This window comes from Bos javanicus, chromosome 26 (genome assembly GCF_032452875.1).
Source record: "Bos javanicus breed banteng chromosome 26, ARS-OSU_banteng_1.0, whole genome shotgun sequence".
In the NCBI taxonomy this organism is placed as follows: domain Eukaryota; kingdom Metazoa; phylum Chordata; class Mammalia; order Artiodactyla; family Bovidae; genus Bos; species Bos javanicus.
Genome location: NC_083893.1, coordinates 26,843,773 through 27,997,205, shown reverse-complemented (window position 1 = coordinate 27,997,205; position 1,153,433 = coordinate 26,843,773). Strand labels below are relative to the sequence as shown.

The window sequence follows — 1,153,433 nt, the reverse complement described above, 5'->3', positions numbered from 1 at the left end:
TTTTCACTTTCATGCATTGGAGAAGGAAATGGCAACCCACTCCAGTGTTCTTGCCTGGAGAATCCCAGGGACGGTGGAGCCTGGTGAGCTGCCATCTGGGGGGTTGCACAGAGTCAGACATGACTGCAGTGATTTAGCAGCATTTAGCAGCAGCAAGGTAACTCTTTAACATTATGAGAAATTGCCCTTTCTTTTACAACATGATTCACCATTTATATTATGACCAGAAATGTATGTGCTTCAATTTCTCAAAATTCTCATTACTGTACGTTTTTAGATTTTAGTACTAATAATGGATGTGAAGTGGTATCTCATTGTAGTTTTGATTTGCATCCTACTTATGGCTAACAATATGATCATTTCTTTGTGATTATTTTCCATTTGTATATAATCTTTAAAAATGTCTATTCAAAATTTTACCCATTTTTATTATTAATTTATAAGAATTCTTTATACATTTTGGATGCTTTCCTCTGATCACGTTCTTGATTTACAAATATTTTCATCCATTCCATGTATTTTCCTTTTAGTTTCTTAATAAGTGTTCATTAAAACATAAAAGGGTTTTATTTTGATGAAGTCCATTTAATCTTTTTTTTTTTCCTTTTGTTGAATATGCTTTTGGTGACACATCTAAGAAATGTTGTTTAATGCAATATCAGTAAGATTTGGGCCTGTATTTTCTTCTGAAGTTTTCATAATTTTAGAGCTTTCAATTAGGATATTGATTCATTTAAAACAAAGGTTTATATGGTGTGATGTTGGAGTTCAACATTAATGTTTTGCTTATGGACATTCAATTTTCCACTTGTAGGAAAGGACTGTTGAATTTTTTAGCACTCCTGTCAATAATCAGTTGACTAAAAATACATGGATTTATTTGGAACTCTTATTTTTATATCTTTATCTATCATTATGCTAATATGACAGTCTTGATTACTATGAATCTATTAAATTTGAAATCAGAAAGTGTGTGTCCTACAACTTTGTTCCTCTATTTCACTATTCTGTTGGGTATTCTTCCCCTTGCATGTCTACATGAATTTTAAGATTATCTTCTTAATTTCTAGGGAAAATTAAAGACTTTTAGGATTTTGATAAGCATCACATAAATCTGTAGATAACTTCGGAGACTACTACCATCTTAACAACATTGTCTTCTAATTTATGAACTTGATATGTCTTTTCATTTATTTATGTCTTTAATTTCTTTTTACAAAGTTTTGTACACTTCAGAATATACGTCTTACAGTTTGGGTACATTGTGTCTTTCTGGGAGTTTTTCCATGTCCCTTAGTTTAACTAATTTGGAATATTCAATTGTTGAGGATATTCCTTTTTAATTGTTTTACTACATGTAAGGTTAGTAGCAAAGGTTCCTCTTTCATTGCTGATTTTACTAATTTGACTCTTTTCTATTTTTTATTCCTTCATCAAGTTAAGGGTTTATCAACTTTATTGATCTCTTCAAAGAGCGAACTTTTTGTTTCAATAATTTCCTATATGTATTTCTATTCTTTATTTTATTTCAGTTCAGTTCAGTTCAGTTGCTCAGTCGTGTCTGACTCTTTCTGACCCCATGAACTGCAGCACACCAGGCCTCCCTGTCCATCACCAAATTCTGGAGTTTACTCAGACTCATGTTCATCGAGTCAGTGATGCCATCCAGCCATCTCATCCTCTGTCGTCCCCTTCCCCTCCTGCCCCCAATACCTCCCAGCATCAGAGTCTTTTCCAATTAGTCAACTCTTCGCATGAGGTGGCCAAAGTATTGGAGTTTCAGCTTTAGCATCAGTCCTTCCAAAGAACACCCAGGACTGATCTCCTTTAGAATGGAGTGGTTAGATATCCTTGCAGTCCAAGGGACTCTCAAGAGTCTTCTCCAACAACAAGTTCAAAAGCATCAATTCTTCAGCGCTCAGCTTTCTTCACAGTCCAACTCTCACATCCATACATGGCCACTGGAAAAACCATAGCCTTGACTAGACAGACCTTTGTTTGCCAAGTAATGTCTCTGCTTTTGAATATGCTATCTAGGTTGGTCATAACTTTCCTTCAAGGAGTAAGCATCTTTTAATTTCATGGCTGCAGTCACCATCTGCAGTGATTTTGGAGCCCAGAAAACTAAACTCTGACACTGTTTCTACTGTTTCCCAATCTATTTCCCATGAAGTGATGGGACCAGATGCCATGATCTTAATTTTCTGAATGTTGAGCTTTAAGCCAACTTTTTCACTCTCCTCTTTCACTTGCATCAAGAGGCTTTTGAGTTCCTCTTCACTTTCTGCCATAAGGGTGGTGTCATCTGCATCTGAGGTTATTGATATTTCTCCCGGCAATCTTGATTCCAGCTTGTGCTTCTTCCATCCCAGCGTTTCTCATGATGTACTCTGCATAGAAGTTAAATAAGCAGGGTGACAATATACAGCCTTGACGTACTCCTTTTCCTATTTGGAACCGGTCTGTTGTTCCATGTCCAGTTCTAACTGCTGCTTCCTGACCTGCATATAGATTTCTCAAGACGCAGGTCAGGTGGTCTGGTATTCCCATCACTCGAAGAATTTTCCGCAGTTTATTGTGATCCACACAGTCAAAAGCTTTGGCATAGTCAATAAAGCAGAAATAGATGTTTTTCTGGAACTCTCTTGCTTTTCCCATGATCCAGCAGATGTTGGCAATTTGATCTCTGGTTCCTCTGTCTTTTCTAAAACCAGCTTGAACATCAGGAAGTTCACGGTTCACATATTGCTGAAGCCTGGCTTGGAGAATTTTGAGCATTACTTTACTAGTGTGTGAGATGAGTGCAATTGTGTGGTAGTTTTAACATTCTTTGGCATTGCCTTTCTTTGGGATTGGAATGAAAACTGACCTTTTCCAGTCCTGTGGCCACTGCTGAGTTTTCCAAATTTGCTGGCATATTGAGTACAGCAGTTTCACAGCATCATCTTCCAGTATTTGGAATAGCTCAACTGGAATTCCATCACCTCCACTAGCTTTGTTCATAGAGATGCTTTCTAAGGCCCAGTTGACTTCACATTCCAGAATGTCTGGCTCTAGGTGAGTGATCATACCATCATGATTATCTTTGTCGTGAAGATCTTTTTTGTACATTTCTTCTGTGTATTCTTGCCACCTCTTCTTACTGTTTTCTGCTTCTGTTAGGTCCATAACATTTCTGTCCTTTATTGAGGCCATCTTTGAATGAAATGTTCCCTTGCTGCTGCTGCTGCTGCTGCTAAGTCGCTTCAGTTGTGTCCGACTCTGTGCGACCCCATAGACAGCAGCCCACTGGACTCCTCTGTCACTGAGATTCTCCAGGCAAGAACACTGGAGTGGGTTGCCATTTCCTTCTCCAATGCATGAAAGTGAAAAGTGAAAGTGAAGTCGCTCAGTCATGCCTGACTCTTAGCGACTCCATGGACTACAGCCTACCAGGCTCCTCCATCCATGGGATTTTCCAGGGAAGAGTACTGGAGTGGGTTGCCATTGGCTTGGTATCTCTAATTTTCTTGACGAGATCTCTAGTCTTTCCCATTCTGTTGTTTTCCTTTATTTCTTTACATCGATCACTGAGGAAGGTTTTCCTATCTCTCCTTGCTATTCTTGGGAACTCCTTCCTCTCTAATATTTATTATTGCTTTTCTTTCAGTTTTTTTTTTTTTTTGGTTTAGTATACTGTTCTTTTTCTGTTTCTTAAGGTACAAGTAAAGAATTGATTTTAATTATTTTATTATTTTTAATGTATACATGTATAGCTATAAATTTATTTCTAAGCACCACGTTTGCTATATCAAAAATTTTGCTATATTGTATCTTTGCTTATGTTTATCTCAAAGTATTCTGATTCCCTTTTGATTCACTTTTTAAATCTTTGGTTACAGAGCAGTGTGTTGTTTGATTTCTTCATATTTGTGAATTTTTCATATTCCCCTTTGTTTTTGTTTCTTAATTACATTTCAGTGTGATTAGAGAACATGCTACATATTTTTTCCAGCATTTTAAATTTACTGAGATTTGTTTTACTGCCCAATATATGGCTTATCCTGGAGAATCCTGCTGTTGTTTAATAAAGGTGTCCCTTAGATCTAGTTGGTCTAAAATGGGTTTTAGAATTCAACACTGATGTACGGAAATATCACACTCAAACTGTGATCTTCAAAATATTGCTAGCCAGGACAATTTTAAGACTGACATTTGTTGCTTTCCCATCTGTCAGAGAACATAGTTTTACATTGCCTCCTTGTCAATATCGGAAAACAGTCATTTCACATGTTTGTTTCTACTTTTTTATTGTTAAAAGTAAGAAGATAAGTCCAGTTCCAGTTACAGAATCAGTTGGAATCAAGAGGTCCCATCCCTCCTAGTGATTTTTAATTCCTTGTATTTTCCCTAAATACTTCATGTAATGAGAAATTTTAAAATGCACCGAAAGATTTATTACCAATAGTAATAGCAAAAACATCGGTCTCTTGCTTAACCTTTCCCCCTCATCTTATCAAGCCTTCCAAAAGCACTTTTCTCTGTTTCATCTGTTTCTTAAAAGAGATTATCCATCAGTTCCCTGGCCTTTCTTTCCAGTATTGACACTGATTTGTTGCTTTTGTTAAGAAAAATTTCTTCTGTGTATTAATAACCAAATATTATTCTCTATACATTAATGCTACCATTTTCGAGGATAAAACATGAAGCTAATTAATCACTTTAGCATGTACCAAACCCTGTGCATCAGAGTTTAGAAATGCTTTTAGATGAGTGGTGATATACAATTATGGTTAAAGATCCAAACTCTAGATTTAGAAAGACAGCTCTGTCTCTCACATTTGCAAACATTTTAGCATTCTGCAAGTTGCAGAACCCTTTAATTTTCATTTGGATAATGGATATAGTGGTTACAGTAATACCTACTTCACAGTAATTTTTCTGAGCAATAAATGAGATATCAGTAAAGTGCTTAGTCTCATATATGCTGTATTTAGTACATGGTGCACATTTACATTTTATCAGTGTATTAGAGAAGTAGAAGAAGGAGGTGGGGAAGAGAGGAGTAGGCAGAGAAACAATAGAAAGGAAAAGAAAGGAAAAGGAAGAAGTCATGAAGTGTTAAAAACCCTCAAGGTGTATTATATGAAGTCTTAGGTGGACTCTTGCAAGTGAAGTGCAAGTCACTCAATTGTGTCCAACTCTTTGTGACCCCATGGGCTTCAGCCTACCAGGATCCTCTGTCCATAGGACTTTCCAGGCCAGAATACTGGAGTGGGTAGACATTCCCTTCTCCAAGGGATTTTCCTGACCCAGGGATTGAACTTGGGTCTTCCTCATCGCAGGTAAATTCTTTACCATCTGAGCTACCAGGTAATCTTACAACTTAATTTTTAGTAAGTGTTTCTCTCTGTCATTGCAATGTACATTTATTCAGCCGATTGCTATTGAGCTGTATAATTTTATGTTTCCACCAGAAAAAAAATTTAATCTGCTAATTGCATCAGTTAAATACCTGGAAGGGTGGAAGGAGTAATCTGTTGGGGGTACTATCTGCCATGCCATTCTGACATCTTTGCGTGGATAGAGTTAATAATAGCCTCATTAAAAATTTTAATCACATGTCAATATATACTGTGGTCCCTGAGACTCCAACCAAAATTAAACCTCAGGAAAATGATAGTACATAAGGGAAATGAATGCTTTCAATAACTCCTTTAAAAATAATCTTCAGGGAGTACAATCAGAAAGTTTTCCAAACCAGACTGAAATTCATATTCAACATATGAATGTCAAACTGGTCTAAATAGTCTGTAAAAGAGCATAACAACCAGGCTTATTTCACCAACCCCCAACATATTCCTAGCTAAACACCATGCCACCATATGATGTCCTAGAAAGAGTGGCTCCTTTCACAATAGCTGTATAAAATTTACTTGGGGAAAAAACTGTTGTAAATAAAAAAAAAAAACCGTGTAGAAATGATATTATAACTATTTCTCTGTATTTCCTACTGAGAAAAACTGGCCTGCTGCATTATGCCTGTACAATCTAGAGTTATTTACTTACATTTAGGCTTCCCAAGTGGCTCAGATGGTAAAGAATCCTGCCAGTTCAGAAGACCCGGGTTCAATCCCTGGGTCAGGAAGATCCCCTGGAGAAGGGAATGGCAACTAGTATTCTTACCTAGAGAATTTCATGAGCAGAGGAGCCTGGTGGACTACCATCCATGGGGTTGCAAAGAGTCAGACATGACTGAGCAGTTGACTAAGCATGCATGCTCTTACACAAAATCAGCATGCTAGCTTTTGGGACATTATCATAACCAGCTAATTTACTTTGCTTTTCAAATCACATGCACACATATATGCACACATGTGTGTATGTGTATATGTATATATGACTATGCGTATGTGCATATATACTTATATAGAGAGAATATATACATATATATGGGCTTCCCCTGTTGCTTAGGGGTAAAGAATCCACCTGCGATACAGGAGTTACAGGAGACACATGTTCAATCCCTAGGTTGGGAAGGTCCCCTGGAGGAGGGCATGGCAATCCACTCCAGTATTCTTACCTGGAGAATCCCATGGGCAGAGGAGCTTGCTGGATATGTATAGTCCATGGGGTTGCAACGAGTCGGATAAGACTGAAGTAACTTAGTACACATGCATGCATGTGTATATACATATATAGACTATAAACTTACGTATACATAGGCAAAGTAAAATGCAGCATAAGCAAAAAACTAGACAGAAGCCAAATTTTATTTGGAGCTAGTGTTTTATTAACACATGTGCATAACTTCTATATGATATTCAGATAAGGCAATATTCATTCCAGACAGTATCTCTTAAGACTGGATCTATTCTTAAAGACAATGTCCTGTGAGTAATGTATTTTTTTTATTCAGTAAATCTGTGTTGTCAGCATATGCCTCATTGACATCACCAACAGCAAAAGATACTTATGAAGAATTACATTTAAAACATGTGCTTGGGGCACAGAACACAGTTGCTAAATGAAGAGGTAGCCAGGGTCTATTTACTGTTTGTGTCAGGAATTTTTCATTTATTCTTATGCAAACACTGAAACATAGTTTACTTTATGAGTTAAGAGAGGAAGTCTCAAAGACATTAAATAAATTGTCTCTGGATACACAGCTTGTGTCTTACACAGCAGAGATACCTACCAGTTTTCTATTCAACATTCTTCCATACTCTGTTATATCAAAATGCAAATTCTGAAAGACCTGGGAGGAGACATCTCGGGTCATCTGTGTTTGCTAGCTGGCTTTACCCAAAGGGACAGTAAGCTTTCTCATATCTTCATGACAAAAGAGACAGTTATACTACTTAGGGGTGAGGCACTCCAGGGGAAGTTTGTCTCCTACCTTGCCACAGAAACTAGGAACTAGGGCACTCTCTTCATCAATGATGACATTTCAAACGGATAGCTCCCAGGTCCTTGAGAAAGACACTTTAGATTGTAAACTAGCAAAAATCATTTCTAAAAGATTTACATCAAAGGGGTGGACAAATGATTTATAGTTTTCCATAGGAAATGCTCTAAGAAAAGGAAAACTATGAGCCGAGAGGCAGGAAAAACATCCTGTCCAAAATAGTATAGTTGAGGGAACTGCTAAGGTACTCCTGGCCAGTAGAAATATATCTGTGCCTAGTTTCTTGTGTCTTTTCCTTAACCTGTTGTACCTTTATCCATCTCCTTAGTTTTTGTCTTTATGTACCTATCATCTCACCATTGGTAAAGGATACCATGAAAGAGAAATATGACGCATGCACATATGAACACTTATAAGAGCTCAGTGTTTCTGCCGATCACCGATGGCACTAATGCTTCTGAAGGCCTCCTCTCCAGGTATCGCTTCTGCCTTACATCCCCTAAAACTGTTCCTTTCAGTGACACCTCATGTCCTCCAAGGCATGAATTGTCTAAAGAATATTATTGCCTTTGTTACCTTTCACTTGTCTTTAGATTTGCCACTGTTATATTTCATTGTCTTTTACTGCAAGTGTTCACAGACTTAGATTTGAATGCATGTGTGCTGTGTGTGTGGATTTATTTTTAGGTGTGCATCTTGCTTTCTTAACTGGAGAGTTGTGGTAAAAATGAAAGAGTTGCTTGGAAAAATGATAGTCTTGCGTGTTCTACAGGCATTCCTTTTCATCAAGGGAGCTTCTCCCATTTTCCTTATCTTTCACTCTCTCTCTCTCTGTTTTTCTTTATAGCTCCAAACTGTGGTACAACTTGTCTGAATTCTTTCTCAGGTCATGATGAACTCACAGATCTTACACGAAAGAAAGCAAAATGGAAACTGACTAAGCTGGGCAGGCTGCAGCTTTTGAAACATCACACTGTTTCTGCTAATGAAATAATTCCTCTGAGTAAATGCTATTCTCCTGAAAATATAATCTTAGAAGAGTGGATATTTGAAAAATGAGCATTCTTGAAGCACATGAGCAGTGAAATGAACTTTAGATATAACAGAAAATTAGAAGGAAGAATAAACATGTCAGTAGCAGAGGATACTAGGTTGCTATCTATCAAGGTATAGTGTTATCCATCCTAGTGCACTAATCAGGAATCTAAATACTGAAATATTCATGAAGAGGATGGAAGCAAGGAAGATGACTCGGACCCTAGAGCTCCATTTGGTGAAAGCTATGCTGTCAGGATCGGAGAAGGCAATGGCAACCCACTCCAGTACTCTTGCCTGGAAAACCCCATTGACGGAGGAGCCTGGTAGGCTGCAGTCCATGGGGTCACTAAGAGTCCAACATGACTGAGCGACTTCACTTTCACTTTTCACTTTCATGCATTGGAGAAGGAAATGGCAACCTACTCCAGTATTCTTGCCTGGAAAATCCCAGGGACAGAGGAGCCTAGTGGGCTGCTGTCTATGGGGTCGCACAGAGTCGGACACAACTGAAGTGACTTAGCAGCAGCAGCAGCATGCTGCCAAGATAAGGAGAGAGGAAAAAATTGTCACAAACAAAGGTCATGAAATCCATCTTCATTTTTTCCCCTTTTAATTTCTGTAACACTCACAAAATGAGAATATCAGAAAATATAAGTAAAAACACACATGCTTTGTATTGTTAAAAACAAAAGTTCAACCATGTAAAATTTAAACATCTTATTAGCTTTACAGAGCTATCTATGAATCAGGCAACATCCCAGAAAGTAGAGAGGAGTTCCAAAGGGCTACAGAAGGGGAAAGGATTTTGAAATCAAGACAAAAAATAATAAACAAAAAATTATATTGGCTTCAATAATCTATCTATGGGGTATAAAAGGGGTCTGTGTGACAGATTACCTCTTTGGTGTTGGGCAGAAAATTCTTGATTTACTGGTTAAAACTACATTTCTGGGGGAGGGTGAAGCTTTAGTTAGGTGAGGTATTAAGCCCCCATTTGGTAGCCTAACCAAGCATAAATGACTCCATTTGGGGCCTGCCATTATCTTTTTAAAGATATAGCACATCAAAACTTTCTATAGGCTGGAAAGAGAGTAGGTCTTTCTGGAATATCTGTCTTCCAGGAATATTTCAATATATTAATAATTTTTGCAAAAATCAATGTGATATAAACTCAGTGAGGAATGGGTTACATTCTCAGTACAGCCCCATTGTTTAATGCCAGGATTCAGTTATCATCACTACACTTAGATTATATTTTCCCAATGGAATGAGAGTAGCTGAGACACTTCACTCACACAAGATGAGACAACAGGCCAGGGGAAAGAATGATGAGTACCAGTCTACAATGTCCACAGTAATATGTCTTTTTGCTTATCAATATCTCAGTGACCCTTTACATTTTTACTACTGCTAACACTCAACTAAAGAGATTAGCTCTTATTCTTTCCCTTAAAACGCATTTCTAGAATGCAAGCAGAGAAAATAGTGACTATATAGGAAATAATGAACACCCTGATTAAGTTTCCAAGAAATCCAACCAACAATTCTGTCAAATGCTTCATTATAAAGATATATGTAAAGGGCAACAAATTGTGCTTGAATATAAAAATTGTCTGGAGTGCTAAAAATGCTAATTAAGCACTTACTTAATAAAAGTATAGAAGACATGCAAACTGTTTTTCATTAGATATATTTTGTTTCTGTATTCTAAAATAGGACAACTTGAGTAACTTTCCACTTTTATTCAGTAACAGATAAATCAACTCATATATATTTTGATGTCACAAAGTATTGAAGCTTAAGATAAAACTCTGTCCAGTACTTATAGTCAAAAATAGTTGGTAAATAAATGAGTTTGGGTAAAAAGAAAAGTTCAGCAAATTAATGAAGTAGGGGTCTGCTTATGTTTCTAATGTGAAAGGTAATTCAATTTTCATTTGGTCAGAGTTAATCATAAAAACAGAACTTAAGGGAAGTCCTAAAGTAAGCTAACAAAATATATCAAGTTAAAACACAAGTAAGCAGAGAAAAAACATATTAATGGCCACTCATGACAATCAGGATAGACCATCACACTGTTAACAAATTATTATTCTTGATGGATAGAAATGTGCCTAATAAACTTGGCCATTATATTTCTTTGCTCCATGCTTGAGATAGTTATTGATTTCTGCCTATGACACATATTTATGATGCCTTTGTCACCAGTCTTTGTGTAGCTTAAGAGGCTGGTGGTCTTGACTCATTGTTTCTACGCTATTCTTATGTAAGTGTTCTTCAGAAGTGCTATTTGAAAGTCTGTGGTTTTAGCTGATTTGATGCATGGGTTCTACTTGGCTGAAGGCATTTGCTCAGAATCAACTCCCCTTTACCACTTAATTTCGTATTAAACATGCCTGCCTATTGCTACATGTTCTCATTTGTCTCCTGCTCTGCTTCTACTTTATCATGCAGATTCAGGATGCATGTAAAGTGTCTCACTCTTTTTGCCCACGCTGCAGCTCTTTGTCTCTAGATGGACTAGATTTTAAAACATAGTACCTTATTCTACTGGAGATTACAAAGATCACCAGTTTTTCTCACTATACTCACTACAGGAACTCAGAGTATAACTTTATGCCACATTTACAAGCATGCCGACTTTACTTTAGTCGCTTTGGGGATAATATTTTTAATTAAGGAAAGCGAGGAATAAAAAGAGAGATGGAGTGAAGGAAAGAAGGAAACAAGGAAACAAGAAAGGGAGGAAAGAAGAAGAGGTTTATGTTTTTCTATTTTTTATGCCTCCTAGCACAGCTCATGAGCAATATGCCCTTCTCACATCACTCTCAGCTAACCAACAAACCAAGAAGACTAAAAAGGGTACGTATGAATCTTGTGATTTATTTACTCTGTAGAAAGTTCTTATTTTAAAGTTGAAATTAGAAAATAGATCATTTAAATGGTTGAACATAGGTGTCATTGCTGCTTTTCCAGCTTTCTGGGAAAGCTGCAAGATGACTGATATACCAGCTGTGGCTGAGAGGCAAGAAATCTTCCCCTTCACTCTTTACCCACCGTTTATAATCATTGTGACTTTTTGTGATCATTTTCCCTGATTTTGTGAGCTGTTGGTTTTCCATGAAGATGGACATGCTTGATTGCCTCCAAGAGTTCTGTGTTCCAGCATTGTTTGCTGGACTTGCTCTAAATAGTGTAATCCAAAAAAAGATTCAGAGGGCTTCCCAGGTGCTGCTGGTGGTAAAGAATCCACCTGCCAATGCAGGAGAATTAAGAGACGTGAGTTCAATCCCTGAGTTGGGAAGATCCTTCGGAGGAAGAAATGGCACCCCACTCCAGTGATCTTGCCTATCAATCCCATGGACAAAGGAGCCTGGTGGGCTACAGTCCATGGGGCTGCAGAAATTCACGTATGACTGAGCACATAAAAAAAGATTCTAGGTGGGAGGTCCATAGGTAGTGTGGTATGCTAAGGTAGCCAATTTGATTTTTATGGAGGTTTAATCCTAATCACTGAGCTATATCGGATTGCTGATCAAACTTTATGATAGAGGTTCTCATCTATATTCTGTGCTGCTCATTGGTAGGCATAAGGGACCATTATAAGGAATGAAGGTACCTGCCCTTTGGGACAATAAAATAGTTGCCTCTGTTGATTTAAAACAAATAGAGTGTCAGATATTTCTTAAGAAAAAATGGATTTATTGGGGGTCTGCCAAATATGGTAAACCATGTTTAAGTGCCCACATAACAAGAGAAGAAAAATGCTTTTACCAAGGGTGAAAGGAAGTCAGGCGAGCTATAATAAACAAAAATCCCATAACTTTTCATTGGCTGAGTCCTTGCCAGGAAAAAAAAAAAAGTGTGCTTTTTCTTCCCTTTGGCCTCTGAAATTGACAAAGGGTGTGAGAGTTTCCCTTTCTTCTCTGTGACCTCTATTTAATTAAGGTTCCTATTAATTAATTTTATACATTTCTCCTTTTAGATCAAGATCTTTCTCTGAAAACATCACTCATCAAGAGTCAGGTTTTCTAGTTTCTAGAAACCTTGGGGAAATTGTCTCATCTAGTATTATTTGCTTCAATTTAAGGAAATTTTACTTTCAGTTTGCCAGATAATGTGCAGGTTGGGTCAGGTGTTTGGCAATTCCTTTAGATATGTCACATGAATCCAAGAATCTATTCCTTGGAGTTTTGTAGCGCAAGAATCAGTTAGCAGCACCTGATAGGCAACTTCCCAGTGAGACTGAAGAGAGTTCTTCTGGAGGTGTCTTTCCCAATAGATGAAATCTCCATCTGATATAAGTCAGAGAAACCAGGTTGATAGGTTTGGATGACCATATTAAGTTCCTCAGCTACTCTGTGAGGTTATTCACTTAGTTTGGAAAAATCTTTGCTCCTTGCAGTTCAGCTTTAGTCCAGGGGATATAAGAAATTAAGGATTTAACTTTTGGATTGTAATAAGACTCAATTTTCAAGGGATAGTTTCTGATAAATTCAGGGGAAAAGGAAATGGGGAGAGTTTCCGAGGAAAAAAGAAGTACCAAGAGAGAACTAGTTTGGGGGAACTGTGAGTATGGAAGCGTTGAAGAATAAAAGGGAAGGAGGAAGATGACACCGGAGATGGAGCCTGAATGCGAGGACCTTAGGGAGAAAAACAAGCCGGTGTCAAGGCAGTCTGAGGCAAGAAACTAAGGAATAAGAACCTGAGGCTCCTGGAGCCATTTTATCTCTTTAACTGATTATTTTGGTTAGTCTTAAAAGTCTTAGTTTGCAGAGAGGTGATTTTAGGTTACTGATAATGAAGAGAAGCCTCAGAGTATCAATCAAAATAGGCATTCCATTCAGTTAAAGAATTTTCTGAGTTATTGTAATCCAGTTTGGTTCTAAGAAAGTTGAATTTGGGTATTTGAATTTCCCCATAATGGCCAATGATAATCTAAATTGCCTTCGTTCAGGTAGGTCTATTTAGTTAAAACTGTATGTGGGGAAGGACCATAGTTTTTAAACATAAAATAAGCTGGTGTCTCTGTGCAGGGTCACCTTCAAAATATTTAGATAACTGGGGTCCATTTCTGAGAGGTTATTTTTATAGAGTAAAAGAACGATTTTTAAACAGCTTATAGCGCAAACAACTCAAATCAAACAAATTGCTATAGATACAGTCTGCAGGTCTAACACCAGCCAGTTCTTAGGAAACAGCTTGGTCCCAGAGAAGCCCAAGCCACAAGCTTCTCATTCAGTTTCCAATTCTAAGGGAATGGGCTGACAGCTGAATTTGCATTATTCAGTGAAGAAGAACCTGCTCCTGAAGGAATAGGCTGAGAGCATCTCAACCAGCTTTGTTTGAAACACTCTGATCTCAAAATCATATCAAAGTGCCTTAACCAGAAGGAACACAACCTTAAAATATACCCCAAATAAAGCCTGGAGAGTTTCAAATGCAAAGGGTGTGAGGGCAAATCAAAGAGAAATGCTCGAATTCCAAAGTTTGTGAGAAAAACAGTGAGCTCAGTGGGCTCAATTTGTGGGCACCACATCTTTTTGCTCAGCAGCATTGGAGCCTTTGCAGGGGCAGGGAGGGATATTCTTTGGTCTCTGTATAAGCCATCACAATGTTGATCATAAACAACAGACCATAAGATATTTCTCCAGCAAAAATGGGTTTATTCAGCATTAAATTGCAATTCAGGTTATGCAACCGTGGCAAACTACGTGGAAGAGCATGTAGAGCAAGAGAAAGAGAACACTTTAATAGAGAAATAAAGAAAATTGGAAGGGTTACAGAAATAAACAGTTCAGGGTTGTTTATTGGCCAAGTTCTTTCAGGATAAAAGAGGGGTCTTTCTTCTTTCTGTTGGGTTCTGCTATTATTGCAGAGTGTAACAGTTTCCCCTTCTGGTATACTGATTTTATTTCATTAAGGTTTCTGTTTATTAATTTTGTATAACCCAAACTCATTGCTCTCTTTTCTAAAATACCATTAATCTGAAATCCAAGATTATAAAGAAACTGAGATTCCAATTAGAGAGATTTCCTAGTGTGAACAAGGCAATTATTAAAAATTGTTTTACAGCCTCCAAAACCGGATAGTTCAGAGCAAGTTCTGTGAAAAACACAATGTCTTCATTTGTCTGTCTTTCTCCCCTTTCCTGTCTCCACTGTGTCCCTCTTCTTATTCTAACTGTGATCTTTCCAAATTTTGTGTAACCAGCATGACCCCTCCCCAATGCTTTGTCTCTTCTGTGAAGTATGTAACACTGCTATTAGGAGAATTTGATTGTTTGGAGTCTTAAAAGAGCATCTCTACTTGGTATTTCTAACTGTCACCTATTCCTCTTCAGCAGACAGTTCATTAGCTTCTAGAATCATCATGTCCTCCCCAGAACTCCTCTTCTTCAAACAATCTTCACTTTCAATATTCATCATCCCAGTAAACGATATCACTATCTCATTTGCAATCCAAGATATTTTTCCATTTTCTACTTTCTCAAACTTAGATCTAATTGTTACCAGTAGTTGTTGACTTTGCATTCAGTGCTATTTCCCAAACTGTCAACACCTTGCCAACTACAGAATTTCCCAGTGTATTTTTTCCAGCTGAATTACTGCAAGATTCACAAAGCTGTTGACTCTAGTTTTTGTCCCTTATCATCCGTATCCCCACTGTCACCAGCACAATTTTACTACTATACAAATGGGATGTTGTTTCTTCCTTGTTTAAAATTCCGTGATGGTTTCCTACATCTCAGAGTGTAAAGCTCAACCTCCTTAGTTAAAATTACATGCCAGCCTCTTCAAGATCTGTCAGCTTTCTCGTATTATATGCTAGTCTTTCCCACTCATACCCTTCGGCTCTGTGCATATTTGAAGGATCATGCTTCCAAATGACTCTGCACCAGTGCACACACTATTTCTTCTCAAAATGCTTCACTTACCCTTCTTTCCCTAGAGAATCAGAACTGAGACCTCAAAACAATGCTAAAATATTACCTTGTTCCCTTTCCAAATTGTGAACCAACTAGTAACTTTCCCTTTGCATTTTAATTTTTATTCTTTAGTCTTACACTGTTTTCTAATTCAATATGTTCTGATGTTTCCACAGAACTGTGAATTTAGAATGTCATGGACTATTTAGAATTGATGAAATCATTCAAAAATAATAGAGAATACTTTTACTTCTAGCCAAGAAGAGGTAACCAGGGCTAAATTTACCTCACTACACAAAATAACTAAAAACTGGAAAATAAAATATAAGAAACAACAGTTTTTAAGACATTGTAAACCTGAGGTCAGTGATCTCTGAAAATGGACAAGGTTGACTGTGATTAACAGCTTACTGCCTGGAGAGCATACCTGGGTCATAACACAGTGAGGGGAATCCCCAGGGAGAGCCTGGTGGTTTTCTTGAGTTGAGGAGATGAAGCTAGGGGTCTTTTAATTTCATGGCTGCAGTCACTGTCCACAGCGATTTTGGAGCCCAAGAAAATAAAGTCGGTCACTGCTTCCATTGTTTCCCCATCTATTTTACAATATATGAGTTAAACTTTTATCACAAGGATATTTTCCCATATATCCACATATTATCTGTAGTTCAATAAAGGAAAATATATAAATCTACTGTATATAAAATCTAGTGTAATATGAGGGCTTCCCTCATGGCTTAGTTGGTAAAGAATCCACCTGCAATGCAGGAGACCCCGGTTACCCACTCCAGTATTCTGGCCTTGCAAAGAGTAAGACACGACTGAGCAACTTTCACTTTTGTTTCAGTGTAATATTATGTAACTCATTATCTTGGTAGGTGAATGACAAAGGGCACAGATAGACATTTGATTCCATACCCAGATTATAAATTCCTCAAAGCAAAGCTTATGTTACATACTTTAAAAATATTAATCAGGATTTCTTAATTTTGGCACTGCTGATCTTTGGGGGCTGATAATTCTTGGTTGTGAGATGCTGTCCTATGCATTATAGTATGTTGAGCCACATGCTTGGTTTCTAGTCAGTAGATGCTAGTAGCATCTCTCCTTCACAGCTGTGACAACCAAAAATGTCTCCAGTTCAGTTCAGTTCAGTTCAGTTCAGTCGCTCAGTCGTGTCCGACTCTTTGCAACCCCATGAATCGCAGCATGCCAGGCCTCCCTGTCCATCACCAACTCCCGGAGTTCACTCAGACTCACGTCCATCGAGTCAGTGATGCCATCCAGCCATCTCATCCTCTGTTGTCCCCTTCTCCTCCTGCCCCCAATCCCTCCCAGCATCAGGGTCTTTTCCAATGAGTCAACTCTTCGCATGAGGTGGCCAAAGTATTGGAGTTTCAACTTTAGCATCATTCCTTCCAAAGAAATCCCAGGGCTGATCTCCTTCAGAATGGACTGGTTGGATCTCCTTGCAGTCCAAGGGACTCTCAAGAGTCTTCTCCAACACCACAGTTCAAAAGCATCAATTCTTCGGTGCTCAGCCTTCACAGTCCAACTCTCACATCCATACATGACCACAGGAAAAACCATAGCCTTGACTAGACGAACTTTGTTGGCAGAGTAACGTCTCTGCTTTTGAATATGCTATCTAGGTTGATCATAACTTTCCTTCCAAGGAATAAGCATCTTTTAATTTCATGGCTGCAATCACCATCTGCAGTGATTTTGGAGCCCCCCAAAATAAAGTCTGACACTGTTTCCACTGTTTTCCCATCTATTTCCCATGAAGTGATGGGACCAGATGCCATGATCTTCGTTTTCTGAATGTTGAGCTTTAAGCCAACTTTTTCACTCTACACTTTCACTTTCATCAAGAGGCTTTTTAGTTCCTCTTCACTTTCTGCCATAAGGGTGGTGTCATCTGCATATCTGAGGTTATTGATATTTCTCCCGGCAATCTTGATTCCAGCTTGTGTTTCTTCCAGCCCAGCGTTTCTCATGATGTACTCTGCATAGACGTTAAATCAGCAGGGTGACAATATACAGCCTTGATGTACTCCTTTTCCTATTTGGCACCAGTCTGTTGTTCCATGTCCAGTTCTAACTGTTGCTTCCTGACCTGCATACAAATTTCTCAAGAGGCAGATCAGGTAGTCTGGTATTCCCATCTCTTTTAGAATTTTCCACAGTTGATTGTGATCCACACAGTCAAAGGCTTTGGCATAGTCAATAAAGCAGAAATAAATGTTTTTCTGGAACTCTCTTGCTTTTTCCATGTCTCCAGACACTGCCAAATATCCTGTAAGGGCCAAATTTTCCCTGTGCTAAGAAAGACTAATGTAAATAAAAGTTTAGCATAGTTCTTCAGTAGTATTTTAAACAGAAAATGGAGAGATATTTGGATGAGCATTCTTCCATGAGAGCAATGGCAGATGCAAGACTGGTTGGCAGGACAGCGTGAAGGAGGAAATTGTATTTACATTCTGATGGGGTTCAGAGTATGTCACCTTGTCATATTGAATATTTTAAGCTGAAGGAGTCTGAGAAAATGGCAGAAGCAAGGAGGTCTCTCTGACCTTTCTCTCTGCCACTCTCCCCTAAAGCAGGTCTTGAGACCCTCATGTGATGGGTGCCTTCCTTGTACTAGAAGAGGGAAGAAACATCCTGATCTCCAAGACTGAGGGACTCCAAGAAGAACTCACAGAACAGACACTTCAATTTCTCTCACTTTACAATCCTTAGTTCATACTCTGTCCTATCACATTTCTCCACAACTGTCCGCTCTCCATCAAACTGAGCACAAAACACTCCACTGTAACCATTTCTTCAGGTCTGTGTTTCCTTATGAAGGCTCCTATGTCACTCAAAACTTCCATTACATAAATGTATATGCTTTTCTCCTGTTATTCTGTCTTCTTCAGTTTAATTTTCCAACCCAGACAGGGGCCATGAGAGGGTCAAGGAAAACTTTTTATTCTTCTACATATCTTTTTTTATATTTATTGGAGTATAGTTGCTTTACAATGTGGTATTAGTTTACTCCTCTACATTTCTTATCTGTTATAACCCCAGAGCTGAAAATCCCCACATGCTCAAGATCAGAAATTGACTTATGGATTAATGAATTAGGAAATGAATGTCAATGAAAAATTTTAACTTGCAAATTGGACTTGCTAGTTATTTTCAAATTCCTTATGGATATGTTCAATGGGAGAAAAAAAAAAATATTTGTTGTGTTTGATGTTAAGAGTGTTATCCCAGATCAGTACATTTGATTTGACTCAGGAGAGTACATTTCCAAATAAGGTAAAATGCTATGTTGTCTTTGCTGATTCAATTTTATTTCTCAATATATTCTTGCCTCTCTAGGGTAGGAATCACATATCCCTTGATCACTGTTATGTTTCCCTTGCTAGCTGAGTGACAGCTAAGTAGTATACATTATTGAAAATTACATATACTCATATGTGAAAAAGTTTAGAAATTTTCAAATATAAAAGTAGAGAGTTCCCCATCACTGGAGATATTGCCCAAATAATTACATTTCCCAAATGATTACATAGTGTGGATCTTATAAAAGAAAGCTAGCATCAGATAGAAGTTGAACTATATGATCGGTAAGACTTTTTGCCTATTCTGTCCATTATATTGTAGAGTTCCATTAACTTTATGACTGTAATTTGACTATTTTTCATACAAGTGTCCTACTGTCTGTGAAGCATTTCTCAAAAGATGAAGTTCCTTGACATGTGAGATGAGAGAGCTGAACCTCTTGTCATGGGGCCATAAGATGAACCTTTTAAGGTTCTTAAAAACACCTAAAAAGTCCTTCTCTTTCTTCTTCTTCCATATCATCTCATCCTGTTACATAATTTTCATATATAATTTCATACATAAATTTCAGAATTTTTAGGTTTCCCAGAACTGTGGTAAGAGGGTTGCTTACCCTTGCTAGAGGCTAACTTAATAAATTTTTCCTCCTAAATGGTGGCTGATGATGGGGTTTCTGTCAGGGAATACACCACAGAAGTCAAGCTACTGTCAATAAAACTTATGTTATTAAATGTTCCTCAAGTGCTGCTCCAAAGTGCCATACGAATGTTACACACTGAGATGTGTGTGCGTTCCCTTCCTTGCAGAAGTATTAAGAGAGTAAACAGAGAGCAGTAACAGCAGTCTTTAGGGCCTCCTAGCCCCTGAAGTACCTTTTTCTGGGGACAAAATCACATTGGTTGAAATTCCTTTTCTGATGGAAATATTCTTTATTGGAAGACATCCCCAGAGCAGCATGGTCTGTTGCCACAGAAGAGCATCTTAGTTTTAAAAATAACACCTTCTGAGGTTTTCTTAATCTGTCTGGAAATGATTATATGCCATTTGGGCATTTGCCAGCTTATTTCATTTCCCATGCACATATTGTGTGATAGAAATATAATTTATTATTTTCATTTCTTAATTTTAAAAAAGCATCAGCATTTGAGAGTGAATAAAAACAATAATTAGTAATAAATAATGGCTTCAGAATGCTGAAAAATCTGCAAAAGGGACTGCAGTAGATTATGAAAATGGTCATAATACTTTGTAATACTTCTGATTTAAAGATGAGGTTTCAGTCCCTACCTGTTCTGCTGTGTTGTGGTATTTTAACTTGTCTGTGGCAAAGATGACCTTGTGCAAGTTCACAGTCAAGGCTTCAGGATAGCTTGCAGCCCCAGCTGTTGGTGCTTTTGTATTGTTACACCCCTGTGTGAAGAAATTGAGGCTTATAGACTCCCACTTTTGCCAAAGTTGACAACCTGCCAAACGCAGGTTGGAAGTGAACATGTTCTTCCTCACCCAACTGCTACCTATTGCCAACTGACTACAGACTTCTCTTCCAGTAGTGTATATATCAGAGAAGGCAACGGCACCCCACTCCAGTACTCTTGCCTGGAAAATCCGATGGATGGAGGAGCCTGGTAGGCTGCAGCCCATGGGGTCGCTAAGAGTCAGACATGACTGAGAGACTTCCCTTTCACTTTTCACTTTCATGCATTGAAGAAGGAAATGGCAACCCACTCCAGTGTTCTTGCTTGGAGAATCCCAGGGATGGGGGAGCCTGGTAGGCTGCCGTCCATGGGGTCACACAGAGTCGGACAGACTGAAGCAACTTAGTAGCAGCAGCAGCAGCAGCAGCAGCAGTGTATATATGTTAATCCCAAATTCTCAATTCATGTCCCCTTCTTTTCCCTTTAGTTAGACATGTTTGTTTTCTATGTCTATGAATCTATTTCTGTTTTATAAATAAGTTCAGTTGCACAATTTTTTTTCAAGAGTCCACATATAAGTGACATCACATATTTGTCTTTCTATGTCTGATTTACTTAGTATGATAACCTCTATGTCTATCCATGCTGCTGCAAATGGCACCTTTTTCATTGGTTTTATGGCTGAGTATTATTCCATAGTGTATTTATGTGTGTGTACATGTGTTCTTTATGTATGCATCTGTCAATGGACATTTAGGTGGCTTACATGCTTGACAACTGTAAATAGGGCTGCAATGAACATGGAGGTGCATGTATCTTTTCAAATTAGAGTTTTCTCCAAAGTGGGAATGCTGGATCATATAGTAGCTATATTTTTAGTTTTTTAAGGACCCTCTATACTGTTCTCCATAATTGATGTACCAGTTTACCATTCCCAACAACCAGTATAGGAGGGTTCCCTTTTCTCCACACGCTCTCCAGCGTACATTATTTGTTGACATTTTGATAATAGCCATTCTGACTGATGTGATGTATTACTTCATTGTAGTTTTGATTCACGTTTCTCTAATAATTAGCAGTGTTAGGCAGTGTTTCATGTGTTGTTGGCCATCTGTATGTCTTCTCTGGAGAAATATCTATTTAAGTCTTCTACCCATTTTTTGATTGGGTTGTTTGCTCTTTTGATGTTGGATTATACAAACTGTTTGTGTGTTTTGGAAATCAATCCCTTGTCAGTAGCATTGTTGTTAATGTTTTCTCTCATTCTGTGAACTGGCTTTTTGTTTTGCTTATGATTTCCTTTGTTATGCAAAAACTTTTAAGTTTACTTTGGTCTCATTTGTTTATTTTTCTTTTATTTCCATTACCCTAGGATACAGGTCCAAAAAGATATTGCTGCAGTTTATGTCAAATAGTGTACTGCCTATGTCTTCCTCTAGGATTTGTATACTATCTGATCTTACATTTAATTATTTAATCCATTTGAGTTTATTTTTATACAGTACTAGAGAATGTTCTCGGAGAAGGCAATGGCACCTCACTCCAGTACTCTTGCCTGGAAAATCCCATGGATGGAGGAGCCCGGTAGGCTGTAGTCCATGGGGTCGCTAAGAGTCGGACACGACTGAGCGACTTCCCTTTCACTTTTCACTTTCATGCATTGGAGAAGGAAATGGCAACCCGCTCCAGTGTTCTTGCCTGGAGAATCCCAGGGACAGGGGAGCCTGGTGGGCTTCCATCTATGGGGTTGCACAGAGTCAGACACGACTGAAGCAGCAGCAGCAGAGAATGTGCTAATTTCATTCTTTTGCATGTAGTTGTTCAATTTTCTCAGCACCACTTATTGAAAAGGCTGCATTTTCTTCATTGTATATTCTTACTTCTTTTGTAGTAGATTAATTGACCCTAAGTATGCAGCTTTATTTCTGGGCTTTCCATCCTGTTCTATTGATCTTCGTATCTATTTTTATGTCACTAACATACTGCTTTGATTACTGTAGCTTTGTAGTATAATCTGAAGTCAGGAAGCATGATTCCTCCAGTTTCATTCTTCTTTCTCAATATTATTTTTGCTATTCAGGAGCTTTTTTGTTTCCATACAAATTTTAAAAGATTTTTCTTCTAGTTCTATCAAAAAATGCCTTTGGTAATTTGATAGGAATTTCACTGAATCTGTAGCTTGTCTGGTGTAGTATGGCATTTTAACAATACTGATTCTTCCAATCTAAGACCACAGTATATCTTTACATGTGTTAAATATTGAAACAATCACATTTGGTAAATGTGATTTTTTTCTTAGACTACACTTATAGTAAATTCAGCTTAAATCAATCAAAGAACTCCCAACTGACTCCCCCATTATTGTGAACTAAAAAAAAAAAAAAATGGTGATTGTTGTAAGCTAATGAATTTTAGTATAATTTATTACATGGCAAAAAAATATCTGAAAAGTAAATTGCTCCATAGGAATGAGGTAATGTGGTAACAGATTTCAATCATATGTCTGTTTTTAATTTCTCTTCTAGAATGCAGACTTATCAAAGCAGAAAACTCATTTTTCTTGCTTGTGGCTATATGGCCAGTAACCAATACAGTAAACAAGGAAGAGTTAATGAATCCAATTTAGTGGCAAATACTTTCAATGTGACACTGTATTAATTTTACACTATTCTGTCCTGCTTTATACTCTAAGAAAACTGCTATCAAGGGGCAACCTCTGTCCAAGTCAAACTAAGAGGTCTCATGAGTGTAGATTGAATTTTCCTCTTATCTTGAGATACAACATCACACAAAGATCTATAGTAAGTAGTCTCTCTCTATCCTCACCTCTTCTTTTTGTCTATAAAGTAGAATTTAACATACAGCATGCCTTGCCTCAATAGTCCAACAATTAATCAGTCACAGGCACCTTGTTACAACTGGTTTTAGAGCTGTATTACTGTCAACTGTAATATCTAAAGATACTTGTCTTTGGAGAAAATCACTTTACCTACAGTTAGACTGTGATAATGATATAAGAGACACAGCTCAGTTGTAGTCTGAAATAACTATTCATGAACAAGAACTTCATGCCCACTTTGGGGAATAAACTGATCTTGAGTGGACCATGATTTGCGAGAACAGAAAAGCTAGAGATTATATTTCCTTGATTAGGTGTAGAAGATTAGCAAAATATTGCCCTGACACATTCACAAAAGGCAACAGCAGTCTTATAAATTTTATAAACACAGACAAACCTGACAAGTCTTAAGCTAATATCAGATGGCTAATGTCAATGTGTACTCAGGGAAAATAAATGAACAAAAACAAAGACAACCTACTATTTCAATCGGTAGTGGAAAGAGTCAATGTTATAACTTAAATTTTAATAAATGCTGAACTTCATATTTGATGGTTACTAACTGCAGGCCACAGTTGACTAATTTATATTATTCATATCATAATAAGTTTATGTAAAATAAATGAATATATATTACATAAAAGAAAGGAAATACAATGTTTATCTTTTACTTAGTTAATAAATTGATGTGGGGAAATGATAGGATTGGTCAGCTAACGTCTATCAGTTTCCTACAAAAATTTTAAATTTCAAAATGTTGCTGATTAATAAACAGCAAGAAAATCTAATATTCTGTTATTAGAATATTCTAATAACAATCTAATATTCTGATTGGTAAATGCTATCCCTATGCCCCACCCCTCTAATGTGGATTCTTAGATCAGCAGCCACTAGAGACGAAGGATTTAAAATTAAAACATTATTTTACTACTGCAGCAAAGGCATATATATATATATAAATATATGGTTAAAAACAGATAACCACCTTTTGAAAATATTTTAGTTTTTTGGCATATAGTTGATTCAGATAATCACTTTTAGCCTGTTCATCTAGCATCCCTTTGATTAAATGACTGATGCCCTTTAATCATGGTAAGGATGACAGGAGTAAGATAGAACAACTAAGGAAGCAGAATAAAGAAGCTTAAATTAATCCCCCTTTCCTTTTCTCTGTGTTATTCAACACTGGCTGGCATCTAAGTATAGGTTTATATATGTACACAAATAAGTATACATATATAACTAGTTCTCCAGTTTTACTAGTCACATTTCAAGGGCTTGGTACCCACGTGTGACTACTGCTTGGCATTTTAGGCAATACAATATAGAAAATTTTCATCATTTCAGAGAAGTCTGTTAGAGAGCACTGTACTAGCGTATGATTTAATCAGTTTCGAATCCCACTCAAAAGCTATATACCACAGCCAAGTATGGGTGAAATTTTATTTTAGATAAAAACTTTAATTCATATTATTGTTTTAAATTGAAATATAGTTGGTTTGCAATATTGTGTTAGTTATAGGTACACAGCAAAGTGATTCCATTATATGTATACCTATTTTTCAGATTTTTGTGTATTATATGTTTTTATAATATATTGCATATAGTTCCTGTGCTCTACAAAAAATATTTCTTCTTTATTTTATACATAGTGGTGTTATCTGCTAATCCCACATTCCTAATTTATTTATGCCCCACATTGAATAATCATGTTTTTTTTTGTCTGTGAATCTATTTATGTATTATAAATAAGTTTGTTTGTATTATTAATACTCTCTAGTTTTCCTCTAAGTTAAAAATGCATGTAGCAAGACTTCTCATTGAATTTAAAATGTCTGCTTAAAATGATGGCTCTTTAAGAGAAAGTATAATATATGCATTGATTTCTAAAGTTATTTAACCTAAGAAACCTATTTTTAAAGTTTTTCACTGGGCTGTTCTTATTAAGAACTCACAGCTCTATTGGCAACATTCAGTTTGCTTTATCAAAATGTACCAGCTAGCAATACATAAATTATAGCAACCCTCCTCAAAAAGCCTCAGATTTTCTCGGCACCAGGGAAAGTTGCTCATCCAAGAAAAGTGTATGTTAATGGCAGAGCCTGCATATCTTCTCAATTTTTTTCTTATCCTATAGATGTAGTAGGTTATTAAAACTAAACATTCACTCACTGAATTTTAATAACTCAAAGAATACTGGTGTGGGTAGCCTATTCCCTTCTCCAGTGGATCTTCCCAATCAGGGAATCAAACTGGGGTCTCTTATATTGCAGGCGGATTCTTTACCAATTGAGCTATCAGGGAAACCCAAACATCACAGCAATAGACAAGATTTCTTCAATCATTCTAACCTAAATAAGGGTAAAGTGAGTTACTAAGATTCACTATCTTAATAACTTTTGTGATCTATCAATCACTAAAGTGTTTACATCAGTCCTTAAAACTCATGAAGAAGAGAAAGAGTGACGGAAATTCAAATAACAAGATAGGTCTTGTTATTCCCCTTTCAGTTAGCAACCAAGGCTCAAGTGTGTTTCTCTAACATAGAATTGGTAAGTGGTGGAGCTGAGATGGAAAAAACAGACTTCTAATTCCAAAAAACCTTTTCCTCCTTCTTCAACCAAAATTCTACCAATGCAAATGGACCTTCTTGATGGGAAGAAAGGGAATTTTAGACTCACACAAAGAATAAGAGCTGAAATAGGTTATCCTGTTAAAAAAGAGTGCAATGAGAGGCAAAGAGCAGTCATTAGACCATAGGGATTCAGAAATCTGGCTGGAAACATATTTGTTCCTTGACTAGGTTTCAGTTCCACCACTTGAGAATGATTTTTTGAAACTCTTGGGTCTGCCTTCTCACTTCCTGGTTCTATTCTCTGAATCTTTTTTCCTTTAATTGCAATTCTCTTAAAATGTTCACGGGGTTCTTAATGTTTTGGTGTTCAGTTTATTAGAAGAAATCACACCTGCAAATCTTTATAAGACAGATTCCTCTCTGCTTAGGCTGAGAACCAGAATGCAGAAGCCAATACTCTTTAAAAGCCTCTTTATCTTGTTAGCAGCGCCTATGAAGCATGGCTTTAAATTATTTCAAAATCTTAACAAAACACTTTGGTTTTAAAACTTTTTGATGTTATTTATCCTGTTGACAATTTACACTTTGAGAGAGGAATCTGGCTTTTGGATAGCATGGTAATGATAAAATAGGTTTATTTTTAAATCTATCAAAGCCAAACTTATCTACGTTTCATATAAATGTTGCCCACAATCAGAATAGTTATGTATCCACATTCAAGATAGAAAGATAGATAGATAGATGTCCATATTTTTCACCAGTCATCAAAAGAGACCAGATGGCACTTTCAATGATTTGCCTAGTGATCATCTTAGCCAAACCACCAGTTCATTACATGTATTTTATGTTTTCCACTTTACCCCAGGTGACGAAGTTGTTGCCAAGCTTTTTGCCACCATATTACAAGGGTGATTTTTATCCACACTCTAATACTAATTTCTTCTCTGTCTTTCCAGCCTTCACCATAAGTCTGCCTGAACTTTTTTTTTTAACATGTCTACCACCCAGTCCAGTTTAAATGCTACATTTCATAAAGTTTTTTTTTTTTACAGCACCCTAATACTAGCTACCAAATTCTATTCCAATAAGCTATTGTTTTATAAAACACTACTGGAAAACCTAGTGGCTTAAATGATAACATTGTAGTTCAGGGCTTTGGACAAGGCTTGGGCAATACTTCTGTTCACGTGGAATGAATGTAGGCCAGTGGAATGCATTTGTCTGCAGCATGAGCTGGTCTGGAGGGTCCAAATTGGCTTCATTCACATCCCTTTAACTCAGTGTGGACATTATGGAGATTTTGGGTTTGGATTTCTTATTCATTGGCTCAACACCCTCAGAGAGTTTTTTAAAGACAGCATGGGAGCTACATGCTTTTAATGACCTAGCATCAGATACCTCAAAACATTACTTCTCCATATATATTTGGTCAAGCAAGTTTACCAGGTTCAATAGCAGGAAATTATATATCTTCTAGGTACTAGGCAAAGTAGCAAATAATTTTTCAGTCACCTTTAATCATGAAAGTTGGTTTTTCATGGGACTGTGAAGTGTAGATTCACACTGGATACAAATAAAAATTCCAGATAATTTTTTGTTCTCCAGAGGGTTTTTTCTTCTCTACCAGTTTTTTTCCCCCTCTGAAACCTTAGTGTTGTCTAGTTTATGCATTTGTTCAATAATCAGATTCTTTATGTTATAAATGACTGAAAATCTGACTGAAATAAGATATACAGATACACTTTTTTTTTTTTTTAAGTCTTGGTCCAAAGAATAAATTTTCTAACCCAAGTAACAGAATAGACCATGGTGGCTGACTTCAGATGATGTTTAAACCAGGGGACCAGATTATGCCATCAGGTCTCAATATCTCCATTTTATGACTCTAAGCTGATTCAGTCTTAGGTCTATGCAATGGCAAATTTTCTATAAGATTTTTTAGGCCTGAATATTCCCATGTTCAAATCCAGTGACAAAGAAGCTTATATTTTCAGTAATTAGAAAAAAGTTCCAGGATGAGTTCCGATTGGATTTGAAGCAATGATTATGAACAGGAAAATGTAAATAGTGGGCCAAGATCACGTGCCTGGGAACACATTCACTCCTGGAGCAAGGCTGTGTGTGAAATCATCTGGATTCCAAAAGCATGAAAGTGGGACGCATGCTTCCATAGAAACAACTTATTTTTACTAAGAAAATAGAGCCCTGATGCCAAGAGGCAGATGCAACAACTTTCTATCACACTTAGGCTCTTACTTCATACGAAGAACTGGCCCCCAGCAACTGCAGCTATAGAATCCATCCAAACCTTGCAGGTCTGTCTACAACACCAGTTCCTCTATGAAGCTGGCTTTGACTCATTCACCCATCCTCTTTTCTGCACTGGATGCCCTTCACAATTTAGGTCAAGTTAAATGTAAACATTTTCATTTGGATTTATATAATAAGCCTTTCCTGTAGTTGTTCTTGCACTTATTTTAGATCCTTCACAAATGTGTACCATTCTTAGAAGGAGAAGCTGTGTGTTAGTCATCTTTGATACCTTTGCAGACCTAGTCTGATAGCCTATGCTTAGCAAATATATTGTAAAGATCTGTTGAGTTAAATGAGCTTAGTGGACATGGAACAACAGACTGGTTCCAAATAGGGAAAGGAGTACATCAAGGCTGTATATTATTTATTTAACTTAAATGCTTATTTAACTTATATGCAGAGTACATCATGAGAAATGGTGGGTTGGATGAAGCACAAGCTGGAAATCAAGATTGCCAGCAGAAATATCAGTAACCTCAGATATGCCAATAACACCACCCTTATGGCAGAAAGTGAAGAAGAACTAAAGAGCCTATTGATGAAAGTGAAAGAGGAAAGTGAAAAAGTTGGCTTAAACCTCAACATTCAGAATACTAAAATCATGGCATCTGGTCCCATCACTCCATAGCATATAGATGGGGAAACAATGGAAACAGTGACAGACTTTATTTTTGAGGGCTCCAAAATCACTGCAGATGGTGACTGCAGCCATAAAATTAAAAGACGCTTACTCCTTGGAAGGAAAGTTACGACCAACCTAGAAGCATATTAAAAAACAGAGACATTACTTTGCCAACAAAGGTTTGTCTAGTCAAGGCTATGGTTTTTCCAGTAGTCATGTGTGGATGTGAGAGTTGGACTATAAAGAAAGCTGAGCACCAAAGAATTGATGCTTTTGAAATGTGATGTTGGAGAATACTCTTGAGAGTCCCTTGGACTGCAAGGAGATCCAACCAGTCCATCCTAAAGAAAATCAGTCCTGAATATTCATTGAAAGGACTGATGCTGAAGCTGAAACTCCAATACTTTGGCCAACTGATGCAAAGAACTGTCTCATTAGAAAAGACCCTGATGCTGGAAGAGATTGAAGGTGAGAGGAGAAGGGGACCACAGAGGATGAGATGGTTGGATGGCGTCACTGACTCAATGGATATGAGTTTGAGTATACTCCAGGAGTTGGTGATGGATAGCGAGGCTTGGCGTGCTGCAGTCCATGAGGTTGCAAAGAGTCAGACAGGACTGAGCGACTGAACTGGACTGAGCGACTGAACTGAACTGAATGACCCCATGATTATAAGATAGTAACTAAGGTTTCATTATATATTTTTAAAATTTAACAATATTCTTTTAATTGCTTCTTTCTTTCTTTTTTTTAATTTTTCTGCTGTGAATAGTTAAAGGTGATCCATGCAACTGATTCGAAAAGTATGAGAAGGGCCTTTCCTGGTGGTCCAGTGGTTAAGACTTTGCCTTCCAGTGCAGGGGGGATGGGTTCAACCCCTAATACAGGAACTAAGATCCCAAATGCCTCACACCCAAAAGAACAACCCAAATAAAACAGAAGCAATATTGTAACAAATTCAATGAAGACTTTATAAATGGTCCACATCATTTAAAAAGATGTAAGAAGAGATCTTCTGAAGGGGTCTCTGAGTAAAATGTCTTTAGTCTTGGAAAAAAAAAAGAAGAAGAAGATTTTTCCCATGTCCTTGCTGAGATGTTTCATATTACTGGAACATATATAGCTATAGCAGATAATGTGTGGCCCTTAGTGGAGTTAGCTTGACGGATAAGGCAAACACAATGAGTCTGGAAAAGCATAGATGAAATGAGCACAAGCTGAGATCCTGCTATCAGACTTCTGTCTTCATAATCCACGAATTTCCAAACCCTTCATTTGATAAATGTGTTCATTGTTTAGGCCAGTGGTGTTGGATTTTCTATTATTTGTAGCCAAAAGCATCTCTATTAGCGACCAGAGTCAGGAATGGAATATGGGTTTATTGTTTTCCAACTTAGGGATTTTTCCAAGAGATTTTTATATTTAGTGAGAAAGAAGAACTCTACCTCTAGCTGGGAAATAGTGCGATTTGTGAGTCTGAGCTAAGCTGATGGAGAGTATTGTTTCCCTGGATACCCATTTCAGAGATGTAATGCTTAGGAAATAACATGCTAAAATCTTTAGATAGCCTTGGAATAATAGAGCTGCAATCAGAATATAGTTTCTGTCTTTAACCATGTTTCATTTTTACCTCCTATCTTATCTGAGAACTGACCCTGTCTGACTCAATGAGTTATAGCAGATTTTTCTGCTTGTTGTCTCAGCAATGCTAGGTAGGAGGTATGCTGGCTCTCGGTCACTTGACGTGTACACAGTGATTGGCTGAGTGCGTGACTCCAGAGAAAACAAATCCCAAGAAGCAGAGAGGAAGAATGGGAAACAAAGGATAGAAAGAAAAATTTGGCCAATTCCACCTCTAGGATGAAAACATCATCCTCGTTTTTATTTTGAAATATGACCAGGTCTAGTCTTAGAAATTGGTGGTGACTTACACTTACAGTTCAGAGCTTCCATGTGGATGAATGAGGAATATTTCATAAATCATAAAGCAGAAGCTGTTCCTGATCATTCTTTCCAGCTTGCCATCTTAGCATGGCAATTATTTTGTGTGTATGCCTTGAACAGATATTTAAATCAAGAAGCAGAGAAGGGAGTAGAGACTCATGTGATTGAACAATAGTTATATTCCTTTGTTCAAGTTTTGGCTCCTTTGAGCTGAGGTATGTTTCCTAAATATGGCACAGAATCAATTGTCACATTTTCTTAGAGAGTTGTAGTACCATTAAAACAAAATAAATCGAAAAACTAGTCAGTGCCTTCTTATTTGTTGTGATTTATTTTTCCAGTTTTATAAAATAAGCACCACAGTAAAATCCACCCTGACTTCTAAGTGATGGGCAGATGAAACTGAACTATAATTTAACTTCCACAGTTTTAAAATGTGTTTTATTTCCCAGAGAGAAAATATAGCTCTGGAATTGGTATTTTCTTTCTTTTTCTTATGAGCTGATTGATTAAGACCTTTTCAATCGACATGATTTAATAGACTATCCTTTTATTGTCTGTGTTTACAATGAATTTATTCATTAAATATTTATTGAACATCCACAACGTGCTAGTCTTCCTGCTAGATAGTGCATTAATTTCCTATCACTCATGTAACAAATTGCCACAACCTTAAAACAATACCATTTTTTCTTAAACGTCCAGGAGTCAAAAGTCTGAAATGAGTTTTACAGGGCTAAAATCAAGCTGCCAGCACAGCTAGTTCCTTCTGAAGGCTGCAAGGAAGACTCCGTGTCTTGTTTCTTCTACTTCTAGAGGCTGCTGGCATTGCTTCATCCGTTGCTACATTCCTCCAGTCTGTCCTATCTGTCATCAGACTCCTCTTACTCATTCTGCTGTCCTGCATCCCATTTGTAAGGATTACTATGGTTAAATCAGACCTACCTGGATAATCCAGTGTAATCTCCACATCTCAAGATATTTAACTTAATTGCATCTGCAAAATCCATTTTTCCTTATAAGGTAGTATTTACAGCTTTTGAGGAGTAGGAAGTGAAGATATCTTTTTCTAAAGAGGGCCACTTTATTAACACATTTAATTACAGTGCTTTATAAGAAATCCTTGTGAAATATGACATCAGAAGAGAGAAGAGTTATATACAACTGAGGACACAGTAAATGTTTACTAAAGGGGATGGCTGAGCTGGAATTTGAAGTATGGGGATATTTGGGGCTGAAGTGATGCTAATTGAGATGTTTTTGAATACTTTCTAAGAGACAGGGCACTTTGGTAAGTGCTTTACGAATTCTTTCATTTGTTATAAGTGCCTCATATTGTAGGAATTACTTTTATTCCATTGTGGTTATCAGGGGATAGGGAGATTTGCCCCAATTTACACAGTTCATGAGTGGGCACGCTCTGCTGCAGGCGATCCAGGATGAGGTAATAGGAATGATAAGGGCAAGGACATAGAGGAAAATGGAAAATGACCTTACTTCCTCCACCCCCTACACCCATCACAATGGCTCCATGTAATAAATACAAGTCTCAAGGCCCGTGGGCAGAGAAGTTACCTTGTGCAACAAGAAATGTGGAGATTAGAGACATCAGACATGAATGAGTGACTTCACTTTCACTTTTCACTTTCATGCATTTGAGAAGGAAATGGCAACCCACTCCAGTGTTCTTGCCTGGAGAATCCCAGGGACGGGAGAGCCTGGTGGGCTGCCATCTATGGGGTCGCACAGAGTCGGACATGACTGAAGCGACTTAGCAGCAGTAGCAGCAGCAGAGACATAGGAAAGCTAATGTATCCCGAAACTCTTAAAAAGAACTCTGCTTTTGTTTTTTTTTCAGTTAATAAAAAAAAGCGTCATCTAGAAAACATTCATCTGGCATAACAACCTTTGTACTACAGTGTGACTTTAGTTAGCAATGTTGTGTTGCATACTTGAAATTTGATTAAGAGGGAAATACTTAAGTGTTCTCACAGGAAAGAAAGAGGAAGGAAGAGGGAAAGAAAGAAAAGGAAAATAGTGACTATGATGTGATGGATATTTTAATTAGCTTGATTATGGTGATTATTTCACAATGTATACATATATCAAAATCAAATGATATACCTCGAGCATGTATAATTTTATTTGTCAATCACACTTCAGTAAAACTGGGGAAAAAAAGTGACTTCTAAGATTGGGTAGAATTCCTTTTGCTGAGCCATGAAGCCTCTAACACATGGGTCAAAAGCATCCTCATTTTAGAGGAAAGTCTGGTACCAGTCCTGCTAGTAGATGATTGGAAAGTGATCAGAAGGAAACTGAAACAAACTGAAACAAACACACGGCTGTACCCACAGAATTATAACTAATGGGAATATGGCAGCATAACTTGCAACCTCTAAAATTATGATGTGAATCTTTAGTCAAGGAAAGGTGCAATATCTTGTTAATTGGAAACAATAGGTCACAGTCTCACAGTACTCCAGTTCAGTCCAGTCACTCAGTCGTGTCCGACTGTTTGTGACCCCATGTACTGCAGCATGCTAGGTTTCCCTGTCTATCACAAGCAGCTGGAGCTTCCTCAAACTCATGTCCTTTGAGTTGGTGACGTCATCCAACAATCTCATCCTCTGCCGTCCCCTTCTCCTCCTGCCTTCAGTCTTTCCCAGCATCAGGGTCTTTTCCAAGGAGTCAGTTCTTCACTTCAGGTGGCCACAGTATGAGAGTTTCAGCTTCAGCATCAGTCCTTCCAAAGAATATTCAGGACTGATTTCCTTGAGCATTGACTGGTTGGATCTCCTTGCAGTTCAAGGGATCAAGAGTCTTTTCGAACACCACAGTTCAAAACCACAAATTCTTCGGCATTCAGCTTTCTTTATGGTCCAACTCTCACATCCATACATGACTACTGGAAAAACCATAGCTTTGACTAGACAGATCTTTGTTGGAAAAGTAAAGTCTCTGCTTTTTAATATGCTGTCTAGATTGGTCATAGCTTTTCTTCCAAGGAGGAGCAGGAGCCTTTTAATTTCATGGCTGCAGTCACCATCTTCAGTGATTTTGGAGCCCAAGAAAATAAAGTCTGTCACTGTTTCCATTGTTTCCCCATCTATTTGCCATGAAGTGATGGGATCAGATGCCATGATCTTAGTTTTCTGAATGCTCAGTTTTAAACCAGCTTTTTCACTCTCTTTCACTTTCATCGAGAGGATCTTCAATTCCTCTTCACTTTCTGCCAAAAGAATGGTGTCCTCTGCGTATCTAAGGTTATTGATATTTCTCCCAAAAATCTTGATTCCAGCTTGTGCTTCATCCAGCCCGGCATTTTGCATAATATACTCTGCATATAAGTTAAATAAGCAGGGTGAGAGTATACAGCCTTGATGTACTCCTTTCCCTATTTGGAACCAGTCTGTTGTTCCATGTCCGGTTCTAACTGTTGCTTCTTATAGCAACATAACACTTCAGTTTTGTCTAAAAATATGAATACAGTACATTGGATAAATGCTGAGAGAACAAACAAGCATTAGCTTTGGTTATATTTGCTTGTTGAAAGTTTAGATGATTTCTATTTGTTTTCTGTTTGTTTTCCTTTAGTTCTATCCTTACTGCCCACCCCACCTGAACACAAATTTTATTTGTAGTTAAAAAAGAAAAAAAAAAAGATGTCAATAAAGAACTTTTGAAAGAGAGCTTAACATTCTTATTCCCCTCTACGTCACCCCAAATGTTGAAAATAATTTATTGTATTATCTCAGGGATGTTCCTGGGGCCTCAAAGAAAAAGAAAAGAAAAGAAAGAAAGAAATGAATGTTCCAGAGTGGAGAAGTGTGAACATGCAAATGTTTGAGAAAACAAATTAGGTTTTGCAGCTTTTCCTCACACTGACTTGTTTCTCAGTGGGATGATTACAACAATGATGTAGGAAGAAAAAATAGTTCAATTATACTTAATTAGTTCCAGTGGCTGTTGGCTATTTTAGCCCTCATTTATGAATATTATTAGCAGGCAGACTGAATCTTGTGTTGCAACCTATGTAAAACAGGTTTATTTTCTTTTCTTCACTTGCTTATTTTTTTTTTTTTTATTCTTTGTTTGCTTTCCTTTTCCTTGGCAAACACTGCCAGAGTAATGGATTAAATTACTGTTAAGCCTATTTTATGAGATATTATCTTAGCAGGTCCTATAAGATAGTAATAAAGAGAAAATTCAATAATATTGGCATGATAAAGTGAAAACTATTAATAAGTAGAAAGAGTTCATCATAGTCATTAGATCTGAATGTTGGAAAGAAGCACAGTATGATAGAGGTTGGCAAAATTGCATTACGAAGTCATTTAATTTCTATATGGATTTTTTTTTTAGTAAGTAATTAATATAAATAGTTCTGACTGGTTTTAGAAACCATGGATACTGACAAAAATAAAGGAGTAGATGATGGGAAGCAGATGGATCATTTAATTTATTTCTCAATTACAGTTGACATATCAGGCACAGAAACCTGCAAGTCATCTATTTCTTTATGGCCCATTCTGCAGCTGTGTTTATTGTCATAACAAATAAATACATTATCTCATTAATGGAACGCTGAATATTTTTTATTCCAAAAAGCACATTCAAATACAATGCTTCTTCTACAAAAGGAGCACAAAATGGGGGGAGGGAGAGGGTATTTGCCCAACTGATTGCTGCAGAGGAGTGGGGCCTGTGTGGAGTGAAGGTTTCAGAAAACAAGATGTAGTCACAGCGAAGTGTAACCTGTTCTCATTTAGATATGATCTACTAGTCATTCTCAGAGAGCCATGCTATCAAACAGAGTCACACTTGTAAATCTTTATGCATTTCCTAGTTAATGCATATTGTATCTGAGATGCAGATGGATAATAAACTTTATTACAGTACATTTTAGAGTGTCTTTTCAACTAGAAGTGCCAGAAAGACGGGAGGAAATATCAGAGCCTACTTCTAGTGCTGTATTTAATGTTGTAAAAACAATATACGTTGGATTAGGAACAAATAGGTGCTTTATTCTCAAGTGAACAGATGGACTGTTACAGTCTAATGGTTTCCCCACTAGAATAGTACAGTTTCTGGTGGGTTTTGTTTGGAGTGGTTGCTAAAGATTGACTCTAAGGATCAAAAAGCATACAATTTTTGATTACTTATTGTTTCTTCACTTTGGATTAGGAACTCATCTGGTCTATAAGTATTCAATATTGGTAAGGATTATAAAAAATGGGAATGTAATTATTGAAAACACAATCCTTGGTTTTATTTGAACCTATAACCCATCAATTAACCCCATTCATTAATTCTCTTGATTATATATCCTTTGTTATCTGACCAAATTGGTCACCTTTATTCAACAGTTGTATCCACTAAAAATACATGCAATCCAAATCTTGGGAATATTATATTTAATATACATATTCATAGAGATCTATATACAAATCTAAGTTTTTCACATTTTACTTTTATGACCTTAGATTATTGATCTATTATATTGATGCAAAGGTAAGTGTGATTTTACATTGCTGAAATTTGCCATTTGATATCAGAATACATTCTTAAATAAATGTGGTTATGTTACACTTCATTTTAATGTGCATTTCTTGCTTTATGTATTTTTGCTAGTGACTTATTGTGCTGTGCTGTGCTGTGCTGTGCTTAGTCAGTCAGTCGTGTCAGACTCTCTGAGACCCCATGGACTGTAGCCCACCAGGCTCCTCTGAGCATGGGGATTCTCCAGGCAAGAATACTGGAAAGGGTTGCCCTGCCCTCCTCCAGGGGTGCCCTGCCCTCCTCCAGGGGATCTTCCCAACCCAGGGATCAAATCCAGGTCTCCCGAACTGCAGGGGGATTCTTTACCATCTGAGCCACCTGGGAAACCCAAGAATACTGGAGTAGGTAGCCTATCCCTTCTCCGGGGGATCTTCCCGACCAGGGTCTCCTGCACTGCAGATGGATTCTTTACCAGCTGAGCTACCAGGGAAGCCCAATGACTTATTACTTACTGTTTATTTTATATTTATTTTACACTATAGAAATGATGTTAGACCAAAAGCAAATTTGAGCAGTTTTTTTTTTTTTTTTTATTAACGTTCAGAATGGGTGGTAAAGCAGCAAAGACAACTCTCAATATCATCAATACATTTAGCCCAGGAACTGATTATTAATAAACTTTGCAAAGGAGATGAGAGCCTTGGAGATGATGAGTGTAATGACTGGCCATTGGAAGTTGACAATAATCAACTGAAAGCAATCTTCAAAGCTGATCGTCTAACAACTGCATGAGAAGTTGCTAGAGAACTTAATGTTGACCATTCTGTGGTCATTCAACATTGAAGCAAATAGAAAAGGTGAAAAAGCTCAATAAGTGGTGCCTCATGAACTGACTGAAAACAAAAATCAATCATCCTTTTGAAGTGTCATCTTATTTTACTCCTTGCAACAACAACAATTTCTTATTTCAATTGTGACGTGTGACGAAAAGTGGATTTTATATGACAACTGGCAACGAACAGCTCAGTGGTTGGACCAAGAAGAAGCTATAAAGCATTTCCTAAAGCCAAACTTGCACCAGGAAAAAGGTCATGGTCACTATTTGGCCGTCTGCTGCCAGTCTGATCCATTATGACTTTCTGAATCTTGATGAAACAATTATATATCAGCAAATCAATGAGATGCACTGAAAACTGCAATGCCTGGAGCTGGCATTGGTCAACAGAATGGGCCCAATTCTTCTCTGCAAAAACACCCGACCACACATTGCACAATCAATGCTTCAGAAGTTGAAGAAATTGGGCTACAAAGTTTTGCCTCATCTGCCATATTCACTTGATTTTTCATTGACCAACTACCACTTCTTTAAGCATCTCAACAACTTTTTACAGAGAAAACACTTCCACAGCCAGCAGGAGGCAGAAAGTGCTTTTTAAGAGTTTGTCGAATCCTGAAGTGCAGATTTTCACACCACAGGAATAGACAAAGTCATTTATCACTGGCAAACATGTGTTGGTTGTAATGCTTCCTATTTTGATAATAAAGATGTGTTTGAGCCTAGTCAAACAATAACAAATAATATCATAAATTAATACCTCTGGCCCTCAGTTTTCTAATCTAAAACATAGGGATGATAAGAGTATTTCATTGTCTTGTGACATTAAATGAGAGAATTCCTGTGAAAAATTAGAAAAATGCCTAGCCCAGAGTAGGCACTAAAATTACTGCTTTAATATTATAATATATATGACTACATCATAACATGTTCATATTGTATATTGTTATAATCTTTGGTATATAATGAAAAACATAAAATACTCCACTAAGGTGGGGGAATTTATTATATGTGTTGTGTTTCAGCTTTCTCAGTATGTAAGTTTTGAGCTTTGTGTTGGATGAATTCTTAAAGCAGACTATTTGTATACCAGTTTAGAATATAGAAAAAATGACTCATGTTCCAATAAAGCATGCTAATCCAATAAAACATAACTTCAAATACCTTGCATCTCCATATAAAGCTAAGGTACAAGCCTAATGTACAAACCCTAAAGCTTCAGAAAGATTTCCAATGATTGGGCTAAAATTAAAACTTTGCTCTAATGATAAATTCCCTCAAGTCAATTGAGGGAAGGTGGTTTGGATGCCAGCATATTCGAATATCTGCATATCGATTATACAACCTATCACACATATACACACATGTAGAATTCTGGGGTCTATGCAGTTTTGGAGATTTAGTGTTGCCTGGCTGCAGTGTTCTCATCCCAGAATACTTCCTAATAGTGTGTGTATTTTATCTTTCAATGAGTCTATAAGAGAGAAAAGCTGACTAGAGAAGAGAAAGGAAAAGTTAGCACAGGAGAGAGATTGGGTCTGATTCTGATTTTTAGGGTGCAAATAGAAGTGGAAACAATGGAAACATTGACAGACTTTATTTTCTTGGGCTCCAAAATTACTATGGACAGTGGCTACAGCCATGAAATTAAAAGATGCTTGCTCCTTGGAAGAAAAGCAATGACTAACCTAGACAGTGTATTAAAAAGCAGAAAGATTACTTTGCTTACAAAAGTCTGTGTAGTCCAAGTTTTTCCAATAAGTCATGTTCGAATATGAGAGCTGGACAACAAAAAGGGCTGAGTGCCAAAGAATTGGTGCCTTTGAATTGGTGCTGGAGAAGACTCTTGAGAGTCCCTTGGACAGCAAGGAAATCAAACCAGTCAATCCTAAAGGAAATCAATCCTGAATATTCATTGGAAGGACTGATGCTGAAGCTGAAGCCCCAATTCTTTGGCCACCTAATGCAAAGAGCTGACTCATTGAAAAACACCTGATGCTGGGAAAGATTGAAGACACGAGGAGAAGGGGATGACAGAAGATAAGATGGTTGGGTGGCATCACCAACTCAATGGACATGCATTTGAGCAAACTCTGAGATATGATGAAGGACAGGGAAGCCTTGCATGCTGCAGTCCAAGGGGTCTCAAAGAATCAAACATGACTGAGTGACTGAACAACAACTAAATTTGAAATCATAAGAAGCCTAATTTTGTAAAATTATTAGGTTCTTGGTATTTTAAAAATACAGATATCTTACTTATAAATGGTCTGCTGCTAAGTTGCTTCAGTCATGTCCGACTCTGTGTGACCCCATAGACGGCAGCCCACCAGGCTCCCCCTTCCCTGGGATTCTCCAGGCCAGAACACTGGAGTGGGTTACCATTTCCCTCTCCAATGCGTGAAAGTGAAAAGTGAAAGTCAAGTCACTCAGCCGTGTCCGACTCTTTGCGACCCCATGGACTGTAGCCCACCAGGCTCCTCCATCCATGGGATTTTCCAGGCAAGAGTACTGGAGTGGGGTGCCATTGCCTTCTCCATCAATGTTCTAAAAGAACTATTTTAAAATAGGTAACTATCAACAGATGCGCCTAAGACCAACATTGGTTTGATGCTAAGATATAGAGTAGACATGGAATCTTTTGTGGAACACATGTGTTCTGTTGTTCTGGACAAGCAGGGATCTGTAATTGTGTTGGTTCTATAACATCAACAAGTATCTCACACTAGTTACGACTTTGCAGGCAGCTGTCTACAGAGATTAAACCAATTACATCTCAGAGAAAGGGGCTGGAAACTCCAGCCTTGCCTTTAATTGGCATAATATTGTTTCCAAACATCTTTTCCCAATGCCCCCTAAGTATTTGAGAAACAAAGTAATTTCAGTGAAATGAAACAGGAAGACAAATACAGATACCTCTGTTATACCATCAGTTCAAAATTATTTTCAAATAGTACTTAATTTTATCATTTTCATCTGTACATTCCTACCATTTTAGTTTATTAATTTTATTCTAAACTGTACATGGCTGATAGCCTAGTGCAGTGTCTCCAGGGGAGAATTATTTTGTGAGAGGAAAAACCCAACAATGCTGGGATTATAAGTATACAGCTTCTGTGTTTACTTAAGCATTGGAATGTCATACCAGTGAAACAAAAACAGAAATGGAATCCTTTGTGTGTGTGTAATTGGAGACCTGGATATTGGAGAGACTTGGAAGGGATCACATTTGGCAATCAATGGCTGGGGCTGGTATTTAAAGAAAGTCCACACATTCATTAAAATCACTGAACAAAAATCTCAGCTTCATATGAATAGACATAGTGTTTTTCCTATTTCATTTTTAATATATTTAAGAGAGGAAAAAAAATCTCACTTCATCACTGACAGTTCCATCAAAGCACTTTTGACTTACAATTGGCATGCAAATGCCTGGGTAAATTGTTCTGCAGATTCATTACTATTCAGAGCAAAGGAACATCCCCAGGGAGACACAGCAGAATCACTGACCTGCACCGTATTAAACCCCTATAATCCAGAATTAGAAACTGCCTTGAAATAAAAGATTGGGTGAGGAAGGTGGGGAGAGAGTATAGAGTTTTTGCTATAGATGTGCAAGTGAGGGCCAGTGGCAAACCTTGGCTCTATTTTTGATCTTGGATTCTCCAGATCTGCCCCCAGCCTCTCTTCAGCTCTATGTCTTACCCAAATATTTCTTTAATTCCATTTCAATTTTATAGTAATAATAATGAATTATGGTTTCCTGAAGTATAAATTCTTGTTGTTTCTTACCCATAGCATTCCTTTTGTCGCCACTGTACACATAGATCAGACAAGCCAATAGCTAGTCATACCAGTTACAGCACATTAAGGTCATATTACTCATGTAAACTCATCTTATATAAACTCAGAAAGTCTCCAACCCCTCTATCTGAATGTAGCTATATTGTATTGCATATCCATCAGCTTTTAATATCTTAAGTGGAGCCAGAATTCTCATATCATTTTCATAAGCTTACTCTATGAGATATTTAAGGTTTATACATGTAAAAACCATTCCAAACATCAATCAACAAATACTAATGCTTCCTTCTAAGAGAAAGACATAGTGTTAATCTCCAAAAGACTTAAAAATAGCATCTCTGTTTTCATGGAGCTTACAGAACACAAGGGGTAACAGGACAACCATAACAAACCAGTTCTATCAGTTGGAAAATTAGGAACTAAGAACTCACAGTATCTATTTATATACTGATTCAATGAATATTAATGGTTACCCTGACCTGGCCACTATGCTAGATTCTGCAACTACATTAATGAGTAAAACCCACAAGACTTTGCTTCCTTAAACTGCCAGTGTTTAATGAAGTGGCAAACATTTAATAGTCAATCAAATAAATCATGCAGTATCAAATTCTTTTTAAGGAAGAACTATAAGAACTATGGTACTATAAGTACTATGGTACTATAGGAACTATGATACTATAAGTACTATGGTACTATAAGTACTATGGCACTATAAGTACTATGGTACTATAAGTACTATAGCACTATAAGTACTATGGTACTATAAGAACTATATATATATATATATATATATCTCTCATATAACTATGATACTATAAGTACTATGGTACTATAAGTGCTATGGTACTGTAAGTACTATAGTACTATAAGTACTATGGTATTATGAGTACTATGGTACTATAAGTACTGTGGTACTATAAGTACTTTAGCACTATAAGTACTATGGCACTATAAGTACTATGGTACTATAGTACTATAAGAACTATAAAGGAAAAAAACAAGAGGACTTAATTTATATTGGACTTTCAAGACACCCTGTCTGAAGATGTGAATTTACTTCTGAATATGGGAATAAATGAAGTGAGGTGGAAAGAAATGAATTCAAAATATTAGTTTAAACCCAGGAAAGACATGATATTGGTGCATTTAAAAACAGAATGCAGATGTATCATCCAGAGGAAGATAAATGTGATTAGATTTAAGAAGGTAGGCAGGGTTGTTATGGAAGAGATGAAGCTTCAGTCTTAATGGACTGCTACAGAAAGTATTCTTCCTGTGATGGAGTAAAAGAGTGTGACCCTCTCTATTGAGCAATGGTCGTGGTCCCAACAAATTTCATCAGTTATCATCATCCATACAGAAGTTATTTCCAAAGCCCCTTGGAAAAGCAAAATATGAAGTACAGTAAATCAAAATTTATCTTGACGGTCAGCTATCTGCTTAAATTGTTTCTTTGGTTTCCCACATGAAATAATATGGTTTCTGAGCATTCTTCAGTGCAGTTTTCCAGACATATTTTGGCATTTGGCACCTGGCTAGTTCCTGGATGCTCAGTGATAAAATTGGATTATGGGAAAAGTTTTTTCATAAAAATCCCTCCATGTCTTCCCCATACTGCAATTCTATTTCTCCCCCAATCCCTGTCCCATCCACATCAATATATGTATACCATTCCCTAGAGAGACTGCAGGAATTTGAATGGTTAAAGCTCAGAGATTGTACCATATGAACTGAATGAGTCATGGCTTTTGTCTCTTTGTTCTCTTTATTGCCCATAAAGACTGAAAATTCAGACAATATATTTGATTTCCTAGCCTACTTTGAGGTTAGCTGGTACCTAAAGTAGGTCAATTGGAGAAGGAAATGGCAACCCAATGCAGTATTCTTGCCTGGAGAATCCCATGGACAGAGGAGCCTGGCAGGCTACAGTCCATGGGGTTGCAAGAATTGGACACGACTCAGCAACTAAACTGCCACCACCAAAGTAGGTCAATGGGAGCTAGAATAGGTTAAAGAGTAAACACTAGGAGAGCTCAAATGTGGCAGAAGGTAAGATGGGAGAGGTAAGCAATCAATTTATGGAAGAAATGCATGAGAATATATTTCCCTTGCTCCCACGGAGCATAGACTTATGGGAGCATGCCTATATCAGTAACAGTTAGCTCAGATCCTGGAGGGCACAGACCTGGGGGTTGAAGCCAACAAGCTGAAGATGGCTAAGGAGAAAGATGGGAGCGCTTGGTCATTGATGGTGCCAGTGTGATGCTTAATAAACAAACCCTGGGAAGACCCTCTATTTATTGCTTAGTGACAAAATAGATTTACATATTCTAATTCAATTTTAATTGGACTATTCCATTAATTACAGCTGAAATCTTTCTGATGAGTCCATTATATACTTTGTGGTTTTCTTCACCCTACTGCCTCTTATACCATGTTTAATTTCCAACAATGCTAGAAGGAAGGTGATACATTCTTCTTAATTTCTAAGAGATGGAGGAAATTTTAGGGGTAATAAATGAAGCTGATCTGTGAAAAGTACAAGGAGTGACTAAATTTTGAAACATGTATGAATTATATTTATTCTGAACTTACATAAAACACACAATTTTGCTTAAGGTAGATTTAATATCAAGGAAAATGTGAGCACTAGAAAGGATTGGACAGGAAACTGCATGCCCTCTGAGATGTAAGCATGCTGCTGTTGCTAAGTTGTTGTGTCCGACTCTTTGTCTTCCTATGGACTGCAGCATGCCAGGCTTCCCTGTCCTTCACTATCTCCCAGAGTTTTCTCTATTTTTATGTCCATTGAGTCAGTGGTACTATCTAACTATTTCATCCTCTGCCACTCTCTTCTCCTCCTACCCTCAGTCTATCCCAGCATCAGGGTGTTTTCCAATGAATCAGCTCTTCTCGTACCAGGTAGCCAAAGTATTGGAGCTTCAGCTTCAGTATCAGTCCTCCCAATGAATATTCAGGCTTGATTTCCTTTAGAATTGACTGTTTTGATCTCCCTGCTGTCCAAGGGGCTCTCAAGAGTCTTCTCTAGTACTGCAATTCAAAAGCATCAATTTTTTTAGTGCTCAGCCTTCTTTCTGGTCCAACTATTATATCCATACATGACTACTGGTAAGACCATAGCTCTGACTACAGATATTTGTTGGCAAAGTGATATCTCTACTGTTCAATATGCTGTCTAGGTTTGTCATAGCTTTTCTTTCAAGGAGCAAGCATCTTTTAATTTCATAGCTGCAGTTGCCATCCACAGTAATTTTGGAGGCCAAGAAAATAATTCTGTCACTGTTTCCAATTTTTCCCCTTTTATTTGCCATGAAGTGATGGGATCAGATGCCATGATCTTAGTTTTTTGAATGTTGAGTTTAAACCAATCTTTTCACTCACCTCTTTCATCCTCATCAAGAGGCTCTTTAGTTCCTCTTCATGTTATGCCTTTAGCGTGGTATCATCTGCATATCTCAGGATATAAGGATACCCTATTACAAAATAATAGTCTAGAACCAACTCAAGGCTCTTTCAATTCTGACATTTGAGAAAGGCAGGCTCTAACACCTATAATTGGTCCTCTAGGTGGGCTGCAGTTAATATAAACATGGCTAAATTGGGAAGGGCTATTCATTGTCTCCCGACTCCTGTTAGCAACACTCAGTGGTCTAGGGAGCAACATTAAAACAATAATAGCCACATGACTAAATTGTGACTTTTGTGTTGGTTTAGTTACCTATTTGCCTCCAACTCATCTCCAGTACTCTTGCCTGGAAAATCCCATGGACGGAGGAGCCTGGTAGGCTGTAGTCCATGGGGTCGCTAAGAGTCGGACACGACTGAGCGACTTCACTTTCACTTTTCACTTTCCTGCATTGGAGAAGGAAATGGCAACCCACTAGTGTTCTTGCCTGGAGAATCCCAGGGACGGTGGGCTGCTGTCTATGGGGTCACACAGAGTCGGACACGACTGAAGGGACTTAGCAGCAGCAGCAGCATCTCTTATAAATAGTATTGAGATTAGCTGAAAGAAGGTAATTGCTTCTCCCAATATCCTGTAATAAACAGGTATCTTCCTCAGGGTAAATTCATGCACAGCTCCAGTAATACTTAAGAATTTGGGGAATTTAAAAATGACACATATGTTATCACTTGTTGATTTTTGTTCACTAGAGAACGTTTTTAATTTGTTAAATTATTTTTCAAGTTGGCTTTTGCTTCACACTTACTGACCTCTGGGAATCTTACTGTAATCTATCTATTGGCTGTGGCTGACCATGTTGAATAGAATGATCTAGATTATTAGTTTGATATAAAATACAATGTGTATTGTATTTCTGAGAACATGGGCTGGTTACATGGAAATTACGGGAGTATAGTCAGTAAATTGGTCCCCACAAGAGCACTGTGTCCCCTGGGCTGGACTGCTGTTCTTAGTAGCAGGACTGGTTGCTTAATTGCTTTCCTCAGCATGTCAGGCTGAGGTTGAAAAACAAACAACATGTTTCAAAATGTCTTCTCTTCTAATTAAGTATGACAGAGTAATTTGCTTCAATCTTACACCAAGTCAGAGTTTGACAGTATTTTTTTCTTCTTATAATGTTAAGAAGAGCAAGTTAATAAAAGCATGGAATAAAAATATGTGTCCTTGAACAGTATTTTTTAAATGAGATGTCCAAATGATTTTTACAATTTTGCTGAACTCACTGTTATAAATATTAATTTTTTAAATTGACATCATCCTTATATTATCATTAATGAACTAAGGAAAATGAGGTCTAGATGCTAAAATCATTAGGCAATTATTCAGAGTTAGAGTGTCTTCTCCTAGGAAGAATTACGAAAGGTGAAGTGTCAGTGTTGGATGGAAACATATTTTATACATTCCTCAGTAATTGGGTAATCAGTGGAGTTATTTCTGATATTGGGAGTGCTGAGAATTCTTTACATAGACTATTAAGTAAAAGACTTCAAATCAACAACTAATATTATATCTTGACTGTGTTTTTGGGAATCAGCCCTCCTGCCTTACACACATCAAGCCAATTATAAAATTGAGATTACAGATATTTGCTACTCATGTATAAAAACACCTACCATTTACTGAGGAGAATTAGGTTCAATGCTTGAAATTTGTGATACTCCAAATAATCCTGTAGGAAGTTGAAATACTATCCATTTTGCAACTGTAGAGAATGAGGACCTAGGAATTTACAAATCATGTTCTGGAGGGGATTCAAATAGAGGCTTATTTTGTTATTTCACAACTAAGATTTTAACCCTCTGTGCAACTCAATGTGCACACCTCTGAGCGTGTATGCCTGCACACACACACACACACACACACATATACATACACTCACACGTATATATGCAATTCAAGAAAGGTTGCTGTAGGACTGATGCCAACTACTGTGAATGAATGGAGAAATAATTTACTAATTAAGTAAATTAATAAGAGGCAAAGCCAATTGTTCCATGAAACTTCTCCTACCTTATTATAAAAGGATTTGGTGTCTGTCACAAAGAACAACTATAAGACACGACCGTAGGCTCCAACTTGAAAGCCTGAAAGCAAAATTATGAGGCACGTCCTATGTCCAGATAGAGATGCACTAAAAACTATCTAAAGAAATCCAGTGCAGACATGATCAGAGCATAATCCTATTAATATTTTCTTTAAAATACTTACTTTATAAATGTAGAAAATCATTTTAGATACAAACTTTGTAGTATGCACTTATATACTCATTTCCCAATGAATTTTTAAAATGAATATGGTTCACAGGAAATATCATGCTTAATGATTTTTAACGCAAATATCTAAAACAATATAATCATATTTCATTTTAATGATATTATTAAAAGATACTATAAAGTTGGTTTGGGTAAGGAGTAAATTAAAAAGGACAATTGTAAAAGTAAATATGACAGTAAGAGTAAACAGGACCTGGATGAGCACTTAACACATGGTAGGTGCTAATTAAATATTTGACAGATGACTGAATAGCAATAGCAATAAAATGATAAGCTATTGCCTTGCAGTGTGTGAACATTTGCTATGGTGAAAATTTCACTGGGCATTAGCAAAATGTCAAAGTCTTGAGATTTTATTTAAGAAATAATATACGAAAAGATATTTCTTTATGGGGAAAATAGAAAAACATCTTGCGTTTGAATCACATATAGAAATAATAGTTATTGTAAATAAGATTAAAAAATATCCCCAGTGGCTTGTTTTATTTTAGATTAGGATGTTGAACAAATAATCACTATGAAATTCTTCAAAAATAAGGAGTACCACCTATTCCTCAAAGACGATATACCCAAGGACAGAGAAATGCTTCCTTTTTTTTCCAATGAGTTTTAGATTTTTCATTTCATGAAATTATCTTAGTTAAAATTCCTTTCTTTTACTTCTATGTTCTAAAAATGAAAGCTACCTTTTTGAGTCTAAGACTCTCCTGGTTAAAAGTAATATTAAATTGAACTTTGAAAGACAGTGGGTGTTTTTTTTACACTGATTTTTTTTTCTTTCAAAATATAAAAACAAAGAGCGGTTGGTTGAGACATATTCAGAATCACTATTATCTTAGTGGTGACTGCTCAATGACTTGTATAAAATAATTAGTCTTATTTAGAAGAACAGGAAGCACACAACAGAAAATATAGTTAAGATTTAATTTTAAAGTAAGACAGCATGATTGCCTCTCTGGCAGAATAACAGAAGACAATATTCAGCTCATCCTAGTTAAATTATTAAACTAATTTCCTTTTTACAAAATCATCAAAGTTTGAAGCAGAAAAATGGAAGTGGATATCCAAGTGTAACTTCTCTAGCCAGCAACCTGGTCAAAGAATTAAATTACTTTGGTTTAAATGCATTATATATGCATTGGGCTTATTATAGTCCAAATAAAAGACTTATTTATTTTTTCTGTTAAGAATAAAGTTTAGTATGAAATACAGAACAGAAATTTACTTAACTTTTGTTTAATTTTGTACTATTCTCAAATCTGCAGGATTTTTTTCTTTTTTCTTTTTTAGATGATTCATAATAAGCTAATGAATCTAATTCCTTCCATTTGCATCAATGTTAACAACAGATGTTTGATGGAGTACTGGTTATATGCAAGGCACTATGCGTGCTAGGAATTGGTGCTAGCGGCTGCTGACCTCCCGAAAAAGACTAATTTGAAAGATGCAGTTATTTTCCAACTCCAGCAAAAGCAAAACTCTCTGACTTCTGCGCCAGGAAACTGAGGCTCGTTCACTCGGACAGGATTGGCACTCTTAGATCCACTTAGAAGCTTTTTACCCAAATTAATGTATTAGGGAAATTATTGCTGCCCTTGCCCGAGTATTTACTTTTCAAATTATTCTTGCAAGGTCATTTTGGTTTCTGTGTAGTAGGAAAGGACTGTTTCTAAGTGGTAGGAGTTCAATATTTTTTCCTGGGCTTTTCCCTCAGGAGCAGGTAAGTCAGGTTCAATGCTCACCTCGTATTAGTTCATGTCCATTAGTGTGCCCCATGTCAGCACACACCTGCTAACAGTCCGTTATCATATATCAGCCCACCTCACGGTAAGGTGAGTTCCATTCTAATGTATGTCCTATGAAAGAGAGAATCCTTATTAGTGGATATTAGTGTACTTGTCATATTATCCCTTATTAATGCATACCTCAGATTTGCATAAGTATCATTTCAGTGTGTGTCCATGTTAATGCATGCCCCATGTTAGTTTACATATCAAGTTAGCACACAACCCATATAAACACATACATGCATGCTCAGTCACTCAGTTGTGTTCAACTCTTTGTGACGCCATGGACTGGAATCCACCAGACTGCTCTATCCATGAAGTTTTTCAGGCCATAATACTGGAGTGGGTTGTTGGAGCCTGGTAGGCTACGGTCCATAGGATTGCAAAGAGTCATACACGACTGAGCAACTTCAATGGTTCACTAGGTTGCCAGTTCCTCCTCAAAGGCATCTTCCCTACGTGGGGAATGAACCCACCTCTCTTGTGTCTCATGCATTGGCAGGTGGATTCTTTACCACTCTGCCATTGGCAGGGGGTGGTGGCGGGGGGGCTTCAAAATTACTTTGGATGATGACTGCAGCCATAAAATGAAAAGACACTTGCTCCTTGGAAGAAAGCTATGATGAACCTAGACAGTATATTAAAATGAAACGAGATGCCAGTCCAGGTTCGATGCATGATACTGGATCCAGAACTGGGGTTACTTCTAAGTGATGGCATTTGAGATATAGATTTCTTCTGTCTTTTCTCCTGCTTCTTCTCTCTCTCTTTTTTTTTTTTTTTTGGTAATTTCTATGATCTAGGTCTCAGATGGGCATTCTGGCAGGAAGGGAGATGATTGGAAAGGGGTGGAATCAATAACCTTATTTGTGTCCTTTTGGCCAGCATTGTATTTTTGGCCTTTCTCTACTTACAAGACAGTCGAGGAATCTAGGGTTTTACCTTTTATAGACTCCTCAATAGGAAGAGGTGAGGGGAAAAGTGGGTGAAAAATAGAAATGGTGTGACCAGTGTAGTGCCTGGTAGTGATGAGAATGTGTTAATACAGTTGACCCTTGAGCACCGGGCATAGTGGGATGGTTTAGTGGTGCCAGCACTCTGCAGAGTAGAAAAATTATATTTTAAAAATGTGATCTCTATATATGCTTGATACTTTCCCATCCTCAGATCTTCATCTGACTCAACTAATCATGGATCCTGTAGTCTTAGTATTTACTATTTAAAAAATTTCATGAATAAGTGGACCCATGATGTTCTAACCCATGTTCAAGAATCATCTGGACTCCCATATTTTATATGAAGAAGAGTTATATTAAGAAGTTATATTAAGAGTTTATGTTAAAAAGAGTTATCACTAAAAGCTCTGTGCAAGTTATTTACAACTTCTGGATTTGGGGTTTTTCCAGTAGTCATGTATGGATGTGAGAGTTGGATTATAAAGAAAGCTGAGCACCAAAGAATTGATGCTTTTGAACTATGGTGTTGGAAACAGCTCTTGAGAGTCCCTTGGACTGCAAGGAGATCCAACCAGTCCATCCTAAAGGAAATCAGTCCTGAATATTCATTGGAAGGACTGATGCTGAAGCTGGAACTCCAATACTTTGGCCACCTGATGCAAAGAGCTAACTCATTTGAAAAGACTCTGATGCTGGGAAAGATTGAAGGCGGCGGGAAAAGGGGACGACAGAGGATGAGATGGTTAGATGGCATCACTGACTCAATGGACATGAGTTTTAGTAAACTCCAGGATTTGGTGATGGATAGAGAAGCCTGGCGTGTTGCAGTCCATGGGGTAGCAAAGAATCGGACATGACTAAGCAACTGAACTGAACTGAACTGAACATCTAATGTATTTCTTTTCAACTATGTGGGAGAGATTTTTTAATTAAGAAACTCAAATTATCTGAAAATTATATTGAGTTAGTAAAGCACCAGTAAAAAATCACTACTTATGACATTTACAAGGTAAAAGGATTTGAGGGACCTAGGTTATATCCTTTATTTATTTAAGATTGATTTATTTCATTTTTCTAGGCCTAAAGTTTGATTTAGTCAATTTGGTAAATGCCATTACATTACAGATAACTTTTTGAGATATCCTGGGTTTTCTACATTTCTCCAATGAACTTCCTGAAATCTGTTTCCCTCTCTAATATTTATTCTAGCATCCCTAAATGTCCTGTGTGGTTATACAAGCCTTCCCTGGGCAGACGAGTATGTATTGATGTGAGGCTGACTCTAAGAACTATATCACTCAAGGGAGGTGATTCTTCCATATTTATTAAATCAGCTTCCTGATATAGTTCTATGTTAGCATGGTAGATGTAGGATATTTGTAGTCACCACCTACTTTAACTTGGAGAAGGAGATGGCTACCCACTCCAGTATTCTTGCCTGGAGAATTTAATGGACAGAGGAACCTGGTGGGCTACAGTCCATGGGAATGCAAAGAGTTGGACAGGACTGAGCGACTAACTCTCTATTTTAACTTTCACTTTTCCAAACACCTCACCTTGTGGAGTTTCAGGGACAAATTCAACCCTTAGCACTTCTCATTCTGATGTCTTACCCAGCTCCAGCTTTTGTTTTGTGTTATGTGCTCGTATATATGACCTTTGATTAAAAGTGGATTCTTAATGCTCCCTCCTGTCATCAGTGTGAATATCCACAGGGATCTGAAGGTGTTGAGAAAGTAGCAGTATTAGGGAGTCTTTCACTGGCTTGGCCTTCTGGTATTTTAGACCTCCTTCGTATTGAGGATACTAACACAAAGGAGAACCTCTTTTTACTCTTTAAAAACAGCATTAATAACGTGGAGAAGATTAATGAAAGATCAAAGAATGCACTTAATGTGCATTTAAAGACGTTAAAGTGAAATTGAAATTGTTAATCGCTCAATCATGTCGGACTCTTTTCAACCCCGTGGACTGTAGCCCGTTAGGCTCCTCTGTCCATGGAAACAGTGACAAACTTTAATTTTCTTGCCATTTCCTTCTCCAATGCGTGAAAGTGAAAAGTGAAAGTGAAATCGCTCAGTCGTGTCTGACTCTTCGCGACCCCATGGACTGCAGCCCACCAGGCTCCTCCATCCATGGGATTTTCCAGGCAAAAGTACTGGAGAGGGGTGCCTTTGACTTCTCCGATTGCACACTTTAAACATATACAAATTTATTTGTCAATTATACCTCAGTAAAGCTCCATCATGGAGTATTTTCAAGCTTTAGGAGATCATTTGATTTATTTCAGGACAGAGGATCATTCTTACTCTTTTGGAAATGTTCTCTAACTCTAGAATCTTTAATGTCTTCTATTTCCAAATTAAAAAAATGTCTTTGAATTTTAAAGTTAAAATTCAAACATGAAAAAGCTTAACATCAACATTTCTGTGACATTTCTGTAACACTCTCTCCCCTTTCCAGTTTTGCTCTCCAGAGGAAAGTTCTTTTAAATGATTTAGAGATATTTATGTTGGTACTTCTAAATAATTTATGTACATTGATATGTTTTAATTTTCTTGGTTTGTTGAGCTTCTACATTATCTACTTATGTAGAATTATCACTGTGAAACACACCACTATATCTCATCTTCCCCCTTCTCCTAGTAGAGTTATATCAAATGTTTTATGTCTGTACTCAGTTGCTCAGTTGTGTCCAACTCTTTGTGACCCCATCAACTGTAGCCCACAAGGCTCCTCTGTCCATGAGACTTTCCAGGCAAGAATGCTTGAGTGGGTAGCTATTCCCTTATCCCGGAGATCTTCCCAAACCTGGGATTGAACCTACATCTCCTGTGTTTCCTGCATTGGCAGGCAAATTCTTTTATCACTGAGCCACCTGGGAAGCCCCATCAGATGTTTTATTTAAATGTGCAATCACCATTTAAACTGTTTTATAAATGGCTTATATTATATATCTGTTGCTCAGATATATATCTCAGATATATATAGAGAGATATATTATATATCTGTTGCTCAGATATATAGATGTATAGAATGCCAGGGATGGGGGAGCCTGGTGGGCTGCCGTCTATGGGGTCGCACAGAGTCGGACATGCCTGAAGCAACTTAGCAGCAGCAGTAGCAGTTGCTCATCTGAATTTTTACGTGTCTGTTTTGTTGCATATCATCTGCTCACTAAATAGATGAATAATACCAAATAATCATGGGCTTCTTTGAGGGAATATTTGGGGTTTCCTAGAGTTAATAGTGATTGTTTTTTTGCATGCATAGTCTATAGTGTGCTTAACATCGTTTACTGTTGTCACTAATAATATGTGGAGGTAAGTAGTTTCACTATTGTTAGTTTCATTTTTGCTCCCATTTAACATGGTTAAATCTTTCAGAGAATCTGTAAGTTCTTTTTTTTTTTTTTTAATAATTTCCCTAGAACTTTCCCTCCTGAAGCTTACATTCACCGGCCATCGTATGTGTAACTCTTTTGCCTTACCCCCAGAGTTATTGTTTCCTGAAACTTGTTTTTTCCTTTTATTGGATTTATTCCCCACATTTTGTTGGGAAACAATCTCATTAACTTTTTCAGAAAAAATTCTGGGAGAAAAAAAAAATGAGTCATTGCATATTTTAAAAGGTTTTTGTTCTATCTTCATACTTGCTTGACATTTTGGCTGAACATATAATTCTAGTATACAGTGATTTTCCCTCATAATATTACTGAAGCTATGGATCTGATGCCTTTGACACCTCCAGCTGTTGTTGTGAACCCTGATGGTATTCCGGTCTTTGTACTATTTCAGCCACTGTGGAATATTTTACAGTCTGCTCTTTATATCCCTGGTGTTCTGAAATTCCAAAATATACTCCTAGCTTTGAATTTATTTTTATTCATTGTATTGAAATAATAGGTAACTCTTTCAATCTGGAAATTAGTGTCATTTCATTTTCAGGAATTTGGAAAGTATGGTAAAAGTATTGATTCCCACTATATTCACTGAAAACAAACACATTTGTTCACCCCCTTCTTGCTTCTTTGAGGCTCTGGGAACACTGTCGTTTAACATAAACATGATGATTTCTAAACTCATGCCTCACTCCCCTCCACCTCATACCATGCTCAGTCCAAACTTCATGCATTTTTCAGGCCCTTTCTTTTTCTTCCTTCCACTCATTCAAATTGTATTAGTCAACAGTGCTGAGCCCAAGTCCCAGGAGCTCTAGCAAGACCTCTGACAATTCTAACTTTCATGTGTCTATAGTTTTGAATTTTGTTATCAACATCTCACATTTTAGCACCAAATTAAGTGCATGGCCATAGACATGAGGGACAGTAAAGTTATTAGTTTTCTGTTGTTGTTGTTATTGTTCAGTCACTGAGTTGTATCCAACTTTTTGCGACCCCATGGACTGCATCATAACAGGCCTCCCTGTCCTTCACTATCTCCCAGAGTTTGCTCAAATTTATGTCCTTTGAATCAATGATACCATCTAACCATTTCATCCTCTGTCATCCCCTTCTCCTCCTACCCTCAATCTTTCCCAGCCCCACTGTCTTTTCTAATGAATCAGCTCTTCTCATCTGGTGGCCAAGTATTGGAGCTTCAGCATCTGTCCTTCCCATGAATATTCAGGGTTGATTTCCTTTAGGATTGACTGGTTTGATCTCCTTGCAGTCCAAGGGACTCTCAAAAGTCTCCAGAACCACAATTCAAGAGCATCGTTCTTTAGTGCTCAGCCTTCTTTATGGTCTAACTTTCACATCCATACATGACTACTGGAACAACCATACAGTATTCTATACAGACCTTTGTCAGTAAAATGATGTCTTTGATTTTTGATACTAGCTTTCCTTTCAAGGAGTTTCTTTTTTACCAATTTCTTTCATTTAGTATCTCTCTTATTTTTTCCCTTTACTTTGAGGTCAAAATACTTTAGGTAACTTAAATAGCTTAGTAACTAATTATGATAATGTTGATAATAATTGTAATAGGTTAGAACTTAAGTTTTTAGAGAGAATCTAATATTGTTTCAAACATATTCCCTTGATATCTTCTTCCACCACTTCATCTCCCAAATAAACTATACAAATTCTTTTCAATTTCCCCAATGTTACACCATTGTAAATTACTAGGATATTTTCTTAGAGAAGGCAAAAAAGTTTTCTGAATGCTTTAAAAAAATAAATTTAGAAAGTGAAGCCCTTCCTTTCTCACAGTGTCTGAAATAAAAGCAGGCTCCAATGAAAAGGAACATGAATCAGTTTCCGTGTTCTCAATGCCCACTTTGTTATTTGCCATCTAGTCCATCTAAGCAGGCAGGAAAAAACTACTTCCATTAGATATTTTCACTCAGATGAGACTTTTTAGGTTTCTCTGTTCTACCTAATATGTGCACTTTAATTTATATATATTCTTAGTAAGAGCTTTTCTTAGAAAACTCATCTCACAAAATTACCAATGTGCATTAATTTATATGTAATGACATATTTTAAAAATTCATCCAAATATTTCTTAGTCAAGGTCTTAAATAATCTACTTGTATTATTTTTAAATGTATTCAGTTGCATTTGTAATTATATAGAACATTTTTAGTAGTGGAATACATGATGTGATTGCAAACTTTCCAACTTCCTTTTCCAAGCACATTATCAGAAGAATCCATGACATACCAAAGAGTTTGCCTAAAACAGATACCACCTGGCTTCAAGAAGCCACCTGATGAAAACCTAGGAGAGGAAAAGTTCTGAAGGTTAAGGAAATCAAAGGCAAATGTAACTAGATACCAGAAAGTGAGGTTGTGAGATGGGAAATAAAAGAAATTCTAATTTACATACAGTACTTTGGAGGACATATGTTCTGAGATAAAATGCCAACTGCCTGATTTTCATATTCATAGAAAATCTTCACTTTCAATGGTTTCATTTCAAAGGAATCTGCCAGGGATGAGGAAGGAGGTTAATTTTGACATATGAGTGGTAAAAATGAAATGTCAGATTTCTGGACATACCCTACTAAAAGTAAACTGATTGTTTCCCCCAAGACAGTGCTCACACTGTTTCACTGAGATGCCTACTCTCTGTTGAATCTAAGTAAACAAATAACTTGTATATAATCAATAGAGTGCACCAGAAGGGACACTGCGTGACTCTTAGGTCAAGTGCAGCTTCTACCTGATTTGTTGGAACACCTGTCTTTGTTGCTTGGCTACCACGTAAAGAGTTTACCTACCCCAAAGCATCCATACTTTGAAGAAGCCAAGCCAAATAGAATTATCACATGTAAATTTTAAGGTTGGCAGTACTAATCTTTGAGTCATTCCTGTCGTGTGAATGCATGTGAATTATCCCTTTGATATTCTAGCCTCCAACTATAGCATCACCTCCAATTTCTGAGACTACCCACCATAGGCCCTAGACATCATGAAGAAGAGTAAGGTACCCAACTGAATAATAATCAATTTCCCAACTTGTAGACTCTACCTTAATAATAAAATGGCTATTTTAAGCAAATGAGTTGAAGGGTTGTTAATTTGCCACAAATAAATTTAAACCAGAAAGAAATTTGTGACTTGCAGTTTAGAGCATATAAAAATTATATATGCACCACCATTGGACAAAGAATACAATAATTGGAGTGAAACAGGTGTGATTTCTTACTTACTTTGTGAATTTATAAGTGAGTTTGTTGGAGATAGAGAATGTAAATAATAAACCAAAGAATGTTTGTTTGAACCAGTGTGTACTTTGAGCAGAATTTCACTTTATGTACTATTTCAAAGGCACTTCCCAGGTAGCTCAGTGGTAATGAATCACTGCAGGAGACACAAGAAATGTGAGTTCGACTTATGGGTCAGGAAGATCCCCTGGGGTAGGACGTGGCAACCCATTCCAGTACTCTTGCCTGGAAAATTCCATGGACAGAGGAGCCTGGCAGATTGCAGTCCATGGGGTCACATAGGGATGGACATGACTGAGCATGCATGAATGCACTATTTCAAAAAAGGATATGCAAATACCTTCCTTGATGCCATTTCTCTTTATATTCATCCTGTTAGCATATTTTGCCATTTTGAATCTTAATTTAAAAGTCCAGTTCCCAAGATTTTGTTCCACTTTCCACAGTGTCACAAAGAATGCTGCTGCTGCTGCTGCTAAGTCGCTTCAGTTGTGTCCGACTCTGTGTGACCCCATAGACAAAGAATGTTAGGTTACAGAAATATTGCTAGACTCAGCATCACATGCTTACTGACAATGAATGCCACCCTTTGGAGATGTCCTTAGTAAGAATTAAGATTCCAAATTGTGCTGTTTATGAATTTTGTATTGCCTTTTGTCAGGAGACAGGACCTTTAATTAAACCTTGAGCTTTGACAGCAATGTGTTCTGCACCAGCCTGAATCTTGATCTCCACTGATGTGCTCTATTCTGTTTTACTCCACGTCAGTGGACGGTTTGTAGCTCACTTTTTTACAAGCATGTTTCATTTGAAGTTGGAATGGATGCTTCAAAGTACATGTGACATGGACTGGCATTTTTCCTATTTTTCTAAAGCATCTAACCTTGGAGATAGCGCTGCTTTTCTAAGGTTTCACAGCCAGTTAGTATCTCATTTAGGACTAGAACCCACAGTAAAGAACTTAAGAGGTAATTTAACAAACTTAATGGAGAACCCCTCCAGCACCAAATATTAGGTTAATAAACCAATAAGACATTTTCTTGTTCAAAAAGACTGAAAGCATGCTCCAGAAAAGAGACTTTGCAGTCAGCATGGTAAAAAAATACTGAGGTCTGACCCAAGCACAATGAAATTACAGAGCGGGAAGAAAATAATTTTGAGTTAAAAGGAAAAGCTGGAGTGTTTTTTAAATATTTATTTATTTTTTATTGATTTATGATTGCTTTACAATATTGGTTTGAATTCTGTCACACATCATCCTGAATTAACCATAGGTGTACATATGTGCCCTCCCTCTTGAGTCACCCTCCCACCTCTCACCCATTTCCACCCCTCTAAGTTATTACAGAGCCCCAGTTTGAGTCATATAGCAAATTCCCATTGGCTATCTATTTGCCTGTATTAGTGTATATGCTTCCATGCTACCTTCTCCATTCTAAGTCATTGAGGAGGAAAATTATGGTGTTGGCTATGAGCCAGAGGGGAGCCATGCTCATGCTCAGTCATGCCCAACCTTTGAGACCACATGTTCTGAAGTCTCCCAGGCTTCTCTGTCCATGAAATTTCCCAGGCAAGAATACTGGAGTGAGTGGCCAATTCCTCCTCCAGGGAATCATCCTAACCCAGGGATCAAACCCATGTCTCCTGCATCTTCTGCATTACAGGCACATTCTTTAACACTAAGCCACCAGGAAAGCCCAGAGGGGAACAGAGGAGCATTTAAATGTGTTCCAGTCTCAGGGAAGAGAATGAGCAAGGACTCAAAGTGCCTAGCCTACTGAGGGGGCCAAAGGGCATTGCACATAACTAGAGTGGGGTCCAAAAAATGCCGGTAGGGATACAAGCAGGCTGATATATTGGTGTCCCTCTAGATCATTATAAATAAATAGATATCAGTGTAAGTATATGCACATACACCTGCAAATATTCATTCACTTTTTAAAGGGTGGTTTACTGTCAATTGAGATAAAGATACGGAAAAAGATTATTGTGAAACTGTTTGGTTTCTACTATAGTGAAAAGGTCACCTCTACCCTAATTTTGGACTTCCCTGGTGGCTCAGATGGTAAAGCATCTGCTTACAATGAGGGAGACCTGGGTTCAGTCTCTGGGTCGGGAAGATCCCCTGGAGAAGGAAATGGCGACTCTCTCCAGTATTCTTGCCTGGAGAATCCCATAAACGGAGGAACTTGGTAGGCTACAGTCCATGAGGTTGCAAAGAGTTGGACATGACTGAGCGACTTCACTTCACCCTAATTTCACCTCTGGCTCATCTTTTGTTCCCTGGTTAGTGTCTCAGATTGAATCGTAATGATCAGATGATGAAATTTAGGGCTTGCATTTCAAATGTCTCAATGTGTAACCCAAATTGTCCAGCAAAATGTTACTTAATAGCCAGTATAAAGTTTCCCCAAATGAAATGTAGTCAGTGAAATATTTTCCTTATTGTAACAATTTGTGTACTGGTTTAGTGTGCTGTTTAGTATAGATTAGTGTTCTGAGCAACTAGTTTCCCAGCGTGTCCCTTTGGGCTGAAGCATGGGTGTTGGGGTGGGGGGGGGAATAGAAAGTGACAGAGGGGAAGGCTGAGGGCAAATGGTCTTGCGTGTCTGGTTACAACATTTGAGTAAATTCTTCAGCCCATTGAAAGGCTCAGGGAGGAGGGAGTTCTGTGTGTGTGTGTGTGTGTGTATGTGTGTGTGTGTGCATGTGTGTGTGTGTGCACGCACGTGCCCTTGGGCACATGCTGGACCTCCTCTGGGTCTGGCTCTGATTCCTCCTGTGGAATTAGTTTTTAATGCCAGGAAAACAATCTCACTGCTCTTAGTTAGTCTATAACTTAAGAGATAGTTTAAGCCAGGAAATAACCTAACAGACTGTTTAAAATCTTGATGCCACAAATTAATTGGTTTCCATTTTCTTTCAGCTTCGTTAATAATTTTAGTTACCTTACCTTTAGAACCTTAGTTCCTCCTTCCTAACTCACCCTCTGTATCCTGGTCTCTCTATACTAAGCCCAGGACTCTTTTCATAATACATACAGATTCTAACTTTATTTTGTAATATGGAGACAAAGTTGTCTTTCCCTCATTGTCAATGTGCGTGTGTGCGTGTGTGTGTGTGTGTGTGTGTGTGAGCTCAGTTCAGTTCAGTTCAGTTGCTCAGTCATGTCTGACTCTTCGAGACCCCATGGACCACAGCACGCCAGGCCTCCTGGTCCATCACCAACTCCCAGAGTTTACTCAAACTCATCTCCATTGAGACGGTGATGAAATTTAACCATCTCATCCTCTGTTGTCCCCTCTCCTCCCGCCTTCAATCTTTCCCAGCATCAGGGTCTTTTCCAAGGTGTCAGCTTTTCACATCAGGTGGCCAAAGTATTGGAGTTTCAGCTTCAACATCAGTCCTTCCAATGAACACTCAGGACTCATCTCCTTTAGGATGGACTGGTTGGATCTCCTTGCAGTCCAAGGGACTCTCAAGAGTCTTCTCCAACACCACAGTTCAAAAGCATCCATTCTTCTGCACTCAGCTTTATAATTCAACTCTCACATCTGTACATGACTACTGGAAAAACCATAGCCTCTACAAGACAGACCTTTGTTGGCAAGGTAATGTTTCTGCTTTTTAATATGCTGTCTAGGTTGGTCATAACTTTCCTTCCAAGGAGTAAGTGTAGTCATGCCCTACTGTCTGTGAACCCCATGGACTATAGCCTGCCAGGCTCTTCTGTCCATAGAATTTTCCAGGCAAGAATACTGGAGTGGGTTGTCATTTCCTTCCTAGGGATCTTCCCTACCCAGGGATTGAACTCACGTTTCTTACATCTCCTCCACTGACAAGCAGGTCCTTTACCACATTAAGTCATTAACTTGGCCAAAGTACTGTACTGTCTCAAAACACTTCTTGCGAAATGACCTGAGTGACCTAAAGTGACCATACCTCAAGTTATTGTTGATCTCAGGACATAAGGTACACAGAGAACTAGCACAGTGCACATGCAACAGATGTTCCATAACAGGTGCTAATGAGAAGTTTCATCGGATGAGGTCAGGCAAAGCTGTGTCTCCATGTAGCTCTGCTCCTATTGTGACAAGCTAAAGGGATTTAAGGCCTTCAACAGCGTGAGACTTCATTGAACACTGTTCCCCTATTAGATTTAATAGTTTGCTTTCTTTTGAACTGTTTTTTTTTTTTTCCTGTAGAATACGTAGTGTCATTTCATTCTACCAAAAACTTTGAGCACATGATTTCAGTATTCAGCTGTAAATCTGAGGACAGAGAGTAACTCATGAATTTTGACCCCAGTTGCTTTCTGAGTCTAGAACCCAACATGGAAGCCACAGTGCATTTCACGTGGGCTGCATTTCAAATGGCACAGCGCGTTTCAGTGATACAAAGTGCATATAAGTACAGTGCAGGCCGTGATTATGTAGAACGTGTTCCATAATTTTAACAAAGCCAGGTATTACCTTGGTGTCTACTTTCATGTATATCCATTCTATTTAAGTCAGCTAAAAGAGCAATCAAGTTTCAGTGAATAAAGCTACTGCCTTGGAGAATTGGAAAGTATTTTCTTCTCCGACGGTGCATTACTATATAATTTTCTGAGATATTGTTCATTCTAGGAACAAGATTGCTACATTATACAAGGCTGCTTTCAAATCCAAATAGGTTACGCCTAAGATTTTATGTTAATCACTTCTGTCATGTCCGACTTTTTGTGACCTCATTGACTGTAGCCCACCAGGCTTCTCTGTCCGTGGGATTTCCCAGGGAAGAATACTGGAGTGGGTAGCCATTCACTTCTTCAGGGGATCTTCCAGACCTAGGCATCAAACATAGGTCTCTTGCTTTGCAGGTGGATTCTTTACCATAGAGACATAAGAGATGCTGGTTTGATATCCTGGGTGGGGAAGATCCCCTTGAGGAGGGCATGACAACCCACTCTAGTATTCTTGCCTGAGAAATCCCATGGACATAGGAGCCTGGCAGGCTATAGTCTAAATTGTCACACATAGATGGACACAACTAAAGTGACTTAGCTTGCACATACATAGCAGACTTCATACATTACACAAGGCTGCTTTCAAATCTAAATAGATTACACCTAAGACTACAGGAAACCTGGGAGGTGCCTCTATAGTCTCTCTAAGCCTTGACTGGAAAGGAACTTTGAAATACCTTATTTTCATGATTTCCAACCTTATTTTAGCTGCTGATATTTTTTTTCCTCTCTAAATCAATCTTGGACAATTAATTCAACACAAATAGTACATAAAACCCAAGTCTCTGATTAGAGATCCAGATTTTCAGCTTAGCATTTCCCGTTCCTAAATATGTGAATTTTTTTAAATGTGAAAAGTCACTTAACTTTTCTGAGCCTTATTTTTAATCTTTGAATGGGAAAAATAGTACCTGCCTTAGTTCACAGAGTGGTTGTAAAAATCAAACAGGTAACTTATGTACAAATACCTTTAAATTATCATATGTGTCTAAAATATTATCAAGGCATGAAAATGGAAGCACAATAGTTAGCACATTTTAAAATTAATAAATTGTGGTATAATCCAGGAGTATTCTAAAAATGTAGAGAATGAAATATTCTTGGTAGTTTATGTAATGACTCTTTTCTGGATATTCTTTGCTGAACCCAAGAATTAGGATTTAGCATACTGGGGGCCTGGGGATAAGTATATGCTTTTTGCTGCAAGTAGAACAGAATGCTGTGCGTTTACTCTTTCCTAGATTATCTTCTTTCCACGCTCCTCTTTTGTCTAAGTTCTTCATTCTTTTTCCTTAGTGTTAGGACCCATACTGTTTCTCAGGATACATTGGGTACATTGCTCACAATTGCCCAGTAAGGCTGGGAATCACACAGTCAGGATTTCATTAGCATGGTTTGTGTCTCAGGAGTCAGAACCTTTCTGTTGTGAATTCTGACCCCTCCGGCAGCTGTTTTGTTTCTTCATAGAAAACACTCTACATTACGGCTTCCCTTGTGGCTCAGATGGTAAAGAATACATTATGGCACACTAAATGATCACCTGAAGTGATAAAATCTTACTGGGATCCATATCTCTGGAGACTGACAATTTACTAATAGAACACTGTAAATCTCTCTTCTCCCTTTCTTGCACGTTTTGAATGGAAACCAAGTGTTCTGTGTAGGGAGAGGGAGAGAATCCTGAATGTGTTTAGTAGATACAGGAACATAGAAAGGGCTTATCTGTGAACAGTAGCTGTAACTTCCTGGGCTAAGATGTGTTTATCTGTTTTCAAACCTGGCACACCTTCTTGGCCACTGTGAGGTGGGGCAGGAGGATAAGATACGCAAACCCACAGGCTTCCTTTTCTGATGAGAGTAAACTGTGTGCTCTAGAGGCAGCCCTGCTGCCTCCCGATGTCTCATGTCTCTGTACTGCCTCAAAAATCCAGAGTTTCTTATATGCATGCAGACATTCTGCTGCTCAGAGCAATAACCCAGTTATGCCAAAAGAGGTGGTAACAACAGCATTTCTGTGTCTTGGTCTTGCCCTTCTATTGTGATGGCTCATGAAGATACTGGCCTTCAGTCTATCTTTGGAATCAGCAGAAAACAACCATTTCCCATTCTGAAACAGGCATGATGACTGATTGGAGTAGGTATAAAAATCACTCTCTGCTTTATGATGTGTGGATTAATGAAAGTATTAAACCATTCTAATGATAGATAAGGAAATTATTTCCACTGTAGTTGGAAGAAATAAAACTGTTCAATCTTAAATTAAAGAGGTCTAAAACTTTGCAAGCTCATCAAAAGTGCATGAGCAACAAAGAGGTACAAGTTTATAACCCATTCTGGAGTACCTTAGGTTCTTAACATCCATCATTTTTCTGCTTCATTACTGTTGGTGTGCTTCTCAAAAGCTTCTGGGAAAACTAATTTTTGCAGAAAAGAATAAATAAATGTAGGCCAGGCTAATATGTTTTTTTCATAGGGAAATATAGGGATTTCCCCCCATTTTATTAACGATGCACAGTTAATTTTATTTCATTGACACTGTTGCCTTTGTAACAGCTGGGTCCTAGCTTGAATGGCATAATCTACTACTCAAAGACAAAATCTGAACGTGGACAAAATCCAAACAATGTCATTCTTGAGAAGGTCACAATTTGTGTGCGTACCCCTTAAATTGGTGAGACTGAGTTTTGTTTGTAGAGTCAGCATGGGCTTGCAGAAAATAGGAATATAAAAAGTGGTGTCAGATATATGTATCAAGCATCTCCTGTGTAATACTTCTTCCTGTCAGTCCTTCATCTGATTTCAAAAAGAGTTACAGTCCCCAGTTTAACTCAGACTCTGACCAACTTTGCTCGAATTGCAGATCTGAGGGCACTTACCCTTTGCTTGATGATGCTGTGGCCTAGGAAACTGATGGGAACTTGTTTAGCATTCATGCATGCACAATGAGCAAGTTCAGTCCATTAAGGACCATGGAACTACCTTAGTCACTGGGCGAGGAGCTTAGAAATATACACTTCCCTTTTCATTCCCTGGGCAAGAAATTTAGAGAGCCATTTCACATCTTCTCAAAAGTCATCGTGGGGTCAATCACCCTAACTGTGGCCAAATCAATAACTTGTCCTTGTATTGGCTTCATTTCATTTCCCCTGTGTCTCATACCTGCTCTATGAGGTTACATTAAAAATAAACTACATTCTCAGAAAGTTTTATCTCATGCTCAGCTTTGAGGGGAACCCATACTAAGACAGGGCTTTCCTGATAGCTCAGCTGCTAAAGAATTCATGTGCAATGCAGGAGACCCTTGTTTGATCCCTGGGTTGGGAAGACCCCCTGGTGAGGGCATGGCAACCCACTCCAGTATTCTTGCCTGGAGACTCCCCATGGACAGAGGAACCTGGAGGGCTACTGTCCATGGGGTTGCAAAGAGTCGAACATGACTGAGTGACTAGGCATAGCACACAACACATGCTAAAACAACATTTCTATTCTTTAAAAGATGTTAATGGGTCACATGTGCTGTTCTCACTTCTCTCCTCACCACTAATGAATCACAGAATTCTTCTACATTCAGCCAAGGAATGGCCTTACAAACCCTCTCATTATAAAGTCCAGATTTATCACTCATTTTTATTTGGCACATATTAACCTTCCTTGCCTTATGAGCCCTTCCTCTCTTCCCATGTTAACATGTCCTCTGCCTCTCTTTCCAGAATCAGTTGATTTCTATAAGTGCATGAAGAACTAAGTCCTCCACCTGTCTCTCGTGTGTTTCATTGTAGATAATGTGCAGCAGGCAAGGCTACTTTTTAGCCCATTTCCCTTTCTTACTCAATGTCACTCAGTGGAATTTAGGATTCAATTTTCTGTCTCACAAAGTTTCAATAGTCAGAGCTTTGATTGGGAGAAGGCAATGGCACCCCACTCCAGTACTCTTACCTGGAAAATCCCATGGATGGAGGAGCCTGGTGGGCTGCAGTCCATGGGGTCGCTAAGAGTCAGACACGACTGAGGCGACTTAGCAGGAGCAGCAGCAACAGCAGCAGCAGAGCTTTGATTACAGTAGAAACTTCAAATGTCACCTCTGAAAAGAACATGTTTCTACCATTTAAAACCATTGCCCAAGACCATCTGCCTCCAAACTTAAATTAGGTCCACCTCTACACTAACATTCTCCCAGAGACACTGCATGTTTTAGTTCAAGACATTTTTTTTTTTTAATCTTTGACCTCATTTTTGTCTCCAACTTACAAGCATAGTATCCCAAAGTTTTCCATTTCTGTTTTGCTGAATCAGACGTCTGATGCTAAACATGTTTTGATTTCTTGACTCCAAATTATTTTCCTCTTTCATCTCTGAAACCCTGGAAGTTTGTCCTTTAAACTAAAACGTGTAAAAATTACTTCCAGAGCTAAGAATGAGAAAACAGTATGGACATTCTGATACCTATTTTTCTCCAGTTATTTCAAAGCAGTGTGAAGGTGGCTCGTATCTCTGGATAATTATTATGTCCTCAATATTATCGCACATCAAACACCATAAATAATTGTTGATAGAAATTATTAATGGATAAATCAACAATGGATAATATCCATTAATTAATTAATGGATAAATTGAAAATGGCTGGAGGAAAGTCAATAATCTTGAAGAAATATCTTGACACAGTGAAATGAAGAATCTAGGCAGTAGAGATGAGAGTTGTTCCTTAATCTCACATCCTGTAGGTTATTGTAAGTTTCTGAAATAGACTTTGAGAATTTCAATTAAAAAGAACATAAAGGGAAAAGCACATGTCTGAATGCTCTACACATGGGCGGGAGGAATGCTTTATGGAATATTACCCTTATCCAAACTTGCCACTTCTTGGTCCATGTTTCATTCTGGTTGTTGCTGCACCTACAGGTACAGTTAGGTGTAAGCTGATAGCACTTACGCTGAGCTGCTTGTTTCTATCCCAGACATTGCCACTGACTCTGAATTGGATACCTGTAGAAATCCACTCAACCATTTTGATGCATGTGCAAACCTAAACATCAGTTCAGTTCAGTTCAGTTGCTCAGTTGTGTCTGACTCTTTGTGACCCCATAAATCACAGCACGCCAGGCCTCCCTGTCCATCACAACTCCCGGAGTTCACTCAGACTCTCGTCCATCAAGTCAGTGATGCCATCCAGCCATCTCATCCTCTGTCGTCCCCTTCTCCTCCTGCCCCCAATCCCTCCCAGCATCAGAGTCTTTTCCAATGAGTCAACTCTTCTCATGAGGTGGCCAAAGTACTGGAGTACCTAAACATGGAAGGTATTTAATACCCCAGTGAAAATCCTGCCATCAATGATGAAGGAAACTAATACATAATAGTCCCTCTGTGTCCCTTTGTTGGAAAATCATGGTACTTCAGAAGATTCACAGTGAGGTTTGGTCAGTTACAATAAACTTAATAAATCATACTTGAACTAGTTTTCTTTCCTTCTATTATTCACGCTTCAGTTCAGTTCAGGTCAGCCGCTCAGTCTTAGAAGACCCCATCTCAAATTCCCTGGGATTCCTTCTAAAAACAAACTAAACAATATGCAAGTCTTCATCTGAGGCTTTAGTGGAATCTAATTTAAGATGGTTTGAATGAGAAGTGGCCTAGAAAACAGACCTTCAGGACAGGATTCTGAAACTGGATCATTCACAGTTCAGTGACAAAGGCTCCCAAATGCTGATAATAAGTAGATTGATGACACCATCTGGCATGTGAAATCATCATGATAAACCAGATTGTCACTAGTGCTACATTATAATTAGATGACATAAGAAGGTAAGATACAAACAGAAGATATTAAGAAGAAGTGGCAAGAATACACCAAAGAACTATACAAAAAAGATCTTAAGGAATCAGATAACTGTGATGGTGATCACTCACATACAGCCAGACATCGTGGAATGCAAAGCTAAGTTGGCCTTGGAAAATATCACTATGAACAAAGCTAGTGGAGGTGATGGTATTCCAGTGGAGCTATTTCAAATCCTAAAAGAAGATGCTGTGAAAGTGCTACACTCAATATGCCAGCAAATTTGGAACACTCAGCAGTGGCCACAGGATTGGAAAAGGTCAGTTTTCATTCCAATCCCAAAGAAAGGCAATGCCAAAGAATGCTCTTACTACCACACAATTGCACTCGCCTCACATGCTAGCAGAATAATGCTCAAAATTCTCAAAGTCAGGCTTCAACAGCATGTGAACCATGAACTTCCAGATGTTCAAGCTGGTTTTAGAAAAGGCAGAGGAACCAGAGATCAAAGTGCTAACATCTGTTGGATCATCAGAAAAGCAAGAGAGTTCCAGAAAAACATCTATTTCTGCTTTATTGACTATGCCAAAGCCTTTGACTATGTGGATCACAATATAAACTGTGGAAAATTCTTGAAGAGATAGGCATACCAGACCACCTGACCTACCTCCTGAGAAAACTTTATGCAGGTCAAGAAACAGTTAGAACTGGGCATGGAACAATAAACTGGATCCAAATAGGGAAAGGAGTATGTCAAAACTGTATATTGTCACCCTGCTAATTTAATTTATAGGCAGAGAATATCATGTGAAATTCTAGGCTGGATGAAGCACAAGCTGGAATCAAGATTGCCAGGCAAAATATCAATAACCTCATATATGCTGATGATACCACCTTTATGGCAGAAAGCAAAGAAGAACTAAAGTGCCTCTTGATGAAAATGAACGAGGAGAGTGAAAAAATTGGCTTAAAACTCAACATTCAGAAATTGAAGATGATGGCATCTGGTCCCATCACTTCATGGCAAATAGACAGGGAAATAATGGAAATAGTTTAGTTCAGTTCAGTCACTCAGTCGTGGTCTGACTCTTTGTGACCCATGGACTGGAGCGCACCAGGCCTCCCTGTCCATCACCATCTCCCAGAGTTTACCCAAACTGATGTCCACTCAGTTGGTAATTCAATCCAACCATCTCATCCTTGGTGGTCCCTTTCTCCTCCCACCTGCAATCATTCCTAGCATTAAGGTCTTTTCAAATGAGTCAGTTCTTTGCATCACATGGCCAAAGTATTGGAGTTCAATTTCAGCATCAGTCATTCCAATGAATATTCAGAACTGATTTCCTTTAGGATTGACTGTTTGGATCTCCTTGCAATCCAAGGGATTCTCAAGAGTCTTCTCCAACACCACAGATCAAAAGCATCAGTTCTTCGGCACTCAGCTTTATTATTATTATTATTTTTATTTTTAATTTTATTTTATCTTTAAACTTTACAATATTGTATTAGTTTTGCCCAACATCGAAATGAATCCACCACAGGTATACCCGTGCTCCCCATCCTGAACCCTATATTTTAAATCTCACATCCATACGTGACTACTGTAAAAACCATAGCTTTGACTAGATACACATTTGTTGGCAAAGTAATTTCTCTGCTTTTATGCTGTCAAGGTTGGTCATAACTTTCCTTCCAAGAAGTAAGCATCTTTTAATTTCATGGCTGCAGTCACCATCTGCAGTGATTTTGGAGCTCAAAAAAATAAAGTCCGTCACTATTTACACTGTTTCCCCATCTATTTGCCATGAAGTGATGGAACTGGATGCCATGATCTTAGTTTTCTGAATGTTAAGCTTTAAGCCAACTTTTTCACTCTCCTCTTTCACTTTCATCAAGAGGCTCTTTAGTTCTTCACTTTCTGCCATAAGGGTGGTGTCATCAGCATATCTGAGGTTAATGATATTTCTTCCAATAATCTTGATTCCAGCTTGAGTTTCATCCAGTCAAGCATTTCTCATGATGTATTCAGCATATAAGTTAAATAAACTGGGTGACAATATACAGCCTTAACATACTACTTTCCCTATTTGGAACCAGTCTGTTGTTCCATGTCCAGTTCTAACTGTTTCTTCCTAACCTGCATACAGATTTCCCAAGAGGCACATCAAGTGGTCTGGTATTCCCATCTCTTCAGGAATTTTCCACAGTTTATATTGTGATCCACATAGTCAAAGGCTTTGGCATAGTCAATAAAGCAGAAATAGATGTTTTTCTGGAACTCTCTTGCTTTTCTGATGATCCAACAGATGTTAGCACTTTGATCTCTGGTTCCTCTGCCTTTTCTAAAACCAGCTTGAACATCTGGAAGTTCATGGTTCACATGCTGTTGAAGCCTGACTTTGAGAATTTTGAGCATTATTCTGCTAGCATGTGAGGCGAGTGCAATTGTGTGGTAGTAAGAGCATTCTTTGGCATTGCCTTTCTTTGGGATTGGAATGAAAACTGACCTTTTCCAATCCTGTGGCCACTGCTGAGTGTTCCAAACTTGCTGACATATTGAGTGTAGCACTTTCACAGCATCATCTTTTAGGATTTGAAATAGCTCCACTGGAATACCATCACCTCCACTAGCTTTGTTCGTAGTGATGCTTCCTAAGGACCACTTGACTTCTCATTCCAGGATGTCTGGCTGTATGTGAGTGATCACACCATCACAGTTATCTGGATCATTAAGGTCATTTTTGTACAGTTCTTTGGTGTATTCTTGCCACCTCTTCTTAATATCTTCTGCTTCTGTTAGGTCCATACCATTTCTCTCCTTTATCGAGCCCATCTTGCATGAAATGTTTCCTTGGTATCTCTAATTTTCTTAAATCTCTAGTCTTTCCTATTCTATTGTTTTCCTCTATTTTTTTTTGCACTGATCCCTGAGGAAGGCTTTCTTATCTCTCCTTGCTATTCTTTGGAACTCTGCATTCAAATAAGTATATCTTTCCTTTTCTCCTTTGCTTTTTGCTTCTCTTCTTTTCACAGCTATTGTAAGGCCTCCTCAGACAGCCATTTTGCTTTCGCATTTGTTTTTCTTGGGGATGGTCTTAAACCAATGTCACAAACCTCCGTCCATAGTTCATCAGGCACTCTGCCTATCAGATCTTGGTCCCTTAAATCCATTTCTCACTTCTGCTGTATAATCGTAAGGGATTTGATTTAGGTCATACCTGAATGGTCTAGTGGTTTTCCCTACTTTCTTCAATTTAAGTCTTAACTTGGCAATAAAGAGTTCATGATCTGAGCAACAGTTAGCTCCTGGTCTTGTTTTTGCTGACTGTATGAAGTGAAGTGAAGTCGCTCAGTCGTGTCCAACTCTTTGCGACACCATGGATGGTAGCCTACCAGGCTCCGTGATCCATGGGATTTTCCAGGCAAGAATACTGGAGTGGGCTGACATTTCCTTCTCCAGGGGATCTTCCCAACACAGGGATCAAACCTGGGTCTTCTGCATTGCAGACAGACGCTTTATCATCTGAGCCAGTATAGGGTTTCTCCATCTTTGGCTGCAAATAATGTAATCAATCTGGCTTCGGTGTTGACCATCTGGTGATGTCCATGTGTAGAGTCTTCTCTTGTGTTGTTGGAAGAGGGTGTTTCCTATGACCAGTGCATTCTCTTAGCAAAACTCTATTAGCCTTTGCCTTTCTTCATTCTGTATTCCAAGGCCAAATTTGCCTGTAACTCCAGGTGTTTCTTGACTTCCTACTGTTGTATTCCAGTCCCTTATAATGAAAAGGACATATCTTTTTGGGTGTTAGTTCTAAATGGCCTTGTAGGTCTTCATAGAAGATAAGAAATGGAAACAGTGAGAGGCTTTATTTGGGGGGCTCTGGAATCACTGCAGATGGTGACTGCAGCATGGAATTAAAAGGTGCTTGCTTGACCAACCTATACAGCATATTAAAAAGTAGAGACATTGCTTTGCCAACAAAGGTCCATCTAGTCAAAGCTATGTTTTTTCCAGTAGTCTTGTATGGATGTGAGAGTTGTACTATAAAGAAAGCTAAGCACTGAAGTATTGATGTTTTTGAACTGTGGTGTTAGAGAAGACTCTTGAGAGTCCCTTGGACTGCTAGGAGATCCAACCAGTCAAACCTAAAGGAAAACAGTCCTGAATATTCATTGGAAGGACTGATGTTGAAGCTGAAACTCCAATACTTTGGCCACCTTAAGCGCAGAACTGACTCATTGGAAAAGACCCTGATGCTGTGAAAGATTGAAGGCAGGAGGAGAAGGGAACAACAAAGGATGAGATGGTTGGATTTCATCACTCAATGGACATAAGTTGGACTCAATGGACATGAGTTTGAGCAAGCTCCAGAAGTCGGTGCTGCACGGAAGCCGGCATGGTGCAGTCCTTAGGGTTGCAATAAGTCAGACACGACTGAGTGGACTGAACTGGACTGAACTAAACTGAAGAAGGTAAGGTATTATATTGAATGGTTATATTTAAACAATTATTAAAAGGTGAATCATTCATTTATAAATGTTTTAGAGTTGATCAACAGGTTTAGAAATCTTGAATAATGAATGTGACATGCTCAGAGTTACAACGCTATCAACTCATGGCATGCTATGAGACTTAGAGTGGCTCTACGGTAGTATTTAAATAGATATAGGACTCTGGCAGTGTCAGGGTGAGTGTGCTAAATATTAAGCCCAGGGTTTAGCTTTAAAGCTAGGAGAGCTACAAAGTAGAGTGGCAAAGCCTCAGTAAGTTTGGTACAATATAAACAAAATTATGGGAGGAAACTGAAATCTTTGAAAAAGGCATTTAATAGATCAGTATAAGACCCTGATGCTGGGAGGCCTTGGGGGCAGGAGGAGAAGGAGATGACTGAGGATGAGATGGCTGGATGGCATGCTGTGATTCATGGGGTCACAAAGAGTGACTGAAATGAACTGAACTGATAAGTAAAGTAACGCCTGTATTTTCCCCTAAGTAACATGTCCAGAGGAAGCAGCAATATACTTCACTTAAGAAGTGGCCTTGAGATACAGCCAGTAGTTCCCCTGTGCCAGATGCATAAAAAAAATTGACATCTGCTCTTTTCAGTATTGGCCTCACCTTCCCTTATCACAGTCACACTGATAATATGATTATATTTCAACTCAGCCCAAATAGAGAAATGTAGTGCATATATTAGGAAAACACAGTTTATATCCTCCTCCCCCCACCCATAATGCAATATCTGCCTATTGTTTACTGGAAGAAAATAAGAGGAGCATGTGTTAGGATGAACCTTGAGGATGTTGGACCAATGAGGCTAAACAAAATGCTGGGCAGAAGATAGACATGAGAGCTGGTGAACAGAAGGCTCACTGCAGGTGTCAAAATGAAAAATTATGCTGTCACTGAGTTTTCAAAGAAAAACCAGTTTTCATGGATTGAAAGAAATACTGTGTCCCCTTTAGGAAGGATTCCAATGTCATTACCTGTACATACGATATATAATGCATTCATGCTAAGTCCCTTCAGTCATGACCCTTCAGTCATGACCAACTCTTTGTGATCGTATGGACCATAGCCCACCAAACTCTCCCATCCATGGGATTCTCCAGGCAAGAATACTGGAGTGGATTGCCATGCCCTCCTCCAGAGAACCTTCCCAACCCAGAGACTGAACCCATGTCTCATGTTTCCCTCATTGGCAGGCAGTTTCTGTACCCCTAGCTCCACCTGGGAATCCCATGATATACAGTAGTCTGTTGTTTTCTCTTAGGGATTTGTAGTCATTTACAGAAAACCTGTACTCTAGAGAAAGAATTATGCCCATCATTACTGATTGGCTTTTGGTAAGAAGTCTGAATTAATATTGAAATTAATGCTTTGGTACAACCAAAGTAGAATCCAATACAGTGTGGACTTACAGAAGTCAGATCACAACTGGAGTACTGGTAGGTTTAATGGATTTAAAAACACACCCTAGAACCTGAGTACCTAATTGGGATGTAGCCCTTGGCAAAACCCTACCATTGACTTCTTAGTGGAATACGAATAAGTCCTCCACACCTACTCAATGAGATGACTTCCCAAAGTAAAGTATCCACACAATAGCCCTCCTTTTAGGCTATGCTTTTTGAGGGGACTCTAGTCTGTGACCAATGCCTCAATGCATAAGACAGGTCTCCTTTCTAGATCTTCTGTTAGAAACTGTTGAGAAAGAGAACATCACTTAGTGCTAACCTTGGCACTATTTGCTGCACACTTGTACCTGCTGCACACCTTGCAGGGGATCTGCTCAAAAACAAAGCCATCACAGCATAAAAGCAGAATGGAAATACAGAAAGAAACTGGTTACTAATACAGTTATTTGACCATGGATTCAGACTTCTTTAGGTTTCACATATGGTTTGACCAAAATATTACATTGTGTTCTAAAGCCAATTTGAATTATACTTTTGTCACAAGCAACCCAGGTATTTATTTCTGAGTTGTCTGGGCCAATGGTGACATTCACTTATCAGGCCACAGTTGCTGAAATGTCCTATTTACAGTTAAACTTGGGCATGGAGGTAGCAATGTATATTTCAGCATATTAATGAGTGTCAAACACAGTCTTCTGTATCCACTAATTAAGAAGAGGTGGCAAGAATACACAGAAGAACTGTACAAAAAAGATCTTCATGACCAAGATAATCATGATGGTGTGATCACTCAACAAGAGCCAGACATCCTGGAATGTGAAGTCAAATGGGCTTTAGAAAGCATCACTATGAAGAAAGCTAGTGGAAGTGAAGGAATTTCAGCAGATCTATTTCAAATCCTGAAAGATGACGCTGTGAAAGTGCTGCACTCAATATGCCAGCAAATTCGGAAAACTCAGCAGTGGCCACAGGACTGGAAAAGGTCAGTTTTCATTCCAATCCCAAAGAAAGGCAATGCCAAAGAATGCTCAAACTACTGCACAATTGCACTCATCTCACACGCTAGTAAAGTAATGCTCAAAATTCTCCAAGCCAGGCTTCAGTAATACATTAAGCATGAACTTCCAGATGTTCAAGCTGGTTTTAGAAAAGGCAGAGGAACCAGAGATCAAATTGTCAACATCTGCTGGATCATGGAAAAAGCAAGAGAGTTCCAGAAAAACATCTATTTCTGCTTTATTGACTATGCCAAAGCCTTTGACTGTGTGGATCACAATAAACTGTGGAAAATTCTGAAAGAGATGGGAATACCAGATCACCTGACCTGCCTCTTGAGAAACCTATATGCAGGTCAGAAAGCAATAGTTAGAACTGGACATGGAACAACAGACTGGTTCCAAATAGGAAAAGGAGTACATCAAGGCTGCATACTGTCACCCTGCTTATTTAACTTATATGCAGAGTATATCATGAGAAATGCTGGGCTGGAAGAAGCACAAGCTGGAATCAAGACTGCCAGGAGAAATCTCAATAACCTCAGATATGCGGATGACACCACCCTTATGGCAGAAAGTGAAGAAGAACTCAAAAGCCTCTTGATGAAAGTGAAAGAGGAGAGTGGAAAAGTTGGCTTAAAGCTCAACATTCAAAAAATGAAGATCATGGCATCTGGTCCCATCACTTCATGGGAAATAGATGGGGAAACAGTGGAAACAGTGTCAGACTTTATTTTTGGGGGCTCCAATATCACTGCAGATAGTGATCACAGCCATGAAATTAAAAGATGCTTACTCCTTGGAATGGAAGTTATGACCAACCTAGATAGCATATTGAAAAGCAGAGACATTACTTTGCCAACAAAGGTCCATCTAGTCAAGGCTATGGTTTTTCCTGTGGTCGTGTATGGATGTGAGAGTTGGACTGTGAAGAAGGCTGAGTGCCGAAGAATTGATGCTTTTGAACTGTGGTGTTGGAGAAGACTCTTGAGAGTCCCTTGGACTGCAAGGAGATCCAACCAGTCCATTCTGAAGGAGATCAGCCCTGGGATTTCTTTGGAAGGAATGATGCTAAAGCTAAGACTCCAGTACTTTGGCCACCTCATGCGAAGAGTTGACTCATTGGAAAATACTCTGATGCTGGGAGGGATTGGGGGCAGGAGGAAAAGGGGAAGACAGAGGATGAGATGGCTGGATGGCATCACCGACTCGAGGGACGTGAGTCTGAGTGAACTCCAGGAGTTGGTGATGGACAGGGAGGCCTGGTGTGCTGTGATTCATGGGGTTGCAAGGAGTCAGACACGACTGAGCAACTGAACTGAACTGAATGAAGTAGTACCTATCTTTTGATGATCAGAGTAAATTATCAACACGTCTATGATTTTTTTTGTTCTTTTCCTACTGAGGAGGCAGAAATGACCAAGTGCAACTTTAGGTTTTAAGGTTAGTGGAACTCATGTTACCTAGTTAGGGTGACCTACCATCCCAGTTTGTCTAGGGTTGATGACAATTCTGGGAAGTAGGACTTTCTGTTTAAAACCTGGATGGACCCATGCAAACCAGACAGGTTGGTCACCCTAGCCTTAGTTAAGGTATTTTCTGATCATGACATAAAAGCCTCTATATCCATGGGAACACTATGCAAAAATGCCCCAAGTGGTTCACTGGGAGGGTCAAATCAGGCCAGTCTTATTTTTACCTCATAAATCCCAGACCTGTATATTCTACTTATAGTAACAGTAATACCATGTGATGACTGTTGGTTTAAGTTTAAAAAATATTGCCTAATGCCAAAAGTCAACACAATCTGGTGCCTCACCTGTGCCTTCAGGAGGCAACTATTACTGTAGTTTGTTCCACTAACCTTGGTGTATTATGTCTCTTGAAGAGATTAATGGTTTGTCATAGCTTGAGAGCCTTCTTATGAATTGGTCTTAATGTAAATATTAGTGGATCTGAGCAGTCCAAGGGATGGACTATATTAGGAACTCCCTGTGCCTGTTTAATGGAACACCTGCAGGACCAACTTAGCCATTCCTAATACCTGTGCAAGTCTGAAAATGAAAAGAAGTTAAAACTCAACAAGGCAATCTGTGACCCAGGGTAAATATTCTCCTTTCCTATTCCTTGCACATAAAGTACTGAAGCTCTTTCTACATGGAGTCTCACAACATCCCTTATGGGATCCAGCCCCATTTGCTTCTGCAGTGATAAACTTGACAACACACTGTTGAGTTTGCTCCTCTTTCATCCCTGTTTCACCTCTGTTCCTTGGGAACAGTTACCAGAATAAAATAGCTGCATACAGCCTTGTTTCAGACTATGATTTATAGGGTGTATGGGTGAGTTTCAGATATGATTAGCCTAAAACAAAAACCTTAATATTTTGTCTAAGGCAGAACTCTCCCTTGCAAGTGATAAAACTCTAATCAGAACTGGTTTAAACCCACAAGGTGACTCGTTATACAAATGACTTGTTAACTCAGTGAACCTATGAATCATGCTGTGTAGGGCACCCAAGATGAATGGGTCCTGGTGAAAAGTTCTAACAAAACATGGCTCACTAGAGAAGGGAATGGCAAACCACTTCAGCATTCTTGCCTTGAGAACCCCATGGACAGATGGACAGTATGAAAAGACAAAAATATATGACACTAAAAGATGAACTCCCTAGATCAGTATGTCCCCAATATGCTACTAGAGAAGAGTGAAGAAATAGCTCCAGAAGGAATGAGACGCTTAGCTAGGGGAAACAACACCCAGTTGTGGATGTGTCTGGTGATGAAAGTAAAGTCCGATGCTGTAAAGAACAGCATAGGAACCTGGAATGTTAGGTCCATGAATAAAGATAAATTGGAAGTGGTCGAACATGGCAAGAAGACGGCAAAAGTGAACATCAACATTTTAGGCATCAGTGAATTAAAATGGACCAGAATGGGTGAATTTACTTCAGATTACCATTATATCTACTACATTATATCTCTTAGAAGAAATGGAGTAGCCCTCAGAGTCAAAAAAAGAGTCTGAAATGCAGTACTTGGGTGCAGTCTCAAAAATGACAGAAGGATCTCTGTTCATCTCCAAGGCAAACCATTTAATATCACAGTAATCCAAGTCTATGCCCCAACCAATAAAGCTGAAGAAGCTGAAGTTGAACAGTTCTATGAGGACCTATAAGACCTTCTAGAACTAATACCTAAAAAAGATGTCCTTTTATTCATAGGGGACTGGAATGCAAAAGTAGGAAGTCAAGAGATACCTGGAGTAACAGGCAAATTTGGCCTTGGAGTACAAAATGAAGCAGGGCAAAGGCTAATAGAGTTTTGTGAAGAGAACGCACTGGTCATAGCAAATACCCTCTTCCAACAACACAAGAGACAACTCTACACATGGACATCACCAGATGGTCAACACCGAAATCAGATGATTATATTCTTTGAAGCTGAAGATGGGGAAGCTCTATACGTCAGCAAAAACAAGACCGGGATCTTACTGTGGCTCAGATCATGAACCCCTTAATGCCAAATTCAGACTTAAATTGAAGAAAGTAGGGAAAACCACTAGGGCATTCAGGTATGACCTAAAGCAAATCCTTTACAATAATACAGTGAAAGTGACAAATAGATTCAAGGAATTAGGTCTGATAGAGTGCCAGAAGAACTATGCACAGAGATTTATAACAGGGAACAGGAGGCAGTGATCAAAACCATCCCTAAGTAAAAGAAATGCAAAAAGGCAAAATGGTGTTTTGAGGAGACCTTACAAAGAACTGAGAAAAGAAGGGTAGCAAAAGGCAAAGGAAAAAGGGGAATATATGTCCTACTGAAGGCAGAGATCCAAAGAATAGAAGGACAGGTAAGAAAGCCTTCCTAAGTGAACAGTGCAAAGAAATAGAGAAAAACAATAAAGTAAGAAAGACTATAGATCTCTTCAAGAAAATCAGAGACCCCTAGGGAACATTTCATGCAAAGATGGACATAATAAAGGACAGGAACAGTATGGACCTAGCAGAAGCAGAAGATATTAAGAAGAGGTGGCAAGAATACACAGAACTATACAAAAAAGATCTTAATGACTCAGATAAGTGTGATGGTGTGATCACTAACCTAGAGCCGAGCATCTTGGAGTGCAAAGCTACATGGGCCTTAGGAAGCATCACTATGAACAAATCTAGTGGAGGTGATGGAATTCCAGCTGAGCTATTTCAAATCCTAAAAGATGATGCTGTGAAAGTGCTACACTCAATATGCCAGCAAGTTTGGAAAACTTAGCAGTGGCCACAGGATTGGAAAAGTCAGTTTTCATTCCAGTCCCAAAGAAAGGCAGTGCCAAAGAGTGTTCAAACTACTACATAGTTGCACTCATTTCACACACTAGCAATGTGGTGCTCAACACTAAAGAGCCTCTTGAAGAAAGTGGAAGAGGAGAGTGAAAAAGTTGGCTTAAAATTCAACATTCAAAAAAATGAAGATCATGGCATCCGATCCCATCACTTCATGGCAAATAGATGGAGAAACAATGGAAACAGTGACAAACTTTATTTTCTTGGCCTCCAAAATCACTGCAGATGGTGACAGCAGCCATGCAATTAAAAGACACTTGCTCCTTGGATGAAAAGCTATGACAAACAAAGACAGCATATTAAAAAGCAGAGGCGATACTTTGCCACCAAAAATCTGTATATTCAAAGCTATGGTTTTTCCACTAGTCATGTATGGATGTGAGAGTTCGACCATAAAGAAGGCTAAGCACTGAAGAATTGTTGCTTTTGAACTGTGGTGTTGGAGAAGAATCTTGAGAGTCCCTTGGACTGCAAGGAGATCCAACCAGTCCATCCTAAAGGAAATCAACCCTGAATATTCATTAGATGAACTGATGCTGAAGTTGAATTTCCAATTCTTTGGCCACCTGATGCAAAGAGCTGAGTCGTTGGAAAAGATCCTGATGCTGGGAAAGATTGAAGGCAGGAGGAGAAGGGAAAACAGAGGACACAGTGGTTGGATGACATCACCAATTCAATGGACATGAGCTTGAGTGAGCTCCCAGAGATTGTGAAGGACAGGGATGCCTGGTGCACTGTAGTCCTTGTGGTCTCAAGAAGTCAAACAGTACTGAGAGACTGAACAACAAGCAAGTCTGGGCCCAGGGGCTCATATCATTTTATTAGTGTGTGGTCCTCTTGCATCTTTCTGCTTTGCTTGTTTTGTCTGGTAGCTTCTTTTTAACCTGATTCCCTCTGTCCTCCACTGTCTCCCAGAGTTTGCTCAGATTTGCTTCCATTGAGTTGGTGGTGCTATCCAACCATCTTGTCCTCTGCTGCCTGCTTCTCCTTTTGCCTTCAGTCTTTCCCAGCATCAGGGTCTTTTCAATGAGTCGGCACTTTGCTTCTCTAACCTCTGTCCCTAAACAAAACACTCAGCCCTCCTGCTGGGACTCCAGGTTCTCTTCCACTGCTCTTTCTGGCACACACATTGTGCCTCTAAGGTCAGCTAACACACCTCCAGTGCCCTCTGTGAGATTCTGCCTTTCTTTACACGACCGTCATTCAGGGAAATTCACTCACTCCATCAGTACCGTTTAACATTGTTTACCTTTGTGTGTGAAAGAGCAATCAAGCAGCAAGGGACACCTACCAGGGTCATCAGAATTCGCTGATGCATTTTGTCAAGTACCAGGGAGTCTCCACAATAAAAGAGAAGCAGGCTGAGACATTTTGAGTGGCTCAATTCATCATGGAACTAACAGGACATATGAGGTGGGCTGATGGAAAAATACCAAGGGATCAGGGAGAAATTTATTGCTAAAAAATGCCTAACAGGGCTTCTTTTTTTATGTTTACTTCACAAGGTTAGGACTTGAAAATGAATCTGTTTTTCAGGAGCTCATGCAACAGTTCTATCTTGAATCTCAAGGAAAGTTGCAGTCTCTGCTCTCCCTGCTGCTTGTCAGCTGTGTGGTGGGGAAACAGAGCCATCCTTGATTGGATCAGGGATTTCTCCACCTACTCATGTCAAAAGGACTAAAAAGTATTGCCTATTATAACTATTAAGTTGTCCATGGTTGGTGCTCAGTATAGTCTGTAGTGAAGGATTTGGTTCCTGAATGTCCTAGTTAACTTTAGTGCCTGTCCTTGGGCTGCACCTAAATCTTACTTGTCATTTCGTCAAGTGGCATTATTTTATCACAATATGAATGAAGGGAGAGAGCATATTAGGTCAGTGCGTGATGCCTTAATCTTACTGGAAAAGGGAATCATTGTGTATGATTTATTCATGATAAGGTCAGGAATGTCATTTTCATGATAAAGAACACCCAGCAATGAGAGCATGATTCATGCATTGTCAGGTGGACCAGCTGGCTCTGCTAGATACCGCCCCCCCCCCATCCCTTCTTATACCTACAGAAAGAAGATTAATTCCTAAAAGTCTCAGAGTAGTGTGTTTCTTGATTTCTTCTCTAGCTCAATTTAGGATCTTTATTAAGTAGCTCTATCAGAAACATCATGTGCCATTTTTCAGAGGACACATTATTCCTAAACAAGATTATGTGCACAATGGCCTCACATTTAAATATCACACAGTAAATTTCTACCATAATTCAACATTTAATCTTGTCTTTCCATTGTCTATGGACTACATTCCAAATTTTTGGCTTGTCAAATTAAAATTTCCAGCTTTCTGCCCCAACCTGATATTTCGACCATAGCTAAAATCACACATTGTCCATTTCAAAACTATACTATCTCCACTAATGCCATAATGATGTTACAAACATTTTTCATTCAGTGTGAAATTACCTTCATTTACTTGGGATATTCTATAGCTAGTCAGATATCCAATATCCAAAGATTTATGAGAAATCTTTCTAAATTCAGCAAATGTTAATCCCTCCATCCCTTGTGCCTCTTAAGAAAAAGGGCCTATTTTTATTTTATTAGAATTGTTAGTCATATTTTGCTACCAGATTTAGCTTTTGCTAAATCACTGCTTCACATAATTGGTTTGTAATAAATTTGTTCCTCCCTCTTGACATCTTTTTCCTTTATTCCTTCCTTCTTCCTTTCTTATTTCATTCTTTTTGCCTCTTTATTTAATATATGTGTACTTATACTATTTACAGCTAACTACATGTTCAACACTGAAAAAAAAAAGACAAAGTTCCTGGCCTCGTAGCATTTTCATTTCAGTGGTGTGACCCTGTGTCTCGTGGTGTATGCTGAGGAGTGATAAATTCCTGGCCTCGTAGCATTTCCATTTCAGTGGTATGACCCCTGTGCCTCGTGGTGTATGCTGGGTAGTGATATGTTGTTGTTGTTTAGCTGCTAGTTGTGTCTGACTCTTATGCAACCACATGGACTGTAGCCCACCAGGCTCCTCTGTTCATAGGATTTCCCAGGCAGGAATACTGAAGTGGGTTGCCATTTCCTTCTCCAGAATAGTGATATGGACCATGATATTTATGACAAAAGGTAGTTTTACAACTTGGAGGAAGGCCCTCATGAAAGTTAAGCTCTTAGTCCTCTGCTGCTGCTGCTTGTGGAGAAGGTAATGGCACCCCACTCCAGTACTTTTGCCCGGAAAATCCCATGGACGGAGGAGCCTGGTGGGCTGCAATCCATGGGGTCACTAGAGTCGGACACGACTGAGTGACTTCACTTTCACTTTTCACTTTTATGCATTGGAGAAGGACATGGCAACCCACTCCAGTGTTCTTGCCTGGAGAATCCCAGGGATGGGGGAACCTGGTGGGCTGCCGTCTCTGGGGTCGTACAGAGTCGGACACGACTGAAGCGACATAGCAACAGCAGCAGCAGCAGTAGCAGGGAGGTATGGAAATATGCAAGTCACTTTGGAAAATGCCATAGGCTCGAAAATTGGGGCATTTTGGCACCAAATTAATCAATCAAGTGATTTTCCTACACAAGGACTGTAATTGCCAAAGGCAGAAATACATATATTATTTTGAATCTCTGAAAACCAACACTTACTTCTCTATAATCCGGATTACAGATTTTTTTTAAAATAGCATCTTCTGAAACTTCCTCATAGCTACTAGTGTAGAAAACACTTAGTAATCCATATATTTTAGCAGTCTTGCATTTATTTGGCAATAAGGATTTCATGATCTGAGCCACAGTCAGCTCCCGGTCTTGTTTTTGCTGACTGTATAGAGCTTCTCCATCTTTGGCTGCAAAGAATATAATCAATCTGATTTCAGTGTTGACCATCTGGTGATGTCCATGTGTAGAGTATTCTCTTGTATTGTTGGAAGAGGGTGTTTGCTATGACCAGCGCTTTCTCTTGGCAAAACTCTATTAGCCTTTGCCCTTCTTCATTCCATATTCCAAGGCCAAATTTGCCTGTTACTCCAGGTGTTTCTTGACTTCCTACTTTTGCATTCCAGTCTAAGCCTGACTGTGGCTCAGATCATGAACTCCTTATTGCCAAATTCAGACTTAAATTGAAGAAAGTAGGGAAAACCACTACCACTCAGATATGACCTAAATCAAATCCCTTATGATTATACAGTAGAAGTGGGAAATAGAATTAAGGGCCTATATCTGATAGATAGAGTGCCTGATGAACTATGGACTGAAGTTCGTGACATTGTACAGGAAACAGGGATCAAGACCATCCCCATGGAAAAGAAATGCCAAAAAGCAAAATGGCTGTCTGGGGAGGGCTTACACATAGCTGTGAAAAGAAGAGAAGCGAAAAGCAAAGGAGAAATGGAAAGATATAAGCATCTGAATGCAGAGTTCCAAAGAATAGCAAATAGGGATAAGAAAGCCTTCCTCAGCGATCAATGCAAAGAAATAGAGGAAAACAACAGAATGGGAAAGACTAGAGATCTCATCAAGAAAGTTAGATATACCAAGGGGACATTTCATGCAAAGATGGGCTCAATAAAGGACAGAAATGGTATGGACCTAACAGAAGCAGAAGATATTAAGAAGAGGTGGCAAGAATACACAGAAGAACTGTACAAAAAAGATCTTCACGACCAAGATAATCACAATGGTGTGATCACTTACCTAGAGCCAGACATCCTGGAATGTGAAATCAAGTGGGCCTTAGAAAGCATCACTACGAACAAAGCTACTGGAGGTGATGGAATTCCAGTTGAGCTACTTCAAATCCTGAAAGATGATGCTGTGAAAGTGCTGCACTCAATATGCCAGCAAATTTGGAAAACTCAGCAGTGGCCACAGGATTGGAAAAGGTCAGTTTTCATTCCAATCCCAAAGAAAGGCAATGCCAAAAAGTGCACAATTGCACTCATCTCACACGCTAGTAAAGTAATGCTCAAAATTCTCCAAGCCAGGCTTCAGCAATATGTGAACCGTGAACTTCCAGATGTTCAAGCTAGTTTTAGAAAACTCAGAGGAACCAGAGATCAACTTGCCAACATCCACTGGATCATGGAAAAAGCAAGAGAGTTCCAGGAAAACATCTATTTCTGCTTTATTGACTATGCCAAAGCCTTTGACTGTGGATCACAATAAACTGTGGAAAATTCTGAAAGAGATGGGAATACTAGACCACCTGACCTGCCTCTTGAGAAACCTGTATGCAGGTCAGGAAGCAACAGTTAAAATTGCACATGAAACAACAGACTGGTTCCAAATAGGAAAAGGAGTACGTCAAGGCTGTATATTGTCACCCTGCTTATTTAACTTCTATGCAGAGTACATCATGAGAAACGCTGGGCTGGAAGAAGCACAAGCTGGAATCAAGATTGCTGGGAGAAATATCAATAACCTCAGATATGCAGATGACACCACCCTTATGGCAGAAAGTGAAGAGGAATTCAAAAGCCTCTTGATGCAAGTGAAAGAGGAGAGTGAAAAAGTTGGCTTAAAGCTCAACATTCAGAAAACGAAGATCATGGCATCTGGTCCCATCACTTCATGGGAAATAGATGGGGAAACAATGGAAACAGTGTCAGACTTTATTTTGGGGGGCTCAAAAATCATTGCAGATGGTGACTGCAGCCATGAAATTAAAAGACGCTTACTCCTTGGAAGGAAAGTTATGACCAACCTAGATAGCATATTCAAAAGCAGAGACATTACTTTGCCAACAAAGGTCCGTCTAGTCAAGGCTATGATTTTTCCAATGGTCATGTATGAATGTGAGAGTTGGACTGTGAAGAAAGCTGAGTGCCGAAGAACTGATGCTTTTGAACTGTGATGTTGGAGAAGACTCTTGAGAGTCCCTTGGACTGCAAGGAGATCCAACCAGTGCATTCTAAAGGAAATCAGTCCTGGGTATTCTTTGGAAGAAATGATGCTAAAGCTGAAACTCCAGTACTTTGGCCACCTCATGCGAAGAGTTGACTCAGTGGAAAAGACTCTGATGCTGGGAGGGATTGGGGGCAGGAGGAGAAGGGGACGACAGAGGATGAGATGGCTGGATGGCATCACTGACTCCATGGACCTGAGTCTGAGTGAACTCTGGGAGTTGGTGATGGACAGTGAGGCCTGGCGTGCTGCAATTCATGGGGTCGCAAAGAGTCGGACACGACTGAGCGACTAAACTGAACTGAACTGTATTCATTAATTTAAATTAAAAAAAAAAATGAATATATTCCCTCTGCTCGTAGCCAGCATGTGCAGCTGAGTATTCAACATACTTTTCACAGTGCAGAGAGCCTGCTAACTTGCATATTGCTCCTAAACTTCTATTTTTTCTCTGTGGTTTCTGTCTGTACTCTCTCTGCCTGTGGTATCACACATTCACCCATATTGAATAGATCTCTTGGTTTGGGCTGAAGGTGGAAACTTGTGGGGATATTTAAAGTGACAGAATTCACAGGACTGATTGTCTAGAATCATGCATGCTGGTAACTAAGTCATTCAGTCATGTCCGACTCTGTGCATCCCCATGGATTGTAGCACACCAGACTCACCTGTCCTTCACTCTCTCCCAGAGTTTATTCAAATTCATGTCCATTGAGTTGGTGATGCTATCCAACCATCTCATCCTCTGTCCAACCTTCTTCTCCTGCCCTCGTTCTTTCCCAGCATCAGGGTCTTTTCCAATGAATCAGCTCTTCACATCAGGTGGCCTATGTATTGGAGCTTCAGCTTCAGCATCAGTCCTTCCAATGAATATTCAGGATTGATTTCCTTTAGGTTTGACTGGTTTGCTCTCCTTGCTGTCCAAGGGACTCTCAAGAGTCTTCTCCAGCACCACAGTTCGAAAGCATAAATTCTTTGTTGCTCAGCTTTCTTTATAGTCCAACTCTCACATCCATACATGACTACTGAAAATAGCATAGCTTTGACTATATGAACCTTTGTCAGCAAAGTGATGTCTCTGCTGTTTAATAAGCTGTCTAGGTTTATCTAGGTAACTAAGTTATTGATACTCAATTTGAATACCTGTAAGTAAAAATGTTGAATTTGGGTTTTTCCGGAGAAGGCGATGGCACCCCACTCCAGTACTCTTGCCTGGAAAATCCCATGGATGAAGGAACCTGGTAGGCTGCAGTCCATAGGGTCACGAAGAGTCCAACATGACTGAGCGACTTCACTTTCACTTTTCACTTTCATGCACTGGAGAAGGAAATGGCAACCCACTCCAGTGTTCTTGCCTGGAGAATCCCAGGGACAGGGGAGCCTGATGGGCTGCCATCTATGGGGTTGCACAGAGTTGGACATGACTGAAGCGACTTAGCAGCAGCAGCAGCAAGTAAAAATGCTGGATTTGGGTTTTTCCAGTTTTAGGTTTCCGCACCCCACCCCCTGGAATTTAGTACCTGTAGGCAATTTGTTATGGTACTTTTTGACAGAAACTTTCAGAGAACTTAATAAGCTCCTTTGAAAATCTTTGTGGTGTGTGATATTGCAGGTATGATGTCTAGAATTATTATTGTCATTATTGTTCTCTTTAATTGAGTGTTTTTGATATGTCAGGCATACATTACCTTATTTAGTACCCTCCTCAGAAAATCCCTTAAGAAATGTACTATTATCCTTATTTTACAACTGACATTAAAACTAAACAAAGCAAACAAAATGCTCTGAAACTTGGAGGGAGCTTTCCCAAGTTCCCATAACTAGGAAATTATTAAATCTTTGTTAGGTTTGGGTCTGTGTGATTCAGGACTGCCCCGGTGACTTAGCAGTAAAGAATCTCGCTGCAAATTGGGAACCGCAATACAGGTGGGTTCAATCCCCAGGTCAGGAAGATCCCATGGAGGAGGGCATGGCAATCCACTCCAGTTTTCTTGCCTGGAGAATTCCATGGTCAGTAGAGCCTGGTGTAGGCTACAGTCCATAGGGTCACAAAGAGTCGAACACAACTGAAGCATCTTAGCACGGCATGGCAGAGTATGTGATTCAAAGATCATGTTCTCTTCTGCCAGCTCTGTTCCCCTCTACATGCAGAGTGAGAGCAAGCAACAATTGGGCCTTTTCAGGATTCTTTACAAGGTCCAAAAATATAAGAAGGACAAGTTTTCCATTCTTGATCACTCTTACCCCACTCAATATATTCCCACTATGCTCTTTAAAACCACACCTCTATATCTTACCTTATCCAATGATAGTCTCAAAAACCTGGTAATATTGTTTCCAATGTTTATAGTTTCAAAGTATTTCCCATACATATGTTTCAATTTTAAATCTTTTTCACTAAGAAACTACTGGGTGTGACCTTAATTTCTGTGCTACAAATATGTATAAGTGTATTCTGAATATACCATATATTTACCCTGATTCTGGATTTTCGAAATATGAATACATTTAGTCACAGTAATCCATAAATTAAAAGCCAAAATTCAGAGTAACAGTGTACTGATATTGTCAACCTCTAAACAGACAGTGGAACAAGACCCACAAACATTTTTTTGCCTTGCACTGAACCTTTGAAAGTGGAAGTCAGTCATACTTAGTCCTTTAGTTGCATTGTTTTACAAAAAAAAAAAAAAAATGGAGCTGGTCATTTCCTTAGAGGCACCACTAACAGATGAGGAAAGCAAATAGTTCCACAAACAACTGTACAGGAATCTTAAATTAATCTCCAGAGACTGTGGAACCAGAAGGAAAACTGTTGGGAAGACTGCATATATTGCTTGCCTATGTTTATTTAATGTACATCCAAGTGTTTTCCTGTGACCTTGATTTATATATTTGAAAATCCAATAAAATTTGGATGCTTCTCTTTGTTTTGAGGAATGAAATTCAGAAGTATATTTATAGTGGCCCTCATTCTATATTATCACCGTGAGGAACATGGTAAAGGAGCACAACCTACATATCAGAATCAAGCACTCATATACATACACTGAATGCCAGTGGAGGCCACCTATGAAAAGCCCTGCTCTTGAGTAATTTGTCAAACAACTATGGATGCATATGTGTGTGTAGAATTTATTAGTTGTGTGCATACTAAATAGTAAGTGCTTTAGAGACATCATCTCCCACAAGCCCTAACAGGTTAGTATTATCTCCATGTGGTGGCTAACTAAATGACTGATTCAAAATGTACAATCTTTGAACATATAATCAGGATATATGTGTGTATGTATGCAGTGTGTTAGGCAGAGTGGATGATAAAAACAAAATTTGTGGAATCATTGACAAAATAAGTGTTATATGAAATATCAGTAAATAACACAAAATATACAATTTTATCCCCAGCAGTAAAAGAGTTTCTAGGCAAAGGGAGTTCTTTTAGGGGAGGGCTAATACTCTTGCCTGGAAAATCCCATGGATGGAGGAGCTTGGTGGGCTGCAGTCCACGGGGTCGCTAAGAGTCAGACACGACTGAGCGACTTCACTTTCACTTTTCACTTGCATGCATTGGAGAAGGAAATAGCAACCCACTCCAGTGTTCTTGCCTGGAGAATCCCAGGGACGGGGGAGCCTGGTGGGCTGCCATCTATGGGGTCCCGCAGAGTCGGACACGACTGAAGTGACTCAGCAGCAGCAGCAGCAGTGGAAATAGTATAAGGGAACTTTTCCATGGCAACAACAGCACAAGCAAAGACATTCAGGTGGAGAACTGTAATTTTCTCCACCTGATTTTTTTTATTTATCAAAACAAATATAATTTTTATTAATTATATTTAATAAAATTATTAAATAAATTAAAATTTTATCTAATAAAATAAATTTTATTTATTTTTATTATTATTTTTAATAATAAAATTTCAGTGATTTTTATTATTTATCAATACTAATATTAGGAAGGAGGAGCTAATATTAATTAAAGGTAGGATGGATAATCTGGGAGAATTCTTCAGAAAACGATGTATTATAGACTGTCTCTTTGGAACTTTCCCTTCCCCTCCCTGTGATTCTGCTGTGGCTGCTAACCAAGGGATGTTCCACATTTCTTTCCTAGGAAAAGTTTGCACCGGCTCAGCCAATAGCATCCATTTTGAAGACTGAAGTGAATCGACAGCCTCTGTGGTCATCAGCATTAAGGGCCACCGAGCAGTGCAGCTGCGGGAAGTCAGGGGACTACTACCCTAGAACAGGATCCACCTAAGTCAGAACCCAAGTAGCAGCCACAGCGCTAAGCACCTGACAGAATTATGATGATGTAAAGGCGTCACCAAACACAGCCCTCCCCACAGGTATAATTTCAGCTCCTTCTTTATCTTTCCATGAAGGAGAATTTCATAGTTTTAACCACAAGGGACAGAAAGACTTTGGGATTTCTAAACAAACAGTAAATCAGGAGAACATTAGTATTTATTATAAAACATTCACAATGCATGTTGTTCTACTTTGTCTTATTTAGACATATTAAAGTGTATCAGAAGCTGGGTAAAAATGCATTTTTCAATCACCAAACATCATTTATTTAACTTGCGCTGCTGGTTTATTATTTCTTTCATGGGAGTAATTTCATATTCTGCTGCTTTCAAGAGAGCACTACCTCCCCTTTCTCCACCCGTCTCATCACTTCCATCCCTTTACCAGTAAGTTTATATGACCATTGTTCTTTTTTCCCTTCACTTCTTCATCACTTTCCATCTCAGAAAGAGGATCTAACTCCAAACAGGGTGAGTGTGCTTGGTCACTCAGTTGTGTCTGACTCTTTGTGACCCCCATGGAACTTGCCTGCCAAGTTCCTCTGCTCATGAAATTTTCCAGGCAGAATGGAGTGGGTTGCCATTTCCTACTCCAGGCGATCTTCCTAACCCAGGGATCAAACCCAAGTCACTTATGTCTTCTGCATTGGCAGATGGATTATTTATCACTAGCATTGCCTGGGAAAATGATAAGAAACCTAGAAAATTATCTTCTAAAGGGGATGAGTTATTTTTATTTACCCCCAAATGACATTTTGTATTCCTGACCCACACCAAAACAAAAAGTGGTGACTTGCCTACCTTCACACCTTAAACATAAGTAAGCTTTAGTCATTATATGTGGTTTCTTAGGGTCATGACTTATGCTAATAAAATTTGAAGTAATGGGTAGCATAGAGATAAATTTGAGTTTATAAAGTGCCGGGGTCCAGCCCCCGTGGATCCAGGGAATTCGAAGCTGGGACGGCGTCGGCGAGGATCAGGAAACAATTGCTTAATTAAACGTTAATTAAGGATATAAAGAGTAATAGAATAAGGATAGCTCAGCAGGAAAATTCAGTGGAGAAAAGAGGCTGAATAATTCAACCAGAAGGTGAGAGAAAGAACAACATGGGGAGACCAAGTTTCGGTGAACAAGGCCCGCACTTTATTTTCCAAAGTAGTTTTTATACCTTAAGTTATGCATAGAGGATAATGGGGGAAGGGGTAGATTCATGCAGCAAGCCAGGCTTTCTTCCTGCAAACTTATCATATGCAAAAGTTTAGGTGATTTGCATCATCTTCTGGCCGGAGGCCTGTTAACATTTTAAGACCCTTTCTTCAGAAAACTTATTTTTCTCTAAAGGTGATTATTCTAAAGTCAGGCACCACCCTCCGAAAGCATTAGATAAAGTTGCATTCCTATAGGGCAAAGGTGTGGTGGGCTATAACAAGAAAAAGAATTAACTCAAGGGTCCCAGGTTACAAACATTAAAGCTACTACTTATATTCCTATACACCAATTATATCAATCAATACACTGCCAGGGACACAGTAGGTAAGGGATATGGAAACTTAGCAGCAAACATTGGCCCAAGAAGTGAAAAACCCTTCACCAATACAATTTCTAATCAATCTTTTAACTGCTCAAAGGAATCTGTATTTAGACAGTTTAAACACTCTTGCCTCTCACGGTTGTGAACTAAAACATTCTTGTCATGCCCAGGACAGCCCCCGGTAAAGTCAGAGGTGTAGGTGAGAGCACAAAGTAAAGTAGGCAGACTCTGGTTTTGGGGGTAGATGCTCGAGAATTTCCAGGGAGACTCCTGAGGCTTGATCCCGCTTTTGCGTATGCCGAGCCTCCTTCCTCATGACCTTTGCCACGGGCAGAGCTACTTGTTCCCAATGGATCTTGTGCTCTGAGTAGGCAGTGATTAAATAAGCTTCTCATGATTCATAGAAACATAAATAAGTTTTTCTAGTAACAGATTGCAGTTAGGTTCAGATTAAGCTTGTAATAACTATGTAGGCTTTGTTGACAAGGAGCTATTTCAGACATCATAGGTGAGGAGGTATGTTGAGACTTCCAGCTCAATGGCCGGTTCTGTCTCAAGTGTCCTCAAAAATGTATATATGCAACTGATGAGGCCTATCACAGCTCTTATAAAGCACAAAATAGATCTCTGAAAAAGGCTTCAGATTCAACATGAATTCCTCTTATGTAGAATAAAATGTTCAGTCACTAAACTTAAGAAACACTGATGTCTAAGCAAGAGGGGATGAGCTGGGTTTGCACCTAGAAGGAGTTAAGCTAGGCGATAGTAAAATCATCTGACCAAGTAGATGGAAGACTACCTTTTGGCCTCCATTGAGGCCAAAAGGTGGTAATGGAAGCTACATCTCTCCAGGTCTGGACTGGACAGATTCTCACTCGTGGTTAAAAAAAAAAAAAAAAAGTCCCACAATGTCCTCACAAGATAACTTCTCATTACAAAACTAAATGTTAAGGCATGTGTTTGAGAAAAAGGCATAAGAAGAAATAGATTTGTTCCTTCTCTTTCTGCCCCTAATTCATAGCATAGAGAAGAAAGAGAGAGCAGAGAATGAGGCAGGTGGTGGGAAGAATGAGTGAATGAACATGGGAACATAAGAAGCAAGGAATAGGGAAGCCTGGAAGAAAGCTTAAGGCATATGTGTCAGTCATTTAGTGACCTGCAGGACAGGTGTAATCAGGTTGAAATGACAATCAGTGGTATTCAGAGAATAAGAATAGGAAAGTTACTACAGTGGTGACTTTCAGCATGGGAGCTGGAATTCCTGAAAACCAGAAAAGGGATGTTGCTGCAAACTCAGTCATCCTAGTTTTTTCTCGGTATCAGACCACAACTTAGACCTGGAGGGTTTCTTGTTAATTGCACGAGTCCTTGGTTCTTGTTGTAATCTTTTGGTAGTAGCGCCTTTCTCTTCCTCCCTCTCCCTCTATTCTATTTTCTGTTTCTCTAAATTAGTGCATTAAATACTCTGATCATGAGACAACCACATGGATGGTTCAAATGCCCCAGTTTGATACATGAAAATAATGAAGGGAGGAAAGATCTGAAGTAAATGATGTAGATTCAGAGAGTGGAGAGATAAACCTGGGTGGGATATACTGCATTAAAATGTATAAATATCATAAATACTGCAGCTTTACCAAGTCTGTGAATCTTGTTGAGACTCAGTTTTCTTATCTTTTAAATGTGAGTAAACACATTTATTTTGTGATTGTGATGGAGAATGAAATACAGAAGTGCTTGACATGGTTCTTGCCACTGAATGTCAAAATATTTCATAAAAATGAGGTATACAATCCAAGATTAAATTCTTGATACTAAGGAAGAACAAGAGACAGCATAGGCTTCTAGAAAGAGCTTTGGCTTAGGACATAGTTATTCCAACCCTTTGATGTACCAACACTTTGCATTAGATATGCCATTTTGGTTTCTGAGCTTCAGTTTGTATATCTGCAAATCAAAATGATCTACTTTGTGGCTTTTTAAAAAGGATTATTTATAATGCCCAGGAAAGAACAACTCAGTCATAGAGAGGGATAATTTACGTGAAGAGGATATGGAAAGAGTATGTGTCCTCTTTATGCTGCCTCTTGAATTAGGCTATGGAGATCAAATTAATAATGAGTAGTTCAGGTAAAGATTATCAATCCCTGAATAGAAGATGCAGAAATTGCTTTGACATATTACTTAAAGCTTGAGGAACACCTCTCATTAGCAATGGAATTAGTGTCTAAATGTTGGAAATGGTGGGAAAAAACAGGGTAAACCGGTGAGCATGTTGACAACTACCAGCATGATTTTCCTGTTAAAAAAGGCAAAGAAAACATAAGAAACAAAACTGTCAAATAATCACCTTAGCAAGCAGTGTCTGCCACTGTCAAATTTATTCTGATTTGTCTTCCTGGCTAAACATGCAGCCAGATTTCCAAGAGTTTTCAGATCCCAGAAAATTAACTTCTGGGAACCCAAGACACGGCTATTTACCTTCTCTATATTCCACATTACTACTTCTCCTTTTTCTTTCTCTCTCTCTCCTTCTCACGTTCCTCTTTGCAGGGCCCTTTTGTCTGCTATGGAAGCCATATGATTGAAGAAGATAGCTCCCCTCAACTCCGAAATGTGCATATTGTAATTCCACACAAAAGCAATGACTCACTCTGTCCAAATCATCCCTGAGTCTGCATTCAGAACACCTGTTAGAGAGAAGGCAATGTTTGCTCAACCCATATCAAAGGCCAATTGGTGGTTCAATCTACTGTTCCAGAGGTTCAGGGTCATTCTGTGGTCAAGGGAAACAGTATGAGTTAGTACAGAACATAAATAAGCAAGTCTTGCCTAAAGAGATAGGGCCAGTTTCCCATGCTACCAAGAGCACTTAGTGAGAGACTGTTTTTCTCACTCATTGACTATGTTCATGTGAAGTGATGGGAGGTGGACATATGGAAGAGAAGGAATGCTCAACTGAACCAAGTCAGAAGAGAGAAATTTGATGTCGTTTTCCCCTGCCAGCCAATCAGAATAATAGAGCTAACCAGACTTTTCTACCACCCTTGTCATGTTTGTTTCCCATCGGAATGTATTTATTGCTTAGTTTAAGCTAAGAACTTTCTTGGGGAGTCAGGGTGAGAGAAGTTTATCCTGACTTCCTGTTCAAATAAAGGAGCATAGCTAGAGTGAATGCACCAAATCCCACTAATATAAAAGCATTAGTCCAGTAATTATCTGTATTGATGGTTAATCAACTTTCCTGTTAAGTGAAAGAATAAATTTCATGGTATTTTCCCACTCATTAAGGATACTGCCAGATGACAGTCTCTACATTTTCCCTTCTCTACACCCTAAGTTGCAGAGATAAATTCTACTGTCATTTTTATGGAAGCCTCTATATGAATCTGAAACTTTTATTATGTTAGCATTTGCATTGACAAATTTCCAAAACTAGGTAATTTTAAGGTCTTGTAAATCACCACACTTATAAATCATCATCATCACCACATTAATGAAGAGTGACAGGAGAAGGAGTTGATCAGAAGCTATAGGGGTGTCAGACAGTCTTTGTCCTCTTTCTGAGTATCTTAGTCAGCCCCTACTCCTTCCTCCAGCTCAACTATCTGAGCAGCAGTTCAGAATAATTTCAGCATAGGATTGGAAAGTTGGTTATATCTCAGTTTAATAATGGATTAATAATGCTCTTTAGAATATGTGTTGTAAAGAATTCTGTGTTGTTTCTATATTGTCATTAAATCACTTGGATTATGATTGACAATTGATTCATAGTTATGCTCAACCCGATCTCTCTCTCTCTCTCTCTGTCCACTAACTACTGTATGAAGTAGGTACTATTATCTTTACAGACCAGGCATCTGAGGGAATAGTGAAATTGGGAATCTAGACCAGGAAGTCTGAATTTAGTACTCTTAACCCTTGTGCTATATAGGCTCCAGATTGTAGGGAATTAATGCTGATGGTGGCGCTAGTGGTAAGGAACCCGCCTGCCAATACAGGAGACGATAAGAACCAGGGTTCGATTCCTGGGTTGGGAAGATCCCCTGGAGGAGGGCACGGCAACCCACTTCAGTATTCTTGCCTGGAGAATCCCCAGGGGCAGAGCAGCCTCATGGGCTACAGTCCACAGGTTTACAAAGAGTCAGACATGACTGAAGTGACAACATGCACAGCATGCACGAGACACGGATGCAGGACAGTCAGGTAGAGACTTTCTTGAGCTCTGTTACGTGTGCCTTCACACCCGCCAGCCTCACTGCTAACTTAATTCAGATCCCTCCTTGTCTCTTTGACTTCCACAGTAACCCTGCTGCTGCTAAATCGCTTCAGTCGTGTCCGACTCTGTGTGACCCCATAGACGGCAGCCCACCAGGCTCCCCTGTCCCTGGGAGTCTCCAGGCAAGAACACTGGAGTGGGTTGCCATTTCCTTCTCCAATGCATGAAAGTGAAAAGTGAAAGTGAAGTCGCTCAGTCGTGTCTGACTCATAGCGACCCCATGGACTGCAGCCTACCAGACTCCTCTGTCCACGAGATTTTCCAGGAAGGAGTACTGGAGTGGGGTGCCATTGCCTTCTCTGCCACAGTAACCCTAGGGGATAGTTGTAATTACTCTTAAATATGCACCTTTAGGATGGTTTGAAAACACTCAGGACAGTGACCACTATAACCCTAAATAAGGAGAGCTCCAAGTATATTTTGCTCTTTAGTTAAGATATTGGCATTTGGAGAAGGGTTCCATAGAATCATAAATGCAGATGCATTTGCAAGTCCCTGTTACGTCTCAGCAATGGTATATTTCAATGAAGAAATGTTAAAGGAACAAGTTAAAAAGAATTCTGGTTGCTGTGTTTATGTATATTTATTGTCAAATAGTATCAAATCCACTTTGTTGAAGGTAAATATTTTGTGAACTCATTTGTGTTTATAATTCTTATCTGTCAGTTATTTATGCTTTATTTTGAAAGGCAACAAATTCATAAAAATTATAGTATTAGCAAAAATTTCCATCATCCTCTTTTCATTATTCTATGTAATTTGTGTCTAGAGGATTTGTTTCAGGTTGATTTATTTTTATCAAACCTTTGCTTGGAAACATCTCTTTTCTGCTTATGACCAGTACAAATAAATCTTATTCTCCTCTTTCCCAATCCATTTCCTAGGCAACACACACAGATGGTCAATAGTTCACAAAAGTAGGCAACAGACCATGTAAATAGCCTTGAAATTATTACCAGTGCATCTTGGTAATAAAGCCAAAATTCTGCATAAGAGCTGATTGCATGTGCACACCTCCATATCATTTCCCCTGGGAAAGGCAACACCCAGTCTCCCTAGTACTGTGTGATTTCAGCCTATTATTAGCATGACTGCTTCTCCACATCAGAGAACATCAGAGAAAGAAGCCTCAATTGGCAGGAAAGGGGTTCATTTCTGTAAATTTTTTTTTCAGAATCAGAAAGGTTTATCTATGAGAAATGAGAGGAAAGGGGATCTGTCAATATGCCAAGTGGAAATCCAGAACTGTGCCCACCTACCAGCTAGAAGAGAGGGAACACTCCATGACATAGTGGAATAAACAAGGGCTATTATGCATACAGAGCCAGAATCAATCCTGTATGGATCATTCACCATCTGTGAGACCCTCAAGTAGGTTTCTTAATATTTTAAAGATTACTTCTTCATCTGTGAAGCAGAGATAATGATAGTCCAGATTGTTGTGCTGATTAAGTGAGATAATGTCCACAGTACTCTGGCTAAACGTCTGAATCAACATAGTTGCTCAGCAAAAGCCAGTTCACGACTGTCCAGTAGCTCCCAGCAGGAACTAAGAATTAATTCGAGTCCCAAATCCATCATTTCAGCAAAGGCCTTTGGTTAACTACCAAATGAACCATTCTGTAGGAGAAATATGGCTTCTGTTTTGTTGAATACTAGGCCTTCCCTGGTGGCTCAGAGGTTAAAGTGTCCGCCTGCAATGTGGGAGCCCCAAGTTCGATCCCTGGGTCAGGAAGATCCCCTGGAGAAGGAAATAGCAACCCACTCCAGTATTCTTGCCTGGGAAATCCCATGGACACAGAAGCCTGGTGGCCTACAGTCCACAGGGTCGCAAAGAGTAGACACGACTGAGCGACTTCACTTTCACTTTCAGTGATATCAAGGCTGGTATTTCTCCTTTTCATATGTACATGTATGTGTGTGTGTTGGGTGCTTGAGTAGGTTTGTCCAATAATTTCAAGGTCATTCTTCCTTCGATCCATTTAGCTTCCTCTAATTATTTAACTTGCCCTTTCTGGGTAATTTTACCCTCTGCTCCCCTCCAATGTACAGTTGAGAAATCATCACTTTTCCATACTCCGTTCATTCAGTTTGGGTAAATAGTATATCCCGGTTCTAGGAGTAAGCATATAATTCAGTCTCTTGCCAGTTAATGCTTTTGTTGATCTTTTTATTATAGCAAATTCAAGAAGACCATCTTTTCCTTTAGAGATGGTGGGTCAGAATCTAACATACAAAGAACTTTTCCCCAGAATGTGTCCAACACTGGGATAAGGACAGGAGAACAGATTTTGTTGGCATGATTTGAGCCCTTAGATCCAGCTATATACGGAGAATGTGTAAGCACAGGATGCTAAAGGGTGAGAGACTTCTTTTCCAGACTGAGTTCACGGAGCCAAAGATGTCTTCCCCGAGAGAAGTGTTTGTCCAGGGTTAGCCATGAAAAGAATGTAGGTAACGTGAGTCTTGAAAAAGAAGTACAAGTGCACCACTGCATTAATACGAAAGAGGAGAGAGGTCTTGGCAAAGGGAAGAAATTAAGAAAGACTGGAGGTGATGGGGCAAGTATATGGTGAAACATTTTTGTCATTGGCTTTTTCATATTTTTCTTTTTAACTCATCTCCCCTTAACAGCAAAAGTGAATGATGAAAAAGGTTTTCAACAATTAGTGGAAATATTCGAGACTACATGTTTCTGAGGAAGGAACACTGAATTATCTGGATGATAAAACATTCAACAGTTCAAAGAAATGGGTAGAACCAAATATCAATGGGGAAACAAATGAAAATACTATTTACTACCAGCAAAGTGGTTCTAAATTCCTAGCAGAGACAGAGAGGACTATTTTCTTCATATATATCTGTGCTTAAAGTGGTTTCTCATGCATTATGTAAAATATTCTCTCCTTCTATGCCTTCTCTGTTCCTTCCTTTAATCTATTCCTTTCTACCTCTTCTGGAAGAGCCCAGCAAATTCTTCCCATATAAGCCCAGCCTGCAGTTTACACTGTCTTCCATAGCTATTATTTTGCCACTATATGTACTGAAGTTCAATAAATATGTGTTGAATGAACGAATACATTAATATTAAATGGATGTATTGAATCATTTGTTCATTTATTCAGTAATTAACTATTGATCCCAGATTATTGGAAACTGAGGATTTGGAAGTAAAATCTTCATTCCTTGACCTCAAAGAGCTCACACGTTTGTTTACCAGTGGAGAGTTTCCTGAGAGCAGGATTTGTTTCTTCTAAATATTTCCCAAGATGATATATTTACAGCATGAATACGTTTCAATCAACTTACCTTATTTTGCATTATGAAAAAGGGGTCAAGTAATTTTCATTACTAGAGAGGTAGAGTTGCTCTGAAAGTGGGGTAGAGCTGTGTATTTGGTGAGAAAGGCAATGCCAAAGAATGCTCAAACTACCGCACAATTGCACTCATCTCACACGCTAGTAAAGTAATGCTCAAAATTCTCCAAGCCAGGCTTCAGCAATATGTGAACAGTGAACTTCCTGATGTTCAAGCTAGTTTTAGAAAAGGCAGAGGAACCAGAGATCAAATTGCCAACATCCGCTGGATCATGGAAAAAGCAAGAGAGTTCCAGAAAAACATCTATTTCTGCTTTATTGACTATGCCAAAGCCTTTGACTGTGGATCACAATAAACTGTGGAAAATTCTGAAAGAGATGGGAATACCAGACCACCTGATCTGCCTTTTGAGAAATCTGTATGCAGGTCAGGAAGCAACAGTTAGAACTGGACATGGAACAACAGACTGGTTCCAAATAGGAAAAGGAGTATGTCAAGGCTGTATATTGTCACCCTGTTTATTTAACTTCTATGCAGAGTACATCATGAGAAACGCTGGACTGGAAGAAGCACAAGCTGGAATCAAGATTGCCGGGAGAAATATCAATAACCTCAGATATGCAGATGACACCACCCTTATGGCAGAAAGTGAAGAGGAACTCAAAAGCCTCTTGATGAAAGTGAAAGTGGAGAGTGAAAAAGTTGCCTTAAAGCTCAACATTCAGAAAACGAAGATCATGGCATCCAGTCCCATCACTTCATGGGAAATAGATGGGGAAACAGTGGAAACAGTGTCAGACTTTATTTTTCTGGGCTCCAAAATCACTGCAGATGGTGACTGCAGCCATGAAATTAAAAGACGCTTACTCCTTGGAAGGAAAGTTATGACCAACCTAGATAGCATATTCAAAAGCAGAGACATTACTTTGCCAACAAAGGTTCATCTAGTCAAGGCTATGGTTTTTCCAGTGGTCATGTATGGATGTGAGAGTTGGACTGTGAAGAGGGCTGAGTGCCAAAGAATTGATGCTTTTGAACTGTGGTGTTGGAGAAGACTCTTGAGAGTCCCTTGGACTGCAAGGAGACCCAACCAGTCCATTCTGAAGGAGATCAGCCCTGGGATTTCTTTGGAAGGAATGATGCTCAAGCTGAAACTCCAGTACTTTGGCCACCTCATGCGAAGAGTTCTCATTGGAAAAGACTCTGATGCTGGGAGGGATTGGGGACAGGAGGAGAAGGGGACGACAGAGGATGAGATGGCTGGATGGCATCACTGACTCGATGGACGTGAGTCTGAGTGAACTCTGGGAGTTGGTGATGGACAGGGAGGCCTGGTGTACTGTGATTCATGGTGTCACAAAGAGTCAGATCCGACTGAGCGACTGATCTGATCTGATCTGATCTATCTTCTATGAAAGAGTCAAGAGCATTGTAGGGCTCCAGACGCCCTGGCTTGTTGAAAGCTGAGCACTTTGTGAGCACTCTCAGAACTGAAATCCTGAGGTGGGGTTAGGGTTTACAAGTGAGAGGGTGCCTGGGATTGAGCTATATCATCTATAGTGTGAGCAAATATTGATATCCTCATAAGGTTAATTGTCCCTTTTGGCTGCAATGAGGAATGATGTAAAAGCTGGGAAGAGGGAAGGAGTCTTGCTTTAGTTAAATAAATTTTTAATGCTAAAGTTCTAAATTATCCCAGTGTTAATAGATTTGTTTGAGTCATAATTTATAAGTCAGACTTGATTAACTTTGAATATTTTAACCAGATATGAGCTACCATTATGTATTCATTGTTACATTATAAGATACTTGAACATTAGAATTTTTCTGTTTATGGTGGAATTTTTTGATTTTCTATTTTTTGATAAGGAATATGTAGCACAAAGCGGAAAGCAGATGAAGGAATTTTAGTCTTTCTTATCAACTTTTGATTGGGAAAACTTCCCTAAGTTCTCTGTGCCTCCGTCACCTCATCTAAAAAATGGGGATAATATTCCTGGTTGATTGAGCTGAAAGTTTATTCAGGATTCTGTGAGGACACTGTCATGATCACTCCCTGCTCTCAACCTCCTTCTGAATCATTCTTTTCTTTGTATGTTGAATCCTGAGACAGTTCTTCACATTGCATTTTCTCCCTAGATTGTACAATTATTGAGGCTAAAGATAAGGCCTTATTTGTTATAGTCAAACACAGCATAGGTACCAGTTAGTGTACTTGGGAGAGAAGAAATAGAAGGAGGAAAAATAATATTTATTCATTTACTCATTTAGTAAATATATACAGGAGAAAGTATCATATGAATCCAGGTATTAGTAGTGTTTACATCAGTAAGACAATGTGGTTTCAACCTCAGCTATCCTTGTGCTCCTCTCCTGGGAGAGAAGTTTATGGGTATTATATCCACTTTATCATCTCACAAAACTCTTAAAGACCTAAAGCAGCGGAGCATATCTAAACATCTACTGAATAGATTGGGGAAAGGGAAGATCAAGCTGGAAATAAAATGACTGACTTAAACTTTTCCTAGTGCATTTCTCTGAGTACTAGTTTTCTCCAGCAAATGTGAGCAGGATTCCTCGATGTCTGCGAAAGAGCATTCCCTCTTAGATCAGTCTTCCTTTTGTTCTCTAGAACAAGTGTTTTATATAACACATATATTTTATATATTCGCAAGTAAACATTTATAAACATAGAGTGCAGTTGAAAGAATGTATGCTTTGGAAAGAGTAGATCCTAAGTTCTACCACCACATCTCTACCAGTGACAATCTAGGCCTTAAGAAAAGTTACTTAGCTTCTCTGAACCTCATATTTCTCCTCTTTATATGATATAACAATACATACCTCATGGTGAGTCTTGAAATAATGACTGCCGCTGGCCTGATCTGTATGTAAGATAAGGGATAAGAAATAAAGACTTTAAAATATTTAACATTCCAAGATGCCAAGATTCAGAAATCAGATTTGAATGAAATTCACTATTTAACAAAAATTAGTCTGTTCTGTCATAAACCTAAATATAAAAGTATCTGTCTTTATTTAGTTCTTTGTTGGTGGGGGAGAACCATACTCACTCTAGAATCAAAGTCAAGACTTGACGAACTCCCCAGCAAGAGTCCAGTCTTGGTTGCCCCTTTGGTCCAGGAGCACCTGCTGCTTCCCACTGGATCACACGTTTCTGACGGAAGTGTTCTCTATGGATAGATGACAGGATGTCTCAGGCCATACCCCAAGTCAGGGAGCTGTTTCTAGAGTTAGCATGTTATGTCCTGAGATTTTGTAATCACTCAGCATCCTCTCTTCACAGATTTAATTTCCTTCCAAATGACCTAATGTTGCAGATAAATGCTTCCTGTGGTATGGGAATTTATAATAGGCAGTAATTAATTACAGGTTAAGAAAATAAAATAGGAAATAAGGTAGTGGTTTTAAAGTTCTAAACAGAATCAAGGGTTGAATCTAAACAAATTAGCTTCCTGATGAAGCGTTCCTCCAGGGGCTCTGCACAACCTTCTATTTTAATGAGTATTTGCCAAGACCAGAGGCTTTTGTAGGCTACTGCCACCCAGTTACCATGAAAATAAAAAAGGCTGAAGAGTCTAAACTCTGTAACAGATCCAAGATTGCTGGATTCAAAAGGATATTATACCAAAAAATTACAATACAGTCTGGGATAATTAATTTTTCCTTTCTCCAAGTTGCCACCCAAGGGATCTTATTAGAATGTTATGATTGTGTAGAGTTGAGACTTGGAGTGAATGGGATTTGCTCTGTCAAAAGTCTCTAAATTATAACTGAGGTTTCCTCATCTTCAAATCTGTTCTACTATAGCCCCACTCAGCCAGGGAATTAAGAGACTTCTGTGTTTTTATCAATTATGGAGTGACTTCTGTTTTGATTATTGATATCATAAGTGACCCTTTGATATTCTGAATCCTTGAATTAGCCATTCACAGATGGTCTTCTCTTTTAAGTGCTCATTATAAAGAACCTGCCAAACAGCAGGAGATGTGGGTTTGATTCCTATGTTGAGAAGACCCCCTGGAAATAACCACCCACTACTGGGCTGTATTTCTGGCCTGGGAAATCCCATGGACAGAGGAACCTGATGGGCTAATAGTCCATGCGGTTGCAAAAGAGTCAGACACGACTTAGCGACTAAACAACAACATATCTTTCTACTTAAAATAGGACATGCACATGCAAGACATTACCTTGCACTGTATGCTTTTTAAATAATTGGATAAAGTAGTTCTAATATCACCAGTGGCTGCTGTGATAAGTGAAGATTTCCCAAAAGTGGCAGTTAACCAATATTAAAATAAATAGGACTTTAATGAGTGTCAAAAAATTATGTGGTCATGGTAAATAAAACCTCTATTAATGCAGAATAGAGCATTTATGAAATATTAATATCCTAATATTCTATTAAATATTTTGAAAGCAAAAAAATGTTTGGTGGTATAACATTTTTGGTTTCCCTGGTAGCTCAGTCTATAAAGAATCCACCTGCAATGCAGGAGACCTGGGTTTGATCCCTGAGTTGGTAAGATCCCCTGGAGAAGGAAATGGAAACCCATTCCAGTATTCTTGCCTGGGAAATCCCATGCACAGAGGAGCCTGCCAGGCTACAGTGCATGGGATCACAAGAGTTGAACATGACTTTAGCAACTAAACCACCTAAACTACATAACACATTTACATTTCTACAGGTAGGAGTTGGTGTCTAATTCTACATGCCTTGAATGTATCCTGACCTTGGTGACTTGCTTATAGCAAATAGAGTGTGACAAAATGATGCCTCACAACTTCTTTCAAGGCTAGATCATAAAAATATGTTAAAAGGCTTTGCCTAGCTTTCTCTTTTAGAACCCAAACTACTATGTAGGAAATCTGTCTGCTCTGAAGTTGCTATGCTGGGGAGACCACATGGATAAATTACTAGGGAAGGATGAAAATGCCTGAGGAGATCCAGCTGATTCATCCCCCAGGTCTGGGCCTTCCCAGGACATGTACCAGACTTGTGGATAAAGACGTTTTTGAGGCAGGTTCAGCCCCAGCTGATGCCTGTCTTTAACTGCAAAGGTGCCAAGGAAGGATTGCCTAGCTTAGTTCAGACAGCACCAAGAGCTATGCGAGACAATGATGTTAAAGTCTTGATCTTACCTCTAAGTTTGGTGTATATTATTGCATGGCAATAAATAACTAAAATAGGAGAATAGTGATAGGACCAGCGTGGCTGGAGGAAAAAAATATATATATATTATATATTTATAAATATATTTATAAATATATAATATGTATATTTAAAATTTATATATTTATAAATATATATATATATATTATGCTGGGGGTAAAAGTAAAATAAAACTGGAAAGTATGGTTAGACCAGACTAAGGGAACCTTGAACGTTGGGCTAAAGAGTTCAACATCTTTTCTTTAACAAAAATAAAATACTTGAAATCTTCAGAAGATAATTATGGTAGGATGGTACAGACAACCACTTGGAAAGAGGTGACCAAGTCTGGGCAAGATAATTATTGGAAAGCTCTAAGTAGCACCATGAAAGCCCTAAAAGAGAGAAGTGCTAGAAATGAAGATAAAGAGATTGACTCTAAATTCTTTTTTAAAAATCCCATTTTAACTTGTGCCAGATCAAATACTCCTGACTTATTCTTGTTTTATTATCTGTATAGTGTCTTACACATCCTGAGCATGTGGTAGTCCCACTACATGTATTCATGGGCAAGAAAGTGATCATGGCTTAATAAAAATACTTTGGGATTGATAGAGGGAACTTGGTTCTGTTATTGGCTTCACAACTTATTGATCATGTAAAAATTAAATAAACTCCATGGGACTCATTTTCTTCTGTTGAAAATGCAATAATATTACATGCCTCAAAGGCTTGCTGCAAGCATCTAATCTTCATTTTAAACCTCTCCTTGGCCAATTATATATTACCTCTGCTATGTTGTATAGGCAGACCCTTCTAAACTCAAGTCTGTAACCCCAATCTGTCCCCCTAATTCAGACAATATATACACCTGGCATAGTCTAGCGATAATTCAGAATAGACATCAAAAATAAAATTAGCAATTTCCTTGTTTCAAATCCTCCACTACCACACAGTCTAAAATATGCTGTTTCAAAGCGGCCATGACTTAACTGAAAACTAAATTCCAGTGACAAAATCTGGCCCCAGTGAGAGACTATTAGAGGAAAATTGTTTGATTTGGGAAATTGTATGACACTACTTACATTTTCTATCTCATACCCTGCTATCTCTTCTAATCAAATTTAGATGTACCCAAGTTACCTAGTGAAAGCAGTGACTGATTTTCTTTTCTTGGGCTCCAAAATCACTGTCAGTGGTGACTACAGCCATGAAATTCAAAGATGCTTGTCACTTGGAAGGAAAGCTATGACAAAATTAGACACTGTATTAAAATGCAGAATTTTCACTTTTCTGACAAAGGTCTGTATAGTCAAAGCTACGGCTTTTCCAGTTGTCATGTACGGATATGAGAGTTGGACTATAAAGAAGGATGAGTGCCGAAGAATTGATACTTTTGAACTTTGGTGCTAGATAAGACTCTTGGGAGTCCCTTGGGCTGAGGGGGATCAAACTAGTCAATCCTAAAGGAAATCAACCCTGAATATTCATTGAAAGAACTAATGCTGAAGCTGAAGCTCGAATACTTCAGCCACTTGATGCAAACAGCAGTCTCATTGGAAAAGCCCCTGATACTGGGAAAGATTGAAGGTGAAAAGAGAAGGGGATGGCAGAGGATGAGATAATTAGATGGCATGACTGACACATGGACATGAATTTGAGCAAACTCCAGGAGGTAGTGGAGGGCAAAAGAGCCTGATGTGCTATTGTCTAAAAGGTCACAAAGAGTCAGACACAACCTAGCAACTGAAAGATAAGTTACATCTTGTACTTTCATTTATTGTTTAAATATGAATTAATTAATGAATGGCAAGAGTGATGTACAGTGTAAACATGTGTAACTGATGGATTTAAAAGTCATACGCCCACATTAACATACTTTAGCTCACCTACAGCTAACTCAGCTGCAGTCCGAAGGAAACAACAAAATGTTAAATAAAATATATAACCAGGACACCTGATGATGCCATAAACAGTGTAGGTATCTATGATTATATACCCATTGCCTGTTGTCTCCAGAATATCTTGATTTTCTTTACTTAGAAAGCACAAAGTATCTATGGTGACTGTGGGGATTCTCTGAAATCATAGGATGAAAACTCAAATCATAGTTGATACATGGGATTCTGAACAATATTAATTTGGACTTCTGAATTTGAAGGAAATCAGGTGACACAGTTGAGTCCATATTTTGTAACCGAAGTGTTACAAAATGGATTATAAACAAACCATAAGGAAATAAAGCTGTGATAATTTCCCCTTGCTGATGAAACTTGGAAAGGGATTCTAGACCAAGAACTTCTTTGTACCTCTGGACCTTACTCTGTGATACCTCTTGTCAAGGAAAACTCTAAGCTAGGTTTCAAATCACTCTTAATTAAGATTACAGCTGAGATAAGAACTTGCCTTCTAGTCTGAATAATTGAACTTTTACTCAGTGTAGGCCTGATGCATCATTTTACATAATAAGGATGTGGAATAAATTGTAGCTCTTCATCCTAGAAGCTTCTTATAAGTCAGTGGGATGGAGAGTTTTGAAGAGCTTCTTCTGTTCATTTTCTTAGTGCTGTTTTTTTTTTTTCCCCTTTATTTTTTTTAGCAGCCTGAACTGATTTACATTTTATATTTGGCAGGTTTGGAGGCAGCTGGGGCAGAGCCTAGGTTTACTGAGGGTGACTGAAGAAGCTTAGGCTGATGGAAAAGCACAAGCCAAACTCTAATCTGCATAAAATGCCTGGTTGACACCACCCAATATGTTGCCTATTTTCTGGGCATCCAAACTGGCTTCTGTCTTTCTTTTCAGATGATCATCTACATGAAGGTTCAGCTGTCTCTGATTGCAAGGAATAAGTCATGACTAGCTGGTGGTGCTAGTGGTAAAGAACCCATCTGCCAATGCAGGAGACATGAGAGACAAGGTTGATCACTGTTTTGGGATGATCTCCCAGAGGATGTCTTGGCAAACCCCTTCAGTATTCTTCCTGGAGAATCCCATGGACAGAGGAGTCTGGTGGGCTACAATCCATAGGGTTGCAAAGAGTCAGACACCACTGAAGCGACTTAGTACGGCATGCACAAGGTAATGCTACTTACTTCTGTACCCTAGATATAATAAAAGTGAAGTCATTACTCCTCTCAAAATCCTTAAGAAATCATTCTTTAGGAAATGGTTAAAGGACCTTGCTGCTACTGCTGCTAAGTTGCTTCAGTCATGTCCGACTCTGTGTGACCCCATAGACGGCAGCCCACCAGGCTCCCCTGTCCCTGGGATCCTCCAGGCAAGAACACTGGAGTGGGTTGCCATTTCCTTCTCCAACGCATGAAAGTGAAAAATGAAAGTGAAGTCGCTCAGTCGTGTCTGACTCTTTGCGACCCCATGGACTGCAGCCAACCAGGGATGGCCATGGGATTTTCCAGGCAAGAGTACTGGAGTGGGGTGCCATTGCCTTCATAAGGACCTTACATCATAATAAAAATAAATTAATTTTTTTCAGTAGTCAAAAAAGCTGATACTTATATAAACTAAACTCATTAACACAAAAATATTTCAATGCAATTAGAGGCAATGTTTACCAAATAGAGCTATTTAATAACTATATTTGAAATGTCTTATTCATCTAAAATGCTAAGCATAAGCTATAGTCTCACTTACTCTCAATCCCAGAAATACAAAAGATAATATTTCTAAAAGCATAATGTTTCTTGAATACAATGAAGACAAAGCTAAGTAGATCAGTAACAAAGAAACTTCCTAGTAATAGTAGAAATTAAAAGGGAAAGGGCTGATTCCAGTTTCAGTATCACCAGTGCTTTGTATTATATTAAACTTTCTTAAATAAAAATTTAAAATTCTAGAAAAAAATCATAAAAATACATTTGCAAGTATTATAGAATGAGAAAGAGCAGGCAAAAATGTGAGATTAATTGAGCTTTGAATGAAGGAAAAACATTGTGTGACATCTTTGTTTTATAGATTTTATCCTTGGGAGGTACTGCACATTATCATGACATACTTCTACTTAAGAAAACTATAGGATTATAGGTGTGATGTGGTAGATGACAGAAACTGCAGCTGCCATAGTGACTGGAAATTGAGAGAATAACTCAAAAAAGGAAAGAGCCACAGTTGGGGCAGCTCCAATATTTACATATGAACTAGTCTCCAATCCATAGCCAGCCCCTGAATTTCATATATGCAGGGAAAACTCCAGAAACTCAACAGAAAGCAGTCATGGAAAAACTGAAAGTACTAAGTAGAAATTTTAGCTGCTCACTACAGCAAGGGAGGGCTTCCCTGAAGGCTCAGATGGTAAAGAACCTCCTGCAGTGAAGGAGGCCCTAGTTGAGCTCCTGGGTTGAGAATATCCCTGGAGAAGGGAACGGCTACCAACTCCAGTATTCTTGCCTGGAGAAATCCATGGATAGAGGAGCCTGGTGGGCTATAGTCTATGGGGTCACAAAGAGTCAGAAACGACTGAGGGACTTTCACTCAATCACTCACAACAGGGGAAGATGAATGAAGAGTTTGGAGTTTGAATCCTACAAATTAAACAGGTGTGGTAAAAAATAAATAAATAAATAAACAGGTGTGGTAAAAACAGTGAGGTTTTCATTGAAACATCAGAGAGGCTAAGCCTTATGAATAGAGTCTGGATCACAGGACTAAGAATTCACCATAAGACTAAGGGCAAATCTGAAGGAAAAAAAAAACCAACAAATATAAGCAATGCAAAATTTCAATGTGATGAACTAATAATTTGTTTGCTAAGATAAAATGAACACTTCAAAGGAAGATAGCAGAGGCTAGAGTCTACAGTGTACCATTTAAAATGTCCAATGTACCATCAAAACTTTCAAAAAATGTGAAAAAACAACTATTTTAGCTAGGAGTGAGAGAAAAAGCAGTCAATAGAAAAAGTGTCACTATGACAGAGTTGCCAAATTAGCAGAAAAGAAGTGACCTCAAGGTGAAAAATCAACAGATTAATTCTTGTAAAACAAAGTAAATGGGAATTCTAGGATCTCAGAGTGAAATATTTGAATTGGAAAAATGGACCAATTGTCTTAACAGTCAATTGCAACTGCAAAAGAAAATAGGGTCTGGGATAATGATCAGTAGAAATTACTCAATCTGAGAAGAGTGAAAAATAGATGAACAAAGACGCAATTACCTGTGAGATGAGTACCAGTGACTTGCCATGTATATAATAGAACCCCTAGAAGAAGAGGAGGGAAAAGTAGTGGATTGCTTACTGAGACTTACAATAATTATCATGCATTAAGACTGTGAAAAGAAGAGAAGCAAAAAGCAAAGGAGAAAAGGAGAGATATAAGCATCTGAATACGGAGTTCCAAAGAATAGCAAATAGAGATAAGAAAGCCTTCCTCAATGATCAATGCAAAGAAATAGAGGAAAACAACAGAATGGGAAAGACTAGAGATCTCTTCAAGAAAATTAGAAATACCAAGGGAACATTTCATGCAAAGATGGGCTCGATAAAGGACAGAAATGGTATGGACCTAACAGAAGCAGAAGATATTAAGAAGAGGTGGCAAGAATACACAGAACTGTACAAAAAAGATTTTCACAATCCAGATATTCATGATGGTGTGATCACTCACCTAGAGCCAGACACCCTGGAATGTGAAGTCAAGTGGGCCTTAGAAAGCATCACTACGAACAAAGCTACTGGAGGTGATGGAATTCCAGTTGAGCTATTTCAAATCCTGAAAGATGATGCTGTGAAAGTGCTGCACTCAATATGCCAGCAAATTTGGAAAACTTAGCAGTGGCCACAGGACTAGAAAAGATCAGTTTTCATTCCAGTCCCAAAGAAAGGCCATGCCAAAGAATGCTCAAACTACCACACAATTGCACTCATCTCATACGCTAGTAAAGTAATGCTCAAAATTCTCCAAGCCAGGCTTCAGCAATACGTGAACCGTGAACTTTCAGATGTTTAATCTGGTTTTAGAAAAGGCAGAGGAACCAGAGATCAAATTGCCAACATCCGCTGGATCATGGAAAAAGCAAGAGAGTTCCAGAAAAACATCTATTTCTGCTTTATTGACTATGCCAAAGCCTTTGACTGTGTGGACCACAATCAACTGTGGAAGATTTTTAAAGAGGTGAGAATACCAGACCACCTGACCTGCCTCTTGAGAAATTTGTATGCAGGTCAGGAAGCAACAGTTAGAACTGGACATGGAACAACAGACCGGTTCCAAATAGGAAAAGGAGTACGTCAAGGCTGTATATTGTCACCCTGCTTATTTAACTTCTATGCAGAGTACATCATGAGAAACGCTGGGCTGGAAGAAGCACAAGCTGGAATCAAGATTGCCGGGAGAAATATCAATAACCTCAGATATACAGATGACACCACCCTTATGGCAGAAAGTGAAGAGGAACTCAAAAGCCTCTTGATGCAAGTGAAAGAGGAGAGTGAAAAAGTTGGCTTAAAGCTCCACATTCAGAAAACGAAGAATATGGCATCTGGTCCCATCACTTCATGGGAAATAGATGGGGAAACAGTGGAAACAGTGTCAGAATTTATTTTTCTGGGCTCCAAAATCACTGTAGATGATGATTGCAGCCATGAAATTAAAAGATGCTTACTCCTTAGAAGGAAAGTTATGACCAACATAGATAGCATATTAAAAAGTAGAGACATTACTTTGCCAACAAAGGTCCGTCTATCAAGGCTATGATTTTTCCAGTGGTCATGTATGGATGCGAGAGTTGGACTGTGAAGAAAGCTGAGCACTGAAGAATTGATGCTTTTGAACTGTGGTGTTGGAGAAGACTCTTGAGAGTCCCTTGGACTGCAAGGATATCTAACCACTCCATCCTAAAGGAGATCAGTCCTGGGTGTTCATGGAAGGACTGATGCTAAAGCTGAAACTCCAATACTTTGGCAACCTCATGCAAAGAGTTGACTCATTGGAAAAGACTCTGATGCTGGGAGGGATTGGTGGCAGGAGGAGAAGGGGACGACAGAGGATGAGATGATTGCATGGCATCACCAACTCGATGGACATGAGTTTGAATGAACTCTGGGAGTTGGTGATGGACAGGGAGGCCTGGCGTGCTGCAATTCATGGGGTCGCAAAGAGTCGGACCAACTGAATGACTGAACTGAACTGAACTGAAGAACTTACCATGTTGTAGGCACTAGACTAAAGCCCTTTCATATAGAATGCCACTTTTATTTCTATCAACTCCATGTTTTAGGTATTAGTACACCTGAGTTCTATAGATGTGTAAAATGAGACTCAGAGAATTTAATTGACTCTCCCAGATTCCTACAGTGACAGAGAAATCTAAATGCCACACACAGTTTGAGTCTGACCAACCCCCATGCTTATGCATCTGCCACATATTACCTTCCATTAATGTAAATTTTGTGAATTATTTCAAGTATTCTAAATCTACTGCCAGTGCAGTTTTAATGGAGATATTATTATTCATCCTCTCCTGACAAACTAAGAAGAAAGTGTTCCAGGTATCATCTTGTCATAGCGAGATTTTTCAGTTCGGGGGAAAAAAAAAGTGTAATGTTTGAGAGCCAGTTCTTATGAGCTTGCAGGAGCCAATTATACATATCTTTTTCCAGGTCCATGTTTAGTCGCATCAGGCTGGTAGCTTGAAACTGGCATAGTACAACATTTACAGTGTTCTACCATTGGCAAGTATTATAAACTGGAGCTTTATTTCCACTCCCATACTAGTTCCCCTCCCGCTCTACAGAGCCAGCTATAAACATTTGCCAGCGTACCACTGACATTTAACAATATACCTCTGAGTCCTATCCTAATGACTTGAAATAAAATCTATTTTTCCATAAACATACACACACACACACACACACACAAATCAAACCAAAGATACCATGTACCTTCATGTGCCATATACATCAAGAGGCAAATATTATCAATTTAGATTTCTCCCTATATGTGGGTGCCACTTTCTTCTCTGTATTGACCCCATTTCAAACAGACTCTTACTTTGTGATGAAAGATGGCTAGAGAATTTCCAAAAGAAACAAACAAACATCCCTCTCTTGCTCATTCCAAATACATCCTAAGATTAGTTTTATCAGTTCTAAGTTTGTTCCCTATCTGTGCATCTAATTTTGTGGCTAAGGGAGAGGCTTAATCCTAAATCACATGCCTCTCTCTGGAGCTGGAAGTGGGGTCAGCCCCTCCCAGGGCATGGCACTTGAGATAATAGAAACTACAGTTCCTCCAAGGGAAATGACATTTTTACCAAAGGGGGATTCTAAGATGCATGGCTGAAATAATAATAGACATTCACTGCAGAACACAGCGCATACATGACTATTCTATCTTAAACCATGTGTGGAATAGGAATCAGTATCATTCCTAGGCCAAGGCATGAGAGAAGGCTGATAATACCATTCTAAGATTATGGAGACTTTTGACCACTCTATAACACGCCAGTTTTTTATGCCCACTGGAGGCCTCTCTCACACAACATCTTTCTTGCCAAAGAACTATTTGAATAGGATCTCAATCAAATTAATTAAGAATCTGCCTGCAATGCAGGAGACCTGGTTTCAATACCTGAGTTGGGAGGATCCCCTGGAGAAGGGGAAGGCTACCCACTCCAGTATTCTTGCCTGGATAATTCCACGGACTGTATAGTCCATGGGGGTCACAAAGAGTCGGACGTAATTAAGTGACTTTCACTTTCCTTTTCCTTTCAACCAAATTTCTTAGCAACCCAATCTTGTCCACATCATGCCTTAGTGCAGTCTGGCTACCTAGCACAGTCCCAGAGCAGTGAATGACACTAACCTGGTTAAAGGATAGGGGGAAAAAAAAAAACAAGGAAGAGCAAAAACTTTATTTTTCTAGTGTTACAAGAGTATAAGAAAGAACATGAGTTTAATCTTCCCTGGGTTTTTCAACCACGATCTGGGATTTAGCATAAGAAATATTAAATGCAATCTGAAACCTTGAAACAGAATGTGAATCTATGTTTTAGTCTTATTTAAAATGAATGAGGCTGCCAGTTCCCATTTCAGCAACAATATTTTATAAAGCTCTGCTTTGTAGATTGATCCTGCTGCACACATGGATTACCAGAGAGGTACTGCTCGAGTTTCCAAAGCAGAGGAGTGGTCCTTTGAGACGCAGCTAAAGAATCAAGAAGAGGCAGGTAAATCTCTGGCTATCAACTTATTTTTCCCTTTTTCACATCCGCTTGCTTTTTCAATAGGGTCACATTGCTCTCACAAATGCTTCCTCTACCTTGGATATGTTTACTATCTCCTTTTGCTCAAAATGAAGCTGGCCCACATAATTCCAGACCAGGGTCGAGGTGAGGACAAGAGACTCTGTTGGTCAAATGTGTGGTCAGATTTCACTACTATAAAAAGATGCGTGTGTTCTCTGTTGGATCAAGAGACCACCTTTTCTCAAAAACCAATGCTGTTTGAAATCACTGCATCTCAGATCCTGTGACTGTGACTTTTGGAAGCACTTACACAAATGTGTATGCTCTTCATCTTCAATTGTTGTTGTTTTTTGTCGCTAAGACATGTCCAACTTTATTGAAATCCCATGGCCTGTAGCCCACCAGGTTCCTCTGTCCATGGGATTTCCCAGGCAAGAATACTAGAGTGGGTTGCCATTTCCTTCTCATGGGGATCTTCCCAACCCAGAAATGGAACCCACATCTCCTGCATGGCAGGCAGATTCTTTTTCCCTGAGCCAAATACATCCTTTCAACTCTCCATTAATCTAAACTTTATTACAACTTCAGATTTATTCATACCATTCCTTTTCCTACAGCAATATCTCTTTCTCTTTCATCCATCCAATCTACATCCTGATCACATTTTAAGACCTGCCTCATATCATATCCCCTGCTTCTCTTAGCTTCTATGATAGCTGATGAAAGATACCCTATAGGATTTGTGTTTACAGTGCTCAGTTGTGTCTGAATTCTTTGCAACCCCATGAACTGTAGTCCACCAGGCTCCTCTATCCATGGGATTTCCCAGGCAAGAATACTGGGGTAGGTTGCCATTTCCTCCTTCAGGGAGACTTCCCGACCATCAGCGTGATTCATCATGAATTTTTTTCTTGTGTATTTTTTTTGCTTTTTTGTTTTAGTTTTTACATTTTTAGAGCCAAGGCCACCTCCACACACCTAATGAGCTGGTCTCACAATTTTGTATTCCTCATTATAATAGCATTTGTTGCTGTAGTGATCCCAATTACTTCCTTATACATTATCACATTTCTCTAACTACTGATTTCTTAATTCTCAAATTTGATATACTTCAGTATTATCCAGGGGAATCAAAAAAGAGAAAATGACACATTCCTGAGATTTATTCCTGAGATTTCAGTTCAGAAGATCTTGGACAGATTCAGGTACTGCGCTTTCCTTTTTATAAAATTAACCAAAATTATTCTGAGGCTCATGACTCAAGACTGAACTCTGAAAAAATGTTTATATGAAACTTATAATTTATTCTTTCCAGTGTATTCCTGAGTCATTAGTAAATTGTTGTCCTAAAAAAAAAAAGAGAGAGAGAGAGAACATCCTGCTATCTACACAGCCACACAACCCTCAAAATTTTGAGCATTAAAAAGAGCTAAGCCTTAAAATAGAAGAGATTTATCTTCTGAATGTGAAGTTTAAAGACACCTCTCTGCCTCTGGGCCTGTAGATGCTGAGTGACCCAAATTTCTCTCACAACTGAATTGTCCTGATGGAAGGGTTCACAGAGAAGAGTCATATACTTGGATGGCCAATCAGTTGCACAACACTATCAGAATTTTCAAAGAATATTAGCTGGAATCCCAGGCTATCATTTGCCAAAGAAATCATGTAATATGATTATGAATCAGATTGGATTACTTATCACCATTTAGAAACACAAATCGGGGTGGAGAGTGGGGTCATCTCACAGGTATAGGTTTCTTCATATTTATTTACCTTATGAGAAGCATTGGGGGTCAAGTAGGAAGTTGAGATGTTTCAGTGGCTCATCCAGTGCCCACTAACAGCTCCAGTGAGGTTTTCATTTGTGAAGCTCCAGAGAGTATGGACCAGGGAGGCTCAGGAGAATGGTAGCAGAATGGTTACAGTATCAATGGGCCATGCTGATTCCAAGAGATATGAGTCCTGATGTCCAGTCTCTATAAATTAACAATAGCTATCTTTGTTAGACTCTTTGCTAAAAATTTTTATTGATTTTCTCATTTGAGTTTCCCAACACAATTACTATGGTCCATTTTGCAGCTGAAGAAACCATGTTACAGAAGATTAAATGATTTGCCTAATAGTGCAGAGCTTATAAGTGGTAAAATGGGGATGTAAAGCAGGCAGGTTGACTCAGAGACTACACCAAACTACTAAAATATTGTGTAAATGCTTCACATTTTAGAGATCTCAGATAACTTTATCTATATACACCTATTATATACAGGATACCTATATGCTATATTCTATATATATGCTATATTAGATACAGGTACCTATATTCTGAGTACTGCATAGGACTAACCTATATTTCAAGTAAAACAAATCATGCAAGAAAAGCAAGGTAAAGTTAAATGCCTATAGTGCCCTGACACATAATATGGAGGATATAATTCCAGTTCAAAAGTAAGAAGCATTTACCTTCAACCCATTATGTGGAAATGCTAATCTAAAATTGCAAGATCTCTTAATGTTGTTTTCTGATAAAGTATGTGATATATTTGAATTTTAAATATGAACTAAAAAGACTGATAAATAAAAAATTTTTTTCTCTAGAATACTAGCCTGATTTCTATGCATTACACAAATGTAGCCTTATTCATAGAAGTAGGCTTTGTACTAGAAGAGAGGAGGAAATCTCTTAGCCAACTAGGATCTCTGAGGTCTTGTCCCTATAATAGATCTGAGTGTGAGATATCTTCAATGTATATTTTCTTAACATCTTCAATTCTAGACCATTCTAAATCTTCATATTCTATAGAATATGAGAAATCATAACCTTGATCTTGAGCAACTTACTTTATTGATATGATTGAAGATATGGAAATCACATAAATAAAATTGATAAAATTGATCTGGAATTTCTTTTGCAAAAGCTCACAGAAAGAACATACTCCTACCGGCTAGAAGCAATTGGAAATAAAATATTAGAAAAAAATTAAACCTTCTCAGGCATAATTATAAGAGAACTGTAAGAATAAGGTCACTAAAACTCTACCAGTAGAAATATATTTGAGAAAATTGTTTAAAAAGAAGCTAGTATTCTAGGTAAAGGATTTTGTCAGAATGCATAGCCATTTGGGAGAGGAGACTCAGGAAGTTAAATGTATTCAAATAGCCATAGGTTGTTTTAATGGAGAGAAGATTCAAAATTTTCCTTGATAGATCTAAGGGTGAGAGTTAGTATTGATTCAAAGTCAGCTTTTGCTTCTCAAAAGTATCACATGTAGATGAGTCTGTGCCAAGAAATAGTGAGTTCCTTGTCACTAAAAATATATAAAGCAAGGCTAGAGGAACAAACACTGGGACTGCTGAAGGAGGCATTTGAGCATTAAAAGGTGGGGAGAATGTAGTACTGAAACCTGAGTGCTCATCAGAATCAACAAGACCTTGAAACATGGAATTATAAGAGAGTCTGATTCACTAGGTCTAGAGGGAGCCTAGAGCTTGTAGGAGAAGCAATGGCTTCCATGGTGGCTCAGATGGTAAGGAATCTGCCTCCAATGCAGGAAACTCAGGTTTGATCCCTGGGTTGGGAAGATTCCCTGGAGAAAGGAATGGCTACCCACTCCAGTATTCTTGCCTGGAGAATCTCATGGACAGAGGAACCTGGTGGGCTACAGTTTATGGGGTCACAAAGAGTCGGACACGACTGAGCAGCACAACACAGCACGGTGCAGTGATGGAGTAGGAAAACGACTACATATGCTGCCAAATGCATGTTGCATTGTATTTAAGAAGAAAGTTGCCCCTGGAATTAGGGATTCTGAAATAGCAGAAGGGAGGTGACTCCGGGAAGATAGTAACTTGGTAGCTTTGTGAGCCATGGCTAATGTAAAGTCTTCTGCCTCACCCAGAACAGTCATGATTACCTGTCTCCCAACCCACCCTAGAGCACTCAGAGCCTACCATAGCCTATGAATGAAATTAATTCAAAGGATAAAAATTATGAAGAAGGAAGCTGCAAAAGAAGAATCTTTGGGGGGAAAAAAGATTTTCCAAATGCAATGATATTTATCTGATTAATGCCTTGGCTGCTTGCCTATATCTTCACTAAGAGGCACACAGAATTTTCTGAAAAGGAGCTGATTGAGCAGGAATGTGGTGAATACATAAAGCATACTCAATAACAAACGCAGTCATGGTGACTAGCTTCAGAGGAGGGGCAGTGCTCATGGCATTACAAATTTCCATTTCTGATGCCTCCTCAGCTGTAGAAAGTCAACAAGGGCAACTTATGATGATCAGATGGCTCTGTGAAACTCTTTAGTTTCATTTTCCCTCCAGGAGAGGACAATGGAAATAAGAAAGACTTTTTCTTTTCAGTCTAAAGCAGAACAAATTTTGCTAAATTAAAAATAATTCTGGATAAGTAAAGGTCAGTCAGATCTTACGGCTCTTTCTTCATTAACAACAAACACCAACATCCAGTATTGTTGCTTCAAGCTCTTTGTTTTTTTTCTTGTTTTTTGGAGTTTTTTTAATCAAATGGAGGTTCTGGCAGATGCCATCAGCAGGGCTCAGGTTACATTACCAGAATCATAAATGGTCAGCTTTGAGTGCATGCTCACTCATGTCTGACTATTTGCAGTGCCACGAACTGTAGCCTACTAGGCTCCTCTGTCCATGAAATTTTCCTAGGCAAGAATACTGAAGTATTCTTTACTCTAAAAGGATCTTCCTGACCCAGGGATCAAACCTGCATCTCCTCCACTGGCAAACAGATTCTTTACCACTGAGCCACCTGGAAAGCCAGCCAAGAAAAAAGCCAATTTTATATATGTATGTGACCAACCTAGACAGCATATTAAAAAGCAGAGACATTACTTTGTCAACAAAGGTCCGTCTAGTCAAGGCTATGGTTTTTCCAGTGGTCATGTATGGATATGAGAGTTGGACTATAAAGCAAGCTGAGGGCCGAAGTATTGATGCTTTTGAACTGTGGTGTTGGAGAAGACTCTTGAGAGTCCCTTGGACTGTAAGGAGATCCAACCAGTCCATGCTAAAGGGGATCAGTTGTGGGTGTTCATTGGAAGGACTGATGTTGAAGCTGAAACTCCAGTACTTTAGCCACCTGATGCGAAGAGCTGACTCCTTTGAAAAGACCCTGGTGCTGGGAAAGATTGAGAGCAGGAGGAGAAGGAGACGACAGAGGGTGAGATGGTTGGATGGCATCACCGACTCAATGGACATGAGTTTGGGTAGACTCTGGTAGTTGGTGATGGACAGGGAGGCCTGGCGTGCTGTGATTCTTGGGGTTGCAAAGAGTCGGACATGACTGAGCGACTGAACTGAACTGATGTGTGTGTGTGTGTGTGTGTGTGTGTATGTATGTATGTATATATAGGCTTCCCTGGTGTCTCAGATGGTAAAGAATCTGCCTGCAATGTGAGAGACTCAGGTTCGATCCCTGGGTTGGGAAGATGCACTGGAAAAGGGGAGTACTGATGGCAGTACTCTTGCCTGGAGAATCCACATGGGCAGAGGAGCGTGTCAGGCTACAGTCCATGGGATCACAAAGAGTCAGACTCAGATGCAACTGAGTGACTTACACATACACACACATATATATATACACAGTCATATAATAATACTATAACTATATATATATATATATATATATATATATATACTCACATAATAGCATATCATAGGGCTTCCCAGGTGGTACTAGTGGTAAAGAATCCGCCTGTTAATGCAGAAGATGTAAGAGACATGCATTTGATCCCCGGGTCGGGAAGAGCCCTGGAGAAGGGAATGGTAACCCATGCCGGTACTCTTGCCTGAGAACTTCATGGTCAGAGGGGCCTGGTGGGCTATAGTCCTTGGGATCACGAAAAGTTGGACATGACTGAAGTGACAGCTCAAACACACACATATACTCATATAATAGCATTATAACTATAGTTCAATGTTTTGAATAATACTTTTACAGTAGAGATTGACCTTTCTGAAAATAGCAATGGGACAATTGTACAGTATAGTTTTGCTTACCCAGGTTCGATGTTCTTCAGAAATAAGACTGCAACAACAAAGGAAATCAGAAGGCCTCTGACACATGGTGACAGTTCTCTTTATGAACTGGACCATGTTGACATAATCTTTGAAGTGCAGAGTATCTGTGAGATATCAAGAGAAACTATCTTCAGATCTTGTTAATGAATGTAATCTGGATGGTATAGAAAAAGATTAGATAGAAAACCAAGTTGGAGACCTTTTATAATGATACAGTAAGAGTGTTGTTGAAAAATTACAGCACTGTTTATAATAGCCAGGACATGGAAGCAACCTAGATGTCCATCAGCAGATGAATGTATAAGAAAGCTGTGGTACATATACACAATGGAGTATTACTCAGCCATTAAAAAGAATACATTTGAATCAGTTCTAATGAGGTGGATGAAACTGGAGCCGATTATACAGAGTGAAGTAAGCCAGAAGGAAAAACATAAATACAGTATACTAACGCATATATATGGAATTTAGAAAGATGGTAACGATAACCCTGTATACGAGACAGCAAAAGAGACACTGACGTATAGAACAGTCTTATGGACTTTGTGGGAGAGGGAGAGGGTGGGAAGATTTGGGAGAATGGCATTGAAACATGTAAAATATCATGTATGAAACGAGATGCCAGTCCAGGTTCAATGCACGATACTGGATGCTTGGGGCTAGTGCACTGGGACGACCCAGAGGGATGGTATGGGGAGGGAGGAGGGAGGAGGGTTCAGGATGGGGAGCACATGTATACCTGTGATGGATTCATTTTGATATTTGGCAAAACTAATACAATTATGTAAAGTTTAAAAATAAAATAAAATTAATTTAAAAAATAATAATAAAAAATTTAAAAAAAGAACAAATCCCTTAAAAAAAAAAAAGTTGAATTATAAAAGTTAATTAATAACTCAAAAATGATTCAGGATAGGAAAATGTGTCACCTAGTTCCTTAAAATGTCAAGATTAAATTACACACATTTATTTTATGAAATAAATAATTCTGGCATCATAAAAAAAAAAGAAAAATTAACTGAGGCATATTAAAAATTTTAAGATTTTATTTGAGCAAAAATCTATTTGGATTGGACAGTCCCAAATCAGAAGAGGTTGGAGGTGCTCCATTGACAGGAGCTAGGGGAGAGACTCTATACTCCCTAGAAAAGAGACAAAAGCAAATCAAGGAAATTCTTTGGTTGGTGGTAGCTTAAGCAGTTACTTTATTTGAGAAAGCCTTCTTGGCTGTGATTGGTTGTCTATAGATTTTCATTTCTTCACCTTGAGGTATTACAGACGGGTTTTGGTTTACTTATGTAAGGAAATTGCTGCCTAAAAAAAACTCAAGCAACCTCAGTCTGATGGTTTCCTTGTTTAAATAATATAACAGTGTATCAGTTCAGTTCAGTTCAGTTCAGTCTCTCAGTCCTGTCCGACTCTTTGCGACCCCATGAATCGCAGCATGCCAGGCCTCCCTGTCCATCACCAACTCCCGGAGTTCGCAGTAGATATTTGAAACTTGCTTCAGATAAGATGTGTGCCATGGCATGTAAATAGCATGTACTCAATTAATGTTTGTTAAACTGATTTGAATTTGGAATGTGAGTAGACACAGAAGTTAGAAATGATTACCAGATATAGTGCGTGCATTAGGGGTAGACAAACCACTTCCCAGACGCCAGCTGCCTGTTTTTGTAAATAACATTTCTTTGGGACACAGGCATGCCCCTTTGTTTACATATGGTCTATTGCTGCTTTTGTGCTACAGGGGCAGAGTTTGAGTAGTCATAGCAGAGACCGTATGACCTTCCAGTCTACAAGTCTAAAATGGTTACCCTAGGGGTCTTCATGGGATGTTTGCTGACATTTATTCTGCATATTTGTAATGGTGATGGTAAGAAACACAAGAAGCGGTTTCAAAGTGGGTGAAAGGTAATGAGTTTAATTGGATCAGTTGGCTCTGCAAAAAACTGCTATTGCTGCAAGTAAGAAAAAAAATAGAAAAGACATCATAACAAATAGTGTTGCCAGTGTTATATCAACAGATGATCTTTATATTTAAGAAATATGACATTTTATATTTTTAACATACTGGACTCTTTAGTAAAGTGTGATCTGCAATGTGGTCTGGAAATACAATATAAATAATATCCAGACATTAGGAAGGAAATGAATAATTATTATTATCACTTTTCCCCACATCTCAATACTGTTTTATGAAGAATAAAAAAGAGATCTATCAGAATTGTGTATTAGTCAGAATGCTATCAGGAATTAAAACTCCACTACTTATTTCAACAGTGTGAAATTACTACTAAAGGAGATCAGTCCTGGGTGTTCACTGGAAGGACTGATGTTGAAGCTGAAACTCCAATACTTTGGCCACCTCATGCGAAGAGTTGACTCATTGGAAAAGACTCCGATGCTGGGAGGGATTGGGGGCAGGAGGAGAAGGGGATGACAGAGGATGAGATGGCTGGATGGCATCACTGACTCGATGGATGTGAGTCTGAGTGAACTCCGGGAGTTGGTGATGGACAGGGAGGCCTGGTGTGCTGCGATTCATGGGGTCACAAAGAGTTGGACACGACTGAGCTGCTGAACTGAACTGATTAAGGCAGAGAAAGGGGAGGTTAGCCTCCTTTGATACTGAAAGTCAGGATGCTTATGAAGAGACTCAGAGACTAAGGAAAAAGACTCAACGTTTCACAATTCTTAGCCTCACTCAAATCTATTCACTATTCTCACCAATTTTCATAACCCCTTTCATCTTTAGTAATGCCTTGATTATCACATAACAGACTCTTCAAATGTGTAAATTTAACTTACATTGTAATTCTGAAACTCAAACAAATGTATTTTCAATATAATTATCAGGAGGGTCATCTTTGCAGATAAAGAATTAGAGAATCTTTCAGGAACATCAAACATCCACTCTAATCCCTTGATAATCATTTAAACTAGAGGTTTAAAAGTCAGAGCTTATGATTTTCTCTTTGCGATCTCTCCAGTACAGTCACAGATAGCGTTACTGCTCCTATAGTCCTTAAAGCTACTATTACAACCATAGTAGTGAAGGACTTCACTGACTAGGTCCTTCAAAGTACCTACTTGGTAAACATATCGCATTCAAGCTTACTCTGAACCTCAGTAGACTCAGTTACATTCTGACACAAATATTTTACTCTGTGTGCTTCACCATTTATCACTGTTTACTAATCAGAGTATTAAGTGGACACATACTGCATTTTTATTCAAACCTGTATAAATATTTTGTTTCATTGTTTACATATATGCTATTTTATATATATATATTTAGGGGGCTTCCCAGGTGGTGCTAGTGGTAAATAACCTGTCTTCCAATGCAGGAGATCCAAGAGACATGAGATGGATCCCTGGGTTGGGAAGATCCCAACCTATGGCAACATACTTCAGTATTCTTGCTGGAGAATCCCACGGACAGGGGAGCCAGTGGAGCTGCTGTCTGTAAAGTTGCAAAGAATCAGGTAAGACTGATACGACTTAGCACACATGCACATGCACTTTGATTGTTAGAGATTAATATTACCTTGTGATTTTTATAAATCAATTTGCCTCTTCTAGCAGTTGTTTTGCAAATTTTATAAAATTGTTCATGAAAATTTCAATTCATTTTATTTTATTTTTTATTTCTAATTTATTTTTTATATTATTGATTGTATTTCTGTATCAATGATTTTATTTTTCATGTCAGTGATTGACCTCTAGTATAATGTCACGGCAGCTGTGATGTACCACACACAAGCCCAGCCGAGAGGAGCTACCCCACGCCCAAGGTCACAGGCGACGACCGAAAGTGCCAGGCTGTGACGGCGCAGGAGCGGCCGAGAGGACCTACTCCACGTTCAAGGTCAGCAGGGGCGACCTCATCCAAGGTAAGGAGCAGCGGCTGCACTTTGCTGGAGGAGCCAAGAAGAGATACCCCATGTCCAAGGTAAGACAAACCCATATAAGATGGTATGTGTTACGAGAGGTATCAGAAGGCAGACACATTGAAACCATAATCACAGAAAACTAGCCAATCTAATCACATGGACCACAGCCTTGTCTAACTCAATGAAACCAAGCCATGCCATGTGGGGACACCCAAGATGGACAGGTCATGGTGGAGAGGTCTGACAGAATGTGGCCCACTGGAGAAGGGAATGGAAAACCACTTCAATATTCTTGCCTTGAGAACCACAAGAACAGTATGAAAAGGCAAAATGATAGGATACTGAAAGAGGAACTCCCCAGGTCAGTAAGTGCCCAGTATACTACTGGAGATCAGAAGAGAAATAACTCCAGAAAGAATGAAGGGATGGAGCCAAAGCAAAAACAATACCCAGTTGTGGATGTGACTGGTGATAGAAGCAAAGTCTGATGCTGTAAAGAGCAATATTGCACAGGAACCTGGAATGTCAGGTCCATGAATCAAGGCAAATTGGAAGTGGTCAAACAGGAGATGGCAAGAGTGAACGTCAACATTCTAGGAATCAGCGAACTAAATGGACTGGAATGGGTGAATTTAACTCAGATGACCATTACATATACTACTGTGGGCAGGAATCCCTTAGAAGAAATGGAGTAGCCATCATGGTCCACAAAAGAGTCTGAAATGCAGTACTTGGATGCAATCTCAAAAAGGACAGAACGATCTCTGTTCATTTCCAAGACAATTCAATGATCCAAGCTTATGCCCCAACCAGTAATGCTGAAGAAGCTGAAGCTGAACAGGTCTATGAAGACCTACAAGACCATTTAGAACTAACCACCCAAAAAGAGTCCTTTTCATTATAGGGGACTGGAATGCAAAAGTAGGAAGTCAAGAAACACCTGGAGTAACAGGCAAATTTGGCCTTGGAATATGGAATGAAGCAGGGCAAAGGCTAATACAGTTTTGCCAAGAGAACGCACTGGTCATAGCAAACACCCTCTTCCAACAACACAAGAGAAGACTCTACACATGGACCTCACTAGATGGTCAACACTGAAATCAGATTGATTATATTCTTTGCAGCCAAAGATAGAGAAGCTCTATACAGTCAGCAAAAACAAGACCAGGAGCTGACTGCGGCTCAGATCATGAACTCCTTATTGCCAAATTCAGACTTAAATTGAAGAAAGTAGGGAAACCCACTAGACCATTCAGGTATGACCTAAATCAGATCCCTTATGATTATACTGTGGAAGTGAGAAATAGATTTAAGGGCCTAGATCTGATAGACAGAGTGCCTGATGAACTATGGATGGAGGTTCGTGACATTGTACAGGACAGAGGGATCAAGACTGTCCCCATGGAAAAAAAATGCAAAAAAGCAAAATGACTGTTTGAGGAGGCCTTACAAATAGCTGTGAAAAGAAGAAAAGTGAAAAGCAAAGGAGAAAAGGAAAGATATAAATATCTGAATGCAGAGTGCCAAAGAATAGCAAGGAGAGATAAGAAAGCCTTCCTCAGTGATTAATGCAAGGAAATAGAGGTAAAAAAACAGAATGGGAAAGACTAGAGATCTTTTCAAGAAAATTAGAGATGCCAAGGGAACATTTCAGGCAAAGATGGGCTCGATATAGGGCCGAAATGGTATGGACCTAACAGAAGCAGATGATATTAAGAAGAGGTGGCAAAAATACACAGAACTGTACAAAAAAGATCTTCATGACCAAGATAATCATGATGGTGTGATCACTCACCTAGGGACAGACATCCTGGAATGTGAAGTCAGGTGGGCCTTAGAAAGCATCACTACGAACAAAGCTAGTGGAGGCGATAGAATTCCAGTTGAGCTATTTCAAAACCTCAAAGATGATGCTGTGAAGGTGCTGCACTCAATATGCCAGCAAATTTGGAAAACTCAGCAGTGGCCACAGGACTGGAAAAGGTCAGTTTTCATTCCAATCCCAAAGAAAGGCAATGCCAAAGAATGCTCAAACTACCGCACAATTGCACTCATCTCACACGCTAGTAAAGTAATGCTCAAGATTCTCCAAGCCAGGCTTCAGCAATATGTGAACCATGAACTTCCTGATGTTCAAGCTGGTTTTAGAAAAGGCAGAGGAACCAGAGATCAAATTGCCAACATCCACTGGATCATGGAAAAAGCAAGAGAGTTCCAGAAAAACATCTATTTCTGCTTTATTGACTATGCCAAAGCCTTTGACTGTGTGGATCACAATAAATTTTGGAAAATTTTAAAAGAGATGGGAATACCAGACTACCTGAACTGCCTCTTCAGAAATCTGTATGTAGGTCAGGAAGCAACAGTTAGAACTGGACGTGGAACAACAGACTGGTTCCAAATAGAAAAAGGGGTACGTCAAGGCTGCTTATTGTGACCCTGCTTATGTAACTTATATGCAGAATACATCATGAAAATCATTGGGCTGGAAGAAGCACAAGCTGGAATCAGGATTGCTGGGAGAAATATCAATAACCTCAGATATGCAGATGACACCACCCTTATGGCAGAACGTGAAGAGGGACTAAAAAACCTCTTGATGCAAGTGAAAGAGGAGAGTGAAAAAGTTGGCTTAAAGCTCAACATTCAGAAAACGAAGATCATGATCCCTTCACTTCATGGCTAATAAATGGGGAAACAGTGGAAACAGTGTCAGACTTTATTTCTTGGGGCTCCAAAATCACTGCAGATGGTGATTGCAGCCATGAAATTAAAAGTCGCTTACTCCTTGGAAGGAAAGTTATGACCATTCTAGATAGCATATTCAAAAGCAGAGACATTACTTTACCAACAAAGGTCTGTCTAGACAAGGCTATGGTTTTTCCAGTGGTCATGTATGGATGTGAGATTTGGACTGTGAAGAAAGCTGAGCACCGAAGAATTGATGCTTTTGAACTGTGGTGTTGGACAAGACTCTTGCGAGTCCCTTGGACTGCAAGGAGATCCAACCAGTCCATCCTAGGGGAGATCAGTCCTGGGTGTTCATGGAAGGACTGGTGCTGAAGCTGAAATTCCAATACTTTGGCCACCTCATGCGAAGAGTTGACTCATTGGAAAAGACCCTGATGCTGGGAGGGATTGGGGGCAGGAGGAGAAGGGGACGACAGAGGATGAGATGGTTGGATGGCATTGCCAACTCGATTGACGTGTGTTTGAGTGAACTCTGGGAGTTGGTGTTGGACAGGGAGGCCTGGCATGCTGTGATTCGTGGGTCACAAAGAGTCAGACATGACTGAGTGACTGAACTGAACTGAACTGATAATTTTGAACAGAAGAGGAAAGAGGAAGCATGTGCGTTTGCTTCTCTATCTTAAAGACAAAGCATTCACTATTTCACAATTTGGTGTATCATATAGGTGGGAGTTAAGCCTTAGGAAGGCTTCCCAGGTGGCACTGGTGGTAAAGAAGCCTCTTGCCAATGCAGGAGAGGCAAGAGAAAGGGGTTCGATCCCTGGGTTTATAGAATCACAAGGGTCCATAGTGTCGCAAAGAGTCAGACATGCCTGAAGAGACTTAGCACACATATGGATTTATATATATATATCTGTATCTATTCTTTTTTATTAGATTGAGAAAATTCTCTTCTATTCTTAGCCTCTGAGAATTTGTTTGTTGTATAATGGGTAAAATTTGAGTTTTTCAAATGCACTTGTACAAATATTGAAATGATCATATGGTTGAATAGATTCCTGCCGTATGTCTTATTGCTAAGTTATTCTGACAATTAGTTGTCTTAGGTCTGTTTGTTTGAAAAAGTCTTTACTTGATTTATTTTTTAAAGAATTTTTTTTATAAATTATAACTCTGACCAGATAGTTTTCTGTTCTTTGCTTTATCTCCCTTTCAGTATTTTGAAATATTAAAGATGTGGCTTCTTTGTTTTCTAGTTTGCCCACTTTCTGAAAAGAGAAGTATGGCAATCCATATATTTTTTCCTTTTGTAGTTCATGTTTATTTTCTCTGGCTACATTCAGGATTATTCCTTTATCTTTATATTTCAGAAGTTTCAGTATGATGTGCTAATATGGTGTGCATCTGTTTTAATTTAGTCTTTTTTAAAATTCTCAATAGGATTTCTGAATTTCATGGTTCTATGATTTGTTATCATTTATTAATTTTAGAAAATTATTGACCATTATCACATCAAACAGTTCTTGAGCAAACATTTCTCCTTTCCTTCCATTTAGGACCCAATTCCATAGGTTTGATGTAAGATATTGTCCCATGACAGTTTGCTACTTTCATCACTTTTCTTTCTGCTTTTGTTTTATTTTAGATAATTTATATTAACTTATGTTCAAACGTGCTGATATTCCTGTGCTGTGATTGTATCACTGGAAAAATTTTTGATAGTACTACATATGTTATGTGCATATCTATAATAACCTTATTCACACAGTTCAGTTCAGTCACTCAGTCCTGTCCGATTCTTTGTGACCCCATGAATCGCAGCACGCCAGGCCTCCCTGTTCATCACCAACTCCCAGAGTTCATGACCCCATGAATCGCAGCACGCCAGGCCTCCCTGTCCATCACCAACTCCCAGAGTTCACTCAGACTCACGTCCATCGAGTCAGTGATGCCATCCAGCCATCTCATCCTCTGTCGTCCCTTTCTCCTCCTGCCCCCAATCCCTCCCAGCATCAGTCTTTTCCAATGAGTCAACTCTTTGCATCAGGTGGCCAAAGTACTGGAGTTTCAGCTTGAGCATCATTCCTTCCAAAGAAATCCCAGGGCTGATCTCCTTCAGAATGGACTGGTTGGATCTCCTTGCAGTCCAAGGGACTCTCAAGAGTCTTCTCCAACACCACAGTTCAAAAGCATCAATTCTTCGGCGCTCAGCTTTCTTCACAGTCCAACTCTCACATCCATACGTGACCACTGGAAAAACCATAGCCTTGACTAGACAGATCTTTGTTGGCAAAGTAATGTCTCTGCTTTTGAACATGCTATCTAGATTGGTTATAACTTTTCTTCCAAGGAGTAAGCATCTTTTAATTTCATGGCTGCAATCACCGTCTGCAGTGATTTTGGAGCCCAGAAAAATAAAGTCTGACACTGTTTCTTCTGTTTCCCCATCTATTTGCCATTAAGTGATGGGACCAGATACCATGATCTTCGTTTTCTGAATGTTGAGCTTTAAGCCAACTTTTTCACTCTCCTCTTTCACTTTCATCAAGAGGTTCTTTAGTTCATCATCACTTTCTGCCATAAGGGTGGTGTCATCCGCATATCTGAGGTTATTGATATTTCTCCCGGCAATCTTGATTCCAGCTTGTGCTTCTTCCAGCCCAGCATTTCTCATGACGTACTCTGCATAGAAGTTAAATAGGCAGGATGACAATATACAGCCTTGACGTGCTCCTTTTCCTGTTTGGAACCAGTCTGTTGTTCCATGTCCACTTCTAACTGTTGCTTCCTGACCTTGCATACAGGTTTCTGAAGAGGCAGGTCAGGTGGTCTGGTATTCCTGTCTCTTTCAGAATTGTCCACAATTTATTGTGATTCACACAGTCAAAGGCTTTGGCACAGTCAATAAAGCAGAAATAGATGTTTTTCTGGAACTCTCTTGCTTTTTCCATGATCCAGCGGATGTTGGCAATTTGATCTCTGGTTCCTCTGCCTTTTCTAAAACCAGCTTGAACATCTGGATGTTCACAGTTCATGTATTGCTTAAACCTGGCTTGGAGAATTTTGAGCATTACTAGCATGTGAGATGAGTGCAATTGTGTGGTGGTTTGAGTATTCTTTGGCATTGCCTTTCTTTGGGATTGGAATGAAAACTGACCTTTTCCAGTCCTGTGGCCACTGCTGAGTTTTCCAAATTTGCTGGCATATTGAGTGCAGCACTTTCACAGCATCATCTTTCAGGATTTGAAATAGCTCAGCTGGAATTCTGTCACCTCCACTAGCTTTGTTCATAGTGATGCTTTCTAAGGCCCACCTGACTTCACATTCCAGGATGTCTGGCCCTAGGTGAGTGATCACACCATCGTGATTATCTTGGTCATAAAGATCTTTTTTGTACAGTTCTTCTGTTTAATCTTGACACTTCTTAATATCATCTGCGTCTGTTAGGTCCATATCATTTCTGTCCTTTATCGAGCCCATCTTTGCCTGAAATGTTCCCTTGGTATCTCTAATTTTCTTGAAGAGATCTCTAGTCTTTCCCATTCTGTTGTTTTCCTCTATTTCTTTGCATTGATCGCTGAGGAAGGCTTTCTTATCTCTCCCTGCTATTTTTTGGAACTCTGCATTCAGATGCTTATATCTTTCCTTTTCTCCTTTGCTTTCGCTTCTCTTCTTACATAAGCCCTCCTTAATTCACAAAGCTTCAGTATTATATACACGTTAGGAGAATCCACAGTGTTCAAGTAACTTAAATATAATGTGTCATACTAACCCAAAGAAAGCACGTACAAAAAATATGCATATAAAGTTGTTCACATGTAGGTACTAGACAACCTACATCTTTGTGCTAAAATAGAAAAGGAAAAAAAATAGGTTTATTAACTAGTATTTGAAGCTGACATTGTGCTTGGGTTAAAACACTCTCACACCTAAATTAGCCTCACATGAATATTAAATTATTGCAACATACCCCCCATGTTATAATGGAATGAGGCTCCTGGAGCACAAAATATTTCTTTAAAGTATTCCTAAGTAAACTCCCTTCCTCCTATAGCCTTTCAAGGATAAATGTGTATATATAATAATATTATATACCAAATTTTATAAATATTAGTTAGCTATCTTTGCATCAGCTGGCCAAAGCATTGGAGCTTCACCAGTCCTTCAAATGAATATTCATGGTCGATTTCCTTTAGAATTGACTGGTTTGATCTCCTTGCTGTCCAAGGGACTGTCAAGAGTCTTCTCCACCACCACAGCATGAAAGCATCAGTTCTTTCGCACTTAGCAGTCTTTATGGTCCAACTCTCACATCCATACATGGCTACTGGAAAAACCATAGCTTTGACTCTGTGAGCCTTTTTCTTTGTTGGCAAAATAGTATCTCTGCTTTTTAATATGCTGTCTAGGTTGGTCATAGCTTTTCTTTCAAGGAGCAAGCATCTTTTAATTTCATAGTTGCAGTTACCATCTGTGGTGATTTTGGAGCCCAAGAAAATAAAGTCTGTCACTGTTTCCATTGTTTCCCCATCTATTTGCCATGAAGTGATGGGACCAGATGGCATGATCTTAGATTTTGGAATCCCGAGTTTTAAGCCAGTTTTTTCACTCTCCTCTTTCACCTTCATCAAGAGGCTTTTTAGTACCTCTTCGCTTTCAACATTAGGGGGATGTCATCTGCATTTATGAGGTAATTGATATTTCTCCTGGCAATCTTGATTCCAGCTTACGTTTCATCCAGGCTGACATTTCACATGATATTCATTGGAAAGATTGATGCTGAAGCTGAAGCTCCAATACTTGGCCACCTGATATGAAGAGGTGGCTCATTGGAAAAGGCCCTGATGTTGGGACAGACTGAAGGCAGGAGGAGAAGGGGATGACCAAGGATGAGATGGTTTATGGCATCATTGACTCAATGTACATCAGTTTGAGTAAGCTCTGGGAGATGGTGAAAGACAGGGAAGCCTGATGTGCTGCAGTCCATGGGGTCACAAAGAGTCAGACATGACCGAGCAACTAAACAGTGAGAACTTTGCGTGCAAGTTACATAAGCAGGGTGACAATATACAGACTTGATGTACTCCTTTCCCAATTTGAAACCAGTGCATTGTTCCATATCTGGTTCTAACTCTTGCTTCCTGACCTGCATACAGGTTTCTCAGAAGGCAGGTAAAGTGGTCTGATATTCTGATCTTTTTAAGAGTTTTCCACACTTTGTTGTGATCCACACAGTCAAAAGTTTTAGTGTAGTCAATGAAGCAGAAGCAGAAGCAGATGTTTTTCTGGAACTCCTTTGCTATTCTATCATCCAGCGGATGTTAGCTCTTTGATCTCTGGTTCCTCTGCCTTTTTAAATCCAGCTTATACAACTGGAAGTTCACAGTTCACATACTGTTGATGCCTAGCTTGATTTTGAGCATTACCTTGCTAGCATATGAAATGAGTGCAATTGTATGGTAGTTTGAACATTTTTTGGCATTGCTTTTCTTTGGGATTGGAATGAAAACTGACCTTTTCCAATCCTGTGGCCAACGCTGAATTTTCCAAATTTGCTGGCATATTGAGTGCACAGTTTAACAGCGTCTCCTTTAGGATTTGAAATAGCTCTGCTGGAATTCCATCACTTCCATAACTTTGTTCATAGTATTACTTCCTAAGGCCCACTTGACTTCACATTCCAGGATGTCTGGCTCTAGGTGAGTGATCCCACCATCGTGGTTATCTGGGTCATCAAGACCTTTTTTGTGTAGTTCTTCCCTGGGTCAGGAAGATCCCCTGGAGAAGGAAATGGCAGCCCACTCCAGTACTCTTGCCTGGAAAATCCCATGGATGGAGGAGGCTGGTAGGCTACATTCCATGGGGTCGCAAAGAGTCGGTCACGACTGGACGACTGCACTTCCTTTCTTTCTGTGTATTCTTGCCACCTCTTCTTAATATCTTCTGCTTATTTTAGGTCCATACCATTTCTGTCCTTTATTGTGCCCATCTTTGCGTGAAATGTCCCCTTGGTATCTCTAATTTTCTTGAAGAGATCTCTAGTCATTCCCATTCTATTGTTTTACTCTATTTTTCTGCATTGATCACTGAGGAAGTCTTTCTTATCTCTCCTTGCTATTCTATGGAATGCTGCATTCAGATGGGTAAATCTTTCCTTTTTTCCTTTGCCTTTTGCTTCTCTTCTTTTCTTAGCTATTTGTAAGGCCTCCTCAGGCAACCATTTTACCTTTGCATTTCTTTTTCTTTGGGATAGTTTTGATCATGTCTCCTGTACAATGTTATAAACCCTAGAGTACCAGAACTATGGATGGAGGTCCTTAAAGGCAAATATAGTTGTATATTCTATTGGGTTAACCAAAAACATGGATAACCTTGAACAAACTTTTTGCCCAACCCAACAGTTACATACAGTATGAAGGTAAAATATGTGTCAGTATGGTTTTACTATTCTGTTACCTTAGTTAAGAAAACCTTTATTTGTATGTCTATGCAGAATAGCCCAGGTATATATGTGCATAAGTATTTTCATATTTTCTTCTATTTCATAGTGTTTGGCTTAAATAGTAGGTTAATTTGTAAAGACATTACTCCAAATCAAATAAATTCTCATTCCATTTGTTATAAAATCATTTTGTTAAGTATTATTCAAAATAATTCAATAAATAATTATGTGAGAAGACAAACATAAAACAAAAATATTATTTAACAAGAGGTTTTAGAAATTGCCATTTAAGAGGTCTTCTTTTTCTAAATGGCTTATCTTTCATAGTGAAACAGTACATGGGAACTCAAACGCCATAGTCAAAAGAGTAGAACTATTTTGACTATCCAGTCAAAAAGAGTAGTACCGCTCAAAATTCTCAATTCCTCAAGCTCTGTTGTATTGTTCTTCCTGTATAGTCCACAAAAATATACCAGAGATGATGAAATATTATTCCTTCTAGAGGAAAATAAAGGAGTCAGAAGTGTTTTTGCAATAGTTAAATGTTATATATAAACCATGTTCTTTGGAATAAAGACAAATAGAGAAAATGGGTTGGACTAGAAAGGTTTTAAGACAGATAAATAAGAAGGAAAGGAAAACACTAGATTTGGAAAATCAAACTATAAATTGGCAGACAGAAATTCTGGACTTCTCTCAAGTCTCTGTGTCTACAAATAATTATATTATTAATTGCCAGATAACCCAGAGCAAATAGGAGGAAAAGTCACAGAAATAATTTGGACTCAAAAGCAAGGATTTAGGAAAATGAAACTTATTAGGCTGAAAAATCCAGATAGAAAGTTTGGAAGTGTTTTGTTAAAATCCAGCCCTCTGTGCATTCCCTGATCAATGAGCAAGTTTAGGGGATTTGAATAAGAAACAAAATATGTGGAAAAACAATCTCCTTTGTGAATTCTAAATACTGTCTCAAGGTCAAATAGCATATTCTTAATACCAAAAATGGTGATATTTCTAGAAAGAACAAAGCAGTCAAACTAATAAAGGCTGCTTTGAAAGCCCGTGTGCTTAAAATAGGAAATGGGCCTCATTCTCATGTGTATTGCTCTTGGAAATTTAGAAAATTGGCAGATTTAGCAAAATGTAGATATCATATATGCAGAAGGCGATGGCACCCCACTCCAGTACTCTTGCCTGGAAAATCCCATGGATGGAGCCCGGTAGGCTGCAGTCCATGGGGTCACTAAGAGTCAGACACGACTGAGCAACTTCAGTTTCACTTTTCACTTTCATGCGTTGGAGAAGGAAATGGCAACCCATTCCAGTGTTCTTGCCTGGAGAATCACAGGGATGGGGGAGCCTGGTGGGCTGCCATCTATGGGGTCATATAGAGTCGGACATGACTGAAGTGACTTAGCAGCAGCAGCAGCAGCAGCAGCAGCAGCAGCAGATATCGTATTTCCATCAGATGTTGATGATGATAATTTCCCAACATCTTGATTTCTCAATTCTGATATTTTTCATCATAAATCAACCTATGCATGATTCTTTGACTGTGGGTTTGAAATCAATTGAATGCTTTAGAATCAAAAAGTCAACTGTCTGTTTCTTGAGCCAAGGTTTTGCTGGATCACAATTGTTTTGATACAAGGTTCTTGAGGCAGGCCTGAGTTATCAGCTCTTATGCTAGTCAGTACTCAGGTGCCAGAATATGATCTAGAAGCTGACTGAGTAAATAATTCCACTGAACTAAAAAATTTCAATCCTTTAGCAACTATGGATTCATGCATGACTACACATATTTATTCCAGGTAAAGCTGAACCCTGATATTCCTTAACTTCACAAGAAAAGCTCATATTCATTGAACTAGTCATTGGTACAAGGAACTCAAAGCTAAATGAGGCACAATCCCTCCCCTCATTACACTTACTTATAGCTGTCTGAGAGCTTTGAAGGTTCTATGTTGTATAATACATATTATTATATAGGTATGCCTAGGGTTTGATGATATTACCCAGAAGTGTGATATTAGCCCAAAAAATGATAATAGCCAGAAGGTCAGATTTTCATTTAATTGAATTTATTCCAAGAAAATTGTGAATATTTGAATTAGAGACAGGTGAAAGAGATGGGAATACCAGAGCACATGACCTGCCTCTTGAGAAACCTATATGCAGGTCAGGAAGCAACAGTTAGAACTGGACATGGAACAACAGACTGGTTCCAAATAGGAAAAGGAGTACGTCAAGGCTGCATATTGACTTATATGCAGAGTACATCATGAGAAACTTATATGCAGGGTACATCATGAGAAATGCTGGGCTGGAAGAAGCACAAGCTGGAATCAAGATTGCTGGGAGAAATATCAATAACCTCAGATCTGCAGATGACACCACCCTTGTGGCAGAAAGTAAGGAAGAACTAAAGAGCCTCTTGATGAAAGTGAAAGTGGAGAGTGAAAAAGTTGGCTTAAAGTTCAACATTCAGAAAACTAAGAATATGGCATCTGGTCCCATCACTTCATGGGAAATAGATGGGGAAACAGTGGAAACAGTGTCAGACTTTATTTTTGGGGGCTCCAAACGCAGATGGTGATTGCAGCCATGAAATTAAAAGACGCTTACTCCTTGGAAGGAAAGTTATGACCAACCTACGTAGCATATTTGAAAGCAGAGACATTACTTTGCCAACAAAGGTCCATCTAGTCAAGGCTATGGTTTTTCAAGTGGTCATGTATGGATGTAAGAGTTGGACTGTGAAGAAGGCTGAGTGCCAAAGAATTGATGCTTTTGAACTGTGGTGTTGGAGAAGACTCTTGAGAGTCCCTTGGATTACAAGGAGATCCAACCAGTCCATCCTAAGGGAGATCAGTCCTGGGTGTTCATGGAAGGACTGATGCTAAGGCTGAAACTCCAATACTTTGACCACCTCATGCAAGGAGTTGACTCATTGGAAAAGACCCTGATGCTGGGATGGATTGGGGCAGGAGGAGAAGGGGATGACAGAGGATGAGATGGTTGGATGGCATCGCCGACTTGATGGACGTGAGTTCCATCATGAAGCAGGTGTTGTGGAATGTAGAGGTTAAACAAGAATTCAGTTCAGTTCAGTCATTCAGTCATGTCCTACTTTTGCGACCCCATGAACCAGCATGCCAGGCCTCCCTGTCCATCACCAACTCCCAGAGTTCACCCAAACCTATGTCCATTGAGTTAGTGACGCCATCCAACCATCTCATCCTCTGTTGTCCCCTTATCCTCTTGCCCTCAATCTTTCCCAACATCAGTGTCTTTTCAAATGAGTCAGCTGTTCGCATCAGGTGGCTAAAGTATTGAAGTTTCAGCTTCAACATCAGTCCTACCAATGAACACCCAGGACTGATCTCCTTTAGTCACTTAAAGGTAGAATTATAGGACTTGTGGAACAACTGTGGAGAGAGGTGAGTGAAAGTAGGGATTGTGGATGGTTCCATGGTGTTAGATTTGGGCAACTGGATAATTGTGTCATTCATCAAAATATGGGTTATAGGAAGAAGAGGGACAGCATTAGAAGGAAGCAATGTTTACATTTTTTCCAAGTCAAGAGGAATTTCTGGGTCATCCATGTAAAGATATTTGCAGGAATATATGGGTTTAGAATTCAGTTGTGCAATGACCCAGGATGTATTGAGATTTTTTTACCTTAGGAGAGATTGCCTTAGTGCAGATGTAGAGAAGAAATTTAATCATAAGATGGGTATTTAGGTTAAATGCCACACATATTGACTGATATGTTATAAAGGTTAGGTTGTAGTACTGGAATATTTAGTAATATATCTGCTTACATTAGTACCTAATAATGATAATATCCACTTACCTAATAATGATGATAACATACACAGGATTTTTTAAAAATGGCTCCTATGGTCCTCTCCTCCTGGCATCCCCATCCTTTGATACATTTGTGTCCCTTTGTACCTCCTCCTATTATCATGAGCAGTAGGAGTTCAGTTCAGTTCAGTCACTCAGTCATGTCCAACTCTTTGTGACCCCATGAACTGCAGCACGCTAGGCCTTCCTGTTCATCACCAACTACCAGAGTCTACCCAAACTCATGTCCATTGAGTCGGTGATGCCATCCAACCATCTCATCCTCTGTCATCCCCTTCTCCTCCTGCCCTCAATCTTTCCCAGCATCAGGGTCTTTTCAAATGAGTTAGTTCTTTGCATTAGATGGACAAAGTATTGCAGTAGGAGTACCCAACCTTAAATCTGGGCTAACTGTTCCCTTACTTTGGACGATAGAAGTCATCACAAGTTCTGAATTGAAGTTTCAAGATGTCTTGCATACTTCAACTCTCTGTCTCTTCAAACATCACCACTACCATGATAAGAAATCCAGGCTAATCTGTTGGAGCATGAAAAGTGATGTGGATTAAAGTCCCTGCTGACCCAGACAAGGCCATTCCAAAGCAACTAGCCAGCAGCTGACACACCAACTGCAGCATAACCAAGCCCTGTGGCACTTCCCACTGACCTCTAGTCTCTTCAGCAATAGCAAATGCTTGTTTCAACCCACTATTTTTTAAATATTTTGCTGACTGCTAAAACCTCTTTGAATGTTTAAATCATGGAGTTTTCTAAAGGAATTCTGAAAAAAATATTAATCAGAACATAAGGTCTAAAAAGATTTCAGTGATTAAATAGACATTCAATTACATGAAAAAGTTGCTTTTGTGTTCTGTGATGCATATATGTATGACGTGGTTTTATATTTAGGTTATGAATATTCATATTCACATATTCATACATTAAGCACAGGAACTTTTTTCCTGGTATCTGAATCACTTGTCATTAAGAAATAGTCACTCAAATCCTTGGGATTCAGATCCAAGGCTAAATTCCATCGTGCACACTCATTATTATCACGGCCCAGAGCAGAGGCCCCTTTACTCTTCATTTTCCTCTACATTTTTCCTATTTTTTGTAAGCTCATGCAGTTATATCTTTTTATCATCATGGGCAACTTACACCTTGTGCGTGTGTGCTAAGTCGCTTCAGTCATATTACATGGCCCTATGGACTATAGCCCGCCAGACTCCTCTGTCCATGGGATTCTCCAGGCAAGAATACTGGAGTGGGTTGCCATTCCATCCTCCAGGGGATCCTCCCAACCCAGGGATCGAACCCGTGTCTCTTAAGTCTCCTGCACTTGCAGGTGGGTTCTTTACCACTAAGTACCACCTAAATAAGAACAAATATATTCAGGAGAATTTTCATCAAAATAGTTACAAGGGATACTGCTCTGCCCCCTCAATCTCCAATACTTTCAGCATTTCTTTAAAAGATGATTTCTAATTAAAAAGAGATTCTGATAAAACTTGTTCCATTGACCACATGCTACCACTGACCAGGAGCCCATGAGAGAAGGACTATGGCTTGTCCTTGTACAGCTTCCACACACTCTGTTTTAGATCCATTTGGGCACACCTCATTGACTGGATAAAAGATATTTTTCAGTAAATGATTTTCAGTCTACCAGCACATTCACTCTTAGCCCAGTCTTCTACTATGGATTTAAACTGGACTGGTTCCTATATATCACAGCCTTCCCGCAAAACTGCACTCTTCTAAGGTCCCAGGCAGCCTGAGGTTCAGAGAGTGGACCAGTTTCTTAAAATCATATAAGGCCTTCTTGCCTAAGGCTGGCTCTGACGGGCCCAGCTTTCAGGGCTGGTCAAGGCTCTTTACTGAGGACATAGGACTTGCTCTACTCTGAAATGACCGTGTTTCTCTTGGGGTTCCAGGTTCCACTGTCTCTTTTGACTTGACTATTTTGTCCCTTTTCCAATCTGCCTTAACAGTCCCAGTTCTGTCTGATGAATTCATAAAGATAAGTAAAAATAGGCAAGGTTCCTGCATGCATGTGTCTTGTTCTTGTTTTTAAAGTGGGATCGATTTTCAACTGGGCTTCCCAGGTGAATCCACCTGCCAATGCAAGAAACACAAGAGATTGCCTAGGACATGGCAGCCTGCTCCAGTATTCTTGCCTGGAAAATTCCATGGACAGAGGAGCCTGGCAGAGCCACAGTCCATGGGGTCACAGAGAGTCCCCACAACTGAGCCACTGAGCACGCATGCATATAATTTTCAGTTGTGACTTTCTGTATCCTACAGGGGAGTGGAGGCCTTCCATTAATGCTAACTTGAGGGATGACATTTCTGCAAGTAAATTGAAACTATTACTTATCATCCAACCCCCACCCTGTAAATGAGCACAGCCGATCTGGTGGTAAGGTCAGGAGGCACTCTGACTTCAGTGTGAAAATCTAAACTTGTACAACTAAATCCAAATATTAATGCCATTCCTCTTCAGAATACAAAAGTACTAAAAATACAAGTAAAAAGTGTTGACAAGAATGTGGAAAAATTGGTAACCTCATACAATGCTGGTAGGAATGTTGAGTGGCATAGCTGCTTTGGAAAATAATTTGTAACTTCCCTAAATAGTTAAGCATATGATCATCATATAAATCAGAAATTCCTCAACAGAGTGTACTCCCAAGAGAAGCAAGATCATGTATCCACCCCAAAATTTGTACATAAATGTCCATAGCAGCATTGTTTATGATAACCAAAATCTTTATACAATTTAAATGTCCATCAATTGATGAATGAATAAGTAAGATGTGGTATAACCACTGATGGAATATTGTTTGGTAATTAAAAAAAATGTGAAGTGCTGATAGATTCTACAGCATGGAAGAACCTTGAAAACATAAAAAGTAAAAGAGGCCAAACACAAAAAAAGCATATATTTTAAATTCTGTTTATGTAAAATAACAAAAAAGCATATATTTTAAATTCCGTTTATGTAAAATATCCAGAACAGACAAATCTATAGAGACTGAAATAGATTACTAAGAAGGGCTGAGGAGGTTTGTTTGAAGGCCAAGTAGTGTAGCATTTATTTTGGGGACAATGTAAATGTTCTAAAATTAGTTGTGGTGATGGATGCTTGTTTGTGTGGATATATATTGAAAGCCATTGAAATGATGTATGGTGTGTGAATTATATCTCAGTAAACTGCTTTAAAAATGAAACAAAATAAGCCTTTAAATGTTCAGAATATTCATCGCAATTTTCCCTCAAATATTGAATTGTGCTAGTGAATTGCCATGATGGGTAAAATGAGATTCAGGTTTTAAAGCCTATTCCTGTTGTATAAAATAAGGCCCTGAGGTATGAAAATTGAGTAGATTATATTGCCACCTGTGTCCCAGTGAAGTCTCTTTTCAAAGTGGAGAAGTCCCATAAATCTATCAGCCTGATTTTTCCCTATAGGACTTATTGGCATGAATCACAGCCTTTTTAGTTGCTAATCCAACTTTAATTGCTCTTGACATAGGTGAAATTAGGGAACACAACAAATACAATCTAGGATGATCCCTCAGTCTAGGAAGGTTCACCATCAACAAGATTTTACCGTCTGAGTAAATTATATATATATATATATATATATATATATATATATATATATTTAGTAAAGTGTTTTATATGTATGCATATGTATATGTAGTACATAGACATAATATATATATATATATATTTATTTATATATTCTTTACCATTTATATTATTGTTCAGTCTCTCAATCACGGCCGACTCTTTGCGACCTCATGGACTGCAGCACACCAGGTTTCCCTGCCTTTCACCAACTCCCGAAGCTTTCTAAAACTCATGTCCATTAAGTCAGTGATGCCATCCAACCATCTTGTCCTCTATCATCCCTTTCTCCTCCTGCCTTCAGTCTTTCCCAGCATCAGTGTCTTTTCTAATGAAGCAGCTTTTTGCATCAGGTGGCCAAAGTATTGGAGCTTCAGTGTCAGCATCAGTCCTTAACAATGAATATTCAGGGTTGATTTCCTTTAGGATTGCCTGGTTTGGTATCTTTGCAGTCCAAGGGACTCTCAGGAGTCTTCTCCAACACCACAGTTCAAAAGCATCAATTCTTCAGTGCTCAGCCATGGTAAACAGTTGGGTGGTCCTAGTGGTAAAGAACCTACCTGCCAAGGCAAGAGACACAGGAGACTCGGGTTTGATCCCTGGGTCAGGAAGATCCCCTGGAGGGGGGAATGGCAATGCACTCCAGTAATCTTGCCTGGAGAATCCCACTGACAGAGGAGCCTTGAAAGCTATGGTTCATAGGGTCACAAAGAGTTGGACACAGCTGAAGCAACTTAGCACTCACATGTATGCATGCACACACACACATACACATACTTGGTTGGTGTACCCTAAAGGATGGTGACCTTCCTTTATAAAAAATTGTCCAACTTTAAAGTCAAGCGACTGTTCTTAGTAAAGACAGTTTATGATACTCTTGGGGGAGCTAGAGTGAGACCAGAGGATGGGGATAAGAGAGGTGCTGTAACGATCCAGTGTGCCCTTCTTATGGAGGATTAAACCTGTACAGCTACAACCCATTATTCTTATTTCAATTACAGTGAATAGATCTTTATTTTGTGTTTTCAAGAAAAGTTTGGCTTCAGTTAATATTGGGTTTTAAATAGCAAATCTTGGCTTTAGTGCTTTGTTGGTAATCTCTCTGATTTCTTCATTACCATCTTCATTGGGGGCTGCCATGTCCTGGGGATATAGAACACTTAGTGTTCCAGGAGACAATCTTCATCCAAGATTTAGTTAAATCTGTGGACCCAAATCTATCTCATCAGCCTTGAGTGAGTGAGTGAAGTCACTCAGTCGTGTCCAACTCTTGCGACCCCATGGACTGTAGCCTACAAGGCCCCTCTGTCCATGGAATTTTCCAGGCAAAAGTATTGGAGTGGGTTGCCATTTCCTTCTCCATGGGATCTTCCCTACCCAGGGATTGAACCCAAGTCTCCCGCATTGCAGGCAGACGCTTTACCATCTGAGCCACCTTCAGCCTTGAAGTCAGAGATAACTAGAGCTTCTGTCTGTTGATGTCTCCTCTCTGATATTAGTCACTTGTCCCAGTTTTAAAGTTTTTATTTCTCTAATCTAAGACCACCAGCCTCATACTAGCATCTTATCTGACATGGGGTCATTGGGTGCTATTCTTGTACCTTGAAAGATTATAGTCTGTGTAGAGTGTGTGGTGATGTGTATGTGTGTGTGTGTGTGTGTGTGTGAGAGAGAGAGAGAGAGAGGAATATATTGAGTAAAGAAAAGCAAAGTTATTAAGCAGTGTAGTAATATAACTCACTCAGTTTATAGTCACAAAAGCTGACCTTATAATCATCTTAGTGGGATGATACAGAATAAGCCATGGGTTTCTCTAAATCTCATTTTTCTAATCTGAAAAATCATCAAAAATAGTGAATCAATTACAGACTTGTCCTGAAGATAAAATATGGTAAGATACATTAAATTACTGTAAATATAAGGCAACACTAATTTATGTGACCCCTGGTTCAGATGGTATGTGTATTAAAGGTTCAGAAGAAAAAAGAGTAGCCTTTCACACTGTGTGGGTCCTAACCAGTGCTCTGCTTCCATCCTCATGAATGCGGTGTCCTATATTTTGATTATTTTCCTTCACAAAACTAAAGTCTCTCTTCGAGCTGTTTCAAACTGTGGAGCAGCCAGGGCAGGCTCTGAGCATCCCACAGTGTGAATCAGCCAAGTACTTCCTCTTCTCTCTGCATTTTCAATAGGATGGAGGCAGCTGACCCTCTCAGAACAGGCTCCAACTATAAGCTCAATTATGTGAAATATGCACCCTGGGGCACTTGCAGCTGCCAATGGAGGGAATTTGGGAAATTAGATTGAGAAATTGGATTGAAGTTGTAAGGACTGCCAATTTGCATTTTCCAAAGCTTCTAGAGATTGAGACTACCACTTAAAGGATTAAGGGGTAAATGTGTTGACTCCCTTGCAAGATTTTTGCTGCAATTAAATAAATTTCTTAACTAAGGACCAGTCCCTTTCATGAAAATAGCATTGTACTGGCCTGAATGCATGCAAACAACCCACAAACTTGTTCCATTGAGGCAGCCAAAATATGACCTTCAGTGAAGCAGGACAGAAACCTATTACACGTTGCTTTAAGATTTTACTGCTGCTGCTGCGTCGCTTCAGTCGTGTCTGACTCTGTGCCACCCCATAGACAGCAGCCCACTAGGCTCCTCTGTCCCCGGGATTCTCCAGGCAAGAATACTGGAGTGGGTTGCCATTTCCTTCTCCAATGCATGAAAGTGAAAAGTGAAAGGGAAGTCGCTCAGTCGTGCCCGACTTTTAGTGACCCCATGGACTGCAGCCTACCAAGATCCTCTGTCCATGGGATTTTCCAGGCCAGAGTACTGGAGTGGGGTGCCATTGCCTTCTCCGTAAGATTTGACTACTTGAGCAAAATATCTGCCTTTTGCCTGAGGCTAGATTATGCTGCAAAGACGTGCCCTAATCCAAGATGGCTAATTCTAAACTGGATCTTAAGACATGAATGGAGATTTCTACTGCAGAAACCCTAATATATTATAAAACCAGCAGATGATTTTGGGGGGATTTTGAGGCATGTTTCTCAGATTTCCTATTCCTGACCGTCAGTGATGGTCTTTACATCAATCAAAAAACAATCCCTCCAGGCTCCTCTGTCCATGGGATTCTCCAGGCAAGAATACTGGAGTGGGTTGCCATGCCCTCTCTGGGGAATCTTCCTAACCCAGATGTCTTTTACATCTCCTGCATTAGACTAGTGCCACCAGGGAAACCCATCCTCACTCCTACTTCTAATTGAAAAAACACACCAAGAAAAGATCTAATATAAGCCGTTTACCCCATATGTGTGCTGTGTGCTCAGTGGTTTCAGTTGTGTCCAGCAGTTTGCAACTCCACAGACTGTAGGCTCCCAGGCTCCTCTGCCCATGGGATTCTCTAGGCAAGAATTCTTGAGTGGGTTGCCATGCCCTCCTCCAGGGGATCTTCCCAACCCAGGGGTTGAGCCCACACCTCCTGCATCTTCTCATTCATTACCCACTGAGTCAGTCACCTGGGAAACCCTTATCCTATATCGTCACTTTCAGTTAGAAAGGTGGAATCATTGTGAAAGCATGAGTTTTACTACGCGTATCAACTGAAATCAGTGGTGATGGTCTGGGGTACTTCATTAAAGATATTCTGAGGTGATTTCTACACTCAAAGTGGGGTTCTTGGTGGAGAGTAAAGTGCTTTGAAGGAGGTGCAAAGATCAATTATCAAGGACTACTCTAAGTTGAGGCATCCCTTATTCTCAAAACAATCTCTAATCTCTTAGAACGCTAAGCCAAACTTTAAAGGAACATTACTCTTTTTTCATGATTCATTAGTGGGAAATAGGAGAATCCTGTGTTGACACAGCTCCATCAGTGGCACAAGATAAGGGCTTTTTCACATGCATTCACACCAACATAATTCTACTTGAAGGGAAAAGACTGGCCTTTAGTTACTGAAATTTATTATATTTACTTAGAGCTCACATCTTACTTTCAAAGTAGAGAATTTCATTTCTTGAATTTTTGTCACCCCTATAAGAAATACTACTCTAAAATTTTTGGTATGGGGTCTTTCCATTTCAGTATGAATTAGAGTGGGTGATATCTGATCTTTAGAATGAGAAATAGGTTTCAACCTGGATGCCTCCACTGATCAATAAAGGCTGCCTGGGGTAATGTACTGAGGAAGATAGGAGACTATGTCCCAGGTGGGGCAGGGATGAAGGAAACCATCAATTGACTATCAATGTCTACCATAGGCATAAGAATGGAGGAGTGGAAGCTGATGTCTTATATCATTGGCTAATTAGTCAGTCAGTCAGTTCAGTTGCTCAGTGGTGTCCAACTCTTTGCGACCCCTAATCACAGCACATCAGGCCTCCCTGTCCATCACCATCTCCCAGAGTTCACTCAAACTCATGTCCATCAAGTTGGTGATGCCACCTAACCATCTTATCCTATGACATCCCCTTCTCCTGCCTTCAATCTTTCCCAGCATCCAGGTCTTTTTCAATGAGTCAGTTCTTCCCATTAGATGGCCAAAGTATTGTAGCTTCAGCTTCAGCATCAGTCCTTCCAATGAATATTCAGGACTGATCTCCTTTAGGATGGACTGGTAGGATCTCCTTGCAGTCCAAGTGACTCTCAAGAGTCTTCTCCAATACCACAGTTCAAAAATATCAATTCTTCGGTGCTCAGCTTTCTTCACAGTCCAACTCTGACATCCATACATGACCACTGGAAAAACCATAGCTTTGACTAGATGGATCTTTGTTGGCAAAGTAATGTCTCTGCTTTTCAATATGCTATCTAGGTTGGTCATAACTTTCCCTCCAAGTAGTAAGCGTCTTTTAATTTCATGGCTGCAATCACCATCTGCAGTGATTTTGGATCCCAAAATTATAAAGTCTGACACTGTTTCCACTGTTTCCCCATCTATTTCCCATGAAGTGATGGGACCAGATGCCATGTATTATGGAATGTAAAAACACCCAAGACTTGTCTCTACACTAACCTTTGTTTCTAACAAATTGTCTGATAATGGTGAAGTGATATTCCCAGTAATCAAGATCATCTCCAAAACAAAGAAATGCAAAAAGGCAAAATGGTTGTCTGAGGAGGCCTTACAAATATCTATGAAAAGAAGAGAACTGAAAGGCAAAGGAGAAGATATACCCATTTGAATGCAGAGTTCCAAAGAACAGCAAGGAGAAATAAGAAAGCCTTCCTCAGTGATCAATGCAAAGAAATAGAGGAAAACAATAGAATGAGAAAGACTAGAGATTTCTTCAAGAGAGATATCATTAGAGATACCATGGGAATATTTCATGCAAAGATGGGCACAATAAAGGACAGAAATGGTATGGACCTAAAATAATCAGAAGATATTAAGAAGAGGTGTCAAGAATACACAGAAGAACTACATGAAAGAGATCTTCATGACCCAGATAATCACAATGGTGTGATCTCTCCCCTAGAGCCAGACATACTGGAATGTGAAGTCAAGTGGGCCTTAGAAAGCATCACTACAAACAAAGCTAGTGGAGGTGATGGAATTCCAGTTGAGCTATTTCAAATCCTGAAAAATGATGCTGTGAAAGTGCTGCATTCAATATGCCAACAAATTTGGAAAAGTCAGCAGTGGCCACAGGAGTTGAAAAGGTCAGTTTTCATTCCAATCCCAAAGAAAGCCAATGACAAAGAATGCTCAGACTACGGCACAACTGCACTCATCTCACACGCTAGTAAAGTAATGCTCAAAATTCTCCAAGCAAGGCTTCAACAGTATGTGAACTATGAACTTCCAGATGTTCAAGCTGGTTTTAGAAAAGGCAGAGGAACCAGAGATCAAATTGCCAACATCCATTGCATCATCAAAAAAGCATGAGAGTTCCAAAAAAAACATCTACTTCTGCCTTATTGACTATGCCAAAGCCTTTGACTGTGTGGATCACAATAAACTGTGCAAAATTCTTGAAGAGATGGGAATACCATGCCACCTGACCTGCCTCCTGAGAAATCTTGTATGCAGGTCAACAAGCAACAGTTAGAGTTGGACGTGGAACAACAGACTGGTTCCAAATTGGGAAAGGAGTACATCAAGGCTGTATATTGTCACCCTGCTTTTTTAACTTATATGCACAGTACATCATGAGGAATGCTGGACTGGATGAAGCACAAGCTGGAATTAAGATTGCCAGGAGAAATATAAACAACCTCAGATATGCAGACAACACCATACTTTGGCAGAAAGTGAAGAACTAAAGAGCCCCTTGATGAAAGTGAAAGAGGAGAGTGAAAAAGTTGGCTTAAAGCTCAACATTCAGAAAACTAAGATATGGCATCTGGTCCTATCACTTCATGGCAAATAGATGGGGAAACAATGGAAACAGTGACACTTTATTTTGGGGGGTTTCAAAATCACTGCAGATGGTGACTACAGCCATGAAATTAAAATATGCTTGCTCCTTGGAAGACAAGTTTTGACCAACCTAGACAGCATATTAAAAAGCAGAGACATGACTTTGCCAACAAAGATCTGTCTAGTCAAAGCTGTGGTTTTTCCAGTAGTCATGTATGGATCTGAGATTTGGACTATAAGATAGCTGAGCTCTGAAGAATTGATGCTTTTGAACCGTGGTGTTGGAGAAGACTCTTAAGAGTCCCTTGGACTGCAAGGAGATCCGAACAATCCATCCTAAAGGAAATCAGTGCTGAATATTCATTGGAAGGACTGATGCTGAAGCTGAAACTCCAAAACTTTGGCCACCTGATATGCAGAACTGATTCATTTGAAAAGACCCTGATGCTGGGAAAGATTGAAGGTGAGAGGAGAAGGGGATGACAGAGGATTAGATGGTTGGATGGCATCACTGACTCAATGGACATGAGTTTGAGTAAACTCTGGGGGTTGGTGATGGACCAGGAGGCCTGGCATGCTGCAGTCAATGGGGTTGCAAAGAGTCAGGCATGAATGAGCGACTGAGCTGAACTCAACTGATATTACCATTTGAGCTTTAATCAGTATTAGAAGGCTGTTTCCGCATATATATGGAATTTAGAAAGATGGTAACAATAACCCTGTGTACGAGACAGCAAAAGAGACACTGATGTATAGATCACTCTTACGGACTCTGTGGGAGAGGGAGAGGGTGGGGAGATTTGGGAGAATAGCATTGAAACATGTATAATATCATGTATGAAATGAGTCGCCAGTCCAGGTTCGATGCACGGTACTGGATGCTTGAGGCTGGTGCACTGGGATGACCCAGAGGGAGGGTAGGGGAGGGAGGAGGGAGGAGGGTTCAGGATGGGGAATGTGGGTATACCTGTGGCGGGTTCATTTCGATATTTGACAAAACTAATACAATATTGTAAAGTTTAAAAATAAAATAAAATTTAAAAAAAAGAAGGCTGTTTCCTAATACATAATATCATAGGATATTTTTTATGCTCTTTTAAATTTTATTCTAATATAATTTCAGGCTTGTAAAAGTTATAAGAATTGTACGAAGAAGGTGTATATATCATTCCCAAATATTAATATGGTCTCTCTTGTTTTCCCTTTCTCTGTGCATACACATACAACTGTGTTGCCACTGTTACTTGCTCCCTCTTCATGCCTCCCTCCGCCTTACCTTCTCTCTCTTCTCTTTCTCTTTCATGTGTTTATGTATCTGCCTATAATCTATCTCTACACATGCTTATGCTGGTGCTGCGGCTAAGTTGCTTCAGTCGTGTCCAACTCTCTGCCACCCCATAGACGGCAGCCCACCAGGCTCCTCTATCCATGGGGTTTTCCAGGCAAGAGTACTGGAGTGGGGTGCCATTGCCTTCTCCGACACATGCTTATACATGTGTATATTTTTTTAAACTTTCAAATAATTAAAAACAGAACTACCATATGATCTGGTGGTCCCACTTCTGGGTATATATCCAAAAGACATGAAATCAGGGTCTGCACTCCCGTGTTTTTTGCATCATTGTTCACAATACCAAGATATGGAAACAGCCTAAGTGTCCCTTGATGGAAGGATGCATGTGGTATAGATCTATCTATATCTGTATCTATGATGGGACATTATTCAATCTTAGAAAGGGACAAAATTCTTCCATTTGCAACAACATGAATGAACTGGAAGACATTACACTAAGTGTAATGTCAGAGAGAGAAATACAAATACTGTGTTAACTCACTTGTATGTGAAATCTAAGAAAGTCTGTCTCACAGACACATCTTATTCACCACTATTTTACACACCAATTTCAACATCTATTAATGAATTTTGCTTGAAAAAATATTTATAATGATTATTGCCAGTTGACAATTTTCTATACTTAGGTTTTTACTCTATAATAAGAAAGAACTTTTCATTTATTTATATAGAAATGGACTCATTAATTATTTTAGCATATGGGTTAGCAATTCTTTACTATCATTATATTTTTAAATATACTCAAATGGTCTCAGATTTAGCAAATGGTGCCCATGAAGCTGATACTCTTTGAACACTTTATGGCACAAAATAATATTCTAGGCATATCTTGTTCTGTTCTACCCTATCTCTGAAATCAACCACTTCTCCAAAGTTTCCTAGATTATTTTTTAAATAAATTTTTTTGAAGTATAGTTGCCTTACAATATTGTATTAGTTTGCAATCCTAGATCCTTTAAATAGAAAATGATATAAGAAATCAAGATGAGTGCTCAGTGTTACTTGAGGATCATTGCTTCTAAGCTCTCTTAATGCACAGAGTTAGCAACTATATGTACATACAAATATGTGTACACAGGTACATTAACATTCATGCATTTATACCTCTACGTATTTCTCAATGTATCTATATTTATTAATGTATCTATATACATACAAGCCTACATACACACAAGCACACACATATATATGAATATGCATACTGAACCAAAACATCTATAATTATTTCTTTGTTTATATTAAAATCATAATTTCATACTGATACTACCAATTCCAATGAAATACTAGAGTTCATAATGTTTTTCTCCCTTTCAAACACTTCTTATGACAATGAGAAACCTGCCTCCAGTTTGCTACAATATAGTTGTTTAATTTACTTAGCCTTAGAAAACACAGTAAGTTGTTTTCAGAATTGTTAACACATCATTTTGTGAAAAAGAAACCTAACCAAAGTCCAACATATTTTAGAACTAATTTTGTCTTTCGCCTGAGGCGTATAATCTAAATACTGAAAAGTTACCTGATTTAGTTTATTTTTTTTACCTCTCTGCAATGTGGTTACATTATTTCTCCAGATATAGCCTGTAAAATGCTTCTAGTTGTACTGTTTCAGAAATCCCCTCATACACATTATTTTTTGTTTTTGAGAATTTGAAACATTCACAGTATTGTGAATATCACCATTCTGTGATATTGTGAATATCACCATTCTGTGATATTGTGAAATATCACCATATTTATTTTATTCTTGCCAATCTTATATATAAGAAATGGTAACCCAGCACAGTTTTATTTTCTGTTTTGCCAGTATGAGAGACATTAAATATAGTTTCATATCTTTATACATTTCCTGAGAATTATTTGAAAATGTGTATTGCCTCTTCTTTGTCATACTCTGGGCAATTTGTCACACATATTCAGAGTTCTTTACATCAAGAATATTAATTCATTTGAGATACACATTGCAAATTTCGTTTTCACCTGTGTTTTTAATTTGAATATAAGAAAATGTTGCCATTCAATTATTATTTTGCTGTTAAATTAATTAATATTCTATTCTACTGAATCTAGACAAGAAAAGACCTCAAATACAATGACTAATGCCACTAAATAGATAGGAAAATTGAGCTTCAAAGAGACCAAATTGTCCAAAATCAATATATAATGTGTGTGTATAGAAACAGCTGTTAGTCACTCAGTCTTTTCCCATTCTTGCCACTCCACAGACTGTAGCCTGCCAGGCTCTGTCCATGGGATCCTCCAGGCAAGAATACTGGAGTGGGTTGCCATGCCCTATTCCAGGGGATAAAAACAGATAAATACACACATATATACACATTTTACATATACATGTATAAAATAAAATGAACCATATACATTTAAATTTTTATTTTTTAACACAGGGCCCAATCCCCAGCGGTGCCTAGACCTTGAAGTACAAAGAGGTTTGGACTGGACCCCTTTCCCTTCCCTCCTCCTCCTCCCTCCACCCCCAGGCTCTGCAGGCACCCACGGGTGCCCACAGGTACCAAGGATTGGCCTCATCAACCAGTTCTTCCCCTGGCTGAGGAGCTTCTGGGACCATGAGGCGTTGCAGGCAGGTGGACAGCCACGAGCTGGTAGGCGGGGTTGTCGAGCAAGGGCGAGTCACGGGGCACGTGAACCGCCAGGTGCTGGTGGGCGGGGTCATCCAGGAGGGCGTGAGGAGGCGGGCTGCGTGCAGCGGACAGTTTCCTTTCTCTCCTGTGGAGCTGCGAGGGGTTGGTAGCTACCTGTCCACGCTGGCCTGTTTCAGGCTCCCCAGCGAGGTCTTGTCGCGGGCCACTGGCCAGGGCACACCCTCCAGCCACTGGGATGGCCCAGCTTGTTCCTGTTCACAGGTTTGTTCTGCTGAGCCACCAGGTCATGGTCCGATGGCCAGTGTCCGCAGTGCGTCCTTGACAGCGCTGGGCAGAAGCCCCTCTGCAGGCAGGACAGGTAAGCGGCAATTATATGTTAGATAAATGTAACCATAAATGTTTATATTTAAACTTATTAAACTGGTTGTTCCTGAAGATACGGTGATGAGGATAATCATATCAGCAAAGTTATCGTGACTATTTCTAATGGAGTAAGAAATGAGCTACCACTTAAAGTATGTGTTAAATAGGAGATGATTGAAAGAGAGTAGAACTGTAGACCAGAAAGAAGACACTGTGTCTGTGGAGGACAGTGATTGTAAGGAGCAGAGGCAGACATACTAGTCGGCTGTCACCTGAGAGAAAGGGCAGAAGGGGTATGTGAGGGGCCTGTAGAGAGAGAGTGGCTAATTGATGTGGTTCTTGAAGCAAAAATTAAATCATTTAAAGTGAAGAAAGGAGATGACATGATCTTGTTTTGCTTTGTAAGCAACCAGATTATTTGTCAAATGAAGAATTGATAGAGTGGGGCTAACTTAAAAATATATATATTGAAGTCGAGTTGATTTATAATGTGTTGATTTCTGCTGTATGGCAAAGTGATTCAGTTATGCATGTATATACATTATTTTTCATATCCTTTTCCATTATGGTTTGTCACAGGGCATTGAATGCAGTTCCCTGTGCTATACTGTAGGACCTTTTTAAAAATCCAGCTTATGTATGTAATAGTTTGCATGTGCTACTTCCAAACTCCAAGTCCAGCTCTCCCCTACGCCCTTCCCAGTTGTCAACAAGAAGTCTGTTCTCTATGTCTGTGAACCTGTTTCTATTCCATAGATACATTCATTTGTGGCATATTTTAGATTCTACATACTAGTGATATCTTATGGTATTTGTCTTTCTCTTTCTTCACTTAGTATGATAATCTCTAGGTCTATCCCTGTTGCTGGAAGTGGCATTATTTCATTCTTTTTTATGGCTGAGTAGTAGTCCATTGTATATATGTGCCACATCTTTACCCATTCCTCTGTCAGTGGGTGTGTAGGCTGTTTGATGTTTTGGCTGCCTTGAACAGTACTGTTATGAACATAGGGGAACATGTATATTTTTGAAATATGGTTTTGTCTGGATATATGCTCAGGAGGGGGTTGCTGGATTACATGGCCAATCTGTTTTAGTTTTTTGTGGAAACTCCATACTGTTTTCCATACTAGCAGCACCAATTTATATTCAGAGTGGGGCATACTTGAATTGAGGTAGTTGATTCAGAAACTCTTAATCCAACAAAGTTTGTACTGGTGTGTTTATGATATAGATTATTTAATTCAAAATTTAACTTTAAGTTCTTTCTCTGTGTCATGCCCTGGATTCTAGACTAGAAGTAGAAAGATGTAGATAGCTATAAACAATATTTAAGTGCTATAATGTACAGTACATCTTTATAAATTGTATGTGAAGTGTAAGGAGGCTATTTTTAGGATGGCACACACATTTCTGGCTTGTGAAAACAAAACATACTTCCCTTGTAGCTCAGCTGATAAAGAATCCTCCTGCAATGCAGAAGCCTTGGTTCAATCCCTGGGTTGGGAAGATCCCCTGGAGAAGGGAAAGAATACTCCAATATTCTGACCTAGAGAATTCCATGAACTATGTAGTCCATGTGGTTGCAAAGAGTTGGACATGACTGAGCGGATTTCACTTCACTGCACTGTCTGGGGAGGAAATTCAAGTATTTGGATTGGACATTTTGAGAATTTATAAAGTTATTGAGACAACGTTTGGAAGATGTCAAAGATACACCTAGTCAAATGAATCCAGAGTGCAAGAGATGTGTGTGTCAGAGATGCAGGCCAGCTTATGAGTTGCCTGCAAATAGTTGGTATTCAAAGGTGTTGGTAGGTAAGATCCTCTAGGGAGAGTGAGTATAACAGGAGGAAAAGAGCAGAGCTTGTATTTAGCCTTGAGGGGCAGCAGCATGAAATGACTGGGTGGAGGGGAGTAAGCTTGGCAAGAGATTTAAGAGGGAAGCTAGAATAGCATAGTGCCATGGAAACTAATTGGCTGTAGTTTTGAAAGAAGCAGGAATGAATGTACAGATAGTGTCGAGTAATTCTAATAAAGCAAGTAAAGAAGAGCCAAAACTATTCATTTGATTTAGTTAAACAGATTCCATTCTTGAACTCCATAAAAGCTGGGGAGTGAGGGAGAGGTGAGGAAGTGGAGACAAATGGGGGAAGTTTGGCTGAAAGGAGGAAAATGGGAGATTAAAAGTTGGATAATTTTTCAATGAAAACATGTAAGTTTTCTTTGGGTCTGAGATTCTAATTTTTTTTCCTCCATTTAGTTTAGTTCCCTGCTTTAATCACACCTCCCAGATGTGGATTTTTGGTTTTCATAGGTGGTACCCCCAGTGATCAGTTAAGAGAACCCACCCAGGTTCCACAGTACACGGGAAGATCTCACAATAAGCAAATCATCTCAGAGAATAAATGCCCAGGTTGCTGTTGGAAGGGTTCCCAGGATGGGAAGATAACACTTAACAACCAGCGTAAGGGTTTTATCTTTATTAACCGAAGCGCAGCTCTGGGGAACATCTCAATATGAATAAATGATACATTTGCTAATGCAGCCAGCATTCAAAGATAACAAATGTATTGCTTTACGTGACAGTTCTCTTTTCCTAAATAATATATCTCATTAACTGAAGCTGTGTGTTTTCTTAACACTAACTCACTCAGTGCTGTCACTTTTCTAAACACAAACTGCTTCAAACTGATAGATATTCTTTATGATCCCGAAACTCTGCATCTCTACGACTCCTTTTGTTTTTAAGTGAGTTTTATTGCGGCAAAGAGGTTGCAAACTAAGACTTGTCACTTTCTGGTGGCAGTAATTTAGCATCTAATAAGCAAAATTCATAAGCCCCCCAAAAAGCTCAGTAGCTCAGGAGCTGATGCTGGGGGCACAAATGGAATTGACTTTAAAAGGAAGTGAATGTGACTCAGAAATGGAAATCAAGCTGAGAAAGAATTCTCCAGTGTGTATGTGAGAAGAAACAAAAAGGAAATATTGAATTCTGATAATTAGAAGAAGTTAAACCAACTAAAGATGGGCAGCTGATGTCTTGGTAGTAATGTTAATAAAATAATAATCATGATATTAACAATAGCCCTCATTTATCAAGTGCCAGAGACTGTTTGAAAGCTCAACTTGTTTTGTCATTCCCTTGTGAATTTTGCAAATGTTTTAATTTCTTGAAACTCCAATTATAAATCTAAAAAATAGAAATAAACATAATGACTGAAGTCACAAAGCAAGCTTCAAGTCATTGATTTTAAATCTGGGTTCATTGTTCAAACTCTTAACCATTATGTGCATCATTAAACTTGTAATAAGGATCTTTCCACACGTGGCTACCAATCAGCTACGTGGTTCAGTAAGGGAGAGGCTAAGTGAAAGGTTTAGGTATGAATTTTGCCCCATATGTAAAGTAAGGAGATTGAACTAGACAAATTATCCGATCTTATTCAGAGTGAATCATTTATCCTTTCGGTTGCGAGAAATTTCTGCAGAATGGCTGCATCTTAAATCCCTACTGTCACCACTGGAGAAAACAAAACTTTAATAGTCATTCACAGCCAAGGCTCCAGGTGTATAAACAAAGAATTAAAAAGGTGAATGAATGAATGATCAAAGGTCTATGCTGGTGGCACGATTTTAAGTGCTGTGGAAATATAATACTATGTAAGAATCAGAGTCAAGACAGAGATAACAGTTTCCTCTGACATCCCTGACCTGAGATATTTTCCTACATAAGAATTCTTAGTCTGGGTGGAATACTTAGATGTCATCAAAAGAATCTGTCCCTCATTGTTGATGCAATGAATCTCTCTAATGTGTTTTTCTTCCATTTTAGTTTCCCAGTATGCAGTGTTCCTGAAGTGCATAATGTATTTTCCTATAGATTGGCTGTTACTGGTAAAATGCAATTAGGTGGCTATCCTTAAGTACAGATATGTTCATAAGTTTAAACTTATTTTAATATCAGGATCTCTGGAACCAAAGAGTGCATTTGAACATCAAATACAACTTCATAATGCATATCATATATTGGAAAACTTTATATTCAAATCAATTTTCTCTGATGTCAGTACTAATGTATTGAATTTTTGCTTAATATTTATTTGGCTTATTTTTTGTGTTATTTCTGTTTGGTGTATCTCTTAGAATCTGTATATGAAATGATTGTTTAAAAATCTGCAACACATTTTTTTAAATGTGAAAAATAGAATCAATTTGTTTATTAACTTACCATTGCATTTATATTTCAATTTTATTATTTTGTTTCATCATTTATCTCACTTTCCCCTCCTTCCCTTCTTCCTACATTCTGTTGTCTTTACCATCTTTTTCTTCCTGAATTGTACTATTAAAGGTTTCTCTACAATTCTTTCAACTACTTTATTTTTTCTATAGATATTTGCCATTTGCCATTCTTATTCATTTGAAAATTGTAATAGTTATTTTGTAGTCTCTTTTACTTTGTTTTCTTTTGATTTATTAGAAAGGATGATTGATTTTATTCTATAAATTCTATTTAATATTTATATTTTAATCTCATCTCATTTTTAGCATATTTTTATTTTTAAAGATAATAATAAGGTTGTGAAAGCAACCCAGGTGTTCATCAGTGAATGAGTGTATAAGTAAAATTTTGTATGTACACACAGTAGAATATTGTGCAGTCTTAAAAGGAAAAGAAATTCGATGTATGCTCCAACATGGATAAACCCTGAAGACATTACATTAAGTGAAATAAGCCAGTCACAAAAAGGTTATTATATGATTCCACTTACATGAGGTACTTAGATAAGTGGAAATCATGGAGACAGAAAATAGAATAGTAGTTGTCAGGAGCTGAGGGGAAGGGAAGACTGATGTGTTCTTGTTTAATCAGTATAAAGTTGAAATTTCACAAGATGAGAGTTGTGGAGATGGATGGTGGTAATGTTAGAATAATTTTTATGTATTTAATGTCACTGAACTAAACACTTAAAGGTGGTTCATGTGATAATTTTTTTGTGTGTGCATTTTACAAAAATAGAAAATTTGGGAAACAACCCTATGGTGATACGTTTTGTTTTGTTTTCCTGTGGCTGGTCCATGCACTCATGGATTTCTACTGAGTTTTAAAATCTCTTCTGCCAGGAATCTAGGAATTCATTGATTCTAGATGAGTTTTGTGTTAATACCTCATACAGAAACTTCAAATTCATGCAGCTCTTTAAAATGTGAGTCACAAGCTATCTGTGGTCCAGAGTTAAGTAGTGATTTCCCAAAGTTTTGTTTGTTTGTTTTTTAAATCTCCTTTTGTCCAAATACTATCACAAATACTGCTTATTTCAGCAGCTAGTAGGAAAGGGATTATCTCATCAATTTAGCAAAGAGAGATGAATGTCAGAAGTGAATTAACCAAGATTACTCATAATTTGAAAACAGAAATTAAATGTTTAGTCTTATATTTATAGTTTTCAGTTACTTCATGTTTTTACACATCTATGCATGAACTCATGCCATGAGTTAAAAATACAGAATTAACATATGGTAAAAAAAAGAAAAAAAAGTATTAAAGTATTAGTTAACTGAAATTTTAATTAAATATATGTTTTATACTTTCTAATCCAATAATTCTATGTAGGAATTTACCCTAAGGATATAGCTGGAGAAGTGTGTAAAGAAATACATATATATATATATGACTATGTATATGAATGTTCATCACAGCATTGTTGATTATATTACAAAATCTGCACCAAAGTACAGTCCAGTGATAACTAATTAGTTAAATTATGACATCAGTACAATAAAATATGATAAAGCTATTAAAATGATGTTATGTAAATATATTTATGGAGGTAGAAATATATTTATATTTAATTGCTTATAAGTTACAAGATGTTATTTTATAAGTCCACTTTTTAAAGAAAAATTACAGACAAAAATATGTAGAAGCTTACACATCAAAATCAACAGATTATTTTTATATTGTGTGTTTAATAATAATTTTTATTTTTGGCTTTATCATTATTTTAAAATTTCATTCAGTGCATATGTAATTTTATGCAAAGTACATACCAATGAAGATTTTGAGTATTTAAGATATTTTTCTTTAGTTAGGTTTTGCTGGAATTACTACTTGCAATTGGCTGACAAATAATGAAATCTAGAACCTTAAAATTTTTTTTTCCAACTGAGAGCCAATTAGTCAAGCCAATATCTAGCTTTTAGAATTAAAATGTGATCATCTGAAAAATTCATGACTTGGTTTTTTCCTGCTTTCTGCTGGGGTCATGGTACCCACCCATGGGCTGTCCAGAACTGGAGAAAAAACAAAGCTTGTCTTGCATGGGAGCTACAATAGAAATGTCATATTCATTTTCATCGTGAGTCATTCTACACCCACTCACATCTCTTTCCTGAAAAAGAGCAAACACTTAAGGATTCCTTCTGTGACATTCTGACTTTAAAATTTATCCTCTTTAAGTCTATTCTTTTGTCATGAAAGACCTGGTCAAATGGAAGAAATATGACTCTCTGAGCATCTTGTCTCCCAGAGAAAATTTCCCTGCCAGAATGGAGGCAGTGTGGCCTCAGGGCCCCTTGTAAATAGCGCTCCTTCATTTTGTGTCACTATGAAAAAAGACCTAAATGAGAGTCATAGCTCAGCTTATACTAACTGGCCTGAGAATGCTAACTGCTAATTGCTAAGTAGGTAATATAAAACATGCATTATGACAACATTATTTCTAAAAAATATTGCATTTGATCAAATTGTACTAAATTGTTTATATTAGATTGTGTTGAATTGAACTGATCTGAAAATATTCAGTGCCGTGAATGCCAGTAAATTAACTGTAGAGTGAATTATTCTATAATGATGAAAAAACTGGGATCTTAACATTCTTTCTTCTTACTCTGAAACTCCCTTTGTTATTTTTTGTTTTATAATTATCCCACATTCAAATTAAACAACATATGCATCAAGGCACTTACTTTCTTCTGTCTCTGCAGTTTTACGTATGTCCTTTATTCTACTTTGAATGCCTTCTCTTTTCATATTGCTTATGTAGCTCCTATCCTACCAAATATTGCCTCCCAGAACCTTGATTGCCTTGCCTCCAAAAGCCAGAGTCCTTTCTTTTCAGATGAATAGTGTATCTTAGTGCCTAGCACATATATCCGATGTAACTTGAGACATAATGAAAGCTAGTTGCATTAACAAATCAATGGATAGACTCTAATATATAGCACATAAGGTATATCTATATATTTACATAGAGCTATTTAGTTACAGCCAAAGATGGAGAAGCTCTATACAGTCAGAAAAAACAAGACCAGGAGCTGACCGTAGCTCACATCATGAACTCCTTATTGCCAAATTCAGACTTAAATTGAAGAAAGTAGGGAAAACCATTAGACCATTCAGGTATGACCTAAATCAATTCCTTACAATTATACAGTGGAAGTGAGAAATAGATTTAAGGGCCTAGATCTGATAGATAGACTGCCTGATGAACTATGGAATGAGGTTCGTGACATTGTACAGGAGACAGGGATCAAGATCAGGCCCGTGGAAAAGAAATGAAAAAAAGAAAAATGGCTGTCTGGGGAGGCCTTACAAATAGCTGTGAAAAGAAGAAAAGTGAAAAGCAAAGGAGAAAAGGAAAGATATAAGCATCTGAATGCAGAGTTCCAAAGAATAGCAAGGAGAGATAAGAAAGCCTTCTTCAGCGATCAATGCAAAGAAATAGAGGAAAACAACAGAACAGGAAAGACTAGAGATCTCTTCAAGAAAATCAGAGATACCAAAGGAATATTTCATGCAAAGATGGGCTCGATAAAGGACAGAAATGGTATGGACCTAACAGAAGCAGAAGATATTAAAAAGAGATGGCAAGAATACACAGAAGAACTGTACAAAAAAGATCTTCACGACCCAGATAATCACAATGGTGTGATCACTAACCTAGAGCCAGACATCCTGGAATGTGAAGTCAAGTGGGCCTTAGAAAGCATCACTACGAACAAAGCTAGTGGAGGTGATAGAATTCCAGTTGAGCTATTCCAAATCCTGAAAGATGATGCTGTGAAAGTGCTGCACTCAATATGCCAAATTTGGAAAAGTCAGTAGTGGCCACAGGACTGGAAGAGGTCAGTTTTCATTCCAATCCCAAAGAAAGCCAATGCCAAAGAATGCTCAAACTACTGCACAATTGCACTCATCTCACACGCTAGTCAAGTAATGCTCAAAATTCTCCAAGCCAGGCTTCAGCAATATGTGAACTTCCTGATGTTCAAGCTGGTTTTAGAAAAGGCAGAGGAACCAGAGATGGAATTGCCAACATCCACTGGATCATGGGAAAAGCAAGAGAGTTCCAGAAAAACATCTATTTCTGCTTTATTGACTATGCCAAAGCCTTTGACTGTGTGGATCACAATAAACTGTGGAAAATTCTGAGAGAGATGGGAATACCAGACCACCTGATCTGCCTCTTGAGAAATTTGTATGCAGGTCAGGAAGCAACAGTTAGAACTGGACGTGGAACAACAGACTGGTTCCAAATAGGAAAAGGAGTTCGTCAAGGCTGTATATTGTCACCCTGCTTATTTAACTTCTATGCAGAGTACATCATGAGAAACGCTGGGCTGGAAGAAATACAAGCTGGAATCAAGATTGCCGGGAGAAACATCAATAACCCCAGATATACAGATGACACCACCCTTATGGCAGAAAGTGAAGAGGAACTCAAAAGCCTCTTGATGAAAGTGAAAGTGGAGAGTGAAAAAGTTGGCTCAAAGCTCAACATTCAGAAAACGAAGATCATGGCATCCGGTCCCATCACTTCATGGGAAATAGATAGGGAAACAGTGGAAACAGTGTCAGACTTTATTTTTCTGGGCTCCAAAATCACTGCAGATGGTGACTGCAGCCATGAAATTAAAAGACGCTTACTCCTGGAAGGGAAGTTATGACCAACCTAGATAGCATATTCAAAAGCAGAGACATTACTTTGCCAACAAAGTTCGTCTAGTCAAGGCTATGGTTTTTCCTGTGGTCATGTATGGATGTGAGAGTTGGATTGTGAAGAAGGCTGAGCACCGAAGAATTGATGCTTTTGAACTGTGGTATTGGAGAAGACTCTTGAGAGTCCCTTGGAGTACAAGGAGATCCATCCAGTCCATTCTGAAGGAGATCAGCCCTGGATTTCTTTGGAAGGAATGATGCTAAAGCTGAAACTCCAGTACTTTGGCCACCTCATGCAAAGAGTTGACTCATTGGAAAAGACTGTGATGCTGGGAGGGATTGGGGGCAGGAGGAGAAGGGGACGACAGAGGATGAGATGGCTGGATGGCATCACTGACTCGATGGACCTGAGTCTCTGTGAATTCCGGGATTTGGTGATGGACAGTGAGGCCTGGCATCCTGCGATTCATGGGGTCGCGAAGAGTCGGACACGACTGAGCGACTGATCTGATCTGATCTGATTTAGTTAGAGCACATATAAGCATATAGATATAGCACATTTTTTATGCCTTATGTTTCTTGGGAGCACAGATTTTCTTCCTGTTTTGATGCTAAGTCATTTTAGGCCAGGGATTCAGTCATTGGTATTTCTGTACTCTTTTATTGCAAGAGTGATAGTCACAGTTTTTCACATAGGTTAGGAATTCAATCAAATTGATTAAATACAAGACATATATAAATGAATATACTTATTGCCATCATGCATGTTTTATACCATTCATATTGCAGTATTCTCATGTTACTATGTATTATATGTAAGTCTTTTCCTTTTTTATTGAATAGTAAATCAATCGAAGAAAAAACTTGCATCTTGTACATATTGATACATACTTTACCTTTTTCCACTTTCTGTGTCTGAAGCTGAGCTCTAATCTTGCACTCATATTGTGTTTGTTGGATAAATGAATAAATGTTTGCACAAAAAGGTACCTTCAAATCCTTCCAGTCAGGCTTTTGTTTACTCTTTTTTTCTTTTATTTGAGGTATCTCATCTATGCCAGACATTAGCTTTATTCACTTTATATTCCAAGGACTCAGCACAGCCCTGCTCACAATCACCTCCATGTGTTTGTCTGTACACTCATAGAAGAACTCATAATTTAGAGGAGATGGAGAAGGTACAATTCATGCTTAGCTTTAAGAGAAAAGAGTGCTCACTGTCTGCCTCTCTATCATGATGATAATGATTGGATTGTACTTTGGGCATGGCTAGAAACTGAGTTTATAGCAGGAAGGGCTAGGCTGCTCTGAACACAGATCCATACTTTGGGTTCTGAGGACACATCCAGATGAAAGAATTGAGAGATCAGTCTTGAGAAAGCTAGAGAACTTGAAGACTATGGTCTAGGCAAGATGGGAATTTGGAAAGTTTGGCAGCAGAGAGGAATCCAGGACTGACACCATTTAGAAGTGAAAGGAGTCAGGCATTTGGTAAATGGAAAACTTTGTAGAAATGACCTTGATTAATGCTTTCATTTTAAGAGTAAAGGAATAGCAAAATCACACTTAAAGAATATAAGAAGGAAACAGAGCTATTGTGGCATGAAAAGGACAAATCACAAAATAAAATACTAATAATATAGACATAGTAATTAAGAACTTTTATTCATTCAACAGCATTATTAGTAATGAAAAAGAAAATCACAGACAAGGAGAAAATTTTTTTCAATATATTTAATAAATGGCTTCCTACCAGAATACATAAATAACTCCTTCAAAGTTATCATTTAGAGGTTAATAGCAATAGAAAATAGATAAAATAATTGAAGCACTTCTTCACAGAATGAGATATGGCAAATAACTGCATTAAAAAAGGGTGTTCAAATTCCTAAGTCATTGTGATATGTGAATTAAAACTATTATGAAATACCTGTACATGTACTAAATAAAATTACTAAAATGATAAAGACAGACAATAGTAAGCATAGATGATAATGAATCTAGAAACTCTCTTACTGCTGGTTTGAGTGTAAATCGGTTAAAACACCATTTAAAACACTTTGCAGTAAGCAAAACTGAATCTGTGCATATTTTATAAAGTAATGATCGTATTCCTAGGTATTTATCCAAAAGAAAATCTGAAACTTCAGAAGAAGAAGATCTGTGCAAGAATTTCAAATAATAGTTAAATAAATCATGATATATTTTTACCTTGAGCTGAACATCAGTAAGAATGAGTGAACTATAACTGTACACAACCATATGAGTGCATCTCATAGTAAATACTGAGCAAAGTACCTACTATTTGATTACAGACAATGGTAATCTATAATACTGGAAGTTAAATGTAATAATTACTCTAGGTTGTAGGGATGGGGCAGGCAGTGGATAGACAAAGAAAATAAGACTTTTCATTATGAGAATACTATAAATTTGATTTTGGTGCTAGATTCATACATTTATTTCAAAAATAGCTTTGCTGTATTATAATTTTTCCTTTTTTGTGTGTGAATTCAAAAATAAACCTCTGAAGCATCTAAAAGGTTATTTGTCACTTTCTCTACCCATGTCTTTTTCTTTTATTCCTTTCCCCCTCACTCTCTCTACCTTAATTTCTTATTCTTCTTTTCTATTTTTCTTTATCTCATCTGTTTTCTCAATCTGCTCCATCAAATACTTCTGTTAATTGAAGCTCGTGGACTATGGGTTTCCTGACTGAGCCCAGACTTTCTGTGTCTCTACACTGCTCTACCCGTTAAGAGTGTCCTCTGCCCTTGTCTCTGTTTCTCTGATGATGCCCAGACTTCATAAATCAACAGATCCCCATTTCTACCATGAATCCTTTTCTTAGTTCTCCAGCTGGCATAGACAGCTCCCTCTTCAGAGATTCTGTCTTACACACTTGCCTCTTACCTACCATTGCACAAATGGCATATGTACCTCAAAACATACATTTTTGGAGACATATATGCCCAGCAAATAGTAAGTTCTCAGGCAATGCTTGTCGACCAATTTATGGTGGCTGGTGAGAAAGAGAAAATGGGAAACCAGAGACATGTACTTTCACAGGCTTCTTATTTGATCCATCTTTTAATTCTTTCAATAATCTGTTCTCTGTACATTTTCTGTTATGACTTGTCCTTCACTGTTTCTTCATTCTCTATTTTATTTTCCTCCTGTTTTATTCTCTCACTTCCCTTATCCTTTGCCAGGAGGTCATATCCTTTTTCTCCTATTCCTTATTTGAAAGATTTCCAAGGCTATGAAACCCCCTGCTTCTCCTTTCTCACCCTCCTTTTCAGTTCACCCACCCACACACTCTAAGTAATTCAAGTTTTATTTAGAATGAGTAAAAATAAAATTGCTCCAGGGCACAGATCATGTAGGCCGAGCTTTGCCTGGAGACCGTATTTACAGCTTAGTGATAAATTGGGATTGTTATCAAGGGGTTGACAGCCTGTTAACTAAAGCAAGGCTAGAAATTTTGTCATAAGAATTACTGAACATGGGAGAGTAAAATACTTAATGGCTCCTGCAGTAAAAATAAGTGTGTAAATAGCAACCAACATAATAAGAATTACTGTGGTCAGTTTGGGGACAGAATTGTGATAAGGGTAGGCCTATGAGGATAGACTCACCCTGGCCTAAAGACATGACCTCCAGAATAAGACAAGGATCGGTTGGAAGTCTAGGCTGGCAGATTTTGCAATGGGGTCTAAGAGCTAGTCCCTAGACAAATAGTAGCTGAGTAACTCTTTCTAAAGCTACAGACTTTCCTGTCTCAAAGTACTAAAAGTATAATAAAGACTGGAATCCAAATAAAGAGAACAAGGCAGGAAGCTAGTTTTGCAGACTGGATCACAGATTCCCCCCAACCACCCCCAGGGACCCAGAAGAACTAACTTATTTGATTCAGTGAATGAAATCCAAGTTCCTTCTGTGTTCAGGGATGAGCTACATTTCCCCTTGTACTTAGATTTAGCTGTTTTCTTAAGTTGTGACCAATAAAATGTAGGGGAGAGGAAGTCGTGTATGACCCCCAGGCTTGCCTGTTAATACTGTCTCATGCACACTCCCATCCTCCATACCTTTCCCTAGCTGTGGGTGATTGGAGAAAAATTTGAAGTGGTGAGTCTCAAAATAGAAGCCTAGAATGTTGAGTTACTCCTTAAGGAAAGTCATTCAGGAAAAGAAAAAAAAGAGGAAAAAAAATTAGAAACAGACACGTCTAGTCACTTGCACTCAGAAAACCTTTCTCAGCTTGTAGATTGTGTAGATTGTGTAAGGAATCAGTTTTCATTTTGTTAAGAAATTTAAAATATACAGAAATTAGTCTACCATGACAAATATATGATTATAGAATAGTCGATAGTAAACCTGACCTGGAAAAGGCAATGGCAACCCACTCCAGTACTCGTCTGGAAAATCCCATGGACGGAGGAGACTGGTAGGCTTCAGTCCATGGGGTCGCTAAGAGTCAGACACAACTGAATGACTTCACTTTCACTTTTCACTTTCATGCATTGGAGAAGGAAATGGCAACCCACTCCAGTGTTCTTGCCCAGAGAATCCCAGGGACAGGGGAGCCTGGTGGACTGCCGACTATGGGGTTGCACAGAGTCGGACACAACTGAAGTGACTTAGCAGTAGCAAGCCTGACCAGCATGGTTCATGGGTTGATTATGATCTTCCAGTTTTTGCCATTCTTCTTCTTTGTTTTGTTTGTTTTTTGTTTGCTGGTTGGTTTAAAAGTCCTCTTTATTCCTAGAAAACAATCCCAAACCTCATTCAATGTGATTTGGATCGATGGACTCCCACATCCTCCATATTCAGGGGTGATACATGATTCAGACCTGTATAGTCAGCATATTCAGTCTCTCAGCCTCTTAGTTATATAGGGATTCATGATCAAAAAATGGGTTCAGTCAAAATGAATCTTTCCAATGGCTAAGTAGTTACAAGAATGTCAAGCTGAATCTTCAGGGGGTCTCTATGAAGAAAAAAGGCTTCTTGAGAATGAAGCTAACATTGCTGTTCGGTCGCCCAGTCATGTCCAGCTCTTTGTGAACCCTACGGACTGCAGTACACCAAGCCTCCCTGTCCTTCCCCAGCTCCCAGGGTTGCCCAAGTTCATGTTCATTGCAATGGTGATGCCATCCAGCCATTTCATCCTTTGATGCCCTCTTCTTCTTCTGCCCTTGGATCTTCCCAGAATCAGGGAATTTTCCAGTGAGTCATCTGTTTGCATCAGATGGCCAAAATACTGGAGCTTCAGCTTTAGCATCATTCCTGCCTGTGAGTATTCAGGGTTGATCTCCCTTAAGATTGACTGGTTTGATCTCCTTGCTGTCCAGGAGACTCTCTGGAGTCTTCCTCAGCAACACAGTTTGAAGGCATCATTTCTTTAGTGTTCTGCCTTCTTTACAGTCCAGTTCTCACAACCATATGTGGCCAGTGGGAAGACCATAGCCTTGACTATACAAACCTTTGTGAGCAGAGTGATGTCTCTGCTTTTCAACACACTGTCTAGGTTTGTCATCGCTTTCCTGTCAAGAGGAATCATCTTCTGATTTCATGGTTGTAGTCACTGTCCACAGTACTTTTGGAGCCCAAGCAGAGGAAATCTGTCACTACTTCTACCTTTTCCCCTTTTATTCACCATGCAGTAATGGGACAGGGCCAGATGCCATGATCTTAGTTTTTGTGTTGTTGTTGTTGTTTTTTTAATATTTAGTCTTAAGCCAGCTCTTTCACTCTCCTCCTTCACCCTCATCAAGAGGCTCTTTAGTTCCCTTTCTTCCATTAGAGTGGTATCATCCACATACTGGAAGTTGTTTATGTTTCTCCCACCTATCTTGATTCCAGCTTGTAACTCATCCAGCCCAGTATTTCTCATGATGTGCTCAGTGTACAGGTTAAACAAACAAGGTGACATCAGACAGCCCTGTTGTACTCCTGTCTCAATCTTGAACCAATCAGTTATTCCATACATTCTAACTGTTGCTTCTTGACCTGCATACAAGTTCATCAGGAGACAGGTAAGATGGTCTGGTATTTCCATCTATCTAAGAGCTTATTAAAAAGTAGAGGCATTACTTTGTCAACAAAGGTCCCTCTAGTCAAGGCTATGGTTTTTCCACTAGTCATGTATGGATATGAGAGTTGGACTATAAAGAAAGCTGAGTGCAGAATTGATGCTTTTGAACTGTGGTGTTGGAGAAGACTCTTGAGAGTCCCTTGGACTGCAAGGAGATACAGCCAGTCCATCCTGAAGGAGACCAGTCCTGGGTGTTCATTGGAAGGACTGATATTGAAGCTGAAACTCCAATACTTTAGCCACCTGATGTGAAGAGCTGACTCATTTGAAAAGACCCTGTTGCTGGGAAAGATTGAGGGCAGGAGGAGAAGGGGACGGCAGAGGATGAGATGGTTGGATGGCATCACCGACTCAATGGACATGAGTTTGGGTAAACTGTGGGAGATGCTGATGGACAGGGAGGCCTGGCATGCTGCAGTTCATGGGGTTGCAAAGAGTCAGACACAACTGAGTGACTGAACTGTTTTCCACAGTTTGTCATGATCCACATGGTCAAAGGCTTTAGCGTAGTTGATGAAACCAAGATAGATGTTTTTATGAAATTCACTTGCCTTTTCTATCACTCAGTGAATGTTGGCGGTTTAATCTCTAGTTGCTCTGCCTTTTCTAAACCCAGCTTGAACATCTGGAAGTCCTTGGTTTGCATAATGCAAAGTGTATCATGCAAGATTTTTAAGCTTGACCTTACTAGCATGGGAGATGAGTGCAGTTGTCGGATGGTTAGCACATTCTTTGGTGCTAACATAGTAGAAAGCAAAACTGAGACATAGAGATAGCTTCTTGATAACATTATTTGAACACACAAAGCCAACTATTCCTGATTGAAGCAGCTTTGAACATTTTATTGATGTAGGCAATATGTCCACTTTTATTTCAAGAAAGTGCAAGTGGACTTTTCTGAGAATCAGAATAAAAATAAATGATTTGAACCTTTTTACCTGACTTTTTGGTCTTCCCAGGTGGCTCAGGGGTAAAAAATATACCTGCCAATGCAGGAGACACAAGAGACTTGGATTTGATCCCTGGGTCACAGACGTTCCTTGGAGCAGAAAATGGCAACCCACTCCAATGTTCTTGCCTAGAAAATTCCAGGGACAGAGGAACCTGGTGGGCTGCAATCCACAGGGTTGCAGACACAACTGACCATACACACACACACACACACACCTAACTTTTTATCCAGGTTGGATAAAGTAGTTCCAGATAAAGTTAAAAATGAGAAGATAAAATGTGTGGAGCAAGATATATTCCTATCTAGTCATCATTCAAAGGGACATATAATACTGAGTTATTACATAGAGAACACTCAATAAATGTTTTTGATGGATCAGGTATATATCTTACACCATGCAAATAATATCTGACTATAATTTTCTATTTCTTATACAATCTTAATCATAAATCTTCCTTATGATTAGTATAAGAGTATGGTTTATTATTGAAGTCACATACTTTTGAGAGTGAAATAACTGTTAATAATTACACTGAATAACATACATAAACCATGACTTTCCTGGACAAAGCTGAGCATATTTTCTCCTATATGTAAATACAAAATTTTGATGTAAACTTATACAGAAACTATTTGTTCAAATCCCAGTGATAATACCCAGTTCTCATTTTGTCTCTTTAGAATATAGACAACAATAAAGTGAAGAATGAGTATGAAAATGATAAGTATGATAATACTTATGAAGAACTTAAGTATTATCCAGTGAGGTTTTTATTCCTCCTAATATAAAATATTTTGTGAATACATGTGTGTGTGTATATGTATCAGTGAATTTTTATGAGGACAGTGACCATAAGAAACTCTAGAAATATCTAACAGATAGTGATGACTTAGTCAAGATAAGAACTACATAGTGCTCATTTTTTAAGAAAAGGTAATAATTTCAGTATCTATGAGAATGTATTGAATTTGAGATACTATTAGGATATCCAGAAAGAGCTACACTCCTAAAACCACTGAGAAGAATTGGGAGTGAAGGCAAACATACAGTAATTACCAGTAGGTAGTTTAAGCCACAGCTAAGGGAAAAATAAATGGAATTCTTTTTTTGCTTTACTTGCCTAAAAACATGAAGAAATGAATCTTGATTTCTCTTTCCTCTCTGTATTTCCCACTTAGTCCAACTCAAGCACGACCCCTAGCACACTTTTTAGGACAGTATTGCCATTCACTAATATTAGGGATTGGCAGACTAACTGGCAGATAAATGAACCATGTTTTTGTGTATGTGTGTGTGAAATGTTATCTAAGAACATTCATTTTCCTCATATGAGTTCCTATAGCATGTACTATCTTGATCATTTCTTAGTTCCCATGTGTATAAAACCTTAAAACCTTTTGCAACTCATTTTTTTCCTACTTATGTTCCACTGGCTTGGAAAATATTTAAGGACAAGGGCTACTATTAAGTGAACATCTTTATATTCCCCACAGCTTCCAGCAAACTGCCTTGTCTGAGATTAGTACTAAACAAAGGCCTTCATTCTGACATAAGCGAGCAGAAGCCCAGTACAGATTTTGTGTTTGTATCTATGTTCCCCAAAGAGGAAAATGTCAAAGAAATAGCTTTCATATTTGACCATTAAGTATGTGTCCATCACAGTACTCCTCTCATTATCTACATTTTCTCATTTAATAACATTTAATCACAGCAAACCAGAAAGGCTAGCATTATTATCCCCTTTTAACAGATGATGCAACTAGGACTCAAAAAGAATAGATCATTTGTCTAGAAATATAAAGACAGTGAACAGGAACTGGATTTTATGCCTAATATATCCAGATCCAAACCCCACGTTAAACAGAAGTGTAACTTGTTTACACCTTTTATACTGCTTCTTTCTTTGAGAAAGCCATAGCTGTTAACCAAAGTCATTATTTCTAGAATCTAAATTTTAGGATTAAGACTGTCCCTCTTCAGACTACAGCCAACGAATAAGCCTTAAGTGCAGCCAAAAATGAAGCAACTGGACACCACAGGTGTTAGGGAAGTTCCAAATTCTTGATCTGCCCAGCTCACCCTACACAGCAAGACACTGCTACATCTGCTCTCCCAAGGGTTAAGAGGCTGAGGATGATGCAAGCAGATCCTCTGTGCTCCCTCCTCTTGACAACAGGAACAGCAGGGCCCTGCCCAACTCATTTGCCTGTCAAGGTGACATTATTAGTAGTAGTCAAGGGTTTTTCATCCACCGAGTCTTCTTAAACCCCATTACTGAATGGAAGTTTTCATCTCAGACAGTTGACCTTTTGGTAGCCTGCTCAGACTGTGGAGCAGTCTAATCATTTAGGCCAGGTTACTCCATGTTTATACAGGCTGCTGTGGCAGCTTCCAAAAGACTCCCAGCAGCCTGAAGTCCTTTCAGCAAATCTTACTCATCTCTAATCTTTGTGTATATTTACTTGCATTTTATACTTTATTTCCTGCCAACTGCCAATTATGGTAAATATTAGAATGATTTATGAACAACTAATTTCTAAGCAAACACCCTAATTAATCTTCACAGAAATCCCATGAGAAACCTTGTGCCCCCATTTTTCAGATTAGAAAGCTGACACTTAGGCACTTGAAGTGACATGCACAAGCTTACTCTGACAATCAGTGGCATCACTTCAGAGGTGAATTCAGCTCCTGTTAATCTAATTGCTTCTCTACAGCAAAGCTGCCTGTCAAATAACACTTTCCATTTGTTTAGTGCTTTACAGTTTAAAATTTCTCACCATATAGAGGATCTGACCTCATCCTTACAGTGGCCCTGATGAATAAGGAAGGCAGGCAATGTTCTTTTATAGATGAAGAAACTGAGGCCCAACAAGTTTAAAATATCTGTTTGAAGGAACTTAGCAAGTGAGTACCTGAGCCGAAGCTGAAAGCTGCTCTCAGGAGAGTCCTATCATTGCTCTTTCGAGTGCCATCCTACAAGGCCACTTATTCCAGAAAGTTCCATTTTCTAACTGTGTCTTTCCTGTCAATGACAAGAGGACATGATCATGTTACGTTTTCAAAGGAACATGCAGTTGACTGAGAAAGTAATATTTAGGTGGCACAAAGATGACACAGATGGAAGGAAGATAGCACAGTGGAGAGCTCTGAATACCCTGATGCCAAGGAGTACCCTGCTGCTCAAGGAGCAGCATGTGAGAATCAGGCCTCTGGCTGCAAGGGCTTTGTGGTGTAGCCATACAAGCCCTATAGCAAAACTTTGTAGCCAGACTTTGGCATCCAGTAGATTCAAGGCCGTGTCATCAATGACCTTGGGCTGTTTACATGTCTTACCTCAGTACCATTTTCTTCATCCGAGAACTGAGGAAAAATAATCCCTACTTTATGGAAAATTTGGGAGGAGGAGGAGGTAAATAAACATGTCACAAATACACAGCATTTTGTGGCTGAAGAGAAGGAGAATGAAATGAGGGTGCATGTATGAACGGAGGTGATGATGTGTGTGAGCTGGGATGGAGAGGAAGTAGACAGGAGACTGAAGTCTGGCTGTATCTGCTGCCTTGTGTCCAGAGCTTATTGTGAGTTTAAAATATCAAATTTATTCTGCTTCTCTCAATCTTGCATTGACATTTTCCATGACAATTTGCAAGGCAGTTTCATAGAAATGCCTAGAAACTAGTCTTCATAGCCATCAAAGTGAGAGAGATACTAGAGGGGAAATTTGCCCACATTATCCATATTGTCTGTTCTGTCTATGCCCACTAGACAGGGAAAGGAACATAGCCATGGAACTATGAGAGGGAGAGCTCAGAAACAGATTTTTTTAGACCAATATACCCATTTCTTTGGACTTACATAGCACAGCCACAGAACTTGGGCTTGAGAAAAATGTTAGAAGTCACTCATCCGTCTTCTAGCCAACTCTGGACATCCCTGTTATGATTTTGGTGTTGAGTTCTCTTCACAATCTCAAATTTTTTCCTTTGGAAAAATTCTTCACCTTTGCTCAAACATTCCTCTAGGCCCCAATTCCAGTATTTACCTTATTCTCTCTTCTATTCATCTAAACAAGAAGAATCTGTTCCACCCAATAGGATTTACATTTCCAAATGCTATATCCTGCGTATTTTATTACTAGGTTTGGAATATCTTTTCTCTCCTTTCATCTAAGCTAGATGTATTCATCCTGTAAGGAATAATTTATATTTTCCCCCACATATGATCCATCCTTAGTTCACACCAATCTCTCCTTTGAATTTTAAGCCCAAGTTTTTATTCAGATTGTTTGGCAGTTGATCATTCATAGAGTTGCATGTGATTCATTCACATGCCTTACTCTCCTACCCATACTGCCTCCTCCCCAAGAAAAGGAAAGGTCATTTTAATTTTTTGTCACCTACATTGTATAGGCTGCCACCTAGCAAGTATTAAGATTTAGAAAAATATGTTTTGAACAATACTTTTAAATTAAAAAGAATAATCTTTCTTGGCATTGTGATTGATTCAGCACAGCATAATTCATAGTGTCTTGTGTGATAAATAATGATAGTGCCCATTTATTGGGGCTTCATTATTTGACAATCCCTATTATACATGCTCTGCATGGATTATCTAGTCTTATAGTTGTAATAACTCAACCTATGACAAAATAGAGGAAGAGAAGTTGCCAAAAGTACACATCTAATAAGATGGTGGGGTTGAGTGTTGATCCCAGGCTGTCTAATCTCAGAGCCCACATTTTAAAACTACTTCTTTCCCCGGTGGCTCAATTGGTAAAGAATCTGACTATAATACAGGAGACTCCCGGCAATGCAGGAGACCTGGGTTCAGTTCTCTCGAGAAAGAAATGACAACCCACTCCAATATTCTTGTCTGGGAAATCCCATGGATAGAGGAGCATGGCAGGCTACAGTCCATGGGGTTGCAAGAGTTGGACATGACTTAGCGACTAAACTACTACTTATATTTCTCCTTAGTACTTGGTTGACCCTGGAATTCCTTTACATGCAGTAGATACTTGTAAAAGAGTTTTGTTGCTGCTCATAGTGTTGAATGACAAGATGCCATGGAGGAAAGCTATTCTCATCTCAGATTTCTGGAAAATAATTTTTCCTGAATAGAGATTTCTAGTCCAGTTTATTCTGTCAAATCTACAGTGAAATAAGAAATGACATTAAATGCATGTACTTTTATACCTGCTCCCAGCATTTTGCCCTGGATTCCCCTTTCCATAATTATCCTTATGTCTTCCTTGTAAAATGTATAATACCCAAATAACAGAAAGACCTCCTGTGTTACCATTCCCATTTCCTGGGTGATCCTTCCTCACTTTATTTAGTATACTCAACTCACTCATTCACTCAGCCTAGCTCTTGATACTTCTTTTGAGTCAGTTACTATCCTAGATGCAGTGAATAGAGTAGGCAACAGGACCAAGTGTCATCTCATGGAGCTTACATTTTATTCTATGAGAAGGAAGTCCATGTTCATATATGAGGGGAAATAGTACAGATGTAGAGTTTATGAACAAGTGAGACAGAGAAATAAGTGATAGCAGGAACCCGTGATAAGGCAGGAGAAGATGGGATGCAGAGCACAGGCCGGATTAGCCTTGGGCAGGAGGGTCTTTGGCTCCAGCATCACTAGAGGGAAAGAGAATGGTAGCCAGAGTGTGAGGACTAGTTATTTTCTCTGAGCAGGTTGAGATGGACTTTCAAGGCAAGTAGATAAAGTTCAAAATAACCACCACAGGAGAGGGGTGTTCTGTGAAAAGAAACATTGAAACAGGAGGGGAATGATGTTGGGAGCCTGTTTATGTTTTATAACCACAAAATTTATGGACGTGCTAAATTTTATGGGTTGAGTAGTGATGTAGTCCCAGAAGTATTCCAGGCATATGAGGTAGGTAGAGTCACATCAACTCTCCTGCCATATTTTCAACTACCCTTGTTTTTTTAAAGATTTGTTAATACATGTGTACACCCGTGGCGGATTCATGTTGATGTATGGCAAAACCAGTACAATATTGTAAAGTAATTAGCCTCCAATTAAAATAAATAAATTTATATTAAAAAAAGATTTGTTAATATGTCTGATGATCATGTGAGTTTGGGAACCATGAATTTGCATCACTTGCATTTCATCACAGTCCAGCCTCCTGAAGCAACATTTCCAACGAATAAACAATGAGGTATAGGGGAGGAGGTTGGGACCTCCTCTGTCAACAAGCTGAGGCTTTAGGCAAATCACGTCTCCACTTTGTTTCTTCATCTATAGAAGAATGGAGAGTAGGTTAGAAGATCCCCCAAGTACCTTCCCCTCTGATAATCTTTGATCCAGGTAAGAGAAAGTAGTGTGAAATGAAAAGATAGAAGCATCTTGGCCAATTACCCTTCCTCTCTCCCTCCCCCAGCCTCCTTGAAATCCAGAAAGCAAAGCCTATACTCTCTCCCCCTTTATCTGTCTTTGCACTTGAGGGATGTCTGAGCTAAGGCGTGCTGAGAGATCAAGAGAAGCGAGGACTGCCTTTAACAAATTTCCTCTGTACATTAATGTCACAAGTGACAAGACAATTTTACAGGGAAAAGAGGAAATGTACTTCTTTTGTGGGAATGAAAGTGAGAGATTAAAACTTGAAGATTCACACGCTGTTTGGGGGAACTTTAAAGACAATTCTACCCTAAGAAAACTCTTAGATTTCCAGGGGGAGCTGTTTAGCCTATTTTCTGTCTGTAATCTTTTATGTCCTTTATGAGAAAAATGGTTGCATGTTACTCATAGTAACCAAGATGAAAAAAAGAAATGAAAGTTGGTAGCTCCGTGATAGATTTAAGAGATCTTGATACCAAGCCTTTTCCTTAACAGGAGTTATAGATGAGTTGACTGGGTCTGTGTCCTCCAGTCACTAAAGGTATCAGATCAGATCAGATCAGTCGCTCAGTCATGTCTGACTCTTTGCAACCCCATGAACCGCAGCACACCAGGCCTCCCTGTCCATCACCAACTCCCAGAGTTCACTCAGACTCAGATCCATCGAGTCAGTGATGCCATCCGGCCATCTCATCCTCTGTCGTCCCCTTCTCCTCCTGCCCCCAATCCTTCCCAGCATCAGAGTCTTAAACTCCAGTACTTTGGCTACCTCATGCGAAGAAAGGTATACATCAGGACTAATAAAAATGAAGACATGTATTGCGTGTATTAAAGCCCTATTATTAGGTTGGTACAGACATAATTGTGTTTTTTGCATTGTTGAAATTTGCCACTTGATATTGGAATACATTCTTAAATGTGGTTTATTATGCATCATTTTAACACACAATTCTTACTGTATTATTTTTTTTGCTAATTTATTACCTGCTGTTTATTTTGTATTTATTTTAGGCTATGAAAATGATGTTAGACAAAAAGCAGATTTGAGCAATTTTCTTATTTGAGTTCAAAATGGGTGGCAAAACCCCGATGGCAACTTATAGCATCAATAAAGCATTTGGCTCAGGAACTGCTAACAAACGTATGGTGCAGTGGTGGTTAAGAAGTTTTGTATATGTACCACAGCTTTCTTATCCATTCATCTGCTGATGGACATCTAGGTTGCTTCCATGTCCTGGCTATTATAAACAGTGCTGCAATGAACATTGGGGTACACGTGTCTCTTTCGATTCTGGTTTCCTCAGTGTGTATGCCCAGCAGTGGGATTGCTGGGTCGTATGGCAGTTCTATTTGCAGTTTTTTAAGGAATCTCCACACTGTTCTCCATAGTGGCTGTACTAGTTTGCATTCCCACCAACAGTGTAAGAGGATTCCTTTTCTCCACACCCTCTCCAGCATTTATTGCTTGTAGACTTTTGGATCGCAGCCATTCTGACTGGAGTGAAATGGTACCTCACAGTGGGTTTTGATTTGCATTTCTCTGATAATGAGTGATGTTGAGCATCTTTTCATGTGTTTGTTAGCCATCTGTATGTCTTCTTTGGAGACTGGAACCTATTATACAGAGTGAAGTAAGCCAGAAATAAAAACACCAATACAGTATACTAATGCATATATATGGAATTTAGAAAGATGGTAATGATAACCCTATATGCAAGACAGCAAAAGAGACACAGAGGTGTAGAACAGTCTTTTGGACTCTGTGGGAGAAGGCGAGGGTGGGATGATTTGGGGGAATGGCATTCAAACATGTATATTATCATATGTGAAATGAATTGCCAGTCCAGGTTCGATGCATGAGACAGGGTGCTCGGGGCTAGTGCATTGGGATGACCCAGAGGGATGGGATGGGGAGGGAGGTGGGAGGGAGACTCAGGATGGAGAACACATGTACACACGAGGTGAATTCATGTCAATGTATGGCAAAACCACTACAATATTGTAAAGTAATTAACCTCCAATTAGAATAAATAAATTTATATTAACAACAACAACAAAAAGTTTTGCAAAGGAGACAAGAGCCTTGAAGATGAGGAGCATAGTTGGCAGCCATCAGAAGTTGCTAACCACCAGCTGAGAGCAACGCTGAAGCTGAACTTCTTACAACTGCACGAGAAGTTGCCAAAAGAACTCAACTTTGACCATATTGCAGTCATTCAGCATTTGAAGCAAATTGGAAAGGTGAAAAGCTCGATAAGTGGGTGCCTCATGAGCTGATGGCAAATCAAAAAAATCTTGGTTTTGAAGTGTCATCTTCTCTTATTCTGGACAACAACAAACCATTTCTTGATTGGATTGTGACTTGTGATGTATAGTAGATTTCACATGACAGCCGGTGATGACCAGCTCGGTGGCTGGACTCAGAAGAAGCTCCAAAGCACTTCCCAATGCCAAATTTGCACACAAAAAAATAGGTCAGGGTCCCTTGTGGGCTGCTGCCCTTCTGATCCACTATAGCTTTCTGAATCCTGGCGAAACTATTCCATCTGAGAAGTATGCTCAGCAGATTGATGAGATGCACTGAAAACTGCAACGCCTGAAGCCGACACTGGCCAACAGAAAGGGCCGATTCTTTTCAACTACAGTGCCTGACCACACGTGCCGCAACCAGTGCTTCAAAAGTTGAACGAGTTGGGCTGTAAAGTTTTGCCTCATCTGCTATATTCTTCTGACCTCTTGCCAACCGACTACCACTTCTTCAAACATCTTGACAACTTTTTGCAGAGAAAATAATTCCATAACCAGCAGGACAGAGAAAACGCTTTCCAACAGTTTGTCAGATCCCAAAGCATGGATTTTTATGCTACAGCAATAAACAAACATTTCTCTTTGGCATTTGTTTGAACCTAGTTATAATGACTTAAAATGCACTCTCTGAAACTGCAGTTACTTTTGCACCAACCTTATTAATAGAACAGATAGTCAATACTTATATAATATGAAGGTCAGTTCTCTCGAAAGTATATAATTGAGAAAAGTCCCTTTTTCTCTATTTATTTATTCTCTCCATCTACTCTCTCTCTTTTTTCTATCTCAAATTCTTCTTGTCTCCAAGCAAAAGTCAGTATCCTCAATCTTTAAACATTGTCTCTTGGATTAAGTTTTGTTACTAATTCATTTCTCTATTATTCTTGATAGAGTTTTCAAGAGTCTTTTAAACATGATACCATCTTGAAATCCTCACCTGTTATTAACCATTAGACCTGTTATAAAATGGGAACTCTCTATTTCCATGAAAACTACTCTCATTAAGTAAATCAACAACCTCCTTGTTGCTTGATCCAGTTCAGACTTCAGTTTCCATCTTAATCTTTTGACCACATTCAACACACATAATTGACCATTACTACTTCTAACTTCTGTGATACCATACTCATTCAATTTTTTTATAACTTGTGGACCATTCCATTAGTCCATGGGTGTGCACACACACACGTATGCACGTATTTATGCCCACAGATGTGTATATGGAGTAGGGACAATATGCATAAAAGTAAATACTTAGCACTTCCATTCAGTGATTTATTTCCATATGCACACACTTGTGTAATGACCATCCAAAGATATAGAATATTTTCAGAAGTCTCTCTTATGCCACTTCCCAGTCAATACACTTCTGCTCGAAGAGGTAAGTACTATTCTGACTTCTGTAGACATATATTGCAAGGCTCCCAGCAGCAGCAGGAGATGGCAAGGCACATTAGTCCACAAGTCTCTGTGTGAGAACCATTCTTCTAATATCCCACTGACCAAATCAGGTAACACGGGCAAGCCCAGATTAACAGTGGGGTAAGAGATGCCCCTTTTTATTAAGAGGAACTGCAAAGGCATATTACAAAGGAATGTTTCCACTTTTGCTAAATATACAGAGAGAGAAGGAGGATAGAGAGTTGTGTCTGTGTATTGTCTCCCTGTTTACCACCACTTTTGATGTGGGTAACATTACACCATGACAGGGACCAAGCCTGCAGTGTTTTCTTATTGGTCTTTAGTGCCTAGTCCACTGACTGTTACATAGATATTAATAAATTTTAATAAATATTTTGTTGAAAGGGGACAGATGACTAATGGTTGGTATGTATTTAGGTTCAGATTTCATAACTCTCATTTGGTGCTTAGAGAAAGGCCTTTCAACAGAGTTTTGTAGATTTGCAGAACGAACGCAGGGTAGTATGCAGATTATAAACATGGGTGAATAATACAAACAGATTAAGCCGAGGTCTTCTCCCAAATTTCTACATTCCAACACAAGAAAAGATCTGTATTCCTTTGCTTTCTTAAAAGAGCCATGCTTCTGTTTTGTTTACTTCTTTGTTTTCTGGAGAAATTTTTATTGTCCCTTTAGTTTTTTATTACATTTGATAAAACTGGCAGTGATAATAAGAGCTAGTAATTGTTGAGTGCTTTCAATATGGTCCACCTGCAGTGCAGGCAACCCCAGTTCGATTCCTGGGTCCGGAAGATCTGCTGGAGAAGGGATAGGCTACCCACTCCAGTATTCTTGGGTTTCCCTGGTGGCTCAGCTGGTAAAGAATACAACTGCAATGCAAGAGGTGTGGGTTGGATCCCTGGGTTGGTAATATCCCCTGAAGAAGGGAAAGGCTACCCACTCTAGTATTCTGGCCTGGAGAATTCCATGGACTGTGTAATCCATGGAGTCACAAAGAGTCTGATGCAACTGAGGGACTTTCACTTTCAATATGGCAAGCACTGGGCAATTATTACATTTAATAATTACATGTAATTATTAAAATTACAATTTAATTTTACAATTAATAAATTATAATTTAATTATTACATTTAATTCTCAAAGCTTTTCTATGTAGTAATATTGTTATTGTCCCCATCTCATAGGCTAGGATACTGAGACTAAGAGAAATGAAGTAACTTTCTTATGGTATCAGAGAAAATATGTGGTGGAACTAGGACCTAAACACAAGACTGTCTGTTTCCAAGCTCATTCTCTTAAATGCATCCTGACTCTCGTGATTATATTTATTCAGAACTTTTAGAGTTAAAATTTAGTGGAATTTATCTGCAAAAACAGGTTTTTAGAATTATGTACAACTTTTAATGTTCCCCAGTTCAACATCCAAAATTTGAAATGTCTCAGCAGTGTACTTGACAAGCACTTGCCTCGTTATTTTTGTAATCTCTTGAGTGATAAGGGAGTTACCAACTTTACTAGAAAGCCTATGACATTTCTAGGGTAGAAAATTTATTTTATAACCAGAGTGAGGTTGAAACCCAGCAGATCCTCTTGAGTTTCTAGGTGGGCTGATCTTACAGTCACCCATCTTCGTGTCAGTGAATTAGTAACTGGAAACCAAAAATAGGCATCTAGTGGAAATTAAGTTGAGATGCATTCATTTTATTACTGGAAAATCATTTATGGCTTCCCACCCCAGAACTTAATATTTAAATTTACCTGTCAGGTCATAAGTGAATGAACAGACTTAGGATGGTAGGTTCATTGCATGTTGGGGAGGAGGACAAAAGAGTGAAAGGGTCTGGTCACAAGAATCTGTAACTGGGGCAGGTACTCAACACTCAAAGACAAAGAAACAAAGAAGGCAGACCCCTACTCCCAAGATTCCAGTTCAGTACACATTCTTTTCTGTTTGAAATAACCCTGTTGATGTTAGAATCTCTCCAGCATCTCTTTCTAAATTAGATTTTTTAGAAGATTCAGAAACTGAGAGAATTGGCAAATGAAATAAAATATTCTCTCAGTAATGCCAATTTTGGAGTGTATTGTGTTTGGGAGTGTGCAAATGTGTGCGGATTCAGGAAGATGAAACAAAATTCTCCAGAAATCATGAAGCATGAGAAGTTCCCCACCCGTGTCTCAACAAGAACTCACACATCATCACTTGGGAAGGAGTGAGATTCCTCTCTTAGCAAAACTGAAGTAAAGGATAGTAAATATCAGGGGAGAGGAGGGCGTTATTTCTTTAGATAACTGCTATTCCAGATCTGTTTCACAGAACATTTCCCCTGGAATTAGTCCCTGAGGAAAAGATTGTATCCTCCCCAGTCCCCTCACCTTTGGTCCTGGAAAACTGAGGAATACAATTGTCCTCTTGTTTGGACATCTATGAAACCCATTAGCTTATTAAAGGATGTGGCAAGTACAAAAATTGAAACAAAGCACACTCGTTAAACATAACTATATATCACTGATTTCCACATATAAAACTTTTTAGTAGGCTGTGGGACTACTGTCAGGAAACACAAGCTACTGTTGCTCAAGTTGTACACTGCAAGTTGAGGATGACTGTTGCCTTTCTCTTCTAAATTTGTGTAGCTATTACAACAATTTTCCGGCAGATGGCAATAAAATTTCTTAAGGTAGGGATGCCTCCCCCCTGCAACTCACCTAAATTCATCCTTTACAGATGCAATGAAAATATTACCACTCATTTTAGAGTGGTAATGGTCTTCACCGGCAGTGGAAGAAATTCTGCACACCAGGACATGGTTCTTTTAAGGTAATAAGCTGAGTTGTATTCCTTGAGGGTTTTTTAAAGACATAAAATTGGTGTTCCAGGAATCATTAAACTCAATTGCCCTCACATACCCCAATACCTTCAACCAGAGACAATTTTTTTTCTTTTTCTTCTTTAGAATCATAATAAAACCAGTCAGCAAACAGATGGGTTTCATCTCTGACCTGAGACAGTGAGCCATGCCAAACACCAGAGTTCTTTGCCCCAGGGCAGTGGGATTCGTGGACTTCATTAATTCTAGGAGTCCAGTTACCTGTGAATTTATAGAGGTCACCTGCTGCAGGGATTGGACATTGAGCTGGTAGACAGGGTGTCTTGTTTTTGATTCTGACTTTGTGACACATATGATTATGATATATCAGTGGCCTTCTATTTACCTCAATTTTCTCATGAGGAAAATCCAGATGATCATATCCACCATTTCTGTCTGTCTTAATTGTGGAGTTGGAATACATTAAATTGACAAAAAAAAATGTGGAAGTAAATTATAGACCATAATTTACTATATAAAACATAAAGGTTTTTAAATACTATTTCGATTTTGTCTTTAAGGCAAAGATCACGAGGTCTAGTCTTTAAAGGACCAGTTAGGTAGTTGTGCCAGCTATTATGCTATTGATTCTTAACTTCCAACCCACCTTTCTTTACACTGTTTTGTAACCTTCGATTATGAAAACAGTATTTTAGCTTAAAAGCCACTGTAAACTCTGTCTACAGAAGCAACAAAAGGAGACTGGGAGGCTAGAGGAGGATCAAATAATTTACTCTTTTTATTTTGCTTCCGTTTCCTATTTTACTGCAATCCTGTTTTTGTTCTATTCCTACTTCTGCATTTCCGATTTTATCACTACCAGCATAGCATTTCTCCACCTCAGTAACCACAGTACATTCCAGAACTAGCAGTTAATTCCAGTTTGCAAATTGTCAAACTTTTGCAGATTGTCTCATCATACCTCCTCCAGACACCCACACAAGGCAATGCCCTTTTCTGCAAAAGTCCAGGTTGCAGCCTCAGAGGTTGATTTCATCTCTGCAGGGGCCCTCCTACAGAGTTTCAGGTTTAACAAGTACAGTCTCTTTCCTGATTTTCTCCCAGCCCCAGGGGTGGCAACTGCTTATAGCTATATAATTTCCAGTTTCTCAACTGGCTCCTGATTAGTACAGAAATATAAATTACTGAAGTGAGCTTGGCCTAATTGTTCTTCTTGCACACTTACACTTGATGTGCATAGTGAACACACAGTGGTCTTTTCTTTCCATAGGTTTACGTGATCTTCCTCTATTTATTGTCCGGTCTTTCTTTCTGCTTTTTAATGAAGTGTGTAATGCACTCACACTAGCTCAATTTATCCATGCCTGCTAAGCATATGTCCAACGAATATTTCACTTAACATTACTGGAAAAATTAAGCACAGCTGTAACAAAAAAGGACAACTATCACTGGAACTCAGGATTTCGGGGAAATGGGGTGAGATGGAGAAAGTGGCAGACTAGAGATTGCACATCAGAGGTGATGACTGACTCAGTTCCTGCCAACTGTTACCAGGGAGGCATGAGCTCAGGTCCCTGTTTCCCCACATTTTTCATAAGAAGCCAGAAATCCAGAGCTTTGTATCGTAAATTTAAATGCACTTAAAGTTACTGGAAAATAATTTTAAATATCGTGCTGCACAGAATCATGTAAATCAAACAGTAGCCATCTGTGGTCAGATCTTGCCCAGTACCTGCCAGAGTTGCCTTGTAACAGCATTTGATCTTATTTCTATAAACCAAGCTTTCATGCACACACTCATACTTTCAGATAATCACATTACAACAGAAGAATGAACACCTTGTATCTAAGAAGAAAAGCACAGTTATTAATGGAAAGCATTGATCTCATAATCATGATTTCAGAAAGACCTATTAAGAAGTAAGTTATCTTTATAAATGAATCCATTCAAGGGAAAGGTGCTGTTGAAAGGTTTTGAGGAATAGAAGCTAGATTAGAAACAAAATGCTTTAAATTCACTTTTTAAAATCACTTGAATATAATTCACATTTTCTTCTATAATATAAACCTCAGAATAGTAATAGCAAGTTCCAACCCATGAACAGTACAGCAGTTACTTGTACAGAGAAACTGCTGTTCACTAGGGGACTTATGATAAGTTTTGGAAAATGCTGATGGCAGGTTATTACCTTTCCAATATTGTATGATTTTAGAACTTTTTAATTGTATGGAACTGAAACAGATTTGAAGTAAAAGATATTATTGCATGTGATGGTGGGTGGTAAGCATAGTGTTTACAATAATGGGAAGTTGCCTGTTTTAGTTTCAATTCAGTTCAGTCGCTCAGTCATGTCCGACTCTTTGCAGCCCCATGAATTGCAGCACGCCAGGCCTCCCTGTCCATCACCAAATCCTGGAGTTCACTCAAACGCACATCCATCGAATCAGTGATGCCATCAAGCCATCTCATCCTCTGTTGTCCCCTTCTCCTCCTGCCCCCAATCCCTCCCAGCATCACAGTCTTTTCCAATGAGTCAACTCTTCGCATGAGGTGGCCAAAGTACTGGAGTTTCAGCTTTAGCATCATTCCTTCCAAAGAAATCTGTTTTAGTTTAGAGTCAATTAATTTGTCAACAAATTATTCATTCAATAGGACTGCCTACTAGTCAGCTGAGAAACTGCGAAGGATGCTTTTCTCTTTTTCTCTTCACTTCTGGTCAACCTGTTTCAATTACCTAGATTCCCTCCCTATCTTATTCCATTTCCACCTGTCAGAGCAGTACTGAATTTTCACTGCTCACCTAGGTAGATAACCTTTTCTAAAAAAACCATTTTTTAAGCAGTTTTAGGTTCACAGCAACATTGAAAAGAAGGTATTGAGATTTCCTAGAAATTGATGAACTAACTGACACATTGTAATTACCTAAAGTCCATAATTTACATTATGATCCATTTTCGGTATTGTACATTTTGTGGGTTTAATGTGAATGACATGTGTCCATCATTATAGTGTCATACAGAGTGTTTTCACAGTCCTAAAAATCCTCTGGGCTCTGCCTATTAGTATTTTCTCTCATCTCCAACATCTGACAATCTTTTGTCTTTTTCAGAATTCCATTTAGTTGGAATAGTACAGTAAATAGTCTTTTTAGATTGGTTTCTTTAAACGGTTAATATGCATTTAGGTTTTCTGCATATCTTTCATGGCCTGATGGTTTCTTTTTAGTACCAAATAATGTTTTATTGTTACTATATTTCATAGTTTATTTATCCACTCATCTACTGTAGGATATCCTGGTTGCTTCTAAGTTTGGACAATTATGATTAAGACTGCTGTAACCATATATTTGTTGGTTTTTAAGTGGACATAAGTTATCAGCTTCTTTAAATAATACAAAAGAGTGTAATTGCTGGATCATATGGTAAGAGTATGTTTTTGCTGGTTCACATCCTTACCATTTTTTGGTGGTGTCAGTGTACTGGATTTAGGTCATTCTAGTAGCTATGTAATGGTAGCCCATTGTTGCTTTAATTTGCATTTCCCTGATGACACATGATGTAGAGCATCTTTAAATATGCTAATTTGCAATTTTATATGTTCTTGGAACAAGTGTCTGTGGAGATTTTTGGTCCACTTTTTATTGTTTTCTTGTTGTTGACTTTAGAGTTTTCTGTATAATTTTCTGTATAATTCTGTATAATTCTGTATAATTTATCACATATCTTTTGCAAATATTTTCTCTCAATGTGTAGCTTATCATCTTTTGATACTTTCACAGAGCAGAAATCCAGCTTATCGGTTAATTGTTTTATGGATTTTGACTTTGGCATTGCATTGAAAAAGCCACCCCTATACCCACCATAATCTAGGCTTTGTCTGTCTATCTTCTAAAAGGTTTATGGTTGTATGTTTTACATTCATGTGTGTGATTTGCTTAGAGTTAGTTTTGGTGAAGAGTATAAGATCTGTGTCTAAATTCTTTTTTTTTTTCTTTTTGCATAGGGATATCCAGATTTTCTAGCACCATTTCTTGTAAAGACGATATTTGCCCTGCTTTGTTTTTGCTTGTTTGTCAAAACTAGTTGACTGTATTTTTGTGGGTTTATTTCTGACCTCTGTACCATTAACCTACGTGTATTTTTTCACCAATACCACATAGTCTTGGTTACTGTATCTTTATTGTGATTCTTGATGTCAGGTAGTTTCAAGCCTCCACCATGTTCTCCTTTAATACTGTGTCAGCTATTTTGCATTTTTATCTTTCCATATAATATACAAACTTTTAAATATCCTTCATTGATTTCTCTAAATTGTTTTGTTTCTCTTGTTGTCTCTTGGTAAACTCTGTGTAGGTGGCTTCTATGATTTCGTACTCTGTCTTCCTTCTAAGAATCCTTTCAGTGAGACTGTCCACTGCCTCTGCTTAAATATTTTATTTTGGGGGTTTAATTTTCAGTTCCTTTTCTTCTTTCTCAATATCTCTATGCTGAGCAATTTTATTAAACTTTTCACTTTAATTAAAATATATGTTCTGATAGATCCTAAAATTATAGATTGAGTTCCATCTCTTTACTTGATTTCAGACAAATCACTCTACTTCATTGGTGGGCATCTCCAAATGGCCATCAATTAGGCATCTTCACTTCCAAATCAACACAACGGCCCTTGCTTTTTTCCAACAAGCTTCCCCTTTCACCACTGATTTCTACCATCTTTCTTGGAGTTGAAGCCACTGAACCTGAGCATTTATCTTGACTTTCCCATCTCTCTTGTTTTTCACAGCTAATCAGTCACTGGACTCACTCGTTCCCTCCCTCATAGTATTTATCAAGTCTTTCTAACTTATCCCCATTCCCACAACTGTTTTCATCTCAACTGAGGCCATAATGCCTCTCTTACCTGTATTCCTGCTACAAACTGGGAACAAGTCTTGCGGGCTCAAATCCTGCCATAAACCAACCGATTCTCCACATCATGGCCAAAAAGTTTTACCAAAGTTCAATTATGAGCCACTGTCCAGCTCACAAAACATGCATTGACTTGGTTTATAAATATTATTGTCATCTAACCTATGATTGACTTTACAGCTTTCTTTATATATTTCCTTTTGCACCTTTTACTCTTGTGTTAATACAAGCAATTGCCATTTCATTGAACTTGCCTTAATCTTCAATTTAATATGTCAACTGATTGGAAAGCCATTCCCAACCTCTTTTCCATTCTTCTATTAAGTATTCTTATAGAAGTCCATCTAAGATATGGGGAAAAAAACCTTGATTCAAAGTCATCCAGGTACAGTTACAAATTCTTGTTGTACACTCAATAACTTTATAATTTTGTGTAATAGAGTATTCTCTCTGCATCATCCATAAAATGAGGATTATAGTATCTGCTTCCCAGAATTTTTGTGAAGATTAAATGAAATAATGCATGCAAAGTGATGGATATGAAGTAGGTGCTCTTGAAATGGAAAGAGCCTTTATGGTGGAAGCAATGATAATGATGGTGCTGAGGGATGACAATGACAAGGGAATAATGATGGTGTTACAAATGACTTTGGTCATGACTTTGGTAAGGATGCAGCGGAGAAGGCAATGGCACCCCACTCCAGTACTCTTGCCTGGAAAATCCCATGGATGGAGGAGCCTGGTGGGCTACAGTCCATGGGGTCGCTGAGAGTTGGACACGACTGAGCGACTTCACTTTCGCTTTTCACTCTTATGCATTGGAGAAGGAAATGGCAACCCACTCCAGTGTTCTTGCCTTGAGAATCCCAGGGACAGGGGAGCCTGGTGGGCTGCCATCTATGGGGTCGCACAGAGTCAGACACGACTGAAGCGACTTAGCAGCAGCAGCAGCAGCAGGATGCAGACTCGGGGCCTTCTAGCTCTATATTCCAAATATAGCACCGAGGTCTGGCCAGTCTCTCCAGGCTTCTTTGGCCTCCATTATCTCTGACCCTCTCCAGCATGAAAATGTGTACCACCACAAAATTCATTTCAGAAACACATTCACCTTGAAAGGTTAGTTTCTGCTTGACATATTTTCTTACTCAGGAATAGTAATCACATTTTGAATTTTACTATAGTATTTGAAAGTTCACAGATATTTTTCTTATTAAGTCAATCAATATGCACAATATACTTGAATTAAATCATGCCACATAGCAAGTCCTATATAAATTTTAGCTGCTATTAGTATTTGTATTAACCTATTATCAGTATTACATGTTAGTTCATGTGATTCTTGCAACAACATACTATGAAGTAAGTGAGTGGATTTTTAAATTCCCAATGAACAGAATAAGATACTCAACCTCAGAAAAACCTAGTGCTTGCTAGCATTTAGCTTTCTGCTCAAAGACAGGGAATTTTTTTTTTTAAAGATGACTTTTCCCAGCACCTGGTGCTTGGCTCCTCACAGAGCAGGTGCTCTGCGTCGCTATTGTTAAATGCTTATATAGTTAATTTGGAAAGACCATAGGAAAACATTGACTCAGAAGCCCAGTTAGGTATAAGTCAAGTATAACGTCCATATTATATTCAAAAATCAGAATGAATTACTTGATTCAAATATGTATATACAAATAAATGACAACTAAAACTAGATGCTGTATAAACTGTATGAAAGTTTTGCTTGAAAGCACAAGGTCTTGAATATGCTCTGACCCTTCAGATATCCTCAAATGACTTTACTTTAACTGCTTTTTTTACTTTTAAGAAAAGCCTGAAAACGGCTGCTGATCAATACAGTACTTAGGGAACTGGACAACAGAAGTAAATGTCCAGGCTCTTGACTGGGACAAAAATGAGATGATCTCAATGATTATGTCTTCAGATAAGGTTCACTTATGAGTAGACCATGGTGTTCCCCTTTATAGAATGTGGTAAAAGAGGCAGAGATGTGTAAACTGCTTAACTCACAACAATAACTTGTTAAAAAAAAAAAAAAACATTTAACTGAGGTCAAGAAAAACAAATGTTCTGAAGTAATTCTAATGCTGGGAAAGATTGAGGGCAAGAGGAGAAGCAGGAGACAGAGGATGAGATGGTTGGGTGGCATCACTGACTCAATGGACATGAGTTTGAGTAAATTCAGGGAGATGGTGAAGGACAGGGAAGGCTGGTGTGCTGCAGTCCACAGGGTCGCAAAGAGTTGGACGTGACTTACTGACTGAACAACAACAAAAGTGACTTGGCCCCAGTGGTGGGGGAGCATTTGCGTTCTCAAGGGCCACCAACCTCAGGCAAACTTTGCACTAGAGGGGTGTTGGTGGGTGTGGGAGGTGGGGGGGCATGGGGTGGTGTCTGTGCTACAATAATTCATAGAACTCCAACCATTTTTTTTTAACAGTGTTCATCACTCAACGTCTAGTATTATTTTGATAAATGCACCAGGATAATTTAAGATGATAACTGGTGAAGGAGTATACGGGCTTCTCTCTGTATGATTTTTACAACTTTTCTATAAATCTAAAATTATTCAAAAATAAAATTTTTATTTTAAATTATACATTATGTCTTCTGTTAGTGTGGCAAGGGTACAAAAGATGACTTGGATAATTAGGGAATGTTTCCAAGAGAAAGTGATTGTTAAAGTCTTTTTAAAAAATGAGTAGTGGTAAGTAAGTTGGGGCAGGAATAGGGAAGTAAATATTTAATAGCCTAATGCTTTTCCTAAATAACATTTCACATCTTGCTGTGTCAATTACTGAATTTCATCAGTTTTATTCAGTACAAGTAGTTTCTGGAATGGATATACACTAAATTATTTTGTTATGAATATTTAGGGTATTAATATTTTTCCCTTTCTTGTAACCAAATCTGCAGGAAACTTTATTGCCACTTACATTTTAAGTACTTGTTTTTCTCCCAGTAAACTGTAATCTTTCTGAGAACAACAGCTGTGCTTATCTTGTTTACTCATTAGTCCCAAAAATATGGTATAATACTTAATAAAACTTTATTGAATAAATGAAGATGTAGTGTATGCAAAGCCATGAAGGGGGAAAAAATAGTAAGGCATGTAAGAAGCTTACAAGTAGTATTTTTATAGCTGGAATGAAGGATGCCCATTGTGAAATTTGAGGAGACCAGAAATAAATTGAAGGGTTGACATTCACTCTCTAATACAGTCAACAAAATGTTTATTTCAGACACAGTCTGTGTCATGCTTTGTAACTAAAAAGTAAGGAATAAATTTGCTCACCCAGGGAGTTTATAAGATTGCAGGAACTACAATATTAAGGACTTTTCTTTCTCTTTGTCTTAAAAACTGTAAGAAGCTTTTGAAATATTTTAAAATAGGAATCTTAGATCTTTGCATCAGCTGTAGTTCTGCAGAAAGAAACAGAAGAAGGCAATATTAGGAAACAGAAGCTCAGTTAGAAGTTTGTTGCAGTAGTCTGGGTAGAAATGATGAGTGCGTCCACTAAATTAATTGTGTAGAGACCACAAAGGAGTGGGGTCTGGACGGGCAGCCAAGATTAGGAGGATGTGATGTGGTGGCACCTGTGAGAGGAAATTTAAGAGGAAGACACTGGGTTAAGATCAGCTAGGAGTCAGCATCAGCCATACTATATAACTAATTTGTTGTGGAGAAAGACGAGAAAAGAAATGGAATACGGATCACAATTTGATGGCTTGCGTAACTGGTTGATGGGGGGAAATAGTACACACTGAGAAAGGTAAGACTGAGGACAGTGCAGTCTGTTATGGGTATGGAAAGGGCTTTTGGAATATGTTGAGTTAGATTTCACTCTAAAGCTCCTGGGTGAAGATGCCCAGAGAGTGCTTGAGTATCCTGATTTCTAGGGAGAGACCTCTGGCTGGAGATACAGTTATATGTAAATATTGATTTGAATGGCCATATCTCTAGTCTTTTATATAATCATTGCAAATGAGTTTACTCAGGGACACTAAGTAGACAAGAAGGAGAGATAACCTAGAGTGGACCGTGGAGAATGCCAGTGTTCAAGGGAAGAAAAAGAGGAGCATTAAAAAAACACATTTGGAAGTCACGGTCAGAGTGGTGGCAGGGTTAATAGGTGAGAATGATTTAAGAGGTGTATTAAAGTGTAGTTCAGGAAGCAGGAATAATTCCACACTACCAGATGTGAATGAAGGAATCAAATGATGATGCTCTTATAAGTGATAGGATGTACACAATTGGAAAGTCATCCATAGTCTAAATTAGAGCAATCCTAGGCACTGTGCCAGTTCATAATAGGGAAAACTGCATTTAACTTATACAACAGCTTATGAGACAGGTAATATAATCCTCATTTTACAGATGAGGAAATGTTAGCTTAACTAACGGATTCACAGCCACACAACTAGTTAGAAATTAAACTCATAATCAGACCCAAGAATGCTGATGCTGAAAACTGCACTTTGAGCAGCTAAGCTCTACTGTGCCACCCACTGACATACCTAATTATTTTTAATTTAGCACTGGACAGCTTAGAGTTTTATTGTATCCTTCCATTTTTCATAAACATATTAATTATCAAATGATATTCTGAAAGTATCCTTTGGACTAAGTCATATCATATGCCTCAGTGTGTTCCCCCAAGTTTTTAGTCCAAAACAAGTTGCCATAGGTGTCACATAAATTCCATTCAACAACTTATATTGAAAAGAAATGAGCATTTAAAGTTTTGGAGTAAAGGCAGAGAAGCCAAATTGTCATCCAGTGACACAAGTGGCAGGTCGAAGGTCACAATCAACTCTATTGACTATAATCCCTGGTTCTAAGAACCAAATCCTTATACTTCTCTAATGATTTATGTGTGAAATTTCCGAGATTCTAAGACTACGCTACACAAATGAGGTCATACTCACATCTCTGGTGGGCAGGTCCTTTGAGCTTAGAGTCCGGAAAAACTACTGTAGAAGGAGCATACTTTTCATCTTCCAGCTAATAAATAAATCACCAGTTGTTTTATATTTCAAAACATCTGAACAGCACTCCAGGGCTCCGTAAAGGTTTTGTTCTCTAGGTCCATGGCACGCAAGCCATTGTCTTAACTGTGTGCATGATTATCTACTTAAGAGACACCATGGATTTTGCATTCTTCTGAAAAAGTGGACACCGTGGATATATTTTGCATAAAACTAGCTGCCATGATGTAATTAGAGGAGAAATAAATTTTACTATCTTGATGACAGCATGTGAAACCAAAACTAGACAATATAGATGGCTTTGAGAAAATGGAATCTTGTATTTTTTGACAGTGTAATTATTACTCTGTCAGCTTATTCAACTTTTTCATAAAATCACTTAATACTTCACAAAGATATTACTTTTGCCATCAAATATCACTTTGAGAAATGTTAATAATTTAGGAACTTCTATATTAAAAATGGCTAAATTACTAAATGCATGAAGTACTATAACCTGAGAGTCCTCCCATCTTAAAAGTTTTGTTTGAATAGTTCAGTCCCAGCGTGAGACATAGGAGAGACTCAAAGGGCAGCATTAAGTGTCTACATCTGGTACTGGGAGCCCTGATAGTCAACAGCTCAGTTGCAAAGAATTTAGGAAAGTAGCCCTACTATTTTTACAAGAGAGTTTTCTCTCTAATGAAGTGTTGTTGTAAGTTCATTTTTTAAACATAGCTAAAGGCATGTCTTGAAAGACTCTCATTTAAGCTGAGGTACACTAGTAATTGACATTTCTTTGTACTCTTTTTAAGTTGATTTTTAGAATTTATTTATATAAAATGAAATTCACTGCTTTTGTTATAGACTAACATGAGTTTTTACCAACATATTCAGTCCTGTATCTACTACCTGTATAAAAATACAGGTCAGTTCTTCCACCCCCTCCAAATTCCTTTGTTGTGCCCTTTTATATTCAATCTCCTCCACCCTATTCTAGTCCCTGGCAGCCACTGAGCTGTTTTTCATTCCTGTAGTTTTGCTTTTCACTGTTGTATAAATAAAATTATACAGGAAGCAACATTTTGAGTCTGAATTTTTCACTTAGAATAATGCATTTGAGATTCATCCATATCATGTATATCAAAATAGTGTTTTTTAATTGATGAATACTGTTTCATTGTATATAATACCATAGCTTATTTATCCTGAAAAAATGCATTTGTAATGCTATGATGGCAATATAATAATGACAAATACGCAGTTGCTTATTGTGTGTGAGGCATTATTCTAGCTCGGTCCACATACTGCCAGTGGGGGGAAGTCATTGAGAAGATATGACCAAGAGTTTGACCTGCGAGTTGGACCTGGACAACTGGAGGCTCATCACCCTCTTACTGTCCTTAGAATATGCCTCCCATTTGCCTTTTCCATTCCCAGAAGTTGCCCTAAGGATATAGCCTTGAGATAATACTGTGATAATGACACTATCTGGACTGTTCTGAACCCACTTAAGGCCTCTATATAAAATTTTAAGATTCTGAGAGTGGGGGAGATGCAGAAATCCACTCACCTTGGGGCCACCCAAAACAAGCCTTTAAGTCAGTTCCCTTGCTTATTAAATCTGCCACTTACAAATCTGAAGAAGCAGGGCTGCTTCTTTCTTTGCTCTCTCCCTGCCCTCTGCATAAGGAAAGAAGTCTGTTTCATTTTACACCTGATAATTTCCTAAGAAGGTTCACAAATCAACAATACCTCACTTAGTTTTCTCATCAAATCACTATTCAACTTCACAGAAAAGAAAATGGAGGCAAAAATATTATATAACCTCCGTAGGACCACACCACTTACAAATGTCATAACCTACACTTGAATCTGAGGAGGCAAACTTCAGAACCTATCGTTGTAACCACTGTCATAAACTGCTCCCCAGTAACAGCTAACAATTATCGAGTTTTTCTTTGGACCATGGCAAGCATTTTCTCAATTGATTTTTACATGAATAAGAGTAGTTTGAGAAAAATGAAGTTTTCAGAGATTATGCAACTTGCCCCAAATCACACTGATAATATTACCCAATTTTCAACAAAATTGTGAAAACTAGGCCTCAGTACTTTTAGGGGTATTAAGTTTTGATCAATTCTGGCTTTCAATTGTTTTATAATATCCTACTATAACATTACATTTCCAATTCCTCTCAGCATGCAGAGAACCTTTTGCAATTGGGATAACTTGTTGGACATTGATACAAATCATCTTCCAGCCTTTAAGATTAGATAATAAAATATATTTGGTACAAAAGATATCTAGTCTTTATCTTGATTTATTTATGTCTGTAGAGAATTGGAAATTTTTTTTAAAAAAGTCTACTATTCCTGATTCAAATTATGTGGAATTGACATATGAAAAAAATTATATTCATTTTAACTTCATGTTGTTCCTAAAGAAGCTAAATCTTTATTCCAGAATAAAAATAATAATCAAATTTGTTCCTGGATTGCTTATGTTATACCTTATCATGAGCACTGTGGAACTGGAAACAGTAATCTTCTGTAGAAATGACTAAAGGAAGGATCTGCTTTTATTTTTCAGCTGTTTAATAGTAGTAATAATATGGCTCATGACTTTAAGAAAAAGGTCTTGACGTACTCTACATATTATAATTAACACTTACTCTACTAAGGACATAGATATTATATCAATTTTATTGAAGCATAGGATATAGAAAGCAAATTTGAGGATTTAGGTTTGAAGTCATGGCCTGCTGATAAAAATAATGTTTTCTGGTAGACAGATTTATTAAGTGAAAGACTGGGAAACAACAAGCAGCAAACTCTGTTACCTAACATTTCATCAAATCGGCACCCTGTATATCCATTGGTCCCTTGGATTATTAATTTCTCACTAACTTGCTGTATGGACCTTCCCATATGGCTCAGTGGTAAAGAATCTACCTGCCAGGCAGGAGACTCAAGTTCGATCCCCTGGGTCGAGAATATCCCATGGAGAAGGAAATGGCAAGTCACTCCAGTATTCTTGCTTGGAGAATCCCATGGACAGAGGAGCCTGGCAGGTTTTGGTTCATGGGGTCTCGAAAGAGTCGGACACCACTTAGCGACTAAACAGCAACAAGCACAACAGACTTGCTGTTTAAGAAACATGTATCCTGCATACTCTTTCCTACCCTCATTTCTGGATTCATTTATGATATTGTATGGGGGCGATATCTTGTTTCTGAACAACCTTAAACATTGTAATCAACTATCTCATCTATGATTTTTTTACTCCCATGTATGTTTGGCTTAGTATAGGAAATTTGCCATGCAACAAAAGATGTGTTCTAAAGTGAGATTAGGACAGGACCAGGGCTGCCGTCTATGGGGTCGCACAGAGTCGGACAGGACTGAAGCGACTTAGCAGCAGCAGCCTTAATATGGAGCAAGGATTATGGCACTGTTTCTAGTTCTTCATGTGAGTGGTAATTATCAACTACTTACAAATTTTAGCTCAATATAAGGTGATTATTTTTTTTAAATAATTGGAGTAGTCCAGAATAGATTCGTTTGTCTTTGTAGGCGGTGAATTATAAAGAAAAGATTCCTGCATATAGTGGGTGATTTGACTAGATGCAGAGCAAGGCTTTATCCAGTTCTAAGAAGCTGACTAGAAAATTAGTTTAAACTTTTAATAATAAATTTATTGAGATATAATTTACATATGATAAACTCTAATTCTTAAAATATATAATTTGATATGTTTATTTTGCCATGTTAATCATTTGTAATTGTATAGTTCAATAGTATTCAGTCAGTTCACACTGTTGTGCAACAGCTCTACAGAGCACTTTCATCCAGCACATTCAGCAAAACTGAAACTCTATATCCAACAAACAGCGCTCCACCCTCTTCTTCTGCCCAGATCTTGTAATCACCGTTCTGTTTTTTGTTTCCGTAAATGCCTCATGTAAATGGAATCCTACATATGTGTCTTTCCTGTAATTGGTTTGTGTCATTTAGCGTAGAGTCCTCAACTTCCGTCAGCGTTGCAGCAGGTCACAGGATGCGCTTCCTTGTTGACAGTGAATAGTATCCCATTGTGTGTATATACCACATTGTGTTATCACTGATGGCCTTTGGGTTGCTTCTCCCTCTTGGCTGTTGTCAACATACTGCTATGAACATGGGCTTGCAAGAATATCTTTGCAATCCTGTTTTCACTTATTTTACTTCTGTTATCCAGAAGTGAGATTTCCGAATTATTTGGTAATTCTGTTTTAATTCTTTTGAGGAACTTTTATACTGTTTTCCATAGTCCATGGAAAATTTCTGTTCCAATTATACATTCCTACTTACAGTGGTCATGGGTCTAAATCCTCCACCTCCTCAGCAACATTTTAAAGAACATTTTGTTGTTCTTTAAAGTGGCCATTATAGTGGTTGTGAGATTTAGATCAAACTCTTATAACTAGGAAGTTCATGAATTGAAAACCACAAAATTTTCCTGATTCAGATAATTTTCACTTTTACTAATTATAAATATCTTTGTATAAGCTTCTTCACTTCTCCTTGCAGTTTTTCCAAGACATTAGATAAGAGTGAGAATAATAATAATACATATCCTAAAAGCAGAGTTTTGTGTGTTATATGTGGTATATATAGACAGATATATCTACAAACATAGTATGTTGAAAGATACAAATATAGATAAATATATGTGATGGGTGATTAAGCATGATTGAATCCTTATATACAATAAGATGTATGGTAACTTCTTTGGCAAATTTCGCTACATAGCTGCCTTCCATTTTCTGTCTCACTCCCCACTTCCTTAGGCTCACATCCCAAATTAATTTTTTGCCTAGAGTCTTTGTTTCAGAGTCTGCTCCTAGGGAAATCAGACTAATACAAACACTTAATCCTTTCAATCAGGAGAAGGCAATGGCACCCCACTCCAGTACTCTTGCTTGGAAAATCCCATGGACGGAGGAGCCTGGTAGGCTGCAGTCCATGGGGTCTCAAAGAGTTGGACACGACTGAGTGACTTCACTTTCACTTTTCACTTTCATGCATTGGAGAAGGAAATAGCAACCCACTCCAGTGTTCTTGACTGGAGAATCCCAGGGACAGGAGAGCCTGGTGGGCTGCCATCTATGGGGTCGCAGAGTCGGACATGACTGAAGCGACTTAGCAGCAGCAGCAGCAATCCTTTCGAATCATGCAAATATATTTATTTAAAGTTTGAATTAGGAGGAGTATATTTGATGAACCTATAGTTCATAGTTCTGGCAGTTATCTTTATTTCTTGTGTTACTATTTTGATGGTTATACTCATCATATAGAATGAAGAATAGTTAATAATTCTTAACACCCTCCCCATCTCTTCCTGTTGAGGGAGAATGATAGCTCTGTATAGGGCACTACACAATCAGAGGTTGAGAATCTCAGGCCTGAGCAAGACCAATAGCAGCACAAAGGCCATTTCTCCATGTCTGTTAACAAATGTAAGGGCTGTGTTTGACAGTCTCATTTGTCCCTCTGTATTTTCCCTCCTAATCATCGGAAGATGAGCAGTATGAAAAATAAGGAGTAGAAATAGGAGTTAATTCTTTGCAGATTTAAAGAGTATATGAACTTCCTGAGGGTGATTCCTGGAAAGAATTATGTAGAGAGTGGATTTTTCTGTTTTGGTGAGGCCCACATTGATTGCTGTAATCTTTGGAAAATGGTAGGGATATAAATGAGTAGCAGTCAAAACATACTATAGGCAGGAGGATGTAGCCTCCAATTTTCTTATGAAATCCTTCCTTTTATTGATTTCTGCCTGCTCTAACCTATCTCAGTGATCATTTGGATCCTCTGGAGGTGGGATCAAAAATGAATTTAAAAAAAAAAGTGTCTTCCATCTTTGTCTGACAGCAACCTCTGCACAATTCAAGTTCCATATCTTCACTAAATCCTTCCTAGAAGTCACCTATCCCCAGATCAGTGTTTTTCTTCTCTTCCCCATGTTTCCACTGGGTTCTGTACTTCTGCCTTTGTGATTATCATTTTGTATTAAACTACATTTAATCTCAGCCTGGATTGAATGTGTGCTCTTAGGGGATAGAAACAAAACTTTTTTTTTTCTGTCCTCCTCTGGGATTCAGCATAATGTATGGCATATATTTATAGATAAAAGTTTACATATCCATCATTAAATCTATAAGCTTTTATTTTAGTGACTTGAGAGCAGTGGACATTACTGACCACATACTCTGTGCTAGGCACTCTGCTAAATGCTTTATAAAATTCATTTAATCTCACAAATGCTCTATACTTTATAAGTGGCTGCAAAACAAACCATCTTAAATTTAGTTGCTTAGAACAAAAGCCACTGAGCCTCTGAAATTAATCTTCAGAGGGCACTGCCTTGGGCATGTGCAAGATCACCCCAGAATGACAGTGGTTGTAGCCGGTCTCTTTCTGACTGTCTCTCTCCCTACATTTTTGTTAAATTCTCTCTTTTAGTATGACACCTACCTGTTAGTCTCTATTCTTTTCTGGATCATTGCTCAGTTGACATTTACAATGCCACAATTGATATTGCTCAATTGATATTTCCACACAACCTGAGCCAATTAAATTTGTGACCTTTTTTACTGAACTAGTTTTTGAGACCAGTACTTGAGATTTGTTTTGACCTAGTGGTGGACTTCACTTAGTTATCTCTTTCCTGGGTTCTCATGGGTAAACTAGCTACTCTACTTTCACTTTTCACTTTCATGCATTGGAGAAGGAAATGGCAACCCACTCCAGTGTTCTTGCCTGGAGAATCCTAGGGACGAGGGAGCCTGGTGGGCTGCCATCTATGGGGTCGCACAGAGTCAGACACGACTGAAGTGACTTAGCAGCAGCAGCATGGTCTAGCTTCTTATTCTCAGGAAGTTACATGTCTCCTCTTATTTGCTGATCATCATAATATTCATTTTGGGGAGGGAAGTAGAGTTCTTTAGGATTGAATTGCTCCATACTTTGTTTTAAATAAAGTGAATTTCTTCAAGGACAGCTTCAGGGTTGTCTGCTCTTATAGACTTCCTTCATCCCTGGGGAAATTCTCAGAGCCACTGATCTGGAGCCAAAGGCTCAGAGCAGTAGTCTGCTTTTCTGGTAGATACACCCACTTTGTAACAGGGGAGCTGTTTTGGAGCAGTAGCTTCTGGCTTCCTCTACTTTCCTCTCATGGTATGGAGCCCCTGCCCTTATGAGCGAGCTGCAGGAGGGCAACTGTGGCTCTAATATTGTTAGACTTTATACCTAATGTAGAGTCTGTATTTGTGGGAGGAGAAAGGAGCCACTCTTACCAGGAATTTAGCCTCTGCAGTTCACAGGTGGGATAGTGGGTGGATGAGAAATGTTTACCCTCTCTTCCAGAAACAAAATGCCCAAAGTCATGCCACTTGTCCTGTGATGATACCATTGTGCTTTGATGCTACACATTGAGCTAAACTGCCATCACTGCTGGCATGCCCACTTCTGAACCCTGAATACGGCTCTTTCTGCTGCTGCCATCAACAAAATTGACTCGAAAATGTACTTGTGTTGTTATTGTGACTCACTATATTAAGAGTCAAAGTGAGTATGTGGATGCAATTGATTTGAGAATCTAAGTCACAGCCCTGCATCCTATCCATAAAAGAAACTGGGAGAGTGAGCATCTAGTATTTTCATCCTGATAGTAGGAAGTGAAACTTGTCTTCTGTCAGTAAGTATGAAGTTGGGAATGCCTTATAGGCAGAAAGGATGCTTATTAGACATGTCTTTAGAAAGCATATTTTGAATTAATGAATAACAGAACTAGAAATAGTTACTATGAGAGGTTACACTTAACCTCAAGTCTCTCTCAAATACCAAGAGTAGGAGGACAATGAGCCAATTATCATAAAAAGCCAATGAGAGGACTAACATGGGTTTCATTCTTTCCATGATTCTTTATTGAATGCCTTCTCTGTGCTGCTGCTGCTGCTAAGTCGCTTCAGTCGCGTCCGACTCTGTGTGACCCCATAGATGGCAGCCCACCAGGCTCCCCGTCCCTGGGATTCTCCAGGCCAGAACACTGGAGTGGATTGCCATTTCCTTCTACAATGCATGAAAGTGAAAAGTGAAAGTGAAGTCGCTCAGTCGTGTCCAACTCTTAGCGACCCCATGGACTGTAGCCTACCAGGCTCCTCCATCCATGGGATTTTCCAGGGAAAAGTACTGGAGTGGGGTGCCACCATTCTGTTAGGTAAATGGGACTCAGTGGTGAGGACAAACAGACATGTGTCTGCACTGGAGATTATAGCCTTTAAGAAGAGAAGTGTGTTACTTTTAGGAAATGTACATGTGTAAATATCTTATAAATATTAAAAGAGTATGGAATTGAGATGTGACCTCGGAAGAAGATTAAGCCAAAGCTTATCTGGGAAAAGAATGAACAAAGATCTAAAGAATAAAGAGAAAAATAGCTATGTAAAGAGGAAGTGGAGAGGGTGAATCAAAAGTATTCCTGATAATAGACGAAAAACACTTGCAAAGGTCATGTGGAGGCTGGAACAAGGTCTTCTAAGACACTAAAAAAAAAAGAAGTTAATGGATGGCAGAAAATTTTGTGCGATTTCAGGATGCAAATGGACAGAGTGATAATATTGAGTTTTGGAGAGCTTATTAAGGATAGGGATTTTACCCTAAGAACTGTGAGAAGTCATGGAGGGATTTTGTAGCAGACTCTGTCAGACACAACTGAGCGACTTCACTTTCACTTTTCACTTTCATGCATTGGAGAAGGAAATGGCAACCCACTACAGTGTTCTTGCCTGGAGAATCTCAGGGACGGGGATCCTGGTGGGCTGCTGTCTATGGGGTCGCACGGAGTCGGACACGACTGAAGTGACTTAGCAGCAGCAGCTTCCTGTTATGATCATGTTTATGTTTGGAAAAGGTAACACTAATCCCAGTGAGAAGGGTGGATTAGAGAGCGCATGAGTGGTTACTGGACAACAGCTAGGAGGCTGCTGGACTAGCCTAGATGAGAGGGGATAGTGGCTTTGTCTGCAATGGCAGCAATTAAGATAGAAATAAAATATATACATCCTAGGATGAAGCTGAGGGAGATACAGGAGAAGTAGGTGGCAAGGAAGACATACACCTGTTTTGCATTTCAGTTCAGTTCAGTTCAGTCGCTCAGTCGTGTCCAACTCTTTGCGACCCCATGAATCGCAGCACGCCAGGCCTCCCTGTCCATCACCAACTCCCGGAGTTCACTCAGACTCAGGTCCATCGAGTCAGTGATGCCATCCAGCCATCTCATCCTGTGTCGTCCCCTTCTCCTCCTGGCCCCAATCCCTCCCAGCATCAGAGTCTTTTGCATTTACTGAAGCCCAATTTAATGCTCTACAAGGGCTGGCAGACAGAATCCTGTGAGATAGGATTTTTCCCCAAATTCAGTTCAGTTCAGTTCAGTTGCTCAGTCATGTCCAACTCTTTGTGACCCCATGAACTGCAGCACACCAGACCTCCCTATCCATCACCAACTCCTGAAGCTTGTTCAAACTCATTTCCCCAAATTTCCCCAAACTGAATTTCCCAAAATTCATCATCTGCTACTATTTAAAATGAAGTTTGTCATATAAAACAACATGTGGATTCATTTTGATATTTGGCAAAACTAATACAATATTGTAAAGTTTAAAAATAAAATAAAATTAAAAAAAAAAATATATATATATATTTAGGTTCTCCCTATTCTTCTCTAATAAAATTTGAAACATCAAATCCACCTTATAACATTCTTGATAACTTATTTTTATCTCTATTTAAAAAGTCATCCTTTAAATATTTTAGGTTGTTGATGTTCAGTCGCTCTGTCACATCCATCTCTTTGCAGCCCCATGGACTACAGTTCGACAGCTTCCCTATCCTTCCTATTTCCTGGAATTTGCTCAAACTCATGTCCATTGAGTCTGTGATGGCATCCAACCATCTTGTCCTCTGTTGTTCCCTTCTCTTCCTGCCTTCAATCCTTTCCAGCATCAGGGGCTTTTCCAGTGAGTCAGCTCTTCGCATCAGGTGGCCAGGAATTAGAGCTTAAACTTCAGCATTAGTCCATATTCAGGGTTGATTTCTTTCAAGATTGACTGGTTTGTCTCCTTGCAGGCCAAGGGACTCTCAAGAGTCTTCTCCAGCACCACAGTTTGAAGGCATCAGTTTTTTGGTTCTCAACCTTTTTTATTGTCGGCTTTCACATCCGTACATGACAACTGGAAAAACCAGAGCTTTGACAATACTGACCTTTGTTGGAAAGTAATGTCTCTGCTTTTTAATATGCTGTCTAGGTTTGTCACTGCTTTGCTTCCAAAGAGCAAGTGTCTTTTAATTTCATGGCTGCAGTCACTGTCCACAGTGATTTTGGAGCCCCAGAAAAAAATCTGTCACTGTTTCCATTGTTTTCCCATCTATTTGCCATGAAGTGATGAGACCACATGCCATGATGTTAATTTTTTGAATGTTGAGTTTTAAGCCAGATTTTTCACTCTCCCTTATCACCTTCATCAAGAAGCTCCTTAGTTCCTCTCTGCTTTCTGCCATAAGGGTGGTGTCATCTATATATCTGAGGTTATTGATATTTCTCCCTGCAATCTTGATTCCAGCTTGTGCTTCATCCAGCCTGGCATTTTGTATGATGTACTGTGCATAGAACTTAAATAAGCAGAATGACAACATATAGCCTATACATACTCTTTTCCCAATTTTGAACCAGTCTTTTGTTCCATGTCCAGTTCTGACTGTTGCTTCTTGACCTGCATATGGTTTCCGCAGGAGGTGGGTAAGGTGATCTGATATTCCCATCTCCTTAAGAATTTTCCACAGTTTGTTGTATCCACACAGTCAAAGGCTTTAGCATAATCAGTGAAGCAGAAATAGATGAATTTCTGGAATTCTCTTGCTTTATCTATGATCCAGTGGATGTTGGCAATTTGATCTCTCGTTCCTTTGCCTTTTCTAAATCCAGCTTGTCCATCTAAAAGTTCTCAGTTCACATACTGTTGAAGCCTAGCTTGAAGGATTTTGAGCATTATCTTGCTAGCATGTGAAATAAGCACAATTGTATGGTAGTTTGAACATTCTTTGGCATTGCCCTTCTTTGGGATTGGAATGAAAACTGATCTTTTCCAATCCTGTGGCCACTGCTGAGTTTTCTAAATTTTCTGGCATATTGAGTGCAGCAGTTTAACAGCATCATCTTTTAAGATTTTAAGTAGCTCAGCTAGAATTCCATCACCTCCATTAGCTTTGTTTGTAGCAATGGCCCACTTGGTTCACGCTGCAGGATGTCTGGCCCTCAGTAGTGATCACACCATTGTGGATTTTTTAGTTTCGATTGTGTAGGGTTGGTGCCCCTAATGTGTGTGTTGTTCCAGGGTCAACTGTACTCCTTAGAATGGTGTCCCAGGAATTTGGGGATAGCTCTTAAATGCTCAATGGGAATCATAATTACCAGATTTTCTGTACTTGCCATTGGTGTGAAGTAAATCACAGGACCCATGAAAGTTTTGAGGGATGAGATGTCAAAATCGTAAATTTGGGGCCCATGGTACTTCTGAGGCCACATTGAACAAATATATGGCAGTGGACATTTCTGAGTGGATAATGATTGTGGAAACAGGTAACCCAGAACAAACTTAAGTAAATTCACAAAATCGCTGGAGCCGCCCTGCCACCTATCTCGATAGTCTTCCCATGGTTTATCACTGCTCATCCTTTTAGAAACAGATCTATGATAATTCAGAGAACAGTGGTTCTTGACCAGCAGCATAAGCATAAGAAAGGAACATTGTTCACACCCCACGTTTATAAGTAAAATATACTTTACTGGATATTTTAGGAAAATCAGAGGAAGGGTTCTGAGTACACACTCAGCCTGAATCCTTAGAAGTGCTATTCTACTATCTCTTTCCTTGTCTCCTCCTCTAGGGCTGTCTTGGGAGTTTCAAGTCCTTTTCTTTTATGAGTTGAGTATTACCGTCACTTGGCATCAGGCCCTCAGAGTTCACCTCTGCACTTAACCCCTAAGAAAAATGAGTCAATAAAGCCATCTTCCACCGAGAGGGAAGTTGTGATTGTAGATGCCCATTTCAGAAGATAGAAGGCAAAGGAATTTGGGTCCATACCTAGAAGTAAAAAAGTCACTAAATGGGCCCTTGGGCTTCTCTGGTGGCTTAGACTGTAAGGAATCTGCCTGCAGTGCAGGAGACCAGGCTTCGATTCCTGGGTCAGGAAGATCCCCTGGAGAAGGGAATGGCAACACACTCCACTATTCTTGCCTGGAGAATTCCTTGGACAGAAGAGCCTAGCAGGCTACAGTCCATGGAGTTGCAAAAACTTGGGCATGACTGAGCAACTAACATATAGGCCCTTGAGCAGAACTGTGACATGACTTTAACATTGAATAATTCCTATAAATTACTTCCTATATAGCAGACATTTTCATGTACAGCACTTATACCCCCTACTACCTTGGGGGTGAGAGTTCATTGGTATTTCAAAGATAAGAGAAGTAGAGACTCAGAGAAAGGCTGAGTGATGACTTTCCCAGAGTCATATAGATTAAGTGAATGATAGAACTAAAATCCATGCCAGAACCCACATCCAAGGCTAGTGTCCTTTAAATAAAAATAGGCAATTGTGTGTGAATAGGCACAATTATCAGGAAAAGAAAATTATTGGTCTTGAAGTGGCATTCTATTTTGGAAGGTGGGAGAAAATGGTGGGATGTAGAGGTGAAACTCTCAGCAGATGAAGACTCCACACAGGAAATACTCAGAAATGCTCCAGGCTCCCAGTTTGTTCTGAATCAGTTGAGGACCAAGAGGTCCCCAAAGCAAAGAGCAGCAGATTAGCAGTCTGAACTTTCACAGCATCACCCTTCTCTGGGTTGTGAATCAGGTCCCAGAGAAATCACAGCAGGGCCAGGCAAGGTGGGAAATGGATATTTCCTCCCTGAATGTGAGCCAATGCAGCTTTGTCACTCCAGTCAGTTCCTATCAACTTTATCGGCTGCATTTATGTCCACTTTGAGGTTTCTTGATTTCCTGCTGGGCCTCTAATAGACATGTGAACCCAGAGTGCAATTGTGAAGTCACAAAGGGTGAGGCGAGGGTAACAAAGGGAAAAAGAAGGACGGAAGGAAAGGAGTCCATACACAAAATCTGTATCTGTTCAGTGACACGAGCCAGGAGTTTACAGGGTCACACAGCAGAGCGCCACCTCTGCCAGGCAGACGTTTCCGTGGATCTTTGTGCAGGCCCACGCATCGGTATGATTACAGGAAAGTGTTGGCAGGCCCAGCAGGTCAGGCTGCCATGTTGATTCTAGGAAGATAGGAGCCACTCAGAGAGGATTTTGGACATCTTCTCTGTATGCTCTCTAGTCAAGCATGGCTTTTGTTCACAGTTCCGTGAGGGTTATGTTTTTTCCGTGTTACCAGAGACATGGCATACCCATCATTCCTTGTTTACATGGAATAGATTGCTTTTCTGTCAGTTGAATCTCCCTGCTGGAGATGAGCAATGGCCCTCACTGCTTATACCATCTTATTTGAGATAGCTGCCAAGAATGGAGAATAGTAGATCCTCTTTGAGTTTCAAGGATAAAATTAGGATATTCATAAAAGCATTGCAGATAATTGTGTTCACATGATTAGTTTTATACATGGTGCTCATTTACCAATGAGTAAGGCACTGGGATAAATTAGTTTATATATTATCATTAATCCCAACTATGTACTTTTTTTTAAATTGAAGGTTAATTGCTTTACAGAATTTTGTGGTTTTCTGTCAGACATCAACAAGTATCAGCCATAGGTTCACCCAAGGCTTCTTTCTCCCGAAACTCCCTCCCATGTCCCTCCCCATCCCATCCTTCTGGATTGTTACAGGGTCCCTCTTTGAGTTCCCTGAGTCATACAGCAAATTCCCATTGGCTATCTATTTTACATATGGTATTATAAGTTTCCATGTTACTCTCCATACATCTCACCCTCTCCCTCCTCCCCTCCCCTGTGTCCATAGATCTGTTCTCTATGTCTGTTTCTCCATTGTTGCCCTGAAAATGAATTCATCAATACCCTCTTTCTAGATTCCATATATGTGTCAGTATACAATATCTATATTTCTCTTTCTGACTTGCTTCACTCTGTATAATAGACTCTGTATTCATCCACCTCATTGGAACTGACTCAAATGTGTTCCTTTTTATGGCTGAGTAGTATTCAATTGTGTATGTGTACCACTGTCTCTTTAGCCATTCATCTGTCGATGGACATCTAGGCTTCTTCCATGTCCTAGCTATTATAAATAGTGCTGCAGTGAACATTGGGGTGCATGTGTCTTTTTCAATTTTGGTTTCCTCAGGGTATATGCCTAATAGTGGGATTTCTCGGTCATATGGTGGTTTTATTCCTAGTTTTTTTAAGGAATCTCCATACCATCTTCCATAGTGGCTGCATCAGTTTACACTGCCATCAGCAATGCAAGAGGGTTCACTTTTCTCCACACCTTCTCCAGCAGTTATTGTTTGTAGAGTTTTTGATGATGGCCATTCTGATTGGTGTGATGTGGTATCTCATTGTAGCTAACCATGTACTTTTAAGTAAATATTATGTCTTCCAGTAAAAGAATTTGAACATTAGAGAGCTTAGTTTACTTGTCTAAGATAACACAGCTCATACATGATAAAATTGGGATTAAAATTCTAGTTTCTCTCTCTGAAATGTTAATATTATCTCTACTGAATTTTCAATCAACAAAATATTCAGAGTTTGGTGTCACAGTAAGTAAGAGCTTTGCTTGGAGCCAGAAAAATTGAGCATGCTCTATATGCTCTGTTTCCTAATAAGTCGTTGAAGGCTTGCTTTTTTCCCATAATTGACACGTCTGATTCTTTTTTCTCAGAAAGACATGTAACAAAACACTGCATAGTATTCTTATCATATCAGTTAATAAAACTTATCATGTTTTATTTTCCCAGATTTTACTCCTTATCTATAAAGTACTAAATGCTGTATCAATTCTTCTCAGAAGGATAGTTCCTTTCTAAGAGAGACACCAGACAAGGAAGTGGTGCAGCATGATTGGAAATGGGATAGACTTGGTCTCCATGGTATAGAAGCAAAGTGGTGCCATTTCAAGGATCAGGGTTACATTTCAGTGGAAGAGAAGGTCAGAAGAGTGATAATGGAACACAACAAATTTAGAACACACGGAGCATCAGAAGGCCAGTGACCTAGTCCTAAATCTTCTACTGTCTCATGGAAGGACCCGGGAAGGAAGGTTTCCTCCCTTTGGGTCTCAGTGGAGTCACATATAGAAGGAATCGTTTACTTAATTTGCATTTGTGTGTGCTAAGTGGTTTCAGTTGTGTCCGACTCTGTGCGATCCCAGGGACTGTAGCCAGCTAGGCTCCTCTGTCCATGGGGTTCTCCAGGCAAAGATACTGAGGTGTGTTGCCATTTCCTTCTCCAGGGGATCTTCCTGACCCAGGGATCAAAGCCGCATCTCTTAGGTCTCTTGCATTGGCAGGCAGGCGGGTTCTTTACCCCTAGTGCCACCTGGGAAGCCCAGTTCACATTTACATCTGCTTAAATATCAGACATATTATTAGCAAAATTAGAAACTTATTTGAAAAAAAAAGTGTAAATACATGTGAAGATAAAAGTAAAAATAATTTATTCAAACCCTCTAGGAATTTTCATTCTGTTTGTAGGGATTACCATTTGGTATAGGAATTCTGGGAATAAACTTAAGAATTAGTAAAGAAAGGAATATCATTAATACCCTTAGCTCTGAAATACAGTGGGCTACTGCAGGCAATACATTTTTAAATAATCATTTATCATAGGCTTCTCTTTGAAATATATCCTGACCACTACAGAGTTCAAATTGTTCTAATAAACTTTATTCTGAACACCAGAATAATAATAGAGATAAGAATCACTAAGTTGAAACCCAGATAGTTACAATGACCACAGAATTTTAACAGCAGTGTTGTTGCTTAGGATGCTATGATTCCACAACATAAAATCACAGAATATTAAGGGTGTCAGGCAACAGGAAGACTGGGAGAATATGAACTGGATCCACAAATTTCTATTAAGACAGCATTTAGATAAGCACCCTATTTTTATCTTAAAGGCAAAAATCAATTATATTATCATCTTTCTAAAATTAATATATATATATATTTGAATAGTTGAAGATTAAGAGAAACAAATTCTTATACCCAGACGCTTAGAAACCATGGTAGTCTTAGATCATGCAACTCTTGTGGATGAATAGGAATCCTTTGCCTAAAGTTAGGACGAAGCCCCGTCCTTGAACAGATACCAAAGTTTAAGGACATGGAGGCACAGCACTTGGACAAGATAAGCAGCAAAAAGTATCCACTCACAGAAGTCAGTGCCCAAAGTTCCAAGACATGGTGTTAGAAAACTAAAATTTGTATTTTGAGGATTGATAGGAAAGCAAATTGCACAACACTTTTCAAGTATTACTTCATAGTACCTTGAAAAGTTGAGAATAAGAAAATCTGTTACCTGGCAGTGACACTCTGGGGCTATCCCTAGAGAAACTTGCTCACATTTTCACTCATAGATATCTATAAGAGCATTCAATAATTTTTTAAAGTGAAGCAATCTAGATTCTAATCAATGGTAGAATGGATGAATACATTGTAGTATGGTCCTACATTGAAGCACTATTCAGAAGTGAAAACGAGTGAAGTAAAAGAGCACCGTCTAAGGTTGGATATCCTAGAAAATAGACTCCAAGTCACACATTTCACACAGGAAGTTTACCGGGGATTGCTCTTGGGAACAACATCTGTTAGGGAATAAATGAAGCAGAACTGGACAGAAAATTTTTCTGCTGTGATACAGCCATAACAGAGACCTCAGTTAACCCCATGTGGGGCTCTGACATGGGGACAATTTTCAAAGTTATCTAAAATCTAGATAAGGGCCAGACCTCTGTACCTTAACTGACTAATTATTGAATAGTTGCTCCTAGGAAAGTATGACCCGAGGCAAGGCAGATGCCCACCTTTGGCTAAGGTCAATTCTTGGAAAAAGCAATCCCTGTAGAAGGTCTCAACTGAGAGCAACCAGTAGACAGCAACACATATAATTCCTGAGTGGCTCAGTTCTGAGATTTCTGAAAGAAAATGTAAGAAGCATACCAGAACATCCAGAATAGACAGGCATCAAAGTGATTTCATTTCCTAACATAATGTTGAAGCAAAAAGCAAGTTATAGAAGAATATAGAAAAGCACAATGCAATTACTGTATAACATTTAAAAACATAAACAGTGATGCATGTTATTAGACATCCATAAATAAGAAATAAGCACTTTAAATATGAATGGTAATGAAAACATCAAGTTCAATATAATAGTTACTACTGAATACAAAAGGAGATGTATGTATATTTTCACTATCTAGGTGTCTAGATGATGTAAATTTAGTAACTCACAGATATATTTTGTTGGGAAATAGTAAAACTTTAATCTGAAAAATAGAATTATGATTTTTAATAAACTCATTTATCCATCCACTCATTATATATATATATATATATATACACACACACACACACACACACACACACACACAGTTGTTTTATGGCTGAATATTCCATTGTATATATGTACCATACATTTTATGTGTGTGTGTATATATATATAATACACACATATATATATAACATATATAATATATGTATATATACTATATATAATACAGTATATATATAATACATTTTAAAACATATATATAATACATATATATATATATATATATATATATATAAAATACATTTTAAAACAGAGCTTAGGTCTAAAATCAGCCTCTTAAATGCTAAGAGAAACAAGAGAAGTATAAGGTATGGTCCTTGTTCTCAAAGGGCTTTATCTAGTCTGGGAAATACAAGACCAACAAGAAAATTAAGACAATAATGTAAGATTTATGTAGTTGTTGGGCTTCCCTGGTGGCTGAGACAGTAAAGACTCCGCCTGCAATGCAGGAGATGGAATGTGAGCCTGGATCTGTAAGATCTCCAGGAGATGGGAATGACTATTCCCTGCAGTATTCTTGCTTGGAGAATTCCATGGTTAGAGGAGCCTGGCCAGCTACAGTCCATGGGGTCGCACAGATTCAGACATGATTGAGTGACTAACACTTACTTTCACTTTATATAGTAGTCACTGTTCAGTCTCTAAGTCATGCCCGCTCTTTGCAATCCAGTAGACTGCAGCTGTAAGTCATGCCTGATTCTTTGCAACCTGTTGGACTGTAGCCTGACAGGCTTCCCTGTCCTCACTGTCTCCCAGAGTTTGCTCAACCTCAGGTCTGTTGAGTTGGTGATGCTGTCCATCCATCTCACCCTCTGTCTCCCCATTCTCCTCCTGCCCTCAACTTTTCTCAGCATCAGCATCTTTTCCAGTGAATCAGCTCTTTACATGAAGTGCCCAAAGTATCGAAGCTTCAGCTTTAGCATCAGTTCTTCCAATGTATATTCAGGATTGATTTCCTTTAACATTGACTTGTTTGATCTCCTTGCTTTTCAAGGGTCTCTAAAGAGTTTTCTCCAGTACCACAATTCAAAAATACCAGCCTTCTTTATGGTCCAATCTCACATCCATACACAACTACTTGAAAAACCATAGCTTTGACTATACAGACCTTTGTGAGCAACATGATGTTTCTGCTTTTTTAATATGCTGTCTAGTTTTGTCACAGCTTTCCCTCCAAGGATCAAGTGTCTTTTAATTTCATGGCTGCAGTCACCATCTGCAGTGATTTTTGAGCCCAGAAAAATAAAATATGTCACTGTTTCCACTTTTTCCCCTTCCCCTTGCCATATTCATGGCAAATATGCCATGAAGTGATGGGGCTAAATGCTCTGATCTTTGTTTTTTTGAATGTTGAATTTTAATCCAGCTTTTTCAGTCTCTTTCACCCTCACCAAGAGCCTCTTTAGTTCCTTTTGCTTTCTGCTACTAGAGTGGCATCATCTGCATTTCTGAAGTTGTTGATATTTCACCTGGCAAACTTGATTCCAGCTTGTGATTCATCCAGCCTGGGATTTTGCGCAATGTATTGTGCATATAAGTTAAATAAGCAGGGTGACAATATATAGCTTTGATGTACTCTTTTTCCAATTTTAAACCAGTCTATTGTTCCATGTCTAGTTCTAACTGTTGCTTCTTGACCCTCATAACGGTTTCTCAGAAGGCAGATAAGGTAATCTGGTATTCCTATCTCTTTAAGAATTCACCACAGTTTGTTATGATCCATACAGTCAAAGGTTTTAACATTATCACTGAAGCAGAAGTAGTTTGTTTTTTTTTTTGAATTCTCTTGATTTCTCTATGATCCAACAATTGTTGGCAATTTGATCTCTGGTTCCTCTGCCTTTTCTAAATCCAGTTTGTACATCTGGAAATTTTTGGTTCATGTACTGCTGAAACCTAACTTGAAGATTTTGAGCATTACCTTGCTAGCACAATGAGCACAACTGTACAGTAATTTGAGCATTCTTTGGAATTGCCTTTCTTTCGGAGTGGAGTGAAAACTGACCTTTTCCAGTCCTGTGGCTGTGCTGAATTTTCCAAATTTGCTGGCATATTGAGTGTAGCACTTTAATAGCTCATCTTTTGGGATTTGAAATAGCTCAGTGGAATTTTCTCATTTCCACTAGCTTTGTTCATAGTAATACTTCCTAAGGCCCACTTGTCTTCAGACTCGATGATCTAGCTCTAGGTGAGTGACCATACCATCATGGTTATCCAGGTCAGTAAGGCCTTTTTTGTATAGTTCTTCTGTGTATTCTTGCCACCTCTGCTTAATATTTGCTGCTTCTGTTAGGTCCTTACCTTTTCTGTCATTTATCACAACCATCCTTGTATGAACTGTTTTCTTGGTATCTCCAATTTTCTTGAAGAGATCTCTAGTCTTTCCCATTCTATTATTTTCCTGTTTCTTTGCATTGTTCACTTTCTTATCTCTCCTTGCTAATATCTGGAACTCTGCATTCAGTTGCGTATATCTTTCCTTCTCCTTTGCCTTTCACTTCTCTTTTTTTTTCTCAGCTATTTTTAAAGCCTCTTCAAACAACCACTTTGCCTTCTTGCATTTCTTTTTCTTGGGGATGGTTTTGGAAGATTTATGTAGGACATATAAAGTGTATATAGTGAAGATATTGCTTTAAACACTAGCACATAGTATAGGCTGTCTCTCAAAGACCTAGATAAAGTTAAAAGAATGTGAATGTGAAACAAGAACACGGGAAAAATAAAACCCTCTTTGAGTCCTTCACTTTCCTTTCCAGGATGCAGAGAAGTCTATTAACTTAACACCTCTGTGTGCCTCTGTTATTTCAAATGTTTCTTACAGTGCCCTAAAATCCTGCACCAAGACTGATTTTCATTCATAGTATGTCTTTCATGAAAATATCACAACTCACTTAGAGGTATATCAGTGATAGGAGCTGTATTAATCAGTCATTATGATATCCTGTGTAAGGTAATACTTCTAACTATGTTTCTACCTTAAGAACTTTTTATTTATGAAGATATATATTTATACCAGAAGATATCTTTCTTCTTAGTGGAGAACCAAGTGATTTACTATAGGAGAGTTCTGGGTACTTGACAACCATTTTTGAAGGATTGTATAAACAGGATTTACTTACCACTTAAAGGAATGACTAGAACACCAGGGAGGACCTATCAGTACTGGTATCTATACTTGTGTCTGTTATAACATCGCTGGCTGCCTTTAAAAAGCGTTGTGCCATTCTCCTCCATGAATCTCCTTAAGCCCCACAATTTGTTGTGCTTGATATTGTTTCATTGTTTATGTAGAAAATTCATTGGATAATTTTAGAGGTAACAGTGTCCAAAATGACTTCTGTTCATGTGAACATAATGGGATAGCATATATTTTTTTTGCCTCTGTCCATAAATAATTTAGTTTGAGAAGGAAAGTAAAGTTCAATGTTGTGGTATTTCAGTGTTCTAATAATTCTCCAAAAAATGTCTGATGCCACTGAGCCCATCCGAGATTATGTTATTAAGATACCCGTATTTGTGATAGCTTCAAACCCAGCTGCTCATTCAGCTTTCATTTTTGCTTCATAAGAAGCTATTTAATTTTGAGTTATATTTCACGTGCTTTTGCAATTTTATTTTATAACATCCTCATAAATTAGTGATATTTCATGAGGAAATTGAGGTCTAGAGAGACTATGATTTTGCCTTAGGTCAGATGGTGGTCATTCCAAATCTAAATTTAGAACCAGAAAGTCTTTACCAGTTTTTTAATCTATCTAGTGACTGGTCATTGAATATTGCATTGAAATGTGAACCAAGAAGTAATGTCAGTAAGATGATAGAGCATGAGGTACCATTACCACTTAACAGAAGTATAACTTTTTTTTTATTAGAGTATAGTTACTTTACACTGCTATGTCAGTTTCTGCTGTAAAGCCAAGTGAATCAGCCATACATATATGTATATCCCCTTTTTATTTGGATTTCCTTCACTTATAGGTCACCACAGAGACCAAGTAGAGTTCCCTGTGCTATACAGTAGGTTCTTATCAGTTATCTATTTTATACATAGTAGTATATGTATATATGTATTGTATGCGAAGAACTTTCTCATTGGAAAAAACCCAATGCTGAGAAAGATTAAAGGCAGGAAAGTGCATGACAGAGGATGAGATGGTTGGATGGCATCACCAACTCGATGGACATTAGTTTGAGCAAGCTCCAGGAGTTGGTGATGGACCTATTCCAGGGAACCCTGACATGCTGCAGTCCATGGGGTCGCAAAGAATCAGACACAACTTAGTGATTGAACTGAATTGAGTGTATGTAAAACTTATCAGTGGCCACAGGACTGGAAAAGGTCAATTTTCATTCCAATACCAAAGAAAGGCAATGCCAAAGAATGCTCAAACTACCACACAACTGCATTCATCTCACACACTAGTAAAGTAATGCTCAAAATTCTCCAAGCCAGGCTTCAGCAATACGTGAACCGTGAACTTCCTGATGTTCAAGCTGGTTTTAGAAAAGGCAGAGGAACCAGAGATCAAATTGCCAACATCCAATGGATCATGGAAAAAGCAAGAGAGTTCCAGAAAAACATCTATTTCTGCTTTATTGACTATGCCAAAGCCTTTGACTGCATGGATCACAATAAACTGTGGAAAATTCTGAAAGAGATGGCATTACCAGACCACCTGACCTGCCTCTTGAGAAATCTGTATGCAGGTCAGGAAGCAACAGTTAGAACTGGACATGGAACAACAGACTGGTTCCAAATAGGAAAAGGAGTACGTCAAGGCTGTATATTGTCACCCTGCTTATTTAACTTACATGCAGAGTACATCATGAGAAACGCTGGACTGGAAGAAACACAAGCTGGAATCAAGATTGCCGGGAGAAATATCAATAACCTCAGATACGCAGATGACACCACCTTCATGGCAGAAAGTGAAGAGGAACTAAAAAGCCTCTTGATGAAAGTGAAAGAGGAGAGTGAAAAAGTTGGCTTAAAGCTCAACATTCAGAAAACAAAGATCATGGCATCCAGTCCCATCACTTCATGGGAAATAGATGGGGAAACAGTGTCAGACTTTATTTTTGGGGCTCCAAAATCACTATAGATGGTGACTGCAGCCATGAAATTAAAAGACGCTTACTCCTTGGAAGGAAAGTTATGACCAACCTAGATAGGATATTCAAAAGCAGACACATTACTTTGCCAACAAAAGTTCGCTTACTCAAGGCTATGGTTTTTCCTGTGGTCATGTATGGATGTGAGAGTTGGACTATGAAGAAGGCTGAGCACCGAAGAATTGATGCTTTTGAACTGTGGTGTTGGAGAAGACTCTTGAGAGTCCCTTGGACTGCAAGGAGATCCAACCAGTCCATCCTGAAGGAGATCAGCCCTGGGATTTCTTTGGAAGGAATGATGCTCAAGCTGAAACTCCAGTACTTTGGCCACCTCATGTGAAGAGCTGACTCATTGGAAAAGACTGTGATGCTGGGAGGGATTAGGGGCAGGAGGAGAAGGGGACGACAGAGGATGAGATGGCTGGATGGCATCACTGACTCGATGGACGTGAGTCTGGGTGAACTCTGGGAGTTGGTGATGGACAGGGAGGCCTGGCGTGCTGCGATTCATGGGGTCACAAAGAGTCGGACACGACTGAGCGACTGAACTGAACTGAACTGATGTCAGTCTCAATCTCCCAGTTCATCCCACCACCTTCTTTACCCCTTGGTATCCATACATTTCTTCTCTACATTTGTGTCTCTGTTTCTGATCTGCAAATAAGATGATCTTTGCCTTTTTTCTAGATCCCACATATATGCATTAGTATATATTTGTTTTTGTTTTTCTTTCTGACTTACTTCACTCTATATGAAAGCCTGTAGGTTCATCCATATCTCTGCAAATCACACAGTTGAGTTCCTTTTTAAGGCTGAGTAATATTGCATTGTATATATGTAACAAATCACCTTTATCAAGTCCTCTGTTGATGGGCATTTAGGTTACTTCCATGTACTGCGTACTGTAAATAGTGCTGCAGTGTACACTGGGGTGAATGTACCGTTTTGAATTATGGTTTTCTCTGGGTATATGCCAAGGAGTGGGTCATATAGTTGTACTATTTTTAGTTTTTTAAGGATCCTCTGTAATGTTCTCCATAATGGCTGTATCAGTTTACATTCCCACCAACAATGTAAAAGGGCTCCCTTCTCTCCACAGCCTCTCCAGAATTTACTGTTTGTAGACTTTTTAGATGATGGCCATTCTAACTGGTGTGAAGTAATACCTCATTGTAGTTTTGATTTGCATTTCTCTAATAATTAGTGGTGTTGAGCATCTTTTCATGTCTTTTTCGGTCATCTGTATGTCTTCTTTGGAGGAATTCAGATTCATACTTTTGTGGGAGTCTATCTAGTCCAGCAGTGAAATTCCAGCACAACTTTGGAGCAAAAATCAGTGCATCAAAGAGGGTAAGAAGAACAGTTTTACTTTACTTGTTTCACCGCTTCTTCAAGGTAGCGTAGATCAGTGCCTAGAGAGACCTTCTTAGCCTGTAATTCCTCCCACAAGTGAAAGTGAAAGCATAAGGTGAATGAGTACCCAGATGACCTGGCCATTACAGACACTGTCCAAGATGTCACTTCCTTCTTTGCTCAGCCAGATTACTGAGGAGATCAGCACCACTGTGTCACTGGGAGAGGCTGAGACCAGGGGAGAAAAGTTGCACACCCTACCAATCCCACTAGGAGAAGGAAATGGCAACCCACTCCAATACTCTTGACTGGAAAATTCCATGGATGGAGGAGTCTGGTAGGCTACAGTCCATGAAGTCTCAAAGAGTCGGACATGACAGAGTGACTTCACTTTCTTTCTACAGTTCCTTTTGGAGAAGGAAATGGCAACCCACGCCAGTGTTCTTGCCTGGAGAATCCCATGGACGGAGGGGACTAGTAGGCTACAGTCTATGGGGTCACAAATAGTCAGACATGACTAAGCAACTCACACACACACACACACACAAACACACACACCAAATCCACTATAGACTCCAATGGGAAACCTGCCCATGAGCCACTTGGGACACCTTGATGGTGAACCCATCCCACATGATCCATGAGTATGTCAAATGCTTTGTGTCCCTCACTTTCTCCCTCTCCAAGGTTGGATCCAAGCACACCCCTGTAGACACTGAAAACAGGTGTCACAGACAACTTGACTCTGTGTGACTGAGAAAATGTACACAAAACTGAGCAAATCACACCACCCTAGAAAAAGAAATAGATTATCAACACACATTCTTACTTTACAGAATAGAGAAGGTATTCAATCTTAAGAAAAACTCCCTCACGAGATGCGGAATGAGCACACTGATGTGTGAGAAAGAAATGTAAGAGAGTCTTAGATCCCTGGCCAGTCTGCTGGTAAAGGTGTTTCTCTCCCAAAACTAAATCATAGAGAGTGAAGGAGATGATTGCTACTTCTGTTGCAAAGGCAGCAATTAAAGACTTCAAGGAACATGGAAAGTCAAGGAACCATGACACAAAAGGAACAAAATTATATTCCTGTAGCCAATCTGAAAGAAATGGAGATCTGCAATTTGCCTGACAAAGAATTCAAAATAATTGTTTTATGGAAGCTCAGTGAGCTTCAAGAGAACACAGATAGAAATTCAACAAAATCAAAGAACAATATGTGAACAAAATGTATTCAATAGAGAAGTTCAAAAAAATAGAAATCATAAGAAAATCAGAAATTCTAGAGCTTAGAATACAATGAATAAAATAAAAAATGCAGTAGTGAGACCCTTAGCAGTAGGCTGGATCAAGCAAAAGAAAGCCTAGGGATTTTATGGTACACCTTCAGCAGAGCTAACATTCTTATAATGGTAGTCTTAGAAGATAAGTGAGAGAAAGAGGCAGAAAGTTTGTTTAAAGAAATAATGGGAATTCCCTGGTGGTCCAGTTGTCAGAATTCTTTGCTTTCACTGCCAAGGGCCTGTGTTCACTCCCAGGGCCTGAGTTCAAGTCAAGCAGCAGGACCAAAAAGAAAGAAAAGAGAGAATGAAAGACAGGATGAAAATCTCCCAAATCTAGTGAGATATATTTACATCCTGGTCCATGAAGATAAGAAATATACAATTAGGTTAAACCCAAAATACTTCACAGATACATATTAAAATCAAACTGTCAAAAATGAAAGGCAAAAAAAATCTTTGAAAACAGCAAGAGAACCATTTCCAAGCTCAGTTTATGAGGCAACCACTACCCAGATACTGCTGCTGTTGCTAAGTTGCTTCAGTCATGTCCAACTCTGTGCAACCCCATAGACGGCAGCCCACCAGGCTCCACCATTCCTGGGATTCTCCAGGCAAGAATACTGGAGTGGGTTGCCATCTCCTTCTCCAATGCATGAAAGTGAAAAGTGAAAGTGAAGTCGTTCAGTCATGCCCGACTCTTAGGGACCCCATGGATTGCAGCCTACCAGGCTCCTCTCTCCATTGGATTTTCCAGACAAGAGTATTGGAGTGGGGTGCCATTGCCAGACAAAGATTAAATGGATTGTTTGAGGATTTTACTATTGGGTTATATGAACTCTTTATATACCTTGGATATTAACTTGTTTTCAGATTAATACAAATTTAAAAAATAAAAAATGACTGCATGTTTTCATGGGTAATGTTTGGGTAAATGTTAGTCAATAAGTGCTCTCCCTCTTTCCCTGCTGTCTGGTATCATTCACTAATCAACTGAGTGACCTTAGATAAATAACTCCATTTCTCTATACTTAAATTTCCCATTTTACATATTAATAGGGTTAGCTTAGACAAGTGTTTTTCAACATATCTTTGTCAAGATACAGCAACACCTGAAAGAGTTCTGTCATCAAAGTGAAAGTCACTCAATCATATCCAACTCTTTGCAACTTTTCCCCAGGCCAGAATACTGGAATGGGTGGCCTTTTCCTTCTCCAGGGGATCTTGCCAACCTCAGGATAAAATTCATGTATCCTGCATTGCAGGAAGATTCTTTACCAGCTGAGTCACCAAGGAAGCCCAAGAATACGGGAGTGGGTAGCCTATCCCTTCTCCAGGGTATCTTACTGACCTGGGAATTGAACTGGGGTCTCCTGCATTGCAGGTGGATTCTTTACCAGCTGAGCTACTGAACATATCTGGGCGGGGGGTGGGGGGGTGGGATGTATTCAGTATCCCCTATATCTATTATTTGTTGTTGTTCAGTCACTAAGTTGTGTCCGACTCTCTGCATGGACCCTATGGACTCCAGCATGACAGGCTTCCCTGTCCTTCACTATCTCCCAGAGTTTGCTCAAACTCATGTCTTTTGAGTCAGTGATGCCTTCCAACCATCTCATCCTCTGTCATCTCCTTCTCCTCTTTCCCAGCATCAGGGTGTTTTCCAGTGAACTGGCTCTCACATCAGCTGACCAATGTATTGGAGCTTCAGCTTCAGCGTCAGTCCTTCCAATGAATATTCAAGACGATTCCCCTTAGGATTGACTGGTTTGATTTTGCTGTCCAAGGGACTCTCAAGAGACTTCTCCAGTGCCACAGTTCAAAAGCATCAATACTTCAGCACTTAGCCTTCTTTGTGGTCCAACTCTCACATCTGTACATGACTACTGGAAAAACCATAGCTTAGAAGTTAACCATTAATATTCTAAAGGCTCTGAAAATTTCTACATACCTATTAAAAAGTTTATTAGAAAAATTTATTTGAGGGTCGTTATTAATGGTTGTCAGCCAATGATAGAGAATTCTCTAAGCAAATAAACTTGGAGTAAATTCAACATTTCTGTTGAGCCAGAAAATAAGAACTGTGGCTTTCCTTACTGAGGGTAAGCTCCTTAACTGCATGCAGAATTCATCAGTTACAAATTCCTGTTAAGAAATATATCCATATAGATCTTGCTTACCCCCTTTCTAGGGAAATAATAGCTCTTTTTTCTCATCTCTAAATGTCATCTGTGCAGCAAAGCATAAATAAGAGCAGTAATCAGAAGAAATATGAAAATGATCTAGCTCAGAACAAAAGAACAGCAGATGGCAGATTTAACTTCTCTTTATAATGTACAGTGGGAGGAAATACTGAGGTGCATTTAGTCATTCTGATTTTTGACTAGAGGGAAAAGGAAGATCTAAGAGTGTTGCTCTTCAGCCACTTGAACATTTGTTGTGGGGCAGATTTGTGTCATCACAGAAGCTCATACTATAAGAGAAAGAACCCCACTAACTCCATTAGCTTCATAATAACAGATTGCAGCCAGTTTATGACTGTGCATTTTACACTTAAAGAAAACTGGGTAATACAGTCCAGTATTGGATTTACCTTACAAAAGATTCTGGGTTCAATCCCTGGGTCTGGAAGACCCCCTGGAGAAGGAAATGGCCACCCACTCCAGTATTCTTGCCTGGAGAATTCCATGGAAAGAGGTCCATGGGGTCACAAAGAGTTGGATACAGCTGAGCGACTAACACTTTCACTTCACTTCACATAATCTTTATACATATACATCAGACATGTAATAACTATCCAGATACCTGCATGCCCATGTAAGTGCAGAGCTCATGGATTTTTTTCTAAACCAAACATACCCATGCAGTCAACACTCAGATTAAGAACAGACCTCCACCAGCACCAGCATCCTTTCCCTTATGATCTTTTCCCCATTGGTCTCTACTGTATAAATGTAACCTCCTTGCTGACAACATGTATTAGTTTTGACTGTTTTTGAAATTTATATTAGAGTATAACTATGCAGTATTTACTCTTTCATGTGATTTTTTTAGTTCAGTAAATATCAATATCATTGTGTATATGTCTACATATTCAACCATGGATTAGCAATTGAGGAGTTTCCAGTTTGGGGCTATTACAAGGAATACTGTTATGTACATTCTGTCATTCCATATATTACCTTAAAGTTTTATTTGGTCACATCTGTCATTTCTCTTTTCAGTGGTTCAGTGGTGCTCAGCTGTAATCACCCTGTTCTAAGGCCGTTGTAATTACTATTTTTCCCGTACCTGTCAAATCCTGGAGGTACTGCCCAACTCCTCCCATCAGTATCTTGCCCCAGTTCAGCAGAGATAAAAGCCTTTGCCAGTGTAATTGCATGCCAGTGGTTATTTACCAGTATTCCACTTTCCACTAGTAATGGACGCCTGGTTGCCAGCTAGCCAAAGAGTGCTTCACATCCGGAGTCTTCTCCTTAGAAGAACCAGCTGTCTTAGGTCAGATTTTCTAAAAGGAGCCCCCAAATTTAGAGTATGTATTAAAGTGGATTTATTAAGTAAATGTTCACAGAGAAGCTAGTAAGTGGGTGGGGAAATTACCTCAGTGAAAATAAAGCCAAGCTAGAATTCAATTTTAGTTGAAGCCCTGTTCTCCATCTGATTTCACAAGAAGCATCAGAATCTAAACAATTCAGAATTCGTCCTACATCAATAAAAGTTGAGCTTTTGTATTATTCACCAAGTATTTACTGGTTGTGAGCTGCTGTGAAACAGGGTGGGTGGTATGACTCATGGAAATCTCTAGAACTTCATAAAAACTAAGTGCCCCTGGTAGCCCAAAGGCATACTCTAAAGAAAGTTGTTGGTGGAAGCCCTTAACAGGAAAGCTAATAGAAGCTCAAATATGATTTCAGGGGAGCAGTAAAGGGGATTAGACTGAATCTGGGAAGAGCACCAAGAGCATCTGCTGCACTTCTGTAGCTTTCCTGGCACCCAGAGAGCACTTCGGTAGTGTAGTGTCATGCTAGTACTGATGCCTGGGAATTTGCTTGGCATTAAATATTTTTTACATCCACTGTCTTCTACTTTTACAGTATCTAAGTAGGATAGGCAGAAGAGATATTATCTCTTACAATTGATGAAGAAACAGTTATAGGGTCATGAAATTAGTAAGTATCACAGATAGGGCCACAGCCAAATAGTCTGACTTCTTGTCCGAGTCTCTGGTTCTCCCATTAACAGATGCTCCTTATTATATCTTTGAGCATCCCCTAAACTTGTTTTTCACCTGTCCAAAGCAGTTTTCTATCTGTGAGCCACTTTTGGTGCCATAAGTCAGTTTTCAACAGAAGTGATATTCTATAGTGCATCAAATATCAAATATGTGATCTCAATATGGTAACAGACACGGGTGACATGGGCTTCCCAGGTAGCACTAGTGGTAAAAACCCGCCTGCCAGTGTAAGAACATAAGAGATGCAGGTTCCATCCCTGGGTTGGGAAGATCCTCTGGGGGGAGGGCATGGCTATCCACTCCAGTATTCTTGCCTGGAGATCCCATGGACAGGGAGCCTGGAGATCCCATGGACAGGGAGCCTGGAGGGCTAGTCCATAACGTTACAAGGAGGGGGATATGACTTGAAGCGATTTAACATACACACAGAACAGGTGACACAAAAGAGAGCAAGAGCAGCTCCTTTGTCTGTAATGGACTTATGATATGTTACATGTTGAATTGTGTCCCTAAAGTGATATGTGAAAGATCTAACCCCCGTTACCTGTGAATCTGCCCTTATTTGGAAATAGGTTCTTTGTAGATTTACTCAGGTTAAGATAAGGTCTTTAGGGTGGGACTTCATCCAACAAGACAGGTGTCCTCCACTAGAAAGAAGCCAGGGGGAAGCAAGGAAGGATGCTCCCTCTACAGGCTTAAGAGAGCCTGGCCCTGCTATCACCTTGATTTCAGACTCCTGGCCGCCAGAAATTTGAGACGATAAATGTTTATTGTAAGTCTCACAGATTGTGGCTCTGTTTTGGCAGCCATAGGAAACTAACACACAATTATTGAGGAAATATAAGAATACCAGGCGTGATGAGACTTAGCATATGACTGATAAATGTAGAGGCAACATTAAAAGACTTACTTTAGAATCTTGAAACTCAGAGGTCTAGGTTTAACTTTGTATAAATCATTTGACCTCCCTGAATCTTAAGTTCCTCATCGAAGGTATCTTGTTCCTACCTCAGACATCAGTCAAGTGAAGGAGCAGTGAGGCAATGAGCAGTGAACTGTACTACTGTTGCTGCTGCCACTGCCAAGTCGCTTCAGTCATGTCCGACTCTGTGTGACCCCATAGACGGCAGCTGACCAGGCTTCCCCATCCCTGGGATTCTCCAGGCAAGAACACCGGAGTGGGTTGCCATTTCCTTCTTCGATGCATGAAAGGTGAATAGTACCACCTGCCCAATTTCTGTTTTAACTTGAGAGATTCACCTATTACTTTTTAATCCTGGTGTAAAAGCAAGTGTCTCTTTATAATTTTTTTGAAAATATTTCAAAAGCACCCAAAGATACAAAAATTCTCTGGAGTTGGGCTGCATTTAACTTCTCTGCAAATTTCTGGGGAGTTGCAGGCATTTAATTTGTTAGAGTTCCTTACTTAACTGACAGACATTCATATATCTGTGCCATATCAAAGAGAAGACAGAGATAAAATGAAAAGGGGATATTGTTACAATGTTTGGGTGATGGTAGCTCCTCAGGAAAAAGCCAAGCCACAGTAAGGATATTAAAACCTGTACAGAATTGTAAGAAATCATTTATGTCACAGGAATACTGCACCAAGTTACTGTGCATAGAAGACAGATGTTTGGAATACAGGCCTTCCCAGAGAATGATAAGTTCTGCATATATTCATAGCTGTCTCCTCTCAGGATTAGGTTTTGCTCCAGAGCCAGGTTGAGAGTCGTATTTCAAATAAAAGCTCTTACTTAATCTGTAATGAATTGAGATTCCAGCAGGTAGAACTCATTGAGTGAAATTGTTTCTTGCTATGATCTATTCGTTCACATCTCTGAGCTAGTTAGAGGAAATTATCCACGCGTTTGTTTTTATTAGTTTAAAAGCTGCTGCAGTTGTTTTGTTTGTTTTTGTCAGTGTAACTTTAAAACATGTTAGAGAATTAGTGAGAAAATATATTTTCAATACATCTAACTCTCTATTGCTGGAACTGGGACATCAGAAATTTATTTTTCATTTATAGCCAATTGCATAGATAAACTTGAGGAAAGTTAGCAGTCTCCTAAAAATATCATAAGCTGTAATTCCTGCTTGTTAAGCCCTTTATTAGACTTTGTCTGATCTGGGTATAGTGAGAGAGAAAAGGTGCCAAATTCCATTGTTGAAAGCTACTCTATAATTGGTCACCTGGTTGTATAAATTGAGTTTTTGAATTTCATTTGGAATTTGATCTATCATGCTAAATTCGAAATGGAATTCAAATTATCCTCTGAGCTGCATATAAAATTGTTTTTGCTAATATAACAAAAATATAAAAAGATATTCATGAAGGAAACATTGAAATGCTGGGGAAATAAGTGATGGGGATGTTAATGACTTCATAGCATGTCATATGGGTTTTCCTGTCAAGAGAATTTTAAATATCTAAAAGAAGAGAGTGAGTAGATGCCTAAATAAATAAATACTCCAAGGAAGTAAACGAATGAACTTTGAAAGAAAATGTAGTTGTATCTTATTATTTTGCTTCAGATAAACCAAAGCATTTTTTAGCTGATATTCTATTTGTTCGCTTCATTTTGTTTCATTTTGTTTTGCTTTTCTTTTAAGAAATGAATGATTGTTGATCAGCATGAGGGAATGTGGACCTTTTTCTTCCCGAGATCATTGCTGTAACGTTAAACATACAATGTTTGTCTGTAGTTAAGAGTAGTATATAGTTGATTTTTGCTTTTAAATAATCTGAAAATCTGAAAACTGTCACCTGGAATAATTCACCCAATTATAACTAATATTATAATGAGATAGTAGGTTTATAGCTCCCATCTTTATTTTCCATTTGTCTTGTGTTTTCTGATACTTTTTGTTATTCTTTCTTTTCTTCATTTGAATTAACATTTGAATTATTGATTTTATTTTATTAATACATTAGTTAAATTTTTGTAAATTTTATTAGGTATTTTAGAAATGACAGAATGCATCCTAGACTGATTACAATCTAATGAAAATCATTACTTTTACCGTTTACTCTTCCTATTATAACTTTAAAATTTTAAAACAGTAGGTGCTTCCTCATTTTTAAGTTGTCGTCCATGGATTATCTGCCAAGTCAGACATTATTTTCTTTAACTACATTTTGATTATTTTCTTATCCTGACCATATGTACTTGAAAATTGGTTATATTTTTTTCCTTTAAAGATAGTGTCTATTATTGATATTAATAATACCAATAATTTTAATAATATTTCTTTCTCTCTGATTATTAGCATTGTTTGCATGATATACCAAGTTCACATTGTGTGTGTGTTGTGTGTCCTGCTTAGTGTTTGATGAGCCCCTTTTGTTTTTAGATGTATCTTTTAATAGTGTAATACTTTCTCAAGCACTTTGTCTTCAGATATCAAATTCCACTCTCTTCACTCTCTTTTCTCTTTGATTCCACTTATACATTTTTCCCATAGCCCAAATCTGGTTGATTTTCATCTTGTACATTTCTTGTATAATTCTCTGTATAATTCTTTATGGGAATTTTTGTTGGAATTGGTTGATTTTGTGTTCATGAGTTCTTCAGTTAGCTGATAATCTAGTGACTGAATAATTGCCCCTTCTTTTTTCCCCACTTGAATTGAAGTATAACATATACAATACTCAACAACTTAAAGTGTGTAATTTCAATGGGTTTTGATAAAAAAAAAAAAAGGTATACAATTGTGTAACCAACCTGAGTCATATAGAAAAACAAAAACTAAATGTTGCAACTCAAATTATCCTCAGAAAAATTATTTGAGCTTTTTCTGTCATTGAAACCTCTTACAGAAATCTACAGTGATAATACATATACTGACAGATATCTAGAAAATTTTGAGACATTTCTAGTAGTTAAGAATACTACTTAAGAGTAATTTCTATAAAGTATTTAAAGTAACTATGATTATAAGATATGAGTATTTATCAAACTTAGCAAAACTCTCAGAAGTCATTCTGGAGCTTCATTATTCTACTTGTTGCTGACAGTGAGGAAATTTAGTTTTTTAAGTATGATAGCATCTTAGGAATTTATGTCTGGCTTCTTACAGCTTCATCAGTCATGGATCAGGAAACATCATTGCTATTTTCACCTCTGTCCAAATTTATAATGCAGCCATTATAATTTAGTTTCAAATCACCTACCCTTCTTTTTACATGTATGTGAGAGTAGAGTTGAAAAGACAGTGTAATTCAGCATCTGTTTTTCTTCATACAAAACAAGTTTTTAAACATTGGGTTGATGAGGAAATAGCATGGCAAAGGATAGACACAAATATCCATTTTGAGACTCTAATGTGATAGATAAATTCTAATAGGGAGTTAGTGGAATAAAGTGAAAGAAGGGCCAGGAATCACTATAAACAGCTGTTTTTTTTCAGAACAGTGGTATAGGGGGTGGGAAGGTCAAATTGGGGGTTTATAAAATCCAGGAGGAAGTATTAGGTTCTCTTTCCATTCAATGTTTGTTGATTAAATTAAATTTAAAATTAACCTTAATGAAACAGAGAATTGCACAATTTTTTGAATCAATGTGTATTTTATTTTCTTTCCCCAAACAGTCTTTGTAAAGTAACATAAAGGAAATAAAACAGGAGAGGAGGGCATATTTATAAATACAGTGCAGTAAGGAGCAGGCTCCTGTTTCTACAAATCCCGGAGGAGGTGACCTCGTGGCCTATTCTGATCATTACAGTCACCACGAAAGGCCAGTCAGCATGGTTGATAAACCTGGGTACTCGATTCTACTGTTCTCTCACTGTGTTCCTGTATGAGATACCATCAGAAGGGGTGCTTGTTTTCATAGTGTAGACACAAAAGATATGGAGCAAGGGGGCCTAATGACTTGAATATTAGGGACAGGAACCTGGCACTTTTTCCACAGAATTCCCCTGATTCAACTGTGAAAATGGATTTTCAAATCAAACAGACAATCAAATCTCACTTTCGTGCCTACAACAATAATCCTGTACAAATAAACTGATTTCTGAGACATGTAGTCACCATCTGTAAGTCTAAGCTAATAACTATTACTAGAGTATTGTGAACTAAATATTATGATATATATATAAAATAATATGTGAAATACGCAGTGTCTGGTCTGTATGATTAAGTGTATGGGAAAGAATCTTTAAAAGGAGGAGAGAAAGAAAGAATATCCTATCCTAGTTAGCTTTTTAATCCACTTTTTTTTTTTTCTAATTTTATTTTATTTTTAAACTTTACATAATTGTATTAGTTTTGCCAAATATCATAATGAATCCGCCACAGGTATACATGTGTTTAATCCACTTTTATTTACATTTTTCAATTTAAGAGAAACATGACTCCCAGTATTCTAATCCAAATAATTACATAATTAAACAGCATATTTCCAGACTAATTTTTCAAAGAACAATCTAATCGTTTACTTTTATAAATATGTGAGAATACAGTGTAATTGTATGTTACCTTTTAGATCTGTTCAAGAATAACCACTGGGAAATATTTAAGATTGAGGATCTAAATATTTTAGGTATTTAATGACACAGACAAGTAGCAGTTTCTACTATTTCTTAATGTTAGGAAAGTGCATGACTGTGGCAGGGAGAAGGCAAATCAAACAGAAACAACATGTTTGACAGCGACTGTTTCCCCCTTCTCCCCAAATGGATGCAAGAACACGTGCACACACATAAACACACATACTCACACACACGCACACACGCACGCATACACAAAGCAATTCTCCGCAGCTCTTTTTCTTGGGCTCTGAACTCTTCTTCCCCATCAAAGTCACCTTGTCCATGAGTGAAAATCTGTGTTGCTACTGGATAGCCTTGTTCCTCCTTGCAGAAGATGGGGAATTCAGAAGACTCTTTTCTTTTGAACTGTCTCTGTACCTTTAACAGCTTCATTAAAATATTATAGGATTTATAAGCATCAAATTATAATTTATGTCTTACATACGAGTTACATTCACTAATATCCTGGAGACTGGTCCCTCTCTAACTTGGGATTGTCAGTGTGTGTTGTAGGTCATTATGCTTAATGTTACTGGTAGTCCTCAATTTTCTACTTGAGAGTATGTGCACAATAGCACTATAAACATTTTTGAGGCCTTAACAAGAGATGTTACAACCACGCCTTTGATGTACCTCTACCATAAGACCGAGTTTTACATGCAGTGTGCATGCGTGCTTAGTCGCTCAGTCGTATCTGATTCTTAGCGACCCTGAAGACTACAGCTTGCCATGCTCCTCTGTCCATGGGGATTCTCCAGGCAAGAATACTGGAGTGGGTTGCCATGCCCTCCTCCAAGGGATCTTCCCACCAAGGGATCAAACCCAGGTCTCCTTTATTACAAACAGATTCTTTACCATCTAAGCCACCAGGGAAGCCCAAGAAGACTGGAATGGGTACCCTATCCCTTCTCCAGGGTATCTTCCTGACCCAGGAATCAACCCAGGGTCTCTTGCATTGCAGGCAGATTCTTTACCAGCTGAGCTACCAAAGAAGTCCTTTACATGCAATAATCAATACTTTATCTTATTCTGGAGCCATTTGTTACGTAGAGATCCTCTTCCCAGCAGAAGCGTTAAAACTTCTTGTTTGACTCATCTCCACAAAATTCTTTCTTGCTTTCCTTCATTCCATATTTGTGCCCATTTTTGTCCATAGTTCGAACTCAGAGTCTAACCAGTATCAGCAATTTTCCTTATTTGCACATTCTTACATTACACTAAAATAATTTCAGAATTGCTTCACCCATACCACTTAAACAAACTCAAGACAAGGAGCTTAGTTAACTTTCTCCCATCCCAAATGAGCATAAACAGGTAAATGAATCAAATTCTGTGCATACAAATTCACTTGAATTACGTTATTTTGTTTTATTTTGTTCATTTTTCCTTTAATGTGGCCATATTGTCTATTTAGGATTAAACTGGGTATATTTGTCTTATTATGATTTGTTTTAGCTCTCTCCTTTTAATGGACTTAGTGGGATTTTTTGGTTTATTTATTTTGTCTTGTATTAGAACATCAGATGCCTCCATAAATCAAAAGAGATACCATGGCATCTCTTTATATAAATGTATCCCTTTTGTATTTTATAATGTCTTTTACTTTATTTCTCCCACACATGCCCTGAACTCATGATAGGTGTTTGCTTCAACATTTTCTGCTTTGTCCTTCCTCTTTTATTGTAAGGAAAAAATTGTAAATATATAATTGTAAAATGTTTTATGTATTACATTATATTTAATTATATGTATATAATTATTTCCATTAATTTCTTACATACTATATATGATCTTCTGTTGTTTGCTTTCTTCATACTAAAAATCACACCGTTTTATTTTATTTTATTTTCTTTCAATTGAAAGTTCATAGTACTCCATTTGATAAATATGCCATAGTGTATTCAACTCAATTTCTCTGTCTAGATATTTAGGCATGCAATATTTGGCAATTAAAAATAATCCTGAAATTTTTCCACATGAAATTTTTATTTTTGAGGATTTTTCTTCAGAGTGTTTTCCTAGAAGAGTCATTTCTTAAAGAAAATGTAAATGCATATGTAGTTTTGTTAGATACTGCTGAATTTTGTACCCGAAGCTGCAGTAACATTTAAATTGTTTGCCAGTATAATAGTTGAGAAATGATATCTCAATATAGTTTTAATTTACATTTGTACATCTCATAAATTTAAACACCATTTTATATATTTATGGCAAATTAGCTGTTCACATCTGTGGCCAACTTTTTGAGTCTATGGCCCTTCTTTTACAAGACTTTTGGTATTTTTCTTCAATTTGTAAATGTTCTTTTTTATATTAGGAATATTAACATTTATTTTCTACATATGTTGCAAATATTTTATTCTAATTTTTAATTTATATTTTATCTTTGCTTGTAAAGATTTTCTCATGAAACAGTCATTTTTATTTTTATTTTATGCAGTCAAATTTATCCATGTTTACTTTTATTTAGTATAGAATTTGGGTCATAGTTAGAGAGCTTTACCTTATATTTAAATTATAAAGGAATTGGATTTTCTCTTAGTATTGCATAGATTCACATTTTTACTTCTCTGTAATATAAGAGGGGCTTCCTAGGTGGCTCAGTGGTAAAGAACCCTTCTGCCAAGCAGGAGATGCCAGTTTGATCCCTGGGTCTGGAAGATCCTCTGGAGAAGGAAATGGCAACCCTGCCAGTATTCTTGCCTGGAAAAATCCCATTGGGCAGAGGAGCCTGACAGGCTAAAGTCCAAGGGGTCACAAAGAGCCGGACATGACTTAGCCACTCAACTACAAACAACAAATTATTTATGGACAGTAACTAATTTTTTATATTTTAAAATAGTTGTTATTATTTATTTTATTTATTTTTTGTTCATTACTTTTATTTTATTTTTAATTTAATTTTATTTTTAAACTTTACATAATTGTATTAGTTTTGCCAAATATCAATATGAATCCCCCACAGGTATACATGTGTTCCCCATCCTGAACCTCTCTCCCTCCTCCCTCCCCATACCATCCCTCTGGGTCGTCCCAGTGCACTAGCCCCAAGCATCCAGCATCGTGCATCGAACCTGGACTGGCAACTCGTTTCTTACATGATACTTTACATGTTTCAGTGCCATTCTCCCAAATCCTTGATTCATTCATTTTAGATACAATCTTTCTCACATACTGGATTTCTAAAGGAAGTTGGGTATATTCTCAAATTTCTGCTCTATTCCATTTTATTACATTCCCCTACCAATTCATTCACCAGTATCATAGCATTTACACAGAAAGTCTTTGTACCATGTTTTGATAGTTCATAGAGTAATTCTCTTTCCTGGTTCTTAATTTTCAATATTTTCTCAACTATTCTTGTATGTTTATTTTTCTTTATGGATTTTAGAATCAATTTTCTAAGTCCATAAAAACTTTGTCGATACTCTTTGGGATCACACAAAATTTCTAAGTTGATTAGGGGAAACGAAACTTTTGATGATTTTGAATGCAAAACAAAACAAAATCAGTGTCTACACTTTTTAAGTTTACCTTTTTGTCTAGAGGGGATGTATGCATAGTTTTCCAAACATACATTCTTAGCAGAAAAAAATAGTGTTACAATAATAGCTGATACTTGATGTTCTCTTGAAGCAAACATTGTCTTTTATCTGGAAAAGAGTGTCTTGATAACTGTGTTGAATAGATGGGAATAGAGGGTGACACAGTATTAAGGTATCAGACAGAGAAGAAATACTGCCCTGGAGACAGAAAAGAATTCTGAATTTTGGGAAATACCCAGAACAAAATGGAAAGAAAGTTAAAATTGGCAGAGGAGGGCAGAGTCAAAAAAGTGGTAGCAAGTTGTACAAGACATAATGTGAACAATGTCCCTTTCAAGTTCACTCTGGAAATCAAAAAAAAAAAAAAAAAATCTTCTAGAAGTCACAAGAAGGCATTGAGTCTCCTATCAAATTTTTAGTTCTTAGGGAAAGAGCATTCACACAGAGAAGGAGAAATGAGATTATTCATAACATAACTCAGAATTGAAGCTCCATGGTGCTTGGTGGAAATCTTAGAAAAGAACACATAAAAAAAAAAAAAAAAGAACACATATATCCAATTGGTAGGGGTTTAAATTAATTTAAATTAGTTTTAAATTATCATTGCCTTGGATACTTAGTGACAGTGAGGTTCTCGGTGACCATCTGAATTATAACAATAAATAAGAAATTAAGAACATCATTTATAAGTACTTTGGCACACTAACTTAAAAAGGGACTAGAGAAGAACATCATCCCATCATCCAGCAGGTATGAGGCTCTTAGGGATGTGCATGTCAAGATGTGTAGGGCAAAGGGGACCTCCACAAGGTCAACTATGCAGTACTACCATAATTGACAATAGTATAATGATAGCTAATAGTTTTTTGAGTCATATGTATATATATATACACACACATATTTATATCTATATCTGTCTATATCTGGAGAAGGCAATGGCACCCCACTCCAGTACTCTTGCCTGGAAAATCCCATGGATCAAGGAGCATGGTAGGCTGCAGTCCAGGGGTCGCACAGAGTCGAACATGACTGCAGTGACTTAGCAGCAGCATATCTATATCTATACACACACATTGCATCTTTCAAGAATTGCTCTCTTTGGAAGAACTGAAGAAAATGCATGAAGAATAAAGTAAAAAGAAAGTCAATCTTTAGAAAATATTTATAATATCTGTTCTATTTTGGAGGGGGAAAAAACCAGGTAATTTACTTATTTATTTTAAAAAATTTTGCCCCCGTTGGCCATTGTTAGCTCTAAGGGCACAGCCACAGCCATAGCCACAGGATCTGTTAATATTGTGGTAATTAATCCATGCTGTGTAATGTCTCATTACTTCAATGTATGCTTTCTGTGCATTGCCAAGATGCAATAAAAGAAAATTAAAATAACCGAGGAGGCATAATTTATGGCATTTTTTCCTAAAGCATGCTTTTAAATAACACTCAGTCAGAGCAGTGTCATCCAAGACATTTGGGGATTACACATTGTACTATTAATAAATAGTTGGGGTAAGATGAATTATGTTAGTAATGGAGATGCAACTTAGATGTATATTTCATAGTGTGAAGAAATGGTTTCCTAGGGGAGAGTGTGAAACATCCTTCATTTGTCACCACATGAGCACAAATAGGTTATGGGAAAGAGGTATTGGGAAAAATGTCAGAAGATCTGTGAAGATAAGGATCAGGGGCCACCCCACCCCCCAAATTCAAGCATCTTTTAACTGAAGAGAGAACAATAACTATACCAAACTGGTGGAGGGGGCTGATAAAGCCAGCTTCCAGTTCCCTCCTGCTGTCTACAGAGAGTCGTGGTCATGAAGATCCTATCGTGGATAAATTAGTTCTCTGTCTCTGCTGCTAAGTCACTTCAGTTGTGTCCGGTGATTCTTATGGCTTAGGGGTCCCTTATAAACACAATGGCTTCATTTAAAATCATGTCTAGATGTGTGCAAACCTTACTTCTCCACATACATGGTAACAGGACAGAGAACAGAAGAGTTGAGTGTTGTGTGGATAAGAAAAAAAATAACAGGGACTAAAAAGAATACATTATACATTTTCATTTGCATTTCATTTCATTTGTAGTTTTGATCTGCATTTCGTTGATAATTAGTGAAAAATAAAAGAAAGTACAATCTGTAGGAACACTGGTATGATTCCACTTATACAAGATACCTAGAATAGTCAAAGTCATGGAGTCAGATAGTACATTGGTAGATGCTAGGGGCCCAGGTGGGGGAGTTGGGAGGGGAATAAGGGATTCATGATTAATGGGGACAGAGTTTCAACTGAAAACTGTAGTTTTCAGTCTACAGTTCCCTGTAGACGGGGAGCATACAACTATGAGAAATATACTCAACATGAGTAGATAAGGCAGATTTTCAAAGTAGTTATACTGATACCCTCCAAGTATAAGTATATAAGAATTTTGATTGAATATTCAAATAATAACCAGGTATTTTTCCGTCTTTATAATTTTGACACTTCTGATGATTCTTTAGTGCTATTTTATTATTGTTTTAAGTTTGCATTTCTCTGGTGATAAATCTGAGCACTTTTCATAGCTTCATTAGCCCCTTGGATATCTTACTTTCTGATGTGTCTCAAATTCTCTTCTATCTTTCCTACTGAACTATCTCTGTATTTTTCTTATTGAATTTTAGGAGTCAATAATAAATATGATTAGTCTGTCTAACCCCTCTCACGCAAATTTTCTTACTCCATGCAGGATGCATTTTCTGTCTTTTAATTTGCATCTTTTAGTTAACTAGCATTCTCAATTTTAACACAGAAAAATTTATTATTTCCTTATTGTTAATTCTTTGCTTATCCAGCTTAAGAAAATCTAGTCAACCACAACATTTTCTCTGATGCTGTCATTTAAAGCTTCTATCTTTCCTTCTTAATGTAGATTGCAACTAACCTAATTGGCAGAGATAGCATCAGTTTACAAAATACCGTACTTTCCCGCTTTTGTTGTATGTTAGGTTACCAAGTAAAAGTGAGTGCATTTCTAGGTGTTTTACTTCATTCCATTGTTTATTTTATCTATTCTGTGCCAAGACAATGATGTGTTATTATAGTAAGTAGTAGATTTTTTAAGGAGAAGGCAATGGTAACCCACTCCAGTACCCTTGCCTGGAAAATCCCATGGACGGAGGAGCCTGGTGGGCTGCAGTCCATGGGGTCGCTAAGAGTTGGACACGACTGAGCGACTTCACTTTCACTTTTCACTTCATGCTTTGGAGAAGGAAATGGCAACCCACTCCAGTGTTCTTGCCTGGAGAATCCCAGGGACGGCGGAGCCTGGTAGGCTGCCATCTATGGGGTCTCACAGAGTCGGACATGACTAAAGTGACATAGCAGCAGTAGCAGCAGATTTTTTAAAGTCTTGATATTTTCAGTATAAATCCATCGCTTTGTTCTTCTTCAAGACTATCTTCACAATACTTGACCTTTTGCATTTCCATATACATTTTCTAAAGAATTTATTAGTTTCTGGGAAAATTACTAGAATTTTTATTGTAATTATGTGGTATTTATAGATTATTTTAGAAGAACTGACATCTTTCTGGTACTTAGTCTGCCCATCTATGAACAGGGATTGTTTTTCATTTTATTTTGGTCTCCTTTAACTTGTCTTGCTTATGTTTCATAACTTTTAGGATAGATATCTTGCACAAGTATTAGAAGAGTTGTTCCTAGGTGATTTATTTTTAATACTAAAATAAAATAAAAACTGGAATCAACCAAAATGACTTTCAACAGTAGAATAAATAAACTTTGGTACATTCATATATAAAAGCTAACCAGAAAAGTCTATGTGCTGTATGATAGCAATTGCATGAGATCTTGAGAAAGGCAAAATTATGGATATGGCAAAAAGATCACGGGTTCCCTCTGGAACCCGTGCAGAGGGAAGCGGGAAGAAAGGTTAAGTAGATGAGTCACAGGGGAAGTGTTAGGGTGGTGAAACTACTCTTTATAATTCTGTAATAGCAGATACACGACACTATGCATAATAATTGTCAATACTCATAGACTTTTATAGCACAGAGATTAAACCTTAATGTTTGCCAGTGTTAGTCATTTCAGAAGTTGGTGATCCCATGACATAATAAAGAATGTAATATAAACTTCCCTCTTAGAACTGCGTTTGCTGCATCCCATAGGTTTTGAATCATCATGTTTTCATTTTCATTTGTCTCTAGGTGTGATAAACAATGTAACTTTATTGCAAACATGTGAATCACCTTTTCTGAAGAATTTGGGGCCAAAGAGGCTGATCCAAGTAACTTTTGCAATTAGTGATATCTGTAACACTAAAAGCAAAAGAAACAATATATAAGTACCATCCTTTAGTTGATAAAGCTACTTCCCACGGTCGTATGACTTCACAGTTTGATACCACTATACATGTTTACTGGAACTTAAAAATTAGCAAATTGGATCATACATGACAGGAACAAAATTTCTCAGTGTTGGAGTAGAAATTTAAAGGTAAGCAAGGTGGAGAAGCTAGACAGATCTGTGTGTTAATGGATTAGTGTTGGAGAGCTCAGTATATAGTAATGTTTAGATTAACATTATACAAACGGTTACTCACAGATATATCTACAGATGTGAGTATATGAATGAGTTAGTATTCAACTGGCCAAAAAGTTCCTTCAGGCTTTTCCATAAGCTGTTTCTGGTCAACCTAATATATACATGCATTTCATTGCTCTGTCAGGTGGGAGGACTTAGAAATGATAGAAAACCCATAACGCACATATTACTTGATCTCTAATGCCTCGAAGCCAGCTGAAAAAAGGGTTCAACAGCCAAAGTGGGAACAATTGGGCAACAAGATAAGGTAGTTCTGGATTACAACCCCAAGTATAAAATAAATATCATGAATCCATCCTGACATAAATGATTGAATAAGTAAATAAGCAAAAAAAGAAGAAGCAAATCTCCCAAGCAAAAGAATCCAAATAATTTATGTGCATACTCTGTCCTCTCCAGGTGTGAAATGGCTTTCTACTCTTTAAATATGGGCTGCACATAATGACCTTCTTCCAAAAAGTCCAGTATGAAAAGGAGAGAGGAGGAGGGGAGAACAATTTTACAGTGGAGAAATCTGACAAGACTTCAGCCAAGTGATCAAAGTCAATGTCAGTCATGATAGCCATGTTAATCATTGATATAATTTAATGAAAATGACCCTTTATTTCAACCTTCATCTTTCTCCCCCAACTCATAATAGCAGTCTCTGCTTAGTTGCTCAGTTGTGTCTGACTCTCTGTGACCCTTTGGACTATAGCCCGCCAGGTTCCTCTGTCCATGGGATTTTTCAGGCAGGAATACTGGACTGGGTTGCCATTTCCTCCTCCATGGGATCTTCCTGACCTAGGGATCAAACTCCCATCTCCTACATCGCAGGCAGATTCTATACCCACTGAGGCATCAGAGAAACCCAATCCCAGTCTAATCATGGGAAAAATATCATGCAATTTCTGTTTGCGAGACATTCTACCTGATCAGAACTCCTCAAAATTGTTTGGGTCATAAAAAAATCAAGGAAAGTCCAAGAACTCTCATAGTTCAGAGAAGCCTAAGGAGAAATCATAATTCAGTGTAATGCAGTGTGGTATCCTGCATGGGATTCAAAACAGGAAAAAGTAAAGAAAAGAGCACATTAAGTTAAAAGGGGGAAAAAAAAAGGAAACCAGAATAATATGTAGTCTTTAGGTAGTCATATTGCTTCAGAATTGGTTCATTAATTGTAAGAAATGTACCATATTAATATAAGATGTTAAAAATAATAAAGGAACCTGGGTGTAGGATTTTTGTGGGGTTTTTTAATTTTTTGTTTTGGTCTATTCAAAACTATTCTACAATTGAGATATTTTAAGTGAAATTGAGAATCCTTTTCTTTTTCTCATTTTCCTTTGTCTTTGGGCTTCTGAATAAAATACATTATATATTTCTGTATTGACCTTGAATCCATAGACCTCATTAATTCACTTATTAAAATGAATTCTTTTTAGATTTGTATTTGTATTTTCTTGGTTCAAAAATCAAATCATTTGAGAATAATGACAGGTTTGGTTTTTTTTTGTTTTTTTTGCTCCATTTTTAAACTATGTGCTTTCCTTTCGTTTGTTTCTCTGTGACATTAGTTAGGACTTCCAGTACACTCCACAATTTCCTGTTCTGTGGAATGTCTTTGTCACATTTTGGAATCAAAGTTAGCTAGCCTCAGAAAAGGACGATTAAGAATTTGCCCTGCATTCTTTTTTTTTTTTTTTCCTTTCTTTTTGGAAATGTCTGTTGAAGATTGATGATACCCCTGTCTTAAGTACTTCTCTTAAATTACCAGTGAATTCATATGAGTTTTTGGTTCTTCTTCAGAGGAGGTATATTTTTTAAATAACACTTTCAACTTCCACAGATTTAAGAATCTTCAGTTCTATTCATTTTACTATAAGGTTTGGTCAGTTTCATTTTCTAAGTATTTTCTTTTATCTCAATTTATTAAATATATGGGCATAAATTGTTCATAAAATAAAGGGATTTATTTTCTTTTTGATGCCCATAAGATTAGTAATGATGTTCCCTTTTTGGGTGGCTGGAAGAATGAAAAGGTAGTAAAGAAAGAACATAGACAATATAAAGATAAATATAAAATTTGATTGAATATCTAAAACAACAAAAATGGCAGAATCTTGAGGGGACTGTAACATCATAAGCATGAGTAGAATATGCTCTGACCACTGTAAACAGTAGGTTTTGCTACATGAGCGAAAAACCAGCAAGACTTTGGATACATCTGCATATAATTCTGTGTTATGATCAAACACAATATAGAAGAAAGCTAACCTCAACTACTTCTAATATTTATAACCGCAGTAGGTAATAGCAACTGTGTGCTAATCATACATTTTTAGTAATGGTAGGAGCCTTAGTAATCAACCTTAATAATTGTAGTCAAAACTAAAATCAGGAAAGGAATAGAAAACCCTTAAGTTACATTTCACCACTTCATAATATTGCTCTTGATTAGCCCAGCTAGTGTGACTTTATTCAATTGCCAAACAAGGTTTTGAGCTACCAGTTGTCCAGTAGCTAACCACTTCATGTGAGAGCACCATCACATCCCCCATTTTGTCAGACTCCCAGAACTGGTAGTGTATGCCAAGTGGGGGAGATTAAGAATGAAGGAGCATTCCAATTATGGTTTTCTTTCTTCTATACATTCCTGCTTTTCCATTTAAAGAAGACTGCTCAGATACACACTGCCACATATAAAACATATAAACAACAAGGTCCTACTGTATAGCACAGGAGACTATATTCAGATCCTGTGCTAAATCATAATGGAAAAGGGAAAAAAAAGAATGAAGGAACAAAGGGAAGGGGGAAGGAAGGAAGAAGTAATGTTATCAACAAATATAGAAAAATGTGAATAGTAAAATCTAAACATGCATGAGGTGATGTTTACTGCAAAGATGTTTAATCATCACTGTTTGTTTCCAAATAATTATAGTAAAATGTTGGAAATACTATTAAAGTGACTAGAAGAGATGTTTATAGTCAAAATTCAAATTTTAGAAAAGAAAAAAAAAGTGAAAATCAAGTATCTCACTTTCCAGTTGTGGAAGAAACCTAAAAAAAAGTTAAATAAGGTATAAAAATTGAAATGGAAATAAATAAAATAGTTAACGAAAGATACAATGAAATATTGTGTACATTTTAACATAGATACTCAACAGATAAGTCAAAAAAGCCAAAAGTTGTTTCTTCATAGGGACTAAGAAATAGTAAAGCCTTAAAATTCTGATCAAGGAGAAATGGACAGAGACAGAGAGAGAGAGAATTAACAATACATCCCAGTAGATAAGACTACAGATTCTGTAAACAATACAAATAAAATAAAAACATATTTTGTAAAACTATGTGCATGTAAATTTTAAAACAAAGCATACAGATTTATTTTGAAAAACACAAAACGTGATAGGAAGAAATGAGAAATTGCATAGTCCTTTATTTAAAAATGTAAATATATATTTTAGTATTAAATAATTAAATATATTTATCTCAAAACTACCTGGCTCAGCTGTCAAATGGAAGAATATTTCTAAATTCTGCCATTTATTTAATGAATAAATAATGCCAGTTTTATACAAAAAGTTCAGAGAAAAAGAAAAACACTTAAAATACTTCTCATTTCTTTGAGGCAGGCATAGCTTTGATATCAAAACTTGGTAGAATTATAACAGTAAAATAATATCACAAGGTTCAATCTGTATTAACGTAGGTTCAAAATTACTAAAAGAATTATTAACAAAATTACTATAAGGAAGTTTTAGTTAAAATATTAATATGCACAACAATCACGTGGGATTTGTTTTAGCAGTGTGTTGGTTAATCATTTGAAAGTGCTTGATTGCATTACACATCAAAGACTTTTTTAGACATACATTACCATAATTGATGGACATGGATTCGATAAATTTCACCACCCATTCAAAAACTGTCAGCAAGTTGAGAATAGATGGGAATTTCTTCTCAGTAGTGCCCCAGGTGTCCTAGCCAGGACAATAAAGCAATGAAGTAGACTACTATCTGATAGAGAGATGGCAGATATAAAAGTGAATGTCAGCAAATAAAGAAAAAACCTTTATTAATCAATTTTAAACATTCTATGTTGAAAGTTTTTTAAAAAGGAATCTACCAACAAACTGAAAATCGTAAACAAATTTAACAAAGTTCCTGAATACATTTCCAACTGTAAGATCAAATGTATTTCTACATGTTAGCAATAAAAAATAATGGAAAATACAATTTCAATAAATGAAATTTACCACATAAAAATAAATATTTATGAATAAATCTAAAAAAAAAATCACTTCTACACTGAAACTTAGAATATGTTGCTGTGGGAAATTATAGAATAACTAAATAATTTGGAAGATAAGTAATGCCCATGAATCAAAAATCTAAACAATGTTAGAATGTCAGTTTTCCTCAAATTTATCTATAGGTTCAAACCATTCCACTCAAATTTATAATAGTAAATATAATTAAATAATATTTTGTAAATGTATTAAAATCAGCATTCTGGATCTGAAATTTACATGGAAATAAAAAATGTTTGTAAGAACCAAGACAGTCTTAAAGACGAGCAAAGAGCAATTGTGCCACTAGATATCAATATAAAACACAATAACTGTTTCAGGGTTCTAATGGCAGAAATGAGGACATGTGGGCAGAGAGAGTATAATAGAGTCCCCAAAACAGACCAATATATGACGGGCACTTCGTTGCTGTTATTCAGTCACTTAGTTATGTCCAACTCTTGGCGACTCCATGGACTGCAGCATGCCAGGCTTCCCTGTCTTTCACCGTCTCCCGGAGCTTGCTCAAACTCATGTCGTTGAATCAATGATGCCATCCAACCATCTCATCCTCTGTCTTCCCCTTCTCCTCCTGCCTTCAATCTTTCCCAGCATCAGGGTCTTTTCAAATGAGTCAACTCTTTGCATCAGTTGGCTAAAGTATTGGAGTTCCAGCTTCATCATCAGTCCTTCCAATGAATATTCAAGACTGATCTCCTTTAGGATGGACTGGTTGGATCTCCTTGCAGTCCAAGGGACTCTCAAGAGTCTTCTCCAACACCACAATTCAAAAGCATCAATTCTTCAGCACTCAGCTTTCTCTATAGTCCAACTCTCACATCCATATGTGACTACTGGTAAAACCATAGCTTTGGCTAGACAGAACTTTGTCAGCAAAGTAATATGTCTGCTTTTTAATATGCTGTCTAGTTGGTCATAGCTTTTCTTCCAAGGACCAAGTGTCTTTTAATTTCATGGCTGCAGTCAACATCTGCAGTGATTTTGGAGCCCAAAAAGTCTCTCTCACTGTTTCCATTGTTTCCCCATCTATTTGCCATGAAGTGATGGGACCAGATGCCATGATCTTAGTTTTTTGAATGTCGAGTTTTAAGCCAGTTTTTTCACTCTACTCTTTGACTTTCATCAAGAGGCTTTTTAGTTCCTCTTCGCTTTCTGCCATAAGGGTGGTGTCACCTGCATATCCGAGGTTATTGATATTTCTCCCAGCAATCTTGATTCCAGCTTGTGCTTCATCCAGTCCAGCATTTTTCATGATGTACTCTGCATATAAGTGCATTGAAACATACCCAAGAGAAAGAAAAACATAAATCCACAAAAATATGAATTTACCTTTATTCATAATGGCTCAAATCTAGAAATTACACATGTCCATTAGCAGTAGAACGGATAAATTTTTGTACATCTATCAAAAAAACAAAGTACTGATACACATGACAACATGGAAAAAATTCACAAAGTTTATGTTCAGCTATAGAAGCCAGATACATGTCGTACAATTCCGCTTATATGATGCTTGCTGCTGCTGCTGCTGCTAAGTCACTTCAGTCGTGTCCGACTCTGTGCGACCCCATAGACAGCAGCCCATCAGGCTCCCCGTCCCTGGGATTCTCCAGGCAAGAACACTGTAGTGGGTTGCCATTTCCTCCTCCAATGCATGAAAGTGAAAAGTGAAAGTGTAGTCGCTCAGTCGTGTCCGAGTCTTAGCAACCCCACAGACGGCAGCCCACCAGGCTCCTCCGTCCATGGGATTTTCCAGGCAAGAGTACTGGAGTCGGGTGCCATTGCCTTCTCGGTTATATGATGCTTAACAACAGATTAAAATAATCTGTCCATTAGAATTTTAGCTCAAAAAAGTTACCTCTGTGGAAGTATTGACTTAGACATCGGGGCTTTGCGGGCATCTGGAAAGAGTCTATACCTTGATGTTTTTGTGTTTACCCAGGTGATTACATATGAAAAATGTATTGAGCTATGTACATAAGATACTTTACTATGCCTTTCATTTAAATAAAGGGGAAAAGGGAAGTAAGAATTTATGAATGAATGAAAGAAGTGTGTGCTGTGCTACCTAATCTTGGGTTTATTAAGCACATCTGACCATAAGCCTATCAAGAAAGGATGATTGGTGCTGTCTTTAATGTCCTGAGTTATCGTGATGTCTATTTTACTGTGAAGGAGGTAAGCAGAATGCAGTTGACCATGGGATCCACTCATTGTGCCATATACTACCTCTCAGACATTACCTGCTAATAGAGTATTGATATAATCTCATTAAAGTTTATCTGAGGCACCAGGTTAGGATGACCCTCTGAGGAGCTGAGGTGTTGTCCTTTAAAATTTATGTTATACTTTGAAACAACAGTCTTTATGTGGGGTAGTTTCCCAAACAGGTAAAAAGTGTGGATAAGGAAATCAGAAGATGGATTTAGAAATGTATTCACTCATCATCATTCTCAAAGATACATCTGGGAACTCTCTTCTCCATTGTATTAGTTCAGTTTTCCAAGATGAGGATGCTTCCACTAAGAAACGAAATGAAAGTTCTATTAAACCTGACAACATAGATGCTGTTGGTCATTTGGCTTCTTCCTGTGTGATATAAGCAGGAAAAGAAAGGAGCTGCTATTCTGATAGGGATAATCTCAATTATCATGAGATGAGATCTGGTTGCTATTAGATAATGGGTAGGAAGAGATGCCTGTAATTTAGGGTATTCGCTGGGATATATTTTGGTACTTCTATCCCCAGCAGTAGCCCTGAAGGGGCAATAACAAGAGCTTAACAAGGGCATAATAAATAGATCAGACCTTGTAGGAATACATGTCTGATTTATGCCACAGGGTAATCAATCTAGAGGAGCCAAAGTGCAGAACAAATTTTAAGGGGATTTTAGAATGTTTGGCAGAGAACAGGGTGTTCAAAGCAGAGGGTATCCCAACAGCAAGTGCTGTAGAAGAAACTATGTCCTTTGTCTCTGTCTCCATCTCTGTCTCTCTCTCTCTTGTAAATGTAATAGGCCATACATCACTGAAGCATCAATGACAAGATGAGCTAAATTTAATATGGTGCTGAGCAGATGCCTGGTGAGGAAGATGGACTGTAGCAGACACTGTGCTGCTCAGCACAGAACCATGCTCTCCTCCAAATATCCTCATATGTATGTCTGGGCTTGAAAGTCACTTCTACCAGCTTTGCCTACATATCAAGGCAACGTTGATATGAACTCTCTGAACGTTCCAGAGAGTCAGTATCACCTGGGAGCAGCCCTCAACAAATGAGGAATGGATAGTAATATACAAATGTGCTCTCATTTGTGGGGTGTGATAAATCTGAGACACATGTATGGCACTAGCTTCAAGAGTTGGCCAAAAGTAATAAGCCTTGTACACCCAGCGGTACCTTGCTTCATGTGCATCTTCTATTAATTGCCTCCACTTACCTACAGCTTATCCCCACTTATCTACCAGAGTGTCTTAGAATGACCTCTGATAGAATCCTTATGTCAAAATTGGCTTCTGGAGGGACACTAAACAGAGCGCTATATGCAGTATTGCTTCATATATTTTTAAACACAACAAAAAACTATATGTCACAAAATGTGTTTATTATGCCTTTGATGGCAACTGTTCATTAAAAAAAAAAAAAAAAGCAAAGCATTGAGTTTAAAAGATAGGGGAAAAGGCCCCAGCTTTAGTTACTAAGTGATCTTGAAAAAGTCATGTAACATCTCTCGATGTCATTTTCTTCTGTTGTGAAATGCACTCTTGATGCAAAACTGCTGCTGCTGCTAAGTCGCTTCAGTTGTGTCCGACTCTGTGCGACCCCATAGACGGCAGCCCAACAGGCTCCCCCGTCCCTGGGATTCTCCAGGCAAGAACACTGGAGTGGGTTGCCATTTCCTTCTCCAATGCATGAAAGTGAAAAGTGAAAGTGAAGTCGCTCAGTCATGTCTGACTCTTAGCGACCCCATGGACTGAAGCCTACCAGGCTCCTCCGTCCATGGGATTTTCCAGGCAAGAGTACTGGAGTGGGATGCCATTGCCTTCTCCGTGATGCAAAACTAGTACTATATAATTCAGTTATTTACATTATTCTACTGAATTTTTTTTCCCACTCCTACCCTTTTTCTTCTGTTTCTCTCAGGCATGGCCTCTGCACCACATCATTTTCAAATACATTATACAAATTATATTTTTGTCTGGTTACTATGGTGATCAGTGCAACTCGAATGCTCAGATAGAAGTGCTGAATTTTGTTCTTATCAAAAATAATTCTTATTGTTCCTGTTATATCTTGTAGAAAGTAGAGAAACCTATGAACTGGTGACTGGTAGTACTTGAGCATCTGAACACATGCTGAAACCCCCTGCAGTAAGAGAAGGAGAGGCAGAGACAAAGGAGTTCAAGGTAGTGGCACCCTTAATCATTGAAAAAGAATTTTGTACAAAGAATCAGTGATTTTCTATAACTCTGGGACAATTTACCTCTTTACTTTTAGCAGTGAACCAATTAAATAGGTGGTGAGTGAGGACTACTGAAAGATAAAAAGACGTTTGAAAGTTGCAGTTAAATTTCAGACTAGTCAGATTTTCCAGGGCATAATTCCTTAAGTGACAAATAATGAACACGTGTGAATTTTCCTCTATCAGTATCTCTGACTCCAACCTAAAATACTTTCCACTAATGCTTCACAATGTAGATGAAACCCCTATACTTCCTTAAAAAGTATTTGTTTTCTGAGGTTTCTGTTTTCTGAGGTTACAGGATGGCAGACCTTGGGCTGGATATAGGCCATATATAGGTTTTTAATTAGGGTAACCAACAGTTCTAGTTTTCCCTGGATGCAGGACTTTCAGTTTTAAAACTGGCTCTATCCAAGGCAAGTCAGGATGAGTTGGTCACTCTAGTTTTTTTCTTTGAACTACACAGTATTCTAAAAAATTCGGTATCTTGAATCAATATCCCACATATTAAAATAGATAAATTCTACATACTTATTTAGAATTTGAATTTCTTTTGTAAAACCATACTTGGCAACATGGGGCCTTCAAAACCTCATAAGTATTTGAATGGCAGTTGTTCTTTCCAGAGTTGAGGCTAAAGCTCTCCACTTTGCTGCTATCCCCGCTTCTTCCTGTTGTCTCCCAACAGTGTGACCAGGACACTATCTTCTCTCTGATGCTGTTTTTCTTATCTTTGCCTAACTTTTAACTATTTATAATACCTGCCTTGCCCCTCTGTGTTTTTAAGATCACAAGCTACATTTTTCAAATGTCACTTTTTTTCTTTGCTATAAAGGTCCATCCTCTTGCTACACTCAGAGAATATATTCTTATATTTAAAGATGATTCAACCATGCTTTGACATACTCTAAAATTTGAGTCAAATATTTCCTTTTATACTTTTACTCTCTTGCACATCAATAGAACATTCATCGCATGAGGGTTATTTATTTATAAGTATTTCTATTTCCCCAGAGACTACTATATACAGAAGGAGAGACAGAGAGAGAAATTAACATTTAATGTATCATCAATTTATTTTTAGTATAAAATCTGCAAAATGTAAGTTGAAATAGAGAGGTAATATGGAGTAAGCATTGAAGAACAAAAAGAACTCATTTAGACAGGTACAATTCTGCTGGATGAGGATGAAAACTCATAACACTTTGGATAGCAATGTAAAGAAAAGTGTGTGTTCCTACGTGAAAGTGAAAGTGAAGATGCTCAGTCGTGTCTGACTCTTTGCGACCCCGTGGACTGTAGCCCACCAGGCTCCTCTGTCCATGGGATTCTCAGGCAAGAATACTGGAGTGGGTTGCCATTTCCTTCTCCAGGGGATCTTCCCAACCCAGGGATTGAACCCAGGTCTCCTGCATTGCAGGCAGACGCTAAAAGGAACAGCTTAGACGTGTGTTCCTAATGATCCATCAATTTCAACATCTGCCTTAGAGAAACAACTACACCTCAAAATGCCTGCAGGGTGATACTCCTTTTAGCATTTATTCAGACTGTGAAGATTTGGAAACAAATTAAATGACAAAGAATGGAGAGATAGTTAAATTGTGATATGTCTATTAAATATTATACTAGAATTCAAAGAATAAGATAGATATTTACTATCTTTTTAAATCTTCAAAACAGCAATTTAAAAAAGCAAAACAAAATATGCAGTACCATAATATTACATATACACAAATATAACTGAAGCTATGTGTGTAAATATGCTAGGACATACATTGAAAAAGAGTCTAGAAGGAAACCCCTAGGTGGTAACAATGAGTATCTCAGGATGAGAAAAAGATTTTAATGTCATCAAAGGGGGCTTGAAAGTGAAAGTCACTCAGTCATGTCCGATTCTTTATGACCCCATGGACTATACAATCCTTGGAATTCTCCAGGCTAGAATACTGAAGTGGGTAGCTGTTCCCTTCTCCAGGGGATCTTCACAACCCAGGGATTGAACCCAGGTCTCCTGCATTGCAGGCGGATTCTTTACAAAGAGGGCTTAGGCTATTTAATCTTTTTTTTTTTTTTTTAAGAGGGAGAATTAAAAATACAGGGAAAAAAATAGCAAGCATTCATATTACTATCACTGATAATCACCCACTGTTAACTGTTGCTGTTTGCTTCCACTTAATCATTCAAAAATATAATGCATGCTTATTATAAAAATCTTAAACTCTGTGGAACAACACAGATAAGTGAAAATAACCTGCCATAGCATACAGCCCAGAAAGCAAGTATATTTTATATTAGGGGTACATCATTCCAAAAAGTTTTCTTAAGACTGTAAACAAAGAGACCCCTAGGTATATATACAGAATTATTTTCCAAGTGTGTCCTCATAATGCAAACTGATGCTCTTTTTAGTAAAACAAGTAAAACAGAAGAGAGTAAACTAAAGCAGCTCCTGAATTTAAAGCATGTGGTGCATTACCATAGAGACATTATTTCCTAAATTGTAGCTTAAACTCTAAAGAATAAAAGAGTAAGAAAAAAAATGAGGGTAGAAATATAAAATAACTTTGTGTTTGTTTAAGGTAGTATCAGTTCACTACTGCTGTGAGAGACAAGGATAATTGACTCCTTGTCTTCCCTTTTACCTTCTGATATTTCACTTTACATTGTCAATTCTAAGTCTGTTCTAGAGCATAATTTGATATAGTTTGACCTATAAATTCATTAACTATTCACATCAGTCCTTTGGCACAGTTTATCTGTTCCTGAGAGGTTTTTAAAGTATCTTAAATAACAGTATTAGAACTTTTTTAATTCAAGAAGGATTCACAGGTGTTTTATTCCCTGAGATATTTCACGTTTCAGACTGCCTGCCTATTGACTTTGAATATTCTTGAATTACACTTTCTTATCTTCAGAACATTGTTTCTGTAGAGGAATCTGAGGTCTATCAGATTTGTTTTTTTTTAGCATGTGTTTTTCTTTTTTCTTTTTTTTAATGTCTGAAGTGTCTTTCTTTATTCTTAAAGAGCTTAAAGAGTAGCTTGTATATTTTGTATCACATTTTCATGGACAGTTTCACAATCTTTCAATACTTAGATATACTGTACCCAATATTTGGATACAGTTTTTTTTTTTAGGATATGTTTTATTAAGTAGCTGAATGAATTTTCTCTTTAACATTTACTCAAATACTCCAGTTATTCTTACTTTGGAATGTGTTTATCAACTGTCAGTTTATCAGTGATCAGTTCTTATTTTAATGAATTAAACTTATTTTTATGTAGTAACATCAAATGGAAAAAAAAGACAAGCAGTTTCCTTATATTCCTTGAAATGTATTTTTTTTTTTTTTAGATCCGAATGCTTTTATTCTTCAGCATGTCTTTATTTTCTTTCTTTTCTTTCAATTAGGTTACTTGATCTAGGGAATTCTTGGAAATTTTATCAGTCCCACACTTCACTGCATCACCCTAAAATTTCACTGTTTTGTCAGAGACAGCCTGTTTGTTCCCTTTTTCACAAGTCTGTGATTCTCTTAAGTCAAAAAAAGGTGAAACTTATAAATATTAATTGTACTTCTTTCCCAGTTGGGTGTACTAGTAAGAATTCTCAGAATTTTATTGACACACTGAGAATGTTTAGGATTCTGGGGATCCAATCAAGAATCAAAGTCTCACTGTAGCTCCCAGCTTCACTCCAAAATCTCCTGTTTCTTTCATGTTCCACCTGTTTTTGAAGACTACCAAATTCAGTTCTAAATGAGTCATAAGACTCATTTGGGAATTTTTTTTTTTTTTTACTGTAAATACCTAGGTTCTGTTTCTCAGAAAATGGATCTGGGTTGAGATGTGAGCATCCTTTTTTTAAAAAAAAAAAAAAATTACTTGGTAAATTCTAATAAGCAGACAAGTTTTAGAACTACTACTCCATCATTCTCTGCCTCTCTCCTTGTTTGACCCTTAACAATTGCTTTTTAGGGAGTGGAGTTAATTTTTTTCACTTCATTAAAGAATCTGAGAGACAGCATCAGTTCACTCTCTCAACATTGAAATACACCACATTTTTCAGAACAGGCTATTTCTGTATCAAACAGTCTCCAGTGTTAGAGTCCTATGACAATAGTTTTTGTAGCATTGTTTATGAAACATCTAACATAGATGCTTTTGACTGTGTAACACTCCTGAGCAGTCAGAGACCACAGATATCCAGGTTGTGGTTCCACTGTGTTCAACACATGATTTGGAAATTATGCAGTCATCATCCAGCTGGCAGGTGGGGGAACCAAGAGACGACAGAGAAAGCACACTTCTCCTCGCTGCCACTCGCCTGGAAGGCACTGACTGTATCATGTGAAGTGAAGTAAATGCTCAGCATGGCCCATGAGGACAACCAGCCACTGGCTATCACATAGGCTCATTAACGACTGTACAGTTTTCCACAACAAATGTGTGTGTATTATTAGCTACAACTAAATTTGCTCTCTAAATAAAGAAGAAATTAAATAATTTTGACAAAGAGATCAGGCAGCGAAGAGATCAGATTGCTTAGAGAAAAGAGAGTTTTCTGAAGAAAAAAATAATGGTGGATTGGAGAGAATAAACAAACCCCCAAAAGGAGAACATGCACTCCTAGGCAGATAAATTTAGATTGAATAGAATTGACAACAATAGCCACAAAGTTTCTTGGTCAGGAGCAGAAACATTATGTATCAAACCATCATGAATTAGAGTTCGGAAAATTAGGCAAGATCTTTGCCAAATTCCCCAAAGATAGCAGACAATGATGGTATGTAGTTAGGCATTGTAGTTAGTCTTGTTCATGACTTCCTATCAGAACAGGGAAAATGAAATTCTGTTTTCTGTGCTCCCAAGTCATTTCTTTGACCTTTAGGTACAGAATTAGAGAGGCAAGAATGTTTATAAGAAAAACAAATCTAGAAAGTAAACACCATATCCCGACAACAGCCTCCAATATCTTGTGGAAAAAGTGATAACAAAGCTAGATAAATAAGGGTCTTTGTAATTTGGGAGGGAAGAATGGCTTTGCTTCCTGCAGATGTTTAGGATAAAACTATCTGTTGAAACAAAGCACCGCTGACGTCTCTCCCCGACAAATTCCCAGAGCTTCCATCTAAGAGGAAACTAGTGAGGTTGTAGTCTGCAGCGGAATAACCTCACGATCTCTTTGTGTTCGTCCCTGCCGTGCGCTCTCTAATCTTTCAGAAACACTGGTGGAATGGGTCCCTGAAATGTGGTGCTGTCTGTTGGCTGGACCCCAGCTCTGAGTACACGTTCTAGCACAGTTCTTGGTACACGATAGCGGTTAGTCATATGAATAAATGCATGTTTATCTGCTTTGCCTTCTGATAAAGTCTTTAAAAAATAGTGTAATGGAAATACTTTGGAGTCCAGAGAACTGAGTCCTAATTTCCATTCTGCCTCTAACTTAAAATGTGGCCTTGAATCACTCTGAGGGTTTTGCAACCTGAAGAAACAGCTGGTCTCCAAATTTTTTAAAAACCTAGCATTTTGTGGTTCTGTTTGTTTGCCAATCCTCTAATTAATCTGTGTTGAATTTGTTTGTTTTTTAGTTTTTACAATGTTATGTTGGTTTCTGCCATACAACAATGCAACTCAGCCATAATTATACATATATCCCCTTCCTCTTTACCTCCCCTTTCCCCGCCTCCCATCTAGGCCAGCACAGAGCACCAGACTGGGCTCCCTTTGTTATACAGCAACTTCTCACCAGCTATTGATTTTACGCATAACAGTGTTTATATGTGGATGCTACCGTCTCCATCAGTGCTACTCTCTCCCTCCCCGATGGTGTCCACATGCCCGTTCGCTACAAATGAATAGAAGAAGAAAATTAGAAAAAAGAGTTAAATTTTGCTAATAGAATGGATAAAAATAAAATGGTTTTAATCAGTGCCTTGTTATTACATGAACTTCTAGTAATCATGTAGTGAAAAAATAAACATGATTCTTAAATAAACCTGATTTTCCATCCCACTTTCTCTATGAAATTGAGCATACAGAGCACACATTCCCATTAACTGGGATGCCAAGTGTGAAATTAATTCATGTTGCCCACATAAGTCAAGGAAAACAGAAAGAAAAGCTAATGTCTCAACATTTGTTAGCTTGTAAACACCAGAAGACACTATTACAATTTTACAGAGTGGCCACATTAACTCATCCATACGTTGCCCTCCAAAATTATTATTCCAGCTAAAAAATTCATCAAGAGAGGAATACCAGTATTTTTTCAGGAAATATGTGACAGTGTTGGCCTGAAAAATAAAGTGCTGGTTGACCTTAATTGCATATATAATCTCAAAATAATCCGTGCATATAAATTCCTAAAACAAAATGTCTAAGCGACGCCTAATAATAAAAAATATTTAGTGAAATGATTCACCACTTGAGGTTACAAAACCTATCTGAAAATAAAAGCTCAATATGTTTTGGGTGAGGTAAATTGGCCTTCCTATGTTCATGATAGTTCATGAGAGTAACGTTTACTGTCTACAATACTGCCTTTAGCTTATTTTCATTATCACTATTATAAACAACCTTGGAATAGTCATGCTTTGTACTCAGTTCAGTTACTTATCATAAGTTGACAGTGGACTGCTAGGGAGTGATACATTATCTCCTGGGTACTCTGCCACCAAAAGTAGCCAACATGTTAACAATATTATGACAAGTACCTTGAGAATTATCAATGGTCAGGTTAATTACTTATTTGATTGTTATGACAGATGTTTTAGTGTCCATATACAGAAGTAACTAAATGTGAGTTGCTGCTTAGAAAAATATAAAAAATGTAGCTGCTGAAGTTGTTATTCTTCATATCATGTGATCCATATCATATCATGTGATTCTTATCATGTCCACTCTGTATCCTAGAGTCAGAGATCACCAGTGAAATTAAGAAGATAAGGTTATCATCAGCATTTCCCAGATTCTCCTTTCAAAGCTGCTGCATGTGGTATCACATTTAGACACATCACAGCCAAATATTGCCGTCATGTTGTGTTTTAGACACCCAGAGAGGAGCCACATACAGTCCAGGCCTCTCCAGTCAGTATTCACATGCAGGACATCTCACATCACTCCACACCTACTCTTTCTGACTTTAGTTCTATGTACACTCATTGCTATCGTCTCTTAGATGAAAGTCAATGGAAAAGAACTGGTGGATTTCATGGGGAGAGTGTTAGTTATCCTGCTCTTTCATTTCCAATGATGAGATAAAACATGTTGAAAATGTCTTGCTCATCGTCCACGGCTCCATGTGCGTGCTTGCTCAGTCGTGTCTGACTCTTTGCCACCCCGTGAACTGCAGCTCGCCAGGCTCCCACTTCACTGTTAGTGATTTATCTACCCGAGTGATTTATCTACCCGAGTGTATTCAATCACTTGACTTTAAATCCCCTGGCTTTGTTGCATGCTTTATGGAGTGGGAAGCCATAGGGATCTTCTTTGGCTGTGTCTCTCATTGAGGCTGGACTGACTGAGTAGACTGACTCCATCATCTCACCAGGCTCTCGTTAGATCCCTCAGTGATGATTCAGTCCATTTCAGTGGCAATAGAAAACCCTCCTCCACCCTCTGATCTAAAGTTGGGTTCTCTCCATTTCATGTGTACTGTTACTGTTGTATCTCCTTTTTCCTTGTTGATTTTTAGAACCCAGAAAAGAAGAGAGATACTCAAAACTATTCAATATGCAGAGAAAACTAAGCAGACTAAACAGTGTTTACATTGAAATAGGATGTTAACCCCTGCATGCATGTATGCTTAGTGGCTCTGTTGTGTCCAGCTCTTTGGGACCCAATGGACTGGAATGTTTTCCAGGCAAGAATACCCTTAGTTATCACAATGACAAAACAACTTACAAGACATTTTGTTTACATTAATAGACTAGTGCAAGAGAAATTTGAGGCTAGGAGACTTAGTCGAGGTACTATAGACAAAAGAAAGCTTTTATCTCCCCATCTCTCCACTCTAAAGATACATATTTAAGATTAAACATACCATCAGATTTTACATCATTTTGCTTCAAAATACAAATTCTGGATCCAGTGCTTATGGATTCTGAGCCCTGTTCACCTTGCTAATAGATCAGTGACTCTGGGTATGTTAGTAAATTCTCTATAATTCACTTAGCATACCTGCAAACTAGAGAAAATATTACCAAACTCATTGATTGTTTTGAAAAATAGATGAATTAATGCTTAAAAATTAATAGAATAATACTTAGAATATAATAAGGATTCAAATTCAATAAATGAATATTATGATGATAATTATTATTTTAATGACTGTATTTTATTCCTTCTTTAGCTTTCCCACCTTTCCTTTGTATCTTGCTCCTTCATCCCCTCTCTCTCTTCTGCCCTCCTGAGTTTCATGCTTACCACAATATATTGGCTACATGTATTTCTTTCTCCTTGGGCTGAGTTCTCTTCTGGGGCTTAGGAGAGATGTTGACATTCACAGTTCACAGTCAGTAATGTATTGAAAATTAGCTGGACTCTTGGAATATGCTAAGCAACTTAAAGTGTTAGAGACATTTCGAGACGTTAAAGCTAATCGCTCCAACTGGAATTTATCCAGAACAGCCATGGAAAATGCATCGTGAAGATTTTATTGACTATAAGTGGCAAAGACCTTGATTTTATGTGTCCTCTAAATGACAACACCTCCCTTCTCCCAGTTGTCTGCCAGAAGTAGGGAAAGACAAATTGGTCTTCTCAACAGAGATTACCTGGGCCTAAAATGTCACAAAACCTTTTTTTTTTTTTTTTCAGGGGTAACAGCAACATAGAAAGTCTATAGAAGGCCAGGTGATAGAGACTCAAAGTCTTGAGTTTCCCTGATTTCTAATTCTCAGCCTGCTAATTACTGACTGTGAGGCTTGGACAAGTGACTTACGGTTCAGAGTCCAAGTTTTCTCATTTGAAAAATGAGAATGAAGCCATCTAAATGACAAGTTTGCTATGAGGAGTAAAGGAAGTACCATTCCTAATGGGCCTTGCACAGGGCCTGGTTGAAGTAGGTAATCAACAAACCTTGCTTTTAGCCATCTGATTACAAAACCTTCCCTTGTTTTCAGATTTCACTTTGGCTAGAATCTGGGTGAATAAGTCAACTTTCTCCTGTGCTGTTACCCAAGTAAATGGTATCCTCAGATATGAGGTATAGCTCAGAAGGGTTCCTTTTCAAGTCTTATGGATTCTACCACTTGTGAGACTTTCTCATACCCAGTTGACAATCAAGATGTTTAGTTATTGTTAATTTATTTGATACATTAAAGTACTTTTTAAAACTGCTGTGGACTAGGGACTGTTCAAAGTACTAAGTAAGAAAAATCAAGACTCTTACTTTTGAAGGGCTTCAATTCTAATAATAGTCAGAATGAATAAACAGCAAAAGAAGATCATTATAGAAATTCAAGAGTGTTGTGAACTAAATCAGAAAACTGAGAGACAGTGTTTAGGTGGAGGATATAATTTTATTGATGAGATTATTTGATAAATATTTGAACTCATGTATGTATGTTCTTTGGAGAAGGAAATGGCAACCCACTCCAATATTCTTGCCTGCAGAATCCCATTGGCAGAGGAGCCTGGCAGTCCATGGGGTTGCAAGAGTCAGACATGACTTAGCGACTAAGCCACCACCATATATGTTAATATACAATGTTTGTTTTTCTCTTTCTGACTTCACTCTGTATGACAGTCTCTAGGTTCATCCACATCTCTGAAAATGACCCAATTTTGCTCCTTTTCATGACCGAGTAATATTCTGTAGCATATATGTACCACATCTTCTTTATCCATTCCTCTGTTGGTGGACATTTAGGTTATTTCCATGTCCTGTCCATTATAAACAGTGCTACAGTGAACATTAGGGCACATGTGTTATTTTGAATTATGGTTTTTCTCTGGGTATATGTCCAGTAGTGGGATCACAGGGTTATGTGATCATTCTATTTCTAGTTTTCACAAAGCAGAAATAGAGATACAAAAGAAGAGAACAAACATGAATACCAAGGGAGAAAAAGGGGTGGGATGGATTGGAAGAGGGGGATTGACGTACATACATTGTTGATACTGTGTATAAAATACATAACTAATGAGGACCTAGGGTTTCCCCTGTGGCTTAGTGGGTAAAGAATCCATTTTCAATGCATTAGATGCAGGAGACACTGGTTCGATCCCTCGGTCAGGAAGATCCCCATGGAGAAGGAAATGGCCACCCACTCTGGTATTCTTGCCTGGCAAATCCTGTGGACAGAGGAGCCTGGCGGGCTATAGTCCATGGGGCCGCAAAAGAGTGGGACACGACTAAGCGACTGAAGACACAACACACAATGGGAACCTACTTACAGCACGGGCTTCCCGGGTGGTTTGGTTCAGTGGTAAAGAATTCACCTGCCAGTACAGAAGGCACAGGAAACGTGGGTTTGATCCCTAAGTTGGGGAGATTCTGCTGGAGGAGGAAATGGCAACTGGCTCTAGTATTCTTGCCTAGAGAATCCTATGGACAGAGGAGCCTGGTGCTAGAGTCAGTCCAAAGGATCACAAAGAGTCAGACACAACTTGGTTGACTAAACCAATACCACCATGTATATATATATAGCTGATTCTCTTTGCTGTACAGTAGAAACTAACACAACACATAAAGCAGCAATGCTCAAATTAATTTTTTTTAATGAAATTAGAAGTCTAAGGAAAGCTTAAAGAAAAAAAAAAAACTGAACTGTTTCTAAATGGTAAGAACCTAGCTTTGAGAGAATCTCTGTGAAGAGGCTTACAGGAAGAAAAGAAGGCAAATTCAAAATCTTTGAGGTGAGGACAAGCTTAGAGAAGCAAAAGACTTTTGGAAACAAGAAATGTTAGGAGAGGAAAAGGAAAGAGGAGGCAAGAACCAGATAGGAAGAATCTTGAGATCATGACTCAAGCTTGGGTTTCATTCCATATGCAGATTGCATGTGAAATAATTGAACAGTTTTAAACATGGAAACAACCTAATCTGGAGGCTTTTAATATTTTCAAGGAAACTTTTAGCTAAGAAGTCAAGAAAGACTCCTGGAACTGGAGGTAGTTAATAGGCCTTTCACCTCAAATTTTTCATTTTAAGATGATAAAATTATTGCCCACCCCCAGAATATTATTTATTCAAAAGCTTGCATGTTGTTACTAATGAAAGCAGAAACTTAACATGAAATTTTGGTCTTTTGGCTTAAGTTCTTACTATAGTAGAGCCCCAAGCTCTGCTTAATCTCACCCAGGTTCTCATTATTGCTTCCATATAAGAAAATAAACCAGAGTACCTCATAAGAGTCCTCCCAAGAATCTTTAGGAGTCTCCAGGAATGCCCCCATCTATTAGCCAGAATATCTGTTCTGATATCTTTTCCTGCTCTTTCTCAGTTTCATCCACTTTAACGTCTTTATGGTAACACCATTGTCTGTGTCTGGAGTACCAGCCCCTTATGCTACAAAGTTCATCAGCCCTGAAGGGAACGACAGGTTTCTCTACAGCATGGAGGAAATTGTCTTTACCTGCTCTACACAGCCTTTTGTCTTCTAAACTCCACGTTAACATTACTTGGGCTATAGACTCATGTGGCTACCATTAAAATAGCTCCCTCACCATCTCTCTTAATCAGTCTCTCCTCAGGAACCTCAGTTGGTCCTCAAAACTGGACCAACTGACTGAACAAGGGGATGCATCCTCCTCTTTCTTTCCATCCCTCCCATATCAATTGAAAGTTGTGTATTTGTCTAGTTACTAGGTTGTGTCCAATTCTTTTTCAACCCCATGGACAGTAGCCCAACAGGCCCCTCTGCCCATGGTATTGTGCAGGTAAGAATACTGGAGTGGGTTGCCATTTCCTACTCCAAGGAATGTTCCCAGCCCAGGGATCAACCCCGCATTTCATGCATTGGCAGGCAGGTTCTTCACCACTGAGATACCCGGGAGGCAACAATTAAATAACTTCCTGCCCAAATCAAAGCCTAATGAAGCAAAATCTGTGCATGTTAGTTTATTCAATTGAGTGCTCTCAGGAGTCATTTCTCCATAGTTTCTTTTTTTTTCTTTCCCCGAACAGCCCAGTCTGGATCCAATTCTGGGTCACTCAAGAGTCTCTGCTAAATGATAACTAAGGGAGATGTAGCTGATGGAAGTTGTGGGCCCTGCCCAAAGTCCTCCCTGCTGTGACTTTAGCAAAAAGTTTTGCTTTTTAAGAATGTTATCACTTCAGCAGAGGGTAGCCCTGCATTTCTTTGTGACTTAAACAATGTCATTACTGCCTAGAGAATGGAGAGATAGGGGATTTACTGCTTGAAAGACTTCTTAATAAGTCATTGGCCTCAGCGGAGGTGCTTTTCCTTAATTTATAGAGGAAGTGATCAATCACTGGGAAATACATCCTGCTCATTAAAGTGAGCCATTGGCCTCTAGCCAACTCATCCCCCTGAACTACAGGGTCTGGGACAGGGGAGTGAGTGACAGCCTGTCTCTGCCACTGATTTTCAGGGCACAGTTATGAGTTTTATCATTGCATCAGAGGCCTCAAAGTGTATAAAAAAACCGATTCTTGGAAAAACAGTTGTGTGGGATAATATATGAGAAGAGATCTATATTTCATGTGGTTACTGAAAGAAAGAAGCTTCCAGCTCTTCCTGAAAGTATAAATGATCCTTGTAACAGGGATCATCTGTAAGACTTGGAAACCTGACGCTCAAACTAGGGATTGTGAAATGTACAGTGAACACTGAGCTATCAAACTCCTACACCTTTCCTTTTCAGTGTAAGGGGAAAGGGCAGGAGGAAGATTAGAAGAAACAGGGAAGCAAGAGGGACAGGAGGGACAGGAGGAGTGAAAGAAAAAAGAAATTGAACTCTTCAAATCAGCGAATCAGAAAAGAAAGAGGAAGTTAAAATCAGAAGGCATATTGTGTCTAAATCGCTCAGCAGTCTGGCAGACTTGACTCAAATCTAATGTCATTCTTATTTTCAAATGTTCAGAATCACTAAGAAATCACTGTTTTTCTCCCTGTCATTTGTAGAAATGAAAAAAAAAAAAAAAAAACCAACCCAGACTTCAGGGCAGCTAGGCAGACATCCCATATCACACTTGCCTGAGCTTCAGCTGGTTCTTTGGACCCCAAAAAGGCAGCTTCTGGCTTACTGCTTCCTGACCCACAAGTCCCCTCAATGAACCCCTTGCCCTCTGGAGAAGAGTAGGGCTTTGGCGAGTAAGAGCAAATGAGAGCTATTTTGCTCTCCTACTTTTATCAAGGCATTGCTATAAGGGCCTCTGAAGATCAAATTATGAAATAACCCACCCTGCCCTGGTAATTGTGTTTCTTTCACTCAAGGCTCTCCTAGGAAAATCCATCTACCTGGCTCCCAGTACAATCCGCTCTCAGAGACATCATTGACACTGAGATGTCAGTGGATTTATCTTTGTGTAAACCCTAAGTCTAAAAGCATTAATTGCTAAAAGTGGAATTTAGTTTCAGTTTAGCCTGTGAGAAGTCTGTAGTTGTCCAAGATCCAGTGAAATCACCCTTGATGTGATCTCAAAGATCCAAAGTGATCTTGCCTCTCCCCAGGTTTCAGACCGTATATTCTACTGTGATGTTTCTTTTTTTCCCCCTCTCAAACCATCGTCCAATCAATACAGGGTCTTTTTATGTGTTCTTTCACCTAGAACTCTCTTTGACTGCTCATCACATAGTAAAATCAAGCTTAGTCTTTACATCTCAGCTCACATGTCACTTCTTCATGGAAGACTTCCCAGCCTTCCCGGACTGGGGCAAACCTCCCTACTCCTGGTGCTGAAATTCCTGTGCACCACTCCCCTATAGCATTTACCATTTGTTTCTTATTGGAATCATTCTATCAATGGCCATCTTTTCCTCTCCATTGTAAATAAGAAGTCTGAAAGTATATATGCATTTTTAGCATTGTTTTCTCAGTACTAAATGCAAATCTAAGGGGGTAATATTCCAGACAAAAAGGCAAGCTATTTTAAAAGCCGTAAAGTATTAATAAGTCTGACATGTCCCAGCTAGCAGAAGACAGAGAAATAGCAGAAGATGAGATTAGGGAAGAAGATAGGAACAGATCATGTAGAAACGCCAAGGTCTAGTTCCAGATTTTCTTCTAAATAAATGAGAAATGTTTGTTTCTCCATTTTTTCTCATTGAAGAGGAATATATATATATATATAGTGTAAATTAAAATTATATATTTATATATATATATATTTGTTCTGTTTTACTTTTAATTTTTCAAAAATACTATCAGTTTCCTGTATACCTTTCAAGCAGCCTTCCATGATATAAACACCTGTACATTATCAAAATCAAGAAGTTTACATTGATACCACTAAGTAAACTACAGACTGGATTTCGTCAGTTTTACATGCACTGCATGTGTATGTCTGTATCTGTAATACTATGAAATCACATCACATGTGTAGATTTATGTAACTAGCAACACAGGATACAGAACAATTCCATCATCACAAAGGAACTACCTCATGTTACCCTTTTATAGCCCCAATTACCAACCTTATATCTATCACTATAATTTTGTCATTTCTGCAGTGTCATATAAATGGAGTCATATACCATGTCACTTTTGCAATTGGCTATTTTTGCTCAGCATAATGCCCTTGTTTATAGTCATCTTGCAGAGATGAAATGGACACCTGATGCAACATTTGGTTTGAATGTCAACATTTGATTTGGATGCTACGCATTCACCAAGAGGGTATGGAAATGTTTATTGCTCACAGAATGAGACTTTTTGGTGAAAGCAGAATATTCTCCCAATCAGGTACAAAAATGTCTTAGAAAAAAGAGCAGGGACAACTATCTTTGGTTTATTATGATCAAGGAGTGGGACTGTGGTGAGGATTACTAGATGCAACCCAGGGCTTTCATTTTTGCATACCCAACTGCATTCTGTCTGGATGCAGAATTATATGATAGTTCCAGTGGCAACACACTCCAGTATTCTTGCTGGAGAATCCCGTGGTCAGAGGAGCCTGGTAGGCTATAGTCTTTAGGATCACAAAGAGTCAGACATGACTGAAAGACTAAGCACACACACAACCCCAAAAACACAGGTACAACTGGACACCTACTATGTGCCAAGGACTGTCCTTGATGTTGAAGACCAGAGATGATGAAGATTCTATACTTGCTCTTGCGAGCAGACAGATTTGTTTGCTCAAATTTGGGCATTATAAGCAGCTTTGGATGAAAAAAACTAGATATATGTTATAAAATAGTTTTCTCTTGTGCTATGCTATGAGGTTATTGACTGGGTTCTTATCACCTCTACACCTCCCAAAATGCCTGAAACTTAATATATTTTTTATTAAAATAAGCATTTTGTTGGGAAGACAAAGCAAAAATAATGGAAAAACTTGAACAATATTATGAAGGTACAGTAAAACGCAGTAATGTAATTCAGAACTGATAACAAATATTTATTTACCTGAATTCCATTTTTTGAAGGCAATATAAGAAATGAAATTCCTGTTTACCTTTTTTTTTAACAAACCTTGAAACTTTATGGGAAGGTGGCAAAAAAAAAAAGTGTACTGAAATCATTTTAGAACATTTAGAAAGAACATATGAACACACAAGGAAAGCAAAGCACATGTGGTGGGAAAGCTAGCAGGTGCAAAATGCTCGCTCTTCAGTATTTTGCAGTAGTTTAATTTATGCTTTGGGAAGCAAGCAACCCTGCATTATGGTTAGTAAGGGGAAAGGGTGCAGCTGAGGTTTGGCTACAAGTCATGAGATCCAAAAAGCAACAGGTATTTGTTTTGAATACATTTATGTTATAAAATAGCTATGATATTTGGCTACTGGAACATTTTGAAAAAAAATCTGCTTCTATCATTTATAATCATAACATCTCACTGGACATCAGACAGTCATCCCTTTCTTGCTTCAACCCTTCAGTTAAAATTGATATTTTTTGCCTTGAAATGTCTATGTTGGGACTTATCGGTTTTAAACGTATTGTTAGCTATCCTCTGTAAATTACATTTTTCTTTTAAATCTAAGAAAGAAAAAAAAAAAATTCTATTTTAGTTCCTGATAACTGCTAGAAGAGACGACTGGAGTCATTTGGACAGCGTGTTCTGCTCTACTGCCCACTTTAAAATGCCTCCAGTGTCCCTAAATTGTGTTCCTAAATAGCAAATTACCAGTTTTCTCTTCTATAGATTTTAACATACCCCCATCAAGTAATTTTATTACTAACTCCAACCACATGTTTGGGGTCTAATGGCCCTGTCTTATTTCCTGCTAGTTCCCAAATAATCCCCTTGGTTCCGAACTCTAGCTTCTCTGCCTTTAGTCATCTCTCATATCCAACGGGCAAAACTATAATCCAGGCTTTGAGACTCTGGGGCAAGGATTGATAACCATAGTTTTCTTTTTCCATGGCATTCTCCAGGCAAGAATACTGGAGTGAGTTGCCATTCCCTTCTCCAGGGGATCTTCCCAACCCAGGGATCAAGCCCCTGAGTCTTATGCAGCTCCTGCACTGCAGGTAGAGTCTTTACTGCTGAGCTCAAACATAAATAGATTGCCTGTTATTTCTTCAACAAAAAACAAAGCAAAACCAAAAAATGAGTTTATTCGGAATCAGTGGACAATTGCAATTTGGAGTCTGCAACCACAGCAAGCCACTTGTAAGTCCCTACACAGCAAGGGAAGGAGAACTCTTTTATAGAGAGAAAAGAAAGTTGTGACTGCTATGCTCAGCAAAGAATGTGTGTCTTTTCATTGGCTGTTGGGCTGAACTGTTGCCAGAGAAGAGAAATATTCCTTCCTGGTGGCTCTGGTAATCACTGGAAGTGAGAGCTCCCCCTACTGGTTTTCTGACTCTACATAATTGAAGTTTCTGTTTGTTAATTGTTCACATCCCAGATCATTGTACCCCAAAGTCAGCTATCTGATAGCAGATCAGTGGAGCCTTGATGTGAAAACACAAGAGCATCCTGTTGCCTATTATTTACAGTCAAATGTTTGTGGTCCCCAAGGCAGGCTTTTATCAAGTGGGGAGTTGACTTGGAAGCATTAATCATTGATGAGAACTTTCTCATTAATGCTTTGTTTTGCATTTTGTTAGCCAGAACTCATTATTATTTAAAGGTCTCTCTAGATATTCTGATGATTTTTATGAATACAACAAAATGCCAAGATTTTGTCTCCTCTGTCTTAGAGTCATCTCCTTCTTAGAAGCTTGTAGGTATTTCACCCAACCCGTTCTCTTTCTCACTGTCTTCTAATATATTTAGGCCTAAGAGAAAGACACTTCAGCAAAAATGTGGGTTCTGACTGGGTATGGTCAAGAAATTCAGCTGTGTCCATCAGTTTCCTGGGTCAGAAAAACACAAGTCAGACTTGGTGACAGAAAGAGGGCTGGGAAAAATTGGTGAACAAAGACTCACCTGAAACATTTTGGCCAATTGCAATTTTGAGATGCCATTTTTTTTTTTTTTTTAATCTGAATGTAAAGGATTTAAAGTCTGCAGTTATTCTAAATGTGTTCTGTCGAGTTCCAAAGTACATGAAATGCCAAAAATTCACAATTCATTTCTGACATGTCTCATTCTTTCTTTTAAGTTTAGATTTAATTAAAGAAAACTTTGGGTTTATCAGGCTTTCATGGGGTGATGTCCTTAATTCTTCTGATAATCCATTTGCCCAGCTGAAAAAATAGAGTTGTAACACCTTAATCCTTTCAGAGTTTCTTAAGGTAGAATGTGACAGGCACATTCTACAAGTCTTTGCCCTTAGGTTGTATCTTAATGGCAGTGTCCAGAGTTTGGGCTTTGCCCTAAAGTTTTATTTGAATGGACAAATATTTGAAATGATTGAAAAATTTGATTGTTGTCTTGAAAGCTTGAAATGTTTGGGCTGTATATAGACCCTGTCAATTATATTTGCAAATCTTTTTTTATCTGAACTCATCAAATTCACCTAGTAGCCACCAGCTCACATTTTCAATATTACAACTCAAAACCATTTAGCTGAAGGTTCAAGATAATTAATAACATCCTGTATATTCCAAGTTACCCCAGGTGATAGACATGCCAAATATGTTGCCGCTGCATAACTAGGGTTGCCACATTCTCAGCACCCTCTAACTATTTTCTCACTGTTCATTACCAGTCCCAGAGACAATATTTTAGACTTCCGTTATGGTAATGTACCACTTTCAATACAAATTTCTGTATCAGTCAGCTAATGCACAATAATATTGCCTAATAAATCTTCCCAAGTATCAGCCGCTTACAACAACCAGTACCTATTCTTATTTTATGAGTCTGTACACTGCCTACAGTTCAGCTTGTGGAGACTGACTTAGCTCCAGGCCCATATATGTTTATTCTGAGGTCCAGATGGAAGGAACAGTAGCTATTCAGAGCTTGTTCTTCTAATAGCAAATCACTGAAGCATAGAAGGACAAACTTCTGAGCAGAGTTAAAACTTCTGCTTCTGTCATATCAATTTAAATTCCGTTGGCCAAAACATATTACATGCCATGCCCAAGGAGTAGTCTCTGCTCACCATGAAGCCATCACAGAGTTGTGAATGTTATTATTCTTCTATAGAGAAAGAACAAATTCTAGCAATAGCAATGGGAGAAGGAAATGGCAACCCACTCCAGTATTCTTGCCTGGAGAATCCTGTGGACAGAGGAGCCTGGTGGGCTGCCGTCTATGGGGTCGCACAGAGTAAGACAAGACTGAAGCAACTTAGCAGCAGCAGGAGCAGGAACAGCAATGTAATCTACCATAGAATCCAACCCACTAGGCCAATCAGATAGCTTTTATTGAGATTGAACAGTTACTTTTGATCTAAAGAACTGAAGGACAATCCTTTCTGCTATATAATTGAATTTGAGGGTAAGGAAAAGCTAGTCTAAAGAAAAAGAGCAGAATGAAGCAGAAACAACCACTGCATAAAGCAAAGTGTGAGAGGCACAGAGGACTCCCTTGATTCTTGACACCCTTCCCTTTCCTGCTTTTAATTCCTTCCTGAGGCTCAGAAGTTTTCTTCTGCTTCTTTAAGACCCTTTCCTTAACCTTAAAATATATTTCAGTTTTATTTTTAAATTAGGTAAATGTGTTTGCTCCTCAACCCCATTTCTGACAGAGTTCCTAAAACACTTGGAATTTCTTAACTGAGGAGATAAAGTATCTTTTGTTATGTTAATGTGATGGCTTTTGTAACCTAGCCTTAGGTAACCAAAGAAACAGGGCTGATTGCCAAAGAAGTTAACCATTTAATTAAGGTTTGGAACTTTCAGTCCCACCCCCAACCTCCAGGGAGGGAAAAAGGGCTGGGGGTTGAGTTAAGTTGCCAAAGACCAATAATTTATCAAGCCTGTCTATGTATCAAAGCCTCCTTAAAAACCCTAAAGGCTAGGGTTTTGCAGGCTTCAAGTGAGTGAACACACAGAGATGCAGGGAAATCTGCACACTCAGAGAAAGCATGGAAGCACTGAATCCTTTTCTATGTATCTTGCCCTGGGCATCTCTTCCATCTGGCCATTCCTGAGCTATTTCTTTTTATCATCAATTGGTGATCTTGTAAGAAAAATGTTTCTCTGAGATCTTCAGTTCAGTTCAGTTCAGTCACTCAGTCGTGTCCGACTCTTTGCGACCCCATGAATCGCAGCATGCCAGGCCTCCCTGTCCATCACCAACTCCCGGAGTTCACCCAGACTCACGTCCATCGAGTCAGTGATGCCATCCAGCCATCTCATCCTGTGTCGTCCCCTTCTCCTCCTGCCCCCAATCCCTCCCAGCATCAGAGTCTTTTCCAATGAGTCAACTCTTTGCATGAGGTGGCCAAAGTACTGGAGTTTCAGCTTTAGCATCATTCCTTCCAAAGAAATCCCAGGGCTGATCTCCTTCAGAATGGACTGGTTGGATCTCTTTGCAGTCCAAGGGACTCTCAAGACTCTTCTCCAACACCACAGTTCAAAAGCTTCAATTCTTTGGCACTCAGCCTTCTTCACAGTCCAACTCTCACATTCGTACATGACCACAGGAAAAACTATAGCCTTGACTAGACGGACCTTTGTTGGCAAAGTAATGTCTCTGCTTTTGAATATGCTATCTAGGTTGGTCGTAACTTTCCTTCCAAGGAGTAAGTGTCTTTTAATTTCATGGCTGCAGTCACCATCTGCAGTGATTTTGGAGCCATTCTAAAAAATTAAACAAACCCAAGAGGGGGGTCATTGAAACCTCCAGTCTTTATCTGGTAGGTCAGAAGCACTGGTGATGACCTAGGTTTGGGGTGATGACCTAGCCTCTGAAGTGATTATGCGGGGGAGTCTAGTAGGACTCAGCCCTTAACTTGTGAGATCAGATGCAGATTAGTTCAGTCACTCAGTTGTGTCTGACTCTTTACGACCCCATGGACTGCAGCACACTCCCGGAGTTCACTCAAATTCATGTCCATCCAGTCAGTGATGCCATCCAACCATTTCATGCTCTGTCATCCCCTTCTCCTCCCACCTTCAATCTTTCCCAGAATCGGGGTCTTTTCCAATGTGTCAGTTCTTTGCATCAGGTGGCCAGAATACTGGAGTTTCAGCTTCAGCATCAGTCCTTCCAATGAATATTCAGGACTGATTTCCTTTAGGATAGACTGGTTAGAACTCCTTGCTGTCCAAGGGACTCTCAAGAGTCTTCTCCAACACCACAGATAGCAGGGTCAAAACTAAGTTGAATTATAGAACACACGGCTTCTTAGGCAGTGCAGTGGTAAAGAATGTGCCTGCTGATGCAGGAGACACAAAAGACTTGAGTTTGACCCCTGGGCTGGGAAGATCCCCTGGAGGAGGATTGGGCAACCTGCTCCAGAATTCTTACCTGGGAAATTCCATGGACAGAGGAGCCTGGTGGGCTAAAGTCCATGGGGTGGCAAAGAGTCAGACATGACTGAGTGACTGAGCACACACATACCTAGGACACACAGCCGGTGTTGGAGACTTGCTGGGTGGTATATGAAACTAGACCAGATTGATGATTCCTTGAGTCCCTTCTAGCTTAGAAGCTCTAGAAGAGGTTCTTTCGAGGTATATGGCTATCCTGAAGGATCTGTGCCTTTGTCACACTCACACGTGTTGGCAGTGTTAGTGGAGACTACCCAAAAGTGAGAGGATGACTCAATATAAGCCTGCACCTCACAAATAAGTCAAAGTGTATATGCCCTTCCAGAAGAGCATGATGATTATCTAGGCATAAGCTATGTACCTTCTTTCAGAGTCCAGAGTAAGCACATTAACTCAAAATTTATTGTGTTTTTATAATGTGAGCAAAAAAAAAAAAAAAGGAATGGTAAGCCATAGAATGAACAGGAAGCAAAATCAGTTTATTTTATACACATCATCTTCAAAGACTGAATTATGTGTACAAACAACTTGGGGGTAATTTTTTTTTTTTTTTCCTGGACAATTTATCCAATTGCTGCAACCTACTCTCCACTTCCTCAGAAAACCGGGAAGCACATTAAAGAGTCTTGTTTTGGGGGATATTGTTGGCAGAGATGTCTTAGGAAAGGACAAGCAGAGGGATGCTCCATTTTGCATCTACTTGACATGAATAAGACTTTTTTTCTTACTTAATCAAAGATGCACTGTTGACAGGAATACATGAATTCCAGATTTCTTTACCCACTGCAGAACAAAACCTATAGTCTTTCCTCAGATGGTTGGCCTGCGGAGTTCCTCCAGTGTATATCCAAGTATTAAACTTAGCAACTTGGTGAAGAATATGGTTTGGTACAAGTTTTCTTCCCTCTTGGATTGGCAGTGTTATTTACCTCAAGAAGATTTGAATCATTATACAATATACATAATTTGTTAGTGGTCTGACATGAAACGAATTGCTTAACCTCTCTAAGGCTCATATTTAAGGTAGTGATAATAATGCCTACTTCTTAGAGCTATTGTTTTATAAGAAGATGATACATGCAAAGAGGTCAGCAAAGTGTCTGGCAAAAAGATTTGTTTTTATCTCCTCTGCTATCTTCTCTTATCTTGCTTTCTTGCACTAATATTATATATGGATGGATACACTATGGACGATATACCTTTTTAGGGGAAAATGAAGGCCTTACCTCTTGACATTTTAATATCTATTGATCTTCAGTCTTATCCAGGTATTCACTGGACTAAAACAGTTCTGTCCCTCTCCAGGGCTTTATGGCTTCTGTGCTATGTCTTCATAGAATATTAGAACCAGAAAAAACCTTAGAGTTATTCATTTTCCAGATGAAAGAACAGACGACTGGAAAGATGAGACGGCTTGCTCAAGGTCATTCAGCTGGTAGTGACATGACTGATGTTATATTCTATTAACCCCGTGTTTCACCTTGTCATCCAAACTAGTGTCTGAAAGTGAAGAACTTACAAATTTCTTTGGTTAGTTTCCTGCTAATTTCAGCGAATTTCAAATTTCAGCAAAAACTACAACAATAAACAACAAAGATAATAATAACAAAATGGTCTATTTTTCCAGCTTCTTCTTGGCTCCAGATGATGTACTTAGATATTAAATCTAAAGTTTTGTAGTCAGGAGACAGAAATACAAATGACTGTGAGTAGATTTCAGAAATCAGTATGAATTAAACACATTCATAGAGCCCACATATCTCTAAACTCCAATTATCTTTGAAGGGTCCACCACAGGATCCAGTAAGAGAATAGAAAGGCCCTCCCAAAACCCCCACAAAACTCAGGACCCAGGAAGACTCAGCAGGCAACCAGCAGTGTGAACCAGAAACAGGCTGCATTAAAGCACATAGCAGTGTACAAAGCTAGACCACCTGCATTGTTGAGACCTAGAGTTTGTTCAAATTGATAGAATAAAAGAGAAAAAGGAAAAAAATAAGAAATCAAAGCTTCAGTTAGCTCCAAGAGAGATAGTTTGTGTTTGCTGTAATGTCCCATGAGAGGCTGTATTCACGAAGTAACTATGCCTGAACATTTACAGCTGTGTACTTGGCAATTCAGATATAGGACCAAAATATACAGTGAGTTGGAGGATGAGCCTGGTGATTGCTAGCACCATATGTGGGAATGATGCTTGTGACTTAGATGTGGAAAATGTATGTTTTCAAACTTGAGACATCTGTAAGTACCATGTTTTGTACCATGCATACAGGTAACAAAGAGAATGGCTCAAGATGCTATATTCACAGGTAGTTATTACCAGAATCATCCAATCTCAATGATTTGTGAGAGAAATAGGCAGTGAGTGCATTAGAGCTTCAGTCAACAGAGGTCACTAGGATTAAGGAGTTGAAGGAGGGCTTCCCAGGCCCCACAATTCTGACTTGAGCTCTGCACTCCCATTCTGATTATCTTTTATTGGAATCTTTGGGTCCTGACCCTGATAGGTCAACATAGGTTGTTTTGGTAGTATCCTTGTTAAACACTTAAATCCAATCAGGAAGTTTTCTACAAATGGTGACCCTAAGACTATTTCTGAAATTTCCTCATTGTGCTTTCAAATGATTAGTCTATGTGAAATACTCTTTATCAGCCCAGACTTAGCACACTGATTGTTTATATTCTTCTACTTACATGATTTTCAAGCTCCTGTGTCTTCCTAACAAAGGCCATCAAACATTATTTATTCCTATTTCTACAAATGTCCAAATCTTTTTTTTTTTTAACCCCAGAAATAACTCTGAAATAGATTTCTTTCCTCCAGATTACTAGTATCACTTCTTTTTTACACTGATACCTGCAAATGCTGGATTCTAAAGTTACAACTGCCAATTTATTCATACCCTTGAGCGATTCAGCTTCTGAATGATTGAGGAATTGTTCCTATTCCTAATAGGGAATCTCTTCACTCTTCTCAGCCAGTCGTTATATCAACATGAATTAGAATATCACAGTTAGCCATATCACAGTTAGTGAGCCTTTAACAGGGAACTGCTCTGCTGCTGTTGCTGCTGCTGCTGCTAAGTTGCTTCAGTCGTGTCCGACTCTGTGCGACCCCATAGATGGCAGCCCACCGGGCTCCGCCGTCCCTGGGATTCTCCAGGCAAGAACACTGGAGTGAGTTGCCATTTCCTTCTCCAATGCATGAAAGTGAAAAGTGCAAATGAAGTCTCTCGGTTGTGTCCAGCGGTTGTGTCCAGCTCTTCACGACCCAATGGACTGAAGCCCACCAGGCTCCCCCATCCATGGGATTTTCCAGGCAAGAGTACTGGAGTGGGGTGCCATTGCCTTCTCTGGAACTGCTCTGAGAGCCTCTTAATTTTTTCAAGATACAGTCAATTGTTGTTATCCTTAACTAGTAAATAGTATTATCATCAGTTTTTACTGTTAAATATTTAACAATCAGCTCTCCAGGTAAACAGTCCCGATTTCTACTATTTACTGATTTCCATGGTGTAAATAGTCCCACCATGTCTGACTCAAAGCTGCATATTTGAGATGACTGAACACAGAATTGGGAAGAGAAGCTCACAATCAGCTCTTTTGAGCCCATATGAGGTGGTTCCAACAACACCAGTGAATAAGCATTATTTAACAATGCACTTTTTGCTCTAACCAAATAAAGGTTTCATTATTTTTCAATGGGTTTACAGTTTGAATGAGGAAAAAGAGCATATGCACACAAAACATGCATATACTCATATATATTGTAATAAGGTGTAAAGCATAGGGGGATTTTTTTCAGAGTTCACAGTGGAAAGGTAATTATCAGTATGGATATTTTAGTATATGGAAAGTGCTGTGCATGTTATCATGTTTAATAAGAAAAACAGAAGTCTATTACAAGGTATTTGCACATGCTTAAAATATTGCTTTGATGAGTTAAAAAGGCAGCAATTAAATTTCCGTGTTGAGAACACTTTTTTATTCAGTTCAAGTATTTTGAACAGCCACCCACAGGTCTCTGAATTTGGATGGTTACTCTCTGTTCATTCTCCAGGATGTAATGTACAAAGTGATGTATTCAACAGAAATCCATATAACATACTCTACCAGGTACTGCACAAAGAACTACTGGTGAAAGAGAGTGAAACAGACAAGTAGGAGGAACAATGATATTGATATGGTTGCATATTTATCTATGCAGTGGTGTGATCATATCTGCTGTGAAAGGAATGTGCAGGGTGTTATGAGAACTCATGGCAGGAAATTGATGTAGAACGGAAGTAGAAGTTCTCTGAAGATGTGATAATTAAACAGTAACAGAAAATTTGGATGGAATTTAATTAGAGAAAGAGAAGAGTATTGGAAGGTACAGTAAAAGCCAAGGGAACTGTAGCACATATAAATCTCCAAGGCACTGAGGGGTGACACATTTTAGAAAGTTGACCATTGTGGACAGAATGCCAGAGAAGGGACGATGGCCAGAGATGAAGCTGGAGAGACAAGGAAAAGCCAGATCAGGAAGTGTCTGGGGGACAGTACGGTAGAATTTGAATTTTATTCCAAGAAGTAAGATAGTCATTGGGATTGGGGTTGGAGGAAAAGTAAATGGGAGAGTGATATGATGAGAGGTCCCCTGAGGATCTCAAAAATATGGCATTAAACATACATAACATGAAGCAGGTCTTGATTCCATTTAGTGCATTTCTGCTTTGGGGGTGATATAAAGAAATACTTCTTTGAGCATCACTCCTATCTCTGGGCATGTTTTTACCAAAAAAAAAGCCCAAATGCTAAGAATATCATCAGATGGTTTTATCTTTGTCGTGTCCATCTGGACAGGACTCTCTAGACTATCCTGACAGATGGGTGGGGGAGATCTGATGCTTTTTGTCTCTGGGAACAATAGAGACTTTCTGAGTGCTACCTGTCAGCCTCTTATTAGTTGCAGAAATCCAGTACTTTGAGAATGCGGAGTTCCAAAACTGATGGAGAGGAAGATGTTTTGGGGGTGGGGAATGGGAGGGGAGTGGTTGTCTGTGGACAAAAACAGCAGATTTGTTTCAGTTTTAGAATCTGGAGGAGAGTTCGGTTAGCTCCTCACCAAGATTTCCCAATCCCTCTAGCACAAATGCTCAAGGTTCTGTTGTGAGTGTTAACCTGGATAGAAGTGGATTTTTAAGTGGTTAAATATCAATTTGAAGTTAACAACCTGAGACTTGACCAGATCCATAGAAATTACCTAAATCAGCAGCTTGAGGTTCATTTCACACAGAGAAGGAGAGGAATTAGACAGGAGATTTGCTATTGATTCTCAGCTGCTGCTGCCTCCTCAGCTCCATTGATGGGTATTGGGGACATGTTTTATTTTTGTCTACTCTGAACTCATCCTTTCTTGCAACGTGTCCTGGTACTACCAGTTTCCTTTCTGCCTCCTCCTATCAAAACAAACAAAACAAAAAAATGTCCTTGCTTCACTAGATGCCGCTTCTGCTTTGTTTCTTGACTTTCAAAATTTTTATTCTTACTGATTTTTTTAAGGTGGTAAGATTGAGTAAAGGGAAATGTCTCCAGAATTCAACACAAGAATATCATATTGTGAACTCCCTAACAGTCAGCTCCATTATATGATAGAATAAAATCCCAGGAGATATAGTAAGAGGGCAGTCATCTGCATTACTTAAAACTCAACTGGACAAAGAGTCATGGAAAATGTGCTACCAGGACTGTCAGAGCTTCAGCCAAATGAGAATGAAGAAAGTGAACATAAAAGATTTAGCTTCTATCCTCATTTCAGTTTTTCTCTAGGCTGAATTCTGAAGCCCCTGCTAAAATCAGCTCTATGTGTGCTTATTTGCTCAGTCATATCTGACTCTCTGCCATCCCATGGTCTGTAGACTGCCAAGCCTCTCTACTCATGGGATTCTCCAGGCAAGAATACTACAGTGGTTGCTATTTGCTTCTCCATGTTATCTTCCCAACCCAGGGATCAAACCAGGATCCCTTGCATTGCAGATGGATTCTTTACTGTCTGAGCTACCAGGGAAGCCCAAAATCAGCTATTATCTATAAACAAAAAATTTCTTGTTTCACTGCTGCCACATTCCCTATACTAGGGGAAAAAGCAATTCTTCCTTCAGTGATCAAGAAGCAGCATAGATGCTCAGTTAAAAAATTTCAGATCCAAGTTCTAATTCTGGGCCTGTTCCCAATTCTGTAGCAATCCTATGGAAATGATATGCAAAAGGTCAGTATGTAACACTTCTACAAATGTACCTAATTATATTATACATCTCTTCCTGCAAATTTTATCCACAAATCAGTAATGCTTTCATTCCACAAAACAAACAAACAAACAAACAATTTTCTGATTACAAGGCATTATAGCAAGTACTCTGAGTCTATTTATGTATTTCTTTCTTTGTTTTTTTAATATATATCAGCTGAAAGTCTGGCTCCAGACCAAAATCCTATGTGACCTTTCAGCCTGGTCATTGGCAATTCCAGAGCTTTGCTTGGCAGGCCCTGGGGGAAGGGAAGGTAGCTGTCCTCCCCATGCAGACTTGGTGCACTGCCAGGGCATTTTCTTCAAGGACTGGAGCAAGCTGTAGTCAAGGACTCAGGCTCAGGAACTTGTATTCAGAGGTTTCCATGTTGAAAGCCTCTGCTGAGGCACTTCCCAGGAGATTTTGTCAACACCTCCTCATCAGAGGTCTTGGCTTAAGTACTTTTCCTCACTCCAAATGAGTTCATCTTCATGCCTACCTCTTCCTTCCCTTTGATCCTAGGTCTTGTAAAAAGGCGGGGAGCCTTTTCTGCAGAGCTCCTCCGTAGTGAGACGGTTCCTGCCTCTTTGCTACATGTTATCTGAGGCAACTCAGGGCCCATTCTGTGGGGAAGATGAAACATTGTGGAGCTGATACTTTTTTTTTTTTTTTTAATCTCTTGCCTTTACTGTCTCAGAAGGGAAGAAAGGCTTGATCACTAACTTCCGATTTGACCTACTGCCTCCTCATCCAACAGCTCAAAACCAGCATTACATGACAGTACAGAAAACTTTGTGACCCCAGTTATGTGAGCTACACGCATCAATGTGTTGAGGTAAATCAGTGTCCCTGTTGCCTAACAGTCTAGGTCCAAGGAAAGGTGAGGTGGCTTTCTATGACAATGGTCAAAGTATGGTAAATAGAGCCCTCATCCCTCCAAAAAATTTCAATTAAAAAAACACTATATTTTGATAAGCCAAAGTACCATATGCATAGCTCTCACAGTTTATGAAACTCTGTGGAAGACAAAATAATGTTCCCCCAGAGATGTCCACATCCTAATCCTGGGTCCTGTTATGTTATTTTGTGTGTGTGTATGTGTGTGCTCACGTGCTTGGTCAGTTCAGTTCATTCACTCAGTCGTGACCTCATGGACTACAGCATGCCAGGCTTCCCTGTCCATCATCAGCTCCCAAAGCTTACTCAAATTCACGTCCATCAAGTCGGTGATGCCATCCAACCATCTCATCCTCTGGCATTACCTTCTCCTACTGCCTTCAATGTTTCCCAGCATCAGGATCTTTTCCATTGAGTCAGTTCTTCACATCAGGTGGCCAGAGTATTGGAGTTTCAGCTTCAGCGTCAGTCCTTCCAATGTATAGTCAGGACTGATTTCCCTTAGGCTGGACTGGTTGGATCTCTTTGCAGTCCAAGGGACTCAAGAGTCTTCTCCAACACCACAGTTCAAAAGCATCAATTCTTTGGTGCTCAGCTTCCTTTATAGTCCAACTCTCACATCCATACATGATTACTGGAAAAATGATGGCTTATTAGATGGACGTTTGTTGGCAAAGTAATGTCTCTGCTTTTTAATATACTGTCTAGGGTAGTCATAGCTTTACTTCCAAGGAGCAAGCATCTTTTAATTTCATGGCTGCAGTCACCATCTGCAGTGATTTTGGAGCCCAAGAAAATAAAATCTGTCCCTGTTTCCATAGTTTCCCCATCTATTTGCCATGAAGTGATGGGACCAGATGCCATGATCTTCGTTTTTTGAATGTTGAGTTTTAAGCCAGCCTTTTTCACTTTCCTCTTTCACCTTCATCAAGAGGCTCTTTATTTCCTCTTCGCTTTCTGCCATAAAGTTCGTGTCATCTGCATATCTGAGGTTACTGATATTTCTCTCTGCAATCTTGATTCCAACTTGTGATTCATCCAGTCTGGAATTTCACATGATGTACTCTGCATAGAAGTTAAATAAGCAGGGTGACAATATACAATCTTGACGTACTCCTTTCCAAATTTGCAACAAATCCATTGTTCCATCTCCAGTTCTAACTTGTTTCTTGACCTGAATACAGATTTCTCGGGAGGCAGGTAAGGTGGTCTGGTATTCTCGTCTTTAAGAATTCTCCACAGTTTGTCATGATCCACATACTCAAAGGTTTTAAGTCAATGAAGCAGAAGTAGATGTTTTTCTGGTATTCTCTTGCTTTTTCGGTGATCTAACAGATGTTGGCAATTTTATCTTTGGTTCCTCTACCTGTTCTAAATCCAGCTTGAACATCAGGATGTTCTCAGTTCACGTACTGTTGAAGACTAGCTTGAAGAAATTTCAGCATTACTTTGCTAGCATGTGAGATGAGTGCAATGTTGCAGTAGTTTGAATGACAGAGGATCAAATGGCTGGATGGCATCACCAACTTGATGGTCATGTGTTTGAGTAAGCTTCAGGAGTTGATGATGGACAGGGAAGCCTGGCATGCTGCAGTCCATGGGGTCGCAAAGAATCGGCTACTGAGCTGAACTGAACTTGAACATTCTTTGGCATTGCCTTTCTTTGGGATAGGAATGAAAACTGACCTTTTCCAGTCCTTTGGCCACTGCTCAGTTTTCCAAATTTGCTGGCATATTTAGTGCAGCTTTTTCACCACATGATCTTTTAGGATTTGAAATAGCTCAGCTGGAATTCCATCACCTCCACTAGCTTTGTTCATAGTGATGCTTTCTAAGGCCCACCTGACTTCACACACCAGGATGTCTGGCTCTAGGTGAGTGATCACACCATCGTGGTTAACTGGGTCATTGAGATCTTTTTTGTATAGTTCTGTGTATTCTTGCCACCTCTTCTTAATATCTTCTGCTTCTGTTAGGTCCATACTATTTCTGTCCTTTATTGTGCCCATTTTGCATGAAATGTTCCCTTGGTATCTCTAATTTTCTTGAAGAGATCTCTAGTCTTTCCCATTCTGTTGTTTTCCTCTATTTCTCTGCATTGATCACTGAGGAAGCCTTTTTATCATTCCTTGCTATTTGGAACTCTGCATTCAAATGGGTGTATCTTTCCTTATTTCCTTTGCCTTTAGCTACTCTTCTTTGCTCATCTATTAGTAAGGTCTCCTCAGACAGCCTTTTTGCATTTTTTTCCCCTCCTTGGGGCTGGTCTTGATCACTGCCTCCTGTACAATGTTGTAAACTTCTGTCCATAGTTTTTCAGGCATTCTATCTATCAGATCTAATCTCTTGAATCTATTTTGTCACTTCCACTGTATAATCATAAGGGATTTTATTTCAGTCATACATGAATTGTTCAGTGGTTTTTGCTCTTTCTTCAGTTTAAGTCTGAATTTGGCAATAAGGAGTTCACTTTCACTTTTCACTTTCATGCATTGGAGAAGGAAATGGCAACCCACTCCAATATTCTTGCCTGGAGAATCCCAGGGACAGAGGAGCCTAGTGGGCTGCCGTCTATGGGGTCGCACAGAGTCAGACATGACTGAAGTGACTTAGCAGCAGCAGCAGCAGATCTGAGCCACAGTCAGCTCCTGGTCTTGTTTTTGTTAGCCGTAAGGCAATGGCACCCCACTCCAGTACTCTCGCCTGGAAAATCCCATGGACGGAGGAGCCCTGTAGGCTGAAGTCCATGGGGTCGCTCAGAGTCGGACAGGACTGAGCGACTTCACTTTCACTTTTCACCTTCATGCATTGGAGAAGGCAATGGCAACCCACTCTAGTGTTCTTGCCTGGAGAATCCCAGGGACAGGGGAGCCTGGTGGGCTGCCATCTATGGGGTCGCACAGAATCCGACACAACTGAAGCGACTTAGCAGCAGTAGCAGTAGCATAGAGCTTCTCCATCTTCAGTTGCAAAGAATATAATCAGTCTGACTTCAGTATTGACCACGTGGTGATGTCCATGTGTAGAGTCATCTCTTGTGTTGTTGAATGAGGGTGTTTGCTATGACCAGTGTGTTGTCTTGGCAAAACTCTGTTAGACTTTGCCCTGCTTCATTTTGTATTCCAAGGCCAAATTTGCCTGTTACTCCAGGTATCTCTCGATTTCCTACTTTTTCATTCCAGTCCCCTATGATGAAAAGGAAATCTTTTGGGGGTGTTAGTTCTAGAAGGTCTTGTAGGTCTTCATAGAGCCATTCAACTTCAGCTTCTTCAGCATTACTGGTCGGGGCATAGACTACTATGATATTGAATGGTTTGCCTTGGAAACCAACGGAGATCATTCTGTCATTTTTGAGATTGCATCCAAGTACTGCATTTTGGACTCTTTTGTGGACTGTGAGGGCTACTCCACTTCTCTAAGGGATTCTTGCCTACAGCAACAATGGTAAACTAATACAGGCTCTTTCATAAGCATCCTTTCACTTAAATAGCAAAACAGCTTCTTGAAGTAGACATTATTATTATTATCTCTACCTGAAGAATTATATCCTATTTTTAAGCTTTAGGTTGTCTATCTGGGGGAAATAATTTGCTCAATCTTGCACAGCTGGTAAGAGAGCTGAAACTCAAACATAGATCAATAAATCAAATCCCTATTTTTTTTCTGTGATATTTTCCGCCCTTCCCAAGTTTCTTTGGAACCTCAGAAATATTTATATGTGTTTTATTGCTAATTCTCACTGCTTCTTACCTTAATGCTCTGTATATGCCTGGCCAAACAACCACAAACATAAATACAATGTTTTAACCAGTACCCCAGAAGAAATTAGTGCTTGTCTACTTGCAAACAGCTTTAATGCACAAGGTAAGTGAAGTGAAAGTCTCTCAGTTGTGTCCAACTCTTTGCGACCCCATGGACTGATAGTCCATGGAATTCTCCAGGCCAGAATATTGGAGTGGGTAGCTGCTCCCTTCTCTAAGGGATCTTCCCAACTCAGGGATTGAACCCAGGTCTCCCATATTGAAGGTGGATTCTTTACTAGCTGAGCCATAAGGGAAGTCCTATTCTCCAATACATTGATGAAATAAACAGTTCATATACACAAATCTTCAACTACAATTGTTTTTAATAGATAGTAGCTCTGATGTCATGTCTTTACTTCTTATTGCTAGACTCTACCACCTAATTTGCAAGAGAAACATTTCCCAGGACTGACTGGAAAAGAGGAACACTAAAGATACTGTAGTTGCAACTATCCAAAGGGTGACACAGAAATGCCTTTAGTATTAAAGCAATATCCAGAAGTAGATAATAACTTTGAATTCCAGCCCATTGAAATAGACCTCATTTACAAAGTAACTTCATAATATCCAAAACAAAGACACACACTGAGACACAGATAAATCCAGACAGACAGACAGAGAGAGATCTCATAGTTTTCTGCTTGAGATATAAAATGTCTCTTTGACTCTTTTCTCTCTCTCTCTCTCTTTTTTCTCCCCCTAGGCTTAAAATTCTAATTTGCCCAAGCCTGAGGTCTCAGGCAAATTGGGCTCTGTATTTCAAGGATGTGACAAAGGTTGCATGCTGTACTAAATCATTTTAGGATATCTCTCATGAAAATTCTTTTGGATTTTATGCAACTGGGATTAAGAAGTTAACTTTGTACCTGATTGTCATCATGATCAGTTTGAAGGACTCTCTGTCCCTGGCTCCCTGACCAAATCAGGTTCTACTACTATGAGGTCACACCACTTAAGGGCTTTCCCACATGCTCTGAGAAAGCACATGTGTGGGTAGGAACAACTTATGACTGATTCAAGTCAATGGAAGGTCCAAGCAAGGTCTGTCATCCCACTGTCATAAGCAAGAGCATGCTGTCTCCTACAGTTGACTGGTTCCTTCTACCAACCATAGATAACCATCAAAAACCTCACAGCCCTGCCCGAGAGGATGACAAGTGTAAAAATAGCACACTGGTGGACATGGAATGAATACTCTGAATAGCATGAACACTGCTTAGGAAGAGAGCATGCCTCAGTAAAAAGGTAAATCAGACCTCCACTCAGTCATTATTCAATGATGAACTGCTCTACATTCATTCTTCATGTCTCCCCAGCAGAAGGGTTCTGCTTTGATCACCTGCCCATGTAGCTTTGTGTCTCTAATCTACTGTATATCTCTTTTTCCACTTAGCAATTTCTGTATTACTGGTCCAGTCTTTTTATTTTTAACACAGATTCATCTCAGAAAAGAAAAAAAAAAATTCTCAATTTTTGTCTTTGGTTCCCTGAGAAAAGGTTGCTGTGATAGGAATAATAAAAACATTAATTCATGTTCTCACTTAATTAAGACATTGAGCCCAGCAGGCATGTATAGATATTCACATCTTTTTCAGATGAAAAAAATTGAGCTTAAAGAAGTTAAGTATATTTCTGAAGATTATATGCACACAGACCTGGGTCTGATTCATAAGCAAATACTTTCTGCTGCTGCTGGGCAGGGTGGGAAGGCAAGACTGTTTTTCACAGTTGGTGAGTTCTTTGAGCCATATGTGTCCAGGCCCTTCCCATTTCATAACCACTACTATGATGAATGAGGACTGGGCTCAGGGAAAGTGAATGGAGATCCATGGTTAAAATGAGAAGGAGCCCAATGAAAAGGCCAGGCAGACTGCTAAACTGAGTTATCAATCTAAATGGTTTAGACAGAATTTGGAGTCAAAGCTAATAATATAAAAATTATCCCAAAGAGATAAAAGCTGAAGCAGAACAGGCAGAAGTTTAGAGGTAGAGCCTGGATTCATTCCCCAAGCTGATTGGCACCAAGATGACATGTAATTATAATGAAACAATGTCTCTCTAAGAAGACAGATTAAAATAGATAAAACATAATAAACAAGAAAATAAACTAAGGCTGACTTGTACTCCATATGGACAGTGTAGTTTGGTGACTTGAGGGAGAGTTGAGATAAGACAGAGAAATATTTTTTAAAATATTTTTTCACAGATATCAGGAAAAAATGAAGTTTAAATAGTATGTTTAACTCATAATTTTATATTTTCAACGAGGCTAAGTTTGAGGAGACAGAGACAGAGAAAGAAAGAATTTGAAGATAATGTCAGGAAGTACTGCTAAGTAAATGTGTGATAAAATTATAGCAATTTGGATAAGGCAAAAGTTATTAAGCTCTTATGAGAATACTCTCTGGAAAGAGGAAAATCCTTTATAAATCAATATAATTGCAACAATTCCAACTAAAACAGATGACTATACATTTAATTAAGCAGTACTTCTTGTGATTTCTCTTACAATCTCACCAATGTGCTGGTTCCTTTAATGTTTGACAACACAGGAGAAGATAAAATACCTACTATCCATTGTCATGAAATAAATAGTCTCTTGTGAGGGCAAAATAAAGTCCATAGAAAATTTGGCAAAAAACAAAAAAAAAATTGAGTGTGAATCTTTGAGGCTCAGATGGTAAATCAGACACAAGAAGAAAAAAGCATGGAAAAAACCAGAGAGGTTTCATGGAATAGAGGAAATATAGTCTGCCCCTTGAAAGATATGTTGAATTTGCCTAAGTGTGGAGGAAAGAACAGTATAGGAGAATAAACAGTGTTATTTAAGATGAAATTAGTAGGCTGCATTTTTTTAGAGATGTACAAATGAGGTGGGTAGTAAGTAGGCATTAAAGAGGTAAGCTAATATTGGGAAAGTAATCTAACCAAAATTAATGTGTCCAAGTAATTCAACCAACATAAAGGTTGTGCTCATTTCACATGCTAGCAAGGTAATGCTCAAAGTCCTCCAAGCTAGGCTTCCATAGTATGTGAATGTAGAACTTCCAGATGTACAAGCTGGGTTTAGAAAAGGCAGAGGAACCAGACATCAAATTGCCAACATCTGTTGGATCACAGAAAAAGCAAGAGATTTCCAGAAACAAACAAACAAATGAAAAAAAAAAAAATCTGCTTCATTGACTACACTAAAGCTTCTGACTATGTGGACCACAGCAAAATGTGGAAAATTCTTAAAGGGATGGGAATACCAGACCACCTTACCTGCCTCCTGAGTAGCCTGTATGCAGGTCAAGAAGCAACAATTGGAACTTGACGTGAAACAATAGACTAGTTCAAACTGGAAAAGGAATATGTCAAGGCTGTATACTGTCACCCTGCTTATTTAAATTCTCTGCAGAGTACATCATGTGAAATGCCAGCTGGATGACTCACAAGCTGGAATCAAGATTGCTGGGAGAAATATCAACAACCTCAGATATACAGATGATGCCTTTCTAATGACAGAAAGTGAAGAGGAACTAAAGACCTTTTGATGAAAGTGAAAGAAGAGCGTGAAAGATAGCTTAAAACTCAGCTTTCAGTAAACGCAGATTATGACATCTGGTCCCATCACTTTATGGCAAATTTATGGGGATAAAGTGGAAACAGTGGCATATTTTATCTTCTTGAGCTCCAAAATCACTGCTGATGGTGACTGCAGCCATGAAATTAGAAGACACTTGTTCCTTGGAAGCAAAGCTTTGACAAATCTAGACAATGTATTAAAAAGCAGAGACATCGCTTTGCCGACAAAGGTCTGTCTAGTCAAAGCTCTGGTTTTTCCAGTAGTCATGTATGGATGTGTGAGTTGAGCCATAAAGAAAGCTGATCACTGAAGAATTGATGCTTTCGAATTGTGGTGTTGGAGAAGATTCATGAGAGTCCCTGGACAGCAAGGGGATCAAATCCGTCAATCCTAAAGCAAATCAACCCTGAATATTCATGGAAAGACTGATGCTGAAACTGAAGCTTTAATACTTTGGCCACCTGATATGAAGAGCCAACTCATTGGAAAAGACCCTGATGTTGGGAAAGGTGAGGGCCGGAGGAAAAGGGGGCAACAGAGGATGAAATGATTGGATAGCATCACCGACTCAATGGACATGAATTTGAGCAACTCCAGGAGATAATGAAGGGCAGGAAAACCTGGCATGCCATAGTGCATGGGGTCACAAAGAGTTGGACACAACTTAGTGAATGAACACACACACACAAAGGTTTGGGATTAGTGTCAGCTGAGAGAGTCTCTGGATTTATAGTGACAGATTTTTCGCCTCACCAACTTTCCACTTCATGAATAGCTGGGCTCAAAGACTCACCTCTTTAAAACAGTCACTCTGACTGCAAAGTCTATGATGATGGAGATGAAAGTACTCATAAGGCCGCTGAGACATGGTATCAGATCAGTTCAGATCAGTCGCTCAGTCATGTCTGACTCTTTGCGACCCCATGAATTGCAGCATGCCAGGCCTCCCTGTCCATCACCAACTCCCGGAGTTCACCCAGACTCACGTCCATCGAGTCAGTGATGCCATCCAGCCATCTCATCCTCTGTCGTCCCCTTCTCCTCCTGCCCCCAATCCCTCCCAGCATCAGAGTCTTTTCCAATGAGTCAACTCTTCTCATGAGGTGGCCAAAGTACTGGAGTTTCAGCTTCAGCATCATTCTCTCCAAAGAAATCCCAGGGCTGATCTCCTTCAGAATGGACTGGTTGGATCTCCCTGCAGTCCAAGGGACTCTCAACAGTCTTCTCCAACACCACAGTTCAAAAGCATGTAGCATATGCTATATGTCAGGCACTGTACTAGAAAGCCTGAGGATATTGAAATGTCTGTTCCATTTAAGGCAATTTTCTGTCTTAAAACCAAACCAAAACAAACAAAAAAGCAAACTCACCATCTGGGAGGGAAAGCAGACAAATAAATGTCTGATTATAATGTATTATGAAAATGGTAAGGGGATAATTAAGGACATTTCAAGCTATCATATGCAAGAATTAACCAAATCACCATGGTCAGGAAAAAAACAGACAGTTAAGGATGTTTGAGTAGTAACTGGAAAGACAAGTAGACATGAACAAAGTCAATTAAGTAGAGAAAGGTACCAAAAAGAAAGAGGGAAGACAGTATGTAAAAACAAAAATAAGAAGGAGCAATGTTCAGAGAATAGTAAATGTTTCAGTATACTGATATATAGGCTCCATTGAAATAGAAATTAAAGAATGAAGTTATCAAGAGAGCAGAGATATGGCTTATCAAAACATGAATTAGATTAACCTTCCTATAGAAAAGAACTATATATACACATTAACACAAACACATACACAAATATATACATGTATGATATATACAGTTAGATGTTCGTATTGATGAGCACCAACTAAAGAAGCACCTGAGGGGGCATGGTACTTGAAATAAGGGTAATACACAAGATGAAGGGCACGCTGATCTTGAGTTTTTCTGGGGACATTTTCTGGTTGGCAGTGCAGGGAATAGAGCCCCAAGCACTAAATGTCAGTTTAGCGAACTGAAGAGTCTAAAGAGTCAGAGACCAAACCTCAGGCCAGCAATAGCGAAAATGTGAGTGACATTTTGGAGCAGAGGGAATCACAGAGAAACAAGTCGAAAAATCTGCATACAAATATCCTCAAGTTATTGAATAACTTCCAAATCCTTCACAGAACAGGAAAACTCCATGAAAGCCAGCACAAAAGCTTAGTAAATGAAAGAGCACAGATTTCTGGTGTCACTCAGAGCCAGGGTGATGAGGGGCACAGTTCAAACACTGCCAAGAGGGCCCTTAGTAAACACCTGGGGATTTGTGCTGAGATCCCAGAAGGACTTGGCATTAGAAATGAGAACGATTCCTAGGATTAAACACAAAACTAACAGAGATCAATAAAGCTGAAAACTGTCCTTAAAAGGACAAAGGTCATTTACTGCAACACTACCTTTGTGACAAGAGAAAATGTGTCTTCGCAGAAAGAAAACATCATCAACATTTCCTTTTTTTTTTTTATTCATAAATCCAGGATCCAATCAATAAATTACGATACATACATGGCAAAAATAAACACTGCTGCTGCTGCTGCTGCTGCTGCTAAGTCACTTCAGTCGTGTCCGACTCTGTGCGACCCCATGGACTGCAGTCTACAAGGCTTCTCCGTCCCTGGGATTCTCCAGGCAAGAACACTGGAGTGGGTTGCCATTTCCTTCTCCAATGCATGAAAGTGGAAAGTGAAAGTGAAGTCGCTCAGTCGTGTCTGACTCTTAGCGACCCCATGGACTGCAGCCTACCAGGTTCCTCCATCCATGGGATTTTCCGGGCAACAGTACTGGAGTGGGGTGCCATTGCCTTCTCCCAAAATAAATACTAAGTGACATCAAATCAGTAGAAAACAGGAATAAAAGATTTAAAAAAAGAAATCAGGATTTTCAGAAAAGAACTTTAAAATAGTTACACTCAATACACTAAAAAAAAAAAAAAGGAAGGAGAGAATTGTGAACAAAAAATTCAAAACATGAAAATATATCAAGCTAAAAATTATAGAAATTGTCTATAAAATATACCCAAAGCTTAAAAATAATTATCCCAGATATAAATATGGAACTACCCCCCCAAAAAAAGAAAAAGAAGCACACAAGAAAGGTACAAATGAGGATGTCACAGGTTAGTTTTTTAGGATGTATACGGGAAGTTCACTGTGTTGTGTGCTCCCTGACACTTTTGGAGAGTAAAAGAAGCACTATTTTATACAGAGTGAAGTAAGCCAGAAAGAAAAACACCAATACAGTATACTAACACATATATATGGAATTTAGAAAGATGGTAATGATAACCCTGTATGCGAGACAACAAAAGAAACACAGATGTATAGAACAGTCTTTTGGACTCTGTGGGAGAGGGAGGGGGCGGTGATTTGGAAGAATGGCATTGAAACATGTATAATATCATATAAGAAACGAATCGCCAGTCCATGTTCGATGCAGGATACAGGATGCTTGGGGCTGGTGCACTGGGATAACCCAGAGGGATGGTACGGGGAGGGAGGTGGGAGGGGGGTTCAGGATGGGGAACACGTGTATACCCGTGGCAGATTCATGTTGATGTACGGAAAGACCAATATAATATTGTAAAGTAATTAGCCTCTAATTAAAATAAATAAATTTAAATTAAAAAAAAAAAAAGCACTATTGGGTAGAGGGATTTGGCTTCCAAACAGTAAAAACAAAGTTCTCAGTTAATCCTCTGTGACCTTCCACTCTCTTGTGCTCCCTTCAGTAGATGAAGTCTGCCCCAGGAAGTGGGCTGATGGGGGGAAGTGATCTTGGACAAGATAGTTCTTTTCAACCAAGAACAAATGGTATTGAAATGGAGCAGAGTGCTACGGCCCTTTCCCCTCATGTCCTCTGTCTGTCTTTTGTCTGTAGAAAAACTTTAGCCAAAGAGTCAGTTTAATCAGAGAAGTGAGAAAATGCAGAAACAAAGGAGAGCAAATAGGACAAAATAAAAAGAGTTATTAAGCAAAGTCAAGGACCTTAAATTCCTCCTCAAGGGCTATAGCTAGTATTCTGACCCATATACATTGAGCTGCATTGTATATACTAAAATGCCCACCTGATGGAAGAAGTTTGACCACATGATGCTCAGGCTATCTGACATAAGCTGCTACCATTCCAGGAATTGGCCTTAAGAAAATGAGAATGAACCAATCTTGGACATGAAGATTAACTGTACTTAAGACAATCAAGATGACACTGATTAGACCACTGCGTAACCAACTTCAAGATGACTGTCAGAACCAATGGTGTTTCTCCATGTAACCCCCTCCTTCCACCTAAATAGCCCCTCCCCTTGGAAACTCCCCTTTAACTCTTCAAAATTTCCTGCCTGCCAGTTGTCAGAAGAGGGGATGGGAGGACATGGAGCTGGCCTCTGGACATGAGTCCACCATCGCTCCTAGTGGCCAACCTCAGAAACAAAGCAAGCGTTCCTTTCCACCATCCTTGCCTCTTTATTGGCTTTTGAGCAGCAAGCAACAGGAACCCCAGTTTAACTAACAATATGGAGAGAAACCAAGCTGTGTGTTGTTGGCTATTAACACTAGAGCTGTTGAGTGAATGAATGTTTCAGTCCTGAAGAGGTTAGATCTGGGCAGTGCAATGCCACGTCTAGTACAGTTTTACCTCTTAGGTACTTGAATCTACAGAAATAACCTGAAGGTGTTGAGGGTTCAGACCAGACCATCTCAATAAAATGAATATTGCAGTAAAGTGACTGGCATGAACTTGTTGGTTTGCCAGTGCATAGAAAGTTATGTTTATATGGTGTGTGAAATAGCATTATGTCTAAAAAAACAATGTACATATCTAAATTTAAAAATACGCCATTTATAAAAAAAAAAATGCTAATCCTCATCTGAGCCTTCAGGGAGTCATAATCTTCTTAAAATAGTAACATCAAAGATCAGTGATCATGAATCACCATAAAATGAAAAAGCTCGGAATATTGCGAGAATTACCAAAATGTGACACAGAGGCACGAAGTGAGCAAATGCTAATGCGAAAATGGTGCCAGTAGGCTTGCTTTAGGAAGGGTTGCCACAAACCTTTGGTTTGTTAAACACAAAAACACTATCTTTGAAGTACAGTGAAGTAAAGCACCCTGGAGAAAGAAAGGGCTACCCACTCCAATATTTTTGCCTGGGAAATCCCATGGACAGAGGAGCCTTGCAGGCTACAGTCCCTGGGGTCGCACATGGCCAAGAGTCAGACAACTGAGCGACTTTACACACACACAAACACACAAAGTGAAGCCCCATAAAATGAAGCATGTCTGTACGTGGATCTTAAAAGTTCGTGGAGCAACTTCTTCAGGATTCTGGTAGACTTTTTTCCCCCCTGGATGAATTGTATAAGGAGAATATTTATGGTATTAGAGTTTAACTATTCAGCTGCATTCTAGGCCAAAACTTCCTATCTTCATCTACCACTGATTCTAGATTCCTCCCTCCTGGTACAGGTGAATTACCTGGTGGGGTGACAATTCCTCATTCCTGGCTGAGTCAGCAAGGCTTTTGTCTTTGAATCAGGATGCTATGTTTGTTTATTTACCATCGTAGCCAGTCAGCAGATTCCTGAATGGATCATTTAGATGTCAAACATGTTTCCCTACCCTGTTTTACAATAGTAGTCTGAACTCCCTCTAAATACACATGTCATGGCAGTGACTCCCTTCCTTGCCTGATGGTCTGAGAAGCTGAGAAAGAATGGACGACAGTTTCTGGGGACAATTTAGTAGCCCTGCTGCTGTCTGGAAATGAATACCTCTGAACTTACAGAGCCCAAGATTGTTTTTTTTTTCCCTTGGAAGGCATTGGATTTGTAGGACTGAGATTATAACGAGGGTACTTGAGGATTCGTAGACTTTCCAGAATCACCCTCCATTTGCCAGATGGTAATGAAAGTATACCTGCTGTAGTCTCCTCCCAGGAAAAGGATGAACAGGCTTCCTTACTACTCCTTTTATCTAACTGTGAATATTAGAAAGAACTACAGAACCACAGGCAGGAAGCTGTGGTGCCATGCAGTTCTTGGAAGAATGCCAGAATAAGTTACCTTCTCTGACATAAAGACTGCTCATGAGGGATTATGGACATGAGAAGTTTCCGACAATAGCCTCCCTTTCAAGGCTTTAGTGTTCCTGAGTGTTGCCAATGTTCCAATTTGGCTCCCAGGACATGATCTGATATTTACTGATGTGCATCGTGACTAAAGTGAAAATAAAATCGATAAGCTGTCCATCCAACATCTAATGCTAATTTTACTTGCCTTTGGGTTCACCCACCTCCATACTGCAGGCTCCTGCTGCCTTGATGTCAACTCCCATTGCATCCTCGTGTTCTTCTCCTGTTGCATTCTTGATGTTCTTCTCAGTGTGCATTAAGAAGAGTCAGGGATGCCACCAGGATTGCATGTTTCCTCTGATTCACTGTACATTCTGATCCTCCTGAGATTTTATATCCAGCATAATCCTGGAGACACTTGGAATAACAATGAGAGGGCAGAATTTGGAATTTGGTAATCTAAAGCTCTCATCTTCCAACATCACTTTGGAAAAACATTTTACACTTCACATTTCGGGACACAAGGCCCCTCATCTCTAAAAGGAAATATCACTTTCTCTTTCAGCTAAATACTTTTGTGATTCTATAAGATATTATAGATATTTTAATTTGCCAAAATTTTGCCAAAGGGAAATAAGTATTTTACATAATCCTGAAACTTTCCAAGGATGAAATATGCCTGATTCATTGCTATTTCTACCATACGGCATTAATTCAATCAGATCTGAGTTACTGATTGATGGATGAAGTTGAGTTTTTTTAGCCAGCTAATTTCATAAACATTTATAATGAAACAAACATAGACTGAATGACATGAGACCAATTATAGGGTGAGTCACATATGACTGGAGCTGCTCTAGTTACACCTCAGCTCCTTTGGCTATAAATTAAGGACATTACCATGTCACAGGGTTTCCATAAGGTTATCTGATTTGATACTTATAAATCACATAACACTATGCCTAAGCTTGTTAACTGTTTAATATACCTTGTCACTTTTCTCAGGTTTTGATTGCAAGGTCAGTAATTATGTAAATAACAAGTAATATTCATGCTGACAGCAATTAGGAAGAATGTTCCTCTTCCTCCTTTGAAGAACCATGAAAATACTGAGTTCTAAAACCCCAGCCCTTCAACACCTAAAGAAATTAAATGGGCCCTTAATGTTTAAATTTATCAATGCTATATAAATAAGGATGGCAAATGAAGTCCAAATGTTTGTCATCTCTGTTAAAATATATTTTCCAGCCTCAGGGAACTTTAATACTACTGCCAAAAAGCCCCTGTCTTGTGCCCCCTTATACTCACAACATCCCTCCAGGTAGCTCCTACCCTCCTTGCTAAGAGGAGAGTCTATGCAAATTTTAAAAAGTTTTACAAAAGTTAAGTTTCATAAAATCCAAATTATTTTTGTAGTTCTTCCTTATTAGGACCCATTTAAGAAAACTGTGGTTTCCCAAAATCCATGATTATTTCTCCTATAATTATTTTATGTTGGATGGTTTTAGTTGAGTTAAATAATCCATTTTGCGTAAAGTTATACATCTAGTGTGCGGTAAGGGTCAAAGTTTGTTTGTTTCTAAATAGATATTCTGTTTTTTCAGCTAAATTTTATAAAGATTATTCTTTCACACACTGAATTATCTTGACATCTAACATTTTTACTGAAAATTAACTGGGTATGTGTGTGTATTTCTACTTCTCTCCTTACTGTTCTGTTCAGTTAATCTATCTGTCTGATGCAAATATGACATTGTCTTAAATACTGCTAGGTAGTGTGGTGCCCCAGCCTTTTCAAGATTATTTTGTACATTTTAAATCATTTACGCTTTCACAAAATATTTTAACAAATTGTACCTTGTAAAAACAAACAAACAAACAAAAAAACACTGTTTGTATTTGACATAAGACCACTAGTACAATACTGAATAGAAGTGGTGAGTGTATATAACCTATAACTCCCAGTCTTAGGCAAGCTGTATTCATTGTTTTACCTTTAAACATGATTTTAGCTGTAGATTTTTCATAAATGTCCTTCATCAGTTTTAGGAAGTTATTTACTATTCTTTACTTAGTTTGTACAATGAATATGTGTTGAGTTTCGGCAAATGCTATTCAGCACATTTTTCCCTTGGAGAAGGAAATGGCAACCCACTCAATATACTTGCCTGGGAAGTCCCATAGATAGAGGAGCCTGGTGGGCTATACTCCATGGGGCTGCAAAGAGTTGGACATGAGTTAGCAACTATACAACAACAACAAATTCAGCATATATAAAATAATCATATTTTTCTCCTTTATTTCATTAATAAAGTAAATAGAATTGATTGCTGTTCACATGTTAAAAGAACCTTGCTTCCTCATACAAATTCTACTCGGTCATTATTTTTATCAGTTTTACATATTGGATTTTATTTTTTAATATTATCTTAAAGATATTTTTGTCTAATTTCATGAGGAAAATGTGTTGGTAATATTTATTCTTCATAGTGTCTATTTTTTGAATAAGGATAAACTTGGTCCCATAAAATGTGTTGGGCAATATTTCTTCCTAATTAATGTTCTGAAAGAGTTAGTGTAGAATTTATATTATTTCCCCTTTATGTGGTTGATAGAATTCACCTAAAGGATTTTTGAAGCTTAATGTATTGCTGAAAGTGAAAATAATATATTATTTAATATATTATTTTAATATATTGCCTAATTATATAAATATATTAATATCACAAATTAATTTTATAAATATATAACAAATAAATTAATATATAAATGAATATATTAAATATATTATTGAAAGTGAATATAATATATTGTTGAAAGCTCAGTTATGTCTGACTCTTTGATACTGGAGTGGGTAGCCTATCCCTTGCTCTAGTGCATCTTCCCAACCCAGGAATCAAACCAGGGTCTCCTGTATTGCAGGCAGATTCTTTACCAACTGAGCTGTCAGGGAAGCCAGTTAAACTAAATGGAATTTGCCTTCTTCTTGTGCTAGTTTTCATCATTTGTGTCTTTTATGGAATGTTTACACTAAAACTAAGCTTTCAAATTTATTGATATGGCTTTCTTCATAATATTCAGTTTTTCTCCCATCTAAATAGCAGCTTTAATGAAATATACTTCACATATCATGTAATTCAAATTTCTGTTTTGTTTCATTTTGGAAATTTGCTCTATTCCTTATGAACCACGACAGTCAGTTTTACAACATTTGTCAGTCCAGAAAGAATTTCAGTACCCATCAGAGGTCGCTTGGCACTTCTCCCTACCAACCGCAGTCCTGCTGCTGCTGCTGCTAAGTCGCTTCAGTCGTGTCCAACTCTCTGCGACCCCATAGACGGCAGCCCACCAGGCTCCACCATCCCTGGGATTCTCCAGGCAAGAACACCGGAGTGGGTTGCCATTTCCTTCTCCAATGCGTGAAAGTGAAATGTGAAAGTGAAGTCGCTCAGTCGTGTCCGACTCTTCGAGACCCCATGGACTTCAGCCCACCAGGCTCCTCCATCCATGGGATTCTCCAGACAAAAGTACTGGAAAACCCCAGTCCTAGGCAACCACTAATGTGATTTCTGTCCATGTATATTCCTATTCTGGACATTTCATATAAATGAAATCATGCAGGATGTCATATTTTTTTGTTAACTAACATCTTCCACTTTCCATAATATTTTTAAGTTTCATCCATGTTGTAGCAAGTGGTTAGAACTTCGTTTTTTTATTGTTGAATAATATCCCATTGTACAAATAAACCACTTTTAATTTTTCCATTCCTTAGTTGATAGACATTTGGATTGTATACATTCTTTACCTATTATGAATAATGGTTCTATGAACATTAGTGTACAAGTCGTTGTGTAGACATATTTTCAGTTATCTTGGATAAATACCTAGGAGTGGAATTTGCTGGGTCACATCGCAACTTGATGTTTAACCATTTGAGTAAGAACCAGACCGTTTTACAAAATGGCTGAAACATTTTACATTCCTACCAGCAATGAATGATTCCAGTTCCTCCACTTTCTTGCTGACACTTGTTATCCTGTCTTTTTTATTTTAGGCATCCTAGTATGTGTGACATGGTATCTCACTGTGGCTAGTATTATTGAGGTAGGTAAGGTAAGTCACTTCAGTCGTGTCCGACTCTGTGCGACCCCATAGACGGCAGCCCACCAGGCTCCCCGTCCCTGGGATTCTCCAGGCAAGAACACTGGAGTGGGTTTCCATTTCCTTCTCCAATGCATGAAAGTGAAAAGTGAAAGTGAAGTCGCTCAGTCGTGTCCGACTCTTAGCGACCCCATGGACCGCAGCCTATCAGGCTCCTCCGTCCATGGGATTTTCCAGGCAAGAGTACTGGAGTGGGGTGCCATCGCCTTCTCCGAGTATTATTGAACATCATTTCATTTGCGTATTGGACAATTGTATAAGTTCTTTGTAGACATGAATATTCACACAGCAGTTTCGAATGTTCTGTAGATATCTGTTAGTCCTTGTTGGATCATAGTATTGTTCAAAGCTTCCATTTTCTTGTTGATCTTCTGATTAATTTTTCTGTCATTTAGAAAGGGGTGCTAAAGTCTGCAACTGTTACTGTTGGATTGTCTGTTTCCCCTTTCAATTTTGTCAGTTTTTATACTTCCTCGATTTTGGCATTCTGTTATTAGCTGCATGAATATTTATAATTATCATATCTCCCTGAGAGATTAAACTTTATTTTTTTAATTGTGGTAAGAATGCTTATGAGATATCCACTCTTGCAGGTTTTAAGTGTACAATATATTGTTATATAGGCAGAATATTGTGCAGCAGATCTCTAGAACTAATTTATCTTGAATACTGAACTTTTATACTCCTTGATTAACAACTCCGCCTACCCCCTTCCACCCAGCTACTGGCAACTGCTCTTCTGATTTTTGCTTCTACGAGTTTAACTATTTTAGATACCTCCTATAGGTGGAGTCACGCACCGTTTGTCTTTCTATGACTTGATTACTACATTTTACATGTTATCAGGGTTCACTCAGGTTGTCAGTACTGCAGGATTTTTTTTCTTTTTTGATACTGAATGATGTGCTTTGTGTGTATACCTCCTTTTTATAACCCATTCACCTATCCATAAACATTTAGATTCTTTCCACATCTTGATTACTGTCAATAGTGCTGCAGTAAACATAGAGTACAAACTACTCTTCAAGATGCTGATTTCAACTCTGGGATAAATGCCAAGAAGTGGGATTTCTAGGTCATATAATAGTTATGTTTTTAATTTTCTGATGAACCTTTGCATTGTTTTTCTTAGTGGCTACATCATTTTGCTTTCCCATTGGCAATGTACAAGAGTTCCATTTCTCCACATTAATAGTTGCTATCTTTTGTTTTAGTGATAATAATTATCCAAATAGGTGTGAGCCTCACTGTGGCTTTGACTTGAATTTATTACCCTGATAAATAGTGACATTGAGCATCTTTTCATATACATTGGACATTAGTATGTCTTTTTAGAGAAATGTCTACTCACGTTCTTAGTCCATTTTAAATCATGTAATTAGTTTTTCTTTCATTTGTAGATTTTAATGTTAATATTTTGGAAATTAACCCTGTATCAGACATATGGATTGTAGTATCTTTGCTTTCTCCATAGATGATCTACACACTTTGCTTATTTTCTTCCGGAGTAGAAGCCTTTTAGTTTGATGCAGTCCCATTCATCTATTTTTAGTTCCGTTTTCTGTGAGTTTGGTGAAATCATGAATACTCATGAAATCATTGGCAAGACAAATTCCATGCTTTTCCCCTATATTTTCTTCAAAGAACTTTACAGTTTCAAATATTATGTTTGAGTCTTTAAATTTTGAGCTGATTTTTGTTTCTGGTATAAGATAAAGGCCCAGTTTGATTTTTTTGCAGGTGAATATTCACTTTTCCCAACACCATTTGTTGAAGACAGTATCCTATCCTTATAGTGTATTCTTGACACTTTTGTAGAACATCAGTTGGCCACACATGTATGGGGCTACTTCTAGACTCTCTGTTTTGTTCCATTAACCTATGTCTGTCTTTATCTTGATAGCATGTTTTAGTGACTACAGCTTAGTAATATATTTTGAAATCAGCCTGTGTAATGCCTACACAATTGTCTGTTTTCAGGATTTCTTTTTTGTTTTACTCTTAGAGGCACTTTATTTAAAGTTTAAAAATTAATATAAATTTTAGGAACTTCCCTGCTGGTCCAGTGGTTAAGACCTGCACTTCCACTCCACTCCAAGGGGAACATGTGCCATGAGGTGGGGCCAAAAATTGAAAAAAAAAAGGTCATTTTTCCTACTTCTGTAAAAACGTCTTTGGGATTTTTGATAAGGATTGCATTGAATTTGTAAATCATTTTGGGTAATATAAACATGTTAACAATATAAAGTCTTCTGATAGATGAACATGGAATTACTTTCAATTTGTTTGCATCTCATTTAATTTCTTTCATCAGGATTTGTAATATTCAGGGTACAGTGTTTCACTTTCTTAGGTTTATTCATAACTATTTTATTATTTTTAATGCTATTATAAATGGAATTGTTTTTGTAATTCTTTTTTCAGATATTTCATTATTATTATTAATAATTTTGATATTTTGATTTTTGTGTCCTGGAACTTTACTGTATTCATCTATTAGTTCTACCAGTATTGTGATGGAGACTGTGGACTTTTCATATATGAGTTCAAATCATGTGCAAATAGAGGCAATTTTACTTTTCCCTTTGAGATTTTTGATGCCTCTTACTTATTTTTCTTGTCTCATTTCTAGGCTAGAACTTATAACACTATGCTAAAGATAAGCGGTGCAGTAAGCAACCTTGTCTTCCTGATCTCATTGGAAAAGCTTTCAGTTTTTTGTTGTTCAGAATGTTAGCTCTTGGCTATTTGTATATGAACTTTATTCAAATGGTAAAGAATCTTCCTGCAATGCGGGAGACACAAGTTTGATCCCTGGGTTGGGAGAATCCCCTGGAGAATGAAATGGCAACCCACTCTAGTATTCTTGCCTAGAGAATTCCATGGTCAGAGGAGTCTGGCAGGATATAGTCCATCGGGCCACAAAGAGTTGGTCATGACTGAGCAAATATAGATAGACAGATGTTTATTTAATCCCCTGCTATTCCTAGTTTGTTAATTTTATGATTAAAGATTGCTGGATTTTGCTAAATGCCTTTTTGGCTTTTATTAGATGATTGTGTAATTTTTATCCTTATTATTTTAATGTGGTATATCAAATTAAATTAATTTTTGTTTGTTGATCCTTCCTGGCATCCCCAGGGATAAATCCCAGTTGGTCATGGTGTATGATCTATTCGGTTTTGCATCTGTGTTCATATGGAATGTTGGGCTGTAATTTCCTTTTCTTGTAGTGTCTCTGTCTGGTTTTGTTATCGGGGTAATTCTAGTTTCATAAACTAAGTTTTGAAGTGTTCCCGCCTCTTTAATTTTGTGAAAGAGTTTCAGAAGGATTGCCTTTAATTCTTTAAATGTTAAGTAGAATGTGCCAGTGAAGCCATCTGGCCCTGAATTTTTCTTTTTTGGAAGGTTGTTGATTACTGATTCAATCTCCTTACGAGTTATTTTTCTGTATATTTCTAGGAATGTATCCAAGTTTTCTAGTTATTCAGTTCTTTGGTGTATAATTGTTCACAGCAATCTCTTATGATACTTTCTATTTCTGTGGCATCAGTTGTAATATCTCCATTTTCATTTGTTGATTTTGTTTCTGTACTCTAACTTTTTTCTTTGTTATTCTAACTAAAAGTTTGTTGATTTTATGTTTTTTTCCAAAAAAGAACCTCAGTTTGTTGAGATTTTTTTCCTGTTGTTTTCTGTTCTCTGTTTTACTTAACTCTGATGTAATCCCTATTATTTCCTTTTTCTACTAACTTCAGTCTTAATTCTCTCTTCCTTTTCTTGTTCTTTGAGGTATGAATTTATGTTCTTTATTTGAGATCTTTCTTCTTTTTTAATGTAGATGTTTATTATTATGAACTTTTAGTACTGCTTTTACCTCATCTCATTGATTTTGGTATGTGTGTTCATTTTTATTTGCTTTAAAATTTTTTGTAATTTCCCTTTTGATTTTCCCTTTGACACATTGGTTGTTCAGAAGTGTTCTATTTAATTTTCACATATTTGTGAATTTTTTGGTTTTCCTTTTGCTGTTGACTTCAAGATTTTTTTCCATTCTGGTTAGAAAAACCACATAGTATGATTTCAGTCTTCTTAAACTTGTTAATCCTTGTGACCTATTGTATGATCTATTGTGTAGAATACCTCGTATATACTTGAGAAGCATGACTTGTTCTGCTACTGTTGGGTTGAATATTGTATGTATGTCTGTAAGATCTGTTTGTTATATTGTTGTTATTTAGTTCCTAAGTCATGTCCAACTCTTTGCAACTCCATAGACTGCAGCATGCCAGCCTTCCCTGTCCTTTCCTGGAGTCTGCTCACACTCATGTCCATTGAGATGCTGATGCCAGCCAACCATCTCATCCTCTGTTGCCCCTTTCTCCTCCTGCCCTCAATCTTTCCCAGCATCAGGGTCTTTTCCAATTAATCAGCTCCTTGCATCTGATGGCCAAAATATTAGTGCTTCAGCTTCAGCATCAGTCCTTCCAATGAATAGTCAGGGTTGATTTCCTTTAGGATTGACTGATTTGATCTCCTTGCTGTCCAAGGGACTCTCAAGAGTCTTCTCCAGGATCACAGTTTAAAAGCATTAATTCTTCAGTGCTCAGCTTTCTTTATTGTCCAACTTTCACTTCCACACGACTACTGGAAAAACCATAGCATTGACTATATGGACCTTTGTCGGCAAAGTTATGTCACTGCTTTTCAATGCACTGTCTATGTTTGTCATAGCTTTTCTTCCAAGGAGCAAGCATCTTTCAATTTTATGGCTGCAGATACCATCTGCAGTGATTTTGGAGCCCAGGAAAAGAAAATCTGTCACTGTTTCCACTTTTTCCCCATATATTTGCCATGAAGTGATGGGACCAGATGCCTTGATCTTCATTTTTTGAATGTCGAGTTTTAAGCCAGCTTTTTCACTCACCTCTTTTACCCTCATCAAGAGGCTCTTTAGTTCCTCTTCACTTTCTGCCATTAGGGTGGTACAATCTGCATATCTGAGGTTGTTGATATTTCTGCCAGCACCCTTGATTCCAACTTGTGATTCATCCAGCATTGTTCAAGTCTTCTTTGTCTTTATTGATTTTTCTATCTGGTTATTCTGTTTATTACTGTAAGTGAGATACTGGAGTCGCCCACTATTATTGTATTGCTGTGTATTCCTTCCTGCAATCCTGTCAATGTTTATATATTTGGATGCTTTTATACTGTGTGTGTATTCATATTTATATTTATAACTGTAATATCTTTCAGGGAGTTTTGACCCATTATCTTTATATAATGTCCTTTTTTGTTTCCTGTGACAGTATTTGACTTAATGTTTAATTTGTCTGATATAAATATAGACATCCTGATCTCTTTTGGTTACTATTTGCAAAAATGTCTTTTTCCAACCTTGTACTTTCAGCATATGTGAGTCTTTAAAATGAGTAATTTATAGACACCAACTCTTAGCCATGCTTTCTAGGAATTTAGTCTCTGCACCTTGCAGCTGAAGATAGTGTGACATACTGGAGATCTGCCCCTCCCAATGAGACACCTTATCCTTTGACTGAGAACTAGCAGAGAGGAAACCTATTTTCTCACTCACACATCATCTGAAGTGTTTCTTCATGCTGATCTGGGAGATGGGGCTGGAGGGAAAGGGTCATAGCTCAAGAACTCATTGTCCTTACCAAGATTTAATTGATTTTCTTGAATAAATGCTTCTCCCATTGCTATATGCCCATAGGATAAGTTCCATAGAATTTAAATTATTGTTGTTATTCTTTTATATAAATAATAAAAATGTTGGGCTTCCCAGGTGGTAAAGAACCTGCTTGCCAGTGCAGGAGACTTAAGAGATGCAGGTTTGATCCCTGGGCCAGGAAGATTCCCTGGAGATGGAAATGGCAACCCACTCCAGTATTCTTGTCAGGAGAATCTCATGCACAGAGTAGCCTAGTGGTCTACAATCCGTAGGATTGCACAGTGTCGGACATGACCGAAGTGACTTAGCACACATGGCTCTTTCACTGGGGAGTGTGTCCACAGATCTCCTACAGCAGTTCCAGGGGTGAGCAATTTCACTTACTATCCTATAATCACCAACTCGATGGACGTGAGTCTCAGTGAACTCTGGGAGTTGGTGATGGACAGGGAGGCCTGGTGTGCTGCGATTCACGGGGTCGCAAAGAGTTGGACATGACTGAGCAACTGATCTGATCTGATCCTATATAGACTACAATATACCACTTCTCATTCTGATATTGATAATGTGTATGTTCCTTCTTTTTGCTTCATTATTCTAGTTATAGGATTACTAATATTATTATCAAAAATCCAGGTGTTGATTTTATTGAATTTTCTCTGTATCTTAAATCTTCCTTTTTTTAAAAATTTTATTTTTAAACTTTACAATATTGTATTGGTTCTGCCATATATTGAAATGAATCCACCACAGGCATACATGTGTTCCCCATCCTGAATGCTCCTCCCTCCTCCCTCCCCATACCATCCCTCTGGGTCATCCCAGTGCACCAGCCCCAAGCATCCAGTATCGTGCATTGAACCTGGACTGGCGACTCATTTCATATATGATATTATACATATTTTAATGCCATTCTCCCAAATCATCTCACCCCCTCCCTCTCCCACAGGGTCCAAAAGACTGTTCTATACATATTAAATCTTTCTTATGTCACTGATTTCTACACTTCTGTTATTTCCTCCCTACTCTTTATTCTGGGTTTAGTTTGTTCTCTTTCCTTCATCACAGGTGAGAGTCTCAATTATTGATTTTTAGGTTTGCTTTTTTTTTCATTTTCTGACATAGGCATTTAAAGATAATTGCATGTGTGCTCAGTTGCTTCAGTCATGTCTGACTCTTTGTAACGCTATGGACTGTAACCCACTAGGCTGTGCATGGGATTCTCCAGGCAAGAATATTGGAATGGGTTGCCCTGCCCTCCTCCAGGGGATCTTCTCAACCCAGGGATTGAATCCCTGTCTCCTGAGTCTCCTGCATTGCAGGTGGATTCTTTACCCACTGAACCACTTGGAAAGCCCCATTTAAAGCTATAGTTTCCTATAAGCACTGATTTAGCAATGGAGGCAAAGCAAAGTCAGCAGGTAAAAATACAAAAATAGTTATATATTTTTGTTACTCTCTTGGCCTGAGGGCAAGTATTCAATAAAAGGAAATCATCTGGTACCTCCAACCTACCATGAGGAAAATGAATACTTCTAATTCCTTGGTGATAATAGATACAGTTTATAAATGAGATGTCAGATTTGAATATAAGTAAGTTAAGAGAGTAGGACATTGAAACATCCTATACTACCTAAAATATCCTCACTATTCACCTTCCTTTTGTTAAACCATTCGTTAATGAGTACCTAGTCTATGCCAAGTACTGGACTAGGTCCAGGACACTACACAGTGAACAGGACCTTGCTCTCAAAAAATTCACAGCTTTAGACACTCGCTATCCTTGTGCAAAACGAAATTGGTTTTCTAGATAGGCAAACAGTTTAGGCTTCATATAATAGAATGTCTTCATTTCCAAACCTAATTTTTCAACTTCCTAACTTTGTAAAATTGAAATCAAATACTTGCTTTTCCTGTGTCTCAGGTTCTCCCTTCTCTTTGGAAGCAAATTAGAATGCTACATGCCTCATATGGCTGTCGTGAAGTCATTAACTGTAAATAGTCAGTGCCTGCCAGAACATAGGTATTCATTTATGACCCTTCTCTATCATCAGTTGTTACATCTCTAAAGATCTCTGTACAAGACATAGAGAACACGATAGACCACTGTTCAGGGAATGTTAGAGAAGCTGGAGGTGGAAATGCCTAAGCAGATGCAGGCGGTGGTTTCAGGTATAAATCACTTAGTTTTTCAAACTGTATAAATATTTATTTTGCATATGAGAAATCTTCTACAGTGCTATAACAAGGATAAATAGCTCTTTAGAACTGGGGATGTTTTAGGATTTCTAAGACCTTTAAGCATGGGGCTTAGAGTCCTTATTTTCTGAAAGAAGCACTCAGGTGTCTGGGTGTTATTTCAAGGCTCATATTGGTTTTTTTCCTACTAATTTTATGCTGCTCTGACATGCTTTATTGCCTGAGAATATGTCCAGCCTGTGAAGCTGGGAATTAATTTCCTAATTTGCATTTTCATGAAGTCAGGGATGCATTTTTCTTCAGGAGCACATGTCAGTTACTTGTAGAAAGAATTCAGTCTCAAGAAAACATGGGAATGATGTGAATACTACGAATGGCAGTCACAGACATATACATTTGTAGGGGAAGACATGTTTTAAGAAGCCATCGTAGAGAAAGACCCTGTTGTACCCCCTGTCGGCCAGTGTAGATACTATAACTTTTGGAAAGAGAGACATGACTATATAAATGTCTCAGATTTTAACTCCCAAACTTCCAGTTACTTGATGTGCCTGACCATATGGCTGTGAGAGCCCATGGGAATCTAAACTCTTACTTCATATCCGCATAAGAAAGAAAAAGGAGGGATAGGGGAGCAACATTTGCTACCCCAAGGTGTGTGTCTTTGGCATGGGGATTAATTTACGCTGTTAATGTTAAGAAATAGTAGATTCCAGAAGTTTTTTTCTTGTTACATTGTCTTAAAAAATGTAGAAAGAAGTCCTGTTCTTGAAATCACCAGCTGCTAAGTCACTTCAGTCCTGTCTGACTCTGTGCCACCCCATAGATGGCAGCCCACCAGGCTCCGCCATCCTTGGGATTCTCCAGGCAAGAACACTGGAGTGGGTTGCCATTTCCTTCTCCAACAGAGATATCTGCAAATAAATGGTCTAAGTGTGGGGAAACAGCAAGACCTAGGGATCAGATATTACTCTGTGTCCTGTCGTCTTTGCAAGGGTCAGCAAACATCTGTTTACCAAAGGCTTGCTTTCATCTCCATGTGAATTGCCCTTCTGCCTTTTGAAGGCCAAACCACTATCCCAGCCATTCTCTTTTATCTTTAGCTAAAAATGGTATTTAAGGTGGGGGTTTCAGTCATTTGAAAGAGTTACTCAATTCTTCTGGGTCTCTCCTGTGTATACATGTTATTAAACTTTTGTTTGATTTTCTCCTGTTGAGCTGTCTCATGTCAATCTAATTCTTAGACCAGCCTGAAGAACTTAAAAGTAGAAAAAATTTCTTCCTCCTTAACAATATATTTAAGTTTGTGTGTATATATACATACATTTACATATATTATATATATGTATTTATATAGCTATAGTTATTTTTAATATGATTCCAGCTTGTAATTGGAGGCAAATAACTCCTATTTTGGATATAATCTTCACATGTTTATCATAAAAGAATTAGTTACTGATTCAAATTCATAAATAAAATTTAAATTTCTAGTTTAAATATAACCAAGAAGTTGCCACCCTCCTTTAGTTCAATTTTAGACATCATGTGCTAGATTTACAGAAGCCTAGAAATAATTGGTGCCCATCTCATGATTTTAATTACTTTGAGTCAACTCAAGCAAAAAATATGTAATTTTGATTCTAAGAAGTCATTCCATTCAGCAAAGAAGATTCTACCCATGTAGTTGAAAAACTGGGTCAGCAATGATTCATAATTATAGATTACTATTTACTATAGACTAAATGTTTGTGTCCCTTCCAAAGTTCATATGTTGAAAGCTAACACTCAATGTGAAAATGGGAATGGGACCTTTGGGAGCTGATTTGGTCATGAGGATAGAGACATCATGAGTGGGATTATTGCTTTTATAAAGAGATCACAAATATCCCTCTCACCCTTCCGTGCCATGTGAGGACACAGCACAAAGAAGGCTGTCTGAGATCTAGGAAACAGCTCTTCTAGATACCAGACCTGCAAGCACCTTGACTTTGAATTTTCTGGCCTGTGAAATATGAGAAATAAACTTCTGTTGTTTATAAGCCACCCAATCTATGGTATTTTGCTATAGCAGTGGTTATTATCGCTGTAAGACACTATTACATGAGAAATAAGTAGGCTTTGGGGAATTGTTTCCATATGGGTAATTATGGCATGTAAATATAAATGCAGAAGATAACACTACATTTTCCCCTTGAGATTAATTCCCATTTCTCATGTAGAAATGTTTCTCTCAACAGACAACATACTGATGATTTGGTTTTGTGGAGATGAAAAATAATTTTCTGTGGCATGCATTTGTCACCTATAACTACTAAGAAATGTGTCCTTGAGATGGTCCTTTAAACTGAGAATTGTGTTCTTGCTTTTAAAAATTTTTAAGCAAATTCATGCACGTACCTGGGAATAGGTCTCCTCCCTTCTAGTCCCAAGTGGTAGATATAGCTTTCTGATTTAAGATAGCATTTAAGACAGCATTCTGATTTAAGGCCTCTGTAATATCTTTGTCTTCCTTTTGGAAGTGTTCTTCCAAGAAGTGCAAAATAGGGAGAATTTCTTTTTGGTCCATAGTAGGTTTTTCCGAGTGTAAAAGGGCAGATGGAGGGAAGATGGCCGAGTGTTCCTCGGAACTGTAGAAGTAGAATGCATTATTTTCCTACACAATCCAGGCACTTGTTACCATTTGTTAATCTCAGAATCCCAGGCATTCTTCTTAAATGTCAAACAGAGTTGTTTACCAGTGTCAGAGCAAGTCTTGCAATTATGAATCTAATTACTAAGATATTAAAAAAAACGAAATAATAAAAATTTTAGATGAGATTTTTTAACAGCTCATTGTCAGAAAACAAGTGGCCTAACTGCTGTAAACACAAAGAAATGATCATAGCGTCATTTTTAAACTGGAGAAATGTCTTACTGAATGATGTCTACTCTACTAAATCACAGATTTTAAGATGCAGGATGACCAGAAAGGCGTGATATCATCAGTCAGTACTTACTGAACTCAATTTCTAGACTACAAAATCATGGTATAGAAGAGAACTAATGACAGGTCTATTTTCAGGGGGATGGTGGATATGGAGAAAGAGGAAGCAGGATGATGGGAAAGAGTCATCTACTTCCTTGAGAAGTTGGAGATCTTCGGGTTCTGATACCACCAGCATTCAAGTCATGTGATGATAATGCAGGGGACACGGCAAGGGTAAACAGAGCTCAGCTTCCAGGGTTGTTTCTATGCTCTTAAAAGCCTTTGCAAATAAACATTATTTTTATATTAAAATGTTAAAATGTGCTATAAATTCAAATGAGCAATTTGCATGTTTGAAAAATATGTCAGTGTTGCAAGAAATTTTACTTATTGTTGTAAGTTGTTTAGGTTGAATCCCACACTTCACTTCTTTCTTGCATCGGGATATGTCAGGAAAGCAGAGTTAAGCTGCCTTTTTGCAATTTTGAGATGACGAAAAAGGGGACTCAGAAAACTAAAGTGAGTTATCCAGACTACACAGTGTCTGTGGGCAGAGCTGAATCTGGGTTCCTCTTTCTCCTACTCTAGGACTCTTCCCCCGACCCACATAGGAATAGCAAGACAGCACAGATGGCTGCTGGGCAGATCCAGGCTGGCTGACTCTGGTTGATCCCTCTTGCTCCATCCTGAATCTCTGGATAAAGGCAGATTCAGTGAATATTCTTCCAGAGGGGAAATCAGTCCCTGGGCTGTTGATGCCCTGTCCTCTGCAGAAGCAACATCTCATTCCTTCCATACTGTTCCTACTCTTCTGCAACACTTTCCCCCTGAAAAGAGCCAAGTTCCCTCCTCTCTGCATGAACTGTTTGAAAGATAATTTATCCATTCATTTCCTCACTTACTTATTTTATGTAATAAGTATTTGTAAACTGTTGTGTACCACATGCCACTCCAGTTTCATCGCTAAGTTATGACCAACTCTTTGTGACCCTATGGTCTGCAGCATGCCAAGCTTCCTGTCCTTCCCTATCTCCTGGAGTTTGGTTAAACCTATGTCCATTGAGTCAGTCGGTGATGCTATTCAACCATCTCATTCCTCTGTCGCCCCCTTCTCCTCTTGCTCTCAATCTTTCCTAGCATCAGGATCTTTTCCAATGAGCTGGCTCTTCCAATCAGGTAGTCATAAGTATTGGAGTTTCAGCTTCAGCATCTGTCCTTCCAATGAATATTCAAGGTTGATTTTTTTTAGGATCAACTGGTTTGATCTGCTTGTTGTCCAAGGGACTCTCAAGAGTCTTCTCCAGCATCACAGTTCGAAAGCATCAGTTCTTCAGCAGTCAGCCTTCCTTATGGTCCAACTTTCATATCCGTACATGACTACTGGAAAAACCGAAGCTTTGACTATATGGACTTTTGTTGGCAAAATCATGCCTCTACTTTTTAATACACTGCCTAGATTGTCATAACTTTATTCCAAAGAGCAAGCGTCTTTTACTTTCATGGCTGCAGTCACCATCTGTAGTGATTTTGGAGCCCAAGAAAATAAAGTCTGTCACTGTTTCATTGTTTCCCCATCTATTTGCCATGAAGTGATGGGACCAGATGCTATGAGCTTAGTTTTTTGAATGTTGAGTTTTAAGCCAGCTTTTTTGACTCTCCTCTTTCACCTTCATCAAAAGGCCCTTTAGTCCCTCTTCGCTTTCTGACATTAGGGTGATATCATCTACATATCTGAGGTTATTGATATTTCTCCCGGCAATTTTGGTTCCAGCTTGTGCTGCATCCAGCCCAATATTTCACGTGATGTACCCTGCATATAAGATAAATAAGCACAGTGACAATATACAACCTTGACATAACTCCTTTCTCAATTTTGAACCAGTCCATTGTTCCATGACTGGTTATAACTGTTGCTTCTTGACCTTGACTTTCAGGAGGCAGGTAAGGTGGTCTGGTATGATTGGTACACATTACCACATTTTTTAAAGACATGTAAATAATGTTTATAGAAGCTCTATTTCTAATAGTGCAAATTGAAAACAGCCAAAAATGTTTCCCAAGATAGGAACATGCGTGTTAATAGTGACACAGAGCTAGCTAAGCTGGCTGTCATCTCTTCCCTCTGTGGGCGTGCAGTCTAACAGAATAGGAAAGGAGAGTGAATCTGTATATTTCACACATATATCTTTTATGAGCCCCATCTCCCAACAAGAGTTTTACTTTCCTTGGCTTTGTTACACTATTTACTGAGAAATTGCATACATGGCGGAAGGTGCCCAGATCTTAAATGGGCAGCTCAGTAATTTTTCATATCTGTATAGAACATTTCTAGTATCCTTAAGTCTCTCCCATGAAAAACATGCCATGAATTAACCACTGTTTTGATATCCAACACCATGTATTATTTTTGCCTATTCTTGTTTTTTTAATTTAAAGTTAGTTGATTACATTGTTGCATTAGTTACTGCTTATACCAAAGTGTATTAGTTATGCCTGTATCCACTCCTTTTTTAGATTCTTTTACCATATAGTTTACTAAAGTATTGAGAAGATTTCCCTGTGCTATATGGATGAACCTAGAAACTGTCATACTGAGTGAAGTAAGTCAGATAGAGAAAGACAAATATATGATATTCTTAAATATGTAATTTAAAAAAATGATACAAAGGAACTTATTTACAAAATGGAAGTAGAGTCACAGATGTAGAAAACAAACTTATGGTTACCACGGAGAAAAGCATGGAGCAGCTTGGGAGTAAGATGAGTTGGGAGACTGGGACTGACAAATACACACTGCTGTTGCTGCTGCTAAGTTGCTTCAGTTGTGTCTGACTCTGTGCAACCCCATAGACGGCAGCCCACCAGGCTCCCCCATCCCTGGGATTCTCCAGGCAAGAACACTGGAGTGGGTTGCCATTTCCTTCTCCAATGCATGACAGTGAAAAGTGAAAGAGAAAGTCATTCAGTAGTGTCCGACTCGGGATTTTAGTTCCCAGATCAGGAATTGAACTCACGTCCTAGGAATGAAAGTGCAGAATCCTAACCACTGGACCACCATGGGATTCCCCACAGTGTTTTCATTGCTACTGCCACTGCTAAGTCACTTCAGTCGTGTCCGACTCTGTGCAACCCCATAGACGGCAGCCCACCAGGCTCCCCTGTCCCTGGGATTCTCCAGGCAAGAACACTGGAGTGGGTTGCCATTTCCTTTTCCAATGCATAAAAGTGAAAAGTGAAAGTGAAGTCTCTCAGTTGTGTCCAACTCTTAGCGACCCCATGGACTGCAGCCTACCAGGCTCCTCCTTCCATGGGATTTTCCAGGCAAGAGTACTAGAGTTTGGTGAAATACACACTACTCTATATAAAATAGATAACTAATAAGGACCTACTGTGTACTACTTTGCCTAATATTTAATTTCATTTATGTAGAATCATATAGTGTGTTTTCTTTGAAGGCACTGGCTGATCTGTTTAATATCATGTCTGTATGAGTCACTTAAGTTATCCTGTTAATAATAGTTTATTTTGTTGTGTAGCACATCATTGCATCTATAGATCATACTTTACTTCTTCATTCATTTTGTGTAGACACTCAAGCTGGTGTACATTCTCAGACATCATGGTGGAAGAGCAAGTCCTTGTCATCATTCTCTCTTCTACTGAGTCCTTCAGACGAGGGGAAAGATCCTGAATTTCAGAATCAAACCTGTTCATCAAAGTACAAGTTGCAGAAAAAACATATGTAAATAAATATGTAATGAAATTTTGTATTCAAAATATCTCATCTTCATGCCACATCCCATATCTCCACACTTTTCATCTTCCTAATACAAACAATATATGGACATTTTTTTTCCTCTTTTAACACAGGATGCATTAAATTTTTATCTTCTTGAGCAGCTGAAGTAATGAACATGCCTTCTCACCATACCTAGATCCCAGTTATATTAATGGGCATCTTTGCAATTTCTCATACAGAATATATTTTCTTAGTTGGGAAATCATCATAACTTCTGATATGTATAGAGTATATTTTAGTGGACATGGAATTTTTATACAGATCATTTCATTTGATTCTTGCAACAACTGTCTAAGACGGAAAGCAGAGGCACCATTATCCTCATTTTGCAGAGATAGGAACTTTTTAATTAATATTTATTAAATGTCTCCTCTGTGGCACCACTCTTCTGAATGCTGCAAATATAAAGTTGAGCAAAGCACATTTCCCCCCTTAATAAATTAATAGTCTGTTGCAAAGATAGATATATAAACTAAATTAAAATACAAGATGGCATAGGAACCCTTAAACACCATAGCATCTTACATGCATGAAAATAATAAATGTTACTATATTATTATTCAAGAATTTTGGTAAACAGCTCTACATAGGGAAATCAGATGGAATGCATATTGATATGAAACTTGAAGAAAGGGGAAAAGGAAGGGAAGCATTTTTAATAGAGATAACACCTGTGCAAAGGCCAGGTGGTATGTATAGTTTGGAGCATCAGCCCAAGGTCATGCAAATATTTAAAGACTAAGCTTATGTTCAAATTCGGTGCTCTCTCTACAGGATATTTTCCCCCAGTTGTGTGTTTCAACTCTGACCAACACACTACCTTCAGTTTCCTGAATGAAATACTGTATGAGCAATGGCCTCTAAAATGGGTGCACACAGCAAATCATTAGCATTTTTATTTCAAGTCATATTCCATTTGGGAAGAAATTGGTCTGTACTGACAAATTGCAACAGTTACGAACATGGTAATAACATAACAAGAATAATCAAATGCAATTGGAATGAAAATGCATCAGTTCAAGCTGGGCTTCAGCTTTTTTAATGTTCATTCAAGTTTAATGTCCTTTTTGATTTTCTGGAAGCTATGACAGACTGCTTGTGCAATTTGATTTTGTTTGGCAATTTGTGTTCCCAGCCACAGCCTCAAATTTTTCAGAGGAAAACTAACCTGCGTTCTGTCATCTGGTCATAGGAATATACAAACTAAGCTCGGGCTAAGTTAAGTTGAATAAGGTTGAATAATTTATATTCATGCTCAATCTATTATCATCAAACTCAAATTGAGCTAGTTTAAGAGGATGTATAAATAACCTTTGAGAAGCAATTAGCTCAAAATTTGGCCCTCTAATTGCTTCTCTCAGGCTGATCAGAGATGATGGAATCTTGTACATTGTTGATGGTCCCGTTCTGGCTACTGTGGCCATTATTCTTGGTTGGTGACATTGATTTTCTGTTTTTTAAAAATGTGGGTAGTGTCTGCTAGGACGTGAGTGGGAGGCTACATGACTTATTTTGAAGCTGCATTTTTTTTAATAAAGTTCTTAGTTATTTATTTTGGGCTGCACTGGGTCTTCATTGCTGTATGAGCTTTTCTCTAGTTGCAGTGGGCAGGGGCTACTCTGTAGTTGTGGTACACAGGCTTCTCATGGCACTGCCTTCTCTTGTTGCAGACATGGGCTCTAGGGCGCCCAGGCTTCCGTAGCTGCAGCACATGGGCTCAGTAGTTGTGGTTCCCAGGTCACAGGCTCCATAGTTGTTCTGGTAACACTGAGGAGAGACATAGGAGACCTCTACCTGTACCACTGACCTCCCTCATCTTTTCCTCTAGCCTTTTAATCTCAGTTAAAAAATGCAGATACAGGGCTTTCTTGGTGACTCATCAGTGAAGAATCTACCAGCCAATGCAGGACTAGGGTTCAACCCCTGATCCAGGAAGATCTCACATGCCGTGGAACAACTAAGCCCACGCATCACAACTATTGAGGCTTCGCTCTAGAACCTGGAGACACAACTACTGATCCATGAGAAGCCTGTGCACCACAACTAGAGAGTTGCCCCTGATACAAAGACTTTGTCCTCCCTGGCTTCTATTTCATTATTTTTCTGTGTTAATAAAACAGCAAAACCTTTCTACTCTCTCTTTTCCGTTTAAGGTCTATGGATGAAAATTGTAAGCCCACCGCAGTAACTGATTTCCTAAGCAACCATCTTCTCAACAAAGGAAGAGAACATGAAAACAGTAGGCTGAGAAGTCACTAAAAGTTCATTATCAAATCCACTTGCTTTTACTACCTGCATTAGAAATGTACTTCTCCTTAGCCTCTGTGCCAAGAATGTAGTCCTAGATATAACTAGGTGATTCTATGAAGGGATAGGATGGCCTCTAAAGCACCCCACCCCCAACTCTGTTGGTTCTTGGTGGAAATTATAGTGAATCCACTATGACTCACTTTTTCTACTGTGACATCAGATACTCTTTGTACACTATAACCTGGAGACATAATCCAGCCAAGTGCCTCTTCTATTTTGTGTGTGTTGTTTGTTTATTTTTTATAAACCCACATGAACTGTGTGTTACAAAGATGCAATGGCATCTCATGAATGCTGGATGGAAAACAAGCCTTTAAAGGCACTCAAGTGAAACATCACTCACTGGTGAACTTCACTCATTCAGTTTTCCTCTGGTTTTGCCTCCTTCAGGTCACTACCTGTTTTTGGAAATAAAGTTTCATTGTAACATAGTTACACCCATTCATTTATGACTCAATGGCAGAGTTTAATGGATGGTTATGACAGAGATCATAGTTTGCCAGCAAAACCTAAAGTATTTACTATTAGCATTTTATAGGAAAAAATCGCCAACTTCTCTATTCTAAGGCGCTTCAGACATAATGATCTTGTTCCCTTATTTTATTTACAGAAATGGGTGGCTTGGACAGTAAAGAATCTGCCTATAATGCAGGAGACACAGATTTGATCCCTGGGTTGTGAAGATCCCCTGGAAATGGACTGGTTACCCACTCCAGTATTCTTGCCTGAAGAATCCCATGGACAGAGGAGCCTGGTGGACTACAGTCCATGGGGTGGCAGGTAATTGCACACAACTGAGCAACTAACACTTTCTTTTCACTTTCAGACATAATGATCTTATTCCCTTACATTATTTACATAAATATTTATTTCTGGGAGTTTAAATGTTATAATTTTTCCTTGCAGTTCAAATGAATCAAAGAAGTAAGTGAGAGTTAGCCCACTAAATTAACTGTTAAGTCCACAGTCATGAGAATTAGGAACAAATTCTTTGTTTTACTACTACTGTTACTGTTATTATTATTAGCTTGCACTACCTATTTGAATGTCACTGTGCAAAGCACCTGAAAAATATCTCCTGTAATCCCCTCATCAACCTTATGAGAGATACAATGCTATCATGCCCATTTTACAGATGAGGAAATTGAAACTCAGCAATGCCACATAATTTGCCCATAAAACACACTTCCCCAAGTACATGATAGCCAAAAACTGGAGTCTGAGCCTTTCTGACCTTAACATTTATGATTTTAACAAAAAAGGTAAGCAGCCAAATGAAGCGTGTTTCATAGAGTTTCATTCAGTAACTGAATTCATGTGATCATAGCAAATTCAACATGTATTTGAACTCCCCACTTACTCAAGGCAGTGTCAGTTCAGTTCAGTTCAGTCATTCACTCATGTCTGACTCTTTACAACCCCATGGACTGTAGCACGCCAGGCCTCCCTGTCCATCACCAACTCCCAGACTTTACTCAAACTCATGTCCACTGAGTTGGTGATGCCTTCCAACCCTCTCATCCTCTGTCATCCCCTTCTCCTTCTGCCTTCAATCTTTCCCAGCATCAGGGTCTTTTCAAATGAGTCAGCTCTTCTCATCAGGTGGCCACAGTATTGGGGTTTCAGCTTCAGCGTCAGTCCTTCCAATGAACACAGGACTGATTTCCTTTAGGATGGACTGGGTGGATCTCCTTGCAGTCCAAGGGACTCTCAAGAGTCTTCTCCAACACCACAGTTCAAAAGCATCAATTCTTCGGCGCTCAGCCTTCTTTACAGTCCAACTCTCACATCCATACATGACTGCTGGAAAAGGCAGTATAGTAAATACCAAATGACACAGAACCATGAGTATGACAGAGATATGTTTTTAGGGAACCTCATTTTTGGTTAGCATGTGCTCCTCTTTAGAAAGTAAATACTTCATAAATGGGCTTCCCAGGTGGCCCTAGTGGTAAAGAACCTACTTGTATGCTAATACAGGAAATGCAAAAGATGTGGGTTTGATCTCTGTGTTGGGAAGACCCCCTGGAGGAGGGCATGGCAACCCACTCTAGTATTGCCTGGAGAATCCCATGGACAGAGAAGCCTGGCGGGCTACAGTTGCAAAAACTCGGACATGACCAAAGTGATTTAGCATGCATGCACACATTCCATTTAAAACTTCATGGTTACCTCAAGCTTAATCTCTCTTATTAGTTAGCTTCCCTCTAAGCCTTAGCTAAATAAACTGGTTTCAGTGGAGTTGATACAGAGGTATAGCTGTAGCACTTTGAGGACATCCTCTTTTAGAGCATGCAAATTTGGCTGCTAGGAAAGTAAAGGGTTATGGTTTTGAGTTATAGGACATCACAATATTAGAATGTTGGGGAGGGAAAAAATTTTTCTCTACCTTCTAGGTTCTTCTAGCTGATCTAAGAATTAAATTGGCATAAGACAGATTAACAGGAGAAAGAAAAAGATGTTTGACAACAAGTATATCTGGGAGAAACTCAGGAAAACTAAGTAGTCACGAAAATGACCTAACCCCTCACTTTAAATACCATATTCAGCTAAAGACCAAAGAGGATGTTGAGGTTTGTGGTTTGGGATTTCAAAGAGGAGGAAGGCAATTCACATGGATATGGAAACGGAAATGCTTTGTAAACACATGTTTACTGGGCTTTGTAGAGACAGTGGGTTGTTGTTCAGTCGCTCAGTTGTGTCCAACACTGTGACCTCATGTACTGTAGCATGCCAAGCTTCCCTGTCCTTCACTATCTCCCAGAGGTTCCTCAAACTCATGTCCATTGAGTCCATGATGCCATCTAATCATCTCATCCTAGGTCTCCCCTTTCTCCTGCTGCCCTCAGTCTTTCCCAGGATTAGGATTTTTTCCAGTGAACCAGCTCTTTGCATCAGGTGGCCAAAGTATCGCAGTTTCAGCTTCAGCATCAGTCCTTCCAATGAATATTGAGTTGATTTCCTTTAGGATTGACTGGTTTGATCTCCTTGCTGTCCAAGGGACTCTCAAGAGTCTTCTCCAGCACCACAACTTGAAAGCATTAATTGTTCAGTGCTCAGTCTTCTTTATGGTCCAACTCTCACATTTGTACATGACTACTGGAAAAACCATAACTTTGACTATATGGACTTTTGTTGGCAAAGTGATGCCTCTACTTTTTAATTCACTGTCTAGGTTGTCATAGCTTTTCTTCCAAGGAGCAAGAGTCTTTTAATTTCAAGGCTGCAGTCATAATCAGCAGTGATTTTGGAGCACTAAAAAATAAAATCAGTCATTGTTTCCATTTTTTACCCATCTATTTGCCATTAAGTGATGATATCAGATGCCATGATCTTAGTTTTTTGAATGCTGAGTTTTATGCTAGCTTTTTCACTGTCCTCTTTAACCTTCATCAAGAGGCTCTTTAGTTCTTCTTCACTCTCTGGTATAAGCATGGTGTCATCTGCGTATCTGAAGTTATTGATATTTCTCCCAGCAATCTTGATTCCATTCCAACAAAGGTCCATCCAGTCAAAGCTGTGGTTTTTCCAGTAGTCCTGTACGGATGTGAGAGTTGGACTATAAAGAAAGCTGAACATTGAAGAATAGATGCTTTTGAACTGTAGTGTTGGAGAAGACTCTTGAGGGTCCCTTGGACAGCAAGGAGATCAAACCAGTCAATCCTAAAGGAAATCTGTCCTGAATATTAATTGGAAGGCCTGATACTGAAGCTGAAGCTGTGACAATTTGGCCACCTGATGCAAAGAACTGACTCTTTTCAAAAGACCTTGATGCTGGGAAAGATTGAAGGCAGGAGGAGAAGGGGATGACAGAGGATGGTTGGGTGGCATACCGACCCAATGGACTTGAGTTTGAGCAAGCTCCGGAAGTTGGTGATGGATAGGGAAGCGTGCTGCAGTCCATGGGGTCGAAAAGAGTTAGACACAACTAAGCAACTGAACTGAATCTTAATTCCAGCTTTTGCTTCATCCAGCCTGCATTTAGCATGTTGTAACAAGCATATAAATAAAATAAGCAGGGTGACAATATACAGCCTCATTGTACTCCTTTCTCCATTTTGAACCAGCCTGTTGTTCCATGTCCTGTTCTAACTGTTGCTTCTTTATCAGCATACAACTTTCTCAGGAGGCAGGTAAGGTGGTCTGATATTCCCATCTCTTGAAGAGTTTTCCACAGTTTGTTGTGATGCACACAGTCAAAGGCTTTAGCATAGTCAATGAAGCAGAAGTTGATGTTTTTATGAAATTCCCTTGCTTTTCCTGTGATCCAAATGGATGTTGGTAATTTGATCCCTGGTTCCTCTGCCTTTTCTAAATCCAGCTTCAACATCTGGAAATTCTCAATTCTTGTACTGTTGAAGCCTAACTTGAAGGATTTTGAGCATGACCTTGCTAGCATGTGAAATGAGTGCAATTGTGTAGTAGTTTGAACAGTCTTTGGCATTGCCCTTCTTTGGGATTAGAATGAAAACTGACCTTTTCCAGTCCTGTGGCCAATGTTGTTTTCCAAATTTGCTGGCATATTGAGTGCAGCACTTTCACAGCATCATCTTTTTGGATTTGAAATAGTTCAGCTGGAATTCCATCACCTCCACTAGCTTTGTTTGTAGTAATGCTTCCTAAGGACCACTCGACTTCACACTCCTGGATGTCTGGCTCTAGATAAGTGACCAGAGCATCGTGGTTATCTGGGTCATTAAGACCTTTTTCATACTGTTCTTCTATGTATTCTTGCCACCTCTTCTTAATATCTTCTGATTCTGTTAGGTCCTTACAATTTCTGTCCTTTATTGTCCTCCTCTTTGTATGAAATGTTCCCTTGGTATCTCTAATTTTCTGAAGAGTTCTCTAGTCTTTCCCATTCTATTGCTTTCCTCTATTTCTTTTTAGTGTTCAAAGGGACACAAAGTCAATTCTTATTTCTAGGTCTTGCTGAGTTTCCCTCACCATCCTAGGTCATATTCTTTGCAGATATCGCTGGTGATAAGTTCTGCTCCAGAAAGAGGCCATTTACTTAAATTCTTTTAGGCAGTCAAAGGGAACATACGTAGCAAGAAACATCTCTTGAGTCTTCTGTTTTTAAAAAATAATCAACCTAAATTAATCCTCATGTCAAATTTGAGATAGTGGAGTTTTGCTCTCCTACAAAGGGGAAACTGAATATGGGTCAGGGGTGGCATTATGTAAAGTACAAGGAGTTCCCTGAGTGTCAGTGTAGCTAAAAACATGAGAGGTAAGGAAAAAAAAAAAAAAAGAAATTGAACCAGGCAGCCCTCAAATAGGAAACTTGCTTATGGGGCGATTTAGTCAGTTCAAGCTGAATGGGAGACTTGGTGAGAAGGTAAGTGTAGCAATAGTTTTAAGTATTTCTAGAAAGTGGCTGATTGAAGGCCATGTCAGGTCCTGAATCAATGAAGCACACTCTGTGATGTAACTCAGGTAGCTGAAACAATAGGAAGGGTGCCACAATGCCACCTCCAGGGTTGCCTCCGGTGGAATATCTCAGGGAGGTGGTCATATGGGTGATGGGTTTTATTTGCCAGCTTCTCTGCCTCTCTGGTGTGAAGCTCTCTCGTGTCTAGTCTATTTGATGTTATCTTGGGGCCCAGTACCTGTTCCACACCCCATGTCACCAACGATGAGGCCATTTCTGGGCCTGGGACTCTCTCTCAAACTTCCAAATGAGAGAATGTCAAGTCGGTAAAGGGGGAAAATGCTTGCTTTTGCTTTTATGCTGCCAACCTTCATCTGTCCTGATGTCTTTGTCTTCCATATTCTGGATCTCATGTGAAGATGCCAAACTGAAAATAAGGGCTTTCAATCCACCAAGACTCTCTTTAATGTTTTAAAAAAAAAACCTCTTAGTCAGAAATTGGTGCAGTACTGAAGCCATCAGGAGAAATGAAGACTGACAGTTTAATTTCACTAAATACTGTAAGAGAAAAGCTGTCAGCCACAGTGACTGGTGGGCCTGCCCTGGGTGATACTGATGGACTATGCAGGAGAAAATTAATAGTTATTTTTTAAATCTTTTCAAGACTTTACATGGAAAAACGTGGAGTGACTCCTCTGCGTGAAGACTTGAGGCTATATTTTGCTTCTTTCCCCCTGATTTCATTTTACCACATAAGCTAAATTGGACTTACTTATTTATGAATGCACAAAGGAAAATTTCAAAATGCCTCTTTGTGTTCATCTTGCCTGGGCTGTGTGCCCTCTGTGCATTCTCAACTCATACCAGCTTTGAGGATGATGTCTCAGCAGTGACAAGTACATTTACAAGGCTCGGGTCTTCTCCATTCAGATGCTTCTCAATTTAGAATCCATCAAACACATCAGGTGCAAGAGGTTTGACATTATTGAATAGGCAAATAACACACCATGTTCTTGCTTTGGCTTGGAGACAGGGACTTCAACCTTGGAATTAATTGCAGAGGGCAAGTTTACTCAACTGAAAAAGTATGACTTAAAAAAAAAAAACTCATCACAGTGGGGAGGCAATAATAAAAATAGGAATTTCGAACAATTTAACCTTCATGTAAGTGAATTAGAGCATAGAGTGAGTTTTAAGGTGGGGATGGTATATGGAGAGAATCTCATGTGTAACCTGTCAAGGGACAGAGCACCCAGGAAGCAGACTGTACAGGAAATATTTGAAGGCATACTACTAGGGCAACAGTGAAGGAAGCAAACTTTTCAAGGAAAAAATGAGTTGGGACGCAGTCATAATAAAAGACTCAGCTGATCTTATGCAGGACCCTGGACTGAGATGACCCTGCAGAGTCCTTTCAGTTTGGGGTAAGAAAGTGCTGGGCTTTCATACACCCATCTCAGCCCCCCAGGGAAGGGATGTGACATTGGGAAAGGTGTTTCTATTCAGCCTATGGTGTGATCTTGGGGATACTCAGATGTAAAATCTCAGTGTCCAAAAGTGTTGGCAACTGGAGCAACAAAGACTTTGGCCCAGAAGTAGGGGAATTGGAAGATGCAATTTGGTATCTGGGGAAGCTTCCACCTTGAGTCATCTAAATTCACCTCCACTTATGTCCTGGAAGCTGCTCCTTCAGGATTCTGGTGGCTGCTTTCCCCAAAGTCAGCTCAAAAGAGGAAGATAATAGGATCAGGGAACCCCTACCACTGCTTGTCCAAAGGTCACAAATACACTTGTCATCTCCCTCTTCTATTATCAATTCTCGATTTCCCTTTGCTTGTCCAAGTGACGTACTAAGTAGGGTAACACAGATCCTTATTCTTTAGAGCTTAGACACTTCTCAGGCTGTGGCTACTGTGCTTGTCTATTAATTACCCACGTTAATATCAAAAGACACCTATGTGGATCAGTTCAGTTCACTCAGTCATGTCCAACTCTTTGTGACCCCATGGACTGCAGCACGCCAGGCTTCCCTGTCCATCACCAACTCCTGGAGCTTGCTCAAACTCACGTCCATCAAGTTGGTGATCTCATCCTCTGTCATCCCCTTCTCCTCCTGCCTTCAATCTTTCCCAGCATCAGGGTCTTTTCTTATGTGGATCAGTAGGGTGAAAATCATATTTCTCCCTACTTCCAAGGTAGAAAACTATATCTACTTCCTCCCAGTGAACAGGGTCATGACCACTGTCCTGACTCTTTCCCTTTCTTGCTGGTCTCTCAAGAATTCTAAAGTTACTGAGTATCAGCCAAGGGCTATTGTTTTTAAAGATTAATACATTACTGCCAATTATAAGGTCTAGCTTCAGAACCCAAGGGTGATACATTGTGAATCTTCTATCTATGTGTACCAGAATATCCTGAAGGTCTTTTCTTACCACAGTCACTTCTGATACATAGGGCCTGGCATGTCCTATAGACCAAGCAGCAGGGCTGCTTGCACCAAATCCTGGTACTGCTACAGGGCCCCTTCCTGATGCTTTTGATGTGATCTGATGTGACTGTGGGTCAGTGCAGTATTCCCAGAGGTAGAAGATGCTGTGTCCAAAACCCAAAGAGGTCTACCAGACATTGCACTTCCTTCTTCAACATAAGCACCGTGAGATGCAATAGCTTGTCCTTTACTTGGGAAGTGATGTCCTGGCATGCCTCATTGGATCCCTAAATAATTCACTGATGTATCAAGATCCTGAATATTCATGGGCTTTATCTCTTACTCTTTGACATGTGTGTCTTTTACCAAGTCGTCCAGTGAACTTGTCACTTCTTTCTTATCTGGTCTAATTAGCCTCAAGTCACAAATACATTCATTTGTGTCATGCTCTGTGGGGTGTCCAGATGGCCTGGGTCTCCTCAGACTATGAAATAACATAGGGTAGGAGAGATTAATGATCTTTGAGCTTCTCAGTGAGGCTAATTCCCAGCTCATCAGCACATTCCTCATTGCTTTGGTAAATGGATCATCTTTTAAGTCTTTCCAAGGAATAATATTCATCTGGTGGATTTTTAAGATGTATATGTATATAACTCTAACAAACCTACTTCTCTGAATCTTTTGAGTCCTTCATCTGCATTTTCCCACAAAAATTCTGGCATGTCTTTTACATGCAGGCAACTCCTCAGAGTATTCCCATCTCAGTAAAGTCTCCAAAATCCAACCCAATTAATTCTGCCACCCTTCAGCCAGCACCTCAGAACTTTGTTCCATATATACTGTCCCAATTTCTGCCTATATGTGCTTAACAGATCATACAGCTCTTTCAAAATATAGTTTCTTTCCTCCCTTAATAACCCCAGCATTCCCTGGCTGGTTTATGTCATGCATTAACCCTAGTTATTGATCAAGTAGTCAAGTGTGGAGGTTCTGATTAGCAAGGCAGAGTCTTCTACGTAATCTTCAGATAAGAGTGGGGGTCGGGTTAACAGTGAGAAGTGATACACTTTTGTAGATACAGATAACCTGAATGAATCTAATGAATCAACATTTTTTTTTTTTTTTAGTTCATTAACCCGATCTCATTTCTCAGGATCATGTTATTTTCCAAATAGGATCTTGACCTTTGCTTAGCCAACCTATCAAGTCTGAGATCCCACACTCTATGAAGCTCTATTGGTCTTCTGAGTAAGTCCTGGGACTTGTCCTCATCTTTTTCAGCGCTCCAGCAGCAGGAGATATGAATCTGTTTAATGCTATTCAGAAGGTCCTCTGGCTTTCATTCTTAGTTCTTAATTGCTGGTCAACTGGCCCTCAGCCTCTTATTATCTTTCTTTGGAACATCTATTGCATTGAGGAACCGTGTCCTTCTGGCTCCTATTTCCCAATATTTCTCAAATGATTTTTGTATCTTGTAACTGCTAGTGCATTTATTTTTACAGTAGCATCTCAGTTCATCGTGCATAAAGTTTTAAAGTTGTCCTGCTCTCTTATTCCAGGGCCTATCGCTGATCTGAGAGATGAGATTCTCATTGTCACCCTGCTAATGTGTGCTTCAGCTCCAAAAACTCTCATTGGAGGACCTTCTCTCTCAGACCACTCCTGGACACTGCTGTCACAGGTTTTGCTCTTGGGAGTCAGAGTCTGAGTGGAGATTAGAGTACAGGAAAAGTACAGGGAAGTACTCTTGGAACTAGCTCTGGGGGGAACGTGAGACTGGACAGAGGGAGAATTTGAGCTGTGAAGCAGTCACAAGAAAAGGCATGAGAAAATCCTCCCAGAAACTCTGATGGTCATACAGCTTTCCCAGATTGGGGGAAGACGACCAGAACTTCATCTCACACGTCTACCAGTCCTCATATGTGGGTGCCCCTGGTAAGGGCAGTGTAATCTACCATCAGTGATGGATAGTCTCTGGATGATTCCCAGTAATGAGCCACCAGTAGCTCTCAGCCTTTGAGAGAATGGCTGCTCCAATCCTTAACTAGGAGAGTGTAGACACATCCCAATAACCACCATCAGAATAGGAACAACTGTAAGATAATGAGAATGGCACCAAGATGAGACCATAAGGCTCCATGAGAAAAATTTAAGGGGCATGAAAATAATATTCTAGTCCAATATTTTTAATCAAAATTAGTGCAAAAACTTTGATGAACAAGATACCAAGTTTTTTAAAGACAGGAGCAGTATTAGTGGTTTGTCTTTCGCCTCAGGCTCTAATATGACTTGGCACTGCCCTGATATACATGACTGCCTTTGTTTTATTTGTTGATAATAACTCCTTAAAATAGAATTAACTATTCATTAACCCTGAGAATGGTGAAATGATAATGAAAGCACAGCAAAAATTAGCTGAGATTAAATACAAGGGATTGAGCTAGAGACTTCAGTAAAGCACAAGCTCCAATATTTGCAAGACAAGGTCTTATATCCCCTGTTTCACAGACAAAACATAATCCAAGAGATTAACAATTATAAAATATCTATTTTTATACACATGGATACAAATCATGGTTGATGATTTAAAATAAATCAAAGTCGTTATTTTACAGTCAGACTGCAAACTCAGGAAATGACTCAGAAACATTGATAAAACTTCACACTGGCTACTGAAAAATATCAGGTGTAAATAAGAACTCAGTAAAAGATTTTACTTGACATGTGAGGTGCGACAACCAGAGCTCTGGAGTCCCTCACCAGCCCTGCTCTTACAGAAATAATACTTTGGGATTCAAGGTCCATATTAAATTCCATACTCCCAAGAATACTGTAGGCAGCCCTCACTGACTACTGTTTTTCACTATTGCAGTCACCATGAAACTGTTTTCATTCATCAGAGCACTTTTCACAGAATGCTAAGAGTTAGAATTACCTAAGGTTATGTATCTTTTCTCTACTACACAATCAATTCTCAGAAGATAGGGTAATTCATTCATTTTTGTCTCTCATAAAAGATAAAGGGTCATATAAAAGTTTGAAAATCATTAGAAATAATAGATGCAATATGTACACTCCTCTCTGACTGTTGATTATCTACCTCTCTCTGCTCTTCCTCTCTTTCTATATCTCTCTCTATCTCTGTGTTTATGTAGATACACATACACACACTTTTGACCTGAGATCTCTTCAGAGAAAAATAAATTAATTCCAGCCTTTCTATCTGCACTAGCTTTCTAGGTGTGATCTATCCAAAAAGAAGACTAGACAGAAAAACAGGAACAGCATTTAGGTCATTTTTTTTTCACTAAATTGCATTTTTAGAACACATAATATACACATTGTACACATTTTACTGACAACATTAAAGGGATGTGAAAATGAAAATAAAGGTTGTGCATGTTTGTGTTTCTTAAATGGGGTTCCCCTGAAACAGTTCCTGAGATGAAGAGTTGTGTGCAAATAATTTATTAGGGATGTGATCCATGGAGAAATAAGGCAGAGAGGATCTCTAATACAAGGTCTCTAAATATAAGAAAATATGAGCAAGACACCACCGACATCCACTATAGTCTACCACCTAACACCACAAAAATACACTCCTTTGTTACATTACATTAACTCTGTCCCATGATGCATCTTCAAAACTCCCTACCATTTCTGAGGGAGATTTTCAAAAGGAAGTTTAGCAAGACTACACCCCTGATACTGTAGTTAATCTCCAGGATGTAACTGGTATTTATATGCTCCGGGCCCCCCAAATTAGCTGACCTATTTCACATTTCCATTTATTCTTTGCTTGTTGACCTAGTGATAGCTTATAGTGAATGATGTTGGATTTGTGATCTCCGAAGAAGATTTAGCTTTGTGACCAGAGACCAGACTTGATCACTCAAGAGCTTTTGTGTAGCAGTTTTATTAAAGTAAGAAAAGTGACAGAAAAAGCTTCTGACATAGACATCAGAAGGGGGATGGAGAGTGCCCCCTCTGCTAGTCTTTAGCAAGGAAATTATATATTTTTTAAATCAGTTATGACAAAAAATCATAAGAATGTCTCAAAGTTGTAAAAATTTTACCAGACCAACTCGCACAATTTATATTTTAGAACAGGATAAGAACTTAACAATAGAAAGATCCTACCAGACCCTCTCCCATAATATACCTTCTAAGATATCAGGATTAGTCAGAAGGTAGGTTGTATATTGTCACCCTGCTTATTTAACTTATATGCAGAGTACATCATGAGCAATTCTGGGCTGGATGAAGCCCAAGCTGGAATCAAGGTTGCGGGGAGAAAATATCAGTAACCTCAGCTATGCAAATGATACCACCCTTATGGCAGAAAACAAAGAGGAACTAAAGAGACTCTTGATGAAAATGAAACAAGAGAGTGAAAAAGTTGGATTAAAGCTCAACATTCAGAAAACTAAGGTCACGGCATCTGGTCCCATAACTTCATGGCAAATGGTTGGGGAGACAGTGGCAGACTTTATTTTTGGGGTCTTCAAAATCACTGTAGATGGTGACTGCAGCCATGAAATTAAAAGACGCTTGCTCCTTGGAAGAAAAGTTATGACCAATCTAGACAGCATATTAAAAAGCAGAGACATTATTTGCCAACAAAGGTCCATCTAGTCAAGGCTATGGTTTTTCCAGTAGTTATGTATGGATGTGAGAGTTGGACTATAAAGAAAGATGAGCGATGAAGAATTGATGCTTTTGAACTGTGGCATTGGAGAAGACTCTTGAGAGTCCCTTGGACAGCAAGGAGATCTGTCTAGGTTGGTCATAACTTTCCTTCCAAGGAGTAAGCATCTTTTAATTTCATGGCTGCAGTCACCATCTGCAGTGATTTTGGAGCCCCCAAAAATAAAGTCTACCACTGTTTCCACTGTTTCCCAAACTATTTGTCATTAAGTGATGGGACCAGATGCCATGATTTTAGTTTTCTGAATGTTGAGTTTTAAGCCAGCTTTTTCACTCTCCTCTTTCACTTTCATCAAGAAGCTCTTTAGTTCTTCCTTGCTTTCTGCCATAAGGGTGGTGTTATCTGCATATCTAAGTTTATTGATATTTCTCCCTGCAATCTTGATTCCAGCTTGTGCTTCTTCCTGCCAGCGTTTCTCATGATGTACTCTGCACATAAGTTAAGTAAGCAGGGTGACCGTATACAGCCTTGATGCACTCCTTTCTCTGTTTGAAACACAAATTGGGTGGTAGCATTTCACTTTAGTAGTGAAATACATAAGATATTATCATTTCATTAAAGTACATTTTTAAGTTTTGTGTGTAATTTCCAGTATTATACATAGACACATTAACAATCTAGATGATGCCAACAGATTGATTTAATTAGTATTTTTTCCTACAGATTGATGTAACATTTTGATGTGCTTATCTTAATATGTTATGCAGACAGCATGAATTAGGAGATACCTATGTGAATTGTAATTGGTAATTAAATTAAAGCACCTATTATTTCATTGCAATATAGCTAAATTATATTTAAAAATAAATATGAATGAAATGTTACATTTAAAATGTAGACATATACAGAATACAGTGGGGCCAGAGCCCTAATTAGCAGTTTTCTTAAAAAAAAAAAAAAAGGAGAGAAACTGGGAGAAAGCGTGTCATAAATTTCGTATTGAATGACAATTGTAATTTTCTGACATAGAGCAAAATAAATCTGTTAGTCTGTGTATTTGAAAAAAATTACGATGAACAATGTTGAGACATTCTCGTCAAATACATAGTAAAATTTGAGAAGTTTCTTGTCAAGCCATTAAAAAAAGCAATCAAAATTAGAAAACTGACATCAGAATTAAATATCCAAAAATAAATTTTTAAATGATTTTTAACAGGATCTGAAATTATAACTTTGACCAACTTTAAAATTGTACTGATACATGAATACATACGTACACTAATTAGATGGAAAGATTATTGTTTCTGTTACAGAAATTTTGTTGAAAATCTGTGAAAAGCAGACTAGAAAATATTTCACAAAAAGTGAAAGGTTCCTACTTGGGCCACTAAACAGTTGCTAATAAAATACCAGATCTTTTTGAAAATATCAAAGACTACTTGATTCATACCTGAAGAAGTGAAGATCCTTTTCTTTAGCATTAAATGAGTTGTATGACATAGAAGATGTTGTCCTATTAACAATTAAGGTATGTTTTGCCTCAAACAGCTTCAAAATTTGCAAAGAAATTGTCAATCGTTTGTCAATTTGAGGCCTAAAAAATGAACTCAGAGTACAGATATATTTTAATATTTTACATGGGTCAAAAAAAGAATTTCACGTTCATATTTAAAATGGTTGGTTCTCTCACAATAAGTGGTGCTACAACTTTGTTAGGATTAAAGTCCAGATGTATTAGATTTTAAAATAAGAGACTATTTTCCTTATTGTGTTATTCCAATGAATGACACACACTTAAATTATTTATGATTTATACAGGTTTTTAAAGCAAGCTATATGAAAAGTATCATGGATATAGTGGTTAAAATTGCTCACTGTTTAAGTGCAAATGCCATGAGTCATTATCACCAGTTGGTAGAACTTTTTATAAGAGTTAAAAGCAAATTGATTGAATAATCTTATTGCCCCATTAATGTCAACTGGTAGATTAATGAAATAATTTTATGAAAATTTACTGTATTTATTCCAATTCAAGATTTTTGAAAGAGAAGTAATTTTTAGTTCAGGCTACTATAAAAGATAATATAGACTGGGTAGAGAACAGATATTTGTTTCTCAAAGTACTGGAGACTGGTGCCAAGATCAAGACATCAGCTGACCTGGTATCTGGGGAGAGCCCACTTCCTGACTTGTAGACAACCAGCTTCTTTTTGTGTTCTCACAGGCTCAAGAGATAGAGTCAGAGGGCATTAATCTTATTGTGAGGGCCTCACTCTCAGAAATTAATCTCACCCATTATACCTTAATTATGTGTTATAAAGACCCCACCCCCGAAGAGCATCACGTTGTGGATTGGGGTTTCAACATCTAAATTTGAAAGGAACACAAACAATAAATCCATAGCAGTAATGTTTGCCAAATACTCACTAATCAAAGACAAAACTGGCAATGTGGTTTATACTTTTCTCACTGCATAAGAACAGATTTGAAGAGTCAATGAAAGAAAGCTTATTTGTGAACTCCCCAGACAAATGTGATAATTTTTGTTAAGAATACACTTTTCATATCAAAAAAAATGATTACTTTATATATATGTTATGACATAGATAAATGTGCAGACTATAACAGCTATAACTGTAATCACCAATGTTATATACATGGTTTTAGAAACTACAAGAAAACTTTGAAGAATGCTTTGTTAATATTGGTAAGTTTAGAGTTGCTTTTCAATTTATAGCATATCCTTTGATTTTCATGTTAATGACTACAAGCTGATGCAAGAATTAGCAGTTTTATTTATAAATAGATGTCATTTTGGAATTGACAAACATTTTCTTCAAAGTCAAATCAGTTTTTTGAAAGAAAGATGAATTCTAGTCAGTGTAGATGCAAAAAAACCCTGAAGGAAAAAAAGTTTTTTCCTTGATGCACTTACTGAAAACATTTTAAGTATGTTTGGAAGAACTTGGTTGTAAGAATCTAGACTTGTACATTAGTATCCTTGTGGGACTGGTTCCAAGACCCACTGAGGAAAGCAAAGGCCACAGATACTCGAGTCCCATAGTCAGCCCTCCATATACAGAGATTCCACATCTGCAGATTTCACCAACCACTGGCAATAAACACAGTACATGATCCTTTGTTGGTTGATTCTTGCAATGCAGAACTTGTGTATAACAAGGATCACTGTGTAGTTTTGGGTGTGGGGAGGATGTGTTTAAGTGGATTCATGCAGGGAATCCCATGTGGTTCGAGGCTCACTGTACTTTTTCAACTTTAAATTTTATAAAATTTGCTGCTGCTGCTGCTAAGTCACTTCAGTCGTGTCCAACTCTGTGAGACCCCATAGATGGCAGCCCACAGGCTCCGCCATCCCTGGGATTCTCCAGGCAAGAATACTGGAGTGGATTGCCATTTCCTTCTCCATTATAAAATGTAAATCCAGATCAAATATCTCTAATGAAAATTTAGTATCTAAATTGAGATGTGCTTTAGTAATAAAATATATGCCAGATTTTGAAGATTTAATTTGGAAAAAAAGAATGTAAAATACATTGTTAGGAACTCAAAATGTAATGACATGTTTAAGTAATATTTTGAGTATATTTGATTATGTAAAATTTATTATTAGGCTTAGGTTCACAGACTTCTTTTTATTTATTTATTTTTTTAGATATGATTACTAGATAATTTTGGACTTCCCTTGTGGCTCAGCTGGTAAAGAATCCACCTGCAATGTGGGAGACCTGGCCTCGATCTCTGGGTTGGGAATATCCTCTGGAGAAGGTAAAGGCTACTCACTCCAGTATTCTGGCCTGGAGAATTCCATGGACGGTATAGTCCATGGGGTCACAAAGAATCAGACATGACTGAGCAATTTTCACACAAGATAAGTTTAAATTAATTACATAGATTGCATTATATTTCTGTGGGAAAATACTGCTCAGACAAGGGAAGCACAAATTCATTGAACAGTACACCAAAAATGATGGTAAATAGGTCCAGTTCTACTTTTACCCTGGGTTCCCAGACTCATGTTTTCTAATTGCTGAGGAGACACTGTTTAAAGTACATACTTCTTCCTGAAAGACACAACTCTGCCTTATAAGATATCATCTACAAATTGTTAATTTAGCTGCTACTGGAAAGTCCATCCCAAACTTGTGTTAAGCCAATAGTATATGATAGGACTGTGGGTTTCATGGGCACTGCTTACTATTGTTCTATCCTCAAAATTGCATGATCGCTTCATTTGCGGTGATGCCATCCAGTATCTGACACTGTTGATTCAAGCAGTGCATGCTGTGTATGCTCTCAATCTTTGCAAGTTAATTGAGACTTATTTTATGGCCCAAACTATGGTCTTAGGCTTCCCAGGTGGCACCAGTGGTAAAGAACCCGCCTGTCAATACAGGTGATGTTTAAGAGACATGAGTTAAATCCTTGAGTTGGGAAGATACCCTGTAGTAGGAAATGGCAACCCACTCCAGTATTCTTGCCTGGAGAAGCCCATGGACAGAGGAGCCTGGCTGGCTACAGTCCATGGGGTCACAAACAGCTGGACACAACTGAAGCAACTTCACGCGCACACATAGTCTATCTTGGTGAATGTTCTGTGAGCACAGGAAAGCAGTGCTTCTTCTATTGGTTTTGGCTTGTGCATTCTCTTATGTTACATTGTTTGATTTTCCAATCGAAGGCAGCTATACACTTGCTCTTTGGAAGGAGAGTTATGACCAACCTATATAGCATATTAAAAAGCAGAGACATTACTTTGCCAACAAAGGTCCATCTAGTCAAGGCTATGGTTTTTCCAGTGGTCATGTATGGATGTGAGAGTTGGACTGTGAAGAAAGCTGAGCACCGAAGAATTGATGCTTTTGAACTGTGGTGTTGGAGAAGACTCTTGACAGTCCCTTGGACTGCAAGGAGATCCAACCAGTCCATCCTAAAGGAGATCAGTCCTGGGTGTTCACTGGAAAGACTGATGCTGAAGCTGAAACTCCAACACTTTGGCCACTTCATGCGAAGAGTTGACTCATTGGAAAAGACTCTGATGCTGGGAGGGATTGGGGGCAGGAGGAAAAGGGGACGGCAGAGGATGAGATGGCTGGATGACATCACTGACTCGATGGACATGAGTTTGGGTAAACTCGGGGAGTTGGTGATGGACAGGGAGGCCTGACGTGCTGCAATTCATGGGGTCGCAAAGAGTCGGACACAACTGAGCGACTGAACTGAATTGAACTGATACGTTTGCTGGGGCTTTCTGATGTCTCAAGACGGTAAAGAATTTGCCTACAATGCAGGAGACCCCATTTGATTCCTGGGTCAGAGGGTTCCCCTGGAGAAGGGAATGGGGATCCACTCCAGTATTCTCGCCTGGAGAATTCCATGGACAGAGGAGCATGGTGGGCCTTAGTCCATGGGGTTACAAAGAGTCAGCCATGACTAACACATACATACACTCATTTTCTTTCCATCGCTATTAACTAAGATAAAAGTATCTAAATCTCCAACAATAATTTTGTATTTATCTATTGCAACTTTAGTTTTATTACCATTGATTTTGTGTTTTTTGAAGCTCTGTTATTGAGTATATGCACATTTAAACTGGTTATATCTATTTGTTGAATGGATTTATTATTAAACCATATTCCCTTTATTCCCAGTAATCTGGTCTCAAAGTATACTTAAATGATAATAATATAGTTGGAGTATGTAAAAAAAGGTACTGGGTTTCAAATATATTATTGCTAAGCCTTTTTTATTTAAGCCTGTAAGTGTCTCCATATTTAAAATGCTTCTTAGACAGACTACATACTTGGTTCTTCTTTTTGTTATCAGTATAATAGTATCTATCTTGTAATTGATGTGTTTAGAACATTTATATTTCATGTAATTATCAACCTAGTTAGAATTCAATCAATTCTTTCACTATTTGTTTGAATACATCTAGATTTTTTCTTTCACTAGTTCCTTTTGGGTTGATTATATTGTTGAATATTTCATTTTAACTTCAGTATTGGTTTATATCAGCTGTGCAGTTTTTGTCATTTTAAATTTTTATTAGCTATTTCAATATGGTTTCTAATTTTTTTGTGTGTGGCTGTGCAGCTTGTGAGATATTAGTTTTCCCACCAGGAACTGAACTCAGGCCCACAGTAACAAAAGTGCCAAATACTAATTACTGGACTGTCAGGGAATTACCTTATGGTTTCTAATAGACATGACTGGCAGTTTTCAAATGATATTATACTATTTCATGTATATTTTGAGAACCTTCATATGTTCTATTCCATGACTTCCTTTGAGGGGTTATTGATATAATGTTAATTTTGCATATTTTATGAATCATAATTAGTAATTAATTTTGCTTTCAGTAGTCAATTTTTTTTAATTTTATAAAGATAATATAATATTTTTATATCTGCCCACATATTAATCATTTTATTGTCCTTCATTCATTTGTATTCATGACCCACATAACTGCAATGGTGAGATTACTCACCTAGAGCCAGACATACTGTAACGTGAAGTCAAGTGGGCCTTGATTAAAGCTAGTGGAGGTGATGGAATTCCAGTTGAGCTATGCCAAATCCTAAAAGATGATGCTGTGAAAGTGCTACACTCAATATGCCAACAAATGTGGAAAATTCAGCAGCGGCCACAAGACTTGAAAATGTCAGTTTTCATTCCAATCCCAAAGAAAGGTAATGCCAAAGAATGTGCAAACTATTGCACAATTGCACTCATCTCACAGGCTAGCAAAGTAATGCTCAAAATTCTCCAAGCCAGGCTTCAACAGTATGTAAACTGTGACTTCCAGATGTTCAAGCTGGATTTAGAAAAGGCAGAAGAACCAGAGATCAAATTTCCAGCATCCAGTGGATCATCAAAAAAGCAAGAGAATTCCAGAAAAACATCTACTTCTGCTTTATTGACTATGTCAAAGCCTTTGACCTTGTGGATTACAAAAATATGTGGGAAACTCTTCAAGAGATGGGAGTACCAGACCACCTGACCTGCCTTCTGAGAAATCTGTATACAGGTCAAGTAGCAACATTTAGAACTGGACATGGAACAACAGACTGGTTCCAAATAGGAAAAGGAGTACGTCAAGGCTGTATATTGTCACCCTGTTATTTAACTTTTGCAGAGTACATCATGTGAAATGCAGGGCTGCGTGAAGCACAAGCTGGAATTAAGATTGCCGGGAGAAATATCAATAACCTCAGATACGCAGATGACACCACCCTTATGGCAGAAAGTGAAGAACTAAAGAGCCTCTTGATGAAAGTGAAAGAGGAGAGTGAAAAAGTTGGCTTAAAGCTCAACATTCAGAAACTAACATCATGGCATCTGGCCCCATCACTTCATGGCAAATAGATGGGGAAACAATGGAAACAGTGAGAGACTTTATTTTGGGGAGCTCCAAAATCACTGCAGATGGTGAGTGTAGCCATGAAATTAAAAGATGCTTACCCCTTGGAAGAAAAGTTATTACCGACTTAGACATCATATTAAAAAGCAGAGACATTACTTTACCAGCAATGGTCTGTCTAGTCAAAGCTATGGTTTTTCAGGTAGTTATGTATAGATGTGAGAGTTGGACAATAAAGAAAGCTGAGCACCGAAAAATTGATGCTTTTGAACTGTGGTGTTGGAGGAGACTCTTGAGAGTCCCTTGGACAGCAAGGAGATCCAACCAGTCCATCCTAAAGAAATCAGTCCTGAATATTCATTGGAAGGAATGATGTTGAAGCTGAAACTCCAATATTTTGGCCACCTGATGCAAAAAACTGACTCACTGGAAAAGACTCTGATGCTGGGAAAGATTGAAGGCAGGAGGAGAAGGGGACAACAAAGAATGAGATGGTTGGATGGCATCACTGATACAGTGGACATAAGTTTCTGTGCACTCTGGGTGTTGGTGATGGACAGTGAAGCCTGGTGTGCTGCAGTCCATAGGCTCACAAAGAGTCGGACACGACTCGTAACCAAACTGATTGACTAACTTCTGGTTTCCATCTGCTAGCATTTCCTTTCCCCTAGAAAAATTATTTTAATTATCTATTTCATTTCAAGTATACTGATGACAAATTATATCACCTATTTTCAATTTTAAATTGCTACTTTGCCTTATCCTTATTGAAGGATACTTTTGCTTCATAAAATTCTGTTATATAGAATTTTTTTTATTCAAGATTTCTGGCTTGCTATATATTTGCAAGTAGTTATGGTAATTCTTAACTTCTTTCCTCTAAACTTATTTTACCTTAAAACATTATTTTGTCCTTGGGATGTTCTCCTTACCACTGACTTTTAAAAATGTGATTGTAATATACTTTACAATGCTTTTCTTTGTGTTTATCCAGCTTAGAATTTATTTACTTTCTTAAATTTTTGCCTTGATGATTTTCATCAAATTTAAATTCTTTTCTGACATTTCTTCATATTTTTTTCTGTCCCATATCCAACTTCTGGGATGATCCAAAACCACATACAAGGGCCTGCACGTTGGGTAACCAATAAGTGCATCAGTAGAGACAACTGAGTCAACAGGTACCAATTAGAATTTCTCCCCTCAAAACTATCATTCCTATGAGTTTCCATTAAGCACTTAAAATGGAAGAAATGAGAGGTCCTAACTGGGATAGGTGCATGGAATTACTCAGAAAACCTGTCTGCATATAGAATAAAGACTATGCACAGGAAAATGGGCAAGAAGATCAAGAGAAAAAAGGAGAGGGACAGAATAGCAGCTCTGGTTCCTAAGGTCTTCACCAGGCCCTTTTATCTAATACACACAGTATTAGGTAAAAATATGGTAGTAATGTTAAATTTACTGATGCTTATAATTGTGTCATAGTCATGTTAAAAATTTGTGTGTGTGCCTGTGTGCTCAGTCACTTCAGTTATGTCCAACTCGTTGTGACCCCATGGACTATAGCTCACTAGGATCCTCTGTCCATGGGATTCTCCAGGCAAGAATATTAGAGTGGGTTGCCATGCCTCCTTCAGGGGATCTTCCTAATGCAGGGATAGAACTTGCATCTCTTATGTCTCCATCATTGGCACGTGGGGTTTTTGACTGAACTTATAATAATCATTCAGTTCAGTTCAGTTTGTTCAGTCGGTCAGTCGTGTCCTACCCCATGAATTGCAGCACACCAGGCCTCCCTGTCCATCACCAACTCCCGGAGTTCACTCAAACTCAGGTCCATCGAGTCAGTGATGCCGTCCAGCCATCTCATCCTCTGCCGTTCCCTTTTCCTCCTGCCCCCAATCCCTCCCAGCATCAGAGTATTTTCCAATGAGTCAACTATTCGCATGAGGTGGCCAAAGTACTGGAGTTTCAGCTTTAGCATCATTCCTTCCAAAGAATACCCAGGGCAGATCTCCTTTAGAATGGACTGGTTGGATCTCCTTGCAGTCCAAGGGACTCTCAAGAGTCTTCTCCAACACCACAATTCAAAAGCATCAATTCTTCGGTGCTCAGCCTTCACAGTCCAACTCTCACATCCATACATGACCACTGGAAAAACCATAGCCTTGTCTAGACAGACCTTTGTTGGCAAAGTAATGTCTCTGCTTTTGAATATGCTATCTAGGTTGGTCATAACTTTCCTTTCAAGGAGTAAGCGTCTTTTAATTTCATGGCTGCAATCACCATCTGCAGTGATTTTGGAGCCCAGAAAAATAAAGTCTGACACTATTTCCCATGAAGTGATAGGACCAGATGCCATGATCTTTGTTTTCTGAATGTTGAGCTTTAATTAAAGCCAACTTTTTCACTCTCCACTTTAACTTTCATCAAGAGGCTTTTTAGTTCCTCTTCACTTTCTGCCATAAAGGTGGTGTCATCTGCATATCTGAGATTATTGATATTTTTCCTGGCAATCTTGATTCCAGCTTGTGCTTCTTCCAGTCCAGCGTTTCTCATGATGTACTCTGCATAGAAGTTAAATAAGCAGGATGACAATATACAGCCTTGACGTACTCCTTTTCCTATTTGGAACCAGTCTGTTGTTCCATGTCCATTTCTAACTGTTGCTTCCTGACCTGCATATAGGTTTCTCAAGAGGCAGGTCAGGTGGTCTGATATTCCCATCTCTTTCAGAATTTTCCACAGTTTATTGTGATCCACACAGTCAAAGGCTTTGGCATAGTCAATAAAGCAGAAATAGATGTTTTTCTGGAACTCTCTTGCTTTTTCCATGATCCGGCAGATGTTGGCAATTTGATCTCTGGTTCCTCTGCCTTTTCTAAAACCAACTTGAAATTTGGAAGTTCATGGTTCATGTATTGCTGAAGTCTGGCTTGGAGAATTTTGAGTATTACTTTACTAGCGTGTGAGATGAGTGCAATCGTGTGGTAGTTTGCGCATTCTTTGGCATTACCTTTCTTTGGGATTGGAATGAAAACTTACCTTTTCCAGTCCTGTGGCCACTGCTGAGTTTTCCAAATTTGCTGGCATATTGAGTGCAGCACTTTCATAGCATCATCTTTCAGGATTTGGAATAGCTCAACTGGAATTCCATTACCTCCACTAGCTTTGTTCGTAGTGATGCTTTCTAAGGCCCACTTGACTTCACATTCCAGGATGTCTGGCTCTAGGTGAGTGATCATACCATCATGATTATCTTGGTCATGAAGATCTTTTTTGTACAGTTCTTCTGTGTGTTCTTGCCACCTCTTCTTAATATCTTCTGCTTCTGTTAGGTCCATACCATTTCTGTCCTTTATTGAGCCCATCTTTGCATGAAGTGTTCCCTTGGTATGTCTAATTTTCTTAAAGAGATCTCCAGTCTTCCCCATTCTGTTGTTTTCCTCTATTTCTTTGCATTGATCACTGAGGAAGGCTTTCTTATCTCTTCTTCCTATTCTTTGGAACTCTGCATTCACATGTTTATATCTTTCCTTTTCTCCTTTGCTTTTCACTTCTCTTCTTTTCACAGCTATTTGTAAGGCCTCCCCAGATAGCCATTTTGCTTTTTTGCATTTCTTTTCCATGTGGATGGTCTCGATCCTTGTCTCCTGTACAATATCACGAACCTCAGTCCATAGTTCATCAGGCACTCTGTCTATCAGATCTAGTCCCTTAAATCTATTTCTCAATTCCACTTTATAATCATAAGGGATTTGATTTAGGTCATACCTGAATGGTCTAGTGGTTTTCCCTACTTTCGTCAATTTCAGTCTGAATTTGGCAATAAGGAGTTCATGATCTGAGCAACAGTCAGCTCCTGGTCTTGTTTTTGCTGACTGTATAGAGCTTCTCCATCTTTGGCTGCAATTAATCAATCTGATTTCAGTGTTGACCATCTGGTGATGACCATGGGTAGAGTCTTCTCTTGTGGTGTTGGAAGAGGGTGTTTGCTATGACCAGTGCATTCTCTTGGCAAAACTCTATTAGTTTTTGCCTTGCTTCATTCCGTATTCTAAGGCCAAATTTGCCTGTTACTCCAGGTGTTTCTTGACTTCCTACTTTTGCATTCCATTCCCCTATAATGAAAAGGACATCTTTTTTGGGTGTTAGTTCTAAAAGGTCCTGTACATCTTCATAGAACTGTTCAACTTCAGCTTCTTCAGCATTACTGGTTGGGGCATAGGTTTGGATTACTATGATATTGAATGGTTTGCCTTGGAAATCAACAGAGATCATTCTGTCGTTTTTGAGATTGCATCCAAGTACTGCATTTCGGACTCTTTTGTTGACCATGATGGCTACTCCATTTCTTCTAAGGGATTTCTGCCCACAGTAGTAGATATAATGGTCATCTGAGTTAAATTCACCCATTCCAGTCCATTTTAGTTTGCTGATTCCTAGAATGTCGACATTCACTCTTGCCATCTCCTGTTTGACCATTTCCAATTTGCCTTGATTCATGGACCTAACATTCCAGGTTCCTATGCAATATTGCTCTTTACAGCATTGGACCTTGCTTCTATCACCAGTCACATCCACAGCTGGGTATTGTTTTTGCTTTGGCTCCATCCCTTCATTCTTTCTGGAGTTATTTCTCCACTGATCTCCAGTAGCATATTGGTCACCTACTGACCTGGGGAGTTCCTCTTTCAGTATCCTATCATTTTGCCTTATCATACTGTTCATGGGGTTCTCAAAGCAAGAATACTAAAGTGGTTTGCCATTCCCTTCTCCAATGGACCACGTTCTGTCAGCCCTCTCCACCATGACCCGCCCAATTTGGGTGGCCCCACAGGCATGGCTTAGTTTCATTGAGTTAGACAAGGCTGTGGTCCGTGTGATTAGATTGACTATAGTTTTCTGTGATTATGGTTTCAGTGTGTCTGCCCTCTGATGCCCTCTTGCAACACCTACCATCTTACTTGGGTTTCTCTTACCTTGGATGTAGTAGAATAATTATTATTATCATCATGATCATTACCATTTGTTAAATATATGCTGTGCTAAAGCTTTGTGTGCATTGCCCTCTTCAATTCTCATAAAACCCGGAGAGGAAGCCAGATCAGTAAAGGTTTGTCCTTGTAAAGATTTTCCAATGTGGCTATCTCTGGGATTACAGCCAGCTGATTATTGAATGTGGACAAATGAAAACATCTCTGTTGTGAAATGGAGTTTAATTCTGCTGGAAAACAAATTATGTCCCTCAAACCTAAAGCACATCAGGATGGAATTAATGTAACCAGGATGAGAGGCTCAGGAGGGTATACTTGCACTCATGTGAAGTAGCGATTTAAGAAGGAGTTCAGAAAGCATTAACTTGTTACTTGGTAACAAGAGGAAAAGGCAGTACAAGGTGGTCATGGTCAAAAGTGCAATACAAACCCTGAGATGTGCGTGGTCCTGGAGCCATCTCTGGCAATGATAAGATTTGTTGTATGTCCCCTTGGGTAGGTTGCTTGACTCTCAGGGCTGAGTTTCTTTACTTGTAATTGATACAGTGAGAAAGTTTGATCTTGCCTGTGGTTCTTAACACTGGCTGCAGAGTTGAATAAACAGGGAAGCTTGACAAAGTAAAATAGCACAAGGCCCAGCCAAGGCAGACAAATTAAATCATTCCCTGGAGGGTGGAGTCTGGAAATATTTATATGCCCACGTGATTTTTGTTTCTGTTGTTGAGATATTTTTGTTGTTTAGTTGCTGAGTCATGTTGGACTCGGAGAAGGCGATGGCACCCCACTCCAGTATTCTTGCCTGGAAAATTCCATGGACAGAGAAGCCTGATAGGCTGTAGTCCATGGGGTCACCAAGAGTTGGATGCGACTGAGCGACTTCACTTTCACTTTCACTTTCATGCATTGGAGAAGGAAATGGCAACCCACTCCAATGTTCTTGCCTGGAGAATCCCAGGGATGGGGGAGCCTGTTGGGCTTCCATCTATGGGGTCATACAGAGTCGGACATGACTGAAGTGACTTGGACTCTTTTGCGACCCCATGGATTGTAACCCACAAGACTCCTCTTTCCATAGGATTCTATAGCCAAGAATACTAATGGATAGCCATTTCCTTCTCTAGTATTACCTATGTGCAATAAAGCAAACAGACCTTAAATGTATAGTTCAATGAATTTTACCTTGTATAATTACCTCCGGGATCAAAAATATAATAGAACTATTCTACTACTCCTTCTGGAGAAGAGAATGGCAGCCCACTCCAGTATTCTTACCTGGAGAATCCCATAGAAATAGGAGCCTGGTGGGCTACAGTCCATGGGGTCACAAAGAGTCAAAGAGTCGCAAATGAATGACTAACACACACACACACACACACACACACACACATTCCACTACTCCAGAACACCCAGCTTCTCTTCCAGTTAATACTCCCAAACAAGGTAACCACGATGCTGATTTTCATCTCCATAGATCAGTTTTACTAGTCTCTGAATTTAATATAACTAGAATCAAACAGTTTATCTTCTTTTCTGATTGGTTTCTTTCACTCAGTATTAAGCATGTACAATGTATCCATGGGGCTTCCCTGGTGGTCAGATGAAAATTACAATCCATCTGCCATGCAGGAGACCCAGGATCAATCCCTGGGTTGGGAAGATCCCCTGAAGAAGGAACTGGCAATCCACTCCAGTATTGTTGCCTGGAAAATACTGTGAACAGAGGACCCTGTGGACTACATTCCATGGGGTACCAAGAGTCAGACACACCTTAGCGACTAAACCACCACTGCCAATGTATCCAAAATTTGTTCACTTATTATTTCTTCACAACATTCCATTATATGAATATGCCATAAATTTTTAATTGATGTGGTTGATGGATATTTGAGTTGTTTCTAAAATGTTACAAGCAACTCCTACAGCTCAATTCCAGAAAAATAAAGGACCCAATCAAAATATGGGCCAAAGAACTAAATAGACATTTCTACAAAGAAGACATACAGATGGCTAACAAACACATGAAAAGATGCTCAACATTACTCATTATCAGAAATGCAAATAAAACCACTATGAGGTACCATTTCACGCCAGTCAGAATGGCTGTGATCCAAAAGCCTACAAGCAATAAATGCTGGAGAGGGTGTGGAGAAAAGGTAACCCTCTTACACTGTTGGTGGGAATGCAAACTAATACAGTCACTATGGAGAACAGTGTGGAGATTCCTTAAAAAACTGGAAATAGAACTGCCTTATGATCCAGCAATCCCACTGCTGGGCATACACACTGAGGAAACCAGAATGGCAAGAGACACTTGTACCCCAATGTTCATCACAGCACTGTTTATAATAGCCAGGGCATGGAAGCAACCTAAATGTCCATCAGCAGATGAGTGGATAAGAAAGCTATGGTACATATACACAATGGAGTATTACTCAGCCATTAAAAAGAATACATTTGAATCAGTTCTAATGAGGTGGATGAAATTGGAGCCTATTATACAGAGTGAAGTAAGCCAGAAAGAAAAACACCAATACAGTATACTAACGCATATATATGGAATTTAGAAAGATGGTAACAATAACCCTGTATATGAGACAGCAAAAGAGACACTGATGTATAGAACAGTCTTTTGGACTCTGTGGGAGAGGGAGAGGGTGGGATGATTTGGGAGAATGGCACTGAAACATATATAATATCATATATGAAACGAGTCACCAGTCCAGGTTTGATGCATGATACTGGATGCTTGGGGCTGGTGCACTGGGATGACCCAGAGGGATGGTATGGGGAGGGAGGAGGGTTCAGGATGGGGAACACATGTATACCTGTGGCAGATTCATTTTGATATATGGCAAAACCAATACACTATTGTAAAGTTAAAAAATAAAATATATAAAATGTTACTAATTATAAATAGCACTGCTATGAACATTCTTGTCTAAGTCATTTGGAAGATACTGAGTGTATACCTAGTAGGGGAACTGTTGGAGCAGTGGGCAACTCTTGATCTCTCTTTAGTAGGTACCACCAAAACATTTTTTTTAAGTAGTTGAACCAGTGTACTTCTGTCAGCAATACATTCAGTTCAGTTCAGTTCAGTTCAGTCGCTCAGTCGTGTCTGACTCTTTGTGACCCCATGAATCGCAGCACGCCAGGCCTCCCTGTCCATCACCAACTCCCAGAGTTCACTCGGACTCATGTCCATCGAGTCGGTGATGTCATCCAGTCATCTCATCCTCTGTTGTTCCCTTTTCCTCCTGCCCCCAATCCCTCCCAGCATCAGAGTCTTTTCCAATGAGTCAACTCTTCGCATGAGGTGGCCAAAGTACCAGAGTTTCAACTTTAGCATCTTTCCTTCCAAAGAACACCCAGGGCTGATCTCCTTTGAAATGGACTGGTTGGATCTCCTTGCAGTCCAAGGGACTCTCAAAAGTCTTCTCCAACACCACAGTTCAAAAGCATCAGTTCTTCAGCGCTCAGCTTTCTTCACAGTCCAACTCTCACATCCATACATGACCACAGGAAAAACCATAGTCTTGGCTAGACTGACCTTTGTTGGCAAAGTAATGTCTCTGCTTTTCAATATGCTGTCTAGGTTGGTCATAACTTTCCTCCCAAGGAGCAATACATTAGTTACCCAGTTTCTTCACCTTTTATAAATATTTGGTATTGTCAGTCTTTGTAGTTTTAAGCCTTTAAGTGAGTGTAGTTGTATTACATTGTTTTGTTGTTTCGGGCTTTTGTTTGGCTTGTTTGTAATTTCATTAATGACTGGAGAACTGAGCACCTTTATCTAAACTTGCAGACTATTATGCATATAGGCTTATAAACTAATAGACTTATAGACTATTATGTACTGCTTCCCTCTCAGTTGGTAAAGAATCTGTCTGCAGTGCAGGAGACCCAGGTTTGATTCCTAGGTCAGGAAGATTTCCTGGAGAAAGAAATGGCAACCCACTCCAGTATCCTTGCTGGAGAATCCTGTGGACAGAGAAGCCTGGCAGGACACACTCCATGGGGTGACAAAAATCAGACAGGACTTAGCAACTAAACCACCAATATGCATATCCTCTTTGTGAAGGACTGTTGAGTTCTTTCTCCATTTTTAATAATTGTCATTTTCTCATAGATTTGTAGAAGTTCTTCATCTATCCTTGATGCAAGACAGTTTTCAGATATATGGATAGAAAATATTTTCACTCAGGCAGTACCTTGCTTTTTCACCATTTTAATGGCATCTTTCAATGAACAAAAGTTCTTAAGTTGAATGACTGCTGACAGTGTTTGGGTTCTCTAGAAAGCAGGCTCTGAGAAAGCCTACTATTCAAGTTGTTTATATACTGTCCGTTGGACCAACACTCATGGGAAGGAGGAGACAACGAGAGATGTCTGTTAATAATAAATGCATGGGGAGCTCTGGAGTGTATATTACCTCTTAGAGTTGTCTGGTGTTGGGACAAAATGGCAGAACTTGTATATATCTGTTTGAATGAGTTGGGCTTCCCTGGTGGCTCAGATGGTAAACAATCTGCCTGCAATGTGGGAGACCCAGGTTTGATCTCTGGGTCAGGAATATCCCTTGGAGAAGGGAATGGCTACCCATTGCAATATTCTTGCCTGGAGAATGCCAAAGATAGAAGAGCCTGGCAGGCTGAAGCCCATGGGGTCACAAAGAGTTCAACATAACTCAGTGACTAAAACTTTCACTTTTTTCACTGGATCAGTCATTGATTGTAGCTGACCCCCTGGAAGAGCATGACCTTAGACAAGGTGGCTATCTGTACTAGAGGCTGTCCCTAAAGTAGATGACAGCTGAGCACTGTCCACTGACAGCCCTCTCAGTAGCTGGGGCAACAGATCCTTCCTTGAAGGACCATCTGGGAGTTCCATCTCTATGTCCACTTTAATATCTAAATCATAAATCTTTTATCTTAGGGTAGTACTTTTCTGGTTGTTTAAGAATTTTTTTGCCTACTTCAATATTATGAAAGCTTCCTGTTATGCTTTCTTCTTGACGCTTTTAAATTGGTTCTTCATATTTAGACCTTTAAATTTTTTATGGTAAGGCTTAAAGTCAAAGTTTCTCTCTTTCAATATGGATATCTAATTGGACCAGAACATATAAAAGACCATTTTTTCCCCCACTGCATTTCAGTAATGTCTTTTTTATCTAAACCTGCATCCAGAGTTGTGACTTGATGTTTGAGATGGATTTTAAGCTATCTTTCTGGTCTGCATGTTTTAGGTACATGATAATGGATATTAGAATATGACTGAAAGTAAGTTATGCCATTAGTTAATCTGAAAGTGGTCAATAACAAAATATGTAACAAAAGAAGTCATGGCAACTTAATAAATTTAGAGAAATGTTTTTGAGGCTGAACCAAACCTGATGAAATTGTATTTGAGTTTGGAGAAAGCAAATTGAATTGGTAATAGAAGATTTAGAAAAGGCAGAAGAAGCAGAGATCAAATTGCCAACATCCATTGGATCATAAAAAAAGCAAGGGAATTCCAGAAAACCATATACTTATGCTTCCTTGACTATCCTAAAGTCTTTGGCTGTGTGGATCACAACAAACTGGAAAAATCTTAAACAGATGAGAATACTGGACCACCTTACCTGTCTTCTGAGAAACCTGTATTTAGTTCAAGAAGCAACAGTTAGAACTGCACATGGAACAATGGATTGGTTCAAATTTGGGAAAGTAGTATGTCAAGACTATATATTGCCATACTGCTTAATTATATGCAGAATACATCATATGAAATGCTGGGCTGAATGAATCACAAGATGCCATCAAGGTGCTGCATTCAATATTTCAGCAAATCTGGAAGACCCAGCAATGGCCACAGGACTGGAAAAGGTCCATCCTCATCCCAGTTACAAGAAAGTTAGTACTAAAGAATGTTCTAACCATCAGACAGTTGCACTCATCTGCCATCCTAGTAAGGTCATGTTTAAAATCTTGCATGCTAGGCTGCCTATTGAGAAATTTGTATGCAGGTCAGGAAGCAACACTTAGAACTGGGCATGGAACAACAGACTGGTTCCAAATAGGAAAAGGAGTACGTCAAGGCTGTATATTGTCACCCTGCTTATTTAACTTATATGCAGAGTACATCATGAGAAATGCTGGGCTGGAAGAAGCACAAGCTGGAATCAAGATTGCCAGGAGAAATCTAAATAACCTGAGATATGCAGATGACACCACCCTTATGGCAAAAAGTGAAGAGGAACTAAAAAGCCTCTTGATGAAAGTGAAAGTGGAGAGTGAAAAAGTTGGCTTAAAGCTCAACATTCAGAAAACGAAGATCATGGCATCTGGTCCCATCACTTTATGGGAAATAGATGGGGAAACAGTGGAAACAGTGTCAGACTTTATTTTTCTGGGCTCCAAAATCACTGCAGATGGTGACTGCAGCCATGAAATTAAAAGATGCTTACTCCTTGGAAGGAAAGTTATGTCCAACCTAGATAGCATATTGAAAAGCAGAGACATTACTTTGCCAACAAAGCTCTGGCTAGTCAAGGCTATGGTTTTTCCTGTGGTCATGTATGGATGTGAGAGTTGGACTGTGAAGAAGGCTGAGCGCCGAAGAATTGATGCTTTTGAACTGTGGTGTTGGAGAAGACTTTTGAGAGTCCCTTGGACTGCAAGGAGATCCAACCAGTCCATTCTGAAGGAGATCAGCCCTGGGATTTCTTTGGAAGGAATGATGCTGAGGCTGAAACTCCAGTACTTTGGCCACTTCATATGAAGAGTTGACTCATTGGAAAAGACTCTGATGCTGGGAGGGATTGGGGGCAAGAAGAGAAGGGGATGACAGAGGATGAGATGGCTGGATGGCATCACTGACTCGATGGACGTGAGTCTGGGTGAACTCCGGGAGTTGGTGATGGACAGGGAGGCCTGGTGTGCTGTGATTCATGGGGTCGCAAAGAGTTGGACACAACTGAGCGAATGAACTGAACTGAATTAAGGCTACAACATTATGCAAACCATGAACTTCCAGATGTTCAAGCTGGATTTAGAAAAGGCAGAGGAACCAGAGATCAAATTGCCAGCATTTGTTGGATCATAGAGAAAGCAAGATAATTCCAGGAAAACATCTACCTCTGTTTCATCAACTATGCTGAAGCCTTTCACTGTGTGGATCATAACAAACTGTGGAAAGCTCTTAAAGAGATGGGAATACCAGACCATCTTACCTGTCTCCTGAGAAACCTGTATGTGGGTCAAGAAGAAACAGCCAGAACCTCTGTATGGAACAACTGATTGGTTCAATATTGAGACAGGAGTACAACAGGGCTGTCTGATGTCACCCTGTTTGTTTAACCTGTAGACTGAGCACATCATGAGAAATGCCGGGCTGGATGAGTTACAAGCTGGACTCAAGATAGGCAGTAGAAACAGCAACAACCTCAGATATGAAGATGATACCACTCTAATGGCAGAGAGCAAAGAAGAACTAAAGAGCCTCTTGATGAGGGTGAAGGAGGAGGGTGAAAGAGCTGGCTTAAAACTAAATATTAAGAAAACTAAGATCATGGCATCCAGCCCTTTACTTCATGGCAAATAGAAGGGGATAAAGTGGAAGTAGTTACAGATTTCCTCTTCTTGGGCTTTAAAATCACTGTGGATGGTGACTGTAGCATGGAATTAGATGATTTCTTCTAGGCAGGAAAGCTATGATAAACCTAGACAGTGTGTTGAAAAGCAGAGACATTACTCTGATGACAAAGGTCTGTAGAGTCAAGGCTATGGTTTTCCCAGTGGTCACATATGCTTCTCAGAGCTGGACGGTAAAGAAGGCAGAATGCCAAGGAATTGAGGCCTTTGAACTGTGGTGCTGGAGAAGACTCTTGAAAGTCCCCTGGATAGCAAGGACATCAAACCAGTCAATGTTAAGGGAAATCAACCCTGAATACTCAGTGGAAGGACTGATGCTGAAGCTGAAGCTCCAGTATTTTGGTGATCTGATGTGAACAGCCAACTCATTGGGAAAATCCCTGATGCCAGCAAAGATTGAGGGCAGAAGGAAAAGAGGGTATCAGAGGATGAGATTGCTGGATGGCATCACTGATGCAATGGACATGAACTTGGGCAAAGTTTGGGAGGTGGGGTGAGGGACAGAGAGGCCTGGCATGCTGCATGTCATAGGGTCACAAAGAGTCGGACATGACTGGATGATTGGACAACAGCAACAACATCAAGTCAGCATATTGTCACTCTGCTTATTTAACTTACCTGCAGAGTACATCATGTGAAATGCTGGGCTGGATGAGTCACAAGCTGAGATCATGATTGTCAAGAGAAATTTCAACAATCTAAGAAATGCAGGTGTGATACCACTGTAATGGGAGAAAGAGAAGATGAACTAAAGGGCCTCTTGATGAGGGGCAAAGAGGAGAGTGAAAAAGATGGCTTAAAACTCAATATTCAGAAAACTAAGACCATGGCATCTGGTCCCATCACTTCATGGCAAATAGATAGGGCAAATTGGAAACAATGCCAGGCTTTATTTACTTGGGCTCCAAAATCACTGCAGACAGTGACTACAGCCAGGAAAATAAAAGACACTTGCTCCTTGAAGAAAAACTATGATAAACCTAGACAGCATATTAAAAACCAGAGACATTAATTTGCTGACAAACGTCCATAAAGTCAAAGCTATGGTTTTTCTAGTAGTCATGTATGGATGTGAGAGTTGGACCATAAAAAAGGCTGAGTGCCAGAGAACTGATGTTTTTGAATTGTGGTGCTGGAGAAGACTCTTGAGTATCCCTTGGACAGTGAGAAGTTCAATCCAGTAAATCCTAAAGGAAATCAACCCGAAATACTCACTGCAAAGACTGATGCTGAAGCTGAAGCTCCAATATTTTAACCAAATGATGGGAAGAGCCAACTTATTGGAAAAGACCCTGATGCTGGGAAAAAATGAGGGCAAAAGGAGAAGGGGACAACAGAGGATGAGATGGTTGGCTGGCATCCCAATTCAATAGACATGAGTCCATTTGAGCAAACTCTGGGAGATAGTGAAGGATAAGGAAGCCTGGTGTGCTGCAGTCCATGGGGTCACAAAGAGTGAGACACAACTTAAGGACTGAATAATAATAATGGAAAATTGTTGGATATGTGCAAGTTATTGAAATACAGCTGAAACACATATAAAATAGGTAGAGCTAATACTGGCAAAATCCTTCTTTAGAGCTGATTAAATGCACAATAGGGATACTAATAAATTTTTCCTTTGGGCATTAGAAAGCGCTACTTGGAGTCAGTAGCATTTTAATAAACAGTGGGGAATGGAGAATATGTATAAGAATTTCAGCTCTCCAAGTCTCCAATTCATAAACAAGTGAGGTAATTTTTAAACAACATATTGACATTTAAGCCATGTACTCAGAAGCTTTCACTTTCTTTAAAAAGGAGAAAATATACTTGTAACCTAGAGTAAGTATATCTTTCTTTGTCACATAATAAATTTATGACTATTAACAAAAATGATAGCTCTTGAAAGAATTTTAATTGTTTTTTTTTAATTATTTTTGCCCTCACAAATACTAACTATAACATTTTTCAGTAGCCATCAAGTAAATTTTTCTAAAATTGCAAGCATAACAAGATATATAAAACATATTGCTTTGGCCTGGGTTTTATGAAGCTTCACGGCTTCTGTGGTAAAGAATCTACCCACTGTGCAGAAGACCTGGGTTCGATCCCTGGGTTGGGAAGATCCCCTGGAGAAGGGAAAGGCTACCTACTCCAGGATTCTTGCCTGGAGAATTCCATGGACTGTATAGTCCATGGTGTCGCAAAGAGTCAGACACAACTGAGTGACTCACTCACTCACTCACTACAAAGCCAATATCAATCTTTTGTTTCATAAATTTCAGGCCAGTCATTACCCTAAATGCAGAATTTGTGCATTAAAACTGACATTGCTGCTGCTGCTGCTAAGTCACCTCAGTTGTGTCTGACTCTGTGGGACTCCCTAGATGGCAGCCCACCAGGCTCCACCGTCCCTGGGATTCTCCAGGCAAGAACACTGGAGTGGGTTGCCATTTCCTTCTCCAATGCATGAAAGTGAAAAGTGAAAGTGAAGTCGCTCAGTTGTGTCTGACTCTTCGTGACCCCATGGACTGCAGCCCACCAGGCTCCTCCATCCATGGGATCCTCCAGGCAAGAGTACCAGAGTGGGGTGCCATTGCCTTCTCCAACTTGACAGGAATACAAATAAATAAATTCTCAGTGATACTAACCAGTAGGACTACAGAAGTACAGGCTTCCCTCCCTCACCTGGAGAATGGAATTCAGGAAAGGTTGAAGAGTAGTCAGACCTTGGAGATAAATTTGAGTTCTGCTGACTCAATGAATGACTCCCTTTTCACTGTTGTTTGTTTTACGGTGGTAAAAAGAGAAAGGACAAAGGTTTTCATTGAGTCTCAGGATATAAACTTAGGTTGATGTTGTTGAAAGTGCCAGTCCTAAATCAGGAGATCTGGAGGGTTTTCAGTTCAGTTCAGTCGCTCAGTCATGTCCAACTCTTTGCAATCCATAGACTGTAGCACGCCAGGCTTCCCTGTCCGTCACCAACTCTTGGAGCCTACTCAAACTCATGTCCATTGAATCGGTGATGCCATACAACTATCTTATCCTCTGTCATCCCCTTCTCCTCCCACCTTCAATCTTTCCCATCATCAGAATCTTTTCCAATGAGTCAGTTCTTCGCATCAGGTGGCCAAAGTATTGGAGTTTCAGCTTCAGCATCAGTCCTTCCAATGAATATTCAGGACTTATTTCCTTTAGGATGGACTGGTTGGATCTCTTTGCAGTCCAAGGGACTCTCAAGTGTCTTCTCCAACACCACAGTTCAAAAGCATCAATTCTTCGGTGCTCAGCTTTCTCTATAGTCCAACTGGTCTTATGACCTTGAGCAAATCATTCAACTCCACAGGACTCAGATTTTTTTAGTTTGGTTTCAGTTCATTTTTTTCCCCCTAGTATGTGAAATGACAGCACTGAATACTTTATAAAAACCATAAAAAATGGTCTTAGATCTGTAATTCTTAATACTTACAAAATATCTAACCACACCACTTAACCACTCATAACCTTAAGGAGAATTAAGAGTAAATATCATTATTGTAAATTTACAATTGAGTAAACTGATGCTAGTCTAGGGAAAAAAAAATCTCACAACTGGCTAAAAGTTGGTGAATCTGGTTCTAGACCTCATAACTTCTCATCATGTGACTTTTCTACTCTCCTAAACTGCTATTCAATGAAGAAAATGCAAACCCTATTTTTAATTGAACTTTCAAGTAAAACTGAGAAATAGTTCATTTAGTCTCCTGACAATACCCAAGTACAAGGGAAGTGGGGAAACAAAGTATTTAGTGAAATGGCTCTGTTTTGGACTAAAACTACTTTTTAAAATTAATTTATTTTAATTGGAGGCTAATTACTTTACAATATTGTAGTGGTTTTGCCATACATTGACATGAATCAGCCATGGGTATATATGTCCCCCATGCTGAACCCCCTTCTCACCTCCCTCCCCATTCCATCCTTCAGGGTTGTCCTGAAGGCACCATCTTTGAGTGCCTTGTTTCATGCATCTAACTTGGACTGGTGATCTATTTCACATATGGTAATATACATGTTTCAATGCGATTCTCTCAAATCGTCCCACCCTCGCCTTCTCCCATGGAATCCAAAAATCTGTTCTTTATATCTGTCTCTCTTTTTCTGTCTCACATATAGGGTCATCATTACCATCTTTCTAAATTCCATATGTATGTGTTAATATACTATTTTGGTGTTTTTCTTTCTGACTTACTTCACTCTGTATAATAGGCTCTAGTTTCATCCACCTCATTAGAACTAATTCAAATGTGTTTTTTAAAAGCTGAGTAATATTCCATTGTGTATATGTACCACAGCTTTCTTATCCATTTGTCTGCTGATGGACATCTAGGCTGCTTCCATGTCCTAGCTATTGTAAATAGTGCTGCAATGAACATTGGGGTACACATGTCTCTTTCAATTCTGGTTTCCTCGGTGTGCATGCCCAGCAATGGGATTTCTGAGTCATTTAGCAGTTCTATTTCCAGTTTTTTAAGGAATCTCCACACTGACCTCCTTACTGGCTACTAGTTTGCATTCCCACCAACAGTGTAAGCAGGTTCCCTTTTCTCTGTACCCTCTCCAACATTTATTGTTTTTAGACTTTTTGATAGCAATCATTCTGACTGGTGTGAGATGGTACCTCATTATGGTTTTGATTTGCATTTCTCTGATAATGAGTGATGTTGAGCATCTTTTAATGTGTTTGTTAGCTATCTTTATGTCTTCTTTGGAGAAATGTCTGTTTAGTTCTTTGGCCCATTTTTTGATTGAGTCATTTATCTTTCTGGTAGTGAGCTGCATGAGCTCCTTGTATATTTTTGAGATTAATTATTTGTCAGTTGCTTTGTTTGCTATTATTTTCTCCCATTCTGAAGGCTTTTTCACCTTGATTATATAGTTTCCTTCATTGTGCAAAAGCTTTTAGATTAATTAGGTCCCACTTTTTTACTTTTGCTTCTCTTTCCAGTATTCTGGGAGGTGGGTCATAGAGGATCCTGCTGTAATTTATGTCAGAGAGTGTTTTGGCTATGTTTTCCTCTAGGAGTTTTATAGTTTCTGATCTTATATTTAGATCTTTAGTCTGTTTTGAGTTTATTTCTGTATATGGTGTTAGAAAGTGCTCTAATTTCATTCTTTTACAGGTGGTTGTTCAATTTTCACAGCACTCCTTGTTAAAGAGATTGTCTTTTCTCTATTGTATATTCTTGCCTCCTTCATCAAATATAAGTTGTCCATAGGTGCGTTGATTTATCTCTGGGCTTTCTATATTGTTTCATTGATCTATATTTCTGTCTTTGTGCCAGTACCATATTGTCTTGATGACTGTAGCTTTGTAGTATAGTCTGAAGTCAGGTAGGTTGATTCCTCCAGTTCCATTCTTTTTTTCTCAAAATTGCTTTGGCTATTCAAGGTATTTTGTATTTCCTTACAAATTGTGAAATTATTTGTTCTAGTTCTGTGAAAAATACCATTGGTAGCTTGATAGGGATTGCATTGAATCTATAGATTGTTTTGGGTAGTATACTCATTTTCACTATATTGATTCTTCCAATCCATGAACATGGTGTATTTCTCCATCTATTTGTGTCATCTTTGATTTCTTTCATCGGTGTTTTATAGTTTTCTATAGGTCTTTTATTCCTTTAGGTAGAGTTATTCCTAAGTATTTAATTCTTTTCATCACAATGGTGAATTGAATTGTTTCCTTAATTTCTCTTTTTGTTTTCTCGTTATTAGTGTATAGGAATGCAAGAGATTTCTGTGTGTTAATTCTTGCAACTTTATTATACTCATTGATTAGCTCTAGTAATTTTCTGGTGGTGTCTTTAGGGTTTTTTATGTAGAGGATCATGACATCTGCAAATAGTGAGAGTTGTACTTCTTTTCCAACCTGGATTCCTTTTATTTCTTTTTCTTCTCTGATTGCTATGGCTACAACTTCCAAAACTATGTTGAATAGTAGTGGTGAGAATGGGCACCCTTGTCTTGTTCCTGACTTTAGGGGAAATGCTTTCAGTTTTCCACCATCAAGGATAATATTTGCTGTGGGTTTATCATATATGGCTTTTATTATGTTGAGATATGTTCCTTATATGCCTGCTTTCTGGAGGGTTTTTATCATAAATCGATGTTGAAATTTGTCAAAAGCTTTCTCTGCATCTATTGAAATAATCATATGGTTTTTATTTTTCAATTTGTTAATGTGGTATATCACATTAATTGATTTGTGAATATTGAAGAATCCTTGCATCCCTATATGTGCTGTCTACAAGAGAACCACCTCAAACCAAGGGACACCTACAGACTGAAAGTGAAGGTCTGGAAAAAGATATTTCATGCCAATGGGTACCAAAAGAAAGCAGAAATAGCAATACTCATATCAGATAAACTATACTTCGAAATAAAGGCTATGAAAAAAGACAAAGAAGGACACTCCATAATGATCAAAGGATCAATCCAAGAAGAATATATAACAATTATAAATATATATGCACCCAACACAGGAGCATATATATACATGTAACATGTAAAGCAAGTGCTAACAAGTATGAAAGGGGAAATTAACAGTACACAGTAATAGTGGGAGACTTTAATACCCCACTCACATTTATGGATAGATCAACCAAACAGAAAATCAGCAAGGAAACACAAACTCCAAATGATACAATGGACCAGTTAGACCTTATTGGTACTATGGGACATTTCACCCCAAAACAATGAATTTCACCTTTTTTTCAAGTGCACATAGAACATTCTCCAGGATAGATCATATCCTGGGCCATAAATCTAGCCTTGGAAAATTCAAAAAAAATTGAAATTATTTCAAGCATATTTTCTGATCACAATGCAGTAAGGTCAACTATAGAGAAAAAAACTATTAAAAATACAAACATATGGAGGCTAAACAATACACTTCTAAATAACCAACAAATCACAGAAGAAAACAAAATATGCATAGAAACAAACAAAAATGAAAACACAACCATCCAAAACCTGTAGGATTCAGTAAAAGCAGTGCTAAGAGGAAGGTTCATAGCAATACAAGCTTACCTCAGGAAACAAGAAAACACATGTACACCCATGGCTGATTCATGTCAGTGTATGGCAAAACCACTACAATATTGTAAAATAAGTAGCCACCAATTAAAATAAATAAATTTTAAAAAATAAAAAGAATCTTGGAGCAAATAGTGCCTTTCCTTGTGTTAACAAACCATACTTTATTTAGCCCTACTTAAAAAAAAAGAGAGAAAAATAAAAAACTTTACACCCAAAGCAACTAGAAAAAGAAGAAATGAAGAACTCCAGAGTTAGTAGAAGGGAATAAATCATAAAAATTAGAGCAGAAATAAATGAAAAAGAAACAAAAGAGACTATAACAAAAATCAACAAAGCTAAAAGGTGGTTCTTTGAGAAGATAAATAAAATAGACAAACCATTAGCCAGACTCATCAAGAAAAAAGGGAGAAGAATGAAATCAACAAAATTAGAAATGAAAATGGAAAAATCACAACAGACAACACAGAAATACAAAGGATCATAAGGGACTACCATCAGCAACTATATGACAATAAAATGGACAACTTTGAAGAAATGGATGAACTCTAAGAAAAGTATAATCTTCCAAAACTGAACCAGGAAGAAATAGAACACTCAGCATTGGCCACAGGACTGGAAAAGATCAGTTTTCATTCCAATCCCAATGAAGGGCAATACCAAAGAATGTTCAAACTACCGTTCAGTTGCACTCATTTCACATGTAGCAAGTAATGCTCAAAATCCTTCAAGCTAGGCTTCAGCAGTATGTGAACCAAGCACTTCTAGATATGTAAGCTGGATTTAAAAAAGGCAGAGGAACAAAGCAATCAAGTTGCCAATACCCATTGGATCATAGAAAGAGAAAGAGAGTTCCAAAAAAAAAAATCTACTTCTCTTTCCTTGACTACACTAAAAACTTTGTGTGGATCACAAGAAACAGTGGAAAATTCTTAAAGAGATGGGAGTACCAGACCACCTGACCTGTCTCCTGTGAAACCTGTATGCAGGTCAAGAAGCAACAGTTAGAACTGGACAAGGAACAGTGGACTGGTTCAAATTTGTTAAAGGAGTATATAAAGGTTGTATATTATCACCCTGCTTATTTAATTTATATGCAGGGTACATCATGTGAAATGATGAGTTGGATGACTTACAAGCTGGAATCAAGATTGCAGGGAGAAATATAAACTACCTCAGATATGGGGATGCTACCACTCTAATGGGAAAAATAGAATAGGAACTAAATAACCTCTTGAGGGGGGTGAAAGAGGAGAGTGAAAAAGCTGGCTTGAAATTCAACATTCAGAAAACGAAGATCATGACATCTGGTCCCATCATTTCATGGCAGATAGATGTGAAAAAAAGTGGAAACAGTGACAAACTTTATTTTCTTGGCCTCCAAAATCACTGTAGACAGTGACTGCAGCCAGGAAATTAAAAGACACTTGCTCCTTGGAAGAAAAACTATGATAAACCTAGACAGCATATTAAAAATCAGAGACATCACTTTGCTGACAAAGGTCCATATAATATGTGAAAGGTCTGGTTTTTCCATTTGTCATATACAGATGTGAGAGTTGGACCATAAAAAAGGCTGAGTGCCTTTCGAACTGTGGTGCTGGAGAGAACTCTTGAGAGTCCCTTGGACAGCAAGGAGATCAAACCAGTCAATCCTAAAGGAAATCAGCACTGAATATTCATCAGAAGGATTAATGCTGAAGCTGAATCTCCAATACTTTGGCCACCTGAAGCAAAGAGCTTACTCATTGGAAAAGACCCTGATGCTGGGAAAGATTGAGGACTAAAGACAAGAGGGCAACAGAAGATGAGATGGTTGACTGACATCACTGATTCGATGGACATGAGTTTGAGCAAACTCCCGGAGATAGTAAAGAAAGGGAAGCCTGGCATGCTACACTCCATGGGGTCACAGAATCAGACAGGACTTACCTGACTGAACAAGAACAGCAATGTAGCAGATGTCATGCTGAACATTTCATTCCCACAATTTTGTTCTTTTGGCATAACATAGAGGAAAATATGCTACTTGATAAATGTGAAACTAATCATTATAGGGCACCCAGTAATAAGTGGATTAACCCCAGGCCTCTGCGCCTTCAAATACCTTATTCAGCAAAAGATACTGGGGCATTCTAGTTGGAAATGACAACTATTACTTTATTCTCTGTATCACAGATGCCCTGGTGATTACCAAATACAAGTCCACATCTCCTTCTTGGGAACCTCTGTCACATTCAGTATATAGCTTTCCAGATTACTGTTGTGGTTTTGTGGGTCTGATTCACCCAGAGGTAAATAAAGTTGATGTAGGAGTAAGCATGTGAATTTCTGGTATGAGCTGTTTCTGGAAATGGCCTGATCACTTTGTTTAAATCCCATGACTAAAACTCAGTCCTTGGCTACATCTAATGGCAAACTCTGTGTCACAGTCATACCAGCCCACATTCTTCTTCACCATGGTCTTGCACTTCCTGTCAAGGATGGAGTAAAGCATGAAGTACAGGAGAATTATCTCTACCCCTTTAGGTCTTCATTTTTACAAAGAAGCCAGCTAATTTCTCACAACCCCAAGCATGTGTGTAACTTCTCCATCACAGAGCTGACAATTCCCTCCTGCTGTAGGTTCTTCCAAATTGTGAGATGTTGGGAAGAGCACTTGGAAACGAGTTTATTTTCTCTCCTTTCCAAACTCTGTCATAGAAACAGAAGTGCTTATTTGAACATTAGTGTAAGATGACAAGGAAAAGATTTTATGTTATATAATTTGGGGGATTTCTCCATTGCCCGTAGAATAAAATCAAAATTCTGAACTTGGCTTTTTAGGGTCTTCTATTTATTTATTTTTTTCTTGCCATTCTTATCTCAGAACTACAAGTTTTCTGTTTTTGCTCCATGATTTTCTAACACCACCTTTTTATTCAAACTATTTCTTTTGTCTTTAGTTGTCTTCACCTTTACAATTGCCATCCTTCCAAGAATCATTTCTAGGTTTCCATAATTGGTCAGTAGCGCACTTTCTCTGTCTCTCTCTCTCTTTCTCTGAATACCCTACATATTTGTAGCCATATTACTTCTCTTCTGCATTATAATCTTTTCTGAACCTGCCTTATCACCTGTATTAAACAGCTATATTTGTTGAAGACCAGAGGGAATCAGACTCCTTTAGTATGAATATATGGAATTAGATGTACAAGGTGAATTTATCTATATTTACACAGTCCCAGGTCTGTGTCCCTAGGACTTCCCTAACAACTCAGTTGGTATAGAATCTGCCTGCAATGCAGGAGACCCCAGTTCGATTCCTGGGTCAGGAAGATCCACTGGAGAAGGGAAAGGCTACCTATTCCAGTATTCTTGGGCTTTTCTTGTGGCTCAGCTGGCAAAGAATCCGCCTGCAATGTGGGAGACCTGAGTTGGATCCCTGGGTTGGGAAGATCCCCTGGAGAAGGGAAAGGCTACCCACTCCAGTATTCTGGCCTGGAGAATTCCATTGACTATAGTCCATGGGGTCACAAAGAGTCAGACATGATTTTCGCTTAGTTCACTTACACAGTCCCAGAAGACTAAGTGACTTACTGATTAAATAGGACTAAAGTAATATGTTTAAAGATATTTATAGAGGGTTTTTTGTGTGTTTGAATTTTGAGGCTACTTTAACATTAAAAATTACTTCACTCATTATTAATAGACTAATAGAAACTCTGATTATCAAATATGTATCATTTATTACTGTGTCAATGTCCTACTACTCCTATTTACCACAATTTACCACAAATAGTAGCTTAAAATAAACAATATTCTGTGATTCTGGTGGTCAATGTCTGAAATAGTTCTCTACGGACTAAAATCAAGGTGCTAGCAGGACTGTATTCCTTCCATAGGCTTGCAAGGAGAATCTCTTTCCTGACTTTTCTAACTTCTAGAGGCTACCTTCATTTATTATCTTGTCTTTTCCCTCCGTTTTCCAGCTAGCATCATATCATCTTCCAACTTATCTCTCTAATTACCACCCCGTTCCCATCATCAAATGCCATCTCAAGATTTTTCATGCAATTACATCTGCAAAGTCATTTTGGCATGTCATGTAAAACAGATTCAAGGATTTGGATATGAACCTCTTTGGGGGACACCATTCTGTCATAAGTATCAAAACAAAGGTGTAGCCTAGTTGAGAATTAGTAATCAAAAATTTGGCAGCATTTTCTTCTAAAATAGGGAAGAACTGTGGATTGTGACTCCAGGACTCTCCCTCTTTGGTATTAAGGAGAATTTTAGGTTTGGTCCTAATACATAAATAAATAAACTTTTAAATATTTTCAAGTTTCCAGGTAAAGACAAGGAAGAAACTTTTATTTTGATGCTGTAAAACATTTTCAGTTGACCACTGAGGAACACTTAATCATCATACATTTACAAAGCTATGAAATATTTACAACTCCATGCCTAAGGTAGATGTCCTATAGTATTGTTGTTCCGTGTTCCACAGTTCAACAAATTATGAATATAAGCACTCAAATTGATGATTTCAAGCATGTTAATGAAAACAAACCTTTTCTTAAAATATTTTATTTGAAATTATTTATTTTTCATTCTAAATCATACTGTTTTCTAGACACTTCCAAAATGACATAAATAAGCCTAGCTTACAAAGTTCTATTTCAGCTAACATTTGATCTTTTGGCTCTATTATTTCCGTATAAGTGAAATTTCATAGGGGCTTCCCAGGTGGCTCAGGAGTAAAGAATATGCCTGAAGATGTGGGTTCAATCCTTGGGTCAGGAAGATCCCCTGGAGAAGGAAATGGCAACTCACTTCAGTATTATTGCCTGGAGAATCCCATGGACAGAGGAGCCTGGCAGGCTACAGTCAATGGGGTAGCTTTTCTTTACCAGATATGGTATAGCTATGCCATGATACATAATTTAAATAGGCATCTTTAAATTATGTATAACTAATATGTATAGTTGCAGAAGGCAATGGCAACCCACTCCAGTACTCTTGCCTGGAAAATCCCATGGATGGAGTAGCCTGGTAGGCTGCAGTCCATGGGGTCGCTAAGAGTCAGGCATGACTGAGGGACTTCACTTTCACTTTTCACTTTCATGCATTGGAGAAGGAAATGGCAACCCACTCCAGTGTTCTTGCCTGGAGAATCCCAGGGACAGAGGAGCCTGGTGGGCTACAGTCCATGGGGTCACAAAGAGTCGAACATGACTGAGTAACTAAGCATGCAAACACACACATGTATCTATAGCTGTCTCTCTATATTGAGAGATATAGAGATACACATATAATTATTTCCCTAAGCTGATTTTCCTAGAAGGCTGAACAACTCTCCACTACTGTTTTGGTGTCTCAAAAGCAGTTCTGGCTAAATAAATAAGTTTGTAGTCCCTGGGAAACTAGAATTTTGAAGTAATTTTTGTAAGAAAATGAGTCATACAAGAGAACTTTCCTTTGCGGAAGATTGAAACTGTTTTATTAACTTTTATATTAAATACATTTGCATTTCCCTATTCTGTAGTGTTCTGCAAGGGACAGAACAATATTTGTGAAACCTACAACATACCAAAACTGTACCAGGTTCTGGGATATAATATTGAAAAAAATGGCATTGTCCCTGCCCTTAAGGAATTTATAGTCTGATAAGGAAGACAGGTATTAGTCATGTGATCACAGAAGTAGAGATTTACAATTTTAATGAGTTAAATAGCAACCCACTCCAGTACTCTTGCCTAGAAAATTCCATGGATGGAGGAGCCTGGTGGGCTACACAGTCCATGGGGTCACAAAGAGTCGGACACGACTGAGCAACTTCATGAAGAAGAGGCAGGTGATGATATAAGGGTTTACGATAACTAGTAAGGAAGATCAGGGAGAGTTTCCCTGAGAATATGTTCTTTAGCTGAGACCTGAAGGATAAATGGGGATTGTCAGGTGGTGAAGAGAAAAGCTAAGAGGTCCAAAGGTAGGAATGGCCACGTGCTTAGGCCTTTGTAGACAGCTGCCAGGGGCTGAGAGGAGGGCTGTGGGACAGGGTCACTATGTGACAGTATATGTAGAGGATGGGCAACATAAGATTATAGAGGCCTGAGTCCATATTACATGTGAACCCACTGAAGGACTTTAAGGGGTGAGACGCATTCCAAATCAATGTGGAGTTTTTTGAAGACCAGAGTGTAGGCAGGAAGAAATGCATAGGGACTTCATGGACATAGGGAAATATTAAGTAAAGGAGGATAATAATATTCATACTCACTTAATTCTCTCTTCCTGTGTGCCAACCATTTCATTAAATCATCATATCTGATCCTAAGAATAAAAGTCCACTTTGAATCAATTCCAAGTTATCTTTGTCATCCTAACCTCTCACTGGCCTTTGGCCTTCAGAGGTATTATCTTTTCAGTGAAAATAACAAAGAAGAAAAATAATGGAGTAAAGGTCATCATTATGTGACCAGATACTTGAAAACATGATGCTTATGTCGGTGGCCATTAGTTATTTCATTCAGCATGAGCTGGATACTAGAGCACAAAGGCCAGCTGGTGGACCAGTCCCATGGCCTCACGGGTTAACCAGTTTCTGTTAGGTTCCAGACTCCCTTCTATGATGACCATGATGTGAATGCGGGTCTTTGTTAAAAGAGGACCAGCTGGCAGGGTGCCACAACTCCTGCAGAGTCTCATATCATATGACTTATTGAGCATAGGTCGATGGTATTATTTTATAAAGAATGAATAGTGCATTTGCTGACCATCTAGGTCATTACTGCCAATGACACCCAATATAAATCTGAGTTTCTAGTTCAAACTACAGAACTATCTATAATGTAGTTATGGACTATTTAGAACTTAGTAAAGCAAGTAAAAATCTTACCTACTGATGATTTTAATCACTTTTTCATGGCTTATGAGGTGGATGTTTGGATTATAATTAGTTGTAAGTACTCTCTATATACCAAAGGCATTCTAATTAAATATTTGAGTCTATTACTCTTAATTTCTGTCTTCCTAATTAAACTGAACAGACTGTCTCCTGAGAATGGAGTCTCATTATTTGCCAGTCCTATCATATCCATGAATCCAAATGCAACCCATTATCTTTTCTTTGTCCTTTTTTTCAGTTGAAATCCCACCCAGACTTCAAGGTCATGCTACAATACCATATCCATTGAGTTTTTGTTGACTATGGATTTTAAGGTGGCTCTAATGGCTATTTTCTCTAAATCCTCAAATCTTTCTCTGTCTCATTTGAATTATATCACGTTACTTTCTGTATTACTGTCTAAAAACCATTAATACATTTTCACTGTTAAGTTAGTTAAAAGCAGAGATTTCCCCCCTCCCCATCCCCACCAGAAGTATCTAGTACAGCACATTGTAGGTATTCAATATATCAAGCTTAACAGATTTCAGGAGAGTCCCTGACATACCTAACTTGAGGCAATGTCCTCTCACGTTGCCTTGACTGTAGGAAAAGATGTTCCTCATGTTAAAGCTGGGCCAGGTTTCATTGCTGCCAAGCTAATAATAAATATGAATCTAGGCTTCTCAACTGAAAGAAGCTTTTTAGCTGAAATGATTCCAATCTCAAGTGTTAAAATGTGTGAAATGAGCCAAAAATAACAAGGAATGTCAATTGCTCTGTATAAGGGATTTTTTTTTTTCATTTCTACTTTTTAAGAGGTTAATTTTTATTCTTCTTATAGAAGACATGATAAGATAAGCAAGGCTTGCTTTTGTTAGTTGGTTGGTTGCTTGGTTGGTTTCATTACCTGCATAAGAAAATCTTTCTTTCTAGTAGTTGATATGAAGAGCTTTTCATATTATATGATATGTGTTAGTTTTGATAATACATTAATAGAAGTGTGACCTTGATCAGAAGATGTAAAATGCCAGAGGATTAAACATGAGAGTTTTAACACAAAGAATTATTAGTTGTTGTAAGAGAGTAACTGTAAGATGTAAGGAAAATCTGTCTGGTACTCTAGAGCTGAAGGAGAGTACTTACGCAAGTATAAACTTGGAAGGAGTTCAGATCTCACCGGAGAAGGTATGTTTCAGCCCAGTGGATAGCAGAGAATGTTCCTGATTTGGCCGGGCTGAAGTGGTTTGGATTTGCAGTAAATAGACCAGAGATAGGAGGAAATCAAAGCATTTAGGCTATATGACAGCTTGAAGATCTGCAGGGTCACCTAGGTCATAGGTAGGCAGCTTGAAGACTGCTCCTTAGATAGTTGGCTTCTATTTCTAGAAAGCTGTTTAATAGTTGTCACAAAGCTTAGACTGCAGTGTTTCAGAGTGGTTACATTCTGGCTCATGCTGGGAAGATTCTACTAGATATCTTTGTGTGTATGTGTGCACATTCACAGACACATGTGTATGTCTATGTATATGTGTATATACATATAAGCATTTATACAAACATATCTATTATATATAATGACATTTCAGATTCCAATCCAAAATAATATGGTACACTGAAGTATTCTTTTTCCTCTTCCATGTTTACAGCTCCTTTTTCTAGCAATGAGAACCATGGCTCCCCATTACATTCTATATATTTACTTATTTGCACAATCTTAGAATACATGAAGGTGGTCTCATAACAGGAAACATACCATTGATAAGAAATAAACCTACTAGAGTTCTCTATTTGTGATTCTTTTTCCCTCCTTTAAGGTAAAACATTTGCAATTATACAATGAAATTCATACATACTAAGTATAAAATTCAATGCGTGCATGCATGCTTATTCGCTAAGTTGTGTCTGACTCTGCAACCCCATGGACTGTAGCCCGCCAGGCTCCTCTGGCCATGCGATTTCCCAGGCAAGAATAATGGAGTGGGTTGCCATTTCCTTCTCCAGGGGATCTTCCCAACCCAGAAACTGAACCTGCATCTCCTGAATTACGGGCAGGTTCTTTACCAGTGAACCACAAGGGAAGCCTATAAAATTCAATATTTTTTAAATGCTTAAATTTTTGTCATGCCAGAAACTTGACTTGTGTCCCTTATCACTCAGTTATGCCCCAACCCACACAAAATATTTCTTTATTTATTTTTGTTCAGTTCAGTTCAGTTCAGTCACTCAGTTGTGTCCGACTCCTTGCGATCCCATGAATCGCAGCACGCCAGGCCTCCCTGTCCATCATCAACTCCCAGAGTTCACTCAAACTCAAGTCCATCGAGTCGGTGATGCCATCCAGCCATCTCATCCTCTGTTGTCCCCTTCTCCTGCCCCCAGTCCCTCCCAGCATCAGAGTCTTTTCCAGTGAGTCAACTCTTTGCATGAGGTGGCCAAAGTACTGGAGTTTCAGCTTTAGCATCATTCCTTCCAATGAACATCCAGGACTGATCTCCCTTAGGATGGAATGGTTGGACCGGTTGGACCTCCTTGTAGTCCAGGGGACTCTCAAGAGTCTTCTCCAACACCACAGTTCAAAAGCATCAATTCTTCGGCACTCAGCTTTCTCCACAGTCCAACTCTCACATCCATACATGACCACAGGAAAAACCATAGCCTTGCCTAGACGAACCTTCGTTGGCAAAGTAATATCTCTGCTTTTTAATATGCTATCTAGGTTGGTGATATGTGTATGTATGTATGTATATATATATATATATATCTCCTGTTTTAGGATGCCATATAAATAAAATAATATTGAATATACTTTATTCTGTCTGGCTTCTTTTGCTTAATATAACATTTTAAAGTTTATCATGCTGTTGTGTAGAGCAATATCAATGCTTCTTTACTGCTCAGAATCATTCCTTTTTGCTGAATATGTTTTCCATTACAATACATATTCTTGCACCACGTTTTTATGTATATTAATTTTCATTTATCTTGGAAAAGTACCTTGGTATGTATTCATGTTTACCTTAATAAAAATTTTTCAAATATGTTTACATTTTCACTACCACCACCAATGAACAAGGATGCTAGTTGCACTGCTTCAAGGTCAACATCTAGTGTTTCAAGACATTTTTGTTTGTTTGTTTTTGTCATCCCAGTCTTATGACATGCTGTATCTTTGAGGGTTTCATTTGCATTTACCTACAAATATGATGTTCAGTATTATTTCACGAACTTACTGTTCACGGGAATATTGTTATGGACTGAGTGTGTCTCCCCAAAATTCATACGTTGAGTCTCTGCCCCTCACTTGGCTATATTTGGAGATGAGCCTGTAAGAAAGTAATTAAGGTTAAATGAAGTCATAAAAGTGAAATGCTGTTAGGGTAAGATTAGAGTCCTTGTAAGAGAAGACACTAAGGCACTCTCTCATCATCTCTCTCTCTCTCTCCTTATTCCTCTCTGCACAGGCAGGCACTGAGGGAAGGTCATGTGAGCAAGCAGCGAGCTGATAATTAACCGCAACCCAAGGGGAAAGCCCTCACCAGACCTCAGCCCCGCTGGCACCTTTGGTCTCAAACTTCTGGTTTGAGAACAATGTGAGAAAAAGTTTCTTCTCAGAACAATGTGAGAAAAAATTCCTGTTGTCTGTGGTGTATTTGTTACTGTTTTTCAATTTTTGTTTGTTTGTTTTGCTATGACAGCCTAAGCTGATGGACACCTCTTTTGTGAAACATCTATTCAATTTGTTTTTCCATGTGTTTTATTTGGGTTGTTTTCTTATTGATTTATAGAAATGCCATCATATTTATATCTCAGGTAAGTGGTATCAGTAATGGCTACTGTATTTCAGTATTTAACACATGCTGGATACTGCATTATATGCTGTCTGCATTTTACCTCATTTAAGCATCAAAACAACCCTATGAGGGAAAGTAATGTTATAATGCCATAAGATCTTACACAAGGCTCTCTGGTACTCAACTGGATTAATCCCTTCCCGGAATTTTACTAACCAAAATTATGCTGCTAGTGAAGAGACCATTTGGTCTTTATATATAGATATAGATATATGTATATCTTATATATATACATCTTTGGAACATTTCACAATTTGTCTCTTATTGCATATTAGCTGGTCAGTATGTAGAAACATGTGTGTGTGTTTGCCATGAATGTGTGTACAGGAAACTTGATAAAACATATAATTACCCTCATGCTTCTTTTGTGTCCTCGATTTTGGATGGCTGTATAGCAAACTACTCCATCAGATCAGATCAGATCAGATCAGTCATTCAGTCGTGTCCGATTCTTTGCAACCCATGAATCACAGCATGCCAGGCCTCCCTGTCCATCACCAACTCCCGGAGTTCACTGAGACTCACGTCCATCGAGTCAGTGATGCCATCCAGCCATCTCATCCTCTGTCGTCCCCTTCTCCTCCTGCCCCCAATCCCTCCCAGCATCAGAGTCTTTTCCAATGAGTCAACTCTTCGCATGAGGTGGCCAAAGTACTGGAGTTTCAGCTTTAGCATCATTCCTTCCAAAGAAATCCCAGGGCTGATCTCCTTCAGAATGGACTGGTTGGATCTCCTTGCAGTCCAAGGGACTCTCAAGAGTCTTCTCCAACACCACAGTTCAAAAGCATCAATTCTTCGGTGCTCAGCCTTCTTCACAGTCCATAACTTGGTTAATTAAAATAACAATGATTTCTCATTTGCTATTCTGTGGATTTCTGGGCAATCCTTCTGCTGATTTCACTTGCAGATCACTGGGCTCACTGGTGCAGTTGAAGTCAGATATGGCCTGAAAGACTGGTTGCTCTAAAATGACATCACTCACTCATATGTCACATGTGTCGCCTGTTTGCTGGGATGCCTCAGTTCTTCTCTACAAAGTGCAAGTGTCTCATTGTTCTTAGATAGATCAGCTTCCATTTGGTTTGAGGATCTCAAGGCAGCCTACTAACAGGGAAGGGCCAATATGGCCAAGCCTGAATAAATATCTAAGAGGATTTGAGTGCACCTGTTAATGAAAGATGTGAGCATCTCAAAGTGGACTCATGGGGTTTTATTTTATAGATGACTGAATGATAATGTGGAAAGGCTAGTGTTGCTGCTGCTGCTAAGTCACTTCAATCGTGTCCAAGTCTGTGCGACCCCTTAGACGGCAGCCCACCAGGCTCCCCCGTCCCTGGGATTCTCCAGGCAAGAACACTGGAGTGGGTTGCCATTTTATTCTCCAATGCATGAAAGTGAAAAGAGAAAGTGAAGTTGCTCAGTCGTCCAACTCTTAGCGACCCCACGGACTGCAGCCCACCAGGCTCCTCCATCTATGGGATTTTCCAGGCAAGAGTACTGGAGTGGGGTGCCAATGCCTTCTCCAAAGGCCAATGCTGTTGAAAGTCAAATGTAATGTTACTCACAGTTCCTCTAGAAATGAGAGGGAAGGCACACCACACTGGTACAAAAGGGAAAAACAGTCAGTCAAGGGCACAGAGGATTGAGAGAAAGGTATGGGCACCACCTTTATTGGGGTTTCTGTGAGTAAGAAGGAAGGCAGGGTAAACACTGTACGACGGGCTAGTTTGAATAATTCGGGTGGGCTTTGGGCATAGGGTTGGTTCCTAATTGTTTAGTATCTGTCCCTGTGTTGATTAAGGGTAGGGAAAATGTTGGCTTTATGTATGAAAGTAAGATAAAAGACTTGGTTGGGAGTGGGGTATAGACTCAGGAGTGGTTGGTTTGTATATGAAAAATAGGCTGATGTAAAAGCTGTTTACCATCCCTAAGAATTAGCTAGAGGGGCAGTCTCTCCCCAGTAAACAAGGGACTGCAAAATGTTAAAAAGTATAGTAATCATAAGATATTGAAAATTTAAAAATATAATTAATCCAGTGGATAAGATTTTGTGCCCACTATTAATCTGGGGACCCCAAGCATCAGTGCTTTCTGTTGGCCCATGTCAGACAAGGATTAGACAAATCTTTTTCTGTACAAATAATAATTCTGATGGTTTATTGAGATCTGACTATGTACCAGGCATGTCACTGTTAGTACATCATGAATTTAAAAATCAACACCATTAATTCTCACATAAATCTCATAACACCAACACTAGTACAATCTCCACTTTCTAGACAAGTAAGCCAGTTATAACATGAGGATTTTTTTCTTTTTGGATCTCAAGATCAGAAAATTGACTTAACTACTCTCACATTATCAGAGTTGACCTGTGCAATAAAAATAAGTTCTTAAGGAAAGGGAATGGCCTAGTCTTGGGGCAGGACAAGGCTTACTCTAATGTATTTTTTTATCATCATCTTAACAGTTATCATAACAAAATATAACCTTGAAGAAACTATTATAAAGGGACCATGCTTGGAGAATTTGTACTGAAATTAGAGCCTTTGTCTGTCTGATTCTAAAGCTTATATATTTAACCATCGAATTCCATTTTCCTAAATAATAAGCTGTGGAAAGCATTCTCCATCATTGCTCACTCTTGTGCACGTATATTAGAGGAGTTGCATATTTCCATAGTTTAAGTAACTCCAATTTAACTTCAAACATAACTCACTTTGCTTTTTTTTTTAATTGCTCTAAATCAGCCAAAGTCTCAGTCACAGACACACTTCCAACAAATTGAATGAAAAAAATGTGTGTGGAAAGTGTGTAAAATGATTCTACTAGACTATGTGGTTGTCTGTCTCCCTGTTACCATCTGGGTTTCTCTGGAACTCTTAGCTATTTTGTTTTGAAAAGTAGCATTTCCACATTTTACAAAATAATGTTCCTCATTCTTTTAAATGATAGTAATCTGTGGGCATTTCTGAGTATTTAAGACTTATTCTTAAAGAAACTATGTGCCTCATTTGACACTCTTCCCTTTAAAATATTAACCCCATGAAACAGGTGGTCCCCAGTGTTGTAATTATAGTCTCTGGATTTCCTGGGTGTGTTTCTTGGAATTACTGCCAGCAGTTTCAGAGGTGGAGGGAAAGAGAAATGAACAGAATAGTGTCCTCATCATGGAGGCCCAGGTCTGCAAGAAAAATCTTGGGAAATGCTACATCTCTGCCAATTTCATGCCTTTCATAGGCAGCATCAACTTCTTTCCATGAGAACAGGCATGAGAATCTTGCTAGGAAGAAAAAGAAAGTTGAAAGGTAGGATTCCAGGCATATCTTCATATTTTTTAGATCATAGTATTGAGAACACTAAACAAACAATAATCCTAACAGTAGTATACTTTGTGAAGTGAAAGTTGCTCAGTCATGTCCAACTCTTTGCGACCCCATGGACTATACAGTCTGTGGAATTCTCCAGGCCAGAATACTGGAGTGGGTAGCCTTCCCCTTCTTCAGGGGTCTTCCCAACCCAGGGATCCAACCGAGGTCTCCCACATTGCAGACAGATTCTTTACCAGCTGAGCCACCAAGGAAGCCCAAGAATACTGGAGTGGGTAGCCTATCCCTTCTCCAGTGGATCTTCCTGACCCAGGAGTTGAACTGGGGTCTCCTGCATTGCAGGCGGATTCTTTACCAATTGAGCTATCAGGAAAGCCCCTTATACTACACAGATATGTCAAATCCACCCTGAAATTAATTACTTCTGTTGTTTTACCAATGTAAAATCACCATCATTAACTCTTCCAAATCTAAAACATCTTGAGATTAGATCAGACCTAAGACCTTCTGACAGATGGTCTAAGGCATAAAAGTCAATGCATTCACTAGTATATTTTATTTTTGTAGCCTGAAACTACAAGGGAACAATTCAGATGATGAAAATATTACTGCTTATTGACTCAAGGGATTTGAAGTCACAGATACAAGATACAAGGGAGAAAGAAGATCCAGTTGTGTCAAAATTCTGGAGAATATTCAGATTTTTAAACTCAGGGATGATTTAAATGGACTTCATAGCAAAAGATAGGCTCAAATAAAAATGTGAGTGAATTAGCTGCACTTTTGTGGGCTTATGAAAATGTATATATATACGTATCATTGGAGATGTTAGGTGAGAATATTTTGTACACATGGTATCATTATTAATTGGTTTGAGTTTTTTTAACATTTTGAATAGTGAATCATCTCATTTTGTTCTTTGCAAGCATTTTCCTACTTTCGTTTCTGAATAAGAATGGTCAAGAAACCATTTAGCAAAATTAAAGTGAAGTCGCTCAGTCATGTCCAACTCTTTGGGACTCCATGGACTGTAGTCTACCAGGGTCCTCCATCCATGGGATTTTTCCAGGCAAGAATACTGGAGTGGGTTGCCATTTCCTTCTCCAGGAGATCTTCCTGACCCAGGGATTGAACCTGGGTCTCCCTCATTGTAGGCAGACACTTTACCATCTGAACCACCAGGCTGACAAATATATTTGCATTTAAAACTCAATCAAGTTCCAACAAGAAGGCTGAAACATGACTTATTTTAATAGAAAATATTTAATGTAATATAAATATTAGAGAACTGAATGAAGTGCAGAGAGGAATCTGAGGTATGACAGATGCTGTGATAGAGGAAACAACTATTATTGCTAGTGCTGAGTGAACAAAGGGAAGAAAGAAGCTGGGATTGTTGAATGTACAGGCTTGGAGAAGTGGCTGAAGTCAGGTCTTTGAGGAAGACATACTGTCTAATGACTCCTTGTCCCTCAAAACAGGTCCCTGTAGAGGTGGGACTGAGACCATTGGTGAACGGTTGTACTACCCAAAAAATGGTGTTAAGATATTAAAAGATGCTTGCCCCTTGGAAGAAAAGCAATGACAAACCTAGACAGCGTATTAAAAAGCAGAGATATCAGTTTTCCAACAAAGGTCTATATAGTCAAAGATATGGTTTTTCTAGTAGTCATGTATGGATGTGAGAGTTGGACAAGACTGAGCAGCAAAGAATTGATGCTTTTGACCTGTGATGCTGGAGAAGACTCTTGAGAGTTCCTTAAACAGCAAGGATACCAAACTTGTCGATCCTAAAGGAAATCAACCCTGAATAATCATTGGAAAGACTGATACGAAAGTTGAAGCTCTAATACTTTGGCCACCTGATGTGAAGAACTGACTCATTGGAAAAGACCCTGATGCTAGGAAAGATTGAGGACAAGAGGAGAAGGGGGAGACAGAGGATGAGATGACTGGATGGCATCATCAACTTAATGGACTTGAGTTTGAACAAACTCAAGGAGATAATGAAGGACAGGGAAGCCTGGCGTGCTGAAATACATGGGGTCACAAAGAGATGGCTGTTGACTGAGGGACTCAACAACAACAACAAACATGAATTTTTATTAAGGGACTTGATCAGTTGACACAGTCCAAGCTTTAGTTGATTGAAATCACAAGGGTCAGAAAAGGTTACCATCATCCCTTAGGTTCCAGTTGATCTTGTGGTTGAGCATTTCAGACTAATCTTTATCACTGAAATAGAACTATGAGTCTTTACAACTGGTGTATTATCTTTACTATTGTTGCTTCTCTTTCCCAATAGCAATTCTACATTATTTTGTCCCCTTAACATAATTATTTATTGAGACTTGTTCAAGGGCAAGCATTATGGTCAGGCTTAGATCACAATATGGCTTTAGGCCAAAAATGGCTTCTCTTATGTGAACAAAGTCATGCCTGGTTTACTTTCCTGGGAGACCCCCTACTTTATCCACTTACAGTTGCTTCTAGACTAAAATCATAGCAAAAGAACTTGGAGGTGAACTCTCCTGAAGCTGAAACTCAAACTACTAAGGAGTAGGGGTTGAACAGCTGATGTCTCATGGTGTAACAGAGTAGAAACCTGATTCCATATTGGATCTATTATTTTAGCTCTAACTTTTTTCAGTTGTCTGTGCTTAGCCATGCTGGCTCTTCATCTTTGTAAAGAATTGTTACCTATAGCCTGAAATATACACAATAACCTTTTCTCAAAGCTCTGCCTCCCAGACTTGACCTTAAAGATTTAACCATTTTTTGTTCATGTCGAGAAAAAAAAGTTGCAGAACAGACACGAGCACTTGTCTTATTGAAGGTTTATAGGAACATTGTAACTAGATCAGACAGTTAAAAGAACAAAGAATTGTCATATCCCCTTCCATATCTGGCCAGTACCAACAGGTCTGCAACAACCAGCCATACCACCCCACTAATCTTTTAGTATAGAAGAAGCCTAAATTCTACCTTATGAAAGAGGAGGGTGAAGAGGAGAGTGAAAAAGCTGGCTTAAAACTCAACATTCCAAAACTCTAAGATCATGTCGTCTAGTCCCAAGATTTCATGGCAAATAGATGGCTAAAAAGTGGAAACAGTGACAGATTTTATTTTCTTGGGCTCACTGCAGGTGGTGACCCCAGCCAGGAAATTAAAAGATGCTTGCTCCTTGGAAGAAAAGCTATGACAAACCTAGACAGCATATTAAAAAGCAGACATCACTTTGCCGACAAAGGTCTGTATAATTAAAGCTATGAAAGTGAAAGTTGCTCAGTTGTGTCTGACTCTTTGTGACCCCATGGACTATATAGTCCATGGAATTCTCCAGGCCAGAATACTAGAGTGGGTAGCCTTTCCCTTCTCCAGGGGATCTTCCCAACCCAGGGATCAAAGCCAGGTCTCCTGCATTGCTTGCAGATTCTTAATCAGCTGAACCACAAGGGGTTTTCCAGTATTCATGTATGGATGTGAGAGTTGGACCATAAAGAAGGCTGATTGCTGAAAAATTGATGCTTTCGAATTGTAGTGCTAGAGAAGATTCTTGAGAGTCCTTTGGACAGTAAGGAGATCAAATTGGTCAATCCTAAATGAAATCAGTCCTGAATATTCACTGGAAAGACTAATGCTGAAGCTGAAAGCTCCAATACTTTGGCCACCTGATGCAAAGAACTGACTCACTGGAAAAGACACTGATGCTAGGAAAGATTGAGGGTAGAAGGAGAAGGGGGTAAAAAAGGATGAGATAGTTGGATGGCATCACTGACTCGAAGTACATGAGTTTAAGCAAACTCAGGGAGATAGTGAAGGCCAGGGAAACCTGGTGTGCTCTAGTTCATGGGATAGTGAAGAGTCAGGCACAACTGAATGACTGGACAAAGCAAGACAGTTCTTTGTGTAACTGGTCTGCCATCTTCTCACTCTGCTCAGTTTCCAAATAAAGAAACTATTCCTTGCTCCAGCACTTCCTTTCTTAATTTATTGGCCTGTCCTGCAGTGACGTGTATGAGCTTGGACTTGGTAGCAAGAGTTTTTCGGTGAAAGACTTAGAGTGACACATTCCAGTATATGTAAATTACCTGCAAGACACAATTGCTCTCACTGTTACTCCTATTTAATAATATTAAGTAAAGCATCTGTCTACAATGCGGAAGACCCGGGTTCAATCCCTGGGTTGGGAAGATCCCCTGGAGAAGGAAATGGCAAGCCACTCCAGTACTATTGCCTGGAAAATCCCATGGACAGAGGAGCCTGGTAGGCTACAGTCCATGGGATCGCTAAGGGTCGGACATGACTGAGCGACTTCACTTTCACTTTCATGATGAAGCAACATGTCTCTTATCTTGCATATCTTACATGCTTCAGACAATTGGAAATTAAGACATTCCACAAAGATAGTGTGTCCCTGAACATTCATGAAGTTAATCTTCCACCAGCTTGTCTACATATGTCTTATTTTTTTTAATTTATTTTTAACTGGAAGATAATCACTTTACAGTATTGTGTTAGCTTCTGCCATATAATGGCATAAATCAGCCATAAGTACACATACTTCCCCTCCCTCCTGAACTTTGCCTTCCACTCTTCACCATGTCCTACCCATCTAGGTTGTCACAGAGCACCAGGTTGAGCTTCCTGTGCCCATACAGCATCTTCCCACTGGCTATCTATTTCCCTCATGGTAGTGTGTATATGTGAATGCTGCTGCTAAATCGCTTCAGTCGTGTCTGACTCTGTGCGACCCCATAGACAGTAGCCCACCAGGCTCTGCCGTCCCTGGGATTCTCCAGGCAAGAACACTGGAGTGGGCTGCCATTTCCTTCTCCATAGCATGAAAGTGAAAAGTGAAAGTGAAGTCACTCAGTCTCGACCGACTCTTAGCGACCCCATGGACTGCAGCCTACCAGGCTCCTCCATCCATGGGATTTTCTAGGCAGGAGTACTGGAGCGGCTTGCCATTGCCTTCTCTGATGTAAATGCTACTTTCTCAATTTGTCCCACCCTCTCCTTCCCCCACTATGTCCAAAGTCTGTTCTCTATTTCTGTGTCCATTCCTGCCCTGAAGATAGGTTTATCAGTATCATTTTTCTAGATTCCCTATATATGTGTTAATATATGAAATTTGTTTTTCTTTTTCTGACTTACTTCTCTCTATAATAGGCTCTAAGTTCATCCACCTTACTAGAACTGACTCAAATATGTTCCCTATTATGGCTGAGTAATATCCCACTGTATATACGTACCCAAACTTCTTTATCCATTCACCTGTGGATGAACATCTAGATTGCTCCCATGTCCTCGCTATTATAAATAGTGCTGCTGTTAACATTGGGGTACACATGCCTTTTTCAATTATGCTTTTTTCATTGCTGTTTCCTGTTCCTCTCGTCTGATTGGCACAATGTCATAAGTATAGTGGATACTCTCAAGATATCTGAAAAATATATTATGACTGACATTAAGAGAATTCATATTGCAATGATGCAAGTTTAGGAAATAAGTTGTGGGATAAAATTAAGCTGCCTTTAATGAAGAAATTTTGAAAACTGGAACAGAGGGGGAAAAAGCATTTGCTAGGTATATGGCTGCATTCTAGGTACCAGAAAATGTGTTGATTAGCTCCTAAATTTACCTTTCCACATCTGAAATAGTAGTACCATTTGGAGTTGTCACCTAATTAAGTTTATGATAATCGCAGTAGGTATTGGAGATCCTTCTCCCTTTAGCATAGGCTAATTAGGAAAACTAAATGGGGTGTGGTAGATATCAGCACTCGTGAATATTTTGAGTTCTGGTTGGTGCCGTTGAACTATGTGATTTTCCTAGGAATACAATACAGTTTTTTCTTTTATTATTCTAATAAAGGAAAGGAAGTTTCAGGGGCTTCCATTTAGTTCTTTCTTTCACAGTAGTCCTTAGTCAATAGGTCAGAGACAATATGTGGATTCTTGTATTTGTTATATCTATTACAATTATTCATTAAAAAAGTGAGAAAATATGCATAGGATTTATTGATAAAACTATTGAGCCTACTTTGATTAAAAAATGAGCCAAATTCCATTTATTGCCTAAATTTTATTTGCCCCTAATTAACTGGTAGACTGCTGTCACATTTGGGATTCCCCAAAATTATTGCCAGATCAAATATAACGTCTACTGATCTTGATAAGTGCTAACTTTTCCCATTTCCCTTTATTAAAGGGTCTCTTGTCCTCTGGAGAAGGTATGCAGTTTTATCTATATACACACTTGTGTCAGAATAGCAGGACCTATTGTTAAGGAGAAGAGATACCCCCATTGGTCAGTGAAGGTTTTTTTAACTGGCATGATCTGAATTTGGAGTGAATAGCCATGATTCTCCATGATGGTGTTGAAAAATCACCAGGACTGGAGTTTTCACTTTTAAAAAAATGTGGATGAATTAATCACAATTAGGACAACTATCTGTTATATTCCTAGAGGCATCAAAATTTGTTAGCAACCTCACTATAGGTCCAAACAGTCTAATTTCTACTGCATCCTTGCTGTTTGTAATGGCAAATACCCTGATGTTGTCCATGGTGATATTATGCTATCCATTATCCTCTGTCTCCCTGGGATCCTATCATACCTTTTGAAATAAGGGAGTTGTTCCCCATCCTTATATACAATCTATATAATGAAGCCACCATAGAGCCTACCAAAGATACGAATGCTCTCATCATTAATGTATTTCTCAGTGCCTTAGTGAAACTGTTACCCTCTAAGTATTCTTGGTGAATGTAGTGAGAAAACGATAAGATGCAGGCCTTCAATGTTGATTCTATTCCACATTTCTATACCCCTGAACTTTGTGTTCCTTCCTTTACATGATTCCATAGAAGTTCTAGCCTATTGGTAACATTAAAATATGTCCTGCTTTGTCTCTCTCTCTCTCTTTTTTTTTTTTTCTTGTCTGCACCATGCCAGTGTCTTGCAGGATTTTAGTTTCAAAACCAAGGATTGAACCCAGGCCACGGCAATGAAAGCAGGAGTCATAACCTCGACCACAAGGGAATTCCCTATCCTGCTTTATCTCTAAGAGGCTACCATGGAAGCTGCTAGAATCATCCACTCTCATATTCCCCAGGTTTCTGCTTGTATAAAGTATCAAAATCTTTTTTTTTTTTTTTTTAAGTTTTAGCTATTTTCTTCTGCATCTGATGTCGAGCTTGTTCTAGAGGATTCCAAGCTATGACCCTAGGATTCTAATTCATAAGGATTCTAATTCATGAGTCTAGTGACAGTAAACCACATGAACTGTGAAATTCCAGATGTTCAAGCTGGTTTTAGAAAAAGCAGAGGAACCAGAGACAACTTGCCAACATCCGTTGGATCATCGAAAAAGCAAGAGAGTTCCAGAAAAACGTCTATTTCTGCTTTATTGACTATGCCAAAGCCTTTGACTGTGTGGATCACAATAAACTGTGGACAATTCTGAAAGAAATGGGAATACCAAATCACCTGATCTGCCTCTTGATAAACCTGTATGCAGGTGAGGAAGCAACAGTTAGAACTGGACATGGAACAACAGACTGGTTCCAAATAAGAAAAGGAGTACGTCAAGGCTGTATATTGTCACCCTGCTTATTTAACTTACGTGCAGAGTACATCATGAGAAACGCTGGGCTGGAGGAAGCACAAACTGAAATCAAAATTGCTGGCAGAAATATCAATAACCTCAGATATGCAGATGACACCATCCTTATGGCTGAAAGTGAAGAAGAACTCAAAAGCCTCTTGATGCAAGTGAAAGAGGAGAGTGAAAAAGTTGGCTTAAAGCTCAACATTCAGAAAACTAAGATCATAGCATCCAGTCCCATCACTTCATGGCAAGTAGATGGGGAAACAGTGGCTGATTTTATTTTTCTGGGCTCCAAAAATCACTGCAGATGGTGATTGCAGCCATGAAATTAAAAGACGCTTACTCCTTGGAAGGAAAGTTATGACCAACCTAGACAGCATATTCAAAAGCAAAGACATTACTTTGCCAACAAAGGTTTGTCTAGTCAAGGCTATGGTTTTTCCAGTAGTCATGTATGGATGTGAGAGTTGGACTATTAAGGAAGCTGAGTGCTGAAGAACTGATGCTTTTGAACTGTGGTGTTGGAGAAGACTCTTGAGAGTCCCTTGGACTGCAAGAAGATCCAACCAGTCCATCCTAAAGGAGGTCAGTCCTGGGTGTTCATTGGAAGGACTGATGTTGAAGCTGAAACTCCAATACTTTGGCCACCTGATGTGAAGAGCTGACTCATTTGAAAAGACCCTGATGCTGGGAAAGATTGAGGGCAGGAGGAGAAGGGGATGAAAGAGGATGAGATGGTTGGATGGCATCACTGACTCAATGGACATGGGTTTGGGTGGACTCCAGGAGTTGGTGATGGACAGGGAGGCCTGGTGTGTTGTGGTTCATGGGTTTGCAAAGAGTCAGACACTACTGAGCAACTGAACTGAACTGTCCAGTGGCAGTAATAGATAAGTATATGGTAGAACTTCAAGATAATAAGCGTTCCCCCATAGGTCAACTCTCCAGATAAACTAGGGCTTCACACAAGAGACAGCCAGACTACATCGACACAAGAGGGTAGGCTGCTTCCATTGGAAAGAGAGAACTTAGGGCTTGATAAACTCACTGCAGCTTGAAAATATTTTAAGTCAAACTGCATTTAATATACCTTTATATATATACATTGCTGCTGCTGCTGCTGCTGCTAAGTCACTTCAGTCGTGTCCGACTCTGTGCGACCCCATAGACGGAAGCCCACCAGGCTCCCGAGTCCCTGGGATTCTCCAGGCAAGAATACTGGAGTGGGTTTCCATTTCCTTCTCCAATGCATGAAAGTGAAAAGTGAAAGTGAAGTCGCTCAGTCGTGTCCGACTCTTAGCCACCCCATGGACTGCAGCCTACCAGGCTCCTCTGTCCATGGGATTTTCCAGGCACGAGTACTGGAGTGGGGTGCCATCGCCTTCTGCTGCTGCTGCTAAATCACTTCAATTGTGTCTGACTCTGTGTGACCCCACAGACGGCAGCCCACCAGGCTCCTCTGTCCCTGGGATTTTCCAAGAAGAATACTGGAGTGTGTTGCCATTTCCTTCTCCACATATATATATATAAAAAATAGAATACTACACAGCCACTTTTTTCATCAAAAAAGATGAAATATGGCCATTTGTGACGGGTATTCTGCCAAGTGAAATAAGTCAGGTGGAGAACGACAGGTACTACATACTTTCACTCTCATGTGGAATATAAAAAGCATAAAAATAAAAAAGTAATTAACCAAACAGAAACAAACACATAGTTCCAGGGAACCAGAGCCATGATTCCTGGAGGAGAAGGATTAAGGGGAGGGCAAAATGGGTAAAGAGGGTTGCCTGCATGGTGATAGATGGAAACTAAATTTTGGGGGTGAACACACTCCCCTGTGTACAGATGTAGAAATATAAGGTTGTATACATGAAACATATAATGTTATAAACCAGTGTTATCCCAATATGTGCTAAGTCACTTCAGTTGTGTCTGACTTTGCCCACCAGGCTCCTCTGTGCACTGGATTTTCCATGCAAGAATACTGGAGTGGGTTGCCATTCCCTTCTCCAGGGGATCGTCCCAACCCAGGGATCAAACCCATGTCTCATGTCTCCTGCATTGGCAGGTGGGTTCGTTACCACTAGCGTCACTTGGGAAGCCCATTACCCCGGTAAGTCTTATTTAAAAGAATAAGGGTCCACCAGAAGTATCCTTCCCCGATAGCTCAGTTGGTAAAGAATGTGCTTGCGATGCGGGAGACCTGTTGAATACACAACACTGTATTCAAGCCCAGCGACATAGATGAACAAATCCCAAATTCCCATCTTCCAGGATTTGTTTTCTGGGACCATTTTTACCAATTTCTGTATTGTTCAGGTTCTAGTCAAGATATAAAACAATTCAGATAACTGAAACGGCAAAAAGAGATCTCTGAAGTATGACTGAAGTTTTAGCTTAAATAAGCAGCTAACACCCCTAGGAAAGCAGAGGAAGATGAGAGAAAAGGGGCCCCACACAGCTGGGACTCAGTCTTCTGAGGAGGAGGTAGACCAGCCCGGAACTATTGTCTCAGAATCTCAGTGAAGCACGCCCTTCAAGATGGAACTCCAAGGACACCTCTAAGATATTTTCGGGCACTCGAGGCATAATTTTGTAGTGTGTGTGTGTGTGGGGGGGGGGGGGGAGGCGGAAATAAGCAAACTGGAATTAACCACTGATATCAAAACCAGCTACCACAGTGAGGATGAATTGTTTCTGTGGTGACACAAATAGTTAAGCAGCAAGTTCATTCGTGATTCTCCTCTCACAGACTCTATCTAGCTCCCCCTGTTGGCTGACCCTAGCAAACAGCAGTCAAAAGAGAGTTGTAATTTGCACAGCCCCAGGCCTAGCTTTACAGAGTATAAAAGGGACTCTGTGGGAGAGGGAGAGGGTGGGATAATTTGGGAGAATGGCATCGAAATACGTATAATATCATATATGAAACGAGTCGCCAGTACAGGTTCGATGCATGATACTGGATGCTTGGGGCTGGTGCACTGGGACGACCCAGAGGGATGGTATGGGGAGGAGGGAGGAGGGAGGAGGGTTCAGGATGGGGAACACATATATACCTGTGGCAGATTCATTTCAATATTTGGCAAAACCAATACAATATTGTAAAGTTTAAAAATAAAATAAAATTTAAAAAAAGGGGGGTGGCAGGTTTTAAAGGGAGAGGTTGTTCAGTCAGTCAGTCATGTCCCACTCTTTGCAACCCCATGGACTGCAGCCTGCCAGGCTCCTCTGTCCTCTACTATCTCTGGGAGTTTGCTCAAACTCATGTCCATTGAGTAGGTGATATATACTACCTTGATAATCCCCATATGCTGAATTCAAATAACCCCAATATCAAAGCAAACCACAGGTGTTACCTGAAAACAAGAATAAAAAGGTATACTTTGGCAGGAACTCAAAGCTTCGTTAATCTGAAAATAGCTTCCATATTAATATGTAAGGAGGATTTTGTTTTTTCTTTATGATAGCATAACTGAGAATAAAATAATTATGTGCTTTTAAAAAACTCATCCTAATTAAAATGATATGAATTTTATGGTAATAAAATTATGAGATTCTGGAATTGATGACTAAGAGTATTTGCTGCATTTCTGTGCATGAGATATTTAAGAAAAGAATATGCCATCTGGATAAAGAGAATGAGATGTGGAGGAAGGAGCAGGTTCTCTGGATGACCTTTAGAATTCCCTCCCCACTCTTGCTAGCATTTTGGTATGTTTTTCTAAAGATCAATTTTGATTTCACATCATTTTTTAAATATCTGTCCTTATCACTAGCAGGACCTGCGTTTGCATAGGGCTTGAAACTTTTTTAAAAAGGTTCATACATGTAATGGTTTTCTGTGGCTGACATAACAGATTATCACAGATTTAGTGGCATAAGCAGTACAACTTTATTAGGAAGTCAAAAGTCTGAGTGGTTCTCACTAGACTAAAATCAGGGCATTGGCCTGACTGTGTTCCTTGCCAGGGGCTCTGCAGGGAAAGAAATGTTCTTGACATCTTTAGCTCTAGAGACCACCACATTCCTTGGCTTGGGACTCTCTTTCTCCATCTTAGAAGCCAGCAACTTTGTATCTCATTGACTGTTCTATATAGTCCTTGCTCCCTCTGACCACATGTGGTCAACTTTAAGGACTCTTGTGATTAGATTACACAGGCCTGGATAATCTATATTTCTAGGTCCTTGTGTTCATCACTTGTGCAGAGTCCCTTTTCCAATGTAAATTAGTATATTCATAGTTTCTAGGGATTAGGACAAGGACATCTTTGGGTGTCATTATTCTGACCACAAAAACACTTACTGCCTTTTTGAGCTTCATAGTAATCTCATAGGAAGGCAAGGCAAGTATTTTATGGGTAAAGTTATCCTAACATAGACAAATTCGGAAATCTACTCAATATCACATTTCAAGCTAATTTCAAGAGCTGAACATGTATGTAAATTTCACACGTTAATTTGTTTTTTGTAATGATGTCATGGATCATAACTGTCAACATTTAGAATTACAAAGCCCAGTTCTCTAAAACACAGATGAGGAAACAGAAGCCTAAAGAATTACTGCCTTACTCTGTATCACATAGTAATGCGTGTTGGACCTAGTACTTCAAGAAAGTGCCAGAAAGAAAAGCAAAAAATCTGTATTTATTACACCAATTTGCCCATACAAAGTTGCTTGGTATCTTTATAAACTATTTTAAACATAAAATTCACAGCCAACATTTCTTTGGGCATCTGGGCACATGTCCACATGTGGACTTGCTGTAGAATAGGCTTCACATGCACAGAACTGGCTCAGGCCCGAATGTTTCATTCTTTTTTTTTTTTTTTTTTAGCATTTTTGGACTTGAACCAAATTGTTTAAGACTCAATCTGTGTGTAACCAATATGTTGAGCAAGCACGACTCCTGACATAATCAAAACACAACTTTATTTTTGTCTCTCACCATCCTTCTAAAATGTGTTCGGTTGTGATAATGTTTCTCTGCTTTTGGTTGAAAACTTCAAGTCCATGACATTTTTGCTTGCTTCTTTTGGTTAAAATATCCCAGAGCTATTTTAAGAAACAAACTGTCCCTAATTCAGAAATCAGAATGCCCAGTTCAAGCTATTAATACAAACTTTGGATTTGACTTAGCATTACAATGTTCTCACCTTCCCAGCCTGCAGAAGCCTGCGTCTCCGGGAAGTCTACAGTAGGAAAGAAGAGCAAGTTTGACTTCTTTTGCATTTCCTTACCTTGTGCTTTCACTGCCCTCACTCCACCTCACTAGATAGTTTTGACTCCTACACAATTGGAGCAGGGTGAGGGTGGAGTGAAAAAGAAAAATGAAAATTTTGTTTAAACGGTAGTTTCACGAGCTGGTTTTCTGCTCCCCAGGCTTGACAACTGTTTAGAGCGGATCTTTTCTCTCTAAATGCTGTTAGAGTCTAGAGTTTTTTTACTGGGTCCCTCTGTCCTAGATCTCAAATACCCTGGGCATCATATTGTGGGTGGGGACTTGCCCTAATTTCAGTAACCCTAAATAACCATGGTTACTTCTTGGTTTTTTTGCTACAGGGCTTTGAAACTTTTTCCTGAGCTGTCTTGGTGGCACTTCTAAACTGGATCTAAGATGACTCCAGGTTAGATGTTTTTCTCCCACATGACCCACCTTTGGGCCAAAAGACCTTTGTACTGATCTATTCTTGGGGTGCAGGTTACTTGTAAAAAAACCACAAAACAGTTCTTCCAGGATCATAGGATTTCACTGGTAAGAGAGACTGAAATCTTTGATCACAGACATCATATATTAGGTTTCCTATGGTCTCAAGAACACATGCACACCTGGTGGTGGTGGTTTAGTTGCTAAGTGTTGTCTGACTCTTGTGACCCTATGCATTGTAACCAGAGGCTCCTCTGTCTGTGGGCTTTTCCAGGCAAGAATACTGGAGTGGGTTGCCATTTCCTTCTCCAGAGGACCTTCCCAACCCAGGGATCAAACCCGAGTCTTCTGCACTGCAGGCAGATTCTTTACCAACTTAGCTACCAGGGAAGCCCTTATATATATATTATCTAGCTGAAAGATTCAAGAGTTGTAGAACTAAAGACTTTCCTTTGAACATTTGCATATATCAATTTGGAAAGGTACTTTGGAATTTTCCATCTGTTTACCTAGGTACTTAGTTGAAATACCACCTTTAATTAACTTTTCCATGTGATTCATTGCCAACTTATTAAAATCCATATCCTGGATCAGTGGTTCTGAGAGTTTTGTATGCATTCGAATCCCCTGTAAATTTTGTAAACTTTCTACTTCTAATTCAGTGAGTCAGGTGAGGACAAATAAGTTACATTTCTTAAAGTTCCCAGGTAGTTTTGGGGACCACACATTGAGTCCCACTCTCTGCTATAGCATAAGAGGATGCCTATGTATCTCTGCTCTGGTCCTGCTTGGGAGTTAACATTTGAGACATATAGAAAAGTCACAAGTATAAAATTTCTGTATATAAAAGATTTAACAAAAGTAACCCTTCCTACCATCTTTGTTGATCGTAGTGTTATATTCAAAGTTAGGAACTTTGTTTCCAAATTGTAAATGAATTTATACAGTAGCATAATTGATTTTGTTTATCAATTTGCTATTTATTTAACTATTCAATAACTTTGTCTATTGATCACCTGTATGTACCACATATTGTATCACTTTTTCAAAGTGTGACCTCTGGACTGCAGGCATGGAGCAGGGATTCTTTTGCATGAATCAGAATCACCTGGAGGGTTTCCTAAAACACAGATGGCTGAGCTCCACCCCCAGAGTTTCTAATCTGGTAGGTCCGGGGTGAGGCATGAGAATTTACATCTCCAACAGATTTCCAGTCATTACTAAGCAAATGTCAATAGACACTTGTAAATTGTCTTTAAATGTTAAGTAAGCATTTCTACTTGCTCTTTCCAGTTTTTTTTTTTTTTAAGGAAAAATAGTATCTTTTTTAAAAAGTGAAAGTCTCCATGTAAATTATTTGAGATTATTTGCCAGCTAAAGAAAAAGACTTATTTTAGCAGCACAGAACATGCTACCTTTGATGATGAAAAGCTACAAATATAGTTCACAGGTCATTGTATTTGCAGTGTTCTCTTTTTTCTCATTATTATCTTTCTCCCAATTAGCTTTTTGAAAATCAAGTGAAGGGCTGTAGCTGACAATGATGGGCAAGAATTCCTCTTATCTAGTTAATAAAAATGAATCCTCACCTAAAAATGTTATGTTCTTGTTGGAAATGATTAAAATCCAGTGGTGTATTTAAAAGGTTACAGTGGATACACAGAACAAGAGAGTACTATGGTATCTTAGAGTTCTGACTGTAGCCAAGGTATAAGAATGCCCACCCCCTCATTGAAAACAAGTGTAAAACAGGCAATAACAAAAATTATTATTTTAGAAGTTCTTAGAAATAAACTGTGGATAGAGGACAAAAAGGCTATAACTCACCCAATGAGTTGAACTCCATATTTTCCAGATTTTATTTCTGAATCCATTTGCCAATTCATGCTTGGGGAATTTTTCCTAAAATAAGTCACCCTGGGTCAAGGAGACAAACACTTGGATTAGGGTGGACCAAAACAAACAAACAAACAAACAAACAAACTGGGACATTAAAGGAAGATACTACACAGAAATGATACATATAAAGTAAGTTAAAAAAAATATGCATGTTACCTCCTTTTGAGCAATTCATGATTTGCACATTGCAGGATAAAACTTCAGGAAAATCAGCAGAAATATACAGCAGCTTAAAGATTAAAAAACTGAACTGCACAGTGTTCCATTGGATCATCAAAAAAGCAAGAGAGTTCTAGAAAAACATCTGCTTTATTGACTATGTCAAAGCCTTTGACTGTGTGGGTCACAATAAACGGTGGAAAATTCTGAAAGAGATGGGAATACCAGACCACCTGACCTGCCTCCTGAGAAATCTGTATGCAGGTCAAGAAGCAACAGTTAGAACTGGACATGAAACAACAGACTGGTTCCAAATTGGGAAAGGAATATGTCAAGGCTATATATTGTCACTTTGTTTATTTAAATTATATGCAGAGTACATCACGCAAAATGCCAAGCTGGATGAAGCATAAGCTGGAATCAAGATTGCCAGGAGAAATATCAATAACCTAAGATAAACAGATGAAACCTCAGTTATGGCAGAAAGCAAAGAAGAACTAAAGAGCCTCTTAATGAAAGGGAAAGAAGAGAGTGAAAAAGTTGACTTAAAGCTCAACATTCAAAAAACAAAGATCATGGCATCCAGTCCCATCACTTCATGGCAAATAGATGGGGAAACAATGGAAATAGTGAGAAACTTTATTTTTGGGGGTTCCAAAATCACTGCAGATAGTGACTACAGCCATGAAATTAAAAAATGCTTGCTCCTTGTAAGAAAAGCTTTGACCAACCTAGATAGCTTATTAAAAAGCAGAGACATTACTTTGCCAGCAAAAGTCCATCTAATCAAAGCTATGGGTTTTCCAGGAGTCACGTATGAATGTGAAAGTTGGACTATAAAGGAAGCTGAGTGCAGAAGAATTGATGCTTTTGAACTGTGGTGTTGGAGAAGACTCTTGAGAGTCCCTTGGACTGCAAGGAGATCCAACCAGTCCATCCTAAAGGAAATCAGTCCTGAATATTCATTGGAAGGAATGATGGTGGAGCTGAGGCTCCGATATTTTGGCCACCTGATGTGAAGAATTGATTCATTGAAAAAGACCCTGATGCTGGGACAGACTGAAGGTGAGAGGAGAAGAGGACAACAGAGGATGAGATGGTTGGATGGCATCACTGATGAGATGGACATGAGTTTGAGCCAGCTCTAGGAGTTGATGATGGACAGGAAAGCCTGGAGTGCTGCAGTCCATGGGGTCACAAGGAGACAAACATGACTGAGTGACTGAACTGAACTGAACTGAAGAGTGATTTCAGCCACCATATAGTTCTGGGGAAACAAAAGTTCAAGACCCATTACAGTTGAGTGATCCTTTCCACAGGTTTTTTTTTTTTTTTTTTTTTGAGATCCCAGGACTGCTTCTTTTAGTAAGTAAAACTAAGTACAATACAAAAATAAAATCAAATATCATGGGATATTTGAAAAATATGGTTAATAAACTTGGCCACATGATGTGAAGAATTGATTATGTCGTTAATAAACTTAGATAGCATATTCAACCTAGATAGCATATCCAACCTAGATAGCATATTCAAAAGCAGAGACATTACTTTGCCAACAAAGGTCTGTCTAGTCAAGTCTATGGCTTTTCCAATGGTCGTGTATGGATGTGAGAGTTGGACTGTGAAGAAGGCTGAGCACCTAGGAATTGATGCTTTTGAACTGTGGTGTTGGAGAAGACTCTTGAGAGTCCCTTGGACTGCAAGGAGATCCAACCAGTCCATCCTAAATGAGATCAGTCCTGGGTGTTCACTGGAAGGACTGATTGTTGAAGCTGAAACTCCAATACTTTGGCCACCTTGTGCGAAGAGCTGATTCATTGGAAAAGACGCTGATGCTGGGAAAGATTGAGGGCAGGAGGAGAAGGGGACAACAGAGGATGAGATGGTTGGATGGCATCACTGACTCAATGGATATGGGTTTGGATGGACTCCGGGAGTTGGTGATGGACAGGGAGGCCTGGCGTACTGCGGTTCATGGGGTCTCAAAGAGTCAGACACAACTGAGCAACTGAACTGAACTGAACTGAGCTACACCAAAAGAAAAGAAATATAATAAGAAATTAAGCCTGAGGTAAGAAAGGAAGGAAATTACTAGATTAAAGTAGAAATAAAGTAAAATAGACAAAATTGGTATAGTAAAATGTTGTTTTTAAAAATTCACAAAATTGATAAGCTTCTGGTAAGATGGATCAATACAAATGAAAGAAAACAAAATTGCCAATTATAGAATCAAGAGTATATTAATATAAATCTAATAGATAAAACAATAGGTAGTATTATTGGATAATAGAAACAAATTTATGTTGATAGTCTTAAAATTCAGATTATGTATTAAAATTAATGCAAAAATAAATTTTATATATGGTATGTATTAGAAATTGTATATGTAAATAAAATTTTCCCATGAAGTAAACTCCAGGCCCAGATTACTTCAATGGTTATTTCCCCTAAACAAATAAGGAAAAAATGAAACTAATCTCATTCATTCCTCTAGAATGTAGAGAAGGTGGGAATACATATCAATTTATTTTATGAAGCCAACATAATCTTAATTCCAAAATCTGGTATGGACACTACACAAAAGAAAAATTAAGGAACAAGATATCTCATGAATATAATTTTTTTAAATCCTAAACAAAATATAAACAGATCAGAATCACTAATACAATAAAATGATAAATTATGTTAAAGTGGAGATTGTTCTAGGAATGCCAGATTAGTTAAACATTCTATAATCAATTTACAGCATCAAAACAAAAGAGGAAAATATATAACCATTTCAAAAGATGCATGAAAAGCATGTTAGAAAATTTAAAGCCCAGTCATAGTTTTTAAAAAGTCAGCAAACTGAGAATAAAATAAGTTTATTTAACATGATAATGTCACTTAGAGAACAATCCCCAGTAAACAACATTCTACCTAGTGATTTCTGAGCCCACTGCCACCATTTCTATCCATGATTGTATACATAAATTAATAAGCACATGATAGAAATATTTGAGGGAAAGAAGTAAATTTTGCTTTGCGTATGATATCATTAGGCACATAGAAATTTGAAAATAATATAAAAATTATTAGAATCAATAAGTAAAATTAGCAAGGTCATTAGACATTAATGTAAGAATTAATTCTGTTTCAATATAATAGAAATAATTAGTTGAAAATTAAGACATAATATTCACAATGCCACCAAATACCTCCAATATTGGGAATAAATTTATTAAAAGATTCACAGGATTTCTACACTAAAAACTAATAAATATTGCTGAGAGGACTGGAAGACTATCTAGATAAATAAAAAGAAAGTATATATTTATGGCCTGGAAGACAGTATTTTTAAGATGTTAATTTCTTCTTAATTGATCTATAGACACATTGCAGTCCCACTAAAATGTCTAGCATTTTTTTAAGTGACAAGGTAATTCTAAAACAATCTGGAAGGACTAAGTAGAGGGGTTCACACCCAATATCAAGATTTATCATAAAAAGTTATAGTAATTAAGAAATTTATTTTATTAGCACAGAGTTTTATAAGTGGATCAATTATGAGATGAGAAAATTCAGAAACACAAATACACACATATAGTGGGTAGCCTATCCCTTCTCCAGGGGATCTTCCTGACCCAGAAATCGAACTGGTGTTTCCTGCATTGCAGGCAGATTCTTTACCAACTGAGCTGTGGGGAGATCTGGGAGAATGGCATTGAAACATGTATAATATCATGTATGAAACGAGTCGCCAGTCTGGGTTCGATGCACGATACTGGATGCTTGGGGCTGGTGCACTGGGACGACCCAGAGGGAGGGTATGGGGAGGGAGGAGGGAGGAGGGTTCAGGATGGGGAACACAGGTATACCTGTGGCGGATTCATTTTGATATTTGGCAAAACTAATACAATATTGTAAAGTTTAAAAATAAAATAAAATTTTTAAAAAAAGAAATGTTTTTATTAGCACAGTTTTACAAACTGATCAGTTAAGCAGAAGAGAAAGTTCAGAAACACAAATGCACACATATAGTCACCTGGATATACAATAAGTATGTCACAACAGAAAAGTGGGGAAAGGATGGTCTTTTTAACTAACGGTCATGGGTTGATTGGTATCCATATAAAACAACATGAACTTTCAGCTTTACTTCATACCGTACATACAAAATTAATCACATATGGATTATAGAAATAAATATGATAAGTAAACAATATAACTTATAGAGAAAATAGAATACATTCATGAACGTGGGGTAAGAAAATATTTCTTATGCAGAAAATAATAAGCATAAGCCATACAAAAAAGTTTTGAATTGATAAATTACATAAATATTAAGCACTTCTATTCATCAAAAATTGACATATTAAAAATCCAAAATTTGGAACATTATATGTGAAATTACTGCTGTCCTCTATTAAAATATGTGTGGAAAAGGATTTGTATTTAGATTGTGTACTAAGTCTCTTCAATCATGTCTCTTTGTGACCCAATGGACTGTAGATCACTGGACTCCTCTGTCCATGAACTTCTCCAGGCAAGAATACTGGAGCAGGTAACCATTCTTTTCTCCAGGGGATCTTCCCAAACCAGGGATCGAACCCAGGTCTCCCACACTGCAACCAGATTCTTTACCATCTGAGCCACCAGAAAAAATACCTACAAATCAATAGGAAAAAGACTGACAATCCAATCTTTTTAAAACTGACCAAAAGCCTGGAAAAAGTGCTTCAGAAAACAGAATATTCAAAGGCCAGTAAATACTTTAAAAAGTACTCAGCATCATTATTCTTCAGGAAAATGAAAATTAAATGACTATGTGATACCGCTACACTCACCCAAATGGCCCCCCACAAAAAAAAAGTGTTGGTAAAGATGTGAAATAACTGAAATTTTCATACATTCCTGTTTGGAACAAACACTTTGAAAAACTGGCACCATACAGTAAAAGTAAGCATACACCTTAGAATTCATTGATTCCCAGCCCCAAAATATATCCTAGCGCATATTTAGTTTATGTCTATCAAATGACATGCGCAAGGATGCTTATGGCACCGTGTTCCTAATAACCAAAAGTAGACACTACTTAAATGTCTATCAACAGTGTAAGGAATAAATAAAGAGTTACATGTTCATGCTATGGAATACTGCACAGGAATAAAATGGACCAATTTCTAGTACACATTACATGGGTAAAAAAAAATCTCACAAATATTATATTGAATGATAACAGCCAAACACAAGATATATACTGATCGATTTTGTTAAATACACTCAAAAAGAGCACAATTAGTCTATAGTTATAGAAGTCCGAATAGGCCTTCTTCATCTAGTGTATATGCTTTGGTGTTACTGACTGCCAGGGAGTGTGTGAGTGCGCGCGCATGTGTGTATAAAAATAAAATGACTGAAGATATTCTTATGGATACAGGTTAAATTTCAAAGCAATTTAAAAATTTCTAAATGCTAAAAGCATTGTCATTGTTATTGAGCAGAGTTCTTTACAAACTGCAGCTAAGAGCAATATGTTGAAAAAATATGATTTTTTTTCAGTCTATGTTGTTTTAATTTACTGTATTCACTAATTCACAATTCATTGTCTTTGGTGTCAATATAGCATTATGTGATACCGGTAGTGGATGTCTGTGATTCATTCCAGTGATGATTAACTGATGATATTAAGAAATTCTACCAAAGAAATGAGAACCAGCTTTGTCATTTATTCATTCAACAAATACTTACCGAATGTCTTCTGTTTCTGCATTGGTTTAGATACTAAGGCAAAGAGATAAATATATCAGACATACAGGATCCATAACCTAGAGGAGATTGCAGTCTAATGGAGGAGATAAATGAGTAAGACAGATGATCAAAATAATAAAAATACAATGTCAGAACAGATACCAGGTGCCAAGAGCACATAGAAAAGAAATAGTAGTTACATGCTTAGCACTAAAACAATAGTACTGAAATATATAAGATAATTTCCATAATAAGAACCCTTAAAAAGCTATGGATAAATTTCAAACATTCCCTAATGAAATGACAAGATCTAGGGTGTGATGACATAGGATATGCAGACAGCAATCAAGAACTAGGCTACAAAGGATGGTTTGTAAGCACCATGAGGTTATCAATTCAGGGAACCAAAATTTAGAAATATTAGGAAATTGGTCTAGAAGATGGGGAATGGAATAAACAATTTTGATGTAGAGCCTCTGCAGAAATCCAGCATTTGGCTAGCAGACATAAAACAGCTTAACAATGAACCGAATGCTTTCTTATTAATAGGTAGGGACTCATTAGACCTCCAGGACCTAGTCAGCTGTGTTAGAACCGTAGCTGACTAGAAAATGGACACACCTCAGCCCACAACGTGACTCAAACAATCATACCTGGTGATACTGAGTAGTTAAACGTAGCTGAGCATTTTCTAATAGTTTTTTTTAATGGCAAACACTCCTGATTCTGCATCTGGGCATTTATCTAAGCTTGTTCATGTCTTCAGACTTTGTAATAGCTCTATGATAAGTGGCATGTATTTACCCCATGATATATTAAATAAGGGATTCCTTTGACCTTTTCTAAAGTTAAATTTTCATGTTACAAAGACTAACTCGAGTCCATGGTCAAAAGTTCAGTCTGCCCCCCAGTTTCCTGCTGACCTCCTAGAAGCTTGTAAAGCTCAGGTGCAGATTCCTTGTACCACGATTCACATGGATGATTGGTTTGGCATGAACCAAAAAGGCAGTAGTTTATTCCATCCATTCAATTTGCCTCCAAAGCAAAACTTCTGAGTTTCACTCTGCTATCTGCTTCTCTTGTCATATATTATAGAGTACGGTGGTCTTTAATTTTTGTTTTATATACAGCAGGAAATAAATTCATTTTTATTGAATTGAGTGGATTTTAACTTCTTGTCTGCCACCTAGGGAACGGTCCCAAATGGAAATTGGTATTAACAATATGAAATACCTTTAACAACAACTAACAGATATTGAGCATAGAACAGCTTTACACAAGGGAAGTGATATAGTTCCATTTTGCAGATTAGGCAACTGAGCTTCAGAAACTCAGATGATATACAGCTACAGAGTGGCCTCCATGGGATTTAAAACTGGAAATTTGACTTCAAAGTATAGGATTGTAATCCACACACTGCACTGTCTCCAAGCACCAGAGACAGACAGACACAATAACTCCCAGCTTTGGCCACTTCTCTTGCCTGCCTTGTCAGTGCACTTCTGCACTGCTACCAGAGACTAACATACTGTCAGGATACCTGGACTCGTGAGGGCTGGAGCATGTCTGTGCCTTGTCCAGATGGAACAGACAAATGGGAAGCAGCACACAGTAGTCAGTGCATGCCCAACTGTGCTACTTATTCTTTGCTTTGTTTCCTCCTCTTTGCATGCTCTGCTTGTGCTCTGAGAGAAGTTTCCCAAAGATCTTATTTTCAATGGCTCCTGTACCTTTTATAGAGTTGTATTCTGCTGGAATATTTTGCCCTAGAAATCTACTGATTTTGGCTTCAGTGTTAACTCCATTCATCTTTGGGTAAGTTCCTTGGAAAAAAGACAAAAATAATGAGACTTCTTCTTGTGATATGGGAAGTTTTGGGTTATCATCTCAGTGGCCCTGAAAGAATTTGAAGGGAAGCTTTCCATTTTTCTTGTCTTCTCTTCTCTAGTTAGCACTCCCAAAGAAACAGAAGTGAAGTGTAGCTCCCCCTGAGTTCATTTCTTCCTATTTGTACCTTCAAGGAGACCGGAATAGAAAAAGTATTACAAAGCTGGTTCTGTGATTTACTCTGTCAAAGCCTTTTAATGTTGGAGAAACAGGTGAGAGGGCAGAAGAGAGACAGAATGGTAGAAGTTACGATTTCCAGATCATTTTAAGACTATAATGGATTTTTAAAAAAGACATTCTAAGAATTTATAAAAAAGGTATCTGGCACATAATGCTCAGTCCTGTCTGACTCTTTGCAACCTCACTGACTGTAGTCTGCCAGGTTCCTCTGTCCATGGGATTCTCCAGGCAAGAATACTGGAGTGGATTGCCATTCCCTTCTCCAGAGGATCTGCCCAACCCAGGGGTTGAACTCAGGTCTCCTGCACTGCAGCTAGATTCTTTACCGTTTGAGCTACAGGGAAGTCCTTGCTCAAGGTTCAGTTCAGTTCAGTAGCTCAGTCGTGTCTGACTCTTTGCCACCCCACGGCATGCAGCACGCCAGGCTTCCCTGTCTATCATCAACTCCGAGAGCTTACTCAAGCTCATGTCCATCAAGTCAGTGATGCCATTCAACCATCTCATCCTCTGTTGTCCGCTTATCCTCCCACCATAAACCTTTCCCAGCATCAGCGTCTTTTCCAATGAATCAGTTCTTTGTATCAGGTGGCCAAAATATTGGAGTTTCAGCTTCAGCATCAGTCCTTCCAATGAATATTCATGACTTATTTCGTTTAGGATGGACTGGTTGGATCTCCTTGCAGCCCAAGGGACTCTCAAGAGTCTTCTCCAACACCACAGTGCAAAAGCGTCCATTCCTTGGCACTCAGCTTTCTTTATAGTCCAACTCTCATATCCATAATGATTAGTGGAAAAGCCATAGCTTGGACTAGATGGACCTTTGTTGGCAAAGAAATGTCCATGTTCTCTAAGTTGGTCATAACTTTTCTTCCAAGAAGCAAGCATCTTTTAATTTCATGGCTGCAGTCACCATCTGCAGTGATTTTGGAGCCCCCCAAAATAAAGTCTCTCACTGTTGCTATTGTTTCCCCATATTTGCCATGAAGTTATGGGACTGGATGCCATGATCTTAGTTTTCTGAATTTCCAGTTTTAAGTCAACTTTTTCACTCTCCTCTTTCACTTTCATCAAGAGGCTCTTTAGTTCTTCTTCACTTTCTGCCATAAGGGTGGTGTCATCTCTTTATCTTAGGTTACTGATATTTCTCCCAGCAATCTTGATTCCAGCTTTTGCTTCATCCAGGCCAGCATTTCATATGATGTACTCTGCATACAAGTTAAATAAGCAGGGTGACAATATACAGCCTTGACATACTCCTTTCCCAATTTGGAACCAGTCTGTTGTTCCATGTCCAGTTACGTTGCTTCTTGACCTGCATACAGATGTCTCAGGAGGCAGGTCAAGTGGTCTGGTATTCCCATCTCTTTCAGAATTTTCCATAGTTTGTTGTGATCCACACAGTCAAAGGCTTTGCCATAGTCAATAAAGAAGTAGATGTTTTTCTGGAACTCTCTTGCTTTTTCGATGATCCAACGGATGTTGGCAATTTGAACTCTGGTTCCTCTGCCTTTTCTAAATCCAGCTTGAGCATCTTGAAATTCTTGGTTCATGTACTATTGAAGCCTGGCTTGGAGAATTTCAAGCATTACTTTGTTAGCATGTGAAATGAGTGCAATTGTTTAGTAGTTGAACATTCTTTGGCATTGCCTTTCTTTGGGATTGGAATGAAAACTGACCGTTTTCCACTCCTGTGGCCATGGCTGAGTTTTCCAAATTTGCTGGCATATTGAATGCAGCACTTTCACAGCATCATCTTTTAGGATATGAAATAGCTCAACTGGAATTCCATTCCCTCCACTAGCTTTGTTCAGAGTGATGCTTCCTAAGGCCTACTTAACTTTATATTCCAGGATGTCTGACTCTAGGTGAGTGATCACACAATCATGATTATCTGGGTCATGAAGATCTTTTTGTACAGTTCTTCTGTGTATTGTTGCCACCTCTTCTTAGTATCTTCTGCTTCTGTTAGGTGCATACCATTTCTTTATTGTGCCCATTTGGCATGAAATGTTTCCTTGGTATCTCTAATTTTCTTGGAGAGATCTCTAGTCTTTCCCATTCTATTATTTTCCTCTATATCTTTTCATTGATCACGGAGGAAGGCTTTCTTATCTCTCCTTGCTATTCTTTGGAACTCTGCATTCAAATGGATATCTTTCCTTTTCTCAGTATATCACTCTAAATAAACTTACTTTGTCATAGTCCATAGTCCACTTTCCACATTTTCTTTATTTCAGATTTAGTATGACTATTTAAATGGGAAAAATTGTCTATGCATACGTGAGTTCTCACAATGACAGTGATATTATTTCATGCATTTCTCTTCTTTAACTATACAAGCTGTTTTTTGAAACCTGAAATGATTGTGTAAGAAATGTGCATAATTGCTAAACAAAAGAATGTATAATTTTAATTCATGTATATATATATACAAATTGGGAGAGGTTTTGGACTAAATCAAGGGAAAAAGGATAACAAAATATAGTTCTAATTTTTTTTTTCTCTAACTCTATGACCTTGGATAGATTTCTTTATATTCTGTAAGATGCAGGCAAAAACTGCCCCCTACCTATCTTTTGGAGCTGTTGCAAGATTTATTAAACTAGGAGGAAAAAAAAAACCGTTTAGAGGTCTGATAAGTGTTATATAAATACAAGGTGGTATTGTTATCTCCAAGAGGCGTAAGAATTTGAATTAAATTTCATAGCACCCTTATGAGTCAAGTAGATAATCTTAGACCTATTTTTACAGATAAGAGGGCTTAAGCTCTTCTGTTACAGCCACTAGATTGGGTATATGAGAAGAAATACAATTACTGAATTCAGAGCTATGCTAGTACTTGTTGTTACCTGAATATATTTTAAAGGGCAGATATAAAAAAAAAGCCCATCATCCCCTTGGCAAGCAACTAGGATAGTCTGCATATTATCCTCCCAGTTTTCTTTCTGTGGTTCTTACATGAAATTGATCTGAAATGTAAGACACCTTGTCTCAATGGTATCCAAGGGGAGCCAAGTATTTTGAGAGCTATTAAAAGACATTGTTCTAATGATGAGACATATAATGTGATTTAGTGCAGCCAAAGCCAAGGTATCCATCAGACACAGAGAGACCTAGGAAAAGGGGAAAAGAGAAACCAATGTAACAGTTACTGAAGTCAGTGAAGTAGGTTCTGTTATAGTGAATATACCACTGTATTCATATCAGGTATATGTGGCTGTGACCATGTGATACATAACATTACCCCTACCCCTTAACCAAATAAAAGATGATATAAATTGGAGAATACACATTTTCCTTTCAGCCTAAATAAACTCACTCACTTGTTTACAAAACTAATTGTTCAACATTACTAAAAAATTATTCAAAGTGCTAATTAGAGTGCCTGACAAATAGTAAATTGCCACCAGGGAAGTCCCAATAAATGTTACCTGTTACTATTTGGATTTGGAGTAAGAACAAAATGCATGAAATAATATCACTGTCATTGTGTGAACTCATATATCCATATATATATTCCCATTTAAATAGTCATACTAAATGTGAAATAAAGAAAACATGGAATGTGGACTGTTGACTGTGACTAAGTAAGTTTATTTAGAGAGATATACCGAGAAAAGGAAAGATATACCCATCTGAATGCAGAGTTCCAAAGAATAGCAAGGAGAGATAAGAAAGCCTTTCTCAGTGATCAATGCAAATAAATAGAGGAAAATAATAGAATGGGAAAGACTAGAGATCTCTTCAAGAAAATAAGAGTCAAGAACACATTAGGAATAAGATTCCTGGGTTGAAGCCTTGCCTTGCATGAAATTGTCATGTGACTGCATATAGTTATTTAACATAACCCTTAAAGTGGAAACAATGATATTACTTATTCAGCTGAGACAAATTTTGTAGAAAACCAAATAGGAAGGTACATGTAAAATCCTTAACATGGTCTCCAGCACATGGATGCATCTGATCCACAGAATGTTAACTCTTAGTCGTTGTGAAACTAAGGCTGTTATATTAGTTGCTGTTTTGCTAGCCAGTTATTTACTGCACACTTCCATAAGCCAGGCACCAAAGGAAGCTTTGGGAAGAGAAAGAGGAATAGGGGAGACATGGCCTGTATCCACCTGTAGCTTTTGGCGGAAGTATTAACAAAGAAACACTCAAGTAAAATAACTGAAGCCTGCAACATGCTAAGAAGGAACTAAGAATGTATTGATGCAGAAAATGTGGAAGGGATTTCCTCTTAGTTTAGGGAGTCAGGGAAAGTCTAAGGAAGTACAGGTAAAGTGAAGTTTTCAAAGGAGTCAGCCATGTGAATGAGGGTGATGGTGGACGTTACTCTCAGGTAGGTGGAACAGCATTTGTAAAGGTCATGAGTTAAAAACCACAAAACACTTTGGCACATGGGAGGAAGGGATTTCCAGAAAGGCTTAATCATACAGAGGAAGAGTGCTGTCTAATATGACTGAGGAATAGGCAGAACCCAGCTCCTGCTAGCCAGGCGGACCATGACTAGGAGTGTAGGTAGTCTGTTTGAAAAAGTAAGTCACTGAAAGCTTTTACATACTGGCAATGAATGATACTTTTTTTTGATGCTTTTGAAAGACCACCTTTGCTGCTTTGTAGGGCAAGGCATCTAAATTTTTTGATCATGCACACCAGTCAGCCTGTGACTCCAAAATGTTTACATTCATATTCTCTCCTTCAATAGATAGAGATAGGAATATATAAATAACATAAATATTTACGTTAATCAGTAATTAAATTTAACTAGTCTACTTCCTGCACACAAATGAATCACCTTGTGGTGCCGTTTTAGTACTTCTACCCCACTTCGGAGATAACTGTTGTAGAGAAAAGATGGAGCAAAGAAATCTTCGAGTAAGGAGACTAACACGGAGACGATTGGACTAGCCCAGGGTAGTCACCAATGATGGTAACTTACACTAGGTGATGGCATATTCTTCATATGCATAATGAAAAAGACTCCTAATTGGAATTATAGCTCTACACTCTCTACTGGCCTTTGATATCAACTATTTTCCTAATAAGTGACCCATTCTTAGTGGATCATATTAATAAAACCTGTTGGGCTGCTGGGTTGCAAACACTTTGAAGTAGACTAGCCCACTTTCCTCCATGAGTAGCCTATTTCTTGAGTCCTCTAGAAAAGTGCGATAGTTTAGGGAGTTACTGGTACTTGCCTTTTCTGCTTGTTGACAAAAGTCCCTGATGATCAGAGCCATAAGAAAATGAATTTATAAAAAAAGAATAGTTAAAATCAGTTTCTTCTACATCTGTGTAAACTTTTTCACAAATGGATGATTAAAATCAGGCATTAAAAAAGTGCCTGTCTCTATAAATTCTCAGCAAATGAATTAAAATTCTCTCACATTAAAGGGATTATTGTAGTAGGTGTCTGAAAAGATGAGCGTTGTAAACTCCTTGAGGACAAAATGTCAGCTCTACTTGACAGGAAGAACTTCCTTTTGAAACCAAAACAATCTAAATTTTGGTAGGGTAATAATAGACTAAAACCAGAAAATGTGAATTCACTAATAATTTATTTTGCTTTTCCCAGTCCTATATTTGGATGGGAGTTCATTTGGGTTCTGAGGCTTTAATCTGGTTTTTCTCTCTTGGAGGAATTCTCACAGATTGGAAAGGAGATTAGCAGGGCATAGAAAGAAGGTATTAAGCCAAGGATCCTGCAGAACTTTGAAAACCTTTCTGAGGAGAGGAGAACAACTGCTCTGGGTTTTGAAAAACAACACTTGCAATTTAAGAGGTAGGAGAACCTGTGGCTCACTTCTCCTCCATCTAGAAGACTCAATCCACCAGGAGTCCTTTTTTTAGGAGGATTCTGGATGGCATCACTGACTCGATGGACCTGAGTCTGAGTGAACTCTGGCGTGCTGCAATTCATGGGGTTGCAAAGAGTTGGATACGACTGAGCGACTGAACTGAACTGAACTGAACTGAGGTTTGGGTAGTAGTGGTCCTTTTGGAAGAACAGCCTGTGTCTCCTGTAATGGCAAACAGAACACTCTTTTGTTCTTTCAAGTATGCGATTTTAATGGCTGAGGAACCTGTACATTTTGCATTGGCACATTTCTTGGATTGATCATGAGAACAATCACTTGAACAGTTTTGTAGCACACCTCTGGCTTGGAAGAAGAGAAATTCTGCTTGGACAGAATTAAAGAGTATTATTAATTGAAGAATAATGATCATTCTGTTACTTTCAAATTTGGTTTCCCCATCACAAACCCAGGATTCAGATTTTTAAATGAGGTTACCTTTGCAAATATGAAAATGAACAAACATATAATGAGAAATTGGAAATTGTACTGTTTTGTTGTGGGATTCATTTATTCTATCAGTAAATATTCATGGAATAATTTAATAGCTACCATGTGGTAAGAAAGTATTATTGGGCTCATGAAGACTACAAAGACATGAGAAGGTATTTCAACCCTTAGAAGCAACTTTCTGTTTGAAAGTGGCCTGGATTTTTGAGAAATTCTTTGTAATTTTCAAAGCCCATTCACCTACTATAAATCTTCATATGAACTTTTGAATAGTAGCAGGGGAGCTAGGCCAGGCAGACCATATAATCATACAATTATGGAATTTTAGGAGTGAAAGGATTTTTAAAGGTCATCTAATGCAACAACTTTGTTTTAAACCTGGGAAGCTGAGAGACTACTTCTTGTTTGAGATTCCACAGCAAACTAATGGCAGAGCATCCAGCATCCACATGAAGTTTGCTATTAGGAATCTAAAGGCCTGTGTTAATAGCTCCGGGTTAGGCACTCATGCCACAGGAAAAACGGAGCACCATGCTTCCTTTCCTGTATGCATTTGCACACAGAACTGTCTATAATAGACTTACAGTAAATGTGCTCAGTCATGTCTGACCCTTCGTGACCACATGGACTGTAGCCTGCCAGGCTCCTCTGTCTACAGGATTTTCCAGGCAGGAATCCTGGAGTCTGTTGCCACTCTCTTCTCCAGGGGACCTTCCCCACCTAAGAATCCAAACTGAGTCTGGTGCATTGGCAGGAAGATTGTTTACCACTGGGCCACCTGGGACATCTATCTTACAATAAGTATTTATTGAATTAATGACTGACAGATTTCCTACCATACAGGACAGTGTCAAGTACTAAGGATAAAAGGCAACAACGAATGGGATACTTCTTCCAAGTTGCTCACAACATAGTCGTTTTGTCCTCAATGAGTGTGCAGTCTTAAAGAAACCAAGGTATAGTCCACAAAATACAGTAAGATTGGGTTCAAATACAGTGAGTGCTTTAGGAGGTCAAGGAAGGAATCTAAGAGTGATAAAGGATGAAAAAATCCCTCAGGCTACACGCATACACACACACACACACACACATCACACACCCGCGATATTTTAATTACATCATTCTCTGCTGATGCTGGGACACACACAGTTCCCAAGGTAAGGTCAAGATGCCAACTCGCTGAGACTAAGAAGACCAGAAGCCAACTCATCCCTATTCTCCAAACTGAAAATGACCAGAGGGGGGGATTTCAAAAAGAAAGAAACAGCCACAGAGACTGATAGAAACAATAAAACAGGAATAGGAAATCCCCAACACAGTGACCACTCCGCTGGCCACCCCCACGGGAGGGGCACTCTGGCTCAGCGCAGAGCTAGGCGGCTGCCGGCGCGCAGAGCGCGCGGAGGCGAGGAGCGGGCGGCGGCGGCGCGGGCGAGCCCAAGGGGAGGGTCGGTGGCTCATCCAGTCCCCGCAGCCACCCGCGCGCAGCGCAGCTCGGGAGCGGGACGCGGCGCTCAGAGCCCCGGCAGCGCCCACCCTTCCTCCCGCGTCGCGCGCCAGCGCCCGCTCCGCCCGCGACTTCAGTTCGGCTCCACCCCCGCGTGGCGGCGGCTCGCTCTGTCCGAACCCGTGCTCGGCACCAACCCAGCCCGGGCAAGCGGCCGCCACCTGCCTCGCGCCGCCACGGTCCGCCCCCACCGCGGCCCAACTTGGATGGAGTTGGGGTCCTGAGCGCCTGCCCCTCGCAGCCGGCCAGCTGAGAGCCCTGCACCGCCGCCTCTGGTCCGGGACCCCTTCTCCGCTCCTCTCCGCTCCCGCGATGGGAAAAGTTGGCGCCGGCGGCGTCTCCCCAGCCGGGCTGAGCGCGCTCCTCGCGGGCGCGGGGCTCTTGGTCCTCTGCGCTCCGGGCTCCTGCGGCGGCGGCTCCTGTTGTCCCCCGCGGCATCCCAGCGCGGCTCCACGCTGGGCTCCGACCCCAGGGGGGCTTCCTCATCAGGGACCGCGAGGCAGAGCTCCTGCTACGCCCCTGCCCCAACTCGGACGCCCCCTGTTCGCAGTGGCCCCCGGAGACCGAGCGCTGTCCCTGGAGCGGGCCCCGGGCACTGGGGCGTCGGTGGCGGTTGCTCCACGCTCTGGCCGGAAGAGACGAAGTGGAGAGGATCAAGAGAAGGCAGAGCGAGGAGAGGGGACGAGTAGAAGCCCTCGGGGAGTGCTAAGGGACAGAGGGCAGCTCGAGCCTGGGACTTTGGAGCGGGACCCGGACAAAGCCACTCGCTTCCGGCTGGAGGAGCTGAAACTGACCAGCACCACGTTCGCGCTGACGGGCGACTCAGCACACAACCAAGCCATGGTCCACTGGTCTGGCCACAACAGCAGCGTGAGTAAAATGGGACTGAGGGCGAAGGGGTGAAAGATGGAAAGGGTTAAAGTCAACTGTGTGATCAGATGGAAAATTTGGGGAAATGAGGTTTGGGGACTTGAAAGATGCTGCAAATTAGTCTTCCCTGCCCTTCTCCCCAAGGAGTTAAATGCCACCGACTAGGTGATTACCCCCACCCCTTTCCCAGCAACACCGGAGCCCTCTCCAAACCTCTAACAAAGCTTCTTACAGGGCAGGCAGATCCCTGTTTCCTGCTTCTTTGGTCTCATTGGTGTAGGATGGAGCCAAGACCAGGCAAACAAGAGGGGCTTAAAGTATTCTGAATGCAGAAATGAAAGGGTTAAATTTCAGGAAGCCTCCTGTTCCCTCAAGTGACTTTCCTTTTACTTGATAGACTTAAGGTTGAGAGCAAGTAAGATTTTTTTTTTTAAGTCTTAATTTGTAGCCTTTTAATTTTATTTTTGTGTAGAGCTCCTAACCCCTTGTTGCTTGCACAGAGGAGAAATTCAGTGGATAATGAGCTGCCCTTAATGCATTCTGTTTCTGGGGACCAAGTGGATGCAAGTTTCAGGACGGGAACTCTCCAGCATCTTCTAACAGCATCAGCCAGTGTGTTTGGAGAGCTGGGGCTTTCCAGCCTGTGAATGAGTGGTTGTTCTCTGACTTGATCGGTCCCAGGAAGATCAGATATATCTCTGTGACAACAACTCCCTGTTCTCCTCCATTGCCTGACCTCCTGTAGTGAAGAGCTCGAATGAAGACTTCACTCTTGCTTTACTAAAGAAGGAGAGGGATTGCTGGATTTCCAGGAGGCTGATACTTGGGAGGGGAGCATGGTTGCAAGTCCATGAGCTGCGGCCAAGTCTGGGAAGGTCTTAGATTTTTTGAAAAACCTGAATGTCTGGAATCTGAGGGAGCTATTCCAACTTAAACTGCACCTAGAAACTTCAAGGAGCTGAAATAGTTAAGAAAGAGCTTTGGGGGTAATAACTGTAGGTGATTTAAAAGTATGGAAACTTCTCCATGTTGCTGTTAAGCAGACAAGAACATAGAAACCAAGGACGGTAAAATGAAAAAGGAAAATCAAAGTCTCAGCTTCTATTGGATTACAGAGATTGTTGTATTTGTGCTATGCACAAGCTGTGCACCCTGGTACATTTCAAAATGTTTTCAGTTGTGATGTAATTGCCAGAAACCTTCCCAGGGAAGTGCCACTTTAGTAAATTGTGTTCATTGTCAGCTTTTTTAATGAGAGTTGTGAACATTTTAAAATAAGAGCCTATCATTATGGATTCCTTGGGTACATAGACATAAACTGTATTAAACCAAATTGTGATAAATAATATTTTGTATCATATCTCTGAGAATATCAGCATGGCTTTCCCTACAGTTTAGCCTTTATGACCAAAGCTATGGTGCCCAGGACTGGTTTAATCAAATAATTGAAACTGAAATTCTTTTCATTCAAGTTCTGGAGACCCTTGCCCTCATTCCTTACCTTAACTGTCATATCTTTTATATCATAATCACTAAAATTAATCCCCCAATTTGAACTTGAATCTTCTTAAACTGATTAAATAACTTTTGCTCTGTTTTAAGTGATTAACTCAAAGCCCTCAGCTTTAAGATGAGATTTTAAACACATCAGACATATTAGATCTTGTATCAAGAAGTAAAGGACCTTGGACTCAAAATATTTCTGGCTTTTAATGTAATTCAAGCTGTAAAATATCACTCACTCATTAGACCTCTACTTTAGTTCACCTCTTGAAAGATCTTGGAAAGAGCAAGAAAAGGAGAGTACATCTTTGGCAAATTTTAGACTCCATTTAAGAAATGCTGCCAAGCCCTGCTGGCCCTTTTTAAATGGTTCTTATAAACCCAGCCAGGCTTATGGGTCAGGGCTTGGATGGGTGACATGTAAAGAAGTTGGAGATGATGTAGGGAATAATCAAAGTGCTAAAAGTTGGAGCATTGAAATCATGTACACTAATGAGATCTCTATCCTAAGTCTTCATTCTACAAGGTCACACCTTCCATCCCTGCCCACTTACATGCAAATTGTTGCAGTTTTTTTTTTCAGTGTATGCATATAGGTAGTAGAGGAAGAGAAACAGTGTTTGATCAGGATCTGCCACAAAGCCATCCCAGATTCCTAGGAGAGAGAAAGTTTAAAATATTTTTGAAAGTAAGGAAGGTGGAAAGAAACTTTTCTGGGCAACTTTATGATGTGAAAAGCAGAGTGGAGACCCGAGTTCTAGTTCAGCCTTTTTGTGGTTTGATCCTGACAAGCTGATTGCCTGAGCGTGGATTCACTCATGTCTAAAACAGGAGGGGAGGATACCTGTCAGATTCATTACTGAGAATTATATGCCAGGATATACTTAAGAGGGCGTCGTGACTGTAGTGTATACATCTTTGTAATTCTCATCTCATGGCTCTGCACGTTCCCCCAGAGCAAGAAACCCACTAACCTAACTCTAAGGACAGCAGTGAGTGGGGGAGGGGGGCTCTCATTTTCTTCTCTTTTAACTGCCATCCCTTATAATCCACCTGCAACCCATTCAGGGCCAGAGGCAATACACATCCTCTGAACCTGTCTCACCTTTATCTAAAAGTCTTTGCTAAGTAGGGCTTCTGATGACAATAACACCTGCATTAAAGGTGTAAATGTATGGTAATTATAGGCTGCCTGTCAAACTTGTGAAGAATTCTGGATCCTTCTCGCAACTCTTTCCCTTCTCCTTCCTGCCCCCTCCTCTGTTGGACTTGTGCAGTTGGGTAAAGATATGACTGTTTTGCCTCATCTGTGGGTGTGATGTGATTCCTCTGAGCTGCAGTCTAGCTTGATGAAAAGTGTTGATGAAGTTGGTAGAACACCTGGGGGGATCTTTTGGCATGAAAGGTGCTGGGTATGAATCATTTGTCATGAGCTTGGTGTCGTAAGCAAGAACATATTGTTCCTACCCTACTCATCCAAGGCATGCTGTGCCCTGATCTAAATTTACAGAGTAGTTCTTAGTTTGTTAAAATATATATTTATCTTTACATATGTATGGTGGGGATGTGTTTATTCTTTATATCCAAGGAATTTCAAAGTTCTATACTCATTAATCCTTACAATATCCCTGAAGCAGGTGTCAAGTGTTAATATCTCTTTTTCATATTTTTATGCTGGAGTCAATTTGAATATTTTAGTTCACTCTCTTGTCCCTTTCTCGCTAAAAATAGTGTTATAAGATTTGTTAATAGAGGCTTTTACTTGACATATTTTGCTATTATGATATTTTTAATACTGCATTTATCATAGTGAATGATGATCTGATTGGTTTTTATGCACTTTTTTTGCCTTTTGTTGTTCTGAGACTTGACATTTACTATCCATCCCTAGTGAATAAACTGAGTCCCAGCTTGAGTCAGGTTTTGGGGTAGATGCCTGACATTCATCATTTCATTTAATTTTCACAAGATTTTATGAGTAGGTGTTATTATCTCCATTGCATTAATGAGGAAACTGAGGCTTCAGAAAGTTAAATGATTTGCCAAGAAGCTATAACAGTTCAGGGGCAAAACAGACACTGACCCCCAAGGTGATCTGACTTCAAAACCCCACAGAATGATTTGTCTTAGAGACGTTAAGGTGGGCTAGAAAAACACAGACCCTTGGAGATCTGTATTTTAAAGACTCCTGTCTGGGACAGATTTCATATGATGGTGGAGGAAAGCATAGTCTTAGCTGGAAACTCCATCTCTTTGTAGGAAAGCAGGGACTGTATAACATGTGCCTATCACATTGCATTCTTTACCTTAAAGTAGTGATTTGACTGTTCTCTTATCCACCCACATCTTCATCTTTACTGAGACATGGGATCCGCACCTGGTGATTCACTGAGCATGAGGTAATGTGCCATCATTCAGCTTTCAGATCTGGTGTTCTTCAGGAATAGATTCCTTTTCTAAGTTAATTACAAATCTGATTTTATAGAGAGGTTGCCTATGAATACTTCATTTGACTATATACTTTGATGTAATTTTTTAAACTTTTTCTAGAGTGAAATGATAAAGGATTTTAGATTTCTCTAGCAAGCCACATAATACCTTCTTCTCTCATCAGTGCTTTATTCTGTTAATGGGTGTTAATGTAGTGTGACATGGAAGGCAATGGGTTTGGAAGCACAGTTGACTTTGAATGTTAGCTGTCCAGTTACCCAGCATGCTGCTTTGAGCAAGACCCTTCAATTCTTTGAGCTTCTGTTTTCTCAACTATAATATGGGCAGGGCACATCTTTTTTTTTTTTCCCCTGAAGATTTGATATCACTTATACAAAGAGGTGGTACATAGCAAGTGCTCAATAAATGGTACTTCTTATTTTGTGTAGCAGAAATACATCTCTCCTGGTAATTAAGACCCCTGGGTTATAGTCTTGGCTATACACAAAAGTTAGATATGGTCCTGATAGTCTATCAAACTTTTGTAGCCTCAATTTTATCCTCTGTAAAATGACATGAATATACCATAACATCACTGAAATCCCTTACAGACTGTAATCCAATTAAAAAAATTTGTCAACCTATAGGTATTTTGCACCTTCTACATCTAAATAAAGTGCACTGGGAGTATTCAAGATTCAGAAATGACTCACTGACCTATACTCTTGACCTATGAATGAGCAAGCCTTTCATTTCACAAGATTCTTCCTTTCTGTGGTTTATATGCATATCTTTAATAGGAAATTAAGGCATTTGAGACCCAAGCAGGCATTCATTTCAATGTAGATTTGCAGCAAAATATAGTTTATTAGGTTTGTTAAATCATGTCTTCAGGTTAAGATCCTTGGTGAAAGTAAAAGTGTTAGTCACGCAGCTGTGTCCGACTCTTTGCAATCCATGGACTGTAGCAAGCCAGGCTCCTCTGTCCATGGAATCCTCCAGGAAGAATACTGGGGTGGGTAGCCATTCCCTTCTCTTTCCAACCCAGGGATCAAATCTGGGTCTCCTGCACTGCAGGTGGATTCTTTACCATCTGAGCCACCAGTATCTTTGAACAAAAAAAATTGCAACCTATTGTGAAATTGGAAAGTAAAGATCCCTTAAGATGTTTTAATGGGATTTTTTTTAGAGTAAATGGACATCAGTGTTGACTTTGAAAATTATGTCCACCTCCTTTTAAAGAAGGATCCCAGAAACTCATAAGCTAGGGCAGAGAAGTTGATGCAACTTTCTTATTTATTTCAGAGAATAGTAGTTGCTCATATTTAAGGTGGGCTTGTCATATGGCAGCATTAAGGTAAGAAGCTTACACAAATTATACAAAGTATCATATTTACTTTTAATTCTATGAATATGCATTGAATCCTAATATTTGTCAGGCACTGATAGTAGGAACATATGTGGATTGATGCATAAGGATGAGAAAAAATGATACCTGCCCTCAAAGAGCTTTCAGTCTACTACCCAAAGAATGCCCTGAAGAAGCAGCAGAAGGTAAGTGTCCTCTGGGGTATCAGATGCTGTAGGAGTTCATAGACAGGTTAGGCAGGCATCTTTTGTCTTGGGTGATCTCCAAACTTTATTGCAAAGTAGGTGCTTCAGCCGAATCTTAAAATGCAGAGAAATTTTTAATTAAAAGACGGATATTATTACAAGGATATTTTGAGCTGAACGAATGGCATGAGTACATTTGAGAGTGGAGATGTAAAAATTCCTATTTATATCAAGGAAATTAACCTACGTTAAATGTAAACTATGTTTACAATTTTAATCTTAGAAATAGTTTCAAAAATATGATTTAAGCATATACACACTCATCTCCTAGTGAGTTTGGCTGTATTTCAAGCCCAAATAGAAAATATTAATAAAAACCTGTATGGTCACTTGAGGGCATAACTGCCCTTATTTGCACATTAAATATCAGCTGGATTCATCATTGTTTCATTTTTACCCTGACATTTTTCACATGTAGTTTTCACCAACAGACTTTTGTTTGTTTCTTTTAAGTTCTTGATTAGAAATATCACTGGCTGGGCTGCCTGGAAGATAAATTAATTGGGCTTCCTGACAGCTTCTATTAACTAAATGTATGTAAAATATTTGTCCTGTCTTTGTGTATGTCTCAATTACTGTCGTATATCTCTGGCTGGAAAGGTTGGTGAATGCACCTGTGTGTCCTAGAGGGGAAACTAGCCAAACGATATCCCTGGAGTGGCCAAAGGGATGGCAGAGAATAGGTGTGGTCAGTGTGAGATGGAACCAGGCTCCATGAAAGGGCAGTGGTTACTCCCGAGGAGGAGTGCGCAGTCCGCTCCTACGGGATGGATGCAACAGTCACATGGTTGGTGAGAAACAAAGCTGGACTCTTACTGTGCATGGTTTACAAGGAAAAAGAGAGCCTATTCTAAAATGTAGGTAGGGGGAAAAAAAGACGTCAATGCTCTGCAGGAACTCCTACATGAAATTTTGCATGTGTATGAAAGATATTGTGCCTATTTCTATAGCACTCCTGAATGTTGTTATACCACTTTAGACTGGTGATAGCCCTTTTCCTTTGCAAAATGCCTCAGTTTTCAAAGATGGGAACATTACTTCAATGACTTCAGTTTTCATTCTTACAACAGTCCTAGGAGATAGAAAAGACAAATATCATCCTCATTTCTCAAAGAGGGAAAGTTGGTATTAAGCGGGTCTGTTAGTGGAAAGGGAGGGTCAAAAATGTTTTGTCACATAGCACGACTGATTCTCGGCTTGGAACGCCACTGGCTTTCCACAGCCAGGAGTTAGGACACAGCTGCATCCAAGCTTCCCAGCTTGCCTCAAGCCCACGCACCTGTGTCTGCAGTGGTTGCCATCCCGGGGTGAAATATGAATTGGCCATGGAGCTCCTGAGTTCTAGGCTCAGCTATTTGAGTTATTTGGCCTGAGCTTCAGAGCAAGTGGCCTGGTCAAAAGTCATGCTCTTGGCATTGTTTAAATCTTTTAAAAGGGACCCTAGAGGAAGATGATGGGACTTTTCTGCAAGTAAGGTCTCCAGCAATAACCTTCAGCAATAATGGTCTACCATGCGTGTTCCAGTGCTAATGATCTTCAGAGGTGAGATTACTTATTGCTGGGCTTATTGCAGCAGGCACTTGCAGAGAAAAGGGGGAGAGCCATCTCTTCCACCTCTTTAATTGCCTTATGCCTATGAAACTAGTTGAAAATAATACTAAGTATGGTCTCACTCAAAGGAATCTAGAGCTTCAACTTTGGGAAGCAGCGGTAGTCAAACTGAAGGGATGCCTTGTTGACTCCAGTGGATTTTATTTGCTCAAGGATTATAATAGAGTTACCAGCTATTATTGCCTTTTCTACTTCTTCTAACTTTTGGGTGTGGGGATGAGGTTGAGGTGGGAGAAGGAAGCAGAGGAGAGTTTGCCACATACTAGGGAGATTGCTGGGAGAAATATCAATAACCTCAGATATGCAGATGACACCACCCTTATGGCAGAAACTGAAGAGGAACTAAAAAGCCTCTTGATGAAAGTGAAAGTAGAGAGTGAAAAAGTTGGCTTAAAGCTCAACATTCAGAAAATGAAGATCATGGCATCCGGTCCCATTACTTCATGGGAAATAGATGGGGAAACAGTGGAAACAGTGTCAGACTTTATTTTTCTGGGCTCCAAAATCACTGCAGATGGTGACTGCAGCCATGAAATTAAAAGACGCTTACTCCTTGAAAGGAAAGTTATGACCAACCTAGACAGCATATTCAAAAGCAGAGACATTACTTTGCCAACAAAGGTTCGTCTAGTCAAGGCTATGGTTTTTCCTGTGGTCATGTATGGATGTGAGAGTTGGACTGTGAAGAAGGCTGAGCACCGAAGAATTGATGGCTTTGAACTGTGGTGTTGGAGAAGACTCTTGAGAGTCCCTTGGACTGCAAGGAGATCCAACCAGTCCATTCTGAAGATCAGCCCTGGGATTTCTTTGGAAGGAATGATGCTAAAGCTGAAACTCCAGTACTTTGGCCACCTCATGTGAAGAGTTGACTCATTGGAAAAGACTCTGATGCTGGGAGGGATTGGGGGCAAGAGGAGAAGGGGATGACAGAGGATGAGGTGGCTGGATGGCATCACTGACTCGATGGACATGAGTCTTGGTGAACTCCGGGAGTTGGTGATGGACAGGGAGGCCTGGCGTGCTGCAATTCATGGGGTCGCAAAGAGTCGGACACGACTGAGCGACTGATCTGATCTGATCTGATCTGAGGGAGACTCTCTGCAGCCAGATAAGCTGTATTGATTATAACAGAAATCGCTGTTAACAATAATAGCATAAATAACCACCAATTTAGTGACCAGATTCCCTGGAAGTACATTCTGGAGCATCGCCATGTTATTTCACTTCATCCTCACACCAGTCTTACACACTAGATATCATTATCCTTGTTCTAAAGCTGAGGAAGTCAAGGCTTAATGATTTGGCCCGAGTTCACCCAGCTCGAAGTTGGTGGCAGTGATAGAATTTGATTTTTGCCCTTTCTGGCTCCAGAACCTTTTCTGTTTGATCATGCTGTCTCTTCATCAGGGTTTACCTCTGAGTTTCTTTTAGAGATAATTCCATAAGTCAGTGCGGAGAACTGTGGGAGAACTCTTGGCAAGAGTGCCCCACTTTGGGGTGCTTCCTTTCATGTCACCCCGGTCTGAGGTCTGTGACCTGATATACTTTACTTGGAAATAACCTGCTCCATGATGGAGCTTGATCAAAGCCCTCCCCTCCACTTATCCTGTCCCCAGGAGTGGCTTGTCTGGGGTTATTAATATGTGTTACCTTGTTATCTGGGAGGATGTGTGGATGTGCTGATTGGTTTCTCCCTGCTGGCTGATGACCCATGAGTGACAGTGTGGACAACGTGAACAGTCTTTAAGGGAGGTGCTAATAAGAATCAGGTTTTCAGACAACCAACTAATCATGTTGTGCCCTGAAGCCAGTGAATTGATGCCTGCAGTGGTCTTCCCCTAATCAGACTTGCAGAGGCTATTGAGGCACAAAACTGTGGGCCGTGGATCCTGCTCCAGAGCCTGTAGGGGGAGGTGAAAAGCAAAAGGTCTTTCCCTATCTCTGCCCATTCCAAAACACATTCTTGATTAAAATCATTAAAGGGGAGAAAAAGCTATTTTAGGCATGGTTATCACTTTGCTTAGAAACCTATCTGCAGCCCTGTTTACACTGCCATGCATTTTGCTGAATTGACAGAGGATTTCTTAACTGAGTGGCCATGGGCTCCCTCCTTTGGCACCTAGGGCAGCGTTTTTCAATTCATCTTTTTGGGACCTGCTTTTAAATCTGCTGATGGGGGCTGGGAATCTATGTTTTTCAACACAGATTTTTCAACGCCCTTAGGAACACTGCAGTTTGAAAATAATTTTCCTAAAATTTGTGTGTGAGTTTTGGAGTCTATGAACCCCTTCCGTTGTCTGCACAATCTTAGGTCAGTACGCTTTCCTTTTCTGCAAGGAGAGCTGAAGCCCAACACTTTAATCACCTGCTCAATGAAAATTATGTGCCCAGTGGTGAGAGCCTGGTGGAAGGCTCTGTAAGAGAAAGAGAGAGAAAATGGCACAGCACAGGTGCCCCAGGCAGAGAAAGATGGTGCCTTTATGCAGATGGTGATGTTTCTGTCACTGAGTCTATCTTATGCAGTTATCTTTCCTGGATGTCCATATGTGCTTGGGCAAAACAAGTGGCTAAAAGAGTATATTGTAAATATGACATAAGATTTAATGATTGGTTTGAGCTCCTGTTCCTAGATACCTGAACTCTGGTGGTTAGCTTTGTAACTTTGTGTCTTAGCTGCCTCATGTGTTTAATGGGAGTAATAGTGTGTCCTTTCTCTATGGTATTCTGATGGGTAAAAGAGACAACAGATAGAAAAATGCTGAAAATGGCATCTGCCATATAGCAAGAAATCAATAAAGGTTACCTATTATTATTGTTGTTATCATCATTATTTTGTTAGTATTACTGTTACTAACAATGCTTGAGTATGACTTACTAAGAGATGTTTGTAATATGTTGCTCATTGCTTCTGTTTCTCCGTTCATGTTTTTGTTTTTTTTTTTTTAATACCGGTTCCATTTTCTTATGATGATGCCAGGACTCTCGTCTATTTGTCATGCCTTTCATCATCTCTAACTATTTGCACATGCTAGTCATTGTAGGGTTCCAGACCAAGTTTCCAGTGTGTGAGTGGGAGGTTGGTAGTTTATACACCAATAAGCGTTTCTCTGACACCAGTTGCATGTCCAATGCTTTAATACTGACACTGTCTACCCAGAGGTCACATCAGAGTTCACAGGTTAAGGACTCAGTCCCACAAGGCCATGCCCCACACTTCCCACTTCCAAGGTCAGCCCCAATCCAGGTGGCCACCTGCACTTCGGGCTGACAGGTTATAGATGGGAGGCTTCAACAACTTCCTCTTCGTGTTTGTTTAATTTGTTAGAGTGGCTCCCAGAACTCAGAGATGCTTTTTACTTACTAGATCACCAGTTTATCATAAATGAATATAACTCAGGGACAGTAGATGGAAGAGATGCCCAGGACAAGGCATGGGGGAAGGGTGTGGGGCCTTCCTGTGCTAAGTGCACCACCCTCCTTGATCTCCAACTATTCACCAACGCAGAAGCTCTTGGAACCCTGTCTTGAGTTTTTATGGAGGTTTCATTACACAGGAGCAATTAAATCATTGGCCACTGGGCATTGATTCAAACTTCTGCCCTCCTCCCCTCCCCAGAGGTCATGGGGGTTGGACTGAAAGTTTCAACCCTCTAATCACATGGTTAGTATTTTGGCAATCAGCCTATACACTTTGTTGTGGTCCAGAGTCACCTCATTGACATCTCATCACAGGCAAATCCAGGAGTTGTAGAAGTTCTGTGTCAGAAATGGGGACTGAGGCAAAGTAATATAGTTTTATTATGAATCACGACGTCACAACTAGCTTACTAAATATTTACTGTTTTGTTTGATATTTCCATGGGAAAACTGGCTTTCACCTAGAAGAGACAACTCATGACCTTCCATATGAGTGTTTTAGAATATTCAGCCATTAAAAGATTGCTTATGTGTCTCATATATATATATATATATATATGAACCTTCCACAAAATATATATGTAAATATATATATATATATATATAAACCTTCCACAAAATATAAGAAAGGGGAAATAAACAAATATGTAAAAATAAAATTTAAAAAATAGTACAAATGTAAGTGTGTCCCAGGTGACTCAGTGGTAAAGCATCCTCCTGCCATTGCAGGAAATGCAGGTTCAATCCTTGGGTCGGGAAGATCCCCTGGAGGAGGAAATGGCAACTCACTCCAGTATTCTTGCCTGAGAAATCCCATGGGCAGAGGAGACTGGTGGGCTACAGTCTATGAGGTTGCAAAAGAGTCGGACACAACTTAGTGACTAAACAACAACAACAGATGCAGGCCCCACAAAGTGTTTCTTCTTTTTTTTAATGACTGTGTTGTTCCCTTATATATCCCAAGACCCTAGAAATATACTTAGAAGTGGCTCAATCCTTTACAAAATATTATATAAAATTTCACTTGTGTATAGAAATAGAGGGAAGGTATGGTTCAAAATGCTTGCCTACGATTATGAATGCTAGAATTGAAGCTGATTTTGTTTGCCCATAGTTTTGGTTTTATTGTTTTCCCATAAATGTGCATCGCTTGGTTATTTCTAAAGGTTATTTGAGAAATGAAAAAAAGAAAAAGAAACAAAACAGGAGAGAACAAGCAAGTTTGTGAACTTGGCCTCATCAGAATTGCATTCCAGGCAAACTGAACTAGACAAAGAGGCCACGTTCAAGTTGCCTGATTTGCTGCCAGTCGCTATTGTTGGAAAGGAGCTGGTGCCCGGGGGTTTTGTTTTTGTTTTTGTTTTGTTTTGTTCGAAGCTGCAGGATCATTCACACCTCTCTTCTAGTTGTGCAGCAGCAGGGGCTTCAGGACCATTTGCATATCGTCCTCTTTGTAGATTCCAGACAGAGAGATCTGGATAATTTCACCTACCTGACTATACTCTGGGAAATTCGAGTAGCTTCTTCTCTCCAATAAAGAAGCATGCCTTTTATTTGCATGTCAGTCTCTTTCTTGATCTTGGGCTCCATCTCTCTATCATATATGTTTATATTAGTGCATGCATCAGAGTTGGGGGCATCTCTGTGTGTTCACAGCACTGGTGTCTTTACGTTTCCTCTCTTAAAAGTGAACTACTAGACGCTGCTGTATGGCCACAGTGAGGATGTTCGCTGATTGTGGGAGATGAATGGACAGGGATCTCCAGAATGAGGAAAGAGAACAAAGAAACCAAGAGGAAGAGATTGAGAGACAATGGAAACTGTGAGATGGAAAAAGAGAAGGAATAAGGGAGAGGACGAGAGAGCACGAGACTATGATAGAGGCAGAGAGAGACAGAGAGCAAGATGTAGACAGGAAAAGTGGACTAAAAAAGAGGATTATAAAGAGAAGATGAGGTGCGATGAGCCAGTGACACTGTGGATTGAGAAAGGAGAACAGAGGGACAAAGATGGGCTTGTAACCAAGGCGTAGAGACAGAGTAAATCAGAGAGTTAGAGATCAAAACAAGAGAGGAAAATGTCAGTGAGTGGAGAGAGAAGTAGTGAAACTGAAAGTTTCTCAGCAGCATCCGACTCTTTACGACGCCATGGACGGTAGCCCATCAGGCTCCTCTGTTCATAGAATTCTCCAGGCAAGAATACTGGAGTAGGTTGCCATGCCCTTCTTCAGGGGATCTTCCTGACCCAGGGATCAAATCTGGGTCTCCTGCATTGCAGGCAGTTTCTTTACCATCTGAGCCACCAGGGAAGCCCTGAGTAGAGAGAACTTGTTATCAATTCATAATGTAGAACTAATTTCTACCTAGTCTGGCTGTATATTTCCCACTATAGTAACAGCACACCTCTGGCCTTTGCTCTGGAGGTTTTCACACCCAGCCGGGTCGTGTTGCTAGCAGCGGCCCGTCTTGCGTGCTGGATAGCTTTTAGAGCCAAATACGCTGGTGAGTGGAGTGTGCAGTGGAAGAGGTGCATGTAGGGTTTATGTATTTTGAAAAACCTCTTAGATCCCATTGGGGAATAGGACTGATGGTCTGGATGATAGGCAGCTTCTAACCTTTTCTTCTATACTAGTCCATGCTATTTTGAATTTTTAACATGGGCATGCATTTCTTTAATAATAAAAATCCTAAAACATGTTTTAAGTGGTTGACGTGTCAGCACGCTACTGAGTGCTGGGAATACAAGATAAATAAGACCTGATCTTTACCCTTGAGGGTGCATATTCTTGTGGAAATAGACAGACACATAAACAGATAAATAGCAATTTAGTGTGGTAAGTGCATAATAGCTATAGTAGAGTTCAGTGCAAAGTGCTATGGGAGCGAAGATGAGTTGGGGACAATTAATTTTTTTCTGGGAGTGGAGGCAAGGCTTGAGGAAATGACATTTAAGCCAGGTCTTTATGCAAGGTTAAGAGTTTGCAGACAGAATAGGGCTGGGCAGGAGGTGAGGCCACTCCTACCGATTTTAAACTCTCCAGATCTTGAATCAACAAGCTGTGGTTAGAATGGTACTTTCCTTCATCATCTCAGTTCCCAAGATGTTTGGAATCAAAATTCACAGTGTATTTTGGTATCAGGTTAGACACCCCAGTTTGAAATGTCCTCTTAAGTACTTGGTCTCAAACTGGCCAAAGGAATCTGATTTTTCCAAAGGGTGAAGTTATTCACCTGAATCCTTTCACAGCCGTGAGTGCCTGCCTATGCACACACGCAGACGCACAATTTAAAATGATTTCTGTCTTCTCTAGTCACAATAGAATTTGACTAAATAAACACTTGAGGGATTTTTCCTTGGTCATTCTGTATGTTTTAGTGTTCAAAGTGAGTGTTTATGTCATTTTCTTGATCTCGCTTCCCTAGGCAATATGTGGAACTCATTCAGAATGAGTTGGATGGTCACCACTTAGGATTGCAGTGTGATTATTCAAGGCAGTAGGGGAAAGCAGTAGACTATTCCATGTCAGGGTCATCCGGACTTAAGTGGTTATGCCTTGCAAAGAGGACATAAAGTATACATAAAGTAAATACATAGAACATTGCCAAAGAATAGATTTGGCTTTTCACTGATTGTTCCCTTTACCTCCTTCTTGTCCACAAAGAAGAAATAAGATTAAAAAAAGAACATAAGACGGTAGCTGGTGAGGAAAGGCGTGGCTAGAGTTGAGGGAGCATGTGTCCTTAGAACCAGAGCACCACTTCATAAGTGCTGGAAAGACACTGCCCTGGACTTTGAGTTCTGCCCTTTCCATGGATATAACTTTCAAACAGACTATGGCTTGAGATGATGTTACAATATCCAGATCTGCCTCTGAGGTATCATGATTTAGGAATTTTTTACTAACATTTTGTGCTACTGTAGTAGATTAAATGACTCAGGAATTTTATCATTTTGACAGAGAAGTGACTTGGGAATGATTTTTTCAGCTGATAGCAAATATGTCCTTAGATATATAAATGGCTATCCCTGAGAGTAGGATAAAATCTGCTATGATCTGAATGTTTGTATGTTGAAACCTAACTCCACATTGATGGTGTTAGGAGACAAGCTTTTCAGGAGGTAATTATATTATGAAGATGGAGCCCTTATGAATGACATTCAGTATATGTAAATGTCCTTAATTTCTCAGTCATGTCCGAATCTTTGCAACCACATGGACTGTAGCCCTCCAGATTCCTCTGTCCATGGGGATTCTCCAGGCAAGAATACTGGAGTGGGTTGCTATGTCCTCCTCCAGGGGATCTTCCCAATCCAGGGATCAAACCCAGGTCTCCCACATTGCAGATGGATTCTTTACCATCTGAGCCACCAGAGAAGCCATTAGCACCCTTATAAAAGTGACTTATGATGCTCCCTTGTCCTCTCTGTCACGTGAGGACACAGCAAGAAGGCACCAGTCTATGAATTAGGAAGGGGGCCCTTACCAGATACTGGATCTTATGACATTTTGATCTTAGGCTTCCTAGACTACAGAGCCACAGAAAGAAATGTCTGTTGTTTATAAATCACTTAATCTATGGTATTTTCTCACAGGTCTGAACAGAATAAGACAGGCTCTCTTCCAGTCACCTGTTTGTTTAATTTTATGTATGAGACTCTCCTTGATATTCATTTAACTTAAGGCCTAGGGAAAAAGAAGGAAACATTATATTTGCCTTAAAAGCTCACCACCTTTAGAAAGTACCTGAGTACCTCATATTCAGCCTAAATGTTGGTCTTGAAAATATCTGTAAAGAAGCAACAATGATTTCCCATTTGAAAATTAATATATCTTTCCTTTGTAGGTGAGGTTTGCAGTAGTTTATTTAAGGCAAGGGTTGACAAACTACAACCCATGGGCCTAAAATGTCCTATTACTGAGTATGATTTTTTTTGTAGTTTTAAATGACTAAGAAAAATAAAAGAGTGATATATTGTGACACTTTAAATTTTTTGATACAAAGTTTTATTGGAACCTGATAATTTATTGTCTACAACTACTTTCACTCAAAACTGATAAAGTTGAGTAGTTGTGACAGAGACTGTATAGCTCATTAAGTCTCAAAACTTTGTCCTCTGGTCCTTACAGGAAGAGTTTGCTGATCCTGATTTGGGAAATTGGAGGTAATTAAGCCGTGAGGCACAATAAGATACTGAAGATGCCACCTGCATGGCGTTTTGTTTCATAGGCATAATACTCTTAGCCACTGGAATTCCCAGGCCCAACACGGACCTTTCATTCTCACGTCTTGTCCCTTTGCTCATACTGCTTCGTGCCCAGTTAAATCTGTTTCATGTGTTAAGTCCTTCCTTGGATATTGCCTCCTGAGAATTTATCCATTACTTCCAAGGAGAAGCGATACCTGATTCTTATGAAAAGAGATCTTATGCCCTGTTCAATCACTAAACATCATCTGGTTTGTATTCCAGTTAATGGTGAACTCCTTGAGGGAAAGACTGCAGTTCATTCATTTTTATATACCAATATCTGGCACATAGGAGATGCTTGATAAATGTACTTTAAAATATCAAAACACTAAAGCAGTATGCTGCTGCTGCTAAGTCGCTTCAGTCGTGTCCGACTCTGTGCGACCCCACAGACGGCAGCCCACCAGGCTCCCCCATCCCTGGGATTCTCCAGGCAAGAACACTGGAGTGGGTTGCCATTTCCTTCTCCAATGCATGAAAGTGAAACGTGAAAGTGAAGTCACTCAGTCGTGTCCGACTCTTAGCGACCCCATGGACTGCAGCCCACCAGGCTCCTCCGTCCATGGGATTTGCCAGGCAAGAGTACTGGAGTGGGGTGCCATTGCCTTCTCCAAAAGCAGTATAGTATTGTTTTATTGACACTTTTTACAGTCGGGAAGATAAATGGTCAGTATTAAGACAGCAGAATGATGGGCTTTCTGGCTATTTTTCACTGTCTCAATTCCTAAAGTATAAACTATGCAGATTACCTCATCCAAATAATTCTAGTATGACCCCAGTGTACAGAGACTGAGATAGAGATTGAGAGTGAGAGGGAGAGACATGCAGAGTCACAGCTTTCTCATAGCAGGAAGGGTAGGAATGCCTCTTAAAGAGTTCTGATGAGCCAGCTACCAGGATGCTCTGATGGCTGATGGACGGTTGCACTGTCTCAGGCCTGAAGGGGAAAATGCCTTCATGCTCTTCATTTAAGTAGCTGGACTGAGAACCAGTCCCCATCATACAGAAGTCTCAGAAGAGCCAGAACATTTGAGAAAAAGATGAGCAGTTATTGCATTGTGAAAGATAAAATTGTGTTGTGGTAATGTACTGAAATAAGAGCACCATGACAATGAGAAAAGAATTATGGGTTAAAAAACTGCGTGGTCCTTCAGGCACATTTACCTGAGAGGGTAACTTGAGCCTTGCTGGCTTTTCCAAGTGAGTTTAGACAAAATAAGATTTCAATTAAAGGTGGGTGAGGACTGCTATTTATCTAGGGCTCAGGCCTAATATGATTTTAACCAATACGTGTTGGGTGTTTGCAGTGTGCCAGGCACTATTCCTGGTAATACACATATTAGTAACAATAGGGAGTAAATACTGTCATTATCCCCATTTTAGGAATAAAGTAACTGAAAGATGGGAAGTTCAGTAACTCACCCAACATCACAGGGATAGCAGAATATAGAATTGAAATTTAAATCCAGATAGTTGTGATCTAAAAATTCTCAGCTCTTGGACATTATATTCTACTGCATTTAGGACAGTATGGTGTTCTATCTTCAAGTAGCTTCACATTTTTCATGTATTCAGCCATTCATTACTGAGTGCTGAATACCTGGCAAGCATATGCCAGACACTGGAAATTTATTCGTGATCAAACCCAGTGATAGTCCTTTGACTGAGAGCTTAGTGGTCCACCTGCTAACTCTACACGGTCTGAGAGGTTATGATCCAGGAGCATTTTTGAAAAGTAAACTTTGCAGAATTCTCAAAACTTCCTCATTGCTTAGGGGTTAATTGAAAAAGTATAAAGGAAGAAAACTTTTTTTTTAATTAGATAAGTATTATTGAGCAACAGGTAGCATGTTGGTTGGCATGGTTAAGATAATGCAAAAAAATGTATTCATAGAAATCTGTATCTAAATAAATAGAAACATTTACAGTTCTCTTTATCATGGACATTGAGAAATTAGTATTTGTGTGTATGTGAAGGACAGTTATACGTCCACACATATTTGCTTCTGCCTCTATAGCTATATCACAGGCATACTTATACCTATAGCTAGATAATCTCTTTCAGTGCCTTTGCATTATTTTCACATTTTGAGTCAAATTCTGTTCTTTAAGGATATAATAAAACTATGGGATATGTTTTCTATGAAAACCAAAATGCTTACCTCAGTTGTATGATGAAGCAAACATTTTATGTGTAGATTAAAAAAATGATAAAACTATTTCAAACCTAGTAGTAGCTATAAGCACTGAATTAAAAACAGAGTTCAAATGAAGTTATCTAGCAAAGAATTTGGGATCTTTGCTTTTTGCTATAGTTCCTTCTCTCACTTGGAAAATACCCACTTTCTATTTAAGACTGAGAAAGAAGTTTTTTCTCCAGATCAAGGATTGTTTAAGCTGTATTGTGATGTGTACAACCTGCTGCATTTCAACCTAACAGCTAAGTTGTCTTAATTCATTCAGAACAAATTTGAATGATCTGACCTTGATTTATTATTAAAACTAACTTATAGCCAAGTTGTTTGTGTTTTTAATAGACTTTCTTATTTTTAGGACTGCTAGCATTTTATTTATGCCAAACTGCTTGCAAAAGCATGGGCTTCTAATTAAGACCTATCATCTTTTTTTTGTTAAAACATTTGGTGCATGCTGGTTCATTTTCCTGCACAGTAATCTCATACTGGACAGAGTTTCTTAAAATGCAGTATCTGTACTGTGATAGAGACAGAAAACCAGAATAGTAAATGGGCTTTGCATCCTTTTGACAAGACCATTTCTGCAACCTGGGGTGACTGACAAAATATTTCCTTCCCAGAAGTTCTTGGTCTCTGGCCTTCCTCCAGTCTCCTCATTTTCTTCTTTAGGTGATTCAATTCAGCCACATACATTTCACTATTTCTGGTAATTCAAATAACTTGTACCATTAGGGAATGCCTAGTGTGTTTGCCCAGGATTTTCCTACCAAACAATCTGCTTTATTCATTGCTTGCCCATGTTTTAACACCACCTACCACCCACATCAGTATTTATCACATTATTTGCTGGTGGATATGAGCAGAGAATTTGGAATGCTTTTCACACCTCCCGCTTCATCCACAGAAAGACAGAGATTATCACCACTTTGCAGAAGAGGGAGGTAGATTAAATAGCACCAGGTACCCTGATGGCTTAATTCTTAAAAAAAAAAAAAAAAAAAAAAGGCAATGCGGAAAGGCTTGGCATACTGACATAGCTGCTCCTTTCTTTTCAAGAAGTGATGTGGATATTTGTCACACTGTGTTCTTATTGTCCCATAAAAAATGCAGGCGAGGAAACAAATGCAAAATTCCTCTGTGTCTCTTCTGTGATACTATTGTTTCTCAAAAATCCTGGCCACTCCTACACAGAAGAAAACTGATGAAGGGGGAGAGGAATGTGCAGGAGTTCAGCAGGTGGAGCTGTTCTCTATGAGATGGCGCTGAACCTGGCTTCTGCCTTGGGCTGCAGCCACCCACTGCTGAGTGCAGGCTAAGCCAAGGCCACAGGCTCTTATTTGTTTGGCAGAGACAAACTAGCTGCAGGATCTTGTTCTGTCTTTAAATTCAGGTCGTGTTCCACAAGGGCTTCCCAGGTGGCTCAAGGGTAAAGAACCCACCTGCCAGTGCAGGAGACACAGGTTCGATCCCTGGGTCGGGAAGATTCCCTGGAGAAGGAATTGGCAACCCACTCCAGTATTCTTGCCTGAAGAATCCCATGGACAATGGAGCCTGGCGGGCTACAATCCATAGTGTCACAAAGAGTGGTACTCAACTGCGTGATGTTCCACAAGTGTATGTCCTTGTATACAATAAGATGGGGACAGGGTTTGTGTGACTTACTCTGTGGCTGACCATTCCGGTACTCATCATCTACAGTCAGTAAAGTCTTAATTAAGAGGAAGTAGAGGGTAGTAATTAAAAATATAGGCTGTGGTGCCCTGTACTTGTTTTCCGTTTTCTGACGCTGTGCTTTTTGTTGTCGCATGTAAATCGTACCATGCACTTAACTGTCTGGTGGAGCTGAGAATATAGAACTAGTCCTCCTCTCAAATGGCTTACAGTTTAAGGGGGAATAAATAGTTAAAATACAACTTGTTAAGTGCAATACATACAGAGGAGAGGAATTAGCCAGATGATAGTGGGGCGAGGTAATGATATTAGCAAGGACTTCCAAGAAGAGGTAGCATATTATGTCCTTAGTAAACAAAAAGGGATAGATAAGAGTTTTCAGGTGAAAAAAGTAGAAAACGTGCTATGTAGAAATCCCTATGTAAGGATTGACACATGTGGCAGCTTACAGGCATGAGAAGGAATAGCCCATCAAAGATATGGAATGGAAGTCAGGGGAGGGAGATGAGGCCAGAGAGTAAGCTGGCATCCTATCACGGAGGGCCTTGCAAACCAAACTGAAGGGACCAGGGAGAGGCCTGATGAGCATTTCAGTTTGAAAGAATTGGATAGATTGGATGGGTGCAATATTGGAGAAAGAGAGACTGGGTGGACAACTCCTTGGAGAACCCATTCCTCCACTGCTTCCGTTTGAGAGGTACTGAGTGGGCAGCTGGTGCCTGACCGTGGATGCTGGTGGTGCTTGGTGACTGTCACACATACTTTTCCAAGGTAACACTACAGAGGGCAGGACCAACACCCACAGTCTGTCAATCACAAGATGTGCATCATCAGTTGTGAGATATCTTGTCTGGTATACACTTTGCAAGGCCAGAAGCTAACTAGAGGGAAGCCTGTGCTGGGAGTCAGGGTGCCTGGGTGTGGGCGCCTGTGCTATCACATGTGCCCTGTGTGCCCAACGAGAGTCATTTTTAGTTCTCTAGGGCTGTGTCCTCCATTTTAGAATGAAAATGTCAGACTGCACAATAGCAAAGATCTCACCCATTTTATAGACTTATAAACATGACCCTACTTATGATCTAGTGATGAGAAGGACTTGAGCTGGTATTTAAGAAGAACTTAAAGAAGAGCCCCAGGGGAAACTGGAATTTAGACAGAAGTACTAACGACTGAGGAGACTTTGTAGGGATAAAGTATGAATTTGAATCATGCAAAAATATTTTCCTAAGGGTCACTACACACTTGAGTTCAGTACAGTTCAGTCACTCAGTCGTGTCTGACTCTTTGCAACCCCATGAACTGAAGCACGCCAGGCCACCCTGTCCATCACCAACTCCTGGAGCTTACTCAAACTCATGTCCATTGAGTCGCTGATGCCGTCCAACCATCTCATCCTCTGTCATCCACTTCTCCTCCTGTCTTCCATCTTTCCCAGCATCAGGGTCTTTTCAAATGAGTCAGTTCTTCATATCAGGTGGACAAAGTATTGGAGTTTCAGCTTCAACATCAGGCCTTCCAATGGATATTCAGGACTGGTTTCCTTTAGGATGGGCTGGTTGGATCTCTTTGCAGTCCAAGGGACTCTCAAGAGTCTTCTTCAACACCACAGTTCAAAAGCATCAATTCTACACTCAGCTTTCTTTATAGTTCAACTTTCACATCCATACATGACTACTGGAAAAACAATAGCCTTGACTAGACTGACCTTTGTTGGCAAAGTAATGTCTCTGTTTTTTAATATGCTGTCTAGGTTAGTCATAACTCTTCTTCCAAGGAGTAAGCATCTTTTAATGTCATGGCTGCAGTCACCATCTGCAGTGATTTTGGAGCCCAAAAAAATAAAGTCTCTCACTGTTTCCCCATCTTTTTGCCATGAAGTGATGGGACCAGATGCCATGATCTTAGTTTTCTGAATGTTGAACTTTAATCCAACTTTTTCACTCTCCTGTTTCATTTTCATTAAGAGGCTCTTTAGTTCTTCTTCACCTTCTGCCATAAGGATGGTGTCATCTGCATATGTGAGATTATTGATATTTCTCCTGGCAATCTTGATTCCAGCTTGTGCTTCATCCAGCCCAGAATTTCTCATGATGTACTATGCATATAAGTTAAATAAACAGGGTGACAATATATAGCCTTAATGTACTCCTTTCCCTATTTGGAACCAGTCTGTTGCTCCATGTACCATTTTAACTGTTGCTTCCTGACCTGCATACAGATTTCTCAAGAGGCAGGTCAGGTGGTCTGGTATGCCCATCTCTTTAAGAACTTTCCACAGTTTGTGATCATCCACACAGTCAAAGGCTTTGGCATAGTCAATAAAGCAGTAGTAGATATTTTTCTAGAACTCTTGCTTTTTCAATGATCCAGCGGATGTTGGCAATTTGACCTCTGGTTCCTCTGCCTTTTCTAAAACCAGTTTGAACATCTGGAAGTTCACGGTTCACATACTGTTGAAACCTGGCTTGGAGAATTTTGAACATTACTTTACTAGCATGTGAGTTGAGTGCAATTCTGCGGTAGTTTGAGCATTCTTTGGCATTGCCTTTCTTTGGGATTGCAATAAAAACTGACCTTTTACAGTCCTGTGACCACTGCTGAGTTTCCATATTTGCTGGCATATTGAGTGTAGCACTTTCACAGCATCATCTTTTAGGATTTGAAATAGCTGAACTGGAATTCCATTCCCTCTACTAGCTTTGTTCGTAGTGATGCTTCCTAAGGCCCACTTGACTTCACATTCCAGGATGTCTGGTTCTAGGTGAGTGATCACACCATTATGGTTATCTGGATAATGAAGGTCTTTTTTTGTAAAGTTCTTCTGTGTGTTCTTGCCACCTCTTCTTAATATCTTCTGCTTCTGTTAGGTCCATGCCATTTCTGTCCTTTACTGAGCCCCTTTTTGCATGAAATGTTCCCTTAGTATCTCTAATTTTCTTGAAGACATCTCTAGTCTTTCCCATTCTATTGTTTTCCTCTATTTCTTTGTACTGATAACTGAGGAAGGCTTTCTTATCTCTCCTTGCTATTCTTTGGAACTCTGCATTCAAATGGGTATATCTTTCCTTTTCTCCTTTGCTTTTTGCTTCTCTTCATTTCACAGTTTTTTGTAAGGCCTCCTCAGACAGCCATTTTCCTTTTTTGCATTTGTTTTTCTTGGGGATGGTCTTCCTCCCTGTCTCCCATACAATTTCACCTCTGTCCATAGTTCCTCAGGTACTGTATCAAATATAATCCCTTAAATCTATTTCTTACTTCTACTGTATAATTGTAAGGGATTTCATTTAGGTTCTACCTGAATGGTCTAGTGGTTTTCCCTACTTTCTTCAATTTAATATGAACTTGACAATAAGGAGTTCATGATCTGAACCACAGTCAGCTCTCGGTCTTGTTTTTGCTGACTGTATAAAGCTTCTCCATCTTTGTCTGCAAAGAATATAATCAGTTTGATTTTGGTATTGATCATCTGGTGATGTCCATGGTGTTGTTGGAAGAGAGTGTTTGCTATGACCAGTGCATTTTCTTGGCAAAACTCTATTAGCCTTTTCCCTGCTTCATTCTGTACTCCAAGGCCAAATTTGCCTGTTACTCCAGGTGTTTCTTGACTTCCTACTTTTGCAGTCCAGTTCCCTATAATGAAAAGGAAATCTTTTTTTGGATGTTAGTTCTAGAAGGTCTTGTAGGTCTTCATAGAACTGTTCAACTTCAGCTTCTTCAGCATTACTGTCGGAGCATGGACTTGGATTACCATGATACTGAATGGTTTGCCTTGGAAACGAACAGAGATCATTGTGTCATTTTTGAGATTGCATCCAAGTACTGCATTTTGGACTCTTGTTGACCATGATGGCCACTCCATTTCTTCTAAGGGATTCCTGCCCACAGTAGTAGATATAATGGTCATCTGAGTTAAATTCACCCATTCCAGTCCATTTTAGTTCGCTGATTCCTAGAATGTCGATGTTCACTCTTGCCATCTCCTGTTTGACCACTTCCAATGTGCCTTGATTCATGGACCTAACATTCCAGGTTCCTATGCAATATTGCTCTTTACAGCATCTGACTTTGCTTCCATCATCAGTCACATCCACAACTGGGTGTTGTTTTTGCTTTGGTTCGCTCTCTTCATTCTTTCTGGAGTTATTTCTCCACTGATCTCCAGTAGCATATTGGGCACCCACTGACCTAGGGAGTTCATCTTTTGGTGTCCTATTTTTTTTTTTTTTTGCCTTTTCATGCTGTTTATGGGTTCTCAAGGCATGAATACTGAAGTGGTTTGCCATTCCCTTCTCCAGTGGACCACATCTGTCAGAATTCTCCACCATGACTCGTCCATCTTGGATGGCCCTACACGGCATGGCTCATAGTTTCATCGAGTTAGACAAGGGTTTGGTCCATGTGATCAGATTGGTTAGTTTTCTGTGATTGTGGTTTTCAGTCTCTCCGCCCTATGATGGAGAAGAATAAGAGGCTTATGGAAGCTTCCTGATAGGAGAGACTGACTGAGGGGGAAACTGGGTCTTGTTCTGATGGGTGGGGTCATCACTACACAAATAGTGTGTAAATATAGGCTGTGGATAAATCTACTGAGCATACAGGTGGTGCTTAATAAATATTCAAATTTTAAGCAGCTTTAAGGAACAGATGACATCTATTTTTCCCTATTCACCATGCCTAATGCCAGAGCCCTTCTCACACTAATGCTCAAGAACATGTCAGTGAAGGAAGATGCAAATGTCCTCTTCTGAGCATTGCTGAACATTTATGCAAGACCAGCATTTGTGGTTTCAGCTGCTCTGACAGTGCATCTCTCTGTGCTACAAAGTCCAGATTCCCCTCCTCTATCTCCAGTAGGGTTCATAAAGTCAATCAGCTGTAGGAACTCTCTAGAAGTCTTATCTCCCAAGCTCACATTTTAATATCTTTCCTCTTCCCAAACCTCTGCTGCATTTGGACACAAGAAAACAGAGAATGGCCGCTGGTAGGCAGCCGGTGAGAGGGCTAACCCAGGATCCATGTTGTCAGAGTTGAATGAGAAAGCTTTGGATGACTAAAGGAGCTTCCCTAGTAGCTTAGATTGGAAAGAATCTGCATGCAGTGCAGGAGACCAGGGTTTTATCCCTGGGTCAGGAAGATCTCCTGGGGAAGGGAATGGCAACCCACTCCAGTATTCTTGCCTGGATAATTCCATGGACAGAGGAACCTGGTGGGCTAAGTCCATGGGATTGCAAAGAGTTGGATACGACTGAGTGACTAACACAAGGGAACCAAACTGATTGAGAGGATACTACACAGTACCCCATTCCTTGTCCACCATCTTTTCCCACTGCTCAGAATGAAGACACTTCAAATGTTATGTTCCGAGTCGTCAAGAACACTTTTCCTTGTGGTGTTCAAATCAAGGGGAACAAATGGAGCTGTCTTATAGGAAGGCGAACACTGGTGTTCACAATTGTACTTTATTCAAGGAAGGCAGGGGGTGGTGATGAAGACAGATAAAGACACTGCTGCCTCAGCAGAGTTCCCCGAATGCAAGGCACACCACTGGGACCCTGCTGGGGAAAGCGCCTGTGTTCAGCAGGAAGCCTGGCATCCAGGGAGTCGCGATCAAAGGCGACAAATCCTCTCTGCCACCACCAGCCTTTAAAATAGACCCAATTAGTCCCAGAACTAGGAACCCAAGGGATTCCTCTGTCCCATGCCTGTTTTCATTCCACTCTGCCTAAGACTTGGGCATGCACACAGGCAAGACATTGTGATAATAACTGTTTTTGGTATGCCACGATAAAGGGCCAGGAACAATTTTGAGTCAGTGATCTGAGGACTGCCCCAAAGCAAGTCTGCATTACATAACCACCAACTTCTTGAAAATAGTCTAATAATCCCTGTGGGGCACACTGCATCCCTTCTCAGCTTGTTCTGGTTGGAGAATGTAACAGTGCTAACAGTTGGCCTGGGAGGAAATGGTGATGTGTATGTTTATACCTGGAAGAAAGAGTCATAAGTTTAATTGTTCTAGTGTTAAATAACATGTGTGCCCCTCCTTCCATGATATCCATCTCTGCGATAGTGACCAAGACAAAGCTTTGCCCGTGGGATGCTCAGTGCAGATTCTTATGGACTCAATTTGAGTTCACATGGGGATTTTGCTAGACACTTTGAGTCCTTCTTTTTCCACCAGTCTGATCTTGGTAATTGAGTGTTGTAAACTGTTGGGTCCCTTATGAAGTAGAAAGATCTCTGAGGTCAGTCCCTCCAGTGCTGTTGTTTTACAGATGAGAAATCTGAGGACTGTGGAGACTGAACTAAATATGCTGTGAAAAACTTCAGAGTGTCGATGCCCTTGACTTTTCTAAACAGTTTAACACACTAGTGATGTGTTATGATGGTGAAAGATTGAGTTCAGATTCTTGGTTCTGCCATTTACTACTTGGGCAACACTGGATAGGTCATTTAATTTTTCCATGACTGTTTGTTCATCCATAAAATGAAATTAATGTCACTTCTACCTAACAGAGTTAACCAGAGTATTACCAGAGATCATGTATGTCAAGCATTTTGCACAATTCCAAGTCCAAATTAAGTACTTTGCATGTTCAATATTGAGATAATAAAATACCTTTGAAGAGATCATAATTATAGATGTCTTGAAAAGAATTTGTTATAGAAATATATATATATTCCTTATCTGAAAGATTGATTAGATAGAAAGCCTTCATAATATAAGAATTTTCTACTAAAAGCAAGCCACAGAATGCATTCACTTAAAAAACAACAGTCATTGAGAACATTCAGAATTTTTGCTCAGTCTGTGACAACACAGTCCAATAAGAACAATTGTGTGTTCATTTGTTTAGAAAACTAACACTTAAAAGTCAACCACAAAGAAAGAGACCACAGAAATGATAGTGTGAAATTATTGCTGATAGTAAAACTGTCATGAAATTAAAAGCTTGAATTTTAACTGTTTTTAACAGAGAACTCTTTTTCAAGGCTCCTTTGAAACACTGTGTTGCTGGAATCTATATGTATGAAGGATTTGTGATGGTAGTAGTAGACTTAATTTCACAGATTTTTCAAGGAAATTTTGGTTGTCAAACCTTTAGATACTTAGTGTTTGTTCAGATAAACATAATTTTTCACATACTTTCTTTTTCAACAATAGGCAAATGAAACTTACAAATGACTGGGATCAAGACCGAGATGGTTTTATTACAGGATTTAGTTTGCTGCTTCATCATTGCCTTCGTACAAATGGAGGAGGGACATGTAACGGTGACGAGAATCACTAGAGGCCTGAACACCTGGGTGTGCATCTTGTCTCCACTTTTCACCAGCCAGGTGACCTTGAACAAATCATGTGAACACTCTAGACATTTCTTCATCTTCAATTTCTTAAAATATAATTAGTGTTGATAGTGACAAGACCACAGGGGTGTTGTAAGAAACAAATGAGAGAACATACATGAAGCTCTTTGTGTTCAGTTAGGTGTGTGGAGGTTCTGAAAACCTGCTGCTTATAATTAGCTTTATGTCTAGGCTGTTATTAGGTCTTGGTGACTCCGGGTTTCTCAGAAAGAACTGTGCGATCCCTGGAAATAGTTCAAGGAAGAGCCTGCCAAGGGGGTGGTACCCTTTTGTTTTAGAGAGTATGGATTACATCAAAGAAGTCAGTTAGCAATGGGGCTGCCTAGAGCGCACATGCTTCATTGAGTCCTCCGTCTTGGTGTCTGTGTGAGGACCTGACTGTACCATTAAGGATTTACTTTCCCTTTCCCTCTGTCTTTCCTTTTCTCTTTCTTTCCCCCTCTCTCTTCCCTGTCCCTGTCCTTTATGTCCCTAGGATTTGTTAGGAGTTCACTGCTACGTGACCAGTTGATCGCAAGGTCAGACCACAGGGTCTAGGCAGCAGTGTCTTTATTTCATTTGGAAAGATCTTAGAAGGATAAACAAATAATGGAAATTGTGTTTTGTTTTGGCTTTTTTTTTTTCCTCCCAGACTTTTCAAATTAGCTAGTCTTCCATCAATAAGGCTAAAACCAAGTGCACACCACTGTCTGTTACCAGCTTGGTTTGTAATTTTAAAATATTATGTTCGTATATGTCTTTTCAAAGCCAGTGACTTCAATGTCCTCTTTTTTTTTTTTTTTTTACCTGGAATTTCTATCTAAAGGAAAAAAGAATATCCAGATGATTTAAGCAAATGAGGATTTAATTCATCAGATTTAATCTTATTTCTGTGCTTAGATTCATAGCTTTAATCTGTAAACAAGCACATCATTAGGGAGATAGGTAATTACACAAATTAGATTGGGGAAACTTTGCCAGGGGAGATGGATTTTGTTTACCCTCATTTGTTTGGCACCAGAGGAATTTCTCACACAAAGAGAACGTCTTGTGTGGCTCAAGAAGGGGAAAATAGTGAATAGTCTAGGAAAGGAATTCTTTTGTCCCTGGGACTGAATCTTGTAGCAATGGGCTTTTGTCCAGCCACTTCATGGGGGTCAGTCTGAGGTGAAGGACAGCAGAGAGCATGGAGCAGATAGAAGCACTGAGGTATCCGCTTCTCAGGAGCCTGACACATGTTTGTTGGTTAAAATATGTTCTTTGACTTAAATGGAAAGACTTCTAAAATTTTAAGATGTGCTCTCCACATGTTGAAGTACATCCATGAAAAATCAGTCAAATTGCTTTGGGGATCTTTACTCTTTCAAAGGATTTCTTAGATTTAGTGAGTACATGTTGTTCTCAAAGGGTGATTAGTCTACATGAGAAGAAAAATGTAAATGTGAATTGATGTCTCTTTCTGCTCATTTTAAATGGAGGGCCTGTAAGACTTGATGAGGGGTGTAGACCATAACCTTTGGAAGGACTTTATAGGCAGACATGATTGCTGAGGGTTGTGGCAGGCATAGAAGGAGAAAAGGAAGGAATCATATTCTCTTTAGACAGATGGGTCCTCATGAAGAATAATAATAAATTTACCAAGACAGTTTGGCTCATGGAATCCACATGTTGTCTCTTATTAGCATTAGGGAGCCAGTAAATACTGACAGTAAAATGTGACCAACAGATAATCACAGTAAAATAATAATGGTCAGGCATGAACTTCAGAAAGGATTGGAGGGGTGGAGAGATCATTTAAAAAATGAAGCATTCATTTTTCATTTTTTTAAAATTGTAAGTTGAGTACCTACTATATCAGTTCAGTTAGTTCAGTCGCTCATCGTGTCCGACTCTTTGCGACCCCATGAATCACAGCATGCCAGGCCTCCATGTCCATCACCAACTCCCGGAGTTCACTCAAACTCATGTTCATCAAGTCAGTGATGCCATCCAGCCATCTCATCCTCTGTCGTCCCCTTCTCCTCCTGCCCCCAATCCCTCCCAGCATCAGAGTCTTTTCCAATGAGCCAGCTCTTCACATGAGGTGGCCAAAGTACTGGAGTTTCAGCTTTAGCATCATTCCTTCCAAAGAAATCCCAGGGCTGATCTCCTTTAGAATGGACTGGTTGGATCTCTTTGCAGACCAAGGGACTCTCAAGAGTCTTCTCCAACACCACAGTTCAAAACCATCAATTCTTCAGCGCTCAGCCTTCTTCACAGTCCAACTCTCATCCATACATGACCCCAGGAAAAACCATAGCCTTAATAGATGGACCTTTGTTGGCAAAGTAATGTCTCTGCTTTTGAATATGCTATCTAGGTTGGTCATAACTTTCCTTCCAAGGAGTAAGTGTCTTTTAATTTAATGTCTGCAGTCACCATCTGCAGTGATTTTGGAGCCCCAAGAAATAAAGCCTGACACTGTTTCCACTGTTTCCCCATCTATTTCCCATGAACTGATGGGACCAGATGCCATGATCTTCGTTTTCTGAATGTTGAGCTTTAAGCCAACTTTTTCACTTTCATCAAGAGGCTTTTTAGTTCCTCTTCACTTTCTGCCATAAGGGTGGTGTCATCTGCCTAACTGAGGTTATTGATATTTCTCCTGGCAATCTTGATTCCAGCTTGTGCTTCTTCCAGCCCAGCGTTTCTCATGATATACTCTGCATATAAGTTAACTAAGCAGGGTGACAATATACAGCCTTGAGTACTCCTTTCCCTATTTGGAACCAGTCTGTTGTTCCATGTCCAGTTCTAACTGTTGCTTCCTGACCCGCATATAGGTTTCTCAAGAGGCAGATCAGGTGGTCTGGTATTTCCATCTCTCTCAGAATTTTCCACAGTTTATACTGGGCACCATATCAGAAATAGGAGTTTCGTAAGTAACAAATCAAATATGAATTTTGCCCTGAAAAATTTTAGAAATCACGACCTGAGAGAGATGATTATGTCTTTAATTATTTTGGTGATAATGAGATTAGAAAGGCAAAATATTAATGTTGCCTATTTATGAACTTTCTGTAAATGGAACCATTACTATACATACTGTCTTGTAACTGGATTCTTCTGTGACATTCGTATGGATCACTCCATATAGTGGCAATAGTTTGTTCATTCTTGTTGCTGTATTCCATCCTGAGTATACCACAGTTTATCCACTCCCCCAAAGATGTACCTGAGTACCTTCCAGGTTTTGGCCAAATATTGCTGCTATGAACATTCTTATAAATAATATTTACATTCTCGTAAATAACAGTATTTACATTCTTGTAAATAGCAGGAATTGTGATACATTCTGTGAAAGTGCAGATCAAGAGGGTTTAACCTAATTGGATATGGCAGAAGAAACTTTTTGAGGATGTGAAATTTGAGTTAGGGGCAGTTCAATTCAGCCAGAAGGAATGGTATTTACTGACATCCAGGGCAGGAAGAAGATTCAATTGGAGAACTCCTTTAGAGCAAGAATGTCTGGAAATACGTGGGACCAATGCAGTGGGCCTCATTCAGCGTGCCCTCGGAACCTGTTGCCCATGGCACCCAAGGTCCACCGCATCCTCTCTGCCCTTCCCACTGTCCAGCCCCCTCCTCCTGTTCCTGGCTTCCAGGCTGGACGAATGATTTCTGAGGCTCCAGATTGGTAACTACAGAACGCAGGGATTCCCTGTGGGAGACAGAAGATGAGAGTGGCCCTGGGGAGCTCTGTGATTGCAAAGCCCCAGATTCTTCTGCTGGTGAAATACTTCCAAAATGGAACCCTGGACATGGTATTTTATTAGGAGAGTTCAGTCTTCGATCTTAGACTATCTGATGGAGTGATTTGAAGGGAATTTGTTCTAAATAGAATTGGATGAAACTGATTCTCCCAAAGGTGTTTTGCAAATGGAAAAAAAAAAATGGAAGTAGCGGAGGCTCGGTAGTGGGTGGGGAAGCAGTAAGTGTGCACTGGGCTAAGGGAGGTGTGCAAAGGCCAAGAGAATAACAGCAAACTTGACCTCGCATCTGTTTCTACTTGGTTGTGAGACAACTACAAATGGCTTACTCAGCAGATTCCTGTTCCTGGGCAAGGCACTATTGCAGAGAGGCTAAGAAGAGGACCCTGAGATTAGATGGCCTGGACTTGAACCCTGACGCCTCTGTTTATTAGCTGGGTAATCTCGAGCATGCTTCAGCCTACCCATATCTCCATTCCTTCATATTTAACATGGACATAATATCAATAATAAAGGTGGTTCTGAGGGTTAGATGATTACATATGAGGCACTTAGAACAGTGCCTGCTACATCTCGGCACCTTTGTAATTGTTAGATATTACTGTTAGTCAGACCCCATCACTTTTCCGCTGCAATTTTATATAAGACACAGTCTCTCTTTGAGCCTCAGTTTCTTCATCTTTACTCACAATCTGAGCTCCTGGAGACATTTGTGTACCATTTATAATTCTCCAAAGCTCAGATGGTGTAATCACATGGCCTGGTGCTGTGGGATGTTTTGTGTGCACCTGATGTTGACAACCGCGCCCCCAAATTTGTCTAGCAGAACCCACTACTGTCAAGATGTGATGGAATGCAATCTGAACGCGATGCATTTTGTTTTCTTTGCGAGCTGTGTAGAACCCTAGTTTGGATCAGAAAATAAAGATTTGTGGTTTGTGTTCTATTCTCTCACTCCTTTTGGTTGTTATGATTTCAGTAGGTCCCTCTCATGGAAAGAAGCAGGGATTCTCTGTCTCTTTCTTGCATATGGGTTCACAAGCCACTCCTGTGGAAAGTCTTGGCTGAAAGGTCCCCATAAGTTTTGCATAAACATATTTCCAGCTTCCACTTTCTTGATTTCAAGTTATCTTTTCCTTTTTTAAAACAATTTTCCTCTAGGACTTCAGGGTCTTTACAGTTAAACAGGGGCTGTGGTTTACTTTCATTGTGATGAAGAACTTAAAAGAAAAACCAGAGGTTATTTATCTGAAAACAGGATCATGCCAAGGGTGGGAAGAGATGAGAGAGAGCTCTGGAGATGCCTTCAGTTGCTATAACAACCATATGCACTATCTTATTTTTCCTTCCCTCTTTGCTTTTAGTAGCCTATCTAATCTATCTTCTGGTTCTGATTCTAAAAATCACCTGGGATCATTTTACAAAAGGACATGAGATTTTCTTCTTTAACAATGCTTGAAAAGAAGCACAAATGCAACAATGGCTCTCAAGTATTGTGGGTCTCCTACCTGCCAGGCGCTTTACTAGGTGTTTAATGTATGTCATTTTGCCGTAATTTCCTCTTTCTTCTAGAACACTGTGGAGAATATATTGCTTTCTGGCCATACAGTGTTAATCTGATACATTTATAGCCAGAGCCATTAGGAAATTCCCAGTGTGTGTTCTGAGTCTGAGCTCTAGAAGGACCAGCAGGTGGTTGTGGGGCAGATAGTTTGATCACTGTCCTTTCATGATTTGTCCAGTGACTTCTGTTCATTATGTAGTGCATTTGACCACATAACTGGTTATCTCTCTTCTTTGTTTCCTGGTCTGTGTGCATGAGGCTCTAACCTCTTGCATGCTTTATCAGAAGAGAATACTGACCACTGTTACACTTCAGTGCATCCACTTTTGCACCTACTGTATGCAAAACACTGTGCTCGTTGCCAAGGAGGGTGAGTAGACACTGTACACAGCCTGCTGGAATTCCTATTCCAAATGGAGAGAGAGTGACATATACAAATAATGCAAATAATCTTGCAGTTGTGCTAAGTCCTAAAAGAAATATGCACTGATTCAAGGAAGATGAAGACCGTATTTTCCTCAGAATAAATTTACCATCACAAACATTTACCTGTCATTGTATAATAGTTCTTTCTGAACTTTATAGACTAGAACTTTCTGAGTGTCCTTTTTTGGCTCTTTGAATTCAAGGTGCAGACTTTCAGAAAGCACCTACTATGCATGAGGCTCTGTTCAGCACAGAGGTTGCATATTTACATATGGAGTAGCATGAGTATGTTTTCAAAGCAACTTCTTTCAAAATTTTCACTGTATCACATCTTCCTTATCTTAGGCAAAGTCACAGATGCAAGACTAATGGCCAAGGCAATACAGCTATAAGCCACAATTAGGTTTTTAAAGATAAATTGGCTTTTGTCATTCTGCTGAAAGTCTTACATGCTTCATTTTTGGCGTATCTGGGCACCAGAATGGAATGGCCCTGAGCTTTCCATGGGCCATTCCACCCCACCCCTCACACTGTGGTCTGGATACATTAACCTGCTGTACAATGATGGGACTTAAAGCCTAGATGAGCCTGTAGTCGGAGGCAGAGGGAAGGAAGGCTGGTTAGTAGGAGTTAATAGCATACAGTTTAAAAGTTATAAGAAATTTTTAGTTAAACGATAGTTATTTCTCTATGCAGTGAGTTGTAACCCCCATGATTTCTTCCTTCCCCACATCTGTTCCCCACGCCCAGCCCTCATTCGCTTAGAATGAAAGCATGCTAGTTATTTGCCCAGGGCCAGTGTGACCCTCTGACCCCTTTATCGTTTTTAGTAGTAGTAGTTGAAGCATCAGTATGTAGGGAGAAGAAGCTAAAAGACTCACACAGAAATTCCAGCAATTGGTGGGTTGGTGGCAGAAGTATTGGAGTCCATAGCTCTGAGTACCTTCCTTCTCTCAGGGGCTCTTTTTCAGAGTGAAACAGAGCTGGAGGAAGCCAGTTATGTTTGCTAGAGAGAGAGAAACAGACAGGTGATGTTAACTGGAATTGAAATCTGGGCATTTATTTAGGATTTCTCTTCTTTTCGAGATGTGGCTAGACCCTATTCTGGTTTGCAGATTCCTGAGGTTCTGATTATTAAAGATTTTCAAAAGTTGTGGTTGTATTCCGGAGTAGTGAAAGAGACACAAAGGGAAGGATGTCAGAAAAGCATCAGGGCTGAGTTGAAGGGCTCTTCCCACAAAGTCCTTCCTGCCGCCTAGATTTCTAACTCCTTCAAAGACATCTTCTATTCCTGACAAGGGAAAATGAAAACAAAACTGCTCTAAGACTCTTCCACAAGTGTGGCTGTTTTATCAAAGCAAAGAAAAGCCTGTGTGTTTGCTGAGGTAAGCTGTCCATGGGCTCATTTTCCTGTATTTTATTCTACAATATAGGGGACAGAGGAAATAACAGAAATATGGTTACATACATGGAGTACCAACAGGGCTAGTGAAGATGGTAATCTTTGTGAATCTTGTTAATGCTTTAACAAACAGACAATACTCACAATCAGCACATTGATTCTTTGAATGGAAGCGGGCACGGAAGTGCTGCTTAAAATAAGTGTGTTGATTTTCACATTAAAGTAGGCCAAACTCTCTCTGTTTACAGTATTAATTTGCTTAGCAAGCCCTTTATTTCATTGACAGTAAGGAGATAAGCTTCAGCCCAGCTGTGACTGAATTATCTATCAAGCAACAAGTGTTCGTTGTCTGCTGTTTGTGTGCTAGCGATTGCTGCACATCGTGGTGTGTGCATAAGATAAAAAGTGGAAGTGTTAGTCACTCAGTCGTGTCCGACTCTGCAACCCTGAAGACTGAAGCCTGCCAGGCTCCTCTGTTCATGGAATTCTCCAGGCAACAATACTGGAGTGGGTTGCCATTTCCTTCTCTAGGGGATCTTCCTGACCTAGGGTTAGAACCCGGGTCTCCTGCATTGCAAGAAGATTCTTTACCACCTGAGCCACTGTTCCAACTCTGTAAGATATATATATCTTATTTATCTCCAGTTTTCTTTTTTTTTTTTTAAGAGATTTACTCTCGAACTTAGGATACTATGTTAGCTCATTTAAAATTAAATGCTTCCTAGTAGAAATGAACACATAGCCTACTAAACGTCAAGTGGAGATATTGATACAGTGCTCTGTAGACCAAGGTGGGGTTCTCCCTGTATGTTTAAAGCTAAGTAGCTTTGGGTAGGAAACATGGAATTTTCCATTAATGGGGAAAGGCCTGGAAATAGGAATAAAAAATGAGATTTCCTGGAGTTCACAGAAATTTGACTTTGTGGTGAGGAGGTGTGGATGAAGGGTGGAGATGATGAAAGAAGGGAGAGGGTGAGAAAGGGAGAGACATGGGGAGCAGGGTGGGGATGTTGAGAGAGCCTGACGATTGTAGGAGTCTTTAAATGCTAGGCGAAAGAGGATCATCATCCATTCTTACACATTTGACTCTGAGAGGATTAATTTTTGAGGTTTTGTTTTACTGTTTCTTACATGAAAGAAAGAAAAACTGAGGGGAAATAATTTTTCTTTGTTTTGGTCAATAGCTGCCATTCATGTTGGAAGGAGGCCCCCTAGGGAGCAGGCAAGGGAGATGAGAGATATTCCTTATCTTCGGCTGTGCCTTAGTTTCCAGTCTATAAAATGGATGGGAAACAACTCAGTCAAAATAATTGTCCTGAGAGTATCCATTGTTCAGTATGGACTCTGCCGAGAAATATTCTAAGTGGTGAAAGGGTGAAGCACCTTTTCCAAGGTGCCACGTCACCCTAGAGGAGCGCTGAAGCCCAGCTGTGAGGATCAACAGTGTTTGAAGGAGTCTCTGCAGTTGGCAGTTTAGTTTTAGGAGAAGAAAGTGAGACTTGGAGGAGCTGGAACTGGTTAGAGAATAAAGCAGAAATGTGATTTGAAAGATCTCAGTAAGAGACCTAGGAAAGGAGGGCATGCCAGTAATAATGGTTTTGTAAACTGGGATGTGTGTGCTAAGTTGCTTTAGTCATGTCCAGCTCTTTGTGATCCCATGGACTGTAGCCTGCCAGACTCAACTGTTCATGGGATTCTCCAGGCAAGAATACTGGAGTGGGTTGCCATGCCTTCCTCCAGGGCATCTTCCCGACTCAGCTATGGAACCCCGTCTCTAGCACGTAGATTAGCATGCAGGTTCTTTACTGCTAGTGCCACCTGGGAAGCAAATTGCTGGACAAGTGCTGATAATAAGCCCAAATACAAGATCGCTCAGAATTAGGAGAAGTAGTATACGGGGCAGGAGAAGGCACAGAGGGCCTGGCAACCTATGTGTGGTGTCAGCAACAAGGAAGCCCTGAAAGCGAGTTCAGCTTCTAGCCCTTTCCACTTATATGGAGGTAAAAGTAAAACAACAGTTACTAGTGGTTGGGAGATGGAGGGATGGAGGGGTGATCGTTTTAGGGGTCCAGAGTTTCTGTATTGATGACATTACCATTCTGGAAATAGATAGTGGTAATGGACAGACAACACTGTTATTGTATCTAATGCCACTGAATTGCACACTTAAAAATGGTTAAAATGGTAAATTTTATGTTATGCTTCAGTTCAGTTCAGTTCAGTCGCTCAGTCGTGTCCAACTCTTTGCGACCCCATGAATTGCAGCATGCCAGGCCTCCTTGTCCATCACCAACTCCCAGAGTTCACCCAAACTCATGTGCTTCGAGTCGGTGATGCCATCCAGCCATCTCATCCTCTGTCGTCCCCTTCCCCTCCTGCCCCCAATCCCTCCCAGCATCAGAGCCTTTTCCAATGAGTCAATTCTTCACATGAGGTGGCCAAAGTACTGGAGTTTCAGCTTTAGCATCATTTGCTCCAAAGAACACCCAGGACTGATCTCCTTTACGATGGACTGGTTGGATCTCCTTGCAGTCCAAGGGACTCTCAAGAGTCTTCTCCAACACCACAGTTCAAAAGCATCAATTCTTTGGTGCTCAGCCTTCTTCACAGTCCAACTCTCACATCTATACATGACCACAGAAAAAACCATAGCCTTGACTAGATGGACCTTTGTTTGCCAAGTAATGTCTCTGCTTTTGAATATGCTATCTAGGTTGGTCATAACTTTCCTTCCAAGGAGTAAGCGTCTTTTAATTTCGTGGCTGCAGTCACCCTCTGCAGTGATTTTGGAGCCCAAAAAATAAAGTCTGACACTGTTTCCACTGTTTCCCCATCTATTTGCCACAAAGTGATGGGACCAGATGCCATGATCTTTGTTTTCTGAACGTTGAGCTTTAAGCCAAGTTTTTCACTCTCCTCTTTCACTTTCCTCAAGAGGCTCTTTAGCTCCTCTTCACTTTCTGCCATAAGGGTGGTGTCATCTGCATAGTGGTAAAAATGTTATGCTTATTTTACCACAATAAAAGATCTATTCCTTTCAGGATAAACAAAATAACTCCCAGAGTTGGAGGAACTCTGGTGTTCAAAATCCACAAGGAAATCTGTTCAACTTTAAGCTGTGTTAAGAACCAAAAGTGTTGGTGGGAATGCAAACTAGTACAGCCACTATGGAGAACAGTGTGGAGATTCCTTAAAAAACTGGAAATAGAACTGCCTTATGATCCAGCAATCCCACTGCTGGGCATACACACTGAGGAAACCAGAAGGGAAAGAGACACGTGTACCCCAATGTTCATCGCAGCACTGTTCATAATAGCCAGGACATGGAAGCAACCTGGATGTCCATCAGCAGATGAATGGATAAGAAAGCTATGGTACATATACACAATGGAGTATTACTCAGCCATTAAAAAGAATTCATTTGAATCACTTCTAATGAGATGGATGAAACTGGAGCCTATTATACAGAGTGAGGTAAGCCAGAACGAAAAACACCAATACGGTATACTAACACATATATATGGAATTTAGAAAGATGGTAACAATAACCCTGTATATGAGACAGCAAAAGAGACACTGATGTATAGAACAGTCTTATGGACTCTGTGGGAGAGGGAGAGGGAGAGGGTGGGATGATTTGGGAGAATGGCGTTGAAACATGTAAAATATCATGTACGAAACGAGATGCCAGTCCAGGTTCGATGCACGATACTGGATGCTTGGGGCTAGTGCACTGGGACGACCCAGAAGGATGGTATGGGGAGGGAGGAGGGAGGAGGGTTCAGGATGGGGAACACATATATACCTGTGGCGGATTCATTTTGATATTTGGCAAAACTAATACAATTATGTAAAGTTTAAAAATAAAATAAAATTAAAAAAAAAAAAAGAACCAAAAGTAGGAACAGGAGTTGATATCAGAAAGATCCTAAGTCTTAAGATCTTTGTATTTTTATTTTCCTGTTGTTGCCTGTGTGCTGCACAAAATCTCATCACAGCCATGAGACGCCGCCATTATGATGCTGAATTTATTGCAATTATAGACACGTTTTTTCCCAATCTGCTCCTCTGGATAGATTTGGACATTTTTGGTTAATTATTTAAAGTATGATATGACTCTTACAATTATTTTTCTTCTGTCTCTGCTTGGAGAATATTTTTCACTTTCCATTTTAAAGATGTTAGAAGTATTGACCTTAATTACAAGAAATACTGATTATTTGTTGCTGGGCAGTCAACTCTATAGCAGAGTCCACTTGTTCCTTCTGCAAATAAAAGCAGCTAGAAGACAAAGAATCCCAGTTTTTTTGGAAAATTTTGCTTTGCCCCTAAGGGCCCTTGTGTGGCTAGGTTTTCCAGATTTTCTCCCCACTGGTGGTTCTAATGAGAGTGTTTGGGTTCTCTTAACCCACAAAGAAGTTTCCCCTGCAGGATTGGAAACCGATGATTCCTTCCTGCATACGAAACTCATCCTTTCTTCTCTGATAGTTTGGTCTTTTTTCCTCTGGATTCTATAGAAAACTTGGATATGTCTGAAGACATCATGTCTGTTGGTTGTAGGGGGTGGACTCGCCTCTGTAATACAGAACAATGTAAGTCCATCTGCACTACATAAATGAACTGACACTGACAGCCCAGAAACCCCCACTTCAGCAGGGGAGCGCTCCTGTGGACGTCAGAGCATCGTCAGTGGTCTCTCATGTAGAACCCAACAATAGCAATAGTGCCAGTGAGAGTGAAACTAAAATCAATAAAGAGAAGAGGTTTCAGCCAAGGCATCGTAGAAGTTATTAGGGGGACAGTGAGAAGGAATTAGAGGAGCAGTTGGAAAAGGCCTTAAAAATCTTCCTTTGAAGGAGTTTGTTCAGAGAGCTTCTTGAATGTAAGATGACAAGTCCACATTCCCATCTTCAAATTAAGTGGGGAAAAGAGGATGAAATATAAGTAAACTTAAATCATGCCCACATGAAACATGTGACTAACTAACGACTAATATGACTAATTAACTAACGAGTTAATCCATCCCCTACCTGGTTTCTCCCTAATGAACAAAGGCTGTTGCGTTGGTGTTCAGACTCCTGTGGAGCCGTTGAGAACAACAGGATTATTTGTAAATACGTTCCTTTTCCTCCCTCCGTTTTATGCCAGTGTGCAATTGAGCCCAATCATTGTATTTCTACAAACGTTGAAGGAACTGGCAGCTCTTGCTTGAGCCTGACTGATTTATTCCATGTTCTTTCGTCCCACGGCAACTAAATTCTAGTTAAATTTATTTTTGAACAAAGATAGTCAGCCTCCGAGAGAGGTTTTCTTTTAAATGAATGACAGCAGACAGTTCCAAGACCATTCATTTGCTTATATCTATTTGCTGTATCTAGACAGCTATTATCATGCATGTGGTACTTCAGAACAATATCCCCCAGCCCGCTGTCAGTAGCAACCAGCTGAAGAAGCCTGCTTCAGCCAGACTTGTGCTTGGCATCTTGAATCTGAACCACAGCTTTCCATATTGCCTTGGTATTTGGCCAAGCTCATCCTTGGAAACTCGTGCTGGGAAAGACCCTCCTTACTGCAAATAACTGATTGACTTAAGGGACTATAAATGCATATTTTATGTTTTTCTCCAGCCATCTTATAAACAGGTTTGCAGAAATGAAGTGTGTTCCTTCCCAGAACCTCTTCACTAGACATAGTGGCATCATATAGAAGTAAAACCCAGGAAACCTTACCAGGTACTGGATAATAATAGGTAAAGGTCAGGGAGAGAACTAGTGTTATCCAATAGCTTGGATCAGCATTATGAAGCAGGGAGAGGACTAGGGAAATATTGTACTCCATCTCCAAGTTAAAGGGATATTAGGATTCAAGAAGTTCCAGGTAGGAACAGGTGTCCTTAAAAAAATAGTGTTACTGATTCGGTAACACCCTGTGTGATGAGAGTGGGCAATGCTGTGTGATGGTGAGGGTTTTTTTATGTTTGCTTATTTGTCTTTGTAAACATATCACATGGATCTTATCCTTAGATTTATTCCTCACAAGATTTTCTTCTTACTTGCATTTTACAGAAGAGAAAACTGAGGTTCCATGAGGCTCAGAAACTTGTTTAGAGCCAAACAGCTGGTCCATGGCAGAGATGGAATCTCTGGGCTGATGATTCCAATATCTTAACTATAAAGCCCATTTGGCCTTTCCTCTTTGTCCATGCCAGTAAAAGTTCACTCTTGCATTTTGCAGGCTTCCCTAATTGTGAAAGGAGAAAGGAACATACTGTCAAGCCTGCATTCTTTTCTCCCAAAGGACACTTTGGTCTCTGGTTGCTTTTGTGTGAATCCTGTCTCATATAGGGCATAATTTAGGTTAAATTTATATTTATCTGGAAGAAGGGATTAACACTCTGGAGCAGAAAAATGGTGCTCCATTAATATAATTATGTTGAGATCACAGCTCCTTGCCTAAAGAGATTTGTAGGAACTTATGCTTATCTTGGGGCTTCCCTGATGGCTCAGTGGTAAAGAAACTGCCTGCCAATGCAGGAGACGTAGGTTTGATCCCTGGGTTTAGGAAGATCCTCTGGAGAAGGAAAGGGCAACCCAATCTAGTATTCTTGCCTGGGAAATCCCATGAACAGAGGAGCCTGGTGGGCTACAGTCCATGGAATCGTGAAAGAGTTGGACATGACTTAGCCACTAAACCAACAATGCTTATCTTGGAGAACTTATAATCTAGTAGAAACTTTGGGAGGAAAAGAAAGTAATGTGTGTTGAGAATCTTTTGAGTTCCAGTCGTTTTGACTGTTTTGCATAACTATTTTTATTCAGTCCTTGAAATAGTAAAGACACTATTAGCATCCCCATTTTACAGTGAGACAAGTTTCCAAGATGATACATTATTGACCACAGATTATAGCTAGTAAGTGAGAGGCAAGATTTAAACCCATGTGTGCCTGATTCCAAAACTGGTCTTTGTTGTCATATTCACCCAACTGCCTACAGTATAAGACAGAGTGCCACAGATTCAGAAATGGTAACTGGTCCTACTAGAATGTGAGCATGAGGGGAATGTGTGCTCCATACAGGAAGAAAGTATATGTGAGGTGACACAGAATCAGAAAGGGATGGAGTGTGTACAGAAGACATGATTAGAGCTTGCTCTATTTTTTAAGTTCCTCCACTATCTTCTGGAAAATGTTTCCATCTTCCTACTATCTTAAAAATTAATCAGACAGTAGCCAAGATTATACCATGTGGGAAAGATACACAAAAAGGATGCAGGAACACTTAAGAAAATGAACTAAAAGAAATACCAGTTACATTGGAAGCCCTACAGACAGCACGTCTCCTGAGAAAATCGAAGTACGGTGGAGTCAAACGAAGATGGAGTTAAGCAGACATACCTGGAGAATTAGAATTCAAGGCATGGCATGGAAAGCAAAGAGAGCTGTAGGTAAGTGAAAATGCATTTATTGGTCCAAGCAATGTAACAAAAAGAAATGTCCTAAATGGCAGCATAAAATCCTGGACCAGTTAATTTCTCTTACCTGGCAAGATCAGGTTCATTATCAGCAAGCTTCCTTGAAGAGCCAATGTACCATGGGCATTTTTTGCAGTTACACATCTTCTCTGAATAATCAGCCTGTCATGAACAGGATTGAAGTTGGCAACTCATTTGCTGCTGAAGTCACCAAAGATCTGTAAATCATCTTAACCACCGCTGGGCTCAAAGAAGCGGGTGGAGGGTGTGGGGAAGGCTACTTGCCCATGGGGCTAAGTTGTACATTCTTCCCTTGCTGTTGCTATTTATGGTAAGTGGCCTGCTTACAAGTATTCTCCCGATTTGCTCATTAGTTCCTAACAAATCTTTTAGAGTCTTTTTTCTGTCATGGACAGACTGTGTCCCTTCTGCTTGGAATTGATTCATTAATACAATTATGTTGAGGTCACAGACCCTCCCTCATAACTGGGATACAGGGAAATGCCCACAATTAAAGAAGATAAAATCCACATCCATCAAAAGAAGTGCTCTGGCAGGGAGCAGAACTATTGTGTCCCCTCTCCTTGGCATTTCATAATGAGCCTAGACACATGGAGACAGACTCTCTGCAGACAGGCAGGGAGAGGGTCCTAAGGAAAATGTCTGACTTCATTCCAGACACTGAGGGGACTTTAAGTCAAATTACTAGAATGCAGGAAATAATGGGGGTTCTTCTCTTAATGGTCAATGGGAGGTTAGATTTTTTTGTTTGTTTCTTATTAAGTTTTTATTTCAGCCTAGATTCCAGGAATTTTAATGAATTAGATACTTGTCTAAGATTTTTCTTGTGAACTACAGTATTATAAGTGGTACAGGAAAGCTGTCAAAGATGCTGACCGTATGTCCTAAAAGTCCTTGGAATTTATCTTTATCTGGGCTGATAATCGAAATATTTTATTTAATTGCAGTTTTAAAATTTAGGAGCAGGCATTAGAGAGAGATTTGTTGTTTGTTTGTTTGTTTGTTTGTTTTAGAAAGGGTGAAGTAATTGTTTGCTTCCTTGGAGGAGGTCAGGCTTAAAGTGAGCTAAAAGTGAAAGGGAATATTGTGACAAAGACATATACCAGAAGGAAAGAAAAGGGACGAGTAGGTCAAAGAAGAGATAATAAAGTCAAGCAGAGATAAATGTGACCTTAAATAGTTATTTAATCACATTGAATCATGTTTAATCATGTATTATAGACAGTTACCGACATGTTAGTTTATTGGCAAATCACCTTAGGGACAGAGGAAGGAAGAGCATTCCAATTTAGAAGCATTGGTAGCATTTCTTCTGGGACCCGAAGCATTTCCCATAATGATGGTTTAATACAATCTTGGTCAATTACCTTTCTGTGAGCACTGGGAATGTGTGCCACCTTGCTGGAAATGTTAAAATCCCATTAAACTTCAGTTATTAGTAGCAGAAAGGAAAAAAAAAAAAAGAAACCTGAGTGATTCAATTAAGACACAAGCAGCCAGATGTCTGTGGCACTGAATGAATTTTCCTGTTATGACCAAGAAATACTGATTTTCAAGTTGGCTGTTTTCCCCCTTATTCACTGTTATCATTGGCTTCCCAGCCTTCTAATGCTGCCCCAGTTGCCAGATTTTCATATCCAAACACATTAAGCAACTTCTTGTGTATACCAAGACGATACAGCCACCACCGGGAAGACGGCTGAGCCATGACTAAGTATTCACACCCCTTCCCTTGCTTTGTTTCAAGAGTATAGATGAGGTGATATTGCTGGGGTTTGGAATACTGCTTCTTGGGACCAAGAAGTTGGATCAGACTGCATGACTTATGTGTAGGATGTATTTGTGTGTAGCTCTCTAGCAATTTCTAAAAACGAATATCCTCGTGCAGAATAAGCCACACAATGCAGGTTTGTTAGGGAAGGGAGTAAATCACCTCCAAAGGAGGTTCTTAAGTCCAGCTTTGCTGATACTCAGTGGTGGGTAAAGTGCTTAATTTTTGAGAACATATGTTGTTCTATAAATGTGTTCTATAAATTGAGGAGTGAGGTCTATGTGATTTCGAGGGATTCTTCTAGCAACCGTGTTACATAATTTTGTGAAAACATTCTACAAACACCAGGAAAGGCCAGTACAAACCAATCAACAAACAAAAAGTACCCCCAAATCCTTGGATCTGCATATTAGATATCAGTGGATTTTCTCATAAGGTTAATTTTTACACTGACTCGTGTCCTCCTGTGTGTGTGTGTGTGTGTGTGTGTGTGTGTGTGTTGGGGGTGGGGCCCCTTAACTATTAATTCTGGAGGAAATCTAGCTGATTTTAATCATGTTGTGGTACTCAAGGGCATTGTGTGAATGGATTCATTTTGGTTTGCCATTAATTTATAATTGATTAGTATTGCATTGGTAATATAAAATCAGGCTGATCTAGCAAGCTTGAGTGAAGCTCAGTATCTCTCGTCTCTGTTATTAATAAGTAGGATCCGGAGAGGCAGGCTCTTCTGGGCTGACTTGCTGAGGAAACCCTTCTAGAGAGGATAGTCACAGATTGGTGGGATGCTTCAAGTTCATCCCAACTTCCCAGTGGCACGGCCAAAACAATTTTCATGTTGAACCTGCCAAATATCACTTTCATCCTTTTAAATTTTGGGCTGAACAAATGAGCAAAGCTTCCAAGCCTTTCTGGAAAACAAAAAAAGAAAATGGGCATTTTCGTTTTGAGAAAGCTTGGAGGAGTAGGCATTGAGTATTCAGCTCTCAACAATTGCATCTTGCTGACCAAAAGGCTGACGGTTCCCTTGATCAAGTGGGAGAAATGCTGTATGCCTTGTGAGTTTTGTTAAGGGAAAGTTATACATTTCATACAAAGCCTGGCCAGTTATTTACAAGGTTTGAATGTTTTTTTGTTCTTTATTTTTTTTTTGGTACTACAACAGTGCTCAGATCAAACTGACTACCAATTCCCAGGAAAAAGTAGACAGGGAGGAGGTTACACTATTCATGATGTATTTACCTTCCTTTTCAGCTTTCTGTGACCAGTTATGAACACTTTGGGGCTAGCTTCAAGTCACCCTTTTGAGAGACCTAAATTTCAAATCCGATCAGGTTTGATTCTTTTTTACATCAGCTGTCTGACAGGTTTCCCATGACATACCTGATCCTAACATTGCAATCAGGCTTGCTGAGAAAGTATGACTTAAATACATTTAATAGAGGCTTGTCTCCACTGCTGTTGTCAAAATTGGGAACTCGAGCGTTGTATCATGCCGTGGTATTGAGGCCACCTGCACACATCTCTGTTTTTTTGAGGCTCAACAAAAAATATCTTCACGACCCAGATAATCACAATGGTGTGATAACTCACCTAGAGCCAGACATCCTGGAATGTTAAGTCAAGTGGGCCTTAGGAAGCATCACTCTGAACAAAGTTAGTGGAGGTGATGGAATTCCAGTTGAGCTATTTCAAATCCTAAAAGATGATGCTGTGAAAGGGCTGCACTTAATATGTCAGAAAATTTGGAAAACTCAGCAGTGGCCACAGGACTGGAAAAGGTCAGTTTTCATTCCAATCCCAAAGAAAGGCAATGTCAAAGAATGCTCAAACTACCGCACAATTGTACTCGTCTCACACACTAGTAAAGTAATGCTCAAAATTCTCCAAGCCAGGCTTCAGCAATACGTGAACCGTGAACTTCCTGATGTTCAAGCTGGCTTTAGAAAAGGCAGAGGAACCAGAGATCAAATTTCCAATATCTGCTGGATCATTGAAAAAGCATGAGTTCCAGAAAAACATCTGTTTCTGCTTTATTGACTATGCCAAAGCCTTTGACTGTGTGGATCACAATAAACTGGAAAATTCTGAAAGAGATGGGGATACCAGACCACCTGACCTTCCTCCTGAGAAATCTGTATGTAGGTCAGGAAGCAACAGTTAGAACTGGACATGGGACAACAGACTGGTTCAAAATAGGAAAAGGAGTACATCAAGGCTGTATATTGTCACCCTGCTTATTTAACTTACATACAGAGTACATCATGAGAGACGCTGGGTTGAATGAAGCACAAGTTGGAATCCAGATTGTGGGGAAAAATATCAATAACCTCAGATATGCAGATGACACCACCCTTATGGCAGAAAGTGAAGAAGAACTAAAGAGCCTCTTGATGAAAGTGAAAGAGGAGAGTGAAAATGTTGGCTTAAAGCTCAACATACAGAAAACTAAGATCATGGCATCTGGTCCTATCACTTCATATCAAATAGATGGGGAAACAGTGGCTGACTTTATTTTGGGGGGCTCCAAAATCACTGCAGATGGTGACTGCAGCCATGAAATTAAAAGACGCTTACTCCTTGGAAGGAAAGTTATGACCAACCTAGACAGCATATTAAAAAGCAAAGACATTACTTTGTCAACAAAGGTCCATCTAGTAAGGCTATGGTTTTTCCAATAGTCATGTATGGATGTGAGAGTTGGACTATAATGAAAGCTGAGCATAGAAGAATTGATGCTATTGAACTGTGGTGTTGGAGACGACTCTTGAGAGTCCCTTGGACTGCAAGGAGATCCAACCAGTCCATCCTAAAGGAGGTCAATCCTGGGTGTTCATTGAAAGGCCTGATGTTGAAGCTGAAACTCCAATACTTTGGCCACCTGATGCAAAGAGCTGACTCATTGCAAAAGATCCTGATGCTGGGAAAGATTGAGAGCAAGAGGAGAAGGGGACGACAGGGGATGATGTGGTTGGATGGCATCACCTACACAATGGACATGAGTTTGAGTAAACTCCAGGAATTGGTGATGGACAGGGAGGCCTGGCATGCTGCAGTTTATGGGGTCACAAAGAGTCCGACATGACTGAGCAACTGAGCTGAACTGAACTGAAGCTCAACCAGAACAATGACAGTGCATTCTACAAGCACACAAACTGTAGAGCATGGTGCAAAGGAGTTTTCATACATTTTATTATTGAATCCTCCTTCTAATCTCTATGGATAGATTTTAACTTGGTCTCTATTTTGCAGGCAAGAAAACTGAGGCTTAGTAAGGCAATGTGTTCAAGTCATCTAGCTAATAAATGGTAAAGCAAAGATTTTAACCCTTTTTTTTTTTGCTGTTTTCAGGGCCCCTACATTTAAATACTAAGCTGTATCCTATAGTATAAGAAGGAGGTCAAAGATTAACTTTGAGTTAAATTAAACATTAAAAATCCAGTTAAAATATCATCTTCAACACTGGACCAGAGTCTTTTTATAATCTTGACATTGATTTGTGATAAATTATGCTTATTGAGTATATCTCATGTGCTAGATTCTGGGCTAATATGGGGGATGTACAAATGAGTTTAAACTAATTTCATATTTGTTGCTTTCAAAGCCTTCTGCCTTTCACTTCCCATGTAGTCACTTCAACTTTCTCTAGTTGAACTACTTTCAAGAATTAACATTCATGTAGAGCTAGTCCATTTTAGTTTCTGTGTTCCTATTTATTGAATGGTATGGTTAGGACTTCCCTGGTAGCTCAGTGGTAAAGAATCCACCTGCCGATGCAGGAGACTTGGGTTTGATCCCTGGGTCAGGAAGATCCCCTGAAGAAGGAAATGGCAACCTGCTCCAATATTCTTGCCTGGAAAATCCTATGGACAGAGAAATCTGGTGGACTACAGTCCCTGGGTTAGCGAAGAGTCAGGCATGACCGAGCAACTAAAAGCCAACAGTGGTTATCTGGCATATGGCTTCACTACTATATACACATTATTTCATCTATTTTAAGCATTCAGCATTGTGTGGGGACAAATCTGTAAATGCAACAACCAATGATTTCATTTTATAGTGGGAAGATGCAGCTACATTTAGAAGCTTTTACCATGTCCTCACTTCCAAGGTGGGTCTGTAAACACTTTGGACCTCATTCAGTTTGCTGCTTGTTGTTTTTTGTTTGAGTTTGTTTGTTTGGCAATTTGTCTCTGCCCTATAATTTTTAGAAGTCAGAAGAAATTGAAAAAGAGAGGGGGGAAGAATTGTGGATGTAAAGGAATGTATTTTTTCATTTGAGTGTGAGTGAAATCATCACTGGGAAAGCAGTGACAGTGAACATAAGGGGCTTGTCAAAATGACTGAGATTGTCTCTGCATCTCTAACTATGTCTAGAATGACATCAACAACACTGAGGATTTGCTTATCATTATGCCGACCTGAGTTTTCTTTCCTGTTCCTCTTCATGCCCAATTCATAGCTTATCTCTAGCTGCAGAACTCAGGCTTTTAAGAAAAGTGCTAAATTGGTGCTTCACTTTAGACCATGAAACAAAAAGATTTCTCCTGTTTTTGTTTTTACTTCGTAAAGAGATGATAGCCATTTTATGATGGCACTGAGTTTTCCCTGAAGCTGCCATCGTGCTATTGTGCTGCCAATATCAAAGCTAAAGACAGTGAACTTGAAAACTTTTTTATTCAATAAGTAACTAAATACTGCAGTTCTTCATTTATGAGTCATTTAAATTAGGTGTCTTGTGTTCTTCAGATTTACACACACATGCACACACCAACACTCACAGTCCTGTTTTTTGTTTTAATCTATATTTGAGTAGCTTTTCCCCCATCTTTCCTGGTTTAGCGATCAGAGAGGCAGAACCTTGACATTAGAGTAGAACTCCTGCTACTTTCTGCTCAGCAGTTCTCTTTCTGAATGGAAAAAAAGAAAGAGGAAGGAAATGAAAAACAGCCTTCTGATGGATTTACCTGAGGGGGAAAAAAAAAAAAAACAATGGAAGAAATAGCAGGGTTGACAAGGTCAGGAAAGCAGGCACTTGGTGTGTTTGGCTTAGGAGTGAGAATAGAGATGGAAATAATTTGAAAGGATATTCTTCTTATGAAGTGACCTCTTCATACCCCCTGAAATGGATGGGACCAGAACCAGGCTGATCTGCATTCATGGGCATCTAGTTCCTAATGGCCTCCTACGGGGGTGTACCCTCTCCACCAGCCAGTTTCTGCATGGAGATACACTTGCCGTCATTTCTTTTCCTCCTCCTTTGGTTTTTTTTTTTTTTTATTGGTTGTACAGTCAATGCATGAGCAGATTATTGTTGTAAAAGATGAAAACAACATAAAACAGTGGTTTCCTTGGGTCCCTTCTCCTTGTGCCCAAGCCACAGTTCTCTTACCAGAGTGAACCACTATATATCTTTTTCAGATAGTTTATATTTGTTATGCATAGACATACATATGCAAGGCAATAAAAATGCATGTTTTTTTGTTTTTAAAATAACTAGTATCATGCTGTCTATACTGTTATGCAAATTTTCTTTTCTCTAAATGATATTTCTTGGGTATTTGCCATGACATTACTTAAAGAATACCATATAATGATTTTAGTATAGAATGGGGTTTAAAATGTGGTTAAATCACACTTAGCCATTTTACTGTTAACGTGTTTAACAATAAAGTGATAATAGGCACTATCTAGCCTTCTCTGTTGGGTTTTTCTTGAAACAACTCCAAAGCTAGGTGGTGGTGGTGGTGGTGTTCATTCAGTAAGTCGTGTCCAACTCTCTGAGACCCCATGGACTGCAGCATGCCAGGCCTCCCTGTCCGTCATCATCTCCTGGAGTTTGCCCAAGTTCATATCCATTGAATTGGTGATGCTATCCAACCATCTCCTCCTCTGCCACCATATTCTCCCTCTGCCTTCAATCTTTCCCAGTGTCAGGGTCTTTTCTAGTGAGTCAGCTCTTTGCCTCAGGTGGCCAAAGTATTGGAGCTTCAGCATCAGCCCTTCCAATGAATATTTAGGGTTGATTTCCATTAGATTGACTGGTTTGATCTCCTTGCTGTCCAAGTGACTGTGAAATATCTTCTCTACCACCAATCACTGCCTTGTCATGGGAAGGAACTTGTGTAACTCAGTGAAGCTATAAGCCATGACGTACGTGCAGGGCCACTCAAGATGGTCATATGGAGAGCTCTGACCAAATACGGTTCACTGAAGGAAGTTGTGGCAAACCACTCCAGTATTCTTGCTGTGAGAACCCCGTGAACTGTATAAAAAGCTAGGCGGGATCTTCCCAAATCCACCATCATATGAATTTTGTACTGGGAAAACCTAGTTCGTGGAGAGCAGGGAGAATGCTTGTTTTCTTATGGTCAGTTCAGCTCTGGACTCCTGCTCTGCTTAAATCTGTACACTTTATGGTTCTTTTCAACATTTCATACATTTTTTGCTTAATCAAAAATCTCCCTGAGGAGAGCCAGGAACGAATTGTATTTTTCTGGGTTTCTGTGGTATGTCAGGCAAACTTTTTTTAAAAAATATAAATTTATTTATTTTAATTGGAGGCTAATTACTTTAAAATATTGTAGTGGTTTTGCCATACATTGACATGGATCTGCCACGGGTGTACATGTGTTCCCCATCATGAATCCCCCTCCCATCTCCCTCCCCATCCCATCCCTCTAGGTCATCCCAGTGCATCAACCCCGAGCACCCTGTCTCATGCATCGAACCTGGACTGGCAATCCATTTCACTTATGATAATATACATGTTTCAATGCCATTCTCCCAAATCATCCCACCCTCGTCCTCTCCCACAGAGTCCAAAAGACTGTTCTGTACATCCATGTCTCTTTTGCTGTCTCACATATGGGGTTATCGTTACCATCTTTCTAGATTCCATTTATGCAGATGACACCACCCTTATGGCAGAAAGTGAAGAGGAACTAAAAAGCCTCTTGATGAAAGTGAAAGTGGAGAGTGAAAAAGTTGGCTTAAAGCTCAACATTCAGAAAATGAAGATCATGGCATCTGGTCCCATCACTTCATGGGAAATAGATGGGGAAACAGTGGAAACAGTGTCAGACTTTATTGTTGGGGGCTCCAAAATCACTGAATGGTGACTGCAGCCATGAAATTAAAAGACGCTTACTCCTTGGAAGGAAAGTTATGACCAACCTAGATAGCGTATTCAAAAGCAGAGACGTTACTTTGCCAACAAAGGTCCATCTAGTCAAGGCTATGGTTTTTCCAGTGGTCATGTATGGATGTGAGTGTTGGACTGTGAAGAAAGCTGAGTGCCGAAGAATTGATGCTTTTGAACTGTGGTATTGGAGAAGAGTCTTGAGAGTCCCTTGGTCTGCAAGGAGATCCAACCAGTCCATTCTGAAGGAGATCAGCCCTGGGATTTCTTTGGAGGGAATGATGCTAAGGCTGAGACTCCAGTACTTTGACCACCTCATGCGAAGAGTTGACTCATTGGAAAAGACTCTGATGCTAGGAGGGATTGGGGGCAGGAGGAGAAGGGGACGACAGAGGATGAGATGGCTGGATAGCATCACTGACTCGATGGACGTGAGTCTGAGTGAACTCTGGGAGTTGGTGATGGACAGGAAGGCCTGGCATGCTGCGATTCATGGGGTCACAAAGAGTCGGACACGACTGAGCGGCTGAACTGAACTGAACTGACTGATACTGTATAGGTGTTTTTCTTTCTGGCTTACTTCACTCTGTATAATAGGCTCCAGTTTCATCCACCTCATTAGAACTGATTCAAATGTATTCTTTTTTAATGGCTGAGTAATATTCCATTGTCTATATGTACCACAGCTTTCTTTTCCAGTCATCTGCTGATGTACATCTAGGTTAATTCCATGTCCTGGCTATGATAAACAGTGCTGTGATGAACATTGGGGTACACGTGTCTATTTTGATTCTGGTTTCCTTGGTGTGTATGCCCAGCAGTGGGATTGCTGGGTCATATGGCAGTTCTATTTCCAGTTTTTTAAGGAATCTCCACACTGTTCTCCATAGTGGGTCAGGCACACTTATGAATGACATAATGTCATCCTGTGGCAATTCTGAGAAACAAGTGATACTATCCTTAATTTATAAAGGGAATGAAGTAACCTGCCTGATATTATATACACTAAGTGGTGCATTCTAAAATTGAAATACTCTGGCTCCAAAGACATTTGGGATTTCTACTAGGCCATGCTACCTTCTAGCTGAACTTTATCTTCAAAGTGCCTGCTCTTTTGCTCTGTGTGTGCATGTGTGCTAAGTTGCTTCAGTTGTGTCTGATACTTTGTGACCCTATGGACTGTACCTTACCAGGCTCCTCTGTCCATGGGATTCTCCAGGGAAGAATACTGGAGTGGGTTTCCATGCCCTCCTCCATAGAATCTTCCTGACCCAGGGATCGAACCCACATCTCTTGTGTCTCCTGCATTGGCAAGTGGGCTTTCTTTTTTTTAACCACTTGTGTCACCTGGGAAACCCCTTTTTCTCTTTCAATTCAGTCAATTGAGTCACTCTGTCGTGTCTGACTCTTTGTGACCCCATGGACTGCAGTACGCCAGGCTTCACTGTCCATCACCAACTCCCAGAGCTTGCTCAAACTCATGTCCTTCGGTGATGCCATCCAACCATTTCATCCTCTGTCGTCCCCTTCTCCTCCTGCCTTCAATCTTTCCAAGCATCAGGCTCTTTTCCAGTGAGTCAGATCTTCACATCAGGTGGCCCAAGTATTGGAGCTTCAGCTTCAGCATCAGTCTTTTCAATGAATATTCAGGGTTGATTTCCTTTAGGATTGACTGGTTTGAGCTCCTTGCAGTCCAAGGGGCTCTCAAGAGTCTTCTCCAACACAACAGTTCAAAAGCATCAGTTCTTTTCATTTCTCCATGCAGACCCTAAGCAAAGCAATCACATCCCCATCTTCCTCTGCTTCTCTGTATAGATCAGTGTCTGCTGCTATTTGTACTTGAGACTTGAAATACAGAATCTAGGGTTTTTCTCACTGTGGTCTCTCCTACAAGGAATGTGTAAAAGGAAGGAATGTTCTGTGGAAATTAAATGGGTTTTTTTGAATGTGGTTAGCCTGCTTACCGCATTTTCAGTTGTAGCAATTTGGTGCCAGTGATGCATGGCTGGTTAAGCAAGCGTGCTTTGCCTCTCAAGTTAGTCATCACTGGTTTCATAGAAAGAATCCTCCCTTAGAGAAATAACAGGTGGGAAAGATCTATTAGGTTATTCTGTGCATTATGAGATTGCTTACTGCTGTGAATTTGCCAGGTCTTTGCTTTTTCCCTATTTCAACTGACCCATGTGATGTCTGTCATCTCTTTCTGTAAACTAATATCTATTACTGTTGGGATTTGCTTAGTCTAAGTGTCCTCTTATTTTGAATCTGCTAGTATAATCACTTTTACCATCAAAGAATAAAATAATCTAGCAATATACAATCATATCTCTCAAGCTCTTGTCTATAGGCAGATTAATTTTTTTATTAATTTGTTTCCTTATTCATGAGTTCATTTATTTGTTCAGCAAATACAAACTAAATGCCTTCTCTGTATATCTCTATAAAAGATACCTTATGACCTGGCAATGGATATTGTGATGTATAATGGATTTCATGATGTATAATAGATTTCATGATGTATAATGATGCACGGTAGTTAACATCCAATACCAGCCCTCCAAGAGTTTGGCTTCTCATTATTTCTGACACTAAATGTTCTCACTTGCAAAGGTAATGACAGTATGAATTGGAATTAATAACAGTGATGTAACATAGGAGATACGTTACAAAGCAGGCCATGATTAAAAGCCTGGTATTTATCCTTGATGGCATGTGTTTCGGAAAAGGCAATGGCACCCCACTCCAGTACTTTTGCCTGGAAAATCCCATGGGCAGAGGAGCCTGGTGGGCTGCAGTCTATGGGGTCGCCCGGAGTCGGACACGACTGAGCGACTTCACTTTCACTTTTCACTTTCATAGGAAATGGCAACCCACTCCAGTGTTCTTGCCTGGAGAAACCCAGGGATGGAGGAGCCTGGTGGGCTGCCGTCTATGGGGTTGCACAGAGTCGGACACGACTGAAGCGACTTAGCAGCAGTAGCAGTAGCAGTCATGTGTTTTGTGCTCTGAACAGGTAGATGTCAGAATGAGCTGGAAGAGGTAATGGACAGCTTGCTAAGTGCATGGCAGGTTTTGGAGGGCTATGATCAGTTTGGCTCTAAATGGACAGTTCCATGCATAAAGACTCTCCAGCCTCCTTCATTTTCTACCACTGCATTGCCTGATGATCAATACACATATTGTTTTGTCTGAAGATTATTTTGACTTAATTTGTTACAGATCTAAGAATTACTGAGCTTTCCTCTTTGGCCAAGGATTAGGGGTTTATTTAATTTTACTGTCTCAACAATAACATAAGCTAGTCAAGATACTCTTCGTGTTACTAATAAAACAAAAGTCAAGGCCTCCTGCTAAGTCACTTCAGTCGTGTCTGACTCTGTGTGATCCCACAGACGGCAGCCACCAGGCTCCCCCATCCCTGGGATTCTCCAGGCGAGAACACTGGAGTGGGTTGCCATTTCCTTCTCCAGTGCATGAAAGTGAAAAGTGAAAGTGAAGTCGCTCAGTCGTGTCCGACTCTTAGCAACCCCATGGACTGAAGCCTACGAGGCTCCTCCGTCCATGGGATTTTCCAGGCAAGAGTACTGGAGTGGGGTGCCATTGCCTTCTCCCAACTGGAGTATGCTAGGGGCCCTTGAAATGCAAATTTTACCTAAATCATATTCCTTCTTTAAAATCAAATGTATACTTCAGCAAAGTGCATGGAATGTACAAAGCAGCAAAATTCTGTAGATAAGCAATTACAGTACTTCAAATATGTATCTGAGTCCATCCTAATAACTTTTATCATTCATCTCTGAACCCTTACTAATTTTTTTCACAATTTGGAAAGTATACTTCAATGTTGGAAATTATATGCAATGATATTTTGATATTTTGCCTTCTTCTCTTGCTTCCTTTGCTAATGGATTTGTTACTTTAGGGATTTACTATCTTAATTGTGCTGGCTCTATGGTAAATTTAATTAGGGTATATAACAGTCAGAATAGATTAGTTGATGCTGCAGTAACAAACAACCCCAAATTATCAGAGACTTGAAGCAGGAAAAGTTTGTATCTTATATTATATGTCCAGTGTGAGTTATTTATGGAGGCTCTGCTCTGCATAATTATCACTCCAGGACCCAGGCATTAAAGAGTCCACTCTCTGTAACTTTTCTAATTGTTGAGCCTGGAGGAGAGAGCCTATGGAGGATCTCACATTATAATTAAATGTTCTAATGTGGACGTTATACATGTCACTTCTTGTAATTGCTCATTGTCCAGGTCTAGTCACATGGCCCATTGATGTCCAGAAATAGATGGAACACTGAAGATGATGGAGTCCTCAGGATGTGGTTATTTCCACACAGGAGAAAACGTGGCTGATATTGCACCTATCCTCAAAAGCTAAAAGAAGTAGAAGTAGGCAAGAGCATAAAACCAGAATAGATATAATGTACCTAGATATCATTTAGTCTGTGCAGTTATCCATTGATCTGTTTATCCTTTTACATAAGTTTGTATAAAGTTTCTCACAACCTTATGGAATAAAGGAGGGATACTTTTTAAATCGAAGGACCTTGGATGTTAGGTAAATCAGCAGAGGAAAGTAATAAAGTGCGGGGATAAATCTGTTGTGGGCATGTGCATGTGCTATGACCCTATTCAGTTCTTGGATTATTCCCTAAATTCACTGTCAACTTTCTGCTAGCTAAATAACAAAATAATGCTCATGCTTTATAAGATTAGTAATATTTTGATTTAAAAAATCTGCTTAAGGAGAAGAATCTTTATTCCTGGTACTAAGAGCTGACTGGAGTTTTTTCTTCAGAACTCTGCAGAAGCCATCTCCTCAAGAGACACAATAACTTTTTATCATTCCACTCAAAATTTAGATGAATGCCTTATGGAAGAGTGGCATTTCTTTGGGAGCTAAATAAATGCAGAATAAATTGGTAGTTCTCAAGTATGTCTGGTATCTTCTCCTAAAGCTTCTTTGCTGTAAACATCTTCGCCACAAACATTTTTGACACATTTTTTACTGCATAACTGATTGGCTCTAAAGCAATTTTGCCATAAAAAAATAAAACAACTGATTGGCTGGTTGGTTAGACAGTTTGATTTCAACTGGTTGACTGGTTTCATTTCTCCATTGATGCAGTATTCCCATTTGTATATTATGTAAATCTGAAAGAGGCTGAGGGACTCAAAGTCTCCGAGTTGAACCTACATTTCCCTAGAACGTTGGAATGTTTATCAACAGACATGTAACAGTATGCCAAGAAGAAACAGCAGTGCAGAAGGCTTTCACACTGTGACACAAAACTCATTTACAAATATACATTTCAGTGTTCTGAAACTAATACCCCTCTTAATGAAGGAAGACATTTGAGAAAAAGAAAAAAGTGTGATTCCTAGCATGGAAATGGATCAACAAGCAAAAAGAACAGTATAAAATACTATAAATGAAAGACTCTGAAGACAAGTGCTTAGACAGGACCCACAAAATAAAATCAGTCATTTGCCAGTGTTGCCATGAATCTATGGAGCTTCCCTGGTGACTTAGTGGTAAAGAATCTGCTGCAGTGCAGGAGACCCAGGTTCCATCCCTGGGTCGGGAAGATCTCCTGGAAGAGGACATGGCAACCCACTCCAATACTCTTGCCTGGAGAATTCCATGGACAGAGGAGCCTGGCGGGCTACAGTCTATAGGTTTGCATAGAGTCGGACACGACTGAAGTGACCAAGCAGCAGCCGCCGCCGCCATGAATCTACACCATTTTAAATGTATTCAAATATTTGGTGGCTGCAATAGTCTTTTTAATTTTGTTATGAAAAAGGAATATCATTGAATGACCCTCTTTTATTTTTTATTATTGTATCTTTAATGGTGAAATTACCCTAGGGCCAGTTAGTTATGTGGCAAAAATATCTGCAGTGAAAATGCTGTGGCAGAGATGTTAATAGTAAAGAAGCTTAAGGTAAAAATACTTAAAACTCCCTCTCACGTTTGGTTTGGGCTCAATAAAAGACATTTAATATTATCTGTCCATTGCATCTTTTCAACAACATATATTGAGCTTGTGATATGCTGGGCTGGATTTAGAGAATACCAAGACTAGGTGTGTAACTGGATTAATTGGCCTATTGTATGATTATTATTGAAGGGGCATCTTGTCCTTGTCAAATGAAGAATGATGGTCCAGCGCAAAATTATCCTAAGAGTGAGTCTAATTTATATCGTCTGACTGTACACAGTAATGAGAATATTTCTCTCACTACAAAGTTAACTGTTAGTATTATTATACCTTCAAAAATATATGTTGATAATCAAGAAATAAAATTGGGCTTTCTGTCCAGCGTTTCCTCTCCTTATCACTTCTTCTGGATACAGTGTGGGCATCCAGGCTGTTCCTGAATGGTCTTCTCTTCTTGATTCTGTCTTCCTCGCAACTGAGGTGGTTTTACACTTGCCAGCCCCCTATGTCTTAGATCTGGCCACTGCCTTCTGACCAGCTCTTTCCTGCAATCTAGACCCAGAGATGACTCTTAAAAATGTGAGCCATACCTGTGTATCTGAATGGAACTTTTTTTCCTCCACCACTCAGAGAATTTGGTGAAGGAGGGCTGAGCAAAGGAAAGAACTTTTTCATCCTAGTATCAGATAAGGTTAAGGACTTTTCCAAAATGCCAAATCCTGGGAAGTCTTGCGAATTTCCCTCTTTTGGAGTGGACATCTTTGGTTTGACCTATGAAACATGCTTTTCTTCTGGGAACATCATGGTGATGATCTTTACCTTCCCACACTCCCAGTCCATGTGGTTATAGCAGAGCAGATCTCACAATCCAGATTCTGAGAGATACATGACTCGGGTCTGTCACTGAACATACAGCATCCCCTTGGCAGAAACATTGGCTCAAGAGAAGGAAGGTGACTAAAGCCAGTCTGTCCAAGCCATGGAGACTCACTTTCTAGACTGTTGTTGGAACTTATGGGTAATAGGGAATTTTTTTCAAATTAAGGCAGCTAAGCAGGGAAGATATAAATTAAGTATAAGAAGATGGCAACTTGGTGAGAATTTGCTTAAGTATTATCCAACAGCGAGGAGAGCTGAGCTGAGAGGTGTGGAGAGGCTGATTTCTGACAACATCCGAGCACCTGCAGGCAGTCGTACCTGAGGATTCACTCCTTGAACTTCTCAGATCCATGGACAGTGTACTTCTTTGTTACTTAAGTTAAATAGAGTTGGGTTTCTGCCATTTGTGTCTAAACGTATTCTGACTAGCCCTCCCATCCACTGAAGCAGAGGAAAAACCACATCTGCAACACTTTTTCCAAATTGAGCAGTGGATGATAACTCAATGCACGATGAAATGATGGCCTGTTTAGAACTTGAGTTTGCTGTGCCCCTGGCCGTGGCCACAGGTGGTCTGGAGGATTTGGTCTCTGAGTCATGCAGGAAGGAGCACAAAGGGGCATTATAGGGCTAATGGATGCCTCTCTGGGATTCCCTCCTCTGCTTCCTGCTGGAATGTAAAAGCCTACACAATGCAGATGGCATATTTCATTAATACAAACAGAAGTCCAGGCAACAGATGCTTTTGGGACTGAGGGGAAAGGAGATCTCTCTATTTCTCCAACAGCAACAACTTGGATGACAAATTTCTCCCACTGAGCATATTGAACCGAAAGCAAGGAAACATGTAGTTTTCAAGCCTTAGGCGCTCTATGATATTTAAAAGTAGGAAGATCAAATTTAGTATTTTTGGACAAAGATTGCTTATGCAGAGGAAGCCATGGTGAAAAGGAATGAGCAGGAAAAAGTGAGACATCTTTGTGAATTTCCCAGGGCTTCAGGTTGGGTACGGCGTGTTGTGTTCTGTATCTGTCTAGAGAGCATATATTAATAAACCTTTGTCGGCACCACTTCCCTTCACAGTGACAAAAGCCAAGCCAGGCCAATTATTTGCACATCAAGGGTTGGATTAGGATGGTTCCTGTTTCTTAGATCATTTTGTGAGAAATGTAATGCACAGATGATTAATTACAGAGCAGATCCAGGCTTCTTTCTCTTGTGATCAGGTTAAATCAAAATGCCCAAGTTTAATTTATGAAATGATGTCTAGGTGTAGTGATTAAAGAATTATAACAATTGCATAATACTTTGTGTCCATATTCTCCTGAGCTCACTGTGACTTTGGACAGCTTCCCAGGAAGGAGTGTGGAAAAAAAGAGTGGTATGGGGATAGAAAGAATAAAATAGGCAGACGATGTTTTTGCACTATTTGGTTCTATTTCACTGAAGGGGGAAGGAAGACTGATCACAAGCATATGATGGAAGTATTATTTCAATTTTTGTGACTCCTCAAATGCCAGTAGGCTTAATGCCAGTAAAATATTGTGGATAGTGATCACAGGACATCCTTCTGCTCACAAAAAGTAAAGATTACACACATATATGTAGGTGTGTATGTGTGTACTTTTTAGGAATCTTGCCCCTCTAATTGTGTGTGTACATTTTTAGCCTATTCAATTATCAGAGTAGAAAAGGCTGAGTTAGTCTGAAGAACTATGTGTCTCTGCTAAGTGTCTTCAGTCGTATCTGACTCTTTGAGGCCCTAGGGACTGTAGCCTGCCAGGCTCCTGTGTTCATGGGATTCTCCAGGGAAGAAAACTGGAATGGGTTGCCATGCCCTCCTCCAGATGATAGTCCCAACCCAGGGATCGAACCCACGTCTCTTGTGTCTCCTGCATTGGCAGGCACCGTCTAGGAAGCCCAAAGAACTATAATTGATGGCTTTTTCCTTATTTATTTATTTACTCTTTTGCCTGTAATAGGTGTATGGTCTGACTCCTCTGGTTTTGCAATGATTTTTCTTTCTTTTTTCTTTTTAGTGCTAAAGTAAAATCTTCAGCAATAACCACTCAGATATAGGAAGCAAAATAAAACACCTTTAACAAATCCGTTAGGTTCTCTTTTCATGTGTATCTCAGTGGAGATGATAACCATTAAAACTGTGAGCCATGTAGGAGTCAATACTACACGGCTGCTAGAAACCAGTCTTCACTTGGTAGGACTTGTTTGTTCTTAGTGTCCTGGCCTAGATCCCTCACACCTTACATTTTTGATTGATTTCCCTGAATTCAGAGGTCTCCTCAAATCTATCCAGGAAGGTGAGACATGCAGCTTAGTTTACATGAGAAAAGCCACACATTTTCCTCTCTGTACTTAAAATCCTCTCATCATATGCTCAGTATTTGAATAGTAAAATAAAGTGATGAGAAGTGCCTAAAATGCAGTGATTATTAATCATCCATTTACTTGCTCATGCTTTACTTATTGATGCAACAGATACAGATTATATGATGCATTATGTCAGTTCTAGTCATTAGGAGAAAATGGTGAACAAGATAAATATAGTCTCTTACGATCTAGAAAGGAAAGTTCCCTTTCTGTTTTGTCTAATCTGTGCTGAAAAAGTACATTGAGTATTTCATAGCAAGGGAAAAAAGATAGCAAATAGAGTCACTGTAAGTCAAGAACTGCATACTCAAAAGACTAAAGGGACCAGGTAGATTACATGTATGTACAAACTGGGTCAGCTGAGAATTGATTGGACATGATGAAACTTGTAGGTAACTAGAGAATGTCATGCTTAAAGATGTTCAAGTTTTTATTTTAAAGATTATTGAGTCAACTTTTCCCAAACACACACACATGTATTTAGTCCCTGGAAATCTTGTTTCTGGAAGTACGTTATATAACAATTCTCAAATTTGAGGCTATTGTTTTCATTCAAGAACATATGTCAAAAAAAAAAAAAAAAAGGGAACATATGTCTATTGTTCCTCTGCAGAAAGAATTAGTATTTTTTTCTTAGGAAGGGAGACTTTTGAAGTAACATTAAGAATCTTGGCAGATAAACGTTTACTCTTAAGTGGATATTTTATTATCCTTTCTCCTGACTCCTCTTTAGGAGAGAGAGTTTAAAAACAATGTCAGGAGAGAATAATCAAGATGCAGCCCACTAACTACCAAGGTTGTGGGTTAGAACTAGTGCTGACTCCTGTGGGTAATGCTCAGCTTGAATAACTAAAGAGAAGAACTGTTACCTACCAACAAGGAAAACTTAAACCAACCCAATCAGGCTGATTTTCAGGCTTTTTTTGAGATTCTCACTAAATGCTGTTTTATTGTGTTCCTGGGCACAGCAATAGCTTTGACTCTGTCATAAAGCCTGCCTAAGAGACTATTGACTTACTTATTATTACAGTTTACAAAATGCATCCATGCATGAGAAACTTTCATTTGAATCTATATGAAGCAAAACCACTGAAATGCTTATTAAACTCACACCTCAAAAGCTTATAGAAGTTTCTTGAAGAATTTTTTCTTTATTTAGCAGAAGTGGTTATGTGACTCAGAAGGAGTAAAGCCTCTTAGGGGACAAAACTGTCTGTTTCTCTTTGCATGTGCAAATGTAAGACAGTTGTCATTTGTGGTTACGATTGCAACAAAATTAGCAGTAGAGGTAAATAATCACATAAATATATTACAGTTACAGAACCTCTCTGCCAATGTAGGAGATGTAAGAGATGCGGGTTTGATCCGTGGGTCAAGAACATCCCCTGGAGGAGGGCATGGCAACCCACTCCATGCCTGGAGAATCCCATGGACAGAGGAGCCTTGTGGACTGCAGTCCATAGGGTCACAAAGAGTCAGACACAACTGAAGTGACTTAGCACGCAGGCATGTAATTACATATTTTACTGTATTTCCTCTAGGATTTAAGATGAATGAGGTCAGGAGTCATGTCTGCTTTACTCATTATATTTCCTACTACAAATACAATGCCTGGCATATAGTATACACTTAATACATATCTGTTTGATCCATGTAGAACAAATGAATGAATTAATCTGGGTTACTTTCAGCTATAATATCATCATGAATTTCTACTTTATCATTTTATTATATGAACCCATAGTTCTTTGGTGCAACAATTTTAAGGAAAATGTATATGCCCTGGTGCCTCAGGTGGTAATGAATCTGCCTGCAATGTAGAAGATTTGGATCCCATCCCTGGGTCTGAAAGATCCCCTGGAGAAGAGAATGGCTATCCACTCAATATTCTTGCCTGGAGAATTCCATGGACCAAGGAGCCTGGTGGGTTACAGTCCATGGGGTTGCAAAGAGTTGAACACGACTGAATGACTAACACTTTCACTTTTCATATTAAAAATATCTGAACACTGTTCAATAGAACATTCCATAATGATGAAAATATTTATACCTGATCTCATCAATATAGTAACCAACAGCCACATATGACTATTAGCAGTTTAAATGTAACTAGTGTTACTGAGAAACTGAATTTGTAATTTATTTTTATTTAATTTATATGCCTGCCATATTTGTATGGTGCATAGACCATTGACTTGAGGAAACATATTTTTTTCCTATGGAATAGGGTCTCTGTGTATGAACCTGCTTATGGAAAGGATCACATTTGTGTGTTTTTTAATTATTCCTTGCTCAAAAACTTTGTCAATCAAGATCAGCGTCTGAATTAAAATACAAAGAGACATATTATGTAGCATGCAGTTGATAGAGGAAGAACATATCATGTATCAAGTTGCCTCTGAAGAACTTGCATTTGCTAATCAAGACCAAACCCAGCTGTTACTCTTCTGTGAAGCCTTCCTTTTCTGTGTCTTCTAGAGCCCCATAGAACTTTGTCAATACCTCTAACCCTAAATGGCTCTACTGTAGATTGTTTTCAAGGCAACTAAAACTTCCTTAATTAAATGGGCACTTTATCTTTAAAAAAAAAAAAAAATGTACGGAAGCTCATAGCAGGTCTATGAACTCACACATGGTTGGTCTTTCATGAATAGTTACTGAGTGAAAAAGGACTTCCAGATGTTTAAGCTCATTTTAGAAAAGGCAGAAGAACCAGAGATCAAATTGCCAACATCTGCTGGTTGTCGGCAGTGAAATAGTGTGAAATGGCAGTGAAAAAGAGTGAAATAGTTCCAGAAAAACATCTATTTCTGCTTTATTGACTATGCCAAAGCCTTTGACTGTGTGGATCACAATAAACTGTGGAAAATTCTTCAAGGCATGGGAATACCAGACCACCTGTGCCTCTTGAGAAATCTGTATGCAGGTCAGGAAGCAACAGTTAGAACTGGACATGGGACAACAGACTGGTTCCAAATAAGAAAAGGAGTATGTCAAGACTGTATATTGTCACCCTGCTTATTTAACTTATATGCAGAGTACATCATGAGAAATGCTGGGCTGGATGAAGCACAAGCTGGAATCAAGATTGCCGGGAGAAATATCAATAACCTCAGATATGCAGATGACACCACCCTTCTGGCAGAAAGTGAAGAGGAACTAAAGAGCCTCTTGATGAAAGTGGAAGAGGAGAGTGAAAAAGTTGGCTTAAAGCTCAACATTCAAACTAAGATCATGGCATCTGGTCCCATCACTTCATGGGAAATAGATGGGGAAACAGTGGAAACAGTGTGAGACTTTATTTTTCTGGGCTCCAAAATCACTGCAGATGGTGATTGCAGCCATGAAATTAAAAGATGCTTACTCCTTGGAAGGAAAGTTATGACCAACCTAGACAGCATATTCAAAAGCAGAGACATTACTTTGCTAACAAAGGTCTGTCTAGTCAAGGCTATGGTTTTTCCAGTGGTCATGTATGGATGTGAGAGTTGGACTATAACGAAAGCTGAGCACAGAATTGATGCTTTTGAACAATGGTGTTGGAGAATACTCTTGAGAGTCTCTTGGACTGCAAGGAGATCCAACCAGTCCATCCTAAAGGAGATCAGTCCTGGGTGTTCATTGGAAGGACTGATGTTGAAACTGAAACTCCAATACTTTGGCCACCTGATGCGATGAGCTGACTCATTGGAAAAGACACTGATGCTGGGAAAATTGAAGGCCGGAGGAGAAGGGGATGGCAGAGGATGAGATGGTTGGATGGCATCACCGACCCAATGGACATGGATTTGGGTCGACTCCAGGAGTTGGTGATGGGCAGGGAGGCCTGGCGTGCTGTGGTTCATGGGGTCGCAAAGAGTTGGACACGACTGAGCAACTGAACTGAACTGAACTGAAAAAGAATGAGGTTTGGGGTCAGCAAATGTGGATTATAGACCAGTTCTGAGTCTCTGCCATTTACTTAGTGACTTACTTAATACTTCTAAGTTTCAGTTTTCTTATTTTTAAAACAGAGATACTAATATATGTTTCCCAAGGATAACAGATGAGGATCACATGGAAGAAAGCATACCATTGTAACAACCATTAAAAGTAGATCTAACTGTAGTCAGAATGGCCTTCACATAGAAATCTCCAAGGAACTTATTTCAGTTCCAGGAAGAAGTTATACCGAAAGTGCTGGAAGCCAAGCCACAAGGCATTAGTAGAATTCCTCCCATTGCTTATAAAATTGTGTCATCTCCAAAAACAAGGTATTAGGGGAACCCAAGCAGAGAAAAATAAATTTCCTATTTTGACATACCTCCCTGCCATATGATACACACTCATATGCCAGGTCCTTTATGTTTACAATTGATGAAGATAGCCTAAATACCTCATGGGCAAGAAAACCAAAACATACAGGTATTGCTCTGAACCATGGAGTCAGCTCATCAGACTACATCAGGAAAACTACTTGCTTTTAGTATGGCTAGCAACTCCTGGAAAACAGTGATTAATTCTGGGCCCCTCATTTTCTGCTGTGTGACCCTCTGGGTGTTCAGAGAAGAGCCATAGGATTAAGAGGCTGGGATGGATTGACTTGGGAGGCAAGATGAAACCACTAAATATACAGAAGTTGGCAAAGAAAGGTCCAATGAGAAATGTTGTAGTTGTCTGCCAATCGTTGTCTAACATAATATGAAGAACAACCTAGATAGTATGCCAGAAAAAAAAAAAAAGATGTATTATAAAAAGAGGCTATTTTGTAGCTTATCTAATGATTGCATAAAAGTAAGGCATGACCTGCACAGGAAAGAATCCCATCACAATAGTGCTTTGCATAAAATGTTCTTTCACATGGAGGATGTAACAGATATTCATTGATGATCCTGCTGTGTAACAGGGAAAGAATGGGGAATTTTCACTTATTTTATCTGATAGCATTCTTACAAAGTCTCGATGATGTAGACTTTTGTATGAGTTGGTCCTGGTAGCAAAGAGAAGCGGAAATAAAAGAGAGTTTAGTGAAGGGACTATTCAGGGGCTATTATTAGATTTAAAGGAAACCAGTAAGCAATGAGGAAGCACAGAGGCCCTAGCAACAGTGTCTAGTCATTACCTCTGACCCTGAAGAGGCAGAGAGAGAGCAAGGTGAACAGAGTGGAGAGGAAGCCAGAGCAGTGTGGGAAACAGGAAGTGGGAGAGACGCCGGCACAGACAGAAGAGTGTGGCCACTGCTAATCAGTAGAGGGGCAGATGCTAAAGGGTGACGTAGAACAAATGTGGTCTCTCTCTCCAGTCTTGGAACTCTTGCCAGTCCCTCCCATTGACCCAGCCAGCAGCCACAGGGAAAAGGGGGCCCTGTTGATACAGCCCCTAATGTCAGCATCCTTTGGTCCACAGTATGAGGAAGGAGGGTAGGAAAGGATCTGGACTAGCAAATGGATATTATCCAACGAGTTTTGGGTCTTTATTTTATGAAAAGGGAAAATGCAATCCAGAATAAGTAGATGATTTACTTAATGCCATGCAACAGAGAACTCAGACCACAGATTTCTCATTCCAGAGTGTTTGTTTCTTAAGTTCTCCATTTCTCTTTCCCTTGTTTAAAATAAAGTGCCAGGTTCGATGCACGATACTGGATGCTTGGGGCTGGTGCACTGGGACAACCCAGAGGTATGGTACGGGGAGGGAAGAGGGAGGAGGGTTCAGGATGAGGAACACGTGTGTGCCTGTGGCGGATTCATGTTGATATATGGCAAAGCCAATACAATATTGTAAAGTTAAAAAATTTAAAAAAAGAAAAAAAAATAAAGTGCAGATTGGACTAAGTTCCTAGATTCCATCGCATGAGCACCGAGGGTCTTGTTCAGTTCCTTGACTGAAGACTGTGTCCTAACATGACCCTCTTTATGTCCAGTTCTATATCCCAGAATTTTACATTCATCACAAGTAGGTATGCTGAGAACGAGCCTGAGTTTCTCTGTGTTGGAGTGAAGATTTCAATACTGAGGGAGGTTTTTCTCTTTAAATACAGAATGAGGGGTTGAGGAAAATCAGTGTTGAGATAGTATATAAAATTGAATGGGGGAAGGGAAATGGGAGATTTAACCAGGAATTGGGGGTGGAGGTGATGTGAGTTTCTGATTGGTTATGTTAGGAATTTGGCCTTTAAAAATATTGATTATTTTAGCAAACCTTTAACTGAGTGTACATGATATGGCAAGCTGTGTTCTAAAACCTCTGTCTTTATGTACATAATCTGTGTTCCCAATAGGTAGCTGTGTACCTACTTACAGGTGAGAAAATGGAGGCATTAAAGAAGTTGAAATTCATACCAATAGTTTATGGTAATCAGGATTTGACCCAAGTCATCTAGCTTACCTCATAGCAGGCTCCTTCAACCTTTTAATACCTATTGAAGCAAAAGACAGAGGCTTTAAGATCATATTCCTCATTAAACGTGGATGAAAAATAACTTCATCTATTTCTTCTGCAGTACGGCAATAACTTAGTCGTATATTATCTGCCTTTAGAGTTATTGCAAACACTGGATAAGATATAATTTGTCTATTAGCAAATAGGAGTGATTGTGCCATTTTAGTATATTTTATAATGGAGGCTTGTCATTGTTTCTAGTTGGATGAAAATAGGGACTAGACAGTGAGGGTTTCATAAATACAAAAGGAAAATTCCTGGGCAAGTTGTGAAATGTATCTTTATTCTTGGGTTTTTATGCAAATTGAATCCCACACACCATTTGAAAATAACTGTGTTGGGGTTATATGGTTTATTGTAAGCAGGGCATGTACTATTTTTCATATTTGGCTTTATAATATTTTTATCTGAATCATTTTTACCGTGCTCCTTGGAGAAGAGGTAACTTTTTTTTTAATTCCTCATGATTTCTGCCCTATACTTAGCCTTTTGGTAACTTTCTAAAATTTTATTTTACTGAAAAATGCAGCACTGATAAATCATTGGTCTTCCATATAGAGTGGATTTAAAATTTATACACTCTGACTCAGGTAGGTAGAAATACAACTTTATTCCTTCATAACTGAATATTGCTTGCTCACCAATACCCATTTCTGCTTAAGGAAGGAATACTCTTATGCCACTTGAATTTATCTCACCCACTTCCAGTCTAAGTCTCTTGATTTTAGGTTAAATCCAACTCTCTAGAGAAGATATTTACTCTTTCAGAGTTTTTTCCTTGCCCCTTCTCTTTGCCTTTTACTGTGGTCTGGTGGGACCGTGAGTTCAATGTTACATGTAGCATGATGAAGTGGAGAGGAGGCCTGAGGTTCTTGCAGACTTTGGTTCTTGCGGACTTCCACCAAAGAGTGTCACTCCTGGCTCTTCCATGTTGACTGACTGGTGCAGTGGATGAGATCAGTTACCTACTCTTTCCTTTTGTGTTATGCTTGAGATCCATCTCCTGGTAGACTAAGCTCCCATCTTAATGTTTACTTGCACTTTCCCCCGCCAAGATCAGCTTGGCTGCCATTTAATCCCTAGCTTGGACCATCTACCCTAACTTCTTCTCGGAGTTACCACCTCTTGATTAATGACCAGCTGCTGCCTTTAGGAAAGATCTGTGTCTTACACTGGAGCCTTACATTAGGCCAAGTGGAATTTCCACATCTTTACACATTGAAGCTGCCCTATGTTAATGTAAGGCACTCTGAAAGACTGCCTCTGCCCATATTCTAGAAAGAAATCCCATGAGTCTGTCCTTCCCACAGATCACCAAACCTATCTGTGAGACTTCTGTTGTTCCCTCAACTGAAGATTTCCTCTGTAAATGGTGCAAGACTGGCTGTGTCAGGGGCCATGCTTACATCTGTGTTGTTCCTTGAATTCTTAGGGCTCCTCCCCCCAGGTCAAATGCCTCTCTCTCTCTCTCTCTTTTTATTTGGTCTGGCAAACTGCTCCTGTTTATTTCCCTACTCAGTGCTTATCCTGCTCTCTGATTCTACCAACCACTGATATATGGAAGCTTAAAACAATCAAAACAAAAGGCACTTCTCTCTTTCTTGTCTAATTGTTGCCAATCAGAATGTCTTGGGCTCTAAATCTCTTGTGTGGGTTGTGTCTTTGAAAAAATGACTACTTTTGGAAGTTGCAGTTGAATGAGGAATTTACTTCTCTAGGCTGCATCTCCTGCTTCCTCTTTTGAACTTATATTGTCTCACTCTCCTGGTCTATTTTTAGTGAAAAAGGATTGTATGGGAAAAAAAACTGCGGAGAAAGAATATAATTTGGATAATATTTATAAATATTAGCCAACTTTATTAGTAGATTGGAGCTGCTTTAATGCCAATTTGGAAAAATACTTAATTTCCCAGTGAGTTAAGATTCTCTCCCTGATTGAGAGATGTCCCTTAGCATGTTAAGATTATGTATTAAGCTTTCTGTAGCAAATATTTACCATGCATCACTACTGGGGGGCTGGGGATATAGCAGAAAATAAAATAAACAAAAAAGTTGCACTCATAGAGTTGATAGTCTAAAAAGAAATAGAAAATATAGATAGCAAAACATGAAGGACTTTATATAGTTATCAATGTTATGGAGACAATATAATGAGGAAGAATGGCAAAAAGTCTGGAAGAAGCAAAGCCTTTTGAAGTTTTAAATAAAGTGATGAAAGCTGAAAAATCTTCAAGAGGTGAGGGAGCAAGCCATATGGCAGATGGATGTTGGTTCAGGCAGAGGAATAGCAAGTAGAAAGTTCGGAGGCAGGAATAACCTTGTTGTGTTCAAGCAAGAGCAAGAAAACAGCAGCTGAAGCAGAGTAAGGCAGGGAAAAGATAGAAAGAAATGAAGTACAGAGGTCATGAAGGAAGAGAAGTGATGGGCAGATCGTGGAAACCCTTGCAGACCATCAGAGGGATTGTGGCTTTGATTCTGAGGGAGAAGGAGATCCAATGAAAGTTTTTGGTCAAGAAATGGCATGAATGGCTCACTTTTTAACAGACTTACCCTAGTTGAGAATAGACTGGAGCAAAGGGTAAAATGAAGAGATTCCATGCAGGAAGCTGTTTTAGAAACTGAAATAAGTGAGAGAGCTCGTTCAGAACAGGGATGCAGTGCTGTGAGTTATGTAAAGTGTGGGTGTGTTGGTTATATGTGTGGAGATCACCCAGACATTTGGGGAACCCACCCTGCATAATGGTTAAAACACACAGGGTCTCTGTGGTCAGGCTGCTTGTAGTTCAAGCACTTACTGTGAAGTGTTGGAGAATTCCACTACAGCCTAAGGCGCATGGGGCTTTAATGAGGATTAAATGAGAAATAACATGAAAAGCAAAAAAAAAAAAAAAAAAAATCGTGCCTAGCTCATAAAATTCCAACCATTATCTGGCACCATTAATGTCACAGTTTCTTTTATTGTTGAACTCGAAAAAAGCAAAGTTGTGATAATTTAGAGTGTTTGTTTTTCGTTTTTGTTTTTCTCCCCATGATTTGCTTTCAGTCCGTGTACCTAACGTTCTCCTCCCCCTTGAAAAAACAATCAGCAACAAAAAAAACTTTCAGTACTTTCAAGATTTATCTGGTATAGGTGCTGAGAAGTAAAATACAGACCTTCTGCTTCTTGAGCCCTGCACTTGGTTTTCAATTTGAAAGCCATGCAAAGATGCACTTGAGTATCAAATAATACATAAAAGTAAAAATTTGATAGATTTCTCATATCAGGTTACTAAGTTGTTAAATAATTTCTTTGCTGATGCATAGTATACATTTGGTTCCTGAGTGGGAACTCTGTAGGAAGAATAAAGGCTCTTAAGAGCCATTTGATTGGCAGGTGTATTGGACTGCATCCTAATCATGCGCAAGCAGGGAGCATGATGAGAGTCAACACCAATAGCTGCCATGCAGGTAGCACTGAGTGTGTGCCAGGCCCTGGGCCACGTCCATGAACTCTCATCCTGTAATACAGGTGATATTACTCCTACTATCTAGATAAGTGAGGCTCAGCACTACAGTTTCCAGAGATGTAAATAGCCATCTCTAGAAGAATTCTTATTTCACATCTTGGTTTTTCATTGCAGAATGCTGCTGCTGCTAAGTCGCTTCAGTCGTGTCCGACTCTGTTTCACCCCATAGATGGCAGCCCACCAGGCTCCCCCATCCCTGGGATTCTCCAGACAAGAATACTGGAGTGGGTTTCCATTTCCTTCTCCAATGCATGAAAGTGAAAAGTGAAAGTGAAGTCGCTCAGTCATGTCGGACTCTTAGCAACCCCATGGACTGCAGCCTACCAGGCTCCTCCATCCATGGGATTTTCCAAGCAAGAGTACTGGAGTGGGGTGCCATTGCCTTCTCCGCATTGCAGAATAGCTCACTCAATCTTGGGCAGCATTCACTCTTGATGTGCCCTTGGCATCTTATAATCTAACAGAGGGTGCATATAATAGTTAGTGAGGCTTTCCCTTTTCTGAGCTCACACTTTTCAGTGGCACTTAGAATGGTTTCCAATCTTCCTACATAGGAGCATGTCTGAACTTCAGGTGTATGCATGTGCTCTCTTTAAAACCACATTTCCATAGTTGGTTTAAGTGCAAGTTCTTCTCATGTTCCTTCATAAGCCAGCTTTCAATACTGTTAAAACATTTTTGCAGCTCTTTTTAAAATTCTTTTGGAGTTTCTTGCATCTTCTGGTCCTATCGGTGCTCCCAAATGCTCTGATGGTGTTCTTGGGGGGCTCACTCATGCACAAAGACAGGATCATCAGAAAGTGAGTGATGGGTCATGAACACATGCAGCAGCTACGTGGCTGTTGGGAGACAAGATGTTGCGTTTCACCACTCCATCTTCACTGTGGAGTGAGCTGAAGAAAATACTGAAGCCATATGGGCCATTTAGGCTGTGAGGGAGCAGGTTCCAGCTGTTAGATACAGATGGGGGTCTCCAGAGGTTATGATATCCTCAGCATTTGAAAGCTTTTAGGCTAGGAACTCAGAAGTAAGCATTACTGCAGAATATGATTGACTTGTTTTCCACCTGGTACCTTAATGTAGCAACAAATGAACTCAGTCTCTGGAATTTCAAAGTCATGCTTAAACTGTTAAAGATGACTTTAAAAGAAACACGCCATTCATTTTCCTGAGTTTGCAGAACTGCCCAAAGACCAGAGATGCAGGTGAGAAATGTCAGAAGATTTATCCTCCCGGAAATGAAAATCAATACCCCATTCTAAATCTACACCCCTCTGTCTATATGAACCCATTAAATGATGCAACGATAGATTATCATAATCAGAATCCTGATTCCATTTAAAGGGAGAAGGAGTAGAGTTTACTTCGAATCCTAAGCCATCAGTCATCATTGATGCTGGGGACTCATAAACAAGTGGTGAGGATTAAGGGATTTATCAGAGAAGGCTCAGATGGGGCTACTCACCAGCTCCACTGCACAGGCAGTAAGAGATTAGTAGAGGAGTTACTGTCAGTAACAGCTGCAGGACAAGATTTTTGATAAAACGTGGTTAAGGACAGCTTTATTAACTACTTTTGTAGGTGTTTTCTCCGAGTTGCACCGTAATGCAGGGCTGGAGTCTCTCTCTTTTTTTCCTCCAGAAACCCCATGCAGGGGGTAGATTTTTTCCCTATACGATTGCTCTCTTTCAGTTCACTGGCGATCTCTCCTTTCATCATTTTACTTACCATATTGTATATGTGTGTGTGTGTGTGTATACACATTAGAATAAATTTCTGGCTGTGTTGTTTTGATCCGCCAATCCTAGATCCAGCGTGTCTCTCCACATCATGTCAGCTGTGAGATGGTGTGGTCCAGGGCAGGAGAGCACAGAGTGAAAAGCCTGGCTCGTGTGCCAGGCAGACTTGGGTTTTGCATCCCAGATTAGCATTTTACCAGTCAACCTCACTGGAACCCTGCTTCATCACAATAAAGGCTTTGGTCCAAATTAAGTGTGAGGTCAATGAGGCTGTTATTATTTATCAATTTAGCATCTCTCCCAGGCCCAGTGTCTCCCAACCCCAGATAAGCATCTAGGTTTAGTGTTGCTCTCCAGCACAGCTGGAAAAGAATAACTAATGGCTAGCTTTGAATGTTGTAATTTCATACACTCATTTAATATTGGAAGATATAAACTATAATTCTTATTAGTCATCATCATCATTACTACTACCATCATTTTACGTATGAGAAAGGGAAGGTAAGCAAAGCAGTGATCCAGTCCAAATTACAAATCTAAAGCACTCTCTCTTCCTAAAAAAAAACAAAAAGAGAGAGATATTAGTCACACAACAAACCACTTAATTTCTCCCCAACTTATATGTTAACTAGAGCCCGCTGCCTCCCATTCCACTTTCTTCCCCCAATTTACTCCCTCCCTCATAGAGCCCAATGAGACTCACACTTCTCTAGGATTCTCTCCCAAGATGGGTAGATTGTGACAGGCCACTGGTGAGAAAAGTACTCTTCATTCCTCGTCTCCTTACAAGGAACTGTGAGCAAGAGGAAAGGAGATCAAGAAGGCTTACTTGTCTCAGAGAGAGGCGTGGGCCGCTCTGTATGGGAGCCACCCTGGCTCACCACCTCTTTTCACTCTATGATGCCACCCTGTCATTGTCAGCTGAGTTATGAAGTGAAGTAAACACAGACTTAAGGGATTTGGTGGGTCTACAGATAATTCATTTTTGCTTAAAGTTTTCTGTTCAGAATTTTAAGTCTGAAAAGAGCTTTGGCAGTTTTAGAGTCATTTTGAAAATTGTAAAGATGGATGAATAGGTATTGCTAGACTTTGGTGGGTTTAAGACTGTAAGAACTTAGAGTAACTTGAATCTGGCTTTCTGCCATTTTTCAGAGTTCAGTGTATTGATGGATAAAGATGGGGCTTGGAAAGGTATAGAGGTGACAGATAACATATCCATTTTACACCTGGGAGACCTGATTTGCCTTGGCTTTACTGCATTTAACTTGAATCTTGTTGTCTTTGTATTGCATTGTTTTACTCTCTGCTTCGTTTATTTGTCCTTTCATTTATCATTTATACACTCACCAGTTTGAGTGCCTGCTCAAGGCTTGGTTCTGTGTTTAGTGATGGGGACATAGCGGTGAGAAGGACCCACCTTTTCTTACTCCTCAGAGACAGAGGAGTCTTTATTACTCCTTAAAATTCTGTGTTAGATGATATTAAAGCACAGGAATATGTTTTAGCTTCTGCAGGTTTTTCAGAATTTTCAAAAGTCTACAGTTCTTTTTATTCCACCCCACTTCGGATTTTAGATTTTCATATTCCTGGGTTTAATTTAGACTGGTCTTTCCTAAAATGCAGAGGAGTAGACAATGGACAGCACTAAGAGAATTGGATGAAAATCACATAAAAGCTCAAAAATCTAGGCTGTTTGTTCACTCCGAAAAAAGCATTCTTAGTTCATGTCAAGTACATCAGCTTTGCTATTTATTAGTTATTCTATGAAAACATTGGTTTTAGCTTTTATTTTATTTCAGCAAAAATGCCAACAAAATAAAATTAGCGATTAAAATGCTCAAAAAAGACAATTTTTCATTGATTTAGTTTGGGATGATTACTGATATTTTAGAAGTTAACCATTGGTTAGTACAGACTGTTTTTCAGGAGTGACTTGTACATCATAGATTCTAAGTCAGATTCTTACTGCAATTTGAGTTTAGATAATAGCAGTGATTAAAATTAGTAATAGTGATAAATTATAGTAACATTGATAGTAATTTTTCAAAAAGCCTAGATAAAGAGGCAGGAGGGAAATGTGCAGATCTCTTTCCTATAATCTAAGAAAAAGCTGAAGAGGAAGGTTCAGGAAAGGAGGAGGACAACATGAGGGCCTACAGTATAAGTTGTTAATGAATTTTTATTCTCAGACCCTGATATTGATGTAACTTAAACTCTGCATCTAAATTACAAATGACTAGAAGAGACACTGGAGAAGGCAATGGCACCCCACTCCACTACTCTTGCCTGGAAAATCCCATGGACGGAGGAGCCTCGTAGGCTGCAGTCCATGGGGTCTCTAAGAGTCAGACATGACTGAGCAACTGCATTTTCACTTTTCACTTTCATGCATTGGAGAAGGAAATGGCAACCCACTCCAGTGTTTTTGCCTGGAGAATCCCAGGGACCGGGGAGCCTGGTGGGCTGCTGTCTATGGGGTCACACAGAGTTGGATACGACTGAAGCAACTTAGCAGCAGCAGCAGCAGAAGAGACACTGTAATAGTTTCAGTTTGGTCCAATTCCCCTTGAGCTGTGCCCAGAGAGACAGGGACAAAAAGTTGCTGGTCACCAAATAGTGGCTTTGTGAGCTGATGTTCTGATAAAAAATGAGTCAGGCAGTTGAACAATATGCCTTCTTCATTACACCTTTGTATGTGTGTGTGTGTGTATATATATATATATATATATTGTTGTTCAGTCGTTCAGTCATGTCCAACTCTTTGTGACCCCGTGGATGGCAGCACGCCAGGCTTCCTGTCTTTCACCATCTCCCCGGAGCTTGCTCAAACTCATGTCCGTTGAGTCAGTGATGCCATCCAACCATCTCGTTCTCTGTCATCCCCTTCTCTTCCTGCCTTCAATCTTTCTCAGCATCAGGGTCTTTTCTAATGAGTTGGCTCTTTGCTATTGGAGCTTCAGCTTCAGCATCAGTCCTTCTGATGAATATTCAGGACTGGTTTTCTTTAGGATCGACAGGTTTGATCTCCTTGCAGTCCAAGGGACTCTCAAAAGTCTTCTCCAACACCACAGTTCAAAAGGATCAATTCTTCGGCATTTAGCCTTTTTTATGGCCCGACTCTCACATCCATACATGACTACTGGAAAAACCATAGCTTTGACTAGACAGACCTTCGTCGGTAAAGTAATGTCTCTGCTTTTTAATACACTGTCTAGGTTTTTCATAGCTTTTCTTTCAAGGAGCAAGCATCTTTTAATTTTATGGCTGCAGTCACCATTTGCAGTGATTTTGGAACCCAAGAAAATAAAGTTTTTCACTGTTTCCATTGTTGTCCCATCTATTTGCCTTGAGGTGATGGGACTGGATGCCATGATTTTTGTTTTTTGAATGTTGAGTTTTAAGCCAGCTTTTTCACTCTCCTCTTTCACCTTCATCAAGAGGCCCTTTAGTTCCTTTTCACTTTCTGCCATAAGGGTGGTGTCATCTGCATATCTGAGCTTATTGATATTTCCCCCAGAAATCTTGATTCCAGCTTGTGCTTCATCCAGCCTGGCATTTTGTATGATGTACTCTGCATATAATTTAAATATGCAGGGTGACAATATACAGCTTTTTTTTTTGGTATATTGTCAAAAAATACCAGCTTTTTTTTGTATACTATGTATTGTATATTTGTGTTTATGGCTAAGCATAGTGAGGTATATAATCCCAGTGTAGGTCTTAGCTATTCTCTGTCAGTAACCTTAAAGTTACTTTCATCATTTATTTTTATTATAATTATGGCTTTTTACAGCTTAATTAAAATTTAACTTTATTTTGTATTATTATTTTTTAACACACTTTACACTGAACTTCTATTAATTCAGCTATTTGTAAGGCCAGCTATTTGTAAGGCCTCCTCAGACAACCATTTTTACTTTCTTTTTCTTGAGAATGGTGTTCATTACCACCTTCTGTACAATGTCACAAACTTCCATCCATAGTTCTTCAGGCAATCTGTCTATCAAATCTAATCCTGTGAATCTATTTCTCACGTCCACTGTACATACCTGAATGGTCTAGTGGTTTTCCCTGTTTTCTTCAATTTGTCTGAATTTGGCAATTAGGAGCTCATGATCTGAGCCACAGTCAGTTCCCAGTCTTGTTTTTGCTGACAGTGTAGAGCTTTTCCATCTTCTGCTACAAAGAATATAATCAGTCTGATTTCGGTATTGACCATCTGCTATTGTCCATGTGTACAGTTGTCTTCTGTGTTGTTGGAAGAGGGTATTTTCTATGACCAGTGTGTTCTCTTGGCAAAACTCAGTTAGCCTTTGCCCTGCTTCATTTTGTACTCCAAGGTCAAACTTGCCTGTTACTCCAGGTATCTGTTAACTTCCTACTGTTGCATTCCAGTCACCTGTGATGAAAAGGACATCTTTTTTTGGTGTTAGTTCTAGAAAATTTTGTAGGTCTTCATAGAACCATTCAACTCAGCTTCTTTGGTGTTAGTGGTTGGGGCATAATAGTGGATTATTGTGATTTTGAATGGTTTGCCTTGGAGATGAACAGAGGTCATTCTCGTTTTTGAGACTGCACCCAAGTACTGCATTTCAGACTCTTTTGTTGACTGTGAGGGCTACTCCATTTCTTCTAAGGGATTCTCACCCACAGTAGTAGATATAATGGTCATCTGAATTAAATTCACTCATTCCAGTCCACTTTATATGTGTGTGTGTGTGTGTGTATAACTTATTCTATCTTTAAAACAGTTCAAGAGATGATTTTTATAGGGAAAGATTCTTGTCTATTAAGATACATTAAATTGTTTCCTAATATAACAGCTAGGAAGTCATAAAACTAATCTACAGAACTCTTTCGGGGTCTTTCCATTATACTCTATTGCCTTTTACTTACAGAATGAAAACGTTTTTCTCCAGGAAAACTGAACATGTAGGCAAAAGATAAAGCTACTTAATAAAAACAGACTTGGCTAGTGCCACTATGGAATTCTTGTTTCCCAGAAAAAAAAGAAAAAAATGAATCACCGTAATCTGCTGATAATGCTCTAAATTTGAGGGGCCAGCAAGCCACATGGTGGGAGGTTAAATGTAGTGGGTTTCTTGAATTTTATTCAGGACAGGTATGTATCCTTACCGAGAATGAGACCGAGACTCACAAAGTTAAAAGACAGGAATCACAGGGCAATAAAAATGAAATCTAGATTCTGTAACTCTTAGTCTAGTGTTCTTTATATCACTGCTAGTATTTCTAGCTGGAATTAAATAGTGTCATGTAATAGAGCTCTCTATTTCAAAGCCACGCTTTAGATCATTTAGTCTACCCAAAAACAATGATATACATATTATTTCCATAGCTTTTAAATTTTCTGTTAACCATGAGAAAGGAAAACAAACAAACAAGAGTTTGGTTAGTTTACCCACGATCACGCTGCTGTGTGACACCGTCAAAATGTTTAATTTAGATCTACCTCACTCCTAATTCATGATGTTTCCACTCTGACATACTATTTACAGCTTGATAAATTTATTGTTTGAAGAGATAAAAGACCTAGGATAGATGTTTCAAAATATCTCAATATTTTAAGCTGTTAAATATTAACTTCTTTTGTTTATTAAAAACTCTAATCTCTTAGACTTCAGACATCCCCACTCACTCCACCAAAATAATCCATCTGTGTGACTCCATGTATCATCTGTTCACACTGGAGATTTGATAGTGGATTAATTTTGCATCTGTATATTCACAACTTGGACTTTTTGTGGTCTTGGCTAGGTTTTACCTTACTATACAGTGGATTAGGACTCTTAAATAATGATATGTCTCTAGAAAGCAATGAACACTCTAGGTATCATGCTTATATGAGAGTCCTCAGATGCTTCTCCAGTCCCTGAATTCTCTACACTGTGAAAGCAAGCTTTGAAAATCTGTATTTTGACAGCATCTGTGGAAGTGCTTTAAACTCGAAGTCACTTCCAGGCTTTAGAGTTCTTTATTCAGTCACATTCTCCTTTTGAACAATACGGCTTAGAAATTTGTCTGGTAATGGGGGAAAGGCCTTGGTTTCTTTTATTGTCAAATTCCAATTGCTTTGTGAGTGATTGTAAAATGTAGAGCTAGTGTCTGTAATGCAATTGCCTCAGCATAATACAAAATGCTTATTGTCAACTTCTCCTGAGAAAAAAACAGTGTACTGCTGTTGTAAAGGATTCTGTTTATACTTCTCCAGTGTTCAGCCGAGTAGTATCTTTAAATGTGTAGGACCATCAACGTGTAACATACATCTGGGTGTCACCAAACTTCTGTCTTTTCTGAGCTGGAAATGGAGCAGATGCTCTTGGGAACCTGATTTACTTGCCCTATTTCTCTTCAAAAGAGACCCTGGAATTTTTTTCTCTCACATTTCCCCACAGTTGTGGTGTGCCTCCCTTATTGTGGTTTCTAATTAGGATACTGCTGCTGCTGCCGATGCTGCTAAGTTGCTTCTGTCGTGTCCGACCCTGTGCGACCCCAGAGATGGCAGCCCACCAGGCTCCCCCGTCGCTGGGATTCTCCAGGCAAGAACACTGGAGTGGGTTGCCATTTCCTTCTCCAATAATTAGGATACTGCTGCTGCTGCTAAGTCGCTTCAGTCGTGTCTGACTCTGTGCGACCCTGTAGATGGCAGCCCACCAGGCTCCCCCGTCCCTGGGGTTCTCCAGGCAAGAACACTGGAGTGGGTTGCCATTTCCTTCTCCAATAATTAGGATACTCCTTGATACTAAATACATTATTTAAGAGTTTCATCAAAATAAAGCACCGTGTGAGTTGTCCATAAAGGACAATCTATAAAGTGAGCCTTTATCATGTTTCTGTATGTTTATTTGCAGAAGGTGAAACATTAAATTCTGCATAAGAATTCGCTCTCATCTGAGGATCCATGTTGAGTCAATTCAGTTATATGTTGATGTTCTAGCCAGCTTTAGCTGGTTGAGTTTAAATGGGATTAGCTGAGGACAAATCCAGCTTTCCTGAAAAGCACACAATGTAGTTTTCAGAATTTTTGAGATATGATGGTTTAGAAAAGCTTAGTCAGAAGGCATCTGGAATGACATCTCTTTCTTTCTCTGTCTCTCTTTCTCTCTCCCTTTCTTCAAATGTGCATAAGTTAAAGGACTTCCCTCTTGCGTCCCTAAGATTTTATGTACTTGGACCTTGAGGTCTCTTCAGTAAAACAGAGGCTTTGGGAGCAATCATGCTTCTCTAACCTTTCACCAAGACCTGATATTGTATTGAGATATGCTAAAGCTGAAACTCCAGTACTTTGGCCACCTCATGCGAAGAGTTGACTCATTGGAAAAGACTCTGATGCTGGGAGGGATTGGGGGCAGGAGGAGAAGGGGACGACAGAGGATGAGATGGCTGGATGGCATCACTGACTCAATGGACATGAGTTTGAGTAAACTCCGGGAGTTGGTGATGGACAGGGAGGCTTGGCGTGCTGCGATTCATGGGGTCGCAAAGAGTCGGACACGACTGAGCGACTGAACTGAACTGAACTGATGAGCGCATGATTTTAGAAGCTGTGCTTTAGAAAATTTGCATGACCTCAGGAATCATGATTCTGCTGTTTTTTTAGGAGATGGAATAGAGTAGAGCTCCAAATAATTTGGACACTGTATTATTCTTTTTCGATAACTTCACAGTATCTTTTGAATGATTTATATTTGAAGTTTATGAGTTATAAGATTGATAGTCCTCAGAAATTTTACATGATAAGATGTTGCTTTAGACTTAGGTATTCTTCTCTTCACGTATGCTCACCAAAATTTCAAGTTCCCCTCGATGATGTGGGGCTGAGCCTTACCTGTAATAATACCAAACCTTTTCAAATATGGAAGCATCTAACTTTCATGGATCCCTTCGCACATCAGGTAATCCAGCTCTTGGATTTTAAAGATCTTATGTAATAGTAATAATAAAAAGTATTTATCTGTGTAGTAAAAAAAGTAAACTATTCACCTTTGAACAAAACAGGATCTAAATTAAAAAAAACAATTAAAGCTTGGCTAACAATGTTTAAAATGTGAAATAAAATAAGCTCATCTTTAAGAGAAATGTGAAAGTTAAGTTACAAACACATAAGGCTATTTCATTTCCAACTCAGAGCCCTTGAGGGCAGAGACAGCCCTGTTATGAGAGCTGGGAAATCATGCTCTGACGACAGGCAACTCTTTGCTCCGAGGGTTTGTGGACATGTAGGTGTGCTTAAAAAGCAAATGAACCCTGAAATGAATGTGAAGGAAAACTGTGCAATTCCACAACAAATTATACAATTACAAGTAGCTCTGCTGCTTCAAACATGCCAAATGGAAACTGATCCATTTGGCAAACTGTCTCTTTGGAGGGATCTCTTTTTATCAGTTTTAAACAGGTTATTTTCTTCACAGACATAGAAACACTGTCAGGTATATTATATTTGTGTGAGTTGAAAGACGATGAGAGGATTTTTCTAGCACTTTCCCACTGGTCCAGGTAGCTTACTACAATGGTGTGCTGTGTGGATTCTTCTCTATCATCGCCACAGATGGGACCAGTGACTACTGAGTAGCTCTTGTTTTTGTTTTTTTCCTCATTGATGTTACTCCTTTTCATTCTGTTTCTCTCCATTATACATTGCTTTTTTTTCCTTTATGTATCTTCGTGTATTTATGAGTTCTAAAAACCTGCTACATCAAGAAATAGACTAAGTGATAGCCTAAGCAGGAACTACATAAAATATGATTAGCTTTTCTGAATATGAGAGGATGCAGTGGTTATAAAATGCATAGAGGAGAAAACAGTGCTGAGAGGAACTCAAGTCTCTCACCTACAGGAGGCTGACTTGGGGAGCAGTAGGTGAGAACCATTCTCAACATGGCAAATTTTGTGGGTAAGTGATAGAGTGGTACAGTACAGAGGTCAGCATGTCCCAGCATTCACTCTCCGTTCACATCATGTATAAAAAGCAGTCAAGTCAGTTCTCTTTATTTAAGTGAATTATACAAAATTCCCTGTGAAGAAATGCACTTCTTAGAAACGATTTCTTCTTAGACATCTTATTTTGGGTCAGCCTGTGACTTGGTGACCTGAGACTTGTTTCAGGAGATGTTTTCTTACTTTAGCATGATCCACTGAGTAATCAAGTTATGATGAGATTGACCTCCTGCAACACAACTATAATTCACAAATACACACATACCTCTTATATTCATAGCAGCACTGGTCACAAGAGCCAAAACATGGAAGCAACTTAAATGTCCACCAACAGATGAAGGGATAAAGAATATGTGGTACCTATATATATTGGAATATTAGTCTTAAAAAAGAATGAAATGATGCCATTTGCTGCAACATGGACCTAGAGATTATCATACCAAGTGAAGTGAGTCAGAAAGAGAAAGACAAACACTATATGATATCACCTATATTTGGGATCCAGACATAGAGAACAGACTTATTGTTGCCAAGGTGGAGTGGGGATGAATTAGAACTTTGGCATTAGCAAAGGCAAACTGCTGTGTATAGAAAAGGTCCTACTGTACAGTACAGGGAACTATATCCAATATCCTGTGATAAACCATAATGAAGAAGAATATTAAAAAGAAGAATGTACATACATATGCAAATGCACTTCAATAAAAACATTAAAAAAAATGATTGGCCTCCTGTAAAACAGAAAGGAAAAGATTAAAGAGGTAGTTTAGGGGTGGCTTCCCTGATATCTCAGCTGGTAAAGAATCCATCTGCAATGCAGAACACCATGGTTTGATTCCTGGGTCTTCCTGGAAAAGGGATAGGCCACCCTCTCCAGTATTCTTGGCTTCCCTTATGGCTCAGATGGTAAAGAACCCACCCACAATGCAGGAGACCTGGGTTTGATCAATAGGTTTGGAAGACCCCCTGGAGGAGGGCATGGCAACCCACTCCAGTATTCTTGCCAGGAGAATCCCCATGGACAGAGAAACCTGGAAGGCTACAGTCCATGGGGTCATAGAGTTGGACACAACTGAGTGACTAAGCACAGCACAGGCCTGCAGGTTCTGGAATAAGACAGACTTGAAACTGAGTTGTCTCTACAGTACTTCATAGCTTTGTGATGAAGTTGACAACCTCTCTGAACCTCTGTGGATTCAGTTATAAAATTCATCAGTAAGATGATAAGTGTAATGCATGTAACACCCTGTTTCTTAAGGAGTACATCAGCTGTGATCAGGAAAGACAGATGGAGGAATAGAGAGAAGGTTCTAGTGTAGAATATAGCACCCTGGGGACCAACAGTGTCTTTTGAATTTTCTACAATCTCTTACTTTAAATATAATGTTCAAGGCATTCAGATAGACTGTAATTAATTTAGGATATTGTATATTACTTTTATTGTTTTAACAATTGAGTTTTACAGATGAATAAAGAGTAAAACTTGTTAAAATTTGCTTTTCTAATTGTCATAACAATGGGCCAACTTTTAGGTCTCTGTGCTTGAAGTGTTTCTGGTGGAAGTGTGATACCTTCTTCATGTTTTGATTAGAGAAGGTCCTTCACATGCAGAGCTCTTTATAAAATGTTGCCCTGGTTGATTACCAAGGAGCAGATCGAACCAAGAAGTATGTTTTTACGAGACCACTCAGGGAGATACTGAAGGGCAGGGAAGCCTTGGCATGCTGCAGTCCATGGAGGCTGCAAAGAGTCAGACATAACTTAGTGACCGAATGACAACACAGGGACTTGGAGATGGAATCACGGTTGTCAAAGAGTGTATGATTTTTTTTTTTTAATGTAATTTAAGGAAGTAAGTTGCCTTTAAATTGGAGGCATGATTGATGTTCAGAATCCCTCCTGGCTAATGCTAGAGTGACTCGAGTTCAAGGGAGATCATTTCATTTCACTGGTTGCCTGCAGATTGCAGAGGGTATCTCAGGGAGAGATTTAGTGCCAGGGAACTTAGCAGAAAGCCCTCTCTTGGCAGCGGGATGACTACACACTGAAAACAACATTATTGTTTAGTGGCAGCCACTCAGAAAAAGCACTGGGGGTTTTGTCATTCATTGGAAGACTTGGAGGGTGCTAATAAAATACATTAGAGGCAGGTTGTTCAAAATAGTTCTAAAAATGGAAAAGAATCCAAATGTTTATTGCAGCATTTTTATTGCTGGGAAACACGGGCTTTATGATCAGAGTGTTTGTAATATATTCAGTTGGGTCTCTGAAGAATTTCAGGCTGGTGAGAATTATTTGGATTGCATGAGCATAATTATGTTACAGTTTGAGAGCTAAATCTCTCTTTGTTTTTATCATACATTTTATTTTATTAATCTTTTAGATGGGAGCTGCTCATGAGGAAAATTGTTCGCCCGCCAAAGGCAAGAGCTGGGGTCTGTCCAAGACCTTCATTATTAGCCAGTAAATCCGGGTTTTGTGTCAGCTCAGAGTTCTCCCTTTGGTGAGGTTTTCGTGGCATCTGTGTTAAATTCCACTGAGTCGTCACTCCACCAAGGATTCTAGTCAGAGACAATGAGTTTCTTACACAGAATCTTCCTGGTTTGTCTCTGGAGAATCTCTTGCCTCAAATTTTTGTTATCCACATTCCAAAATTGGGGAGTCAAATATTTTTAGAGGGTTAATTAGCTGACATCCTGGCATCCAGCAAACTCTCTCTTTTCTTGTTCTTCCCTTGTTCTGTAAGATAAAGCAGCAAGTCTTTGGTAATGGTGGTTATTGGAGCAAATGGTGATTGTTCACTCCCTTGGTGTCTCCTGCAGGAATAAATGCTATGATCGGCTGAAGCAGCATACAAAGCCAACCCTCCACTCAAGCCAACATTCTAGAATGGGGCTATTTAAAATATTTAAAAGATGTATAGTTATTTAAAAGATACATAGCTCTCGTTTACTTAACATGTGACCCAGTTACTAATCGGATCTATGTTAGCATACCTGTGGAACACCTCCCAAGAATGGTGACAATTCTATATTTTGTCAGAGATATTACCACCTTCAGAGCAGTGCCTTATGATCCTACCCCTATTTTTAATCAATAAAGTCTTGAGTGACTATTATGTATTTCATGAGAGATACAGTATCATAAAATGTGGCAAGTGGATTCAGTGAATTTAAGGCTAGTTTCAGAGAGACCTTACATAAATACAACCACAGTGAAGCAATAAATGACTTTATAATTGTTCAGTACTAAATTATAAGATATAGGATGTTGTTGCTTTGGACTTTCAGAAGAGAGGGATGGTGGTTAGACAGTGGTGGTCCTAGAAGAATGGTCAAGTACAAACTTATAAGTGATTCAAAGTGTGAGGAGTTTCCTAAACACAGATGGTGGAGAAAAATGCAAAGAGCAGCTTGTGGGAGAAAACTGGGTGCTGAGGGAGGGTTAGAGAACTGGGTTGAATAGGAGAGGTGTGTCCAGACCAAAGGCATTCATTATTTTTGGAAGTGTTTTCATCGCTAGAAAACTCTTCAGTCTGGGATCTGGCCAAGACTGTTATGCAGGAGGATTTCACATGCAAAGTCCGTACCCCATAATTCAATGTCAAAGACAGTCTCCCCTCCCTTGAGTGACAAATTACCTTCTCTTTTCTAATCTTGTTTTGAATTCTCTGCAAGCTGAGTTAGAACGCTGGTGAATTGAATTAGTATTTTTTATCCCAAACATTTATACTGTTCTAGGGTGGAACCCCCCTTTTTTTTCTATTTAACACTGTGACCTTTTTCTCCAAAAAGTTAACATTCTACAATGGAAGGTTTTCTTGCTGAATTAAAGAAAAGAGAATCATTTTCCCAAATAATTCTGTGATAGTATTTAATGCTGTGCATCACATAGGAAAGACACTTCAAAGTTAATATACTGGGCTTCCTCTAAATTTTTGAATCTCTGTTAATACTCATAGCACTTTATATTGATTATAAGTGATGAAGAAATAGCAGTTCCATTTAACAGGTGGGAACCATGAGTTTTCCAGGCCTTGAATGCTGGTTTGGAATTTTAAAAATTTGTGAAAAAGGCTTATCTGATTTCCCAAATTATCAACCCAATTCTCTTCCTAAATTCTGACCTCTTTTCCTAAATGTTCTCTTCTCCCCTAGTTGCCGTATTCTCATCTAAATCTCTTCTTTCCCCCTTGATACATACAGCATGCGTAGAGTAGATTGTCATTTGCTAGACTCAGCAAAGGGAAGCACTGTGTTCAAGAAGAGGGGAAGCTCTGGAGTCAGAGAGATCGAGTTTGAGAACTGGCTCTGTGTTTCACATCAGTGTGGCCTCGATCCAGTTATTCAGCTCTTCTGTGTTTCATTTCTCTTAACTGTAAAAACATACAGTACTGGTGCCTGCATAATACATTGCTGTGGGGATTAAATGAGATATGATGTATCAAATGCTTAGTACGAGGCTTGTTTTATAATAGTAAACGTCGGCAGTTATTAATAACTTTATATTATGCTTGGTACAGCTGCTGCTGCTGCTGCTAAGTTGCTTCAGTCATGTCCAACTCTGTGCGACCCCATAGACGGCATCCCACCAGGCTCCCCCGTCCCTGGGATTCTCCAGGCAAGAACACTGGAGTGGGTTGCCATTTCCTTTTCCAGTGCATGAAAGTGAAAAGTGAAAGTGAAGTCACTCAGTCGTGTCTGACTCTTAGCGACCCCGTGGACTGCAGCCTACCAGGCTCCTCCGTCCATGGAATTTTCCGGGCAAGAGTACTGGAGTGGGGTTCCATTGCCTTCTCCTGGGTACAGCTAGTCTATTTTTATTGTATGATTATCTTTGTTTTATGTTTTCCTAAGCTCCATCTTGCATTTCTTTTTGTGTAAACGTCTAGAAAATACCATAGTAAAGTGATACCTGTTAATTTATGTTTGACAATAACTAGTGGTGGGCTAAGTAGTAAGCTTAAAAGAATGATATAATTTTATAGTATGTATTTTTTAAACATTTTAAGATTGAGTTTAGAATTCATACAGCAGGTAACATTGATTATGTCACCTAATTCAAACTGTAAGTGTTTATAAAAATGGTATTCAATTTTGGAAATCTGATTACTGAATGAAAAGTTTAAGTATATTCAAGACTGGAAACATGGCTACACTATGCAGAAGACCTCAGAGATGCATCACAGGATAGAAACTAATAAAACATCAGAGGGGGGAAATGAAAAAAAAAAAAAAACACATGAAAGTCTAAGTCAGTGGAGACAGAAAGTATGAAGGAAGAGGACTGGAGATGAAAAATAGGACACATCCCTCCGAGGTAGAGTCATTAGAAGTAACAGATGCACATAATCAACGAGCTGCTTTCATCTTGAAAAGCAGAACAGATAAAGGATGCATGTCACATCTGAGTGATGCAGTAGAAAGTCCTTCTCAAGATTTACTGAACAAACTATTCTGATGAAAAAAATGTTTCATTCATTCCAAAGTCCTAGACCTCCAGTATTGTGTGTGAGAAATGGCTTTGGGGATAGTAACGCCTACCACTAGAATAATTAGAAAAATAAACTCCAGGGAATATCTAGGATGATGTTCACCATGTTCACCTAGGATGATGTTCACCAGCTCACCATGAAGTTCACCTCACTGGGAATCAAAATCATATGTATCTATTTCCTCACAAAAAGTTGTATGATGCTCTCCCCAAAGCTCCATCACTGGACTTATTAAGTGTTGATTCTGAGAACAAAGAGTAGATTATGCTTAGACTGAACCACATGAATACACAACATTTCTTTACACGCTGTTGATTATTAGTAAATATTTGTTGGAAGAAGGAATTAAACTTTGTTCAAATGCTGCATGTTATGCTGGTACAGACAGTTTTGTGATTTTGGGGGGTGATATGTTTATTGTTTAGATGAGATACCACAAGAAATATCAATGGTACGGGATGATATGTGCTAAGAAAAATATTTTAAAAGTCTTCTGTAGTCAAATAGGTTTGGGATATTCTGACTTATGCAGTGTTAAATAGATTTCTTGACTGTAGGACTTCAGAGAATTTAATATGCCTGAGTGCCCTGTGAATCATCAAGAAGTCTATATTGCTAAGCTTATTTCGCTATAGGCAAGCTTTTCAAAGTATCTCACAGTACTATGTTTTGCTAAACACAGTCAAAAGCCTAGCAGGAGACTTTGATATTCACAATGTCATTAACTGCTTAGCGGCCCTCAGAAGCTGATGATCTGAGATAATGTGTAGTCAGCATCTAGGTTTCAGCCCTTGTATAGAATATTTCTTTGTTTGTTAGTGCTGATGTTGCTACTGCTGCTAAGTCGCTTCAGTCGTGTCTGACTCTGTGCGACCCCATAGATGGCAGCCCACCAGGCTCCCCTGTCCCTGGGATTCTCCAGGCAAGAACACTGGAGTGGGTTGCCATTTCCTTCTCCAATGAATGAAAGTGAAAAGTGAAAGTAAAGTCACTCAGTCACGTTTGACTCTTCATGACCCCATGGACTGCAGCCTACCAGGCTCCTCCGTCCATGGGATTTTCCAGGCAAGAGTACTGGAGTGGGGTGCCACTGCCTTCTCTGTGTTTGTTAGTGAGTCCAGCTATTTGCCACCTTCTCAATTTTCCTTCCAGGTGGTGTCACAATTTTCAAGTAATAAAACTTTGTTTCTTTATTGGGGAAAAAAAAAAGATATAAGAAGAAAAATTTTAGCTAGAAAATGGAAATTGTAGAGATATTAAGGAATAAAAAATTGAATTCAGCTGTGATTTTTTTTAAACAGCAACATGTCCACCATGTGATTTGTATAGAAACAAGAGTGATTCGAGAACAGATTGTACTAAATGCTCCAGCTAGTGCAAAAGTTGCTCTTCATTTAGCAAATAGAACTTTACTGAAACTTAGACAGACCATTTGTATATGAAACTATGCATAAGAAGTGGACAGCTTTAGAAACATGAATGGAGAAATTCAGGACTCTGAAGAAAGTGTTCTGTATTTGTGAATTTCTGATAATCGTCATGATTTTTCCACTGAGGGTATTAATCTAGCTTCTGTTGGGTGGTAAGTTTACCCAGTTCTCTGTGCTATCTTTGGTGCCAAGAACATTTACTCTAAAAAAGGCATTGGCTTCATTTTGTAGCCGAGGAAACTGAGGTCCAGAGAGATCAAGACACTTGATAACCTCATCATACAGGACTGGAGTTTCAAAGCAAAGCCTGCCTACCTCCAAACTCTCTCGACTGCACTATACTTCTTTTTAATGAGAAAGCAACTTTCTTAAATTAGGATTAACTGAAGAGTCTGAATGGTCTAGTGGTTTTCCCTACTTTCTTCAATTTAAGTCTGAATTTGGCAAGGAGGAGTTCATGATCTGAGCCATAGTCAACTCCCGGTCTTGTTTTTGCTGACTGTATAGAGCTTCTCCATCTTTGGCTGCAAAGAATATAATCAATCTGATTTCGGTGTTGACCATCTGGTGATGCCCATGTGTAGAGTCTTCTCTTGTGTTGTTGGAAGAGGGTGTTTGCTATGACCAGTGCGTTCTCTTGGCAAAACTCTGTTACCCTTTTCCCTGCTTCATTCCATATTCCAAGGCCAAATTTGCCTGTTACTCCAGGTGTTTCTTAACTTCCTACTTTTGCATTCCAGTCCCCTATAATGAAAAGGACATCTTTTTTGGGTGTTAGTTCTAAAAGGTCTTGTAGGTCTTCATAGAACCGTTCAACTTCAGCTTCTTCAGCATTACTGGTTGGGGCATAGACTTGGATTACTGTGATATTGAATGGTTTGCCTTGGATACGAACAGATCATTCTGTCATTTTTGAGACTGCATCCAAGTAGTGCATTTCAGACTCTTTTGTTGACCATGATGGCTACTCCATTTCTTCTAAGGGATTCCTGCTGGCAGTAGTACATATAATAGTCATCTGAGTTAAATTCAACCATTCCAGTCCATTTCAGTTCACTGATTCCTAGAATGTTGACCTTCACTCTTGCCATCTCCTGTTTGACCACTTCCAATTTGCCTTGATTCATGGACCTAACATTCCAGGTTCCTATGCAATATTGCTCTTTACAGCATTGGGCCTTGCTTTTATCACCAGTCACATCCACAACTGGCTATTGTTTTTGCTTTGGCTCCATCCCTTCATTCTTTCTGGAGTTATTTCTCCACTGATCTCCAGTAGCATACTGGGCACCTATTGACCTGGGGAGTTTCTCTTTCAGTATCCTATCATTTTGCCTTTTCATACTGTTCATGGGGTTCTCAAGGCAAGAATACTGAAGTGGTTTGCCATTCCCTTCTCCAGTGGACCACATTCTGACAGCCCTCTCTACCATGACCCGCCCGTCTTGGGTGGCCCCACGGGCATGGCTTAGTTTCATTGAGTTAGACAAGGCTGTGGTCCTAGTGTGATTAGATTGACTAGTTTTCTGTGATTATGGTTTCAGTGTGTCTGCCCTCTGAGGCCCTCTTGCAACACCTACCGTCTTACCTGGGTTTCTCTTACCTTGGACGTGGGGTATCTCTTCATGGCTGCTCCAGAAAAGTGCAGCCACTGCTCCTTACCTTGGATGAGGGGTATCTCCTCCTGACGCCCCTCCTGACCTTGAACATGGAATAGCTCCTCTAAGCCCTCCTGCTCCCATGCGCCACCGCTCCTTGGATGTGAGGTTGCTCCTCTCGGCTGCCGCTCCTGACCTTGGGCATGGGGTTCCAATGCCCTTGGTCGTGGGGTTGCTCCTCTCCGTCACCACCCCTGACCACTAGACCATTCAGGTGTGACCTAAATCAAATCCCTTATGATTATACAGTGGAAGTGAGAAATAGATTTAAGGGCCTAGATCTGATAGATAGAGTGCCTGATGAACTATAGACTGAGGTTCATGACACTGAACAGGAGACAGGGATAAAGACCATCCCCATGGAAAAGAAATGCAAACAAGCAAAATGGCTGTCTGGGGAGGCCTTACAAATAGCTGTGAAAAGAAGAGAAGTGAAAAGCAAAGGAGAAAAGGAAAGATATAAGTATCTGAATGCAGAGTTCCAAAGAATAGCAAGGAGAGATAAGAAAGCCTTCCTCAGCGATCAATGCAAAGAAATAGAGGAAAACAACAGAATGGGGAAGACTAGAGATCTCTTCAAGAAAATTAGAGATACCAAGGGAACAATTCATGCAAAGATGGGCTCGATAAGGACAGAAATGGTATGGACCTAACAGAAGCAGAAGATATTAAGAAGAGGTGGCAAGAATACACAGAAGAACTGTACAAAAAAGATCTTCACAACCAAGATAACCACGATGGTGTGATCACTCACCTAGAGCCAGACATCCTGGAATGTGAAGCCAAGTGGGTCTTAGAAAGCATCACTATGAACAAAGCTAGTGGTGCTGATAGAATTCCAGTTGAGCTATTTCAATCCTGAAAGATGATGCTGTGAAAGTGCTGCACTCAATATGCCAGCAAATTTGGAAAACTCAGCAGTGGCCACAGAACTGGAAAAGGTCAGTTTTCATTCTAATCCCAAAGAAAGGCAATGCCAAAGAATGCTCAAACTACTGCACAATTGCACTCATCTCACACGCTAGTAAAGTAATGCTCAAAATTCTCCAAGCCAGGCTTCAGCAATACGTGAACTGTGAACTTCCCGATGTTCAAGCTGGTTTTAGAAAAGGCAGAGGAACCAGAGATCAAATTGCCAACATCCTCTGGATCATTGAAAAAGCAAGAGAGTTTGAGAAAAACATCTGTTTTTGCTTTATTTACTATGCCAAAGCCTTTGACTGTGTGGATCACAATAAACTGTGGGAAATTCTTCAAGACATGGGAATACCAGACCACCTGACCTGCCTCTTCAGAAACCTGTATGCAGGTCAGGAAGCAACAGTTAGAACTGGGCATGGAACAACAGACTGGTTCTAAATAGGAAAATGAGTATGTCAAGGCTCTATATTGTCACCCTGCTTATTTAACTTATATGCAGAATACATCATGAGAAACGCTGGGCTGGATGAAGCACGAGCTGGAATCAAGATTGCCGGGAGAAATATCAATAACCTCAGATATGCAGATGACACCACCCTTATGGCAGAAAGTGAAGAGGAACTAAAGAGCCTCTTGATGAACGTGAAAGTGGAGAGTAAAAAAGTTGGCTTAAAGCTCAACATTCAGAAAACGAAGGTCAGGCATCTGGTCCCATCCGTTCATGGGAAATAAATGGGGAAACAGTGGAAACAGTGACAGACTTAATTTTTTTGAGCTCCAAAATCACTGCAGATGGTGACTGCAGCCATGAAATTAAAAGACGCTTACTCCTTGGAAGAAAAGTTACGACCAACCTAGATAGCATATTCAAAAGCAGAAACATTACTTTGCCAACAAAGGTCCGTCTAGTCAAGGCTATGGTTTTTCCAGTGGTCATGTATGGATGTGAGAGTTGGACTGTGAAGAAAGCTGAGCGCCAAAGAATTGATGCTTTTGAACTGTGGTGTTGGAGAAGACTCTTGAGAGTCCCTTGGACTGCAAAGAGATCCAACCAGTCCATTCTAGAGGAGATCAGCCCTGGATGTTCTTTGGAAGGAATGATGCTAAGGCTGAAACTCCAATACTTTGGCCACCTCATGCGAAGAGTTGACTCATTAGAAAAGACTCTGATGCTGGGAGGGATTGGTGGCAGGAGGAAAAGGGGACGACAGAGGATGAGATGGCTGGATGGCATCGCCTACTTGATGGACATGAGTTTGAGTGCACTCCGGGAGTTGGTGATGGACAGGGAGGCTTGGCGTGCTGTGATTCATGGGTCGCAAAGAGTCGGACACGACTGAATGACTGAACTGAACTGAACTGAAGAGTCACTATTTCTGACTTGTGGTATCAGAATTTCAAGCCCTTTATTTTAATATCTAAAATCCAGTATAATATGATTAGTTCTAAAACTTCACTATCTGATTTAGGAAACTCACAGTAATTATCTTTAATTTTCTTCCAGGTTGTACTCAATAAGGCTGATTTTTATAGATGCCCACTGCCCCATTTTTGGATAGTTATGCCTTGAATAGCTACTGTCTAACAAATAGTAAACATTCAATAAATGTGAGTTACCATTATCAGAAACAGACATAGAGAATAGACTTATGGGCATGGGGAAAGGAGAGGAGAGGGTGAGATGTATGGAAACTCACATTACCCTATGTAAAATAGATAGCCAACAGGAATTTGCTGTATGGCTCAGGAAGCTCAAACAGGGGCTCTGTATCAACCTAGAGGGGTGGGATGGGAGGCAGATGGGAGGGAGGTTCTAAAGGGAGGGGATGTATGCCTACCTATGGCTGATTCGTGCTGAGGTTTGACAGAAAACAACAACATTCTGTAAAGCAATTATCCTTTAATAAAAACAAAATTACGTGTAACTTTGAAAAAAATAAAATATCAGGCAAAAATAAAATAAAAAACAAATGTGAGTTATCATTATCTATGGTAACAGGTAGTGACAGAAATTCTGCTATAGAATGCATCTTATTTAGATGCACGATGCTGGATGCTTGGGGCTGGTGCACTGGGACGGCCCAGAGGGATGGTATGGGGAGGGAGGAGGGAGGAGGGTTCGGGATGGGGAACACATGTATACCTGTGGCGGATTCATTTTGATATTTGGCAAAACTAATACAATTATGTAAAGTTTAAAAATAAAATAAAATTAGAAAAAAGAAAAGAACAATGTAAAAAAATAAAAAAAAAATAAAATAAAAAGTATCCAAGCCCACATTAAATGTTATGTTCTCCATGTAACCTTCTCTATTCTCCTGATTTAGAATATCTCTCCATATCTTAAGTGTACATAGTGCTATATTTAGCATTTATAAATAGTGATATTTAGCATTTCTTTATTGTTTTTATAAGAGCTAGTGTAGTCTAGGTAAGCACAGAGGGTTTGGAGTCAGAATGCCTGGCATTAAACGTTCCTCCACCATTTATTATCTATATGACTTGGGTAATGTATTGATAGCTTAAATTTTCTATGCTTCAGTTTCCTTGTCTGTAAAATGGAGATGCATACTAAAAATATCTCTTACATGCCATTGCAAACATTCAGTGTGTTAGCATATGTTAGGCTTCCAGGTGGCTCAGAGGTAAAGAATCCACCTGCCAACATAGGAGCCGCAGGAGACGTGGGTTTGATTCCTGTGTCAGGAAGATCCCCTAGAGGAGGAAATGGCAACCCACTCCAGTATTCTCGCTGGGAAGTCCGATGGACAGAGGGGCCTGGCAGGCTGCAGTCCATGGGGTCGCAAAGAGTCAGACATGGCTGAACGATTGAGCATGCATGCATGCAACCGTATGTTAGACATTTGGATGAGTGACTGGCAGGTGTTTCTACTCAGTAAATGGTAGCTGTTATTGAATTCAAGGAAAGCTTTACCCTCAACTGGATTATAAGCTCCTTAAGGACTAGGGCCAAACCTAATTCACCTCTGCCTGGCAAATTATAGGCACCAGATAAATATTTCCATTTGAGACATGCATTGAATGAATGCTTATGGAGATTGTCTCACAGTTTTGCTGTATTTTTCATTGCATTTTTAAAGAACTGTAAATGTCAGCTGAATGTTCCTTAGAAAATTAGTTGCACCTCTTTACCCTTTTATTCATGTCCTTTCCACCTTGGCTGATCCCATCTCTCCAAATCTTTCTGTCTGTTTAAAGTGGTATCCTTAGGGAAGAATTATATAAGAATATCTGTGCTACATGTAATTGAAGTTGTAGCTCATTGTAATTAAAAGTAATTGAGACCCTACAGTGAATGGATTTTAGCAGGAGCACAGCAGGCATCATCTAGACAGAGTATCTGGGTGCTTTCCCAGCCTGCTGAACCCCAGTAACTGCAGTGTTGGGGAACAATGAGCTTTTGTGTCAGTGTCCCCGAATATCACTGAGCGCCCTACTGGGGAAGTGACCTTTTAGACAGAGACCTGGTGTGTCCCTTGCTGGCTTTGAATAGTAGTGTAGATAGAGAGTACTTAAGAGACCAGGGTTGAGGGTCAGATCTGCAAGTGGCTACTGGAGCGATTATTTAAACTCCCCCAGTCTTTCCAGCTTCCTTTTTTATTGTTATTTGTTTTGTTTTATTTTGTTTAGAAATGAGTATTATACTCGATCTCTAGAGTTGATCCAAATAACACATGCACTTTTATTTTTCTGTCTTTATGCAGTATTGTCTTACTTCTCACTCTCTGTAAATATCCATATGTATATGTGTCTTTCTCCACACACACACACACACACACACACACGTACATACATACACACCATACACAGAGGGAGACAGCAAGAGTGACAGCAAGAGAAGGAAAGGGAGGGAAATTTGTGTTACAGAGATTAAATGAAATAGTGCAGGTTAAATTAACTAAATCACTATACTGTCTAGCATGTAGCAAGTGTTTAATGCGTGTTGTTAGTATGTTAGATGTTCTAAGGCAACTGCATGGGTTAGGTGGGTAAAAACTTGTTTAATTACTGATTTGAAAATTAAAAAAAACAATTCTAGGGACCGTCACTGAGAGAATTTGGCTTGCCAGTTATTACGGCTCCAAACTCACTCCTCTGTAGTTAGTTGGCTTTGAGAAGCTGCAGCTGGGCCTACTTAACAGCCTTCCTGCTTCCTCGGGGCTCCGTGTTAGGCTCTGCCCATAAAGGACGCTAGAGAAAACCTACTAGGCTGGATGGGAAAGTAAGGACTCTTCTTTGCTTGCTTCCTTTGGGCCCCCTATCTTCCAGTTTCTGTGAACATTACCCAATTAAAGAGCAAAGCTTCATCACCTGGGCAGCAGGAACACTTTCCTGTAGCGGCAGTTGAATCTGGTTTGTAGTCTTTCCAACTCTGAGAATCAAGTTCTTCATGCCCCTCAGTGATGCCACGTCAAGTATGGTTTTTCCAGTGGTCATGTATAGCTATGAGAGTTGGACTATAAAGAAAGCTGAGTGCCAAAGAATTGATGCTTCTGAACTGTGGTATTGGAGAAGACTCGTGAGAGTCCCTTGGACTGCAAGGAGATCCAACCAGTCCATCCTAAAGGAGATCAGTCCTGCGTGTTCATTGGAAGGGCTGATGCTGAAGCTGAAACTCCAATACTTTGGCCACTTCATGTGAAGAGTTGACTCATTGGAAAAGATCCTGATGCTGGGAGGGATTGGGGGCAGGAGGAGAAGGGGATGACAGAGGATGAGCTGGTTGGATGGCATCACTGACTCGATGAACATAGGTTTGGGTAGACTCCGGGAGTTGGTGATGGACAGGGAGGCCTGGCATGTTGCGGTTCATGGGGTCGCAAAGAGTCGGACATGACTGAATGACTGAACTTAACTGAACAGTGATACCACAAGAGCCAAGAGCACCTCCCCATAACAGGTCTGTTTCTAAGCTTTGATAATTCCAACCTCTTTTCACCTTCCTCTCAGCTTTCTATGATTATTACCTCCGTGATACCTTTTAGCTCTCTTGTGACACCTTCAGTTTCCTAGTTAGCAATTTTATGCCTAGCTAACAGTTCTTCATTTTAAACTCCCTCTGTCATAAATGCTGTGGTTTCTGCCTGGTGAGTGGCCTGAGTGATACGTGTGTTAGGACCCGTCTCTGTTAATAATGCCAAAGTTAATTCTAGTTGGCTAAATGCTAATTGGGTAATGACTTACCAAGTATAGTTCTTAGATCCAAGGAAGAGGATTAATCTGGAGGAACAATTTTTCTGGGGCTATTTATGGTACCCTTTGCGTTGTTGTTTAGTTGCCAAGTTGTGTCTCACTTTTTGCCACCTCGTGGACTGTAGTCTGCCAGGCTCCTCTGTCCAGTGGATTTCTAGGCAAGAATACTGGAATGGGTAGCCATTTCCTTCTCTGGGGGATCTTCCTGACCCAGGGATCGAACCTGCTGCTCCTGCATTGGCAGGCAGCTTCCTTACCGCTGAACCACCAGGGTCAGTTAATGCTTCTTAAAAAAATTATCGCATGTATTGTGTGAACCTTAATTGTAGAGGATGTTCTCTTCCACACAGCAAGTTCCACAGAGGTGACATGACTGGCCCTAAGGCAGGTGTCCCTGAGTAAGTTCATTGTTACTTCCGTATAATCTCTTACATTTGTGTGCAAAAGTTGAGTTCATGGAAACTTTTTGAAGGAGAGGTTTGTCTTTTCAGTAGTTTGGAGCCTTGGCCCATAAAATAGAGAAGGAAATGGCAACCCGCCCACGTATTTGTGCCTGAAGAATCCCATGGATAGAGGAGCTGGGTGGGCTATGGTCCGTAGGGTCACAAAGATTTGGGCACAACTGAAGCAACTTAGAGTGCATGCATCAGCCATAAAAACTTGAGACATTTGCAGTTGGGTTATTTGAGATGAGGACAAAAAAAAAAAAAAAAGAAACTCAAAACTTATTTTGGGAGTGAATATAAAATAAGTATGTAAAAATCCTGACAGCAGGATATGTCCTGCCCTGGAGGTTGCTGTTAGGGCGAGTAATTCCTCTTGCCTGCCAAGATCCATGCTGCCTCTTTTGGCAGCATGGTTCTGAGCCTGATGGGTTGTGATTCTGACTTTTACTGGTCATTCCAGTGTGCCTGACCTCGAACTGGATAGAGCCAAAGCAAGTGTTTATATTTTGCTTCTTTGCATTTTTGGTGTTAATGCTTAGTAAATGCTGAGTGAAAACTTCCCTGTCACTTGACTCCAGGTCAATAGCAAGCTTCATTTATGGAACCTTTTTTTTTTTTTTTTAGGTATATTCTCTTGAAATGATCATTGGGAGATTTATATCACTCTCTTTTATAGCACATATATTCAGAGGATAAATATGTATTTTTAAATAAAATATAAACATATATTCAAATATAAACATATATGAATTAGGCTGGACAGGGAGGCCTGGCGTGCTGCAATTCATGGGGTCGCAAAGAGTCGGACACGACTGAGCAACTGAACTGAACTGAATACTCAGTTATATAATCATGAAATAACTAAGAATGATCATTTTTGTTTTGAGACTTTTCCAACAATCCATACAGTTATACAAATCAGGTATTATTTTTCTGTATTACTCATACCCTATTAGAGTTGGTAGAGTAATTGAAAGAAAAAGGCATTTTAAAAATGGGGAAACTAAATTATTTGTCTTTCTTGAACTTTGACTTTGCAGCTACTGGTTCTGAACACAGTAGGAAGCCTAGTAAAAGATGCTTTAAATGGAGGATAAGTGCTCAGAATGGAGGTTTTAAATCCTGCAATTCTGCTCTGTTATTTTTCATTAACTCTTATTCTCTCAGAGTGAGGAAAGAGGCAGTTGAGTGAGACTGTACAATGGTGCAGTCACTGTGGAATAGTTCAGCAGTTCCTCAAAATTTAAACTTATTTACCATATGACCCAGCAATTCCATTTGTAGGTATAGACCCAAAAGAATTTAAAACATATATTCACACACAAACAATTGTACATGAATGTTCATAACAGCATTATTCCTATTAGCCAAAATATGGAAACAGCCAATAAGTGTCAAGAAGTGAAGTGAAGTCAAGTCACTCAGTTGTGTCCAACTCTTTGCGACCCCATGGACTGTAGCCTACCAGGTTCCTCCACCCATGGGATTTTCCAGGCAAGAATACTGGAGTGGGTTGCCATTTCCTTCTCAAGGGGAACTTCCTGACCCAGGGATCGAAGCCAGGTCTCTTGCATTGTAGGCAGACACTTTATCGTCTGAGCCACAAGAGATTCCCTAAGATTAGCTTCCCTAATCTTAGAAAGCGATTTCTCCAAGCTAGGAAGGGGAGAAGGATTCCAGTTACCAAAAGCTAGGCAGTCCTTGCCGTGTTTCCCAGCAGTGTTTTTGCAATACTGGCGAGGATTTTGAGAGGGAAAGAGAGAAGAGGTCTTAAGAGGGCAAAGCCAGGCTATTCCAAGCTTGCCATGGAGACAGCAGAGAGTTTGCTTTTCTTTTTTTTTTTTCCTTCCTTTTTCTCTGTTGACAGTTTTGTGGAATAGGGACTTAGAACCACCAAGGTCATCATCCATGTTATCACAGCCAATGCTTATGATAGTGCTCTTAATGTGCCAGATATGTTCTAAGCACATTACACATATTGCTTTAATTCTCACACCTATATGAAGTAGATACTCTATTATTTCTATTTTATTAATGAGGAAAATGAGTGAGGATCACAGAATTAGAGTGAGTTGTCCAAGGTAACACAGTGAATGATTGAATGAACGGGATTCCAGTTGCTTTTAAGGTTACATGCCTTTCTTATTGATAAGTTACATCTTGTATAAAAGAAGGAATCTAGTATTTCCTTAAAAAGAAAAAAAAAAAAGACAATTGTTTTTATGAACCAATTTCACACTTGCTCTGCCTGAATGCCTGAAACACAGCATTTCATAAATCTTTTTAATATAACAATATGAATACAAAAATTATACTCAGATGTCTTGGAATACTAAACTAGTTGATATCCCATTCCCAAGGAAGTGTTCATGACCAGTTCCTTGCAGAAGGGACAAGTCTAGGAGGCCAGTATGACCTTCTCCCAGACTACTGGGCAAGGATCAGAAGATGGTAATCCGGATGGGTATTCAGAGACTAGCCAACATGTTGCCTGGGAAAAAAATTTGAACCAACCATCCACTTTTCTCCATAGGATTTGCATCTGTACCCACTGAGTAGTAGGAGACAAGGCAGGGTACATTTAGAGAACAGATGAGTTCATGAATGACAGAACCAGGGAATGACTTCAGACTCCCACGGCTAAAAGCCCTGCCATGGTCTCCTCTCCAGAATGATTTTCAGTTTCAGCCTGGCCCCAAAGAAATCATGCTGCCCTATCAACTCTGTGTAGTTTTACCATAATTGCACATGCCTTACCCATTTCAACATTCTTAGATTGTTTGAGTTTCTCAGCCTAGCAGAGAAGTGTGTATCTAATGTAGTGTTCAACCATTTCTGTATTAACCCCACATTTGAAGTATTAAGGTTGGTTAATTAAGCAAGATTATGTTATAGGCGGCCCACTTATAGCCAGTAACAGGATTTTTCATATCCCAGTAGTGACAAATCAACATCTGTCATTTCTCTGTTTCATTCACTTATATGGTTGGAAATACACTATTTATTCTCCCTTCTTTTCTCTCTCAGTATTTAACAGAGACCTGTTTTGGGTTTCTTCTTAGAAACATTTCAGCAGTGTTGAAAAAATAATAATCAAAATGATTAAATTATGATAACACAGTAGTCATTTGAATCATATGATGTAGGAGTCCAGGCTTAATCATCATTAACTAAATGACTTTTGATCCTTGAACTTCATTTCTGTCTAGCCTTGGGTCTCCGGCGCCTAGGGCGATAGATTCATTTGTGGAGCCTTGTAGCAGATGGCTGACTTTCCACTTTCAGATAGCTATTATCTTTGAAAAGGAAGACTGAAGATGCTAAGTAATATTTACAGGCCTCCTTATGGTTTGCATAACACATTCTCATTTCAGTCAAAACCATTTTTATTTGGTAAAACGACTGCAGGATAATGAACATGGTAGCAACTCACAGAGTAGTTTTCTGCCTGAAGGAATTTGAGGTTCTTTGGAACACAGGGTCCAAAAACAACTCCACAGTGAAATGTAGGAGCTATTTTATGGCTAAATGACAACAGAAAATACTTGTGATGCTTGGAACCCCAGGGTGGACAGATGCCCTCTCAGTTTCAGACAAAATGAGAAAAGGAGTCATCTAGGTTGATTTGATACAAACTTAAGACTTGGAGAAAAATCATTAAAAAGTATTAATAACCATTAAAATTTCCACTTTTCTTCAAAGAAGTGTTTCCCTAGGGACTGATAACTTCCTTTTTGAAGGTTGAAAATTATGTTTTTGTTATAATAATAAGATGGTAAGTTGTCCTAGCATCAAACAAGTTGGATTTGAATCCCATCTCTGCAATTTATTAGGCTTGGGAGCTTAAAAATTTAGGGAAATTTATGAAATGAGGGAAATAATAGTACTCACATTTAGAGTTTCTGTCACGATTAAATAAGATTATGTATGAGAATATTCAGTATGGTATTAAAAGCCTGCAGCACTCACTAAATGTTAATGCTGATCTGTTTTATTACTGTCTTTTGCCACATTCTCATGACTGAGTCAAAACATACTAGTTACGTATGCTGAATCCCCTTAGGATTTGTGGTGTTGGTAGGAGAAGAAAATGCTCACTCAAATACAGTTATTTCTGAGATTTCAAAAGAAAGTGGTGTCGCCTTTTTTTGAGTTCCATACTCTGCTTTGACACTGTTTAGGAGGTGTCCTTATACCAGAAACCTGAGACTCAAAACTATCTCCTATTAAGTGGGAATCACAGTGAATGACATTTCCTGGTTGTCCTGAAGATGAATGGAGATGGATGGAAGCTATCTGCAAAAATAGCACTGCAGAAATGCCACTTCCTTTCATCTGTACCAGTACCAGTAGGGGTTTATAATCAAGTCTGTGGATCGAGTTTCCAGAGATGATGTAATTACTCAAAAATACAGCAGCACGTCAACAATCTCAAGAGGAAAGCGTGTCTGCTGAGAGATGGGTAGGAGCAGAAAGGTGGATCCCACTTCTAGATGTATTGTTGATAAGCACATCTTCACAGACAGTCAGTATGAATGAAATTCCAGCATTTAAAGTGCAAATCAGTGTTCAGCAAGCTATTTACATAAACTGGAGTTCAATATGAGGCAGGCTAGAGGGAAAGCTTCAGAGAGGAGTCACTGTACTGGCTATGACTTCTTGCCCTAAGTTCTGTTTCCTTGGGAACAGCTGGTCAATGAGCCAGAGTGGATCTGCTGCTCCTCACTCTTTCTCTCCTTCAGGTAGAAAATTCATAATTTTGCACAACAAGCTATTGAAGACATAGAATTAATCAAGCCAAATGTGTTGATTGGGGGTTGGGTAGACAGGAAAGGACAGATAAATTTATCCCTTTCAGTTCAGGGCTTCCCTGATAGCTCAGCTGGTAAAGAATCCACCTGCAATGCAGGAGACCTGGGTTTGATCCCTGGGTTGGGAAGATCCCCTGGAGAAGGGAATGGCTACCCACACCAGTATTCTGGCCTAGAGAATTCCATGGACTATATAGTCTGTGGGGTTGCAAAGAGTCGGACATGACTGAGCAATTTTCACTTTTCAGTTCAGAGTTTAGAATCCTAAGATGGTGGGCCCAGTTGCTGGTACCTTATTTAATCTTTTCTATTCTTAACCAAGATAATTGTTTAAATGTTAAAATAGAAATGAGTTGAACTTCTTGAGAAAGCTGCAAGTAGCTGCCTAAAACAATTTTAAATATTTGTGAACAAAAACTACTAATTAGTGGAGGGAGTGAGGATGGAGTGGGGTGCTAGTGAACAGTTGCTTAATGTCATTCAACTCAATGAGTTTTAGCAAGTATTGAACTACTGTACATTTTCAGCTTTTTTTTTTTTTATTGTTCTGCCTATTCTTCACTTATTTGAAATATTTTAAAATTCATCCTGATTTCATTGTGACTGAAGAGTTACATCATGAACTTGGACAAGTACCCAGTGAGTTTCCATTTTTAATTGGGGATGAGGGAACTGAAAAAAAAAAAAAAAGACAGTTGCAAATTCATTCAAGTGTTTCACTGTGGTGTGAGAAAGTTTAGGCTTTATCAAAATCTAAGCATACATACTTTCATATGTACATAAATGTGAGAACACACACATATTTTATCCAATGTTCTAGTGTCTAGCAGTTATTTCTTTGGTTCAAGGAAAGATCATCTGCTTCAACTATCTGATTTTTTGGTTTTATGGAAGCATATTTATTCCTGTATAGTTTGAAACAAGCAGTGTGGAATTTCTCCCTTTGCAAAAAGAATTGTTTTGAAAAAAAGAAAAACAATAAAAATCAAAAACAAAACATTTCACTGAACCACAGTAAAACTCTAATGTCAAAACCCATACTTATCACTGACTTCACATTTCAAGATGCTGTATCTCTGACCTTGTTAAATTTATGGGAACTGGAAAGAAAAGAGGTATTAACATAGAAGAGAGGAAGTGATAAAAGCGTGACATGAATCCAGATGATTTGCAGATTCATTCCCATGTACCCATGGAGTGGTCTTGTTTCCTTTGGTGGCAGTCTCTCTAGGGTGTTGGAACACCTAATGTCTATTTTCTTGACCCTGAAATTCAGACCTCATGTCTCAGTGAGGCTGTATTTTTCTGAGCTATGACAGGTAGGTTAGCAATAGTTTTAGCTCCCTATGACTTTTTAATCTTAAATCTCCTTATGTTTTCATGAGTATTTGAATAAAAAAAAAGTGCCTTCAGTTAGTTGTAATTAGAACCTAAATGTGCCCCACCCCAAATTAATTTCAACTATCTAACTCATCTGTAATACTATGGATGAAATAATAGAAAATGATACTATGGAGATATTAATAAATTTGAAATATAGTGAAGATGAAAGGAATGATTGTTTCCTTCAGCTTGAGAAATTAAATTCAGTATTCATTGCTTTTATGAATATTATTATTATGAATATAAACTCTTTAAAGGAAATAAAACTGTATTTAAAATTATATACATGTAGCCTGAAAACTGTGTGGTTTTGGAGAGATTATTTAGCTTCTCTGGGCCTCAGTGTCCTCATTGATAGATGAGCAAGTGGGGGCTACTGATGCTATTTTAGAGGGTTGCTGTGTTCATTCACTGATATAAGAAAATGTTAAATACATTTAACAATGTTTGATACAGAGGAAAAATGTAACAATGTTTAGCTACTAATTTTATTACCCATTCATATCAGTTTTTAATATTTGTTTCTCATTTATTATTCACTTAACCTTATTCTGTTAATGTTTCTCTAGTTTAATATAATCAGTATGCAATTTTTAATGATTCATTCATGCACTTGTTATGCCCTACTTATTTCCAAAATAACTTTAGATATTTTACATTATATGATACAGATAAAATGAAGCCATAGGTTATATGAGTGAAATAAAACAACTGAATTATTAAAAGGATGAAAGAATAATTATATCAGAACCTAGATTTGGACAGCTATTATATTGGAACCCTGAATTTTGCTCTGAACTGCCCACACAAAGACAAAAAGGAAAAAGTGAATTATGGAACTTTCACTGTCTTATGAAGGGAAATATGTTGGTTTTCTAAGCATAGTTATTTCTCTTATATTGCAGTCTAAATGGAATGTATTGCATTGGCTTTTATGTAAGGGATGTTGAAAAACCTAATAGGTGTCTTTGTTACCAATTTTTCTACTGAAAAAGATCATGACTGGTCTTAAAACCATGTTCTTTTGATTTTTATAAGGTGGAAATATGGATTTTTGATTAGATATGTAGAATTTTGCTATGATATCGAGTGATGTTTACTTGGGAATTGTTTTACTCAAGTTGTTTCTCCTGTGCCAAGCATCCATTATGGATGCTTTTGTGAGCACATTATTTTTTCTTTAATTTTTGATTATTTATCTGAATCCATTCTTTTACAATATAGATTATAGTTGCTAAGAATTGAGATTCATAGGAATTCTTGTTGAGTACCATTAGATTCCTTGGTAGAGACTGAATTGCTTTCTTTTTTTTCAAGTTTCAAACCTTTTATTTTGTATTGGGATATAGCCAATTAACAATATGATGGTAGTTTCAGGAGAACAGTGATGGGACTCAGCCAAACATATAAATGAATCTATTCTCTCCCAAACCACCCTCCCATCCAGGCAGGCACATAACGCTGAGTTCCATATGTTGTGGGGGGAATGAGTAGAGGGGCTTCTCCTGTGGCTCAAATGGTAAAGAATCTGCCTGCAATGCAGGGGACCCCAGTTCAATCCCTGGCTTGGGAAGATCCCCTGAAGGAGGAAATGGCAACCCACTCCAGTATTCTTGCTGGAGTTCCATGGACAGAAGAGTCTAGCAGGCCACAATCCATATGGGGTCGAAAAGAGTTGGACACCGCTAAGCAAATAACACACACACACACACACACACACACCGTGTTCTATACAGTAGGTCTTTGTTGGTTATCCATTCTGAATATAGCAGCATGTACATCTGTTGTTCAGTCATTCAGTCCTGTCTGACATTTTACGACCCCATGGACTGCAGCACATCAGGCTTTCCTGTCGTTCACCATCTCCCTGAGTTTGCTTAAACTCATGTCCATTGAGTTGGTGATACCATCCAACCATCTCATCCTCTATCACCCCCTACTCCTCCTGCCTTCAATTTTTCTTAGCATCAGGGTCTTTTCCAGTCAGTCAGCTCTTCACATCAGGTGGCCAAAGTATTGGAGCTTCAGCTTCAGCATCAGTCCTTCCAGTGAATATTCAGGGTTAATCTCCTTTAGGATCTCCTTGCAGTCCAAGGGACTCTCAAGATTCTTCTCCAAAACCATAGTTCAAAAGTATCAATTCTTTGGCTCTCAGCCTGAAAGAAATGGTCCAACTCTCATATTCGTACATGACTCTTGGGAAAACCATAGTTCTTTCTATATGGACCTTTGTAGGCAAAGTAATGTCTCTGCTTTTTAATATGCTGTCTATGTTTGTCATTGCTTTTCCTCCACGGAGCAAGTGTCTTTTAACTTTGTGGCTGTGGTCACTATCTGCAGTGATTTTGGAGCCCAAGAAAATAAAGTTTGCCACTGTTTCCATTGTTAACCCATCTATTTGCTATGAAGTGATGGAACCGGTGCCATGATCTTAGTTTTCTGAATGTTGAGCTTTAAGTCAACTTTTTCACTCTCCTCTTTCACCTTCATCAAGAGGTTCTTTAGTTTCTCCTTGCTTTCTGCCATGAGGGTGGTGTCATCTGCATATATGAAGTTATTGATATTTCTCCCGGCAATCTTGATTCTAACTTATGCTTCTTCCAGCCTAGCATTTCACATTTTGTACTTTGCATATAAGTTAAATAAGCAGGGTGACAATATACAGCCTTGACATACTCCTTTCCCAGTCCATTGTTTCATGTCCAGTTCTAACTGTTTCTTCTTGACCTGCATACAGGTTTCTTAGAAGAGAAGTCAGGTGGTCTGGTATTCTCATCTCTTTAAGAATTTTCCACAGTTTGTTTTGATCCACACAGTCAAATTCTTTAGCATAATCAGTGAAGAAGAAGAATTTTTTTTTCTGGAATTCTCTTGCTTTTTTTATGATCCAACAAATGTTGACAATGTGATCTTTGGTTCCTCTGACTTTTCTAAATCCAGCTTGCACATCTGGAAGTTCTTGGTCCATGTAGTGTTGAAGCCTAGCTTGGAGGATTTTGCCTAGCTAGCATGTGAAATGAGTGCAATTGTGTGGTAGTTTTACCATTCTTTGGCATTCCTCTTTTTAGGATTGAGATAAAAACTGACCTTTTCCAGTCCTGTGTACTTTGCTGAGTTTTCCAAATTTGCTGGCATATTGAGTGTAGCACTTTAATAGCATCATCTTTTAGAATTTGAAATAGCTCAGCTGGAGTTCTATCAACTCCACTAGCTGTGTTCATAGTGATGCTTCCTAAGGCCCACTTGGCTCACAATCCAGGATGTCTGGCTCTAGGTGAGTGATCACACCATCGTAGTTATCTGAGTTAAGATCTCTTTTGTATAGTTCTCATGTGTATTCTTGCCACCTCTTCTTAGCATTTGCTTCTGTTAGGTCCATACCATTTCTGTCCTTTATTGTATCAATTCTTTCGTGAAATGTTCCTTTGGTATCTCTGATTTTCTTTTTTTTTTTAATTTAATTAATTAGTTTATTTTACTTTACAATATTGTATTGGTTTTGCCATACATTGACTTGAATCTGCCATGGGTGTACATGTGTTCCCCATCCTGAACCCCCCCTCCCACCTCCCTCCCCATCCCATCCCTCTGGATCATCCCAGTGCACCAGCCCCAAGCACCCTGTATCATGCATCAAACCTGGACTGGCGATTTGTTTCACATGTGATATTATACATGTTTGAATGCCATTCTCCCATATCATCCCACCCTCGCCCTCTCCCACAGAGTCCAAAAAACTGTTCAATACATCTGTGTTGCTTTTGCTGTCTCTCATACAGGGTTATCGTTACCTTCTTTCTAAATTCCATATATATACATTAGTATACTGTATTGGTGTTTTTCTTTCTGGCTTCACTCTGTATAATAGGCTCCAGTTTCATCCACCTCATTAGAACTTATTCAAAAGTATTCTTTTTAGTAGCTGAGTAATATTCCATTGTGTATATGTACCACAGCTTTCTTATCCATTCATCTGATGATGGACATCTAGGTTGCTTCCATGTCCTGGCTATTATAAACAGTGCTGCGATGAACATCGGGGTACATGTGTCTCTTTCAATTCTGGTTTCCTCAGTGTGTATGCCCAGCAGTGGGATTGCTGGGTCATAAGGCAGTTCTATTTCCAGTTTTTTAAGGACTCTCCACACTGTTCTCCATAGTGGCTGTACTAGTTTGCATTCCCACCAACAGTGTAAGAGGGTTCCCTTTTCTCTTCACCCTCTCCAGCATTTATTGCTTGTAGACTTTTGGATCACAGCCATTCTGACTGGCGTGAAATGGTACCTCATTGTGATTTTGATTTGCATTTTTCTGATAATGAGTAATGTTGAGCATCTTTTCATGTGTTTGTTAGCTATCTGTATGTCTTCTTTGGAGAAATGTCTATTTAGTTCTTTGGTCCATTTTTTGATTGGGTCTTTTATTTTTCTGGAATTGAGCTGCAGGAGTTGCTTGTATATTTTTGAGATTAGTTGTTTGTCAGTTGCTTCATTTTCTATTCTTTTCTCCCATTCTGAAGGCTGTCTTTTCACCTTGCTAATAGTTTCCTTTGTTGTGCAGAAGCTTTTAATTTTAATTAGGTCCCATTTGTTTATTTTTGCTTTTATTTCCAATATTCTGGGAGGTGGGTCATAGAGGATCCTGCTGTGGTTCATGTCGGAGAGTGTTTTGCCTATGTTTTCCTCTAGGAGTTTAATAGTTTCTGGTCTTACGTTTAGATCTTTAATCCATTTTGAATTTATTTTTGTGTATGGTGTTAGAAGGTGTTCTAGTTTCATTCTTTTACAAGTGGTTGACCAGTTTTCCCAGCACCACTTGTTAAAGAGATTGTCTTTTCTCCATGGTATATTCTTGCCTCCTTTGTCAAAAATGTCTCTCCCTGTCTGTTGTTTTCTTCTATTTCTTTGCATTTTTTACCTTGGAAGACTGACTTTTCTAAGTTCCCTGACTATTCCCCTCAACCATAAGTTTTAAATTGGTTCATTTTTATGTCTAATTTTCCTTCCCCCCCAAAAAAAAGTTGTTTTTCCTTTTCTTGACAAAACTCATCACTAGTACATTTCAGATATTTATCAGCACGGTTACTATTATTTTTTACTCATAACTGTTTCTGGGAGGAATAGAGATAGAAAATACATTTTCTTGAATTAACTTCAAAACAGAAGGTATATTTGGAACTGTGAGTACTTGAGAATTTTTAAGTCATTGGTTTAGGTGCTGGTGATGAGATAAAATTTAAAAATACGAATTTTTTAAAACTCTTTGAAAAATCTGGAGGAAAGGGAGGTAACCAAATATGATAGGAGGCAGTAAAGAGAAAGCAAAAATGAGTTATATTCAATATTTTATTTTTCTCATGTAAAAAATATTGTTTAATTTAGAATGAACTTGTAAGCTGGGGGTGTGTGGTCACAGTCTCCACAAGGTAAAGGAAAGGGTTGTCGGCAAAGGTATTGAATTGAGTGGCTCCCTTTCATGATCACTTTTCAGGTGATGATAGTGGTAAAGAATCTGCCTGCCAGTGCAGGAGATGCACGAGTCATGGGTTCAATCCCTGGGTTGAAAAGATCCCCTGGAGTAGGAAATGGCAACCCATTCCAGCCTGGGAAATTCCATGGACAGAGAAGCCTGGTGGGCTATAAGTCCATGGGGCCGCAGAGGATCGGACATGCTGAGCTTAGCACACAGTACACTTTCATGATCACAGGGAGTGGTTTTGAACAAAAATGGGCTTCTCAGGGGCTGAGGGCCTGTTGGAGAAATAAGGACAGAACAATGCTGTGTGAGCAGAAGGCAGAGTAGGTCTGGCAGGCTCCTTTTGCATGTTTGGGACCCTAACTAAGTACAGGGCAATACAAATTATAGCCAAGAAATTCACTTGCGTGTGTAAAATTAATTAATTTTAACCTCTTAAGAACCTCCCTCAATCCTTTTATCTCAGTTTTTCAGGTAAGATAAAAAAAAAAAAAAAGGTTGGATAGATGATAAGTTATTGAGAAACAGATAAAAAGCCCTGAAGGTAGCAGGAGAACCCAGGCTTCCTGAGTGCTCACTGTCATTTCCACCACCCTCTGCATTGTAACACAGGGTCTTCATGTGTACATACATGATTGTGTGTCTGTGTATGTGTGTGTACAGTGTGATGTACTTGTTAACTAAGTACAGCCATGTGCTGTCACCTATAAGGAATCTGTGTATGAGGACAAGTGCTAAATTAAGATCATTGTATCTGTTAGAAACAGTCTTTGACCCTCATGATAATCAAATCCAATGCACTTTGGCATTCTGATGTACTTTGTAATTGAATTTTATTTCATTTGATAGACTGTCTACTGCTGGGTCTATGAGTAGATTATGAGGTTTTTTAATTTACTGTTTTTTTGACATCCCCCAAACATGATGTAAAGTAGAATTTCTTCTGTCTGGGCTCGTGGAGCATAAGCTGGCTTGATGGCGGGAGGATGGGCCAGATGGACTTCTGAGGTCCCTTTCATTTTACAGAATTCATTATTGTCTCATCTCCTGTTGCTCCAAAGGTCCTTTCATAATAAAGCTCATAGGCAAAGCTCTAAACAGGCCCATCCTTTATACAGCATCCCCTGAATTCTTTACGACAGCAGGACTGCAGGTCCTTGAATCTGACATCCACAGCATTTCTGCAATGTTTTCTTTCGTTGTCAGTTATGACCTCGCATGAAATCCAGGCTTCTTGTTTTACTGGGATTTTGAGCATCTCTTCTGTCATCTGAGCAGTTCCCAGGCGGCAGAGAGCCTTTGTCTCCACCAGAGATAATATGCCTTTAAACAGTGTGAAACATCGCTAAGTAATTGCTTTTGTTTTAAGGTCCTTATCTTGGCATAGAAAACATTGAAAAATAAGATTGTGTGGGAAACTATAGCCACTTCATGTCACAGTTTCAGCGAAACTAGACTGTTTGCATTTGTCACTTTTGCTGAAAGAGTGTCTTTATAATGTGTGCGTGGGATTTGCTTTCGCCCTCATGGAAGGAGCCAGCTCTATGGAGTGAAGCCCCTTGTTCTGAGCTTATTGGCTGGCCTTCCTGTAACCCTAGGCTCCAATGAGAAAACAACAAAGACAGGTTTTATGTTCTGTGTTAGAGATGATTTAGATTATGAGAAGGAATTTTCATACAGACACTAGTCATAGGAAGCATATTCAGATCAATGAAAACATAATGGCTTATGGGTTTCCTGTCATAAGATACATTACAGGGAAGAGTTTTAGTCTATGAAAAAAAAACAAAAAAAGCAAAAAACGGCACTACTATTAGCAATGTGCTTTTATAGTCAGTCATTTCCCTAGTTTTCTCTGAAAGGTTGAAAAATGGATATCAGATTCAGATTTTCAGTGCTTTCGGTTGTACTACTTGAAAATAAAATCTTAAACAGTTGGAATCATTAGCCATAATTCTGTTAACTGATACTTTAATGGTATTTAATAGTTGCAGCATTTGTGATTGCTAGCCTTTATTTTCTAGTTCCCATGTGCCAGACACAGTTCTACATATACTGATTCATTACTGTGTGTGGTCAGTAGAATTGTCACTTCCATTTTTAACCCATAAGGATCCTGAAGCCTGGAGACGGTGAGCAGCTTACTTATTAGACCAAACAGATGAGCAAGAGGGCTGGGATTCAAGCTCGGACATTCTGAGTGGGGAGTCTCTGCTTCCTGAGACAGTACAGCATACAGCCTGGAGCACTTTCTGAATCACCAAAGAAAATTAGAGTTAAGGTAATTTTATTGTTCATAATTTATCACCTTCTATATTTTTTGAATGACAGTCTTTGCTGACTATGTAATAAAAAGCCTCTGTTAGCTAGAATATTAATTAGTCAGAAATACCTGTTTATCTGTCATGCTGGGTAAAAGTTGACTTTAGGTGTGTCAAATATCTTCGAAATAGGGCTGATAGATAGATTTCTCTTATAGGAAGGCTGTGAGTCCTGTTCTATAATAGCTGTGTTATAAGAGTCTGTGTTCTCTTTCTTTTGTCAATAACAACAAAAATGTTCTGCAGATCAATGAGTTTCTTTTCATTTAAAGTGCTGTACAATGAATGTCTGTGCCCACTCCCACCCCTCCCAGAACTGTGTGCTGAAAGCTAATCCCCAAGGTGATGGTGTCTTCAGGTGAGGCTTTGGGGGAGGTGATTAGGTCATGAGAGTAGATCCCTCATGGATAGAGTTAATTGCTTTATGAAAGAGGCTCCAGAGAGCTCCTTGCTCCTCTGACGGTGTCCAGAAGACAGCTCACTAGAGCTAGGAAGCGAACAGAAGAATAAGTACTAATATATTGATTCCACTATGCTTCTATTTCCATGTATCATTTAAGAATGTAATTTTCAAGTGAACTGACTATAGCATTTGGAATCTCTAAGTTTAAAACAAGTCTTGTCTAAACTTTAATATTTTTCCTATGATTGCCCTTTGTTAAATGGTGGAATCTTTGAGTGAAATAAGATAGTGAAGGTCAGTTCTATTGGACATTGTGAGACACTGGAATCGGAGAGGGAAGGAAGAAGAGAGGCAGGGAAAGAGTAAGAAACACGGCCACAGATAATGTGTAGAAACTCTATACCTGACTCTAGTTTAACATGAGAAAGAGTTACCTTGTTCAGGTTCAGGGGTTGGATACACTTGGGTCCTTGGAGGAGGTACAAATTGGGAAAGGTGAGCCTGTGATTTGGGGCTGTGACTCCCAAGAGGCAGAGACTGATAATGTTTTATAGGACAGACCTTTATCCCAGTTGATTCCTTTTTCTAACAGACTTGTTTATGGGGTTGTGTTTTTGTGTGTATAAGAAAGAATACATTTACTAGCTTTATAATAGTCACTGGAAATTGATATTTGTGTTCAAGATACTCATTTTATGAGCAAACTTTTTTTTTTTCTGGGGGAAGTGTCTGTTCCATAAAGTGATTATGCCCTGATTACTTGAGAATAAACAATGTTGATTGTATCCTTTTCTTGTCTTTTGAGCTCTGATGGTGTGTTTTTCACTTCTCTGTGTGATCCAGTCACATTCTTTGAAGTTTAATGAAGACATTTAGAATACAGAGAGAGGTCAGTGATCAAGCTGAGAATTCAGGACCAGGGAGGTTGTATGCTAGAGCTGATATGGAAAGTTTCTGGGCATATGATGACACGAAAACCACCAGGGCATGGTAAAAGAGGGATGGACAGAAAAGACATTCAGAAAGTAAAAATAAACTCAACTAAAAATGTTTCATTGTGAGCATATCAGTTAACTGTGGCCTTAGTGACATAAGCCTCCCCTGTATGACTGGGCTGTGGATATTCACTGGAAAACTATAGTAAGATCAGAGATAGAACCCCAGCTTTCTCTCTCTGCCCTGAAAGAAGTTTGGGCAAACAAAGAATAAATTTCATCATTGCATCAGCCAATTGAATCAACTCATTTCCCTTATTTCTTGCCCTCTTGCCCTTTGCCACTAATAAATGTGTTGAATGAAAAAGAAAACACTATTCTGCTTCCTATAAATCTTTGAATTAGCTACAAATGGGTCTGTGTTGATGACATGAGAGATGGTTTTCTCCTGTACTCATCAGCCATCTCATTTTGCAAACTACAGTTTCTGTGCCACCAGGATGCATAGTGCATTGTTCTATTTCCCAATAATTGGCAGAGAACAATTGAAACTCAAAGAAAAGATCAGTGGCTGAGGAAGACATTATGTCTGTGTCTCCCTGACTGATGGCCCATAGCTCTCCCATCCTGCCCCGCACAGTGGGGCAGTGGCCATGTTCCCTGCTTTCCCCATGCAGAAAGAGAGTGAGCAGAGGCTGGTAAGTAACTTGTTCTTCTAGGACATGGGGGTGGTTTGTCATCTCAAGTCCTGGCCCATTGCTCAGCTCACTGAACCAAACAAATACATCTCTTCATCGAGGCTTTTTATGATCTCCTTTCCTCTTCCTAAGCACATTTTTATATAATGGTTGATGGGATGTGTGTTGTGATTAAAGCCCCCCAGACGGGTGTACTCTGTACCAGACAATGTGTACAAGGAGCTAGTTCCACAACTTCTCACATTACTTTCTGCCAAATGTCATAAAGAAACTACTGGTTTCCAAAATTAAATAGCTTTGTTTCCTCATGCTTAGAGCCCAGAATGTCCAAGGGGGTGTGTAAAGAAGGGTAATCTCTCAAAGTAATCCCTCACGGGTGACTTTAGCCTTCAGGAAGGAGAAGGTAGTTACCAACTGGCTCCAATAGCAACTCCTTCAAATGGATATTTCTCCTCATTTCTGCCCTGATACAGCTCACACTGAAGCAACCTGGTTCCGTGGCCATATCCTGATAATCTACACTATTGCTGAAGAAACCACGAGACAGCTCTAGGTGTTAATTAGAAATGCCTGGCTGTATTATTTTTCCTGTCTCCCATCACCCTGATGGGCTGCCCTTCCCTTTGAATCACACTGCCATTGTGGCGTCTGGTAGGAACTTAGTATACTACTGATCCAGTGCTGTCACCAGGCTGGCCCTGCAGAGTGCCCTTATACAACGCTGTTATGCTCCGAGGAATAGTCCCTGCCCCCTGGTGAAGTGTAAAAATCTAAGATGAACTCTGTGCCCTAGAAACTAGCACAGCATTGTAAATTAGCTATACTTCAATAATGAAAAAAAAAAAAAACAGGAACGTGTAAGCTGACAGCGACAAAAACTGTACAATGAATATTGCTTTGAACAAGGGTTTTCCTTATATTGCTTGCAAGTTATAAAAATGTACCAGTCTAACTCATCTTCTTTGCAAGTAACAGACAAAATATTTGGGTAAGTATGAAGTACTCTTCATCTCTTTTTCTGTCACTTTTTTTTTTATTTTGAACTTTTTATTTTGTACTGGGGTATAGCTGAATAACATTGTGATAGTTTCAGATGACCAGCTAAAGGACTCAGCCATACATATACACGCATTCATTCTCTCCCAAACCCACTCCTCTCTGGGCTGCCACATAACATGGAGTGGAGTTCCCTGTGCTATACAGTAGGCCCCTGTTGGTTTTCCATTTTGAATATAGCAGTGTGTACACGTCTGTCCTCAGCTCCCTAACTATCCCTTCCTCCTTAGCAACCGTAAGTTCATTTCCTAAGTCTGTGAGTCTCTTTCTGTTGTGTAAGTTCATTTGTGTATTTCCTTTTACCGTCCACATATAAGAGGTGCCATACAATATTTCTTCTCTGTCTGACTTACTCTACCCAGTATGACACTTTCTGAGTCCATCTATGTTGATGCAGATGGCATTATTTCACTCTTTTTAATAGCTGAGTAATATTCCATCGTATATATGTATCACATCTTCTTGATCCATTCCTCTGCCGATGGACATTTAGGTTGGGAAGCACTCTTCTTTATTAAACCTGCCTGTAGAAATTGAACTCAGCACCTCTACTCTGTGTCGCTGTCTTTCCTTTATACCAGATCTCTGCTTCTCTTCTGCTCTCTGGCTTGATGTGAAAGGAGACTTGTACTTGACTGTTGTTTACAACACAGAAAGTAACAGGGATGAAAGAGTGGGCAGCAAAATAAACCAGAGGAGAACAGGAGGATGGTACTGTTTGCTCTTCACGGTTTTGTTACGGCATCTTCTGTCCCCCTGAAGTCTTTTTCAGTTCCTTGATTCAAAATCAGTCCCTTTCTACTTCTGTGCTCTTACTGGATTTTATTTCAGGTCCCCAATGGTCCTCACTGCATTCTCCATTTGTTGGATCTGAAGTATCTGTGATTATGTCTGATCTCTGACTCAAGCAGACTCTGGAGAGTCCTAATAAGAATAACTAACACTTAATAGGCATGTCTTAGTGACAGGGGTTCAAGAAATGTGATCTCGATGAATCTTTACCTAGTACGCCTTAGGAGCAGAGTCCACTATTCTTTGTATTCTATAGATAAAGAAATGCTAAATGATTTGCTCAAGTCGGAGAGGAAATTAGTGTCAAGACTGAGGTTGACAACCCAGAACCCACTGTGGTCTGTGCACAGCTGCTGCCCTGTGGTTTCTGCTTGGCTATCAATTAATGAATATCCAAGGGAGCAGAGTGCCCACACTTAGCCCGGCCATTTCACTCCCTCCCTCAGGCTGTCGTGTTAGTCTTTCAGCAAGGCTCTAAATGTGACATTCCCCTGGATACCTGTGACTCCCAGTTAAAATCTCCCCTTTTTGTGCTCAGTCCCTGCCAAACTTTCCTTCTTCTATCATCGAACATGTGCTGATCCCTGTGGGCACTCCTGCCCTCTTCACCCGGTTCATTTCTTATCTGCCTTCTGATCTCAACTGAAAGTTCCTCATTTAATTTGCCAACAAAAACACCCAATTGCATGTTGTCACAGAACTTTTCTTTTACTAAAGTTGTTACAGTTAGAAGTCTTCGTTGTCTCAGGGCCCATGGCTGGTTTTGTTCATCACTGGATCCCCACAACTTATCGCAGTGAAAATATCGAAGTTAAAAATATTCGGAAAACGAAGATCATGGCATCCAGTCCCATCACTTCATGGCAAATAGATGGGGAAACGGTGGAAACAGTGGCAGACTTTATTTTTGGGGGCTCCAAAATCACTGCAGATGGTGACTGCAGCCATGAAATTAAAAGACGCTTACTCATTGAAAGAAAAGTTATGACCAACCTAGACAGCATATTAAAAAGCAGAGACATTACTTTGCTAACAAAGGTCCGTCTAGTCAAGGCTATGGTTTTTCCAGTGGTCATGTATAGATGTGAGAGTTGGAGTGTGAAGAAAGCTGAGCGCCGAAGAATTGATGCTTTTGAACTGTGGTGTTGGAGAAGACTCTTGAGAGTCCCTTGGACTGCAAGGAGATCCAACCAGTCCATCCTAAAGGAGATCAGTCCTGAATATTCAATGGAAGGACTGATGCTAAAGCTGAAACTCCAATACTTTGGCTACCTGATTCGAAGAATTGACTCACTTGAAAAGACCCTGATGCTGGGAAAGATTGAAGACAGGAGGAGAAGGGGACGACTGCCGGGGACCAGCCCCGGCTGATCCAGGGTATTCGAAGGAGAGACGGCGTAGGCGAAGATCAGGAGACAACTGCTTAATTAAATGTTAATTAAGGATATAAAGAGTAATAGAATGGGGATAGCTCAGTGAGGAAATTTAGTGGAGAAAAGCAGTTGAAATAAGGATAGCTCAGTAGGAAAATTCAGTGGAGAAAAGAGGCTGAATAATTCAGCCAGAAGGTAAGAGAAAGAACGACATGGTGAGACCAAGTTTCGGTGAACAAGGCCCGCACTTTATTTTCCAAAGTAGTTTTTATACCTTAAGTTATGCATAGAGGATAATGGGGGAAGGGGTAGAGTCTTGCAGCAAACCAGGCTTTCTTCCTGCAAACTTATCATATGCAAAAGCTTAGGTGATTTGCATCATCTTCTGGCCCGGAGGCCTGTTAACATTTTAAGACCTTTTCTTCAGAAAACTTATTTTTCTCTAAAGGTGATTGGTCAGGAGCCACCCTCCAAAAGCATTAGATAAAGTTGCATTCCTACAGCGCAAAGGTGTGGTGGGCTATAACAAGAAAAAGAATTAACTCAAGGGTCCCAGGTTACAAACATTAAAGCTACTACTTACACCAATTATATTAATCAATACACTGCCAGGGACACAGCAGGTAAGGGATATGGAAACTTAGCAGCAAACATTGGCCCAACAAGTGAAAATCCCTTCACCAATACAATTTCTAATCAATCTTTTAACTATTCAAAAGAATCTGTGTTTACACAGTTTAGAACATCTCCTGCCTCTCACAGTTGGGAGGCTCTGAACAATCACATGTGGCCGGAAAAACCTATTCAGGCAGGCTAGAGGATTTCCAAAGGAGTTTGTAGGTTAAACACTGTCACACCCAGAAATTATTAACTGGAGCTGTAAGCTAACTCTTTTTTCAGAGAGGTAGTGGGGGACAGCCCCCCGTAAAGTCAGAGGTGTAGGTGAAAGCACAAAGCAGAAAGTAGGCAGACTCTGGTTTTGGGGGTAGATTGCTCGAGAATTTCCAGGGAGACTCCTGAGGCTTGATCCCGCCTTTGCGTATGCCAAGCCTCCTTCCTCATGACCTTTGCCAGAGGCGGAGCTCGCTCCCCGCAGACGACAGAGGATGAGGTGGTTGGATGGCATCACCAACTCAATGGACGTGAGTTTGAGTGAACTCCAGGAGTTGGTGATGGACAGGGAGGCCTGGCGAGCTGCAGCCCATGGGGTCGCAAAGAGTCTGAACTGAGCGACTGAACTGAACTGAAGACTCTGTTACCTTTCCACTTGGGTCTTACCTGTTGTGAAGGTTTCTGCTTCCTGTTTCTCCTTTTTTGCACCACAACCTTTATCTTTCTCTAGCCAATTATTGGCATCCAGTCCCATCACTTCATGGGAAATAGATGGGAAATCAGTGGAAATAGTGTCAGAGTTTATTTTTCTGGGCTCCAAAATCACTGCAGATGGTGACTGCGGCCATGAAATTAAAAGATGCTTACTCCTTGGAAGGAAAGTTATGACCAACCTAGATAGCATATTCAAAAGCAGAGACGTTACTTTGCCAACAAAGGTTCGTCTAGTCAAGGCTATGGTTTTTCCAGTGGTCATGTATGGATGTGAGAGTTGGACTGTGAAGAAGGCTGAGCGCCAAAGAATTGATGCTTTTGAACTGTGGTGTTGGAGAAGACTCTTGAGAGTCTCTTGGACTGCAAGGAGATCCAACCAGTCCATTCTGAAGGAGATCAGCCCTGGGATTTCTTTGGAAGGAATGATGCTAAAGCTGAAACTCCAGTACTTTGGCCCCTCATGTGAAGAGTTGACTCATTGGAAAAGACTCTGATGCTGGGAGGGATTGGAGGCAAGGGGAGAAGGGGACGATAGAGGATGAGATAGCTGGATGGCATCACTGACTCGATGGACATGAGTCTGGGTGAACTCTGGGAGTTGGTGATGGACAGGGAGGCCTGATGTGCTGTGATTCATGGGGTCACAAAGAGTCGGACACGACTGAGCGACTGATCTGATCTGATCTGATCTGAGCCAATTATTGTGGGACATTTCAAAATACACATCACCCAAATCAGAGGTCTTCAACACTTGATGACTATTAAAGTCACCTAGAGAGCTCTTAAAAATGTTATAGCTGCACCCACTCCTGTTCAGTTACATTGGAATCTGTTTGGACTGCATTCCTGGTATAGGCATTTTTTATTCCCTTAGAGGATTCTTAAGTGAGAACTACTAATTTTAATAGTAATTGTGCACGATAGGGGCTCTGTAAAGACATGCTGTTTGCCACACAGGTATGTGGATCTCCTAAATACAGACAAGTGAAGTTCAGCAGGAGGTGAACTTGTATGATTGAAGGGACTCTTGCAAACTCCTCAGAGTGATGGGAAGAAACCAACTTTTTATAAGACACAAGGGTTTCTGCTTGCTTGTGTTTTTAATGAAATCTCTTTGACTTCTGAATCATTTGATTTGCCTGTTCTTTTGCCCTAGGCAGATTTTTGTAAGCATTTTCAGTAAACTCGGCATGAGGACTTTTGTATAGCTGTCTGTATATATATATATATATATATGTTTCAAATAGTCTATTTAGCTCTTCAAAGTTGCAAACTAACCTTCCTTTCCAATTGGAGTGACTTTTTCAATTGACTGTGTTTTTCTGATTCAAAAAAAAAAAAGTACACAAATGATAAAGAATAAATATTCGTATTTGATACACTGTGCAGTTCATATTTGACTACCTACTTAACCTTGGCCTGTCTGATTTCATTTACCAACAGCAAAATGTGACCTGTATTTTTACTTTTATTTATTTTTTTTAGCAATAGACTTTAAATACTTCGAGTGATGTTTTAAAACGTCTTCTAAAAGCTGTTCTTATTTCAATATAATAAATCATAGATATATAAACCCTGGAAGTATGCATTTTAAAACTTAAGTGGGGGGCACACATTGGAGAGACTAATGCATCGGGGCTCATAGAAATCACAATTAAAGATTTTAAATAGAATTTGGCTTGAGACAGGGTTTCATAAGCATTTGAGGGAATGATTGAGTGGCTTTTAAGTGAGGGAAAAGCAATGGGTTTTGCCTGTAGGCTTTTAATTTACACATAGAAAATGTATTCCCAAGTGAGATATGTTGTTACCTCATGATTTTGCCACACCTAAAAAGTAGCTGATTCCTGCTTTGTGCTGATTATGTCCTTAAAGTAATAATAAGCCACAGGGCTTCCAGTAAAAATGCAGAGAGAGGAGGGAGGAGAGTTCCTTTTCTGGTTATGTGTTTCTAGAGTTCAATGGGGCGAGGGGTGGGGGGAGTATTTTCTGCAACTATTGATCTCAAGTCTTTTCCTATCACTAATATTCTAAAAGGACCTATTCTGCTAGAATATAATCCACAAAATTTGATGAAAAAAGTTCCCATTGTAGGATAGAAGTTGCCAAGTAGCCAAAAAAAAAAAAAAGAAAAGAAAAAAGAATTCATAGGGGACAAGTGAAAAGAAGACATATCCATGGGAAACTAGGGAACAGATTTGGGATTTCTGTAATATTGTTGTTCTGAAGAGTGCTTCTGTGACTTTGGAGACCAGAAGTCAATGTATGTCTTTGCATTATCTTTTAAGGATGTGTGTTATATATATATATATACACACACACACACACACATACATACACACACATACACACACACACACACACACATACATACACACACACACACACATTATATATGGGCTTCCCAGGTGGCACAGTGGTAAAGATTCCCCTGCCAGTGCAGCACATGCAGGAGATGTGGACTCGATCCCGGGGTCGGGAAGATGCTCTGGAGAAGGAAATGGCAATCTATTCCAGGATTCTTGCCTGGAAAATGAGGCACAACTTAGCAACTAAGCATTGACAATAATGTGTGTGTGTGTATGTGTATTCATTTATACCTGCCACATACTTGGTGCCCGGTAAATCTTACAAGAATCTGAAGGTACAAAAATCTAAGACAACCATCCTGGCTTGTTTTGAATGGCTTTTAGTTTATATCTGTTACTGTGGGGTATTATTTACAGTGCCCGTCTCAAAAACATCCTAGTAAATTGATAATATATATGGTCACTTTCCTTAGAAGCAATATGTCCAACCTCTTGGGCTTGATTCCCTAAGGTGCAATTGATTAGGCAAATCCTGAAATTTGAAAATGATCTTTGATTTGGGCTGAAACATCATCCTCATGTCTGAAGTTGTCCCTAGATTCCCAGCAATGAGAAATGGTAAATGAGTCTCTGTGTAACCAGCAGGCATCCTCAGAGGTGGGTGAGGACCCGAGATATTTAACAGCTCCATTAATGACCTGGAAGAGCTTGATAAGTAGCTTGCTAATGAAACCTGCAGATGACACTTAATTGTGTAGGTGTTGGAAGTGACAACTGAAGCATGAATTTAAAAAAAGGCTCCAAGCCCAGGCAGGAGCTGGAACACAAAAGTCCATTTAGGCTAACTTTGTGAAGTAGTTCTGCATCTCTGAGATTGTCAGCTCCTATGTAAACATTACATTAGTGATGCATCTGAAAATGCTTGGGATGAATGTACAACTCAGTACGAATTAGTTAATTCAGATTTTAAGAGCAGCATCGTAACACCAAAAGTCATTCTTTCTTCCACTATTTCAAGAGTCCCTCAGTCTACAGTAAATATACTGCTGGGCATCACGGGATCCATGACCCTCTTGAGATAGTTTGCCTGGTATTCAGTGTGTGCCTGTGAGCACTGTGAGTGCATGGCTGGGTGTTTTTCTGGGGAGGGTGTCTGTAGCTCTCATCATGCATTCAATGGTGTTGTCAATGAGAAACACATCAAGAATCTCTATACTGGTCTGATGTGAATTGACGACTCATTGGAAAAGACCCCGATGCTGGGAAAGATTGAGGGCAGGAGGAGAAGGGGATGACACAGGGTGAGATGGTTGGATGGTATCATCAACTCAGTGGTCATGAGTTTGAGCAAACTCCGGGAAGTGGTGAAGGACAGGCCGGGTGTGTTGCAGAGTCGGACAGACCACAACAGCAACTGCTCTGTGAGCTTCTTGTAAGTTGTTCTTGTTGTTGTTTTTCACTGTTCTGCCCACACACTGAATTTCTGTGCCCTCAACATGCCAAAATGGCTCTGAGCTCAGGGCTTGGGCAGTTGTTGTTACTGTGCCATTCCCCAGATATTAATATTTTCAAGGTCTAAACTGTTAAGCCATCTTCAGGGACTTGCTATCACTATGTCTTCCTTTGTTTTCCTAACAAGACAAGAGTAGCTAAATATGGCATGTTCTTGTTTATTTTTTCTGTTCCCCTGTGTGCTGCCGTCCAGTAAACCACCAGTTCCTTGAGAATAGTGTCCTTGACTTTCTTGCTCATGGATCTTTGATAGATCCTCAATGGTTATTTGTGCCAGGGAAGGAGGAAGGAAATAAGGAAATGATTGTAGATTACATAGTGTCTGTCACATAGTATATACAGTTTATATATAAATGGTTTAATGACTAAAGAACTGACAGGATATATGAATGATAAGTAAGACTCACTGAAAGTGAAAGTTGCTCATTCGTGTCTGACCCTTCACCCCCATGAACTATGCAGTCCATGGAATTCTCCAGGCCAGAATACTGGAGTGGGTAGCCTTTTCCTTCTCCAGGGGAATCTTCCCAACCCAGAGATTGAACCTAATTCTCCCACATTGCAGGTGGATTCTTTTACCAGCTGAGCCACAAGGGAAGCCCAAGACTCACTGAGATTGTTTTAAAGATGTGATGGGAAGGGTGAGACCTGAGCAGTGGAAAAATCCACCCTATTTTTCTTTGACACAATAGTGATTTTTACTCTCTAGCCTATAAAACCTTTTACATTATCCAGTTCATAGATAGTTCTAGGTGGTGCCTTTGGTTCTAAAAAGAAACCATCCAGTCACACTTTCTCTGTGTTGTAAGGATGAACTGATCCAGTTCTTGGATACACACAGGTGCTTTGTTTCAACAGCTGACAAGATGAACTCCTGGCATATCGAATTCTATCCAGAATTCAGTTTTGAGGAGAGATACACTAAAAGCATTGTGTATCTGCTTTCATTTAACAGGACTAGAATTTTCCAGAAATGCAGCCTAAATGGAGTGGCATTTTTATCATGGGGTTTCTGTTCTACAATCAAAATACACCCTTCAAATCAGAAAGCAATGTCCTAAATTCTCCTCCTCACAGGAGTCATTCTCTTCTGATTGTGGAAAATGAAATTTTTCCTTTTTGGCTGAAACCTTTACTCCTGTTCTTATTGATGGATTCATATCTCACATCTGATTTACCCTGTCAAGTGTTTAAAAGTGACCGTTTACTCTGAAAGCCTGAGAGCCTTGGATACTACGTTGCAGAATAAAAGAAAATATCTGACCTTTATATGTAAGCATCAGTTATTGAGCCAAATCTAGCAGTATCTAAGATTTGGAAAGATTAACAAATGTATTGATATCTGTTTAGCTAAATCTCTCCCTTAGGCTAGTTTTTAAGAGTTAAGTCTTTTGGTTGGTGAGACCTCTTCCCATAGGAACCTGTGCTTGTGGGACCAGTTCTTTGAAATTCTTGGGATAAAATTATGTACTTGTGGAGCAACAAATCCAATTTCATATACTAATACTCTTTATTAAATGGGCTTGAAGTCAGAATTTGAAACTGAGGGATATAGCATTCATTTACTGATTATCCTCTCTTTATACAAGCCATTAGCTAGAGCTGGCATTTTAGTGGTATCATGTATATGCCAAAAATACTGGAAAAAAGATTTCCCCTAAAAATCCAGATTCATTTCTAGACTCTTGTAGTTTTTACTGAATAATTAACAATAGTGTTTGACACTGTCATCCTCTTGACAGACTCTAACTTGGAACATCTGGTGTTATTTAGCCAAGAGCCTGGTTCTATTCTCCCAGTACAAAAGGGTTCTGATTAATTAATCATTGCCCAACTTGAATAATACATTAAAGATAAACTTCAATGCTTAGGAAAAAAACAAAGGGGAAAGTTTTCTTATGTTACAGAAGATGGAATTTCCTATGAATAGAAATATTAAAATGAGTAAGTTTTAGCACCTACCCGAGGTCCTCAGCTGGAAGTGAAAGAGACAGAGTGTCTTCTTAGATAGCTATGGTTTTGGGTTCAACCAGCAGAGCTTACCACCTGTCCCAGGGTGTTTATATCTCCTGTCTCGGCACCTCTTCTTGACTTCGGTCAGTGCTTTTGTCTCACACCAAGTGCATTCTGTGCCAAGAAGGACTCAAGGAGAGGGGAGTTCAGTGAGAGTCTAGGTGGCAAATTCTGTATGAACTTTATCTGTCGTTCCCTATTGTGTACCCAGTGCCCATTGAAATCCCTGATCCCAGCAGGTGCTCAGTGGGCTGTTTGTTCAATTTACAAATGGAGATCCTTTTGCTGTGCCCACCAGGTTCCCAAGCGATCATTACCCTCTTATCAAAGGCTAGAAGTTGGTGCAATGTCTTTCTGTTTTTCTCTGTATGAATGTTGCTCTGTGACTCACAGAGATTTTATATCCAGAATCTTATAAAATGCCTAAAGTGTATGATCTTCATTGGGTTAAATAATAACCTGTTTATGATTTGTGTTGCTTTTTCTCTCTTTTTAAGAGCGCTTTACATTGGTTTTTCAAACAGAGTCTCTGTTACTGGCATTAAATGTGGCCCTCTTGCGTGGCTTTGTCAAAATACACCCCCTCCATAAATACCATCTTTTGATTCTCTAGTTATGTCCCTTTTGCGGCCTTTCATTTAGGCCTAATACAGATTGCTTTTCTATTCCATCCCAAAAGTTATCTCACCTGCAGTCTGAATGAGTATGAAAAGTTGCACATAACTAACTTATATTTAGCTGTGAGATATCCCACAGACAGAGGAGCCTGATGGTTTACATCCTGTGGGGTCACAAAGAGTTAGATATGATCTAGCGACTAAACAACAGCAACAACTTACACTCCTGTATTCTTACCTGGAAAATCCCCTGGAGAGAAGAGCCCAGTGGGCCTCAATCCATGGGGTCACAAAAGAGTCAGATATAACTTAGAGACTAAACATCAGCTTACAGTTATTTATCCACTCAAACATATTTACTTTGCAAATATTAATCCAAGGCAAGGTCCTCATCACTGGAGATACAGCAGTGAATAAAAGAGAAGGTTCCTGCTTTCATGGATCTTACATTCCTAATTGGAAGACAAATTAACGAATTAATGTAGGTTATGCTATTTCAAGTGGTGGTAAGTGCTGTGAAGAAAAGTAAGGCAGAGTAAGTAGAAAGACAGTGAGATGCTGTTCTCAGGTTATTTGTGTTTTTTCGAAGGAACTTACTGGGCATTACTTCCCTGGTAGCTCAATTGGTAAAGAATCCACCTGCAATGCAGGAGACCCTGGTTCGATTCCTGGTTCAGGAAGATCCCCTGGAGAAGGGAAAGGCTACCCACTCCAGTATTCTGGCCTGGAGAATTTCATGGGCTGTATAGTCCATGGGGTCGCAGAGTCGGACACGACTGAGCGACTTTCACTTCTCTGACTATGCTGTATAATGTAACAGGCCCCATCCTCATCCTCCATCCTCCTCTCTCTGTTTCCTTTACTTTCATAGTATTTACTGTCACCTGAAAAATTATTTATACATTTATTTATGGGGTTCCTGGGTAGCTCAGATGGTAAAGAATCTGCCTGCATTGCAGGAGGCCCGGATTCAATCCCTGAATCAGGAGTCAGAAAGATCCCCTGGTGAAAGGAATGCATCCCACTCTAGTATTCTTGCCTGGAGAATTCCATGGACAGACCATGAGTTTGCAAACAGTTGGACACGACTGAGTGACTAATACCTATGTCTCATTCTTTGTACTTAACTTTCAGTCTAATGATGTAGATAGGAAATACATAAAAATAGCTAAAACATAATATGGAAAATAAGCAAGCCGATAAGAGAGGTACAGAACAGTATCAAGGGGCATTGAAAAAGTGAAAGGGCCCACCTGAGTGGCAGTAAAGGCTTCTCAGAAGAGGGGTGTCAGCATGGGCCCAGGTAAAGATGGGACTCCATTCACAGGAACAACTTGATCAAGGACATGGCATTGGGAAAATTCTGGCAATGCACCGAAGTAACACACGGTCCACTTTGGCTTGAGTGCAGGGAGAGAGCCGGATACTACTGAGAGAACAGCATAAAGTTCCCTTGGTGCCAAATTTTAAAGGGCTTCAAATGCCAAAGTGAAAAATGTGAATACAAGAGCCACTTATAAAATATGTATTTGCAACGTGTCTCCTGATTATCAGAGTAATTGATTTTCATTATGTAAAATGTAGTCAGTTCCTAATAATAAAGTTTCAGGCCAACACATGACTTAATCAGAGCTATGGTAACAAAATAATAACCGATCAGTAGTGTATAGACAATTTCAGACTGAAAAGAGTTGCAGAATAATCATGTAAGTTTATTGACCTCACCCACAGTAGTTTTGTTTTGTTTTTAACTATGTGTTCTGCTGACATCTGGGTTCTGTCTAAAATAAAATTGAATGCCAGATGGGCCTTTTCCAGAAACCTTATGAAATTCAGATACATAGCCACTATCATGGTTAAGGGACTGTTTGAGAGACGTCAGGTTTTCTCTGTTTACTGCTCTTTCTTGCACCTTCTCCTTGAATGGCTGTCCAGAGTGTTGTGAATCCTCAAGGGATATTGATCCTAATTAAAGACTGAACTCTGGAAGGATTTCATTTTATTTTGAAATGTTTATTTTGTATTGGGGTACAGCCGATTAATGATGTGACAGTTTTAGGTGAACAGTGAAGGAACTCAGCCATGCATGTATCCATTCTCTCCCAAACCCCCTCACATCCAGCCTTCCACGTAACATTGAGCAGCATTCCCTGTGCTATACAGTAGGTCCTTGGGGTTAATGCCATTTTAAATATAACAGTGTGTGCATGTCCATCCCGAACTCCCTAAGTACTCCTTCCTCCCGGCAACCATAAGTTCATTCTCTGAGTCTGTGAGTCTCTGTTTTATAAGTAAGTTCATCTGTATCATTTCTTTTTAGATTCTGGGAGGATTTTAAATCCCAACAATTAATAGATGGATTTAGAAAGCCAAATCATCTCTTCCCAGGAATCCAAGTCCTTTATCTTTTTCAGATTCTTTGCTGGAATAATAAATGTCTTCCTTCTGATACACAAGAGAAGCAGTTCAGTATCTAATGTAAAGAGTTTATATTCCTTTTGCATTTCTTCATCCTCTTTCTTGGCTGCATGCTGACTTTTATGGGTTCTAGGCACTTTGCCTTTGGGACCTCTTTCTCTATAAAAATATATTACAATTATATTTCATGACTGCATTGGTATAAAAACAAATGTATAATGTTATGTACTAAATCATTTTTTGAGCTAAAATTTATATATGTATTTTCTCTTTTGTGTCAAAATAAAACATTGCTCTGGTCTCCTAAAACTATTGTGAGCCTCAGGACTCTACATGATGTGACTAAAGAGCCTGTTGGTCCTTTTTCCTACTTATGGAGAATTGATGGTAAGTAGAATTGAAAACCAGTATGCATGGCTGAGCCCAAAGTCATCCATAGCCCCTAAAACTATAGACACAGACTTCAGGTTAGATATTGCATACTTTGAAAACACCTCCAACTTGTACACTAGGAACATGAGGAAAGGTCAGATTCATTTTACTGACCTTTTATTTCCCATCAGTAGTGGCAGCTGCAATCTTTTATTTGCAGTGAATCGAGGGAAAAAAGGTGAGGGGGCTCAGTACTTACGTGAGAACCACCAGAGCCAGTTAACAAGGTCCCTTTTAATGGAATTTCAGTTTTCTAGGCCCCATTTAATGGAATCAGATATTTTGGATCAGAATCTCAAGTGTTAGAGGCATACAAATCTTATGTACACTTAAGCTTGTAGCCACTGTCCTACCAAACATCTGTCTTTCACAGGTTGTCAGTTTCATGTTCATTCCTAAAGAGTCATTATTGTTGTTATTGTTCAGTTGCTAAGTTGTATCTGACTCTGCGTCCCCATGGACTGCAGCATGCCAGGCTGCCCTGGTCTTCACCATCTCCCAGAGTTTGCTCAGATTCGTGTCCACTGAGTTAGTGATGTTGTCTAAAACTCATACGAATGCCATCCCCTTTCCAAAGCTCCTTTGGACACTTTAATATAAAACTGGCCCCTCCAATATAAAATCGGCCCCTCCTTTCCTCGTGCCCTGCCTGCATATCTGATATACCACCTATGGCACATTAGTGCATTTCTGTAGTCGTGACTATTAACTTGAGGGGAAAACACACACACACACAGTGTGAGAGCGGTAAGTTGAGTTTTATTTGGGGATTTACTGAGGATTATAGCCCAGGAGTCAGCCTCTCAGATAGCTCTGAGGAACTGTGTCAAAGAGGTGAGGGGGAGGCCAGTATATATAGGATTTTGGCAAAGGGGTACATTCAAATCAAGCATAATCTCGGTAGAAGTTTAGTCACGAGGAACTGATACCTCATTTAATAGTTTTAGTGCTTTTCTAAGTATGGGACGATGCAAGAATCTGGATTCATAAAAATTTTTCCTAAAAATATCTGTCTGAAGGCATTTTCTGCTAGTTTTCCCAGAGCACAGAGTGTCTTGTTCTCAATTCTTCACCCTGAATTCTTCTCAGGGTATACTGCAGGTCAGCAATTGCAGTGACAAATGACTCATTTCTTAGAGAACTGGATGACAAGCGGGATTCCTTAGATGGCATGACTTTTACTTTACCAGTTAGAATGTTTGTTGAAAGCAGGGCTTATTTCTCATTTACTTGTTCGTTTTACAAATTACAGCACTAGTTTCTTATAGGCAGAATACTTTTATTATTTAACTATATTTGCTTTTTGTGTTTATGTGAACGTGTCTGTGAAAGTGAAAATGTCAGTCATGTCCAACTCTTTGAGGCCCCATGGACTATACAGTCCATGAAATTCTCTAGGCCAGGATACTGGAGAAGGTAGCCTTTCCCTTCCCCAGGGGATCTTCCCAACCCAGGGATAGAACCCAGGTCTCCTGCATTGCAGGTGGATTCTTTACCAGCTGAGCCACAAGGGAAGCCCAAGAATACTAGAGCGGGTAGCCTATCCCTTCTCCAGCAGATCTTCCTGACCCAGGAATCAAGAAGAAAGTGTCTGTATATTTGTTTGTTTATGTATCTTGTCTATTTGTATTCTTAATCTTTAAGGCTAAACACAGAATCTAGCTAATGAGAAGCATGCAGGGTGAGATATCTTGATTTCTTTCTTTATTTTTATTTATTTATTTTTAATAAGAATATAGCCAGTCATGTAATGGGTTACATAAGATTGAGATTCAGAAGCAAGGTGAAAATCATCAGAAAAATATTGCAAACAAAAGTGAAAAGATTGCCTTCACCATAAACAGTTCTAGTAACAGGTCTTTTATTTTTTTCTGTAAAAGGAAGAAGAAAAACCTAGAAAGGAATTAACACTGAGTGTTGTAGGTGATCTGTGGTTGATATGAGCATGGGTCAGGAAGCTGCTGTGGGAAAGGTGTGAGTGTCTAGTTGAGAGAATATAAAAATGGACAAGCTCCACAACCCCTCCTTTATGGAATTCACAGTCTAATGCAGACACATTATCAAAGACCCAGGGACAGACAGAGGCAGAGTTGTGGGGTGGGGTGGTGGGGGGAGATGTAGTTCAATTCATTGGATATTTATTGAACAAAACAAAGACACAGATCTCTCTTATGGAATGTTTGCTCTAGTAGGTAGACCGACATTAAGCATCAAATCCTACAATGAAAATTATAATCATGGGGAATTCCCTGGTTGTCTAATGGTTAGGACTCTGCACTTTTACTGCCTACTGCCTAATGTTCAGTCTCTGGTTTCAGAACTAAGGTCCCACAAGCCATGCAGCATGGCCGAATAAATAAATAATTAAAGTTATAATCACAAATTCTGGTAAGCCTATAGGTCATTTCCCATGGAAAGGCTGGGGTCAAGGGGATATGATGGTGAAGCATGAGAGTGAAAAAATAAGATAGGACCAGATTTTGGCAGCAAGGGGGAGAATGGCTTTGAAGGCCTCGATAACAAGCCCTGTAAGGAAGCGGAGAAAATAAGACACTATCTAGCTTTAGGGCCATGGAAGGAAGAGAAGATGCCCGTCACCAGCTAAGAAATATTCATTAAGTCATCAATAGCTTTAAAGAAAATAAAAAAGGCTATTGCTCTTTGTGTCTGTAGAGCTATTCTTCCTATAAATTCAGTGCAACTCTATCATATTTCCTGTGTGTCTTCATAAAAAGACCCTTGTTTCATCTGGCAAGGAAGAACATGAACTGTTTGAATGGCCAAATCAACATCTTTCAACATGAATCCCTCAGGTTGAATAACAACTTGTGACAGAAAAGACCTGTTAAACTACCCATTACTAATACTATGTCTTCCTCCTTGAGAACGTGAATAAAAGTTTATTCCTTTTCCTTCGATTCTTTCTAGCTCTTTGCCTAGTCTAGATTTGAATGACCAAGGATCCAGAGGTCTTTTAACAGTTCCTTGGAAATATTTTCTGGCAATTTGTTTTCTCCTAGGAAAGAGTTCTATGCTTAATTGAATTCTCTGTTTGAAGGATGATGGAAGATAACAAGGAATTCATCTTCTGGAATCTTCAGAATACTATTAAGATGGAATCCTCTAGCTCAAAAACTTGAATAAATAGATTTATGTTGAAATGGCCTAAGGGTCTCTAACATGGTGTTCATGCCCATCAGAGCTGTATCAGTATATAGTGGTCAATCATTGCTTGCTCACTGGCAAAATAAAAGTTGGAGCTAAATCAGAGGTTTCCTATGCACAGTGTGAGAGCTCCATCTCTGCCTTTCCATGCCAAGGCAAATATCATTAGTCTTTTGTGACACATTCACACAACCTCGAAAAACATTCACTAAAAACAAATTTGAATTAGCATCAGAGAGAAAACTTACTTACCAGTCTAGTTCTTGATGATTGCCATGGCTGTTTATCATTCTAGATGATACACGTCTCCTTGAAGTCTTCATTTTAGAATTTGGTGGATACCAGACCCCTTCCTGCCAGATGTGAGCTATTAATTATTATTATTCTTGTTTGTAGTTCTTGTTTTTGTTGATTTACCGGACCATTTTTCTTAGTACAATGCCAGAACTGATTACACCAGACTCAAAGACAAAGTGAAATCTATAGGTATGCATTCTAAATCACAATGGAAGATCTGTGGCTGTCGAGTTTTCCTCACCTTTTATTTAGTGTCATGGTTACAAGCCTAATTACAGAGGGTATGCTGAAGAGTTTGCTGTACTTTGAAGTTGAGATTATTGTCAGTTTTGAATCGTGTCATCTCTTTGCTTGAGATGGTGCATTTTCTGCATTGCAGGCAGAGTCTTCACTGTCTGAGTCACCAGGGAAGCCCATTTTAAGGTTAATGAATCTTTATTAGAGACTCAGAGTTGATACTAGAACAGGGATTTAAATTTTAAAAAAGTTTTACATATTCCCCAAATGCCTTAAGAGCTCTTCTTTTTTTTTCTTAACAAAACCTAAAAGGTAGATAGGAAACATATCATTATACCCATTTGAGATAAAGACATTGAGGCAGTGAATGTTTAATTGGTTTGTCTTGGGAACACAGATACACCCTCTGAAAGTCCTATTTGAAACACAGTGCTCAGCCCAGCTGGCTCAGAGGACTGGGATCTCACCCCTCTTCACTTTTCACTACTAGCTGGATTTACACACTGGACCTTTATATGTAATTCTATTTGAATATAGGGCTAAAGATATTTTTTTAAAAAATCATTGGTAGAGAGGAAGGAGAAATTACCTGGGTTTCTGAGTACATTTCATTTGCAAGTGAAAAACACAAATGGGAGCCAAACTGACTCCTTCACAGATGGAAGGTACCGCTCCTGGAACTACAATGTCAAGGGATAGCCCTAGCTTGTGGTCTCCTTGGATCCCAGGGCTTAACTCAGCAGAGATTTCCCTGCCCAGCTTTCATCTCCATACTTCTCTAAATTCGTCTTATCCTTGGCCAGAATCTTTCAGAACGTGTCCAAGATAGCCAGCAGTCATGAAGTGCTTCACCCACAGCAGGAAAGAGCCTCTTCCCAATGGCATTAACCAGAGTCCTATGGCTGCCCCTCATTGCTTTCAATAGGGCTTTGTGTTCTCCTGGATAAATCACCATGGAGGAATACATATATGTTTTACACATGTGGCTTTTCCCCCCAAATACAAATTGCGTCATATTAAACATTTGTTCTGAACTTGGATTTTTCTTCCTACTAACAACACATTTTAGGGATTTTTTTTTAAGCTGTCAATACATGGAGATCAGTGTTTTCAACTGTTGTATGATATTACACTGAAAGAATGTAATATTGATTATTTAATAATTTTACCAATAATGAACATGTAAATAATTTCAGTTACCTTTGTGATAGCAAATGATACATTAACAGCATTTTACATAGCCCTTGGGCTGCATATGAGATTATTTCTCTAGGATAGACACCAGGAGATAGTTACGATGGATTAAAAGCTATAACATTTACAACAATTTTACCAGTCTCATGTTTTTCAGGTTGTCACTGCTGCTGCTAGTAGCAAATCCTTACAGAATACTCACTCTTGACCAGGTAGTATGCTAAGTATTCTCATTTAATCCTTACTACAGCCCTAATGAGACAGGTGGCCCAGATGGTAAAGAATCTGCCTACAATGCAGAAGACCTAGGTTCAATCCCTGGGTCAGGAAAATAGCCTGAAAAAGGAAATGACAACCCACTCCAGTATTCTTGCCTGGAAAATCCCATGAACAGAGGAGCCTGGTGGGCTACAGTCCATGGGGTCGCAAAGAATCGAACATGACTGAGTCACTAACTTTAACAGCCCTAATAGGATTAGCCTGTGAGATACATGCTAATATCATCATTATCCTTTTACAGAAGAGTGTATTGTGGCTTGGGTTTCCCAGATGGCGTTAGTGGTGAAGAACCCGCCTGCGAGTGCAGGTGATATAAGAGATGTGGGTTCAATCCCTGGGTTGGGAAGATCCCCTGGAGAAGGAAACTGCAACCCACTCCAGGATTCTTGCCTTGAGAATCCCATGGAGAGAAGAGTCTGGTGGGCTATATAGTCCATAGAGTTACAAAGAGTCAGACATGACTTGAAGCTACTTAGTGCAGCACAGCACATATTGAGGCTTAGAGAATTTTAGTTACTAGCCTAAATTTAGAAAGGTGTTTGTCTTGTTTTGATGAACTAAAGATGAACTTTATATTCTAAAGTTAGAGAGAATATTACTTGGACTATCCTAAGTACTCAGGGAAGAAATTTATCCCTGAGTCTTGAGCCAAATACATTAAGGAGAGAATCTACAAACTTTCCGCCCTTGTGTTCAGTATATGTGATTTGGATTCCATATAATATTCCTGCAGCTATTATCTGGCATAATTAAATGTGAAATGAAATAAAGTCAATAAAACAAAATCTCTGCTAACTTTCTCACTGATCTAAACATTAGCCACCCAGAGAAAATTAACATCGCAAGAAGAAAACTGGAAAACAAAACAAAACAGGCCATTAGTTAGAGCAATATACACATTTCCTAGAGTAGGATACGTTTCTCTGTGGAATCACTGGCGTTTGTGTAACAAGGTTACTATACTGATGACAGTAGCTTAGAATCCTTACAAGGAGTGTTATCCTTACAGGTGTTGGCTACCTGGACTCAGTTGGCACTAAGAAGCCTTACTTTACTTAATCCTGGAGGAAATGTGTTTGTTTAACCTTCAGTCATAGTGTTCAGAATGTTTAGTTCTATTTAATGAAGATTGCAGTAGTGGGAGATTGTCTGGTCTCTTTAAAATATAGATCAGCTGCTGAGCTCTTAGGAGGTGGTTAATTGGTAACTGCTGAGTGGAAAAGGTGCCCACATGCCTCCCAACTGAACCCAGAGGAGAGTTGGAGAGAAAAAGAAGTCCACTTCCAATGATTCTGTAAAAAATGAGCTGAGCTCAGTTATTATGATAACCAGGAAATCAGACCAGATTATTCTGAGAACCAGGAAATAATCAACCAGATTATTCAATCAAAGTGTCTTAAATTTAAGTCAAAGTGTCTTAAGACACTTTGATTCACATTAGAGAGTTTTAAAATATTCTTAGCACATTCCAATTTTAGAAGTTTCTATAGAACAAACAAGAAAGCAGTGTTATATGGGGCCAGAAATTGCATTTAATAAAGAGGTTTGATATACTCTTTATTGCAACTCTTTGGAGTATCTCCATATTGCTTAAGCTTAATCATGTTTGATAATTTACTTATGTTTTGCTCTGGTAAATTAGTCCTCTTTATTTTGCTATAAACTTTTGTGACATTTCTTTAGCATATTTTAGCATTCTAGAATTAAAGCCTATCATGTTGTGACTATGGTATTTTTTTTCCTGCTATGTTGAAGAACAAATTGATGCTGACCTGTTGGCAGGATTAGAAAGAGCAGTATAATATTGAATATTATAAAGATCTTAACTGATTCAGCCAACAGGAGTCCAACTCCCCTCCCATAGGTGGTGGATATTTAGTTATAGCTTCTTAGTATCCATGCAGTGCAAGTTCCTGTCCCATTTCTGACACAAGTACTAACACGTTTAGCCTTTGTTGCACTTGGAATGTGTGTCATGCACTGGGCCATCTTAAATGTGTTTTATTTCATTTGATTCATGCCACCCCATCAGGGAGGCTCTAAATTCACCTTCATCCCCATTCTACCAGTTAAAAGCAAACCAGATTTAAACTGCTCAACTGGAACCATAGTTATCAAGCAGCTAATTCAAAGCTACATCTCCCCCATCTGACTCCAGGATTCATTATACTACTGAGAGCTTGCTTTGCCTTCCCTGCCATTTCCTTTTTTCCCCTACTCATGTTCTACAACTTTAGGAGGAATTTCTTATGTTTTTTTGCTTGTTTGTTTGTTTTCTGTTTTAGTTTTCAATTTAGAAAAACTTATGGAATCTCAATTGGCTACCTTTCACAAATGTTCTTTTTCCCTCCATAGCTTTGTTTGGTGACATATGGTCATGAAATCACTAAGCGGAGAAGTGAGCAAATAAAGTGTCCTCCACACAAAGAACATAGGAAGTTCCTTCTTTTAAAATTTTGTTTGGAAGTTCGTTTCTCCTTTTTGTCTCTTCAACTGAAGCAATTGGGACTAATAATCCTTTTCTGGTGTTTCTCTCAAAGGGATGCTGTAAGAATTGGATGAGTTGTTTTGCAGGAATAACAATATAATATTCAGTAATTTGAGGTTGCACCAAGTCTCCCCATGACTTCTGCCTGGAAATAATTTTATTTGAGAAAAACATTGGGTTTCCTTACTCCCACAGCTCATTTATAAAATATGCCAATATTTATTCAAGCTTCTTCAGAATAAGAAGCCAGATAGAAATGCAAACAGATTATGGGTGTTTAATTCTTACTAAGATGCCATCAGGGCTGGCTACCTGTAGACCTCTCCTCCCTCTCTAGGAGCTTGGATGCAGTGTATGCCCCACAGATCTGTAACTTGTGTCACCATGGGAACATATTACAATAACCGAGTCTATTGGAAGGCCAGCTTCATTTCTTTAGTTTTAATTGAAAACAAAAGTGACCAGATAGAATACTAGCAAAAAATGGAGCCTTCTTTATAAATGGAACCCTGAACAGTAAGACAATGATGAGCGTACTACTTAAATATTCTATAACTTGAAATTTTTTTCACCAAGGTTTCTTTCACCATAGTGAGTTGGGCAGTCTGAGTCTAGATATTTTAATAGGGGATATTCAGGAGATGTGGAAAAGGAGGAAACATTTTCTAAGGAGATCCCTAAAATCTCAGAGCTAAAGCTGTAGTTTTAACCAGTTCTTAACAGCTGTGGTTCTCACTTGGGTTGAAATCAATGTTGTGAACGTTTCCTGTGGAACCAGCTCGTAGAGAAACAATGACTGTCTGGGCCAGGCAACCTAAATAGCTTGATGAGGTCACCTAGAGGCTTGAGGGACCAGAGAATTTTAAGTTCACATATGTAAATATCAGGAACTCCCTCCTCAGCGTAAGTGTGTATGTGTATGTATGTGTGAGCATGAAGTGTAGTGCCTATGGTTCCTCATTTCTACCTCTCAAATACTCCCTGTAATTGGTATCTAAAATGAAAGGACTGAAGATTTAGCATTTTTTAACATAAAATTACAAGAACACTTTCTCCTTCATAATCGCGAAATTAAACAAAAAAAATTTGCACCCAGGGCAAGCTATTAATGTCACTCTATCCCTAGCAGATATAACCAAGGCATAATATAAACATGGAAGCTTTAGGAATCACACTGTCTGGGCTCTAAGCCTGATTCTGCCACTTATAATAAATACGAGTCTGAACTATAAAATGGGGATAGTAATTATGTCAATTTCATAGGCAGTTTGTGAGGATTAAAGGAAACCATCCGCATGCGGCACTTAAGAGTGTCAGAATTTTAGAAGTGTTATTCCTTTAGCTATTAGTCAGTTCTAAAACCCTTTGGAGGTTTAATGATCTTCAGATGTGAAATAACTTAATTGACATGAGATTTCCCATTGACAGACAAAACAAAAAGCAAAAAAGAGAAAAAAGGCCAAATTACAGGTGGCCTTTGCAGTCAATCAGTGAACCCTGAACTTCATCTCTGGAAATTTTCATTGGCACTTGAGCCCCAGATGATCAAATACTATAAATAGCATCCTGATTAACTTTTAATCTGCAACTAACGTTAAGTATCCTAGCAAACACCCTCTTCCAACAACACAAGAGAAGTCTCTACACATGGCCATCACCAGATAGTCAATACCAAAACCAGATTGATTATATTCTTTGCAGCCAAAGATAAAGAAGCTCTATACAGTCAGCAAAAACAAGACCAGGAGCTGATTGTGGCTCAGAACATGAACTCCTTATTGCCAAATTCAGACTTAAATTGAAGAAAGTAGAGAAAACCACTAGGCCATTCAGGTATGACCTAAAAGAAATCTCTTACGATTATATAGCTACTACTACTACTAAGTCGCTTCAGTCGTGTCCGACTCTGTGCGACCCCATAGACGGCAGCCCAACAGGCTCCCCGTCCCTGGGATTCTCCAGGCAAGAACACTGGAGTGGGTTGCCATTTCTTTCTCCAGTGCGTGAAAGTGAAGTCGCTCAGTCATGTCCAACTCTTAGCGACCCCATGGACTGCAGCCTACCAGGCTCCTCCGCCCATGAATTTTCCAGGCAAGAGTACTGGAGTGGGGTGCCATCGCCTTCTCTGATTATACAGTGGAAGTGACAAATAGATTCAAGGGATTAGATCTGATAGAGTACCTGAAGAACTATGGACAGAGGTTCATGACATTGTACAGGAGGCGGTGATCAAGACCATCCCTAAGAAAAAGAAATGCAAAAAGGTAAAATGGTTGTTTGATAAGGCCTAAAAAATAGCTGAGGAAAGAACAGGAGCTAAAGGCAAAGCAGAAAAGGAAAGATATACCCATTTAAATGCAGAGTTCCAAAGAATAGCAAGGAGAGATAAGAAAGCCTTCCTCAGCGATCAATGCAAAGAAATAGAGGAAAACAATAGAATGCAAAAGACTAGGGATTTCTTCAAGAAAATTAGAGATACCAAGGGAACTTCTCATGCAAAAATGAGCACATTAAAGGACAGAAATGGTAAAGAACTCACAGAAAAAGAAGATACTAAGAAAAGGTGGCAAGAATACACATGAGAACTACACAAAAAAGATCTTCATGACCCACATAATCATGATGATATGATCACTCACCTAGAGCCAGACATCCTGGAATGCGAAGTCAAGTGAGCCTTAGGAAGCATCACTACGAACAAAGCTAGTGGAGGTGATGGAATTCCAGTTGACCTATTCCAAATCTTAAAAGATGATGCTGTGAAAGTGCTGCACTCAATATACCAGCAAATTTGGAAAACTCCAGCAGTGGCCACAGGACTGGAAAAGGTCAGTTTTCATTCCAATCCCAAAGAAAGACAATGCCAAAGAATGCCCAAACTACCACACAATTGTACTCATCTCACACGCTAGCAAAGTAATGGTCAAAAATCTCCAAGCCAGGCTTCAACAGTATGTGAACCATGAACTTCCACATGTTCAAGCTGGATGTAGAAAAGGCAGAAGAACCAGAGATCAAATTGCCAATATCCACTGGATCATCAAAAAAGCAGGAGAGCTCCAGAAAAACATCTACTTTTGCTTTATTGACTATGCCAAAGCATTTGTGTGGATCACAACAATCTGTGGAAAATTATTCAAGAGATGGGGATACCAGATCACCTGACCTGCCTCCTGAGAAATCTATATGCAGGTCAAGAAGCAACAGTTACACTGGACATGGAACAACAGACTGGTTACAAATCTGGAAAGGAGTACATCAAGGCTGTATATTGTTACTCTGCTTATTTAATTTATATGCAGAGTACATCATGCAAAACGCTGGGCTGGATGAAGCACAAGCTGGATATTGCCGGGAGAAATATCAATAACCTCAGATATGCAGATGACACGAACCTTATGCCAGAAAATGAAGAAGAACTAAAGAGCCTCTTGAAAGTGAAAGAGGAGAGTGAAAAAGTTGGCTTAAAACTCAACATTCAGAAAACTAAGACCATAGCATCCAGTCCCATCACTTCATAGCAAATAGATGGGGAAACAGTGAGAGATTTTATTTTTATGGGCTCCAAAATCACTGCAGATGGTGACTGAAGGGATGAAATTAAAAGATATTTGCTCCTTGGAAGAAAAGTTATGACCAACCTAGACAGCATATTAAAAAGCTGAGACATTACTTTACCAAGAAAGGTCCATCCAGTCAAAGCTATAGTTTTTCCAGTAGTCACACATGGATGTGAGAGTTGGACCATAAAGAAAACTGAGCTCCAAAGAATTAATGCTTTTGAACAGTGGTGTTGGAGAAGACTCTTGAGAGTCCCTTGGACTGCAAGGAGATCCAACCAGTCCATCCTAAAGGAAATCAGTCCTGAAATTCTTTGGGATGACTGATGCTAAAGCTGAAACTCCAATACTTTGGCCATCTGATGCGAAGAACAGACTCGTTGGAAAAGACCCTGATGGTGGGAAGGATTGGAGGTGGGAGGGAAAGGGGATCACAGAGGATGAGATGGTTGGATGGCATCATCAACGTGATGGACATGAGTTTGAGTAGGCTCTTGGAGTTGGTAACGGACAGGAAAGACTTGCATGCTGCAGTCCATGGGGTTATAAAGAGTTGGACATGACTGAGCGACTGAACTGAACTGAACCAGGTATTTATTTAAAAACAGAAGTGTATAAAGTATGGTGTTTATGGAGGGAAATTTTGAAAGAATTTCTCGTAGAAAAGAGTATAAGAGGCAATGTATTAGAAACCCACACCTGTCAGAGATGTTTTTTCCATTGTTTAGCTTTTAGATGGAGTTGGAGAGAGCCTCCGTTTTCTCCATTGAAATTGTTAGTGTTGTTTGAAGTTCACAGATGAAGGAAGGACAGGTAGCATGCTCATGGATGCCTCTCACCCATAATACCTCATGGAGCCTCTGGGTTCCTCACTCCTGGCTCTTTTCTGATACTTGGAGCATGGCCACTGGTATTGACTCAATATTCTTGAGCTCCCTCCAGACCCCTCCCTTCTGTTTCTGTTTATGAGATCTTTACTACACAATCTAATTAAGACTGAATCAAGGTGCTTACAGATGTGACCAATAAGTGATTCTCCTGTTGGATTGGTCTGTCTCTCTCAGTATTTTCCAAACTGTCCTGTGGAAATCCCTTTCCGAATGTGGTTATGACGCTGATTAGGTTTCCCCAACCCACCACCAGTGAACTAGGGGAGTAACTGGCTTATAATTGTATCTCATGTCTCCCAGAGCATCAGGAGTGATTAATGGACCACATGCAGCTGCCTTCGCAAACTCTGTATTTCATTATCCAGGAGGTGCAGCGCCTCCAGGCCCCCTCACTCCACATGTCTGAAGAGTTCTTCTGGAAGCAGAAAACCTGCTTGTACTGTATACAGTAGAACTTCGAAGCTAGGAGAATGGGGCTGAGGATTTAAGAAAAGGAGAAAAATTTAACAAACTTCAAAGAAGTTAAGCAGCCAGCTAAACTCCGGAAGCTTTCTTTATATTGTTAATGGGAGTATTTAATCTTTCTCATCTGTACTTTTTTTTCTGTGTGTAAAATGAAGGATTCCCTACCTTATTGAATTGTTATGCAATCCTTTACTGATGGAAGGAAGAGTTTAGCCTAGTTCTTGGCACCTAGAGCTTACTGTTTACTGTTAGCTGTCGGTGCTTTTCCTCAAGGTCTTCATTGTCACCTGTTGGCTGTAGAGACCACACTTCAGATAGCCTGTGCTATGTTCCAGTCTGGAATCAAAGCATTGCATTTTGTAGCTGTGAGACTGAGGCCCAATGGGAAATGAGAATCTGAAAGGGGATAGCACATGACATTGATATTGGTTGTTGGAATTGTACCTTCCTTTCAAAAGGAAGATGATGAGTTTTTTCTGCTGTCAGGTTGTAGGATCGTCAAGTGTGGTAGTTACTGTGGCAAGAAATCCTTCCAGTGGTCAGATTTTGCTTCTAGATTGCTGGCTGCCATAGTGAGTTGAAAGGTGTGATGCCATCTGAACTGTGTGGTGAGCAGGGGATCAAAGGGACCTTGCTTGTGTTATTCCAGCCTCATCTGATTGCTTCGGCCAGTGAACAGCTTCAGGTGACAACATCTCTGTTGTCATTTTTCTTCGGCATTGGACCCTGTGGCTGTTGTTTTGTCACTAAGTTGTGTCTGACTCTTTTGCCACCCCATGGAATGTAGCCCTCCAGGCTCCTCTGCCCATGCAATTTTCCAGGCAAGAATACTGGAGTGGGTAGCCATGTCCTTCTCCAGGCAGCCTTTCTGACCCAGGGATTGAACTCAGGTCTCCAGCATCGGCAGGCAAAGTCTACCACTGAGCCACCAGGGAAGCCCAGACCCTGTGGAGAGGCACTCAATTCATAAGAACCCTCTTTTCTGGAGACATCTCCGCATATTTGGGGCAATGAGGAGAGGTTCCCAGCAGCTTTGTTTATAGTAAGTGACTTACTTCAAACTTATAGTTGATGGAAATCAAATAGATTTCCCATCCCAGGGAGGGAATTGGCACTTAGGGAGACTGACTGTGTCATAACTGCTAGAAACCCTGGTTGTTTTGAGGAGGCCATTTTCCACCCAGCATTTGGACTCAGAAGCAGGAGAGGAAATAAAATGCAGATAAACAGAGAGAAATCAAGAAAAAAAGAAAAAAGGATCAGGAGTACTCTTGGGATCGTCATGATTTTCATGTCTCATTTCAGGCCAAGGCTTTCAATCCTTACCAGGCTCCTTTGTGCCTATGGTACCTTCCCTTGTATTTTCTCTTTCTTGTTTAATCTAGTTCCAGGTAGTGTCTGTTAATTGTTGCAATGGCAAGAGTCCTTACTGTATATGTATGTCTATGCTGCAGTCCATGGGGTTGCAGAGTCAGACATGACTGAGCGACTGAACTCATGTAAGAACTACGTGTCTTACACGTATTTATGCATCTTGAAAGGAGGCCTGGGGAACAGGTCCACAGAGAAGAGGTGAGGCTGTGCTTTTGGGTCTGATTGTCAAAAGGTCACAGATACTGCTGCTGAGTCCAGTGGGCTCTCCTTTCTGTCGTTGGCACCACCAGATTATGCATATGTCTGAGGTTCTGATGATCATGATAGAATAGCATATGGGGAAGAGCAGCATAGCAGAGTTTGGCCAGATTTCTGATACTGGAAAATAGAAACACAGGGTCCTAGTACAGAAAAGTTGGGAAAGGGAACCAAGGAGCAGCAGAGAGGTACTGAGTTTAGTGTGGAACACAAATATGCTTTCAAGTGTCAGAGGATGACCCAGAGAGGATGGCCTCTGAGCAGTTAAAAATATGGTCAAACGGTCTTTCCCATTTTGAGGCTATAATGCAAAGTTCTTTTTTTCCTGTGAATATCATGGAAACCTTCCCCCAAAGTCAATCATTTTCAATAATAATGGAACAAAAGTCTTTCAGGGCAATTTGCCAAATGATATTACTCTGTGTCTCCAAGCCCTCGGTATTGATTCCTTAAATGACTGTGGACATGATCAATTGCTTTCAGATCGCTAATTTGATGAGTATTATGGGCTCTGGCTAGAAAAAAAAAAATGTATTAGAAATGGAAAAAAAAAATCTTGCAGAGGTTGTAAAGGATCACTGCAAAGTTACTTTTTAATGGAACCCAGTGAGGTAACATAGCCATAAATGAAATAAGAAACTTATTGACATGCCTAATAGTTTTCACAGTCTCTGATTATTGCAAGGGTTAGGGAAAGAAAAGATGGTGATATCAGTATTTTCACATAGGGGTGAGAAATGTCTGACTTTGATGTGATTTCATCTGTTTAGACATCTGCTTTAGCCTAGATGATAATGTCCTCCAGGGGAGCTAACTTGGCTCATTTGGACACATGCCAGTTTCTGGGAAAAGAACAGTTTGGAACCCTAGTTCTTTGTTCCTTTGTTTCTCTAAGGACAGAGATGAGAGGGACGAGGTTCTGAGGTTCAGGTGAATTGCACAGATGTTCTTAGAAGACTCAGGACCCACTGTGTATCCATCTTGTGTCTCTTCTCACTCCTGATGTCTCTCCTGTTCCTTTTTTGTTTGTGATTTTGTGTCTAATTCCCCTAGTTCTTTCCCAGCTGATCTTTCTCCTCTCTTGTAACATATTTCACCTTCTGTCCATTTTTTCTCTGTATTTTTGATATCTTCTCAGTTTTAACCTCAGTGTGATGCAAAAATGAATTTTGCCCTTAAAATGATTATTGTATTCCTTGGGTACTTAGCTGCAAAATAAGCTCTTACTCTAACCTTTCATTATTCCTTCAAACAAACAAAACCCCACTAATTAAATTTGTTCTTTTACTTCTGTGAAATTAGATTTAAATATGTCTTATTAATACATGTCTACACCTATCATGTTTGTGATTTTCTCTTTCAGAGCATAGCTATGGGTATGGAGAACTTAGATACATAAAGTAGCACATAAAAAGCACAGAGGAGTTTTGAATTGTGCAAATTTTGGATTTTGATGTGATTCGATTACTCAGTATGTAATTGACCTCAAGCTGTATGACCTCAAGCACGATGTTGAACTGTTTTTGTATCTTTCACGTAGGCGTCAATATAATGCCTATCTCCTGGTGTAGTTAGGAGAATGAAGCCCTGTTTTGTGATGCTGGTAGAGTACGTAGCCCAGGACTTTAAGCAGTGTCAATAAATGTTTGCCATTATTATTAATATTATTATTATTAAACTTGTCTGAAATCACCTGGTACCAAGTACTAAATGTGGATACTGGCACTTGACCAGCAAAAGAGATGATCTTGTGACTAAAAGAAAGAACAGAGAGTAGGCCACTCTTGATGTCTTTAATTTTTTCAAGTGAAAGATGGTTAAAATAATTTCAGAATCTGTAAGTTCTTATATGTCACGGCAGTTTCCTCAGGACCTGCATAGCCCTCCAAAACTCACCTTTGACACCTCTGTTTTCCTTTAGCTGCACTCCAGACATAATTTACTTCAGCTCTTTACTGCCATGATGTGCCTTTCTGCCTCAGAGATATTCTCTCTGCCTTGAATGCAGTTGATGTTTTAGCACAGTCTGAAACAAGAATTAAGAGCCTACCTACCAACTTGAGAGTTCCTTGGACTGCAAGGAGATCCAACCAGTCCATCCTAAAGGAGATCAGTCCTGGGTATTCATTGGAAGGGCTGATGTTGAAGCTGAAACTCCAATACTTTGGCCACCTGATGCAAAGAGACCCTGTTGCTGGGAAAGATTGAGAGCAGGAGGAGAAGGGGACAACAGGATGAGATGGATGGATGGCATCACTGACTCAATGGACGTGAGTTTGGGTAAACTCTGGGAGTTGGTGATGGACAGAGAAGCCTGGCGTGCTGCAGTTCATGGGGTCGCAAAGAGTCGGACACAACTGAGCGACTGAACTGACTGACTGACCAACCTAGAATTTGTGTAAGAGTGAGACAGAGACAGAATGAATTTGTATGTGTGTTTAAACATTCTGTTGTGTGTGCTTGTATTTGATTAATGTCTATTCCACACCCTTAACTGCAGCATCTGTGAAGTCAAGGGCCTCATTTCTTTATTTCTTCCCATATCCAGAATACCTAGTCCTGGCCTGACACAAAATAAGAGTTCAGTGCTTATTTATTGAGTTAATTGAATGTCCCATTGAGAATGTAAGTAGTATGCTTACCATATAGAGGCTTTCCTGTCAACCTTGGGTTTGTGTTGTGAATGAGCAAGGTAACATTTACTGTGTGTTTACCGCATACGGTGGTTTGCAAGAATTGTAGGAAGAGGGACGTGAAGACTGATGTTTGCAATAGAATGTTTGAATAAGTAGTGCATGGGCAGGAGGCTATGAGTAGGTGGATTTCGTGGGATGTTTTCTGACTAATGAAACTGATAAACCCACGCTCTTGACTAGTGGAACGGAACATTAACCAGAATGAAAATGCTTTATGGTACTCCCCCAGTATTACAGAAAGATGCCCATTGGCCAGGGAATGACCCAAACATCCTCTTAGAAAAGCAAGCATAAACTCATGCTTGCCTTAGGGAATTTTCTTTTATTGAGGGTTAGCTTCTGATGGAAATCCTGTATGAGAGCACTTAGTACAATATTTGTATATCCTGTGGGCTTAATATATATATACTAATCTCCCCAATAAGTCACGTTAAGAACATTGTAGGGCTTCATTTGACTTAATATTTTAACGTGGTCTGACTTCTTGATTTGTTATCTAGGAACTATGAGTGTTCATTTCCCAGAATCAGAGATCTTTGAATCAGAAAGACTTTAGAGATTGCCTAGTCCAACTGATTCATTTAAATGATGAGCCAAGAGAAGCCATGAGAGGTAAAGTAACTTGGCAAAGGTCACTTGGCTGCTTCTTTGATTGAGAAGTAAGCAGATGTAATCTGTTATGCCCCTACAGTGAAATGAAGCGGAGAGTGAAAGAAAATGAGAATTGCTTAGAGGTAAGAAACTCGGGGGTACACATGATAACTGGATCACAATCCTGTTTCCCATGATTGATTGGTTGATTTTTTTTTTTAATATAATAATGCTTAGTTGAGTTGTAAATGGTTTTCTGAGGATTTACCCAGTATAGCCAACCACTCACCCAAACCAAGTATTGCTAATCTCCCTCAAAAAAAAAAAAAAAAAAAAATGGATTAACAGTGTTAGCTTCCACTTAATAAGCACCTGCCAAGCCCCAGGCAGTACGTTAGAACCTTTACACTCAGTATTTCCCTTATAGTAGTCACTGCAATCACGTGCAGGATAGAAGAGTTTTAAGAAAACTGAGGTTCCAAAGTCAAAATTACAAAAAAGGAAGTTGTACAGATGGGAGTCTAACACAGATCTGTCTGAATAGGAACTATTTTCTGTTCCCTGTCTGCTAACCCAAGTGAAGAAAGGATGGGGGATTCAACATTTAAGACTGGTCAGATGAGCACATTTATTGCCTTCATATGTAAAGTCTGCCCTCCCAAATCTGTGGAGGTGGAACCCATGGATACAAAGGGACTTGTATACTTGTATACAAAGGATGCTATAAGGGACTTGAGCATCCAGGGCTTTTGGTATCCTCAGGGAGCCCTGAATCCAATACCCACAGATACCAGGGGGGAACTGTATGTTAGGCTAAACCCTGAACTTTCTTTTGAACTAGCTGAGTAGTTTCACCGGGTGAAAATACAGTGACCCCTGTTCTACCTGGCAGGAGTCAGTTGCTCTGGACAGCACCTCCCTCCCCATTAAGAATTGCTTAATTAGGTCAGTTTACGAGGAATAGAATAAAAAAGAGTAGCAAATACAACCCTAGTGTCTGTATAAAAGTAACTGGTATTTCATTCACCGAAACTCAGATATTCATTCTTTTGCTCACTCACCAAACATAGTTTGAGAACTTCTTTTGTACCAAACACATATAGAGAAGTGAGGATTCAAATGAATAGGTCTCTGTTTTTCCCATCAAAGTGCTCACATTCTCACTGGGGCATGACAGGCAGGCCAACACATAATCATGATGCAGGGAGATGGATACCTTGACAGAAATCCTTTTGCCACCGAGCCAGCGGGTTGTGTTTGGGTCTTGGATAATTCTATATATAAGGACCTGCCAGCAGAGTTGAGGATGGGTACCTTTGCCTGCAGCACTTGGGTGATTGAAACTTCTGTGCTGCCCTTGCCCACTCTGCTAATAAATCAGGCTGGATCACCAGTGTGGCTTTCCATGGCTGTCCTTGAGGAAGGGTGTCACACAGCTGCTCAGGGATGAGTGTAATGGTTTATGACTTCAGCACCTGAAGTCCTATCACACAGCAACTTCCCTGGAGATGGTGATCATACAGAACGAATATTGCTTAGCTGGTGATAATGTCATGCTGCCATGCTGAGTTACACGGATTGCCTGATTCCTGCAGCTAAAAAACTCCTGGCTGATTAATTCTGATGCCATGTAAATAGAGTCGGTGTCAAGGAGATCGTAAATGAGAAAATGGATGCTTGGATGGGGACATTAGTGAGGAATAGAGAGCCACCATCATCCCTTTCATCCCTCAGGCGGCCCCTGACAACATCATTATCCAGGTGAGAGGAGGCTTATCACTCAGCCAGGTCCTGGAAGGCTTCCAAGGCTTCTTCCCCCACCCTGACCCTCCAGCCCTATTTTAAACAGTTAATATTTTACAAATCATGTAATCTGGCTTTCTCTTGCTTGCCAGGCCTCCAGGAATACTGGGACCACCCCAGTATAAGAAAGCCTGATCGTCAAGCACCTAAATTACTAACCAGATAAATTAGGGCATGAGTTATTCATACTGTTAAAGGACTCATTAGAGAATTCCTTTAAGACATACTCTCACACTTGACTTACAGAAATTTAATTGCTCACATAAGCTAGATTTCAAGTCTGCTGACACTCAGCTCATTAATTGGTTTAGAGCCAAGATGTGCATGTTCACCCGTGTCAGTTATGTTGTATGTTTGGTAACATCACTGCCAATGTGAAGGGTCACGGGGAGGTGTCACATCACGCTGGGTGCTGTCTCCCATTATGCTTCTCTTTTCTCTTTTTATCCTGGTCCTTCCCATTTTTTCCTTTCCAGTCTGTCTCTCTGTCTCTGGAAGAAAATATTTTGAGGACAGCCTCTGCTTCAAGCTTTAATCAAGGCACCCCTTCCAAATAAATATGTCATTCTTCCAAATAAACCCATCAGTCTGTTCATTTGAAGATTTTCATATTGTTAAAGACATTCAGATAAATAATATTTTTCTCCAACTTGTTAAACTTCTTGGAAACATTCCAGTGTGTAAGTGAAGTTTAACTCAGACTCATTGGAAAGTCTGTAGAGATTTGGAATCATGTATCCCTTACCACGATGCTTGAGATTTCCCTGTAATGTGAGAGATCACATTCCTGTGGATGGTGGATTTTTAGGTTGGCTCCTGCCAACCTAGATAGCATATTCAAAAGCAGAGACATTACTTCGCCAACAAAGGTTCGTCTAGTCAAGGCTATGGTTTTTCCTGTGGTCATGTATGGATGTGAGAGTTGGACTGTGAAGAAGGCTGAGCACTGAAGAATTGATGCTTTTGAACTGTGGTGTTGGAAAAGACTCTTGAGAGTCCCTTGGACTGCAAAGAGATCCAACCAGTCCATTCTGAAGGAGATCAGCCCTGGGATTTCTTTGGAAGGAATGATGCTGAAGGTGAAACTCCAGTACTTTGGCCACCTCATGTGAAGAACTGATTCATTGGAAAAGACTCTGATGCTGGGAGGGATTGGGGGCAGGAGGAGAAGGGGACGACAGAGGATGAGATGGCTGGATGGCATCACTGACTCGATGGACGTGAGTCTGAGTGAACTCCAGGAGTTGGTGATGGACAGGGAGGCCTGGCATGCTGTGATTCATGGGGTTGCAAAGAGTCAGACACGACTGAGCGACTGATCTGATCTGATCTGATCGGGTCCTGGGTGGGAGAGAGGAAAGCTTTTAATGTTGCACAGAGAAAGGTTGATATCACTCTCAAGGCTGACATTCAGATGACCCTCTCCAGCCATGCACTGCTTATCTCTTCATGCCAGGATTATTTCTGCAATCCCTTCACTGGTCCTCCCACTTTTAGGCTCTTGCTCTTGCTTACTGCTGTTGTCAGATGCACCTTCCTGAGGGGCTGTTTTATCCCATTAAAGACTCTCATGGCTTCCTGCTGCCTGTGGAATTAAGTTCCATCTCCTATTCTGACATCTAGGGTCCTCCAGAAATTAACCTGCCCCTGACTGAATTTATCTTCCTGAAACACACCATGGTTTTTAGATTCCCCTTGGAATACCCTTGAGAAATTGACCATTTTGTTATACTCTGTAATCAATTGGTTTTGTTTGGGGCCTAATTTCCGGGGTATCTGATTCTCTCCATCTTCTCTACATACAAATATATTAAGCATTATAAAACTTAATGCTATTATGCCTCTCTCTCACACCTTAACCCCCCAAATAGCTTTTGATAGTTTATTTCATCTTTAAGCTTCCAATATAAATTCAGTCACCTGATTCAGTAGAAGGAGATTATCCTTGAGAGCCCCCTGAGTTAACAGGTCTTCCCACAAGTCTTAGCCACATCTCTGCAGTCTCTTTGAACCTTAAGCACTATTTATACCCATGCTGGCATTTCCTGGGTTTGTTCCCTTCTTTTGAGACAGACTTTGTCATGATGGTAGTTCTAAATCTGGGTTTAACTAGAATTTTCAAGCAGTTTTGCTTTACATTAAGTTTTCTATATAACCTAACCATTCACAGAGGGTTTAAAAAAAAAAAAAATTTGCATTTTGACTTCCTTTTTCTCCCTTGGCAAGCCATTTATAACAATGCTCCTCTCGCCTTTTAGGTTGCAGTTTTTATAGCATCTGACATAAGTCATTTGACATAATATTATTAGTAACATACTGTGCTTTACATCAGGTAATTTTGTGGGGATTGTTCAGCTTCACAGCTCTCCAATACTGAGAAGACTAACCCTCAGCTCCAAGCAAGCTAGTTAAATCTCCACAGATTATTCTAAAATAGAATATCTTTCTCATTCCTTACCTATTCAAATCCTTCCAGAATGTTTAATGATACTCAAGAATTATTATATTTCAAATGTGGCAAATGTCTTGCAGTTACTATTCTTTCTAAGAGACCATGTCTTCTAAAGATGCACTCTCTGAAACAAGCACAAATGGAATTTATGATACAGTGGGTTTCCTTTAATCCAAAATGCAGATGAGAATGTGGGCAGAAGTACAAAGAAAACATGATATACTATGCACTGTTCAACATAAATAAAGAGACAACTGGATACAAGTTCAATTACTGGAAATTGAGTTTATTTGGGAATAGCAGAGAAGTTACAGTTCAGGAATTGCGTGTTATAGCAAGCAACAGGCAAGTTCCCTGAGGGTTGAGGGAGGCTGCACTCAAGCCAGTGGTGCAAAAAGTAGGAGTTCAGCTGGAGTCCAAGCAGCGAACTCATTAGCTTGAGGATGGCGAGGGATTCCTGGTGGATGTTCATTGGTCAGGAGGTAAGTCTTGGTCTTCTATAAGTTAGACATTTACGGAAATCATTCTCTCAGTTCTTAAGGACTGCTCCCAGGGTATATGTCTGAGAGTCTCCATTTCATAAACCTCTGATTGCATATTAGAGTGGAATCCTTTCACAGTTGGTAATTGCTGAGACTTGCTGATAGTACTGTGTGCTAATAAGCACTTGTATAGTACTAATATCTCTCAAACTTAATGCATACAAATCACTTGAGGATCTTGTTAAAATGCAGATTCTGATTAGGGAAATCTGGGGCTGGGCATGGAATCTTGTGTAGGTGGCCCTACTCCATATTTGGATTTCACATCTTCACATTCAACTAACCAAGGATCAAACATATTTGAAAAAAAAATCTAGCAAATTCCAAATTGCTAAACTTGAATTTGGCATGTGCTGGCAATTATTTAATAGCATTTACTTTCTGTTAGATATTATAAGTAGCCTAGGTCGTATAGAGTCGGACACGACTGAAGTGACTTAGCATCAGCAGCAGCAGAGATGATTTAAGGTATATGTAAGTAAGTGCATAGCTTGTGTGCAAATATGACTCTGTTTTGTAAGGGACTTGAGAATCTGCAGATTTGGGTATCTGGGGGGGGGGGTCCTGGAACCAATCCTCACCCATCCCTCATGGATACCATGGGACGAGACAACTATATTTCTAAGAAAACTCCAGGTAATGCTGATGTAACTGATCCTCTGACTATACTTTTGAAAGCCCTGAGAAGTACAGTGTAATAATATTCTCTTTTCATTACTAAGTATTCACCATTTTCCAAAACAATCACAATTTCCTTCCATCCTTCTTTACCTAACTCAGATTCCATGACTTCCTTCAGGTATTTTCCCCTAATTTCAGAACAAATTGATTTCTCTATGTTTTAAGATTCACTAGGCCTTCTGGTCTCTACATTATATTGATATATAACCAGATACTACCTTGAATTGTTAGTTTAAATGTGTGTTTTATTATTTTCTGAGACTGCAAAAATCTCATGTCACAAGTTCTGCCTTAGGTATTTTATACCATTATATCCTCCGCACATTTTTATGTAGGGTTTGATTTGACTCATGGGGAGAAAAAAGTAGATATTGTCTAACTACTGAAATGCTAAAATGAGTACAACCAATTAAAAACTCTAGAAAGATAGTTGGAGATAGGGAGTGGCAGAAAATGAAAGAAAAGTTCTTATTAGCCTGAGAGGGAGAGCCCCTGGTCATTTCAGTTTGAGGTAAGAAGGTCAACCTTTCCTGGAAACTGTGGCATAGAGGTGACAGAGCCCTGTGCTGGCAATCAGAAAACCTGGGGTCCCCCCGACTGCAGTAGTGAGCTGTGTGGCTGCAGCTTATGATACAATTCGGTAGATGGTGTCTAGAATTATATGCCATGCTGTAGACTCAGTAATTGACACACATCATCATTCACATACGACTCTCCTTCTAATACTGTAGGTAGTTATTATCACTTCTGGTTGCCCAAGGGCACGTTTCCCTCTGAACCAGACAGACCCTTTAACCTCTCTGAATCTGGGCCACGTCAGGGTGCAAACCTAGACCTCTGACTCTGAACCCAAGCCCTTCTGTAGTAGGGTCTCACTCTACTGAAAAGTATCTCAAGTGTGGTCTGTTGAACTCAAGAGAGGACCACCTCGTTCCTGTTTCTCCCTCCCCATCACCTAAATCAAAATGTTAGGGATGGGGGGGACTAGAAATGGACATTTAATGAAATTATTCAGATAGGTTTGGACACCCTTAAGCCTGTATAACCACTATGTTGTTCTCACTGGTTGAATTATACACACACGTCATGTAGACTGAAATTCTGTTGACTTTAGGCGTGCCCTCTGGGTCTGTTTTCCTAGCTCTACATTTTTTTTTTTAATCATTGTGACATTTATGAGATTTTGTATATAAAATATCAGGCCTAAAATAGACACTCAAAAGTGTTAGGACTTTCTTTAAAAATTGGCTCAGTTTTTTTTTTTTTTTTTTTTAATGGGGACAGAAGAAAACTTAGTTAACCCAAATGAAATTTCTACATTTTGTAAGTATGTATGTATGTATGTATGTAGTCTGTGTGTGTAGAGAGAGTTAAATTAGGGAGAGTTAAGGCAGATTTGATTGAAAATTTAGTTCCCCTGTGGGAGGTGGTGGGGCGGTGGGAGAGTGGCGGTGGGCAGTGCAGGAATCTTTTGTTTGGTAAGTTTAGGCATTACTACCTTCTGCTATCTAAAATTTCAAAAAATCACTTTCTATAAATCAACCACCTAGTCAAAAATGTGAAATTTTGCATAGCTCCCAAAATCCATTAGAAAAGACTATTTCTAAATGTGTAGGAAAGAGAAACTTGGCACAAATTGAAAGCATTTCTTTTCCACACTGTCTGACGGTTTCGATACAAAAATAAGCCCTAAAACTTATTTTAATAAGAGTTCCTTTAAAGTGCCTTTTGAGGAACATTGATTCCATCAGAATTAATAGCTGATGTTAATCACAAAAACATTTAGCATTGCCAGATTTAAACAGATTTCCTCACAGAAGAAGTGCTTTGGGTCTTTGATATACTCACATCTGTAGGAGCAAAAGTTTAATTCCTCAAACATGTAGGTATCAGATATTTTCCCTCTCTCATCCCTTCTCTCTCCTCTAGGCATTGTAGAGAATAGATAATCCAGAAAATACATCTGGACATCAGATTGGTGAAGTGAGTTACCCCAAATTACAAAGTGAAAGTGTTATTTGCTTCAGTTCAGTTCAGTTCAGTTGCTCAGTCGTGTCTCTTTGCCACCCTATGAATCACAGCACACCAGGCCTCCCTGTCCATCACCAACTCCCGGAGTTTACCCAAACTCACGTCCATTGAGTTGGTGATGCCATCCAGCCATCTCATCCTCTGTTGCCCGCTTCTCCTCCTGCCCTCAATCCCTCCCAGCATCAGAGTCTTTTCCAATGAGTCAACTCTTCACATCAGGTGGCCAAAGTATTGGAGTTTCAGCTTTAGCATCAGTCCTTCCAATGAACACCCAGGACTGATCTCCTTTAGGATGGACTGGTTGGATCTCCTTGCAGTCCAAGGGACTCTCAAGAGTCTTCTCCAACACCACAGTTCAAAAGCATCAATTCTTCAGTGCTCAATTTTCTTCACAGTCCAACTCTCACATCCATACATGACCACTGGAAAAACCATAGCCTTGACTAGACGAACCTTTGTTGGCAAAGTAATGTCTCTGCTTTTGAATATGCTATCTAGGTTGGTGATAACTTTCCTTCCAAGGAGTAAGCGTCTTTTAATCTCATGGCTGCAATCACCATCTGCAGTGATTTTGGAGCCCCTCAAAATGAAGTCTGACACTGTTTCCACTGTTTCCCCATCTATTTCCCATGAAGTGATGAGACCAGATGCCATGATCTTAGTTTTCTGAATGTTGAGCTTTAAGCCACCTTTTTCACTCTCCTCTTGCCTAGTTGTGTCCAAATCTTCACAACCCCATGGAGTGTAGCATACCAGGCTCCTGTCTGTGGAATTCTCCAGGCAAGAATTCTCTATTTTTGAACAAAATCCTACAGGCCCAAGCCATTTTGGGATTGTTTTCATTTCATACTACACTTCCTTTACTACATGTAATTCTAACTAAAGGAGCTATTTAAACCCATTAGTGAAATCTTGAGATTAGAGACTGTGTATTTGGTTAGCGTAAGAGATAATGTCATTTGTCCTATTTGTATCTCCTTTTAGTCATTCTTGTCTGGACAGAGTAACTTGGATAATTTGAGGTAAAAGCACTCATCCCAAATTGACTTCAGTTCAGTGGTCATCATCACAGGGGACATAGGGTGACTCTTGATAGAAAGAGAAACTAGAATGGCCTTGGCTCATTGAATTTTGTTCTCAATGACTTCATTGCTTCTAAAAAGCCTTCTCGGACTTTCTGTAACTTTCAATGATTGCTTCTTCTTGGAATCCCAGAACACTCACTCTGTTTGCAACTCTTGTTCTGGCATTTACTTTCCTTGTCAGACCAGCAGATTCCCATGTTGGAGCTGCAGGGCAGAGTCATGTCCCAGTGGGCTCAGCACAGAGAACCACAGGCATCACAATTCTGACAGATACCTGCTGCTAGAATGGAATGCACAGCCCATCTGTACTTGGTATTTGAGAAATTCCAGTGCTACATTTTGATTGAATGGTACTCTCCCTTTTGAGCTGTTTGGACTTTAAAAGGAACAACTTCTATAAGGAGCTTGCAGAGACTGAAGTAGGTAGCACAAGGAAAGGAATGGCAGAGTGCATGGGCACCTCTTTGGTTCAGTCTAGAACTTTGCAATGCAATTGCCTTTTCTGATTTGGAAAACTTTTAAAAAATCTTAATGATAACATGTTTTTGTGGATCCCAAACTCCTATTCCTATAATAGACAGTCTAGTAATAAAAATGGATAGGGGAGGCGACTGTGAGCCTGAGAATACACACTCCATTGACAGAGGAGGAGATACTTCTAAACATAGTTGTCGTCATCAGGAATTTGAGCCAAGCATGATATGATCTTCAAATGTTAAAAATAGCAATACAAAGTTTAAAAAATAAGAATAACCTGAAATCATTGTTCATAAGGACAAATCTCCTGATTTTTGAGAAGTTTGTTTATTGAAATTTTACAATCTAACTCTACATCCTAAATGTACAATTTACTACTAGTCAGCATCATATATTTATACGTTGCTTAAGAGGCTCAAGAAAGAGGTGGTATATGTATAATTATGGCTGATTTTCATCATTGGACAGCAGAAAACAACACAACATTATAAAGCAATTTTCCTCCAATTAATAAAGAATTTACAAAATAGTTTTTAATCATCTCATGTAGTATTTACAGTATCCTATGAGATGGGCAGGAATCCCCTTCACAGATGTAAAACTTAAGGTTCAGATGGGTGAAGTGTGTTACCCAAAATTATACAAAGTGAGAGTGTTAGTTGCTCAGTGGTGTCCGACTTTCACAACCCCATGGACTGTAGCCCACCTGGCTCCTCTGTCCATGGAATTCTCCAGGCAAAAATTTTCTATTGCCTGGAGAATTCCATGGAGCGGGTAGCCATTTACATCTCCAGGGAATCTTCCCAACCCAGAGAGTGAAGCCAGGTCTCCTGCATTGCAGACAACATTTTTTACTGTCTGAGCCATCAGGGAAGTCCATTTATAACAGAGCTGGGACTAGAACCTGGGACTCCCAATTTTTTCATTTGGTGTCCTCTCTAACAAACTGCCTTGTCACAAGCCTATATTTATATTTTTCTTTGTTTTTAAAATATATTTCTTATAAAGTATAGCATATGCCTATAAAAATGTACTAATCATGAATTCACTGCACAATGAATGCTCACTAAGGGAATGTGCCTAGAAAGCCTCACCCCTCACAGAGATAGCACATTCCCAGCATTCCAGGATCCCCTGCCGTATCCCTGCCTTTCTCTCCAAGGCTAGCCAGTCTTCCCACTTCTAACTCAGTAGACTTGAGTGTGTTAGATTTTGCCTGTTCTTTTTTCTTCGTGTAAAGAGAACTATCCATTTTGTATTGTTTCACGTCTGGTTTCTTCTGCCCAGAGTTGTGTTACTGAAATTTACGTTTGCCCTTTTATATAGCAGTAGTTTGTTCATTTCAATGCTTTGTAACATTTCATTGTATAAATATTCCACTGTTTATCAGGTTCACTCTTTATGGATATATGCATGGTTTGTGGTTGCTACAAATAATGCTGAAATAAACATTCTTGCACTTGTCTTTGGCACCCAAACATATATAGTTTTGTTGGATTATATATAGAAGTGGAATTTCTGGGTTGTATATAAAGCACTATTTATTTATTATGTTTATTTTTAAGTGTACAGGTTCGTCATTGCTGTGTGTGGGCTTTCTTGAGCTGCAGTGAGTGGTGTCTGCTTTCTAGCTGTGGCGCACAGGCCTCTCCTTACAGTGACTTCTCTTGTGGCTGAGCATGGCCTCTATGGTGCCCGGGCTTCAGTAGTTACGGCACACGGGCTCAGTAGTTGTGGCTTGTGGGCCTAGAGCTTGGGCTCAGTAGAGCTTACGGTGCACGGGATTAGTTGTCCACCAGGTGCGGAGTCTTCCCAGACCAGGGTTCAAACCTGTGTCCCGTGCATTGGCAGGTTGGTTCTTAACCATTGGACACTCAGGGAAGTCCCAGCACTATTTATTTTGAATAAACATTGCCAAATAGTTTTCCAAAGTAATTAAGTCAATGATCATATTCCCACTAGTAGTTTAGGAGAAATCCAGTGGCTCCACATTTCATGAATATATTTTTGTCATGTCTTTCTAATTTTAACTATTCTGGTGGATATGTCTAGTTATATCCTTATGGGCTTTCATTTGTATTTCCCCAAATAATGAAATTAAGCCTTTTTTCAATCATTTGTTAGCTACCTGCCTGTCCTCTTTTGTCAACTCCTTGTTCATGTCCTCTCTCTCTCTCTCTTTTTTTTTGTGTTCATCTTTTATTTTGATCAAAGTGTTCTGGATATATTCTAGACATGAGTCCTTTACCATTTATGTGTATTGCAAATATCTTTTCCCCACTTGATACCTTCTTTTTTCATTCTGTTAGTGGTTTTCTTTCATGAGTAGAGCCTTCTCATTTTGAAATAGTCAATTTACCTTTCCTTGCCTTGCTGGTTAATAGTTTGTGAGTCCTGTTTAAGAAGTCCCCTTGTTTACTCCAAGGTCACAAAAAATATTCTTTTGTATTATCATCCAGAAATTTTATTGTGTTGCCTTTCACGTTTATATCTACAGTTCACCTAGAATTGATTTCTGTGTATGATACAAGTTAAAGGTTAGGAACTACTTTTTACCCTGTAGATGTATCCAGTTGACCTGGTGCCATTTATTGAAAAGACCATATTTCTCCCACTGTTCTGCTGTACAACCTGGTTATAAATCATATGTATATCTCTATGAACCTTTTTCTTAATTATCTATTCTTTCCAGTGGATTTATCCTTTCATATCATCTTAATTAATTGTAGCTTTCTAGAAAATCCTAATATCTGGTAGTGAAAGACTTCTAAATTTCCCTTCCTATTTATGACACCCTTGGATCTTAGCTGTTTTGTTTCCATCCATATTTGTTTATAATCAACTGCTAATAGTATATTTTTGACTTAGGCATTTTTTAGTTCAAAGTTGTTGCCTTGAGATTTTTACCAATTTGCTGCCTTCAATCAGAAATGGTAGAAATAAAACTCTCACTCCTAATTTGTGCACGTGTTCACAGGGAGATAATAGGGAAGATTTCGTGATAAACATACATCTTTATTAAGAACATTGCTTATTCAGAAAGCCAGGGAGCCCCAGGTTAAATGTCACTACATTATTTCTGTTACTATTCTGAATTTATTTCAAAGCCCTTATATTATTTTCAGATGTAATACATCAATTCTCCACATTTTGTTTCTAGGAGAGCTATCTTTGTCCAAGCCAAGGGTGCTTCTACATTCAACCCTTTTCACTGGCTGTGTCCTGGGTCTAGAACACCTTTCCCTCAGCTACAAGGGCTCCCCAGCTGGTCCTAGTGGTAAAGAACCTGCTTACCAATGCAGGAGATGCTTGAGACAAGGGTTTGATCCCTGGGTTGGGAAGATTCCCTGGAGGAGGGCATGGCAGCCCTGGAGAATTCCATGGACAAAGGAGCTTAGTGGGGCTACAGCCCATAGGGTCTCAAAGAGTCAGACACGACTGGAGCAACTTAGCATGCATGCACTGGTGTGCCTCACTCTCTCATCTTTCTCCAAACCATGCTTAAACATCACCTTGTCAATGAAGCCTAATTCTTGTTGAAATGGTAACTTCTAACCCCCCTTGCCTGCTCTATTTTGTGTGTGTGGTTACAGTAACTCTTTCTGACCCAATCTAATATACTTCCTGATAAGGTTCCATCTAGTGTCTATCTTTCCACAATAGCAAATGTCTTGGCTTTGTAGCTACTGTATCCCAAGGGAAGAAAAGCATCCTGCATGTAGCACATGCTTAACAAATATTTGCAGAATGAATTAAATGAATGAAAGGTTTCCTTCTTAAGCTGTGTCTCTCTGTGTGATTATATGGGACAGTCTGGTGATGGAATGTTGCCTGGATAAGTCAGTTGGTGTGCCTGAGGGTCTGCGGGGCTTTTTGGAAAGAACATCCTAATCCTAAGTGTGGCATTTCAATCCAGTAAGATGTGGTTTTAGTGTTTTTAGGGAAAGGATGACTCTGGCCACAATGTAACATCAGCTGTTCCTTCCTTTAGGAATTCATGTCTACATCCCAGATGAACCTTGGAAATAAAACATGACTTTTTTTCCTCTATAGAAATTCTGTAAAATAAGATGTTCTCAAACCTGAGTATTCATCAGAATCATTTGATACTGTTAGAGTCTAACCCCAGTATTTATTAATTTCTCAAAATTTTGTCATGGGGCCAGATAATTTGTATTTCTACCTCATTCCTAGATTATGCAGATGCTGCTGATCCAGGCCCCACACTTGAGAACCCTTGCTGTAAGGTATCAGAGAGCAAAGGAGCTAGTTTCAGTACCGCCTTAAGTTGTGACCCTAGGGAGGAAAGAAAATGGCTTGGTATGCTCCAGTCTTCCACTTTGCGATAGAACAGTTTCCAAACTTTGACACTTTGAAGCATCTTAAGAGCTCTGAAGTATTCACTGAGAAGGACAGTGGTGCCTATAAGAAGCTTGGTGCCCTGCAGCACCAAACAAAGGCCAGAAAAAAGGGTAGAAGAAGGTGGTGGATGCCTCATAATGGAAGATCTTTCTTCCCGCCCCCGCTTCCCTCCACTCCTCTGTTCCTTTATTTTTTGCTGAGCACATTTGAGACACCTCCAAAGATGACCTGATAAAACTGAGCAGATCTGTTCATGGGGACCTAGATATTCTGAATGAGCAGGAGTCAAGAGTTGCAGTGGTTACACATTTTACAGACCTTTGAGCCCTGATAAGCTTGTTAGAAACAAAATCTTCAGTAACCTGAGCCTGCATCCTTACAGCATGAGGAGGTCAGGTGCACTGGCAGGAGGAAGCCTAGAGGGAATTTATAGTGTCATTGCAGAGTCGATGTTTTATTTCATCCTGTCTTCCAACCACTGGCCAGAGATAGTTTGCAGACTGAGGTGACTCCACATCCTAATAAATACCCCTAAAGAGTTATTTGCTTAGGCTTAATTACAGCGTGTAAATATGCAGACAGCCCGTTATTGGGCAGGTGTGGAAGGGAGAGGATGGCCACGGAATACAGTATAGGTGGGTAATGACCTCCTATTAGCTCATCCACAGTATGAGTGAATCTCCTTCTGGCTATCTGTGATTTGAGGTTACCTCAGAACTAATTATCTTCCTTGTGGTGTCAGGTTCCATCTCAGTGCTCTGTGGAGTTCTTGGCTAACTCTGAAACCTTTCCATGCCATTTACTTTAACTTCTGCCAGGCTTCTTGTTGAATTTCAATGAGGCCTGGGCTCTGGGTTAAATGCCATCGGAGTTATCCAACTTTTCCTAGATATTTGATTTCTCACGCTTCTCCAAACCTATTTAAGGCAGATGCAGTTTAGTTTGTGAATGGAATCCACCAGGTGCTATGGAGCAGTATCTAAACTTTGTTTTGTTCATCAATTCATCATTAATTAGCTATCTACTGTGTACCAGGTGCTCCCGTCAGCCCCTGGGGATACAGAAGTGAATGCTATTCTCCTGCTCTTTAGGAGCTCAGTCAGGGGAGGAAATTGGACACATCGACAAGGCAGTGATGTGAACAGCCATTAAGGGATTATAGAAGAGCAACAAGCAGCTCAGCCCAGAAGGGGCAGGGGCAAGCTTCTTAGTGAGGTCACGCCTTGTGATGCTTCTTTACTATTCTGTAGGAATTAGTCAGGGAAATGAGAAAGGAGCAAGCCAAATACAGACAAAATGTTACAAATAAAAGCATGGACATGGTGAGTCGTGTGGTTATCTATGGGGAATTATAGTGTTAAGGTGGCAGAGGAGAAAGGATCATAATGAGTTAACAGTCATTTTAACAGTCATTCAGCTTTATAGTATTATTGGCTGAAAAAATACATGTCGCCTAAAAGTTGAGAGTTAGGTTTATTTGGTGGAAATCATGAGGACTTCAAGCCTGGGAGACAGCAGCTCAGGTGACCAAGAGAGAAGTGTTTCTGAGGAGGTGCAGAGAGGAGCCAGGCTATGTAGAAGTTTACTGCAAGGGGCAGGTAATATGAATATTAAAAGATTACTGTTAATTAAAGAAAACCAGATTTTTTGCATTAAGAAATTTAGTGCTCTTCTATGTATGGAAAGATGCAAGCATTCAGGCTTACTGAAATCAGCTCTTTCATATGCATCTCAGCTATCTGAGGCCAAATCCTACTTTTTGATTGTTCTCATCCTTCATTCCTCATTTACCATAAGTGGTGGCGGATGTGGCAGATGGCTGCCTCCTATACTTTCTCACATTCCCCCACCCCCAACTCCTCAGCATTTAACAGGGAGGAAGTGGCTGATGGCTGCTGGATGGCTGGTATTGTTTCATCTGCATTTGGAAGGCTGGAATCCCTCATGGCTGTGACATGACTTGTTTACTGGTATAACAGAAAAGATTTTATTTCACAGAAATATTTCATTTCACAGTATAATATAGTATAAAATAGTGATAGAGTACATGGATTTTGAAAACAGATTGCCTGAGTTCAAATTCTAATTCTTCAACCAGCTAGCTGTGTGGCCGTGGAGAAGTAACTTCTCTGTGCAGGTTGCTTTCCCTCTTGAGTCTTAGTCATTGCATGTAAAGTAGGGAGAATGATACTAACTTTCTCACAGAGTTATTGTGAAAGCAAAATAAGTTGATGCATGGAAAGTGCTTAAGCATACTGCTGCTGCTGCTAAGTCGTTTGTCGTGTCCAACTCTGTGCGACCCCATAGACGGCAGCCTACCAGGCTCCCCCGTCCCTGGGATTCTCCAGGCAAGAGTACTGGAGTGGGTTGCCATTTCCTTCTCCAATGCATGAAAGTGAAAAGTGAAAGTGAAGTCACTCAGTCGTGTCCAACTCTTAGCAACCTCATGGACTATAGTAGGAGATAAACAAATGTTAGTAGCTATTATGCTTACCTACAGCTAGATATCCTGGAATGTGAAGTCAAGTGGGCCTTAGGAAGCATCACTGTGAACAAAGCTAGTGGAGGCTCTATCTTGAAAGCAGGACTCCATTTTGGGCCAGACTGTGGACTTTGAGCTATATGCCCAGTATCTATGGAAACAACATGTCAACTGGAAAACCAGGCCCCCAGAAGGAAGACCCCAGGGCTCTCCATCGCCTAAAAGAATACCCTCATTATCTCTGTATCCAAATAGAATTATACATTCTATTATGCTTACTGGGGTATGACCACAGGCCTATTGATAACTGTCCACTGTTAACTACCTAGGCTTAAGGCATATGATCACAGGTTAACTTTGATTGTATCTTTTTTTTTGCCTTTGTTCAGACTGGTTTCAGGGAACCATATACACTTAGGGTATACAAGGTTTTCACAAAAACTGGTCCAGGTCCTTGGCTAAGAGGAGACTCTGCCTTGGGCCCACCAGTGTAATAAACTGCACTCCACTATCTGTATTGTCCTTCTGAGTGAGTTTGTTTCCTGGAACACGTGGCTACAACAGAGCTATTTCAAATCCTAAAAGATGATGCTGTGAAAGTGCTGCACTCAATACGCCAGCAAATCTGGAAAACTCAGCAGTGGCCACACGGCTGGAAAAAGTCAGTTTTCATTCCAATCCTAAAGAAAGGCAGTGCCAAAGAATGTTCAAACTACTGCACAATTGCACTCATCTCACAGGCTAGCAAAGTAATGCTCAAAATTCTCCAAGCCAGACTTCAACAGTACGTGAACCATGAATTTCCAGATGTTCAAGCTGGATTTAGAAAAGGCAGAGGAACCAGAGATCAAATTGCCAACATCTGTTGGATCATCAAAAAAGTGAGAGAGTTCCAGAAAAACATCTGCTTCTGCTTTATTGACTATGCCAAAGCCTTTGACTGTGTGGATCACTGCAAACTGTTGAAAATTCTTCAAGAGATAGGAATTCCAGACTACCTGACCTGCTTCCTGAGAAATCTGTATGCAGGTCAAGAAGCAACAGTTAGAACTGGACATGGAACAACAGACTGGTTCCACATTGGGAAAGTAGTATGTCAAGGCTGTATATTGTCACCCTGCTTGTTTAACTTATATGCAGAGTACATCATGAGAAATGCTAGACTGGCTGAAGCACAAGCTGGAATCAAGATTGCCGGGAAAAATATCAATAACCTCAGATATGCAGATGACACCACAATTATGGCAGAAAGCGAAGAAGAACTAAAGAGCCTCTTGATGAAAGTGAAAGCGGAGAGTGAAAAAGTTGGCTTAAAACTCAACATTCAGAAAACTAAGATCATGCAATCTGGCCCCATATCTTCATGGCAAATAGATGGGGAAACAATGGAAACAGTGACAGACAGTGCTGGGAAAGATTGAAGGCAGGAGAAGAAGGGGGCCAATAGAGGATGAGGTGGTTGGATGGCATCACCGATGCGATGGACATGAGGTTGAGTAGGCTCCAGGAGTTGGTGATGGACAGGGAAGCCTGGCATGCTGCAGTCCATGGGGTTGCAAAGAGCCAGACATGACTGAGCAAGTGAACTGAGCTATTATAAATAAACGTTAGTAGCTAAATAAATGTTAGTACCACTCAAAATATGAGAATTCCAAAATTACCCTATTAAAGTATTTTGTGACTGTCCCTTTTGGCATATACCTTACTTCCCTGGTGGCTCAGATGATAAAGCATCTGTCTGCAATGTGGGAGACCCAGGTTCAAGCCCTGGGTTGGGAAGATCCCCTGGAGAAGGAAATGGCAATCCACTCCAGTACTATTGCCTGGAAATTCCAATGGACAGAGGAGCCTGGTAGGCTACAGTCCGTGGGATTGCAAAGAGTCGGACACAACTGAGCAACTTCACTGGCACTAGTGACCTTAATCCCTTCCTTCAGAGAAGGCGATGGCACCCCACTCCAGTACTCTTGCCTGGAAAATCCCATGGATGGAGGAGCCTGGTAGGCTGTAGTCCATGGGGTCGCTAAGAGTCAGACACAACTGAGCGACTTCACTTTCACTTTTCACTTTACTTAACATTATCTCACTTCCATCAGTTATTGACTATACAACATTGGGCAAATTATGCAATGTCTGAGTTCCTCAGTTTACTTATTTTTAAGTAGTGATAATTATGGGCTAACCTAATAATAACTCTACCCTAATAGAGTTTTTTGTGAGGACTGTAAGAAATTTTATATAAAGCCCATGCTCAATTAATATTAGTTATTATCATTAATAACATTATTACTCTTAAGGACATGAGTCCTAGGGTGACTCAGATGTTAAAGAATCTGCCTGCAATCCTGGAGACAGGAGTTTAATCCTTTGGTTGGGAAGATACCCTGGAGAAGGGAATGGCAACCCAATCCAATATTCTTGCCTGGAGAATCCCATGGACAGAGGAGCCTGGTGGGCTACAGTCCATGGGGTCACAAAGAGTCAGACACAACTGAGCGACTAGGCATTATTATTATTTATTAATGATACTGAGCTAAACGTTGGTCGGATCACCTGATGCACAGCAAAGCTAATCTACTGATGCTGGGTTGTGGTGAAGCAATGTTATGGAGTCCAAGCTCACTCTGCTTACTACAGGAGAGGCCATGGATCTGAAGGACAAGGTGTTGAGGCAGGGTATGCAATTTCATTTGGAAAGCCAGATGACTGAAAAGATGGCAGACTAATATCTCAAAATAACCATCTTATAGGAATCTGGATGCCCGTTTCTTTTATGGATCAGCGATGGGTAGAGGTGAGGAAACAACATGAAAAGACCATTTAATTCTTGCAAATATCTTCTGGAATGGCACACCTCAGGTAGGGGGAGGTGTTAGTTTCTTTTCCTTATAGTCATTCATAGGTGGGCAGGGTCAGATTATCTGCATGTGAACTAAACAAAGGCACTTTAGTTCAAGAGTCAGGCAGAGATGACAGGGTTCTCTGAGACAGGCCATTATGTGTGATTATAATAACAAAGAAGAAAAGTTATGACCAACCTAGACAGCATATTAAAAAGCAGAGACATTACTTTGCCAACAAAGGTCCATGTAGTCAAAGCTTTGGTTTTTCCAGTAGTCATGTATGGATGTGAGAGTTGGACTTAAAGAAAGCTGAGCACCAAAGAATTGATCCTTTTGAACTGTGGTGTTGGAGAAGAATCTTGAGAGTCGCTTGGACTGCAAGGAGATCCAACCAGTCCATTCTAAAGGAGATCAGTCCTGAATATTCATTTGAAGGACTGATGCTAAAGCTGAAACTCCAATACTTTGGCCACCTGATGCAAAGAGCTGACTCATTTGAAAGGACCCTAATGCTGGGAATGACTGAAGGCAGGAGGAGAAGGGGACCCAGAGGATCAGATGGTTGGATGGCATCATCGACTTTATGGACATGAGTTTAAGTAAGCTCCGGGAGTTGGTGATGGACAGGGAAGCCTGGCATACTGCAGTCCATGGGGTTGCAAAGAGCTGGACACAACTGAGCAACTGAACTGAACTGACTGATAATAACAAAAATTACAGAAACAAAGGTTAAAGTCATAGAAATAGATCTAGCAAATTCACCCTTCCTGGTTACAGGAAAGCACCACGTTTATCTGCAGGGCACCAAGCAAGGTGAATGGGCAGCTCAGGCTCAAGAATACCCAAACTCCCTTATGGCTTTCAGGGAAGGGTTTTTAAGGGCAACATTTTGCAGTGAGGCTTGCCCCTGGTGGGCTTTCTTCTGATTGGTTGGTGGTGAGATAACAGGGTGATGTTTTGGGAATCTTACCCATCAGCCTTCTGGTTCCAACCAGTGTGAATTCTGCCTGCTTGTGCTCAGCATGTAGTCCATCTTCCACTGGGTGGGAGTGTTAGTTTCTTAGAACAACTCAAAGATATGCATCTGATTGTTATGCATATCACTTGAGGAGGAACTAGAGCTCTGTTTTACCACTGAGCTATTTAAGCTATCTTTACTTTTCTTTCTTCACTGTTCTGCCTTTGTTTCTTCATTCCCTCACTTCCCTAATTACTGCCTGCTTGGATCTGCTCTTAGGAACTCAGGGAATGTGCCTAGGAGGCTAAAGCCTTTTTCTACAATAAAATGAATGGGAGGAGGGGAAAGGTGGAAGACTGAAACTTTAGTACCCAGGAGGGCCTCATATCTCCTGCTCAGTTTTAACCCTCCCCTTGAAGATTTGATACTCCTCAATTTTGAGGGTAATAGGGATGGTACTAGAAAGGGAATACGGTTTTGGATAGAGAGGTTAATCATAAACTCAGAAAAGGAACTTGGTTTAGGGGAACTTGGTTTTATTATTATTAAATATTTTTTATGCATCATCTCCCAATAGCCCTGTAAGCTGTAAGTATCTGCTTTAAAAATATTTTTTTTTTTACAAACCTGTCTGACTCCAGGACTTTGGCTTTTAATCATTATATTACACTTCAATTCCACAGATCTCTGTGGTATGCTTCATATGTCTAGAACAAAAAAAAAAAAAAAAAAAATCAGGGAGGAAGTGTGTGAAATGAAACTAGTTTGAAACTCAAGGCTATTCCTTGAGGCCAAACCACAACTTGGGTATTGGGAGGCAGTTGTGAAACTGAAGCCAAACTACTGTCTCCGTTTCAGCCTTAGACGAAGTAACGTAGAAACACCTGAGATCCAGGACCATTGCAGTCATGTGTCACTCTGCCTGTTGCCTGGACAAAAATCCACATGCCAGATCATGTCATTCTCAGGCACTTGCTTCTGATGTTAAAATTTTCTGCACAAGAGGGTGAAATATAATCATCTTTTATGACTTGTTTTACCTTTTAGAAACGAGGATCTTATGATCTGACACTGATTATAAAGGCGGTGAAATTTCAAAGTTTGAACAAATTCATCTTCTCAGTCCAGTATCTTCTAACCCAATATACTCCAAGTGTAGTAAATGAGCTGGTTCACTGTGACACACACAGAAGGAGCTTGGGGAGATAGAACCCCTTGTTCGGGCAATGACTTTTAGTGTTCAGGGAAGTCAACAATAACTAAGCAGAAGTTGTGTAGGGAGAAGAGAGTACATTCTCTCAGGTTCTCTGTAGTATTCTACTGTACTGTCTAAAAAAATCTCATACCTCCTTGGGTCAGGCTTTTAGGAAGTGGGTACCTGTCAAGCTCTCCAGGGAGCTAGAATCCTAGGTTGTGGAGAGATGCAGGGTAAATCTTCTAGCCACCAAGAATGAACAGGGGTCCAGGAAGCATGTAAAGGAGCCAGCAGCAGGTGGTTTGCAGGGCGGAAGCAAAGACACAGCTTTTGCAGGAGAGAGAGAGCAACTCTTTGAAGTTTGCATGGATTTCTATTAAGAAGACCAGGACGTGATTTTCTCTCTTTTACGGCGGAAGGTCTCTTCTTGTAACCTGCTCTTGGTTAGTTCAACCTCGTTATTTCCCCTCAGACTTTCCAATTAGCACATTCTTCCTGCAGAAGGCAGCATTTGAATAAAGAGTGAAAGCGGTTTGAGAAATATGAAATGGCATGTTTTTCTCACTGTGGCTGATGCTCTGTGAAAGTGAGAGTGGAACAAACCCAAAGGGGACTTCATTTTGTCCATGGCCAAAAAGTGGAGAGGTTGCTCAAGGGAGCTGCTGTTCATGGGGCACCCATCGGCATGACACAGTGATTAGGGCAGCAGCACACCTTTCTTTCCTCCTGAAGTTGTTCTGCTCAGCTGAGCACACGGGAATTGCACCTGTCATAGTAGGCTGCTCTTACAGTGTCTCCAGAATAACAGGGCTTCCCTCCAGATGGTCCAGTTGACTTAGACATTTTTCTGGTGAGGCATGTGAACAATCATTGTGTTCTTGTCTCTGTTGGGAAGATATGTGATTTGAAAGTGCTGATGTGAGAGAAGCTAAAATCATCTGCAGGATGTGTTTGATATAGTGGGGGAAAACAGACAGACAGTGCAGGGCAGCTCTGCCAGTAGATACTGCCATAGCCATAGCCATCAGAACTTTGAGCTCTGCTTTAGAAAAGAGATGCCAATGTATTCAAAGATGTGAAAAGTGAAAGTTGCTGTCGAGACCAACTCTTTGCGACCCCATGGCCTATACAGTCCATGGAATTCTCCAGGCCAGAATATTGGAGTGGGTAGCCTTTCCATTCTCCAGGAGATCTTCCCAACCCAGGGATCGAACCCAGGTCTCTCACATTGCAGGTGGATTCTTTATCAGATGAGCCACAAGTGAGCCCTCCCCGAATGATCACAGCGCTAAAGCGAACTTTGTTATTCCCACCATTCCTACTCAGCTTCCTTGAGCTGGGCTGATTTTCCAAGTTTTGGTTTTGGTGGCGGAGGGAGGCTCCTGATGGAAGCTGATGCCACAGTCTTTGACGTTACAGAGCTGTGGATAAACACATCTGCAGGAGAGATGAGCTGAGTGATGAATGTTGCTCCCAATGCAGGATGTTTAACTGAATGGCGTTTTCTTTTCAAGAGTCATTCAGAGAAAACTGGAAAAGGAAAAAAAAAAAAATCCTCTGCCTTGTGAGCAAGAAACTGGGTCTCAGATCAGTGGAGCATGATCAAGTGCAGCTGAAGTTTTCTTTCATACTCTGTCCTATAGAACAACTGTTTGAAAATGTTTATGGCTCAGTGGGTTTTCAAACTTACTTAGCTGAGAACCCATATTATAAATGAAACCTTTTGTGAAATCTCCTTCACTTCACCCTCCCCAAAAGGTTTAAACAACATTTCATTGAACTTCAGATTTCCATGTGCTTAGTAAACCTCTGAGTTCAAACGAGGTTATTTTGATGAACACAAATTTGAAACAGGTGTGATGGGTGACTATTGCTCATATTAACCGTATGATTGATACCATTGTTGTTGATGCTACTTTATTTTTTTCAGAAATAAGATTATACTGGTTCATATAGTTAAGTAGTTACACATTGTAACAATTTTTCAACAACTGAAATCTCAGCCTCAAATTTTCCTATTGATCTTTGCAAATTGAATCACTCCCATCATTTAATAATTATTTGCATTCTTCAATAAGTAAAATCCCAATTTAAAAAAGTTGAAAAGCAGATCCCTCAGCATGTTAAAAATATTTTGGTTAGAAAATATTTTTGTATATATTATGAGATAGTAATACTTTTCAGTCGTTTTTTACATGTGTATATTTTAGTACATTTCTCAGTGACTCAATTAATATTTCAAAATGTGAAATTATATTTTGTTTTGTTTGCCAAGTGCAAACTGTAAATTTTCAGTAGCATTGTCTATGGTTGTAAACATTATGTCCTGCATTACCAGACTGTGCAGGCTCTGCTTACTAAAAACTTCACAATTCACAAGAATCTTGTTATATTCTATTTTAGAGAGAAACCAACAAAATGTAGTGATTTCTTGTCTTATTTGAAGTATACACACTTGCACCCTGTTTTGATCAGAATTAATGAAGGGCTTCAGTGAAAAAATAGAAATTGTAACTCACTGCCCAAATAATTCTAAATGCCTCATCTAGTGAACAGTGTACAATGCATTATCCAATGCAGTTCTGATAGACGAGAGCATCTTACAAAGTGATGCTAGTCCAGGAAAGATGCAAAGATTGCTTGAATCTATGTGGGGAATAACTTTTTAAGGGCCATGATATTTTAGTTTCTCTCTCTTTTTTTTTTTTTTTTCCAACACCAAAACATATGTGAGTACATTTTTGCCATACTGGATCATGTGTTAAAAAAATTAACAAACAAAAAGTCTGATCCATATTCTTAAGTGTTTCTATTGTATAAATACAGAAAAATGTAACCAAATTAAAAAATCAGCCTGATATCTCCTTATATGATCAAAAATTTACCAAAACAAGTAAAATGGAGAGAAAGCCATAATAACCCTTTTAATATACAGTTGCATTCTCATGATCTCATATAACTCAGACTTCAAGCAAATTCATCCAGAACGTAGAATTCACTTTCTTAGCTCCATCCTTGTACTACATTATCAAATAATGTTTTAAATTATACCATAACCTATATATCAAACTACTTATTGAGGTGTCAATATCGGAAGAGGCATTCATAAACTTTTTTTCTATTGTGAGCACATGTCACTTTTATGTGATGAAGCAATTTATACTGAACAATATTATGACAAAATATTCATCAACATATTTGAATTTTCTTAGTATACATTTTTTTAAAGTAATATTAATATGTTTAATTGATCCTGAGAGAATCTGGGTTACATATTTGTATTTTGTGTATCAGTGACCTTGTGATTTGCCTAGAACACTATTTTGTAAAATTTTACTATATAAATTACATTGACTTGGACTTACATCACCTTAAACAGTGAAAGGACTGAGAAATGCTTATTGTGCTGTATTTTTATGAGTGACTTTATGGAAAATATTGGATACACTGCTATTTTAGGTATTATTGAAATTGCCATTGGCACCAGTTGAAGAATCATAGGATGTCAGTGTAGTATGAATTGCTATGTCATTTTGAAGCTGATCAATGTCATCACAGTCATTCTAATTTTTAAAAAATCCCTAAATGTAATGATACATTTCTAATGTAATTACTTAACCTGCAGTAAATAAAATGATATCAAAATTTAGATGACAGAAAAAAATTGTATAATGATTATTATGACAATACCTAAAACTTCAATAAGCACTGAAATTCTGTAATATGCTGTGCATTCATTTGTTACTACACATTTTTCAAATGGTCATGACAAGGGCCTAAGCTTTGCATGGCCCTTAGCTGGGTGTGGCTCAGCGTGCTGGAGGAGCACGTTTACTGCCAGTATGCTCATACACAATGGACAAGCACAGGTCTGATTTTTCAAATCTTATTTAAAGATTCATGCAGAATATTCCACTTATTTATTTCTGAGTTATGAACCACTCTAAAACATTATGACCTGAAACCTCAACATTTATTTATCTTCATCATGGGTCTGAAATTAGGGCAGGGCTTGGCAGTGGCATTGCCATGCAGTGTCAGCTGGTGAGACTCACCTAGGACTGACTGGAGGATGTATGTTCAAGGTGCTCATTCATGTGACTATCGAATGGTTCCGGCTGTTAACTGTGAGCTCATCCAGGACTGACAGCCAGGTGTCTTCTTTCTCTCCCGGGGCCTCCATAGGGTTACTTGGGCTTCCTCATGGCATGGAAGCTGGGCTTCAAGAGAGACTGTTTAAAGAGACAGGAAGTGGAAGCTGACCTGGTAAGGCCTTGTCTAGAATTTGGTACAGTCTCACTTATGTTATATCATATTGTCAAAGCACTGAAAGAGCCTGTGCAGATTCCCAGGATGAGGCAAGAGACCCTCTTTCTTCTTAGTGTGTGTATCTTAAGTTGCTTCTGTTGTGCCTCACTCTGCGACCCTATAGAGCCCACCAGGCTCCTTTGTTCTTCTTAGAAGTGGTGTCAGAGAATCTGCGACCATCTTTAATCACCACATAGAGTTACCACCTTGATAGTCAATGACTCTTCTCAAGGAATTTCAAATAATTACACCAGGATTGCAGTTAAAGTTGTAAACTGAGGTTAACACCAGAAAACAGCTTAAACTAGAAAAAAAAAAAAAAATGAACACTCCCTCTCTGGAGTGTTAATGTTTGCTATAGAACACATTTGAGAACATAATTTTTTTAATTATAACCATTAAAATTTATCAAAAATAGTTTTAAAAGGAATGAGAATATTAGAGGAATCTAGGGTTCAGATCAGATCAGATCAGTCGCTCAGTCGTGTCCGACTCTTTGCGACCCCATGAATCGCAGCACGCCAGGCCTCCCTGTCCATCATCAACTCCCGGAGTTCACTGAGACTCACGTCCATGTGGAATATAATTTGAAACTTACTATTTTTATGTACTCTTCTTTCAAAACCCAACACTTCTTCTTTCCTTAAATACATGTTTTGGGTTTCCTCCTTGTTCCCCTCCCGAGTTTCTTTTATTTCTTCATTGTACTTTACAGAGTGTTCCTGTACTACCTGTTCTTTTTTTGTTTTGTTTTAATATATCATATCATCATTTATTAATTTACTTAACACATGTTTATTGATACCTCTGTGTGTGTGTTTGTGTGCATGTGTGCTGGGTCACTCAATTGTGTCCAGTTCTTTGTGACCCCATGTTGTAGCCCACAAGGCTCCTCTGTTCATGGGATTCTCCAGGCAAGAATACTGGAGTGGGTTGCCATTCCCTTCTCTAGGGAATCTTCCTGACCCAGGGATCAAACCTGGGTCTCCTGCATTGCAGATGAATTCTGTACTGTCTGAGCCACCAAGAAAGCCCCTATTGATACCTACTGCATGCTAATCACAGGGTTGGCTGGGAATCCGAGACACAAGGCCATAAGTTGTTTTCGATCTCTTTCTCCTCACTGTTCTATCACAGGTTCTACAGCAGGACCTATATAATATGTTGTCAATTAGTATGTGTTGAGTGAGGGAATGAGAGTTTCCAGTCTTCCATAAACTGAACACCTAATAGGAGAGACAGAAGTAAATCAGTTATTAAAACTTGCTGTGATGATGTATTATAATAGGTATATAAGGTGTTATGGACATATGATAAGGAGCCTCAAGATTATACATCCTAGCCAAAGCAAATTATCACAAAATCAAGAATAGACAATTGATATAATTTTTAATCATAATAGTATATAAGTGGAGTATTTATTGACTCAAGTAATTATTAGATCTTCATTCAGATGGTTATCATTAGGCATCAAAAGATAGGTAAAAGGAGAACTATAGCTTCATTAATTGTAATGCCAGAAGATATCTCAAAGTCTTATGCCTATTTTTGTTATTCATCATTATTTTTATGATCCCACCTTGTTAAAAGAAAATTTCCCTATGATTACACTGAAATCATATTGTATATGATATGAAATCATATTGTGAAATATTCTTACTGTAGAAACTGTAAAGTACAAAAAAGTACAAAAAGAAAGTAAAATTGCCTATAAACCTCCAAGATAACTATGTTAACATATATATATATATATATATATATATATATCTGTATACATCTATAGAGATATTTATATAGATATGTCTATGTATTTCAGATAAATTCTATATCCTTTATGAAATACTTTTCAAAAAACTATAATTTTACTATCTATATTATTGTTATTTAAAATTTCTGTAATTTACTCAACCTCTGTTTTTAAAGTTTATACATTATTCAGCTTCTTTTTCTATTACAAATAATGCTGTGATGAACTTTCTTATGCACATATCTTTGACCTTCTTTCAATTATTTGTTTTGAATTGTTTGCTGTATTTGTCTTTTTGATAACAGCCATGAATATTCTAGGACTCTTTGTGCAGACATATTCTTTTTCAGATATTTGCATTAAAATATCTGTGTAGGTAACTATTTGATTGGTCAGCAACTGAAGAAAGTTCCTTCAGGACCAGATGACTTGCTGTTTTGTTTTGTTAGGTTAGTTCTTTGGCTGTCTTTAGAAACTTACTTTTACATACATACGTGTGCACGTGCATGCACACACACACACAGGTGTGCATATGAGGATTGATCTTTTTCTTTTATAAATATTTCTACTATGATGGAGGCGACATGATCTACAGTTGTACATATATTCAGCTCACAAGCCCAAGAGTGGGCCTATGGAAGTCCAAGAGGGACTTCTCAGAGGAGTAGACACTTGAACAAAGTCAGGAAGAATATCTGGGAATTAACCAAAGAAGGGACCTGAAGGATTGTTGTGTAAAGAAGGCTGTTTAACAATCCAAACTTTCGTGTGGGAAATTAGAACACACAGTGACAATAGGATTCTCTGCTTTAAAAATGGATATGCCATGGGTTGCTTTTTATTTGTTAATTTTGGGGCGAGGAAGTTTAAGAAATTATTAACTTTTGCTTTTTGCACAGTGCTCTATAAAATGTACTTTTGATGGTGTCACCAGATAAGTCATTCAAAGGCACTTTTTTTGAGTATATAAGGACATTAAAGTTTATTCATATAGTAAAACACATTGTGGGGATTATTCTGGTGAAATATTTCTGTGTATATTTATAATGGACATTTACTGGAAATTATACAGTAAAAGAGATTAGAAAATCGAAGGCATAATTAAATCACATTTATTTCTTGACAAATATAATTGTATGTATTTAAGATGTAAAATGTGATGATTTGATATCCATATATGTTATGAAAAGATGGCCAAAATCAAGATAATTAGCATATCCATTACCTCACAGAATTAACTCTGTGTGTAAGTGTGTGTGTACTGAGAATATGTAAGATCTGCTCTCAGTAACTTTAAGTGTACAAAACCGAATTATTAATTACAGTCATGGATCACTTTTTAATGGTGAAATTCCATAGTCACAGTATTTCCCTCCCTCTCCCTTCTCTTCCTCCGTCTCTCCTTTCCTTTACCCCTTCCTTGCTCCCAAATATTTAGAACTGTATTAATTATGTAATGAGAGGCAGAGTGGTCCTGATCAGGAGTCAAGACCTTCCCTGGAACATGGTCTCCATCTCTTACAACTGCTGTCCTCACGGGCCAGAAACTCCTTCCAGAATCACACAGACCCTGCAGGTAATGTCATCACCATGAGGGTTGTGGTGCAGGAGAGTTGGCACATTTTTTATGCCTAGAATTTTAGATCTGAAAGAAATACCAGAAAAACATCAGACCTATTATTCCTTCTCAGGCATTTATCTAAATGATTGATATCCTTGTTTTATGGGACAGCTAAAGCAGGAAGTGACTTCTCAGGATAGATATAGATACAAATAGAAATGTAGAAATATACTTTATACCTAAACATATAAACATACATGTTCTTATATTGTTGCTCCATTGGAAGAATGCAAAATCAAAAAATTTTTATGCAGATGAGTACTTTCTATAAGGGGCTTCCCTGGTGGCTCAGACAGTCAAGAATCTGCCTGCAATAGGGGAGACCTGGGTTTGACCCTTGGGTTGGGAAGATCCACTGGAGAAGAGAAGAATGGGCACCCACTCCAGTATTCTTGCCTGGAAAATTCCATAGACAGAGGACCCTGGTGGGCTTTAGTCCATGGGGTCGCAAAGAGACAGACACAACTGAGGGACTGACACTTAGATTTATAGAATAACTTCTTGTTGTAAGGAGTGGGCCCGAGGGATACAGCCCTCAGCTGACTGTCATCAGAACACCAGTCCCCTCATGGGATCTCAGTAACAGCTCCCACACTCACTGAGACGTGTCAGCAAATAGTGGGACAAAGACACGGGACACCTTTGTACTTTGGTGTAAAAGTGCCCATGTTATTTCTTCTAGGATTTCAACTCAGAGCTAAATTATGAAGTGACATAATTTTATGGTTGAGCTCTCCATAGACACAGATGAGATTCTCTGCTGAATGCAGCCTGGATTTGCTAGACACGATTATCTTAGTTCATTTGTAGGCAAGTGCAACATACATACAATTCATGTGAGATAGCATATTCAGGGAAGTTATGCTCTGTTTTCTTAAATTCTCCCAGGTTTTTGCAGCTGTAGAAATGAGGACTCATTAGCTACAGTTTCTGCTTCAGTATGTGCTGTGTGGGTTGGAAAAAGTTGCACCCAGCGAGAGAGACAGGGCATCTAACAGCCCCCAAAAGTGACTGTTTCCGAAGCTTCCTAAATTCGTCCTTGGGTAGGAGCTTTCCCAGGGCCTGGGTCTGACAGAATAATTAAAGGAGAATGGGAAGATTCACTCAATCCATAATTATTTTTTAGTTTCCATATAGTCTGACCTTACAAATTCAGAATTATTGAGAGAGACATTAGTTTGGCTTAATGAGAAGCATGAAAAATGTAACGTTTTAAATTGAAACACGGCTTTATTACTTCGGGCGATATTCAAAACCACAAACTAATAGCTTAACACCTTTTGTGGTGATGCTTGTGGGCCTGCTTTAATGATGAGATAAAGATGATTTTTAATTCACTCGAGGCCATTCCTTTCCCTGATTCGGCATACAAAGCCAGTGGTGTCTGCCGTGTTCACTTACTATGTAACACTTTTTTGTTTAATTTACATATTCTTGGTTTTTTTTTTCCCCAAAATCATAAAAGTGACACATCACCACTGTAAGAAGACAAAGGAAAATTAATTCTGTGAGGGAAAAGAGTTAATAAATTTCTTCCCTTCCAACTCAAATCTCAGGTATAACCACTAATAACAGCTTGACATGAATCCTTGTGGTGCCAGGTTTAACTGCCTTGGACAGAGCACCCAGGAGATGCTCAGTGAATAGTTGTTAAGCTGACCTAAAGCAATCCCCTGCCTCTCAACAGCCTAAGTCTATCACTAACAGCGTCCCATTATTTTTCATTCCTGTTAACCCAACCTCAGCTTGAAAGTCTGTGGCTTCATTTTTAACTGAATTCTCCTCTACTGGGCTTCCCACTGACAGATTTGTCCCCGTGTATCCTTCATATGACATTGGAATAATGGGTCTGAAATGTGCCTGTGCTGTCTTCCCTTGACCAAGAACCTTCCCACCACACCCCCTCAGTGCATGAAGAAAAGAGGACAATTTGAGTCTAGATGCTTCTACCTCTGGCCCCAGTCTAGCCTGACCACATATCCCATGCAGTTTTCTACCTTACATTTTAAGTGCTAGACAAACTAGACTTTTGACATTTCTTGTCCATTCCTTGCCCCATTCTGCATCTCTGCTTATGTTTATGCCGATCCTCATCCTGGGATTCAATTAAATATTAATTGTAAGGAACTACTATGTTTAAGACAATGTAGAGGTTCATAAGATAGTATTACTATCCTTTAATATGAGAAATGTTGGGATAATTATACAAGAAGCTCTAATAAGATGATCTTTCCCCCACTTCCCACTATTTGTTTCCATACCGGTAACGTCTTCATGTAGTATTCTCTCAAAAGAATCACTGATACCTTTCTCTTCTCCCCTCTTTGAAATTGGCATCGGTCCTTCTCCACAATCCACATTCCCATACTTCATATTTTGCTTCATGTTATAACTGTGTCTATATCTTATTTCACCTACTAGACTGTAAATTTCCTTGAGGACAGGGATTGTGCCATTCATTCATGGGTCTTTTGAAGCAAGCAAGTACTGAGAATAATGTGTTAAAATATGAGTTTATAAAAAAAAAGAAAAAAAAGAGCTTATTAATTTGTATTGTTCAGTGTTGTCTGTACCATCTAATTTAAATACTTACTTTGTGTAAGCTAGATGTTAGCGTGAGGCTTACTGAAACTCAAGTTTCAGGTAAAATTGTAGTTAAGGTTTCTGTTAGTTCTTAGGATGTGGTTGCAGAGTATGTTCTCAGGACCACTTGGTATCCAGTTCCTGGGTGTGCATCAGACACCATAAAATACAAATCATTGTCTGGTTGCTATAGTAACAGCTTTGGGGGGGAAAAATCACTTATTTCCGGTCTTTGTTAGTCTTGTAGGTTTAATTGAGGACTTGGCAGGAAATGGGGAGAAATTAGTGACACAGGTGCGTAGGTTTCTACCATGACTCTTGTTGGATTTTTCTTTCTTTCCTCTCTACCAGTCCTCTCTTCCCCTCACCTGCTCCTTTCTAGTTTGTTCCAGAAACTCCAAACTTTGTCTCCCATGGCCCAGCTGGCATCTGCTGAGACCTTTTTAAAAAATCACTAAGAGAAAACAAATAGGAACAAAGAAAATAAAACACACAAAAGATAAAAACCCACAATCCAGGTCTATTTCCAAAGACATTTCCTCCTAGGAGGAATTCTGGTGTCACTTGTCAAGATAATACAATTTTCCCTTTCTTGTTACTGAGAAATTCATCTTCATCATGCATAAGTAAAATTCCAAACTCAGCCCTTGGCTGAATTTGTAAGGCCTAAATTAAGGAGGTGTAGTCTTGAGGCTACTGCCTGATCTGGAAACAAGAATGGTTCAGGAGTCCCTGAAGCTAAGTTATTGTTCGAAAGAGCTGAGCTTCTGCTGGTACAAATGGAAACAGTTTGTCTTAGAAGTCAACTGGAAGTGATTTCTCTTCTGACAAAGTGAAAAGATGGGCGAATAAATATGTACTCTGAACTCTGAAATCCTGTTTCTGCTGTGTAATTTAAGGCCAGGGACTAAGCCCGTTTTCTTAAATGAAACAAATGGTGCTATAAATGGTAATAGGAACAATGCATCTTCACTATTTGATGTGACTCTGATGAGCTCCTGTTAATGAAACAGGACACAGCAGATGGAAAACGATCAGAGTTGAAGATAGAAGATAGGATTCCATATGAAAAACAGACTCGAGTGTCTGGAGAGATCAGATTTCAGAGAAGAAAAATGATCTTTGTCTATATGGGTGTATATGGATTGTGTCTGGCATTGTGTATGTGTATGATGTGTGTGTGTGTGTGTGTGTGTGTGTGATGGGATGTGGGTGTATATCCATGTATGTGTTAGGTAGTGGTGGTAAATGGGGTGTGTGTGTGTGTGTGTCTGGTACTATATGTGCGTATGCTGGGATATGTGTATTTGATGTATGTTTAAGTGCATATTTAGTGGTCTGAGATGCTGGGCATTATGTGTGGGTTTCCATTAAGCCTGACTCCTATAAATCTATAGCTGTGGCTTCACTCTGGCTCTTAGGTAGATATTTAAGGACCTGCCTTCATTTGACCAACTGTAAACTTTAAAAGTTTAGTTGCTAGTTCTTCCTTTTTTTCCTGAGTAATTAAATTTTTATTGTTTTAATGATTTGTTTTATGTTGAAGTATAGCCGATTGTGCTGCAATTCATGGGGTCGCAAAGAGTCGGACACGACTGAGCGACTGATCTGATCTGATCTGATAGTCAATTAATGATGCTGTGATAGTTTCAGGTGCCCAGCTAGTTGTTTCTTAAGATTTTAATTTGAGCTCTTCTCGGCTAACCTCAGATCTCAAGAATTATTCAGCACTGAAGTCCTATAGTCAGTGACAAATGGGAGAACTGAAAAAGAACACAGGGGGGCTGCTATTTAATTGCTCATTTATTATCTTTACCATTTGATTCTACTCTAGGGGCTGTTAGCTTTACTAGCCACAGAAATTAATTTTTGCAAAGTCCAAAACTGTAGAGGCTCAATGTATCAGAGGGGTTATTTTTAGAAGCGATAAAGCCATTCCATTCGTTGTTTAAAATGAGGTAATGCTATGTGTGTATGGAGCGGGACAGAGTTTGGAAATATTTAGTGCTAATGAATAATTCAATTTGATTTACTAGAGAAATGAAAGGGTATGGCATTCTGCCCTTCTCTTAATGTAAAAAAGATAATGGCTGTTTCGCTTTAACGGTGTATCAGAAAGTATCTAATATAGCTTATTTTAATTCCAGGTCAAGTCATCAGCCTTTAAAAGTAGTTTAAGATTGGCTGTCATATTAAAGAACACTCTTAAAAAGAAAAGGAGAGAGAGATGAAATTGTGCTCAGTAGTTCCTTTACCTCACCCATACCCAGGCCTCCTTACAGAAAGCAAAATGTGTTGCTTTCTTTTGGTTTTATCTCTGCTGTATAGCTTTAAAATTTTAAGTGTCATTGATTTACAGTATTGTGTATGTTTCAGGTGTATAGCGCAGAGACTCAGTTACACACACATATTTGTTGTTATTCAGTCGCTAAGCTGTGTCTGACTGTTTGTGACCCCATTGACTGCAGCACGCCAGGCTTCCATGTCGTCCACTGTCTCCTGGAGTTTGCTCAGATTTATGTGCATTGAGTCAGTGATGCTATCTAACCATCTCATCCTCTGCTGCCCTCTTCTCCTTTTGCTTTTTTTTTAATGTGTACACATTTATAATCTTTTTTGAATTTGTTTCCCTTACAGATTATTACATAATTTTGAGCATAGTTTTCTGTACTGTACAGTAAGTCTTCCTTGGTTATCAAAATGTGTTCTTAACTGAAAAAAGCAGCCAGAGGTTGGGAATCCTGATCAGAAGAAAGGCGTTGTGAATGACCCCAGCAATTAAGGTGACCCAGCAGCTTCATTTGTGCTGTTAGGCTGACACCTCAGAGGCTGAGTTTTCAGAAGCTAAGCTTCATCCTGTAGCTGTTACTTGGTACAGAAAGTTCTATACCCCTTGACTCAGGAGCATTTTAATAAAAGCCTAACAAGTCACGTAAAGGCAATGGATATGACCATGTGTGATTTATGTCTGTTAGAAGATGCTTATGAAGTTTGTGAGCCTGACATCATCAATCCCAGGAGGCTTTGCAGGTTAGGCTTCTGTTTTGTTTTGTTTTGTTTCCTTCTAGTTGCATTGAATTGCAATTAGAAGTTGCATTGAATTACAACTAGAAGTTGCATTGAATTGCTTCCTAAAGCAGAAGCAGACAGTGAAAGTATCTGCTGAATCCCTGAGCAGTAACCAGTATAAATGGTCTTAAAAGCAGAGTCCATCCGTCCTTTCTCCTCTCCCTACCTGTGCAGCTGTGAATAGGGAAGGTGGGTGTCAGGGACAGGGATACTTGGGAGGCAGTTTAGTGAGATGCGGAGAAGCCGTTCACCAAATGAAAGCATGCTTTTGAATTTACTGATGCTTATTTTTACTGAAAAAATGGTCAAATCATATTCTCCCACTTTGAACCACATTGTGTGTGTAGACTTAGGAAAAGTCATTCAGAGAGCGGCGCACACTTCTCTGGCTTCTGATGCCCCTTGGGAGGTTTCCTGAAAAAGGGTAATCTCTCTGTCCTGGTTTTAGTTTTTCTTCAGATGACTTGGAACGTGTACCCTATTTTGCATGAGTATAAAGTGTTTGGAAATGATATGAATTGAAGGAGTTACTTTTTTGCAGGCTGAGTTAGGAGATGATTCGGTGGCAATATGTCTGCAACAGGAGAGGCTCGCTGTGGTCAGAGAGAACCAGGGGGTCAGATTCGGTGATTTTGTGCCAGCAGTGAGGTTCCAGGAGCCTGGCTAAGCTGCAGGCATGGGAAAATATGTCAGAAATTCAGAAGCAGTGGCCCTCATGAGCAGGACTGGGCATACTGTAAGCAGCTCAGGCCAGAAACTGAGAGCAAGGTGAAGGCTGGGTTCATCAACCACTTGTAACACATCTACTATATACCAGACATTGTGCTGAGGATAAAGATAAATAATGTGAAGTTCTTCTCTCAGGGTAGTTAACATTATGGAGAAAGAGGATATCAGAGCACTATTTTATGTAATTCCAGCTTTGTGGTCACAACACTACCCAACAACTTAAAGGCACCGACTGTTCTGGTGCAGTTTTGTAAAGAAAAAAAAGGATGTAAAAATAATTTTATATATTCCTCCTCCTCTTTCCTTTTCCCTAAATGAAGATCCAAAAAAATGCAATGAGAATGGAGTTCCATATGCTTCTTTTGTAATTTTCAGCATATTTCCTTTCATTTTAGAAAACATGATAGATATTCCTTTTTAACTGCCCTGGGCACTGGGCAAGTTTCCCTGAGTGGTAGAGACATGGAGTTTAAGTTCCTTATAAACTGGACTTTGTCATTTCCCCCAAAAGTACTTTCACTAATCACATTATGTAGGTGACACACTCTGGTCAAATCATCCAGAATGATCACCATATTGCCTGATGCTGTTGTATCATTAAGATCCCTCATTTGCAAATGGAATAATTGTAGCTCTGAAAACAGTATGCTTCTGATTTCTTGGTACAGATAGAGACAGGTAGAGGAGGGTGGGTAGTGGCTGTGAGAAGTTATGCCTGTGACTTTAATGTGGAACTCAAACTGATTTCTAAGGATCCTAGGTTTCTAGTTTCCCTGTTATAGGGGAAAATCTGTGACTTGGTGGAAAATTATACATCATAGCACACCCTTCTGGTAGTTCTCCGATTCCGATTTTGTGAGAGCTAGTTTTTAAGTGTTTAAATTGTATGTAGATAAATGATAACAATGAAACACAATTTTGTGTATGAAAAACGTATCACATCCTGACCTGTAGCTGCTGCTGCTGCTAAGTCACTTCAGTCGTGTCCAACTCTGCGCGACCCCATAGACGGCAGCCCACCAGGCTCCCCCGTCCCTGGGATTCTCCAGGCAAGAACACTGGAGTGGGTTGCCATTGCCTTCTCCAATGTGTGAAAGTGAAAAGTGAAAGTGAAGTTGCTCAGTCTTCCGACTCTTAGCGACCCCATGGACTGCAGCCTACCAGGCTCTTGACCTGTAGAGACTCTACCAATTCTCTCAAGCCTCTGAAGGTAGTTTTGCCTCCTTTTGCATATTCATTTCAACACACTGTTAATCTATATACGATAAGTTGATACTGTGTTGCACTTCTCCTTTGATTGGTTAACACATCTTCCAAGTTCCCCCTTTATGAGTGTATATGGTTATATATCTGTGTATGTTACTGATTGACTCACTTGGGCCTTATATGTAAATTGTGTTGTGAAAATTCTAGTGTTTCTATTCAAATTAAAGCCCAAGTATGTTGAACACATTATTCTAATGGTGGTGGAAAAAAAAAAAGCCAAATAAATGCCATTGTTATTTATTTTTATATCTATATGATTTTACCATTTTTTGAAAAGTTACCTTTCAGAGCTGTGTTCTTATCACCATTGCTACTGTTCTGACTATTACTGTTGCTACAACTTCTGCTTCCACCATGACTGATATTTTGGGGACAGTATTTTAGTGCTCAACTTCCCATGTAGTCCTCACTTTGGAAGAAAAAGAGCAATGCAATGCTCCAGAAAAGCAGCACCTTTATTAGCTTTTATTTAACTTTTAGTAACTAGTATTAACCTACCTCACCTGGCAAAATGAAGCTGAAATTCCCTATTCCTACACGTACTTTCCTGCTGCCCCTTCCCAATTTATAGGATAACGTGGTGTTCGCTTTGTCTATAGTAATCCCCACCAGAACTTAGCAACTTGATGAATGGATCCCATTAGTTTTCTTGCCTACCCAGACAGATGTGTAACTCTAAGATTCAGCAGGTTTGTTTCAGATTTCTAATTCATTCCTAAAACTGTTCCTTTTTCTTCCTTCTGTTATTCTACTCTCATTTTTTAACCCCTAGTACCCACATGTGTTTTATACCTCTTTTCAGTTACTACTAAGTCTTCCCATTGACGAGGCTTCTGTTTGATCTTTGTGGGATTTACTGGTATGGTTTACATCGCCTTCTTTGCCCAAAGGGTAGAGAGGAAGCAAAAATGCATTTTGGTGCCTGCCTCTGGGGTGTTTGTCAACGCTTAGCCAAATTGTTGCCAATGAGTTATTGCCTGTTCATCTTTCCCTTCTCCTCAAAAATATTCAGCACCATTTCAGAATGTTATATCGTGAGTTCTTAAACCGTCACTGGTATTTTCACATTCAAGTAATGCTGCATAACACATTTGCCAGCAAAGTTTAAGAATGATTACTTTTACTGCAGGGCAAAAACAGTTCAGTGGCATATACTTCTGTCCAAAATAGTTTTAATCAGCTGTTAAAATTGAAATCATCACTTAAATTGATTGCATTTTTAAGAAAAATGGCTTAGAATATTTTCTCAAAGTGTCTGTTGACTTAAATATGGATCAACTGCTATAATTGTATCTCTGTAATCTTTGATATTTTTGTGATACCCTATTTTTTTAATTTCCTGATTACTTACAACTGAATTATATGCTGAGCAGTAACACGTGCTGTTCTGTGCTTAGTCACTCGATCCTGTCCAGCTCTTTGTGACCCTATGGACTGTAGCCTACCAGGCTGCTCTGTCCATGATTATTCTTCAGGCAAGAAAACCGGAGTGGATTGCCATGCCCTCCTCCAGTGGATCTTCCCAACCTAGGAACCAAACCTAGGTCTCTTGAATTGCAGGCAGATATTTTACCATCTGAGCTACCAGGGAAGCCCAAGAATACTGGAGTGGGTAACCTATCCCTTCTCCACAGGATCTTCCTGACCCACGAATCGAACTGGGGTCTCCTGAACTGCAGGCAGATTCTTTATCATCTGAGCTACCAGGAAAGCCCAAGCAGTGACTTACTGTTAGAAAAATTGATGCCTGATTATGTTCTTTTTCTCCGACTCTTGTTTTTAAGACATTCAGCATATTTCCTAAGGATTTTTGTCATGCTGTGGTCATTTTACATAAAGAATTGACCACAAAAGAATCAATTCTGTAGGTAGGAGAATTTGAATAGCATACAAATTGCTTGAAACTCCTTGGGACTACATTTAATTAGAGTTTGAATGAGCCTATATTAATTTTATCTTTCTTATCAGGATCATGAATTAGGAATATGTTTATTTTGAATGTTTCCTTTCATGTATCTTATTTCTCCTTTTTCTTACCCCATCCTTAGATGAATTAAATTTGCTTGGTTGATTGTATTCTTAGTCACTCAGTTGTGGCCAACTCTCTGTGGCCCCAGGGGTTGTAACCCACCAGGCTCCTCTGCCCAGGGAATTTTTCAGGCAAGAATTCCAGAGCAGGTTGCCATTTCCTCTTCCAGAAGGATCTTCCTGACGCAGGAATCGAATCACTCCTCTTATGTCTCCTGCATTGGCAGGGGGATCCTTTACCATTAGTGCCATCTGGCAACTTGGTTGCTTATTAATTTCCAAAAGGGTAGGGTTTTTTCCCTCCTATATACATTCAAATAAAGCATTGGTAGTTTCAGCTGTGAGTATTGGGGTTATGGCACAATGTCAGATTGACGGTGATGTTTGTTACAGAATGAAAAAAAAAATTATCTAGTTTTCCAGCTTTAAAAATTTTTTTGTTTGAAAAAGGAATTCTTGGGCAATCCTCTAGAATCCAGTGTTCTAATTCACAGCCCTGCCTGTATCATGTCCCCTCTGTCTTTGATAATTAAATCTTTTATTTCTTTGGGCCTTATATTTTCTGTGAAATAGCAGTGATAAATAGTAACAGGATGCTTTGAGGGTTATACTGAACACAGTTTGCATTCAAATATAACCCAAACTACCAGTACAGCTCCATGTAAAATTGTTGTCACAAACTGAAGCAAGTGATCAGTCTGCTGTCAGAGTGCAGTCATGAAGACTTTCTGAAAACAGAGGCATGGGAAGAGCTTCCAGCCCTACTGGGGGAACTGAAGAGGCATTCATAACCTTGGCCCTGGAAATAGTATCTAGACTTAACTTGAAAGTCCTATGAGAAATTTGCTGGATCTTATAATTGACAAGAAAGCCTAGTATTGGGGTCTGCAATACACATCATGAAACCACTGTGCAGTTTCCCCATTGTAGAAAAAGCTATAGGAAATGCATGATATGTTTCACTCTATTATAATCCCTTGCTATTAAGGCCTCTATCTTCCTGGCTTGAGCCTATACAGAAGAGCACTCCAGTTCCTCATTGTCGTGACTAGGAGAGGAGGACTGAGCACTGTGAATGTTGGGGAAGCATCTCTTGTACAAAGCCAGGGGCTCCTTTGTCATTGCCAGTGCTTTTAAGCCCATGCAGACTCTAGCTCTGAAGAGATGTACCCAAAGCAAATTACAAACAAGCATCCAACAGCTTAGCTATTATGATCCTGTGTTGATTGCTCAGGCCTCACCTTTTTATTTCCTGTATCTCTCTTCCCTTTAAGTTATTGAAACAGTATTCATACTGAGTCACGTTGTGTAACATGGGCTATTTAATTGGGTAAACTATTTCATCTCTTTCAGATCTGTCACTGGTAGAAGTGGAAATAAGAAGACTGTAAAGAGTAATTTACTTTTACCATCAGAATCAGATTCTCAATGTAGAAATTAATGAGACGTTTGCATAATTTCAAAATGAAGCTGCAAGAAGAAAATGGAAAAATGATTTTATATACCCTCAACGTCTTGCTTTTTCTTTTTCCTCTTAGCTCTCCTCTTTTCTTCCTGTTCTCTTTCTCCCTGGATAGGCTTTCCTTTTCCACCTTCTAGTGTTTTCTGTAACATACCTTGGAGTTAAAATCCAGCTCTGCTTCAAGGGTAATGATCTTTTAGTCAAAGGCTGATAATTATTTGTGATGCTCAAGGTGGAAATCAAGGATTCATCTTCTCTTGGTTCTCTTGACTTTGTTCCAAAGGCGTAACTACTTTTTTCTAGTATAGCTGGCGGGCATAAGTTGAGGACTCATACAGAGAAGACCTGTTCAGAGAAAATCAGTTTTCAAGTTAGAATTGCCCACTACAATTAAGATTTGGCACTTTTAAGCATTTCAGCCAAGCTCACTAATTAATCTGGCTAGACATCTATTCTTCTTGTTTCAGGTTCTGGTCCCTTATATTTGAGGAATGGAAAGGCCAGGATAAGGGTGTCAACTCCCATCCAGCTTGTCTAACACATCACTGTGGAGAGAATTATTAAGCCATTTAACTTCTGCAACCAGAACACGGGCAAGCTAAAATAACACTCTAGAACACATGCTGAGTAGGCATCAGCTTGGGTAGAAAGTTTTCTTGTATCCCAAGGGCCTTACATGTCAAATATAAAATGGAAGTCAAAGGCAATGGAACATCAAACTCTGTGCTGACCTGGTATTTGACAAATGGCTAAACATAAGCAGAAGTCAGATTAGTTAGGCTTACAGAATATTGAACAGCTGAAAAGGTAGCAGCTTTCATTTCAACAGGGTGTAGAATATGTGCTCTGATGTGCTCCAGCTATCAGTGATTATGGATGTTGTGGTAGTTCAGTCATTCAGTCATGTCCAACTCTGTGACCCCATGGACTGCAGCACGCCAGGCTTCCCTGTCCTTCACCATCCCTCAGAGCTTGCTCAAACTCATGAACATTGAGTTGGTGATGCCATCCAACCATCTCATCCTCTGGCGTCCCCTTCGCCTCCTACCTTCAGTCTTTCCCAGCATCAGGGTCTTTTCCAATGAGTCGGCACTTTGTATCAGGTGGCCAAAATATTGGAGCTTCAGCTTCAGCATCAGTTCTTCCAATGAATATTTGGGGTTTATTTCCTTTAAGATTGACTGGTTTGATCTCCTTGCTGTCCTTGCTGGATGACTCTTGCTGGATGTGATTATGGATGAGTCTTCCTCTAAGCAAAACCTATTTTGTCTTCCTCTAAGCAAAGACTATGAAAAGCACAAATGTTCATCATTCATTTTACAAAGGATAATCTACCACAATGAAAAGAAATGTCTAATAATGTTTCTAAATGATAAACTGTTTTAATGGAATTATAATCATTTTTGAATTTTTCTTTGGTCATGTTTGCCTCTTTTATTTTAGGAATCAATTTACTCAGTGTCTTAAAAGTAGACCTTTTTCATTAAGTGTGTGTGTGAGTGCAAAATGAAGAGGATTATAGGTAGAAATAGAAAGTGGAAAATGAAGGCTTAAATGCTCTCCAGTCTTCTTAAATCCTGTTATTCTTAATTGCAACTATGTGCTCCCCATTTACCTTTGTCATCTATGCAGTCATATACTATGACATCAGTAGCAGCATTCTTTCTGGTGAAAGAATCATTTAAAACATGCAGGAGGCTCCCAAAGCTGTGTCGACTGTGAGAAGAATTTGAGTTTTCAGAGTAGAATGAAAGTTTGGTTCCTTCAGTCCTGGACTGGATAAGATGTATTGGTTTAAAGGGACTTAAAGAGACTATCTCTTTGCCTCTGAGTGGATTATCTTAAAAGCTATATGCTACTTCAGAGATGTCTTCATTACAAGGGTGTTTTTTGCAGGTGACCCTTTTTTTGTACCTGTTCAGTAAATAAATGACCTTTAATATTAACAACTGCAGATGACTTATGCCTGCAGATGGTGACTGCAGCCATGAAATTAAAAGTCACTTAGACTCCTTGGAAGAAAAGTTATGACCATCCTAGACAGAATATTAAAAAGCAGAGACAGTACTTTGCCAACAAAGGTCCATCTAGTCAAGGCTATGGTTTTTCCAGTAGTCATGTATGGATGTGAGAGTTGGACTATAAAGAAAGCTGAGCACCGACGAATTGGTGGTTTTGAACTGTGGTGTTGGAGAAGACTCTTGAGAGTCACTTGGACTGCAAGGAGATCCAACCAGTCCATCCTAAAGGAAATCAGTCCCGGGTGTTCATTGGAAGGACTGATGTTGAAGCTGAAACTCCAATACTTTGGCCACCTGATGTGAAGAACTGACTCATTTGCAAAGACCCTGATGCTGGGAAAGATTGAAGGCAGGAGGAGAAGGGGACGACAGAGGATGAGATGGTTGGATGGCATCACCGACTCAATGTGCATGAGTTTGAGTAAACTCCGAGAGTTGGTGATGGACAGGAAGGCCTGGTGTGCTGCAGTCCATGGAGTTGCAAAGAGTCGGACATGACTGAGCAACTGAACTGAACTGAATATTAACAGCAACGTGGATGGAGCTGCATTATCAATATGTGTACATAAAGAGACATTCTGCTTCAGAATGGACAATGTCAGTGAAGTCATAGCCAGGACCAATTGCTTCAGCTTGGAAGTGCTGTGTGATGAGGGAGGGAGAATGGTGATGGTGGATAATGAGAAGAGGCTGTGCTGGGGAAACTGCACTATGGGTCTGAGTTAAAGTGTCAGCACTGTACTACTGAATGGAGACAGCATGGAGATGAGTGGTAGTGAAAAGAAGTAAGAGAGAGTGAACTACCCGTACATCAAGGTCAATGCTTACTATTAGTGAACGTGACAGAATGAGGACACTGCCAAGGGGGATAGACAGCCTGAAGAGGGGGTTTAGGGAAGGCACTTGGAGTATTCTAATGTCGTTTAAATTAGAGCAAAAAAGTCCCTCCTAAGGACATTTGATCCTTGTCTCATCAGCACAAGATTGTGTTTTATAGAATAACCTCCTCCTCGTTGCTCGGTATACTATAAGTTTACATGATGTGACTTCTGGCTGATTCCCCTGGAGGTTATTACAAAGTCTAAAGATACTTCTGTGTTACAATTGTGTTAAGGCATATTTTGAGACGTGATTTTATTTATTGTAGAACATTGCAAGCATTTATACTGCTGTATGAGTGCTAAATATTAATGCCTTTTTTTCTCCCCCCTCTACTGATACCCAAGCATCAGGTTAGAGTATAATTCTGGGAAAGCAGTCAAACACTTCCTAGGAACTGCCCTACTTTACTCTTAAGAGGCTACTCTCTTGCAGAGTATTCTAAAAAAAAAAAAAAAAGTTTATCTACCCATTTTTCAATCCAGTGGCTCCCCTGGAAATGTTGAATTTCTCTCTAGAAGTAGACAGATTTTCTTAGATACTGAAAAATCCAGCTGATGAACTGGCATAATCTCAGCCCTCTAGCTCCAGGTTTTACGGAGCAGCCTTACCTTAGCCAGCAGCAAGCAGAGAGAATGTATATTTCATCCACCACCTGTCAGCTGAGATATGGATACTGCCCTTTTGCTGGTACCTCTCTGAGAAAGCAATAATTTAAAACCCGCCTGTGTTTTAGATCTTAGGAGTAAATAAATAGATTGATCCCTTTGCCTTGTGTAAATGTGGGTATGGTGTAACTCACATTTTATAGAATAAAGGTGCTCTTCAAAGTTGACATGTGAGGTAGAGTTCACGTCTACCTTTCCCATTACTTCTTTTGATGACTTAATTGGACACATTACAGGAAATTCACCAAGCATGGGAAGAAGTGGCAGATGGGTGGCTTCCCATATTCTTCTGTAATACAATGAAAGGAAAGGAGGATGAGTCTGGTGAAATGGCCTTACTCTAATAGAGTCAGTATATGTCTGTTTTTGTCACTTTTTGTTACACTTGGCAGCGACAGAATCCACCTTGAATAAAAGCAGAAAAGAATGAAAAGTATTCTAGAACATAAGTAAAAAAAGTTATTTTGTAATAATAATAACAGCAACACTAATCTTCCAAAGGTTGATTAGAATTGAAAGGAGGATTTGGCACTTGTAAAAGATAAGAGCTTTTGTTTGTTTACTTTTAAGAAGGAGCCTTTAGGGTGAGAGAGGAATAGCTTGTATTGGACTAGTCTTCCTGTAGGTAATAATTATAATCTTAGAAGGAAAAGAAAAACTGCTTCATTGGAGAGGGAGTGAAGAGCAGAAACAGAAGATTTAGCTCATGAGAAAAGGGAAAGGGACTAGGTGAGATCTGTGTTTATAGTTTTTCCCTGAGGGTCTTCCCGCATCCGTATGGCACAGGGTGGTTAGACCTCAAGCAGAGGGTCAGTGGATGGAATTTGGGACTTTCAGAGGCTAGTGATTGTGGAGGTAGCTAAGAAATGAAGAAGCCACAGACATGGGAGCCTCAAAAATCTGTATCAAATTGTTGATTCCTGAATTCCAAGGAGCCAGCAGATGGGAACAGCTTGAAGACTAAAAGGGCTGAAAAAGGGTTTCAGCTGCTATTTACTGCAGGGGAAACAGAGATAAGAGCTTGAATCTCAACTAAGAGGCTTAGTAAATACCTTGAGCCTACCATTAAGACACAGAAGGGATACACCTTATGTATAAAGACTATGTACCAGGTTAAGGAATTTTCCAGAAGCTAAGTGAAGAGCTGACTCATTTGAAAAGACCCTGATGCTGGGAAAGATTGAGGGCAGGGGAAGAAGGGGACAACAGGGGATGAGATGGTTGGATGGCATCACCGACTTAATAGACATGGGTCTGGGTGGACTCCGGGAGTTGGTGATGGACAGGAAGGCCTGGCGTGCTGTGGTTCATGGGGTCACAAAGAGTCAGACACAACTGAGTGACTGAACTGAACTGAAGTGAAAATACAAACTGCCTCATCAGTAAAGTGTAAAACCAAGCTCCTACAAGCTCCAGGGCTTCCCTTGTGGCTCAGCTGGTAAAGAATCTGTCTGCAATGTGGGAAACCTGGGTTTGATCCCTGGGTTGGGAAGATCCCCTGGAGAAGGGAAAGGCTACCCACTCCAGTATTCTGGTCTGGAGAATTCCATGGACTATATAGTCCATGGGTTTGCAAAGAGTCAGACACAGATGAGTGACTTTCACTCTCACAAGCTCCAGATGATCAGCCAGTGATTTTATTATTATTTTTATTTTTTAGCTATCTATTAGGAATTTAAAAAAATAAAAACTTCATGAAAAGCTAACACAGTCTATTTTCCATACCACACATCATCCACAGTATTCAATGGATAGTAAAAGATTACTAGTCATGCAAAGAAAAGGGAAAGTGCCATCTATGGTCAAGGGGAAAAGTAGTCAAAACAAACCAACCTGAGGATGGTCCAGATGTTAGAGTTAACAACAAAGATTTCAAACTATTGCAAATATGTTCAAGAACTTAAAGAAGATGGTCATGCTGAGAGAATAGATGAAGATCTTAGAAGAGAAATGGCAACTGTCAAAAAAGAGCCAAATGGAAGTTCTAGAAGTGAAAAATACTATATGAAATGAAAATATGTATTGGTGAGGGGAATAGAGAGAGTGTAAGGAACTGTAAGAGAGGTGATAGAAATTATCCAATCTGAAGAACAAAGAGAAAAAAACTTCACCTCCAAAAACATACATGTAAAACTCTCCGATTTGATTTAAAAATTAAGTATCTAAGAAGCTCAGCAAACACCAAATTGGACAGATACAAAGAAGCCACATTTAGCCACCTCATAGCCAAGTCAAGTTGCTGAAAAACAGTATTCATGTTTGAAAATTTATTTTAGACAAGGCTGTTACTTAATATGGAGTTGGTTAAGAAACTTGTAATTGTTCCATCACAGTCACCGGTAGAGCTTAAGGATGTGGAAGGATTGCTTGATCTGTGAGCAAAGAGATCAGGATTTGAATTCTGGCACTGATGCTGAATGACTGACCTTTGGAGAAAAGGGCCCTCTGTATCACATTTCATAATCTCTAAGATTGTTGATAAGCAGAACTGGCCCTAGAGCTGGGATCAAGATTGACCGAGATGATAGTATATGCACAGACTTAACAGAATGCCACATAAAACACGCCCTGTAAATGTTCACTTCCTTCCTTCTTTTCTTTCTTCTTTCTAGGCATTTGAAGTGTCTGTGAATATAAATGATTTTGGTTATTTTATATGGTAAAGACATATAGACATTTTATATGGTAAAGACATCTTTCTCAGGCAAGAATACTGGAGTGGGTCACTGTTTCCTTCTCCAGGGGATCATCTTGACCCAGAGATTAAACCAGGATCTCCTGCATTGCAGGCAAGTTCTTTACAACTGAGCCACCAAGGAAGCCTGAAGACATAGGGGTATATTTACGAGACAGAAAAATCCACTTTCTAAATCAAATGCCTAGTTATTTCATCCCTGATTTTTCAAATATTTATTTCCACTTGCAAGGTGTGTTTCTACTTGTAAGGCTTTGGAGGACATGCATGGAAAACATAGAACCCTGAAAATTTGCATATTTTTAAGCAACTTAATGAGAAAGTAGTTCATGCTTGCTAGTGTTTTCATTGTATTTTGTGTGTCTGTGAGGTTTCAGGATTTTAAGCTTCTCTGAAATATGTTCATAAGTATATGCTTGTAAAGATAAAAGTCACTTTTGTATCATCTAGTACTGCATGGACAGTGGTCAGAATGGTAACTCTTCCTATTAAGAATAGGAAGATCACTATTACTGCTTCATTTCTGGAAAATTAAGTTGGCTTAGTTGTAGCTCAAGCCTGGCATGCTGTAGTTCATGGGGTCACAAAGAGTTGGACGTGACTTAGTGACTGAACAACAACAAAGCTTTGCAGGGAAATCTGAGAAATACTTAAGATTGGTTAGACAACTTACATGTTAGTAAATAAGCTTGTGTCATTGGCAATATATTTCCAAACTGGTTTAAAAATAAACTAATTTCTCTCACCTATGTATTAGTCTATCCTCTTGAAATCTTACTTTTGATTGTTGAAATCATGCTTTAGTGGCACTTCTTTGCTTTATGATTCTCTCTTAAAATTGATTAAAATATATAGGCCTGTCTACATATGCGGTCTGTTGTTACACTCTAGTTCCTCTGGTGCATTGGTAAGTTCCATTTACCCAGAAATTGGTAAAAGTACCTAGATCCTGCATTAAAATTTCTTAACAATTGGTCTCTTCATACTGTTCATGGGGTTCTCAAGGCAAGAATACTGAAATGGTTTGCCATTCCCTTCTCCAGTGTCAGACACAACTGAGCAACTGAACTGAACTGAACAGTTGGTCTTTATAAAACCTTTTGTCAATTTTATTTATTTTTTAAATTAATTGTTGCCCTATGTATAAACACCAAGTTAGATGTGACCTTTACAAATTGCCATTAGCGCCCTGGACAAGTTGGAGATAACAGGAATTATGCCATTGGTTCCCCTACTGGAAAATGCCTCACAATTACTGCTGTTTAGATGACTTTGCTGTTGCTGCTATTTTGTATTAAGTTCTTCAATTCAGAATTTTGTGAGAAAGGCAGAGATGGCAGTGTATACTGTATAGGCTTAAATAAGTCCTTACCAGCAGTTATTATTTATAAGAATGGTTACTGATATAGGCACAATCTGTTTCAAGGACCATGGGCAGTGTTACTTAGGGAAACTCTAGTAGTGATAAAAAGGCAAATAAATCCCTGGAAAGCAGGACACACTTTTTACTTGAATAGTTGACCATATTCAATTGTTATATCACAGAAAAAAAAAAAATGCTGTTTTTGGTGGTCCCCCCGTTGACTTATGGAAAGCAAAGAATGAATTATTTATTTTACTTTACTGTAGATTTTCTAAAGTAAATAGATATGCCATGTCTATCCACTATAGATTTTGGGGTTGTCTCCTGCCCATAAGATACATTAAATAAGAAACTAACATAAAAATGTGACGGTATATATAATTATTCTGAGTTGGTAAGGCAAAGCATTGTATACTATTGCCAAGGTAAATAATTAAAAGCTAGCGATATTTGGAATGTCTTTTTTTAGCACCTTTGGTATTTAATTCATTTGGCCAAAAGTTATAAATACCCCTGTGCCTGGAAGCTAAGCACCAGTGATGTAAGATGAATATAAAAACATATTAGTGGGTGCGTTTTAACCAAACTCTGGTTAAAATAATACCCCAATAACATTAAAAGGCATTAAAATATGCTGGTAAGCTTACAACCAGCAAACCAGACCTTTGCCTTTTCTAGAATATTTAACTGCTCTAGTTTTATCTTTTACCTGTGAAACTGATCCCTTTATGAAACTGAGAGCAAAATAAGCAGAAACAGAAGGCAACAGAGATCTTGTCTCAAGAGCCAAGTGCCTTGAAAAGATGTTTTTCTTACTGTTGAGTTCAGATGGATTTCTGGAAATGGTAATAGCTTGATAAAAGAGGAGTGCATCCTTCCTCCCCATCCTTAAAATCTAAATTAGTTGTTGTCTTGTCCTTGCAACTGGGCACAGTTCCCTATATTTCCACATTCTGTGGACTAATACTGTTAAAGCCTGGCTGTCTTGGTTAATGAATAGACAGTGTATTGAAGAAGCATGATCCTTACCCTGGAAAGCTGAAGCACAACTTTGTTAACAATCCTTCATATCAATATTTATTTGGCTCATTACATATATTCCCCCTGTGATTAATGTGATTAATATATATTTAGATGTACTAATAAGTATTCATATTATTCTAATTAGTCAGTACAGTGAGAGTTATATGCATTAAGTTGTGATTGAGTCTAAAATTTGTATTTCCTTTGATCAGATTTCAGTAATGGCTTTTCTTCTTAAAGAATCCAATTCAGTCTCTTGCTGCTGCTGCTGCTAAGTCACTTCAGTCATGTCCGACTCTGTGCGACCCCATAGATGGCAGCCCACCAGGCTCCGCCGTCCCTGGGATTCTCCAGGCAAGAACATTGGAGTAGGTTGCCATTTTCTTCTCCAGTGCGTGAAAGTCAATCAGTCTCTTACACACAATCTAATCCAAGACTAACACTACTTCTAGGTACCAAGATCCTTACATAAATAATGACTATGGTTTGGCTAATATATTGATGTCTGATTCTTGGTGACCTGGGATTTGGATTTTTACAAAAATGGAAACCCATAGGTTTGAGTGGATCTTGGAGTCAGAAACTCAGGAATGCTCAGTGAATGTTTGGTGCTTATAGGCGGAGAAGGCAATGGCACCCCACTCCAGTATTCTTGCCGGGAAAATCCCATAGACAGAGGAGCCTGGAAGGCTGCAGTCCATGGGGTTGCTGAAGGTCGAACATGACTGAGTGACTTCACTTTCACTTTTCACTTTCATGCATTGGAGGAGGAAATGGCAACCCACTCCAGTGTTCTTGCCTGGAGAATCCCAGATTTGGGGGAGCCTGGTGGGCTGCCGTCTATGGGGTCTCACAGAGTCCGACACGATTGAAGCAACTTAGCAGCAGTAGCAGCAGCAGGCTTGTCTGAGCTTCTCACAGGAGATCCCTGAGAGTTTCCACTCCCAAGGAACACTGAAGAATCCAATAGTCGGGGACACATTTACAGGGAAGGAGTTGACAGGAAGAACAGACAAACACAAAGCAAATAGTCTGTTAAAAGCCCCCTGGTACTGTGATGAGAAGCCCTGTCCTACCTGCCCTCTCTTTGGATAACTGGCTATTTTTCTGAGCTCTGCCATTTTGTACGTGCCTCAACCTGAAGCTGAAGACAGGGAACAATATTATCAAAGATGAAAAATCAATTATTCTTTTGAATCCTGTGACTGTAAGTACCCAGGAAAGGTGATTTCATCATGTCCCTCTATCCTCTGTTTTAAAAGCATATTGGTTGTATGAAAAGATCAACTGCATCTCTATCACCAAAGTTCTTTACCCAGAGTTAAATGAATGAGCTTCTGAAGGTTGCCTGAGAATTTTGTTTACATCTATCATTCATGAGGGGCTTTTCTAATGGCTCAGACAGTAAAGAATCTGCCTTCAGTGCAGGAGACCTGGGTTGGATGAGAAGTAGTGTATGCAGTGTCCATAGCTGTCATCAGATACTTCAAGTTTATAACCTCCCCCAAATCCAGGTGCAACAAGTTTGGTACTCATAATCTCACTAGACTTAAAATTTAATTATTTTCCCAAATAAAGCATTTGGACAAACTCCTGTCAGAGCACAATTACAGCAAATATATTCTTATAAACAGGCTGAAACTCCTTGAGCTTTTGGTATGTGGTGCATTTCAGCAACTTCTGACTCCTCTATTTATTTATTCATTTGTTTGCTTGTTTAGGGGACGGCAGGGATGGATGTTAAGCCTCATGTATATAACGTAAACACATTTTCTGGATCTTTGGGTTCCTGGGAAAATAGCCTTTATGCTACCACTGCTATCTGAACTATGGTCTTAATTGGTTCAAATGCCTTGACACCTGTTAAAGAATTAGGTATGATGTACCATTCTGGTTTTTTTTTTTTCCCCCTTCCTCATAAACATATGAAATCTTTAGTTCAAAGTTCAAGGAATCACACTTCAGTGAAATAAGTTAAAGCTGTTGGGGGAATGAGTGTTGAAAGAAAAGAGTGAAGAATTGATGACTTATTAACACTTGTAGTTCTCCACCTTGAGTTATTGATGGTATGTGACATTATAACCTTACAAATTGCTATCTATAAACACCTTAGCAAATATGACCTTTGCATTACAATTGGTTTCACAAAGTCTTCAGCTTCTTACAAACAGCTGCCACCAGCATATTTTCTTATAGGCTGAGAAAAAGAGGGGGCATATAACCAGAGAACTGGGTGCTGTTTGGACAGAGCTCCGTGAGGCCACTTAACAGCAGATGTGATGGATGCTGAGTGACAGCAAACTTCCCAGCCAGGGTGAAAGTCTTAGAAGTTTGCCCGTCATTGACTTACAGTCACCAAATAGAAAGAACTAATTAGCTGAAGTTGGTTGACTTAGCACTTTCTCTCCTCCACTTTTGAAACAAGCAGGGACTTAGAATTCATAAACAGGACAAAATCGCTCCAGGGTATTTTTGCCAGTCTTTCTACCTATACTTGTTCCCCAGAATAGGAGGCAAGTCACCAAACTTTGATTTGAGATAGGGCTTGGTTGTTACTCTGTGTCACAAATGGTAGATTAAATGTTTAGAATTCCTTTATATGACTTTGGCAGAAAAGTAAGTTGCAGACATGTAATTATCCTATGTTTGCTCTAATATGCTATGTGTGGGTATAACACCTAGATATGGTCCAACATATTGGCCCGTCATTATATCTGACTTACTCTCTTTTCTTTTTCTTCTTGGTTCAGTGCATACCTTTGTTAGGTTTTTTAAACATCCCCATTGCATTTGTGCTGGAATACACTCAAGAGTGTTTGAAATTCCTCCGGAGTCATGAGAAATGAGTTCTACTACTCATCTGCTACCATTCAATAGTTTCGACTCGGGCAATTTTTGTAACTTGTCTGGGCTGCAATTTCTCATAATGATAAAAATCATGGTATCTAACATTTTGAGGGACTACTGTGTGCCAGTGCTTTACATATAATACTTCAGTTAATCCTCATAATAATCCTATAAAGTAGGTGCTAACATTATTCCACACCTCTTGATGAGGAAACTTAGGGAAGTTAACTGACCACTCAGGATGATCACAGCCAGGACACAAGCCTTGCAGTCTGATTCCAAGGCCCAGACACTGAAGTTAAGGCTCACAAACTCAGATGTCCACAGGACCATACAAGGGTGGTCAGAGAGTAATGGTATGGAGTTTGCCCCGGAGAATGGAGAGCCCATATCCTATAAGCAGAAGCTACTGCCCCATCCTTCAAGCTGGTTTTGCTGTGTAGGAATGTCACATTAGCCACTTTAGTTTTTTCTCCAAGAGAAGCAAGAATTCCAGCTTGGTATAAACTCCTTATTTTGAAATGCTGGCAACCAACTGTCTTTGCTTTTAAAACACATTGAAAATCAATATTGTATAGGACAAGCAAAACATGATTTGGGCCTGCTGTGGTTTGACAATCATCTACTGATCTGTGATTTAAATGCCACCTACCCTGCTGTATTATAAAATGACTAAATAATCTCTTAAGTACCTCCATCACCAAAATTCTCTAGAATAGCTCAAGCTTCCAGTTTCCATATGTGCGTGTTTTCAAATTGCTTTCTTCCAGCCCTTTTAGGAAAGTTTTTACAGCTAACAAAGAAGAATCTATCCTATTAGTGATGCTTCTATTCTTCTTAGCCTCATTTTTTCAAAACCTTAAAAAGTTATCGTAAATTCTTCCTCCTTTTTTCTGTAATATCCAGTTAGTCCCACTTTCTTTTTTCCTCTGTAATCTCTCTTCCTTTTGTTCTTTTCTTTCCATTTCTATTCTGCCACCCTGGTACAAGCCTCCAAAATTTTACATCAGTATGTTTAAATAGACTCTTAAGTGTTGTCTTAACTTTCAGGCACTTGTTGCTCTAATCCAGGAGTTGGCAAACTACAGCATGGGAGGCAGCCAGATTTGGCCCATGGCCTGTTTGGTAAATAAAGGATTTTGGAACTCAGGCATTCCCATTTATAGTCACATCCTCTATGACTGCTTTCACGATCCAACTGCAGAACGAGTAGTTGCAACAAGTGCTTTGTCACCCACAAGCCTAAAATGTTTGCCACTGTGTTCTTCAAGAAAAAGCTTGATGATACCTGCTAATCCATTCATCACTGTCAAATCTAACTTTGTATCCTCGGTATCTTGTGTATTACCTCTGTGCTCAAAATCTTTACTTGCTTTCCTATTTCACATACACACACAGTGACTACTCAAGACTTCACAACCTGGTATTAGAGATGGGTCTAAAATGACCCTAGTCTATGTTTACAGCTGTGTCACAGCCTAGTCCGTGTTACGCATCACTTTGACTGGAGTGGGGTGCCATTGCCTTCTCCATGATCTCTGATAAGGCTGGTTTAAATTACGAACCACACTATGCTCACCCTAAGTCTGAACTTTTGAGAATGTGCTACAACCTAATAGCAGAATAGTTTGCCCATCATACTTTGACTATGATTTCAGTGGGTATTTATGATTATAATTTATTACTGAGAACCTACTGTATATTAAGGATGGCAATAGTCTTGCACAATAATTTCTTTTGTCCTGGATTGACATATGTTTTTAAACATACATATCTGTGTGTTTAAAACTAAAAACTACTACATTAAGTATTTACTCGTTGATCATAAACTGAGAGTTCTTTTATGTCAGACTCTATCCTAGCACAAGAAATTATATTAAAAAAAATAGCAACTAGATCACAATCTAATGAAAGAGACAGGTATGTCAGTAATAAAAATGATGTGCTTAACCGTAGTTGCTGTTGCTGCTAAGTTACTCCAGTTGTGTCTGACTCTCTGCGACCCCAGAGACAGCAGCCCACCAGGCTCCCCCGACCCTGGGATTCTCCAGGCAAGAACACTGGAGTGGGTTGCCATTTCCTTCTCCAATGCATGAAAGTGAAAAGTGAAAGTGAAGTCGCTCAGTCGTGTCTGACTCCTAGCGACCCCGTGGACTGCAGCCCACCAGGCTCCTCCATCCGTCGGATTTTCCAGGCAAGAGTACTGGAGCGGGGTGCCATTGCCTTCTCTGTTAACTGTAGTAGAAGCATACAATACTAAAGAAGGACAGACGAAGCAACAAACTCTATCCAGAGAGGCTGTGGTGGCTTCATGGAGGCAATGGCATTGGAGCTGTGTATCAGAAGTTGAAAAAGCCAGAGACCTGAATATTTATGGTGGTTCAAAGAATAACAAGGAGGTCAGGGTTGTAGGAGATTGCATGAAGAATTGGCAAACAGATAAAACTAGAAAAGAGACATGTGCTATATAGAATGGACCTTGGATGTCTTGTTGAAGAATAAGGAGTTAATCCTGTTGAGACAAGGGAAACCCTGAGAGTTTCTGAGCAGGAGTGTGACAATAAGATTTTACCTTTATTGTAGATTCCTGGGTGGCAGAAATTACATTTTATGTGTCTCTTTGTCTCTCGTGGGTTCTACCGGCTCTACCTTGAACATAGTGAACCTGCAATAGAGCTGTCTATTGATTAATTTCTTCCTGAGAGAGAAGTGTTTCTGGCTGACTGGTAGCCAACAACATTTTGAATTTTCTCTGAGTTTGATAAAATGCTGACACCTAGTTTTTATTTTATTTTTTTTAAGCAGCAAATATCATTAAGGTGATGAGAAGCATCAAATTCATGACATTTCTCTTCCTGTCACCTTCACTCTAGTAACCAGAAATGTTTGCAGTGTTCAGCAAATTTTTGGCAAAGTTGAAACTATGCAAAATAAGTTGCAAGTTCATTCTTTCTTAAACCACTTTGAAGTAGAGATGGGAAATACTGGCTCTCTAAACTCTTTTAAGGATGACATGCTTTTAATAACTATTATTTAAGCCAAAGGGAAATGAGATAATTCAGAAACCTTTTAAGCTATTGATAGAATGGAAAGATTTTGTTCTTCCTATAGTTGCCTAAACACTAAGCCCTCAGCCTTTTGAACTGTGACAGGAACGATCAACCTGCACTAATTGTCACAAGCTACCAGGAGTAATGGAGGTCTCTGAGCATCACAGCTTAGACCGTCAGACCTCAGGTTATGCTTATGATGGTGACTTTTAAGAAAGGGAAAAAAAGTTCAGAATTTGTAATCTGAGATAGTTTAGCCCTGTGGAAACTGTTTTTGTTTTGTTCCCTAACAAAAAACTAGGGTTATGGTTTTATTCTGAGAACTTTATAAAGCTGGGGCGGCAGAGCAGTTGCATCTCCAGTTTGACTATGAGAAAAGTAGCAATCTGTCTTCAACCTAAACCGGTTTCCCTTGCTATGTTAGATTTGGTGATCAGCAAGTCTGGTGAAGAATAGCACCAGCATCATTGCCTTGCAGACTGAAACTGGTTTACATTTCTGGTCCGTAGGGCCAACTTACCTAGGCGGCACAGCATCTAGGAGGCACGGGGATGCACTTGCATCCCCTGAAGCCTCTTCTGCCACCTTCCTCTTGTTTCTTTCTCAACCCCTGGGATCTGCACCATGTCAACACACACCTCTCCACTCAGATATCGCATGGGCTTCATACTCGCCATCCTCTGGTCCCTCACATGCTTCTGTAGTGATTGTTCTCCTTTTTCTAGCCCCTTGACTAAACCAAGGTCTGAATACAGGGAAACCACCTCTGTGAAAACTTTTCAGATTCCCACCCTCCTACTAGGCAAGTAAGTCATCAGAGCATTTTGTATAATACTCCGTCACATCATATAAAGTGGTCTGAAGCCTATAGGATAGTGATCAACTCAAGGGCATAAAACTCACTGTTTTGTTTCAGTAATGTGTCCAGGACACTTAGCTGTGCTTGGTCCACAGTCATTGCAATAATAAAATAATCATAGCTGTGATACAATAGCTCAGTTACACCGTGTTTGTCACCATGTCAGATGCATTAGCTCAAGTAGGTGCTCATTTAATTAAGTCTTATGGGTAAAGAAAAAGGTATCGTTACTGAATCTCATTCAGACCTCGCCTCCTCCAGATCCAGAGAATCCCTTTGTGCAGGCGTATCAGCTTACCGTTATTGGGTCTGCCTCCTGCCAGCAACTGCCATTCAATAATTCTGGCAAGTGGTATCTTTTCCTCGAGACAGAGTGCTAAACAGTGATTTATTGCTTGAATACACATTGCTTTCATGGAAGTGATTTGTTTAAAACAACAGTAAAGCGCTAAATAAATTATTCATTCCATGCTAATTCTTCACTTTTATGCGCTGTAGTAAGCGTCAAAATAAGCAGCCTGTAGGGCATTTTATTTTTTGCTACATTAATCTTGGACAGTTTAGAGGGGGGAAAAGTAAGAGGGAGTCTAAATAAGAAGTTCCATTTTCAAGAAAACAGATTTCCTGTTTCCTACTGCCTTGTTCAGCGGCCAGGCAGAGGTGCTGGCTGAGATGTCCTCTTCCACCAGTGGCTCTGAGTCTCTTGCTGAACTGCTGATTAGGCCAGGGATCCCCTCACAGTCCTGTATCCTGCGGGGAGCACCTGGCTCCCTTTCTCTGCAGACAGTCATTTTTAATGGCCCAGTCCTGTCCCAAGGCCAGGAACCTGGTTCTTTCCTGGGAGATTTGCATTCCCTCTGGTACATTGGGTGTTGGGTGGTGGTGTTGTTCAGTCACTCAGTCATGTCCAACTCTTTGCGACCCCATGGACTGCAGCATGTCAGGCTTCCCTGTCCTTTAGTATCTCCTGGTGTTTGTCCAGACTCATGTCCGTTGAGTTGATGATGCCATCCAACCATCTCATTTTCTGTTGCCCCCTTCTCCTCCTACCCTCAATCTTTCCCAACATCAGGGTCTTTTCCAACACTGGGTGCTGGGTTCCTAAATCTCACTGTTTGTCTTGATTAGGATTAAAGCATTGAAAAGTAAGGGAAGCAGCAGTGATATACTTTTCCATTTTTGCAACTGATTTCCCCTGTGGAATAGAGATACCATTTTTTCGGGCTTTACTTATTCTTCTTTACTGAAGTCTCATTTCCTGTGTTGGACATTTGAGTGACTCTCAGTTTATGAAGTCTTCATTATCAGAGTAGCAGATGGCTGGTCTTGTTGTAGATCTAGGGAGAGTCTGTTTCATCTTGTCTGACTATGAGACCTCCATGTTTTATCCCTGCTGATCGGTAAGAACTGTGTCTTTCCAGCCTGTGAAATCCAGAGAGGTTCAGTGAGTGAGATGCTAAATTGATCCCTCTGCTTAGGATGCTGAAAGAGCTCATCCATCAAGACCCCTGGCTCTAGATCAAAAGCCAGGAAGATCAAGGCGTAAATATGTGTGACTCAAGTCCCATCCCATCCCATCTCCTATGTGAGAATAACTAAAACCATCACCCTAGGGTTGCATAGTGAATTTGTGTAGTGTGTGAAGCACCCAGCTTGTAAGAGCTTGGAAAGATCCCATTTACATCTAGCTAGAGACTGTTCCTTTCTCTTTATTGCCATGGTGCTTAGTTCCCAAAGCATTCAATTCTAACCTGGCATATCTCTCTCTCCTGTGGCCTTAATGTGTAATGAGAGCAAGTACCTGTTTCTTATTTTTGCATCTGTGATAGCACTTAGAAGAAGAAATACACATTGTGGTCAGTGCCTAGAGAAAGAGTTGAATGAATGGATGGATGCATGGATGGATGGATACATAGATAGAACCAACATGCATAAACACAGACAGAGCTTAGTCTCAGACTAATTAAAAGCAAGAAGTATAATCTTTGAAACTTTAAAGCTGCTTCTTTCCATGCTAAAGACACCATGTTCAGTTCAGTTTAGTCACTCAGTCGTGTCCAACTCTTTGTGACCCCATGGACTGCAGCACGCCAGGCTTCCTTGTCCATCACCAACTCCCAGAGCTTACTCAAACTCATGTCCATCCAGTTGGTGATGCCATCCAAACATCTCATCCTATTTTCCCCTTCTCCTCCCACCTTCAATCTTTCCCAGAATCAGGGTCTTTTCCAATGAGTCAGCGATTCACATCAGGTAGCCAAAGTATTGGAGTTTCAGGTTCAGCATCAGTCCTTCCAATGAATATTCAGAACTGATTTCCTTTAGGATGAACTGGTTGGGTCTCCTTGCAGTCCAAGGGACTTCTCCAACAGCACAGTTCAAAACATCAATTCTTTGGCACTCAGCTTTCTTTATAGTCGAACTTTCACATCTATACATGACTACTGGAAAAACCATAGCTTTGACTAGATGGACCTTTTTTGGCAAGGTAGTGTCTCTGCTTTTTAATATGCTGTCTATGTTGATCATAGCTTTTCTTCCAAGGAACAAGCATTTTTAATTTCATGGCTTCAGTCAGTGATTTTGGATCCCCCAAAAGTAAAGTCTGTCACTGTTTCCATTTTTTCCCCATATATTTGCCATGAAGTGAAGGAACTGGATGCCATGATCTTCATTTTCTGAATGTTGAAGTTTAAGCCAACTTTTTCACTCCCTTCTTTCACTTTCATCAAGGGGCTTTTTAGTTCTTCTTCACTTTCTCCCATAACTGTGGTGTCATCTGCGTATCTGAGGTTATTGACATTTCTCCCAGCAATCTTGATTCCAACCTGTGCTTCATCCAGCACAACATTTCACATGATGTACTCCGTATATAAGTAAAATAAGCAGGATGACAAAATACAGCCTTGACGTACTCTTTTCCCAATTTGGAACCAATCTGTTGTTCTCTGTCCAGTTCTAACTGTTGCTTCTTGACATGCCTACAGATTTCTCAGGAGGCAGGTCAGGTGGTCTGGTATTCCCATCTCTTTCAGAATTTTCCACACAGTCAAAGGCTTTGGCATAGTCATTAAAGCAGAAGTAGGTGGTTTTCTGTAACTCTCTTGCTTTTTTGATGGTCTGACAGATGTTTGGAATTTGATCTCTGGTTCCTCTGCCTTTTCTAAAACCAGCTTGAACATCTGGAAGTTCATGGTTCACATATTGCTGAAGCCTGTCCTGGAGAATTTTGAGCATTATTTTGCTAGCGTGTGAGATGAGTGCAATTGTGCGGTAGTTGGAGCATTGTTTGTCTTTGACTTTCTTTGGGATTGGAATGAAAACTGACCTTTTCCAGTCCTTTGGACTTGCTGAGTTTCCAAAGTTGCTGGCATATTGAGTACAGCACTTTAACAGCATCATATTTTAGGATTTGAAATAGCTCAACTGGAATTCCATCACCTTCACTAGCTTTGTTCGTAGTGAAGCTTTCTAAGGCCCACTCGACTTCGCATTCCAGGATGTCTGGCTCTAGGTGAGTGATCACACCATCGTGATTATCTGGGTCATGAAGATCTTTTTTGTATAGTTCTTCTGTGTATTCTTGCCACTTCTTCTTAATATCTTCTGCTTCTGTTAGGTCCATACAATTTCTGTCCTTTATTGAGCCCATCTTTGCATGAAATATTCCCTTGGTATCTCAAACTTTCTTGAAGAGATCTCTAGTCTTTTGCAATCTATTGTTTTCCTCTATTTCTTTGCATTGATCACTGAGGAAGGCTTTCTTATCTCTCATTGCTGTTCTTTGGAATTCTGCATTCAAATGGGCATATCTTTCTTTTTCTCCTTTGCCTTTTGCTTCTCTTCTTTTCACAGCTATTTGTAAGGCACCCTCAGACAACCATTTTGCCTTTTTTCATTTCTTTTTCTTGGGGACGGTCTGAGCCCAGTCTCCTGTACAGTGTCATGAACCTCTGTCCATACTTCTTCAGGCACTCTGTCTATCATATCTAATCACTTGAATCTATTTGTCACTTCCACTGTATAATCCTAAGGGATTTGATTTAAGTCATACCTGAATGATCAAGTCATTTTCCCTACTTTCTTCAATTTACATCTGATTTTGGTAATAAAGAGTTCATGATCTGAGACAGTCAGCTCCCGGACTTGTTTTTGCTGACTGTATAGAGCTTCTCTGTCTTTGGTTGCAAAGAGTATAATCAATCTGATTTTGGTATTGATCATCTGGTGATGTCCATGTATAGAGTCTTCTCTTGTGTTGTTGGAAGAGGGTGTTTGCTATGACCAGTGCGTTCTCTTGGCAAAATTCTATTAGCCTTTGCCCTGCTTCATTCTGTACTCCAAGGCCAAATTTGCTTGTTACACCAAGTATTTCTTGACTTCCTACATTTGCATTCCAGTCTCCTATAATGAAAAGGACATCTTTTTTGGGTGTTAGTTCTAGAAGGTCTTGTAGGTCTTCATAGAACCATTCAACTTAAGCTCCTTCAGGATTACTGGTCAGGGCATAGACTTGGATTATTGTGATACTGAATGATTTGCCTTGGAAACTGACAGAGGTCATTCTCATTTTTGAGACTTCATCCAAATACTGCTTTTCAGACTCTCTTTGTTGAGCATGATGGCTACTCCATTTCTTCTAAGGAATTCTTGCCCACAGTAGTAGGTGAGTAGAAAGAGGCTATGTTCAGTTCAGTTCAGTTGCTCAGTTGTGTCTGACTCTTTGAGACCCCATGAATCACAGCACGCCAGGCCTTCCTGTCAGACACCAACTCCGGAGTTCACTCAAACTCATGTCCAACGAGTTGGTGATGCCATCTAGCCATCTCATCCTCTATCGTCCCCTTCTCCTCCTGCCCCCAATCCCTCCCAGCATCAGAGTCTTTTCCATAGAGTCAACTCTTCCCATGAGGTGGCAAAGTACTGGAGTTTCAGCTTTAGCATCACTCCTTCCAAAGAAATTCCAGGGCTAATCTCCTTCAGAATGGACTGGTTGGATCTCCTTGCAGTCCAAGGGACTCTCAAGAGTCATCTCCAACACCACACTTCAAAAGCATCAATTTTTCAGTGCTCAGCTTTCTTCACAGTCCAACTCTCACATCCATACATGACTACTGGAAAAACCATAGCCTTGACTAGATGGACCTTTGTTGGCAAAGTAATGTCTCTGCTTTTGAATATGCTATCTAGGTTGGTGATAACTTTCCTTCCAAGGAGTAAGTGTCTTTTAATTTCATGGCTGCAATCACCATCTGCAGTGATTTTGGAGCCCCCCAAAAATGAAGTCTGACACTGTTTCCACTGTTTCCCCATCTATTTGCCATGAAGTGATGGGGCCAGATGCCATGATCTTCATTTTCTGAATGTTGAAGTTTAAGCCAACTTTTTCACTCTCCTCTTTCACTTTCATCAAGAGGCTTTTTAGTTCCTCTTCACTTTCTGCCATAAGGGTGGTGTCATCTGCGTATCTGAGGTTATTGATATTTCTCCCGGCAATCTTGATTCCAGCTTGTGCTTCTTCCAGCCCAGCATTTCTCATGATGTACTCTGCATAGAAGGTAAATAAGCTGGGTGACAATATACAGCCTTGACGCACTCCTTTTCCTATTTGGAACCAGTCTGTTGTTCCATGTCCAGTTCTAACTGTTGCTTCCTGACCTGCATACAGGTTTCTCAAGAGGCAGGTCAGGTGGTCTGGTATTCCCATCTCTTTCAGAATTTTCCACAGTTTATTGTGATCCACACAGTCAGAGGCTTTGGTATAGTCAATAAATTGAAGAAAGTAGGGAAAACCACTAGAAAATTCAGGTATGACCTAAATCAAATCTTTTATGATTATACAGTGGAAGTGAGAAATAGATTTAAGGGACTAGATCTGATAGATAGAGTGCCTGATGAACTATGGACAGAGGTTCGTGACATTGTAGAGGAGACAGAGATCAAGACCATCCTCATGGAAAAGAAATGCAAAAAAGCAAAATGGCTGTCTAAGGAGGCCTTACAAATAGCTGTGGAAAGAAGAGACGTGAAAAGCAAAGGAGAAAAGGAAAGATATAAGCATCTGAATGCAGAGTTCCAAAGAATAGCAAGGAGAGATAAGAAAGCCTTCCTTAGTGATCAATGCAAAGAAATAGAGGAAAACAACAGAATGGGAAAGACTAGAGATCTCTTCAAGAAAATTAGAGATACCAAGGGAACATTTCATGCTAAGATGGGCTCGATAAAAGACAGAAATGGTATGGACCTAACAGAAGCAGAAGATATTAAGAAGAGGTGGCAAGAATACAGAAAACTGTACAAAAAAGATCTTCACAACCAAGATAATCACGATGGTGTGATCACTCACCTAGAGCCAGACATCCTGGAATGTGGAGTCAAGTGGGCCTTAGGAAGCATCACTACGAACAAAGCTAGAGGAGGTGATGGAATTCCAGTTGAGCTATTTCAAATCCTGAAAGACGATGCTGTGAAAGTGCTGCACTCAATATGCCAGCAAATTTGGAAAACTCAGCAGTGGCCACAGGACTGGAAAAGGTCAGTTTTCATTCCAATCCCAAAGAAAGGCAATGCCAAAGAATGCTCCAACTACTGCACAATTTGCACTCATCTCACTCGCTAGTAAAGTAATGTTCAAAATTCTCCAAGCCAGGCTTCAGCAATACATGAACTTTGAACTTCCAAATATTCAATCTGGTTTTAGAAAAGGCAGAGGAACCAGAGATCAAATTTCCAATACCCTCTGGATCATGGAAAAAGCAAGAGAGTTCCAGAAAAACATCTATTTATGATTTATTGACTATGCCAAATAAAGAGGCTATGTAGCATGGTATTAATAGTGAAGGACCTGAGCTCTGGTCTCAGTTTATTTGAGTTTAAATATCAACTTTCCTACTTATGTTACTACCTGATATTAGGCAAATTCCTTGAAGTTTCTATAATCTTTTTTCTGAAAAGAGACCATAAAAAGAAAGGAAGATGTATTGGCTTCACAGGATATTTAAAAATGAATATGTAGTATGTTATTCCAAATGCTTAGCAGAGTGACAGATTTTTCTTCTTAAGTACTCAATAAGATAGTAAACTGGTGATAATGGTTCAGTTAGAAAAAGCAATTCTAATTTTGTTGTTTTTCAGTTGCTCAGTCGTATACAACTCTTTGTGACCCCATGGACTGTAGTACACCAGCCTTCTAATTTTATCAATCCTATTTAATAAGAAAAAGGATAAGAACAAAAGTTAAAAATTAACTAAAGTCATAAAAGGAATTAAAATTGGGTCCTTAACCAAAATCAGTCCTTCTCAACTCCTAAGTTTGTGTCTCTACCCTGCCACCTAATCAGACTTTACTTGACTTTGTCCCTGTTGTACAGAGGAAGCTTTGAGAGGCCCATAGGAAATTACTGAAAGTCCTAGCATTCAGACTTTGATTTCAGATCTGAACACTGACATATTTACACATACCCAGGGCTGTCCTTTCTTAGGCAGAAGAAATTCACAGAATGGGAATTGGGCCTATGCAGTGTCCTGGCCAACCTTCGGGTATCTCACAGGTCTGTGCATGAAAGCTAATACTTTTGAATGAAAGGACAGGAAAATCAATAAATCTTTTGATTCAATCATAGACATGTTTTACAACTACTCACCCCTCCCAAAAGAGATACACAGCATTGCGTTATCTGTAGCATTTAATCCTTTAATCAGCTTGGACTTCTAAATGGATCCAAAGTGTTTGAAATGTCTTTCCTAAAATTGGAATTTCATGAAACAGCAGTGCTCTTGTGTTGCAATTACTCAGGTTTTTTCAGCCTACTCTGTTCCAGAGGCTTGCTGCAATAATTGCTCCTGTAACTGGAACATGTTTTCTATGCCTGGAAAAGTCCATCACCGATATCACTACAGTCAGTCAGACCATCAACAAATATTGATGTTCTTTAGGTCAGCAGGAGACTGCTGTGTCTAAGGAGGCATTAACATGATGTTGATTTGAATGTGAGTGTTAAGAGGCAGGTCATGCTTGGCCTTGTAGGTCATATGAAATTTAAACTCTTAAGATCAGTGGGGGGTCATAGAAGTGCTCTAAAGAGTGGGAAAAGATAACTAGATTGCTATTTTCATAGAGATTATAGTGGTAGCAAAACAGAGGGTGGCTTGAAAGGGAAACAAGATGAGGTCCTGGCAGAGATGTCTCAGGCATTGCGTTGGGCTAGACCAGGCTCAAGTGAGATTAGAGGGCAGAGGTTTGTGAAACTTAGTGATTGATTTCAATTTGAGGAGAAAAGAGAGGAATGGCATCAGGGAAGACTCAGAACTCAAGCTTTAGAAATGACAGTGGCACTTGCTAATAAGCCTGGTGACCTTGAAGATTGAGCACTGAATGGGCATTCAGTTCAGTTTGTGTCTGACTCTTTGTAACCCCATGAATCACAGCACACCAGGCCTCCCTGTCCATGACCAACTCCCAGAGTTCACTCAAACTCATGTCCATCGAGTCGGTGATGCCATGCAATCATCTCATCCTCTGTCGTCCTCTTCTCCTCCTGCCCCCAATCCCTCCCAGCATCAGGGTCTTTTCCAATGAGTCAGCTCTTCACATGAGGTGACTAAAGTATTGGAGCTTCAGCTTTAGCATCAGTTCTTCCAATGAACACCCGGGACTGATCTCCTTTAGAATGGACTTGTTGGATCTCCTTGTAGTCCAAGGGACTCTCAAGAGTCTTCTCCAACACCACAGTTCAAAAGCATCAATTCTTCGGTACTCAGTTTTCTCTATAGTCCAACTCTCACATCCATACATGACTACTGGAAAAACCATAGCCTTGGCTAGACGGACCTTTGTTGGCAAAGTAATATCTCTGATTTTGAATATGCTATCTAGGTTGGTTGTAGTAAGCGTCTTTTAATTTCATGGCTGCAATGACCATCTTCAGTGATTTTGGAGCCCCCCAAAATGAAGTCAGTCACTGTTTCCACTGTTTCCCCATCTATTTTCCATGAAGTGATGGGCCCAGATGCCATGATCTTCGTTTTCTGAATGTTGAGCTTTAAGCCAACTTTTTCACTCTCTTCTTTCATTTTCATCAAGAGGGTTTTTAGTTCCTCTTCACTCTCTGCCATAAGGGTGGTGTCATTTTTATATCTGAGGTTATTGATATTTCTCCCGGCAATCTTGATTCCAGCTTGTGCTTCTCCCAGCCCAATGTTTCTCATGATGTACTCTGCATAGAAGTTATATAAGCAGGGTGACAATATACAGCCTTGACGTACTCCTTTTCCTATTTGGAACCAGTCTGTAGTTCCATGTCCAGTTCTAACTGTTGCTTCCTGACCTGCATACAGGTTTCTCAAGAGGCAGGTCAGGTGGTCTGGTATTCCCATCTCTTTCAGAATTTTCCACAGTTTATTGTGATCCACACAGTCAAAGGCTTTGGCATAGTCAGTAAAACAGAAATAGATGTTTTTCTGGAACTCTCTTGCTTTTTCGATGATCCAGTGGATGTTGGCAATTTGATCTCTGGCTCCTCCGCCTTTTCTAAAACCAGCTTGAACATGTGGAAGTTCACGGTTCATGTACTGCTGAAGCCTGGCTTGGAGAATTTTGAGCATTACTTTACTAGCATGTGAGATGAGTGCAGTTGTGCGATAGTTTGGGCATTCTTTGGCATTGCCTTTCTTTGGGATTGGAATGAAAACTGGCATTAGATGTTATTATAATGGGAGCAGACCTCACATGCTTTTAGTGTGCCCGTGGAGGAAACTGAAGCCCAAAGTGGTACCATGGCTTCCTCAGTGTCACATTATGTTATCAGCAGAGATCAGACTCTAGTCTGTGTCTCCTGTTTCATACCCAGAACTACCGAAATGGAGAACTCGATTGAAAAGATTTAATGAGCATCTAGTGTGGAATCTAGTAGGCCTTCCCTGGTGGCTCAGATGCGGAATCTCCCCAAAAGGCGGGAGACACGGGTTCAACCTCTGGGTCAGGAAGATCCCTTGGAGAAGGAAATGGTAACCCACGCCAGTATTCTTGGCCGGAGAATTCCATGGACAGAGTAGCTTGGCGGGCTACAGCCCATGGTGTCACAAAGAGTTGGACATGACTGAAGCACTAACAGTATGGAATTCTACTTAAAGGTGGATTTACAGTGCAGTTAAGGAAGCTTAAGATTCACAGCCTTCATAGGCATGGCTCCTGTGAGTGTTGGCAGTTTGAGGGAGTTGTAGATTGTCGCAGGTGGAGAGGAGAAGTTAGGTTGAAATCAGAAGACATTCCTATTTCCTCATTTTTTGCCAAACTGCCTAAAGGTATCTCAGAATAAAAATATGCAAATCTTTAACGCACTGGTAATTTGTTGTCATCTAATTTGTCATTCTAATAAATATTGATTGATAAATATCATTTTATTAACAATTCTGTATTACTTTTTTTAAAGTGAGGCCCCGTCAAGTTGCATGACTTTCATCCTCAGAAGACCTGGGTCTATGCTTGGTCCTACCAGTTTGTGTTAGCCCTTCCAACTCTCCCAGCTCAGAACTGTCCCAATCCAGTCCTTCCTCCTGGACTTAGGGGCCCCTGCTTCACACCCCAAATTAGCATATGGTTTGTTAAGACTCTTCTTTACTCTCAGAAACTGCTTATTCAAAAACTGGTTCTTCTAAAAGTGTAACCTACTGCATTTGTCAAATGAGGTGGTCAAAATTAGATCTTTCCAGTCCCTTCCTTCCAATTTTGTCCTAAGTTTCTTTTCAAAGAGTGGCAAAATGCTATTTTTTTTTATAACCACCCACTGGCCATCTAGATGCCCTTGTAGAGGATTAGAATTAGAATCTTGTAGAAGCATTTTGATTCCATGTGTAAATGACAAGGAACATATAAAGATCTCTTGACTTCTATAGGATTTTTCCTCCAAAGAAACCTTGATTATTTATTAAGGTATTTGGCTTGGGATTTCAAGATGTTATTTGAATTTCACTTTTAAGTCAGCTTTTTTAAAGCTCTGAATTTCCTTTTAGGCAAATTGTGTCTCACCACACATTAGCACTCAGGTAAGGCAGATAAAAAACCTGCTCATAGAGATGTCAGTGGTTATTGTTTATTTACCGCTCTTCATTTCTGGTCCACTTTAAGACTTTCCCATAGTAAAGGAAAACATTTGAACTTACCTTGTTTGAACTATCTCTCGTGTTCCAGTGTGTTATTCTTGTTGCCTTGGTTAGTTGCAGTGCATATTAAATGAGAAAATTAAAAAAAAAAAAGGAGAGGTTACTTTTTCTTTTCATTTTCATTCTATTAACTTACTAAAATTCATATTCTGATGCTTGGATCACCATAATATGCATATCTGTTAATTAGCTTTCTGTGTGTTGTCTTAACCTTGAAAAGTGATATTAAAAAAAAAAGAAATGAGTTCACCTTTTCAGACCCAGGAATAACTGTATAAAACCAAAGATAGAGAAGTAGAAAGGGAAAGTCTTGCTTTGTTTCTTTCTTTCAAAGCTAAATATAAGGAAACATGAACAGAAGGGCCCCTCATTGTTAACACACTGTTTGCTGTTTAATGGTGCGTTCACCTTGCATGTGGGTTCTCACATAGGAAGAGGCTTAATATTTGGATAGCATCTCTACTTCAGACAGTGATTTGAGAGTTTGCAGATCTATCTTTCTCAGATCAGCACCTCAGAGAAGTTGAAAAGGAATATCTCCATTATTCACATCCCCCCTCTTTCCCTCCTACTCAGACTCAGATTTGTACCCCTTTTACTTCAGTATATGGAAGGTTACTTCTCTTTCATTTTCTGGATTTCCAGAGGGAAGATAGTGCACATTTTTTTTTTATTGTTTTGAAATTCTGAATTAACAGTTCTCTGAATTATGCGTGTTTCTATGCAAAGTACCAGGCAACCTAATTTGAATAGAGCCTGACTCAGGGGAGAATGGTTTGGATATCATCTCCATTCCTTTCTAAGCCCTAAGAGAAGAATGAGGAGAATGTGGTATATAGTTTGTTTCTTTATGAAACAGTGGACTTGCTGACGACATTTCCAGTAGGTTGTTTGTTCTAGAGTTCCAGACCACCCACTTGGCTGCCATCTTCTCTCCACCTATACTCTAGCTTCATTTGCTTTCATGTCTTGAGACTTTGGCTTTAGGTTTCTGTTTCTTTTTACTATTTCTATTTTACTATCATTTTAATATTTTCTACTTCCCTATATAGTGAGATTTTGGCTTGAATATGCATTTCCTCATATTTTGTGCAATCATTTTATCTCAATACTCTTCCAGGATGACATTGATGCTGACATCTGGCTCTTCTTGAAAAAATACATCATTTAATTTAGCATCTCCCTACTTCCTCTGCTATAATGCAGACAATTAAAATGGAGTATCATTTTGGGCAGAGTAATTTAAATAAAGGAAGGAGAGTATAGAATGGCCAACATTATCTACCAGATATGGATCTATGTTTGGAAAATTATCTTATTTTTTATTTTTATTCAAAGAAGAGAAGGAAAAGGAAAGAATCTCAGTCAGTCTGTTTTGGTTTGGCGTTCTAAGATAAATAGATTTTGAAGGGAGTGCTTTTTTTTTTTTTTTCCAAATTGATAGCATCCCCCACTTTGGGAAACAGAAAAGCAAGTTGATGATCAAAGTTTCTGTTTTCAAGATTTTCTTTCAAAAGCAACTTAGGTCTGGTGGGTTTAAGGATCTTGGATTTGTTTGTGAAATATAATGACCTGGCTCTAGGCTTATTACTAACAGGAGAAACCTTGACTTTCTCTAGACAGGGGGCAAGAGATACAAGTTGCCTCCAATGTTATTCGTTGCCAAATCTTATCTGACTCTTTGTGACCCCATGAACTGCAGCATGTTAGGCTTCTCTGTCCCCCACTATCTCCCTGAGTTTGCTCAAACTCATGTCCATTGAGTCAGCCATGCAACCCAACCATCTCATCCTCAGCCGCCCCCTTCTCCTCCTGCCTTCAATGTTTCCCAGCATCAAGGTCTTTTCCAATGAGTTGGTTCTTCCTATCAGGTGGCCAAAGTATTGGATCTTCAGCTTCAGCATCAGTCCTCCAATGAGATTTACAGTTTTTCCTACATGCAAACTACTGAGACAATGGCCCACAGCTCCTAGACCAGCCTTTCATATTAGCCACAAATGACCCCTACTGGGAAACAGACTCAGAGGAAGGACACATAGCAAATTTTACTAAAGATTGTTCCACTTTCCGTGAAACCTTCTGTACTACAATTTGCCCTGTGTCTAGTGTTGACTAGATTATCTGCATGCCCTCTTTGTGTCTACATCTCTGTTGTCTGTCTTGTCTTTTAAGTTCCCCGGGGAGGGATCCAGTGACTGACTCAGACCATTTTAGTGCCCTGTAGAGGATATCATATGAATAAACATTACACTAAATGATGTGCAGGCTTCTATAAAACTAGAAGGTCACTTGGGGATTAAGAACTTTCCAGGGGCAAAAATCTACTAACAGCTTTCTAGCTGGCCCTGCACTCCACATTCATCTCACTCTTTCTATTGGTTTTTCATTTCAAATTATGTTTGTGTGTACTGGATTACTTCCGTCTGATGACTTCAGTGTGTGGTTGTGAGTGTGTGTGGGCATCATACCAACCTTTGAACTTCCCTCTGGGGCTTCTTAATCTAGGTTATTAGCAGTTATTGATTTATTTGCCCTTTGATAGCTCAAATGGAACACAAGTATACATTTACATAAATCTTCTGAAAATGTTGATATTATAAAACAGTCTGTTGAAATTTGCAGTGAGGTGTGTGCACATTCACTGTCAGGAACACCTAATCTGGGAACAGCCAAATTCTATTGTGAGGTCAGTGGAAGGATCAGCTCTTTGACAAAGGATTTCCAGGGTTCAACAATTTTTTAAAAAATTTAAAAATGACAAAAATGCCATTGATCTGAGGTGAGAGTTGCCAGTCCAGGTTCGATGCACGATACTGGATGCTTGGGGCTAGTGCACTGGGACTACCCAGAGGGATGGTATGGGGAGGGAGGAGGGAGGAGGGTTCAGGATGGGGAACACACGTATACCTGTGGTGGATTCATTTTGATATTTGGCAAAACCAATACAATTTGTAAAGTTTAAAAATAAAATAAAATTAAAAAAAAAAAAAGGTAAAACTCATGTTAGTCCATTATAAGGAAAAAATATTCTAGGGATTTTTGGCAGAAGGCAGAACAAGAGAGGAGTTTGTGTTTAGCCCCATGACATCTGATAGGTAACAGGACTTCAGTACTATTGAATCGAAGGTAAAGTGAGGATACTTCAGTGGTTCTGTCTTGCCACTATGATCAATCATATGCATATTAAGCAATATACCATAGGGAGAGGTAAGCACAGTGATTAAGAATCTAATGTGAGTTAAACTTGTCCCCCACTTACTGCTGCTGCTAAATTGCTTCAGTCGTGTCCGACTCTGTGCTACCCCAGAGATGGCAGCCCACCAGGCTCCCCCGTCCCTGGGATTCTCCAGGCAAGAACACTGGAGTGGGTTGCCATTTCCTTCTCCAATGCATGAAAGTGAAAAGTGAAAGGGAAGTCGCTCAGTCATGTCCGACTCTTAGAGACCCCATGGACTGCAGCCTACCAGGCTCCTCCGCCCATGGGATTTTCCAGGCAAGAGTCCTGGAGTGGGGTGCCATTGCCTTCTCCCCCACTTACTAGCTGAGTAATTTAAATTTTTTAGCCTCTGCATGCCTCGCTTTTCTCATCAGAAAAAAGCAAATCATATAATTAGTTGAAATGCCCTTAATGATAGAATTTGTCCGGCACAAAAAGTAGGAAACCAAGAAATGCTAGATGTTATTAATAATAGCAATTGCTTATATTTGCGTAGGACTTTTAACATTTGCAGAGTTTTCCCACTTTCTACTGTTTACTTCCCCTAATTCTACAAGAAAAAAAAAAAAGATAACATTATGTCCTTATTTTTTTCTGATGTTTGTTTAAATAAGAGAAGTCAGTTCAGCATTTAAGGGCTTTATTCAAGGTCAAGCAGTGGCAGATAGGACTGGTTGTAGTGGCCACTCCCCACATTTTCTTTGCTGGCAGAGCCCACCTTGCTTTCTTTGTTTTTATTGCACGTACTCTGTGTGCCTGTGGCTGGATCCTGGTCACAGAAACTGCAGAGATTTTGCTGTTGGGGCTTTGGGGAAAGTGTTTCCTTTATAAGTAAAAACAAAACAAGCACATATACACTGGAGGCTCTTTTTGCTTTACTGGAAGTAACTATGTCTGCACAAGATGCAGAGAAGTGTCAGAGCCTCCTTGCAAACACGAGGGCAGGTAGCACCCAGTGCTGACACTGTCAGAGAGGAAATATGTGTATCACTTGAGTCCTTGATGACATTGTTAGACTAACTTAGTCTGGTAACCCCATGAACCCTGTACCACTTGTTGCATGAGATAATACATCCATATCATTTGAGTCATTTTTAATACTCTGCTTCTCACACCAAAGTTATACTAAGAATATGATGGCTAAACCAAGAATCAAAATCTGGTCTTCTTCTGATTCCTAGGCCTTTGTTCTTTCCAGCAAAGCACACTGCCATCCTGATATTAAGGCCAATCGCAATAGAGCCAAATGTATCTCCCTGTTCTGATATTTATGTGTCCCTGCCCATAATCTCGGAGAAGGCAATGGCAACCCACTCCAGTGTTCTTGCCTGGAGAATCCCAGGGGTGGGGGAGCCAGGTGGGCTGCTATCTATGGGGTCGCACAGAGTTGGACACGACTCGAGCGACAGCAGCAACAGCAGCAGCAGCCCATAATCTAAGCTTGAGCTAAGCCTGGGGACCTGCTCTCTTTCTCTTGCAGTGTGAGCTTTCTCCTCTCTGGGCCCCTGCCCTCATGCTCCCTTCCCTTAGAATATCATCTAGGTAGCCCTTTGACTCCATTAGAATCACATATGTCCTTCTGGATCTAGCCGGAATGCCTCCTTTATAAGATGCTGTTCTTGATGATACTTTTCTTTCTTGCCCTCTAAAAGACATGCACGTTTTTCTCCTGCTGCATATCTTTTCCTTCCTTATTTTTAAACATCTTTGTACAGCTCAGCCTCTCTACTAGACTGTGAGTTTCCAGAAACTGGTACTGAGTCTCATTCCCTCATTGAGTCTTCATAGCACACATTTTTTATCCCTGCTTCTTAAGAAGGCATAATAAATGTTTATTGAATTAAATATGTAGAATTTTACAGCTGAAAGTTCTTTCTTCTGAACAAAGCTCCCATTTTCTGGAAATTATAGAAAGTTCTTATCCTTGGATTCATGATCCCCGTAGAATTCAGGAGATCAGGGGAATCATTAATGGTATATTCATTGTTTTATGCTCATAGCTTTTATTAGATCAGATTCGTAAAGAATTCATGGCTCCTTAAAAGAATGAGAACCTCTGTTTAAGTTGGAAAGTTGAATAAAGGCTTTCTGAGCCAAACACACACTCCAGAGCATGCATGTTTTAGGAAAACCAGTGTTGTGAGTTTTCTTGCTTTCCCTAAAATTGGAGTACAAGGAAAACAACCAAAAACAAAACAACTTTCTGGCTGTTGAATATTCCTCTTACTTTTTATCCCACTGTGCTATCCCTGTGAAAGATTATTCCACATCTCTTTGGGACCCTGATTATCCTGTCTCCATATTCACTTCCATACACATCTTTAAAAACATCCAACCTATTGTCTCTGGCAGGGTGGTGCAGGGAGCAGAAAGGGGTCATGTGCGACTGAGTGATGAGGGGACAGCAGGGCCTACATGAGGCCAGTTAAGGAAGAACGCAGGTAACCAGCTTCAGCCCCTGAACCAGCCTGCTGACATCACCCGTGTGGTTTTGCCAGTGCTCATTCAGAAGTGAATGAAGCCTCCTTCAGGAGAGCAGGGTTATAAGCTCTGACAAGCCTGAGTTCTTATGGAGTCTCCTTGTGCTGTACAGAGGCAGAACCCTGAATCACTAATGACTGAGAACATTACACAAGAAAATGTCTTGTTTTATAGACTAGGACCCCTGTTACCCTCTTCATTATTCAGGATTTGGAACTATAGACCCTCAGGAATGAAAAGACTTTAGGATCCTGTATTCAAAGTGCTCGCTATCAAGAAGCCCATGGCACAGTTTTGTTTCTCTTATGATTAGATTCTACCTCCACAGTTGGACACAGAGCAAGGAAAAAAAAAAAAAGATTAAAAAGCATTCATAACTGAAAAATGAAAAAATGAGGAGACATGTCCTACTTAGAAATTCTAAGATTTCCCAGGGATGAGGGAGAGATGAGGTGAAGGTCAGTGGCCAGGCCAGGTGTCCTAGAGGGACTCAGATCTCCCTAAGTGTCCACTGGTTCTCCCAGCAAGCAGCATGCTGTCACTTCAGTCATGTGTGACTCCTGTGACGCCGTGGACTATAGCCCACCAGACTCCTCTGTTCATGGGATTCTCCAGGTAAAAATACTGAGGTGGGTTGCCATACCCTTCTCCAGGGCATATTCCTGACCCAGGGATCGAACCTGGGTCTCCTGCATTGGCAGGCAGGTTCTTTACCATGAGCTCCAACTGGGAAGCCTAAGAGCTACCCTAAATTCATAGTTTAAGAAGAATAGAAAGCTTACTAAACTCCTTCAGGAAAGCTTCTTAGTCCACTGCTGCTACCCGCTGCGTTGCTACTCATAAGCAAAATAATTAGGAGAGGCCACGCAAGAGAGTTCCGGAAAGATCTATTTCTGCTTTATTGACTATGCCAAAGCCTTTGACTGTGTGGATCACAATAAACTGTGGAAAATTCTGAAAGAGATGGGAATACCAGACCACCTGACCTGCCTCTTGAGAAATCTGTATACAGGTCAGGAAGCAACAGTTAGAACTGGACATGGAACAACAGACTGGTTCCAAATAGGAAAAGGAGTATGTCAAGGCTGTATATTGTCACCCTGCTTGTTTAACTTTAGAGTACATCATGAGATGTACTGGGCTGTACATGGGCTGGAAGAAGCACAAGCTGGAATCAATATTGCCGGGAGAAATATCAATAACCTCAGATACGCAGATGACACCACCCTTATGGCAGAAAGCGAAGAAGAACTGAAGAGCCTCTTGATGAAAGTGAAGAAGGATAGTGAAAAAGTTGGCTTAAAGCTCAACATTCAGAAAACTAAGATCATGGCATCTGGTCTCATCACTTCATGGCAAATAGATGGGGAAACAGTGGAAACAGTGACTGACTTTATTTTTGGGGGCTCCAAAATTACTGCAGATGGTGACTGCAGCCATGAAATTAAAAGACACTTACTCCTTAGAAAGTTATGACCAACCTAGACAGCATATTAAAAAGCAGAGACATTACTTTGCCAACAAAGGTCCGTCTAGTCAAGGCTATGGTTTTTCCAGTGGTCATGTATGGATGTGAGAGTTGGACTGTGAAGAAAGCTGAGTGCCAAAGAATTGATGCTTTTGAACTGTGGTGTTGGAGAAGACTCTTGAGAGTCCCCTGGACTGCAAGGAGATCCAACCAGTCCATCCTAAAGGAGATCAGTCCTGGGTGTTCTTTGGAAGGAATGATGTTGAAGCTGAAACTCCAGTACTTTGGCCACCTCATGTGAATAGCTGATGCATTGGAAAAGACCCTGATGCTGGGAAAGATTGAAGGCAAGAGGAGAAGGGGACGACAGAGGATGAGATGATTGGATGGCATCACTGACTCAGTGGACATGGGTTTGGGTTTTTCCCTAACAAACTTTTTGGTCAAACCCAATATTTATCAAATCAGCCTTGATCACATTGACTGGAATTTATACTTAAATGCTATATACTTGAACTTGGAATTAAATCTATACATTAAAAGTATTTACCAAATGAATAAAAGTAAATGACCATTTATATGTATTTTTAAGTACATATGTTTTACTTGATTAATAGGTTCCAGTGTTTTTTGTTTTATTTGAAAAATACACAGAAATGATAGACAATAAAACTAGAATAGATGGACAATTGGGTTAACCTCTTTTACTCATCTAATGGTGGTAGTTTTGGCTGTGGCCCTTTAACAGATGCTAATTCTATAAAACAGTATTGATAATTAACCATAACAGAAAAACAAACAATAACAAATCAGCCTTATATAGTGACATATCATCATTCAGGAGTAAGGTGGTGAATAATCCATGTAGATAGAAAAGGGGAAAAACAGAGGGGAAAAGAAACTTCAAATAATCGATTGAAGCATAACTAAAGGTTAGCAGTTCTCCCTTCTTTCTTGCTTTCATTCTGAAAACGAAAGATTAGATTGATTCAAGCAGATATGCTTTGAAATGCCATAAAGAACGCCTCATCTGGTGCAGTATTGACAAGCTGCCTGAGTGTATCACTGGCATTTTCATTTTACTAGCCCAGCAAGAAGAATCAGGGAGTGGATTTTTACCTCCCTGCCCACCTGCCTGTGAATTGCTTAAACAACTTCTGCGTGTGCGTGTGAGCGGCTCCACACTGTTACATGCTGGGTTAAAAAGGTTCCTTCTCTGGGGCTCCAGTGGCTTCCCTCATCAGATGGATGGGAAATGCAGTTTGTGGCCGGCTGAACTTCATTATTTAGTTTACTGCCGTCTTGTATCAAGAGAGCAACTACCGAGAAACGCTTTATGCCCACACCCCTGTTTTCTTGGTGGGGAATTTGTAGGCCTGTTCTGCAAAATCATACCGAGGTAGAGCAACGACATCTCTGTGTCTTCAAACAAACAGCCACCCCGCTGTCGCTGATCAGCGTTCCTGGGATGGCGGTGATTGAAATTTAGCACTTAGAGCAACTTAATTGGCACACGGATCTGTTAAGCATATGCCCCCACCGCAGGCCTGCCATCTGACATGCCCATAGGGCACCCAGCGCCTCGCACATGCTCACATTTTGCTAAGAAAGTCAGTTTTGAACAGATCCTTGAAGGAAGTCTGTGCAGTGGTTAAAGAGAGGGGTGGCCTTAGAGCTCAGGTCCTCAGATTTGTGCCTGTTTTGGGGTGACCGTGGTCCTTCATCCCCTTGAAGTTGGAACAAACCTAAGGCATGGAGTTCCAGTTCGCTTGCTGTGAAAGAAGTGATCAGAATCCTCTCACTGGTGCCTGTGTCTTCAGTAAAGCAAGCCTTGTGCTAGCAGAGTAGAACCATGAAGGATTCAGCAGCTCCTTGGTAGCTTGCTGGCTTGGAATTCAAGGTTAGACCGTTCTGTGCTCACTGTGGCTACAACTGATCCCTTGGCCTTCAGAGGAAATCCAAAAATCAATGTCAACATTTTTATGCTAAGTTGGAAACAACAGGACTGGGCCGAATGTTCTAGGTTATGACTATCAAGAGAGAAATACGAACCTCAACAGAAAACAAGGCAGAGCTATTAGGCTCTTCTCATTATGTAAGGAGAGCAAATAAGGGCTGAGACCATCCATGGTTAGAAACACGCTGCTCTGTTGAATCTTCCCCAGTGTCGTGGCACTCCTACGCTTCACTTAACCAGGCGGAGCTAGGTCGGGGCTGCTGGCAACAAAGGCAGCCGCTTTCTGATGCTGCCATGATGGGCGTGAGTTCTGGTGCGTCCCAGACCACCAGGCCTTATCTGTATTTGTGTTCTTTTCTGGTGTCAGGCAAAATTCTGGGCTCCTAGTAAATGCTTAAGAGGTGTTGAATTCTGAAAGAATGAACTAAATTGTTTGGGTTCCTCTGAATGAGGTTGAAGAAAAGCAACAAGTTAAAATTATAGGAAGATTTGCCGAGAAGCAAATAAAGCTTAAGTTTCAGTGTTAATTACACAGGCCCTTTCCCAGGATGTGCAGATTGGAACTCATGACTTTGTGTTTTGTTTCTTATAAAGAGATACCTAAATTCTGTAAGCTCTAGGACCCAGGGTCCAGTTTTAGCTGTTTAAGGGAAGGCACTGACAACTGAAGTGAAAGTTGCTCAGTTGTGTCCAACTCTTTGCAACCCCATGGACTATGCAGTCCATGGAATTCTCTAGGCCAGAATACTGGAGTGGGTAGCCTTTCCCGTCTCCAGGGGATCGTCCCATCCCAGGGATTGAACCGAGGTCTCCTGCATTGCAGGCGGATTCTTTACCAGCTGAGCCACAAGGAAAGCCCAGGCACTGGTAAACCCTTCCCCAATCAGTGTAAGTGGATGCTGCAACAATTCATTCAATTATGTTAAGCACCCGTTAAAGGAATTCTAAGTCCTCCCTTGGGCCATTTCAGTTCTATGAAATTGTAATTGTTTGAAACTAACCGTGATGTCTTTTTTTGCCTTCAGGTGATTCTCATTTTGACAAAGCTGTTTGACTATAACCTGGGGAGCATCACTGAGAGCTCGCTTTGGAGGTAAGGAAATTGAGCTAACAGTTACAGTCTTATTTCAACATGATGCCCTCCGCCAGGCGGCTCCCTCCTCACCCCTGTTTCCTAGTGAGAAGGTTTCTGGTTATGTGTACCCTTTCTTCTCTGTCTGCTCTTTGTTTTCCTAACCATGGGTAGGGTTTTTGTTGTTGTTTTTACCAGAAGGGCCAGATCCTTTCTTTGTATAGACCTCTTCTTTTGGTCAGAAGTCTTTTTGCTAAGGTGTTCATTAGGTTGTCTTTATGGATGTTGGTTCCCATAGTTCTCACCAATCGTGAGCTTATTGGGGTGGAAATGAAAGAATAAGGATGTCTTTGCAGAGGGGATCAGTATAACTCAAGGCCTGAAGAACCCAGGCAGGCTCCCAGGGCAACACTTTCACAGCTGCTTTTCTGTGGTTCTGCAGCACAGAGGTGTGCACACACACATGCATGCGTGGGATTCACACTACTGGGCCATATATATATATATATATATATATATATATATATATATATATATATAAAGTGTATAGTGAGTGATTTTTCAAATGGATGAACAAATGCTTTAAGAGGGTAGACTAACTCATTGGATTTGGCACAAAAGCAAGTCCTCGGATACCCAGACAGTTATTCTGTCCTCCTTTATTCTTGAAAACTATACATTCTCTTGTTTCATTTTGTTTCTTAAAAAAATCTGCTTGATTTATCTCATTCCTCTTTGGCTCTTCTCCAGTAGCCTGGGTCATGTGCTCAAACCCGAACTAGTCCCTGAAGTCTCAGAGAGAGCCTTCTCTGATTGGCCAGGTCTGGATCACATGATGATCCCTGAGCCTGAAAGGATGGAGACAGACTTCAGAGATGATATTCATACATAGACACATGCACTCTTTTACATACATGCAGACACACAAAGGCAGGAGTGGTCTGGACAGACCAAAGTTAGTAGTGACCACATAAGATCAGTGGGAGGTTCCATTAACTCAGTTCTCAAGACCAGGAGAGACTGGCTGCTGGCTCTGAGTCTCAATGCTGAGGTCTAGGGAGAAAGACTCCAGTCACCCTATTTGACAGCTGTTCCCCCTGCTCCCAGTACACTCGACAGTGGCTGGGGAGGGAAAGCTGATTTTCATGGTAGCAGTTTGGTTGTAGGGCCTTCCTCTGTTGGGGAATGTGGTGGTCATACAAGAGGTGGCTCATGGATTGAATAGACACCACAAAAGAATGTACCAGACCCCACAAGAAGATTGTTCATTAAATTTCATTTTCACTTGATGTCTATTTTTTATTAGACTTGACACCATGTATAAGAAGCTCCAAATAAGTTGTCCTATGCTCTGGGAGAGCCCTACTATACTAAAGAAAAGGCTAGATTCTGTTATTTTATTTGTTGTCAGGCATTTCAATTAGTGAGCTCTTTTCCCAATGAAGAGGCCAATTATGCAGAGTTTCTGTCCCAAGGAAATTTATGTAACTGAATTCAAGTGTAGGAGGTTTGGTAGGAGCCTCTAAAAGTACAGTTCTTTAATACATTAAGGGCCTGACTCCTGCTGTATTGTTTAAATTCAGTACCTGTTTGTCAGCATCTCTGAGTAAGCTTATGCTTCCTTGATCAATTTCTCTAATGTATGTGCATAAATGAAAATAAAAGCCAGCTTTTACTCTGTGGTGCATCTGCCATCTAAAGTGTTGTTGGTGTATTAGAAAATTAAAAGAAGTGCAATTCTGTTTCCGTGGGATGGAGGCAGAGCAGCCGTAACTCTCACTCTGAATAGTCCTAGGAAGGGCACTCTGGAGGGATATGAGGAACAGCTTGTCCTGGACTGCAGAAGCACACGTCCAGCACGCATCTCTCTCTCTGTTGGGGCACTATTACTGATGCCCCAGTCTAGGAGGACTATTCTTTTCTGATCTTAAGGAATCAGGTTAGTGAAATAAAAATGATATCTCATTCTAGCGGTATCAGACCTCCCTTCTGAGGGAGCAAACTCTGTGGGCTTTAGCTTGGGAAAGTGTGGCAAGAGTGACCTGCTTACTTTTCCATCTTAGAACCAATTTCACTGGAGAATATACACATATATGTACACAAACACACACACATTCATAAAAACACACATATACATACATACACATATACACACATGCATGAAAAAGTAAAGTGTTAGTCGCACAGTTGTGTCTGACTCTTTGCAGGCTCCTTTGACCATGGAATTCTCCTGGCAGGAACACTGAAGTGTGTTGCCATGCCCCCCTCCAGGGGATTGTTCCGACCCAGGAATTAAACTCGGGTCTCCTGCATTGCAGGCAGATTCTTTACCATCTGAGCCTCCTAGGAAACCTATATGCATATGTGTGAAAGTAGATCAGTCATCTCCGCCTGTTTGCAACTCCATGGACTATACAGTCCATGGCATTCTCCAGGCCAAAATACTGGAGTGGGTAGCCTTTCCCTTCTCCAGGGGATCTTTCCAACCCAGGAATCGAACCCAGGTCTCCCGCTTTGCAGGCGGATTCCTTACCAGCTGAGCCACCAGGGCAGCCCCATATATATGTATATGTACCTATAATATGTATGTGTATATATGCATATATATTTGCTTTTCTAACATACCCAAAGTAATCATTTGCCTCATATGCCATGTTCTACATGTCTTATCATGTTCTGCATGTTTTGTTATGTTCTACATGTCATATGTGGCAAATTATTACTGTGGGTGTTCTATTCTATTGCAACTGCTCATTTTAATACTTTATAGGAGACCACATGCTTGAGTTAAAATATAATTTAGAAAAGAGGAAAGGAGAAAGAAAAATTGTTTATAAAACTTCCTAGTTGCATTTCAGGGCTGCATTTTTTGAATGGCTTATGGTACCCATATTCGGTCTTTAGGGAGCCTTTTCTGGGTGTTAACTTAGGACAGGGACAGGCCTGGATGGGTCAAGAATGGGGACCAGGAAATGAGGTCCTCAGGGCCCTGTGTCTTCTAATTCAGTCCTACTGAAGGAGACTAGACTGCTCGGCGTTGGCTCATTTTCTCCTGCACAAGCTTGTACTTTCTTCTCAGAAAACCTGCCTATGCCTACAGTTGGGGGTTTACTAGGGGCACAGACCCTATTTTAGAAATTCTCATGGCACTCACGGCACTGGATTCAGGACATAGCACATAGATAATGCTCAATAAATATCTGGTTTTGGACAGGCTAGGAAGTACTACAATTTTATCTCTACTGCATGGTCACGAACATACAACTCTGTTTCTCACTCATTTATTCAACACAGATGAATTGATTAACTCCTCTAGGCCTTGTATTGTTCTTGTCTGGGAAAGGGAGGGTGAGTAAATACACAGATCCACAGCATATAGGCTTTGCCTTCTAGGACTTCGTTGTTTAGAGAGGCTAAGCTCTATGGACAGTTAAAATGAGAGAGAACTGTACTTGTCTGTAATCTGCCTTGTGTAATTACATTGAATAAGGTCCTTACACAGCACCCGGAGCTGCCAGATCCCAGAATGTGTTTAATCTAATGTAAATAGACAAACTGTCATACAAATATTAAGTGTTGGCATAAAGATATGAGATAAGTGTTGCTTCTTTACTGTGCTCATGCTTGTATTTTCTCTTTGCAACTAGACTTTATGTCCTTAAACCCAACACCTTTCTGGTTTCATGGTAACGGCAGTGATACTTTGCTAATGAAAATAATGACAACAATAATAAAAGTTAACTTTGATCAGGCTCTAAGTTCAGTGCTTGACATGCATTATTGCATCCTCCTAGTTCATTTTTACAGTATGCCAAGGTCACACAATTTGTACATAATAGCCCACACGCTTACAGGCACATTAGTTAATAAACTTCATTCATTTCACTGCTTATTGATCATCTAGAGTCCTGTCTGCCTTCGGGTAGATCTTGCTGTACCTAAACAAACAACATTTTAATCATACATACATATATGATTATTATCTATCTGTTTATCTTAAAATCAGAGTTTTCAAAGCATTATAACATTTTGAACAGCATTTTCCCTATTCCAGAAAAATACTGGGCAACAGGGAAATGGTTTCTTGTCCAGCAAACAGATACATGGACTTTCTGATTGAGCCTGTATTCTTTATGACTTTTACCAGCTGCGTAGTCCCAAAAGGGCAAGTGGCAGATGCCTCCAGGGTGTTAGGGTAGGAAAGAAGCCAGAAAAACAGCTGACCTTGCACTGGTGTTCTAGGGTTTTCAACCTTGCTAATCAACAAACCTAGGCTGATGGAGCAAGATGCCACTCTTCCAAATTAATGAGGTTCGGCTCCCAGTTGGTCTTGTCATTGATTACACCTTAATCCTGGAGCCAGTTGTTGATTTTGTTTTGTTTTGTGTGGTCCTTCACTCCAGGAGTCAAACTGAGAGGCAAAGGGGATGATCTGCCCCAGAACAATTAATTACACCTCAGGATCTTCTTCACTTTCCAGAGGATTAAGCTGTGAGACTTGGTAGAGCTGGTGGTTTTACCATATTGAAGCAAGATAAGCTTAAAGGTTGAGATAAATAAAATGTCAAAATCTAGATACAGTATCTCTTGAGAAGAAATGTATTAATCCCTGTGCCAGGGTAATCAGCACTCTGCTGAGAGGCTTAGCTGGTGAGAAAGCCTCAGGCAGTTGCGAAGGGCCTAAAGGTGTACTCTCTTAAAGGGACGCACAGCCTACCAAGGGCCTGTTGTAGAGCTTGCCCGGCCTGACTGATGCTCAAATTCACTGCTGTCCTATTTTCCGATCCGCATGAAACATAAGCTTATGAAAAGATCTCCACCATTATGGACGACTCAAGCAGCAGTTCCTGCTTTTGTGGAACGAAGTTTAAGTGGGGAAATGGATCAGGCCATTTGATTCAGCACTGGGAGCCAGCCCTGTTTCCTTGTCACCTGAGTTGCTTTGTTTCATGTTGGGTGTTACAGCGACTGTCAAGAGAAGCGTCCCCATCACATCTTTGTGGAGAGAATGCTGCAGAGGGCTTTGAGGCAGCTTCTGTGTGGGGTTGGCTGCAGCTAGTACTTCCTGGAGAACTCCAGGGATTCAGGCTGACAGAAGCTGACCTGAAGATGCTAACTTTCGGCCAACCCTGTGGATAATTCCCACTAGCTGGAAGTCTCTTCCTTCCCACTCCTCCTCCAGGGGAAAAGCAGAGAGTGACATGAATAGGCTGTTAGACTCAGCTTGGAAGGATGTTTTGCCACACAATTCAGCTTTCAGTCAGTTACAGATACAAAGATTTAGAACAGGGATATGTGGGTGTGCTAAGTCAGATCAGACTCTTTGTGGACTGTAGCCCACCAGGCTCCTCTGTCCATGGATTTTCCAGGCAAGAATACTGAAGTGGATTGCCATTTCCTTCTCTAGGAGATCTTCCCAACCTAGGGATTGAACCTGTGTCTCTTGAGGCTCCTGCATTGGCAGGTGGATTCTTTAGCACTGAGCTACCTGGGAAGCCCCTGGCCAATGCAAGTGCTGCCAATGGCAACCTACTCCAGGACTCCATGGACAGAGGAGCCTGGTGGGCTGCAATCCATGGGATCACAGAGAGTTGGACATGACTGAGAGTGCGGGCGTGCGCAAATGCGCAAGCGCGCGCACACACACACACACGCCCTATACATCCTGAAAAAGAAAAATCGAATAAAGCTAGAGTGTGAAATTTCTTTGTAAGAGGGCTCTTCATGTCACACAAGTCCAGTGATGTTAATCATCCCTGTGTTGCAAGTGTTTAGTGCCTGCCTAATGGCCCCCAGGAGAGAGTCAGGCTCCCCAGCCGGATCAGGAGGTGCCTTGGAGTCTGGACTCCTTTGACTTAATAACTCCTATTCCCACCCAACGTATTTGTGTCATAGAGAGCTACTTGTAGTTCCTGGGCTTACAAATTCAGTTTTTAATCTTATTGTTTTTAAGAAATCAAAAGGAATGTGTGCTCATTATAATGAACCATACAGTTAGAGGCAGAAGAATTGTTAGTCTTTTCCTTCCCACACAGATTCAGCTTCCCTGAGGTCAGTGATGCTAAGCATTTTGGGTGATTCTGTCCGCCTCATTGTGACCAGACTCAAAAATACCAGGAGATATATACACATATCAAGACCACTTTTTTTGTTTGTTTGAGCAAATAGGAGTAACTATTCACAGGACTCTGACAACCTGTTATTTTCACTTACCAGTGAGTCATGAGTGTCCGTCCAGATGAATACATTAAGAAAAATGGGTCAGGTTTATAAGCATCAATTAGTACGGATGTTGTATACTGAATTTAACTACTGCATGCTTAATTAACTTATGTAGTGCTTCTTTTGAGCCAAGAAGTGTTCTCAGTGCTTTTTTACCTTCATAAAAACCCTTTAAAGTGAAAATTACTAGTATCCCAGGTTTACAGATGGGAGAACTGAGGCTTAGAAAAATTAAGTACTGGGCCCAGTGGTCATGCAGTTGGTGAGTGTGAGCTGGATCCTGGGTGTGCTCTCTTAAGTCCAAGCTACGCTGCTTCTCTATGCCTTTTTATTTGATTTTTATTCTAATTTCTACAATATTACTATTCTATATGTGTGTGTTAGCCCCTCAGTTGTGTCCAACTCTTTGTGACCCCATGAACTGTAGCTCACCAGGCTCCTCTATTCATGGATTCTCCAGGCAAGAATATTGGAGTGAGCAGCCAATCCCTTCTCCAGGGGATCTTCCCTACCCAGGGATCAAACCCAGGTCTCCTACATTGCAAGCAGATTCTTTACCATCGGAGCCATCAGGGAAGCCCTATTTATTACATATAGTGCTTCAATCAGCATGTTTGTAAACATGTTCTTACATTCTGGTAATTTTATCTCTGTAAATTACTCTAGAGTCCTAAAGGTTGTATTGCTGTATCAAAACCTAATGCATTTATAGTGTTAACAGATACCTGAGATTACTTTCCAAGATGGTTGGGATAATTCATATACCCACAGGCAACAAGAGACTGTACATTTCCCTATAATGTCACCAGAACTGGCTATTTTTTATACTTAAAATTTTGCTGTCTGTTTAGTGAAAATGATGTCTTGATTGCAGTATTTAAAGGGATTTTCTGTGACTACCAGTGACACTGAGTATCTTTTCATATGTGTATTGGTCTGTGACACTCTTGAACCCCTGTCTCCATCTCTCCTCTCTTTCTAAGCAAAGGTAATTGCTTCTTCCTCAATAATCCTGAATGTATTATATAAATGGTTATCAGGTGTATATTTATTTGGTTTGTTTTAATAAACATCTACTAGCCTGGTGGGCTGCCGTCTATGGGGTTGCACAGAGCCGGACACGACCGAAGAGACTTAGCAGCAGCAGCAGCAGCAGCCCCCTTTTTTATGCCAGGCACTGTGCTAGGTAGACACTAGGAGTAACAGATTGCTTGTTCCCTACAGAAATTCAAAACTAGTGAACGGCAGACACTCACTGGGTGATCATAGAAGTGTGACAAATGCAGTGCCAAAGTTATGCACACGTTATTGTCCATGCTCATTTATTTCCACACTAGCCTGGAAACTCAGAGACTGTGACTGTCTCTTACTTATTTTTGTTCACTTGGCACCTGAAATATAACTTCACATGTATTAAGTTATCTTTTTTATTTTTATTTTTTTTGCTTAGAAATAGTATGTTGAGTATTGGTTCAGGGTCTTCTCTGAAAGTCAGATCTGTGCTGTGTACTTATTTAATCCTAAATTTTTAAACTCAAGCCTTCCATATAGGAAATACTGTTTTCAATAATGTGCTACATGACCTTGTGAAATATCACTGCATTGCACTCAAAGAGTAAGAACACAGGCAGTACCAAGTGTGAAGAGTCCAGATTCAAGTCAGGGAATCCACTAATATCCATCGAACACTAGGCATGCACATTGGAGGTTGTCAAAATCTTCCTGCATACCTCCTATTTCTGTAGGGATCTGGCTGAGTTCTGCCCAAAGATGCTGTTGGCTTTCCTGAGATGTCTGTGAGGGTCTGGACTCAGATCGCATGTTTTCACTTCTCATTTGCCTTGGTGATTGGCTATGCTGAGTTCTCCACTTCTCCTTTTAGTAAGTAATAGATGAGATACACACAAAAGCTATCATTGCCCTGAGGGTGTAGTAATTTTATCAGTGTGACCTTAGGAAAGAGTAAAGCAAATGCAGAACAACTGGCATTCCAATATCAAGTCTGGTTATAAACTCAGAAAGTGGTTTCGGATGTCAGTTTTGGTTTTCCTACCTTGCCATTGAACAGTACATGATGGAATCCTAACATCTATGTTGTCCCTTGAGATTGAGGTCACCACCATCCAATTCCAATAGGAACCCAATCCTTCCATATCCTCATAACCTCTCAAAGGAATTTCTTCCTCACTTGATGCTTTGTTCTGTCCTTTGAAGTCAAAACTTGAGCTTATCATTAATAAGTAAGTAAACAGGGGCAGTGGATGTTCTTTGGGTCTAGAGCTCTGCCCTGGGTACAAGGAAGGTCAAAAGATACCCAAGATACAATTAAATTCTTACCTTTCACCAGCATACGATCTCATTATTCAGTCAACATGACTAGCTTGTCATCATTTTTTAGGTCTCAACCTGAATACCATCTGATTTTTAAAAACTTATCGGTGCCCACTTATTAAAAGGAGACTCTTGTTTCTTTTTACCATAGCTCTTTGTTCCTTTCATTTACTGCGTGTCCTGATGTCTAATGATTCTAGTTATCATTTATTCAGTGGTCGATGCCACCAGTATTTCAATTGTATTTCAAATGCCAAGGAAAGTGCATGGCCCGTAGACATTCAAGTGAGATTTCTCAATTCATTGAATGTGTAAGTAAATACATGCCTAGAATCATGGTAAATTGTGTGAATCCAGATACATAAAAGATTTGATTGTTGCTCTTAAGGAATTCACAGTGGGAGAGAGATAAATAAATGAGAAATTAGTGCATCAAATGTCATAATAGAGGTATTGTAATATGACCCAGGTTGAAGAAGGGAAAGGATATCTGATCTGAATCTTGAGGAACAAGTAAGAATCACACTAGTAAATGGGGCTGTTTATTTACTGAGAATATACTGTATTCTAAGCACCTTTAAGTGATGATAGTCTGGCATATTGAGGAAACTGTACAAGATTGGAATATACTCTATGTGTGTAATATTGGAATATATTCTGTGTATGGAGAGGATGTTTGGAGATGATTTTGGAAAAATAGAAGTGGGGTAATTCATATTTTTCTGTGCTAATTATTCTGATATTTATCCCCGTTGAAGTATCATTTTTTTGGTTTGGGGCAAGGGGGAAACTTGATGAAATGTGAATTTTAGGAAAATAAATGAATCATGGTGTCCTGTTGAGAATTTCACTTGGGAAACAACAAATCTGGTGACCGTGGGAATAGCAGTCAGTGGTGTCAGAGGAGCTGAGACGGGATTGACTTATTTTAGGCCACCAAGGAAAGGAGTATGGGATACGGAAGTGGGTAGTGGTGGTGATTTCAATAAATCTTTTAAAGTGAAAATGAATAGGGCCATTTGGATGAGGGAGAAGGTGAAAGGGAGACATGGTTTTCTTGCCTTGGTCTTGGATAGTCCAGTGGGTGGCGAGGTTATTTACTACATACATCTGCTCTGTTGACAACTCCTGAGCACTTTCTCTTAGTGAAGGAGAAAAGGATATGGAGGCAACTCTTTCAAGGAAGAAGATTTGAAGGGACATAAAGGAAGACATATAAAAATATAAAAGAGGTCATAGACTAAAGGCATATCTTCCTTTCCGTAAGTGAGGACAACCCTGTTTTATGGGGGTTGAATCCATGGAAAGAGATTAAAAATGTAGAACTTAGGAGGGAGTAAAACTGGTCCAGGATTGAGCAGCAGGATTTGGAGCTTCTATGGTTGGGGGGGGGGGGTAATCCAGCTATGGTGATCAGGGAGGATGAGGAGTAGACCAGAGCAGGAGCATTGCTTCTCTTTTAGCAAGAAGGGAAGCCAGGTGGTTTGGAGCAGCTGCTAAGGAGCCATGAGGAAGGCCTACTCAGGGAAAGCAGGGGTAGCTCTGGGTGATGCTGAGAGCCCAGCTGGGGCCACGGCCTAGGGGTCAGTGTGGCTGTTTTCACTCCAGTGAGCAGGGGTCATCCTCAAGAAGGCACTTGGTTGTGTTTTTCTGGAGCAGTGTTAGAGGACAGGACAGCAAGATGGCTGGGGGCAGTGAGTGGTAGATGAGGGGATCTGTGCCAAACAGAGAAGAAAGTGAAGCTGGGAGTTGGGAGAGGACAAAGAGTGAATAGTAGGACCTCCCCCTCCCAATCCAAGCATGTCTAAAAGCCTAAAGAACACTGAAGAAATAATATCCAGACTTTTTATAATATTAAACTTAGACTGTATCTAGCTTCCAGGGGACTCTGTGAAAAGGACCTGGTAAGAGAAGGTGGTGTTAATCAGAAAAATATTTTCTTAAAAGATACTGTTAAGAAATCCACCCAGATCTGTAGAAGGAGCCACTATTTCTCCACGTGTATATGAAACAGCTAGATCTGTTTATCAGGCCCCCAACATTCTGAGCGAAAACGCACATTGTGGGGAAACACCGGGCAGCCTTCTCTGGTTGAGTTATATTAGATTTTTCTCTGGGGAGCTGCTGACTCCAAGGCTAAGACTTGTGGACCATGTCTGGTAGCCACCGTGATGCCTTTAAGAAAATAGTGCCAGCCTAGATGTCACATTGAAGTGATGTTAGTTTCCTTTCTGGTTACTTTTTTCTTCTTATCACAATTTGCTCTGGAGCCCATGCCAAAAATGTGCTTCTTTGATATTAAAGTCTGCTTTTCAGAATTTAATTTTCTGGACTCTCAGTTGACCTTGGCTTCTCGTTTTTATCCTGTTAGGTATTTATGGTCCTTGACTTTGATCACTCCATTTAGTAGAATTCTCAATAAAGGAAGCTCATTATGTGTTCCAGACATGGTGAACTACGTGTGGGTTCTGCCAAACAACATGTGCCCTTGGAAGGCTGTCCATAAACAGGTCAGCACTTGGGCTCGAGCATTGGATGCCAAGACATGAATCCAGGCTCTGTCCACTAACTAGCTCTGAGATGATGGGGAAGTTTTCTAACCTCTGCTTCATTTTCTCATCATAAAAGGGGATGCAATAGTATTTATCTAGTAGAATTATAGTGACACTTATATTAAAAAAATGTGCATCCCTTACTAATCACACAGTAAATAAAGTAAATAATCTAAAACCAATAAAAATCTTAGATCTTGTACTTCTATGGTCTTTCCTTTTTCATCTGAAATGCCTTTCCCTTTAGGCTATTTGTCTAATAAATAATAATGATAGCCATTTATACAGATGATTTACTATGTGTTAGACTCAGCTGGTAAAGAACCTGCCTGCCAGTGCAGAAGATGCAAGAGATATGGGTCGAGAAGATCCCCTGGGAAAGGAAATGGCAACCTACTCCAGTATTCTTGCCTGGGAAATCCCACGGACAGAGGAGCCTGGCGGGCTACAGTCCATGGAGTCGCAGAGAGTCTGACGTGACCTAGTGACAAGAACAACAACAAAGACACTCCTCTAAGAACTTTATATGTATTAACCATAAGTGAATCCTCTCGGTACCATCCAAGTTTGGTTATATCATTATACACATTTTATTTTTTAAATATTTTTTTAATTTTATTTTTTAACTTTACAATATTGTATTGGTTTTGCCATATATCAAAATGAATCCACCACAGGTATACATGTGTTCCCCATCCTGAACCCTTCTCCCTCCTCCCTCCCCATACCATCCCTCTGGGTCAAGATAAGGATACTGCTCAGAGTCACAAGAATACTAGGCAGTAGAGAAGAGATCTGAATTCAAGCAGTCTGGCTCCAGAGCCTGGCTTTGAACCCCAGAGGGACCATCTCTTGTGTGATCCCTTTCTTGACCAGCACCTTCCACACAGAATAAATCACTGCTCACGTACTCTTTCTGTTGTACATATTTTCCTTTTTTGATGTATTACTTTGAGTCGTTAGTACTTTCTGTATATTTATTCTCCTTACAGGGACCATCTTGAAGGTTGCCTATTACGTTATTAACCTTTGTATCCATAGCACCAGGTATAGTTCTTGGCCCATAGTAGTTGTTCAGTAAAAAGAGCACCAGGACAATAGATTGGGAAGTTCAGTTAGTTCAGTTCAGTCGCTCAGTCGTGTCTGACTCTTTGCAACTCCAGAGATTGCAGCATGCCAGGCTTCCCTGTCCATTACCAGTTCCCAGAGCTTTCTCAAACTCATGTCCATCGAGTCGGTGATGCCATCCAACCACCTCATCCTCTGTCATCCCCTTCTCCTCACACCTTCAATCTTTCCCGGCATCAGAGTCTTTTCAAATGAGTCAGTTCTTCGCATCAGGTGGCAAAAGTATTGGAGTTTCAGCTTCAACATCAGTCCTTCTAATGAATATTCAGGACTGATTTCCTTTAGGATTGACTGGTTGGATCTCCTTGCAGTCCAAGGGACTCTCAAGAGTCTTCTCCAACATCACAGTTCAAAAGCATCAATTCTTCAGTGCTCAACTTTCTTTATAGTCCAACTCTCACATCCATACATGACCACTGGAAAAACCATAGCCTTGACTAGATGGACCTTTATTGGCAAAGTAATATCTCTGCTTTTTAATATGCTGTCAAGGTTGGTCATAGCTTTTCTTCCAAGGAGCAAGTGTCTTTTAATTTCATGGCTGCAGTCACCATCTGCAATGATTTTGGAGCCCCCCAAAATAAAGTCTGTCACTGTTTCCATTGTTTCCCCATGTATTTGCCATGAAGTGATGGGAGTGGATGCCATGATTGAGGAGAGACGACTTAAAAAACAAATGCCATAGTTGGGGAGAGAAGACTTAAGAAACAAATGAACTGTGTCATCTGTGGATATAATTAATTGATGCAAAGCTTGCTGCTTACTGTATATCACAAGTAATCAAAGGGTAACAGGAGTAGTTTAATCAAATATCAGGTCTTGCTCTCATTCATTGCCATTGTACATGAAGGAGGTGACAAATATTAATTTGATTCTGCCATGTAGGTTGACACTGCCATGTGGCTTATCTGTAATTATGCTTCAGTGTATGTTGGAAGATGGTATTGTTGTAAAGGGGAGATGAATTTATCCCTGTTAGTATCTCCTAGGGGTTTCCCTGATAGCTCAGTTGGTAAAGAATCCACCTGCAATGCAGGAGACCCCATTTCAATTCCTGGGTCGGGAAGATCTGCTGGAGAAGGGATAGGCTATCCACTCCAGTATTCTTGGGCTTCCCTTGTGGATCAGCTGGTAAAGAATCTGCCTACAATGCAGGAGACCTAGTTTAATTCCTGGGTTGGGAAGATCCCCTGGAGAAGGGAAAGGCTACCAACTCCAGAATTCTGGCCTGGAGAATTCCATGGACTAGTCCATGGAGTTGAAAAGGGTAGGACATGGAGTCAAAAAGGGTGAGCAATTTTCACTTTCACTTCCTTTCAGTATCTCCTAGTTTCTTTTCCTTTAGCTACCATTGGGGGGTTGTTTAAAAACAAATGTAATGTTGAGCCCATTTGAATCCCTAATTCTGAGCCCTGCACACTGCGCTGTCACCAGAGAATAAACTTCACCTGCGGGGAATAGGGGCCCCCCATCAGAGAGCAATATGGTCTCCAACCAAAGCTGGGGAAGCCTTGTGTGTCAACGAAGCTGGCACCTAGGGGTGGGGACTTCGTCCTGTGTGTCGTAGGGCACAAGGGATGAAACAGCACTACTGGAGAGTTTTAGGAAACCCGTTTTCTTATTTCAGGTGAAGTTTCTGAACTACTGTTCATCCATAAATCAAGCTGGGGCATTTTCAGCTCTGTTCTCTTCTTTCCAAAGGGAAATGGTGTGCTGAAGAGTTATTCCTCAGCACGGCTTTATTTCTTTCTCCTGCTGGGATGTATTAGCAAGGTCATCACCTTTGGTTTATTGGCTTCAAACAATCTGTGATTGCAGAGGATTATGACTTCTTAGCTTGCAGAAGCAGGAGATGCAATCAATTCATGAAAGGCACAGGACTTTTTTTTTTTCTCCCTTTTAAAAAATGTATATTTATTTCTGCCAGCATTTCTGGGGACCACGACTTAAAAGAGCTTTTTGAAAAGAATTTATCATTGAATGTCCTGCTTCATTGCTTCTTTCAAATAAGAACACTGAGCCAAGCCAATGTGAACTTAGATTTAACTCTTTGAGTTTAAAAGAAATGAGATGACTTCACAAAAGTCTTTCCCCCTTTCCTGACTTTCCAATTAATTTCCCAAATTAATTGGGAAATGTATACTCATTACAGTATGCCAAACAGATACCCTTTGAAATAACTGGGGACTCAGATTAGTAATAGCTACTGGTTGATGAATACGTTCTCTTTGGTAAGGCAAGAAATTTTTTTGTCTGAAAACTCTTAGAATTTGATCAGTATTTATTGAAATATCAGTTTTCTGACTTATATTGACTATATATCCAGCTTCGTGGATCACCCTTTCTCAGGCTGTTGCTGCCTTTCTCCTAGGTGGGAATCTATCACTTCTGACTCAGACATGTCAGCATTTAAACCCTCTTTCTTCTACATTGCATGGGATGCTTCCTCTTTGGAGGTCGCAGAAAACAATCACAAAGACCTGTGTTTTCAGAACTGAGCAAACTGATGTTTTCACATGGAAACTATACTTGTACCAGGGTGCAGTGGGCGCTGGTCTGCAGTAGCCTTGGCAAGCAGAGTTTTGCTGACACCAAGTACTTACTGCTGCACTCTTGATAGAGGCCTGGCCTCTGAGTTCCCCTTCTTGGCAGCTCTACAGAGGTCAGAGGCTGATGCTCTGGGGCTGAGATGATACATGAATCTGTGTATTATGCCTTTACCCACCCCTATTTTTGTTTAGGTCACTTTTATAGTACCTGTGAAACTGGAAGACTCTTCTTAAACAAAAACCCTGCTTACTTACTCACTGGGCAGTCTAAGCTCGTGATTCATGACTCCTCCAATCACCAGGAAGCATGTGAGATCAGGGAGTTGCGGGTGGTGAAGTCAACTATTATCTCGACTCAGAGCCTTTGATTCACCTGTGTTTCTCACCTTCTCTAGGTATAACTCTTAAAGACAAATTCAAAATGAAAATCAGGGCCACTTCTCTTATTCCAAAGATTCACTGTAGCAGGGCAAATGTCAGGGTCTGGTACCATTCTGGTTTATAACATGTGTGAGCTTAGTTGCTCAGCCGTGTCCGATTCTTTATGACCCCATGGACTGTACCCTGCCAGGTTCCTCTGTCCATGGGGATTCTCCAGGTAAGGATACTGGAGTGGGTTGCCATGCCCTCCTCCAAGGGATCTTCCCAACCCAGGGATCAAACTTAGGTCTCCCACATTGCAGATTGGTTCTTTACTGTCTCAGCCACTGGGAAAGCCCAAGAATACTGGAATGGATAGCCTAAGCCTTCTCCAGGGGAACTTTCTGACCCAGGAGTCAAACTGGGGTCTCCTGCATTGCAGGCAGATTCTTTACCAGCTGAGCTACCAGGGAAGCCCTGGAGTTGAACTGGGGTCTCCTGCAGTGCAGGCAGATTCTTCACCAACTGAACTACCAGGAAAGCCCAGCTTCTGGTTTATAAAGGCAAACATCAAATGGATGGGTAAGCCCCTGACATAGGCCTTGTAGATTAAAGCAGAGCAAGATTGTGACTTGGGTTCCTCTTCCCTCTACTTCCCAGGCCTGCTTTTGTCACTGCTTTGATACTTTCTGCTACCCGGTAGTCCCTATGGCCGTTGGAAATAATGCTACCCTTCCTTTCTTTATGGATTCTTTATGTTTATAGAAAAGATAGCTGAGATGGTTATTTAGTCTCTTCAAGCCTCAGGCAAGGCTACCATTTCTGGTTCTCCTTTTCATCATCTGATCAGTTGGAGTGATAATAGTTCAGCATTTCAGATTTAAGAGAACACACATATACTATTTGAAGATTTGATTGTGTTCCATTGTATTTAACCAAGGGCAGCACTTTACCAAAAACAAGGTGGTTACAAAGAGCTCCTAGCGACTTTGTGTAGGACTGTGCCTTGGCACGGCTGACAGGCCTACTGTTTGATTTTCCACAATGCTTTTAAAGTTGAGCCTTTCATTATATTCAAGGACAGTCTTTGCACTTGACGCTTTCTCTTGAGGAAATGCAGATACCATTTTCTTGTGGGGCTTGTGTCAAACCCGTCATCATCAAGGCCACATCTGTCTGGCAGAGGAAATCAGAGTTCAGTAAATTCCTGAACATTATCTCTGCTTCCAGTTTACCAGTGTGGACACTGTGGACAGTGTGCAGTGTGGAGCACCTGCTCCTCCGTGTCAGGTAGATATATTGTGAGGAAAAATGTATTTGAAGCTGCAGATGCATAGAAGGGTCTCATTACATGTAAATGTCCTTTATTAATAGCATTTTCCCATACATTCTCCTTTCTGTGGTGCCTGCAGTTATTAGTATCGACCACCAGAAAGATGTCCTGGGTCTGAGACAGAGTCAGATGTTAGATCCACTAACAAAACTAAAGCTCCTGCTTAGATTTGAATGTCTCTTCTGTACATTTCTTTTTAGATGTGTGTTGTTTGTGGATACTGGATCTGGGGAAGTGATTTATTTGTTTTGCTCAAGTCATGCAAGTAGTGCCCACAAGATACTGGTCAGGTCCCACGTGAAAAGAAGGAAAAAGCTCACTAAAGTGCGTGTGTCCCAACTCATGGCCTGGGGCAAAGTCACAATTTAGAAAAGAAGGGGACTGGCTATTACGTATATAATAAGTAAGCTGCAACACGGGAATATACAAGGATAACTGTAGCTGGAGTACAATCTTTAACAAGTTGCAAATCACTTTGTTGTACACCTTTAACATATAATATTGAACATCAACTATACTTTAATCTAAAAAAAATAGAATTCCTATAATCATGGATACCAAGGCCCAAAAGCTTAATGACTAGTAGGTGGCAGAGCTAGCACCATAATCTACCCAGGTAGCACTCAGACCTCCTACCTGCACACATAAACAGAAATTGAGATTTTCAGCAATGAATCAGTATGTAAGAATAGTTGACTTCCTGCACCATCTGGCAAAGATCACTTTGGCAAATTTTCAGGAGGTAGTTAACATTCAGATGTGTCCAATCAGATGATAATAGGGGTGTGTATTTAAAAGAATGGAGCCTATCGGCTGGCAGTTCTTAAGTTTAATTTTGAAGGGTCAAAATACTTTCTAGAAATGTTAGAAATTCTAGATGAAAATTGAATATGCTTCATCTCCTTGAATTTTTCTCAAACTTTTGTGAATATAATCAAAATTGAAAATCTATTAGAGAGAGAACTGCTTTGGTCCATCCTATGAAAAGTAAATAATATGTCCTGGGCATGTTTGAGATTTGGTGGGAACATGTCTTGTGTTCTAATCTTAGCACTGCCATTAATTGTGTGATCGTAGGCAAATGGTTTTGTTTCATAGAGTCTTGGACTCCTCATTTATAACAAGAAAAGTTTGTACTACCTGATCTCTAATATTTAACCTAGCTTTAACATTCATATCTCTAAGAACTGTTGCCCCAAATTTTGCCATGTTTAAAGCTGATGTCCTCGTATATTTTGGAATGTGAATGAGATTAGTACCCCCATTTCTTGAAGTATTTTTTTTTCCTTAAATGTGTCCATCACAGCTCATTACTAGCTGATTGGAGACAGGCCAGTAAACTCTGGTTTTACAGGTAGTAAGACTCGTATTTCATGGTTATTATATTAGAGAATCTATATGCCAAGTGAAAATGATAGAAAACAGAGAATTAATGACCTTTACTAAATTGTCTTATATCTTTGAAATTTAATTTGCATATTATATATAGGGGATGATAATGATTCTATCCATTAGGCTATTGTAAAGAGTAAACATGTTTTTAAGAACTTGCCTGTTATATTTTAAGTGGTAGAAACATAGCTGAAACCTAGGTCTTTTGATTGTAAAGGAAAAGAAGAAAAAGAATTAGTGATCATTTCCTGAAAAGCCTGTGAGAGCCTCAGTATCCTCACCGTAAAATGGGTATGCCAAAAATTCTTTCCTTATCTAAGGTTACTATAAATACAAGATATCATGGGCTTCCTTGGTGGCTCAGATGGTAAGGAATCCGCCTGCAATGCAGGAGACCTGGGTTCGATCCCTGGAGGAAGATCTCCTGGAGGAGGGCATGCCATCCCACTCCAGTATTCTTGCCTGGAGAATCCCCATGGACAGAGGAGCCTGTTGGGCTACAGTCCATGGGGTCCCAAAGAGGCAGACATGACTGAGTGACTAAGCACACACACGACCAGGTATCATGATAGCCCACAGGCTCTACAATTTTATAAAGTGCTCTGAGGGTGTTAGGGATGTTGTTATCCCTAGTTGGGAGTAGGAGCGGGGAAAACTTGTATTCAGTGATTTCCTACACTGTGGCTGAGGGCACCCCAGATGCAACTGTCCAAGTACCATTATAATTCACTAGATAATGGACTCCTGGAGAGTATTTAGTTTGCAACTTTTTTGCCTTGTAGCATTGAAGCAGAGAACAATGCCTGCCACATAATGAGTCCTCAGTAAGTATTTCTTTAATGATTCTGTGAATTAATGAATCACTGATTTATTTTAGTTTCTATCCTATTGATCATGGGCCTGCCGATATGCTGAGTACATTTCATACTCAGTGGCTCTTAATCCTGGGTACATTAGAATCTCCTGGGGAGCTTTTAAAAATATTATATATGTGGGCTCACCCAGGACTAATTGAATCAGAATCTCTGGGACTGAGCCTGGGCCATAAGTAGTTTAAAAGCTACCCAAGTGATTTTAATGTGAGAGAGACACATAGAATCAATGACACTGATCCATTGTTTTCCTGGGGTTTGTTTGACTGGGTTTTTTGCTAGCATTGCCAATTACTTAACTTCTGGGCATGCAACTTTCAGTGACCATGTATTCCCATCTTGCCATTTGTCATGTCTAAGAATTTTCTACATTAACAATGGTGCAAATTTATTATCCACATTAAGAGTGTGATCTGTTTTGCTTCTAGTCCTGAAACACAGTCATGCTGTCCATGTAAATCATAAACTTAGATCCTTTTGTAGTGTGAAGGAAAACATGTCAATCAGGATGGAGAAAATTAATGTTGACTAAGATCACTGACATGCTGTAAATTGCAGAGGCCTGGGTCTCAGGCTGGTTTCAGAATAAAACAATCGGTAATCTCACTATAACATTATGAGATAAGGCAGTGCCTAGGAGGTGTTTTAAATTAGAGCTTGATTCCTTTTTAAGCATTTATTTGCAACTTTATTGGTATAAACCAGCTAAATATTGCCATTGCCTTTAGGGGGAGTACTTATGTCAAAGGTATTTTGATTCTTCAAAGAGCAGACTCAATTTACATGTTTGTTGAAGATGTCATTGAAGTAAACCTGTCTGGATTAATCATAATTATGTTATTTTGTTTTTCATGGATGGTTAACATGTTCATTCTTTTTTCATTCCTGGTCCCACTAAAGTGTCTTTTGCCCAAGAACCTAACATAAGTCATTTCATAGACAGGCATATACCCGTGTGGTGAGGGCTAGGAGAAGAGATAGCTATCACTCTAAAGCAACAACACATACCTTTGCTTTGTCACCCCATGACAAAGTTAAATAACAACTCAGGATTCCAGTTATAACACAGGGTGACAGGAGTACTGGGAGGTGCTTCAAGGAAGGATGATTAGATGCCAAATTAATGGTATCAGGGGAGCTCTCCGCAGCCAAATGTGAAGTTATTTTTACTCAAGGCACTGATTTCTACTCTGTTTTTTAAAAGCCCTGAGGTATCTCCGGGTATTTCAAAAAATGTCATATAATTCTCAAAAATAATAACATAAAGCATATTGATATCATAATATGGGGCTTCCCTCATAGCTCAGTCAGTAAAGAATCTGCCTGCAATGCAGGAGACCCACTTTCGATTCCTGGGTCAGGAAGATCCCCTGGAGAAGGAAATGGCAATCTACTCCAATATTGTTGCCTGGAGAATCCCATGGACAAAGGATCCTGGCAGGCTACAGTCCATGGGGTTGCAAGAGTCGGACATGATTTAGTGACTAAATAGAGAGAGAGAATCTCTTCTGTAACTGCTTGCTGCTGCTGTAGAGATGGGTGAAATTCACATTGTGTCACTGTTCCAAAAAGCAAGGAATGGACAGCCAATCAGCTCAACACATCATCTCCCCGTTAAGAACACCCCCAGAGTGTAACTGTCAGTGTTCCCAAGTCCTGCGATTCCTTCAATCTTCTGGAACATGCAAGTCTGTGACTATTCCTGCTGTTCTGGAAGAATCTGCATATTTCCCCCTAGACATTTTACCTATTTCATTGGCACACGTGACCCAGATTTGGAAGTGCGTTCATCTTGGATCACCCTTTTCTCTTTTTGCTCTTTCCTTTGATTCCAGAAATTCTTTAAAAATAATGGATGGTAATTAATAAACCACATGGCAGGCAGGAAAAGAAGGAGCAGCAGTGGGCTCATTTTGATAGACTGTGCTGTCTGCAGATCGCTTACCAGGGCAGAGTGCTGACATACCCAGCCCCACAAGAAGGTCTTATCCCTGGTCTTAAACCAAAATCATTCTTGAAATTCCTGTTATTCGTAAGGTGTCATCCATGAAAACTGCAGGAGGCTGCCCCATGATGATGGCTCTGAGCTGGTGGCTGTCCAGTTCAGGAGTCAGAAACAAGCAAACATCTGTATTTGTGCACTTGGGGAGGTTGCCAACTTTCAGAGAAAGAACTTTACACTGGAGTCAAGCATGGTGAAACCGAGTTTTCTGCTCTTCTTACCAAGTATTTTCCCTACCCCCTCCACACTCTGCCCAGGGAGTTCTGAGACCCTTCTCTTGCAGCTGCTTTCCGCCCCACCCCATTGAAAGTATTCCATTACTTTTCTGTCTCACCTGTATTGTAAAGCCTTTGCTGACAGGACAGCCTTTCTTTGTATGTCCCTCACCTACTGGAGTGCCTGACACATTAAGTAGGCTCATTAAAATTCATTAAATGAATAACTGAATGAATGAATAAAGACCCAGAAGAATATTTCTGGAATTCTCTAGGTATCGAGTCTAAGTGTAGTCTTCTCCAAAGTATCACTGACCCCTCAGAGTCTGCCAGGAGGGGAAGGGCAAGACAGGGATTTGCAAGTCTTCTCAAAATTAGGAACGAAATCAAGACAGTATTTTCCCAGGATTCTACTCCACACGGCACGTCTTCCAGAATCCAGAATCACACACTTGCCGTTTGAGGGAATCCCAAAGCCACTGTGTCTGCATAAATGTATCTCACAGTCAGCTCTACCGCAATGACCCTCGGAAATCTGACTGCAAAGCTCCACTGAAATCTGCTGAGACTGTCCTCTCTTTGAAAGGCAGATTCCCTCACATCTGTCCTTGATTTGCTAAGGCTTTTTTGATCAGATATGACTTGTGGAGGTCATGGGAACGTTAGACCTCTAGGCTTCCTGGACTTCTGATAGAAATTTATCTGAGATAAATCTCAGATAAATCTGAGATTATTTAATCTCACTGTGAGATTAAAGCAAACAAAATAAGAGCCCTGACTCTTGAGAACAACCATGCTTTCCCAGATTCTATTAAAGAAAAAAAAAAACAAAAAAACTGCAGAACAAGATGCACCTGATCCAAGCACTTGCCACCCAGGCACAGCTCTCCTGTATTGATGCTGTGCCTGTGGAGTTCTTTTTCTACACAAAGATAATAATTTATAATGAGATGCATAAATGCATACATCCAGGCATAAACCTGCAGATTCCAGCTTCTGCATATCCCCAGTGGCAAAATGTTAGGCAAGGCTAGCAGAGGGTTCTGCAAATAATTTGTATTCAGCAGCCAGGCCACTCACTTTGCAGGGTAAGCTGATGGCCGTTTACTCTAAGTTTAATGACTCTGTTAGGAGTGACCTTTCTGGTGGTTTTCTAACCAATCAGTCTTAACCCTTTAACTGATTAATTTTCTTAAGCAGAAGGAGCCCCATCACCCCTTCTCTCTTAGCAATCATTCGTTTTACACCACACTCAAAATGATTAGTATGGGAATTTTAGTGACCCTGCACCATTTATCTTCATCTTCCTGGCTAGAATCTAAGCAAATGCATATTCAGATATATGCTGGGTGGAGGTGGGGGTGAGGGGTGGGGGTAGGGTCATTTGTTTGTTACAGAACCTTGCTGAGTACTCTAAAATTCAGCCAAGAATAGCAGCTTAAGTGACAAAATCTGATTTTCCATACATTCAGGTCACTAAAACAATGGAGGCAAAATGAACCAGAAAGTCTGCAAAACAGCCTTTCTTGGGGATCTGCTTTTCCAGAAACTGATTAGAACTCTTATCTGTCTTGATGTGGCTTCATTAGCAGACAGAAAGAAAGGGGAAGAAAAAGCCAGCACATTTTCTTTCATAAAAAAGCCATTTTAATATGGACAGAAAGTAAACACAAGCCATATTTCGGTGGAACTCAGTTATCTCTAATGGGCCAATTCATATCTTTTTCTGTTCTCAGATCTCAGACCTTTTCCCCTTCATTTTTAAAATATAATTTGAATTTTTCTATTAACTGTTACAGAGAGGCCTACATGTAATACACGGTGGAAAGGAAATGGAAAACGAATGAGCAATTTTAGAAGATTTTAGAAATCTTTTGTTCTGGAAAACTTCATTCTCTTCTGATCTTCAATGTAATCCCCTTCTAAGTCCCTCCTCTAAGGCTAAGCCATCCCTGAACATGAAGCAGCTCCTAACCATTGAAGCATATTCAGGGAGAAAGAATGACACAGAAGGAACCATCAGTTTCTCACTTATGAGAGTCACGTCTTTCCTATGAATGTTGTCATGTGTCTTGTCATTGATGTGCTTTAATAATATTCTTTAATTAGATGCAATTGCAAGAACAAATTTTTCCAAAAAATTATGTATATACACATACCTAATTTAGAAAAAAACATGTAAACTGTGGAAAGTTTATATGCTAAGAAAAAAGACAAGAGTGAGAAAAAGTAGACCTAGCAGGTGGGTGGGTGGAAGCTGACATCCCCGTCCTCCTCTGTGTGGGGCAGACTTGCTTGTCCTTGCTGCTCTCCGCCTCCTCCTGGGCGATTGGAACAGCTCTGCCCATAGTCCCTCCAAATGCCAGATCACACACTCAGGTGGGATTACTGCTTCAGTGAACCTGGACCTGGCCAGGACAGGATGCTGCACACTCCTCTTGTCTGGCCTCTGCCTCCCATCCATGTACCTAGCTCAGAAGAACCCTGGCTATAACCGTAAAATATATTATTTTTCTTTTATGTTCTACTCCTAGTAACTGGATAAAGTCCATCATAACATACTTAAGCATTAGTCATTGTCTCTTGGCTATATATATCTCCCTTAGAAATATTTTGGGAAGAATGGTTATTGTGTAAGACGCTTGGCCTAATATCATCATAATACTACTAAGAAGTAGTGAAGTAGTGATGTTGCTCAGTTGTGTGTGAATCTTTGCAACCCCATGGACTATACAGTCCATGGAATTCTCCAGGCCAGAATACTGGAGTGTTCTGGAAGATTTCCCTTCTCCAGAGGATCTTCCCAACCCAGGGATCAAACCCAGGTCTCCCACATTGCAGACGGATTCTGCATCAGCTGAGCCACAAGGGAAGCCCAAGAATACTGGAGTGGGTAGCCTGTCCCTTCTCCACCAGATCTTCCCAACCCAGGAATCAAACCGGCGTCTCCGGCCTTGTAGGTGGATTCTTTACCAACTGAGCTATGAGGGAAATATTACTAAAGAATTGAATAATTCTCTTACATCAGACTTAACTGTTAGATATGTGCCTATTTATACTTCTAGATAAGATTTCAGAATCTACTTCTGTATCTTACCTTCTTTCTTAATATTATATTAGTTTTAACCATTTGAGATTCCCAATTTTAACCTTTTTTAAAAAAATATATAGTTGACTTACAATATTGTGTTAGTTTTAGGTGTACAGCAAAGTGATTGAGTTATACATATATACATATTCTTTTTCAGATTTTTTTTTCATTATAGTTTTACAAGGTATTGAATATAGCTCCCTGTACTATACAGTAAAGGGGGCTTCCCAGGTGGCATAGTGATAAAGAATCTGCTTACCAAGCAGGAGACACAGGTTTGATTCCTGGATCAGTAAGATCCTCTGGAGAAGGAAATGGCCACGAACTCCAGTATTCTTGCCTGGAAAATCCTATGGCAGGCTACAGGCTACAGTCTGTACAGGCTACAGTCCACGGGGTCGCAAGAGTTAGATATGACTTAGCAACTAAACCACCACCACTGTTGTAGTTCGTTTCTGTTAATCTCATACTCCTAATTTATCCCCCTCTTTTCCCCTCTATAAACTACAGGGTGATTCTGTCACCAACCCTCTCATATCAGGTGGACTCCAGCGGGGTACTTCCCTTGCCTAGTGGCATTCGAGACAATTGCCTTCAACACAATGCTCAGCAAAGCAGAGCAGAAACTTTATTCCTTGATCAAAGAATGGAGAAAGGACAGCTTATGCTCTAAAGATACCTGCTCTCCAAAGGGAGGAAAGTGGGAGACTTTCAGGGGTAATAAGGCAGTTGGGTCTTCAAACTGGGGGAAAGGGTGGAGATCTCCAGGAATAGGCAGGGCATGCCTGGTCCCTCAGGCATTCTTGCCAATTGTACTAATTGTGCCCAGCAAAGTACAAGCTCCTCCTTTGAGTGGGGATCTCAGCATAGTAACAAAGCAAAGGCAACTTTCTGACACTTGTAGGTTTCCTCTGCACTGCCCATCCCTTGCAGTTAGCCTGGATGGGGGTCTTAGCATAGTAACAAACAAAGGCAACTTTCTGACACTTTAGGTTTCCTCTGCACTGCCCATCTCTTGCAGTTAGCCTGGATGGGGGTCTTAGCATAGTAACAAAGCAAAGGCAACTTTCTGACACTTGTAGGTTTCCTCTGCACTGCCCATCCCTTGCAGTTAGCCTGGAACTGGTTCAGGGCAGTGGATTGTCAGGTTGCCTCTGAGATGTAACAGATAAACACCTTTGACAAACATCAGATGTTTAGGAACAAGAATAGAAATGGATGAAAACAGATCTTCCTGTTTCCTGAATTATATATGGGTGGCAGTTCAATGTAATGATATTGATAAAAGTTAACTTTATCATTTGCTAAGGACTTCACACAGATCATCTCATTTTGTTCCCTGAAATATCCTCCCAGGTAATCACAGTTGACCCTTAAACAATGTGAGCATTAGGGGTAACCCTCCACACACTTGAAAATCTGTAAAAATTATATTTAACCTTCTGTATACACAGTTCCTCTGTGTGTGTGTGGTTTCTCTATATCTGTGATTCAGCATCCAAAGATTTAACTGACCATGGATCATATTGTAGAAAAATCTGCATATCAGTGCACCAGCACAGTTCTAACCTGTGTTGTTCAAGGGCCAGGCACATTTTTTTTTTTTATTCTCCACTTTTCAAATGAGACATTGAGTCTCAGAAAGACAAAGTGACTAATCCAATATTAAATGAATGGTAAGGAGGCAAATCAGTATTAAAACACAGTTCTCTTTGGCTCTAGAGGTTTTTTTTTTTTTTTTTTTTTTTTTACCCCCAAGGCACACACATTATTTTAAATATGCATATGCTTAATGGAGAAGGCAATGGCACCCCACTCCAGTACTCTTGCCTGGAAAATTCCATGGAGGGAGGAGCCTGGAAGGCTGCAGTCCATGGGGTCCCTGAGGGTCGGGCTTGACTGAGCGACTTCACTTTCACTTTTCACTTTCCTGCATTGGAGAAGGAAATGGCAGCCCACTCCAGTGTTCTTGCCTGGAAAATCCCAGGGATGGGGGAGCCTGGTGGGATGTTGTCTGTGAGGTCGCACAGAGTCGGACATGACTGAAGCGAGTTAGCAGCAGCAGCAGCAGCATTCTTAATGGCTGTGGCATAGTTTGTTGTATGGATCTACTTTAGTATTTTTTGTCTTAAAAATATAGTCTCTTGATTAACATTTATGTTGTTTCTATTTTTTCATTACTATAAAGGATGCTACAATGAATATAACTCCCAGTACATATGTTAGTGTATGCTGTAGCTGGAATTAAATGCATTCGCTGTCTCCAGATTTACTCCTGTATTCTCTTTAGATGGATAATATCCCATATGAACCTCAAGATTTACCAATAATGAAGTTACTATTTTTTTTTAATGTCATGTTCTACTTTCATTTAATTTTATGATCTTTTCTTAATAGCAGAGTCCTGGTAATGTGTTTATATGAAACGTTGGTTTTGTGCACAGATTTCTAGGAACACCACTCTTTCAGAGTCTGATATGCTTGTCAAGGCAATAACTCCTTTCCATCAAGGAAATCTTAACAAAATCATCAGCTTCATTTTTCCACCAAATATACTCTCCCCAGGGCTCTAGTATTACCCCTAAAGATTCAGGACGATTGTTCTCTGTTGAGTTGTTTTGTGGAAAGGAACACTTTCATCATAAAAAAAAAAAAAAACACGGAAATAGACTTGAAGCAATTATATGCAAAATGCTGCATGAACGAATTGCAGGTTATTTAGACATGAAAGGAAAAACTAATTGTCTGAGCTGAAGCACATTAATTCTCTCAAGCAGTTGTTCAAAAGAGGGGACAGTGAGGGGAAGAATTGTATTCAGGGTTGGGAAGACTCTGGCACTTGTCCTGGGGCTTTTGAGCAGCTACACATCAATGAGAAAACCTGAGACCATCAAGAGGGGATGTTTAAGAGCATGTGTATTTCAAGCCAATTTCATGCTAAGCAGGGAGCTGGTGTTATTTGGGTTTTAAACTTTTGCTTCAGGGACAGCCAGTTAAATGTGGCGGTGGGTCCCATCCAGGAGTCTGAAAGCAGGAAGTGAATACCCTTCCATGTGGAAACATGGCATCCAGAGAGGATGGCATGGGTGGGGGCTGGTCAGCAGTGGACCTAGGGCAGGGTCTGAAGCTGCTCTCTCTGGTTGTCGTGGAAGATAGAATAGGAGACCAGGTCTTTGTGCTATACAACAGAAAACAACATAGAAGAATTGTCATTTATCCAGGATTGTGGTGCTTTTCCTGCTCCAAATTGGCATTATTGCCAGAATTTCGGTATTTTAGTTTGCAAAGACTCACTGATTACAGAATGGAATTTCTGCTGTGTACTCTGTGATGCATACTACAGGATCGAGTAAAAGGATAATTAAAAAATAATATTTTAAGTAGATGTTTTAGAAACTATCTGTGTGTTTCTTTAAATATGTCTTGCATCTTGATGAAAGTGAAAGAGGAGAGTGAAAAAGTTGGCTTAGAGCTCAACATTCAGAAAACTAAGATCATGGCGTCTGGTCCCATCACTTCATGGCAAATAGATGGGGAAAACAGTGGAAACAGTGGCTGACTTTATTTTTATGGGCTCCAAAATCACTGCAGATGGTGACTGCAGCCATGAAATTAAAAGACAGTTACTCCTTGGAAGGAAAGTTATGACCAACCTAAACAGCATATTCAAAAGCAGAGACATTACTTTGTCAACAAAGGTCCATCTAGTCAAGGCTATGGTTTTTCCAGTGGTCATGTATGGATGTGAGATTTGGACTATAAAGAAAGCTGAGTGCCGAAGAATTGATGCTTTTGAACTGTGGTGTTGGAGAAGACTCTTAAGAGTCACTTGGACTGCAAGGAGATCCAATCAGTCCATACTAAAGGAGATCAATCCCGGGTGTTCATTGGAAGGACTGATGTTGATTGAAGCTGAAACTCCAATACTTTGGCCACCTGGTGCAAAGAGCTGACTCATTTGAAAAGACCCTGATGCTGGGAAAGATTGAGGGCAGGAGGAGAAGGGGATGGCAGAGGATGAGATGGTTGGATGGCATCACCAACTCAATGGACATGGGTTTGGGTGTATTCCAGGAGTTGGTGATGGACAGGGAGGCCTGGTGGCTATGGTTCATGGGGTTGCGAAGAGTGGGACACGACTGAGCGACTGAACTGAACTGAACTGTCTTGCAAGTGAGCCAACAAATTGTCATTTTTCAGAAATCAGAAGATCTGAAATTTGTTAACAGCAGAACAGCAATTAATATAACCCTAGATATTTATGAAATTTACACAAATAGTACATTTTGCTTGTCTGTTGTTTCAGAATAAAAAAGTGAATTCATGCTGTAATTGTGTTAACCCAAAATGCAAAAACTAAAACAAAACAAAATGTAGTTAAATGTAAAACATTTTTAAAATAAGTGGGGATTTCTGTTTAATCTGTCTCTCAGGGGTTCTTCAGCATCAGCATTAATATCTGCAGAAATAGATAGAGGATGATGGGCAACTTGTCCGACAAGGTCCTTATGAAGCATAATGTCTATATGATATTGAGGTTTGTGGGATTTTTATATTATTAACAAATGTTAGAGTTTTGTTTGTTTTGGTTTTGTTTGGCTTAGTTTTATATTTTTACCAGATTGGGCAGTTTTATCATATCCAGTCAACTAAAAGATTCCTTTAAATCATTGAGCAGTTTATCAGACACCACCAGCATGCATTTCTTATTAAAACAAATTATTTTTAATGGAAAAGTAGATGATCATTAAGAAAGCTTTGCAAAAGAATGGGAAGCCACAGACTGACAGAAAATAGTTGCAAAAAGCATCTGACATAGGGATGTTATCCAAAATATACAAAGTATGCTTAAAACTCAACTGTAAAGAATGAACTGAAGTAGGTATGCAGATTGAAAATAAGCATGTGAATAGATGTCCATAATCATATGATATAAAGAAATTGAAAATTATAATAACAGTATTTCACTACACATTTTTAGAATGGCTAAAATCCACAACATTGACAAAACCAAATGCTCTGGAGGATGTAGGGTAACAGGAACTCTCATTTGTTGCTGTTGCGAGTACAAAAAATGGCATAGCCACTTTTGAGACAGTTTGACAGTTTTTTGTTTTATAAAACTAAACATAATTTTGCCATATGATTCAGTAATTTTGCTCCTTCATATTTGCCCAAATAACTTGAAAATTTATTTCCGCACAAAAACCCTGCACATGGATGTTTATAGCAGTTTCATATATAATTGCCGAAACTTGGATGCAACAAGATTTCCTTCGTGGGTGAATGGATAAATAAACTGTGGTGTATCCAGACAATGAGTTATCAGTCACTTCTGAAAAGAGATGAGCTATCATACCATGAAAAGATGTGGAGGGCCCTTAAATGCATGTTGCATAGCGAAAGCAGCTTATCTGAAAAGGCTTCATGGTTCCAACTGTATGTCATTCTGGAAGGTATTAATACTGTGGAGGCTATAAAAGAATCAGTCATTTCCAGGATCTTGGGAGAGAAATAGTTGGAATATAGGGGGTATATTTAGGTCATTGAAACTATTCTGTAAGATACTACAATGATGAGTTGTTTAGTCACTAAGTGGTGTCCAACTCTTTTGTGATCCATGGACTGCAACCTGCCAGGTTCCTCTGTCCATGGGATTTCCCAGGCAAGAATATAGGAGTGGGTTATCATTTCCTTCTTCTGGACAATGGTTGGTACCTGTCATTATATACATTTGCCAAAAACCATATAATAAACACCAAGGGTGGACCCTAATGTGAGCTATGGGTTTACAATGATGTTGGTGTGTCAGTGTTTGTTCTTCCTTTATAACCAATTTACCACTCTGGTGCAGACGTTGATGATGAAGAGGACTGGGGGTGTTTGGAGGCCAAGGACATATAGGAACTCTTTGAACTTTCCACTTATTTTTGTGATGAATCTAAACCTTCTCTAAGAAAATGTGCTTTTTTTTTTTTTTGCCAAAAAGCCTTCGAACAATTCTATTATTTGATGGTCTCAATGACTTTCTGATCAGCAGTTTTGTCTGCTTGTATTGTATGTTTACACTTATAAACATTTAAAAGGGGGATTGGGGATCTTCATGTTGAAGTGAAGCTAACTCACAATCCAGCCCTGTAATTTCTTTCTCTGTTGAGGTTCTACATTACTGCACAGTGATGGTTGCATGTTGAGTACATGACCCATGAAACCTGCCCCAAGGTAATAAAACCTTTGTTCTTGGCACAAAACAAAAGAGCCCAAAGTAGCTTATCCCTCTCATTCCTTTTCAAACCTTAATCTTCACCACCTGAGGAGACCTGGCTATTCACTGAGTCTGTCCACTTACAAGTGGCATTTTCAGATTCTTGACCTTTTTAATAAATTTCTTAGTGTTTTCTACTTCTGGGACTTCAAAAATTCAGCAGATCAAAGGGGATTTCTCAACTTGGTGTAAGATAGAGCACACAGGAAAGCAATTTCTTAGATTTCCCTGGTGGCAGTGAGGTGCTTGGATTGTAGGAAGTAGGGCCATAGAGAGTGACTTTCTGGAAATTCAGGCAACATAGAAAGAAATAAGCATTGTTCAGATTGAATTTGTAATGGACAGAGGAAGGGTGTCAGCCTGCTTAGGTGGTTTTGCCTTCGTGGACACCAGACCCTTGATATTAATACTCACAAAGGGCTATAGGTACTTACAGCTTCTACTGAGTGTATATAATTTCTACTGAGGTGCCTGTGCAATAGGTTCCAAGGGTAACGGTGAGATAGCCACTCCCCTCCCTCTTCAACCCTTGCTAGCTGTTTGCTAGTTTACTACAGAAATGACTGTGGGAAACTGTTTTAGGGCATTCATAATCTTCAAGCAAATAGAGAATATGCAAACAGGTCAGGAGGGTGAGAGAATTGTGTAAGGTTGATATCCTTACAAAGAGATCTAGAGAAAATTATACTCTGAATCCCATCTTCCCTATTTCAGAAGTTCAATGACGGTCACATCAGTTGAACCCGGTAAAGATCAGGGAGGGAGAAACACTCAGTGGGACTTGCAGTGTGAGGAGATAGATGAAGAGGATTTCATGAGAAAGAGTTGACAGAGTACTGGGCTGTTTCCTGTCCCCGTGATGTTGTGGTGAAGGCATGGACATACCCCCACCTCAAATTTGGCAATGCAAAAGACGGACACTGGACCCTTGACTGGTACAATTAAACTGGCATAACAATTGGGATCTGACTCTTGCCTATAAAGTCTAGAGGGCGAGGCAAGAGCTGACCACCTGCTGGATGGTGGGTCAAATAGCGTGTTGGTCCTGTGGTGCATTGAGTCTGGGGAAGCAGGGGTGTTTAGAAAGGACAGTGAAGGAGACAGGGTCCCGGGGTCCTCTCAAGTCATGTTTAGCAAGCCTGTCTGAAGGCACAAGGTGACCTCACAGTGGAATGAATGCCTTGGAATTGGACTTCTAGGTAACCATCCTTGGGGGAGAGGGGCTCCAAGAGCTGTAACCCTCCTGGTCATGGGAATTCAGGATAGGGGGCCAGCTGAAGGCTCTGAAAACCTCATCAAGGAAAGAGTTATTTTCACCATCTGCTATGCCCAGAGTGCTAGATCCCACGCACAAGGAAGAAAGGCCCTTGTTCCATGTCCTTCCACCCTCTGGTGCTGTCCTGGAACAAGGCAGTGGGGAGAGATTTGAAGAAGCTTGATTAGATGACTCAGAGAGTTCCACAATACAGGCATCAACCTGAAAGGAGTCAGGGAGCTCAACGTGGGAGGTATGAGCTGGAGGGGGAGAAAAGGAAGAGGATTTAATACAGTCCAGTGCAGCTTTTTGATTAGTGTCTTCAGCTGACATTTTATTTATTGAATTAAGACCATGCATATGTTATAAAGTAACTTTGGCACTATCTGTTATGTTAAAATAAACATAAAATAAATAAACATAAAAGGGATATGTCAGTCATTTCATTCAAGAGTATGGGAAGTTTGCTCCCAAAGAATAAAATTTAAGAGAAGATAGAAACAAAACTGTGTTTTAAGTGACTGGTCATGTTTGTTTAGCACCTGCTTACAGATACAGGTATGAACCTGGATGTTGGTCCTGGGCCACCCCCTGCAGCTCATGCTCAGCATCTGGTTTTCTCTCTGCAGTGGCCTCTTGTTCCCTGGAACCCTGTGGTGATGGGGGTAACAGTGGTTTGAGTATTGTTGTTGTTCAGTCACTCAGTTGTTTCTGAATCTTTGTGACCCCATGGACTGCAGCACACCATTAGGGTGGTGTCATCTGCATGTCTGAGGTCATTGATATTTCTCCAGGCAATCTTGATTCCAGCTTGTGCTTCATCCAGCCCGGCATTTTGCATAATGTACTCTGGGTATAAGTTAAATAAGCAGGATGACAGTATACAGCCTTGATGTTCTCATTTCCCAATTTGGAACCAGTCCTTTGCTCCATGTCCAGTTCTAACTGTTGCTTCTTGACTTGCATACAGATTTATCAGGAGGCAGGTAAGGTGGTCTGGTATTCCCATCTCTTTAAGAATTTTTCCACAGTTTGTTGTGATCTCATAGTCAAAGGCCTTAGCATAGTCAATGAATCAGAAGTAGATGTTTTTTCTGGAATTCTCTAGCTTTTTCTGTGATCCAAAAGATGTTGGCAATTTAATCTCTGAGTATAAAGCTCCTTTTTTGAGAAGTGATATTGTAGCCTTCAAAGACGGGGGGAGGAATTTGTCACCTACCCCCTAAAACCCTATCTAATGTCATGAACAACCTCTGGGAATGAAGCATGACCATTTTCAATGTGATTATACCTTAAACTTGAAGATACACTAAACCTGTCATGCGCAATGTGAAATTGTGCTAAACTATATTTAGCATGACGGTGCCATTAGCTTCCAAATGGAAACCCTTTAGAGAAGGGACACTAGAACTAATCGTGTTGAAACCACAGGAATAATTGGGATTGTCTTGAGCAAGCCAGGACATATATGGTCAGTCCACCCATATCCTGCTGCTCCTAATCTATGGGGAAAAGTTGCTGTTTTTTTTTTGTTGTTGTTGTTTTTGTTTTGCTAGAGGTGAGAGCTAAAATCCTATCCAGCTTTTGTGCAGCTTTGTGCCATTTACTATGTAGCACTATTAAGCCTCCCTTGAAGCAAGTAGCTCGGGGAATTTCCTGTTTATTCACATCACAGATGATGGTACTGTGGGTCACACACAGCCCTGTCATAATCCAGACAAAGCACTTCAATTGAGGTTTCAGATTATGAAGTGATGTGTATGTCCTAGGAATCCCTACATGCTCCTGGTTTGAGGTCTCAGCAGATACTCTTTTCAAAGGCAGACCGTGCTCAAGAGTAAGAAAGTAAAATGACCACAACTGGCAGAAGAAAAGATAGGGAGCCAGAAGGATTATTAGGTTTGTTCCCTATGAGAGACAGTGGGGTCAGGGTGGAAAGTATGTAAGATTTAAAATCAGAAGACTGGAATTTAAGTAAGTTGCCTAGTGCTTTACTGTTGTTCATTTTCTAAGTCCTGTCCAACTCGTTGTAACCCCACGGACTGCAGCACACCAGGCTTCCCTGTCCTTCACCATCTCCCAGAGTTTGCTCAAACTCATGTCCATTAAGTTGGTGATGCCATCCAACCATCTCATCCTCTGTCTCCCTCTTCTCTTCCTGCCCTCAATTTTTCCCAGCATCAGGCTCTTTTCCAGTGAGTTGGCTCTTTACATCAGGTGGCCAAAGTACTGGAGCTTCAGCTTCAGCATCAGTCCTTCCAGTGAATATTCAGGGTTGATTTCCTTTAGGATTGGCTGGTTTGATCTCCTTGCTGTCCAAGGGACTCTCAAGAGTCTTCTCCAGCACCACGATTTGAAAGCATCAATTCTTTGCCCCCAAGCCTTCTTCATGGCCAAGGCTCACATCCATGCATGACTACTGGAAAAACCCTAGCTTTAACTATATAGACTTTTGCCTGCAAAGTGGTATCTCTAATTTTTAGTACACTGTCTAGGTTTGTCATAGATTTTCTTCCAAGGAGCAAGTGTCTTTTAATTTCATGGCTGCAGTCACCATTCACAGTGATTTTGGAGTTCAAGAAAATAAAATTTGCCATGAAGTTATGGGACTGGGTACCATGATCTTCGTTTTTTGAATGTTGAGTTTTAACCCTGCTTTTTCTCACTCTCCTCTTTCACCTTCAACAAGAGGTTCTTTAGTTCCTTTCCACTTTCTGCCATTAGTGTAGTATCATCTAACGGGTAAGATATAACAAGCATTAAATTTTCCAATGAAAACAACATTGACATCATTTATTCCCTCTTTGTAAAGAGGTGTTTTAAGTGATAAGTATTATAGAGGACATTAAAATGCATTCTGTATTATACAACTTTCAAGCCATTCATTATGAAAGTTCCTGCTGGTTCTTCTCAACTACCACTAAAAATAAGAATTGAAGTTTTTTCCAGTCTTGCCTCTTCCTCTCTCTGCCTCTGAGCCCAGATGTCAAAACTTATGGTAAGGAGATAATTACTTGTTTTTCAGTCCTGTCACAATTTTAGACCAATATACTACTCAATTCATCTTCCATCTCTCTCTCTCTCTCTCTCTCTCTCTGTGTATGTATCTTTCACTGTTTGATTAAAAAAAAAAAAGTATGTACAGAGCAAATGGCAAAGTTCACCAAAAATTCTTTATTAAGGAGCCACTTTGCTCAGGTTCTCTAGAGTATTGCAGAAGGCAGCACAATGAAACATATTCTTACCCCTCAGGAGGATGTAGCAGACTGGAAGATTAAAAAAAAAAATAGTTACAATGATGAGAACTTAATTGGTGAGTTCAGGGAATAGAAAACAAGATATAAATTCACCTAGTGTTCCAAGGATGTTCCAATGAGTTGCAGCTATTGAGAAACCAATTACTAAGGCAGAAGTTACATAGGCTCCTGGCCAAGTTGGCTTCAGTTTCTAGCACTTGAAGTGTGCACTGCTCATAGGTACTTGTTCTGTTCCTTGGCTATATTGAAGTAATTCCACCAAGATATTGAGGGATTCTGTAGATCCCAGAGGTGAAGCCAGTTTGCCATCTGTTAATCAATATTGAGCAAATTAAGTATTTAATCCAGTGATTCTCAGCAGGGTTCTAGGGATGATTTTTGCTCTCAAGGATATTTGGCAATGTCTGGGCTCATTTTTGGTTGTTACGACTGATGGTGGGTGTTTGCTACCAGCATCTGGTGGGTGGAGGCCAGGGATGTCACTACAGTATGCAGGGCAGCCACATGCAACAAAGGATTATTAGGTCAACAAAGAATTATTGGACCCAAATGTCTCTGGTGCCAGAGCTGACAAAGCCTAGCCTCACCTAATTATGAGGGATACAAAACAAGTGAGACACATGATTTCAGACCTTGAGTGATTTAGAGCCCTAATCCAGAGGCTGGAATAATACACCCATCCATTAGTTGAAATAATTCCACATCCAGAAATATTTACTGAGCACTTGCAATGTGCCAGGGACTCTGCAAGATTTTAGATGGTTTGTAGTTGTGCTAGGACCTTTTTTCAAGAGCTTTAGAATTTATGGAGTAGGACACCTGTTAAAAAGAAGAAGACACACAAAATTCACCGTGTAATTGGAGAAATCATATTTAGAAGGGAAAAATCACTCTTGCCCTGAGAAAGAATGACAGGAAGAATTTCTTTAAATTTGATGATCAGGGCAAACCTCTCTGAGAACAGGATATTTAAGCTGAAAAAGCAAAGGAAGAGAAAGATAAGCAGACAGAGGCAGGCATGTGCCTCAGGCTCTGAGGGAGGGGAAATACATTTGATTTTGAGTGATTTGTGTGTGTGTGTGGAGGTATGTGCCTGTGTGTGTGTATATAGATTCAGTATAGCCAAGCTAATAAACCTGGTAAGAATTCGGAAAAGGGAGAAATGAATAGAGATAAAAGTCACCAAGGAGTATCTGGAGGAGGGCATAGGAAGTTGGCTGGGGTGGGGTTGCACAGCAACAATTTGGAGAGAGATGTAAGTAGGTCTCATTTTTTTTAAAGGGAAATAGAAAAATCTGAACAAGTTGGGCTGAAATAAGACAAGGGAGTCATAAACGTTGATTTTTAGCAGCATGCTTTTAAAGTGGGCTTTTTCTATTGGGACACTGCATGTGAGTGACCAAAAAAAAAAAAAAAGAAGAAGAATTTTTTTGAAAAGCAAGTCCTTCTTTTTAAAGGTGTTGGTGTAGGCAACTTGGTGTTAAGAGATCTCTAGGCAAGGAAAAATCACATACTAAAAGCAAAGACTTGGACCTGGAATGGCCAATGGTGCTATGGAAAAAAAAAAACATTTAACTGCTATCATCAACCATCCACTTCATTCATTCAATAAATACGTTTGAGTGCTTTTGATATACTAGACCCTGAGAGCATATTGGTGGGCAAAATCAGAAATGGTTTCAGCTTTCAGAAAGGTTACAGTTTAGTGGGAGAGCCACCATGGAAATAAAAACAAAAATAAGTATTCATGTAGAGTTAAGTGCTGAGAGGAATGAATATTTGTCCTTATAAGAACCTATAATTGCAGCCATGATATTAAAAGATGCTTACTCCTTGGAAGGAAAGTTATGACCAACCTAAACAGCATATTAAAAAGCAGAGACATTACTTTGTCAACAAAGGTCCATCTAGTCAAGGCTGTGGTTTTTCCAGTGGTCATGTATGGATGTGAGAGTTAGACTATAAAGAAAGCTGAGCACCAAAGAATTGATGCTTTTGAACTGTGGTGTTGGAGAAGACTCATGAGAGTCCCTTGGACAGCAAGGAGGTCCAACCAGTCCATCCTAAAGGAGATCAGTCCTGGGTGTTCATTGGAAGGACTGATGTTGAAGCTGAAACTTCAGTACTTTGGCCACCTGATACGAAGAGCTGACTCATTGGAAAAGACCCTGATGCTGGGAAAGATTGAGGGCAGGAGGAGAAGGGGACGACAGAGGATGAGATGGTTGGATAGTATCGCTGACTCAATGGACATGGATTTGGGTGGATTCTGGCAGTTGGTGATGGACAGGGAGGCCTGGCATGCTATGGTTCATGGGGTCACAAAGAGTGGGACACAACTGAGTGACTGAATTGAGCTGAACCTATAGTTAGAGGATTCTCACTGGATAGTAGTGACAAGGCAGATTTTCAGAGAAAGTGTTGAGCAAGAGGCAAGTAGAAATTGCCCAGGTGAAGTGGGGTGAAAAGCAAGCGTGCAAAGACTTCTGCAGAGGTATTGGCATGTGGAGGGAGGAACCATGCAAGAAAGAAGGGAAGGAACTCCAGTGTTACTGGGAGGGAGAGGGATCATGGGAAGTAGGGTGTGAAATGTGACCACACCAGTAGGCAAGAGTAGGAAGGAGGAGGGAGGGAGGGCAAGTAGAGTTGGGATCCGGAGGGGGGGGAGGGTGGGGGGCAGGGCGGGGGAGGGGGCAGAGAAGGGGACAAATATGCACTTTGGAAGATCCAAGAGAAAATACTGTCAAGTCATGTAGGAAAATAGTGCAGAAAATCAGGAGAGGGATAGTGCATAGGTTAAGTTTATATTGATGGGAATGCATCAGTTTGTTCATATTCAAGAAATGCTCACGGAGTAAATGGTACGGATTGGGATAAACCAGTAAAAACAAATAAATAGGGGAGTTAAGGATAAAAATGATGGGGGAGTCGAGGATAAAGGCTAGATGTCTTGCCTGACAGCAGGGTAGATGAGGGTACTTTTCACCCAGAGAAGAATCTCTGAAACAGGATCCATTTTGGGGAAGATCACAAGCTCAATTTTAGAAAAGCTGATTTTGACGTGTATTTGAGACATCAAGGGGAATTATCATATACAGAGTTTCTGCTGCTGATAAGCAACAACTATGCTCCTGCCTAACTAAAAGGTGATACTGTTCAGTAGCAGCTGGCACGTTGCCCCCATCACAGTTCCATTTTTGTTAATCTGTAGACTTAAAAATTGGTGCATCCCAGCCCTGCCAGCAGAAAGTGCTGCTAACCTGAAACTAAGCAGAGAGCCAAGGGAGTTTAAATCAAAAATCAATGTTGAGCATGTGTTGAGGGGAGAAAGAAAGTGAAGGATAAGGAATCAGATTTGCCAGGGCAAAGTGGAAGACACTTCCAGGGCACATAATTTGGAGGGAGGGACATTGGAGAGTCTCACATTAGCCATTCATGTAAGCCCTGAAGTAGCTGATTAATACTTTGCTGTCTAATGAGCTGATTGAATAATAGTTTATTTTGGAAAGAGATCTTCAGAGTTACCTAGATTAATCATGCCTGTTCAGTTCAGTTCAGTTCAGTCCAGTCGCTCAGTCATGTCCGACTCTTTGTGACTCCATGAATTACAGCACTCCAGGCCTCCCTGTCCATCACCAACTCCCAGAGTTTACTCAAACTCATGTCCATCGAGTCAGTGATGCCATCCAGCCATCTCATCCTCTGCCGTTCCCTTTTCCTCCTGCCCCCAATCCCTCCCAGCATCAGGATCTTTTCCAATGAGTCAACTCTTCTCATGAGGTGGCCAAAGTACTGGAGTTTCAGCTTTAGCATCAGTCCTTCCAAAGAAATCCCAGGGCTGATCTCCTTCAGAATGGACTGGTTGGATCTCTTTGCAGTCCAAGGGACTCTCAAGAGTCTTCTCCAACACCACAGTTCAAAAGCATCAATTCTTCGGCGCTCAGCTTTCTTCACAGTCCGACTTTCACATCCATACATGCCTGTTACTGTTGAGCAAATGGAAGTCTGGAGGGGATAAATGACTTATCCAGGTTTGCCCCACTTGTTAGTGATGTGTGTGACTACCATCTAACTCAGTCTATTTCACAGTTAGATTTGGCTTTGTCCCCCAGGATTTTGACTGTGAAGGGAGTGACCTGCAACATTATTTCACTACCTTGAATTTTGAATATAGATGTTGATCAAACAGTCCTGGGCCCCATTAGTAAAGGACACCACGTTTTTTGGCTTGTTGCCAGCACACACTTATAAATCATCCCACTGAAATCCAGAGTAGCTCAGTTGATGATATGAACCCTAACCATGAATTTAGCAGTCTGTTAGGACATTGAACAATTTTAGTTTATCACTATTTCAGGGGGAAGAGAAGGGGAAAACCCAGGACAAGAAACAAGCTAATAAATTTGTTTTTAAAACCCCGCAACTTCTCTCCACCCTCAGCAAATGTTGTAAATTCTGGGCATTTATGATTTGCTGGAGGAAGCAAGCTCAATGTCAGAAGTGTTTTAATAGCCCTTGATTTACTGTTTAAGTGCTTGTTAGGATGATTGATGACAGTGTTTTGAAGCCAATCACAGAATTGGGAGAGATGGAAAATCATGGCTGTCTTCCTCTTGATTGGCTGTGTGTGGGGGTTGGTTTAGTTTGGTGAGGGAACTTAGAAGCAGTGCAAGGGCTCAACCTGTATTTCCTTTTCTCTTTGAGTGACAGCTGGCTCTTATTTTTCCCTTTCGTCACCTATAAGAATGTGCATTTACCACAAGGACATTTCTTAGGCTTTTGTTCCTCAAATCCACTTCCAGGAGTCACCCTGCTGCGTGGTAATAGTGTGGCTTGCTCTGGGGGCTTCACCCTGCCTTCAGGATTTACAGGAAAAATTATCCTTCTGTGTTAAGTCGTGAACTCAGGCCAGACTGGCACTCCATCTCCCATGCCTCAAAGTCCAAAAGCAAACCAGGCGGTGGAAGTGGTAATCACCTTCGGTTTCCATTTGTCCAGGCCATAATGACTGCCTCACCACACACACCACCCAGCAGGGTGAGCTATGAAACCTGTCTCTCCTTGATGGAGAGAATTAAGTTGCATTTCACCCTGTGCCCATTTTTCCAAATCTCCAGTGTCTGACATCACAGAGAAGGCAGAAGCGGGCTTTTGAGATGTAAATGCTGTCACCAGCTATATGAAACTCCATGAAGTCAGTTCCTGAGTCTTTACTCACAAGACATTCAGATGAAGAATCATTGTGTTTCAGTTCCAGCAGCATTTTTCTTCCCTCTAAATCCAGTCACATTGTTCATCAATTTGTTTAATAATGCCTGGGGAGCCTTTGGTTCCTGTGTTGAATAATGAACGGTCAGACTGCCCACTGCTTTAAATACTTTGTAAATCTGTGTTCCCTTCTGTGCAGAAGGCAAATTGACAGGAAGTCTTTCTTTTTCTCATTCTAAAGAGAATTGGCATGGAGGAATTAGTTTTGGTAATGACACCTGACCAAAGGAAAGATACTTTTGAAATACAGCTCCTGCATATTTTTCTTTCTTTCTTTTTTTTTTTTTAAGTAGCATTGCCTTTGTAACAGAGGTTCACAGTCTATCAAAATCCTATATAAAGCTTTAGAAAAAATTCATTAATGCAGGTCCTATACCTGGATGCCTGGCTGGAACCCAGGTATGTATTTTTAAAGCTCATATAGTTGGGTTCTTCTTGTACAACCAGAGCAGAGACCCCTTTCCCACCCCCAACCCCCCGCTGCAAAAAAAAAAAAAAAGGATTACATTGCCCCCCCCCCAAAAAAAAGTATGCAACAGCTCTTTAATTAATGTAATCACATGGAGAGCAATGGTCCTAAGCTTTTGTGGACTTCGATGCTCTGGGGAGCCTGTTGAAATGCAAATTCAAATCAGAGATTCTCTGATTCTTGTGGGTCAGGGTGAGGACTGGAATCTATAACAAGATCTGTGTAGGCAGTAAAAAGATCATCTAATGAGAAAAAGTGTCCTGGCTGACTGTCAGTGGTTACTATTGTATTTTGCTTGATTTTCTTTGGTTTCTTGTTTAATTATTGTGACTTAGAGGATTTGATCACATTAAGTATATGCTGCTGCTGCTGCTAAGTCGCTTCAGTTGTGTCCGACTCTGAGTGACCCCATAGGTGAATTTTATTCCTACTTCTCTCCAGGTTCAGTAGAGACAATCTTACAGTCTGGCTATGGTTTGCTATAAGTGATGATTCCCCAAGAAGGCTTTGTATCTGAGGAGCTTTGATGTAAACTGATGTTTACCTCCACGAGTGATCCTAGGTAAACTGCTCTGGGATGAGGCTCAGACTGGTATTAAAAAAATAAATTCCTCATAGAATTCTAATGTGCAGCCAGGATTGAAGTCCATTGGCCTAAAGAAAGACACGAAGCCAGAGAATATCTCAAGCTGGCACAGAAATGCTAAGTTCTGTAGCACTGACGGTGCCAGTGGGGTCGGGTCTCGGGGTCTGTACTGCCCAGTACTGAGTTTAGGATCCTGGTCCTCTGATACTATGGCATGAAGCTCATCTGTTGATTGAATAGGGCTGAGGCTGTGTGACTGAAAGGAAAAAAAATAAAATGTCAAGAGAAGGAAAAAAGACATTTGCCAGTTTTGTTCTCATTTCTGAACTCTGTACCAAGACCCCAGGGCATCCCAGTATGGCACTGGCTGGGCCACTCTCCCCCATGGAGTCCTTAGGAATGCATCATCCGGGGATCTGGTGGGTGAAGGAAACTCTCTTTCTTTGGAAAAGCCAGCTAGCTGTTTAGTTGTTGAAGTTAAATCTACAACACCGAAGAATTCTTGGACATCTCCTGAAAATCAGCACCATCCACTGGCACAGATCTTTACAGTTTACAAAACACTTTCATGTACATTTTCTTCCTTGACCTTTACAAAACATCAGTGAACAGTTCCAAACAAGACAAAGGGAACTTAGAGAGTTTAAATGACTCTAAAATGGCAGACAACAATAATATATTGGATGATATTTGGGGGCAATAATTCAAGTCTTATGCTTCTTCTTCCAAATGCAGAAACTATCATCATAGTTGGAACGTGGATAAACATATTTAAAATGTTTGTTTCCAGCCCTTATTTTATGAATGCTAAGCAGTGATTAACATCCCATGAGATCTATAATTTTCTTGTTATTATCTTAGAGCAGGCCTAAGAAAAATACTTCAGTTGATTTAAAGAAGAAAAAAAAAAGGCAAAGTAAATAGGAGCATGTGTTGTGGTCCAGAGACCAGGTGGAATCCTGGCAGTGACTCACAAATGACCAGAGCTGGAGCAATATTGCTCCAGTCACGCTGTCATTGGGTGCGTATACATGTGCAGTAGATAATAGTCATTTAACAGGTTAAAACTGTGCAGTGTAAATACAGGTTACTTAAGCTTTGTTTACGTTCTGCGGGGGAGACACTTGTATTAGCTGATGTTATTCATAATAATTTATCTACATACTGCATACTTCTTACAGAGAGTGGTAAGATGGGATATAAACTCATGTGTGGTTCTCTAAGGTGAACATTAAAGAGGGCTTACCCTGTGCCACGTAACTGACAATCACCTTTCCTGCATCATCTCATTTATGACTCATACAGACACTTCACTCAATATTGTCATCAGCTGAATTTTGGGTATAAAGAGTCTAAGGCATGGAGTTGTGAAGTAGCTTATCTCAAATGACACACTGGTAGAAAATAAAGCTCTTCATTTCAAGACCCCAGTTTTCAACTATATTCCTCCACTTCTACCATCAGTTCTGTTCAGTTCAGTTCAGTCGCTCAGTCATGTCTGACTCTTTGCAACCCCATGAATTGCAGCATGCCAGGCCTCCCTGTCCATCACCAACTCCCGGAGTTCACTCAGACTCACGTCCATCGAGTCAGTGATGCCATCCAGCCATCTCATCCTCTGTCGTCCCCTTCTCCTCCTGCCCCCAATCCCTCCCAGCATCAGAGTATTTTCCAATGAGTCAACTCTTCCCATGAGGTGGCCAGAGTACTGGAGTTTCAGCTTTAGCATCAGTCCTTCCAAAGAACACCCAGGAACGATCTCCTTCAGAATGGACTGGTTGGATCTCCTTGCAGTCCAAGAGACTCTTAAGGGTCTTCTCCAACATCACAGTTCAAAAGCATCAATTCTTCGGCACTCAGCTTTCTTCACAGTCCAACTCTCACATCCATACATGACTACTGGAAAAACCGTAGCCTTGACTAGATGGACCTATGTTGGCAAAGTAATGTCTCTGCTTTTGAATGTGCTATCTAGATTGGTCATAACTTTCCATCCAAGGAGTAAGCATCTTTTAATTTCATGGCTGCAGTCACCATCTGCAGTGATTTTGGAGCCCCCCAAAATAAAGTCTGACACTGTTTCCACTGTTTCCCCATCTATTTCCCATGAAGTAATGGGACCATATGCCATGATCTTAGTTTTCTGAATGTTGAGCTTTAAGCCAACTTTTTCAGTCTCCTCTTTCACCTTCATCAAGAGGCTTTTTAGTTCTTCTTCACTTTCTGCCATAAGGGTGGTGTCATCTGCATATCTGAGGTTATTGATATTTCTCACGACAAACTTGATTGCAGCCTGTGCTTCTTCCAGCCCAATGTTTCTCATGATGTACTCTGCATAGAAGTTAAATAAGCAGGGTGACAATATACAGCCTTGACGTACTCCTTTTCCTATTTGGAACCAGTCTGTTGTTCCATGTCCAGTTCTAACTGTTGCTTCCTGACCTGCATACAGGTTTCTCAAGAGGCAGGTCAGGTGGTCTGGTATTCCCATCTCTTTCAGAATTTTCCACAGTTTATTGTGATCCATATAGTCAAAGGCTTTGGCATAGTCAATAAATCAGAAATAGATGATTTTCTGAAACTCTCTTGCTTTTTCCATGATCCAGTGGATGTTGGCAATTTGATCTCTGGTTCCTCTGCCTTTTCTAAAACCAGCTTGAACATCTGGAAGTTCACAGTTCACATATTGCTGAAGTCTGGCTTGGAGAATTTTGAGTATTACTTTACTAGAGTGTGAGATGAGTGCAATTGTGCGGTAGTTTGAGAATTCTTTGGCATTGCCTTTCTTTGGGATTGGAATGAAAACTGACCTTTTCCAGTCCTGTGACCACTGCTGAGTTTTCCAAATTTGCTGGCATATTGAGTACAGCACTTTCACAACATCATCTTTCAGGATTTGAAATAGCTCGACTGGAATTCCATCACCTCCACTAGCTTTGTTCGTAGTGATGCTTTCTAAGGTCCACTTGACTTCACATTCCAGGATGTCTGGCTTTAGGTGAGTGATCACACCATCGTGATTATCTTGGTCGTGAAGATCTTTTCTGTACAGTTCTTCTGTGTATTCTTGCCAGCTCTTAATATCTTCTGCTACTGTTAGGTCCATACCATTTCTGTCCTTTATCGAGCCCATCTTTGCATGAAATATTCCCTTGGTATCTCTAATTTTCTTGAAAAGATCTCTAGTCTTTCCCATTCTGTTGTTTTCCTCTATTTCTTTTCACAGATCACTGAGGAAGCTTTCTTATCTCTTCTTGCTATTTTTGGAACTGTGCATTCAGATGCTTATATCTTTCCTTTTCTCTTTTGCTTTTCGCTTCTTTTCTTTTCACAGCTATTTGTAAGGCCTCCCTGACAGCCATTTTGGTTTTTTGCATTTCTTTTCCACGGGAAAGGTCTTGATCCCTGTTTCCTGTACAATGTCACGAACCTCAGCCCATAGTTCATCAGGCACTCTATCTATCAGATCTAGGCCCTTAAATCTATTTCTCACTTCCACTGTATAATCATAAGGGATTTGATTTAGGTCATACCTGAATGGTCTAGTGGTTTTCCCTACTTTCTTCAATTTCAGTCTGAATTTGGCAATAAGGAGTTCATGATCTGAGCCACAGTCAGCTCCCAGTCTTGTTTTTGCTGACTGTATAGAGCCTCTCCATCTTTGGTTGCAAAGAATATAATCAGTCTTATTTCGGTGTTGACCATCTGGTGATGTCCATGTGTAGAGTCTTCTCTTGTGTTGTTGATGAGGGTGTTTGCTATGACCAGTGTGTTCTCTTCGCAAAACTCTAGTAGCCTTGCCCTGCTTCATTTTGTATTTAAAGGCCAAATTTACCTGTTACTCCAGGTGTTTCTTGACTTCCTACTTTTGCATTCCAGTCCCCTATAATGAACAGGACATCTTTTTTGGGTGTTAGTTCTAAAAGGTCTTGTAGGTCTTCGTAGAACGGTTCAACTTCAGCTTCTTCAGCATTACTGGTTGGGGCATAGACTTGGATTACTGTGATATTGAATGGTTTGCCTTGGAAACGAACAGAGATCATTCTGTCATTTCTGAGATTGCATCCAAGTACTGCATTTCGGACTCTTTTGTTGACCATCGTGGCTACTCCATTTCTTCTAAGCAATTCCTGCCCATAGTAGTAGATATAATGGTCATCTGATTTAAATTCACCCATTCCAGTCCATTATAGTTAGCTGATTCCTAGAATGTTGATGTTCACTCTTGCCATCTCCTGTTTGACCACTTCCAATTTGCCTTGATTCATGGACCTAACATTCCAGGTTCCTATGCAATATTGCTCTTTTCAGCATCGGACCTTGCTTCTATCACCAGTCGCGTGCACAACTGGCTATTGTTTTCGCTTTGGCTCCATCCCTTCATTCTTTCTGGAGTTATTTCTCCACTGATTTCCAGTAGCATATTGGGCACTTACCGACCTGGGGAGTTCCTCTTTCAGTATCGTATCATTTTGCCTTTTCATTCTGTTCATGGGGTTCTCAAGGCAAGAATACTGAAGTGGTTTGCCATTCCCTTCTCCAGTGGACCACATTCTGTCAGACCTCTCCACCATGACCCGCCCATCTTGGGTTGCCCCATGGGCATGGCTTAGTTTCATTGAGTTAGACAAGGCTGTGGCCCTAGTGTGATTAGATTGACTAATTTTCTGTGATTATGGTTTCAGTGTGTCTGCCCTCTGATGCCCTCTCGCAACACTTACCACTTACTTGGGTTTCTCTTACCTTGGACGTGGGGTATCTCCTCACAGCTGCCCCAGCAAAGCGCAGCCGCTGCTCCTTACCTTGGACGATGGGTATCTCCTCACCACCGCCCCTCCTGACCTTGAACGTGGAGTAGCTCCTCTCGGCCCTCCTGCGCCCACGCAGCCACCGCTCCTCGGGTGTGGTATAGCTCTTCCTGGCTGCCGGCCCTGGAGGCCTTTTTCAAATGGAGAGCAAAATCAGATTTCACCTTGGAAGTAGGGGCTACAGAAAAGAGAATTATTTAGTATAACCAATTTAGAAAAGTTGTTTTGCCTTGCTAAAGTGAAATGGTGTGGCTAAAAAAAAATCCCCACTAAGTAGATGGGAGTGAGTGGAAATTGCTGGAGAACTTTTAAAGTCATTTTCCCTGCTGTGATATAAGCATGAATTCCTTCCCACTGTGCCAAGCTCTGGACACTTAACTTTCCCCACAAATCAGTGACTGCATCACAGCAATACCTGCAGATATATTGTGCTGGTAGATATTTTTGGGTCTCTGTGTGGGGGAGTGTATATATACAGAGATGTCAAGGGAAGGGGACAGAATTTCATGGATTAGAAGCAAAGATATAGCCACTGGATGTAATAAGTAAGAGAGACAGGGAAACCAGCTTGGGGCTGTATTAATTTTAAATATGAAACATTATGAGAATGCATAAAAATCTCAAGAAGGAAGTGGGATAAAGAGAGGAAGATGTTAACTGGGATAGATAAGCACACTCCCCTACTTGTACAGTACTGCCCATACAGTAACTAGAAAAGGCACATCTTGTGCTGCTTGGCAGAGGTGAAGTGGGGAATGTGGGTTTCAGAGTGTGTATGATGCTGTGGTCTGCGGGTAATGGATCCCTCTCTAACTGTGTGCATGTGAGTCGGCATTTCTCTATCTGATTTTCTATTTCTGAGAATATTGTCTCGCTCTCTTCTCATCAATTTTTCTCCATCATGTATTCCGCTACTTTATACCTGTAGCCACTTTGTAAGGAAAAGATGGTGACTTCTGACAAAAGGAAATGCATTCTTTTCACCCCAGTGAAATCAGTGAGAGTCCTCAGCATGAGATCAGTGGATTGAGGGCAAGCCAGGTAGCAAGGCAGCCAGCATAAAATTGAATGCAATCCTCAAAAACCATGTGGTTCTGCGAATTTTCAAAAGGCTGTGTCAGAGCCTTCTTCCCAAATACCCAGGAGGCTAGGATCCTACCCCCAGGGAAGGAAGGGTGGTGAGGGCAAGCTACTGATGCTTGCTGGCTGTGGTGTGCTCTCAAGGAAAAGCTGACTCCAGAAGACAGATGCTTTTCTTTTAAAGCATCTGAAAGAGCAAGGAAGTCAGGGAAGCTACAAGTACCATGAAGATTAAAAAAATTTTAAAAAAAATGAAATGTTGGAAGATGGCAGGACAGGCTTGGGTGGTAGAGCCTGAAGATCCCCGGAGCAGTCTTTAGAGGCATCCCTAGATGGTTCCTGAGGTCATCAGTGAACCACGTGGGAGCTGACTTGGGAAGCAGCGCATGCAGCCTGTCTCTTTAGGATGGCTTCCATTACCGCAAGGGGAGCAGTTGTTGTGAGTTCCCTTCCATGTTTTCTGTGCTGTGGCGGGGCCTGGGAGGGGACCCTCACCCACACAGTAAGTTCATCAGCTGTGCAGCTGAAGCAGGGATGCACTCTCCATGGTATCCACACCAGCCCAGAGAAGGGGCAAAACTAGTCATTGAAATAAAAGAGGATCCATGCTAAGGGCTCCTGGAAGCCCTCAGGATTGATAGATAAGTTACGTTAGCTTCAGATTTAACCGCTAAATGCTCCATAATTGTGTGTCTGTGAAATGTCTTAGTACACCTTAGTGGTTAAAAATACCTATCCTATTTATTAGACATTTCCAAGACTGTTGGGAAGTTAGGACAAGGGGCCCTGGCATATGACCACAGATCATAACCCACAGAACTGTTTAGCTGACAATACTGGGGAGAATGCAAATACTTGAATGTGACTGTGTGTATGTGTGTGTGTGTAAACTGTCATGTTGGATGTGGAGGTGGGAGGGTAGAGGTACAAATACACAGAGAGACATATAAGAACGTACATATAAATCATGGGTTTCTGACCGCAAAAGGGAGACCTACAGCTAGATAAAGTGGTTCCATAAGAAGTCAAAGCAGCATATGCTGAGAGTCAAATGATGGGTACATTCAGGCTTTCAGAGGAACAGTAATGATCTGTGTCTAATTCAGCTTTCCTGTGAGACTTGGAAGCAGGACTGTCCTTACAGTGTGGGTAGAGTTTATATATGTAGCATAATGTTTTTTGACTTTATTCATAATACCATTATTTTGTTTTAAGCAAATGGGTATACTTTTATCACTATTCAGATTATCAGAGTAATATTTACTTTTTAAATATTAGAAAATTGAAAACATGTGCCATCCACTGTAATCCCAGCACCCTCAGACAAGTACTTTTATTATGTATATATATTCTTTATTTCTATGTGTGTAGACACAAACAGAGTTTAATCATAAAACATTTGATCTATATCCTTTATTTTTTTCTCAGATCAGTATATACTAATCACATTTCCATGTCACGAAAAATCAATCTACCTCATTACTTTAACATTCTGTGATATTTATTTAATGGATATATCAAGCAATACTTATACCAACATCATCATCATTGGACATTAGGTTCCTTCTGATGTGTTACTGTTGTGTGTCATATCAGGATAACATCCTTTGACCTGGCAGTTTCACTGCTGGGAAATAATGAGGAAATATTGTACATTTTCACTCAAAATGGTGTGAATGATTGCTCTGTGGAACTGTTGCAGTGAATGTACACCTACAGAAAGTTATCTGAGTAACTGTTTCCCCGTACGCCTGACACAAACAGTTACTACCATTCTTTTCAGTCCTTGTCTGTCTGTTGGCTTGAATAGGGCACGGAGAAGTAGCATTTGGGGTCGGTATGACCTTCAGAGTGTCTGGAGGCTGATTCTTTTGTATTACAGCAAGTTGGTTGCTTGGCACATCCCTCTGTTAGGTTCAGCCCCTTCCCCAGCGAGTTATAGCAGAACACTGCACTCTGTTAATCAAAGTTACTTCGGGGCTCAAGCAGAACATTGAATTTCTGGTTTGTATTTAAACTAGACTCACCTGTTGTTATAACTTATGGTTGTTGAACCTAACTATTTCCCAGAAGAAGGGAAAAGTGTCGATATGAGATAGTTGAGACTGAGGTTTGAAGAGGATAGAAATTGACTTGGGGATAACATCAGAGATAGTGCAGACTATGGAAAGGAGCGATAGTAAAGTGAGATTGTTTTAAAGCATTCTAGAGCTTCCTAACTCTAAAATTCAGTATTTCCAGAACTGATGAAGACTTGGCTGACTTTTGATACAATTCAGTCTTTCGACCTGTACATGCTCTGACACTTACATTACAGAGGGAGAAAGTGAGAATCAGAGAAGTGAAGTAATTTGACCAGAGTTACACAATGAAGTGTTAGAAAACCAGAGTCCTGAAATACTAGGCTTATTTATTCTTTCTTCCATTTTTCTTAATAACTGACCATTTCAATTATAAAATTACTTGGAGCAAAAATACCATATTTTTAAATAATTTGCAAATTATCCTTAAACCATAACCTTTTAAGGGAGAGAGGAGATAGGAAAGAAGGACTAATAGTTTGTTAACTTTTAATAATCTTGCCCCACATTTCTGATAAGGTGTTAAGATTTTTCTTTATTATATTTTGATTATATTTATTTTTTTTAGAAATGTATTTGTCCTAGGCTTTCAAATATTCTGCTGTCAAATTGAATAGAGGGCTTTATATATTGCTTAAACACTATGTATTTTTTCCTTTTCTAATTTTATTTTTCTAATAATAAAATCACCAGATTCATATATTAAAGCTCACATTAATGTTTCCCTAAGAAGCAACTCCTGAACAATTTATTGAACAATTTTCATCTTTTTATTTTTTCTCTTTCTAAGTCTTTCTTTTGTCTTTATTTTTTATTATTTTCTTCTCCCTGCTTTTCTAAGTATTGTAGTTATTTTTCTACCTTATTAGATTTAATAAATATACATTTTTACTTTCACTTCAATTATTAAAACATTTTGAGTTTAAACATTTGCTTAGTTAAGCTGTCTTATATCACATCTTTTGATAGTAGTATTTGCATTTTCATTATTTTCTAATTAGTTTCTAATTGACGTTTTTATTTGCTCTTTCACTCAGTAATTCTTTTTGGAAAGTGTTTCTGATTTCTTATTGTAATACTTCTTTTATTTAATAATTTTTTAAATCTAATTTTACTTCTTGAAGTTAACAAAAAATGTGGCTCAGTAAAAAGTCATGGATCCTGGCTTTCCTTCTTATTCTAGATCAGATATCTAAATACAGGTTGACCTACAAGGATCCATCACATAGACCCATCTCCCATTTATGGGAAACTTGGGTAGGATTTCTCCAAACTTGGCCAGGTTTAGCAGTAACTTTACTTTCCTACTTCTAAGGCTGTTCATCTTTCTCTGATTTCATGGGTTTTTCCAAGGAAGGGGAGAAAGATCTGGATGCCATTAGAACCCTGAAGTTATGTCAAGAACAGTAAATGATCTATGTCAAGTCTCAGTGTAAGTACCCAAGGTATGTGCCCTCCACTCTTCACCAGCTCAAGGATGTAATTTTTCTTACCACTAGCCCTGAGCTTCCCTGGTGACTCAGACAGTAAAGAATCTGCCTGCAGTGCAGGAGACTCGAGTTCAATCCCTGGGTTGGGAAGACTCCCCTGGAGAAGGAAATGGCGACCCACTCCAGTATTCTTGCCTGGAGAATTCCATGGACAGAGGAGCCTGGTAGGCTATAGTCCACGGGGTCACAAAGAGTGAGACACGACTGAGTGACTAACATTTTCACTTTCAACCATGTGTATCTTTGATGCATTCTTTTCTTAGGACTTTGTACTTTTCATCTTCCTGTTGACATATGGATCCCCTTTCCTCTAAGCTTCTATAGGCTGTCTGGTTCTTACATGTCTTGATATTGTTATTGTTCAGTTACTAAGTCATATCTGACTCTTTGCAATTCTATGACCATATTAAGCATGCCAAGCTTTTCTGACCTTCACCATCTCCTCCAGTTTGCTCAAATTCATGTCCATTGAGTCAGTGATGCCATCCAACCATCTCATCCTCTGTCTCCCCCTTCTCCTCCCGCTCTCAATCTTTCCCAGCATGAGTATTTTCCAATGAGTCAGCTCTTTGCATCAGGTGGCCAAAGCACTGAAGCTTCAGCATCAGCCCTTCCAATGAATATTCAGGACTGATTTCCTTTAGGATTGACTGGTTTGATTTCCTTGCTGTCCAAGGGACTCTCAATAGTCTTCTCCAGCAACACAACTTGAAAGCATCAGTTTTTTGGTGCTTAGCCTTCTTTATGGTCCAACTCTCGCATCTGTATATGATTGCTGATAAAAAGAAACAGCTTTGACAATATGGACCTTTGTTGGCAAAGTGATGTCTTTGCTTTTTTAATACACTGTTTTGGTTTGCATAGTTTTTCTTCCCAGGAGCAAGTGTCTTTTAATTTCATGGCTGCAGTCACCATCCACAGTGATTTTGGAGCCCAAGAAAATAAAATCTGTCAGTTTCCTCTTTTTCCCCATATATTTGACATGAAGTGATGGGTCTAGATGCCATGATCTTAGTTTATTGAATGTTGAGTTTTAAGCCAATTTTTCCACTCTCACTCTCATCAGTTGGCTCTTTAGTTCCTCTTTGCTTTCTGCCATTAAAGTGGTGGTGTCTGCATATCTGAGGTTGTTGATATTTCTCCCAGCAGTCTTGATTCCAGCTTGTGATCCTAAGTAGGCATTTCCCATGATGTACTCTATAGAAGTTAAATAAGCAAGGTGACAGTGTACAGCCTTGATGTACGGCTTTCCCAATTTTGATCCAGTCCGTTGTCCCATGTCCAGATCTAACTGTTGCTTCTTGACATGTATACAGGTTTCTCAGGAGACAGGTATGGTGGTCTGGTATTCCCATCTCTTTAAGAATTTTCCACATACCTAAATATATGCCATGCACACAAAAAGCACCGAATAGAAGTTACTGTTTTTAAATTGAAGTATATTTGATTTACAATATCATGTTAATTTCAGGTGTGCAACAAAGTAATTCAGTTACACATGTATTTTTTTCAGGTTATTTCCACCATGGGTTATTAGAAAATATTAGAGTGAATGTGGAGACCAAATTCAAATTTTAAATTGATGCAAATCTTGATTGAAAAATTTTGTGACTACCTATGATACAGGTGGGACTAGGCAGAGCTATATCTCTACTGACTGGAGAATTTCCCTGGTGTCAACTGTTGGAATTATTCCAGAGAAGTTTGAAGAAGTTGGATAACATCCATGATTCTAGTAGCAAATACATGAACTAGGCAATGTCAATTAACTTTTCTCTAAACCAAAAGATTCTTTGTTCTCTTAGAGCTGAGAGTCTTGATTTCTAGACTCTGAGTCAGGGTTGGGGAAAGAAGCGTGATTTTTCTTAATTATTAAATAGCAAATAACAGCAATGATGCAAAGCCACAGTAGCAAACAGGAAAATGAAACTACCTATCCCTATGTGTTTAGCCATGGATATAAATTATTAGAATTGCACATATCTCCAGTCCAGTTCTAAAACAAAATCAAACAAATGAAGAAAGGAAGCCTTTTCCCAAGCTAATGAGAAATCTCATAGTAAGTAGGATTTGATTTCTTTGTCCCACTGAGAATGTTGTTATTAATGTAATTTAAAGGTAATTAAAAATGCATTTGGTTTAGTTGTTTTCCCTTCAAAATCTTTACTCTTCCTTGTCTCTGACAAAGTCCTGCTGAGTCAGTTTGATCTTACAAAATAAACACTGTTCATTAATTTAGAAAATTTTAGGCAAAATTATTAAGAAGTGATTCTGTGGGAAGTCAACACAGAGCCAGATCACAACAGGGTTGTCTTGGTTAGTATATGTATACATTTTTTTAAAACAGTTATTCTGCTGCAACTCTTGGAGATGGCAAGGAGCAGCCAGGACTCAGTGAACCTCATTTTTCTCAATGCAAGGAAGCAGTTCATTACCAGCTGTATAGGCTTGGCTTTGCTGCTGCTTATTCCTGACAGTCGCCACCCTAATTGAAATTGCAAAAATAAAGGCCTCTAGAGGGGTCCATGCAGAGAAGGCAATGGCACCCGACTCCAGTACTCTTGCCTGGAGAATCCCATGGACGGAGGAGCCTGGTGGGCTGTAGTCCATGGGGTTGCTAAGAGTCGGATACGACTGAGCGACTTCACTTTGACTTTTCACTTTCATGCATTGGAGAAGGAAATGGCAACCCACTCCAGTGTTCTTGCCTGGAGAATCCCAGGGACAGGGGAGCCTGGTGGGCTGCCGTCTATGGGGTCGCACAGAGTCAGACACGACTGAAGCGACTTAGCAGCAGCAGCAGCAGAGGGGTCCATGAACACTTAGAATTAGCACATGCCCAATAGCCACAAGACTGTCCAATGGTGAGTGTTATGACTGAAAACATGGAAGAGGAAAGGGGCATGAAGCAGCCAGATCTGGAGGATTAACTAGACAAAAGGAGCACCATATAAATTTGTATTTTTATTTCACTTACTAAGATTTATTCTTGATTCAGTGCTTGGGATCTCATAGGGCAGGAATAACCACCCATAGATTCACTTCCCAGGCATAGCCAATCAATATTTTTAAATAACTTCATATAAACATAAAAATTATGCGTGTATATTACAGAAAGTTTTGAAATTTCAAACATGTAAATAATAAAAATATGTAACTTATAATCCCATTACCAATTGTAATACTTATGAATCACTCACTATTTTCCTCCTGTCTTTTTTCTAGGTTTACTATCATTAAAAAGTAAGTTCATACCATATATAAAACCATAAAACCTACATCTTTTTAATTTTTATATATTATTTTTCATGTCAGTCCTAGTTTTCAAAACCTCATATTTTAGTGTTTACCCTAAGTATTGTAATGTGTGGTTGACTAGTATTTTTTTTTCTTTTTTTTTTGGTTGACATTTAGGTAATTTCTTCTTAATTGGCCATTATAAGTAACACTGTGGTGATTTTCAGGATGTATTTTTATTTGTATATGTGGGTGTTTTATATATATTCTTCAGGTAAATCTGTAAGGAAAGAAAGATACTGGATTAAAGGTTAGGGACTATTTTAAAAATTACTGCATCAAATTATAGGGTCTATATTAAGACTTCTATTATAAAAGGCTGAATTAATTTTCAAATATGTTATACAAATTTATACTCCCACCGACATTATGCCAATTGCCTATATTACTAAATTTGCACAAGCATTGCACATTATCTTATTTTAATCTTGGCTTATTTTTTTGAGCACTTGGTACAGCTTTGCTTGCTTAGGAAGTTGAACATTTTAATGTATTCTCCTTCCCATCTTTCATGTTGTAGATATATTTCTCTCTCTTACATGCCTTTCTCCTTTGACTGGTTTTCATTAAGCAATCTATAGAAATATATTCTGCCTTGAGTGTTACATTGGACTGCTCTCTAGTTATTATGGATTAATCCCTCAGATCCTGGATGATCACTGTGATGGCAAGATTGTTCCTGCCAACTCTCTTGGTTGATGCCTGTGTTTGGCCCTATTGTTCTCTTAAGGAGAGAATTTAGCTTTCAACTCTAATGCATTGCTTGCTCAGCCATTTTAGGTGCTGGGCTATAACCTCTCCACGGTCACCCTTTTGGACAGAGGGCAACATCAGCAACTGATGTGTGAACTTTTTAATTAAAGATGCTCAAGTGTTAGTCACTCAGCTGTATCCAACTCTTTGCGATTGTAGCCCACCAGGCTCCTCTGTCCATGGAATTCTCTAGGCAAGAATACTGGAGTGGGTTACCATTCTCTTCTCCAGGGCATCTTCCCCACCCAAGGATGGAACCCAGGTCTCCTGCATTGCAGGTGGGTTCTTTACAATCTGGGGCATGTTCCAGGGGCCAGCAAAAGAACTGAGCAGGTGGGGAAAGAGCCCAGCAAACCCCTTAAGATAGACTGTCCCTTCAAAGGGATGCTCTGAACTTAAGGGAGGTTTAACCTGTCTGTTCCTTGGTTTCCTCATATGTATAATAAGGACAATATCAATTTCTACTTCATAGAGTTATATAACTATTTTTAAACTTAAAAAAAAATTAGTATCAGATACTGTCTTAACAGATTCTGACAGTAAGATTCTAGTACATAATTTATTTGCAGATGATTCCTGGAAACAAAATTTGGAGGGCAGGGAAGTGAGTCAGGTATAGAAAGTCATCCAACAAAAGATACATTATCCAACCAGTCAACACTGTGGGTGAATGAAACTTAATCTTATTGCGGAGCCTGGGAGTCAGTGTAAAACTGCCACCCTTGAGGTGTCCTATATAAGGAGTGTGGGAATTAGATTATTTGTATACGAAGTCTTGTAAGTCATTGATTGAGGGCTGCTGCATTGGGGTGGGAGGGGTTCATCCTCTGACACCTTTTGCCTACCTCTGTGATCATTGGTGGGGGAGGGGGACTCCTGCCACCAGAGCAAAGCCACAGGCAGTTGGAAGTAGGGCCATTAGTACATTATAGTGGTGAGGCCAAGGAGACGTGGGGAGAGGCCCAGCAGCTTTGATACTGTTCCAATTCCAGAGAAATTAAAGAGCCCTGGAGAGTTTATAACCTGAACATCGCTGTGATCATCATGCTCAAAGCAAGTAGTACTTGTGATTTTAGTTCTAGTATTCAACAGACACTGTCGCCAGACACAGTGAAAGCCACTGGGAATATAATGACTAAGATATAGTTTCTGAACTCAGATCGCTCACAGTCTGGTTATTAGAAACAAAGGAGTAAGTCAACAAAAACTATGATATATGCATGCTGTTTCAAATTCAAGAAAAGGTGCAATGAAAATTCATAGGCGAGACAACTGTGAGAACTCTTAAGGGAAAGCCATGACTATTGACTGTGTGGTTTGTGGGGAGGTGGGGAGTGGTTCTGGTAGAGATGATTTTTTAGCTTCTTTGTGAATATGAGTAGATGATATAGCTTTGCAAAGAGGGAAGGGATGGACATCCTAGGGAGAAAAATCTACATAATATGATGGGAATAGTAAATGAGAATGGCTTAACCTAGGATTTACAGTAGTACTGCATACCTGGAAGGAAGGATTCACTTAGTCAAGTAGTAATTTTTGGGTCTAGAGAGCCATACTGGTGCCAGGTCATGAAAGACCTTGTGAAGGAAGTTGTGGGGACCTTGTGGAATTCGGGGGTTGGGGGAGAAGGTGGGGCAAAGATTTTTACACAGAGAGCTCTTCAGTAAATACTTTCAGTGTGGAGATGTTATTTTTGGGAACAAGGAGACCAATTTAGGGGCAACTGTAGAAGTTTTAGCAAAAAGGGTATTAAGCCCTGGTGAAAGTGAAAGTCGCTCAGTTGTGTCCAACTCTTTGTGACCCCATGGAATTCTTTAGGCCAGAATAACGGAATGGGTAGCTTTTCACTCCTCCAGGGGATCTTCCCAACCCAGGCAGAATGGATTTAAGTACCAGGCTCCTCTGTCGATGGGATTTTTCCAGGCAAGAGTACTGGAGTGGGGTGCCATTGCCTTCTCCACAGTAAAGACAATCAGATGGTAAAGCATCCACCTGCAATGCAGGAGACCTGGGTTCGATCCCCGGGTAGGGAAGATGCCCTGGAGGAGGACATGGCAACCCACTCCAGTATTCTTGCCTGGAGAATCCCATGGGGTCACATAGAGTCAGACACTACTGAGCCACTGACACACAAAGAAAATCAAAGGAAGTGAGATAGGCCTTGAGAGTTGGCAGTGAGATGAGTGAAATGAATTAGCCCTGGATAATTTTTCGAATTTCAGACTAGGGAACTGACTGCATGGCTATGCTACTCATCCTGTGGATATGTTGGACACAGAGATTGACAGTTTAGGGGTGGGAGAACTGAAAGATGTAATAGGACAGTCAGTTCAATTCAGTCATTCAGTTGTGTCCAACTTTTGCAACACCATGGACTGCAGAATGCCAGGCTTCCCTGTCAGTCAGCAATTCACAGAGCTTACTCAAACTCATGTCCATTGAGTTGATGATGCCATCCAACCATCTCATCCTCTGTCGTCCCCTTCTCCTTCCACCTTCAATCTTTCCCAGCCTCAGGTCTTTTCCAATGAGTCAGTTCTTCGCATGAGGTGGTCAAAGCATCGGAGTTTCACCTTCAGCATCAGTCCTTCTAATGAATATTCAGGACTGATTGCCTTTAGGATGGACTGGTTGGATCTCCTTGCAGTCCAAGGGACTCTCAAGAGTCTTTTCCAACACCACAGTTTGAAAGCATCAATACTTCAACACTCAGCTTTCTTTATAGTCCAGTTCTCACATCCATGCATGACTACTGGAAAAACTATAACTTTGACTAGACAGACTTTTGTTGGCAAAGTAATGTCTCTGCTTTTTAATAGGCTCTCTAGGTTAGTCATAACTTTTCTTCCAAGGAGCAAGCGTCTTTTAATTTCATGGCTGCAGTCACCATCTGCAGTGATTTTGGAGCTGCAAAAAACAAAGTCTGTCATTGTTTCCACTGTTTCCCCATCTATTTCCCATGAACTGATGGGACCAGATGCCATGATCTTAGTTTTCTGAATGTTGAGTTTTAAGCCAGCATTTTCACTTTCCTCTTTCACTTTCATCAAGAGGCTCTTTAGTTCTTTACTAATAGGACAGGGTGGTACTTACTTTTCTTTCTTTGGTCTCTACCATTCCTTCCTTCCTTCTTTTCTCATTAGTGCCTAGTTGAATCCTCAGCCCCAATAGAACACATTTCACTTTTCTTGCCAAACCCATATTGTTAAATACCAGGGGCTCAGTGTGTAATTGATACAGGAAGTTTCATGGCTGCCTCTTGGGTGTCAACTGAAAGGAAGAGCGAGTGGGTTGGGATAGGGTTGGTTTTTAACTACTATAGAAAAACAAACAAACATGATTTGGTCCTGAATTTCCATCCCAGCAGTACCACTACCTACAAGTAGGAGTACACTACCCAGAAAGATGGTTGTGAGAACTGAATGACATAAGGAGTAAAAAGCTGTCTGACTTCCCTGGTAGCTTCCCTGGTAGCCTGCAATGTAGGAGACCTGCGATCAATCCCTGGATTGGGAAGATCCCCTGGAGAAAGGCATGGCAACCCACTCCAGTATTCTTGCTTGGAGAAACCACATGGACAGAGGTGGGCTACAGTCCATGGGGTCGCATAGAGTTGGACGCGACTGAGCGTCTAACACATACACACATGAACTTGTAAGGTCTGTCCAATTACAAAAGCAAGTAATTCATAAATTAAGGCAAATAAATTAATAATAAGCCAGCATTGCCCTGATCAGAGGAGCCAAGACCATACAGTGGGTCCTTTACTTATGAACTAGGGAGAGACCACAAATAATTGTGCTTTAAGGTTTTTTGGGAAAAAAAAATAATAATAAAGGTGGAAATGGGTGGCTTAGAAGAGAGCAAGAAACCACGAGCATAACAAATATTAATAAATTCAGGAGCCATTTTGTAGGGAGAAAGTAAGGAAGGGAAAAGAGAGATTAAGAAGAATGATATAATCAGGCTAGCAGCCTCATGTATCTTTCACTCCCCCACAAGTCTGGCTGTGGCTCCTGTCACCACACCACCTACCTCTCAGCAGTATAACCTAGATCTGCACCCTGAGAACCCCCTCCCCCGCACATGCAAAAAACTTTATCTTCTAATCAGTGATAATGGCCATTTGTTTAACAGTGGGACAGCAGCTTCCTGCGCCAAAGAGGTTTTGGAATGGTTGGTCTCTCATGAATAAACAGAGGCAGAAGATTGTGGATGTGGGCAATTAACTAGTTTCTAATCTACCTGTGAAATTCCTGTATAGAAAGCCCAACAGAAGGACAGAAATCCTGCTGAAGAAATTAGCTGTCAGACATCTAATTAGGTAGGAGGATGATTAGCAGGCTTGGTGCTGTAGGTGGGTTTATTTTAATAGTGTTTGGGACATAGTTGGGCAGAACAGCAGCTGATCAGCATGGATTTAAAGAAATCTGAAGAGCAACAAGACAAGAGTAGAAATAGAGACATGGAGACCTTTTCAGAACTTTTCCATCAAAGACCTGAGGCAGTGAGAGGCTTTCAGAGTGCTCTGGGAGCTTCTTGAGATGGTGGCCACGGCATTGCTCTCTAAAAGTTACCTGCATATATGGTCAAGCCACTCAGGACTGCCATTCTCTTGTTCTCTGTACATCCCCTGCCTGACCAGTACCTGCTTCACCTATACCCTATTCACAAGACTGACCTTCCAACATACTTGCCCCAGGCCCCAGCCATCGAATGTTCTTATCAAAGATAGTAACTGATGAGCCAAGCTTACATCAATTCCCAAATAACTGGCAGTTCCCCCCACCCACTCTCCAGGAGTGAAGACTGTCGCTGTGTCCTGTCCGCTGTCCACTGCACTCGGTGGGGTGGTGCGGTGTTGCTCCAGGACCTTGCTTTCAACATGCAAGATCCCCCATCCATGAAACCTCTGATGTCTCTGTTGCTGCCTCCGGGCTCTTTCTTGGGTCTTGGGTGGGCAAAGTTAGACTTCAGGCCTGTGGGGTATAGCCTAACAGTATGCAAATAAACATTGCCAAGTACTTCGATAGGGTTGAAATCCCAGCTAAGGAATAGAGGTGGCCAAGCCAGCACCAGAGAACTGGAAGCAGGAACTTCAGTGACTGTCAGGTCAGGATACTGATAGCAAATGACCAAATTCCAAATGTTTCTTCCAATCTTATATTTCTTTCTTAAAGTCAAAATTCTGGGCTAGTGTGTCCCATTGTCTGAGCTTTGGCTGCTAGGTTCCCTCTTTGGCTCTACAGAATGGAGAGAAGAAGATTCTGAGCACCTTTGAATTCTACTTCTTCCTGAAAGTTGCTCAGTCCTGTCTGACTCTCTGCGACCCCGTGGACTATGCAGTCCATGGAATTCTCTAGGCCAGAATACTGGAGTGGGTGGCCTTTGCCTTCCCCAGGATTGAATTCTATAGAGAGAAGTAAACACCTGTTTGAAGCACCCAAACCAAGATTCCCCTCAGTGGTGGAGAGTTAATTCCCTATAAGGGAATTTGGATGTTGGGAAGGAGAAGTCGATTTTGAGTCATGCACACAGTCACAAAGGCAAATATCCAGTGTGGAGGTGGTATGGAGATAGTAGAAAAGTGTAACCATAAAAATCTACGGTTTTATGATAGGACTGTCAAATATTAAGATTTCAGACCAGGGGGTTAATGAATAGACAAGGTCCATCTTTTTTTATGGGGGACATAGATTAAGAGTAAACTGAAAGAAAGTCGAGAAAAGCAACAGCAGATTATTTATGGGCAATCAAATATCTTCAGCGCCTTCTGACATTTCTGGGCTCAGTAACATAAATTAAAATAGTATTTGGGGCATGAACATTTGAAATAGATTGGGAAGGGTGTCGGAATATTTCACCTCTCTCCATAAACTCCAACACAGGTCCAGCTCCGTCATCTGTTTTGGGTGCTTTAGGTGGGAAAACTTTCCCAAGAATGAGCATCTAAAATGTCTACAAAGTTTATCTTTTTTTAAACCTTGTGGTAAAAAAAAATGCATAATAGAAAATTTAACCATTTATAGGTGCATCAGTTCAGTTCAGTTCAGTCTCTCAGTTGTGTTCGACTCCTTGTGACCTGATGAACCGCAGCACGCCAGGCCTCCCAGTCCATCACCAACTCCCGGAGTCCACCCAAACCCATGTCCATTGTGTCGGTGATGCCATCCAACCATCTCATCCTCTGTCGTCCCCTTCTGCACCTGCCCTCAATCTTTCTCAGCATCAGGGTTTTTTCAGATGAGTCAGCTCTCTGCATCAGGTGGCAAAAGTACTGGAGTTTCAGCTTCAACATCAGTCCCTTCGATGAACATCCAGGGCTGATCTCCTTTAGGATGGACTGGTTGGATCTCCTTGCAGTCCAAGGGACCCTCATGAGCCCTCTCCAACACCACAGTTCAAAAGCATCAATTCTTCTGCACTCAGCTTTCTTTATAGTCCAACTCTCACATCCATACATGACCACTGGAAAAACCATAGCCTTGACTTGACGGACCTTTGTTGGCAAAGTCATGTCTCTTTTTTAATATGCTGTCTAGGTTGGTCATAACTTTGCTTCCAGGGAACAAGCGTCTTTTAATCTCATGGCTGCAATCATCATCTGCAGTGATTTTGGAGCCCAGAAAAATAAAGTCAGCCACTGTTTCCACTGTTTCCCCATCTATTTCCCATGAAGTGATGGGACCAGATGCCATGATCTTCGTTTTCTGAATGTTGAGCTTTAAGCCAACTCTTTCACTTTCATCAAGAGGCTCTTTAGTTCTTCATTACTTTCTGCCATAAGGGTGGTATCATCTGCATATCTGAGGTTATTGATATTTCTCCCGGCAATCTTGATTCCAGCTTGTGCTTCTTCCAGCCCAGCGTTTCTCATGATGTACTCTACATAGAAGTTAAATAAGCAGGGTGACAATATACAGCCTTGATGTACTCCTTTTCCTATTTGGAACCAGTCTGTTGTTCCATGTCTAGTTCTAACTGTTGCTTCCTGACCTGTATACAGGTTTCTCAAGAGGCAGATCAGGTGTCTAGTATTGCCATCTCTTTAAGAATTTCCCACAGTTTATTGTGATCCATACAGTCAAAGGCTTTGGCATAGTCAATAAAGCAGAAATAGATGTTTTTATGGAACTCTCTTGCTTTTTGGATGATCCAGCAAATGTTGGCAATTTGATCTCTGGTTCCTCTGCCTTTTCTAAAGCCAGTTTGAACATCAGGAAGTTCACAGTTCACATATTTCTGAAGCCTGGCTTGGAGAATTTTGAGCATTACTTTACTAGCGTGTGAGATGAGTGCAATTGTGCAGTCGTTTGAGCATTCTTTGGCATTGCCTTTCTTTGGGATTGGAATGAAAACTGACCTTTTCCAGTCCTATGGCTACTGCTGAGTTCTCCAAATTTGTTTATTAAATCTATTTACATTGTGTTAAATATATTCACATTGCTCTAAAGCAGATCTCCAAAACTTTTTCTTCCTGCATATATGAAGCTCTACACCCATTAGACAAAGATCACTCTTTACTCCTCACCACAGCTTTTGGTAACCACCACTCTACTTGCTCTTTCTATGAATTTGACTACATCAGATTCCTCAAATAAAAGGAATCATATAGTATCTGTCTTTTTGTGACAGCTTATGTCATTTAATATCCTCAAGGTTCATCCATGTTGTAGCATGTGACAGAACTTCCTTTCTTTTCCACTGAATATATAACTTACATTTGTCCATACATTTATCCACTGATGGACATTTGGATTGCTTCCAACTCTGTTGTGAATAGTGCTGTTACAGACACAAGTGTGAAAATATTTTCTGAATCTGCTTTCATTTATGTTGACTTTATATGCAGAAGTAGAATAGCAGGATCATTGTAGTCATCAATCATGACAGTTCTATATCAGTTCAGTTCAGTTGCTCAGTCGTGTCTGACTCTTTGCAGCAGCATGCCAGGTCTCCCTGTCCATCACCAACTCCCAGAATCCACCCAAACTCATGTCCATCGAGTCGGTGATGCCATCCAACCATCTCATCCTCTGTCGTCCCCTTCTCCTCCTGCCTTCAATCTTTCCCAACATCAGGGTCTTTTCAAATGAGTCAGCTCTTCACATCAGGTGACCAAAATATTGGAGTTTCAGCTTCAATATCATTGCTTCCAATGAACACCCAGGAATGATTTCCTTTAGGATGGACTGGTTGGATCTCCTTGCAGCCCAAGGGACGCTCAAGATTCTTCTCCAACACCACAGTTCAAAAGCATCAATTCTTCTGCACTCACCTTTCTTTATAGTCCAACTCTCACTTCCATACATGACCACTCGGGTAATTCTATCTTCAATTTCTTTGAGTAACCACCATACAGTTTTCTATCATGGTTGTACCATTTTATAACCCACCAGTAGTGTACAAGGTTTGCAATTTCTTCACCTCTTTGTCAGCTTCATTTTTATCTTTTATGGAAAACTCCTCTAACTGTGGAAGAATTAGTATCTAGAGTAGGTGGGATCCCTAAAATGCTGTTTTCCATCATTTCTTGGGAGTCCCCAGAGGTTTCAAAACCCCTGCTGAGAAGAGACAGGGCAGAAAAAGCCCATGAGGGACTTAAGGAAGGTAAGCAAGTGATCATCTAACTTTGGGGTCTTAGCTACACTGAAATGACAAGTAAAGTAAGGTGAGTGAAGTCCAAAAGCTTGACTAGACCAAGTTTACCTGGGTATCCCTGTCAGGAAGGCTCTCATATGTCATAGTATGCTGTCATAATAGACAGCATCTATTATGGAAAAAGCTAATATGTTGGAATACTTACAAAAGAAAGGTACATGGAGCTCTGCTAGTAGCCATAGGAAACACAAGTCTGATTATCCCCGTTTTATGGGTTGAGAGAGCTGAGGTTTGTGGGAAGACAGCTTACCCAAAATTACACTGAGTGTTTTGTTTCTGAATCCAGCCAGATCTCTCAGCTTTTCTTCCAGGGCTTGGGATTCTTCATAACATGAGAGAATAACAAGTCACTGCTTAACTTATCTGTTTAGAACGCTTTGTCTTGCTGGTATTATACATATCAAAACTAGGTGTAACTATGTTTGAAACTGAAGAGCAACTGCTTTTCTTGGTGGAAAATGTCCAATCGACAGCTCCCTCAGTCTCTTCTTCCTTTGTAGGCTACACAGGTTTGTTCCATATAATCTTTGTAATCTTATCTTGGAGTTTTCTTCAGAGTTGCTGCAGTCAGTCATTTTTTTTTCTTTTCTTTTAATGAACCATAGTTGATTTACAATGTGTTAATTTCTTCTGTACAGCAGAAAGATTCAGTTATATATAAACATAAACTCTTTTTTGGCGTTCTTTTCCATTATGGTTTATCACAGGATATTGAATATAGTTCCCTATGCTATACAGTAGGACCTTGTTTATCAGTCATAGGGTTATTTTTGAAATAACCCTCAGTTTCTTTAAGGACCTGGCCAAAGATAACCACATCTCATTTAATAAAGATGGTCTCTCCAGCCCATCATATAAATGGTCTTAGAATGTTCTCAGTATGGGTTGGAACTAGTGACTTAAAAGAAAAGTCTCCTACACAGGGCATAGAACAGCAGCCGTCTTCTTCCCCCACCTTCACCACGTTCAGTTCAGTTCAGTCGCTCAGTAGTGTCTGACTCTTTGCGACCCCATGAATTGCAGCATGCCAGGCCTCCCTGTCCATCACCAACTCCTGGAGTTCAGCCAAACTCATGTCCATTGAGTTGGTGATGCCCTTCAGCCATCTCATCCTCTGTTGTCCCCTTCTCCTCCTGCCCCCAATCCCTCCCAGCATCAGAGTCTTTTCCAATGAGTCAACTCTTCACATGAGGTGGCCAAAGTACTGGAGTTTCAGCTTTAGCATCAGTCCTTCCAAAGAACACCCAGGACTGATCTCCTTTAGAATGTAAGCCTTCTCAATCTCTCTACATGCACACAGCATACATACACATCCCCACTAACTCCCCACATGCTGGCAGATTTTCCTAATTTTCTATTTATTAAGTTACATTAACTGAAAATAAAATGTGTCACATGATCAAATGTTGCTAGATAAATATGAATTTGCCACCTGCTGCTTCACTCCTGCCCTTCTGGGAAATAAAAGGGATTGAATTTGCTGAGAAATTCCTCTGACTTTACTTTTCGCCCCCCTTAAAGAAGCTCCATATGCAGGGAGAAAGAGCTCCAGCTGTAGTAAGTAGTCAAGAGTCCATCTCTGTTATTAATGAAGAACTTCTATGTAAATAAAAGCTCTATTATATAAGACAAACTTCCTGTTTACTTGCAAACTCATGTTTTATATCAGAACTGATGGTGTATTTCAACCTCATGCTGCTGTCCTGAAGAGCTGGGGAGATCATTATATATTTTTGAAGACTATGAAGTGTTGAATAAAAATGTTTAGTTTTTCATTTGAGCTAAACTCTCCCTTTGCTCCCCCTTTTTTTAATTCTTTTCCACTCACATATATATATATATATATATACACATATATATATATGTATATACACACACACTCTTTTCCACTCACATATATATATACATATATATATATATATATATACACACACACACTCTTTCACACACACGCTCTTTTTCTCTGTAAATCTTTTAGGGGAGAAAAAAAGGAAATTACCTTTGCTGGTCCTTTGAAATTATCTGCAATTAATTTCTATTTATTTTTCACTGGATTAGATGTAGCATGTTGACAATAGCATCTTTTAATTTTAAAGCTGTTTTTGCGTGTTTGCATCTTTGACTGTGAAATTGCTTTAGTTTATTTCATTCATTCCATAAATAATTATTAAGTGTAGTATGTGCTAAGGCACCGTGCTAGGTGCAGATAGTAAATTAATGATGAGGAGTATACATATCCCTTGCCCTCAGGGAGCTTTTAGGCAAAAGGAGGAGGAAAAAATATAGATAACTAGCTTTAAATGAATTTAGCATTATAAAATCTGAGCTGAACTACATATTTTAGATCAAAAGAAGGGTTTTTCATTTGTTTTATTGATTTTATACATTATAATTTTTTAAAGTACTTATTGAAATGTAACCAGATTTTGTATCTGACAGCAAAAACGTTATCCTTTGAACCAGGCTCTGAGGAAATGGAAAAAGAAAGCTCCATCCTTTGGTGAGAGGAGGGGAATGGCAGTTGATAAACTTTTCAAATGAGTCCTTTTTCCCTTGTGATTCTATTGAGAGAGTTTTTGAAAAAAAATATATTATTTTTAAGACCCCAAAATATTCATTTAAAACAGAGTTCCTGTATATGGAGTTTAATTTATCTAAAGCCCTTTAGAATGTTAATACCACACAGTATAACTCTACAAGGATAAGACATATCCTTATTTGTATTTACATCTTGCCTGAAGGTGGCTTTATGAAAGATTGTGAAATAATTTGAATTAATATACATATGAATGAATGAGTAAATAGATGGATGAATCAGGGGCTTTGATAAAGTCCCAAAACATGTGCCTACAACCTTTCTTATCCAAGTGTAAAGGCTTTGAACCTTGATAGCACTTTGGTAAACTATGGCACAGAGTAGTTGAATGTGCTAGGTATTCTATACGAGCATAGGAATGATAGAGTCCCTGAGCTTTCCCAGCTAATACTATGCAGTGATTGATTGAGGGGACTGTCTAGGGACCATCTGAAATGGGGAAACAGCCACGTCTTTCTAAAATAAGTCAGATTCTAGATGACTTAGTTGTTTCAAGTCAGAGAAATAGCATGCAGTTGCAATCTTATTTGAACAGTTGTTTAATTCTAGCATCACCAAGGAGTGTTGGTGACCCATTGACAGGTATCCTGGTTGATTTGACTGCAAGGGAAATCTTGGTCCATTTTGTTCAATTTTACATCTGAAGATTAGCCTAGTAGCAAACTCATATAGAGTATAAATTGCCAAGAAACTTTAATGAAAGATATGGAGAAGGCTTTGTATCAGGCATATTCAGGGTCACGTGGAAATGTCCTCTGTCATAGCGTGCTAGATTTGGAGTGAATTGATTGGAATTAAGACCACATCAGTGCTTACCAAATTGGGAACTCTGTAGTGGGATGAATAGTTGATCTCTTGCCCAACAGGAAATGAAAGAATATATCTCTTAAAAAAGTTAGGCATGGGAGTAGATAGTCGAATAAAGCTAGAGGTCTTTTAATTCTTCTTTTATGTCTTTGAAAAATAATGGATGGATGGATTTGTTTAGTCAAAACTCTAAATTAAGGCAAAGTCTATGGTGATGCTAAAGAGGAAATCATGATATCCAAATTCAAACTTCTGACTACTTCAATGTAATGATATGGGTAAAGGAAAACTCCAACCTCAAATCTGTTCACTTAGTCATATATTTGGCACCTGCTGCATACAAGCATTATTGTTATTTCTGATCCCTCTATCAACTTTCTGCTCACTTGTTTATTTCTCATCCCCAAATATTTTTTCCTTAAATTTCAAAGGGATCACTGGTTAATAACACAATTTACCAGGTGCACTGTAAAAACAGCTTCCTATCCCCTCCAGACCAATCATCAGCTTGATTAATCAAACACTCCAGTGTGACAGTTCACACTAATTAGTTAATAATATTCTATCCCTCAGCACTCTTGGAACGGAGGTATTTTTGTTGTGTAAAACAATGATGTAGTTACCATATTACATTTCTGGTCTTGAAGGCCTGGGGGCTACCCAAGTGTGGGATAAATTTAGAAGATGTGCTTCACTGAAAATGAGTTGGAGAAGAAAATGGGTCATAAATAATACTAAATAATCCCTGAATCTGGAACACATGCTGAGTGCTGGCCTTTTGCTGGAGCATTTGTGGTTGCTAGGATGTGGTACTGATGTTCTGAACTCTGTTCCATAGGACAACTTATTCAGTCCCCTTGAGATATGGACCCAAGATTCTATTTTAACCATAGTTGTCCAGAAAAGAAAAAAAAAATTTTCACTCATATAATCACAAACAGTGCCAATAACGGGCATTCTTTTTGGGTTTATAGTACCAAAAATGGGGGCCAGTTAACTGTGTTCTTCCCTCCTTAAACCAAGAATGGACTTTGTTAATGTCAAAGTTTCTGGCGTGTAGAACTGAGAAAAGTCCTTTAGGTTTCTGTTCAGCATACTCCCTTAGTTGCCCACTGATTTATGTGACTGTCCTGTGTTCCTTTGTCTTCCTAAGATGTCATTTAGAAAAGTTTTCCCATCACTAATGCCTCTCAGGGCTGATTTTACATACTCATCACCAGTGATCACATTTTAATTACATGGGCCTTTGTTTTGTTTTCTTTCTTTTCTTTTTTTTTTATTAAGGTTCCTCTGAGGAAATTTTCCCCTTTCTGGGCCTAATCAGGTTGTCAGATCAATTAAGGTAATTGACAGCAGGTTTATCATTTTCCTTAATCAGTAGTGTAGCCATTTTATTAGAGGGAAACAATCCCCAGATGATTTAGAGATACAAAAAAAGTTTCAATCTGTATGAATAGAAGGAAAAAGAAAGTCAACCTGAAATGTCTGCATTCTGAATGAGAGAGGGAAATGGAGGGAAGACATAGCCAACGGTCTTTAGAGCCAGCCTCCATCAAAGGATAAGGCAGTGGTCCTCAGAACTGAGTATGCATCAAAATCACCTGGTAGGATCATTTAAAAATTCAGACTGCAGCTCCCACACCAATGTAGGTATTTGGTAGAGCCCAGAAATCTGTCTTTTTGTGAACATCTTAGATGATTCACCCCAGAAGGTTGTTCTTTGCACAGCGAGCTTTGAGAGGAAACATTAGTGCACAGCTTTCGAAAAAGTAGGGTATTTAAATATACAGTGAGGCCTGGGGCAGTGCTTCTTTTGTGTGAATGTGTGCACAAGTCAGCTGGGGCTCTTGTTCCTCAGGTGTGTGTATGGTATCACTATATATCTTGCGGATTTGCAGGTGGTGGTGCTATTACCACTGGGCAGTGGAAAGCATTTGAGGTGGCAGGGTCCTTGAACCGTGGTCTCTTTTTTTTTGTGGTTCTTTAGCGCTGTGCCAAAAGGAGAGTTGGCAGGGGTGGTGGTCATGTCTGCCCATTAGAGCTACTAATAGTCATAAGGCAAGGAGGTTGGGCTTCCTGCCAATGTCGGCTGCCAGGGAAACCAGAGAATGGGGCTTCATCCCTGAATGCCTCAGCCTGTTGTCTCAGAAAGTAGCATCATGATTTTCTCCATCATTCTCTAAAACTATAAAAGGATTATGTCTAATTTCTGAATACATAACACAAAGACAGGCCTTTTTTTAAAAAAAATCAATCTCCTACTGAAAGGAAATTTTTATTGCAATGACCTTGATGTTTTGCAAATAATTTTCTCCAGCAGTTCTTGTGGCACATAGGCCTCTTTAAAGACAGCACCTTGGGATTTTAACTACCTTAGAATTTTCCCAGATGCTTTCATATCTGTGGTAATTAATTTCTTATAGACGAGTTCTGTTTTATTCTGCCAGTGCCTAATTCAGGGCTTGGATAAGGTCTGGGACTTAATGGATTCTTCTGTCTTTATGAACCTACAGTCTAATCAAGGAGGAAAGATACCATTCCCTGCTTTGTATCATTGGCTTTATTTTTTTACATGCAAATAGCATATTCAGTCTGCAGAGAAGGCAATGGCACCCCACTCCAGTACTCTTGCCTGAAAAATCCCATGGATGGAGGAGCCTGGTAGGCTGTAGTCCGTGGGGTCGCTAAGAGTCAGACATGACTGAACGACTTCACTTTCACTTTTCACTTTCATGCATTGGAGAAGGAAATGGCAACCCACTCCAGTGTTCTTGCCTGGAGAATCCCAGGGACGGGGGAGCCTGGTGGGCTGCCATCTATAGGGTTGCATAGAGTCAGACATGACTGAAGTGACTTAGCAGCAGCAGCAGCAGCAGCATATTCAGTCAAGTGGAGAGTAGGTTATACCTATCTGAGATAGTCATTGAAGTGACACTTAATTCATCATAGAATAAAAACCTGTGAGGCCAACAAAGCAAAATATTGTTTACCCTTATTTTATTTAATATCACCAATTTATTTAATTGATTTCTCAAGGGTTAAAACTAGGATTCAAAATTTTCATTTAAGAAATACTTACTGGTCATCTGCTGTTTGTGGATACACACCATATCTGTGTTCCTCATGGCCTCCATCTTTTGATTTCCTATTGTTGCAGGAAGGCAGACCCCGTCCAGGGCCTGAAACTGGGCTCTTGTTTAACACTCAGAAGTGGATTGTCCGAGGAGACACAAGTGCTGACAAAGCAAGAGACTTTATTGGGAAAGGGCACCCGGGTGGAGAGCAGTAGGGTTAGGGAAACCAGGAAAACTGCTCTGCCCTGTGGCTCACAGTCTTGGGTTTTATGGTGATGGGATTAGTTTCCGGGTGGTCTTTGGCCAATCATTCTAATTCAGAGTCTTTCCCGGTGGTGCATGCATCTCTCAGCCAAGATGGATGCTAGCAAGAGGGATTCTGGGAAGTGGATGGACACACGGTGTCTCCTTAGACCTTTCCGGAACTCTTCTGGTTGGTGGTGGCTTATTAGTTCCGTATTTCTTATCAGGATCTCCTGTCATAAAACAACTCATGCAAATGGTTACTATGGTGCCTGGCCAGGGACCAGTGTGCTTCCCCCAACACTATCAGTGCTGTTTCTCCCATAAGAAAACTCTAATCTCCTTAATAAACAGGCAACCAGCCTCTCAAATGCCTTCAAAATGTTGAGCAGGCCTTGGTCAGCTGGATCTTATCAACAAGTCTAGAAAGTTAGAAGCCTGGAGGATTTACTTTATTAGACCACTGATATTATATTCTCTGCATTCACTCTATAAATATATACTAATTTATGCCAGCTCTGAAGAATGGAAAAAATGCTTGTGTTCCATGTATTTTCCTCTAAGAAACCAAAATGATTCTCAACTTCTATTTCATTTGTCTTTACGACACCATGGACAGCTGGAAGGAGACGGCACTGATCCCGTTTGTAGTTGATGAAACAAAAGCCCAGATAATTGGAGATTTGCTTCGTGCCATCCAGGTCAGTAATAGAGGAAAATCTAGAAACCAGTCCTGGTGACACAGAGTTTGGGTCTTTTTCTACTAGTCACTTCTTTAGGTACAGTGTATCTGTATGTGAGAGAAATAACAAACACACTGGGTATTCAGTAAATTGCCAACACATTAGGAAAAATAAATTTGTAATGAAAATAATAGTCATTTAAACATTACAGAGTGCAGTTTAAGAAAGTAAATCTCTAAAGTGTTCAACCCTAGATCCTTTGTCTTTTAGGAGCGATTCTGTAACTGCCACATAGACTATTTTATAAACTAATTCTTTGTCCAACTACTACTAATTGACATTTATTGAAAGCCCACTATGTGCTAAGAACGTTGTATCTGCTTCTTTACTGGGAGGTTATATTTTAATCTGGAGTTTCACAACTGTGCTACAGTAATAACGTTTTTCATTTTCCTATAACCCTTTAATCCATCTAAGATTGCTGTATGTCTGGTATAATACTGTCATATTAATCTCTATTCTTTTTAGCTCAAAATACAGTAAAGGCAGAATGTGAATTATGGCTGAAATGAAATAGTGATATTATTACAAAATAGTGTAAATCAACCTACTTCTAATTTGATTTTTTATTCTTCTATAGTTTTAACAATGTATTTAATTTTCTTGAATTATTGAAATACCTCAGTCATGATCAGTTCTTATTAGTTGATATTGATGTTTATTATCATTAATATATTTAATTCATGCTGTCTTATGTGATTGATGAGTGTGTCCATTGGTAATCTATTTGCAGGACTTGTGGTAACTGATATACTTCATTTCAAGAGACTTTGACCCTTTGCGTACCACTGTGTTTTCAGAGTCATAGACCTTTCCTATGGCCCTGGTTATCTCTTTCTATATATTCTCTGCTTGGTGCCTGGCATATCTCTGGACACATGATAGCTTAATAAATAACTGCAGAGTACTGAAGCCCACCACACCAGTCCTGACTTTGCTCAGTTATTTGCATTGTCTAATAAAGTTGAGCTTCCATATCCCACTTTGAGAGTAGGTGCTTCCACTTAAACCTGTCTGTACTTTTGCACATTAGAGGTTCTAGGTTCCGGCGACTGAATGGACCTGCTACATAATTTCTCTATACAGTTGGAAGTCAGTGTATTTAGTTTACTTCTAATGAATGATACCTGCAGAGGAGCTCCTCAGGATCTTTAATAACATCCATCCTTCTTCCATGACCAGCCTGGTAAGGCTGAGTTACAATGAGCTGAGCAGATCAATAGTAATCACAGGGTGCTTGGAAGAGACAGCCTCCCCTATAATCTTGGGACAGCTTAGTTAGCGTTGCCACTCAACCCAAGATGAGGGTATGTGTGCGTGTGTCGTGTGTGTGTGTGTTGTATTCAATTTTGATGATTTCTAAGAAAATAATCCCCCATGGCCTCCTCTCCTTCCTTATTAAATAAGCATGTTAATGAGGCAGTGAGCATCTCTGCTTCTCCTACTCTGAGGCTTCCCTTCACTTCTTCCCCTAGCAGTGCTCGGGCAGCCATATTAGTTGATCGTATGTGCTAGACAATGAATGCAGTCTTTTTGTAAAATGTTCTAAATCTTGGTCCTTTGCGGTTGACCTTGTGGTCAAATATCATCTTTAAATATTTGGCCATGAGCCTTTTTCTTTGAAATAAAATATGAACTAATTAATAATTGAAGGCCAAAAAAGAAGGACATCCAGTCCTGTTTGATCTGAGACTGACCTGAGGAAATTGAAAAATATCCTTTTTATTTCTCTTTTCTCTAAGTTTGCTTTCTCTCAATTTTATTATTTTTTAAATAAAATAATTCATGTATGATATACAAAATCAGAAGACATAGAGAAGCAAAAGGAAAAATATCCATAATGTGAACACTGTCTATTTGCCTAAATTATTTATGATATTTTTTTCTGTTCCATAAAGCTTTCCCCAGAAATTCAAAACAACAAAGATTTTTTTTTTTTCCAACCAAAACACAAATTGTCTTCAGCATGACCTGGGGACTGGGATTTTATCAAATGCTATCCTTAGTGATGATTACATGTTAATTTCCAATTGTTCAAGGGTGCCTTGTATCCCCAGAGAGGATTCATAAACTTCAGTATGTGCTTAAGAGCTCTCTCTACTTCTTTTCTCAATACTGCATGTTCAAGTGCTGTGGTATTGAACTGATTTTAATTATCCAGTAAGATAATGTTTTATTTTGTTTTTCTATTACCATATTCAGATAACCTTTTAATATGAAAAACAAATCCTAACTCTTGAATAAATAATTATTTAGGTCTTCTTAAAAAAACAATATTCTCAGTCTGCATTGTTGTTTGGGTGGCTTTCCTAATTGACAGCCAGTGGTGATATTCAGCATGGAAAGTGTTTGTGTCCAGATGAGTGCGTGAAATGTAATTTGTCTGGTATGGGCTTTAACTGGCAAATGTTAGAAATTGACCTTTTCAACAGAAATTTACTTGGAAGTCCTAAGTGAAGCTCTGCTTTAAGCTAAATTTGTCACTAAGACATGATTAAATTCTCTTAAATGTAGATCAATTACACATATTATTAATGGGAATTGAAATCTCCCTAAATGGTAACCATAAATTTAAAGGGGAGGGGAAGAATGTGAAGCCTAAGGTGCCTCATTCACCAGCTGGATAATCTTATGCTATCATGAAACTCTGTTTGCGACAAAGAAAGTTGTTTATTCCACAGTAGGCTGTGGCTAGACTTCAGAGTCTTGTATAAGGAGGTGGAATGTTAGATTTTCACATCACTGGAATCCAGGAACTGGAATCCAGGAACATCTCACAGCACATGGCCAGAAGGCCATACAGGTGTTTAGAATGAGAGAAAGAAGGAAGAAAGGAAGATAAAAAATGAGGGGACTAAGATCCCACAAGCCTCATGACTTGGCAAAAAAGAAAAAAAAAAAAAAAAAGATGTAGAAAAAACACCCTGGTGGTTACACAGCTGGGAGAGGGAGCAGGAATCAGCTGAGAGATTCGGACTGACATATGAACCCTACTGTATGTAAAATAGATACCTAATAAGGACCTATCTACTGTAGAACAAGGAGCTCTTCTCAATACTCTATATTGACCTATAAATATAGAAAAAGAATCTAGAAAAGAGTGGATATGTGTATCTGTATAACTGGTTCACTTTGCTGTACAGTAGAAACTAACACAGCATTTTAAATCAACTATACTCCAGATTTTTTTTTTTTAAGAGTAGTTTCACTGGAAAAAAGAGTGACGGAGGAAGGAGTCAAGTTTTGATCCTTTCCTAGATGACAATTTACTATAGAATTAAGGAGAGGAAGAAACAATATAGAAACGTGATCTGAGAAATGACTGACGTTCTCAGCAGGGAAAATAACAATGTGTTGGCTCAGAACTCCAGCTACTGGTGTATTATGAAGTTTGAGTGATGCTTTCTACCTTGATTAGAGATGCTAACCTCTGAAAACAGTGAACAAACCAGTTTCTTCCAGCTGTGACGCTGTATAAGGGGTCAACTTACCTGTGTAAGGTCAGAAACATTGTAATTTTCTTTACTCTGGTGAGTCAGAGAAGCTTAAGTCAAAGATATGAGTAGTGCTGGCAACAGGAATGCATATCAGCTCCTATGCCCATTTAATCTTTGAACATGACATGGCATCTGCAAGATGAAAGAGACATGAAAACTCGAAGGGAAAAGGAAAAAAAATGTGAAGGTGTTATTAACATTGCTAATAATATATTCTAAACTTGTGAACATCACCTCTCATTCAGAGGTACTCTTAAGATTTATAATGTGCTTATGGAGATCAGACACATATCTCAGATTGTCGGCAAGTGGCTCTTCTAAAATCAAATCAGATTGAAAGACATCTGCTTACTCTGAAATGTCAACGACTTTCTACAAATGGCAAGGGGAGCTGGCTGGGTGCATAGCTCCCAAGTATGCTTGGGACACCTTATGCCAAATCTCTTCTGAGTCTTTCAACAATTATTTTTGTAGATCATCTGGCTTTAGTGGACAGAGTGATGTAATTTCTAATGTATATGTGGTGATAATTGTTCAATAGAGAGTCAGAATGAGACTTGACTCTGTGGTGGTTTTTCTGTGTTTTTGTGTTTAAATTTAGTCATTCAACCTCAGCAATCATCAAGGAGTCATTTAGTACAGAGCTTAGTACTGGCTGTAATCTCTAGACAATATAATTTGATATTTATCCTATTCTTACTAAAATTCTTTAGGAAAACCCTCTGTCAGGAAGACCACTGCTTTTTTTGTTTATTGTTTGTTTTGCTACCCACCTCCCCATTTAGATTTTGTGTATGTATGTAATCTCAGGGTGAAAAGCAAAGGATCTGCAACTAGGAATTCTGGTCTAGAGAATCTAGAGCAGGGTCAGCAAGCTTTGGCCAAAATCTACCTACCATGTGTTTTCATGAATTAAAATTTATTGGAAAATGGCCATACCCATCTGTTTACATCTTGTCTATGACTGCTTTTCAGCTACAACCACAGAGTTGAATAATTCCAAGAGAGACCCTTTATTTAGTGCTTCATATTTATTGCTTCATATTTGGTGTCTGGCTACTTACAGAAAGAAAAAAAAAAAGTTGTCAGACCCTGACTGAGATTGTATTCCCAACAGTTTCCCCAGGTTGGTAACAGCAGGTTGAGTTACAAGCCATTCTCCAGGCATCTTGTTAAAGATGAGAGTTATGCACAGACATCCCAGGTACAACCACAATACAATTTCACAGTAAATTCTGAGGCAGAGAATTTAGGCATTTATTGCCTTCATTGCCCATCTGAAAGAGATAGTAACTTAGATTTCACTTTAGATGAACTTGCCCTCAGTGATCCCAGAGGAGATGGACCAATTCATATTCATTTATGTGTTCAGTGAATGCCTAGGGCCTGTGGCATACAATTATGTTCAGTACATGTTGGTTGAATGAATACAGGCATATCAAAGGGCCATAATCATTCTAATCCACTGTGGATTAATAGGATACCAGGTGAGAAATCTGTTCCTAGAATAGTGAGCTAGTAGAGCAGCAGCAAAGTTTCATCTTCTCAGCTCTTGACGTTAAGCCTATTGATCTTTAAGTAACTCAACTGTTCTTTTTTTTTTTTTTTTCCATCGTAAGTACACCTTGGGATAGATAATAGGCCTGAGTTTTGTTATGTGGGATTTGAAGAAGGCATTGTTAGTATAAATCATGTTACTGGAACACATGACTAGAGATGTTAATGAATTTCGTTTTCTGGCCTTTAAAAAATAATGTGATGCCAGCTCTTCTCTCTGAAAAGGTTAAAGACCAGGGGCAGGGTTTAGTCAACTTAGACTCTATTTATCACCCTTGAAACTTTTGTTTCTAAGAGGGACCAGATGAATAGATGTTTATTAAACAGTTACAGTATCCCAAAGTCATAATAGTTCTTTTAATCTTCATCACAATCCTAAGCAGTAGTTAACTATTGTTCTTCTTTTGTAGAGAGAGAAACCCAAACCTAGAGAAGATGGAAAAATTACCTGTAGTCACCTTGTGAATGAGGGTCTAGCTGTCTTCTCCCAAGCCCTAGTTCTTTCCATTGGACCATTGCAGCCTGTCCTTTTCAAAGGAGTTTATTTTGCTTTTAGAAAGTGAGACTACTGCTTAGTTCTGAAAGTAGTAGCTGATTCTGGCACAAAAAGAAATTCTAATATTTTTTCCACTTTCTTCTACGTTTTTGTTTGTTAACCTACTCTTTGTTCATTTCATATAGTTTCAAACACTCGAGACTTTTTCTCAAAATAGGTCATTCCACTTCTAGGAAGCTTAGTAAGCTGTAGATTCCTGGGCACTTCTAGGACCTATTGGATTATTAGCTCTGGGGTAGAGACCCAGGAATCTAAATGTTTAACAGTCTCCTTTCCTTACCCATACATCATAAATATCAAGCAGACTATCCTAGAGAGTTTGTTCTTTAATGCCTTCAAAGACATGACATAAGATTTTGGAACTCCTCAACTTAGAAATATTTTTCCTAATTATATTTTTAGGATTTGTGTTCTTCTTTTTTTTTTAAATACAAAAAAGATTTTGTTCTAGTCCTTTAGTTCCAAGGCTAGTCTCCGGCTCATAATATTTTTAACAACAGTATTGCTGAAATGCAATAACTCTTTTTATGACTCACTGTCAGGAAGAACAAAGCACGCTTGTATAACAAGTGAAATGGAGTCCTTGTACACAAAGACTTCATTTTGCACTATCATTGGAGTCTGATCAATATCTGTCCTGGGTTCCAAATAAGGGCAGGGACTACATTTTGCATTCCATCCACCTTAGCTACCAAGTGCCTGGTGCTGTCATTATCAATCTTGTCAGAACTAACCTCTCACATGAAATTGTGTTATATTTGTTTTGCTGTCTAGCAAAATACTATAAATTTAGCTGCCAGAAAGGCATGTGCTCACAGTTGTGTAGATCAAAAGCTCAGGTGAATCCTGCTGGTGTGCTGCCCAGGGTTTCACAAGGCTGAAATCAAAATCTCTACTGGCTGGACTTCCAGCTGGAGGCTGGCTGGACTTCCAGCTGGAGGCTTGGGGGAAGCATTCTCTCCCATGCTTCTGAGGCTGTAGGTCTGAGGTCATTGGCTGTGGCTTTTTCTTTGCTGGCTGTCATCTGGTCCTGTTCTCTGCTCCTGGAGACCACCCACATCAGCTCTCACATGGCCTCTCCATCTTCAGCCCAACAATGTCACCTAGAGTCAATCTTCCTCATGCTCACTCTCCAACTTACTCTTCTGTTTATTTATTTGTCTTTAAGAATGCATGATATTGGGTCTGCCCAGATAATTTGGGATAATCTCCCCATTTAACCAATCAATAATCTCAATTATAAATACAAAGTCCTTTTTGTCATGTAAAATAACATATCCACTAGGAAGAGGACATCTTTGGAGGGGGAGGCAATATTCTGCCAACCACACTCACCTACACACATCATTAAAAATAAATAAGAATACATTTAACTGTAATGTAGGGATAAAAGAGTATAATGATGCAGTTTCAGTTCAGTTCAGTCACTCAGTCATGTCTGACTCTTTGCGACCCCATGAACTGCAACATGCCAGGCCTCCCTGTCTATCACCAACTCCCAGAGTTTACTCAAACTCATGTCCATTGAGTCAGTGATGCCATCCAATCATCTCAACCTCTGTTGTCCCCTCCTCCTCCTACCCTCAACCTTTCCCAGAATCAGGGTCTTTTCAAATGAGTCAGTTCTTTGCATCAGGTGGCCAAAATATTGACGTTTCAGCTTCAGCATCAGTCAGGACTAATTTCCTTTAGTATGGACTGGTTGGATCTCCTTGCTGTCCAAGGGACTCTCAAGAGTCTTCTCCAACACCTCAGTTCAAAAGCATCAATTCTTCAGCACTCAGCTTTCTTTGTAGTCCAACTCTCACATCCATACATGACTACTGGAAAAACCATAGCTTTGACTAGATGGACCTTTTTTGGCAAAGTAATGTCTCTGGTTTTTAATATACTGTCTAGGTTGGTCATAACTTTTCTTTCAAGGAGCAAGTGTCCTTTAATTTCATGGCTGCAGTCACCATTTTCAGTGATTTTGGAGCCCCCAAAATAAAGTCTGTCACTGTTTCCACTGTTTAAAAGTATTTTAATATTTCAGTGTTTAGACAGTACACTATTAGAAGTAAATTTGTCAGAAAGAAGAGCTACAGTGAAGACAGAAACAAGTGATTAGGTTTGGAAGCCTAAGTTCCCTGAGTAGCGTGGTCATCAGTTATGTAATTTTTAGAAATGGTGAAGCTCTCAGTTTAAAAAAAAAATGGAATATAATCTTCCCCCTAGTTACACTGGAGCCAGATTTTATAAAATGTAGTATATTTTAATAATTGGAAAATTATGTTTATATATAAAATGAAGTTTGCTGTTAGAGATATTTTTCTAGCTATGTAAAGAGAACCTAGTGGGACATTTCAAAATTATATGTGATGACACCTAGCATCTCCAGGCCCCCATCCTCAATCATTATGACAATGTTAGAACATCTGACACTTTTACAGAGGATCTCCTAGGGGAGAGTGGCACCCCAGCTGAAAAGCACTGGGAGAGTGAGAAGGGGATTTTTTCAGCTCAGAAGTATTGATTGGTTGTATCTGGATTTTTAAAAGAAGCCCTTTCTGTTCTTGGGCTGTTCACAAACTTTAGTAACTCCCCAAAACAAATTCTCTAGGTCTTATATGACCTGGCCATGACTACCATAGGGCCGTGTGTAGGTAAGGGGTACGGGTTGAGGGAGACCTGAAATCTTCAGTTCGTTCTTGGATGAGAGTGTTGAGGAGATAATCTAAGACAGAGGTTGTGAGTATGGACTTTGATGCCAGGACTGACACTTGAAACTGGGTCCTGCCTGTGAAGAAGTTGTGTGAGTGTGGCCACAGTCTCATGTCTTTTGGAGCCCTTTTTTCCCCCGCTGTCTATACAGTACAGAAGTCTGTCTGTACGAATTTCTTGCCAGGGGTTGTAGAAGAAGCCTTTGCTTTTTTCAGTCATGGCCCTCCTATTGCACCTTTTCTGTGCTCTACTGTTTCAGAGCAAGGTTCTGTACATGGCAGTTGCTCCATCTTTGGTGGGCAATGCTTGTTGAATCTGCATAGTTGCCATGCACATTGGTTTCCCAGACTATGCTCCTGCAGAATCTGCAAATTCCCAGGTTCTTCTCCAGAATTCTAATCAGGCTGGTCCCAGAAGTCCATCATGATACGTATATCAAACCGTTACTTTATTTTCCACTGTTCACAAGAATTTTGCTGAGGACTGTGACTCTCTCTTGAATAGAGTTCCACCTCTTAAAGAGTAGATTAATGCTTGATTTTGCTCCTAAAGCCCATGAAACAGCCCAATTTTGTTCCTTGAATTTTAGAAAAGACTGGTTCTTACTAATAATTGGTATAAAAAGCAAGCTTTGGCAAAAAGAATAGTTCTTTCTCAGGATCTTCAAACACATTTTACAGCAAACAAGGATTGAAATGCCTTTGGGAGTATGAAAATAGTAACTGAGTCTCATTAGTCTCATCACTGTCAGAAATATTTGGTACATGGCTAATTACTTAAGGCCTGATGTTAGACACTGTATAAAGGAAACTGCCTCTATCCAAGGAAAGCTCCTTCTAGAAAAAAAAAAAAAAAAAAAAAAACCTCTTAAAGATATGAAAACATCACATCTTCAGTACATGCATGCTAAGTTGGTTCAGTCATGTCCTATTCTTTGCGACCCTATGGGCTTCTCTGCCTGTGGGATTCTCCAGGCTAGAATACTGGAGTGGGTTGTCTTGCACTACTCCAGGGGATATTCCCAACCCAGGGATGGAAACCTGCATCTCCTGTGTCTCCTGCACTGCAGGCAGATTCTTTACCACTAGTGTCACCTGGGAAGTCCTACATCTTAAGGTACCGGGATGGAAAATGATCAGGTAGGTGTTCACGGTGGTGGTATTTGCAAGAGACACAAGACGTTGCATGGTAATATGGGAGGGAAGTTTAGCTCCCAGTTAACTACATAAGCGATGCTGAGCATTGAATGACTTAAGCAAGGAGTCCTGGAGACTCCTTTCCTAAGGCAAACTCTGAACAGGATTTTGGGTGATCACTCTTCATTTTGAGAAAATTTGGTTCATACACCCTGATGTGAAAACGCCAGGGCACCCTGCCTGTCATTTCTCTGTCACCCCTCAGGTAGCTGTGACACACAATCTGCACTTCTGACCATTTTTCATCTGGGAAGCAGCCAAAGAGCATGTTCTCTTGGCCCTTGCCCTGGCATCAGTCTCCAGCTATGTGCTTTCATCTCACTTCCTGTAAAAATTCATCTGGAGATCCTGTGTGTCACCTAAGGTTAGGTGTCAGGGGACCAGCATACTGATTCATATTTTGAATCACAATCGTTGCTATATAGCAGACTTTGTAATCTGGTAGATCCCTTGGATGCATAGTGATGGATGAGCTTCTGGTGATTAAAAAAAAAAAAAGTCCATAACTCTCAAACTGTAGCTCAAGTTGAAGTGAGCGATAATCATAAAGCATAACTAATACACTGCTGAATTATTCATTTTGATTATACAAACTGCACCCTCAATGTCAAAGAAGTCATACTCCTTCTAGGGTCTCTGTAAGCAGAATGTCTCAGGAACTGTCTGGTCCTAAGAAAAAAGGGACTGTCAAGTATTGAATCAGGCCTGTGCTAAGAGTGTGAGTTGAAGAAATTATTATATAAATTATACCTAGAAAAAATTATGCATAATGAATATGAAATTATTATGAAATGTTCATAGAAATAGTCATAGGTTACTAGGTTTTGGTACAATTGATAACTTTCTGGTAGCCTGCAGGTATTCCTCACTGAAAAATCAAGCCCAGGAGTGACTCCTGGCCTGAGTCCCTCGTCTGGGCCGTATTTCTCATTTACTTGGACTCTGCTTTTTTACTTCTTGTATTTTCTAGTTTATTCTCCATACAGTAGCCAAAATGATCCTTATAAAATGTAGTCAACTTCAGACTTGGTTTTGACCACACCTTTCTTATGCCTTGTGGTCTCACCTGGAGAAAATCTAAACTTCTTACCATGTACTTTAAGGAAGACCTTACATGATCTAGGTCCTGTGTATTTCTCTGTATTCATCCCCCTCTAAGCTAAGAGCACACAAGTTTCTTGTGGTTTCTTGAATACACCTTAAGGCCTCTGCATTTGTAGCTTCCTCTGCTTCCAGTGCATGCTTGCATCATCTACTCATCGAGGTCTCCCAAAGCCATCCGATCTATGTAGCCACCACACTGTCACTGTATACAGCAGGACCCTCTTTTGTTTTCATCTGAGTATTTATGTAAACAGGAAAATATAAACACTTTTATTGAAGGGGTTGATTATCTTATGCTAAAATGCAGCCTCCTTGAGAATAGGATCCTTGCTTGGTTTATTGAATATTTTTTGCCTCATGTCCAGAACTGGACAACTCACTCCAGTATTCTTGCCTGGAGAACTTCATGGACAGAGGAGCCTGGCAAGCTACAGTCCATGGGGTCGCAAAGAGTCGGACACAACTGAGCAAGTAACACACCTGTCCAGAACTGTATCTGTAATATATTATCCTCAGTTTACCTAGTTGTTGAGTGACAAGCTCGGTGGTACACACACTTTTTATAGAAGTGGCGTGCATACATTTTTCCTTGCATGCACTATTCCCACTTTAGTGATCTAGAGGCATTGCTTTCTTTGGTTAGTAGGTGACTAAGGCTTCACTGATCTGATTCTTTCCCCTCTCTTAGGATTCAAAATGGAAACCATCCCAGAATGCTGATAGCCTTAAATTTTAAGAGAAAGAAACCATGTCAGGCACCATGTTGATGGTTATTCTGGGGTCCAGACAGGGTTTTCTGTGATTATGCAAATCTTTTTACTCTCATATGCGGTGAGCTCCTTGTATATTAGTAAATATTTATAAAGCTCTCTATATTGACTGCTCCCCAATCAGGTTGATTAGTGTTTCTTCTCAGCAACCTTGTGAGGTCAATCACCATTATTATTGAACAGCCCAGAGAGGTTGGGCAACTTGCCCAAGGTCACTCAGCAGGTCATTGGCAAAGCCTCATAGGCAACTTCAGAGCCCATTACTGTGACAAGTCCTGGCATTGATTCCTCCAGGAAGGGTGACCCCTAATCACTTTTCTTGTAAGGTAGGCATATAAACACTAAATGTTCTGAAGTGAGAGAAATGTGAAGGCCTTGAGTTGAAGGAGTTATTGGTGCAATTAGAAACTGGAGCCAGATATTGAAAATTGAAAATGCTGCTTAATGGAGGTGAATTGGAGGACATATTATTTTTGAGAGAATGAGAGAAATGTAGTTTGAAAAATAGGACTGTGAAAAGCAGAGTTGTATGTAGAAAATCAATTTGGGTGGCTTTGGGAGATGAAAAATAGTAAGTTATAGGGCAAAACCTTTCAGAAGAGTCTGGGTCAGGGTATTGGAAATAAGTTCTGTTCAGAAATAAGTTTAGTTCTTTAAAATAATGTGTCACCAACTCACCTCCATCAAGCAGAGTTTCATGATGTTCTGTGAGGGTGAAATCTGGTTTTCAAATACATAGTATTTCAGCCCTTGAAGCCCAGCAGGTGCCACTTGTAATCAACTTGCTCTACTGTATCTCCTGCAGGAATATGTATCAAGGAACATGATCTCAGTTTTAAGAAATCATGCTGCATCTCACGTTCCATTATTATTTTGGTGTTCTTCCCTTCCTTTAGGATTTAAGATAAGTAGTTCTTGAATAAATGGAGCTACATACTAAAAAAAAATAAATGTAGTTCTAAATTGGTGGACTAACCATTTGTTGTTGTTCAGTCGCTCAGTCATGTCCAACTCTTTGTGACCCCATGGACTGTAGCACGCCAGGCTTTCCTGTCCTTCACCATCTCCTGGAGCTTGCTCAAACTCATGTCCATTGAGTCACTGATGCCATCCAACCATCTCTTCCTCTGTCGTCCTCTTCTCCTCCTGCCCTCAATCTTTCCCAGCACCAGGGTCTTCGTACCAGGTGGCCAAAGTATTGGAGCTTTAGTTTCAGCATCAGACCTTCCAGTGAATATTCTGGGTTGATTTCCTTTAGGATGGACTGGTTGGATCTTCTTGTAGTCCAAGGGACTCTCAAGAGGTCTTTTCCAACACCACAATTCGATTTGAAAGCATCTATTCTTCGATGCTCAGCCTTCTTTATGATCCAAGTCCCACATCTGTGCATGACTACTGGGAAAACCATAGCTTTGAGTATATGGACCTTTATCAACTAAATGATGTCTCTGCTTTTTAATATGCTGTCCAGCCATAAATCAGACATCCAGAACTTGGACCTGACCCTATGCCCTTGCACTTGCTTTTTCCTCTGCTTGTAACAGTCTTTCTCAACATGCGTACCTTCCCACATATATCATTCAGATTTATCCTCAGATGTCTTATTAGTAAGGCCTTCTCTGACTACAGGGCTTCCCTAGTAGCTCAGTTGGTAAAAAAATTCACCAGCAATTCCGGAGACCCTGGTTCGATTCCTGGGTCAGGAAAATCCCCTCGAGAAGGGATAGGCTAGCCACTCCAGTATTCTTGGGCTTCTCTTGTGGCTCAGCTGGTAAAGAACCCGCCTGCAATGCAGGAGACCTGGGTTCGATCCCTGGATTGGGAAGATCCCCTGGAGAAGGGAAAGGCTACTCACTCCAGTATTCTTGCTTGGAGGATCCATGGACAGACCATGGGTTTGCAAAGAGTTGGACATGACTGAGCGACTAATACTTATATGTTTCTAATGTGTCTCTTTCTGCTAGAGTGTAAGCAAAGGAACAGCGATGTTGTATTTGTTTTTTGTTTTTCTGTTTTATTGCCAGTGTCAGAAACAAGGCCTGGAACCTAGGAGACACAGAACAAATAATTGTTGAATTAATGAATGGGCCATTATACTATATCAGTGCACTCTAATATGTAGATTAACTACACGTTCTGTGTGATTATGAAGAATCAGAGTCTTGGACTTCTGGTGAGCATTTTTTAGCACCTATTACTAAGTATTCTGGTGCTACCAATGCCACAATAAGTTTCAAGCCAAGAAACACCTGGGTGTTTTAATTTATATTGTGGTCATCTTGACATATTTAATAATGCAATGAAGGGACCGTGGTAAGATTGTGGGTAGGATTGCCAGTTTTTCCTGGATTTTTGAATAAAATTGGCAAAGCTGAGGGAAGTAGGACCTGACAGTTTTCCTGGATATTTATGGACAAGTGTCAGTGTGGCCTGGAGTCATGGTGTAGGTTAGAGCTCTAGTTGGCTGGACCATCAGATTTTCTGAGCAGAGTATTGCCTGTGAGTGGGTTCGATATCACTGCATGAAGACTGGCAGGGATAAAGATCAATGACTAAAGTGTTTCTGGGCTTTCCTTTCAAATTTCATTCCACGAGGGATTCTGAAATGTATTCTCAGTAAGCACTATATACATTTGTGATTTTTAATATCCTCTTTGACTGTCATCCCTCATCCTGGTCCCTTTCCTGAATGTAACCACTATTTTCAGTTTGATATGATTCCAAAGTGTGGTTACACATAGTTTTGTATATATCTAGGGTTCTGATTTAGTTTATTTTGTAATTATTTTTATTATTATTTTAAATTTTTATGTTTTATTTGTTTTTAGTTTTGGAGGAGAATTAACTTTTATATGTAGAATCGTGTTTCTTACAATATTAATTCTAGGATGATTAAGCTTTATAATTATTTTTCTCTAATGAGATAATGGTACTTTTGCATATTTTATAGCCTGAAATTCTGAAAAATGCCTTAGCACATGAATCAGAAAACCTGTGTTCTCTTCATGACTTGGTCTCAACTGAATTCTTGGCTTACTTTACACTGAGTCTTAGCTTCTTTATCTGCAGAATCATAAGGTCAGACCTATTCAATTGTGTAGAAACTGTACTTTATTGATTTCTGGAGGTTGTGTGAAAGTGTTAAAGGGTTACTAAAAGAGGCAAACCAGGGTATCTGGGTATGGGCTAGAGTGGACAACAGGGGGTTCAATGAATTTAACTCCTATGTGTCTACTGTACAATTTGAAATATGTTTTAAATACCCCACTACTTTAATAAAAAATAAGAATAAAAACCACTAAACAGATCAAATTACCTCTAAGATTTTATTGAAGATCCATTTTAGAATCTTTAGCTTCCTTCACGTTAATAGATGGAGATCCCCCATAAATAGTGATTATTTAAGAAACTATACGGTGTAATGAGGGCTTCCCAGGTGGCTCAGATGGTAAAGAATCTACCTGCAATGCAGGAGAATCAGGTTAGATCCCTGGGTCAGGAAGATCCCATGGGGAAGGCAATGGCAACCCACTCCAGTATTCTTGCCTGGAGAATACCATGGACAGAGGAATCTGGCAGGCTATAGTCCATGGGGTCACAAAGAGTCAGACACAACTGAATGACTAAAACATTCACTTCACTTTTCATGCAGTAATGAACAAATCATGTTTTCTCTCCAGGCTCAATCATTTCGTCTTTAAAGAAGCTAAATAGAAAGTAGACAACATGTAAAAGGCAAAGAGGGTATACCCTCCTCTTGAAACTCCAGCCCCTGGTTGTCTCCTGTGATTTGGGGATGGTGTTTTTCTCTAAGCCTTACTCCAGGCTTCACTATGGATGTCAAGTTCCTCAAAACCACTCCTGCTACAGAAATCCTTGAATTTTGCAGTCATGACTAGAGATCAGTGGTTCAGTCCTCTCCAGTTACATGTGGGGAAATAATTTACTCATTTCCAATTCACTTAATTTTTAGTCATCATGTGAGGTTGAGGCTCCTACCATGTATAGAAAAAAAAAAAAACTCATAAAATACCCTTATATCATGACTCCCAGAGAACAACTTCCATAATTTAGGATAATTAATCATTTAAATATCAGGGAATCAAATAAATCCTATTATCACCACTAAATGACTAGTTGCTTAGCTTCCAGAATACATTTTTTTTTCATAGTTTTCACTGTATGTTCTGATTGAAGGACTAGGAGGACTGATTTACATTGGCTTCATTTGATAAATATTTTACTTATTTTTGCCTATTTCCAGGCAAGATAATCACAGTGCTCCTTTAGTCAACCAGCATACCATGTGAGAGTGAAGTGAAGCACTCTGCCAGAAATAGCAAATGCTGATGAGCAGTTGCAGGTTAAATTCATTTTCTGATAAGGATTCTAAAGCAAGGAATATACATGTGGATGTCCTTTCATGTCTGGTACCGTTCAGTCTTCACAAGCAAAGGCACAAGCTGCAGTAGTCCCTAGAGCCATCAATGCCTTTAGAGTCTTGGTTTATTAGATGCTTGGGCTCAGGGTCCTTATTCAAATAGAAAATTGACTTTAGAATGATAATTGGCAAATGTCATAAACAGTAGTGGTTCCTCACTGGGGAAGAAGGTGATCTACATTCTGGGAGCTCTCCTAGAAAATGCTGTTGTTTTCCAGACAAACTATTCCATCTTCCTATAACGAGCTGCTGCTGCTAAGTCACTTCAGTCGTGTCCGACTCTGTGCAACCCCATAGACGGCAGCCCACCAGGCTCCCCCGTCTCTGGGATTCTCCAGGCAAGAACACTGGAGTGGGTTGCCATTTCCTTCTCCAATGCATGAAAGTGAAAAGTGAAAGTGAAGTCGCTCAGTCATGTCCGACTCTTCGCGACCCCATGGACTGCAGCCCACCAGGCTCCTCTGTCTATGGGATTTTCCCGGCAAGAATACTGGAGTGGGTTGCCATTACCCTCTCCGCCTATAATGAGCATAAAGCTTAAATGGACAAGCCACATTGTGTCTGTATGAAGCTGGCTTTGGAGACTAAATGCCCAAGTTTGAATCCAGTCCCTGCTCATCATTGCTGTGTGGTATTGGCAAGTTGCTCTTCCTCTTTAAGTCTCAATCTCTACATCTGTAAAATGTAGATCGTCCCAGTTCTTAACTCATAGGGTGTTATGAGGATTAAATGAGCTAATCCTTACAAAGTGCTTGTCAGCCCAGGGTGTGGGATGTTTTAAGCATTCGGTGAATGTCCACTATTATTATTCATAAAATATTTGGCACAGCCAATTATGAATGTAGCGTATTGCAGCTTGTGGGGATGTGACCTCAGCGTGGTCATGGAAGCTTTGCATTGGATCAAAAATGCCTGGGGATTAGGGTCATGTCAAAAGAGAGAACGCTTTAAAAAGCTAAGCAGACTTCCCTTTTCCTAAATTTGTCTGTATCCTTGTAACTGATAAATGCATATTATGTTTTGCATTGCTCTATTTGTATATAATATTTAGTACATTAATGCATAATACATTTTACATATACATTTGTATGTGTGCTTCCTAAGTCAGCCCCTAATTTCTCTTATATTTCTGCCTCAGCATTAATCCTGTCTGACTCAAACCCAGCAGGGAATCCTGAAATTTTCTTGCTCCCTCATCCTCCAAAAAGAAATGCATAAAAAGAGAATAATGTGAAATTTCTTGAATGATAGCTTCTGGTAATAGAGGAAAAGGTCTCAGGGTGTTCAGTCAGCAACATTGTTTGAGCATCTTTTGAACACCATGGAGAAGCTACAATGGTGGAGGGAGAGACAGAGAGTAAGCATTAATGCAGCTTGTTGTCCAGCCGCTGGCCATCAGATGAGAGGGGAGCAGACCTAGATGAGGGTAATGTATGGCAAATATGGAACATAACAGGAGAGGATTCAAGTGAGTTATGTGGGATATAAAGGAGAGTCATCCCATTCAGCAGAGGCCTGTGAGAAGGCTCAATAAAGGAAGGGAGAAAGTATATGAGTGAATTTTGATGGGGGGAAAAAAGGGTGAAAAGAGAAATGTAAACCAGCCCTGCCTTCAGAGAAGGTAGTCTATTAGCACTGAACACTTTGAGCATTGACAATTTTAGGACAGCATAGACAGGTATGGGATGTTGTAGAAGAAACAGCAAAGGCTGCCAGTCAGCTGGCGTTGTCAGGAGAGGCATCCAGGGAAAGGAAAAGATGATAAGGAGTGTGTGTCCTCTGCCCGCCCCACTGCTGTCTCTTGGGCAGTGCGTATTATATTTGCAAAGACAGAGAGGGATAAGTGAGGCTGCCTCTATGAGAAGGAGTGAGTAGTAGTTTATCCTGGACTGTTGCAACAAGATCTAGCCAGTGCAAAGATGGCAATGTTCTGCCCCAGGGATGGAAGGAGAGCTGAAGTGGAGGGTACAGATAAGAGACAGTGAGGCTAGACAATCCTCTGTGTGTTTGTCAGAAGGAACTCGTGGACATCACCTTGTTAAGAAAATTACTCTTCCCTGTACCTATGCCCCAAAAAGCTGAACAGAAAACATCTGACTAAGTTAATTTGCACTCCCTTTTTTAAGCAAAATACTCTAGGTATTAGTACCAGTTTTGGTTATTTTTATACTCACTCAAAATGAACTGGGAGATATTTCAGAGGTAAGGGTAACTCCTTTCTTTAATGTTAAGTATCATAGATCTTTACTTACTGCAGAACTGTATGTGGGTGGCAATGTCTTCTATTCTATATCACCACTTCCCCACAGAGCAATATGCATGCAGTTATAATCAGATACATCCCAGTTTCTTAGCTATCCTGTGTGACTAGAAACATCAAGAATACAGTGCAATGCAGGGAACTATATTCAATATCCTGTGATAAACTGTAATGGAAAAGAGTGTGTATGTGTAATTGAATCAGTTTTTTTATACAGCAGAAATTAACACAACATTGTAAATTAACTATACTTTAATAAAATAAAAGAATGCAGTGTGATGATACAAGGAAGGGAAGAATGATGACAAAGAAAGACCAAGAAGATGAGAGGGGACTTTCACAGCGTATCGTTTAACGACACATAAGTACTGTCCCTTCCATTAAAAAAATAAACACTTCTTTTCTATTAAAAATTAAATGACATTCCAAATACTGTGTCATATGGCAAAGTGGAAGGTATCTGTATAGTACATTGACATGCCTCCCTCAATTCTGCTGTTTAACCCCCTTTCCTCTGATTCTGCAGGTTAATCTGAAAAGCTCAGGGAATCCAAGAAAACAGAGGGAAGCTTGTTCAGCTCTGGATGCACCATAATGTCTCAGCAGCACTTTTAAATTATATGTTTAGGCTGACAGGCAAATGTATTTCAGGACAGAATCCTTAGAAAGCAGGAGACAATTTCCTTCAGCTCCACGTCATCGTTTGATGTAGATTGCCTATTATATTCTCGAGGTATTATGAAAAATGGTTTGGGAGATATTTTCTTGACAGTGGGTAGACTAATGGAATCTGGTGACTGTATTTAAAATGTGCAGGGGTTTGTTATAACATGGTAATAGAAATATCAATTGCACTGACAGGTTAAAAAAACCTGTCAATGAATGATAATGAAGTTATTTAAATGTCGACTCACTCGCAAACATTTTCCAAACCCTAAATTATTCTCACTGCTGTAACCTCATGCATCCTAAGTTCTACAGGAACAGAGTCTGGGATGTAGCCAGTGCACCCTTGCCTCTGGAAGCTATTTTTATGCCACCAAATTCACCAGGGACAGTGGAGGTGTCTGCTCTTAATGATTTTAGGAAAGAAAACACAGAAGCCGCAGACACTTGATTTAGAGTTAAACACTGTTCCTCTTTCAGGATATCTCATTTGAGCTGATTTGAGTGATGCCTTGATATTTCTTGTCCCCGGACTTCTCTCTACAGCTTCAGTCTTCATTTTGTGACTTTGGGATTATGGCATGGTGTGTCTGGGAGAGAGTATATTCCATCTCTGGGGCCTGGAAGTGGAGAAGAAAGTTGTCAAGTTATGTGGATACTTTCTAAAAGCCTTTTTCAAGAAGAAGCCTAGCTTATCCTCAATTCAAAGAGGGTGTCCATCAGGCTTAATGCATTCATTCACCCTCTGTCTGTAGAAGGCACCTGCTATGTACCAGAATTGTGCTGAGGACTGGGGACTTGGACATGAACAGAGATGTGTGCTTTCCTATGGTGCTTACAGTGGCCAGGTTATAAATGCCAGGCAGAGGTTGCTCCATTAAACAATAGAGGAGCATAGAGCATGCTGACCACCCTAGTCCCACTTCAGCCTGCAGAGCTCATTGTATCTGCTCATAGCAAGGACTTCAGTGGTTCTTGCCTGAATAGCTGAGCTTCTTAATTTTGACTTCGTGGAAATCCAGTGGGCCACATGAAAAGAGCAAACATCTGTGAAGTCAGTCACTCAGCCAAAATAATCAGGTTCCACAAGTGCGTAGGGCGCTCTTCTGAGAGCTCGGAAGACAGCAGTCCACAAGACATCTTTCCTACCCTCATGGAGCTTGTATTCTGGTGGGAGAATTTTATTTTTATAATAAAAAATAAGTAAAAATCTTTCAGATGTGGGTAAATACTATGAATAAAAAATAAAAGAGGCTAAGGAGGAGCAGTGTCCTAGGAGAGGGGTCGCTGAAAGAAGTGAGGGGCCATCTGTCAGGGTATCTACATAAAGAGCTCTGCAAGTACAAGAATAACAAGGCAGGAGTGGGCAGGAATCAGGGGCGAGGGGAAAAGGAGAGGTACTAGGAATGGAAATCTCAGGATTATACTGCAGTCCTATTAGATACAGAGTCAATATTATTTGTCTATAGCAAGTCTGGAGTTTGTATGGAGACAGGACACTGACTGGTGACCCAGCTTGTGAGCTCGTAAGTCCCCTTCTGTTTGACTTCAAGTCATTGCTCTTGCCATTCAGCTGTGACATCTTGGTAATCTTCACGAGCCATCATCACATCATTAAAAGGTTGACCCATTCACCTTGTCTGTATTTCTAGCCTCCCCAGGAGCCTAAGTGGGCCACATCAAGGCACACTTTCTTTGTGCAGCATTGTGAGAGTTTCTGGTTAGACTTCTCTTAATATGGCTTCTGGCAGGTCCTCTGGATTTTTACTAAGTATGAAGAGAATCCAGGCTTGGGCCTACCCCATGGGGAACTTCTAATAATTTCAGTTCATATTCCTTTTGTAGAATTAGGTTTTGTGCATACATTTCCTTTTTCCTCTTGTAGCTTTTGAGAGAGGAAATGCAGCATGTGGTTAAAGATACAGCCCTTAGTGAGTGCTCCACTTCCAAGTTCTGTGGCTTTAGTTAAGTAGGTTGGTTATACATGTGGGCCCTCCTTATCGGTAACATGTGACTAATACCAGTGTCCCTCTCATGGGATTCTGAAGGAGCCGAAGAGCTTAGATCACATTGTAAGCACCCAATAAATGTACATTTATAATATCTGTTAGGATTCTTAAATGTAATAGTCTATTCAGCAGTAGAATCCTGACACAGTTGTTATAGAAGCAGAGTACAGAATCTTTTATCAAGTTCTTACCTTATCTCTCTGATCCAAGTTCCGCACAAAACTACTAACATTTATGCCTCAAAATATGATAGGCTAAATGTGGTTACATTTTAAAATCGTAATAGCTTCATGAGATAGTCTTATCTTCTAAGCAAACTAACTCTAACTCATTTTCAGTGATTGAGATTTTCCTTGAGGATTCACATGATGGGTTTTAGTGAATGTTGGCCAAAGAATACTAAAAATCATCAAGAAAAAGAATGAGTGGTAAAAGGAGTAACAAAAGCTATAATTTGTAGATGGTTTATTACATATCAGCCATTGTGCTCAGCACTTTTTATGGACTAATTTAGTTTACAGATGATTCTGTGCTTATTTATATCCAATTTGATGATACTATAAGATTATAGTAGAGGAAATCCAATCATACATTTTATTTCTGCCACTCCTTGTGGAAACTAGCTGTGCCCGGTGTTCATCCCTTGGAAACTCTGTCATCTCAAAGAGATCATAAGTTCTTGGAAAGCAGGGGCCATGCCTTGAATGTGGTTTCTCCACCCCTCAGAGAAGCTCTTCTCAGGTCTATGCATATAGTAAATACTTAAATAGAGACATGCTTTCAAATGTTCTAAAAGTCACTATTTAAGATGCATTTGTCGAAAAGGGTAAAGATTAAGGATCAAACACAAGAGCCTGCAGTCCTTGATTTAATCATTTGCTATTTATTTTCCTGATACTCTTATTGTTTAAGCTTTCTGTATCTTCTAACACAGTATAGGTGTTGACAGAAGCTATGTTTTTAATCTGTAATAAGCCAACTTATAAACACAACCGGAAAAAATGTTTGCTTTGGAATGTTTTAAAAAATGGTACAATTGGAGGATTCAAGGCTGCTTATGTTGCATCTTAAATATGTCTGTGTATGGTACCTATTTTTAAGATTGCTTCCTTTTTGCCTTCACAGCAACAGTCACTTTATAGTTAGCATAACTGACATTTCTCTTGGCAAATTTGATTTGTTTTAAATATTTTTATTGTTCTCCTTTTCTTATGAAACCAAGAGCCATAATCTTTGTTTGGCTTTTTTTTTTTTTTTTTGGTCTTTCATATTGTTTCCCAAAGTATATTGTTCAGAAGACTAATCTCATTAGATATCTCTCACGAATAGATCCTGTAATCAAATATGTTTTGAATATGCTTCATGAAATATGCATGTAAGAGGTTTGCAGTGTATAATAGACTAATAAAATTTATGTATGTATATAAGAATAATAAAAATTCTAAGTTCTGAAGTTAAGAAACATTAAATTTTGCCTAATCAAGTGTTTCCTAACATTTTTTTGATCTCGGATGATACTCCTCTCCCCTGTATTTAGAGATGACACTTAAAATATTTAACAGCTAGTGCACTGGCTCCACAGCCAGCCTGCTGCTCAACTGTCTGTCTCTTCTCTGTTCTTTCCTAGCCCACATCCCTAGGAGACTGAATTTCCCACATTTGACTGTGCAGGCATGACTGGAAGCATCTGTTGGCTGTGAAGGGGAGTTTGGGTTTGCAGATGGACCCTAGGAATTGCCTTCCAGGGTGCAGTCCCTCCTCCAAGGTCACTGTCTCCTCCGCTGGGGCTCAGGCTGACTGTCATAGGAAGTGGCATTCAGAACAGGTGCTGGAGCAAGTGTCTTGGGTCACACAGTGACACTTTGCTATTTCAGCCCTCAATCTTTCGGTTGCTGGGACTGAAAGGAGATCTGGGCATTTTCCAAGGAGAGGCCCTGGTGATGAGGCTGGTAGAAGTAGCTACTCAGAGAATGTGGTGCAGTAAACTATTTGCCAACTGGTTCGCAATCGTCAAGCGTCTTCACTCCTGTATCACTGTACCAGTGTATCCCAGCTGGTTGGTTGTTTTACCCATGAAACTTGTCAACACTCTATGTAATTCTGGTTCTGTGGGACAGCCACAGACAATTGCTTGTCTGTGACATTTGGGGTATATGGAAATACATCAGTTTTTTTCTATTAGTTACTATAATACCACAATGTATAAACATTTAATTTTGCTTGAATTGACAATTAACAAATTTTGATTCACTTTTTGAGCTTTGAAAAATCAAGGGGCAAAAATGGCACAAAAAGTCATGGCAGATACCTGAACGTTCTGGGCTACTGATGTTACAATAAGAGATAAGTTCCTAGTTACATTGTAAGTTATCTGAAAAGGAAGTCGTTCATGTAAATCTGAATTAGTCACTCCATTATCATCTTTCACACTTGGATTTCAGTTAAGTGTGTGCGTGAACGCACGCACACACACACACACACACACACACAGTTTCCCCTTGTAGTTGTAGTTTGTGTTTTGAATGTAAAAATATTCTTTGAGTAGCTCAGAGTTTGAGTTGATAGAAATTATGGGAAACTATTTTTCATGCTTTTATAAACTGATCCCTGCTTCTCCTTTCTTTTATCACACTAGAAAAACATAAACTGTTCTCTCATCCCCAACACAGTTCTATTAATTTCTGCCTACACAGAATTTATAAATGTGGAAGTATTTGTACATTTAATCCTCTTCTCATCACCCCTCCATAGGTTTTGCATCTATGTTTTTTGTTCTTGAACTTGTATCATTAAGAATACAAATAGAAAAAGTTATCCAATAAAAGGAGCTAGAGAAAGACTATTGAAATTTTGGAGACAAGCGAGTCTCAGTAAGAAGAGAAGTTGACTCAGTATAACCACAGTGAGAGTGGGAAAAACTGGTCAAACACCAGGATTAGACTGAGTAAGGAAAGAAGCCTCAGATGTTTCTTAGAAAGTAACAGGAATTTTCATGTCCAGATGAGTCTGATGAGAAAAAAAATATATGGAAGGAGAATTTAAAGAAGTTTGTCATGGTTAATAGATAAGCTCTTCTGCAAAGAGATTAGGAATATTCTTCAAATATTCTTGGTTATTAAGCAAGCATTTGTTCGATTGAGCTAAAGCCCAGACTGGTCCTGAGGAAATCTAGTTATATATTTGGATTACATGAGGTGACTTCTATTTTTGGATACTCTGACTACAGATGACCCCTGAGCAACACAAATTTGAACTCTATGTGTATCCACTTATACACATTTTTTTAGTAGTAAATACTGTAGATTCTACAATGTGTGTTTGGTTGAATCCTTGGGTGCAGAACCACAGATGTGGAGAAACTGTGTATATAGAAGGCCAGTGATAAGTTGTATGCTGATTTTTGACTACAGGAATTGTTGGCACCCCTAACCCCCTTATTATTCAATTATCAACTCTACATCCCTTTTCTAAAACCCTACCCATTTTCCATTTTCAAGATCCAAAGTCCTTCTAAGAAACTTTTCATAATACTCCAATCTTCAGTGATTTGGAGTGTAATCTAAATTCTATAAAGTGTTGTCCAAATTTACTTACTTATAATTTATGTATATAATATGTATTATAGTCTAATATCATCTAAAATTTTTATCTATCTTATATAAATATTTTTTGGTAAAGAGCTCCCTGTATCTCCAGCTGTAGTAAATTATTAATTCTTTAATTCCTAGCTAATATGTTTTATAGCTTTCTAGCTCTGGTGCCTGATCCTGAGTAGGCTCTTAATGTATGACATTGAGGTTGATAACAGACAACTCTTCTATTTCATCTTTATGGTGTATGGAAATATGAAACTTCTATCATATAAATAAGTTTAAATAATTGCATTTTTGTGATTTTTCTGACTAAACCAACTTTATTTTCCGAGTCTTGTTAATTTTCATCTCTTTTGTTACATATAACACATTACCACTTTATTTTTCTGCCTTTTAAAGCTATTGGATTCTTGAAAGTAGGGGCTGTATCCTGGAACATAGCACAGAGCCTGTTCGTTTTAGAGGCTCTACAAATGTGAATGGATGAACTGCATTTTCCTTGGGAATCTCCTATATGTGTAAAGAAGCTGACAGATTTTATATTTGTTCCCTTTAAATTAAAAAAAAAAAAAAAGCTGTGGTATAATGTAACACAGAGCTTAGAGTCAAAATACCTAGAGTCAAATTCTAACTGACTTTGAAAAGATCATTCATGTTCTCTCAACCACTTTCTTCAAATACACATAATATTTCCTACTGAACTTGGTTGCAACGATGATCTAATAAGATGTACAATTCTGAAATATATAATAGACTTATATAGAGAAGGTAATTAAGGCCTGTTTATTCAGTCTAAATTAATAAGTCATTGACCAATGTCAAGAAAAGATGAGAGAATCTCCAAAAATGACCAGAGTCAGTGCCAAGAAGTAATATCCTCCCAACTCCAGGTGGCTTAACACTGGAAAAGGCCACTGATTAGAACTGTGAAATCTCACTTACTATTAAGACATCTTCTTATTCTTAAATAATAAGAAAAGACTGAATGACCTTTGGAGGGACTAGCCCACCATATATCCTATGACTCATAAAAGAAAACACAATTTGTAGATAAATCAGGAGAACCTACTTTTCCACTGTGCCAAAGATAAAGCAGAAGTTTGGAAATGTCAGATCTAAGTAAAAGGTCTTTATTTCTTAGTCTGGTTTCAAGGGATACCCTCATTCTTAATCTTTGAAAATTAAACACATTCTCTACGCAATGCACGAATCTTAAGGAGCAGTGAGAGATGGAGTTTTAATTTTTACCAATTCAATTTAAATGCAAATGTTAACCACTCACATGATGCTACTGTGTACATAATTAAGCATCATTATATACTACATGAATCATTTAGAAACCTCTGGAGAGCCATTCTACTAGGTAAAACATGCATTACATTGACAAGCAGGCAAATGATGTATACTTCTGTCCTCATTAATGCTTCTTTTGAATTATAGGTCAACCGATTATGGGACAACCTATGAGAAGCTGAATGATAAAGTTGGGTTGAAAACGATTTTAAGCTATCTCTACGTGTGTCCTACCAACAAGCGTAAGGTAAGAAGTGTGTATTCAGCATGCTGTTTATTCATGATGTGACTTCTGTCTTGGCTGGCTCATCTCTCTAAACCACCTAAAAATCCATTACAGTTAAGCTTCAAGAGATATAAAGATGAGTTGATGGATGTTAAGGTGGTAAAATGTCTGACACATCATAATTTTCAGATCAGCAGCTGTGAATGTAGGAGAGAGAGAGGCAGGCATATCATTATCATTTCCAAAAGGCAGCTATAGGGAATGTCCTGTTGTCTGGATGTTCCAGACTCTTACAAGAGCTCTGACCAGTTAGTGGCAGGAATCAGAATAAAGCTTGACAAAACAAAAGAAAAGATAGGATTTTCATGGAACGTCCACCTCTATTCCCTTGACATGGAATAAATAGATTGACTAGAATTGAAGTGAATGCATTGTCCTAAGCAGGTTGGAAGTTTCCTTTCTAAAGTTTATTCAGATTGCATACAGATGTCAGGTTGGAGGCAATGCGGGAAGAAACCCTGAAGATCATCATCATATATGACATATTAATTTTACAGATGAGGAAACTAGAGTTCAAAGAAAGGAAATCACTTGCCTCCATCACAGAGTTATAGGCACAGTTGGGACAAGAATCCAGCTTTCTTGCTTGGCAATCATCCTGTTTCCACTGCATTATACTGCTGTCATGATGAGAGGTTATTTATTCTTCAGTGAAAGTGTTATTGCTCAATCATGTCCAGCTCTTAGCAACCTCATGGACTCTCCTCTGTCTAGGCTCCTCTGTCCTAGGAATTCTCCAGGCAAGGATTACAGGAGTGGGTAGCCATTCCCTTCTCCAGGGGATCTTCCTGACCTAGAGTCTCCTGCTTTGCAGGCAGATTCTTTACCATCTGATGCACCAGGGAGCTGTCATGAAGATAGGGTTTATTTATTCTTCAGAGAGGGATGTTATTTTCTTAGGAAGAAAATAATATTTGCTTTTAAATGAGAAAAACCTATTTGTTTTAGGAGGAGAGTGGTGTTACATTCATTGTCTGGTTTAAAAAATTTGCACTATACGATTCTGACATATAATTTCTAAGTATTATATAAGTTATATGAACAGATAAGAATATCTATCAGGAAATTTACAAAGGTTGTTCATTTGTCCCAAGCCAAATTCTCTTATGTTGGTAGCCCTGATACCTATGTTCTCATTTCAGATCTGTCAATAGGTACTATCATTGACTTTGAGTAGGTAGGTACTACATTTTGTCATCTGGCCTGTGGAAGGTAGATTAGTACATCTCTAAATAGTCATCCTCAACTCTAGCTGTAGACGCAGAGCAGTGGGCATGGGAGGGTGTGCAAACCTCTGCCCTACCCCTGTTGCTGTGGCTTAGGGCTCAGGGAACTGTATCTTGTGCAATTCTTCAGGTGCTTCTGATATATATCTGGGTTTAAGAACCACCTAGATAGAGTGTAATGTTTCTTCTGGCTCTAAACATTTCAAGTTTTTCAGTTGGAGCAGCATAATTTCTCATTGTGCATAGACTCTGAAGTCAGATGGCTTGAGTAAAAACCCAACTAAGCCAATTAACAAGTATATAACTAAGGCGATTTCCTTAATCTCTCCTAGCACAGTGTCATCAAATTGAAAATAAGGATAATTATAGTACCTACCTCAGGAGGAAAGTTTTAAGGACTACATTAACTAAGGCACTTCAAGTGTTTAGCACAGAATAGCTAAGGCCTTATCATGTTTTCTCTTCACTTTATTCTCCTTTGTTCATCTTTATTCTCTTCCTCCATCAAATAATTACTGGAAATAATAGTAGTGACCGTCCTCTATAAATATCAGTGTTTAGTAGACTTTCTACAATGATAGAAATGTTCCTGTAAGCTGTCCAGTGCTATAGACGCTAAGCACTTGGGGCTATTACTTAAATTATGGCTAGTGTGCCTGTGGAGCCAGATTTTACATTTAATTTCATTTTAGTTAGTTTGAATGTAAATAGGCACGTGTGGCTCTTGGCCACAGTATTGGGCAGCACAGTTAAATAATGTCAGCCTCACAAATTTCGAGATTTACCCTGAATGTTCCTATCTTGCCCTTCCTGGCTGATGACTGGTCCAGCATCAACAATCACATCTAAACCATTTTGATCTGTTGTATACGGTCCTAAATTGAGGAGCTGAACTTATATCCCTTATTTTTTATAATGAGATTTAGCTGTGTTTGTTGGCTTTGAATCAATTCTTATAATCTCTATTGATTTTTCCTCTAGTTCACATTTTTAGTAAATTTTATTTAACAATCAACCAATTGTAGGCACCATAAGATATAGAAAGAAATAAGCCAGCTCTCCACCTTCAAAGATCCTATATTCTAGTAGTAAATGCAGTGTGAGTTTTTTTGTAACTAAGAAGTCTCTGACTCTGCTTCCACCTAGCAGGTGTCTTTGGGTGAGTCGTTTACATTTGTAAAGTGATATAGTCAAAATAAAGGAATTTACACCTAGAAGAGACCTTAGAATTGTTCTGATCTAGGGATAGTCTCTGTTTTATTAATGCCATTAGAAGGAAATATGGTTTTTAAAAGTCACGTGTCAAATATTGAATGTCAGCATAGGCTTTTCTGTAGCAGCAGAGTATGTGGTAGTGACTGAAAGCTACAAGATGGTTAGCAGGAACAGGACTTGAAGAATGAGATCTAAAGTCCAAACGTAGCTCCTAAAACTAGAAGGAAAGCTTAGAAGTAATACAGAAGGGAGTTATTTCTCCACTGATCTCCAGTAGCATATTGGGCACTTACCGACCTAGGGAGTTCCTCTTTAAGTATCCTATCATTTTGCCTTTTCATACTGTTCATGGGGTTCTCAAAGCAAGAATACTGAAGTGGTTTGCCATTCCCTTCTCCAGTGGACCACATTGTGTCAGACCTCTCCACCATGCCTGCCCGTCTTGGGTGGCCCCACAGGGCATGGCTTAGTTTCATTGAGTTAGATAAGGCTGTTGTCCTAGTGTGATTAGATTGACTAGTTTTCTGTGACTGTGGTTTCAGTGTGTCTGCCCTCTGATGCCCTTTTGTAACACCTACCATCTTATTGGGTTTATCTTACCTTGGACGTGGGGTATCTCTTCACGGCTGCTCCAGCAAAGCGCAGCCACTGCTCCTTACCTTGGACAAGGGGTATCTTCTCACCGCTGACCTTGAACGTGAAGTAGCTCCTCTCGGCCCTCCTGCGCCTGTGCAGCCACCGCTCCTTGGATGTGGGGTTGCACCTCTTGGCCACCACCCCATGATAGAAGCAAGGTCTGATGCTGTAAAGAGCAATAATGCAATAGGACCTGGAATATTAGGTCCAGGAATCAAGGAAAATTGGAAGTGGTCAAACAGGAGATGGCAAGAGTAAATGTCGACATTCTAGGAATCAGCAAACTCAAATGGACTGGAATGGGTGAATTTAACTCAGATGACCATTATATCTACTACTGTGGGCAGGAATCCCTCAGAAGAAATGGAGTAGCCATCATGGTCAACAGAAGAGTCTGAAATGCAGTACTTGGATGCAATCTCAAAAACGACAGAATGATCTCTGTTCCTTTCCAAGGCAAACCATTCAGTATCACAGTAATCCAAGTCTATGCCCCAACCAGTAACGCTGAAGAAGCTGAAGTTGAATGGTTCTATGAAGAGCTACCAGGCTTTTTAGAACTAACACCCAAAAAAGATGTCCTGTTCATTGTAGGGGACTGGAATGGAAAAGTAGGAAGTCAAGAAACACCTGGAGTAACAGGCAAATTTGGCCTTTAAATACAGAATGAAGCAGGGCAAAGGCTAATAGAATTTTGCAAAGAGAACGCACTGGTCATAGCAAACACCCTCACCAACAACACAAGAGAAGACTCTACACATGGACATCACCAGATGGTCAACACCGAAATCAGATTGATTATATTCTTTGCAGCCAAAGATGGAAAAGCTCTATATAGTCAGCAAAAACAAGACCGGGAGCTGACTGTGGCTCAGATCATGAGCTCCTTATTGCCAAATTAAGACTTAAATTGAAGAAAATAGGGAAAACAACAAGACCATTCAGGTATGACCTAAATCAAATCCCTTATGATTATACAGTGGAAGTGAGAAATAGATTTAAGGGACTAGATCTGATAGAGTGCCTGATGAACTATGGACTGAGGTTCATGACACTGTACAGGAGACAGGGATCAAGACCATCCCCATGGAAAAGAAATGCAAACAAGCAAAATGGCTGTCTGGGGAGGCCTTACAAATAGCTGTGAAAAGAAGAGAAGCGAAAAGCAAGGAGAAAAGGAAAGATATAAGCATCTGAATGCAGAGTTCCAAAGAATAACAAGAAGAGATAAGAAAGCCTTCCTCAGCGATCAATGCAAAGAAATAGAGGAAAACAACAGAATGGAAAAGACTAGAGATCTCTTCAAGAAAATTAGAGATACCAAGAGAACATTTCATGCAAAGATGGGCTCGATAAAGGACAGAAATGGTATGGGCCTAACAGAAGCAGAAGATATTAAGAAGAGGTGGCAAGAATACACAGAAGAACTGTACAAAAAAGATCTTCATGACTGAGATAATCACGATGGTGTTATCATTCACCTAGAGCCAGACATCCTGGAATATGAAGTCAAGTGGGCCTTAGAAAGCATCACTACGAACAAAGCTAGTGGATGTGATGGAATTCCAGTTGAGCTATTTCACATCCTGAAAGATGATGCTGTGAAAGTGCTGCACTCAGTATGCCAGCAAATTTGGAAAACTCAGCAGTGGCCACAGGACTGGAAAAGGTCAGTTTTCATTCCAATCCCAAAGAAAGGCAATGCCAAAGAATGCTCAAACTACTGCACAGTTGGATTCATCTCACATGCTAGTAAAGTAATGCTCAAAATTCTCCAAGCCAGGCTTCAGCAATATGTGAACCATGAACTTCCAGATGTTCAAGCTGGTTTTAGAAAAGGCAGAGGGACTAGAGATCAAATTGCCAACATCCGCTGGATCATCAAAAAAGGAAAAGAGTTCCAGAAAAACATCTATTTCTACTTTATTGACTATGCCAAAGCCTTTGACTGTGTGGATCACAATAAAGTGTGGAAAATTCTGAAAGAGATGGGAATACCAGACCACCTGACCTGCCTCTTGAGAAACCTGTATGCAGGTCAGGAAACAATAGTTAGAACTGGACATGGAACAACAGACTGGTTCCAAATAGGAAAAGCAGTACGTCAAGGCTGTATATTGTCACCCTGCTTATTTAACTTCTATGCAGAGTACATCATGAGAAATTCTGGGCTGGAAGAAGCACAAGCTGGAATCAAGATTGCCGGGAGAAATATCAATAACCTCAGATATGCAGATGACACCACCCTTCTGGCAGAAAGTGAAGAGAACTAAAGAGCCTCTTGATGAAAGTAAAAGAGGAGAGTGAAAAAGTTGGCTTAAAGCTCAACATTCAGAAAACAAAGATCATGGCATCTGGTCCCATCACTTCATGGCAAATAGATGGGGAAACAGTGGAAACAGTGTCAGACTTTATCTTTTTGGGCTCCAAAATCACTGCAGATGGTGACTGCAGCCATGAAATTAAAAGACGCTTACTCCTTGGAAAGAAAGTTATGACCAACCTAGATAGCATATTGAAAAGCAGAGACATTACTTTGCCAGCAAAGGTCCATCTAGTCAAGGCTATGGTTTTTCCAGTCGTCATGTATGGATATGAGAGTTGGACTGTGAAGAAAGCTGAGCGCTGAAGAACTGATGCTTTTGGACTGTGGTGTTGGAGAAGACTCTTGAGAGTCCCTTGGACTGCAAGGAGATCCAACCAGTCCATTCTAAAGGAGATCGTTCCTGGGTGTTCTTTGGAAGGAATGATGCTAAAGCTGAAACTCCAGTACTTTGGCCACCTCATGGAAAGAGTTGACTCATTGGAAAAGACTCTGATGCTGGGAGGGATTGGGGGCAGGAGGAAAAGGGGACGACAGAAGATGAGATGGTTGGATGGCATCACCGATTCGATGGATGTTTGAGTGAACTCCAGGAGATGGTAATGGACAGGGAGGCCTGGTGTGCTGTGATTCATGGGGTGGCAAAGAGTCAGACACAACTGAGCGACTGAACTGAACTGAACTGAATACAAAAAGGAGCCCTGCCATCAAACCTATTGATGTCAATGTATCAATGTCAATCAAGGTGCATGGTTAACTATAGTTATTCACAGGACTTTCAAAAAGACATTTGGCTATGGGCATTTAGCTGAAATTAACACCCAGCTATTCTTTTTTCCAGAGAAAAAGAAACTGTTGCCCATGCCTCTGAGAACTGCTTTCTCAGTACAGGTTCCCTTCCAGAAGCAGAGGCAGGCCTGAGCTGTTTAAATCACAGTGTTTATGGGTGAACCTAAGAGAAGGGATCTTTTCCTCTACAGATAAATGAGGCTTTCAGGGTCACTTTCTGAGATGCTGATAGATTTAAGAAATATTGGAGGACGATGAAGGTCTTTACAATGGTGCAAAAATCAATAAAGTTGACATAGCAGTATATTTGTGTTCAGTTTTTCTACTTATGAGGTGAATTTATCACCATGAAATATGGACTTTCCCCCCCAAAGGGACATACTTGAACCAAAGAGATAGTACCTGCCCAACATTTTACAGTGTGAATATATTTCCCCCAATCAATGAGAGTTTATGTTTTAAAAAAATATATAGAAGAAGAAGAAAAGAAATACCAGGCTCTATTAATTATGCAGGACAAAGGCATTCAGCTTTGCTCTGATTCTCCTAGGACTTCTGCATCCTCCAGTGAAATGGCAGTCTCCTTTAAAGGGTTGTATTAATTCTTTTTAGTCTCCGGGGTGCTGTCTAGGAAGTTAACATCTTTTGTACCAGATACTTCTTTCTCCTCTTCATATCAGTGAGAGCAATTGGAATAAAACTGACATCGGAGTAACTGTCTTACATTCCCAGGAACCTGTTTTGCCTTCCTGTTCTTCTTGTTATTTTTAGCAGCTTGTCAGGACAAGCACAGTTCTTCAATCAACATGTCTCCAGCAGTGGGCATCATGCCCTGGCTTTCTAGGCAGCTTGTTAGGGGCATTACTGGGATCAGCCTCCAGAACAAAACAGGCCCATATTTTCTGTTTAAACTGATGATCATTCATTGGCTGTTTCTCTGCAAGCCTGCTGTAAATTACAGCAGCTTTCCTTGGATTTGTCTGTTACAGTAAAAACTGTAATCTCATCTTAGGTAAGTCTAGGCATTCTGAACTGACTGAGAGACATAGAAATCTGGCTCCCAGGTATTATCCTAGCTCAAGCATCCTCTATGTCAGAGGAACTCAGCACCTGGCCTCAGATATATGAGGTAGGCTCAAAAGTTATAAGAGTGAGTGGGTACAGGTGCCAGAGGAGAGGCAGGCTACCTATCTGTCACCGTGCCTCCAAGGGAATGCACTCCCCCACCCACCCAGTTCATGATAAATCCCAAGGCTTGCTGGATTCAGAAGTAGTTTATTGGCTACCTATATATAATCTTCTTTGAGGAAAGATGATTTAACCTGTACCTGAAATGGACATCTGGGATGTAGAGGGTGATGGGGAAAAGTAATACAAATGTATCATAGAAAAAAAAATCAATACTGAAATCTAAGTCTTACTCTTATATTCTCACTGAGTTTATTTCCTTTTTGCCTAAAAAAGGAAAACTTCTTATACTCCATGTGCATCTGTCCGTACAACCTTACCCATCACTCCCAACCAACCTTGGTTATGCTCCTTCCTGCAGTGTTGTAGAACATCTTCAAGAATTAAAGAATACAAAATCCTAAGTGGAATCCATTGGGAGAGAGAAGAAAAAACAGTGTTTTGTTTTGCTTTTTTTAAAAACTCAGAACAGCCGATTCATTTAGTTGTTATATGCTTGTACTCTCTGTATAGTGTGTTCCCAGCAAAGAAAAGACCTAGAGATTATTTGTTCTTTATGTTTCCTGTGCCCCCTGCATATCCCAGTTCCTTCTCCTTTCTGTGTTACCACCACTTAATTAATATCGTTCCTGCTAAGAGAGCCTTCCAAGACTTTCATCCTATAAATAGGATCCTGGCTCTCCAGAACACATTGATCATTCTTGCTGGTCTCTTGATACATGCCAACATGAAACACTGTTTGCATTTTCTCCAGATGTTTAGGTTTTAATTACCATACTGTATGTGGCACTTTCTAAATAAGCATGTGATTATTGACTTGTTGCCTCTTCCTTTTATATCCTGGGCTTAATTCCTCTTGTCATTTGCTTGGGTGGTCTATATCATGTATATAGGTAACCTTTTCCTGGAGAAGGAAATGGCAGCCCACTCCAGCATTCTTGCCTGGAGAATCCCATGGGCAGAGGAGCCTGGCGGGCTACAGTCCATAGGGTCACAAAGAGTTGGATATGATTGAAGTGACTTAGCATGCATGTGACCTTTTGGGACAGAAAAGAAGTGTGCTTGGCAGTGTCCTCATCTTCTCTTAGGAAGAATGATGAAATTGTTGAATCAGGACCTAAAAGATGTTGGACGTTTTAACATGCTGCTTTTGCATTTAACAGATAGGGTAACTGAATCTTGAGAGTTTAGTATCTTGCCTGAGGCTGCATGCAGCTGGCAAATAAAGAACAAAGATGATTAAACCTTTAAGTGGTAGTCGCTCAGTCATGTCCCATTCTTAGCAGACCCCATGGACTGTAGCCCACCAGGCTTCTCTGTCCATGGGATTCTCCAGGCAAGAATACTGGAGTGGGTTGCCATTCCTTCTCCAGAGGAATCTTCCCGACCCAGGGATCCGACCCAGGTCTTCTGCATTGCAAGTAGATTCTTTACTGTCTGAGTTAAAGTCATCCTCAAATGCCACCTATTTCATAAAACTGAATCAATTCTGCTAACAAAACTTTCTCACTCCCCCGATCTCCCAGGCATCTGCTTCTGTTTCTAGCACTTCTCTCTCCTGATTATAATTGTTCTTGACCCTGTGTAATCACCCCTTTAGAACGCAGGGTCCTAGATGGGATATTGTGACTTGATCCACTTTCTTGTCTCTAACAATCAGAACACAAAGTTTTGGGGTCCAGTCATACCCAACACATGGCTGAGGATTTGAATTGAACTTAGGTGGGTTTTGGACTCCTAGGCTGGATCTTGAAAAGAAAAATACAGTGTGAAACTAGCTTTGACTCATTGATTTTCTCTAATTATAAAATTAATTTTCTATGTAAATAAAGAAGGACAGTTAAAAAGAAAAAAAAAAATCCCTGTAGGTTTTAATAATTTCTAAGTCATAGTTTTATCTTTTTTTATAATTATATATATAATTTTATCTTTTCTAGCCAAGAAGAGCATGATTAATATTTAAAATTCCAGGACTTTGCATAGCACTCACTCGGCATTATCTGGTGAGGCCGAGGGGAGCAAGTGTATTGTATAATACATCAAAGGGGGTGCGTGGCATTTCCCTTGGCAGACAGACAACACTTGCTCATTCTACCCTAAGTCTTTTATCTGTCCCTTTGTATACAAGATCATGCATTTGCCTGTAATCTTTTAAAAAATAACGTATGTTTCATTCATAAAGAAGTACAATGCAGGAATCCAGAAACAGAACGGAAGTTGTATTTTCCAAACTTCAGTAGAAGTGACTTTTCTGTGGGGTTTTTTTTTTTTTTGGAAACAAATACTAACTTGCCTGCATTTAGCCTGGGCAATGATGGCTAAAGGGAGTAAGGGAGAGATCACATCCTTTGATCCTTTCTGGGTTACAGCTGAGTGTTTATACTGTTTCAGTCCATCAAACATTGTTCTGTTCTTTTCTTGAGGCTTCAAAAATCAAATCCAAGAAAGCATGCCGCATCTACATTTTTTTACCTCTGGGTAATGTTCCAACAGTCGTCCAAACCCCTGGGTTTCAAATAAGCTACAGAATAATAAGTGTAAAGTGCTCTGTTTGAAATGGGCAGAGCGCCGGGAGTAGTGCCCACCTGCAAACTTCACTGTCACTCCAAGGTGGCCCTGGGGAGCCCTCTGGAACTCCTGGGATCCACAGAACACAGTGGTAAAACAGAAATAAAAAAAGAAAAAAAATGAAACCACTGATCTAAGCCATTCTTCCTCTGTATGGGGAACTACACTTGAAACAGCCATATACTTTGTACTATTTTATATAAATCAAAGCACTTATGATAACACTCATAGATTGGAAAATCTTATCAAACCAGTCTATTTTAACACAGTGTGGTACAGAGTAAGTACACAGTTGATTTTTATTGACTTTTATTTCTAACACTAATTTAAAAAGAAAAGAAAGGCAGATTTAGAATGTGCCTGGTTTTCCAGAACTTACCAGGTTAACTAGTAATTCACTGTTTTATTTCATGAAGCTTTAAGTAGCAATGCATATCATTTTGTTGTTCTTAGAAAGAAGCTTCTTGCATAAGTAAGATCATGTATTTATTATTCCTCATTTGTAAGATGTGTCTATCACATATAATAAGTGTCTGATACAGTAAATATTAATTATGAATCACTGATCTAAAAGGAAACAACTAACTTATATCTGCATAAAGGTGAGTTTGTAATGTTGATGCTATAATTCAGAGTTTTATTAGCCATATTAAAGTAACTATCTAGATTTCAAATAAGTAGAATGGTTATAAATACCCTGTAGTGAGTGTAGTGAAAGTTGCTCTGTTGTGTCCAGCTCTTTGTGACCCCATGGACTGTAGTGTGCCAGGCTCCTTTGTCCATGGGATTCTCCAGGCAAGAATATTGGAGTGGGTAGCTGTTCCCCTTTCCAGGGAATTTTCCCAACCCAGGGATCGAACCCAGGTCTCCTGCATTACAGGTGGATTCTTTACCATCTGAGCCACCAAGGAAGCCCTATAGATACCCAGAGGTCAACCATTTCTAAGTTTAGGTAATGCCTTCTAGTTGACTTTAGGTGGTAATTTTTTCCCAAAGAGGGGGAAATAGAACTCTGTCTTTTGGTGTTATTCCTTTTTAACAAATGTATTTAATGAGGGTAGAGATAGCCTGAATTAATCTGGAAATATAATAAAGTAAGAGTGATCTGGAAACTGTATGCTTCTTATACCAACAAATGGGTCTCAGAAGATAGTTTTTTCTGTGGGCCAGTGGACAGAAGTTTTCTCAAAAATGGAAAGAAATCTGTATCAGAGGCTGGTCATCCTTCAAATATGCCAAATAGGCTACCTGTGTAATCTTCTTTGGGGAGCAGATCTTTTTTTATTTAGTTACCTACCTCCTTATTTATTTATTTTTGACTCATCTTCTGTCCTTATTAGAATTCTTGTTCTCTGAAGTCTGACTGGCCTAATGTTAAATGCCCATCCATTACCCTTTTATGAAGGTCAGATGCATTATTTCAGGTTGATTCCAAGCTATACTGCGCTGTGGAAAATGGTCAGAGGTCTTTTCAACATTCTGGTCTGTTTGCTTCCTGCATACTCCCTGTGGTTTCTCAGAGGTTTCCATCAATTGGTGTTTGACACACTGTATCTAGAACATTTGTTTCTGGTGAACAGCCCTTGCTGCTCTCATGATGGATGGAGATGAATGCCCGCTGCTACAGGAAATGTGCCATATTTACTAGGGTGGGGATGTTTCACTCCAATATATCAGATCTACTCCAAGCTTTCTTTTGGTGCTGTCAGGAAAAACAGAGTCGATGTTGATGAATCTTTAATAAAATCACTATTTTTTTTTCCTTCCCAGGAGAAATTAAGAGAATACCTCTAGCCTCAGGAGCTGGACTGCTTCCATTTAAACAATTCCTTTCTCTGACCTGACCTTCCTCTTGACCAAATCTTCTTTTGATGGTTTTTCCCTCTGTTCTTCTAGGAATCCACTTCTCATTGTGCCAGGTCCTTAACTGCTAACATGTTTCTCGTTCTATAACCCTCGAAGTCAACTACTTACAATAGGTTTCACAGGACAAAATACCATAACTTGTTGGTACAAGATGGACTACGATCTTCACAGGCAAAAAGGCCTGTAGTACAGCGTATACAGTCTGATGCCTGGGCCAGAGCAGTCTCTTCTTTACCTGCTTGGGGTTGTGTGTGCTTGTTTGGGCACTGGAATACTAAGTGTCTCCATGATTGACAGCATCTCCCAACCAGGAAATGAGCATACCTGTTGTGGAGAAAAGGACGATTGCAGATGAATCCAAAAAGTATAGAATGGGGGAAAATAAAACAGCCTCAATACACTGTCTCTCACAGATAAGAGAAAAGTTATAGGAGGAAAGACACAGGCATTAAGCTCAGAGGTTAGTACAAAACATTTAGAAAACAAAATGCTGATGAGAGAAAGGTAGTAAAAGCACAGTCAACTCATAAGGTTGAAGAAAAAGAAATAATAAAATCATATGTATTCTCAGCAGTAGATTAAGAATGTCTTGAGATCTATGAGAAAGGAGGACTGGCTCATTCACTAGGAACTTATTAAGATTTTCAGAGGGAGTACAATTTACCTTTATCTCTCTGCTCTTCCTAAGTACTTTCAAAGGGGGAAAAGATGTTGATGGCTGTGGCCGAAATTGGTTTTTCCAGGAAGGAAAAACAATTTAGACTCAAGTGTGGAGGAGTAGCAGACCTCGATCCAGGCTCCCCAGCTCCCCAGTGGCAGATTCAAATATCATCGCCGCTGCCTGGGCTTAATGAACTTTTGTCCTTTTAATGCTGCCTCCCTTAGCTGCTCCCCATCCCTTTATGGAATGGGCTCTTCTCTGTATGTGGACATCTGCTGGTTTCTGCACTTGTCAGGTGCTTCAACTCAGCATCTATCTTCAGTTACCATGGAGCTACACTTTGTCATTTGAAGGCAGTCATTGTGAATTTTTGCTTAGTAGAGTTGTGTCCGACTCTTTGCGACCCCGTGGACTGTAGACCGACAGGTTCCTCTCTGTTCATGGGATTCTCCAGGCAAGAATACTGGAGTGGATTGCCCTGCCTTTCTCCAGGGGATCTTCCCTTTCTCCAGGGACCAAACCTACATCTCTTACATCTCCCAGGCGGGTTCTTTACCACTAAGGCCATATGAGAAGCCCTAGAAGAGTCATTAATCATGTGTAATAGTTAATCTAATACACCCTGAAGCTGGTCTGACTGACTTTAAATTCCAGCTAGGCAACATACTAGGTACGTACCCTTAGACAAGATTTCATTTGTTGGTTTGTTTGTTATTAACCTCACCGCAATACTGTTTCCTTATCTCTAAAACAAAATGATTGTGTCCATATCAAGAGTTATTGATAGTTAGGAGAAGAGTTATATCAGGCGAAGAACAGCAGTGCCTGACACATAGCAAGTAGTTAGTCTCATTGTTGTCATTTTTATCTCTTCAAATTATATGGTCATGCCTGATGCTATCATCTGTCAACTCAGCCAATCTTTTTAAATGACTATATTGTGCCATATCTTTTTTAAGAACCAGGAAGCAGAATAGAAATAGAAGACTTTGTCTTTGCTCTTAAGGATTGTACCGTCTGGCAGAGGAGATGAGTATATAAACAGTCAACTACAGCATAGAAGTTATGAATCATAAGAGTTATGTACATAGAACTCTATTTTGGGGACCCAAGAAAGGCTTCACAGAGGAGCAAATATTTGTCAAAGGGAAAGGGAAAAAGAAGATGAAGAGTATCTTTCAGTGTATGTGTTGTGAGAAACCAGTGTTCACAGATCACAGTGCATACACAGCATTGATTGATTTGCAGATATTAAATAGATAAGTATGTACTTATTTTGACTATCTGTACCTATTTTCTATACATATATAAATGGAAATATAGATGACTATACTGACTAATCAAACCCAAATTAAAGTCCTCATGAGCCAATTAAATTAGAATTCTAACATAATAATAAAATTTTTACATTTATTATAAATTTTCACCTGTCTTTATAAAATCAATAAACAGGCAAGGATGACATTATTAAAATTGAATTAATAAAACTAAAATTTACCTTATAAATTTGATATATTCAGTATTTATCTCAACTATTTATCAGACAGAACTATTGATGAGGTTTGGAGGTACACATTTAAGAAATCAATTGACATATTTTATTGAACACCTTGGCTTGTACTCAGTTCTTTGCAAGTGTTCGGAGCAGTTCAGTCACTCAGTCGTGTCTGACTCTGCAACCACATGGACTGCAGCTTGCCAGGCCTCCCTGTCCAACACCAACTCCTGGAGTTTACTCAAACTCATGTCCATTGAGTTGGTGATGCCATCCAACCATCTCATCCTCTGTCATCCCCTTATCCTCCCGCCTTCAATCTTTCCCAGCATCAGGGTCTTTTCAAATAAGTCGGCTCTTCACATCAGGTGGCCAAAGTATTGGAGTTTCAGCATCATTCCTTCCAATGAATGCTCCTGCTGCTAAGTCTCTTCAGTCATATCCGACTCTATGCGACCCCATAGACAGCAGCCCACCAGGCTCTGCCATCCCTGGGATTCTCCAGGCAAGAACACTGGAGTGGGTTGCCATTTCCTTCTCCAATGCATGAAAGTGAAAAATGAAAGTGAAGTCACTCAGTCGTGTCCAACTCTTCGAAACCCCATGGACTGCAGCCTACCAGGCTCCTCCATCCGTGGGATTTTCCAGGCAAGAGTACTAGAGTGGGTTGCCATTGCCTTCTCCGAATATTCAGGACTGATTCCCTTTAGGATGGGCGGGTTGGATCTCCTTGCTATCCAAGGCACTCTCAAGAGTCTTCTCCAACACCACAGTTCAAAAACATCAGTTCTTTGGTGCTCAGCTTTCTTTATAGTCCAAGTCTCACATCCATACATGACTACTGGAAAAAGTGTAAATGTATTGGTGAATTAAAAAAAAAAACACAGTGTGAACTTCACATTGCCCTTATGGAGTTTGCATTCCCTTTGTGAGGATGCACTTAACGAACAGTGCTGGATAGAACAGATGGATTATGTGGTACAGATGGCAAAGGCGCTAAGAATCTGGAGAGGACTGTAGTCTGGGATGATTAGAAAAACATCAGGAGAAGGCTTAGATTGACCAGTGAAGCACACCAGTATTACAGAGGGTCATGGCATTCACAACAAAAAAAGTACAATTATTTGTACCAACAATTATTGAGTGCTAGGCAGTAGATAACCACAGAGGTGGTGGCTCAGTTGTTAAAAAAAAAAAAAAAAAATCCATCTGCCGATTCAAGAGACACAGGAGACTTAGCGACTTAGCATGCAGGCACAGGCAGGCAGTAGAAATACAAACATGCATACAGCAGGGCCCTGTCTGCAAAGACAGGCAGGTAGAGGTGAGTATGGGGCTGGCATTGGTTTAGGCACTGTATCTTTGGTTTTCTGAAATCTCAACAATCTGATTAATATATTTTATATGCCTTATTCTTCTTGCATCTTAGAAGTGCTCCTTACAATGCTCCTTTGACACATTGTTTATCCTAATCAGTCCAGTTCAGTCACTCAGCCGTGTCCGACTCTTTGCGACCCCATGAACCACAGCACGCCAGGCCTCCCTGTCCATCACCAACTCCCGGAGTCCACCCAAACCCATGTCCATTGAGTCGGTGATGCCATCCAACCATCTCATCCTCTGTTGTCCCCTTCTCCTCCTGCCTTCAATCTTTCCCAGCATCAGGGTCTTTTCAAATGAGTCAGCTCTTTGCATCAGGTGGCCAAAGTATTGGAGTTTCTGCTTCAACATCAGTCCTACCAATGAACACCCAGGACTGATCTCCTTTAGGATAGACTGGTTGGATCTCCTTGTCATCCAAGGGACTCTCAAGAGTCTTCTCCAACACCACAGTTCAAAAGCATCAATTCTTCAGTGCTCAGCCTTCTTTATAGTCCAACTCTCACATCCATACATGACCACTGGAAAAACCATAGCCTTGACTAGACAGACATTTGCTGACAAAGTAATGTCTCTGGTTTTTAATGTGCTGTCTAGGTTGGTCACAACTTTCCTTCCAAGGAGTAAGCGTCTTTTAATTTCATGGCTGCAATCACCATCTGCAGTGATTTTGGAGCCCAGGAAAATAAAAAGTCAGCCACTGTTTCCACTGTTTCCCCATCTATTTGCCAGGAAGTGACAGGGCTGGATGCCATGATCTTAGTTTTCTGAATGTTGAGCTTTAAGCCAACTTTTTCACTCTCCTGTTTCACTTTCATCAAGAGGTTTTTTAGTTCCTCTTCACTTTCTGCCATAAGGGTGGTGTCATCTGCATATCTGAGTTTATTGATATTTCTCCCAGCAATCTTGATTCCAGCTTGTGCTTCTCCCAGCCCAATGTTTCTCATGATGTACTCTGCATATAAGTTAAATAAGCAGGGTGACAATATACAGCCTTGACGTGCTGCTTTTCCTATTTGGAACCAGTCTGTTGTTCCATGTCCAGTTCTAACTGTTGCTTCCCAATCTGCATACAGGTTTCTCAAGAGGCAGGTCAGGTGGTCTGGTATTCCCATCTCTTTCAGAATTTTCCACAGTTAGCCTAATAGTTGATTTTAAAAATATAGGAAACTTATTAAACACTTAGGAGAGCACCCAGATCAGGGGAGTAGGTGAATATTGGGGGATGATGGTGAAATGAGAAGAATGGAGTGAAACATGGCCATAAGAGAAGCAGTCTAAATAGTCAAGGGGGCTCAGTCAGGTCCTTCTGATTTGGGGGATCTGCAGGGAATGTTGGTGTTTCAGTTAGTAGTTGTTCATCTTTTTTGCCACTACTTTTAAAAAGGGGCCAAAAAGTCTCTTGGAAAAGCAGCAATAATAAATGCTGATGCTTTCCTCTCCAGTAACCCCAATTTCACAAGGATGATTGTAGCTTTAGGAGCCAAACCACCCATCCAGCTTGACTCACATAATCAGCATGTTTGAATTCTGGAGGCATCTAGGAAAAGAGACGAACTTCTGCTGGACTTCCCTGGTGGCTCAGGCAGTAAAGAATCCACCTGCTGTCCAGGAGACCTGGGTTCGATTCCTGGGTCGGGAAGATCCCCTGGAGGAGGACATGGCAACCCACTCCAGTATTCTTGAATGCAGAATCCATGAACAGAGGATCTTGGCAGACTACAGTCCATGGGGTTCCACGGAGCCACACACAATTGAGCGACTAAGCACATCTGCTGGGAAAAAAGACACTGGACCTCAGGAAGACACTTGTCCGATACGAGAAGCAGTCTGTTTGCTTTTGAAACCTTTTGTGGTGTGTTTGTGTGTACGCACCTCTTATGGTTTATGACTGCGTTATTTAACCATCAGATTTACGTATTTTCTCAACTGGTTACTGCTGTCTCTGTTTCCAGGGCCCAAACCCTTCCTGCTTCTATTTGGAAGTGCATTACTGACATTTACAAACTCCCATGGAGGACTCAGTCAATTACCACCATAGAGGCCCATTGTTCCAAGAGAGTTGACCTTTACCCCTAGGCACCAATTAAAATCTATTGCTTCTTACCCCTGCAGTGCTTGCTGTAATTCTGGCTCCATGCCTGGTGTAATTGGTGGGATGCTTTCTTGTTAGATGAAGAATCTTGTTTTTCCTCCCCAAACCCTAAGACGTTGACTTGTGAATGGAAACGTATGTTTTCTCTGGAAGAAAAAGCAGCAGACCCCCAGAGTTAACAAGTTTTCAATTCAATCACCTTTTGTGTCAACACAGAAGAGGACCCTAAGTAAATAAAATAATTAGGCAAAAATTGGGACATTGCCTGCAGGTTTACTCTAGACCCACATGTCAGCAGAGCTCACCAATTACTTCAAGATGGTGATTTGTTGCTAATTGCGGGGCCGTTCTGCCTTAGGCATAGTTGGCCTGTTCCATGGCAGGCTGTCAGAGGGACTGAAGCCCCAGAGTGCAGACGTCAGGCACAGAGCCCTCTGCACATTAAATTATATGTATTACTAGTGCATATCTAGGATGGTAGCCTTTTAGGTAATCTTAAATTTCTTTCTTTCTTTAATGGAATGTGAGATCAGGGCATTTAGAGCCAGAGTAGTTTGTCAGATCACAGATGTTCATCATGAGAAGATTGATATCTCTGGCCGACAATAGCCTTAAGATGTGCTTATTTAACAGAATAAACTTGATAATGTATTCAGAGGTTTATCATCTCCTTTGTAATTATTTCCACTCTTGACTTCTATTTCCTCCATCTTCTGTTGTGATGGAGGTGTGATGCTACTGACATTTTGATGAAGTATGAAGCCAAATTCTACCAAACCAGTTATTTTAGTAGAAATGGCCATCTGTAAACACAGTGGCCCAGGAAGGAGTCTCTCTGTACTCACATTGAGACAAGAAGTCCTGATTTGCTAGAAGTAAATGGAGCTTGAAATTTGCCTCTCATTGTTCAGTTTGAAATTCCAGATCTAAGCAAGTTGAAGTTGGGCAGAAAGCACCATCCTCTTCTTATAGAAATAGCCACTTTCTCCCACCTTCTCCCTGCACTGCTAGTGCAAACAACCAGACAGAAAATGAAATTAATTCTTTGATTTGCAGAAAGGAAAACGGTTCCCACAGTTTTATTATCCTCCCCCATTTCCCCTGTCTTTACTAGTTGAAATTTTATAGACTCGTGAAGATTATACTTGTATGAGGGCTTAAATTTCCCAGGAGCTACAACACTGTTTTTCCCACTTCAGAGGTCTTGGTAGAGCCCAAGAGTCTAGCACGTTGAGTGGGGATCATCTGGATCCCTGGAGGGCCATGTGAGCATCCCATTTCCCAGCAACCAATGGGAGCTGGTTAAGTTCATATGATAAAGCCCAGAAGATTATCCAGCCCAAACCATTTGGCTCCATTTATTACAAAGTTTCACCCATGGTTCATTATGTTCTTCCTATATAAACCCAACTTGGGGGAATTACAAAGAAGTCTGAAATAAATACATAGGAGAGAACAGTGTTGAAATTGTATATTACCTGTCTACAACTGCTTAGTTCATTTCTCCTTTCATTTCCATCCCTTCTTCTCACCCTCCCTCCTTTCTTCTTCCCTTCTTTGTGCCCATCTCTCCTTCCTTCTCTCCCAAACCTCATTTATATGAAAGAGGGAGTAATGAGAACACTTTATATATTTAAAACAGAATAGGTTTTCAAAATGTTTAGATAAATGTGTATGTGTGTAATCATCTCATCTTTACAAAAACTTTGTGAGGTAGGGATAGGAAAAGTTACATTATTTTACATCTGACACCCAGTTAGTAGCTGGTAGTCTTTAACTAGACTTTGCATTTTGGGTCTGTATTTATTCTCTCTTAGTTTACATTTTCCAAACATTGCTGCAGTTTTCTAGTCTAAGGCTAAGTGCTGATTCCTCTGTAGAACTTTAATGAATTTCATGTATTAAATATGAATTATATAATCCCAGATAAAATGCAAAGCACAGAGCAAATGTAAAGGCAAAACCATATGTCATATTTTAAGTCAGCTTGTATAAAATCATCCAGCCTCCGGCTTATCATTTCTTGATAGCAGCCTTGACAGCTTTACAGGATAACCTGATGTCTTAAAAAATCTGACAAAGATTCCACATAGAGAGTCCTTATTTTAACCCCAGGTTCTGGTAATGGCTCCCAGGAAGAACTCAGTCAATATTTGCTGCTAAAAAAAACAAAACAACAACAACAACAAACCTTAAGCAAACAATAAATGAATGAATGAATGAATGAATGAGTAAGTAAAAGGAAATTGAAGAATTTTTTTTTCCCTTAGTATCTCTAAGGTTAGAGGTGCCAACAATAATCAGGATAGATTTGCTATGGCAGGAGGCTGGGCAGTGACCCTTATAGTATTTTCCTCCTTTGTCATACAACTCCTGTAATGGGCATTATCCCTCGCCTGGCCTCTGAGCTTCCCTGGAGGCCCAATAGGCCTTCTGTGTACTTACAATTTATATCATTCTGGGTGGTTATTTTCTACCAGAAGGAATGCAGGTCAGAAACGCACCCATCCCATGACCATATCCATGACCAGTGACATGAAGAATAAGGCAACCAGCCAGTTTGGGGCATAGGATCTGCTTAAAGGTAGATTCCATTGTCCTGAATGATGCTCTTTGGAGAAATCACAACTGAGCAATGGTCCTTCCGTCACTGCAGGCATACACTGCCGTGGACTTATTCTTCTTCTTGTAGAGCTTCATTCATGGGTTCTGATTAGACCCGTGACCCCATCATTGCCTTTAATCATTGAACTACTATACCATCACTGAATCTCTAGGTACCCACTTCTTCTGTAGGAGCCACATTTTTTTAGAAAAGAGACTCTCTGCTTCCAGGCAACTTCTTCTATACCATCAGTGAGAAACAAAAAGTATTGTTTACTCTTCTATGATTGGGCACATGGACCCTCATAAATAAACCTCTTGCACCCAGCCACAATGTTTTCTTTCTTTTATTCTATATCAAGTATACATGATTAAAACTGTGAGAGGGAGAAATATAAAAGGAAGTATTAGAAAGGCCATTGTTTAAATTATACCTAAGTTGAGAGCAAAAGGAGAAGAGGGTGGCAGAGGAAGAGATGATTGGATAGCATCGCTGAGTCAATGGACATGAACTTAGGCAAACTCCAGGACATAGTGAAGGACACGGAGGCCTGGCATGCTGCAATCCATGGGGTCGCAAAGAGTTAGCCATGACTTATTGATGAATAACAGCTAGTTATAACCGGAAACTTCCCTTAAGCCTCTTAAATTAAGTGGTGTTTGAAGTAACCCAGACTCACACTTTTCAAAAAAATAGTAGAACAACAACAGTGCATACTTCTCAAGTCGGTGATTGTAATAAACTATAAGCTGTAAGATATGCACATGTGAAATGTGCTGAGAACATTCCCACGCGTGATGATAGTTGATGCAGAAAGGAAACAAAACAAAACTTTCAAACCAGGGTAACTGCCATTAGTGACATTTTATGCTGAGAAAACTAAGGCTCAGAGAGTGGCTTGTCCAGATTGTGTAGCTGATACTTACACAAGGACTTGACAACATGGAAATTTTCCTAAGCTTTTTGCTTAACATTTACCCTCCCTGAATATTAACTAAAGAGTATAATCTCCCTAGGGCCACAGTTATTTCCTCTAATTGTGCATGTGAGATACTTCCTTCTGCTCAATGAAGCAAGAGCAGTAACAATAATTCTATTTTTGGCCATTTATAAAGACTACTGTGGTTTCCCTGGTGGCTCAGACGGTGAAGAATCTGCCTGCATTGCAGGAAGCCCAGGTTCAGTCCCTGGGTCAGGAAGATCCCCTGGAGAAGGGAATGGCTACCCACTCCAATATCCTTGCCTGGAGAATTCCATGGACAGAGGAGCCTAGTGGGCTACAGTCCTTGGGGTCGCAAGGAGTCAGACACGACTTCACAACTAACACACATTCATCCACCACACTGTGGCCTGAATGTTCTAGTGTCTTTGGATTTCTCTATGCATATATATGAAAATACTTGAAGATATGTCCACTTGTCTTTCTGAGATTCATAGGAAGTAGTGGCTAAATTAGTACTGCTGCTAAGTTGCTTCAGTCGTGTCCAACTCTGTGCAACCCCATGGACGGCAGCCCACCAGGCTCCTCCATCCATGGGATTTTCCAGGCAAGAGTACTGGAGTGGGGTGCCATCGCCTTCTCCAAGTCCATGACTATAAAACACATGTTATGTATTTGGAACCAGCTGCCCTCAGTGGAAAATTTGATATGAAATTAGATTGTTTCTCTCCATGTGTCCCTTTGACATTAAGACTGGGCTCCTTATGCCCCTAGCAGAAAGACGGCTGTGGTAGGCACTCGGCCACTGTATGGAATAAAGGTCCTGAACACACAGATGTATTTGGGGCATCTCTGAGATTTAAGGAAGTGATGAAACCCAGTCTCAGGAGTGGATTAGGAAAGCTCAAGGCGCAGGTGGCATGGTGCCCTTCTACTCTTCTACCGGAGAATGTAGTGGAGGGGCTAGAATAAATCATTCACAGAACAGCTTACTAGCAATGTAACTTTGCAGAGGTGCGGGAGGCTGCTTTTATAGTATTTTCTAAGATGTTTGATAACCTCAGGGAAGGGAGCTTCTCAAAATTTTATTTTTTGAGAGTTCCACTCCATTATTCCAGAATTCTAATTCCATTCCTTTGCACGGCAAGTGACTCTGTCTTGGTATGAAACACAGGCAGCCCACACAGGCTTATTAGATACAAACTGCTGTTCAAAGATCCCATGAGAGAGCTACATGAAAAAATGCAGGTGTTTTTTGAAAAACGAGTTTGGGAATAAATTCTAACACATGCCGTGGCCTTCAGGAAGAGTGAAAAGAGGGGTTATCATTGCTTTGAGATTGGACCAGTGAAAGGGTAATTTTAAGGAAGCATTGATATGTGAACTTTCATCTATCACTGAACTCTATCTAACTTTTCCACCTTCCAAGAAAGAAGAATGGTAGTAAACATGGATGCTTTTTATTACATGTCTACGAGATCTCTTCTTCCCCACCCAAAAACACTAGTTAAGCAAAATGTATTAAAACACACACACACACACACACATAAACACACACACACACACACACACCATTAACAAGGGGAGAAGATGACTCTTGTTTGAAAAGAGACATGAATGCACAGAGAGGGTTCTCTCACTTTCATCCAGGGCTGGGTGCTCAGACCAGCCTACCAAAGAGATTCTCAAGATTTTGGTCACAGTGAAGGAGAGTTTGTGAAGGCTGTAGAATGAGTGGAAGAATAAATGCATTGGACACCGCCAGATGCTCCTTTTCTAGCCCCTTTCTTTGTACTCAGCAGCTCAGCCTTCCTCTGCCCCAGCATCTCCAAAACTAAGCTGCCACTCATCTCTGCTTTGTGGTTTGGCCGTCGTGTCTTTCCAGTCCCTGCCTTTTGACAAGTGGAATTGAACAGGGCTGGCAGGGGGATCCTGGCAAGATGTGAGAGCTCTGTGGGAGACCAATACAGATAGGATCCCGCTGTCTTCTCAAAAGGGCAGCCTGACTGTCGAGTCTCTCAGCCAAGTGAAGAATGAGTTCCTCCGTCCCTGGCACCTCTGTCCCTTTGCCAAGGCCAAAGTCAAACTTCATTTCTGATGTCCAGGAACTTGGAAGATGCTGTTAGTCTGGGAGGATTTTTCCCTTTTGTTTTGTTTTTATGTATTTTTTTTTTAATTGCATATCTACATAGCCCCTCCCTCCAAAGCAAACAAACAAAATTAAAAAAAAAAAAAAACAGAGAAAGTGTAGCTTGGCTAGGAGAAAATTATGTAAAGAAGGAATCTGAGTCTGATGACCAAGCTGGAATCTCACATCTTGTTTTCTTTACAACTGGCCGTAAAATGGACAACTGCTTTGAAACCTCTCCGCTTCTCTCTGAACAAGTTCAGTATCCTTTTTATTTCCATTTGCTCTTCTGGTTTAACTCTAAAGTTTTGTAGGAAAACAGGAAGAAATACTGTGACTGCTGTATGTGGCAGCAGGGAAGGGACTCAAAGCATCAGGGGATGTGATAACTGTCCTCCCTGCTCTAGGTGATGGGTGAAGAGTGGCTGGTTAACAGTGTGGCTCCTGGAGGCAGCCAGCCTCCACCCAAATCCCAGCTTCAATGGCTTTAGCACGTGTGCTGGAGGACATACTCCTCTGTGCAGTGGGGGAGATCACATGGATGAGGGGTGTGAATATGAAATGAAACAACACACTCTGTATACCTGATATTAATATAATACTGTAAATAAACTATACCTCAATAACAATAAAAAAGGAAATGACACAAATAAGCCGAACTGTGACTGTGCTTGAGTACAGACTGTATGTTAGACCCTCATCTTCTTTCAAGGTACTAGCTTTTTGCCTTTTGTAAGCTCAAAATCCAGTGGACATTTCGATTCGGATGTGCCCTTTGTGGGCAAATTCAAAGTGCAATTGAAAAGTAGATTTCCTCCTCACTATGGAAGATCATGTAGGGAGCTTTTGCTACAAGGGACAGATGGTCCTATTTTAGGCAATCATGAGGAGTGCTTGGACCAGTCTTGGAGAAAGCGAAGCCCAGAGGGGTTTGAGCCATTTCTTTTGAGATGCAAATAAAGTGGTTTTATTTCAGAACCCTGAACATCTTATTCCATCTAGAATATGGAGAAAGTACTAATTCTCCTTCATCTCAGGATCATTAAGAGAAAAATGCAATTGTATATCAAAAGACACTTTGACAGTTGAAAAATAAGGTTCAGATATACACAATCAATGATTTTATAGTTATTTGCAAGATGATTTTTTGGGAAAAATTTGACCATGGAGAAGGAGGATGTGTTTTATATGGAAGTTGAGATATGGACAATGTGAATGGGGAAAGTAAAAAGAAGAAGGAAGCAGGATTACATTTTGTGGTCATTGGGAAAGAGGCGGGGGGCTCATTTTTTGCAAAATTATAACAGGAAAGGACCGCCTATAATGCAGAAGGAATTTTAGAAAGAAAACAAAGACACCTAACTAGCATGAACGCAGCAGAATCTTCTGGTTTTAATTACCACCCTTGTTAACAAAAGTCATCATCCATCACTTTGCCTTAAATATACTCTTCTCTGATGTACGTGCAAAGCCACAGTTTGGGTACCACTATTTCTTCATCTGTGAGTAGGGATAATACATGTATCCTGTTAGCTCATTATATGGTGGCAAGGACCAGGAAGTCACGAACACAGAGGGGCACATATTTATTGAATTGAACTACATATTCTAAAACTACATTAATACTATAATGAGGAAACTTGAGAGAGTGTGTGATTAATCCCTACAGGACAGGCTTTTGGAGGGCTGTTTGAAAGAGAAAATTTTTGAGCTGGAAATCAGACAATGGGAAGACTTTAAGAATGCTTTGATATTGTAAGCTAATGAAGGAATCATTGCAGATGATGAAGGAGGCTATGGTGACGAGGTCTACTGTACATATTCTGCAAGTGACTTAACTCCAGAAACACGATTTTAACCCAAAGGCAGTTGAAGCTCAGCAGCTGGTATCTTATTGGCAGAAGAACACACGAAGATGGTAGGAGAATAGGCTTTTGTCATAAACTGCCTAGTGGAATCCAATTACTTGGAATTAATATCACAACCCTTGCAGAATGTTTCCAGGGAGCCTTAATGACTCCGAGTGGTCAGGACCTCCTTTTACATCTCAGTGAAAAGCCTGCAAAACTACAGCCAGAAATCAGCAGGCAAGAGAAGTCACTATTTTTGTATAGAGCTGCAAACTCAACATCTAAGCCCAAAGGGGAGGGGCAGACAATAGGGCCTTTGGGCTTTTGAGGTGGAGGTAGCAACCAGAGTCCCAGTGCTTAGTCAGTGAACCAGTTTATTATATCATGTCTTACGGACCATTTAAACTGAAGTTTACATTTTCAAAAGGGACAACTTCGTATTCAATGTTGTGGTTTGGTCTCTATCCAGACACAAACATCAGGAGGAGAAAAGTGTTGTTGTTGTTTTTTAAACATATCCAGCCCTGATCCTCCTGTGGGCTTCTAATGTGGAGCTGGTGGTAAAGAATCTGCCAGGTGGCACTAGCGATAAAGAATCGGCCTGCCAATTCAGGAGATGTAAAAGATGCAGGTTCAATCCCTGGGTCAAGAAGATCCCCTGGAGGAGGGCATGGCAACCCACTCTAGTGCACTTGACTGGAGAATCCCATGGACAGAGGAGACTGGTGTGCTACAGGCCATGGGGCTCACAAAGAGTTGGACACAACTGAAGTGACTTAGCACAGCACACAGCAGTACACTACATCCTCCTAAGTGATGGAAACCCTGTCTCCCTTATTTATTTCTTTTCTTCCTAAGCAGATCCATGTTAGCAAAAAAAAACAAAAAAACTTTGGTAGTGTCATTGACCTACATTACACTACAAGTTAAGCAGCTACAGAAGTAATCTAAAGGGAAAGATGAGAAAGAAAGGGAAAGCTTGTTAGGTTCCCCTGAGTTAATCTCATTGTGCTTAATTTCCAAGAGAAGGATGGTAAACATATGTGCTTTTCTCGCATGCCTTTATTGATATTCTATTCAGGGATCTGAAAATTAAAATACAGTGTCTCAGCTCCACTTATAGCAGGATACTAAGTGAGTGGGACAGGATGTTGAAAAGAGCCAAGCAATTATGCATTTGTCATGGGTAATGGGGAAGGTGGAGTTTCCTTCTTTATTTAAAAGGCTTCCTCTCCCATCAAATAGGCTCTCGTCCCACAGGACTTTGCTTGCTGAATAATTTGTAGTTTCGGCATTGTTCTGAATACCCAAGTGTAGAGGTGACTGCATCAGACACTGTTTTCTTTATTTCCTGTAGATTATTGTGATATGCAAAAGATATATTAATAAGATAAAATAAAAACTAATAAATGCCATACCCAAATGCCACATGGGCACATAAATCAGTTTTCTGATGGCATGACTGTTGGGAACTCTGCATGACAAGCCAGTCAACAGGCTGAATGACCTTGAGCAACTTGTCTAATCTTCCTGGCATGTGGGAATAAAACAACATCATAGGATTTTTTTTTTTTTTAAGGAGTTAAACGGATAGTAACCTTAAGATCCCATGTAAATGCTGTGGGTCCTTACTAAGTAACATACTGTAGTTTCTTTGATGCCTACTGCAATCTATTCTCTTTACCTGATCTTTATACTTTGTAAACTAAGTAGCAATTTGCAGCTGCTGGCTTTCTGCATGGGGGCCCTGAAGGTAATAGATTCCAAGACTTACCTCTTCAAGGAGTAAGTTAATCCTTTAAAATCTCATCATCCTTATCCTTCTGATACTTGTTTGATAACATCCTTTAATCTAACCAATTGATTTGTTATCTCTAAACACCATTTTCATATAATTTGCAGCTATGATATCCATTAGCAAGTGATTACAGTGAGTAAACTTAAATGCTGTATATTGAGAAATAAAATGCCTTTTCAAGTTCTTTGAAAGGCCCAGAAGTGATAAATCTGTAATTCTTAGGAAGGCTTTAAAGGTTATGACAATTGGATCCTAAGGTTGATACAAATGGTTTTGCTGTTCAATATCTCATATTTATAGTTCTCACATAATCTTCGGGCATGAGTGAAAGGTCATTCTGGAAATATGAAATAACCAAGAACTATTTGCAAAAAGTATATATAAATAAGTACCCTTTTCATAGAGCACTTATATCCCATATCATGGGTTATCTATCTTTAGAAATAGTGATATTCTTTCTCAGAATGTCTACTTTATCTCTGAGTATATCTCTGTGTTGTGGGGTTGCTACAATATAGTATGTTTATTAAGAGATCCACATATTTGAATATCATTTGTGGGTGTGACATGCTAGGGGATTTTAGTGCTCTATTTAGGTGAATGTTCAGATAACTGAAGCTTATCTTTAGAAGGCGATAGTGCCTTCCCTCCTTTTATTTTACTTAAAAAGTTTTCAAAATTATATCCTCACCTTCCTTATTAAACAAAGCATTCTATATTCATTATTTCCTCATTATATGAAGCTTAAATGTATTATTATTCTTCCCAGTGGCTGTGGTATGTAAGTGTTATCTATCTCCTTTATTGATTGTTTTTTTCCCTTTTCAGTAACCTGCTTCTCTTACTTCTGTTTATCATACAGAAGAACTTGTCCTTGGAAAAATAGCTTTCTCAAAGCTACATTCTTAAGGTTTCACTATGCTACTTTTAAAAGGAATTTTCGAATATGAAATAGAAAAAAAAATGAAAGTTTTGTAAAGACTTAAATTGAAACAATTATATTTTGATTAGGTGCTTATTAAAGCGAAGGACTTCTGTGAACCTCTGAACTTGCACCTTTCGAATTAACCTGTAGCATTTCTCTGACAAAGAGGCCCATTCTTTCTAAATGCCATCAATTTTCCCTGCCTGGCTTCTTATTCGCATCCTGTAATACTTTCAGATGCTGGTGTTTGCTTATTACTGATGCATCACTGTGAAACTTTAGCTTGATTCTCCCAATCTTCTAGGATGCAGATTTGCTAGAACGATAGCTATATTGGAAGCTCCTTGCAGCATCTTCAGAGTAGAGTCACCCAGTATATCTAAAGCAGAGAAGAACTGGGTACCTTCTGATGAAAAATAAAAAGAATCGGGAAGCATCTTCTTGCCCCTGCTTCCATCCTCCCTTCCTCCAGAATGGGTGACAGAACCCCACAGAAACGGGCCAGATTTCCATCATTGTGACATTGCTAGGTTGGCCAAGAGCCTTCCATTGAGAAAAGAGCATGGCCCAGAGTCACACCACACGCTCAACTAATGACACCCAGCTGAGTGAATGGCGTGCTTCCTGCTCTAGGGTAGGGATGTTAACAATGGGCTTCGAAGGGCAATGTAAAATATATCTGAAGGGAAGCACATGCGATCATGGGTTTTCAAATTGCTTTCAGGCCACTCAACTCTGTTTGTCAAGGTTTTATGGTCCTCTGCCAAATGCCCAGCCATGTCACAGACAAAGCCACACTCTTTAATTGAGCCATCACTTATCAACCATCTACTATGTGTGAGGTGATAGTCTGGGTATGGAATAAGGTGAGCAGGGTATATTTTCTCTATGTTAGCAATCTAGTAAAAGATGTATGTTATACCATATTGGAAATACTTAATTTCTAATTGATATGTCATGTAGAACACAGGTTTCCTTAAATAAAAGCTCATGGGAGGAGAATCTGACCCAGATTTCGGGTAGGCAGAGGGTTAGGAAAAGGGCTTCCCTGATAGCTCAGTTAGTAAAGAATCCACCTGCAGTGTAGGAGACTGGGTCTGATCCCTGGGTTGGAAAGATCCCCTGATGAAGGGAAAGGCTACCTACTCCAGTATTCTGTCCTGGAGAATTCCATGGACTGTATAGTCCAAGGAGTCGCAAAGAGTCAGACACGACTGAGCGACTTTAAGGCATTCCAGGGGAGTGATAAGTGGAATTAGGAAAATAAAGAGGATTCAGTTTATTCTTAGTGCAGGAGGAAAGAAAATCCATCTGGCTGAGCAAACAGCAGTGAGAAAGAACAGTCAAGGCTGCCAGACAGTCCGGAGAGTCACTTAGAGTTGTGGTTGGAGAAACTGGGTTATGCAAACCAGGGGTCAGATCATGAAAGGTTTTGGATACCATGCTGAGGATGTTAAACGCTATGCTGAAAGGGATAGGATTACATTGTAAATTTTAGACAGAAGATGAACACAATCATATATCTGTAAAGTCCTGGTGCAAAAGGCTAAGAGGCGGGAGGAGTTTTCACCCTGAAGAATTTTAAGAATTCCCTCATTCCTTCATTGCCTTTCCAAGATTCTGAGATGAAAGCTGTGTTTCCACTGCTATTAATAAAAAACTCTTTATACTTACTTAACATTTGCTCAGAGACTTCTGTGGAAGAGTTTAGCTTTGGTGATTTAAACACAAAATTTCTCTGAATCTGGGAGTAGTATTACCTGAGCTTAGAGTTCAGGAAGATTGCAGGGGTATCTGTAGATGTTTTGCTTTCCTGAAACAAGGTGTTTGGGTGTGCAGCTAGTGTACTTTCCTTCATCTCTTGTCCTGGGTGACATCCAAGGCACATGCAGGCTGGATCCATGACATCACTGACCTAGAAGTTTCTTCTTCTCAAGCGTTGTTTCCAGATGTCCAAATCTCAGAACATAATCCTCCCTTGTCTGTTCTGAAAAACATTTCGCTATACATTTTCTCCCAGAGCATGAGATTAATTATTTCCATACACACAGCTGTTAATTATGTATCCAAACTGCGATTGATGTGGCAACTTGCCGAATTAGTCCCCAGGCACACTGTCTCCGTTTTTGAATAAGAAGAGATTTTCTTTGATGCAGTGATTATGACAAGTACTTTTCCTCTCTGTCTCTCACACATCAATTTGTTTGAATAACTTGCACCTTGCCCAACTTTCTCTAACAAAACATTGGGATTCTAAATGCTCTCCTTTTTTGACACTATTCCCACAAATTGGCCCTGTATCCTTCTCAATTTTAACCTGTAAGATAGGCTGACTGGTAAATGGTTGCATGTCAGTTTCACTCACAGAAATCATCCATACAGTAGATGTTTGGAGATTTTGATATGAAAAATGTCCTTGTACAAATCAACCATAATAAAAAACTTTCTCCACTAATTCTTCGCTGCAAGCCTAGATTGGGAACCAGGGAGAAGATGCGCAGTTATCTATCTCGTTGCATCCCTTGGCTGTTACCAATTCCGACAGATACTGCACTCTGAACCTCTTTTTGTCAGTGCTTCATAACTTGCAGAGAATGTTCTACTCTTCCTACCTTATTCTCATCAATCAATAAACAATATACTAGCTGGAGAGAAGCCAAGATGTGTCATTGCGATAATGAGGCCTAAAGAGCTGATAGATGTTAGGGAAGAGATACTAGCATTTCCAGTACCCAGAACAGCTTGGATTCTAACAACCTTCAGCCATTGCTATCAAGAGGACAGTATCTAATTATTCAAAGGTACAAAGTATTGTGAGAGTGAAAGTCTGGCAGCAAGATTGTGTGTGTTTCTGTGTGTGTGTGTGTTGGTGAATGCTTATAAGCCTGTTATAATAAATGCACTAAGAAGTATAGAGAGGTGCCCCAACTTTGCATATTTCCTCACTATACAGTATTTCCCAAATAACTATCTGCTTCTTTTACAACATAAAATGTACTTGTTTGTAGAGGCATGGGTGTTTACAGGATTGATTTTGTCATCATAAATCATCTATTTCATCAAAAACTCTTATTTTAAACCCATGATTTTCACCTCTTGGCAAATTGTTTAAGTGTCTCCTTTTCACTCTTGCAAGCAAGTTGATTTCACTTTGGTGAACAGAGGTCTGGGCCTAAGGTCTGTGCTTCATTTTGGTTTCCACTTATCTTACAGACAGTGAGGCCCTCACGTGTGATCAGGTAAAGAGAGGTAACCCAGTCCTACTAACCAGAAGGGACAAGATATCCCTGAATGAAGGATCGTTCTTCCTGTGTCACCTGCATTTATACCAGCAGGTCCTGCAGGGTTTTTGTTTGTTTGTTTTTAATTGTATAAAGTCAATGAGCACTACTTCATTGCCTGCTTTTCTCTAGAGGCAAATCCCCCCTGAAACCAAGCTTACTTTACCTCCTCATACTCTCTGTGCTGCCCCTTTGGCAGCACATTTTCTAATCCTCTCTTCTAGAGCATCTATACCCTGTGTGGACTTTGTCTTCATTCTTGGGATGCTTACTTTCTATTTTAGAAGTTATAACCTACACTTCAGTAAAGAAACTGACAACATAAGGTGTCACGGGTCAGTAGCTTAGAGCCATACATCCCTCACGTGCCTGAGTAACTAGCACATTGAATCTCCTCCACATTGTTGTTCAGTTGCCCAGTCGTATTCCAGCTCTTTGCAATCCTATGGACTACAGCATGCCAGGCCTCCCTGTCCCTCACCATCTCCTGGAGTTTGCCCAAGTTCATGTTCATTGCATCAGTGATGCCATCCAGCCAGCTCATCCTCTGATGCACTCTCCTCCTTCTGCCCTCAATCTTTACCAGCATCGGTGAATTTTTCGATGAGTCATCTGTTCACATCAGGTGACCAAAATACTGGATCTTCAGCTTCAGCATTGTCTTTCCAGTGAATATGCAGGGTTGATCTCCCTTAAGATTGACTGGTTTGATTTCTTTGCTGTCGAAGGGACTTTTAGGAGTCTTCTCCAGCACCACAGTTCAAAGGCATCAATTCTTTGGCATTCTGCCTTTTTTATGGTCCAGTTCTCACAATCATACACGATCACTGGGAAGACCATAGCCTTAACTATATGGACCTTTGCCGGCAGAGTAATGTCTCTGCTTTTCAACACACTATCCGGGTTTTTCATCACCTTCCTGCCAAGAAGCAATCATCTTCTGATTTCATGGCTGCAGTCACCATCCAGAGTGATTTTGGAGCCCAAGAAGAGGAAATCTGTCATTATTTCCAACTTTCCCCCTTCTATTTGCCATGCAGTAATGGGGCTGGATGCCGTGATCTTCGTTTTGTTAATATTTAGTCTTAAAGACTGCTCTTTCACTCTCCTCCCTCACCCTCATCAAGGGTCTCTTTAGTTCCTCTCTGCTCTCTGCCATTAGAATGGTATCATCTGCCTATCTGAGGTTGTTGATGTTTCTCCCACCTGTTTTGACTCCAGCTTGTAATTCATCCAGGCTGGCATGTCTCCTGATGTACTCAGCATATAGGTTAACCAAACAGGGTGACAACAGACAACCCTCTTGCCATCCTTTCTCGATCTTGAACCAGTCAGTTGTTCCATATAGGGTTTTAACTGTTGCTTCTTGACCTGTATACAGGTTTCTCAAGAGGCAGGTAAGATGGTCTGGTATTCCCATCTCTCTAAGAGCTTTCCACAGTTGTCATGATCGACACAGTCAAAGGCTTTAGCGTCGTCAATGAAACAGAGATAGATGTTTTCCTAAAATGTCCTTGCTTTATCTATAATCCAGCGAATGTTGGCAATTTGCTCTCTAGTTCCTTTTCCTTTTCTAAACCCAGCTTGGACATCTGGAATTTCTTGATTTGCATAATGCTGAAGCCTAGCATGAAAGATTTTAAGCATGACCTTACTAGCATGGGACATGAGTACAATTGTCTGATGGTTAGCACATTCTTTGGTGTGAATTGGGATTTGGGAATTGGGATGATGACTGACCTTTTCGAGTCCTGTGGCCACTGCTGCATTTTCCAGATTTGCTGACATAATGAATGCAAGACCTTGATGGCATCATCCATTAGGAATTTGAATAGTTCTTCTGAAATTTTATTGCATCCACTAGCTTTATTAACTGGAGAAGGCAATGGCACCCCACTCCAGTACTCTTGCCTGGAAAATCCCATGGACGGAGGAGCCTGGTAGGCTGCAGTCCATGGGGTCGCTAAGAGTCGGACACAACTGAGCGACTTCACTTTCTCTTTTCACTTTCATGCATTGGGGAAGGAGATGGCAACCCACTCCAGTGTTCTTGCCTGGAGAATCCCAGGGACAGGGAAGCCTGGTGGACTGCCGTCTATGGGGTCACACAGAGTCGGACACGACTGAAGTGACTTAGCATAGCATAGCATAGCTTTATTAACAGAGGTGCTTCTTAAGGCCCACTTGACTTTGCACTCCAGAATGTCTGGCCCTGGGTGACTAACCACACCATCGTAGTAATCTGGTTCATTAGGATCTATTTTTATACAGTTCTTCTGTGTATTCTTTTCATTTCTTCTTGATCTCTTCAGCATCTACTAGGGCTTTACCATTTTTATCCTTTATTGTGCCCATCTTTGGGCAGAATGCTCCCTTGATATTTCCAGTTTTCCTGATGAGATCTCAAGTCTTTCCCTTTTTGTTGTTTTCTTCTATTTTTAAGCATTGTTCATTGAGGAAGGCCTTCTCATCTCTTCTAGCTATTTTTTGGAACTCTGAGTTTAATTGGATATACTCTTCCCTCTCTCCTTTGCTTTTTGTTTCTCTTTATTCTGATATTTTGTAAAGCCTCCTCAGATAACCATTTCGGCTTCTTGCTTTTCTTTTTCTTTGGGATGGTTTTGTTCACCCCTCCTGTACAATATTACAGATCTCTATCCATAGTTCTTCAGGCATGCTAACTAGATCTAGCCCCTTGAATCTATTTGTTACCTCTACTGTGAATTTCTACGGGATTTGATTTAAGTCTTACCTAGCTGACCTATTGTTTTTCTGTGTTCTCTTTAGTTTAAGCTGAATTTTACTATGAGAAGTTGATGATCTGAGTCAGGTCTTGCTTGTGCTGTGTACAGCTTCTCCATCTTTGTCTACAAAGAATGTAATCAGTTTTATTTTGGTATTGACCATTTGGTGGTGTACCTATGTAAAGTCATTTCTTGTGTTGTTGAAAAGGGGTCTTTTCTATGACTAGTGCGTACTCTTGGCAGAATTCAGTTAATCTTTACTCTGCTTCATTTTGTTCTCCAAGGTCAAACCTGCCTGTTACTCCATGTATATCTTGACTTCCTACTTCTGTATTCCAATTCCCGATGATGAATAGAACATTTTTTTTAGGTGTTAGTTCTAGGAAGTCTTCATAGAAAGATCTTCTATGAAGATCTTTGAATCTCCTTAATAAATGCTTATAAATTCAAGATGAGGCTGTTTGACATAAGGGGTAAAAACTTTGACACTGCCTACACTGAATCCTGGGTTGGCCACTTATCTGTATAATGTTAAGTTGGTCACTAAATTTCTCTGTCTCTGTATAGTAATCCATAAAATGGTAATACTAATAGTAACTGACTGATACCTCTTCCCAGGTGGTTCAGTGGTAAAGAATCCACTTGCCAATGCAAAAGATGCAGGAGACGTGGGTTTTATCCCTGGGTTGGGAAGATCCCTGGAGAAGGGCATGGCAACCCACTCTCGCATTCTTGCCTGGAGAATCCCATGGACAGAGGATCCTGGTGGGCTAAAGTTCCTGGGATTGTAAAAAGCCAGACACAACTAAGCATGCACACATGCCAAACCCTTAGAATGGGTCCTAGCTCTCAGTAAGGCCTCTTAAATATGATGCTATGTGAATTAGTAAAAATATGAAAATTATAGTTCAGTTATAAAATGTATGGGCTTCCCTGGTGGTGCTAGTAGTAAAGAATCTGCCTGCCCATGTAGGAGACATAAAAGATATATAAAGCACACAGATGAATTTAGTTTAATGCCCCAAACAGTACTACTTAGAGACTTTCTCCCTCCTTCTCTTTCCTTTCTTCCCTACTCTCCCTCCTTTATTATTTTTCTCTCCTTTTCTTTCTTTGTCCCAACTGCTCTCCCTAAAATTTGAACTGGGATACATATGTAATATAATAATATGCAAATATTCAGCACTCATCTAAATACTTAATGAGTTAATTAATGAATAAAATATCCTAAAGTGTTTTTTTTTGCTTGTTTGTTTTATTAAATTATGTTTCTGTCCATTTTATCACCAAATATCGATTACCAATATACTGTGTAGAAGACAGTAGAGGAAGATGAAAGATCCCATGTCTGGTATCCGTACTCCAGTCTGGTAGAGGAGACACACAAACAAAGCAACAGCAACAACAGCATTGAGTGCTTGGCTTGGGGAGATAGCGTTGCACCCAGTGTGCTTTTGAAGAATAGGGGAGAGTCACCTCACCCAGCTTGCTATTTCTTCCCAAGATGGCCCTATAACCTGTTAGGGCCAACTTTTTGACCCCTCAGTCTCTGGTGTTGGTGGTTCCCTTGTAAACCACAACATGTGGACACAGTAGCCCCTATGGTTTTGTTTGCAGTCCTACAAGTGTTCTGGCAGACATGATATCAACCTTTAGGAAGTCTTGCATTTGTATATTGACTTTATATAAATATTGTTTAGGGAATACTTAAGTATTTTCATGATTATTAATGGAGGTAGACAGTTACTTCAACAGTGTATGAGTCCTTCTTGTGTGTTTAGTTATTTATTAATAGACCACCTTTTCTTGCTTAAGAGACTGCAGCCATAACTTAGAGCTAAAGCGCTAGAAGACACCAATCACTACAAGTCGATTACAGATGAGACCGCATATTCAGTTGCAATGGTGCATCAAAATCAGGAGTCCAGTCTGTGTAAATTGCAGCAAAGTAGGGCAGGCAGACACTTTTGATTCCTTGTACTAGGGCTTGATTTATCCCTTTAACCAAATACTACACTTACGGCAATACAGGTGGCAGTTCTGTCTTCAGTCATGGAGATCTTTTCCTGGCTCTAAGAATCCTAGGTTTCCTCGCAGGAAGTTGAAGGATAAAGTGACAGAAGGTAGTTCCGCTTTTAAGAAATGGTACCTCATATTTCAAAGAAAGGTCAAATAAACTTTTGTGTCAGCTTTGTTTCTTGGCCAGTCTTTGCCTATCGTTCAATTATATACATACATAACTTTTATGGACTGTTGTGTGCTTATTAGCTTTACTTTCTACATATTTATGCCACTCTGGGGATGTACTCTTCCCTCAGTGTCCGGACTGCTCTATCATCAGAGCCCCTGGTTCATAGGCTTAAAAGGTGGTAAAAGCAAATTGACCATCTGTCTGGAGCTGGTGTAGATGCATAACAGAGATGATTCTGGATAATATTCAGTTTGATGTTTTAGCCCAAAGGTGGTTAGAGGGGTTTTGTTTTCTGTGTTTTTTCAGTAGACCTGGTTTAAAAATTCATGGCTGCACCTGGCTGTTTGTTTCTATCCTCTGTTTTTCAAATATTCTGGCACAGCCAAAACCCTCCTCAGCAAGAGACTAAATTGGAAAAGGATTGTATTCAGAGCTTAGAAGAAAATCTGTGCAATTTTCAGGAAAATCATCTAAGTGTAGGTATCATGAACTGAGAAGATGGGGTGTTTTTCAGGTCAGGATTTCCAAAAGTTAGCATCATGTGGTTCAATTTTCAATCAGTCTTAAAGCAAAGCATCCTTTAACTGAGTAATATATTTGAAACATGGAAATTTGGGTTAGATCCTATTGCCTATGATTTCCAAAATGGCTCAGAAATGTTTGATGGACTAGATGCAGACGAGAAGAGCCAGAGCAAAATGGCACTATTTTCCCCAGTAGACAATCTTCCTAAATCTCTTAAAGATGATAGATGAGTGAGAAAAAACAGTTGTTATTTAATCAGAGAAAGATTCCTATCTCTTCTGTGTAAAATTTATTCTTGATTGGAATTGAAAACTCTGGTTCAGCTATGGATGAGCCAGATTAAATTTGGTGAGGATCCAGAGATCTCAGTTTCCGATCAATTAATCTGTAATGGTTTCTATTTCCCAGACTTCTCTGTCTTTCTCTCTACCCTTTTCTTCAGGGAAAGTGAAGAAAGATACTTAGCCTCAAGGCTGAACTTTAATAAACAAAGTGACCTTTACATTTTAGCTCAAAGAGGTAAATATAATCTTATAGGTTTCATTGACAGCTGAGCCTGGATGGGGTGGGACTTAAGCTTATAATGCAGCACTAGAAGAATTTACCTTCAGGGAAAAAACAAATTTGATAACTGGTGAGAAATGCCTTATGTCAAGAAGATCTATATCTTCTTAAAAATTTGCAATTCTAGATTGAGAAGCATACTAAAGTTTCTGTGATTTAAAACTTCCATTTAGCACAAAACTTTCTTTCTGCTGTTCTTCTTACCATAGGTTAACTTGATTTCAGCAAACCTGAGCTGTCAATATGTAAATTAAGAAATTATCCACTCGACACAAAGAAACAGTGCATACTTCTTTTAAGTAACAGGTGTTCCTTGCACATTATGCTAATAAGGGCACAACTTAAGACTCAAATGCCAGGATATAGTGCCAAGAAAAGATCATTTGAAGATGAGCAGAGTGATATTTTTTGGACTAGGTAATATTATTTATAGGTATTAGGAATTTGATTTACTAAAATTTGATTTGTCTACCTCATTAGAATGTATCTTTCACCACAAAATAGTTGCATGTTGTGTGAACTGAAAGAGATACTAGAAACTAACTTTATCTTCCAACTCAGCATTTTAAGATAATGACACCTGGGCTCAGAGAGGTTTAGGTGACTTTTTAATGTCCCAGAACCAGCCAGTGGCAGAAGTGGGCCACACTTCCCATTTCACTGTACACTTCCTTCCCCCTTGACCATCAAGTAGTTCAACCATTTACAGACTATTCCCTTTTGGAACACTGGACTCCTCTAACTTGAATACATGGACCAAGCATCTTGTTCCCCATAAACACCAAGGATAACAAAAAGGACCATCATTCAGAATAGATTTGGTTTTGGCCATCTTTCCCAACAAGAAGGATCATAAGAGCCAAAGCTTCTTTTCACACTGGGAACAGGACAGCATCGCCTCATCTGTTCCTTAGTATCCCCATCCTTATTCTTTTGTATCTTGAGATTCATCTAAAGCCACAGAAAGCCCAGAGCCAGTTATAAGAGTGAACTAACAACTTTCCCATGTCTTCTGTGAGCCAGCATGAAGACAATCAATTGGTAGTTCCTAAAGTCTGTTTCTCAGGGGCCTAGTTCTCTAGGAGCTCTGTGAACAAAAACAGATTTTGTCCCCAAATACATTCAGCAGATGTTAAAAAAGTATCTCCCTTTTTGCTTCCAAATGTGCTTTTCAGACACTTTAGTGAGTCAAATAAACCTTATTTTTTTTTATTCGACTTCCTCAAATTTACATGAATATTAAATCTTTATGATATTGTAACTATGAATTTTGCTTAGAAAATGCTGAGCTCTGTGCTTCGGTTTCGTGTGATTGGAGTAGACATTCTGTGAAATGGACATTTTCAGCTGCATTTCATAGCCATGGAGATAAAGAATCAGATAGTAAGTGATTTGTCAATGTCTCATCAGTAGTAGAATTAAGAATCAAAGTCAAGTCTGTGTTCATAGCCCCTGCAAAAGTCTCAGTTCCAACACCTGTTGGCTTGAACAGGTAACTGAGATGTGACTAGGGATTCTCTGGACACAGGATTTTTATTTCAAAGAAAAAAAAATGAGATAGCATATGAATTGAGGAAATGAGGAATATCCCCAGTGCCTAATGTAATCTGTGTCTCTCAATCTGTTGTTGATGTCCCATTTTTAATTGCAACAAGAACATAGTACTTTTCTCTTTTATTTAAGCTCTGAATTTACACTGTTTTGTTTCTCTCTCTCTCTCTCTCTCTCTTATTAATGACAGAAACCAATAGATCCAGCTTTTAGTACTGAAAAGGCAACAGAGGATAATGTGGACTGCAGTAAACCAGAGAATGTATGACCTCTCTCTATAGGAGACAGCAGCTCTAAAGCTTTTGTCGATTCTGACCTTATGGGAATATGGTCCCAGTCATTCTGGACATTGCTGGAAAACCGGCTGATCAACAGTTCTCTTTGAGTTAGCATTATTTACATCAAAAAGAACTTGGGGGCTGGTCGGAGTCACCCTATAGACCATGAGTTTTAGCCTCTGATTTTCACTGTGCTACTTGCCAAGAGGGAGTAGGGGTGGGGAAGGCTCTCACTGAAATGATTCTTTGTAGCTTTATGGTGTTCTTTGTGACAATTCCACCTTGTGTGGCTTGAGGAATTTGTTGAACATTGAAAAGGTACTGTGCTCATTTACATTGGCAAGTGTTAAACTGGGGAGACATATGTTTTCTTTATTCTCCCCTCCTGTTAAATCCTTGAAGAGCTTCGGTTGTGAGACTTGGCTTTCTTTTTCAAGGGGCATGTTTCTGAATCTTTTTTTTCTTTTTTCCTGAATCTCCAACACTTTCACATTTGGCTGGAAATAGCTATAAATATGATTGGCATTCTGGTATATTGGAATCATTGTGGTAATGCTGAATCACCCAACTCTGAGGATAGCTTTATTTGGTCTAAGATCATTTGTGTGTGTTCTTGATACTTCTCTTAGCTGAACCAATAGAACAACCTTTTAAGTGAGTGTCTTGCCTCCAAATTCTTTTCTCTTTAATCCAACCTCTATATTACCTCCACAGTGGTCATTCTGCATGACCTACAATGGAGTCTTTTTTTCCTACTTTAAAACCTTGAATTTGTGTGTATGGCTCAGAATAAATAGACTCTCTTGCTATTTAAGTCAAAACCCCTTTAAGTGGCTAGTAAAGCTCTTTTGACTGTAGATTGCTTTTAGGTTGTAGCGCACCAGTGCTGCAATGGGAAGTTGCAAAAGAATTTCAAAGAATCTGCCTGCAATGCAGTAGACTCGAGTCCCATCACTGGGCTGGAAAGATCCCCTAAAGAAGAAAATGACTACCCACTTCGGTATTCTTGCCTGGAGAATTCCATGACAGAAGAGCCTACATTGTGACCCCATGGCTACAGTCCATGGGGTCACAAATAGTTGGACACAACTGACCGACCTCAGACCATGTTACCTAACTTCTGCCATGCTGAGGAACTTGCCATTACCTGAGCATACTGTGTGCGCTCACACTTCTCTGATCTTGTTTAGGTTGATTCCTCTGCCATGAGATCCTTCCCACCCCTTCTGTCAAGTACCTGTACATCCTTCAAAATCCACTATGGCATCAAATGCCCTATGGCTCCTTCCCTCATTCCAACACGAGGAAAAGAAGTGCGTCTTTGTTTTCTCACAAGGTTTTGTATGTGTTAGTACCTGTATGCCTGCACTTTTCCTGCTGAGTTTTATCTGTTTCTGTGTCAGAGCCAGTTGTAAAGGATTCACACTGCAGTAAGGCATTTAGTGTCTCATTTGTAATTTAGTCCCCAGTCTTAAAAACAGTAGTTATCACTTGGTACCTAAAACTTACTTAAATAAATTAGAAGGGTGGGAGAGAAGAAAGAAATGGGGGTAAAGTAAAAAATTTTTTCGCAACGAATTGTTTTTCTATCTACTCTTGAAATACCTGAAGCCTGAATTTAAGAATTTTAATTGTTGAGGTCATTTCTGTATTTTTGGTAAAATATCCTGTAGATAAGACAGGCTTTATAATGTTCTGTTTAGTGCCTTGATTATGAATTGACTGTAAATTGTATTGAAGAAGGAAAATACAGTTTAGTTGACATTTTCTCTTGTGTTTTAGACAAATTTACACATGTTGGTTAATAACCAGTCCAAGCTCATGCTCATTGGTTAGAAGACCTGCTTATTTTGTGGGCTTATGTTTAGAAGGCAGACCTGGGGACCAGGTTCTTGGGTGTGAGCCATGCAAATGCCAGAAATGCTCTGAAATTGTCTTGAAGAAATTATCACGTCCTTCTCTGCCTAATTTCACTCCCTTGAGGTTTGCTTCAATTTCCGGTTGGAATATCTTAATTAACATTTGTAAAGCACTGTGTACTGCTTCAGTGAAAATGTCATGTATGTATAAAATCTTAAATAGTAACTTAACAAATCTGTGGAATTTTTGTATATGTAGTGAAATCTTTTTTAACATCTTACAATTTATGATAAATGGATGACAGGGAAAGTTTACCTGTGAATTGATGATTTAGTCAAAATGGAGAAATCATGTTTTTCTGGGGCTGCTTCATTCAGGGAACACAATTACTGAGGTGCCATGCAGTTCAGTTTTTAATCTCATAAATGTCTTCAAACTTGAAATGCTCACCTGGGTCCCCTATGTGTGTGGATGTATAATATGTGCAGATGATGCTTTATTACTTTTTTTGAGAAACTTAGATGAAGATTGAAAATGTGCATAAATGGACTGTTAAAAATAAACTATGAAGTAGGAATGGCATTCTAATATAAATCAGTTAGAAAAGGAGAAACAATTATGATTTAAAATGGGGAAAAATATGAACTTGGCAATCTACCAGATGAAGATATTCAAATGACTAAAAACACATGACAAAAGGAAGGAAATGAGAAAAAACAAATTCATTATCATTAGTAATGTGTCTTGACACAACATGCACCATTTCCAAAGTTAGCTTAGAGAGCATTATAAAAAGAAAGCAAGAATAAAAAAAGGTATTGGTGTTAGGTACTTCCCATGTCCCTGATGAGGGAACCATGAATTAGCATTCTCTTTATCTGAAAGACATTTGGTAATATCTATCAAGAGGGGTAACAAAATTCCTATTCTTTGATCCATAAATTCAGTTGTACTCTGAGGAAATTGTTGTTGTTGTTCAGTCACTCAGTCATGTCTGACTCTTTGCGACACCATAGACTGCAGCATGCCAGGCCTCCCTGTTCTTCACTATCTCTTGGAGTTTGTTCAAACTCATGTCCATTGAGTCGGTGATGCCATCTAACCATCTCATCCTCTGTCGTCCCCTTCTCCTCCTGCCTTCAATCTTTCCCAGCGTCAGGGTCTTTTCCAATGAGTTAGCTCTTTGCACCAGGTGGCCAAAGTATTGGAGTTTCAGCTTCAACAACAGTCCTTTGAAGAAATAATAGTTGATGTACAGAAGTATTGGTGTATTCTTTATCATCTGATGGCTCGGACAGTAAAGAATCTGTCAGCAGTGTAGGAGATTCAGGTTCAATCCCTGGGTTGAGAAGATCCCCTGCAGAAGAGAATGGATACCCGCTCCATTATTCTTGCCTGGAGAATCCCATGGACAGAGGAGCCTGGCAAGCTACAGTCCACGAGGTTGCAAAGAATCAGACATGACTAAATGACTAAGACTTCACTTCACAGAAGTATTAATTTACATTAGGTCATAACATTATCATAGTGAAATTTAAGAGCCTTCTAATAAGGGATTAATTGTATAGTAGTATATCTATACAATCAAAGTCTGTGTAGCCAATAAAAAATGATAATACTGAAGAATATTCAATAGCCTGGAAAAATGTTTGTAATGTAGCTTTAAAGTGGCTAAAGCAGGTTAAAAAGCAGAAAGTATCATTTGGTACTCTCTCTTGCTATGTAAATCAATTGCTCCCTTTTTTCCTCCTCCACCGTGTGTGTGTGTGTGTGTGTGTGTGTGTCTGTCTGTCTGTCTTTCTCTGTCTCCTCTCCTATTTATGTATGTTTATATCTATGTATTCATAGAAGCAAAGATTGAAAGTCGCTCAGTCATGTCCACTTCTTTGTGACCCCATGGACTATACAGTCCATGGAATTCTCAAGTGGCCAGAAAACTCGAGTGGCCTTTTCCTTCTCCAAGGGATCTTCCCAACCCAGGGATTGAACCCAGGTGTCCCACATTGCAGGTGGATTCTTTACCAGCTGAGCCACAAGGGAAGCTCCTACATACATAAAAGATGTTTGCAAAGATTTTATGAAGGCAAAATTTTTGTTCTTTTGAACTCTTTTTTGGGGAACCCTTTTATTCCTTTTGAATCAGTGGACTGAAAAATACCACTGAAGTCAAGAGGGCTGGTTTTGTGGGTATTTTCTTAAAGTGTGGATTCCCCATTGGTAGTAACATGGAGCAGATGAGTGTTTTATAGGGCTGGAGTAGTAGCAGTAAGAATTGAGCTACGCAGCAGGATGCATATAAAATAAAAAATATATAATAAAAATTGTAGACAGTTTTATACCAGCCTATGTATGATGAAAATTGAACTTGGTGTATGTTTCTGGGACATATTTACCATTCAGCCATTCACCTTCAGACCCAAATGGTCTTTTGTTGTTTTTCTTGGTCCAAGGCTACCTAAAAAGTCACTGAGTTTATTTTAAGACCTAAGAGAACAATAAATATTCTGTTTTCAACTGCTAGATTGTGTCATAATTGGTATCAGTGCTTTTGTTGTGACTATAAAAGGACAAGAGTTGTTTTTGCTCTTAAGAAACCCTTTTTTTTTTTTTTAATATATATAGCATGAGATCCTTAATTAAATGACAGGGTTGTAATGCCAAGGTAAGGGCTGTTATATTGAAGAGTTATATATGTACATTTTAATGAACAGATCTATTCTTCTATAATTTAATCTGGGTAATTTATATACCCTGAAAATCCACAGACTGGAGTTTCTTGACCTTGGGTTTCTTGATGTCTCTGAGACTAATGATAAATTCATTTAGGCTTCAATAAATATGGACCTTGAATTGATACCAGATTGGGAATCTATAGCCTTCAAAAATTTAAGGTAATAGCTATTTCACAGTCAAAATCCAATGAAAAGTCTGAAAATCTCAAAATTATCTGTATTCCAGATGTATTATGATTATGTGAAGACTTTTTGCGACCTGATGAACTGCAGGGTTCCCTATCCTTCACTCTCTCCCGGAGTTTATTCAAACTCATGTCCACTGAGTCACTGATAACATCCAGCCATCTCTTCCTCTGCTGCCCCCCTTCTCCTCTTGCCCTCAATCTTCCCAGCATCAGGATTTTTTCAAATTAGTTGACTGTTTGCATCAGGTGTCCAAAGTATTGGAGCTTCAGGTCCAGCGTCATTCCTTCCAATGAATATTCAGGGTTGATTTCCTTTAGGATTGACTAGTTTTATCTCCTTCCTGTCCAAGGGACTGTAAAGAGTCTTCTCCAGCACCACAATTGAAAAGCATCAGTTCTTTAGCCCTCAGCCTTCTTTATGATCCAACTCTCACATCCATACATGGCCGCCATCAATTCTTGCCATCCTGTGTGTGCGTATGCCTTTTCCATCTTGAGAGCTGGAGTTAATTTTTTTCTTCCCTTTAAATCTAACTCAGAATTAGTGATGTGTTTTATCAATAGAATGGGGCAAAATGGATACGTAGAACTTCTGAGGGTAGGTCATAAGAAGCCTTGCAGCTTCCACTGGAGTTTCCTGAAACACTCACTCTTGGGACCCTCATACTGGAAGAAACCAGCCACCAATTATGAAGCCCAACAACCATGAAAGTATAGTATTCTGTGAAGTTCAAGCCACATGGAAAGGGCCTGGAGGATGGGATTCAACATAGAGAGAAAGAGAGAGGCTAAGATACAACCCTGAATGAAAAAACCATTTAGAAAGTGGAACCTCCAGTTCCAGCCACCGCAGTTGACATCAAGTGGATGTGAGACTCACTACCCAGCTGAGCATTTACAGAATCCTTGACCCATAAAACCAAGAAAAAAACAGATGGTTGTCTTAAGCCCTTTTCTGATATAGTATGTTGCACAGCAGTCAATAAGTGAACAGAGGTCGTTTTCTCTATCATGATGAGTTCTACTGCTTCTGAGTTACATGTTTTGAAATGGAATTAACCCAAGGTATAGAACTGCCATGCAATCATGGGAAAAAAAAAAAAACAACCTAAAACATTGCATTATTGTATATTGTTTGCTCTAAAGGAAGGGAAAGAAGAAAAGAGAAGCAGCGGCAGCAGAATGTAATTATGCTCTGGGGCAGCTTGATGAAGCATATTCACCCTGTTCTGCCTCTCAGAAACAACTTGATCAGTGTCTATCATTACATAATTAAGGAACTAAAAAAAAATCACATGAAATAGATTTCCTTGTTAACTTCTGGATGATGCCCTCCAGCAGGGTCTTCCTGAGAGCTCTGCAGAAGAGCCAGGAGGCAATTCACACTCCACCAATTTGCAAATCCCATTGAAGAGAAACCCCTGGTGGTCACCACTGTCTTCTCAGAAAAGCTTTCATAGCCAAATACATTAGAAAGGTCTCATGTGTCTGACTTTTCATTATAGGGGACTGCAATGCAAAAGTAGGAAGTCAAGAAACACCTGGAGTAACAGGCAAATTTGGCCTTGAAGTACAGAATGAAGCAGGGCAAAGGCTAATAGAGTTTTGCCAAGAGAAGTCACTGGTCATAGCAAACATCCTCTTCCAACAACACAAAAGAAGACTCTACACATGGACATCGCCAGATAGTCGACAGTGAAATCAGATTGATTATATTCTTTGCAGCCAAAGATGGAGAATCTCTATACAGTCAGCGAAAACAAGACTGGGAACTGACTGTGGCTCAGATCATGAACTCCTTATTGCCAAATTCAGACTTAAATAGAAGAAAGTGGAGAAAACCACTAGACCATTCAGGTATGACCTAAATCAAATCCCTTATGGCTATACAGTGGATGTGAGAAATAGATATAAGGGACTAGATCTGATAGACAGAGTGACTGATGACCTATGGGTGGAGGTTCATGACATTGTACAGCAAACAGGAATCAAGACGATCCCCAAGAAAAAGAAATGCAAAAAATTAAAATGGATGGCCTTACAAATTGCTGTGAAAGGAAGGGAAGTGAAAAGCAAAGGAGAAAAGGAAAAGTATATTCATTTGAATGCAAAGTTCCAAAGAATAGCAAGGAGAGATAAGAAAGCCTTCCTCAACGATCAGTGCAAAGAAATAGAGGAAAAGAATAGAATGGGAAAGACTAGAGATCTCTTCAAGAAAATTAGAGATACCAAGGGAACATTTCATGCAAAGATGGGCTTGATGAAGGACAGAAATGGTATGGACCTAACAGAAGCAGACGATATTAAGAAGAGGTGGCAAGAATTCACAGAACAACTGTACAAAAAAGATCTTAATGACCCAGATAATCACGATGATGTGATCACTCACACTCACCTAGAGCCAGACATCCCAGAATGTGAAGTCAAGTGGGCCTTAGGAAGCATCACTACGAACAAAGCTAGGGGAGGTGATGGAATTCCAGTTGAGCTATTTCACATCCTGAAAGATGATGCTGTGAAAGGGCTGCACTCAATATGCCAGCACATTTGGAAAGCTCAGCAGTGGCCACAGGACTGGAAAAGGTCAGTTTTCATTCCAATCCCAAAGAAAGGCAATGCCAAAGAATGCTCAAACTACTGCACAATTGTACTCATCTCACATGCTAGTAAAGTAATGCTCAAATTCTTCAAGCCAGGCTTCAGCAATACGTGAACCGTGAACTTCCAGATGTTTAAGCTGGTTTTAGAAAAGGCAGAGGAACCAGAGATCAAATTGCCAACATCCGCTGGATCATCAAAAAAGCAAGAGAGTTCCAGAAAAACATCTATTTCTGCTTTAATGATTATGCCAAAGCCTTTGACTGTGTAGGTCACGATAGACTATGGAAAATTCTGAAAGAGATGGGAATCCCAGACCACCTGACCTGCCTCTTGAGAAACTTATATGCAGGTCAAGAAGCAACAGTTAGAGCTGGAGATGGAACAACAGACTGGTTCCAAATAGGAAAAGGAGTATGTCAAGGCTGTGTACTGTCACCCTGCTTATTTAACTTACATGCAGAGTACATCATGAGAAATGCTGGGCTGGAAGAAGCACAAGCTGGAATATAAATTGCCAGGAGAAATATCAATAACCTCAGATATGCAGATGACATCACCCTTCTGGCAGAAAATGAAGAGGAACTAAAGAGCCTCTTGATGAAAGTGAAAGAGGAGAGTGAAAAAGTTGGCTTAAAGCTCAACATTCAGAAAATGAAGATCATGGCATCTGGTCCCATCACTTCATGGGAAATAGATGGGGAAACATTGGAAACAGTGGCTGACTTTATTTTTCTGGGCTCCAAAATCACTGCAGATGGTGATTGCAGCCATGAAATTAAAAGATGCTTACTCCTTAGAAGGATAGTTATAACCAGCCTAGACAACTTATTGAAAAGCAGAGGTTATTTGTTCAACAAAGGTCCATCTAGTCAAGGCTATGGTTTTTCCAGTGGTCAGGTATGGATGTGAAAGTTGGACTGTAAAGAAAGCTGAGCACTGAAGAATTGTGGTGTTGGAGAAGACTCTTGAGAGTCCCTTAGACTTCACGGAGGTCCAACCAGTCCATCCTAAAGGAGATCAGTCCTGGGTGTTCATTGGTAGGACTGATGTTGAAGCTGAAACTCCAATACTTTGGACACCTGATGCGAAGAGCTGACTGATTTGAAATAGACCCTGATTCTGGGAAAGATTGAGGGCAGTAAGAGAAGGGGATGACAAAGGATGAGATAGTTGGATGGCATCACCGATTCAATGGACATGGGTTTGGGTGAACTCTGGGAGTTGGTGATGGACAAGGAAGCCTGGCATGCTGTGGTTCATAGGGTGCAAAGAGTTGGACACGACTGAACGACTGAACTGAACTGAACTGAACATGTGTCTGAGACTTCATTAATCTTCCCCAATACACCCTGGTATATTTGTCTGCTTACCATGAAACATTAACACAAGTAAATAAAATTAACCATACCCCTGAGGATGATGACCCTTGATGTGCAAAGGATGAAGAATCTGTTCACTGATTTTCAGAGTGGATTCATTCCTATTGGCTCTTCCTCTCATTCTCCTGATTTTCAACTTGACATTTATTCAAACTCTAAAATCAAATGCAGTTTAAGAGATTTTACCCCAAATGGTGTGTCTCTCACCTAAATCAATGTTAAAATATACTGATAGCTTCTCTTCTTGCTCTTTCTCTCCATCTCCTTCTCCTTTATCATTTCTAGTGGAATAAAAAGATTTCTTATCATTAAATGAACATCATTTCTTGTAAAGTTTCCCATGAGCAAAGAAGATGAATGTCCATTTCTCCCAGCATCACGGCTCCCTCTGATAGCAGCTAACATTTTAAAATGATGTGACCTTTTGCCATTCATAGATCTTCGGGGATTTAAGAGAGAAGTTACTCTGGGACTTGTAATGACCATGGAAGTGTATTCTGATTGAGTTTGAGCTGAGGCTATGGATAATGCTGCGGTTTTTTAAGTTGACGCAAATATTCTCAAGGTATTTAATCAGTCTCCATAGTGACTGCAAAAATAAAAATGTCTCTCAAATTTTTACATCATTCTTTTCCTTTAAAATACCTTTAAAAAAAGTAGATGACACAATACTTAGCATCAGTGAATAGTTCTCATGCTCTACTATACCCTTAGCATGATAATAGCAATTTCTCCCTCCAGCAAAGATAGTTTATTTTTAAAATGCCAATTAGACTTAGGGTCTGTTTGTGAAGAAAATTACATTACATTGTAATGGTTTTTATTGGCTTTTAGCGTAAACTTTTTTGAGAACAAGCTGTACTGTCATTCGATCAGGGCTTTTTTGACCATTTCTATAATTTATTTTTTCACCCATTATTCTAATAAAGCATAAATCCATTTCTATGGAGGAGTGATGCTGAAGAATAAAGGAGGCCAGCACCATTGTAAAATATCTGAGTGCGAGCCAGGACTGGGCATTTTGCTTCAGTAGATTTATATTTAAAGCCCCTCCCCAAATTCTCTATATTTTTTCAAGAATATCTTACCAATCATCTTGTTATTGAAACTCCAGTATTTAAGTCCTGGTCCCTTATTGTCCCATCCTTCTTCCCATCTACACAATATTGTCATGAGATATTTGTAATACAAGGTTTTTTTCTTTCTTTTTTGAACTTGACCATTTTATTTTATCTGAACATTCAGTACTAAATGTGACATTCTTTGTGAAGTACTAATGGTAACATTGGTGCAAAACTCAACTTTGCTTTCACACAGATGGGCTTATTTGACCCCATAAACAGTTTTACCACTGATTAGCTGTGTGCCCTTGCACAAATCACCTCATTCCTCAAAGCCTCCTTTCCTCATCTGTCACATGCACATAATATCTGTCTGAAGTATTTTAACAGTCTAATGAGGTACTGGTACTGTGTTTTAAAAGTTTAGTGGAGGGTGTGGTATATAGCACATGTTCAGTGAATGTAAACTTGTGTGTAGTATCCCTACCCTCAATGCTGAAATGGAGGCTCAGAATGAGATTGAATAGTGAGCTCTTAAAAATGGCTTAACCAATATGGCAGAAATGAAACTCAAATCTGCCTTTGCGGTTAGGGGTCATGAGGCATTGTGATTATTGGTTTGTCACATTATGGTTTGTTTTTTCTTCTTCTCATGGCATGAATGGGATTCACTAAACTCACCTTCTTTCTCTTTTCTGAGGAAGTGCACACATCCACAGCAACATTGACAAGGGGCATGTTTAGGATTTGGTAGTGGCGCTTCTTGTGGAAAACAAGTGTGTGGTTCAGGCTCCCCACCTTCAGGCCTGCATACCAACCTTCCTCTGTGCATGCAGAGGGTCATAGCAGTGGGAGCATAGTCTCACAGTGAAATGGTGTATTTTAGTTTGAGATTGTCTGAGTTAGCTCAGAAGAGAGGGTTGTTGTCTGTAGTCCCAAGAGAATCAGAAGCAGTCTTCTATAAACTTTCTTTCTTGAATTGTCTTCCAAGAAGTATAACACATATTTTATTACTGGTGAATCTTACTCTTCTGTGTACCTCATGGGGTTTGGCAAAATGAGTGCTGAATGAATTATTGCTATCATTACATAATAAGTAGTAGGTCTTTGATTAAGAGAAGTATGAAGGGCTGAACTTGTTGGATACACTTCTTGAAAACCCCCTTTATCCCCCCTGAGACATCAAAGTCTTTATTAAAGTAAAAAGACTTCATTAAAGAAAAAAATAGCTTAAAAGTAAACTTAAAGAATACAATGAAAAAGTTTCTCTGCAATTTCATTGAATCCATACTGCAGGTCACAGGAAGCTGATCTATTGCTCAAGTGGTCTCTTGGCCTTTTAGTATTGGATGACTCTCCCTTGTGTTAATGAACATGGGTGGGTTAAGGAACGTGAGCTGAGCTTTACTGAGTTCATGGGAGAGGGTGAGAGTGGGACTCATATCGAGTATTTGCTTACTGGGTCCATCTTTCTACAGACTCACTTCTGACAGTGTTTACTTGATTAAACCTTTTTCTTTTTCATCACTTTCCTCTCCTTTTCTCACTATTGTGTATGCTCCTGTCATTTATGTTTCACGAGTCATGTTGGAAGCCTGTATGACTTTCTTTAATACCGTCCTCTAAACAGCTGCCAGTTGCTAAGCACTTGTTGCTCTCACCCTCAACTCATCCATCCACATTGGCCAACCTATTATTCACTTGCTCTGATTACATTTCACTTCATTTGTTTTTTAAACTGGAGCCAGAGGTTTGCAAATAGCCTCTTAGACTATTTTATAGACTTTTGTTTGAATAGAGTGGCTAGATAACTAGAGTGCCCAATCGCTGCCATTGCTATTATTCTTGGTCATTGTCATTATCACTATGGAAATTATTTATTGTGCACCTGTGACATGGGCATCTGGATCTGAGTAAGCCTTGGGCAAAGAAACAGATGACACCGGTGCACTCCCTCTTCTTGGTTCTACTATGAACAGCAAGGGAGTGACAAACAAGCAAATGAATAGTGAACAACATATAAAATAAATACTCTTTGCTTAAGGACCAAGGAAATGGTGGGGAAACATACATGCCTAGTGGTTGTGAGTGTCTGTTAGGCACTCAGTCATGGCTGACTCTGCGACCCCATGGACTGTAGCCCGTGGAATCCTCCAGGCAAGAATATGGGAGTGAGTAGCCATTTCCTTCTCCAGCTGCCTCTTATTAACTCCATGCTGCCTTAACAGGTATATGATGCAAATCTAAGAACAACATACACCTAGGAAAAGAATCGGGTGAGCGAAATAGGAGGACGTTCCTTAGGAATGTCCTGAGTAGACGCCTGGAAGGATCAGAGAGCTGCGAGGCAACCTTTTGTAGAAGTATATCATGTAGCCATAAGTTGAATCTGGAGCAAGTCACAGAGACATTTAGTTTTTGATGACACTGAGCTTTCAGGGGGACTAATGTCAAAAAAAGAGAGAAGTGACATATTTGAAATCTATAACTTGCATTTCATGTTCATTTGTCACCTCTGGGAAAAGCACACAAAGTCTCTTCTTTCCCCCTGAAGTGGCTGATGAATGATTTCTTAGCGTTGGGTGGTGTAAGCCCTTGTCGCCATTATTGACTTGCTGTAGAAAGTAGTTCGTCTATAGTTGTAATGCATGCAGTGCGCCCTCCAAGGCATGAGTGAACTGGTTCTAATCACTAATGGGCTGATCTGAACAGACTAATTACTTTCCTATTAAAGACAGACTCTTCCTGATGTCTCTACCCTCTTTGCTTCCAAGTAGAAAGCAGGGACTTGTTTAAGAGACTCAAACTCTCAATGGCACAGGGATCCAAGGACACAGAGGACTCATTCATTTGTTCATTTACAAAGATGTATGGACCTACTATGGATCAAGCTTTATGCTAAGCAAATAAGTCCTCCTTTTAGAGAGCTCACTTCAGGAATCCTGCTGACTTTGGAGTCATGCCTTTTATAGAGGTCTTTTAGAGTTCTATCACTCAGATCATATTTCAGAATGTAGAGGATTAAACATAGCAAAACATTATTATTCAAACTCATAGGAAGAACCAAAGGAAGGTAAAGAACCAATGTAAACTGACGAAAACAGGGATCACTGACCACATTTAAGGAATATAATTCATTATTTTTTGAAGAATAGTCACTAATTTGAAGTTACTATTTTGATAATATTTCCTAGTAGAATACCTTCTTGAGAAGATAGGACTTTATCTGTAAATGGCATCATTTACATCTAACAATTGGATCAAACTTATTACTTACACTGTATCCTTTTTTCTCAAATGGGTTAGACATTTTCTATTTAGATCTTACTTAAATTCTTTGTTTGCTTATTAACATATTTAATTTTCATAACCTACAAAATGACAGAACAAACCTGAACTCATTGGAAATATAATTACTGAAGGATCCTAATTTGAAGACTGAAATAATAAGATTCCACTAATCCTGTTAATGAAAAAGTTGGCTTAAAACTCAACATTCAGAAAACTAAGATCATGGCATCCAGTCCCATCACTTCATGGCAAGTAGATGGGGAAACAATGGAAACAATGACAGACTTTATTTTTTTAGGCTCCCAAATCACTGTAGACAGTGACTGCAGCCATGAAATTAAAAGACGCTTGCTCCTTGGAAGAAAAGACATGACCGATCTAGACAGCATATTAAAAGCAGAGACATTACTTTGCCAACAAAGGTCCATCTAGTCAAAGCTATGGTTTTTCCAATAGTCATGTATGGATGTGAGAGTTGGACTATAAAGAAAGCTGAGCGGCAAAGAATTGATGCTTTTGAACTGTGGCGTTGGAGAAGACTTGAGAGTCCCTTGGACTGCAAGGAGATCCAACCAGTCCATCCTAAAGGAAATCAGTCCTGAATATTCATTGGAAGCACTCAAGCTGAAACTCCAATACTTTGGCCACCTGATGCAAAGAACTGACTCATTGAAAAAGATCCTGATTCTGGGAAAGATTGAAGGTGGGAGGAGAAGGGGAAGCAGAGCATGAGATGGTTGGATGGCATCACCAACGTGATGGACATGAGTTTGAGTAGGCTCCGGGAGTTGGTGATGGACAGGGAGGCCTGGCGTGCTGCAGTGCATGGGGTCAGAAAGAGTCGGACACGACTGAGTGACTGAACTGAACTGAACTGAATCCAGTTAATAATTCATCAGGTGCTTTCTATGGTTCAACCACTGAGTCAGTTGTAACCTAATTGTGTTGAAGGTTGTGATTAACTAATTGAAATACATTGTATACAGTGGTGTGTATTAATTAACGTGTATATGCGTTTGTAATTTTATTGTTCAGGTAGAAATGAATATAGGTAATAATACTAAATGAAAAAAAGGAAAACAATGAAAAATTCAATCCATGATATGATATGTAGCTGTGGATATAGAAGTAGTAGAAGGGGGCACAAACATAATTTAACTTGTTGAAGGGATAGGGTCAATGCATTTTTCATTTATTTTGAATTCTACTGGCAGTCTTACAAAATTGTTTTTGCAATAAAAATGACTAAATAAAAATGGATATAGACTGACCTGTTTGTTTTGAGTAAATTGAAGCAGAGATATGAAAGAGGAACCACTGGAAAGTTTGTGTAGTGCAGATACATCTAAAATTCTTATAGAGGGATCTCCTGACATCTTCTATAATATCTGAAGTGTCAAGTTCCCAAACAGAGGGTTTTATGTAAGAATGTATAGAAATTATGAGATTTTGACCTACATATTTTTCACACCCAGAAGAAAAACACGGAAGCCAGCAGTTTTATTTAATATTAAATATCCATATGTTTGAAAATATTTGCATCATTTTACCTCTCCCATCCCAAGTTACTTGGATACAGAATATCTCATACAGATGACTCAGAGCATAAATGAGTATCAAAATATTCTAAATAAATGATAAATAAAAAGCAACTTGATATCAGTATATTCTGTAGGCCCAGGGTTTTTATTTTGATGAAGTAGTCTGCCAAGAGAAGCAGGTGGTGGGATCCACACTCGTGGGAAGAGAGTAAAACATATTCTGCTTTACAGAGAAATAGAAAATCAGAGGGGGAAAATCACCTTGCCTGAGACAATAGATGTTCTATAAAATTGAACCTCTTCATATTATCATGGAAATTACTTGCTGGCAGTAGTGCAAAAAGGCTGTTATATATTATTGTTAATTGTGGTTGGAGACACAAAGCAATATGATCATTTGATGACTTATTTGTTATTTAGAAAATGACAGCTTTTATGTGTCAGTAAATAGGAAATCACCTGGAAATATTCTTGTGAATTTAGGAACCATCTGATCCTCCTTGCTTAATGCATACAATAGACTTTAATGATGCCACAGGAGTTTGTACTTAGCAGATTATCTGCTGGTTCCACACCAGCCATCCAAAGGGGGAACACTGTCTGCTTGGTGACTGCAAGACAGAGAAACCTATAACTTTGTCAGGATTTCTGTTTGATGGACAGTGGCTTCACTGGAACACAGGATGAGAGGCAATTAGTCTCCAGTTTTGTGTGCGCTCTCCAACTTGTCCAGACAGGGGCTGACAGCCTTGGCGTTCTGCTCATTCCACCACATCCCGTTCCCCTCTTCAAGAAGGGCAGGGAGAAAAACAGCAAGGAACCTGAAATCCATCCTTGATTACATAAACACATTCCAGCTGAGTGTGTCTGGTGTGCGGTCCTTGTGTACCATTTGCCGTGACAGGACACGTCTTTGGAAGATGACACTATCTTGAGGTTTTAATAAGATTGCCTCCAATGCCTGAGAAAGCCCTGTGTGTTTGCCTGACACTCAGCTCTTTTATGACAGGGCTCTAGTTTTTTCTTTCTTTTTTTTTCTTTCTCTCTCTGTCTCTGGTTTCCCTGGAATGCAGCATCCTCAGCTGGTAATCTTTAAACCCTCGGCTGCTGAGGTTTCTCTTCATACGGCCACACATTAAGCACATCTTTCATGCCTCTCTGAACCAAACTCGGAGAGTGCCAATTAATAAGTTGATGGGGAAGAAGTCCATGGGTATCATTAAGGCCACCTGTCTGGAGGCGTTAGGTGCGCACTTTGAGTGAAGGGCAACCTGCAGAGTCTGGAATGAGGTGCTTATCACATTCCTAGAGGCAGAAAATGAGAGAATAAAAAGAAGTTTACAGGGCAGCTCCTCATCTTGCTCCCATTGTGGATTCTTCACACTGCTGTGGCCAAGGTTAACCCTCAAAAGGAGAAAATCCCAAGCCTCTGGAGCTATGACTTTTTACATGGGTCTAGTGTATTCTGGTGTCAAAGGCTAAAGATGGAGAGGGCATTCAATGACTTTTTTTTTCCATGGAACTTCCATTTATATCTGTTCAAACTGCTCTGAGCATCTTTCTAAGTCTTTGTGACTACTCTGAAAACTCTTTTCATCAATCCCTTTAACTCATGTTCATTAATTTGGTAAATATCTATTGAGTATATAATATATGCTGGACCTCATTCTAGCTGCTGGGAATGTACCTGTTGGGGATAAAAACAGAGAAATGTCAAGTATCACTATTCTCATGGAGTTTATTTTCTAAAGAAAGTATATAGACAACAAATAAATACTCAGAGAAGGCATTTGAATACACAGCCTTTGACTCAAGATTCAGAAAACCAGGCTAAAGGCAGGATGATGTGGGACATTGTTAATATGAATAGAAGTGTAAGGCGAGTGCAGAGAAAGAGAGCGAGCCGGGCAGTCAGGCAAGAAAAGGAAAATTTATTAGAGGGAAAAGAGAGGGTGACTGGCCCTTAAGGAGAACCAGCATCCTCCTTTCTGACGGAGTCCCGACCAATGAAAAATTCTCTAAAGGAATGGTCACGTAGCCAGAGGTCTGGAATCTGGTGGTCTATCAGCTTTGAGAAGATAGGCACCAGTGAGGTAACAGGATGCCATTTGGGCAATTTGGTCAGTCTCAAGGATCACTGTGATTTATTCTTTGTTTGCAAGGTCAACATAATGAGCCATCTTGTCAGTGAGAACCCATGTGGGCCCTATCAAGAAGGGCTTGTAATAAGAGAAAGATCTAATGGACTCCAATCCTATTCCTGTTGATATTCCTTTCCACCTTTCTCACAAATACCAGTGACAAGTCTTGCTCTCTCATCCCCCCAAATGGAGACTAGACAGGGCTCGAAGGAAGGAGGGTTGAGATCAGGAGAATAATAGAAAATATTTCAGATTAAGGAAATAACATTTAGGGAGGGGGGTCAAGGAGCCCTATGGGAGGAAAGAAAACTCACTCCTCCATTTCTTCTCACCCACCACCCCCCACCCACTCCAACCTCTGCTTTCAACTTGTCCTGTCGCTTTCATTTCTTGGTGAAAACATTTTGATGACCTTGGTCCAAGGCAGGAGAGTGACCCTGACATTCAAGGTCATTGTTTGGGCAATTGTTCTTCACCTGCTCCTTTTCCCTTTCTTGTCAAAAATTTAGCTCATCTTTAAGCTTTGTAAATTTACTTTTCTCTTGTTTTCTTTCCCATAATCTGCCACAGATTATGTTGCTCACAGACCCAGAGATTGAGAGCAGTTTACTGATCAGCTCGGATGAAGGGGCAACCTATCAAAAATACCGGCTGAACTTTTACATCCAGAGCTTACTTTTCCACCCCAAACAAGAGGACTGGATTCTGGCATACAGCCAAGACCAAAAGGTGAGTGTGATCACCTTGCTCGAGACAGTGGTGCATGGTTGTCCTAGGGAACAACAACCACTTAGTCATCTCTGTATTTCTTCTCAGTGGTCAGGCTTGTTATGTGCAGGCGCTTGACCCCTATGCCAGTGGGGCAAGGAGCAGGAATGTGGATCTCAGGCTGCTTGTCTGAGCTGTGCAAATGTCTGAAACAGCATGCAAAGGAAAAGCTAGACCAGGAAGATGTTGTGGAGAAGCAGTTCTTACCTGGAAGTTTCAGTCCATCAACAGCCCCAGACCCCCATGAAATCTGAGACAGTTTTGTGTGTGTGAGATATAATCATGTTTGTAAATGACCCCATAGGTTTTCTCAGAGCCTTAAAGGGCAGGATGGCTCTGAAAGAGTTAAGAGCAATAGCTGGCGACTTGTTAAAATAGTGACAGAAATGTACATAGATGACATTCATAATCAGGTAATCCAGGACTTTCCTTCTCTTGGTGGTTAGGCTGAAGGATAAGTCTATTTTTTAAGAAGGCATTGATTGATGTTATGCAATTGTATGTTATAAGCATGTTATGTTTATTGTATGTTTATGTGTATATGCAAGTGCATGGCAATATGTATATGTATTTTATGGGATAAATACTGTAAAATATATCATGTACTCTGTACTGCAGTTGGGCTTCTTTAGTGACTCAAATGTTAAAGAATTCACCTGCAATGCAGGAGACTCATGTTCGATCCCTGAGTCAGGAAGATCACCTGGAGAAGGGATGGCTACCCACTCCAGTATTCTTGCTTGAGAATTCCATGGACAGAGAAGCCTAGCAGGCTACAGTTATAAAATACATATAGCCCCTGCTTTTAAGGAACTTACATTTTCAGGTAGACTATAAGGCTGACAAGAGCAAATACAATCAGATTAGAATTAGAAGAAACAAAATATACAGAGGCAAATGTGAGAGAAAACCTAAAAAAAAAAAAAGTCAAAAAGAACATAGCTAAAATATTGGAACGCTTTTTGTGAAATGCATGGTTCAGTGAGGTCATTCTGAACATTCTCTTTAGAGGACTTGTAAGTTACAAAGGACATATATTTAAAGAAATACTGGACTTAGCTGAGAGAGGAGGGTGTTTGAGGATTTTATCCATCTGGACTGGTATAGACATGTGGGGGTTCTTCCTGATGAGAGAGGAATGATACTAGCAATTATTCAAGGTCTCTAAGCGACATGAGCATTTTTTGAGGAGGCAAATTAAAATTCTTAGGATTGGAGTTTTATTCATGCTGCCCTTACTGCCAAATAAAATCACATTAGCCTAAAAATAGAAAAGATTTGCAATTAGTATTTTTTCCTCTTGAGCGGCCTGGCTCCCCTTTCAGCAGAATGTACAATTTCATTCCTGGAGTCAAGCCACCACGCATTTGGTCCAGGATGGTGCAGTTACCAGAGGCAAAGCTGAGCAGCTCGGAACACAGAGTATTAGACATTTAATCCACTGGGCTTTTGTATTGTATTTGACAGTTGGTTAATTTTCCCCTGATGCCAGAGGCACAGTGAGGGCCAGATTCACCTGGCTGAGTGAAAACTCTGCATCTTTGCAGTTGTGTTGGAAGAAAAGGCCAAAAACGTAACCCTTCATGTGCCAGCACTTCAGACAGCGGCCCCATGACCGCAGTGGCAGAGTGAATTACCTCGGAGAAGTTAGGGCGTGTGGGAGCCCTACTCAGCCAATGTATGGAACTTGGGGTCAGCCTTCTTTGCCTTAAAATGTATTTGTGTGGGTACTTATAATTGCAGGTGCACTTCCACTGAGACTGAAAAAAGATTAGGCTCTGTTTTACGTGCTCAGTGTGGTGCATTGTTGGTATAAAATAGCTATATCGAGAAGCATTTGGTCAACCTAGGGAAAGAAAATTAACACACATGAGTTCAGTAGTCTAAGACGGACTAACAAGGCAGAGAGAGCCTTCATTCACACATAGTAGAAACCCAATCAGAGTTAGCTGGATGGATTCTATGAAACTGGCAGCCCAAAGTTTAGGAGATGGAGGTCTTATAAAATGATTTCACCTGGACTTTAATGAATATGTCATATTTCTTTTTTTGGAGAGGCACACTTTACACAAGAGGAATGTCATAAACAATAATGTAAGTTTGTATAGTTAGAAAATTCATGTTAACAGGATCATGAATATGTTGATTTGGCTGAAACTGAAATTATGGAAAGTTAATTATGCATGTACTCCTGGACCCAATCTTTTTTTTTTTTTTTTTAACTGTTTAGACTGTTAGGAAAAATAATTCTTGTTTTTCCAATTAGGAGCCTTTTGAACATTTTGGTCAGTGGATTTATGTGTTCAGAGCTATAGATTACAAAAAATTAACCTGGCAGTAGAATTACGATGAACTGAGGCAATATGAGGTCAAAACCAAGACCAGTTAGGGTGATATCATTGAATTCTTGGTCTGGACCAGACCGAATGAATTCTGTCATTTTATAGGTAGAGGAAGCCTTAACAGTCTTTGTTCTCTATGTAGCTGACAAACCAAAAATCTGAGAAGATTTTTCCCCAAAGGGGAAAACAGTCATTAGTATCACATGTTTAAGTTAGGCAACTGGAATCTGAGTATAAAACTTAGTTCTACTGAATGGATGGTGATGTCTGGAGATATCACCAAAGGGGTGGAAGCCAGCCTATCTGCTAAGCTCTGTTTCTCTAGAGGAGAAGGAAGGAGAGATGATCCTGGGAACAAAGAATTATGAGAAACCCACTAACAGAAGTAGGGGTTGGGTAAGGGCTCCATATGCCAGGATTTGAATCACAGAATGAGAAGTGGTCCATTAGCAATGAGGGGATTGGGGTGCAGTCATCCGATGAGCCGGTGGAGTTGCCCTAAAGTCAAGTGGAGAAGATGTGTGGCCACTCCAGTGGGCCAGTGGTATGGAAATAACAGCTGTCAGTCACCCACAAATCGTAGAGCTTTTAGCTCCAATGAGAGGCAGCAGTAGGCCCTAGTGAGGGGCCCATGCCGGTGTTGGCAGGTGAGTGACTTTTGGAAACAGGAACGTTCATTCTTCCATTTAAGTATTGCTCATCACTGTGTCTGACAGTCACTGCTGCTGGAGAGCTCTCAGCAAAGATGGTGGCTTAAGTGCTGGGATTCACTCTGCTGAGTGCTATTTCCCATCAGTCTGTGGTGAAAGACTGGGTTAGAAAGCACAGAGGTGGCAGTTCCATTAGAGCTCCCCTGCGCACAGACCTCCTCACCTCTCTCCCATCGTTGGCTGTCAGACTTTTGAAGCATACTTCCTCTTTGAATATGCAGCCACCTTTACTTTTCCCTTATTTTCCTGCCATGGCTTGCTTTCTCCTTCCGTGAATGAGGCTTTGAGGGCCCCAAGGACACAGTCTGGATCTCTGGCTCACAGGAGAGAGTCCATATGGGCCGCAGCGCTCTGCCCTGACTGCAACTCATCTTGAGTGTCTGGACTCTCAGCGGAGGTTTTTTGATGTGAGCATTTTAAGGGACTTGAAAGAGTTTGGTTGAACAGATTGTCCTTTCTGGCCCAAGATAGAGTTTTACTGGCCATCAATTCCATAGGAAGCCAGATTAAAAAAAAAAAAGAAAAGCTTTTAATCAGAGAGAAATGTGTATAGCCAAATGCCCTTGAAATCCATAAAACCAGGATATTTTGATATTTTAGCCTTTTTTCTTATATTTTCTTAGATAAAGAAATCTACCTGTGATATTCAATATCTAGGTGGTTGCTAAGAGGTAAAAGTTTTCTTGAATGAGCACGTGACTCTCCAGCCACCACTAGAATAATTGAAGAGAAAAGGCTTGAGACCCATTGAAGCTCTAAAAGAAGTAACCTGCCTTCTTAAAAAACCCTATTGGGGGACTTCTGTGGTCTAGACACAGGTGATAGATTCCCTGGCCTCTGAATATGAGGCTGTGCCTTTCGAAAGCCCTGAGATTTTCAGAAAAATAAGTGTTATAGACATCATGGAAAGTTTGTGCCAAATGGGCCAAGGTAAGCCCGTCACGTACAGTCACACCCTTTCAGCTTCTTACAAACCAGCAGTGAATCACTGTGGATGCCGTGAAGAATTCTGAGGTGTTTATTCCAGAAGCAGCCACCATCTCACACTCCTTTATTTATTTGTTATTTCTGTAATTAAGTGGTAGGCAGACCAAACATTCTGCTCATAGCTTTCGTGTCTTTGCATTTGGAAACCGAGCAGCCAGGAAAACAAGGACACAGAGCTTCCCCTTCCTTCCGTGTTTCCCTGCCTCCTCTTGCCTCAGTGCAGGAAACCACCCAAGCAAGGCTTAGCAGCCGGCCGAGTCTGCCAGATTACATCTTTATTTTAATTTGGCAATAAACTAGTGTACAAACTCTGCTATAAAACATTGCCTCCAACAGCATCTCTCAGTCTGTCTTAAACACCTCACTAAACATGATGTGTTGGGAAACATTGGAAATGAGAGAAAACAAGACACAGATGTGACTGAAAGGAAAGAAAAAATAGGAATTTGTAAGAATAGGCATCTAAATCAGTTCTGCTGACCATCCTGGGGCGCTGGGCTTGAGGCCTGTCTGTTAGGGGTTGCACTGAGGAGTGATTTGTACAGGGGAGGGTCTGCAGTGTTGTGAAATCAATGTGAACACTCCCCGGGCTCAGACTGCCTGGTTGCTGGGGAGGAGAAACCCTCTGGCTTGGCTTATTGAGACTGGCAAGGCCCTTTCCTTGGGCAGCTTTGCAGACCTACCTGCTGCCCCGACCATGAGCAGAAGGAATCACTTTTCTCCCATCCTCTACAGCCAGCTTCTTCTCCCCACCCTGTGGATGCCCATGTCCTTCTAGGCCACAAACTCAGTTCCTCCACAGACAAGCAGGAATCTGACTGAACGGAGCATCTGGGTTTGGGCTGTGGGAGACTGGGGAGCAGGTGTGCATTCAGGAGGGTGGGTGGATCGAGGTGGGGGGTCTTGGTCAGCTTCAGCCTACTGTTCTTGACACCAAGAAAGACTCATCTGATGTCATCAGACTTTTCAGAGTTTTTCGAGAGGATTAATTCTGTTTTGTTTGAAATGTGATATTTGTAAATTGTTTGTAACGAACTCAAAAACTTAAAGCAGAGAACTGTGCAGAGCAAGTGAACCTCATCTGCTGCCTTGTATTAGTCCCTAAATCACTTTTTTTTCTTATTTCTCCATCTTTCTCATCATCTTTGTTTTCCTCTTGTTCGTGGATCTTCCTGTCAGTTTTATTTCAGGAGGTGTTCGGTTGTTTTGTGAATTAAAAAAAAAAATGCATCCAAATAAGTGATCAATTCTGTGGAGGGAGGACAAGACCTTTAGGACAGTTTGGTGGGTCACTGTTCATTTAGTGGCAGTTCTAGAATATTCATGAGTTTGTATGGTCTCACTTGTTCCTAAGCCCTATGAGTCAACAGTCCAAGTAATACCATATGGGAGCTTTCAGAATCTCTGTTCTCCTTTATATTACAAACTATCAAAGTTTATGAATTAAATGAGAAATCTTCAGGCTTGCAGAGTGGCCTCACCTTCAGGATTTTGGTAAATATGTGTAGGATATACAAAAGACACAGCTGTTAAGGAGGAGAACGTGTTTTGATAAGGACACCCTTTTCACAAAGAATTGAAACCCTGAATATTAACAGAGACATTCTCTATATAAATGAAGACTGAATTTGAGTAAAATCATATATTGATAGAAAAGGAAAATTATACTGCAAGTATGTTTGAGGACATACAATAGAATTTTAGTAACTTGCATAATAGTACATTTTTAAAAGAACTGCTTTTAGTTTTCTCTTTTCTTTCTTTATATGAGTCCAGAACTTTTATTTAAACAGTTTTATATGTATTTCTTAAAAAACAAACAAAAACAACACTTTCTTTTATTTATTTTAATCCTTTCTACTTTTCCTGACTGGGCACTAACAGGAGGCCATTGCTAATCACAACTGCTTTGAATGCTAGAAATTCCCTGGGAAATAATGACTGCTCAACAAGAGAAGAGATGTCAGCAGTTTCCAAAACTCTGTAATATTAGTTTCTCACCAATGATAGAAAGCACAGCAAGTGAGGCAGGAACATCAGCTCTCTCCTCTGTCAGGCCCTGCGAATGGCTGTGTGACCTTCAGCAAGTCACTTAACTTTTAGAGTTTCTCCAACTGTGAAATGGAAGTAATAATAGTACCTGGCTCACAGGACTGTTTGAAGATGCTGAGATAATGTATGCAAAACACTCAACACAGAGCCTGGCACATGGTTATTCAAAGACCTAGGAGAGAGAGCCACCTGGTGTGGCCCAACGAGATATAGACACAAGGCTGCCTTCGCAGTAATCCAGGATTGTCTTCCCCACATACGAGAAGTTATAGACACTTTAGTCAACGTTGACTATACTCTTAGTCACTAAAAGGTACCATTGAACCAGAATGAATGGAGCAAGCAAGAACCCGATATTTGGTCCTAAGAAAATATTGATTATAATAGCAGTACGCCATTAAATATTGAAGTATTTGCCTTCACAGCAACTCTATTTGTTTTTGAATAGACCTAGCAGCCCTTTCATGTCAAAAGGGCAAGATTGAAATAAAATATAAATAGATCCTTCAAATTCAGCCCCCGGGGGATATTCAAATGATTTCTGCAAGAGCACAAACACTTAGGAGACTGATACCTACCTAAAGCCATCACGTTTCTTAAGGCACTGCATTAAGTAAAAAGGCACTCAGTTATTTATAAGAAATATGTACAGTGTTATATGCCATGCTGCTTTGGCAATATTTCCATGTGCTTGAAATTTCCCAATGTCAGAGCTGATTTCTAATCTCTTGAGTATGTTAGTAATTTAAGTATCCAAGTACAAAACTGGCAATTAGACTGGAAACCAGGGAGCTTGCTAAATGTCAACCCCAATGCTTGTTTATAAAACAAATTCTCAAGCTGAAATGTCATCCTATGCAAACACAGAAGGCCTGTGTTCACCTTAGCTAACTTGTTTAACCAGGTTGTATCATTATTTTTCAGTTGCTACATAAAGCAGATTGATCTATCTATTCCCAACTTTGAAAAAACAGGCTGCGAGAATTAGGAGAAATAGACATTTTAAAATGAGTGATTAGGGCTAAGGTTTGGACACACAGAATTATGCTCTTTGGTAGCTATTTGAGCTTACTTTATTTCAAATAAATTACCTTTTTGCTTGTGTATTTTGTAGCTAGCTTTTTTGATCTGTTCTAACCACCAATTGTCTAAATGGATTAAGATGCCTCTTAAATCCAGGCATCCGTCTGGGGAACTTTTAAAGACATTTGACATCCTAAGAGGACATGGACCTCTTTCTTAAACCTGTCTCTCAGAGTGGTCCTTTAGAAATCCAATAACACTGACCTTTTCCTGTATCCTTCCTTTTCAAGAGTGTTTGTAACCAACAGTGTTGCCATGAGGGGAGTGGTTTGGGGAGAAGGAAGTCTTGGCCTTATAAATAGACGCATTTTGTGAATTTATTACTCTGAATTTCATATTAAAAAAAATTCAATATTACCTTGTCCAACTTCCTCTCTTCAGCATAAGAGGATATAAATACAAATTATAAATGGCACATTCAGTGGTCTAAGAGACCCAGAGGCCCAGCCAGGATCTCATAGCTGGCAAGAGGAAGAGAAACCAGAAGTCAGAAACCAGCCTCCTGAAATGACCAGATCCTGTACTGTAAAATAGTATCAGATGAAAAGTCACAAATTCAAATCGGCAAGGCTCTCACTCGCCTGACTTGCTTAATTTCAGTGCCTGCCTGCTGATCTTGCTGCAGGCATGATGAGAAAATGTCCCAGAATAAGACTTGTGATCCAAAGTCAGACGGCCTCAGCTACTCCAGGAGCAGCCAAGCTAAGCGGTATCCAACCTCAGAGGCAAGGGACATGGAAGTGTTGTCTAGGATCCTTCCTTGCTTCCTGAAGTCAGGAAGAAAATAGCAGTCACACCTGCTTCTCCTTGCCATTCCTTGTTTTTTTCAGGGTCTGTGGGCAGTTCAGGCTGGAGGCAATGATCAGCAGGAAGAGGAAAGGCTGAGAACTAGCACTGACCCTTCACTCCATAGTAAGCCCTCTGCCAGGCTTTTCGCATTGATTCCTCAACTTCTTTCTTACATGAAACATTGACTTTATCTTTATGCCTATTTAATATTTGGGGAATCTGAGGCTCCAAAAGGTTAAGAAAATTCCCCAGGGTGGTTGATAGAGCCAGGAGTCTAATCCAGGTTTGATTCTCTTCATACTCTGTCCTCACTGCACCAAACACTGCCTCCCTAGAAAAGCCATTGTGATATTTTCTTTTCTTTAATTGCCTTTTTTTTTTCAATTTTCTTTAACCATCTTCCCCATGTCCAACCTACTGTGAGACCTGTTCCCTCTGACAGATGCTGTAGTATGCATTTCAAAGCTGAGTTTCACAGCAGAGGGAAAACTGCTGTTTGAAGATCAGGCAACAGAGGAAGGGAGAGCAAGAAGGGAATTGTCCCTGGCTGATTCCCAGGCAGCCAACAGTCCCTCGTGACTCAGCAGGCCAGCTTGTGTCACAAGCACTGTGACCCCTGCTCACCTCCCCCAACCTTGCACCAGCTCTGGTCCCAGAGGTCTATGTGTAAAATTTCCCCTTGCCCAGCAAAATGACTAGAGCTTTCAGAAGTCAGTCCTTCTGTAAATTGATGCAGCCACTGTGGAAAACAGTATGGAATTCCTTTAAAAATTGAAAATAGAACTACCGTATGATCCAGCAATCCCACTCCTGGGCATTTATCCAGAAAAGACTCTCAAAAAGATACATACGCTTCATGGGGTTTCTCTGGTGGCTGAGTGGTAAAGAATCTGCCTGCCAGTGCATGAGACACAGGTTCAATCCCTGATCTGGGGAGATCCCACATGCCACAGAGCAGCTAAGCCTGTGTGCCTCAACTGTGCTCTAGAGCCTGGGAGCCACGGCTACTGAGGCCATGTGCTGCAGCTACTGAAGCCCACATGCCCCAGAGCCTGTGCTCTGTAACAAGAAAAGCCACCACAATGAGAAGTTTATATACCACAACTAGGGAGTAGCCCATGCAGCCTGAAGACCAAGCACAGCCAAAAGTAAACAGAATTGTTTTAAAGAAGATACATACACCCCAATGTTCATAGCAGCACCTTTTGCAACAGTCAAGACATGGAAGCAGTCTAAATGTCCATCGACAAATGAATAGATAGGTATGTGACACACACGTACACACACACACAAACACACATGCACAGATACAATCACTCAGCCATAAAAAAAGAATGAAATAATGCCATTTGCAGCAACACGGATGGACCTAGAGATTCTCATATTAAGTAGAGGAAGTCTGGCAGACAGATATCGTATATCACTTATATGTGGAATCTTAAAAAATGACACAGATAAACTTATTTACAAAACAGAAACAGGCTCACAGATATAAAAAAGCAAACTTATGGTTATCAAAGGGGAGTGGGGGAAAGATAAAACAGGAGTTTGAGATTAACAGATATCCACTACTATATATAAAATTGATAAACTTCTATTATATATTATAGGGAACTATATTCAAAATCTTGTTATAACCTATAGTGGAAAGAGTGTGTAAAAAGAACGTATTTATGAATAAAACAATCACTTTGCTGTACACCAAATGCTAGCACAACATTGTAAACCGATTATACTTCAATGAAAAATTTAAAACTGGAATGAAATAAATAAAAATAAATCAGTAGTCCTTGGAATGATTAGATGAAATATTTAGATATTCTAGAAAAGTCTCTAAAGCCCATCATTCAAATTTAAGACAAAATTTATAGTTGCCTGTGTATGTACAGCACAGGGAGTCATAGTCATTTTCTTGAAATACCCTATAATAGAAAAGAATCTGAAATAGAATACACACACACCCCCGTGTATGTGTGTGTATATATATAAGTATACCTAAATGAAATGACCCTCTCTTATGCTCAGTCCTGGTCAGAATTTTTCTTTTTAAAATTTTGTTTACTGTTATTATTGTTGTTGCTCTTCTTCCCTTGCCTCCTTCCCACATCTAGGGGCCCTTGCTCATCCAGGCACCCATCTCTTCCCTGCTCTGCTCAGCCACTTGCTAACTTCTCTCTCCCCTCTGTCCCATCTCCACACGGCTGATGGATCTGTCTTATGTAAGCACACTTCCAATATGTTCCAAGCAACAAGTTTTTCCTCCTGCTTATTTTTATCTCTCAAAACTTGCTAAGTTTCATCATCTATGCATTTGAATAATGGGACAATTACATGGTTATTGAGAGCTATTCATTTTTTCCTGTCAGTGTCTAGATATGGGGGATTTGTGATATAGATGCTTAGCATCTAATTATTTTATCTACTCTCTATTTCTACATCTATATTATAGAACCTTTAAGGCTAAGATTCCCTTTGAAAATTTCCCTAAGTACCCCCAGATCTGGGAGCACAGGAAATGGCCACAAGTTGACCTGGTCCTCTGTCACCTACTGACCCTTGCTGCCCAGCCCACCCAAGTTCCGTATGTTTAATCCCCCAATCCTGCCAAACAGGACTGTGGGGCATGTGACAGACTTCATTGCCAGCTGGGGGCTGGCCAGTGACAGGTTTGATAAATCCAACCTCGGGAGAATTTGATGGAGCTGGTGACTGGTCATCATTCCTGCTCACTCCATCAGCAAAGCTTTGGGGGCCCTTGTTTTTTGACCTCATTGTCGTTGAGTCCTGTCTTCATTAGCTCCCCACGAGTTTAGTTGGATTGCCTCCACCCAACCTGCTCCCAGGCTGTGTTTATAGCCTCTGCTCCCACTTCACTTTCCTTTACCCACCCCCGCCAAGCTGGGTCTCCCGTAGTTGACAGAACAAAGAAGAACAAAGACACCGCTCTAACTTTTTTTTCGGGCTTCCCTGGTGGCTCAGATGGTAAAGCGTCTGCCTGCAATCAATCCCCAGGTCAGGAAGATCCTCTGGAGAAGGAATTGGCAACCCACTCCAGTTCTGTTGCCTGGAAAATTCCATGGACAGAGGAGCCTGGTAGGCTACAGTCCATGGGGTCGCAAAGAGTCAGACACGACTAAGTGACTTCACTTTCACTTTTTCTCCTCTGTTTATTTGCTCAGATTGACCCACTTCTCCTGGAACACTCTTTCCTCACATTGTCATACTGAGAGATTTTAACTGTTTTCCCAGTCCCACCTTGAGAACTTGGGGAGACTTCCTGCTTTTACTGTCTTACATAAGCCACCACAGCAATCTGGACAAAATATAACACATTACTACATCTCATGTATGACAGATGCTGAGAAGTTAGCCTTTTCTTTGAGGAACTTGCATCTCTTAGAGGTGGGGGAGCTGGTCTGGGAAGGTCATCATGGTTCTGTAACTATTCCTGTCCCCACTAGCCAAGGAGAAGACTTGTGTCAGAACTGGGTGAAGCTTAAGGTCCCTTATGATGTGATTTCCCACTAAGAGTGTACTCTGGCCTCCTTTGCTGTGCAACCAGAGCATCAGAGCCCATCTCTGAAGACTATGGATTTCTCTGGATTGCTCCTCTTCTTCCTGTGGAGGCTAGTAGAGGAAAGAGCTTGATATTTGCAATGCCCCAGGGCTGGCACTATAAATTTACTGAAAGTCCTCAAGGCCCCATCTCTTTTCTTGTTAAAAAGAATGCAGTAACAGCAGTGAGAACTGGAGAGTCATGAGGTGACTGAGTGCTTTGTACCCAGACCATCCCCAGGGTGGTATTAGGATGAGGCAGATCAAATAGAACTGGCAGGGTTTTCTGTCAGCCTTTTCAGGAAAGGCAATTTGCAAGCCTCCTGCCTCTGAAGCTATTAAGGGCAGAGCCACAGAAGGGAGGGACCAGGCAGCCTTGAAGAGAGCCAACCGCAGGAAGTGTTCCTCCAACCTGGAAGCCTCTGCAGGAGACCATGTGGAGGAGACCCAGGACCTGCCTCCTGATGAGAAAATCACCATGGGAACCTTTGTGGTGAAAGCATCCAAACCCATCAGCCAAAGACTGAAACTCTTCCCTGGTGGCTCAGATGGTAAAGAATCTGCTTGCGATGCAGGAGACCTGGGTTCAGTTCCTGGGATAAGAAGATCCCTGGAGAAGGAAATGGCAACTCGCTCCAATATTCTTGTCTGGAGAATCCCCATGGACAGAGGAGCCTGGCAGGCTACAGTCCATGGGGTCACAAAGAATCAGACCTGACTGAGCAGCTTTCACTTTCAAAGACTGAAACATGCTATCACCCTTACCTTCTGCCAAATGATATCCTTGCACTGATTTCCAAGCTGCAAAAGAAAATTCCCGATAGGTCCCTGTCTTAATGCTATAAAATGAGGGGCTGCACTGATCTGATTTAGAACAATTGAGAAGACTTTTCAGGGACAACAGTGCTTGCAAGCTTTTGCATCACCACAAGGAAGTTGAATTTCTATTAAAAAAAAGACGTTGTTCTGCTCGCGATTCAGCCAAAATGTGAAAGGTAAGAAGATGGAAGATGAAAGTTATAGGGAGCTGCTCTCATATCCGCCTTCTTCCAGCCCTTCTTATTTTGCTGTCGATTAAGAATCCTGAGCACAGTTGGTGGATCTCACTCTTGCCCACCCCCAAGCTGTTTGTCCCCCTGTGGCTTCCTCTTTATTCTCCATTGGAGCCTTTGCCTCTCAGCCAACTTGCAGCTCTCCAGGATGGCACCAGAGAGGATTGTACATTTGGTTGAAAGCTGGTAATAAAACCAACCCTTGAAATTGCATCCTTTGCAATTAATTGCTTTTTTATCTGCACTCTTCATATGGCAGACAAAGACAGATTGCAAGAAAACAAGCCAATGTGATGATGATCAAGTTATCAAAAAAAAAAAAAAAGAAGGAAAGAAGGACTGACTAACTCTTCAGGGGAGGAACATGGCAGGAAGAAGTTTTGAAAGCCCCCACACTAGGGTAATAACAGAGTGGAGAGTTGGACCTTGAGCTGCTAATACATCTTGAGCTTAGATGAGCAATGAGTTTGTGCTCATTAACTTACATTTACTGAGATGGAGAGGCGGTCTCAGGCAGTTTAGAGTGATTCTAAACTGGAAGAATCATCTGCCTTGCATTCTTTTGTTAACCAGAATCCTTCCCTTCTCCCTTTCTAAAATGTCTACTCCTTTCATTTTTTCGCTAATATTTTGTACCAGGATTAGTAAAAGAACAAAACAAAACAACAGATCTAAACCCTTCCAAGAAGGCATCTGGGGAGGTCATGACAGAGGATTAGAGACAAGCACTGCTCTCCTAAAACTAGTTCAGATATTCTTTTCTGCCCCCTGATCATTCTCCTTCTCTCTTTCTCTAGATTTGGCACTGCTGGCGAAAGCTGTGGATGCTTTCTCTGATGTGACAGGTAGCAATGATAGATCTCAGTTCTGTGTTCTGACAGTCAAAAGAAACCTTGGAGCTGGAGACAGACAGGGAGGGAAATAAATCTTATTTAGGTGCTGCCACCACTATGAATTTTATTAAAGGACATTGACTCATTCTACACAGAAAGCCTTCCACTGGTGGCTGAGATAGTCACTGGGTGGGAAAAAAAAAAAAAAAGGTTTGGGTAGCACTCTCTATTTTGTGGAGGAAAACTTTGCTGTCAGACTCTGCAGGTTTAATGAACACATTAACTTGGATTGCTGTGAGTTGTTTTCTCCTTTTCTTGGTATGACATCAGGCTGGACAATTAAATTCTTAGAGAGGAAAGGTTTGAAGTAGTAGGTGGAATATACAGAGCAGCTCTTTCTAGGGGTGAATATATAAGACCCTGGCTGCAAGTCCTTGGGAATTTCAAATGTGCTGATATTTATAGTTTTGTTTGTTGGTTTTAGGTACAGGCCTCTAGCTATGGATCCATGGAAGTAAAACATCGTCCTCTGCTAAATTACCTTTGTCTATTCCTTGGGAAACCTGAGTGTTTTACTAGGTAGATCCATCACTAGGGAATTTTCATGATGTAAAGTCAATACTTTATTTCCCCACCTTGGTCATCTACTATGTACAAGGCAATGTATAGATACAAAAAGATGGAATTCCAGACACATAAAAACTTTGTGATCTCATCAGAGAGGGAAGGGATGATCTCAGCTATTTTAGAGTGAGTTTAGATGGGTAGGGATTTCTGTCTCGCATTATAAAAGGCTCTCTTGAAAGGCTACTAAGAAAGTTAAATATATGGACTATAGTTTGATAGCATTTCTTGTACCATAGTTCTTTGGAAATGAGGCCTCTAGAAAATCTCAGTGTGTAGGAGAGGGTTCATAGAAAATATGTCCTCTCGTCTGGACCTAAAAAGAAGACTGGCATTGTGGTAGGCAAGCCTTGAAGCCACCTCTGCCAGAGTGGGTAGCACCAGGGAAGGCATGGCAGGGGGCATGTGCCCAGGTGTGAATGGAAAAGGGAGAAGACACGAGAGGGGACCTTTTGAGATAGGAAACTATAAAAAATGTCACTGAGCTGAATAAGAGAGGCTTGGTTTATTGGATTGTTTGATGTACCCACTGCTTGAGGGGCCTCTAGATGCTCACAAATAACAAAGCATCTCCTTGAAGAGGATAAAAACAAATATCATGGGACATACCTGACTGGTCCACAGGTTCTGAATCCAAGCCTAGAGGGATCAATTTAAAAAGACATAGAGGAAAACACACACACACACACACGTAGATGCTGGCACCCAACAGTTCCTCACTGTGATGAATTCTATGTGAAGACAGAGGTAGCAATCCCTTGGTGTAGCTGTAGGAGAGCTCAGAATTTATATATGATTTTCAGAATATATATGAGTCTAGCCTTCACACAGAATTATTATTTCAAACCACCCTGATTCTCTTATATTTGCATAAATCTTTGTATATAAATATAGATACTAACATGCATTTATAAATAGCTATAGGCATACACAGTGGCATGATTTCTGTTCCCTTTGAACTCATAGAAAGCAGTGCAGCTCTGGGTTTTAATTAAAAAAAAAAAAAAGATGGTGCAAGAGCAGAGGAAGCCACAGACACTCAGGATCAAATGATCACTGTTCTGATCCAAATTTGAACATTAAAATGCAAGTGTTCGGGACATAGTGGGAAGCAGGACATGCACCCTCTGTCTGCTTGGCGTCTGAATTAAGAGGGAAGATGTTATTGTGTCTTCTGTTATCCCATGAGGGGAACTGTCTCCCCTTTCTCCTCAGCACTCTTAAAATGAATCAAGCATGAAATGTACCCAGGAAGCCTCCCCCCAACCCAGGCTTTGTAGGGCAAGGAAAAATAATAAGACTTGAAAGGAAAAGTCACAGATTCTTCTTGGCTGAATGCCCAAATACTGTGTAGCTGGGGCCAAGTGAGCGCCTCGCTTTGGTAGCCAAATACTTCAGCCTCTTTTTTGACTTCAGGATGTGTTTTGATCCAGTGTACACAATGTCGTAGCAGGCTCTTCCAAGGGTCAGTAAATCCTCACTTGAGCTGACTTACTTCTTGGACATGCCTGGTACATCTGCAGCCGCGGTGAGTCACTTGGTGAGTCATTTGACCCTCCATTGAGCGCCGAGGCTGGAGAGGGCGGACAGTCATGGTACTCAGTACACAGTGACTCACCATCCATTCACTGTAGGATCTGGCATGCGCAGTGGTGGATGACTGGGATGTGAGTGGGTTACAGACCAGGCACACAGCAGAAAGGAGATGTTCCAAAATGATATTTTCAAATCATCCGGCCAAACATCCATGGGAACCGGAATGCCTCAAGCAATAGGAATCTCTGCTGCCATCAGAGGACACTTCTAGAAGCAAAAGAACAAGAACAACAAAAACAAGGAAAAACACAAAGAAAGGCTCCTGTAAAACCATCCTGGTGCTGTGAGACCACTGGAGAGGAGCAGGAGTAGGAGTGAGCCAACAATGAAGAACAAGATAGAAGAGAAGAAAGACACTTGGAGGGGAAGGAGTATGCGGAGGGTTAGACCCTGGGTCATGAGCAGTGTTTCTTTGTGGTTGCCCTTGGACAGCACTGTAGCAAATGGACTTGAAATCTCCCCGGCTGTGTAAGCATTGGCAAAATGGCCATAATAGCTTTATATATTACTGGGAGGGATGGTATGTGGATTAAATGAAGGAATGCATGAGAAGCACTTGAATTACAGTAAAAGCTTAGTCCATGTGGGCTGCTGTTAGAGCCTAAAGTTCCTCTATTCTCTGTTTAAAAAGACATCAACTGGCTCCTTCTGCCAGCACGACCGGATTTTCTTCTCCCTAACTTGTCATTCAAAGCCTTTTCAAGTTGCCAGTTCAGTTCAGTCGCTCAGTTGTGTCCAACTCTTTGCAACCCCATGGACTGTAGCACGCCAGACTTCCCCACCCATCACCAACTCTCAGAGTTTGCTCAAGCTCATGTCCATCGAGTCAGTGATGCCATCCAACCATCTCATCCTCTGTTGTGATGCCATCCAACCATCTCATCCTCTGTTGTCCCCTTCTCCTCCTGACTTCAATCTTCCCCAGCATCAGGGTCTTTTCCAATGAGTCAGTTCTTCACATCACGTCTCCAAAGTATTGGAGCTTCAGCTTCAGCGTCAGTCCTTCCAATGAATATTCAAGACTGATTCCCTTTAAGATGGTCTGGTTTGATCTCCTTGCAGTCCAGGGGACTCTCAAGAGTCTTCTCTAACACCACAGTTCAAAAGCATCAGTTCTTTGGTGCTCAGCTTTCTTTATGGATCAACTCTCACATCCATACGTGACTACTGGAAAAAGCATAGCTTTGACTACATGTGCCTTTGATAAGCCACATTTATTCATATAACCATCCCTGATTTTCTCACTTCTTATCCACGCTATTCCCTTTGTGAGTCCTGCTTGTCTTATCTTTGTCAGTTTGAATTCTGCCATTCATTCACATCCATGGTGAATCACCATACATCTCAGAAGCATCCCTAATTGATTTCTGAATCCCCTTCCTTTGAATTCCTTCATCTGGTGATTGCATGCATTGCTCATTATTTTTTGTCAGATTTGGGTTATATTATTGGCTTTCTGAGAGCCAGGTCTAGATTTTGGACTTCTTTATATCTCAGACAACAGTCTGCATATTCCAGGGCAAGTAATACAGCTTACCAGGCAGAATGGGGTATGAATCCCAATTTATTTTAATATTTAGAGGGCATGTGATTTCCAACAAATCACTTAATCTTTGTGAGCTTCAGTTTGCTCAACTATAAAATGGAAATATCAATGTCTTGCAGGATCTATATGGAGAATAGAGATGATACATGGGGCACTCATCTGGCATAGGAAGGGTGATTAATAAATGGAAGACGTTATTATTATTATCATTATCATTAATCCAGTGAATCATGTTTTATGCATTCAGTGTACCATGACGTCCTGGTGCTGAATATTTTGTCTTCTCTACAGTTATACAGCTCTGCTGAATTTGGGAGAAGGTGGCAGCTTATCCAGGAAGCGGTTGTTCCAAACAGATTCTACTGGTAAGTCTCACTCTGTTAACTAGCAAATGGAGATATCACCCGAGAAAATGAGCGTTGGAATCTTCCCACCCAGAGCTCTCACATGACGTCTGTTCTTATTGGGATATACCTACATTCTGTAGGGCAGAAGGGGACATTGGAGTGGTAAACACGGCAAGGGATTGTTAAAGCAGTATCATAAATTACTTTTAAAAAATGAGATCAATGGCAGCAAGAGTGATGAAAATGTTGTTTTGTTATATTTTGATGAAACTTTAAGACAGACACTTTAAAACATTTTAATAGTGATTTTTTATTACTAAAAGCATTATACACATATATAATACATGTTCAAATTAAAGACTTTCAGTGTAAATAACTAGATCTTAATTAGTCTAAAAGCGGATCATCTTCCGATTCCTGATTTCGATTCTTTTAAGTATTCTTTTCATCATATGGTACGCAACCAATGTTTCTAGTTTCTCACTTCTCCTTCCATAAACATTCTATGAATACCTAAGCATGTGCAAATACAAAACATTCTAGTTAATGTTGATATTACTTATCAATCCCTTTTGAATTTACAGCCTAAACCATATAAAAGATGCGATTCTGTCTTGCCCTAATTTATCTAACCTGCCTATGGAATAGACATCTAGGTTACTTCCAGATTTCTGCTGGTATTAACAGTGGTCTGTGGAACTAGCTCAAACAAGAGTTTAAATATCCTTTGTTCACGTCATTGAGAATTACTGGGGCAATGACCTTTTAGAAGCTAGTGAGTTTCCTACAACCAGGACAGTGAAAGTTGCCTCCCTTTTATTCCTCTTAAAATCACACTATCTTTCGTCAGCCTTCCAACTTCCATGTACCTAATAGCTTCCCTCACCACTCCAATTCTCTCACTTCAAAGAGGAATGCATTTTTATTTTTCTCATTCTCAAACACAGCCCTAAGACTCCTGTGGGAGGTGAAAGCCAGAGAACAGATAAATCTCTTAACACTAGTGAAACTGCCTGAAAAAGTGAAAGACAAGTCATTTGCAAACAAACTGGCTCAAAGATAACACAAAGAGACTTCTATACGGAAAGATACCTTTTCTCCCATCACAGAGACGTTGATAACTAAATAGGGTTTCTGTTGCATAGAAGTCACCCACCTCTTCACTGCTGCTTCCACTCAGGAATGACTGAAGCTTTGTTTTTGGCATCTAAATTGGCTTCTCCCTTCTCTGGGAAAACAGTTCTAACTGTCACTGAATCTCCCTTTTCTGATTAGCATTTCTTCTTTTCCTCACTTATTCATTTTGTTTCTTATTCACGAGACACTTTGCATCTCCATGTGCATCTCCTTATAAATTATAAAGTCACTTTTTTGGAAAGAGGGTCCATGGGTTTTGTTTATTTTCATTCCCTCCTTTATATTGGGTGTTATATGTTCATAGAATAAATAAATAATAATATGCACGGAATAAATAAAGACTAAAATAAATCAATGTGGTTCCCCTAAGTTAACCTGGAAATGGAGTCAATGCTTCACCAATGAGAAAGCATGAGAGACTGATCTTTAAGTCCTGCTTCCAAGTAACTGAAAACATTTGCACATGGACCAAGCAGTGGAAGGTAAAAACTTCATGAAAGTCTGGAGAGAAGTTTGTTCCAACTGACAGAAACAAAGAAAAACACTGATCAAAAAAAAAAAAAAAGGAAAGTAAGATGAGAGAATTTCCCATGTCAAGTGGTACATGGTACACAGTATTTTCCAGCTCACTGAGGGCTAATTTACACACATTTTGGGGATAAAAAACAATTCCATCATTGCTTTGGCTGGTAGTAATTGAAAACCCATTATTTCTTCTTGGAATGGGGATCTTCCATCGGTGACCAAATGTTATTATATAAATATTGTTATACAAATTTTATTTATTATACAAATATTATACCAAGTCCTTGTAACCACATGTCATATCATTATCTTTATAAAAACATATATAAATTCTAATTAATCTGTCTGCTGAGTGAAATAAATGATACCCCTCCTCTGCCTTTGGGAATAGAGACCTCTTCTCCATTCAAGCTCTGACATTGTGATAGGCATTATTCAAACTTAAGCAATGTAATCCTCAGAGCAATTTTATGAAGTAAGCCTTGCATTATCATCCCTAACAGAAAAGGAATCTTTGGCATGGAGAGGTTAAATAATTTAGCCAAGGTGACCCAGCCAGAAAGCAGCAAAGCCAGGATTAAGATTCAGGCAGAATGGCTTCAGAGCCCAAAAGCTACTGAATCAATGGGCTCTGCCACTTCTTGGAACTCTTCTGGGCTGGAGCTATGAACTCTGGAAATCTGGCCTGTTTTAGGCAGATGAGTAGAAAACCCAAGGCTCTTTTGGCCACCATGCCTGTGTGTGTATCCCTCCAACTGGGCTTGGAAAATGGGCCCTCTGGACTTTCCAGAGAAAGCATGAGACCTTGTAAATTGCACAGTGCACATGACTGTTGATGAAATATATTGGTCTCTGGCTACATGGTCTGTATTTTCTGACTCTGAGGATCTTCCTATGGCTTGCAGAAAGGTGTCAGTCGAAGCAATATTTGTTAGACTCTTGGAAATCAGTTTTTTTTTTTTTTAATTATATGAGAACTATTGGGCTATCTAGGATTATTCAGCAAGCTTAATTGAAAGAAGCTCTCTTTAATCATTTCTGCTTAAAGCCTGGCTGTGGGAGTGTAGAGGGGACTGAGGGGAACTTTTATAGGGCTGAACTTATATGTGACACTGGATAATAACATAGCATTTCCCACGGAGAAAAATGAAGATGAATTCATATCTTTTCCTCATCACCTAGTGCACTTAAGGCATATCTTTATTTTTGGTGGTAATAGTACTCCTACCCCTGGAAGTAGTCAGTGGTAATTGCAAAGCAGTTTTGGAATGTAAGAACTTATCCTTATGTTTATGGTGATTGTTCGTAGCACCATCATACTGACATACATATGAACTTTCTTCCGAGGAGTTTAAATTGCTTCCAAAATTGATTTGCATGTTTAGGGCATCTTATAAAATGTATCTTAGCACAATACTGCCTTAAGTAGAATAGGTATATTTTTATTCAACTAACTGTTATAACGGTTTTGTTCTTTACTATATCAGAAATCAATTATACAGGGAGGCTATACAGCTGGGAATTTAAGGGGCTCAGAGATACTGAGGTATGAGTTCTAGCTTTGCCATTTACTAAGTAAGGAGTCATGAGTAAGTTTAATTCTGCATGCCCCTTTTTTTTCCCTCTGTAAAAAGATAATTAATACCTACTTAGTTAAATGAGATGTTTCTTGTGAATTGGTTATATGCCTGACACCTAAGAACTGTATTGAGTCCCTGCTGGCTTACAGTAATATTAACTGATTTTTTACATCTCTTAGTTTTGTTTTTCCCCCAAGTTGGCTTCATTCTCAAGTTAGATTTCACCATTTATTATAGCAATGATGGACATCATCAAATTTAGTCTTACAGTCTGACAGTTTGGAAACTCCATCAAACCGGTCTGCCTCTTTCCTCACATTTCCAGGGATTGAATCCAAGTAGTCTGGCTTGGATCAGAGCTATATAAGATGGTTCATTACTAATGTAGGTCAGACACATATCTTTTCTGGGAATTGAAATAGGAGGTGGTATAGAGTCTCAGTCAAACTACATAGCTCAAGGATGGAGGAGAGAAGATTCCTAAAAAGGAAGAAAAAAAGATTCCGTTATCATAAAATAAAAAGATAGATTTTCATTAGGGAGAAAATAAGATGGGAGAGCTAGGTGTCAGTAAGATAATGTTCCAGAATAGGGGTATGTAATTGTTAAGTAACTACAGTCGTCCAGGTACGTGATTTTGTTGTTATTCAGTTATTAAGTCATGTCCAACTCTTTGTAACCCCATGGACTGCAGCATGCCAAACTTCCCTGTCCTTCACTATCTTCTAGAGTTTGCTCTGATTCATGTCCGTTGAGTTGGTGATGCTATCTAACCATTTCCTCCTCTGCTGCCCTCTTGTTTTGTCTTCAGTCTTTCCCGGCATCATGGTCTTTCCCAATGAATCATCTCCTTGCATCAGGTGACCAGAGTATTGGAGCTTCAGCATCAATCTTTCCAATGAATACTCATGGTTGATTTCCTTTAGGATTGAGTGGTTTGATCTCCTTTCAGTCCAAGGGACTCCCAAGAGTCTTCTGCAGTACCACAATTTGAAAGCATCAGTTCTTCTGCACTCAGCTTTTTTTATGGTCCAACTCTCAAAACCATACATGACTGCTGGAAAAATCATAGTTTTGACTATATGGACCTTTGTTGGCAAATCGATGTCTCTGCTTTTTAATACGCTCTCTATTTCAAGGAGCAAGCATCTTTTAATTTTCATGGCTATAGTCACCATCTTCAGTAATTTTGGAGCCCAGGAAAATAAAATCTATCATTGCTTCCACTTTTACCCATCTATTGGCCATAAAGTGATGGGACTGGATGCCATGATCTTAGCTTTTTGAATGTTGAGTTTTAAGCCAGCTTTTTTACTCTCCTCTGTGAAAGAGGGTGAACCTCATCAAGAGTTTCTTTAGTTCCTTTTCATTTTCTGCCATTAGAGTAGTATCATCTGTATCGCTGAGGTTGTTGATATTTCTCCTGGCAATCTTGTTTCCAGCTTTTGATTCGTCCAGCGGACATTTCACATAATGTACTCCCTTATAAGTTAAATAAACAAGGTCACAATACAGGATCGTACTCCTTTCCCAATTTTGACCCAGTCCATTGTTTCATTTAAGGTTCTAACCATTGCTTCTTGACCTGCAAACAGGTTTCTCAGGAGACAGGTAAGGTAGTCTGGTATTCCCATCTCTTTAAGAATTTTCCACAGTTCATTGTGATCCACATAGTCAGAGGCATTAGCATAGTTAATGAAAAAGTGAAAGTCGCCTAGTCGTGTCCCACTCTTTGTGACCCCATGGACTGTACAGTCCATGGAGTTTTCCAGGCCAGAATAGTGGAGTGGGTAGCCTTTCCCTTCTCCAGGGGATCTTCCCAACAGAGGGATCGAACCCAGATTTCCCGTAGTACAGGCTTTACCAGCTGAGCCACAAGGGAAGCCCAGTGAAGCAGAAGTAGATGTTTTTCTGGAATTCCCTTGCTTTCTCTGCTAATTTGATCTCTGATTCCTCTGTCTTTTCTTTCTTTTTCTTTTTTTTTAAAATTAATTAATTTATTTTAATTGGAGAATAGCTGCTTTCTAATATTGTGATGGGTTTTGCTATACAACAGCATGAATCAGCCATAGGTATACATGTGTCCCCCTAATCCTGAACCCCCCGCCCCCTTCCCTCCCCATCCCATACCTCCTGGTGTCACAGAGCACCAGCCCTGGAAGCCCTGCTTCATGCATTGAACTTGCACTGGTTGTACTAGGTCTTACCTCTGGAAGGTCTCAGTTCACATACTGCTGTAGCCTAGCTTGAAGGCACATGATAAGTCACACCATTTGATCCTCACAACAAGATTGTGGGGTAGGGATTTTTATTCCCTTGTTGATGAAATAGAAAAATGATATAGTTTATGCAACATAACATGTAGTATACCAAATTTTGAAACTTGGTCTATCTAGATCCATGACGCTTGCTTGCAACAGTAAAGATCAGCCCAAAATTCAAGAGTTATGTGTATGCTCAGTCATTTCATTTGTGTCTGATTCTTTGTGAACCCCTTGTATCCCTCCAGAATAACTGTTAGTTTAACAGTTCAATGGGACTTCCCTGGTGGTTCAGATGGTAAAGACTCTGCCTGTAACACAGACAACCCAGGTTTGATCCCTGGGTGGGGAAGATCCCCTGGAGAAGGAAATGGCTACTCACTCCATTATTCTTCCTTGGAGAATCCCATGGACAGAGGAGCCTGGGGGGCTACAGTCCATGGGGTCCCAGAATCGGACACAACTGAATGACTAACACACAAACACACACTTTCTAACAATTTAATAGATAAAAACCAAAGTATTGCATTTAATACTGAAGAAGACTGTGGAAAGGAGAACCAGTGGTGCCCACATGCCTTGCATAAGTGAAGCTTCTGTCAGAAACCAAGTTTACTATTTAAGAAGTTGATGAATATGGTTTGTTGGAATTTGATTCAAATTTAGGATAAAGGAATGGAAGGTAGTTTTCATTATAAACCACTCAGCAATCTATTGGGCTTCCCTGTTAGTAAATTGGTAAAGAATCTGCCTGCAATGCAGGAGATCTGGGGTTCGATCCCTAAGTCAGGAAGATGCCCTGGAGAAGGAAATGACAACCCACTCCAGTGTTCTTGTCTGGAGAATCCCATAGACAGAGGAGCCTGGCAGGCTACAGTCCATGGGATCACAAGAGTCAGACACAACTTAGTGACTGAACCAGTATAGCAATCTATTATCTATGCAAAAGACAAGGCAGTCTTAGAGCTGTTTCACTTAATTTAAAATAGGCTCGAGCATACCACCTCATTCAAGCAACATATTGATTATGTTGTTCTGACATACAGGGGGCTGGCCGGAAACAGAGACAGCTAAATGGCGGATTACATATTTTTTTTGTAACTAATTCACACATGAAAATTAAGAGTCGGCTTGACAGTAAACCTTCTGTTATTCTAGAATGCCATCCTTGTTTCAGTGATGTCCCTCAGGGGGTGTATGCCAGCTGTATTGTAGCAGAGGGATCCAGGAATATTTCTGACTCCATTTTCAGTGTGTTTGAGCAAGTTTGTACATTCTCATTTGTCCCTATGGTTCAATGTCAGTCAGTATCAATGACTTCCCATCCCACATCTTTGGCAACAAGTCTCATTTCTTGAGCACTTACTGTATGCCAACCTCTGTGCTGAGTGCTTTGCATATGTTGTTTTAAACAATCCCCAGAACAATGATGTGAAGTAATTTATTGATCAAAACTTCTTCAAAATATGTAATAGAAAAAGGAAACCTGTTTTAAGGGGGGAAAAAAAGCAATATTGGCTCATGGATCTGAAAAGTAAGGTCTAACTTTTTCTGGACTCTACCTGATGCGGGGGCTCATTGCAATCATCAGTTTTCTCTTTCTGTTTGCTTGCTTCCAAAGGCATTTGATTTTTATTGGCATATGATTGGTTTACAGTGTTGTGCAAGTTTTAGGTGTGGCAAAGTGATTCAGTTACACATGAGGTCATCAGCTCCTACCCAGGGTCCTTTCATCTAACCTCAGGCATAAGAGGCGGGTCCATAAACTTTCATTAATATATCTGGCTACCATCAGAAAACACTGCAGGACTTAAATAGTTTTCCTCTCTGATTCTGACTCATATCACTCCTACTCATCATCTAGTCTTTGTTGAATATTGCTGCCAAGCCTATTTCAGCATTTTATTTTGCCTTGTTTGACAGTTTGTTTTATATTCACCAGGTTACCATGTCACCATGACCCTACCTCTTCCTCCTTCAGATGTGCTGGCGTTCAACCCAGCATCTCTAAGACCTCTAAGCCACTCTCACAAAAGGGACTTGAACGGGATAAGGCATGAGATAACTAACTCTTTTGTGTTTCCTCAGATGGATTTAATGGATTCAATAATAAAAGAACTCTCTCTACTTTTCCTTTCCCAGGTTTTGCAAATTGGAAATAGGGTAAAATCTAATGCTGTTACAAAAAAAAAAAACAACACACATTTATATATACACATATATATGTATATGAAGTGAAACTCTATGTTATCAAAATAACTAGAAGATATAATATGATTTTTTATAACATTAGATTAGATAGAGTTACGGCTATTTTTTAAAGATGCTCTGCTGTAGTCTCCACTCACATCTGTGAAGCCAGTCATTTTCTGTAGAGAATAACACCATCACTCGCTTTCTGTTTTATGTGGGCCAGTAGTATGACATCCCACCATTCAAAAATCAGCTTTTTCTATAGGCTTCCATATTTCTGTATTCCCTGTATCCTAGCCTTAGCACCTTAGAGTCATATTCAACTCCGCCGTTGTACTCACCTCCTCTTAAATCTTTGGGTTTCCAAGTCCCACAGGTTCTACCTCCAGGAAGTTTTACCTGCCAGCTGCTCTTCCATTCTCCCTAACATTATACTGACTCAGCACCACCTTCCCTCCCACTAGGAACAGTAAAAAAGCCTCTCCATCCATCTCCTCCTATCACACTACTGCCTCAGGAACCATGTACGCATTTCCCTGGTCAAGTATTTGTCTTATTTCTCATGGCTTAAAGCATAACATTAAGAAGAATAAGAATGTAACCTGGTTCTTACAAACCTGAGCTCAAATATACATTTTTCTGGCGCTTCTGCCATGCTCCCAATTCTGTGTGCCAAAATCTTAAAGGCTAAGTAAGTAATTCTAAGCACTGGTTAGTCTCTGTACCAATCTATACCTCTTATGTCTATGGTTTTAAACATATTCCTACCTGGGGATAAACTGTCCTTTTGTTTGTTTGTTTTTGCAGTGATTCATTTTTAATACCTACTATGTGTCAGGATATTTTTTTCTTTGAATATAAAGGTAATATGTGAGGGTCTTTGTCATTATTAGGATCACACTATTGGACTGTTATGTCCTTTTACTGATGACTACCTCTACTATGTAGCCTTCTTTGGTTCTGGCTTCTTACTTTTTTAGGCAGGAAGAATCTCTTCCTTTGAGTTTAAAAGTGATCATGTCACAAATAAAATGTAACACATCATAGTGTCTGTCGTATAACAGGTCTGTCTGTAGGATTAGTAGAAAGAACACAGTAGTAATAGTCACTCAGTTGTGTCCAACTCTTTTGCAACCTCATGGACTGTAGCTCACTAGGCTTCTCTGACCATGGAATTCTCCTGGCAAAAATGCTGGAGTGGGTATCTACTCCCTTCTCCAGGGGATCTTCCCAACCCAGGGATCGAAACTGGATCTCCTGCATTGCAGGCGGGTTCTTTACCGTCCGAACCAACAGGGAAGCCCTACAGCCATCATATGCAGCTTCTAATCTGAGCTTCACTATCTACTACCTGGGCGATCCTGAAAAACTGCTTCACCTGCCAGAGCTTACTTTCCTTCTTCCATATCTTATTTTGAGAATCAAAGATAGCATATTATGTTATTCTTAAGTAACTTAGCACTTAGTATATTCTTTGTATCTATCTTTTTGTTTCATTTGTTTCTCCTGCTAAAAACTAAGTTCCTTAAGGACCAACACTGTCTTTAACATATTTCTATCTTGTGTGCAAAAATAGATGGATATCATAGATCTTAGTGTGCACACACACATACATACCACACACACACACACACACACAAAGGCACACAAGGTAGTGAAATTCATCGACTATACATATACCTGTATATGTACAAACATAAACCTTTAGATTGAAACACATCTTGAATGGGCGTTATTTATCAGGAAATCATAATAGATAACCTGTTTTTCCTTCCAGTCTGAAAAGGTTAGATTTCTAAGCCATTGAAGCCATCAAAGTGTATATTGAAGGAGGGAGAAGGGGAATTCTGGATTAGTAAAAGGAACAGTTTTCTATGCAGTAGGTTATTTATTAACTCAACAGGCTGTCTTAAGGAGTCATGAGATCCATGTTAGCAAAGGAATTTAAACAAAAACAAAGTGGATGCCTCCTAGACTGCTCTCACAGAGAGCTCTGCCAAAGAGTGTCGAGAGATCCTCTACATACTTCAGAATATGGAATTTAGACGAAGAAACCCTTCTTTCTTTGAAGTATGGACTTAATTCTCTCTTCTTTTGTACTCCTCATCGTCCCAGGCCGTCTCTTCTGTTCTGAGCCTCTGAGATGAACCATGTGTGTGGCTTGGGTAAGAGCAGAGAGAAGCAGCAGAAAATCATGCCCAAGATCACATACCAGGAGCTGCAGTGGGGCATTTCTGGTACCTGTACTAGGCATGCTGGATAAGGGGATTTTCATTATCCTTGAGAGGGTTGCTGTTTAATCTTTTTTTTTCCTGTTAATGAGCTCCACTTCAGTGCTATTTCCCTATCCACTTGCACCTTCCTCCACTTCTTAATCTCTTCCTATGATTAGCAGGTTTTCCCTACAAATTAAGTTAAATTTCCCCTGCTACACTCTGATAGATGCTACACCCATCACTTTTCTCATGACCTTCATTCACTAATGGCCATCATTGATTCCTGTCCTCCTTATCTTGATGACTTCTTGTCTCCAAGGACTGCAGCTCCTCCATCACTGAGCAGCTGAGAGTCAGTCATTTCTCTAGATTCCCTCTGAGAACTCTTATGATGGCAGAGTACAAGAGATGGCAGTGAAAGGCCAAAAGAAAGGGTAACAATCCTCATAATTATGACTTCCTAATTTAGACTAATTTAAAAAAAAAAAAAAAACAACTGACTAAGCTCTGGTGATTAGGCCTCACTTAGTCTTCAAGTTCAAGAGCCTCTGGAATGTGTCCAGTGTCTCCATATGTAGTTTCTATTGCTCAGTCACTGTCCACCTTTGTATGTTCTCTTTTGTCAGTGAGAAGTGGTGTTTGGTATTTCAGAGTAAGGGCTCTGGAGTCAGGATGCTTTTGTTAGAATCCTATTATCAAGGGTGTCACGATGAGCTGTTTAACTTCTTTAAGCCTTGTCATCCTCATCTGTATAATGGTTATCATAATAATGACCTCCTCATATATTTGTTGTCAGGATTAAAATGAGATTCAATGTTAAAGTCTAAACACATGATGCATGATGAATAAATATTAACTATTATTTAAAAGAGGAATAGAGACAAGTTGGGTATTAATGAGTTTCTGAAATGTGGCCATCTCATTTTGATATTCAGTTTAATCCTCTATGGTTTCAATGGGAATTTTTAATGTGTGTGTGTGTTTTACACTTTTGTTGTGCCAGAATTTGGAACAATGGATCGAAAAGTAGCTTATAATTTTGTGGCTTCTCGAATATTTGAAAACTCTTATTTATCCAGTTCATTTAATTTACATCAATTGAGTCATTTTCAGAACTAACACCTGTCCGTGAAGATAGAGGATACAGCCCCTGCCCCCTGGGGGGGCCTGCAGCTGATGGGGTGGGGTTGTGAAGGGAAGACCCTACAGACGTCTGTGGAAGGATATTGCCCTTCCATAGCTGCCCCTCTGTGAGCGGCAGCCAAGCATCTGACTTGGAACCCAAGGTCACGAGGCTGTCAGTCTGAAAAAAAAAGCTGGGCATGTAACTGGAAAGGGAAGAGCGAGGGAAAGCAAGATAGAACCTACCAGTCCTTCTGCACTACCTCCCATCACTCTAGCCAAAAGGACCTTCAGAGTAAAGTGGCCGCTGCTTCTCTCCTGTGTTGCTAATCTCACACGTGTTTCCTTTCAGTCAGTTCTAACTAGAAGCCATACAGAGACTCTGGAAAATATACTTGCAGCTTTGCCAAGTTGATCCAGTGCAAAATCACCACAGTATACCCATTGAAAACATGGCTCCTGTTCACATCATTAACCATATGTAACTTCCAAATGAAAAGAGCAACATTACACCTCTGCCTAGCATGAGAGGACACTCCCCTTCATGTAACTTAAAACATGATAAATATCTTCCTAAAAATGTAAAACAGCCATTGCCCATGTCATAGTGTCTATCTTTGGGTAATATTCCTTCTCTAGTGAACCATAGTTCCCCATTCTTTATTCTGTAGTTAAAAACTGACATATAATGTAGCCACTAATAATATATTTCATGTTGAAACAGAGAAATGGGAAAGAGAAAAGAGAAGGATTCACAAACACACATGCACAAAGATATTCACATTAAATTAGATGAGGGTGGGTCTCTAGGGCATGGTTCCTAAGGAAAGGAATTTATCTGTTAATAGACCAATGGTGACGAGAAATCCCAGTAGAAATCCTACCGAGAAGTTAGGATAGTGAAGTACCCAGAACAGTCCCTCGTGTATCCATGTAACTTCAAATCTAAAATTTATGGAATGAAGATGCACCCTCATTTTGTATATCTGTCAAAATAATTCTTCTCATTAAACTTTATCATTTCAATAATTATACCTACTGATTTAAGAGATGTTAAAATAAAAAAAAAATGAGCATTTTGGAATTGATGAAATGAATGAACAGTAAATATTTGTTGAATGAGTGAAAGATGAAGAATGGGTGTTGGAGATGGAATAACCGTAGGTATTTATTTTCCAAATCAAAGTGTAGATGAGTGAGTGAGTGAAAGTCTCTCAGTCGTGTCCGACTCTTTGCAGCCCCATGGACTGTACAGTCCATGGAATTCTCCAGCCCAGAATACTGGAGTGGGTAGCTTTTCCCTTCTCAAGGGGACCTTCCTAACCCAGGGATCAAACCCAGGTCTCCTGCATTGCAGGTGGATTCTTTACCAGCTGAGCCACAAAGGAAGCACAAGATTACTGGAGTGGGTAGGGTTGTCTAAATAGAAAATTAATGAGATATGAAATGATGAATTCTAGGGTAGTCAAATGACCCAAAACCTGGCTCATTCATTCATTAGGAATGAAACTCAGAATGACCCAAGGAAGATCATAAAAGCAGCTGTAAGACTGGTGAATCCTTGCAGATGACTAGCCCTGATATGTATATGCATCAGAATTTCAGGATTCTTCGAAAACGTAAGGCTCATAACATCTTATTTCTGATTCGCAGGAATCCCTTCTATAAAATTAAGTTAAGTGGCTGAAAACAGCCTTTTGTATTGAGAATGGAACTTTGTCTATCAGGATCTATCTTTCTTTAAAAACAATAAGTAGAGGAAATAGACTAGTCCCACCATTTTTTATTGTTGGCTCTGGCACTTAAAACATCAACACCTCTAAACAGAGTGAGCCCATAATTTAGAGAAAGCTATCAAGGTTTTCAGGGGCATAGCAAGATGTGCCCTGGGGTGGGGGGAAAAACTTGCTGCAGCATTTATGAGATTTATGGTAAAGGGTTTTACATGAGGGCTGAAGTTTAAGGCAGATAAATCCCAGACGACAAATACCACCAATAATTGAATTACAAAACCATTATCATGTGCTGAACAGAGCAACTTTATGACTCTGTTGTGACAAGATGAAACTTGTTAGAATATTTATGTGCCTGGGATAGCTTCTGCACCACCAATCCGGAGAACAAGCTGGCTCTTCCATGTGCCTCCTATGAGCAGTTAGCCTTCCTGAGTAATTCAGTAGCCAAGGAAAACAAGGTACTTCAGAGAGAGGGCTCCAAAACAGACATAGCCTACAACCATACATCACATCTGACCTTGAATTTCAACAGCTTCTGGGTCCAACACACTTCTGTTGTCAGCTGAAACTAGGCTCTTCCCATGGTAATCTGGCCAGTCATACAATAAATAAAGACTCTGGCTGTCTTCATTGTTTTCTACTTCTAAACAAATGAAGAGTAAAAACACCCCAGTAATAAGAACCATTTTTTTCTGATCTTAACATGTCTTTGAACAATCATATACCTTCATCTTTTGTGATTGTTGAAATCTATGAATCAGACTCTTGACAGTGGCAATGAAATGGTAGTTTTCCTTTTTTTATAGGGTGAAGTAATGACAGGACCAATCCATTCCTCATGATGGCTATGACTTAGTTAAAACAGATTACGTTCCTGTTTATAGTTTCGCTATAACTGAGTATATCCTTATGAGATTTGGGTAGTTTTCTCCAATTTTTTTTTAATTTAGAAATAATTTTAGGATTGAAGAATTGCAAAGAATAAGAGCTCTTATATACCCTTCCCTGTGGCTTATACCTCATATAACCATGTTGTGATATTCATAACTAGGAAATTAACATTGATTTAATACTATCAACTAAACTGGAGACTTTATTTGGATCTTTCCAGGTTTTCTACCAATGCCCTATTGTTTCCCCATCCAGAATCCAAATAATACTCCAACATTGCATTTACATGTCATTCCTTTTTCTGTTTCGTCAAATCTCCTGTCTTTCCTTGTCTTTGATAACCTGGACAGTTTTGAAGTATGCTAATCAGGTGTTTTGTAGAATGTTCCTCAAATTGGGTTAGTCTGATATTTTCTCATATTATAGGTTTATATATTCTTGGGAAGAATATCCCAGAAATGGTGTGTGCTTCTCATGACATCACATCAAAGAGCGATACAAGTATCAATAATGTATGTTTTATTACCAAAGATGGTAACCTTGATCACTTGATGGAGGTGGTATCTGCCAGGTTTGTCCATTGCTGAGTTATTATTTTCTCTGTTCCAACATCTCTTTCTTAGCAGCAAGTCCCTGAGTCCAGTTCCCACTCCAGTGAAGGAGAATCCAGCTCTAACTCCTGGCAGAAGGAGTATCAAAAGCTGGATGAACATATGTTAAAATTTCCATCATCATTAAGTCTTTTGAGAGGGATACTTTGAGGCTGTGCTTTTTACTCACTGATGTTAGGGTGCATCCGTCAGCCTTGCCTGCAGCATTTACGACTGTGGTATTCTAATGGAAATTGTTCATATCTGTCAGGAACAGTTGTTCCATTTGACAATTTATTTAATGTATAGCACTATGTAATTGCTCAGCCAATGAACTGACCAAAAAAAAAGATAGTTAATAAGCCCAATTCTGGATTGTTTTTTATTCCTTCCTCACCTCAAGAATCTCTGTGCGCTGTTTCTGAGTCTGTGGCCAAATAATCCCTGTTAGGCATTAAGATGCCACCTGCTGATGCAAGACAAGATCTCTCTGCCTAATAAAGTCCTTCTTAAAGGAGAGTTTTAAAGTCTGACTTGGGATGAAGCAGTCAGAGGCGAATGCTTTTCCCCAGTGACATATTTGCTTTACTGACTGTGGAGGTGGGGACTCCCTTGGGAGTTCTGATCTCTCCTCTCTGTTCATTTGGGCATCCCACAGCATCTTTACCCTGAGGAGGGTGACTTGGGGGTACTACATGAGTGTGCACACACATACATGCACCTACACACACACTCTTACCTCTCCCTGTCTCTCTTCTATCCTGGCTATGGAAAAAAATGCAGGCTTGCTGCTCCCCGAAAAAGAAAACAAACCTCAATAAAGTGTACTGACTCTGCTGTTCAAGAGTGATTTTAATTCCTAAGACAAAGAATGAAAAGAAAAGGAATATTTTTTCACGAGAAAGATCACTGGAGTGAGTCAAGACCCAGGTTAACAGTTTCAACCTGACACTGTCTGAATGGTGTGACCTTGGATGAGATATTTCCTCTCTTGAAACTTTGGTTTCTATAATTGTGACATGCAGTGTCTGGACTAGTTCATCTCTAACAGTCTTTTCATCTCTAAAGGTTTACTGTTGATAACAATGTTAGCTGTATATACTCTTTCTTTTACTCTTCACAACAGTCTTATCATTAGGTAGTATTATTATCAACCTTTCTACAGATGGTACATGAACTATAGAGAAATCAGGTTCCAATCTGATTGTGTATCATTTTTTAGCCATATGACCTCAGGCAAGTAGCTTTCAGGGCTAACACAGCCTTTCCTTATCTCACCATTATTTTTCCTGAAATTGTGTTGCATGTGAAGTTTCTAGGCACACAATGTATATTCTTATCCAAGTTGTTGACAGTTGACAAACAGGACACCAGCAGTGACACAGCCTTACAAACCCTATATGATATCCATCCTACACTTAACAAATGGATACTAGTCATTGATCAACAGCATTAGACAAGAGATTTTTTTTCCTAAGGTAGTTAAAGCCCCTTATAGTTCATATGTTTTTTTCTACACAACTTTTAAGAAATGGTATATTATATATAATATATACCTGATAATATATACCTGATATTGGAGAAGGCAATGGCACCCCACTCCAGTACTCTTGCCTGGAAAATCCCATGGATGGAGGAGCCTGGTGGGCCACAGTCCATGGGGTCGCTAAGAGTTGGACAAGACTCAGCAACTTCCCTTTCACTTCTCACTTTCATGCATTGGAGAAGGAAATGGCAACCCAGTCCAGTGTTCTTGCCTGGAGAATCCCAGGGACGGGGAGCCTGGTGGGCTGCCGTCTATGGGGCCGCACAGAGTCGGACATGGCTGAAGCAACTTAGCAGCAGCAGCAGCATATCTGATATATATTTATAGTTATTCACTCTCTCTCTTCTATGTTGAAATCTAAACATAAGGGCAGGGATTTTCCTCTGTTTTATTTGTTGCTAACCATCATCACCTAGAACTACCCCTGGCACATTATTGGCATTCAATAAATATTTGTTGAACTCATTCATTCATTAAAAATTTAATTAAGAGTCTGCTCTCTGGCCTCCTGTGGAGGAAAGTGTTAAAGATTTAACATTTTAAATGTTAAGGATGCCCCAGGAATCCTCAGTCTATAGCAATGGTCTCCATGGTGAGTTACCTGTGACCCCACCCCAGTAATGGACAAGATGATTCATGGATGTGAGAAGAAAGTATTAGAATTTCTGACTTTTTGCTTTCTTCTATTTTGATTTCTATTTTCTGTATATTTTCTAAAGTGAATATGTAAATACCGTAGTGCATTTGCAATTCCACCTGAGCTATCTCAAATCCTAAAAGATGATGCTGTTAAAGTGTGGCACAAAATATGTCAGCAAAATTGGAAAACTGAGCAGTGGCCACAGGACTGGAAAATGTCAGTTTTCATTTCAATCCCAAAGATGGGCAATGCCAAAGAATATTCAAGCTCCCGTACAATTGTGCTCATTTCACATGCTAGCAAGGTAATGCTCAAAACCTTTCAGGCTAGGCTTCAGCAGTATGTATACTTCCAGATGTATAAGCTGGATTTAGAAAAGGCAGAGGAACCAAAAAATCAAATTGCCAACATCCATTGGATCACAGAAAAAGCAAGGGAATTCCAGAAAAAAAATTTACTTCTGCTTCATTGACTATACTACAGTCTTTGACTATGTGAATCACAACAAACTGGAAAATTTTTAAAGAGATGGGACTACCAGACCACCTTACTTATCTCCTGAGAAATCTGGTTGCAGATCAAGAAGCAGCAGTTAGAATATTATGTGGAACAACAGACTGGTTCAAAATTGCAAAAGCAGCACAACAAGGCAGAATATTGTCACCTTATTTATTTAACTTATATGCAAAATACATCATGAGAAATGCCCGGCTGGATGAATCAGACTGGAATCAAGATTGCTGGGAGAAATATCAACAACCTCAGATACACAGATGATACTACTCTTTTGGCAGAAGGTGAGGAAGAACTAAAGAGCCTCTTGATGAAGGTGAAAGAGGAGAACGAAAAAGCTTGCTTTGGACGCAACATTCAAAAAACTAAGACCATGGGATATGGCACCATCACTTCATAGCAAATAGAAGGGGAAGAAGTGTAAACAATGACAAATTTTTTTTCTTGGGCTCCAAAATCACTGCAGGTGGTGACTGCAGCCATGAAATTAAAAGACACTTGCTCCTTGGAAGAAAGCTATGATAAACCTAGACAGCATATTAAAAAGTAGAGACATCACTTTGCTGACAAAGTCTGTATAGTCAAAGCTATGGTTTCTCCAGCAGTCATGTATGAATGTGAGAGTTGGATAATAAAGAAGGCTAAGTACCAAAGAATTGATGCCTTTGAATTGTGGTGCTAGAGAAGACTCTTGAGAGTCCCTTGGACAGCAAGGGGATCAAACTAGTCAATCCTAAAGGAAATCAACCCTAAATTTTCATTGGAAAGACTGATGCTGAAGCTCTAATACTTGGCCACCTGATGTGAAGAGTTGACTCAGTGGAAAAAACCCTGATGCTGGGAAAGGTTGAAGGCAAAATGAGAAGAGTGTGGCAGAGGATGAGATGGTTGGATAGCATCACGGACTCCGTGGGCATGAATCTGAGCCAACTCTGGGAGACAGTGAAAGACAGGGAAGCCTGGCATGCTGTGGTCCATGTGATTGCAAGCAGTCAAACACAGCTTAGCCAATGAATAACAACAACAACTCGTGCATTTCCACAACTTATTACTAGTAACTCCTATATTGGGTATGTGTTCTTTTTTCTTTTCTCTTGCTTGATGTGTTCAAACAAAAATTTGGATATTTCTGCCCTTGGAATTCTCTTATGGAACATAATTTCTCTGGGTCAGACTGTCTCCAGCAGCAAAATAATCAGGTTTCCATTCCTTTACACTCATTTTCTGCCTCCTGGTCTGAAGTTCTTTGTCTGTAACAAATATGAAAATACAGGAGAATTGAAGTTCTCTCCTCTTCTTGTTTCCCATTAATACAGTCCCTTCAGTCCAAATCAGGACTTTTACACCTTCCTCCTCTCACTCTGAATTTACGGTCAGCACAAATACACACCTCCTAGTATCCCTGGCATTTTTTCCTCTTATCACAACCTTAGCCTTCCAAGCACTCTTTCTTAAGATGGCATACAAGTTGTAAGTGTCCTGAAATTTGAGAAAAATCCATGTATCCTGCTCATGCAAATAAATACCAATTATTTCCCCCATGTCCCTTTGTCATTTGCTCACATTAATTACATCCACCTTACTCTTCCTTTCCTGACTGTAGAAATTTTCTTGTTTTTTATTAATAGTATTGGTTTATTACTATTAATAATAATGCATAAATACATCTTCCATGTCATTGTTAAATAAACTACTGATAAGTATAATCATCCCTTTGACTATTTCCCTACGATTCTAAAAATTCCAGAGGTGACTTCCATTATGAATTTTGAATGTACGTTTCCAGTAGCATTTGTTTTACTTTTATATGCATTTTGACTTTGAGCTAGTCGATAGGAGATAGATAAATTGGGCATTTTCATTTAATAGACTGCAATAAAATAGAGATCTCTCTCATTAATTTTGTATTCTGGCATGGAACAGTCTCTAAGATACATCGTTGAGTAAAATTAACAAGTTGCTAAAAATACATAGGGCATGCTACCACTATAGTTTCAAAAGATAAGAACAAACCTGCCTTAAAAATGCTGTGTGCTCCTCTTTTACCTCCGTCCCACATTCTTTGATAATTTCAAGTATTTTCCTCTGTATCTCACTGGCACTGTCGTTTCTGTTTCAAGATCAGGCTCGTGATCTGGTCATGCTCCCTGGTGTCTCTCTAGACTTTCTCCTTTGCATTCAGAAACAACAAAGACAAAGATGGGGAGGCACCATAAAAGTGGGGAAATAAGAAGGGGAGAGGAAATTCAACCAATGGAGTAGGAAGTAAAGTCATTATATTAGAAGATGGGAAAGTGGGAAAGAGGAGGGAAACTGTAGAAGAATGATTTGCCCAACCAGTTTAGAAGAACGGTTGATGTCTGCAGAGACCCGTGCTTACTTCTAAGCCCTTTCATTTCTCTTTCAACTTTCCATTTTCTTTCTACTGAGCACTTTGTATAACAAAACCTCACCTCCCACGACCCTCCTGAGCTTTATGTATTCCCACATTCTGAGTCAGACATCCTATTCTTCACTTTACTCTCCTTTGTCTGTCTGTCTCTCTCCCCTGCATTTTGTTATAAATGTCATATAACCTAACAGTCAGACTTCTGATTTGGGGAGTAGGAATGACAAAATGCAGACTGTAATGAGCTTAAGAGTGTTGGCCATGCTGATCCTTTGTAGCCATTATGCATTTAACAAACTAACTAGCATTTTTATTTGTCTGCCTCTATTTATTTGTTATTTGTAGTAGCTACCATTGTTTCAGTAACTCTGGGAGTTGGTGATGGACAGGGAGGCCTGGCGTGCTGCGATTCATGGGGTCGTGAAGAGTCGGACACGACTGAGCGACTGAACTGGCTGACTGACCATTGTTTCTGGAAAACCAGTGTAACCATGTGGAGATCAGAAAAAAGCAAACAAGCATGTTTCTCAGGCTTACAGGAGAGGTTAAAATGCCACCTTTAAGATACTTTTTATTTTTTTCTAGCTCATTTCTCCCATAAGATGAGACCTCAGGCCCAGCTGCTTTGTTTAGGAGTGAAAACTATAGCTTTAACTAGGACTTTCCTGATGGCGTTTATCTCTGAGAGCCTAACTGTAGTGTTATGTGAAGAGGAAACCCTTGACTACAGAAGAGGAGACCAGAGGGCCCAGCCTCCAATACAGGCCAGCACTTTGCTGCTGCTCCCAGTAGTAGATGGGGCCACTTGCTTTGTTTATGGGAAGCCTGTGGGAACATGAATGCTTCTTCTAAAACAAAAAGGAGGAGGGCAGGTGTCTCTAACTCTCAGCATCTGTCTCTCTGCAGATCCCTCCCGACTCCTCCCTTGGCCATTAGCTGCAAATCTGACTCTGAATAAATAAGTGCTATCCCATCATAGTGTTTATTTTTTAATACTTGCTCCGTGGTTATCTCCATCAGTACATTTTGTGGATCCACAACATTTATTGAGTAGTATATTAAGCTGGTATAAACTCAGACAAAATGCCAGGAGAATGATAAACTAGTGACATTTTTGGATTTCTCTGTAGAAAATGTCTACAAAGGCTGCATTTAGCTGATTGTATTTCAGAAGGCTGATGTTTCACTGCTAACTTCACAGTGCACTATATCAGAGTGAGTGTTTTATTTGCATTCTTGACTATGATAATCCTTAGGTTTTATTCCACACCGGCTCCTAAATGTGAGCACTGGCTTAAGATACTGGAAGCATAAATGCAGGAGTCTGGCTTGATCTTTTTTGTATCAATACAGCTGAGTCTACCATGTCCAGAGAGCTTTCACCTTCCTTGGGCAGAGAGACTACAATGGATAGATGGGAACACAAGTTATTTGGAGCCATTTATAAACTTATGTGCATAACTTTCTTTGTGCCATCCTGTGGCTTTTAGGATCAAATACAAAACCTTGACATGATGTTGTTGCTGTTTAGTTGCAGAGTCATGTCCAACTCTTTGCAACCCCATTGACTGTAACCCACCAATCGCCTCTGTCCATGGGATTTCCCAGGCAAGAATACTGGAGTGGATTGCCATTTCTTTCTCCAGGGGATCTTCCCCACCCAGGGATCAAATCCATGTCTCCTGTATCAGCAGTGTGTTCTTTACCAGTGAGCCACCAAGGAAGTCCTAACATGATATACACAGTGCCTAGATTTTCATTTTATCTTCTGTTGATCTGCTGTGAAAACTTAGCCATGTTTACTGTTTACATACTAGTAGGCACCTCTGTGGATCAACTTCTATCTGACCTGTGGCCTTTTTACTTGATATTTATCTCTAAGGAGAACGCTCTGCCACTCCCTCTAGCCATTGATCATATTGTTACATATCCATGAAAATTCGATCTATTTTACTCTAAAGGCTTATGGAACATTCTCCTGCAGACATTTCTCCTGTCTTCAAATACCAACTCGAATATTAGAACTCTTGTTTAACTGGGTTACTGTCTCTCCCATAGCTGTATGTAAAGCTAGGGAATCTGTAGGCCTTGTTCTTACCACATAAGAGGACATTGGAATATTTCACTAAACAAATAAGAGAATTCATTCATTCATATGGTTGATCTCTGGGCTACTGACTCTTTCATTTTGTCTGTTGATTCATGATGAGAAATCATTTCTGTTAATGAGGTACCCATGATAACCTAAGAAGCTTTTATTACCAACATGAATTTTAATTTTCACATGAGGATTAATATCCTCCATCTATCTACACATACTTGCTGTGAGCCAGGAATCTCTTAAGTGCTTTAGATGTATATTCTAGGAAAACTTATTTTAGTCTCATTTTATCCTTAAAAAATAAAAGCATAGAGATGTTAAGTAACTGAATGCAAACATGCAGATAAACTGATAAATGCTGATATGGCTTGCTGTGTACTTCATTATTCAAAAGCAGTCAGTAAACATTTATTGAATATCTATGTATGGCATGCATGGAACCTAGCACAGTTTGAGCTTGTCTGTCAATAAGACCAAATGTCACCACTTGAAACATGGCCTAATCTGTGCTATGCAAAAGAATGTGCAAAGTTCTGGATGTCTCAGAAGGGATAACCAACTTAGTTTAAGTGGCACCCCCACTGGGGAGATAGTTTTCAACTTCATTCATGTGCAGCAGAGCCACAAACCATAAGAGTTAAGGAGGCAGAAGAAGGGTAAGAGGTTATTCCAGGCAGAGGTGCCAGTATGTGCAAAGCATGCATGAAGATATTCCTTGACTTCATTGAAATTCAGTTCCAGAAGGGAATTCATTTTCTCAATTAGACATAAAGACAATATAAAAATATACAAGATATAGCCACCTACTGTCTTTTTATGTAATTAAAGGACCCTGCACCAATATTTTTCATCTCATTTTTATAGAGAGATTCTTTCAGAGTCCCAGAATTGAACAACCCAATATATTGGATATTATAGTAAATATTGACCAGTGTAAACATGTCTATATATTTGTTGAAGAAACATTCTTCTCTATGCTCTGGTAAGCACAGAGAATGTAGTGATAAAAACAGAGCACCTGCCTTTTGGGAGCTCAGTGAAGTAAGAGAAGCAGTTATGCAAAGAGATCCAGCAAATCATTATGAACCATGACGGGGATGGTACAGGGCAATCTGGAAGCATAAAGCAAAGCTGCCCAAACCTTTGTGCTTAATACCTGAAATCAGAGTTACTAACATGATTAGGCAGAGATTCTTAATGCCATTTTTGAGATCTCACTTCAAATGTGAGATCGTCAAGAGAATATTTTGAATTAAAATTTCTGTCTATGCTGGTTTTCTCTGACTTCTTATTTTTTTAGTTTTTTTTTTTTTGAGGTTTAATTGACAAATAGACTTGTGATATGCTTCATGTACAATGTGATGATTTGATACATATATACATTATGAAAGGATTTCCATAATTGAGTTAACATTAATTACCTCACATGTTTATCTTTTGTGTGTGTGATGTGTAAGAATATTTAAATTCTACTATCTTAGCAAACTGCAATTGCATAATACAGTATTCTTCATTATAGTCACCATGTTATACATTAGGTCCTCAGACCTTATGCATCTTTTAACTGAAAGGTTGTGCATTTTTATCATTTTCTCCCCATTCTTCCATCCCCAAAGTCCCTGGAAACCACCTGTCATTATTGTCCTCATTGTCATCAGCATCATCATTAAGCCCACCAATTGGTCTTAAAACATACAGAAAACCATTCAATTCTACAGCTCCAACTAAAATGCATAAATGAGCTAGAAAGTGATATTTTGCAGATCGTCTGCAGTGATGTGTTTCCACAAGGGTCTGGTCAACGACAGCACCATTAAAACCAGCACCTCTGTGAGCATTTAACATCGTTTGGCTTCAGCTCTTGAGAACTCACCAGTGCCACAAAGTAAAAGAAACAATAATTCTTTATAATCTGTGACTGCAGATCTAAGAGGCACCCTTAGGCCTCCAGGAAAAAGGACGAGCACATCAGCAAATAAAATTGTGGTCTGACTTTAAAGTTTTATTTTGTTGCTGCAGTTTTACTGTACCTGGGAAAATCTTAGGCGGGGTAAGGAAGTTGGTAGCCATGGTAGATTTTGGAGAGACAAAGGACTCTGTTTTGGCCCTGTCTCTTTTCATTAGTTAATAAGAGGAACATGTCACTTGAAACAACAGCTCCTGCCTTTAGAGATAATAAAATATCTTAAGAGATTTTGATTTGAGGTATGAGCACATAAAAAGATGAAACTAGATACAGGATAATCATTTTGCCTCCTGTTGACACTAACCACAGGCCAAGCAAGTTATTTAGTTTGCAGGAGAGTGCACCACTGTTTATGGGATGCCAGCATCATAGATGTTGGTCATTTCAAGGAAGAAACTTGCAGCAATTAAGGAGGGAAGTGACCAACATGTTACTACCTAGTAATAATTTGCAAAAACCAGTTACCTGCTGAGCTTTCTGGTTTGAGGGTTGTTGGGAGCTTGTCTTTATTTTCAGTGCTCACGACTGTGGTCTCATCAGTAGAAGTTGACTGAACCCAATCAATGCTTCACTTTGGGCAGTGGAGTGATACCAACCACAGATAAGCAGTCACCACAGTGGATGGCTGAAACGATGGTGAAAGTGTCCCATCTTCCCACGTTCAGATTCTAACCAGGCCAAAAGACCAAGTGCATGTCCCCTGTGTCTTTGTGGGGGAATTATAAAACCCTTGCTGGGACCACTCTGCCTCCTGGGAGAAGAAAAATACGGAGTTTAATTTTTCAGGCATAGGCTCTGAGTTTTAGGCAATGTGTCAATCAAAGAAAAGTTACTGACAGTGATAATAGGGCCTTAGGAGACTTCTTAAGATGAACAGAGACTAAGCAGGCTAAGCCTCAGACTCTTGGAGTTGGAAGATAAGGTCAAAAGAGAAGTGTTCTGGGGATGCCCATAGGATAGTGATTAATTTACTTTGAAGAGCTCACAGACCATCATGCACTCCCCCTACCTTCCTCCCCCGTTACCTTTCCCCCCTTCCTTCTTTCAGTGTTTGAGTATCTATTATCTTAAAGCTCAGGCATTATTTTATTCATTTATACATATAAAGTGTTTAAAGCAAAACTCCTCCATGGCTCTCAGTTTGATGTAGGGGGGTGGCTGCTTTTACACAGGGAAAGACAAAAATAACTCTAGCACACTGTTATAGGCTTTATATTTTAAAAAAGAAATGTTTGTGGTAGGAAGAGAAAAATTTTCCTGGTGTAACTGGGAACTAGGTAATGGAGGAAGTGACTTTTCAGATGTGCCTTAGCATAAGAGTCAAGGAAGACAAGGGGAACCTGGAAAACAGCCCTTCATCCTGGAGAGAAAAGCACACAGAGGCTAGAAGAGGCTAAGGAAGGGCAAGAGACACTTTCAGGAGTGGCGCATCTTCCCCTGTAGCAGGAGGGTGACCGCAGAAGCGAGATGCCACCTGGGTACCACACTGAGACCTGCGTGTTCTCACCATTTACATTTTCTCACATGGATTTGATGGTGGAGCCGAGGGGCTCAAGGAGGCAAAAGGAGACCAGTTTTAAGGCATGTTATCACCTTCCGCTTGGAAATTAAATAAATAAATGAAAGTTGTGCAAGTCCTGATTAAAAAAAAATTATAGACAATCCCAAGTTTAATTAATCTTGTTGAATGAAAGTCTTACGAGATGCAGTACGATGGCCCATATTACTTATGTAACAGGATAATTATTTTCTATTTAATATGGCTCACTGCAAGATAAGACTAAATAATATGTGCCTCCAAGGCTTTTTAAATAGACTCGTCTTTTACTTACATTTGTGGCTTCCAGCACACATCAGAAAGCGAATGCAACTGCATTTCCCCCTCAAACTGGTTCAAAAGCACAGAATGGTCACCCTGAGCTGTTCTGTCCACTACATTTTTTGGGTCACATGGCCTGTTCATAGGAGAGTAGTAGATAGTTCTGCACATTTCAAATAAAAACGTTAATTAGATCAGTTTGCTATGTAGATCACTGTTCAAGTCATCCAGCTAAAGCAGCTTGCCTGGCATCTGCCCGCTAAGTCTTGAAAGTTTAATACACTGTCAGTGAGATTGTTGCATATGACATGTGTGGGACTTATTTGCAAGTCTGAGATAATAACACACAATATCCTTGCCAGAGTTAAGCCTGGCCTCCATCAAATAAAGGTTTCATTATCAGCTTTATTTGAAGTGGAAATTTTACTGTCAGGCTATATCAATAAATACAGTAGATGTATCCCAAGGATCGTGGCTTTAAAATCCTGTGAATGTTCGTTTAATAGTTTCTGGGGCTCAGCTGAGTTTCTCTGGGGCATGTGGGGTTTCATTAATGTTGATATGTTCCATCATTTAGGTCTGTGATGGGGTCGAACAAGGAACCGGACCTTGTGCATCTAGAGGCCAGAACTGTGGATGGTCGTAAGTAAAGCCACTTTTTCATGATGCTCATAGTAATAATTTGTTTTCTGGATCTGCCATGAATTATATCTGTGTTAAATGAAATCACAGTGGCATGAATCTAAGTCATCTGGACCTGAAGACTTTTTGTGTGTGTGTGTCCTTAGTAATCTAGAGTTGTCTTGATGGATAACTCTCATCCCATCAGGGGGGTTTTCTTTGCAGGTGATTAAAAATTCCAAAATCCCTTATTGCTAAAGTAAACATTATTATTGTGTTCAGTTCAGTTCAGTTCAGTCGCTCAGTTGTGTCCGACTCTTTGCAACCCCATGGACTGCAGCACGTCAGGCTTCCCTGTTCATCACCAACTCCTGGAGCTTACTCAAATTCATGTCCATAGAGTCAGTGATGCCATCCAACCATCGCATCCTCTATCGTCCCTTTGTTACTGCTGCTCTTTTGATGTGATTTTTTCACCAGTTTCCTTGTTTTATCAGATACCATCCAGGCAATACCTCAACGGTCTATTGGGAGATTCACAGAATACTTGGAAAAGGCTTGTAGGACAGAAGCAAGCAGCAAAAGGGAAAAGTCAGTTGGTAGCTCTGAACGCCCCAACTGAGATTGGCTGAAGGATTGTGTTTCCTGTGGACATTGTGACTTTAGCACTCGATGTGGAGGGAGTTGAAGATTCACAGTCCAAATACATGTCTGTATGGCTCACAAGTTCACTCTCTTGTGTGGCCTTGAAAGTCTTTATGCCCTTGTTTCTTCACTGTAAATTGAAGAAGTGAATAACAGTGATTCCTACAGTAGCTAATATTTACTGAGCACTTGCCCTGCACTAAGAATTATGCTAAGGGATTTCTATACTTTATCACAACTATCCTCACAACTTGTAGGTGGTTCCTATTTTATGGATGAAGCAATCGAGGCATAGAAAGTTTACGTAATATGGTTAAATGACATGGATTTCCTCCCCTTCTTTGGTCCTGAGGATCTCCAGAAGGGCTGAGCATTTCACAGGGTGCTACTAGGCCCAAGACGGATGCTGCAGGTGAAAGAGTAAAGGGGGGCTACAGAGAAGAAAAAAGGACGAGAGAGAAAAGGCGAGTGAAAAGGAAGAGGTCTCCAGTGTAGAGAAGAGGAAGAGAATGACTCTCCAGTCACCACCGAGCCGGGAGGCTGGTGGAGGTTGTCCAGCACTGAGCAGAGGGCTATAGTCCAATTTTGGAGACCTTCCCTCCTTCAAAACTACCGCTCACGGTTCACAGACTTTGCCATCACTGACTCTGAGCCTGTCTACATGTCCTGCACGCTTTTGATGCAAAGGCAGATGATACCCATGGTTTACCAGCTCACAGCTGAAAGCAGCTGGTCACTGCACCATCCACACTCTCCAGAAACCACACCTCCTCCATCACTGTGCCCTCATAGGGAGATAATTTCATCTCCAGAGGTTTCTTTCCCTGTGTAGGGGATGAATATATATCCTTTGGCTGAATCAGTTGGGGGACAGATCAGGGTCCAAGCTGACCATCTCCTTTCTCCTTATAAACTCAGGAAGGGCTGTGATATGCAACGTGCCCAGATTGTACCTGACGCAGAATAACCTCAGCAATTTAGAGCTGCTTCCTCTCCTCTTTTAAAGTGGGCTCTCTCTGGTGGTGACCAGAGCTGGCAATGTTACCTTGGATTCCAGGGTTCATTTTTCAGTACACAATAGCCAGAGCTGTCTTTTCTGAGGTCAGAAGTTACAATGTCATCTGTCCATTTTCTCAGTCTCATTTCGCTCTGGGACCTCCTCATTCCTAACCTGGGGGTCTTTGGGTTTGCTTTTAATTCTTAGACCTGCAAGGTCTGTCTCCCTATAAGGCTCCAATACCTGGTGTTTCCTCTGCTTGGAATTCATTTCTTCCCTCTTCCCTGACCAATTCAGTATAACTCATCATTGGGGATCATCCAGGTATCCAGTTAAACATCCATTTTTTTTTATAACTTTTAATTCTGAAATAATTTTAAACTCACATGAAGTGAAAGTTCATTAGTCATGTCTGACTCTTTGCAACCCCATGGACTGTAGCCCTCCAGGCTCCTCTGTCCATGGAATTCTCCAGGCAAAAATACCAAAGTGGTAATACTGGAGCCTTTCCCTTCTCCAGGGGATCTTCCTGACCCAGGGATTGAACCTAGGCCTCCTGAATTGCAGGCAGATTCTTTACCATCTGAGCCACAAGGGAAGCCCCTTAGACTCACATAGAAGTTGCACACACACACACACACACACACACACACACACACACACACACAATAGTAGAGTTCCCTCAAATCCTCCACCCAGCTTCCTCCAATGATAACATCTAATGTAACTACAGAATTATATCAAACCAGAGAAAGCATCCCTGGTTTCTTAAGACTTCTTAAGGAAGTCTTTCTTGAACTTCTAATCTAAATTCATTTATTTTGTGTTTGGTTTCATCCAACTCCATTATTTATCTTTATGGTGCTCATCTTAGCTTGAAATTACACATTCCATTTACATGATTATTTGATCATAACTTTTCCTCTCCACCTGAATATAAGTAAGTTCTGTGAATGCAGAAGTCAAGTATACCTTTGCTTGATAGTGGGTCTCCAGCACATTCCACAGTGGCTCCATGTAGAGAGAGCTTACTAAACGAACGAATACATAGTTGACCAATTTTCAGTCTACTGGCTACCTAAACTCACTTACAGGTTTTATGAAAAATCTAGAGTGTCTCAAACTTGAACATGCATACAGCCCACCTAGGGATCTTGTTAAAATGTGGATTCTGATTCAGTAGGGGCCCAAGAGTCTGCAGGTGAAGCTGCTGCCACTGGTCTGTGGAACACGCTTAAAGTAACAAGGTCTCACAACGAAAAGCTAATGAAAGAGCTTTAGGCTCTGTCTCCCATGACCACAGTCCTTGTTTAGAAAGCTCTGGATGAAATTGGTAGCATCCCAGTTTGCTTCTATTTTCCAGCTTTGGGGGATTCAGCTGCTTTCTGGCTTGTGGCATCTAATGCTCTCATCCCGTATCCTGAAAGCAACAAGACCGTCACTTTCCCTGATCGGCACGTTTTCTCTCACCCAGCAACATTCCTGTGCTCCTTGCAGGCACGGAGGCTGATAATACCAAACTGTCATCTCAGGCTCAGCTTTCACAAGGCATGAAATACATCAGTTCTAATTTTATTTATTTTACTTTTTTTTTTTTGGCAAAGGCAGCATCTTCAGAAACTATCCAAGAGTGAAAATTCAATATAGGGATTTAATTTGAAACGTTATCCCTATCAAAACGAAACAGGAGAAAAAACACAAAACCTACCATTGAAATAAAGGATATAAGCATAATACCTGACCTGACTCAGTGTAAAAAAGAGATTTTTTTTTTTTGTATCATATTCCCTCTGTCTGTCTGTATCTCTACAAGAGAGTCAGTAACCATGGCTTCAGATCAAAGAAATAGAGAGGAGGAGGAAAGAAAGAGAGAAAATGGAGAGGTCCAAGTAGCAAATTGTTAGCAAATATAACTGAACGTATATTTATCAGAATCAGGCTCCAGGCTACTTGGTTGCTCCCAGAAATCCAGGATCTATGTTCTCTCTCTCTCCACATTCTGGGATTGGGTTTCCTCTTTTGTTTCTCCATCCTTTCTTACTGTTTAGTATATGAAACCCATCATTTGTATTCTAGGTCATGCATCTGGTAGAGCATATGCTGAAGTAATACAATTTTTAAAAAGTTTGTAGCAAGTTTTTTTTTTTTTTATGATTTTAATGGGTTTAGGAATTTTGTCAGCAATTCACTGAGACATGTGACACACAACAAAATCCCTCCTTATTTTGCTCATCACCATGGGGTGGATGGCAAATGCTTATCTGAGCTTGCTGTTGGAAGTTTAGTTTTAGTCTCATTTCAGATCTCCCTAGATTATATTTTATAATTAATTTCTGTTTCAATTGAAATCTCCATATCTGAGGGGAGATGAGCTCTGGAAAGCTTTTGCTCTATGAGGGTCTGTGACCGACATAGACGTTTCTTGCTGACTGTGCTCTGAAATCTGGATGTTTTGTAGTTTACACCATGACAAGGATGGTATTCTTTCTTGTACTACCTCTCTGCCTTGGGAGGCAAGCTGAAGAGAGCAACCTCAATTACAGTCAATCATAGGTTGTATTATTGGAAAATTCTGAACATATTTATTGTACTTGGCATTTGTTATTGGCCCCTGCATTCAGCTGCAGACAAATTGATATATTGTCATCCTGGAAACTAAGATTTTACTGTTTAAATACTGTGTGTGTGAGGGGGAGAGAGAGAGAATGTGCACACACACATGCATGGTATGTACCTAATACATTAAAACTGCTACCCAGTACATGAAAATTGTAAAAAGGAAACCTACCTTCTATTGATTTACCTAATATAGATTGCGTGTATGTAAATGTAATGTATATAGTGAGAAAATGTTGACCAAACTGTTAGATTGAAATCTTCTTGAAAAGTCACATCTTATTTAATCTTGGTTCTGTGTATAAAGCATAGCTCAGAGCCTGATACATTTAATGTATATCAACTTAATGAATATCTCCTTGTCACTGTATGGGCAGATCTTCTTAAAGAAGGGGCTGTAACCATAGGGTGTCTAGTCCCATAGGTCTAACGGATGAGATGAGCATGAGGAACTCACAACTCCCTGAAATCCTGTGCCATGTTGTATGTATGTATGATCTGGGGGAAAAGAGCAAAACTTTTATCAGAATTCTTTGCATGATAATTATCCATGGGTCTGTAGTTTTATATTTGTGCTTGTCTATAGACATTATCTTGTAAGAGAAACTGCAATACCAAGTTTGAGCTTTATTGCTTCTCCATTTTATTTCTGAAATGAAAGACCTGGCCAGTGACCTGAATGTTTTCTGTACCCATGATGATCTGTGCCAGCAGGGACAGGGGACGGGGGACAATTACTGGTCTCCTTGTCTATTTACATGAGTCACTAACCTTGTAACAGCTTGCCATAGGACTAATCTCTTTCACTGAGGAAAAACAACCTTGGCCCTTTAACGAACTGTGAAAATGACTGCCCCCAAACTCTGAAATGAAACTCAAACCAGTATCTTATAAGCTGAGATAAAAATCAAAGGAAACTCACAACTTTGTAAAACCACTATCCCACTAATTCTGGCTGTAGGTGAGAACTGGACATCTCATTTCAACTTTTTTGTTTTCCACCCCTCCAATCAAATTTCCATAGTGAACGTCATGCATGTCAGCACCTGGATCAGGGAGCCCTGCTGAGACACTGTGGGAAGGTGACAGAGACCTCAGTTCTCATCAGTCCCCAGTGTATTAGCAATGAAGTGGTTTGAGGTTATACTGTAAGCATCAATCACTTTTATTCCAACAGAAGTAGCAACACTGACAACAACAAGGAGAAGCAGTGCTCCACTGTATCAAGTGAAAAGCAGGTCCACTTTCTGACCGTCATCCCCATTCCCTAAAGTTGGTATTTTTTTAAAAATATGTCTTCTAATTGTTGTTGGAAGTTTAGTTTTAGTCTCATTTCAGATCTACCTAGGTTACATTTTCTAATTAATTTCTGTTGTAATTGAAATCTCCATATTTGAGGGGAAATGAGCTCTGGAAAACTTTTGCTCTATGAGAGTCTGTGACCGACATAGATGTTTCTTGCTGACTGTGCTCTGAAATCTGGATTTCATAATTGTTTTGACTTATACATATAAATGTGTATGTATACATACATACATACTCACAAAAATTCATTTTATAAAACTCTTATGCCAAATTTGGTCTGGGTGAATTCAATAGCAAGTTAAAAATCGTTCCATATGCTATATATATATATACGTTTAGAAGTCCTGAATATTCACTCGAAGGACGGATGCTGAAGCTGAAACTCCAATACTTTGGCCACCTGATGCGAAGAACTGACTCATTTGAAAAGACCCTGATGCTGGGAAAGATTGAGGGCAGGAGGCGAAGCGGACGACAGAGGATGAGATGGTTGGATGGCATCACCGACTCAATGGACATGAGTTTGAGTAAACTCTGGGAGTTGGTGATGGACAGGGAGGCCCGGCGTGCTGCAGTCCATGGGATTGCAAAGAGTCGGACACCACTGAGCAACTGAGCTGAACTGAACTGAACTGACTGAGCCACTTAATGACTAATCACTACATAGGAACTCCATTATACAATCAACTATAATTTTGTTAATCACTATCCCTGATGACTCAGATGGTTAGGAATCTGCCTGCAATGCAGGAGACCTGGATTCTGTCCCTGGGTCAGGAAGATCCCATGCAGAAGGGAATGGTTAGGAATTCCAGTATTCTTGCCTGGATAATTCCAGGGACAGTGGAGCCTGGAAGGCTACAGTCCATGGGGTCTCAAAGAGTCAGTCATGACTGAGTGACTAACACTTCCCCACATTTCTAATAGACATACAGATGTTTGGCTATTTCAAACAATGTCGATACATACATGTACACACATGTTACTTACTTGGTTGGTAAGCATTCAGACAAGTGTAGGGAGCAAGCACTGCTCAAAGAAAAATTACTGAAGGGAAATTCTTAGGTCTAAGAGTGTATACATTTTTAATTTTCATAGACATTGTCACAATACCCTCTGAAATGGTTGCATCATTGCATACTCTCTGACTATGAGAATGCCTATGTTTACAAGCCCTCAGTAGTCCAGGGTATCATGAAAGATGTTTTAAACTTAGCCCATCTGATGAGCAAAAATGTGGCATGTCCTTATTTCTGTTTACACTTATTTAATTAAGAGTGAGGTATTGTATTTACTTATTTGCATTTCCTTTTCAATGACCCTTCCCAAGGTATCAGATCTTTTTAATGTTCTAGAGAAGATCAAAATTTTTGCATTTTATTCAAATCTAAAAAATATCAAATTTGCTACCAGAGTCCCAACACTAGTACACCAATTGGCCTTAATAGGCCCCATGTTTCATAGCCTTCTTTTACCTTTGTCTTAAAAAGTTAACGTATTAATCACTTTTAGGCTTTAGGATAGGGCTGGGGAGTAGGTTAGAAGTTTCCTCTAATGGTCAGCTTCATATACTGATGCCTCTCCATCACTGGAGCTGAATCCGGCCTCTATAGCCTGACACTGAATTAAATCTTAGAGACAGGAGTTTTGGGCCTAGTAGAAAAGAATAGATAGCTGTGTTGCTTTGCACGCAAAAGGGGCCACAGCAAGCTAATGCCCTCAAAATTGTATGTCCTCACCTGGAGGCGGGTAGTGAAAAGTTTTATAGTAATGCTTCCAAGAGGGTGTGGCCATGATCAGCTCATGGACATTCTTCTGATTGGTTTGGTGGTCAGGTAAGTGGGAATCAGCATCATCAACCATCTGGTTCCAATGGGTCTGGAGTCTGTGTGCTTGTGGGCAGCATACAGTTAGTTTCTCCCACCTGGTGAGGGTTTCAGTATCTGCAAAACAGCTAAAAGATATTGTTTTGTATATCTCTTGAGGAACCTTCCCTCAGGAACCTTCCCTGAGGCTGCGCTATTGTTTCTAAACTGTTTATCTCCAGTCTCAGCATCCCTCTCCCTTCCCTAATTAGCAACAGTTTGAACCTCCTGTTGGAACTCAGCAGAGGTCTTGGAGGCTGAAAGAAGCCTGTTTCCTGTCATCAAGAGATGAGGGACATAGAAGACTTTTGTGCCCAGGAGCCCCCCAGGGTCCTTCTTGGTTTCCTCACTTCCCAATATATTTACCAAATGCTTTCTTACCTCTCCTTCCCTATCGTCAAATCAAGCTTCCAGGCTTAGCGAGTCCAATGGTACCTACCACTTTGACCCCATTTTTCGTATTGCAAAAGTCTCTTGATTTCAAAGACTATTGATGTCAACTTGGCCTCTCTGATTTATCAGCCTAAGGACAGCGCTGAAAACCAACCAGAAAAGCATGAAATAAGATAACACGGGCCTCCCCACACAGCGATGAAAAATCTGACAGTGACACTGCAGTAGCAGGCTCAGCTGGGCAGCTTTCAAATTGGGTCCTTTGTGTGACATTGGTCCATTATGTGCCACTTCCCCTGCCTCCTGGGTGCCCACCCATGTGTGAGGAGGTCTGTGCCCTCAACTCCCAGCCTGAGGAGAAGAACACAGAGGTACATGAGAGAAATTCGTCATCTCCAGATGGTGTGTGTGTGTGTGTGTGTGTGTGTGTGTATGTTTCAATAAAATGTTACTAATGGACACTGAAATGTGAATTTCACATCATTTTCACAGGTTGTGAAATGTTATCCTTCTTAGGATTTTTTCAACCATTTAAAAATGTGAAAGCCATCCTTGGTTCAAGCGTCACATGAAAACAGATGACAAGCTGTATTTGGATGGACCAGAGTTGTGTCAGCCTCTGAACTACATTGTTGCAAACACAGTTAAAGCCCAAAGTGCCTCTTCCCAAAATGCATCCTCTGATAACCCCAACTAGCCATCCTCCTTAAATGAGTATCTATCACTCCTATATCCATACTCAAACTCATCCACATTAGTCACTCAGTTGTGTCCGACTCTTTGCGACGCTATGACTGTGGCCCACCAGACTCACATACTATTATCTTATGTGTAATATTGATTTGTATATTTCTCACTTCATAGAAGTGGTATCATGGCTTGTATACCCGTCTACCTTATTGCCCAGTACTTTGATTGGTGCTCTGTCCGTGGTGCTGAATGGAGCTCGAGTGCAATCTTTTTCACTGCTGTATTTCTTTACACTGTGTGATGATTCTGCCTATGTTATTCATTCCTATGATAGTGAATAGGAATTTAGGTTGATGCCTTTTAATTCCTTTCTTTGCATGTCTCATCTCTTTTCACCTTCATCATGACCTTGTTAGACCTCCAAATCTTAACTCTAGGACAAAGGACTGGATTTCTACTGGGTCTTCAGGCTCCTCCAGGACTCATCAACACCAGTTCCTAAAACATACAACTTCTAAGAGTTTGAGAAATTTCTCGTGTTTCTTGTAAAGGTCTTGCCATTTTTTCATACCACCACTCTTCCTTTGCCCCATATGTTCTTAAGTAGCCAGGATGCCAGGATTGTGCATTATATTCCTTTTTTCTGTTGCTGCTGCACTAGATACTTTTTAGCTACACTACTTACAACAACTGTTGGAAATAGGTCCTTCCTCCTTTCTTTCCCTCGCTCCTTTTTCCTACTTTCATTCTTATTCTCTTTCTTTCCTTTAATTATTCTTCTCATTGTAACTATGAGGAAAATGAGGTTTTCAGTGATTACATATTTTTGATTAATTATTTTTGCCAATGCTGCAGGGCCAACATTTGAAGCCAGGTCTTGTTTATTCCAGACCTGTTTATTATTCATTTGAAAGGCATTGTTGGACATCCGTGGTATGCCAGGTGCCCTTCTAGGCATGAATGAGGGGTGATAAGGGATGTTGCAAATGCCCCACTCTCATTAAGCTTACCTTCCAGTTAGGGGAGACAGGTTATGAGCATATGCATAATGCTAGGTGGTGATAAGTTCTAGGAAGTGAAAAGCAAAGTCTATAAAGAGGGGCTGGTTGGAGAGGGGGAGCTGTCAAAGAAAGAATCTTTGATAAGGTGGCATTTGGTATTTCAGCTAAGTCTTTATGTAAGTAAGGGAGAGAGGTGGGTCTGCCACATGGAAGAGCATTGCAGACAGTGGAACAGCATGTGTGAAGGGTTTGGCCCATGTACATCCAGGAATAGCAGGGAGACGGGGTGGCTGGAATACAGAAAAGATAAAATGTGTCGTATCTTTCTATTTATTCCACTGCAGAAGGCAGGGATTGTACCTATTGATCTTTCAGTTCAGTTCAGTCGATCAGTAGAGTCCAACTCTTTGTGATCCTATGGACTGCAGAACACCAGGCTTCCCTGCCCATCACCAGTTCCTGGAGCTTGCTCAAACTTATGTCCATCAAGTCAGTGATGCTGTCCAACCGTCTCATCCTCTGTCATCTCCTTCTCCTGCCTTCAATCTTTCCCAGCATCAGGGTCTTTTTTAATGAGTCAGTTCTTCACATCAAGTAGCCAAAGTTTTGGAACTTAAGCTTCAGCATCAGTCCTTCCAATGACTATTCAGGGCTGTTTTCCTTTAGGATTGATTGGTTTGATCTCCTTGCAGTCCAAGGGACTCTCCAACACCACAGTTCAAAATCATCAGCTCTTTGGCACTCAGCTTTTTTTATGGTCCAACTCTCACATCCATACATGACTATAGAGGAAAACCATAGCTTTAAGTAGATGGACCTTTTCTCGGTAAAGTAATATCTGCTTCTTAAAATACTGTCTAGGCTTGTCATAGCTTTTCTTCCAAGAAGCAAGTGTCTTTTAATTTCATGGCTGCAGTCACCATCTGCAGTGATTTTGGAGCCCAAGAAAATAAAATCTGTCACTGTTTCCATTGTTTCCTCATCTATTTGCCATGAAGTGATGGGACTGGATGCCATGGTCTTAGTTTTTTTGAATGTTGAGTTTTAAGCCAGTTTTTTAAACCTCCTCTTTCACTTTCATCAAGAGGCTCTTTAGTTCATCTTTGCTTTCTGCCATAAGGGTGGTGTCATGTGCATATCTGAGGTTATTGATTTTTCTCACGGCATTCTTAATTCCAACTTGTGCTTCATCCAGTCTGGCATTTTGCATGATGCACTCTGCCTACAAGTTAAATCATCAAGGTTACAATATACAGCCTTGACATACTCCTTTCTCAATTTGGAACCAGTCCGTTGTTCCATGTCTGGTTCTTTCTGTTGCTTCTTGACCTGCATACAGCTTTCTCATGAGGCAGGTTAAGGTGATCTGGTATTCCCATCTCTTGAAGAATTTTCCACAGTTTGTTGTGATCTACACAGTCAAAGGCTTTAACATAGTCAATTAAACAGAAATAGATGTTTTTCTATTGATCTTTATTGAACATTTATCATGTTCCAAGTATGATATTCAGTATTGAGTATGATGAAAGTAGCAAGTTAGTATAGAAATGGTGGATTGCATATACCCACATGTATCAGAGGCCATTCCTTGAACCTACCCTCTGTCCTGGCTTTCATCATATAACACGTGAACACATGTAATGAATAGTACACACCCATCCCCCAGAAACTCTGGAGAAGCCATGCTGTGCATTTTCTCCCCCATATGCAAAAATGCTTTCATTTCTTTTCATTTCATTTCTTGTAACTTGAAAATTAATGGGGGATGGGAAAGAGTTTTAAAGCGTTTATGCTTACCAGCTTGGTTTATGCTTTTATTTAAGACTAAAGTTTTGCAATATTAAACTGTTGTCCCTAAGCTTTGAGTTCTTTACCTGTAAAAGGTACCTTACTCTAGATTATTTCCAAACTTAAAAGAGAAAAAGCACGTGATGCACTCAGCACAGTTCCTGACCCAGAGGAGAGGTGGCTCTGGTGGTTTTGGAGGTTAATGCCGCTGTTGCTATCAATGGAGCCATTCTTGGAAGGAGAGATCTGCCTGAGCCCCAGGAAAAGCTCCACAAAAAGTGGCCCAGGAAGTGTTAGGAGAATATCACAGGAAAGGAAGAGGCAGTTCAAGCCCCAGGAGGGAGCTCTCTGAATGAACACGGAGTGTCAGTCAGCAATGCAAATGCTGTTTAGAAAAGGCAGAAACCCCGGAGACACAGACTTGCCAGCAGCATCACAGAGTTGTGATTGCTTGGGCAAGAGTGAGAAGGAAACAGGTCCCAGTGGGGAAAGGATGGTAAAGACCTTCAGATCTTAAAGTCAATAGTCTGATTTTTACCATCCTCCTTTGATTCTAAAATTCTAAGAACCTTCATCTCATACAGAAAAAGTCTGAAGCCTCATCTGGTAAATGACCTTCTCGGAGTCACACAGCATGTGAAAGAGAGAGAGACAGAGCTCAGACCTAGCCCTTCACTCCAAGGGGAGGGAGATCCTGCACAGCAACATGGCTGCAGGCAGGCCACCCTGCACGCCAGGTGGCAGGATGACTTCTGGGTCATCTCATATCCGAGTTACCTTCCAGTTCTGCCTGACTACCACCTGCATAGAATACTTATTTAGTTACACTGGGAGAATGCTTCTTCATGGTGTTTTAAAATATTACATAAATAAATTAACCCAAATCAAAACGTGAATATAAAGAAAGCTATTGTCTCAGGTCGGAGAAGGCAATGGCACCCCACTCCAGTACTCTTGCTTGGAAAATCCCATGGACGAAGGAGCCTGTTAGGCTGCAATCCATGGGGTCGCTAAGAGTTGGACACGACTGAGCGACTTCACTTTACTTTGCGCTTTCATGCATTGGAGAAGGAAATGGCAACCCACTCCAGTGTTCTTGCCTGGAGAATCCCAGGGACGGGAAAACCTGGTGGGCTGCCATCTATGGGGTTGCACAGAGTCGGACACGACTGAAGTGACTTAGCATAGCATAGCATTTTCTCAGGTAGAAATGTCTATAGTACTTTACAGTCCATTCCCTTGAGACACAGTGAGCATACTGGTGATGAAAGCTGGGGTTGCGGGACTTTGATCACAACCCCAGCTCCCACTGTGTGAGCACAGTCCAGCCTGACCCTGGACTGAATGCTGTTCCCGACTGTGGTGTAAGCCCTCACAACCACTAGCAAGATGGCTCCTGTGTATACCTATCTTACAGACTTGAGCGGTAAAATGATTTGCTTAGGTTTACCAAGCTAAGCCTGCATTTAAGCCACTATACCTCTGCTTCAAGCCTGGCCTTTAAAAAGCAGCTTCCCTTCTTTAGAGCAGCACAGATCTGGGGGCATGGAAATTGCATTATGCCAAGCAGCAGCTGTTGCAGAGAGTGAGGGTGCTTAGAAAGAGCAGCACAGTGTCCTAATTACCTGCGGCAAGGAAAACATCTGTGTGGGAAAAGTAATGAAATTAATTCTAAAGTCTAGCGGTTGCCTACATTAATTGACGTTAATTAATGCCAAATTACAAGACACCTCCTATGGAATCGCATCATACACTCACCAGAATTGAATATGGAAAGAGTTCATCGCATTTAATGCTATTACAGCAAGCCCCAAGGGGAATAAGAGTGATTGGTCCCTCATTATGAAGTGCAGCCAATTTCTTTTTGTTTCCATTAGGACGGGAACAAGAACAAACCAGGAGCACTTTACCATGGGCAGGCAGTTTGGAATTGATCGGTTCCCCTTCAGCTTGTAGATTTCATTTTGAGCCACTCCGAGCAAGACATGGTTTCAAGACCTTTTCCTGGAGCTTTTCTTAGGTGCTTTGGTTGTACATTTTAAAATTCTCAGCACAAGAACAGCTCATTGAACAGGTCTGCCTCACTGTGTGGCATGAGGAGTGGAGAGGGATGGAACAAGCAAAGGAGTTAGAGATGATTCTCTAATTCTTATGAGTAGAATCCCACAAGCCCACCATGACCCTTGGGCTGCCTTCCCTGGCTAAGAAGTGCTGACCAGAGATTTGCATGCTGGTTGGTTGTCTGCCTCTCTCATATCACTGCCTCTGTACTAGCATTGACGTCTCGTATATATCTATTATTCATTTTCCCCATGCAAACATACATATGTAGATATCTATATATACCACTTGCACAAAATCGTGTCCATATGCACATATTTTGGTAACCTACTTTTTAAAAACTTTTATTTTGGAATAATTTTAGATAAACAGAGAAGTTACCAAGATAGTGCAGCTTTACCCAGCATCCCTTAATGCAAACATCTTATACAACCATGATCTGTTTTTCAAAGCTAATAAATTAACATTTATACATTATTAGTTGATAACTATTTTATTATATAAAATGTATTAAGAATTTCTGTAAATCCTCATGTAAGGATTCATAACAAGCTATGTACTTTCTACAGTATATTTAGCTGTGCCTCAACTGTTGGCCATTTTGTTTTCTCTTACCTTTTTATTTATTTTTTTAAATTTAAATTTATTTATTTTAATTAGAGGCTAATTACTTTACAATATTGTATTGGTTTTGCCATACATCAACGTGAATTCGCCACGGGTGTACACGTGTTCTCTTACCTTTTAAAATTATAAACAACACTATGATGAATATCAAAGTAACTAAATCTTTGCCTGGTTCATTAATTATTTCTTCAAGTCAAATTCTCAGAAATGAACTCACAGTCAAAAGAGATTTTAATAAATGTTGATCCTTATTGACAGATTACCTCATGAAAACATAAATATACAGTTGCTCTTTCTTCTTTCTCCTTTTTTTTTGTATTTAGGTTTGTCCATTGATAATTTGAAGCCAAAACATACTTAACAAAAATTGGCCCCAAACTTGCTGGGGTTTTTCATGCAATGTAGTGGGAATAAACCAGACCTGGAGTCTGGCCAACCCAGTTTGAAAACCTATACTGCCCTTTCTATAATCTCCAGGAGCTTCATTCTCTTTACCTGCAAAATCAGTTGATAAATTATATGCCATAGTATTGTGACGATTAAGTGTACCAAATGAAAGTGAACATGCTTTAAAGTACTTGGCACATAAATGCACAGCAAATATTAGTTTCCCTATTCTTTTAATTTCTCCCCAAATCCCTCAGATTCATAATTTCCATATAGTTAAGTTATAAAAATAAAGAGTTTATTTTTATGTTTTCCATCTTATGTTTGTTCAGGGACATTTGAAGAGAAAGTTGAAATCTTAAGAAAGAAATCATTAGACAACACTACAAATAAAACAAGCACAGTGTACTCATCAAGAAATCCTCAGGAGGTAGCAGTCTTACGAATTCTAATTGGAAAGTTGTATTTGTAATTGGAAGCCCGAGACTTTCTCAGTGAGACCTTTGATTCAGATTGTTTTCATTCATTATCTCATGTAACAAGAAGCATGAGAAAGGGCGGCTCTAGGTTCAGCACAGTCAGACGCTCAGTGATGCCATCAGGGAATGGGCCCTTTCCATCTCTTTGTCATATTCATTGTGGAAGCTCAACTGTAAGACTCCTCCATGCACAGAAAGGCTAGAGCACTTCCAGACATATTGACACAGTGTTGTATGGGGGCGGAAGAAGGTTTTCTGCTGTGCCTCCCTGTAGCCCCTTATAACTTCTTTACTAGAACTGGGTTTAAAAGGCCTCCCCTAAAGCACATGCTAGTAGGTAGAGTAGGAGGACTTGGAGTAAACACAGACCCAAGAGAATTACTCCCTGCATATCAGAGCTTCTGAGTGACGTGGGAGAAAGCTGAGCCACCAGATCCACATTGGCTTTTCTGTCAAAGAGGTAGGGAGGAATGAGTATTGGACCAGTCACCAACAGTAATCAATAGTGAAATATAACTGGAATACTCAAATTCAGTTTTTTAAAGGACCTACAATGTGCCCCAACACGATCTAATCATTGTGAAAGGTTGCAGAAGAGAAAATAGACACATTATAGTTTTTGTACAACTTCTGAGTTTTTAAACATTTAGCATATATATTATTTCAGTTAATTCTTAGAATCAAACTATGAGATAGTTGACACTGGCATCCTCATTTGAGAAATGACAGTGATGAGACTCAGGGAGGTGAAGCGGTGTTCTTTGAGTGATGCAACTAGGGAGTGACCACGGCAGAACTCAAACCCAGGTCTCACAGATGCCCGTCTCCATTTCTAGGATCCTGAGCTGCCTTCTGCAAGGCAGAAGTCAACTGAAAGCTCTGCAAGGGTCTGATGGGGTATGAAATGGTGAGGTGAAGATTTTGTGTCCCATGAAGAGAAGTGATCTGGGAAGAGATGAGTCCCAGAAATTCTCTTCAGAGATGAAGATCATGAATTATGTCCTAAAATGAAACTTTATTAATTAAAGTTAATATAAGTAACAATTAAAATTATATACATTTTTATATTATGTATTATATAATTATTTTATATAAAAATTTATAATTATAAAATAGAAATACAATTATAATATATTTAATATATAATTATAATTTATATGGATTTATATATTAAAATTTATAATTTATATAATTAATAATTAATATAAGAATGTCTAAAAATGTCAATGGGGAAGGGAGAGTAGAAGTCTTTTCTTTAGTCGTTCTTTGGAGGACTAGATGGGTTAAAACATATACTTGAGAGCTATTTGCATCCCCACACATGGCAGCAGGATAAAGGAAGACTGTGGATAAAGCTCTCTTCCTTTCCTCTCCTTAGAGCTTATCAGCAACTGTCAGCCATTGGTCAGTTGGAGCAAATGTGCATGTCGCCCCCTAGTGGCACTGCTTGTAGAGTACAGGTTTGCCCAGGTTCAGACATGACTGAGCGACTAAACTGAACTTTAAGTAAAAGTAGTGGGCTGCCGTCTATGGGGGTCGCACAGAGTCGGACACGACTAAAGCTTCTTAGCAGCAGCAGCAGCAGCGCTAGAAATTTCCTTCAGGGAACTCTGACTCTGTGTCCGACTCTGTGCGACCCCATAGACAGCCTCCCACCAGGCTCCCTCGTCCCTGGGATTCTCCAGGCAAGAACACTGGAGTGGGTTGCCATTTCCTTCTCCAATGCATGAAAGTGAAAAGTGAAAGTGAGGTCGCTCAGTCGTGTCCGACTCTTAGCGACCCCATGGACTGCAGCCTACCAGGCTCCTCCGTCCATGGGATTTTCCAGGCAAGAGTACAGGAGTGGGGTGTCATTGCTTTCTCCAGGGAAGTCATTAGTGAATCCTTATATCCAACTCAGCATACAATTGCTTACCCCCATTTCATGTAATCATGTCCTTATTTCTCCATTTGGAGGAGTGTATTTCTTCATACATCTTTGTATGTCCTAAAATCAAACTCACCCATTCGTTAAACATCAAAAAAAAGGTAAAACAATTTCCTTTTTCGTTCAAAAAGATATATTCCAGTAAAGTGCCATGTTCCAAAGAATATTTATTTATTATGTACTAAGTGCTGATTTGAGAAGGAAATGGCGATCCACTCCAGGGCTATTGCCTGGAAAATCCCATGGACAGAGGAGCCTGGTAGGCTACAGCCCATGGGGTCGCAAAGAGTCAGACACGACTGAGCGACTTCACTTTCACTTTAGATTGTGATGAGTTCCATGAAGGGAATTAACAGGATGGAGTATTATTGAAAAGCAATCATAGGAGACCCCCAAAAATAACAGTAAGGTGAAATCTAGACCTTTTTAGAGAACAACTTGGGGGGAAGCCTTTAGAACAGAGGGAATACAAATGTAAAGCCTCTTAAGTGGTAGAAAATGTGGCCAAATTTCTAAACATATTTTAGGTCAGATTAGAAGAATCACTTGGAGAGAAGAGATTAACATGAGGGGAGGTTGAAGCAGCACTGATGGAAGGTTTGAATGTATTCGGGAGTTCTGCAAAAGGGAGTTCTGAGTGACGTCTGATTCATAGAGAGGGCAGAACAGTTGTGGCTGAAAAACAGAGACAGCCTCCCTGGTACAATATATTAATACTGTCAGCAGCAGGGGTCAAATCTGTTAAAAGTAATTTTTACTGGTATGTTTATCACCTGCTCTGGTCTCAGGTGAGAGGCAGGGTCTTAGTTTGCTGCTGCTGCTGCTGCTGCTCCTGCTGCTAAGTCGCTTCAGTAGTGTCCGACTCTGTGCGACCCCATAGATGGCAGCCCACTAGGCTCCTCTGTCCCTGGGATTCTCCAGGCAAGAACACTGGAGTGGGTTGCCATTTCTTCTCCAGGGTCTTAGTTTACTCAACTATAAAATGAGAACAATGGTTTTGAGTATGGAAGCTCTTCTCAATTCTGTTTTATTTCCAATTAGTAATGGAAGAAAAACCTGTACCTTGACACAGGGCCTTATTGTTTATAACAGGGTACTTCTAGCATGAGATGACCAATGATTGCATGTATGTTTGTGTGTTTCCCTATTTATCAGAGTATGGCAGTGAATCCTATTAATAAGGAAAATAACTAAAAAAGCACAAGTATTATTGCCAGCTTTTGAATTTTTTTTTTCATTTTGATTTGGAAGGAAAAAAATTAGTTAACAGAATTTAGTATTCTAGGATGACAAGAGTTGGTGGAGGCACTGGGAAATGGTGGTGGTGTTGATAGCAAGTGAGTAAAATAATCATGAAAATTTAAACAATGATAATAACAACAATAATGTAGTTAACAGAGAATGTGAGGTTTGTTGAAAGAATTGCAGATAGCAAGAGAAACAGAAAATGTCTACTCTGACTCAATATACTGTGTGTAGATCACCCCACCCGCATTTTTTTCTTTTTTTCTTTTTTCAGATTCACAATACCTAACATGCCGAATGCAGAACTGCACAGAAGCCAACAGAAATAAACCTTTCCCAGGCTACATCGACCCAGACTCTCTGATTGTCCAGGACGATTATGTGTTTGTTCAGGTATGAAAGATCCGCTTCCGCTGATTGTCTCAAAGACATTTCCCTTCCCTGCTTCTAATGCAGCCCCTTCACCTGCTTGCCCTCCCTGAAGAACAACAGAGAAAGAAGCAAAGGCATTCTTTTTTTAACAAAAGGAACATTACCAAGTTGAAGCTTCTATACTAACAGAATAGTAATTCCTTCTATTGCCTGTGAATTTGAAGTTATTGCTTCTTAGTGAAAGAATTCAGAAATAAAGTAATTGGTAGGAAGTGGATGTATTTGGAGAGAAACACAGTCCACAGAGTGTGGGCCATCTCAGAGGGCAAGTGAGAGCTTAGAAGTATGGCAGTTAGTTTTTACAGCCTGGGTAATTTCATAGGCTAATCAGTGGGAGGATTATTTCAGTTATTGGGGGGAAGAGGCAGGCATTTCCAGGACTTTTTGACCTTTCATGCTTGCCCTCAGAACTGCCATGGCACTGGCTGACATGTCTTTTAGCATGCTAAAGTAGTGCAGTGAGTGTATAATGCAGCTCACGGTGCCTTGGAAACAGAATCTTCCCGCCTCTTGGACCCAGTCGGTTCTAATCAGTCTTTGCCATGTCCTATGACGTGTCATTCTTTTAAAGGTTCTGCCCTGACCTCTTCCCTCCTGTTTCACTTCCTTGGGGCAGTGTCTGGAGGATGTGTCAAAACGGGGTCCTGGGGACACTGCTCTGAATACTCAGGTTGTCTCCAGAACTATGCACACTTGTATTCATCCTCCTCACATTCTGCATTCCAAAGAGGCTCCCTTCAGTCGTCAATAGGACTGAGCAGATATGTCAGTCTCTTCCTAGAGCAGTCAGCCAACAAGCCCCGTCTTCTGAACCTGCCTTAAAAATAGAGAGCCAGGTGGTAACAAGCTGTGGGGTGGCTGGAGGTAGTGGGCGGCAGAGCCAGTAATCAGCCATTATTGTCAGACACTGCTGTGATTAGGATCAAGAGAATTTAGATGAGACATTCAGGTGGGTTTTTCACTTCCAGAGAGAGAAGAGAACAATTTGAGAAACTGTGGGTTCAGGAGTAATTAGAAGAGAGAAGGAACAAGTATCCTTTGTTTCTTTTTGCAGTTAATAAAACGTTAAACTTGTTTGGACAAAACATTTAAAAACTCAGTTGTTGCTTTTCATGTTAAAATTGACAAAGTTACTATTGCTAAATAGTTTATATATAATACACTATGTACATACAATTTCACTATGATTGAGACATTCTAGACACTACTATATTTACTTGGGCAAGAAGTTATAATTTAGAATATTTGATCCCAAATATCAAAAAGCAAATGTTCAAATTCCTTGTACTTTTAAACTATTTCACAATTACACACACACACACACTTCCTTTTTTCTTCAGGAAAATGAGTAATGAGCACTCTGATAACTTCAGCATCAAATTATCAAGTGACACTACAATGGAAAATGGTTACCCATATTGGTTCTATATATAATTCATTTCTCCATCAGTGGTGCTTCCAGGGACCTTTCCTGTTTTCTATTAACAGTTTATAATCCACATATATGACTTACAAATAAGAATCAAGTGTGCATTTAGAGTTTCATATATATTTTTACCCAGGCCGCTATGAATATATAACCCATCTCTAGGACTAAGAGAGAGCTGGCCACATCATGGTGAATATGATAACTTTCCAGTCACATTTTTATGTGTCTGATGAAAATTCACCCAGAGCATTTGTTGACATTCTGAGTATGCAAACCAACTGACTTCAAACTGTAGGTGTTTATATGAGTTAAGAGTGGCAACAAGAATCCAGAGAAACTGAGAGTCAAATGGTGGTTTTCAGAAGCTAGGGAAATGGGGAGATGCTGGTCAAGGGTATACGTGTCTAGCTATAAGTTCTGGGGATATAGTACACAGCATGGTGGCTGTACTATATTATATACTTGAAAATTATTAAGAAAATAAGTCTGAAATGTTGTCAACATACACACAGACACACACACATACAATCTTAATTAAATGAAAAGATGGAGGTGATTGCTAACCTTATATGTGGTAAACATTTCATAATATGTATGCATCAAATCATATTGTACACTTTAAAACTGCATACATTATGTGTCAATAATATCTCATTAAAGGTGGATTAAGGGAGAGTTTGGCAGTGCAGCCCTGATACCTCATTCATGGTGCTCAACTGAGATGGAGACCACCCTGCTCTTCTCCTTCCCTCAGACCCACCGGGTTCTTTGGGCTGTACATCCTGGACAGACCTGGGGCAGTAGCGCACCATTCTCTTCCGGGAGGGGGAGATCGAGAATGATTTAGAACCATGATCCTGGCTTGGCTTTCCGTCTATCACGTCAGCAGCACTGCTGTGTGTGGGACATGCACACAGCCAATGGTGCGACTGCACGAAACTGGAATTCAGTGCCCGGAGATGGGGGCGCCGGTCCTGCCACTGTGTGCCCTGGCCCATTCCCTTTTGATGTGGCACAAGGACCTGTTTGTGTGGTCACAGTCTTGGGGCTAGAGAGAGCTGGGTTGCTGAGGGGCTCTGATCCAATATACTCTCAGGCTTGTGTCAGTTAAAAGAAAAATAACCAAAATTCTTTCCTGACTTCTGAGCCACAGGGCAAGTCGAAGAATTGTATTTCTGTCAAGGAGGCTCAGTTTGGGCCTCTGACCAGCTCACATACACTGGGTTGTTTTGGAACTGGGTGCCAGTGCTTTACACTTGCCCACAGCAGTCACTCGCGCTGTTGTGCTGGCACCTACCCCTTCCGGGCAGGGACTGTTCTTCTGTGACCTGTAACTGGTAGTGACTCCTTTTACCACCTTTGTGCTTACGTTGCAGCTGACATCAGGGGGACGGCCACATTACTACGTGTCCTACCGAAGGAATGCGTTTGCCCAGATGAAGCTCCCCAAATATGCTTTGCCCAAGGTATGGCCTAAATCAGCTCCTCTATTTCAGCACCTATTCTTTTTCCTAAGGACCCTTTCAGTCTCTTGTAGTTATTTTTTTTTAAATCCCCCATCTCCATTTCTCAAATTCACTTATATTCTTTTTTGCCAATCTCACTATCTTCCTTTCTCTGTCAGTGGCCCCTCCCTCTCGTACCCCTCTTCTCCTCTCTCTTTCTCTGGTTCTTTGGAATTCTTACTACAGGGACATCTGAGTACACTGATAACTGATTTGCTTTTGCTTGTCAAGTGGTATGTATTGGTTTTTAGCAAAACAGAAACTATGCTTTGGACACACAGTATATCAGAGCAACAGGTATGATACATGTATATTCTGACCTGTTGTTATTATTTATAAAGTGATACAGTCACTGTATCACAGATACAGTGATACAGCTTCTGACCTTTGCTTTCCCTCCCAGTGGAACTTATGAGACTAGTTGTCTTTAGGGTTCAGCGACACAGCTAATTTTTTAAACTTTCCCCAAAATGTACTGTTTTGAAAATAGAGGCAGACAAGAGACTCCCAACAGCTCACATCCCCAGGCTGTCTCTCCATAAACACTAAAGAACTGTGTTAATACGGAGCGCCACCTAGTGGAAGTGAAACTTACTTAGGCGCTCAAAGTTGTGGATTTGCGGTCTTGTTGCCACTGTGGTATTTTAAGTGGCAGTAAATTGTTAATGCATCGTGCCTTTTTTTCTAGCAACAACCACTGAAATGCGTCTTCATTTTAAAAAAAAATTTTATTGAAGTATAGTTTATTTGCAGTATTATATTAGCTTCTGGAGTGGGGTGCCATCGCCTTCTCCGATTGATATATATATATTTGGGTGCATTTATCTTTCTTAATTAGTGTTTTGTTTTCTTTGACTATATACCCAGCATTGAAATTGCTGGATCATATGGTAGTTCTATTTTTAGTTTTCTGAGGAGCCGCCATATTATTCTTCACAGCGACTGTGCCAATTTGCATTCCCACCAACAGTGTACTAGGGTTCTCTTTTCCCTGTATCCTTGCTAACCCTTCGGAGCTTTTTGATGATAGCCATTCTGACAGGTGGGTGTGTGGATCGTAAAACAAGGGAGATGCATGTGGTTATAAGAAGGGAAGAGTGTAGGTTTAAATGCTGCTCAGCTTTGAAATCTTTGGTTGAACAAGGAGCATCGATAACTTCTTTTCAATTGTATCTTCATGACTCTGTGTCTTGTGTTTTTATTGCTGAGTTTGTAATATGCTGTCTTGGACCAATGCCAGCTTCCTGCCCAGGGACCCTGTGGTAGATCTAGCATGAGGGCACTGCAGGTCTTCTCTCCCAGGAGAGCCAGTGGCTTCTCCAGGCAGAATTCTCCTTCTTGGCCATCACTCTGCCCCTAACCCTAGCGTAGTGAAAGGTGAGCTGTAAACCTCAGCCCATTAGAGATAATAACCCACATTAAATTATGCTGTTAACTTCAAAAAACTATTTCCATGTGAGTAGTTACTATTTTCAGCTGCTAAGAGATTAATAACAGTGGTAATTGCCCAGAACTGTATGCCTGTGCCTGTATATGTTTAAATGCTCCTCACTCGTGATTTAGCTTGAACTATCTGTCCATGGGGTCACACAGAGTCGGACATGACTGAAGCGACTTAGCATAGCATGCATAGCATTTTACAAAAAGACAAACACAACATTGGAGTTGTGCCTTAGATGAGAATTGGGTAAAGTCAGCAAAAGAAAAATTCAGTGTTAAAATTTCCCTTGGTAATCTTTTAGGGAGGTCCATGAGGGAGATGATCATGTTATCTTGGTAAGTTCCACAGAGCTGGTGGTTTTATTTCTTTTGCTTTGTTTCCTTGAGCACTGAAATAAGTTTCTGACTTTGATTGACTGACAAATGAAGTAGTTGGCTTGCAAGATTTACACCTTTAAAAACAAGAATACACTCAATGCAGTGAGATGCTTCTGTTCAAGAGGCATGTGGGAATTGGGACCAAATCAGGAAACAGCATATCTGAGCCACTCATCTCTTGTTTACTTTTTCTTGGGAATATACTTTGTGAGTGGAATAAGTTTCAGCTAAACTAAATGCTACTTGCTGCAGAATCAAGGCTAAAATATAAGTCTCTGGACTCCCAGACCAGCATTCCTTGTATTATACTCTTCTACTCTCAAAATAAATTAATAGATTCTATAACTAAGAGGGAGCAGCACCTCCCACTCCCTCAGATTTTTATACACTGAGTAGCGTCCAAAAAAAAAGTCCCATTGATCTAAGTTGTCTCAGAAATGGTAGTTTAAAATCAAAGAAATCACTTTGGTCCCTTGGCTGGTGTTAGGAAATGCATACTTTGCATTGCTTTTTCATAGCCATCACACCAATCACTGTGGATTATCGCACCCAGTGGTAACGTGCCAATCTGGAAAGAGAAGTTTTACTTTGAGCCTAAATTGGCTATCTGCACCCCCACCCCCCCACTCCACTGTCCCAGATGAGCGTTTTCCATCACTCAGCCTCATCTGAGGTCTGAGGATAGAATGCGGTGATTAATTTAGCTTGTTTCCAGAAAAATCAGAGCCACTACAGCAAATTAATATATTATTTGGTCCAAGTAGGTGTTTATTATTTAAGGCAAAGAGATGCCTCATTACAATCCCATTACACCTTCAGAGAGAAGCCTCAGCTTGGGTGGAGTGATCCATGGCAAAGATGCATATGTTTCATGACCTGTATCAAACCTTTTCCTGCTGCAGCAGGAAAGGAGCAAAGCTCCATGCTCACTGAAAGAAGGGAGACAAAAGCCAGCACTTCCATGCTCAAATTTTCTTTAGTCATCCCCTTCCATTGCATCAGCTCTGAAAAGACTGAGGTTAACCTGAGCTGTATTAAAAAATAATAATAATACAGTGGCAAAGATGATCGGAAAGCAGGGGTGGGGAGATTTTAATATTGCTGTTACTGTTAAGAGCCTGAGGCCCAGCAGAAGGAGAGCTAGTGACCATTTTCCTCCCTTAACATACTTGGAGCTCATTCTGAGCTACTCAAGTGAGATAAATGAGGCAATACATATGAAAGTGCTTTGAGCATTTTGGAGGACAGATACTCTATAAAAGCAAGGTAATATTATTATTAGTATGGATCTAGTTGTCTGTGTTGGAGAAGATCGATGTGAACTGGGGTGTGGGTGATGAAAAGGCTGCTTGATTCACAGCGAGAGACCCTAATTCCAGACCTAGATCTGTCACTCACCTGCTCTGAACCTTGGGCTGGTTTATCAATTTCTCTGTTTTCGTTTTTTTTTTTTTTCCTTCTTTTTTTACATACAGAGCTTAGATTCAAAATAATATTTTCTCAAATGTGTTATTCAATAAAATGCCTTTAGAGATGCTTCATGAAAATTTGGTTTATGATTGAAAGTTTAAAAAAGGAAGTAACCTCCATTCCATGCTCTTTGTCTGGAGACTAACAAGCTCACCAGTACTTAAAGATTCTAGGATGTCCTGTGAGCAAGAAAGCTGTATAATTTGCATTCATCAAAACATTTTACAAAGGGATCCATTAAAAAAAAAAAACTATTAAAATCCAACAATATTGATGTCTTATCGAATGGACATTGGGAAATGCTCTAAAAGATCTCAGAGTTCACTTCTTGGTCTAAAATTTTGTGTCTCAGTATGAGCTTTCAACATGAAGTGCCATTTTGGGTGAGATAGCATGTTTTCCTGATATAAGTGGATGTAGACAAGAAAAGGAAAGATGGTATTTAAATATGTCATCGGTTTCAGTTAAAATATTTAAGACCAATGTCATCTGTCATTTTTAAACAGTCTATTCAATAAAATTAGATTGTATTTAGAGAAAGAGATCTGTCCTTGGCCCTTATCTGGTGCTGACCATTTAATCTGTTGTTTTTTAATTAATTGATTTTTAATTAAAGGATAATTCTTTACAGTGTCATGTTGGTTTCTGCCATACATCAACATGAATCAGCCATAGTTCTGTGAATAGTTCTCTAAGTGACTTAAACACTTAAAAGCATCCATGTTTTCTCTTCCACATCTACCAAGGACAAGTTTAAGTGGGCTGGGATAATACAGATGATTTACTCTGGCACCTAAGATTATTTAATGCATCGTCTATTTGTGGCCCAGACCTCGAAGGTTCACGAGGGCACTGATTCACTCCAAAGACACAGAGGTGGGAATTAGTTATGTGATGTTTGGGTTAGTGCTGAAATATTTTAGCTTGAACTCAGGGATGGTGCTACACCCCGCTGACAAGGAAGGAAACATGAATTGGGAATAGTTGTCTAAGGGTTCTAAATGCTAGTGTAAGGATGTTGATACTTGTCTTGTAGGAAATGGGGAACCATTGGCCCTCCATGGATGAATGACCCTTGGGCTAATTTCCACAGTTAATTGCTTCCATTAGGAAAAACAAAACAAAACAAAACATGTGGATGAACCACTTTTTTATTAAGTGTATTAGTGTATATATAATATATGTAAATATAATATTTCAATACCCTAATATTTGCAATGAACAGAAAGGCCAAATCAACCTGGCTTAATCAACAAAGGAGATTTAGGGTTTGTGTAACTAAAAATAGCTAGCATGTATGGTTCCAGGCACTGTTTGTTAAATGCTTAATACTTACTAACTGATTTAATCCTTTCAACTCCATGAAGGACATGCTATTATCTCTAGTTTGCAGGTAGAAATTCTGAGGCACAAAGTTCTGTTCACATAGCTAAATTTCAGAGCTAGGATTTGAACTTAGCTTTATTTAAAGACCATTCTTTCAATCATTTGCTTTACTGTCCTCTCTAACAAGTTCACACATGGCCAGACTTCTTAGGTATCCACATTCAGAGACTCCCAAGAGTGTCACAGAATTTGAACCATCTCTCTTTACCTTTTGAACCTACTTTTTTTTTTTTCTGGATTGGCTTATCCTCTACCTGCAAGATATATCTCAAACAGATCTAGATTTTATTTTTTATTTTGACTGCTTGCAAACTAACAGTAAAATATAGTTTCTCTCTCTGTGTAGTAATTCACAGTCATTCTAGAATCATGTCTTAAGTTTGCTTGGGTGGAATGTCCATTGCCAATCCAACGATCAGCGTTCCCTGAATGCTAGGCTTGCAAGATCACTTCTGGTGCTGAGGGTGGGAGAAAGTAGCAAAGACTGAGCATAGAGGGAAATTTGTCTGAGAGGGATGAGAATGTTTGTCAAGGAACATCAAGCTACCGTTGCCAGAAGAAATGTACATAAGAAAAATAAAATGTACATAAGTAAAGTCATGCATTGGGCAGCTTTTATACCAAACCTCACTTTGCGTTATCGACCACCTTGGATCCATGGGCAGGATTCATTGGTGGGCTCCTGACTCTGGATTATTCCTATAAAATTGCAATCAGACTCCAGAGTATGGCAGTAAGGTCTGAAAAGGGGTCAGGGACATGAAACCCTTTGAGTAAGGACGTCTTCCTTCTAGAATCACGTGAGTTCACTATGATCAACAATGAGAGGCTCATTCCTCTGTGTCTAAAAGAGACTTGAAGCTAAACTGCTGACTGACTGATTGAGAGAATATGGGCAGAGATTACAATGAGAAATTTACAAGTTAGGTAGAATTGGAATTGTTGTCAAGGAAGACTGATGGATGTCCTGAAGCCTTTCAAGGAGAATGGATGATTCCTCTTGGAGAGTCTGAGCACTGAGCTACACAAAGGCCAAGGATCTTTTCAGGTTGTTCTTCTACCTTTAGGCTTATGTGCAATTCTGTTTTGTTTTGTTTTGTTTTGATTTTGGGTTTTTAAAGTGATACTGACATGTACCACCTTAGGTGAAGGGGGAAAGATTGCTGAGAGGAATGAGCTGGCATCTTGAGGGAGATGGCAGGCCTTGGTCTGAGACAGCAAGCCCTGATCTGTGTCAGCCTCTCCCTGAACACCTACTCCTCTGGGGTCAGAAGTTGGGGAGAAAGGATTCAGAACCACCACCCCAGGGGTTCTGCTCACTGCCTCTCATTACCTCTGCATTGTTTCTATCTTCCAGGACAACCAGAGGCTGAAAACATCATCAATTATGCAGAGTGTTTTTTCCCTCTTTTATTTAAGGTTTCCTGCTGAACTTCTCAGGGTACATGTTTAGATAAGCTAAGACCTGGAGTGCTCATTAACCTGAAGGTTAGTACTCTGGGGTCTCAGGTAAACATTTTTCCTCTGGGACATCTAGGGCTTGCTGAGCCTTAGGGAAGTGCTTCTCAAACTTGGATGTGCATATTACCCATCCATGGATATTATTAAAATACAGGTTTCTATTTGACAGGTGAGGCCTGAGGTTCTATGTGTCTAACAGTCTTATGGGTGATGGTCATGCTGCTGTTCCATAGACCACATGGAGAGATGCAAAGCTTGTCTGTTTTCTCCCTGTCCCTCGTTCTGTCTCATATACGCCTTCTGAGCATGTACTCTGTGTTTTGCAAATTTATCAGGATGCCTGATTCTCCAAAGTCATACATCTTTGAGAAATTATCCTTCAAAGTATCTAATGAGGCAATTATATTGTAACTGAGCTACCAAGCATCTCTGTCTTATTTTCTGATGACCTTACCTTGTAAGTGACAAAGGAAATATGTGGCTAACACTCAACTAATTGTTATTTCACAGATACACAAAAGGAAAATCTCTATCTTCCCTCATGCTACCTACGTGCCTGTCCTGGTGTTCCTCATCTTCACATTCTGTGGATACATGCCAGGGGCATGTATTAAATATTCTTCCTCTCCCCTTCCCTGTGTCTTTCCTTAGGACATGCACGTCATCAGCACGGATGAGAACCAAGTGTTTGCAGCAGTCCAGGAGTGGAACCAGAATGACACGTACAACCTCTACATCTCAGACACACGTGGAGTCTACTTCACCCTGGCCTTAGAGAATGTCCAGAGCAGCAGAGGCCCCGAGGGCAACGTCATGATCGACCTCTATGAGGTATGTCACAAGACGTGTGTGGTCTTCAGCTACTGCAGTGCTTTGACCGGCAGTTGAAGGCCATGGGTTGGCCCTTCCCTCAGTCATTTTAATGACTAGTTCCTTACGTGGCCTCAGTTTTGGGAGAGGGAAGGGATTGCAGAACATTTATATTGGTTAATTTGCAATTCACAAGACATCTCTGGGAGGAATTCTTTGTTGACCAAGTCCAGAGGACTTGGAAAGTATCTGGGGAAGCAGTCAGGTAATTAAAAGGTTTGAATAAGAGTGGGTCTAGTATGAAGTTTGAAAATAGTCTTAAAGGACTAATAGATGTCAGGGGTGGAGCAAAGAAGTGACCGGCAGTGCTCTTACATCTCAAAAGAAAGAACGAAGAGAACATCTTTGCATTGCATCAGAACACACTCCCTTGACAAATGCTTTACCTATTTAGTTCATGCAGAATATTGAGCAGAGTTCCCTGTGCTATATAGTAGATCCTTGTTTGTTACCTATTTTAAATATAGCAGTGTGTACTTGTCAATCCCAAACTCTCAAGCTATCCTTCATATATTTGTAACTGAATCATGTTGCTGTACATGTGAAATTAACACAGCATTGTTAATCAACTATGCTCCAATACAAACTAAAACTTGAAAATTATTGTAGCTAAGTATTGGGGGAAAAAAGACACTCACTTGGACTTGAAGACCTTTCTGACTACATAACCTCTACAGGCTGATTGTCATCTTCTCAGGGGTCCAATGTATAAGATAAGATTCATATGTCTTTCTTTTCCTAAAGAGGGCTAAGGAAGAGAAACAAAAAGCAGAGTTTACCAGATTTCCTTAAGGGAACTCTGACCCTTGTTTTCTCAGAAGGACCAGGTTCAAAATAAAGTCCTGTGTTGGCTCAGTTAGCTTTCATGACAAACACCAACACTTTACTGGCTATCTAAAGTAGAGTCAGGTAAAAGAAAGCTGCTATTTGGGGACAGATTTTATCCATGCGTCAGTCTTGTGCTATGAAGGATTCATAGTGGGTTATAATGAGCCATTACAAAACATATTTGGAATTTGGGAAGTGCAAACATCTACTTATATTCTATTGAAAAATAGTTATAAAACTGATTTAAATGTGTTCAGTCACAATGATACTGTCATTTGGTTGAGGATAAGCTCAGAGAATATAAGTTGTTTGTGTGATGAGTAGAAAGGGAACATATCCAGTTATGTCAAAGAAAGAAGCCAATTTCACTTAAGAAATGTAAACCTATCATTGGAATTCTTTTAATGCTCTCTATATTCCTTCATCTTTAGGTATTTTAGGGAATTTTCTTCTAGTATCTAAACTTCTCTGTATGCATAAAGGCATGTTAGCGAACTGTAAGCACAACTCAGAGCTCAAGTATTTGTAATGGAAATTACAGTAGACAGCATAGGACATAGTTTGTGTGTATATATTTAGGAAAATACCCTGCAAACTTATTATGCAGTCACAAATTTCTTCCACTTCATTTCCTGCCCATGTTCCCGATAAATATAGTATCATATATCTCAGCCTCAAACAGAACATGTATTCTGGAAAACATTTACATATTCTAGTGATTTACTTTTAAATTCATGTTGGATAAAATTGTGATTTAGGGTGTAAATTTTGGAGTCGAGCAGGCTGGATTTAAATCCTGGCCATGACACATATATATCTCTGTGAGATAAATCCAACAACTTTTGAGCCTTAGTCTCCTTGTTTAAAATAAGGGGATAAATGTAATATCTACTTGATAGGATTTCTTTGAGGATGAAATAAGCTAATCTTCTTAAAGTACTGTGAACAGTGCCTGAAATATAGCAATACTCAACAGATTATAGATAGTATAATCAATATTACATTCCAATGAGTTTAAGCCTGAAAACAATGTTCTAGTCTTATAATCTTAAAACCAACCCATATTATTTAAATGCCCAATGTACTTCCACTGTTCAGAATCTCTACTTCTTCCTGTATTGCAGTTAGCAAGGCCACATGCCATCCTTTATCACCAAAGTTGTCTTCTTATGCTGTGCATGCATGCTCAGTCATGTCTGACTCTTCTCAGAGTGTGTGACCCCATAGACTATAGTCCTCCAGGCTTCTCTGTCCATGGGATTTCCCAGGAAAGAATACCGGAGTGGGTTGCCATTTCCTTCTCCAGGGGATCTTCCCAACCAGGGATTGAACCCGGGTCTCCTGCATTGCAGGCAGATTCTTTACTATCTGAACCTTTTCTTATAAACAAATGTAAATTACCACATTTCAGTCCTCTTTTGTAAATGTCATATAAACATTTAAACTTTAAGTGTGTTTTGTTGAAATATCACACATTTTCTTGCTTTGATCCAGCATTTACAGTGGAAATAGCTTGCTTCGAGAGTGTGAAATCTACTCAACGGTCCCACACTAATCAGCCAGTTGGCTTCTCTGGCCTTGGATCTGTCCCTGCTCTCTTGAAAACATCTTCTGATTTTCAGCTGGTGTTTTTCCTTCCTGCTGACCTTCTCCCTCTTTTTAAGTCCATGTGGAATGGTTTCTCTGGTTAATTTTATTTTCTGCCAAAATGGAAAACATTTTAATTAGTCCCTTGATGATGGAAAAGATGACAGATTTGAACAAGAATGACTTTGTCATGTCCTGTTATTTGCAACTGTCTCCATGAATGGTTTTCTGAAATCAAAAATTACTAACAGGCAGGGGCTGAGAAGAGGAACCAGAGTGGCTCTGAACACGGCCAGCCATTTTTTGGTAACCTTTGTGTTTTCCCTTTGTATCTCTCCTTTCAGTTGACTGTCTGTAGGGAAGCTGCTGGCTCTTATTATCCTCACTTTGAACGGTGGTGGGACTACATTCTGTAAAGGTGTTCTGCATCCTGGGGCCGGGGCAAGAAGAGGCTTTGTTTTATTAACCTGGCAGTTCACAGCAACTTGATTTGAAATTGATGTGATCAGAGCAGCAATGCCATATAGGCTGATTACCTAGATAGAAAGAATATTGGCTGACACGGACCCTGGCACAAGTGTTCCTTAAAGCTGATTGTTCTGCCTAGCAGGAAGCTGAAAGCCATCCAGCATGAATTTCCCAGTAGAATGACAATGAATGATGAGTGGTTAGAGATAAATGAGAAGCAAGAAAATCCATAAATGAATTAATAAGGAGGAGAGATGAGCAACACGCCAGGTGGGCGTGACAGAGATAGAATATATAGAATGCACATCTGCTCACGTTTTGGGGGTGACAGAGGAAGATGACATGCATTCTTGGCTTCTACATGCTGATCACCTGCTGTTCTCATGTGCTGTTTAAATTATGTTAGCCGAGGTGAACTGTGTAACATGACTGTGTGATGAGTCTGTGTATCAGGCGTATGTATCATTGGTGAGTCAGTGTGGGAAATGCAGAGGGAGGCACAGTTCTCATAAAAAATAATCATTTTATTCACTCTCTCCTTGGAACCTTACAACAAATGCAGTTCTCTAAGGCAATGGCACCCCACTCCAGTACTTTTGCCTAGAAAATCCCATGGACGGAGGAGCCTGGTAGGCTGCAGTCCATGAGGTCGCAAAGTCAGACACGACTGAGTGACTTCACTTTCACTTTTCACTTTCATGCATTGGAGAAGGAAATAGCAACCCGCTTCAGTGTTCTTGCCTGGAGAATCCCAGGGACGGGGAAGCCTGGTGGGCTGCCGTCTATGGAGTCGGACACGACTGAAGCGACTTAGCAGCAGCAGCTACACCAGAACCATGTGTATGTATGTGTTGAGATAGGGAAATGTTGGGGACCAAGTGTTGGGGCCCTATCTTACATGGTTTAGTTATTGAAATGCCAGAAATTCCCCTCAATGTGAGGTAACCATTGCCATGGACCCCATTCATGAAGAGTCAAGATGTGAGTCAGGAAAGTTGGCCTCAGAGCAAAAATGCTGGGTAGTGATTTTTGTTGAAGAAAGATCACAGTAAATAGATAATATTTGGGATACCATTTAGATGCTTTATAAAGAAGCTTTTAAATTATCTCATTCAATCTATATATTAACTTTATGACACAGGGACTGTAATCATCACTCTTGTTTATAAGTAAATGGAGGCAGAGAAAATGCAATCATTTTTTATAAGATTACAAAGCTCATAAGTGTCAGGATTAGGATCTGCATTCTAGAGTGTGCAATCTTTTAACTAGAAACTATTGTGTGTCTCTAGAAAGATCAGCATTCAGGCTTCTATTTGATTGTGGCCAAGTAGTAACCATAAGATAGAAGCCCATTAGAGAGCAGCATAAATCATATTAGACTATACCTACAGAAGAGATCAGACGGGAAGAAGAAAATGGTCTGGGAAAAAGCCAGCATAAACAGAATCAACAGATGGTGGCTTTGGACCTATTCACCAGTTACTACACCAAGTCCTGAGCCTGCAGTTTAAGCAAATTCACCCTTATGTTATCCCGAAACTCCCACTTTTGCCTGGTGGATGTGTTCATGCAAGAGAATCCTAGAAACAAGTGTCCTAAGATTCTGTCATTCCTGAGGAGCACAAATTCTCCAGTGGCACCACGTGGAGCAGGTCACAGAAGACAGCAGGCTTGATGGTGGCCGGAGCAAAAGAGCTGCGATGAGTGTGTCTGAGACACATGGTTCCTGGTATATCTGTCTGGAGTGGATGATGATACGGAGTCTGACAGCTCTGGGCAATATCCTCCCTCCTCTGGGAAGGGGATATTAATTAATGATGATGGCGAGCCCTTTGGTTTAATGGACAATGACAGTTCATCCCAGACCAGCAGAAGGGGTTGTGTTGAGAATGTAGCCACCTGGCTGCGAATTCAGAATGCACAGAATGTATGCATGCATGAGTGAGGCACAGTGGGCGGTATGACAGATGTAACTGGTGAGCGGTGCATTTTGTTACACACATAGTGTCTTCTGTATGTTATGAGCTGCTGCTGCTGCTGCTGCTGCTGCTAAGTCACTTCAGTCATGTCCGACTCTGCGACCCCATAGATGGCAGCCCACCAGGCCCCCATCCCTGGGATTCTCCAGGCAAGAACACTGGAGTGGGTTGCCATTTCCTTCTCCAATGCATGAAAGTGAAAAGTGAAAGTGAAGTCGCTCAGTTGTATCCGACTCTTAGCGACCCCATGGACTGCAGCCTACCAGGCTCCTCCGTCCATGGGATTTTCCAGGCAAGAGTACTAGAGTGGGGTGCCATTGCCTTCTCTGATGTTATGAGCACCTCTCTCCAAAAGAGAAAGCTCCAGAATTCTGATGATGTAGCTACACCTTGATTCTTGGGAAAAGACTACCTCTTACAATCCAGCATAAGAGGTAGGGAAGAAAATTCCTCTCCCATTTAGGACATAGTTATTGCAAGACATAGAATATACCCTCTAATTATTTAAGGTGATTCTCTCCCTGGGTAGGTGAGTGCTTCCTGACCAAGACAACAGGGAAGGAAAAAATACTTAGTCTTTGTTGGCAGTGGGTTCTCTGATGACAAAGGCACTTGCTGGGTATGTGTCTCTCCTGGCTGGGATCCTCTCTTTAGAACAAAAAATATCCTGTCTCCAAAGACATAATGGTGGCAATATGTTCTCTTTCCTGCCATTGTCGTTTATTCATTTTTTAAATTCTCTTCTAAGTTTGATATTTCAGATTCATAATTAAAGTCTGAGATAGAGAGGATGGGAAGAATCAGCTCCCAGTCAGCATTAGGGAAATAAGCAAACTTTCCTGTGTGGGAATCTTTCTAACATGGCCACCATGTGGAATGTATGAAAGATTTGGGGTAGGAGAGCACCTTCTAGGGAGGAATATTAAGAAACAAAGGAGTTATCTGGAATTCTTTCTTAAAATCACTAAAGAAATCTAAGTCCCAGGACCTGGCATATTCTGACTCTCAAAAAAACCCTGCAGAGTGAATGTATACTTCCTTAGACATTCTAGGTGCTATTTTCCTGGTACTTAGAATGCATAAGTGATGGATATTAAAAATATTCATTGAGCAACTACTGAGTACATGTACTGAAGAATGAATGAAAAGCAATTTCCTGTAATATCTACATATAACATTTCTCTCAGGATGAGGGAGGAGTTTGAAGAACTAGTATTGCCAAAGGGTTAGGTTCTTGGGTTCTCAAGTCAGACACACTGATGTGGAGTGCATCCCCAAAGTTCTTGGGGGAATGACCTTAGAGTGATTGGTTCTTGCATGTGTAGGATGAGGATGCAATGAGTGTACCACTTACCCTGCATGGAGGGATGGATGCGCACTTGCTTGCAAAAAGCCTTTCATGTCATGTCTGACATTTCTTAAGTATTTCATCAATTTGGGGCACTATGAATTCGTTCTCTCTTCTAATGCAGAATTCTTACTATTTTACTAAAAACAAAAGTAGCACTTCTTGTATAAACTGACTTTCCATTATTAATTTCAATGAGAGAATATGGTGGACTGAATGATAATCCAGAAGTTATACCCAAGTGAGACATGATGATGTGCGAGATGACAGGAGAAGCTAGGAAGAATTCACACAAGGTAAGAAGTTTGAGGAGTAACAGACACATTTCCAGGAAGACCAGTGCCCTTGAGAAGCTTACATGGTTGTTGAGAGCCAAGATATAGATACCATCTGTGTGGGAGACATATTGAAGGGCAGAGAAGAAGAGTTGGGGACAGTCAGGATTAAAAGAGAGGTTCTGGTTTCTGGTAAAGACTTACTGAGCTGGGTCTTGAAGGATGGGTAGGGAGAGATCAGCATTGGGATGCTGTCCCAGGGAGTGGGGGTAGCCTTCATGATCAAAAAAGGAAGAGAAGAGAAGTAAAGGTGGCACTTTGAGGCTGATATCCTGAGGCAGGGCTTTGTGTTGTCTTGAGGTTTGAACTCTGACACTTCATGTTGAAAAATCCAGTCAATGTGGTATTTTTGGCTTGTAGGATGTTAGAGAATAAGAAATAATGACTAAATAACTTTGAAACTTTGGGTATATATTCCCCCATATGACAAAGAAATAAAAGTGGCTTCTCAACATACTCAGCGTCTTTGTGCAGAATTGAGACAGGCAGAAGAGGTAATAGCAGCTCTTCCCTGAAGGGAGGCAGACTGCCAGCAGCGGGGTGTGCCATCTCCATAGGCGCATCTTCTTGACCTCCGTGTCTACGTGAAGGCATGCTTCAGTGGGAATACTAGTCCACCCTCCACCCCACAACCTGCCCTGTCATCCCACCACAGCCCACCCCAGTGCACAAATGGGCTCATGATGTGAATGCAGAGGGAGTTGTTTGGAAACAAAAATGTGTAGCCTCATCCTCAGCAGAAACCTAGACCTTAGACACACACACACACACACACACACACACACACACACACTACTACATATGTGCATATATGTACACACACATACACACATGTACACACATATTCCACATTTTGGGTACTAATACTGCTCCCTTTGTATCCAGAGTCCACAGTAAGAGGGTAGAAGTTCTAGAAACATAACGAGACCTCATAACAGGCATGCACTGAGACAGGCAGGCGGGCTTCTCAGGCTCAGGGAAAAGGAACCATGAGTGGCACGAAAACCTAACAGCCGGCAAGGCTGACCATCTTTGCAGACCAAGCCCAAGAAGCCTAAATAAACAGATAAATAAATAAAATAAAAATACCCTCCAAATGGGATTTTCCCGGATTAAGTGCCTTGGCCACAGGAGGAAAATAAGCAGACCTTCTTCAGCTCTATCCTTTATTGTGATGCATCCCCCTGGCTTTGCTAAGTTTGTATTCCTCAAGATAAACCTGAAGGCCAGGTTGCCAGAGATGAATTACAAAGCTCTAGAGGCATTTGATAAAGCCAGACAATCAGGGGCCAATAAAGTCACCCGCTTCTGCAAATCAAATGCACCAGCTTCTAAACACGCGTAGCCCTGCTCTGACACCTGGGCCAAAAGAGGAACAGGACGGGAAACGGCAAGGGAACTACTGGAATAGGTAATGTTTTTTTTTTCCTTCTCTATGTCCTATAAACTTCGAGTGTTGCATTGTCCATGTTTGGTACTGCTATGGAGGGAAGACAGGTACAACTGTGGGAAAATTCTGATTTATGAAATCAAAGCTTTAAAGAATTGTCAGTATAGTGTCATTTAAATATGTAACAGCCTCTCGAACATATGCAAGACCAACATGGGCTTCCCTGGTGTGTAATCCTTATGGGGCCGGTGTAGTGAATAAATAAACGTTGTTTGCAATTAATATACCATTGTTAAGAGGTAGAGTATTCCTTGAAATTTACGTCTTCCACATTTGTGGAGGATCCGCAGTGTGTAAAAAAGTATTCTGGCTACTGTTACAGGCCCCAAATGAAGCTTGTTTTCCTAAGTAGTTCAAAGTATTCCCCCCAGCAACTCATTTATACCATTTATTTGCTTAACAAACTTGTTGTTGCAAAAGAGTCCAAAGTTGGCTCAATTCTAAATTATCCCAGATGCCAAAACAGCAGGTACGAACTAATGAGGTTTGACTGTGTCAAAAGCAAAGGCAAAACGTGCGTGTTCTCTTGATAGAAGCCCAGCCTCTTTGAAGTGACAAAGTCAGAGCCGTATTTGGTGAAAGAATGTCGGAAGTCTAACAGATTTGGGTGTGAACCCCAAGTCTTTGTGATCCTCAGCAATTAGATTTCATTTATGCCTGTTTCCTCATCTGTAGAATTGGGATGATAGGTGCTGTGCAGGTTTATAGCAAATATTGGAGGTTTTACCTAAAAAGGACTGAGTTTAGCGTTTTGTACATGGCAAGGACTGATACCATGGTTTCATCCTTCTGCTTAAATTTTTCATATTATAATATACAAGGGAAGTCAGATAAAGGACCTGAGTTAAGTTAAATGGGTTCAGGTATTCTTTCTAGCTTATTCACTTACTCTCTGCCTGTGCTCCAGAAAGCCACTTAATCTAAGTTTCTATTCCCTCATCCTCAGATGAGGCTGTATCTCCTTGGCTTTTGTGAGGATTAAATGAGATAACCTTTGCAGAATGTTAGAATGCACCTGTCAACACATTTCAGACCCTTTTCTCACTACCAAGTTTTCCTGGATTGTTATAATTTAAAGTAGAGTCAATTATGCATAAATATGTTTAATTCTAAAACATGTGAAAAATATGGCACACAGCTAATGATTTGTTCCTATACAGTTTTGGCAACTTCTTTATTGTTGCGTCTTTCCTAAGATATAAAAGAGAAAAAGTAATCATGTTTGCAGAGTCAAATAAATAATAAGGGCTGTTTATGGTAGGATTAATAGTACTATAGAAATTGAGGAGGAATTGTTTGACAATTTAGGAAAACCTACTTCTTTATGTTTAAAAGCTGTTCTCTTTTGCTTAATGTATTTTGGTAGTTTAATAGACCTTTTACAGAAAAAAAAAAAAAATAGTGATAGTCATCGGATCCAGAGTTTGCACTGATCTCTTTTAATTGCCCAAGGCTGTGAATAGTGCAGTGATTTCATCATTAAGGGCAGGGGCTGTGAAACCACAGAGCTCTGGGTTAAAATCCCTGGGCTACCACTTACCATCTATATGACATTAGGTGTTGTGATCCTGGGCAACTCACTTTACCTGAATGAGCTTCAGTTTCCTCACTTGTGAAATAGAGTAAGTGATATTTACCCAAAAGGACTATTGCAATAACTAAAGGAGATAAAGTATTTAAGACTATGAGTGCTTGCCTAAAATAAAATAAAAGTTGTCGTCGTTAAGTCTCTAAGTCTTGTCTGACTCTTGGCGACCCCATGGACTACAGCATGCCAGGCTCCTCTGTTCTCCACTATTTCCTGGAGTTTGCTCAAATTCATGTCCACTGAGTTGGTGATGCTTTCTAACCATCTCATCCTTTGCCACCCTCTTCTCCTTTTGCCTTCAGTCTTTCCCAGAATCAGGGTCTTTTCCAGTGAGCCAGTGCTTCGTATCAGGTGGCCAAAGTATTGTACCCCCCTATTTGTTTATCATTTGCCAAGCACAGAACCAACAGCATCAGTTTATCTCTAGGCAGCTGTAAGCTACTGTCAACCTACCTTAGAGGAGATAAGAAGACTGTCAAGCTTGCATTGGGATCGCCCAAGCATGGGGGCATGGGGCTATTGCATTGTCTCCCACAGCCCGGGGAGTCGTTACATAAGCACAACCCTCACTCTCATTCCTTCAAGACAAGTGATCACAGTTGAATTTGATAGTCTGGTTTCTTTTGTAAGTACAATAATTACATTTCTTCTCAAATTGAGGTATTTTTCAGCCATGTCAATTTTTCCCAGGTAGCAGGGATAAAGGGAATGTTCTTGGCTAACAAGAAGATTGACAACCAAGTGAAGACTTTCATCACATACAACAAAGGCAGAGACTGGCGTTTGCTGCAGGCTCCAGACACAGACCTAAGAGGGGACCCTGTGCACTGCGTGCTGGTGAGTCTTCATATGGGGGTGAAATGCCCCACATAGTGAGGGCTGGAGATGGAGGTCAACAAGCAGATGTACATGGGCCCAGGGCTTCTTGCTCAGCTGAGGAACAGGACTGGATGGGGAAGGGTGTGAAGGCGGTTATAGGAAAGTCACAGCTTTGCTGCTTGTGATGGACCAAAGCCATAAGAAAACACAAGTAAGGTTCTTGCTTGTTTCCAAGGATGTTCAGTTGCTGTCCAATTTCTGATAAGGACCACATATTGTAGTTTAAGGGAGAGTATGATAGTTTCCAGTTGTGGTGGGAAAAGATACCCTTACTTTCCCATGAATAACCTGTTAAGGATCTAATGACACATAAATTCAGCTGTAAAGTTGGTGGGCTGAATGCAGAATTGTGTAAGTGTATTTTCAAGTGGACATGCTTATTCATATTTTCAGAGAAATTTACGCCTCAAACAAAGGTAAGGACCACTGATTTAAATCCTTAATCGGTATTCTTTATAATATGTTCCATTCATTTATGTCATTATATAAAGCTAGTATTGATAAACTATGGTCTGTGGGGCAAATCTAGCCCACTGCTTGTTTTTTAAATAAAATTATGTTGGAACATAGTCATGCTTATCCACCTATATATTGTCTATGGATACTTTTGCTTTACAGTGGCAGAGTTGAATAGCCATGAGAAACTGTGTGGTCCATCAATGAGATATTTATTATTTGACCCTTAAAAACAAATTTTTTGACCTCTGCTTTGAAATATGGCTTGTAAAAACTTGTCTAGCATTGGGGCAGTAAATAGATTAGATCAAATTATTTTGTATTTGATTATATGATGGTGTCCAAGAGAAGAATCACAAATGTGTCCTGTCTTCAAGGAGTTTGCTGTCTACTTGAGAGAGAATAGATTAATGAGTGAATGATTATAAGGTCACATCCTACTTTTTTTAGTATTTATGATACCTGCCCTTTACTTGACACATGAATTTGATACTGAGTGAATGAAGGAGGGGAGGCAGGGATTAATTGTAAAATAATATATCATTAAATGCTAATTTCTAGAAAACAAATCCAAAGTTTCATTTAAATTCATAAAAGGGAGACAGCAGTCTGTAAAGCTAGAGAAGAGACCTCTTAGTTTTAGTAAGAAGGACTGGATATATACCAGTTATTCACACCCACCAAACAGTCCCAGCTTTATTTAATGTTATGCACACTGAGCCTGCTTCCTTCTGTCCCATGAAGTCTGAGCAGTCACTTTGCAGGTTCGTCTCCTACAGCTGTAGGCAGGTCACCCTCCCAATGGAGAAGATGCCACAGCCATAGCTTGACCTTATTAGCTGCAGAGGATATCACAGTTGTCATCATGTATCAGGGGAAGCAGTCTGAAATTCTGCCTCCCACTCAGCTATTAGTGGCAACTTACAGGGGGAAAAAGCCAGTTGTTACTCAGTACACAAATCCAGTTACAGAGTAAGTGAATGTAGCAGTTATGTATTGAATGCCTACGCTATGCAAGGCATATAGCACTTAAAAATATTTATTTATTTTTAATTGATTGATGATTGGTTTACAGTATTGGTTTGATTCCTGTCATGCATCGACATGAATTAACCATAGGTGTACATTATGTCCTCTCCCTCTTGAATTTTCCTCACACCTCCCACCCATTCCCACCCCCCATTCCCACCCCTCTAGATAATTACAGAGCACCAGTTTGAGTTCCCTGAGTCATACAGCAAATTCCCACTGGCTATTTAAAAGGCAAATAGCATTTTAAAAACATGCCCACCTTCCTCATTCAGCTGTTCCAAGTTGAAGACAAAGATGCAGGAGATGTCCCAGTGGCTTAATGCTATCTTCCATCCCGTCATGCATGTTGATGACTGAATGCCCATGAGAAAAAGCCAACTGTATCACCTAAAGAGGCTTTCCTGGGTGCTCTGGCATCATAAATGGACCACTAGAAATGCCTCTTATACAAAGCATTTAGTGAGACATTCCTTGCCCCTCCCCCAGCCCAGAGTTACGAAGTCTAATTGCTGTGCCTCCGAATTATAAATGCTGTATCACTGTACATCCGTACATCCCCATCTCCACTGAGACCGTCCTAATACAAGCATCGTCATTCTTCCCTGTCCCTACAGTGACAGCTGCTCTTCCTGTCTCTACCTGGCAATTTCATCTCACCATAGCAGCCAATTCAACCTTTCTTTCCCCCTTAAATCTAACTTCATTGAGTTGAAATATGCATACATAAAAGCATTTTAAGAGTTTAGTGATAAATCTTGACAAATGTATAGACTCATGTTGTAACAGCTACCACAGTCAAGATACAATATTTTAATCACTCTAAAAAATTTCTCTATGCCTCTTCACAGTCAGTACCCACACCCGTGGCCCTAGACAACCTCTTATTTGCTTTCTTTCATGAGAGATTAGTGGAGAAGGCAATGGCACCCTACTCCAGTACTCTTGCCTGGACAGTTCCATGGATGGAGGAGCCTGGTAGGCTGTAGTCCATGGGGTCGCTAAGAGTCGGACACGACTGAGCGACTTCCCTTTCACTTTTCACTTTCATGCATTGGAGAAGGAAATGGCAACCCACTCCAGTGTTCTTGCCTGGAGAATCCCAGGGACAGGGGGAGCCTGGTGGGCTTCCGTCCATGGGGTGGCATACAGTCGGACACAACTGAAGTGACTTAGCAGCAGCATTAGAGATTAGATTGTTCTTTTCTCAAATTTTACATAAAGGTGTCAACTTAAACTATAAAAATTCAGACCATGTCCCTCCTTTCCTTAACCTTCTAATGACTTTCTAATTCAGATGGAATGAAATTCAGATACTTGACTGTTGCCTGCAAGATTCCGCATGGTCTGGCCCCTGTCCACTTCTCCTGCCTGGTCTCCAGACTCTCTCTTTCCTTACACATTGGCCATGGTGAGGGAAGAGATCATGCCTTTCCATACCATTAGCTCACTGCACTCTTTTATGTTTTAGGCTCTGTATCTGCCATTATATTATATCTCTTAAAATGCCCTTCTTCTAGTATGACTTTTTCTTGGCATTCAGATCCTTGTTTGAGAACCTTCCATCTCAGGAGCTTTCTTGAGCATCCTCTGAAACTGCACTTGGTCCAATTTCTTTTTTATTCAGGATCTTTCTCACTCTGAAATCAGCACATGCATCTGTTGACTTGCTAGTATGTCTCCTCCCACTCACTGTGAGCTCCACAAGCATAGGGCCCATGGTGCTCTTTTTGGTCACCGAAGAGTTAGCTCAAGAGCCATACTTGACACATGGTGGGTGCTTAATATTTGTGTTGTGGAGAGTGTTGTCTTGTTTCAGGCGGACATGCCATGGACAGATGTTTGAGTTTTGTATTTGGACTTTAGTGGAAGCCTTTCCTTGCTATTGATAGTCACACTGAAAAATGTGTTATAATAGCCACCTTCTGAAGTTCATGTGTACAAGTTGACCCCACAGTTAACAGAATCACTAGGCTCATTGAGACTGAGGAAAAATCAATGAAGGAGATACAGACATACGGTACCCAAGAGTCTTTTGGCCTTCCTCTCTCTTTAATCCTATTATTTAATGTACTTTAAATCTGAGCTCTAGAAAACAGGCAGTAGAATGAGGAGGAGAAAATGAAAAAAGGAAGAAGAAACAACAAAAAAATAATATACAACTCTGCCAAGGCACAGAATAAGAAAGATCTTTGAGCTTTAGGAGACCCAGACTGTTAAAAACTTCCTTAGGTTTGGGAGCTGGTAGCAGAGAGGAGATAAAAAAAGATTTTAGGTTGTGAATACTTGGAAAGTGACAGTGTCACTGGAAACACAGCCTAGTGATTAGAAAAGAGATTTTTTTTTTTTCCCCAGCAGGGTTGTTGCAAATGTGGAACAAGTTCAGAACTGCAGCCCCAAATGGAATGTTCCTGGTAAAATACATTATATAGGAATAAGACATCCAGGGTAATCTGGGCTGTATTTTTAGGACTTTTAGATTGATTGCCTGGAGGGCTCAGCTGGGATTTCTTTCCCCTGAAGACCACATTGTACAGTTAGATAGGGTGTTATAGGTCATGGTCCACCTGACTGCAGAACCTCAGGATTGGGCTCCCTAGAGGCAAAATGTGAGCTGAGCCTGTAACAAATCCTTAGGCCCCAAGGGACAGCCTAGTGTTTCATGGAGAGAAACCATGCCTTCTCGATGGGTTCAGTTGGCAGCTTCCTACTGGAGCTAAGCTGCAGCTGCCCCAGGAGACTCGACCCTGCTTCCTGCTCCTCTGCACTGGTTGCCACTTTCCATATTCAGCAGTGCTGAATGCCCTCCACCCAGCCAGCTGGCTGGGGCCACCCTCTTCTTTGTCCCCGACTCCTGACAAAAACTTCAGTGGATCCCACATTCCAACTCAAGATCAGAAGCTGTACAAGTGTGTGTGTAGGATGTCTTGTGTGTGTGGATGTCTTGGATCATTTAACCCTTCTCTGCTGCTCACCCACAGTGCCAGGAAGACAACAATTCATTCGTAGATCAATTGACTTCAACAGGCATTCACTGGACACTTGCAGTGGCCAAAGGATTTTGTTGGTTAAAATAAGAAATACAAGAATAAGGCCAAAGGAAGGTGATTGGGGTCTAGAGGTCCGCGGTATTCTTCAGGAGCATGTGAGCGGTCCGCAGTATTCTTCAGGAGCATGTGAGCAGTCCGCGGTATTCTTCAGGAGCATGTGAGCGGTCCGCGGTATTCTTCAGGAGCATGTGAGCTCCCTGGATTTGAATGCAAACCTTTGTGTTTGCTTCCTTTGTGCCCTTTTCTTGGGAAAGAGTCTTCAGTTTGCATCAGAATTTCAAAATCTGTACTTGACCCCAGAAAGATTGACGACTAAGGATCTAGTTGCTCCCGGTATTGACCAGCTGGTGATACTCCGTTCCCTATGCCTACGTGTGAGTCAGAACCACAGGCAGCTTCCACACACATGTGTTGGTCCCTCTGTTCTTATAGATCAGCTCCTAGATCATGGTGATTCCAGTGTACGGTTTTGTAGATTTTTAATATGAGAAGTGAAGAGAAATAGACAAAGGCCTTTGGGATAAGCTGTGTTTTAACTCATACTAAATTAGAGATAACTCATGCTGCAGTCCATGGGGTCGCAAATTGTTGGACATGACTGAGCCACTGAACTGAACTGGAAAGATATCCAGTATATGTTCCCTAATGGGAGAAAAGAAGGCAGGAAGGCAGAAATGGACAAAGTGCCCCCTTCCTGGGCAAAATGTGCCTAAGAACTGGAATGCCTTGTCTCATGTTTTCCAGGAGTTTGCAGTGGTTTGAGAGACATTATAACAGCCTCTCTATCAATCTGTGGTGACCTCACCTTAATAAATATCCCAAACTGTTCAAGTGTAAACGTTTAAGTTTAAAAAGTGAAGATGAATCACTTAGCATCGTTTTTCTGCAATGTGGACTATGTAACTTTCTTGAAAAAAAGGAAGAAAGGGAAAAAAACCATAGAATATTTTCCTTGTACCAGTTGGGGGCAATCCAGTACTACAAATGTGCAAGTGAGGGAAAAAAAAAGTACACGAGAAAGATCGTTTGTAATGTTGCTGCTACTGCAGGAACTGGTGTCCTTTCTTCCCAAATTAATTTTTCTCAGGCCTCCGAAAGCCATAGCAACAGAGCAGTGCTGAAATGACCAATTGAAAATGCCCTCTTTCTTATGTAATGGCAAGTGCCCTCTCATAAATAATCCCTGGGTCAGGTGGCAAGTTAGTCTCACAGTCTTCCGAACTGCAGGGCTATGACGTATGTGACCAGTGGCTGACTAAAGATTGCCACCTGGGTGCTCTCTTGGCCAGGGCTATCCTGCTCTGTTGGTATAAAAGGCCATCCACTAAGCCCCCGTGTCTAAGTATAATAGTAATCATTTCTTTGAATACCATGGATATTCTCACGTTTCTCTGGTAATGTGGTTTATAATAATACCTAAGCCCATGTACTTCTGGCATTGTTTTGAGTAGAACAGTAAAGTAAGATCTTTCATGCCCTAACTTCAAAGTGCTGCCTGATATTTCAAGTGTTTATTGATTGTCTTTTTTAGATTCTATGTGAGATTTTACAGAAGATGTAAAGCAGTACTTGATGTTTTCTCTTTATTTGTCAAGTGTATCTCTTAGGGCGATAAAACTCTGCATACTCGATGACATGATCCAGGATTGTGCGTGGTAAATAAGCTGTGGTAAATCAGAGAAAGCAAGATCTGATAGGTTGCAGTTGTCAGGAACATTTTCATGGACACATGGTTTGACACCTCTGGTTATCCTGTCTCAGCATCTGCCTGAGTGTTGGTCAGCACTTCCTTGGGGCCTCTGTAGCATACCATACCCTCGCTAATCTTCCTCTTGGACAAAAGGCAGCCAAGTTTTGGGGTCTGACTGTTTCTTCTTACAGGGGTGGTCTTTTTACCCTTATGGAACATTGCAGAGTAAGAATTCCATTTTTGAAAGCTGTACATGAAATTTTCATGCAAAGCCAACCATTTATTATGGTCATCATTCCTTGGGAGTTTACTCCCTCTGTTGGCAGTGATGGAAATACCCTATTGTGACCCATTGTGTCATTTCACCAGGGTTTTGGGGGCTTTTACTTCTGAGTTTCATTTTTAGTTTGTCATTTACTCTATCCCATCTAAATGTAATCACTGCATTTCTGTCGCTCTCCGAATATCTGCTGGCTGAGACTTACAGAGCAGAATGAAAGTAATAACAGAGGTACATTGGTGATTTCAAAAACTCAAGTCGATAAGATTAGAAAATAATCTTCCTGAGAGATGAAAAGTGACGTGGGTTCAGTCACAAACTTGTCGTTGTTGATGATTCAGTACAAGGACAATTTTAAATGAAATTTGTGTGAGATTTACTATCCTGTTTGGTTTTTTTTTTTTTTTTTAAACTGTTGATGTCTTCATCTGAAAACTTGATGGAGTTTTGTATGCACAAACAAGTCCCTTAAATTTTTGTTTAAATTGTTGTCATTTGCGTGTTTCATCTACAAGAACTTCTATGTTGAATTACACTGAATCTGATAATACCCTTACACAGACATTATGTCAGTTGTCTGGCGGATGTAAAGACAGTTCCACATGTCATACAGCTTCTTCTACAGAACTGAGACCAAGGCTTCATATGACTAAGAGATGCCAAGTGACTTCTTCAGAGCACCTCCAGCCTGGCTGTACTTTCTGTCCAATCTCAAACCCCATTTCTCCTCATTGGTCTTACCCAACTACCTGTTGTATTACAGCTCCACTCTTCTGCTCCTTTTCTTTGTTACTGATACTACTCAGACCCGAAATGTCTTTTATCCCTCTGAGCATCTCATCTGCAATTCAAATCCTACCCACCTTTGCCTCAGTCGCCATTTTCTCCTTGAAATTCCCCCTCAACCGAAGTTAAATGTAGGCTCCTATCCCCTAGAATTTCATATTTTGTCTGTATTTATCTCATGGCTGTTAAAATATATTCCTTTATGATAATCAATAGAAAGATCTTAAATTGTATACTCCTCAGTGGCAGAGACCAAATTTTAGTCAGTGTTAAGTCTTTCATAAAACTACACCACATGTTTTGCAGATAAAGTATTAAAATGTTTGTTGAACGGCCAAACGGCAGTTATTTCAGTAGACTAGACTTGAAATGAAAGTGCTCTCTCCTTCAACAGTTTGGCAGGTGTCTTATACTTAGTGGGCACCAGATATCTGTGGAATGAAATACGGGCGGATGGATGGGTTCATGGATGGGTGGATGGATGGGTGGGATGATTGAATGAATGGATAGGAGCTCTGAATCTGAGTTTTAAACGACCATTTAGATGGTGTACTTTCATGATCCTCATTTCTCCTCTTCTCAGCCCTATTGCTCCCTACACCTTCACCTTAAGGTCTCTGAGAATCCCTACACATCAGGGATCATCGCCAGCAGAGACACAGCCCCCAGCATCATAGTGGCTTCAGGTAAGCAGCTTGCCTGGTCTGCTCACTGCTATAAATTGTATTTATTTTAAGAAGCCCAGTAGCTGTGCTTGGAACTTAATGAGCAAGCTAAAAATATTTTTGAAAGGCACCTAAGCCACTGACCCTGAAGCAAGTATGCTGAAAAACCCTGCTCAGATAGAGTGTTTGCAGTTGAAATCCACCTCAGGCAGTGCACACTGCCAGCACAGCCCGTCGTTAGCTTTTGCAGAAAGTTCTCTTCACTAATGGTGATGTGCTCTCTCCAGGTAATATAGGTTCTGAGTTGTCAGACAGTGACATCAGCATGTTTGTTTCTTCGGATGCGGGAAACACTTGGAGACAGGTAAGAAAGTATCCTGGTTAAGTTACTGGTGTTTAAATGTGTTAAAAATTGTCCAGATTGTTTCAGTTCTGGGAACTTATTCAGTCACACATAAATCCTAAAGCTTCTCAATGTGTTTATTCCCTTATTTGTTTTATTCATGGCTTACAAAAGTTCTGAGTTCAGCAAATATTTATGAAATTTGATTTCTTTGTGTGATAAGTGAGCCTTTGCGTGCGTGCTCAGTCACTTTCATCATGTCCGACTCTGTGCAACTCTATAGACTGTAGTCTGCCAGGCTCCTCTGTCCATGAGATACTCTAGGCAAGAACACTAGAGTGGGTTGCCATGCCTTTCTCCAGGGGATCTTCCCAACTAAGGGTTCAAACCTGGGTCTCCTGCACTGTAGGAGGATTCTTTACCATCTGAGCCACAAGGAAAGTCCTAAAAAAATGACACTTTATCACAGCCTATATGTAAGAAAGTTTATAAGTAACAATGAAACAAAATTAGATATGACTGAATTTTCCCCTTAAAAGAAAGCAGGAAATCTAGAGAGTTTGTTATGTAGGGAACATGAAGCCTGGAAGGGAGATTACCTATCTAATGCCGGGTTGCCTCCGTAAATTCCTCTTGCCTTGAAGTCAGAATAGAGGAGAATGCAGTGATTCAGAAAAAGCCATTACCCAGGTGGTGCTCTGAGATGTTTAAAGCTCATATGCAGAAGACAGAGTAATAACCATCAGGGCGCATATGTTCGGGAAAGTAGGAATGGAATCACTTTCAACCAGTGTGTTTAGCTTAAATGCTTCCTCTTTCTTCTGAATGAAAATTAGATACTCCTAGCTTATAAAACAGGCGCTTAATGAGGTTTAGCAGTCCTAACAAAATAGGTGCCTAATGCTTGGTTGTTACACTTCAATAAATATGTTTTAATAAGCCACTGACATTTAATTATCATACAATAACTAGCACCATAAATTGAAATCTAATGCACAGGTAATCACACAGCAGTGAGAACACTGCGCTTTAAATTTTAGGCAAAGATGTCCATGTTACGGTCTAGTTACCCTCTCCTAGCTTCATAATCTGCACTGTGATTCACATGTTTTGAGAAGAGTGGGGCAGGAAATAAACTTGCTTAAGAAATTCCAGGGGTTTTGATCTTGGAGATATATATGCTCAGTCACTCAGTCGTGGCCAACTCTTCGCAATCCCATGGACTGGAGCCCTCCAGGCTCCTCTGTCCATGGAATTTGCCAGACAAGAATGCTCAAGTGGGTTGCCATTTCCTTCTCCATGGATATATATAGGAACATGCATTATTAAGCTTCCTATGGACAATAGTTAGAGAGCCAGGGTCACATTTTTTTCCTTGTAACATCCCAAACAAAGCAAATAAGTCTCTCCTATAGTCCTGGGTACATCTTGAATGTAAGAAGTAGACAGAGTGGAAACAATTATGTCTATAGTGCAATCACAGACAAGGCTATAGTAACAGAGTGACTGTGAGAAGACAAGATGCATCTCGTATGGAGAGGACTTAGAAATTGTCTCTAGCCAGTCTTCATTTGACCTCAGATTCCTCTCTCCACATACAGAGAGAGACCCAATGACAGTGTACCCAAAGGTATGATTTCGTTTTGATCAGAATTGCTCTATGATTGGCTAGAGAATCCGTGAGTTGAACAGGAACATCTGTCCCCTGTAACACTTGGAAACTTTGAAGTAATTGCATGTGGAAAGGACACTGTCATTTGCTCTGTCCTGGCATCATCCATTATCGTCTACCTGGTCCTAGGCAAGTCACCACTTCTTTCTAAACCTTAGTTTTCTCATCTGTGAAAATAAGAGTATTGGAATAGTGTGTCTCCAAGGTTTCTCTGATCTAAAGATGTGACCCAATGTAACAGTTGCACAAATGTCAACATAATCATAAATGGAACCCAACAGAGCTCACCACAAAATGACAGGAATAGAAATATGAACACATGACTCTTAGTTATTATTTAAATTTCTCTTGTGGAGCGCCTAAAATCATTTTCTGGAACTCCAGTGGCACATGTCACCCACCTGGGGAAGCACTGTTCGTAACTGTGTCTCTCCACAGATTTGGGGGAGCCCAGTTCTATCATGGGGGCTCATGGAGAGATTATTTTGCCTCAAATGAAGACTAATTCTCTGAACCCTGGGTGTGTGTGGGTGGGGGTGTGGTGCTGTGTATGTGCTTTTCCTCTTCCAGATCTTTGAAGAAGAGCACAGTGTTTTGTATCTGGATCAAGGTGGAGTCCTGGTTGCTATGAAGCACACATCTCTCCCAATTCGACATCTCTGGTAAAGGCACCTGTTGCCCCTAAATCCTGTACCCAGGACTGGTTGCACACAGCTAAGACCAGTCTAAGTCAGGCTGACACACTATAACCGTGCTTGTAGTAAATTGTCATGGTCTGCTGGAACATAACTTATACCTTTGCTTTATTATAAGAAGCAAGAGGAAAGGAGAGAGAGAGAGAGTGAAAAAGAGAAAAGGAGCTTGCATGTGTCCTTTAGAGAGCAATTATACATGGTTTTGGAATGTGACAGCTCCCCTCTCCCCTATCAGTACCTCCAGCGCCTCACTCTTTCAGTACAGTCATGGGTAGAGTGGTTGTCAAGGATAATCTCTGAATAGCTTAATTTCTCACAGCCACCTATCCCAAATATTGTCTCCCGAAGTTTAATATTTGCATTCACTCTGTTCATTCTGCACAGAGATCAGCAGTGCGTGTCACTTCTGCTCTGATCGCATTTGGCCTCATTTTTGCGGGCGGGAAAGGGTGGTTTTCTGAAACTCTCCCTATAGGTCTTCTGTAGATGAACATGCAAGGCCTAACTTCCAGAGGGGTTTTCAATAGATTCCTTTATCTGTGTGTGTGAAGGTGGCTCTCTGCACAGGTGAGCTCGTTCACAGTCAGAGGCTTGATTTTCCCTCCAGGGTTGCTTACTTTGGTGGACCAAAGGGAAAGCTGCAGAAATAACAGAACCAGAGGCTCAGCCTGAGGGAAGGCAGCCCAGAGAAGGGCAGGGGAAAGCAAACATCCTGTATGACCATCAGAGTCGCAGAGTCCTCGCTTACTTTCAAGAGCCTGTTCTTCTGCACCCAGTCACTCAGGGGGTCAACCAGGATTTGTAACAATGTACGAAGGATACCACTAAGGGTTTGATCACGTGGAGGTGGCTGATTTAAGTCCATCGCAGTGGTCTCAGAAGGTGACTGTTCTCAGAATCACCTGCAGGGCCTCCTGCTAGATGACAGCAAGGTTTTAGAGAGGGTCACATTGAGATCTAAGACCTAATAAGATATCCAAATTTAAAAAAGTTCTATCAGCGACTTATCATTCCAGTTTCATTCAGCTCTCCACTGATTGATGTTATAATACATCTGGGCCCCAAATCACTTGGCTAGCTGTATATCCACCTTCTAGTGTAATTAAGAACACTTATTCATATCAAAGGCTCACTTTGACAATGCCCCAGGTACTTCCAAAATATATTCTGTCCTCGTTGGTAGTATCTTTTCTTTGAAAGGATTTTCTTTTGAGATCCGATGACTATAATTTTTTTTTTTTTTCTGTCATCAGGTTGAGTTTTGATGAAGGGAGATCTTGGAGCAAATACAGTTTCACATCTATTCCCCTTTTTGTGGATGGGGTTCTGGGTGAACCTGGGGAAGAGACTCTCATCATGACGTAAGTGGAAAACCGTGTTGTCTTCTAGTCTTCATAGAAATCCAGAAACGTGTGGTTTTTAGCTGAGCCTGTTCGCCTTGCTGCTTTCAGTTTTAAAGTTGCTAGCAAAGGCAGTGCATCTGACTTCATGATTCCCTAGCAAAGAAGAAAGAACAATGCACGCATCCATTCTCTTGGCTCTCTGCTAGCTATTAGGAGACCTGTACTGTGGGCTGGCAGCAACGTGGTGCAGCCTCTTTCTTCCTATACTGAACGAGCTTAGGGAAATTAAGTGATTTTTTTTTTCAATAGAAGATAAAGCTATCAATTTAAAACTTTAATAATAAACAGGCTTGATATACAGAAAATCACAGGCATATAAGAATGATTTCACTTTAAGACAGAACACAGAGCTTGATCACACCCCCACAAAGGATGTTATTTTTCCCTGGCTCTTTACCTAACCCAATTGTGAGGCATATTAGGGGAACCATGAGAACAGTCTGTTCTTGTGAAATTACATTTGCGCTCATTCCTGTCTGGAAAGTGATGATCATTAATTTGTGAAAGGCTTGATTAATGGCTTGCCTGCCTGTGGGTTTCAAAACATGAGCTTTGAATTTGAAATATGAAACTCTGATTTTTCCTTCTTCTGGAAAATCAGAAGTGGAAAACAAAGAGGGAAGATTTTTTTTTTAAATATAGTTTATCTCATTTAATTCTTTTTTTTTTAATTTATTTATTTTAATTGGAGGCTAATTACTTTACAATATTGTATTGGTTTTGCCATACATCAACATGAATCCGCCACAGGTGTACACGTGTTCCCCATCCTGAACCCCCTCCCACCTCCCTCCCCATACCATCCCTCTGGGTCATCCCAGTGCACCAGCCCTGAGCACCCTGTATCCTGCATTCTCCCAAATCATCCCACCCTCTCCCTCTCCCACAGAGTCCAAAAGACTGTTCTATACAACTGTGTCTCTTCTGCTGTCTCGCATACAGGGTTATCGTTACCATCTTTCTAAATTCCATATGTATGCGTTAGTATACTGTATTGGTATTTTTCTTCCTGGCTTTCTTCACTCTGTATAATCGGCTCCACTTTCATCCACCTCATTAGAACTGCTTCAAATGTATTCTTTTTAATGGCTGAGTAATACTCCATTGTGTATATGTACCACAGCTTTCTTATCCATTCATCTGCTGATGGACATCTAGGTTGCTTCCATGTCCTGGCTATTACAAACAGTGCTGCGATGAACATTGGGGTACACATGTCTCTTTCAATTCTGGTTTCCTCAGTGTGTATGCCCAGCAGTGGGATTGCTGGATCATAAGGCAGTTCTATTTCCAGTTTTTTAAGGAATTTCCACACTATTCTCCATAGTGGCTGTACTAGTTTGCATTCCCACCAACAGTGTAAGAGGGTTCTCTTTTCTCCACACCCTCTCCAGCATTTATTGCTTGTAGACTTTTGGATGGAAGCCATTCTGACTGGCGTGAAATGGTACCTCATTGTGGTTTTGATTTGCATTTCTCTGATAATGAGTGATGTTGAGCATCTTTTCATGTGTTTGTTAGCCATCTATATGTCTTCTTGGGAGAAATGTCTGTTTAGTTCTTTGGCCCAATTTTTGATTGGGTCGTTTATTTTTCTGGAATTGAGCTGCAGGAGTTGCTTGTATATTTTTGAGATTAGTTGTTTGTCAGTTTCTTCATTTGCTATTATTTTCTCCCATTCTGAAGGCTGTCTTTTCACCTTGCTTATAGTTTCCTTTGTTGTGCAGAAGCTTTTAATTTTAATTAGGTCCCATTTGTTTATTTTTGCTTTTATTTCCAATATTCAGAGAAGAGGGAAGATTTTAAAGCAGCTGATCCTGTCAACAGTGAAAATTTTTAAATCAAAGTAAACAGTTGGTACATTTTCTGATTTTTTTTTCTCCTTACTTCTTTTTTCTTTTTTTGACAATAGAAAAGAGCAACAAAAATTAATATGCCTAACAGTTACACTTTTACCCAGTGGGTTAGCAATTTATTCTATAATTTGTCTTTATTCGGTTTTTATATTTACAAAACACAGATGAAAAAAGCTGACTGTAAAGGCTGCCTTGTAGCTTTTATTCACATTGGCAATAGGTGATTCAAACACTTCATTAAGTAGCTGAGCTTCTCTGAGTCAGGAAAGTAGAATGAACAGGGTAGGAAGTAGTTACAGCTCTTCAGCCTTGTTGCCTATTTCTTCTTGGGAATGGTGGGAAGATAAAATAGTATGGAAACCACAGGCCAGGTCGATTAAATGCGAGAGAACCTGAAGTGTAATCTTGGACTGCATAGGGGGCAAGATTTGTGATTGTTTTCTCATTTTTATTTTTTCTTTCTGGTCAACAGTTCTTGTTGTGGAGTATATAGCCGCAGGCTTTTAGTCTAACACCCCTGGGTTCTAACTCTACCAGTTCTTGGTGATTTGTCTTTGGTTTTTGCATGTTAAAACTTTTTCAGCCTCAGGTTACCCACAGGTAAAGTGGAGACAATAATAACAACCCTCCTCAGAAATGTGTTTTGGGGATCAAATAATACGACCTATATAGGATGCTTAGCATTGTGCTAACCTCGTAGTAAATATTCAACAAATGCTAACTGCGGTTGCACCTGTCAGCATTGCTATTATTGTGAGTATTTGTATCATCTGCAGAGTGTTTGGACACTTCAGTCACCGCTCTGAATGGCAGCTGGTCAAAGTGGACTACAAGTCCATTTTCGATAGGCGTTGTGCCGAGGAGGACTACAGACCCTGGCAGCTGCACAGCCAGGTAGGGGGACGAGTGTCCTGGGTGGGAGGCATGGAGAGTACTGGGGGAAGATAGTCATTCAAATGTAGGAATCAGGGTTCTCTGGGCAAAAACATCCGTCTGGTGGTTTCTTATGTGTCCTGGGTGCCATGGCAGTGAACAAACTCAACATTTATTGCTGTTGTGAAGTAATTCATGTTTTTATTGTACTAGGGTGTAATGAGATAAAATTCAAATGCGCTTGGCTTAGACTTACAACTCAAAACAAAACAGCAACTCAGCACAGAGATCCAAACATAATTTATCTGAGCATGTCATCTGGTTGCAGGGTGTGGGGGCAAGGGTGAGGAAAGGCTCTTCAATTTTATCTAGCAATGCAAACAGAGACATAAAACAGCAAAATTGGGCTGGGTGAGGAGTGCCAGTAAAATTCTTTCTCCCCACCACTGTGATTCCCTGGGATTAGGTACTGCTTTATGCCTCCTTCCAAGCTTCTTTTGTTATAAGGTTGTGGAATTAGTAGGAAAATTTCCTTCATCCTGGCCCCTCTGCTACTCTGCTCATATTGTCGATAGAATGCTTGGATAAAATATCTCTCTTTTGATTTCCCAAGAACTCATTCTGCCAGCCTCTCAAAGGACATTAGCTGGGGCCCTTGCTTGCAAAGCCATCACTATATTGAGAAAGCAACACAACATATACTCCAAACCTAGACTAAGTTGTATATTTATGTGTCGATGTGTAGTGCAGCTGGTTAAAGTGAGCTTGCTCAAGAAAGACAGTGTAGAGTAGCTTAGACAAAAGTCTCTCTGGTCCTTTGGACACACACACAGAGCTGGGTTTGACAATGGGAGCTACATCAGCTAGAATCACCCACTTTTCTTGGAGGCTCAATAATGAAAGGATTGCTCATTCACATAGCTGATATTTTCCCCTTTGGAGTGCATGGACATTGTAATATTCAAAGCGTTCATTTATTTTGTGGAGAAACACTGAATGTAGTGCTATTGGTTATCTTGTGCTGCTGCTGCTGCTAAGTCGCTTCAATTGTATCCGACTCTGTGCGACCCCGTAGAAGGCAACCTACCAGGCTCCCCCATCCCTGGGATTCTCCAGGCAAGAACACTGGAGTGGGTTGCCATTTCCTTCTCCAATGGTTATCTTGTAGAGGGATGTAAAATCAGTGCAGTAAAATTGTGTGGGCAGAGGCATAATAAACCGAGGCAAAATGGACCTTTATGTTTCTTAGCAATATTCTTCTTTCATATGCACATAAATGATCATGTGCCAATCTTTTATTACAGAAGAAGCCAACTTAATTACCATAGATTTGTTGGTAATACACTGTTACAAGCTGAGTCTTAATTACCTGTGTGTCCCTCATAGCCTTCTACTCAACACCTTGCCAAGTGAGGATTTGCTGAAAACAGAGTTCAGGATATTTTGACACTCTCTCGGTGCTTCTTAGGATTAACTTTGTCGTCATGTTCTGTAATAGGACTCTAGACATTGAAAAGAAAATGCTGTTAGCACAAAGCAGACTGCCCACGTCCAGATCACCCTAAGATTTGAGACCATCTCCCTGGACTGTCCTAGTGTGGAGTAGGGAAGGTCATGCCTATGGGTCAACAGTGTGAGATTCTTGTCTCCTTACAGGGGGAAGCATGCATCATGGGAGCGAAGAGGATATATAAGAAGAGAAAATCCGAGCGGAAATGCATGCAGGGAAAATATGCAGGCGCCATGGAGTCTGAGCCCTGCGTCTGCACAGAGGCTGATTTTGACTGGTGAGCTCGTGCTGTTAGCCCATGTAGTCACTGCATATTTCAAACCCGTGTGGGCCTTAAACGAAAGTTTACATTTGAATAGTTACATGCATAGATCCAAGTGATAAACCTCATGTTTGTGTGAATTACCACGTGGGGACATCATGGCTTACTGGTTATGTGTATGTGTGTATACAGAAAAAAAAAACAGGGATTTCTTTAGGCTTAAGGAGGACTCAGGAGATAGCTAGTAATTATCTTCACACATTTGACAGGTCTCAGGACAAAAAGAGAAGCCAGATCCACCCTGAGTCTCTTTTGACTGCAACACTTAAACAATAAGTGGATGTTTCAGGGAGCAAATGTATGTGTGTTCAAGATAAAAATCTCTCTAGAATCTAGGGTTCCTGGTAGTGAAATTATGGTCATTTAGGGCAGTGCATTTTCTGTACCTGGAGGTTTTCAATTAGTGGCTAGCTGACAATTGCTTATGAAAACCATGGAATATTTTTCTGAATTCAGTGCAAGGATGGAGTCACTGCCATTGCCATCTATGGCTTTATGAACCTAGCAGTAGGAGAGCCTTCTCCTTTTACCAGTATTAACCTAGTTTAAACTGGAAAAGGAGTGCAACATTTAGATGTTAAATATTCTCCGAGTGCCACAACATGTTTTTGGAGCTTTACTTAAGCAGAAAACTAGCTTGTGGGGCCAATGATGTGCTTGCTTTGTTCTAGTTTTGACTGTCAGATGAGGTTGAAAGATGATTGAAGCTGAATAGGTGGTAACCAACCCTCTTGATCACGTCCATCCCATTTTTGGTCTCGTTTTTTTCCTCCTCCTTTTTAAAATGTATTTATATGTTTTTGGTTTAGAGAAAGCAATTGCTAAATGTGTATGTCAGTGTTAATGATTGAACTTAACCAGCATAAGAAACAAAGACATTTACTTAAAAGTATTAGCTGGGTAGCAATCATCAGTCACATGTCTGATCATCAGAATATCAGTGATTGGGCTGAGATACTGTGTACATGCACATAACATTACTTAGAAAAAAGAAGCATCTCTCATGGTAGACCTCTAGGAGCATTCTCTGAATAAATAGTACTGGCCAGTCCTGGCGCATTGGCTGCCAGTACTCAGACCTATAACCCAAGGCTATTCCTGTCTTGTTGGTAGAGAAGGCAAGCCAAGAGGCAGTTCTGTCTCTCTCTGGGCTCTGATGGAGGCAGACAGAGCTTCAGTTACACTGGGACTCACAGGGAATTCTGCAGGGGCCTCCCCAGCCCTGACTTTCCTTTTAGTCAGCACAACACTGTTACAATGACAAAAATATTTCATCTCTGTCCTGCCTTTCAGGATTGACATCCTGAACTACATTCACAGGGAGAACTTGTGTGGAATCTTTGTCATTCATCACGTGCCTCTTTCGGAACCCTGGCTGCTTCTTTATTCACTGTATTCAAGGAGGATCCACACGGGGAGTTAACTTTTTATCTTAGAGCTTTGACTTTGGCCTTCCCAAACAGTGATTTTTTGGCAAAGGTGGTTGTCCCTGAATGGTCTCTCTCAGTTTGGCTCTCCCCTGGACATCCCTCTGCTAGATGACCTTGCCTGTTACTGTAATTTCCTGAAATGAACACAGGATGTCCTGTAGGCAGAGTCCCGGAAGTCCTTCTGCCCATGCTGTGTTGCACCAGAATCAAACCCAGCTGGTATGGGCAGAATTCTGAGAACCAACTGCCTGGTGCCAGGGCCCTGAGCCAGCCTAGTTCTTCTTTCCCAACCTTTGTGTGCCAGCATCTCGCCTCCATCACACAGGTGGGCCAGTTCATACCTGTGCTTTCCATCGCTCCCTGCAATTTGTCTGTGTGTGAGGAGGTGTGATGTGCTGCCATTCTCTGTGCCCAGCTTTATCTTTCAGAAGCCAAGAGAGTTGACTCAAAGGTTCCAGGAGGCAAGAATTCAAGGAGGCTGAGAGAAAACTCTTTGTTTTCAAACTAGAGAAAACTTAAAGCAATCGGTGGCATTAACTGAATAGGACAGAGTTTTCCTTTGGGGAAAATGCTCGCAACACTCCCGAAGTACATTGCCTTTCCTGCTGTGACTTTGAAGCAGATGGCTTGTGCACAGAGAGACCTGGCTCAGCTCTCCTTGGTAGATCCAGATGTCTTGGAAGAGCACCCCAAAGACAGCACTAGTAGTGAGGATTATGCTACGTGTGGATGCCTTAGGTTTTTCAATGCAGTTGACACGGGGTACTGGGCTTCCACCATTCTAGCTTTCTCAGGGCCCAAGCACAATCACTATTGTGTCTCCCCCTGATGAGAACAATATCTATGCTCCTGGCTGAAAGGTGTATAATGGGAATTACTGGGCACTGAGCTTTCATCTCTATACATATGTCTCTGTGGCTTCCAAGTTAGCATTTCTCAAAATGGATTCTGTAGAATGTTTTCTTGGGTAATTGATAGAAAGAAAGATTCCATTTTTGGAAAGGCATTGATTTAGTGAATGACTGTTTTCTTTTTACTAATTGACCAGGGTAGAAGTTGGCCGTGGACTGACTTAAATTGTTCTCAGTAATGTTGCCACCTACTGAAAGGTTTCTCTCATTTTTTTCCCCAACAGTGACTATGGTTACGAACGACACAGCAATGGTCAGTGCCTGCCAGCCTTTTGGTTCAATCCATCCTCTCTGTCGAAGGACTGCAGCTTGGGGCAGAGTTACCTCAATAGTACTGGGTGAGTGCCTGAAGCGTTGGCCTGAGGAGGTCATCTGCTGCTGCTTTTCAGCATGAGATGAACTTATAGAATCACTTCTGACCAAAGACCAGGTCTGTTTCATTATAGCACCAGTCTATTCGCTTTTGTTCATTTTAATCAGCACAAATTTGCATTAATAGTGCAAATTCCATCTGAGAATAAGATTCCAGTTGCAAATAAAGAAACAAAACAAGTCACTTGGATGAAGATAGCAATGATGATAATATACAGATTGCTTCATTTTTGGATCCCTATTTCACAACTATTTAATTACATGACACTACCTTTTACCTTGCAGCATCCCTGTGTGGAAGGTCAAACAAATATTTCCCATGTGCATTTCCTGCTCTATAGATGTGGAAACTAGAGGCAGAAAAGAAGCTCATTGGCTTTTCAAGAGTACGGTGGTGTTAGCAGGAATGTGTTCCATTTTCTCTCTATCCAGTCTTGACACATTGAAGACATGCATTCTGATCTTTATAAATCTGGAATCAGATTTGAAAATTTTGTGTTGAATGATACGTGCTGTGGGGTTTATCCAATATTATTTAAGAAATACCATAAAAAGGAAAACCGTGTGGTGACTTTCCCAAAATTGTAACTGGTATTTATAGACTCAGGAAACTACTGTGTGGAACTTATTTGGAATCTAATTCAAGCAATCTATCAAAGGACATTTTTGAGCCATTTGGGAAACCAGAACTATGTTCTGGTATTCATCAGGATTTTCCAAAGATATGCTTTTCTATCGCCAATTGGAGATATATATGTATATATAAAGAGATTTGTTAAAAGGACTGGGAGCACCCAGCTGTGGAGGTGGGCAAGTTCAAATCCTGATATCTATAGGGGGAGTTGGCAAGCTGGAGACCCAGGAAGTTAGACGGTTTGTTTCTAGGCACAGTCTGAGCACTGATGGTGAACCAGGGAAGCTAATAATATAGTTCCTGTCTGAAGACCAGCAAGGCCAAAACTGATGTTTCCATCTAAGTGTGAAGGCAAGAAGGAAGCCATTGTTCAGTTTGAAGACAGTCAGGAAGGAAAGGGCTGAAAGGAGAGGGAGAGGGAGGGAGGGGAAGCAGGCACTTATCAGTAGGCAGCACTCCTTGACAGCTGCCCTTCTCATTTCTCATGAGAGCTGCCTTCCAGAGGAGAGGACATTCATGTTCTTGTTTAGGTACTTTTGTATTTTAAATGTTTACTTTTTTTAATTTAAAAAATATCACCAAAATAACATATACTACTCTCAGAATAGTATATACTACTTGGTGGATATTACCTGAGAGCATCTCACCCTAAGGGATTTTTGTTGAGTTATCACATCTGCTGGTTTCATCTATTCCATTCAAACTTTTTTTCAGAAGGAGAGAAAGAAAACATAGACATGCACATCAAATGTTCTTATCTATGATTGAATAAATAAAGCTATGATTTATTTGCACTGTAACACAAAATTTGAGAAAAATGCAAGTAACGTTTTTACAGCAAATGGTCAGTGAGATCTTGAGCGTCTAGTACCATGTGAAAAATTGAAAAAGGCTGCTGAAATCACTCAACTTAATGGTGAAGAAATGCCAGAGAAAGAAGTTGTATCACCTGCATGTACGAACATGTTTAGACATTGTAAAGAGCACTGGGAGCCCCTGAAGCTGATTTCAGAATTGATTTTTTTTTTTTCACAGAGTTAGTCAAGGGAGTTATGCTATTCTCTCTTTGGTATTAATGAGAAGAGGCTGAAGTACAGAGGGGTCTAAATTTTACCAAATGCTACTGAAACCACTGTAATAAGGCAGAAAAAGAAGGTCTATGAACCCTTACTTTTCACTTTATTAAGAATGTATATATATTTTCATTTTATAATTATATACATGTATCAATGGCACCCCACTCCAGTACTCTTGCCTGGAAAATCCCATGGACGGAGGAGCCTGGTGGGCTGCAGTCCATGGGGTCGCTAAGAGTCGGACACGACTGAGCGACTTCACTTTCACTTTTCACTTTCATGAATTGGAGAAGGAAATGGCAACCCACTCCAGTGTTCTTGCCTGGAGAATCCCGGGGACAGGGGAGCCTGGTGGGCTGCCATCTATGGGGTCGCACAGAGTTGGACACGACTGAAGCGACTTAGCAGCAGCACATGTATCAATATTTACATGCATATTTAGACACACATATTTTTAGCTACTCCTAAACAGATTTCACCATTCCTTTGGTGAACTCAGTATGTGAAACCCAGATAAATCCTAATACATATAAAATAAAACATCAGAGATGAGTAATTTATATATTCTATTCAATGGAAGTTTTCATCTATGCTCTAAAAGATAAAAATTTCAATTATAAATGGTTCAGCAGTAGGTTTGTTGTTGTTTAGTTACTCAGTCATGTCTGACTCTTTGTGACCCCATGGACTGCAGCCCACCAGGCTTCCCTATCTTTCACCATCTCCTAGAGTTTGCTCAAACTCTTGTCCATTGAGTTGGTGATGCCATCCAACCATCTCATCCTCTGTCGTCCCCTTTTACTCCCGCCTTCAATCTTTCCCAGCATCAGGGTCTTTTCCAATGAGTCAGTTCTTTGCATCAGGTGGTCAAAGTATTGGAACTTCAGCTTCAGCATCAGTCCTTCCAATGAATATTCAGGATTGATTTCCTTTAGGATTGACTGATTTGATCTCCTTGTAGTCCACGGGGCTCTCCAAGAGTCTTCTTCAACACCACAATTCAAAAGCATCAATTCTTCAGCACTTAGCTTTCTTTATGGTCCAACTCTCACATCATACCTGACTACTTGAAAAACCATAGCTTTGACTCAGCAGTAGGTATCCAGATATATAAATGCTTGTCAAGGCAATTATGTTTATTAATCACAGCATCACTTCCTAGTGCTCCCCCTCCACTCCCAGAGGGTTGTTCCTGTCAGTGTCTATTACCTGAGAGCATCTCACCCTAAGGGAATTTTGTTATTACATCTGCTGGCTTCATCCATTCCATTCAAACATATTGCAGAAAATCATCAGCATTAGTGAGCTAGTTTGTGTAAAGGGGACATATAAATACCAGCCATCAGCAAGTAGGACAAAGGCCCTGCTCTTGAAAGTAGGGGGCTCACAGGTGGAAGAGTAACCACCCTCATAGCACCCTGTGGCCTAAGGTTGGGAGGAAGGGTATCAATCATAACCTCACTGATTGACATATAGTCTATACGTTTGCATCAGGAATAGGAAGACCCTTAGCTGAGACAGGGTCCTGAACTCATCCTCAAAGAAGACTCTGTACCATCAAATTTCCATTTTCAGGGTCTGTAGCCAACTCAAGAGTGAGTAAGAGGTAATATGTAAATGAAATTGAAAAAGAACTTTTTGCCTTTCTTTTTTTTTAACTTTATTTTGTATTGGGGTATAGCTGATTAACAATGTTGTGATAATTTCAGGTGAACCACGAAAGGACTTAGCCATATATATATATATGTGTGTGTGTGTGTGTGTGTGTGTGTGTGTGTGTGTGTATCCAGTCTCCCCCGAACTCCCTCCCATCCAGGCTGCCACATAACATTGAGCAGAGTTCCCTGTGCTATACAGTCGGTCCTTGTTGGTTATCCATTTTAAATACAGCGGTATGAACATGCTATGCTATGCTATGCAAAGTCACTTCAGTCGTGTCTGACTCTGTGCGACCCCAGAGATGGCAGCCCACCAGGCTCCCCCGTGCCTAGGATTCTCCAGGCAAAAACACTGGAGTGGGTTGCCATTTCCTCCTCCAGTGCATGAAAGTGAAAAGTGAAAGTGAAGTCGCTCAGTCGTGTCCGACTCTTCGCAACCCCGTGGACTGCAGCCTACCAGGCTCCTCCGTCCATGGGATTTTCCAGGCAAGAGTACTGGAGTGGGGTGCCATTGCCTTCTCCGAATATGAACATGTTCATCCCCAATTCCCTAACTATCCCTCTGCCCCTCCTTCCCCCCTACATAGCAACCATAAATTCCTTCTCTAAGTCTGTGAGTTTCTCTCTGTCGTGTAATTAATTTCCTTTGTATCATTTCTTTTTAGGGTCCACGTATAAGGGATGTCGTATGCTATTTCTCCTCCTCTGCCCTACTTCACTAAGTGTGAAAATCTCTACGTCTGTCCATGTTGCTGCAAATCTTTCTGACTGCCTTAATGCCACTCCAGCCCCTGATCCCAGATGCCACCTGGCTATATGTTGATTTGGTGGCATTTCATAAGTACAGATTCTCAATAAGGTGGTAGCCACTACCATGCTGCAATCAAACATTTAGCTTTTCACTTAGAGATATTTAATTACAAAAAGTATATACGTATGTTTTCTGTGTTTAAAAAGCAAATTTAGGTTATCATCCCAATCCTGGCCCCCTTTCCTACACGATATGATCTGTTTGATATGCATGTTTCTAAACACTTTCTTTTGCATTTGTCAGGGAATAATTAAGTGAAAAGATACACAAAATTAATTTGGTTGCTTTTATATGCAGTTTCCTACTAGACGTATTATTCTTTTATGTGCCTTTTTCATTCAAAAACGCATCTTAGACATCTTTTGATGTCGGAGTTTATGAGGCTTATTTCCATCTAATTTCTTTTTACCCCTTAGGATTCAGGCACCAGGAGTTATGTAGTAATCCCTTTCATGGACGTTTTGATCATTTCCTATTTTCTGCCGCTATAAACAATGCTACAGTTAGCTTTCTCATACTATAATACTTGTTATTAAAACCCTGCAACAATAATTTGAGTCTCTTTTGGCAGCTGAAGGTCTTTCTGCTAGCTGCTAAAGCAAATTCCACCCAGTCAGCTGATTCCTTCTTAGACCTGAGTATCTAGGCATTGCCAAATATCTCCCCCATAGGAGTGGAAACACCAGCTTCCTGCCCACACGCTGCCTGTGAATCCCATACGTGAGATATTCAGTTATATTAACTTCCGTCCTTCTTTAAAATACAAATGCCAGTGGATTCTGTAAGGGAACACTAGGAGGAAGGGTAAGCAGGATTCCCAAATTAAGAAGGTGTGAGGACATGAGTTTGGGTAAACTCTGGGAATTGGTGATGGACAGGGAGGCCTGGTGTGCTGCAGTCTATGGGGTCAAAAAGAGCTGGACACGACTGAACAACTGAACTGATTTGAGCCAAGTTACTACAGGCAAAGGAACAAGAGATGAGCCAGATGAAAGGGCCAGGCTGCTAGTTTTTCAGGGACAAGCTGTGATGTCAGATTAGTAGCCAGGCATTGGGGGAGATATTGGACAAAGCCTCAAGTCTCTAGGATTAAGGAGCCATAGTGCCCCTAAGTCTCTCTAGTGCCCATTTTAACCCATCCATGGGCATCTCTGGTTGTCAGCCCAGGATATGTAGTATTAACTTCAAGCTGAGATGAAGTGCCGAGGAGTCACAGGGCAGGGCTGGCTTGAGAGTTCTTGCCTCCGATAGATTTCACTTGTCATGTGCCTGACTTGCTTCACCCAGTCCTCACAACAGGGCACACGCTGCAGCCATGTAATCAGACTTGGGTTGAACTGGTCTGCAAAACAGCCATCCCTTGTCAATAAAGCTTAACAAGCAGATCTGCCAGTAGCATCTTTCTGCAAGTGTACTTGAAGGCATCCAGGCAAACTTCCCTTTTATTTTTGTTAAGCCCTCACTTTATAAACGGTTATGGCGGCTCTCACAGTCAGCTTATTATGCTGTGTAGATAGCCCTGTTCTCAGGTTCACTCCCTTCACCATGATGGAAACATCCTGGCATCAGTTGTTATTATGCCCAATAGAAATGCTCTTTTGAGGAGATGCCAAAATTGTTATCAGTTTCCGTGTATAGAAATGAATGGGTGTGCAGTTTCCTTTCAGCTCTTGGAAAGATCTCAGAAAGACTTAGAATAAGAGCTGAAATGGGTGTAAAGTATCCCTCCAGTGGCTGTAGCTACCAGTCCTTAGCTCTTAGCCCAGTGATGTAAGGTGTCCAGTGTCCACACCACGACACAGCGTGTGAGCACAGTTCTGCCACATTGTCCCTGCCGCTTTTCACCTGTTCCTTCATGCCTCCCACAAGCCACTCCATGGAAAGCCAGGAGGCTGGTACTAGGCCTTCAGTCTACTGTGGATAGAGAGTGAACTCTAAGGCAGGAGGTGTTGCTTGGTAAAGAACAGAGTTATTTTAGAATGAAACAATCTCTACCTTCATCTTTAGCAAGTCACTTCCTTTCTGAGCCTTAGTTTCCTAAACTATGAAATTTGACTATTTGCTGTTGGGGGCTGATTAAATGTGATGCTTTCTATGAAGCAGGCAGCACAGTACCTAGTGATAGTAGTCACTTTTCAAATTGTAAAACATCACCAACAGTTGTCATCTAAGGGCTCCTCTACAGTGAAGGTAAAAAGAGGGGGGAAATTTCCTTTTATTGTGTATCTATAGTCCAGACATTTAATACATAAGTCATGACAGTCCTGAGATCTAGGACACATTTAATCTCAGGACCTGTTTTGTCTTCTGTAAAACTTAAATAATACCTTGCATAGGCTCATAAACTCACAGAATTAGAAGCACTGTACTCCAAAATGCATATCTGCCTCCAAGATGACCCAAGGCAGATAAGGCATTTACCTGATTAATAAATGAGTTCCTTTTGTTTAAATAAAATGAAATCAGTATTCATCTGTGTGTCATCTGGCATTTAGTGCTGAAATAACTCCAAATTCATTTTCTCTTTGTTACTCCATTGATAACTATAAATATCTCAGTTTGCAAATACAAAAGCCCAAGCCTATATAGTTATACTATACATACTATATGGACATGAGTTCGAGTGAACTCTGGGAGTTGGTGATGCACAGGGAGGCCTGGCATGCTGCGGTTCATGGGGTCGTAACTGAGCGACTGAACTGAACTGAACTGATATATACTATGTACTACACATTTATACTATGTTCTTGGGCACGAACTTGGCAAACTCTGGGAGAACGTGAGGGACAAGGAGGCCTGGCTTGCTGCAGTCCATGGGGTCACAAAGAGTTGGACACAACTTAGCAACTGAACAATAACAATACTGCTAAGTTGCTTCAGTCGTGTGCTACTCTGTGCAACCCCAGAGACGGCAGCCCACCAGGCTCCCCCGTCCCTGGGATTCTCCAAGCAAGAACACTGTAGTGGGCTGCCATTTCCTTCTCCAATGAGGAAAGTGAAAAGTGAAAGTGAAGTCGCTCAGTCGTGTCTGACCCTCAACAACCCCATGGACTGCAGCCTTCCAGGCTCCTCTATCCATGGGATTTTCCAGGCAGGAGTACTGGAGCGGGGTGCCATTGCCTTCTCCGGAACAATAACAATAGCTATTTCAAATCCTAAAAGATGATGCTGTGAACGTGCTGCACTCAATATGCCAGCAAATTTGGAAAACTCAGCAGTGGACACAGGACTGGAAAAGGTCAGTTTTCATTCCAATTCCAAATAAAGGCAATGCCAAAAATGTTCAAACTACCTCACAATTGCACTCATCTCACACTCTAGTAAAGTAATGCTCAAAATTCTCCAAACCAGGCTTTAGCAATACATGAACCGTGAACTTCCAGATGTTCAAGCTGGTTTTAGAAAAGGCAGAGGAATTAGAGATCAAATTGCCAACATCTGCTGGATCATCGAAAAAGCAAGAGAGTTCCAGAAAAACATCTATTTCTGCTTTATTGACTATGCTAAGCCTTTGACTGTGTGGATCACAATAAACTGTGGAAAATTCTGAAAGAGATGGGAATACCAGACCACTGGGCCTGCCTCCTGAGAAACTTGTGTGCAGGTCAGGAAGCAACAGTTAGAACTGGACATGGAACAACAGACTGGTTCCAAATAGGAAAAAGAGTATATCAAGGCTGTATATTGTCACCCTGCTTATTTAACTTATATGTAGATTACATCATGAGAAACACTGGGCTGGAAGAAGCACAAGCTGGAATCCAGATTGCTGGGAATATATCAATAACCTCAGATATGCAGATAACACCACCCTTATGGCAGAAACTGAAGAAGAACTAAAGAGCCTCTTGATGAAAGTGAAAGAGGAGAGTGAAAAAGTTGGCTTAAAGCTCAACATTCAGAAAATGAAGATCATGGCATCTGGGCCCATCACTTCATGGCAAATAGATGAGGAAACAGGGGCAGACTTTATTTTGGGGGGCTCCAAAATCACTGCAGATGGTGATTGCAGCCATGAAATTAAAAGACACTTACTCCTTGGAAGGAAAGTTGTGACCATCCTAGCTGCTGCTGCTAAGTTGCTTCAGTCATGTCCAACTCTGTGTGACCCCATAGATGGCAGCCCACCAGGCTCCCCCATCCCTGGGATTCTCCAGGCAAGAACGCTGGAGTGGGTTGCCATTTCTTTCTCCAATGCATGAAAGTGAAAAGTGAAAGTGAAGTCTCTCAGTTGTGTCCGACTCTTAACGACCCCATGGACTGCAGCCTACAAGGCTCTTCCATCCATGGGATTTTCCAGGCAAGAGTACTGGAGTGGGGTGCTGTTGCCTTCTCCGGACCAACCTAGACAGCATATTAAAAAGCAGAGATATTACTTTGCCAACAAAGGTCCGTCTAGTCAAGGCTATTGTTTATCCAGTCATCATGTATGGATGTGAGAGTTGGACTATAAAGAAAGCTGAGTGCCAAAGAATTGATGATTTTGAACTGTGGTGTTGGAGAAGACTCTTGAGAGTCCCTTGGACTGCAAGGAGATCCAACCAGTCCATCCTAAAGGAGATCAGTCCTCGTGTTCATTGGAAGGACTGATGTTGAAGCTGAAATTCCAATACTTTGGCCACCTGATGTGAAGAGCTAACTCATTGGAAAAGACCCTGATGCTGGGAAAGATTGAGGGCAGGAGGAGAAGGGAACAACAAAGGATGAGATGGTTGGATGGCATCACCGACTCAATGGACATGAGTTTGGGTAATCTCCGGGAGTTGGTGATGGACAGGGAGGTCTGGTGTGCTGCCGTTCATGGGGTCACAAGGAGTCGAACATGACTGAGAGACTGGACTTAACTGATACTTATATATGGTTAAATCTTGTTTACACTGTTTCAGATCCAGGGAACTTGATATGAGTTCAGTTGCTAAATTAACTAGATCATTGCTTGTTTCATGCCAACCATGAAAGATTCTAAAATATAAAATAAAGTGGGCATTGGGCTGGTATATTGTAAGAAACAAAGATAATCTTATCAAGGAACAGATTTCTTTTTGCTTCTAAGCTAGAGATATTTCTAGATGTGTTTTTAAAAAAGTAAGTATAGAAATTTTTGTCTGTGAAGTTTCTTTAAAGGAGCCGTTAATCTCTTCTGGAATAATGTAAGTGTACAGTGATGGTTCTTGTTGTTCCTCAGTGTTAGTTTCTCAATATTCAATGGGAATATTTAATCAAGAATTTAAAAAAAGATTTAAATAGCATTAATTCAGTATTTATATAAGAGTAGTGGGTCCAGGAAAAAAATATATATATACACATAAATTACAGCAAAACAGTTATCTCCATACTCTCACATACATTTAGAATGTTTTAAAAATGCTTTCTATAAACATAATCCTCTCTACATGAGCTATGAAAACACTTAGAGCCTGGCTATCCTGCCATCACCCTGGGGTTGCTATTTCTAGGGCCTTTGGGGGCTGTGTTCTTTTCCCAAGTGATCTCGTTTCTGATCCTGGTAGGGTTCTTGATGTTCAGCCTGATTTATTCAGCAACATATGTCAGTGTACATCACAGAGAATAATTGGTCCTAAAAGTGGTCCATGTGTTTCAAGTCCACAGAAAGGAAATCACTTGCAGTGTTTGCAGACCCAAAACTGCAGGGGCCCGTGTAGCTGTTTTTTTTCTTTTTGGAAAGCACCCATTCAGTTTCACAGCAGACGGTCTAGACTTCTCAGCTGCTACAGAATTGATCCTTCAGAATATGTTTCTTAGATACATGTTCCCACATGTTTACAGGATGGCATTAGGGTTGGAAATGAAGAAGGTGAACGGAGATCAGGTTTCTCACACCACTGTCCTTGCCCAGTGGCATTGGGAATAAAAATCCTCATCCAGGTGGTATGGCATCATGGCAAGAGAGCTCCAAACCCAGTCCAGAGCCCCTGACCACTGCTTGCCCGCTGTGTGACCCTGGGAAGCCCTCTAAACTTTTCTCTCTCTCTTTTTCCTTATGTGCAAAACAGAGGGATTGTGTTGATCTTTGACCCCTTCAGGTTCTGACATGTCCATAAGCTATCTGAAGTGCCCAGTGTTAGCATTCCTTGGACTGCAGATGTTTAAAAGTAGGGAAATTTTCCTTTTATGAATTTGTTATGTAACTAGTTGACTGTAGTGGATTCCATGAGCCATCCTTCTGATGCTGTCATTTAGTTTAACTCGGCCATATGTCCCACTTCAGCATGCTGCCATTCAGAATGATGTTGCATTCTGTTTAGTGTTCACGTTAAATGACTTGTGCTTCCATCCTACTTAGTGGAAGACAAGTGTTCTTCCCCTCACCTATCTTCTGCCCAGTGACATTCCCTTAAGCCCAAGGTCTGCTTACTCTGTTTAAGGGGAAAGTTCTGAGAGCTATTGCCTTGAGAAGAGAAACTTGGAGAACCTGCTTAAACCGCCAGGGAACCCTGTTATTTCTGAATGTTGGGGGTATGACTGCTACATAGTACTATTGCTGAAATATGAGCACACTGAGTCTAGAAAGACCTACTTGAAGTATTAGCCACGCGCTGTACCCAGAACCAACTCCCTTCTCTGTCTCCAGGGCTTGCCCCATTTCTCATTTCAAGTCACGTGTTATTGTAAGCGGAAAGTTTTTCCTTCAAAACAAGGACGCATAGTATAATCCAAGAAACTAAACAAATATATTCTTTCCACTGTGCTCACACATGAGGGACACCAGAGCTCAGTGACAGTAAGTCCTACCTTGGCTATAAGAAAACCTAGAGTTCCACCTCTTTCTTGGTCATAACATGTAATAACTACTGTGAAAAAAGAGAAGAGATAATGTAATAAGAAAACATAATGTCTGCACTGATTTTTAATGAATGAATAGAAGCTTGACAGAGTAAAGATCATCCCAGGGAGGATGAACAACACAAACGGAAGAAGGCAAGTAGCCTTTAGCCTGGCCTGAGCTTAGGAGGCATGCAGGGCAGTGAAAAGAGCTAAAGCTTAAAAAATGCATGGACCACAGATCATGAAACTATCTTTTAAACCCAAACCCTATTCTTTATGACTAAACCATGGGCAGTTTGAACAATATTAAGGAAGGAATTGATGTGATCCAGTTTGATCTGAAGATAATCTTGGCAGTAAGAGCATGGCTTCTACTTTCAGGGAACTTGTAAAAGGCTGTGCTTAGTTGCTCAGTCCTGTCTGACTCTTTGCATCCCCATGGACTGTAGCCCACCAGACTCCTCTGTCCATGGGATTCTTCAGGCAAGAATACTGGAGTGAATTGCCATGCCCTCCTCCAGGGGATCTTTTCAACTGAGGAATCAAACCAGAGTCTCCTGCATGGCAGGTGGATTTTTTACCAGCTGTAAGAGCAAGCCGGTATTTAAAACTTTAAGTAAGTAAGTTAAGTAAGGGAAGTCACTCAGTTGTGTCCAACTTGTGTCCAACCCCATGGACTGTAGGCTGCCAGGCTCCTCCATCCATAGGATTCTCCAGGCAGGAACACTTGGAGTGGGTTGCCATTTCCTTCTCCAGGGAAACTTCCCGATCCAGTGATCAAATCTGGGTCTCCCACTTTGCAGGCAGACTCTTTACCATCTGAGCCACCAGGGAATTAGTATTTAAAACTTTAAATGCTATTTTTTTACTACCTTATGATGTTTAATATTTATTAAGGTCTTGCAATGTGGCATATTTTTTCTATGTCCTTTTGAATGCATTATATCATTTAATACTCCCAAGAACATTAGGAACTGTTTCTGTAATTATACCTACTTTATAGGCAGAGAACCCAAACGTTAAAGTCTGAGTAAATTGCCCAAGTTTCTATAATGTGTAATAGCCTGCATTTAAACTCAGGCAGTTTGGTTCCAGAACACTAGTTTTAACCACCAGGGCAGTGATCTTTAATCCTGGCTGCACACTAGAATCACCAGGGGAAATTAAAAACAAAAACACACTGATGCCCAGGATTCTCATTTAAACTGATTTCTGTGGGCAGAGTCTTAACATCACAGAGACAGTGGTGACTGACTAAGCCAGACTATATTGTCACCTTAACATACACAGAATAGTCACAAACATATAGCAAACATTTGCACTGCAAGCATCTGTACCAAAATTGTAAGTTAAAAAAAAAAACAACAACTGCTAAACAACCAAATCACAGGATATGAAGACTTTTGATGCTTTTTCCAATTTTACTCTCACAAAGAAAAGCTATGACCTTCATCTTTTTAAAGACTGACAGGCAGCACAGAAGCAAAATCAAAGAGGATAGAGTAAAAAGGAAAAGGTGACAGGAGTATCAAGAAAAGAAGGAAGAGAATAGCTGAAATTGGGGTCGTTGAAGTAATAAGACACCATCTACTGATGAGCAGTTGGTAATATCAAAGGCATATTTGTGGAATGTTTCCTTTCAGTAATTGTGCTAAGACTCCCTTGCCATTGCAAGGTACTTTTCTTCTTGGCAGATTGAAGAATGTTTTACCAACTAAATGCATCCCAGTAATATTCAGAGCTTAGGTCCAACATAATCATAAGTTGCCTTGTTATTGCGGAGGTAAGCAGCCCCATTTAATAGCATATAAAATGTATTATTCATTTATGTGACTCAGACCCAGGGACAGCTGCTGGGATGAAAATAGAACCATTCTGTAATGCACAAAGCAGGTGTGTGCTTACTTGAGTAAATGAACTCTGTATTTCTGCTCAATTTTCTTATAAATATCAGAGACTGGTCTGATAGGGCTAATGTGAAGCCATTTTCTTCCAGGAAATAAAATGGTCTCAGAATGGTTTTTAATGAGCATTGAAAAAATTACCAACGGTCTTTTCTGTGGCAGAATCCCAGGGGAATGGATTCATGCTTTGTGTTTAAGCAGAACTCCTGTTGCTTCAGGCTTCAGGAAAGCCCAGGGTGGTGATTGGTCAGAACAGCGACACACAAAAGAAACGTTCTCTAGCTGATGACGCCACGTGGTAGTGAGCCCATGCCTCCAGGGGTCCTCGCCAAGATAGTCACAGGTGTGCTTGGACGCTAAGTGATTAAAGTTATAACCTGCCTTTAATATGCATTGTGCCTGACTTCTGAAACACGCAGGGAGTTTGTGATGCAGTTTAACTCACTGGGATGCCATAATTACTGTATGACATTGCTGGTCATTTCTCTGCTACCATTGCTGGTACCAGAATGTCACCATTTTCCAGTGTGTGCATCTTTTTTTTTTTCCCCAGCTTCCCTTATTTACTTTCAAATCAGCATACAGTCATAAGCACCTACATGGACTTTTCAAAATATTTAATATCAGATAGGATGATTTGAAGATGTTCAGACATGGCAGTGACCAGTCAGAATGAGTAAGGCTCTCTCAGTACAGGAGCAGGATTTAGGAAGCTCCTTGGTGTATTAGGTGTTAACCCATTCACTTCCGGATTGCCAGGAAAAGCAAGGACTCCAAGGATAGAGGTTAACATAGCTGGGTTGGTGGGTGTGGTGCCTGCAGGGTTTGGGGCCAGTGATGATAGCCAGTTTCTAGACAGATATTTCAACACTTAAACTCTATACAGTCATCCCAGTATGGACCTAGTGATTATCAGCCTTGCATGTCTGCGGCACAAGTATGCCTTCAGTGAGAAGCTTAAAGTTCACAGTCACACGAAGGAAGAAAGTCATACAAGGCATTACTGATTCCTATCAAGTAAATCATAAGGATTCCTGTAAGAGATGACACATATCTCACCTATTTTAAAGAGGTAGTACAGTACAGTGGTAACAAATACATGTATCCTAGATCCAAATTGTCTAGATGCTGGCTGTGTGATCTTGAGAAAACTAGTTAAGTTCTATGAATCTTAATTTCTTCATCTATTTATTGGGAGTAATGATACCTTCTTTATTAGGGATAGTTTGAAAGCAAATCATGTTAAGAACTTAGCAGAGTGTCTAGAACATATTAGTGAAAGGGTTAGTCGCTCAGCTGTGTCCAGCTCTTTGCAATCCTTGGACTGTAGCCCACCAGGTTCCTCTGTCCATGGAATTCTCCAGGCAAGAATACTGGAGTGGGTAGCCATTCCCTTATCCAGGGGATCTTCCCAACCCAGGGAATGAACCTGGGTCTCCTGCATTACAGGCAGATTCTTTACTATCTGACCACCAGGAAAGCCCTGAACATATTAGTACTCTCTAAATTTGAACTTATGATTTTACTTTCACAATCAGGAAAAGAGAGGAGATAAGCTGCCACTTAAAGTGTGGATAAGTTTTACGCAGCTGATTAGGCAAAAAGGTGGACATGGAAGCAGAAAGAACAAAAGAAAAGAAGCACTTTCAAGAGGATTGAAAAGAGAAGTTTGGCTAAAGCAGAATGAGCTGGTTGGGGAGAAAGGGTCCAGAAAAGTAGAACCAAGTTAGTTTATGGAGGCCTTCAGGCCCAAGTTAGAGGATTTGTGATTTATCTTAAGGAAATGGGAATTTGTGAAGCTTGTGAACAGGGAGGATAGATAATAATGTTAAGCAAAAATAACTGGTAACATTTCATAATCACTTGCTAATTGTCAGGGTGGTTCTAAGTGTTCTGTGTACAGTAATCCATTTCATCCTTATGGTTAATCCTATGTGGTGAGTTTAATATTAATACTTGGCCTTACAGTCATAGTGTTTAAAGTGCTTTCCCAGATGGTATTTAATTTTATTTTCTCAATCGTGCTTTTAGGTAGTCAGTCTTGAGACTTAAGGACAGAGAAAGGACTTTGGCTAGATTTGAAGTAGTTGGTAAGCAATAGCCTGCACACTGCCAGATTTTGTAAATAAAGTTTTATTAGAACCCAGATTCATTTGTTCTTTTATGCATTCTCTATGTCCACTTTAATGTTACAACCCAAGAGTTGAGTACTTATGACTAAAGCTATATAACCTGCAAAGCTAAAACATTTATTCCCTGGCACTTTATGTGAAAAGTTTGTCAACTTATGGTCTAGAAGAATGGAAAGACCTTGGACTTTTGATTGCTTCCATTTTGAAATCTACCAGTACTTTCCCCAGGTAGATTGGAGAAACCAAATATATGAATACATAATGTGGCTGCTGTGGACTCCACACACACAAAAAAACGATGATGAATACATAACATTGGACCTCAAAAGTCTTAAAGAAAACCCATAGATTGTAATATGCTATAAATCTGATAAATTGTATAGGACAAATTGGTAGCATAATTCTTTTTTTTTTCCTATTAAGGCTAAAACAAGAAAAAAGCAAAATAGAGGGAGGATTTACTCAATCTATAGTCTAAATAGTGAAATTTCAATAGTTTAGGCATTATATCCCATAAAATATTGAGTAGAAACTCTCAAGTTTAGCCACCTTTCTGTACTGTACCATGAGTGCAACAGCCTGTACAGTATCTAATATTGAGACATATAATGCATAATAATCTTTCTTTGAACTGTACCTTCCTTTCTAATATATACATGTGTATATTACAATGTATATAGTACTTATTCTGACCTTTAATTATATAGCCTTTGAAATATTTTCTGGATTATCCATGTATAGATGGTAAAAAAAAAATCCACCTGCAATGCAGGAGATCTGGGTTCAATCCCTGGGTTGGGAAGATCCCCTGCAGGAGGGCATGGCAACCCACTCCAGTATTTTTTCCTGGAGAATCCCCATGAACAGAGGAGCCAGGTGGCCTATAGCCCATGGGGTTACAAAAAGTTGGACATGACTGAGCAGCTAAGTACACATCTTTTCACCTGGATTATAAACCTATTGAGGGTAAGGAAAGAGCACGTCTTCTCCTGCTATGCATTTCCCACAACTCCAAAGTGAAATTGTATATCTGTCGACTAAGCTAATAAAAGCATAAATTAAAATGTTAATAATGATGCAATATGTTCCTATGATGATTTGCCTCTCCGTTGGGTGCTTACTACACACAAACTGTAACCTTCCTGACACCATGAAAGGTAGTTATGGCTAACCCTCAGGGCTGAGCAGAAGGTTTGAAAAGTTGGGAGTGATCCAAATTATCATGGGCTGAATTACAATGTGAGCTTTTCCCCATTTAGGTATAGAAAGGTGGTTTCCAATAACTGCACTGATGGAGTGAGAGAACAGTACACAGCCAAGCCGCAGAAGTGCCCAGGGAAGGCCCCACGGGGGCTGCGGATCGTCACTGCTGATGGAAAGCTGACGGCGGAGCAAGGGCACAACGTTACTCTTATGGTGCAGCTGGAAGAGGTAGGACCGGGCCCCGCCTCCCCTCTACCTTCTAGAGCCAGTGACTTCTCCCAAGAAATCATGATTTGGTTCACATGTCTTTTTGTCTTTGTTTACATAGATATATTTTTTTAATTTTAAATTTTATTTAAAATCTGTATTCCCCTTTTAGTTCCTTGGTATTTGTTATAAGTTTGCCTTCTCTGACACAGTTCTTCAAGTACTTTCATTTCACTGCAAGTTGTTCTTCATCCTTTTTTTTTTTTTAATTTTACTTAATTTAACTTTACAATATTGTATTGGTTTTGCCATATATCAAAATGAATCCGCCACAGGTATACGTGTGTTCCCCATCCTGAACCCTCCTCCTTCCTCCCTCCCCATACCATCCCTCTGGGTTGTCCCAGTGCACCAGCCCTAAGCATCCAGTATCATGCATCGAACCTGGACTGTTCTTCATTCTTACTGAACCTGTAACTTAGGGATTCTGTCTGGATTTAATCTTCTATTATTGGCACTTTTAGCAAAATGTTTTCTCAGAATACATTAATAGTATTCCTAGAACAGCTTAACACATATACATACTGAACTAACCTAAAAGCTGCTAATGCTGTCTTCCTCCTTTATCTGAAGTCATGGCTTTTCTTTCTAAAGACAACATTAACCAGTCATACATATAGCATCAAGACCAATCTAAACTAATCAAATATAATTTCCTTGACATTTGAGAGGTTTATTGTTTTAATATTAATAGTGCCTCAGGAATATTATTATAAACATCAATTATTGTTTGCCACACTATAGTTATCTGAAGTTTCTGAGTAATTAGATGGTAGAATAAGATGACATTTATATACATATTTTAGAATGTTTACGGCACATTTGTCATCTTGTAAATGAGGCAGCTGGCCTCTAAAGGATAAACACCTTCATTAAATGATCTTAATTACTAAACCAGGCTGTCCTACCCTCAACCATGTTTTATATGTACCTAAAATATGGCCAACACCACTTTCAGCCATGTGAATGCAAAGGAATCTGAAAAGTTCACAATGACATCAGGATAAAGATATACAACATTTTCTTCTCCCCTTGTCTTCTGATAGTTCAGTGACTCTCCATCTCTAACATAGATAAAAATTACCTGGTGAGCATGTTAAAACAGTTTTCTGGGCTGCATCTTCAAAGATTCTCATACAGAAGGTTGAGGTAAGACCCAGGAATATCCTTTTCTAACAGGGTCATAGGTTATGCATTATGCTTCAAGAAAAAAGAAAGAAAGAAACAAGGGCAACATCAAGAGGCCCAGACCAGTCCAAGAGGCTCCTTGAAGGGGAAAAGATGTAGTTTGGATTACATTGTCAGGTTTGCTCAAAATACTTAGTATTTTAATTTCCATAGAAAAAGCTGTGATCTAATGAGTTGGAATTCCTGGCTCAAGTGATGCTGTTGCCTTCAGTTCAAGGACCTCTTAGACAAGCACTGCTCTAACCTAATACTCTTTTCTCCTGTCTCCTTAGTAAGTGCCTTTTAACCATACCCAGTTTTCTAAACACTAAGGTTCCCCAGTGTTCTTCAGTTGGAACTAGAAAGAGATGGGCCAATTTAGGCTAGTTGGAATTACTTGCATTTCACAGAAATAAATCTTGGGGGAGCTTCTGCCTGAGGCTATGACAGACTAGCTTGCTGCAAAGCAAATAAATATGTATTATTTAGAGCAAGAGTTAGAATGGGAAAGAGAGACACACACAGAGAAGGAGGAAGAGGACTTAGGAAATTTCAATTCTTTTCTTGAGAGAGAGGAAACTCATTGTGATGAGTTGTGCTGTATTTAATGTTGTATTTCCCCTCAAGAACTTTGCCAGTTCATCTGTCACACTGTTTAAGAGGTCAGATTTCAGATTCCTAGTAGAAGGTCAGACCAAAAGTGTTGGCTAAACATCTGTTGGTAGACTCGAGGTTGGGAAGATAAAGATTGGACTTCAGAGTTACCAAGTCAGCTGGGACTGATGATGTCAAATCCCAGAGAGGAGAGAAGCATAGAGAATTTATACAGTATTCTCTGTTCTTTGTTTCCTTGGGGGATTCCATGATGGCTTTGTTTCCTTGGGGGATTCCATGGTGGCTTAATTGGTACAGAATCTGCCTGCAAGGCGGGAGATCCAGGTTCAATCCCTGGGTTGGGAAGATCCCCTGGAGGAGGGCATGGCAACCCACTCCAGTATTCTTGCCTGGAGAATTCCATGGAGCCTGGCAGACTACAATCCATGTGGTTGCAAAGAGTTGGACACAACTGAGCCACTGACACTTTTCACGTTCACTTTTGTTTCCTTGAGTTATTTGACAATATCTGAGGGATGCAGATAAAACAGCAAGTAATCACTTAGGATGTGAAGTCAAACATAGTTTTTAGAAGTATTACATTTTGAGGAGATAGAAAAAAATTGAATTTAGAGACTATCAAGGGGAAAGCCCTGGTGAATGATTCAAGACTAGGTCCTGTAGACTGCTCTATGATAGGAGTAAGGACAGAATGGAATTAGACCAGACTCTCTACACCCTGAAATCCCACCTGAAATTATTTCAGTCTAATCATTATTAGAATGATTCCCCCATTTTAAATGTCAGAAACTGTAACAAATCCTCTTTAGAGGAAAATAACATATACCAGCAGCCTTACTACTTTTTTTTTTCATGTAAAATTTAGGGTATTTAAATAACTACAGATATATCAAGAATCAGGACCAAGAACAGGAAAAAAAAAACAACAGAAAAAAGAGTATATTTCCTGATATATGATTAATATGTTTATGAATATGGGACAAGATATAAAATTTAATCCCACAGCAGTCATCAGTAGGTGGCGGTAATCAAATGGAAGTCATAGAACTACAGGTATAGGTACTGATATTAGGAACTTAGAGGGGTTTGTAGTAGACGGAACCCAGGTGAGTGAAGGATCAGTTTATTAGAAGCAATGACAGTTGGGAATATAACATTTGGAACATAAGAGGAAAAGAGTAGAAAATAGGGAAAAGAATAATGAGACCAAAGGACATGGCAGAAAGAGTGAACACAGTCATCCTGAAGGGGAGGAACTAGTAAGAAGCCAGAATTATTTTTGGAGAGATAATGTCAGAGAATTTTCCAAAAACTGACAAAAGATATCAGCATATCAACACAGAGATTCAAGAGAATCTGAAGACTCAAAGCAGGGTATTTTAGATATTGTATTCAAACTACTGACATCATCTAAAAACAAGAGGAAATTTTAAAGCAGCGCAGACAAAAATGGAATGACATGTTTGAAGTGCTGAGGAAAAAATAGTGAAGCTAAAGCAAAAACATTTTTCAGACAAGCAAAAATGAGAATGAGTCATATAAGCTGATTTCTGTGAAAAGAATCACTAAAGGTAATTGTCCAGGCATAAAGAAAATGACCCCAGGCAAAAGCACAGAAATAATGGAAAGAGTGAAGAATAAGAAAGATGGTGGATATGCCTGTGAACTGAAGTTAATAGCAATTTTGTAGACCAATCATGTTAATCCGTTGTGGGACTTAAAATACATGCGGAATTAAAATACATGACAACAATAATATAGTATGTGAAAAGAATTAAATGGAATTAAAGAGGTTTAAGCTCCATGAAATGTCTGTGAAGAAGTATTGATAAAAGTACTCTTTTATATTAGAACCAGCATGTTCAGAATGTGTGCTTTAATATCTGCTGCTGCTGCTGCTAAGTCGCTTCAGTCATGTCCGACTCTGTGCGACCCCATAGACGGCAGCCCACCAGGCTCCCCGTCCCTGGGATTCTCCAGGCAAGAACACTGGAGTGGGTTGCCATTTCTTTCTCCAATGCAGGAAAGTGAAAAGTGAAAGTGAAGTCGCTCAGTCGTGTCCGACTTTTAGCAACCCCATGGACTGCAGCCTTCCAGGCTCCTCCGTCCATGGGATTTTCCAGGCAAGAGCAATAGGGTGGGGTGCCATTGCCTTCTCCGGCTTTAATATCTGATCACAAGTAAAAAACGGTAAGGTAATGCTGAGCTATCAAACTACAGATAGGAGAACTGGATGAATATTAAGTGTCTCATTAATCAAAATAAAGTAGAAAAGAGAGAAGAGGAGACATACTATCATTGAGACAAATTGAATAGATTTGAAAATGGCATATGCAAACACAGATATTTCAGTAGTTATATAAAATAAATAATTAATTATTTTTGTGGCTTGCTTAAGAAATGTGTCTAGCCCAAGATTGTGAAGATATCATACCACACATTTTTTTTCTTTAGCTTTCATATTTAAGCCTAAGATCTATTTTGAACAGAATTGTTTCAGGCAAGGGCCAAAATTTATATATATTTTCCATAAATATAGCAAGTTGACCCAGTACCATTGAAAGATAAATATTTTCACACGGAATTTCTATATGCTCAATTGAGTTATGACATAATAATATACATATATATGTGCACATAAGTATGTACTTTATGTCACATGAGACTTCAGTACAGTAGAGAATGTATTATCTTTTCAGTAAATGGTGCTGCAGCATTGAGTATGAGGGAACACGTGAATCTTGACCTCTCAAAACACACCAAAATAATCTTGACTGTCAGTCTAATTTTGAAAGAGAAAACTACGGTGCTTAAAGGAAAACACACAAGGATATCCTCATGACCTTGGATTAGGAAAATATTTTTTAAACAAGAAAGAAAACCTTATAATATAAAGAAAAATATGATTTACTAAGATTACATTAAAATTGAGAATTTCTTTTCTTCAACAGTCATTATTTTAAAAACTGTAAAGGTGAAATCTAGAGGGGAAGAAGTTATTTTCAGTACACACTTTCAATAAGGGACTCATGCCCAGAAAAATATAAATAAATCCTACAAATCAATAAGAAAAATTCCATCAACCTAGTAGAAAATGTACAAATGATTTAGAAATCTCAAAGAGGGTAACCATATAGCCAATAAGCATATGAAAAATTACCAACACCACCGCTTATCCAGAGAATGCAATTTAAAACTATAATAAATTATTGCTATGTACCCATCAGAAGACTGGTATTTTAAAAGACTAACAATATCAAGTGGTGCTGTTGGGGCAACTGGTTAGTCATCCAGTACTGTTAGGAGTGTAGATTGGCACCCTGGAGACCAGCTCAACATGAAATACTATACCTGAATACGTGCACAACCTAAGAGCCACATTTCCACTCCAAAGATACATTCATCAGAAATGCATACAGTGCAAACTATTATATATAGGATGAGACAACAACAAGGTCCTATTGTATAGCACAGGGAACTACATTCAGTATCCTGTGATAAGCCATCATGGAAAAGAATATTAAAAAGTAAATATATATACATGTATATAACTGAATCACTTTGTTGTGCTGGATAAATTAACTCAACATTGTAAATCCAACTATGCTTCAATAAAATTTAAAAACAAAGGGAAATGCATACAAATGTGCATAAGAAAGTATGTAAAATAATATATATAGCAGAGGAATTCCCAAGAGCTCAAAAACTGAAAATAAACATCCGTCAATATTAGCACAGAGAAATAAATGACAATATACATATAAAATGGAACACCATACAATGAAAAAGAACAAACTACTGCTACATACAGAAACTTGAATGAATCATGTAGCTAATATTGAGCTAAAGGAATCAGACTGAAAAAATGCATATTATATGTCTACCTAGCAATGGCACCCCACTCCAGTACTCTTGCCTGGAAAATCCCATGGATGGAGGAGCCTGGTAGGCTGCAGTCCATGGGGTCGCTAAGAGTCAGACACGACTGAGCGACTTCACTTTCACTTTTCACTTTCCTGCATTGGAGAAGGAAATGGCAACCCACTCCAGTATTCTTGCCTGGAGAATCCCATGGACGGAGGAGCCTGGTGGGCTGCCGTCTATGGGGTCGCACAGAGTCGGACACGACTGAAGCGACTTAGCATAGCATAGCATAGTTAAACTGCAAAAAAAAAAAAAAAAAATAAGCAAAACTGATTTATGGTGATGAGAATGAGAATAAGTATTACCTTTGAAGGGGGCGTGGCAGGGACAATTTCTGGGCTAGTCACAATTTAAATTTTTTTGATGATTAATGAATGCATCTACTTTGTAAAATTCAGGTTGTATATTTAATAGTATGCATATGTTTCTTTATGCATAGCATGTTCAACAAAAAGCTGACTTAAAAATCATTTTAGAAATTCAAATAAAATAGAATACTTTGTATTTAGATCTTTAAGCAGTAAGGAAACAGAAAACTGTTAAGGAGGTATTCATTTTCCAGACTAATCCTATACCCTGTGGTGAAGGTGAAGGCCTCTTTCCCAAAGACATAAGGAACCTGATTATGCAACTCAGAAGAACATTATCTTTTGAAGCAACAGACATCAATGCCAGAGCAGGATTCAGAATTTAGATTTTTTTTTCATTTTGAAGAATGCAGTAAAGGAAAATCTGAAATAAGAAATCAGTCCTGGTCAGCTCCAACCTGTGTGCACCCTCCAGGGACAGAGGCCAGGCTCTCACCTATTTGATGTCATTTTCCATGCAACCAGGATGATCAGGCACCTCAAACTTGGCTGAGTGATGTGGGAACAAATTGGGGAATCTGGTTCTAAGATGTGTAAAGTCTGCCTTCTGGGCACAAAAAAGGGAAAAAAAAATAACAAGTCAGTTCATTCCACTTGAATGGGCAAAGCTGCAAGACCAAGGATGAATCCACTGCCTGCAGCTGTCAGAATCGGCCCCTTGATTTTCTTGTCTCCTATCGCAGAGCACAAAGCCTTAAGGACTGTCCCCATATAAGGAGGCCCCAGAGAGCTCACATTTGATTGTGAGATTCTGTGCTCATGAATCACAAGCTCTCCTTACAGAAACAGCATCAAGTTCTCTTAATCTCTGGATTATATATGTAGGCAGAGCTCAGGCATGTGATAAGCAATGTGAAATACAGAAGATCTGAAAGTCTTATAGAACCTGGGGAGCATTGAGACTTGAAAAAAAGATCCCATTTGTAAGTGCTTGCATGGATTGTCTCATCTAGATCCTGCAGTGGGTAAGTAAGGATTACTGTTATCATTTTATAGATGGTGCAGTGGAAGCACAGAAAGGCAAAGTAACTCACCTAAGATCACACAGCCAGCTATAGTAATGCAGCCAGGAGTCAAATCCAGGACCTATGGTATCCTGCCTTTTATCACTTGTCTGTAGTGGAAACAACCATTTTTCTGGCAAAGAACTTACTGTGGTTCCCAAGCCTTCCTAGAAACGCTTGGCTGGGGCAGGTAGTAACAAGGATCAAGGAGTAGAAAGAATAGGCCTAATTATCTATGTCCAAGCCAAGCTGGGCTATGGCTGCTGCTATATTCTCTCTTTTTTTTTTTTCCACCCATCTTTTTTTTTTAATTGAGGGATAATTGCTTTACAGAATTTTGTTATTTTCTGTCAAACGTCAAAATGAATCAGCCATAGGTATACATATTTACCCTCCCTTTTGAACCTCCTCCCAGTCCCCCCATCCCACTCATCAGTATGTAAACCAAGATTTCCTCCTGGATTTTCTGAGAATATCCATGGCTCTTGAGATCAGCTTCTTGGAAACCATTTCAGCAATGAGAGAAGCCAAATCTTCTCTTGGGTGTCCTCCTCTTTGCAAAACTATGCCTTTATTGAATGACTACAGTATTTCTAGCACTGTTTTATCCCTCTAAAAAATGTTGGAAAACATATTTTTTCCAACAAAAATATGAATGCAGTATTTGAGGACTTTAACATCTATGTATACCAAACTTCTCCAGAGTCTTGAGTATGAATTTGGCTATAATATTGCTTCAGTTCAGTTCAGTCGCTCAGTCGTGTCCGACTCTTTGCGACCCCATGAATCGCAGCATGCCACGCCTCCTTGTCCATCACCAACTCCTGGAGTTCACTCAGACTCAGGTCCATCGAGTCAGTGATGCCATCCAGCCATCTCATCCTCTGTCGTCCCCTTCTCCTCCTGCCCCCAATCCCTCCCAGCATCAGAGTCTTTCCCAATGAGTCAACTCTTCCCATGAGGTGGCCAAAGTACTGGAGTTTCAGCTTTAGCATCATTCCTTCCAAAGAAATCCCAGGGCTGATCTCCTTCAGAATGGACTGGTTGGATCTCCTTGCAGTCCAAGGGACTCTCAAGAGTCTTCTCCAACACCACAGTTCAAAAGCATCAATTCTTCGGCGCTCAGCCTTCTTCACAGTCCAACTCTCGCATCCATACATGACCACAGGGAAAACCATAGCCTTGACTAGACGGACATTTGTTGGCAAAGTAATGTCTCTGCTTTTGAATATGATATCTAGGTTGGTCATAACTTTCCTTCCAAGGAGTAATATTGCTTAAGTAAATTTAAAACAAACAAACAAACAAAAAAACCCTTATGTATGCTACTGGTAATACATGTGTTCTCTACATCCTCGTCAAAATTTCTGAATTCACTTCTCATTTCAATTTGTTCCTAAATTTACTTTGAGTAGAGTGTCTGAAATGCTCTTATATCTAGGACCAGTTCTTTATAACAGTGGGGATATTAATGCCATGCTCTGATGCCTCTAAAGCGACAAGTCCTCCAGGTGCCACAAGAGGTCCCAGCTACATGTTAATATGACACTGTACTGTGATTACTGAGATGTGGGCAGAAGATTTCCAAGCCAGGATAATATTTTGTCATTTGGACACCAAGGATCATGCTTCTGCGTCTCATGGTTTATTCCTGGTTCAACTTTCTTCTCCAAGTTTGTCTCATGTCTGTGGGGCTAGGTTAGGTTAAGGACTGATGCTACCCTCTCCACCTTTGTCCTCAGCTGTATATGTGTGAGTGTGCTTAATCGCTGTTGTGTCTGACTCTTTGTGACCCCATGAACTGTAGCCCCCCAGGCTCCTCTGTCCATGGGATTCTCCAGGCAAGAATACAGGAGTGGGTTGCCATGCCCTCCTCTAGGGGATCTTCTCAACCCAGGGATCAAACCTACCCTATCTTTGTCCTTAGTTACTTACATATAACCCCCTCCACACACACACACACATAAGCTATGTCCCCTTTGTGTATTAACTAAAGTACTAGAGACCTGAGGAGTCAACTGTTCCACCAATGGAACATTGTGTTCCACACAATGTACATTTTGTGTACAACACAATGTACGTGTGTTTATTTGTTCTTCATTTTATGAGTTCCAACCTTGTAGGAACTCAAACCCGTCAAATACTTTTCATTTATGAGTAGACATGTTTCAGCTTGTGGAACTACATGTTTTGGGCTAACTAGGATCTCTGCTGTATCAAGTTTTAAGTAGAAATTTAAACATACAATATAGAAAGTACTAAGTAGTTTGTATTTATTCAAAACAAAAATTAATTTATTGGATACATTATAATAAAATCTGTATTGCTGCTACTGCTACTGCTGCTGCTAAGTCACTTCAGTCGTGTCCAACTCTGTGCGACACCATAGACGGCAGCCCACCAGGGTCCGCCATCCCTGGGATTCTCCAAGCAAGAACACTGGAGTGGGTTGCCATTTCCTTCTCCATTGCATGAAAGTGAAAAGTGAAAGTGAAGTTGCACAGTAAGTGTCCAACTCTTAGCGACCCCATGGCCTGCAACCTACCAGGCTCCTCTGTCTATGGGATTTTCCAGGCAAGAGTACTGGAGTGGGTTGCCATTGCCTTCTCTGAAAATCTGTATTAGATCATTATAAATATCTATATACTAATACATAATAGCACCCTTCTCTTTTCTGACATCTCCAAATAAATGATCAATATTATTAAGACATGAATCATGTCCTGCCTGGTTGTAACTCTGCTTACCATGTCTGCAATATTGGTAGGAACTCAATAAATGTGTGTTGATTTGAACAGACTTCCTCCAGGAGAGTAGAGAGAAAGCCTAAACTTGAAAAGGCTCTTAAGATTCGAATAAAACCCTAAACATGTTAGTCTTTATCTGAAATCTAAAGCCCTTCCCTTATTCTGTATTAGTGCATGTCCTAATTCTAACATAAGAATATCAATGAAAACCTTGCTAAAACCAGAGCAAAAAAGAGAACTTCTTATTGACTGTAGATAATCAAAGGTACACTGATGCTTATAGTTCCGTGTACGATAGTTGGGACCTGAGCCAAAATTTTTCCAATTTGAGAAATGCAAGAAATGTGATCGCTTTTCATAAATGGTATGTGAGGCTACCCCCCCACCTCCCACACACACACATACATCTAGGTGACACAATGACTCCATATACAAACCCTTCAAAACCATACAGCTTGGTTACTCAGAGAACCACAGAGTTCTGGTAACGCTGATGAAAAGCCCCCTTGTCAGGAACCCCATCTCTGCTGCTGTGAGGGTTCTCTCCAAATATATGAGAATAAAGGAATCTTCATTGGAAGCAACAAGGCGAAGGAGCAGTCTTGCTTCCATCCCAGACCTACTCATTGTGGAGGATCCAGGAACACACACGTGTGAACACCCACACTGCAATGTGCATTTATGCATCATTGTTTTCTTAAGGACAAAGAACAATGATCCAGGAACAACCAAGAGGGAAGAGGAAGAATCCATGAAGCTGTGTTTAAGAAGCTTAACATTTTGCATTTTGTAATGGCTCCTGAATTTTAGGAAGCTGATCAAAAGTGTTCTGCAGAGAGACCCCAGCAGCATCCAATGAGTGGTAGCATCTGTCTGGAGACTTGCTTAAGATGGATATCCCCTGGACCACTAATGAGCACCTAATGAGTCTATGGACTTTCAATGTGATAACCCGGCTTTCTAGGGAAATCCAATGTGACAACCTGAAGGCACAGGATGAATGGTGAAGGCCCTAATCAGTCTTAAGAACTCAACAAAAGTGATTTGGAAGGCAGTCATTTGAGAGGACTGCTAGGCGGAAGTAGTGTCTGCATGTTACGGGAGATAATTAAATCTGTTTTAAACAGCTGTAAGAATAAAGAGATGCAATTCACTGCATAATTTAAGACTTTTAAATTAAATCTGAGGCAGGGGACTAAAATTAAAAACTTTGATCCGTATCTCATTGTTTTAATACTTCAATTTACATACAAAGACTGGAACTTAATAAGGAAAATTCATGATTATAACTTCTTCTGTGAGATTTAACTTGGAAATGTGAAGGCTGTGTCCTCATTAAATGGATTTCAATGAGCTGTAATTTCACATACATTGAAAGACTTACAGCCACATAAAAGTAACCACAGTGTAATAACACCTCATAAATTTTGCAGAATGCTGCCCACCATCAGATGGTAGAAAAGATGACTTTTGATAATTGTGTGTGTGTGTGTGTGTGTGTGTGTGTGTGTATGAAAGAGAGAGAGAGAGAGAGAGAGAGAAACTCATCTGTTGAATTGATAAAGGGAGCTGACCTACTTTTTCATTTGGAGAAAGAGTTGGCATGAAGAGTTCTCAGGAAGTGTTAAGTCCAAGCAGGTATGCATCACTTTTCTAGGCCAGCCCAGATCTGACTCAGAAGATTCAGCTGTTTTCTTCTTCCACACAAAGGAATGGAAGCTGATTTCAATGAGCCATGGAGATTTAAGAGGCTTTCTCATGTATTATTCCTTACTCCATGCAGCTTTATTCTCTTTGACTCTAAGCAAGGTAATTGAGCCACTTCATTTCTTCTCCCTTGTTGCTTTGGGTTAAATAGGAAAGAAAGAAATGAGGCAGGCAATATAGATTGTCTTTAGCCTGAGGCCTGATGCCTGAAGTTCAGATTGAATTCAGGTTAGCAGCTCTAAGGTCCCGCTTTTCTCTTCCCTCAGTACCGGTTCCACAGGCATTGGTGTATTTCTATCCTTTAGGGTTTCAGAGAATAGGTGTTTGCAAAGCACTTCAGTCTGCCTTGACAAGCAAAGAGAGATACATGGTTCATTACTGAGAGTTTCGGTACAGTGAGCATCCAAGGGCCGGAGTCATAAAATCGTCTTCAGTTTGGATTTTCAATCTTTCAACCTGTCTGCTTCAGGCCCTCCACACAGGGGCCCACCACCCCTTGAATCAGGGCTGAAGCCACGCAATTCTTGCCCAAGTGCATAACTTCCTTAGATTTCTGGCTTTACACTCCGTCATTCATTATTCCATGACTCTCTTTCTTACCAGCCCACTCCTCTGCGTAATCCACCATTCACCTATAGTGGAAAATCTCCATCACAGCACTTGGATAGTTGTGCGTCTTCACCTAAGAGTGGAGATTATTTCAGCAGCCTGAAGAGATGTTGGAACATTGTGGATGTCCAATAACGCCAACTGAAAGAATAGTATTATTACAATGGCAGGTTACCCAGTCTAGAAATGACAACTAGAATCATCGCCATTCTGCTCATCTTTAATTTATAGGTAAAGGAATTGAGGTCCAATTGTAAAATGCATTTCAGAGGACAGTTAACTATGTCTTCTAACTTCCAGGGCACCACCTGCCTTCTGTAGGGCACTTCTTCCACATATAATACACCTGTAGACCTCTGTAAAATCACTGAAATCTCATCAACCTAATAACTTGGGAAAGTGATGAAGTGACATCTGGGGCAAGAAATCATATATCCATTTTATAGGCAGGATCCCATGACTCAAGTCTACCAAGTGATAGCTAAATATAGAAGTTCTGAAAGCTATTTAAAAATGTTAACAGCATAGCATAAAACAGTGTAATAATTCCAGTGCCACCATTGTGGTGGTGGTGGTTGTTGTATGTGTGTGTGTGTGTGTGTGTGTGCACACGTGTGTGCAATATCATTGGTTAATATGGTACTCACCAGTGTAAAAATGTAATCTCTGGGTGGCATGATTATGAGCGATTTGAACTTTCTTCCAAATTTCATCCTCGTTCCACAGTTTTCTCAAAGAATTCATCATGGCTTTTCTCTTTGTTCTTTCTTCTAATAAGGTTAACATATTTTATCATATTTTAAAACTAGAGAAGAAATATAGGTTTATTCCTAAAGGAATCTTCCTACTTTTCTTTCTTTTAAAATGAAATTGTTCTTATGACATACCCGAATGTTTACTTTTAGAGTGATTTTTTTTAAATCATTCAAAACCACTTACACAATGTACATTATTGAGCAGCCCCAGAGTTTCCCTGCCAAAGCCTGCTGGGGTGATTTCTGAGGCCACAATGCAGTGGCGGCAGACAGTGTATCAGTGCCCTTTACCACCTGAAAAAGGCTCAAAAGCACGATGGCCCAAAGTTCTGATGGCTCTACACCACAATATCTGGGTGGAGTAAGAGGGCCTCTGTTTATAGTCATTCATCTACTTATACAAGCCAAATGTTGACTTCCAGTATTCTGTTCTATTCAGACAAGCACAGAAGACATAAAAAGGAAATTTGGAAATTTGCTGTTCATTTAGACACATGGTGCTACAGTTTATTTGTAAGTGAGAAGGTAAACCATTTTGTGATGTTATAATGGAAAGTTCTTAGTCTGAGCATTAGATCCAGAAGTATCTGGATATTTAGTTAGGCAAGCTCTGAGAATCATAGTCCTCAAAGAAGGGTCTAGCCATTTGTATTTCATCAGAAAAAAGGTGAAGTGCTCATCCAGTCAGATTATTTGGTGGATCCAGAATCCTTTCTCTCTGGTATCACTGGCTTTGTCAGACCCAAATTTTTTCTGGTGAAATCATAAAACCCCATGGACCACCCTCCATACTGTTGTGAATGTTCTCCCTTAAGGTCAAAGGATCCAAATTCACTGTTGCCTTTACTCTCAGAGAAGCCCGAGGGTCTGCACATTTGGAGAGGTGCCTGTGCTGTTATTGAAAAGCATCTCTGAATAGGCAAGGGGAGGAGGATAATTCTATATTTTGCAATTGTGCCAATACCTAGATATCTTGGAATTATGTATAAAGCTCGGCTTTGAAATTAAAAAGAAGCCCATAGGGCAGGCTTCAAACCAGACCACCAGAAAACACTGTCCCAGCTCATCTGGTGAGGCAGCCTCAGCTTTCAGTAATAGTAATACCTCTTGGAAGAGTTGCCAGAGAGGACCAAGAACTAGGAACAGAAGATAGAGCATGTGCAACTGCTTCTTATCATAGACTGGTATTGTCCTGTGCCAGGGCTCTGCTGACTGTTATACAATGGCAGGTCCCACACAGTTTCAGCCCCTGATTCCTGTTTACAGTCATCTCATTCTTTGTCAAGCACTCATATTACCATGAGTCTTTACAAATGTATTTTGTAGTTTCCATGGTATTCCAGTGTATTACATTGGTATCTACTTACATCCCTTTTTAATGTAGAATTTGATCTGTGCTGGCATTCCTCTAAAGAGTTTTCATTACTGAAGCCTACAATCACTCTTGGGTCTTACCTGTCAGTCAATGCATTCTTCAGTGTCCATCTGGCAGTGAGCACACTGAGTATCTATCTTGCGTGAAAAAGAAGTTCACAGAACTCCTTAAGTTAACTTCTTCTTGAGTTAAGAAGAGCTTGGTGACTCTAGACGAATTGTAACAGTCTTTCAGGCTTGAGTCTTAATAGGGTTGAAGATTCAATGTGAAACTACACAGAGAACAGTCGTTACTATTTCTAGAACAGAAAACTTTTGAGAAATGTGCTCTCTCTTTTCCCTTAGTGACCATCAGGGGGTATTCTAGAACACTCTTAACTTGCACAATTCATGTAAGAAGTCCCATGCCAGAGTTCATTTTTATTGAATAAGCATAAGGGGAATAGCGCTTCTCTCCATGAACTCCTTTACACCAGCTGACAAAATCTCTTCTTTGGAGACCAGAGCAGCATTATACCATAGTTTTCTCCTTTTTGTTTCCTGCTGAGACCTTGCCAATCTGAATCTAAAGTTGCGAACCTGTCTCATACCCTGGAGTAAGATATGCAAGGCAAAGGCAGATTAGTTTTTATTTTCTAATTTATTTTATTGAAATATACTTAATTTGTAGTGTTGGTTAATTTCTGCTGTACAGCAAAGGAATTTACTTATATATGCATATTCTTTTTCATAAGGATTTATCACAAGATACTGAATCTAGTTCCCTGTGCTATACAGAAGCACCGTATTGTTTATGCATTCTATATACAATAGTTTGCATCTGCTAATCCCGAACTCCCAATCCATGCCTCCCCCGTCCCATGAGCTTGGCCAACACAAGTCTGTTCTCTGTGTCTGTGAGTCTATTTTCTGTTTCATGGATAAGTTTGCTTGTGTCATATTTTAGACTGCACAGAGAAATGGTATCATATGGGATCTGTCTTTCTCTCTCTAACTCGTTCCCTTAGTATGATAATCTCTAGCTCCATCCACGTTGCTGCCAATGGCATTATTCCATTCCTTTTTATAGATATTCCGCCCTGTGTATGCACCGCATCTTCTGTATCCCTTCATCTGTTGATGGACATTTAGGTTGTTTCCATGTCTTGGCTATTGAGAATAGTGGTGCTCTGAATGTAGGGATGCATGTATCTTTTAGAATTACAGCTTCATCCAGATATATGCCTAGGAGTGGGATTGCTGGATCTTATGGTAATTCTATTCTTAGTTTTTTGAAGAACCACTATACTGTTTTCCCATAGTGGCTGCACCAATTTCCATTCCCAAAAGGTATATTAGTTTTAGTTCACACCTCCCACCCTGCCCAAATACCTTTAGTCATAAGAAGAAAAGGCTGAAATGTCTGATTTTTTGCTTCTGGCATTTAATGTTACCTAGTGATAATGTTGTTCAAATATTGTAATCAAAAGAACATTAAAATAACAACAGAAATCTAAGGCCAGAGTTGGCTGTATCCCAGCATCAGTGCCTGTGTTACCTCCGGGTTATTTCCTTGTACTCAGTCAATGTTTAATGTTAACAGTAACAGTACAGTTAGGGTGTTTTGTTTTGTGCTGTTTCTTGTGTCATGGCCTACTCTACCTCTCCTTTTAAATTTGGTGAACTATTTCTTTCCCCTCCTTTACTCCTCTCTTTTAATCCTGCTGATCTTCCTCTGCCCCTCATGTCATTTCACCCCTGGGGTAGTCAGTGTTAACAGACTGGGCTATTTTAATGACCACATTTATGCTCATGCAAACATATACAGACATACAGACTTACAGGACATATAATGTGTTGTCTTATGCATTTGAAAAAACAGGTTATTCCATAGGTGATTGACTTCAATGCAGTTTTTGCTGCATAAACTTTAAGGCCCCTTCCAAGACTGAATTTCAGTAAAGCCTTTGTCAGGCCTGTCCTTGAGCTTTGCAAGGACCAGCCTCTGACAAACGAGTCCAGTTTCTATCTGCAGTGGCTCCCTAATGACTTCTGGAGCTCTTGGAGTCTCATTTCTGCACCAAGGCTGTCAGTGTTGAGTTACTGTAGCATTTGTTTTCCCATTTTTCTCTAAAGTCCTGTTACAGGAACTGATAAGTTCACACACCTTTCATTCCTCAGGTTAATCTTGGCCTCATTGCAGCCATTTGATCTATTTGCTTTTCTATTACAGAAGTCAGTGCTGCCCTTGGAGAATCCCCATATGGATTTCATGTGGCTTTTGGTCCTTTCTTGGGAACTTCTTTTGGCCTAGTATTCTCAGTTGTATGTCTATATTAGGGCACAGGACCAAATGCATTATGTCTAAAGAAATTTATTTGACAGTGTAGATATTTTCCAGCCTAAGTTGTATTTCAGGAATGTTGACTTGTCATTTATGAGATCGAATACCTAATAAGTACCTCTCAGTGATACACAAGATTTTCCTGATCAGTAACTCAAGTTCAATTCAGTCTCCCAGTTGTGGCCAAATCTATGCAACCACATGGACTGCAGCATGCCAGGCTTCCCTGTCCATCACCAACTCCCGGAGCTTGCTCAAACTTACGTTTATCGAGTCGGTGATGCCATCCAACCATCTCATCCTCTGTTGTTCCCTTCTCCTCCTACCTTCAATCTTTCCCAGCATAAGGGTCTTTTCTAATGAGTCAGTTCTTCATATCAGGCAGCCAAAGTATTGGAGCTTCAGCTTCAGCATCAGTCCTTCCAATGAATATTCAGGACTGATTTCCTTTAGGATTGACTGGTTGGACCTCCTTGCTGTCCAAGGGACTCTCAAGAGTCTTCTCCAACATCACAGTTCAAAAGATTCAATTCTCTGGAGCTCAGTTTTCTTTATGGTCCAACTCTCACATCCATACATGACTACTGGAAAAACCATAGCTTTGACTAGATGGATGTTTGTCAGAAAAGTAATGTCTCTGCTTTTTAATATGCTGTCTAGGTTGGTCATAGCTTTTCTTCAAAGGAGCAAGCATCTTTTAATTTCATAACTGCAGTCACCATATGCAGTGATTTTGGAGCCCAAGAAAATAAAATCTCTCACTGTTTCCATTGTTTCCCCATCTATTAGCCATGAAGTGATGGGACCGGATGCCATGATCTTCATTTTTTGAATGTTGAGTTTTAAGACAGCTTTTTCACTCTCCTCTTCACATTCATCAAGAAGATCTTTAGTTCCTCTTTGCTTTCTGCCATAAAGGTGGTGCAATCTGCATATCTGAGATTACTGATATTATTCTCTGCAAACTTGATTCCAGCTTGTGCATCATCCAGTCTTGCATTTCACATGATGTACTCTGCATGTAAGTTAAATAAGCAGAGTGGCAATATACAGCCCTGATGTACTCCTTTCTCAATTTGAAACCAGTCCATTGTTCCATGTCCAATTCTAACTGTTGCTTCTTGACTGCATACAGATTTATCACGAGTCAGGTAAGGTGCTGTGGTATTCCTATCTCTTTAAGAATGTCCCAGAGTTTGTTGGGATCCACACAGTCAAAGGCTTTGGTATAGTCAATGAAGCAGAAGTAGATAATTTTCTGGAATTCTCTTTCTTTTTTCTATGATCCAATGTATGTTCAACATTCAGAAAACTAAGATCATGGCATCCGGTCCCATCACTTCATGGCAAATAGATGGAAAACAGTGGAAACAGTGGCAGGCTTTATTTTGGGGGCTCCAAATCACTGCAGATGGTGACTGCAGCCATGAAATTAAAAGGCGCTTATTCCTTGGAAGAAAAGTTATGACCAACCTAGACAGCATGTTAAAAAGCAGAGACATCACTTTGCCAACAAAGGTCCGTCTAGTCAAAGCTATAGTTTTTCCAGTAGTCATGTATGGATGTGAGAGTTGGACTATAAAGAAAGCTGAGCACCGAGGAATTGATGCTTTTGAACTGTGGTGCTGGAAAACACTCTTGAGAGTCCCTTGGACAGCAAGGAGATCCAACCAGTCTATCCTAAAGGAAATCAATTCTGAATATTCATTAGAAGGACTGATGTTTAAGCTGAAACTCCAATACTTTGGCCACCTGATGTGAAGAGCTAACTCATTGGAAAAAACCATGTTGCTGGGAAAGATTGAAGGTGGGAGAAGAAGGGGACAACAGAGGATTAAATAGTTGGATGGCATCACTGATACAATGGGCATGAGTTTGAGTAAACTCTAGGAGTTGGTGATGGGCAGGGAGGCCAGTGAGCTGCAGTCCATAGGGTTGCAAAGAGTCGCACACAACTGATTGACTGAACTGAACTGAATGTATGTTGGCAATTTGCTGTCTGGTTTCTCTGCCTTTTCTAAATCTAGCTTGAACATCTGGAAGTTCATGGTTCATGTCCTGTTGAAGCCTTGCTTGAAGAATTTTGAGCATTACTTTCCTAGTGTGTGAAATGAGTGCAATTGTACATAGTTTGAACATTTTTTGGCATTGCCTTTCTTTGGGATTGGAATGAAAACTGACCTTTCCAGTCCTGTGGCCACTGCTGAGTGTTCCCAATTTTCTGACATATTGACTGCAGCACTTTCACAGCATCATCTTTTAGGATCTGAAATAGCTCAACTGGAATTCCATTACCTCCACTAGCTTTGTTCATAGTGATGCTGCCTAAGGCCCACTTCACTTCACAATCCAGGATATCTGGCTCCAGATGAGTGATCATACCATCATAGTTATCTGGGTCAGGAAGATCCTTTTTGTATAAAGTTCTTCTGTGTATTCTTGCCACCTCTTCTTAATATCTTCTGCTTATATAAGGTCCATATGTTTTCTGTCCTTTATTTGTCCATCTTTTCATGAAATGTTGACCTGGTATCTCTAATTTTCTAGTCTTCATCATTCTATTGTTTTCCTCTCTTTCTTTGCACTTATCACTTAGGAAGGCTTTCTTATCCCTCCTTGCAGTTCTTTGGAACTCTGCATTCAGATGGATATATCCTTCCTTTTCTTCTTTGCCTTTCACTTCTCTTCTTTTCTCAGTTATTTGTAAGGCCTCCTCAGACAACCATTTTTGTCTTTTTGCATTTCTTTTTCTTGGGGATGGTTTTGATCACTGCCTCCTGTACAATGTCATGAACCTCCATCCATAGTTTTTCAGGCACTCAGTCTATCAGATCTAGTCTTGTGAATCTATTTGTCACTTCCACTGTATAATCATAAGGGATTTGATTTAGATCATACTTTAATGATCTAGTGGTTTTCCCTACTTTCTTCAGTTTAAATCCTAATTTTGCAATAAGGAGTTCATGATCTGCACCACAGTCAGCTCCCTGTCTTGTTTTTGCTGACTGTATAGAGCTTCTCCATCTTCAGCTGCAAAGAATGTAATCAATCTGATTTCAGTATTGACCATTTGGTGACATCCGTGTATAGAGTCGTCTCTTGTGTTGTTGGAAGAGGGTGTTTGCTATGACCAGTGTGTTCTCTTGGCAAAACTCTGTTAGCCTTTGCCCTGCTTCATTTTGTACTCCAAGGGCAAACCTGCTTGTTACTCCAGGTATCTCTCAATTACCTACTTTTGCATTCCAGTCCCTTATGATGAAAATGATATCTTGTTTTGGTATTAATTCTAGAAGATCTTGTAGGTCCTATAGAACCATTCAACTTCAACTTCTTTGGCATTATCAGATGGGGCATAGACTTGGATTACTGTGATACTGAATGGTTTGCCTTAGACACAAACAGATCATTCTGACATTTTTGAGATTACACCCAAGTGCTGCATTTTTGACTCTTTGGTTGGCTATGAGGGCTACTCCATTTCTTCTAAGGGATTCTTGCCCACAGTAGTAGTAGATATAATGGTCATCTGAGTTAAATTCACCCATTTCAGTCCATTTTAGTTCACTGATTCCTAAAATGTTGATGTTTACTCTTACCATCACCTGTTTGACCACTTCCAATCTACCTGGATTCGTGGACCTTGATTTATGGGCTTCCCTCTCAGTTGGTCAAGAATCCACCTGCAATGTAGGAGAGCCCAGTTTGGTTCCTGGGCTGGGAAGATCCACTGCAGAAGGGATAGGCTACCCACTCCAGTATTCTGGCCTGGAAAATACCATGGACTGTATAGTCCATGGGGTTCCAAAGAGTTGTATGTGAATGAGCGAGTTTTACATGGACCTAACATTCCAGGTTTCTATGCAATATTGTTCTTTATATCATTGGACTTTACTTCCATCACCAGTCACGTCCACAACTGGGTGTTGTTTTTGCTTTGGCTCTGTCTCTTCATTCTTTCTGAAGTTATTTCTCTACTCTTCTCCAGTAGCATATTGGGCACCTACTGACCTGGGAAGTTCATCTTTCAGTGTCCTATCTTTTTTTCCTTGTTATATAATTCATGAGGTTCTTAAGGCAAGAATACTGAAGTGATTTGCTATTCCCTTCTCCAGTGGACCACATTTTGTCAGAACTCTCCACCATGACCCACCCGTCTTGGGTGACCCTACATGGCATGGCTCGTAATTTCATTGAGCTGGACAAGGCTGTAATCCATGTGATCAGTTTGGTTAGTTTTTTGTGCTTGTGGTTTATGAATGCCTATTGTTTCCCACGTTATCTGTCTTCTTTACAGTTTGAACATGATACAGCTTCATCAGAGGGAAGTCATAAGGATGGTGTATGGAGTTCACGACAACCCATCTTTCCACTTATAAGCAAAAATATTGTCAGAGAGGGAAATGGTCAATGCTAGGAATCAAATCTAACAAGAAAAGAAAGTGAAGCTTGCCTTTGTTACCACCTTTCTCTCTCTGAAAGGCATCACAAATAAATTCCAATTAAAGAAACTCCTGAAGGACTGTTTTGCAGAGATAAGTTAAACCACAGGTCTTCTTAGGCCTATTTTGAGCCTCTCACCAGCTGTGGGACTTCTGGCATCTCATTTAACTGGTCCATGCTCCAGTCTCCTGGTGTCACAAATAGAAATAGCATCTGCCCTAGCTGTCTCCCAGAGTCCCAACAGCCAAACACACAAGTTAGAAATGTACAATGTTCACGTTTTTTTTTTCTCTCTTTTGTAAAATTTCAAAATTTATTGAACAGAAAAGAATCATCTGTGTTAGGTCCTGAGACTGCAGCCAGCCCTTAAGGATACATCTCAGCTCTTTATGCAAGCTACCCTCGTATTATCCAGCCACTTGTTTTCCCAGAGAACGAACCTTGACTGACTGTATTGTGGGACTTTTGTGATTGTGCATCAGTCACTAACCGTGAGTTTAGTTCTTCCATTCCTGACTCTGTTAGCTCACCCTTAGCACTCAGAATCCTAAAGCATACTGGGAAACTTTGACTATGATGCCAAGGTGTGATAGGAATGACATCAGCTTGTGCTATACTACATTCATCTTCAGATGAATTCAGTCACAAGAAAACCTAATGTTCAACAGTCTGAACCAGTGTTTCTCAACCTTTGGTGCAGCCCAGCATTAGCTGGGGACCTTCTCAGGCCGCAGCAAGACCGAGCAACCTCCCCAAAGGCCCCAAACCAGGATGTGGGCTTGTATATGAACTGGGTATCAGATTTTTTTCTTTTAATTTCTATAAGAGGTGTTATTATCAAAGACTGAGATTCACTGATTTCAAAACCAGTAAACTATGGGAATTAATTTTGGCAGGAAGGTGAATGCAATTTCCTGTTGCAACTCATATATCAATCTGCCTATCATCTACCTTGAACTATCCCCTAATTGGCTTCCTGGAATACTTGGGCCTCCTTCCAATGCATTCTCCATATTGTAGCCAGAGTGATCTTTATGAATTAAAAATATTATCCTGTCATCTTCCCTCAAACTCTGACTTCAATCACTTTGAGTTCTTCCCATTGCTCTTAAGAGAAATATTGAAGTCAGAAACTTGGCCCACAAGTCTTGGAATGTCATTGTCTCCCATCCAGTCTAATTTCACATGTTCCTACTGGGTCTGTATCATCAGCTTCCTTTAACTGTACCACCATCTTCTGCCACAGGGCCCTTGCATATCCAGTTCCCTCTGCCCCCCATTGCCTGGACTCCTCACCTCCAGATCACCTGCTCATGTCCCTTGTTTGGTTAATTTCTTTTCTTCAGGCCTTCTCAGCTCAGATATCATTCCTTCTGGGTAGCCTTTCTTGAAGTTCTCATTTGGGTCAAATTTTCAACTCTCCACCTCTCCCTACTGAACAAGCTTACTATACAAGCTTACAGCACCATGGATCTCTCTTTCACATCATCCCCTAGAATAACTTTTTATTTGCATAATTGTTGAAGTCTATTTATCTCACTAGCAGTCTCTTTGCTCAAGAAAGTGGGGACCACATCTGTTTTGTTTGGTTGATTATAATTTCTTGGTATAGGTTTCCCCATTTAGGGCCTGACACAAGAAAGACACTTGAAAGTATCTGTCAGCTGGCTGAATGAATGAATGACCAGAAAGCCTATTAAAGCAAGGCAGGCATGGCTAATCAAATGGTGACCTAGGACTTAGGCATTCTTTTCTTTGCCCTGTTTCTTGTTCTCTAAAAGGAATTGGTATCCCTGCCTGAGATGGTAATAGCAGCCCAAGAAAGTTAGAGGTTGATGACAGTAAGCCCCAAAGTGATGCAGCTGCAGCTGTGTTAGGTTTCCCAAGCACCTGAGAGCCCCTGAAAGCACGAGATCCAGTGTCTTGACCCAAGTGGGCAAACAGCAGCAATAGGGGTGAATCGCCTGTCAGACTTGGCCCTTGGATTCTCTTGGCGTGTATTGCAGAGTACTAAGAGGTCTGCACCCACCCACACCAAAGGCCTTGGGGACTTCATGTTTGATTGGGGGATCCCATGTCTTTATCCACAGGGGCTCTCAGATGTGTGGTAACCTAGTATACTTATATCTATATATCTGTATCTCCATCCTTGTTCAGTTCAGTTCAGTTCAGTCACTCAGTCATGTCTGACTCTCTGCAACTCCATGAACCGCAGCACGCCAGGCCTCCCTGTCCATCACCAACTCCCGGAGTTTACCCAAACTCGTGTCTATTGAGTCGGTGATGCCATCCAACCATCTCATCCTCTGTCGTCCCCTTCTCCTCCTGCCCTCAATCTTTCCCAGCATCAGGGTCTTTTCAAATGAGTCAGTTCTTCGCATCAAGTGCCCAAAGTATTGGAGTTTCAGCTTCAACATCAGTCCTACCAATGAACACCCAGGACTGATCTCCTTTAGAATGGACTGGTTGGGTCTCCTTGCAGTCCAAGGGACTCTCAAGAGTCTTCTCCAACACCACAGTTCAAAAGCATCAATTCTTTGGTGCTTAGCTTTCTTCACAGTCCAATTCTCACATCCATACATGACCACTGGAAAAACCATAGCCTTGACTAGATGGACCTTCCATCCTCGTACCTGACCTTATACTCTCAAAGCCTGGCCCCTCTGCTCTAAAGGCAGCCCTATTGGTACACTAACCCAAACGCTGTGTAGCTCCCACCTTTCCCCTGTGATCCAGATAGAGAGCATTGTCAGCAGTGGAGAACCAGGAATGCTATCAGGCTGTCAGACATCCAGGCAGAACTTGGGAGGAGTTTCAAGTAACTGACAAGAGGTCTAAGTCCAGATCCACAGGAGAGTGATGAACACCAGACAGAGAGACCAAGGCAAGGTAGACTCCATCTGAGACAGACAGAGCTGTACTTGCCCCAGTCATGTGTGTAGCTGCTCTCTCTCAGCAGATACTGAAGTGGAATCAGCGGAGACACGAATCTCCCTTCTGTCTTCTTGCAATTGGTAACCCTACCTTATGGCCACTCTTATCTCTAGAAAGAACCCTGCAGCTTTCTTTCCCTCTCTGTCCCTCAACCTCTTTCTTTCTCAGAAACCATATTGCTAGTGTCATTCCGTAGATAATCTGGTTAACCCTAGCTACTTCTGGTATTTCCCTGAGACACTTATCCCCGCCAAAATGTAGTAGATTTTAATGTGGGTTCTCCCTCCATGCCCATCCTAGGGTTGGCTAGCAACAGCTCTATTGAAAACCCAGAAAACATGGGAGGAAACTGACCAGAAGCGAATGAGAAACTGGTCAGTCCAGTTTGGTTGTCCAAGTGAAGGACAAGTCAGCAAGCTTGGCTGACATTTGTATTTATTAGCGAAGGGAATTCAGGTAATTTTACAACCTCTGGGCTTGTGGTTATCTGTTTTGGAATTTTGAATGGAGTTTCTTTTTTCCCACCCTAGGGGAGAATTTGTGCCCATGTACTTACAGAGGGTTAGCTGCCGTGTACACCCTCACACAATGCTTGGCTGGGCACAGATCAGAAGAGTAGGTCACATAGATTCAGAGGATTTGAACTGCTTTTCCTTTCCCTGTGAATTAATCTTTTAAATGTCGACATTTTAAACTTGCCCTTTTCAAAAAATATGATACCGTATGAACCTTACTTAATCGAAAATACATTTCCAGTTCAAAGGTTTTTTATTTTCTTCCCCCACTCTGCCCCAAATGGAGAAAGCTAACAAAACAGATGCACGCACACACACACACACACACACACCCCTTGTTAAAGGATGAGTTATCTGTGAGGGATGCTGGGTGTTGTCAGTTTTTCTAAGAAACTTTGTTCTTTAAGAATCTCAACTAATTTCACAAGCTATTTTTTTTTAGCAGGTCTGGGATTTTATAAAGCAGAGTTTATCTTCTCCTGCCTACTTGTGGGAAATTTAGAATCATATGACTTCAGTCAAGCTTTCAAAGGGATATAGCAGATCATTCATAGCTGCATTGTTTTCCAGTCATTCATTTTGGTATCAAATTGTACAGGTTACTGATGACTCACATGTCTTCTATAATAACTCTTTGAGTTAAGATAGGAAGATACTAATATGCCCATTTCACAGGTTAGATAACTGAGACCAAAGGAGACTGCTTGACATATATGAGTCATCCAGCTGGTTAATGAAATGACAGGATTTGAGCCCAGAGGAGCTGTCAATGCTTAACCCACCTATAGTGAATGAAATGCAAGTCCAAGGAGATGGGTTCAAGTCCCAAGACTGCTGCAGTAACCTTGAACAAATGGTTAAACCTTCTTTCACTTCAGCTTCCTCATCTGTAGAGTGGACAAACATTGCCTGCTTTTTTCTCCAGACTGAAATTCCATAAAGTATAAAGTGAGATCATTTTGATAGTAGAAAACACTGAAGTATAAAAGAATTAGCCATCATTATCTTAAATGTCAATAATAATAGGGCTGAGTCCGGTGTCATGTAAAGTGTAAGGCAAGGTGTCCCCTGTCCTTTCTCCAACACAGTTAGGGAACCAGACACAAAGACAGAAATATGGGGATCCTGAACACATGGGAAGTGACCGTTGAGAGTGTCAGGTAGGCTAAATTTTTAAAACTGTATGTAAACCTTTTATTCATGTGATGATCAGACTGTAAACAAAGCCTTCAGAGGAAATGAATATCAAATTGGAGCTGATAATCAAACAATTTTCCAAACCTTAGAACTTTTGGGAATTGGTGCCTTTCAGGTTTGGAGAGTATCCATCTTCGTAAACTCCTGTCTCCCAGGGAGTTTCACAGGGATCCCATTACACAGACACAGGCTCCCAGCTGCAGGACAGAGTGGAGGCTTCCTTATCCCTGAGTTGGGGCTCTGATAAGCCTCAGCCCTGGAGAAGCAACAGCCACCCACTGACCCCCCTTCCTCTGGTGTTGTCTTTCAGGGTGACGTCCAGAGGACACTCATCCAGGTGGACTTCGGGGATGGCATCGCAGTGTCTTATGTCAACCTCAGCTCCATGGAAGATGGGATCAAACACGTCTATCATAATGTGGGCATTTTCCGAGTGACCGTGCAGGTGGACAACAGTCTGGGGTCTGACAGCGCCGTCCTGTACTTACATGTAACTTGTATGTTATTACTGTTGTTGGTTTATGACATATCTTACATATTGTGTCCTTTGAAAAATATAACCCCAAATCAGGTATCTAGAAGAAGCCCCTTAGTTATTTTAGCAGGTGAGGAAAGGAGACTGAGAGAACCAAGTGCAGAGAGAGCAAGAAGAAACCAGGGCATGACTGAATGACCTGGGCTCTGGTTTGCTTCACACTGTTCTCTTGCACTGATTCTGCCTCTTTAGATGATTCTTAGAGATGATACTGCTTGTCTGTGCCGAGCCTGAACAACCTGCTGAGCTGGTTGATTTAATATGGGTTTTTGAGGGTTTTTTGGGTCAGAGATGTTTGAGAACAATCCAAATTATCACAAGTAATGGGATTTCTCCCCATCTGCTTATTCTTCTCTTTCCTTGTTTTATCTCACTAATAATAACATGTTAGACTTTTGTTTTCCTTTTTTTTTTTTAAGTACGTTTCCTAGATTTGCTCTGTGATGATTTGGTCTTAGAAAGTGGTGTAGAGCAAAAGAGGATAGACAGTGTAAAGGACGCTGCATTAAGAAGTAGTTTCAAAACGTGTTAAAGTTTTCTCCCCATTGAGGAATTCAGAGGGTTCCTAATGAAACAAAGGTAACTCCTAAGCTGTGTTTGGTAAAAAAGGTTTGCTGTGAATGCCTCTTATGCTAGGGTGTATGGTTGTCTCCAAAGAAGCATCAGTTCAGTTCAGTCTCTCAGTCACGTCTGACTCTTTGCGACCCCATGGACTGCAGCACGCCAGGCCTCCCTGTCCATCACCAACTCCCGGAGTTTACCCAAACTCATGTCCATTGAGTCGGTGATGCCATCCTATCATCTTATCCTCTGTCGTCCCCTTCTCCTCCTGCCTTCAAACTTTCCTAGCATCAGGGTCTTTTCAAATGAGTCAGCTCTTCGCATCAGGTGGCCAAAGTATTGAAATTTCAGCTTCACCATCAGTCCTTCCAATGAACACCCAGGACCGATCTCCTTTAGGATGGACTGGTTGAATCTCCTTGCAGTCCAAGGGACTCTCAAGAGTCTTCTCCAACACCACAGTTCAAAAGCATCAATTCTTCTGCACTCAGCTTTCTTTATAGCCCAACTCTCACATCCATACATGACCACTGGAAAAACCAAAGAGGCATAGGGGATCTACTTAGTTTGCTGGAGAAATGGCTTACTTTCAAATGAAAGTTAGACTCCATATGAATGGTCTTGTTCAAATTCCAAGTTCTAGGTCAGGAGTATTAAGGCTGGGTGGTATTCCATGCCTCTTTCTTGGCCCTTGCCCACTGAAGCAAACTGGCTACACAAGGCACCAAGTAGACTCCCTGTGTTAAGCTTCTGTGGTCCAGAAGGAGGACAGGACTATTTCGAGGTCCCCAAGAGGTTGTTCGGTATGAGGTTCCCTGCTCTCTCAGTCATTCGTGATCCTCATCTCCTGTACACTCAAGACCCAAGTGCTTTGAAGAGACCCATCCATCCTTCTTTGAGTTTAAGCGGAGTTCTGCAAGATGCCGCCCATGCCAATGCCACCTCCCCCTTTAAGCTAATGTTTGTTAGGCTCTTACTATGTGCCAGGGTTTGTGCTAAACCTGCTCTTTATGTGTTTTACCTTTCTTTTCAGAAAAACCCTATCAAGTAGGCACTCCTAGGAAGACTGTGTTACAAAGAACTGTGCACTTCAGAAAGCTTAAGTTGTCCATTCAGGTTGCAGACCTACTGTCTGTAGGGCCAGGCTTCAGACTCAGTTCTCCCTGCCTCTGGAATCCTAGCCCGTGGTCACTAGGTTATTATAGGTGCCAGCGTAGGCTGGGGGTCAGAGGTAGCCGTAAGCCCTTATTCCCCTCCATGTCTTGTACATCATCCTGAAGGAATGTGCACATGTAGGTTAGAGGCAGGGCATTTCTCCAGCTGTTCAACTACACAGGTTCAAGCTCCCTTCCTGTTGACTGCTGCTTCTGAGCTGTCCTAGACAGTCTTCCTGGAGTTGCTGCTTACTGAGAGGTAATCCTTCTCTATATTTTAGTATTTATGGGGGCACAAGTGATAATATGCTAGAAGTAATCCTAAAATATTTAAAAGTGAAGTGAAAGTCGCTCAGTCATGTCCGACTCTTTGCAACTCCATGGACTATACAGTCCATGGAATTCTCCAGGCAAGAATACTGGAGTGGGTAGCCATTCCCTTCTCCAGGGAATCTTCCCTACCCAGGTCTCCTGCATTGCAGGCAGATTCTTTACCAGCTAAGCCACCAGGGAAGCCCAAAATATTTTAAAACTACATCACAAACCTTGGTTAATAGTAACAAAAATAAATTGCCACACAAATGACAGCTGAGAATGGTTGCCTACCTGGCAGTTATCATTCCACACAGCTTATTCTTTGAGGTTTTGTTAGAGATCTACTCTCCTGAAGAATCACAGTTATTATATTCCATGCTCCATATATGTATCAAACATCCCTGGACTCTAAGCATGTGTCAGTAGTGATTTAAAATTCAGCAGCAGCTTGCCATCTCAGTTTCTCAGGGTCTCCCATAGTCAACCACAGCTCCCTGCCCTGATCTGCCCTGTGGACTCTTCATCACCCTACATACGGTCATATCGCATGAGGGAACCTCCCTCTCCCACTCTCTCCTGGGCTTACTGAATCCCGGGAAGGAAAAGAGCATGTTCACCTCTGCTCCAGATGAAGGGTTGCGGAGGCCAAGATTTCTGAAAGAAACAAGCTGTTTTGTTCACTTGCAATTTCTTTTCGTCTCATTAGGCTGATTGAATGGCTTGAGCGATTTGACCTCAACCTCAGTAGCAGATGATCTGTGATGGAAAGTGTTGTGTTCTGATTCTAATTTTATCAGACTCATCTTGGGTCGAGTGATTGAATAAGCAGGACTCATATCAGGGGACCCCCTTCTAAGCCTGGTCTTGGGGATAAAAATTAACTTTTATACTAACTGTATGAAAGCAGGATTATGTTTTAAGTTTCCATTTTCTCACATATATTTAAAAACCACAACATGAGCAGTACCAGCAGGTTCTAACAGCTTTGCTAGGGCTTCTCTCCTAAAGGATCCGTTGTGTTTTACCATATGTATGAACATTTTTTAGGGCTTCCCAGGTGGCTCTGGAGGTAAAGAACCTGCCTGCCAATGCAGGAGACATAAGCAACATGGGTATGACCCCTGTGCGGGAAGATTCCCCTGGAGGAGGGCATGGCAACCCACTCCACTATTCTTGCCTGGAGAATTCCATGGACAGAGGAGCCTGGTGGGCTATAGTCCATAGGACTGCACAGATTTTTATACACTTAGAGCGACTTAGCATTCACACATGAACATCTTTGTTTATCTTCACACATCTACCGTCTTGGGCAACATTTGGCCTTTCTTTCAGATGGTAAAAGCAAAGATTAGAGAAGTACTGTGATTTGACACTATTTTATACTAAGAGGAAGTCATGGTGAAATCATAATTGACTTCCATTCCCCCAAATCTGAAGTGTGGAGGGTAGCATGGCGGTTTTGAGTGCCACAGTGACAGAAGGGATATATGGCTTTGTAGGAAAAGCAGAAGCCGGTGCTGCACAAGCTGGCCCTTGTTAAGCCGAGATGCTGGCCTGAACTCCTGGCCAAGTCATGCGTTGCTTTGAAGCTAGTTTTTCTCCTCCATCACATAAGGAATGCACGTCTTATTTCCCGAAGGTTCTATCAAGCATCTTATGCTGTGCCCTGCCAACCGGCCAAGCTTGACTTTCCACTATGATGCAGCAGGTGCATCAGTACTTAGTGGGTTCTGAGCAAAAGCTCAGTTCAGCTCCCCTAGCCTGCCCTCCACCCCTCTCACCCAGTCCTCCTCCCCTGTACCTAGGGCTCTTCCTAAAAGCCGCACAGCCTCTCTTATACACACACTACCTCTTCTTTCCAGTTCAGAAATATGCTTTGATTCTAAATCAGAGGTTCTTTAGTACTGGTTTGCAAAGGTCATCAGAAGCAAGTAGAGATGATGTTCCTGCTGTAATGTAGGGCTGGGCGGCTCTCGGGGGGCAGCCAGGTAATCTCCTGTATCCTGACAGCCGAGAATCGCCTGGGGAATGCATTCACTGTTCTCTGCTAGCTTGCGAACTAATGAGACCTGGGATGCAGCCAGGTTTGCCTTCAGCTGCAGGGGATTGAGAATTTAGAGGACATGTAGATTTCTGTTCAGAAAGCTGCCCTCTCTCAGCCAGTCTTGCATAAAAAAAAGAAAAAATCACTGAAGATTTTGCAAACTTGCAGAATAGGAGGTGGAAAAAAGGTTGGGGGGGGGGGTTCCGATACTTCCTGACCCTCTCTCCTCAACTACCCTGTTACCGAGATGTCCTTTACAGATATCTTTCTGTCCCCAGCTTAGGGTAAAGTGATCAGTTTCTTGAAAACCTTTGTAGCTTTGTTGTTATCACACGGTCCTTTTATTGGCCAGAGAATGTCAGACCGAGGCTTTGTAAGATGTGGTTAAGGAGCCTCCTGCCCTGTAATCAAATGATAAAAATGTAGTGCCCTGATTCCCTTCCTAGATCTACTGGACTAGAATTTCTGGAAGTATGGCGTCAATCTGAGAGCTAAATCCTGCACATTTGTATGAACAGATGATGTGTGTGTGTGTGTGTGTGTGCGTGTGTGTGTGTGTAAGTATGTATGTATATATATGCAAGAAGGAAGTTAAATGAACACACACGGACATTCTTCAGGGCCTAAAGTGACAGCTGCCTAAAGTGACATACTCTGCCTTCAACAGCTGAGTATGAGCCTCAAGCCCAGTGAAGTTTGAGATACTCTGTTATAGGATCTTATCTTCACAATTTGGATTTCTTTTGTTTTTTCTATTAGTTTTTTTTTTTTTTTTTAATGTTTCAGATTTGGTTTAGTTGCTAAGTTGTGTCCCACTCTTGTCCCACAGATTGTAGCCCGCCAGGCTCCTCTGTCCGTGAGATTGCCCAGGCAAGAATACTGGAATGGGTAGCCATTTCTTTCTCCAGGGGATCTTCCCAACCCAGGGATCGGACCTGTGTCTCCTGCATTGGCAGGCAGTTTCTTTCCCACTGAGCCACCAGGGAAGCCCAGCATTTCAGACAAACAGCAATATGACATGTAGGTCTTCAGAACAAATGCTAGAGGCAGTTCAGAGTGATCAGCACGTGTGCATGTGTGCACACGCGTGGAGGCGCACACACACACACACACACAAACACACACACAATCACTTGCACCCTGTAGCCCAGGAAGACCAAACAAGAGAAGAGAAACACTCCTACACAATTTTCCCAGTTCTCCCAGCCACATTGAGATTCATAAGGAATAATACAGCGCCACCTGCTGCCCTTGCTGTGTATTGCATGCAGCTGTCCGAGGAAGCTGTATCCGTCAGCTTGTTCCGCTCTCAGCTGAGTGTGGCTAGCCAGCGGGAGGCTTCCAGGGGTTAGAGTTTCACTTCCAAGGTTCCGTTAGGGTAGATCCCTCTGTGCAGAAAAATGAGAGTTGAAAGCTCGGCTTTGAAGCAACAGGAATCAGGTATATTAAACAGATAAAAAACAAGAGGACTTAGCTACCTGAGAGCTAAATTCCACACATCTGTATGAACAGATGATGTGTGTGTGTGTGTGTGTGCGCGTGCGTGCGTGCATGTGTGTGTATGTCTATATATACAAGATGAAAGTTATACAAACACACATGGACATTCTTCAGCACCTAAAGTACCTGCTGAGTTTCCTGCTATCCTCATACCTGACAGGCCACCTCCTTCTCAAGGTCTGTGCCCTAGCCTTACCCTGAAGCTTCCCGAGGAGATACATGGTGCATGCATACATGTTATTCAGGTGACTGGCCAAATGGCATTGCTTCTGAGAGACTTTGCTTGACCACCCATCAAAAATAGCATGCTCTCACTAGGCCTGCTCCTTGCATTCACTGCCTCCCTCAACAACACATAAGCACCATCAAGGGCCAGGTGTCCCAGCACCTGGAGTAATGCCTGACACCCAGCACGCAGAAACTACTGAGTGAAGGGACGACCATATTTCGGGAGCAAGATTCAATTTGTCATTAGGACACACAGACATTATCCTTATTTTGACCTTTGGGACTTTAAAAATTATTGAATGCTCAGGAGAGATCAAGATGAACCCTTTTAGGATGGAAATGGCTGGTCTCCCTGAGCTTGTCTAGTTCTCACATTCTAGCTGATTCATGTAACTCTGATTGGGGAGTCAGGAGGAGTGTCACAGACGAGGGGACAGCTGCCATCAGCAAGGTGTGTAAGTAAGGTCCTCAGGTGGGACAGGGCACCTGCTGGAGCACATCACGTGATGAGGGATGGCAGGAGCCATGCAATAAACAAGAGCCTGTGTAACAAGCATGTCCCGCTGTCTGCAGCATGTCTGAGTCATCAGTAAGTAGTGGGTCTTAATAGCTCTTTTGTTAACATGGGTCTTAGAAAGCATTTGTCAGCTGGCCCAGGCTCTGAACTTGAACTGTTTTGGTTCACACCCTGGAGTGAAGGAAGGTGACCTGCCTCTGTTAGTTCATCTCTGCATGGAGCTGATAATAGTGCCTACTTCATAAGATTATTATGAAGATTAAATGAGAACATGAAGTCGTTCACAGACTATGTGGTACACAGCCACTGCTCAGTAAATGTTACCCTTTTATTATTTCATTGAACAATTCTGACTTATGATCAACTACTTCTTATCATATGGCTTGTACACCAGAAAATTATTTCTGTTCTCCTGGTCTCCCAGCCTCTAATCTATAAAGAGAGGAAAACACAGACGAAAGCAGAAACAGGAAATTATGTTTTTGTTCACTTTGTTGTTTGGTCGCTAAGTCGTGTCCAACTCTTTGATACCCTGTTTTGTTCAGTGACTCAGCCAATACCGCAACGCCTGCTATGTCTCAGGACCTGCACACATCTGTGTGTGTGTGCTCAGTCACTTAGTCATGTCCAGCTCTTTGCAGCCCCATGGACTACAGCCCACCAGACTCTTCTGTCCACACAGCACACATCTCTGTGTGTGTGCTCAGTCACTTAGTCGTGCCCAACTCTTTGCAGCCCCATGGACTGTAGACTCCTCTGTCCATGCAATTTTCTATATATATAAAGATGAATACAAAAGACTTGTCCCTCCAAAAGTTTTCAGCCTGTATTCTCTATCTCACAAACTTGAGATCTGTATGTGTTAGCTATCTTAATATTATTATTATATAATGGAAATTTTCATTTTGAGCATGTGAGTAGCATCACTTTCTAGAAATATCACTCTCACAACAAGTTGGAGGGTGAGAAGGCACATAGTCATTGCTATACATTGCATGAATGTATAATGTATACTTATACATATGCAAGAAAGAACTTACACAAACACACATATACATCTTTCTGGGCCTTAAAGGCCAGTGTGCTCTATGTCCTGGTTATCTCTGAGATCTCATTGTCTTCTACACGTTCCCTCCATTTATTTCTCCATTTCTCCCTATTCCTCCAACATGGAGATCCCCCTCCTCCTCTGAGTCTTTGTGCTTGCTCCGCCCTTGCCCTGGACCGTATGTTTTATTCTAAGTGATGGGGCCATCTGGGACTTGGTCTAGCTTATGTATTACTTTTTAAATCTTTATTTATTTAGTTGTGGCACATGGGATCTTTAGTTGTAGCACATAGGATCTTTAGTTGTAGCACATGGGGCTAGTTCCCCAACCAGGGATCAAACCTTGGCACCCTGCATTGGGAGTGTGGAGTCTTAGCCACTGGGCCACCAGGGAAGTCCCCAGTTTATGTATTATTGAGGGAGGCAGGCTTTGACACACAGAGCAGGAGGGTGGATTAGAATGGGGAAAGGTTTAGTTAAGTTCACTTCAGTTCAGTTGCTCAGTCATGTCCGACTCTTTGTGACCCTATGCATTGCAGTACGCCAGGCCTCCCTGTCCATCACCAACTCCTGGAGTTTACTCAAACTCATGTCCTTTGAGTCAGTGATGTCATCCAAGCATCTCATCCTTTGTCATCCCCTTCTCCTCCTACCTTCAATCTTTCCCAGCATCAGGGTCTTTTCCAATGAGTTTGTTTTTCACATCAGGTGGCCAAAGTATTGGAGTTTCAGCTTCAGCATCAATCCTCCCAGTGAATATTTAGACTGATTTTCTGTAGGATGGACTGGCTGGATCTCCTTGCAGTCCAAGGGACTCTCAAGAGTCTTCTCCAACACCACAGTTCAAAAGTATCAATTCTTTGGCATTCAACTTTCTTTACAGTCCAACTATAAGGAAATGTATGACTACTGTAAAAATCATAGCTTTGACTAGACAGACCTTTGTTGGCAAAGTAATGTCTGCTTTTTAATATGCTGTCCAGGTTGGTTGTAACTTTTCTTCCAAGGAGCAAGCGTCTTTTAATTTCATGGCTGCAGTCACCGTCTGCAGTGATTTAGGAACTCCAAAATATAAAGTCTGTTACTGTTTCCATTGCTTCCCCATCTATTTACCATGAAGTGATGGGACCAGATGCCGTGATCTCAGTTTTCTGAATGTTGAGTTTTAAGCCAACTTTTTCACTCTCCTCTTTTACTTTCATCGAGAGGCTCTTTAGTTCTTCACTTTCTGCCATAAGGGTTGTGCCATCTGGATATCTGAAGTTATTGGTATTTCTCCTGGAAATCTTGATTCTAGCTTGTGCTTTATCCAGCCCAGCAGTTCTCATGATGTACTCTGCATATAAGTTAAATAAGCAGGGTGATAATATACAGCCTCGACATACTCTTTTCCTGATTTGGAACCAGTCTGTTGTTCCATGTCCAATTCTAACTGTTGTTTCCTGACCTGCATACAGATTTCTCAGAAGGCAGGCAGGTGGTCTGGTATTCCCATCTCTTTGAGAATTTTCCACAGTTTATTGTGATCCACACAGTCAAAGGTTTTGGCGTGGTCAATAAAGCAGAAGTAGATGTTTTTCTGAAACTCTCTTGCTTTTTTGATGAGCCAGCAGATGTTGGCAATTTGATCTCTGGTTCCTCTGCCTTTTCTAAATCCATCTTGAACATCTGGAAGTTCACAGTTCATGTACTGTTGAAGCCTGGCTTGGAGAATTTTGAGCATTACTTTTCTAGCATGTTAGATGAGTGCAATTCTGCGGTAGTTTGAGCATTCTTTGACATTGCCTTTCTTTGGGATTAGAATGAAAACTGACCTTTTCCAGTCCTGTGGCCACTGATGAGTATTTTGCTGGCATATTGAGTGCAGCACTTTCACAGCATCATCTTTTAGGATTCGAAATAGCTCAACTGGAATTCTATCACCTCCACTAGCTTTGTTCATAGTGATGCTTCCTAAGGCCCACTTGACTCTCATTCCATGATGTCTGGCTCTCCATGAGAAAGTTCTACTCCTTCAGGTGAGATGGGTGTGTAGTGTATGAACGAGGACAGGATGCAAAGAGCTCTGAGAGAGAATTTATGAAACCAAATCAGTGGTTTCCTAAATGGATGTGGGCAGCAAAGAAATAAGGAATCAAGACTGACTTTCTCCTTCTGGGTTGCTCCCCTAGATTAACACTGGTGTTATTCATCAAGATTGGAGTATACAGAATGGTGGGGGGTAGGGGGAGGCAGTGTATTTCATAGGAATATCTGGCTGTTAATTGAGTCTGAGAGCTTCCAAAGTGGTGCTAGTGATAAAGAACCTGCCTGCCAATGCAGGAGATGCAAGAGATGTGAGTTCAATCCCCGAGTCAGGAAGATCCCCTGGAGGAGGAAATGGCAACCCACTACAGTATTCTTGCCTGGAAAATTCCATGGACAGAGGAACCTGGCAGTTTACAGTCCTTAGGGCTTCAAAGAGTCAGACATGACTGAGCACAAATAAACAACTGAGTCTGGAGTCAAGAAGGTGGTTTTGGAGCCCTAAGCATGTGGTTCATAGTTGAAGGTCAGAGTGTGGATAGTATCCCTCAGCAGAAAAGAATATAGAGGGAGAAAGAGGTCAAGGACTTTAGAAAATCATCATATGGTCAACTAGAAGAGGGGACAGTGATTAAAGCAGGTGCAAAGGCCTGAGTGCCACTTTCTTCTCCATCTCATGAATACAGGTGGTGGTGGTGGATTTTTGCCATGTTCCCCCCAAAGGAGAATGCATTTTGTCTGGTAACAGTGACTTGAAGCGAAATTCAGGGGATCCTAGGGTAGGTCTCGGAGAAGGCAATGGCACCCCACTCCAGTACTCCTGTCTGGAAAATCCCATGGACGGAGGAGCCTGAAAGGCTGCAGTCCATGGGGTCGCTGAGGGTTGGACACGACTGAGCAACTTCACTTTCACTTTTCACTTTCATGCATTGGAGAAGGAAATGGCAACCCACTCCAGTGTTCTTGCCTGGAGAATCCCAGGGACAGGGGAGCCTGGTGGGCTGCCGTCTATGGGGTCGCACAGAGTCGGACACGACTGAAGTGACTTAGCAGCAGCAGCAGCAGGGTAGGTCTAGTGGTTCTCCAAGAAAAAGATGCTGTTATCTTTGTGGGTTTGTACATCTGACTAAAGTTTCTGGTCCACTGGGCCTCTATAGGTAGAATCATCCTACTTTTCAGCTGAGTGCATTCTGAGAACCTGAGGCCCACAAAACTCTCTCTCTGCCCCCTCATGCCTGTCTTTGTCCTGGACAGGCTCAGCTCAGCCCTGTGCTTACCTAACCAGGAGGCTACAGACACTCACACAAACACAGTTATTCACAAACATACACATTTACATCTTTAAAATCCAATAGAGATACAAAACAATTACATGTAGAAAGTTTTGGGGATTTGTATAATAGCCAGCCCCCACCCAACATGGATTCTGGGAGGTTTCTTGGAAACACTTTGCATCTCCCTGTGAAATCTCATATTATTCCTTTTCCTTTAAGGACTTCATCAGTTACTTGTAACAGTTTAAGCTTTTACACAGAAATAACTCAGGATTTGGACCTGGAAGAAAGATCTGTAAATGGAAAGGATGGAGACACAATTGTTCTCAATATATTCCTTTCCCCCAGAGTAGGGGTGGCGCCTGAGCACGTCCGTCCAGGAACACGACTGATGTTTTGGAGGCTTCTGGAAGGATTGTGAATTCAGAGCAGGGAAGGCAAAGCAGAGAGAGCTCTTCCCTCTCCATGCCTCCTCTCTCCTCTTGTGCCTCAGGTCCCCTGGAGCATGTTCACCTGTCTCTTCCCTTTGTCACGACGAAGAACAAAGAGGTCAACGCCACCGCCGTGCTGTGGCCCAGCCAAGTGGGCACCCTCACTTACGTGTGGTGGTACGGGAACAACACTGAGGTGAGTCAGCTTTCCATGCAGGGTCTGTGTGGCTCCTCTTGAAGCAATAAAGGGAAAGACATGACTTATCCTAACTCAAGAGTCCAGGAGTTGTGGCAACCTCAGGAATGGCAGGCTCTGAGTGCCCCAGTCATCCCTTCAGTATGTCTCTGTCTCTCTCACGTCTACACCCCTCCCTCTTACCCCTGCCTTCCTGTGAGTCAGGGTTCTTCTCCACATGGGCTTTACTCTGCAGTGACCCTCAGCAGCAACCCTGAGCTTTATGTTGTTGTCACAGCTCAGTGGAGCAAATGAGCCATCTTTCCCAAAATTCTAACAGGAGTCCTGGAACAGAGTAATAATACCAGCCATGCCTTGATCATGGTGCTCGTGGCAGAAACAGAGCTAGCTGTTCAAATCAACCTTCCTAGATCTGTCTAGACCAAGAGAAGGGAGGAAATGGCCCTCGAAAGAAGAGAACAGTGGACACCAGACAGACAAGAGCCACAGATGTCTGTGCAGCCTGCCCCTCGCCCTTTGTTCTCTATTCTTGATCAGACATGGCCCCCCCGCCCTATGGCCCCTCCACCCCATAACTCCCCAGCCTGGATCAGAAACGACCCCTTCTTTAGCTCAGCTTCCTGCTTTATGTTTCCTCCAAACACTCCCTGTGATCTAAAGTCAGCAGCAAGTTCAAAATCAGTGGAGACCTTAGATCTCATGTACCCCGAGTCCTTCGTTTTACCGATGAGAAAAGTGAGGACACAGATGAAGTGGCTTCTTCCAGTCTCACTCAGCTACTTCATGCAAATCCATGGCCTTTCTCATGCCTGCCTGGGTTTTTCTTCCCCGCACACCAGGCTGCATGCTCTGATGCAGTTTGGAACTCCTTCCGTCCTCAGAAATTAAAATTTGCTTGCAAATGTCAGTGAAGGCAGTAGAACTGAAGCCTGGCATCATCTTCCCTAGAGGACCCCGGACCAATGACTCTGAATGGAGAGCTTCATCTTCTTCCAGCAGAGGTGCCGTTGCTTATAACTTTGCTCTTCAAATTCAATGCATCTTGTGTGAATACAAATCTCTTTCTACCCCAGAGCTGAGTGTTGGCTTTAACTGGAGCCATAATTTCACACAAGCCCAGGGGGGAAACCTCTCCTGACACCAGACCTGCTCTGTGGCTGACAGTCAAAGGAATCTCTCACCTCTCCTGCTGACATAAATCAGCTGAAAAGAAGCCCTTTTTTATTTCTTCTGAAACTGTACATGCAAATTGGGTCCAGATTGGGCCCACTATCCGCAGGAGAAGAGAAATCTGTGTTACTTGCTTGAATGCTAGTACTAGGAGGTGAAACTATTAAATAACTTATTTGCTGCTGCTTCTTTTTTTAAGCTTTTAGCAGAAAACTAAATTCTCAACAGATTCTATTAAGCAGACTTCTTATGCTGGGCTTTAGTCTACCTTCTGCTACACAGGGAGTTAAATAAATTTTGATTTTTGAATTAATTAAAGAAAAGACAGGAATGAACTGTTTGTGGGGAGTGAGTGGAGGGAGGTCAGGAGGCTAATAATCCTTTCCCCAGGACCCTGGTGTCCAGTTGCATTACAGGAGCTGATCCAAATCTTTTTTTTTTTTTTTAATTTATTTTATTTTATTTTATTTTTAAACTTTACATAATTGTATTAGTTTTGCCAAATATCAAAATGAACCCATCACAGGTATACATGTGCTCCCCATCCTGAACCCTCCTCCCTCCTCCCTCCCCATACCATCCCTCTGGGTCCAAATCTTTTTTTTGAATCCTCAAACCACGATCCAATTAGTACCTGTTTCTATAGCAGCTCCTTCCAGGAAATTGCTGATGGGGCTTCTCAGAGCAAACCAAGCCACACAAGGCCAAAACCCGTCTACCTAGTGTAGTTTTGGTGTCCACGGTCGCTGCATTCCATTGTAATTTTATGTAAGCAGCGCCCCCTGGAGAGAAGCACTGGCAGCTTATACACTTTCAGTGACTGGCTTAAATCTGGATTCATATGAGCCCCTTCTTTTGGCCTGATTTTAATGTTGCCTTGGATTAAGAGATCTGCTTGATGAGTAGGTTATCAACAGAGAGACACCCCACCAGCAGGCAAGGCCTAATGATCTCCCCAGTCCTGAGTCAGGACTGTAGCAGAAGAGAGGCGTCAGATTCAGGAATGAGTAGAGTTTCTTCTCTGGTAGTCCCTTTCTGGACCGGACTCGAGGTAATAGGGAGGCATAGGTGGAGTCAGGCACACAGGGGCTGCCCCGGAAAGAGCCTCCGCTAATTTAAGGAGCTTGTTGGTGGTTCAGAGTTGGTGCCTATCTTGGGTGTAACTGAAAATCTCTCCCCTCACTCTATGTCCTCATTTGCTTTAGCCCCTGATCACCTTGGAGGGAAGCATAGCATTCAAGTTTACTTCTGAAGGGATGAACACCATCACAGTGCAGGTCTCAGCTGGGAATGCCATCCTGCAAGACACGAAGACCATCGCGGTATACGGTGAGTGGTCATCTGCTGATCCATCACCGTCTGCATCTATCACTCAGATGAGATGGTTTGGTACCTTGGCACCAGACGCCGTGCTGTCTTATGAATCTACCCAGAGAACAGACGGTAGTGGTTGAGAAAAAGCTGAGTCAAGTCTCATCTCCTCTTTTGAGGAAGGTGTGGTTCACCAGCAAAGTAGGGATCACAAAACCCCAAGACGATTTGTTGTCTTTTTTTTTTTTTTTTTTTTTGGAACTGGCTCTGGTGCCATAGAGTAACTGTGCACTCAACTACCTTAGGTACAGAAGAGTGAATTTCATTATGTGGAAGGCTGATTCACTCCATTTGATATTTTTGTGATGTTTACAGATTTAAAACCGATTATAAAAGAAAATGGTTAATATTGAGCCTTTATTTTTTTAAGTTCAAACTCAGAGTCTTGATCATTAAGAAGAATCTGCCAATGTCTAAATGCTCTGAAAATCTCTTCCACAAATATGTATCATTTAAAAATCACTCTACTGGTTTAAAAGCAAGGGAGGGGTCATAACAAGCACATGCAGTGCATCATCGTGGACAGAATATTAGTTTGAACAAACAGCTGTACAGAACACTCTTGTCATCAGTTGGGGAAACTGATGTGGTCAGGGTATCGCGTGGAATGAAAATTTACTGAAATGGAAAGGTGGGATCCTTGATGGAAAATGATATTTAAAAAAACAGTTTATACAAATTGATTTCATTTTGGTAATTTTTATTTTTTTCTACAGAAAGATAGTCAGATGGATCTGCACTAAGTGCTTTAGTAGATGGTAAAAATATGAACTTTTATTGTTAATATGAAAACGGTACTAATGCATCCCAGAAAATCAAAATTTAAACAGCAGGAATTTAAAAGGAAATGATAGGGAAATAAATGCTGTGCAGAGAGAACAAAAGGGAGGATCGAGCGAGGGAGGGAAAGGGAGATGAGAGACTGAAAGAGATAAAGAGACTGAGACAGCGACACATGAGCTCCTGGTCCAAGTAACATCAATTGCCCCAGTTCTAGAATTGATTGATTCTAATGCAGGTCCTGTTTCATGGTCCAAGTAACATCAATTGCCCCAGTTCTAGAACTGATTGATTCTAATGCAGGTCCTGTTTCATGGTCCAAGTAACATCAATTGCCCCAGTTCTAGAATTGATTGATTCTAATGCAGGTCCTGTTTCATGGTCCAAGTAACATCAATTGCCCCAGTTCTAGAATTGATTGATTCTAATGCAGGTCCTGTTTCATGGTCCAAGTCAATTGCCCCAGTTCTAGAATTGATTGATTCTAATGCAGGTCCTGTTTCATGGTCCAAGTAACATCAATTGCCCCAGTTCTAGAATTGATTGATTCTAATGCAGGTCCTGTTTCATGGTCCAAGTAATATCAATTGCCCCAGTTCTAGAATTGATTGATTCTAATGCAGGTCCTGTTTTCATTTCTCATTTTGCCAACTTGACCTTCAAATTCAGAAAGCAGTTTGTAAGCAACTTTGAACACGTCTGAGAACACTGTTCTCCTCGCATGGATGCGTGTTAGATTTCATAGTGTTTCCTCCCTCCCCCAGCCTCTGAAGAGGTTTGAGCAGCCTCAGTAGTAAGTGAAAGTTAACCAGGGTTGTGGTTTTCCTCCAAGGTCCCATCAGTGAGGAGACCTCTTGGCCGAGTGGCCCAAAGAGAGGAGAGCTTGTGTTTCTCTTTCCTCTCCATCTCCTTTCTATGCTATAGGAATGCGTCTGGTTGGTAGCTGATATGATTACCTCATTTTTTTCAGAGAGGTAATTAACTTGATCCAGCTAGTAAGTGACGGAGCTGGGCTTCCAACCATCAAGACTTAGGGCCCAGTGCTCTGAAATTACCCTGTTGGCTGGCTCTCATTCTTTTCTATCCAATGCTCTCTTTCTTTCCTCCCTCCCTCCGGGAAGTCACCTGTGTCACTAACGGGCACTGACCCATTAGTCCAACGGCTACCTCCTCATTAGAACCACAGACCGAACTTGGACTTCTCTGGTCCAACCCGTTAGTACAGCGTTAGGAAATTGTGGTACCCAAATGGAAAGTTACTGTCTTAAAGTCATTCCCCTATTCAGTAATAGGTTGAATAATAATGATGATGGTTGGTAGTGATAGAAATTAACATTGATGCATCTTTTACTCGTGTTTATTCTAAGCATTGGATATATATGATCTGTTTTATTGAATCCTATGAACAGGCTTATCAGAAATATGATTATCCCTCTTTTACAAGTGAAAAAATGTAAGTATAATAGCCATAGCATAAGAATTCTGAATCTAGAGAGAATATTTCTCTTAATGACTACCTTCTATCCCTTGCTATGCTTAGTTCTTCCTCTTCCTAAAAATCCCTTGAAAAGCATCATTCCAGAGTGGGTCATTCACCATCAAATGGGTTCTTTTCATTAAAAGGGATCCCTTGACTAAAAGCTTGAACAGGGAAAGTGCTCCCTGCTTCCTGTAGCCAAATTCCTGAGTTTTTCAGCATCCTTAATCATCTTTGGTCAGATGGGTTGTCCAGGGTTTCACATGTATAACTAGAAAATTCTAATGGCATGTGTGACCTATTAAAAGCAAATTGCATCACAGGAAATTAAATAGGCAAGACTGAACTGGACAGAAACAAAAGGCAGGGAGAGTTTTAAACTCTAGGATAAGCTAGCAGAAAGTGCTAGAGGACTCAGGGGGATTGGATTACCTCTGTGATTAGAACATAAGGGTTTACTTAGGAAACTTGGTTCCTACCCTCCCAGAGGTGGGGCACTTTCTTAATGATACCATTTCAAAGATGGTTCCTAGGTCCTTGAGAAAGGCATTCCTGGTTGCAGAAGATTTACATCTCAAAAGTTCACAGAAAGAATTTATAATAGCAAGTTTCTAAAAGAAATGCTCCAAGAAAGGGGAGGTCAGAGTCTGAAGTCTGGAAGAAACCTGTTCAAGCATAATTAAGCTTTGGGGAAATTTAAGATCATTATGGTCAGACTGAAGGAGGTGTCATATTTGGGAAGCTGGCAGAGGAAAGATTGCCTACCTAAAGACATACAGTAGACTGTAGGAAAGAAAATTTAGTTTGCATGGTTTTCCTTCCTTTGCTTCAGGGCTCAAGTTTGCCCTTAAATACAACAAAGAAAATGTAAATGTGTAGAATTCATCTCTCTCAGCAGCTGCAAAAAATACATATATTATTGACGTTTACCCTTTTCAGTCCTCCCACACGCATCCCCTATTTGTTGAATAAACTTAAAGATAACATTTCTCTGCCCTGCTGTTTAGCATGTGAAGTAATTACAGAGGGAGCTGCAACAAGTTTCTCATCTGTGTCTCTTTATTAAGATAAATATCTTCTTTTGAGATGAAGTCTCCACAGTTTGGTTAAGAGGTTCGAGGAAAGTGAAAATGACAAACACGTACATCTTCACAGGGAAATGTTAGGACCCAGCGGGTCATTCCTTGGCACTGCCATTTCCCATGCTGCTAATTAATATGCATTTCCTTCTTCTCCATCAGAAGTGAAGTGGGAATGTTCACCTTGGTGACCAGTGACTCAAAATACTCAAACTTTGAAAAATACATCTTTGGAATAAGCTGACTGCCTTAAATGCAGTCCTGATCATGTGCAGGTCTTCAATGCCTGATCCTGAGAAGTCTTAGCAGTGTTAGGAAATGCACATGTGGGTTTTTGAGTTTCCTAAATGTGTCTTTGGTGTTGCCGGTATTGCTGAGCCCCTCCTGAAATATAAGAACATGCTTAAAACAGGAAAGAAATGTTTGTTGAATAATAAAGGCATAAACTACAGAGAGCCGCCACTGATGTTCATGCCTTCATTTATTCAACAAAAATGTATTAATTAAGTGACTCCTGGCCACTGAAAACCTACCATGGACTGGGCACTGTCCCAAAGGGCCGGAAACACTGTGCCCCCATCCTCACTGAACTAATATTCCTGTGTGGGAGACAGACAACAAAAACATTTATTTATTTAAAGCTTTTTTTGGAGTTGATTTACAGTATTGTGTTAGTTTCAGGTGTGAAAGTGAAAGAAAGTGAAGTTGCTCAGTCATGTCTTACTCTTTGTGATCCCATGGACTGTAGCCTACCAGGCATCTCCATCCATGGGATTTCTCCAGGCAAGAATACTGGAGTTGGTTACCATTTCCTTCTCCAGGGGATCTTCCCGACCCAGGGATCGAACCTGGGTCTCCTGCATTGGAGGCAGATGCTGTAACCTCTGAGCCACCAGGGAAGCCCAGTTTCAGGTGTACAGCAAAGTGAATCAATTATACATATGCACGAAAGTGAAGTCGAGTCCGACTCTTTGCAACCCCATGGATTGTAGCCCACCAGGCTCCTCAGTCCATGGGATTGTCCAGGCAAGAGTACTGGAGTGGGTTGCTATTTCCTTCTCCAGGGGATATTCCCAACCCAGGGATCAAACCCAGGTCTCCCGCATTGTAGACAGACGCCTTTACCGTCTGAGCCACCAGGGAAGCCCGTACATATGCATAAATCCACTCTTTTTTCAGTTCTTTTCCCATATAGGCCATTACAGAGTACTGAGTAGAGTCCCTGTGCTATACAGTAGGTTATTATTAGTTATCTGTTTCATATACAGTAGTGTGTGTATGTCAATTCCCATCTCCCAATTTGTCCCTCTCCCCTTATCCCCCCAAACAAAATAATTTGAACAGTAAGAAGTTTGGCGGAGACAAATAGGGTCACAGGATGAAAGGTGTTAGCACTGGTTAAAGGGAGGATATCTGAGGTTGCTGGAAGGAAGGGCTCCTCCCAGGAGAGACTGAAGGCTGAAAAGGAGCTGAGCAGGCTATCATCTGGGGAAGTAGAGGCATGGTAATGTGGGAAGAAATTTAGCAGCCTGAGGAACATGGGGAAGGATGGCGTCATGGAGTGCAGGGCAGCCCGTAGGACATGTGGCAGGAGACAGTTGTTGCTGGTTTGTGTGGCACTATGAAGGCCATGATATGAATCTGAATTTATTCTAAGTGCAGTGTGGAACCTCCCACAGATTTCAGGGGAGCAGTGTGATCTGAGTAGATTGTGTGATAAGACCCCCTCAGGGCTGTGCTCTGAAACCCATCACCATGTTAGGACCAAGGCTGCACCATCCAGCCAGTGATGACAGAATGCAGTAGGAATACGAAGGTGAACCCATTCCTGGGACACAGGGCTCCTCTGGCTGACTTCAGCTCACAGATCTCCCATTAGTATCGCTGAACCTTCCTCCCTCTCTTGCACTGTGTCATATATGCAGCATGGTCTGATGGTGCTCCAAGATCCTCTGGTTTCCTCCCCATATTCTGTTAAAGACAATTCTCCTCACAAAATCATCGCCTTTATAATTTCATCTACTTTCTGGGGGACCAAGATTAACTCAGAGGCTACTGTGACAACTAGCAAAATCCTTGAAATAAAGAGTTGGAAATTCCTTTCAATGAAATTCCCATGCAAACAAAATTTAGCAATAGAGTGACTATGATGAATTTTATAATTATATAATCATATAATATGATTATTATATAATGGTAATGTGTGTGTGTGGAAAGTATGTGCAGAGCACAGCTGTGCCATAAAAAAGAAAAGTAAAATGTGGTGGGCAGAGTATTAAGTCAGTGAGGACTCAAACTAGAGCTTGAGTGCTGCATGCATGGAAGGTGGGAAGAGGGGACCATTCTGGGAAAGGGGCCGTGTGTTCAAAGGCCCAGGGGCAGAAACCCGTGATGCAGTCAGAGTGCTCCAGGAGCACAAGGGCTAGACTGGGGACAGTGCATAAAGCTGTGGAGTGAAGCATGGGTCACAGACTAAAGCTTTGGCCTGGAAAAGGAGCTCGGAGGTAAGAGGGATGGGATGTTGACCTTGCCTTCTAGTAAGGTCTCTCTGGTGAGTGTGGAGGACAAGGACCCTGCATTAGGGCTTTGCATAAAATAGAAAGTATAACAGACTTCCTGAGAGGCTGATCTGACTTATAGTAACCCCTCTACTCTGGTGGTCCACAGAGGAATTCCGATCTCTTCGCCTGTCCTTTTCTCCAAACCTGGACGATTACAACCCGGACATTCCTGAGTGGAGGAGAGACGTCAGCCGAGTCATCAAAAAGGCCTTGGTGGAGGTGAGTGTAGCCAGCTCCTTCTGGCCCAGGCCTTTTCCCCGTCTGCCCTTGTCCTTCATGGAGAGGCGACCCTTGTGCTAAGAAATGGCAGGAAAGAGCCAGAGGCCAGGGGAAGCGGGTGTCATCGGTCTGATACCTGCAAAGCTGAGCCTCCCATGCGCAGACATGTCACAAGTGCCACGGGAGACACGAAATTGAATAATCACGGGGTCCTTACCCTTTATGTTCTGCTTAGAGATGACCATGGCAATATGTGACAGTCATGGCAGAATTCACAGTTAGCTGTCAGTACGTGTGAAATAGCTACTGGGCATAATACTGAAAGGCATAGAGTGAATACCGTTAGTAAGAGCAGCCTGGGTTCCAGCCCCATGAATGACCAGCACAACAGCCAGTGAGTACCCAGCACAGGAAGGTAGTCATCTTACTATGTCCCAGTTCTTTTTAACAGCATTCCTTTCCCACAACAGCCCCAAGAGCAACATATTATTGTCTTTATTTGTTGATTAAGCAGTTGGGGTTCAGAGAAGTTAAATAACTCGTCTAAAGCCTCACAGCTAATAAGTGACAAAGCTACAAAATTAAAGTGAAGGATCTGAATCCAATCTGGTTTCTGGGAGGGTAACAAGGTGGTATGGTTCATCCCCTTCTGAACAAATGTCACCCACAATTTGACAAGACATCTTCTTCTAGGCACATTCCGCCTGCATACTCCACTTCCATAAACAATCAGAGAAATGGAATATCTGCTCATATAGCTGCTTGGGTTTATTGCACAAACCCAGGAAACCAGAAATGACTTTTCCCTAAGGTCTACTCTTCAGTTGCTCAGTCATGTCTGACTCTCTGTGACCCCATGGACTGAAGCATGCCTGGCTTCCCTGTCCTTTACTATCTCCTGGAGTTTGCTCAAACTCGTGTCCATTGAGTCAATGATGCCAACCAACAATCTCATCCTCTGTTGCTCCCTTCTCCTCCTGCCCTCAATCTTTCCCAGCATTGGGGTCTTTTCTTTGGTTGACTCTTTTCATCAGGTCAACACTTTGTATCAGGTGGCCAAAGTATTAGAGCTTCAGCTTCAGCATCAGTCCTTCCAATGAATATTCAGGACTGATTTCCTTTAGAATTGACTGATTTGATCTCCTTAGTGTCCAAGGAACTCTCAGGAGTTTTCTTCAGCACCACAGATTGAAAGCATTAATTGAAAGCATCAATTCTTTGATGATCAGCCTTCTTTATGGTCCAACTCTCACATCCATATGTGACTTCTGGAAAAACCATAGCTTTGACTAGCTGGACCTTTGTCGGCAAAGTGATGTCTCTATTTTCTAATATGCTGTCTAGGTTTGTCATAGCTTTTCTTCCAAGGCATAAGCGTCTTTTAATTTCATGGCTGTTATCACCATCTGCAGTGATTTTGGCACCCAAGAAAATGAGGTCTACTCTTAGCCTAAGAGAAGAGTCAATTTAGGATTGGTTATATATTCTCTCCTGCACCTGACGCATGGTGCCTCATGACACACGGGGATGAGGAGAGTTAAAGACATTCAGATAACCCCTGCTCAGAAAACTGATCTCACATTCAGCCTTTTGCAAAGAGCTGATGTTCCCATAATCATACCATTGTCTTTGTGAATATTCATTTAGCACTTTAAAAATTCCAGAAACTCTTCTCAGTGTTTTGCATTTTTAGACACATTTAATCACAAAAAAGAAACCTAGCTTATGATGTAGAAATGGATAGGATGATTATCCCCATTTTACAGGTGAATAGAGGCAAATAACTTGCCCAGGGTTGTACAGTTTAAAGTCAGGCTCTGGAGTTAGACCTCAAGGTTTAAATCTTGATCAAGTAGTTTTCTTCCCACTCCACTCTGCTGCTGTCCTTTGCCTTGTTAAATGGAGAGACAAGAGTAATTGGAATAGTGGGATGGAGAAGGGTTATTTTCTCTACCTCTGGGTAAATGCCATCTCACCTTTGTCTTAAGGACTCTGAGCATCTATGACATTGTCGGTGGCTAAACATTATGGCCACCAGGGGGCGAAGCTACCAAACCACAGGCCTCTTTATCCTTAGAGCTGCTTGTCACTAGTGTGACAACTGGTTTCTCTTCTCTGCTGTCCTAGAGAGATGACTTATAGCCTTCAGTGAACCCACAGCCCACCTTCTTCAGAGATCTCTGTCCCTGTAGATCTCCTAGGCAGCTGTCCAACACCCCCAGTTGCTTATCAACCAAGCATTAGTTCAGCAGTGATGTTTTCCAGGCTGGTTTCTCTTCACATTAATTTGAAGGGGATCAGATGCTCCGGGATGCCACCCTTCCAGCAGCTGTCCACTAGGTTAGATATGACTGCTCCTTAATATTTCTAGGCCGCTGCAGAGCATAATCAGCTAAATGCAGAACAAACAGGTTGGCTTCACATCCCTCAGGATAAGAGGTGATGGAGTGGAGGGAGTTTTGAAGACTCCGTGGTTACTCAATCCTAAGAGGTGGCTGAACCAGCCCTTGTTCCTAGCTCCCCACTTTGGCTTTGAGATAGTAAATATTCTCAGCCACTTCCTTAAGTCCTAAAGAACACGCCCTATTGCCAGGCGTCCCCTAATAAGCTCTATAAGAAGCTCAACTGGATGTCAACTTAATTGTAGTTTTCTTCCTATTCATTCTGTAATGAAATTCAATATGTAAATCATTGCCTTTTTCCTCATCAACTGGGGTTTTTCTATTGATATTTTGCAATGGGATCTTTCATTGAAAGTCCTTCAGTAAACATTGTCAATGATAAGGATGAGTTTAGACATAATATTTGAGCTTAGCATCCTGGAGGGCTATAAAACTGTATGATACCAGCTGGGACAGGAGCTGCTTTGTGTGCCAGGAGAAAGAAGGCAGGAGAGCCCTGGTTAAGACAGAAGTATCATGGTCAGACCAGAGTTCCAAACTGAGTGTCGCCACTCGTTACTTAGATGGCATTGAGCCGCTGTTGAGCTTTCCTCCGTCTACTGTCTGTCCCGTAGCAGAAATAGGGATGTACCATCCAGATTCCCCTTACGGGAGATACAGTTGCCTTAGCTGCTGGGAGAGCTGTGGGCAGAGGTTTCAGCTGCCTTCCCCCAACGTTGTGTCCTTTTTTGAGTGGCTCGTGTCCAGTGATGCCTCAGCTCAACCTCAGGCAAATCTGAAGGGCCATTCAGATTTCTCAGGCAAATCTCATTCTCTGCAAGGTCTTCTGAGCTGACCTTTATCATAGCTCAGCTTCTCCCTCTACCCATTCTTGCTTCCTTGCCTTCAGTCCTCTAGCTGTTGATTCTAAGAATGTCCCCTAATAAACACCCTACATGCTAAGCTCAGAGCCAGCTTCCTGGGGACTCGCAACCTGTGTCTTCACCTGCACAGAGAGGTATAGTAATACTTGCTTCAAAGAGTGCTTGTGGGAGATTACATTGCATTATATTAAGAAGTTCTTAGGACAATGCCAGACACATGGAAAAGATCCAGCAAATGGAATTTCTTAGTGCTTCAAGAAAGATATAAAGGTAGATTTCAGAACCCAACAATCACCTAACTGGAAATCATGAAAAAATATACTGAAATGAGTGGACTTTATGTTCTAGAACTTCATGATGTTCTAGCAGCAAATGTATAGAAAAGACATTCGGCGGAGATACACAGAAACAATTGCAAGAAAAGACTGGCTGTTGAGAAATTGTAGATGAGTCTATTCAGTTAAGCCTAAGATGACTGTGTGAGCTGTGGATAATTAGTGTAGGAAGGAAAGGTGGGACCATATTGCTGAAGGCTTTGAATGTAAATCTAATCCACTTGGCAGTGGTAATTTGTGCATGAGTTTGGATGGGGACACACAATCTGAGTTGGACTGTAAGGGGATAAATCTTTAAGCATTGATAGTAGTCTGTTTCCTGGACATGGGGAGGCTGTTGTAAAGATTGAGGAGAGTGAACATAGAGGCTGAATTGAGATATTAACAAGGCGGGGGTGGGAGGAATTTAAATAGAAAGGAACCAATAGGGTCACTTGTCAATATCTCATAGGCTGCTTAGGTAGGATGTGGAAAGGAGAGTGTCATGTCATAAGTGAGATAAGGCTTCCCACTGGGGTATCTGGGAAAAGAGTGCCTCCATTCATCCACATGCAGAATGAAGATTTTGGAGTAAATGTGAGGAGTTCTTGTACAACAACCAAATGACATTCTGACTGAATGCTCCAGAGAAATGCTGAAATTGTAGCCAACTGAATTCTAGAACCATCTAGAAAGTAGGCTCAATAAAGAGGAAGTTTTGAGTGATGTGCATGATTTTAATAGAAGATTGAAGGGTAGCAGGGGGAAGGGTTAGGAGAGCTTCCTTAGCTGATCATTAGGGTCTGATGCTTTGGAGAACTCAACAGACACCTGGAGGCTGTGGTCTGGGGTGTGCTATTAGGTTAGGTGATAGAGGTATGCCTGGTGGATTTGGAGGGAATGCTAGTGCTTCGAGGAAGGAGGAAGCTAGGTTAGAAAGTGTTACAGCTCCGGGGGCAGAAGATAAGGCTCAGTGACAGCCTTCTCACTGACAGGGTCCACTTACTTTTACAAGGCAGGTACTACCATCATGCCACTTTTTAATTTAAGGGGATGCAAAGTGTTTATGGTCTCATGGGGATAGAGCAGAGGGCCAGACTTCAGAGTCTGGCTCGAACCCATCTCTGGCCTTTGCATCCCTCCCTGACAAGTGCACCCAGGACCCTGCTTTCACACTCCCATCTCCACACCCGTGTGCCTTCCTACTGCACCACCCCACAGGTCTCATGGTTCCTTCTCATCAGCTTTCTTTCCCCCAGGACTCATGTGTGCCTCTGCATCTCTCCCTCAGGCCACCGGGGTTCCGGGCCAGCACATCTTGGTGGCAGTGCTGCCTGGCCTGCCCACCGCTGCCGAGCTCTTTGTCTTACCCCATCAGGACCCCACAGGAGAAAACAAAAGGCCAGCCGAGGACCTGGAGCAGGTGAGTCCCCAGGTAGCATGCCAGCCTCTCCCTCTCTGAGCCACGACCCTGCTAGTGCCTGACCAGGACAGCAGCTCTGGGGGTCCCCACTTGGGGACTCTTCCACCTTCCCATCCTCCCTAAAGAAACGTAATCTGGAGCTTTAACTACAGCATCACCAGAAAACACGTGCAAGAGTGTGTATTGTCAGCAGTGGCTAAACCACTGAGGGTATATCCATCTACAGTGCTTACAGTAGACAAGATAAATCTGTGTACTGACATGGCAAACTGTCCAAGGTATTAGGTGGCAGGAAAAATGCAAGAGGCTGAACAATGTGTAGAAGTCGAATCGATTTATGTTGCTTCACAAACTTTCATCATGAGAATCAAAGTCAGAGTGAAGTCACTCAGTCGTGTCTGGCTCTTTGCGACCCTATGGGCTGTAGCCCGCCAGGCTCCTCTGCCCCTGGGATTCTCCAGGCAAGAGTACTAGAGTGGGGTGCCACTTTCTTCTCCAGGGGATCTTCCTGACCCAGGGATCGAACTCAGGTCTCCCGCATTGCAGGCAGACTCTTTACCCTCTGAGCCACCACAGAATCCCTGAGAATCAAATGGTGTATCTTTATAAAAAGGCACAACTTTTATACAAATCGTGAGTCCTCTTTATCACCAGCAGTCTACGATGATTTGAGTTTATAATGAATGAGTAATATTGACTCCAAGTACCTCCCCTGGCTATGGGATTCGCTTTCCTCATCTCCAGCACCTCTGGAGTATTAGAGTGTGTGTGTGTGTGTGTGTGTGTGTGTGTGTGTGTGTGTGTGTGTATGGGTGTGTGAGAGAGAGGTTCTCTCTCTCCTGCTTGCTTAGATCTTTTTTCTCCCATTCTTCCTTTTAACTTCAGATTACCCATCTCTGTAGTGAGCATTGGGCTTCCCAAGTGGTGCTAGTGGTAACAAACCTGCCTGCCAATGCAAGTAGATATAAGAGACACGGATTCGATCCCTGGGTTGGGAAGATCCCTCAGAGGAGGGCAACCCACTCCAGTATTCTTGGCTACAGGATCCCGAGGACAGAGGAGCTTTGGTGGGCTATGATCCGCATGGTCACCGAGAGTCAGACACGACTGAACCAACTTAACACGCAGGCGTAGTGAGGATTATTACTATGATGATGTCATTATTGTTGTTCTTATTCTTCACCCAGTTAAAATGATCAGTCTTGGTCTGGTCACCCTGTTGGAAACTATATGACTTTGGTTTCTCAATGCTCTCCGACAGATATATTAAAAACAGGATTCTTCTCAGACACTAAGTAAATATTAACTTTTTCTCCTTTTAGTACTTGGAGCTTTTCAGTTTACTTAGAATTAACCCATAATCTAGTTCCTTGATCTCTAGTCTCCAAGATAACTCGAGAAACCTCTATCACAGCCTTGTTAGCAACAACCTCACATTACAACCTGGCCCACCTCCTAGGACATGCCCACCTTTCAACAGTCGCTTTCCCAGTTGGCAGAAGACTCACGTCTATATTTTTTTTTCATGTGCAAACAACAAATAACAGAGCTGTCAAGGAAAGTCCCAGTGAACCCCGTCTCCTAATGAACTGCACTTGAACATCGGACGGCAGGGAACCCGAAAACTTTGCGTCTGACTTTGCTCAGCCCTCGCTTTCTGCTTCCGGTTATATTCTGTAAATTATTCTCTGCACCTGCAGTTCAGTGGGAGAAAGAATGGAGTATTTCTTATCACCACACTGCTGATGAGACCTAGAAGGGTGTAGATCCCTATCCAGAGAATTTAGGTTGAGACATGTATATTTGTGCCTCCTCTGGAAATCTTATGGCTTGCCCATGAAATCCAGAATATCATCTTCTCAATATGGAAGAGTCCAGATTTAGAGCCAGCTAAGTTCCCAGGTACCACATCATCTGCACATCTCATTCTCTCTCTAAAATATAGTTTCTAGATGTTTATTTTAGAGAAAATGTAGAAAGAAGAGGCGTGTGTTCTCTGAAACTTGGTTTACTTGTGTGAGTGTATATCTTGCTGTCTGTTTTCCCTAGAGTTCTTCTTTCTCTTTATCTTATCTGAGTGTCTTCTCCGGAGACATTCTCAGAGACCTGAGTGAGTGTCCCTGAGGCAGCCAAGTATCATGTACTGATGAGCCATTAATCAGAGACCCTAAGGCAGCTGGCTTGGCTTGCTCGAAAGCTGTGGAACTTAACATTCAGTGGCTTCAGTTCAGATATGTTTTAGATAGCGAGTTCAGATATGTTTTAGAAAGACCACAGGTTTGGAGAAATATAGACCAGGTTTCTAGCTTCAGCTCTTATATCCATTGCTTATATCTTATAGATGAGGAAAATTCAGAAAAGATCAATAATTCAGCCAAAATCACATAATCAATAATACTTGTCTCATAGGGTGTTTGATAGATCATTAAAGAAGTGATACAGCAAAGCCCTTGACCTATAGAGGTTACTCAATAAATGGTAAATAGATAATGGTTACATTTATGGGTATTTTGTGATAGGAGAGTATATGAGAAATGCAAAAAATATATATAGGCATATTAAAGACTAGGATAGTGCGCGGCATGCATTGGCAGAAAGAAGATGGTGAAAATAAGGAGAAAAAGATTAATGAATGGAATTACAGGAAAGAACAAAGATACCAGGAAACAGGAAGAACATGTGAATGAGTAACTAGAGGGAAGATGACTCATCTAAGTTATCAGGCAGATGGATGGCATTGAGGGCAAGCAGCAGAGTACCAAGGGAGATTGTAACTTTGGTTAAGGGAATTGCCAATGTAGCAGCCTTATCCAGGAATGAAACTAATTTCAGTGACCAAACCTAGCATATGAGAAATCAGTGTCTTATGGAAACTGTTATTACCCAGTTAATAAGTACGCTAATGAAATCAGTATGTAAACTAAGCCTTGTGTCCAGAACCAGCAATACCGGTGCTGCCCACAGGAATCCTATAGTTATGATCCTGAGAGGTCCTTTAATTCTTCTCTCTGATGCAGTCACTTTGAAATTAACGAAGTCAGACCCCAACCGAGAGCTGTGAATTGCCTAAGGAGATGCAACTCTTTAAGGAGAAGGAGATTCTAGTTCTGTTTCTGCAAGTTGAGTTGCCTCCCAAGTCTAGTGGTCCCCTTGTTCCATCATGCTGCCTGTGTGAATTTGGGTACCACTTGACTGCTGCAAGGCCCCCAGATATCAAGGCTGCTGCCCCAGGAAATGAGCAACAGATGCTTTGCTTTGAGTTGTGTAGGGTTTTTTCCCCTGATGAAATGAATATATATTCTGTTCAAACAGATTTCACTGGAAATGTGCAGTTATGAGCTTATTTAGTTGGGAAGTCCAGCTCAGGCATGGATAACTCAGAGAGGAAGTATCATCAGCTTACTCCCCTGTCTTCGTCTCTCCTGCTTTCTCTATCTCTTTCTGTTGTGACCACATGAGAAGTCTGCCTAAGAATGAGGCCAGCATATAGGAAGACGAGAATGGCCCCAGGAAGCCCCAGTCTTTTATTTAGTCATCTTACCAATTCCATTCAAAAGACAGTGCCTCTCCCCTGAGTGCACCCCAAAAGCCTAGGGTAATAATTCTCACAGGCTCGACTTTGGTAAAGTGGAGATGTCTCAACGAGCCTGGTAGTCAGAAGGCTAGGGCTCTGTCAGTGATAACTCAATGTGTCATACCCTCCCCAGATCAGGAGTTAAGGGAGCCCCTCCTAAATCAAATGGGCTGAGAATAAAGAAGGACATGGGTCCTTAAAGAGAAATATGGGGGGGAGAGAAGGAACTGGAGGCAGGCAAAAGCAACTGACTTCCTTTGTCATAAATTACATAGAAGTTGCAACTGAGTGCAAAGTGAAAACAACAACCAGGACCCCACTCCTTTAAAGGCTGCTCTCTGAATTAGATGGAACTTGGGAAGAGCTGGCTTTATGCTCTCTCTCTCAATACTCTGGCCCCTTTCTTGTAAAGTTACTGCACAGAATTCCCAGCAGGGGAAAAAGTGGGACCTGGCCAGGTGGACCCTGATGACTAGGCGGGCAGGGCCCAAGCAAAGGGCTCTTGGCTCTCCTCCCTTACTTCCTCTAACAGCATTCCCCGGAGAGGACAGATGCTGGCTTAGATCAAGTTATCTTGTCTGTGAAATAAATTGAAAATTCCTCACAGTGAGAAGCACTTGACCTTGTTATCTGGATAACGTTGGGCTGGGTTAATCAAGTGACCTCTGTCTGGGAGGGTTCCACCACTCTCGACTTCACATCTCCAGAGAGTGAGAAAAGGCTCACTTGCCCTTAGCTGGCCTCATCAGGGATTAGACCCTCTTGCTACCTGAGGCCAGCTGCTCAGGTGTGGAGCATATCCCACCTCCTGCACCACTGTACTTGCTGGCTTCTCTCTGAGTCCTCAGAGGTGAAAAGCTTTGTATCTGGCTTTCCTGGAAGGAGGAAGGGCCATCATGCTGTGTTTGTGATGTTGTGCTGGGGCGATAGGGAGCCTGCATGTTGTCTTGCTGAATCCTTAAAGGGCACAGACACATTTAAAGGAAACATAATGACTATGGACGAAATGTCAACCACCAACAATGAATTTCGTCTTTAATTGTTTGTGTTGTCATATACATTTGACAGGTGCAGAAACCAAAATCCAGGGAAAGAGGAAGTGCCTCTGAAAATGGAACCGGTTATTGGCAATAATTTTAGAAATAAGATTCATTGTGAAATGTAATAAATAATCTTAGACCATTTTCGATATACTCAGTCTGCCCTGTCCAGATTTTTCAAAGAGAGAAATTGTAGAAATATTTTGAAGTTCACAAGGAAAGTCACTAAAATGGGAAGTTATAATCAAAAGAATAGGTAAGAGTTGTGCTGAAAGAATACAGCAAAAGGAGAAGGAGAGAAGTTTGGAGCTGGTGATGGGGAATTTAGGGAAAGGAAGTGAACTGGGACACATTATTTCTTCATTATGTCATCCAGGAAGAACTTCTTAGACACTGTAGTCAAGCTGATGCTTTGGTGCTAACAAAGAACAGAATTGATAAGTAGAAGTCCTGTTTGGCTTCACTGCTTCTTCATGTATTAAACCAGAAATCATGATAATTGGGAAAGATCTTTCTCTGTTAATTCCAAAAGTAATATCATTCAATCACTCTTTGAAGAGGCCTTAATAACCTAACAGGGTCAGGCTTGACTATGTCCATTCCAAGGTAATCCCAGGCAAGTCTCCTAAACTTGGCACCAAAATGTTCCTTAAGTTCAGTAGGGTTTCCATCCCTCCTCGCAACTTCAGATAAGCATTAGTTTTATGGCCCAATATCGCTTTGCCATCGATAAATCTGCTAAAGCCCATTTTCAGTGTGTATTCATGGTTTCACTCTGTACCATTTCTCTGGGTGTCATGTATCATAAATTACTACTTCTCTGCTGTCCTTAAGCTTCATGTTTCAGCATTTGACATTTCCATTCTCATGATCTGAGAGTCGATTTTCCTCTGTTGGTTTCTTTAAGCACTGTTTGGATATTGAATGTGTTCTTTACGTGGTAGTGATCTATTCTGTTGACCAAACATCTCCAGCTCACCATTTCTGGGTACCAGTAGGGTTATACCATGAGGCTCTTCTGTAAGCAGAGCCAGGTGATTAATTCTGGCCAATGAAGTGGGTGCAGAAGTGATGCGTCACTTCCAAGCTGAAGTATTCAAATTTTATCTCTAGAACCCAGAGAACTCTTCTTTCCCCTCCTCTGGTGGTGTGTACAGCTGAGGGGGCTGATCTACCAGCCAGTGTCCCTGTGTGACTATAATGAGCACAGCATCACATCTACCTGCAGCAGATCCCATGGAGCATTAAGCAGAAAGCACACTTCCTTTGTTTCAAGTCCTCCAAATTGTAATATCGTTACCTCAGCTTGACCCCTGTTCTGATTACCACACTCAAATTTCATGCTTGTGAAGAAGCTGAGAAGGAGAATTGGTGTTTTTCATGTACCTGGTCCCTTCCACAGCACCCTTTTGATAGCATCTTTCCAAGTATTTGTACTGAATTGCCACTGTCTATTTAAGTGGTGGTTTAAATGAAGTGTGGGTTGCACTTGAATCATAGGCATATTCCATCAAATAGGCAGACGCCAAGAATAATAGATTTTTCTTTGCTCATGATTACTTAGCTGAAGGAGAATAGACAATGGAGAGCAGCAGAAGAGGGGTGACTGTACAAAGGTAAATGAAATTTGCTAGGATAACACACTTGCACTGCACAGAGAAGGAAAAATGAACAGATTCAGCTTGTTTCAGGAGGACTGATCTCCCAGCAATTACACACCATTTCACTGGAGTCTTTATCATGCAAGCTTGTGTTCTTTCATTTAGGCTGTCACCACGCTGTTCTATAGTGCCAGTTTATTCTATTCCTTTCATGGCCAAAGACTCTCGCAAACATTATAAATTATATTAACTGTTGAATAGGATGTAGCAGTCCTGAGGCTACAGTTAGGAATTGCCTGTAGCTCAAATTGGTCAGATGACACAGGCCTGGTGTTATAAATCATGTGCTTCACAGTTAGATGAGAAATAGAAGCGTAGTTAATGATATACTACAATTTTTTATCTCCTAAATGTGCTCAGCTGGACCTCCTCCTGTATACTTTTTGTGTCTCTGTCAGCTGGCTCGAGGGAAATGTTTTTTTTATGGAAATGCCCTAAGATGAGGAGTCAAACAGAATGAAATTCTAGTCTCAATTCTTCAAATATTAACAGGATAAACGTAAGAGTGTCCTTTAGGCTTCATGTTGCTTTCAATGGAGCTATGTTGTCCTAGGGAAAAAATAGTGAGAAATATGTAACTTTGCCAACAGAAAGTTTTCAATGCATAGATATTATACATTATATATTGTATATATGAAAATATATGTAATAATTCACAAATGATGAAAACAATACAGGATAAATGCTTCTGCAGGTGGCATGGAAAACATTTAAAATATTGTCAAAATCTGTCAACAGTTTCATACTCATTTACTTGCATAGAGAAATGCATGGTTCTAATTGAGTTCATTCTTGTATGCAGTGTAAATTTTATTTAGTTCTATTTCTGTGCATAAGTTCTTTTGCACACCACAAAGTATGTTGTTATCTTTTTTGTGTGTTCTTTGATGCAAGTGAAATCCATGAAATATACTTTCTCTGCTACCATTTTTGCATAGCCTGTTTAATTTTGTAAATGATACAGATAAAACCGATGAAGCAATGTTATAAACCAGAACAAATTTGGGAAGTTAATTATTTTCTTCATGGGACTCTCCTGGAGATGATAAATTAGAAGTATGTTGTTCAGATGAACACTTTTCTAGTTTCTCATCTATATCTCTTTCTTGAGGAAGAAACATTGTCAGGAAGAAGAAATACATATCACTTCAGCAAGTTGGAAGAGAGAAGTCTTTCTCATGCATATATACAGTCCCATTTTGTTCATGGGATGGACTCTGAAAAACAGGACAATTTCTTAATTACTTCCGATATTTTCTTATTCAAGTTAAGGTATTTTTTCTGCAAATACAATTACAAATGTATGCGCACATATGTGTGTGTATGTACATGTGTATGTGCGTCAGCATATTACTTTTATACATGATTATATATTTCACACACATATACATACACATTTCTCTGTGTGTATGTTTAAGAGCCAAACCTTTCTGTTTAACCTCTACTAAAAATGCACTATCAAATTCTTAGAAAGATCTTACTGATTGAATGATAAGAATAAGATAGAATAGGAACTTGCACACCGTACCACTTTACAGAACACAGAGGAAAACCATTCTACACAATCTGTGTTAGAAATCTACTCGTCCTGTAAACCTTGAGCATTCTGGAAGTTTCTCATTACCCAGGAAAAAGAGTAGCTTATATAGAAAGAATAAAGCTGTTTCAACATAATTTTATCACAACCTTGTTTTCCTGCACAGTCTGCTAACTGGAAATATTTGAGAGGCTGAGCTTGAACTGGATCCCAGGTGCGTGACATGGGTCACGGGTCACTGACAGTCATCCCAAGTTCCTGCTGTTCAGCAGAGAAGTTCATGTGCAGGGCAGTTCAGTTCCAGTTCAGTTCCATCACTGAGCAGGGACCTCTGCGAGAGACTCTGTGCTTGAAAACAAAGCTGTCAGGCCCTGCTTAATTGATAAAAGGATCAAAGGTGTCATTTTGGCAACTCAGTGGACTGAGTGAAAGTCCATAAATATAAAAAGAAAACTAATTTAAGAATTTAACTAGCAGAATGATATTCAGAAAGCATCTAACTAGACTTAAATAGCATATGAAATAGAACATTACATTGGTTCTTAGAACATTAAAAATGAGGCAAGGAGACCAGATAATAGGAGTGTGGTTTTCTCTGATAGCTTTTCACAAATTACTCAGAAGGATGAGTGAAACAGCAGATTGATCTGGTTTTTTACTTTAAACACATGAACAGTTTTACCTTGTCTAGAAAACCTTGCCTTATACTGTTACTACCTAAAACGAGGTCCTTTGTCATTTGTTGGAGTTAAATATTTCATGGCCCAGAATTCTGGGGGTGTGCCCGGTACAGATGCATCAGCCTGAGGATGCATGAAACAAGAGTCAGCCAACACGTTAAGTTGTGGTTATGCTTTGTTTCAAATGTATAATTTATTATATATTTGAAATAAATACATACAGGGAAGCCTGACCTGCTATGGTTCATGGGGGCTCTCAAAGAGTCGGACACGACCTAGCAACTGCACTACAACATCATAAGCTATTATTTTAGTAGAACAATATTTATCATCAACAAATACCCATGAACTACCTATTCTTGGAAAGTTGGGTAAGAGGAGGGAAGCAAAATAGGGAATAAGATGGAGTTTACTATCAAAAAGTAAAATAAATGGGTCTGAATCTCATCAGAACTTGTAAATTTCTACATATTTGCTTCTTTTAAGTCCTTGTGTATAACAAATGCACTCTCAAAGAAACCCAGGGTGATTTTTTAAAACTAATACCATGGTAATTTTTTAACCGTAGAAATGATCTGATTTCCTAATTGTTTGTCCTATTTTGTAGCAATTTGAATATAAAGTCAAGTCATGCTTAGAAAATAATTCTATCTGCATATTCTGGACTAAAAACTTAAAATCATATACAACTCACTTATATCACTCCCAGGTATAATATCAGGATGCCTTGATCAGCATGGTAAATATTGCTCAGCATGTTTGTATATCGTCGGTGTGACAACTTCAGTGGCACTCACTCTCTTTTCCTTTCAGATATCAGAACTGATGATTCACAAGCTCAACCAAAACTCTGTGCACTTTGAGCTGAAGCCAGGGGTCCAAGTCCTTGTCCACGCAGCCCACTTAACAGCAGGTCAGTGTTCCCCTCCCTGGGTTCTGGCTAGTGGCTCTGGCAGAAGGGGATCCCAATTTGTTTCAGCAAAACAAGACTAACTGGTGTCACTGCTGATCAGAAATAGGGCTTTGTTCTTTGGAGGTTCTTTTGCTTGTCTTGTTTTTGTTTTGTTTTTTTGCCTTAATGGGGACCAGCAAGGTGAGAGAAAAAGTTGATTTTCCTGCCTGGTTCATGGCAAAAACCATCAGTGAATCACTTAAAATTCCCTCAAATAATAGCATATTTCATCTTACAGAAATCTTGAAAATAAAGTTAACTTTACAAATAATGTGTTTTTTTTTCTTCTGATCTTTCTGTAAGACTTTACTTTTAAATCATTCATGCTATGAAGAATTTTCTTTCAGTTTGGGATAAAGAGACACAATAGAAATAGCTGGGACTTAGAAGCTGTCCAGGGCCATAGCCAGGAGCTGAACCCCAGGCTTGTCAGTATCTTACAAATGAATGAATGTCACTGAATTTCTGTCTCTTCACTTGTACAAGATGATGGGGAAAATATTCTTCCTAAGGCCGTATAGAAGTCTCAATAGTAATTCAGGTAGTTCCAAGTATATAGAAATAGATATTATTGTGCTATATTAATAATAAATTAACACCAGGTATTGGGTCCTTATTTTTGCAGAGTGCTATCCTGGTGTTGCATAAAGGCCAGCAGGCAGTGGCCTTTGCCTTCAGAAGTATAATCTAGTTGTGGTGTTTCAGAGTTTGGTGGTGACCGTGGTGGTGGTACTTTGGGGTGGGGGAAGTGGGCAGTGGGGGGATCTCTGAACAAGTGAAATGCATAAATGCCTTTACAGAGAGGCAGTAGCACATTTCTGAGTGCCTGGACTTTGCAGTTTTGCAGCCAGACCATTGGTTTCGGTCTTGCTCCATCACTTTCTTAGTATATAGACTCTGAGAGGAGACTTCTCTACAGCATCTGGAACAATGGAATTGTGTGAGGGTCAAGTTAGTTTAGGTTACACACATAGGGTAATGCCTGGTGCAGAGTCAGGTGTTATTTTTCCTTTTATCCTTTTTTATTATTAACAATCAAAGTTTTATGAGAAACTTAAAGCAGTTGTAAATTGCAGCCAGTCAAAATGACACAGGAAAGCTTCATAGAGGAGGTGGTCTTTGGGTCAGACCTTGAAAATTGGATAGGATTGAACTGAAGAGATTATTCCAAGCATAATCTTGGAATAATCAGGGAAGGAACATGAAAGCCCTGAATAAGTAGAGACAAGGAGCAGGTTTTTCCAATTCCATTCTCTGGTTTCCTGGAGGTCCCTGGAGGTGTGCTTAGGTCTAGAAGAAGGCCAAGCAGGTTGGCCACTGGCCTCTTTTCTACTTGGATTCCATCTTTTTACCTTATTAGGATTTCATAAAATGTTTTTCCTTAGAAAAAAGAAAAAAATACTGACTTAAAAAACAAACATATAAAAGTCACTGTGCTAAGCACGGGACATGGAGGTGAAAGGTGGAAATATGCCAGGCTGAGCTATTTCTTCTTCCTGTGGTGGACTCTGGGAAGCCGTGGAGACCTAGGAGCAGAGATGTGACTGATTCAGAGTCACTTGAGAAAGGTGACTCTTAGGAGCAAGGATGGAGTAGAGCCAGCTTGCTATGCTGCAGCAAATGGATATAGTCAGTTGCATCCATCAACAGACATTTATTGAGTTGCTGGCTACTCTGAGCCAAGAAGTGTTCTCAGCATGAGATAGAGCCTCTGCCTTCATGAAGATTCCATCAGTGGAGAAGGCTGGGCAGGTAACACATTGAAAGTGACACTTTACAAATCATACTGATGGTGAAAGGTACTGAAGAAAATAAGAAAATATAAGAGAGTAGAAAGGGACTTCCCCAGTGGCCCAATGGTAAAGTATCCGCCTGCCATGCAAGAGACACAGGTTTGATCCCTAGGCCGGAAAGATCCCCTCAAGTAGGAAATGGCAACCCACTCCAGTGTTCTTGTCTGGAGAATCCCCATGCACAGAGGAGTCTGACAGGCTACAGTCCGTGGGCGCGCAAAGAGTTGGGCATGACTGAGCACGCGCACAGAGAGTAGAAAACAATGGAGCACCTATGAGGGCAGCTTGTAAGCCTACGGCCTGAACAAACTGACCGCAGAGCGTTTGATGATCTTCTTGGCCGTTTCCTGCCAAGAAGATTGGCCTTTGATCTTTGGTGAGCAGTGGTGGCACATGGCAGTTACACATAGTTGGTTAAACTGGAAAACAAAGTCCAGAACCATCCCTTGTCATCAGCCCAGTGGCCAAGCCACTGACAGTTGTTATCATATCACTCTCCAAAGATGGTTTGATTAGTTTCCTAAAGTTGCATCTTACTTTATATATTAGTTAAGGATGCCTTTCTGTGATGACATCTGGGATCCAGAATTTAAAAAAAAAAAAAAAATCCAGAAAGTGGCTAATGATCTGAAACTGCTTTGACCAGCGACTTGGCCTGGAAAATGGATATAGCAAAGGCACCCATGGATCCGTAGTTCCATGGAGGAAAGAAAGGTCATTCCTGATAACCAGGAAAAAATAATTCCACTGGTCTAAGTTCCAGTTGGCAAAGAGTAATGCAAAGTTGGGAAGATGTAGAAAATTTATCCAATTAATATTCATGCTTCATCCTGTAGCTGGAGATCAGTACTCAGATCCCTCAGAGAAGGGGCTGGCAAAAGGGAGTGTATTACTGGGAACTTAGGTAAGCATGCTGAGATTAGAAGGACAGACCTCTGCAACATAGATGTGTATTCTGCAGGGTTGCCAAGGGAACAAAAGGAAACTGGAGTTTGAGGCAAAAGCCCGAACTTAGACTGAGCCATTTTGGAGAGAGTGAGAAAATTATCTGGCTTCCAGTCATCCAGGCTGTCCCAGGTTCTTCTGAAAGTATCTCTCATACACCTTTGACAGTGTAATTTGAAACCTGATTACCTGGCCTTTTGTGCTTCCTAGGATGGCCAGAGTGAACGTGTATGTGGGTAATCAGCTCCCGTTTGAAGAATAAAAGAAGAGACTGTCAAGGGCTGACATAGGAATTGAGTCTTGGAAATTTTCGCTGTATTGATTTTAGCCATGTTGTCATAATAGCGTTAGGACTGGCAGTTCCAAGGGAGAGAGGTACAAAGTCGATTTCAGCCAGGCTTTCATATGCAAAAGGCAAGGCTTGTGTTAAGGCTGGCACTCTTCAATGACTGACGAGAAAGTAGAATATAGGAGTGATCAGTTTCATGTTGGAGATTGTTCCTAAGGTAACTCTACCTACCTGATTTTTTGTTTTTAACTGTTTGAACAGAGGGTAGATAGACTATGGTATCAAGGCAGTGGAGGGAATTCTCCTTTCACACATAGGAAATTTGGCATGTTGGGTAGGTGATCAGTTGGATGAGAGAGTTGCCACCATTTGTTTAAGTTGACATTAACACATCCATATTGGGATGGCTAGGAAGAGAAAGCAGAAAAATATCCCCTTTCTTGCCTGGGGGAAAGAAGACATGATGAGGAAGAGAATTTGATGCCGAACTTTCACCTAAGCTCCCTTCCCTTTCCTTTCATCCCCCTTACAGGCAGGAGAAAACAAAAATAAAATACAATCTCAAAAAAGGGAAGAAGGACCACTGCTTGCAACATTTCATGTCTCATAAGCAGGATTGCTAATACCTTCCCAGGGACCATTCCAGCACACCGCTGCATACCATTAATTGCTTAGCAGATGTTCAACAGCCTTCTTTTAAAAATATTTGAGCCAGAGTATATTGCTGGTGGGAGGGGCAATGCATAATTTGGTTTGTCTCCAAGGAAAAAGAACTGTCTCCTTTCAGGAATTTACTAGCCTTGCTTTGTTTTTCAAATTCAGTTCCCTGTTTGCTTTTATGGGAACACAAGGTAAGCGTTTCCAGGTACCTGGATGTCATTAGAGACAGGATTTCGTTTGTTTCCCCCACATGTTCTGATTGGGAATTCATTAAATTTGGTATCTAAGTGAGCTAAACTTTGAATGCAGTCCTTGTTTTGTTTTTAGCTCTTCCCGTGCTTCTCAGTTTCTGTACAATTCCTCCTGGGGTCCTCACCGCTCGTGATAGCGGCGTTCCTGAAACTCTCTTGAAGTAAAGATTTCAGATTGTGTGAGAATAAGAAGGGATGAGGAGCTGTTATCAAGAAGTTTGAGAGAGGGCCATGCCTTGAGTGGCTGTCTTTGGCTCTTAGGACCCCGTGGCAGCTGGCGTCATGTTTAGCAGACAGAGGGAGTATAACTCAGCCAAGCTGGGGGCTAGATGGAAGCACTGGTGTTTTGATGGAAGTGTACTTTTGCTCATGGTATTCCCAATTGGAGCATTACTTCCCTTTCTCTAATTTTCTACATCGTTTAAGTGTCTTTCTATTTTAAGGCTCAGCTCAATGTTAACCTTTACATGTTGTTTTTCTGGAACCCTTTACCTGGATATCATCTATCCCTTGTCAGAACTCACATGGGTTTTTTTAAGCTCTGTCTGATCCTCATCCTCTCTCCTAGTTAATTTCCTGAGGATACAGTTCACCATGTCTTTGTAGTGTCTCTATCATTGTATCTAGCACAGAAAATTGCATATATCATGTGTTCAGTAAATAGTGCTTTTACAAATAATTAGAGATATAATTAATTTATAAACTGTAGTTCAGTTCAGTCACTCAGTCATGTCTGACTCTTTGCAACCCCATGAACTGCAACACGCCAGGCTTCCCTGTCCATTACCAACTCCCGGAGCTTGCTCAGACTCATGTCCATTGAGTCAGTAATGCCATCCAACCATCTCATCCTCTGTCATCCCTTTCTCCTCCCACCTCCAAACTTTCCCAGCATCAGGTCTTTTCAAATGAGTCAGTTCTTCACATCAGGTAGCTGAAGTATTGGAGCTTCAGCTTCAGCATCAGTCCTTCCAGTGAATATTCAGAACTGATTTCCTTTAGGATGGACTGGCTGGATCTCCTTGCAGTCCAAGGGACTCTCAAGAATCTTATCCAACACCACAATTTAAAAGCATCAATTCTTCAGCACTTAGCTTTCTTAATAGTCCAACTCTCATATCCATACACGACTACTGAAAAAACCATAGCTTGGACTAAATGGACCTTTGTTAGCAAAGTAATGTCTCTGCTTTTTAATATGCTGTCTAGGTTAGTCATAACTTTTCTTCCAAGGAATAAGCGTCTTTTAATTTCCTGGCTGCAGTCACCATCTGCAGTGATTTGGGAGCCCCCCAAAATAAAGTCTGTCACTGTTTCCATTGTTTCCCCATCTATTTTCCATGAAGTGATGGGACCAGATGCCATGATCTTAGTTTTCTGAATGCTGAGTTTTAAGCCAGCTTTTTCTCTCTTCTCTTTCACTTTCATCAAGAGGCTCTTTAGATCTTCTTCACTTTCTGCCATAAGGGTGGTGTCATCTACATGTATGAGGTTATTGATATTTCTCCTGCCAATCTGGATTCCAGCTTGTGCTTCATTCAGCCTGGCATTTCGCATGATGTACTCTGCATATAAGTTAAATAAGCAGGGTAACAAGATACAGCCTTTGACTAGGTGGATCACAACAAACTGGAAAATTCTTCAAGAGATGAGAATATCAGATCACCTTACCTGCCTCCTGAGAAATCTGTATGCATGTCAAGAAGCAACAGTTAGAACTGGACATAGAACAACAGATGGTCCGAATCGGAAAAGGAGCACAACAAGGCTGTATAACCTGTAGAGAGAGGTTCAAAACTCTCATCTTCTTGGTTATCCTTTGGATTCAGTGTGTTGGTCTATGAACCGGTCTCCATGACGTGTTATAATGTGTGTGTGTGTGTTAGCCACTCAGTCATGTCTGATTTTGTGATCCCATGGAATATAGCTGTCCAGGCTCCTCTGTCCATGGAATTTTCCTGGCAAGAATACTAGAGTGGTTTGCCATTCCTTTCTCCAGGAGTCCTGTTTTAATACCTCTTACCCAATAATGGGGGAGCCTTGCCTTCATTTAAATAGTAAGCTTCCCAGGAAAACCCACCTCTGTGCTTTCCTTATGTCAGATATATTTTTTAAGACGTTTGATAGTTGTTGATATGTATGTTGTAGAAAATGGGTGAGTTGAAGGAAAATTGGAGCTCTATAAAGGAGAAGACCTAAAGACAATGGGAAAGGGACTGACAAGAGAGATGTTCCTGAAAGATACAGAAGCAAATTTAACTTATTGGCCATTATTTCACCAGAATAGTAAAATAAGGAGCAAAGCAAGCTCTGTCTCCCTTCATGACAGAGCTCAGGGTCTCAAACCTTAGATCACACTACACTTACCTGATCAAACAAACCATACCTTCTTCACATCTTTTGTAACGTCTCCCTTGAGTTCTCTCTTATCCATGTTTTTACCCTGGCCTTCTTTTTATTGATTGATTGACTGACTGATTTTCTCCTGTATTTTAAGAGCTATGATGTGTGATGTAGGGATGGTTTAGGGAGAGTTTTTCCAACAAGACTCACAGGAAGTCTTGGGATCTGCTGCAGAATATTTGATGCCTGTAGGTAATTACAGCAGAACAAGCCTGGGCTGTTAACAAAATATCCCTAAAATACCAATAGTTTTCTCATTGCTTCTGGTAACTTGGGATTTACTCAAGGGCACACAGTTCATTTCCAGTTTATCATCTTACTTCTCCACATGACTCTGTACCTCACTATGCAATGATTCCTTTAAAACTATGGTTTTTCCAGAGATATGAAATAAACCAGTACTCTTGCTCAATGTACACTGGCTTGATCTGGGGCCCAAATACTAGTTGCATGAAGCTTTCCTAATTTTAAATCAAGAGGATGAAAAGCATTGCATGTGGAAGATTCAATAAAAATGAGCCTTCATGCTGAATAGGAGTTCAGTCAAAGCAGAGAAAATAAACCTGCCAGATTGAGGGGCTATGCTGAGCAGAAGCAGAACAAAGTTAGGTTTATGTGTAAAGTGATCCATAGTATGACATGTGTGTGGCATTTAGATACATACCCTCAAATATTCCTAACTGGATATTAACTGAAGATATAATTATGAGCAGAGGAAAGAGAGAGGGATACAATTCACGGGAATTAAATGTGTCATTATTTGACATGTCATTTATATTATACACTTTGTTCATCATCCATGCATAATGTGAGAAGACTCTCATCAACACATGTTTAGTTTACTGTCGCAAAGTATGATACACATGATAAAGGAAAGAAGGGGCAGATAAATGGATTTTCTAAGACCATAGGCCAACAGCCAATAATCCTTTCTCATTTTACAAAGTATTTACCCACTTTACAAGGATTTTTCAACTCTAGTAGCAAGAGATGGTCATTTATTTGATAGAGTTGGAAACCTAGAATCTCTTTTATAGTTGCCAAAGCAGATAACTGTCACGGTCATGTTAGGTTTGGTGCTAGTGTTAGTCACTTAGTCATGTCTGACTCTTTGCGGCCCCCTGGACTGTAACCCACCTGGCTCCTCTGTCCATGGAATTTCCCAGGCAAGAATACTGGAGTGGGTTGCCATTCCCTTCTCCAGGGGATCTTTCTCCCAACCTTAGGATTGAACCCAGGTCTTCTGCATTGCAGGCATATTCTTTATGACACCAGAGAAGCAAGTGTCATAAAACAGACAAGAGGTGGTGCTGCTGGTTTAGTCACTACGTCATGTCCAAGTCTTGTGACCCCATGGACTGTAGCCTGCCCAGCTTCTCTGTCCACAGGATTCTCCAGGCAAAAATACTGGAGTGGATTGCCATTTCCTTCTCCGAAACAGACAAGTAAAGAACCATAATGGGAAGCTGGGACTAGGAGGTGGGCACTCTGGTGAAGAGACCAGGACCAGACCTCGCTTTAAACTGTGAGCTTTAGTTTATCACCTTTTAGTAGATTGCCAGGTGAAGGGAATCTGCTGACAGGTAATAAACTAAAGTTTTAATTGCTGATACAAACCTCTCACGCTACACCAAAGTCTGTAACTTTGTTCCTGTGAGGATCCATGGTCATAAATTAATTCAGCAATTATATTTGGGAATGGGGGTGGGGACAGGGGGCAGGGGATGGGGAGAAAGCAGCTTAAAAAACGTATTGTTTCTCTTTTGGTAGAAGAGATGAGGGCAGTGAGACTAGAAGTTAATGCCTCAGCAAGCAAAGGGAAACACTACATTTTATTTGAGGACACAGAGCCTTCACTAGATGAATTCATATTAAATGACAACCAACAGCACTTAGGGATTCCGTGCATTTCACAGGAGTTATTTATTGGATAAATAAACTAAACCTTGAGAGATGAGACTTCTGTACAGTGGGACTGGAAAAGCTGGTGCTAACTGGTTCACTCAAAACATTTGGGATAAATAGCTGCCTGTTCTGTGGCTGGAAAATCTCCTTCTAGCTTAGGGTAGGCAATCCCTGCTATTAAACAGTTGTTCTTTTATTCGGCTGTGCATCATAGTTTCAGAGGAAGCTTCATCAAAGTTGAGCTTCCTCAGGCCTTCCAGTTCCTGGAATCAGAATCCCAGGGATCTTTGGGAATCTGCCTTTGTAACAGGTTCCCCAAGAGATGTTTATGCAGCCAGGCCTTTCACCAGTCTCAGCAGCTGCTCTTACAAGCATTCTGCAGACAGAAATCTATCTGCGTAACAAGGAAAGGTGCTCGTCTATCTCCAGCAATAAATCTGATTTACAACTCAAGGCATCCACTCAAAACAGAGGCATGCATTTAAAAAAAGGAAAAAAGGCCCTTGATATTAAGTGTAGGAAGAAATTAGTAATAAACATTAAAATCTAATTCCTTGACGTATTTGGAGCAAATTTAATTGGCCGAATGAGTAGACGACAGTGGGAGTAAGGGGAAAAAAATGAAACCTGCCTCTGAATGTGGGATAGACTCTATCCATAATCTAGATGGATGGCAAAGGCCAGCCAAGAGCTGTGGCTGTGAAGCAGTTGAAAAATGATTAAAGCGTGAACCAGAATGTTAGTGGCAGAACAGCCATGGGTTTTATGAAAGTTAAACAAATGATATTATCTCGGTGTTGTTAATGTGCTAGTGTGAATAGAAAATGATATATCCACACCTCTCTGTATTTCTGCACATATTAGAGAATCAGCGTGCTCTTCCACTCTTAGCTTTGTGGTGGGGGTCACTGTTCTTCTGGGGTTTTGGATACTGATTGGTAAAAAAAAAAGGTAAAAGCTTAATATTTCTCAAAGCCTCAAATCTCAGGCTGAAATTTTTTAAAATGTAATACCACATAACTGCTCTCAACCCCTCCTATCTGTCTAGCAGTCGCCTTGTTTAAGCTATTATGTTTAGGAAGCCTGTCCTTTGTCAAGGGTATGTGTGGGTTTTTAATAAAACTGTTATCTTGTGTTATCTTAGCCTCCATGGTTGCTGCTGACTGGTTCAATTTCTTTTCAGGTGTAATAAAAAGATATTATCACAGAGATGTTAGAGAATTAATATTTCCCAGCTTCGCTTACTACCTCTGGATATGTTATGAGTCAATGTGGGAGGGGATAAGGTACTCAGAATTTCAGTCTAGGTCAAGATACATCATGAATTCTGCCTAACAGTTTACACTGAGGAAGACCCTTTCACTTGAAGGCAGAATTAGCATGAGTTCAGAAGCTTTAGAAAACACAGTATCACATAAGCCACATTGTTATACATGCAGATGCCCACTTGTGAAGTTGTGGAGCTCAGACCTGTAAAGTGAAATAGATGGTTACAATAACATTTTCCATTTAGGGATGAAATTAACACTAGTGGAATTCTTCCACAACCAATAAATTTATCTGTCTCTTTAGTCTCTGGTTGCCTTATGGTCTACACGGTTATCATTTACGAGTCTTTGGTGAGTAAAGTCATGCTTGTAATACTTTTCCTTTCTTCTGTTTTTCCTCTCAAATATTTTTTTTTCCTCTACACATAATTAGGTTGTTTCACAGACATGTGGACCCAGTGGTTTTTGACAGTTATTAAGCTGTTATGGTATTATGATAAGTAATAACAGGTGCTGAGATATTAAATATATCCCTTTCCCAAAGGTGACTAAATGATGTGATACTTTCATAAATATGCCAGGGACCAGCAATGAAGCGGTTCATTAGCTTCGGAAGATTCATAAGCTTTTTTTTTTCCCCTAAGATTTCCTGGGTCTATAGAAAGGCATGAATGACTATAGGTTAACTGCCCTGAAGATGTACCCAGAATCTCCTGGGCAGAGAATGGTCAGATGAACAGTTCGGCAACAGTACAATCATATATCAGGTTGGAAATAAGCCACAGTTAGGATGCAGGAGATGCAGTTCCCTTCAGGGAATGCCTTCCAGAGAAAATGGCACAACCAAGGAAGATAGGAGAACACATACACAATACAGAGAATATACCAGAACCTAGGACGAGCTACCTTTTAGGCACTAAGTTTCTTATACCTTCAGGGACCAAGGCTGTCAGGCCATATCTGTTGTGTCTATATGAGATTTAGTAGCATTCCCTTTCATTCTCAAAGTGCCCTGGTTTAGAAAAGAACATTTATGGTCATCTTATTTATACCCAGGCACCCTGTCAGGAGGGACAAAAGTCCATACCAAGAATTGGATAATGTAGAGCCCAACAGTAAGAATTACTAATTGGATGTTCAACCCATTGAAATAAAAGGGTTTTGAAGAGAGAAGGAGTCAGTAAGCTATAGCTGTGTAACAAACCACCCCCAACTTCAGTGGCTTGACGTAGCATTTATGATTGCATATGAGCCTGTGTAGCAGCTTGGTGGCTCTTCTGATTTTATCTGTACTCACTGTGTGTTATGCAGTTAGCTGAGCATTGTTGGGTAGAGAGCTCTGCTGATCTTGACTGGGCTGCCCCGTGTTGGGGGTCAGCTGGCTGTAGGCTGGCCTGGAATAGCCTCAGTTGGGATAATTAAGCTCTGCTGCACGTGGTTTCTCATACCTCAGTGGGCTTCCTTGGGCTTGCTCTAACGTGGCAGTGACAGGATTCCAGAGAGAAAGCAAAAGTGTGTGAGACCTTGAAACTCACACTGGTACACCATCACTTGTGTTGCATTCTGTTGCCAAATCAAGTCCAATGCCAGCCCAGATTCAAGGGGGTGAGGAAAGGAATTTCTCCTTTTGGTAAGAGAAGCTTCAAATTCGAATAGCCTGCTGCTTGGGCACAGAAAGAAGTATAGAGTTGATGCAGTAGTGCGATCAATCTACACGAGGCTGAGCACTCTCCTCAGGGAGATCTGAAATGCTTTTAGGTAGTTTAACTAAAATTAATTTAAAATTCTCCTGGAGTCATAACAGGATAGGGCTACTATTATGATTAGGTTTGGATTTGTTGACTTTGGTGTTCAGGTCACTCAGTCATGTCCGACTCTTTGCAACCCCATGGACTGCAGCACGCCAGGCTTCCCTATCCTTCACTATCCTGGAATTTGTTCAAACTTAGGTCCATTGAGTCAGTGATGCCATCCAACTATCTCATTGTCCCCTTCTCCCGCCTTCAATCTTTTTCAGCCTCAGGGTCTTTTCAAATGAGTCAGGTCTTTGCATCAGGTGGCCAAAGTATTGGAGCTTCAGATTCAGCATCAGTTCTTCCAATGAATATTCAGGATTGATTTCTTTTAGGGTTGACTGGTTTGATCTCCTTGTAGTCCAAGGGACTCTGAAGAGTCTTCTCCAGCACCACAGTTCAAAAGCATCAATTCTTCAGTGCCCAGCCTTCTTTATGGTCCAACTCTCACATCCGTACATGACCACTGGAAAAACCATAGCTTTGACTAGATGGATCTTTGTTGGCAAAGTAATGTCTTTGCTTTTTAATACTGTATCTAGGTTTGTCATAGCTTTTCTTCCAAGGAGTAAGAGTCTTTTAATTCCATGGCTGAAGTCACCATCTGCAGTGATTTTGGAGCCCAAGAAAATAAAGTCTGTCACTGTTTCCATTGTTTCCCCATCTATTTGCCATGAAGTGATGGGACTGGATGCCATGATCTTAGTTTTTTGAATGTTGAGTTTAAAGTTAGCGTTTTCATTCTCCTCTTTTACCTTCATCAAGAGGCTCTTTAATTCCTCTTCACTTTCTGCCATTAGGGTGATGTCCTTTGCATATATGAAGTTATTGATATTTCCCCTGTCAATGTCAATTCCAGCTTGTACTTCATCCTGCCCGGCATTTCTCATGATGTACTATGCAAAGAAGTTAAATATCCAGGGTGACAATATACAGCCTTGACATATTCCTTTCCCGATTTCCAACCAGTCCATTGTTCCATATCTGGCCCTAACTACTGCTTCTTGACCTGCATAGAGGTTTCTCAGGAGGCAGGTAAGATGGTCTGGTATCCCCATCTCTTGAAGAATTTTCCACAGTTTGTTGTGATCCACACAGTCAAAGGCTTTAGTGTAGTCAATGAAGCAGAAATAGATGTTTTTCTGGAATTCTCTGGCTTTTTCTGTGATCCAGTGGATCTTGGTAATTTGATCTCTGGATTTTTCTAAATCCACCTTGTACATCTGAAAGTTCTTGGTTTAAACTACCGCTCAATTGCACTCAGTTCACGTGCTAGCAAGGTAATACTCAAAATCCTCCAAGCTAGACTTCAACTGTATGTGACCTGAGAACTTCCAGGTTTGGATTTGAACTGGAAGGAAGGGCTGTTAGACAAATGAGGGTGCTCTGTTGTAAGGTTCCGTAAACCCTTCCTGTGATCTAGATAAACTTTCTCTGTTCCAGTCCCATACAACTTTAATTTCTGAAAAAGAGATTTCAGACCACATGTATTTTGTGATATTCAAGGCATGTAAGTAAAGGCTGGCTTAGGTCTGCTTTAGAGGCAAGAGAGGAAAAATCAATCAAAGTTTGGCGAACTTGAACTTGCTTTTGTAACTTCTTGACAGCACTAACTTCTGGATCAGAAATGCAATATGAGTTCAAAGTTCCAGGATCATAGAGCAGGTAGATTTCCCAGAAAGTCCCTTTGGTAGAATGAGTATCAGTACAGACCACAGTAAGGATATTTGCGGAGCTTCTCCAGGGTGATGCTGCCATGTTGTTGACTTTCAAACTGGAAAATAACCTAAAGGGGCAAGGCTGCAGCCAAGGGGAGTAGTGATGCTCCGGATGAAGCATTCCCTGAAGCGTGTTGTGTGGACCCAGGTCGGCAAAGGGCATGTGCCCCAACGACTTTATGAACCCCTGTGATGAAGTCATGTGAGTTTCCTTCCTGTAGGACTGCTGCGAGCTTTCATATACTGAATCTCCAAGATGGGGAATGTCATATATACAGTTTCCCTAAATTATCTGGCCATGAACTCTAGTTATCTTTCAGGGCTTGTCCTCTATAGAGTACACTTTTAAGAAATAGAAGAGCAATGATATAATGGTTTTAAAGTCATTGGGCATGTACCATCTGCCAGACACCATGTTAGCACTTTATAAATTCCATCTTATTTTATTCTCACAGCTTTCTAAAATAGGCACTAGTTTTATCTCCATTTTGCAGATGAGGAAACCGAGGTTAAGTTTAAGTCATTTAGTGTGTCGGCAAGTGGCCAAGTAAGAATCTGATTTCAAACAGGGACCGTATCAGTTATTTCACCCTAAACTTAAGTTTCTGAGTTTGCTCTCCTCTCATATACTCAAGCCTCAAGCTGTGCCCTTACTTACCACTCACTGTGTATGGATCACTTTTCACAAGAATTCTTGTTATTCCTGTAAGCATCGCTATTATCATAATCAGTCCGGGTCCTCATGAATAGAATGTAATAATTCAGTGCATTTCTGCAGGATTGTAGAAACGACATGTACCAGCATCAGCCTTAGAACTGTCAAGTCACATGCTGTAATGCTATGTCCATGCTTTATGGTGTGTGTCAACTGTGGCAAATAAACCACTCAGCATTTGCCCCTTCTACCTTGTTTAGGCTGTAATTGGAGAGGGATTAATTTATGCTTATTGCAGACAGTAAGCTAAAGCTCATTTATCATGAGTGTTCATTCCTCAGCAAAACACATACAAACCCACCTAGTAATGTTGGGCAAACTGTGACACGCATCTGAGGTTGTGTGGAGTAGCAATAGTCCTGTTTACCTTCAGACACAGATCGGCAAGCAGGAGTCGCCACGAAACACAAAGGGCAGCAGTACTCAACCTCTCACTGCTGCTGCCTGCTTCCTGCCGCTGAGCAGTGACTCGCGATGCAAAGATGGCCGGGGGAGTGCATACATTTTAGACCTCGGGATACAGAAGCTCATTTTCCCAAAATAATGTGCGAATTTCTTAACATTGTTAATGCCGCCTACTTGTAAATGATGATTTGAGTGGGAATCATTTAGATTTGAAAGATTTCAGCTTGTGATGGGGAGATAGAGGAGGAGGAAGGGGAGAGAAGGGACACAGAGTCCATTTGTGTGTTTGCTTTCTGTGTCAGTGAGAACCTGGCTGCAGCAATTTCTTCACTTTAGTTTTACATTTATTTCAAATGCCAACCCTTTCAAGCAGCCTTAGTATTCTTCCTGGTTTCTCCATAACACTGATGTTCTGCTTGTTCTGAAAGGGCATTCAGCTGGGAATCAGAGGTTCAGCTAATACAGCTACTTGCCTTTACTCATCCTTATATTCCACAGCTTCTCCCTGGGCCTCCCTTAATTCCCTGTCAAATGTGGGGTTTGCATTAGAAGATTGCCTTTAATTGCTTTCCAGTATTATTTCCAAAAGTGTTAGGATGGTATTGTGATAATGTCCAGAGAGAAATAGAGTGAAACTTTTATCTTTTAGAGTTACAGATGAAATTATATAATAGCTGAGATTTGCTTCAACATAACCCAGTGTTGGGGTTGTGGGCACTGGACAGGGTAGAAATAAAATAACATTGTCTTTGGGTTGATGGTTATTGAAGAGTGATGGATGCATGAGGGTTCATTCTCTATGTACAGTTATCACTGATAAATTGTTGTTTAGTTGCTAGGGTATATCTGACTCTTTTACAACCCTGCCGGGCTCTCTGTCTGTGCAGTTTCCCAGGCAAGAATGCTGGAGTGGGTTGCCATTTCCTTTTCCAGGGTATCTTCCTGACCCAGGGACTGAACCCATGTCTCCTGCACTGGCAGGCAGATTCTTTAACACTGAGCCACCAGGGAAGCCCACCACCCATAAATACACACATGCCTATGTATGTGCATATACATGTTATCAGAGTTTAAGAGTGTATGACCTAGGATTCTAATTGGTCCTTTGAAAACATAAGAATACTTTGACCTTGTCACTTGTTAATTTGCTTCATGTGCTTTACTTTTAGCCTTTAGCCCCATTCTCAGAAATATCTTTTAAAATTCCAGATATCTCCTGCTGAAATTAGCCCAGGGTTGAAGTATATAGAAAAGTGTGCATGTGTGTGTGTTTGTGAGAGACAGAGAGAAGAGGGACTTTAAGTCTTGGTTCTTCCACTTACTCGTCCTGAGTCCTTTGGAGCGACACTAACCAGGGAGGCCCTCACGGTTTCTGTCTGTTCAATGGGGATCACTACCCTTCCCTCCACAGTGAAAGTCAGTTGCGGTAATGTCTATGACAGATGGAAGGTGTTCTTTACCCACTGACCTTCTACCCATCGTGATGTGATTGCTCAAGTATTCCCGGACCCCTTTGCACTGCGTTTGCCTAAGTAAATGGAAGAGACCTTTATTTTTCAGTTTCAAGCCCAAAGCGCGTTTGCCTTGGGTGTTCTGTTCAGTGAACACATCCTGTCTCCTCACACACACACTTCACAGCTTAAATGCTGCTTGACTTAGGGAGGAGAATCGGAGATGTAGCTTCATTTTAGCCCTTCCTAAAAGCTAATTCTATTAAAACAATAAACCTGTTTTCTGAGAAAGAGGGCTTGGTTTGTATTTTTCGCCAAAACTGGTATATGGAATTTCCAGTCATAGTTACTGCACGCCTGGGATGTAATCATTGAATCACCAGACGGAGCAGAAGCAGCCTTGGGTCTTGTTTGAAACCATCAGCATTGCAGACACCTATCCTGAAGTTTTGTATCTGGGTGACCATAACACTGTGCTCTTGGCTCTCAACAGAAAAGAGCCACAGAAAACGGTGCTTAAAGGTCACCTGCATTCCTGGATATTGGGCTTTGCTTAAACTGACGGAAGGTAAAGGTCAGTGTCCAGGCTTCTAAGGGGTGTGCGTGGTTTGCCTTTTATGCTGGAGCTATGCTATGTTTGCAGAATGTCAGTGTTCGAGAGGGTGAAAATTAATTGCTAAGTCATTAAAGTAGAGCAGGCTGACCCTGCGCTAGAGGAGGGGGGTTTGCAGGTGGAGAGAGATGCTCCCCAGAGCCGCACTCTAGGAGTGAGGTCAGAGAGGGAGAATCTTTCATGGATGCCAAGGCATCTGTTTAGTCCAAGAGGAGGACTCACTGTCTCTGAGAGACTGGCGCCTCCTGGCACGAGTTGTCTGGACTTTGGCAAGTTGCAGAGACGATGCCGGATTTCACATCTTTCCTCCCGCATCAGAGCAGCTGCCCTCGTAAAATATTCACTTAGCCATCAGTTTCCTATGTGTAAAAAATATAAGCAACCAGTTCTCTCACATGACAACTGCTGGGATAGGAGTGAGAGGGGTTGGATAATTCATGAATGTATTCCTGCTGGTAGTGTTTCTGGTTTTCTGCATTACTTGGGGGGAAAAGCTTGCATTCAGAATATAGACAAATTTAACAGTCATATTGTAAATATTGATTCAAAGCAATAATAGCAGTAGCAATAAAAGCTAAGACTCATAAAGGGCTTACTATGTGCCTAGCAATGTTATCCATGCTCTACGTACATCAATTCATTTAATCCTCACAAAAACCCAATGAGACATGTACTTTTATTTTCAGCTCCCCCAATCAGGCATGGGAAGGTGAAGTAACTTGCCCAGCAACTAACAACCAGCCTGTGGTAGGGCAGGCCTTGGGCCTAAGCAGGCTGGCTCCACAGTCTATACTTGAAATCGTTCCACTGTACTTCTTGAACAGGCCAGTTGGAGCGTTCTGGGGCCTGGGACAGGCTCAGATGCACCCACGTGTCCGGCCATGTGAGGTACATCGTGCGTGCACCTCCCACGCGGCACTGCGGGATGCACCGTGCCTCCGTGTGAACACCCCAAGCCTGTCACAGAGTCATGCCCACCCCCCTGCCCGCCGGTGACCGTGCCTTGCTTTTCCCCCCAGCTCCGCTGGTGGATCTCACTCCAACCCACAGTGGCTCTGCCATGCTGATGCTGCTGTCCGTGGTGTTTGTGGGGCTGGCGGTGTTCGTCATCTACAAGTTCAAAAGGTGGGTGTCCCCCTCCACAATCTCCCTCCTTCCCTCCTCCTTCTCCCTGACAGGTTCAGAAGCCTTTGTGGCCGTGATGTACACGTCCCGTGCACAGCAGTGATGGTTTCTGTTAATGTTTTAGGAAGATCCCGGGGATTAATGTTTATGCCCAGATGCAGAATGAAAAAGAACAAGAGATGGTCAGTCGAGTCAGTCACCCTGAAAGCAGGCCCTATGTCCCTCAGACTGAACTCAGGCGGCCTGGCCAGCTGATAGATGAGAAGGTGGAGTCCCAGCTCATAGGTAAATGATTCCTGGTAGCCCTCAGCTCTTCAGCCTGAGTAGTCAATGGCTGGCTCTCTCTCTAACCCTTCTCTGGCTTGACGTAACCACTTTCTATGCTCTAACATCCCTGAGAGAAACAGCTAAGATGCCTCTTTCCCCGCTTCCTTCCTTTATAAAAGAGAGAGAGAGAAAAAAAAAAAAGTTTTCTCGCTCTTATCTAGTTTTTTCTCTTCTGAGTTTATTCCTTTTTTGCAAAAACGCTTGCTGAAACACTGGGCTTCAAGTGTTCATGGGCAAAGAGCAGAGTATGTGCTCTAACAGTATATGAGAAGGACAGAGCTCAGAGGCTAGAGCTGCTGATCCTAGAGGGCTGGGAAGGTTTTGGGAGCCAGGGTTTATAATGACCAGAGCAAGCCATGGCACCCCCACCTGGAGACAGTTCCAAGGATGGCAGACTGCTCCAGAACACAAGTAGAAGAAAGACTGATCACCCTGTTTTGTTTTTTTTTTTTAATCTAGCTTTAATCTAAAATTGTCCCCCAGGAAACATGGAACCTAAGAATTCTGAGGACAAGAGCCATCAAGTTGGCAGGACATGTCAGGAGTGAAGTTTCCTGGAGAGAGCACTGGAGGGTTAGATTGTCCTAGAGCAGCTGGCAGATTTCTTCCTCCTTTTCACCTGTGCCCTACCAGAAGTCTTAAAGTGGATTTCAACATAATTCAGTAGGGCTCATGCTGCCTGGAAAGAAACCATGGGAATCCAACAGCTAGGTGTAGAAAGTCTCAGGGTAATTGCTATATTCTACTATTTATTGTAGAGGAAATTTCCCAGGAAATTAGGTAAATCCGTGAAGCCACCATTGTGATCCATTTCTCTCCTAGTCTCCTCCTGTGTGGTGGCCATAGAGTTGAAGCTGTAAATGTTCCCATTTAGACCCTGCATTGCTGATTCTGATGGATACATTGTTATATAAGCATTCATGCTTTACTCCAATGTGATAATGCCAAACCACCTAGAAGGTCCTTAGCTAGGACTGTTAATCTGAAACCTGGAAAAGAAAGAGAAAAAAGTGCTTAGAGGGAAACAGCATCCTCTCTTTAAACTAGTCTGGGAAAGTTCTGTGCCTATATTAAGGGGAAATTTAAATGTGCTGCCTGGCTTGTATGGGAGGTAATGATAAAACAGCCCCCACATCTGGTGTCCAGTTTTCACAGCATGCTTCCTTTTATTTGAGGAGACAAGGTGATAAATGAGTAATTGCTTTGGGTTAAAAAGAAAAAGGTTTTTTGGTCTTCAAGTCCAGAGAAGTTCACCCTATTTATTTCTAAAGCTTCTAAGTGCATTTTTGTGGGTCGTTTGGTTTTCAATCCCATTTCCACCGGGTGTGAAGCATAGGCAGTGTTTGCTTTATTAAAGTAGCAGCCCCTCCTTCACCAGGAAGAGCTCCCAGCGCGTTGCAACGTGTCTGACACCTTTCCATTTCCAGTGTCATTAAATGAGTAAGTGTTACACGTTTTCTCTTAGGAGAGTAGCTTTACCCTCCCCTCCCTCCCCTTCTACTCAACCTGGTGACTCATCTCTCCGATTGCAAAGAGCAAGACACGCCACTCCACCTTCAACGCCAAAGCGGGGATCGGCTGGGGCTCAATTTGCCATTTAAGGAAAACCCCCAAAGGCTACAGGCGACCTGCTGATCAGGAAAGAATTTCGCTCTTGTCAAGTGCATCCTTCTCCATGACCACTAACTTTGTGTTTTGTTTTGTTTTTTTTCCCTTTGTTGTTCTGTTTCCTATCTTGCCAGGAAGTATTTCCATAGTTGCTGAGAATCAAAGCACAAAAGAAATCCCTACCTATGTAAATGTTTGACTGGAGGACGCCAGTAAAAACAAAAACAGACAAATAAAATAAAAACAGTCAAAATCCAAACAGACAAACAAACACTCACTGCATCGGGACTTTTTAATTCTTCAGACACAACAAGGGTTTTTAGCTTTAAGCCTGTGCATGTGGACAGTACCTTGAGAACATGCTTGGAGGGGCAGTGTACAGGTGCTCTATTTTAATGGAAAAAACACTCCCCTCCCCCTTTCTTCTTCTCTCTCTTTTTTCTGATCGGTCGTGTTTGTAGAAAATTCCTAACATATATAGGCCAAGGAGATCTGCATGTATTTTTGGAAATACTCTTGGCTCTAGGTTTAACAGCTCTTTTAGCACTATAGGCTGATGGGTGGATTAGCCACCCCGGCTCTTTTCACAAGACACAAAGACATGCACAGGAGTTCAAAACCCTGAGCTGTTTCTCTGTTCCACTTTCCTTGTTGCTATTTTCCCCTTCTAAGTTATCTTGGGGAGCTCTGTTGGCTGACAGCGGTCACAAGGTGGCCTTCTCCATTCTGAGTGGCCATAGGGACAAAGAAGCAACTTCAGGCTCCATGGATGCAGGCAGAATAGGGAAGGAAGGAAGGAAGGCAGGGGGCAAGTGTGTCAAAAGTGGACCTGGGTTTCCCGTTTCCCCTTCCAATCATGACGACCTCTCCTCTAGCTTTCCCTACTCCTGCCCTGTGTAGGAAACAGAATCCCAGTTTACCCACATTCTGACCTTCCCGTTTGTCTGCTCTCCACGTGTGGTCACAGTCTCTCAATGCCTTTGTATCTCTTCCTTCCCGTCCCCAACTTACCCTACAACAGCTCCTGCCTTTTCTTCCCAAACACGTTGCTAGATTCTGGACTTTCATCCTGATGTTCCTTAAAAACTGACCTTGCCTCTGCCAACCCTGCCTCCACCACCCAAAGTTTCTGATCTCTGTGTCAGCTTTGCACATGTCCACGCATGCAGCCTCCATATACATCCTGCCCTGCAGGGTCAGCTTCATGGTTGTTTGTTTGTTTTTTTGTCTCCTCCTGTAGAACCTGCCTTTTCTAAGTATCCTTGTCTTTCCCCACCTGGAAACACATAATGTGTGTGAAAGAGTTGAGAGATGCAAAGCAAGTCAAACCTGGCCCATGTATCTTAGAAAAGAAAGTGTTCGAATGAATGGTGGTTTTTCCTCACAGCTTAACAAATATCTCCTGCAGTCAGATTCCAGAAGATTCTTGTGAGAAATGTTCTGCATGTGTTACTGTGTGGCAGGGCAATTTCCTCCTGTGATGGTTGCTATTACCCAATATTTCTTCTTTTACAGTAGAGTGAAATTATTTGTAAAATAAAACCGATGTTAAACAGAAGAAGAACCTAGTTAATGGATTTAATGTTTAAGAGTGTCAAAAAGTCTAAGCATATATGGAGGTCTTGCCATATTGGGATGGGATTGTGATTATGCTGGATGACCCTAGACTTCTACACGTGTGCTCTTTGCTCTGTGAGTCTCATAGTATCAGCAAAGGACAATTTAATAAGTGTAAAGGGGTGGAGTCAGCAGACTCAGCCAGATTGGCTCAACGCAGGAAGAAATCCCCGTTCTCCCAGGGCCAGCAGCCTTTGGAGTATTATGGATTGGATAAAGCCCACTCTAAAATATAAGAGAAAGGACAATGGCAGTGTCCTAGAGATCCTGATGACCCCTGCCTTTGTGTAGCTCAAGTAGGGAGGAGTAGCAAATCTTCATTCAGAAGTTAATCAAGCAGAAGTGTTGATGGTTGAAGATGCTTGGTATGAATCTGGGAAACAGATTGTGCCTGAGGCCGCCATCTATTTGTAGAACTCAATTGATCCCCAACCTGCCAGGCTTCCTATCCCATAGGAAACATTTTCACTGATCCTCTTCGATTGGAGCCTCCCAAATTTAATCTGGAAGACAGTGTTTGGAAACCAAAAGAGGCTCATTCACAACAGAACAGGGAGTCATCAGAGTTGCAGTTCAATTAATTTTAATTGGAAAACTGAAAAAGGGAATAATACTCAATCTAGCACAGTGCCTTGCTTAGAATAGGTATTAAGAAAATTAATGTTGGAAGAATTAGTGTTGGAAGAATAAATGAATACACGAGAAGACATAGAGAAGAATGGGATTGTAAGTCCTCATCTAAAACAGAGGTGGAGATGAGATGACTGGCATTTTGGGAAGTGATCACAGATGGCCAGTTCTAGATTCAGCATCTCCAAGGTCCTCATGTTCCTCTCCTTAGAGCTTCCTCCCACCTAGAGGAGACTGGTGAGGCAAAGTATTTTGCTCAGAGGGGATCTTATTGTTCATATGATCTAGCTCCATGGTTCTCAAAGTGTGGTACCCAGAGACCAGCAGTATCAGCATCACCTCAGACTTGTTAGAAATCCAGATTTTATGTCCCCTTAACATCAGACCTACTGAATTAGAAACTGCAGAGTTGGGGCCCAGAAGACTGTTTTTACAAGCTCTTCAAGTGGTTCTGAAATACTCTAAAGTTTGAGAACCATCATGGGAGGCCACACCAGCTCAATCCCAAAGAGAAGGTAGTGATGAGAGCCTGCCAATAGGAGGGACCCAAGTGCCTACCTACTCACTAACAGCAGGTACAAACACACTGAGGAGTTTGGTGGGCTCAAGGCCAGAGGAATGGGTGGGGAGGGATGGATGGGAAAGGCAAGATTCAGGGCAAACTGCGAATCTGATGTTGAAACATTTTCCAAAATCCCGGAGGGCAAACTGTGCATGCTCCACTCTGAACTGCCCAACCCAGGTTTCCTCCTTTGCCTTATTTTTAATTGGATTCACTCTCCAAAATGCAGAGTTTGCTTTGCTTTTTTTCAGAAGTTTCAAACAGCAACTTTGAGAGCAGTGGGGTGCTTGGCAGCTGTTCTGTGTTTTCCAGGATTCCAACTGAGCATTGAAATTCCCTCATTTGCCAACTTATTTTTATAGGAAGCCAATTAAAAAAAAAAAAAGAAAGTTTTCTTATAGTATTGGAACTACTTCTAATTTTAAAATGACTTTTTTGATGTATTTTTTGTTAAATACTATGTAGTGTAATGTATAATTGCTCTTGTTTATTGCTTTTACAATCATATTTATTAAACGGATAATGTCTCTAAAATCTATGCCTCAAGGTATTTCTTTTATTCCAAACCTCGGTGTTCAGTCCAGATATAGAAGCGCTAAATCTATAGGGTTTCATAAAGGCTAAATGCATGAGAGTTTAGGAAGCACCACAGGTTTGAGGGCTTTGCGTTTGGGGGGCTTTGGATTTTGCTGTTGAAGTAGGATATATAGTCTACTGCCTGAATGCTACCCGCATTTCAGTTGACTGTATAATGTCTGTTGGTTTACTATTGCTTTCTTCTATGTAAAAATCACCCTAAGCTGGTTACATTGGAATGAGTACCATTCTTACTTTTTGTTCCTTTAAAATGAGAAATTATTGACATGGAACAAATTCATTCAAATTTGTTCAGAAGCTTGTAGTTACTGAAGGACCAAACCTGCATGGAATGGACTGAAACGTGGGGAGAGGGAAGGGCTCAAATGCTACAGTAATTATGGCTTTGCTACAGGAATCAGGACAATGGAGTTTTCCTCCCACCTCCAGCAGCTGTGTCACCTTGAGCAGAGCTTTAGTGTCCTCATGTGGATAATTTGAGGGAAAAGGACACCTCCCAGAACTGTATTCTGAGTGGGCGAGTCCTGTCCAAGAGTTCCAAATAGCTGACTTAAACTTGGTGGAAAATAAAGAAGTGGACCGGATCCAAATCCTTTTGGCCCTGTGGCGTGTTTTCTCTGTCAACGATTTGTACTTGTGTTTTGCTGAAACATTTGTGCAGACACAAAGCCCTCCAAAGCCTTTTCGAAGACCTGCCAGGCTCAGGATGGCATTGCCTCATTAGAACGGTCTCAGCATGTATGGGAATTTCTGTTGTTTTTCAGGTTAGCTTTCACCTTTCCTTTAACACAGACTAAACTTTCCTTCTGACCCCTCATTGTTTTCCAGGCCTATACTGTTTTTCTCCATCAGCAGCAACTTAGCTCCTGTGTCACTGAGGGTGAAAGTGAAAGTCGCTCAGTCATGTCCGACTCTTTGTGACCCCATGGACAGTCCATGGAATTCTCCAGACCAGAATACTGGAGTGGGTAGCCTTTCCCTTCTCCAGGGGATCTTCTCAACCCAGGGATTGAACCCAGGTCTCCCGCATTGCAGGCAGATTCTTTATCCGCTGAGCTAGAATTCATAGTGTGTCACTGAGGGTACAGCCAGTCAAACAAAAGTCATCCCTGGAGATTTCAGACAGAGAGGATTTAATACAGGAAATTTGTTGCTTGTGTAACTGAAGAGCCAGGATGCCAAATAGGGGAAGGTGAAGCAACTCCAAGATAAACATCAACAGGAAGCCTCTATCTTCCCTGGGCTGGAAAGACAAAGAGATCCTCAGAGCCCGGGACCCAGGACCACCAGATGGAAGCTGAAGTCATGGAGGACGTGTCTGGAAGAAACTGCAGCCACGGAGGAGACACAGCCTTTGCCAGCACTGCGGCCTCAGCAGAGGGGAGGGAGTGGGGGAGCTTGCCCTAGGCCTCCCGTCTCCCGCCAGTGTTTCCCACTAGCTCAACCCAGCCATACACAAGGCAGTGGGCAGTGGAGGCTGGAAAATAGATTTCTGAGTTACTAAGTAGAAAAAGGAGGAGTGGGAAGTGGACTTGAGAAACACAGATGGATAATTGGCACAGCGCTTGTTTCAAGTTCTGCCCACTTCAACAAATCTCCTTCCACCCAAAGGTGCTTACTAAATAGTCAGTGCTCCTTTCTCTGTGCCGTTCTTTCACGTATTAGCCTTTAAAGGACACATATTTAAAATGTGGCATTATGTTTATGTATGTCCTTTTATACCTTTCTCACCAAGTTCTATGCTCATTTAGGGGAGAATCTTCTATTTCTCACTTCACCCCTTCAGCCTGTAGCTGACAGCACTGCACATCACCATTAGGGGGCACTAGATAAATGTTTGCTGAAACAGCCTTGGAATTTTTCAGTTTGGTGTTGCACGTCCATTTCATTTAGCAAAGACCTCTGAGGTGCCCTCCTGGGTCAGACTCCCCTACCCAGATAGCACCTCCAATTACACGTTCAGTTGGTGTTTGTCAAGCATCAACAATCCTTGCCCTTCGTCTCTGATACCACTCAAGCTGTTGTATTCAGGGAGCTATCCTTACGTATTTAAGAGAAATAATTGCAGTTTAGGGAAAAAAACAAAACAAAACACCTCCCTAGAACGTGGCATGAAAAAAAAAGGCCTAAGTCTGGTTTCTGAACCCTTATGTAATTTGTTTTCTGTTTCTTAGGGGTTAATAGTATTTTGGAAAAGTGTTAGGCTCCCTCTTTCACAATGGGGGCATCCCAAATTAATTCCAGATGATCATATGTAAGGAAATAGCTGTTATAATTTTCATGTTAAACACACAAAAAAGGATCTTTGGTTTACAAAATACAAATAATCATTAATCCATTGTGGTGCAGACTTTTTAAGTAGTTATAATACAGCTGTGAACAAAGCTGATAATATGTCTGCCTTCATGGGGATATATTCTAACAGGGGCAAATAAGAAAAATTAATATAACATGTATGATGCTATCCTCTATATAATTTAGAGAGATTTATAAGTAAATAAACAGGGAGCAGAGTGACTGGGGATGGGAGAGGAGGAAGTTGGTCCCCAGCTTCTCTGAGATCTGAAAGCTGAAAAGGAACTAGTCATTCAGAGAGATATACAATGGTCGTTAAATGGTTAAGAAATACACAAATATAACACTTATCTTAAAGAGGACCTGACATTTGCTTGTGAAAGTGGTCACTGGAGTACTGATAGCTTGTGGTATTTTAAAGGTGTAGAAGGAGTGATCAGAAATCCAGTAGAAGATTGTGCTGCCAAATGGATGGCACAGCTCTTAACACAAGAGGCAGATGGAGGCCGCGGGTAGGTGTGTATATGTTAAACGCAGTTTGGATATACTGATAAAAGGAAGAAGTCTCACTTGACAGCAAAGGGGAAAGGTAAGAAATACACCAGTTCTCCTTTCCTCCCCCTCAGCATTAGCCTAAGGACTTCTGCTGTGGAGACCGGCAACCACCTCACCCTGCAGACCTTAGAACATCACCCACTTTCTAGCAGCCACAACCGATATTTAGAAATATGATTTTGGCCCCAAGAATGTTTAGTTGTGGTCAAAACTCTTTGTTAAAGAAGATGATAGTATGAAAAAGTATGATTGTTGCTGTTGTTTAGTCTTTCAGTCATGTCCAACTCTTTGTGACCCCATGGACTTCAGCACGCCAGGTTTCTCTGTCTTTCACCATGCCCTAGAGTTTACTCAAACTCATGTCCATTGACTCAGTGATGTTGACTCATTGACTCATCCTCTGTTGCCCGCTTCTCCTCTTGCCCTCAATCGTTCCCAGCATCAGGGTCTTTTCCAATGACTCAGCTCTTTGCATCAGATGGCCAAAGTACTGGAGCTTCAGCTTCAGTATCAGTCCTTCCAGTGAATATTCAGGGTTGATTTCCTTTAGGATTGACTGGTTTGATCTCCTTGCAGTCCAAGGGACTCTCAAAAGTTTTTTCCAACACCACAGTCCGAAAGCATCAATTCTTGAGTTATCTAGATAATAAACACACTCTGTGAACAATAATATTTCAAAAGATGCATCTGGAGAGGTCCTGATGAAAGCTTTCTGCCCATGTAAACATTAAAAAGAACTCAGTAGACAGTATTTTTAAATAAACTATTTAACAATAATCATAATGTATACCTATATAATAAAATGTTTCAGTAAAATTGTTTTTTCTAAAAAATATTTAATAGCCTGAGAAAATTCTCAGGCAACGTTAAGAGAAAGCAGAATTTAAGACTTCGTGTAGTATGAAAATAGCTTCTACAAAAAATAAGTAGGGGCAGACCATCAGATTGACATATAGTAACACTGGTTATTTCTAACTTGTAAAATGCCAGGTTTTTAAAAATTCTCCTACATCTATATATATTTGCTATTTTTTTCTAAAATGAACATATGTTACTTATATGGTCAGAAAAATACTATTTTAAATAAAATGCATAAGAAATATAGAACAGATCTAAAATATTTATTATACTAATTATGTAATTATTATGACTAGTTCTATATATAATATAATATGTAAAGTTTATAGAAAAGTTCAAAATTGTTGGCAATATATACATAAATATCTTTAGTAAATTAAAAATAACTTCTCTAGGTAAAAAATACTTTTTGTTTCATTTTTGTCAATTTATATTGAGATGAAAACATTTTGCTGTTATGGTACTTGCAGTTTAATTCAGAAAATTTCAAATGTTTAAAATGTTTAAACTGTATAACATGCTGTGTGTGTGTATATATATATATATGTATGTATGTATTATACATGTATATACACACAAATGAACATGATTAATAAAATGTTACAGTATAAATATAATGTAAATATGTGCATTATTCAGATATGTGCACATGCATGTAGCAATAATTAACAAGGGAAATAATTAACATGAGTTTTTTTTTTTTTTCACATGAGTTTTTGTTTTATTTTTCCCCATAGAAATAATCTGAAAATACTCTCAGGAAATCTAGAGGGACAGGTAACTATTGAATTCTTTTTATTGTTTTAAATAGGACAGAGAAATAATCACAAAGTTATTTGGTCTACCCAGTATAGCATCCCAATATTTAGATGTATTTCCAAATGTTCTGTAAATATCCTTTCTTCTTTTTAACCTCTTAATTTTATACAACATGTTGCAAGGATGCTGGGACTTTGGGACGGAAGGATGGGAAGGATTTAATCCAAGTAGGAGACAATGACCTATAAAAGAAGAGGAGATAAAGGAGGTGATGAATAGTACATCTGCTATGTTATAAGGAATAAGTGATTTAAAACATGCAAATACTTCAAAGTAGTGTGTTCATTTAACTAATGCAGGAACCCTGATCTGGAGAGCTTAAGTGCCATGTCCAGGGTCACATAGCCAGTAGGACAGTAAAGTCAGAATTCCAACCCAGGCTCCTAATAGGCATGCCCCCTCCTTTTCCACTCTAGCACCCTCCTTCTTGCCCTCCTCCAGGTAAGCCACAAATAGGAGATGGTTTAAAACAGAAAAATTATGTGTTCACACAGTTCCCTGCTCCAGATATAGTGGTGGGAAAGTTTACACAAGGAAAAGAGTTATCATTCTTTTGAAAGCTCACTACAAATCCTGTCTCAGCCTTTGCAGTTGAGTTTCACAAACAGACTTAGACCTTTTGACCTTACTTGACTGGTACACAGGGAAGATAGGCCACCTAAGCCCTCCCAGAGGAAAGAACTGATATTTGCTACTAACTCTGGTAAACAACTAGATATAGAGGAAGTGTTTTCCAAATTCCATCATGAAGTAACCTGAAACCCAGCAGCTCATGCGCCACCCAGGGGAGCTGCGTGTAAATCGTAGATACAGACCTGGTTGGTGCACTGGAGACTGGCTTCCTTACTGATTCTCAAACCTCTGAATGTGGTGTCTTCCCAGTACCCTCACTGCAGGGCAAGACCTTCCATCCTCACTTTGGCCCATCCTTTTGGAGTGAAAAGTAATAACCCAAAATGAAGCCTCGCTGCTACTAAGTCGCTTCAGTTGTGTCCGACTCTGTGACCCCATAGATGGCAGCCCACCAGGCTCCCCCATCCCTGGGATTCTCCAGGCAAGAACACTGGAGTGGGTTGCCATTGCCTTTTCCAATTAAGCCTTGAGGTTTTATTATATACAAGCATACTTGACCAAGCATGTTTTTATTTGTAACTGATGAGAGTCCATAATATTATTACAAATAGGAAAAAAAAACTGATTGGTTTGGGATGTCCCACTCAGTCATGGTGCATCATGAGACTTAAGTGGGAAGGAAGACTAAAGCAAGCCTGGAAAGGACTGAGGAGCCAGGACTGACACAGGTGAGTGGCCACTTCTTGACCTCAGTGTACTATCTAAAGAGGCATAAAAAATCTAGATTGTGTTTAGCCCAATTCCATTGGTGAAACATGCAACCTAAAGATTCTGGTCATTGATTACATGAAAAGTCAGGCTGGTGGATGTAATATAAGTGTCCTCAATTATCTGTATCTGTCTCTTATGAATAAGACTCTACTGCATGTCCTAAAGTTGGGAGGCCAGTAAGGTCTGACCCTGAGGGACAGGGGATAGCAGAAACCAATCAAGGTATCTGGCTTCAATTTAAGTGGATTCTTAGCAGAACAGAGTAGGGGGCTAAAGTCCATTCAAAAAACTTGGCCAAATATCTAGGTCTGAGCTATGTGATAGAATAACTAGGATTTGATAAGAAAGCAAAAAACAAAAAAGCAAGCACACTGGACCCACAATTAAAGCATCCCAACTTCTCCCAGACTGAGCTTGTGATCCCTAATACATACTTCAATCCTAGTAGCATTGGTTCTGAGACAATGTGGATTCCACTTCCTCCAAACCTTCTGGGAATGGATCATGTAGTAATCTCAGGGCTTCTTGGACAGTCTCTCAGAAAGTGACAGGAAGAAAGAGCCAGATGAGAGTAACTGTCCATTAGTTATCAAGCCCAAACAGATCTTGTCTACACTTTCTTCTTCTCCACTTTCTCCACACTATTCCTCTTCCTTTAGCATCTGCACTGACCTGGGTTCCAGCTCTGTATAATTTTGTTGTTATTGTTTAGTTGCTAAATCATGTCGGACTCTTTTGCAACCACATGGACTGTAGCCCGCCAGGCTCCTCTGTCCAGGGGATTTCCCAGGCAAGAATACTCAAGTGGGTTGCCATTTCCTTCTCTGGGGGATCTTCCTGACCCAGGGTTAGGTCATCTAATCACATCTCCAGCATTGGCAGGAGGGTCCTTTATTACTGAGCCACCTAGGCAGCCCCTTTACAATTCTGGGAGACAACAAATAAATCCAGTGTACGGTAACTGACTCACCTTGAACTCTTCAGTAGGGAAAACTTCAGTGAGCAAGCCGGTCTGTGTGCTCGGTGTGTAGGCAGATGCACTCCTTTTGGTATAACGTGTGCTAGGCAGTTTCTGGGAAAAACAAAAGCAATGCCAGATGGTTTATTAGGTATATTGCAGTGGTCCACTCTGCATAATTTTATAGGCATTACAAATGGGACTGCCATGCATCCTCTCCTGGGAAGCAGAGGCAGAAAGTAACTCGGCAGCTGGAGTCCAAATTTTCAGTGCTCGGGGAATATCTTTATTAAGAATCAAGTCTGCCGGAACTGCTTGGCTAGAATTAGAGACTCAGAATTCTAGATCTGGAGGGGGAATAAGAAATCATTCTGAGTATTTCTTAAGCACTGACTAGGTGCTGGGTCTCATGCTAGAGTGTGGACTTAGCTAGTCACCTCCTGTGACTGAGATGTTTTCTCATGGATGTATAACAAGTTAGATCATAGCACAGACTCCTGCATCCAGATTAAAGCCTCTTTTCTGCAGCACATTTTTAGCCTCTGTTCTTCTTTCCATGATACCTTTCCTCTCCCATCCTTGAAGAGCACAGACAAGATCCTTGAAATGAATAGAAAAGGATCCAGGAAAAGTGAGAAAAATGACTACCACAAACCCAGGATCTGAGGGTGTAGAATGGCCCTCAATCCATGAAAAATAAAGAGTGCGTCTAAACATTTGCTCTGTTGTTTTTTTCAACACACGGGATCTGAAATAGCTACTAAATCACAGGACAGTCTCTAAGGTGTGTAACTTTAAAGAAGCAGTCTAAGTCATCAACTAATAATTAAAAAAAAAATTCTAACCTTTATTTACATGATTCAAGGCATATTACTGGGCATGTGAGTCATAACTTTAGCAACAATTTTCAAACCTTTTTCATGCCCTGATTTTTCTTACAACTGTTTGCAGCTCTTTGTGCTGCTTGCTCAGAGCATATTCGATTCTTGTGACACCATGGACTGTAGCCCATTTGAATAAATCTTGCTGGAGAATTATATATGTTAATGCTGCTGCTGCTGCTGCTAAGTTGCTTCAGTCATGTCCAACTCTGTGCGACTCCATAGACGGCAACCCACCAGGCTCCCCCGTCCCTGGGATTCTCCAGGCCAGAACACTGGAGTGGATTGCCATTTCCTGCTCCAACGTGTGAAAGTGAAAAGTGAAAGTGAAGTCGCTCAGTCACGTCCAACTCTTAGCAACCCCCTGGACTGCAGCCTACCAGGCTCCTCCGTCCATGGGATTTTCCAGGCAAGAGTACTGGAGTGGGGTGCCATTGCCTTCTCCAAGATAAGTCACCCAAAAATCTATAGGAGAAAGTAGATGCAACCCAATTTGGCAATATGTTCAACTTGAGAAACAAGAGATAAAAAGAAGTTAAATATTATGAAATTTAGGGCATAGAGAATAACAATACTGTTTAAAAAAGAGGGTCTTGGCAAAGATAAAAATGATTTCAGGTTTAGATACCTCACATACAAGAGGCAGTAAATACACATTGAAGCCAGTGGAGAGGAGTACCAGCAGATTTTGTTGTTATTTTAGTTGCTCAATCATATCTGACTCTTTTGAGACCCCATGGACTATAGCCCACCAGGTTCCTCTATCCATAAGATTTTCCAGGCAAGAATACTGGAGTGGGTTGCCATTTCCATCTCCAGGGGATCATTCTGGACCAGGGATCAAACCTGTGTGTCTTGCATTGGCAAGCAGATTCTTAACCACTGAGCCACCAGGAAAGCTACTAGAGATATACAAGGAAATTGAGCATTATAAGAAGTAGACAGAACTATAAAATCCCAGACATCCAATTCTCTTTAGTGCAGGGGAAAAAAAAAAATTCTTCATGCATCATTAGGTGTTCTGTGAACAAGAGGTGTAGTTGTAATGCTCATCGTATGTCTTAAAGATGCATTTGAGTTATGTTCAGTCTCTGTTTTGAGGGAAGGTGGTGGCAAATATAGTGTATTTTAGAAAATTTTGTTAATTATTTTAAAAGACTTTGGCATTTAAGCAGGTATGGTTCTTTTACTTTCAAGTGAAAATAAGAAAACCTCATCTATGTATACTCCTAATGCCCAGTGATGGCATGTAAATAAACTAAATGGGGTGTGAAACTTCCATATTTCAGTTATTCTAAAGAAACCAGCAAATCTGGAGGTTTGATTTGTAGATTATCTTTTGATAATGTTTGATCAGTCTTTGTTCTTCAGTTCAAGTTTAACCCATTTCTCACTAGGGCCAGCTACTTAGAAACTAGTAATGCTAGTGAACAGGATTATGAAACTGAATGCTATTCATGAGCTTAGAGTCCCTAATGTCAGAGCCTCAATTCACAGGTTACTAGTGGATTTGCCTTTACCTAAGATCAGTGTACTGGTATGAACGTGACTCTTGGAGTTAGAGTTTAATCAAAGTCCTGGATTTTCCTCTTCCTGATTGTGTAGGCATGGGCAAGTGTTCCTTTTCATTCCTTGCCCTCCCTCTCTTCTGTTTTCTTTTCCTTTATCCTTTTTCTCCTTAAAGCCAGTTGCATAAAATAAAATATTCAGCAACTTTGGATGATTACTGTATAGTTTAAAACCATGATCTATGGAAAATATTTAGTGCAGTCTGTATACTAAGAACTCAGTAGGTGCTACTCAGGAATTCCAGGAGCAGTAAGGAATACTAGCACAATCGGTTCAGTTCAGTCGCTCAGTCGTGTCCGACTCTTTGTGACCCCATGAATCGCAGCACGCCAGGCCTCCCTGTCCATCACCAACTCCCAGAGTTCACTCAAACTCATGTCCATAGAGTCGGTGATGCCATACAGCCATCTCATCCTCCTTCATCCCCTTCTCCTCCTGCCCCCAATCCCTCCCAGCATCAGAGTCTTTTCCAATGAGTCAACTTGTCACATGAGGTGGCCAAAGTACTGGAGTTTCAGCTTTAGCATCAGTCCTTCCAATGACTAGCACGATACAATAGTACAAATGTTCCTGTATCTGGATGATAAATATGACTTACATTCAGTATCATTATGTATTAGCTAAGGTCCCAGAGAAACAGAACAAATAGGATATATTTGTAGATTTGTTTTTAATGGTTCATGAGATGATGGTGGCTAGCAAGTCTGAAATCTGTGGAACATACCAGCAGACTGGAAGTTCTGATGAGTATTTATTTACTCATAAGACAATCTGGAGACACATTTCCCTCCTCCTCTGGAAAGCTCAATCTTTTCTCTAAATGCTTTCCAACTTATTGGATGAGGCCCACCCACATTATGGCAGCATGATCTGCTGTCCTCAGTCTACCAATTTAATATTCATCACATTTAAAAAATATTTCACAGAGACTTTGAGACTACATTTGACCAAACAACTGGGCACTGTAGCCAAATGAACAGTCACTAATTATCACATCTCGTCAGCATAACTCCCTGAAATATGCACTGGTCTGGCAGTTAGGTTAACTGAGCTGTTCCTTTGATTCCTCTTTCTCTCTTAGTTCCTGGTCAAGTTACTTATTTCTCTGAGACTTAGATTTATCCTGTAGAAGATATTGTCCTTCCAGTTTTCCATATCCCTTTCTAGATGATCAATATGATTGTCTCCATGTAGAAGGATTGGTAGATTGTCATTGCCTAAGACATACCAAACAAATAAGTGATAGTCTTAAAGAGGCAAATGTGACTTTTTTCTGGTTCTTTCAGATATAAGCTAATGGAGTGTGGCACCTAGGGAGCTGAGAAATATTTACAAGTCACTGTCCACTTTAAGGGCATATCACGTGGCTGACTCATGCCTGACTACTCTGTTCTCATGGGACAGTTGAGCAAAAATAGGCTTTAATTGATCCATATACATATGTTAAGATAATTTAAATGGACACTGTGCATCAGGACTTGAGCTGTTCCCATTGTGAACTCAGAGGCATCAGGCAGGAGAAATTGAAAGTCCACCCTTCCTACAACAGCTGCTGGGAAGGGGGACTCGACTGGCTTTTTATTTTTTTTGGCTAAAATTTAAAGCATTAACTGTTTTTACACAAGCACATTATCCACAAGGTGAAAGCATGGAGAGAAATGGAAAAGAGTAGAGAAACAGAAAAAATATAGAAAATATTTTAAAAAATGAATTTTTAATTCAATTTTTTAAGAAGAAGGAAAATGAGAAGAAAGAAGAGGAAGAAAAGAAAGAAAGAAAAGAGGTAGAGAGAAATTTTTCCAGGCACATGATGCATGAAATCATCCTATCATCAACTTCACAGATGTATGGCTCCATGTATGGTGACGAGCATTCAGAGGACTGGAGAAGCCACCCGTTACTGCTTCGGTGGACCTGCAGGCAGGGCAGAGATGGCTGGGAGTCCTCTGAGAAGGAAGGGGTATGTGTTGGGTATTTTGCTTTCTAAGAAACCAAGATACTGAAGTGAATTTAATTACAGGTCTAAGTGTAGGAGCCATAGAATTAAAAATGGCTAATTGAAGAAAACAAAGGAGATTCACATCTATGGTCAGGGTGGGAATAATTTTCAAATATTAAGGAGATTGGAACAAGTGTCATGAACCAGCAGGAGACAGAAGGTAAACATTCAGCTAGGGATTTCCAGAAAGCAGCGGTCCTGCAGGAACTGGGCCCGAGCCAAACGCAATAGAGTCTGAGAGCAGAGAAAAGAGGGCAGTCACACCCCTAACCAAACAAAACAGTCTAACTGCAGAAAAACCAGATGACCTGAAGTATAGTATAATCCTAAGTTCTTTCTAAATTCTCCCCTTCCACTATATGTAAGAGAAGCATTTTTGCCTGAATTTAAGGAAGAGGGTTTGAAAAGATGGTGAATCTAAAAGTCTCGGTGATCACCATAAGAAAGCTACTACATTCCTTTTTCAGAAATAGGAATGGTATAGGAAATACAATGTATTACATAGAGAATGGATAACATTCTCAATTGGCTGAACATCCACTGTAATAGGGAGTATTCTGGGATATAAGGCTGAAGAGATATATTGTAGAGTGATATATTGTAGAGTGCCTTGAATACCAGACTAAAAAGACAGGACTTTATCTAGTGGGAAGTCTATTTCCAAAGCCTTTGGAAAGTTTTAGCTTTGACATGGTATCATTAGAATGCTCCCTTTAAAGTTGACCTTGGAGCAGGGTGAAAGATAGATGAAAGATAGCTAATAGATTAGTTGTCTATTGCTGCTAAAGACATGACCTCAATAAGTACCAATTTAAAGCAACAAACAATTATGTTCTCACAGTTTCCAAGGGGCAAGGATCCAGGAGTGAATTAGTAAGATGGTTCTGACTCAAGGTAACACAGGAGGTGGCAGTCAAGCTGTTGGCCAGGACTGTAATCACAGGAGGACTTCAGTAGGCTGGAGGATCTACAAAGGTAGCTCAGTCTCATGGCTCTCCTAGGAGTCTTTAGATTCTTACCATACAACCCTCTCTACAGGGCTACCTGACACTCTCGTGGCGTTGGGGCTGGCTTCCCCTGGAGTGAATGATCCAAGGCCAAGGAGGAGGAGAGGAAGCCTGGTGCTTTTAATGACCTAGTCTCTGAAGTCTCACACAGTCACTTCTACTCCTATTTATTAGAATTTGATCAACTAAATTCAACCTACATTCAAGAGGAACTCCACCTCTTGAAGGGAGAGAGAGAAAAGGATTTAAAGAAAACCAATATAGATAGCTTAGCATCTGCATTGTGCCACCTGATCCCTCCCATCTCAACAGGTATTTGGGGCAGGAAACAAAGTATTAATCGAAGTCTAGTGCAATGGTGAAGAGGAGCAAACAAGCAAATTTTAGCTAAAGCAGTGTGATGAAAAAATGAATGTCAGGGACAACATATATGCGATATATTAGGAAGAAATATTTTAGGAAGATATGTTATAAATTAAATGTAAATAAGGAAGGAAAACAAAAATTATTTTTAAATTTCTTATTTGTAAATTCAGTTCCTTTCAGTTCAGTCACTTTGTCGTGTCCGACACTTTGTGACCACGTGGACTACAGCACGCCAGGCTTCCATGTCCATCACCAACTCCTGGAGGTTACTCAAACTCATGTCCATTGAGTCAGTAATGCCATCCAACCATCTCATCCTCTGTCATCCCCTTCTCCTCCTGCCTTCAATTTTTCCCAGCATCAGGGTCTTTTCATATGAGTCAGTTCTTCATATCATGTGGTCAAAGTATTGGAGTTTCAGCTTCAGCATCAGTCCTTCCAATGAATATTCAGGACTGATTTCCCTTAGGATTGACTGGTTGGATCTCCTCACAGTCTAAGGGACTCTCAAGAGTCTTCTCCAACACCACAGTTCAAAAGCATCAATTCTTCGGCATTCAGCTTTCTTATAGTCCAACTCTTACATCCATACATGACTACTGGAAAAACCATAGATTTGACTAGACGGACCTTTGTTGGCAAATTAATGTCTCTGCTTTTTAATATGCTGTCTAGGTTGGCCATAGCTTTTCTTCCAAGGAGTAAGTGTCTTTTAAGTTCATGGTGGTGGTTGCCATCTGCCACGATTTTGCAGCCCCAAAAAATTTAATAAAAAAAAAATTGTAAATTACCTGTGATAATCAGACCAGGATAGAGAGAAGTGGTCTGATGATGATGTCTTTGGCACAAATAAGGAAGTCAGGGCAAGAGCTGAGGAAAGATGGGGGAGATAATGAGTTTATTTTCAGAAAAGTTGTGTTTATGATACTGTGGGGCATATCACGTGCTAACACTAACAGACTGTTGAAATATTAGCCTGGAAAACTGAACTGTGAGTCTGGGAGAACGGGCTGACATGGCCATCACTTGAACTTGATCAGTAAGAAAAAACAGACAATAAATGGGCTGGTTGAGGGATAAAGAAGGAAGAAGGTTCAGTTCACACTCAGGGGAAATACATTTGAGGGAAGGGAGAAAGAAACAGAACTGTTGAAACTGACCAGGAAGAGAATTTGAAATCACTCGGGACACAAGAGATAACAATATTGTAGGAGGAAAAGGAAGATGGACTCAACTGACCCTGTCCCATGCTGAGAGGTCAGGAAGAGTGTGGATCGTGTGGATAACTGTGTCTGGAAAGAATGCCATCTGTGGCCTCTAAATGTAATAACCGAGATGGAAAGTGAAGCAAAACCCAGATGGTACAGTATTGAGTGGTGAGTAGATAACTTCAGTCATGTGCTAAAAAAGATTTAAGAACTAGCTCTCTAGGGTAGGGCCTGTTTTTAAGCATTGCTGAATTTCATGGTGTAAATACTTTCATTATAGCCATTTAAAAGCTATCAATGATTTAACAGTTGCCCCCAAGATTCCCAAAAATTTAACAGTTAGTTCTCATTAGCCTGTATGCTCTGATTGCAGTACTTCACCAGAAGGACTGAAAGATGAATAGGCATATAGGCATTCTTTCAAACATCTTTGGAAACAGACCTGGTAACTTACACTTACGCTCTACAAACATGGAAAGGCAAGATATCCTCTCAGAAAGCTTCCGGAAATCCTCATATTATCCAGAGGCCAGAGGAAATCTCTCTTGGCTCCGCCCTTTGTGCCCCTTTCTATGAGTGTTCCGTGGGCACCTGGGGTGCACAGGGTCATCTGGAGTTCACTTTCCCTTAGTCTCCCTGTCCTTCCTCTTCATCACTCTTCCTCTAGGGGACCTCAGAGCAGCTACATTTTCCCATGACCAATCTTTTGCCTTAAACACTCAATTCTTCCTGGATAAAGTATCTAAAAATATAAGCAAACTTCTCATTTTCTAATATCTGTCATCTTGTCATCTCTCACAGTAGAATTTTGGCATGTCATGCTTAAATCCATCTTCCCCACCAGCGATAAGAACAATGAGAAATAAAGGGACAAAAGAAGGAGAATCATGTCCTCCCACACTTAGAATATATAAAAGGAGACTTCAGAGCGGAAGAGTAGCTACCCATTATCCCTCTGCCAGAGCCCTCCTGTTTCTCACTATCATCCTGATCATGATCACAATGACCTTGATCAGTGACCTCGATCCTGAGCTGCCATGCCTCCACCAATAAAACCAACAAAGACAGGATCTCTCTTCTAATCTGTAAGCACTTCTTCTGTGCCAGAGGATAATGTGTTTACTGGAGAGTTTTGAAGAAACTCAGAGCCAACATTTACTCATGATGTATGTTCTTCCAAGCTTAAAATTATCAGACTTGAAAGCTGTGTGATTTTAAAGCAAATTGATCAAGACCACAACTGTTAATAAAATGCATGACTACAGTCTGTATATTAACTATGATCTTGGAGGAAATACACTTGGGAATCCTACACCAGTATTTTGCATTTGAGCTAAGAATTCTCATTTTTTAAATGAAACTTTATTGTGATTATTAACCTGCAGAAATTTTAATTATCCTTTCAATGCTTGAAGGTTCATAATAGAGAGGTGCCAGAAAAATCCCACTGCTAATTAAATCCAACTGAATATTTCCTTCACCTGAAGATATAAAAGTGCTTCTTGTTTGTCAAATCCCTTTCAGCCAAATAACCACTTAACTAATCTCAAATTGAATATCTTGTTTAAGATTTTGAATTATCCTTTCTCTCCAGGGAGCTGCTGTTGAATATTATAATAGCATCATCCAGGGAAATATCTTACCCTCCTGACTGGAGGAAAGGGGAGAAAACATGTTTCTTTATATCACTAAGTAGACTGAAATCTGGGAGAATGAATAGACTGACATTTTGAAGCAAAAGAGCATATTAGAAGGTGGGAATAAAGTCACTCACAATGAAGAAGAAAGCAGTTGGATCTTTTTACTTTTGGACTACTGTGACTCTGTCTGAGAATGCTAAATTAATGGCTTCAGTAATCATGACTCCGGGCTTCCTTGGTGGCTCAGTGGTTAAGAATCCACCTGACAAGCAGGAGATGCAGGTTCAATCCTTGGGTTGGGAAGATCCACTGGACAAGGAAGTGGAAACCCACTCCAGGATTCTTGCCGGGGAAATCCCATGGACAGAGGAGTCTACAGTCCATGGGGTTGCAAAGAACCAGACACAACTTAATAACTAAACAACAACAGCAAATCGTGACTGTAACTCACCAGACAGTGACCTGGAAATCCTATATGTCATAGGAAGGTCAGAATGACCTGGATGTCAGCATATAATGTGAGGGAAAAGAGAATCAGACCCGGCTCTGTCGCTTGCCAGCTTTGTGGCCTTCAATAATTCACTTAAGTGCTTTGGACTCCACTTCAAATGACATCTGAGATGTGTCTGAAACAGTGCCTGCCTTTTCACCATTTAGGCCTGTTTAATTGAAATATCATCAATGAAAGAATATTATAAAACAGGTTCATGTTATTTTTCTGCTCCTACTGTGGAATGGCTACCACCCTTCAGACTAAAACCCCCAGTCCTTTCAATGATGTGCATATGACTTTCCATTGCTGCTTTGACCTCAGCTCCTGTGCTCTTGCTGCCCCAGCCTGATCCCTCCTCTATTCCTTAGAAATACTCTCCTACTATAGTCTTCTCTGGGGGAAGAAATGGCAACCCACTCCAGTGTTTCCCTGGAGAATCTGCATGGACAGAGGAGCCTGGCAGGTTGCAGTTCACGGGGTCACAAAGAGTTGGAGTGGACTGAAGCTACTTAGCACCTGCTACAGGCCTTTGTGGGTTTCCCTGGTGGCTCAGACGGTAAAGAATCTGCTTGCAGTGCAGGAGATCCCTGGGTTGGGAAGATCCTCTGGAGAAGGGAATGGCAACCCACTCCAGTATTCTTGCCAGGAGAATTCTACAGACAGAGGAACATGGACAGAGTCCATGGCGTCACAAAGAGTTGGACCAACTGAGAGACTGACACACACACAACCCTCTGTACTCACACTGGTGCCACTTATTGGAATGTGCTTTTCCTAGTTTTCTACAGGACTTGTCCTTTCACTTAAATCTCAGTGGAGTCTTGAAATTTCAACATTTCACTACTGCTAGCACTTCCTGTTGTCTCATGGAAATATCTTTGATTATTGCTTTTGTGTGTTAGCTTGAAAGGTGTTTTGGGAGGAGATTAATGTTTAAATCACTGAATTTTTAGTAAACAGACTGCCATCCATAATATAGGTGTATCTCTTCCAACAAGATAAAGGCCTGAATAGAATAAAAATATTGATGAAAAGACAACCTACTGAGGTATTTGTTAATGATAGCACCCATAATAAACTAATACCCAACATATACAGAGACTGTATACAACTCAACATCAAGAAACATGCAACCAATTAAAAAAATGGGCAGAAGAGCTGAGTAGATATTTTTCCAAAGAGGACCGGGAGGTAGCCAATAGACACATGAAAAGATACTCAACATGGCTAATCATCAGGGAAATGCAAATTAAACCACAATGAGATATCACCGCATAGCTGTCACAATGTCCATCAGCAAAATGAACACGGATAACAAAAATGTTGGCGAAGAAAGGGGAACCTTTGTACACTGTTGGCGGGAATTGGTGAGCTGGTGCAGCCACTGTAGAAAACGGTATGAAAATCTCTCAACTAAAACTAAAATTACCATATAACCCAGCAGTTCGACTCCTGGGTAACTATTTGAAAAAACACTAGTTCAAAAAGATACATACCCCAATGTTCATAGCAACATGACTTGCAGTTACCAAGATATGGTAACAACCTAAGTGCCCATCAAGAGATAAATGAGTAAAAATGATGTGTGTACACACACACACACACACACACACACACACAATGGAATACCACTCAGCCATAAAAAAGAATGAAATGTTGCCATTTCAGCAATATGGATGGACTTGGAAGGCATTATGTTGGGTGTAAAAAGTTAGAGAAATAAAAATACTGTATGATATCACTTATATGTGAAATCTAAAAAATGCAACAAACTAGTGAATAAAAAGAAAAAGAAGAAGACTCATATACAGAGAACGAATTAGTGGTTACTAGTTGCAGGGGAACAATAAAGTTAGGAGTGGGAGACACAAATTTTGGATATAAGATAGGCTAAAGGACGTATTGTACAATACAAGGAATCTACCCAATATTTTGTAATAACTATGAATGTAAAGTAACCCTTAAAAATTGTATAAAACATTAGGGGGAAAAATAAAACACAAGGGGGGAAAAATTGAGCAAGAGAAACTTCTCCAGCAGACTGCTTTTGGAGAGAAAGTACATCATCAGGTTTCCTGGGTCTCCAAGCTGCCCTCGTTCAGATTGGAACTGAACCATCAGCCTTCCTACATCTCCAGCCTGCTGGCCTGCACTGCAGATTTTACATTTTCAAGGTCAAGTCAAGGTGTCGATTTTAATCCAACATAGAAAAATCTCCAAATCCCTGGCCACTGTAGTAGCAACATTAGAATTTGCAGTTTAGGTTCTGCAAGCCAAGTTGTCTCAGACTGATGGCTAAATTACTGCCTCATTTTTGGACCCCCTGCTGCTGCTGCTAAGTCACCTCAGTCATGTCCGACTCTGTGTGACCCCATAGATGGCAGCCTACCAGGCTGCCCCATCCCTGGGATTCTCCAGGCAAGAATACTGGAGTGGGTTGCCATTTCCTTCTCCAGCACATGAAAGTAAAAAGTGAAAGTGAAGTTGCTCAGTCGTGTCCGACTCTTGGCCCCATGGACTGCAGCCTACCAGGCTCCTCCATCCATGTGATTTTCCAGGCAAGAGTACTGGAGTGGGGTGCCATTGCCTAGTCCTAATCCCTCCCGCTGTCTCCCACTTAACAGAGCTCTAAACAAGGTTTTGTTTGATATATTCATTGATGAGAAGATCTAGCATTGAAGCCAATAGAATGAAAACATTGTTATGAGATCAGAAAGAGACCTCCAGTTTTCCTTACTGTTTCAACAGTCTTTGTTACATGTATCCATTGTTCTTTTTTTGTGTATGAAAAGCATATAATATTTATCATCTCAACTATTTTTATGTGCAATGGCACCCCACTCCAGTACTCTTGCCTGGAAAATCCCATGGACGGAGGAGCCTGGTAGGCTGCAGTCTATGGGGCCGCTAGAGTCGGACACAACTGAGCGACTTCACTTTCACTTTTCACTTTCATGCATTGGAGAAGGAAATGGCAACCCACTCCAGTGTTCTTGCCAGGAGAATCCCAGGGACGGGGAAGCCTGGTGGGCTGCCATCTATGGGGTCGCACAGAGTCGGACACGACTGAAGTGACTTAGCAGCAGCAGCAGCAGCAGAGCAGTATAACAGTTTTCAAGAACATTTTCATCTTGCAAAACTGAAATTCTACAACCATGAAACAACAACCCCTCTTCTCCCTTCCTTCAGCCTCTGGAAACCACCATTTTACTTTCTGGTATCTTTTCTTATAAGGGAACTAATCCCTAATCATATGAGAAGTAATTGAGGGACCAGGAATGCTTAATTTGGACTAGGGTGTGTTTAGGGAACTAAAGCCACTTAGCAGCAGCAGCAGGGAACTTGACAGTTACTCTTATGCATCAGATATTTGCCATGCACGTCTTCTGAACAGACTGCTTCAAATCTCATTTGGAAGCAGTGGGATACGATTGACTTAAAAAAATAAATTTTGGATTATTTCAGTGGCTGGCATAAGAGTCAGCTCTTTCTTGGAAAGTACAAGAAGAAAAAATTTAGGCCAACATAAGGAGGCTTGTGGTAACAGAACTGTCTTATGGGATAAGAGTCTTTGGGGAAGACAGACTTCCACACTACTACAGATATTCAAATGTAAGCTGTTAATAAAACAAAAGAATTTTGTTAAAGGTCATCAGACACCATAGAAAGATGGTAAAGGATAAAAGGATGAAATTTCTGTGTGACTTTGGGAAAGATAAAAACTATAGTTCATTATCTATTTGACATGACACAAATATAAAATTCCATGTTTTATATGAGATGTAGATACTCTGTTGAAAATTCAAACTCTCATAAACATAGTCAAGCATAGTATTCCTTTCCAGAATTTAAACTACAGGGAATTCCATGGCATTCTAGTGGTTAGGACTTGGTGCTTTCACTGCCAAGACCCAGGGTTGATCTTTGGTCAGGGATCTAAGATTCCATAAACTGTGCAGCCAGAAAAAAAAAAAAAAAGTGTGGTAGCTGAAGGGGCTTTCTTCTATTCCTGGCCATAATACAGCGTAAAGAACCACCATAAACAATTGTAAAATTGGGAACAATATATTAACACACTATATTTGAAGTAAGATTATCATATGACCTACGTGGCAACCCACTCCAGTGTTCTTGCCTGGAGAATCCCATGGACACAGGAGCCTGGTGCAACTACAGTCCGTGAAGTCACAAAGGGTCAGACACGAGTGAAGCAACTTAGCACCTGGTCCTCTAGGACTTTCAAAAATGAGGTTTTTCTGTATCCTCTCTGACCCCAGAGCAATAGCACCAACTTTTTCCAGGATTAAAGCTGAGTTGGACTGAGCCATCCATTCCCTCTCTGCTCTGCTTGAGGTATAGAGCTCCCATATACTTAGGGCTGGTTATGATACAGACTGATGGAACCTGGTCAAGCTCCTTACCACGCTGCCTAGGACTTTGATCTCCCTCCAAGGTCAGAACAATAGCAGGGCAAATGGCTAGAGTTCAAGAGCTCTTAGAGACCTGGAAAGTCAGAGTACCCAATGCATGATATCTAAGTATTAGGTTAAGCCTTGATCCTTTCCACTGTAGATTTGACTCTGAACAAGGTCTATGGCAGTAGGTCAAACCTGTTCCACCATGAAAAATCTAAGTTTCTACAGTTAATGAAATGAAGGCAATATTGTGTGCTTTAGAAAGTCCATAACAGCCCAGTTTAGGCCCAAGCTTTATTTACAACACCGTTGATAAGTTTAGGTTTCTCACTTCCATTGAGCTCAATTCTCTCAATACAGTACTGTAAACCCTTTCACTGATAACTTTGCTCTGTGTTGGTATATTGCCTTTTCAATTGTAAAACACTTTCTTTCCAATTAACTAATATACACTAGTTGTGTTACCAAAATTCAGCCTCTGTACATTGGTGCCAGATTAAATCTGGGGGATAGACTTTGTGGTGAAGTAGAAAGAAATAGCTTTATTGCTTTGCCAGGCAAAGGGGACCACAGCAGGCTAATGCCCTCAAGACTACGTGTCCCCACCCTGGAGCAGGTACTGAGGAATCTAACAGTGTTGATGGAGCAGGGCGTGACCAGCCAGCTTCTGGACATTCTTATAATTGCTTGGCAGTGAGGTAATTAGAAATCAGCATCATCAACCTCCTGGAACTAACCCGTCTGGGGTCTACATGCTTGTGAGGAGCATACAGTTAACTTTTTCCACCTGGTGGGGGTTTCAGTATCTGCAAAATAGCTCAAAGGATAAGGCTCAGAATATTATCTATAGCCTTTGCATGCGTGCCTCAGTCGTGTCCGACTTTTTGTGACCCCATGGACTGGAGACAAGAATACTGGAGTGGGTTACCATTTCCTCCTCCAGGGGATCTTCCTGACCCAGGTATCAAACCTGAGTCTCCCGCATTGCAGGCAGATTCTTTACCGTCTGTGCCTTGAAGAAGAACTAAAGGTCCTTGATTTTGTTTAATGGCTAAATTATTATTAGTTTATCTTGCTTGACAGTTTTCTTTTCTTTCTGCATTTCCTCACTTCTCTGATTAAATGTATTCTTTGACTAAAGTTTTTCTACAGACAAAAGGCAGGTAGAAGGCTCAGGTGGGGGCCAGTTCTGCGGAGGCCTCAGGGTCCTCCTGCTTGGATGCAGTTGTCTCCTGTATTAATGTGCTTCACAGCTGGATTTTAAGTTACTGGCGGCCCCTTGCAAGTCTGAATTCTATAGCATTTCCCCAGCAGTGCTTCATTCATTCTTAGAAACATTATGGGCAAAAACATTCTCATCAGGAACTTAGCTTTTTCATACTAGTCCTCTGACCTTTAATATCACTGATGGTGAATCTTCTAGAGCAGTTTTCCTTCTTGGTGCAGTATACAGTTTACCAATGATAAATGCACAATTTTAGATGTTACATAGATCACTTTTTAAACATGTCATTGTTCTGTGTTTATTTTAGTAGGCATTATAAAATACATAAGTAGAACACAAATCCTATAGTTTCACAGATATTTTTAAAGACTAGGCTTGAAATAGAAACCGAGTTGGAAAATAAAGATGTAAGTAAAATTTTTAATTAATATATGGAGAACATAGATGTGGCAAAAGTCATCAAGGTGGTATGGAAATGCTTGGATTTTGTGAGTGGGAGAAACTAGTTTCAAATGTACAGTGGACAGGGAAGTCTGATGCGTTGAAGTCCATGGGGTCACAAAGAGCTGGACTCAACTTAGCAACTGAACAACAATGAAGCACTCTGATTTTTGGTGTTGTATTATATAGCCAGGCTTCCCAGGTGGCTCAGTGGTGGGAAATCTGCCTGCCAATGCAGGAGACACAAGAGACTTGGGTTCGATCCCTGGCTTGGGAAGATCCCCTGGGGGAAGAAATGGCACAGAAGAGCCTGGCGGGCTACAGTCCAAGGGATCACAAAGAGTCAGATACAACTGAGCACAGCACAGTCCAATACTTAGCCACTCTCTGCACTGCCCATCCTCCCCGCTCCTAACAAACACAACCTTCAGGCATTGGTCATGACCACAGACAGGCACACATACACTTCCAGTAGTAAACCTTCCAGCTGGCAGATATTTTAATGATTAAAACAACTTACACCTGAACCTAATGGGCTCGAGGAGAGGAGCCCAGATCTCTGAACTGATCTCCTGACTTCTCCCAGGTAGCAAACTCTGTGGTTTATCAAGAGAAGAGCTTAGGAAATGGGTTTCAGGGTGTTTGGGGGTGATTTATGAGCTTACAAACTAGGTTATGAGTAGGAAATAAGTGCCATTTATCAGCTCTCTGGGGTCACCAGCAGAGAGCTGAAGGAAGAGCTGGCTCCAAGGCCTAATAAGAAAACAGTGCTCACCTCCCTGAAGGGGTTAGAGTGGGCAGAGAACTCAGCTCCACTATAGCCAGAAGCGGGGGCCTCATTTTATTTCTCAGCAGATACTCCTTTGCCAAGTAAAGTTTCGGTTTCATTTGGAAATATTAACAGAAAAAGAAGGATATGTCAAAATTAATGTTGAGAATTGATGTTATGAATAAAAAATCGTGCCAGATTAGCACTTCAGATTTAATTTGGTGTGTAGCGTGCTGCCAAGGAACTTGGAACATTTGCAGGTTGTTGGGAAATAGTTACAAGTGGCAAACAGCTTCCTCCACCACCCTCCTCTCCTCTCTTCCCTCTCCTCTGTAACATCTCCTCTGGGAGAGATGGGTCCTGGATCTGTGTGTGGGCTGAAGCGGGTGGAGACCTTGGTAGACATCGAAAGGGCCTGGGCTGACTATATGTCCTATGAAGGATTTTAAGGTCCCAGATTTTAAACAATAGGAACTGCTTAAACTCAGATCCCTAATGTTTGCATCCCCATTTCTTAGGACAGAAAAGATTTTTTAAAAATCTGCCCATCTTCATAACCTCCTGTATCCAAAATCCCTTAAGAACAGCATGACAAAGCATTTCTGAGGGTTTTTTTTTAAGCTTTTTTAAAAAATCAAGAAACAAGTTAACTTTTGCTTTTGTTTACACTGAGCATTACTCTGAAATAGGTTGATTTGTGTCATTTCTTTTTCTCTGTTCCCCACATTTTGGCTCCAAAGCAAGTCAGATTGTAATGTCAAATCTAGACTGGAATGCGTGAAATTGAACCCTTGAAATGAGTCTTGTTTTTCTAAAAGTGTTAGTCATGTCTGACTCAGCGGCCGCGTGGACTGTAGCCCACCAGGTTCCTCTGTCCATGGGATTCTCTAGGTGAGAATACTGAAGTAGGTTGCCATTTCCTTCTCCAGGGGGTCTTTCTGACCCAGGGATCGAACCCAGGTCTGGCAATATCATATGTATTATATTATTCATTTTATATTCATATAACTATACATTTTGAAAGAATCTGAGAGGGCATTGGTTTACCTTTGCACAAGAGAAACCGAGGTGAACAGAAAAGTCGCTTCCCCAAGTTCACATAGGCCCTGACTAGTAGGAATTCTGATTCTTTCTGCTTTCCCTCTGAGGTAAGGATATTTACCATGACAGACCTCTGTCTCATATAGCAGGGGGAGGGTCTGTATTCCAGAAAAGACTTTGCTTTTTTCCCTCTAGAACGAATATCTTGAATGTTTGGTGAGTGCACTTGGCTTGAAAGCTACTCTTGAAATTTTAATGTGTTTTCTTGTCAATCAACCACATTTCCAAACTCCTGTTCTGCTTCTGTACCCCGAGTCTAACTGCCTTCAGCACTGCCAGTGTGAGATCGTCCTTTCTTAATGGGCCACAGTGGAGTGAGGGCTGAATACCGGCTGCCTGGTGCGTGCAGGAGACTATAAAAAGAAAAGGAGCCTTCCACAAGCTGAGAGATAATGCAAATATCAGGCTCTCCTGGGGGCAGAAGACCTAACAGGTGAGGTATTCAGAGGAAGCTTAGCCAGAGGCCACACCCCAGGAATCACCTAAGTCACCTGTTTATTCGTTTATTTGCACAACACGTAATGTTGGCCGCCTTTATATCAATGTACTCTACTAGATGCTATGGAGAATGTAAAAATAAATTGCTTATATATTCCTATCCCATAAATTGAAGTAGAAAGCCTCACCTAAAAAATTCTGGAAGAGGAGCTGTGACAAATAGAAAAAGTTAATGCTAAGAACCAAATGAGAGGCCTAGGTTTAAAAAATTGTTGTATAATTTCCATATAGTGAAGAGTTTATTATGACAAATTGCAACACTAATCGACATTTCTTGTTTACTTATTATGTGTCAAGCACATATATGTGCTTATTTAAATTCTAACAGTGGACTCTATATTTCCCCTTGTAAGGATAAGAATACTAAACCTTGCTAAGTTTTAACTAACAAGCCCAAACTCACACAGCTGTGAATTATTGGATCTATAGGGACTTTAACTAACAGCCAAACTCTGACAAAGGAAGGGTTCATGGAAGGCAAGACAGTGAACCAAAGATTGAGATTGAAAGTAGATAAGGATGAGAGAGAAGGGCAGATGGCTAGCAGGGAATATGAATCAGGGGCAGAAAACCCCATGGTTTAGGAAGCTTGTTAATTATGCCCAGATCACACCCTTTGGGATCTTATAACTACAACTACCATGCTGATAAGTTCCAATCCCAAAGAAATGGGTTCCAATCCCAAAGAAAGGCATTGACAAAGAATGTTCAAAGTACTGCACAGTTGCACTCATCTCACATGATAGTAAAGTAATGCTAAAAATTCTCTAAGCCGGGCTTCAACAATATGTGAACCGTGAGCTTCCAAATGTTCAAGCTAGATTTAAAAAAGGGAGAAGAACCAGAGATCAAATCCCCAGCATCCGCTGGATCACTGAAAAAGCAAGAGAGTTCCAGAAAAACATCTACTTATGCTTTATTGACTACACCAAAGGCTTTGACTCTGTGGATAACAACAAACTGTGGGACATTCTTCAAGAGATGGGAATACCAGACCACCTGACCCACCTCCTGAGAAATCTGTATGCAGGTCTAGAAGCAACAGTTAGAACTGGACATGGAACAACAGAATGGTTCTAAATCAGGAAACGAATATGTAAAGGCTATATATTGTCACCCTGCTTATTTAACTTATATGCAGAGCACATCATGTGAAATGCCAGACTGGATGAAGCACAAGCTGGAATCAAGATTGCTAAGAGAAATATTAATAACCTCATATATGCAGATGCTGCTGCTGCTGCTGCTAAGTCACTTCAGTCATGTCCAACTCTGTGCGACCCCATAGATGGCAGCCTACCAGGCTCCCCTGTCCCTGGGATTCTCCAGGCAAGAACACTGGAGTGAGTTACCATTTCCTTCTCCAATGCATGAAAGTGAAAAGTGAAAGTGAAGTCTCTCAGTCGTGTTCAACTCTTAGTGACCCCATGGACTGCAGCCTACCAGGCTCCTAGATGACACCACCCTTATGGCAGAAAGTAAAAAACTAAAGAGCCTCTTGATGAAAGGGAAAGAGGAGAGTGAAAATGTTGGCTTAAAACTCAACGTTCAGAAAATTAAGATTGTGGCATCCATCCCATCACGTCATGGCAAATAGATGGGGAAACAATGGAAACAGTGACAGTCTTTACTTTCTTGGGCTCCCAAATCATTGCAGATGGTGACCACCACCATGAAATTAAAAGATGCTTGCTCCTTGGAAGAAAAGTTATGACCAACCTAGACAGCATATTAAAAAGCAGAGGCATTACTTTACCTACAAAGGTCCATCTAGTCAAAGCTATGATTTTTCCACTAGCCATGTATGGATGTAAGAATTGGACTATGAAGAAAGCCAAGTGCCGAAGAATTGATGCTTTTGAACTGTGGTGTTGGAGAAGACTCTGGAGAGTCCCTTGGACTGCAAGGAGATCCAACCAGTCCATCCTAAAGGAAATCAGTCCTAAATATTCATTGGAAGAACTGATACTGAAGCTGAAGCTCCAATACTTTGGCCACCTTATGAGAAGAACTGACTCATTGGAAAAGACCCTTATGCTGGGAAAGATTGAAAGCAGGAGGAGAAGGGGACAACAGAGGATGAGATGGTTAGATTGCATCACTGACTGTATGGACATGAGTTTGAGTAAGCTCCAAGAGTTGGTGATGGACAGGGAAGCCTGGCCTGCTGAAGTCCATGGTGTCACAAAGAGTCAGACACGAATGAGTGACTGAACTAAACCGAACTGACCATGCTGATAGTACACGCAGCAGGACCCAACAGGCTAGTTGTTCAGAATACTTTGATTTGGATACACAGAAATGGATTGAGTCCCACATCAAGATAGATGACTTATAGAGTTACTGTTCATTGCTACTTCAGCTAGAGCAAAAGAGAGACATGTCTGTTGAATTGTTATGCTGTTTGTTTTTTTATTCCTCTGTGCTAGGCTCTGGGTAATATCACTGATCAGACACACTATACTTAAGGAAAATCAACCTGAAAAGGGTGGGGGGGATGGTTTGTCTTAGATCTGTCTTCCAAAACATACTCTTCATCAAAAAGCAGCACAGGACAAGTCAATGCTGTAGCTTTTTGAGAGCAATTCTTGTACTGTACAGTGGAAGACAGAATTGAAATGAGTTCCCCAGATGAAAATAGAGATAATATGATCTTATAATTGAATAGTGTTCTCTTCTTTTTCTAAGTGGTATAAAGATAATCTTATTCGATCGAGTAGTCTAGGACCATCTTCAAAGATGAGTAATCTGAGTCAACAGAGTCAAAGATTTTGCCAAAGTAATGAACATGTAAGTGAAAAAAGTCAGCTGGAGTAGAGGTCTTCTGGATTCAAACCAGATGGTGTTTGTTCTTGATGTTGTCTTCCCTTTACATTATGCAGGTCAGTTCAGTCGCTCAGTCCTGTCCAATTCTTTATGACCTCATGGACCACAGCAAGCCAGGCTTCCCTGTCCATCACCAACTCCCAGAGATTACTCAAACTCATGTCCATAGAGTCAGTGATACATTCTAACCATCTCATCCTCTGTTGTCCCCTTCTCCTCCTGCTTTCAATCTTTCCCAGCATAAGGGTCTTTTCCAATGAGTCAGTTCTTCCCATAAGGTGGCCAAAGTATTGGAGCTTCAGCTTCAGCATCAGTCCTTCCAATGAATTTTCAGGACTGATTTCCTTTAGGATTGAGTGGTTGGATCTCCTTGCAGTCCAAGGGATTCCCAAGAGTCTTCTCCAACACCACAGTTCAAAAGCATCAATTCTTTGGCGCTCAGCTTTCTTCCTAGTCCAACTCTCACATCCATACATGACTACTGGAAAAGGCATAGCTTTGACTAGATGGACCTTTGTAGGTAAAGTAATGCCTCTGCTTTTTAATATGCTGCCTAGGTTGGTCATAGCTTTTCTTCCAAGGAGCAAACATCTTTTAATTTCATGGCTGCAGTCACCATCTGCAGTGATTTGGGAGACCAAGAAAGTAAAGTCTGTCACTGTTCCATTGTTTTCCCATCTATTTGCCATGAAGTGATGGGACTGGATGCCATGCTCTTCATTTTCTGAATGTTGAGTTTTAAGCCAATTTTTTCACTCTCCTCTTTCACTTTCATCAAGAGGCTCTTTAGTTCTTCTTCACTTTCTGCCATAAGGGTGGTGTCATCTGCATGTATGAGGTTATTGATATTTCTCCTAGCAATCTTAATTCCAGCTTGTGCTTCATCCAGCCTGGCATTTCACATGATGTGCTCTGCATATAAGTTAAATAAGCAGGATGACAATATACAGCCTTGACATTTTAGTTTCCTGATTTGGAACAAGTCTGTTGTTCCATGTCCAGTTCTAACTGTTGCTTCTTGACCTGCATACAGATTTCTCAAGAGGCAGGTCAGGTGGTTTGGTATTCCCATCTCTTAAAGAATGTCCACAGTTTGTTGTTATCCACACAAAGGCTTTGACGTAGTCAATGAAGCAGAAGTAGATATTTTTTCTGGAACTCTCTTGCTTTATCAATGATTCACTGATTGTTGGGGATTTGATCTCTGGTTCCTCTGCCTTTTCTAAATCCAGCTTGAACATGTGGAAGTTGACGGTTCACGTACTGTTGATGTCTGGCTTGGAGAATTTTGAGCATTACTTTGCTGGTGTGTGAAATGAGTGCAATTGTGCAGTACTTTAAACGTACTTTGACATTGCCTTTCTTGAGGATTGAAATGAAAATTGACCTTTTCCAGTCCTGTGGCCACTGCTGAGTTTCCCAGATTGCTGGCATATTGAGTGCAGCACTTTCACAGCATCATCTTTTAGGGTTAGAAATAGCTCAACTGGAATTCCATCACCTCCACTAGCTTTGTCTGTAGTGATGCTTCCTAAGGCCCACTTGCCTTCACATTCCAGGATGTCTGGCTCTAGGTGAGTGATCACACCACCGTGATTTTCTGGGTCATGAAGATCTTTTTTGTACAGTTCTGTGTATTCTTGTCATGTCTTCTTAATATCTTCTGCTTCTGTTAGGTCCATACTATTTCTGTCCTTTATTGTGCCCATCTTTGCATGAAATGTTCCCTTTATATCTCTCATTTTCTCGAATCGACCTCTAGTCTTTCCCATTCTATTGTTTTCCTCTATTTCTTTGCATTGATTGCTTAGGAAGGCTTTCTTATCTCTCCTTGCTATTCTTTGGAACTCTGCATTCAGTGGGTATACTTTTCATTTTCTCCTTTGCCTTTAGCTTCTCTTCTTTTCTAGTTGTAAGGCCTCCTCAGATAACCATTTTGCCTTTCTTTTTCTTGGGGTTGGTCTTGATCACTGCCTCCTGTACAATGTCACAAACCTCCAGATATAATGTCATACAAACCTCAGGCACTCAGATCTAATCCCTTAAATCTATTTGTCATTTCCACTGTATAATCATAAGGGATTTGATTTAGGTCATACCTGAATGGTCTAAAGTTTTCCCCTAATTTTTTCAATTTATTTTTGAATTTAGCCTTCCAGAGTTCATGATCTGTGCCACAGTCAGCTCCCAGTCTTGTTTTTGCTGACTGTATAATACAGCTTCTCCATCTTTGGCTGCAAAGAACATAATCAATCTGATTTTGGTATTGACCATCTGGTGATGTTCATGTGTAAGGATCTTTTCTTGTGTTGCTGGAAGAGGATATTTGCTATGACCAGTGGGTTGTCTTGGCAAATCTCTTAGCCTTTGATCTGCTTCATTTTGTACTCCAAGGCTAAATTTGCCTGTTACTCCAGGTATTTCTTGACTTCCTACTTTTGCATTCCAGTCCCCTATAATGAAAAGGATGTCTCTTTTGGGTGTTAGTTTTAGAAGGTCTTGTAGGTCTTCATAGAACCGTTCAACTTCAGCATTACTGGTCAGGGCATAGACTTGGATTACTGTGATATTGCATGGCTTGCTTGGAAAGGAACAGAGATCATTCTGTCATTTTTGAGATTGCATCTTAGTACTGCATTTCCGACTCTTTTGCTGACTATTATGGCTACTCCATTTCTTCTAGTTGATTCTTGCCCACAGTATTAGATATATTGGTCATCTGATTTAAATTCACTCATTCCAGTCCATTTTAGTTCACTGATTCCTAAAATGTTGATATTCACTCTTGCAATTTCCTGTTTGACCACTGCCAGTTTGCCTTTGTTCATAGACCTAACACCCCAGATTTGAATGCAGTATTGCTCTTCACAGATCAGACTTTACTTCCATCACCAGTCACATCCATAACTTTGTGTTGTTTTTGCTTTGGCTCCATCTCTTCATTCCTTTTGGAGTTATTTCTCCACTGATCTCCCATAGCATATTGGTCACCTACGGACCTGGGTAGTTCATCTTTCAGTGTCCTATTTTTTTGCCTTTTCATACTGTCCATGGGGTTCTCAAGGCAAGAATACTGAAGACTTTTACCATTCCCTTCTCCAGTGGACCACATTTTGTCAGAACACTCCACCATGACCTGTCTGTCTTGGGTGGCCTTACACGGCATGGTTCATAGTTTCATTGAGTTAGACAAGGCTGTGGCCCATGTGATCAGATGGTTAGTTTCTGGTAATTGTTTTTTTCATTCTCTCTGCCCTCTGATGTAGAAGGATAAAAGGCTTGGGAGAGACTGACTGAGGGGGAAACTGGGTCTTTTTCTGATGGGTGGGGCTATGCTCAGTAATTTTTAATCAAATTTTCTGTTGATACATCATTTGTAGTATCACTGGGTTTTTAATTAATTATTATTATGGAACCCTTCTCATGTTTAAGAAAACCAGAGTCAAAAATCTTGCATTGCATAGTTGGTTACTAACAAGTTTGAATATTTAATGTTTCCATTGAGTCAAAAGCCCACTTCCCTTGAAAACAGCCATTTGAATTCAGCAAAATGGATGAAAGATGAGCATTAACTTACACAAAAGTGTGCTGCATTCACTGAAAACATTCTTGAGTTTTCTGTGGTGTGGATGAGGTCATTTAATGATTGATTTTCCCATTATTAATTCAACCCCCCGGGTTAGGAAGATCCCCTGGAGAAGGGAAAGTCTACCTACTCCAGTGTTCTGGCCTAGAGAATTCCATAGACTGTATAGTCCATGGGATCGCAAAAAGTTGGACACGATTGAGTGACTTTCACTTTCTCCCATTATTAATACAGGAGAGATTCTTACAGCTTTGTGGTCTTCTCCCCCTGCAGTAACTCAGCTTCAAGGGGATGGGAGGCTATGATGGTGATATCAAATTGATGACACTTAGCAACTTCTCTCCTTGCAGCTCTGAGAGCCTGTTTTGTGTTCTGATCAGTGAGAAGAAGGCGTCACTGCTCTTCAGAATGACATATACATTGCCAATAATTACTTTCCTAAAATGGAAAAGGAAATTAAAATTAAAGGCTGAGTGTAGAAGAGGGTGGCAGGTTTTTGGAAAAGTGTATCAGCAATTTGAAGCATGAATAATTAATTTTGTCTTGAGATTAAGTTCAGTCTGCGTTTATAGTCTGTTTAAAAAAAAACAAAACTCTAATGGGGTCTAAATAAATTCAGTATCAATTTAAACTATTAGAGGAAGTTAAATCAAAATAATTAGGATATTAAAATACTTTGTGCATTTCCAATCACTGCCTTATTGAAGCTCTGGATCTTTTCCAAGGAACAATAATAGCATGAATATATTAGGATATTTGCTTCTCTTAGAATGTGACTGTTTGCTCGTGTAAAAATGACTGAGAACTTGCAGGAGACAGAAAGCCAGATGAATGTGTTGACATAGTCAAGAGAGTAGGTGCTATATACATGATAAATTATTTGTACATATAGATTAAAAACAGCATAGTGACAGTTTACTATTAAAATAGTTTAGCTTGATTATTCTTTATTTATAGTAATTGCTTAATTCTACACTGTAGTAAGAAAGGCATTATTTTTGTGGCATTTTCAATTACTATAGAATGAGTAGGCAAAATCTGAGTAAGGTTAAGGTGAACTCCAATAGAATCCAGAGCTTGGTTATTTGTTTGTTGTGCTTATGGCTGTCAACTGTCACTGTAATTTAAATGGAGATTAGGGATTTTTCCTCTGTGTGACTTATTAGGATCACGTCCTCGTGCCCCTGCCCCTCCCGTCCACACTATTTATTCTTGCTTGGAACATAGTAAGCATAGCAATTGAGACAAATGCAAACAGTTTTGAGATATACTTTACCCCTTTTCTGAAGCAGCAGGTCATTTGTTTATAAACAGTTTTGGTGAATCTATTTAGTAACTGCCATGGTGGAATGCCTGTCAATATTTGAGAACTCATGAACTCTCTGGAGTTAATTATTTTGGGGGCTTGGAGGAATTGGTCTGTAAGTGATTTCTCTGCAATATTTCAGTGGTATTTTCTTTCTTTCTTTTCTCCTAAGCATTTCTTAGCTCACCTGCATTTCCTATTGTATTTGAAAAATATTATTAATTAGCCCAGTATAAATACGATTTGATAATCAAGCAGTGGATACCAGAGCTGCCAGACTATTACTGTGGCAATAATTATACCTTTATACCTTGCTTTCCTATGCTTTCCAGAGAAGGAAGGAGAAAAGACAGACTTTCAGGGCATTTTAAGTAATTTATTCTGAAACTGAAACATTGCATTGAGTACTTTGCTTCTTGGAGAATCAGAGTGAGTGAAAGTCGCTGGGTCGTGTCAGACTCTTTTCGACCCCATGGGCTATACAGCCCATGGAATTCTCCAGGCCAGAATACTGGAGTGGGTAACCATTCCCTTCTCCAGGGGATCTTCAAACCCAGGTATCCTTCATTACAGGCAGATTCTTTTCCAGCTGAGCCGCCAGGGAAGCCCAAGAATACTGGAGTGGGTAGCCTTTCATTCTCCAGCAGATATTGCCGACCCAGGAATCAAACTGGGGTCTCCTGCATTGTAGGTGGATTCTTTATCAGCTGAACTACCAAGGAAGCCCCCACAGAATATAGAAAAAAGCTTGCAAAAACTCCAACAAATCAAAAAGCATAATTCCTAGTAATAATACAAGTGATCCAGGAAAACAATAAGCATGTGAGCTCCAACCTTATCAATGAAACAGTAAACAATATTTAACAAGCAACTGCAAATTATTCTTAGTAAAATTATGAAAATGTTTGTGTAGCCTAATGAAAATGAATAATGAGTACTTAATTCTCTTTCTTTCTTATATATAAAAAGCAGAGACATTACTTTGCCAACAAAGGTCCATCTAGTCAAAGCTATGACTTTTCCAGTAGTCATGTATGGATGTGAGAGTTGGACTATAAAGAAAGCTGAGTGTCGAAGAATTGATGCTTTTGAACTGTGGTGTTGAAGAAGACTCTTGAGAGTCCCTTGGACTACAAGGAGATCCAACCAATCAATCCTAAAGGAAATCAGTCCTGAATATTCATTGGAAGGACTGATGCTGAAGCTGAAGCTCCAATACTTTGGCCACCTGATGTGAAGAACTGAGTCATTGGAAAAGACCCTGATATTGGGAAAGATTGAAAGCAGGAGGAGAAGGGGACGACAGAGGATGAGATGGTTAGATGGCATCACTGACTGTATGGACATGAGTTTGAGTAAGCTCCAGGAGTTGGTGATGGACAGGGAAGCTTGGCACGCTGTGGTCCATGGGGTTGCAAAGAGTCGGACACAACTGAGTGACTGAACTGATATGTGTACACAAATATAGGATATTCTTTTGCTTGAAATACTCTTCCCAGTTTGTAATGTCAGTGAAAATGCATTGTTTCTCTGCTTCATTAGAAAGGGGTTGTTATGCTTTCAAAATAGAAATGTTTTACATATCTATATATATAAATCTATATATTCTAAAGTATGACTGAGCATCAGCAGCTGGAAAATTATATCTTTAAAGCCTTTTGTCTCACTTCAGAGGATTCAGTTGGAAAAAACTCTAGCACTTCTTTTTCTGAATTATTTTTCATAGTATTCCTAATAGAGAAACAATTCTGCATTTCTCCCAGGACTATGCTTACTCATCTATGTCGCTTTTTTTCCTTTGGGGTCTGCCTATGCTTCAATTCATCATGCATAGTAAAACTAAAATCTCCTTCTTTCAGTCTTCCTTGGTATGTGGATAAATACTGTAAAAGAGAAGCCAGAAAGATTGACAAGGGGAAGACAGGTCAATGTGGTGGAAAAGCACTGGGTTTGGGGCCAGATAGTCCTGTGTTGTCTTGCTGACACCTTGAGTGGCCTTGGGCGAGTGGCTATATTTCACTGAGCTTCCATTCTCTTACTTGTAAAGTAAGGAATTAATAATACCTACTTTTGGACATGAATCTGGCAAACTCCGGGAGATAGTGAAGGACAGGGAATCCTGGAGTGCTGTAGTCCACGGGGTCTCAAAGTGTCAGACACTGCTTAGCAACTGCGCAACAACAATGACAAATACCTACTTTGCAAGTTTCTCATAAGTAGTAAGGTTAACTTATATCAAGTTCTGTGACAGTGCATGGTAGATAGTGTAGTCAATAATCACTGGCTAGAGACAATCAAGGTTATAGTTATTGCAACAGTAGCATTCACATCCAGGCTGTGTTATTTTGCTATAGGTGATCATCAGTGATGTATTCATGAATCATTATTATTTTAAAATGTCAGAGGCTTAAAACCAATGCCTCCATGTTCTATCTAGATAGTTTGGATGGGGGTCTCAGACCAGGTGTGATGTGAGGGATGACATGTGCTCAGGGAGGCAGCAAGCAACTGCAGCCCCTGAAGCACCAGAAAACACATCCCCTGTCTAGAGTGGGCAGGCACTGCTTGCTTCCAGCTGATTTTTCTCCTTCAGCAAACAAAAGTTTCAGTGTTAACCAAGCTTTCTATTTTTTTTCCAGGAAAATTCAGAAATCTGAATAATGCACAGTATCCTCCTTTTAATGTTGGCAACAAACTAAAAAGTGTTATGTGTAGCAACAGTGTCAGGCTGAGCAAAACATGATGATTGCAGGACAAAGTTAGCCTGTGGATACTGTTTAAAATCTAGACAAGAGACAGCAATACAGCTAATGTTTATAGAGCCTGTACCATATCCTCAAGGGATTAGATCTGATAGAGTCCCTGAAGAACTATAGATGGAGGTTCATGATATTATACAGGAGGCAGTTATCAAGACCATCCCCAAGAAAAAGAAATGAACAAAGGCAAAATGGTTATCTGAGGAGGCTTTACAAATAGCTGAGAAAAGAAGAGAAGCTAAAGGCAAAGGAGAAAATGAAAGATATATCCATTTGAATGCAGAGTTCCAAAGAGTAGAAAGGAGAGATAAGAAAGCCTTCCTCGGTGATCAGTGCAAAGAAATAGAGGAAAACAACAGAATGGGAAAGACTAGAGATCTCTTCAAGAAAATTAGAGATGCCAAGGGAACATTTCATGCAAAGATGGGCTCAATAAAGGACAGAAATGGTATGGACCTAACAGAAGCAGAAGATATTAAGAAGACATGGCAAGAATACACAGAAGAACTGTACAAAAAAGATCTTTATGACCCAGATAACCATGGTGGTGTGATCACTCACCTAGAGCCAGACATCCTGGAATGTGAAGGCAAGTGGGCCTTAGGAAGCATCACTATGAACAAAGCTAGTGGAGGTGATGGAATTACAATTGAGCTATTTCAAATCCTAAAAGATGATGCTGTGAAAGTGCTGCACTCAATATGCCAGTAATCTGGGAAACTCAGCAGTGGCCACAGGACTGGAAAAGGTCAGTTTTCACTCCAATCCCAAAGAAAGGCAATGCCAAAGAATGTTCAAAGTACTGCAGAATTGCACTCATCTCGCACACCAGCAAAGTAATGCTCAAAATTCTCCAAGCCAGGCATCAACAGTATGTGAACCATAAACTTCCAGATGTTCAAGCTGGATTTAGCAAAAGCAGAGGAACCAGAGATCAAATTCCCAACATCCATTGGATCATTGATAAAGCAAGAGAGTTCCAGAAAAACATTTACTTCTCCATTATTGACTATGCCAAAGCCTTTGACTGTGGATCACCGCAACTGTGGAAAATTGTGAAAGAGATGGGAATCCCAGACCACCTGACCTGCCTCTTGAGAAATCTGTATGCAGGTCAAGAAGCAACAGTTAGGATTGGACATGGAACAACAGACTGTTTACAAATTGGGAAAGGAATATGTTGAGGCTGTATATTGTCATCCTGCTTATTTAACTTATATGCAGAGTACATCATGAGAAACGCTGGACTGGATAAAGCACAAGCTGGAATCAAGATTGCTAGGAGAAATATCAGTAACTTCAGATATGTAGATGACACCACCCTTATGGCAGAAAGTGAAGAAGAACTAAAGAGCATCTTGAAAAAAGAGGAGGGTAAAAAAGTTGGCTTAAATCTCAACATTCAGAAAACTAAGATCACAGCATCTGGTCCCATGAAATTAAAAGGTGCTTGCTCCTTGGAAGGAAAGCTATGACCAACCTTGACAGTGTTATTAAGAAATAGAGGCATTACTTTGCGACAAAGGTCCATCTAGTCAAAGCTATGGTTTTTCCAGTAGTCATGTATGGGTGTGAGAGTTGGCTTATATAGAAAGCTGAGTGCCAAAGAATTGATGCTTTTAAACTGTGGTGTTGGAGAATACTCGGGAATCCCTTGGACAGCAAGGATATCAAACCAGTCAATCCTAAAGGAAATCAGTCCTGAATATTCATTGGAAGGACTGATGCTGAAGCTGAAGCTCCAATGCTTTGGCCACCTGATGCGAACAACTGACTCACTGAAAAGACCCTGATGCTGGGAAAGATTGAAGACAGGAGAAGGGGATGACAGAGGATGAGACAGTTGGATGGCATCACCAAGTCGACGGACATGAATTTGAGCAAGCTCTGGTAGTTGTTGATTTACAGGAATGCCTGGCGTGCTGCAGTCTATGGGGTCGCAAAGAGTTGGACACGACTGAGCAACTGAACTGAACTGAACTTAACCGTATCTTCAGTGGACTCACTATTAAGTTCTTTACATCTACTAGCATATTTAAGCCTTCCAATGGTGCAGTATAATCGGTATTTATAATGTTTTATTTTTGTCAAGCACACTTTATAGATGAGTGTGTAGAAACCAAGAAAAACAAGAAAACTTCCCCAAGATCTCTCAGTTATTTACAATAGAATTCGGATCTGAGCCTGTGTAATCTGGCTGCAAACTTTGCATTTGACCCTAGGGTTTATAGGGTAAAGTAAGAGATTCCTCTTATTTATAGGAACTGTTTTTAATGGGGTCTTAAAGAATAAAATTCTGTAGTACTTAAATTTCATTTTAGGCATCCACCATGCGATAATGTCGATTCAGTATGTTCAAAATCAGAACCCTGAATATGGAGCTGTGGTAAAGATATATAAATTGTAGACCTTGTCTTCAAAGTAATTTTAGTTTGTATGAGAAGAAATGTGTGACTAGCCAAGTATCATGATATAAGAAGGAATTCAGGGGATGTTTGTGAAGACTTTTGGTGTTACAGATGGGGGAAGGGGTTCGATTAGCAGTTAATGAATGGCTCGAGAATTAATGAATGGTGGCATTTTACCTATATTCTAAAAAACTGGTTATATGTCAATGGACAGATGAAAATATTAGGGGTCAGTGTAAGCAAAGGTTTTGTGGCAGTAAAGAGCCAAAGAATTGATGCTTTTGAACTATGGTGTTGGAGGAGACTCTCAAGAGTCCCTTGGACTACAAGGAGATCCAATCAGTCCATCCTTAAGTCTTTAATAGTCATTGGAAGGACTGATGCTGAAACTGAAACTCCAATACTTTGGCCACCTGATGTAAAGAACTGACTCCTTGGAAAAGACCCTGATGCTGGGAAAGATTGAAGACAGGAGAAGGGGATGACAGAGGATGAGATAGTTGGATGGCATCACCGACTCGATGGTCATGAATTTGAGCAAGCTCCAGGAGTTGGTGATGCACAAGGAAGCCTGGAGTGCTGCAGTCTGTGGGGCTCAAAGAGTCAGACACGACTGAACCATTGAACTGAAGGAATATCCCAGTTGATCTATAAATGGGATTTATAGAGGAAGATGAAGGTAGACAGATACCTGAGGGGTAAGATATGCTTGCTGACATGTTGTTTTGTCCCTGTTGCATCTATGAATTCATGCTCTAATCATTACACACACACACACACACACACAGAACAAAATATTAACAACAAACTGACACGAAGTTTCCAGAAAAGCCAGAATATCTCAAATAAATCCACAGTGTCAGTTTTGTAAATGATTCACTATTAGTACCCCAGAGCAGAATTATGAACAACCAGAGACAGAGCCATAGATAATCTCCTGTCCTTACTTCATTTACAAAATACAAATCATAGGAGGTAGCTCTTCTCGAATGAGACCATTGAAGGAAAGATATATTTTAACAAAACGGAAGGAGATTATAAATGGCAGGAGTGTGAGCTGAGAATTCCTGGACCTCTCCTGAGACGGAATTAGAATTCTCCAGCCACCACAAGAGTGACATAAGCTTGCTGTACTCTGTTGCAAGCACAGTGCTGTTGTTAGGTAGCTGTAGTAACTTCAAAACTTCTTATAATTATTAATTTCTCAAATAAAATATCCATGCTTAATATTTACCACTACTAGATAGAAATAGTTCTGTTCCTTTTTCTTGTATTTAAAAAATGATTATTTTTAAAATATAAAGGCAATTTCAAGTCTGTTGTAAAGCTATTATGACCCAATACATGACAGTTAGAAAAATACACTAAGAATGTGAAGCAAGTTTCTCTTTCACTTTGGCTCTTAAATCTCCTTGTTAAATCAGCCCTTCAAGTTAATGTGTATTATTTTTACATAGTGTTCAGCACCGCGCATGGCAGATAAAACTGCTCTGTGCGTTTGTCAGTGATAACAGTGTTACTTGCTGTCATTATTTCTATCATCGGCTGCAGCAGATCTCCTTCCAGACTGCATTGGAAAACTCTCACTCTAAATTTATCTTGGTCATTAACCCCTCCCAAGATGGTGCTGGATTCATGAAGTCTGACAAGGCAGGGTTTAGACAATACCCTATGGAAGGCCATTGAATTTTAGCACCAATCACTGTGAATCTATTGATTTGCTGCCAAAGACTTTAATTTGCTGTGTTAAGTCACAACTGTTAAAATTGTCAACCCAAATTGTCCCCATCAAATAAAAAGGATTACAACACAAATTACATTTTTAAAACGCACATCTCTTATTCTTATTTATTTTCTTTGTTATTTTCCCTGCGGGTTGGGAGAAATGGTTCAAGAAGGACCTGTCTTTAAAGTTATTTTAGTCCTGATTCTATCTAGCCCTTTCCTGGACTCATTTAGTCTGCTTGATTTTTAAGTCATGATTATATCCTCCAGATACCAATTCATGACATCCTTCCAAAGAATTGTTCATTAAAACCTAATTTTTACCTTCTAATGCTGGATTTTAGCTAATGAAATCTGCAGTAATTATAAATATCCATCTTGCAAAGCCTCAGAATTATTGGCATTTATTTATAAAGTCAAGCAATGGGAGAATGATATTAACATTGAAGTTAGCTCTTTCCTTTTCATTTCAATGAAGTGAAGTCAGTACATATATAGCTATACATATTTAAATAAAAGAATCTCGTTTAGCTCCTTTCAATATTTTTACACTGTCATTAGACTCTTTTGAATGGTACCCAGGGGAGACCACATCTAATTTAAGCTTCATGGCAGGAAAGACATCAGGAAACTTCAGATTCATTATTTAGCTTGATGATCTGAGAAAACTGGGGAAAGTTTCTGTGATATTGGGCTCTGATCTACTGAAGGTGCCCTGGAGTGATAGCTTTCTCCCATTTTTTATGAATTATCAGATGAAATTTTATCAAAAAGACAAATCATTTATGAAAAAGTTAGAATACTTCCCTAGCTCATGAGTTTAAGCTTTGCATAAGCAGAATAAGCTCTCAATTCCCTTGGCACTAATCATGTGAGAGCAAGAGCATGCATCCCGATGTGACAGCAGTAAATCTGCAGAGTCAGTGCTGATCTGTGTCCATTCCGTACGTTTCAAAGTAAGCATCAGGTGATGGATGTGGGCGGTCCACAAAATATGAGTTCCATTGTAGCTGACTGTCTCTTGGAGAGGAAAATGGATGTATTATGGTGTAGTGGAAAGAGGACAGACTTTGCCCAAGGATACAGGGTTAGAAAGTGGCAAAGCCATGATTCAAATCCAGGTTTGTTGAATGCCAAATTTATATAATATATCTGAGCCTCCATTTTATTATCTGCAAAATGAGAATAATAAAGTCTATTTCAGTAGTCCTGATCCAAAGGTTAGATAAGCATTATCCACCATTTATTGAATGCTTTTGAAATAACAGCTTACTGTTTTCATTTAATGCCAATTGTGCCCTGGGGTCTAGAATGGGAAAATTAGCTACAATTCTTCAGTGATTGAATGAAGTCCATTGCCTCCTAGAACAAAGCATGAAATGAAGCCCATTGTTCACAAGTAGATAGGCTTCAGTTTCCTTCCCTTAGGCTGGGGCTTCAGATTAATGCAAATATATACTTCATATATCTTCCTTGGAGATAATTGAATGGGAAAGAAAAACTTCTGGGCTGTGAACTGAACTTCTGCTTTGGGAGGGCAACTGAATTGATGTCAACATCAAAGGATACTTTTGATAAAAATATTCTTTATTCTTCTAGCATAAAATGAGAGAAGAATTAACAAAGTTACTTCCTCTTATTTCCACACCAGACTTAATTTCAAATACCTTGGCTAAATCTGATAGTTTTCTATTCAGTATTTCATGAGGGGTTTAATGACTAAACTCCTTGAATCTTACCTCAAGAAGTACTTAGTCTTCACAGATTGAGTAAATCCTTCATATTGTTTTGCTTATTTATTCTTGTTTTAGCTTTAATGAAAAAAATGAATTATTTTCTTGGGACTTTCCATATAAGTTACCATAATAATAGTAAGTCAAAATGTATTGTTTTAGGACCACCAACTCATATGATTTCTGAGGTTCAGTGTCACTGATTCATTTCTTTATGCAGAGTTTAAAGCAAATTCTGTGTGTATATACCTATATGTGCACATATATACACACACAAAAGTATACATTATCATACATATATATTAATATATTCATTAGCTTAATATATCAGTTCAGTTCAGTCGCTCAGTCGCGTCCGACTCCTTGTGACCCCATGAATTGCAGCACACCAGGCCTCCCTGTCTATCACCAACTCCTGGAGTCCACCCAAACCCATGTCCATCAAGTCGGTGTTGCCATCTACCCATCTCATCCTCTGTTGTCCCTTCCTCCTCCTGCCCCCAATCCTTCCCAGCATCAGGGTCCTTTCCAATGAGTCAACTCTTCGCATGAGGTGGCCAAAGTATTGGAGTTTCAGCTTCAAAATCAGTCCCTCCAATGAACACTCAGAACTGATCTCCTTTAGGATGGACCTGTTGGATCTTCTTGCAGTCCAAGAGACTCTCAAGAGTCTTCTCCAACACCACAGTTCAAAAGCATCAATTCTTAGGTGCTCAGCTTTCTTCACCATCCAACTCTCACATCCATACATGATAGCCTTGACTAGACAGACCTTTGTTGGCAAAGGAATGTCTCTGCTTTTAAATATGCTATCTAGGTTGGTCATAACTTTCCTTCCAAGGAGTAAGCGTCTTTTAATTTCATGGCTGCAGTCACCATCTGCAGTGATTTTGGAGCCCCCCAAAATAGTCTGACACTGTTTCCCCATCTATTTCCCATGAAGTGATGGGACCCGATGCCATTATCTTCATTTTCTGAATGTTGAGCTTTAAGCCAACTTTTTCACTCTCCTCTTTCACCTTCATCAAGAGGCTTTTTAGTTCCTCTTCACTTTCTGCCATAAGCGTGGTGTCATCTGCATATCTGAGGTTATTGATATTTCTCCTGGCAATCTTGATTCCAGCTTGTGCTTCTTCCAGCCCAGCGTTTCTCATGATGTACTCTGCATATAAGTTAAATAAGCAGGGTGACAATATACAGCCTTGACGTACTCCTTTTCCTATTTAGAACCAGTCTGTTTTTCCATGTCGAGATCTAACTGTTGCTTCCTGACCTGCATACAAGTTTCTCAAGAGACAGGTCAGATGGTCTGGTATTCCCATCTCTTGAAGAATTTTCTGCAGTTTATTGTGATTCACATAGTCAAAAGCTTAATATATATTTAGTATTAATTAGTGGGCATTTGGGCTTCCCTGATAGCTCAGTTGGTAAAGAATCCACCTTCAACACAGGGTTCTCTGGTTCAATTCCTGGGTTGGGAAGATCCACTGGAGAAGAGATAGGCTACCTGCTCTAGTGTTCTTGGGCTTCCCTGGTGGCTCAGCTGGTAAAGAATCTGCATGCAATGCAAGAGACCTGAGTTCAATCCATGGGTGGGGAAGATTCCCTGGAAAAGGGAAAGGCTACCAACTCCAGTATTCTGGCCTGAAGGAATATCATGGATTGTTTAGTCCATGGGGTCACAAAGAGTTGGACATGACTCAGCAACTGTCACTGGAAATCTGCAGAGCGAAAGTAATAAAGAAATAATTTGTTCTTTTTCTTATTCTCTGAGCTCTTAGAGAGGATTCAGGAAGACATGATTAACAAGAGAAACTAAGTTACTAGAGAATTAAAAAACAAGATTATAAATGTAAAAAGTATAATATGTTAATAAAAATTGGTTTTTTCTTAATAAATGACAACTATTTGCCAAGCACTGTGCACTTATTACCACATTAAAAAAAATCACATATGATTTTGATCAAATTCAATAAGATAGATATAATGAGTCAAAGGGAAGAATTAGAGATTGTGAATGATTACATGACTTGTTAAGGCCACTTCCCAAGATTATGGTAATGGAATGGCCGGAATCAAATGAAGTGAGGTCTATTCACAGTTCTCAACCAGCTTCAGTTCAGTTCAGTTATCTCTCAGTCTTGTCTGACTCTTTGCAACCCCGTGAATCGCAGCATGCCAGGCCTCCCTGTCCATCACCAACTCCCAGAGTTCACTCAGACTCACGTCCATCGAGTCAGTGGTCAGTGATGCCATCCAGCCATCTCATCCTCTGTGGTCCCCTTCTCCTCCTGCCCTCAATCCCTCCCAGCATCAGAGTCTTTTCCAATGAGTCAACTCTTCGCATGAGGTGGCCAAAGTGCTGGAGTTTCAGCTTTAGCATCATTCCTTCCAAAGAAATCTCAGGGCTGATCTCCTTCAGAATGGACTGGTTGGATCTCCTTGCAGTCCAAGGGACTCTCAAGAGTCTTCTCCAACACCACAGTTCAAAAGCATCAATTCTTTGGCACTCAGCTTTCTTCACAGTTCAACTCTCACATCCATACATGACCACTGGAAAAACCATAGCCTTGACTAGACAGACTTTTGTTGGCAAAGTAATGTCTCTGCTTTTCAATATGCTATCTAGGTTGGTCATAACTTTCCTTCCAAGGAGTAAGCGTCTTTTAATTTCATGGCTGCAGTCACCATCTGCAGTGGTTTTGGAGCCCCCCAAAATAAAGTCTGACACTGTTTCCACTGTTTCCCCATCTATTTCCCATGAAGTGATGGGACCAGATGCCATGATCTTTGTTTTTTGAATATTGAGTTTTAAGCCAACTTTTTCACTCTCATCTTTCAGCTTCATCAAGAGGCTTTTCAGTTCCTCTTCACTTTCTGCCATAAGAGTGGTGTCATCTGCATATCTGAGGTTATTGACATTTCTCCTGGAAATCTTGGGTGAATTTAACTCAGATGACCATTATATCTACTACTGTGGGCAGGAATCCCTCAGAAGAAATGGAGTAGCCATCATGGTCAACAAGAGTTCGAAATGCAGTACTTGGATGCAATCTCAAAAACAACAGAATGATCTCTGTTCATTTCCAAGGCAAACCATTCAATATCACAGTAATCCAAGTCTATGCCCCAACCAGTAACGCTAAAGAAGGTGAAGTTGAACAGTTCTATGAAGACCTACAAGACCTTTTAGAACTAACACCCAAAAAAAGATGTCCTTTTCATTATAGGGGACTGGAATGCAAAAGTAGGAAGTCAAGAAATACCTGGAGTAACAGGAAAATTTGGCCTTGGAATACAGAATGAGGCAGTGCAAAGACTAATAGAGTTTTCCCAAGAAAATGCACTGGTCATAGCAAACACCCTCTTCCAACAACACAAGAGGAGACTCTACACATGGACATCACCAGATGGTCAACACTGAAATCAGATTGATTATATTTTTGCAGCCAAAGATGGAGAAGCTCTATACAGTCAACTAAAACAAGGCCAGGATCTGACTGTGGCTCAGATCATGAACTCAACTATCTTAGTCAAACCAAAAATCAAGGGGAAATCAATATTGAATGAAAGTAAGTAGAGGAAATGTGTGCTCTCTCCTTACATCTACCTGTGAGCCTGTTCTAGGGTACAAGCTTCTATAATGCAGTATCTCTTTGTAAAACAAGTTCTTTAATTATTTTATACTGATAGTAAAATTATGCATTTTTCATAAACATTAAGGTCCTTGGAAGTCTATGGATTAGAAACATGAATTCATCTATTGGGTAAAAAGAATACATCTGCAGTTAGGGGACACATAAAGCTGAGGGGCCACTAAACTCATAAGATTTAACCATTTGTTTTACAATCAAAAACTGAAATTTAGCATTGTGTTCAATTCTGTGGACGGGTTTGAAAAGGGAGTCAAAAAAACTAGAATATATTTAAAAATAGAACATATTTAAATGAACAAACACATGATACTTAGCATTCTGAAGAAACATGGCAGTGTTTTTTTAGTTTATTCCACTCATTCACCCATTTCTTCCACACATATTTATTCTATGGCTCTCTGTTAATGTATGCATATATGTTGCAAAACAGAACAGCAGGGAGTTTACAGTCTGCTCAGTACTAAAAAAGCTCTAAGAGTTTTGAGTCAAAAGATTTGGGTTGTCTACATTGTTAATTGTTTGTTTACATGTTGATCCTTCCACTAGAATATAGGAATTTTAGAAGCTGGACCTTCATTCTACTAATATTTGCATCCCTGGCAGATGGCAACTTTGTATCTCTGCACAGAGTAAGTTATCAGTGAATGAAAGAGAAATGGATGAGATGAATAGTTTGAAAACACTCCACAAATTACCAGAGTCTACGTATTGAAGGCTGAATGGTATTTGGATAGACAGAAGGGAGCAAAGAATATCTGCAGCATGGATAGATGGATGACATAAATCCATCTTTATGTCATCCATGGAATGGATAGAGAACAATGATTGTTGAAAGGTAATGGATGAGTAAGGCATGAGCACCAAAGCAAGGAAAGGATAAAGTCATGGTAAAGAGAACGGTGGGCAATGGGGTTCACAGGCCACAGATCATGGAAATCTTTGAAAGTCAGGATAAAAACTTGAAATTCACAGATATTTAAGTAGGGAATGAAGGGCTTTGAGCAGCAGGGTGAGATGGTAAGGACAATGACCGATCATGAGAGTTGGACAGAGAGGCACAAAATGAACAGGAAAACTGACTGGACAGATCCCATGTGATTGATGTCGAAAACAGAGCAGTCATATAATGACTTCCTGTAATCTGGCTCCATCATCCACTGTCCATCTTACAAAAACTAGTAAGTCTGATGAAAGTAGATATTTGCAGACCTATTCATGTATTCAATATACATTTCTTGAACCTCTGTCATGTATCAGAGAATATACAATTTGTGGGGATTCAAATGTTCAGAAACTGATTAGGAATGTGAAGCTGAAGCACTCAGAATCAAAATGGTCAAGTCAGATCTCTAGTTTTATCTATGAAATATTTGAATTGAGGACACTCCCTTTTATAATGTCTATAATTGATTACAAGAATTGATTATTCTTTCAACCACAGCACCAAACTCAGCTGTGTTACACTGTTATGGCACAGTTTTGTGGGGTTCTATCTGAACATTGTTGCTAAAGCAATAATAAATGGAGTCAGTATCATCCTACACCTTCCGTTTTCTGAGAAAAATGACAAAACTTCTGTTGTCATTGCATGTTAAAAATTGCATAAATAGGGCTAGGCAGAGAAGCTTAAAATATGTATCATTTTGCTACTGCTGTTGGTTTCACTCACTAATGACATGAAATTATATCCCAAAGGTCAGTATTAATCACTGTGTTGATTTCTTCTGGAAGAAGTAGACTGCTATAGGGTACGTTAAAGAAATTCAAGGAAAAAGAAAGTAAGCCTAGAGTCATTGCACACAACCAGGGGAAGAACAAATACATCTGAGGCCTTGTGACTTCATGTTTCTAGGGATATAGTTGCCTAGATTTGCAAATGTAAACATGAAAGGAAAACCTATTTAAGGAATAAATCATAAAACGTAGGGTACCTATAGCATGCTATTATCAACATATAAAATTAACAAGACTATCCCAGTTAGGAGTAAACAAGGGATCATAATAACAGTGATAGAATTTTTCTATGCTTATTGTTTGTTGTGTTCACCTATAAGAATTCCATTTTATTCTAATTTCTTCCTGATTTTGATAAGGTCACAAGTAAATTACGTCTGCCTTAATTTGTGCCTTTTCTACTTTTTCCTCTACAGTTTATATGTTATTTATAAAATCAGGAAAAAAGTTATGAAAATGTCATTCAATTCAAGTGTTAGTTGCTCAGTCATGTCCGACTCTTTGCAACCCCATGGACTCTATCTCATCAGGTTCCTCTGTCCATGGAATTCTCCAGGCAAGAATACTGGAGTGGGTTGCCATGCCCTCCTCTATGGGATCTTCCCAACCCAGGGATTGAACCCAGGTCTCCCACCTTGCAGGTGTATTCTTTACTGTCTGAGCCAATGGAGCAACCCAATACAATTTAAAGTAGTTTTCAGAGTTCACTATCTTCTGTTGAGGCCATCAGGCACTTGCTGACATGCTATGTCATCTCCTTTTTCTGGTCCGTATTTTTGCTTGCACTAACTTCCGTAGTCCACATCCTCCAGTGCATAAGACTAAGAGAGAGATGATACTTCACCTCACTACTTTTGTTTTTAAAGATTTTTTTTTAAATATGGACCATTTTTTTAAATTTTTATTGAATTTGTTATTGTTTCTATTTTATGCTTTTTGCTTTTTGGCCACAAGACATGTGAGCTCATAGCTCCCCAACCAGGGATCAAACCCTTACCCCTGCATTGGAAGGCAAAGTCTTCACCACTGGACCTCCAGGGAAGTCCCTCACCCCACTACTTTTGACTTATTCTGTTATCCAGGGTTACAAAGTCAAACTGCCTCATTTCCTCAATGTTTTCACAAAGTTCAGTAACATGGTTCTTTTACTTATTTATTTTTTGCTGATTTTAAGAATCCTAACCAGTCTACTCAACTGTCAGATATAAATTTATGAAAACTGGGCAATACTCTTCACTACTCAAGATTTCTCTTCCTCTTCAATATCATTGTTTTTCTTGGACCAGCCTAGTTCTCCTCAAGTCTCTTTTCTCTTAAAATAAGTTATTTCTCAAAAGGCTTCTGGAGGACCTGCTTCACTCATTTCCAGACATGATCAGATAAATCTGAAACCTTGAAAAAAATTTTAATTTAGCTTCCAACTTGGAAGCACCCACTGATCTAGGTACACTATTATTAGTTTATATATTTTGCATTCAAAATGTTTTTCCACTGTGTATAAGAATTGATATGTAGAATAAATGTCAATTGTAATATTGTCATAGAGGCCCTGGGTAATGTTTTTTCCTATATTTTGAATTTAATGATTAATTTGAAACAGAATGAAGATCAAATTTGGATCAGTGTTATTTTCAATTTTAATTTTTAGTAATTTAAATATTTAATGGTGAGTGTTTTTGTGACTTGAGTCTAAGTATCTTGGTATACACCACCATTGAGGATGCTAGAATCAATATCTGATTACCTAAACAAGGAATAGAGTGAAAAAGTGATATAATCAGAGACCTTTCATTACTGATGCTTGAGTCTGGACTGTGAGAGAAGTTTGTATCTATAATATTGTAATATAGTATTCAATCTCAAAATAAGTGTATCAGTGTCAGGCACGTAGTTGGTCAGGTCCCAGATTCTCTGACTGATGGAATTATTTGCTTCAATATCATGTTGCTGCAATGTTCATGTAAAAATAGTCCATGTATTCTTGAATATGGAGAAGGAAATGGCAACCCACTCCAGTGTTCTTGCCTGGAGAATCCCAGGGACGGTGGAGCCTGGTGGGCTGCCGTCTATGGGGTCGCACAGAGTCAGACACGACTGAAGCGACTTAGCAGCAGCAGCAGCGTTCTTGAATATTTGCAATTTCAGAATTGTGAAACTTCATGCATCCCTTTAAAATTGTTTTAATTTGAAAATTGAGAATAAAGTTGAAGGCACAACTTGTTAGAAGCTATAACTAGCACTCAATGACCCACAGCGTAGGCCTGATTTATTATACAAATACAGAGCCAGAATAATATATTCTGTTTAATCATGCAGGATTCTTTTTTGTTTGATGGAATGGCCAGGCACATAAATGAATATTCTATGAATTCAAAATCTACTTCAAAAAGGGAAGTATTTATATAGGGCTGTGAGAACAAGGTGCCAAAACTGTGATTTAAAGAATATGCTTGGTCAATGTTAGAAAACAGTTTGTTTTTAAACAACTGACTTTTATAATGAGAAAATTACCAGAAGCTTTTAGCTACTCAGGTTTATTTAAGTGAAAGATGAATTCATCCATTATGAGCTATATAAAACCCATTGATTACTTGACTTGATTATTTAAACCTCATGGCTCGAGAATCTTGTCTGACTGATATAGCCTCCCTTCACTCAGAATTTATTATTGAGGAATGATTTTATGATACTGCAGCATTTCAGGTAAGCAGTGTTCTCTCAACAAACACGAGGAGATAATTCACAAAGGCAAATGATAGTAAATTTAGAGGCTAGCAGTGTTTCTTGGCAGCTATTAACCATTCCCACACCAGGGCCCAAACTCATATCACAAGTCTAAAACCTGAATTCAGTGGAAGAACCATGATGAGTTTTGTTTCTAGCATTTTCCTCAGGGTCCAAATATCTTGTGGCAAAATTAGTTTTTTAATATAAAGACGAAAACACATATCAGAGAAGAGTAATTGGGAAAATGAATATATGAATCATTGCTAGGATTTTGTTGCTGTAGGTTGCTTGAAGAGATAAAAACAAATGTTGTAAAATTACATTATTCCTTTCTGATAACCATTAAGGTAAGTACTATCATCTGTACTTTATATATGAAAAATCTTCAGAGAAGTAACTTTTTCAGTGACATTCAATTGAGAAATAGCAGGGTTAGGATATCAAATGGACTGTTTCCTTTCCACCTGCTCTTAGAGAAGGATCATCAGTGATTTTAGACCTTGATTTTTTAAAAGTTTAAGAAGAGTATCATAGTAAAATTATGCACAGGAAATAACAACACAGAATATAAAAATTTGTAATAACATATCATTAAAGTGCCAACAGAAAGTTAACCTATATAATATGATGGTTATCTTCTAGTTCATTTCAAAAATCACATCAGTAATTACAACTAAGTTGGTAAAGATTGCAGTATTCTTTGCAATTATGTAAAATGGAAACTGAGCAGACATCTCACAGATTCTCTGCTATCTCTCCAAACCATAAGAAATCGATGAATTCATCTGAGAAAAAAGTTAGGTGGGGTTTTCTTTGAGGGGAAAAAAAAAAAAAAACCTTAAAGGATAAAATTTGCACTCAAACTGGCAAATTTTAAAGTTGTGTGGTTTGTAACTTCTAAAGAAAGCCAATGGCCGAGATTAACTTGTGATGTTCTTAACATTATGATGACCATTTGCCTCCCAGTATGTGAATATAGAAGCAATCTCTGAAAAGCACTTCTCATTACTGAAATGATAATAATGCAGAATGTTGTGCAAGGTGTGTTTATATGATTGCTGCATTTTAGAGACTTTGATGCTTCAGGGCCATCCTTAACAAAGAATATTCAAGAGTGTTTTAAAATAATTCTGGCTATTTACTTCATCCTTTCTTGTCATATCCTTTATACTCTAATTTTTGTAATTCTTCCATAAGACAGTTAAATGCAGACATAATTTTTGCTTTTAAAAGTTTATTTCTACTACTCTATGCCTATTTGAAGTTTTATATATATTTGTTCTGTTTTTGTCATTAGTTGCCATGAGGACAAATGAGCTACTTTGCTCAATATGATGGATAGTTTTCTGATTCTGTGGTTTAGGAAAAAAGAGGAAGAGATTTCACAAAACCCACTTCATGTTCTTGTTTAAAATAAGGCCAAGAAGAATAGGAATGAGAAGAGATCCTCTGATGTTTGTTGCCCACATGGCTTTTGCTCTTGCATTTCTTTCCTGCAGCTGTATTGTTATGAGCATGTCCTTCTCTCCATGGCACCCCATGTGCCATGGTTGGGCAGTGCCAGATATTGGGGGGAGGGCACACAAATGGGGCTTGTGCAAGATCAGTTGTTGGTCAAGGGAGTGTACCATTGAACTTTAGCCAGTGGACTGTGATACCTCTGCCAAGTAGAGCCCATTGGTGATTTGCTTTTGTTTTTCTAGTGCCTAGCATGTTACCACCCCACTCTAGTACTCTTGCCTGGAAAATCCCATGGATTGAGGAGCCTGGTGGGCTGCAGTCCATGGGGTCTCGAAGAGTCAGACACGACTGAGCGACTTCACTTTCACTTTTCACTTTCATGCATTGAAAAAGGAAATGGCAACCCACTCCAGTGTTCTTGCCTGGAGAATCCCAGGGACGGGGGAGCCTGGTGGGCTGCCGTCTATGGTGTTGCACAGAGTCGGACACAACTGAAGTGACTTAGCAGCAGCAGCAGCAGCAGCATGTTATCACATGTACGACACATTACCAGGATGTACAACAAAATTCACTTATGTTGGAATGAGACTGGCAGTGCCACCTCTTCCAACTCTCTACATCTAGATGTGCTCATACCAGCAGCCTGTGACACCTTAAGCTTAGTGGAGGGACTAGAAACTTCTTAGAAGTAGCCATACTGCTTCATGGGGCTTGTTGGAATCAGGACACCAGAGCTTGGGGTAGTTCCTGTGCATTCTGAAAGAGACACATTTCGTGGAGGTATGGTAGAAGGATGAACAGGGAAAGAAATAAATTGTGCTTAGAATCTTTAATGGACACATAAGCACAATAAGAAGGAGTTGTCAGAAACTTTCCACAGAGGTTTGAAATAAATAATTATATCATTGACTTCACAGTAAATAATTATATCAGTGACTTTACAGGGTTATTATGAAGGGTCTGTGCTGAGAATTATATAAAGAATAGCAATTAAGACAAAGTATCTTTGATGAGCTGGGTAAGTATTAAAGTAGAGAATCATCTTCACAGGTTAATCTCTCTTTGGACTTCTGTTCATAATTCACATATAATTTACACAGACTCTGCATCAAATTGCTACACAGTCAGAAGCATACAGGCTACAGAATTTAATCTTAATAATGTTTAGATGGGCTTCTGTGGTGGCTCAGATGGTATAGGATCTGCCTGAGATGCAGAAGACCTAGGTTCAATCGCTGGGTCAGGAAAATTTCTCCCTCTCTATCTCTTTTAAATTTTTGTTGGTGTATAGTTGCTTTACAATGTTGTGTGAATTTCTACCATACAGCAAGGTGAATCAGCTAAACCTATACATATATCTCCTCTTTTTTGTATTTCCTTCCCATTTAGGTCACCACAGAGCATTGAGTAGAGCTCCTTGTGCTATTTATAGTAGGTTCTCATTTAGTTATCTGTTTTAAACATAGTATCATCAATAGTGTATACACACACACACAAACACACAGCCGAAAATTTGTGGTTGCATGATTTATAAACCTTTCTCCATAAATGTGGACTGGAGATTGTGTATGCATGGAGCGGGGCTATTCAAGAATCATTCTTTACTCTGAGATATGCATGACAACGGCAGCTACAATTATAAGCCGATTAGGCAGATAAATGACAGCACAAGTGCACTCAAGTTGTGTTCCATTTGTTTCAATTGTATTTAATGTGAGTGGCGTTCTGTATTTCCCATAAAATGAGGTTTCTAATCAAGGCACAAACGATCTTCTAATTAACCGTCTTTGATACTCTGGGATAAAATCTAGTTTTGTTTAGGGAAATCAAGTAAGTGTTCGAATCATCCTAGCCTTTACCATGTATCTCCTTTAGCCTCTTTCCATGGCTCTGACATCAGAGCCAGAAAATCAGTGCTTATACACTGTGAGCCTCATGCAATCACCGAGTAAATTATGCCTGTATCTTTACCAACCAGGCCTATTATAAAACTCTGAATTGTGACTTGGTCATATTTTCTACTTTTGTATCCAGTGGCTTTGATTCTCAACACAATGTTTGTAAAAGCATTACTTAGCCAGTGATTCTTAAACCTGACTGCATATTATAATCACCTACGAGGTTTTTAAAAACCACAGATGCCCAAGTTCCTATTCTGAAACAATGTGATAAGAACTCTTGATGATGGATCCTATGGCATATGATTATAATATGCACCAAAGTTGGGAATCACTGACAGAGACTAAAGGTCAGCAATATTCTTCTGTAGAGGGCCAGATGGAAAACACTGTGGACTGTGTCACAACTACTCGACCCTCTTACAAGTGTACAACTCTGTCATAAATGCAGCCGTCAACAATATGTAAACAGATAGTAGCACACTATCTCAGTAAAACTACTTATAGCTATGACGCTGTGATTTATAATAAGAAATATATATTTGGTCTTGGTTTCATTCCTGCTGCTGCTAAGTCGCTTCCGTCGTGTCCGACTCTGTGCGACCCTATAGATGGCAGCCCACCAGGCTCCCCAGTCCCTGGGATTCTCCAGGCAAGAACACTGGAGTGGGTTGCCATTTCCTTCTCCAATGCATGAAAGTGAAAGGGAAAGTGAAGTTGTTCAGTCGCGTCCGACTCTTCGAGACCCCATGGACTGCAGCCTACCAGGCTCCTCTGTCCTGACAGCTCCGAAGAAAAGTTTTGGAATCCCCTGACAGAACGCAAAGGTGTCTTTTGTTATGTTAATGAAGTGACTTTTGATCCACACCCATGGATTCCTGGAGAACCAACCATGGGATTAGAGGGTAGGAACTTTCAGCCTGACCCTCCTGATTTCCCTGGTTGAGGAGAAAGGATGGAGGGTGAATCAATCCTGATGGCCTATGATTTAATCAACCATTCCTATGTCATGAAGCATCCTCTCTAAAAAAGACCCACAAGGAGAGGGTTAGGAGAGTTTCTGGATTGGTGAAAACATGGAGATTTGGGGAAAGTTCCACACTAAGAGAGAGTGCAGAAATTAGGTTCCTTTTTCCCACACCTCATCCTATGCATCTCTTCCAATGTGGCTGTTCTTGAGTTCTAGCCTTTCATAATAAATTGGTAGCTCAGACAGTAAAGCGTCTGCCTACAATGCGGGAGACCGGGGTTCGATCCCTGGGTTGGAAAGATCCCCTGGAGAAGGAAATGGCAACCCACTCCAGTGCTCTTGCCTGGAAAATCCCATGGATCGAGGAGCCTGGTAGGCTACAGCCCATGGGGTCGCAAAGAATCGGACACGACTGAGCTACTTCACTTGAGGAATAAGTAAAATGCTTCTCTGAGTTCTATGAACTGCTCTAGCAAATTAATCAAACCCAAGGAGGAGATATTTGGAACCTGCAATCTGTAGCCAGTTGGTTAGTAGTATGGGAAACCACCTGGGATTTTGACTGCTGTCGTGTGTGTGTGTGTGTGTGTGTGTGTGTGTGCGTGTGCATACGGGGCGAATGAGGGACAGTCTTCTGGGACTGAGCCTTTAACCTGTAGAATCAGATGCTCTCTCCAGGTAAATAGTGTTATAATTGAATTAAATTGTAGTACCCCCAAATGGTGTCACAGAGAATTACTTGCGTCAGATACCTCCCGTCAACACACATGCACTTTGTAATTGGGTTCCAGAATCCTTGCAGTAACCACAGGCAGCAAGCCAAATTGGTCTGACCTTAAGGATTTGGGTTAGCAATCCATTAATTCTGATTTTTTGGGCTTCTCAGATGGCTTAGTGGTAAAGCATCCACCTGCAACCCAGAAGACATGGGTTTGATCCCTGGGTTGGAAAGATACCCTGGAGGAGGAAATGGTGACCCACTGCAGTATTCTTGCCTGGAAAATGCCATGAGCCAAGGAGCTTGGTTGGCTACAATCCAAAGGGTCGCAAAGAGTTGGACATGACTAACTGAGCACATACAAATACCCCGTTCCACTGCTAGAAGTGCAGCAGTGGAATGTTCAATGGCTCAGAAAAAAGAGGGAGGGAAACAGAGTTAAACTTTCCAGCTATGATGTTATGAGAATCTTAATTATGCTGGTGGGAGCAGAAGTGTAAAGGAGAACACAGATTCAAGAGTCTTGCTGAGTCTACTTGATGGTTAAGAAGTAGAGGATGACTGAACGGGAAGAATGAAGGAAGAAGTCTTGATTAATGTTTCCTAAATAGGAATTTCATGAAGAACACTAAGGAGGTCTCAAGCAGGAGATGATCTGTGGTGACATTTTGCTTGCTTTGTGGTGGATTCAATCTAATCATGTTCTGTTGGACATATTCAGAACAGAGCTTTCTTGCAGGCAGTTGGGAATGTGGGAATTAATCAAAACCGAATAGGAACTCTGCAATTCCATAAATGGGACAACTCTGAAAATGAAGAGAAGAGAATGCCTAATACCTCTTCCTTTACTGTTGCCTCGATATTTGGTCAGGGCAAGGCAGGTGATGACACAAATGCTCAATTGTGCATGAGGACTAATTCACTCCAGCAACTAACTTTCACACACTTGTGGTATGTGAGGTTTTAGTTCCTTGATCAGGGATCAAACTCATGCTCCCTGCATTGGAAGCTTGGAGTCTTAATCCATAGACCACCAGGTCCCAAAGACCTTTATTTTTAGAGTGACTAAATTCTCAGTTGTCTGTGGCTACAACCCCATAACCTTTCCCTTCCAAAAAAGAGACCTACACCAAAACAGAGAAAATACACACACACAAGCAGTTGAACTCATGAATTCCTATGAAACCAGTTTTATATACCTAGTTAGTAATCAGTTGAAATAAATGCAACTTGTCTTATTACTTTGCAATTTTGACTTCTATTTTACTCTGTAGCCCTATTTACAGTGACCATGTTCCTGAATTATGATAATGAATTTGTTTCTGGTATAATTATTTTTTCTACAATCATATTCAAGTTTTCTTTATTTTCTAGGACTTTTGAAAAATCATCCTTCAAGTGAATAATGTCAATCTTTGTCCCAACAATCTACTACAACCACAGCTTATACCATTGAATCTTTAAAATTGGCTGCTGATCTGTGTGCACTAAGTCGCTTCAGTCGTGTGCAACTCTTTGCAACCTTATAGACTATAACCCACCAGGCTCCTCCGTCCTTGGAGCTCTCCAGGCAAGAATACTGGAATTGGTTGCCATGCCCTCCTTCAGGGGTTCTTCTGGACCTAGGTTTCAAATCCAAGTCTCTTTCTCCTGCATTGGCAGGTGGGTTCTTTACCACGAGTGCCACCTGGGAAGCTCTGACTGTTGATCTAGTTACTCTTAAGGATAGAGAATTGTTTAGTTGAAATAATCAGATTGTGGTGATAGACAAGGCACTTTTATGCTTCTTCAGGAGGATTTATTATCAGGTTGAGAAAAACAAACAATTTATTCAATAGTAACAAATACTGTCTATTATCTTCACCTGTTCTTTTACCAGTATTTTTAGTGTCTGGTAGGTTTCCGGTTGAATAACAATTTCCAGTTGTACATATCCTTTCTTAACTATATCTTTATCCTATTCCTTAAAAAAAAAGGAAATTCCTACATTTCATTTACACATGTCAAATCCTTTCTTAGCTATATCTTTATCCTGTTCCTTTAAAAATAAACCTTCTATGATGAAGCTAATAGCCACTTGAAGAGGGAGATTAAGTAAAACCCATCTCTCTTTTGTTACAACCAGAAACCTTCTCACCAGTAATTATTATGTGGCAGCTTTCATTTAGAAGTTACCAGTACATGGAATCACAGCAATCCATCTGTAATACCACTGGTATATCAAAGAAAATAAGGGAAATTGCAGGGACCAAAAAAAAAAAAAAAATTCTGTGTCTGAAACAAAACAAACAGAGCATACAGGGTCCCTAAGAGGGTTTTTTATCAGCATAAACAATATCGGCTTAGCGATGATAACTCACAGAATTAGAAATGAAAAGGGTCTTGTTCTTGGTAGGTGTGCTATAAAAACAGAATATACTGCCACATGACAGGTGTTGCTGGTGACATTTCATTAAAAATATAGGTTCTCTCCTGGAAAATGTTTTTCTTTGTTCACTTGAGGCTAATGTTATCTCATCGAGAATAACACACTCATCATTAATTCCTCATAACAAACAGCATTCCTACTCTTAATCAAATGCAACTCAGCTCAAAGGGGCTTAAGCTAAAATTCTTGCATACCTTCCTTTCTCAAAATTGTGTCACTGAAAAGCTCAGTATTGGTGTTTGCTTTATTCATGACCAAATATACAACCTCAGAGAACAGTTGAGGTTAGTCTATTTCTCTCCACACCTAAGTTCTGTTCTCATCTTATCCTATTTCCTTGGGCAGGCTCCTACTCTGCTATGGTACACACAACCAGCTCCAAGATTTTATTTTCTCAGTTGAGCATTGCCAGTAATTACTACACTTGCATTTCATTGACAGGTGTCAGGCCCATGTCTGAATCAGTTACTCCAGCTGAATGACACTGAATGTGTCTAATTGACAAGGCGTGGGTCATTGTCAGACATGGGATGAAAATCCAAGAAGGATGGTTTTCTATTGGAACATCAGGGTGCAGTTATTGGTATATGGGAAAATAGACTCCAAACCCATACAAACAAACACTGTCAAAACTCCATCAGTCTTAGAAATGTTTTAAGTAGTGGTTTTCCTTGACTTGCTTTGTGAGGAAAGCCTCTTTCATTCCTCAGACAAGAACCCCTCTCATCTCCTGGCATTTTCAAAGCACTCAAAGGTGTTTCCACCATAGCCTTTCTTACATCGTTACATAATTATCATTGACACTATTATTTCCTTAGGCATCTTTCTTTCCCATTTAAATGCAAGAGTTTTGAAGGCAGAAAAAAAGGAGCTTTTGCCTTATATAAACTTCAACAGTGCCCACACAGTAGTCTCAATGAACACTCATAAATGGTTCTTATATTTTCCAACCATTGCCCTTTCTTTTTTTTCCAACAAGTCCAGGTTTTCTTCCTCTGAGAACACTATTCTGATGATTTTTAATTTTACTCTTTACTTTCTAAAATAAAGATATTTTCTAAAATGTATTAATTCAATCATTAAGGGAAACAAAGTCATCTCCTCCATAAAGTTTTTCTTAAGCACCCTGGTTTTTATAGATGCCTGTCTATTAAATTTTAATTAATAACTTTTTAAATGTCATTTTAATGCCATTTTATGAGTTTTTATATCATGTCTATTGGACTGTATTAAAATGCCATATCTTATCTAATCTTCTGTAACTCTTCAGAGCCATTATATGAATGCTTGTTTAATATGTGGCACATTGGAAAGTGTGAAGCATAAGAAATCAAAGGAAAAAATATATATATATTGAGATGAAGTTTCAAATGGCTGAAAAGACCTCAACTAAATAAATACATAGTGATATAAATTAAAATGCTGTGCTGTGCTTAGTGCTCAATCACGTCTGACTCTCTGTGAACACATGGACTGTAGCCTGTCAGGCTCCTCTGTGCATGGAGATTCTCCAGGCAAGAATACTGGAGTGGGTTGCCATGCCCTCCTCCAGATCTTCCCAACCCAGGAACTGGACCCAGGTTGCCAGCCTTGCAGGCAAATTCTTTACCAGCTGAGCTACCAATAGTCAAATCCGTTTGAAATAAATATAGGTGACATTTCTTCATTTCCTCATTTTCTAGCACAGATAGATTTTCTTTATGTGATTAAGAAAAAGCAGATTTTAAAAATTCTAAAGGAGGCCCTTGCCCACATATGGTGAACAGATTTATCAGTAATAAAAATAATATATTTATTCTTTCCATATGATTAACTCTCTTTTAATGGCAATTGGTTCAGAACGGTGGCAGAAATGGGGGAGATTTTCTGTGATATCCTTAAACTCCACCAATGGAATTTACTGAGGATTTATCTTATTCTGTAGTCTCACAGAGGCAGAAGCTCAAACAAAGATTAGAGAGCAAATAGTTTAGTCAGTAAACAAGGTTAAGTGAGAAGGAAAAGGGAAAAAAATACCAAGTTGGGGAAGGAATACATCAAGGCTGTATATTGTCATCCCAATTATTTCACTTATGTGCAGAGTACATCATGAGGAATGCTGGACTAGATGAAGCACAAACTGGAATCAAGATTTCTGGGAGAAATATCAATAACCTCAGATATGCAGATGACACCACCCTTCTGGCAGAAAGTGAAAAAAAAACTAAAGAGCCTCTTGATGAAAGTGAAAGAGGAGAGTGAAAAAGTTGGCTTAAAACTTAACATTCAGAAAACTAAGATCATGGCATCTGGTCCCATCACTTCATGGCAAATAAATGGAGAAACAGTGGCAACAGTGAGAGACTTTACTTTTTTGGGCTCCCAAATCACTGCAGATGGTGACTTGTAGCCATGATATTAAAAGACAGTTGCTCCTTGGAAGAAAAGCTATGACTAACCTAGACAGCATATTAAAAAGCAGAGATATTACTTTGCCAACAAAGGTCTGTTTGGTCAAAGCTATGTTTTTTTTCCAGTAGTCATGTATAGATGTAAGAGCTGGACTGTAAAGAAAGCTGAGTGTTGAAGAATTGATGCTTTTGAACTGTGGTGTTGGAGAAGAGTCTTGAGAGTCCCTTGGACAGCAAGGAGATCCAACCAGTCCATCCTAAAGGAAATCAGTCCTGAATATTCATTGGAAGGACTGATGCTGAAGCTGAAACTCCAATTCTTTGGCCTCCTGATGCAAAGAACTGGCTCATTTGAAAAGACCTGATGCTGGGAAAGATTGAATACGGGAGGAGAAGGGGACGACAGAGGATGAGATGGTTAGATGGCATCACCGACTCAATAGACATGAGTTTGAGTAAACTTCAAGAGTTGGTGATGGATGATCAACCTCGCTAGGCCTGGCATGCTGCAGTCCAGGGGGTTGCAAAGAATTGGACACAACTGAGCAACTGAACTAAACTGAATTAATCATTTCCAAGATGGTGCTTTCTCCTTCTGGGGAACTCTGTAAACCGTGAAGACTATGGCCTCAGAGTTACCCCAACCTAGAGGTGGGGAAAGTGGACTATTTATATACCAACTTCCTGTCATCAGGGCTTCCCTGATAGCTCAGTTAGTAAAGAATCTGCCTACAATGCAGGAGACCCCGGTTTGATTCCTGGTCAGGAAGATCCACTGGAGAAGGGATAGGCTACCCACTCCAGTATTCTTGGGCTTCCCTTGTGGCTCAGCTGGTAAAGGAGCCACCTGCAATGCAAGAGACCTGGGTTTGATCCCTGGGTTGGAAAGATCCCCTGGAGAAGGGAAAGGCTACCCATTCCAGTATTTTGGCCTGGAGAATTCCACAGACTGTATAATCTATGGGGTCTCAAAGATTCAGACACAGCTGAGCAACTTTCACTTCACTTCCTGTCATCATTTGGGAAAAGTCATTATTTGGGAACTGTTTTTTTTTAATTGAAATACAGTTGATTTGCAATGCTGTGTTAGTTTCAGGTATACAGCAAATATATATATATATATATATGTACATATATATATTCTTTTTCAGATTATTTTCCCATATAGGTTATTACAAAATACTGATTATAAGTCCTTGTGCTATATAGTACATTCTTGTTATTTATCTCTTTTATATATAGTAGTGTGTATATGTTACTCCTAAATTCCTAATTTATCCCATCCCACCACCTTTCCCCTTTGGAAACCCTAAGTTTGTTTTCTATATCTGTGAGTCTGCTTCTATCTTAAAAATAAGCTCATTTGTGTCATTTTCTTTTAGTTCCACATATAAGTGATATCATATGATATTTGTCTTTGTCTCACTCACTTCATTTGGTATGATAATCTACATGTTGCTTTCCTACAAATGGAGTTTTTTCATTATTTTTAATAGCTAAGTAGTATTCCATCATATATATATATATATATATTTACACACACACACATATACACCATATTTTCTTTATCTATCCATCTGTTGGTAGACATTTATACATGTATCCCAAAGTTCATTGGAACCTCAGTAAGAGCTGTTGTTGATGGGCATTAATTCACTGACACCTCAGGCCTGCAGCAAACATGGTCAGAGAGGCTCTGGAGCCACAGAAAAAGGTGAATGGTAAAGAGATTTATGTACTGGCAGTTGAAATTCTAGCTCATGTGTACTGGAGCAGAAAAGGATCAAGTGATATGTCTGGTGTAGACCAGTGCTGGTCAACAGTGCTGGTCTACAGCTGGACATGAAGGCTTTGTTAGGGTAAATTGTATAGTGGACATTAAAACCCTAAAGTAAAGTAAGATATCAATAATTCTGATATTGAGATACCCTGAAAGCTGTTTATGTGACTAATATGTATGTTTAACTTGATTACAGTACCAAGTCTAGTTTAATAAACCAATATACAAAATTTGGAGATCCATGTGAGGGCACGTTGATATCTCTGTGGAGCTCACATTGAATGCCTCCCAGTTATCAGTTATGTATTAGCTCCTTTTTATAATTCATGTATTTATTCAAGACTCAACATTCTATGAGGCAACATCATGTGTTATCATCTCCACAAGTCATGTGGTATAGCTGAGATCAGAGAGATTTTGAAGTCAAGCAAAACTAGATTCAATTTCTAGCTATGCTGATGAATAGCTAATACTTTGGGGCAAGTTATTTAGTATCATTGAACTTCAGGTTCCCAACCTATGTAATACAGAGAATATTAAAGGCTCAACAGACCCAACAGCTCCATGCACATACATATAGTACCAGCAGAGGTCCTAGTAGGTAGTAGATATTCAGTAAAATCTTAATTTTCAGCAATAGGAGAAAATGGAATATTAAGAAAAGTAGACTTTTTTTTTTCTTTTTTTGAAAAGTTGACTTCTAATGATCATACAGGTAGTAAATGTTGGAGCTAAAAATAAATCCAGATCCATGACCCAAAATGCAGATGTAATTTCACATCAGTCATGGCTAGAGATCTGTGCCTCTGCTTTTTCTCTCATAGATGCCATTCCATAGGTAACTATAATTATTGTCCCTGATTCATAAAACCAAGACCTCCCATTGAGATCTATTATCATCCAATTTATGTTTCAGAAGTTTAAATTGCTAATTGAATGATTTCAACACAAACTTTATATTTGAATCTTAGCTTCCTTTGAAGTGTTATTCTGCTGTAAGTATCTTGCAATAGAAGTGGGATATATTTAACCCCATCAGTAGTATTTGCATTTTATTAAAATGATGTAGCCAAGAGTTTGGCTATGAAACTAGACTGTTTGGATTTGAATCCCATTCTACCATTTGCTAGCTGCATGGGTGCCTCATAAAATATGCAGATTCTTTTTACCATAGAGTTTCCATAAAGATCAAGTGAGGGACTACTTATAGAGTGCTTAAAATGATGCCTATTTCCATAGTAAAAACTCAGTGATGTTGGTTTATTTGCTAAGTCATGTCTGATTCTTGTGACCCCATGGACTGTAGCCTGCCAGGCTCCTCTGTCCATAGGGTTTTCCAGGCAAGAGTACTGGAGTGGGTTGCCATTTCCTTCTCCAGGGGATATTCCTGAACCAGGGGTTGAACCCAGATCTCCTGCACTGTAGGCAGATTCTTTACCAACTGAGCAACCACAGAAGCCCAAAAGCTCAATAAATGTTATCATTTGGAAGAAAATCTTCCTAAAACACTGTGATAATTCTACAAAATTAATCCATAAAGAAATATGGAGTTAAGAAACTTGACTGAGAATTTAAGTCCTTGGAATAATAATTGAGAAGAAAGAAATGAGAGGATCAGGACTAGAAATGAGTCTTTCACAGTCAGGAGATAGCTATGCAGACAACAAAACCAAAACTACAACCAAAAGAATCAAGGCCTGTTCCCTCATAATGTAGTTTCCATAAACCTCAAGTCAAGAATAGGCTGGTTGGCATGAATATTTTATAGCCAGTAAGATTTTTTTTTTAATGGGAACAAAAGCAGGTAATTAATCAAATGGGTACTTAAGAGATGATATCAGATGTGAAGACAGAGAGCAAAAATGGTAAGCCTTTGTGACAGATCTGATAATATATTTACTGCTTTCTGCCAAGACGGTATATGTTATGAATGAAATTTAGTCCTTGGAAGTTATAAGTCACTTCACCAAGAAATCTATGTCCAGTGGGCCACGAAGGATTGACCTAGAACCTGGATCAGGAGATGGTGGGGCATACTGACCCACCCTGTTTGGAATCACTGTCTCTTTCTGGTCCTCTTATTCAGTCTGTTGATTCTACAACAGTGATTCACCTGGAGACTTCCTCTGTTTCTCTCCTCCACGCTGAATTCCTTTAGTGTATCTGGACCACCCTGGAATTTAACTCTATTTTGGGATAAAATTCTTTCCCAAGTGTCTTCACTGACACATGCCAGTCAAAGGTGATAGCTGGGAATCTCATTACAGAATGTTTGGAAAACTTCATAATGGCCACAGAATGTTCAAATGCAGAACCAGTTGACAGCCTGCCACACCAATGGGACTCAAAGGACCTCTGAAGGCAGTTGTCTAATTCCAAAAGTCAGTCTAACAGCATTTATCTCTGAACCCATTTCACTGTTACCTGAACTGAATTGATTATAAATGCTATGGGTACCATGGAAACACAGAGGATGCTTTGAGAGTTCATTGTAGAGAAGATCTGAGTTAGTCTTGGAAGGGACATTTAAACTGACCTACATGAGTAGGAGTGAAGTAAGAACATTCCAGAGGTGAAACTCTAAAGGAGGATATTTTTTTCTTCTTTTCATTTGACAAGTTAATAGAACTTTGGTTCAACTTATGGAGTCTGTCTGTAGCAAAATCCAGTCATCAGACTGCCAGGCATTAGAGGTAAATACACACCTAGGATCAGTATAACCAGAAGATGTACAATCCATGCATTCGAGTGCAGAAAGTTTCCGGACCCAACTTACGCACTCTTTGTTCCCCAATGTGGTTGTGACTTGGTTAATTGCTCATTCTTAATACGTTTTCTTCAGAATGGTAGCTCCTTTCTCAGACCAGAACCCAGAACTGATTAATCTTTTAATGCAGCTGACTTCATAAAATACTGACTTCATACTAAACAATAGTTTAGTCTTTGAATCAAGACAGTGAAAGAAGAGAAAGAGTAAGAGAAGAGGTTGAGATCATGTGAAGGAGAAGAAAGATGTAAAACAAACAAAGAGAAATCATCTAAAATCTGAGAGTACTGTTCCAGAGCAGATGGCCAACCCCAGGCAAACTGGACAAGAAAGGTTGTCCCAGTAATATCCTATCTACAGCTCTCTCACCTTCTACTTCTCTCTCCAGGATTTTATATGTCCTTAAACCTTTCACATAACTCCCATCTTTGCCTCCTTTTGATCTCAATATATTTTCTGCTCTCCCATGTTCCAGTTCCATGATACTTCTGGTATAATCTATTTAAAAAAGAAAAATAAACTGATGTTAAATTCATGACTATTGATAAAATGAGCTCTTCTAAGGCACTTCTCTTTTCCGTTTTAAATTTTTATTGAATTACAGTTAATTTGCAATGCTCTGTTTAATTTCTGCTATACAGCAAAGTAACTCCATTATATTGGATTGACCAAAAATTTTATTTGCATTTTCTAGACCATGTTACAGAAAACCTATAGCAAACTTTTTGGTCCACCCAATACATATATATTATTTTTCATATTATTTTCCATTGTGGTTTAATCACAGGATATTGAATGTAGTTCTCTGTCCTTGCAGTAGGACCTTGTTGTTTTTCCATCCTATATATAATTGTTTGCATCTGCTAGTCCTAACTTCCCAATCCTTCCCTTCTAAACCCCTCCCTTCCTCTTGGCAATGATTCTGTTCTCTGTACTTCTGAGCCTGTTTTTGTAGACAAGTTCATTTGTGTTGTATTTTTGATTCCATATGCAAGTGATTTATGGTATTTGTCTTTCTCTTTCTGACTTACTTCACTTAACATGATAATCTTTAGGTCCATTCATGTTGCTGCAAATGGCATTATTTCATTCTTTTTAATGGCTGAGTAATATTCCATTGCTTCTCTATGTGTGTGTGTGTGTACCTATGCACCACATCTTCATTATCCATCTGTTGATGGACATTTAAGTTGTTTCTGCTTTGTGGCTATTGTAAATAGTGCTGCTACAAAGGAACTTCTGTTTTTCAAAAACTGTTTAATCCAAATATATTTAATTAATGGAATGGTTTCAGGATAAGTGAGGAGGGAAGATATTTTAAGGCTTGGACTCCTAGAAAACATACAGACCAATGTTTCTCAGGAGACTGTCCACAAGCTAGCTGTCCTTGCCTTCTTTACTTGATCCAAAGAATCTCTTAACAAGTTTTAAGAATGTTTAAGATAATATCTATGTGATTTCTAACATTTTCTTTTTTTTCCCCCTCCTACTGGGATATTACTTCCATTGAAGGTGGAGCTCTCAAGTCACCTTTATATTCTTTTACCCTTCCCTCCATTTTCCAGTCTCTCCCTGACAATAAGTAATCAACATGCAACAATCTTCAAAGTAATGCATTTTCCCCATTTCCCTTCTAAGGGTCATCACATTAAAAAAATGTTTTTTTTTTTTTAATTTATTTTGAAGTAAAGAAAGCATGACTTTTCTTTTTCTTTTCCTAAAAATAGAAAGTCATGGTTGCATTTATCTATGATATGACACGGAAGCCTTTAATGAGCCTTTTTAAACTTGGGCTATTTTCTGTAGATGTGCAGTTGAGACAATTTTCAACTTGTCCATCCACAAGTTGAAACCCAATTTATCTCCCCTTCATAATAATAGGAACTTTGTGAACAGGTTTCTTTTAAATAATACAAGACATCACATTTTCAAGGAGCTCACTGTCATTCTGATGACATTTATACAGGAGAGGCTGGGGTGAGAGGGGAGACTTCTAGTCACAGGGAAGATCTGTGGCCTGAAATGACACTGGAGGGACTCAGTGGAGAGGAAGATAAAAAGACTGTGACACTGAAACACAGGGGTTTTGATTATTTCAGCATGTGGTCCAACAGGCAGCACATTCAGCAAGATGAGGATTAGCATAATGTAAGGAGACCAGAAGTAAGGAACCGGAAAGCTAAACAGAGAGCAGTGAAAAGATTCTCCACCTAGAAGACAGATCAGGGTAGAATGTGAAAGGAAAAAGAGAATTCCCATCAATCAGACACCACATTCTCTTAGAATTGGCCCCCATCCTTAATACAGTATGCCTCTAAGGCAGGAAGGTCCTAAGAGCCAAGATATTTCATAGATTTTTCAGTGTCAGGGAATTTTTTTTTTCTTTTATAACTCAAACAACTTAGGAAAAATGTGACTTTTTTAAAAGACAAATTCCATTTGCGAATGGATCAGTAACAATGCCAAGTTGTCAGAATTTTAAAACCTGTGAGGAAAGATGGAAGACATTTGCTTCATAATTACCGGAATTTGGGTGACATCACTCAGTGCTAATTGCTTCTTCACAATTGAAAAAAGGGCTTGTTAAAATCGATTTAGTTGGATTTAACACACAGTCCAAGAGCAGGTAAATGGAAATGATGTGCTCTATAAAGAAGGTGCTATTAAAAGAAGTAGATAGTTGTCCATGATGTGACTCCATAAAAGAGGCATGAAGAAGTTAAAATAAGCACAAAGAGGTGATGAACTATTATAAGCCAGTAACAACTGAGTCACGTCCTAGGAGAAAAATGGGAATTTATAATGTACTTTCAAGATCTTAATGAGAAATTCATAGGTATTCTAAACCAAATATTATTTTCCTTTCCTTTAAAAACATATTGACTTTATGTGTTTCTTTGAGTAGTCTTTCCAGTTTTTCTTACTGATAATTTCTATAATAAAGATATCCACAGTGATGGTCAAAGCGAAGAGGATGAGGGTTTTTTTTTTTTAATATATTCTTATCTTTTTCAGTGAAGATATTGAACTGTGATACACTTTGTTTCAAGGAAAGAATTGTGTTCAGTGGTCTTCATTTTGTTCCTAGAGTGATTCTGGATCATTTGGCAGTGGGTCCATCAGATTTTCTTTGGGGTTATCTTAGCATACAGTTGTATTTGGGTGATACCTGGAATTTTACAGTAGCCTCTGTGCAAGGTTTAGCAGCAGAAACTAGGAAAGGAAGTCAAGAGAGATGCTCTTTGTACTGTCATTGCAGTTCACACTTCAGGTACTTCCGGTTCTTATTTTGGAGGACAAGGAGTTTGGGAAATCTCATTATATCATGGGTATGCAGTCTGGCACCAGGATGACTGTGCAAGGCAGGCTTCTGAAACCTCTCTCTCAGATGCACTGATAAGATGGTTAGAAGGTCCCCAGAGATTTCACAGGCTGGCTAAAACATGTAGAGTAGTAAGCTGGGTCTGTGCTTGCCTTTGAGGGTTTGCATATTTATACATTGTATTCCCTTTTCTTGTGTGAGTCCAAGGTGTAATCATCATATTTGCTCCAGCTGTCATCACGTGGTTAGAGTAAGAATGCTTGTCTTCCTCCTTCTATTCCTCCCTCCTTTCTTGCCTTCAGTCCTTCCTTCCTCTCTCCCTATCTCTTTTTTTCCCCTTCCTTCCTTCCTGCCTGCATCAGGCATCAAATGACATAAAAAATTAAAGTCACTTTAGATCAAATAATCTGGAAGATGAGGTAGTTCATTATTTTGAACTATTTTCCTGCAGGCAATCAGTTCAGTTTAGTCGCTCAGTTGTGTCTGACTCTGTGACCCCATGAACCACAGCACGCAAGGCCTCCTTGTCCATCACCAACTCCCAGAGTCTACCCAAACTCATGTCCACTGAGTCGGTGATGCCATCCAACCATCCCATCCTCTGTTTTTCCCTTCTCCTCCTGCCCTCAATTTTTCCCAGCATCAGGATCTTTTCAAATGAGTCAACTCTTCGCATGAGGTGGCCAAAGTATTGGAGTTTCAGCTTCAACATCAGTCCTTCCAATGAACACCCAGGACTGATCTCCTTTAGGATGGACTGGTTGGATCTCCTGGCAGTCCAAGGGACTCTCAAGAGTATTCTCCAACACCACAGTTCAAAACCATCAATTCTTCGGTGCTCAGCTTTCTTTATAGTCCGACTCTCACATCCATACATGACTACTGGAAAAACCATAGCCTTGACTAGATGGACCTTTGTGGACAAAGTAATGTCTCTCTGCTTTTTAATATGCTGTTTAGGCTGGTCATAACTTTCCTTCCAAGGAGTAAGCATCTTTTAATTTCATGGCTGCAATCACCATCTGCAGTGATTTTGGAGCCCCCCAAAAAATAAAGTCAGTCACTGTTTCCCCATCTATTTGCCATGAAGTGATGGGACCAGATTCAGGCAATAGAAACTAACAATGTTGAAACCTTGGGATTCTGGAAAACAGCAAAATTTAAGAAATCCTCTAACCCTTGTATGGTTCTGGAAAACAGCTTACTACAAAGAACGATCCCTCCCCATATGACTTACATAGACTTCTGAATGCCTTTCTTGTTTACTTATCATGAGATCAGATACAGATCTATAAATTCCAATTTTTTGCCTTCTAAATGATTCACTCAAATGCTTGTCTCCACTGATCAGTTGCAATAATGTGCTCTTTAATCATATTTGGTTACATTTCTTTCCCTTCCCCCAGACCCCCAGCTTTGACTCACCCTCAGCCTGACCCTACAAACAACTTAACAGTGCTCAGAGAATAGGCTGGTCTCAGGGTAAAACATTCTCTGATATACAATCCATTAAACTACCCATTCACTCCATTTTTCTGTACCTGCTTTGTTTGTTTGTTTGTTTTTTCTGAACTTGCCTACTCCTCTCCATACAGAAGAACTCTATCCAACCTTTGAGAACACTTGCATATCTTAAGATCTGAGCACTCTCCTTATTGTAATAATCCCCTCTCTGCCTCTTCATCCCTTGCAATAATCATTTTGAATAAAGTCTGAATTTTGTTTGTTTGTTTGACAAAAACAAAGTAGATAAAGTCAAAAGAAGATGTGAAGCAATGCAAGGACATGAGGCAGTTAACTGAATAAATGGGTCTTAGAGTGGGACAAAGTCTAAGTGAAGATAATGAAACTTGGAGGAGAGTTGGTTTAGATATCCACAGTTCGGACAGACCACCTCTATACATTCCTTGCCCTTGATGAGACCAATTCCAGGGACAGGGAGTTAGTCTTGCCTGACTCTGATCACCAGTGGGCACATAGGACTCCCAGATCAGAAGTCCCACTGATACCATATACAATGGAGGAAGGGTGATTCCCCAAAAGCTGTGATCTTGATCCGAGAAAGAAGAAAACTATTGGCTAGGCAAAGACAACGGTAGTTTACTACAGGTAAGATTTTTACCCAGGAAGCTTGGCACATTTAGATTTTCCACAAAAGTATAATTACAGTATATGAGGGGATTACAGTTGTGGGTACCACTTACACATAGTACTATGCCAAGACAGCTCATGGCTTGTCTGAAAATTGGTGTCACTTTGATATATGCATCCCCATCCTTTGTCAAACAAATAAAATATGAACAATTATATAATTCTTTCTGTATACTTATATCTCAGGAGCCCAGCCTATTCTACAGTAGCAGGGGAAGTTATAGCTATGCAGTTGACTTTCTGTAACCAATGTGTAATCCACAGGTCTACATAAGAGAGATATAGTGTCCTCAAAGATTTGCTGACAATCTTCAGCTTTATAAGCAACTGCACAGAACTATTTCTCTCTGGCCTTATATTTTTTCTCATTTATTTTAGCAATGTACAGGCATGGGCTAAATTATGAGAGCCTTTTCCCTACCAAAAAGCATGTTATATTTCAAATATATTTCAACTAATCTAGACTTTGGTCTGTAGGATGAAGCCTAGTTCTTTTAGTCAAAAGCAAGGCATTTCAAGAAATTTCTTCTGTATATCTGAAAGTTGTGAGCAAGAAGGAGAGAAAAAGAGACAGTTTTTCATTTTAAAAAGACTAAAATGATTTTTTTTTTAAAACCAGGGATAGATTGTCACTAAGATTTGCTTAGAAGTCACCTGTGTGTGGAAGTGTTAGTCGCTCAGTCATGTCCAACTCTTTGTGGCCCCATGAACTGTAGCCCAACAGGCTCCTCTGTCCATGGAATTCTCCAGGCAACAATATTGGAGTGGGTAGCCATTCCCTTCTCCAGGGGATTTTCCTGACCCAGAGACTGAACCCAGATCTCCCATAGTGCAAGCAGATTCTTTACCATCTGAGTCACCAAGGAAGCCCAGAAGTCACATATACATGCATGCCAAGTTGCTTCAGTTGTGTCTGACTCTTTGTGACCCTGCGGACTATAGCCTGTCAGTCTTCTCTGTCCACAGGATGCTCCAGGCAAGAATACTGGAATGGGTTGCCATTTCCTCCTCCAGGGGATCTTCCAGACCCAGGGATCAAACCCACTTTTTTTGTGTCTCTTGCATTGGTGAGTTCTTTACCACTGGCACCACCAGGGAAGCCCAGAAGTTGCATACATGTTTGTAATGGAGAGCAATTTCTAGAGCTGTTACTGAGATGAGCCTGCTAGTTAATTTCATGTCAGGACTCAGATGAAAGTAGCAAGATATGTGTCCTTTTCTAAGGTTCCTTATGGCAGGAGAAGTCAGGGTTTAGTTTGGCTGATTCACAGACCATATGAATCAACTCAGATTCAGCTGATAGAAGGCAGTGAGGTCATGAATCAGCTGGATTCATGGCTCAGATATAATACTCTGTCCCTCAGTTTAGACAGAACCATGAGGAAAACAAAACAAAATGAAATAATAATATACTACTACTGTCATCAAATTTTTGTGGGAAGATCTAGAGGTGAAAGAGCAATTAGGTTAGAAAAAAGTCACAGGTACCTATGATACTTCTAGAAAGTGGAAAGGACAACTCTAACATTCGTAACAGATTCAACAAACTCTTTCAAATTGATTAAGGCAGATCTTGCATATCTGCAAAAGCAATGCTATTAATGCTATGAAACTAGATTTCTTGGTTTAAATACTAGCTCTACCATTTGATAATTGTGTTTCCTCAAATTATTGAAATTCACTGAGTTTTGCTTATTGAAGAGGGAAAACAGTAGCTACTTCATAGTTTTTTTCTGAGGAAATTAAAATTGTTGTAGAATGCTTAAGAATTTCTGTCACACAGTAAATTTTCACTAAATGCTAGATACTTTTTATTACTGTTATTATTACTGTTATTCCATAAGGACCCACAGATAAAAATAATTATTTGCTTTGGGAAAGTCAGGTTCTCTGAACCCCTTGTATAAAATGTAAAAATGTAATTTTAACTATTGATCTCTCTGTGATTATTTCTAGTTTACAGGATCCCTTCAAAATATGACATTATGTAACCCACATAAGAATGCAAGGAGGAGGCACGTGAGATTGTTTTCATTTTATAGGTGAGAGAGTAGAGGCTCAGAGAGATTAACTGACTTGCCCAAGTATGACATAAAGGCAACATTTGTGTTCGAAAGTCCTGTCTACTTTCTACCATGATTTCTAGAATCTCCCTAAACATAAAGATGCTTGTAGAGTTTGCTTTGTTGAAGCTTTTAAGTTAGTGAACAGAAACCCATTCATTACATCTCTCTCTCTCTCTCTGATTCCATAGTAACTATATAACATTATGTGCTTAGTAGTGCTTAGCTGCTCAGTCATGTCCAACTTTTAGTGACCGCTTAGACTGTAGCCCTCCAGGCTCCTCTGTCCATGGGGATTCTCCAGGCAAGAATACTGGAATGGGTTGCCATGCCCTCCAACAAGGCATCTTCCCAGCGCAGGGATCAAACCCAGGTCCCCCACATTACAGGTGTATTCTTTATGGACTGAGCCATCAGGAAAGCCCATATAACAGTGTAGTTAAGTCAGTTTGAGCACGAGATCTTGATTTATTGCTGAAGAGCATCGCACCCTTCCTATTCTGCTCCTCTGGCTTATTAAGCATGTATTTTCATATATGCTCCAAATTGATGATTTTTTTCCAGTACCTCTGGGATCACTTGATCTGGTGGTGAAGCCAGAGCATGACTCAGTCATCTACTAAGGGGTGAAACCAGATGGAGATCTTTATGAAACTTGTTCAGGCTAATTTCTAATGTCATGGTTCTTCTCAGTAGCATGAACTCCAATGCCAGAGTCTTTTGCAATGGTTTATTAACCTGTCAGAGGCATATCTATGAATAATAATGAAGTCAAGGAGGAGATATTACCTTGCATGTGAAAGAGTGTGTTGGAGAGTTTTTCCTGCCCTCACTTTCACCCTATAGAATGAGACTTCCCTGCTGCCTGGCATCCTCTCAACAACTCAACATCAGTGTCTGATAACCAAACAAATAGTAGCACTAGATTATCACCAATAGCTTGTTACAAGAAAGGAAGGATTCCTTTAATTCCCTAGCAGCACAGGTATGCTTTCTATCAGCAGGAATTTCAAGAACAGTGTCAGTTACCCTGACAGAACAAGCTCAGATTGACAGGAAATGTCACCCATCAATTTCTCAAGGCTCTGTGAAAGCTTTTATGTATCATTATTCATCTTTAAATAAAATACAGCTAAAGCTGACACTCAGACTTGTAATGAGATGAGCCCCATTGATGTTTTCTGTATAGCAATACAGGAAACACATTCAGAAAATTGCCAGAGAAGAAGAGCCATCATTTTTAATGGGAAATAGCAGTCATTGGGTACTTATTGGTATCCACTTTATTCAGCCCTTGGCTAGACAAGATGTGGGAGACTTGGAACAAGTAAATGAAGCAGAGGTATCTTTTAGGAATTCATGACTTCTCTAGGGATGTAAAATATATATACTGGAGATGATTTTTAAAAATCATGAATGAACTGAAAGCTAAAATGAAGCACAGTCAAGTGTGTGTATGTGTGTGTGATAAAGGGAATATGTATTTTGAGTAACTGGGAAAGGAACAGCTATCCTAGAGGAAAAAACTATGGTCAAGAAGAGAGATTAAATCAATTCTCTCCTGACCACAGAAGGCTCAATGTTAACCATTTTGCTTCTATTGGATGGGGGAAGGATAAGTTTATCAGAAGGAATACCTAGGTCACTTGAATGAAAGTTTTTCAATTTTTCACTCACCTATAGTAAACTGATACATTTATACTGGTATGATGCTACACAGTGGGTGGATGTATTAGTTTGGCCAAAAAGTTTGTTCAGGTTTTTACATATGATGTGACAGAAAAAATCAAACGCACTCTTTGGCCTACCATTTATGTTGGTCTTGTGACTTGGCAAAGGAATTTTAATGGATGCAATGGGAGCAGGAGCTTGACGTGTGATCTTAAGATTTCTCTTGTGTCTTTTGATCTTCTTGGTAACGCTGGTCACTTAAGTGTTTTCCCTTTTGCCCCGACCTGAAAAGGAACAGGCATGGAGCCAAATCTAAGCCCACCAGTATCTAGAGTGTATCTGAGCACAGCTGACTCCCACTGTCCTGAAGAACAGCACACCAGCAGAGATCCAGTTAGATACACCAGTTTGGTTTTAACCTGAAGATAAGAGCCGGAGAATAAATACTTCTTGTTACAAGCCACTAAGATATTGAAATCTTTTGCTATACAGCAAAAGCTAATCAAGAAACTAAGGTTGACCTCATATATCAATAAAGTTTAACCTACTGAGGAAATAATGGTTTGTGTTTAAGTATATTCCAGTAACTAGAAGAAGTGTCTTGAGAGAAGTATAAAATATTCAAGGGAACAGGGGGCACAGAGCAGATAAGAGGCTTCAGGTTAACAAAGACTGTCTGAAAGTAACAGTGATATCCTTAAAGGAAAGTTAGGTTGTGAGCAGATTGTGGAGAGGCAGGATGGAGCAGGGATCCTTAATGTCAGCATATGTAGTTTTTTTTTTTTTTTGTAACCCAAGTGCCTGATATTAAGCTTTGATTGTTGTGGCCTCCTCATCAAAGACTAATGTTTCCAATTTACCCATTGCCAGATAGAAGGAGCCCGGCTGTCCCGCCCAGGAAGCTCCTTTCCTTTCTCTCTTAAGAACTCTCTGGTTGACTTAGTATCTGACCCTTTGTTTGCTAGTCTTTCCCTTCTCACTTTTACTTCCCAAGAAAGAATGAAGCTATGACATCCTAGAAATCCTACCCTGAACCCTGATAAAGGCAGAGCCCCATGCCTGAGGACTCCTTTTCTCTGCCTTGCTGTGTGGTTCCAGGCATGCCCTGTATCCGCCAGGACTGGTGAGTAATAAATCTCATTTGTGCTTTTGTTTTTCAAAGTTCCCTGATGGTTTTGTTGCTGAAGTATGTCTTGCAATGAAAGTAAGAACCACGCGCCTGGTCAGCTAGAACACTGGCTCCAATAAGGAAAATGTGGGAGCCTCTTTTGCCTGGGCCCAGGTGAGTGGCCCTGGGTTTTTCTAGCCAATGGCATCACTATGTAAAGATCAAGTTTGTTGCTGTTGTTTAGTTGCTAAGTCTAGATCCTGGCACAAAACAGTATCCCTGTTTAGACGGTGGAAAATGCTGGGAGCAGGAGGGGGTGTATAAATGCAGCAGTGTATTTTCTTTTGCTGTTACCTAGCCAGGTTCCCTTGCATAAATGAACTGAGTGCTAAACTGAAGCACAGGTGTGTGCCAAGACTTAGAGGTTGGCAGCAGAGAATTGGTTTCTCCACAAGGCAGCCGAGAGAGAGGATAGGAGAACAAATCTCAGTCTGCCTCCATAAAGATACAGTTTCGGGATTTTCATGAGATGAAGCGGCAGGGGGAAAGGTCACTGGAAGTAAGAATGTTGGGTAATTAGCGACCTGTGCAGGTACAACTAAGCTATGCTTCTTCAAAGGTTGCGTGTTCAGAAAAGGGTGGAGTTAGCACATTCTGGGGGTGGAGTTTTTGGTCCTGTGATGTCAAAAGGTCACCAATTGGACACTCTCATTCCCAGTTGGAGGGTCAGTGGTCCCAACCAGTTTAACTGCCTGGAGCTGAAATGGAACAGCAACTGACTCCAGATTTCTGTAGAACAACTCAGGCAAACATCTTGAAGTCAGAGATACTATCTCCAGGGGTGGTAAAGGGTCTCGTAACTTATTTTTTAGGCCATGTTATGCTTGGAGGATATGCAAATATTGTAGAAACAGTTACAAAGAGCTTGATCAGTGAAGACAGGTTACAGCTTATTATGTATTAAGCCAGTTATAGTTGAATGGCTCTGATGATTACCCGCGGTTTCATTGCTGCCATAACAAATTAGTGCAAATTTAGTGACTTGAAGTGATATCTGTCATCTCAAAGTTGTGTAGGGCAGAAGTTCCTCTGCTAGGAGTCTCACAAGCCAGCATCGAGATACTGTGTTGGCACAGCTGTGCTCCTTTCAGGCTCACTCAGGCTGAAAGGAGCACAGATTCAAAGTTGGCCAGATTCAACTTCTTGGAGTCACAGGACTGAGGTTCCCACTTCCTTGCTGGCTGTCAGACGGAGACTGATCTGATTTTCATGGCTGCTTGCATTCCTCTCATGCTTTCCATGTGGCCTCTGTCTACAGCAGTGGTTGGATCTGTGGCTGGAGTCTGTGTCCTGCTTTCTAATTTCTCCTCCTTCCTCTTCCATTCTCTCCCTCAGATCCTTCTGCTTTCCCATTCTGCTTTTAAGGGCTGGTGTGATTACATGGTACCCATCCAGATAATCAGGAATAATCTCCCTATTTTAAAATCAGTTGAGTAGTAATTTCGATTTCATCTTCAAAGTCTTTTCACAGCAGAACCTAGATGAGTGTTTGATTTAATAAGCAGAGGATAGAAATTGAATTTGGGAAGTAGGGGGACTGCTTTAGAATTCTACCACCATCGTAGATACATAAGAAGTTTAATCATAGTTGAATATGCCAAAGGAAACAGGTAAGTGGGTGTAGGGAGATAAGCCTGGACATGAAATCAGGGCTTGAAATTGGAAATCTTTATATGTTAGGACAAAGGCAATAGGGAGCAATGGAAGTTTCTTGTGCAGAGCATTCATGAAATCAGAATTATATATGAGAATAAGTGATTACAGGACATCATCAGTATATTTTGTTTGGAGGAAGTTGCCACAAAGAGTAATTCTAGTTTATAGGTTACTATAGTTGTGCATGGACATATTAGTAAGCTCTCATTGTGGTTTTAGTAGTAATTATAAGACAGACATAAAAGTCCACCAGGGTCAAACCTAAGACCTTGGCCCGTGAGTAATTAGAATGGAAATTAAAGGAGGAGGGAAGAGTCAGGGATAACTCTGATTTCAGGCACCAGTGATTAGAAATAAGGTGATGCTATTTCTAAAGATCAGTCCTGGGTGTTCTTTGGAAGGACTGATACTAAATCTGAAACTCCAATACTTTGGCCACCTCATGCTAAGAGTTGACTCACTGGAAAAGACTCTGATGCTGGGAGGGATTGGGGGCAGGAGGAGAAGGGGATGACAGAGGATGAGATGGCTGGATGGCATCACCAACTCGATGGACATGAGTTTGAGTGAACTCCAGGAGTTGGTGATGGACAGGGAGGCCTGGTGTGCTGCAATTCATGGGGTTGCAAAGAGTCAGACACAACTGAGAGACTGAACTGAACTGATTAATGAAAATAGGGAATAAAATGCATGAGAAGAAGGTCAGTGTTCCCAACAGGTAGTTAGAAATATGGTAATCTGGGCTAGAGATACTGATTTGGCAGTTGTTTAAAAAAAAAAAAAAGAATGCTGAAGCCTGGGGGCACTTACAAGACCAACAAGAGAGATTCGTGAGGAGATAGGGAAGGAGTAAAATCAGACCTTGAGAACAAAAGGTTGAAGAATGTCTATATCTTGTGAGTAGGAATAAGAACAGGGTACAGTGAAGGACACTGAGAAAGCTGTCATGGGAATCATAGAGGAAAAGTAAGGAAATTCTGGTGCCATCAAACATGAGAGAATTTCAGGAAGCAAGTGAGGGATAGTGATGTAAACTGCAGAAAAAATCAGTTAATTCCTATCTCTGGCAGGCATTAGGAGATTACTAGAAACCAGTTTGTTCTAACAGATGAATAAAGATCTCATGTGCATTATGGTTTCAAGATTCCTGAAAACACGTGTAGCTGTGTTTTTAATTGTGCCCTTCATTTGCAGAAAACTATTAAAAGCTGCCCTCTAAGTTGCTGATAAGGAAATGTCTTTTGGTTTCAAAAGTATCTAGGTAATTCAGGTAATGGTGAGGAAATAGAAATTAGACTCCTTTCCCTTGCATTTTTATGGGACAGAGGTTTTCCTAAAAAGCATTGTTTCAGCTGTCAGAGAACTAGTGACCCTTTCCAGAAAAGAACATTTTCAAAATGGAGTGTCATACCTTTGACACGTTACAGGTTAATGTTTTTCAGATATTTCTGATGTAAAGAGAAGAAAAAACAAAGTGATTCTTGATTACTACTAGCCAATGGGAAAGCAGTCAATCCTCTTCCAACTGTACAAAGCTCTGAAGTACCAGCTATCCACCCTCAAAAGTGTTCCTGCACAAAGTGCTTCTGAACGAAAATTTTGGAACTGTGAATGTAATATGAAATATTCAGATTCTTAATTGTCCCCAATTTGAACATAGTGTGTGTGTGTGTGTATAAAATCGTAGAATTGTTTACATGGCTACCTGGTGTTATTTTGTGTTATTTTTGTTTTCCATTGAAGTTTGCAATCAAGCATGTTGTTATTGTTCAGTCACTAGGCTGTGTCCAACTCTTTGCAACCCCACGGACTGTAACCTGTCAAGTTCCTCTGTCCATGGGATTTCCCAGGCAAGAATGCTGGAGTGGGTTGCCATTTCTTTCTCCAAGGGATCTTCCTGACCCAGGGGTAGAACCTGCATCTTCTGCATTTGCAGGCGGATTCTTTACTATTGAGCCACCTGGGAAACCCAATCAGACATGAATTCTGTGCTATTTAGTAAAAACTGTGTCCCCAACTTTACTCTCCCAGACTGTAGCAGACATACAGACATGGCCAGTTCCCTATGCAGTAGATTTTTAACAGAACTGTGCTTTTGTTTGGGTAATCCACCCTCTTAAACATGGCCATATGTCTCAGTAAGCCAGTTCCAGTAATCTCACTCTTCTCTTCCTCTGAGTGGTTTGGGAATAGATGTATGATACAATTCTGACTAAAGACAGGCAAGGGAAAGTCTTCTGGGTACGCTTCTAGGAAAGCTTGAACTACTTGTAATAAGAGACAAAAGAAAGAAATGGTCTCTTTTCTGCTGGAAACTTTTATGTCTGAAACTTATCTCTAGAATTGTGGAAGCCATATGTTGACTCTCAGGGCAAAACCAGCAAGCGAAGAATGGCTGGGGAAAAGGAGAATGGTACATGTGTTCTTGAAATTCTTGAGCTGATGCATGAACCATTTTGAAATTGTTCTAACCTGGAATTTCTTAGAAGTGATTTTCCTTAATATTAAGGACATTTTGAGTTGACTTTTGTCTTTTCAAAAATGTATTAACTGATCATCTGCTTTCCCAGTCTCTCTAAGAACACCATAGGGTGTGCTTAAGGAGTCAGTAGGATAGAAGGGGGAGAAGGCAATGGCACCCCACTCCAGTACTCTTGCCTGGAAAATCCCATGGATGGAGAAGTCTAGTGGGCTGCAGTCCATGGGGTCGCTAAGAGTCAGGCACGACTGATCGACTTCCCTTTCACTTTTCACTTTCATGCACTGGAGAAGGAAATGGCAACGACTCCAGTGTTCTTACCTGGAGAATCCCAGGGACGGGGGAGCCTGCTGGGCTGCCGTCTCTGGGGTCGCACAGAGTCGGACACGACTGAGCGACTTAGCAGCAGCAGCAGGATAGAAGGGCAGTAAATCTGAAAGTCTAGGCCTTGGGACCATTTCAACACTGGTGCAGGGAATACTATTCTGCATTTTCAGAGAACTAAAAGCAGAGGGGAGAAAGTCCTTTTGCATCTTATTAACATTAAATAGCTTCTCAGGTACAATTTGAAAATGGAGACACATAGAGGAAAACTATTTGAAAACTATAAGCACAGTAGGACCAGTAACTGATATTATTCAAATCCCATATCAGAAATGGAATCAAACGAGCTCTTCATTGTTTTACCATTTCAAAGCAGTAGGTTCTGGGTATGGAGTTCTCAGCAAAAGGGCCAGAGTAGAATGAGTATGTAAAAATCAAGAGAGTGAATAATAAAACTTCCTACAGTTCTGTGATTTCAACCAATTCATTGAACTGTACTTTGACCAGAAACCAGAGATCTTAGCATGAGCTTCTCACATGCTTAATTGAGGTAAAATGTAGTTTAGCACACACTTAGAGACCTAATTAATCTTTCAGAAGATAGCTTTCACCTGAATGAGGAGTGTAAATTAGAAATTGTCACAAAAATATGTGCCATTTTTTGATGCAAGCTGATCCAGATGATTGGATATAATTACTGTTGAAAATATAATTACAAAGCAACTATACTTACAATAAACTTCTAAGGCTTCACTGAGGAGTCAAGAGATTATGTATTCTTGGACATAAAGTCAGCAGAGAATGCATATGAAAAGCATATGCTTCCCGAAGATTTATCTTAAAATACCACAAAACCACCACATATTAGAAATCTAGGGAAAAGAAAGGACAAACAAAATATAGTATAGCATTCATCTCAGGGCACAAGTTAGAGAAGTAATAACCAGTCCTTTTATCAGCATAGTAACGTGTTTGGGATAATTTTTCAGTTCAGTTGCTCAGTCATGTCCGACTCTTTGCAACTCTATGGACTGCAGCACACCAGGCTTCCCTGTCCATCACCAAAACCCCGAGCTTACTCAAACTCATGTCCATTGAGTCAGCGATGCCATCCAACCATCTCATCCTCTGTCAGCCCTTCTCCTCCCACCTTCAATCTTTCCCAGCATCAGTTCAGTTCAGCTCAGTCGTATCTGACTCTCTGTGACCCCATGAACCACAGCATACCAGGCCTCCCTGTCCATCACCAACTCCCGGAGTTTACTCAAACTCATGTCCATTGAGTTGGTGATGCCATCTAATGATCTCATCTTCTGTCATCCCCTTCTCCTGCCTTCAATCTTTCCCAGGGTCAGGGTCTTTTCAAATGATTCAGCTCTTCACATGAGGTGGCCAAGGTATTGGAGTTTCAGCTTCAACATCAGTCCTTCAAATGAACACCCAGGACTGATCTCCTTTGGGATGGACTGGTTGGATCTTCTTGCAGTCCAAGAAACTCTCAAGAGTCTTCTGCAACACCACAGTTCAAAAGCATCAATTCTTTGGCACTCAGCTTTCTTTATAGTCCAACTCTCACAGCTATACATCGCTACTGGAAAAACCATAGCCTTGACTAGATGGACAGTTGTTGGCAAAGTAATATCTCTGCTTTGATATGCTGTCTAGTTTGGTCATAGCTTTTCTTCCAAGGAGCAAGCGTGTTTTAATTTCATGGCTGCACTCACCATCTGCAGTGATTTGGGAGCCCCCAAAAATAAATTCTCTAATTATTTCTGTTGCTTCCCTATCTATTTGCCATGAAGTGATGGGACTGGATGCCAAGATCTTAGTTTTCTGAATTTTGAGTTTTAAACCAACTTTTTCACTCTCCTCTTTCACTTTCATCAAGAGGCTCTTTAGTTCTTCTTTATTTTCTGCCATAAGGGTGGTGTCATCTGCATATCTGAGGTTATTGATATTTCTCTCAGCAATCTTTATTTCAGCTTGTGCTTCATCCAGCCCAACATTTTGCATGATATACTCTGCATATAAGTTAAATAATCAGGGTGACAATATACAGCCTTGACGTACTCCTTTCCCAATTTGGAACCAGTCTTTTCCAAGTCCAGTTCCATGTCCAGTTCTAACTGTTGTTTCTTGTCCTGCATACAGATATCTCAGGAGGCATGTCAGTTGGTCTGGTATTCCCATCTCTTGAATAATTTTCCACAGTTTATAGTGATCCATATAGTCAAAGTCTTTGGTATAGTCAATAAAGCAGAAGTAGATGTTTTTCTGGAACTCTTTTGCTTTTTTGATAATCCAACAGATGTTGCCAATCTGATCTCTGGTTCCTCTGCCTTTTCTAAAACCAGCTTGAACATTTGGAAGTTTGTGGTTCACGTACTGTTGAAGCCTGGCTTGGAGAATTTTAAGCATTACTTTACTAGCACGTGAGATGAGTACAATTGTGGGGTAGTTTGAACATTTTTTGGCATCACCTTTCTTTGGGATTAGGATGAAAACTGACCTTTTCCAGTCCCGTGGCCACTGCTGAGTTTCCCCAATTTCCTGGCATATTGAGTGCAGCACTTTCACAGCATCATCTATTAGGATTTGAAGGAGCTCTCAACCGGGACTCCATCACCTCCACTAGCTTTGTTATAGTGATGCTTCCTAAGGCCCGGTGGACTTCACGTTCTAGGCTGTATGGCTCTAGGTGAGTGATCACACCAGCGTGGTTATTTGAGTCATGAAGATCTTTTTTGTATAGTTCTGTGTATTCTTGCCACCTCTTCTTAATACCGTCTGCTTCTGTTAGGTCCATACCATTTCTGTCCTTCATTGAGCCCTTCTTTGCATGAAATGTTCCCTTGGTATCTCTAATTTTCTTGAAGAGATCTCTAGTCTTTCCCATTCTATTATTTCCCTCTATTTCTTTGCATTTATCACTGAGGAAGGCTTTCTTATCTCTCCTTGCTATTCTTTGGAACTCTGCATTCAGATGGGTATAACTTTCCTTTTCTCCTTTGCTTTTAGCTTCTCTTCTTTTCTCAGCTATTTGTAAGGCCTCCTCAGATAACCATTTTGCCTTTTTTCATTTCTTTCTCTTGGGGATGGTCTTGATCACTGCCTCTTATACAATGAACCTCTGTCCATAGTTGATCAGGCACTCTGTCTATCAGATCTAGTCTTGTGAATCTATTTGTCACTTCCACTGTATAATCATAAGATATTTGATTTAGGTCATACCTGAATTGTCTAGTGGTTTTCCCTACTTTCTTCAATTTAAGTCTGAATTTGGCAATAAAGAATTCATGATCTGAGCCACAATCAGCTCCGGGTCTTGTTTTTGATGACTATATAAAGCTTCTCCATCTTTGGCTGCAAAGAATATAATCAGTCTGATTTCTGTATTGACCATCTGGTGATGTCCATGTGTAGTCTTCTCTTGTGTTGTTGGAAGAGGGTGTTTGCTATGACCAGTGTGTTCTCTTGGCAAAACTCTCTTAGCCTTTTGCCTGCTTCCTACTCCAAGGCCAAATTTGCTTGTTACTCCAGGTATCTCTTGACTTCCTACTTTTGCATTCCAGTCCCCTATAATGAAAAGGACATCTTTTTTGGGTGTTAATTCTAGAGGATCTTGTGGGGCTTCATAGAACCATTCAACATCAGCTTCTTTAGCATTACTGGTCAGGGCCTAGAGTTGAATTACTGTGGTTTTGAATGGCTTGCCTTGGAAATGAACAGAACTCATTCTTGTCATTTTTGAGATTGCATCCAAGTACTGCATTTCAGACTCTTTTGTTGATTATGATGGCTACTCCATTTCCTCTAAGGGATTCTTGCCCACAATAGTAGATATAATGGTCATCTAAGTTAAATTCACGCATTCCAGTCCATTTTAGTTCACTGATTCCTAAAATGTTGATGTTCACTCTTGCCGTCTCCTGTTTGACCACTTCCAATTTGCTTTGATTCATGGACCTAACATTCCAGATTCCTATGCAATATTACTCATTACAGCATTGGACTTATTTCCATCACCAGTCACATCCACAACTGGGTGTTATTTTTGCTTTGGCTCCATCTCTTCATTCTTTCTGGAGTTATTTCTCAACTAATCTCCCATAGCATTTTGGTCACCTATGGACCTGGGGAGTTCATCTTTCAGTGTCCTATTTTTTTGCCTTTTCATGCTGTTCTTGGGGTTCTCAAGGCAAGAATACTGAAGTGATTTTTCATTCCCTTCTCCATGGACCATGTTTTGTCATAACTCTCCACTATGACCCGTCCATCTTGGGTGGCCCTACACAGCATGGCTCATAGTTTCATTGAGTTAGACAAGGGGTCAACTCATATATTCTTTGTTAATTTGACACTCCTTTATATTGAAGTTTAGAATGCAGATGATAGTCTGCTTCCATTCAGAAGTTTACTTAATCCCTTGAAGGCAAGAAGTAAAGGGGTCGAATGCATGGTGTGTATACACGTACATATACATGTATGTGTTGGGTCATGCTGTACATCAGGAAAAAGTGAAGCTCCTTTCATTTAGGGTAAAGTAGGTCTTCAGCTTGGGCCAGCACATTTTGTTCAAATCCAGGGGTTGTGGCTACCATAATGAAAAGTGTAGGTCTACATAGAGTATTAACATGCTTTTGATATGATCACAAGACATAATTCAAAATGGACCAGAAATGTGGAGATAGGGTGGTCCTAGGGCAGGTTCCAGGCTTCCCTGGTAGCTCAACTGGTAAAGAATCCACCTGCAGCCCTTTATCCACATATATTGTAGCCGAAGGCTCATATGCCTTTCAGTCTGGACTCTCCCTCAGAACACCTAAACCAAGATGCAATACTGAAGTTTTTAATTCTGAGAAATTCTGGTATAAAGGAAGAAATGTTTGGTACAAATAGTAGGCTAAACTTGAATTTAATAGCACTTCTAATATTATTAAACAAGGAATTCACAAAAGGATTATAATGAAAAACAGTTAATTGAATTCATTAAAATAATTCTAAAATAGTCCCATAGATTTAAGATAATTTAAGATGATAATTTGAAAAACTGTTGTGATATCAGTAAAACTAGGATTTCATTTACCCACTAACAGAATGGCCAGAAAATCCTTTCAACTCTATAGTTAAAGTGCCCATGCTAGATTTTCAAAGGAGACTGCTGCAGTTTAATAAATGCAGCCATCGGCAAAGATCTGGAAAACAGAGCATGAGCACTCTTTTGGCTCACATCATGATGATGACAAATATTCACTGTTTTTTTGTGTTGAATATATTGTATTAAAAAATTTACTAGCTGCTATGTGTATTTGGGATGGCCTCTGAGTGAATTTTAATTCAAGGAAACAAATTTAAAAGGCTAGAAAAATGTTATCTACATGTATCACAGTGGTACATTTTGACAAATTGTCACTAACTTTAAACAACAAACAGCCTCCATTTACACCATTTTTGTATAGGGTACGTTCAGTGTCTCATGGATTGAGTCAATCTGGAAATGCCTTGAGAACAGCTGCTCCAACATAATTTTGGCTCATTGGGTTTTTGTCAAAACTCAGAACTACAAACACTGCTATGAAGATGGGAGGCAAGGGAAAGCTTTATAAGAGTGAAAATGATTTTAAAGCTCAAAATAACTGGCATTGGCTTTGGCACAGGAGGTGTGTGTGTATAATTTTTTTTTTTTATTCCTAACTCAATTCATTCAGAGTCCCGTAGAGTCTGTGACTTCTATCAAAAATCTTATCATTATAAAGCCTATTTTTTCATTATTACGTTTTTTGTTTCGTTTAATGTGAAGGAGATGAAGGGAGAGGGTTACCCATCAGAGGTAGGTAGAGGCAATATATACAGTGATTAGCATTTGGGCTTTAAAGCCAGGTTACCCAAGGTTGAATTCCAGTAGTTCTGCTACTGAAGTATGACCCCTCTCTACCTTGGAGCAAAAGGAGACTGGTGACAGTGCAACTTCCTAGAGTAGTTTTGAGAGCTAAGGGTTAATACATACAAAGAACAGTCCCTGCAATATAAGAAATATTCAGTATCATTAAACAGCTCTTTTAATTTAGTTCATTACTAAGAAATCCCTTTCCTTGCCATACTCAGCTAACTCATATTTTTCTCTTTGATTTTTTTTTTTAATATATAGGTGACATTCACTTCTTTAGAACTACTCAAATCATCAAGACATAAGTTTTAGCAATCTTGATGACATTTCAATCTTAAGTGGGTAGGAGTCTACAAATCCACTCTGGAGAGCTCTCCAGGATTCTACATCAGGAGATAAATACACCTCTTTGAGAGTGAGAAGAGCCAGCTTGCTGCAGTAGAGTTGGCAAAAGTTTTTGAAGAAGTTGTGAAGTCTTTAGGTGTGGAGCCCACATGTTCTTTGATAGGCTGTCATCTTTCATCAGGGTTATATTTATTTTTAAAGACATTTTCAGTTCTTGAAAGATTACTCATTTTGTTTTGGACGTCCAGCTTGAGAGGTTGCGATAGCTCCTAATTCTCTCCAGTCCTCTGCATAGGAAATTCCTTTCAGGTAAAAACTCTGACCTGGGATAAGTACTAAGTGATTTGTTAACATGATAAAAATAGTAAACCACAGGAGATGGGTACCCCTCTGAAACTGATTTCTCATAGCACTTTCTCTCAATGGCAGAATCTTTCATCCAGGGAATAGATAAGATTATTTTAGTATCTTTTAAAGAGAGAATGTGTAGGGTATTTGAGGTATGAAAACTTGTATAGTTTGACTAACAGAAGGTCAAGTTTTGTTTTGTTTTGTTTTTCCTTGAGGTGGGACTATTTGAACAATTGCTCCTACATCTTTGATTCTAATTCTTTTTATCGAGGCTAGGAGTAAACTTACATAAAAACAATTCTGACTACGGCCATATTCAAGAAAGCTACTTTTATACGGCTATTTAGAAATGGGAGGTATTAGCTGACATCAATGACCTAATTTTTCACAAACTTCATGTCTTTAGCTACAGCCTTTCTTTATTTCAAGAAGACAATTAAATGTCTGCACTTCTCAATCAGAGCCCTCATGGCATGTAATTAAGTAATGAAACTCATTATTAGGAAAGGTTTTATATTGAATTCTAGGTGGGAGAAGTGACTTAAGAAAGCTTTGCACAAAGAAAAGATGTGTGACAAGGAGGAAATAATGTAGATAGAATGACTAATGAACTTGCTCTTGTTTCAAATGATAGCATTATGCCTTACAGAGAGGGTTAAAAAAAGGCTTGTATTTATAAAGCATTTTTTGAAAAATGTTATTGATTCTATTGTAAGACCTACAGCGATTCTCAAATTTTAGTCTTCATAAGAATTACTGATGCTGATTAAAATGGCAGGTTTCTTTGTCTCACATAAGAGCTACGAAATAAGGAATATAAATTTTATACACAATGAAATTTGAGACACATTGGCATTACGTATTCTCCCCTCAACATTTCCCCCCAATTTTTTGTTATTAAATTTGCCTTCACTGAATCTCAACTAGAGCAATCACCTCCCATTTCTTTTTTTTTAATCCTCCAACTTTTACTGAGATAAAAGCGTGTATATTTAAGGTGTACCAGGGCTTCTCTTGTGGCTCAGTGGTAAAGAATCCGCCTGCCAATGCAGGAGACGTGGGTTTGATCCCTGGGTCAGGAACATCACCTAGAGAAGGAAACGACAACCCACTCCAATATTCTTGCCTGGAGAATTACATGGACAGAGGAGCCTGGCAGGCTACAGTCCATGGTGTCACAAAGACTGGGACAAGACTTAGCAACTCAATACACATTCGAAGTATACAAAGTAATGATTTGAAACCAGTATTCTTGCCTGGAGAATTCCATGGACAGAGGAACCTGGCAGGCTACAAGTCCATGAGGTTGTAAAGAGTCGGACACGACTGAGTGACTAACACATATAACACACACACACACACACACACACACACATTGTGAAATTATTACCACAATCAGGTTAATTAAATCATTCATCACCTCATAAAGTTATCTTTTTGTGTGTGTGTGGAGAATGTTTAATTAAGTCCCACATTTTTAGAAAAATTATTCAGGATAGCGCTAACTATAACCACCACACTGTGCATTTGTGCCCCAGAAATTGTTCATTTTAAAACTGAAACTTGTATTCTTTGATCAGCGTCTCTCCGTTTCTCCCACTCCTTAGTCCCTGCTAACCACATTCTGCCTTTTGTTTCTACAAGCTGGACATTTCCCTTCCTTTTGAGATTCCACATGTAAGTGAGGTCATGCAGTGCTGCTCTGTCTGGCTTATCTCACTTAGTATAGTGTCTTACAGATTCATCCATGTCGTTACAAGTGCCAGGGTTTGTTTCTTTCTACCTACTGAATGATATTCCATTATAATATATAAACCACATATTCTTTGTTCATCTCTTGGACACTTAGGTTGTTTCTATATCTTGGCTATGGTGAATAATATTGCAGTGAACAGGAGAGTGCAGCTATCACTTCAAAATTCTGATTTCAATTCCTTTGAAATGACTGGATCACATATTAATTTTAATTTCTTTGAGGAACCTCCATACTGTTTTCCCTAAAGGGCATACCAATTTACATTCGCACCAAATGGTATGCAAAGATTCCCTTTCTCCACATCCTCATCAACAGTTTTTACCAGATATTTTGTTTTTAGTAAATGCCATCTTAACAACAAAGAGATGATACCATGCTGCAGTTTTGCATTTTCCTGAAGGTTAGTCATATTGAACACCTTTTGATGTACCTCTTGGTCATTTGTATGTCATATTTGGAAAAACTTCTATTTAAGCCCTTGGTCTATTTCTTATTTGTGGTTTTGTTTTTGTTTGAGTCATATGAGTTTCTTTATATATTTTGAATATTTGCCAGATATTTATTTGGTTTGTAAATACTTTCTCCCATTGCATAGTTTGCATTTAACTTTGTTAATTATTTCCTTTGCTGTAAAGAAGCTTTTTAGTTTGTAATTCAACTTATTTTTATTTTTTTCTTGTTGTGTCATACCCAAAAAAATTGTTTCTAAGACCAATGCCAGTGAGTGTTCCCTGTTTTCTTCTAGGAGTTTTAGTTTCAAGTCTTACCTTTAAGTATTTAAATTATTTCAAATTTTTGTAAATCTTATTCTTTTGCATATGGATTTCCAGTTTTCCCCACACTATCTATTGAAGGGACTCTTTTTTCCTAATTGTGTATTTTTGACACATTTGTCAAAGATTGGTTGACTGTACATATGTGGGTCTATTTCTGGGCCCTCCATTCTATTCCATCAGCCCATGTGTCTGTTATTATGCCAGTACGATACTGTTTTGATTACTGTCATTTTGGTTGCATAGTTTGAAATTAGGAAAATGTGTGTGTTGCCTCCAGTTTTATTCTTCTGGCTCAAGAGTGCTTTAGCTACTAGGGATCTTTTGTGGTTCCATATAAATATTAGGATTGTCTTTTCTATTTCTGTGAAAAAATATCATTGCAATAGAGATTGCATTGAATCTGTAGATTGCTTTAGGTAGTATGGACATTTTAATAACTTTTTTTTCAGTTCATGAACAGGGTTATTTTTCATTTATTTTGTATCTTTCAATTTCTTTAATAAATGTTTTCAATAAATAAATCATTTTCTATAAACATATCTTTCACTGCTGGCAATATTATTTACCCATTTAAAAATAAATTCCTAGATATTTAGAGTTGCTGAGGTCAATAGAAACTTTGGTCTAGTTGAAGGAAAAAGCAGACAGAATAGGCTTCATCTTGAAAACAGGACTCCATCTTGGGCCAGATTGTGGACTTTGAGCTATATGCCCAGTATCTACAGAAATGACATACCAACAGGAAAACCAGACCCCCCCTCCGGATGGAAGAGCCCCAGGGCTCGCACATAGACTTTCCAATGCCTAAAAGAACACCCTAATTATCTGTGTAACTGAATAGAATCATAAATTCTATTATGCTTATTGGCGTATGGCCACAGGCCTATTGATAATTGTCCACTGTTAATTACCTAGGCTTAAGGCATATGAATCATGGGTTTAAGGCATACACATCATGGGTTAACTTTGTATCTTTCTTTTCCTTTGTTCAGAGTAGTTTCAGAGAATTTGGGGAGGTGGGTTTGAGCACGTACACTTAGGGTATATAAGGTTTTCACAAAAACTGGTCAGGGTCCTTGGCTAAGAGGAGACTCTGCCTTGGGCCCGCTGGTGTAATAAACTGCACTCCACTATCTGCATTGTCCTTCTAAGTGAGTTCATTTCCCGGAACGCCTGGCTACAACGTAGTCATTGTAACATTTAATTTGTAGTGACCTTCTGTCAAGTATAGAATATCTGGTCCTGAGGTCCAGGACATAGAAACTGCCTCAATATGCTCTTGGTCAAATAAAAGGCACAGAAAAGCTGACAGATACCTGAGACTCATCAGTAAACTGTGAGAGACATATACAGGAGGCCTTGGGGAGGATATATGGCCCAACTTTAGGGATGTGGGGAGGGTCAGGAATTATAAAAGAAATGGCATTGAGGTGCATATGTCTTTTCAAAGCACTATTTACAATAGTCAAGACAAGGAAGCAACCCATAGAGTGACCATGAACAGAAGGTTGAATTAATAAGATGTTGTGTATATAATATATACAATGAAATATTACTCAGCCATATGAAAAGTAAAATTCTGCCATTTGCAGCAACATGAATGAACCTAGAGACCTTGATGTAGTTCATGTAGAGACATCATAGCTTATCCTAGTGATGCTGCAATACAGAATGTCTACCAGCACAGCACAGTCTATAGGTTAAAGAAACCTATTCTAAGACTGATCTATACATCAGTGTCTCTTTTGCTGTCTATGGACTCTGTGGGAGAGGGAGAGGGTGGGGAGATTTGGGAGAATGGCATTGAAACATGTATAATATCATGTATGAAATGAGTCGCCAGTCCAGGTTCGATGCACGATACTGGATGCTTGGGGCTGGTGCACTGGGACGACCCAGAAGGAGGGTATGGGGAGGGAGGAGGGTTCAGGATGGGGAACACAGGTATACCTGTGGTGGATTCATTTTGATATTTGGCAAAACTAATACAATATTGTAAAGTTAAAAAAAAAAAAAAGAAACCTATTCTAAATAAAGACAGCAGAGGATGGTGGTTAGGGAGTTAGAATGTGGATTCAGGTGTTTATCAGTTCAGTTCAGTTGCTCAGTCGTGTCCAATTCTTTGCGACCCCATGAACCACAGCACGCCAGGCTTCCCTATCCATCACCAACTGCTGGAGTCTACCCAAATGCATGTCCATTGAGTCGGTGATGCCATCCAACCATCTCATCCTCTGTCGTCCCCTTCTCCTCCTGCCCTCAATCTTTCCCAGCATCAGGGTCTTTTCAAATGAGTCAGCTCTTTGCATCAGGTGGCCAAAGTATTAGAGCTTCAGCTTCAACATCAGTCCTTCCAATGAACACCCAGGACTGATCCCCTTTAGGATGGACTGGTTGGATCTCCTTGCAGTCCAAGGGACTCTCAAGAATCTTCTGCAACACCACAGTTCAAAAGCATCAATTCTTTGGTGCTCAGCTTTCTTTATAGTTCAACTCTCACATCTATTCATGACTACTGGAAAAACTATAGCCTTGACTAGATGGACTTTTGTTGGCAAAGTAATGTCTCTGCTTTTTAATATGTGGATTATAATAAATCTACTTCTCAACAGTACTGAGAATTAAATGAAGCTATACACTATAATGTGTTGAATTATGCCCCCTTGCCTCACCCTCCAAAAGTATATTGAAGACTTAACCCTCTCAGAATGTATCACCTTATGTTAGTTGCGTATTCATGTCTGACTCTTTGCAACCCCTTAGACTGTAGCCCTCCAGGCTCCTCTATCCATGGAATTCTCCAGGCAAGAATACTGGAGTGGGTTGTCATTCCCTTCTCCAGGGGATCTTTCAGACCCAGGGATCAAACCCAGGTCTCCTGCATTGCAGGCAGATTCTTTACCAACTGAGTTTCCTGGGAAGTCCCATATATGTATAGCTTATTTCTGGAAGAATGATGAAGAAATTGGTTATAATGTTTCCTCTGTGGAAAGCATCTAGGATACTATAGACCATACGAATAGTCACATTTTACTGTGTTTCTCTTTATTCCATTTGAAACTATCATTTGGATATATTTTTAAATTAAAATTGAAATTAAAAAAGAAAAACATGATGAGAATAGCTTCTGTCTGATAGGTTGAAAGACTAAGATATAGGCATATGTTATCATTGTGCCTGGCCATTAAAAAGCCCTCCAAAATATCATGATTATTACCACAGTTGCTCTTGAGTATCCCCAGAGGATTGGTCCCAGGACCTCCGGTGGGTACCAATATTCAGGAATGCTCAAGTCCCTTATGTAAAATAGCATAATATTTGCAGGCAATGTATACACATTACCACATATACTTTAAATTATGTCTAAACCACTGAAAATACCTCATACAATATAAATGCTATATAAATAGTTGCCAGCAGGTGGTAAATTCAAGTTTTGTTCTGGGGAACTTTCTGAAAATTTTTTTAAAAAATATTTTTGATCCACGGTTTGTTGAATTCCGTTCTGCCAGAGTACCCATTTTCATGTAATCAGGTTAGAAAGAGCTCAGAGAATTTGGTCTCTGGGTGCTCCTAAGACTCTCCACCAACAGGTTTCTTGGCTCCAAGGTTTACTGAATGTCTCTTGTGTGGACTTAAGATCTCATTTCATGTTTGGGTAAAAGTTTTCAATATAAGGGAGAAGTCCCAAAAGAGAAATGCATGCTTTGGAGCAAAGACTTTACAAGTGAATTTTTGTCCTCTAAACTAGAATGTCAAAAGAAGGCAGATTCCCTAAAGACTTGGTTATTGCCATTAGCAACTGTCTAGCAAAACCAGAATCATTAAGGGTAGTTTGAAAGTGTTTAATTTATGCACTGCACAAAATTCTATTTTTTTTTCCTAGTGTTAAATTTGAGCAGAAAAATTAGAGTCTTAAAGGGCAATCTTTAGCCAGGAGCTAACTTAGGCTGGTCTCATCTTGTTCCTTCGCAGATACCCTTTATGTGTGGATTTATTCTAGGAGCAACTGTGAGTCAATCTATATCCCACTTAATTTTAGCAGACAGGTGATAGGAAACCTGTTTTGTTTTCTTCTGCTATTCCTAGCTAAACACAAGGCTCCCTTTAATTGGTGATTCATGGGTAAACAACTAGGCTACCGCCCGTTAGTGGCTGAGCTTGTGACTCTGAGGCCATTCATTGGAAATGAGTTGAGAAAGTTGCTCTCCATTGAAAACTTGCTCTCATAATATCATCTAACATGATGACCTGCAAAAACAAACAAAAACTCAACACTGGGAAAAATATTTTGTTTTTATTAAACACCTGTGCTATATACAGTTAAATGTGCTGCTGCAGTAGCTATGGGTATGGCCTTGACATCCACTTCACTTTGATGGGAAAATCTCTCTCCATCTTGACAAGACAGCATACTCTTAAGAGCACAAGCAGCCTATAGAAGAGTAATAATTCTAAGTTTATTTCCTTGGTGCCTTGGGTTCTTCTTTCATTATGCTCTAGTTTTTAGTTGGTTAATTGTATTTTCCAGCCTTCACATTGCATGGCAAATAGGAAACCCATTTTAGTGTAAAAGCATCCATCAATTGTTATTGGTGAAACACTCAAGGCATTAGTTACCTTGGAACCAGAGCAAAGAATAATGGGTTTGGTTTCTCACTTTAGTTGCTTTGGGAAGTAGATGCTGTCACAAGATAACTATTAGATTTTATTTTCTCAAGGTTGTACAAATAAGATAATATGAACTGTTTCTCAGATAAGTCTGTCTATGTCCTTAAGTGTCAACTAGAAAGTTAAATTCAAGCTTCTAAAATTGTAGCTTCAGGCTTGTAGCTCAATGCTCCTCTCACAATCATATTTTCATGTATTTATTCCTGCATGCATGTTTGTTTTTAACCAACATTTAGTGAGTACATATCATGTTCTAGGGGTCAGCTGAGAAACGGGAAGGAAAAATATGAATGACAATGCAAAATCTGATAGGAAGAATCTTTGATTTAGGAGACAGACAAATAAACAGATGATTCTGAACATTGCCTAAATAGTAAATAAAGATATTCTAGGAATGCAGAGGAGGGGCACCTAATCTAGACTGGGATGGGGTGAGGAATAAGTGAATATTTCCAGGGAAAACTGATATCTGAATAGAGTTGCAAAAGATAACTGGATGTTGCCTACATAAAGAGTAATTCAAATTTACTGTTTTTGAGGCTCAGTTACTTCTTGCTACTTACAAGGATATGTTAAAATTAAAATCCAGTGGAAAAACTTATAAGAGAAAAAGATCTATTTATGTAAAAAAAAACAATGAACCTGGAGTACTTGATAGAGGAGAATCTGTAATGAGACTCCGACTGGGAAGGAAAGATGAGAGAAATACTCTTGAGTTTTAACTTCCCCTTGGGCATAAGGATTAACTTTTATTGACCTGAAGAATCCCTTGGGACACTGTAATGATTTCTGGATTCTCTCCTCCATAAATTCTGATTTAGCAGGTGTGGGGGAGGCTCAGGTATATGAATTTGTAGCAAACCACCCAGGCAGGTACAAGTTTCTCTCTCCTGAATTTTTATTCCCATCACCATATCTTTTGCTGCCTGTTTACTAACACACCATGAGAGGCTGGCACTTTGAAAAGAATTTTTGTGAAAACCAAGCAACAGCAGAAAAGGTATTAGAAAAAAAAAAAAAAGAGAGAGAGACTCATACAACTAGCTAAGCTTATGCAGCTAAAGGACCTGCTGCTGCTGTAAGGACAATCTAGGCTTCAGATTTAGAACAGCTTTACAAGGCCATTGTCGGACTTCTTTCCCTTCGAGTAAATTTCCCTGGGAGACATCTCGCATCTTATTTCCTGAACCTAAAAGTCTGTCAGTTGTTCATTGTACCTCTAACTCATTTGAGCATAAACATTTATTTACTTTCACCTTCATTGCCCACCTGGAGTCCTTCAGCTCCTTTTGTTTTTCCTGTTCAAAGGAATGCCCTCATCTTTGTGCTGTGCTGTGCTAAATCACTTCAGTGGTGTCTGACCCTTTGCAACCCTATGGACTGTAGCCCTCCAGTCTCCTCTATCCATGGGTTCTCTAGGGAAGAATATTGGAGTAGGTTGCCATGCCTTCTTCCAGGGATCTTTCCAACCCAGGGATTGAATCTATATCTCTTATATATTCTGCCTTGGCAGGTGGATTCTTTACCACTAACACCACCACCCTCCTCCTTAGCTGAGTATAAAGATGTATTAATAACTTGAATCAGCTCACACTCTATCCCCTCTACACAGTGAGGGGCCTTTGTGTAATCACTTCTAATGATAGTGCTACAGGTTAGAGAGACCTTCACTGTGAAGCGACGCCTTTAACATTGCCGTTGTACACATACCAACCCAAGCAAACGCATACTGCATAATTGATTTTGTTGAATAAGAGAAGAAATACAGTCATTGTGAATGATTCAGAGGCACTTGTGTCTCAGAACACTGATATCCTGTTATCTAGGAAGACAAATGTGATCTCTTAACCCAGATCTTTTATTTGACGTCAGGAAAAGTGACTTTGTCAAGGTGCTATTTCATAAACTCTTTGAAATAAGAAGTTACCTGAAGTTATTATCTTGTGTGATCACTTCAGAAATGATTGATTGACTAGGGCTTATTGGAATGGTAACTAGGCTACTCTCTTTGAGAAATCGCAAGTGTCAAAGTGAAATAGTAATTTGGAAATACATTCATCCCACAATATTTTAGGAGTGCTGTGCCATAAGATTTAGAGATAGAAGAGTAAAACGTTGTCCACTAAGAGCTTATAAGTGAACCTTCACATGAGGTAGCAGTAACCACATGATATAGCAAAACCACACTTGATTTGAAAAAAAAAAAGAGCTGCATTTCTACTGCTGCATATAAACTAGTAGACCTTTAGACTATGTCTCAGGCACAAAATGAGGAAGTTTCTTCAAAGTGAGTGGGCCCAGGGAAGTAATTCAGTGATATCAGTTCTGAAGTGAATATGAAAGTGTGGATTGTGCTGAAAAGTCCCCAGCTGTCCGACCAAGCACAGAGACCAGGGCAGGAAGATTTGTAGTTTTGATTTGGTTCAGAATCTTCAAGACAACATACACTTTTATATTTGAAAATTTAGATCTCTGATATGGACAATGCAATAGGGGAAAAGCCTACTACAGAGCCATGTGCCAGCTTGTCTCTTTTATTTTTCCTTTGATGTCTCTGAGACTGTGTTCCAAAGATGAATCAGATGGGCTCATTCTCCTGAGAAGGTTGCTCAATTAGGAGGATACAATAACCTTTGAAAAAGAAAGATGAAATGCTGATGAGCCAACACAGGAATTAACATTTAAATATTGCCTCTGTACCATCTCACAATATTGGTAACAACAACAGTAATTATCATCGTATTTCAGAAAGCTGTTAGTCTCAGAGTGGGTGTGGAAAGTCAAACAGGAGAATGAACTTCCTCTTTCTGACTGACAATTCGGAGGCAATTCTTTATTACCCTAGATTTATAGGAGAAAATCTTCCTGAAAAATCTTAAGCAAAGTCCAAAAATATGAATTCTGTTAAAATAGAAAGCAAACCTAATTCAGAATATTTAGCTACTGTAAAATTATTCTTCTTGGCTTCATAAATGCACACTAAAAACATTAAAAAGTTATTTGAAAAAGCAAAATATACATTGTACATCTATTCATCAGGATGAAATATTAATATATGCTCAAAAGTAAGTCAACATTTTTTACTGAGGATATATTTGTGTAGATACTTAAAATAGTAGTAGGTCTACAAGAGTCTGTAAGACAGATATGACCCCTGCCCTCTTGAAACATATCCATTGACCTCAGATCTCTTCACATTTCCAACCTCTAGTTTATTCCATAGTCAATCTCATCAGTCTCAAGTCTTTAATATTAAGTATATACTGCTTCCCAAAATATCTTTAGTCTGAACCTGTCTTTTGGACTTCAGATTCATACATCTAACTCCCTGATTGACACCTTTATTGAGATAATGATTTGGTATGTCAAATTAACTCTGTAAAAGAACTTTTATTCTTTTCTCATGACCCATGTCTCTGTCAATCCATTTTTCCTCTTCTTTTCTTCAGCCACAAAATGCTAACTTCATTCTTCTGGTTGATCTTGCTAAAAAGCCTATGGTCATCTGTGACCATTTATTCATATTCTCTCTCACCCTTTCTCTCTCATGAATTTACTTATCCCCAATCTAAAACATATTCTATAATGATAAACCTGAACTATAGTCCATCCTAAAGGAGATCAGTCCTGGGTGTTCATTGGAAGGACTGATGTTGAAGCTGAAACTCCAGTACTTTGGCCACCTGATGCAAAGAGCTGACTCATTTGAAAAGACACTGATGCTGAGAAAGATTGAAGGCAGGAGGAGAAGGGGACGACAGAGGATGAGATGGTTGGATGGCATCACCAACTCGATGGACATGGGTTTGGGTGGATTCCGGGAGCTGGTGATGGACAGGGAGGCCTGGTGAGCTGCGGTTCATGGGGTCGCCAAGAGTCAGACACGACTTAGTGACTGAACTGAACTGATATTCCCGATTCCGTGGTTTCTAAATATTATTTCTACTATTACACAGTCCATGGAATTCTCCAGGCCAGAATACTGGGTGGGTAGCCATTCCCTTCTCCAGGGGTTCTTCCCAACCCAGGATAGAACCCAGGTCTCGCACATTGCAGGTGGATTCTTTACCAGCTGAGCCACCAGGGAAGCCCATTATACTGTGCTAAGTGACCACATTTCCGTACCTGGAATATTGAAATCACTACCAGTTGGTCTCACTTTCCAATGTTAAGCATTATCACATATTTTCCATAGAGCAACCAGATGGGATATTTAGAAAATGTTAATTCTTTTTTTTTAATTTTTTAACTTTACAATATTGTATTGGTTTTGCCATATATCAACATGAATCCGCCATAGGTATACACGTGTTCCCTATCCTGAACCCTCCTCCCTCCTCCCTCCCCATACCATCCCTCTGGGTCATCCCAGTGCACCAGCCCCAAGCATCCAGTAACGTACATCAAACCTGGACTGGCGACTCGTTTCATATATGATATTATACATGTTTCAATGCCATTCTCCCAAATCATCCCACCCTCTCCCTCTCCCAGAGAGTCCAAAAGACTGTTCTATACATCAGTGTCTCTTTTGCTGTCTTGTATACAGGGTTATTGTTACCATCTTTCTAAATTTCATATATATGCATTAGTATACTGTATTGGTATTTTTCTTTCTGGCTTACTTCACTCTGTATAATAGGCTCCAGTTTCATCCACCTCATTAGAACTGATTCAAATGTATTCTTTATAATGGTGGAGTAATACTCCATTGTGTATCTGTACTACAGCTTTCTTATCCATTCATCTGCTGATGGACATCTTGGTTGCTTCCATGTCCTGGCTATTATAAACAGTGCTGTGATGAACATTGGGGTACACGTGTCTCTTTCCCTTCTGGTTTCCTCAGTGTGTATGTCCAGCAGTGGGATTGCTGGGTCATAAGGCAGTTCTATTTCCAGTTTTTTAAGGAATCTCCGCACTGTTCTCCATAGTGGCTGTACTAGTTTGCATTCCCACCAACAGTGTAAGGGGGTTCTTCATACTTTCCTGCTGAAAACTGTTTAGTGATTATCTACTTTATTCTAGGTTAAATAAAAAAAGCTACAATCGTAATCTACTTGGCTTGCCCACATCCCCCTCCAACTCTGTAATATCATTTTGCTTGTTGTCCACACCCTTCCATCATAAGCACATTTTCTCCCCCAGATTTTTTTTTTCTTTTTGCATTTGGTCTTCATTTGATGCATATGTTCTTCCCCCACAAACACTTGCATAATACTTCTTTAATTTTATTTAACTCTTTTAAATTTTACTTTGTCAGAGTGGCCTTCCCTGACCTGACTCTGAAGAACAGAGCATTCACCCTCCATGCTCTGCTTTAAAAAATTTTTTTTTACCATTTCTCATACTTCTAGCAATCTGTAATTATTATAACAGTCTCCATTATTCCAAGATTCCATACTTATAAATTCTTGTACTTGCTAAGGCACGTTTGTGACCCCAGAATCAATAATTGCAGCACTTTCTTAGCTATTCACAGACAAGTGCTAAGTGGTGAAAAAGTCCAAGGCAGACATTGCTTGCTGAGGTTGAACAAGGTGCTGCTTTGCCCTCTTCCTTCAGCTCTTTCACAACATACATGTGTCCTTGGTGCTATCTGTTAGGCACATTTTTGTCATTTTTAAATTTTTGTTATTGATTTTGTTGTGTAAGCCAGCTTAAGTGTGTCTTAGTGTTCCTACTGCTGCTGCTAAGTCGCTTCAGTTGTGTCCGACTCTGTGCGACCCCATAGACGGCAGCCCACCAGGCTCCCCCATCCCTGGGGTTCTCCAGGCAAGAACACTGGAGTGGGTTGCCATTTCCTTCTCCAGTGCATGAAAGGGAAAAGTGAAAGTGAAGTTGCTCAGTCGTGTCCAACTGTTAGCGACCCCATGGACTGCGGCCCACCAGGGTCCTCTGTCCCTGGGATTCTCCAGGCAAGAACACTGGAGTGGGTTGCCATTGCCTTCTCCAGTGCATGAAAGTGAAAAGTGAAAGTGAAGTCGCTCAGTCATGTCCGACTCTTAGAGACCCCATGGACTGTGGCCCACCAGGGTCCTCCATCCATGGGATTTTCCAGGCAAGAGTATTGGAGTGGGGTGCCATTGCCTTCTCTGTTAGTGTTCCTAAAGTACATCCTAAAGGAGATCAGTCCTGGGTGTTCATTGGAGGAACTGATGTTGAAGCTGAAACTCCAATACTTTGGCCATCTGATGCAAAGAGCTGACTCATTTGAAAAGACCCTGATGCTGGGAAAGATTGAGGGCAGGAGGAGAAGGGGATGACACAGGATAAGATGACTGGATGGCATCACCAACACAGTGGACATGGGTTTGGGTGGACTCTGAGAATTGATGATAGACAGGAAGGCCTGGCGTGCTGCAGTTCATGGGGTTGCAAAGAGTCAGACAAGACTGAGCGACTGAACTGAACTGAAGTATGAGAAACCTGTGATGTGCCTTACAGAAGAAATACCTATTTTAGATAAGCTTTGTTCAGGCATGAATTAAAGTATTGCTGGTCTTGAATTCAGTGTTAATGAATCTGCAATATATGTTTAATAAGATATCTTTAAAAATACAAACATACATAAAGCAAGGTTATGTATCATCTGTTTGATGAAAATGTGACCAGAGGCTTGCAAGTACCTAATCCCTGTTTCTCTTAGAATCAGTGGTTCAGTATTCACTAACTCAGTGTTTGTGGTGACTTTATAAAATATTTCTACTGCAAAAAAGAATTGAGAGATAATAATCAATGAGAATTGATTGCATTTTTTCAATTTCTTTATTTCTAGAATAAAACATAAATTTATGAGAACAAGAACTTTGTTTTCACTTTTATATAGCCAACGCTCAGAATAGTGCCTGACACATGTAGTGGCGCTCACTAAATATTTAATGATGTAGTGAAAGGAAGAAAGATAATTCTGTTGTGAGAGAAACTCAATATGTTGATAGTGTGAGAAATGCAATAAGCAAGTAAACACACACACACATGTTATGACACAGTCTCTGAAGGTGCTAAGTAGGGTGATGAGAGTAATTGACAGGTAAGGCTGTGCTCATTTGACCTGAGACCTAAAAGGGAAGAATAAGTCAGCCATGAGAAGCTTATTGTAGGCCAATAGAATAAGAAGGGAAGATACACAGAGAAAGGGATGGCAGCAGAATATTAATAATAAAATGAGGACACTGTGAGCAATAGAAGAATGGTGCAGATAAGAAAGAAGTTGGTTGAGACTAGACCAGAAAAGCATTCTTTCAGAAAGTTCAAGAGAATCCGGACGCCTTTGAAAGACTTTGTTGTTCAGTTCTAAGTCTGACTTGCAACCTCATGGTCTACAGCATGCCAAGTTTCCCTGTCCTTCACTATCTCCCAGAGTTTGCTCAAACTGATGTTTGTTGAGTTGACAATGCCATCCTACCATCTTATCCTCTTTCACCCCATGCCCTCCTGTGCTCAACCTTTCCCAGCATCAGGATCTTTTCCAGTGAGCTGGCTGTAGGCATCAGGTGGCCAAAGTATTGGAGCTTCAGCATGAGTCTTTCCAATGAATATTCAGAACAGGTTTCCTTTAGGATTGACTGGTTTGATCTCCTTGTTCTCCAAACAAATCTCAAGAGTCTTCTCCAGCACCAGTTTCAAAGCATCAATTCTTCAGTGCTAAAACTTCTTTATAGTCCAACTCTGACATGCATACATGATTACTGAAAAACCAGAGCTTTGAGTATACAGACCTCTGTCAGCAAACTGATGTCTGTGATTTTTAATATGCTGTGTATATTCGTCATAGCTTTTCTTCCAAGGAAGCAACTTTCAGTTCAGTTCAGTCACTCAGTCATGTCCAACTCTTTGCAACCCCATGGACTGCAGCACGCCAGGCCTCCCTGTCCATCACAAACTCCAAGAGTTTGCTCAAACTCATGTCTATTGAGTCGGTGATGCCATCCAACCATCTCATCCTCTCTCATCCCCATCTCCTTCCGCTTTCAATCTTTCCTAGCATCAGGGTCTTCCAAATAAGTCAGGTCTTCACATCAGGTGGCCAAAGTTTTGGGGTTTCAGCTTCAACATCATTCCTTCCAATGAATATTCAGGACTGATTTCCTTTGGGATGGACTGGTTGGATCTCCTTGCAGTCCAAGGGACTCTCAAGGGTTTTCTCCAACACCACAGTCCAAAAGTATCAATTCTTCAGTGCTAAGCTTTCTTTATAGTCCAACTCTCACATCCATACATGACTACTGGAAAAATGATAACATTCACTAGATGGATCTTTGTTGGCAAAGAAATATCTCTGCTTTTTAATATGCTGTCTAGGTTGGTCATAACTTTTCTTCCAAAGAGTAAGTGTCTTTTAATTTCATGGCTGCAGTCACCATCTGCAGTGTTTGGGAGCCCAGAAAAATAAAGTCTGCCACTGTTTCCATTGTTTCCCTGTCTATTTGCCACAAAGTGATGGGACCAGATGCCGTGATCTTCATTTTCTGAATGTTGAGCTTTAAGCCAACTTTTTCACTCTCCTCTTTCACTTTCATCAAGAGGCTCTTTAGTTCTTTGCTTTCTGCTATAAGGGTGGTGTCATCTTTGTATCTCAGGTTATTGATATTTCTCCTGGCAATCTTGATTCCCGCTTGTGCTTCATCCAGCTCAGGATTTCACATGATGTACTCTGCATATAAGTTAAATAAGCAGGGTGACGACAATATACAGCCTTGACATACTCTTTTCCTGATTTGGAACCAGTCTGTTGTTCCATGTCCAGTTCTAACTGTTGCTTCCTGACCTACATGTAGATATCTCAGGAGGAAGGTAAGGTGGTCTGGTATTCCCATCTCTTTCAGAATTTCCCACAGTTTATAGTGATCCACACAGTCAAAGGCTTTGGCATAGTCAATAAAACAGAAATAGATGTTTTTCTGGAACTCTCTTGTTTTTCTGGAACTCTCTTGCTTTTTCAATGATCCAACAGATGTTGACAATTTGATCTCTGGTTCCTCTGCCTTTTCTATATCCAGCTTGAACATCTGGAAGTTCACAGTTCACATATTGCTGTAGCCTGGCTTGGAGAATTTTGAGCATTACTTTACTAGCGTGTGAGATGAGTGCAATTGTGTAGTAGTTTGAGCATTCTTTGGCATTGCCTTTCTTGGGGATTGAAATGAAAACTAACCTTTTCCAGTCCTATGGTCACTACGGAATTTTCCAAATTTGCTGGCATGTTGAGTGCAGCACTTTCACAGCATCATCTTTTAGTATTTGAAATAGCTCAACTGGAATTCTGTCGTCTCCACTAGCATTGTTTGTAATGATGCTTGCTAAGGCCCACTTGACTTCGCATTCCAGGATGTCTGACTCTCAGTGAATGATCACACCATCATGATTATCTAGGTCGTGAGGATTTTTTTGTATAGGTCTTCTGTGTATTCTTGCCACGTCTTCTTAATATCTTCTGCTGCTTTTAGGTCCCTACCATTTCTGTCCTTTACTGAGCCCATTTTTTGCATGAAATGTTCCCTTGATATCTCTAATTTTCTCGTAGAGATCTCTAGTCTTTCCCATTCTACTGTTTTCCTCTATATGTTTGCACTGATCACTGAGGAAGACTTTCTTATCTCTCCTTGCTATTCTTTGGAACTCTGCATTTCCAACAGGTATATCTTTCCTTTTCTCCTTTGCCTTTAGCTTCTCTTCTTTTCACAGATATTTGTAAGACTTCCTCAGACAGCCATTTTGCTTTTTTGCATTCCTTTTTCTCGGGAATGGTCTTGATCCCTGTCTCCTGTATAATGTCATCAACCTCTGTCCATAGTTCATCAGTCCTCTGTCTATCTGATCTAATCCCTTAAATCTATTTCTCATTTCCACTGTATAATTGTAAGGGATTTGATTTAGGTCATACCTGATGGTCTAGTGGTTTTCCATGTTTTCTTCAATTTACATCTGAATTTGGCAATATGGAGTTCATGATTTGAGCCACAGTCAGCTCCCGGCCTTGTTTTTGCTGACTGTATAGAGCATGTCCATCTTTGAATGCAAAGAATGTAATCAGTCTGATTTTGGTGTTGACCATCTAGTGATGTCCATGTGTAAAGTCTTTTGTGTTTTTGAAAGAGGGTTTGCTATTACCAGTGCATTCTCTTGGCAGAACTCTATTAGCTTTTGCCCTGCTTCATTCTGTACTTTGAGACCAAATTTGCCTGTTACTCCAGGTGTTTCTTTACTTCTTGCTTTTGCATTCCAGTCCCCTGTAATGAAAAGGATGTCTTTTGGGGGTGTTATTTCTAGAAGGTGTTGTAGGTCTTCATAGAACCATTCAGTTTCAGCTTCTTCAGCATTATTGATAGGGGCATAGATTTGGATTACTGTGATATTGAATGGTTTGCGTTGGAAACTAACAGAGATCATCCTGCCGTTTTTGAGATTGCATCCAAGTACTGCATTTCAGACTCTTTTTGACTATGATGGCTACTCCATTCTTTCTAAGGGATTCTTGCCCACTGTAGCAGATATTATGGTCAACTGAGTTAAATTCACCCATTCCAGTCCATTTTAGTTTGCTGATTCTGGAAACATCGTCCTTCACTCTTGCCATCTCCTGTTTGACCACTTCCAATTTGCCTTGATTCATGGACCTGACATCCCAGGTTCCTGTGCAATATTGCTCTTTACAGCATCAGACCTTGCTTCCATCACCAGTCACATCCACAACTGGGTGTTGTTTTTGCTTTGGCTCTGTCTCTTCATTCTTTCTGGAGTTATTTCTCAACTGATCTCCAGTAGCATATTTGTCACCTACTGACCTGGGGTGTCCATTTTCAGTGTCCTATCTTTTAGCCTTTTCATACTGTTCATGGGGTTCTCAAGGCAAGAATACTTAAGTAGTTTGCCATTCCCTTCTCCAGATGACCAAAATTTGTCATAACTCTCCACGATGACCCGCCCATCTTTGGTGGGCCTACACGACATTGCTCATAGATTCATTGAGTTAGACAAGGCTGACAGCTTTTTACCAGATGACTTACCAGAAAGCTTTGCTGAGATGGGGTTATAGTTGCTTCCAGGAGGTATACAGGCTGCCTGCCAGGGGGCTGCTAGTCTGAGTTCTTACAATAGAAGTGAAGAATCTATACTGGAATTTCCAGTGGAGAGCATGTATTAAAACAATACCTTTGACCAAAGAACTGTTCTCCTTTGGGAAAGGTCCTTTTCTTCAAACAGTTATTCAAATTTGGAAGAAAACAAAGAGACAAACTGGAGTGAGAGGAAATGCTTTTCTGGTCAGAATGATACATCACATGAAGTTTGGTGACCTAGAAATGAGAGACTGGCAAATGTTGTAATCACATTTTCAATTTCATTAAGGACAATATTTTTTAAAATTCTAGACAGGGCTCAGCATTTAGAGTGTGCTGGGTTTTTGATAGTTTTGAAGTGTGTATGTAAGAAAAACTTTATCTCCAATAATATATTTCTCTAGGTATCTCTATTAAAAATTATTTAGGAATAAAAGAGTTTGAAGTTTTGTTTGGATAGCTGGTTGTTGTTACTGTTGATACAGTCTCTAGGCTGAAAAGAATCTCAGAGATGATCCTGCTCACCTCATTACTACTTGAAAAGTTCCCAGTGTTAGGAATGTCTAAAAAGTTTAACTTACATGAAGAAAATCTGATTTCTAGTGGCCTGTAAGATCATCCATCTCACTGTGTTGAGATGGATGCTGGTGTGGAACCTGGACTCAAAGGGTACTGTGATCAACTACTCTAGGTTTATGAGAGGGTACCTATGTAATGTGCCAAAATTTGCCCATGTCTAAAGTAAGCTGTTCTGGAAAAATAGCCTCTGCTGGTGCAGTAACATATATAAAAATGAGGACAGGAATAGTATCAGACAGTTCAGTTCAGTTGCTCAGTCATATCCGACTCTTTGCAACCACATGAATCACAGCATGCCAGGCCTCCCTGTCCATCACCAACTCCCAAAGTTCACTCAAACTCATGTCCATCGAGTCAGTGATGCCATCCAGCCATAGATCTGGCTTCAAATCTTGTTGCACAAATTCTAACATCATGTGCTCTAAGCATCACTACTTGTCTCTATCCAAGGAGGGTAATAATGTCTATCTTCCATGGGAATTAAATAAAATATTGAATAGAAGTGCATAGCATATGGCTGAAACTTGGTAAATATTAGCTCTTTTTAAATTTTCCTTTCCTATCACTAGGGAAGGGATTTGTTGCAAGGGCTCAATGGTCATTTTTAGCATGATAATCCCTTTATGGACCTTTCTTAGAATTTAAGATATACTTCTGCAGTTACCTTCCTTCATGGATTAACATTCCATCCTTCTCTTACTCCCCCCACTCAGTTTATATAATGTCTGTTGATTATCGTTCACCACACCTCTCATTAGTGTTGAAATCAGGAGATTTCGGGCTTTCCTGGTGGCTCAGAAAGTAAAGAATCCGCCTGCAATGCAGGAGATCTAGGTTGGATCTTTGGGTTGGGAGGATCCCCTGGAGAAGGGCAATACAACCCACTCTAGTATTCTTGCCTGGAGAATCCCATGGACAGAGGAGCCTGGCGGGCTACAGTCCATGGCATCGCAGAGTCCGACATAACTGAGTGACTAAGCACACACACACAGGAGGCATTCAGGGATGGCCCTTCACTTTGTATCATTCTTGTCCCATTCTTACACCTCTAACAGCTTGCCTACTAAGAAACACTCAATTTTTTTTTTTGTAATCAAAAGGAGCAGCCTGATAAGTATAAAATAGCCAAAATAATTTCTTTCTCTCAGAGATATCTGTACTGTGAAATGGGTTTTCTGTGAGGAAATTTGTTAAAACAAAGTTTGGGATCTTCCTGACCCAGGGATCGAACCATGGTCTCCCACATTTTAGGCAGATTCTTTACTGTCTGATCCACTGGGGAAATCCAAAACAAAGATTACATGTAATTATTTTAGGTGTTAGGAAAGAAACCATGTGAACTATTAATCTGGGGGTAGACCTTGCTGATCTTACACAGTCATTTAACAGTTTTTAAAATTAAGTCCATCTTTTAGCATGTTTTATTTCTGTGTACAGGTAAGGACCACACACTCTATAATTCTAGAAAGGAAACTGTGCCCTTTGTAACTATTAAGAAATAGAGAAAATTGGCAAGACATGGATTCTGTTTTGTATCTACCCAGTGGGTATCACAAAACTTAAATGGTAAGAATTATGGAAGTACTAAGACCTGGAAGATCACCTTTAGCAGCAAAAATGATAGGAAAAGGCTTCAAGGTAAAGTGTGCATTTGGAATTTGCCTTGATAAATGGAGAAATCTAAGTAGATATGGGTTAAGTTAGAAGGGAAATAATTTTATAGATAAAGTAGTAATTTATGAAAATGTGCCAGATATGTTCAGGAAATAATAGTGTGGCTGGATTTAGGGTATATGTGTTGGACAGGGAGGCCTGGCAGGCTGCGATTCATGGGGTCGCAAAGAGTCGGACACGACTGAGCGACTGATCTGATCTGATCTGATGATGTATAGGATAGACACGGGTCAGATTACAGAGATATTTAAAAGCTAGGTGTCAATGTTGATGGATTAAAAAAATAGAGAATCATTAATTAATTTTTAAGAAAGAAGACATTTTAGAGAACAGTGTTTCATGAAGAAAAAAAATTAAAAAAAAACAGCTTGGCATTGGCATTGTATATAAATGCTGTGGAGCTGGGAAAAATAGATTAGAAATATGCCTTAAGGGGCTAGTATTAGGGTAAGAAAAGAGCATGTAGGCCCTGAGTTACAACAATGAGGGTTGAAATATAAATGTAAGTTACATTGGGATTTGTACATAAGATTTGTAAATTATATTTATTTGCATAAATAATTTATATCTATACTTGCATGTTAAATTAAGTCTTGGAATGGATGTGCATGGACAGTTTACTTGGATGTAAAATGACCACATTAGAAATGCATTGAGTGCTAAGTTTATTCAGCCATATCCAACTCTTTGTGAGCCTATGGACTGTAGCCTACCAGGCTTCTCTGTCCATGGGATTCACCAGGCAACAATACTGGAGTGGGTTGCTATGCCCTCCTCCAGGGCGTCTTCCTAACCCAAGGATCAAACACTTGTCTCTTTAATCTCCTTCATAGGCAGGTGAGTTCTTTACCACTAGCCCCACCTGGGAAGACCAAAAACACGTTACTGTTAACAAATAAAACAACAAAACTTGTTGACATTTAATATTTTCAACGTGGTTGAATTGTGAATAAAAAAAAATTGCTTCCCATATCTGAAATAGTACATTAAATTTATGTTTCAGAGAAGGAGTGAAAAAGCCATCAGTTATCTATGTAAAATATGCATGTCAAGAGAGTGTACATTGGGTGCCATTTCATCACATCTTCTCTACATGTTTTTCGGTCAAGTGAAATGATTTATCAGCTTGCACTAAATTGCCAATTCTCAGATAATGTATACCTCCAACTCAGATCATTTGAAAGGATTTATCTTCTGTGGAACACTACACACAAAGTGGCATTGTTTTTCTTCTGTGACTTTGCTTGCAGAGGAGACATTAAATACACAAAACTATTGATTTTCTTGTTTCACAAATGCTTTCAAAGCTCTTAACTTGACCTTCCCCAACCAAGGGCAACCATTTTACATTTGTCAGTGGTCACATGCAGTTTCAGAATATTTCACTCCAGCTGACTATGTTTTCTCTTGCCTTCTTTGGATGATGAGGACTCGAGATTGAACTGAAAGCAGAAAGGAGAACGTGATAAACAGTATAAGATATCTAGAACTAGTATTTAAAGATTTTAACTATGTTGAATCTTCAAATCTGTGAACACGGTATATGCTTTTATTTTGATCTTCTTTGACTTATTTTATCAGAGTTTTGTAGATTTTAGATTAAAATTGTACATATTATCCCAGATTTACAACAAAATATTTTATTGTAAAGCTATTAATTTTGAACTGGTATTATTTATTAAATATAAATATACAATCATGCATTGATATTATGTAGAGATGTGATTGATTTTGTATGTTGACTTTGTAACTTTTGACCTTGATAATCTCACTTAATAAAGAAATTTCTTTTGGGTAGATTTATTGGGATTTTTCTAGGTAGGCAAAACTGTCATTTGTAAATAGGGACACAATTCTTCCTTTCCAATTTGTACTGGTTTTAGAAAAGGCAGAGGAACCAGAGATCAGATGACCAACATCCACTGGATCATCAAAAAAGCAAGAGAGTTCCAGAAAAACATCTCTTTCTGCTTTATTGACTATGCCAAAGCCTTTGACTGTGTGGATCACAGGAAACTGTGGAAAATTCTGAAAGAGATGGGAATACCAGACCACCTGATCTGCCTCTTGAGAAACCTGTATGCAGGTCAGGAAGCAACAGTTAGAACTGGACATGGAACAACAGACTGGTTGCAAATAGGAAAAGGAGTCCATCAAGGCTGTATATTGTCACCCTGCTTGTTTAACTTATATGCAGAGTACATCATGAGAAATGCCGGGCTGGAAGAAGCACAAGCTGGAATCAAGATTGCCGGGAGAAATATCAATAACCTCAGATATGCAGATGACACCACCCTTATGGCAGAAAGTGAAGAAGAGCTAAAGAGCCCCTTGATGAAAGTGAAAGAGAGTGAAAAAGTTGGCTTAAAGCTCAACATTCAGAAAACTAAGATCATGGCATCCCGTCCCATCAGTTCATGGCAAATAGATGGGGAAACAGTGGAAACACTGGCTGACTTTATTTTTCTGGGCTCCAAAATCACTGCAGATGGTGATTGCAGCCATGAAATTAAAAGACGCTTACTCCTTGGAAGGAAAGTTATGACCAACCTAGACAGCATATTGAAAAGCAGAGACATTACTTTGTAAACAAAGGTCCATCTAGTCAAAGCTACAGTTTTTCCAGTGGTCATGTATGGATGTGAGAGTTGGACTCTAAAGAAGGCTGAGCACCAAAGAATTGATGCTTTTGAACTGTGGTGTTGGAGAAGACTTTTGAGAGTCCCTTGAACTGCAAGGAGATCCAACCAGTCCATCCTAAAGGAGATCAGTCCTGGGTGTTCATTGGAAGAACTGATGTTGAACCTGAAACTCCAATACTTTGGCCACCTGATGGGAAGAACTGAGTCATTTGAAAAGACTCTGATGTTGGGAAAGATTGAGGACAGGAGGAGAAGGGGACGACAGAGAATGAGATGGTTGGATAGCATCATTGACTCAACGGACATGGGTTTGGGTGGACTCCGGCAGTTGGTGATGGACAGGGAGGCCTGGTGTGCTGCAGTTCATGAGTTTGCAAAGAGTTGGACATGACTGAGTGACTGGACTGAACTGAACTGAACTTTTTGTTAATTTACTTTAAAGAATACAATAGTGATACAATATTAGGCATAGCTTTATTTTTCTTAACTTATTAAGCCATTAATAGAATTTCTAATATAGAGTTGGTTAGGAATAGTGAGAGGAGATGTTCTTGCCTTGTTGCTGATAATAATTTTAAAAAAATCAGTAAGAATCAAGTATATTAGCAGTAGGTTTAATTGTTGCATAGATGTCCTTTATCATTTTCTTAGGAATTTTATTTATAGTTTGATTAAAAATTTTATCACAAACAGATACTGAATTTTGTTAAGTGCTTTTTATAAATCAGTTGAGAGTCATGTGGTTTTTCTCTTTTAGATCATTAATAAGATGAATTACATTGAATTTTTTTTTCAGATGTTGAACAAATCTTGCATTTTTGGTAAAACCTTTTTAGTTGATATGTATTACTATTCTTATATGTTGCTAAATTTGATTCACTTAAAAGTTTGATTAAGGACTTGGCATATATTTTTATTAAATACATTATCCTGTAGTTTTCCTATACTGTTTTGTCTATTTTTAAATCATTAATTATAGCCTCTTTGTATGAGTAGGGAATGGTTCCTTGTTTCAGATTTCTGGAAGACTTTACATAGAATAGATGTAATTTCTTCTTTAGTGAATGGTAGACTTCACCAGTGAAACAATCGGGGCCTGAATATTTCTATTTCAGAAAGATTTTAACTCTGAATTCAGTATATTTAGCAATTTAAGTTTTATTCAGTTATCTAATTTATCTTGTTTGAGTTAGGGCAATTTGTGATTTTTTCAAGGCATTGGATCCAAATTGGCAACTATGTATAGAGAGTTATTGTAGTATTCCCTCATTATGGTTTTAATAATTACAAGATTTGTAGCAATAGCCACACTTCAAACCTTATAAAATTAGTTTTGATATTTTCCCTGGGTCTGTCTTGTTTGAGATTTACCAATTTTATTGATCCCTTCAAGGATCTCTATTTTTCAATTTTCAATTTCAGTAGTTTCTACTACTTATTGTTTATTTTCTTCTGCTTGCTTTGGGCTTATTTTGTTTTTGTTTTCTTGTTTTCCTTATTTCTTAATGTGGAATCTTAGACTTTTCTTTCAAAACAGTTTTTTGTTCCCCTAGCTTCATTGGTATATAGTCAGCAAAAAGAATTTGTATATATTTAAGTTGTATAATCTAATACTTCAATATATGTATACATTGTGAAATAATCATCATAATTAACCTAGTTAATATACTCATAACCTCAAATAGTTGCATTTTGTGTGTGTTGAACACTTAAAACTTACTCTTTTGTCAAATTTCAGTTTTCCAATTCGTTATTAACCATAGTCAGCATGCTGGACACTAGTATCCTAGAGCTCCTTCATCTTGTGTAACTGAAACTTTGCCTGCCTTGGCTTAATCTCCCCATTTCCCTCAACTCTTTACTTTATTGACATAAATTTCTCCCATGCATTGCTTTAGCAGCATCCCACAACATTTTATATGTTGTGCTTTCCCATTCAGATAAAATATTTTCTAATTTTATTCCTTAATTTTTCTCATTGACCTAAGGTTTTTTGAGATGTATGTTGCTTAATTTTCAAATATTTTCACTTTTCCTTTATTTTTTGGTGATTTTTTTATGAATTTCATTATAGTCAGAAAAGATATTTTTTGTGGGTTCAAGTTTTTCAGACTTGCACAGTTTATTTTATGGCCCAGAATATGGTCTATGTTAGTGAATGTTTCATGTGTACTTGGAAACAATGTATGTTCCATGTCAGATATGGCTGACCTGTTTTCCTCAGGTTTTTCATTCTACAGTTGAAATATCCCTTTGGTTTCTGGAATCCCCTCTTGGATTGTGAGAATTAAAGTTATTCTTTTATGATAGTGGAGTAGAACATCAGAGGAAATATAGGTCCCTGAAAACTTTTTCAAACAAAGTCACTCACCAGGCCTGGATTGACAAACTAATATATATTTATATATAATAGAGGCTTTTATGTAACTTAAAGTATAAAGGCACCCCACTGCAGTACTCTTGCCTGGAAAATCCCATGGACGGAGGGCCTGGTGGGCTGTAGTCTATGGGGTCGCTAGGAGTCCGACACAACTGAGCGATTTCACTTTCACTTTCACTATAAAGACTTTAGGCTTTTTGTTACTTTCCTGAACCTAATTCCAATTATTTCCTTATACTATGTTGTTTTTCTATGTCTTTTAATGTATTTGGTTTATGGCGATAGGCGTCAGTACCATTAATAACTTTGTAAATTTATGACAGCAATTTTTACAGGGTATCTGTAATTACTTCTGTTTCCTTCACTTATTTATGATTGGTGGTATTACATTTTGTTCATTACAATTAGCTCTTCATCACAAATCATTTAAAATATATTACTTGTTCTCTCATTTAGCTCTGCCAGTTCCCTTTTAATCTCTTCCATTCTATATCTTGGCCTTTGACTTTGTCATCATTGACTATTATAATTTCTGGTTTATTTAACATTGTTTCCAAGATTCCTCACTCATAAGGAAGACTAGGAAAATTTGCCCAGTGGAAATGCCTTGACTTTGAAGCCAGTTAGATGACTTTCCCTGACAGGTTGCTACAAATGAACTATGATATATCAAGGACACAGCTTAGAAGGGATTGTATCCCCCATGTTGTGAAGACCTAGAAGAATAGTTTTGGATGAGTTACTTTATTACTTTGCAGTGAAACACATGCAACTTGTGACCTATTAATATTTTAATCTCTTCCTGGGGCAATTACATTCCACTGAGGCCTTCCCCAGCATCAACTCACTTTTTAAGTTTTACAACTGTTTTCTTCATTTGTAATCAAATCCTATTAAAGTCTATGGGCTAGGGATCAGAATTATACCAATATCTGGTGAGGGGAAAAAATAAACTCATATATCCTTCAAACTTTCCGAAGGTTAAAGTAACTGACTCTGAGCACCGATAACATTAGACTATTTTAGGGAAAGAGCCATCTTTCCAACTCACCTCCTACATGAATCTATTGGAATATAGATATAAGACTGTGACTCTGAAAAAAATTAGAAAATAAAACCTATCATCACAAACAATGCCGCATTTGTAAAGATCCCAGTTAAAAGATAATTTTATACTTTTATTTTACTTGGACATAAATGGATAAAAAAGAGAATTTGTGTATTTAGGTATTATTGACCGCAAGTTTACCATTTCCCCTCAAAGAATCTGCTTTAGTCTCCTATGGCTGCTGTAAAGAATTTACCACAAACTGGAGGGGTTAAAAGCAACAGAACTTTAACTCAAAGTTTTTGAGTACAGGATCAATGTATTAGAAGGATCAGTTCTTTCTAACGCAGTATCCATTCAATGTCTGTATCCTATGTTGGTGGCCAGTAATCTTTGGTGTTTTTGTGTTGTAGCAATGCCAACAAAGGTCCATCTAGTCAAGGCTATGGTTTATCCTGTGGTCATGTGTGGATATGAGAGTCGGACCGTGAAGAAGGCTGAGCGCCAAAGAATTGATGCTTTTGAACTGTGGTGTTGGAGAAGACTCTTGAGAGTCCCTTGGACTGCAAGGAGATCCAACCAGTCCATTCTGAAGGAGATCAGCCCTGGGATTTCTTTGGAAGGAATGATGCTAAGGCTGAAACTCCAGCACTTTGGTCACCTCATGCGAAGAGTTGACTCATTGGAAAAGACTCTGATGCTGGGAGGGATTGGGGGCAGGAGGAGAAGGGGACGACAGAGGATGAGATGGCTGGATGGCATCACTGACTCGATGGACGTGAGTCTGGGTGAACTCCGGGAGTTGGTGATGGATAGGGAGGCCTGGCATGCTGCGATTCATGGGGTCGCAAAGAGTCGGACATGACTGAGTGACTGATCTGAACTGATCTGATGTAATGTAACTTCTGCCTCCGTCTGCACGTGACCTTGTCCTCAGTATATCCCTGTTTCTCAATTTTCCTTCTGCCTTTCTTTTATAAGAACACCTCAATCATCCCAGGATTCTTAACTTAATAATATCTACAAAGATATTTTTCCAAACAAAATTATATTTATAGATTTTGGAGGTTAGGACATGGGCATAACTTTTTGGGGAATCACTATTCAACCCATTTAATGTGCATCAAACCAGTCAATACTAAAAGAAATTAACCCTGAATATTTTTTGGAAGGACTGATGCTGAAGCTCCAATACTTTGGCCACCTGATCTAAAGAACTGAATTATCGAAAAAAGACCCTGATGCTAGGAAAGATTGAGGGCAGAAGGAGAAGAGAGCAAAAGAGGATGAGATGGTTGGATAGCATCACCAACTCAATGGACATGAGTTTGAGCAAACTCCGGAGACAGTGAAGGATAGTGAAGCCTGGCATGCTGCTGTCCATGGGGTTGCAAAGAGGTGGACACAACTTAGTGACTGAAAAACAACAACAAAATGTGGATTACATATTTGGTTATTTATATTTAGGTGTTTCATTTTCATATTCAGAAGCTATAAGAGAAGTCACAGGATAGGAACGGTGTATCTTCCATAGAACCAAGGGGGGATGGTACAAGTTGGAATATTCAGAGCAGGAAAGAGATGCTCTGTAAATACAGACTTCACACTGTGTTATGAACTCCTATGTGTATCTCCTCAGAATATTGCCATTCTTATTGTACAGAGTGAATATGGCTATTTTATTTCACGCAAAGAAATTACGTTATACAAAATCATTATTTTCACTATAGGATTTCAATGTAACATAATACTTTCAAAAATAGCTGTTGATTAAAAACAGGTAAGAGTACACTTGGGTAAAATAAGCGTGTAAGGTCTGAATGATCTGTCATCTGAGGTGTTAATGGATTTTGTTGGAAAACTTACTGAACCACTGCTGATGGTTATTTGTGAAAATTTACTGAGAACTGGGAAATGACAGAATTGAATGTCGACATTGTATCAGTTTTCTAGGATAGAAATAACCGCTATCATGGTAATTATGGCTCAGTGAATGTAACTTATATCCTTCAATAATGGGACAACTATTAAAAGAAGAACCTGTAAAAAACCTCTCAAAGGTAACAAAATCATGAACAATAAATAGAATTGGTTTATAAAGAAAAAATTGACAGATGGGATGTAATAGCTTTTTGATAGGATTACCAAATTAATAGACTATGGAAAGGAAGTGATGGTAATATGTTTTTATTTTATTATATGTGATAGTCTCTAGTGAATTTTACATCAGTTCAAATTTTCCAGAAAATGAGTAGTGCCTTGTGGGTTGAAAGCTACTTAAGGTCTCAAACAGTAGAAAATCAGCAGCAAAGTATCTAGTTTGGGAGCAAGTAGGATATTTTGATTCATTTGAGTCTAAAATGAAGCTGAATTTATTAAGTCATTTGAGATCTCAAAGAGATAATTTTGTTGGTAGAAACTTTTATCAGTTTAGGAGAGTGAAAAATGTAACACATTAATGCATGCCAATAAGACTAGAACTCAATGGCCATTTTTCTTTCTTTTAAATGTAAAGTAGGAAAGTGATAGAATTTGAAAATAAAGTGATCTAGCAACTAAAAGTGAGACAAATTATTGGAACTTGGGCTTCAATTCAGCTCTGAATGCTGTAGTCTAAGAGGCTTTCTGTTTCCTTCATTTTTGAAAATAGATATTTTTAAAGGATATTTTCTTGTTTTAGGGTGTTCGATTCTTAAGAGAGTTTCCCTAGGGATGGTTTGATACAATAAAGGGGAAAGAGGTGTTTAAGTTTGAAAGGATATGATATATACTGGTATGATATTAAGGATTCGGATAGGAGAGAAGGTGTAATAGCGTCATTGTTGTTCTTCAGTTACTAAGTTGTCTCCGACTCTTGGCAGCCCCATGGACTGCAGCACACCAGGCTCCTCTGTCCTTTGCTATCTCCCAGAGTTTGCTCAAATAGACCTGAAAAACTGAGATTGAGAAAATTTTGTTAAAAGCATTGCATAAATGATAGAATAGCATTGTGTAATATTTACTATGTATTTTAAAAGATATAAAATGATATGATAAATTAATTAAAAATCAAAATGCAAAGTTTTCTATATAGCACGTGCTTAGCTATATAAACAGTATGCATAAAAGTACAGGAGGCAACTTAAAATTATGATCATTATTATTATTGTGTGTTAGGATTACTAATGATCTTTATTTTTTGTGAGTGCTGACTTTTTCAAATTTTCCACCATAAAAATGCAATACAGCATTAATCAACCTTCTGAGAAGACATACTTTTATATGTACAAAAGAAGTTTCCTTGTAATAGGACACAAAATTTGAGTTAAGAGCAAGGAATTTTTAAGTATTTGTGATAAGAGCTATATGTAGATTATTTCCGTTAATCTGTAAAATGATCTTTTGTGGTAGATGTCAATTGTAATTGTCCCTTTGCAAATATGGCTTTGGGTTTTGGATAGCACATTGATTGAAAGATGCCAAATGAATAAATCAAAGACAGTTTAGAAAAGAGGAGAATGATTAAAGAGCTCCGGGTCCTGATTTATGACGTGAGACAGAGTTTATAGAGAGTTCTGCCAGGCATAAATGTGGTCAGAGAGATAAAGTAAGAACATAAAATGTCACAATTTTTTAAAGAGTACAGAGCAGGTAAAGTTGGTGGAAGGTGTTGAATTATCACAGGATATTGAAGCATAAAAAGTTCCACTGTGGAGTCAGATCTGATTCTAATGAGAGCCATAGTTTTAAAACAAATATTTGGTATTTTCCATTAAAAGTAATACTTGTGAGCAAAGCATTCACTTTGTAATAGCAAGAGAAGCTAGAGAAATCCTTAAGAACAGGTGTGAAAATACAAATCCAGTAATTTCCATTGGGGCACTGATTAAAAATGGGAGATGGCTGTTAATAATGGATCAAAGCAGTGGATGCTAATTAATTCATCAGAAGATAACCTATAGGTACCATTATAAATGATGTTTCAGATTGATTATACCTAGGCCTACTTGTCAGGCTTAAAGTCACAAAAAGAAAGTCAACCAAAAATTATGTCACTGATTGAAATGTAATAGGTAACATACTTAACAACCTATGAAATGTTCTTGCCAAAAAAATCAAATTTGAATCTGATCGTGATTCTAGATTTAACATTTGGTTCCAAGCAATATAGGAAATGAAGGAACATGGGGATACAAATTTTTAAAAATCCATAAAATAGCAGAGAACAAAAATCCAGTTTCTGTGACATATTATTTGCAAGGAAATAAAAATCAGGAAGAGAAACAGTGATTAAAAGACAAGACGGAAAATACTTATTTCTGTTTAGAATGTGAAGCAACAGAAACTCTTCATTAATTACTGGTGGAATTCAAAATGTTACTTCAATTTGGAAGACAGCTTGTCATTTTCTTACAAAACTAAAGTTTTACTATATGATGCAGCTATTGTGCTAATGGGTGTTTACCCAACTCATTTGAAAATACCTGTGTACTTAAAACAGCATGCAATGTTAATAGCAGCTTTATTTTATAATTGCAAAAAACTAAATTTAATTAAAATGTCTTTCAGTAATTGAATGTGTAAACAAACTGTGGTATATCCATACAGTGAAGTTTTCAGTGATAAAAATTAATGAGCTATTAAGTCATGAAGATGTGACATGGATAAATATTAGGTACATATTTCTAAATGAAAACAGGCAGTCTAAAGTTACATAACATATGATTATAATTATCTGACATCCTGGTAAAGGTAAAACTGTATATACAGTTTAAAAAAATCAGTGGTTGTCAGGAATTTGGAAGGAGAAAGGAGGATTGAACAGGCAAAACACTGAGGACTTTTTAGGTTGGTTTATTTGTTTGAAGAAGGCAGTGGCACCCCACTCTAGTACTTTTGCCTGGAAAATCCCATGGACGGAGGAGCCTGGTAGGCTGCAGTTCATGGGGTCGCTAGAGTCGGACACGACTGAGCGACTTCACTTTCACTTTTCACTTTCATGCATTGGAGAAGGAAATGGCAACCCACTCCAGTGTTCTTGCCTGGAGAATCCCAGGGACGGGGGAGCCTGGTGGGCTGCCGTCTATGGGGTCTCACGGAGTCGGACACGACTGAAGCAACTTAGCAGCAGCATTTGTTTTGTATGATACCATATGTGGGTATATGAAAGTATGCATTTGTCAAATCTCATTGAACTTGGAGACATCAATGTTAACTTATATTTAACTTAATATACATAAAAATGGTTACATAGAAATATAAATAGATATGTGAATGTACATGAGTAACATACACAAGTATGTTTTCTTTGCTGTGTTAGCTGAGAATGCTTAGAAAATGATACCCCAGTAACAATGAGCACATCTAGTACCCACATTTTGGTTTCTAATATGATTCTCCAATAAATGGAGCCAAGATCTTTAGAGAATTGGTTGACTGCAGTATGAAATATACATGATAAGGCTAGAGATTTACTTTGCCTGAAAGTAAGTACTTAAAAATAAATCAACGGCATGTTACAGAAACACAGAAGGCTATTGAAGAGGCGACTCCAAGAGCTATACCTAGAAAACTTTGAGCAAGAAAAAGTTATATTGAATTATAAGCACAAAACAAAATATGTTGTTTTATAACCCAAAAGATAAAATAGATATTTATGAGTTCATACTGATAAAAACAACTGAAACCATATATAAATAGAGGAGAAATGAAAACTGCTCCATGCAAAAGGATTCCAAATAGTTATGTGAATATTCTGCCCTCAAGAAGGCAAAGAATAATTGCCCAGTCCTTAAGTATGGACAGCATATAAGTGCTTCCCTTTCAAAGAGTACAGTATGGAAAAAGCTAGATGGCAAGAAGAGAATAACCCCATATTGGAGAAAGTACTTCAGCAAGGTGATAAAGGTCAACATTAACATTGGCAGGCTTTGGAGATAGTACATGCTTTGGGTATGATGGATGAAAATGGCACCTTATCTCTGTGGTCTTCTCCCCAAATTCATAATTCAATTTAATCTTGAGAAACTGTCTGACAAAGTCAAGGAGAGGGACATTCTACAAACTGCTTGACTAGTAATCTTCAAAACTGTCAAGGTCATCGATAACAAGGAAAAGGAAGACCTGTCACAGCCAAGAAGAGTCAAAGGAGACATGATGACTAATGTAATGAGGTATTTTACCTGGGGTCCTGGGACAGAAAAAGACATTAGGAAAAATCTAAGGAAATCTAAGTAAAGTATGGACTCTGTTGTATGGTTAGTCACTCAGTCGTGTCCAACTCTTTGCAACCCCATGGACAGGCTCCTCTGTCCATGGGATTCTCCAGGCAAGAATACTGGAGTGGATTCCCATTCCCTTCTCCCGGGAATCTTCCCAAACCCAGTCATCAAACCTGGATCTCCTGCATTGCAGGCAGATTCTTTACTGTCTGAGCTACAGGGAAGCCCAATATATCAGTATTGCTTTATTAATTATAGTGAACGAAGATCATGGCATCCGGTCCCATCACTTCATGGGAAATAGATGGGGAAACAGTGGAAAGAGTGTCAGACTTTATTTTTCTGGCCTCCAAAATCACTGCAGATGGTGACTGCAGCCATGAAATTAAAAGACGCTTACTCCTTGGAAGGAAAGTTATGACCAACCTAGACAGCATATTCAAAAGCAGAGACATTACTTGGCCAACAAAGGTTTGTCTAGTCAAGGCTATGGTTTTTCCTGTGGTCATGTATGGATGTGAGAGTTGGACTGTGAAGAAGGCTGAGCACCAAAGAATTGATGCTTTTGAACTGTGGTGTTGGAGAAGACTCTTGAGAGTTCCTTGGACTGCAAGGAGATCCAACCAGTCCATTCTGAAGGAGATCAGCACCGGGATTTCTTTGGAAGGAATGATGCTAAAGCTGAAACTCCAGTCCTTTGGCCACCTCATGTGAAGAGTTGACTCATTGGAAAAGACTCTGATGCTGGGAGGGATTGGGGGCAGAAGGAAAAGGGGACGACAGAGGATGAGATGGCTGGATGGCATCACTGACTCAAAGGACGTGAGTCTCAGTGAACTCCAGGAGTTGGTGATGGACAGGGAGGCCTGGCGTGCTGCGATTCATGGGGTCGCAAAGAGTCGGACACGACTGAGCGACTGATCTGATGATAGTAATGCATGCGTGCTAAGACCCTTCAGTCATGTCTGACACTTTGCGACCCTGTGGACTGAAGCCTTCCAGGCTCCTCTGTCCAAGGGGATCTCCAGTCAAGAATACTGAAATGGGTTGCCATGCCCTGATCCAGGGGATCTGCCCAACCCAAGGTTTAAACCATCATCTCTTATGTTTGCTGCATTTGCAGATGTGTTCTTTTCTGCTCGCGCCACCATAGAAATGCAGAATGTTAATAGAGGAAATGGGTGTGACATATGTGAATATTTGTACTATTTTCTCAAATTTCCTATAAATCTAAAACTATTCAAAATAAAGTTTACTAAAAAATTTTAAAAGGAAGTCAAAGTATTTATATTGAAATGGTGGTATTTCTTTAGATTGTAATTTAAAGAAACTTACTATACAGAAGGGCTTCCCTTGTGACTCAGCTGGTAGAGAATCTGCCTGCAATGTGGGAGACCTGGGTTTGATCCCTGGGTTGGAAGATCCTCTGGAGAAGGGAACAGCTACCCACTCCAGTATTGTGGCCTGGAGAATTCTATGGACTTTATAGTTCATGGGGTTGCAAAGAGTTGGACATGACTGAGCGATTTCACTTTCACTATACAAAAAAAAAAAAAAAAAAGAAATTTAAATAGTGACTAGATATTTGATATTTCAGAGTTATTTTGAATTTTATTAGTAAAAATCAAATTCCACTTTTAAGAATTTTATACAGAAGTCTTCACAGAAGAAATGATGATAACCCAATTTGGAAAGAGGATGAAAGATATAGGAAGTTTGCATAAAATAAGATTTACCATGTGTTTGTTAATTGTTGTTAAAAGTATGTGATGGATTTTGGGAGGTTATTACAGGATCCTTTTTACTTCTATGTATATTTTACATGATTTAGAAGGAAAAAAATGTTTTTTAAAGCTTAGGAAACATATATATGAAAGAAAATAAAGGAAGAATTCAGAGAACCTGAAAAGACACTGCCATGGATTTCAGGCAGTGTGGTGCAAATGTGGTCTGAGTTTCTTTCTTAACTGTCGTGTTGTGGAAGTTCATGTCCTAAATGGTTTTAGGTATCTAGAAAGAAATATAATACTCATGTTTAGGATGATTTCTGAGGTCAAAGGGAAGGTTAGTCTCTGGAAGTGTTTGATTTAACTAGTTTTGAAACATTTCATTAAAAACATTTTTACCTTAAACATCTATCGCAACTGACTCATAATCCATTGAAAAAGTTCATGAACATAAATGTAAAACAAGCTTTTGTTTTATGAGCCTTAAATTAGTTTTTGAAAAACAGACATCAATTTTGTTGGGTTCTTTTAACTTTCTCTCTTATTCATCTATGCTTAAATATATTTATTTATGTGTGTGTTTGTGTGTATATGTATGTGTATCTGCTGCCTCCTTCTCTTCCTGCCCTCAATCTTGCCCAGCATCAGGGTCTTTTCCAATGAGCTGGCTCTTTGCATCAGGTGGCCAAAGTATTAGAGCTTCAGCATCAGTCCTTCCAGTGAGTGTTCAGGGTTGATTTCCTTTAGGACTGACTGAGTTGATCTCCTTGCTGTCCAAGGGACACTCAAGAGTCTTCTCCAGGACCACAGTTCAAAAGCATCAATTGTTCAGCGCTCAGCCTTCTTTATAGTCTAGCTCTCACATCCATACATGACTCCTGGGAAAATTATAGTTTTGCCTATACGGACCTTTGTCAGCCAAGTGATGCCTCTGCCTTTTAATATACTATCTAGGTTTATCATAGCTTTTTATCCAAGGAACAGTGTCTTAATTTCACAGCTGCAGTCACTGTCTGTGTCTTTGTATATGGAAGCTCAGAGTAGATGTGATATAAATGTTTGTGGGTCTAGTAAACAATATAAATTTTCCCCTCAAGACACTATGTTGCATCTTAAACCCCAAATGGTTTCTTGGTTAACAAGAAAATAGAAGCAAGATCATCAGCCTACAGCAGTTGTTTCTAAAAGCCAGTGAATCATACATCAGTCAAGAGAGTTGCATCATCATCACTCTGAGAATGTAAAATACTCAAGCCACCACCCCGGAGGGTTTGATTTCAATTTATGGATGTGTCCCAGAATTTACAAGTATGGCCCAAGAAGATTAGCACTGAGGGAGGCATTTGCGTTCATATAAAATTGATATTTTCTGGCTTTAGGCAGAGGTTTTCCACCATAGCTGCACATTACATTCACCTGGAATGCTTTCAAATTAAGCCCATGCAGGGGTCCCACCTCTAGAGATGTGGGGGTAATTAGATTAGGCCCTAGTATTAGCATTTTCAGAGATGCCATAGGTGGCTCTAATGTGCAGCCAGAATTGGGAACTGCTGAATGGACATCCTTTTAAAATTCCATTCATTAAAACCACTTGAAGTGTGCCATTCTGCCCTCTTATTTAAGTCATTTTCCATATTTTTTCTTTATCTTCTCTTATCCCATTCCACCTCCCACTCAAACCATCAGATTCTTTTTAGCTGGCGTAATTTTTCTCCCAGTTGGTTTTTAAGAATTTGTACTCGATGAAAATGCCTAATAGATTGAGTTTACCTCTGAAGGCTGCATGGTGGAGGTGGGACAGGCAGTGTGGGGAGGGAGTGGATAGTGAGATTTTTACAGCAGCATCCCTATTTATCTTCATAATGAGCAAAGAAGATGAAAAAATATTTTAAAAATGCTTTATATTTTCAAGATAACTAACTCTGTAGTAGTAAAAACTAAATTTTTGGTTGTGTTTCAAATAGGTCAGCACAAAAAGTAGATTTGAGAATCAAAACAGGAAACAAATACCTGTGGGTCATGTTGCCTGTTTCCTGGCAACCAAACATGTCTTGCCCCCTCAGTCTACGAATGCCATCTTTCCACTTGGTATCTTCCTGCTCTCTTTCCTAGGAATTTATCACTTTGCCAGAATTGAGATTTGGCTTCAGAAGTGTTTCAGTGCTGGGTCAAAAGCTGCAACAAATATTTGCCTTTGAATCATTCTGCCATCAATTTGAGACACGAGTGTGATGCATAATTTCATCTTTCAAAATGAAAAAGAATAAAGTATATAGTAGTATATCTACTTTTAAGTGGGGGATTTCTGGACCTTTGCCTCCTTTCAGATATACACAATTGACAGGCATGGATCCACTCATCCCTAGTATATCACAGAGGCGTATGTTTTCAGCCTCAAATAATTGCAGTTGAAAAAAAAAAATAATGAGAGAGAATGTTCTATCTTGGCCTTGGATTAATTAGGTCCTCAAGGCTCCAGCAGCTGAGCCAACCGGTTTTAGAAGCAAAAGAATCCTATTCCCAGAATACAAAAGCATAAGGATGCATACAACCTCCGTCTATGGGAGATGACAATGAAACTTGCGGTTGCTTTTTTCAAATTGGCCTCTATCTGGGAGGGGGGGTGGTATTCCATTTGTATTCCCGTTGCAGGGGCTTTTGATATGAGGGTCACAAATATGACCAATGGAATACTGGTGAGGAAATTAGTTCCAGCATGTTGACACCAATTAATTCATTGTTATTACAGTGATATTCCTGAACGAACAATACATATTAGTTTTTGAAGCACAAAATGTGTCCCAGAAAATATCTCCCTTATTTTGAGTTTCTTTTATATCTCCTTTATTATATAGATTTCTAAGCTTTTAGGGATTTGGAATGAATTTTTGGATTTGAAAGTAGTCAAAGAGAATTGTGGTGGACAGACCCTAGTGTCACATCCAACCATCCCTACCCTCTTGTGTTCACATCCTTGTGTGACCCGTCCCCATGAAAGTAGGCAGAGTCTCTGTCTTTCTTCTCACTAGTAGCCTGTGGAAAAGATGATGGAATGTTACTCCCATTTTGCATTGTTATGTGAGATTTCGTTTTAGCGTATTGAACCATGGATTTTGTGAAGTAAATGGCATTGTTGGAAAAGCCCATGCAGCAAAGAACTTCAGGGTGCCTTTAGGAATCATGAGTGGCCTCTAGGACTTGAGAGTGGCTTCTAGCTGACAATTAGCAAAGACCTTAGACCCATGAGTCTAAGGAAATGGATTTTCTGACAACCTAAATAAGCTTGAAGCTGATTATTCAATAATCAAGCCTTCAGATGAGAATGCAGCCCATCGAACCTGTTGTTTGTAGCCTTGTGAGACCCCAAACAGAGGACTAAGCTAAACCATGTTCAGATTCCTAATTTTCATAAACTGTGAAAAAGAGATAATGTGTTTTCTTTGAAGCCACTGCATTTGTAGTAACTTATGCAACAGTTAAGCTTCCCTGGTGGCTCAGACGGTAAAGTGTCTGCCTATAATGTGGGAGACCTGGGTTCGATCCCTGGGTTGGGAAGATCCCCTGGAGAAGGAAATGACAATCCACTCCAGTACTCTTGCCTGGAAAATTCCATGGATGGAGGAGCTTAGTAGGCTACAGTCCATGGGGTCTCAAAGAGTCAGACACGACTGAGCAACTTCACTGGTTCACTGGTTCATACAATCAAAGACTAACAAAGTGACTCTCCTGGAGGATTTTAAACTAATAAATTATCCTAGTTGTCATTTACTTACCTGAACCATGCAGTTAAGAAATGACAATTTAATTCCACAGCAGCATCATTATTTTCTGAGTTGGCCATGATCATTATTAAAATTGAGGACTTCCCCTCATTTCTGCTGCTGCTGCTGCTAAGTCGCTTCAGTCGTGTCCGACTCTGTGCGACCCCAGAGACAGCAGGCCACCAGGCTCCCCCGTCCCTGGGATTCTCCAGGCAAGAACACTGGAGTGGGTTGCCATTTCCTTCTCCAGTGCATGAAAGGGAAAAGTGAAAGTGAAGTCACTCAGTCGTGTCCAACTCTTAGCAACCCCATGGACTGCAGCCTACCAGGCTCCTCCTTCCATGGGATATTCCAGGCAAGAGTACTGGAGTGGGGTGCTATTACCTTCTCCGTCCCCTCATTTCTACCAGACACCAAACTTTTGGTAGAAAACAGTTTTTCTTTCATGTTTTTAATGTGTTCTTACTATAATGCATTGGCATTATGTAATTTTTTTCACTATTTTTATAAATTTTCATCATAGGGAAAAGAAGAATCTTAATTTCTCATCAATGAAAGTATTAATTCCTGTTTGGCATTACCCAAGGATCACTTTTGGGAAGTAATGAAGGATTTATTTATTTTTTTAAACAGAAGTGGAGCTTCTAGGGCTTGATAAATTTATTTACCTTGTTAGTAGCTATTCAGTTGTTACAGCTCAAGGCAGGTGACTCAATCTTTAACGTAGGACAATGATACAATACATTTCCAATCAGTGTCTAGAAGGAAGGTCGTAGCCCACATGATGTAGAATTAGGTACATTGATAAAGAAAAAGGTCTGCATTATTGCATATAGATATAGATCACCCAAAATTTGGGAAGACATAACTGTTACTGTCTCTGTCCTACCATAATTTTTGTTTTTCCACTCTTAAAAATGTGATATAGTCATTTTTAGTAATCTGTGATATAACTGCAGAGAAGTTAATAAAACATATTTAAAACTGTCAGATGATAATATGACTGAGAAAATGGAATTTCACAAGTAATTCTAGTTGGTCCAGCATTTTTGCTGATTTTTACAAAGTGCAAAGTATATCCTTTTGCAAGGCTATTTTTCTTTTACATAAAATAACTAATACTGAAATTTGATATACTTCCATGAGGTGACCATTGTTCCTCAGTCATAGCCTAAATCTGTGTTTCAAAAGTAATAACCTTTTTTTGAAATAAGAAATTTACAGTGCTACTCATTACTAGCATACAGATAGATATTGATATAGACCTCTATACAATCAATGGATGTGTGAGATAACAGGTATGTGTATATCTATTCAACTATGTATCTAGCTATTTATGTATTTATCCATCTAGCTAAACTCCTAATTTTATACTATTGCTCTATACATCTCTCCTTAGGCTGATGCTATATAAATTACTATAGCTTTATGTAACTTAAAATTAGGAAGAGAGTTCTCCAACTTTGTTCTTTATAATAAAAACTTTTGTCTATTCTGGGCCCTGTACACTTCTAAATGACTTTTAGGCTCAATTGCATATTAAAAAGCAGAGACATTACTTTGTCAACAAAGGTCCGTCTAGTCAAGGCTATGGTTTTTCCAGTGGTCATGTATGGATGTGAGAGTTGGACTGTGAAGAAAGCTGAGCACTGAAGAATAGACTGTGGTGGATTCATTTTGATATTTGGCAAAACTAATACAATTATGTAAAGTTTAAAAATAAAATTAATTTAAAAAGAAAAAAAAAAAAAAGAATAGACGGTTTTGAACTGTGGTGTTGGAGAAGACTCTTGAGAGTCCCTTGGACTGCAAGGAGGTCCAACCAGTCTATCCTAAAGGAGTTCAGTCCTGGGTGTTCAGTGAAGGGACTGATGCTAAAGCTGAAATTCCAATACTTTGGTCACCTCATGCGAAGAGTTGACTCATTGGAAAAGACTCTGATGCTGGGAAGGATTGGGGCAGGAGGAGAAGGGGACGACAGAGGATGAGATGGCTGGATGGCATCACCAACTCAATGGACATGAGTTTGAGTAAATTCTGGGAGTTGGTGATGGACAGGGAGGCCTAGCGTGCTGTGAGTCATGGGGTCGCAAAGAGTTGGACACAACTGAGTGACTGAACTGAACTGAGTCAGTTTCTAGGAAAACAGCAGATGAGATTTTTGATAAACAGTTTGGGGAGTATTGTCCTTTTTGTGGGTTTCCCAGGTGGTTCTAGTGGTTAAGATGCCTCCTGCCAATGCAGGAGACATAAAAGTCGTGGTTTCAATCCCTGGGTTGGAAAGATCCCCTGGAGGAGGGCATGGCAATCCACTCCAGTGGGCTTGAGAATCCCATTGATAGAGGAGCCTGGCAGGCTGCAGTCCATAGGGCCACACAGTCGGATATGACTGAAGTGACTTAGTATGCTGGGGCTCACATCATTTTTGTAAGATCAAGTTTTCCAGTTCATGGATACAGGATATTTCTGTTTATCTAGGCTTTTGTTCCTTTCTTTCAACAATGTTTTGTACTTTTCAGTGTATAAGTCTTACACTTCTCTTCTCTTGCACAACTAAATTGATAAAGTTATTCCTAAGTGTTTTATTACTGCTGATACTATTTTAATTGCAAGGGCTTTCTTAATTTTATTTTCAGATTGTTCACTGCTAGTGTGTAGAAATGCAGTTGAATTTTGTGTGTAGATCTTTTATCTGTCAACTTGCTAAACTCATTTATCAGCTCTAATAGTTTATTTATTATTAAATAATAATAAATATATTTATTTATAAATTTATTTTTATATATTTATAAATTTATATGTATATTTATAAATATTTATTTATAAATTTATTTTTATATATGTATTTATAAATTTATTTATATTTAAACTCCAGTACTTTGGCCACCTCATGCGAAGAGTTGACTCATTGGAAAAGACTCTGATGCTGGGATGGATTGGGGGCAGGAGGAGAAGGGGACGACAGAGGATGGGATGGCTGGATGGCATCACTGACTTGATGGACGTGAGTCTGGGTGAACTCTGGGAGTTGGTGATGGACAGGGAGGCCTGGCATGCTGAGATTCATGGGGTCGCAAGGAGTCAGACACGACTGAGTGACTGAACTGAACTGAATAGTTTATTTTGTGGATTGTTTGATATTTTTTGTGTACAAGTTCAGATCATTTTTAAACAGAGATAATTTTCCATTTTTATTTCCAAAATGCATACCTTTCTTTCCTTTTTTCCTTCCCATAATTTCCTGTTCTGCAGTGCAGTTCTGAACAGAAGTGATCAGAATGGATGCATATGGCATGTTTCTGATCACAGAGGGAGGCATTTCAGTTTATCACCATTTAGGATAGAGTTGTTCAGTTTCTCAGTCATGTCCAACTCTTTGTGATTCCATGAGCTTCAGCAGACCAGGCTTCCCTGTCCTTCACTATCTCCTGGAGTTTGCCCAAACTCATGTCCATTGAGCTAGTGATGCCATCCAACCATCTTAATTCTGTCTCCCTCACCTGCTTCTCCTCTTGCCCTCAGTCTTTCCCAGCATCAGGATCTTTTCCAATGAGTCAGCTCTTTGCATCAGGTGGCCAAAGTATTGGAGCTTCAGCATCAGTCCTTCCAATGACTATTTCAAGGTTGATTTCCTTAAGAATTGACTGGTTTTATCTCCTTGCTGTCCAAGGGACTCTCAGGAGTTTTCTCCAGCACTACAATTTGAAAGTATCAGTTCTTCAGTGCTCAGCCTTCTTTATGGTCGAGCTCTCACATCCATACATGATTACTGGAAAAACCATAGCTTTGACTCTATGGACCTTAATTGGCAAAGTAATGTCTCTACCTTTTAATACGCTGTCTAGGTTTGTCACAGCCTTCTTCCAAGGAGCAAGCGTCTTTTAATTTCATAAAAAGTTACTGTATGCTTTTATAGCTAACTTTATCATTTTGAGGAAGCTCTATTCTTAGATTGTTGATTTTTCTCATGAAAGTGTGTTGGACTTTGTCAAATGATTTTTCTGTATCTATTGAGATTACATTTTGTGTTTATTAAATATATAGGCTTTTTCCTATTCTATATATATTATATTGATATTCATATGTTGAATCAACTTGGGATTCCTGCATAAATCTCGCATGGTTGTAGGGCATAATGTTTTTCATATACTTCTGGAATTATCATCTTCTGTTTTGTTGAGGATTGTGTGGCAGTATTTATGAGCAATATTGATCTTTAGTTCTCTGGTTTTGCTTGCCTTTTAATGCTTTGCCTAGTATTGTTATAAAGATAGTACCGGCATTATAGAATGATCTGGGAAGTATTTTCTCCTTGTCTAATTTTTAACAGAGTTTGCAAAGAATTGTGTTAATTCATTTTAAAATGCATGATAGAATTCACCAGTTTAGCTCTCTGGTACTGTACTTTTCCTTTGAGAATAAATAAATATATATATTTATATATATTTAAATTACAAACTCAATCCTTTTTTATGTCTAGCTAGAATTTTGATTTCAAAAAATCAGATTTAGTTTTGTATATTTCTAGAAAGTTATTCATTTTATCTTGTTATTTATTGACATGTTTATAGCAATTGTTTATAGTAATTCCATAAAATCTTTTTGTTTCTCTAAGATGAGCACTATCTCCTTTTTATTCCCAGTTTTAATAATTTGAGTCTTTTTGTCATGTATAGTCTATCCAAAGAATTTTTCAATTATGTTGATAACAATAAAAATTATTTGTTTTGCTTTTTCCTCTGCTGCTGCTGCTGCTAAGTCGCTTCAGTCATGTCCAACTCTGTGTGACCCCATAGATGGCAGCCTACCAGGCTCCCCCGTCCCTGGGATTCTCCAGGGAAGAACACTGGAGTGGGTTGCCATTTCCTTCTCCAGTTCATGAAAGTGAAGCTGCTCAGTCCTGTCCAACTCTTAGCAACCCCATCTTTCTATTATTTATTTCCCTTCATTAATTCCTACTTCTGTTTGCTTTGGAGCTAATCTGTTCCTCTTTAGCTAGTTCCCTTTCCTTGAAAACTGCTTTTGCTGCATGTATAAGTTTTAGTATTTTGTGTTTTATTTTCTTTCATCTCAAATATTTGCTAATTTCATGGTGACAGTTTTTAACTATTATTTATGAGTGTATTGTTTAATTTCCATATTTTTTGTATATACTCCAAATTTCTTTTTGTTATTCATTTTATTTCATTTCATTGTCAGAGAACATACTTTGTATGATCTCATATCCTTTAGGTGTATTGCTATTTCCTGGTCGTCTACTGGTTAGTGTTTGGTACTTTCAATACCGTGGCTTGTCTTCACTCCCTGGTTGGGGTACTGAGATATCCCACAAGCTGCATGGCACAGCCAAAAAAGCAAAGAAAAGAAATACATTGAGACTTACTTCATGGACAGCATCTACTCTGTCCTGGAAAATGCTGTGTGTACACAGGGGAATAATCTGTATTCTACTGCTTTTGAGTGGTACTATTCTATAAATATCCATCAGGTCTAATTGACATATTATTCAAGTCTTCAGTATTATTTTTCAATACATAATTGTATTGTACTGAAATCTTTTACCGTTATTATTGAATCACACATTTCTCTGCTTTCACTTTTTCAGTTCTACCTTTTTTTGCTTCATGTATTTTGGACTCTATTTTTAGAGGCTTATATATTTATATTTGTTATATCTTCTTAACAGGTTGCTAGATTTATCATAAAATGCTGTTCTTTGCCTCTGGTAAACAATTTTGTCTTTAACTTTATTTATTTAATATTAGTATGCCCATTCCAGGTTTATTTTTGTTAATATCGCATGGTATGTATATTTTTTCATCCTTTCAAATTATTTGTGTCTTTGAATCAGTATGTAGTTAAATCACTTAAACTGTTTACTACTTAACTTTTAATTTTAATTTTGATATTTAATCCATTTAAGTGTAATGTTAATAAATACCTATAATGTAAGATTTGCATCTTTAATTGGTTATTTGTTTTCTATTTGTCATATATATTTTATTAATCTATTTCTCAGTTAATATCTTATTTTATATTAAAGAGGTATGGTCTTGTGTACTATTTTAATTCCTCTTTTATTTCTTTTACTATGTCATTTTAAAAATTAATTTATTGGTTCTAGGATTAATAATCAACATCACAATTTTATCAACCTACTTTTATTAATGAAAACATAATTACAATAATATGTCAAAACTTTATTCCTTCATAGCCTCATTCCCTCTTCCCTCCTTTCTGCTGTTATTGCCTTACAAATTATGTATCTTTACACTGCATGTTCGTATCAATCCAGATTCATAATTAATGCTTTATGCAGCTATCTTTTATAAAATATAAGAAATTGTTATAATAAAAATATGCTTTTTAGTATTTACTTATATAATTATTTTTAATGGTGCACTTTAATTTTTTATGTGAGTTTTAGTATCTAATGTTCATTCATTTCAGCCTTAAGAACTCCCTAATACATTTTGTTTTGGCAGATTTGCTATGGGAAAGTCATCTTAGATCAGTTTATTTGAGAATATCTTAATTTGACTTTCATATTTAGAAGATAGTTAATATAGAATTCTTGGTTAACAATCTTCCTTTTAATTTTTAGTTTTCTTGAACTTTGTATCACCTCACTAGTCTTCATGATTTCTGAAACTAAATCCACTGTTAACCTTGTTGACAAGCCCTTGGAAACCAGGAGATGCTTCTCTTTTGCTGCTTTGAAGATCATTTCTTTCTCTTTGACAGTTTAATTATGATATGTCTGTGTGTATATATCTTTGAGTTTTCCTCCTTGGAATTTGTTGACTGTTTGGCCGTGTAGATTAATCTTATTCAACTAATATTTTGACTCCATAACTCATATTTCGTTCTTTTAAAAAGAATTTCTAACTATTTTAGATATTCTGTATTTGGTTAGATATCATTTTCATGTTTTGCTTTAGTTCTTTAGACATGGTTTCATTTAGGGCTTTCAACACGTTTGATGTACCTGATTTAAGTTGTTGTTTAGTGAATGCAGTTCTGGGTTTCTGCAAGCTCATTTTCTATCGATTGTTCTATTTTGTTTTTCCTCTATGGACCTTATTTCTGTGCATGGCTTACAATTTTTAAAAAATGGACATTTTAAATAACATAATGTGACAACTGTAGAAATAAGATTCTTCCCATTTTCCAGTGTTATTTGTCACTGTTTAGTGAATTTTCTGAATTATGTAAAATCTGGACTCTTTTCCATATGTGGCCACTAATGCTGCGTTCAGTTAGCTTAGCAATCAGTTAAGAATTGGACGGGTATTTCTTAGGGTGGCTCCTGACTTTGGAATAATCACCTTTAGAGAAAAATAAGTTTCTTAAAATGTTAACAGGCCTCCTGGCCAGAAGATGATGTAAATCACCTGAACTTTTGCATATGATAAGTTTGAAAGTCTGGCTTCAATTAGGATCAGGAACTGCTGTCTTTGCATGACTCTACCCCTTCCCCCATTATCCTCGATGCACAACTTAAGGTATAAAACTACTTTGGAAAATAAAGTATGCCTTTTTGTTCACCGGAAAAAAAAAAAAAATAGAAAGAAAGAATTGGGCGGGTATTTCTTTTGACCCCTGAAACCTATGAGTCTCTGTCTTTGTTGAGAGCTTCATGCATTTATTTGATATTTTCAACACTTGGCCATGCAGTTTACAGCTCTGTGTTAGCACTTTAGTTTCTGCTTGCACAGACTCAAGGTTGGGCCAGAAGTGAGATCTTAAGGGCATTTTCAGGGCTTTTCTGAGCATATGTACTGCCCTATGCATGGCCTTCTGCTTTCCTAGAAATATTTTTGAACTTTTTAGATCTACCTAATGACTATCTCATTCCCTGATTTTCTCATTAAGTTTTTGGTTAGCCAATTTTTTTGCCCTGTTATAAAGCATTTCAGGCACCCGCAGGGCTGAGCAATCTCTGGTTTTCAGTAAATGCCTTGGGAAAGAGGCTTTTTGTACTGTGTGTGCTGAATCAAGTTAAATAACATCAGCCTTGCTAATGTGGTCTTTCAGGGAGCTAACAGGTCAGATAATGAGAATTCCCTGGAGCTGGGCTTTGAGGACGCTCTAACCCTATAATCCCGTTCTGCTTCTTCAATGTTTTGTTTTGTTTTTTAACTGACTGTGTACTATCAGTTTTCAAGGGTACTGCAGATCTGACGGGGAACCTGGGAATAGTGAGAGTTAAGTTGCCACAAGTTCTGGAGTCCTTACTGATAATCAGCTGTTTTTCCCAGAGAAGCATTCCCCAGATTGCTTCAAACCCTTGGTTCATTTCCAGAGTCCTAAACAAAGCTTTGATTCTGTTTTTGCCAATGTTCTTGTGGCTTTTATGGAAGAGATAATTTGGTTTGAATCTGGTCCTCACTCTATAAGTTTACTGACTTCTGCACCATTAAATGGAGATTTTAATTAAAGTTTCCACAAACTTTTTATGATTTTTTTCACAGATATATTACATAATGATAGTATATGCTTGAGTTCATAATTCTGAGACACAGAGACAGAGCTAGAGAGGTTTCTGTGGGTATATTGTTGTTGTTCAGTCGATAAGTTGTGTCCGAGTCTTTGTGACCCCCAGGGACTGCAGCACGCCAGGCTTCTCTCTCTTTCACTATTTCTCAGAGTTTGCTCTGACCATTGAGCCAGACATGCTACCTACCCATCTCATTGCCGTCCCCTAAATTCTTGACAGACATCTGTGAGCTCTTTATTTTCAGTTTCAACAATATCAGAACATATCTAGGCTGTCTATATCTCAGTTCAGTTCAGTTCAGTCACTCAGTCATGTCCGACTCTTTGTGACCCCATGAATTGCAGCATGCCAGGCCTCCCTGTCTATCACCAACTCCCAGAGTTTACGCAAACTCATGTCCATCGAGTCAGTGATGCCATCCAGCCATCTCATCCTCTGTCGTCCCCTTCTCCTCCTGCCCCCAATCCCTCCCAGCATCAGGGATTTTTCCAATGAGTCAACTCTTCACATGAGGTTGCCAAAGTATTAGAGTTTCAGCTTTAGCATCAGTTCTTTCAATGAACACCCAGGACTTATCTCCATTAGAATGGACTGGTTGGATCTCCTTGCAGTCCAAGGGACTCTCAAGAGAATTCTCCAATACCACAGCTCAAAAGCATCAATTCTTCGGCGCTCAGCTTTCTTCGCAGTCCAACTCTCACATCCATACGTGACCACTGGAAAAACCATAGCCTTGACTAGATGGATCTTTGTTGGCAAAGTAATGTCTCTGCTATTGAATATGCTATCTAGGTTGGTCATAACTTTCCTTAAAAGGAATAAGCGTCTTTTAATTTCATGGCTGCCATCACCATCTGCAGTGATTTTGAACCCCCCAAAAATAAAGTCTGACACTGTTTCCACTGTTTCCCCATCTATTTCCCATGAAGTGGTGGGACCAGATGCCATGATCTTCGTTTTCTGAATGTTGAGCTTTAAGCCAACTTTTTCACTCTCCACTTTCACTTTCATCAAGAGGCTTTTGAGTTCCTCTTCACTTTCTGCCATAAGGGTGGTGTCATTTTTATATCTGAGGTTATTGATATTTCTCCTGGCAATCTTGATTCCAGCTTGTGTTTCTTCCAGTCCAGCATTTCTCATGATGTACTCTGCATATAAGTTAAATAAGCAGGGTGACAATATACAGCCTTGACATATTCCTTTTCCTATTTGGAACCAGTCTGTTGTTCCATGTCCAGTTCTAACTGTTGCTTCCTGACCTGCATATAGGTTTCTCAAGAGGCAGGTCAGGTGGTCTGGTATTCCCATCTCTTTCAGAATTTTCCACAGTTCATTGTGATCCACTCTGTCAAAGGCTTTGGCATAGTCAATAAAGCAGAAATAGATGTTTTTCTGGAACTCTCTTGCTTTTTCAATGATCCAGCAGATGTTGGCAATTTGATCTCTGGTTCCTCTGCCTTTTCTAAAACCAGCTTGAACATCTGGAAGTTCATGGTTCAAATATTGCTGAAGCCTGGCTTGGAGAATTTTGAGCATTACTTTACTAGCGTGTGAGATGAGTACAATTGTGCGGTAGTTTGAGCATTCTTTGGCATTGCCTTTCTTTCAGATGGGAATGAAAACTGACCTTTTCCAGTCCTGTGTCCACTGCTGAGTTTTCCAAATTTGCTGGCATATTGAGTGCAGCACTTTCACAGCATCATCTTTTAGTATTTGAAATAGCTTAACTGGAATTCCATCACCTCCACTAGCTTTGTTTGTAGTGATGCTTCCTAAGGCCCACTTGACTTCACATTCCAGAATGTCTGGTTCTAGGTGGGTGATCACACCATCGTGATTATCTGGGTCATGAAGATCTTTTTTGTACAGTTCTTCTGTGTATTCTTGCCACCTCTTCTTAATATCTTCTGCTTCTGTTAGGTCCATACCATTTCTATCCTTTATCGAGCCCATCTTTGCATGAAGTGTTCCCTTAGTATCTCTAATTTTCTTGAAGAGATCTCTAGTCTTTCCCATTCTGTTGTTTTCCTCTATTTCTTTGCAGTGATAGCTGAGGAAGGCCTTCTTATCTCTCCTTGCTATTCTTTGGAAGTCTGCATTCAGATGCTTATATCTTTCCTTTTCTCCTTTGCTTTTCACTTCTCTTCTATTCACAGCTATTTTTAAGGCCGCCTCAGACAGCCATTTTGCTTTTTTGCACTTCTTTTCTATGGGGATGGTCTTGATCCCTGTCTCTTGTACAATGTCACATAGTACTGAACTGATCCATGGTTCATTAGGCACTCTATCAGATCTAGTCCCTTAAATCTATTTCTCACTTCCACTGTATAATCATAAGGGATTTGATTTAGGTCATACCTGAATGGTCTAGAGGTTTTCTCTACTTTTTTCAATTGAAGTCTGAATTTGGCAATAAGGAGTTCATGATTTGAGCCACAGTCAGCTCCCGGTCTTGTTTTTTCTGACTGTATAGAGCTTTTCCATCTTTGGCTGCAAAGAATATAATCAGTCTGATTTCGTTGTTAACCATCTGGTGATATCCATGTGTAGAGTCTTCTCTTGTGTTGTTGGAAGAGGCTGTTTGCTATGACCAGTGCATTTTCTTGGCAAAACTCTATTAGCCTTTGCCCTGTTTCGTTCTGTACTGCAAGACCAAATTTGCCTGTTACTCCAGGTCTGTCTTGACTTCCTACTCAGTACTTGGTTAAATAGCTTAGAAAGATAGAAACCAACCTACCCAAGAGATTTTAGCTGAAAATGGATCTTAGATTGCTCTCCTTGTATTTACATGCTGAGGAAGATGAAGTACTAGCTACAAATGGTGTCTTATCTTGGTGAGCATCATCAGTGTTCTTTTCTGCCTATACTTCTCATACAAGTAACTTTCCCTTTATTCCTGTGATCCCTCTCTACTATTTATTTATTAATGAATTAATAAATTGGTTAACCTAACCAACCAACCAAGCCAACAACTTTACATTTCTTATGCAAAAGAGCTTTTTAAACATTTTTTTGCAGGTTAACCTATTTTTGAAAATTTAAAGTGCACAAATAATAAATAACCAATGGATAGAAAGTAAAAGATACAGATATGTAAAGGGAAAAAGTGAAAGCCAACTTAGATTCTACCACCAAGAAATTATTACTTCTAAAGCTTAGTTATATATTTCCAGATTTTCCCACATAAATATGCATGCAGATGTGTTAAAGATATTAACATGCATGTAGAATTATTTGTCAGAATATATTATATCTTATTACTGTTTCAAATATAAATTATATTCCATATGGGATGTATGCTTCCATTTTTAATGATTGTCCCTTAATCATTTAACCCTGTACTGTGGTTTAAGTAATAAATATTTGGGTTTATTTATATCCAAGCTATTGGATATTAAGCTGCTTATATTAATGCCTATCATTAGCATCATGATATAAATGAGCTAAATATTTATTTTCATATTTGATAATTTATTTATAATGAAAATTTCACAAGGCTGGTATTGATGGATCGGTGATTTTTATTGGACTTTTAACACATGTAACTAAATTTGTAAGATGTAACTTAGCAATTTGCATTCTAAGCAGAAGGTTACTGAGTCTTAGCATTACCTTTGATCTTTGCCAGTCTTTGTATTCTGTTTTAAAGAACTTGTCTTTAAAAGCTAGAGCCCCAGAACTTTTTTATTTTAATGTTTGTTTCTTCCCAATATTTTTATGTTTAGGCTAGTGGGTGTTTTTTCTCCATTGATATGAAGAACTTTTGATATATTTAGGATATTTAGCCTTTTTGTTTCATATATTGTAGTTTGGCCATTAAAATTGCATGTGTGTGTGTAACAAAGAAAAAACAAAAGAAGGATAAGGGCTAGGGTATATATACATATAAAATATTTATTTTAAGGTATTGGCTGATGGGACTATGCAGGCTCATGTAACTATGGAATATCTGCAGGGTGAGCTAGCCAGCTGGAATACCTGGTGTTAAAATTCAAGTCCAAAGGCCATCTACTGGCAGAATTCCCTGTAACTCAAGGGATGTCAGTCATTTTTTCTGTTCAAACTTTTCAGCTATTGGAATGAGACTCACCCACGTTATGAAGGGCATAATGTGTTTCACTCGGAGTCCACTGATTTAAATGTTAATTTCATCCAAAAACACCCTCCAAGAAACAACCAGAGTGTTTGACCAACTCATCTGGAAACTATGGCCCAGCCAAGTTGACAAGTAAACTTAGCTACATGGATGCATTGTGTCTGACTTTTCTGCCATGTATAGTAAGGTCCTTTTCCTTGAACAAAGATTTTATAAGTGCTGCTCTCATGATTAACATTTATATTTTTAATCTGTGTGTAATTTACTAAGGTAGATAATGTGAGGCTTAGATATCATTTTATATTTTTAGTGGTTAGGCAATTCCTGGTGGCTCAGAGGTTAAAGCGTCTGCCTGCAATACAGGAGACCTGGGTTCGATCCCTGGGTTGGGAAGATCCCCTGGAGAAGGAAATGGCAACCCACTCCAGTATTCTTGCCTGGAGAATCCCATGGACGGAGGAGCCTGGTAGGCTACAGTCCATGGGGTGGTGAAGAGTCAGACACGACTGAGCGACTTGACTTTCACTTTCAATTCCTCTAGCATTATGTGGTAAACAGAATAAATGCCACCCAGTGATGTTCATGTTGGGCTTCCCTGGTGGCTCAGTGATAAAGAATCTGCCTGCAGTGCAGGAGCCGCAGGAGACTTGGGTTTGATCCCTGGTTTGGAAGATCCCCTGGAGGAGAACATGGCAACCCATTCCAGTATTCTTGCCTGGAGAATCCCATGGATGGAGGAGCCTGGCAGGCTTCAGTCCATAGGGTTGCAAAGAGTCAGACATGACTGAAGCGAGTTAGCTTATACAATGATGCTTATATAACTATCTCCTGAACTAGTGAATATGTTATCTTACATGGAAAAAATAATTCTTCACATATGATGTTGTTAAGGATCTTGCCATGGTGTGTTATCCTGGATTATAAGGATGGGTCCAGCATAATCACAAGAGACCAGATAAAAGGGAAGCAAAGTTGTCAAAGATGGTTAATACAGTGTCAGAAACACAGGTTGGAGAAATGCACTTTGAAGATGGAAGCTTGGGTCATGAGCCAAGTAATGCAGGAACCATGTAGGAGCCAGGAAAGAATAAGAAATGGATACCTGGAGCCTTCAGAAAGCACATTGTCCTCTAGAGAACATGATTTTAACCTACTGATACTGATTGTGGACTTCTATCCTCCAGAACTGTAAGATAATAAATTTGTGTTCTTTTAAGCCACTAAATATACCCATGGCGGATTCATGTTGATGTATGGCAAAACCAATACAATATTGTAAAGTAATTAGCCTCCAATTAAAATAAATAAATTTATATAAAAAAGCAAGAGGAAACTAATGCACATTATTTATTGAATAATTCATCACTTACTGACTTGATATTTGGCATTTACTATGACTTTTCCAGGGATGATAATTAGCAAATGACAAACTGGTATATTTTAATCATCAACCATGTTTCCTTATAGCTTTGCATCTCAGAGGCCTATCAGGTCTTTTTCCCCATATAAAGAGAAAGGAGGTATTTGGCAAAACAATTGTCCTTATCAAGCAACCAGAGAGACATTTCCATTTGCTTTCATCTGTAAAGAACAAAACTCAGACTCAGCTTTCACATTTCTCTTCTCTTAGAAAAGACATATCCCTTTACCTACGCTAGCTAGGCAAACTCTTGTTGCTAAATACTAGAATAAAATGCCACAAGGGCATTAAAGAAAAGTTAATCCTTTTTATCCCAGAAGGGATTAAAATGAAGGGAGGGAGAAGAAAGCAATAGGAAGAGAGATGCTCATAGATGAATCCTGTCTATTGCTCCAGGTTTGAGTGGAGGGAAAAATAGTAGCTCAGGTGCTTTCTTCCACACTCTGGAAGAAACTTTTCTGCATAGCTTCCCTACCTAATAATGTGAGATCCAAGCAGAGCTAAGGTGGGAGGGGCATTGCTTAGTTAGAAGAGTGGATTTAACAGTCTGCACTCATGAGCCTCCCTAAGCCTCCATATGTCTGAATACAGATTTTAGAGTCAGATCTGCTCTGATACTCATTCACCACATGCTTCACAATGGTGGCTGACAGCCTAGGCCAGAGGGTAGAAAGAGAATCTGGCAGCTGCAGAAATTCTTGATGGCAGATTCAGCAGAGGGAAGCTTCTTGAGCAGGTAGGGTCTACTAGGTTAGGGAAGGCACATTGAACATGCCCAGGAACTGAGAAAGAAGAAACCATATGTTCATTGGCTATTCCATGAACTGAGATGCCATGCTTCTCATGTAGATCATTAGAGCAGACTCCTGACTGGTTTCCCTGTTTCTACTTTTGTTCTTTTATAGTCCGTTCTCCATGTATATACTTATTAACTCTCTGCTCAAAACTCTCTGAAACCAGTGAGATTTTTTCTGTCTCACAAAGAGTAGAAGCCAAAGTCCTGTATAAACTATTCTCCACTACCTTTTCTATGTCATTCTCTACCACTTCCCCTCTCAATTATTCCTTTTCTGCTCCTCTGGTTTCCTTTGTTTTCCCTTCTAATATGCTAAGTTCACTCCCTCCTCAAGACCTTTGCACTTGCCTTTCTCTTTCCTAGAAATCTCATCTAGGTATATGCATGACTCGTGTCATCATTTCCTTCCAGTCTCTACTCAAATACCACTTTTTGGAAAGTCATTGGTCCATGACCTTATAAAAAATAGCACCCACAACATGACTTTCTCCCCACCTCCATTTCCTCTTTCATTTTGCTTCTATGTACCATCATCTGATAGGATGTATTTGTTTCAGTATTTTTTTTTTTTTTCCCCACTAGAATATGGGAAGAACAATGCCTGGGGCATGGTGGAGACTCAGTATACATTTGTTGATTTCAGTGAATTAATCAGTCACAGCCAACAGAGCTGTAGTAGACTGCTGAGGATATGTCTGTTCTTTTTTTAAAATTAATTTATTTTTATTGAAGGATGATTGCTATACAGAATTTTGCTGTTTTCTGTCAAACCTCAACATGAATCAGCCATAGGAATACATATATCCGCTCCCTTTTGAAACTCTCCCCATCCCATCCCTCTAGGTTGATTCAGAGCCCCTGTTTGAGTTTCCTGAGCCATACAGCAAATGCCCATTGGCTATCTACTTTACATATGGTAATGTAAGTTTCCATGTTACTCTTTCCATACATCTCACCCTCCCCTTCCCTCTCCCCATGTCCATAAGTTTATCCTCTATGTCTGTTTCTCCACTGTTGCCTGTAAATAAATTCTTCAGTACCATTTTTCTAGATTCCATGTATATGTGTTCAGTTCAATTCAGTTCAGTCACTCAGTCGTGTCCGTCTCTTTGTGACCCCATGAATTGCAGCATGCCAGGCCTCCTTGTCTATCACCATCTCCCGGGTTCACTCAGACTCACGTCCATCAAGTCAGTGATGCCATCCAGCCATCTCATCCTCTGTTGTCTCCTTCTCCTCTTGCTCCCAATCCCTCCCAGCATCAAAGTCTTTTCCAATGAATCAACTCTTCACATGAGGTGGCCAAAGTACTAGAGTTTCAGCTTTAGCATCATTACTTCCAAAGAAATCCCAGGGCTGATCTCCTTCAGAATGGACTGGTTGGATCTCCTTGCAGTCCAAGGGACTCTCAAGAGTCTTCTCCAATACCACAGTTCAAAAGCATCAATTCTTCGGCGCTCAGCCTTCTTCACAGTCCAACTCTCACATCCATACATGACCACTGGAAAAACCATAGCCTTGACTAGATGAAACTTTGTTGGCAAAGTAATGTCTCTGCTTTTGAATATGCTGTCTAGGTTGGTCATAACTTTCCTTCCAAGGAGTAAGTGTCTTTTAATTTCATAGCTGCAGTCACCATCTGCAGTGATTTTGGAGGCCAGAAAAATAAAGTCTGACACTCTTTCCACTGTTTCCCCATCTATTTCCCATGAAGTGATGGGACCAGATGCCATGATCTTTGTTTTCTGAATGTTGAGCTTTAAGCCAACTTTTTCACTCTCCACTTTCACTTTCATCAAGAGGCTTTTGAGTTCCTCTTCACTTTCTGCCATAAGGGTGGTGTCATCTGCATATCTGAGGTTATTGATATTTCTTCCGGCAATCTTGATTCCAGCTTGTGTTTTCTCCAGTCCAGTGTTTCTCATGATGTTAGAATATGGTATTTATCTTTCTCTTTCTGATTCAATTCACTCTGTATAATAGGTTCTAGATTCATCCACCTCATTAGAACTGACTCAGATGTGATCCTTTTTATGGCTGAGTAATATTCCATTGTGTATATATAACACAACTTCTTTATCCATTCATCTGTCAATGGGCATCTATGCTGCTTCCATGTGCTAGCTATTATAAATAGTGCTGCAATGAATAATGGGATATATGTCTTTTTCAATTTTGGTTTCCTCAGGGTATATGCCTAGGAGTGAGATTGTTGGGTCATATGGTGGTTTTATTCCTAGTTTTTTAAGGCATCTCCATATCGTTTTCCATAGTGGCTGTATCAATTTACATTCCCACCAACAGTGCAGGAGTGTTCCCTTTTCTCCACACCCTTTCCAGCATTTATTGTTTGCAGACATTTTGATGATGGCCATTCTGTCTGGTGTGAGGTGATATCTCATCATTTCTCTAATAATGAGCAATATTGAGCATGTTTTCATGTGTTTGTTAGCCATCTGTATGTATTCTTTGGAGAAATATGTTTAGGTCTCTTTCCCACTTTTTGATTGGGTTGTCTGTTTTTCTGGTATTGAGTAGTATGAGATGTTTGTATATTTTGGAAATTAATCCTTTGTCAGTTGTTTCATTTGCTATTATTTTCTCCCATTCTGAGGGTGGTCTTTTCACCTTCTTATAGTTTCCTTTGCTGTGCAGAACCTTTTAAGTTTAATCAGGTCCCGCTTGTTTCCTTTTGTTTTTATTTCCATTACTCTAGGAGGTGGGTCATAGAGGATCTTGATTTGATTTATGTCCTCAAGTGCTCTGCCTGTTTTCCTCTAAGAGATTTATAGTTTCTGGTCTTACATTTAGGTCTTTAATCCATTTTGAGTTTGTCTTTGTGTATGGTGTTAGGAAATGTTCTAGTTTCATTCTTTTACATGTAGCTGTCCAGTTTTCCCAGCACTATTTATCAAAGAGGCTGTTTTTGCCCCATTTTATATTCTTGCCTCCTTTGTCAAAAATAGGGTACCCATAGGTGCATGGGTTTATTTCTGGGCTTTCTATCTTGTTCCGTTGGTCTATATTTCTGCTTTTATGCCAGTACCATACTGTCCTGATGACTGTAGCTTTGTAGTATAACATGAAGTCAGGAAGCTTGATTCCTCCAGCTCCATTCTTCTTTCTTAAGACTGCTTTGGCTATTCAGGGTCTTTTGTGTTTCCATATGAACTGTGAAGATTTTTTGTTCTAATTCTATTAAAGTATATACCATTGGTAATTTGGTAGGGATTGCATTAAATCTGTAGATTTCATTTGGTAGTATAGTGTAATTTCCCAATATTGATTCTTCCTATGCAGGAACTTGGACTATCTCTCCATCTGTTTCTGACATCTTTGATTTCTTTCATTAGTGTCTTATAATTTTCTGTGTACAGATTTTTTGTCTCCTTAGGTAAGTTTATTCCTAGATATTTAATTCTTTTTGTTGCAATCGTGAATGGGATTGATTCCTTAATTGCTCTTTCTGATTTTTCATTGTTAGTGTATAGAAATGCAAGTGACTTCTGATTTTGTATCCTGAAACTTTGCTAAATTCACTGATTAGCTCTAGTAATTTTCTGATACTATCTTTAGGGTTTTCTAAGTACAGTATTATGTCATCTGCAAACAGTGAGAGCTTTACTTCTTCTTTTATAATCTGGATGCCTTCTATTGCTTTTTCTTCTCTGATTGCTGTAGCCAGGACTTCCAGAACTATGTTGAATAATAGTAGTGAAAGTGGACACCCTTGTCTTGTTCCTGATCTTAGGGGGAATGCTTTCAGTTTTTCACCATTGAGAATAATGTTTGCTGTAGGCTTATCTCATATAGCATTTACTATGTTGAGGTAGGTTCCTTCAATGCCCATTTTTTGAAGGGTTTTAATTGTAAATAGGTGCTGAATTTTGTCAAAGGTTTTTTTCTGCATCTATTGATGTTTATATGTTTTTTTCTTTCAATTTGTTAGTATGGTGTATCAAATTGATTGATTTCTATATATTGAAGGATCCTTGCATCCTTGGAATAAATCCAACTTGATCATGGTGTATGAGCTTTTTGATGTGTTGCTGAATTCTGTTGGGAAAATTTGAGGATTTTTGCATCTATATTCATCAGTGATTTTGGCCTGTAGTTTTCTTTTTTGTTTGTTGTCTTTGTCTGGTTGTGGTATCAGGGTGATGGTGGCCTTATAGAATGAGTTTGGAAGTGTTTCTTCCTCTGCAATTTTTGGAAAGAGTTTTAGAACGATAGGCTTAGCTCTTCTCTAAATGTTTGATAGAATTCTCCCGTGAAACCATCTGGTCCTGGGATTTTGTTTTTTGGGAGATTTTTTATCACAGTTTCAATTTCAGTGCTTATAAATGGGTTGTTCATAATTTCTACTTCTTCCTGGTTCAATTGTGGAAGAATGAACTTTTCTAAGAATCTGTCCATTTCTTCCAGGTTATCTATTTTATTGCCATATAGTTGCTCATAATAGTCTCTTATAATCCTTTGTATTTCTGCATTGTCTGTTGTAGTCTCTCCTTTTGGAGATCTGGAAATCAAATTTTGTTGATTTGATTCTTCTCTTTTTTCTTGATTAATCTGGCTAACAGTTTGTCAGTTTTGTTCATCTTATCAAAGAACCAGCTTTTAGTTTTATTAATCTTTACTATTGTTTCTTTCTTTTCATTTATTTCTGCTTGGATCTTTATTATTTCTTTCCTTCTACTAATTTTCGGGTTTTTTTTTCCTTCTTTTTCCAGTTGCTCTAGGTGTAAAGTTAGGTTGTATCTTCAATGTTTTTCTTGTTTCTTGAGTTAGGATTACTATATTAGTATTACTATAAACTTCCCTCTTAGAACTGCTTTTGCTGCATCCCATAGGTTTTGAGTTGTTGTGTTTTCATTGTCATTTATTTCTAGAAATTTTTTTTATTTCCCTTTTGATTTCTTCAGTAGTCTGTTGGTTATTTAGAAATGTGTTGTTTAATCTCCATGTATTTGTGTTTCTTACAGGTTTTTTCTTGTAATTGATATCTAGACTCATAGCATTGTGGTCAGAGAAGATGCTTGATCAAATTTCAATTTTATTAAATTTACTGAGATTTTATTTGTGACCCAAGATGTGGTCTATCCTGGAGAATGTTCCATGTGCACTTGAGAAGAAAGTGTATTCTTCTGTATTTGAATGGAATATCCTGAAGATAACCATGAGATCCATCTCATCTAATGTATCATTTAAGGCTTGCATTTCCTTCTTAATTTTCTGTTTTGATGATCTATCCATTGGTGTGAGTGGGCTGTTAAAGTCTCCTACTATTATTGTGTTACTGTCAGTTTCTCCTTTTATGTCTGCTACTGTTGGGTCTTATGTTTTGAGGTGCTCCTATGTTGGATGCATAGATACTTATAATTGTTATGTCTTCCTCTTGGATTGATCCTTTGATCGCTATGTAGGGTCCTTCCTTATCTCTTGTAATCTTTATTTTAAGGTCTATTTTGTGTGATATGAGGATTGTTACTCCAGCTTTCTTTTGCTTCCCATTTGCATGGAATATATTTTTCCATCCTCTCACTTTCACTCTATATGTGTCTTGAGGTCTGAAGTGGGTTTCTTATAAACAGCATATATATGAGCCTTGTTTTTGTATCCATTTAGCCAGTCTGTGTCTTTTGGTTAGAGCATTTAATCCATTTACATTTAAAGTAATTATTGATATGTATGTTCCAATTGCCATTTTATAATTGGTTGGGGTTGATTTTATAGATCTTTTTTCTTCTGTTGTATTTCTTCACTATAGAAGTCCGTTTAACATTTGTTGTAAAGCTGGTTTGACACTACTGAATTGTCTTAACTTTTGCTTGTCTGAAAAACTTTTTATTTCTCCATCAATTTTGAAAGAGATTCTTGCTGGGTACAGTAATCTTGGCTGTAGATTTTTCCCTTTCAGTACTTTAAAATACATCCTGCCATTCCCTTCTGGCCTGCAGAGTTTCTGCTGAAAGATCATCTGTTAAGTGTATGGGGTTTCCTTGTATGTTACTTGTTGCTCCTCCCTTGCTGCTTTTAATATTCTTTCTTTGTGTTTAGTCTTTTTTAGTTTGATTAGTATGTGTCTTGGCTTATTTTTCCTTGGGTTTATCCTGTATGGGACTCTTTGTCCCTCTTGGACTTGATTGGCTATTTCCTTTTCCATGTTGGGGAAATTTTCAGCTATAATCTCTTCAAAATTTCTCTCATAGCCTATCTTTTTCTCTTCTTCTTCTGGGACCCCTGTAATTAGAATGTTGGTGCATTTGATATGGTCCCAGATGTCTCTGAAACTGTCCTCAGCTCTTTTCATTCTTTTATTTTATTCTGCTCTTCAGAAGTTATTTCCACCATTTTATCTTCCAGCTCACTGATTTGTTCTTCTGCTTCAGATATTCTGCTATTGATTCCTTCTAGAGTGTTTTTAATTTCAGTAATTGTGTTGTCTGTCTCTGTATGTTTATTCTTTAATTCTTCTAGGTCTTTGTTAATTGATTCTTGCATTTTGTCCATTTTGTTTTCAAGGTTTTTGATCATCTTTACTATCATTATTCTAATTTTTTTCTCAGATAATTTTCCTATTTCCTCTTCATTTATTTGGACTTCTGTGTTTCTAGCTTGTTCCTTCATTTGTGCAGTATTTCTCTGATTTTCTTTCTTTCTTTCTTTCTTTTTTTAAATTTAAGTTATTGTGTTTGAGGTCTCCTTTTCCCAGGCTTCAAGGAAAGTTGAATTCTTTCCTTGAAGAAGATTTAATTTTTTCTTCCTTTTCATTTCTGCCCTCCTAAGGTTGGTCCAGGGGTTTGTGTGAGTTTTGTATAGGGTGAAATTTGTGCTGAGTTTTTGTTTGTTTGTTTGGTTTTCCTCTGTTGGGCAAGGCTGAGTGAGGTGGTGATCCTGTCTGCTGTTGATTGGGTTTGTATTTTTGTTTTGCTTGTTGTTTAGATGAGGCATCCTGCACAGGGTGCTACTGGTGGTTGGGTGATGCTGGACCTTGGATTCAAGCGGTTTCCTTTGTGTGAGTTCTCACTATTTTATTTTCTCTAGGGTTAGTTCTCTGGTAGTCTAGGGTCCTGGAGTCAGTGCTCCCATTCCAAAGGCTCAGGGTTTGATCTCTGGTCAGGAATGAAGATTCCACAAGTGGTTTGCTATAGCCTTAAGGGAGAGTAAAACAAATATCCAAAAATGAGAAACTATAGATGAACCTCTGACAAATTGCAGTTACAAAATCAGGCAAATAATAATTAAAATAGTGGCATATACCCATATACATATACACCCATGGGCAAAGTGAAAACAGTCCAACAAAAATAAAGTACAGTATATTAATCTGGTGAATAAAGGAAATCAAAAATTATATTTACCAGTTATGAACAAAACTAATTTAAGCATAAACTGGAAAACTAAACTAAAGCAAGGTGCCAAGTGGGGAGATAAAGCAATGAAAACAAAAAATAAGAAATATGTTGAGAGGAAAGAAAAGAAAGAAAGAATAGATATGCAAAGTTAAACTGAGGTAGATGAAGATTTATATACATTAAAGATTAACTGCAAGGGGGAAAAAACAGTAGGAAAGGCAAATGAAGGAATAAATGCAGAAAAAAATATAATAGGTTTAAAAACACTGACAATTAAAATTATAAAAAAGAGAAAAAATGGAAGAAAGAAAAAAGGGGAAAAAAGGAAAACTCCACAGAATTGCCAAAGCCCAATGTAGAGGCAGAGGTTTATAACAATAGAAAGTGTGACTGAATATATATATACATATATACCCATAAGCAAAATCAAAACAGTCCAGCAAAAATTAAGTACAATAGATTGACCTGGTGAACAAAAGAAACTAAAAATTATATCTACCAAAACAAAATTAATTAAAGCACAAACTGGAAAACAAAACTAAAGCAAGGTGCCAACTGGGGAATAAAGCAATGAAAATAAAACTAACAAACATGTTGAGAGGAAAGGAGAGAAAGAAAAGAAAGAAAGAATAGATATGCAAAGTTAAATAGTGGTAGATAAGGAAGAATTATATACATTAAAGATTAACTACAAGGGTAAAAGAACAGTAGGAAAAGCAAACAAAGACATAAATGTAGAAAAAAATAATGGTTTATAAAATTTTTTTAAAAGAGTTAAAAAAAAAAAAAAAAACCCAAAACAGGAAAACTCCACAGAACTGCAAAAGCCCAATGTAGAGATAGAAATTTATGACAACAATAAAAAATGTGGCTGAGGAAAAAGAGAAAAAAAAAAAGCTCAAAGCTTAATTGGATTTCTTGCTGCTAAGTCACTTCAGTCATGTCCGACTCTGTGTGACCCCAAAGACGGCAGCCCACCAGGCTCCCCTGTCCCTGGGATTCTCTAGGCAAGAACACTGGAGTGGGTTGCCATTTCCTTCTCCAATGCATGAAAGTGAAAAGTGAAAGTGAAGCCGCTCAGTCATGTCTGACTCTTAGCGACCCCATGGACTGCAGCCTTCCAGGCTCCTCCATCCATGGGATTTTCCAGGCAAGAGTACTGGAGTGGGGTGCTATTGGATTTCTTAGTGCTAATAAAATTGACAACTACAACGGAGGGGGGAAGGGAGAAAAAATCCAAAAAAATCTACAGAACAAGTCAAAAAGTAAGAATAATAAAGGTTTTTCTTGAGTCACTGCTGTCAGAGTCCTTTCCCAAGCTGGAGTCACAGTCCACCTTACCTTCTTATGATGCCCTCCAACACTGTATTGATCTCTGGACCTGCTGTGGAGGATGCTCAGATTCCAATCTGGTCCTACTCCTGTGTGTTCTTGCCTCCAATGTCCACAGCTATCATAGCTAGTGTGTTTTCTTTTGTCGGAGCTCTCAACATCCTTTTATTTATTCCATAGACACAGAGTCTGCTTAGTTCATCATGTGAATTTAATCTGCAGCTTCTACAGCTGGTGGGAAGGTTTGGGGTCTTCTTCCTTAACCACACTGCCCCTGGGTTTCAATTGTGGTTTTATTTCCACCTCTACATATGGGTCATCCACTGGGGTTTAGCTCCTGAGGCTGCCCTGGAAGGCTTGGGTTCACCCCTGTGAGGGCCAGGTGTGGAAGTGGTGCATCTGCTTGGGTCACAGGGGTTCTGGCAGCACCAGGTACTCAGGGGGTTGGTGGCTAAGGCAGCAGAAAATATAGTGCTCTAGAAGGGTATGGCAAACAATATTGGCCAATACGCTCCAGTATTCTTGCCTGGAGAACCCCCTCTCTGACAGAGAAGCCTGGCAGGCCACAGTCTACAGGGTCGCAAAGAGCCATACAGGATTGAAGAGACCCTGCATGCATAAACACAAGACTTTGGTTTTTTTTGCCTGTGGCCGCTCTGCCCCAGTGAGAGCTGAGTGTGAAGGTGGTGCAGCTGCTTGGCTTGCAGGGACCTTGGCAGCACTAAGTGTTCAGGGACACAAACTCTCTCCCATGGCAGGAGTTATGGCTATCAGAGTCTTTTTTTGGAGCCTCTTGTAGCTGGTGATCAGAAGGCCTCCTTGGCCAGTCTTTCTCCATAGCTTTGCCCATTCAGGCACTTAGAGGGATCCCTTGCCTGGGATCTTTCTCTATTGTTTGGCATGTCAGGCAAATAGAGGGACCCCCCTGACTGGGGTCCTACTCTGTAGATGGGTGCATCAGGAACTTAAAGGGGCACCCTGGGTGGGGTCCTACTCTGTAGTTCAGTGCATCAGGTATTTGATGGGCCAGCCTCTCTATTGTTCAGCTGCTGATGCTGGCATTTGGAGAGAGAGAGGCTATGGTGATGGCTCCACCCACTATGTGTGACTCAGCAGTATCGCCTTGCTTCCATGGCTGCCTGGCTTTCCTCCATAGGTACTTCCCACCACGATTTCCACCCTCACATCCCCTCAATCTGTCTCTCTGCAGTCAACAGCAACCCTCGCACTGAGATTTCTCCATAATCCCTAAACTCCAGTTTGCAGCCACTGTCCCTTCCAGGAGACCTGTGTTCCTGCCCTCATTTGTATGGCTGTGGCAAGGACTGTCTGATTCTCATTCCGTTTAGGCTGCCACAAATCATCTGTTTCACTCTCAGCCTTAAGTGTTTCTCCTCTGACAATTGCCCGGATGTGTGATCGGACCCCTGCTTCAGTTCCCCCACCTGCCGAGGATAGGTCCAGTCCTACTAATACTCCTTTTTTCCCCCTAGTTCCTAAATCCGACCGAATTTTGCGTGGTTCTATATATTCTTTCAGAGAAGGCAATGGCAACCCACTCCAGTACTCTTGCCTGGAAAATCCCATGGACAGAGGAGCCTGGTAGGCTGCAGTCCATGGGTCGCTAGGAGTCCGACGTGACTGAGCGGCTTCACTTTCACTTTTCACTTTCATGCATTGGAGAAGGAAATGGCAACCCACTCCAGTGTTCTTGCCTGGAGAATCCCAGGATGGGGGAGCCTGGTGGGCTGCCATCTATGGAGTCGCACAGAGTTGGACATGACTGAAGCAATTTAGCAGCATATATTCTTTCCCACTGGTCAGGTCCTCCTTTCCACTCTCAGCTGGTGTTCTGCATGCACTTCTGTGTCTGAAGGTGTACTCCTGATGTATTCATGGAGAGAGAGGTACTCCACATACACCTGCTCCTCCGCCATCTTGTTCTCTACATCTGTTCTTTAATATTGAAGAATAAAGTGCATCTATTTGGGATACCTCTGTTTTTGAACTAAATTTCTGTTAATTTAAAATGAGGGCCACGTCCATGCATTTCCAAATGTGGCTTTGTACTCAATATTTAGGCAACAGTCTCCTTTTATTGATAAAGGGAAGAACAAATTATAAATTCTACTTTAATCTGAGAGGTCAAAGAGAAAAGAGCTCTGTTGCTTTTATAAAGCAGGGATGTTCATGCGATCTCATTGTTATTAAAACTCTTCCATAAGTTTTATTCTCTCAAGAGCACTGCCTGGCTGATTCTTTCCTGTCATATTATATTTTCTTTTGCCTCTGGCATAATTAAACATTGCATGAAAATGAATAATGGTAGAGTACATATTTTTCCAAGAATGGTGCTTAGGTCTGTGAACATATAAATGTCCTGATACGGACATTTGATCCCATGCCCATACCTCCCAAAATATGTTGACTACCACGAAGTGATAGCTATTCTTTAGTATATTGAAAAATTTATACTTATACTTTCCCCCTAGAGTATTTGTGCTATAAGTCTTATAAATAAATGATGCTGTGAGGGATGAGGCTACCTGAAACTTACTATTACTCCCGAGTCCTCAGAGTCCCAGTTCGTTGACTAGACCCAGAGGATCTTCATAGTAGTTTCATGAAGTGCCTAGTTTTGAGGTAGAATTCAGCTTTGGGTGTTGAATAATTCATGACTTTTTAACAGTGAATAATGTACCTTGTAGGATCAGCTTCTTGCTGCTCTTGTTCTGCTAATAACAGATTCCTGAACTTCCATGAATTAAATTCAACTGTATTTCTGGGAATATGATGATAAAATGAAAGAATAATGACTGTTGACTGATGAATTTATTGAAGATGGTTTGTTCCACTTAGTTTTAGATTGTCAGCATCTACTCTGTTAAAAGCATTGGATTTCAATTTGTAACATATTAGATGTATCTTTTAAACAAATGAGCTTTGGAAAGTTTCAATGTCTTAGATAAGCCGCTGCATACTAACTTCTATACCACATTTTACCTACAATTTATGATTTTTCTGAAATGTTTAAACAACTTTCTGAACACCAAATGATTTAGACCATGACTTTTCTGAGCCTTAAAAGTGTTAGCTTTAACACATAATGTACCTCTGAAATCAAAGATACCCAGGAATGTTTTGTGGTGTTCCATGTCTAATTATGGAAAAAGCAAGAGAGTTCCAGAAAAACATCTATTTCTGCTTTATTGACTATGCTGAAGCCTTTGACTGTGTGGATCACAATAAACTGTGGAAAATTCTGAAAGAAATGGGAATACCAGACCACCTGACCTGCCTCTTGAGAAACCTATATGCAGGTCAGGAAGCAACAGTTAGAACTGGACATGGAACAACAGACTGGTTCCAAATAGGAAAAGGAATGCGTCACGGCTGTATATTGTCACCCTGCTTATTTAACTTATATGCAGAGTACATCATGAGAAACGCTGGACTGGAAGAAGCACAAACTGAAATCAAGATTGCCAGGAGAAATATCAATAACCTCAGATATGCAGATGACACCACTCTTATGGCAGAAAGTGAAGAGGAACTCAAAAGCCTCTTGAGGAAAGTGAAAGTGGAGAGTGAAAAAGTTGGCTTAAAGCTCAACATTCAGAAAACGAAGATCATGGCATCTGGTCCCATCACTTCATGGGAAATAGATGGGGAAACAGTGGAAACAGTGTCAGACCTTATGTTTTGGGGCTCCAAAATCACTGCAGATGGTGATTGCAGCCATGAAATTAAAAGATGCTTACTCCTTGGAAGGAAAGTTATGACCAACCTAGACAGCATATTAAAAAGCAGAGACATTACTTTGGCAACAAAGGTCTATCTAGTTAGGGCTATGGTTTTTCCTGTGGTCATGTATGGATGTGAGAGTTGGACTGTGAAGAAAGCTGAGCACAGAAAATTGATGCTTTTGAGCTGTGGTGTTGGAGAAAACTCTTGAGAGTCCCTTGGACTGCAAGGAGATCCAACCAGTCCATTCTAAAGGAGATCAGTCCTGGGTGTTCATAGGAAGGACTGATGTTGAAGCTGAAACTCCAATACTTTGGCCACCTGATGGGAAATCTGACTTATTTGAAAAGACCCATGATGCTGGGAGATTTAGGGCAGGAGGACAAAGGGATGACAGAGGATGAGATTGTTGGATGGTATCACCAACACAATGGACATGGGTTTGGGTGGATTCCAGGAGTTGGTATTGGACAGAGAGGCCTGGTGTGCTATGGTTCATGGGGTCACAAAGAGTAGGACATGACTGAGCGACTAAACTGAACTGATATTGTCCAAAAAATTCAATGAGGATTATATTATGCTTATACAATATTTCTTCAGAACAAGGGCAAAAAATATGTGTGTGTATAAAAGTGACTTTTTCATAGGCCCCCTTAATTCTAATACTCAATTAAAAATTCCCTTTTGAGAAGCCCCTTGAAACTGGAAAAAATAATACATCAATGACCCTCAAGTATACAAAGTTTATCTAGCTGCTCTGCAGAAGTTTTGCCAAGTCATGATACTCAAGGAATAATATTTCAAAAGAGAGCTCTCCAAATCTAGGGAGGATATAATTCAAGAAGAGTAGGTACAGACCAGGATCTAGCTGGCTTAAAAAATATGAGTGAGGCTTACGCATTTTCCTCTCCATATAAAAATACTTTCTGGAAGAGGTATTGACTGAGGAAAGAAGTTCTGTATCCTGGCAACTAGGGAATTGCAGAATAAATTAAGAAGGAGAACAGGGCATTGGTTGTAAGGAATGATTTTTTTTTCTTTCTCTGCAAAGCATCCATACTGGACTTATAATATTCAGTATGAAGATCATTTAGTTAGACCTGAAGTTCTTCTGTGGTCATAATTATACACCATCTTAATGTTAAAGAAAAAGTTATGCTTTGGTGTGTTGTGAAGAAGAGGTAAATACTCATCAAAGGCAGAAACTTTGATTAGTTAAGATGGGGACTTAAAGAAACTTGGCTATTCTGTATTTGTATGTATTACAGATGTATTTGCTGAAGCTGCCATTGTTACCTAATGAAACATGGCATTCAGTCGCCTGCATGCAGTAAAGCCAAGCTACTGACATCAGGCTGTGATGAAGGGAATTGCAGGGTTTATTGTAAGACACCAGACATTGAGTCTAGGACAGATAGTGCTAAAAAAGCCAGAACTCTCTGTTGGATTTCAGCAAAGCATGAAGGTGAGGGGCATCTCAAGATCTTTGATCAGCTCGTGTACAATACTGACTGGTTGATGGTGGGGTAACAAGGCGGTTCCACAGGGTTTAACAGTATTATTCCTTAGTACCAGTAGATCTGAGGGTTATGTGCTCAAGGCTACTAAGTAGTTAACTTCTTCCATTTGGTGGGGGTTTTAGCATCTGATTTAGAATGATGTTAAAGCTGAAACTCCAGTACTCTGGCCACCTCATGCAAAGAGTTGACTCATTGGAAAAGACTCTGATGCTGGGAGGGATTGGGGGCAAGAGGAGAAGGGGAGGACAGAGGATGAGATGGCTGGATGGCATCACTGACTCGATGGACGTGAGCCTGGGTGAACTCCGGGAGTTTGTGATGGACAGGGAGGCCTGGCGTGCTGCGATTCATGGGGCCGCAAAGAGTCGGACACGACTGAGTGACTGAACTGAACTGAACTGAACTTAGCATCTGTAAAATAGCTCAGGAAGTGTGTATAAGATGCTATTATCTATGTACTTCAGAGAGGAGCTAAAGCAGGGGACATGGGGGAGGGTTTGCTCCAGGAAGGTCCCATAGGGCCCTGCTCTGATACACCGTAACAAAATACCATGGACTTGGTGACGTTTAAACAAGAGACATCTATTTTCTTACAATTCTAGAGATGACAAATCTAAGATCAAGGCTTGGGGAGGTTTGGTTTCTTTCAAGGTCTCTCTCCTGGGCTTGCAGATGGCCACCTTCCTGCTGTGTCTCCACATGAATTGTCCTCTGTGTATATGCCTTCCTGGTATCTCGACCTCTTCTTATGAGAACAGCAGTCATATTGGATTAGGCCCCAGTGTAATGGCCTAATTTTAACTTAATAATGTCTTTAAAGACCTTATTTCCAAATGCAGTCACATTTTGAGGTACTAGGGTATCAGCAGATAAGTTTTGAGAGGAGGAGCATATTTGAGCCCATAATGCTGCCCACGAAATGAAAAGTGCTAACTTGGTTATAAACACTCAAAAGGATATAAATACCTAAAACCTGAGATGCAACTAAGAATGCTGGAAAGCCTTTTCTGGAATGCCTGCAGTAGGGTCACTAATACAAGGGAACTGTTAGGCTGTGAATCTCAAATAGGTACCAGCTCTGTTTAGGCTGTGATCCCTGGATAGTTGCATTCTCTGAAACAGACTCCTCCCACAATCAGTTGCAATGGTCTCATGTGCCAGATTCCCGAAGAGCAGAGTACTCTTGATCTCTGAGTCTCCTTACTTGCCTCACATACTACACTCCAGTATCCCTGCCCCTTAGAAGCTTAAGTACTAACCAGGGAAGACTAGAGTGGGTTCTCCAGGCATAGCTATCCTTACAGTCTCATTTCTCCTTCCTAACACATGTAATAATTGCAAATATAATTTTTCAAGTATTTTTTAATGTTTGCCTTTTCTGCCATCGTATGAGAGTATGGTGGACAACTGTATACCTGGTAAATCTAAGATACAGTAGCTACTCAATTATTATTTTCTGAATCAATTAATGAATGAAAATTCAGTCAGTATTCTGTGTGTGTGTGTGTGTGTGTGTGTGCACTCTCAGTCATGTCTGACTCTTTGTGACCCCATGGAATGTAGCTCTCCTGATTCCTCTGTCTGTGAAAATTTCCAGGCAAGAATAAGTATCCTTTAGTTTCTTGCTATGTGCTCAGCACATAGCATGGTTTTCCTGTGAGAACCATGCCGTGGGATCCCCAACCTCAAAGAACAGGAGAACCAATGGGAAGACAAAGCAAAATGGGTGAAATAAAATTAGATATTTGAATATATGGTGCTGATGAGATTATCATAGTGGAGAAAAGTTTCCTGAAATAGGTGGGTTGTGAACTGGACTAGGAAATACAAGATACATCTAGAGAAGGAATGGAGGGGGTGGCCATAGCATTAAAGCATAAGAGTTATGACAATACATAGGACTTATCCAGGCAAGTATTTTTGCTTTCATTTATGAGATAAAGCCCTCTCTGTTTTTCTGAAATGAAGATGTCTTTTAAAAAGTGGCAGGGGTTGTTACTTTTTTCCCCACCACATTACTAATCAGATAACAGTCATTGATTTTGACTAAATGAACAAATTGCCCATGAACACACACACACACATTTTCCAAAAGTCGAATTGGAGGAAAAGAAACTTGATTGTTGATAGTGATTAGTGGTGAACTTCTAGATTAAGTAGTGCCAGATGGATAAAACTTTCAAATCTGTTTCACACTGAAAGCCAGTTGGCAAAGTTTCACCAAATTAGCTATTAATATTATGGTATGTTTTTTTCTATCTTTCTTGTGCCAGTCAATCAGTACATAAAAATAAAAGATAATTAACCTAAAACCAATAACAATTAAAACGTGTAAAAAGCTCCAAAGAATATTTTTGCTAGAAAAACACCAGAGAAGTGTTTGGAAAAGAGGAAAGGGGAGAGAACAGATAAAAGTAGCATTGTAACTACCAATTTGACAAGGATTGACTAAGCTGCATAAAGACAGGGACTAACTAGATCCATTTAGTTCAGCATTATGTCCTATGGTCCTACAGAGTGCTTCACGCAAAGAGACATTTGATAGATACTTTACATACAAATATGTAATGTATAAATACTTGTATAATGCAGATTCTTTACCATCTGAGCCACCAGGGAAGCCCATAATGAATATTTACCATCTAATAACTTTAACCCCATTTATGTCAATAAACACTTCCTGATCGTTTACTCCATCAAAAGCAAAAACAAAACTCAAGGGGGAAGATTCAGGAAAAGGATCAAAATTGGCAATTCTAACATATATATAACACTATATATATATATATATAAAACACAATCAAAATATATAATATTTTCACAAATGAATATATATATATATTCACAACACAAATATATATATATATAACACAAATGAAAACCTATCTATGAAAGAGACTCACAGACATATAGAACAGACTTGTGGTTGCCATGAAGGAAGGGTGTGTGTGGGGGATGGATTGAGAGTTCGGGTTTAGCAGATGCAAACCATTATATATAGAATGGATAAACACCAAGATCCTACTGTTTAGTATAGCAAACTATATTCAATATCCTGTGATCAATCATAATGTAAAGAATTTAAAGAAGAATACACACACACATATACATATATAACAATTACGTTGCTGTACAGCAGAAATTAACACAACATTGCAAATCAACTATGCTCCAATTAAAAAAAAAAAAAAGACAAGTCCAGGTAGCGTAGAACTAAGGTCTCGATCTCAGACAACTGAAAAAAGAAATTAGCATGTGATTGTGGGGAAAGATTTGTATTTCAAACCTAGCCTTTTGGAGGTTCAAGCAATCAATTTGGAGAAAATGATACAACCTGGGGATAATGCCTGAAATTTCACCAAGACTCAGTCATACGGCATTTGCACCGATACGAGCCTTTAATCCACTGGCCCTTTTTCTCTACGTGGCTTCACATTTTCTCCCACTACACAACTCTCCGTAATTTTCAGTAATCCTAGTTTTAAGAAATACTTCAATTTGTTGTCTGTAGCTCAGTAAATCAATTCTACTCCATCGTTTAAAGCATCTGTCCTTCTGGATGGAGGATGGGTGGATCATCCTGAAATGCTGACATCTTCGTTATGAGGCTGTTTCCTGGAGCCAGGGTTATACTAATGAAACTGCTGATAAGGCCTTCAAAAAAAAAAAGGAAAAGAGAGAAGCTATAAATGATTTTTTTTTCTTGTAAATTAAACCCTTCAGAACTTTTAGAAACAAAACTTTGATCTCCCAGAAAACCCAGATTGCCCTCCCTATTTCTTTCTACCTGTCCTGCCCTTAGACTGATGTAAGCACCATTATCTCTGATTGGGACCACAGCAGAAGATTTCCCATAAGTGTCCTGCTTTGACTATTGCTCTCTTCCTGTCTTTCTCTTCACACTGGAATCAAAATCATCTTACAATCTGTTTCATTATGATAGTCCTCTAGCAAAAGTCTTTAGTTTCAACTCACTCTTAAAGACAAAAATCCATAATGATGTGTTTACTGACCCTGAGCTTATCTCCTGATGCTGTTGTTCCATCACTAATTTGTGTCCGACTCTTTGCAATCCTATGGACTGCAGCATGCCAGGCTTCCCTGTCCTTCACTATCTCCTGGAGTTTGCTCAAATTCACATCCATTGAGTCAGTGATGCTCTTTAACTATCCCATCCTCTGGGGCTTCCCTGGTGGCTCAGATGTTAAAGAATCTGACTGCAATGCAGAAAACTGGGATTCGATCCCTGCATCATGAAGATCCCCTGAAGAAGGGAATGGCTTCTCACTCCAGTATTCTTGCCTGGAAAACTCCATGGATGGAGAAGCCTGGCAGGCTACAGTCCATGGGGTCCCAAAGAGTCTAACATGACTGAGCGATTAGCATTATCTTCTGATCGTCATTCTTTTTTAGTGCTTTCACACCTCAAATGGGGTTGACCTGTGTAACTAACAAGATTTCATGGAAATGATAGAATGTGACTTCTGAAGTTAAGTTGTAAAATATGTTCTGGCTTCTACCTTATTTTGTTATTAGCTCTTGAGTTGCTTACTCTGGAGGAAGCCAGCTGTCGTGTCTTGAGGACCTTCAAGCAGCTACATGGAGATGTTCACGCAGTAGGAAGGAAGGATCCTGCCGATAAACAGTACTACTTTCCAATTATGGCTGAGACATCTTGTGAGGGGATCCTCTAATCCAGTCAATTTTCCTGATTCCTGAACTGTGGATGAGAGCTCAGCTGTAGCTTTATGGGAGCCCTTGAGGCAGAAACACCAAGCTAATCCCCTCTGAGATTCCTTACCCCACAAAATGTAGGAGACAATACACATTTATTGTTTTAAGCTACTAGGTTTGCTGATGACTTGTTGTTCTGTTATTCTGTAGTATCAGATCACATGCGTGTCATAGAAGAACCCGAATCATCTCTTTCAGACCTCCTCTCTTAGTTTCATTATGGACCACACTCCTATTGACACACTTCAACCAGGCTGATGGGATTTTACATTCTTACTTTATCTGCTGTACTCAATTCTTTCACTTTTCATTTAAAAATGAGCATGCAATGTTTACATAAATAGGAAAACATAGTAAATCTAATTTCAATGAACTGGAAAAAGTTTTCAAAAGAAAATTTCATGGTTGAAAATCTAAAAATGTTCTTGTCTAAATTGAAGTGTAACTCTTGCAACTTGAGGGAGCTATGAAGAATTTCAAAAGGTGATGAGCTTGAAAACAAAATTTATGTAATAAAAAAAAATTTCTGTTTGACTATAGTCTAGGAGATAACTTATTCAGGAAAATAACTTGGAGGAAAAAGGTATAACCGTGAAAGCACTTTTATCTAAGGCTTTCCACTCTGAATATAGTATTCGTTATCTGTCCAAAGAGCCATCCTAGTGTTAAGTATAGGATGCCTTCACCATTTTTATTCCTCTAAGCAATGAAGTCTATAGGAGCCTGTGCATAATGCCTTGTGAAGTGGTGAGCTGGGAATTAGAGAACAATCATAATTTGCTAATTTTTCTAAAATGCATTTAAAAATCCTTTCACATTAATCTCTGTGTTTCACAAAAAAGGGAGGCAGGCTGCAACATTTAAATGATTGAAAATGATGCTGGTGGCCTTCTGCAAAATCTGCTTACAGCTTCCATGATTGATAGCTTGCCATTAGCAAAGAAAGGGGAAAAGCTTAGAAATTGAAGCAAATAAATCAAGCAAAATCTTTTTAGTTTACAGTGAACACTTAGACATGATTCAAAAATGTTTTAACCCAGATTTCATTCTCTGTAAATATATGTTGCCTTTGCATATGAAGTATTCATTTCAATGACTTTTCCCTGAGTTGCACTTTAATCTTGTCTTCAAGAAAGTCTAACTTGGTCTGCCAGCTTCCCCAGACTTTCAGGCTGGTGTGAATTACTTAAGTGGCAATGTACCACTTTATCTGTATTTCTGTTCTCATTTGGTGGCTCCTAAGGAATGCATATTGCTATTGCTGGAGAGACAGGGACACTGGAAATATTCAGAAATGAGTCTTTTGCTCAGAAACTTCCTTGAATTTGCTAAATGTCCAGTGTCAGCTTGACAGATAGGACACACTGTTCTAGCTCATTAGTTTGAGTATTAGTGAATCAATTATGCATTCCTACCTTTCCATAGCATCATGGACCAGAAAAGACAGTTCATGGTATACCACAACTATGAAGGAGTTCTTCCAGAGATTTAAACACAGAATAACTACCATGGTATGATTATGTATCCACTGACACATGAGCAGGCCGTCTTGTAGCAAATTTCCAGTATGCAGTGAGAATGATATCCAGTTATGAGAAAGTATTTGTAGATTTGCATATCACCCTTGTATGTGTATGAGATACTTTGCACTGTTTGAAGTATTGAATGACCCCACTATGTCTTTATAGACAAACATACTGACAAACTGATGATTACTGTATGCCAACATTGTAACAAATGACTAAATGCCATTGTTATGGGCACTTATTACACGTTAGAGTCAACATTTGTATATACCTGCCGTGTATAAGAATGTCAGCTCCTTGAAGATAGAAACTGTAGAATTTAATAAAATGCCTAGTACAGAGTTGTTATACTTCCTGTAAATAGATTATTTTAAATGAGTGAATATATTAAGCTCTACCATGGCATCTGGTCCCATCACTTCATGGGAAATAGATGGGGAAACAGTGGAAACAGTGTCAGACTTTATTTTTTTGGGCTCCAAAATCACTGCAGATGGTGGCTGCAGCCATGAAATTAAAGACGGTAATGATAACCCTGTATACAAGACAGCAAAAGAGACACTGATGTATAGAACAGTCTTTTGGACTCTGTGGGAGAGGGAGAGGGTGGGATGATTTGGGAGAATGGCATTGAAATGTGTATAATATCATATATGAAACGAGTCACCAGTCCAGATTCGATGCATGATACTGGATGCTTGGGGCTGGTGCACTGGGATGACCCAGAGGGATAGTATGGGGAGGGAGGAGGGAGGAGGGTTCAGGATAGGGAACACATGTATGCCTGTGGCAGATTCATTTCGATATATGGCAGAACCAATACAATATTGTAAAGTTTAAAAATAAAATAAAATTTTAAAAAAGACAAAAACAAACAAACAAACAAAAGATGCTTACTCCTTGGAAGGGAAGTTATGACCAACCTAGATAGCGTATTCAAAAGCAGAGACATTACTTTGCCAACAAAGGTCCATCTAGTCAAGGCTATGGTTTTTCCTACGGTCATGTATGGATGCAAGAGTTGGACTGTGAAGAAAGCTGAGCACCGAAGAATTAATGCTTTTGAACTGTGGTGTTGGAGAAGACTCTTGAGAGTCCCTTGGACTGCAAGGAGATCCAACCAGTCCATTCTGAAGGAGATCAGCCCTGGGATTTCTTTGGAGGGAATGATGCTGAAGCTGAAACTCCAGTACTTTGACCACCTCATGCGAAGAGTTGACTCACTGGAAAAGACTCTGATGCTGGGAGGGATTGGGGGCAGGAGGAGAAGGGGAGGACAGAGGATGAGATGGCTGGATGGCATCACTGACTCGATGGACGTGAGTCTGGGTGAACTCTGGGAGTTGGTGATGGACAGGGAGGCCTGGCGTGCTGTGATTCATGGGGTCGGGAAGAGTTGGAAACGACTGAGCAACTGAACTGAACCATTCTTACTTAACTTTCAGTCCCACCCCCCACCCAATATTAAGATTAGGTGTTTTCATTGTTCTTGTTTTAAATAGATAAACAGACATAAAGAGTATTATTAACATGTCATGAATACACTGATAAGTGATTTAGAGTATTGTTTTTAAGATGATTTGAAAACCCAAAACCTGGATAATCACTAGGAAATTTTAGGGAAGAAAAGTGGCCAATAAAGAGATGTTCTAAGAATCAACTCTAGAACCTTCAGAATACTCAGCACAGTTCTCTTTCAGGTTATGGAGGCTGTTCTGTGGTAGATTCCTATTGCTTCTGTAACAAACTACTCCTGGTGACTTAAAACAACACAGTTTTATTATCTTACAGTTCTGAAGGTCAGAAGAACAAAATGGGTTTCACTAGGCTAAAATTTAAGTGTGGCCAGGACTGTGTTCCTATTGGAGACTCTAGAAGAGAATCTGTTGCCTTCTTTTCTCCAGCTTCTAGAAATCACCCACATTCTTTGACTCATAACCTCCTTTCTGTCTTTAAAAATAGCAGTAGACAGTTGAGTCTTAGGGAGCATTGCTCTGACTCTAGCTTCCTTCATCACATCTCTTTCTTTGACTCTTCCTCCCTCTCTAAGTTATAAGAACTCTTCTTGATTGCCCTGGGTCCACTTAGATAATCCAGAGTAATCTCCTATATCAAGACTTTTGTCTAGAGAACAACTGAAGAACTTGTTGTTCAGTCACTAAGTTGTGTCTGACTCTTTGTGACCCTATGAACTGTAGCACTCCAGGCTTCCCTGCCCCTCACTAATTCTCTGAGTTTGCTCAAACTCACGCTCATTTAGTCAATGGGCCATCCAACCATTTCATTCTCTGTCATCCCCTTCTCCTCCTGCCCTCAATCTTTCCCAGCATCAGGGTCTTCTCCAGAGTCAGCTCTTCATATCAGGTGGCCAAAGTACTGGAGCTTCAGCCTCAGTCCTTCCAGTGAATATTCCAGGGTTGATTTCATGGACCTTTGTTGGCAAAGAGATGTTTCTTCTTGTTAATACACTGTCCAGGTTTGTCATAGCTTTCCTTCCAAGTAGCAAGTGTCTTTTAATTTCATGGTAGCAGTCATGTCTGCAGTGATTTTGGAGCCCAAGAAAATAAAATCTGTCGTTGTTTCTACTTTCTGTTATCTATTTGCCATGAAGTGTTGGGACCAGATGCCGTCATCTTAGTTTTTTGAAGAGTTTTAAACCAGCTTTTTCACTATCCTCTTTCATCCTCATAAGAAGCTCTTTAGTTCCTATTTGCTTTTTGCCAACTTAGGTTTCTGTGTAAGGTCACATATTCACAGGTTCCAGGAATTAAAGCAGGGATACCCTGGGGAAGGGTCATTGTTCTACCTACTATGAAGAAAAGAAAGAGGTCAGGGAAACATCATAGAGTCTTTAATTTAAATAATGAACAAGTATGTCAGCCAGCACCGTTAATCCAAAGTAATATAATATTAAATTTGTTCAATGAGATATGTTTTGAATAAGATCAAATGCTGCTTCCCTGATTGCAATTTTGTCCCTGATTGAGATTCCAGATTATAGATAAAAGTGTGAAGTACTGATGTAGGTTCACGTTGCCATGGATCTGAGGAAATCACTATAGAAGAATGGTTTTATTCATTTCATGCACAAAAGTGTTTATGCTTCTAAAAGTAGTAAGGTTCCACTTCTTCCTCTTTTAAAAGAAATGCTTATAGCTAGATGTAAATATGTGGTTACATCCTCGTTACAACTCAGAGTATGTTGATTTCTCTACAAGAATCTTTGGAGTACATTCAAACTAAACTATAGTAATATCCATTTAATCACCTTGCAGACATTTTAATCCTCCAAATCAGACTCATCTAATCCAGGTGATTTTTTTTTTCCCTCAGCATGGTTTTCCTTGTATTTTCCTCTTCAAATTCTTCCATTTTTCTTACATATAGGTTTACTCAGACTTTTATCCAACATTCTTGGATAGGCTGTTCTTAGGCTGTTCCCAGATGAACGTTTAAACCTTTACTACATTTTTAAGGGAGCTTTTGTTTTTCTTTGCTGTACATTTTATTTCAAAAGTTCTATGGGATCTCTGTAGATAAACTGGAACACAAGGCATGTTCCTGGAAAGATCTCTTGGCTTCTTTTCCCAGCTTCAGTCAGAATACTTCAGTGTTGTTTGGTTTATACACTGGGTTCCATTGCAAGGTTATTGTTAAAGAAAAGTTTCCAAAGGATGTTGGAGCATTAATTATAATGACTGTATCCATGAACAGTTCATTTAGCCAAATGATACCTGTCAGTGATGAACAAACATCCTACACATTAGGGATTCTTAGTGTTTTGCTTCTGTCCTTTCCCTGTGCCTAGATAACTGTTCCTTTTCTAGATTCTCTGCCCTAAGGGCTAACTTAGGGCTAATTCAACTTATGTGTAAGACTGTCCTTGGTTACTTCAATAAAGAGGGATCTCTCCCTCTGGAACACTAATGATGACACTTAATCATATACTTATCATCTTGTTTTTGTTGTATTCTTAGTGCTATGCATATAGCCTGGCATGCAGTAGATATACAGTACATGGTACATGATGGAAGGAAGGAAGAAAGATGCATAGAAGGAGAAGATGGAAGGAAGAAAGGAATTTGATATAGCATGCACTGTGTTAAGGTATCACCGAACTTTTATTTTGGGTTTGACTTTTCATAGATAAATAAAAATATACCCAAGAAATTTAAAGGAAAAAGTCAGGACCATTTTAGTTACTTTCTATCAAATGCTTTATGAGATGCAAGGTGAATTATAAGGTTATCTCTTTAATGTAATCTTCGTAGCAATCCAGTAAAATTTCATCAGAGGACATTGAAGCTGAGCGAGTTAAGCAGCAGTCTCCACACCACCCAACACTGGCAGGGCTTGGATTCAAATCCCAGAGGGTGTGTTTTGTATGCATTTCTATAGGCTCCCCTGAAGCTAGTCCCTGCTTCCTAAATCTTACAGAGCATCCTACAGGAAGCAAATACTCATTTCACTTTACGAATAAATAAATGAATTGCCGAGTGCCATATTAAAGAAGTATGGCATTTGTAGCTGTTGTTTAGTTGATATGTCCAGCTCTTTGTGATCCCATGAATTGCAACATGCCAAGCACCCCTGTCCCACCCTCTCTCCTGGAGTCTGCAAAACTTTCATGCCCACTGAGTCAGTGATGCTATTTGACCATCTCATCCTCTGCTGTTTTCTTTTCCAATGAGTCAGCTCTTCACATCAGATTACCAAAGTATTGGAGCTTCAGCTTCAGCATAATTTATTCCAGTGAATATTCAGACTTGATTTCCTTTAGGATTGACTGGGTTGAACTCCTTGCTGTCCAAGGGACTCTCAGCACTCCCACCATCACAATTAGAAAGCTTCAGTTTTTCAGTGCTCAGCCTTCTTTATGATCCAACTCTCACATCCATACATGACTACTGGAAAATCATAGCTTTGACTATATGGACCTTTGTCAGCAAAATGATGCCTCTGATATTTTAATACACTGTCTACGTTTGTCATAGCTTTCCTTCCAAGGAGCAAGTGTCTTTTCATTTTGTGGCTGCAGTCACCATCTGTGGAGATTTTGGAGCCCAAGAAAACAAAATCCATCACTGCTTCCACTTTTTCCCTTTCTGTTGCCATGAGGTAATGGGACCAGGTACCATGATCTTAGTTTTTTAAATGTTGTTTTAAACCAGCTTTCTCACTCTTCTCTTTCATCCCCATCAAGAGGCTCTTTAGTTCCTCTTCACTGTCTTTTTTGTCATTAGAGTGGCATCATCTGTGTATCTTATGTTGTTGATATTTCTCCCAGCAATCTTCATTGCCGTTTGTGATTCATCCAGTTTGGCATTTTGCATGAGGTACTCTGAATATAAGTTAAATAAGCAGGGTGACAATATACAGCCTTGTTGTACTTCTTTCCCACTTTGGATCCAATCAGTTGTTCTGTATCTGGTTCTAGCTCTTGCTTCTTGACCTGCATACAGGTTTCTAGACAGGTAAGGTGGTCTGGTACTTTCATCTCTTTAAGAATTTTCCTCAGTTTGTTGTGATCCACACAGTCAGAGGACTTAGTGTACAGTGAAGCCTAAGTAGGTATTTTTCTGAAACTCCCTTGCTTTCTCCATTATCCAACACATGTTTGCAGTTTGATCTCTGGTTCCTCTTTGAAACCCATTTGTACATTTGGAAGTTCTTGATTCATGTACTGTCGAAGCCTAGCCTGAAGGATTTTGAGCATAACATTGCTAGCATGTGAAATGAGCACAATTGTACAGTAGTTTGATAATTCTTTGGCATTACCCTTCTTTGGGATTGGAATGAAAACTGACCTTTCCAATCCTGGAGCCATTGCTGAGTTTTCCAAATTTGCTGGTATACTGAGTGCAGCACTTTAACAACATCATTTTTGAGTTTTAAATGGCGCATCTGGAATTCCATTGCCTCCCCTAGCTGTTTTGGTAGCAATACTTCCTAAGGCCCTCTTGACGTCACACTCCAGGATGCCTGGCTTTAGGTGAGTGACCCAGACAATTGTGGTTATCCAGGTTATTAAGATCTTTTTTTTGTATAGTTTTTTTGTGTGTGTATATATTCATGCTGCCTCTTCTTAATCACTTCTGCTTTGGTTATGTCCTTACCGATTCTGTCCTTTATCATGCCCATTCTTGCGTGAAATATTCCTTTGATATCTCCAGTTTTTATAAAAATATCATTAGTCTTCCCTATTCTATCCTTTTCCTCTATTTCTTTGCATTGTTCATTGAAGGAGGCTTCATCTCTCCTTGTAATTCTCTGGAACCCTGCATTCAGTTGGGTATATCTTTCCCTTTTTCCCTTGCCTTTCACTTCTCTTATTTCCTCAGCTATTTGTAAAGCCAGTGCCTTTTAATAACCTACTACACTTTTATAATCCTGCTACTACGCTTACCATACCCCCCACCCCAGCTGTTAAGAGTTGCAACATTTGTGCCATCTTGCCTTGATTTCAGTTTTAGCTGTATCATGAATCACCTGTATATCATAGTCAAGATCCTTAGTCTTCTACACTTCAGTCTTTTAATTTGTTGTAGGAGAAAAATAATTGCACTCACTCCATTAGCTTACTAGGCAGATTCTGTGTAGTTAGTCCTTTCTTAGAGAATGACAACAATGAACATTTATTGAGCAGTGACTGCCAGAGCCACTCCCACCAACATTGATTGGATTTTTAATTAATGTCAGGCATTGTAGTACATTTTCACTGTAAACCTTCTAAAAACCTCAAACTTGGGTACTGTTAGTGTTTCCCTTTCTAGGTGAGGCAACCAAAGCCTAGATTAGAAATTGCTTTCCCAAGGTCACACTGATCCAGTAAATGAAAGACCTGGGCTTAAATCCAAATTTGTCTGATTCACCAGATTTAAATAATTAGGTCTCTGCTGAAAATTTGGCCTCTATCTAGTTGCTCTTTGGTTTTTTTTCTTTTTTTTTGGTGTTATCTCCTCTGTATATATAGCACCTCTCCTAATATATGTCATGTTTGGTAGTCTCTTTCATTATGTTCCTTATTGTCCTGATTCATTTTTGCACTTGGTTATGCTTCATGGAAATAGATGGGGAAACAGTGGAAACAGTGTCAGACTTTATATTTTTGGGCTTCAAAATCACTGCAGATGGTGATTGCAGCCATGAAATTAAAAGACGCTTACTCCTTGGAAGGAAAGTTATGACCAACCTAGATAGCATATTGGAGAAGGCAATGGCACCCCACTCCAGTACTCTTACCTGGAAAATCCCATGGATGGAGGAGCCTGGAAGGCTGCAGTCCATGGGGTCACTGAGGGTCAGACATGACTGAAAGACTTCACTTTCACTTTTCCCTTTCATGCATTGGAGAAGGAAATGGCAACCCATTCCAGTGTTCTTGCCTGGAGAATCCCAGGGATGGGGGAGCCTGGTGGGCTGCCATCTCTTGGGTCGCAGAGTCGGACATGACTGAAGCAACTTAGCAGTAGCAGCAGCAGATAGCATATTAAAAAGCAGAGACATTACTTTGCCAACATAGGTCCGTCATGTCTTTTGCCAACAAAGGACCATTATCAAAAGGTCTGCTATGGTTTTTCCAGTGGTCATGTATGGATGTGAGAGTTGGACTGAGATGTGAGAGATGTGAAGAAAGCTGAGCACTGAAGAATTGATGCTTTTGAACAGTGGTGTTGGAGAAGACTCTTGAGAGTCCCTTGGACTGCAAGGAGATCCAACCAATCCATTCTAAAGGAGATCAGTCCTGGGTGTTCATTGGAAGGACTGATGCTAAAGTTGAAACTCCAATACTTTGGCCACCTCATGTGAAGAGTTGCCTCATTGGAAAAGACTCTGATGCTGGGAGGGATTGGGGGCAGGAGGAGAAGGGGACGACAGAGGATAAGATGGCTGGATGGCGTCACCAACTCGATGGACATGGGTTTGGGTGGACTCCGGGAGTTGGTGATGAACAGGGAGGCCTGGCATGCTGCGATTCATGGGGTCGCAAAAAGTCAGACACGACTGAGCGACTGAACTGAACTGACGCTTACCATGACCCTATTTTGCTGCCAGTTCTGAGGTACCACCTAACTGGGAAGGCAGTTGGGTATTGTTATTACTATACTTGATTCTCATTTTTTTTTGTTTGTATTAGCTGTTTTACACGCACACACATACACACACACACACATATATATATACACATACATAGTCTTTCTACTCTGGGTTGCCTGAGGAAATTATCTGTTATCAAAATGGGATGCTATCAGTCAGCACCATGGATTTCTCTAAGTGTTCTCATGGCTCAGGGAATGTCCTTGTCTAAAACAGTGCTCCCAGAAGAGTCTTATTTAATTTTCTCTAGTAAAAGCAACTTACTGGAAGCAGTATTAGTGAGGCTGTGTGCCAAGTATGTTCATCTATTACCTAGAAAGTGCTTCAGCCTAAAATGGGCTGATCTCCACTATGCTGGGACACTTGCAATCTCAGGAAGCACTCAGTGATATGGGTTGAAAGCAAAGTATCTGAATTAGAAGGGTATCCTGCCAGAGTTTAAGCAGTGAACTCTCTTACTTTTCTTAATTCCCTCTTTTAGCCAAAGTAAAGAGACAGTCTGTGGACTGCTTTGCTGATGTCCAAGGCAAATGAGGCAGCAATTATGTAGGTTGCCTATTATCTGCAATTTATTCAACATTCCTGCATTTAGCTTTTTTCACAGGTATAGGGATAGAATCTTGAAACAACAGTAAAACCATTTTCAAGGGAATTGGCATCTAGTAATAACAAGGAAACAATGGAAACAGTGGCACTTTATTTTCTTGGGCTCTAAAACCTCTGCAGATGGTGACTGCAGCCATGAAATTAAAAGACACTCGCTCCTTGGAAAAAAAGCTATGACCAACATAGACCCGTATTAAAAAGCACAGATATTACTTTGCCGACAAAGGTCCATCTAGTCAAAGCTATGGTTTTTCCAGTAGTTATGTATAAATGTAAGAGTTGGACCATAATGAAAGTTGAGCACCAAAGAATTGATGCTTTTGAACTGTGGTGTAGGAGAAGACTCTTGAGAGTCCCTTGACTGCATGGAGATCAAACCAGTGAATCCTAAAGGAAATCAACCTTGAATATTCACTGGAAGGACAGATGCTAAAGCTCCAGTACTTTGGCCACCTGATGCAAAGGACTGCCTCATTGGAAAAGACCCTGATGCTGGAAAAGATTGAAGGTTGGAGGAGAAGGGGACGACAGAGGATGAGATGGTTGGATGGCATCACTGACTCGACGGATATGAGTTTGAGCAAGCTCTGGGAGTTGGTGGTGGACAGGGAAGCCTGGCGTGCTGCAGTCTATGGGGTTGCAGAGTCAGACATGACTGAGTGACTGAACTGAACTGAATACCAAGTACAATACTATGTGATGAAGCATAAATTTTCTCACTTAATCCTTGAAAAGAAAACAAATTGTTATCTCAGTTTTTACACATGAGCAATGAGAGACTGAGAAAAGTTTAATATCTGAGATTTTGATGAAGAAACTTTTGATTCTGCAGTTCATCCATCTTAAATTATTTCCCTGCCTCTCCCAGGGGCCACAGAGGGAAACCTCTAATATTTTTATGCAGCATAATGCTTCAGATTGCAACTTTGGCATCAAGCAGTTCAGTTCAGTTCAGTCACTCAGGTGTGTCCAACTCTTTGTGACCCTGTGGACTGCAGCACGCCAGGCCTCCCTATCCATCACCAACTCCCAGAGCTTGCTCAAACTCATGTCCATCAAGTTGGTTATGCCATCCAACCATCTCATCCTCTCTCGTCCCCTTCTTCTCCCACCTTCCATCTTTCCCAGCATCAGGGTCTTTTCCAATGAGTCAGTTCTTTGCATCAGGTGGCCAAAGTACAGGAGTTTCAGCTTCAGCATCAGTCCTTCCAATGAATATTCAGGACTTGTTTCCTTTAGGATGGACTGGTTGGATATCCTTGCAGTCCAAGGGACTCTCCAAAACTCTTCTCTAATACCATAGTTCAAAAGCATTGACTCTTTCGCAGTCAGCTTTCTTTACAGTTCAAATTTCACATCCATACATTACTACTGGAAAAATCATAGCTTTAACTAGACCGACCTTTGTCGGCAAAGTAACGTCCCTGCTTTTTAATATGCTGTCTAGATTGGTCACAGCTTTTCTTCCAAGGAGCAGTGTCTTTTAATTTCATGGCTACAGTCACCATCTGCAGTGACTTTGGAGCCTAAGAAAATAAAGTCTGTCACTGTTTCCATTGTTTCCCCATCTATTTGCCATGAAGTGATGGGAATGGATGCCATGATCTTAGTTTTATGGATGTTGAGTTTTAAACCAACTTTTTCATTCTCCTCTTTCACTTTCATCACGAGACTCTGTAGTTCTTCTTCGCTTTCTGCCCTAAGGGTGGTGTCATCTGCATATCTGAGGTTATTGATATTTCTCCCAGAAAATTTACTCCAGCTTGTGCTTCATCTGACTGGCATTTTGCATGATGTACTCTGCATGTAATTTAAATAAGCAAGGTGACAATATACAGCATTGATGCACTCCTTTCTCTATTTGGAACCAGTCTGTTGTTCCATGTACAGTTATAACTGTTGCTTCTTGACCTATATACATATTTCTCAGAAGGCAGGCAATATGGTCTGGTCTCTTCCCATATCTTAAAGAATTTTCCACAGTTTGTTGTGATCCACACAGTCAAAGGCTTTGGCGTGGTCAGTAAAGCAGAAATTGATGTTTTTCTGGAACTCTCTTGCTTTTTTGATGATCCAACAGATGTTGGGAATTTGATCTCTGGTTCCTCTGCCTTTTCTAAATCTAGCTTGAACATATGGAAGTTCACGGTTCACATACTGTTCAAGCCTGGCTTGGAGAATATTGAGCATTACTTTGCTAGCTTGTGAGATGAGTGCAATTGTGTAGTAATTTGAACATTATTTGGCATTGTTTTTCTTTGGGACTGGGATGACAACTGATTTTTTCCAGTCCTGTGGCTACCACTGAGTTTTCCAAATTTGCTGCTGTATTGAGTGCAACACTTTCACATCATCATCTTTTAGGATTTGAAATAGCTCAACTGGAATTCTGTCATCTCCACTAGCTTTGTTTGTAACGATGCTTGCTAAGGCCCTCTTGACTTCACATTCCAGGATATCTGGCTCTACGTGGGTGAGCATACCATCGTGGTTATCTGGGTCATGAAGATCTTTTTTGTACAGTTTTTTTGTGTATTCTTGCCACCTCTTCTTAATGTCTTCTGCTTCTTAGGGACATACCATTTCTGTCCTTTATTGTGCCCATCTTTACATGAAATGTTCCCTTAGTATCTCTAATTTTCTTGAAGAGTTCTCTAGTTTTTCCCATTGTGTTGTTTTCCTCTATTTGTTTGCAGATCACTGAGGAAGGCTTTCTTATCTCTCCTTTGGAACTCTGCATTCAGATCGACATATCTTTCCTTTTCTCCTTTGCCTTTAGCTTCTCTTCTCGGATTCTTGTAAGGTCTCATCGGACAACCATTTTGCCTTTTGCATTTGTTTTTCTTGGGGATGGTCTTGCTCACTGCCTCCTGTATAATGTATTGAATCACCATCCATAGTTCTTTAGCACTCTCTCTCTCAGATCTAATCCCTTGGATCTATTTGTCACTTCCATTGTGTACAATTGTAAGGGATTTGAATTAGGTCATACCTGAATGGTCTAGTGGTTTTCCATGCTTTCTTCAATTTAAGTCTGAATTTGGCAATAAGGAGTTTATGATCTGAGCCACAGTCAGCTCCCAGTCTTGTTTTTGCTGACTGTATAGAGCTCCATTTTTGGCTGCAAAGACTATAATCAGTCTGAAGTCGGTATTGACCATCTGGTGATGTCCATGTGTAGAGTCATCTCTGCAGCTGGAAGAGGGTGTTTGCAATGACCTTTGGCAAAACTCTGTTAGCCTTGACCCTGCTTATTTTTGTACTCCAAGGCCAAACTTGCCTGTTACTCCAGGTATCTCTTGAATTCCTACTTTTGCATTCCCGTCCCCTAAAGTGAAAAGGACGTATTTTTTGGGTGTTAGTTCTAGAAGGTCTTGTAGGTCTTCATAGAACTGTCCAATTTCAGCTTCTTCAGCATTACTGTTTGGGGCATAGACTTGGATTACTGTGATTTTGAATGGTTTGCCTTGGAAACTGAAGGAAATGGCAACCCACTCCAGTGTTCTTGCCTGGAGAATCCCATGGATGGAGAAGCCTGGTAGGCTGCAGTCCATGGGGTCACACAGAGTTGGACACGAATGAAGCGACTTAGAAGCAGAAGCAGCCTTGAAAACGAAAAGAGATCATTCTGTCATTTTTGAAATGGCATCCAAGTACTGCATTTCAGACTGTTTTGTTGACTATGATGGCTACTACTCCATTTCTTCTAAGGGATTCTTACCCACAGTAGTAGATATAATGTTCATGTCAGTTAAATTCACCCATTCCAGTCCATTTTAGTTCGCTGATTCCTAGAATGTTGATGTTCATTCTTGCCATCTTCTGTTTGACCACTTTCAATTTGTCTTGATTCATGGACCTAACATCCCAGGTTCCTGTGCAATATTGCTCTTTACAGCATCGGACTTTGCTTCCATTACCAGTCACATCCACACCTGGGCTTTGTTTTCACTTGTTCAAATGCCAGTTCTGCCACTTTTAACTTTTATTACTGAGTGTGCATGTGCAGGTGTGTGTGTGTGTGTACACATGCACACATATATATTACGTATAAACCTGTAATAAGAATTGTTGTGAGGCTTAAATGAATGCTGTGTTGTCTGCTATAAACCTAGTACATATATCTTTGTTAAATGGTATCTACTATTCTATTGTTAGCACTAAAGAGGTTTTCTATGAAGTTGTCCAGTTATAGTAAGGAAAACCCTAGTAAGAAGTGTTTCCACAGAAATAAGAAAAATCGAATTAGCTGGCGGTGAACTACTATTAATCTGAATGAGAAAGCCACATCTTTCCTTCTCAGTCCTTCCAGTTTATTATTTTTTTGTATTTATTTTTAATTGGAGGATATTGGCTTTATAATATTGTTGGTTTCTGTCATACATCGACATGAATTGGCCATAGGAATATATATGTCCTGTCCCTCTTGAACCTCCTTCCCACGTCCCACCCCATCCCACTCCTGTATGTTGTCACAGGGCACCAGATTTGAGCTTCCTGCGTCATTCTTCAAATTCCCACTGGCTACCTATGTGGTAATGTTTTTGTTTCAGTGCTACTCTCCCAGTATGTCCTATCCTCTCCTTCTGGCACTGGGTCCACAGGTCTGTTCACTATGACTGTGTTTCCTTTGCTGCCCTGCATATAGGTTCATCAGCACCATCTTTCTATTAATGGATTCCATATATACACGTTAATATACAATATTTGGTTTTCTCATTCTGACTCACTTCACTCTGTGTAATAGATTCTGGGAGAGGAAATAGCAATGAAATGGAGACAGCACATTCTCATCATTTGTGGCTAGTTGACATTGGAAGCAATTTTTGAATATTAAATGCAAAGACTTAAAATATCATTGAAGTTGCATTATAGTTCTGTGCTATTTTTTAAATGAACTGAGTCATGAGAACCCAGTAGGAAAATGCACAGCCTTCTTGCCCTTGTAAGACTTGGTGACACATTTTCCCAAAGAAAGAGAAAATACCATCCCAGAAATACTTTTGAGGAGCTTGAATAAGCAGAAAGGCAGTTCTGATCTCTCTTGCCTTAGTGACCCATAGATATAATTTCTTACTTGGAGACTAGGCATGGGATTCATCTATTCAATCACTGTTTCAGCAAATATTTAGTAAGTTTCTCTCTGTAATCTCTTTCCTCAAATGGGGAGATTTTAGTCTTGGGTGATTCCCTTCTGTGTTTTTCACTCAGTTTAGGATACATTTACAGATGCCTATAAGGTACTTTTTTTGGTACAGTTCTTCTGTGTATTCTTGCCACCTTTTCTTGATATCTTCTGCTTCTGTTAGGTCCATACCATTTCTGTCCTTTATCAAGCCCATCTTTGCATGATCTTCATGACCCAGATAATCACGATGGTGTGATCACTCACCTAGAGCCAGACATCCTGGAATGTGAAGTCAAGTGGGCCTTAGAAATCATCACTATGAACAAAGCTAGTGGAGGTGATGGAATTCCAGTTGAGCTATTTCAAATCCTGAAAGATGATGCTGTGAAAGTGCTGCACTCAATATGCCAGCAAATTTGGAAAACTCAGCAGTGACCACAGGACTGGAAAAGGTCAGTTTTCATTCCAATCCCAAAGAAAGGCAATGCCAAAGAATGCTCAAACTACCACACAATTGCACTCATCTCACATGCTAGTAAAGTAATGCTCAAAATTCTCCAAGCCAGGCTTCAGCAATATGTGAACACTGAACTTCCTAATGTTAAGCTGGTTTTAGAAAAGGCAGAGGAACCAGAGATCAAATTGCCAACATCTGCTGGATCATGGAAAAAGTAAGAGAGTTCCAGAAAAACATCTATTTCTGCTTTATTGACTATGCTGAAGCCTTTGACTGCATGGATCACAATAAACTGTGGAAAATTCTGAAAGAGATGGGAATACCAGACCACCTGACCTGCCTCTTGAGAGACCTATATGCAGGTCAGGAAGCAACAGTTAGGACTGGACATGGAACAACAGACTGGTTCCAAATAGGAAAAGGAGTACGTCAAGGCTGTATATTGTCACCCTGCTTATTTAACTTATATGCAGAGTACATCATGAGAAACGTTGGGCTGGAAGAAGCACAAGCTGGAATCAAGATTGCCGGGAGAAATATCAATAACCTCAGATATGCAGATGACACCACCCTTATGGCAGAAAGTGAAGAGGAACTCAAAAGCCTCTTGATGAAAGTGAAAGTGGAGAGTGAAAAAGTTGGCTTAAAGCTCAACATTCGGAAAACGAAGATCATGGCATCCGGTCCCATCACTTCATGGGAAATAGATGGGGAAACAGTGGAAAGTGTCAGACTTTTTTTTTTGGCTCCAAAATCACTGCAGATGGTGACTGCAGCTATGAAATTAAAAGACGCTTACTCCTTCGAAGGAAAGTTATGTCCAACCTAGATAACATATTCAAAAGCAGAGACATTACTTTGCCAACAAAGATCCGTCTAGTCAAGGCTATGGATTTTCCTGTAGTCATGTATGGATGTGAAAGTTGGACTGTGAAGAAGGCTGAGTGCCAAAGAATTGATGCTTTTGAACTGTGGTGTTGGAGAAGACTCTTGAGAGTCCCTTGGACTGCAAGGAGATCCAACCAGTCCATTCTGAAGGAGATCAGCCCTGGGATTTCTTTGGAAGGAATGATACTAAAGCTGAAACTCCAGTCCTTTGGCCACCTCATGCGAAGAGTTGACTCATTGGAAAAGACTCTGATGCTGGGAGGGATTGGGGGCAGGAGGAGAAGGGGATGACAGAGGATGAGATGGCGGGATGGCATCACTGACTTGATGGACATGAGTCTGGGTGAACTCCGGGAGTTGGTGATGGACAGGGAGGCCTGGCGTGCTGTGGTTCAAGGGGTCGCAAAGAGTCGGGCACGACTGAGAAACTGAACTGAACTGAACTGATAAGGTGCTTATGATACATAGTTGAGTAATACAAAATTCCATTATAAATAGCAAAAAAAAAAAACCAAAACATGTAAACAAAGAACAAAAGGAAATATAAAATAGTCAGTGTTAACTATTTTGTACTGGTGAAGTCACAGGGAATTTTGAGGGTTTGTGTGTATCTTCTGTAACTTATGAAACCTCATAGATCATAACTTGGACTATGCCAACATTCCTAAAGTCATCTTTGACTGAGATTTTTACTAGTTCTGCTTTATACATATGTCATTTAATCTTCATTACTCATTATTTGTTAATTTTCATTCTACACTCATTCCCAAGGTGATTCATTCAGTCTCATGGCTTTAAATACCATCTGTACACTGCTGACTTCCCAAGTCAGTTTCTAGCTCTGACCTGTCCCTTGAGCTCCATATGTGAAAATGCAGTTGCATACTTGACATCTGCTATTCAATGTTTAATATCCATCTTGATAGTAACATAACTCAAACAGAGCTGATACAATCCTGACAAACATATCTCACCAGTTTTTTTTTATAAACTTCCCCTTTCTGTAAAACTTCAAACACCACTTTCCATTGGTTTCCCATCACATTCAGAATAAAATTGTTACCATGACTGGATAAGACTCTTAGTGGTCATGGACTGTCTCCTTGACCACATCTCCTCTGCTCCTCAGTCAAATTGCTTCAGCCCTCCAGCTATTTCATGGTTTCCTGAGCAAGCCGACTGTTTTCATCTCAGCTATTTTTCTGCCTAGAATAGGATTCCACTACATTGTCATATGGCTCACCCCCTCCCTTCATTTATACCTTTTTACAATGTTACCTGCTCAGGAATCTAACAGCTAGAATAGCCACCTCTTTTGCTCATCACCCATCTGTATGTTATCATTCTTTTATCTTCACTTGAAATTTTACATGTTTACCCATGTAAAGCCACACATATTCAGATACTAATTTCTTATTTGAATTATTCAGTATACTTTCCTTATAAAACTCTCTCTCTCTTCAAGATTGTAAACACTTCAAGATCTGGGGCCATGTCCCAATCAGTACCTATTGCAGGGATCAGCATATGATAATTACTCAATAAATGTTAGTAAGGTTGAATGAAATCAATAGAGAGCCCTTCACATTTATTAGTCATTTGCTTATATTGATTTTTAAATTGACTGAAAGATTAGATAGTGCATCTTTGCAGGTACATACAAAGTGTTAAAATAGTTTAACAAAGGAACATAGCTTTCAGTTTAATGCCAGTCCTTGCTTGGAAGATTCATCCTGCTAACTTACATATGTAACAATCCTTTGAGGTAGATGGGTGTGTGTGTGTTAGTGTCCCAGTCATATCCAACTCTTTGTGACCCCATAGACTATATCCCACCAGGCTCCTCTGTCCATGGGGTTCTCCAGGCAAGAATACTGGAGTGGGTAGCCATTCCTTTCTCCAAGGGATCTTCCCAACCCAGGGATCGATTCTGGGTATCCTACCTTGCAGGCAGATTATTTATGATCTGAGGAGGTAGATACTTAGTAAATATCTTTATTGCCAATTTTGAGTTAAGGAAATTTAAATTCTATATTTATTTTAATATCATAAGCTATAAAAGTACAAGTGAATACTAGAGATTAGCTAAACCCACTTAGAGATAAATAAACTGTAGCTAGAAACAGCTAGCATAATTCCCAAAGTCCTTATGTTGCAGGAAGGGGTACCCCTTCCAGGGCCTGAAACTGGGCTCTTGTCTAACACTCAAAGATGAATTGTCCCAGGAGAAACATGTGTTGACAAAGCAAGAGATTTTATTGGGAAAGGGCACCCGGGTGGAGAGCAGTAGGGTAAGGGAACCCAGGAGAACTACTCTGTCACATGGCTTGCAATCTCGGGTTTTATGGTGATGGGATTAGTTTTCGGGTTGTCCTTAGCCAATCATTCTGACTCAGAGTCCCTCCTGGTGGTGCACACCTTGTTCAGCCAAGATGGATGCCAGACAGAAGGATTCTGGGAGGTGGTCGGACAGGTGGTGTCTCCTTTTGACCTTTTCCGAACTCTTCTGGTTGGTGGAGGCTTATTAGTTCCCTGTTCCTTACCAGGACCTCCTGTCATAAGACAACTCATGCGAATGGTTACTGTGGTGCCTGGCCAGGGTGGGCGGTTTCAATCAGTGTGCTTCTCCTAACACAGACTCTTACTAGACTAATGCCCTAAAAGATAAAGTATTGGCAATGTTGAAATAAAAAGGCATGTTTCCTTCATATATGTTTTGAAGGTTTTCCATGACTCTGTCTTATCTCTTGTTCCTGCAAAGGTAGCATGATGGAGGGAAGCAGATGAGGATACTGTGTGTCCTTATGCATTCCTTGAGGTGTCCACCCTGACTTCATGGGGCATGTTTAAATTAACAATAGATCTTGGCAGCCATTATTACTTGAGTGCTTTTCTCCCCATGTCTCTTACAGGGTGCCAGGGTTCATCATAATATTTTATTAGAATGTGCTTGTAATATACTTACTACATTGGTGTAGCTGAAGCAACATTTTTGCTTTCTGGGGCTTCCTTGGTGACTCAGATGGTACAGAATCTGCCTGCAATGCTGGAGACCTGGGTTTGATCCCTTGGTTGGGAAGATCCACTGGAGAAGGGAATGGCAATCCACTTGAGTATTCTTGCCTTGAGAATCCCATGGACAGAGGAGCCTGGTGAGCTAGAGTCCATGGGGTCACAAAGAGTTGGACACGACTAAGCAACTAACTTCTTTGTTTTCTGATGTATTGCTTATCTGATTTTACCCACTCTGATGACAAGAACTATGTCTAAAATAGCCAGGTAGGGTATACCAGTGTTATTGAGTTATCTATCTTTAACACTATCTGGAAGGGATCTGAGGTTTAGAACCTCATGAAAACAGCAGAAAGATTGGGACAATAAATCCACACTAATGAGTAAGTACATTGTGCTACATAATTTACATTAGCATTATTAAATGTTATACATGAACATACTTAGCGTGTTATATGCAGGAATGCTGCTCTTTTTATTCCCCCAAATTTAGTACTTAGCTGAGGATAGCTGTGGAAAAGAGTCCCTGTTTTGATAGAACCTGAAATTCTACTTTATTTCTTGCTTGTGGCTTATGACAAAGTACATGTCAGTCCACACTGAGCATTTACTTCCTCGTAATATCTTATGATTTTCAGAAGATTCTTATCATTGCTTAATCGTATACTCAAAGTTCACTCTAAGAATTGAGGATGTCTTTTTTCGCAAACTACAAACATCCACTGAAAATGCTTAGGCCATAAAACCGACTTTACTATAAAGATGTAGGGCTTTCTTCCAAAACCCTGTTTAGGAAGTGGAATCAAGTCTCAGGAAGGTCTAATATCTGAGGCTGTCAAGCTCTCAAGAATCACCACAGATTTAAAGAAAGGTCTGTCTTTCTAGACACACAAATACATCACAGTGTTTTTCAACATTTTTCTTTTATTCCTCAACTCCTGATTTTACCAATTTAAGCTCAAATGACCTGTAGACACAAATCAGCAGCAATCAATCCTAATTTTAAATAAGCAAGGTAAAGTGGATTGATCCACTTGGATGAGATAACATCTCTGCATGAAACAGCAGTGACCATGAGATGAGGACCATGAGGGCAAATGACCTACAGCCCATTGCTCTTGTTGAACAGAGGAAAAGTTCACTAGAAAGAATTTAGGGGCTAGGTGCACACTGCAGAAGGTGTCCCTGCCAATAAAGTATCAGTAGGTTTGCAAGGAATTCTTGCTGTCCTACAATATATTAATACTGAGAACTGCACTGCTATGTACTTATGGGGAGTGACTTTGCAATACATGTACAATCCTGCTTCCTAGCTTTCTTTCTGCTCTAAATATCCAGAGTCCCCTTATCAGTGTCTTCTTGTTTTACATGGTCAATATTTACACTTCTTGTGTCTTTTATTGAACATTCTTCAGTTCATGTCTAATATCTGTATGTTACAGAAATAATGGACTTAGCTTACATGAATGCTTTTTCTCCACTTACAGGCAAATGCCAAGGACTGATGGAGAATAAAAAAAAAACACAATGAGGTTGTTTACTTTATGTTTATACCCTATCTCAAAAGTAGACATAGCTCTTTCCAGCAGTCTTACTGCACATATTCATTATATATGTTTTCCCATTCTCCAGAGACTATATACAGCCTAGGTGACTCTCCTCAAGCCTTCTCCATTACAGCAATCCCTTATCTTCATCTGATAGCTTCCCTCATAATTTATTGAGTTAATAGAAATAATCAGTTGGTACTTCTTCATCTTTCCAACATCATCTTTACCAACCCACCTGCATTTCTCCTCATTCTGACTGGACTTACCTTACAAGGGCTGGATGTGATGTTGCTCTTGAGCAAGGCTGACACTTCCATCTGGACTCCTGGATCTCTCCTCTTCTGCTCCAAAGCCTCACTCCTGCTTTATACACACTCTCCAGCATAAGCTTCTCTCTCTCTGTTGGATAATTCCCCTATGATAATAAAAATCTGTCCAAATTTTTCCTATTTTAAAATGTATTCTTTTGATTCTGCTGAACTGAACTTCCTCTCCCCAATCACCTATTTTTCTATTTTCCTTTGTTACAAAATTCTTAAAAGTGTGATGTTTAGTTGTTTATCCCATGTATTACTTTGCATTTTTTATCAAGCCATAATTGCACTTCTGTCCCTGCCACTCCACTGAGAACATTTTGTCACAGTTATTGAGGGAATTCATGTTGCTAGTTCAATGATTACTTCTTTGTTCTTGAGTTCTTAAAAGCACTAAACTTGGCTGTTTACTTCACAGTTATTCCAATATTCTTCTCTTAGCTTCTGTGACAGAACACACCCCTGTCTTTTCTTTTAACTTGATGATACCTTGTTCCTGCCCTACTTGGCTAACTGAGAATCCTCTGTTCAACTTTTCAATGTTGCATAGATCCCTGACTTCATTCTGGGCCCCCTTTTCTTCCCTAAATACTTACTCTTCCTGCATGAACTTCTTGTCTATGAACCATCACTATGACTCTCACCTTCACATTCACTGTTCACAGCATGACCTCTTCCCATTAGCCTACACCAATACATGTAACTATTAGTTACCATACTGCTGAGATTTCTAATCAGTTTAGTTCATTCACTCAGTCATGTCCGACTCTTTGTGACCCCATGGATTGCAGCTCGCCAGGCTTCCCTGTCCATCACCAACTCCTGGAGCTTGCTCAAACTCATGTCCATAGAGTTGGTGATGTCATCCAGCCATATCATCCTCTGTCATCCCCTTCTCCTCCTGCCTTCAAACTTTCCCAGCATCAGGGTCTTTTCCAGAGAGGCAGTTCTTTGCATCAGGTGGCCAAAGTATTAGAGCTTAAGCTTCAGTGTCAGTCCTTCCAGTGAATATTCAGGGTTGATTTCCTTTAGGATTGACTGGTTTGATTTCCTTGCAGTGCAAGGGACTCTCAAGAGTCTTCTCCAACACTACAGTTCAAAAGCATCAATTCTTAGGTGCTGAGTTTTATTCGTGATCCAACTGTCACATTCTTACAACTACTGGAAAAACCATAGCTTTGACTAGATGGACCTTTGTTGGCAAAATAATATCTGTGCGTTTTAATATGCTGTCTAGGTTTGTCATAGCTTTTCTTCCAAGGAGCAGCATCTTTTAATTTCATGGCTACAGTCACCATCTGCAGTGATTTTGGTGCCCGAGAAAATAAAGTCTGTCACTGTTTCCACTGTTTCCCCATCTATTTGCCATGACATGGAAGGACCGGATCTCATGATCTTTGTTTTTTGAATGTTGAGTTTTAAGCCAGCTTTTTCACTATCCTATTTCACTTTCATCAAGATGCTCTTTTGTTCCTCTTCACTTTCTGCCATAAGGGTGGTGTCATCTGCATATCTGAGGTTATTGATATTCTCCCAGCAATCTCGATTCCAGCTTGTGCTTCATCCAGCCCAGAGTTTCCCATGATGTACTCTGCATATAAGTTAACTAAACAGGGTGACAATATACAGCCTTGACGGACTCCTTTTCCTATTTGGAACCAGTCTGTTGTTCCATGTCCAGTTCTAACTGTTGCTTCCTGACCTGCATATAGGTTTCTCAAGAGGCAGGTCAGGTGGTTTGGTATTCCTATCTCTTTCAGAATTTTCCACAGTTTATTGTGATCCACACAGTCAAAGGCTTTAGCATAGTCAATGAAGCAAAAATAGATGTTTTCTGGAACTCTCTTGCTTTTTCTATGATCCAGCAGATGAGGGCAATATGATCTCTGCTTCTGCTGCCTTTTCTAAATCCAGGTTGAACATCTGGAAGTTCTTGGTTCACATACTGTTGAAGCCTGGCTTGAAGAATTTTGCACATTACCTTTCTAGTGTGTGAGTTGAGTGCAATTTTGTGGTAGTTTGAACATTCTTTAGTACTGCCTTTCTTTGGGATTAGAGTAAATAATTATCTTTTCCAGTCCTGTGGCCACTGCTGAGTTTTCCAAATTTGCTTGCATATTGAGTGCAGCACTTTCACAGCAGCATCATTTAGGATTTCAAACAGCTCAGCTGGAATTCCATCACCTCCACTAGATTTTTTAAATTTTATTTATTTTAATTGGAGGGTAATTAGTTTACAATATTATAGTGGATTTTGCCATACATTGGCATGAATCAGCCATGGGTGTACATGTGTCCCACTAGATTTTTTTCGTAGTGATGTTTCCGAAGGCCCACTGGACTTTGAATTCCGGGATGTCTGGCTCTAGGTTAGTGACTCTTATGCAGATTTCTGCATTACTATTGTCTTCTTAAGAAAGCCTTTTTTGACCATTCAAACCCTGTCTAACATTTGCCCGATTTTCATCACCTGCAGGTTGCTTATCTTTTGATACTAAAACAGCATCAGTTTTATGGTACGCACTCACTAAATATTTTTTGTTGCTCTTTTGTACAGCACTATTGACATTTTGTGGGCCATGGATTTTTTTTTTTTAAGAAATAAAGAGTAGTCTCCAATTTGATTTGAATTATAGTAATTAAGACAGAACACAGAAGTGCAGCTGAAAATAAAGTATATAGAAAGCAACCCTATATTGAATATTTTCAGAGGCAGCTTATAATTAACCAAAGTGGAATAAATCAGGTTTTGAGAAAATGAGGTGAGAATGAGAACCCATTGTGATCGTAGTTCTTAGAGTTCTGTTTTTACATCTTGTTTAAAACAACTTTTTAAAAAAATATTGGAAGTATTTTTGTTGTTGTTGTTGTTGTTTTTAGTTGCTAAGTCCTGTCTGACTCTTTTGTGACTCCATGGATTGTAGCTTGCCAGGCTTCTCTGTCCTTAGGATTTCCCAGGCAAAAATACTGGAGTGGGTTGCCATTTCCTTCTCCTGGGGATTTTCCCAAGCCAGGGGGCAAACCCACATCTCCTGCATTGGCAGGCAGACTCTTTACCACTTTAGCCACAAGGAAGATCAATGTTCTGTGATATATTCTTTGTGGAAAGATTGAAACCAGATTGGTACTTTGTTCTTTTGTCTCACGTCTGACCCTAATAGTGTAGGCAGGTGGGCGTTGGGAGTTCCAGTCGTAATGCTGAATGCTCTATGGAAGTCTGCAGGCCAGATGGGAAACTCAGACAGTGAACTGTGGCTCTCCAAAGAATCGCTCTTTCTTTTACACAATGTGCTCATGACTGCTTGCTTCAGCAATTAAAGAAAAAATGGGGATAATGTGGGAGAATTAGATTATTTCCATTTCTGTCATTTTAAATATCAACCAACTAGTTGTTTTCCACCTGTAGCAGAGACGTGGCTTTTTTTTTAATATTCCCCAGAAACTCTTCACTTTCCTCCCAATAAAATTTTGGCTCTCTCCTGGGGAATCACGTTACCCTACTTTCAGATTACAGGTTTTCTGTGGAGGCAGCTCAATTGCCAACTAGAGAGCTAACATATTTCCTAGTCTGGCCAATTAGAACATCACACATTCATGACTGTAGTAGCAGGTTCAAGGCTAGGCGGATAATCAGAGGCAAACGAAATGGGACTTTTTATTTGGATTGCTGAGAAAGCACTCTTTCTGTTTTTCTCACCTTTATCATGAAGGAATGAGAGCTGAATCTGCCACACAAAAGTGTTAGTGTGGGGAATTCCCTGGTTGTCCAGTGGTTAGGATGCAAAGCTTTCACTGCCATGGCTCGGGTTCAATCCCTTGTCAGGAAACAAAGATCCCGCAAACCATGCTGAGTGGCCAAACACAAACAACAAAATAGCCATTAATATTTAAAAGAGTATGCGAGCAGTTGAACTGGCCTAGTGAAATGAGATCAGGTCTTGATATACAGCTGGCCCCATTCCTGGCCTTGTTCATTACAGGAAATACTAAGTTTCCACTTGAGTCATGTTTCCTGTTATCTGGTATTAACAGGTGCTTCTCTTGAAACACTCAGGTGACGATTCATTTTCCTATTTCCTGATATTTTTGTTGTCATCCTCTCTGCCTTCCCTTGCACATTGGACTCAAGGAAAACATTTAATGTCTTACTCATCTTTTTTTTTTTTTTAAACTTTACATAATTGTATTAGTTTTGCCAAATATCAAAATGAATCCATCACAGGTATACATGTGTCCTACTCATCTTGATGCCACAATATATTAACACTTGAACTTGTATTGATTTCCAAGTTGCATTTGTAGTTGTGTTTAGGGTAGTGTGGCCACACTATATTTTTGAGAGTAGTGAGCAGAGAAAAAAAAAATGCTTCCTGAATATGGATGCATTATTATGAATTTTCTTTTTATATTATTTGTCAATATAATGGCATTAGATCTTGTTTTGTTTTTTTGAGAGTTGGAAGTTAAGTTTTATTTGGGACAAAATGAGGAGCAATGGCATTAGATTTTGAAGAGCATAACAAAAAGTTTTAAAACCAAGTCATGCCATCCTAAGCTTTCATTTCTGGTTGTGAAAATAGGATTGCTTCTATGAAGCAGTTGAGTGCGGAAACAGCTTTATCTCCTTGTCAAAATAAGAGGGACCATTGCTTTCAGTGGTTCGGAAAAGGACAGATGAATATGGTTTGGGGTGTGCAGAGAAGAATTTGTGGAGTATTGGAGACTTGAATTCGATTTGATAGTTTCGGTAGGCTATATACAGTTGGAGAAGGTTGAAGAGGCTTTTTGGTGAGGGACCAACCTCAAAACCTTGGTGCCTTTGGAAAGTCAATGTGATTGGAGGAGTGGGTGCTTCTTAAAAATCTGAGCTATTCTCATCAGAAAGTGCCAAGTTAGTCATTTGAAGAGGGCAGTTTTGTCAAATATCAAAACCAATGTACATTTGAAGGCCTCATTTCCAGTTTATGGTCCACAAATTTAATCCATGTACAGCTGTGTAACATGCCCATATTATAGGTGGCAGAGCAATGTGGCATGTCTTAGTGCAGAGTGAGTGTTCCTCCTGAAGGCTGAACAGGCAGAGTGGAGCCAGTTCAGACACCAATACCAGTCTGAGGAACCTGGTGAGAATTCTTGGGGCAGGGGGTCTTTAAGGAATGCTCTACTTGCTAATATGGTGAGGTTGTCAAGTCAAACCAGGACTTTAGCACAATTTGAAATGACCTAAGAGTGGACTCTATAAAGGACAGAAATGGTATGGACCTAACAGAAGCAGAAGATATTAAGAACAGGTGGCAAAAATACACAGAAGAACAGTACAAAAAAGATCTTCATGACCCAGATAATCACGATGGTGTGATCACCCACCTAGAACCAGACATCCTGCAATGTGAAGTCAGATGGGCCTTAGGAAGCATCACTATGAATAAAGCTAGTGGAGGTGATGGAATTCCAGTTGAACTATTTTAAATTCTGAAAGATGATGCTGTGAAAGTGCTGCACTCAATATGCCAGCAAATTTGGAAAACTCAGCAGTGACCACAGGACTGGAAAAGGTCAGTTTTCATTCCAATCCCAAAGAAAGGCAATGCCAAAGAATACTCAAACTACCACACAATTGCACTCATCTCACACGCTATTAAAGCAATGCTAAAAATTCTCCAAGCCAAGCTTCAGCAATACATGAACCGTGAACTTCCAGATGTTCAGGCTGGTTTTAGAAAAGGCAGAGGAACCAGAAATCAAGTTGCCAACATCTGCTGGATCATGGGAAAATCAAGAGAGTTGCAGAAAAAAAACATCTATTTTTGCTTTATTGACTATGCCAAAGCCTTTGACTGTGTGGATCACAATAAATTGTGGAAAATTCTGAAAGAGATGAGAATACCAGACCACCTGACCTGCCTCTTGAGAAATCTGTATGCCAGTCAGGAAGCAACAGTTAGAACTGGACATGGAACAACAGACTGGTTCCAAATAGGAAAAGGAGTACGACAAGGCTGTATATTGTCACCCTGCTTATTTAACTTATATGCAGAGTACATCATGAGAAACGCTGGGCTGGAGGAAGCACAAGCTGGAATCAAGATTGCTGAGAGAAATATCAATAACCTCAGCTATGCAGATGACACCACTCTTATGGCAGAAAGTGAAGAGGAACTCAAAAGCCTCTTGATGAAAGTAAAAGAGGAGAGTGAAAAAGTTGGCTTAAAGCTCAACATTCGGAAAACGAAGATCATGGCATCTGGTCCCATCACTTCATGGGAAATAAATGGGGAAACAGTGTCAGACTTTATTTTTTTGGGCTCCAAAATCACTGCAGATGGTGATTTCAGCCATGAAATTAAAAGATGCTTACTCCTTGGAAGGAAAGTTATGACCAACCTAGATAGCATATTAAAAAGCCGAGACATTACTTTTGCAACAAAGGTCTGTCTAGTCAAGGCTATGGTTTTTCCAGTGGTCATGTATGGATGCAAGAGTTGGACTGTGAAGAATGCTGAGTGCCAAAGAGTTGATGCTTTTGAACGGTGGTGTTGGAGAAGACTCTTGAGAGTCCCTTGGACTGCAAGGAGATCCAACCAGTCCATCCTAAAGGAGATCACTCCTGGGTATTCATTGGAAGGACTGATGCTGAAGCTGAACCTCCAATACTTTGGCCACCTCATGAGAAGAGTTGACTCATTGGAAAATACCCTGATGCTGGGAGGGATTGGGGGTAGGAGGAGAAGGGGACGACAGAGGATAAGATGGCTGGATGGCATCACTGACTTGATGGACGTGAGTCTGAGTGAACTCCAGGAGTTGGTGATGGACAGGGAGGCCTCGCATGTTGTGATTCATGGAGTTGCAAAGAGTCGGACACGACTGAGCAACTGAACTGAATTGAAGAGTGATAATAGGGCATCTTCATTTCAGTCCATGATGCCACTCTGATAAGGAACTCTCTTCAGATTGGCAGAAGGCTTTCTTTGCATTGTTTCATCCCAGTTTCCCACAGAGCCTCCCTGGATCTGTTCCCTAGTTGGTTCCACTGGTTAGAGAAAAATTAGAGTTCAAACAGGAAGGTTAAAGGCTGTTTTTCGTTAGATGTATTTAAACTCTATTTGTAAATTTTTCTAACAGCTGCGAAGTGGCTTTTTAACGTGTCCAGTAATTGAAATTATTTTGTAATGCAAGTCCTGTCACACCTCATTAGGATCATCCTCCTACCTCTAAGCCAATTTAGGAGGGACTCGGCCATTTGGACTGCCCGCTGAATAAATCTAATTTGTTTATAGCTAGCAGAAATGCAACATTAGTTTTGGTGATTCTAGAGTGACTGCCACATTCAGATGTTCAAAGTTTTACTGGCTTAAGTTATTTTGTAGAATCTGTCCTTTACTTGGTTACCAGGGTGTGGGAATGCCAGTCTCTTGTTATTTAGTGTCAGAGTTAATCTTGCCCTGAGATCTATGTCTCTCTCTCATCATTAAATTTAGAAGTGGAGAATTGCCCATGTTGCTGTCCATTCTCAATACCATGGCCTTTGCCTTTAAAACTCCCTTTCAGCCTTGCTGTGATTTTTCTGATTATTTCCATTATCTGTCACTGCTTTCATAGCAGCAGTTTTCCTCTTTTACATTCACAGCAGTGCTGAGGCAATCAGTAAGCTGCAAACACAATGTTTCCTTTTAGTTCATTTTTATTAGGACCACTGATTACATAAGCCCTTTTCAGGATAAACATACTCAAATTAAAGCAGAGGCATAATTCAGGGATGTACTGACCTCATCATATGCCAGAAGCAGGCATCAAAATGCTCATTTGAAGAAGTCTGGAAAGAGCAGAGCCAAGCCAGGAGATGGCCATAGCAGATAAGCAGGAACAAAACCAAGGTCAAGCCAGAGCTGAAGAAAAAAGTAATTCAGGGCAAAACTAGGAAGCCGATGTGGATAAAAACCCAGGATACATCAGATATTTCCTCAGGAGCAAAGAAACAATCCTGAGACCAAGCTCTGATGGGCTGGGCCCTGATGCTGCTGGATTTTATTTTCAGGTTTTATTTTCATCTGTTCCTGTTCCACATTCAAATGCTTCTACTTCTAGAAATTATTTAAGATAGGAAGTGATTTCTACCACCCTTGATTGAGAACTGATGCGTGGTGCTTTGCATGTATTATCCCTAATCCTTGTGGGAACTCTCAAGGTAAGAATTTTTACTTCAGTTTTACTGATGAAGAATTTATAGCTCAAAGTTATTTAGTAAATATATCTGGGGTTGTACAGTTACTGTGTGGCAGAGCCCAGATTCATAGCCAGTTATATCTGAATCCAAATTGGCTTTTTTTTTTTTTTTTCTGAACTCTTACCCTGATGCCTTTTATCTAATGGAATTCCAAGTCAACCCATCACCTCCTCAGTTGGAATCAAAGCTATACACGAGCATATTTATTTTTATTTATAGTAGTTTATACCTGTTAAGAGGAGAGTGAAAAAGTCGGCTTAAAGCTCAACATTCAGAAAACTAAGATCATGGCATTCAGTCCCATCACTTCATGGCAAATAGTTGGGGAAACAGTGGAAACAGTGGCTGACTTTATTTTTCTGGGCTCCAAAATCACTGCAGATGGTGATTGCAGCCATGAAATTAAAAGATGCTTACTCCTTGGAAGGAAAGTTATGACCAACCTAGGCAGCATATTAAAAAGCAGAGATATTACTTTGTCCAGAAAGGTCTGTCTAGTCAAGGCTACGGTTTTTCCAGTGGTCATGTATGGACATGAGAGTTGGACTATAAAGAAAGCTGAGCACCAAAGAATTGATGCTTTTAAACCGTGGTGTTGGAGAAGACTCTTGAGAGTCTCTTGCACAGCAAGGAGATCCAACTAATTCATCCTAAAGGGGATCAGTCCTGGGTGTTCATTGGTAGGACTGATGCTGAAGCTGAGACTCCAATACTTTGGCCACCTGATGTGAAGAGTTGACTCATATGGAGATACCCTGGTATTGGGAAAGATTGAGGGCAGGAGGAGAAGGGGACGACAGAGGATGAGATGGTTAGATGGCATTACTGACTCAATGGACGTGGGTTTGGGTGGACTCCAGGAGTTGGTGATGGACAGGGAGGCCTGGTGTGCTGTGTTTCATGGGGTGGCAAAGAGTCGGACATGACTGAGCGACTGAACGGAACTGAACTGATACCTGTTAATCCTGTATTCCTAATTTGTCCCTCCTCACTCCCTATCCCAGGAGAAGGCACTGGGACTCCACTTCAGTACTCTCGCCTGGAAAATCCCATGGACGGAAGAGCCTAGTAGGCTGTGGTCCATGGGGTCGAAAAGAGTCGGACATGACTGAGCAACTTCACTTTCACTTTTCACTTTCATGCATTGGAGAAGGAAATGGCAACCCACTCCAGTGTTCTTGCCTGGAGAATCCCAGGGACAGAGGAGCCTGGTAGGCTGCTGTCTATGGGGTCGCACAGAGTCGGACATGACTGAAGTAACTTAGCAGTGCTCCCTATCCCTTTTGATAATATTTACTTCCTACAACTGTGAGTCTGTTTATATATAGATTCACAGCGAATTATATCCAATATCTTCTAATAACATATAATAAAATTTGCATAATACAAACTGAATCGCCATACTGTATACCTGAAAGAAACACAATGTTGTAAGTCAAGTATACATAAATTAAAAAAATAAAAAATAATCTCTGTGAGCAGAAAGCAAAGAGATAAAATCAAATGTAGAATTTGAGTAAATTTATTATTTTTTTCAATTAGCTAAATAATTTTCCAAGGTAATTCATCCCAGTATTGCCAAGACCATTCCCGAAACCCAGATCTCTAGATTTCTAGGCCACCCTAGACTTTAGTCTCTTGAGGTCATGCCACTGAGAGTTGATACTATATGAGTTCGGAGTCTCTGTCATTTACATTCTCTCCTGTTTTCCCTGACAGCCGGTACACTTTGAATCTAGAAATACATTCAGTGATTGACCAAACACTGTGACCTTATTTAGGTTCAAGGGAGGTTGCCATCCAAATGAATTCCTCTGTTGGAATTACTTCACCTTAGGGAGGTCATAGGGGAATGCCTAGTGTCAAAACTGATCCATCATACACAAACAAGCAGCATGTGATTACATCTTTTTGGTCCTTGCTGATGCTGGGTAATAATAAATCCCTTTAGCCTCAAGGAATATGTTGCAGCTTGAGTTATGCCATGGAAAATTTCATCAGTCTGGTAGCAATGAAGTACTACTCTAAAAGGGGTGTGAAAATGATTTCTGATATTGAGAAAACAACCCACAGATCTATCCATTTGCATGGAAATTAGATGAAGCCTTAGGACTTGGGACCTGGTTTTGTTTTGGACATCATTGAAAGATAGAAGCGCTTTTAAGATGCCAGATGCCAAATAACATTTTCATTGAATCAGTTGTAATTTTAGAACTGATAAGAACAATGAAAGTATTATAATCCTCAGTTCTGCTGTGTTATTCCAGCCACCTAACTGCCACCTAAATGATGCCTCTGAACCAGTATTTCTCAAAGTGTAGTTCTGCCACTGTTTTATTTGTCCCTCTGGTATGGTGAGCTGGTCAGGCTCTGATGGAGAAGCACAGGTATGGGGGCAGGTTCACTGCTCACAGAGTCCCAAACTACTCTGGCAGCTTAACGGATCTCAGTCAGGGTGATGAGGGGGAAGGGCTAGCGGGGAAAAAGTACTGAGATGGAGCAGACAGTGTTTTCAAGGTTTCCCTGTCCTGCTCCTATAAATAGGTCTTGGCAGAGACAACTGAAGAAGACCTCTGCCTGGGGCCTTTAGGTTAAGAGAGACCTAGCGATGAAGGTGCCAGGGCTAGGAATGCAAATACCCATGACCAAGACTGACCAGAGGGACCTGAGTCCTTGACTGCACCTCCCTTTAGAGACCGCAATGCAGAGTGGGGATGACTGCTTGCCACCACCAGGGCTCCCTGGTAAGCCTTTGTAATTGTCTACAGTCAGGCCTAGCAAACCACACATAGATTTTTAACCAGGAGCTAGATTCCTGAGGCGCCATTACTACTCCGAGCAAAAGAGAACGATGCAGTTTAAGCTCAGTGAGAGTCATTGCCATGGCCCCCGGAGGAGGAAGCACTGCCACCCTCAGAACACAGCGGGGCAGGGAGAGAACATGAGGGGGGAGCCAACCCTCCAACATTCCTTCCCTTTTTCTCTTGCGTATTCCCCTTTCCCCTGCTGCCTCAGTCCAGTGGGAGGGCACAGGATGAGGGAACTGGGGGCATGCAGAAGTTAGCTGTCAGTCTCCCAGAATGCAGAGAATGGCAGGGAGTGGGGAAGCAACAGAGACATGGTCAGCACTTGAAAAAAAAAAAAACAAAAACACAATATTTGGGCCAGTTTTAGAGATTCCTATTGGTAGACTTAGGCACTTGTGTATATTTTCCAAAACTTTTACATGAAACCTAACCTGAACAAAATAGTTCACAAATTACAGTCTCAATGAATTATCATGAAATGGAAACATTCATATAACCAGCACACAGATCAAGAGACAGAGCATTGATGGTGCTCATAATCATTACTCTATGATTGTCTGCCAATCCTCATTTTCTATCTTTCCCCCCAAGAGCAACCAGCATCTTGACTTCTGGCACCACCAATAGGTTTATTTTTCAACTACTTATCCATAGGATTGTACAGTCTATATGCTTTTGTGTCATCTTCTTTCATGAAAGTTGAATTCATTATATCCAGGTGTCTGTCTCAGTTCTGATAGAACTGAACGGGGAGCATGGCTGCTGTGTGGCCTACCAGTGATGTCAATACTTACCAAGGGATAATTTTCTTCTCGATTCTTTCAAGGGAAGAGTCACTTCATGTTTGGGATCCTAACTAAAACAGAGTTTCTGCTTTCCAATTTCCTAGCAGTTAGCCATTAACTGTTACTTGTAGCTAGCAGCTGCTACTTGTGTAGCAGCATTAAATAGATATATCTTGGCAGAATTGATATTATTCTTTACTCCCTCAAGCCTGATACAGTATGGCTTGCATCAGGCATTCAAAGTAGTCTATGCTGATGTCTCTTAGAGAGATGGATTGGAACGATGCGTGAAAAACAGCCCATTCTACCAGACAATATAGGGTGTGTATGAAAGGAGTAGTGTAGAGGCACTGTGCATGCTTCAGAAGATCTTACTGTCAGAAGAGAAGTATGGACTCTTCAAGATCGGAGGTTCAGAGAAATTTTCTGTTTTATGGTGAGGACAAGTTTTTAAATGATTTGAGTACAGACTGTGGGGTTAATGATGATTGGTTAATGACTTTAGTGGATTTTGAAGTAATAATGAGATTTTTGAAGGAAACAAAAGGAGGAAGACTTTTGAGGGGAAAAAAAAAAGTGAAGAATTGGGATAACAATTTCTAGTCATGCAAAGTAGCTGTTTAGATTTTAAAAGATTCTAGAATCTACCTGTATATTAAAAATGTGGCAAATGATATAGAACTTATAAAGAAAGATGGCTTATTAAATAAACACAGAATTTACAAAGATGGCTTATGAATAGACACAAGCATACTAAGCATAAAGGATGGGACAGCAATGTATAAATCAGTCAAGCCTATTTAATTTCAAGTGATGGACAGTAATTTCAAGTTTTAAATCCAATCATTGACTCTTTTTTTTTTTTTTTTAAAAAAAACCAAGTTAGTGTTTTGTAACTAGGTCCCTAATGTTCAGCTCAGTGGCTAAAATGCTCTTATTCCCTTTTTGCACATAGTAAATATATTTGGAACTTGGCTTGAAGAGAATGATATGTGACAAGGGCTTCTCCAGGGGTACTGCTATACTCCTATATTTTGTAAGAGAGGAATATTTATGAAATCTGCTCCATATACAGAATGTTGCATAAGTGCCAGCCTTGCGATGACATCAAGATCTAATTAACACAGGCAGTTCCTTCCTGGTAGAGGCCCTTAATGTAGCGAAAGACTGTCTGTCCCTTTCTTTAAGTGGTGCTCATAAGTTCTTTTGTTTTAGTTACACATAGAGTCATCCTGATGAAGTGAGTTCCCCACTGTTGCTCTGACTAGAACACTAAATTAGCTAGTACTTTCACTGGGAACATTGGATCTTGAGAGCTTTGTTTTGAATGATGAAATTTGCTATAAATCTTTCTTAAAACAACTTTTTTTTTTTTTTTAACAGGATTCAGTCTTAATTTGACAGCTCTTTGTCATATGCATATAACATAAAACTTCCTTTTTCTGACTTTAAAACTGTTTGAGTTTCATTATTCCAGGCAAACTCCCTACTTTTGTAATGTGATATTCACCATTCTCTCACCATGGAAGACATTTCAACATTAACACAAGCAAAATAATCCCTAACGGCTGAAATGATTCTAAGGGACTTCAAAGTCAGGGATACCCTTATAAGTTTCCTCAGATGCTAAGTCAGCCACAGTGAGACCCAAGAAGGTTTGAAGAGATTTGGAAGACTTGTATGAAGAGAGAAAGGTAAATCGACCAATTTAAGAATTATTTCCAATATATACATTTTGAGTGACATTTAACAAATAATTCCCTCTTTCAAAGTAAGAATGAAGTGCTAAGGTTTCCTGTGTCCAAGATGTTGGGACATTACAACTTCTAGAATTCTTAAGACGCTCATTCTAGATGGTATGATTAAGAGTAGGAAGTCTAAAGTGTATAGGGCAGCTTTCCCCAGATGCCCATCCCTGGTCCATGACAAGTTTATGGTGCTGCTTTCACTTGTCTGTAAGCAAAGCGAGAAGGTTGTCAATTCTTCTTAATGCTATTATCATTAATTTAAAACAGTGTTGTTTAATTTAGGAGATCCATTTCTTACTTGTTTAGTTTTAAAATCATTATTTTATGGCCTATCATGTTGGTACTTGGTAGGGGATGTTATTGTTGCTATTTTGTTTGTTTGTTTTTTGTTTTAATTAATGTCCCTACCTAAAACTATTTAAAAGCAGATGGCTTCATTTGGGTGCTATTCAAATGGAAAAAATAAAAGATGTGTTGTATAAGCGGCAAAGGATTAAAAGCTGCAGTTTTACAGGATGCTGTTCTTGATTAACAGAAATGTAAAAATGAATGGGGAATTCTTCATATTTCCACTCTTTAGACTAAAATGTATAAGTACATTGTACGACAAAGGGTTTGTAGAATGTGCTTCCAGTCACATTCTCCATGAACAACTTAGATGGAATGTCATCCTTCCATTGGTCAACGTTCTCCTTGAGGGAGGGGATT

The 1,153,433-nt window shown here is 39.8% G+C and overlaps 2 protein-coding genes, 1 long non-coding RNA gene and 1 other non-coding gene across 8 annotated transcripts; 2 read left to right on the top strand and 2 right to left on the bottom strand.

Moving 5' to 3' along the window:
• Window positions 1–147,834: 147,834 nt before the first annotated feature.
• Window positions 147,835–311,350, top strand: LOC133239091 (uncharacterized). Its single transcript, XM_061402641.1, has 4 exons — window positions 147,835–148,228; window positions 299,320–299,473; window positions 300,892–300,962; window positions 311,202–311,350. Exons 1-4 carry the CDS (start codon window positions 147,835–147,837, stop codon window positions 311,348–311,350), a joined length of 768 nt encoding a protein of 255 aa, XP_061258625.1.
• A 74,828-nt stretch (window positions 311,351–386,178) lies between these two features.
• SORCS1 (sortilin related VPS10 domain containing receptor 1) lies at window positions 386,179–960,872 on the top strand. Of its 5 annotated transcripts, none has more exons than XM_061403398.1 (27): window positions 386,575–387,221; window positions 606,615–606,682; window positions 703,234–703,333; window positions 759,559–759,717; window positions 777,217–777,290; window positions 803,075–803,139; window positions 821,419–821,537; window positions 824,382–824,471; window positions 831,297–831,476; window positions 841,792–841,938; window positions 849,855–849,957; window positions 850,224–850,300; window positions 852,522–852,613; window positions 853,900–854,007; window positions 856,682–856,799; window positions 858,435–858,565; window positions 861,176–861,289; window positions 877,584–877,755; window positions 903,784–903,970; window positions 915,168–915,301; window positions 917,677–917,800; window positions 923,846–923,958; window positions 928,829–928,960; window positions 938,266–938,365; window positions 955,633–955,738; window positions 955,863–956,023; window positions 960,734–960,872. In XM_061403398.1, exons 1-27 carry the CDS (start codon window positions 386,664–386,666, stop codon window positions 960,811–960,813), a joined length of 3,612 nt encoding a protein of 1,203 aa, XP_061259382.1. In that variant the 5' UTR covers window positions 386,575–386,663; the 3' UTR covers window positions 960,814–960,872. The 5 variants fall into 5 exon arrangements, with proteins under 5 accessions (XP_061259381.1, XP_061259380.1, XP_061259382.1 ...); XM_061403399.1 differs by having other exon boundaries at window positions 957,808–960,872; XM_061403395.1 differs by lacking the exon at window positions 960,734–960,872 and adding an exon at window positions 957,531–957,612.
• LOC133239662 (uncharacterized) lies at window positions 641,389–642,109 on the bottom strand. The gene is made up of 2 exons (XR_009733923.1): window positions 641,579–642,109; window positions 641,389–641,494 (listed from the first exon to the last, which is right to left on the bottom strand). It is a non-coding gene; the product is annotated as an uncharacterized LOC133239662 (long non-coding RNA).
• TRNAW-CCA (transfer RNA tryptophan (anticodon CCA)) lies at window positions 922,006–922,077 on the bottom strand. Its single transcript has one exon. It is a non-coding gene; the product is annotated as a tRNA-Trp (tRNA).
• Window positions 960,873–1,153,433: the final 192,561 nt, after the last annotated feature.

Coding starts and splice junctions, on each gene's coding strand:
- LOC133239091 (XM_061402641.1), top strand. CDS start 147,835: ATGAGGCGTTGCAGGCAGGTGGACAGCCACGAGCTGGTAGGCGGGGTT. Junction 148,229..299,319: donor CCCCTCTGCAGGCAGGACAG/GTAAGCGGCAAT, acceptor CATTTTGTGTAG/ACACTCAAGCTGGTGTACAT. Junction 300,963..311,201: donor TACTGTGGCCATTATTCTTG/GTTGGTGACATT, acceptor CTCTTATTCCAG/GGCCTATCGCTGATCTGAGA.
- SORCS1 (XM_061403398.1), top strand. CDS start 386,664: ATGGGAAAAGTTGGCGCCGGCGGCGTCTCCCCAGCCGGGCTGAGCGCG. Junction 850,301..852,521: donor CGGGAAACACTTGGAGACAG/GTAAGAAAGTAT, acceptor TTCCTCTTCCAG/ATCTTTGAAGAAGAGCACAG. Junction 956,024..960,733: donor GGTGGAGTCCCAGCTCATAG/GTAAATGATTCC, acceptor GCTTTTTTTCAG/AAGTTTCAAACAGCAACTTT.